The sequence below is a fragment of the Exophiala aquamarina genome (assembly GCF_000709125.1).
Source record: "Exophiala aquamarina CBS 119918 chromosome Unknown aczIA-supercont1.1, whole genome shotgun sequence".
NCBI classification, from domain to species: domain Eukaryota; kingdom Fungi; phylum Ascomycota; class Eurotiomycetes; order Chaetothyriales; family Herpotrichiellaceae; genus Exophiala; species Exophiala aquamarina.
Window position 1 is genome coordinate 2,443,043 of NW_013550587.1, and position 1,076,721 is coordinate 3,519,763.

Sequence of the window (1,076,721 nt, forward strand, 5' to 3'; positions counted from 1 at the left end):
AGCTTACGACTGTGGAAGGACCGAAGAGAGCAATCGTCGTGACGTAGGACAGAAGCCACATGGCCACGAGTGCCACCCATGTACGGACATGGAACTCTGGCTCCACCTCCTCATTTTCGTAGATCTGCGCGGCGTCAAGGACTGGCACAGCGATCTCTCGATGGTCAGGCGGAGTGTCTGAAGCCATCTCACTCTTGGTGTCGGTAGAGACTAGCTGGTTGCTCTTCTCCATCGTGTAGATAGGGTGACGATCAGGGTTTGACAACTGATGTGACAGGCGTTCCAGATGCAAGAGACACCAAGTCAAGCATGGCAGGGAAGAGATGAATGGCTGATTAAGTATATCAGAAGCCGGACGTGGCGGATGAGGTACTGTTGGGTGGGCAATCTAGAACCCAGACGCCGTGGGTGGGTGTCGAAAAGAATGGCTGGTCACTTTCATCCTGGCCCACTGGTGGAGAAGTTACAAGAACACACGACGCGTGGTTTGGACGCCCTGGAACAGACAGATGTGCGCTGGTGTTCGACACTGACTTGGGGCAGCTTTCACACATTTCAGCAGATGGGAAGTGAGCATGCGCGGCGCTCTTCAGGTAACTATGCTGGATACATGGCAGGAAACCCGTGTGAATGTCGCAGCATCGGCGCCCAAGTTGCTGGCGCCCTTGCCCCCAAGAATCTCAGAGTCTAAAGAGCTTGCTGTACATCCAAAGTCCGGTGCAGATCCATCCGGACATAGTGCGGGACGATTGCTGCATAGCCTCGACGTCGCTGCTCCATGGCCGCAAGACTCAGAGTCTCAGTCCCCGCGCGGAGGCTTGCAAGAACACAGGGATCGGGGTGGGGAGGTGCTCTGGGCCTGTCCGGGGTGCATTTGGTCAGCTGGGGTCCCCACCTACTCCCCACCCAGAGCTGGTAACTTGGTATGGCTGCAAAGCTTTGTCGGCGACACCCTGTGAGATACTTTGTCTAGGTTGGACCATCGAGATTAGAGAAGCGTACAGGGACAAGACCAGCTGCACAATGTGGCCTGTCCCGTCAACAATAGTCTTGCTGGGACCTTAAAGGGTGTCGACATAGTAGACTGGACTTAACATCTGGGGCACTTTGAGGTTGAGATAAAGGAAGTAATTAGCCTGGGCGTGGGGTGCGCTAACCAAATACGGCACTCCAGACCCCTCGATATCAAATGTTTCTATTGGAGGGTTGGTCATTATCTCTCAACGACTACAAAAACCCTGGCACAATTTGACAGAACCGTCATTTTTATCTGGTTGGCCCTAGTCCAATAATGGCTTGGCTATTTTCTGTACAATTACGGTGGTAAGCAAGGAGGACGCAACTCCTATACGAAAGGATGCCGCCGTCTAACACGTCTCGATTCTCGTCAACCGTGGGATACAAGAGGCTACCCCTCTGATTCGGCTGCCTTTAGTGGTGTAACATCTAGCAACAGCTTTCCACCTTTCGGGAACATAGCCCACCGGTCCAACATCCTCATGTCATCCTCTGTCATAGAGGCGTTGAGGCGAAGTTCCACGCGCCTGAAGATGGTACCAAGTGCGAGCCACAACTCAATTTTCCCCAGGGACTGCCCGAGGCAGTTACGCGCTCCGACACTGAAAGGTGTCAGTGCGGAATTCATATCTTTCAGGTCGGTGGTGAGATCGCAGCTGCCATCCTCGAGCCATCGCTCCGGTACAAATTTTGCGGGCTGCGGAAACAGCTCGGAATCTCGATGGTGCACGTAGTTTTGCATGCCGATCAAGGTTCCTGGAGGTATCGTAGTGCCGCTCTGGGTGACGACGAGCTTGTCGTGAAGGATGCGAGGAAGTGTCGACATGATGACCGGGTGGACACGAAAGGTTTCTTTGATGCAAGCCGAAAGGTATGGCAGATTGACATAGTCGGCATAGGTCGTGCCTACAATGGACACCTCTTTGCGAAGACGCATCTGCATACTCTTGTTCTCTGGCCTCGACAGCTGGTAGAGGAAGTAGACCATGGTGTGCTCGGTGACGCCAGTGCCCGCAATAGCGATGCCCATGGCTTCCTCCACGGCTTCCTCCAGGGTGTACTGCCGCTGGATATGCTTAGGTTTGTCATCCACAAGAGGTGCAGCTAGGAACGTGGCTCTCTTTTCGCTATCGATGCTCTGGTTCTGGAATTGGACTAGCATGTCTCGTGTTATGCCTTCCCAGACATCGAAGCAGCGGAAGGATTTCCCTAGGGCCCCTGGGATTTTGCCTCGATACTTGGTATTCTGTAGTAGCTGGGGAAGTTGTGGCGCTAGCAGCAGGGCAATGGTACTGCCCTCCAGAGCCTTTAACAATCGATGGGAGAGGTCGGAATCCTTGGAGAATGTGCAGTTGAAAGACAGTCTGCAGATGACCTCGAGACTGAATGTGCCACAAAGGTCGAATAAGTCGGCAGTGCCCGTCGGAGAAGTGGCAACCTGGTCCAAGGCCCGGTCGAGGAGGACATTCACTCTTTCCAGAATGAGGTCTTCGTTCTTGATGAGCTGCGAGTGGGAGAAGACCGAAGACATGACCTTCCTCCGGGAAGAGTGTACGGACGGATTTCTTGGTTCTCTCAGAATAGGCCCGGCTAGCACTGTTGGTTACTCACATTTCGGCAAAGACATTGCCCAGACCCAAGAATCTCAGCGCTTCATAGAAGCTGGGATCCTTCGTGACCGTGCGGTCCGAGTAGATGTCTCGATACGCTCGCCAATTCGAGATTGAGACCTCATTGGGTCCAACACGAACGATAGGGCCATACTGCTCGTGCAGCTCGAGAAGTTTCTAACACTAGGTCAGTCTGTGTAGTACGACATTCACCCTCTGACTTCTTACATAGGCTCGACGAGCTTTGAAGGTTGCCCAGCTCAGGTAATTGGAACTGAGCTTTGCAAAGAATGGCCCAGGTATGTGACGTAGACGATGGAAAAGGAGCCGCTGAATGGCCTGGTCTTGGTGAGCATTTTTCTCGCAGCCTCGTAGCGTCCGCAACACACCCATGAGAACAGGATCAATAATACAATTGAGCCTAGGTTGGTGGCCGTCACAAGCCCGCTGTGGCTGGCCCGAAGAACGGTCGTATCAGCCATCGTGACTGGACCTCACTAGAACGTGTTCGATCTCCTCGCACGGCAGTATCGGTCAGTTGCTCTTTATATGAGGTCAGTCTATGCTGACACTCTGCCAGGATGATCGGATAGCGAATGGGTGGGAACCATGACCAAGCGGCTTGGCAGCAGGTGGCGCTGCGCCGATGCGCACCGCGACCTCCCCACCCCCCATGGGGAGGGCTCGGAACCCCGCCAGGCGCTTCCACCCAACTTGGTCTAGACAGCTGCAGATCTTGCTTAAGCAAGCGACATGATTCCCTCGCCTTTGAAACGCGCGCCAAATGAGCACCGTGACATGATTGGTAAATTGTGGGAGTTCGTGACTCACGTGTTGGAGCCCCAAAAGAAGGCCTTGCTGAGTTCCTTCGGCCATGGTTGGAGCAAGGGCTGTGTGTTGTACGTACTGGGTATCTAGCTATTTACTCGGAGGATTAGAAGGGCCCGGGCTCCAGCTAAGTACGAGTACAGCATCAGAGCGCCAAGAGATTGTCAAGGCACTAATGACTAATGCCGCCAAGCTCAAATAGGGACTAGCCTTATTGAAATAAGCGCCGGATGACTGGACAGCACGGAAAGAGGCCAACGGCGGAATTTCAGGCACTTTGACCACCTTTGGAGCACCTAGAGAAGTTTACCCCGCCCCTGCGGACCCTGAAGCTTACATACCTTACGGGACTATCTAGCAGGGTTGCCTCAACTTCACTTCCTCCAGAGCCCAGAGATGTGTTACGATCCATCACCACTGCCTCGTGCTCTTCGTTGCTGAGCCAGTACGCCGCTTGAACAGAAGTCTAAGCACGATCGAACGCAAGTTAACCTCGTTGACGGAGTTGATGCTGGGTTGCGCAGCCACACACCACCGCCATACAACCAGAGCAAGACAACATCGATGCCGTGACGCGGGCGCAATGACCGTGCTGGAAGTCGCTGAAGCTGCCGGAAGCAACAGTCGAACGATGCCAATCAAGCCTCGGCCATACTCTTGCTCGCTGTGCGACACCGCGTTCACGCGTGCGGCGCATCTAAGACGCCACGAGAACTCCCGTAGGATCACCAGCGATACCCGTTTGCTATCTCACACTCATGATCTCGACAGATACGTCGGAGAAGAAGTTCTGTTGTCCCACATGCTCGGTGGTGTCCACACGAAAAGACGTGATCGTGCGGCATGTAAGAAAGTTTCACCCAAGTATGCCTCACATCCCCTGGCTACGATGCTGGTCGACTAACTACTCGCAGCGCCTGCGCAACAACCGGACTCGGGAGGCGGAATAGACGTGCCCCCGCCACTGCAGCGCGTGCCGGCTCTGTCCGAAAATGGTGGCAGTCCCGAGGAGGGGGCATCCCAACGAACACCATCCGTGCCACCCATGTACTTCCCAGCTTCAGAGACCCTGAGCCAGGTAGCCCCCGAGAACATGAACTTCCTGCACTCCAGCCTCACCCCATTCGAAGGTTGGAGCATCCCGGATGTTGTTATGGCAGACGGAACGGCTAACAGCAAGGAACTGCCCGACCACTCCGCTAGAAGTGCGTCGCAAGGCCAAGTACTCAGTGTTGGCGATCCCGTCTTGGAGCTACGGGATCAGGGGTCTGCGGTCGCTGCCATCCCGGGCTTTGATGAATACTTCCTGAACCACTTCAGTCAGAAGTCTCCGCCATATCGATTCAGCGACCAGGGCTACGAGCAGGCTCGGGCCAACCTCATCCTCTTCGCCAAGGGCAAAGACACTGCGCAACCATGGTTTCCATCAAAATACGTGGTCATCCGCTTCGTAAAGGCTTTTTTCCAGCATATGACACCACATCTCCCCATCATACACGAGCCGACCTTCGATATCACCGTCGCCCCACGTAAGTACCCATTTGAGCGCAAGTTGAGGGATACTGACACCCGAGATGGTAGCGCCGTTGCTCTATCAAGTCATGGCGTTTGGCGCTTTGTATCTGACCGAAAATGACATTGCTTTTAAGCTGCACACAATTGGCACAAAGCTGATTATCGAAGTACGTTTCATGTCCCATGCCTGTCTACTTCAGACATAGGTCTGCCTCATGACAAGCACGTTGTAGAGCTGGATCCACCACTGACGCCGGATTAGAACCAACAAGAGGCCCTCTTTAGCATCAATGAGAGCCCCTTCGCGCTCTGGACCTTCCAGTCATTCATACTCATCAACGTCTTCAAAGCCTACACCGCTGCTTCGCTTACGGATTCTCAAGCGCTAAGAATTTTCTCCTTTACGATTCAGGTGGGCAGCTCCAATATAATGTCAGTGCAACATGTCTAACTGCTGCTAGCTCGCGCGTCAATCCTTGCCAGAGGTACAGAAGCCCCGCTCTATGATATACAAGGAATGGGTATATGAAGAGTCAGTCAGCAGGTGAGTCATGTCTGGAATGCAGCCAGTACCCTTTTATGCTGACAATGGTCCCTAGGTGCCTGGCTTGGTGTGTTGTTCTTGCAGCCATGTTTGGTTCTCAGACTCGAGAGCAATTCTTCTCCTTTCCTCTATCGGAAAAAGGCTTCCCTCTACCATCCCACCACGGCGAATGGCAGCTAGATGAAGCCCAATGGCTCGGGCTTGCCACTCAGCCGCTGGACCATCTGGAAACATTCACAGGCATACTTTCCGGGCAGCGACGGGCCGATGATATTAGCACATTCGGACTCCTGGCACTCACAGCGTCTCTGGTTTGTCGGATCTGCTCGTTCGAAAGGAGTTTTACATTGGAGCACCCATTCCTTTACAGGGCCTTCGCAGCACAAATGGACCAACCACTGGAGATTTTGAACGACATGTGGAGTTGGCAGGCAAGGCCCCTAGAGGAATGGGGTTCGACGCGGGATCCGTTGGCGCAGTGCACGAATGCTCTACTGAGTCTGGCATTCCTTCATCTCTATGGAAGCCAGCCACTTGACCGCATGAAGAAGATTCTTATAGACCCGAGTTCTTACACCGACGTCGCCTCCTTGTTCGACTTTATGTCTGACCAACCGCATGCCCCAGTCGGTTTGCATAAAGCCCTTGTACGAGCAGCTGAGGACTTCAGACACGATTGTCGGATAGGCATAGGATACCTTCAGAAAGTTGCTCCTCACAGGTTTTCCCCCCTTTCGGCCAGCTCCATGTGTGAGACAGGTAAGTCTAGTACCACGCGTGTAATTTATGCACTGACGAGTCGGTGCGGCAGCACTACTATTGACCTGGTATCAAGCCTCCAAAACTTCCGGACAAGCTTATGTAGAATACTGGCATGACATTGAGGTCTGCCTCACCGAAGCTGCAGTAGAGCTTTGCGGGTCTGACGTCTCCGAAAAGCCGCTCGAGCTGTCCTCGTCTCTCGATACATATGCAAAGATGCTTGACAAAAATACCGTCTGGCAGTGTAAGGCTCTTTGCTTCCTGGTGAAAAGGTTATGCTAATACTATTGACAGGGCCCGTCACCCTAGCTCGTCTCATGAGCAGTGCTGCGGATCAAATAAGGAAGGTTGGTCAGTAGCACCACCACCACATCGTAGTTCCGCTTGGATGTTTATCATGCTGCCAACCTCCCACTTTGCACCTTCGGATACGCCACCTTCCTAAGACCAACGGAAAGGGCCTCGAGTGGCGTCTCTCTATGAAAGCCTCTGTGTTGCAACCTTTGACTCGGTTGTTGTGCGAGGCCATATTCCCTGTTTTCCAGGAGACAAGATTCCATTAGGATCGATGGTCGACTTCATGCAAGGTTAGCTCAACAACCAAAAGCTCAGAATGTGACCACACAAACCTTAAGCTCTTCAACAAACCTCTTGTAGGCGTGGTTGTTGAAATCGAAAAAGCTCTGGACCTCATCTGACATGGTTAATGCGGCCATACTTGGACATCGACATCAGCAACGTACCCATATATTGGAGATGGCAGCGATAGCTAACGTAGCCTTTGGTTTTGGCCTTGGCAAGAAGCGCACAGATCATCTTCTGGCCACGCTCGCGATGGTCATGCTGTCTTCGGTCAAAGACGTACTCTTGGACGAAGAGGACGTGCTTGTCCAGTACGTGGCACCCAATAAAAGGGTCAATGCCATATGACTCCATCAGAGCGTGCGCTCCTGTGAACCACTCACTCACAGCCTGCCCGTTCGAAGGCAGAATCAATGTCGTATCAATATGTGCGCCTGGAAGATCATCTCCTTTAGCAAGATCATAATCTGCAAGAGACATAGCCCGCATCGATGGAAATCCCGCGCCAAGGGTGCCGACAATCTTATTGTCCACGGGCTTTCCATTCTCGCCCTCGACGAGATGTTTCTCTATCCTCACACCGGGCACCGCCTTCCCTATCGCCGTTTCAATAATGGCCGCTCTGGCCAAAACCATGCTCCTCGGCCCGTACAGGTCGAAGATGCTTCGCCAGTAGCCTGTACCGAACTTTCCGATGAGCGTGGCGATTGTTTCTGGAGTCAAAGGGCCGGTTGCGCGTTGGTATTCGTGCTTCTGACTGGCATGAGATGCAAAGTGATTGATATTTACAATGAGAGCTTGATTCTGCATCACTTTGTCGCGAAGAAGGTCATGGTAGGTGTCGATCAGGGGTGCCAGATGTTCAACGTTCGGCACGTGCACTGCAAAACTCATATACGCTGGTGGTGCCGTGTCTATCTCGATAGCAATCTTTGTAACGACGCCCAGGTTACTTTGAAGAAAAAGCCCATCTATCTGCGGACCAAAGCTGTTGGCACAACAATGCGCATTGGGGGAGTCTATTATCGCCCATTGTCCGGTCCGGAGCAGCTCTCCATTGGGAAGAACGACCTCCATACTTTTGATGGAGTGCTGACGATCCCCGTTGATCGTATACCCGTGTCCCCGGTCCAAAGTCTAGTGCTCGAATCAAGATCAGTCGTCTACAACCAGCACAGTTTGGGGCCGGTGGCTGGAACATACATTTCCCATCAAGCTGCCCCATCCGAGGGCAGGGCATGAACACCAAAGACCAACCTTATTATCGTCGAAATACTTCTGTAAATCGAAGAATGTCACACCAGGTTCGACGACAACGTACGAAAACTTTTCATTCACTTCGAGGATGCGGTTCATGCGGTGTAGGGCAAGGACAACCGTACCAGCTACTCGAGGCGCAGCACCTCCATATCTAGGGTCAATTAGAACAGCACACCATTGAAGACGGGCACTTGCTGTACCCGAAGTTTTTGCCCCTCGATGTCGTCCACAGAGGGAGCTTGTGATGATTTGCGACATCCAAAATCGCACGAATTTCCTCCACGCTTCCGGGACTGGGTCTATTAGCGAGGCCGGAGACGGTGACCGTTGTTGACTCACCAGACAGCAGCTGAAGGATGATGTTCATCCTCGTTGAGAGGATACGGGTCGCGGAAGTGCGATAGATCCGCGCCTGTAATTACGTTGCTGTCCCCCGTAATGACCTTTAACTTTGTAATGATTGTTGCAAATTCCTCCTCGCCGATGTTGGGAGGCAACACCGGCGCGCCCGAGAACTTGGTGTAGTAAACCCTGTCATGCTGTTCTTGGAGGCTGGAGTCCGCATAAAAGGTAGGCATTTTATAGGGGAGAGTCGAGCGAATGTATTAAGTTCCAATTTAATGAGCGCCAGTGAGAAACTCGGGAATGGAATACGCCTTTACTGTTCGCCTTTAATGCTCCTCGACGGACTGTCATACCCCACGCGCGTTTTACAGGGGGCCGTTCCAGGCTTTGATTAGTGCCTCAACATCACTCGATGTCAAACGGCTGTGTGTATGGGAGAGACTCCCCACTGACCAGGTACCCGCCTCTCTGCGCCACCTGAGGGGCTCGAGAACCTGTCTCCATGGGCAGCGAGTGCGAGTGCGAGTGCTAAAAGCGAATGGGGCGAGGTCCAGCGCCACATACTCACAGTACTCGTACCCGGACGCAGACTTGGAAGATTGCTGATATACTACCCAGTCACCAGGTCTGTTTTCAAGAACAAAAATCTAGTGATACGCACATAAAGAAAGATTTGCATGCGATCTCAACAGTGTCCGAGGAATCTATAGCGTTCAGCTGTACTAGTTTCGACATGGCGCACGTTACCCCCAGTACCATCTTTCCGAAGATGTTTACTGTAAGTCCCTGGAACCAAGACCACACGCGTTTTGAGGGCGAAGTTTTCTCGCTCGAGATTGAGGGAAAATTACCTAGCGATTTGCACGGGGCGTTTTTCCGTGTGCAGCCAGATACTGTGTTTCCGCCGTTGTTCGAAGACGACATCCCTCTGAACGGAGACGGGAACGTGTCGAGTTTTTATTTCAAAGACGGCCACGTCGACTTCAAGCAGCGATATGTTCGCACGCCCAAGTTCCTGGCCGAGCGGTCTGCAAGGAAGGCTCTATTCGGCCGATATCGCAACAAGTACACGGATGACCCTCGCGTCCGTAACGTCTTGACCAGGACGACCGCGAACACACACGTCATCTACCACGCCGGCAAGTTGATGGCCATCAAGGAAGACGCCCTGCCATATGAGATCGACGCAACCACCCTCGAAACCATCGGTCCCGTCGACTACAATGGCACGCTGAAGAGTCCCACCCACACGGCCCATCCAAAGGCTGACCCGGAGACTGGAGAGCTGATTGCCTACGGTTACGAAGCCAAGGGTGATGCGACTGAAGATATTTGCTACTTCATTGTGGATAAGCACGGAAAAGTGTCAGAGGAATTTTGGTTTAAACAACCTTGGACGTGCATGATCCATGACTTCTGGGTGACCAAGAACTACGTGATCTTTCCCATCAACGGCATTCGAGCCAGCCTCGACAACATTAAAGCGGGGCTTGACCACTTCTACTACGATGACGACCTGGACCACCAGCTATTGGGTGTCATCCCACGTTATGGCGCCACACCCGAGGATGTCAAGTGGTTCCGCGCGCCCGAGGGCTGCTTCTCACACACCATCAACAGCTACGAAGAGGATGGCAAGATCATCCTCGACGCGTCCGTGTGGTCGCACAACCTATTCCCCTTCTTCCCCAACAAGGAAGGCGTGCGGTTCGCAAAGGATCCCAGCACATTGCGGGCGCCCGTGTACCGGTTCCGCTTTGATCCTAAGGCCGACCCAGAAAAGACAGTCTACCCGGAAGCCAAGCTGATCGAGGGTGTCAACGAATTCGGTAGGATCGATGACCGCCTGTTCGGCAAGCCGTACACCCGCTTCTGGATCCTCAGCGCTGACACCAGCCGGCAGCAGTACCAAAACAACGCTGCGACCCAGACCGGGCTGAACACGCTGGTCATGCACAACTTCGAGACCGGCGAGACGCAGCGCTACTACCATGGCGACGACACCACGTTCCAGGAGCCGGTCTTTGTGCCTCGCAACCCCGACTCCGAACCAGATGACGGCTACATCGTCATCCTGGTGGATTTGTACAAGACAAACCGATGCGATCTCTTGCTGTTCGAGGCCCGAAACATCCAGGCCGGGCCCATTGCGACGATGAAGTTGCCGCTCAAGCTGCTGGATGGGCTGCACGGCAGCTGGGTCGGTGGTGAGGAGTATGAGTTCGCGTCCGGAAAGCGCCCAGCGGAGACGAACGCTTCCAATGACGTAAATGGTGCTGCACATTGAGAGTAAGAATCTCAGACACTCTATGTACAATGTCATTTCCCATCGCCTCTCATCTATCCTGTTCAATTCCAGCTGCGTGACTACTACTACATATGTAGTACCCGTTGAGGGTCGTATCACTGGAGTTCTGGCGAGGGTCGAGGTGCTGACCCATTCACGTTGTTGGCCTCGTTCGCACTCATTTCACAGGGCAATTGGCTACTATGTAGGAAAGTAAGTAACCTTGCATGGCCATAGTTTCTCAGTCTGTCGCCGTTACGAAAGTGACTCACACCAGGATACTAGTACATTCTGAGACTCTCTCTCTCTCTCTCTCTCTCTCTGTGTGTGTGTGTGTGTGTCCCCGAGCGGTTGTAGCAAGGCGTGTTCCTAGGCGATAGGACTCTATATACAGCACTAACATCACGCATCCTTTTTATTCTCTGATTTTGTAAAAGCGGTTACATACAGGGACACTCATTGCCCTCCGGTACAGTATACATCTTAGGGTCTCTCCTATCTTATTTATATAGCCTTTTAAGCGTTTTTCTAAGCACTAATTTTCTTAATTTTATTATTGTCTACTCTGTGGAGCATGGGTATGGGTAACTTGATGAGAACACTAATATAATCGGTCAATTACTCCACAGTCCTTGGAATATCGACTCCAAGAGCTTGAGGAGAGTAAGAATCTCGCGTGCCCATCACATGCCTCTTGAGGTCTTAAGTACCTCGCACTCCTTGTCATCTTAGCAATGATAAGGAGTTGTGGGGACATAACCCCTTACTCTTTGTCACGGCCTCGGGGTTTAGCGTTCTAGAACGCCTTCTGTGATAAGTACCGATTAAGAATAAAACCATCAGAGGACGAGTGATTTAATAAACATAAGAATTGTATAACTCTGTTGCCGCCTTTACACCCAAGTAGCGTACTATCGTGTATCTTATTCCCTCCAAAAAGCAGCCCCGGAAGGCTAAGCGAGGCGTGTAGTAAACCGATGTATTTGCCGCCACACCACCCTACTTAGAAACTCAGTCGAAAGCAGCAGATGTGCACTCCCTGCGGATCAGAGCCTCATGCGCTGGACTGCGCACCCTAATCTTAATCTGGAAGGGCGCGTTCATGATCCTCGTCGAGAATGGTTTGCCCACGGGGATCGGGTGGCCCTCGACGGGCAGGAAGTCGAAGCAGTACACTAGGCGCGAGATGGACAGGAATAGGTTCCGATTGGCGACGACGTAGCCAGCGCATACTCTCCGCCCTGAAGTGTCTGGGTCAGTATGATGGATATACCTTGGGTGCCACGGAGGAGGTAGTACACATCCCCCTTGGTAAGGCGCAAACTCACCAACACCAAAGCCAAAGTGGCCCTTGGTGGGTTTATCCAAGTCTTCGTTCAGGAAGCGATCAGGGTAGAAGCGCTCAGGCTCCGGGTACTCGTTGGGGTCCATTGCGATGGCCCAGTGGTTCCAGGTGACGTTGGTGCCAGCGGGGAAGTGGTAGCCCTCGTAGCTGTCGTCCTGTGTCAAGGAGTGCGCGATCTCGCCGAGGGAGGGGCTAGGTTGTTATCGTTAGTGCTGCTGCCTCAAGTGCATGACGCACAGTAGTAGGGAGGAGGTGAGATGGGTGATGGGTAACTTACTTCCAGCGGAGGCTCTCCTTTGCGGCCGCGCGGATCAGTGGTAGAGAAGGGGCATCCTCCGGGACTGGGAGGCGTTCTGCGTTGCTGCCGCACACGGCATCGAGCTCCTTGCGGGCGCGCTCGATCCAGTCAGGGAAAAGAGCCGACCCAGCAGCAAGTTGGTTCAGGGAGATGCGGGTGGTGTCGGTTCCCGCCTCGATGAGAGTACCGGCCATGAATAGTAGTTGGTCTCTAGTAAACTCCTTGTCTTTGCCCGACCGGATGAGTTGCGACATCCAGCAGTCTGACGCAGTCCCGTTCTTCTCATGCTGGAGAAGTCTATCCATTTCTATCTCGAACACTCTGCTAATGTTAAAATATTCTCATATAAGGGCTAATAAACGGGTTGAGAAGGGGGGAGGGACACTCACTTTTTAGTCCGCCGATATTCTGTATCTCCCCACCACCGCCACGGCTGCCAGGACTGTGGAATCGGCGTCTTCATTAGGATTGGGAACGCGTCTATGAAACTGGCTCCTGGCTCCAATAGCTTTAAGAAGTGCTCTTGGAGGTCAACGACGTCGTTGACCGTCTTATCGCCCAGCTTAGTCCTTCGTCCAAAAACCACATTCATAATGACGGAGCTGCTGTACCGGCTATGGGAGTGATGCCACTGCTCCGGTCGCGTGAGATAGTCGTGGAGGAGCGTTCTTGTCTCGATATCCTGTGAGGGAGCAAAGCGGTCCTTTGATGCTGGCCCGAGAGTTTCGTGCATGATCTTCCGTTCGCGTTTCCAGAGCTCGTTGTGGGGAAGGAAGAGCAAGCGATTGCCCCCAGAGACAATATCGCCGGCCATCGGCAAGTTCTGCCTTGAGACATAGATAGAAGCACGCTTCTCCATAATGTCATTAACCACGCGACTGGAATTGAGAAAGACCCATCGATTGGTGCCGAGCTTCAGCGTGTACCTAGGCTCTAGGATCAGTCACGACGTATCGACTGGGACCGGGCTTGGCTCATGCTCACATTTCTCCATATTGTTTAGCAAGTTTCGCAAAGTACATCCGCGAGTCCTCCTTTGGAACCTGTAGCATGTTGCCGACGATGGGCAGCCCAGGGACAGGGTTGGGGAACTTGTATTTGGCTCGGAAGTGGATTTTCTGGATGATGTAGTGGCAGATGCAACCCAGCACGCCAATGGAAGCAACCAAATGAAGCAGCGTTGTCAGTGCCATGGTTGACGACTCTTAGAATGCTCTCGAGTACAATGTCTGCCGTTGGAGCCTCGGACTTTCGACTCGACTCGACTGGATTGAGAACCATGCAGGCGTGGATATACGAGTATTAAGGCCCGAAGGACCTGGCTTGCTCCCGGGTGGGCTGGATGTGGGGGTGGGTGGGGAGGCACCAGAACAAATGGGGGAACTGGTGTACCAGCAAACCCGGCTTTAGGAACGCAGACTGCCCACCTCAGCGCCATGGATGGCGTCGGCGACTTCTACGGGGCAGCGGTGCAATGGGGCTCGCATGTTGGGTGGCATTTCAACAGCCAAGGCTGTGCATCGCTCGCTCGTTGTCTGTGTCGAATTCGTGCTCAAATACTCCGACGCTGCTCAGCTACTGACACTACCCCTTCCAAGACACGAACGTTGCTTTCTTCCAGGAAGAGTGGGACTCTATGAATCGTAATTTGTCTACGGTCACTAAAGATACCATGTCGTCTCTAGGGGGCAAGGTGGCCGTGGTCAGTGGCTCATCGCTTGGAATCGGGGCGGCCGTCATCCGAGAGCTCTCAAAGCGTGGTGCCAAAGTCGTGATCAACTACCCAAACGCACGCGAAGAGAGAAACGCCATCAAACTTCAGCAAAGCCTTCCTAACGAGGCCATCCTTGTGGAAGCAGATCTATCGACGCTCGAAGGAGCCCGCAAGCTAGCCGACACCGCAGCCGCTGAATTTGGCAAGATCGATATCTTGGTCAACAATGCCGGTATCAATATCGCTTTACCTCTCGATGACCCCGATGACACGAAATTTGACGAGATCTGGGACCGAATTGTCAATCTCAACGGCAAGGGGACTGCCAGGCTCACCCGGGCGGTACTGAAACACCTCTCACCTTCCAACTCCCGCATCGTCAACATCGGCAGTGGGGTGTCTCACAGTGCCGACCCAGGGCAGGGGATCTACGCGGGGTCCAAGGGCATGATCGAATCTCTTACAAGAGTGTGGGCGAAGGAGCTTCCGCGTAAGTACGGCTGTACCGTCAACCTGGTGGCACCCGGCCCTGTCGCGACGGAAGGATTTCTAGCGGCGCCGGCAGAGATGACACTGGCGCTACAACCCATGTTGGATGCGACTCCAGTGGCTTCTCGCGCCGGCTCGCCGGCTGAGGTTGCTTATGCTGTAGCCATCTTATGCGAAGTTGAAGCTGGCTGGATTAATGGGGTCTACTTACCCGTCACCGGTGGATCTGTAGTACTGTAGCTACGGGAATAGAGGTTAGTGCCGACATTGCACACGTCAATAAGACACACTCTCTTCCAACTTTGCGGATCTGTTGCTCGAGCTGGGATAATTCATAAACATATCGGAAACTTGCTCACAACATCGACCACAGCGGAGGACATGGGGGGGGACGAGGTGCGGAATTGGTGCCAGGATCAGGAGTACTGGCTGATGGCTCATGCCCCGCTCCTTACGTTGGCTGACGATATTGGTGGCGCAGTTATCATTGCTGTTCTACGAACCGAGTATGAACCACATCTCTGCCCTCCCAAACCGGCTTGTCTAACTAGTGTGCGCAGACGCCACACGGCGGAGTCGCGCTATGGCTGTTGCCACCTCCGTAGATCGTGGTGGATTATACTCTCTGGGTTTGCAGGGCCTGTCCATCAGGGTGAAAACTCGCTCAAGCCAGGATTGGAGCACGTTTGCGACAAGCTCAGCTGCCCCGTGTCGGTATTGCAAGTTGGCTTAGGGAGCCAGCCCAGGGACTACGCCCGCCCCAAGCGACCCGCCCGAGGCTATCGCAAAGGCCTGTTGCTGGTACCCTAATGCTACTTAGACGCCTTTGGGCATCGGTACATCCTCACTCAGTTGCTTTTCGAAGGCCCTGTATCCCACGAACATATCCTCCGGGTCCCACTTGGAGCGTATTCCCAACCACTTCCTCAGTGCCGTGTCAGACATAATCTGTAGTTGTCAGTCCTTGCAGCCACTATGAAAAGGCCTCATACCTTGGCCTGCCTCTGCGTTGGATCGTAATCCGCCACATACTGTCCAATAGCGACCTTTTCCGCTTCACGGTACGCCGCCGCCGTCCACTGATCCACTGCGGCATCGCGACTGGCATCCTGGTAGCACGTGATGGTGGTGACAGTACACTTTTGCGGCAGGCTGAGGCAGTGGTCCGCTTCGTCAGGGTAGTAGTCGCCCAACGGGCAGATGTTGCCGGTTGCCCGCCGTGTCGGGAGCTCGTATACCGCGGGGGTGACGGCGCCGATGACCTAAGGATGCTATGATCAGCGTGGGTTGAGGGGCTGAAAGTCGTGGAACTTGCCTCATCGTAGGACTTCTCTGGGTCCGTGAGGATGCTGTCGACCCTGTAACGCGTGCCCTTGCCCGATGGCTGGAATGAATCCTGCACTTTCCATATAAACTCCCACGTCCGCTCAGCCAGGGGCACCCGCTCAGCCAGAACTCTCTGGAACTCCTCCGGCACGGCATCCCACAAACTGGCGAGAATTTCCGCCTCGCCCAGCGAATCCGCCCAGATGGTCTGATTGATGGCCGCCATGATGCGCTTCGCACGCGACTCATCGCCCAGATCCGGCGTGTCCTTGTCCGCATAGAACGTCACAAACATGAGATCACTCCCATACTTTGGTACTCGGTCGGCTGTCAAGAAGAACCACTTCAGCAGCGGTTTGAACACGTCCGTCACATCGAACACTAGCGTCGTGTCAAACAATTTCTTGGCTGGCAAGGTCCGCCCCCAAATCCGCGTCACGACCCCGAAGAACCCTACACCGCTGCCGGGCGCTGCCCAGTAGAGGTCAGCGTTCTGTGTCGCGCTCGCGATAACCACATCACCGGACGGAACGACCACCTCGATCTGCGTCACCCACTGGTCGCACGTGTAGCCCCAGCCGCGCAAAAAACAGCCCTGCCCGCCTGCCAGATAGAAGCCACCCGTGCCAACTTTGCGAGCGTGGCCGAAAGGGAAGAAGCGCGCCAGACTCGTCATATACGAGGCCAGGTCCTGTACCGTTCTTCCAGGGCTGAACGAGACGACCTTCGTGGCAGAGTCGTACGAGATTTCACTGTTGAGCTGGGAGGTGTCGATTAGTAGACCATCCTCCACCAGGGAGAGGCAGGAGAAGGAGTGTCCGCCGGAGCGGACACCCACTTTCAGGTTGCGTGCGCGGGCGGACTTAATGATGGCCGCGACCTCTGCGGTGGTGCGTGGGCAATGGATCTCCGCAGGCTTGACGTTCGGGACACGCGAGTTAAAGTAGCGTCGACGAAGGGGCTCGTAGGTTGGGGATGAGACAGCGACCGTGGGTTCGGATGCCATAGTGGTATGCAAGCTTGCCGTAAGGCGTCGGCGTCTTTGGAAGTATTTGGATTGAAGGGCAATGATGGAGACCTAGACAGTGCTTGGGCAGTCAAGATCCTTGGGCTTTGCGAGAGGCCTTCAAGTTCAAGACGGGAGATCGATAGGCCAACAATATGCTTGGCTGCCCTGGAGATCAGTCATTGTGCTGAGCATTCTAATAGCTGATTCCAAGTGGCGTTTGGTGCCACCCACCATGGTGGATAAAGCCAGAGCCCTTCAGCATATGCCGTAAGTGCGTTGATGCCCATTCAGTTGGGCCACCACAGTCAGTGGCTGCTATAGTCCCCATCTTCCATGATGTTTGTAAAGGAGGTGACCCGCTCGTTAGTGCGGGCTAAATCGAGTTGATTGAGAAAGACCTGACGCTGACCCCTGTTGGAATCCGTATATACTAGTAAATTATTAGATGAGGTCGTTCCGGCGTAGAAGCCGATGATAGCTTGTCTTCTGCAGACACCTCTACGGATTCTTCTTAGCTCTACTATCTCTCTTGCATTTCTATCCTGCGTACCTTGTCACTGGACTCGAGTTTGCCAGACCAAAATGTGTCATTTATTGACGTTTTGTCAGAAGTTTACCTGCCAAGATAATCAGGTATCACCGGCCCTCATTGCCCCGTGGCAGCGCAATGATCACATGTATCAAGCCAGAGAATGCCATGGAGTGCCTTACCATTAGACAATGAGTATCACTGGACTTTCCCAGGAAGAATGGTCTATGGTCTCGCTGCGCCTCACGGCCGTTGCTAGAGCTCCTGTCTATACCAATGGAGACAATTATTCTCCATGAGATCACTGAGCTGGCTGCTCTGTAATTCATTATGTCCGCGTACCTAGGGTCCTCCACCGAGGTCCAACTACCTATATCCGCCTACCATATTCGCTCATCTATATCCTATCATCAATTCAGTGCTATCGCTAGTGAATACTTTACTCACGTGTAGTCGGTGCCCCAGAACTCTGGGGGTTTTTATTTAATGCACAATCATTTTTAGATTAGTGATGAGGCGCTTCTTGTGTTGTGAATAACATCAGCTATTAGTCCACTTAGGAAGGATTTCGATATCTCCAGTGATTTTCGTTTCCTAGCATTTCTCAACGGTTGAACTATGAATATCGCTTAGACAGTATAGGTAGATATACTATACTCAGGAGCTTGGAAATAGAAAGTGCCATGTTCATCAATAGGTCTGCGCAGGAATGTCCAGGGGTGTGGGCCGGCGGGCTGGTCGTTGAATTATTGTATCTTGGCTCTCCAAGCTCGCAGCACCGCTGGTGAACAGTAGCTCCACGTCAGGAGTCGATCCAGGGTCTTCGAAAAAAGCATCATACCCAGGGACAGTAGCTATGCATATCTTGACACGGCCAATCTGACACATTTGTATTGGTGATCGGCTATGTCTATCTATAGCAGTGTGGATCCACCTGATACGGGAACGATTGCACCATTCACCCAAGAAGCGTCGTCCTCGCATAACATGGCAACTACCCACGCGATCTCCTCTGGCTTCCCCAGTCGCGCACCTACAGGTGTGGTGTCCAACACTGGCTTCAAGGCGTCTTGCGCTGGTTGTGACGTAGACAATAAGCCCTCCGTCGCAACAGGTCCAGGGGCCACCGCGTTGACTGTACAAGCATACTTCGGGGGGAGCTCTCTTGCCCAGGCGCGAGTAAAGCTTTCGATCATGCCTTTCGATCCCGCATAAAATGACATAAACGTAAGAGGATTACGGGCCATGCATGCTCCAATGTTAACAATCCGGGAGTTCTCTCTACTCAGGTGAGGTAAGACAGCCCTTGTAAGCAACATAGTCCCTCTTCCATTTAGATTCATCGTTTTTTCCCAGCAGTGTGCGACTTTCGTAAGATCGGGTTCGTCAACGGGCGAAGGAAGAACCACCCCGGCGTTGTTGACTAGAATATCTATCTTACCGAAGGCCTGAACAGCTTTATCCACCAGGATCTGTGGCCCGTCGAGTGTGGATAAGTCCGCTTCCACCGCGATCGCCCTCGCGTGTTGCGGAAGGCTTTTCACGATATTGTTGGCGCCGTCCTGGTCTGCAACGAAAGGGTAGTTGATGACTACGTCGGCACCGCGTTTGTGGAGCTCTTTTGCGATTGCGGCTCCAATACCCATAGAAGAGCCACTGACCACTGCAACCTTCCCAGAGAGGGATAATCTGTTCGGCCTTGTTTGTTCAGCCATTGGATGATATGTTGGGAAACCACGTTGGACAATGCTGGGAACACGATATCGAGATGCCTGCCGGAGCCTATGTACACGCAAAGAAGATGACTTGATGCTCGGGAATGCTAATATTGACGTTGATTCTGTTGTGATATGGGGCTCAACCGACTATCATGAGGTTGACGGAAAATCTCATGGAATCATTCCGCAGGTTTGGAAATGATAGGGAAGCTTCTGGTATGTCACTTCGGGGTGTATGCTCCTACATTCCAAGGATGTAGATGAACCAGAATAATTGACATATGCCTCCACTGCTGTAATTCATGACAGATACAGCGTGTAATTCGTGACCAGTTATGGCGGATATATGCCATCATACGGTAAAAGACACTCGGATCTCAAGAATCGATTAAATCCGTAAAAGCCTGCGGGGCACATTACCCACCCCCGCTAGTGTAGAAGAATTCCCCCAAGAGAGTGGCGCTTATTGTACTGAGCTAATTGGGCTTCTTCTCCTTTTTGAAGACGACTGGATACCGCATTTGTACCAATGTCCACTCACGCTAGGCCGGTCTTGCTATATTCTAAAGTGGACCGACTCTAGGCAGAACAAGCAAACCTACAGCCCCGGCCGGTGAAATCGTTGGTTTTGGACGGACTGAAGGCGAGAGGAAGTTCCGGTGGGCGCGGTCAACTAAGAGACACCGCGCTGAAGGAAGTGGCGCTTAGCCTGTGGAACCAGTGGGACTTTCTGCTCAAGCTCGGTCTTACAAGTGAGTCTTGGCCTAAGGGTGGGGATATGGAGGGGATCTCCGGGGATGTTATATCCATCGCTCTTCGGGAAAGCCTGAGCTCTTTCACGACTAACGACCGCGTTCCCTATAGCCGTAACGCACCCAGAACTGCACCATGGGACTTTTATCAGCTCTCGAGAGCTCACTTCCGCGAAGTTCGGGCACGCGAGCTTTGGGCCTTCAGACTCTCCTTGATAGGGACTTACGAGGTTTTGCCGCCCCAAGCTTGTTCCTGGTCTTCGTACTGTTCTCCTTATATTGGGTAATTCCATTACTTCATAATCTCTTTGTTTCACCGTCCAGAAATGTCCCTGGCCCTTTCTGGGCTAGAGTGACGCGCTGGTACGAGTATTTCGCGGTTCTTCAGGGTGATTCAAACCAGCTCTACCGCCGCCTACACGACAAATATGGTAAGTGGCTGAACCTCTTGCCAGTGAAACGACGCGGTGGTGACACGTCTCTCTAGGCCCCGTTGTCCGTATCGGTCCGTATCGGTACAGTTTTACTCGACCAGAAGACGTGAAGGTCATTTACGAGCTTGGTGGAAAATATCTCAAATCAGCCTACTATAACCCGCTCAATCCTCCCATCCGGGAACAGCAGAACATCTTCGCCATCAGAGACAATGACTGGCATAAAGAAAAGCGCAGAAAAGTCGCCGCTCTTTACAGTATGACTAGCGTGGTTTCTTACGAAGAACCCGTCGACAAGATGACAAGCGTCTGCTTACGCAAGATGCGCGAATTTGCAGATGCAGGTCAACTGGTCTCTATTCCCAACTTCATGCAGTACTACGCGTTCGACGTCATTGGCATGATCACCGTAAGTGCGATGCATTACGTGAATCATTCCCATTCCCATTCCCATGCTGACAGATGATGATCGCCTAGTTTGATCAGAGCTTTGGAATGATGGAACATGGAGGCGATACCACGGGAATGATTGAAGGTATTCGTGGCGTCAACGACTACCTTGGACACATGGGAGTGACTTACAATTTGCACCCATGGAATGCGTGGCTAAGGTCTCTACTCCGGCTGCCAATCAAGGGAGGTGTCCTGGCGCAGTACTGTTTCACTCAGATTGCAAAGCATCGTGCACAGCCATCGGCCACTACTTTGACCAAAAAAACAAATTATGAGACTTTCTTGGCGAAACTACTACGCATGGAAGCCGAAAAGAAGGTTGCAGCGACCAATATGATCGATACCTGTGGCAGCAATATTGGAGCCGGGTCTGATACTACGGCCATCTCCTTGAGTGCAGCGTTATTCTACCTCTACGCGAATCCTGAAAAAATATCCAAGCTACGACATGAGATCGAAACTGGGTCTGCAGAAGGTCGTATTTCTAACCCTGTCACTTTCCAAGAGGCTCAGAACATGCCATTCCTACAAGCAGTGATTAAAGAAACCCTGCGCCTCCACCCTGCGGTTGGCACAATATTGGCGCGGGATGTTCCCAGAGGAGGTGCACAATTGGGCGGATATTACTTTCCCGAAGGCGTAGGTCGGCCCTGTTCTAGTTCAATGCCATGCGTACTGACAAGTCAATTTTAAAGGCCGAGGTTGGTTGTAATGCCTGGGTGCTCCATTACAACAAGGACATCTATGGCCCGGATGCCGAAGTATACCGGCCAGAAAGATGGCTCGAAGCTGACAAATCAAGTCTCAAAGATTCCATGATGTTTGCGGTAGGTCCCTCTTGAACGTGGAGAGATCCAAAAGCTGATACATGTCTGTGAAATTAGTTCGGAGCGGGAAGTCGCACCTGTATCGGCAAGAACATCAGTCTGCTCGAAATGACCAAACTGCTTCCACAGATTGTCCGGGATTTTGACATCGAACTTGAAGGCCACTCCCCATACTTGAATACAACGTGTGCATGGTTCGTTTATCCTAGGTATAAGGCCCGAGTCACGCTGCGGAACTCTAAATAGTCTCCATCGAACAGAAAGGGGACGAGAATAGGATACTGCACTTGGACACCTTCTGCAGGGTCCGGAGTGAAGCGCTGAAAGAGAGAGCGTGGACCGAGATAACCTTTTCGTGCCTTAGCCTCTTTGGTAGAAATACCTTGGAATTTGGTTCATGGACACTTGCAGGGTTTGCATCGTGAGACCGCCTGACTCTGTGACTTTCTCTTTTATAATCTGCTTGGCAAACGATCTAAAGGGGTCTCGGTCGCCTTGCTGGGGGTGAGATGACTCGTAATGCCGCATAGGTCAAAACACTCTCACATGTTGAAGAGGATTATTCCTTATAACTATCATTACTGTTGCAAGTTTGGAACCTTACACAAGTACCCACTCATGCAGGTAAGGGCAGACAAAGAAGTAAGCGCCAGGAGGTGCCAAGTACGTAAGTATTAGTCAACCTCCATTCTCACAAGCAGTCCGGCAAGCAATTCATTACATGGCTCTCGACCAATGAAGGTAAACTAGCTTTCTCTGGTCATATCAGTGTGGACAAGCGGACAGATCTGCGAGGTCACATAGTTAATTACTCGTCTCTGATATCTTATCTTAACGAGTCTCAGTCAGCTGCCAGAATCTGTCTTTAACATAAGAAACGACTTGCTTCAAATCCACCACTTGTGCAACTGCCTGCGCAATTGCACTTGCTTCCTGTAATACATCCAACGAGTATCGCAACAGCGTCGCAACACTGAGAATTTGGGCGACCGATTGGCCATCCCTTTCCCAGAGACATCCGGGGCGCTGCCGTGGATCGGCTCGTAAATTCCCTTCGCACGCACGCTCTCCTAGTATGCAAGAGACTCGCACTTGAAAGAACCTCAAGTGTGCCATTGACGCCTCCCAAGATATCGGACAGGATATCGCCAAACGTATTGTCAATATGAATGACGCCGTTGAAGCGCTTTGGATCCCGAACCATGAGCATCGTGTTGAAAGTAAGGGCTATCAACCTCACGACAGCCTCGCGGCAGCCTAGCTCAGGGAGTCGGTCTAACATGAGTGCGCTGTACTTAAACACACTCCTCTACCCCTCAAATAACAAATGTACAACCGATGTTGATTGATCGATTCCAACTACGACTATCCAGTCAGAAAATAACATCCTTTGCTTGTTCATGGATTCGAACGACGGCACAACGGACTCCTCAAACTTCCCCTTGAAAAATGATGATGACTCCTTCCAACCTTCACCTCAAGACGGTATATATTAAATGCAGTTGCGTATCCCTCTTCCCCGGTTCGGCACGCTTTCTACAGGAAGTGAGCTATCATACTTCCCAATCAATACTTTCCACCCGGAGGATCCTGGCTAAAACTCAAATTTAGTATGGTCCCGGAGCAAGGCTGAGCATGTTTGCCTGTCAAGTATACACAATGAGATCATTGCCCCCCTTCACCGTCCGACATTAGCCGAAACCCTCATATTTGGGGGCCCGCCCCGACCGTGGGGCTGTGCTGCTTATATAATTCCAAAACCTTCCCTAATTTTCTGTGTAGAGACCAATGGTCCTTAGCGTAGGCACTTGTGCTCCATACGTACCATGTTCGACATCCTCTTCAACCACTTTCTATTGTTTATCCACTGAGACACAGGAGAAGTGTCCATAACAAGTGAAGAATACCTCTAAATCCCTTTCACCTGTTGAGTTGAATGGTTGAGAACATGGGCTCCGGTCGGCCTGGCTCTCAATGGGAAATATGATCAAGGCTCGTTTTCTCTTTTGTTCGCCAATGCGAGCAACCATTATCTATAGGTTGTGCTTTCTGTTACCACCCGTCTGCAGTTCTTTCAACTCTACACCCTTGATATTTGCTGCAATCGAATTCTTCAAACTTGTCCAGCCCGGGCGTCCCAGCTCCTGCAGGAGTTCTTCCGCTTTTTGTCGAGGCTCAATCTCATTTGGGTCTTCACCGCCCGAAAAGTTGTCGGGTAAATTGCGCTCGGGATCGAGCCTCCGCATGGCGTCCAGGATTGCGTCCCAACTAAAGCGGCCTCCAAAGGCAAAGATACGCTGATCCTGGATGCGTGTCAACAGCGCTGCCGCCACGTGAAGGACGGCGGTGTCCTCGACGTCGACATAGTATTCTGCCAGATATTCAGCGATCGTTGACAAGGGACGCCTGGGGGCGCTGTGACTTACGCCTTGGAACTGCGGGGTGGAAAGGTGTCACCTTTCCCTTCCACAGGGATGCGACCATACCGCAGCTACTCCGAAAGCCTTGGCCAACCGGATCAACCGTACGTCCAACGATAAAGTTGGGCAGAACTGGGAGCAGTCATTGTGAGTGAAGGTAATTCCCGTCTATGGGTCATTCATCGTAACATACCTGCATTTACTATGAGATCTGGGCGCTTACTGCGATTCTCCCTGTGGAACTTCCAGATGGCCTGCTCGGATTCTGTCTTGCTTGCTTCATAGACAATCAATGGCCGCTCCTGCTCAAAGGGCGGTCCTGACCAAGCCCTTTCGACAGCTTTCACGTTCCATGACTCTTCGGTCACAGTAACGCCACTGTCGAGGACACCGACTGCGGCGGCTGACGAAGACGTCAGGACGAATCGTTTCACAGTCGGCTCGGCGTACGCAGCCTTGAGGGCGTTGACCGCTCCTGCTACAGTGACGGGAATTACCTTGTCCGCCTCGCTAACGAATGACATGAAGGCAGCAGAGTGAGCGAAGACATCAACCCCTGATTTAGATATTATAGGATGAGCATTTGTTCGCAACCAGCATGCATGATGATCTGTTGAGATGGATGCTCACCCTTTGCAGCCTCGTCATAAGCCCCCTCAAGCTCCATTTCGGGCACACCTACGAGCTCGAATTTGTCTTTCCCATAGAGCCTGCTGAAGATATCGAGGGCCCAAGCTTCCTTGATCGGATCACGTACAGTACCACGGACTTTATAACCATTTCGAAGAAACTGGTCAGCGATGTGCGAACCAAGGAAACCGTTCACTCCAGTGACAAGCACTGTTGAGCCCGGAGGGACTGCCGGATTGTGGATGGTCGCCATCACAGGTAAAATTTGCGCGATCGAGATGAGCTTCTTTGAAAAATATTGAGACTAGTACTGGTGAGCTTGTAAGTGCGTCAGCAGCAGTATTTGAAGCAGTGGAGCGATCGACGACTTGTTTAAGCCCGCACCCAAGACCTCCGAGAGTCCCACTGGTTTAGATGACTAGCTGCCACCTCCCTTGCTTTCTAAGCAGTGCTTGGAACATCCTACTATGCCGCCTCGTGGCTAACCCATACCACATATAACCCCAACTTTGTTGGCCCGGGATTTTCTTGCAAAGAATTATGCTCCGCGGACTTCTAGCTCGAGTCGCCTAGCCAAAATCTGCCTAGTGTATACCCGAGAACTGTCAGCATGTTGTCTATAGGTCGTCCCGAAGGCCGTCTTTGGGAAGAGCGCTACGGGCGTACGGCTGGGCCATCTCAACTGAAGCACTCCCTGGTTGGGTGTGGTGAACATTCCTTTTTAAGCTAGTAGGTCAGCCTTGCGGCTCGACCTTTCTACATGGCCCTTCAGATCTTATGTGGGATGTCGAAAACGCCAAAATTCTATTCGAACTCGTGTATCCCATGTGGAACAATTTACCAATCAAGCTTCGACCATTGAAACGCTTTGGACCTCTGGGGCCCCGCTAGATCAACATATGTTCCTCATGTACAGGCCACATGAGTTTGTCCTGTACAGTCCAAAGTCTTTGCCTCACAAACTAGGCTCCCCCCTTCCTGACGACTTCAATTTCCTGTCCCTGAGACCCAGTTTTGAGGTCCTGGGCTAAAACAATATCGCTGCTAACATCGTCACCAAATAGTGCAGCAATCTCTTCTAGTGGCAATTTGTTGGTATCCGGACAGAAAATGAGTATTAGAACGATGGCGACGAGGGTACAGCAGATGAACACCAGATAGAACTTCCAACCGATATTGTCAAATGCAGTCGGGGCCACCTGCAGCTAGATAATATTCATTAAGCTCGGTCTGGAGATGCAGATGGTCATGCCTTGGCTTCTGATATGCGTGGGGAAAATTTCTCCAATGTACACGTACTCAACACCACCTGGTCCTGCTTCTACGCAGATGATGAAGATGTAAGTGACGGCAACGGCAGCTTGAAGCGCAGCATGGTTCGGACTCTGCAGCGATTCCGCACTAGTCGCATATTTAGCCACCGAACCTGCCTCAGCCAGCTAAGCAGGCGGCGCGACCAAATAGACCACCAGCGATCAGGTACGGGCGAGAGAGCTTTTGGATCAGGTACAGGCCTGCGCCAGCCCCAATGATAGTCGAAGTAACAAATCCTCCGAGAACTTCAAGCTGCTTCTTCACTGGGAATCCTAACACTACATGAATTCTAGTAGCGTACTGCAAACAAGAGTCGGGGGGGGGGGGGGGTCATTAAGCGGAGAATGGATGCTGCACTCACATTGTTAATGACCAGAGGTCCACACATTTGGACCGCACAAGCGATTCCGAACCCAGTAATGCAGCGTCGACGGTACGAAGGCTTAGTGAACATGGACAAGAACGATGTCTCAAGAGTTCGATCGAGCTCAATCTGCCGCTGGATCTGGATCAACTCAACCCGCGCTTCCTCAGCTGGGTGCAATCTGTGCAGAATGATCTCAGCTTCGGTGGCGGAGTCCTGAAGGATCAACCAGCGCGGCGATTCGGGAACCCAGTAGAGCCCTGAAACCATCAGAAGAGCCGGTAAGCAAAGAAGCGCAAACTGCGCCCGCCATGCATTGTTAGCACTGGTGGTGATGTGGGAGGACCCGTAACCAGCCCAAGTCGCGACAATATACTCCAGCATTAAGCCGACATTGTGGACTTCGACCAGGGTACCACGTATACTTGGTGGAGCCACTTCGCACATCCAGATCGGGACCGCTGCGATCAGCATGAACGCCCAAACACCAGAGAAGAAGCGGAAGGTGATAAAACATGCTGATGCCAACACTACCAGCCAGTAAAGCCTAGGTCGCGACAGTTAGCAGACCCGGGATGGCAAGACCCCATCGTCTCCCTCCCGTATCGGTCGGAGAGGTAAAAGGAAGTCAACGAGCCAATGAAGCCTCCAAGAAAGTACATTGAAATTACCAAGGCAACCACTTGATTAGCATCGGGGCGAGTAGCCAAGTTGAAGGTAGCCACGAATGAAGGTTGCGCCAGCACGGTCGAGATGACAGCGTTCGCATACCCGACTGTGATCGATCCGCTAGCCACGATGAAGAGCATGAGGACGTTGTAAGATCGAGACTGCTTGCCACCATAATGCTTCAAATGCGCCACCTCGTCCGGCGCCATGGTATCCATGTTCCCTCTGTGAATGAGGAATTTCGACTAGAAGACGCAAGGCGAACGCAGTGATTTACTCGTTGATTCAAGCTATGGGAAACAATAGTAGCAAAAGAGAAGTATTGAGCTTGACCAGTGCTGTTCGTCACGAGGATGTATCTCTTTTAAACATTACCTAGCAATCTTTCGATATATATGATGTTGAGATAGCCGCCTAGCCTCCAAGATCCCCGGTCTTGGATTTCCTGGAGACGATCCCGGGGGTAAAAACGAAGTACTATCCCAGGTTTGGCAATCCTTGAGCTGTCTGGGACAACTTTGCTAACACTGTTCTCCGCGATTACCGCGTGGATGCGGGCGGTCTAGACCAAACGTTCTAAGCACTGTCTCGCAGGTTTGGCAAACCTTGAAATATTATGTCCGGGGTAAGCTTGCTGCCACGAATCTTCGACAGGAGTCCAAACCCAGGCCACTCGTACCTCCTGTCACAAAGATTGCCTGGTTGGAAAAGCGCCCCATAATGTTCTCTGTGCAAAATAGAAGATCAAGAGTTCGTGGGAGAGGACTGGCAACCAGATCCAAGAGCTTAATGTCTGCGTCTATCCCTGCCCAATTCATGCCAGGAACTGACGCTACTGATCTTGGAAGCCACTGCTTTGAACATTTTTGCCCCGAATTTCGCCAAAAAACTAGAAATGGTGCAACAATAATTGTTGCGGAGCACGGATTCGGAAGTGGCTCTTCTAGGGAGAGGGTGCTGTTAGAGCCTTAAAGGGTGTAGGAGTACGGATGATCATTGCGAGAAGTTTCGCATTCATTTGTAAGTGGGTCCTATTTGTTCCTGTTTCAGTCTTTGTTTGACAAACTCATACCTGCTGCCCATAGATGAGCGGAACCAGCTCAATATGGGACTATTCAACGCCCGAATCTGTGAAGATGACTTCTACGAATATGCAGAAGTATGAGCACTCCGCTGTCGAAACCGAACTACTAGAAGCTGGCGGAGTTCTCTCTTTATACAACTTGTACGGTAACTCGGCATTCCGCAAGCTGAAACGTTCACGGCAAACTATCGAATCCCACTCCACGACTATCAAAGACTTTACGCCGACAGGGTTCTCTAAAAAGCCGAAATCAGCATTGGCATGGTAACAACACCGATGACAGCCGGCTATACTAGACTATGGGTGATGAGTCAGTGGATTTTGAGCGCTCAATGCTATTAGCTCAGCGTTCATAGTCATTCGTGGCTCATCTCAACACTGGCTACATGTTCATGGAATACTTGGTGGTGAAACTGAACATCTCGGTAATGAATTGCTGAATAATGGTAAAACTAAGGCTGATTCTACAATTTGACATTAATTAGGCATCATTTGACCCGCATGGCTCGTTCTAGCCTTTTCGGCAGAGTCAAGGCAAAAAGTTGTAGGCTTGCAGCTTATATGTGTGATGGGAACGATAATATCAACATGCATTCCCCACGTCTTGCGTGTTGTGCATTCCAGTCGCGTCCTCCTTTGGCCACAGGCCATCGAGAGCCAGCGTGTATTTCTTAAGTTCGCCAACTATGGCTGGGTTCAATCCATAACAGGAAGGCCTAGTGAAAGGTAAATAAGACTTTTGCAGCGGCAGATCGGGCGAGATGAAGTGGCAGATACTGTCGAGCCTCTCGCTCGGCTCTCCTCTCGTGGGAACGGCACTTGGATATGGGACAACCATCTCGATTGGCGTCAGCTACTGTCCAGCAACGTACACTACTTCTACAACGTCAACCAGCAGTATGAAAGCCTCATCCCCGACGTCGAGGTATGTCTTTCTCAATCCACTATGAATGGTTCTACTAAAACGAGACAGTCACGGCCCAGACGAGCCCTTCTATCTCTCATTTCTCGTCGACTCACTTCTGCCACGCCGAGCTGAGAAACGTGCTACTTCAAGCCGTCGCTACATCGCAGCTGATGGAATTGTTACAGAGGATCCTCAGGCAGCAGCAATTTTTGCCATTACCACATCAGGACAGCTCATGAATAGTGGAGACTACATTTCAACAACAGGCCTTGTCCAGTCACAACTTTTCGAGGCGACACCAGAATTGAAAGATATCTCAACTCGATTCGCTGTCCGTTCCAACGATACTTTAACTTGGGAAAACGATGCTTTCGTTGGGGGCGAGGCCATCTTCTGCCTTCTGGGGGACCTGTTTGTGACTTTCAATGGAACTTCGCCTTTTGGTTGCACCAGGACATATCTTGAGATCATCCCAGTGGATGAAGTTACAATGCCTCCGACTCCCACGTTCACAACATCTTTGGCAGACTCAACTATAACAACCAGTATCATCTCGGTGACCACTTATCCTCCAGGTACTGTTTACGGCAAGCTGGTTTACGGGATACCACTGGGCTGCCTGTCATCGCCGCTTGATGATCCCGCTCTGCTGGGACCAAACACATTTGTGTCTAATCTCGAGCAGTGTGCTGACTACTGTTTTGACTTTAACGTCTTTGGTGTCAAGTCTAGTGAGCTATGATGACCCTGCGCAAAGGAGTCTTGTTCCACTCTAATTCTATTCACAGGCAATTTCTGTGTTTGTGGCAACGGCCTACAAACTAGCGATCTGGGCCTTTGTGATGTCCCGTGCGAAGGAAATGCCACTGCTACCTGTGGTGGATCGAACGCATTTTCAGCCTACGAAATAGTCTTCCGCAAAAGTGGCTCCGTGAACATGGCTTCAACGATCTCCAGCTTCATTAGCTCTACACCTCACCTAACGTCAACGATAACAACCCCTCCAGTTACAGCCTCGATTCCTCCAAGCCACACGGCAAGCACTACCGTCTCGGGAGAAACTCCGCCTTCCTCGACCGCTTTAACCACCTCAGCGTCTGAGTTCCCGGCTCCAACTTCTACCGGAACGCCAAACTGTTTTGATGGCGCGGGATTCGATGGAACTGTCAATTCCGATTACCTCATCCTATGCGACACCGAGCTTCCAGGTTCGGATCTTGATACTGTTCCAGCCGCCGATCTCGCCAAGTGTATCGGAGCCTGCAGCTCGTACGTTGCGTCGTCAGAAGGGATCTGCGTGGCAGTCGAATTCGATATAGTAAGTCATTCGTAAGTAGTTTGCATAGCCAATTCTGATCTCTTCCAGCTAGCAGAGGCAAATCCTTGTCATCTCAAGTTTAATATCGGACTCGTTACTCGAGGTGGCAATCCCTTCGCTCAAGCGGCCATTGTTGTCAATCTGCCCTACGCCCCTGAAATCACATTTTCTGGAGATCCTGGGTTCTCAACGACTACTTCGCCTTCTCTCGAATCAACCACCGCTATTTCGCCGATTCCCACAACAACGCAGACACCCCCTTCGACATCATTGTCGATCGCATCTACGATGACAACCATGAGTTCGCCCCTAGTCTCATCAACAGTTTCACCTACGTTATCTCACCCACCTACTACAACAAATGTTGGCGTTTCCTCCACAGGGGCTCAAAGTAGTCCTAGTCTTTCGACCAGTAGTCCCCTGACTATCCAGTCGGTAGGCTCTTCTATCACTACTCAACAGACTCCATTACCGACTACGATACCCAGCTCCGTTTCAACAGGCGGTGTGCCGAGCACAACTACTAATGCTCCACAGCCAAGCTCGTCTGCTCGTCCCTCTTCCACTGTGGGGAAGCCCACATTTCATTCCACTGGGTCCTCTCTCAGCAGTATAACCACTTCGTCTGCTCTTTCGAGCACTCCAGGAGCAACCACTTCCTCCCCTCCGGAGACCAGCGCTTCTAGTCCAATGTCTAGGCCTCCATCCTCAACTTCTCCTGGTGCAAATTCGACCAACCCCCAAAGTACATTGTCCACGTCCACATCCTTGAGACCCAGTTCAACGTTCCTCCCTACTTCGAGCACCACAATCCCCCCAACGGCTGTACTTGCTACTTCTACTACTGCGGCTCCGTACTGCTCTGGTGCGACTCCCACGGCCGCATTATGTCCAGCCTACAATCACCAAGCGGTGAATGTCAATGGTGATGGGGCTTGTTACGAGATCGAGTGCCAGACAAATCTTGATGGAACGATTCTCACTGGGAATTCTACGAGGACAGTATCACACAACGTCTGCATTGGATTTTGTAGTCTATACAACGTCGCAATTCCTTTTGGCTGCGTGGGTGTCAACTATTTCGGTATTTCAGTTCCAGGTAACAATTGTGTGCTCTTGTCAAGCATCACTAGTACTAGATATCTTGCTGGTGTCGACAGTGGTCGCTTACTCTATGCCGGATATCCTTCCATCAGCGACCCCAACTATGGAACTATCAGCGTCTCCTCCGTTTCACAGACCGCAGCACCAACACAAACATCCTTGACTTCAACTGCTACGTATTCTGCGACAAGCTGTTCCGCCGGTCCTACCTCACCTTCGAGCCCCTTATGTCCAGGAAGCTCCCCATTCTGCAATTCATATAATAGCTGGGGCACTCCGGACAACTTTGAGATCGAGTGCGCCACATCTTTCACCGGTTCGAGCTTACAACCACTTCTGGCTTTTTCATTGGCTGATTGTATCAGTTGGTGTCAGTATGCAAATGCATACAGTACCAGTCTATGCACTGGCGTTACTTTCAGAGAAGGCAATGTTACTCAAGGTGGCCAGAACAACTGCTTCAGATATTCTTCCCTCATATGCGCAATACGCGGGAACTCCACATTCAACAGCGCCCGCGTCTTGAACTCTGCTTATCCACAAATGACAGATTATAACGATCCTAGCTTCATGTGTAGTGCTCAAGCAAGCTCGACAGTTGGGCCAGGCACCAGTACCGTACCTGATTCAGGCGGTTCCTCCTCAACGAGCAGATCTGCTACAACAGCAACAACAACAAGCCCGGCAGCCACCGTAAGTACGAGCAGACCGGCGACTTCGACTACTGTGGACCTCTCTCAGCAAACCTCGACTGCTTTCCCATCAGCTTTTCCTCAAGACCCAGTCTGTGAGAACAACCTGATCTCTAAATTTGAAGGTGAGAAAAGCCACAATCAAGTATGAAGCAGTATCCTAAAAGCCATTGCAGGTGGCCAAGCATTAGTCAATCCAAATCTAGGCCGGTATTATGATATCGAATGCGCGGTGAGTGAACCAATGACGATGGGTCGATCGCACTGACATGATCCAGGCCGATTACAACACAGGAATAAACCTTCCGTTCGGCGTGACTACTCAGCCAACATATAACAGTTGCTTGGATCAGTGTGACCAAGCCGTAGCGGCCAATGCTTCCGTAATTTGTGCAGCATTTTCCTGGGTTTCGAGCACCGGAGCCTGTACTCTTCTGGGGAAGACCTCCAATGGCAGACAAACGACCACAGGTATGACGAATACCTTAGGTACGCACTCGGGCCGTTGGCTCTTCAATCAGGGCGGCAGTACCCCTGACGGGCCGGGTCTGCAGGTGTACCTTCAACGTCCAATCCCCTTCCCAACAGGACAAAACCTAATTGGTGCAACTCTGCCCTCCTTTCCGGGGGGGACGAACACATACTTCAACGGCTGGGCGGCGAACTCCCACACTACCCCCCTTGACTTATCGGCCCTCGGCATTCAATGGAGGATTTTTGGGCAAACAAGTAACAAACTCTTTGTCTCTGCGAATTTCTGGCTTACTACGTCCCAACTGGAGCTTAACTCCTCAAGCCAGAACACCTGGTCTCAGGGCGGACGAAACAATGATGCCACACCGATTGCTTTTCCAGCCTCCAATCTTCCAGCCTACACCATTGCTCCATTTTGGACCCAAGGCTTTATCCTCATGGCCAGTCAGCAAGGTATCTACTACCAAGTGGACACTATCTCTCCCGGTCGATACGGCATCTCCATTGAATGGTACTTCTCTCACTTCCAGATTGACAGCGCCGTCCAACATGCCATAATGACATACGACACCGGAATCCCAGGTGTCTGGACCACCTATTTCTTCCGAGCTGGTAGTACAACTGATGATCAGGGCAAACGGCAGACAGTCGGTGCTCAAGGAGGCTCTGGCCAGAGCTTTAATTATTGTCGGGCCCAGACGAACTGCATCACGCCTGGTGGTAAGTTGGTCTTCGACACCGAAGTCATGGATGCGTCAGCTTCCCCAACGTACACCGCGAATTATTTTGTTGCAGCTAATGTGCAAGCTGGTTCTTGGACCTGGTCTAACCGGCCAGTGTAGATCGATAGAGACTAGAGTCTTATACTTCGTTGGGATTTTCTACTTGGAAGAAGGAAGCGCAGTTTCTAGACGAGGATGTCGCACTGATGATGGATGAGTAGGGTGTACGAGGCATGTGCGGCTTTGCTGTCTAGCAGAAGGAATATGTAGAAAATTCACATCTTGTCCCACATGAGAAAGGAGAGTCATCGACTGTGCAACTACAACTACAATCAGCCACAACGATATCGCTAGCTAGTTCGAGGAAGGGTCCTAGTAGACGTCAAGACTGAGTTTAACTAGGTACTCCGGAATGAGAGGTAAAACTACGCAAGTGTATGGTGAGCAGCCCTAGTGCTCAGAAGGCCCCAAGCTACAGGATTGCTGCTTGAGAAGAGATCGAGCCCAAGTTCACCATCCGCCAGCGTTATTACTTGACTTCCCAGATACTAGAACATACACATAGCCCATATACTATCTTTTGGCGCTACTTATATGACTCTACGATGAAATCTGGAAAGGCGCCGGGTCAAGGTTGGCCTTTAGGGGCGATTCCAGGACGGCCAAAGGCCAGGCCAGGCCCCACTGCCACTCCTCGGGCAATATACTTTGGATGCCGTAGATCTCTCGTTCAGCACGGCCCTGCAGCCACCAGAACTCATCAGCAACATGTTTTACCATCGCCATGTAATGAGCAAATATCAACATGGCACGCGGCCTCTTATCCACAAGCAGGTCGATGAAATGACTCGGACAGAGAGGGCCGAACGTCACGACTCGCTGGCATAGATAGTGAGGCGGCTCGCCCTCCTGTATCGCAGTATAGATACTCCCGATATACGCCAGGGCGAGACGGCAGGTCTCTTTGCTCAACGGGTCGGATTCTCGGAGATCCATATGGCCGGATGGGTTGATATTTGCTTGCTGGTAATCCAGGACTTGTTGGAAGGGCTTGGTGTGTGAAGGGCTGAACAAGGCCTCGCTGTTCACGAAGCTTGGCTTCCTGCCCTTTTGGAAGTAGGTCATCATGATGGAATCTTGCCGGACGTGCGGTGCGGCGACATGAAACACGATTGTCACAGATGCAGCCATGCGCAGCATCTGCACTGGAAGCCTGTACCCGGCTTCAATGGAGCCTTCGGACTCCGGCAGCAGGCATGTCGACATGATGCTGAGCATGATGGATGTGAGACCGACAGCATCGGAATTCGAGGGGCCGATGGTCGCGACGGCTTCTCGTTGTTGCTGGATCGCCTGATTCAAGTAGATGCGGTGGAGCTGCGCAAAGTCCAAACCGCGGAAGGACTCCGGCAGCTCGTCTCGCTCGGTATACCCTACTTTCTGCGGTTGGACGGTTTTGCAAATATACAGCGCGGTAATTGCAAAGATGGCGTCGAACAAAAATCGGTTATCACATGCTAGATTCGGGGCTTGCCAACTGTACATGCCCTTCAGGCTCTCATCCCGAGCGGAGGGAAACGTGGTGGCGACGGTAGACGTGAACCTATGCAGCAGGAACAGCTCCAGGGCATGGCGTCGTGGCTCTGATATGATGAAGTTGGAAACAATGTCCGAATATGGAGTCTCTGGCCCATTGAGCGGTGTCTGACGACCCACTGAGGCAGGGGATGGATCGGCTGGCTGACTTGCAGCGCCTTCAGAAGCAGTTGGACTCGTTACATGGGACGACGAATAATCCGTTGTAGGCTCCTGCAAGGCTCTGCTCGCAGGCGCTGGAGCCGGAGCATCCCCATAGTCACAAGGAACTCCATGGCGCAGACAGGCGCTACAGGAAGGGTGTTCTTCGCTGCATTTCACCTTTCGCTCCTTACACCGTCGGCATCCAGCGCGGGACTTTCGATGAGCTAGGCGAGGCGGCATGTGACGGTGCCGAAGAAGAGAGATTACAGTGTTTTCGCCAATACTGCCCTAGTGTGACACCACAAGGCAGCCTTGTGCACTGTTCGATCGACGTCTGACTCAGGTGTGGTAGGAGCGAGCTTCGTGCGCTGGCCATATCTGAGGATCCGAATCCGAAAGCGAAGGAGAGAAATACAGCAGATCTCGCCAGTTGCAGGGCACTCACATGATCTGGAATTTTCAGGCCCCCCACGGCCGGGCAGGGCCTCTCGGCCCGCTTGTTAATTAGGCCAACAGTCCGTCAGCCTTGCCTATCATTCCACCGCCAAGGCTTACCATCTGACGTCGAACTGCTGCCTACTTGAGGAGGATCATCAACAGTGTCTCTCTAGATTCGCCCATTGGAAGGTCCTTCTACGCACCTATAGAACAATATTCTTTCATACAAGGGCATGTCTCTGGCTAGAAGTCTATGAGGTTGCGTTTTACGACTAGGATATTTCTCGAAGAAAGGTTACTAGGTGGTGGGAATTCCACATCAGGAACCCCCCAGAGTCCGCTGGTTTATCGGATTGCCAGCTTGACCCAGGTGGTGACTTGATCAATGGGCGCAATTCGCTACCAAGTCCCGCTCTGCCTCGCGGCCGTTCTCGGGTGTCTTTCGAGATTACCTTTTGGTGGCGGGTACAGCGGTGCAAAACATCCCAATGCACAACACACCACGTCGACATATACCGACTGGAAACGACGAGAGTCGGCCTCCGCTCACTTGAAATACCAGAATTCAGGGTTCGACATCGACCTCGAGAAAGGCAGATAGCAGGGAAGATCAAATACCTTGGGAGAAAGCCACACCGAAATCGACATGCTACGGATGATTTCGTCCAGGTTGGGTATTTGAGATAATCTTCTGCTGGCTAAGGGACAGTCATTCTTCGAACACCTAGCATGAAGGCGACCAAAGTGCTCTATGCTACATTATGATATTGGCCCGCGAACGACTTGAATATCTCCAGTAACCTTTGCACGACACAGGCTATAGCCGTCAAAGATATCTCCCTCCACATGTCCAACTTCTTCTACCAACTGCGCCTGACCATCTTGCCCCTGGCGGCGCAGGCAGCAATGCACTCTTCCGGACCAAAATGTGCCTCAGTGCCGGGCTGTGGAATCTGGCCATCAACATTTTGTACATGGACACCGCCATCAAGAACCGTACTCGAGATATTCTGAGGAAGGCTGAAGGATGCGTTGGCCACATTCAATGTGCCAGTATCGTCAGTCACTATTGAGGGCAGAGATGAGCTGTGCATTCTCGCACCCTATATTCATCATCGTGCGGATTGGGCCGATGGGGAAGATTGTCATCTCGCCGGCATGAAGGGTGTTCTGGACCGTGCGTGCGCCGTTCTTGTTGCTCTTGTATGTCTGAATTGTCCCGAGGATGGCAACGACGTAATTGGCGCCTCGAAGATGGAGATGTGACGGTAGCATGGAGCAAGGCCCAGGGTTTAACATAGCCTATGAAAAAGTTGAGTTTCCAAGCCACACACACTTCACATCGGAAGACATTGTTACCTGGTTCCCTCTTGCTCAGATTCTGAAAATTCTCTTGAAACGGAGGCGTTCTGAGAAGTGACTAAGATTTATATTCTTGCTTCGCGCACTGCTATGGAGAAGGGTTAAATAGGACTCTAAGAAGGCCAATCATGAGTATCTAATACTTCAAGATCTCCCATCCAGAAGCCTCGCCTATCTTCGGAATGCTGTGCTTGTCCTGGTCATTCCAGTCAAACCCAAGCTTAGCCCAACCTTACGACGATTGCTCTGCTACGAACAACAAAAGCACCAAACAGCCCATGCGCATACCCGCCCCTGCTAGCTGGCATTACTAGGCTAGCACTCGAGTTGTTGATTTGTCTCTCGCCACTCGCGAGCTTGATCCATAGAGCCGGCACTCGTTCATATGCCAGATGCATGCCTAGGGTGTCCAATGGGAACATTCTAGAATTAGATACCAAGCAGAATCTGATCGATCGATAGGTGCTTATGCAACCAGGCGGTTGTGGTTCATTCCCGAAGTCTCCTGGCTGTGCAGAAGTTCCTTCAATCGTGGGTTCGCAATGCGTTTTCGGCGAAACTCATCCCTCCTGCGGTAATGAGGTGATGCGTTGTAGTTCAAGGATTTGGGGACTCAACGTCGAATAGCGGTCTTACGCTTGAGACACGCTGCCGGCAACCCGAGCCCATGTCTATGTATCAGCATAGCTCCATTTTGCGTGAACTCGCAAAGAGCACTCTATACAACTTATCTGGGGAGTCCGCGCCTACTCACGGTCAACGCTGAAGATTGACTACCCAAGTTATTGAGCACGGAATACCGGAAAAGGGATGGTATGCTACTATGATATCTCGTGACTTCTCTTCTGAGAACTTGGGATGGCTGGAGGAAGCAACCCGCATCGCATCGATTCCTTGAGATCTGTTTCATTTCTACAAGGATGCAGGGAGCTGGAGAACAGCACAGCAAGTATTGCCGGCATCCAAGTCCCCGAGATTAGGCGTACTGCGCAAACATCGAACATACCGAAGGTGCAATAAAACTTGTCCACCCTATTAGGTTGCCCGAAAGGGCCACGAGAAACGACGTGGGTCATCAGAAGTCATCAGAACAAATCTGTGACGGCTCCATGACTGGCATCACTGACCAGAGCGGCATATTTGGCCAACACACCTCTTGTCACGGCCATTCGTGGAGGAGTCCACTTCTGCCTTCTTTTTTCAAGTTCCTCATCGCTCACAGCCACGCTGATCGAGTTTGTTTCAGCATCGATGGTGATCTCGTCTCCGTCGTGCACCAGCGCAATCGGGCCTCCTACTGCAGCTTCCGGGGCAACGTGTCCTACAATGAATCCATGGCTAGCTCCGGAATAACGTCCATCTGTGACCAAGGCAATGTTGGTAAGCTTTGCGCCCATGATGGCAGCACTAGCCTTCAATTGCTCAGGCATACCGGGTCCGCCTTTAGGTCCTTCATAACGCACGATGAGGACCAAGTTCTCTCCCGGCGGGATCTCGCCCCGGTTCAATGCTTCATTAAGCTGAATTTCTTTGTTAAAAGTGCGTGCCTTACCCGTGAACTTAAGGCCTTCTTTGCCGGTAATCTTGGCGACTGCACCCGCAGGCGCAAAATTGCCCCTCAGGATCTGGATATGACCTGACTTCTTGATCGGATCCTCCAGACTCTTGATAATAACCTGGTTTGCAGGCAGACTTGGCCAACTTGCTACATTCTCGGCCAGGGTCTTTCCTGTAACTGTCGGAATGCCACCGTCCAACAACCCAGCCGCGATCAAGAACTTCTGCACACTAGGGATGCCCCCGATTTCGTATAGGTCGGCCATAGCATATCTTCCAGAGGGTGCAAGGTCGGCTATGAACGGGATCTTATTGCTCACTCTCTGGAAGTCATCTAATGTAAGTTCTACCCCGGCGGTCACAGCCATGGCAAGAAAATGAAGCACGGCGTTTGTGCTTCCGCCTAACGCCATGGTAATAACAAGAGCGTTCTCGAATGATCGTTTTGTCAGAAGCTTCTTTGGGGTTATGTCGAGCTCTAGACAAGCCTGGATCGCATCTGCAGCCTTTGCACACTCTCGCATTTTCGCAGGTGACGTGGCTGGTGTGGAGCTTGAGCCAGGTAAACTTAGGCCCATCGACTCAATCGCAGTGGCCATGGTGTTTGCAGTGTACATACCTCCGCAAGCCCCAGCACCAGGACAAGCATGCTCTTCTAGGTCCTCCATAATTTCTTCTTGAGTCTTGGAGGTGTCTCCGCCATCATCTGGTTGGCGCAGCGTATTATATGTATACGCACCGAAGGCCTCATAGCAGGTGGCAACGTTTATAGGTCTTCGAAGTGTCTTACTATATCCTTTGTCGATTGTCCCACCGTATATCATGAGACTAGGTCTGTTGTGCCTCGCCATTCCCATTATGCAGCCCGGCATGTTCTTATCACACCCTGGGATCGTAATATTTGCATCATGTGCTTGGGCACAAGTGACAGTTTCGACTGAGTCGGCTATGATCTCTCTCGTCTGGAGACTGAAGCGCATGCCTTGATTGCCCATTGTGATGGCATCGCTCACGCCGACTGTATTATACTGCCATGCCAGCATCCCGCGAGACTGAACGGCTTTCTTAACTTCTTTGGCCAGGTCGAGGAGATGCATATTGCACGGGTTTCCTTCCCACCAAACGCTCGCAATGCCGACGTGTGGTGAGGTCTGCATTGCGAGACGGTCTGGCACACCTGCCGCGAACAGCATGGCTTGTGCACCTGGGAAGTCATGTTCGCGAGTCAAATGGGTTGAGTATCGATTCAACTTAGGTTTATTGTCAATCCCGGTTGGAGATGATGAGCGCACAAATTCAAGGTACCGGGCCTCTTGAAAGCCACCCGACTTGTCCATGCTTGCTAGCCCCAATGAGTGCTCAGATCTGTTGACTTGAGCAAGAGCAAGCCGAGTATGGTGCCCAGATGATGAGACTGGGTTTGGCTCGGCTCTTGGACCCTATTATGGGTATTTGTGCTAGTGTCGACTGACTTGGAAATGGAGCCGTGCTTGCTTCGGTGGAACGTCAGGACACAGAGAACTTGACTCGAGCAGATTTCGGCTTGGAAAGACTGTAATGAGTGTTCTTATACTTTGGATTCGACACCATGAGCACAAATATCCGTGCTTTGGTGTGCAGTTGTTCGTGACCCCACGCCCTGGCTAGCACCGGCAACCTCGGGCTGGTGTCCGGTCTGAGGGGTAAGTTTAGATACGCCCAATGAGGTTGACAGTGATTGTAAACTCCAGCATGGGGACGCATGCCTGTACATCTCATCCCGGGGAGCCAAGAGCAACTCCGATTTCGAACTCTCAGCCTTGCGCCTCTTGACCCCTGAACAGGGACGCTCACACGCTTTATTGGCCAATACATTGCTTGCAATATCGCAGAATCTAGATATTTATTGGAGGCCAGCTGGATGACAGATCATACAAGGCCAAATGGGACGAGGAGCTACTCCTCATCTTCAGGAAACGCTCAACGCTCGTTTAAGAAGGGATGAATCTCATAATGACTTGCGAGCAAAGCTGGATCCATCCTTCGCCTGCAGAGCCCTACCATTCAAGGTGGAAGAACACAAATCAAATACCCCATAGAACTAAATGATAGTGGTTCTAGAATTGCCCCAGGCGGTCATAAGTGGACAAGTTCACAGCCATCACTTTCCAGCACACGGCAGATCATAGCTCCCCTTGTGTTTTCTTGTTTTGCATCACCTTCAACTGCCACAAGCCGGCCGCCGTCAATACAAGAGCTGCGCTACCAAGTTCCAGGAAGGCCAGGTCCGAGATATTACGCTCAATCAAGCAGACAGTAGCGCTAAGGATGTCGACAGCGTCACACGCTACACCGAGCCAGAGCGCTGTCGTAACGTTGTTGTGTCGAACGGTGGCTGTGGAAATATAATTCCCCTGATCCTGTGCGAACCCAGGAACCCCATCACTCTTCGCGGCTGTACCACTGCCGTGGCTGGAAGAATCAGTTCTCGAGAGTAGCCCCTCTCTCACTCCCTCTTCTCCTTGGAGCTGCTGGACCTGACTGGTGTCCCACTCTCGAGCCGTCTTCCAGAGGTACGCCCCGACAACAAAGTCTCTTGATCCAAACAGACGGGCTAGCAGGCTCGATTCTGGACTCATCGCCAGTCCGAATAGTGGACCGACCTGTCGCGGAACGATGAGCGTTGACAGCCCCGCCGCCATGCGCATCACCGAGAGCGTCTTGATGATGGTGCTCGACATTGTGGCTTTTTGTTCTCTGTCTCCGAAAATCGTAAGTTGTTGAGATCTCACTTCGCCGATAGTGGTATAAGTGCTAGTTATACTTGGCTAGTTTATTTGGCCGTTCTCCGCTGTTGTCAAGTCTTAGCATCGACTGCAGCGATCCGTGGTAGAGGGGTGGGACAATGTCCTATGGAGAGACAATTCGGCGGCCAAAAGGTACACTATCAGAGGCGACCTGGAACCGGGCCGAAAGGAGACAATAAGGCAGTGAGTTTTATTCAAATGAGAACGAGCTACCTGACAGAACAAACGCGGACTGAAGACCCAGGCGTTTATCTATGAAACCCTTCCTCCATTCTTCGAATGGCCCGTGTCCCTGGCGAGCTTAACGTTATGCATTTCCCGTGGCGCCCAGCCTCGTATCGTACCCAGCACCTCAATAAAGCACACCCCAATCGTTATGATCGATCTCCGTGTTCATTGCCACAAAGAGGATGCGCTTCTGGCTATGAGGCATTTTCAACTCATCAGGTCCGGCTCATTGGAGGTTGTCTGATGCGTTGATATCTCAGAATGTTATTCTGTAATATCAAGAGGCTGACATTAGGGCAGACGATCGAGGGAGAGAATTAGCTAGAAGCCGCACATGTCTTGAATACTGATTGCTAACTGACTGGGCACTGAACGACTCGGTTACTTAAGTGGACCATTGCGTTCTAACATACTTAATTGTGCTCCCGGTAGTCCTACACGATCTTTGTCATACTTGCCTTGCATCATTGATCAATGGGGGCAAAGCGAAATCAAATGCTCAGCACAACCATAGCCGTTACCATCTACCATCCATGCAAAGCCTCATTAACTATGCCACCTGTATGAAACTCCAATCATAGCGGCGGCGAGGTTGCAATGAGCAGCCTCCGCGCCTTTACACCACCTGAATCGTGTCGTGTCCGATACTCGTTACATACAAGCCGGCCAATCATCAACAACGTGCTTTTCTTGGTAAAACATATTAACCAACCCTTTCAAAACCGTAGTGCGCCGCGCCAGAGAAAAGAAAGTCATTCCTATCTGGTATGGACACTTTGCAGGTCTTCATTTCTTCTTTCCCTTTCCCCGACTTGGAGCAGTCGTGGATGACACACTCTGAGCACGCGAGGTGGCTGGGGAGGTGTTTTTACTGCCACGACCTGACTTGACTGCTTTTACAGCTTTGTTCTGCGAGGTCTGTCAGTACAAATTTCCTACATGAGCTTGATCCACAACTTACCACAATGCCATTCTTCGCCTTCTTTTTGGCCGGTGCGGCCTCACTGTCATTCTCTTCGTCCTCGTCTTCATCTCGATCTCGCCCTCTACCTTTACCAGGTGCATGGCCATTGGGAAGCTTTTCGTCCGGATCCTCAAATTCTCTTGAGACAGTATTAAGCAGTGTCGTGCATCGTCTGCCTAATTCAACCGGAGTTCGACTGAGGAAAAACCAATCAAAGCGGAACAAAGGAGAGTCTCGTACTTCGTCTCGGATCTTCTCATACAAGCCTTCCCCATCGACACCGTGCTTGTCAAGCATAACCAACAAAAATCGGTCTTCCTCCTCCGTGTAAACCTTTTTGTTCGTCGTCGAAACTGTGTAGTTGACTTTGAGTTGTTGCAGTGGTACCCGATATAGTTCCATTTTCTTCCGAAGCATTTTTCGCTGTAGATTGGTCTTGCGCAATTTCTCTTCCCCGGCCTCAATCGTCTTGATATGTTTGTCGAAGTCCGCAATTTCCGTGTTTCTCTTCCAGAAGACCTTTGCATATTCCTCAATCTCTTCAGGTTCCTTGCTGTCGACCTCGGTAGATATGCCTTCATAATTGGTTCGTCCGAACTTCGCTGATCCGTTGACAAACTGTTGAAAATCTCGCCGGTTCCAATTCCCGAATCCATGCTCCTGCATTTCAGCCTTGCGCTGCTTTTCTTCTTCGGTCAACGGCTCCGCATTGTCGATTTCGTCTTGGCCCAGTCGTTGGTCAGCCTCACGATCACTTAGGTCCTCATCTGTTCCTTCGGCTAGAGGGACTTTGTAGCCTATTTCTTTGTGATAATAAGCAGTCTCCTTTTCTTGCAGTTCTTGAAGTCCAGGGGGGAAGAACTGCCAGTCATGAACGTTGACCTGTTTCGGAGCTCTGGGGACTTTTGGTTTCGTATCTGCTGGCCGACCACCAGTTGACAGGGCTTGCTTGTAGTATTTGTCGATGGAGTAAAACTGCTCCTTTCGTTCACGTTTGGCAGGGTTGATCCAGGCAACCCCAATGTCTTTCTTATGCTTAGTGAAGTCTTCACCGTTCCACTCATACGCATTCTCCGAAGAGAATTTCTGAAGATCATCGATACCAAGCTTCTCGTATTTGGCATTCAGCTCCGCTGTGCGGGCCTCACCACGGCGCAAAATCTCGTCAATGTCGTCGAGGACATCTACAGCCCCTTTTTTCTCGAATACCTTTTCTGCTCCGTGCTGTATCATGCTCAAAAGCTCGTCCTTAGATGCAGCCTGCTTGACCTGTTGCTGAGCTCGACCCTGTTGAATGACCAGTTGATCTAATCTCAGCTTTTGCGCAGCTCTTTCCAATACCTTCTCCTCGATTGCTTCCTCAGTCACAAATCGGAAGACCTTGACCTGTTTGGTTTGACCTATACGATGTGCTCGATCCATGGCCTGAAGATCGGCCTGAGGATTCCAGTCGCTGTCGTAAAGAACCACGATGTTCGCACTTGTCAAATTGATGCCCAAGCCACCGGCGCGTGTGGTGAGCAAGAAGACAAATTTCTCCGAGTTTGGTTTGTTGTAGTCATCAATGGCTGCAATACGATCTTCATGTGCAGTACTGCCATCGATGCGGCAATAAGGGTGGCCTCTGAAGACACAGTAGTCTTCCAAGATGTCTAGAACTCTGCTCATCTGAGAGAAGATCAGAACACGGCTCCCTTCCTCCTTCATACGGGCTAGAATTTTGTCGAGGATGATCATTTTGCCTGAGTTGTAGATGAGATGTTCGTCGGTTGTGTAGGGTGGCCCAGGTTCAGCGCCTTCGAAAAGATAGGGATGGTTGCAACATTTTCGCAGTTGCATCACGATGTTCAACAACCGAGTTTTAGACTCGCGTTTCCCACCTGCACCATTGACAGCATCAATATCCCTCTCCAAGATCTTTTTGTACCACTTGATCTGCATATCCGCCATTCCAACGTACAAATTGAGTTCCTGTTTGGGTAAGAGACTCTTCTCGACATCAGCCTTCACTCGCCGTAGCAAAAATGGTCTTAGGACTCTGTGTAGTTGTTGAACCACAGTATCCTGGTCGTCGTTTTGACCGGAAAACCATGCATCAAATGCTTCAGAGTCACCAAAGACGTCCGGAAGGAGGAAGTTAAGTAGAGCCCAAAGCTCATGGAGGTTGTTTTGGAGAGGAGTGCCAGTGATCAGAAGTCTGTTCCTAGAATTAAACATGCGGATGATTTGAGCGAGCGAGGACTCCTCATTCTTGATTCGATGAGCTTCGTCAACTATTATGTACTCCCAGGCAAATTTCTTGAGATGGGATTTTTCCCTCAGGATCATTTCATAGCTGGTGATGCAGACGTCAAACTTCTCATCTATCAGTCTTTCGTTGATCAGGGCATGTCGATCTTCCTTGGCCCCTTGCAGAACAAGAACGTCAACCTCAGGAGTCCAGGTCAGGAATTCTCGGCGCCAGTTGTCTAATGTTGACTTGGGAACAGCAATGAGATGCGGTCCCTTGATATCGCAAATGTGTCGCAGGTATCCTAAGAAAGATATCGTCTGCAGAGTTTTGCCTAGACCCATCTCATCCGCTAGGATGCCAGAGATCCCGTTCTCGTGGAGGGAGATAAGCCAGTTGAGACCAGCAACCTGATAGTCACGCATCTGCCCGCCTTGGATGTAGGATGGAGACTCTCGGAAGATGGTCTGTGAGGCAGTTCCGCGCTTTTCATCTCGTAACAACTCGGCATCCTCTTCCTGTTCCGTCTTTCGCTTGTTCGCGCTCGCCGCGCCACCTTTGCGGGATATACCCTTCTTCGCATTTGCGTCGTCTTCAGCATTCTGGCGATCGATCTCGACCATGACTTCTCTAATCTTGGGGTTGGGGTTGGTTACGATGAAGTGGCGGAACAGGTCGGTCAAGCCAAGAAGGTATTTGAATCGACGTATGGTGTCATCTTCCTTGGACTCGTCCAGCTGGCCATGCTTCTTGCCCAAAATACTTTTTCTCAATTTGAAGGCTTCCGATCTCTTCTTCCGGCCATCTAGCTGTGGGGTATCGCCCGCAATACTACTGGCCGTAGTGTTTGGGTTGGTGTCGGAATCGGTATAATCGGGAGTGTCATCGACATAGCGATTGAGGTGTCCGAAAGAGGGTCTTCGAGGGTGAATTTGAATGCTTGAGTCATGCATCGGAGTATCAGCAACGGAGGAGGTTTCTGAATCGGGTTGTTGAGATTTGGGTAGAACCATGGTGGTGTTTGGGATGGCCGGTTCGGCCTCTCAATCAAAAAGTTCACTCAGTCGCGCAACGCGAGATTGTGAAAGTCGCGAAAGCTGAACGTGGTGAGAGAAGGTCTGACGACTGAGAAGCACGTAACTACTCCCGACGCGTAGCGTTGGTGTGACTTAAAGAACGAAGTACAAGAAACACTTGTCGGGGAAAAGGGCAAGGGCAAAGAGAATATGGAGGCTCAGTGGTAGATTTGGTAGAGGGAGTTTACACGCGCATGAAACCCGCCAATGACGCCATGTGATTGGCCAGCTGAAAGCGCACTCACTACGCGGGAATGGAGGCTCTCTTGGCATTATTCACGTGACTTAATTCACATGTATCGAAGCACGTGATAGAGGCCAAAATTGGGCAGCTCCACGTCACCACGTGATGACGGCAAATAATAACTGCAATTCGAGATCATCCAACGGCGGCTGTGGCTACCTTCTCTTTGTTTCTGGCCTTCCTTTTATGCCTCACTGGAATCATCGAGCGTCAGGTCAGATTGGATCCAGAAACTATACAGTTAAGTCCTCTTCGTCCTATAAAACTTCTTCGAGTGTGACGACTGCCTTTCGACGGTTGGGCGGGACACACAAGCCCCTCCACATCCAACCGATCACAAGACACCAACCACTTCCCCTGGAGACGAAGACGACTGAGCAACCGTCTTTATTGTTGGTTTTCTCGCGAGGCCCCAACCTCCCGTCATGGACTCGATGAGATCCTTGAACACCTCCTTACCTCCATCGACCTCACGTCCCCCACCTCCAGAACAGCTCCTCCAGGCCTTCCGCACAGCTGCCCTTTCCGTCACCAATCTCTACAAGTCAGCAGTCACAGACCAAAGCGCCAGCCGGCAAGCAGGCTATCAAGACGCCCTCGAGGATTTGCTGAGTTTCCTGGACCGAGAGAACCTCGGCTTGCAAGACGGCGAAGGATGGAGAGTCAGACAATGGGCCACTGAGCGATATGATGGATCGGCCCATCAACAGCAAGCTGAAAGTGATGATGAGAGAGGCGAAATCGAGACCAGACCAAGGAACAACTCAATATCACGGGCCCAATCTCCAGAACAAGTCCGAACCCAGTCCGAACCTCCGAGGATGGAATCTGCTGTTCGTCCAGCAGCGGTCGATGATACACAGCCTCCTCCAGCTCGAAACCTCGCCTCAGCCACACCCATATTTCGGTTTACGGGTCAGTCGTCATCCGAAGAGATGCAGACAGACGACAACTCGATCACCGTGGACGAACCTCAATCGGCTCCAACAAATTCTGAGGGACCGCTCCGTCTAGAGGTTATTAATAATCGCGCGGTGCGAACACCTACGAGGCACAGCGGCCAGCGACATAGCTCAAAAGCCAACGGAAGAGAATTCACGTTCACGGCTGGGACCAAGCGGAAACTACAGTTCCCCGACTTCTTTGACATTTCGAATATTGGTCCACGAGACGGGGCGGGGGGCAGCAAACGCGGCCGGTTATCGTGACGTTGGCGGTGAAAGTGAAGGATTTCATCGCGGAGCATCTTGAAGCGTTCAGCATTGTGCCCGGGGGACATGGGTAGATTTTAACACCAGGAGCACATCATTATGAGGACATGAGCCATGAGATAGAGCATAGCAAGCATCCTTGTTCATACACTAGATTAATGTATTTTCTCGTGAGAAGGAAATTCTAGAAACCACATTTTACATGACAATCAATTGCATTAAAAAGTGAGTAGCGATTCTTGTCGAAGGATATTGGGTATCATCTGAGAAACAATGCTTGGTTTGGAACATGATAGAACCAGTGAAACAGGTCCATCAAGCCTTCAAAATACAGGAGAAAGGCGTGACCACATCAGAGAGATGGCTTTTAGTTGATCATTCGATAGAAGCCTAGGCTGACCAGTGTAGCTGATAAAGTCAGAATCCCGAGCTGACGAGAACCGTACTTGTATTTTGACTTGCTGAGCTCGATTACCCTCCGCTGAGCTCTGAGTTGTTGCATGCCAGAAAAGTAGGTATAGCCCCCTAGTGATACGAGGGCCGTTGAGCCTAAGCAAAAGTGAGCGTCCCATCGTGTGAGTCTCAGAGTCTACGTCTGGTGGTACAAACCTAGGACCCGACAAGACAAACAGTCCTCCTTTTCAAACGCATCAGGACTCTCAAAGTCATCGATCTTGTCTTTCTTGGCGTTAAAGAACTCCATGAGAGCCATGGCCTTTTATCCTGTAATACCTGTAAATGTCAATCCGTAATAAGGCTATCTCAATGGATGAGCCTCCTGATGTGTTGGTTGGTGATCGTCAAGCGCCAAGTCCAGCCGTGTCACGTGCAAGGTCTAACCATAAAGACTCTAGACACTGTTTGGAAGGTTTTGGCTTCACTGTTACTGACGGTACGGCGTGTCTCTACATTACTGTTACAGCTTGTCGTATGGGATTGCATTCCCTCAGAAGGGTCAAGCATAGATGACAGGGTCAGTCCTTGGCTGACGTTACATGCGGGCCATTGATCCACGGAGATTCACATATGAACTGCAGCCCATGGGCGCTTGACTGCAGCAACTGTCTTCACCCGGACGGAGTATGGCTTACCAGCGCTCAAAGATCTGGTCTGCACGTTACAGCCAATGATTTATCCTCCATACCGTGCCATTATACTGATCCGATTCTTTCAAAAGAAGTCCGAAAGCCGACAGCCTGCGGGTGATCAGCGATCAGCGAGAGTCCCGGCTGAGATTAACATATATGAGGTACATGAACATTAGACGAAGTACACGTTATTTCGGACTTCCTGCCTGATTGCCCACATGCAATGACGCTTTCATGCCATCAACCCTCCATCGATGGGACAGACCACTCCGGTCATAAAGCTCGATTCATCGCTGAGAAGAAATGTACAAAGTTGCGCGATTTCCTCTGGCTTTCCCATCCTCTTAAGTGGCATATTTGCATATGTACTTGTGAACGGGGCGTCCTTCTTCTCCGAGACATCGAATATCCTCTGAAGCATCGGTGTCTCGACGGGTCCTCTGCAGGAATCCTTGTAAGCCAAAGGTCTTGCTTCTCAGAGCCATGTTCAAGTACTCACGGAGCAATTGCATTTACTCTAATGCCTTTAGGTCCAACCTCTTTGGCAACTGTCTTTGTCAAGCCAACGACCCCGTGTTTGCTCACGGAATAAGCGGAAATTCCTGGACGGCCCATCAAACCGGCAATACTGGCTGCGTTCACAATCGAGGCCCCTGCCTGCATAACTCTGATCTGAGCCCGAACACAATACATCAAGCCGGTGAGATTGATCGACAGAATGTGATCCCAGTCCTCATTCGCGAGTTCTGCGAGTGGCCCAGCCAGCTGCTTTGGACCCGATTCAACGCCGGCAAGGTTTGCAGCGCCATCAAGTGTGCCAAAGTGATTGACCGTTGCATTGATCCAATCATCCACCTCCTGATTTGAAGCAACATTCACTCGGCTACCTATTACCTCAATGCCACTCGCCTTGATTTCTGAAACCAAGGCATCCAGCGCCTCCTCTTGGACATCTGCAAGAGCCAATTTGGCACCCTTGTATGCACAAAGCTTGCTCAGCTGCAACCCAATTCCCGAAGCAGCTCCGGTAATTGCGATCACTTTGCCGCGTAAAGACATCGTGGAATCAATCATTAAAGCTCGTGATTGGAGTAATATTTTCTGGCTGAAAGTACCCTATGAGTACCCAGAGAGGAGTCTGCCAGAAATGAAATACAGTAACCAGACTTTTAAAGATCGGATTATAACTACTCCGGCGTATCAATGCTTACCTCATTTTATGTTGATGTTGTGGCACAGTGGTCTGCCCGCCCTTGCTAACCGAGGAGATGTCCCCGCACGCGGGTCAACCTCATGGACTACTCCGTTCCAGACTCGGTAAAGAGTAGCCTATGAAGGTTGCAGGAGAACCACCAGGATGGGGAAGGTTGGATGGCTCAAAAGTCAAGATGAGCAATCCCACAAGCAGCGAATTGTCAAGTCTGGACATAGACAAAGTTAATGAAAAGATTCGTCATCATGCGGAGGTGAGAATATGTGAGGCGTGCCAGGCACCATTGTTCAACTCTAATCGGTGCGGAAACAACACCTTTGCAGAAGGACCAGGCGATATTCGGGATAAGCCTGAAGAGAACTCATCACTTCTGCCGCTTGACTTCGATGTCCTGTCTTCGCATAATTCCAGCGGCAAGGGTGAGGCATATGCCGTCAAGGAACTTGCTGCTGAAGACAGATAGCGATACGCCTTCCGGGGCCTACCTTGATCACGCGTAAGTCCAGCTTTGTTCTTATGTTGATTGCTACAATTACGGGTGTTTTACAGCAATGGGAAACGCTGCAAAGTCATCTTCGATAGATGCTCACCTCGATGACTATGCTCCCCAGAAAGGCAGGCTCGCTACCACGATTCTGCGCTTGCAAATTACCCGCATTCCATTGTAACTCGAGCGCCCAAGAATGCACGTCATGCGTTAAGCCAGCGCTTTCGTGCTTGAAAATGTTTCAGAGTCGTCGCAATTCTCATTCCTTTCGAGCATAATATTCACGTTTCAAAATGCCTTGCTGTTTGCATGACGAGTTTCTCATCCGATATGCTTCGTGCCGGAGATTAGAGCTTCAATATCCGAAACACTGGCACCTACTTGACTATATGTAGGGCTCGAAGGACGACGAACCCCCACAATAAAACCAGAGGACTCTCAACGCCGACGAGCCTTGCGGAGATTGCTCCACCCATGCCATGTTCGTACCTGCATCTTAGGGGTGTTTGGACCCAGACAGAAGCTGCAACCATCCAATCACTCCCACGGTGCGAACATCCCCAAGCGTCCTTTGTCTGCAGAGGCAACGATAACCATGTGCTTTTGCAGCAACGCATACATGTGTTGAGGCTCCACACAATTTATCTCGGTTCTAGCTTCGTCTTCTCTCAGCGAGTAACGACCAGATCCAAGTAGGTGCCGCTCTCCTAGATCCTAATCAAGCACAAGTTCTATGCGATTGCGTGTTCGAGAAAAACTGCTACTTCATCACATCACGACATGAAGATCCGGTCTACATCAAGTCAACCATCAAGAAGAGCATATCCAGCTGTGCCTTCTCCGTACCTCGCACTCTCTTTAAGGGGTTGACTTTGAGCCACAATATGTCAACGGCCGGCCATCTGCCCCGTACTGAGTACCAGAACGGGATCTCGGCTGCCGCATGCTAACATTCCCGATGATCTACGCACATTTCCTGCAGCTCCTGCCTGACATATCGCCAGGCCCCAACTCACTGTACAGCAAGATCGCTTACGGAGTCTTCAACACGTTGAGCAAGCTCGAGGGTCTTTGAATTTACGACACAAGAGCTTAAAAGGTCGGCAAATGTGACAATCGCTCGCTGTGGAGATTCATACAGAGTACTGTTCGCAGAGTCGCAACACTACTATTTTGGTAGGCAATACCAGAAGCTAAATCCGTTAACGTGGTCAAGATTTGGAGTACAGTTGGGGGGCTGAGAATAGAGCTGCGGCTAAACTGGTCAGACAGTGCAATTTATGTATGTACCTGCGGGAGTATGTTCGTTCTGCTCTGTCAGACAGGACCGACAGCTACTCCGCCCCTCGCCAGCCTCGGAATCGTTTTACCTCCAAGCCCCTCCCGACGAGGCTTTGCTATTCCGGATTCGGTAACGAACCTTTCTAGCTGTCCGAGCAGGCCAATGATAACTCCTTCATGGCATTGTGTCGAGGATGCGCACGACCCTACGCCGCTTGCCACGACGATCTTAAGAATGAAGGGCTCACAGACGGGGCCTAATCTAGGAAGATGGATCCGAAGTCAAGGGAATCAGGCCGCATCTATAGCTAATCTTCTTTGAGGCAAAGCCTTCCTGGTATATAGAATTACCGGGTTGAAGCTGGTCGCTGCGAGTTATATAACTTCCTGGTGAGCCTTCTCAAAGCCAGCTACAGATCTCAATCATTTGCACACGCTTCTACTTGTACATTCACTTCAAACCACCGCTCTGCATAATAAACATCATGGGGCGACTACTAATCCTTTACTCATTGCTATCTTTATGTCTTGCTCAAATTCAGCCCGCCCAGAAGTCAAACAACTGCCCCTTGCTCGGACCAGTATTTCCAGCGCCTACGGATCCCATCGCTTCTAAAGCTATTCAAGCTGCTGCAGATTCATTCCCCGATCTCCTCAAAGAGGCGCTTGGTGCCGGGCTCCTCGACAATCAAACTACCTCATTTTCAATCAATGTTTTCTCAGCAAACCACACCCTCTTTGAATACCATTATGCGGCACCAGGACTCAATGGTTCTTTAGCGGCAGGTCTTCTCAACAACCAGACCATCTATCGAGTCGGCAGTCTCTCGAAGTTGTGATCTATGTATACGCTTCTTCTGACAGCGCCCGGGAATTCGCTCGATCAGCCGATCACCAAGTTCGTCCCTGAGCTAGTAAATGCCACCAGCGAGAACCTTGGTGATGGGCCAACGTGGGAGGACGTCACCATCAGGTCGTTGGCAGGACAACTTTCCGGCTTGGGAAGAGATTGTAAGTCGCATCCTGTCATGCACCGAGGTAAATTCTAATTGTTACCTAGATGGAAATTATGATTTCGCGAATGAAGCCGCCAACCTCACTGCATTTGGATTCCCTGCTCTTACTGCAGCCCAAGCGCCAACCTGTGGGCAAGGTTTCACGAACAAATCTGCAATCATAGAATGCACACGCGAGGGTCAGTTTGTCCAGAGCACCGTGACATCAAACATTTACTAACTGTGAATACACACACAGACTTCATTCAAGGCATTATTGGCAAACGTGCTGTGACTTCACCATTCAGCACGCCTATATATTCCAATTTTGCATACATCTTCATTGGTTACGCCATCGAGTCTATCACTGGAAAGAGCTTCTTCGACTCCTTCACAGATGCCGTTGGGAAGCCTCTGGGGCTCAAAAGAACATCTCTATCGATCCCAAATGACAAAAATACCATCATTCCGGGTAACCCTGCGACCAACTCGTGGACGGTAGATGCTGGAGACGAAAATCCGTAAGTCAATCCGTAACTAGTCAAACTCCGAATCCGTTTCAGGGGCTAACACGAGAACAGGACTGGAGGATTCTACAGTAGTCTCTCGGATGTCACTGCTATTGCTCAATCCATTCTGAACTTAGATCTATTGCGACCTGTGGTTACGAGATCATGGATGAAGCCCCTTGCGCACACTGCGAACCTCCGCAATGCTGTCGGAGCCCCCTGGGAGATCTACCGCCAGGAGATCCCTGTGTCAGGAATATCTGCTGCCAACAACACCCGTGTGGTCGACCTTTACGCCAAATCGGGTGACCTCGGGGGCGCTGAGCATTACTACGGCACGCTCACCACGTTCGACATGGATCATCACTTTGGCTTCAACATCCTAGCCACTGGTAAAAAGGCCTCAAGTGTGCGATGGACTCTCGGCTCTATGCTCTCCGAGGTTTTTGTCAACGCTTTTGAAGCAGCCGCAAGGGACGAGGCAGATGCAAAGTTCGCAGGGACTTATGAGTCCACTGGGAATGGCCCGGCCTCCAACCTCACATTAACACTCGACGACAGTCGGCCGGGTCTTGGTGTTTCTGAATGGTATAACAACGGCATTAACATTCTCAACAGTCTGCGCACGTATCGCAACATTCCGACCGCGGCGACTCTCTCCCTGCGTCTATACCCCATGATCAAGTTTGGAAATGAGCTTACTTTCCGATCGGTGATTGAGGTTTTCCCCCAAGGCTACATCACCGGTCCAATGGCGACAGACTGCATTACATGGCCAACGGTGGATGGATTGCAGTATGGAGGTGCGGGCGTTGATGAGTTCGCATTTAAGATAGAAAACGGAGCACCGGCGGCGGTGACCCCCAGAGCGATGAGGCAGACGTTGACGAAGCAAAGGTAAACGGCCTCGCCGTCTCGCCTGTAGGCCTGCAATTTTAGAGCAGGGAGTGCAATCCTCTAATGGCCACGTACATAACTAACATTTTATTTATTCACTCACCCATGTCGATTCTTTCTGTTGGACTTGACAAATGGTAACGGCGTGTGAAATACTGATCTAGCAAGGACGCGATGCAAGTTATGTAGTTGGCAACCTGGTCTTTAGCCTTGCCGAAGCGGCAGGTGGGGTTGCTCAACGCTTAAGGGAGGCGCAATCCACGGCCGTCGGTCCAGAGGGGCTTTATACATCCATCACTGCCTAAGTAGTCTTCAGGGAGCAAGACACTGCCTGCTTCTGGGGGCGATGGATCGACAACCAACGAAGCCGAGCTCATGATTTAAACAAAGAGATTTTAGAAGCAAACGTTATTGCTTTGCTTGTTTTGTACCTTTACTAAGTTCTCCCTAAAGGGAGAAGTCTTTCCATCCTCCGCGGGGTCCATGGTGAGTTCTGGATGCCTTTCCTCCACATGTGGGGAAGGATCCCGACGTAAATCACCTGCTAGAAGCTCCATCTGCCGAGTATTGATCCTACTGGTTGGGTGAGGAGATGAACCTGTCATGCAGGCTCTCTTGTCTCAAGGAGCAATCTCGACGATGTCCGATCATGCTAAGACCTGGAGTCAATGGGCCGTTATTACTTGCATCAACGTTATATTTCCAACGACCTTGAATCAGCAATATAACTAAATCAACAGTAAAGAATGGCATTCACAAGCACCCAGATCCCAAGCGAGATGCTTGCGGCCCAGGCTGTCGAGGTAGGTCTACAGGGTATATTGGCAGGAGCACGTATGAGCCCGAGAGTTGTCATAGGATCTGGAAATGGCCCCTCGGCCTTTGTTCTAGGACTCGAGACTAATTATTGTCGTATATCTGGGTAGTCCTCCAAACCCCCAAAGGTTCATCGAATCCCCGTTCCATTGCCAGAGTTGGCGGAACAAGATCTCCTCCTGAGAACCGCAGTCGCCTCTTTGTGTCACACTGATCTCATGGTACTCGATGGGGTCTTTCATACGAAACTACCAATCACGATGTCTCACGAGGGTACCGGCGTTGTCGTTGCAGTAGGGAGTCAAGTGTCAGGTTTCAAGGTTGGCGACCGCGTCATGACAGGCATCAAGCTACACGCCTGTGGGAGATGCATCAACTGCAACCCGCCCAACGGCGAAGACTGGAACCAGTACTGCTTTCAGTCAGAAGGTGCCGCCGGAATCATGTCTGATGGTGCATTTGCGGAGTTCCACGTGGCTGACTCGAAGGAGAGCAGTCACATTCCGGACTCGGTGCCGTTCACCACTGCAGCACCACTAGCATGCGCTGGAGTTACTGTTTACCGTGCGGTCCTCACCAGCGAAGTCAAGGAAGCAGGCGTACTTGCCATCGTTGGCGCTGGAGGCGGGCTGGGGCATATGGGCATTCAATTTGCAAAAGCACGAGGAATACGGGTGATTGCCATTGACGCACGAGATGAAGGCCTAGAAATCTGTCGAAAGTTTGGTGCCGAGCATGTGCTTGACGCGCGGGAGGGCAAAGCCGAGATTGTCCAAAAGGTACAAGCCCTCACGAACGGCCAGGGTGTCGAGGCAGTTGTCAACGTCTCGGATCATCCTACCTCAGCAGCGCTCTCAGCCGCAATAACCCGCACCCATGGTACTGTGATTCAAGCAGCTCAGCCTGTCGAAGTCTGCGTGCCTTTCCAAGATATTGTGCTGCGAGACGTCACCATCAAAGGGACCATGTTCGGTGGCAGGAAGCTTAGCCAGGAGATGCTGCAGGTCGTGGCCAAACATAATATCAGGGCAGAAACACAGATTTTCTACGGTTTGCAGGAAGTCCCGAAGATGGTTGAGTTGGCCAGAGCAGGCAACCTGAAGGGCAAGGCGGTTTGTGTGGTCGATATCAGTCTGACGTGAGCTGAAATATGGTGAAATGCATCGATAGAGGCATCCATGGACCCTCCGTAGTTTCTTGTCAGTGGTGAACATGGGGTACATGTTTGTAAGCTCTCAATATATCCACCAGAAGTGACGAAGGAGGATTCCTCCGCTTCCATCCGTGAAGCTTGTATACTTTCTAGCGAAAGGAAGCATAGCCAGGTCAGAGCTGTAATACTATTCGTAGCCTTTAATGTTCAAGCGGTTGAATTCCTGCTTACTAACTAGCCAATCAACGAGCACTTTTGTGCCGGCTGTCGGTTCTTGCTTGACGCTTCTGCCTGCATCGGCAAACTCCTTGATAGCAGAAACATAATGTTCCGGGGCGTCTCGGGCCGAAGTTGACATAGGGGCGTGGAAGTTGATAAGCTGAGAAGCTAGCGAGTAAAAGAAGTGAGTCACAACTCTTTCAAGCGACATTTGGCCTGCCTCTCTTTTCTGAATACCTGACAACGCGAAAGTCCTCCAAGATGTCCATCGCATCGTGCTGTCTAAAAGGATTTGAGTGGAACGGCACACCGACCGGGAAGACAGGGCGCGTCGCAGGTGTTGATAACGACACATACATCGCGGGCGATGAAACTACTGACGCTGCTGTCCTGCTTATTGCCGATCTCTTCGGCTGGACGTTCAATAACATCCGGCTCCTTGCAGACCACTACGCCCGTGAAGCCGGCGTGACCGTCTACGCACCGGACTTCTTTGGCGGCGAAGTCATTCCTGCCGATCTGCTCGTGAACGAGGAGTTCGACAAGTGCGATCTCCCCGGCTTTCTGCAAAGAAACGGTCGCGAGGCTCGGGAGAATGAGATCTTTGCATTCGCAAAGGCCCTGAGAGCCAAGTACAAGAAGGTCGGCGCCATAGGGTTCTGCTATGGTGGATGGGCCGTCTATCGGTTGGGCGCAAAGGAGCATCAGCCTCCGCTAGTTGACTGCATCTCTGCGGGTCATCCTTCCCTGTTGATCAAGAAGGATATTGACGAGGTCGCCGTGCCGGTGAGTCGCCTCCATTCTTGTTGTCTGGGCTCGTCCAAGCTTATTCGACTTGGCCAAACATACTACATGTCAGCAATATACTGACAAGCCTGGTTCTTCTACGTAGGTGCAAATGCTCGCTCCAGAGATCGACTTCATGTACACCGCCGAGCTAAAGAGCCACACCTTCGAGACGCTCTTGAAATCAAATTTGACTTTCGACTACCAGCACTACCCAGGCGTGGAGCATGCTTGCTTCGTTCGCGGTAACGACAAGAAGCCGGGAGAGCTTGAGGCCATGGTGAAAGGCAAGGAGGCCGCGGTGTATTGGATGAAGCGGTTCTTGCAGGTAGACTGAGTTCCTGGGTGATGAAACACGGTAGTTGCAGGGCGATGTTGACCAGTCTAACTGATCCGATGGGAGGAACTGCCGGAGTCATTCTCTCGTCTAGTCAGGTAATTCCGTATTGCTGTAATGGAATATCAATGATACCAATCGTAATGCTCTTTGAAAAGTGTCTTGATCCTAAACCTTCCGTACTCAGGTGTGTTAACTGTCCGGTAGGACTTCCACTCAGACAAGCCTGCTTCGATATCCGCGTACTTCCCGGCCGATGATTCTAGCTTCAATTAGGGACCTAACTCTACAAGTGGTCTACATAGAGTTCCGAATATATCAGCGGACCTTGTAGCTGGCCGATAGTGGGAGACAAAAAATGACGTCACTGTTCGGTCTCCCGGCGACTGTGCGATCAAGTCGATCTCAACTCTATACTTCCTCCTGAACTAAAGAGGCATCTAATCTGCGATGAAGGTATGAAAGGTCTCCTTAGATCCAACTTAGTCAAGGCAGTTCGCTCCTCCTTCCCTCCCCCTCCTCCTCCTCCTGCTGAAGGTGTATTTCCCAGTCACAACCGAGGTCAACTGCGGGGCATTGACACCAACTAACCAAACCAGCTAGTCGCTTACCTAAGTGCCAACGGTCAAACGGATCGCGACGTTGTGCTGGCTTTTGACTACCCGGCTTCGTTGGCTTCAGATTAGGCGCGCGGACGCCTCTGCATGTTTTCTATACCGAACTATTGATGGAATACAAGTTTACTCTATCCATTATGAAAAACATGACGCAGGAAGATTGAATGGGCTAACACGAAGATCAAGCCCACCAGACCCCTGCTGCCCCTCATTATCCTAAGGATTCCCAGGGTCCTAGGAGGCAGAAGCTAAATTGCGCAAGTCTGGGGTCGAGATCCTGAGATCTGGATTTGCTGCCGATAAAGTTTTGCCATCACTTCGAACGCCGAGTCAGAGCCCAAGGGTAGCTACCATGGCGCAAACGCGGGGTCGAGTCATTGTGGAGGGGTATATCTGCGACGGGATGCTGCGTTTCAATGATCGTTCTGTTCATGCAAGTTTGAAGGCGCCCACAGCACTGATTCAGCCACGCGTTAGCTTCCTCACCCGCCACACGATCAAATTTCAGTCATCATTCGGTCGGTGACAATCTAGCGAAGATGCTCGAGGTATATGCCGACCCATGCACGGTCAACTGCCGCAAGGTACTGGCTGGGCTCGACCTCATCGGCACGAAGTACAATTTCAACCACATCGACTACTTCACCAGCCAGCAAAAGAGCCCCGAGTACATGAAGATCAACCCAAACGCCACTGTTCCATCAGCCGTTGACGGTGACCTGCAGATCACCGAATCAAATGCTATCCTGCAATACATCGCGGACGATGCTGGTTCCGCATACCCCAAGGAACCCAAGGATCGATGTAATGTCAATCGCTGGCTATTTTGGGAGGCATCAAAGTGGTTTCCCAGCTGCTACATCTACCTTGTCGAATACGTGGTGAAACCACTGCTGAAGGCAGAGCCTGACCAAGCTGTCATTGACCACGAAGCACCGAACTTCCATCGGCTTGCTGGAATCCTCGATGATCAGTTGGCAAAGACAAAATGGCTTGCCGGCGATAACCTCACGATTGCCGACATTTCTATGGCGGCTCCTATGCACCTTCATGAAGCACAGAAACTCCCACTTGACAACCATCCAAACCTCAAAAAATGGTTGGGAGAAATTGAGAAGTTACCTTGCTGGCAGAAAACCCAGGGGGCAGTCGACAAGGCCTTGCTGCCAGGTAGGGTCGCCTCAAATGGCACCGCTGCTGCCCGTAAAGATGTCAAAGCTAACTTCAACTACACGAAGGACGTTGAAAAACGTACGGAACTGTACTTCTATGACTCCGAGGCGGCCAAGGACATTCACGAGCCTGGCGATGATGCGCACGAGATGGCGGTACATGATGGATGGTATCGGGCGGATTCATTCTCCATCGACAAAGAGGGGTTCTCGGTTAAATCGTTCAAAACTGATTACCAGGATTGGGAGGATGAAGAATCTGTCAAGGAAAACTTCTACCCAGAGATTGTCGACTTCATTAAAAAGACCACGGGCGCCAAGCGCGTCCTTGTTTTTGACCATACTATTCGCACCAAGGCTAATGAGAAGAAGAAGTTGACACAGGAGACCAACACTTCCCAAAGGGCTCCAGTGATGCTGGTCCACTGCGACTACACGGCAGAGTCTGGGCCAATTCGAGTGAAGCAGCTGTTGGCAGATGAGGCAGACGAACTATTGACTCGGCGCGTGGCCTTCCTTAATGTCTGGAAACCCATTTATCGTGTCGTCGAGGAGAGGCCACTTGCAATGTGTGATGTCAGCACATCGCCATCCGACGATTTCTTCAAGCTGTACTTGAATTATCGCGACCGCGTGGGCGAGAACTATGTGATGCGGCATTCTCCGAATCATAAATGGTGGTATTTCCCCCAAATGACTCCGGAGCAAGTCATCATCTTGAAGACCTTTGAATCAGAAACAGACGGCCGTGCTCGCTTTGTTGGTCATAGTGCTTTCGATGATCCTACCTCAGCACCCGACGCGCCTGCCCGAGAGAGTGTGGAGATTCGCACAATAGCATTCTTTTAGTCTGCCAAGGTCAAGGGGAATGAATTGATCTGATCAATGCTGGATCCGTTTTTGTTGCTGCAGCCTTGATTACTCCCGCCTGTTTTACCGTCTCGCCGTTGAAAGGAACAGTATATGTGTCTAGTAGCTTGAAGATCGACCTACAAGCTCCCACGTGTGATATAGGGTACCACTTTCCCTGGGCCGAATTTGGGATTGAACTCATGCAAGATCTTTTCACGCATTTCAACGAAATCAGGTTGTGCAAAGCCATTCTGTTGTCAATATACCTGTGCTGGATCTGACAGCAGACTGTCGTGCTATCATTTCACTCGATCGTACCAACACGAAATGCCAGTGGGGGGTCTACATACCCGACTTTGGGGATGGAGAGGGATCCAAATCTCCATCCCCATTTGTGAGCTCAATCTTAAACTCACATTTCGTATCCATCCCCACGTCCGATCTCAGAATCGGACTTGGCATGCAAGATGATCGATCATAATTAGATCGGCCGTCAATCATTGCTTTCCCCGTCTGATCCCGGTGGCTTGGCTTAACTGGGAAGCCTACTGTAAGAAAACTAATTACTCCTTCCGTCAGAAGTCAGAAGTGCTAAGAGATTAGACATGTTTTCATTCTTCGCGAATCTGGGGAGCCAGACGTGCCATCTGCGATCCTTTTAGATCTCACCTTGGCCTGATGCGATGCCGAGACCGTCAATGTGCCCATGACGCCAACGAGGCGCGCTTTGATGTCCGGGAAGTCGTCGGGCACGGGGATCGAGGGCTTGGATCTGAATCTTGCATACTTATCCTGCAAACGCCTCCCTATCGCCCAGCCTTACGACGGATGTCAAAAATGTCTCCGGGGAATGCTCGACTCTGAGCACAACAAAAATGAAGTCTTGTACTGCCTAATCTTTTCGACGCAATTGGCCGCATTGCAATCTTAAACCGCTCTACCGTGTCTCAGACAGCTCGGTATTCCCGGGCTGTGTACATTGGTAGGATATTAGATGTCGAATGTCATTGTTTCCTGCACTGTTGACAGGCCAGCAAGACGTGTCCTCAATACTTGGAATTAAGAGAGGTCCATCAGCGCCTGATCCCGTAGGTACTTCGTATATATAAGATGTTTGTTGACCTGCTCGGTATTGATGTCTTATCCGACCTCAGCCTTAGACCTCAATCAAACGCTCCTTCCAGCCTCAGTCATTCCTTACAATCCCGGGCTAAGTCACTCATTTTTAATATTTTCTTCCTTGGGCTTATCTTTTCTCCAACAACATGAAGACCATCGCTGTTGCTGCTACTGTTGCGGTGTCTCTCGCAGGACTCGCAGCCGCCAATCCGATTGCTGAACCACAAGGTTTTGGCGGATGGTTCCACCGACGCCCAGCAACCACCTTCACGACTGTTACTGTCACGGTTCCAGCACCAACCCCCGCGCCAGAGGCAGGCAACTCGAAGCCTGCTGACAACGCAACACCGGCCGGAAACACAACGCCCGATGAGTCCCCCAAGCCTGCTGGCAATGGGGGATCTGTTGGTGGAAAGGGCCCAGCCTTCCCCTTTTACTTCACTTCAACATACGCAGTGATTGCAACCCCTGATCAAGTCATCAATGGCACTGTCGCTGCCCCTGGGGAGCCTGGAGCCATCGGAATTTACAATTACGGTATCAACAGTGACTTGGAGGTCATCTGCTACGTGAGTACAAACACTCCAAATGCCGAGGACACACCCAAAGGCTGACATCGGTATCAGAACATCACCCTTGGAGGAGTGACCGGAGACTACCAATCTGCTGCCAAAACAGCGACTCACATCCACCAGGGCGTCAAAGGCGCCACCGGCCCCCCACGCATCGCGCTTCCCAACCCTCTTCCAATCAGCGACGATCCCACGGTGATTCGTCGCTCCGTCGGATGTTTGACTGGCCCATTCACCACCGGTATCCTGGCAAACGGAATTGACACCGGTGCCGGATTCAGCCTCAAGCAAATCGAAGCCAACCCGGCGGGTTTCTTCACCGACGCTCACACCGTCAAGTATGTCCCAGGTGTTGTCAGAGGACAACTAGCATAGCGGCCGGCCCGAGAAGAGGCTTTTGTGGTCATGTATGCCGTTGGCGTTTGATGGAAGACAGTCAGGGATGTTCAATTCTTGTGCTCATGATGAGTAATGTTTTTGTTTATCGCCGTTGTAATCGCTGGTGGTGTGGAAAAAGGCGTAGCGGCATAGAAGTTAGTTGGAATCGAGATTGTCTAGGAGATTTCAAAGATTATGTTTTGCCTTCATATGCCATATTCATCTGCAAGCTCGACCCAGGCTGCGACAATTCGGTCCACGTCACTCTTCTTGATGGGGATGCGATGCGGCCCATCCCACTCGACAAGCGTCGTTGTGCCGGCGGCGCAGTAGTCCTCGACGAGCCTCCGATGCAAATGCAGGCCCTCATCCTTAAGCCCGTGCACGTGAATCGTCGGGATCTTCAATTTCATATCCGGGCGCTCGAAAATACTATCCAAATCCGCCGCGTTGGGCAGCCCGCCGGCGGACTGCATCCAGGGAAACTTCTCGGACTCGTCGTTAAGACTAACCATGGGCGCGCGCCCGGCAAGGATGACAGCAAAACGCCACGGGCCGTCTTTACCCTGGAGCTGTTGCTCATATAGCAGACTCGCCGCTAGCTTTGCGCCCTGGCTGAACCCCAGCAGGCCGACCCAGTCGCCCGTGCCCTCGTCGCTCTCCATACACCGGTCGATCGTGTACCCGAGCTCGTATGCACACGCGCCGGGGTCAATCTCAGGGTGTGTCTCCAGCCAGCGGAACCATCGCCGGAACGGGCCCCAGTCCGAGTACACTGGGTGCACGCCGACGCCCTCATCGCAGAAGAAAGGTGCGTCCACGAACACGAATCGAAACCGATTCTTCAGCTGCTCGTGGTTCAGGAATGCCCGCAGCTGAGCTTTGAATATCGCCGAGTTGACGCCCCCGCCGTGGATGCAAAGTATTCGCGGTAGGCGTAAACTGGGATCTACCGACGACATTTTGTTTGGTGGGCGTTAGATACAATTGCGTTAGTGGGGAAAGGATACTCCAGGTCGGTGGGGTCGTCGTCGGTTCAGGAAAGGAGAGAAAGAGAGACAGACAGGCTTTGGTGTCTGCTCTCAATATAATCCCGAGGCTATTGCTATGGAGACGATGTGTTATGTTTCTGTCCGCACAACAATTGCGTCAATTGCTCAAGGACATATAATAATGAACCTCTGGGCTGAGCCTTTCAATCCTGCAGATCCGAGGCTGACCTTCGGGGTGGCCTCGTTTCATGCGGGCCGCGATACTCGGTGATTTGCCCTAAAAATAGGCCGCGTGGATGACGCCAAGTGTGCGATAAGCATCCAACTTCAAAGCAGGCTACAATGTAGCATCTGCCATGGTTGATGCGCTTTCCTTGATATCGCAATTCTGAAGCCTTACGAAGTAGAAGACCTCCTCTTCAGGATCATTTCTATTCTACATCTAGCTGTAAACGGTGAGCAAGACGTGATGGGATCACGGCACGGGGTCTGTATTATTGTTCGATGGGGGCGGTTATCCCAGGAGGGAAGGGCTCGGGTTTGTTTCGTGAACTGTATTGACTATTCTGTCCTCGAGTTTGATTCATGCTTTTCGCATGGATTGTCGATCCAGATCGACGAAAACTCGTTGAGAGTTGCAGTGCTACCTAGAAATCGCAACTTCGTGGCCTCGCCATCTGCATGCGAAAGAGCTTTCCAACTTGCTCATCCAGTCAGTCCCCCTTCGCTGGGCGCGGATCGACATGCGAAACGCCCAAGCTATTGGTGCACACTATTCTGAGAAGCATTTCTAGCCCGACACCACATAGCGTAGCACAGCATGAAGCTTTACTTAGGCTAGATGTCTTCGCTTCCATCCCTTCCGCCGCCCTGGGTCTTCTTCTCCCGTCGTGCCACAAGACGTCATGCCATTTGCCTCTTATGCAGTCTTGTTGATCTCGGTGACATCCCTGTGTAACTGGGCGAAAATGAATCCATTCCCCATCGTTTCAGACTCTGCAGGCACCAATGGCTGACGCTCCTCCTCCATGGTCAGAACCCTGCGACGCTCGCGATGTATTGCTTTCAATTTGCGCCGATATGATGTCAATGTGCGCCGACGCAATGCTCTCAGCTTGACGTCGAGAGCCCACTTCTTAATTCGGAAGTTCTTCCAGAAACACTTGCCCAGGTTGCATCCCAGAACGCCCATCAATGATCTGGATGCTCGACGACGTTTTTCGAGGAGGATCCACGGCGCGACGTCTCCGCCCTTGAGGTGCTTCGGTCGTTCTAAGTGGTGGCGAGTATCCTTTCGGATGGAGGCGATCTTGTGCTCTTTGGTGAAGCAGACTTTCGCAGCGAGCTCCTTGCAAGTCAATGCGAGACAGGCTTGATCACCGAGGCTGAGGTATTTCAGGACCGCAGACATAATTTCTGGCGATTGCCCTTGTAGCGTGACTGGGTGTCGATCAGTAGCCAGTGGATCCATAGTGGCACTGACACCACTAAGGATTGGCAGAGACACCTATGGCGGAGCGAATCTTGTAAGTCAACTTGTATAGCGTGTGCACAACGCCTCATCGAGCGGATCTTCGCTGTAAGGCTCGTTGCGGGAAGATCATGGATCCGCTCAACGAATACCAGTCCTCAGCGCATTGGGAACAAAGCGAATGAGCATTCTAGAAAGGATGGCAACTTCAGAGCTTACCGAACGAGGAATTTCAACACCCATCCTGTCGCTTCAAGCTATCAGCTGGTGATGTGTGCTCTGTGGGAGAGAGAATTCGAGTTCTGAGTATTCGTGGTGCACCAGAAAGTTGGTAGTAGAGATTGTACAAACAAGAAGAATTTTCAGGCCGTGGAGGAAAGAAGGGGATCTGAACGCCAAAAGAAGGATGAATAGATGAGAACTATGCATGTGACATCTCATTGTGGTGAATGCAGAAGAATAAGGAGAAATAAAATAATAGATAGGACAAGCATATAGCGCGAGAGCTGTCCTGAAACGCCGTCCCAAGCTTCAGGATTGAGTCGCGCGATGGATGCTCGCACTGCCATGTCAAGCTGCCAGGCTCTCAGACGCGTACAAGGAAGCGGATGCAGCCCAGCCCAAGCCTTGTTGAACATCTGTCTGCATGGGCAGGGGACCAACAATGGAAACATGCTTCATTGGAACAGCAGTTCAGGTCACCGTAGATGATGGTTTCCGGAGAAATCCGCCAAGGTTCAAAAGTATTGGAAGACCGCCATGGGGCCTCAAATGCACAACAGTGTCTGTTCAAAGTCCGTGCAAATTCTTTCGTGACAAAAATCTGTGGCGACCGAATAAGTGAACGGGGGTCGCGCGAGGCTGAACACGGAAGGGGGTCACAACATATGAGTGAAATATTGAAAGGGCCTAGCAGTAACTAAGAATCTGTGAAAAAGTGGGGGGCACGGTTGTATGATTGCATTTGTGAGTGTGTGGCACATAATCTGACCGAGTATACTGAATTGACTTCCTGACTTGACAGCCTTGAGAGTAAAGGCTAAAGACATTGAAAGTGGCTGTAGCAACGGCCGTGACCTCGCGTTGCATCGCACAGGCTGGTGTTAAGCTAGTTGCGTCCTAGACACTTCGGTTTCTATATCCTCACCAAGTCACGGGATTGTCAATCGTGAAGTAGACTGAGGCTTCTTGGGTCTGATCCCATCAATGTATTCGAATACATGAATCGTATAGCCGTCGGTGTTGTGAATAGAATATGCACTATGCACTTTCTGTTCTTGCATGAGCTTACCATTGTGCCCTTTCTTTGATTAAAGGCTACTAAGCACATAGATTGGAGTCTCAAAAGGAATTGTCTTCAAAAACATAAACGGCAACAAACCGCGCACAGTCTTTGACAGGGACAATAATGCAAGAAAATGAGGGCAAGTGACGCTCAGAAGATTGTGAAAGTGCCATATGCCTCAGATGAAATAGCTAGGCCCAGATGGTCAAGAATCTTCTTCCTCCTCAATGAGAAATTCAACAAAAGGATCTAGTTCGACCCATTTAAACATGGGTCCCCACTTAGATCGGAATTCCTTTCTCTTGTAGAGGCTGCTAGTATTGAGTTTGAAGCTGACGAGCTCCACCAGCCATCCCCTTTCCAACGCTCTTTCCACCATGCGTAAGAAACCGCCCGAGTATTCCGCCTCAGCGGCATCACCAGTCGCAAGGACAATAGTGCTGGGCTTCTGTGCGTCGACAATAGATTCCAGGATCTTGAGGTGCAGAATTTCGTCCACGCCCTGTTCGACCCATTTTTCAGGTGCAAAGACAGGATTGTTCGTTTCAGAACCACTAGTCTCCCCACCTGAACGGTATTTCTTTTGTCGCGGTGTTAGTTCCTTTGCCTTGGTGACTCGTTTGAGGATGTTGGTTTCATAGCCAAGTGATTTGGCTTGAGTTATAGTAGGATATGTATCAGAGCCTCCCAGTACACGCTTCGCGGCAGGCCTGCCTCGTTCCAGGACGAGTGCAAAGTTATGAAATGAAAACGGGACCCGCTTGAGACGTGTCTCGCGAAGCATGCCTCTGGCTAGCTTCAAACAATCGTGGAAGCCAATCGTGATGTTCGAAATGTCGACGAAGACATGGACGCCAATTTTGGAAACATTCAAGGGGAGGAATGCAGGCTCCAAGAGACCTGAATTCTTCATGTATTTCTTTTCATCCGGATATTGCTTCATAAGCTCGGAAATGAGAGCTTGCTTCCTCGCTCGAGGAGTCAAGCCATCTTGAGGACCAACGAAAACACGTTTCGGGGATAAGACGTCTGTGGGAGTCCATAAAAAGGGGTGAGAGACCGGCCAGTTGCGTTTGGGGGTTCGCGGTTCGGCCTTGGGTGGCGATGGTGATGTCGGTGGAGAGCTGTTGTAGCCAGGAGTCGGCCGAGGTCGTCCAATGATACTGTCAATGACAGCTTGTCGATCAGAGGGCCGACGAAGCGACTCGAGCTCTTCTCCGGACTCGAGGTCTGTGGTGTCAGAGACGGGGGGATCCTTTCCAATGCCGAGTTTTTCGGCTCGCTCTTTCGCCCGTGCTCTTCTCTCGGCGCGCTTTCTGTTTCGGAGAGAGGCTGCAGTAGGTTTGTTTGGCTCGACATTGTCCTCTAGATCAGCTCCATCCACCTCATCTCTCCAACGAACTGCTTTACTCAATTGATTGAGGTCCAGCTCGCCCACAAGAACGTCATTGACTTCGTAATTGACAAGTTTTGCGGGTTCGTTGTCATCTGGAGGTGTAGGGTGGCCAAGATAGTTCCAAATCTTGGAAAAATCGCCAAGATTTAAATCTCGGTCTGAGGAGTCCTCCGGCTCTTCAGAGAGAGGGAGTGGGAGGGAAATTGCGCTCGAGTCATATTTAGAGATAGACAGACTATTGAGAAGGCTGATCGCAGAGGTTAGGTCCCACGACAAAGGGTCGGGATCAAGGTCGTCCGACATATGCGAAGCAAAGAGCGTCGAGCTCTCAGAGGCGGGTGGGCGGCGATCAAAGAGGGGAAGGGTTGATGTGGTGAGTGTGTCGTTGCCGGCGGTGGTTCATATCTTGTATTTTGTGCTGATGGGTAAGGTGGAAGAGGTGTTGAGGGGAGGTCAGTCTGCTCGAGACTGCGAGTTGAGCAATGTAGCAGTGAATGATATCAGGGTGGCTGTGGTGATCTGTGGCTGTGGGATGGAGGGAGTCATGTCGTCTGCGTTTGTGAATCATCGGAACAAAGATCGGCGCTAATCGCTTTTGTAGAGAGATCTAGCCTTTCTTGGAGTTGGCGCTAAGATACCGCATTAGCCTTGTCCGAGCCTTCGTAACGCCATATTAATCAACCTCCTCAGACATAGGAATAGAGGAATAAAACATCCTCTTCCCTCTTATTATCGTGTATCTGGAAGGGCGCAGATGTCTTTGATATGAGCTGTTTCGAGACCTCATTGTGTTATCTCCTACGTCGACTCCGTCGATCAACGTTCTTGCTCTTGATCATCCAGCTCGGGAACACAATGGAACTTGGTAGAGAATCAAAGTCACATTATGTTTCTACGGATCCACGAGAGATGGCAGACATCCCTGACATGCGATCCCTCGCAATTTGCGTTACAAAGGCCTGTTTTCTCACCAAGCGACGTGAGCGTTGTAGTGGCTTGAGGGGATAGACTAAACTTCGTTATGCGGCTCTCATACACGTTAACAAAATTGCAGTTCCCAGAAGCACTGACGGGGCTAAGCAGATGATATAAACCAGCAGTCTCAACAGGGAAACCTTGTATTGGATGCGGGTGGATAATCACCCATACATATACTCGACCGTCCCCGTGTTGAGCAAGCTGCCTAGCTTGGTAAGCACTGGTGTCATGTTCAACCAAGGTAAGTCTATCCAGCTACAAGGAGGAGCATCGTTTAGAGAGTATTCAGGTGCGATCAGTTTCTGGGCGCAGACCAGCCGCTCCCCAACTCTCCCGTCAATATCTTACCAACATCGGGGGAGAGGTTCAAACAGAATCTTCTACCACGTAACTGTCAACAACCCTGGAACCTACAGTGACATGGTATACCTTCCCTTGGCCAGTAAAACCCCCGCTCACGCTCTTGACAAACGTTTGGAAGACTGGGCTGTAGCAGCTCTGAGCAGCTACGGTGCATGGATGGTCGCTGGAGAGCTCAGAGGTTTAACAAGCGTGGGGCAGTACCAATTGATGTTATGGCTACGAATATACCCCTATCAGCTCCCAGGCTTCTGATGCAAGCCTCTCACCACATAATATTAGCGTAAGAAAGATAAGGAAAAGGGATACAGCCTCCCAGCACGTGACCCATTCGATGTTGCCAATGTCCGCTTAATCACAGAGCAGTCAGAGTCTTCATCAGAATGACGACTGATGTTGTGCAATGACACAATCAATTTCAAGCAGAAATTACCAAGGCATCTGGCATCTCAGCGTTTACCCTTTCCATCGGCACTTGATGAACACTACCTACAAACTTTGTTCCTATTCACAAAGCCGCACTGTGCATAGTCTTAGGGTCAGCCCCTCGACTCATCGACTCAGCGCTGAAGACATTTGTCCTCCTTCATGACAAAGGAAAGCTCACATGTCCCTGCCATTATCATGACACAATCTCTGGTTGTGGCTTGTAGACGAGATGTCACATCGCCTGGTGACCCAATCGAACAGACGAGCGACCGGGCACCAGGTGAAGCAATGGGTGCTGCACACATTTAAGTCTTTTCACCAAGGGTCATGCGGTATCTATTTAGATGAGGGATCTCAAAAACGACAATTACTTCTCTTCCTCCATGATCAACTCTCTGGCACAATGGCGCCGCTACGATATTATTTGTTTCATATCTCACCAGGCGTATGTATGCCGTGCCATAAGTGCTCTGCAACGAGGGAACTTGCTGACAACATGCACAGATCCTCCAGCAAGACCCACAGACTCCGCACAACTACTCAGGCAATTTGGACAGCGTCAAGATCCCGCGAGAGGTCTACGATTTGATCCTGTCCCATCTCTGGAACCCTCTTTCTGAGGGAGCGCCTGAGGATACAGCCATCAGAGACGAAACATTGGCCGACTTTATTTGTCTTGCACTTACTTGCAAGGACGCAGCCAAGGCGGTATTGAGCAATCGCTGGTTCAACATTTGCGACTACGGAACAAAGACCATTTTGTGGCGCGAACCTGGAACAGACCGTGGATATGATGCCTATGGTCTATGCCACGCATGCCACCTCAAATACCCTCCACCGGAATCCCTGAGTTACAGCGATAGGCGGCGACGGGAGTGGCTACGTGACCTTGGCGGCAGAAGGTTGGGTAAATGGGTTGGGAATGGACGCCGCCGTGGGACCTTACCGAAGGGATTGGCTGTTTCCTTTACAACGGTTGGGGTTGTGCTTGGGATGATGATTGCTGTTCTCCTGGGCCAACTCTAGGCTTGAATACTTGCCTGCATCTGATATGTTACCCTCCATAGGGGCACTTAGTGCTGAAAGTGACAACTGCTTTGCAAGAACTTTGGACTTCTGTCGCGAGGGCAGAGCCATGCATGATGCGATTAGGCATTGAAGGATTTTAGCCTTCAGGCTCGGATAAAGTTTCAAACTCATTTTCATTATCAACGCTGGGACCTGACCTTATCATATTTGCTGGTTACGTCAAAGTTCTAGAGAGGACCTCTATCATCAATCAACAAATCCCATATGTTCTATGCTAAATCATTTCGCTCACTCCGAGAATGTACAGTATCTATATAAATAGCCAGCCCTCCGTGGAGAAGAGCATTTGAACGAGGCACAAATGAAGTGTTGCCATGCCTGCGTATCTCACTTTACACCTTGACACGCCTTTTCAATCCTCCAAGCTTAATAAAAAGCACCAGATAAACAATGAAGCCACCAGCCAACATAGCACCGCTGAAGCCTTGCATGGTCCTGAATTTACCGTGATCGTGGCTGATCAGCTCTCCTCCGATCGGGCTGCCGATCAAGACCGCCACAGCATTGACGCTAAACAAAACTCCGTTCCTGACGCCAATCTTCTGGATGTCGCTGATCTGTGCCAAACAGGCAGGTAGAAGACTGAAGACAGCACCAGAGCTGAAACCGAAGAGAACCGTAAATGTGACTATGCCGCCGGTGCCCGAGACCGGCAGCCAGATTCCAAGCAAAAAGATTGTCGTGATGAAGCAAAAGCCAACAAAGACGGTGAAGCGGCCTACTTTGTCTGCAAAGTAGTTCGGGATGGTACGTCCAAAGGTTGAGCTCGCATTGAGGATTGCGACGAGGTATTTTGCAAGGTCTTCTGGAACGCCGCGACCGCGGGCGGCGACGATGACGAACGTGAAAGGGATGAAGATACCTAGACAATGTATTAGTATTTTGTGAACGGACTGTTGAACAGAGTAGAGGAGACCCAAGAAAGCAAAGAAACTTCCGAGTGAGAGTAAAGCAAATGGCACCTCTTTCCAGGGTTCGACGAAGTCTTGTAACTTGACCGGCTTAGCCATGGGCGGAAAACGGCTCTTGACTGTGAAGACCGTGATGGCCATAAGTCCGAGGATCAAGAAAGCGCAGGTGCGCATAGTCCAGCCGAAGCCAATTTGGGGAATCAGCCTTTGAACCATGATGGGGAGGATGACACCACCGATGGAAGAGCCGCTAGCAACAAGCCCAAGTGCCAGAGCTCGGCGCTTGAAGAACCAGGTTGCGGTTGCAGACATGCATGGATAGAAGATCATTGAGCAGCCCAAGGGTGAGCAGACTCCTTGGGCCAGAATCAGTTGGTAGTATTTTGTGGAGAGCGATGCCATCATGAGTCCGAAGACGTGGAAGAATGCTCCACCCGCCAGGATGTAGGTAGGGCCATAATTGTCTTTGGTGAAGAAATTGTCAGCGAGAGCACCTGGGATGAAGGTGTGCGAGCGGACTAAGGCCGCTGAGTGGGCTTTGATATCTTACCATATAGTCGGCCGATCCAGAGGCCGCCGAAGAACATCATGAAGGCTTCTAAACTGGGAATCCAAGCAACCTCTTGTGAGGAATAGTCCTTGAGCTGGTTACTTTGGTAGTATTCTTGGAATACACCGACACCTGCAAAAATTTCCAATAATCAGTCCTTACTTCTCGTGTCGATCTCCCTGCTAAGCATGTTGCACCTCAGGTGGGCGACAGTAGTCACACCACTTACAATTAATCCATCCGAAACTAACAATGAGGCCAATGAAGCCTCCCAAAACGACGAGCCAGGCTTGAAGCCCTCCGTCGGGAAATTGTGAAGGATGCATCGGGCCGGCTTTCTCAGCGACAGGAACATGGTTGGCGATATTATTTAAGTCCGCCTGTTTCTCAGCGTCGACATGACTTTGGGAGGAATCGGACCCGAGATCTTCCTCGTTGACTTTCTCTGCTTCTCGATTCATAGTCGAGGTCCAGGCGTGTGAAGCAGCTGAGTTTGTTGCGGTCATATGGTGATCGAAGCTTTGGGGTGGAAAGAAAACCTCAGTTTGCCAGTGGAAGCTCGAGTGGATTTTGTACAGATAATATCCTCTGCAGTATGACAACTTCAGGTTCGTCCACGAGGCGTGAGCTCTAGTGAGTTCTTGATGCTAGGAAGGAGACGATCTGGGCGAGGCGTAGTTTATGTAGGGGTAAGCCCGCTTGTGGAAAGGTGATCCAACGAGGCTGGAGGTTTTGCCTAAAGGACGATCGAGTACAACGCTACAAGTAGTCTTACCAAGAGGTAGGAAACCTTTTTCTGATCACCACCTTTCGCGTCGCAGATTCACAATGTAAGCAAGACCTTGATTGTGAAACGGGATCGGATCTGACCCCAGCTCGCGCGTCCGACAATGATCGTACCACTGATTGTTAAGCATCGTGAGTAGTTGTAACTACAGCCAAAGGAGGCTTTTGGTAATGAGGATAGGCGCTGAATGGTTGATGGACAAAATCTCGGACGATATTGAAGGGCGAGCCTGTGCCTGAGGGGCCCCTTACCAGTTGGATAGAGCCTGTTAGTGGCCACTTTGGGCAAACCTACTCCACCGCTTGTACGATTTGTACGAGGTGGATTCTCCTTTTCTTCGCGATGTGAGCGAGTCCAACGCAACGTTTTCATCCTCCGAGGGAGCCCAGGGTGCGTATAGGCATGTGATTATGTCCCTCGCAAAGACTACTCGAACTGTCCTTTGGAGTTCAGCTCTTGCTGGGGCAGTACACAGATTCACTCCTTCGTCAGCTGATTGGAGAATACTCTTCCATGCCCAAGGTTGACGTAGCTCCCATCCAGTAAACGCTGATCATATGCCAGTCAGCGCGTAATCGAAAAGGTCTCCATGGTCAATGAAACATCCCTAACCCAGGACTTGTACGCTGGACTCCATTTGCTTGTTGGACAAAGTTCCACCAGAAACTAATGGAGAGAACGGCCAAGAATTCGGCCCGGAGTTACGCCCATCTCCCTCGCCTAAACACCGCCACAGACGGTGTGTATGTGGGAGACCAGAGTAAATGTTCTCGATACTAGTTCCTCTGCGTCAGCATGGCTTGCAGAGCTGTATGAAACACCAACAATATATGAACTGTCTATGAGGTATGCAGCTATTGGACGCCGACCGAGCACATTCGATTGATTGGCACCTGATGCGTTCGACTGCAAATGCCTCAGCTGATATTGCTCAACCACTGAAAACGCACACTGATTTGGAGCTGGCTTCATCTCGGATGCTAATATAGCGGCCCCAAGCTTAAGCGGCGAATCGCCCAGATCGGACGAGAATCCCAAATCTCGCCAACGAGCTGCCGGGGACGTATGAAAGCAACTTCACGAATATACTCATGGTTTCCCCGGATTTCCTTTCGCGAAAATATCAGCTTTGACCATGGGCTTTCACTCGGTGCTCGGTCGTATACGAGGACTGCCAATGAGAATAATCAGGAAAAGGAAACCCAGACCGAGCATAAGCGAAATTGGCAAGACGGAGATTTTCGAGAGTAATATCCTTCTTTCTAAAGCTTTATCTACCATTTTGCAGTGCTTTGCATTGGAACGAGATACATCGTGACGCCCAGTCCATACTTGCCCTGCTGCAGTTCTCTCCCATTGCTAGCGAGCACCCACACTACACCACCGATGGCGACAAGCTCTCGCACTTGAGATGAGGAAATTTGGCTCTTTGTCGATATTAATATCGGCCGGATACTAGCCACACGCAGGTGAGACCACCTCTTCATTGTACCCTCGAAATGGCTACGCCGAAAAGGAATCCGATTGAAACCTCGCTTGCACAGCCCTGTATGCCCGCAACTATGTCAGAGCCAGCTGGTCGCCTACCTGGGAAAGCTCTCAAGGCCAAACAACGGGAAATCGTACCCTCGTGGTGCTGAAGCTATATTCTTTAGCGATACTATGTACCTGTGAACCGTGGAATCCAAAATGCAGTTCCTAGAGTTCCATAACTCACCACAACGTCTTGTTTGATAGGCCTTTTTCCTCCATACACTGTTTCAAGTTGGTCTATTCCATACAATCTCGTTTAAGTTATGGTGTTTAATCCTCGTTCATTATCTATGAATTCCAGTCATTCGATCATCATTCGAATTACTTCGTGTCTGGGGCTTTTCACCCAGACTCTGGCCTCTCCCGAACCCGTCGTTATGACAGTGACAAAGGCTAATACACATTGCGTCTATTCTTGTGCGAGCAGCACGACACGGACCCCGAGTGCTTTTTTCTCAACCTCTGCCGCCCAATGGCGGGACTGGAGTGGAAACACAGGCATCAATCCGACACGGACTCGACCTTCACCATTGCCCACCAGCTCATCTCATCTACTGAGAGGCCGCCCGGCTATACATCGCAGTCTCATTAAAGCAGTCAGACTCATACAAAGAGTCATGGGTGTGCTGGCGAATGACCTGCAATGTGCTGTGAGAGAGCAGGATGGGCTACAGCTTTTTGTTGGCCCGGCTAGGCGTTGCGGAGGACGATCTAAGTGGCGGGGTCACTGCTTTTACGATGGTGCAGGTCCTTTGAAGTGTTTTCCCCATTTGAGTGGAACTTTCGTTGGTGCATTCTAATTCAACGTCTCCAGGAGGGGTTGCCTCCTTTCAGGCTTTGGTCCTCAATTCCGAGCCTGGGCTCGTCATCAGACAAAAGTTGAGTGCGTCGAGATTGGTGATGATGGACGAGAGACAGTCCTCGAATGTGCTACCTTGCGCCTCATGCTAAAACCGCGCCTAAGATAATAGTAACAATGATGGAGAACGGTGTTGGAGCGCACAGACCACAGTATTTCCAAAATCGCCAGATCAAAAATTGGGAAGATAATTGGTATCGCGACTCATATGTAGGGGCGAAGGATCGAACCTGATAGCTCGCGATGAGAAGCATTAGACTTGAGATTTACTAGCATTGTCAATGTTTCTCGAGTGTTCGTATTTAGTTACTTCTCAGGACCCATGAAATAGGGATGATAAACCAGCAATACTTTGGATCCAACGACATCAAAGTGTGTTACAAACTGCGTCCGGGCGAATGGACGAAGAAGGGAATCTTTTGCATCGGCCATTGCAAGCAGTTGCAAGGGCACAAGTGTGAAAATCCGTCACCAAGTTGTTGGGACCTTGGGATACTCCATCGACGTGATACCGAGATCTGCAAATACTGCGTCATCACCTGGGAATTTGTCAGTCTGCATATAAACTCGAAATGAGGATGCTTTGTTACCTTTCAAGTGTTTGACACGGATCTCGTCCTCGCCCTCTAGCTTCTCCAGCTCATCTGATGGCAAGCCGTTGCCTTCCCGCTCATCTTTTGGCCTCTGCTCCACGGCGTTCTCGTAGGATTCACCAATCACCAAGAACTGACTATTGGCGTAGTCTAGAAACTTTGGCTCGAGAGGTTTCCAACGCAGGCCGCGGAACTCGTCCAGCAGCTCCTTGGGATAGCCCGGGCCCTTTGGCAGGCTGGCATTGTTTGGAGCTGGGGCACTGGGATTCTTCACGCTGGTGATAAAACTGCCACGCTCTTTGAGCCCGAGGTCCTTCTGTACCTCGCCAAGCTCTCCTGGGATTGTGATGATGTAGGCAAGATGCGACTCCCTTCCGGTTGAGGTGATGGCATAGACGCCCTCAGCCAGAGGAGTCACGGGTGGTACGTGGCTAGTGCCAGCAGTCTTTGTCGCATAGTCAGAGCCAGACGTGAAGGAATCCTTGAGTTCGCTGAAGCTCGTCTTTGCCTTCTCGACAAAGGTCAGAAATCTGTCTTTCCCACTCAGAGGCAGGACTTTCTTGGGGAGAGCGAGGAGTCGACAGTTGCCGTCATCCCCAATAGGCCCATCCCCAAGTTTCGCATCTAGCGGCATGGGGCGCAGGATCATGTAGGTCCTGGCAATGTCCTTGACGTCTTGCGGATCATCCACATTGACACGGGCCCGGAAAAAGAAGTAGATGATACCCTTCTCCAGGATGCTTGATGAAACCTGGTCGTCGCCTCGCGCCTGGGGCACAACAGATTCGCCGTTGGTGGCTCCTTGTGCTGCTTCCATTAGTTGCTCAGGCTTGTGTTCTTCGCTTGGATGGAGCTTGTTGTCTGCTTGTGGTTTCTCATCTGGCTGCTCCTCCGGTTTTCCCTCTGGCTTGTTCTCTGTCTTCTCCTCGGCTTCCTCGGCTGGCTTCTCTTCTAGTAGGGCATCTTTCTTGGGCTGAGCCGTGCCAGCTGCCATAGGGTCATGTTCACCATTGGCCTCCTTCATCTCGACATCTTCTGATTTCTGAGCTTTCTCTTCACCGCCCACCTTGTTAGACTGATCACCGTCATTTTGAGCAGGTGCAGGCTCACTTTCAGGCTTGGCTTGAGGCTTTACACCGTTCTCAGCAGGCCCTGGTTTTGCCTCTTTTGGCCCATCACTGTAGATCCAGTGTCAGCAATTATGGAACCGATGACCCAGTCAATGAACTACGTACTTGGCAACCGTTTCCTCTAAAGTCTTTTGTTGAGGCTCAACAACCGTTTTCCCACGTTTGGCGGTAGGGGACGTGCCGTTGCTTTCGTTTTTACGCTTGCGCCCTGCCGGTGGTGACGATTTTGGCTGAGACTGAGGGTGTGGTGGGGAAGAATTATTATTCTGAGATGCAAGCCGAGCGGATTGGCGTCTTCCTGTCATTGTCGCAATAGGTTCACGAGAACGAACACAATAGGAAGGGGACTACGTGGTGATAATGGTGGAACAAACGTCGAAGAAAAGATGGGAAATGAGAGAGGCAGTCAACATTGAATGAAGTGGTTGACGACGCACAGGTATGCGACGTTCTTTGGCGGTCCATGTCTTACTCTGCAGCTACTGATGCTCCACACCGTTCTCGGGTTGGAGGCACAATGATGTAAGATCTGGCACCCTTCTGAGAGTGAGGGCGATGCACAACGATGCTGCTAGTCAGGAACTTGAGTTTGTGTTCCGCATCCCGAATGGCTGTCCCGCCGTCTCCACTGCTACCCCAGTCTGTTGGCGATGGGATCTGCGCTTCCCTTCCAATCGAAGCCAAGTTCTATCGAACCAAAACCACTCTATTCCACTGCGCCGAAGCGCTGGTGACACAGATGTCCCGCATCCAGAAGACCTATTTGAAACGCCAGATAATGATCAACCGAGGGCCCGAAAGCTGTAAAATAAAAGGTAAAATGGGATGGATGACAATCCACAACTCAGATAGTGATGATCTGTTGTCCTGGTGTCCTTCATCCAACATCCATCGCGTCATCATCATCGCGTCCAAAGCCTTCTGGCGCTGGAGTGACTTCGGGGGTGCCGGAGCAGGAAGACTCCAGCAACAATGGCATCTCCGTGTCATCTGTTCTCTCTGAACTATCAGACCATGTCCCGTTGACATGCTTGCGGCCCAGTCGATGCGCCATGCTCTGCTGACTGGGCCGCTTTCTTCTCTTCCTTGCTGGACGATGGTCTGGCTGCCCTTCCACGAGCTCCGATATCTCCAAGTCGCTGTGCACACCCTGTGATGGCATCTCACTTTCCATTTCCTTTGATCTTCGCTTCTTGCCATGTTCGGCGTCATCGTCCCATGGGGAATCACCGTGTTCTGGATCACAAACGAGCAGTCCTAGCTTCCGTGCGAGCTCCTCATCTGTGTCAGGCCATTGTTGGCGTACATTTCTATCATCTTCGAAGTCCGAGTCGATTTCTTCGTAGTGATCTGGTCGGAGCACTTCTCCATCTCCCTCATAGCCCATATCATCTGGCGATAGCTCTTCAACGCACAGCTCATTAGAGGACTCGCGCCGCTGGCGTTTACCCGGCTCCTTCTTTGTCAACGACATTGCCACATGTTACGGCTGGCCACATTGGCTGTAAATGAGGCGTGTAAAAGGCAGACAGTTGACTATTATGCTGTCAAGCCTGTTTGTACGACGTATCAGAGGCGAATGAAGTTGTGGCTAAAAGGAAGGTTGTTAAGCGTACTGCTCCCGTCCTATCCATTCTAGGTATTTCCGTGGGCTTCCAGCATTGTTTTCGGATGTGCCCGTAGATAATAATTGTACAATCATCAATGAAAACGGCTTACTCAAGCTACAGAGAAATGCGTAACAGCAATCATGGAAGCATGCGATAGAAGATTCATCAACGCTAGAGGTTCATGTAAGAGAGACAAATGGTGTGGATGCACGGGAAGAAAATGGAGTTATGCGTGTTGAAAAAATCTAGGCTGTGCTGTAGAGTTGGGGGTTTGGTGCCAGTTGGTGGGGCCGGAGTCGCAGATCCGAAAGTACCTTCGATCAATCCTCATCAAATTTCGAGATTTCTACGCGTGAAGACCAGATTAATCCAGTTGAAGATCTGAGTGTGACTTCGCGTTGTCTCAGCTCCATAGCAGCGGCAGTTCAAGTAAAGTCAATCATGCTTGATCTGGCCGCTCTTTACCATAGAAGCTAACCCAGATGCAAAACGATATTTTGGACCATCCCAGGTGAGCCCCTGCCTCATCATGGAATGAGCAAGGATAACAACAGAGACTGTTGTATCAAGTGTATGTAGACACAGTAATGATGGACCACTGCATCCACTGCCCACGTGGACAGGATGCCGAGGTGAGTAACGTGTCAGAAGATAGTTCAATCTTCTTTGCACCAAAATAGGCCTATATCCTGGAATGTTTCCAATCGCAACGAGAGGAGGGATAAAGGCCAGAGTGTTGGCAAAGTTTCAGGGGAGCAGGTAGGGATGAGAGAGCGCATTCGACTGCAGACATGATGCAAGGCAAGAAGCTTGAGTGTGAACATTAGATTGATTGAATGGTTCGTTCATGGCATGAGCATGATCATGGGTATCATCGTCACCTAATTTTTTGATCGTTCTCTACGGAAGTGCGTCGATCTATTCTTCAGGAACTGCAAGGTGTTAGCGGTGAAAGCGCTGCACACGGCTTTGGCACTCACTCTCAATGTTACCATCTTTAATGTCATCGCTGATGTCCTTTGGTGATCGACCATCGACCTGACAGCCAACACTGAAAGCTGTGCCCAGAATCTCAAGAACGGTACCCTTCAGCTCACGAGCAAACGACTTGTTGGCACCGCGCATCGTGCGAGCGATATCGATGATTTCATCGAGAGGGATCGACTTGGAGTGCTTGATGTTCTTCTCCTTCTTGCGGTCTCGAGGTGGCTCCTTGAGCGCTCTAATGACTAGGGAGGAGGCAGAAGGGACGACAGAGACAGCAGCTTGTCGGTTCTGGATGGTGAGCTTGATGGTGACGCGGAGACCTTTCTGTGTCACAATGAGAAGCTGGTACTTGATTGAGGGGAAGGTGCAGTCATACCCAGTCACCAGTGGCTTTGGCGATATCTTCACCGACCTTCTTGGGAGAGAGACCAAGAGGACCAATCTTGGGAGCAAGAGTTGCTGAGGATCCGACCTCACCTCCAGTGGCTCGGAGGTGGCTGTCAAATTGTCAGCCCTTGTAGCTTCGAAAGGGGAAACCAAGAGGAAACTTACATGATCTTCACCTCATTGGGATCGAGTTTTGGAGCTGGAAGAAAACATATTAGCCGCCAGGGTGATCATGCTCAAGAAGACGATACTTACCCATGGCGAGTGGGAAAGGTAGTCTGTCTTTCTTGAGGGGTTTGTTGAACTACTCTCAACACTGAGGAAGTTCAAGAAAATACCCTGCGTGAGTTGAAACTTCCTAATGAATTTTGGCTTGGCAATTATTTGTGGGCGCCGGAATAATGTTCTTCCAGCCATAGGGGACTTATACGGTGAATTGTAAGCCTCCGAGGCGCAAGACCTTTTGCTGAGACCTCGACCTGATTTGGACAGCGAACGGCACAGCTGGGTATGCCCCATTCTCAATGACAATTCATGTTTGGATCTGAAGCATATCTCACTTTGAAGTTCAAGCTATTCTATGCTAGGAATTTCCTTTCACTGCTTTCAACTCACAATCACGTGCATCATTAGACGCTGAAAGGAGTACAGAATCTATTACGTTATAGTCATCCCAGCGAGTCTTCTCATTGACGATCTGGTCGCATCACGTGCTTCTAGCTTGAACCAGAGACAGCGAGTCTGTAAAATGATTAGCAAAAGTGTAAAACTCATGTTGAAACTTAGCTTACTTCATCAAGTGATCCATGAATGTTTGCAGAGACACGTCATCCGTAAAGATTGTCTGTGCTGTTTGTGAAACTCCACCGTAGCCACCAGTTGCATGTGTTGTGGAAGGGTTCAATTTCGACAGTAGGAAACGGGCTTGTGATCCTCCGGCGTCACAGATGATGAATCTTGGTAATGGGAAGCGATCTTGAACCAATTCTCGGGCATCCTCCTTGGGAGCATCAAGGATAGTGCGGAAATTCTCGTAACCTTCTTGCTCTTGGTAGCCAGCCTTTCGCCATTCAGCCATTGTTTCGCCGTGGAAGATGAGGATTTGGAAGAATGTGTCAAGTAGCAATATTGTTTGTGGCTGAATTGAAGCAGAGTCAAGGAGAACAGGCTGACCGCCTTCGTGCTCAAGGCTATATGAGTCCAAGGTGGGCTGGATCATGATCAAGGAATCTCCTACATATTCATGGTTCAATACATGTCGGTAGAATGCAGTCTCATCTGGTGAATTATTGAACACTTGTAGGAACTGCGACCGCCGGAGATGGAACATGAATTGAGGATATAGTGTGAAGTTCTTGTCAAGTCTGAACGAGGTCGGGTCGTCCTTGCGGTAATCTGCGAAACGAGAGCAGAGCCGAATAAGCATTCTGTCAACCCATCGGAGAACGTCTGGCCCATCATCGACCTCTGCTTTGAAAACCGCGATTCTCGCCATGAGAACTGCTGCAGCCTCTTGGTCGAAAGATTGTGCCAAGGCCGGATCGCCTGCTGGGCCACTCAAGTTTCGTGCCACCGTCGTCACACGAAGGTGATACTGTCCGGATGAGTGCTGGTAATAGGTCAAATATTGCATCATACCTCGTTGTGGACCCTGCTGCATAGGTGTCGGGCCTCCTTGATTTGCAACCTCAAAGTAGATGCCATAACTTGAGGTCGGGTTAATGCCACACATTTTCCAAGCTGAAGTATTGCCAATACCACATTCTGTTTCGCCAACGGAGCTAGACTTCTTGTTTGCAGACACGGCGTGGCCAATGAGACCTGTCACCTTGAGCTCTTTCGTGGTGATAACCTCGATGTTGGCGTTGAATCCCATGAGAAGATTGTCGTTCTCATCCTTGTCAAACACTCGGACAAAAGACTGCTTGAATTGGGATGAGGTGAAGCTATCGGTTAGGACCATGTGTCCTCCAGTGGAGTTTGCGAGGCCTTTCATTTCAAGAAGACCGACTTGGTCGAGGCAGCCGACATAGAGATCGATAATATGTCCGTTGTGGGCTGTTCGTTTGGCAAGGCCCTCATAGAATTTGATGGCCTTTTTGAAGTATTTGACATTGTCGCGATCGATATCATGGTGTGATCGAATAGGCTCGCGAAGTTCAGGAGCAACCACCAAGCCAGGCCCCTCGGTAGCTGGACCACCTGCAAAAAGCATGATGCGAGCTCCAGCGTTCTGGAAGGAGGTTTCCAACAGACTGGCAGCGACACTAAGGGCTACGCCAGTGCATCTTAGCGGCCGTCGATCATTTGCAACTGGCCAGGGATCCTTCTGCAACTGCTCAATTGTGTTGGTGATCTGAAATTCTGCTTGCTGGACTGGAAGGAGGAATCGAGCAGCAGGGCCCATAGGCGGAGGTGGTCGTCCCTGCTGAGGTGGTACATTTGGCCTCAGGCCTGGAGCAGCCAGGCCAAGCATCTCCTGGACCTGTTTTGCGGCGTAGTCCTTGCTTCCCCTAAACACATAGGCCTTCTGGCATTCCGTGTAGCCGATTTCATGGACTGCAACATTGGTGCCAAAAGTGATCAACCCCACGAGGGCATTAGGCGGCAGAAGTGACAGACTCATGACAAGAGTGTCCTTCAGCGCCTGCAAACCGTCCTCCTCGATCGCGGTATCTATTACATAGACGAATATCGGCGCAGCAGGTGCCGGTCTAGCAAGCTGATATTCAACTGTGGTATTCAAACTGTGCATCTCAGGGGGAACATTCTCAGCGCTGATGTCTCCGTAGTGTCGCGGCAAGGCGTTTCGCTGCAGACAGAACGGGCAGATCCATATTTTTGCTCGTACGTCGACGTTCGCGAAGGGATTTAGGACCGCGCGACAAGGTGCCCGGCAGGTGACAGGTTCGTAGTTGAGAAGAGGTTTGTTGAGCTCCTGCAAAGTAATTAGGGGTGCTGAGCAGACTTGGATGTTCCTGTACTCACCTTCAGTGGCGTCAGTAAGCAACTCAAGGGAACTACCAGGCGGTTTGCTTCCTAGAAAAAGAATTAGTCCTGAGGCAATGTGGTAGTCGCGCGTTGTGGGAGACAGACCATCCGCGTGGAAGGAATAGTATTCCAACTGAGTCTGACCCCATCTCGATCCTCCACTTCTCCCCAATTATCTTTGATGGCATCATACTGTGCTTGATCCATTCTGTATGGTAGTGTTTATCTCCCTCCCTGTCGTCTCAAAAGCGCATGCTGGTGAGTTGGGATATGGTCCTTTGGTGATTCGTGAAATCCGGAACTTGAGCTATTAGGCTGACTGTCCCCAATATTGTCTCAGAGACGAACTTAGGACACCTATCACAAAGTATCGTTGTGCGGATCTGGCGATGTGAACCCGAGCCACCCTGTCAAATTCACCCACTATGATGAGGTTAGAGGCTTGCAGTGCAGCGTTCGTATGCTTCACCGTAGGATTTTTGGAGGCGTACGTAGTTGGCAAGTGCTGCCACCGCGTTGTGTGCATGGCAGGTGCGGGCCACAAATTCCCCTGCGCAGTAGAGACACCTTTACCTTTTATTTAATGCGCAGACTCAACCTCACGCCGACAAAACTACGGGTCTCCTCTTTTCCTCGACAGACCAAGCAGTGACAGGATATGCTTTGATCTCGATGCCCTGAATTGTTGACCGCCGTTCCAGACCAAAGTACCAGCCTGGCCACCATGGCGTCTCCTTCAATGCTCACCAAGGCAAGGGTTCCAGTTACTAAACAACGCTGCCGTAATGCTAACCCGACCGCAGTTCGAGAGCAAAAGCAGCCGAGCCAAAGGTCTAGCCTTCCATCCCAAAAGACCATGGATTCTTGTTAGCTTGCATAGCAGCACTATACAGTAGGCTTGCTCCAGTTCCTGACCAAGGCTCTCGGTTGACCTCGTTCACAGGCTATGGGACTACCGTATGGGTACGCTGATCGATCGATTTGAAGAGCATGATGGTCCAGTTCGCGGTATTGATTTCCACAAGACTCAGCCGCTCTTTGTTTCTGGTGGAGACGACTACAAAATCAAAGTCTGGTCTTACCAGACGAGAAGATGCCTGTTCACCCTTAACGGCCATCTTGATTATGTGCGAACGGTCTTCTTCCATCACGAACTGCCGTGGATCTTGTCTGCATCAGATGACCAGACAATCCGCATCTGGAATTGGCAGAACCGCTCATTAAGTATGTTGATCTCAGGAGTGCTTGGCCTGCGCTGACAAGTCTCTAGTATGTACCATGACAGGACATAACCACTACGCAATGTGTGCACAGTTCCATCCCAAAGAAGACCTTGTCGTTTCAGCTTCGCTCGATCAGTCTGTTCGAGTGTGGGACATTTCAGGCCTACGAAAGAAACAATCTGCGCCCACCTCAATGACATTTGAAGACCAAATGGCCCGAGCCAACCAGCAGCAGGCTGATATGTTTGGCAACACCGATGCAGTGGTCAAATTTGTTCTAGAGGGACATGACCGCGGTGTCAACTGGGTAGCTTTCCACCCAACACTGCCCCTGATCGTGTCCGCTGGCGATGATCGGCTCGTGAAGCTGTGGAGAATGAGTGAGACCAAAGCATGGGAGGTGGACACATGTCGTGGCCATTTCCAAAATGCATCTGCATGTCTGTTCCATCCCCACCAGGATCTCATTTTATCTGTCGGAGAGGACAAGACGGTCAGGGTGTGGGATCTTAACAAGCGAACATCTGTGCAGTCCTTTAAAAGAGAGAACGATCGTTTCTGGGTTATTGCGGCTCATCCAGAGATCAATCTTTTTGCTGCTGGCCACGACAACGGAGTCATGGTCTTCAAGCTCGAACGAGAGAGGCCCGCTTCCTCGGTATATCAAAACCAATTGTTCTATATCACCAAAGACAAGCATGTGCGCTCCTATGACTTCAGCAAAAGTATCGAATCCCCTTCTCTACTATCTCTTAGGAAGTTTGGCAGCTTGTGGGTACCACCACGCACTTTATCATACAACCCTGCTGAAAGATCTATTTTGGTCACTTCACCGACAGATAGTGGCACTTATGAGCTTATTGGTCTGCCACGCGACGCAACCGGAGCCTCCGATCCTACCGACCTCAAACGTGGAGCTGGAAACGCTGCGGTTTTTGTGGCAAGGAATCGATTCGCAGTATTCTCCACGGCCACCCAATTAGTCGAGATTAAGGACTTGAGCAATTCCACTACCAAGTCTTTCAAAGCACCGCCCGGTACTACTGACATCACCTATGGTGGGACCGGAGCTCTGCTTCTCATCACTCCTACTACAGTCGCGCTCTATGACATCCAGCAGAAGAAGCAACTAGCCGAGTTAAGCGTCAATGGGGTCAAATACGTGACTTGGTCGAATGACGGACTTTATGCGGCTCTACTTAGCAAACACAATGTCACTATCGTGAACAAATCTCTCGAACAAGTCAGTACTCTCCATGAGACGATAAGGATTAAAAGCGCCACGTGGGACGATTCTGGGGTTCTGTTATATTCGACTCTCAATCATATCAAGTACACTCTGCTGAACGGGGACAATGGTATTGTGAGAACATTGGACCAGACGGTATATCTTGTCAAAGTGAAGGGCCGCAATGTCTATTGTCTGGACCGAGCAGCGAAGCCGAAAGTGCTCAGCATTGATCCTACCGAGTACCGGTTCAAGCTAGCCTTGGTCAAGCGTAATTACGACGAAATGCTTCAAATAATCAAGACTTCAAGTCTTGTTGGACAGAGCATTATCTCATATTTGCAGAAAAAGGGCTATCCTGAGATTGCTCTTCAATTTGTTCAAGACCCGCAAACCCGATTTGAATTGGCGATTGAATGTGGCAATCTTGAGGTCGCAACAGAAATGGCCAAAGAGCTTGACCGCCCAAAGGTCTGGACACGTCTCGGCGCAGAGGCCTTGCTTCATGGCAACCATCAAACGGTTGAAATGACATATCAGAAACTTCGACATTTCGACAAGCTTTCTTTCCTGTATCTTTGCACAGGCGACGAGGAAAAACTTATCAGAATGTCCAAGATCGCGGAACATCGAGGGGACTTCACCTCTCGCTTCCAAAACGCTCTCTATCTTGGTGATGTGGAGAGTAGGATCCAAATGTTCAAAGAGATTGACTTATATCCACTTGCTTATCTTACAGCCAAATCCAACGGCTTGGTGGAGGAATGCGAGTCTATCCTCGAACTAAGCGGCTTGACGGAAGATCAAATTTCACTACCAACAATTGGTCAGAGTCTGAATACTCCAAAATCTGTTGTGCCCACTTTCAAGACTAACTGGCCCGTGAAAGAAGCATCACACTCTTCGTTCGAGAAAGCCCTTCTTGGCGAAGTAGGAGTTGCAGCTGATGAAGAACCCGGCTCTGATCTACTGAATGAAGACTTACCCGCTGCAGCCGAGAAAAATGGGCTCGCGGTTGAAGACGAGGCTGATGCTGGCGAAGGTTGGGACATGGGCGATGATATGGGGCTTGATACGGCCGGCAACGATTCAGACTTCGTCAACGTGGACAACCCTGATGCAAGTGTTGACGCAGCTGGGCCTGGCAGCTCGGAGGCCGATATTTGGTCTCGCAACTCACCGCTTGCCGCTGACCATGTCGCTGCCGGCTCCTTCGATAGTGCGATGCTGTTACTAAACCGCCAAATCGGTGCAGTCAACTTTGCACCTCTGAAACCACGATTCTTGGAAATCTATCAAGCATCCAAAACTTACCTACCCGCAACCACTGGGCTGCCTCCGATTTTGAACTACGTCCGGCGGGCACCGGATGAGACGGACAGTCGAAAATTGCTGCCTTTTATTCCACAAAGTCTTGAGACTCTTTCGACTGTCGACTTACAGGAGGGATACACTGCCATGAGGACGAATAAGCTCGAAAGTGGTGTGGTGGTATTCAGAAATATTCTTCAGTCCCTCTTGGTAAATGTGGTCAGCTCACAGGCCCAAGTGGATGAAGCCAAAGCCTTGATCACGAAATCCGCGGAATATGCCCTTGCCATGACTATTGAACTTGAGCGGCGTCGCCTAGCGGCAGCGGGTAGCGATTCGGAGGAGCACTTAAAGAGGCAGCTAGAACTGTCTGCGTACTTTACCGTGCCGAAACTGGATGTCTCTCATCGACAACTTGCTCTGATGGCAGCAATGAAGCTTGCCTTTTCGAGCAAACAATTTTCAAGCGCCTTGTCGTTCGCGAACCGTGTCCTTGCCAATGGAGGAGCGGCCAAATTGGTCGATCAGGTCAGTCTGGCGTAGGCAGCATTTCGTGGATGCTCATGCTAACGTTTCCTAGGCAAAGAAAGTCAAGCAACAGGCCGAACGATCCGGGTCCAGTGACAAGCTTGACATTGAATACGACCAGTTTGCTGATTTCGACGTGTGTGCTGCATCATACACCCCGATATATAGCGGTGTTCAGAGCGTGTCCTGCCCATTCGATGGGTCGAAGTACCACAGCCAATACAAGGGTAAGGTGTGCAGTATTTGTGAGGTCTGCGAAGTGGGTGCCGCGGCCAGTGGGTTGAGGCTATGGGTGAAAGGATTGTAAAGCCAAGCGAGCACTTGAACAGGGAGGTACAGCTGGAATATGCAAGGCACAACAAGACCCCACCAGTTCTTCCATAGCCTGGCGCAGGATTAATTCGACCAGGAGTGGCATTTGAGATGGAACGAAACAGAACTTGACTACGAAATCAATGAAATGGTTAGACACTGGGAACTACATCACATCACGATGCAAATCGGTGCCTCTACTGACAGTTTGTCATGTCTATGGCCTACGAGTTATCGACGGCGCCAAGCAGTACGTACGTATGTCTCTGTTTGACTGCACAGTTTCCACTTCTTGTTGTTCTCATGTTCTGCCACTTGTCCATCCTCCAGAAGGGAAGGGTCTCTGGCATACTGCGCGTCGTGACCTGTTCTTGCTGTGGACTGATCAGAAGCTTGAAGTCGGCTCTTTCCGCTCCTCCTAACTAACCACCCGATCCATCACTCCGCCGATCAAAACAGCGCACCGCCTACTCATACCATTTCTGACAGTTTCTTTTACTGTTCGTGCGACCGTCACTTTTGTATCAGCGATTGGCTGGCGGTGAAGCAGAAACCAAAGCTTGGCGGCATCGAGAAAGCATTGCCTTGGGAAGGAGCGACGAGGAATATTCCATCTCTTTCCTGCCACGAACCTTACTTGCTCTTCCTTCTCTTTTCTCTCTTCGTCTTCTCTCTGTCTCTCACACCCACTCCTCTTTCAAACGAACTCCGGTCTGGCTGCATAGACAGTGTTCTCCGTTAGATCTTGCCCCTTCCGTCGTTGTTCAACTATCTCTCTGCTCTCGAACAGCCTGCAGTCATCTTCAGGTAAGGCTTCGTTGACCGCCTTTTATTGCTTGCCTTTGTGGGAGACGTCGAACTTCAACCTCATTCAATCGCAGATCCATAAGAGCTTTGTCTTGCTGCTTTCCTCTCTTCTCCTTCATCCTTTCTCTCCTTCCCACCACGCGTTATTGCCACTACTCCCCTCTAAAAATCATTGGTGCTACACCTTACCCTCACTTCTGTTTCATTCTCAAGATCATACCTATACTGAACCTGCTCTTCTAGGTACTAATGCTCTTCCATCTCTCTGAAGCTGCTTCTTTCCATGCTACTAGTGGACCTATTGTTCATCAAACAATTGACATCTCATCCTTAGGCACGTATCCCACAATGTCTGACTGGAACACTCAGGGTAAGTCACTCATACATCCTCATCCGTCTTCGTATCGACCACTCCCCATCCTACGTTCTCCATTTTGGATAAAATCACGGCATGTTCAGGCGCAGGTTTTCTAGAGCAACGAAACCATGCTATCGGTTGCCGGATCTCTGGATGGTGGAAGAGAATCCAACTTCCGGTCTGCCACCTAGCCACCCTTCGTCATTGCAACCTAATGTCTATGTGAAACAACTGACCCAGGAATTCATAGATGTCTCTGCCCCTGGCAATTGGAACGATGGAGCTGCTGCAGGCTCTGCGTCCTTCAACGACGGATTCGGTGATGCTGCCAACAGCGACGTAGCCAATGAGTTCGGCAGTCACGGTGGCACCGAGAATGCAGGTGGCGGCGGCGATCAGGGCTGCCGTAATTGTGGTGAAGGTAAGGTCTGGAGTATCTTGGAAAGCACATCTAACTCTTCTCAGAGGGCCACTTCGCTCGCGAATGCCCACAACCACGCAAGGGTGGTGGTGCTTGCTTCAATTGTGTATGTGTCCCCAACGTAAACGGAATCTTACACTAACATAGTTCTAGGGCGAAGAAGGCCATGTATGCTCGTTGGCCATGCCTAGATATATATCCACTGACTCACTCGGCAGAATAAAGCGGAATGCACGGCTCCTCGCAAGCCCAATGGTCCTTGCCGCACCTGCGACCAGGAGGGTGAGTTGATTATACGACCCATAGACTCCATGTAGACTGAAGGTATCTAGGTCATTTCTCGGCCACTTGCCCCCAACGCAAATGCAAGAACTGCCTTCAGGAAGGTGAGTTAGCACTGTGACCTTTTCGTCTTCATTCACTAATTCCCTAACTTTAAGGTCATGATGCTCACGAATGCAAGAATGCGAAGCTCGTCAACGTTGATCACGTTGCCACCAAGTCCGAAGATGAAGCTTGGGCGATGCTTGAGCAGGCCAGTGAGGAGCGCGACATCACCGACTTCAAGGAAGCAGTTCAGATCCTGGCCAAGGCGGTTCCGGCCTACAACTATCCTGAATTGGAGAAAGAGTTTCGCAAGCGAGGCTTCAAAGTCTTCCTTATCGCTATGGTTGGTTCTTGGGGCTCTGAAAGATTAATACATCACACCGTGCATTGTGCTGACTTCCAATGCAGGAGAAAGACCACGGTGACACTTGGACCAATGTCAACCTTCAAGGTGAAGTCGAGAAGAAGTATGCGGTCAGTTATTTCCTTTCTGACAAGCCTCAACGCCCGACTCTTGTTCCCAAATGGCCTCAAGATGCCGAGGACAACCTCACCCGTCTTGCGGATGCCGGTACCCCACTTGACCGTGGTGTTGACAAGTGCAACAACTGCGGCAAAATTGGTCACAAGTCCCGAGCTTGCACTGAAGAGAAAGCTTCGACTGAGCAACCAAAGATCTTCTGTCATTTGTGCAGTGAAGAAGGCCACCGTGTTCGTGACTGCACCCAGGAACGCAAGAAGGGTGGTCGAGCCTGCAAGGTTTGCGAATCAGAGGAGCACTTGGCGAAAGTAATAACCCCTATCTCCGCGTCCAGTCCAGAAGACACTAATGAGGACAGGATTGCCCGGAGCGTGAGAAGATGACCTGCCGAAACTGTGGAGAAGAAGGGCATATGGCCAAGGTAAACCGACCTAAGCAGAAGCAGGGCCAAGATGACTGATTGCCATCCTAGGACTGCACTGCCGAGCGCAAGATCATTTGCAGAAACTGTGATCGGGAAGGTCACTTGTCGAAGGTGCGTATGCCGCCTCGCCGCCGATATCTTCACACTAACCATGTTGTCCAGGAGTGTCCTCAACCCAAAAATTGGGCCAAAGTCGTGTGCAGCAATTGGTAAGCACTATGATCTCATATTCGGAACGGCAATATTGACGCCTCAAAATAGCAAACAGTCTGGTCACGGTCGGAAGCGTTGTCCAGAGCCTTTAGTCGAAGCTGACGCAAATGGAGATAACTGCGCTAATGCCGGCAATGCCAATGGTGGAGGAAACGACGCTGGCGGTGGTTGGGAAGGCGACAATCATGGTCCCTCCTCTGTACCAGCCGATTGGGAACAGAACGGTGTTTCAGCTCCTTCCGCTCCCCCTCTTGGAGTTGGTGGCGGTTGGTAAACAACGCGTCTCAGCAGGAGAGCCCTTGTCATTCCAAGCGTTCGACCCGAAGGTGTCTTTTGCCAACGTTCCCAAATCCACAGCAATCTTGGTCTTGCAAGACTGTCTGTGGGTTACAAAATTATTCTCTAGGTGGTATCACGTCAGGGAAGCAGGGTGAATATGCTGTGGCACGATTGCGAGCAGGAAGGCAAACACGGAATAAGTGCGCTACTTATGTCCTGTATGATGAGAATCGAAAAGCGATAGTTCGAAAAACCACAGAGCTAGGTAGCCTTGCTCCGCAAGAAAACTACTGTCCTTCGGCATTGACTTCGTGTTTTCAGACCTGATCCTTATGTAGTGACTGCCACAACTGAACCCTTGACATGTCTCACAGTCTAACTGAGCTGTCTGTGCTCACATATCAGCTCCGGTGCTTGCGGTCTCCTGGGAATCTGGGACTGCCCGATTCACTCACTCGCCGAAAAGTCCTTGTAGCCTTCTCCCTTGACAAAGGTATGCAGCCAGGGGCCCTGATCTTTCCGTGCCGCTAGCTTCCAATATTCCTCTGCAGCTGCAGGTCCAGAAACAGCCTTTCCGGCAGGAGCACCGGAAGACTGGCGTTCGTCGGCGAAGTAGAATCTATGTGGGGCGGGATCATCGTCAATGGATATTCCCGTCTCCGAGCATATGGGGGCATCCGAAAAGGAAGAAAGAGACTTCAGGCTTACTTGACACCATCCTTCTCATACGGCTTCGCCTCAGCGAGGTTCCAGATGGCATAGGCGCCGGCGGCCTTGGTCAGGCCGAACGGCAACATGCCGGGCAGGACGTGCTTGTTGAGGAAGTTCCCCGTCAGAATAAACGTCTTGGAGTGGTCGGACCCCTCGAGTGACTTGAAGCCCTTGACGGCCTGCTGCAGCGAGAAGATGACAGATGTCACGTTCACATTCAGGCCCGCCTGGTAGCTGTCCAGGTCGAAGTTGGCGAGCGGGTCGTCCGCGTCGCTCCCCGGGAAGAGTGCTGCGTTGTATACCACCACGCTTGGGGGAGCGCCGAGTTTGGATTTGATGGTTTCGAAGGCGGGCGCCACCGTCTCAGGCTTGGTGAGGTCAACTGTCACATGGAGGCTCGAGCCGATGTCTGAATCGCTGCTGGGTGGCTTTCGAGATGCGAGCGCCACCCGGTAGCCTTGTGCGGTGAATGCCTTTGCGACGTGGGCGCCGATCTGGTGCCGTTGGGGTTAGTGATGCGTCTCTGAAAGGACGAAGGTGGAATCGATTGAGTGGAATTTCTTTCTTGTGAGTACCCGCCGGTATGGTCAGGCAGGCAAAGCTTGGATTGGCCCTGCCTGTGATGCACGTTTCATGAAGAGCCGGTAAGATCAACTCACATTGGGTCCTGCACCGAGGATGAGAAGAATTGGTGAAGACATATCTGCGGTCTTGTTCTGCTACTTGGGATCAAATGGTCCTTTTTGGATGTGGGAGTGGGATCTGACGCGAACAACTCAGGCGGAGGATGTGCAGGCGTCGAGTAAGTAGTTGCTAGATGATAGAGAGGGCTGTTCTCTCAAGGACGCCCACAGTTGTACGTCCAGGAACAACTCGTCAAAGAGCGGGTCAAGTTGAGTTCTTATTCTATAATCCTTACCTTGCTCACGGTCCATCCGCTCGGTCACAGCTGAACAGGCGACAGCATCCATAACTCCATAACTCCATAATTCCAGATCGGAATGTGTTCGGATCTTGCATTATTACATCCCACCCAGGAAGTCTTTATCCCCGGCCGTCTCGGACGACATGTTTTGAGGTTCGTGGTCCGCCAATCGTGCAAGCCTCCCCACCCCTTAGACGATGGCATATGTAGTCGATCGAGGAGCTTGGCTGACAAATCCGAGGGGCTTGGTGCCTCGCAACCCCCTTGCACCAGCAAACCAGGACAAACGAGGGGCTTGCCTATCTTTGCTAATCCAGCAGGGAGGTGAGTGCGAGTTGCCTCGCCAAGTTAGACTGTGACCAGAGCAAGGCTCCGCAGCATTTCAGGAACGTGGTTCCGGCCCAGGCTTTTCGATCCCGTCGGTTGTGGGGTGAAGATAGCGGTGACCACCTCAAGCCCGCACTGACATTCCTCCGTCCTGCTTCTGCGAAAGTCTCCGGCGGGCGTATGCTTATGTGAGGATCTGTTGGAACTACGACATATGTAGACTCGATGGTTAGTTGGTACCGCAGTTGCGCCATTGAAGCGCGTATAGCTAGGGCTTTTGTGATTTGCAAGATCTACTGTACTGATACATATGTATCGGTGTCGGGCATCCGCGGTGGACCTCGGCGCTGTGCAAGGCCGCGGGTGCGCCGGTAGTGGGACCTTAGGTAAATGGCTGGGAACATGCGGGCTCGTAGTGGTTAGATCTTGGGACAAGGAGGCTGCACTAGCTGACCAGCCTTATTCAGCCTGCCCCCTTGCATGATGTCTGGTAGCATGTCTGGATTTCTTACTATGTACGAAGGCACCCGTGGTCGTCGTATCAGGTACCTAGGTATATAAGTCTGTAATGTGAGGGAACGTCCATGACCGAGTACTCCGGATACTTGAAGCCAGAGCCGCCTGAAATATCTGGGCTACCACTAGCACCTCTGTCTAGTCTTGTGCACGAACGATTATCATCATATCCACATGCAGACCAAACCGTCAACTAATTACTCGCAAAATTCATTATTGGCACTAATAGTATTTGAAAATATCTGACTAAGAAGCTTAAGTAAAAGAATACATTTCCGAGTTGGATCAGAACATCACATCGTTATCACATCGTTTCATTTCATCCGACCCTTTGACAGAATGGGGGTATTCAAAGGCCTGCCTGCCTGTGTCTTAAACCTGAAGTTGACTCCAACCTGTGGTAGAACCGAGGCACGAGCGTATAGTGTGTCTACTTGGAATTTCGTTGCATGTCGTGAAAGAAGGAGATGAGCGCTGACCCAAAGAGGGTTCCATCAAAAGCACTAGCGAGAGTATGATAGTTGGGTATTGCACACCGGTATGCCCACACCTTGTAAGCAGTAGTGTTATAGGAAATAGCCCTCCGCCATAGTTCAGGTTTGCTCCAAACGCCTGATGAAACATTGATGATGGTATGAGAGACGAAAATGGCCCGGCTGAGATTCGGAGGGATAAATGTTGAAGCATGAAAGCCCTGCTCAGTTGGAACTTTCGCATCACAATCGATGGGGCACACTGTGAGCTTGCAGCGTATCAGCGAAGGTAGCCTCTGAGATGTAACTGCCAATGATATATATCCTAGGAATGGTAGCCTAGCGCAGAGGGGTATTGGGCTGAGAAAGTCATTGTGTTTGAAGTGTAGTCCTGCGGTGACAGATCCTGATGGAGATTGAAGCCTGGTGGTTGCGTCTGGATTGGGAGATGCTGCATGGGCTCCTGAGGTATCCTGAGACTTTGAGGCTCGTTTCGCTCTTGCTTCACGGTTGTTCGTCTTTTTTGAGAGCCATCTTCAAGTTCCAGGACTCTTGGATAAGAGTAACCTTGATCCTTCTGTATGTGGCGGCGTGCGAGCATCCTGGCTTTTTGGACAAGCATCCGGGACTGCTGAAGCTCTCCTTGATCATCAAAGGTTTCCCCAACCTGGAGGCCGTCCATAGAGTACACTGACCCTTGCAGAGAAACTTGTCCCTCGTGCTTCGGGCCAGCGGGTTTGGACATTTCATGACAATAGGCATTCTGCAATCCATTTCGCTTTCGTGAATTGGATTTATCGTCACACCCTTTTTTTACTAGCACTTTCACGCCAGTCTCTCTCTTTGCAATGGCTTCCATGTGGAACCCACGAAGGTGTTCGACGAGGTGGTCCTTGCGTGTGAAGCCGTCTTTACCTTTCCTTCCGCAATTTCGCTTGGGACAGTCCATATATTTGGGATTGTGTTGAGAACTATAATGTCGGCTGACATCTGCCTTACGACTGAAGCGTCTCTGTGGAACTCCTTCTTCATTGTGGCAATCGGAGTGCGGGCACCACATTTCTGAATTCGATCTCTTGGTCACAGTCCTGCGGATCCATTAGAACAACCTTCAGAATAGCTTGGCGTGATACTAGCAATAGACCTCGGATAGGAGATGAATCAGACCAGACAGGGTGAGATTAGATTGAAGAAAGAAGACCCAATACGAAACATAAGCAGAGCGGCCTTACTTGTCACTTGAAGGACTACTTCCATCGTTCGCAACCCTTGGTGTTTTGTCCCCATGGTCTCCACTTGGCGGCGATCTGGTTAAGTACCGTTGTGCTGAGGTCACTGTATTGGAGCAAATCTGTTGACTGCTCTGTACTGCATACTGACTGCTGAATCCATTGAGATACTCTGTTTCTGGTGGGGTTGTAGGTGTACTCATGTAGCTGGCGGTATCTCCACTGCTGCTGCGGCCTCTCGTGGTTGTAGGCGAAGTGCTGCAGGAATACGCTTCGAAATCGTGATATTGATGATGTTGGAACGTCTGAGCGAACGGGTTTGGCTGAAACCTTGGTGTGAACTCATTGCGGTAAATTGGCTCGTGCTGTTGCAGTCTCACACCAGGGGAAGCTGAGACTGAGGCTGAGACCGGGGAAAGCGACATGATATAAGTATGTGGTTCGTAGCTATCATTACGAACATTGAACTGATGCGTAGAGAATTCCGAATGTGCCCACGACATGATGCTCATTATAGGCCTTGATGGCAACGTTTCGGGCTGATGCTACTCGAATGACTTGAGATGCGACTCTTCGTGGCAACAAGAAACTTGCGTGCGCTCATAGAGGAGGTAGTTCAGCCTTGTAGGTGAGAGATTGGATGATCTGAGGCGAACGCTAGATCAAATATCCGCCCCAAACCTCGAGTCTCAGGATAAGGCAGCAAACTCAAGATGATGATAGAGGCTATGTTGCAGCAGCGTTGAGTGAATCGGAAGACTGGCAAGCGGGATATGCTTAGTGGAAATGTAGGCTCTTGAGTGTTTGATTAACCTATCAGGGATTGGCGGCTGAGAACGATTCAAAGGACGCGTGCAGCTCTATGGCGGAAACCCTGTCTCGAGCACAAAAGAGGATGAAGATCCAAAATCACGCTTCTCCGACGTATCGAGCCGCCGTGCGTGGCTCGGTCTATGCTTGGTGCGCCATGAGTTCGAGCATGAGCTTGCCAGAGTTGTGGCACTGCAACCACAGTAGCTCGTTGCAAAGCCAATCACACCGAACAGCCTTATTGGCGAGGCTTACTTTTATAATGTGAGGCATACACCCTCAAAGGCGTATATTGCCTTGAAACTGCGACCTCTACATGATTCGCTGCCCTTCGAGTTTTCGATTTTCCTGCTGTCCTAGGTGTCCTCCCCGGAGCTGGCATCCGCGTGAGGTATGTGGAAGAGAGCAAACAATTCTTGACGCAGATTGTGTCACTCTTCTTCCTGGGACACCGTAAGTCAAGCACTCTTTAAGCCAGCGGGAGGTTGCCGAGTGACTGGTGGGCTCTCATAGCTCCTTGCCAACGCGGACTCTGTTACTTCGCTCGAACCACCTCAGGTTCGGCTTCGGCACAAAGCCTGAGCACAAGCATTGGCCCCAAAAATGTGTCGAGTGCCGGCAAACCATCAGTGAACCTCCCCGAGGTTGGCTGGCTCCCGTGTGACGCAGCAGGAATTTGTTCGACTGCTACCGAGTGCTATCCCCACGCTTCTCCTCGCCAGGCTGTACGGATACTCGTAGGAACAAACTCGTGGGAGACCGGCTGTGTTTCTGCAAGGTTGCCTAGTAAGGTGGATCAGTTGGGCCGTCTTTGTATCTCATGCAGACGACGAGCGAAGCTGAGGCTGAGAAGGAACTGACAGCAGACTTGAGTCAGTGGTCTGGAGGGCTTCTGGCCTCGTGGCCCAAATTTTGCGGACGAAGGAGGCTCTGCTGCGGTTCAGGTAGGCCCGATCTGGACTAGTCACATGATGTTAGCGTGGTGGTTGCCTTTTTGACTCCCGACTTTCAAGGTTCACAGCCCCCGAAGTATCCAGCCTTCGCCAGCTATCCCTCCTACGAGGTGCTAGGGTGCGATTGAGCATTCCGCTGCATCAAAGTGAGGCGGAGCAGGGTTGCCTTTACCTTTACAGACGGCTTCAGCCAGCTCGAGGAAAGCGAATTTCCGATTTCACGTTGCACGAAGCATCTAGGCTTGTCCAATTACTTGCATAGGAAAAGATTCCCCATTGACATGTACACAGGCACGGTTCGAGACGAAGCTTTGAATTGAGAATTGAGCTCTGTTGCACTCTGGAAGGTGACCATATCACTGCATCATTCTGCAGCGGGCCGATAGGCAGTCAATAATGCTGCTCAGTACGAGGTACTTGGTATTCTACAAATCATCTTCGAGAAATTTGTATACAAACTTAAAGTCGGCTTTCCGACGATTCATCCTAGCAACAGGTTAGAAAATTAAGCGAGACTGGCAGGGGTCAGGCTGTCCTCACCATGTACTTTCATAGTCAAAGAACCGATAGGTTCCTTGCTCATACTCCTCCGTGATCTGCTTGGGCTCCTCATGCCGCTGGAACCACGTTTGGTACTGCTTGTGGAATCGCCAGCTCTGTTGCTTGAGTGCTCTTGCTGCTAGCCACTGTTGATACGTGTTTTGGCGGTAATAGAATATGTAGAACAAGGTGTCTGTCTCGAGCCTCTGAGTGTCGTACAAGGCTGGATCATCGAATATCGGCAGTACATCTTGGGGATAGTGAGCTGGCGTATTGTACTTGTACGAGGGTCGATAGTGTTGAGGTCGGTCTCCATCGGATGGTTCCGGGCACGTTTCTTGAGAAGCCTGAAGCAATCGTGCCAGCTGTGAAGGTGGCTGTGTAGCTCGGCTCTTGGTAGTTTCGAACGAGTCTAGAAGATCTTGCAGTCCTGGAGGAAGGTGGTATACTGATTCCACCGCTGAATGTTCGTCACGAGCTTCTCCATTCGTGGTTGGTAGCTCGTCTGCAATCACTGGTTCCTGGACTGCCTCCGAGTTCTCCATGGCTGGGGTCGCTGGAATACTGTTAGGCACACTTGCAGCGGGGGCACTGCCAGAACTTAGCGTGGGAGATTTAGAGTGGTTGGTTTGTTCTTGAGATCCTGGACCGTCCATACCAAGCGAAGGAGGTGGCCCGGGTGAGGCTGTCTGATCAGCGGGTTGCGCTGGATTAGAAGCGGGAGAAGCAGCGGCAGATGACTTGACTGGTGCTGGTAATCCATGAGAAGGCGCAGCAGCCGCCACTCCAACAGGAGGCGGTAGAGGTGCAATACCAACTCCGCTTTTGTCACTGGCAGCGGCAGCGGCAGCAGCAGAGGCATACTTCAGAGTCTCGCCCGGTAGTCGATTCGGTATTGGTGCCGGCTTCATCGTTGTATCCTTGGGTATTGACGGTGGTGGAGGCATGGGATTCAGAGTTGCCAACGCGGGCAAGGGGGATTTGAGTTGTGTTGAAGGTCTTCGTGCTGGCGGATGTTCAGACTTTGTCTTTTTCAGGACGATGGGACCGTCAGGCTCGTTGTCCTCTTGTATCGACTGCGTATCTTGAGATGAAATACGATCCATTTCATTGTTCAGGCCAAACTGCGCCTCCTCGCTGTCAAGATTGCAATCATCGTAAATGCCTTCATAGGCGTCTGCTTCAAAATCCGGCTCACGCCCATCCCTCACCACTTCTTCGATCTCGGATTTGATTGAAGACACCATTTCATTCTCCACATTGCCGTTCTGTAGAGACCGAAGGAGGAGTTGGAGTCTGGATTCGTGCCATTTGTAGGTCTCGGTAGAGTTCTCAATCTCCGCTAACCGATCCGCCTTGCTGTTGTCCTTTTGTTTCTTCCTCAATGCAGCCTGTAGCGAGCCTGCTTCTGGTTCCAGTTCTTCGATCAAAATTCTCGTGATCTCGTCCAGCTGATCTGTTAGGAAGTCACATAATTCGTCACGCTCTTTCTCTTTTGGGTCTTGTTTGATGTTCTGCGATAGGCCTTCCTTGGAGAATGCTTTGGTCTTCATCTCCTTTTCGACGGCTTTGAAGATTTCCATACACTAGGATCATTATGATTAGCCTCAATTTGCGCGGTTGGATCTGTGACAGCGGTCATACTTTCTCAATCCGCTTTCGCTGTTCCAAGAGTGCAGATTTGTCCTTGATCTCATTGCCTGCGGCCCAAGTCTTTATCTGATCGCGCGATCTCTGCAGCTTCTTGATCTCTTTCTTCAAGTTATCTTCCAGTTTTTCCTTCTGGGCGGCATTTTGCGATGAATAGATCTTCTCGTAGATGCCTTCGAACGCTTGGATGCCTTCGTCCACCTTTTTGAACGTCTTGTCGATTTCTTGCTGCGTCTTCCGCGAAGCCATGGTGATGTGTCATTAAGGGGGGTCGTGGGAGGTGGTGAAGAAGGCGAGAGTGAACCAATATGGAGATACAGGATGAGCAGTGCGCAATATACGTGTTTGCAACCGTATCGCAGGTAGAGTCGGTTCAGCCCATGGAAGACTGCCGCGCGCCTGTCTTTCACTCTAGCCCTTCCTAGACCCTTATGATCCCCGGCGGCTGGGTTACATTGATTCCCGATTTAGGCTAGTTCATTGCACTAGAGCCTTGGCATACTAATATCGATTTCTGTCCTAATTCGGAAACATCTCGATCTCGACACGCGACGTGTAGGAAATTATTTTAAGCGAGGTTTCAATCTCTAGAATCAATTCTTGCAACGCGTCACAGTGTCGGAAGGTCGCAGATCCGTATTTTGCTAGTGAGCATTGCTTCTGAATATTCCCGGACAACCACCTCTGTCTTGCCAGAGAGTGCCGACACCTACACCTACCCGCAACCACAGTTCTGATCTAGACTGGCTTCTGCTCTCTGCAGGATCCTCACCGCAATACAAACCATAGCTTTATCCTTGAGGTCGTTGCTTGTGCTCTGTTTGGAAGTTGAGGCTGTTGTGTAATTGAGAGTCGATCCCTGGAGATGAAGGCGGTTCTGCAAAGGGTGCTTTCTAGTTCCGTTACAGTCAACGATCAGGTGGTGTCCGCGATTGGCAAAGGCGTCCTCGTTCTCGCTGCTATTGGCCCAGATGACTCGAAGAAAGATGCGGAAAGGATGGCTTCCAAAATTCTCAAGATGAGACTATGGCCTGATGAGAACGGGTTGCAGTGGAAGAAAAGCGTACAGGACATCGATGGTGAAGTCTTGTGTGTCTCACAGTTCACCTTGTTTGCCTCCACAAAAAAAGGTAATAAGCCGGACTTCCATGGAGCGGCCAAGCCAGAAATTGCAAAGGAACTCTATGAACACTTCCTCAGCTCCATTCGCGCACAATATCTTCAGGAGAGGGTGAAAGATGGTATTTTCCAAGCCATGATGCAAGTTGCTCTTGTAAACGACGGACCAGTATGTGCACAAAAAGCAAACTCCCCTATTTACTGCGCTTGGTAAGTATGGTGATACTAAAACCGTCAGGTCACTCTCGAAATTGATACTAGTCCTGCAAAGAAGATCTCCGCCCCAACCACTCAGGAGAATTCTCGAGTTCCTTCACCAGGTCCAGAGCCCATCAGCTAGAAATTCGACGTCTCCGGATTTATCTGAATCTCGATCCTGTCTACAATGTAATAACACCAAATGTCTCTTTGATGTGTCTTTTCAGGGGCTGACGTCAGCAAGCCACCCATCCAAAGGAGGAGACAAGGAGAAGCCCGCCCCCGAGATAACTATCTATCTTGATATGGCTATTATCGAACTCTACCTGTGTACCTTGTACGTAACTTGCGGACACCCCAGGAATGGTGGAGAAAGCCATTTCCGCTCGTCCAGGAGACATAGCTGCCATTCCTGGACTAAGCAGAACCAAGATGCATGCTGCCATTGGGTGCAAAATGAGGAGCCTTATCAAATGCCAACATGGGCTGCAGTGGCTGCGCCGAATCGATGACAGATGCTTTCCAGCTTCCCAGTAGGTGATCAATTTACATGAGGGGTATTGATTACTTTTGCCCCGCAAACGAGTTTGCACGTCTAGCCCATGAGAGCATCCTTACGCGTAGGATAATTCAGATGCTTCCTTGCAACAAAGCATCTCCTCGACAATTGACAAGGTGATCAGCCCTGCTTGTACCTCCTGAACGACGAGACAAGTCAAAGCAAAGCTTCTAAAATATGCCTGGCCCAATTCGAACAGCTTTGAAGGTCGACCTTAACAAGCCAGCGAAGGACCAACCTTATTTACATGTAAGTGAGCCGGGCCAAGGATATGCATCTTACTGAGCACATCACAGAACAGATGGCACCCTGACGGTATTATGATGCCAATGCTTCCATAAACTAGACGTGACTGACACCAATTTAAGTACCATTCTGTGGAACGATCAAGAACGGGGAGACCGTGAAGATTGAATGCCTCGACTGGACAGGCGGCCAAATCAAAAACGACGACAGCGCCGATGATGTTAAGAACGTAGACTTGACCCAGGTCCACTACCTGTCTGGTCCATTTGAGGTCGAAACTGCTGAACCAGGCGACGTTCTTCTCGTTGAAATCCAGGATGTTCAGCCTTTTCAAGACCAACCATGGGGCTTCACGGGTGTCTTTCACAGAGACAACGGAGGTGGTTTCTTGGACGAGATCTATCCTGAAGCGTATGCTCTCTACTAATTTATCCATGTCTCCCTCTTTCACACGCAATCCTGTCTTTGAACTTGGCAGCGCTAATCACATGGTTTCTGGAAACAGTGCGAAAGCAATCTGGGACTTTGAGGGAATTTTTTGCTCATCACGACACATTCCCGGCGTTCGTTTCGCTGGTCTGATCCACCCCGGGATTCTTGGTTGTGCTCCATCACCCGAAATCCTCGCAGAGTGGAATAAGCGGGAAGCCGAGCTGATTTCCACCACCATGCTCGCGCGTGTCGTCGCCCAGCCTCCACAACCCCACAATGTCCATGCAGGTTCCGCCGACGAGGAAACCAAAGCTAAAGTCGGGGAGGAAGGTGCCAGGACAATCCCTGGTCGTCCTGAGCATGGCGGGAACTGCGATATCAAGAATCTATCCCGTGGCAGCAAGGTCTACCTGCCGGTCCACGTCAAGGGCGCGAAGTTCTCGGTGGGGGACTTGCATTTCTCTCGTAAGTCTTGTCCCCATTAGCAGTACACATACCCATTTCATCCTCTTCCCCCTCGCTTCCCCATCCTCATGCTCATCCCTAGTCTTATCTATATCTGAAAAAAACCCCTCCCCACCACGCACCAAACTAATACACCAGATCCAAAGAGGGCGACGGCGAGATCTCATTCTGCGGTGCGATCGAAATAGCCGGAGTAATCACGATCAAGTTCGAAGTGATCAAGAACGGCCAAGCGAAGCTAGGAATGGTGGGCGGCAAATCACCCATCTACATCCCGGGTCCCGTGCAGCCGCAATTCAGCCCCGGCCGGATGATCTACTTCGAAGGATTCAGCGTCGACGAGCACGGACAACAGCACTACATGGACGCCACCGTCGCGTACCGCCAGAGTTGCCTGCGTGTTATCGAGTATCTCCGACGATTCGGGTACAGCGACTACCAGATCTACCTGATGTTAAGCTGCATCCCCATCGAAGGCCATGTCGCGGGGATCGTCGATGTAAGTCGCCAGTCCCTCTGCTTATCACATAGAGATACCATCGATTGCCTTTACAGCATTTACGTCTCTTTGTTTTCTACCCCTCCGATGTCCTTATGGCTAACTGGCCGCCTTTTCTTTTCATCAAAATAACAGATTCCCAACGCATGCACCACCATCGGTCTCCCGATGGACATCTTCGACTTCGACATCTCTCCGTCTGCCGAGCCCAAGAAACTCGATCTGGGTTCGTGCGCCTACGCAAGCAAGTAATCCCAGAGCCCAACAAAGGAAGGCATGCAGCTTCCAAGAACCAAAAGGGAACATTTCATGCTCCCATCGAAGCTACCGCTTTGGTGTGTTGAGAGTGCTGACTTGACCTTTGCATATGAGGAAATGATGGTTTGAGGAATGCAAACCAGTTAGTTGTTCTGTCGTTTGCGATGTTACGTCATAATTATAGCTAATTTGATCTTGTATTTTCGAGGCATTGCTATGAGCCTATGATATTCCGTTACACTGTTAACGCTCAAAATGGGAACGGGATTCAAGTCCGAGCGTATTCCCATTGACTACTACTTAGCTACCTATTCGTCTGTGGTCGTCGTCCTTGCTCCTGTTCGTGCTCCTGTAACGGACGAGTTTCACACACAGTCGACATCGACTACCCCATCATGAGCAGTACAAAGACCTTGACGGAGAAGCTGCATAGATCCCAAGCTCCGTACCCTCGGCTGCTGCGAATGAACTGATTGAGATGAACGACTGAGGCTATCCAGAAACCCAGCCGAGCCAGTCGCACGTAGACTCTGAGGAGTGAGGTCAGCCCCACAGCGAATCTATCCGCCAGCAGGATCTTGAGACATGCTCGTTCATAGTCGACGAATTGTTGCGAATCCGCCGTGGATCTCGCGTGGTCGTCCAAGGCAACGATCTGAATTCCCGTAGAAATATTGCCGGTCGCTGGGATAGACTTGTTCCTGCCTCGGAGCCATGCAGCGAGCGTGCCATAGCTACTCGAGCGAAGGCTGACACTTGAAAGTGGGCCATCACACTCAACGCCCTCAAGGATCTGATAGAATCTTTCTGGATCGGTAAGATGTACCATGGCTTGACCTGGCATTGCTTTAAAGCAGAATTGATCAAATGCCCGTCGCAAATCCGGATTGCGAGCCAATTCCGTATACCAGGCTGGTGTGAGAACCCTGATCTCAAGAGCCTCTCGCTTCGCGGCATTCTGCTGGCGATCATTTATCTCTTCCGGGTGGATTGTTGCCGTCTGTTTCTGGCCTGCCGCAGGGGAATATTTGATCGACGCTCTTGAAGAGTTGGATACTTGCTGAAGCCAGGAATGAAAGAAAGGCTCGAGCGTGTTCTCCTCTGGAGTGGGATTTCGACCAATGCTCGTTGCCATGACTTCCGGGCGATAGAATACCTGTAGTCCCTTGACCCACAGGACTCGCGCCTCACGCAGTATTCGAGGATTGGTCATGAAACCAACCCACCACCATCGTGCAAGGAACATCATCATTCTGAGCCCTGATATGGTTGTTGGAAGTGTTCCAGGGCTCGTGGAGAAGACTCGAGCAATGACCTTGGGCTTGCCTTCGTCAGATCTGAGGACGATAGTATTGTCGATTTCGTGCTCTGCCCCACCGTCACCATGACTTTCGAAAGGATCAGTAGCAGAGAGGCTGTAGGAACCGGCACGGTCGTTGAATGGCGAGACGTGAAAATCCTTGGCCCATTGTTGTGCAAATTTAGTCGATGCTTGCGCATTCCCTGTACCCTCTCGAGGCAAGAAGTACATCCTCCTTTCATCAAAGGTGTTGTTGACTTCTAATATCATGGCAGCCAGGGTCTTTGCCCTGTCATAAAGATACCAAAAGGACACGGGATTGAATGAGAAGCCGAGAAATCTTGGAGCAGTGACCAAGTAGGCAAAAGGGTAATCGTCGATCGAGGCGCCTTGGTCCGCCAAATAGTCCTTCAGCTTTCCTGCCAATCCATCGACATGAGTACCGCGTTCAAGATAGTCTTCAGCGTGAACAGAAAACCAGGTTTTTGATGAAGGCGTAGGGCCATGGGACGCGGGGGCATCGGATGATATGATGGGTATGGCGGCGCCTTGCCAGCCTACCGGGACTCCAACTAGAAGATAAGAGTACTCAAATGAATGCTTTTTAGGAAACAGGCGGGTGTGGGTCGTGCGACACTCGAAGAATTTGGGTACCAGATATTGACCTTGTGGTAGGTATAGACATCTTCTTTCTCCCTGCTCTTGTCTCTGAGCATGGCTGTGAAGCAGGATCCATACTGCGGGCAACCCAATGGCCGAAACTACCAAGAATATATATGGTCGCTGAACCAGCGAAGGTGCCACTTGCAAGATTGATTTCAAGTTGAGGGCAAATATAGCCATAGCAGTGAGGTTTAAACACCACGCAATCCGCATTGCCATGGGGCCATGAAAATAGTTACTGCTGTTCACACCCACCGGTCTACCGCCAAGGATGCCTTGAAGAAAGGGAGAGACTTTGTTCCTCCAGAGAGGGATTGGTGGAAGAATAATTCCTTTAGAAATAGAGCCATTTTCCTTCGTCTGTTGTTTCAGCACTTGTCCATCAAGGTCGCGATGCGACAACAATCGTTCCAGGCACGCACAGCCTCCGCGATCACCGAGAAAGTTATTATAATCTCGGACTGGCCCTGAATGACTGGGCCACTAGGTTTCGATATGGCTGTACCGCTACTATTGACAGTATGCTGCACGATGACATCATGACTCTGTTGGTGGTTCCTCGGAAGCACGTCGACATTGAAAATGCAACCATCTGAGTCTATTGATCGGGAAAACTATTGATCAATTGCTGATAGTCGCAGCAATGTAGTCTCATTGTCATATGATGATTACCTGACTATTCTTGTTTTAATTGAGAGCGTTCAGAAGATGCCTTTTGAGTATTACGAGGTATCAGGGGTATTTTTCACAAGAGGGGCGTTTTAGGCCACTGCGACAATTGACCCAATTGAGATCACGATACGCGCAAAACCTGATTAGTAAATTTGCGTGAGAGGTTAATACAAGCCAGTCACAGCGTCACGGGCTAACCCGTACTAGGTCTTGGTCAGGACCAGCGACGCTTTACAAGGCTGAGCAAGGCTAAGAGTCATCTAGCCCCATCCGTAATAGTTGTTGTGGTTACCGTACTAGCTACGAGAGAAGGATAAGAGCTGCTACTACGTACGGTATCTAGGCTCTTCTTCTTCTTGTTCTTCTTCTTCTTGAGGAGAGCTTTGACGTCCTCATTACACAGTACATAGGGAGGAGCTCCTCACCAACTTTCCGCGTAATCTATACACGACGATAAGATCTAGCGTAACCTGAATTTTATCGCTCTATAGAACTGTACTCTATTATGCAATTACCTAGTCCGTATCCTCTAGTATAAATTGCAGTAGGCGAAGCGCCGCGTACCTACTAAGTATTGAATAAAGGAGGCTTAAGGATTCTACCTTTTTGTCTTGTCTTTTTGGACAACGCTTAGCCTCGGTGTACTATAAATACTAGTTAGTACCCTTAATAATACCTCAGCGTTATTCGTAACGCTCAGACTAGTCCCAACTCGTATATATAGATTATGATGGCTTTCGTAGTACTTATAATGACGACTTACTTTCTCTCGAGCTTGCGCGGCACGATGACAAATTTAGGATTACAATTCAATTTCCCAATGAGCAGCGACTGTAATCTCTTGGTTGGACGTCGATCCCCTGATAGGCACCATCCACCTTGTGGCTTCGCTCTTTAATGCGAGCTTCGTACCCGGGCGTATGCCGTCCAAGCCTGATTGCAAAAACGTCCGTGATTCCTGGTATCGCCCTGGAATCAGCCACTCAGACCCATCAGCAGTTAGAACAATGACAAATCTACGACTGCTGTCGGGTCTGACCTCAGCAACCATGATCTCGCGTTGCTGTTGCGAGACTTGCGACTGTTGGGCAGCAATGTTAAGCACCCATTGTCTCACTAATTCTGCGTTGCCATTGGCCAAATAGTCATGCTTCCCATTGCGTTTTGAGGGCGAAAAAACATCCGGAAGATCTGCCCCAGCATTGATCTGAGGGCCACTCGACATCTTGGAAAGAGACCGAAAGGCGCTTTTTGCCACAGAAGCTATCGGCCTGGGGCCTGGCATAGTGTCCTTAAATTTAGATGCAGTAGTCACTTCGCGTTGATCAGGAGACTTGATAGCCTCGACGAGACTACCTTCTGATGACCATTGGGCAACAGGAAGGTTTGGTGCCTGGTGAGGTGCTGGATGCTCGTCTTCATCTTGTTCTTCATATTCGGGCGACGACGAAATTGTTATCGGTTCACGTTTCTGGTCTGGTGGGTGGAATACCTTCCGTTTGTTGGTAGCCGGAGTCGAGGGATCGAGCTCTTGTTGAGACTCAGCAATGTCATACGTTGTCCTGGTCATAGAGTCTTCATGCCCTTTGCGTCCAATATGACGTGTTCTGTGCAACAGAGGCGACTGCTCCTGCAGATAGTCATCTATTGATTCAGCAAAATCGTGTTCCTTGGCGGTGGAGCGGCTTGGGAGGAAAGTTAGTGTGTCATCCTCGTCATCAAAGCTAGTGTCTATTTCATCTCGAGTGAACGTCCCGGGTCGTCGTTGAAAGCGCGGAGTGGACGTAGATGGAGGTCCAGAAGACAACAATTGCGTTGATCGAGAGGTTTGAAATGCATTCCTAGAAATGGAGGCCGGGCCAGACGATTTGGCAGCTAACGAAGTGGAAGCAGGAAGAAAGCGCCGAGTTGGCGCAGGCGTCTGTGTAGCATCAGCAATGCGGTCCTCCTACCTCGAATCATATAGATACATCATTATGGGCTGGCATATCAAAAGCGATAGCTGTAACGAGCTTCTCTGCAGCCTCCGAGAAGGTCTGACAGTGTTTGCTGCTATACGTTGAGCAGTAGAAAAGGAAAGTCAAGTCAGTACCGCGATTCATTCAATTCTTTGCTTGAAGACTGACTAGAAGCGGCATCAACCGGGTTCGGATTAACTTGGGTGGTACACCACCCGATATAAAATGAGCAGCGGCTGAGCATATTAAGTAAGAAGATCCCAGCCCTCCAAAATGGTCGAAGCTTGGGGAAGTGAAGTAAGTGAAGTGCCAAGATGAGCAAAAACTGCTCGCGCCTCACCCCGCTTTCGGCTTAGGATGATGCCGCCCTGTGCCCACTCCCGGGCTTGCGCGAGCCGGGTGAGAGATTACCCTTAGGTAACTCAAAATGCCTGGAAGGGCGGCCTTAGACTTGAATATATCCTAGCCCGTATGTCCTGGGGCGCTCGCTGGGCCAGGCCAGAGTATCTAGATGGGACAGCCATCCCGCAACAGTGGAGGTCCAATGATCCCCCTTAGCCTAGGCAGAACGTCCTGGAGATGAGATCTCTCTGTCCCGGGACAACTGGCCCAGAACAGATTCGAGCCTGGAAAAGCGCGCCCAGCGCTACGCCACTTCAGGGTTCCCCGCTTCCAGAAACCTCGCCGCTACGCGTCACGAACACCTCAGGCATCACCTATTAGATTCGGGTGGGAGAAGTCTCTTGTGAAGTCTCCTCTATCTATCACACGGAGTCGGCATGGGCCGGTGGGATCCGGCAGCCTCGTGTGCCTTCCTAGCCTTACGCTTGACGCTCTTCTTCCCAGTCATTCACCCGATTCGTGTGGGAGATCGGGTCTCTTGGAGGTACCGGTAAGTTCGTCGACGGTGAGTTCGTGATAGCTGCCCACGATTTGTGCTCCAATGCTTGATCGGGTGATAGGCCAAATCAATAATCTCTACAACGCGATATTCTGGGCTCTCCTTCAGCAAGGTGGCCTGACGCACACAGCTGTGGAAGAGCTTCTTAGAGGTACCGTGTCAAGCGACGAGAGTTTCTTTGGTCGCGATTTAACATCAATGATAATAACGAATTGGAGGTGTGCAAGAAAGTGGAGCGTGGTTTTCCGTAAGTACTCGACAGAGGACTTCGAAGCCACTGGGAATAAGTTGAAGGGGAAGAGGGTCGAGGCTGGTACGTGAGAAGATGAAGACAACGAAAGTGCTGTCCCAGAGCTTGTATCGAAGACCTACGCGGAGAAAATGAAGACGGCGAAACGGAAGACGAAAGTTGTCACTACGCATGTCGATATCATCCGAGATGACTTCTGGGCTCAGAGGCCATGGTCGAGAACCGGAAAGCCAGGTCAGCTTGTGAAAGACAGTACTGGAAGGTGAGAAGAAGGTGGTTAGACAACTTGGCTGTAAAGTTTAGAAGCGGCGTAGCGACTTCTTGTCAACTGACGGCACAAGTGATCATGTGAGAAGGATGGCATCCCTCCACCCTCCGTGCTTGCCCATTGATTTTCAATTTGTCTCATACATGTTCATCTCATCGCAACTTGGTATTCAATCGACGTGCCGCCCTTGATTTTTCCGCGGATCTGGGAGCCCCAACAAGTATCATTCATGCGAGTGGTAACATGGTCCAGTCGTTCCATCGTTTGTACAGGCTTCACATCCGCTGAGGTCGAGCCAAGATCTACAAACACCTCCTTGCACTCCATTTCACAATACGACACTGGCGGACTCTCCTTACCCGCATCTCCGGATAGATCGTATAACAAAGTATACTTGTACTTATCTAAATATCTTGACCGTTTCACAGTTCTGACACCGACTGCGCTGGCAGACCGGACATGTATTGACTTTGATCGAAATCGGGCTATGGCCGCACCGGCACTTTCAAGGGATGTTATCGCTGAAATTACTCAGTAGCAGAATGGAAAGACATACACAAGTCCAAACAAACATTGCTACTTTCTTCTTGCCTTTGGATGGTGGATGCCTGATGGGGACGTTAGACGAGCCCGGTAACAGATGTTTCTTGATGCGGGTGATTTGAAAACAGTCAAAAGAGTAAAAGTGAAGACAAAGTGTATTTTGACAGTCCTGCTTCCATTAAATTCACGATCCATCGCCATTCCGGAGTCAGGGGCTGGCGTCTTGTCGTCCTTGTGACAAGCCGGTCTTGAGTGACCATTCATCCTCTATCATCAAGGGAGGATTGGCCTTGTCTCGAAACACAGCTTGTTTGATGTTGTCAAGGAAAGAAATGGCCCGAAGTTGTTAGAGAGGTTCAGATTCCGGAGTCTCCTAGTAGTTGAGCACCACATGTATGGAGAGGCGGAAGGGAATTGTTGCCTGTGCCTGAGTTCCGGTGACAATGCATATCCCTCAGCAAAAGCGCAAGGCTCTGGCCGAAGCATTGCATGTCCAAAGCGGGCATACAATTATCCGGAGTCCGGTAGAGCTGTTGTATTCAGAGGATGATGCCAAGAGAGATAGATCCCTGTAGAGTAGACCATGCCTAAACCGGTCAAGCGCACAACCATCGAACTTGAAACCTTTATATGATCCCCCACGCAATCCGCCGCATTGTATGCGCTGGAATATTGCATTACGATTGAGGAAGGACCGGTGAGCAGGATGGCAAAACTTTCGGTCGTTACTGGAGAAGGGGTATAGAAACTGGGCACTTACGTCCTGGGTTCCCAAGCCTCATGTAGAGCATCTTTCCTTTGCAACCAATGGAATTCGCGGCTGTAGTAAGACAAAGTCCAATCACTCCAATGCCGACATCGTTGGTTATGGCGGTAGCAAGGAGGCTTTTGCGCATCGAAACATGAGATCTCTTGAAATTGTTGAATCTGATGTCGTTCGGATGAGCTTGCCGAAACCGGGAATTCCATGAATTCCCTCACGATAACTTCGTCTAGGTCTAGTTTTCTCCAGCTTTGGACTCAGTTGGGCCTCTAAATTGACTGGAATTGTGCTGTTCTCGTACCAGGACATGATTTTAGTAGTTGCCTTTGACCGCTCGTTCCGCTGATATCGCGACTTTTAGGGTCGATATATTATCAAAATAGACCAGAACACGCGATGGGGAGACACATGTGCAACGGAGTAGGTAATAATCAGAGCGATCGCAAACGCATTGTCCTACTTATTTTCTTCCGAGAAATGCGGCCAAGGCAGCAAGCAGGCGATTGGACCCCGCAGTTTCGGCTACAGCCAGAGTTTGATGGGGCTATCGGTAACCAGGTCGCAGGCACCGATTGAACCTTTAAAGCGTCCGGGCATCCAGACAAGTTCCAGGGAGCCACGCTTTATGCCGTCGTCTCCATAGCTGGGATGATGTACATACATGTAGGAACGAGATTGTAGGGTTTATCTGTCATTTGCTCTTGTCCGGAGTGGTGAGCAGAATGTGCATTTGTCGGGTCCCTTCGAATTTTCGTCGCATCTTCGCAGAGTTGGTTGATATCTTATGATGCTGCAGGACAAAGTACCGAACGGTACTTGTTGAAGCCCAGATTTCGAGGCGAACTGGCACAAGATCTGTATAAAGAGAGTCCTGGTAGTTATTGCAATCGCCCTTCTCATCACAACCCACCGTGAGGAACCAAGCGCCATAAACCCCCACTATTGTTTCTCCGACCTTCATTTTGCGAGTTCGTCACCATTGAAGGCAGATGGGGCTCTGGCCAGAATGAGCGGGCTCACAGTGGTTCCGCCGATGATAGGGTACTGCTGATCTTCAATTCTAGCATGGCGCTGGATAGGCCGAAATGTAGGCATTATGGAATTGCTGTAACCCAAATACTGGAGATACGTGAGAGTTACGAGCTTCAAAGGTCTCTTTTCTCGGAACAGAGAATACATAATCTTTGAGGGGACGTGGAGGGCGTTTTATGTTGTACAACATCTGACCACTCGAAGAGGGTCTCTGACTGGTCAGGCGTCACCCAACAGAAGGAATTGCGCACTCAAAATTAGCAGTTCGGGTAAAAGGCAATGCTGCTTGCAGGGGAGCTCATGCCCTCGAGGGGTCGAGAAGATGGACAGTAGCGGTTATATGACGCATGTGATGATCAGCCAAGTCGTCACGTGGATCACCATCGACGATCGTCAGTCTACTTTACCACGCACATAGATATTGAGAGACTGAGATGTCTTTGGGTGGATTTGTGAAGATGAGAACAGGAAGACGAGGCGCAATATTCACAGCGACAAATCAGCGGCCAATTTTTGCCTCTTGCTAACAACATGCACAGAGTTGATAGCTGAGGGATGACAGCGCATTGTAGCATCGAAGGACCTGCAAGGATGCCTCAAGACCCTAGCTGGGTCTTGGTTTGAGAAACTGGAGCCTGATGTAGGAGACGATGGTGCCCTTTCTGAACACAAGAAACAATCAAGTATCAGGGCCTCATGTTCGCGCACTGCCGAAACAAGGGGCAGCGGATTCGCCCGCAGTATCTACTATTCTGCCCCTCCATCCTCCTCCTGGGGTAGTATGTTATGTTCTCGGAATTGGCCGCGGCGATCGTACAAGTGTGATGGGAAGGGGACATGGTCATTCCTAAGACGGCGGTCCGGGGGACTCGCCAGACTACATAGTATCCTAAGTACGTACTAGACTAGCGCCTGGGCGCTCTCGGGTCCGCTTCGGATAGCGTTCGACTAGCTCTCGGAGCTAGTTTGGATGCGGCGAAGCGATATAGGTAGACCACGGTCTTTATGACACGGCAAGCCGTCCAGTAGAAATGTCACAATCTGCTGCCAAAACTTGTGTACAGCACGCTCTACGTTGTAGATAACGGAACAAATTGATCTGTCTCCTTCTAGTCGCAATTTGGCAAAGACTGCTGGAGGCGGCAGAGAAATATCGTCTATTGTCAGACTGACTCTGGGTCAAGCTGGTCTCGACTTTCCATCCCACACTAGCGATGTCTCCCAGCGTAGCGATGGCCGTCAAGATGGCCGAACGTAAAGCGGAGAAGACGAATGACCAAACTTGTTAAATAGTCACAAGCGTGTGCAATGTGTACCTCAACGTCCTCTGGCGGTCAGGCTCGTTTGGATCTAAACGACTAAGGTATATTCTCGTTGATTGTGAAGCCTCTGAGGATCGTGTCAGCATACCGCACCTCCAAGGTATTAGGGTATATTCATCCATCTATAACCAAATCGTGTCAGACCTTCTTATCTCCTACGGTAAGCAGAATGCTCGGTGTAATAGCATTGACTCGTACGCCATGGCTTCGAGCCTCAAGAGCCGCCTAATCGGGCGGAATTTGAATGAGCGGAATAATGACCAACAAGCCAGTGGGACAGCCTACTGCTCTGGCGATGCCTACAACAGCGTGCTTTGAAGCCGCGTATCCTATCGTGGCTGCTCCCGACTGAATCGCGTTGACGGAACTGCAGTTGACAATCCAGTCACGCTGAAGCCGTCGACCTTTCTCGCTGAGTAGGCTTTCAGTCATCCTCGGTAAGTGGAAGCACCTCCTGCCTTGCACTTCGGCCGAATCCTGCTTCATCATCTGCCGCAACTGGTACTTATTGCAGAGCTAGACACCTGTGGTGTTGACCTCGATAACGCGTTTACAGTCGTTCGCATCGGTGTCCCATGTTGCACCTCAAGGCCCAAAGATGTCCGCGAAGTTCCTATCATTATCAAAAGCCCTCGTCGAAAGAGATTTAAAGAACAAAGCCTGAGCCAACTCACGCTGCATAGTCAGTGCGTCCGAATTCCTTGACCGTTTTGTCGACAGCTCATTCGACACCCTCTTCTTTGGTCACATCTGCTCGAATACATAAAACCTGCCAAGACTAGTTTATCTTCACAGATTCAGTGCCTCGGTCTCGACCTCCTTTCGCAAATATAAGAGGTGCTACGAGCACAACCCGAGTTTGCCAGGTTGTGGTGCAGATAGTAGGCTGGCCGGTTTCAGCAAGCGGCTTCAGAGATGATATTGGTCGGACATTACGTCGTTGCTGGAGGGTTGCTTCTCTAACACAGCTTGCCTGTATTCACCGAGGGCACAGTCGGGCTTGCAACTCGAAAGTCTCTTGTCATTACCCCCTCTCCTTCTACACGTCCTTTCCCAACAAGGAAATTTGGAGCTAGCAGCTTGTCGGTGCCTTGGGAAACATGGTGAGTTCTACAGCATTTTCATCAAGGGTCAAGAGATGCAAGGGACTATTCGTAAAGTTAAAGAGGCCGAGCAATCATCGAAGAAGCGGAGGAGCGATGTACTGGACGGAAACCTAGACAACGACGCAGGTACACCTGTTGATTCGAGACCACAAAATGGCGCCGCTAACTTCGAACAAGCTGGGGCATGCTTCGCTTTGCGTGATGAGGATGAGAAGCGTCGCCAGCGGAATGAGGAACCGAACCCCCGCGAGTAGTTCTAGCTAGCGAGTAAAATCCTCGAGGCTCGAATAGAAAATAAGAGAAAGGAAAAAGGAAATTGGAAGCAGTTGAATCTGAGTCCAGCATGCCCCTCGAAACCGACACAGCGGGACACAACGAGCTTGAACGTATTGAAACAAAGGCGAAAAGGCGCGAAAGGCGACGGCGGCGCAAGGAGGACAGGGGATCAGAAGCAGAAGACATCGACAGACCGAGAGAACGAGCGGATCCTGCGTCAAAGATCGGGAGTGACAAAGAAGATCATATTGCGAAGGCTGCTTGAAAGGCCGAAAGGCTTGCACACTAACGCAAACAAGCTGACGTGCCAGTCGAACGGGTTGCTATGTGTGGCGTGGCCTCTGGGAGCAAGGTGTCTATGAATGAATCCTCGTTATTTATAAGTTTTCTCGTTGGAAGCCGGACATGGCGTTTCCATGGCGAATAGACCTTACTACATGTGATGATCTGATGCTGGGTCAAAAGTACATGCAGAGCCAGATGATCGAGTAGGATTCGAGTTTGTCCGTCACTTTAGTTGAATGACAGGCAATAAGTGACGGATATCCTGACACCAATCACTTTTAAAGGCTTGGCAAACAGCTAAATTTTGGTGCCAAGCCGCTAGTACCTAGACTATTTTATACCAATACTTCACTTTCATATAGATTTCTGGATGTATCACATGATTATATTTAAGTAGAGTCCATAAATTTTAGCTCCTAAGAATAAACGACAGACATCTTGGCGCCCAAATAAATGACAGACCTGTCACGTCCCGTCTGTCACACAACATCCTAATTGTGAGTTGCGGCAAGAGCCCGCATGGTAATTCGCATCGAACCTTGTGGATTTGTGGGACCCAAATAAAGATCCGCCACCTTTGATTGTGGTGGCTGACATGCATAGTCCAACTCCATTCTTGGAATTCTACTGTCCGCCGATTATATACCTCGTCTCTTCTCACCCTAGTAAAACGGTCTTTACTCTACTGCCTACCTTTTCGAACACTGCGAAATTCTTGCCTCCCACCCTACGTCCCTTTCTTCGTAACGAAACAGGCTGCGCCTCTCCCTGCGTTTAGCCTCGAATGTTCCTTTGCCAGACTCCTTTGACCTGCCTCTTCCGACCGCAGAAAAGTTCGGAACCATGTTAAGAGCAGGAGAATGAGACAAGAGAAATGATTGGAGCGCCCTCCATCTCACTCGCGCCAGTTTATACGCGTTGTACCTTTTCAGTTGTACGCCTTGTCGGGCACAAGAAGCTCAGCCTCCCTTGCCAACGGCGGTCACCAAAATGTTTCTTTGACATCTTCCCTGGCTCCTTCTTACACGTGGCTTGACAGAGGTGGTCAATTATCGATACGATGACTTGTGAAAGAACTGTACTCCTCTTTCACACTGGCTTTGCCTAGGGCTCTACTGTTCCGTGCCTCATCGAATTATGTCTTATGACTCGAAGTTGGGCAGCGAAGTTTCCTGCTTCGCACCAATAAAGCGCTCCGCTTGCCAAAAAGGCGTCGGCCACTACATCTTGCACCAACGAGACGATCCGAGCCGATGACGAGGCCGCCACGAGCTTGGTTGTATGACAGCTTCAGTAAGATGTACAGTTGGATTCCCAATCTCTGAACACGCTGTTGCCTTCCCCGTGTCACCTCTCGCTCCGAGAGAGAATTTGAATAAGTGTCATCAAGGAAAGAGTTCGCGTAACTTTGGTTTCCCATGCGTGGGAAGACTCGTGGCCTCGAACCCTTCAAGACCTCGAAGGCCGCGGGTTTTGGAATGCTCCGGCATTGTCCAGAACTAACTGTGACATGAATCGATTTCTTTGCTGATTATTTGGTAACACTGGGGCACGAAATGATGAGATCGACCTGGTACGGACGCGATTGCAAGGATCGCGAGATTTTCCTATCATGTCTTTGGCAGAACGTGCAGGATGAAACTGACGCATCCATAGTACCTGGCGAGAAGAATTTTCGACGTCGCGGGATGATATCAATTGGCAGGACTATAACAAAACCTATGTCGAATATCAGACCGAGCTACTGCGAGAACAGGAAGGCTCTACCGAGACTGACTATGTCGAAGTCTTTGCGAAGGGTTTTCATCCTGACGATTACTTGATACCCCAAGTTTACAGAATAAAAGACTTCTGCAACGGTACTACGCTGAGAACAGTGCTGCAAAGCGAAGTAGCAGAGTGTACTGCCTCTACCGCCTGGCTGGACGAACAAAGCTACAATGGAGGTGACTCACGCTCGAGAGTTCAGTACGGACCACTGACGCCACAGGGCCTCCATGCCCGATTGATTCGACGCGTGAGTCCTGCTAGTACCATCCCTCTTCCGGCGCAATCCTGACGTTGCGCTATCCATTAGCGATTTCGAAGTCGCAAGTTTTCTGAAAAGAGCTTAGTGGAAGTTTCGACGCCACAACCCGCGAATCACAAATCATTGAAAACGGTATTTTTCTATAAACTAGTCTAGGCTGATCTATATTAAAGGAAGAGGCTAATTTTTGTTGAAGCGACTGCGGCAGTGCCTTCGACAATATGTCCATAGGCACAAAGCGAGTGCTCCCGATGTCAAATTAGTGTCACAAGGTAAAGGCTGTGTTCCCGAGGAGCCAAACGATGGAGACGACGAGCCAGATGCCGAAAGGCGCCTCATCTTCATTACAAATATCGACCCGCCGATGGCGAAGGCGCTGATAAGAACCGTGTCTTACCACCAGGCTCCAAGCCTCCATGATGCCCTTGACAAGCACCTTGCCGCCGAGGCGTTTATTGGGGTGGAATTTTCTGTGCGTGAACTTGGAATGCAATGTCCAACGATGTTGTTCGAAAACTAACGTCCCGTCCTTAGCTGATAGGTCTCTCACGGTTTAGATTATCATTCCATCTACCGTTCTTTTCTTTGAGGTTCCGAGACGAGAGAGATAGTCGTACACATGGAAATGGAGAATCCCTGCGGCACACTGAGGATGTCTCATTTCTCAACTGGCCATCTGCGCGACCTGACTTACTGGAGTTTCTCCATGAAGGTCAGATATCGTCTGTCATTGCCGGGCCAAATAACTTGTGTTGGGAAGCATACTGCTTTGTCGACACCTATTTTGATGGCGAAGACGGGGAGTCTGTGCTTGACTATGAACAGGAAGCGAATATCGGAGAACGCATGGACCCTTTGACACGCGGCAAGCTCAAGGTGGAATCTCCTATCTAGGATCCTCGAAGATATTTCTTGAGTGTCTTCCATTGCCGCCTTCTGCAGATCGCAAGCGAATGGCAGTACATAGTTGAGAGAGTGGAAGAAAGTTTCCGATTCTACGATCAGGTGAGTCTCTTTCTGTATACGCAGGTTCAGACTACTGTGATTGCCGTCGTGATCTTGGTACACCGCTTGCTTCATGCTCTGCCTAGGCCCTTACGATAGCGATGACAATATGCACCATGACTTGCTGACGTCTCTGACAGAGCCATGAATGCCGTTCGTCAGTGGAATGTCAATCATCGGTGGAAGTCGAAACGCATAACGACCGCCTTCAGCAAGATATCGCCTGGACAAAGCACATCATACTTCTCTTAACCAAACTGAGAGCGAGCTTGTCGAAATCCATTGATGCATATGACACGTTCTGCATGAGCTCTAGGGATCTCTTCGAGGATCCCTCAGTGCAAGGCCATGAGCTACTTCAAGCTCTAGATGTCAGCTTTAATAGATTAAGGCTCGAGAAGAAAAGGCTCGAATCTCTGGTGGATCGTAGTAGCAATTTGGCTAGAATGGTAAGGTTGCCTTCACCATTGACCTATTCCAGCCTGGCTAACAATTTACCTCCATGCAGCACGAACTCGGATTGAACCAGGAGGCGCTCAACGTCAACAAGAGACAAAATAAGACAACACGGTCCTCCTGGATCATGATGGTGAGCCACATTTAAGCACGGCTCTTGCCGATTTACTAATACCCATAACTGCTTTAGCTTTGCGCTTCCCCATTCGCACTGACGACAAGCATTTTCTCTATGCAGAAGATGACGATCCCATTTGTGCGGTATAATTTTCTATCATTCATCGTGGTGTTCATCATCTTCATCCTCATGGGATGTGCCATATACGCCAAGTGCTTCAACTGGCAGGGTGGTAGCGTTACATGCGATATCCTACTGCGCTTCTTTCGACGAACGAAGAATGCACCGGATGACGTCGAGAACGCAATTGCCCAGACGCCTGTCACAACAACTGTTGGGGTGAGCTTCCATCCAGGTGCAAGTGATGGAGACGGTGGCTCGTATGCAACCACTGTTCCAGTATCGAGATCGATGTACACCTCTGCCATGAGCGGCGTTCCAATTACTTATTCAGCCAGCCAGCATTATACAACAGAGCTCGCAAGTCAACGTTACAGCGTTGCTCATCGATGAAACATGAGTGCACAAGAAAGAAATGTTGTCCCAACGTAGCGCTGTCGGGACTTCTTGATTATTTACAGCTAAACGTTGAAGTCCTGTTAAGAGCCTCGCTCTATGGCGTGGCCCGCAGGGACAATTATTTATGATCGTGCTCACTTCCTATCTTAGCCTTCCGTGTTCCACGATTGTGCCTTGATAATCTCCGAGCCTGTGGCTCCATCAATATGACAACATCCTTTCTTGGTCAGGGTAAAGGGACTCGGAAGACATAATAATTGCTTTCTGTCGCCAGCACTGAGGAAGATCGAGTATGTTCGCATCGGCCAAGAACAATACAAGTCATTGTTGGAGGTTGGACTTACTTTTGACATTTCTTTGGATAAAGAAATCGGGATCCTGATCCTCATATACTTGCTCCAGACCGAGACCTTCCGCTATGGTTCCATCGCACGAAACTCCTCTTTCAGCAAGGGGCCTTCGACTTGCAACTGCTGCCATTTTTCACACTTCTTCACGGCGACATCACGAGGGCCACGAATGTCAAGGGCCGTCATCATCGTGTTTCTCGAAGGATGCCGTTTGTGGAGCTTTCAACAATGCCGGTTGAAGATGTCTAGGCAGCACATTCGTAATGTTTATGGGAGATATATTAAAAGGAGACATCGCAATCTCCTAGGCCTTCGATCTTGTCGCTGCTGGTCGTTAGCATATATCTGTTCTCGCACGTCGTCGAGGAGCATCATTATGAGCCTCTAAAATACCACCTCGTTTAACGTGCCGGATGAGTGTGAAGGTGAGCGAGATGAGTGCCAAGGTGAGAGGGAGGTGACTGGTTATGAAGGCGGCACGGCTGGGGGTGAGCGGCACGTGAACTCCGAGCAGCTTTTACTTCTCTTCAAGTGCCAAACCAATGCCTAAGCCATCTTCCTAGCCATCTACGTGGCTACGTACGTTGCGTGAACTCGCAACGAACTCGTCGAGATTTTCAAGTAGAGGCTCCAGGAAAATAAATACTCGTTTTAATCAATATACAATTTGTGACCTTAATGTTACTATATACTATCAGACGTTTTCTCGCCCTCGTGCTCACCTGACAATGCACTAGCATCAACAGCTTCTTCTGCCTTCTTCCTAGTCCCCAGTCAAAACCAGTCGACACATCACTCCTCGCCCGCTATTCTTCCACATCGAACTCCTCTCCAACGCCAAGCAAGTCCAGCATCCTCTTCACACTCAGCTGTACCATGTCATTGATACTCTGTGGCCGAGTGTAGAAAGCCATGACAGGGGGCATCACCACGGCGCCAGCCTCGCTGAGCTTGAGCATGTTTTCGAGATGTATGGAGCTCAGAGGAGTCTCTCTGGCAACGAGGACCAGTCTTCTCCGCTCCTTCAGCGTCACGCTTGCTGCTCGCGTGATGAGATCGGCGTCGTACCTAATTCGAATGGAGGCAAGGGTTTTCATGCTGCATGGAACAATGATCATGCCATCGGGTCGGAACGAGCCTGAGGAGAGCGAAGCTGAGACGTCCCTTGGTGAGTAGCTGTAGTCGGCTAACGACGCCAAGTATGACGATCGGTCATCGGGAGCGTTGAGCTCGTATTTCAATGTCGCCACCGCCCAGGTGGAGAGGATGCGATGTGTTTCGATATTGACTCGGCGCAAGTGTTGCAAGAGAGCAACCGCGAGTGGTGAACCTGTAGCGCCAGTCACAGCGACTACAATGCGTTTTTTGCGCCTCGCTGGCGGGATGCTTTTGGTTGTAGATTGTTGCCAAAAAGATCGTGTAGTATTTAAAGTCCTCTTATGGCACACCGTCAATGGATTCTATGTTGTTCGACCCTCCCCCCAACATAGTATACCGAAACCATACTTTGACCTTGAAGAATATTTCAAGTTCTGTCTCAACACACGACTCATTTGTTGACACATAGGTACAGACCAGAGTTGAAGCATTTTTGTTGGCGTTGTTGGATTACTTGCCAGACAGGTCGAAGGGCCCTTTTCATTCCCACCCCGGGTTATCGACCAGCAACGCCATTGACGTACTGCGGATTGCTGAAGACCACTCGTGATAATAGTTTTGCCTGATTGAATCTTACCCATCTCGTCAATCCTGAGCCTTGATGAAACGCTAGTAGTGATGCATATTGAAAGGTTGACTACGAGGCTGCGGGATGACTCTCTCTTGGCATTCCCGATTGGGGACCACCCTAAATACTCAGCGACAAGGAGACACAAGACGAAAGGGCGTCCTGTTTATTGTGCGTGGCGCGGAGACAGACGCAGTTTCTGTCACTGCACTCATTACCATGGCCAGAACTTCTTTGCTACCCTCAATGCGATCGTTGAGACCCAGGCCGAGAACCTTCCACACATATTTGACGACAATGGAGCAAGACCGAGCACGAGGCTGGCTCATAGCGACAGGAAGCCGGCTCCCCATCTCGATTTCCGTTCCTTCGTCGATGAGCTCCGCTCTGACAATGACCTGGCAGATATCAACGCCGAAGTTGACCCTCACCTTGAAGTAGCAGCTATCATTAGACGTGCGTACGAAGTTCGTTCCAAGGCGCCACTGTTCAACAACGTCAGAGGCGCCAGAGATGGACTCTTTCGCATCCTCGGGGCACCAGGAGGACTTTCGCATGATTCAAAGTATCCTTACAAGTGTCTGGCCCGCCACCTCAGTCTTCCACCAACTGCTCGTCTGAACGATGTCATTGACAGAATGCTTTCGGCCAAGGGAGCAGCACCAATTCCTCCAGTTCATGTCTCCGATGGACCGTGTAAAGAAGTCAAGATATTCGGTGACGATATTGACCTCACACGTCTTCCAGTGCCCCTTCTCAACAAAGCCGATGGCGGGAATTACATCCAAACTTTGGGAATCAACATAGCGTTAGGAGCACCGCCTATCGCAGTGATGGCAGCGAGTATGCCATTACCCCAGGGAGTATCCGAAGCAGAGTACGTGGGATCGCTTTGCGGATCGCCTCTCGAATTAGTCAAATGTGAGACGAATGACATGTGCGTGCCTGTGAACAGTGAAATTGTACTGGAGGGCACCATTTCGGTCAAAGATCGATGCAAAGAAGGTCCGTTTGGTGAAATACAAGGGTATAGCTTCTTGGATGAGAATTCTTTGCAGCCATTGTACAAAGTTTCGGCGATCACTCATCGAAAGAACCCGATTCTTCCAGTTTGCGTGCCAGGACGAGCTACTGGGCCAGACAAGACGCACACAATGATAGGCACTCTTGCGGCCGCGGAGATCAAGCATCTGTTGCAGCAGGATGGGCTTCCTGTCATGAATGTCTTCACCCCGTTCGAGTCGCAGGTCATCTGGGCGGCCGTTCAGATTGATCGAGCTAAATTGGCAAAACTCAGCACCAATGCCAACGAACTCTGCAACAAGATTAGGAATATGGTGTTCCGCCATAAAATGTGGTATGCAGATCCACCGTTTACTCATCGTCGGCGATGACATCGACCCATTCAGATTCGAAGACGTCACATGGGCGTTTGCTTCGCGATGCAGACCTAGTCTCGATGAATTCCATTTCGAAGACGTGCCGGCTTATCCGTTGGTATCCTCCATGTCCCATGGCATTGGGACTAAAGTGACGGGCGGAAAAGTGGTAGGGAATTGCCTGTTGCCTAGCAAGTACAAGGGTGAGCAGGGCTGGGTTACCTGCGATTTCGAAAACGGGTATCTTGACGACCTCAAGAAAAGAGTGCTGTTGAGATGGGCAGAATTTGGATTATAGTTGGCACAGTGGACTTAGTGGGTCAATCAGCTCTCTTCTCTTACCCGGATCAGATTAGAGACTGATGAAACGATGGGAAAAAATGGAGCACACCGATTTTAATAGACAGATAGGTACTTTATCGTTGAGACGTGGCTTATAGAGATGTGGCTTATAATTTCTGGATCCTAGGCAATTGTCTGATCCAGTAAGCTGCAAGATTTTGTTGGGATATGTGTACAGTTCAAAGTCGAGCTGATGATCCGAAACCCAATATGATGGGGTACTAATCTAATCCTGCCGAATGTTCGTGGCTGGTACTGTCCTTTTACTTTTATGGTCTTTCATGTAGTAGGGTCCTGTAGACAGCTGGCATGCACTTAGCTCTTGTGCTGAAGGGTTGCCATAGATTGGGATCACTATTTGAGATGCTTTGACCTGGATCCTTCATGCAAACTCTGGCCATTCTGACAGTACGTTTGGAGTACATGGTATGGAGCTCAAGGAGATAGATATGCCGGCGTTGTAGCTGGACATTTATTGTGACAGTCGTAAGATTTATATGGCAGAAGTGGAAGCTTCCGTAAATGAAGTCTCACCGGTTCCCAGTGGACCTTTCATTGGAGCCGGCGGCTCTCCTCGCCGCATGTTGCTGTAAGACGTCAAGCCAATTGCTCTGCATCACCGGGTGCAGCCAGACCTCGTCTCTTGCCTCGTCTCCATCTCTGACAACAGATAAATCCGGGCTGGGCGTCCTCCTGGGACTGTTATAATATGAAGGTGGTCGTGTGCTTCGACTGGGATATCTGTCGAGGCTGGGTCTGCCCAGGGCAGAGATAGTCTCGCCTGTTGGAATGGACGTTAGGTCGGTCAGGCGCGTGCTCGGAATTGATATGACGGAGGAATTTGGCGAAATCGATGGCGGAAGGCTGTTGCTTTCATCCTCATCTTCTGTGACATAGTCGTCATATGCAAAGACGTCAAAGTCCGCTGCATTTTTCTCGTCAATCGTTATCAGAGGATGATGTGCTATATCTCCATATTCTGGCGGACTATCCTGGTATCGCCGGGACTGCGGGCGTGAACGAGGGCGGCTGACGGTGGCATTGTGCTGCTGAACTGCGGAGACTATGCGGGCATGGCGAATTTCTGCTTCAGCCTTTTCGGAGACAGATTGAGATGCACAGCAAGAAAACAAAGACGTGAAAAATGCCATTATTGCATTCAGTAACTATCCCATGATAGAGTTACATTGAACCTCAACCAGGATACGGAGCGCTATCAAGAGACCCGGGATCTGAGTGAGGGTGTCAGGTGGAATATGTACTCCAGACCCTTGGCTGGGTAAGAATCAGGCGTTCCCCTTGGCCGCCCAGCCCCGCAAGGCAGACATGATTCCTGCCATTCCACTGGCTGCTACCTGTCGCTGCACCAAACACTGTCAGCGTGATCACGTGCCAAATCACAACATATTCTATGCCAAGTTCCGTTCCCTGCCAGTGCTTTCGTCCATGTTTGTGTTCTGTTCTCAATAGCCATTATTCTTTCAGACATGCAGTGCGACGAATGTGACATTCAATCCACCCACAGGCGCACCGGCGAGCCTGGCGACGCTTCGTCTGAATTCCTGTGCCAATAGAAGGTCGCGTGCCTCGAGCACTTCCTTGTCCAAATCGATGCTAATTTCAAATGTGCCGACGAATGCCTTGCGGAACTTATTGACGTCGTAAACTTCAGCATCCTCGAATTCAGTTGGTCCTGAACTTTGATGGTCAGTAGACGAATATGCCTGCACCATCAATGTCGCAACTGGAAATTGTTGAGGCGCAATGAGGTCAAGGGTCAAGACACTTCTCCATTTGGCTGGTCGCATTGTCTGTTGCATGGACGCGTGTACACCTATGATGAGATCTGCAAATGGACGCGTGTGATGTCTCTGACAAGAGTGTTCGGAAATGACTTTCTTGCACGAAATCTTGTCGATCTTTCTCGTGAAGTCGGGGTGGATTGATGTCAAGAAGGATCGGAGACAAGGAGCTGAGCAAAAGCCAAAGTTCTTCGTCTTTTGGAGGAGATCGACGCATTCTTGGGAAATTTGCTTGTTGACAAGAGCGACTCCAGGGCATTGTTTCTTGTGAAAGGAGAGGCACTTGCTACCGGCGGTTAGATGGTTGGCGGCGGTGCCTGCGTCGGCTCTGCAGACAACGAAATTCTTTCGGCCAGCGGATGGCAGGGCGAAAAATAGGATCCGCTCTCTGACCTCTGGTGGCAGGCCAGGAAGCGTTGGCTCGGGGGCCACGCGCGCGTCTTGCTTCGTCATCATCGCTGCGGATCGTAGATGATTATCTGCAAGAAGATCGGTGCGTCGCGGTGTGGTGCGCAGAGAAGCAAACTGCACTTAAGATACTGTGGCCTGAATGACAATCTTGGCGAAAACCGTCAATTCACGAACAGGTAGGTGATGAGGGCGGGCACTTGAGTGTCAAAGGATGAGAGTAAACTGTATAGATAGTGGTGCGTAGTTGTTGGCCTGAAGTTATTCTCTTCACGTACCACGTTGACTCAAGCGGCTTCCTCGCTGTGGATATAGCTTTGGCGTTGTGTGCAATGAGTTCCTGTATATCACACGTGGTCACCCGCCTCAAATGTTGACGCTCATGGACTTGACTTAAGCCCCAACAATATCCGCCACTGATCTTAGTCTTGAGTATGCTTTATATCGACGCTATCGCACTTGGTGGTCGTGGTTCGTTTGCATCAAGTAGATGTAGCGCTCCATAATGTAGTCGTTGGAAGCGTGCGGCCTCATGGTCTTGGTGTAGGCACAGATAGAGCCAGATTATCAAAGGAGAACTCTTGGCAGATTTTCATCGTCTCAAGATGCAAGATCCTTCTGCAAGGCTTCCTTCAGTGGTTCCAGTCCATCGATCATAGCTTCCAGCTTCTCGTCCATTTTCTTCAGCTCATCCTTCTTCCGAGTGTTCTCCTTGACCAAAGCGTCCTTGATCTTGACCAGGGCCAGTCTCTCCTGCTCCATTTTCTCCCGCTCCTGTTTTTCATGTTCAATCCTCAGTGGCATGAGTTCCTGCTCTGAAAGGTCCGCTTGTTCTGGAAAGAGTGAGAGGTATTCGTCCAGTGGATGGAGAGGTAGATGTGTGTATGCATGGCTACAATATGTCAGTGATTGTCCAGAAATCCGGGTAAACTGCAGTCTTACTCATAGCCTTCACAAGCCCCTATCTCACCCATCAAGTGTCTTTGCTCGTAGTACAGATTCTGTAGTTGCAATAACAATCGATCCACCTCTTGTCTTGCTTCTGCAGTCTCTTGCTTGGTTGTTCGTGCACCAAAGGCGGCTTTACGACTCTGACCTCGCAATTTAGCCAGGTATGCGTTGAGCACTTTTTGTTGCTGAGAGAGTTCGAGCTTTGTCTCTAATGACGGGTCTTGTCCTACAGGGTGTTCTTGAAGCCATGCTAAGGCAGATGATGTTTGAGCCAAGGTTGCTTGTGAGGTTTGCAGTAACGGTCGAAGACTAGGGTCTGAGATGAGGTTCTCGATTGCCATGATGATCTGCTGCTCAAGCACAAACACGCAGAAGATTGCGGCAATAGGTTGTGCGGTTTTTTGGGGTGGAATTATTTGATGTTTGGATTCGCAACGTCGCAGTCGCAGGAACTCATGATGGACGTGGTGGCACATCAGCCAATCGGAAAATCAGTTTCTCCGCACTTTTCATAGGCGCCTGAGGCACTCGGAGTTTCCTTCTCCCCATTGAATATTTTATCCATCCTTTGCTAAGGCTTACGATCAAAATGTCGCCAGATAGAGGCCTCCAAGCAAATATGTCTGATTCAGAGAATCTAACATCGCCACTGGAGTCGTTGTCGCTTGCCGAAAAGACCGAGGGCAAGAAAGATATTACTGAAACAGCCGTCGAGGACTCTATTCCTGCTCATCTTTCCCATGACCCTGCAAAAAACGCAAAAACGTCAGATCCATTTCAATTTGGACAGCGATATCTGTCCGAATTCGATGATGTTTTCACATTTAATGCGTGGGATCATGTAGTGCCAGATGAAGGCCATTACGAATACTGTGAGACTCAATATGCTGCACAACGTGCAACTCCAGTCTCCGATTTTGATCGCAAGCGCTTCAATGAGCATCCAGAAAAGTGGTGGGATCTATTCTACAAGCAAAAGACTAGTACATTCTTCAAGGATCGGAAATGGTTGTCCCAAGAATTTCCCGTCCTAAAAGATCTGACAGACGCGGACGCCGGTCCAAAAGTAATTCTAGAAGTTGGGGCAGGAGCCGGCAATACTGCCTTTCCAATATTGCGAATGAACCAAAATCCTCACCTGAAGCTATATGCCGTAGACTACAGCAAGAAAGCTGTTGAGACTATGAGAGGAGTTGAAGAATATTCGCAATGCAACGGTATCATGTCGGCCGACGTCTGGGATGCAGCTGGTGGACCTTTACCGCCTGGTGTGGAAGAAGGATCGGTCGATGTGATCATCATGATCTTTATCTTCTCAGCTCTCAATCCTAAACAGTGGGAACAAACTGTCTGTAACATTCATCGGCTACTCAAACCAGGCGGAGAAGTGTTATTCAGAGATTACGGCCGAGGCGATCTTGCACAAGTCCGATTCAAAGCCGGTAGATGGATGGAAGAGAATTTCTATGTTCGTGGAGACGGCACTAGAGTATATTTCTTTGAGCAAGCAGAATTGGAGAGCATCTGGGGCGAGAGATTCACGATCAAGGATCTTGATGTGGACAGGCGACTGATCGTCAACCGGCAACGGCGAATCAAGATGTACCGATGTTGGATCCAAGGGCGGTTTTGCAAGAGAGAGATCTCGCTCTGAACGTGAACTTTTCTATTTCTCAGATCTAGGCCATTCGAGTCCCTTGAACAATAGCGCCGTCAATCCCACGATGGAAAACTCCCTGACCCTTGCGAGGCACCGGGAGGGGGTCGTCGTTCCCCCACCACCAATGGAAGGTCATCTTGAAGGCGTGTGCTCAAGACGCCTTCAGCCGGAACTCATGACAGGACCTGAATGGTTGCATCCTGAGAGGATGAGCGCTGCACATGTCAAAGACAAGCGATTGAAGATTGCGAAGTGTGGAGGAAGTCAACATTCATCTTCTCACTGATGGCCAATGAGGTCATGGTGACTTGGCATGTGAAGAGTACGCTGACGGAGGATTGGCGGTTCGAAGATTGTGGGAGACTGACGAGGCTCGCCAAGGCTTTCACCACTTCCGATACGTTCTTCCGGCTCCGCATTCCCAATTTCTTCCGCTTTTTGAGTCCTGAGTCCTGAGTCCTGAGTCTTGACGTTCTACCGAGAACTTGTCCAACTTCAACAACCTTCATACCCTTCAAAGCTGTCAGCCCGCCCACTTCGTCTTTCATACCTCTCTTCTACCCCACCTAAGTCGTTCCTCCAAAGTTCCTTGTTCCTGCCTCCCCTCTAAACTATTGTATATACCAATCACCGAACATTTTGCACCCTCTCATCCTCTCGCATCTCATTCACGTCGAGTCCTGCGCCACACCAATTTCCGGCTCTTGAGCAACGTTTAACCAGCACTTGTCTCTGTTGACAGCCAATTCTACCGCATCGTCTGCTGCGGCATATTATGTGAACCCAGAAATGACCTGCACCGCTCCCTCGGTTACAATCGAGGCTTCCGCTATAAGCGATGGATTAAGCTCCTCCTGTGATGATGAACGCACCGCACTCCTGAGACGCGGACGACGTCATTCCTACGATATCAGCCGTACGAGGCAGTCAAGCATATGCAGTGCCGATGCTGTTTTCATGAGGGTGGATATCTTCCTCACCGAGCTCAGGAGAAGATTGGATGGACTAGAGAAATACCGTCAGGACAGTGTTGTGCAATTTGATGCCTCGCTTGAGCGTGCTTACCATGCATTAAGAGATGTTTGCGACTCATGCTCACCTTATCACTCAGGCGAGCATCTTTGGGGGGCAGCACGCCAACGCGCTTCCATTCTGGTCGATACGCTCGAAAGCCGCTATAACGAGGCTTTACAAACGAGAGAATCTCTCGAACACAAAGCACAAGCAAGTCTGAAGTTGTTAGAAACATATCTGGCGGAACTCGAGGCACGCGCACATACGCGTAAAAGACAACTGATAGATTCAGGTTGGAAGACTGTGGATCATTCATTGGTTGCCACTCGGGAAATTATCGAAGAGGGCTACGACAAGGCTATTCAGGCAAGACACCTCCTAGCGAATTCAATCGCTCACGCCTTAAATCGAGCTGCCGAAACAAGGCTGATTCACTATAACGATCTACCGATACCTTGGAGAATTAATCCGCACATCCAACGGGGCTATCGTTTCAATAAAACCAAAGTCGAGTGCGTCGCCTCCATGTTTCGACCCTCTAACGAGACTGTCAATATCTGGTCTCATGCAATTGGCTTAGTTATGGTTCTCACTATCGCATTTTATTATTATCCTTCATCGGCGACATTCCCTCTATCGTCGAAATGGGACGTCTTGATAGCAGCGTGCTTCTTTGCTGCTGCATGCAAATGCTTAATATGCTCAACCATGTGGCATACGATGAATAGTATCGCTGACAAATGTCTTCTTGAGCGATTTGCATGCGTCGATTATACCGGTATCTCCTTTTTGGTTGCCGCGAGCATTTTAAGCACCGAGTGGACCGCATTTTATTGTGAACCGGTGTCCCGAGCAATATACATGACACTGACAGTTGTACTCGGCATAGCTGGTGTTATTTTACCATGGCGAGAGAGCTTCAACCGATCTGACATGGCATGGGCTCGCGTGGCTTTTTATGTCAGCCTTGCAACCACCGGATTTGCACCAGTTCTTCAATTGAACCTTACCCGCGGCGCGGCTTGGACATTTTACTTCTATGCTCCAGTGACCAAGAGTGTCATGGTTTATCTAACTGGAGCCATTATTTATGCAAGCCAGGTACCAGAGAAGTGGTGGCCCGGTCTGTTCGACTACGCAGGCGGCAGTCATAACATTTGGCATCTTGCAGTTTTAGGAGGCATTTTGTTTCATTATACAGCCATGATGGAATTTTTCCAAGGCGCTTTCCAAAGAGCCGAGAGTGGCGGTTGTTGCATCAGTTAGCAGGCGAGTTTAGACAGGCAAATTTTTCTGTTCGCATAAACATTGGAGTCGGGTCAGTGGTCGCCTCTAACAGTCGCCTGGACACTTGGGCATAGATGGCAGTCGGTGGGTTTGCATGCTTGGATAATGCATTGTCTGGTTTGGTCCAGCTACATATGATAGATGTAAAGCGTCCTGCAGGAACTTTGATACCTACCTAAGATGGAGTACGGGTTTGGAGTACTTATTAGTGTTTATCACATAACTCGTTTACCTACCTAGTAGTTCCACCCTGGCAAGGCTCCCTTCTCGTCTTGCAAATATGGAGAAACATGTGCTCGTACATCGCAATGTTTGACTGGCGCCGAGAGCCCCCACGCTCCGTGCCTCGCGTATATTTCTGGCTTTCCAATGGGGACTTCCGCCCGTAACGTCCTGCCATCAACTTTGCGACCGCACTCGCTACTCAGCTCGTGCCTCTCAACACCATGTGACCGTACACGTATACCGAGTACCGTGCTCCGCGGCCAGATTAAAAATGGGCCAATGGAAGGGCCAAATCTTGCAAGCCACAATGTCGGCAAATCAGTGGTAGCTTATTCAAGGATGGCCATGCATACACGATGAACTTCAAAAACAAAGGCAGGTTGTTATTCAGGCTCCCGCTTTTATCCCCTCCGTGAACTATCCTCACGCCATATTCGACACCGGAAGAAAGAGTTATATTGCTGAGGCTTTGGGAATGTCTAGCTATATTTCCAGCTTAGTACACAGAATTCCTACTGAGACTGAGTTTACATCTCAAGGCAAACTTCTACAATGGCAGCTCCAGCTTCAGTCCATCATGATCACTCTCAGCCACAAGTAATCCCACCGGGCCGCATAGCCGAATTCATGGCTTTTCTCAAGTCAATGCGCAACTTCAAAGGCGATCTCAGCACCGTCTCCGCCCCCATTTTCATTCTCGGTCCAACCTCGCTGACCGAGTATGTGTCGTACTGGTGTGAACAAGCCTCTCTGTTCGTCGCTCCAGCTAGTCAATCAACCCCAGAACTTCGCGCTTTGGCCGTTCTCAAATGGTACCTTTCGACTCTCCGCGGCCAGTATGGACGACGAGAGGGGATCGGCATCGCGACCGGCCCGATCGCCGCAGGGCGAAAGGGACCTGGAAGGAAGAAGCCTCTGAACCCCATCTTGGGGGAAATCTTCAAGGGCCACTGGGACGATGAATATGGGAGCGGAAGAACAGAATTGATTGCCGAGCAAGTCAGCCACCAACCACCTGTGACGGCCTATCATATCAGGAATCTGCAGCACCAGATCCGCCTTGAGGGTTACCATCTTCAGAAAACATACTTTTGCGGCATGCCACATATCGAGAAGATCGGGCATGTCATGCTCTCCCTCGATCAGTATGACGAGTCATATGTAATGACAATGCCGGATTTGCACCTCAAAGGCTTGCTGCCACCACCCCCGTATCCTGAGCTTGACCGTAAGACCTTCATCGCCGGTAACAACGGACTCACAGCAGAGATCGACTTCTTTGGTCGAGGCTGGATTAGAGGCAAAAGGAATTCCTTCCGCGCGAAATTATTTTATCGAGACAAACCTAAAGACATCCTCTACCGCATCGAGGGACAATGGCAGGATGTGTCTTTTACTGTCTTCAATGCTTCAGGGGGAAAGCTCGAGAACTTCAATACTGATGGCGTTCATGAAATCACCCCAATAACCGTTGCGCCGATCTCAGAGCAATCGCCTCTAGAGTCTCGGCGGGTATGGCAGCACGTCGCGAATGGTATTGTGAAAGGAGACTTGGCCACAGCGGCGATGGAGAAGAACAAATTGGAAGAGGAGCAGCGAGCACTCAGGCTGAAGGAGAGCACGACAGGAGATCCATGGGAACCGAGCTTCTTTCGAGCAGCAAAAGATTGGAAGGAGGCGGAAGGGCTGCTGAGGAGCGTCGGGGTGAAAATGGCGAGCGAGGAGACTAGAGGTGTCTGGCGATGGGTCGGAGGTGAGCATGGACAGCAGGACAGATTCCCTTAGTCTTGATACCTCGATCAACAAGCTTCAGAGTGGGTAGGGAAACGGATACTTTTGAGACGCCATCAAACTTATGTTTATGAAAGGAGAATTGACATCTGCCCCCAAGGCCCTATTCCCATCCCTCCGGACCTGATCAGAAAGGGCCCGATTGGCTAAGGAATTTGCAAAACACCGGCTGGCTCCACCTAGAACAGAGAGACGGTGGCATCAGAAGAGCTACAATTGATTTTAGAAAGATACCAGGGTAACTTTATGTCAAAGTTGAGAATAGTTACATATCCACCCTCTACGTAGGTTACTCGAGAACGAAAAACCCAATTGTGATATACAGCTTAGTTATAGAGCGTGAGCAAAGGCCGCTTGAACTCGGGCTGAACAGCTAAACCTGCCTCTCAGCTGGGCACCTATTTCAGCCCCTGCCTTTCCGCAGCTGCCTCCGCTCCTGGACCCAAAATGGTTGATTTAACAGGTCAACGAAGAGCCGCCTAGAGTACTTATTTGCTCGGAACTGTTCTAACAGCTGGTCATTTCTTGCGATACTTGGTAGTTCCGAGCGAGACCGCCTATTTTTTGTATACAGCCTATGTCGAAGAGCTATACGGAGTATGCTGAACTGTAAGATGAAGGTGAAACTCACTCCGACCTATCCATCGTGCCTAAATATATCTCAGGTCTTCAATTGTCTGAGAATTCTTTAACCACTGGCACGCCCTCATAGACCCAATAATGCGCCGAGGACCTCACATTTGCTGCTCGTCTCAGTCTCAATCGCATACACTCAAATGTTCTGGGGAGCTTTCTTTGGCTCACGTCGGGGAAAGCCCCTGACTCTGAGCAGGACAGATACGGGTTTCTCAGCGCTTAGTAGTGTATCGGCATTTGCTTCAATTTCCGGTATGCCGTTGTTATCCCGTGCTTTCTCTCCGCGACCATTACGTGGTGAGCTCTTATTCTTTTTGTAGGATTAGAACACATCATTATCACTCCCCGATTCTCTATCGCGGTTGGACTTCTCTCCGTGGCCCTGGCCGGTACCATCTAGCTTGTCTCTAGATTCCTCTTTAGCCTTAAAGGTCTCACCCGCTTGCGATAGTCACTCCTTTTACTGTGCGCAAGGGCCTCTCTTAAGAGTATATTAAGTGGAGATCACGTGAAGAGATGCCCTAGTTTCTGCGTTATTCCAACACGATCGCACATCAAGTTTGATCTATTATGCCATGCATTGTAGAGGATAGAAACTATTATAGCATATAACACTACGAGGCATCAATGAAAGACGCTGGCCTGATAAGACCAAAAAACGAAAAAAAGTCTGCACCTAGAGGTTTATCCTCATGGACCACAGCGGAGAACCACCGGAAGCACATAAGCCTCCCCGCAAAAAGATAATTTCTCCTCCGGGTGGGCTCGAACCACCAACCTCCTGATTAACAGTCAGACGCGCTAGCCAATCTGTGACTGTGTGTTAGTTGCAATTCACTGCCAACCGATTCTTGCATCGAAACTTACTGCGCCACAGAGGAATAGTTCCTGGTATGATTGTTGACACGAACTTCGATAATATTTTATATATAAGTATTGGTTCGAACGCTTCTGCTTCTGTATAGCTTCCGTCTTGGCATGACGTCTTATCTAATCTAGCGCCAATCTGGTAAACCACCGAGATTTACTGAAGACGTCAACTGCCAGAAGGCGAACAATAAATTTTGTATGTTAGATAAAGATTGCCCATCTTCCTGGCAAATCGGCTGCCGTTTGATCAGCGCAATTTTCACAGGGGCCGCTGCCGCGAAGCATCAGCTGCCTCCCATGGCCACGAGATGACGCAGCCATCACAGCTAACCACCTCGCGCTCTTATCCCCCTTAACAAGCACTTTGAACTATGCATTCGGGCAATGGATCGTTCTCCCGCCCGCTTTGAGGGGCCCATTCCCATATTACAACAGCTGTGGAAACTCCCATACCAACCTTTGCTTCGTCAGTCTGTCGGTCAAGGATTCCATGTCCACAAGGTGGAGCCACATGTGCTGCTCATAGGGCCTGATGTAAGCCGCGGTATCTGTGAACGCTCTGGAACGGTGATGGGCCACCGTGATCGTTTTAAGTGTTCAATATGAACCCTAGCAACTTTTACAGATAGTTGAAACCAATTCAAGCGAGCTCCCAGGTATTCTGCTCAACTATGAACTGGAGAGATACATCTGGGTTCGTAAGATAGCGGCCCCCCGATCAGAGACTAGGTCAATGGGAAGACGACCCGCCGGTGTCAGTTCGAACGCTAGGTCATCACCGTCTCGGACGCGGGTTTTACATTCTAAGGTCTTTGCATTTATCGGTAAGCCCTGGTAGATATAGATCCATTCCGGGCTAACCGTAGAGGGATCTATGTCACCATACATGGGAAGACTGATTGTCCACCCAAAGTCGCTGACCGTGAATACATGGCCATCTTTACTATCTCCCCGGCGGAGAAAAAGATCCGATCCGACAAGAAGACGACATTTAGGAGAGAGATAGTTATCTTTATGGCTAGGGAACAAGCGACCGCACTATCAATGGAATCGGCCCCGATGGCAGCTCTCAAGTGCTAGCAACTCTGCCTGCGGAAGTCGCCGGCATTGTGGCTTGAGACATTGATATCAACGGGCGATACTGGATTACGGCACAAGTGCGGAATTGCTACCGAATCGATCTTGCCCCTGGGTCCAGCAGCTACGCCCAGGTCATCGAGTCCGGCAACACCAATCTCGCCACCAGTTTCAGTATCATCGACTGGGTCGCACTGGCCAATGTGAATAATTACCTATACGCCGTAACTTCAGAAAACTCCCAGACTCAGACATACCTCATGCAATTTGACAAGACCACCAAGCTGTTTACCATTATTGCAAGCTACGCTCCATCGCAGGCAATACCTAGTGTGCTGGGTATTCGACCGCAGACTGGAACATATACGCTTCGGAAAACACCTCCGGTCAGATATGACAATTTCCCATAAACCGAGGAGCCCCGTCACTTCAAACCCAGGGCAACCCGACAAGCGTCAATGACGGGCCTAGATGTGCTTATAACGGAGCGCCTATTACATCGTGATCCCGGCGTGTCATTCATGCATCTGTCGACGCGCGGCCTGGACAAAGCTTCATCTAAGTCTGTCAGGCATACTTATCACTCACCACGGCAGGCCCTCATGGTCGAAGTCTCCCTGCCCCTAGAAAGGTTGCTCGTTGTTAAGCAGCAGACCAGGACATAGTTGAGCGCAACGTCTCTGTCTGTACTACAAGATCCCATTATCACGGAAAAGTGTGTTTGCTTTTGAGTTTTCGGAGAAAGCAACGCCTTCACCGGGGCTGCCGAAAAAAGATCGCGAATCCTCCGGTGGAAGAGGCAAGCAGGGAGCAGGAGAACCACTGATCCATTGACTACGGAGTATGGAGTACAAAGTCTAGGTACATAGGTAGTAGGTAATTTTGCTAGTTTCATAGTGCCCTCAACAATCATTTTTACGTTCCCCTACTCGCAGCTTCAGAAAGGGGCCACGAGAAGACCGTACAGATACTGATTGAACCAGGGGCGGAGGTGGACGACCTTAATCGTGCTCTCTCAAGAGATTCACGCCATGGCCTCGAAAACGCTAGCCAGTTGTTGGTTGGGCAAGGAGCGGACGTAGGTCATTGCCGCATACTTCCTTATACGCAGCATCACAGGCTGGTCACGAGAATATTGCACAAACGTTGATCCAACAGAATGTAGAAGAAGTGGACGAAAATACTTCGAGAAGACCTATATAGATGTGCCCTTGCGGTGGTATCATTTGCGGAGGTGTCGAAGGTACGCTGACCACTGCAACCTCTGACTTCACCCCAATTGATGAACCAGTTACCAGACTAAAATTGTGAATCCTGTAGATTCCGCATTTAATTTTGGGAGCAGGCCAGATACTGGTAATAAGAGCCTCTAGATATCTTTAACTAGACCGCATTGCATGATCCAAGAGGATGCTGGTTTCAGTATTCATCTGATCCATGAAACTATGCTCCAACTACGAGCGGGAGTGAGATCTCACAAGCGAACCCACAACCTGAGAATACGTATTAGACGAGCGGCGAACCGTCCAAAGTCTACCATTTGAACAGTTTTACATAAGTCCGCTGCTGGATCGAAAGGAAGTCCGACGGGAATTCCTCGCCACCCAGTCTATACATAATTCAAGCCTCTATATCCAACATGAACTTTACAGACAGCCGTCGAATACGAACGTGGTCTGGGACCTCGCTTGCAGCCGCCACCAGGGGGTTGATGTTGGAGGATTTGGACTGTGCAATTGTACAGGCCAATCGATACCAGGCAAGTCAGCGTAGATGAGATTTCTGTCTTCTTCTACTCTATGGTCACCGTTCTGATTTATATAGAAAATCACTAGGCAAACAACCTCCTGGAGCCAATTTTCCATGATTCCAAAGCATTCCAGAGGCTGTAGCACTTACGCGTTTATCGTCGTCATGAGGTTGCCTGTGCCACTGACTTTAGTGCTTTATCTTGTTAGCGCGTTACGTGTTTGAGGTTTAGTGTGCACTAGTCACCTTGGCGCCAACAGTTGAAAAGACGACCAGATCTCTGGAAATGCCTCAGGGTTGCTTGCTCCTCCAGATCAATGGCCATCTCCGCTACACGGGCAGTGAGTAGCGAGTCCCAGATGCCTTCCTTGCGACTGCAGATTTCCAAGAGATGGAGAACTTGGTGCTGTATTTGCGCATCTCGGCAGTGGGCGCAGACGATGAATAATGAGTAGATGATACCGAGGCCAACTGAGGATGTGGGTTTGATGATAGGGCTAGCGTCATGACTGAGTGTTTGGCTGATACTTCTCCTATCCGGTACCTCTGAGAGAGTGTCTAGCTTGCCGTCGACGTTGCAGCTGATCCTAGATTTGCTAGGCATGGATGACCGTAGACTCTAGAACAAAAGTGGTGCATATCAGTGACCCTGACCCTCTAGATAGTAATGAATCGGCATCAAATGAGGTATCCTTTCGACGCGGAGATGATGTATACTCTACCCTGCTTCTAGTTTGAGGGATGCAATGCAGACTTGAAACACTCAGGTTGATGAATCTAGCAGCTGCGCTTGTTACGCTCGGAATTCGGACTCAAACGTATCTACTGGATTCTCGTAGGACGCAAAACTAAAGCTCAGCGTGATAGTAAGAGTTGTCCTGTGTATCTGAAGCAATAGAAGCGCCGGATTGTCTCCAATAAACGCAGATCGCATGAGATCAGGGCTTGCCGTTAACAAGGATCCGAAATCCGCAGACCAACTTTCAACTGTTTCTGTCAATTCTCTCACCCTTTACGTCAACACAGCTTTCCTGTCGTTTGTGGTGTTGACAGCCCGAGTAGAATAATCAAAGCACTCAAGGTGGGCACTTCGAATGATCTCTAGCCTTGTCATGGCTTCTTCAAGAGAGGAGAATCCAGCCAAGATTCTGATAGGGGTTTCCAGAAATCTTTCAGAGTCAGCACACGCTTCTCCACGATCCCCGATCTCTAGAACCTGCGTTTCTATAGTACGAAACGACCAGTTCATGGCCTGAAAAGCACCAGGAGATGCTCTAGTGACCCGTCCTCCGACGACTAGTCCATGTAGTAGCTTCAGCCCAGAATTCAAATGCGTTAATGCTAATGAGTAATGTCCTTGTAGACTCTCGAAAGAAGCGAAGAGAAGGCAGGTTCGCAGTGCTACATTAGTAGCTTCAGGTGATTTAGCGACATCAAGCCGCACAACCTCCCGGATAGCCTTACCGTATTGCTGCATTGAAAACTCGAGCTTGTCTAGATGGCTGATCTCGCTTCTCATAGTGTTCGTGCAAAGAGCTTCATGCGACTACCGCGTGCAAGGTTGCTTTCTCATAGTGCGTCTCGCGTGTCATAGATGACCACGCTTCGCTGGAGAAAGGACCTCCCATCTCGGGCGCGGTACGCAGGCGGAAAATTGAAGAGAGCGAGCCTCTTGTGGAGCCACATATGGTTGAGAGCTTGGATATTCCGGAAACAATGCGACATATCTAATTATCCTCAGCTGATCAGTGGTCAGCCTCTGCTTCTTTTCATTGGTCCCATATACTCATTTCCGGCGACCTCTGACACAATGTTGGCAAACTTGGTGCTCCTCATCGCACTTCAGATGTCGAGTCCTAATCGACAATATCAGCGAGCGGCGGCTTGGGGGGTTCGATGTCATACTTGCAGGTCACACACCCCGACCTCACTCTGCTCGTCCCCTGACGAGACTTCGCACTCGTAATAACCATTCCAAATAGGGGTATCGTTACAACTGGAGCGGCTTGCGAAGCACCTTGAATATGGAATCTATCAGAGACTTGCTCAGCATACCCATGAGCAGAGTCTCTCCTACGAGAAATAGTGCCAAATTTTAAGGAAAGGCTGATTCGAGGCAGCTTGCTTTCAGGCCTACCATAGGGACCCAGGACCCATTGCTCTATCAGGGGTAATATTTCCGTCGCTTCTGCGCCTAAATCTTCTTGCTCAAACGTGTTAGTATTATACGACGGTGCATTAGCAGCCGCTTAAAGAATATCGCCCTCGAACCAGAAATTGTGGAGAACAGCCCCATCTAGAAAATGTGAAATTCAGAGACTGAGAACCGTCTAGGTTGCGGCCGCTCCGTGAATCGCCAGGCTAAGAAGAGCAAAAGTAATACTGTAATGACGAGGGAGTCGAGATGCAGAGTGTTTTGATGAGCAGAAAGACTTTTGCTGTCGCTATCCGTCTGTATGCCATCAATGCCGTCAATTCAGCACTCTTCTGACTGCATGATGGCTGTGAGGAAGGAATGCAACAGATTCGATGTCGCAGCACTTTCCTATCTCAAACCGATGAAATTGATAAGTAAATCCGCATTGTGGGCATCGGCATTGCTTCCGACAATGTTCAAGTACATGCCAGAAGAAGCGGTCACTTATAATGGCAATGAAGCGATCGTGAAACAGAAAAGTTGTCGCTCAACACTTTGTGTACATTGCAAGCTGTTTGTGCTATCGAGTCGCAGCGTCGGTGTCTCAATGGGCAAAAATGAAGAATTAGTCATTGGGAATCTCAAGTCTAGGCACTTACCCTGAAACTTCCAGGAGAGTGCGAATAAGATAGCGTACGCCATGTCTGCAAATACCCACGGATCGTGTGCAGCCTGATCGAAGGAAATTGCTTTCATGGTATATGCTTGTACTGGGTGAAACGAGTAGCAACACTCATTGTTCAGGAGTGCGCGTCAGAGAGCCCAGTTTGATGCTTTTGATATCGGAGTCAGGACGTCATGGAGCGCTGCAGATAGTCTTTCTGCATTCTCACTTATGTACACCAATTGATCGTGCACTAATGAACTCCGTGAATGGCATACACAGTATAGCCGTGGGTAGAAATGAGGTGGAATAGGATATGGTATATGCTCGGTCAAAGAATGGCGTCACCATTTTCAAAGTGCTTGGTAGGGTGTCTAACCGCTAGCTGCCCCCCAGCAAGGAGTGGTAGACACAACTCAGGGGATCTAGCGCTTTGAAGGAGACAAATCAGAGCATTGAGACCCTAGTTACCGGTTGAGCCTGGCGGCTTTGAAACGACTGACCTTTTTCTCCTTGCCCGTCTGCTCATCTTTTTCCCTCATGGGAGTGATTGCCTCACCGTAATTATCGTCTTCGCCGTCTCCGGTGAATCCACCCTGTTGGGCATGTATCCTTTTCATGCGCATACGTTGATACTCCATTGTTATCTCACGCTGGTGAGATGCATCTGAGAAGTCGTTTGGATCAGGTGCCGCTGTAGTCTTTGATGCTGGACGCTCGACTAAATCTCGAGAAATTATGGTGGATAGTGAGATTGGTCTAGTTGAGCTCAACTCGGCTTCCTTCTCAGGTTCGGTAGAAGAGTTTGCGGAGTCTTTAGAGATGGGTTTTCGTGACCTAGATTCTCGACTAGACTTGGAGAGAGACTTTTTGGGGGTTGCTGATGGTGGCGCGCCGGCCGTGATTGCATCGTCTTCACTTGAGGGAACTGTCCGTTCAATGACAGACTCAACAACAGGCCTCACGTATGGCTTCTGGATGCTGCTATTTGCCGTCTGACCGGATGAAGGATTCTCATTATTCGAATTTCCGGGAGCAATATGTAGCTCTGAAGAAAAGGCGACACTTTTCTTCTTTGGCTTCTCCTTTGACACATGTCCACCTTCACGGGCGTGAGGCTTCAAGCTACTCTTTGCAGCCCCAGTTTGTCTTGCTATAGCTGCCCTACGAGCAGCTTCAGCTGCTGAAGGCCGATTGCTAGTAGTATCTTGACCGCAATCGTGTTTAGGTTCCACTTCTGCTCCAATATTCTTCACTCCTAACTTGGCCTGCAAGTCCTCCATTTGCTGTTTGTACGTTCGTGATAAGCGAAGACGCTGCTTACTCTTGCCAGCCTCGTCCTCGGACTCGTCGTCGTCCTCATCGTCATCAAAGTCAGATTCGACATCAAAGTTGTCATCATCTTCGTCGTAGGAAAAATCAGAGGCACCTTCCTCCAGGTCAAGTTCTGCAACGATTGCACCAACTTCATCCAGACCATTCCGATAATCGAGCATTTCTTGTCGCAACAGAGCTTCCTCTTCAGTATCGTCAGATCTCATCTTTGCATCAGTTTGCGATACAGTCCCAAGATCGTTCTGGGGATCCTGTTGCTTGGTCAAATTTGACTCAACTCTGTGATTGCCGGCAGAGACGTTGGTTTTTGTGATGGTGCCGTTAGTTTCTTTCAGATCATTAATTCCCACCTTTTTCAAAACATCGATCAGTTGAGGCGCATCTGTTCCTGGATTCTGCACTTTGCTCGAAATGACATTTCCGGATTCGTCGAGCTCTTCCGTGATTTCTGCTAAAGGAAGTCCGGCATCGTCCCGATGCTCCGGCTCCTCTGCAAGGAGTAGCGCGTTTCTTTTCTTCTCTGCATCTGAAAGCTGCTTTCTCACTGTCTCGACATTTTTGGACACATAGTCGATACGATTAGATAGGAGATCCACTAATTGTGAGGGACGGCGAGTGGGTGGGGTGTTGACCCTCAGAAGAGATTTTAATTCCTTCTCATCGACAAGCTCAGCCTTAAAGTCGAGCCCGGCTTGGAGACACTCGCCCATGGAAGAATCTTCCGAAAGTCCCATAAATTCTTCCTTCAATCCCTCATAATCAATTTCCAGGGTTTGCCAGTGCCGGAGTGATTCACGTAATTTAGTGATACTAGACTCGAGCCCGAGTCTTTGCCTTTCCACTCTGGCTAGAGCAGTGGCATCCATTTTTGATCGGGCGGAATGTTGAAGCCCAGCCGCCGCACCCGTGATAGAAATTTGGGCTCAAAGCACAGGAGAGGCTGTTGGTAAAAATTTGGGAGTCGATGAATAGGGAGGAAAACAAGTGCGGCACGTGGAATGTGACAGAACCCTGCCGTCTGACAGCTTCAAATGACCACCGTCTCCATTACTTGTTGGGACTTCATCTCATCTCTCAATCCATAGAGGCGTTGCTCCTCCTTTAAATGAACGACAAGATTGCATTTGTCCCTCATGCAGCTGCTGTAACTATGCAGGGACAATTGCAGATTGTGGCAAGCAACTATCATGGATGAAGACGACACCCTTGGTACGCTCCCTCTCCTGTCCTTGGCTATCTTGCTCTCTTGAACTGCGAACTGATATTGAAGGCTAGCACCAAACAAATGTCCAGTCTGCGGCAGTGATCCTCGTACCCACCCTGGGTTACGCTTCAAAATCAATACGAAATGCTACCACAGGATATGTGAAGGATGTGTCGACCGAAATTTCTCCAGTGGCAAGGCAGAGTGTCCAGTTGGCGGATGTCACGTGAATCTGTGGAAACGGGAATGGCGGACACAGACCTTCGAAGATCTGAAGATTGAACGAGAGGTTGAAATTCGTAGGAAGGTGAACAGGTTGTAAGTTTGAGACTCACGTTGAGGTATCGTGTCTGCTTACTGAAACACTTAGGCTTGAACGTCAAGAAACGGAATTCGAGAGCAAGCGGGATTTTGACGATTTCTTAGAACTACGAGAGGAATTGATCATGAATCTTGTTTTTCGCACGGACGTAGCAGCAACGAACCGCAAGCTCAAGGAATATGCACAGGCAAATGGCATCAAACCGGATACGACCGATCCTGCTGAGACAGCATTGAAAGTTGTTAAGCGAAAAGACACAGATGCCGCGGATCCGAGTGGGCTGATTAAAGGCCTCAAAAAGATCATCAGACCCAAAGCGAGAGCACCGTATGATCCCTTCATGGGTATGCCACGAACGCAAGACTATTATGAAGTCAAGGACAGCTATATTACTCGCTTGAAACAGGGAAAGAAGAACGATGTCAAGGACGCTTCAGGTTACAGCGATTGGGACTATGCCAATGAATGTCTCAATCGAGCATTCGCAGGACTTGGAGTGTTCATCGACGATGAGGTGTCCACCAAAAACAACACGAATGTCCCACGAGCCAGCGTCCCTGCTTCCAAAGCTACAGGTGACGTATTCTCATGAGGGGACGATGGCAGCTTTGGAGTAGTTTTATCGAAAAAGCATTTGTTTAGATGGTGATGGAGGAAGTTTCAGTTCACTGAAAGATGCGACAGAAAGACTTCTCGCTAGCCATGAGTCACCCACTTCGCTTACCAGTACAACAACCCCTTCCCCAACTTGCTCAAAGGTTTTAAAAACAAAGTTAAAAGACCGAACGTGGTCCGAACACGTGACCTAGAAGTGTTTGATATGGACTGACACATCGATCCAGCCATTAACCATAAAGATAAATAGTTCATCAACTGTGTCGAGTATGTGAGCCAAAAAGTCGGCCCGCGTTGAATAACTGAGAATATGCTTTGCTTATATAAGTGTTTGGCGTGAAATTTCAACCCTGTCTCCATGACTGCCCCAGGAGATGGGGAATGTACCTAAGGCTATGGTCAAGGGAAATAGAGAGGGTTCCTGAGGACACCAAGACCTTTTTGTCTCGAATCAGCTTATCACCCTCGAGTTTGAAGCAAGACTTACCTCGTGATGTACGTGAGAAAGGATCTGACCGACCCCACGTGACCTTGAAATGCTCCCATCTAATCTAATCTCTGCCAAGATTTCATCCAAGACCAAAGTTTCGTTTCCCACATCGCCCGCTGCATGTATCGAGGAGCGACGACGAGGTATCCAACCGCATCAAGCGCATCTCTACCACATAACCGCCGTCATGCCAGGCCCCTCAAATACCCTACTGATTGAGGGTACCTTCTCCGAACTTGCTGAAGAACTCGCGCACTATATCGATGCTCTAGCCAAAGCAGAGGAAGGCGCTGGCGTTCAAGCCGAGATAGAACAACTTTTGGGTGCGATCAGAGAAGTAGAACAGTCACCGGACTCCGCAGATGAAGCGTCAATACAAAAACAGAAAGACGAGGTGTTGAAAAAGGTGGTCACAAAAGCGACTGTCCTCAATTCCGCGCCTGAAAGAGGTACAAAATTCCCTCGAGGTTTAGCGAGTACCATAACTAACATTCAACATAGAGTTCACCGCAGCTTATAACCTTTTGATAAGCCTTTCATCACAGTCCTCAATTCGGGATCAGATCTTTGCGCGTATATGCCAATATCTGTCCGAACATCCCATTACCTCATCCCCAACATATGGCAACTCCCTCGCCGTTCAGACTCTTACCACCATCTTCAACGTCCTCCCTCTGACCAGCGAGTCGCGGTACCATGTTTTCCTTGCAATACTTAAAGTTCTCAAATCCATCAGTTCGCCTCAATCCTTCGACGCCCTCATCCCGCAACTCGAGTCCAATATCCCCAACTGGCTATCCGCCTGGCAACTGGACGAGGAGGATGCACGGGCTCTCTACCTAGCGGTTGCAGAAGTCGCCAGCACAACAGGCAATGAGAATCTTGCATATGTCTACATGCTGAAGGCCCTCGAAGCGATCCCGCCTGACTCAGTCTCCGAGCATGATGCTCTCGAACTTGCCAAGCGCACTCTACGGGCCGCTCTGATAAACCCAAGCGTCACTGACTTTACACCTTTGACCGCCTCCGACGCCATCCAAGCAGTTCGCAAATCGGACAGCAATCTGTTCGACCTGCTTGAGATCTTCTCGTCCGACGACTACTCCTCATATATTGATTTCCTCGAAACCAACGAACTTTCTTCTCTAGGCATCGATGACTCCCATGCCGAGGTGCTCAGCAACAAGATCCGATTGCTCACACTCGCAACCATCGCTGCCTCGTCACAGACTCGCTCCGTCTCATACTCGACCATCGCTTCTGCCCTGCAGATTCCCTCAGAGGACGTGGAGATGTGGGTCATCGACACGATCCGCGCGGGTCTCGTTGAGGGAAAACTGTCGCAGCTGAAACAGGAGTTCCTGGTCCAGCGCGCCACGTATCGAGTGTTCGGCGAAAAGCAGTGGGCTGAGATCCAGGGCCGCCTGAACGTGTGGCGTCGCAGTCTCGAGTCAGTGTTGCAGGTTGTCAAGACTGAGCGTGAGCGTTTTGCGCGTGAAGGCCCTGGTGGCGGCCCAGAGAGCGGTGTGAATGGGTTCGCCAACGATGGTGAGGGAGGCGGTAGACAGCATGGAGGTGGTGACAGACAACAGCGACGCCAGGGTGGAGGTCGAGGCGGACGTGGAGGTCAACACCGCGAGCCCCGTGAGCCTCGTGAGCATCATCACCAGGGGCCTCGTGAGGTCGATGCAGTTGGTGGTGGAGATTAGCGGAATCCTCGGCAAGTAACTAGTTCTGCGAGCTTCTTCTGGCGCTTCAGATCGTGGTACCCCGGGGTTTCTTGTATTCGCCAAAGAGGCCGAGGACGCTAGGCGTCATTACTAAGAGTGCATTTCATGGAGCGAGGAGGAAACGAGCCGCGTAGCATGCAAGGACTCGATGAAAAGATCGACTTGCGGGTGATGCGCTGCGGGCGTATTGCATGTCTGGACGAGAAGCACGCAGGACCGAGGCCACGAGACTCCAATTTAGATATGACTGCTCAAAAATTCCCGGCACAGCCTCTCTCCCTGCAAATGTAACTACAAACACAAACCGATTCCAAACACACTTGCCCCATGATCTAGGCATTTTATCCAAATTCCCAACTAGTATTGACAGTTTGTTCTGCTTGGAGATAGCGAGGCCTTTGCGACGATTCATGTCCCCTCGACAATAGAAAATGCTCCAATAACTAAATGGTGCCTCCTACATCTGCATCATGCGAGCGAAGAAGATCGAGCGAAAAGATGGTTTATTTTGAAAGTATGCTTGAAAATTGCACGCTCTGCGCTTCAGGGCCTTGCTCCTGAAGCGAAAGTTGAACTATGAGGCATCGTCTGACTACATGATTACCTAGTACATAGTACCTATTCCTGCTGAAATATGATGCGAAAGTGCTCTATCCACTCCACACGCCAGTGCTTTGGCTTGACTAGAACACCGCCTGTAACCTTGCACGAATGCATCCGATACAACACAGTAGCAACACAGATACGGGGCTGATATATTCCGAATAACTTCATCCATCTCTGAGTGTGCATTAACGCAACACGATATGTGTGTCCAATGATCCTTGACCATGAAGCCTTTCTTCATGTCTGCATGGTTGGTTGTGCTTGCCTCGGGCTGCTTTGCGGACCTGCTCCATTGCCATTGACGTTGCTTTGGCTCCCAGATCTTTGATCTCTTGGAGTCGCACTTCGGCTCATTTGACCTTGGTTTGTATGCTGACTCACTGGCCTTGCGATATTCATCACTGGTGAATTCGACATGCCATTCGGCATTCCGCCCATCATTCCTGGTTGCATTTGTCCTTGCATGCTTCGTGCCGCATTCTGTTGAGCTTGTTGCATTCTCAGGCGTTGGTTGTACTGTTGTACTTGTTCGTTGGTCATCATACCTGGATGCCCATATTGAGCGGCGGCGGCAGCGGCGGCGGCGGCGTTAGAAGCATGATTCCCTGCATTAACGGCTCCAATAGCAGCATTCAGAGCAGCTTGATTGTGTGGCGGGCGCTTGAGAGTTTGACCAGCGGCTGCTGCGGTTGCTTGCTGTTGGTAGGAGGAGATCTGCTGGGATGCAAGCCGTTGAATATCCTCTTCTGGAAGATTTGGATGGTGCTCCCGGATCTTGTTGGCGACCTGAGTTAGGACAGGAATGTGACCACTCGACAATGCTTGACCAGAAGACGGCGGACGAGGTGAGGCAACATTACCACTTATTGGGCCAGAAGGAGAAGGGACGCCATTTGCACCGGCCATTGCTACCATGTAGGCGGGATTATTCATGCCTTTGCCGTTAGCAAGAGTAGCATGTGGACCACTTGGCGACGAATGGGCTCCATTTTGGGCTTGCTGGGCTTGTCTCATCAGTTGTTCCTGTTGGACCCTGGAGGCTTCTTGCAGCATACGCATTTGCTGAGGAGAAGTTGCCTGGCCCCGAGCAGCCATCTGCGCCTGCATTTGAGCTTGCATCTGTGGAGTCATACCCTTCGGACCCATCATGCCTGCTGGCATAGGCATGTTGTTTTGCATCGCCATCATACCCGGATGAGGACGAGGCTGCCCATTGGGAACTTGCAAATTCCCATTTGGCATTCCAGGCATTCCACCAGCAGACGGGGGCCCTCGAATACCCATTCCACCTTGAGGCATACCGTTTGGTATACCATTCGGCTGAGCATTTTGTCCACGTTGCTGCTGTGCCGTAGCTCGCTGATGTGCTATGAGTTGTTGTCGATATATTTCTTGTCGTTCAGCCATCTTTTGTTCACGTTCTTGTTTGAGTTGCGAAAATTCGGCAGGAGTTTTATAAGTAGGCTTTGGAACGTTTGCATCATTGACTTTGCGCATGGCGGCCAAATCAGCTTGATGCTGTTGCTTCTGGATAGTTGTTTCGCGCTTCTTCGCAAGCTTCCGCATGGCATCCAGCATGGCCAGGTGACGTTGGGTTCTCTTGCGCTCGACACGTACTGGCTGCGTGGTTCTTTTGCGGTTCGAGATTTGGACATTGGCCCCAGCCCTCCGCTGAGCTTCCTCAATCTGCGCAGCAACATGCCTCCCGGCCGCCTCGATTCTGCCAGAATAGGTCTTGAAGTACGCGGTCTTGGACATGTCGGCCGGTAGGCCTTCGAGTCCGATCCATCGTTCAAAACATTCCCATGGTGTTCTACGGTCAGCTCCTGAAGTATACGAGGTTCGAGGATGCAGGCAGCTTGATATGAGGGACCAGTTGTAGGAATACTCTTTGACCAGCTTTCGGAGCTCATCATCCTCAGAGTGTGTCCATTGAGACGATGATCTGGTCTCAAAAAAGGCCTGGCTTGGCATTGGGTGTTCTGATGGAGGTCGGAAGGAATGCCCAGGATGGATCCTGTCGCGAATACTCTTGTTCTCAGGCATGAAAAGTGCAACATTGCTCTCCTCTGGAGGCAGAAGTGGGGACTTCTTCTTTGTCGGAGGCTCAAGTTCGTATTCGTACCGGCTCCGCTTTCTCGGGGGCTTGTAGTCCTTGATGGGTAGCTTTTCTGTCGCCCATCGCGATACTGGTACAATGTCTGTCCTCCATTTGGAATCTAGCCGTTCGGCAAGATTCGATTTGGACAGACCAGGCTCAACAGCTGTAGGCTCGTACAGAGGTAGCTCATTTAAGAGTTGCTCAAACGCCGGGGTTTTGTCAACCGCAAAGGCAAATTCGGATGGGCCCAGAGAGAAGATAGCAGCAGGAGCACTTGCGAGCTGTATCTCGCGGGGATCGGCAATGTCATCACTCATAGAATCGTCCTCACTAGATGGCATCAATTCTGGCGTTGGTTGGGAGGAGATGGTCTGGCCTGCGCCATTCTCCATGACGAGATCTTCTTCAGATCGTTTTGGAAGGAACCTCGGAGATCGAGTTCTCACTTGTAAGCGCTTTCGCTCCTCTACAGTGCTCGAGACCCATTCTGCACAGCAATCAGCCAGATCCTTAGCTGCTACCATCTTCCATTTTCGCTCCTCTCGGAAGTCCGTCCTGAGCCACTTAACGTGATCGAGCAGGAAATCCCAATGTGATGTTGGCCTTGGGGCCTCATCCGCTCGCTTGTATTGCCTCAGCGCCCAGCGTTGCTTTTCTTGCAGTTGGTAGAGCCGCTTTAAGATTCTACATTCTGCAGAAAGCTCGTACTCAATCAGGTGATCCGAGGTAGACAAGGTCTTATGGGCGTTTTGAATCAGATAAGACATCGAGGTTTGGCGTGACATGGAATGCGCCTTGTTCTCGAATAGCGTGTAGAGGTAGTCTCTTTCTCCAGGATTTGCCTTTTGATCAACACGACCATCAAGCCTTGCTAGCTCCAGGCTCTGCTCGCCATTGAGAGGTTTCTGCGGTTTAGCGAAGACGACTGTGGACAGTCGACTTCTTTCCCTTTCTCGACGATCACGATCAGCTGTTTGGCCTTGCAGAGATGCCGCTGGAGATGAGGGGGATTCGCCTTGTGGCGTTGATGGCTTGGGAGTTTCTCCTAGTATCTCGGACACCGACTTCTTCTGTAGGACGCCAGACGATATTCTTGTCGCTCTCTTTGGCGGTTCCTGTGTGGAAGGTGTTGTCGCCGCATTTCGCCTAGGTGTGGCAGCCGTGGAAATTGGCGCCGGACTCTCGACAACAGCTGAACTAGAGGTAGGCTTAGAATATGAATCTATACCTATCTGTGTGTCGATGCGCATGGTTGGCTTCGGTGTTGTCGACGATTTCGTCATTTGGAACTGTTGGTTGGAGTGGATGGACGTTGGCGCTTCCATGTTAGATGATTGATTTCTAGTCATATCGACATCTGCAGGCTGTTTTGGTTCATTATTTATTTGCTTGGGTGACATGTTTGGAGCCTCTTGAGATGCTGAGTCCGCGTGATACTCATCCGGCGGTTTGTGTCCGGTGGCAGAGTTCTGCGATATCAGTGGTAAATCTACACTGGGACTCGTGCCTGGTGAGCCAGCAGTTGGGGCCGGAGTATTGGAAGAGTCGACTCCATTGGTAGAAGCTGGAGAAGATTGAGCATCTATAGCGGGCGCTCCGGGTGCCTGAATATGGACAGCCGGTAATTCAACCGAGCCACTATGATCGGAGGTGAGGGCGTCTTCTCCCAAGGAAACACTGTTCAGAGGGTCTGCAGCTCCTCCTGTACTGACTCCAGTGCTCTCTTTCGTCACGGCATTCTCGGTCGAAATGACTGGAGACTTTGGGGGATGGCTAACGTTTGAGTCCTTCGAAACAGCATCTGGTTCGACATCCAGCGCAACTGGGTCTATGTCAGTCGGTGTCTCGACATCCGTACCACGAGTTGGATCCACAGGCTTGACTGGTGCGTTCTTGTTGTTTTGTTCGTCGACGACGGCTCGCAGAGGCGTTTGACGGCTGGGTGATTCTGACTTGGTCGAATTAATCGGGACAGGCGACGGCGACGCGTCGGAATTGTGGACGACTGATGATTTCTGGGTGCCATCGCTAGGCCGTAGTGTAGAGGGAGACTGCGGTAAGGGCTTGTTCTTGCGTGTTTGAACAACTATGGGTGATCGAGATGGGAGTGTGAACTCGTCGAACAATCGACCTCTGAAGAAGAGTGAGTAGAGTGGTCAAACCACGACAGAGACGTGTGATATTGTAAGGGAACGACCATGGGATGATAGCGACATGGGAAACATACCGTTCCAGATTATTTGCATCGTGGAAAGCCTGGAGTTGCTGTTTATAGTTGGGCTCGTCGAGGGCTAGTTGGTACGCGGTGATGGAGAAGAGTTCGGACAATTTGCGCTTTCTCGACAGCAAACGACTTCTGAAATTCACCAAAATTGATCAGTGGACTGTGTGGAAGATGGCCATGGGTTTGGAAGGCCATAAGACAATATTGCAAGAAGACTACTGACTGTGCTTCAGCCTTCTTTTTCCGCAGCTGCTCGACGTGCATTTCATTTATCGAAATCGACGTGCTTCCATCGAAACAATTGCTGATGTTCGTATGACGGCCAGCTGGTAGCCGGCAGAGATGAACAACCCGATCAGAATGGATTGTTTGGGCGCGTTGTGGTTGGTTTGAGGCTGTTGAAGTTGGTTGACCTGGTGGGTGCTGGTGACAGATTTAGGTGTTCTGGCAAGAATTGCAGGTGGTGCAGAAAGGCAGGCGGGGGGAGACTTGGGATGATTTGGGGAGGAGGCACGGGGGGGCACTTCAGTTGCAGTCGTGCCCAAAGCCTCACTGAGCTCCCCTTCGCCCACCGCACTGGCATGTCATGGACTCATGGACTACTGGACCCTTTAGGGCAGGGGGGTGCTAACCAGAGGTATTTGGTCTTAGCCAACCTGGCGGGAGGCCGAGGGCTGCCTTTCTGTCGGTTCCCTCTCCTTTCTGCCCGTGCCTTTTGGTCCCAGTCCCATACGAAGTACGGAGTCCTGCCATTCTCTACCATTCTCCCTCCCGCGACCGCTCCCACTTGGGCTGCCGCTACTAATATTGTTATTGCTCGTCCCCAATCCCCAGTCATTTCAGATTCAGCCAGTTGATGGAGCCACTTCGTTGATTATTGAACCCACTGGTACGCTAAACCACCTCTGTTCCGCGGCATAATTAACTTTTTTCCTTCCCATGACAAAACCTTTGGGCTCCAAACTTTCCATTTTTGGTCTGAGCAATATTAGCCCGTTGGCCTACACAACATACATACATCAGGTACACAGTCACGCCTCTTCGGGCTGTTTTGGTATTCATTTAGGGCCAAGAAGATCTTTTGCAGTCGTTCGTATCTAATTACTCATTTGACTGGTGGCATTTTTGTTCCAGCAAATTTTAATCATGGCCAAAAGAAAGCGAGAGGCAAACACAAACACCACATCAAAGCCAGCCTCCCAAAAAGATGATACCACAGTCTCCAAAATAACAAAAACTAACGGTCACATCGACGTCAAGACTATAGAACCAGTCATTCAGATTATTACCGGGTCATACGAGCGAGTCTTGCATGGCATCACGGCAACAATATCAAACCTGTCACAGTCGGCTCCGTCTGTCAAATTTGCAGACTCCTTTCTTTTCAACGCACATGCCTCGGCCATCCGATGTCTAGCACTATCACCCCTTCCAGAGCCAGACTCGGATGAGACTCAAGGCGTATATCTGGCAACCGGGGGCTCCGATGAGAAGATCAACGTCTACAGCCTATCCGCCTCTCCAGTGGTTGAAGATGGCAAATTCCCAGCCATGCCTTCAGTGGGCAACAAGGCGATATCAGAGAACCCGCAGAACCGTGAACTGGGCACTCTGCTCCACCACTCATCCAACATCACTGCACTGCATTTCCCAACCCGGTCGAAACTACTCTCAGCCTCCGAAGACAACAACATCGCGGTCACGAGGCTGAGAGATCTCACTGTTGTGTCAGCCGTCAAAGCTCCGCATCCCAAAGTCCAGGGTCAACCTAGCGGCGACACCGCACCGCCAGGCGCGACACCAGCTGGTGTGAACGACTTCGCCGTCCATCCTAGCCTGAAGTTGATGGTTAGCGTGGGACGCGGTGAGCGATGCATGAGACTATGGAATCTCGTGACGGGAAAGAAAGCCGGCGTCCTCAATTTCAGCCGAGACATCCTGCAAAGCGTCAAAGAAGGAAAATACAGCAGCGGCGAAGGACGCCGGATCAGATGGAGCCCAGATGGCACGGAGTTTGCAGTGTCGTTCGAACGCGGCGCCGTCGTCTTCGGCGCGGATTCAAAACCAAAGTGCCGGATTCTACCGCAGCCACTCACCAAACTGCACCAGATCGTCTATCTGTCCATACCCAACGGCTCCAACGACGACCCCCCGACCATCATCCTCGCCGTGTCGACCGAAGACGGCAGGATCTTGTTCTACAACACCGACAGACTCGCCGCCGCCGCTGCGGCTTCACCATCATCTACAAATGGTAAAACTACAGGCCCAGAAGTCTCCCCGGCAACGTCGATGCCGGATGCAACTCTCCAGGGCCAGATTGGCGGGAAGACTGGCGGGATTACGGGCCGGGTCAAAGACTTTGAGGTTCTTGTAGTCCCCTCCTCCACGCTGCCTTCATACCCGCGGGATGACAAAGGCTTTATTGTCGCCACGGCAGGCAGTGACGGCTCCATTCGACTATTCTTGCTCAGTCCTCAAGACTTGGGAAGGAAGGTCAAGGAAGGTCAAGCACCGCCTCAGATAGGGATGTTGGTAGGGACGTGTGAGACAGGCAGTAGAGTCACGTGCTTGAAAGCATTTGTGATGTTGCCGGCACGGCGAGTTGGGGAGGACGATCTAGGGGACGGATTTGAGGGATTTGATGAGTCGAGTGCAGAGGAGGATGAGAGTGAGAGCGGGAGTGAGTAAGGCGGTAGTAATGGATGAATCGAGGTGTCATTGACCCCCCAATCTTCCCAATCTGGGACTGAATGAGCTGTTGTGCATAAAAACATTGCTCAGAGCAGTAAAGTAGGAGCGTGACTTCAGAGTACTATATTACATCAAATCAAAGCACCATCGTTCTAGGCGGGAGAAATGTTCTTGTCTGCCAAGCCCTTGACAATATTCTCGTATACGTCGCCGACTGAACCGGTGGCGGAGACGTTGATGACTCTGCCTTCCTTCTCGAACATATCCACCACGGGCATACTTGTCTCCAGAAATGTCCGAAACCGCTTGACGATACTCTCCTCATTATCGTCGATTCTGCCGCTTGTCTTTCCCCGGTTCAGTAAACGTTCCCTCATGACATCCTCGGGGCAGTCGAGAAAGATGGTGCATTTCGAAGGACAGACAGATTCTTCGAAAAAGATGGCCTGATCTAATTTTCGTGGAAACCCATCAATCAAGAATTTGCCCGTGTCACTACCACTCTTGTCTAGACTGGCACGGATGGCGTTTTCAAGTAGTTTGACGGTGATCTCCATCGGAACGATCAAGCCGTCTTTGATGTAGTTTTTGATCAGTTCTCCATATTGGCTACCTTCAGTGTTCTGCTCTTCTCGCAATAAATCGCCAGCAGAGAGGTGGACGAAGCCGTAGTCGCGGACTAGGTTGGCAGACTGTGTTCCTTTTCCAGAGCCGGGGCCACCCAGGATGTATACGACTGTGACTTTCTTAGGATCAAACTCCGGTGAGATATTGCCTGCCGAAGCTCTAGGCAGCTCTGGTTGGGCTAGAGGATCTGCAGTGGCCATGATAAAACAGATTCGAGTTGACGCAACGTCGTTATCGCTCTGTGTGGGCTTTTCTGCGGTTTTCAGGGCCTACTGTTCCTGAATTGCTGTTACGCTGTCTTACAATGAGCGTATAGGAGCCGCTGCTCAGGAGGAATAATAAGAGAAAAGGCCAGAAACGAAGGCGTTCTCCCTGGCCAGCAGGTGGGGGTCTAGTGGTGGTTTTATTGGATGTAGGCGGTGACGAATAGAATCGGGGAAGGCTTGAGGATATGCGAGATCCAGATGATGGACGACCTGGACTGCCCAATAGTACTCTAGAACTGGTTAAGCGTGGGATCATTACTTGTAGGAGGATATGTGAGGATGACTTGGTGGGCGACTGAGGTCAAATGCAAGCCTGTACATAAGATACATCGACGACTTGGACTGGAAAACGTACAGGGGACAATGACGAAACCGAAAGTTGCAGGGCTCTGGGGGGTTAGCAGGCTGCTAGGATGGCTAGTATGTTGATTCGATACATTTACGGCTAGTCTGGGTTAAAAATGGTCAGCACGTGAAATTGGAGCTGAGGGAAAGTGCAACCTGCGTGCTGGTGCAGTAGCCACTGCCAAAAAGTTGAGCCCGACGCGCAAGTTGCAGTGAGAGGAGCGCGGTCTTGGCGTGACCGTTCCGCAGGCATCCCAACTTCCATGGGCCATCCGTCGCCTTCCCCAATTCGACGTTGGCACTCGAGGGTTCCCAAAGTAATCTGTCCAAAGTGTCTCCTTACAAGCTCACAATCAACAATCCATTCTACACCTTTCAGTTCTCCTCCTCCATCAAACTCTCGTATCCTGTCTTTCTCCCTTCATACACTCCCTTCTTTGGTTCACACTCCTTTGGACCTTGATTTCTTCACACCTTCATCCCAGCTTCCTTCCAGTTGCATGAGGCCGCCGCGCCGGTCGCAATTATGGCGCTCCCCATCAAGTTCACTGAACTGACCCAGGTATGTTGATCAAATCATGGATATGGATTCATCATATATCTAACATCTTCCCTAGTTGACCTCACTTGATATTGCGGTAAGCTTGCCTCCAATGCGATTCCACCCACCACATTTTGGCAACATTTGATCTGCCTGCGCCCTCGAGCCACGATACCAATAACATCAAGCAAAACACCATACTAACTCACCATTTTCATCTAGCCACAATCGATATCATTCAACACATGTGTAAGTTATTCTGATCGTAGTCTTCCCGCCCTCGACTCACCTGTACAGACACTAGAGTCCGACCACTTTGTCTGCGTCCGCCAAAAACTTAATGAACAAGACAAACCTCAAGTCATAATCATAAACCTCAAGAAGAACAATGAAGTCATCAAGCGAGCTATCAGTGCCGATAGTGCTATCATGCACTGGTCCCGCGAAATTCTGGCCCTCAAAGCTCAGGGCAGAACCATTCAGGTCTTTGACCTGGGGGCCAAGGCCAAGCTCAAATCCACACAGATGAACGAGGATGTTGTCTTCTGGAAATGGTACAGCGAGCGCAGCTTGGGACTGGTAACGGATAGTTCCGTATATCACTGGGATGTCTTCGACCCAACACAATCTGCCCCTGTCAAAATCTTCGAGCGAAACGCCAATCTCAATGGCTGCCAGATCATCAACTACCGCGTCAGTGATGATGAACAGTGGTCTGTAGTAGTTGGTATCTCTCAAAAAGAAGGAAGGGTCGCTGGTACAATGCAACTCTATTCCCGGAACCGGGGTATTTCCCAGCACATCGAAGGTCATGCGGCAGCATTTGGAACATACCAAGGAGAGGGTATGGCCGCACCCTACAAGTTGTTCACCTTTGCGGTTCGAAACTCCGCGGGTCAGGGCAAGCTGCACGTGGTCGAAATCGATCACGACGAGAACAACCCACGTTTCAATAAGAAAGCTGTCGACCTCTATTTCCCAGAAGAAGCCGCCAGCGACTTCCCGGTTGCCATGCAGATCTCCAAGAAGTACAGTATTATTTACCTGATAACCAAGTATGGCTTCATACACCTCTATGACCTGGAGACTGCAACCTGCTTGTTCATGAATCGCATCTCCAGCGAAACCATCTTTGTCACAACTTCCGACTCCGAGTCGGCCGGTTTTGTTGGCATCAACCGAAAAGGACAGGTTTTGTCTGTGAGCATTGACGAGAACACTGTCATCCCATATCTCCTTCAGAATCCCGCCAATTCGGCCTTGGCTGTCAAGCTGGCTTCGAGGGCAGGCTTGCCAGGTGCCGATAACCTCTACCAACAGCAATTTGAGACTCTGTTTGCGCAAGGGCAATACGCGGAAGCGGCTCAGATTGCGGCAGACTCTCCAAGAGGCTTTTTGAGAACCCCCGAAACTATCAATCGCTTCAAAAGTGCACCTCAGCAAGCCGGCCAGCTGTCTGTCATCCTCCAATATTTCGGAAAGCTCCTAGATAAGGGAAAGCTGAACAAGTATGAAAGTGTCGAGCTGATCAAACCCGTCCTGGCCCAGAACCGAAAAAATCTACTCGACAAGTGGATGAGCGAAGGCAAATTAGAATCTTCCGAGGAGCTTGGTGATATTGTCCGGCTCCACGACTTGGAGATGGCCCTGAAAATCTACAGAGAATCGAATGCCGCACCAAAGGTTGTTGCAGCGCTGGCAGAGACTGGCCGTTTCGAAGAAATCCTTCCATATGCCCAACAGACAGGATACCAACCCGACTTCACCAACTTGCTACAACATATCGTCCGATCTAACCCTGAGAAGGGTTCAGAGTTTGCCACTCAGCTTGCCAACCATGAAGGTGGCCCGCTTGTCGACATTGACAGGGTGGTCGATGTCTTCATGTCCCAGAACATGGTCCAGCAGGCTACAGCCTTCCTGCTAGATGCCTTGAAGGAAAATCGCCCAGAGCAAGGGCAACTTCAGACTCGTCTATTGGAGATGAATCTTCTCAATGCTCCTCAAGTCGCCGATGCTATCCTTGGGAACGAAATGTTCTCTCACTACGACAAGCCAAGAGTTGCTCGATTGTGTGAACAAGCAGGTCTCCTTCAACGTGCTTTGGAGAATACGGATGACACAGCCTCCATCAAGCGCATCATCGTTCAAACTGACAAGCTGAACCCTGAATGGCTACAACAGTACTTTGGCAGAATGTCAGTAGAACAGAGCCTAGACTCTTTGGACGAAATGCTAAAGGTCAACATTCGCCAGAATCTTGCTGCTGTTGTACAGATCGCTACCAAATTCTCTGATCTCTTGGGTTCAAACCGACTGGTCGCTTTGTTCGAAAAGCATCGTACCGCTGAGGGTCTCTACTACTACCTCGGAAGCATCGTTAACCTCAGCGAAGACGCGGATGTGGTCTTCAAATATCTTGAGGCTGCTGTCACCATGCAGCAATTCCAAGAAGTTGAGCGAATCTGTCGCGAAAACAATCACTACAACCCCGAGAAAGTGAAGAATTTCTTGATTGAAGTCAAGTTGGCCGAGCAACTTCCACTCATAATTGTTTGTGATCGTTTCAACTTCGTCAAGGATTTGGTCAACTATCTATACCGCAACCAACAATACAAGTCCATCGAGGTTTATGTTCAGCGTGTGAATCCTGCTCGAACCCCAGCTGTTGTGGGCGCCCTCTTGTCTCTTGACTGCGAAGAATCTGTCATCAAGAATCTGCTAGCCTCTGTCGACCCATCTGCTGTGCCCATTGATGAACTTGTGTCTGAAGTTGAGACACAAAATCGACTCAAGATTCTGCTGCCATTCCTCGAGGCAACTCTTTCAAGCGGAAATCAACAACCCGCAGTCTACAATGCCCTTGCAAAGATTTATATTGACAGCAACTCGAATCCGGAGCAGTTTTTGAAGGAGAACGATCTCTATGATACTCTGACAGTCGGCAAATACTGCGAGAAGAGAGACCCTAATCTGGCTTATATCGCTTATCGCAAGGGCCAGAATGACCTTGAGCTTATCAACATTACAAACGACAATTCCATGTTTCGAGCGCAGGCTCGGTATTTGCTTGAGCGTGCGGATCCTGAGATCTGGTCGTTTGTTCTCGGCCAGAACAACGAGCACCGGAGGTCTCTTGTTGATCAGGTCATTGCTACTGCAGTTCCGGAATCGAGTGAACCAGACAAGGTTTCAGTCGCTGTTAAAGCGTTCCTGGATGCTGATCTTCCCGCAGAGCTGATCGAGCTGCTTGAGAAAATTATCCTTGAGCCATCTCCATTCAGCGACAACAGCAGTCTTCAAAGCTTGCTCATGCTTACTGCGGCCAAGGCCGACAAATCTCGCCTGATGGACTACATCCAGCGTCTCTCCGAGTACAATACTGAAGAAATTGCGAATATGTGTATTCAGCAAGGCTTGTACGAAGAAGCTCTCGAGATCTACAAGAAGGTTAATGATCACACATCCGCCACAAATGTCTTGGTGGATCATATTGTTAGTATCGACCGTGCTCAAGATTATGCGGAGAACGTTGATCTTCCAGAGGTCTGGAGCAAGGTTGCCAAAGCCCAGCTTGATGGGCTGCGAGTCACCGATGCGATTGAGTCTTATATCAAAGCACAAGATGCAAGCAACTATAACGAAGTGATTGAAACTGCCACTCATGCAGGCAAGGATGAAGACCTGATCAAGTTTTTGAAGATGGCGCGAAAGACCCAGCGTGAACCAGCTATCGATACCGCGCTTGCCTTCAGCTACGCGAGACTTGATCTGCTCCCGGAGCTGGAAGACTTCCTCCGGTCCTCGAATGTCGCTGACGTGGAAGCTTCTGGAGACAAAGCGTACGAGGAGGGCTATCACCAGGCTGCCAAGATCTTCTTCAACAGCATTTCCAACTGGGCCAAATTGGCGACAACTCTTGTGCATCTCGAGGAATACCAGAACGCTGTCGACTGTGCTCGCCGTGCTAACAGTGTCAAGGTTTGGAAGCAGGTCAACGAGGCCTGCGTTGCTAAGAAGGAATTCCGCCTTGCGCAAATTTGTGGGCTGAACCTAATTGTGCATGCCGAGGAGTTGCAAGACCTTGTCAAGCAGTACGAGCGAGAGGGATACTTCGAGGAGCTCATTTCGTTGCTCGAGGCTGGCCTGGGGCTGGAACGTGCGCACATGGGCATGTTCACCGAGCTTGGTATTGCCCTCTCCAAATATCACCCCGACCGAGTGATGGAACACCTCAAACTTTTCTGGTCAAGAATCAATATCCCCAAGATGATTCGCGCCACCGAGGAGGCTCATCTTTGGCCTGAGCTAATCTTCCTCTACTGTCACTACGACGAATGGGACAACGCGGCCTTGGCGATGATGGAGCGGGCTGCCGACGCTTGGGAGCATCACTCATTCAAAGACATCATTGTCAAGGTGGCCAACTTGGAAATCTACTACCGAGCTCTCAACCACTATTTGCAGGAACAGCCACTGCTGCTTACCGACTTGCTGCAGGCTCTCACCGCTCGAGTGGACGTCAACCGAGTAGTACGAATGTTTGAGAAGTCCGATAACATTCCAGTCATCAAGCCATTCCTCCTCAACGTCCAAGGTCAGAACAAACGTGTTGTCAACAACGCGATCCATGATCTCCTCATCGAGGAGGAAGATCACAAGACCCTGAAGGACTCTGTGGAGAATTATGACAATTACGACGCAGTGGAGCTTGCACAACGTCTGGAGAAGCATGAGCTAGTTTTCTTCCGACAGATTGCCGCGCAGATCTACCGCAAGAACAAGAGATGGGAGAAGTCAATCACGCTTTCAAAGCAAGACAAGTTGTTCCGCGATGCCATTGAAACGGCTGCGATTTCTGGCAAGTCGGAAGTTGTGGAGGACCTTCTAAGATATGTAAGTCTGCCGTGAGAGATTCAATGGAAGAACTAAGAGCTAACGATTGGTAGTTTGTTGATATTGGCAGCCGTGAGTGCTTCGTGGGCATCCTATATGCCTGCTATGACCTTATTCCTTTGCATACGGTGATGGAGGTGTCGTGGCGACATGGCCTGAATGACTTCACCATGCCGTTCATGATCAGCTATATGAGTCAACAGGCATCAACGATTGAACAATTACGCAAGGACAATGAAGAGCGCAAGGCCAGGGAAGCCAGCCAGCAACAGACGGATGACAATACTCCAATTATCGGGAGCCGCCTGATGCTAACGCAAGGCCCTGGAAGCAGTGCACCTCACACTAATGGTATCACGCCTCAGCCAACCGGATTCCCTCGGGCGTTCTGAATGGCAATGTCTGGATGGCAGAAAGATGACGATCGGAAATAGTCGGGAGCCATGGGAGCGCCCGGCTCAGGGCGGGACGAATCAGTCTGGGATTGTGTTGTGTAGCCGGAGAGAAAGAGACAAGTGTTGATACTTACCGAGGGGGAGAATTGAAGCCGAGCTTGTGGGCAAGATCCAGCCGGGAAGTGAAGTGAAGATTTGCCACCAGCCGGGCGGTTTTGTAAGATGTAGTTTTTAGTACAATTGAGGCTCAGTCATTTTCTGGGGAAGTGGCTGGCGTGTCGACTTCTAACTAGATACGGAGTACAGCAGCTGAGTTAATATCGCCTTTGCACACCGGGGAAACAAAAGCAAAGCTGGCCAATTGTTTGAGAGATAAGCGAAGCTCATTGTTATCAACTTATCAGCAGATCAGCAGAAGCAGATCAGCGCGACCAGTGTTAAAGTGGGTCTGCAAGGGATGCAGTATGTTATCCCATTACCAACGACTTGACCGCGAGGACCAGAGTTCCCTGTTGATCTATCTTGATCTCAACCTCAAAATCGATACGGTTGAGCGATGATGGTGTATACTCATCCTGCCTGCCTGTGAAGACCACGGGGAGCTTCGTACCTCTCCCAAACAACAAAGCCAGATCTACGGGCTATTTCCGGTGTATTTCGGAGGTTCCAATGGCTTGTAAAATTGGGGATTCCGAAGTCCGCACATCAACCCGAGCCTTGCACAACTAGAAAAATTCTATGTTTCCGAGACAATCAATGATGTCCAGCAGCGAGTTTAGAATACCAAAGGCTATGGAAGGACGGAGTAGCCAGGTGGAAGGGAACCATTTCAGCCTGTAGCGTTTGGTCCCACATTCCCAGCCTATGGCCCAGCAGGCTGAGCATGTACGAATGGGTTGAAGGAATGCAGGGCTTTTTTCTCTCATGAGGCACTGGTTTTCTTCTTTGTTTCCTGAGCCAAAACCAAATAGAGCCCCCCCCGGAGTTCTGTGACTCGGTGAGTTCCTGAATAGAATAGAATTCCGAGAGTCGACCGTAGTCTAGTGGTGGTTGTCCGGTGGGCACCAAGCACGGGTGATCAGATCGTAGTTGCTTTTTAATTCAGGGCTAGGGACACTAATCAGCGGCATAGTGACTGGCTCGGCGAAAACAGTGAGGATCAAGAGGGGACTGGGGGGAGATTCCTCAGATAGCCGGAGTAAGCTTCTACTTAGCTGCCCCCTTAGCCTTACGAGCACTCGTAGGTAGGTGGGCCTTCTCTTGGCCGGTAGGGGCACAGGGGGTGCTGGTGGGGGCCGAGAGGCCCCCATCAAGAGGGCCGAACAACGGTGAGTCAAGCCCGAGGCAAGCTGGTCCTGCGCCTGGAAACCCCGTCCTGAAGGTCGTTGCGGGCCATCATTCCCAATTGGCATCCGGTTCCCCTCGCTACATCATTTCCCAAACAATAATCCGTATCCAGCACTGGCAGCCCACCACCTCCTCCTCGTAGGTCTGCAGTAGAGCTTCCATCTCCCATCCTCCTACTTGTCCCACTATTGCTAGCTGCTTATCACAAGGTCCCCAGCGTCAACACCCAGCTTCCAGTCATATTTCACCAGATTCTCTGTGCCCGATAGCTTTTTTCACTTTCTTCCTGTCATCCGGCATCCACGCCACAAACTCAACATTTACTTGGACCGTGTCCTAGCTTTGCTCTCTCCAGTTCCTTATTTTCTTATTTCCTCCCTCGCCCTCCCCAGGTACACACCATTTCCCCCTCGCACTTCTCAACCTTCTTGTTGCTTATAAGAGCTTCCGTGCCGCAAGCTGCCTTTGCCAGCAGCCAGGCTCAACCCCGTCATTCACCATGGCTGATCCTACAAGCGGAACTGCCACTCCCGACCATGATGGTCCCCACCACCATGAGCACTCCGTCCATACTCGGCTGAGGGCAAACTCCACGATCATGCAATTGAAGAAGATCCTCGTAGCCAACCGAGGCGAGATCCCTATCCGCATATTCAGAACCGCCCACGAGCTCTCTCTCCAGACCGTAGCTGTCTTCAGCTACGAGGACAGACTCGGCATGCACAGACAAAAGGCGGATGAAGCATACATGATCGGCCAGCGAGGCCAGTACACTCCTGTAGCTGCCTATCTGGCTGGTGACGAGATCATCAGAATCGCTTTGGCACATGACGTTCAGATGATCCATCCTGGCTACGGCTTCTTGTCTGAGAACTCCGAGTTTGCACGAAAAGTCGAGGAAGCTGGAATCATCTTCGTCGGCCCCTCCTACCAAGTCATCGAATCTCTTGGAGACAAGGTTTCCGCAAGACGCCTCGCCATCAAGTGCGATGTTCCAGTCGTCCCGGGTACCGAGGGACCAGTCGCCAGATATGAGGAAGTCAAGGAGTTTACTGACAAGTATGGCTTTCCCATCATCATCAAAGCCGCCTTTGGCGGTGGTGGCCGTGGTATGAGAGTTGTTAGAGAGCAAGAGAGCCTCAAAGACTCCTTCGAGCGAGCTACCTCCGAAGCCAAGTCTGCCTTTGGGAACGGAACCGTCTTTGTTGAGCGTTTCCTCGACAAGCCCAAGCATATTGAAGTTCAGCTTTTGGGTGATAACCATGGCAACGTCGTCCATCTGTACGAGCGAGACTGCAGTGTTCAGCGACGACATCAGAAGGTCGTGGAACTCGCACCGGCCAAGGACCTTCCTTCCGACGTCAGAGATGCTATTCTGAACGACGCTGTCAGACTGGCCAAGTCAGTCAACTACCGCAACGCAGGGACGGCTGAGTTCTTAGTCGACCAGCAAAACAGATACTACTTCATCGAAATCAACCCTCGAATTCAAGTCGAGCACACCATTACTGAAGAGATCACTGGAATCGATATTGTTGCTGCTCAGATTCAGATTGCTGCTGGTGCCACCTTGGAGCAATTGGGTCTGACTCAGGACCGAATCTCTACACGTGGCTTCGCCATTCAGTGCCGTATCACGACCGAAGATCCTGCCAATGGATTTTCGCCAGACACCGGAAAAATTGAAGTCTATCGATCCGCTGGAGGCAACGGGGTTCGTCTTGACGGTGGCAATGGCTTCGCTGGTGCAATCATTACTCCCCATTATGATTCCATGTTGGTCAAGTGTACATGCCATGGCTCAACCTACGAAATCGTGCGCCGGAAGATGTTGCGAGCCTTGGTCGAGTTCCGCATCCGTGGCGTCAAAACCAATATCCCTTTCTTGGCATCTCTGCTGACCCATCCAACCTTTATTGAAGGCACGTGCTGGACCACTTTTATCGATGATACCCCAGAGCTGTTCCGACTCATCGGCAGTCAAAACCGAGCACAAAAATTGCTTCAGTATCTTGGTGATCTGGCAGTCAATGGCAGTAGCATCAAAGGCCAGATCGGCGAGTCCAAATTCAAGGGCGACATCATTTATCCGACACTGCATGACGACCAGGGCAAGGCCATTGATGTATCAGTCCCTCCCTCAACAGGATGGAAGTACATTCTGGACAAAGAAGGTCCAGAAGGCTTCGCCAAAGCAGTTCGTGCGAACAAGGGTGTACTCATTATGGACACAACCTGGCGTGATGCCCACCAGTCACTCCTTGCTACCCGCGTCCGAACAGTCGACTTGTGCAACATTGCTAAAGAGACAAGTCATGCATTGGCTAACGCATTCTCCTTGGAGTGCTGGGGAGGTGCCACGTTCGACGTCGCTATGCGCTTCTTGTACGAGGATCCATTTGTGAGGAAACCCGGTAGACCCAAACTCTAGGATTTGTTGTGCTAACGAACTGACTAGGATCGCCTCCGTAAAATGAGAAAACTGGTTCCGAATATCCCGTTCCAGATGCTTCTACGAGGTGCCAATGGCGTCGCCTACAAATCACTTCCAGATAATGCCATCTACCACTTTTGCAAACAAGCCAAGAAGAATGGTATGGATATCTTCAGAGTTTTCGACGCTCTCAATGACATTGACCAACTCGAGGTTGGCATGAGAGCTGTCCAAGAAGCCGGAGGTGTCGTTGAGGGTACCGTGTGCTATTCAGGAGACAGTAAGGTTCTTCTCTACCACCTTATCTGTCCATTGCTAACCAATTTATAGTGCTCGTAAGTCTTTCTTGCCCCTTGTAGCTGGGCCCTCCAGAGAGTTATCCTGCCCACTTTCTTTGTCATCCCGTTCCCACTGACGACCTCCAACAACTCAATCTCAACCCCCCCATGGGCTTTGTCCTAGTCCGGTCTCCGTCATTCACATACACTACAGCATCACTAACCCCCTACTAGAACCCCAAAAAGAAGTATAATCTGGAGTACTATCTCGACCTCGTCGACAAGATTGTGAAGATTGGTACGCATACCTTGGGTATCAAAGATATGGTAAGGCCCCCTCGACGTCAAGGCTCACTAGACAACGGCCCTTTCTAACTCTTCTCTACAAAGGCGGGCACGATGAAGCCAAAAGCAGCGAGGCTATTGATCGGCAGTATTCGCAAGAAGTATCCAGACTTGCCAATTCACGTCCACTGCCATGACAGCGCAGGAACTGGCGTCGCATCAATGGTCGCTTGTGCTGAGGCAGGAGCAGACGCTGTAGATGCTGCGACCGATAGCATGTCCGGCATGACTTCTCAACCCAGCATTGGTGCCATTCTTGCTTCTCTCGAAGGCTCTGACTACGACCCAGGCTTGAACAGGGCCAATGTTCGCGCACTCGATCAGTACTGGTCACAGCTTCGGTTGCTGTACTCTCCATTTGAGGCCGGATTAACAGGACCTGACCCTGGTACGTTGACTTCCAGTGCATGTGGATTTTTTTTTGACTGACCTGCTTCAAGATGTGTACAACCACGAGATACCCGGCGGACAGCTCACCAACTTGATCTTCCAGGCGTCTCAACTCGGCCTTGGGGCCCAGTGGCTCGAGACAAAGAAGGCATACGAACAAGCCAACCTCCTCTTGGGAGATGTCGTCAAAGTAACACCAACTTCCAAAGTTGTGGGCGATCTTGCACAATTCATGGTTTCCAACAAACTATCCTACGATGACGTGAATGCAAAAGCAGCAGAGCTTGATTTCCCTGAATCAGTCCTGGAATTCTTCGAAGGCTACATGGGGCAGCCTTACGGTGGGTTCCCGGAACCTCTCCGCACCAATGCATTGAGAGGGCGCAGGAAGATGGATAAGAGACCTGGGCTCTATCTCGACCCTATTGATTTCCCAGCAATCAGGAAGGAACTCAAAGAGAAATTCGATACAACCTCGGAGTCGGATGTGGCCAGCTATGTCATGTACAGTAAGGTATTCGCCGACTACTTCGAGTTCAAAAAGAAGTACGGTGACCTGTCTGTATTGCCAACAAAATACTTCTTGAACAAACCCGAAATTGGTGAGGAATTCCACGTTGAATTGGAAAAGGGCAAGGTTCTTATCTTGAAGATGTTGGCTATCGGGCCTCTCTCAGATGCTACCGGCCAACGAGAAGTCTTCTACGAGATGAACGGTGAAGTCCGACAGGTTACTATCGACGACAACAAAGCAGCAGTCGAGAATACTAGTCGACCAAAGGCTGATCCGAGTGACAGCAGTCAGGTCGGGGCTCCCATGGCAGGTGTGGTAGTCGAGGTTAGAGCCACGCAAGGCCATGAAATCAAGAAGGGAGACCCAATTGCTGTGCTTAGTGCCATGAAGATGGAGATGGTTATCAGCGCTCCACATTCGGGCAAGGTCGGTGAAATTCTAGTCAAGGAAGGAGACTCTGTTGCTGGCTCAGACTTGGTTTGCAAAATTGCCAAAGCATGAAGGGCAATGGGGCAGCTTTAAAGTGGGCGGTCGGCGTCAAGATTCGGTACAATCAAAGGCACTGAAAAAGGGCTCTGAAGATACAGATTATGGATGGCAGTTTTATGGTTTGGATATGAAACAGTCTGGGTGTTCATGAGATACCTAGATACCTTTACGTACCCCGTTATCAGCAGATTGTCAATGAAAGAGATCGTTAAAGGCACATAACGTGACATCGTTACAAGTCAAGATCAGCCATGGCTGACATGTCATCCAACTCGAAGACTAAGCCAGGGCAATGGGTTTGAGACCTTGAGTGTCCAACGGCATCGATTCCTTCACATCCATAGGCTTGGTCTCCACCAACTCTTCTCGAGCGAATCGCCTTTCTAGATAGTTATTTGCTCTATCTACGTTGTTGGTTAATAACCTTTGCCCACCATCTCCACCAAACATCGAATGCGCGGGGTAAGACCTGGGTGACCCCTGCTTGCCGTAGCGGACACTTCCATTGGTTCTGCAAAACATTCGTCTTCGGCGGCGGATTAGCATTTCAAGTTCAGACTGGTGTCCCGTTGGATAGTATGCCTCCGTATTGGCCGAGGGACCGGACGAGATACGAAGTTGTGCGCCAGTGCCTTGCTCGTCCATCGTCTTTCGCCTACGAAGCCATCAACCAGGGAGACAGTCTGAATTACAGCAAGAAAGGTAAACAGTCAAGTCACTTGCTCATTTGTCCTTCATGGAATCCCCAGACGGTGGTCATCCTTGTGGTCCCTGTTTTGGTGGAGCATTGTTCTCCTGATGATCACCGGGGACACCACTCTATGCGGGCAACATCCTCCAAGCCATTTAGGATGATCCCTTTTGGCAAAGCTTACTACTTGGTCACCTCTTATTAGTTTGGAATTGGACCAGAAGTCTACTTGACATGACGAGCACGGGAGCCCGGGGAAGCAAATATCACTAGCGAACCCTGGCCACTCGGGCACCACCTCACGCTTGATGCTGGACCTAGGCAACTTGGGATACGTACGAGGTGGATGAGGGGCAGGCCTCTCTGGTCAGTACGGCGAGCACTAACTGATGACCCAGTCGTCAAGCCGTCGTCAAACAAACCCAAAATCCAACAAGAACGCCCTGCCCTGTACCTCGTGCTTTGGGTTCGTTGGCCATGATACTTACATATGTACACAGAGCGCACGCCCCGTGCCCCACCCCTCCTACCATTCCCCTCGCAACCAATTTCCTTGCCCATCTCATCTCTATAGTGGACAGTCCTGAGACGTCGAACCCCTTTCTCTTTTGACGGGAGCAGGGGCAAAGAAACACCTACTCGTAGGCGTGAAATCTGATTCAGCCTTCCTACTCTGCTGGTTACGTCATTCATCTGCAGCCGTCATCGTTTCGAAGGGCACGGATCAGCGAGCAGCGGGAGCAAGCCTGGTGACCACTGACCAGTGAGTGACCTCCACTACATATACTTAGGGTAGGTCCATCGTCAGAGAGAGCCCTTTCTCTTTGTAAAGGTAATATATAACGAACAGCGAAGCATAGTACCAGACGTCTCCTCTGAGTCGGTCGCCGAATTCAATCTCCTAACCCTTGGGGAATCCACTGACAAATACACTCCCGTGATATTTTTTTTAGGACACTCAGTGCTGGATACTACAGTGACATACCTACTCTTGTGTCCCTCCAGATTAGGCCCCTCGGCATCTGCGAACGACCCAGATCCAAATCAAAATACCACAAAATCAACAAAGATGTTCTTCAAACAGTCTGGCTACAAGCCACGCACCAACAGCCAGTCGTCAGGCAAATCCGGGTCGTTCATGGCAGGCAGCCCACCCAAGGAAGAAGCCAAACCAGCGGGTTCTGCCACCGGGGACCAGGTGGTTTCGGCGGCGGTTGCCGGGCGGAGACGGGTAAGTGCATAACACGTTCAAAAAGACCTAGATATTTGTGTCTATTTGTGTCCTCCGAATGTCAAGACTCAAGAGCCAAAGGCTAACCCAAAAAACCCTCCTTTTCGATGGAATAAAGTCCTCAGCCTCATCAGCAGACAAATTCGCCGGCCTCCAGGGCCAGAAGCGGTCTAGTGTGGACACCAACGCCGCGAAATGGGCGGAGCAGAAGCCGGGCCAGACGGGCATTTTGGGCGGCATGTGGAATAGCTTTACTAAGGGTGGTTGAGGGAGATCGAGAGGTGGACATATCCTGAGACGGGTGGCGGGAAGGGTCGAGACGACGAAAGTGAGCGTGAGGATGGTTCAAATGGGATTTTACCCGGCATGAAGTGATCGGACGCTTACCGAATCGAATGTACTTGATTGCTTATCAGATTGTAACAAAACAATGTGTGGATTCTTATGACGGGAGTCGATTGACAACGGCGAACATGCCTACGCGGGTATGGGCGTTGTTGGAAATATCGGCACGTCAGTTACTTTCTCCCATCTCAGTAGCACGGCCATCAAATTGAAGTTTCGGACCTGGCACGCGTAATGCCATTTGTTTTGCTCCCGGTTCAGCAGAAAAGATATTCTGAAGAAAGTCAGTAGCGTTGACATGTAAGCTGTCAGGTTACGTGGAGTCCTATAGAGAACTTCAGACTGTGTCGGTATGTACATGAGGACACACAAACACTCTCTCTCCCTGTCGGCAAGATCAGCCTACAGTTGTATGCCCAGACTCCTTTACTCATGTCATAAATGTGTACTGTCTTCATATGTAGTCTTCCAAGTTCTGATCGGACATTTTCATATCTCGTCACTGGCAGACTGGCGCATTTCTTCTAGCCCGAGGAACCTCAATGCCACGATCCAGCACCTTCTGACTTCTCTCATATGCGACTATCCCGCCAAAGCAACCTCACGGAATGGGGGTCTTTTTGTTCGATGGTGGAATCCTTGACTTCGTCACTAGTGGACGTGCAAGTTTGTCCTTTGGCTTCTTGATGACTGCTGCTGCCTCAGACATGCTTCGGCTTCGAATGCTTAGAACTGTTTGGTGGCGACGTTTCGCGGTGCCAATGATTATGATACTGTCGTCACTGTCGGCATCAATAGACGTATCTTTTTGTTCTTGCGTAGTTGTGGTAGTTTTCAACTCCTCGTGATTTAACCCTAAAAGTGTCGTCGTTGTTTTGGTTGTCTGCTGGAATGTTGAGCGCCGTCTTCTGCGCCGAGGGCGATGACGCTCTCTTGTTACATCTACGACGGGAGGTTTCTCGAGCCTTGATGTAGGAGCTTCCTTGTTGGCCTTGCTTACTCCCAATTTCCTGCCACTGGTTGTAGGCGACACTTTGTTGATCGACTGGCTTCTGTGTAGTTTTTGTTTTGGCTTTGATATGCATGCACAATGTAGAACCTCTGAACCCATGGGTGATGCGGTGTGTGTCTCTGTTGGTGTCAAATCTCTGCTAGCCACTTCATTTAATTGTCGAAGAAAGACATCGCTGATCGTAGGACCCTCATCATCAATTCGGCTGGCTGGACTCGGTCCTCTTGAAGGGCCTACTAGAATCCCAAATCGAGATGCCTCGTTGGCAATTTGACGGTCTATTAGGTCTTGGGTATTGTCGGTAGCAGATACGGACGATGATGTAGGAGCTGCGTTCTCATACTCTCTAACCAGAGATTCTCGTAATGGAGGAATTTCAATGGTCAAGTTCTGTTGCCTTTGAATTGTGCTGAAGGTAAATTGAGAGATTCTAGAATCTTCAGGCGAATTCTGATGATCGGAGATCGAGCTTGTAGACTGGCTCCAATCGCTCCAGCCTGCTTCAGAAACGGTATCTGTCGGCGTTGATTGCGTGGATATAGAAGACTCGAAGGTACGATCTCTGTAGACTCCGGCCAGGAAGTCTTGGAAGCACCAGTTATTTCTGCCTAGGTGGTAACCATGGACTTCAAACGCTCTGATAAGTTTGTATGAAAAGACCGCTCTGTACCGATAATGAATATCGTTCAAGTACTGCAAAGGTTAGTAGGATGTCTTAAAAATCGTAGAGAAGTAACTTACGTCTGCCAGGTATGTGCCTTTGTCATAACTAAGCTCTGTTATGCGGTTCATAGCTCTTGTCAGCTTGATAATAGATCTTTTGTCTAATATCCCAACGGGTTCACAGGGTAGTGAGGCCCAGATCAAAAACTATGATAGAAGATAATTAGTTTGTACACACTTTGTAAAAGGTGTGGAATAATCGACACGTACCTCGTCGCGGCCGGTGTAGCCTCGACGTTTACTGGCTGACCTTGATGACTGCGGACAGTCGATTTTCTGTATATCATCAAGCTTGTATGCCTCACAGATAGTCGGGACAAGCCAGATCTTGTCATGCTCACCAAATCGCTCTGCTAGATACTTTTCGACTACGTTGTAGTCGACGATGGCAAGGTGAAGAACATGGGGAGCCTTTCTCATGATATGAAGAGCGCGCTTCAGATTGGCAGTCATACTGAGGAATGGCGACTGATAGCTCTTGTCTTCTGACAAGTGTTGGAAGACTTCATTCCTAAACTCCATTGATCCAAGAGCAGGAGGAGGAGCGATTATGCTTGAGCTAGTTTGATATCTTCTGGCCAGCATTCCATGCTCCGGCCTGAATGCCCGGAATAATAGTCGAGGTCTGACATGGACCTCCCTGCGATGATAGTCGTGACTTATTCTGAGTCGGGGGGAAAGACGACGAAGCTGAGTATCGTGACCCTCCCCAAGCTCGTCGAAATCGCACTCGTTTGCCGACAGTCCCGAGGTCCAAGAGCTTTCTGAGTTGGATGACTCAGAGCTGGAGCAGTGATCTTCAGTCGACATGCCTGAATTCTACCGCAGGATCGCTGATCTAGCCAGCTGAATGAAACTGGATAAGGAGGCGGGATGTTGTCGTAATGAAATCAGAGAATAGGCAATGTTTTCTCAAGGGAGTATGGTCCTTGAATGAGCACCAGGGGCCTATCCACCGAGAGCTGTAAGGGAAAGTGAGAAGAGTGAAGAGTTAAGTGAGAACAATAGGAGGGGCTTATATAAGTAGGTTTGGGCTGTCCCTACAGGAGCAAGTCCAAAAGAGAAGTGAGACAAGATGAAGAGCACCCAAGAATAGTCTACTCTGCGCCATGCCCTTTTCATGTAACAGGCCTGGCACAAGGCGAGGTGAAGATCAAGTGAGGAAACCTATTCAACATGAGATTTGATGAGCTTCAATAATTGACTAGACCTGAACCCCTACACGATTCCAAGAATACGACCGAGCTCGAATCACGAGAAAGATTACCTATGAATATACAGGTGGTCATTTGAATGAGGAAAACGGTTGATAATAGGAGTTGATATCATGTGGGTGGAAGGGCTGTGGAGGAGGATAAGGCTCCGAGACAGCCTCGTGCTAGATGTAATACACTAGTCCTTTTCTGAACGGCAATGTCTATGAGCTCGCTGGGAATCCTGTACTTCCTACATACAGACCACTATTTCAAGAACTACAACAACCAACATCGCGCACGCATCCTTTTAGCTGTGATCCCCTCATCTTCACCATGAAGGCGCCTTCTACTCTCCTCCTGCGTGCAATGCTGCGCCCGCAGCAGCCCTTATGCCAGCTACGATCAAAATCAGATTGGATGCCGCGAGAAAAATATGCCAAAATCACGTTACTGGACAAGCTGCATCGACGGCAGAAACTCGCAGTCCGACAAGAACGTGCGTTGCTTCAATTTTCTCCGTGCTACTCATTGCGTCTGATCCTCTTTCTAACATATGAGACCGCAGGCCTGGACAGTGAGCTACGCGCACAGCAGATGACTTCGCTTCCTTGGTCACAGCAACCAAAGCCTCAACCCTCGACCACTCCCACAGGACACCCACTCTCGTCCCACATACAAAGATCTGTTTCCCCGTTCCCATACCTCATCTCTCGCACGCCGTCGAAAAACCTCCCCGTCTACGAGACTGCCAAAAACGGTGGAAACAGGCACATCACATCAATCCGCAAGATCAGTGGAGACATAGAGGGATTGGCCGCCGCGGTACGTGATGCACTGAACCTGCCGGAGCACACCGTCGACGTCAAGGGCCGGAAAAAGGAGACCGTGGTCATTAACTGGACGACCAATCAGGTGATAATCAGAGGCTGGAGGGCCGCTGAGGTCAAGAAATGGGCAGAGCTAAGCGGATTTTGAGGCATGCGTATTGCAGCAAAATTCGATTTTCAAGGATGGGCCGTGACAAAAATCAACATTGCAGGGTACACTAGCCCTGTCGTCCCGTTGAGATGAGGTCTGGAGTTCCCCGTTTTCCTCTCGAGGAATGCAATGAGGCTGCCCGCTGCCAGAGAGTCAATTCCGGGCCCTCTGCGCCGGAAGTTCCCGACTCAGGAAATCTGTATACCTATCTTCGAGAGCCCCTGGCAGCAGGACCAAAGACTTTCCTTGGCCACTCTGCATGCCAAAGACCACAAGGGAAAACCCGAGCGAAGATCCCCGGCAGCACCGGAGTTTATTGTCGGAAGAGAAAGACAACGAGCCAATGGTCAGGGGGAGGCCTGTTCTCTCAGTCAATGTATAGCTTTGTTGAATCACATATTTACATATTTGGATGCACGGAAAAGAAAAACAAATACACATACAAAAAGAGCCGCCGTTCTGTGCATGTGTCTACACAATACAAGCCGTACGGTATGTTGGCCACAGTTTCTCACCACCATTCCTCCACTCACCTTGCTTTCACCAAATCCTTCCACTTTTGCCTTGCCAGTTGCGACATATTCTCCAAATTGGTCGCGACGAGGGAGCGGAAGTGCTGAGATACACGATCTTGGGGTAGCGGAGCAGAATTAGGACTTTCCATGCTACCGCATAGAGGAGGGACGAACAATACACCATCCCACTTGATGTGTATACACGCGCAAACCGTCTCACACAAAGGAAGTCGTGCTAAAAGGGTGCCTCCTGGAACTAGACAAACCAGCAAAACATGGCTATGAAGCGGTTCTCCCTACACGAGTGTGGGAAACACAACTTCTGGTGCTGCTATTCTTCCAGTATGGAGAATTGATTGGCTTTTGTAACTAGATAGGTAATAAGACACAGAAGAGGCTGGTATTTTCGCTTCGTCTTCACACAATCGAGCCGATTTCTTCTCGTACCTAAGTGGCTCTTTCTTTCGGTATTTGCTTCCACCGTTTGACAATCCCAGAAGGCTCTCTATACCAAATGATTGCAAGACAACATAATGCCAGTTCTGTACACGTCAAAGACGAAACGCTCAGACTACGCACCAGTTGTTTTGGTTTCTCCAGAATACAAACAGTTACAGGAATGTAGGACCCTTCACTCTTCTAGTCCAGCATATACACAAAGCTGACGCAGAATGCCAGGATCAATCTCTTTCTGAATCATGGCTCCCAGTAAGATCTCTTTCTTGGGCATGATGCCAATAGGAATAACAGTGGAACCATTTTCGTCAATCGTCCTCGACTTCTGCACAAGCGTTTTCAGAACCGCCATTGCTCGGTTGGTTATAGCACCATAACCATTGACGTCCTGTTCAGCATTGGCCCGATTATTTTGCTGCGTAGAATGCCTTTGGACCGTTTGAGTAGTTCGATCAGCGCTCAGTAAGGTTACTAAGCGTAGCAAATTGCCGGCGAAACCATCATCCGACTCCAACCATGATTGTGCCAGTGCGTGGTCAGAGCCCGGAGCGAGACCGGCCAGGATCTCCGCAGCTAACATGCCCTGCAGGAGGAAAGGCTTCCGGGCTTCAATGATGGTCCTCGTGTGATTCGAGCTTGCAGGAATTGGAGAGATGGCTAATGCAAATGTTCTCGTCAGCAGCTCATATGGTGGTGCAGACTGAGAATCGGCGGAAAAAATGGCTTTGTAGTACGTCCGGTTCGGTTCATCGCGAGCCAATAATTTAGCAAGACTGTCCACAGCAGAAGGCATGTATTTATGCAGTGATGGGGTGTACGTCGTGAAAGACACCTTTGAGCTCAGACTTGATGTTGGCGCAGGTGTTGGAGCAAAGACCAGAAGAAAGTGGAGAATACAAAGTGCCTCTTCCTTCCCTGGTAACTGAAGAGAGGTGGACAAATTGCTGAGGTAGATAACAACGTCCTTGACGAAGTCCAGAGTATTCCTATGATTGCGCAGAAATGCCTCTGTGGTGCCCATGTACCGGATAATAGCACTTAGTAGCTTCAGAACTTCCGACTGGCCAAGGACTCCAAAGTTCGCTTCATAGAAGGAGAAGTTTCGGATGAGAGTGGTGATGCATATCAACCGATCCGCTGCCCGTTCAAGATCATAGAGCACCGTTCCAAATTGCGGAGGATCCTGCAACCTCTCTGTATCCATGCGGCACTGCCGAACGAGTTCCTCATAAGACAAGAGGCACATCTCATCCGACACTTCAGTAGCATGTTCACCGAGATAGCTGACTTGATCTTGTGCGCAATCGAGCAAGGCATCCATCAGATCATCACAGTCGCCCAGCGATAATTGAAATGCAGACTCTGTAGAAAGCGAGACAAGAGTATCTAGAGCGACTCTTGTTTCAGCATGCAAACCAGATTTGATAGCCATGGTCAAAGCATGGATGTCGATGACGCCAAGCTCTCGTACAGTCGGAGCAACTGGCTTGATTTCAACGATATGTTGTCCAACGACAAAGGCCTCGTCCACAATGACCGGGCCATGAGATCTGCTTACCGGTAATATGGCGGGCTTGAATGGGTCTTGGATAGGCCTCGACAAGGGTTTGTTCGGGTCAGGCTCTGGTTCAAGGGTCTTTGTGCTGCTGGTCTGAGGGCGTTTTTGAGGTGTCTGACTTTGTGCGTGGGCCTGTATTGCATTCAACTGCTGCGGGTCAAACTGTCTAGACATACTTTGACGACGTTGAGGTGTAGCAGGGGGTTCCTGTTGTTGCTGGTGATTAGCTGGTGGGGCAAAGCTATGAGCATTTGCTTGATGCATGGGTGGTACTGGCTGGCCATTTAAGGATGGGGTTTTCTGATGGGTAGGATCTTGAGGTGGATGAATGTCTCGTGTGGGGGACATTTGAGACTGGTTTTGAGTCTGCATCGCTGCCTGTGCAGCAATCCTTTGTTTTTGTTGATTCATCTGCCAAGCTGCCTCGTAGGGAGCAAGGTTATTCATCCAGTATGTTGCCAGCTCCTGTCCTGCTTGCAGTTGCTGTGGGCCTTGGAACCCAAACTGTTGGGCAAGAACAGGCCATTGATTCATTTTAGTAAGTCTCTGAGATCCGCCGCTCTTAACAACGGCCGCATAGAGACGCAGCAATTGTAGCTGCCGACCACAGATCATGGGATTCAATTCTACAGATCGACCTCGAGCCGCCATAAAAGCTTGCAGGCCGCGGAGAAACTCTTCTGGGTTATTAACTCGGGGTTGATTCAAGGCTCCTGGGTGTCCTGGGGGCATCTGAGGGTTGGGGCCTGGAGGCGCGTTGCCTCCCATACCATTCATACGGGCTTGCGCCTGAGCCTGCATCTGTCGCGCCTGAGCTTGCAACTGCATCTGATAATTCCTTTGAGCATTGGTCATGCCAGGTTGTTGATGGGCCATGTTCGGCTGAGGGCTCATGCCCATTTGCGGCATACCATTATTCATATTCTGGCCAAATTGTGGTTGATTGAAACCAGGGGCAAACGCCCCGTTGGGCATGAAGTTCTGTGGGTTATCGTGTGGTATTCCCACGCGATTTCCATGGTCGGGAGCTGGTGAGGCGTGAGGAGGTCCGTGCTGTGGAGAGAATGGGCTCGGTGAGGCGGTCGCAACGCGTTGGCTACCGGGGTTCTGGCTAAATTGATTTAATTGAGATATGGTTGGCGATGGTGTCGCATTGGACGTTGCTTGGAGATGCTGAAAGGGAGTGGGAGCATTGGACATTGGAGGCGCGCCATTGGCTTGTGGATTGTAGCCTGGAAAGGGACCTTGTCCAGGAGTCTGGGATCTTGAACCAGGAATTCCTCCCGGGGCTTGCCGTGGAGACGTGGCTAGGCTGTCGTCTCTTGCTCTTTTGGAGGGTATGACGGGGTTTGTCTGATATACAGGATTGTGAAAGGCGGGTGACGCAGTGCGGCCGGCGCCATTGAGGAAGGCAGGATTCTGAAATTGGGCGGCATTTATAGCCTGGGGAGGTTGTAGGAAAGACATGCCAGCATCCACCGGAGCTCCAAAACCAACATGATTGTTTGGAGTCAAGGAGGAATCGGATAGCCAAGGGTTCATGGCTTTAGTGAGGTTCGGTCATCCATTGGCTAGAGCAATCACGATCATCAGCATCAGGCCAACAGCACGCGCATCCATCGTATGAACAGGGCAATGGTATCAAGCAGATACAGCCTCAGGCAACACAGATCATCTGCGATGGAGCGACGCCACGCGGTTGATGAAATGAGACCTGAACCGGGGATGTGGTGCGGTAGGTTGGGTCGTGGCGACGCGTCAGGACGAGGACTTTGGGCAATCGCCAGAGGCGCAAGGCTGGGTGATACGGGACAAAAGCACGAGGACAATAGGAATAAGTGAAGTCGGATAGAGTTACTTACCTGACTGATAGTGATTGAGCGGAATCGTCAGAGCGCAGAATGTATGCGAACCGAATCGGAATGTCGAGATTGGGACGATTTTGTGAGGCAGGGCTTGGTCGGCCGAAAGAGGCTTAGCTTCAGTGGCGTGTGATCAGAGTCGAGCAGCAGGAAGACTGTTGGCCAGCAAGGTCAGTAATGTCAAAGGGACTGGCAACAGAGGATTGCAATGGGTCCCACTCGGATATCATGGGCCGTGCAACGCGATCTGAACTGGATGTTTGATGGTAGGAAGGCGCTAGTGATGGATTTGTGGACAGAAAGTGATGGGGGAGCCCATGTGCTGTGCTCACTTCCAGGCTGCTGCAATCCGGCGGCTGAGTAGAGGCCAGCCGGATCAAGCAAGACGATCGTGTGGAAGGGGTGGCCAGCGGTAGGACTTGGACAGGACGCGGAGGGGCAAAGAAGCATCAGAATGGAAACTAGGATGAGGCTTACCTTTGACGAGGGTGATTAGACGCGCGATTGATTGCTCTTTGATACGTGGTGGTGCGGTGTGGTGCTTCGTACAGCACGGAACAAGGAGGGAAGAGAATTCCCAGGAGCGGGGGCGAGTTGAATAGGGTAGGCAAGTAGGTGAGCAACAGGCTCAGCCCAACAAGTCCAACAGGTCCAACAGGTACGGAGCACTGGGGAGTAGGAAAGACCCTAAGGCTAGGCAATGATCAACAGCAACAGGAAGTGAATCGTCACTTGCACGGGTCAACCAGATCCTAGGCACAGGGCAGCGGGCAGGCAGAGGGACAAGTAGAGGTGCAGGTTCAGCTAAGGTCACGGATGTAAAAACTGGCCCAGAAGTGTCCGTCCAGTGAGTCAGTGTCTGAGGAGGAGCCAAAGCGGAGGACGTTGGGGGGACGGGGAACTTGGAAAAGTGCAGGAGGCAGGAGGTAGGCAGGCAGAGAGAATTGAGTGTTGCTTTTTTGGCAGGAGCGGCCACTGGTAGGTAGGTGGTTAGTGGCAGGATGGCGAAAAAAGGAACAGTTAGTCGCGCCTGCAGTGAGAGACGAGGGGAGAGAAATCAGGTTGGGTCATCCGCCTGCCACGCTTGGATTGGTGAGGCGTGATTGGCCGCCAAGGCTGGATCTGCCCCACCAGGGTCCCGTTTCGTAGATAGCCCCTTCAGGTCACATGTAACCCCGGGACTGCACTTCAAATCACCGTGGTTTGTGTTGCTTTGCCCGTGGTCCGATGTTTCCCAGGCACTGGATTCCACGATAACATCAGTGGTTTCCGCAGGTGTCTGTTGCGTGCTGTTGCTGGGTTTTGGAGGGGGTAAGCTGCGAGGTGACCTGTTTTCGCTCGACTGGGGTCAGCCGTCAGGGTGGGTATGATACCGTTTCAGTGCAAAGCCAGATCAGGGTCACACCAGTGACGCTTTTAGTTTAGGCTTTTCCCTCGACTTCCTTGGTCTCAATATCCGAGACGCCCTCTTTGGCATCGGTGATGATTTGATCATGGACAGGATGAATATCTTTGAGGTTTCGGATACCTCGATGCCGCCAGAACCTGGGTCAAGGACGGGACTCTGCAGAGTTTGCCCGTCCTGCTTTTCATCCTGCTGCCCCGGAATTGTCCTCTATGCCAGTCATCCTGACGATTGCTTCGGATTGGGCCTTTGTAGCGTCGTCCTCCATGCTGGTAGTCTGGCTGCAAATTGGAGTTGTGCTCCGATCAGTCGACGGCCACCTAGACCACAACCAAGTCATTGTTGTCGAAAGATTGACTAGAAAGTCGATAGCAAAGTCGATCTGTGCTCTCCGTGTCCTTTCTGGGACTGATGTCTCCAGATCTCTGTCGTTGGCAACATCTTCTATGGCTTGCACAGAGTAAATCTCCGACAACGTATGAAGCATAGGCAGATAGGACGCGTAGTCGCAGACAACCAGAGAAAGAAGTACAAACAAGAAGAATATGAAAGGAGGAGACGAAGAAGAAGAGATCCGTTAGGCACAGTCAAATTGCCAAAGGCTTACATAGTTCGTCCCATTTCGTGCCTCAACAGCTCATGCTCATGCAAGAAACAGCCAGGCCGTTCGTGATTGGTAGATCCTGGATAGTGGTAGGCCCTCATCTTGCGGGCTGAGTCTTTTTAAGACACCCTTCACCGGATTGCTTGCGATTCTTCCTCATCGTGTCACACGCCAGACAATCACAAGCGAATCTGGCTCCATTGATAGGGCCAACACTGCTGATCTAGGTATCCCTACGAGTTCCTCCGTCTAGGTCCGCGCACCTCGAGATCTTCTTGCATTTAGTGGTATCTAGCCCTGCTTCCTTTACTATCGTTTCAACGGCCGGCCGCCGTAGTTGACACCCTCCTTTGTAGTGGGTCCCTGCAAAATGTGGATATACCAAATCATCCCCTCTCAGGCAGCAAAAAGCAATCTGAACTTGTCTACTCCCTGGCCTGCCACAACGTGTACATACATGCAGGCATCGAGTCTGCCTGGGTTCTCATTCGCAGTTTTGAGAAATGGTAACGAGAATTTCTTCTGTCCCGTCCCAGACCGAGTGTGTCCTGGCTCGTCAGATTTGAGTGAACGTGCTCTATGCATGCACTTCCTAGCTCGGATATCGAAGGACATCCCTACAGTTTCATTTGATTCGACGAAGTGCTACATACTTTCAACGGGCGCTAGAATCTATGGTTTGGGAATCTGAACGGAGTATCTTGCTGTCATTTTGTCTTTGGATGAAGCCTGCCTCTCTCCACTGCGCAGTACCAGTGCCCGTAAAAAGGCACTATCTATTTTGGGCCTAGCTCAGCGTCGATCGCTTGGCGCATACATAATTCACTGGGCGCCTTCAACTCCCCATCCGCAGTCGTTATGAACAGCTTGACCTGTTGGCTCCATTCATCGACTATATTTTCTACTCGTTGTCGTTGTTACGCGTCTGACAGACTCTCCGACCGCACATCAGAACCCTAGAACTTTCGTGCTTGATTCCCAACACGCCTCCATCATGGGTGACGTCCTTGTTGACAATCCGATCCACACGGTTCCGCCTCACAAGAAGCAACCTATCTCAGACTCGATACCAGACATCGATTCTTTAGAAGGGGCTGGCGCAGATGGCGGCGATGAATACTCGACGTTGAAGAGGTTGCAGAGACACCTTGAGTCGGTCCCCAAGACTTTGAAGTCCAGTTCAGACATTGACTGTGGTCAGGTACATCAAACTACAAGAAGAATACATCAAAGATGAACAGAGGTGCGTGTGCTATAACCCTTCTAACATTGCTGCGCTGACCTCGGATCAGATCGCTCAAGCGTGAGCTCGTACGAGCACAGGAGGAAATCAAGAGGATACAAAGCGTACCCCTAGTCATCGGCCAATTCATGGAAGCCATCGACCAGAAGTAAGAGGTATTTTCTCTAGATCATGGCAAACACTAACATCCCACAGCACCGGTATCGTTCAATCGTCTACAGGCTCCAATTACGTTGTGCGCATCCTTTCCACGCTCGACCGCGAAAAACTGAAGCCCTCATCCTCCGTTGCACTGCACCGCCACTCCAATTCTCTCGTCGATATCCTACCACCTGAGGCAGATTCTTCCATTGCTATGTTAGGAGCCGACGAAAAGCCCGATGTCACCTATGCTGACGTTGGTGGACTGGATATGCAAAAGCAGGAAATCAGAGAAGCCGTGGAATTGCCCCTGACACACTTTGACCTCTACAAACAGATAGGTATCGATCCTCCCCGCGGTGTGCTTCTTTATGGACCACCTGGTACAGGAAAGACGATGTTGGTGAAGGCAGTTGCGAACAGCACCACGGCCAGCTTTATCCGAGTAGTAGGCTCGGAATTCGTTCAAAAGTATCTTGGTGAGGGACCTCGAATGGTCCGAGACGTGTTCCGAATGGCACGGGAGAACTCACCCGCTATTATCTTCATTGATGAAATCGATGCCATCGCAACCAAGCGATTTGATGCACAAACTGGAGCGGACCGGGAAGTGCAGCGCATTCTGCTGGAGTTGCTCAATCAGATGGATGGCTTCGACCAGACCAGCAACGTCAAGGTGATCATGGCTACAAATCGAGCAGATACTCTGGATCCTGCTCTTCTCCGGCCTGGCCGTCTAGACCGCAAGATTGAGTTTCCTTCGTTGAGAGACCGACGAGAACGACGACTGATATTCTCAACCATCGCCAGTAAAATGTCATTGTCTCCTGAGGTGGATTTAGACTCGTTGATTGTGAGAAATGATCCGCTGTCAGGGGCAATCATTGCGGCCATCATGCAGGAAGCTGGATTGAGGGCAGTGCGCAAGAATCGTTACAATATCATTCAGGCGGATTTGGAGGATGCATATTCCAGCCAAGTCAAGGGAGCGCAGGAAGCCGACAAGTTTGATTTCTACAAGTAGAGCGGGCATGTATAGTATCTATGGCAGGCACCAATCGCAAGATTGGTAGGCGCTGAGCATTGCGTGGAGTCACGCGAACAGCGTTGGAGGTCGATTCTCAGCCCTTGGTCAGGTGACCAGAGAAGGCCGAACTGTAGCAACAGAGCTTTCGAAGAAACCCAGGCAGACCAGCTCAAATCTCTAGAACATGTTCAAGCTAATCGGACGGTGGCATTGGCAACCAATAATACATCGAGTCGCTGTTACCACGAGCGAGCATCACCGACGAACTGCTTGCAACAAGGTGGTATTGGGAGTTGTGTGGTCAGAAACAGCTTCGATTGGCCTCAGGGTTACACGCGATCAAAGGGTGTAATATCCGGAATATACGGAGTACCTCCTATGTACGGGAGTCGTGCGTGATAGATTTGTTGATTATTGCGTCAGGATACCAGACTAGTGGTATGTGGGGAAGCGGTGTGGCCACAGGCTACTTGACGATGTGTATATTTTGTATTAATAATGCACGGTCCATGGGCACGGAGTGTGCGATGTTAGAATATTCCTCAGATAAGGATGATGGCTGCTTCGAGTTAACAAGATCCGGTGTGTCAAGTCATTGGCTTCTCTGGCTGATTCCTGGCCACCGTCCGGGGCATAGAGGAAAGGGGCAGGAGGTGAAGTGTTTGATGGGTGAAAGGGTGAAGCTGCAGTGTATTCGGAACCTAGAACATACATAGAGTCCATTGAGCCCTCCGTGCTGAGTTGCATCGGCAGCAGACTGCATGCAGCAGGGGGTGTTATCGATCTGAGCATGGCCATTGGATGGGTATGTTGGTGGTCGGCAGGAGAGGAAGTCGAGATGAGAGGCTCCTCGAACGTGCAGCTTCGGCATTTTACTTGATACTAGGCACAAAAAGGTCTAGCGGATCCCGAGGCATCTTGGAAGTGCAAGAGCCACCAACGCTTGATCAAGTGATGGCGTCAGACCTTCCAGACAACGAACCCCCCTTGCCTGCCCTTCCCATCCGAGTACTTCTCCTTCTCCCATCATTCTTTTCTTTCTCTGCGCGCTGAGGTCATCGATCTTCTTTTCCCATTTTTTGGGTCTTCCAACAAACGACCAAAACCTTTTTGCTCGTCAACAATACGAATCGCCATTTCCAAAGTCACGGGATCGCTGCAGGTTGGCATTTCACCATCTTCAATCCCATCCCCTTTGGCCTCTGCCTGACACACATATCCATTTGGTGTTGTGACGGCGGTGATACCCACACACGTCATCACCTCTTGACAAACTCTTGACTCTCCTCCCACTGGTCTCAGTCTCGCAACGCGTGTTACGTGTACAGTCTCTTCACCTCTGCACCGCATTCTCTGTGGGATTAACAGCCACGCGACCGACGTCTCTTGTGATAAATTCCAAGAGGCTACAGATACAAGAGCCTTCTACGAGTAATATCCGTGAGTAACAATAACCACTTCTCGTCCCTTGAACATTCTTTGCCATTCCGGGCCCAATTTCCGCCTGCTTGATCGAGTTTGGGGTGGCGGGTGGAAGGGGTGGCAACCCATTTGGCTCTGACTGGCTCCTCAATGGCTGTTGATCGCCATTTCGTTGCCGGCTTCCCTGCTGACACGTCTTTGATTCGCAGATCACTGGTTTCCTACCCACCTCACCCACTCTCGCCCATTTTGCCCAACCCGCTCGGTCTTGATCGAACCTTGCTACCTCGCGTCCCCCCAAGGACAGGCCCTAATCCTCCAGCACCCCAAGTGCCTACCCTCGCCCGCCCTACCAGAGTATATGAGGCGCCAGCGCCTACCCAGCTCTATCGACGTCACTTTTGCAACGGCTGACGTTGTTCCTACACCTACGTCTTGCTTTATTCCCATCCCGACAGTATGGCGAGCGCCGCAGTTGCAACTCAACCATCACAACAACACATCGGGGCTGGCCCTACTTCTCGTACCTCGTCGCCTATGGATAGTAAAAAGGCAACTTTGAAGCCAAAAGGTCAGTCCACCTCGCTGCCCCCTTTTCACAAATTTTACGTCCTCACCATGCGACACCTCGTGGTCATGTAACCATCCAATCCATCACGAGCGCATCCGCGAAACACAATTCAATCAACGTCACCACGCTTCCAACACCTGTCGGCCCGATGCTGACTGATCAAACATAGATTCATCTGTAGATAACTCCCCGTTGCAGGCCAAATCGTCGTTACCAGGTACGCGTCGCCAGTTCTTCACTCTCATCGGCATGTTTCACTGACCCTGATCTAGAATCACAAACCCCATCACTTGTCGAAGATCTAAAACCCGTTATTCAAGCATCCGAGCCTCTTGCACCCCCTCCAAGGCCTGCGCCAGCTAATCCAACTGAGACCCCAGACTACTTCTCCGCTCTGCACAATAACGACAGCGGTATTGGTCAAGAGTTCAATCCCTTTGAACAATCTTTCGGAGCCCCTTCAACAGAGACCCCTGGCAAGAACCTTCTACCTCCAGTCGCCGCATTGACTTCTCCTGCTATCCCTGGTACAAGTTCCACAGGCGGTTACAATTGGCAAAGCTCCCTTCGGTCTGGGCCCTTAAGCCCTGCGATGTTGGCCGGTCCACAACAGGGCGACTATTTCGATAGTATTGGTCGTGGATTCCCTACACCAAACGAATCGTCTCTTCGCACTGGACTCACACCTGGCGGTGGTGGGTCTATGTTCCCGGCCCCTAGTCCTAACTCACAGGCTCTCTTTAACTCCCTTGCAAGTGGCGGCGCCACCCCAGGTACCCTGGATTTCCATCGCACTGCTATGAATGCAGCTGCAAGAAACAAGAACAATCAATTTGCCACTACCTCGAACCCACAGGAACCTCAACCCCAAACCAACACTAATATGGATGCTCAACATGACGCAACTGACGCTGCCAATGGTCTGTTCATGCTTGCCAAAGGTGGCCAGGGGAACAACCAGTTCGCAGTAGCTAATTCGGCCCAACCTGCTCGAAGTACTCAAGATCAAAAGGCCAGCAATGGAAACGTCTCCGGTGGCGATGCAGATAGTAACGGAAGTCCAGGGGACAACAGCCGATCTAATACACGTGGTGGCCGTGGTAAGAAGCCTACCAAAGCAGAGCCAGCTTCCAAGAATTCCAGGAAGTCCGATGCCACCCCGAAAGGTAGCAACAAACGTTCCAAGGGGAACTCTGGCGCTGCAAATGTAGACCCTGCTCTTGACCCACACGAGGAAGACGAGGATGACAATAGCGATATGGATGAAGATATGGAAACGACCCACCCAAATGGCAAGAAGATGACGGACGAAGAAAAGCGAAGAAATTTCCTGGAACGAAATCGGTGAGTACTTTTTGATCTTCGATCTATTCGTTTTCACGGTGGCTGACCTCCTTCAGCGTTGCTGCGTTAAAGTGTCGACAGCGGAAGAAGCAGTGGCTTGCTAATCTCCAAGCAAAAGTTGAGATGTACTCTGCTGAGAATGACAGCCTTAACACTCAAGTTGCCCAACTTCATGAGGAGATCCGCAATCTGCGCACTCTCCTCGTTAGCCACAAGGACTGCGCAGTTGGTCATGCCCAGGGAATTGGGAATTTCCTCAATGGCATGCAAGACCCTAATGGCTTTCCCAACCAACACGTGAATCCATATGGCATGCCCATGCCTAGTGGCCCCCAGATGCAAGCAGGTATGCAACGAACATGATTGTGAGCTTGCCGCCTCCTCTACTGAAAGTGTTTTGTCTTTATAATTTCAATTACGAACCCAGCATCTCGCCATTATGCAACAGGCGGGATCGTTGCTTGATAGGTTTCCAATTTTCACACCACATTTACTCCGCATGTTTTCAAGTGTACAGAAAAATTCGGGGGGTCTTGTACAGCACCAAGAACAAAAGAAACGGATTCTTTTGCAGAGGCTAGGGTGCAAAAGGCTGCTACCTCTGCCATCTTTTGCTTTCTCTCATTTATGCGTTATGCGAACACAAACATCACTGTTGTGGAGACATCTGGTCTGCAGCAAACGGAAATTGGAGTTTGGCACCCCTGATTGCAATACGATGATTATCACCAATTCACTGGAATGTGCTTCCACTAATGCTGGGAGGCTAAAGTCTATGAAACGAAAGAGACTTGAGATAATTCATGACATGGCAGTGTGACAATAGATTATAACAAAACTACCCTTCTTCCTGATCGATCACCTTCTTTCCAATCATCGCTCGTCGGGGTGCACATCTATTTATTGGTGTTCAGTCACAAACTCAGGTTACGGAGTTTTCTGGACCCTGATTAGATTTGCCTTGAGCAAAATGGTTAAATTTGTCTGGACATGGTGAACCATGTTCATATTCTAGGCGCCTGTCTCCCCAGTAGGCCGTAGCAATTGTGATAGGCGTTATTATTGACGGATCATTCCACCATTTCCTGTTCCCACGTCCTGGTCAGTCGACTATTCAGGGCGATAGTATATCGAATGGAGGAAGAGAGGCAAGGTATCGACTTTGCACATTTCCATTTTCGAGGAGGGAACATGCTTAGCAGGACGTATCAGACCATCGAAACTCGTGATCATGGTTATGCTCTTGCATTAGATCCACATAGATGATTGACGGCTTTTTTTTTTCAATGCTTGGTAGCCGAAAAAAATAGTGAAAAGCAAATAATACCTCCACACACGATCCCCCTTTGACATATTTGAGGGAACCCATTTAAATATTAATCCTCCTTGCACTCAAACAGGAAGAAACCTTCATCAAGTAGGCCGCTGAACAGTAATATGTTGGTTCCTGGGCTCGAAAAACGCTTGTTTGTTGACCGACAAAACAATCATGGACTGGTGGACATGTTAGCCTCGTTGATGCAAGGCTGTGTGGTTGTCTGACGTTCCACCTCCAATAACGTAGACGGGCGCTGTCTCCACGTCCAGCGTCAGTGCCTTGAGTTCACGAGGCGGCACTTTCCTCCCTCTGCAATGAACTGACATTCAGAAGAAATAACTGCAACAAGTACAGACACAGGCACGGAGAATGTGATTTCCAGATACTTTCCTTTCCTTCCTCTTCCTAAGATATCGAAACCACCCCGAAATGGCGACGATCACGTCTCCACGGAGCGAGTCTCCAGCCGCGAATGCCGTTGCACGCATAACGTCGCCACAGATCCCCCCCTCGCCGAGCATCAGCGGGACGCCGGCCTCGTCGGTTCGACCGTCAATTGAGATCCCCGTACGTGCCAATGCCTCCTCACCGTCCCTGCAACAGCAGCAGCAAAATGCCACCCTTACGCCGGGCTCCACCGGCACACAAACGCAACAGCGCCGCAACCGCGCCGCGCTGCGAGACTATTACAACCTCAAAGCCAAAGCGCAGGCGCCGTCCGGCGCCTCAGGAGGGGGAACACACAGCATGAGCCGCACGGCGAGCATAGCATCCAACGCCTCGGGCTCGACAGTGACGTCCTCTGTGCTAGCGCACCAGAACACAGCCGACGCTTCGAGCCTCGGACTCCCAGCGCAACTGGACGATCCAACATTCGACGCGGAGGCGCACGTCGCGGAACTCCTCAAGACCGCCGGGCTGCGCGACATCCTGCGCACGGAGAGCGTGCTTGTAAGCGAGATCCGCACGCTGGACGGCGAGAGAAAGGCCCTCGTCTACGACAACTACAGCAAACTGATCAAGGCGGTCGGCACGATCGCCGAGATGCAGAAGGGAATGCACAAGAGAGGCGGCGGAGCGGACTACGCACAGCACCAAGCCCGATTCGGCGCCGCTGCGCTGGGCAGAAGTGGAGGACCGAGTCCCGGCCTCGAGGGGGTGGAGCGGCTGGGCGAGAAGCTGGACGGCCTGGTCTCTGTCGTGAAAGAGCTGGCCCCTGCGGCCCCTGCGGAGGCGGACGGGGAACCAAAGGATGGCACACACGGCAGGCTGCCGCGGACTAACAGGGAGTTGGCCGCGCAAAAGGAGACGGTCAAGTGGGCGCTTGACGCGCCCTCGAGACTGCAGGACCTGGTCGCGCGACAGGAGCATGACGAAGCCAGACGCGAGTATGACGCCGTGCTGGAAGCCCTCGCGCACTGGAAGGGCGTCCGCGGCGTGGATGAGCTTCGCGAGAACTGCGCCAGTGTTATGGTGGACGTCCGGCGGCAGTGGCGTAGGTCCAGCGACTCAGATGATGACGATGAGGAGGGAGAGCACGACAGCGACGAGGAAGGGGATGCTGACGACTCGGATTGAATGCCACACACTCTCTCTACTATCCTAGCTCGCACACTCGCGAGGAATGGAGGGGCAAGAAAAGGCGTCACGGAGGAGAAAAACTTGATCTTCTTTTCTCATTGTGTATCATTCAAGGTCGGTCAGGCGGGCGCGCGCTTTAAAAAGAAGATCGAACTACCTAAAAACATCTACCTAATCGTGCTTGAGGGGGTATCGAAATCATGACAGAAGGCGAGAAAAGGAAAGGGTAGACAACGGAGTTTGGGTTGAACGGGCAGCGCATTCTGGCAAACAGTAAGCCGAGCCGTATGAAAAAAGTCCTCCGGGTTATGTTGACACATTCATTCATAGGCGTCCTCGAATCTTTCGAGATCGGTGCTGGCTTCCCAATTCTCGTGTGAACGACCATTCTCTTTCAATCAATAAGGACTGTTCACTATATCGTCCCTAAGGTGGCTTTGTCGTGTGCCTCGTCTTGGTGTTGCCAATGCGCCTCCACTAAGCCTAGCTGCGGGTCCTGCGATGCTGTCTCTTGTAGGTTTCTTGAAGGTCTTGCGACTGACCATGTCGACTTCGTTTGGCAATGCGAGGATGACATTCTTATCGGAACCAAACTCGAAGTTGTCGGCCATGACTTGGGCACTGTAACGCTTGATCTGGTAGGGGTCCTTGCTACCTGCTAGCACCTTCTTAAGGGACCAAGTTACAAGGAACGGGCCGGTTGAGGTGATGATACTGGTTTCTTGCATACTTTCCCCAGTGTTGAATTTGGCGGTGGTGAACGCGAGGGGTGAACCAGTCTCGTGTTGAAACTGAGCGACGTGACTTGGTGTCAAGCCAAGTCGACGTGGCTGTGGCTTGCTATCCTTTGCGAATGATCGTTCGAAGCCAAGCTTGCCCTCGTTCTTTCCACTTTTCTGGAGTGTGTCAATGAGTAGAAGATACGTACGACAAGTTGCAAGGAGCCAACGTCCATCTGCACTGACGTCAAGGCCAATGATTGATTCACCGAGAGCAGGAATATGAGTTTTGGCGTTGACTCCAAGACGGTCGAACAGACGCACATCGCCCTTGTTGGACGCAACTGCAATGTGACCCTTTTCTGTTGTGGCAGCTGCAGAGAAGTCATTCTTAGACATGTACTGCTTTAGCTGATTCTCCACAAGCTTATTGCCTGCAACACGGGGATCGATGCGGAAGAGAGCATTTCTGCTATGTCCAATGAAGGGTTGCGCCGAGGTTTGTTGGGCAAATTTTGTTTCGGGGGCGAAGTTGGTGACTGGGATATCATCGTGGATTTTCCACTCATCCACAATTTTACCATACTCAAGGTCCATGCGAAATAGCGAGTTTGGATTGCTCTCATCTTGCATCACCATGTTCTGGTCTTCGGCGTGTAGCATAACCTTGCTGGGTTTGAAAGCGCGTCCTTTTGGTGTCTGGACTTTGGAGATATTTGTGGTGAATTCAAGATGTCGGTTTGGGAGATGCTTGAATACGCCAATCTTAGACCCCCGGACGACAAAGGAACGGTCGTGCTTCGTTCCCACAGCGAGCTGCGAGTTCACATTGCCGTCTTTATCACCCAGCTCAACATCATCCTCTGATTCATCCGAGTCGTAATGTTCACTGCGCTGACCAGCCTGACTGTCATCCTCATCCTCATCCTCTTCCTCTTCCAGGAGCTCTTCTTCACCGTCAGGGGCATCGTCCATAGTCAAATCGTTGAATGCTTCCAGAACATATTCTCGATCCTGGTCCTGAACCTTTGACCATTTGGTCTCATTCAATTGTTCCCATAGAGCCTGCATGATGCCTTCTTGAAAGTTTTCCAGCGTTGGTTGGTCTGGGAAACGCAGAAGCCAGGAATATGCAGACTCATCATCAGTATAATGGTTGAAGATAGCCGAAAGATACTCGAAGTTGAAGACGGGATTGATATCGGCGACCACTTCTTGACCAAGCCATTCTCGACCATCAGAGCTGGTGATCTGCAACCAATAACGCCATTTGCCAAGATCACTGACCACAGCAGTCACTGAAGAGTCTTGTAAAATGAAAGTACCGGATGTGAAATCGAACAAGTGAAGTTCGGCGGTTTGGCTTGCGAGAACTTCACCAACGCTTGGGGCGCTTTTTGCCACTGGAGCTTCTGTTGGGCCAGCAGTGATGGACTCGGGTATGGACCTCTTCGCTTTCCTGGACGACTTGACGTCTTTCGCCATGCGCTCGGCAGATTCTTTGCTTGTAGGCATAGGGTCAGCAAGTTCAGGAACAGAGCTTGCCAAAGGAATGATGTCGTCGTCGTCAAAGTTAAATTCTTGGAGCTCAGCCTCGGTTGCTTTCTGAGCAGATCTCCGATACTTGCGTTCAAATTGTGAGTCGATGGCAGCAAGGACGAACGTTTGTACCCTATCACCCTGTGCTGAAGAGTCGCAGACAAATTCGTACAGGTCGCCTTGATCACCACTAAGATCACGCCAAGCGAGAACGTACTCGCCACTAGTTCTCTGTTCGCATCTAAAGTGGAGGCTTTGGTCAAGGAGGAAGGTCTTCTCGTCTTTATCTAGACTTTCAAGGCCTTGATCCTCGTCGTCTTCAGCTAGCTCTTCTTCGCCTTCTTCATAGGCACGTTGAATGACGAGTTGGTACTGAAATTCCTGGCCCGTTCGTCTGATGGATGCGACAGCGTCTTTATAGATGAGCTCAGAGTAACCTTTGGGCGACCTTGGGCGTACGATGTAGAGCTGGCCTTGGGGGATTTCGGTAATGACCTCCTTGGACGCATCTCCGAACAGGTACTTGCTCACTAAAAATATGGAGATTAGCTAGGCAGAGCAGATGCTAGGAAAGTATCTGGTTCTGGCACTTACCGTTTTTGATCATAAACATGGTGAGTGAGGGGCAATTGCCAGGTACCGTGGGAATTAAGCAAGGGAAGGGCGCGGGCCAAGGCAATATTGGGACGCGTAGATGAGCGCGGGGGAGACTGTGTTAGATTATCCTAAGACACAGTCTCATGAAACAACACATGGGCATAGAAAGTGAAAAGGAAGTTAGAGAAGAGCGTTCATGTTTATTGATGAAGGTTGGTTTCTAGGCAGGCGCAGGCACTGCAGGTAAGGGTAGTCACTGCCGCGGCTTGGCCACGGCTATGACGCAACAAATCCACAGCCTTGATCCATCACCAATTGCCTGCCAAGGCTTCCGGAATGCCCTCCATTGGTGATCTAAATATCTGATATCTACCACGGCACGTCTCGTAGACAAGTAATTACATTGCGAAATCTGGAATTGAATTTCTATCTTGCCAGGTTTCTTTAGATGCCCGTCGGTATCTGATGAAGTAGTTGATAATCGCCCTCAGTCACCTTAAAATGTTGACCACGTTGTCGTAACAGACTAGCAAGCTCCATACCTAGTTTTGGCAAATATTATTGGTCGATACCTCTGGCAAGCTTTCATCAATTTTTAGCGTTTACTAGATGATTCCGGGACCAGCCTCGTTAATCCAAAGAAGGCTGAGACAACACTCCTCCCCTCGTTCGCTACGTACGGATACTTTGGTTGACCTTCTCACCTTCCCCTGCCCCAATCTCCTGCGCTTCAAGGCTTTGGTTTTCTTGAGAGTCTCAAGATCGTTTCTAAACCAATTTTGTCGCATATGGCAGACTCCAAAGATCCTCTTCAACGCCAGAACCCGGCACCACAAACTCTTGCAGACAATCCTCACAATCCGAGTTCGGCTGCCTACTTAGCCTATCCCGTCAAACATGTCGTTTCTAGTCTATATCGACGCATGACCGAGCCTCCCGAGCACCCTGTCGGCAAGTTGCTTAACGCTCCCTCAATGGCTTCGTCTACTTCCGGTCTATACACCCCTCCGAAGAGAACCCAATCACCCTTTCAACCCCCGCCTCTCACTCCGCTCGAATTGAGACATACACTGTCTGCCCGGGCGGCAGACTCGCTGCTATTGACGAGGTCACTTGCTGAAGAGATACGACTGTTGATCCCACCGAGACTTCAACTGCTGGAACACTGGAGGCTAGCGTATTCACTCGAGGTTCATGGGTCCTCCTTAGCAACGCTTTACGAGCACTGTGCAAAGGTATCTATAAATTCACAACGGTCAGGGTACGTTCTGGTTGTCCGCGATGGCACCACCTCTGCTGGACACGGGTCGGTCTTTGGTGCATACCTCTCAGACGCTCCTAAGCCGGGTCTCCATTATTTTGGTACCGGTGAATGCTTCCTTTGGCGAGCTAGTATTCTGCCAGCCATGAGAGACTTGTCATCACAGCTTAGAAACGCCACAAACACCGCGTCGGAAGACCTCCTCGAGCTGGCTGGCCTTCCACCCCCTCCCAGCGCTGATACAACGAATCTCCAGCGAGTAACCACAGTCCGTGGTGAAAGACGGGCTTCATCAGTGACATCTCCAGGCTCTCCCCCAAACCTTAAGCCCCGAGAAGCCCCGGGGTATTTACAGACTCCCGCGGAACGATCGGGTACTTCCACTCCAGATCGTATTAGGTTCAAGGCCTTTCCGTACAGTGGAATTAATGACTTTCTGATCTATTGCCAAGCAGATTATCTGTCTGTTGGGGGAGGTGATGGGCATTATGGACTATGGCTAGATGACGACTTGGATAACGGCATCAGTGAGACTTGTCCAACTTTCGGCAATGAACCATTGAGCGACGAGGGCCGCAAGTTTGAAATACTTGGCGTTGAAATCTGGTATGTTGGTGCATGATCGGCTCGAAGCAATGTTCAATTTCCCCTTTTCATGAGCTGCGATCGAGCACTGGCCATGTCTCCCTAGCAGATCTCCTCCTACGAAACGATTTAGCATTGCACGGTTCCGCACATACATTCTTTTGCTAGAGGTGAAAGTGATTGTATGTGCATGGTCAACTACATCGTGCAACCGCCTCTAGCATGGCTGTCTCCACTGAGCATGAAAGCCAATGGCGAACGGCGAGATGTCTTGACGACAGCATTTAGGCATTGCTACAGTTCGACGTTGCGATTTGGATCGGCGTACTAATCAGGCCGTCACAAAATTTTGGGGATACCCCTTTGACCTTTTGCGAAAAGGCTGTTGCTGACTGAGCATCCTAATCTGCAACAAGGTAACCGAAGTCGCAACCAATATCTCCACATTGATCATCTACATAATCCGCCAGTTTTCCTTGGAGGGGTAGCTAGGTGCGCGCCGATACAACCATTACCAGGCTGGTCTTGCTTTCTAATTGAATCCTGCGGGTTCAAGCTCAGAAGACGCCTACAACGCTCATAGCCAAGCGAAGCTTGAGGTCTGGGACAATCCTCTGCAAGTCATGAGTTACACCTGTGAGATCAGGAAGCAGTTGGCAAACTTAGCAAACGGAACTGTTGTTGAGAGAGCTCCAAGCTCCGCTCAATGGTGTCTCTCGTACAGGTACTAGCTCGATGGTGATGGCTTTGCCGGTTATAACCCCACGATTCTGCCAATCTAAACAGAGTCCAGTGATGTCTGTGTTTTGGCAATATAAGGAGAGGAGGACCAATGAGAGTAGAGGACACAACTTCTCAAAGTGGTTTGCTCCAAACAACCGGCTAGAGTGGTGGCCTGCCGCTTGGTCACTAGCTTTAGTACAGCTAACTTAAACCATGTGCCATCGCATGCTTGAACGAGGACAAACGCATTCTATGACGTGGGTCGCAGCCCTAGAGGTATGCAAGTGAAGAAGCAAGGTCAACCAACAAAGGCAGAACCAACGGGCCAAAATAATTCCCCGAAATGAGGCAGATGGCTTGCCCAAGGCCTTACTCGTACATAGGTGCGGAAGACGGCAAAAGGATGTTCCTCGCGGTTCCTCTGTCCGAGTAGGAAGTGCCAAGATCGGACTTCCCACGTGCGGCACAAGGATATCACCTACTTACTCGTATCTCCAAACGCAGGCAGTTCCTTTGCGCGGTAGGGGGGCAATGAGTTTCAGCCATGTATGTAATGTAGCAAGGGCAGGCCCTTACCGTGGGCGGTATAGATGCAATGTCAATCAAGGGGAAAGGAGTTCTTTGAAGGTTAGTCATGATCATCAACCATTGTTAAGCGATTTGCAAGCCTCTGCTCGTCCTGAGGTCTTGGGAGGCCCGACAACGATTATCCAGCGTTCGGAGCGAAATATGTGCTGTACACTGTTCGTGCAAAGTTACGCCTGAAACGTTACCAGTTTTGCCGGTCAAATGACACGAGGCAGGCTGTAACACGATACTGGAACTTCCAGTTTAAGAACTTTCCAGGATTGGTAACGCCACTGCCGAGGCTGCATAACGATGCATAATCAATCCATCGCACCAGTTAGAGATGGAAGGCTCCCTTTTCCGCCGCCAGCATGGGATTCGGCGTCCCCATAGTCCCCTTGCAAACTCTGCATTATTGGCAACCAAAGAGCGGTCGTTGAGCGTAATCGACGTATCTATCAATGACTGGGCGCAGAAACTTCCTTGTTACGCGGACCAAGAACATGAACAGACCACCCTTCTGCTGAATCCAGAGGCCGAGGCCAACGCAGCGGCTTGGAGCAGTGATGACCCGCTCAGCAGAAGTTGCGACAACAACAGCAATAATGATCATCATCAGGCACGGTCGAAAATCGCAAGCGAGCCTTGGACGAGCAGTCGTTCCCGTTTGGGCGTTCTTCACCAGGTCAGCAGTTCCGCCTAAGTTGGGTAGACACTCTCCCCGGGTTACAGTAGATCTGGATGACGATATCGAGGTAATCTTAACACAGGCAAAGCTGGGCTCGCGATCTCGCGGCCAGCGATAGACGTTTAATGCTGCCGAGAGACCGAGGAGGAGTCCCTGAGGGATGAAGTTGTGCCCGAAAGCCCGATTTCAGCATAGGAAAGGGGTCTAACCGTCAACGGGTTTCCGTGGCCGTATTCCCGGTTTCTGTTGTTACGCACGATGCCAAAGTTACGAGGATGTGTTCCGGGTGGCAGTCTCCCAGTTTCCTTCGTACCTGGTATTGCAGGTGCGATGAACCCTTTTTCGCTCATAATACGGAGTGTGGACTGCTAAGACGTCCTTAGTGCACCTTCCTGAGGCCCGTCATGGCCATGTCATCAAGCCGACTCATGTCATCATTTCCCTTGGATGGTTCTTGCCTAAGTCTTGCTTCATTCCCTTTCGCACCCTGGTCCGCTTTTAGCTTCGTGATCGATCCACCTTCTCTCCCACACCCACACCTCGTCGGCCGCGCTAAACTCTCTCGTCTCAATATTCTGCTACTCATCAAATCCACCATCCACCCTCCACCCTGGTCATGCACTCCCTCCTTTGTGTCCGAGTACGTGCAGCTCTCCGGCTTGCATCAAACTTCTCCCGCCCTGGATCCATGGGATTATGGATGCTGCTCTGTCAGGTCTGCAGTGTGCACGACCACCTTACTATGCTTGATGCTCGTCCAGGCTCCACTCTTACTGCTGCTGGTATCTTAGTAACCCGGTGCTGCTAACGATATAAGGCCTCATGTCTCGATGCTTCCCCCCCAGTACATACACCCCTTCCTCTCGCACTATTCTCCTTCACGTTGTTCCATGATAAGCTGACTAGCCTGCTTCAATCTATTGTGACTGTTGATCTCTTTTGTTCGCCAACCATCATCACTGACTGTCCTCACCACCTCAGCCATAGCATTCTCTGCTCCTTCGTACCTGGCACCCTGGACCCCGGTGCTCCAGGCTACATATATACATAAAACTCGAAATGGGTGCAACAATCCTGACGCCGCCTCTAGAACCCTCGTCACCACTCGATGGTGGGATCAGAAAACGAGTATGCAAGGCATGTGATCGCTGTCGACTCAAGAAATCAAAGGTTGGTGGTGGTTCAGTTTCGTGGCCGTCTCGACCAGCACTAATGTAATAATACAGTGTGACGGCGCCAGTCCTTGTAGTCGATGCAAAGCAGACAACGCCATCTGTGTGTTCGGAGAGCGAAAGAAGTCCCATGACAAGGTCTATCCTAAAGGGTGAGTGGCCGGCACGTGGCATTCTAGTTTGAGCATTTCTAACCCAGCGCCACAGATATGTTGAGATGCTCGAAAGCCAACAAGCTCAACTTGTATCAGGCCTACAAGAACTCTACAAGCGCGTTCAGAACGGCCAAGGCTGGACAGGCAGCCCCTTGAAAGAAAACACCCATGGACAGCCCTTGACGCACGATATCCTGGAAAGATTGGGAGCGTTGAAACAAGAAGGCCACACGACCAATGATATCTTCGAGGAAGATCTGAGCGTCTTACAGCAAAAGCTTATTGCCGACGGTGCTGGCTTCATGCAGCGAGCTCCTTCACACGATTCCCATTCAGACAGCAGTGCGCCCTCTCCCATCTACGAGCCTGTCGCCCAACGGCCCGACTTCTCAAATCCATTCTCGCTCAACCAGTTCCCCCCCACGCCTCCCGATCAGAGCCCTTACCCGCAGACTGCAAGAACAGTGCCATCGATGAAGTCGCAGCCATACCCCCATGCTACCATCAACCAGTCGAATCTCAGCTGGCATACTCCTGTCTCCGACTTTGACGATAACAGCATGGACTTCGCGGCCCAATTCGACTCTCCCATGATAGATTCGACACTTGATCTATCATCGTTCCCGCCGAACATGTTTCAAGATCAGATGATTCCCACAGCGATCAACCCCTGTCTAACGATGAAAGATTGGGCAGGTCAGGAAGATTTCCAACGGTACTTCAACCCGGCAGCCATGATCTAATTAGGTGGTGTTTATGACGTTAACGACTTATTTGTAACTGCATCCAAAAGCGGGTCTCTCATTGCATTTACAGGATCTTCACGGGTAACGGATATCACACCCGGGGACAAGGCTTGGTATGTACTAGGGAAGGATGATCATATTTTCTGGTCGGGAAGCACTTGGGGATGGAATGATAACATCTCCATGGCCGCCATCCACTACGTTCATGATTCACAAGTTGGGAGGATGAAGACTGGCCAACAGCGACCCAGGAGTTAATTGACGGTATGTTCCGTACAGCCTTATGAGTGTTGTGTCGGCTTGCGTCATAGGTAATCACGGCGCGGGGGGGGGGGGGTTACTGCAAGCTGCGAGAAGCTGCATGGTGGACATGTCACTATTATGAATACCCACGTTCCACTGGGGCAACATCCCCATATTGGAAACAGATAATGCAATGGACAGCAAACCATGCTTCTTGCATGTTCAAAATCCACAGGCTGTCATTCCCAACCTCAAGTTTGCTCATCCCGGCTTGCCCGCGCGTCTAGTTTCTGGTTCTCGATGCGTCAATGGTGGTCTATACATACCCCCAAAACCTTGTCAGCACTGCATTGACTATCGCGATGACAGAAATTCTCATGGTGACGCTTTTTGAGTTTGAACACCTCCCTTCCGAAAATGCCGTTATCGTGATCCATCGGGTCTACTCATCCGAGAATGCTCGATGCATGTACTTCTTTGTCATCTGCGTAGACTTTGACGCTTGACATCACAAGCTACGAGTACACTGCAAGTGACGGTCCTAATTTTAATTCCACACTTTTCCAACATTCCATTCATTCTCCGCGCTTTGCAGGAAGAGGCTGTAACTTTACTTTAAACTCCGTTTCAGCCGCTCTGCAGACTCCTTTCGGACTCTTGAATTGGGGCTCATCCTGAATAAGGAAGGATCTCGGAACTATCGGGATTGGCGGTTTTTTACTTTCGAGGAGCGCAATCGGCAGAGTCACTTTCTCGGACGACTATGAGTAGTTGGTTGGTCGACGACAAGAGATATCGTCGATCGTCAAATATCACTCATCAACACCACGTTGTCAATCGAGATCGGTGATGCAGCCTTGCTGTTTTTTTTGTTTTTTTTTGTTGTTTTTTTTGGCAATTGACGGGCGGCGGTGACCTTGGTGGCGCAGTGTATTTTCTCTCCCCGTTCCATCACCTAATTCCTAGTATGACATAAATGGATGAACGGATGCCAAAGTTTGCGAACGAACGTGCTCATGAGGAGCTAGTTTTTTCTATGCATCTCCATCTTGCGATGGCAATGCCACGTCCACAGGGCAAAACATAGGGTATGCTGGTTACGCGTCTTGAGGCTAGCCCGCGCACCGTGACTGGTTTGCAAAGCCTGTACTCGGATGCTTAGTTACCTTTACGATGTCTCTGGCCCCGTGGACACAGGGCGTCATCACAGCCTTGTGGGCAGGTGCATCCTGAGTTGTGACTTGTGAGGGGCTGAGGAGGCCTGCAAGGAGCGCGACTTCAGCCTTGTGTGGCGGGGTACTGCGGTAGTGATTAGGATCAGCAGACCATGCCACCGTTTCATGAAGTCCTTTCTACTCCTGTGGAACGGATCTCATTACTCGCAATAGTCCACCAGGCAAGCTCTTCCGCAGTTTTAACGGGCAAGAAAGCACGAATGCTCACCCCATGCAGCAGGAGAGGCGTGCTGAAGTTCTCATGCGCCTGGCCCTAAACCAACCAACCAACCCCGCACTTGAACCATCCACAGAAAGCAATGGCAGCCTCGTGTGTGTAGCCTCCCGCGCATCGGAACCATCGTGATATGGTTTCCAGAAGCAGGTACAGTCCCAGAGATAGTTGACAGTCCGAATTATTTACAGACGTCTCGACCGTCTCCGCACCACGCCTTGGTGTCTCCCGTGTTTCGTTCCCTCAACAAGTGTCACTCGTACATAATTCAGGCTATTGATGCCCACTTTTTGCCAGTGTTGATCCGGGTAAATGCCCACCGAGCCCGGCTTGGGTTTAGGCCAAGTACTCCCCCCGGTGGTCACTTCTCAATCCTAGAAACAGGAATAATAATAAGAACAACGACGACTTCATGTGTTGGCGCACTGGAAGATTCATCTACTGCTACATACCTGCCACAGTTTTTCTTTCTTGACATCGTCATAAGCCGATAGAGCGCCGCCCCCGTCATCAGAAAATCATGGCTTCAGAATCCGGAGTGGCTTTCTTGCCCACAGGCGCGCTCATTCAGGAGCTCAAGGTCGCGGGGCATAACATCGTGTTGGGATATTCCAGCGTGGAGCCCTATGCCGAGGCGCCGTTCTTTGGTGAGACCATCGGACGGGTTGCAAATCGGATAAAGGAAGCGCAGATCGATCATCTCAATGGCAAGTCTTACAAGTTGGCTGCTAACAATGGACCCAATCATTTGCACGGTGGGTTGCAAGGCTGGGGGAAGAAGGTGTTCACTGGGCCCAAGCCCCTAAATCGCAATGGAAAGGAGAGCCTCCTGTTCACTTACGTGTCTCCTGATGGAGAAGAGGGGTATCCAGGCACTGTCGAACTTAGGGTGTGGTACACTGCGTATGAAGAGGCACAAGACACAGGAGGCCCCAGATTAGTTCTCGAGACTGAATATGAGGTAGAGCTGATTGGGTCCGAAGTTGACCAGACCGTCATCAACGTAACGAATCATAGGTAAGCGCATATGTATATGGGCGACGACCGATGGAAAACATACCATCTAACTTGTCCTCTAGTTACTTCAACATTAGTGGAGGTCCCACTATCGACGGAACAGAGGTCACACTGGCATCGACAAAGTATCTGGAAGTGGCCGACGCACAGCTCATCCCCACAGGGAGAATTGAGGATTTCCCAGGCGTCGAGGCCAACAAAGCGATTGTCCTAGGCGCGAAAGAACCTGTATTCGATCATGCGTTCATTGTCGACTCCGACGCTTCTAATGTTCCCCTCGACACACGAAATGGCCCTCTTCGAAAATTGGCCGGTTTCTCGCACCCCACGACGCAGCTTCACATTGACTTCTTCAGTACGGAGCCGGCGTTCCAATTCTACACTGGTGAGCACATCGACGCAGCGGCTCATGGAGACACTCCAGCAAGAGGGGCACGTGCGGGATTTTGCATTGAGCCTAGTCGCTATATCAATGCCATCAACGAGCCTGGGTGGAGAAATCAAGTTCTCCTAAAGCGTGGCGACGTTTGGGGCGCGAAGACCGTGTACAAGGCTTGGAAATCATAAGGGGCTCTGTTCGACGATCAATCTCACCTGTGGGCTCTGTGGAGTGCATCAACTGCACTCACCCCGCCTGCACAATGCATAAAACTTGCTGTCCCGTGCCTCGCCTGGGGACTCTCTCCATGCCCTCTCCACCGTCACGTGGTGCAGGCGTCGCGGTGCGTCATTTGGAGAAATGCTAACACCCTCAGGGGTAAGTCTTTTATGAAATGCATTGTCCAGAATACTGTAGAAAGTCCGCGGCGTCAAGGGTATTTACTCAGAACCGGAGAATTCCCGCGCGCTGATTACATATGCACAGACAGGTGGATTAGATGACAAGAAACAAACGTTCCACGTTCCACGTGCCACATTGCTAGAACAAAAGGAATCGAACAAGGGCACTCGTGAGGAAGAAGAAAATTGAAAATGCCTCATATCAAAGCAGATTGACCTTAATCGGATACTTCTTAAGCGAAAGAGGCACGCTCATTCATCTGCAGGGTCATGCCCAAACAATGGGCGGGGAATATGGGAGACGTAGAATCGGCCGTAAGTGGACACCGAGCCATGGAGGCAAAACTCGTCCGTCTCCGAGGCTCCTTGCATAAGCAAGGCTAAAACGATCACTGAACGGCGACTATTTGCAGACGGCGATCCAATTTTCTGGAGAGATTTTTTGATCCTTGTGATTACTTCTTCGGACGAATAAAGTTCTTCGGGTAACTGGATCTCCATTATTGTACTTCGCGGCTCACCGGCTTCTTGAACGACCCAATATTGCAGATATTCCTTGACGCGCGAATACTGCAGTCACTGACTGGACCCGACGTTGATCAAAACCCCTGCAAGGTTGAAGGTGAAGGTGACACTAAGTTAAACCCGAGTTGCATGTGAGTATCTCCGGGGACGAGCTCGGGATTCTGTTATTCCGTATCCGCAACCAAGTCGCTGCTGGCCATCCGAAGTGCCCCTGGTAATTTTTCTGCGCAAGATGGTAGGCTTCGGGAGAGGCTCACGTGCGCAACCGTGTCGCGTGGCTTAGAGTATGAACTGACGGCCGATGAACGCGCTTCGCAGCGTAATCATCAGCGGCGATGCTGAAGGGGAAAATGACGATCATTTGTGTGATACCTAGGAAATTGGTTGAACAAGCGAGCAAGCAAGTAATCTTGCCATTTCCAAATTTAGGTTGTGTCAGTTGGTCACAAGCAAGTCCACGTTGCGATACGTAGCACTCAATGCAAATGGAAGCGGTAGTTGCAAGCAATGAGACAGCAGATGTGCTGCTATACGAGAGCTTACCGCTCTTCCTGTCCGTGATTCCTTCTAGAAGGCCTCGCAGCTGAGGGGCCTGACGCTAAGTTGATTGGCAAAGTCGATCCCCTAAGTAAGTCCAATTTCAGCTCCAGGCATCACCGTTTCAGTTGGCCTTGCCTGAGTCCTCATGGAGAATATATTGCGAGGTGGAATTCCGCAACCGGGCTATTATTGTTCCCGCCATAGGAGGCGCAGCCACATGGCAGGGTTGACCTGTGGCAGCCGAGACGTATTCGGGACACATTCCTGATATGTCGCACAAGAGATGCCAAATCGAAGGAGATACCGCCAATGCTCACCTTCACCCCGCAAAGCCTCGTGCGCGTCGTAATCAGAACAGCAAGATACTTGTCGACAAGAGGACAAGCGTACGATGGATCGTATTGGACTCAAAGCGAGTGGTCGACCAAGACCCGAATGGATACCCTAATTAGGCCAACGGCTTCGAACTGCATCACTACCGAATTGAAAGCCAGTCAAGGAATACGCACAGACCGCGGCGCGGTTGCTCATCGATTGCTTTGTCTTCAGGATGGCTTGGGCTTGGGCTTGGGGCTTGGGCTTGGGCGACTGCCCTGCTAGGCTCGATGTCGTCGAAGTGGAAGGCGCAAGGGGGGTTGGTCAAGACGCCGAGATCGTATCCAGCCTCTCGCCTAAAAGCCGCTCCTTGCACAATTCCTTGCACAATTCCCGCCCTGATTAGTCTTTGTTGCCGATTTTTGAATTGACGGTAATGTATTCTGGATACAGCCTGGTTATGTAATGACGCTCCTGTATGACCCATACATGTCACATGACCCACATTGGCCAGTCGTATTCTGTCTCGTCTCCATATTCCTACCGAGGGCGTTTGTACTGTACAGTAGAATCGAGGTGTTGCGCCGCCTTCAAAAGTGGTCACCAATCAACAAATTGCCATTCTAGTCACACGCTTCTCTCATGATGCCATAGACTTATTTTCGTGCCTGTACAATGCTTGAACTCGCCGGCCAAGGCCAGTAAGTTTGATGGAACGCCTACAAGAATGTCGATCTCCATTATCGCCTTTCTTGACCTACACGGCGCAAGATTAACAGACGGCTGCCGACATGAATTCCCACGAAAATCATCGAACATGCTCGTGGATAGCACAAGGTCCCAGCTATCGGCCAATGTCAGCTTGAGCTAGCATATCGAGATCCTTGATTGGCTTATGGCAGCTGAGTCAGATCGCTGGCCCTATCTCTCGTTTCCTCGGCAAGTTGGCTTCGTTTGTCGGTAGGATTCTTTGTCATCCTGTCCTCTCTCTCAATAAGCTGGGACAGCTTCATGCAGGGGAAACCCCATCGTTCCTGGCCTGGTCTACTCCGTTCCCGGGAAATGATCGTGTCATCAATAATTTTCAATCTTCGGGCAGTTTCCCAGGCATTGAAACCATGTCACGTCCCAATGCAGGAAGTTGTTTTTGCCCTTTTCAGGAAGTGGTTCACCTAGCAGCAATACACCGCTTCCTCATAGAGCTTCCAAAGGTAAAGATCCTGAGTCATCAAGGCAAGTATCTCTCAGGCAGGCTCTGTCACTAATCTGTTGGGCCTAGAATCATTCGCGAGGACCACTTGTCCAGTAACTGGTCGTATCGCTCGTCCCGTGATGCGTTGGAGGCTTGTTCCTGCCCAACACGAACCTAGATCAGTAACTCCATTCAAAGGTGAGGCACACGAAGAGCTGCTGGCACCGAGCTTTCCCATGCCGTCCAAAGCAGCTAAACTACAGAGCGTAGTTGATTTAGACAGATTGTATTCGTCGATACCCCGGTCTCCCTCTTGACCTAAGGTACGCAATGCCTACAAAAGCTTGTTTCCAGACATGGGCTGCTGTCCTCTCCTTAGCTTACAAGCACCGCTGACATTCCTGGTTCAACGAAACGGTTCTTATCTCGGAGAGAAGCCGGCGAGGACGAGTGGACGCTTAAAGCAAAATTGGGCCTCAAACTCTTTGAATCTTTTCGCATGACTGTACCTTCCACAGGACGCTGCAAAATGATAAGCAACCCTGACGCGTACTTCCACTATGTCACTTGGGTTTGCTGGTAAGCGCACAAGAAGGGCTGAAGGTTTCAGGCAGACAGCCCGCTTTGACACCAAGAGCAATATACAGCGAAATGCCACGTATCTTGAGACGGTGAAGGATCAGAGTCCCAATCTCCTGCTGAGGAATGAAATGCTGGCGAGATCTTATTCACAATTGTAAGTGGATCCACAGGCTCCTATATTCACGTTCAGTCGACAGTACTCTGTACATTGCCCACCATCCCCAGCTTGCAACGTTGGTCAATCGTTCTGCCCTAAATCTCCCAATTCGCTAGACTCCGCACCCAGCTGAGAGGGCATACGAGGCAAGCAGAGACTAAAATATCCTGGCTTGCATGTCTGGCAGGCTCGTCTAACTCGATCTGCGCCAATCGAGGTCTCGAAATTCATTGCAAAGCCTGGAACATATTACAGATAGCATATCTTCCTTGTTGAGGAGCTCACCTTCCCCCATCCGATCAGATAGACGGCTCCCTTTCCATACAGGTACTACGTCGTGAGTAAGCGTCTAGAGGCTTAAGAGGACTTAGTAGCCAAACACTCTAAGGAATTCTCGATTTTCCTACCGGCCACGACTGAAAACGCGGTCCTGCTAGTCCTTGACTAATGCACAGGCCATATTGGGTTACTCGTACATACCCAGGGCACTGCCCTATCTAGTCAGCCTCACACGTTGTATCCGAAGCACCAGAAGTTTTCCACAGTGGAACCTGGAATTTTCCCTTGCTACCACCAGGCGGCCCTGTGACCCTCTCATCTGTGCTCGTGAGATGCTCTATGTGCTCTCCTATACATCGAGACCAACGACGCCCGAAACTGTCACGCCGTGTCAAGATCTGATAGGCTTCTTGGCTTGACGTTTCCTAATCATGATAGACACTCGGAATACATACCAACGCATGTGCCCGGCCTTGTTCGGACCATGCTCAAACTAACAAATGCCGTGGATTCCTGACAAATCTCAGTAGTGCTGGGTCGTGCGCGATCGACAATCAATAATAGAGCAATGGGCTCCCATGAGTTCTCTACCTGGGACATCTGTTCCACCTGGTCGGTCTACATGTACCCTCCGACCTCCAGAGTGGAAATGACAGATGAAGCACCCCACTCGCCTGGGCATGGCCAGTTCGAGTCTCTAGGGAACAACGAATGCACAACCACCACAGGGTCACTATTAAGTCGTTGCTCTGACCTGACGAAAAGCGTGCTCACGTGTCTCAAGCTTTCTCTATGATGGCATGCATTTACACTCTGCGTAGGGGAAGTACAGGCCGAGGTGTTGACTTTCCCTCCAGCAGCTCCAGATGTGCTCCCGACCGAGTACGGATATTGCGAATGAGTAATAATCTGGGCAGCTTGTGGCCGGTCATAACCTATACCGAGAGAATCTCAAGCAGAAGAATTTACCTGGGTGTAAGAAATAGATTTCTTGCACTGATCTCATAAAAAATATCATTTTTATGTATCATCGGCCTGTGCTGTTGAATCTAAAGAAGAGGCATACGCGTGACATGTTCGTCGTCCTTGTTGGGACTTGCTACATCATTGATCATATGTCTAGGGTGTCTTTACCATCCTCCCCTATCGTCATCTGCCATACCCGATACCTTAAGCGCTCGATGACTTCCCTTCTCAAGTAAGTGCCTCCTGAGCTTGTGAACCACTTGTCGTCATTATCGACTATGTTCGTGCTCTTCACAATATCATTCGAAGCTTCTAACCTGTCGTGCTTGTCGTCCACCTGCTGCTGGATTTCTTGATCTTCTTTCTCCCAGCGGTCGAACCACGCAAATAAGAGTCTCAACTGCCAAAGCTTATTCTTCTGCACCTCTAAATCCTTCCTTGCGGATGTCACGATCGCCAATTCTTGCGGCAGAATTCCTTTCTCAAACTCCAGCCTCGTGTCTACAACTGTTTGATTGAACGCATCGTTTCCAGTTTTCGTGTTTGCTTGAAGAACAAGGGCCCGCTCTGCATGGTCAAAGTTCTTGAGGGAATCAAGATCAAATAACCACTCAAACGGGTTGGCACGTTTTGCCCCCCCCCCTGATAGTCCAACGCTGAAGCCAGGAGCGACATCGGCATTTGGGTCCACACTAGGTATACCACTAGCCTCACTTCTAGCCTGGAACTCAGCAGCAAAGAGATCCTGTGGAGGCTTGTCATATGCAACACGTCGAGAAATGAAGACATTGACAGCATTGTCTTTCCTGATTTGGGCTTCCAACCTTGACGCATTTTCGGGAGAGCTGAAGTCAAGCACAGCATCCCAAAACCCTTCACCTTTGACCTCGATGGTAGTGATAGTATCCAGCTCCGGAACCAGACCCGGAACCCGTAGGGATCGAGTTTCGCCATTCTTTAGCTGAATAGTCCCAGTCATACCACCGATAACGGACCCATCCGCTCGGTCTTTTGCGACGAGGCACCTCCCTTCCACAGCAAGTACCCACAAATGGCGCAAAGCCTGCAAGTGGCCCCGGTTATCAAGAACATCATTAGGGAAAACAGGATAGAACGCCATGCAGAGACTCGCAACAGCAAGGTTTGAGGTTCCAAAGGTTCTTGTTCCTCCAGCAAGGAATAGTGCACCTAATGCCATGTGAGCGGCAAGATGGCTGCCAAATGGCGTATCCCCGTCTGTCCGGCCATGTAGGGCACGCAGGCGGCGCATGACAAGCAAATCGCCTGATCCAGCCATTACAGCCGCTGTAGCCAGTGCGACAGTATCGAGACAATTTCGCGTGCTATTTAGCGTAACACGAGCGTCATAATTGCGCGCCGGAAGTCGACTAAGCCGAAGAAACTGGTCTAGGTATTGAATAAGTAAATCGCGAACGTCGTGTCTTTGAGACCCAGCAAAGCGCAGTCCGATAGCAAGACATAGTCCAGCAACAATGTTGAAGAATGGCATATCCTCCGTACTGAGAAACTTGGTAGATTTCAGATCAACCCGTCCATGATATGGCTGTGGTAGGGACGCGCGAATAAAATCAACTGTGGGCTTGACAGAGTCCCACATGATAAGATGGCGAGCTAATGTGCGGAGTAGAAAGACGTCAGGCCTCACATAGTCAAATTGATGTAAAGTATCAGGGACGTCGACCTTTCGAGCGATGGACTCATCGTTCGTCTTGAGGAATACAAACGTCATAGCCATCACGGCACCTGCAGTGGCACGATCAAGAACATGAACCATATTCACATTCTTCGTCCCCACCGCAATAGCAAGCAGACGTTCAACGACACTCATGTCATGAAGACCATGCAGGTGTTTTCCATGCCCAAGATTGATGAGTCCCAACGAAAACCCAGCGGCAAGTCGATAGCCTTCGTCACGAAGCACCGTTTCAGCAGCGGCGCCCTCCTCTGGATCGTTGTTCTCAATTTCCGAGAGCATAACCTCCGACATTCGGCGATGTTGCGAATTGCAGTAGAGGAGACCAATGCCAATGATTCCGGTGGTTTGAGTCAGAGGTGATAAGTTTAGCTCGGCTGCACCAGGAGGAAGTAAACGAGTGACATGGACGGAGAGTAGTCGAGTTATGAGCGTGTCCATGGTTCCAAGAAATGATACTGAAAGCCCGAGAATGAGACCAACAGAGGTCATAGTATGTTTGGGTGTGAGGTATTTGAATGCGACCCATTTTGCCAACGATTTCAAGTGTCCGTTCAAACCTAGAGCGAGGAGAAAGCCAGCGTGTCGATTTGTTAACTCCGGGGGTCTGTTATAGAGGATCCAGGATGTATCAATCCCCTGAGCGTCGTTTGCAATCATCAAACCCATCGAGGCCCCATTATGGAAGAACGCCCAACAAACCTTCTCCTCCGTGAAAGCTCCTTTGTCTGCGCTGAACGTCATCGCCTGCGTACCTTCTGTTGAGCGTCGGGATTTCATGATGCACTGTAAACTGAAAGCTGGAATTGGTACTCTTTCCGTAAGTAAAGGAACTCGAGCGTTGAAGTGCATCATTCCACGCCCCGTAGCCACTGACAGTGTTCGTCGGGTAACATGCTGTGCAAGCTCCTTTTGAGCTTCCAACAGTTCTATCTCAGTCCAGTCTGGTTCGGGCGTACATTCAACAACAGGTGGCCTTGTTTGGTTTACAAGCCTCGAAGCTTCCGGGAATCGGCGGTCTTCACTGAACAGTAATTTCGTGACGGCATGACGATCAGCTTCAGAGGAGGCGTCCCATCGTTGAAGTGTTTCGGCCTCCAATGCCGATGAGCATATTGTATGATAGTCTCGTACTGCTCCATGGTTTGGCATGAGAATTGCTTTGTGGAGTGGTGAATGGAGAAATTCAGACGTAGTGCCAATCATAGGAATAAGCCGCTGGGATATCTTTCCGTCATGTGTAGGGCCAACATTGAGACTGGAGCGCTTTGAAAATATGGCTTGATAAATGGCAGCTGCGATTCCATCTGGAAACGTTTTGATCATGTCTTTGTCAATTCCAGCCTTCGAGAGTATATGAATGGTCTGCTGAGTACCGATTTGATCCTTACTGGACTGCATATACGACAGTAATGCTAATGTACGGGGTGTGAGAGCAGAAACTCGTTGCCACAAAGAATCCTCCATGCCCATTGCCTGAGACCCTACCCCAGCAACTCTGGCCAACGTAAGGAATGGACGTAACGGATTCCCATTGATCCAATCTTCGAGATGTGCATAAATTGATGGCGGCTCAAATGGCTGTGAAGGCATCTGGAGACCATCAATGAGAGTCAACTCGAAAAGGCACTCCTGTGATTCCGAGGCTTCAAATTCGTAGTAAGTATTTGGTTGACAGGTCCAGTCCTTCCATCCGAGCCAGTGGCCGAGTTGCGCCATGATGAACACAAGGCATGTCTCGGGTGAGCCTAGTCTTGAAGTCGCAGACACTGTGAGCTTGTTCTCTTCGTACAGAAGATGCAACCCAATTAGTATGCTTGCGACAGCGTTGCACCGTTGCTCTCGGTTCTTGCTGATGGAGGTTGGTAGGTATCCTTCTGGTCCAATAGCGTTTTCACCCATCGGTGTCTGTGTATATTCTTTGGCCAAAGCAATGCATTTGACAATGAAGGTGTTGTGCTTTCCCTCTACGACGGCGCTGTCCGGAGACATGGTTGGCGCAAGCCTTGTACCCTTCACTCTCGCTGTAGCGTTGACTGCATTTGGTTGCTTTTGTAACAGCCAGCTCCAGGCCGGATCCCGGGTTTCAGACCTCAGCTTTATTTCGTGTTCATCATTATGCATCGCATCATAGCTCGTAAGATCAACAGCAGTTCCACTGCTTGAGCGAAGTAATGCACTCTTCTTCCGCCTGTGGCTGTGTGTTTGTGGTGTAGTACTGATGAAGGGAGTGGCCAACGAAAAGAGGACGATTACAAGGGTCGTCCATTCTGATGCTACTGGTGATCCTTTACCTTTCAGCCAACGGGAAACTTCCCAGAAAGCAACCAGTAAGGCTTCGTGTTGGTCAGTGCCGCTGACGATGTCGCACATCTGAAGAATAGCGGCAATCAGAGGATCTTTTGGTCGCAGATGGAGCTGTATAGTATGTGCTCGCCGATCCTGATCCATAGCATAGAACCGACCCTGAACCCCTGACTGCCCTAAGGCTTGTACGCGAACATTGTTGCCCGGAATAATCCTCCTGATGCCGGTCTCTTCGCTTTTCTTCGGGCTGGCCATTTGTGTATTTACTAAAGGATCAAATATGCCAAAACTTTGCACGAGCTCAATTGGATATGATGGAGACCATGGAGCCTCTAGATGTAGAGTAGTTTGCTGAGTTCGAGATTGAGTAAGAACAACAAGACGCTGGATATGGCCCTCTTGCACCTTGCAGGCATCGCTGATGCCGCTGAGTCTTCGCAGATCGGTGGCTTTCACCTCGAATGTCGCTTTTTCAGGGTCCTTCTTGCCCATTTTTCGATCGTGATACTTTACCAAGAGTTTGACCAAAATCATCTCCTGGCGACTTTTGTCTATGATGCAGATATACAAGTCTGTCGCTCGAACGTTGCCTCGCTGAGATGTGCCATGCGGACTCAGTGCTAGTACTTTGATATCTGTATCGACCACAGGACTTTCAGAGCCTACGGATCTTGAGAAGTTCTTAACCTTGAAGAAGCCGATGTCTCTAGGAAGATTGGTATCTGAGCCGTCAGAAGCATCATCCTCGAGTCGAGCGGAATGATGTAAGGGGTCAAATTCATCTAGTAATCCACGAGCAGATAAGTCTAGAAATGAAGTACCAGCACTCAGCATGGATGCATTCGTGGGAAAGGAGCTTCTGCGGCGGAACCCAAAGCTTTGCCGATCGTTGAAACTTCCTATTGATTCTCCTCTTCTTCCTACTCTGTTGAGGCTCTGACGGCCTGGGTGGCCCATAGCTAGATCATTGAAAGTATTTCGATCATTTCCCGCACCCAGCTCTGTTCTTGCTAACATTGAACTAACTCTGCGAGCGGAACGAGTTTGCACACCGATATCACCGAATTCGGGACCTAAGTGTGAAGCAAGGTCACTGATTGGGAATGACTTCTCCTCGTTCACTGACGTAAAAAGACCCTCCCCGTGAGGCTGATTTTGAGCGGCAGCATTCAAACTCTCTCTGAGATGGCCAGAGCCTCGGGCGGCAGGCGTGACTGCTCCGGGCTCTCTAGAATAAATGTTTGAGCTTTTCCTCAAGGAAGGGCGGGATCTCGTAGAGCCGCGGTTCTGGCGCTGGGTTCCATGCGGGTGATCTGGAGTCTCCGGAGTAACATGCCATAAAGTGAAGGAAGAGCTAGTTTCATTCAACGTCAGAGCAATCGACAGTGGCGGACTGCTCGGGAAATGCAGGCCTAGCTCTGAGCAAGGAGAGATAAATATGATCTTTTCAGTGCGAGGGAGTGCTTTGCAGTTGTCCAAGGGTTCTCCTCGTCGGCTCGGACTCCAGACAACCAAACCCAATTCCGACATGACCTCGGTGTAGGAGAATGTACGGGGAATACCACGCGTGTTCGACTGAAGAGGCTTTGGGAAGTCATTTTGTTTTCCAGGTGACAGCAAAGAAGGCCTGGAGCTGGTACCACCGATAGTGGTGAGAGTTTCATTAATAGTACTCAGGTCATGGTGTAAAGCAGGAAGAGAGTTTCGTCCTAATAACTCATCCTCACCCAATGTTCGTTGCAAGACGAAGCCAAAGGGGAAAGGAAAGGCGCTTTCCACCTCGAACGACAGAGGCACGACATGAGTGTCTCCGGAAAGGAGGAATATATGGGCCTGAGTCTTGAGGACAATGACGAGGCCGCGCTCTAAGGATGTAGGACGAACACTGTCCTTTTCGGCCTCGCTGGGATGGTCGCCTGACTTGAAGTCTGTGACAAAAGCATGTAAAATGGGCTCGCCCTCAACGTCGAGATTGAGTGTTCGTTTGACCAGACCATTTCTCGACCAAACTACACACGACCCAGTAATCACGATCTCTTCCTCGATAGACTCTGTGCCTTGGTCACTGGGAGTGTGAAAGAGTGACCATTTATAGAGAGAAGGCGATGGGTCAGCGGGAAGAATCGACTCTCCGACGAGGTAGGGAAGGGCGGAGGGTTCATGGAGGCCCAGCGACTGGACTGAACTCATGGTTCCGGACCAACTTGGAGGGGCGGAGGGTGCTGAACATTAGGCTTGGGGAAACTCCTGGGGGCGATATAGCCATACTAACATTCGGACGGCGTCATGAGACCACGAAGAGCGCTGTGCTGAGGTGGCAGTGGTGTTGGGTGGTGAGTAGCATCCGTGCCCCGTCGAAGTCTTCCTAGTATTTTCCACGAAATGAATACTTGGTATGTGAGGAAGTCGCGTCGATGTCCATAAAACCGGCGGGGAAGGAGGCCTTATAAAGACGGTTGCAGAATGACAACAAATAGACGGAAATCGCGCAGCTTGAAGCAGTATATTCTTTGTCTGACAGTCTTAGACCGCCGCCAAGTGATGAATACTTCGGTATCATGCATGCATGACGCGCTGCCTGCGACGCGACTTGCACTTGAATTATTGCCCATTCGCCCATTACTTTACTGAATTCTTGGGAGGAGTGTGAAACACTGGCAGTTTTTAACAAGTGTCACTCTGTCACCACAACTGCGACCGCACCCACGATTTGACACGGTGAACTACAGCCATCCTGAATTCGCTGACCGTTCTCACCTCTTAAATGGACTGCTCAGTCCTCCAACAGCGAGAGCGTTACCAGCTCAGGTATGGTATTTCCAACACTTTCCTTTAGAGATTTGTTCCTGATCCGACTCCACAGCTATGATCTCCCGCAGGAGGCCTACACCTCTTGCGTGTATCCCCGCCAGTCAGCCAATGGCTCTACCGTTATCGTTTATGGCCATGAGCGAGGACTGCGCATCATCTGGTATGCTGGGAAGACCTTCAAGTCGGCCAAGAAAAACAATCCGGCTACAAACACAAATGGAACAGCAAAGAGTGACCCCATGGTCATTGACCTGGACGATGATGATGACCAAGAACAGCCTGCAGCGGGAGATGCCTCTGTTGTACCTGCAGAATTTGAAGATGAGGAAGAAGAGGTAGATCCAGCAAAACCCTACCGTGGAATCCTCCGACAGATAGACATTCCTCTCGGAAGCTCAGCCTTGCGTATTGCAACCCCTCACATTTCAAAGGACCTCGCTCAAGCCCCTCCCGACTCCTGGCCACCAATATATCATGATCGTATCTTGGTCACCGTCGCATGTGCAGATTCGTCCCTTCGGGTTCTTATTGCTCCACTCGTCCCTCCCAGCCCAGAACTTCATGATATATCAAAACTTGACATTCAGACTCTCAAAATCTTGGGTCCTAATTCCCACCAAGAGTTCATCACTGACATAGCAATCACCCATACTATCCGCGCTGAGGGAGAAGAGGTAGAGGCAGAGACTCAAGCTCAAATGAGGCTTCAGACTCGTTCACAGCCAGCTCCAATCTCAACAGATGCCGACTCCCAAAGATGGGCCCTGCTAATAGCATCTTTATCATGCACGGAATCTGGGCTGCTTTTGGTTCATCAAATTCCTTTACAAGGAAATGGTACTCTCTCCACAAAGCCTGAACATCTTCTTCCAATAAGGAGGCAATTCCTCCGCTCCTCGGCCCTCGGCGCTAGAATCGCTTTCAACCCCTCTTGTTATCCTGCCGACCGACATTCCAGCCTCCTTCTCACTCTCCCTGCCGCCTCCACCGTCAAGCTGTACAAAGTTTTTGTAAATTATCCTCGGGAACGTCGCGGGTCCACCGCTACTTCAGATTCCGCATCTACCAGGGCATCGTTAAGGACATCTGGCAGTGACAAGGGGAGAATCCTTCTGACATTCCTTCCACCCTTTGTCCACGATCCCACTGCCATCCTCCCTCGACGAAAGAAATGTCTAGATGCTCAATGGGTCGCCAGCGGCCGTGCCGTTGTGTCATTGCTCGAGGATGGTGAATGGGGTATCTGGGATCTTGAAGCAGTTGGGCCAAACTCTTCTGGAATTGGAAGCAACCTTGTTCGTGGGCAATCCAACATTTCAGGCATTCAAGGAGGATCAATCACAAGATTTGCCATTCGATCCAATATTTTCGCCTCTGAAATGAAAAAAGAAACTTCTTCCAGCACTCAGGTTCGGGCAGCTACAACCTCGTTGGCTCCCATGACGCCATCAACACGTAAAGTTCGGTCTGAGGGATTATTCCAGGGTACTTCAAAACAAGATGTCCGGTCAGCGTCCGCTCGGAATGTTCGCGGCTATATTTCTGTAGAGGAACATCCCCCGCACAATGGCAGGCCGCTTGACGAATCCGTCATTATCAGCTATGGTGGGGAGAACGTATATATCTCGTCCTTGTCAGCGTTCTGGAGAGCAGAAATTAAGCCTGCACGTCTGCCGATCATCAGACTCGGTGGCCAGGAGCTGCGAGGGATTGCTACTCTTCCCCAAGCCACAGACGACATGCCTACAACAAGCATTGCACGTTTCGGCCTGGCATCGTCATCTCTGCCCGATTTCGTGGTTCAGACCCCTCATCGCTTAATTCTGTCCGTCCATGCTCTCTCTGTTTCCGCGGATCAACCTTGGAGATCTCTCACAGGTACAGAGGCCATTTCTGGTGCTCATACACACCCCACATTTGACCAGGTACTACTCAACTCTGGTGATCTCGATGTCGACGGTATGGATAGAATTCTGAGTAATATGGGCACTGTTGGCAGAGGTTCAAAACCACTCGATCTCTCTGGCAACAAAATGACGTTCAATTACGGCAACCAAGATGGAGGAGAGGACGAAGAGGACGTCGACATGATGGTCACCTCACCCACACCATCGAAGTACTCGGCACGCGGGTTGCCTGCCGCGAGGATACAACGGGGAGAAAAGCGTCGTGGGTCTTATGAACACGCCCGACTACCTGCTACCAGCTTGCAACGTGAAGAGGAACACCGTGGTTCTTATGGACGGGCGCAGCCGTCCACGCAGCGACGAATATTTTCTTGATTTGTTTCGGTGTTACGGTCGCTAAACGGAAGCAGAAACTCCTCCAAGTCCTGTAACATAGCCTGGCCTTTTCACACTTTTATCACGGTCCTGCGGGCATGAAAAGGCCAGGTGCATTTTGCTCCTCGATTCACAATACCCACAAAGCTGGAAAGCTAAAGAGGCGAAGTTATCAATCTCAAATTCCAATACGCCGTGCGTGTTTTTCCGGAAAGGAACAAAATAAAGGAGATTGCCAGTTTGTTAGATCCCCTCCGATCCAGACCTTAACCTCTCAGGTTTCCTTTCCTTCTTCGCTTCATAATGTTCAGCATATCTAGTTTCGATCTTTCCGCTTTCCCTTACCAGAAAAAAATCTCTCAAATTCCCCATCTCAAGATCACGTCACCCTACTCACGCATTCTATTCAAGAAGCCAATGACAATCGCGATGCAAGGTGGAGCACAAGGTGAGCTCAATACCTTTTGTCAAACAAAAATTGCTCAGTATTCTTCGCGAGAGATCAAAAAAGAGAGAAAATGACGGACTTGCAATCTTCTTTCCTCCAATCTGTCTATCCCCAGGGGTAGATAGAGAATGAGTGTAATAGAAGGCGCGATGCGTCGTTTTTCGAGCCTCTTGGAGCCTTTGTTTATCTCCAACATCAAGAGCATCTTCGCACCCGTGAATGTTCAGTCATTTCACATATGGGGAAGAGAGATACTTTCTTGGTGTCCCTCGAGACCAACCGATCATGCTCTTGACTTGGTGTGGCATTGTTGTCTGGAGCGGGATACGCATCTCTTGCAGGTGACTCTCAAGATTCCCCTCGAGAGTGAGTAGCCGTCTTCAATAGCAATAATGCCAATGGCATACATTACTGCCCCCTCGAGATTCTCACTTTGTTTTTCGATTGCTTTTCCTTTCTTCCTTTCCTTTCTCGCATATTCTCTCTCCGTCAGTTGGAGGAGGGGGAAGAAGAAGCAAGACCAGAATTGCTATTCTCAGAGCTGTCCGTTGGATCGACTCTGTTCATTTCTTGCACGTACCCCTCGATGTCGGACAGCGTTGGTGTACTTAGGCACACGTGCACAGATACATACCTAAGATACCAAACAGCTAACATAGATACAGACCGCCTTCCTACCTGGTAGTACATAATACGTACATGCTAGTTATCGTGAGCAATGGGATCAACTTGGTCTTTGTTGAGTTAATTAGCAGTTACTGAGCTAAGTTGTGACTCTAAATCTCCCTATCCACCTTGTGAAGAAGCTGGTATGGCAATTTCATGAAGATTTTCGAAAGTCTATCAACGATGCGTTTCTGATCTATGTACTTACTTACTACCCAAGCCCCCCTGGGACAACCCTGTCACTCTCTAAGGCAATTAATCAGTGGGATCTTCTTTCTGACATACAAATTCCGGTGAAAGAGGCTGTATGCCACTCGAACACACAAGAGGGGAATTAAACCGAATTAAATCGATAAACCGAGCAACAATGCTAAGGGAAGGCCAGAGACAATTTTGGAATTTGGTTATCGCACGCCATCCAGCCATCCCGCCAGCCTAGTGTGAACCATACATGCATGATATGCTCGCTGTCCGCAGGGTATCCTCCCACTATTCTCTTTTGGCGAGTTCGAGTAAGAACAATGGTGTATGGTGCTTGGTGGCGCAGAAACATGGTATCCTAATCGACAACTGCGCGCAACCGCCAACACCGGCCGCCATGAATGCTAACTCCGACTGTCCTTCCACACGTTCAAGTTTTCCATTATCATGCCAGGACGCCACTTGCGCACCACCTAGATCAAGACCAGGAAGACGAAGTTACGCCGTGTCGGGCGCTCATGGTCTGCCTGAGGATCAATCATTCTTTGGAATTCCTGGGCCAAGAGCCCCTTCAAGAACGGTCCCTGATAGGGGAGGGAAGTATTGTGATCGTTATCCCAAGAAGTGTCTTCAACCTGAAAACCCTAGTCCGTTCAACTCCTTCCTGACCGAATCCTCGCTCTGAATTTTCCGCATTTGCGTGTCCTCCAGTTTCTCGCCACCAGCGAATCGCATCTTGAGATCCTCAATCGCACGAATCTTCTTCAGTAGTCCACGAATCTTCTTATCCCGTGGGTCTCCACCGGGTGTCAATGGGCTGGTGACTTCAAGCTCAGGTGGTTGGCCGGCAGGGATGGGTGGGGGAGGCGGAATGCTGATGGCTGTGTTGATGTCTGCTGGCACCTTGCGAGGTCTTTGATTCGAAGGGTTAGGGACGTTGTTACTGGGTCCCTTGGGCGCGCCGTTGACATGATTGTGATGATGTTGCGAACTAGATGTATCACCTCGCTGTCTGCGGGAATTGCTCCGACTGCGTTCCTTCTTAGGACCAGAAGGAGGTTCCAACCCGGGTGGGGGTACGAAGTTTCGACTTCTGCTTCGATTATGACCACGACCGTCAGGACTGCGGTTTGGGCTCTTTCCCCGGCCTCCCCTCTGTTCGGGAGCAAGATTGCTCGATGTACTTTGCTCGCGAGCAGCAGCTGCAGCAGCTTTCTTTGCCTCACGCTTCTTTGCATTTTTCTTGGCAGCTTTGGATAATGGCTCTCCATCTGCTCCTTCGCCTGTTCCTGTGAGACTCACTCCGCCTCCAGGAGCTGCTCCTGGTGGCAGAGGAGTTTTATCTTCTAGTGGTTCCGCACCGGGCACGGTACGGTGGCGAGACTTCCCGAATCCATTCATACTGCTGGCAAACGATGAGACACCATCACGGACATATGCAGCACCACCTTCATCCTCGCGCTTGAAAGACAGAGGAGTCACCTGGCCTCTTGCACCAGGAGGTCTATAAGCCCCAGCAGGTTTACTCGGTGTCTTCTTCGTTGCCATATAGTCAGCAGCACTACTATGCGCAACTGGGGTAGACGCAAGCGGGTTTGTAGCCAACGGATGCAGCGATGACGCTTGTGGCCGCCAGTAGACATTGTACAGCTCGTTCATGTCTGCATTATACACCAGTGGACCACCTGCATGCCAAATTCGAATGCCATTGTCGACTCTCAGACGGGGAGAAGTGGTGGCAGTGAGAATATGTGTGCCATCTGGAGACCATTCACAGACACTAGCGTTGCTGGCTTCGATGGTGCAGAACTTTGTGAAGTCCTTCTCGAGGTCATAGATATCCATCTGGCCGGCCAAGTTCCCAAACCCAGCAACAAGAACGAAGCGTCCATGGGGTGAGAAAAGAACGGTATTTCGTGGTCCCAGGGGGAAGGTATGGACCGTCTGGGCTTTGGCATTGAAAATGACAGTTTTCGCTGGCATATAACCGTAAACAACGGCGAAGCTGGTGGACTTTGGTGACCAAGACACATCATGTACTGGTCCCTCCTTGTCTATGTAGTGTCAGCAGGCGATCAATGTACACAAAGCAAGGAGGAAGACATACCAAGATCGATTCTTGAATCAAAACCACCATTAGCACTGAGTAGGTACAAGGTAGTCTCCCCATAGTAACTCTTGCCAGTCTTGTCAACCTCTGTCTGTGCCAGCACAAGCAAAGAGGTGCCATCGTCATTCCATTTCAGTTGCACCTTGTCACCCTTGAAAAAATTCTTCTGAGACACTGGAGTGGTGAAGTTCGGCACATTGTAGATGCGAACTGCGGCGGGTTGTCCCTGATAACGTGTTAGATGTGGTCTTCCTGTATCAATGAGGTGATGGTACCTTTTTCTCGGGCAAAAACGCCGCAATGGAGTAGTTCTTCCCTGGGGAAACAGCAAAATCCGTAATACCTTCAACTCGGATCTTATTCCAGACAGTCGAGAGGTCGTGGCTTTCGTAGATCTGAATCTCATTGGTGACAGTTCTCGCGCAGTATGCCTCGTCGTAAGTATACTGCAAGTTCCATCCCGTCTGCGACTTCTGAACGTATCTAGCCAGGGGCTCTTTTTCAACACCTTCTGAGGCGGCCTTTTCGTCGATGACCAACCAGACCTTGAGGTTCTTGACCGCATCACCATTTTCGTCTTTGGATGAACGTTGCCAGGTGATGACATAGGTACCTAAGGGAGAGAAGCCAAGTTCGAAGACGTTCTCTGCAGGCAACGTGGAAACGACACTGGCATTGTCCGCATTTATGATGGTCACCCTGTCTATGGTCAGCTCTATGCACTGTCGTGGGATATTGTTTTAGGCATACTGATCGACAGAAGTCCATGCGAAATAACGGCCGCAGGGGGAGTAGCCACATGCCCGAATGTTTCCTTCGGGTCTAGGAAGCTGGGCATTAGCAACACGCTCGGCTGCCGACGGAGGAAAACTCGAATACCTCTGGAACCCTGGCAAAGACTCATAACTTGGAGCGCCATTTACCACACCTACACCCTTGAGGGTGCGGACTATTACAGGAGGTCAGCATTGTCTGTGACAAGGCTCGGCATGGGACGTACAAGCAAATTGAGTAACAACAGCCATGGTGTTTCGGCAGCGACACAGAAGATCGATTTCAGAGTCGCGCGTACCGAGGATTGTAAGAGCAAGAATACAGTCAAGCGCGTAGAGGCAGCGAGTCGTAGAGTAATTCGAGCTGTTGTGAATTCTTTGGGCCGGGGCGAAAAATCCGGTGAAGAGAATCTGGGGCAGAAGACACGGTGGAATTGTCACAATTCGGCTGCTTCCGTACTTGACAAGTCAATGTCAGCTATTGCGGTGAACGGACAAATTGCGTGGTGACGAGGAGAGGAAAAGGGTGGAAGAGAACAAAGGGCAAGGGGGAAGCAAAGGGAAGAGAGAGAAAGTAAATAATAATGTGTACGAATAACTCTGGAAACTCGGGAGACTGAATGGGGTCGGGCGCCGTGCGTGCACAGACGGCGGCGCAGGGAGCAGGCGTAGTCGTGGTGGTGGGTGGGCAATGGGCATACACAGACGGAGGGAACAGCAGCCATGAACTGATCCAGGCCAGCAGGGTATAGCAAAAGTGCCAGAGCCCGCCACAAACCAGCCCGGGGCGTCAGTCCTTAGCACCGTTAGCTCTAACAAAGAGCTGGTCTTTAACTACGCGTTAGGCGTGTCTCAGTTGATCCATCGTCATCGTCGAGGGTCGGCTAGCCTAAAACAACGCCTATATCACGCTAACTACGAACCGTGCTGACTACGCACTCCCTCGTCTCGCTGGAACTGCAGCCTCGTCACCGGAACCCAGCCGTCTGGAAACTGGAACTCCATCCCGTCGCCTGTCTCTCCCACCAGCAGCCACTCAGTCAGCCAAGCCAGTGGCTTTGCGTCTTATTCGCCGTACACATCACCCATTCACAGCCTCGTCTGCGATTGTTGGTGCAATGGAGGACACTCATCCAAACACTTGAATTCCACTGACTGGCATAAATCTGCCAATTGCAAAATGATTCATTCTACCTGCATTTCAAACGTGCCAAAGCTGGATATCATACAGTCTTACAGAAAACCCCTTAATCCAGTAAACATCAATCATTCGTCAGCTGGAGGGATCGACCCGCAGAAAATCACTCATCAAACTCCATGCCCGACCCGCCGATGTCTCTATTCTCTCTCAAAAGGAAATTTCCCAAGTGTCTGCCCATCGGCAGTGTCCAGGGGCCGGCGCAATTGATCAGCATCACTAAGCCTCTCCCGTAAAATCCCTTCTGCCATTTCTGTCCCTACCCCAGAAAAACGGTTCCCTTGATAAGGCTGATCGATAGGTGTAGCAGGCTGCATGGTTGTATCGATGAAGTTCTGATCGTAACTCATCCCGTCCATCATCTTTGGATCAGTGCTCCCAGCTGGTCCACTGGGAGTGATGCCACTCATCGGTGTGCTTTGTCCAGATCCAAATGCAGGAATGGTGCCCGTGCGTGGGGTTGATGGTACGTTAACATTCGTGCTCTGCCGCGACATCGAGGTTCGAGGATTGTAGGGCGCTGACACTGGACCACTGACGGTGCTACCTGCTCCCTCCCCGAAGCCGACCAGACTGGCCTTGTCCTCATCGCTAAACCCTCCAGTGCTTGACACTCCGTCGTCTTGATCCTCACTCATCTTGTCCGCGTCATAATCAATGCTGCCACTCGCCCATGTCGTTCTCCCGCCAGCACTTCCTGTTGCACTGGCGCTACCAACTGTGCTTCTCTCTCTCACTTGCGGCACGTTGTCGAAGGGACTATGGCCGTAAAATAGACCCGGTCCAGAGCCAAGCTGCCCACCTGGTCCTTGTCGAGAGGTGGCAACACGTTCAAGACCAGCAAGGCGAGAGATCCGATCCGCCCTTTCGGCCTCCAGAGTATTGGCGGATGCATTCGCACCCCTTCCACTGTGGCCCATTGCACCGTCCTTGATAGCGACCACAGACAATGTTGAGAGGCAAGTAGTTGTCGAGTTGGGTGTACCGGGTCCCATCTCGCTGGGGGTGGTAGGATCTGAGGGTGGCGGAGGGACTGATAATATGGTCAGCATTGCAATATTATCTGTTCAAAGAGGGCAGAAACTTACGGTTGATCAGGGTTGGGCCTCTGTTCGGCATTTTGAATGCTCAAGCCTGCAGCCTTGGAAAGGCGATTGAAGGCGATGAGGTGTGGAGGCTTGGTGTCAGATGCACCGTTTAGAGGCAATTGGAATCGTGGGATTCAGAGATTTGAACTAAAGTCGTAGAGTTCTCGGGAATGGATAGTCAGGAGAGGTTGTTCTCTTGTCGGAGACGTAGGCCGTGGACCCCTGGAGGGGCAGGTGAAGATGGAAAGGTACTACTGCTGGATGTGGCTAGGATTGTGTATGGTGAAATGACAGTGAGATGGAGACTTGGTAGAAGAGGTGGAATGATGGCTCTAGTTCGAGAGTATGAGGATTAAGAAGCGAAAGGCCCAGTCAAGAAATATATGTATGGTTGTGACCTGAGCATTGGGCAGAAAGCATCGGGGTCAGTTCAGGTTGCTTAAAAGAAGGTTCATGCACTGCGCGTCGACCCCAGAGTCAAGGGTCATCTCGGGCAGGCACGCCTGGAAAATGGAGTTGCACTTGTTCCATCTAGGCTTAGGCGCCAACGACGTCATCGGACCATCGGTGTCACGTGTCTGCGGCTGCTAACACCTCTTTCTGATGCTAGTGCACACTAGTACCAGGCACATATCGGTTCTGGGTACAAGGGGCGCAGCATCTGCCACATCATACACATTGGAAGTAACACGATTAACATCCGTCGTTTCCATCCACTCGAACTAGAAAGTGGGCAGTTCAAGTACTGCCTTGGCTGCAAAATAGTGCACCATCAGGCTCACCACCATCGCAACAATTCTCTCATCTAAACTGCCTGAGCACTGCTTGTTTGTTACTCAACCTCGTCGACTTTCTCGATCTGCCAGGGCCATGTTCGGTTCTCGCACACCTCCTGTCCATGGTGGTCACTCCCTCAACTCCCCACCCTGAGGCATCATTGGCAAAAGGGTAACTGACATTTCAAACCAGATAGGCTTTCAAGATACATCCCTGAATGTTGTTCATAATCTTCATTGCCCCGGCACATAATACGGTGCGTTGAACCGTACTGGCGGAGGTTCCATGTCGCAAAACTCCAAGACCCGCCCCGACAGGAAGGTAATCTTGTCCCAAGCATTGCAATGACATCCCTTAGGAGCCATTGCTTGCTGTAACTCTCCTCAAGTTGCGCCTAATGTTTAGCCCCATACGCGGAGCTTCTCCATATGGGTCGATAGAGTAGATTCTCAATTGGAAATATCGGCACGACCGCTGCTGCTGCTGGTGTTGTTGAATGCCGTGCCGCTGTCTTAGCCTCAGCCTCTAAAAGCTTTGAGCAGAAACTTGAGCAGGCTAAGAATACTTGTCAGTCATGCCAACACAAAATACGCCGGCTATACATACCGGGCTGTTTAGCATGTTTTGACGAGCGTTTCGTCCCTTCTTGATATGATTCTTTAGCGCACTAGAATCTAGAGGCTTCAGCAGCTCAAAGCTGCATAGCAGGTTGCTTGAAACGGACATAACAGCGCCCCAATTGTCGAATTCGCCACAGTACTAGAGCTATTAGTAAGGTTCTCAATGCATGTCATGCAACTTACATTTGGGGCCGAGAACACGGTGACAAGTAGACGGTCATTGAAGAACTCGTACCCATCTTCCACCACCATGTGGGCTCGGCAGACCAAGTCGAAATCATGTCGAGCCAGGAAGTCCACAATGACCTTCTTCCCAAAGCAGTAGCTCACCCCACGTTCGTTGGACTCCCAGTCTTGATCCATATCGGCAGGATCACTCCATAACAGGTCGTTCAGCAGTCCATAGTCGGGGACGTCCGTTGGTCGCGCAATTTGTCTGATGTCGTCCATATGTGATAGACTAGGCGAGAGTCCACCGTGAACACAGAAGATTTTGTCAGCCACAATAGAGGCAATAGGCAGACAATTGAAGGTATCAATAAATGTCTTCCACACCTTGATATTGCATCTTCGCTTGCACTCATCGTAAAACCCATAAACACGGGTCACATTTGCACATTCGTGGTTCCCCCGAAGAATGAAGAAGTTCTCAGGATACTTCAATTTGTAGCAAAAGAGTAGTAATATGGTTTCGAGCGACTGCTTTCCGCGATCAACATAATCTCCCAAGAACAAGAAGTTTGAACTTGGGGGGAAACCACACATTTCGAATAGTCGAATAAGGTCGTTGTACTGGCCGTGAATGTCGCCCACAATCTTGACTGGTGCACTCAACTCTAGGAGGGCTGGCTGAGACAACAGCACCTCTCGAACAGCAGTACAGACCGCGGTAATCTCAGCATTCTTCAGACATACTGCTTTGGTGACCTTTGTAGTATAGCCAGCATCGAGCAATCGAGAAATCATATCGTCCAAATCCATATCGTTGACCTCGCCAATACCCATGCCCCCGCCCGGCGATGCTCCTGGGAGCTCGGCGAGTTTGGCTCGAAGCGAGGCTTTTGTCTCGGGGGCTCTTGGGTTGATTTGGTTCTCACGCTTGACCAAGATAGAGTCACCAGCCTTTTGGGTGGAAGAATGGTGGTGAGCTTGGTGGGGGGCTTCATCAGAGACAGCTCCAACCTCTCCGGTCCTCTGAGCTCGATCTACAGATTTGTGGCCCTTTCCTACAGACTTGGACTGTGTTGGGGAAGGAGGTCGCGCAGGAGTGGTGGTGCCTGGAGACGGCGCTTCGTCATCATCGGTGGGCGATGTCGGGGACTCTACTAAAGGACCGTTGCTGAATTTTTCTTTTGTGGCTCGTGAGGAACCCGAACGACCACTGGCAATAGAACTTGCGTCTGCCCTGTCACTGTTTGACCCATCGAGATTGGAGAGCACCGAGGCCGAGGCTCTAGGGCTGTCATTAGTCTTATCGTCTCCCGAGCTCTTGATCTTGCTTCGGATGGACGATCTGATAGACCTAGAGGAACTATCTTTCGTATCAGACTTTGAGATGGAGGGGTATTGTTGCAAGGTATCAGGAAGGTTTTGTGAGGATGAGCTTTTCACTGGAGTTCTACTCCCATCGCTACTCTTTGACTGTTGTTGGCCCATTGAAATCACCTAGGTAACGCGAATTGAACAAAGAGCGACGCAGATCGAGTATGGAAGAATGGTAGTCAGGGAGGTTTGAGGAGTGAGATAAGCAGCAGCTTTGAGGAATGCGTTTTGGCGGCTTTGCAGAGCGGGCCTCTAGCGAGCTCGCGCGTTGTCTGGTTCGCCCAGGTGGTAGACTTGATAAGTTCACTTTTGGTGTATTACTCTCATGAACCGTGAGATGAATGGAAATGGCGTCAAAAAGGGGGATTTCTGAGTGGATTTTGAGTTCGTTGGTGGTTGTTATTCTTTGTCTTGCCTGCGGAAAGGGGAGTCAGAAGTCAGCGAACATCGGATTGCGGCACAAAAGAAAACCGAGCAGCTGAAGAGTCGTATTGAGATTGGTAGTAGTAGTGGCCAACAATGAGGCATATACTCGTCGAGGAGAAGCTGGATATTGCATTCAAGCCTGAGGTTGTATCATCGGCCGAAGTGAAACAGGGTTGCGTCACTGGGCCCAAATGGGGGGTTTCGATCAGATACGAGGAAGCGGCCAGGCTGGACTAACCTGTAGGAGAAGAAGCAGTGGAGAGCAAACGCGTCTCTAATGCGCAGAGAGTGTGGATGAGGGTGTTGAGGGAATGTGGCTGACTATGAGAATTTGGGAAGAGATGGTCTTGGGCTGAGACTTGATACAAAAGGTAAAAAGCTGTAGTTGGAATATGGAGAGTATGGAGATGGAGAGATGCGCGGAACACTGAAGTCTAGAGCCGAGCGTCAATATGGTAAGGATCCTTGGGGGTTAGGATGTCAGGGTGGTATGGGTGGATAGGTGCCGGCGGTAGTACGTAGAGAACAGAGTACGGATAATCGGTTGTATCTGATTTCTGGGAAGAACGATGACCGAAAGGTATACGCCCGTCTACCCCATCCCTCCTTATCCGAGCGCTTCACCTACTGTATATAGCGGCCTTTGGCCTCCAATCTAGCAGTGCTTTGGGCCTAAAGGAGCCCCTCTACCCTTCAAGACTCGTGCGGCAAACCTGTCCCGGCTGCCAGGCCCAAATCTTCGGCCCTGCTTTTCTCAAAACCTCCAGTTAAACACCCAATTTCAAGCCTCCAAAGCTACCAGTCTCAGCATCTTCTTGGCCTGCTCCTTGGCACCAAGCTCTCCAACAACCTCGGATCTGAGTCCTGACTGGCTAAACCACGCGAGGACAAAGCCTGATGTATCGTGTATGTGATGGGTGCCTTCATCGTCGCACCTGTTGAGTTAGACAACATGACAATGAATCCTTTATTCGATCTTATGGAGCATGCTCTCCCCTCCTCTTCATGCAATCCCGGACCTTATGTTAAAACTGGATTCCGACAAGACGTGGTGAAGTGCCAGTGGATAGCAGTGACTGGCAGTCAGGACCACTAGCTCACACTGTGCAACTAGGTATTGGCGCAGGAATTGTGTTCCTCCATGCATCACTTCAACTTGAAGACCTAGTTTGAATGGTGAGTGGTCGAATGCTCGGATAGTCTCTTCGATCTTCCACTTCCATCTTTGCGATCTGCTTCCCCGGGATTACAATGAGCCCGACAAATCGAGATGTCATGTCTGCTTTGCTTGCTTTGCCAGTTGCTCTGGTGGCTTCTATCGCGTCTTGTTCGGCTGCCTTCGATGGCATTCGATACTCGAAAGCATTTGACATGATAACATTACTGTTCTGCAGTGTATCAGCTTACCAATCTCACATCTCCTGGGCACTTCTCTGGCATATTTACCCGATCAGTGCATCGAAATGTTCCTGTGAACAGGCGCCCTACAAACAGTCCTGTTAGCCCCTATATCCGACAACTCCGACGTCCTCCGTAGAGCCTTACCATCCGGAATGGTCACGTGTAATGTTTTACTCAACAATGACTCCAAGAAATGTGCTGCCTCTTCCTCTTCCATGTCAGCTCTTCTTTGTTGATGAGGACAAAGTAGAGAAGGTACTGTCGAAGATATTGGTACTTGGCCAGTTCCGTTTGCTGACTGCTCAGTCGTATGCTCCAAGAGTGACAATACTAATCATCTCAAAATCTAATAGACAACTGCCGCATGGATCAATGCCATCAATGGGCATACATGATCAAAAATTGAAGAGCTCCATGTCCAAGGGTGTTACGTTCTAGTGCTAGGTGTCTAAAGGATATCTCACATGATAAACTCGAAGGCCAAAGGGTCTGCCAAGCTCAACGGGAAATATTTGTTCCTCTCCGAAAGATATTCCACTGTCCTGGCTGGGTACAGACACACCTCAGCCTTGTGGACTTGCAAAATCATTCAACACTGCAGAATTCAAACATTAAACCTAAGTTTGATCTCATACCGCGGATTATCTCTCGTAGCTTTCGTTGCCACCTGTACTATGATGTGCCAAGGTTATACCCATCAGAAGATGGAACTGCATTTTAGATACCTCAACGCCGTCCCGGTAAGCTCAATCCACATCAAAAAGGAGTACAGCTAACAATACACGTAGACGTGAATACTAAATCAGACCCAAGTAAGTAGAGTTCTGGAACCCCTTCACTGTTCGAGGATCTGACATTGGACGATTACATCTTGAATTCGAGGAAGGCAAAGAACTGTTGGTATGCCTGAAACAATATGAGGAAAGAAGCCCGCCGCTGTTGCAACTACTACTGCTGCTGGTAATAGCAGGAAGCCTTTGCGAGTACTCATATATTAACATACCTGCAGGCTACGGAACAACATCCCACTGGAAATGGGCAGTTGACTCGGCACAAGCGAAAAGTGCCTTAGGTAATATTCCGCGTTGCCAAGCCCTCCACCCTAAAATTCCGCCTCACACACTCACCAGCAGCAGCGCCCGCGCATCCTCATCTTTTCCACCCGCCAACGCCTACAACACCTGCCAGACTAGCCCTCAGACTCACTACGAGCTCATCATGGGTTCGGTCGAGGATCCCACCGGCGAATATGCCTTCCTTGCCAAACTTGTCCCCCGCATGGACCGACATCTCATCTTTCCTCTTCTTGAACATCAACTCGGCGAAGAAGACATTTCGCAGCAACGTTACGATGACATTAAACTCGCCATTTTCAACCTTCTCAAGAATACGAACATGATAGACTTTGTTGGCAACCTTTACAACGAAATCAACAAGACCGAGTCCACACCCTCCGAGTACGCAAAGAAACGAGAAGAAGTCCTAGCCAAACTATCGACATTCGAAGAAGAATCCGCACACCTCATGAACCTCCTCAGCGATGAAAATGTCACCTCACAACTCCGTAGCGACAAGGTCGCCAATTTGAAATTCCTCGAAGAGCAACATGGTGTCACACAGCAGATGGTGGATAACCTCTATGACTTTGGTCGCTTTCGTTACGAGTGTGGTCTCTACCCCGAGGCTGCCGACCTTCTCTACCGTTTCCGAGTGCTTTCTACAGACAATGACAAAGTCGTCAAGGCCACATGGGGTAAGCTAGTCTGCGAGATCTTAGGCGAAGAATGGGAGAATGCGTTGGAAGAGGTGGAGAAGGTCAAGGAACATATTGAGACCCGACTATTCAACAACCCACGCGCACAATTAACCGCACGAGAGTCCCTGGTGCATTATGCACTCTTCCCTTTTTTCAACTACGAGCCTGCCCGTGAAAAGCTCACAGAACTCTTCTTCTCTCCCCCTTATATCTCTTCCATTCAGACCGTCTGTCCCTGGATTTTGCGGTATCTGTCGGCTGCCGTTATCACGAACCGTGCCCGCCTCAATAACTCCCACAACTACCAGAAACAGCTCAAAGACTTGGTTAGAATTGTGAAACAGGAAGTATATGAGTACCAAGACCCGGTCACCGAGTTCGTAAAGGCTCTTTACGTTGATTTTGATTTCGAAGGCGCACAGAAGAAACTCAGCGAAGCAGAGAGCATTCTCAGAGGAGATTTCTTCCTGGGCTCAAGTGCAGATGCGTTCATGGATTCTGCCCGACATCTTATCTCGGAACTCTACTGCAAAATTCACCAGAGGATCGATATTAAGTGCGTCTCTATTGTTTCCCGCCCTTCATCTCCTCTTATTATCTGCGAATACTAACAATCTTGTGCAGGGACCTCTCGACACGTTTGAGTCTATCTTCCTCGGAAGGGGAGAAATGGATCGTGAATCTCATCCGTGATACGAAAGTGGACGCAAAGATCGACTACCAAGCCGGCACCGTAGTCATGAACCACCCTCCTCAATCAGTGTACCAGCAGGTGATTGAGAAGACTAAAGGCGGCTTCTTCAGAACACAAGTTCTCAGTGCTGCTGTTGCGAAATAGGAATAAGACCCAGCGAGGCGCGAAGAAGCGTGAAGAACCATTGGGGGAAAGGCTTTGATTCTGATTCATTGATTGCAGATGACGAGCAACGAACACCCACAAAAGGCAAACTTCAATCCTTGGAAGTATGATTAAACAGGGTAACATCCCGCAGCAGAATTAGAGCAAACATCATGTTAGGTGAAGAGGGAACGCAGGGGCGGATCCCACATTTGTATGATACCCATGAGGACCTGATTAAGAGCTCAATGATTAATTCCCTGTGCTGTTCTTCTTTTCCTCCTCCTGCTCCCTCCTCTTCAACTCCTCCTCTGCCAGAAGGCCCTTAATCTCATTCTCACCCATCCACTCCCTAACGCTGTCCATGATTCCCTCCAGCGCAAGCCCACCACCCAGCACACCGTCAAGATCCAGGGTCTCCTTCCCACTGCGATGGTCGGTGACGCGGTTCTGGGAGAAATTGTAAGTGCGCACTTTATCCTCGCGGCCCATTTTCCCGACGCCCCCCATGACGGCACGGCGCACAGCGATGACCTTGGCCTCGCGCTCCTCACGGCGTTTCTGCGCCAGCTTCGAACGTAGCACCTGCCACGCCTTCTCACGGTTCTTGTGCTGCGACCGCGACTCCTGCATCGCGACCACGATGCCCGTCGGCATGTGCGTCAGCCGCACCGCCGAGTCCGTCTTGTTGACGTGCTGCCCGCCCGCGCCCCGCGCCCGCATCGTCTCCGAGCGCACTTCGGTCACAGAGACGTAGTAGTCGGAGTTCGGGTCTTCGTAGTTCAGATCGTTCTCAGCTCCTGACTCGGGCAGGCTGGGCAGCACAAGGACCGACACGGCAGAGGTGTGCGTGCGCCCTTTCTTCTCAGTGGCAGGAACGCGCTGCACGCGGTGCACGCCGGCCTCGGTGCGGAGAATATCGTAGCTTCCTGGGTGGTTGATCTCGAGGAGCGCTTCGGACAGCGCTGTCTCCCCCTCAGCGCCGTCTGACTGGTACTGTGCGAGACTTGCTGGCCAGCCCATGCGCGCGCAGAAGGACTTGTACATCTCGAGCAGCGACTGTGCAAACAGGGACGCTTCGCTCCCTCCCGCCCCAGGGTGGAGCTCGATCAAACACGGCATGCCGGCGAATGGATGGGTAGGGATGAGTGAGTTTTTGAGCTGTAGTGCCAGTGATGGGATCGAGGCGGTCGTCGCTTCGATGTCTGCCCGTGCGAGGCTGCGGATTTCCGCATCTGATGATGGGTCTTGCAGGAGCCCTTGGAGCTCATCCAGGGACTATTTAATAGCGCGTGAGATTAGTCCCCCCACGGCCCTAGGATGTTTGTTTGACTTTCTTCTTACATGATGCGCATGATCCCATTGCTTTAGGGTAGTGCATAAAGGCCCCAGCTCGCCTAGCTTCTTCGCCGCGGCAATAGAGTAGTTCTCAGCGTTGGCAGCTGAGAGGGTCCTGTGTTCGGCGGCGAGTGCACGGGCGCGCTGCAGGAGGGTGGAGGAAATATATTCATTCCCAGAGTCTGGAGATAGCGACAGAACAAAAAGGGTCAATACACGTCCCGTACACCCGCGGGATCATGGTAATGGTTGTAGGAAAACTCACCTGAACTTTGGAAACGGATTGGCGTGTAGCTAGGTCTAGCTGCCGTGGGTAGCGAATATCCAAGGCATCTTGAGCATAGCCGACGGCTTACACGGCTACCACTCAACATGCCTTGAAATAGAAACTTAAGAGCAATCAGTGAAGGAGGGGAATGCTTCCAACTCTATCACGAATCGAAGCGGATAGGCACAAGCCAAAAAATATAGATAACTGAGTTATCACAGACGGTCGGTCGGACCAATCGGAGCTTCAGCTCGGCAGCCTTGCTCAGCCTTGTCCCCGTGGTGTCTTGGGGCAACTTTACCTACTTAGAGAGATACCATCAACCTATGGGGCAAGACCGATTACATTGTACAGAGGATACAGATATATGAGGAATCTTGTATATTGATTGAACTAGTTGCTGCATTCATTCTCAAATAAGGGCTACGGGAATTGCCGTTGCCAACGTCTGCCCTGCTGATGGGGACATAAGTAGCAACGCTGCCTCATAATGTCGACAAGAGATGTCTTATGTGAACGAGTATGAATCTCGTAGCGATCTCAGTCTGGAGCTAACGCTTACCGATTGCTAGTGAACTCGCATACTTGTGCAAATGTGTTGCCCCCCAAAGGTGGATTCGATCATCCTCCGTTTATACGAGAACGCCTGTTGTCTTTAGGATGCAATTTTGTCTCTGACCGTCCGCTGAGCAATTATTCAAGCCGACGCTGGTGTCTGTAGACTGCCTGTACATTTTGAACGCCGTCATCTCTCATTATTTTCGCTGCTGGTGGTGTGGTGCAGATATGTATGTGCATTAGTGTCTTGCTTTCAGCCGATTTCATGATCGATACCCCCACATGGGTTTCACTCCACCGTCTTCACCGAGACTAGAGTCTTTGCGGCCTCGCGAGAAATCACCATTGGGTTTTTCACGCAGAGGTGTCAATCTCGGTGACTGACCTGACCAATTCGTCTCATCCATTGGAAAAAAAGCGCCTTCCTCCTCGTCGATCTTCTTCGAGCTTAGACCGGGGCTAGATATGCCACGTTCAAAACGGCCAATGGGGGCTGAGGAATGCCTAAGACCGCTACCAAGTTGCACTCTTGCTCCGTTGGATTCCCCCGAGTCAGCTCGATTCAACTGCATTCGAGCCATGGCTTGTGAAATGCCCGAGATCTGTGTACTCGGTGAAGGCTCGTTAGGCATCCATGATCCTCGCAGCGGAGAGCCAACGTGGCCAAAGCCGGTTGTTCCTGGGGTTTCTGCTGCCTTCCGTTCTCGCTGTTCTGCCCATAGCGCACTGAATCGGGAAGGGCTTCCCGCTGGTGGTGAGCCCACATTGCTTGATGTACCACTGGGTATGGCTAGGGCATGGGTGTGATCTCTGGGACCCAACTCTTGCTCCGGTCTTGAAAATCGTCTCATCTTTTCCTGGGGAGTAAGTACTTCGTCGTGGAGACTATTGGGCAAAAGATCACTTTCAAGGCCAAATCCTTCACCCCATTCATGACCAAGATTGGAGCGAGGGACACTTGCTGATAAACCTCTGGCCTTGACAGATTTTTGAGAATGCATGATTCTCTGTCCAATCGATTCTTCGACGTTCTGGGGTGAGAGCCCCAATGGAGATGATGCGTTCCGCAAATTGGAGCCAAGATTGGCATTTCGAACGTTGACTATGGACTCTGGCGGACTGCCAAGCTGTCTTGAAAGTGAAGATGATGCAGGGGATCGCATTCCGAATTTGTCGGGTACTGACTGACCAAGAGGACCGTACTTGGCGATGTGAGATATGCCATTTGCATCAAAAGATTGTGGGAGAGGGGCGTTGAGGGCAGTTCTGATATTATCAACGGGAGACTTGGGGAAGGGATTATCATTGGGAGGGGAGCCAAATTGAGACGTGGGTGGCGAATTTAATCCAGAGTCAAAAGCGGAGCGATTCTGATATTGGTTGTACCGGTCTGGGGAGCCGTCTCCCTCGTCGGCGTCAATGAGTGGAAAGGCCTGGCTAGGGAAATAGTCGGCACCGTAGTTTGGAGGGCCTAGCATAGGATCAACCAGGCTAGGATCTTGGTTGTGATATGGAGTCTGTTCTTGTCGACTGGTGTAATTGAAGCTTCTACTCGCTATGGCTAGACCGGCGTCGAGATCTGCTCGGTTGACCCGTCGTCCATCTGGCAAATAATGAGCCAGAGCACACTTGGCTCCAAATTTACAATTTCCCTGACGCAGATTTGTTCAGCAAGCGGGTTCCATCAACTCAAAGGCTGTAGGGATACAATATACCTTCATGAAATATTTGCAAGGTGCTTGCTGGTTCATGGGATCCATGGAATGGGAGAATGGGCAAGCACTCCCCGCCTGACAGGCGCCTTGACGAAAGAACTTGCACGGGACATGTTTGGTATCTGGAAGTATCGTTAGAAGGGCTAGTTGGTGGCGGTTATTCTGGGCCGCAACTCACTCTTGTTGGATTGATGATTGGGAGGGCTTCGTGCCAGGTCAAACAACGGTGTGCCATTGCCTCCTATGCTAGACTTCCTGTCTACACCGTTCCTATACATGATTGAAAGCCCCGGGGCTGGAACGGCTTTATCGCCAGCAGACCCGAATTCGTTTCGCGTTATGGTCTGGACCAGGAGAGCAGAGACTGGACTCTGAGAGGAGGAAATGGACTTCGTATGGCAAAGGATCAAGAGCTTGGTCTGTTCTTGGAATGGCCAGGCGGGAATCGGGTTCGAAGGTGTCTGCGCGGAGGAAGAAAATGGTCGGATAGAAGCAGTGACTTCAGTGAGAGGTCGGGCTATTGCTGCGATGTGAGCCACAAGTCATGCGGCAGTGCTCATACACTCAGGCTCCGTGCGGTGCGGTGCGGTGGTGAAGATAGAGGCAGACACAGATACAAGCACGAGCACAATCACGATCAAAGGGACAGGCTTCCCCACGGGCGGGTTGTGTGGTTGGCGTGATTGGCGGCGTGGGGTGGAAACTGAGATAGGCTGAAGGGGTGTGAAGGTGTACTTCGATGGATGGACGTAGAGACAGACGATTGAAGAAGTAAATCGCAAGACGAATCGTTGGGTTTGTGATAGGAGTGTAGGGTTTCGAGGAGGAATGGTGTTCCGGCGTTATGGTATTATGGTCTTTATCAATGAGGCCATGCAGTTATGAGTAAATCATCAGTGTCGGGCATGCGCTGCACCTGTACGGGTTTAAGTGAATGGTGGGGCAGTGGTTCGTGCAATTGCGGGTGACGGAACAAGCCTGTAGGGGCCCTGCTTTCCTACCAACGCCCGAGGCGCCCCAAAATCTCCAATGCCTTTAACTAGGCTGACCTCAGCCTGCAGGTCGTATACTCAAGTCGCAGGTGACACGGACGACTGGCAGTTCCACCAAGCAGAGGCACGCGTGACACAATAATCGTGGGCCGCCAAGTCAAGGGCGGCAGACCTGGTACGACGACCCATGTGCCCCAGACACGTGGGGGATTCTCATCACGTGATAACGTCCCTTCACCTGACACGTGATCATTGGTTTCTGACCTCATTTGACGAAGATCTTCGCTCTTTCTCTTGTTCTTTTGGCCTTTGTCCAGTCTTTGTCTCCCACTTCGCCAATTCATGGCTGCCAAAGTAGAGCTGCCTTTTCTCTACCAGACACGAACCCTTTTCTGCCGTCCAAGGCCTTCGCTCCACCTGCACATATTGCAGAGATGTTTCGGCCATGAGCCACAGTCCCATCAGAATCAGGCAGAGATTAAAACAACCCGCAGACCAAGGAAGGGATGGGTTCGGACCAAGCGACCAAAGGTCTATTATGGCCTTAGCCAACCGCTTGCAGCCCCCACTACCGGCAGCAACATCAACCTTCGGTCCACAATTACCACGACCGAGCGCAAAGCTTTTGAAGCAATTTTACTTGCCTCTGAATGGTCAGGAGGCTCCAAAACGCCATCCCCTCTAGTCGATGCCATCGATCTTGATGTTGACAACATCCTCCAATTGTTCAGAACTTCTATTGAGACGCGAAACAATGTCAGCCAACCCATCGCCTCACCTGCAGGACCGGATCCCAACCGAATTGGCCAACTGTCATCCACATCCAAGTCTTGGCGCCCTGAAGAAAATGAATCTGTTATTGGAGGCATTGTGCGTCAGCGCATACACGAGATAGTGAACGCCTTGCAAGCGGCTGCCACTTCCACCCAGCAACCTGGAGATATCGCATTATGGCATGCTTGCGAAGTTCAAATCTTTCCTCTTGGGCAAAAGCTTCATGGAAAGCCAGTCTACCAAGCACCAGAATTCTTAGGCCCTGAGAAATTCATCTTTACCCCAGAGCACTCCGATGTACCCTCTGAGATTCTTGAAGAAGAGAAAAAGCGCCACCGGGCGGAGTTCGAGGCGAAAGAGAGCGATCCACCTACTACAACCCAACCTGCAGCAAATTCCAAGTTGGAGCGAACCCAGAAACACATACTAGACTCTCGTGAAGCTCGTGCCGTCTTACATCATGTATACCCCGCCGCCCTATTGTACGCCCTCCGCCTCTTTGCCAGGGACTTTCCTTCTTCCCACTTCGCCTTCAACTTGCTCCCACGCATCCGTGAGCTAGGCCATACGAGTTATGTTCTCGGTGCCTCTACTCAATTCTACAATTCTCTCATATCGCTGAAATGGCACAGGAATTCATCTCTTCGTGAAGTTTGCCAGCTTCTTTCAGAGATGAAACAGAATGGGGTCGAGTTTGATGAAGCAACTTGCCACATAGTCCATCACATTGCGGACGAGCGTGAGGCTACTATGATGAGTGAAATAAGAGAAAGTGCTAACATTCACGAGAATGGGAGGACCGCCGCCTGGTGGGGACGACATGGACAGGCTATCTGGTTTCCAAAACTTGCAGAGTGGCTGGACACTATGACGGAACAATTGTCGCAATATGACCTTCCAACAATCCCGCCTGAATCGGCTTCACAACCTCAACCAGCCTTGGAAAAACAATAATACTGAACACCCCAGTCAGAGGTCAGGGGCAGACCCCATCCGGCGCTGATTCAGGTGCGCACTGCTAAATATATTGTATAAACATTTAGATCGCGAGGAAGCTAGCCATATCATGGATCGATACTCGCTAAACGCAGCTTTCAGGGTACCTAATATAATTCCAAAGACCAAACCCTGGTCACGAGCGGTATCAACTTACTATGCTTTCCAAAAATCGCTCGCACCTATATTTGCACACAAGAAACTAGGGAATAGCATGAATCGAATTTCAGCATTAGCTGTACTCTTATGATCGTTAAATTGGCCAAAATTCGGCAATTCGAGTCGCTTTCCTGATTTGCTGTCACAAAGGACCCTAGATAATGCTCTTTGTTCCAATTGTGTCTCCTTAGACTCTATTTGAGCGGAGATTGGTTATAACTTGCAAAGAAAAATGTGCTATGATACAATCCGAAGCCTACACCCGTGCTTAGCCTTCTTCATCTCGCTCACCGTGGCTCAGCCGCCGCCCAGCTATTCTGAGAATGCCGCCGCCTCATCTCGATCTGGCAGGACATGACTTATGCGAAAACGTGCCAATCCATCATCACAGAGCAGAATCCGACTTCAAGTTCAGCTCAGAGTAGTCTGGAAGCCCGCAGTAGGGGTCGTCCTGTGTTCGCCCTTTGTAAGCATACCGTTCGAGCCTGGACGCCACCCACAGGACCGAACGTAGACTCCAAAGCCCCAACTGTGAAGAAGGGAAGAATAAACTCATGGTTTTCATGGAAAATTGCTGAATCTCCTCAATCGGCTTGCGCATGACCTCGTTGTACGCCTTGAGTGCACCGGCCACGTCGTTCCCATGTCTCGTAAGTTCTCCAGCGAGTACGTACGCACCAATAAGGCAACCTGTGACACCCATGCCTGTGAAAGGGGTTGGGCAGTATCCTGCGTCTCCAATGAGCACGACCCGGCCCTTATACAGCTGCTGGATCTTGATCTGGCCCATCTCGTGCGAGTAGAAGTCCTTAGAAGTGGTCATGCCGCTCAAGAGTCGGCTCGTCTGCCAGCCAGCATCCCTAAAGTTCTCTGAAACCGCTTCCTTCTGTTTCTCCAGTGACTCATTATAAGCTGATCTCAACTTCTCGATATCCTTCATCGTGAACAGTAACACCTGGGTCATCGGTCGATCACTGTTTCTCGTCACGATCATCCTGCCTCCCACAGCCATGTACGCCTTCGCGAGTGACCCTTCACCTTCGACTTTCGGTATGCTGTAGTATGCAGCATAAACACCTATTGATTTGAAAGCCGCATCGCTTTCCTCCCTCCCAAAAGCAAGGCGTCTTGTCCGTGACGACTGCCCATCCGCGGCAACGACAAGATCATATCGTTCCTGATTTCCATTCGAGAAAGTGACATCCACCCCATCCTCATCCTGCCTAAGTCGCTCCACTGTACTAGCAAATTCATATGTCAAAGCTCCCTTATTGGCAACCTCCTCTTTCAGTTTTTCGTGCTGCTTGAGACTGCCTTCATATAGAATTCTGACCACATCGCCACGCATGAGCTCGTACTCACTCGTCAGAGTACGCCGCCTCTGACCAGATGGGCTAATGCCAAACTGAGCGATAACTCGGTCATTTGTGTTCACGACCTCGAGACCAGTCTCATTGACGCAGTACGCTTTGAGTATTTGAAAAAGACCCATCCTCTTCAAGATCGGGACCGCCTGGTTCTTCAGATCAATCTGTTGTCCTGCCGTCCGGAGCGAGGGGTTTCGCTCCACAACTGTGATGTTGCGACTTGGGTCCGAACCCTGCAAAAGCGATGCAAGTGCTGGGCCAGCAACGCCTGCGCCCACAATGAGCACTTTGAGCGGCATGGCTGATCTCAGTGTCGAGCTTTCGTACTGGTTATGGTGGAGAGCGTTGCCTGAGGCGTTTGTACCGAGGGTTCGGCTGATCCACGGAAGAAAATGTTGGTTGAGGGAAGTGAAGAGTGTCAGGATGTGTCGGTTTATGTGTATTTGAGACTTCTCAAGCAGCGAGGCTGGGTTCCGGGAAATACGCCTCATGCTGTGGAGGGAGCTGTAGAGGAAGCCAGTGTTTCCAACCGGTGTTATATGCTGGTGCCTAATGGAATAGTATATCAAGCAGCGTTCGATCAACACTAGCGACCCGTCCAAACGGCCTTGTCGTCCGAATACGCGAAGCAGCAGTTCTTAGGGAGGAGAAGTGCCACGCTCCACACCACTTCTAATTCGCAGGCAGCCAGTAAAAGTGAACAAGAAAAAAGAATTGAAAGATCAGAAAGATCGGGCTTTACAAAGGATGAACCAAAACTCCCCCGAAACAAGCGTTTGCGGACTTGGAAACACATTTCTCGGCCGAAGCCTGGCGGTATTCCCGGGTTATAGATGCTTCCGCCGCATCGGCGGAGAAAACCACGAGTTGCAAATCGCAGAACGGGAAAGGAGAGTCGAGATGGGTTAACATCACCCAGGAAACATAATGGATCAATAGATGATATGAGAGCAGTGATGGTATCGATTCTGGAGTTGGCAGTTGAATTTTCTGGCTGAATACTATATTCCTTGGTTGTGATTCATTATTGGTTGTGGGTCGCAGCTTCGGAGGGCAGCATTAAGTCCAGCTCGGAATAATTAATGTGAAAGGGAAAACGATAGACACACGCCCAACACTTGGTACATAATCACCTCGCACCCACCGAGGCGCTCCTCGTCCTTCATAACACGTTGCATGATTCTCTCGTAGTCGAGCTAGATCAGATGCTGAGAAGGCACTATACTACGAGGCAAACCATTGCACTCCTTGATCGATCAAAATGGGGCCCCGAAGGCAGGCTATCTTCTAGCCAGAACAAATTTGGAAAACCCTGCACGCGCTCAACTTGAGGGTGATAGTGCTGGTATCAGTATCTATCCGAGCCAGGAACAGCTGCGTTGCTGGTGAGGTCCTTTTGCGAAGGCGTTAATTCCGACATCGGATATTCGAGTCTACCATTCTTCCTTGCTCGACGCCGGCGGGTAAATAGGAAGGCCAGTAACGCTCCAAGAAGCACTAATCCTACAATTGCCGCGGCGACGCTAATACCTATTTTGGCGGCTTTTGAAAGGCCGGAGCTCGTTGACTTTGCCGAGTTTGCGCCCGAGGAGTTTGTGCCTGTGCCTGTACCTGAACTGCTCGGCAATTCCGAGTCTACCGCGCTAGGAAAGTCGAAATCCTGAGTGAAGGAAGCTCCTGTATAGGCGATTTCAGCATCTTGAATATTTCTGTCGACCGTTCGGTTGTCGGGGTTGAGTGCTCTGGGGTTCTTGTCAGTATAGAGCTTCTAGAATCATACTTGGGGGATATTCTACCTACCCGTCGATAATGTAGATGGCTCCTCCGGTGAAGAGCCAGTCCGGTGATCCAACAATCCTGGCACTATTAATGAATGCATGGCCGTTCGAAGGAAATATGGAAACCTCCGATCCTTCGAGAGTCATGTATGTCCCATTGGGCGGCTCTTCCAGGTTGATCACCAATCTCTGGTCAATTGTGTGGTAAGCGACAACCCGATCCAACTCTGCTCTGCTCATTTTCTCGATCAGATTACCAATTTCCCTGATAGAATGATTCATGGGCAAGAAAACCGTGACGTCTGAAAGCTCATCCAAAGTCTGCGGTGCCTCAGAGCTGGGCGCGGCTATCTCTGCTTTGGCGAAAGCTTCAGCAGCGAGGAACAGGCGATCCTCTGCTGTGTCGGTGAATGCTTGGGGCAATGTGAGAGTGGTATCAATCACGTGAATCATGCCAGATTTGAATTCGATGGGGTCGCCGATCGTTGACGATCTGTGAAGAAGACCGGAGATGAATCTTGATATGTTGGTGATTGATGAACCCTGGGCCACCACGATTTGGCCGCCAGTGACATTGGAATAGTCGGACGGCTGTAGGAGACTGGGTATGCTTCGATATTCGCTAGTTCCGAAGCTGGAATATGTGCCATTCAGTATGTGGTACTTCAAGAGAGCTTGGGTCCCATCCTCATCGACTTCGACACTCGTGATGTCTGTCGACCCAGTTAGATTTTCGATAGCATTGTTGTCAGGTGCTAGCAGTGTAATATTTTCGAGACTATCAAGCCACGAAACGAAGTCTTGGGATCGCGTAAGGAGGTATGTGAGATTCGATAGCTCAGCATGAGCTTTGAGTGCTTCGAAAAGAGTCAAGTCTTGTGCAGTAACCAAGGCGATGCAAAGTGTGACTCCAGCAAGCCTGAATAGCATTTTGAAGGCAGAGAGAGCCGCGCTCGAGGAAGTAAAAGACAAGAAGGAGATCAAGACAAAAGACCTAAATCTGCTCACGATACTATTTGGCTGACCTAGTATATATCAGTAGTACGGCACAGATTATTTCACTCCACCATTGGCTTGGAAGCATGGAGATTGGTTCAGATATATTTTGCTCAGAGGGACTAGAACGTTGGCTGTCTGGAGCAGACATGCTGGTGTGGACCAAGTTATAGTGCAAACATCCCTCTATCCAATGACTGCTCAATTGGCAGGTGTGAGGATGTGAACAGACAGCCACGCCATGCCAGAAAGAGCAGAAAGATTCAAGCCTTCTGGGAAAGCTCAATCGCTTAGCGCAGATTGTAGATGTTCTTGCAGGTCGTGTTTCCTGGGTGGTGAACCATAGAGGGGTGGTCGCCGAGAGCAAGTCTCTGCTTTACGTCCCTTGTCGAACGTTGGTCCAAACGCTGCGCGCACGTCGGATCTTCGCCTTGGCCAGCGCTATATCTAGTACTGCGTCAAGGCTAGAACACAGGACACCTGCGCTCATAATGCATCGAACACGCGACCAAAACTCATTATGGGCGGCACACTCTTGGGTTAACAGACTCGACACACATATTACGGAGTAGAGAACTACGGAAACCCCAAGGTATTAGCTTAGACGGAGAAAGATCCATGTTACTGCCTCCCAAAAGATAGTTGAACCCTTCCCATCGAATGGGGTTTAGCGGGGCAAGATGAGCAAGTTTCAATCTCCTTGGATCATTCGACGACTTGGAAATGAGCAGGATTCCGGCATCCTGTGTAAACACCTCCTGGCTCACACATACTAATGTGGAAGCTGTGATTGTCCACGGTTAATCTTATGGGGAGTCTTTGCACCAGTGAGAATTTTGATCCAGTTGTTATCTATACAAGTGACGATGCGTAGGTACAGGCTGGCCAACCTAAATTCGGGAGGCTTGGCAAGGCTGCAACCCCTTTCTAAGTTTTGTTACCGAGATTCTCGTGTTAACTTCGTCCTCGTCACTTCCGGACTTGGACGCGAACCTATCATGACACAAAAGAATCCCTTGTGAGTAGCTGTCCATTTTGACGCATGTGATCCCGCTTTTGTATCTGTATTGTTTCGCTAGGCCTTTCCCATCTCTCTTCGAGACGTTCCCTGGCGCTAAACCCACGCTTTCATTTACTTATCGGACGCGCTTTGGGACGGGTCGCTCACACAGTACCTCGATGTCTGGATCATTGTCGTCATTGTCGCCGTCGTCATAATCGTCAGATAAGACGTATCTCGCTCGCTTTTTGATCGTCTGCACCATTTTCCCTCTGTCTTCCAAGTCGATTTCCTCTTTAACGCCTGGGCTTGATCTGTTGGGGAGCATCGGCGCTGACCCATGAGGATGGACATTCTTAGGGGCAATCCAAGAGACAGAATTATTTGCCGGTCTAGTGGACACATCGGGGGCGGTGTTCGAGAGCCACGGGCGTTTATTTATGGTGCCAACCCATGCCTTGCCAACTGAACGACCTAAAGCCGCACCAAGGGCCCACGGGACACCATTTCCGAGCAATTTATATTGTTCTATAATGCTTCCCATCATTATAAAACAGTCGGGCACACCCATAGCACGCCGCGCTTCTAAAATAGAGTTGGCTCGATTCTGTTCGTAGTGGAGCATTTCTCCACCATGTCTGGCATCGAGTGGGCTGATCACGGTACACACAGTTCTGAAAGGCTTGTACCTGTTGATACGTCTTAAAGACTTGCTTGACTTTGATTGTTTTTCTTTCGAAAGTGTGCAGAACCATGCGCGTTGAGATGGCGATAAGCGGCCTAACCGGTACGCCTGTGCGACACCGAGGTTAACTGGCTTAGTTGGTATCCTCTCCACGACATCTCGAAGATTGACATTATTTTTAAAGTCAATTTTGAATCGATGTAGTGGTATATGGTCCGGGTTAGAGACATTTAGGACAGTATCGTTTGCGAGCGGTTCCAGGTCAGAGATTACCTCTTCACAGGTCCGCGTCTTCATTTGGCCATGTCCATCACCATGAGTCTGGTTCAAGCCTGCTGGAAGAATGGCGTTAGGTGCAGCGACCATGATAATGAGCCTTTTCCTTGAGGAAGCCCCTCCTAGTGTCGAATCGACTGGGAATATCTTTCGTACTTGGTAGCCGAGCGCAACAAGATAACAAATAGCCTGCTCACATGGATTTGGATCAAGACTATCCATGTTAGGTACATTTTCGATGAGACCATAAGCTGGTAGAAAAACTTCAAACCAAGTCAATGTATGTGCAAGAAGTGAGCAGTTCTTTTGAGATTTGCGTGTCAATTTATTCGAGTTCAGTAAGGAAAATCCTTGGCAGGGACACCCGGCAATGATGCATTCCGTAGGACGAATTGGCTCTTCCCCAGTCATAATTTTGAGAAGACAAGTATTGACGGAGGCAGTGATCACTTTGGTGACATCGAGTTCATCATTTGCCTTGTAGGTAAGGGCTGCTGTTTCACAGCACTCAATGGCTACCACTGGTTTGATGTAGCCGGTCGCAGCCATGGAATGTCCAAGAAATCCCGCTCCAGAGTATAACTCAGTGGTAGAGAGCTGAGGTACTCCCTGTCGCTGGGTGGGAGCAGGCTGGGGTATTTTCTTGGGTGATACATGAAATCTTTGCTGACAACGGCAGATGAGCTTATTCATGTCCGCAGTTAGATGAATCTGCTGATCCTCATCGAAGAGGCTGTGGACAAACAAGACGGCACCATTTGTTGCTCGATCGCTGAATGCAGAAGCACTGATAACATCCACCACATCACTAGCAAGCACAGGTTCGCAGTTGCATTCACTGCTAAAAAAGAGTTCGTTGCCAATTGGGTAGAAGCCTGTTCCACAGAGTGTTTCGGAAGACCGAAAGAGCCACACAACTGCCAGCTTTGTTTGTGTGACAACTTCTCGAACCCAAGCGTAGTAGAACAGGTATTCGGCCCTTTTGTCGCTATACATCCGAACTATGACAATCTTCTCCAATAATTCACTTGCACGTAACTGGACTGGGTCATTTTTCGCACTTGCCTGCTCGAGTAGATGGTCTACCAGTGATATCTTTGTGTTTGCCATGCTAGAGCCTGAACCGTTGCAAATCACAAAGTATGGTGTTTGATCAACGGAAAACTTGTCTGGTAAGCCCCAGTGCTGACGGCGTCCCCGTCTGAACTTTTCTACCTCGGGACAAATATAAACCATATCTAGCAGTTTATGTTCATCTTGCCAGTGAGGAAATTTCTCATGGAAACATGCCGCGACATTCGGGGTAACGACAGTATTCTCATCCTTAGCCTCAGCTCCCTGATCGTAACTTGAAGGAACAACTCCGATCTCATTCCAGACTGGCTGCTGGAATCTCTCGTGATTGGCGTCATCTTGACAGAGAGAGTCGACCTGATGATTAAGAAATTGACGGTACCAAAGAACATCCTTTCTGAAGTCAAGCGGCTTCCGGGGACTTTCCTCGCGTTGTTTTCTCCAGCTTTGAAGAGAGTCACCGTGCCATTCCTTTAACTGAGTCCAGAAATTCGACTTAAAATCCAACAGAGACACAACTAGTTTTTTCTTGGAGGACTCATGAAGGTAGTCGATAAAATACTTGGTGAAGTCCGCCAACCACAGGAAATCATGCCAGAGCATTCTGTAGCCTCCAGCAGGCTCCTTGAGTCGATACCAATAGCGCTGTTTTGAGCTGAGTTCAGTCTTGATCCATACAGCCCCTGAGGTGGTGTGCGTGCAAATATTTTCATAGTTTCCAATGCTCACACGGTCAATGAAGCCCCGAATACGCCGCTGTTGGTTCTGGCTTCTCAAAGCACCTTCAACAACCCAGTGGCCAATCTTAGGATTGGTCGTGACGATGTGTAGAGACTCATACTGGCCTTGGCTCCCATTTGGGTGTCTTGGTGATCGATATACGCAGAAATCGTAAAGATCTAATTCGAAGAAATAGTCATCAGACCCTCCGTCACACTCAGGATCCAAAGCAGTGAGTTCTTCTAAAGCAGCTGCTTCCTCCACGATTAATGGCGCTGGAATGGAGTTTCCAGATAACACTGGTGGATAATACACCCTGAGAGCCTCTGCTGACTCGAGCTTCAGAAGCTGTCTCCTGAGCTCGGCAAGCTCCCCCTCCAAGCTTTGATCGACGCAAGGAAAAGGTCCGTCTTCTTCGGAGAAATTGATACCATCTGATTCTTGCCAGACCGCCAGATCTTCTTCTGCGTCAGAATCGCCGTCGTGTCTACCAGCCGATTCATCTGCAAGATCGCTTTCGGTCGAATCTAGCTCCTCCTCACTTGATGAAGGGCATGAAAGGCTTCCACAGGAACCGTTCTCGTCATCTTCAGCAAAGCTTAGGTATTCATAGTCTTCGTCTTCGCTTTCACTAAGTACTTCAACAACAGGGGGACGACAGCGCCTCAAAGGCGGTCGTTGTGACACTCGGCCATCAGTATTATGATCTGACGAGGACGAAATCTCATAACGTAGTGGGAGGACCATTGCTGTGAGCTTGTGATTAAAAGCCCTCTTTTTGGTTTATCGGATGAATATTTGAAGGATGTGGATTTATCCTGTGGTCTTGGAGAATATCGTGCAAACTTCAGGTTCGTCGATCTGTAGGAGTGACTAAGGCATCGGAGAGCTGGCCGGAAAGCTTCAAGTTGGTGAACAGTTTGGAACCGGAGTGACAAACGAGTGAAGCTTTATTGCATCTTTTTGCAGCGAGCCGATCTGGAAAAGTCAAGGGGATTGACGCATTGGGATCAACAGCTATGGTCGCAGGTAGACACGCACACTGTACGAGACTGAAATTGTGGGTCGATGATAAGGTAGTCGCCGTTATCAATGCAAAGAGAGTAGCTTTGTAGCAGGGCCCTGATAGCCCGAGCACCTGGACCTTGTTCCGACAAGGTGTAGTGGTGGAGGAAGACAAGTCTAGGTTAAGGACAAAGCCGTGACTGCCAGAAGTATTAGCAGAAGACTCTGGGCCAGCTGATAGAGAGTGTTCACTGGTGAACCACTTTCTCAGCTAGACAGTGAAAAGACAGTGGAATAGAAGTGAAAATCTGGATGTTCTGTATCGGGATCTATTGTACGAAGGCAACTCAGAAGCAACATCGAGCGATACAGAGACACCTTTCGGTAATTTGTGCAAGCAATATACAAGAAGAGTTAGTTGACCGGGGACGTACATATACAAACTCGGGTACAGGAATGCCAAACCACTATTATTCTGGCCGGAACGATAAAGTATCCATCAAGGTTATTCGTAGACCAGTACTTGGGTAGACTACCTAGGTAGATAATAGATAGCACGAGGTTGTATAGTACTCATCTCGTAGTCGCATCACCAACTCCAGTTCATCCCTTGTTGATCTTAATCTTAAGATATTATTTTCATCCTCTTTGCGGTCAAGCCCGAGTCGGTTCCCTCAAAAAGGCTTCCTAAAAGTGTGTACGAAGGAAGCCCCCAGGCCATTTTCCCAAGTCGTTCTTGTGCTTCTTATACAAGCCCTGGTATAAACGGGTATAAGTCGTTACTTCTTCATAAAAGTTCATTCAAAGTTGTCATCTCCCCCCTTCCCTTTCCTACGAGAAGAAGAGCTCATCAGGTCAAATAAGCGGCTTTTGGAAGGTCCATCGCGGCTGCTTGGTAGTGGCCTCGGTCTGATCTCCTCAATGACTTCAAGGGAGACGGTAGAAGAATTGGTCGAGTTGGTTAAAGCACGGGCTTCAGTTCCGCGATGAGGGAAAGGTATTCGTCGATCCCAGGCTACCGAAGCGGAGCTCGAAGGCGTGGTGTCGCCCTCTCCAACAATGGGAGAGAGCTCGGCATTCTTGTACTCTACCTCGGCAAGAGAGTCTGCAGTCTGAGGAAGAGCGGTGATTTCGTTCTCCATCCTCACCCTCATCAGTTGGTCTTCAAGCTGATTGCTCCGTCCAATCTTCTGTTGATCATTTATGACTCCTTGCCAGGTAGGCTCTGATGTTTCGTCTGGTCTTTCTGCCTGTTCGGCTTCCTTGAGACAGTTTCTACTCCGTTGTGCTAGGTTGAAGCAAAGCGTATGAAATTTCCGAATCGACTCATCTTCAATCATCTCCACATTTTCTGGAGCGCGATCTACCCATAGGTTGATTAGTTGAGCCATCAGCTTGGCATGATCCAAGAGAAATGGTAGACATGGAAGGCCTTCTCGAGCCAGAGGAGGTAGTCGACTCCTTATCTGATTGGGCGCTGCGAATTGAGGTTCGAGATGTGCCGATGTCATTTGCGACGAACTCACAGCGCAAATATCATCCACGAATGCCTTGAACTCATTTGACGATGCTGCCAGAAACTTGTTCATAGGTTCCATCCATGGCTCTTTGGTGCCAAATTTGGCTGTGTTGGCAAGAACGTTGAGAGATTTCGCAATTAATGTGAACGTTCTTTTCGTACGGTCCGGGGGAAGGTCTATAAAAATTAGCAGTGAGATACTTAAGGCCATCAAGTTAATGCCTTACCATGTATGAGTCCAAAGAGTTTTGGATTGAGGATTGCTGGACAAAAGAAGCGCAGAAACAAAAATCCTGAAACGCTAGTATACTTAACCGTTCGGATGAAAGAACCATATCTATCTTCAGCACATGACCTGACATGTCGGAATATCAAGCGAAGCTCCACCGGGCAACGCGAAGCGGACACGTGGATACACTTCCAGATTGTGCTGGTGAGAAAAAGAAGGTTCGCCCAGTTCTTGTCCAACTGTTCTTGAGTACGAACTCTGTTGGGGTCTACCTCACAATCGGGATCACGTTCCACGATCTTCCGCAGTTTTTCCCCGAGGATCTCTTCGAGGTAGCATTTACCTAGCCGCCGCATGTGAGCATCAAGAGCTTTGGTAACGAGAGAGTTTCCACGAAAGAGAAGATTTGCTTCCATGGTCGCGGAGCGACTGAGATCCCTGACCAGCATCTCTCGCTGTTCGGCAGACTCATACGAGTCGTTGGAATGGATGCGGCCGCTGAATCTCATCCGCATTGGCGGTGTTTCTTTGTATATGCCATCAATTTCTTCTTCCACCAAGTTGCTAATCCAGTCACGTGCAGAGCCTGATGCTTGAAAAATATCCAGAAGGATGTCGGAGAGCTGTCGAAGATCGGGCCCAAGTAGAGCTGCAATCTGCGTTGTCAGGCCATTAGAGAAGATATGGAGCATCGACGTGAGTTCTTTGTATTCGTCCTCTAGCAGGATAACCGATTCATGAAGCACGACACGGACTAAGAGCTGGCCGACTCCCTGATCGTTGTTGTCCATCAAAGGCCACCATTTGTCGACTGGACCCTGGTTCTCTATTTCGTCTATTGGTAGATCAACGCGCCCAAATATGGGATCATGTGACGAGATTTCTAGACCACCAAGGCCCGATAAGTAACCAGCGTCAGCAGATATATCGTAAAGTCCGTCTGTAACCATGGTCCACTCTTTTTCGGCAGGGTTGGCGATCTTAACAGCCAACACCAATTTTGTCAAAGAGGGAGGAATATCCTCCAAGACAAACTCTTCTGCCCAGAAAGCAGTTGAAACACTTTGTTTCGTGGTCGTCCGCGCACGTAAGTCTTTTCCAAGTATGATTTCTGCATATACGCTTTCTTTACCGCGGTCTTCTTTCGAGGATGTACCTTTCGACTTGTTCTGCTCATAATTTTGGGCGGGAGCAAATCGATTGACAAACTTCGCTTCTGTAATTTTGACGGTGAGTGACCGTTCTATACGAAACATGTCACGGGTTGATAGTCTGGATCCCTTCTGACCCAGCTTATGTGGAGGAGATTGTGTACTGTCTGATCGAATTTGCTCCGGTCCGTATAATTCGGGCACAGTTAGTGCTCGCAAGAGGACGAACCATGCCTGGAATGCCGCGTTGGTCTCAAGACAGAGAACCATTGGACGCGATATCCTGGTTGCTGCCGGCTGCACCCGGTATTGGGGGTAAACAGCAATACAAAACCGCATGTTGAGCACACTCTCGTCTAATCTTTGGACTGCACAGCGTGACAACTGCGACAATTGTGTCGCACAGATGACCATTGCATCAATATCGTCCAGGAGACGAAACAGACCATTCTCGTGTAATGTGCTGCTAACCCTACGCCAAAGATTGGTTTCTTCCGGGATTGATTGGCTGTGCCCGTCTAGAGATGATCCGATCTGAGAGCCTGAAGGTAGTGGGCCATCCCAAAGTAGCATCTTGCCCACTTTAACAATGGCGGTGCTCTTTGGAGTCGCCATGTCCGATGAAACTCGTCTCTGGGCAACTTGCTTCTTATCTGCCAGACCAGTTGATTGAGGTTTAGACATTTTGTTGTGGATCCCCTTTGGTCTTAGTGGTTGCCAACAGAGGAGCGCTGCCAGCCAAGAGTCAAAGGTCTCTGGAACGGGTGGACGAAGCTGGTAGCCGGTTCCTGTTGATGCGATCAGGACACTTAGATAGGTGCTTTGTGTCTCGTAATCATAATGTGTCCTGACAGTGCAGCCTCTCAGATCTGATAATAACGTTTTGGATTGGGATACTTCGCCCTTTATTTGGCACACAAGGCTTCCTGGCGCCACATTGATTGCACAATAGCCCGACGCCCAGGCGGTGGTATGAAGAGGTCGGAAGAAAAGTATTCCGTGCATACGACCGCAAGTTGTCTTCATGAGATGGAGTATTTTTGCTGAGTCTATGTCGAGAAGTTTTGGTGAATGGAGGCTGTTTGAGGCCATCGGGAGCATGTCTTCTGGTGAGAAGGCCCGCCGTGGAGTCCGTGGCGGGTTTCGGGTGTCATTCTGCTCAAGGCTGTCTGGACTCTGGACTACTGATGGGAACCCAATAGAGCTATAGCTGTCGGTCTCACGCGAACCAAGGCCTCCGGTTGTAGTAATTGATCCTAAACGCTTGCGTGTCTTGGATATGAAAGAATTGGGGGAGGAGTCCAAAGGAGCTTCTTCCTTTGTCCCAGCCCGTGTCTGGGTTCTTCGTCGGCGCCTTTCTATTGTGTTCTCCTCATCCGTGTTAGAAACTGAAGTGGAGTGTTCTCGCCTGCGCTGAGAACCACGGGCCCTCGGAGGGGGCAGTACTGGCGAATTTACCAAATTTGTGTCAGTAGAGGAACTGCGAAGAGTAGTGTTGTTTCCCGTCCCAGACTCTGGTGTCACTGCACGAACAGTCACCTGTTCCATCTCTTCAAATATCCTCCCATGCCGATCTTGCGATGGAGCAACCTGACTAGTGCGTCGTTGAAAGTTCTGGGCTCTTGATCTCGAGGTTCCGACACTCTTCGTCTCGTCTCGCTCAATTGACCTCATTGTGGTGAGGTCTGGGGCGTCCTAGCGCTACGCCTCGTGCAGCAATGCACGGTCCTCGCTGGAAGTCTTCAGATATGAAGTTTGGCTCAGTCAGGAAAACCTTCTCGTATCCGAACGACTTTTGTGTGTCAAAAAGGAGTTCTTCGCTTTCCTTCGACGGGTTCGAGCCAGGATTGGGTTCGAGCATTCAGGCATTTGCGCGAACCAAGAGCAGGATCAATCCGAGAGCGAAGTGCCGTCGACAGGCAATCCCAGGAGCAAACTTTACTGTCAGCACAGCATTGAAAAGGAGATTGATCCGAGTGGATGTATGCAGGGCAAGAGGCAAATAACCCGAGGACGACGATTGGATTGATGGAGGGAGCCGAATGCGACGGCAGGACGACGTCTCAGTGGCAGAGCTGCAGCTGCAGGGAATGCTCCAGTGGAGGGAGGGAGGAAGTGCGAAGTCCGACAATTGGGACTGAAATGAGCTGAAGTGAAGCCTTATGCAGGAACGTGTGATGCGCCAGAACAGACAAAGGTAGGGTGGGAGGTTGAGGAGATCGATTGGGTGCTGAATGGGCCATACAAGAGGAATGCCGTGATGATGGGCGAAGGATGATGGGTTGGTCGATTGATGGCATGCGGCGGGACTTGGACTTAGACTTGGGAGGACTTGGGGCTCAAGATAGGTACTCGTACGGATCCAAAATCGGCGGTTAGTGGGAGGAGGCGTTGAAGGACTAAGGTGCCTAGCAAAAGACGGAGTACCTAAGGACTTAGGCAAGTTCGGGGCGACTAGCACCTGTTTGTGAGTGTGGGGTTGCTTGTACTAGCCCGATCCTTGCAGGCTCTCATTAACCTGACATAGGCACCCCCAAAGTACGGATACCTCGTACGGCGGTGTCGGCGGGAGGGCGGATTCCTGCCCTCGCTCTAGCCACCTAGCCCCCTAGCCCTCCTCGCCTCCAGCCAAGTTCTCAAGTTTCCTCTCTGCCCCTCCCAGACTGACTTGGTGCTAAGAGGGCATGCTCATCCCTTCCATATTAGCGAAGAAACGGCTTTTCTGTACATGCAGGACAATCGATTCCGGTCCATTTTCTATCCCCTCCAATGGTCCGGACTGTCTCTTGAGCCAATGGGGCATCACTGTCGAGAACGTTTCCTCTTCCAGTAGCTAGACACAATCTGTAACCTGGTAATCAAACAGCCCCCCTTTGTACTGAAGATTGATGGGGCTTTCGTCAATCCTTGTTGTCGGGGTCCTTGTTGATTGCCACAATTATTCCACTTGGGCCCACGTTTCTCATTTCGTGCAAGCGCCCTCGTCACATCACGTGGTATACACGTTCGGTATCTCATTGTTCCGGAGGCAAAAGTTTCTCTGGACATCACTCACCACTGATCGCAACCATTAGTCAGTACCTAGGTAGGATATTGGGCTCTTGTATCATGCTGCCCACATCATTTTGACGAATTCTCCTCGCCGTCGCCAAAGCATTAATCACCTCACTCCTAGCTTAAGCCGAAGCTGTTGCGACAGACATCATGTCGGACGGTAAGTCTGCCCTCGAATCAACTGCCGACCTCCCACTGACTCCCTCAGCCGACTTCGATACAGTTCGGCGCCTGCAGGCCGAGCGCAACTCTCAATCTGCTGGCAAGAAAGGTTCAAAGACCTTTGACCCCTCCAGCCAGCGCGCTGACTCTTCCACCAAGGCCTCCTTCACTGAGTCCTTCGACACACAGCTTTACGACCGAAATGGGTCGGACAAATTTGCCGGCTATCATACCTCCTTACCGACTGATGACGATGACGAAGAAATGCCCGACGCTGGTGATAGCAGGAGGCTCATTGGACAATACACTGCTACAAAGGACCAGATGAACGAGTTCTCGCGAGGGAATGGAGTGGAGGAAGAAGATATTCTACTTGGGCGTGAGAAATCTGCCAGAATAGCAGATCGTGAGACTGATTACCAGAAGCGAAGATTCGATCGAGGTCCACTCACTCCGACACGAGCCGATCCTTTTGCTGCGAATAAACATGCCGGAGTCAGTGAAGGTTCTACCTATCGTGAAGTCATGCAGCTCCAGGACCTTGAGCGCGAAGAGGAGCGAGTAAATAAACTTATTGCTGAGAAGCAGACGGACAGCGACGCGGTCGAAGAACATAAGCCATCTCTGAAGGAAGAAGCCAACAAAGAGAACGCAGACGCAGGGTCGACTGTGGAAGCGACGGGGCGAAAACGGAAAAAAAGGTGGGATGTTTCGAGTGAAGCCACTCCAGCTTCTGGTGGTGCTGAAGAAAAGAAGCGTTCGAGATGGGACCAGGCTCCAGGCCCGGAAGAAGGTTCGGCGTCGACAAAGCGATCAAGATGGGACCAGGCCCCTGCCCTAGGTTCAGCGACTCCAGCCGGCAGTGCGGGACTTGCCACACCCATGCATCCCACCCAGTCAGGATTCGGTACTGACATCACAGGCCGGAGCACAGTTTGGTCTGACGAAGATCTCGATCTGATGCTTCCTACCGAGGGCTACACAGTCTTAGAACCACCCCCTGGATACGCACGCGTCCGAATAGCCACCCGAAAAAACGTGGCGACCCCTGCAGCAGTCAGTAGCTCTACTGGGATCGGCGGTTTCATGATGCAGGAACCAGAAAATCCAAGAATGATGGGCAAGCAGCTTCCTACTGATATTCCTGGCGTGGGCGATCTGCAGTTCTTCAAAACCGAGGATATGGCTTATTTTGGAAAACTTGTGGATGGTGCCGACGAGAACGCAATGTCCGTTGAAGAATTAAAGGAGCGCAAGATCATGCGATTACTTCTCAAGGTTAAAAACGGCACTCCACCCATGCGTAAGACTGCGCTACGACAATTAACGGACAATGCTCGCCAATTTGGAGCCGGACCCTTGTTTAATCAAATCCTTCCATTGCTAATGGAGAAGACACTTGAGGATCAAGAGCGGCATCTTCTTGTAAAAGTCATCGATCGTGTTCTTTACAAGCTTGATGATCTGATTCGGCCATACGTCCATAAGATCCTGGTTGTTATCGAACCCCTACTTATTGATCAAGATTACTATGCTCGTGTCGAAGGCCGAGAAATCATTTCGAATCTCAGCAAGGCTGCTGGATTAGCGCACATGATCAGTACTATGAGGCCAGATATTGATCATGTCGACGAGTACGTGCGAAATACAACCGCCCGTGCTTTTGCCGTAGTAGCGTCAGCTCTGGGCATCCCTGCACTTCTTCCTTTTCTGCGAGCAGTCTGTCGAAGCAAGAAGTCCTGGCAAGCTCGGCACACCGGAGTGAAAATCGTGCAACAAATCCCGATTCTCATGGGTTGTGCAGTGTTACCACATCTCAAGGGTCTTGTGGATTGTATTGCCGATAACCTCAGCGACGAACAAGCCAAGGTAAGAACGGTCACGTCTCTTGCCATTGCTGCACTCGCAGAAGCTGCCAATCCCTATGGTATTGAGAGCTTCGATGATATCCTCAACCCTCTTTGGACTGGGGCTCGAAAGCAGCGTGGCAAAGGACTTGCAGGCTTTCTCAAGGCAGTTGGATATATCATTCCTCTTATGGACGAAGAATATGCCAATTACTACACCAGTCAAATTATGGAAATTCTCCTGCGAGAGTTTGCATCTCCTGACGAAGAGATGAAGAAAGTCGTCTTGAAGGTCATTTCCCAATGTGCGAGCACCGATGGCGTGACAGCCGGTTATCTCAAGGAGCATGTCCTACATGAATTTTTCAAAAGCTTTTGGGTCAGAAGGATGGCGCTTGACAAGAGGAATTATCGACAAGTTGTGGAAACAACTGTAGATTTGGGCCAAAAAGTCGGCGTCAGTGAGATTGTTGAGCGAATAGTCAATAACCTCAAAGACGAGAGTGAAGCATATCGCAAGATGACGGTGGAGACCATTGAAAAAGTCATTGCGTCCCTAGGCGCCGCAGACATTGGTGAACGACTGGAAGAGCGGCTTGTTGACGGTATTCTACATGCATTCCAAGAACAAAGCATTGAGGACATTGTCATGCTTAATGGCTTCGGTACAGTCGTTAATGCACTTGGAACTCGATGCAAGCCTTACCTACCTCAGATTGTCAGCACGATCCTTTGGCGGTTGAACAATAAATCCGCCACCGTCCGTCAACAAGCCGCCGACTTGATTTCTCGAATAGCAATGGTGATGAAACAGTGCGGCGAAGACGCGCTCATGGGAAAGCTGGGTGTGGTGTTGTATGAGTATTTGGGAGAAGAATACCCTGAAGTCCTCGGTTCCATACTCGGTGCCCTTCGTTCCATCGTTACTGTGGTCGGCATAAACCAAATGCAACCTCCGATCAAGGATCTCCTGCCGCGCCTTACACCCATTCTACGAAATCGGCACGAAAAGGTACAAGAGAACACTATCGATTTGGTCGGCCGCATTGCCGATCGCGGACCAGAATCAGTGAACGCACGCGAATGGATGCGTATTTGCTTTGAGCTTCTAGATATGCTCAAAGCTCATAAGAAGGGTATCCGGCGAGCGGCAAACAATACCTTCGGGTTTATCGCCAAGGCAATTGGTCCACAAGATGTTCTAGCCACACTGCTGAACAATCTTCGAGTGCAGGAACGACAGTCTCGTGTCTGCACGGCTGTTGCGATTGGCATAGTGGCTGAAACCTGTGCGCCATTTACCGTCTTACCCGCACTGATGAATGAATATCGTGTTCCTGAGCTGAATGTGCAAAATGGTGTGCTGAAATCGCTGTCATTCCTCTTCGAGTATATCGGCGAAATGGCGAAAGACTACGTCTACGCAGTAACGCCATTGCTTGAGGACGCACTCATAGACCGCGACCAGGTGCACCGCCAGACAGCAGCAAGTGTTGTGAAGCATGTGGCCCTGGGTGTCGTTGGCCTTGGTTGTGAAGATGCAATGGTTCATCTTCTCAACTTGCTTTATCCCAATCTCTTTGAGACCAGCCCCCACGTGATCGACCGAATCATTGAGGCGATCGAAGCCATCAGAATGGCAGTGGGAACTGGTATCGTTATGAACTACGTCTGGGCGGGGCTATTCCATCCGGCTAGAAAGGTCCGTACACCGTATTGGAGACTTTACAATGACGCATATGTGCATTCAGCCGATTCAATGGTGCCATATTATCCCAACATGAAGGACGAAGGTTTACCGAGGGATGAGCTATTTATTGTGCTGTGATGCTTTTCAATCAAGCACTCTCCTCGAGATTGTTCACTATGGCGATCGAGAGATAGAAATCAATTCTCGATACAATGAGCCATGCAATGCTTTGTTCCCTTCTGGACAAGGCTTGTTTCCTGTATTTCGAATGCCTGTTTTCATAGCTAATTTTACTTACCTCCCAAACCACAGTCTACTCTTTGCGAATCTCTAAAACAGCTAGAGATTAAGTCGCCAGAGAAACTTGACAATTGATTAGTCCTTGGTTGCGTCCGAATGTTGGCTATGGGTCTGTCTAGTAATGGGGGGGGCCGGCAGGCGGTGCTACCGGTCAGATTTGGTCCACTTCAGGAGAGCTTCTGGATGCCATCTGAACAGTGAGATCACGAAAAGGCAGATGATGGGGGTATTGCTATAATTTTGGAGTGTTGCCTTGTCATCTCGTCAACGATAGCCAGTTGATGCTACGCAATCAGAAAGAGATGTCTAGCAGAGATAACTTGGTTGTGCTGTTCTGGCTTCCTGGTCGTTTTGCTGCTCCTTACTCAGTCTGTATGATTGCGTACAGGAATGAATGGTTAGGACTGGCGTTCACATGAACATATTTAGCTACCAAGGAGCAGGTTTTTTTTTTTATGTGACTTTGTATTGTTTATCAAATAATATTGCAGTAGCTAATTTGGCAAGGAATAAAGCTCGTCATTGTCCTCGGCCCCTTACACAACCCCGGAAGGGCTTGCAAGCTTCGAGTCAAGTGTCTCCCTGTGTGTTTTGAAATCCCTGCGTTGTCTTTTGAAGTTATTTTCTCAAAGCCTTTAACGCCGAGAGCGCCAAGGCTTATTGCCTTCCAAATATAGAGTGCTCCTACTCTGAGTGTGCTAGACAAATTTGTTTGGTCTGACGTCGCTTGACAGTTACAGGGACTGCCTCCGTCACATGCAATACGACCAAGGTTGCTGACATCTTCTACACCCTCTTGGGGGATCCACTAAGTTACTCCTTGCACGCTAAACGCTGGGTTCAATCAAATAATATATATCGGATCCATACGGAGTACATTATACTTATTTTGCGCACAGTGTTACCATGTTATGAAGGAGACATTCCCAAGATTCGAATCATGGCAGGCATCTCTCCGCCGTATACAATCAGATAGGAAGGCTGTTGGGGGTTTGACATGAGCTCAAATCAGCGTTTGCAATTGTCTTCTACCGTTCCGTTCTCTTTTCTTTTCTCACATCATCGCCCGCCGGCCGTTGCCCGAGCATTGTCTTCTCTGGTAGATCCTAACAGGGTCCACCTTTACGTGGCGATAGGAGACCCACAATGGTTTAGATCGCGTACTTCCTTACCCATTCTCTTACTTTAGCATTGTAACGTGCCCTGTCATTTAGATACAGGAAAGCGGCCTCTTCGGAGCCCCCCATTGGGCTGTGTGGGTTCGGATCATCGAGAAGTGACTGGATTGATAGCAACACTTTATATCGAATCTGCTGTCAGTTTGTAGTGCTAAGCAGATGAGAAGTGGCCTACCTTTCACCGGTGACAACGCCGGGGCCCATTGACCTCTCAGTATGTCTACACCGATACTGCCGTTTGGGCTGATGTTTGGGTGATAGATGCGAGTCGTGAAAGCGACGGTTGGAGGCTTGAAGGGATAGTCGGTGGGGAAGGACATCATCAAGAAGAAAACTGCTCCTTGATATGGTGTGTCGGTCTACTCCTATTAGTATGTGCCTAAACAGTGTACAGAAAGAGTCTTACTGGGCCCATCATGGTAGCCTGCCAATGGAACTACAATACCGTTAGCCAAGCGGTAATATTGACGGAAACCGCAAATTACCATGTCATCACCCATAGGGCCTGCACTCACTCCGGATACTGGATCTCGGTTTTGGTCGTTGAGCTGCCGGACCAACCACTTTTCGGCAGCGCTCATTTTCCTTGGAGGATCAGGGAGCGCTGGGCTTTCCGTGGTGCAGAGACTGCGAAATCTGGTGTTCTCACTTTCAGTCAAAGGGAGGCAAATAACTCCAATTATCGTGACTTGACCGGAGCTGAAACCAGAAAGCAGGGACCAGCCGTGGGATCGTGTCGTTGAGATGTGACTGACAGCGTCTACCTCTAGGTCGTGAGTGCGCTGGTAAGGTTTACAGTACTCTAGGACTTGGCTAAAGGTGAGTTGCAATGATTCATTCGCGTCAGGGACAAGGTCTGGCTCGTCAATCACCTCTGACGTATCTGTCGCATTTTCGTGCGGTGTTCCGCCTATACCTGGTGATGGCGTCCTGCTAGACCGATCAGAAATGATGGTGCCGGGAGGCAGATCAACCTGTTGAACGCGCTCTGCTAGATCGAAGTTGTCTTCGAGTTCTCGGTCTGTGTGAGAACGCAGAGCTTCTGCGTTCGCCCTCGCCTGCATCTCTGAATCGCTGTGGAATTATTAGCACGGCTTTGCCCTCCGGAAACAGTCTGTTACCATCGAATAATGTCCAGAACGAGGGACAGAGAATGTTTGTGCCTCTGCACCTGTCTTAACAGGCGCTCTGCAACCAAGTCATCTTGATCAAAGATTTCTGTCGTTTGTGGAGTAAGCGAGCTGTTACTCGATCGAGTCTTGACGAATCCTTCAAGCTCCGTATGAACGAGAACGATTTGAGTGAAAATCACGATCACATCCTGGAGCGGGATCAGGCTTGCGCGAGTAGCGCTGACATCCTTGGTCCGTTCCACGAATTTTCCGAGGGCAGAGATAATAATTCGAAGGGTAGGGAGCTCTGATTCGATCTCTTTTAAGGCATGCGGCGGGTTGGTCAAGCGCTTGATGAGATTTGCAAGGTGTGTACCGGCCGTCAGCAACCCCGTGACTGAGGCGCTGAGGTTGATGGGGTTCTCAGCCGGCTGAAAACTGGCACCATGGGCCGTGATCACTTCTTGGACTTGTATGACGGACAGCAGCTCTTTCATGTAAGCCGCCGCCACCGCCGCTGCGTAGGGCTGCCATTTCTTGTTCTTGTGAGAATCGGCGTAGTCACATATGCCTCGGACGACCAGGCATGGAAATGTATCCATCAACCCAGCCGCCTCCATTTCCACGCAGAGAATTTTCGTTTCCATCTTTAAGTTGTCTCGCTCTCTACCATTTTTCATGACCTTGTTGGCGGATCCTATCGTCCCGTAATGAATATGTGGGTAGGGATTAGATCGAACAGGACGATTCACTATCTCTGTTTTGTCACAAAACCTGCACGTGGACCCTCCTTGATGGTCATAGTGTGAGCGAAATAACTGGTCTTGCCCTCCCCCTGGGTAGATATATTTCTCCCCCATCTTCGGGAACTTACTGATCATCTCTTCCATGTGCTGAAGGATTCGGCTCTCTTCCTTTTCGTGGCGCGCAATAAGTTTCTGAACCGCCGACCGCAAGATTATGGGTGGTTTGTTCAAGAACCCCGTCCGCTTGAAGCCGGCACTGGCTTCCTTGCCAAAATCGAACTGCACAACTCCACCGAAGGAGTCAGTGGGCTTGCTGACCACCACATCTCCTAAGCGAATATCATTGCCATCTGCCTCTTCGTCGGGTACGCCCCCGCCAATGCCCACCAGCAGACTAAATCGAACACAGGGGAAATCGTTGAGCAACTGAACTGCCACTGTCGCTGCCGCATTGTTCCCAATCTCTGGTAGAACAGCGATCACCGCGTTATGGCCACATATTTCTCCCAAGGTGTAGTTATTTTGCGCTCGCTGAGTGGGCAGACTCGGGTGGACATTGTCGAGCATTGCCTCAACGGGAGCCAGTTCCACCCCCATGGGGCAGATACAACCCACAGTATAGTCACGGCAAGTCAGCGGCATGATCGATCGCGGCGAGAGACGTCTTGGAGGTAGTGTACCGGCGGTACCAGCGATCAGGCTGAAATCCGCCCGTTGCAAGGCAAGATTCCATGCGCCGTGTGCTGAGAAGCCACCAGCGGCGCGACTCCTTTGGATGCGCGGAGTCGTCGGCGGCCAGCTGCCAACGCATCTAGGGGAGGAGGCATGCTGAGGAGTAGAGTTATCCTGCAGGATGACGCTGGTAGTCGTCGGTCTGGACCCGCGTGAGGCTGAATTTAGTCGCCTTGAACGTCACGTGCTGCGTGGCGTACTAGTGCTGTTTTATGTGTGTAGAAGGCGCATGTTCTTCATAACTCCGCTTTCTTGGCTGTTACCTATTCTCGATACTCACCACGGTAAGAAGGTCTAAATTTGAAACTGGCATGACATCCGCAGATTATTACACGAACTATTAGACTTAAAATTTATCCCTGCCCACTTCTAAAGAGCACTGTCGTCAAGAGAATATGGAAAACCTTGCCGATCGGGATTGTCCTATGGGTCCTTGCGCCGGGCCGCACCCTGCACGATTTGTTGGAGCCAGCCAACAGCCAATAGCCAATCAGGGAGCCCGCGGGCGAGCAATCAATCGACACTCTTTATTTCAGTCATTGCTTCCACATTTGATCGCATTCCTAGACCGACAACTATTTATCCAGTGGAACGAGAACCCCGACGCCAGCTAGTTCGACCTCATTTAGATTCGCTACTAGAATGTCGACCGACAGAAAAGATTCGAAACTAGAAAACCCACCCAAACCCTTCCACAGCGACAAGAAGAAACTAATCGCGTTCTTATAACACGCGGAAATATGTATAATACTGAACCTAAGATGATTCTCTCCGAAGCTTATATGGATACTCTTTACGACTTTATACCTAGAAGGAGACGTAAAAGCCTAGTTCTAACCCTTTTAGAAGGACTAGATAGGTAGTGCCGAGGAAAAGGTCGAGAAGTAATCATCCGAGAAATCTTTAAGAGCTATAAAGGATTCAGAAAACATCTAACCTTAGCTTTCCTTAGAGAAGTGTTACGGGTTAAACCCGCATGTAGACTTGGTGGACACCGGCGTTGGAAGCAGCCCAGCACGTCCAGACCAGATCTCGTCTGGAGGCCTGTGCGGAGCTGCAATCGCAAGTCGGACCTGCAATTGCAGGAAAGACCAGTTATAGCCATAACTGAACGGAACTAGCAAGCAATGGCAGGAACTGGACAGAGGTGCTTTCGTAGATCCAGCAAGCCGGATCTGCGCAAGGCAATCGCACGCGAGGTAGTTACGACCAGTCTTCCGTTGACAGGGAAACCATCATGCTACTAGATAACGAGCTAGAGTACATAAGAGAGCCGGATGCGCCTGGAGTCTTTATAACTCTCCAGATTTAACCTCCTCGCATTAGGTAGACCTGCTAGTTGTACAACTCTTGTCGAACTGTAACAACAAGACGAGAAAAGGAAGACGAAAAGAAAGGCTATAACTCTGAAATAAATGGGCACCGTCTAAGAATATAATACAGTACTAAGTTTAGAGGACTCATAATAACTCTAGGCTATAGTATACGAAATGTTGCGGACCTTAAAGGTGAAATCTGCTAGATTCATAAAGTACTCTTTCTTATGAAATGTGGGCATTATTACGTTTTCCTTAGGCTGCATCTTGAATGCACTGGCTCAAATAAAGTGAGCCTAAGAAAAAACCTCTGAAATTGCAAGAGGCTAGGATATACGGAGACTTGATCATCTTGTAGCTTACTGCGTGGAAAGTTCCCACGATCTGACGTGGAGGAAACGAACGAACACTGTAAAATAAAACTGCTGAGATCTCTAAACCGCTGTCAGACAGGGGGAATTTAAGTTGGCTGAATTGCTCCGAATTTTGAGTTTGGGTCTTAATCTAAATTAAGCTTCACGGCTCTTTTCGGTATCTACGAATTATTTTAAATGACCACACAGGGATCTAAAACAATACCGGGATGCACTTTACTCCTAGGTCTACCCTCCCTAAACAGTCATGAATTGTCTTCCCAAGAACACCATTTTCCAATACACGCGAACATACCAGTTTGAAAACGATACCGCGGCCATGAAAGAAAACTTGGTCCCATATGAAAAAACATAGTGAGTGTTAGAAAATTCACCTGCTCCGCTGGCCGCTTATCGCTTCTTGACAATGTCAAGAATGTTGACCTCAATCTTGGTAGAGCCCGTGTCGACCTTGACCTGCATACCTTGGACGCCAACGGTGCTAGCCTTGGCAGCCTCATCACGCACCATACGACTGAAAGTCTTCTCATCGCGACGAGTCAGGGCAGCGTTCTCTCCGCAGCATGTGCAGTCATCGCCAGCATATGAAGCGGGGATACGAGTCATGGCGCCTGCGTTATACGAGGAGCAAGCTCGGGAGTGGGCACAAGATCCTCCATTGAAGAGTGACCTGCCGCCAATTGTAGATCTGGAATCGTAAGGGACCAGATGGCCAGACTTCACCGATGAGTCAAACCGAGAGGCAGGAGCACGGTTAGCATCGTAGGGCACCAAGTGACCGGGCATAACAGTATCGTAGCGAGATCCAGGGGCACGGCTGGATACTGCTCCATCCTCGTAGATCGTAGGTATATTGGTCTTACCAAATCGAGTAGTGCGATCGCGACGAGTACCATGCTTGCTACTGGTAGTGTTCACTGCATCTGATCCAATCATGGAGCCAGGACTAGTAGTCACAGTAGTCGAGGTCTCGAGATCGCGACGCTCGCGCCCAGTGCGAGGAGCTCTGCTATCACGAACGGACATATTATCGAACTTGGGCTGCATGGAATTCATAGTGGGATCGCCACGACGAGTCTCGCGCTCTGAGGGACGATGAGTACGATCCCGCTCGGCACCGCGCTCAGTATCTCGATTAGTCTCCGTTGTTGATTGAGAAGGAACACACTTCGATGACTGGGTTACCGAGTCAACTCGACGACGAGTCTCGGTCTTACTCTCGCGCACAGTGGCAGCAGGTTTCGGAGTGATAGCTGCAGGCGGATGTGCGGAACGGGCTGCTCTAGACTCTGCAAGCAGAGTCGATATGCTAGGCGGGGCCATCCGTAAGTTAGCAGTATGGGGTTGAAAGTGTTGGGAGTGTGCTGGAAGAGCTAATTGATGTATGGAAGTATTGGTGTTGGGTTGAAGACTCTCCTGTAAAAGTGAGGAACCTCGAAAAATTCTAAGTCGAAAAGCTGTGTTCGGACGGTGTATTCTTCGATTCGATGATTGTTTTGCTTGGCTGGTTCCTTGCAAAAGAAGCTTGGAGAACAGAACTTGACGGTCCGAGTAGGAAGGGGACTCTTATACGATCTGCCTGCCTCTCGACGATACATGCTTTCGAGTTAACAGGTGGACTTCTGACAAAGACTCGAGAGTGGAGCTAAAGGGAAAGCTGCTTTTCATTCATTGCACGCCGTCAGAACTATTAACTTGAGAGGAGACACACAATGTCGAACAACGGAGCTCGATTGCGTGGTCGAGGTCGTCTCCTTGTACATAGCCCAAGGTTGAGGGTCCCTATTTGTTGAGGATGAAGCTGATCACAAAGAAAAGGATAATGCCTTGATGGTATTCACGAAGGGGACTTCTACTTTGGGGGGAACAATCAACCACTATCAGGAGAAGCTTTGTGCTGTATGGATTCGATCAATCCAGTCAGGAACAAAGACGTTTTGGTCAGCGATGGGAATTCGCTCCACAGAGACCACTCACTTGGCAGGGGAGGACTCTGCGCCGATAGATGGAATAGTTTCGATACAATCGATACACTAAGGGATAGAGAACGAGGAATCGTCTCGACAGAAGTTCGAAATCTGGATCGGGATTGGGGTTGTGCAGCCTCGTTGCCAAGATGCAGCCTCATCCGGATTCCGGATAGTCGGACGAGCTGGCCCCGAATGGATTCATGCTGATGCTACTAGCTGAAAGAAATCTCCTGTACACGACACATCGTCTCTGATATCCGCTTTAACGGTTCCGAGCCAGACCAAATCCATCAGACCCCGTTAAAATGCCCGTCACCTTACTCGAGCTTCCCACTGAAGTCAGGAATCAGATCTGGGGCCTCGTATTTCGGAGTCAGGTCGTGGTGCCCCATTCAACAAAACCTACTGTTAGACAAGGCGGTTGTTTGGCGTGTCTTAAGGAGGATCGCGTCAATCCAATACCGTGGTCAATAGCGTTTCGTCCGCTTCTGACCTGTCGACAAATATACGACGAGGCAGCGCACATCTTGTATGCCTCCTTTCATGTCCACTTGGGCAAGAACATCTTTCATATGAACAGCCTCAGAGCGCCATTCCCCACTATCAACAGTAAAGTTCCTTCAATTGTTGTATGGGTCCACATAGGCGAAGAAAATCGAGTGCACTGGACTGAGGGTCTGAAGTTGCTAGGGGATGCATTTTCTAACCTGCAACACTTGACCATAAACGCCCACATGCGCCCGCCGGACTCCTACGAAAAGCTGATCGATGCGATTTCCCTTGCGACTCCCATAGTCAGGTACTCTCGAGACAAGCGAGATATCGAGGTGAAACTTCGCTTCGACTACACTTACGAGGATGTCATGTTCGATAGCCCGTACCTGGGTGAAATTCGGACTACAGATGCCCTGGAGGAGCACGAACTGGTGTTGCGTGATCTGATTGAGGATGACGCGTTTATTGAAGCGGCTCTCGGCGAGGATGAGGACGAACAGGAGATGACTGCTGCCTTGTTGAGAACGGCTCGCGCACATGAACAACCGTGGCTTGAGAAATTGCAGCGGAACAGGGCCTCCAGGCAAAGAGCCCGGGAACAACCTCAGTCGGCGACTCAAAGTCAGCCAAATTCTACCGAGTCTACTGTGGGCTCTGCAGTAGATACCTGAGTCGCTTTTGTCTGTCCGACTGATGAAGAATAAGTCTGCATAAACTCTACGCGAGGCTTGTGGGGATACTCTGGCAAATTTGAATGGAACTGGGAAATAGCGCCTCTTCATCTTTTCTCATAATTTGATCCTTATGGATTGAATGTACTGGCCGGAGTAAGGGGGCCGGAACAGAGATATTCATGGGACTGTTCTCTGCCATCTACTGTGTAGCGAAATGATCACACGGGTTAATGGGGCTTACTCGATGTGACGTGCCCCGGTGTTCCAGGCTGTTTCTTCTCGTTATCTCTCCTTGACTAGCATGCAGAAATACTGTCTAAATCCAAGGTCTTTTAGATCCAACTTCAGTCCCACGGCTCAATCGTTCATGGCATCTCGCGGCAATATTCTCATCCAACTATAGTGCTACTTTGCACATATTCTTTACGCGCACACCACAAAATGGAATCAACAGGTGCCGCACGCATGAATTTTGCACCTCAAACCTTCACACGCTTCCTTTCCTCCGCTCTTGTAGTCCAACTGGTTCAATCGTTTGGTCCATCTTTTGGGGGAAACTGGTTCGATTTACTGAATGCCAAATACCACTAACGAGCGTGGATCATTTCTATGAGAATTTTGAACAAGACGGGTTCGAGTCTACCTTCAACTGGCTCGTTTTTTGATTGCGTACACATTTCAGATTTTGTGTAGTAGAAATTTTAGTCGTCCTGAGTCCAGGGAGAGCAGCGAAGAGGCGGTGCACCCGGGACCGGATATGCCAGTGCTGCTATGAGAACGGACGAGTAAGTTCAAGCTGCATAATGTTCTTCCGACTCCCTTCAAATAACCCACCCAACATTTCAAAAGAACAGGACGTTTTTACCCTAAAGGGTTTGGTTTAGATTTTAATACCATCAATGGGGGTTCAAACGTTGGACTTACTGCAGGAGACTACAGGGGACTATTCTCAGGTCGGCATTCGCTGCTCTTAAGCACCTCTGCCGCAGAGTTTCCAAGTCGGCCGAGCTACTAATTGCAATGGCATAACCAAGCTTTTGATTTGCAAACTAAATGCAAGACAATCCAAATCGCTCACCCAATTTGCCAGCCCATCTCCTCGGCAATGACATCTGCAAGACCGTGTTTGTATTTTTCTTCGCCTGACCTAAGAGGTGGCCACTGTCTCATCTTGCGCCGAAGGGCTTCCACTTCTGGTATTGATGAAGCGAGGTCGCTTGAGCATCATGTTAGCGAGACCATCCATGTGTTGCGCTGGTTGCAGGGAGAAAGTCTTTGGACGAGCCACCAAAAAGGAGAGGTCTTGGAGCCACATACTCGATGTTTCCATGTATAACGTATTCTTGCTCCGCAAGGACCTCCGCGAGTTCCGCTTGGTGGTTGTGCAGCAAATCTGAGTTGGGCACAACAACGAGAGGAATTCCCACTCTCAAAGCATCAAGGATTGAGCCCGAGCCTAGGACGGAAGGTTAAGATCGTGGATCAGGGTACAGCCCTGTCGCTTACTCACCTGCGTGGCTGATGACCATTCCTTGACTTTCCTCGGTGAATCCTTGCACGGCCGAGATTTCATCCCTGAGACCATACTTATTGAATCCGAAGCCAGTGATCTCGAGCCTACGATCATCGACAGACGTAGCCAACTCTTTCAATCTCGACTGAAATATTGTTTCACCCTCATGGCTACCATATTGGACCCGTAGCTCCACATACCCAGCAGCGTGTAGAGCGCCAATAAAGTCAGGATGCAAGACAGCTCGTATCAAGCTATCGAAAGGTGCAGTAGCGCCAATAGTAACGAAGCACCTCTTCCCAGCGGTTTTACTATGTTGCGTACTTGCCATGGTCAAGATGTCATGATGTTGACCTCATTCAGGCTCGGCCACGGTCAGACTAACTCCGCAGATGATCGATGAAGAACAGAGGCAGACTACATAGTTGTCAAGTGAATACGGCGAACCACAATGCCAAGTATTTGGGCGAAGTATATCTCTTCGATGTGCCGGGTGCGGAAAAATAATGTTTCCCAGTAGCTCGACTCCAAGTCAATTGCCAGCGTAAACGGCTTCACTCATTGCCGGTATGGCAACACCGACACGCTATCTATGCCGCACACTACTTCAAGTCAGTCGGCGGCAGCTGCCAGCAAAACGGAAAGCGCAGTCACAATGTCTCCGGACGGCCCCAAAAGCAGCTCCTTACTTCCGACAATACTCGTCCGCTTCGATTCTCCGAGCAGGCAATTCCAGGGATAGGGAAAATGAGCTACCAGAGGAAGCTAGGGCTGATGAGCTAGAAAGAGTTGAAGAAGGGAAAGGCCCGTACTGGGTGGAACTACCTGATCGAGACGGTGACGGAGCAAAGAGATATCTCAGGTTAGGCTCAGCCAAAAGGGATACGGTTGGGGGAGAGGACGGCTTCTGGCTGAACGATGCGGATGCATTGAGATTCGAATCGGCCTATCCTCAAGCACCAGACCCTAGTGAATACCTAACACCACTCCAACCTATTGTCGCGGAAGAAGTCACTCCAGAAGAGCTTGAGCAAATGAAAGAACTCCTCGGGGGAAAGCCAGGAGATCCCATCGGTCTCTACAATCATCTAATGGCGGTGGCTGAGTCCCTTGAAGGAGAGAAAGACTTAGACCCTGCGATAATGGACGAGATGGAAAGAGACATTGAAGGCGATGAGGATGTCGACTTTCCTGTGGATACTATGAGGCCCCGAGAGATGGGTTGGTTCGCAACCGACGAAGGGGAAGATGAATTCGCTATGGCTGAAGATGGCGACGACGATATTGATGATTCTCACATCACATCCGTTGCACACAGTCAGTTGGAGGTGCATCGAGAAGTCAGAGAATATACTAGGGTCGTTGCTTGGGACATGCCACTACTGACTAGTACGTGATGTCCAATATACCGTGATCCCTCCTACTAACATGTGATCAGGTTTCGCCAAAGAATTCAAACCTCCCACCGAAAGCCAGCCTTTGCGATTCCGATATACAACCTACATGGGGGAATCCCATCCCGCAGCAAAGAAAGTGGTCGTGCAGTTCTGTACCAAGGATCTGCCTGGCCTGACGGACGTGCAACGTCTGAAACTGATCAAGCTTGTCGGGACACGCTACAACCCCGACAGCGATATGATCAAGATGTCCAGCGAGAAATTCGAGGCACCAGCGCAAAACAAACGATATCTGGGAGATCTAGTCAATAAACTCATCGACGAAGCAAAGAACGGCGCCGATGATTTCAAAGATATTCCCCTGGACTTGAGGCACGTCAAGCCAAAGAAAAACATCAAGTTTCCAGAAGAATGGAGAATAAGCCCACGGCGTGTCCAAGAACTGCTACTGGCAAGAAGGGAACAGAGGCTGATTGCTGACGCAGCAGCGGCTGAGATTCCCGTCGATGGAAAGAACCTGGTGCATAACTATGTACAATCTCTGGCGGGAAGGAACATGCCCACTCCCAACCGGCTCATGTAAAACTAGGTTGCCAAAAATATACTTTGATTCATTTTTCTTTTCTATGAAGAATTCCTCATAAGGACAGGAATTATGGTCCACGGTTTTCTTTCTCTGCTTCAGCCTGTCGGCCCGAAGAAAAACATCGTTGCAACCAACCGCATTTCTCGAAAACCTGGCCATAAAAGGCATACAACTTTTGTTGTCTGAAATTAAAACGCGACAACACACGCCGTGTAAGTGCTTTCTCTCCGTAATGGGTCTCACAGCCTCGCTGGTCCCTTCGCCTTTAAATCTCCTTTCAGTTGCCATTGCTATTGCCATTGCCTCGGCCTTTGCGTCGACGATTGCCATTGCTACCACCATTGCCACCAGCACGACCGGGACGCGGCTCCGCACTTCCTTGTATAGTAGTGGACGAAGATGCGAAAGATGCAGGGGAGGAGGATGAAGATGCACGAGCAGCTTCAGCACGCGCGAGCTCCTGTTTCCGGAAGTCTGCATCAGACATCTTCTCGTACCGCTCGTCGTCACTCAGCAGATCGCTGCACTCGGCCTCGCTGTCATATCCATTTTTGGGCTCTGGATTGTGCTTGAAGACCGAGCCGTGACCTGGAGAAAGCCCTGGCCACCTGCCTTGATTGGCCTTGCGGCGTTTCTCATTCTCCTTGTCACGAGCCTTGGCGAGCTCCTGAGCTTCTCGCGCCTCTCGTTCTCTGTCTTGGAATGATGCTAGCTTGCCTTTGCTCTTGTCACTATAATGGAAGGGGCGATCTGTACCACGAGTAGATCGGTGAGTATAGCGCTGCCCACCCTGAGCAGCGACGTTCTTGCGGCCGACATTTTGATTGAGAGTTTGAACCTTACGCCAATTGTCACTCTTCTGCACTTTCGAGTCTTGGATCGTGTAGCTAGGAAATTTGACTCCAGGCGGAAGATTCAGGGGTGGGATACCATAAAGCTCGCGAAACCATTGGGGAATTTCATTGTGGCCGAGACGCTTCAATTCATCAAGGTCAAGAGGCATCTCATGCTTGTACTTGCAGCCTGTCTGAACAAAGGAGCACTCCCCAGTCTTCATCCAGTGAGTACAGTAGACTTTCTTTCCCATAGTACCAACTTGTGGTAGATCATTGGCTGAGCTGGAAGTGGGTTTGCCGTCGGTCCTGGCAGATGCAGCTTGGTCTTCAATTGTTGATCTCATGTCAATGGGATGATTGGTTGGTGGTGCGCCGCTGTAGACACCCTCAACGACATGTTGCTGTGGGCGCGCTTCGAACACACCGATAGAGTTCATTCCAGTGATTTTAAGCGCTGTGAGTTCTCTTGGGACTCCTTGGATCTTGACAAATGATGGAAGCTCGTCAATAGCGATCAGAGGGACCATCCGCTGACCGTCTGGTCGAACAACGAAAAAGAGAGCTCGGAGGGGCTCGGGAGTTGTTGCAGACATGGTGGCAGGTGGAATGATTGAGAGGTGCAGGCAAACGACAGATAAAGTGTATATTTAAAGCAGCTCAAAGCAGAGTAGAAGAACCTTGTTGTCTGTGCTTGAATGTGTTGAGAAGAAAATGCCTGAGCGGAGGAGAGAGCGAAGATGGGACCTTTACGGGCTTGAGATCTACTCTGCGTTGAATTTTTGAATCCAGGGGAAGGGTCGTGCGGTGTAGATGGTGAATGGGTGACAGGATCTGAATGCAGTGCTGCACTCACACAAGAATAGAGGGATGTTGTCGGTGAATAGCGTCGTAGATAGCGGGTCAAGGATCACCGCGTGGCTTGCTCAGGTGAAGGGTGTTCCAGTTTCTTTGAGAGTGTATTGTGTCTCAGAAGCAGTCTAGTCGAGGCTGTGAATGTAGATATTGAAGCGAGAGATTGTTCGGGAGAAAATTTGAGGGTGCAGTGGATATATGCTGTTTGGAGGCTTCATCGTTTGCACTTGGTCAAGCCAGGAACGGTCAGAAAGACACTAGCTAGCCTGCCAGTATCATCACGGCCTCAAACACTGATTGAAGGTGTTTGCAGTAAGCCTTGCGCCCCTATGCGCTTCTCTGCAGCGAAAACCCATGCTGTAGGAAACGGGAAGTGGGTTGTTTGTTCCCTCTTAACACTGCTTGCATTGTTTCGTTTGTGGAGAATACCCAAGCCCATGAACACCTGCTTTGTTCCTCCGACCTAGACATGTCCCAGAATAATTCAAGCTCGGCGGCGCGCATGAGAACCATTTCTGGTTTGACAATGTGGTACAAGAGCCTCTGTCTTCAATTCCATAAATGAAGAGGGCATGTCTGTGGGCATTGTCTGAGGAAGCACCAAATGAAAAACAGGAACTGATGATCCCATACTGCATTTCTGTCGATCTTGTAATTCTTGTGACAACCAAGTACAGCCACAGCCACCCTCAAGCACAGAAGCAACGCACATTGTCGGAAAGCTACACGGTCAATGTTCCGCCATCGATGAGATCGGTAGGCGATTGATCTGCTCACGGCCTTCTAGCGGGGTCGGACGAGGCTTCTGGTCGTTCTTTCAGGGAAGTGAGCATCGGGGTTCTTCAAGCTTGCCTAGTCGATCTAGGCCGAAGTTGGTCGCTTTTTATCTTTTTATATTTATATAAGAGGGACGCAATCTGGACTTTAGGGTTCTTGTGTCGGTGATTTCAGGTATCACCTGTGTGCAGAGATATTGGCCACGAGCAGCCTTGACCAGACAGGGGACTAACTAGTCAGGCATCCATGGCCAACATCTCAGTAGACCATGAGTTTCGGAGACAGATGTGCACTCAACGGAGGGCGCGAGAATGGGCATGAGTATAAACATCTCCATATGAGCGCTTGGCGCGAGAACGGACCGTTTGTAATTGCGCTAAACTCTATGTGCATAGGGTATTAGGTGTTGGAGTTTCCCAACGAAGAACAAATGGAATGCGAATCCAGATGCGTTAGGCTGCCTAGAGAGTTCATGGGTGTCTACCTAGGTAGGTATACAAGCCCAGCAGCGTGTCGTAAAAAGTTATAAGATGCGAGGTAGGAAAATACAGGCATTTGAGAGACTTGGTATGTTGTGCTCGCAAGCATACCCCTAATCTACCTACTTTGGATCCTCAACAAGTACGAGGTCGCGGCAATGCCTAATAAAGTAGTGGTAGTAGTAGCCAAAGCACGTTTTTGTCATTATTGTACATTGGATACGAGGTCCTACGTATTATGTAGATAAACATAATACCCCCAGATACCCAGGGAGGTCTTGATTTGGCGCTCTCTAATATAAGGCTGCGAGGCCGCAAGGGGCTCAGTCGCTGTTTCCCTGGCGACTGGCTGTTCTCGTAAGACGGAAGCTTGGTGTTTCAGATAAATTGGGCAAAATACAGTCATAGCCTTGTAGCAAGTAGGCAGGCACCAAGTTAGTCGAAAATCGTGACTTGGTGCTCACGCAACGTGTTTTTATGCCCAAGAATTGTGGGTAGTTATGCAAGAATCATGGCAGTCGGGAGCGACGGATCAATAATAATAATGGCACCGATCCTTCCGAACAAATCTGTCAGGCACCCGTTTTGACAAAACTCCGCTAGACCATTTCTAGCCTCCCCCGGTCCTCTAGATGGCAGCCACGTCTTGTGCTCAGGAAACTGACTCTAGACGCCTAGCACCATCCAATTGCTGGGCCCCTTGGTGCACTTCGGACGCTATCCAGGCTTAGGGTGCTGTTGCTCTTGTCGCTTAAGCTGTCCTTCCCGGCGGGTGGTCACTGTTTGGATCCTTGGAGCTGCCCTTACCGTGTTAGGGGCGACCCAGTGATTGCTTAAGCCGAGCCCTGCGTCAAATGACTCTGATCCAAGGTGGTCAAGTGGTCCAGGACAAAACTAAACCTGACGCACCACCGACAAATGCCCAATAATCCTTGTATGCGTACTATGTATGACTTCCGTACTCCGTACCGTTACCTGTTACCAACTTACCAGTACTGCGCCTCACCTTCAACCGCCTCTTCCTGTTTCCATTTCTTCCTTCAACGACAACTCACCTCTGCCTCCTTGGGTTGAGCTCCTCACTCCCTTATTTCTTTCGTTAAGCATCCCTCTCTGTCTTGATACTCGAGAACGCGTCTGATTGTCTTTTCCATCGCGGTACCATGGCCACCGAGGCCTCCATCGCCCTGACCAACCGCTCCCTCCGTACCATCCGCACAGTGTGTGGTCCCCGTCCCGTCCCATCCCAATCCATCTCATTTGGCATCCTCACTGACCTGTGTATAGGAACTTGAATTTCTAGCAGATAGTTCCATCATCTCTCCAGAGCAGCTCTCCTCTATCCTAGCACAACTGCCTGCTCAAACACCCCTTCATGCTCCTTTACACACGCCTGCAAATATCTCAACCAACACCCCCGTTGATCAATTTTCAACTATGAATATCAAGGAACAGTACGCTCCAGTACCGACGCCTGCTCCTCTTCCACCCCCAGCATATGTCCAGACTCCTCAGATTCTCGCCATAGCATCCGCGCTATACGCATATTCCCCAACAGATGCCGGAGACTTGGCATTACAACCAGGAGATCGAGTGCAGGTGTCAGAACACATGAACAACGACTGTACGTGTCCCTTTCCCATACATGAATTTTCGGCTCCTTACTAACATCCCATCAGGGTGGCGAGGTCGCAATGAACGTACCAATCTGGAAGGAATTTTCCCTCGAAGTTATGTCAATGTTGTTGAGGAGAAACGGCCACCCATGGTTCCTGGAACATCCGACTATGGCAACATGCCCCTGCAGCTCACTCAATCTGGGTCTGTTGTTGGTCCTGAGGGTCGCAAGTACAGCAAACTAGAAGAGCAAGGCAAGAAGTTCGGAAAGAAGATGGGCAATGCTGCTATCTTTGGCGCCGGTGCCACTATTGGCAGCAACATTGTCAACGGAATTTTCTAATGATGCCTTGCCGTTCTCTATAATGTTCAACATCAGCCATTTGCTGGCTACGACTACGACTTGGGGTTGAATTTTTCAACCACACGGAATCGGGGAAAGTACAAGCACCACCACGGCTTGATTGCTATAATGGGGATTCCGAAAAATGGGATTTCATGGATATGAAACGGCGTACGCATCGGTTATGGCGTCAAAAGGACTGATTCAAATATGTGACGAACTCGCAAGCTATGGATGAAAAAGCTGCCATTGTCTGAGGCAACCAAGCCAATCTCGATTCACATCCATATATCGGGATATGGGACTGGCATCACCTGAACTTGACCTCAGATAGGTGTGACTTTCTTGATTCTGCTCGAGCGACATCAGGCTTGGATTATGGCTCCCACAGGACATGGGCGATCGGCGTCCTCTGCAAACAACACTTTCCTATGTTCTTGTTGACTGGGGTCAGGATTCAATACCAGATTTTCTTCTGCCAAGATACTTGACTATATTTTTCCATGGGCGAAATTGATTGAAATGATCAATGATAAAATCCAAGAGAGTTGGCAGAGTGGACATGGAGGGAAGGAAGCAGTAATATGCTATCCCGAGTACGTGCAGGGAAGGTTTGCTGCACATATTGTATTTTGATGCAAATGGAGACATTTCGCTTCAATGGCGTGCAGTTGTTTGAACCCCTCTTTCGTGCCATTCAATATCTCCCTATTGACCATTGATATGGCCCCTCGTAAACTGCTCGTAAAAGCCATGTGATCGAAGCCTGTTGCGACTGGCGTGTGTAGAGTCAAGATCTGGAGAGGAAAATCGTTTTACCGGTCACCGCCTCTTGATGCTTGCAGCCCACGAGGGGATGTCGAGGGCGACACGGAATATAACAACAGCGTCCAGTGTGTTGCTCACTGCTGCAGGACGGTTGGCGGTGTTGTTCAATGAATAGATGGTGTCGACGATATATCTTCCGTTCAGTCCTCATCTCTTGCAGGTGGTGGGCCACTGGCCCTGACCATCTTTTCTATCATTTGACCTCGCAGAACCTCTTTACTCTCGCCGAGTCCGAGCGCCATGTAGGCAAGCAGAGGCGGGTGCCCGACATAGCTGGCATATGAGTCTCGAACGATATTGTTACTCCATTCGTAACGAGTGGTGTCCGCGTGGCCTGTACCAATGTATTTGGCCTGAAGCGATTCGAGCTGTTGTAAAGTTCGCAGTTTATCGGCCATGGTTACAGGATGCTGTCGAGAGTTGCTCAGTCGTGGTGATATACAACGAGGAGTAAGGCCGTGTATCACTGTTAGTGTTGCGTCGTGGCTAGATCTAATTGTCCCACTGGCCTTGGTCGCTTCCTGGCGCAGGATGCGATGTGAAGAGGAAAATGCGATGAGTCAGCACGGGTCGTGATTATCACGTGCTTCGTTGGGGAGTCACATCCACATTTCAATGTTCTTGCGACTCCAACTCGGTGCGAGAACGGCGTCTAAAGAGCGCCCGCCAACCATCAACCAGCAAGTACGAGCCAGTTGGAGCTGCACGCTCACTTTCGGTATACTTCCGAGCAACTACAAAGGCTATTTGAGAAATTGCAACACAGACGTCCTCCGTTCTCGCCCCAAAAAGCTCCGGTGGTTTTCTTCCGCACCTACAGAGAGCAGCGGCAGCAAGAATACGGCAAAGGGCTCACACGGACTCGAAACTCGAAACCCCACGTCCTGTTGCAACACCAGGCACGCAATTACCACACAGCCCACCTCCCCACCACATGACTGGCACCGGGTAAGTACCTCAGTACCTTTTTGTCCCTCGGCAAATTTCCTTCGTCATTTGCTGGTACTCACACCTTATTCGTCAGCCTACCTCCAGCCCACCATAACGCCGAAGTAACGACGCTGCCATGGCTCGAGACCCAAGGTAAAACCCTTCTCCCAACGGAAGCTGTGCTTTTGATGGCCACTGGTACTTCCCTCGGGTCCTATCGTGTCCACTGTCAAGTTAGAACGGCTTGATTACCGTTCTTCCAAATTCCGCCCTCCATGAACCCCATCAGATCTGCCCTGTTGGGCGCTGCTTCTAGAAAACATTTCACTGCTCCCTCGCCCTCCATCCGAATGGCTGCCAACCGGTTACAAGCTGAAGCAAGAAGAATGAGTGCAAGCGTGCAACAAACGCGGTCGGCCTCGTTCTCGGGACCGACCAAGATCAAGGTCAAGAACCCTGTCGTCGAGCTCGATGGCGACGAGATGACCAGAATAATATGGCAGGATATCAAGGACAAGTTCATCCATCCTTACCTTGATATTGACCTGAAGTACTATGATCTCGGTCTGCCATACCGTGATGAGACAGACGACCGGGTTACCGTCGATGCGGCAGAGGCGATCAAGAAGTACTCGGTCGGTGTCAAGTGCGCCACCATCACTCCAGACGAAGCCAGAGTCAAGGAATTCAATCTCAAGAAGAGTATGTCGTGACTGGCTCAGATCATCTGTTCACTGCTTACAACACTAGTGTGGCTGTCGCCTAACGGTACCATCCGTAACATCCTGGGCGGCACTGTCTTCCGTGAGCCCATTGTTATTCCACGAATCCCTCGTTTAGTTCCAGGATGGGAGAAATCCATCATCATTGGACGCCACGCCTTCGGCGATCAGTACCGGGCGAAGGACGATGTGATTAGAGAAGCAGGCACACTAGAAATGGTCTTCACACCCAAGAATGGAGGAAAACCGAGAGCCATCAAGGTATATGACTTCCCAGAGAGTGGTGGCGTTGCGCAGACTCAATACAACACCGATGAGAGTATTCGGGGCTTTGCGCATGCCTCATTCAAGTTTGCACTTGAGAAAGGTTGGCCACTGTACATGAGCACCAAGAACACGATCCTGAAGGCCTACGATGGACGCTTCAAAGACATTTTTGAGGAGATCTACGAAAAGGACTACCAGAAGGATTTCGAAGCCAAGAAGATCTGGTACGAACATCGTCTGATTGACGACATGGTCGCACAGATGATCAAATCAGCTGGCGGATTCGTCATTGCAATGAAAAACTACGATGGTGACGTCCAGTCTGATATCGTCGCTCAGGGCTTTGGCTCTCTGGGTCTTATGACTTCCCAGCTCATCACTCCAGATGGCCTCACATATGAGTCGGAAGCCGCACATGGGACGGTCACGAGGCATTACCGTGAGCATCAGAAAGGCCGCGAGACTTCCACGAATCCCATTGCAAGCATCTTCGCATGGACCCGGGGCCTTGTCAAACGTGGCTCGCTTGATGACACTCCCGAACTTGTCACCTGGGCAGAGTCTCTCGAGAAAGCTGTCGTCGACACAGTCAACGAAGATGGCATTATGACCAAAGACCTTGCGCTCGCATGTGGCAAGAAGGAACGTGAAGCCTGGGTCACAACCAGCCAGTTCATGGAAGCTATCGAGAAGAGATTCAAGAAAGACCTCGCCGCATAGGGATTAGAAACAGCCCCGATATGGCATAGGCGATGACAACGACAAGGTGGATCTTATGACAGAGGAGGATGACATAGAGAGCCTGCAGCTTTACCTTTTTACTGAGAGACACTTGAGGTGGTACACATCCTGCCCTCGGAGTAGACATCTCGTGGCGCCGCGCATTGGGCGTTGTCTTGGATGGTTCGAACGCTTAGATGGAAAGACATAAACACTTGCCTTACTAGACCAGCATGTCCAATCACTACGCCAGTTCAGCTTGTCAGTCAGGTTCTTTGGAAAGATGCTATCATCGGTGCTATCATCGTTTGTTGGCGAGTTGCTCGGAGATGGGTGTTTCTGTTGTTCTCCTTCGAAGAAAAGAGCGAAACCACGAGTTGAGAAGGAGATATTAAACCAAACCAAACCAAATCAAATCATGTGGGAATGTCTAAGACAGGAGATTCATAAAGAATTATTGAATTCTATCTCAAAGCCACCTTCGGCGTGTATTGCTACTGCTCGTTGTGGTTCTGAGCGCTCTACAAACAGGTCCCTGTGTTCTGATATTTCGCCCTACTTGAAACCCTCACCTGCGCTTGATCATCCCGCTACACGCCTCATCGCCCAGTGACCGTTACAGCTAGTACAAACTCAGAGACAAATCTGTGATAATTACGAGGAAGATTTGATGCTCTGAAGATGATTCTCATGTGCTAGACATTGTCTACATCGTTGAACTCGAGATGAGCAATTCAGTGTGCCCACCACTAATTTTCCTTTTCGGACAATGCTTCCACTGCGTCTATGTAATATGCTCTTGCGCCCGTTGTCGAAGAAAAGGAAGGAAAACCTCATACACCATAGGCCGTGGGTGCAGCACTTGCCAAACATAACCGCTCGCAAAGAAAGATCTCGCAAACCCATCCATGCATTCATGACTCTCATTGACCCAACAGAAAGGTTTTGAGACCGTGTTTGACTGAAACGCCGGACTACCCTGGGTGTTTTTGGCGTCACATGCTCGCGAACTTCCAAATGCATGATTCACACCTCTACTTTTTCTTCCCAAACGTTAATGGCGAGCCGATATCCGTGCCTCGGAGCTTGATGCCCAGGGCCTTCTCAAGTCTGCCGAGTTTGGTCTGATCGGGGGCGGCAGAGCCGTTTTCGTAGGCCTGGATCTCGGTGGCAAGCATGTTGGTCTTGGTTGCGAGGTCTTTCTGAGTCATCTTGGGGGTGATCTCGTTTCTTCGCTTGACGATGGCTGCGGCAACTTCGCGGCCGACGGTCTTTGGCTTCACAATCTCATCAGACCGATCGACTTTCGTCAGGTGCTGGCCTTCCACGGCCGATTTCTGTGTGAAAACGATGCAGATTAGGATTTTGAATTTAAAAAAGAGAGCCAAAGGCTGGGGGGCATGGCGGGCTTACTGTATTGGAGCTGGCATATTTCTTCTCGGTGCCGATGATGGCTCCAGAGCGGCCGGCGGCGTTGATTGCAGACTTGCCCTTAATGACACGCTCTCGATCAACCGCAGTGCCGCCTCCAGCTCTCACACTCTTTCCAATCCTTGTAACATTGTCCCAGTCGTTATCAGCCATTGTGGATGTTTGCTGTGGAGGGGTGAAGGATGAGGGTGCAAGTGGCGGTCTATTGCTTGTCGATTGGTATTCGACGGAATAAGTCCTACCGTCTGAAACGAGTACAGAGGAAGTTCGACCGTTGAGAAAGAGGGCCTTTCGAAAGAGAGATATGGTAGATGTGAGTATACGTTGGAAAATGGGAAAAGTTGTTGGCGAGCGGTTGAGTTTATTAGGCCTTGCTCTCTTCAACGATGAGCCTCACGGGACACAGCCCGCAGGGAAGTTAGTCTAGAAGTTGCCATCCGCATCCTCGCCAAGATCGATTGAGTCATCGAGCTCGAGCAATGCAGTCATTGGCAATCTGCCTTTGTGTAGCACGTGACTTTTCTAGAAGTCACGTGCAAAGTGCGTCGTGAGTAGGTACCGGCTAGGAGTTGTTTTTGCGAAATATTGACTGATACTCGTGTGAGTAACCTTCGATCTTTTGGATGACAACTTATTCCTCCACACGGTCACGAAAGGCCCAATGAAACAGCTGGTGGCCACCTACCTAAATGTTGGCGGGCATCCTAGTATCCAGCCTGGTGCCGCATGAGATAACTTGTGAGAGAATGCTGACTCTGATCACCAGGCTCTTCGATTGGTCCATGCAATAGGCTTCTTTCTAAGATCTGATCATTTCAGGGCTTCCGACTTTCCTCCATGCAAGTCCCTACCAAGAGGGACTATTCACTTGCCCTGCCTCGCTGACTAAGGTTTTATTTATCCTTGGGGCACCCTTATGGTCAGGGGCTGCTAAGCAGTGATGCCTTTGTGATTTGAAAGACCCAGTCGGTTCTTGCCCAGCCTTCGACTCTGCAGGAAGGCAAGGTATTCTGGCCGATGGAGCCATTATTCCAGAATTCTTATGTGAGATGTGGAGTGCCACGGGGTATAGCATCATTTTTCCCAAACAACCTGGACCCAAAATGTCTACGTTTGGGCCTGGTCGACACAGTCTGCCAGAAGTTGACAAGAATCATACCTCATCTTGACAGCCAATCGACACATTGGAAGATAGCCAAAAGCAACTGTCCAGATGGTGGAATTCGGGCTTCTGGCAAATTGTATAGCATTCTGAGGTCCTTGCCTGCGAACGCTCATACGTCCTAGCAATTGGCTCTTGCGGAAAGCGATTCGTTGCTAGGATTGGCTCTATCTATGACTAGCTTCCATTCGTATTTCAGCGTGGTATCTATTCTTCTCCAAATTCGCTTGGATCCATCTCCGCAACTAGGGCAGCCAAATTGGTGTGTGTGTACATGGGTGGTTGGTCGGCTAGACATTGGCCAGCTTTGCCTACAATATAGAAATATGCCAGAAGTTCTGGTGGCTGGATTTAAACCCATGTCCATCACCACAAGCTGCAAAAAGAACTTCGTACGGCGAGCCCAGTGAAGTTTCAAAATCGAATGTGACGAAAGTGCCATATATACTAGGGTTGCCTGTAAGAGGTAGCCTTGCGTACCTGGGTAGCCAGCAGAGATAGCAAGACCGAGTCTTGGCGGCGTTTAAGAGAGCTCGGCTCGTCGGCATCGGCATTGCTGTATCGTCATCATCGTTCTCTCCGACAAGTTGAATGAAAGGACTGTCCTGAATCTAAATGTTTCTGATGCGGTGGTCCCTATCGTAGCTTCTCAGCCTCATTTGATGCATGTCGAACCCAGACATAATGTTCCTCCTGGCTTCGTCCAACCTCCAACCTCTCGTGATATCCAGTCTCAAAGCTGCTGATAATCATGGGGGCGGAGGATGATTGATCACATTCACTACAAGGCGGGAGCATAGGCTAGAGCGGGAGAGAGCCTACAGAGCTAGGAAGTTACGTATTCCAGCATTCAATACCAACAGGCGAGCTTGGATCTGCAACTGCGGACTTCAGCGATCACTCTAGCCTCGCCCATGCCGATATCTGGTTGAGATGGACGTTCCGCCTTTCCTAGATGGGCAATTTTCGTCAGTGAGCGCCTAATTGAACATTAGCCTTTACTGTCTAGAAGAATCCCCATTGGTGCTGATGACTGTTGTTATCAGTAGAGCGATAGTCCGTAATGTCATACTCATGGTAGGTCAAACGTGGTTTAAGCCTTCTCAGGACCTCGAAGTCCAGCTTGGCTTCCCAAGAAGTGAGAGATCCAGCTTTGAGCAGTCAAAGAGTCGACTGGAGTCCAACGCCAGAGGCTCATGACCAACGATGTCAGACCTCCAAGCCGACAACATCCCAATTGTAGACTTCTCTCGCTTCGAAACTGATCTCGCTAGTCTTGCTCAAGAAATTAAGACGATCTGCTCAGCATGGGGATTCCTTTACCTCAAGAACCACGGACTGGAACAAAGCAAGATCGACAACATGTTCCGGATAAGCGAGACGTTCTTCCGAGGGACGTCTCGCGAGGAGAAAGCCACAACACCTTGGAACAGCATCTACAATGCCGGGTACGACGCGAAAACGGGGACTGAGGGCTACTTCTCCGAGAATGGCGCGAATGAGTCCATGTCTGCCGAAGACAACAAGGAAGTGTTCGTGATTCGCAAGCAGAAGTCCTATGACCAGCCTATGCCCCCGTCACTGCGAAAGTTCAATCCTGAGATCCAATCGTTCATGGCCGAGACACATGAAAAGATCGCCGTGCCGTTGCTTGCGTGCTTGGGGACGGGGCTCGGGCTGACGAAAGATAGACTACCTAACATGCACCAGCATGAAAGCCCCACGATGACCACGTTACGACTCATTCATTACCCAGCCCTTCGGGGGAGCGACAGCGCTCCCATTCGACTCCCTTCGCACACCGACCAGGGCGTGATCACGATCTTATTCCAGAACCAGATCGGCGGACTCCAAGTTCGTCCGCCAAAGTACACGGGGCCGATCCAGGACGATGAGGAATGGCTCGACGCGCCGGTCATCCCTGGCGCCGTGCTCATCAATATCGGTGAGACAATGACGTTCTTCTCAGGTGGCTTGATGAAGAGCACGCTACATCGTGTTGCGAAAAGCCCACGTCGGGAGGATCAGGGGAAAGACAGGTTCTCCATGGCGTACTTCTGCCACCCGAACCAGGACACCCTGCTTGAGGTCATAGAGGGTATTGAAGGCGGATTAAAGAGGGACCCTCCTATCTCCTGTGTCACTGGCAGACAAGTGAGGACCGTCAAAGATTGGATCGAGCACCGCCATTCTATGGGACGTCTGGAAGCTGCTAAATGATTGATCTTGTGCCTCAAGTGATACGAGTGCGAGCCTCATGTTGTTACAACTCTCCAGACCTATCATCTAGGTCAGACTAAAAGACAGGGGCTGAGTGCACAGCTGGCAGACAAGGAGGAATCTGGGAGGAGCAGCCTTCCCAACATTCCCACTCTTGAGATGATTCAAATTACTAGAAAGGTGCGATAGCTTCAAGAGATCCAGAATTTAATTTCTTTTCTCCCCACATCCAGAAAACATCAAAACTCAACACGACCGCCACAAAGTGCAGTTGCCGCACCAGTCCAGAGCATCAAGCAAGGCTAGACGTCTAACCGCTACTCCTCATCCAGGAAGACATTGACCAGGTTTGAGAAATGGTCATGATACTCATCCAAAAAGCCATGCCCGCTGTCAGGGTACAGGTGGAGATGCGCATCAGCATTGACCAGCCTCTTCCACAAGACATAGCTATTCTCCGTAGTGACGAGGAGATCGTTGCTCCCATTGGCGACCAAGACCGGGATTGTGATCCAATCGAGGCGATCATACGAGCCCTCGTCACGATGCTCCTCAGAGAAAAAACCGCTCCACGGCAGCAAGTTGGTTCTGGACGCCCTGTGGGCCAAGTAGCGGGGCGCGGTCTTTGCGCGCACTAGTCATATGCTGCCACCACTGCTCACCGACTTGCTGTTTCTTGTCCGAGCACGAGAAGAAGGTCCACTTGAAGGCCTGGCGCGACTCATCCTCGGTGGTCGCGCTGGCCACCTGCGAGAAGTATTCCGGATCTGACGCGAGCACTCCTTCGCCCGCGCTGGGGCCGGCGCCGGCGACGACGATCTTTCGCACGAGATGCGGCGCCTGCAGCGCAATCAGCTGCACGACGAAGCCACTCATCGAGAAGCCCAGAATGTCGAGCTTGCTGATCCCCAGGGCTTCTGCGACGTCGATGGCGACTTGCGCCCAGGTGGAGTATTTCGTAGGGACTTCTCCTTCGCTGCGGCCGACGCCCGTGATGTCGACGAGGAGGATTGGGCGTCTTGCCGCTTGTGGGTTGATGAATGCCGGATCCCAGAAGTCCATGTTTCCTCGAAAGTGAGGATGTAGGAATAGGGGCACCCCCTGGGATTGGCCAAAGAGGCGGTATGCGTGCTTGACGCCGTGGATGGTCACGAATTTGTTTTCGGCCTTTTCGTATGTCGCCATGACTTGGGCTGATTGCTTTAATGGCAAAAGAGAAACCTGGGTGAATAGGCAATACTAAGAAGTTACTTCGTATTGAGCTCCTGGTGAGGATGATGGAATCTGCAAATGTTGTACGCAGTATACAAGAATCATGCAGCTGCATCTTTATATATGTGTCTCTCAACTCCATGAGGGCTTTTTCTGTATTCTCGTCACGAACAAACCATTAGTAAAGATCAAGGGGATACGAGATGTTGGAAGAGCGCCAAACATTTATTGACGTTGCTTAATTATTGGTTGATATCAGGTTTCCCAAATAGGAGTGCGCTGCGAAGTGACCCTAATTAGCTCTAGATTGAACGTACACACAGCGCCACGATATAGTCAAGCACGATTATGTCTCCAACCCAGCCTTCAGCGATGGAAAACAAGAGAAGGCCTCGCTGCGATTATTAAGCAGAATAGCCTGAGTGACTTCACGAGTCCTAGGGACAGGCACCTGCTTCGGCTTACACAAGCAGAGTTGCATATCAAGTAAGGAAGAGAAATGTCGTGATAGGCGAAGACACCTTACACGGCACCTCCTTCATTTTTTAGGCTTGGAGTCTCAACAGCCAAGTACTATCCACAGGCGGGCGGTGTCAAGGTAAGTCTTGACCGGGGGGAAATAGCTCAAGCAAGTTGCCTCAGTATCTTCTAGATTGATAATGAGCAGCCTAAATGGAGGGGCCAGGCACTCCACTGCTTGTAAAATACCTGTGCAAATGCGTATAAGATAAACGCAGCAGTTAACTTTGTTGCCAACACCTAAGAAAGCTCTAGCTATAACTCACATATTACTTAATGTCGAACATTTACAAATGAAAGCAAGATCGGTACAATGTCAATAAGCGAACAAAGCGTCAGAACACTAGATGACCTTATGTATTAGCATTTCAAATTCACGCCTCAACAGCTGAGAAGTTCGTAGCAGAAAGAGAACATGAAATTCAGAAAGTGTATGGTGGTTTGGATGTCCGTTTCAGGGAAAGTCAGTAGAATCGATGAAGATCACCAATCCGAAAGTCCTCCACATCAAATGGCCGTTCCAATTTTCGCATCATGGCATAAGATAGATAGGCAGACATAGCAACAAATGGAGAAGCGAAGCTAAGCTGGCTGGCATGGGGGTGACTCACACGTAGTAGTAATGTCTGGTGGTTGCTTTCACATCGGTGGCCTAGCTGCGATATCCGTAGGAGAGGATATGGGTCCAGAACAGTGACCCTATGTTGTGCTCACGTCTATCATGATGCGTTTGGACAGATCGGTGCGCCATGAATAAGATAGCAAGGTCTACCAGACCAAGGGGTCATGACAATTGGAAGCGAACATCATCCAAATGGGCAACAGGCCCCCTAGCTCTCACAAGTTCCAGCCAGTTGCGGTAGCCGATATATATCGACGAGCAGCGCCCGTAACAAGATCATGAAGCAACAATCCGGGCGAGAATCAAGCGATCCATGCGCGCCATTGCAAGTAAATACCTCGCCGCTGAAGGGTCTCAAACGGGAGAGGAAGGATACTCCAAAAGATGAAAACGCAAGAAGAAAAGAGGTGTGAGAAAGTTGGCAGGAAAAGGCCAAACACTCCGGTTTCGGCTAGACTCGTTTTAGCGGTCATTCCGTCTTGGCAATATCAAAGATTCAACAAGTGCAGTCAGTGGTTCTCCCAAGCTTGAACCACATCGAATCGAGGGTAAGCGGGAGGTAAATTTCTTGCTCCTCTACAAGAGATGCATGTCCACAATGTGGGGTGGAAGGTCGTCCTGGAAAACAAATGGAGACCAAGGTGGGAAGGGAATGCTTTGGAAAGGAACCCATTGATCTATCTGCTTGTGCATGAGTAGCTCTTGCACAGCTATTGCTGGGTATGAAATTTTAAATCTAACACGGTGATCATGCTCAAGTCATCATCTCGTAGCATCGTCTGAGCGTATGACCGTATCCACTTGAGTGTTCAATGTCGGCCTTTGAAAGCAACTTCTTCGATCTGAAGTGTTGCGTTTTCGACACCGGCGAGGAATTCCTTCAACCCCATCTTCCACCGTTCAAAGCCAATGGTTTCCAGGTCAAGATCCGCTGGGCACTTCGGTATTGTCTGCCACTTGTCTCGGTCATCTATTTCGTAGTCAAGTTGGGTTGGGCCATCAACGGTGATATTGTCATTTTCGCCTCTTATCTTGGTTCCGTGATTCACTGGCTCGGCTTTGATGAGCACGGGAATTACTGCTCCGGTACCAAGAGCGAATGTGCGATGCCCGATAACGTGCAACAACATGGCTATGGCACCTGAATGTGCTGTAATACTGATCCTCTCATTGACGTCTTTGGCAACAATGCTGTCCAAGAGCTTAGCCTGTCGGATGGCCAAGGCTTCATTTGTTTCGCGGTAGATGGGGTCCCAGAACGTGTCCGTCTCGGTGAGGAGTGGATCTTCGTCGGTAATGAACTTTGGGAATCGAGAGTTGATGTAAGTCACTGAACTTCGTCGGTCACATGTATGAATACCAGCACCCTCACGAGCTCTTTCCATGACGACGGGCCTAAAGTCGGTTCCGTTTGGTTGGACATCGCCAAATGTAACGTTTGCTGTTTCGAGAGCTCTGTCCAGGGGACTGGCGTAGTAGGACTGTGGAAGGCTCATTCGTTCATTTTTGATTTGGTGTTTCCAGAATGTGTTCGCTTCCTGAGCCTGGCGAATACCCTCCTTGGTGAGATGTGCGTCAGCCCAAGTCATGACCTTGTCTTTGTCGGAATCGAGTGTCGAATAGTAACAATCCCACGCCACAGCTCCGTAATACCGCTCTGCAACATTGTGGAAACCATTTCCATGACGGCCAAGGAACAGTAGTTTGTACTTCGCTTTGGCAGCTGTTCCGGAGTTGTGTCGCACCTTTTTGGCATTCCCGTTCAACTCGGATATGTGGTGTTCGAATCTTTCCCAGCATGTTAGATCTCGCCCATTATTTGGGAGGCTTGTGTCCGAATCATAGGCTCGATCGATCAGGCCGAAATTTGTCTTCGTGAAATCAAACCCGTACGGATCAGTGGAGACATCATCCTGCAAGAAATACCCAGTGAGGGTCGTGTATTTGTATCGCGGATCTTTCCCTCCATTTTGCCCAGCAACCTCCTGTCCTGCACCGGGATCGGGATCGGTGTGAATGTCAAAGACCTTCTGGCTACTCATAGCAACGTTGGTCGCCTCGAGCAGGCCGCAGACCACAAAGGAGACGGTGAGAAGAAGTAGAAAGGGTCTGGGCAGGTCGGGTTTTATTAGCCCGAGTATTCGATGCGCGCAGGAGAATGGTTCCACACTTACACGGCAATGGTTGTGCGACAAGCCCGTGGGCAACTGTTCCACCGACGTTGTACTTTGCGGTGGCTTAAAGCAAACAGCATCATGCAGAAGAAATTCAACTCACATTGTAAGTTCGACTGTCTGTCACTGCCTGGTGGGCAGAGAACGTGACGAGTGAATCCACTCCACTAATTAAAGCCGCAGACACGAAACTTGGAGTGAAGCGAAGAAAGAATGGGGATGGCGTCATACTGATTCGGCGATCAGGTACGTACTCTGATACATCCACCATTAAATCTACCAAATAACACGGCGCTCTTTAAATTATCTTCGCATTAGAATATTGCTGGCTTGCGAGGGTATATCTGGCAGTATTCAGAGCAAGTAACGACCTGCGATTGACGCCAGAGCACCCCTGCCACTGCTGAGCTGGGCCTGGAGTCAATGTGCTTCAAGAAATCCGAAGATTTCCATTTCCAATTGCCCAGGACGTCTGCCAACACTTTGATATCTTGGGGTATTTGCAGGAAAACTCGCAGAGCCTTTTCGAGGATCAACCAAGTCTGAGGCGTTGATCGCTTTACGACACCAATGAGTCTGCATGATTTCCAAATCCGCTCGTAATGACCCTCGTCCCTTTGCTCAAAGGGTGTCAACAAAGTCCAAAGCAAATGCTTAGCTGTGAGACTGCTGTCGTCATCGCTGTCGTCAGTTATCTGGATCAAAGCTTTCAAGTAGTCCTCCGTCGTCTTCGAGAGATCACCACGTTCCATCATGACGAGATTTAGATAAATTAGACATGCCATCCGACAATTGTCCACTGCTCGTCGCTTATCTGGGCTCTCGTAGCCGGTGTCCATCTCACTTAATGATGTAAAAATAGGTGCTCCGTCTTCGAAAGCAGTGGTACGGTATCTATGCGCCCTCAAGCGGTTCTGCTGTTGTGGATTGGCTGGAAGACATTTCAAAACCTGCATCTTTCTTCGTTCGATGAACTCAGTAAGTTCATCACAACTGCGTTCGAGAGCAGACCTGGGATCCGAGGCTGAGATTCCAGGCCTAAGGCCAATCATATCTGAGAAACCACTGACATACGCTGGGTAGCCAGCATCCGTCGGCCAGGACAATGCTATGAAACTCCTTGTAGACATGCTCAGTATGCAGATCACTAGGAGGGAAAACGGCACAATTTATTTCAACTTACCATACGAGCTTTGTATGCATAGTCGGGTTGCCTTTTAAAGCAGGGAAGCTTCCTCTTTCTATTAGAAGCCGCTTAAGAGCTCCCCAGTGCATTTGTGCAGCTTCTTGATCACCCCAGAGACGCTATCATGGAGATTAATTCCCGCCTCTCATCCCCAGACGGTGCACATACCTCTGCATTTGCCAATAAGCCAATCCCTACCAAGGTAGAATCGCTACAGGGTGCATTCTTCCTTCGAAGACTGGCATTTATCGCAACGAGTGACCGATCCTTGAACTCGATTGACTGAAGCGTCGAGTCCAGGCCCCGCAGCCGTGCGAGATGGTGCGCTGCGTGGTGCAGCATCCCCAAGAATGGGATTTCATCTTGCCGGTACAGATTAAACAGTTCCCAGCAGGATCTCGGGCGCCGTACGGCGCGCGCCCAGTGCTTGTGTACCAGTGATGGTATCACGAATGAGTCTGATGGGGATGTTAGAGTTAGACGCAGTATAAGTAAAACTCTCTCCATGTCTAGTATGGAGTATTACCAGGGGTGTTGCAAGTGTAGTTACCAAGACTTACAGTGATCAACCAGCTCATGCACATCTCTCGTGGCAGGAATCGGGTAGGAGCTGAAGGGGTCTGCTCGCCCTCCACCGAGCCGCTCTAGCAGCGTAGCATCAGAATCCTGCTGGCGTAATTTCACCGCTTGGGCGTCCTCCCAAGCAAGGCCGTCTTTTCTACCACCTGCCACGGCAGAAGCGACGACGTGCTTTGTGGGAGCCTGTTGCTGCTTCCCTTCGTCGTCCCTTTTTTGAGCCTTGTCGAACCTTCTTTTCCTGTAGTGCTGCTTAGTCACGAACGACCGGGTTTTCGCCCTTTCTGCACCCTTGCGGCTGTTCAGACCATCGATGAACGCGAACTGTCCCTCGAACTCTTCGCTCTGAAGCCGCCTCGAGTTGGGCGTACCTGAGTCAACCTGGCTTGGCCCGTTCTGAGCGTTCATCGTGAAGGTGAAGCCATTCCTAGGAGCCCATCCCCTCATACGTATACCTCGAAAGATCTCAAGAATGGGGAAATGGGATGAAACTCACACAGACCATAAGAAGGATCCAGTAGCTCGCTGATGAGATCTTTCCCGTCAGGGTTGATCTTTCACCTTGCACGCGAAGAGGGAGGGCGCTGAGTCAGCGTTGTATGTCATATCACGTCGCACGCCACAGGCGTCATGCCATGCACCAAGATAGTCTAGCCACAGCCTTGTCTTTGAACCGGGAAAAAGGCGGGACTCTGGCCGACTCTACCTTTGATCGCACAGAAAAGTTGAAGAAATGCCTTCTGATAAACTTCGCGAGAGTTACTTGTTCACTACTTATCGAGGGTATACTCGTTTGGTTTTCTACTTCAACATGGGGCTAATGGAGTTGCTCTAGCCTCTATGATTATTTTGTCACGTTCCAGCGGTGCACTCCGTACACTCATTACTTTAGATCAGCTGTGATTTTGGGGTGTATTGTGAAACAGACATCGTATGGCAGCAACACCTATTGATTGTCTTCGAAATGGTAGGCTAGGCACCTTTTGAAGTCGCCAGCATTGATCAGTGAATCTGAAGCAAAGTGAGAATCGTGACAAGGACCACTGGCATCTTGGAGCGGGCGTGCTTCTTCCTACCGGGTCCTTCACCGTCATGCAGTGGTCTAGCGGTGTTGTTAGGTTGAGGCGAAGCTGTTGCTGTGACGTTGACCGGCGGAGCAGGCTGGATATTGGCAGTGAGGGCGTTGGCGGGGGAATCTGTCTGGTTGACCAGGAGTGCGTACATGACTTCCATGGCGCACAGCTGTTGACCCAAGCCGGTCGTTCCGTCCCATCCACGGATGTACCACTTTGAACCACAGCTGTTGCGGGATGGACCTCCTGTGCATGATTCCGCTGCACCTTTTGCTGACGTGCGCAGAAGTTCACCGACTCTTCCTGCAGTGAATGGCGCCATGAGGGACGTACCCGCAAGCCATCGAACGAGAAACGCTTTCATCGACAGTTGATCCGTGTTGCATATCTGTTTGAGCTCACATGCGTGCTCGAAAATCATGTTCGTGGAATTTTCGTCTGGAGTGACGAAGGTGTTGACGCTGTCAAGGAGGCCAAGCGTGCGGGTCATCCAGACCTGAGAGCTGTTGGTGTAATTTTGGAGGACTGCTGCTCCGTATAGGAAGACTCCCACATTGTACGACCACTGGTGGTGATCAACGGCTGTGCAGTTGAGAAGCTCGTCTGTCCCGTCATAGACATTGAATTTCTCGTCAATGAGGCTGACTCCCTCTGTCCAATCCCAGATGGCGTTTGCCCAGTGCAAATATGTGTCGTTCCCTGTGTAACGAGCTAGCCGAGCTGATAGCTGGAAGAAGCCCCCGTTTGAAATAGTGCTCTTGTAGTACCAGCCTGCGTTCTCGGCATGAAATTGCCATTTCAAACCGCCATGGCAGCCGGAGGTATTCCAGCGACCAGCGAAACTCTCCCAAGCATTTTGGACGATTTTTATCCAAGGAGGGAAAGGCGAGGGAGGTTGAGGGAAAGAATATTCGGCCGCTGACATGGCGGCAAATGCCCAGAATCTAGGTCAAGGTGAGTGGATGGACAGCATAATGTAAGGTGCAATGGCCAAACCCTTGATCATCATTTCCTTCGTCAAATGCCTCACTCGGCATATTGAAGTCAAATGCTGGGCCAAGCTGCGATATCAAGCCTTGGTATGTGACATTGAGATAGGTCGGATCCTTCGTGTAATGATAGTATTCAACCATGGCACCCCATGCTGCACCACTTTCCCACCAGAAATAGGGAGGATATGGCCATTTTCCCAGGACGCCATGGGTTTGGTTTCCATTATAGAGAGCTTGCACACCGTAGGCCGTCAGTTCAGCAGCACGGAGGATGGAATCTGGCAAGAAATCAGTGACTTTGACCCTAGGAGAAGCAAGTCCGGAAACTTGGGCATACCTGGCTCATCAACATTGAGAGAAATAGCGTAAAGAGATGAAGCAAAGAGTGCGAGGACGATGACGAGCAAGTGTGACAGTATGGCCATCATGACGAAGGCTGAAATAAGGATAGATCACTTCGGTAGACGCGCATCCAAGGGGGGTTGTAGGGCAGTCACGGAGACGATGAGGTTCTTGAAGGGGACTCGAATGTCTCAGGCACCATAAGAAGATACGCTTGGATCAAGCCATTCTGATGACCTCCGAGTATTGTTGGGTGCGTGGAAAAGTTAGCTACCATGTCTGTCTTGGCCATCAGAGGCAGCTCAACGTCAAGGGAACAGCAACAGGAACAGGAACGGCAGTGAAGATCCAACATTTCCTCTCCCCTCCCCTAAATGTCACAGTTGCCCAGGTCTTTTCAGCAGTTAATGTGGTAACGACCCTTTACATTCTGCAAGTCGCCACGAAATGTTCCTCCACGAAGCCCTCTCAGTGAACATCCATGAATTTGGCTTAGATGGACACCTGTGGTGCACAATCGGAACCTGGCAGATCAGCGTGTTGAAATTGTAATACCCGGGATTGGAATCGTAGCTGGTTTGTCTAATACCTCTCATCTCAAATAACCTCGCGCGAGGGCCTCGAATCAGCTGGTCTTGGTGTAACAATCAATACTTGCTTGTCTGTCCTCTTGTTGTTTGGAACCTTGACTGAAGTCCGAGGACCCCCATGCTTTTAGAAGCTGGCCATAACTCACTCGATGCATATTTCGATGCCTTTCATGCGATGAACATCACCATCAGTCGCTTGTATGAATCTATCCCTTGTGCTGACTAGCACGGCTGCAACCTAGAATGGATCGAATATGACCTGCCTGATAGGGGAATTGGAAACTCAGTCATCTAGAATGAGAGCCTGGTAAAATTAATCAGTGAGACCTGCCGTCAACAGCCTACATGAGTCGTGGTAGTGGAAGCAGACCGATATCAGTCCACTTTGCCATCCGTACACATGACCAAGAATTTCACACTCAGTAACCTCTTCAACTTCAACAATTGAGTTCGAGGCTGCCGTGTCGCCAATATTTCCCAAGGATGAGTGTTCTTCGTTCTGCATGTTAATCTGACGTGGGGGTTACGATGTTGCAACCTAGTATCCGTCAATGCGGATGCTGGCTTCCGCATGCGATATGGCGTAAGCATATAATTAGCTTCTCGGCAACTCTCCGCCTATCTGGGGCCTCGCTTCGACAAATATCGATCGGCGCTCAGCGGATGTAAGGCGTTCAATAGCTGAGAGCTGATGCATTTGTTTACGAATCTCTGCTGCCTGTAAAGAATTGGACAAGGTCTCAAGCTTTGTACTTTCGTAGTAAGTGTACAACAGAGCTTCAACAGTTGGAAGATTGTAGCATTCTCGATTGAGTAAGAAAATCAAACCATCAGGTTCTTCGTGCCAGAATGATCGACTTCGAATTATCGCTGGAACAGGCTGCTCTACGCAATGCTGTGCGAGGGTTTGCGTCTGCACATCTGAAAGATGCAAGGGTGCTATACGAACCTCAAGGCGCTCCACACCTCAAATGGGAAGATCGCTTTCGGTCAACCAAACCAATCTACGTGGAAGCAGTCAAGTCAGGTCTGATCCAGGCACAGATTCCCAAACAACTTGGAGGTGGTGGAGGTCCGCTCATTGAGGCGGCGCTCGTCGTGGAAGAATTCTATGCAGTCGAAACAAGTGCATCCCTTACAATACTGGGGACTGGCCTTGGCCTCACGCCCTTAATCATGGCTGGTTCAGCAGAACAACACGCCACCTTTTTGAAACCTTTTCTTGCTGGTACAGATGCTCCTTTGGCCAGCTTAGTCTTCTCGGAGCCAGACGGGAGTGCGAACTTCGCTGAGCCTGGAGCACCGGGGTTTCAAACGGTTGCAGAACTTAAGGGGGACGAGTATATCATCAATGGCGAAAAGGTAAGGCGTACAATTCCTTTCAGCCTTCATGACCTGCTGACTGGAACCAAGGCATGGGCAACCAATTGTTCAGGTTGGGATGATAGGGGTGCTGATCTGCAATGTGTCGTTTGCCGAATTGTCAATTGGGCCGCCGCTGAAGACGTGCGAGGGCAAACGGCCATTGTCATTGTGACTCGGGAGGACATCGAGAGAAACCATGCCGACGCGTTCTCGGTCGTTTCTCATCCAGACACACTTGGCCATACCGCTGTTAATGGTCCGCACATCCGATTCAAAGATTTGCGTGTCCCCAAGAGGAATCTGCTGGCACCACCAGGAAAAGGAGCTGACGTAGTAGAGATGACGTTCACAGCATCGGCAGCGCTTGTTGGTGCAATGGGGGTCGGGATTATGCGGCAAACATTTGATCGTGCTCTGGCGTGGGCCAAAACAAATTCACGTGGTTCCAGGGAGGCTATAATCCATAAGCAGAGCGTGGCGGACTTGTTGATCAAGATCAAAACGCGATGCGAGGCTACCAGAGCTCTGGTATGGAAAGCCGCACATTCATTTGGACGAACGCGATTTGGTGCAGAATTGTGTTACGAAGCCAAAATCTTGGGGTCCGAGAATGCTGTCGCTTCTGTCATGGATGCAATCAATCTCGTTGGCGTGTCTGCCTATTCTCGAGAGCACTCATTTGGGGATCTGCTGAAGGATGTAGTAGTATTGCCGATCTTCGACGGGGGCAATGTAGGGGTTCGAAGACGTCAAATTGAGGCAATCTTCACCGATCCGAGCTACGAGGCCTGGGAAAGCACATTTGGATCGGATCAAATGAATGAGGTCAAGAAGTCAACATAGGCGCCTGAGGTGGTAAACTTGAATTTCGATATTGGCGGTGGTCACGGGATCTATAAATACATGCCAAGGCTTTTCAGATCAGTTCAGGGTCACCCTGTGGAAACGTTCCCCGTCCGCGTCGAGTAAACCCAGCAAATAGACCACTTCCACACGAGTTCTTCTGACAGTGAGATTCGCGTCAAGGAGGGTATTGGCTGCAAATTTACGGAGCAAGACTCTGGATTCAAGCATATCACCTCACGTTTATTGCCTATGCCCAAGGCAGTGAAAGGAGCGCTGCTCCAATGCGACCCACCACAAATGGCCATGGTACGAAAGATTGACCGCGAATCCAACAACGCTTACATTATCGAAGAGATTGACGACCACACATGCTTGGTGAAGGACAACAAGGTGGAGGAGATCAAGGCCAAGGTCAAAGACTTGATGGACACGGCAATGGGCATGGATGACGATGAAAACGACGACAAGGACAGCGATCTCGACTGAGACATGATCTGGATGTTTGCATAGGGGACATTGTCGGCTCGTGTTCCTTCCTCCATGTCAGCTATCAGTCACGTGGAGATAGCGATTTCTACCACTACAAACAGATGACGGTGGCATCTGCAGACTTGAAGAAACGGGCCCGGCCATTAGTACTGAGGAATCGGGCTGAATCTATCGAGAATCTGTCGAGAATCTTTGGGACAGGCAATGCGAGTATCCCACAATGCCATGGTGTCGAATGCTAGTCTTAGATTACGGTGCTTCACCACTGTGATGCGGGCGATCTTGAAGGATATGTAAAGCTGCAACACTGAACCGAAACAAGGAGAACTCAGGACAATGGGGTTGTGATGGTGGGAGCGAAGCCAACGAGAGGGCGCCGACTAGGATCCTATAAAGCAAGTCGAGACGGTGGGGTCGCGTGATGGCCCATCAAACGGCAGAAGAATAGCTATGTCGATCTTTTGAAGGAGTACATGCTGCATAGGCTGTGGTTTGTGTATCGACGATCACTTGGGGAAAATACAGGCTTGCAGTTCTGCCGACCAGCATCGGAAGGGAACAGGTGGGCACAGGCTAAAAGGCACAGCTACCCAAACCACACAGCTAGGCTCACGATAAATTATCGCGGCCAACGCACAGCGGCCGTGCTGTCCTAAGATCGAGGCTGATCATTATGTTGGATCAACAAGGAGCGAGTAGCTATGGGATATAGCGTCTCGAGCCCCCATACTTATCGGTAGAGTCAGTCATGAGACGATAATAATGATGCATCTGGAACAGGTTGATGCGGTGAAGGTCGGGTTTGCTTGAAGACTCCAGCACAGAAGCAGCAGGTGGGCTTCCTCCGCAAAAGAGTCCTCTAGGCTGAGTACGAGGTGTTCCTGGTCGGTTTCTTTCATCAAGCCCTCACTAACGAACTAACGAGGCGGGAGCGTTAGGGCCGCGAATGCCCTCAATAGGCATAGGCTCAAGCTTTGGGCGCTTTGGGCGCCGCTATAGGCGGCTGGCGTAGCGGAACCCTTGTGAGTGGTTCGAGGCCACCCTGAGGCGGGAACAATCTGATTTCAATGCTGTCCTCCACAATCTACGGAGGGCATCCCAGGTCATATGCCTGTTGCGAAATACGAGGTACTGACTAGAAAGGGGAATAATCTCGCGCAATGCGATGTGGAGAAGGAGGTGGTGGGTGGATGGCACCTATCATGGACATTGGGCATTGGACTCTCGTGCAAGGAATCGCGGTAGCGCCTAAGGAGTGCTCCGTACCTGATGCATTGGTCGGGGAGTCGGTGCGTTTGTGGATATCCATGCCCGGGGACACCTGGGGGCCCTGCGGAGATGCGTTGTCACTTGTACTCGTAAGTAGGGTTCGAGTTTGTCCGTCACTTTAGTAAAATGACAGACAAAAGGCAATAAATGACAGACAAGGGGTAAGTGACGAACGTCATGACACTAGTTGCCTTTAGAGGCTTATCATAGCGCTAAATACTAGAGGCTTGACACTACTCAGGGTCCTTTCTACCAAAATTTACTACTAAAGGACTTAATGTAGATATCCTAGTACATCACATGATCATGCTTCTACAAGTGACAAAATACAGTCATTTTAGAATTAGCGGCAGACTTCTTGGCGCCCAAATAAATAACAGACTTGGCACGTCTTTTCTGTCACAAAAATCCCACTTGTAAGTTGTCACCTGTCCTCGACTCCCTGCACGAGATCCTCGGCTGAGGAAGTCGAGGACAAGCACCATTCCAGGGTGGATATTCGTATCTCAGCAACCACGGTCACACAAGGACTGGGTTGAGTACGGAGTGCTGTGAGATCCAATGTACGGAGTACGGAGTACTGTGCCTTACTGTAGGTATTCAGGACTGATCTACGGTACAAGGGCTCCGAACCTTGCGCTCGATACACGTGTTGATTGGATGCACCGTAGCACACTCCCTTTGGTCAGAGTCCATGTCTCCATCTCCCCGTTGTACGCCTGTGTCCTTGGGGCCTCGCTCCCTCCTTAACGTACTCGTACTGTAGCACTTACTGGGGCGATGATCATTACGCTGCCCACTTACTGGACAAGGCAAGCGGCCCTTTGAGCTGGCGGTCGCTGATTACGCGGCTGCGGCAACGACTCTGTTTCGTCTTGCTTCCCATCGATCCATGATGATGCTTGTAATGTGTCCTGGTTTGCGGCCGAGCTACGAGGTACAGGAGTCACAAGAGTCACAAGAGTCACTTGAGACTCGGCGTCGCAGAGTCACATCTCCTGTAATCAACCCTGCCTGTCCTTATAGCCCTGCGACCACTCGCTTTTTGCTTCTGCGCCTTCTGCGTCCTTGGTCCATGCAAGTGATGGCGTTGATCATCGACTCGTGGCCCTTGCGCTTCCGCTTCCGCTTCCTCCCACCCCTTGCAAGTCACTTGCTAATTTACAAGTTTTCTATTTCTCGACGGATCTTTTGCCACTAACTCTCGACTCTCGACTAGTAACTGTATCGACACCCGCATGCCCCATTTTTCACTCTTCCCTGCTCGCCATGCAGTGGCTTGCAGTTCCCCTCGACCCGCTGTGCCAGAACGACAACACTGGCTCCTTGCCACAGCCTACCGAGGAGGAGACAGCCTCCATCGCTTTCCAAGGTTTCTTATCCTCCCGCAGACTTCCCGACTCCGTAGTTGAGTGACCGCTCGGTATGGATTATCCATGCACCATGGATGCCTCTCTTCCCCATCCTTGCTCCTGAGTCCCTCGTTCTGTCAATGTGCAGAAAGTCGTAGAAGCCACTTCCCGGCCGATTCTACACCGTTGAACGAGCTCCACTTCCCTCACACTTTCTTTCTCTCGACTCCCTGATCTTGTCGGCGTCTGACTTTCCACGGTTGCAACTAGTCGCACCCTCGATCTACATAGAAATCTTCCCATGATTGCGGGTTGATTGTTCGATGCTTAGTGGTGTTCTGCCTTGTCTGCCACCGAAATCAATCCACGACTAGGCGCGAAGCATTGAGACCACTATTAGGAGGACGCCCGACAGCATAGCAAAGGGACCCTCCGACCGTCTCGTATACCAACCCCGGCCGCCGTCCGGTCACACCCGTCACTGAATGATCTCACACTTTGGTATTAATATAATTGTTGTTGTCGCTGTTCTTCCACCACAGAGCCACAACAACCACAACCAATATTACCACGATGGAAGCCACGCGGGGACTATCATGGATCATCTTGAAGACCCCTTGATTTGAACCTGCTCAACAATTCTCAATCACTTGCTTGTTGCGTCCTGCCTCGCCCGCCCCCACTGACACATCACATATCACGCATCACGCATCACGCATTGTCCTCCGGCCTCCGGCCTCTGGTGTGCCTCCACCACGGGAATTACAACCAAGAAATTTCACTACTCGTACTTCGCACGGCTTGTCAGTTGAGAGTCTCAGAGCCTGGCTTCTGTACCGAGTACTTCCTCCCACGCTTTCCCTCAGCCACACTCCACCTAAACCTATCTCGACACTCCTCCTGCTGCCATCAAACAAGCTATCTGAACCAGTCTCTCACCAAGCTGCAGCCCTAGCTGGGTTCTTATATGCCCTAGCAAACGCCCCACCGCTCTTGACACCCCTTCAACCACCCCCCAACCAAACGTCCTGCCTACTGTTTTTCCGACCACCGCCTGGCCCACTTGTTACCGCCATCCGCCAAGTCGCCATAACCGCCTCTGCTTCGCTCGAACAAGTCTCAACTTGGCCTGTTGGCTGCCTGTTGTTCACACCCCATCAACTTGCACACCAATTTGGCTCCAAAATCGTCACCGAACGCATCTCGGTCCGCTCCGTCACTTGGAACAGACCTCTATTGTCACGTCACAGTCTTTCGAGTCCCCAACTCCAAGAGCCTCGGATGAAGGACTGTCTTTATATCGTGGTCGCTCCTCCTGTCTTGTCGTGACACCTTCGACCCAGGATGAGACGCACCGCTTCGGGAAAACATGATGTTCCCCGTCGGATCATTCCCTGCCGGCCCGCCTATCGAAACTAGAAAGGCTTTACTGCTGCTCGATTTTCAGAACGACTTTGTCGACCCTGACGGAAGGTTACCCGTTCAAAACGTGCCTTCCTTTATCTCGGATCTCCCCTCTCTTGTAGCCGAGTTTCGCGCAAAAGGGGTCATCATATGGTGTGGGACAGAATTCAAGCACACGACATCGTCGATTTCCACAACCACTGGCTCACATGCAATCCTCCTGAGGCAATCTCTAAAAGATGAAGAGCTGAGTGAGGAGATTGGTGAGTACCTCAATAACCCCGATCACACTCGCTCACCCACCGAAGATCCGCTGTCCCCGTCGTCAAAGCCAGATGTTGTCCATGATCGCGAGGCCTTTCTCGCTCCCACCATGACCCCCACCAAATATAGGTGCTGCATTCCTGGCTCGTGGGGCATCAGATACCCCGAAACCCTCGCGACAGCCATTGATCAGAGCCAGGACCTGGTTCTGTTGAAATCAAATTATTCCGCATTTGTGGATACATCACTATTGATGCAGCTTCGCACAATGCTCATCACTGAATTGTATATCTGCGGCTCGCTATCCAATATATCGGTCTATGCTACCGTGCTAGATGCCGTGTGCCACGGTCTACAGGTAACCATAATTGAAGATCTTCTCGGTTTCAATGATGAGTTATGCCATGTTGAGGCAGTGAGACAGATGGCTGATGACATGGGTGCAAATGGCATGGACTGTCAAGAACTCCGAGATGACCTTGCCGGTTTACTAGGCGATGTTATACGAGAAGAGGACTTCCCTACAACTTTTCAAGTGAGCCTGCCCCCTCCGTCGAGGACGAACAAGTCCCATAACTCGGCACAACATATCAATGATTGGATTGCACGGCTAGAGAGTGAGAGCGATACTCACTTACCCACAGTTGAAGAAGGAACATCATCGAAGATCGTGGAAGACCTTCCTGTGCCTAGTTTGAATTCTTACGCAAAGAGTGAGTCATCTTACCAACGATCCGATTCCACAAAAGTAGAACACAATCCGCCTCGAAAGAGGTCGGCAAGTGATCTAAACCCTTCAGAACATGACCGTCTTCTTACATCCGCACAACCGCCCTCACCTCGTCCTCCTCCTCCGAACCCCGTGAACGTTGCTGAGCACAAGGAACAAAACCAGGGCACACAGACACGCAAGAGACGCCCTTCGCACGAATCTTCGGCCATGCCTGCCCATTCGAGCAGCGAAACCCTAGCCGAAACGAGAACCATCAGTCCTGGTAGCAAGAAAGATCCTGAATCTGAGATCGACTTGTTAAAATACGACGCTTCTGGCGTGGAGCTTACACAAGCTGGTGGCGGAATGCTACCAAAGAAAAAGACGAAGCTAGTGCAAGACACGCTAGGCCCAGAAGACAAGATCGGACAAGGCGATTCGAGACTTTACGTGGATCTGCTTGACGAAGCTGAAGCTGACGCCGCTTTTCACGCTTGCAAAAAGTCAATCAAGTGGCAAAAGATGTTCCATAGAACCGGTGAAGTACCTCGCCTGGTTGCTGTTCAGGGAGACATCTTAGAAGACGGTTCTCAAGTCCCGATCTACAGGCATCCTGCTGATGAGTCGCCCGTCCTCCTCCCATTTGACCCAGTTGTCGACAAGTTGCGAAAAGCAGCTGAAAGTGTTGTGAGGCATCCGCTGAACCATGCATTGATTCAGTGGTACCGCAATAGCGAAGATAATATCTCAGAACACTCTGACAAGTCTTTGGATATTGTCCAAGGCTCAACGATCGTCAACTTCAGTCTAGGTGCTAGGCGAACGATGATCTTAAGGACCAAAAAGTCGAAAGTATCAGACGAAGGAGAGCAGGCGGGTGGGGAGACCATCCGACCTTCGCAGCGCATCCACTTGACGCACAATTCCCTTTTCGTCCTTGGCCCCGAGACGAATCAGCATTGGCTGCACGCAATCAGAGCCGACAAGAGACTTGCCTCCGAAAAGGATCCCGCCGAGCTTGCCTTTGATGGCGCACGAATCAGCGTGACTTTGAGACATATCGGGACCTTTGTCAACCCTCATAACAACACAATCTGGGGTCAAGGAGCTACAGCCAAGGACAAAAGTCAGGCTGCTCAGCTCCTCGCCGGTGCAGATGCAGAAAAAAAGGGGGAACTCATGATACGAGCTTTCGGGCAAGAAAATCACCGAAGTACAGACTGGGATTGGAACCAATGGTACGGTGAAGGCTTTGATTTAGTCAATTTTGAGACCAAGAGCGCTTAAGCACAGTAAAGCACCATGGCTGTCCACCCACCTGGGACCACCCACGTTCATTATTGTGAGGGACGACCTATGCGATTGCTGCCTAAAAGCTACTCAACATGTAGCTTGGGGCAGAAGACAATACCACCTATGGGAGCACAATCTACTCCCATGTATACGCTTTCTCTTCTGGCAGAAGAAGAGCCGTCGCCATCACTTTTGAGGCTATCTTCGCAATGAGGAGAGGAAGGAATTGTTTTTTCGAGAATCTTTAAGCGTGCATTAACGGGACATCCTCCCCGCACAGGCGGAGGATGAAAGGGCGATCTATTTTAAGGTCATGACTTGACCCAGCAGATGGACAGGCCTCGGCAGTTTCTACTTGTGCACGAGGCAAATAGCGAGGAGTTGGACGGATAGCTGGACGGACGGATGGATGGATGCACAGGCAAATCCTGTGTTTACAAAAAAGAAGTCTTCTCTTTCTGGTTCTGAGGGCCCTAATTAATTGCAGGACAGGACAAGACAGGACAGGATATCACGACGCCGCCAATGAGATACGCAGCCTTTGACCTCTGGGATTTACGAAACTATATAGCAACATACATAACAGAATTATTTGGATTGACGAACTTGACTAATTATCTACAGCAGTATCATTACTATACTACCGAGCCTCACAAGCCAGACAGTCTATACACCACATGACTGACAGACCCTTGAAGACGGGGGACTGCTTCTGCCTCGGCAGGGAACACTACTAAGTACCTGTATAGGTTCAGCCAGGTCCCCAGCCTCGTTCCACACAGATCGAACCTGAGAAGGACCAGGCCCAACTACCTTGCTGTAGTTTGTAACTGTTTGGGCTACACAGTACTACCACGATGATGACTCTATCTCGTCATCGTCCAAGTAGCTACTCGTACTGTAGGCAGCCACCGGCCCGACGTCCGCGGGCACCGTTGATTTCCCCTCGTTCCAGCGTCCTCGGTCCTCCGTGCCTTGGATATCAAAAACTTCGGACGTGGCGCCGAGGCGGGCGGGCCTGCTCGCGTTTTCAAGGGCGACAAACCCTAAGGTCTATCTCCCATTGATGTATCCGACAGAAGAAAAGAACCCCCTCCGTTGAGATGCTCGCTCCGTACATCAGCCCCGTTGTGGACGTCCATGCCTCTCTCAGCTGGCAAGGGACTGGGCGGAACGCCATGCCACCACGCCACCACGCCCACGCCCCGCGGGACCCCCACACCCGCGCCCATACCCAGTTGCATGTGAGAGCGGGATGAGCGGGAGCGGCGGGAAGCTTGGGAAATCTACTGCGAGTATGTATCCTTCCTCGACGACGCGGACGCCATCGCCGGCCAGCCCTCTCTGGGAGCGGGGAGCATCGAGCCCAGAACTCGATTCTGCTGTTCCAGCTTCAAACACCCCAAACACCCCGCCCCTTGGCCGATGGACGCTACGTTATGGCCGTGTTAACGAAATCTACAAATACTTAAGCTCTAAGGTACGGGGTCACCCTGACTTCTTAAGCGGGCCATGACCGATGGTTCGGTGTGTTTGTTTCTTGTCCTTTCATGGAGTGTCTCACGCCATGGAGAGCTAAACCGAGCGAGGGGAGGACCGTAAGGCTACTTGGACACCAACACTGGCCTTTCCATTTAGGGATCATCTCGTTTCGGCTTTCTCGTCATGTGTGACAGTGCCTCAGACCATGGATCATCCTTCTTTATAATAGCTGGAGAAGCAGGCTTCCGCTAGCTGTCAAAGCAAAAGAAAAGCGGTCGGCTATCTTTACTATGAACAGGAGACGATGGACACAATAGTTCAATATTAATTGCTCGGCCCATTGTCTTTCATCGACGTAGTATGTCTTAAGGTGCCATGTCCTGGCAATTGTGAGCTCTTTCCCGGGGTTCAACTCCGCCACTAGAATCCTGGATGTACTGAGTAAGGAAACAGCACACAAAGCTCAGTTGATGGAACCAGCTATGAAAACCCGCGCCTCTCCATGAATGCATGACGTGTGACACCATGATGCAGCAATGGCCTTGTTGGCGCTACCGTATCCACCTTTCAAATCCATCCGTGTCCTTCATGCTGTCGTAATCATAATCTCATACCCAACCGACCTCCATCATATCCTTGGAGTACATCTCTCGCGGTTCAGTCAATGCAAATCCACTCAGACGAAATAGTCTTGAGGCAACGAAGCGAGACCGACAATTGTGCCAACAGTTCCAATTGCGACACCGGCAATGGTAGCTGCAGCCATTTTCATGAAACTGCCACCATCATTGACTCGCCTCCGATCCTTCTTGGCCTTCTTACGCGGTGGTGTTTCAATCGCTTCTGAGACCATCTCTCCAGCCGACTGTGCTTTGGTCTCCAAGTGAGGGATTGATGTGACGTTCGACTTGTGTTCTGCTGGAAGACACAGGGGTTGTGAGCTCTCCACCACTGGCTCTGGTTCTAAGTCCTTGTTATGAACGGTCAAATCATGAGTTCCGAAATATTGATTCTCTTCCGGATTATCAGAGATCTCATCAACTCTGCGCTTCAGAGACTTCTTGATAGATCTCTCTTGCTCATTGTTCGTCTTTGTTTCGTCAAGAAGCTGTGCGATCGAACACTTCGGTGTTGGATCAGCATCAGGAGCCTGGGCTGGTGGAGCATAAGGATATTGCGCTGCCAAGGTTGGTAGAGAAGTGAAAGGGGGCCCTTGAGATGTAGGATGCGTCATGCAGTGAGCGTCAACTGCATCTCTGAATTCTCTAAAGCATGAATCTCCAGAGACAACAAAACGGGGAGCAAGCAAATCCCAACTTGGGCCGTCCCACGTAGAATCGCGACCAGGCAGGTCCGGAAGATATGATGGCACATCACGATATGTGGGAGCCTGTTGAAGGAATGGTTGCTGAATGATAACCTCGGGTGTCGGTTTTACCATGGCCACCTCAGAGGGACTTGGAGCTCGTGCAGCATCTGACGGGTGAAGCTGAGCGAGTGGCTTGTTTATGGACGAAGAACCGGAATCATACGTAGACCCGAGGGAGGATGCTGGGATAAGTGAATCCGAATGCGATCTCATGCCGACTGCTTCGGCTTGAATCACATACTGCGCCGGATCAGGGCTGGGAAAGTCACCAGCCAGTTCTTCCTGACCATCATTTTCACGATCATGGAGTACTTTGGCGGAAGAGTCATGGCATGAGTTGTCGCCGCGGTCATCGTTAAGACCAAGAGGGCTTGAAGTGGGGCTCTCGTCGACCTCACCCTCAGAGAAGTAGCTGGAAGCACGATCGGAGTCTTCAGAGACGATGACGCTCTCATCTCGTCGCTGGATGACAACCTCAACACTGGGGAAACGGACGGATTCCTTCACGATCTCCACTTCGTCATCGTCACCATCGCCATCAGAACGCTCGTCTTCAGCATAGGCTGCCCAGTTATCAAGGGGGTAATAAGAGCTTGACCTAGGATGATCATCATTCGTTTCGTCGTTAATAGAGCCTTGCTCATCATTGTGGTCTTGCTCAGCCGCATCATCATACATGTCTTCCTCACTATAATCGGCAGAGAAGGTGTTGCGAAATGAGGGAGGCTGCAAGGGGGGCTGTGCACCGGGGCTTCTGCAATACAATGAGCGTTTGTTGGAAGCATTATGCAGTTGGGAAACATACTCTAGGTCCGACCATGAAGTGGTAACCATGACTTTGAGAGCACGAAACTGGGCTGAACCAAAGTTAGCATACAATAGGCATGGAATCCAGAGCGGAAGGGGATACGTACAACTTCCTCGGGTGACATCAGCACCAAAGACTAGAGTGTCCTGATTGACAAGCAGTTGAGGGGCCTCGGTTTTCAGTCTTTTACCGTTGCACTGAGTGCCGTGCATGGAATTAATGTCCTCGATGGTGAAGAGCTGGTCTCTATTAGCCTTATTGCCGGTCCTCGAGGTTGAAGTCAGAACCAGACTTACTCTTGTATGAGGTTCTGCCCGAACGATAGCGTGGCTCCTGGACATAACTCTTGAATCAAACCAGGCATTATCTTTTGCGGGACACAGGCCTCCATCTCCACTCATTGTACCACGACCAATCTTGACGGACCAATTGGGCTCGGAGAGGACGACGATTCGTTCGGAAATGGAATCAACACCGTCCAAGTCTTGAAGGACGAGGGTTGCTGATGAGTGAGCCATGTTAGCAAGATCTCCTGGCATCAATCATCGAGGAACAGTGCAGTCAAAAGTCTGTGGAGCATACCGGTGAGATTATCGTCCGCCATGGCTGCTGCTTGGGTCTGAATCAGCACACTCGAGGCGAAATTGAATTACTAGGGTCAGGACCTGGTGAATGAGTTGTTGTTGGTGTTTTCGCTTGGGGGGAGGTTAGGCTAGGGTAGTCAAGGTTGGCAGGAGGGGCAGATCAAGACGGGAGGGAGGGAGGAAGTCTTGGTCGGCTTCGCCAGGAAAGAGTAACAGCTGAAGGAGGGAGAGGTTGGGACGATGTCGAGAAGGAAGGGAGGAAGGAGGTCAGTAGAAGTGATCAGACAAGAGGAAAGAGGTGAAGCAAAGGTGAAGACACGAACAGGCAGTGCTTGAACCACCACTCAATCGACCTGAGCCTGAACCCGAGCCTGCGTCTGGAGAGGTGAAGTCGAAGATGTATGAGGAGGGCCCGCCTGTAGAGGGCAGTTGCGTTGTCCGACAGACGCTGTGATTGGTGGTACCAGACGTGTCACGTTAGGCTACAGTGAGGGGCTGTTTGGGCTCTTGCCTTGTGTTCTTGCCTATCGGCACCTACTAGCCTCCTTCAGTTAGTGTTCCTTCTTATCGCCCCCTCGGCCTCCCTCTGGGTGCCTCCACGCATTACGGAGCACTAGTAGGCCCCGCCAGGATGCCTTGAAGCCCGGGCCCGAGGCTGAAAAATCAATGTCCACTGGTATCTGGCATCTGGCATCAACCCTCTCAAGGCCTGGGCTCTGAGTACACGTTCCGCCTTGACTTCCTCCATATGCTGATTAATCTTCACCTTCGGTTTTCCAAGATGGCGATATGTCCAACCAAAACCCATTCAATCAGGAGAAATCGCTGCAGGCTAATGTGTGCCTGTCGCAGCGAGGTGGAATACTAATTCAGTACATCCTTTCCGACAGCCTCGTATTCGTAGCTTGGCTTGCACACCCTCCTGTCACCAGCTTCTCAAATGTGGACCCTCATCTGTCTTTGTCTCGTTGTATGTTCCTCTCAACATTACTGATTGACTCTAGCCATGCTCGCCGCTCTTCGAGGCATCTACAATCTTCAATGGAACCCCAACCCCAAATTTCGGCCACTCCCGCCTTATATATCGCGCGAATTTGTCGCAACTCCGAATGGAGGCTTGGAGCTATTGGTTTCGGCGCCGAGAAACCTTGATCAATCTTGCCCTCCCATCATTTTGGCCCATGGCGGCTTTGGCCATGCGTCTCTCTGGTTGGAATGGATGGCATATTTCCACCAGCATTATGGAGGGACGACATATGCCTATTCCGCTCGAAATCACGGTGCTAGCTACGGCGTCACCTATCTCAAGATGGTTTTCGGCACTTCGCTCGACGACATCGCTTCAGACTGGGCTTCGGTCGTCTATGAAGTCAAGCACAGGTTCGAGCCTGATTCTGAGCCAGTGCTTGTCGGACATTCAGCTGGAGGTGCACTCACACAATTTGTTCTTCTGAACCGTATGGCGACAGCGCAAGGACTCTGCTTGTTAGGCTCGGTGCCCCATTTCGGAGGATATGGGGCTTATTGGAACTGGATCAAGTTTGATCCATGGATATTCCTGAGAAATCTCTGCAGTGGTGGCCACCCCACAAGCCCTCTTAGCCAGCCTTCGTTGGTACACACGGCATTCTTCGGGCCACAATATCCCAAAGCGAAAGAAGATGGATGGGCCAAGGTCAAGGAGTTCATGAAATGGATGCCGGGGTACGAGAGCATAGCCTGGGCGATGGCCTTGAACGGAAGCTTCTGGAAATGGATCTGTGGGAAGAACGAATGGTTGCAAGTGAGCAAAGTTCTAGCCTCGATCAACGGCTGGGAAAGATCTGGCGACAGGATCTGTATCATGGTGGGCAGTCATGACCGACTCACAGACCCATCGATGGCGGAGAGATCGTTCAGAGAATACGCAGGTGCCGTGGCCACGCTGCGGCGTGACGAGACAGTTGATATCCTTGGGCGCGAAATGCCCGGTGATGAGAAACCAATTGAGGGTATAGAAATGACGGCTGCAAACAGGGTCCGACTAATAGTCGTGCAAGGAGCGGGACATCACACGCAAAACGATATCCAGTGCGATATAGCTGCAGAAGCATGCTTGAGATGGATCAAACAGCTCTGAGACTGAGCTTTCCGGTTCACTGCGCCCAGAAAGAAAATCCGAAAGCCAATAGAAGAGATTCATCGAGAAACATAGTCAACGAACTCGTCTGGGATCTTGTTGTACATCCTATACACCGTTTTTGTTCCTCACTCGTAAAACGCCCAAGAGCTGGGTCTATCGATCTGGCTCCCGACTCGTGGCGGTCGAATAGTCAACAATAATAGTATTACGTACACCGAAGATGAACAAGTCTCAACCCGGCATTAGATCGCTCATCAATGTACCTATCACAACCAAACCAAAGGAACAGGAGAAGGGAGCCCGCCACTAGATAATAAAATGTCAATGATCCAACCATGATGGTGTCGCTCCTTTTCTACCGCCGGCGCGGCTGCTGTGCGCTCCGGATAGCAGCTTCCATTTGAGCACGTTCGATCTGAGCAGGATCCATTTGAGGTACGGGTCCGCCCATGCCAGAATTTTCCATCTGAGATAAGCGAGCTGCGAGCTGAGGGTACTTCTCTGACACCTCGAGCTGTGTCCGTGTAGCTTCGGCATATGATAGAGCGTTGACGACTTCGGCTTCGGTTCTCGAAAGCTCCGCCGCTCGTTCGAAATATTTGAGAGCGTCAGTGACCTTGCCTTGTTGCAGGAGTAGCTGTGCCATGGTGGCAACAGCAATGTCGCATTCGGGATCAACTGTCATCTTGTTAGCTTGCATCATTCAGCCTTCGGCGGCGTGCAACTCACGAATCAAAGCCTTCTCGCACAGTTCTTCTGCTGCTTTGAAATCCTGCTTCCATTGGAAGAGACAAAGGGCCTTGTTGATCAGAGGTAGAACATTAATGGCTCCTGTGGGCTTTGTCTGTCTTTCCATGTCGATTGCCATCTCGAATCTTTCTATGGCCTCCGAGTATTTCTGTTGGTCGATAAGGAGTTCACCATAGTAATTGTAAACGTCAGGCACCTTATCAAAATTCTTGATGGTTCTTCGGAACGTTGCCATGGATGAGGCAATCGAGCCCAATTTGTATTGCGTGACGCCAAGTTGGATGTGTGCGTAGATAAAATCTCGGTCCAGGTCAATCGATTTCTGATAATCTTTCGCCGCATCCGCAAAGTCTCCTAGAATGAAGTGAAGTTGAGCACGGTGATAGTAGATATCAGGATCATCCTTGTTCTGTGCTATCGCCTGTTCGAACTCCTCTGCGGCAAGGTCTTTGTTACCTGCTTCCAAATGCATGCTGGCGCGTTTAATGTGTGCTTGTGTCAAGGATGGTTGCAATCCGATAGCTTTGTTAAGATCCTCCAGTGCCTGTGGAAGGTCACCTTCAAGGTATAAGAACGTTGCTTGCATGCTCAGTGCGTAAGCTTCATGTTCACCGAGATCTCCCAGTTCAATCGCCCGCTTGAATGCTTTTGAAGCAGCCTCGTATGCTTCTCCTGTCTTCTTAGTCAAAGCAAGGAGTCCACGTTGCAGTTGGCCCTTGCCAGTATTCTCATCAAGTTCCACAGATTCTTCTAGGTCGTCCGGGAGAGGCCGAGGCCGGAAGCTCTGGAGGTAGTTTGAGACGAATGTCGCGCTGGGAAGGCGGTTCTTTTTTCCAGCCAGGATGACCTTGCCCTTCTTTTCTGCCACTTTCTTCAGCAACCGCTCTACACTCTGAGCAGTGCTCTCGTTCTGAAACCCATCAATGATGCAACTGGCGGTATAGTCTAGCAGGGCTTCGGAAAGATATCCAAGGTGTTCGTAAGCATGTGCTCTTCGATTCAAAGCCTTGACGTATTCAGGATTCATGGCAATGGCTGCAGTCGTATCTTCAACAACTTTGTCATAGTCGCTGAGGATGTTGTAGGCAGCCGCTCGATTCGAGTAGAAGACAGGATCCGGTTTTAGGAGGATGGCTTGCCCGTACAGATCAATGGCCTTGTTGTAGTCTTTCGATCCGTACGCTTTGTTTCCAGCGGCTTTGAGCTTCTGCGCGTATGTTTCTCGTTCCTGCAGACTAGTCAATTATCATGGCCTTGTAGAAATGAGTACTGGCAAACCTCTTGTGAAAAGTTGGCAACCGTAGATTCATTGATTTCTGGTAGCTCGGATTCAGCTTCGACCGTCGCAGGTTTCGGTGCAGGCGCAGTGGCTAGAAATGTGTTAGTTACAGCCGACAGCAGTCTTTGCAAGATAGCTTGACTCACCTGCTTCCTCATCTTTGAGACTGATGCCGGACTTCTGCGCTTCCTCCGCAGCCCTTTTCTCTTTCCGGCGCTCTTTCTTGCTCTTTCTCTTCTCTGTAGACGCAGTCGACGAAGGTGATTTCTGACCAGAGAAGTAGTAGATGGCGCCAGCGCTGGTTATGACGACAACCGTGCCGGCTATGGTGTATGCGACTGCTTTGTTCTCTGAAACCCAGGTTGACACGCGATCCCATAGGCCCGGACTGGCACGCGAGGCATCGATGGCAATAGGATCTGCCATTGTGGGAATAGAGTGTATGGATGAAGGGAGATGCAAGAATAATACAATAGTAAACAGAAAAGAAAGGTGGAGATGCAGGACGAAATGGAAGCTTGGAATGAACCAAGGCAGGTCGACAATGACGGATTGACAAGCTTTCAAAAAGTTCATGCACCGACTCGAATGAAGCCGAACTCAACGCGAAGCGCAGATTCAGTCATGCCACAACCAATCAACAGCATCATTGCGGAGAAAAGCTCTGATGACATAATACAATACGTACGAGGAGAGTCACCCCAATAGTACTGTCGAGCATGTGCGGATTGCTGCAGTCACACGTGATAATCACGTGATCAGGAGCTACTGGGGCGCATTCTAAGCAAGAGGAAGGCAAAATAAGACCAGACCAGACCAGAGTGCAATTTGTAATCTGGCCTCTGGAGCTCTGCATAAAACTGAGCTATTAGTTATCTTCTGTCAGGCCTGGTTGTGTTCGATATTCGAAGCCAATTAATATCTCGTTACTAGGCTTAGAAGGAGTGTTCGGAAATGCATTCGACCGGGCCGGGAAAGACCTAAACCGGCAAAATGGAGCACATTCGACGAAGCACTTTTAATTGATCACTTTAAGCATTAACGCTTGTCTCGTGCTCTCAAATTACCTCCAGTGATGATTTCAGATATAGGAGCATCAGACTATTCAAGAACCGCTACATGAACTCGAGAGGTATCTGAAATGTAGGGGCATCAGCAAGCCTTGAGGTAAGGTATCACATCTCCAACAAGGGAAGACTGTCATTCAGGTTGTGCACTTTATTATCACTTCCCTCCCTAACCATGGGGTCGACGGGGCAAACAAGGAGCCTAGTATATTTCGCTGGTGGAGTTGGTTCCTCTTCAATCGCGGTCACTGCTCATGACTACATTTCGCAATGCCTCGGAAAGGATTGGAAGATGACTGTTTTGGCAACAGCCAGCTTGGACGAAGTTGTTCAGGCCTTCCGTGCGCCGCAGTTTGCCGGCGGAATCATTACCATGCCATTCAAGAAAACAATCATCCCATTCCTGGACGAAGTTGATGAACTAGTTACCACCGCTGGCGCCTGCAACGTGGTCTATCTTACACCGGAAGGCAAGCTACGTGGTACCAACACGGACTGGGTAGGCATCAAGAATGCTCTTCTTAGTGCAGATCCTCTCACAGCTGGGGATAATGCTATGATATATGGAGCTGGAGGTGCCAGTCGCGCCGCCGTTTATGCACTTTACCGCGGTCTGGGGTACGAGAACATATACGTGGTTAACAGGGATGATCAAGAAGTCACCGACTTGATCGAGGACGCGAGTAATTATACTGGGTTGCGTCCAAATGTTGTCCATATTCGAACATTGGAGCAAGCCCAATCTTTACCCTCACCTGACTATATCGTGAGCACCATACCAGATTACCCAGCACGGACTGCACAAGAGGTTAACGCAAGAGCTATCGTCGCCCAGTTCTTGTCGAGGTCAACTTCGAAACCAGGAGTACTCCTAGACATGTGTTACCACCCTCTGTTGACCGAGAATCTAAAGCTTGCAAGGCAGCATGGCTGGATTGCCGCGGAAGGGGTGCAGGTTGTAGGCCATCAATTAAAGGTCATGTGGAGGTTATGGACTGGCAAAGACATCACAGAGGAGAACGAAGCGGTGGTGTGGGGGTTACTCCAGCAGGCTGCTCGAGATGATCCAACTGTCGCCGGCGGGCTAGCCACTGCCACTGAAACGGTGATTGGCCTACACAGCCTGCCTCCTGGCTCCCGTCCTATTGGGGTAGTACGCAACAATGGACCTGATGTGCTAACGCTCGAGCGGTATAAGTTGCGTGAACTTGCTGAGGGATGGCCGCTGTATCGGTGAGTCTCGAATCAGTACCTTTTTCGTCAGTATTACACATCTCATCTAGATTTACTAATCAATATGGCTTCAGCGATTCTTGCGAATGGGACAACCTAAGGTCCATTTTCCACCCAGACGCGTATATCTATACAAGTTGGACGGGGAAAACCCACCATGAAGACTTCATTCAAGCCTCGCAGCGTGGAATGGACAAGGGGGCTTTCATCATGCATCGGTGCCATGGAATAACAACCGACATTACGCTAGATGCGACTCGAGCTGTGACGAAAATGAAGGCAACGATTACGCAGAGATTCAATTTGCAGGAGGCTGAAGTCGACGCCGAGAGCGATTGCAGGTTCATATTCTTCTGGACGAAGCTCCGAAATCCCTTCACCGGCGAAACCGATTGGAAAGCTCTATTCGTTCGCCACTGGTACGAAAAGGACAAACTGATTCCTGTCAACCCTGCTAAAGTCCCTGTCCTGGACGAGGCCAAGCTGGCCCAGTTCCCCTCGGGTTACAGATATCTGGCCTACTGCCAGGAGGAGACAATGGGAGTCAGTGTCCTAAGAGACCTTCCAGGTCACAACCGCGAAAAAGGGATCCCTGGTGGAAGCAGGATTGCTGGCCAGAGACACGATCTGCTGTACTGGCAGGCCAAAGACTGGCTGGACGGCAAGGATATTCAAATCTGAGTTCAGCAGAATATTAAATGGTCAACGCAATTAATAGTGATCCCCTAACGTTTTCAATAAATCCACTCTTGAACCGGTCGTACTAAATAACGACTCCACAAAGCTATTCTCTGCCTACAACACTGCCACTACTAAGTCTCAACGTAATCTTCAATTTATCATCTCCGATCTATGTTTCGGATCCGAGTAGGCTTGGAGTTCATCTACCTCCTGGGCTTTCATATCGATTTAAATCCCGTCCCTCAAAACATTGTAGGAAGCTTGTCTGGGCAGCGGCTGCCCCTCCAGCATCGACACCAGCCACCATGAAATCAATCCACATTTTCTCGCACATAACTACAATTAGAGTTTAGAAACCCTGTCCCTCCGTTGTCACTACTGCCAGTTTCAGGGACAAAGCATTGCTGTCTAGCATGGCGGACCAGTCCGGGGAAGATATAACCTTGATCACTTTCGACCCAGCATTTCGAATTTTCACCACTCTACGACACAGTCAGTTCAACCCACTCGACCTCCAACACCCAACACCTACCATTACAGCATGGAAGACTGCGGACATGAAGTTCTTGGATCTCCACAGCGGCCGCCTGCAAGCCTCGGCGCGAGCATTTGGTTGGACGAATGTTGCCGCTTTATTTGAGCGGGAGGGGAGAATACTGCTCGACAAATACTTGGAACACACTGCCTCTCACTCTACCAGCTCCAAGGTACCCGCCCACGGATATTACAGGGCTCTCCGGGTGCACATCGATGTTTCACAAGATGCCAGAATTGACGTTTCCCTTGTTGCGATGGGCGAGGACAGGCCACTGAGCGCACTAGACGGTGAATCTTTCCACACGCTCCCAGCTCCAATTCCCCCGCCTGGCTCGCCATCATTGTACGGAACAAGCTCAGACTCAACGCCAGAATACAGCAAAGTCACGATCGACACAGAGCCCACACCCACGACGCCCTTCACGTCGCACAAAACCAGCCATCGCGTTATGTACGACGCCGCGCGCGCACGCGCCTCCATCACGTCTTGCTCGCCCTTGGCGGCTGAAGTGCTCCTCTACAACCGGCGCGCTGAAGTCATGGAGGCAAGCATCTCAACCGTTTATTTCTACAGCGGTGGAAAGTGGATCACGCCCTCGGCAGAATGCGGAGGAAACCTGAGTGTGACGAGGCGGCTGGCACTGGAGGGTGGATTCTGCGTCGAGGGGAAGGTCTTCATCGATGATGTGCGTGATGGAGAGGTCGTCTGGCTGAGCAATGCCGCGAGGGGTTTCTTCCTAGGGAGGGTCTCAAAGTAAGACCGCTGGTAGGGTCGATTGAGAGGGAAAAGTATCCTGGCGTCGACAAAGCAGGAAGGCTGTTCGTTCGTAGGTTAGTATTTCAGAGAAGGACATGTGCATGTCGATACACTAGTAAATGGCGATTCAATAAACAATCTTTATCATTCAATCATTTCAGCCGGTCTCACAAATATTTCACTACCAAGGCAGGAGAAGAATCCGTTCATTGCAATGGTCTAAGCAGGGTTCGCTGGAGATAAGCACACAGGCACTCTGGGCAAGTGTTCATCCAGACATGGTCACCTCTTCATAGGCGAACTTCCACCAGACCCTGAGGGTGTCATGACCTCGACTTCTTCAAAGTCCATATCCCAAGCATCTATATCTGCCCATTTATTCCTGCCCGTGACGGCCTGCTTCGCTGGAGAATCTACATATCTTTGTATAGCACCATCCACACCGCCATCCTCGTCATAACCATCCTCGAAAGTTTCTTCTTGGGATGGGTCGAGACCACTTGGTGCGTTTTCTTTGTCCGCTAGATGTGCGGCAATGTGGAGGTTCGAAGAACCACCATATCGCTTCCCTGATGGCGCCGCCGACGTTGAGACTGACTCGGTAGTTGTTGTTTTCATGCTCGCCCTGGTCGAACGTGTAGTACTTGCGACGGTAGATGAAAGCTGTGAGGGAGACTTAGTTTCGCGATTCCTTCTGGACGTGGAGGGCGAGAGGATAGGCGCGGAAGTGGTAATGGTAGTAGTGATGAGATTTCTCGTACTTGGTTTTAGTTTGGCATTGAGGCTGATAGCGCCTTTCTGCTTGCCCGCCACTGTAGCCTGGCCGAGTTCGCCGTTCCCAGGCTTTACCCTCGAATTGCTCGCCGTTTCCGTCCTCTTGGTAGACTTCCTACCTTTCTTTGTCGGAAGGAAGCTCGAGTCATGGTCTAGCTCATGTGTAGGAGAGTCAGAGTCCGCAGGAATGTCAAACTCTGTAGCTTTTATCAGAGTCCGCTCCCTTGCAGTGCGTCGTCTTTTCGCTGGCATCATGACAGCCTGCAACTCTTCTGTAGTCATCAACCGAACCGGTTTTACTTGAGCTTTCTTGCGAGCCTTCTTTGGTGGGATGATTGGTTTGGATTCCGTGGTCGAAGGTGCTGGTGAAGAGCTGCTCTGCGGAGGCGCCATGACATCGTTCTCATCAGTGATGCGTTCTCGTTGCTTCCTACCTGATTCTCGAAGCGTTGAAACAGGAATTGCAGGCAGCGTCGACTCAGGGGTGGTGCTCCGACGATGCATGGTCGCAAGCGGAGACCTAGTCTGCTGTTGACCTTGGTCTTCGAGGGCATGCATGGGGTCTGATTGGCCCAGTTTTCGCTTTCGCGGGATAGATGATTGGGTTGAGGTGGTCGCAGGGGTCGAATGCAGACTTCTGGATTTGGATAGATTGAATGGAGTCGATTCGGCATCAGGTAAGAATTGTTCTTCGTCATCTAGGTCAAAGCTGGATGAGTCATGGTCGATATTCTGCAGAATGCTTGGTTGCCTTCGCCGAGGCTTCAGAGTGCCTAATATAGAGGTTTCCCGAGAAGGCGTCGGTTGGGTTGGTCGTAGGATACTTCCAGGCGCCTTGATCGCAGAGGCCACGGCTGCTGCCGTTTGGCCTTTGGGCTGTCCCTCACTTGTTGATGTATTCATAGTACCATTTACTAGAAGCGATGTACGGTGCTTCGCAGGCATGGAGACGTGATCTGCGGAGGCGACATCTTCACGTGTTTCGCCATGTCGTTGGGCAAGCACCTCTTTCGTGTCTCTGTTCAAGCTTCTTCTCCTTTGGGCTCTGGTGGGATATGCACCTGGCTGGTCACCTTCCGCCACAGCCCCCGTCGCATAGATTTCTTGCTTCACGACATTTCTGCCTCTTCTCCCATCTCCCTTGACAACGAGCCTATCGCTATCATCGCTGTCGGTTGGTCTCTGGCCGACTGGCTTTGATGCAAGCTTGCGTTCGAGTTCAGCTCTGGCCGCATTATTGACGACTGCTCGATTAGCGACGCGTGGGACTGGTCGATTGTGGTTGAGTTGCCGCCGCCTGAGAGGGCCTCGAGGCATTTGGGTGAGGTGCGCCCACAGCGCTGGGAGGCCCTAGGAGACTTGCGCAGTCTCAGAGGTTGAGGCGTCGACGTGGTTGTGATTTTCGTCTGGGAACGAATGTAATAGTGGGTGATGTTTGACTCGAACGCAGAACAAAGTTGACGCGTTCAAGGCCGAGTGGGGGACTAGGGATTTGGGGGACCTGCCCTACTGGGTGCCTACCGCGTGTTTGTTGATGATGAAATTGTCCCGCCAGCGGAAATCCGGAACTGAGCCTTGGCACGGCGAGTTCTTTCCCAACCTCAGCCTTGAAATCAAGCCCCTACCAGCTCAAATTTGCTTCACCGAGTATACATATTGCTGGTATCTTTCGTATCTCCAACAGTAACAGTTGCGGCGGAGCTCTCCTGGTCGACTCTACGTCGTATGGAAGGTAGGCCTGGTAAAGCAGACTCCAAAGGCCTTGCCATAGATTTAACTACATGAACGGGGCTTGAAAGAAAATCGAGGAAATTAACACGCGAGGCCTATGTTACTCTTCACGCTATCTAGATACCTACACAGCTCTAACTTCTGCCACACCAAGCACGCGCACGCACACACCCTCTCTGTCCAACTAGGGTGATTAGCAACACCCTGGCCCTAGGGGCCCGCGTCGTGAGCGGTTCAAGCGAGGCAGAATCCTGGCAGAGGATATTTTTCCTCCATAAAAGCAGGTGAGGTGGAAGAGTCACTGTTGAGTTGTTTTGAGAGAATCGAAGCGAAGATTTTCGAGTAGGACTATTAACGCGCCTCCTCACTTCACATGCACACACAAAACAAAGGGAATCCCACCACTTAGCAGAATCAAACACACCACAAAAACAATGATTGGTAGGCTTTAGAGGGCGCTCGAATCCCCCATCATACCGGACATTTTTTCGAATGCTCATCACATTCGGAATATATGCGAACAACCCTAACTGGGGCATATATTCAGGCGGGCCCACCAACCAACCACTGTAGTAACTATCCGCCATACGACGGGTTGTTCTGGACAGAGGAATCGCTTCCGACGGATGTTGGGGATATTTCCGGAATTTGAATATATGAATATGTCTTTTCGTTTTGGAGGAGTTGGGCGTTAGTCAGTGACTGCGGTAAGGCGATAGAGGGACAGAGTAGTGGAGGCGAGTATTGGTTTATATACCCTCGTGATGAGATTACTTTTATACCTGCAGTTCTTACTCCCTGGTGCGCGGGCCTTCGGCTTCCTCAACACCAATCTAAATAGACGCTATTCGTCTGCTCTGCATCAAAATCAACCCATGACTACCTCGAGTATCAATATTAGTCGCCCTTTTCCTACCGCGCCTACTACATCTGCTGGCTATTTAGCTCAGTGAGTCTTTGAAAGCAAGATTTCCACACTTTTGGTTTGCTTCATAGTTTATCACTCCGTGGATGTCAGAACGTGGAGAACGGGTTCAATTAAGAACTTATTGTGTGAAGTAACAAGTTATGGTTCAATACCACGAGAGATGTGTGTTTCCCTGCCATGACCCACTGAAAGTGATTTGTGCTCACTCAGTGCCAGAACATAGGCATAAAGAAGGAGAGCAATAAACTCGATTAATGCCAGTACCTTCCACTGCGACATCATCGCTGTTATGAAATGAGGTGGAGGAGGATCTCGATTTCGAAGCATCAACAGAAGAAGCGGCGCCATCGTACTGCTATTCATCATCGTACAGATCTTCCTCAAGATCGCCTTCGATCAAATTATTGTCGTCCTAGTGATCTTGGGCTGGGGTTTCGGCGTGTTGACGGATGAAATAGATACCTCACGCTTTCACCTCACCGTAAATGAGGGAATTTGGAATCTGGACAAGGCAAAGCATGCCAAAAGTTGTACTCGGTACCTGACTTAAGACCAAGCACCTGGCAGCAAAGTACCTTTCTTTAGGAATTGGAAAGACAGCACCTTTGCAACAAGTGGGAAAATCATTGTTGAACTACAATCGGTCTTTACATAGCCTATGTTAAGGACGATATTCTCGAATGATTAGATCAGCTACATTGGACATACATCCTCTCCAATTCAATCATTTCTTGGAGAAGCCTGGTAATTTTGACCTCCTGAGCCATCGGCTATCAGAAGGCTGGGGCTGAACAGGGGTATAAGACGTTGATTGACCCCGTTATGACCATCTTCCCCGCAGCTAGCCACAATAGGCAGGACACCGCCATTATTGATGTTGGAGTCGCCGGTATAGCCTCTGGTTCGCCTCCCACGCCAGCGGTGACATGGAAGACTGTGGCTATCAACTGATTCTATAGCGGATATGCGCTCATTAAATGGTCACCGACTAGGTTCTCCGCACCTTGACAATAAGCACACCACCGGTTCCGAGGATGAGGGTATTGAGCTGGATCTCATTGGCTTTCCCTCAATCATATGGAGTCTATGGGTAAAGCATTGTGAGCAGAACCATTTCGTGCTTCTTAGGATTTCAACGGGCATTTCGGATGCTCGACCGGCCGGTGTCTGTACCGTGATGGAAGATCATATAACTGCCGGCAGTTTTACTCGTCCCTGAATACTTCGCCTCACATTCTCGAACATTGTGTAGGCACTTAGCGCTTGGCTACGAGTACCAGTTATGGACAAAACCATCGGACAAGAGCACTTTGAAAATGGCAGAAACGAGAGCCCTGAAGTAAGGTCTTAGTTTTCTCTCTTCTGATATGCACTGATTGTTTTGGTAGAAGCCGGCAGCTGTGTCCTTAGCAGAAAGTGACAACAATCGCGAGCTCTACGAGAAGCGTAATCGCAAACTGAACCGTCGTTTGGACATCCGCATCCTGCCTCTCTGCTGCTGGGTCTATTTGCTTAATTTCCTAGACAGAGGGAACATCGGCAATTCCAAAGTGCTCAACGCTGAAACGGGAGATGACTTGCTGCAGCAGACCAACATGACGGCGGACGGGTACGCCATCACCGTCACACTATTTTCACTGGCATACGCTTTGTTTGAAGTCCCATCCAACTGGGTGATGTATGAAGCCAGCTATCACCATCCTGATTCCACATACTAACTAATCCCCCAAAGGAAACATTATATCCGACCATCTCTGTGGTTGGCGATACTTCTCTTCTCTTGGGGAGCTCTTACCATAGGATTTGCCGGAGTCCAGAACTACGCTACAGTGGTGGCTTTGAGATTCTTGATCGGTGTGTTTGAGGCTGGGTTCTTTCCTGGTGAGTCAGTTCTCTGGTGCCACCACTGCTCATCGTTAAACGCAAGTTTTAGGCATTGTCTACTTCATTACAATCTGGTACAGGCACGATGAACGAGCGGTTCGTATCGCTTGCGTAGTGGCATTTTGCAATCTGGCCGGTGCTTTCGGAGGTGCAATAGCATACGGAGTCGGCCACATCAATGGACATGGAGGTTTGCAAGGCTTCAGATGGCTCTTCATCATTGAAGGAATCATCACTCTACTCAGTGCAATTCCCCTGTTGCTTTGCCTTCCAGACTATCCCGCACGAGCAAAGTTCCTGAACGAGGACGACAAGCGGTTTGCAGAAGATCGCTTAAAAGATCGAGGCGGAGGTTATAACCAAGATCACGCTTCTCGTAAAGAGGTTTTGGCAACTTTGACCAGTCCTCGTATGCTGGCTCACTATATTGCATATGTAAGTACTGACTCAACACGCACACTCTTATAACATGGACTGACCCTGCTCCTTATAGATCGCCGATGTTGTACCCCAAGGATCCTTCACATTCTTCACACCTACCATTGTAAAAGGACTCGGCTATACCTCCATTCATGCACAGCTTCTCACCGTTCCACCCTGGTGCATAGGCTTCGTGGTGGCGATCACCCTCAGCTACTCAGCGGACCACTTTAATGCCCGAGGCATGCATATAACTATTGCATCTATAATCGGTGGAGTGGGCTGGCTGACAGCGGGGCTTCTGCCTCACGACGCATACGTCAAGCGCTATGGCTGCCTCTGTCTCGCCGCCTGTGGCGCATTCCCAGTTGCACCTTCAATGACCAACTGGGTCACATGCAACACGCCCAGTCTTCTTACCATCCCTCTCGCGATAGCACTGAACAACTCGTCTGCTGGTGTTGGACAGATCATCGCTCAATGGATCTGGAGAGCAGATGAAGTCGACACTGGATATCCCACTGGCAATTTTGTTTGTGCAGCTTGCAGTTTCTTCGTTGCTGCTGTTATCTTTAGTCTGAGGTTGACGTACGGTAGAATGAATGCAAAAGGAACCCTGGACGCCAGTGGGAGCATGAGAGTCTGGGCTTATTGAGCGGAAGTTCGCGGTTCCCCCCCCTCCCTGACGACTGCCCTAATATGGCGCAGGGTGTTGCAAAGTTGAAAGATATGAGAGTATTCCCGATGCAATCCGTGGAAGACGTGGCTGGCTGGCGAGCTTGACCGAGGCTGAGGTTAGATGATAAGACCCTCATGCGGAGCTGCGGAGCCTTGCCTTTGGAGTTAGAAGGTCTTACTTGTAATGAAAGCCGGTTCGATGTAGCGGTCAAATATAACAACCTCGGAAGTCGAGAGCATCAGTGGGGACAAGGCTTGGTGAAAGGGAGCTTGCAACCAACCTGGATGAGCAAGCTTGTACGACATCTTCAACGCTGGTCCGCCAGTCCACCGCCATTGCATGACATAGTTCCCCCCTTCGCCCACAAATGATATATCCTGGACATCAGGGAATCTGTCACATGCCCTAAATTGGAAAGACGGCGAATCTCATTGTATCTTGATCGATTCAGCTCATGAGTACATCAGAGCACCAACGTCCTCGGTCATTCACCATGGCTGGGCCATCAAGCAGGCTGGGCCAGTTTCATATTTGCGAAAGACATCGTTCGGAGAAGCTATTCCCCTACTCCCACTAAGCCAGCTTAGAGATAGTCCTGGGGCTGGAAATAGCCAAGGCCACCAACACCGTCCGGCAACCTTGAGATGGAGATGCATCGATTCGGATACTGAGTACTCTCCGACATGCGTATATCCAGCATATGTGTTCTTACAAACGCTAAGCGACAAATTAAAACCACCCAAATTGACCCTGCTGTAGCAAGATACTAAGCAAAAAGCTGCAGCCTCAAGGTAGGCAGCCAGATTGGACACCTTTCCTCAAAAATCATTTAATACAACTCCATCCCTAGGCAGACATGCTTAGAACGTTGACTGCTAGGCCTGACAAGTGAGGTAAAAGGACAACTCTTTCATTTGAGCTCATTTGACCTCTAAGCTACCACTTAACCCCAGAGTCACCACAAGCATTAGGGGCAAACCCGCACATCTCCTTTCACTGCACCTGACCCACCACCACCAATATGATCCGCAAGGCTTCAAAGTCCGGCATCCGACAGTTGCTAGTACTTTTGCTTTGCCTACCTACGGCCTTCTGTCGGTCATGGGAAGCAGGCGACGCATGCCCCTCGACGATCGATGTGGTCATTCCTGGGAACACATGGAAAGAATCAAAAGAACCGTCCTTCGACACAATGACATCGGTCCATACTGCCATGTCGAACTGCCCCAATATCACATCCCTCGACCTTCGCGTAACCCTGCTCGGCTGCAGTAGTTGGCCTGACCGCTGGTCCTTTCCGTTCTCACTCTCCGGAGGAGAGAAGTATCCCTCACTCCAGCGGCTACGCCTCGAGGGATATGAGTATGGCCAAAGTCCGTTCAACGAAGTGAGTTGGTCAGGAAATAGTCGCAGTTACCTCCCTTGGTACGAAAGGGCCGCTGATTATATACTCACTGGTAACATCTTGCGGGAATGGAGATACCGCAAACTTCCCAGGGAGCAACGAGAGAAGAGCAATATCCAGCTTTGGCTCGATGCGATGGATTGGAGTAAAGTGGAAGAGTTGGCCATCTTGGGATACTATGGGAAAGGCACAGAGCTTTTCTTGAATTCAACCCCAAGCGTCTTAACGGGGCTTCGACGATTGGAGCTCGAAAGCGAATACCAAGGCGCCGCGCTCCGGTTCCTTCAAAACGTTCAGAACGACTCGCTGACACATTTGGTCTGGAAGGATTACTTCAATTCGACTCTGCCTTCTATCGTCCAACAGTTCCAAGGCTCATCTCTCCAGCACCTCGAGCTCCACACTTTGGAGTCAGACCACGTAGAAAGCCCGGCATTCTCAGCCTCGGAGCTCGAGCCTCTCCAGCACATGCCCAACCTGACCCATCTGTCCCTCAACGTTGCACGTAACGGCAGCTGGCCTTTGGAAATGCTGTCGGCTATCTCTCAGATCCGCTCACTACGCAGTGCCGACCTGTGGCTAGACATCGCCTCCACGTGCCGTAAACAGAAGGTGGAAAACTGGTATTTTGACCCAGAAGACGTGGGATGTGCAGGGGAGGATCAGTATTTGTTGCCTTTCATCAACGAATCAACGACGCTGGAGGTTTTCAAGCACATGCGTGCGAACAAGGTCGGAAACGAGCTGAGCAACGTGACTTTCTGGGGTGGAGACTGGAGTCGAGCCTGGGACGGTCCTATCTACAGTCCTCCTTGGATCGAGCATAAACAGACCAAGGTTGTCTGTGTTGTCGTGGATGATCAAGGAGCGGGAGGGGAAGAGTGCGTTGTTCTGACTGGGGTAGATTATTGGAGACCGAGACCAAAGGGACGAAACTATTACTGGGATGACGAAGATGTATGATTCGAAGATTGTGTAGCAGTTCAGAACTTTTCGGCGATTGTCTGGCTCTGCGTCTCCGTTTCGGGGGTGGCCGTCGTCGATGCCAGCCAAAGACGTTGTCGTTGCTCTGAAAGCAGGGCATCCATTCTCTACTAGACAGGCTTCAATATGTTGAACAAGCCCGCTTACAATTGGACAGCGTCATCACCTCTTGGATGTTCGGTGAAAGCCTGGAGATTTCCGTGCTTGACTCCATATCAGCGAAACATCTGCAGGATTGCTTGGGTGTAGAGAATCAATAATGGAGAACCAGTACATCGGAAAGGAACTTCGTTTTGACTTTGATATATCATTGTGAATTCGTATGTGTGCCGTAACCATTCTATGGACTGGGATAGCCTTGAGCGAACAGCTCCTTGATATCATCATTTTCATAACCCGCCTGCACCGCCAACTGGAGCAAGATACGGGCTTTCTGAGGGTTGAGGAATCCACTCGCAATGATGAAATCGCCCTCATCCCCTGGTACAAATCCATCTGGAGAGCGGTGGCTCGCCACCATGGGAATCCCGGTCGCGTTGTAGACAGCCTCTGCCGACCTCGCTGCCACCGAGGACATTCCTCCGGCGCCGACACCTGCGACAACGATGCCTTCAGCTCCGTTCTCGACGGTCGAGTTGAACAGCTCGGGGTCCATGTCTTGGTGGGCGTATAGAATATTGATTGATGGTAAGGAGTCCGCACCGCTCAAATCAAATTGCACTTTGCCAATTGGTGCTGCGGGCTCGTAGTAGAAGTACGGAACTTGGTTGATGAAGAATCCAAGTTGGCCAGCTTCAGTGCTGTAGAATGTATCGAGGGAATTCGCATTGTTCTTGGTCGTGTAGAACGCACTCCCGATGCGACTGTAAAATCAGCGTTAGAAACATTTGACCTATCCTCACTGATAGTTCTCAGCCAACTCACTCGTTCAAGGCAATCATAGCGCCACGGCCGATGGCATTTGGAGAGGACGCCAGTGTGACGGCCTGGTACAGGTTCAGCGGACCATCTGCACTGAGGGCTGTGGCAGGTCTCATTGCGCCAACAACAACGACAGGCTTCGTAGAATTGACGGTCAAGTCCAGAAAGAAAGCCGTCTCTTCGAGAGTATCGGTCCCATGAGTGACGACCACACCAGAAATGTCGTCACGAGCAAGCTCTTCGTTGATCAGGTGGGCCAGTTTAAGCGAGATCGTCTCGTTGATGGAGCCGCTGCCGACGTTGGACACCTGGTAGCCACGGATGTTCGTGATGTTGAGGATCTCTGGTACTGCATCGACAAGTTGTTGAACACCTAGTCCCACACTGTATCCTGTAGTCTGTGTGTTCGAGGTGCCTTGACTCGCGATTGTACCACCCGTGGCAAAGATGGTCACATTTGGCAAGGACGCATTGATAGGTGTTTGAATATCTTGTCTCGGGAGCAACTGACTCAGGTGGAGTATCGGCGACGCCGCCGTGCCCACCGCAAAACCGAGGGCAAGTCTAAAGGAAACCATTCTTGCTACCACAGCACAGTCTTGGGTAGATGTAGACAGCTGCTTCTTAACTTGGAGGAGGAGGCTCGACGGTCACACGCGGCGTATAAATACGACCGAGGACCGCTCTCAATCCTATCTTTCGGAAGGGCGTATGACACCACGCAACATCAAAAGCCAACTCCACACATAAGGCTATTTGGCATGGCAGCAGCAAGCAAAACTCTTCGCGAAGTGATAGAGGGCGATATACTGTAGCGCAAACGTGGTCCAAGACACGCCTGTCCTGATTCAGACTTCATTGTTGGAAAAAGATCGAACACACGCCCAAAGAGGGCGAGTTGATTGGTACGGCCCCTTCTTAGTGTTGTGCGATAAGGAGCGGGTACTAGCACCAAGGTATGTAAGTTGCCTTCATGCGCCATGGAATAGAAACAGATGGTACTAGAAGAATACGGAAAGGTTGCTATGGATAAAAGCAAAATTCGAGATAGCAAGCGGGGAACTCCTTGTCCTTATCTGTTAAACATATCTGTTCTTGGCTGTAGTAGGCGAGTACTGTCATCGAAATACTGTAGCCTACTAGGTCGACATGTTGCTGGGGCTCCGTAAACATATTGAGATTATTAATAATAGTATCAGTCACGATCAAACAAGCGATTGTTGCGCAAAGGACTTCTACGAAGGCTATGTAAACAGGATAAGATGGGCCAAAAGCAGTTTCGGTCACAGCCTTGTTCAGCCTTGTCGGTGTTGGAGCGCGGCTAACGTATGCTCAACTCTGAGGTAGACTATTCAGAACCGACGATGCTCGAGCAAAACTTCTTTTGATCTTACAATCAAAGACAGATTCAAGGATCCTGATATCACATGGTCTGAGTTGTCTGAGTGTTTTGCTATTCAAGAGAACATAAGGTTTGCCAGGGAGATGGAGCTGATATTCCATACCCTGGTGGTCCTGCGCGATCGTCCAATGCTAAATTGAGTCTCGAGTTGCTCTGTGTCTAAAGCTATATTATATCTACCGATAGCCATTGATGATTGAATCCAAGAGCACTCGGCTAGAATGTTGGGTTCAACATCGTTAGATGGACACTCTTGGCTCAAACGAATGTTGGCTCGGAAACATTCTTCCCAACTTTCTCCTGATCAGAACTACTGGAGTCCATTGTGATTTGTAGGTTCTGGTCGCTTTCACCATCCATGCTTCCCTTAATGATATTGGGTATAGTTGGCTGGTCTCCATCTGCGCGACGGTGTAGAGGTATGAAGATGTCGTAGAACCTGGGGACAATGAAGCCCAGGGCGATAATAATCAATGCAAAGTGAGCTATAGTGAAACCGACGATGTGAAGAGGATCGTATCGGAGTTGATAAAAGGCCGGGTACGCAAAGCCATAGATGATGCCAAGTATCGGGGCGCTGATATACCGTAGTAGCACTGGCCAAAAAGTTGGAATCTTCCAATTTCGCCCCGTGCCAACGATAACATTCAGATCTCGCCTTAGTTGATTACCCTGTTTGAACATTAACAACCTGAGAGAATGAAACGGTGGCTAGCTTTCTTACCGAGTAGAACGCAACATACCAAAATCGAGCAATGTAAACATTTCTCGACCAAAACCTGGGTGCCGGAGAATCTGGCGTCCGCCCAATCAATGTTGAAATGATTGATCCAGCGATGTATAAGCCAAAGCCAAGGCCAGCACCGGCCGGTGGAGAGACAGCGTGTGCAACAGCAACACCGAAGATGAGGCCTCCAAAGTACCCTGCGTTGTAAACGATCCACGCAGGGGCTCCTACACTTGCCACGACGTCCTTCCAGCGGTAAACTGTAGTGGCACTGACACACTCAGCAAAGACGACGAATATGAGTGAAACGTCGTTGATCCATCTGTCGACCCCGTCAAGTAGATAGTATCCAAACTCAGTGCAATAGGGCAGTGAGCACAGGAAGGATACAACAACGAGTCCAGTGACAACCACTGGACGTGAGAACCTTGTGCCCGAGTCCATCACGAGTGTGGCGATCGCGTCAAGCATCGCGAAAGCCGAACTGTAGCCTAGTACCACCAGTGTGAAGAACAGAGCAACAGCCCAAAAGTTGGCACCTGGCATTTCCGTGATTGCAAGAGGTAAGGTGAGAAAGCCTACAACGAAACTTCCAAGCCTAGTACCTTCTTCTGGAAAAAGGCGCAGATAGCCAACAACGCCGAACACAGCGAATGCTGCAAAGCATTCAAAAAGAACGTTACTGCACACGATGAGTATGGAATCCATGACAGCATTCGAGTGTTTCTGGTTGTAGGATGCATAGGACGTGAAGTAGCCTGAAATTGTCAGCGAAAGTGAGAAGGTGGGAAGCGAGAACACTACCAAATCCGACGCCAGTAGAGAAGAAGACCTGCCCACAAGCCGTTTGCCAGACTTGCCCCTTTGCAAGCTCAGCACCCCTCCAAGTGGCAAAGTATAACTTCACGCCAGCACCAGCATTTTCGAGAGACACTCCACGGCCGACGAGAATAATTGTGATGACAATAGGCAGCCCCATCGTAAAGTAAACAACACGACCGGTGAGCCCCACGCCTCGAAATATGCTAATCCAGCACAGAAACCAGATGAAGGCAGTCCATCCAACCGTTTCGCCGATAAGTGCCGTACTGGGATATGAAGTATAGGAAAGAACCTGGCGACCATTCTCACTCAAGCTTCCAGCGATAGGAGTAGGATTTCCAACCACTTCCGCATAAAATTCATCACCTCGATTGGTCCAGGGAAGTGGACTCGTGAAGGAGTTCCGGAAGTAGTTCATAATCCATGACAGAATTACCACGAAGTAGTGATTGACGAACCAGCCGATGAAGAGGAGACCCAAGCCAGTCCCTTTCAACCGCTTGTTCATATTGTTATAAGCGATTACAGCCCCACCTCGATATGCCTGGCCGATGGAGATCTCCAGGATCAGTGCTGGAATGGCGACTATGAAGACTGCAATGAAATATGGTATGAACCATTGAAGACCGTAATTGTTGTAGACCACTGAAGGATAACGCAGGAGATTGCCCATACCGGCACAGCCACCCATGCTCGCGAGTAGGAAGGCCGTACGTGACGGCCATTGATCCCGCCCATCATCTGACTTGTCTGGAGCAGGAGCAAGGTAGTTTCCGACTTTCTTGAGCGTGTTCATCCTGACGTGAAGAACACCGATAGATTATGAGGTCTATTCATCAAGCGCAAACAGAACGACGAGGGAAGGTTCGAAAAAGAAGAGAAATGGACCTTATACGCTACATGACCAGGGGCCAGGGGTCTGACATGCGCAACCGACTCCCATTCTCAGCATCAAGCCAAGTCGTGATTCAATCGTCAAGCTCGCCATTTAGAATATAGTTGGCCTTGACTTTTACGGACCCACCTGTAGTTTCTCCCACAGGGTGGCAGTGGGAACACTCAACTAACCAGCCGATGATGCCATGGCTTGCGTGATCGACCTGTGATCGTGCATCTTCGGCCAGTGCGGTCGGGGGAAGAGTTTTTCAAGTTCAGCCTTGAAGCCCAGGCGGCGATTTCATCAGCCAAGGTCTTGAGCAGCATTGGACGGCAGGACGACAGGGTTGTAGGAATATATCATGGCCTTGAAAAGACGAGAGCGGAGTTGTTGGAACTTGGCTGTTCTTGGTCTTTCGTCAGAGTCCCGCCGGTATCCACCTTAATTCTTGTCTGCGCGAGAAGCACGTCTTGGCAAGACTGAGGCTGAAAGATCTGAAGCCTTATGTGATGGGAAGAAGAGGACGATATGCCTGGCATCGAGGCCAGTACCACCAAGGGCTCATGGAATCAAACATGCAATATAAGTTTGTGTATGAGACTCCACCTACGTCTGCATAATTGACGGAATTTATACCATCAGCAGAACAGCGTGATTCATGAGATCAAGGGTCACCTGTCTGAGATGAGCATTCCATATGCAGCAGCAGCGATCAGGCTCATTGCGTCGGATGCAACTAAGTAAGTATGGTGCACGAAAAGATTTGTTTGACACCAGGAGAACCTGGAACAAGGGGCGTGTATGGAAATTTTCGGATTTTTGTAATGGGTTAAAGCGATATCGTACGGTGGGGCAATGATACGAGAAGTGACGCTACTGTTGGTAGGCTTCATGAGCATTTGAGCCCTGAACAACAGTCTTTCTGGGTGATCATATCCTGTCTGAATTAACGCGAAGACGGCTTCTTACAGATCCTGGATGTCAACTTCTATCACTCTCCGACAAAGAGCTCGTACGCTGTTTCGTACTATATTATATCACGTGACTGACCGGTAAATCACGGAATCCGGCTGACAGAAGTGCTTCACAGACTGACTGGGCTTTCCTCCCTTTGGTGTCAAATACATTGTTCGTCTTGTCCTCATGCGACGCGAATAGCCTCCGATACTTCGTTTGCCCTGGGTTACCAAATATACGGCAACGACAGCCATCAGCCCGAACACCATGCGCATGAGGCTGAGTCAAGAAAGAAGTCAGAGCCCCAGCCTTCTGTTACTCAGCAGCTTTCTGTCGTTAGTGGTCGGTTTTTCTGTTCCGCAATATGTGGTAGACTATGGTATGTGTGCATGCTGTTGTCCTTGGAACAAGGATAATACTCACCAATACTCCATGCTAGCTCCAATTATCTGGCTCCACTCGGATGATCCTTTTATGCCCAGTGATATCTCGGGGCATCTTTTGCATACATCACCTAGGCTCGACTTCGAACCGATCCAGGATCGGTCAGGTCGAGATTTGAACAATCTTTCGTCGCTGAACGATTATGGTGCAGACATCTTCCTAACAGCAGACGATGATGCTAGCATCAGTCCAAATTGGATATTGGGAGAGGTCCCTGATGCGACTGGGGCGCTACAGAATTCTACGGCTTGCGCTGTAGTTATCGTTGAGCACAGTGATGCAGATGTGGATGCATTCTATTTCTACTTCTACTCCTTCGATGAGGGAGGGGATATTGAGCAGGTCGTGCACCCTCTGGAGAAGCTGTTTCCCGATACTAAACCTGGCGATCACTATGGCAATCATGTTGGCGACTGGTAAGCTGCGTCTCTTCCGCTAGTTCTAGCTTAAGGAGCTTTGCAAGCACTCCTGACTTGTATTCAGGGAGCATAACATGGTCCGGTTCAAAGCTGGGAAGCCGACTGGTATATGGTTCAGTCAACACGCGTTTGGCCAGGCTTGCTTGTGGACGGATGAAACGTGCTTCTCCAAAGATGGAGCCAGGGTATGTTTGCTTGCTTCAAAATCATGGAAATACTTGAAACATCAGACTGAATGATTGAATAGCCGGTCGTATACAGTGCCAGAGGTTCCCATGCCAACTACCCGTTCCCTGGAAGCCATGTCCATGACGACGCTCTCATCGATGTCGCGGATAAAGGCCAAATATGGGACCCTATTAAGCCAGCTTACTACTATAAATATGACCCTGATCGGAAAACATTCGCAGCAGCGGAGCCAGATATAACACCAACTGATTGGCTTTACTTCAATGGTCAGTGGGGCGACAAGCAGTATCCCGATTCCGACCCACGGCAGAAAACCATCCCTTACTTTGGCCTCAAGAAGTTCACCAACGGCCCTAACGGGCCCCAATTCAAACATCTGGTACGGAAAGGTCTGATGCCGGATGAACGGCCCAAAGATACTGTAATGAAGACTGCCGTGCGGTGGTATCTATCCATGTATGGGTGTTGCCTAAAGGACTATAATCCCTGGGGCGTCATAATTTCGATCGTGCTGGGGCTCGCGGTGTTGATTGGGTTGATTGTGTTCGCAGTGAGGAAACTAAAACCACACGTAAGAGGCTGGATTGAGAGGAGACGAGGCTGGTTCGTTGCCCGAAAGGAGCACATATCTCGACTCGAGCAGGAGGACGTACAGTTGGGACTTCTTGGTCGCGAAGGAATAGACGAGGACGGTAGATATCGATACCCCGAATAGATCACTGGCTTGCATAGGATTCCGTTGTTTGTGCGTTGTTTCAAGAGGACAGAGTCTTCGTGTGATTGTCTCCTGCAGATCTTCCTCGGCTTGGTTCCTTTAATTCAATCGGTTGGCAAACCTTGGTCAAAAATTATGTCGTGCTGCTGCCTCGTAAGGGGCAATCGTACGGCGCAACCTCACGCTTTCAGGATTTCGCAGTCTCAAAAGCATTACCATGTCGCAATCCTGCGAGGCAGCCATTGCACGCTTGCATCCTTGCTCTTCGGTCTCATCAGGATTGAGAACAACTGCGAGTCTATGCTGCTGAATACTGTCGTGACTACAGCCACGAATTTAACCTGTGAGAATTTTAAGCATGGTCTGTTTGCGGGCCATCAGACCATGGAAGGTAGGTGCCTTGTCGAGGCGTCAACAATTGTTTATCTTCCAAAGGTATCCAGGCAATGCGGGCGATTTGAGATCGGAAAAAGATGTCATGGTAATAATCCATAGCTGGAGCCGCCATTCTAGAGGCTTGTCCCAGTATTCTAGCAACGCTTGTACTGCTAGAGGGCCGGGAGTAAGCATTGTGTGGCGTGGCAAAGTGACCATTCTTTCACCAACATGGATGGACTGAGGGCTTGAATTTGTGCGTTATGGGATTGCCATGATGGGAGGAAATAGCCGATGTGTTTCAAGCATGAGGCCTCTGCAGCGTTTGAACTTGGGGGACACTTCGGCGTATGTCCATGGCTCGATCTTGCCGTGTAGTTTGTGATATATGCAGACTCCTCCGAAAGCAGGAGCGACCTGGTATGGCTATATCAGCGGTCAGGGGTCACTAGGGATCCGTACCCTGTTGGCTCGCTCCCAACTCACCTTGATTTTCCCTGGCCATTTAGTCGGACTATCGATCCACTTACGAGTACTCCCCAAACTCCGTACTCCGTACGGAGGTGTGCATCAAAAGTTGTGGAGAGGCTTTTGAAATACCAGGGCTATCGTGATATTCTATTGTGTAATCTAGTCTGACAGATTATTTATTCTAGGCTAGTTAGGCCTTGTTAGGGAACAGAATACCTAATCTCCCCTAAGATGTCCTCCTAACTTGAGCTAACTTTAAGTACAATTAGACATCTATTAGGGCTGAAGACAAACTCTAGGGATTGTTGCTGTCGAAACGCGATTAAAATTAAACATGTCTTTTCAAGATTATGACAGTGTCATTAGAAATCTACGTCATTCTCTACTAGCGCGTACACAACTTTTGATGCACACCTCCGTACTCGTACCTTCCAATCAATCCGAGGGGCCAGTCGGTTGTCCTCCGCTCCACAACGGGCCGAGCGGGCACGAGACCCGGGGCCTTAGGCGCGCTTTAGGCACCAAGGCTAGTTAGAGGCCTAGGAGCCCTGGGCGCTCGTCTGTTCCCCTTGCTCGTAGACTGCGTGAGGATGACATTGGTGGCGGCGGAGCTCCCAAAGGAACGCAGAATTGATAGTACGCGTAATCCATGAGCCTTCGTGTGGGTGGTAGTACCCCGTACGGAGTCCATGATATTGCTCATGCCTTGTTAGCAAGGAGAGGCGCCGAATTAAGTAGCTACATAGGTAGCTAGGTGCTTTGATGGATAGTGAACATAGATAGGTACCTACCGCACATAGCGGCTCCAATAACACCCCCTGTTGGACGCTCCGTATTCATGCACCGCATTGCGAGTAAGTAATAGTACGGACCTCTCTATGTGCGAAGTACTCCGTGCTCCGTACTCTTGGTCGCCCTGGAAGTTGCTTCCGACCCGAGTGCAAGGACTCCCTTCTTGTGCGTGCCGTGTCGGCTTTATTATCATTGAATTAATAGGACTTGGGCATCTTGTCTATACGAGTAGTATTTTCCTACCTAGTCGTTGAAACACACGCACTGACTTCTCCATCCCTGCGTCAACGTCTCGGTGCCGCGCACGAGTACGGAGTGTCGCTTACCTCGTACTTCAGTCTCCGGCCGCGTTGACTTGTTCTTCCCATTCCTGCGCCTCTTTTTCTGGTCCTGTGAGCCTTGCCAGACCGCGCCTCCCAAGTTCCACACCTTGACTCCCGCACCCCTCAAGCGAACATCAATCACCAGTGGCGACCGCGACCGAACCCATCGCCTTGACAGCGCAGTCCACATGTCATCTTTACCCTCGATGCGACACATGACTTACCGTTCAAGTATATCCTACCTTGTCACCGAGAGGAATGCAACCTGCCAGGAGTAAAGCTGTGCTCCAACACCACAAAACAAAAGTACCACCCACCCGACAGGAAAACATCTGATATCTTGCCTGCGGCCAGGGCTGACATTGCTGATTAGCTTGCCAATTCATACTCTGAACTCCTCGAGTAAGCACCCCTTCCTGTCGCACGCGACCCTTACTTATCCCTGCAAAGACAATTCGCCTCCAAAGATCTCAAGAGTGTGGGAAACTACACCTTGGGGAAACTTATTGGAAAAGGCTCATTTGGCAAGGTCTATCTTGCCAAACATAATTTGACAAATGGCGCAAAGGTGGGCATCATCTGTTTCCGAACCTCCTCAAGCCCGTTAAACTCAATTCGAACAGGTGGTCCTCAAGGCTTCGAGCAAGAACGATCCCAACCTCGCACGCGAAATCCACCATCATCGCCAATTCGTCCACCCCCATATTGCCCGACTATATGAAGTTATAATAACCGAGTCTCTTGTTTGGCTGGTCTTGGAATATTGCCCTGGTACCGTTCTCCCGCCATAAAAGCTACTTCCGATCACTACTAAGTTCTCTCAGGTGATGAGCTATACAATTATTTATGCAAGAATGGCGCTCTGCCCGTCGAGACCGCACAGAAGATTTTCACTCAACTTGTTGGTGCTGTTGCATATATCCACAGCAAATCCTGCGTCCATCGCGATCTGAAGCTGGAGAATGTCTTGCTTGACAAACATGAAAATGTCAAACTATGCGATTTTGGCTTCACCAGAGAGTATGAGGGAAAGGCAAACTATCTCCAGACATTTTGCGGAACAGTGTGCTACAGCGCCCCGGAAATGCTCAGAGGTGAAAAGTATGCGGGCGAAAAAGTCGATGTCTGGAGCCTGGGGATCATCCTGTATGCTTTGTTGAAGGGCGAACTGCCATTTGATGAGGATGACGATGCTGCAACCAAAGCTAAAATTTTGAAGGACGACCCCGTATACCCCAGCACCTTCCCGGAACCAGCGAAGACTCTAATATCGAAACTCCTCTCCAAACGACCTCTTTACAGGCCTACCCTCTCTGAAATTTTGGCCGACCCCTTCTTGGCCGACCACGCGCCACAGCAACAAGCCGTGTTGAAGCTTTCTCAGCCGGCAGCCTTCTCCACAGAGTTGGAGAAAGATACTCTGGAGCGAATGAAAGCTGCTGGTGTAGATATTGACAAGGTCATCGAGAACGTCCTCTCCCAGAGGTGCGACTCACTAGCAGGATGGTGGACATTACTACTTGAGAAGGAGGGCAGAAAACATGCTCGAAGGGAACGAAAGCGGAAAGAGAAGGAAGCCGAGATGAAGCTACTCCGACGTTTGAGTGGTGCTAGTAGCCGTCTCGAAAGGATAGCGCCTACACTAGAAGAAGTTGATGAGGAGGGATCACCTGGATTCGTACTACCACGCCGTAGTGGCAGTGGAAGTCGAGGTCGAACTCAGAGAAGGAGTACACCTCAGATCCTTGTCAGCGACCTTCCACAACTTCCAGAGGGTGACGTCGTACAATCCCCAGGTGCCAAAACGCCTCCCCCCCCTCTTGATAAGGACTCAATACGCTCACAAAGTGGATCTCGACCCTCCTTGCCTCCCAAAGAGCGAAATCGCCGGAGCAGCACTCTACAGATAGTCGCAACCAATCCGGACCTCGTCGGGCCTCTAAATGGGGTTGGCAAGAGACGTGGAGGGAAGCTACGCAATCGACAATTCCTAAGTCAGCTTACTGCAATCAAGCATTGGTTTGTTGAATCCACCAAACGCGCCAGATCGCCCGGAGGCTCAAAGTTGGACAAGTCATTGAATGGCAGCTCCCATCTCTTAAACGCCAACAATGCCTTTGGTCGATCCGACAACAATATCAGAGGAATAAACGACCGCGAGAACAGGTCCTCTGTGGGCTCCGCGCTGACACCAGTCACATCGAACCCAAATCAAATAGCTTCCATGACCGCACCCGGAGGCCCTCGCATCGACACTTCGCGTGCAAGGAATCGCAACTCGCTTTCCCCCTCACCTCTCACCCCTCGCTCATCATATCGCCGAAGCTCAACCGGTCTTCGTGGTCGCAAATCCACATCGTCTTCCGTTTCCTCCGTACGGAGTATGCCCCGACATAAATCACATAGCAAAGCCTCATCTCAGAGCTCAAACAGTATTGACACCATCAACAGTCCTCGAACCAGAAGTGCTGCACACTCTCCTCACTCTTCGATCAAAGTCCTCCCTGCGACACCGACCTCAAACATATTTTCTTTGAGCGCTCGGTCATCGAGAACGCAAGGTGCTGATGGAACAATTCAACCACGTCCACTCTCTGGAACCTATGATGATAGTTCGCGTCTGTCCTTGACACCCCAGGCTGGTCAATTTGGGTCCGGTGTCATGTTTGCTCGGAGGAAGAAGTCGCCATTTAAAGGCCCCACGCTGAATCCTGCATTCTTCACCGCCTCTACGATTCCCGCCGCATTTGGTAGCCCTGCAATAGTTAATAGCAGAAACCGTGATGAATCAGATGGACATCTGAACCTCGGCTTGAAGGGCTTGATGAATGGTCACAAACGACAGAACAGCAGTAAGCGGAAAAGCCAGATCATCGAGGAGGAAGAGGAGGACGAACAACACCGAATCGGAGAAGAGGAAGAGGACGAAGATATTGAAGAAGTCGATGCATTTGCGGCTGTCAAACTAGGCAGGGGTGAGCGAGTGCAGAGTATTACGATTTTGAACGACGCAATCGACGAAGACAACACGACGGTGAAAGGGAGTCCTGGAAATAACTGAAAGGACTCCTTATGAATGAACCTCCGAGGGCGTGTTTATGAAATCTCCTGTACATGGGGCTGGCGCGACAGACCTTCGGTGTTCTGTCTTCTCAGCGCACTTTATGTCTGTCGGGCATCGACAACACAATGAATTAACTGCACCATATACTGGCTGAACTTTGGTTGGCCTTGAGCATTCGAAGTTACACATTTGACGAGGGAGTGTGTTATTTCTTCTCCTCAATCTTCAGCGACAGTACTTAGGATGTCTGCTTCTGAGCGTTTCTCATTGCATTGCAAGGCGCACAAACTACCTGTCAATTGGGGCAGAGTGTTTCATGATTCACCCTTGGCCTTGGCCTTCACCCAATTTTTGTTTAAATATATTTATGTTTTTGTATGATATGAGCACCGACGGCGACATCGATACTGAATGTCTGACACCAATATACCATGAAGAGAGAATTAATTTCTTTTTTTTTATTTCAAGCTCTTACCTTCTCTACATATCTGGCTTCTACTTCAGGACTTGGCTAAGGGAAGAGTTGGTCTATCGCTAGCGTGTAGAGAACAGACAGTAAAAAGGATAGATATCATGAACGTTGATCGACTCAATACGTGAGGAAAGGTAGATGATGCCTTGTCTTCCAAGATTTCATCTTTCTCTTTATGTATTTGGGTTTGATATTTACTCCTTTTCTTCCCCGGTTTTCGTTTCAGACCTCAAGCCAGACCTCCATCGCTTTCGCTACCTGGTTCGTCCAGCCAAGCAAAATCGCTGATTAGCCGTCTCGACCCATCTGCCGCAGTCTCAAAACGACTCAATTCGAGAGCCTGGCGGTGCTTACCGCCCGCAGCTGGGCGAGCCACGACGGCGACAAAGGCGAAGCGGCGCTCTTCGGGTGGAAGCAGGCCAGCCTGTGCAGCGTTCGACGCCGAGGATGTTCTGGAGGAAGGTGAGGACTCATGGTCTTCCCCTTCCTCGAGTGAGATTATTCTCGAGAGTACACGGTCAGGCTCGACGAATGCCCATTCAATTCCTCCTTGGCAGGGAGGAGGAGCTTCGCGCATCAGACGTTGTGCGCGTCTTCTCAGCACCGGGTCTCGGCATTTCATCGCGCAGAAATACAGTGGTGGAATGACTCCCGGGTCTACGCTGGCAAGGAGGTGGATCCTTGAGGAGTCGGAGCTTTGCTTGAGGTAGACGCGGGCGTGGTCGATGATCTCTGTGAATTGCTCCATGTAATTGTCGAAGAGGGTCTGGCGGTTGCTGATGCATGTTGCAAGAGATATGTAGCAGACGGCCCAGTACATCAATAGAAATGATGCCATCCAGTCGACCTCTGCGTCGGGAGCTGGACTCATCGCGGCGGTGAAGGTCGCCTTCCAGTCCAAGAGCTTGTTGAGTAAAGAGTGGCGAGCAGATGTGAATGAGACATTGACGGTGCTGTTGTCTGGAATGTGAGGCATGAATTCTGCAAGTCTGATCAACTCGAAGCAGTCATTTACCAGGCTGTAGAATTGAGTCCGGGAAGCTCTGAGCATGGGGGAACGGGATAGTGTTGCATCGAGTATATCACTCGCCTCGTTGTTGGCGGGACATTGGAGTTGTAGAGCGTATCCTAGTGTAGCCGTCACTACGGCCTTCCTCAGTACGAATGGTGTGACCACCTGATGGACGACTTGACCTGCGACCGACTCGGGGCTGTAACGGCGATTCGGCCTCAAATTCTCAATCGAGACGTTGCAGCACCTTTTCAACAACTCTCTACCAGCTTTGACATTCCCTTGCTGGAATTCGACGCAAGAGAACAATATATAACTCAAGGCAACGACGGATTCATCGATTTGATCACGCTCAGCCAGGCGCCGAAGACTCGCAATCGCTCGACTGTAGAATCCCAGCGCTTGTCGATGCTGTCGATTCACGACTTGGGTGGTCGAAAGCAATGGTCCCGCGAAACTCGAAACCGAAGTATATGGAACGTGTTCGTATAGAATGCTCAAGCACACGACGGAATCCCAGACGAAACTGTCAGTCTGCGCAAGCTGAGGGACTAGTTCTTTCCAGAATCTGGCATCCACTGCCCCCGTGAGAACGGGTGCCGCGCTACACATGAAGTACTGGAACGCACGCCGTTCAGCCTGAGCGCGCGGCGGTACAAGTGCCCGCGAGGCTTCCACTTGCGGGATTGGATTGGCTGATCGACCGTCCTGTCGGCCGTGAATGAATTGTAATTGCCTCACGGCTGGTCCTTCACACTTGCGCCCAGTCTCGGTGCATCTTCGACAATGCGGTAGCGTTTCATCACACTTTATCCTTCGAACCCTGTTCGTAAGCGACATGTAAGTTCTATGCTTGCAAGATCCTCGTATCGTAGACGGAGGGGGGCCTTACTTGCAGGTCCAGCACCCATATCTGGACTTCGTGTGAGATCCACGTTTTCGGGGTCGCATATGTGGTTTATCGTGCGGCATTATAAGCATCGCTGGGCATGCAGTTTAATAAGGCCGACTTTCAACGGCACCAATATCTTCTGAGATAGAATCCATCAACTCTGACCGATGACGGGTGATGGCTGGTGGCTTGAGTTCGGGTTGGGCTCTGACTCTCTTGCAATTCTCTTCCAGTCATAAACATTGTCAGCTACATGCAGGCTAAGGCTGAGGCTACCTATCGCGGCTTTTGAATTCGATGGGAGGGGCAGTGTATGAAGGGTGGTACAGCCAGCAATTGCATCTCGTAAAGGGGATGTTGCTTGGTCACGACCATAGCCTTGCTACCTTTCAACCCGTGCCGTACTGCCAAGTCGGGCCAACCAATCCCGTTGTAACATTTTGCTTGGACGCAGTATCATGTGGATACGGTATGTCGTCGCTCTCCCCATCTTCTGTCGCTCTTTTGTTCCTCCCCTTCCCAGAACACCTAGGCACCTTTCATTTCAATTTGACCACAACACCGAGGAAAGATGGCTGGCCCGAGACAAGATGCTGATTGAAAACCCCCAGTTCAAGTTGTTATTCTCCAAATCTGACTTAGAAGTCACCCCTGTTAAGTGAAATCGATTTGCAACCCATCTTCCTCCGAGTTTACGATAGCCTCGCATAAATCGTCCTCATTGTATCGCCAGCAGATTGTCACTGGTCCGCCATGTCCAACTTCATCTTTGACGGTGCATGAGTCCCGGGTAGCACCACCGTCAACCGCACCGCGTCAGCCGTCGGGAAAGTGCTCATTGTCTTCTCCCTCAAGGATCTAGAATGGATGCAGGCTTGCTCGCCAGAGGCATGTAGGCTATCATTGATTACGTGACTATTGAATCGGGCCTTGAACATAGTATCTCATGTTGAGCTGCCAAATTTATCACTCCTCTCAGATAGACATTGAATACTAAGGTTTATCTTATTGAAAAATGTAATACCTGCGGACAAAACCTCTAGTTTCTTCAAAGCTCCTCAAGACGAACCGAAAGGCCTCAAAACCCAGGGCCAACCAATTCAAAATTCCACTTTTCGTATCATTGAAGCCAAGTGAATAGGGCCTCGTGATCGGCTCCTGTACTGATGTCCTCTAATGAGCTGTTCTTAGCTCACCACTGGCCTACTGCGGTGATGCCAAAGTACCATGAAGTATCAGCAGACGATAATCCTCGTCTAGTGTCCGCATAACTTTCGTAGATAAATACAGGTGTGATGTTTGTGGTTGGTTCGGGCCTTCAGGAAACGGTCTTCTTTGCTGCATCGACAGCTTGAGCGGCTTTGTCCTTGGCCTGCTCTGCTATCGAGCCTGCTGATTGCTCTAGCTTCTCCTTTTCAGCGCGGATTGCGGCCCATTTGTCGGCTCCACCTTGACTAGAGATTTGTAAGCTTTTGCTCTTGACTCATAATTTCTCGCTCAGAGATGTGCGTGAGGGATACTCGGGGCACACTTACTACCAGTAGTCGTACCACCGATATCCCTGCGTTAACTGTGCGTTGAAGTTGACGAAGTGGCAAGCGAATAGGAGGTAGTTCTTGGGTTGCACAGCCATGGCATATCGCATGAAAGTAGCAGAGTATACTGTCAGGGCAGCGGTAAATTTCCCGGATATACTAGAAAAAAGTTTGGTCAGCGACCAATGTCAGGGAAGAAGAACCCGCGGAAGTTGTATGCCCCAAGATAAGGACGGTGCAGAGGATGCGGTTAGAAGTATATTCATTTCCATATATCCATCTCTTCTGCGGGTTTTGTTTCCTATTGATTTGCACATACATTTCGGGATCTTTCTGCGTATCCAAAACAGCTGCGATGGGAATACCGAAGTTGGAGGCTGGGCCCCAGAAATCTGTAATGTTGAGTCACCTTGTTAGAATTTCGGACTCGACAAAGACAGCAATGCTGCAGTCGCAATTGCAGAGGCTTGGGCCGCCGGCAGAAGCAAGCAGAGCGAATAATCGCATTCCGCACAGTAAGCCACTAATAGGGAGAGTGCACACGTACGAGTCGAGCAGAAGTAGTCAGAGACTGGATTTGAGCGGATCTTCGCGTTGAGGGCTTTAATTGCTGCAGCCATGGTGATGGACCGTGTGTGCTGTGAAGAAAGACCGGATAGCAGTAGACACACTCGTGTGAGATAGCAGCAGTATCCTGAGCGGCGGGGAAAGAATGCAGCCGGAATGAAGCAGATGGAGAGATAGCTAATAATGACTCGGAGTGCTGCGTATGGAAAAATGGAGGATGGGGGATGGGGATGGCGGACGACGGATGGCTGCTGATGGTTGGCTGCTCCCGGCTGGATTCGGTTTTAGGAGCCCGCCAAATCTCCGCCGGGGTCACGTGCTATTCTTCTCTACGTGCAGACAGTCGAGTGAGACTTCTCAAAACGACCTATTTCCCCGCGCCTTCCCTCTTTTCTCCACATCCAGCCATGCTCCTGGTAAAATGTTCAGCCTGTATTCATTTATTGTTCCGGAGCAATCACGGATACCTAGGTAGTACACCTACGTCGTTTGCTACTATGCTATCAGTGGTATAGTAGGTAGGATGTGGACGAGAGAAAGTGGTCATTCTGGCCCTTCCAATCTCATGCGATCTAACAGCTGTTGTCACATTTACCATGTCCTCAGTACCCGTACGGCAAATAGGGTTCGTTAATTGTTATCCTGCTCCAGGTTCTTCATTCCAAGTTCCAAGGGCCTTCCCCCTTGTTTCATAGCTTTGCTACGTTGAGGCCTGTTAGTATGGTCCTTCTTTTAGTCCGACGCTATTCCTTCTGGCCCAGCAACTGAGCCTGGAATCGGATCTGAAAGCAAAGATCATCAACTGCCCGTAAGTCAATATCCGCTGTTGCGGTTGACTTAAGCTGATCCAGTGCCGCTTGCAATGTGGTGAGAAATCCTGGCCTCGCATGATTATCTGGCGCCTCCTCCATACTGCACGGTGCTGTCACCACTGATGCTTCTGCCACACTATGATGGTCTTGGATCTCATTGGAATGAGTAAACGCGTCTGCTCGAGAGAGAGTTGGTTCATCCAGAATTGGCACTTCTTCAACATCGACAACCATCATTTCACTGTTATCAGTGTGCTCATTAAGACATTTGTCTACTCCGACATCGTCAGAGATGTCAAACTCGGTCTTCATTATTAGTGGTGTCGGGACCATGGTCGCCTCGACCACCTGTGAAGTTCGTCGAGGTTCAAATTGGTTGGCTCGCAAATGCTTCCGTGGACGGCCTCGGCCTCGGCGTCGAGTCGGAATAGGGGCAGAGATACCAGATTGCCGCTCTGGAGTAGGGTGATCATATATGCTAACTTCGGCACTCGGGGACGAGACGACTTCAATGGTGTCCCGCAAGTCTTGCTGGCTAGCAGTGGATTCTTCACCAAGAGAATGCGAGGATAGCTGTGATGATGACTTAGTCCGTCTTTTCCTTGCCGGTTTAGCTTGGTTGCTGGCTCTGCGTTTTCGGAAATTATGCTTCACAAGGGAGCGATCCTGCTCATAATCATTCGTAGGCCTGGTCGTCAACTCGTCCTCGATTGCTGGTGGATTGGGAGAACTTCTCACAGTTTCATGGACATGACGATCAAGATCTTGAGACAGTTGCGATGCGCTAAGAATATCATTCTCGTCACTGTCACTCCTTGGATGTCCCACAGCACTTGTTGTCTCCTCGCCCACGAGGCTCTCCGTGCGAATCACTTCCTCTGGAACAGTCGCACTGTGGGCAATTTCACCATCTTGTACGTTTGTACTGGCTGAGGTTGCCTCAGACTCGTGTAGCTCAATTACTGTGTTGATTAAGTCGGCAGGGCCCTCTTCAGCTGAAGCGAGCCGTACCTCCTTGACTTCGCCGATCATCCCATCCATCTCCTCATCAAACTGCTCAAGGGCATCTGACGGAGGTATTCCAATCTCGATGACCATGTGACCATGGTCCACTGGTCCTTGTAGAGGTGAAGAGAGGGTTTCGAGCCCGGTTCGGCCCTTGCTGTCGTTGTCGTGCATTGAAGGTGGTGATGATGGAACCTCAATATCCATTGTGTGCTTGGTATAATGTCGAGCACGTGGAGTCGGCGAGGCCAAAATTTCCAACCCCGCCTGGTCTTGATTGTTGGGAAGGGTGGGAGTTGACGGACATTCATCTAGGGCTGCGGCTTTACGGGCAAACTCGCAGTCACCATGATGCTGTGACTTGCTTTGAGGTCGCGGACTGGATCTTAAATCGGGGAAAACAACTGCGGGCTCTGATCGCTGTCTGTCACGCACATCTTTCTGATGCACTGTAAGATACTGTGACTCAAATTCATGTATTGACGCAGGGGACGATTCGATGGGCACAAAGTGCAATTGGGAATCATCATGTCTCGACCGGGGCCTTGAGCTGGGTCTCTCTGTGCCCAGCCTCGAGGGAATAACACTCTGTTCTTCTTCAAGATAGATCAGTGCATCCGCACGAGGCTGACTCCCAAACTCTGGTGAATGAACAGCCAGTACATCGGCTGGAGACAAAGACTGCCGACCAGTATAGTGTGAGGGTGAAGAGAGTGTTTCCACACAGGCCGGGGGCGATGAAACCGCACAAAGGTCTAGGTCCTTTAGATGCAGCGGCATTCCAGGAATATCAATATCGGTAAATTTCTGGAGTTCTAAAAGGGCTTGCTTCAAGCTAGGGCCGAGTGTTGTTGTCTCTTGCGATCCGAATGTTGCATTCCACATTGTAATGGCATGATTTACCACGGTGACTGATCTACTCGTGAACAAGCTGGAGAAAATATCGTCCATGGCCTCAACATTAGTAGGCGGCAGCTTCCCCAAGACACTGATGATAGTCTCGCCAAAATTCTCATATCGCTGACTCTCACTCATGGTAGAGTGTCGTCGCAAGATACCCGCTTCATCCTTCAATATCAGAGCCAAGGGTTTGTGGAGTCTGGTTAATGTTGATAGTAAAAGGTCGTTTGGGGAACTCAGTAAGACGAGATCGACTTCACTCATCCCTTCAGTCAGGTTGTGCAAATCGCCTTGCACTACGTACTCCAGGATCATGTTCTCCATCAAGTTGAGACATTTTGCGTATTGAGGCAGCAATGACTGAACAGGGATTCTGTGGTTAGAGGGGTGTGAGCGAACTTCTAGATGGTCCTGTTGCTGCGAGAGCTCCGAGAAGATCGCAAGTGACAATTCCGAACAGATAAATGGCAGACGGATGGATTGATCGCTTGATTCCAGCGCCGTCAGCATCATATGGTGTCCCAGCTCCATGACTGAACTCCTCGTCATCTGCCTTATCTGAGCTGCAGTGTGGACAGCAATTTCCCCAGTATCAAGAACAGAATCTTGCCAGATGCGCGCGAGAAATGCAAGGATAGTGCCTGTTGCGTGTTTCGTTTCTGCAGATGGCTTGATCTCCTTGCTACTCGCATCTCGAATGGCTCTGAGGAAATGTATCCAAGCCACTGCGATGTATGCTTTGTCGGATTGGCCAGAAGCTCCCCATGAACTGTATCGCAACAAGATTTGGAACATGTCGACGATAGCTGAACACTTAGCTCTGACCCATTTGCAGTCAAGAGAAGGGATTTCGTCTGGCCCGGTCATCCTGGAGTCTTGTAGAGCTCGACCTTCATGCCACATCTTGGTCCCTTTGCTTGAATTCCACAGCAATGCAATGAAAACCCTACAAGCCATATCTGAATTGGCCGGATTTTTCTCAAAGAACGAGCTTCGCATGACTTTGACAATGTACTCGTTCCAAACCCGGGTATATTGTTTATGGGTCGAGGCAGGCCGGAAGGCATAGTACAGCAAGGTGCAGTAGCTTCCGACCGCTGTGGCTCGTGATCCCTTCATACTCTTATCTCCACTTTGCCTCTCTAATTGGATGGTGATGGGCTTTGCCAGCATACCTAAAAGTGTATCTGACGCTTCGTGGGGTCTCGCAACATACACCAGTCTATTCCAGGCCAGGTTAGATTGCTGTCTGAGAATGGAATCGCTGCCGTTGAAACATTTTTGGATAACCTTGAGCCAATTTTTGAGATCGACCCAGTTGTCGATGCGTGTGTCCGTACTGTTGCTGAGAAGAACTATTGTTGACCAAATTTGAGGGACTTGAACCATATCATCCTTCGAAGCAATCATTTTCTCCAGCCTTCGGCAAATGGCGGTGCCAAAAGAAACCTCTTTTTCCAGCTCACGCTCTAAAACAGTCCTGGTGGCATGGGAGATGGACGAAGACGCAGGGAACGTCGAGCATACTTGAACTCCAAAGTCGATTGCTTTGACCCTGACCTCTTTGCAGCTATTTATCAATCCGGTCAACAGCTCCTCGGTCCACAAGTTCGCTTTTCCTTGCATATTTGCTTTAGATTGCTCCAGCAGCTTTCTGTAAACCAAGAGTCTCTCTAAAGTTACTCCGATACCTTTGATATGCTCAGAAAGCGCTTTGAGGGAGTCAAGAAGGCGTAGAACTCTATTGTGGGAGGCAAGTAGAACAGGTCGGAAATCTTGAGTGGCCAGGAGGTGCAAGTAATGGATAATTACACTCTTTGGGGCTGTATGCTCTGAGATGACAAGTATGGAGCGGTCGAGAATGAAGAGACGATATTCGTCGGTCAAGAAGGAGGAGTATTCCGCATTCCAGACAAATATAACAAGTACCTTCAATGCTTGTGTGATTAGATTCGTGTCCGCGATCTCATCAATTGGCTTCAATAAGTCCCGTCTGATATACTTGAGAATTTTCGTGACCTTGCTCTTGAGAACTGCTTCATCAGGGATGTCGTCGTATTGTCTGATCACTTTGGCAAGAGTTTGGTAGGCATCTACCGAGATAGTACGCTCATCGCCTGCAAGTTGTTGCACAATACTCTCCATCATCGCACCCATAGAAATGCCCTCCTCTTTCTGTCCTTTGGCGGTCGGTAAGGGTTCTTCGTTGACCTGAGTCGTCTTGAGAATGGATTTCAGGGAGGCCTGACACTCAGAAGAAGGAGGCAGCGGCTTTACAGTAGATGTTGTGGAAGGACACTCGCTCGCGTGTATCAGATCGGAGGCATTGGTCCACGGAGAGAACTCTACGCGTTTGCGGGTGCCGTTGCTTGAGGAGCCTTGAATTGATGCCGGGGACTCTGGCGTACTCGTGAGGTTCATAGATGATTTTGTGAACAGCGGTTTCCTTCGTGAGGAAGTTGAGGGCGGGCTTGGTGGAAGACCTTCAAGGATCGACATCGTGACTTGGACAGAAGGACAGAGGCCTGAAATTGCGCTCCTCACGAGCAATAAGGGCAGGTCCGGAGACTAGCTAGCGAGTCTGCCTGCAGTCTCTTGTCTCTCAACGTATAAACAAAGCCCATGGAGACGCAATTAAAGAATGCATCAGAGAACAGAGTACTGACGACGTTACAGCGCCGAATTCAACGAGATGGAGAGATGTGGAGTGCCAGCCACTAATTAACGCGTCGTTTGGACGCGTCTGGATTGCGGGCCCCTCGGGTGGACTTTAAGGAGGGTCGTTTAAGGGCTAACCCCGAAAAGGGGATCTCTTTAAGAGATCTGATTTAGCGTGATTCTTTGACAGCTAACGTCCCGCCAAGCTCAACCCAGTCCCATGGAAAACTGTGCAAGGCTGCCCAAGGCGGCCTTTTCAATATTGTCTAGTTCGACCTTCTCTAGGTAGGCAAGAATGTCCATCTCATGAAACACTGCAATCGTCGAAACCAAGATGCCTAGCAAGGCCCAGCAGGCAGAGGCCAGTGCGCTTCTTAAGCAATTACGAGATGATATCGGCAACAACTTGCTCGATGACAAGGTCCACACGCAAGCTCTGGAGGGACTGAAGGTTCTCGGGAGGGATGCAGGAAATGTTGCAAACATATATGATAAATGCGGCATCGAGACACTGGGACACTACGCTTTCGATGTCTACCCTACCAGCACTCATCAAGAAGCATTGAGATGCATTGCGAACGCGCTCCTACTATTGCCCCAAACACGAAAATTCTACATCGAGCTTGACCTTGACAAGAAATCAACCCAGAAGCTCCAGGAAGCAGATGTTGATGACGAGTTTCTGCTGGCAAGGATCTTGTTCTTGCTAACCTACGACCCTAGCATGAACCTTGATGTCCTCATCCTCGAGAATGATTTGGCCACCAGCATCATTAACCTGCTTTCTCGGCACGCTGCAATTCTATCCATGACACCTAGGACGACTACCGCCACTCAAAGCAGTGACATGGCACTACAAGAGACATTGAAGCTGCTATTCAACGTGACCAGCGCGAAAGGAGACCAGGTATCCAGGTTCAGTTCAGCCGTGCCGCATCTAATTTTGATACTCGGCTCATTGCCAATACTAAGCCCACCACTCCAGGCCCCCTTGAGTTTAACCCTCAATGCACTTGCCAATCTTGAGATAGCCGAAGAAAACCTAGATGACGAGGGGCAACTGCGACCGGTGGTGGACAAGCTTACTACGATTCTGGATCAAGCGGTGCAACGGTACTCTTCGATAGAGTTAGAGACACTGGGTGTGCCATTGATAACGACATTGAGGAAAATCAACGATATAGCAAGTTTGGACTTGCGTGAATGGATGAAGTCGAAATTCCTGCCGGATGATAAGGAAAGAGATCAGCCACTTGGAAAATCATCTTCATTGCCCTCACGCCTTCTACGACTGACTACCTCGTCAGGGTCATTACATTTGACGGAAGCTATATCTGGCTTGCAATTTGAGCTTTCTAACAAGGATGCAAACGAATACGTCAAAAACGTTGGTTACGGATACGCAGCCGGATATCTCATGTCTCACAAGATTCCTATCCCCGAGAGCGACAGGGCAGAGGCAACCGAGGGAGCTTCCAGCAGTGTCCCTACCAACCCCATCACTGGACAGCGACTTGATAAGGAACCACTAATTGAGGTTCCGAACATGTCTCAGGAAGAAAGGGAACGAGAGGCTGAACGATTGTTTGTGCTATTCGAGAGGCTCAAGGCGACCGGGATGGTCAATGTCAAGAATCCGGTCGAGGTAGCCAAGGATGCGGGTAGATTTGAAGAGCTCAGGGACTCAGATACTGAGTAGCAGTGTAGCTGTCAGCTTGTCTGGCACTGTACCATTGATATACGAGTAACATCACGCAACACGGAACACCTCCATTTGTAATCCGCCAGCCCAGATTTGACCATGGTGCCACTCGGAAGACGGAAAAATAGAGCGGGGCCGGCGTCTAGGCGCTAGTTAGCGATACTTTGTTCCTGCATTCTCAACGATAAGCTTAACTTTTCACTGGTCGGGCGCCTATTACGTACGCCTACGGGCTTGATCGCCAGGGCGTTCTGCCGCGCCACCGCCCTTGACCCATGACTCGTGGCTCCTCCGGGCCCATTCTGCGATTGATTAGGTATCTCCCCATCCCAACTCACCCCCAGGAAACTTTTTTCCCGCCCTGGTCACGGCTCACCCGTCGCAGCTGCGTTCCCTTCGAAAGTTACCATATGCGTCTCTCCTTTCTTGCCCTTTCACAATTGCCCCCCTTCAGAGACGCACGACACGTCTCATCCTCGCCTTCATCCCGTCATGGTGCATCGCGTCGACATAGCTATGAACGGAACTACTAAGGTCAATGGCACGAATGCCCACTACAAAGACGGGTCCCTGCGGCCTCAAAACACTCCCCGGAAGGCCTCCTCGCCTATGGCCCCTCCATTCATGGTCTCTGCTCCAGGAAAGGTCATTGTGTTTGGCGAACATGCAGTTGTTCACGGAAAGGCGGCCATGGCTGCATCCATCTCCATGCGCTCATATCTCCTCGTCACTACACTCTCCAAGTCTCAACGGACCGTCCAGTTGGTCTTTCCAGATGTCGGTCTCGACCATACCTGGAATATCGACGATCTGCCATGGCACACCTGGGAGAAGATCAAAAAGCCTCGATATTACGATATGGTCACCTCTTTAGACCCTGAGCTGGTCAAAGCTATGCAACCGCACGTTGATCCTGTCTCTCCACATCTCACTGGCGAGAAGAAAAGGATTCATGTCCATGCAGCCTCCTGCTTCCTCTATCTCTTCCTCACTCTCAGTAGCCCAAAAGCCCCCGCCAGCATATACACGCTCAGGTCAACCTTGCCAATCGCGGCAGGATTGGGCTCAAGTGCAAGCGTCTCGGTCTGTATCAGTGCAGCCCTTCTCAAGCAAATTCATGTCCTCTCGGGACCTCACGAGGACCAGCCGGAGGAAGAAGTGGATCTCCAGCTTGAGAGAATTAACAGATGGGCTTTCGTTGGCGAGCTTTGCATTCACGGAAACCCCAGCGGCATAGACAACACCGTCTCAACTCGAGGGAGGGCAGTACTCTTCAAAAGGACGGACTACAAAAAGCCTCCCACTGCAACTCCTGTCAAAGATTTCCCAGAACTACCTTTACTTTTAATAAACACAAACCAAAGTCGGTCTACGGCTGCTGAAGTGGCCAAGGTTGGCCTCATGAAGAAAAAATATCCCGCGGTGACAGAGGCCACCCTGGACAGCATCGACGAGGTCACTATGTCAGCATACAACCTCATCAATTCGGATGACTTCGACTCCGAGTCAGAGAAAAATATTGAACATCTAGGAGACCTGTTCCGAGTCAATCACGGACTATTGGTGTCATTAGGAGTCTCCCATCCGAAACTGGAATACATTCGAGAATTGATTGACTACGCTGGGATTGGCTGGACCAAACTAACAGGCGCTGGCGGGGGTGGTTGTGCTATCACTCTATTAAAGAACGATACTGGACCCGAGTCTTTGCGAGATCTGCACCAAAAGTTCGAGGCGGCAGGGTTTACAGAATTCAGAACCACGCTCGGTGGTAGTGGAGTCGGCATGCTATATCCCGCAGTCCTCCGCAACGGGACCGAAGAAGAAGGTGGCGAAGAAATTGACCAGCAGAAATTCCTGAACGCAGAGGGACCCGAGGATATCGAGGACCTGGTCGGTGTTGGTCTCTTACAAAGAAGGCCTGAGTGGAAATTTTGGCAGTGATAATATTTGTGCTCTGCTTAACTATTTTGATGGATGTCTTACGAGCGGTGGCGCAAAGCGGCATCAACTAATGCAGCGCTTGGTAATTTGTACAACAAGAAATCCGGGAATTATGTATATCACCGCCGTAAAAAGCGCCTGGAAGGATGATAGGATGTGTTCCGATCAATCATGATGAGGCGAGGGGCGGGTGGTCATCACGTGATATTTTCATCTCCGTTTCGACGGCAAGTCATCTTAACATTGTTCTTCTCATTCCAGTCCTCAGATTGGACAACCAAACATTGTTGTTAAATGCTGTGATATTTTCTACTCGTCGTTGTTACACCACTATTGTTGTGAGGCAACGATTCCGAGAGAATTGCAACGCCTTTTCCCAAAAAGGACTGCTCTGGCTAGAGCACCAGAAATTCATGTGATATCCGGCTGGACGTATGGGCATCTTCGCTTTATAGTTTGCTTCTTCCAGGTGGTCCAAGCAGACTTCAGATTCAGAATCTGTCATTGCAACAAATCCGCTCGCTTAAAGGAATGCCAGAATCCTCCAAGTCAAAAGACGCAGCCCATCGGCCCAAGCCCAAGTCCATCAAATCCAAAGAACCATTCTACTCTGTGTCACCATTGTGGGAAGATGTCACGCCACTGCCGCTGATTGATGGTCCACCGGGCCAGAAGGATCCAGGCCCTGCTCTCGCTACCATTGCGTATTCACCCCGGTACGCTGAAGCCATGTCTTATCTCCGGGCGGTCATGGCAACAAACGAGTTCAGCAGGAGGACTTTGGACTTGACAGAGGATATCATTAGCATGAATCCATCACACTACACGGTCTGGCTCTACCGAGCTAAGATTCTCAAGATGCTCTGGGAAGCGGAGGATACCTCTACGGACGACGGGGTCAAGGCCGAGCTGGAATGGCTGGAAGGCATCAGTGAGCGGAATTTGAAAAACTACCAGATCTGGTGAGTCTGCTCAGAGGGGACAAGATGATTGCTGGACCTTTCCCAGCCACGATTCTTGCTTTGTGGAGCATAATACTGACTCAGGGCTTTCGATAACATACAGGCACCATCGGCAGCTAATGGTTTCGCTGATCACACAACTCCCTCCTGGCGAGACCGAGTTCCTCGCTCACATCCTATCCTTCGACAGCAAGAACTACCACGTCTGGACATACAGACAGTGGCTGTGTCGTCAGTTCCCAGATTCTTTACTTACGACAGACTTGGAGCTAGCCGCAATCGACGCCATGATCAACGAGGACATCAGAAACAACTCGGCCTGGAACCACCGCTACTTTGTCTGCTTTGGCGCGGAAGAGCTTCAAGCCATCGAGAAGGGAGGTGGGAACAGAAAAGAAGTGCTCGCGCAGGGGAGACTGGTGGTCGACGAGGAGGTCGTCGAGCGCGAGATCAACTACGCCAAAGACCGTATCGCTTGGGCCCCTCAGAACCCCAGCCCCTGGAATTATCTCAAGGGTGTGTTGAAACGGGCGGGGATTCCCATCACTGATATGCAGGTGTTTTGTGAAGGCTTCGTCGGCGGTAAAAACGCAGATCTTCTCGGTGAGGATGTCAGGAGCAGCCATGCTATCGACTGGCTTGCGGATATGTACCGGCTCGATGGTAACAAAGATAGAAGCAAGCTGTGTCTGGATGCGTTGGGCAAGAAATGGGATCCCATTAGGAGGAAGTATTGGGAGTATCGTGTCGAGCAATTGAACGCAGCAAATCTTGCCGAAGGGCATGCCGAGGCGTCATGAGTGAGTCAGCGTTTGAGCAAATGATGCATGCCAAAAGCTGAAATGCGGTCCAATCTACACCGATCTAATGCTCGCTGTCACTTCTTTTGATGGGTCAGGTAGCCACGTTAATATCACCCAATTGTCCGATGCAACCATGTCAGGGTCCAAGACCCATCTCCAGTCCAGTCGCTCATTTCTCGGGTGAACATGCCAGACGTTGTCGTTGCCGTTGTCGTTGCCGTTGCCGTTGTCGTTGCCGTTGCCGTTGTCGTTGTCGTTGTCGTTGTCGTTGTCGTTGTCGTTGTCGTGTCGATGGATGATCTACCGCCCCCTGTTCGTGTATCGAGCCTCGGTCTGTCTTCGTTGCGAAGACCAGACTTGGACCGAGTTCGCCAACGGTATCCGAACGAGATATTCTATCCCGAGAGAGCGATCGATTGATGAAGAGGTCTCTATGATGTTGTACTACGCCTTCACAGCGAGGACTCCCACCGGAGTGAGGATGACGTCATTTGAGCTTGACCACTGATTTAGTCATCAATTGCCCGATACGTAAGGAGCACTCCGTACTAATTAAGGGACCACAACGACCATCAAGAAATCCAATTGCGCTCACATGATATCATTCTCGTTTTCGCCCAGATCAGATAATGGACAACAACTGCCCTTGGGGCTGTAACATGGTATTACATATGTACCGACAAGCTTGAGTTGCAAGCCTGTCCTTTTCCGTCCCTTTGCAGGTATGTACCATGGATGACTTAAGCATTAAGGCATCCCCTCAGTCGCCGAGGACCTGACATGGTTGTCAACCAAGTGCACGATGCGGAAACTAGCTTTCGGATTAGCTGCAATTGGACGTAGTCTCTGAAATACTTACAGCCTCAGGAGAAGATCTAGGTTTGTCCTGATCAATGTCCGCGCCTTCACCAAAATAGCACTCTCTAATGCTTTGATAGGCCAAAGACTGTTTCTGCGGGCAGCATCATCACTCTGACTGGAGTGTTTGGAGGCAACGCCACGCCAAAGAACTGCGAACAGAGGGAATTTCGGGTCGCTAGCACCCACGTAGTATACCGGCGCGCCGGTCAGTACGCGCCAGTCAGTACAAGACTCGCTATGATGCGGTAGTGGACAAAGGTCCTAGGAGCAGTCAGAAAAAGGGACAATGATGGACTTAGTTCCAGGCGTCCTAGCTTATGACACTCCCGGCGCTCTATCTACGTGGTTCTCTCGGACGAAGCATTCGTGCTATTTATGTTCGGGTTCCTGTTAAAGAGATGGCCGAAAAAGGAGCCAGTTAACTCAGCATGGTTCTCAGGCCCTCCTCTTTCTCTGCCCCACTAGCCCTCTTGATGGATTTGATGTCGCTCACGGGTCAAAGCCGATCACGGGGAAGTTTCAACATCAAGACGTCGAGGCCTTCAAAATATATGTACGTTGTATTACTATACGGTCATTTTTATCCTCTTGGAAGTATTCGACAATCAGTACGAGATATTCAGCTAGAACAAAGGCTACGGGCTTGTGGACGCAGCTTCCAGCCTGTAGCAGCCTCACAGGGTCTGGCTCCTTTGATATAGTGGAGCAGCTTTGGCGTGGTATTTAAGGAATCTCAGTCGAAGTAATACCCTGCTAATTATAGGAGATTTGCGTATGATTACGGTGCGGAAGCTGGGATGCCTTACATCAAGCATGTACCCTATATCTTTACGGTTTCAACTGAGCAAACATGATGCCGCAAGTAACATCTTCTCAGAGTTCATCTGCTACAACACCCGGCAGCAGAACCAGGCTCGTTTTTGACTCTCCACGGACAACTCTGCCTATCTAACCACCTTATATGCTTGGGATTTCCCATCATGAATCTAAATCAACCTTCGCCCGCGCCCGTGACGCCGTTGGCTCTGGCGAACGACCTGACTCTGAGACTCTGCCGTCGACTACCACCCCAACTCGGCCGCAGACTACCCAGCCGACGAGATCACCCGCTGGGCCTTCTACCTCCCAGCGCCCCACCCGGCGTGCCTCGCAGCGTGCCTCCTTTTTAGGAGGGAGGGCACCCATACCGCTCAATTTGGCAGAGGAACATCCACTACCGCCACTCAAATGAAAGACAACAGCGATATTCGCAAGCAACGAGGCCGAATAGCATGGTACCACAGCCATTGAATCTCCCCATAGACCCTCGACCCGCTGAGCCAAGTCCAGCCCCGGGTGCACCAGATCCTTTCCAACAAAGCCCATACCGTGGCGCACTACTCGCCTCGGGCTGTGAGCTTCTCGCTCCAAACCGTACAAGATTTCCCGTCACCAATTATGTGAAGTGGGTACAACAAGAAATGGCGCAAGGAAGGTTACCCCCGCCGCCGCCAGAGGAAACACCGGCACAGGAAAAGCATCGGCATAATGTAGTGGGCGTCGTCGCATATGAAGAGCGTAACGAACGAAACTTGCTTGAAGCTCAGAGACGTCAGGACGAGAACAACGCGCTGGCAGACTATCGAGCGATATAGGTCAACGAGTACAACAGGCAAACAGCTATGATAGCGAGTCAAAAGACGGTCACTGGAAACAGAATAACTGCGCTCATAGTTGCGGCAATAACCTTTGCGGCCGCTCACACTTCGAGGTTAGCCAGCCCTGCTGCTACAGGTGGTGGTTCGACCAGCACAAACACGCCAGGGACGGCACTGGCGGCCAGCTCCGGGCGCAGTTCATATGTCGGCGGCGTTTCTCAGAATGCGAGACGACGCTTTAACGCTGGTGCTGTTGGAGGAACAGTCGAAGAGAATGGCGTTCCACACCTACCTGACTGGGTGCGGCCCGACGGTGCGACACAGGATCACAACGGAGAACTTGGGTTGGACGGTGAGCCTTATTACCATGATTCGACATATGGGATGGGGGAAATGCCCCAATTAGAGACTCCTGACCCGGGCTTCCAGGACGGGCTTCCAACCTCAACAGCTGGAACAACGGGGATGCCAAAGGCCAAACGATTCCAGGCGACGCCAGTGGCTACAGGGGCGTAACAGTTGGGGAATGTGGATGAATATGCAGTGAATCAAGGTCTGCAGCATCATGTCCCGCAAGATTTTCCACTCAAGAAGCGGAGATTATCGACAAGGGGGCATTGTTGTAATTATCGGCTTGTTTATCACCAAGGATTTTGTCGAGATAAAAGGAAATCTGGATGGCGCGCGCGCCATCTGTTGCTGCCACAATGCTGTATCTTTCAGGGTAGAGACATCGGAATTCGTGTTGTTCGATAAAGTATGACCATAGACTTCAACTATACTGCTTCAAGACGATGTGAGACACGGTTATCAACATACTTAACTAGGTAGACAGACATCATCTAACTGTACAATCGTGTCCTTCATGGCTGCTTTACTTTGTACGAAGGGGGTGGATAAATCTTCAAGATCTTTGAAGGGGGAATCTCAAATCTAGGCAGAAGCTCCTGTCATTCCAGTTTCAAATGACGTCGTCAATCTTCAACGAATTGACACCGACTGTCCCCTCCCGCAATAGACACATGCTCATAGATGTTGACTACTGTTCATCTTGACATGCTAGGAATATGTACGGATCGTCTACAGTAGAATGACAGCCCATGTGATGCTGTGGTAAAACGGGCCTGCCTCAAATCACAACCTCCAAGGCTCGCAGAGTTGGTATCCTGGGATGGGACCGAATGACATCCCATGCAAGTCTCAATTTACACGGCGAGATCTCCATCTCCTGAGCCAGTCATCCACAAAGTCGCCGTTGCGCGTCATTGCCTTGATTGACTTTGACTGTTTCTACGCACAGTGCGAGGGTGTGAGGCTAGGACTTCCCGCGGACCAGCCTCTGGGGGTCCAGCAGTTTCTCCACGTCATTGCCATCAACTACCCAGCTCGAGCCGCCGGCCTGAAGAAGGTGGTCACAGCAGTGGAAGCGCGAGAGAAGTGTCCGAATATTGTGCTCCAGCATGTACCTACATGGAGGGAAGGCGATACCAATTGGCGGTACCGGGATGATGTTCTTCAGCACATGGCCACCGACAAGTCCTCACTTGATTACTATCGTCTTCAGTCTCGGAAGGCAATTGAACTCGTGAAGGAGGCACTCCCCACGGCTTCGCGAAGGATAGAAAAGGCAGGGATTGATGAGGTCTTCATAGACTTGTCAGGCCCTGTCTACGACGTTCTTGTGCAGCGATTTCCCGACCTTTTGGCTTGCGAATCGGATCTGCCAAACCCTTCCAACATCGTCCTTGATTGGGAGGATGATCAACTTGTACCCTGCGAACCTGAGGTGGAAAGCAAACGAAATCATGAAGCTCTAGATTGGCACATCATTGCCCTCAATGTCGGGTCCGAGATTGTGCGAGATATCCGGAGGAAGATAATGAGTGGTCTAAATTACACCAGCTCCGCAGGTATCGCGCACAACAAGGTTCTTGCAAAACTCGCGGCTGGCCATAACAAGCCAAACAAGCAGACCATCGTCCGCAAGTGCAGTACCAGCTCATTCCTCTCTGGCTATAAAATCACAAAGCTTCGTGGATTAGGCGGGAAACTTGGACGTCAAGTCGTTACGATATATGGTTTGGAAACCATCTCAGATCTACTGCAATTCCCGCTCAAAGAGATGCAATCAAAGCTTGGGTCACAGTCTGGAAAATGGGTGTATCAAGCCATCCGAGGGCTCGAGGATAGTGAGGTCGTCCAGAGAACGGAGATCAAAAGTATGCTCTCGGCGAAGACGTTCAGCCCCAGTATCGCTGGTCCCCAGCAGGCCGAGCGATGGCTGCGCATCTTTGCAGCCGATATTGTAGGCCGCCTGGAAGACGAGGAAGGACGCCGTCCCACGACGGTGGCAGTGCACCATCACATCCGAGGCCGATTTGGACCCACGCGCTCCAAGCAGACACCAATCCCGGCGGGTACGAATATAGATGCGGAGTGTCTTTACAAGCTGTCCAAGGAACTACTGGGGAAGATCTCAGAAGAGGGACCGAGCTGGCCGTGTTTGACGCTCTCGGTGGGCGTTTCTCACTTCCGCGACACGGGAAAGTCAAGTCAGCTCATCTCCGGCTTCACCGTGCCACTCTCAGCGAAGCCGTCCTCTGATAGACCTCTCCAAACCATCTCCAGCTCGTTGAAGAGATCATCTGACGAGCCACTGCCAGATGAGAGATCAAAGAAGCCCACGATTCTCGACTTCCATGGTTTCTCACATTCACCCACCAAGTCCGCCAGGGCGTCGAGCAGTCGGGACGGCAGTGGAGTACAAACAAGTTCCGACAATATCACATCTTCCCAGCATCGGCTCAGGTCTGCTAAAGAACAAGTCGACAGGGAGCCATCAGAACTCAACTCGCTGGACAAGGAAGGGATATATCGCTGCCCTCACTGCTCTGAGGAAGTACCCGCTCAAACAGTGCTCGAGCACCTGGATTGGCATGTTGCACTCGATTTGCACGATCAGACATAAGTTTCAACCAATTCCCCTCCCCGACCCTGTCTTTCGAGATGGTCAAGGAGTGGGCAGACATTCGATGTTTCTGGCCTACCGATCAAGATTATAGGTGCTCCTAGGAGCCTTGGACAACGAGAAATCTAGTTCTTAAAGGATCAATAAATATGTCTATTAGACCTTTCCCCCCCTTCGCCGCTGGACTTCAAAAGGGGCAGATTCTGATTTATAAATGATTTAAGGCCTTCGAGGCCACCCAACTTTGGTTGTTGAGTCCACTCTACACGAGACTAATGCGGCAACCTTTACTCATACCGAGCCAGTTCACTGCTCTGGCATCCAGCCCAACTCCCCAGCCGGTGTGATTGGCAATGGCTGGGTCAACGAGCAATCCACGACAATGTCAGTGTGCCAGCAGATTCTGCAATGGCAGGTTGAAAATATTAGTGGTGGAAAAGCCGAGTACTCTGCTCGATGAAGGTGATATCAAGGTTCTCCGCTGTGTCAAACACCGCACCGTCATTCTGTGAGCCTGTGGGTGAAGCAATATACTTCACACCGCTCCTAGCGGCGCGGTAGACATTGTCCACGAAGGGGAACTAAATGACGGAACGTTAGTGGTGATGAATCTCTCTAGTGAGGTAGCATGCCCATGACAAATCGTGAAGAGATATTCGCATCTATTGATCATGCTGTAGTTGATGGAAAGGGGTTCAGGGACTTACGAAAGCATCACTTGAAACTGCGACGTCAGATAATTGATCCAACCATGCCCTTCTCTCTTCAGCAGTGAAGGGCTGCGGTACCTGGCCTTCTGCAAAATTGCGTTCATAATCCTTGGTTTCGAATTCTGACTGAGGTGGCACCTGACCAGAGCACAGCATGTCGATGGCATTACTCTTCTCTGGCCGCTTGACGCCCCTTGCCCACTGAATACTTAATGTCCGCTCATGGAATCGCATCCACCAATTGTCCGCCTTGTCACCTGCGAGACGTGTGCAGTGAATGCGTGACTGCTGGCCGGCACCGAGTCCGATGACCTGACCATTGACAGCATAGCAAACGCTGTTGGATTGAGTGTACTTGACCGCGATGGTGGCGACGGTGAGATCGCGAAGTGCGGATTCAGAGAGCTTAGGACTATCCTTGGGACGAATAACCGAATTGAAGGTTCCATTGGGTGTGATTTTTACGTCATTTCGACCCTGTGTCAATGTGACACCGTACACTGTCCGGGTCTCTTGTGGTGCTGGCTCATACGACTCGTCAATGGCGAGAACAAGGTATTTTCCACCCTTCTTTTTCTTGAGAATCTCAAGTGCTTCGGGTTCATAGTCAGGCGCAATGACTCCATCGGAGACCTCCCTGCTGATGATCTTTGCAGTAGGAACGTCGACCTTATCAGACAAAGCGACAACGTCCCCGAAGCTGGACATACGGTCGGCACCGCGTGCCCGAGCATAGGCTTGAGCAAGAGCAGAGTCCGAGATACCATCAATGTCGTCAACCATGTAAACCTTGCGCTCTTTCTCATTCAGGGGGACACCAATAGCGGCTCCAGCAGGTGAGACATGTTTGAAGCTCGCAGCTGCGGGGAGTCCGAGCGACTGCTTGAGTTCTTTGACCAAGGGCCAAGCATTGAGGCAGTCGAGAAGGTTAATGTAGCCTGGAGAACCACCAAGGACTTTAAACGGTAAAGCACCGCTGCGAACATATGCACTGGCGGGCTTTTGGTGAGGGTTTGCACCATAGCGAAGGGAGAGCTGTTGTGCACCGTTTCCAGCATATTGCTTGCGGAAGAAATCAGAGATTGCTGCATCATAGTCGGCAGTGTGCTCGAAAGCCTTTAGTGCATGACGTTGGCGGCTAGCCTCAGATACATCACCATTGTCGAGCTCTTGCAAGAAGCTGGCGTAATCATCAGGATCCGAGAGGATTGTAACGCGAGTGTGATTCTTTGCGGCTGCACGGATGAGTGTTACACCGCCGATATCAATTTCCTCGACTGCCTCTGGAATTGTCACGTTGATCTTAGCAACGGTGTCCTTGAAAGGATATAGATTGCACACAACGTAGTCGACCTTGTTGATATTCTGGTCTGCAAGATCCTTCTCGTCCGAAGCTAGATCACGGGCGAGTATTCCGGCGTGCACTGCGGGATGAAGTGTCTTGACTCGTCCAGAGAGCATTTCTGGAGCTTTTGTGATGGCCGATACATCTCTTGGGACTAAATCAGCATGAATACCTCCAAGTGGGATGAGGGCGGAGTTACTCGACATCGAAGCCAGCATCTCGAATCAACTTGGCGGTGCCTCCTGAAGCCAAGAGGCGAACATTATTCTTAATCAGACCTTTGGCTAGGTCGAGCAGACCTGTCTTGTCGAAAACCGACAGGATGGCTGAGAAGCATTAGCACAGCTTTAGCGTGATTGTGGCAGGAAGATCAAAAGCGCGGCAGCAATCAGGCGCAGAAGCTGTCGAAAAGCTCAAGTCACTGTCTGGTAAGAGAAAGGATTCAAATAAACTACTAGATTTGTACTAGAATGTGGCAAAGGGAACATACCGATTTTCTGAGACATCCTGATAGCGAAACTTGTAGTGGAGGGCGAAGGATATCAGAGAGCAGGGTGGATGAGTTGGAGAGCAAATGGGAAGATTATGCGAGATATAACATGAATAGTTGACTCCCAGGATCGTGTGGGTCAGGCAGGATCGTCGCAGTCACAACTCTCTACTCACGCAGGACCCAAGGTGTTATTATTGAACATGGAATTTCTCAGGATTCTGGTAGTAGATTTCTCATGGTGGGGTTGAAATTGAAATGCATTCACTGAAAAAAAGTGACGTCCGGAGGCGAGATTTTCCGATCTCGGGAGTGCTAGCCCCATATTAGTCTAGTGCAGTTCATGTCCCATTTGTTGTTTGGAAGGAGCGGGTGTTGTTCCCAGCCTTGCAGATCATGGCGCGGCATACGCTTGCCCTGCAGGGAATGGTCAACATTGCAATTGTTTGCCTGTTGCTTCGCTACCTACCTAGGTACTCGGTATCTAAGATATGGACGCCTTTTACAGCTGCCCGTTCACTGATATCCGCGGTTGCAATGACTGCAGTGTTGTTGAAGCTTGATCAGGTCCCGGCTGTACGAGGGTGCACTCGGCTGGCACATTCATGGCCAAATGTTGTGTAGGATTCTGAGCGCTAGTCAAGGTGCAATTGGAACACGGTGGCAATAGGTTCACAGTAAGCGAAACAAGCTGCTTTGTTACAACTTAGCATTGGGCAGAGACCTCGATATCTGATGCTCCTCGTATGACGACACATCGGTAGGCTGCTGATGATGGAGCCCTCAGCACTTGCGCGGTCCGCGCCGCCTAGCTCGGTCACACTGGGGTTGATATGCCACTGCAAACCCGAGGCATGACTCGGTACCACGTAGACCTCAACTTGAACCACATCTCCAGATACAACCCCTCCATCATCCATCCTCAAAACGTTATCCTTTGGTTCACTCATATCTGCCGGCAGAGAAAACTCTTCACTTCACTTCAGTCCGTCACTCTTCTCTTCTCTTCGCTTCACTCCACTCCACTCCACTCCACTCCACTAACCCTGACCCCTCTATCATATTAATGTGACTCTGTTGATGACATGAATCCAGAATCACGTTGGAGGTGCCTGTGACTGTCTTCAATGTGAATAACAACCATTCAGCCACCAAGCGCGCTGTCGATTCACATCCTGGGGTTCCCCATAACCTGCCATGACTGTCAATAAGAACCTTCGGCGTTCGTCAATTTAGCATTTTGCCCCCAACTCAGCCACCATTAAAACGATAGACCCTACCTAACCACCTGCGATACTCTCTAGCTCGGCTTGGATCAATCAATTCCTCTCTTCAGTTGGTCCTTCCAATAGCAACATCACCCGCACGTCAACATGGCTCCGCCAAAACGAAAACCAACCACACTCCATCGCAATCGCCAATTCCCGCTCCGAGATGTACCGTTCTCGAAGGGATCACCCCCTCGGTCTCGAACTGTCTCCTCGTCGTCTCTCAACCCATGTCCCGTCCAAAATCCTTCGAAAGTCCCTTTCAAACCATTTCCTTTCTTTGACCTCCCGGGAGAAATTCGAAACAGGGTCTATGATCTGGTCGTGGAAGACTCTCGTGTCCTCATACAAGGTAACCATCCAAACAAGGAATTGGCTCGCCTGCACCGTGAGGAATCCACTTCAAAACACAGACGACCTCGATGTCACTTCTCTGGGAAGTTCTCCAAGCACGGAGCTGGTGTGTCTCTGCTGTATACTTGCCAGCGGATGAACGCAGAGGTGGTCGAATTTGTCTATGCAAGAACCACTTTCTGCTTCGACAACATGAACACCATCCACAAGTTTCTCAATACTATTCCTCCCGCTGGTGCTAAAAGCATTGAGATCCTGGAAGTGGACCATAAAGGATATGGAGAGCCACGGTGGACTGATGACCGTGAGTGGAAACTGCGACACGACGAAAAGTGGAAGCAGACTTTGAAACTCATCAGAGCAAAGTTGCTAGTCCTTCACACATTGAAACTTAACATTACTGTTTTTGACTGGCCATGCCGACTTGAGATGGATGCGCAATGGGCCAAGCCACTGGTCGACTTCGCGGGTGATGGTTTGAATCGAGTCGATGTGGTATTCGAACACGATCGTTTCAGCTGGGAAAAGGTGTGTGAGACTGCTCGGCAGCTAGAGAGAAAGATGATGAACCCGGCGGGCCTCAAGAAGAAAGTTCAAGAAGCTAAGCGACAAGCCGACCTCGAAAAGGAACGAACAGCTTTCACTCAGGGAAAGGCAATGAAAGTGCTTAGCATCGTCATGCCCGTGGACACCGGCAAACGAACTCCGAACGTCAGCCTAGTCAAGAAGGTGGTCAAGAGGAAGGGTCTTGAACAATATGCAAAGGCCGAACCCCCCATCGCATACTGTCTAGATTGAACCTTGGGTGACAGACAGATTTGGCTCTGGGTAGAGTCTTGAATTGCTGTTGATCTTCCAGCAGGGCTCGGTCACTAGATGAAAACAAGAACCTCGCGGTTCATCAACTGCATGGTGTAAGTATGGAGAGATGGTCTACCAATACCTTCTCGAAGTTAGGTGGTCGCATCTTGGAGTTTGAATGAAGGACTAGGGTAGACGGCGGTGAATTAGGCGGCGGGCGGTAGCGGCAATATTGATTCCTAGCCTACATTAACATGGCGATAGACAGCAGAGCTTTACTAGTTACCTAGGAGCAGGCTCAATAAGACAAAATACGTAATTACCACACGATATCTGGCTAGATTCGAGGTGCACCAGCTAATATTAATGGATGGCACAACCTCCCTGATGTCATCAGATTGGCGAGCAGGGGCTGGACTAGATGCGATAGCAAAGCTGTTCCTGCATTCACCCGTGCTGATAAAGCCAGCTTCGGTCACAAGGATCGGAGTCAGAAAATGTTGCCCAGTGCGCATCTCCCCCCAACGACTGTCGTGGCCATGGTGCTGTCAATAGACGAGTTCAAATTTGTGGTTCAGATCGCACAGGAAGGGCCGTGCATCCGCTTTTGACAGGTCCAAGTTGACAGGTCGTCCCTCCACTTCCCATCACTTCCTATCATTTCCCATGGCTCCCCATTGAAGACGCTTCCCCAGATGACATGCCTAGGCCGACTCCTCCTCGGGGAACTCCTGCAACGGTTTTCATCCCTCGTTGAGGACCCTGCTAGCCACCTGTCAATATGATCTCGGGCAGTGGCAATTGGATGGTGTGTTGCGTGGTTTTTGTCTGTCGCCCCATGAGGTTCCATTCAAAAAGGCATGTATTTCCACGTTTAGGGTACAAGATCACCGTGCGACCTCTGCTCATCCGAAGTGGCGATCGATTGTTAGCCGAAGTTCGTTCGAGGAAACATATTCGCACATAGCGTGGACGCACAGACGATGAATCACTTATAATGAGGGTCGTCGAACCACCCTTCAAGCTCGGTCTACCCTTCCCCTCTGGTTACTCTTACACGAAGACCCGCAGGGCAGGTTATCAGAAGACTAACTGCTATTATGTTGGTGTCTAACGATGCGGTTCTGGTGGCCACCAGCATCGTGCTGGCTGTGTCGACCATCGTGTCAGTGACGGTACAATTGGAAAGACAGTACAAGACCGTCGGCGCACTGAATGCTAGCAAATGTGAGAATGATCTTGACTAAGAAGGCAGGTGACCGGATACTGACTGGATCCTCGGCAGGGTTTTTGGTGGCGAGTGCGGTATGCTGGGAGATTGTATCTTGAGATGATCCATCTAACGCACCCTTGCAGTTCTTCGCCCTGGTGATGACATCTCTTATCTGTGCAGGTCAGTCTACACTTCGCCCTTTGGTATATGAAAAGGGACCGTGGGCTAATCGATACGCAGCTGCAGCAAAAGGCTTAGGTGCCTCGATATCCAAAGAACAATTTGCACAACGAGTGACAATGCAAAAGGTTGCTAACCCCCTTTTCTGAAGCTTGATAATCATCCTAGCGAGCTGAGTGCTGACTAGTTGGAACAGCTCATCATGGCGGCATTTCCCCCTTATTTCCTGTGCAACATGCTTGTCAAGCATGCCTGGTTGACATTCTACTATGGCCTGGCGCGGACCCGATGCCAGAGATACTTTATTCATTTCATGCAATTCGTTGCCGCGTCATTTGGCATCAGTTCCATCATCGTGGTCCTGTTGCAGTGCATACCGCTGAGTCTGGCTTGGTCACAAAGCCCGGATGCATCGCAAGAACGGTCTGATCACTGCATTAACCTGATTGCATTCTTCTATTCGAACTCGATCATCATGATCGTCAACGATCTCATTCTGTACCTGCTGCCAATGTGGTTGCTACGCAATGTGGATATGTTACGTGGGCACCGCGTAGGTCTGTACGCCTTGTTCGGTTTTGGCGGACTGTGAGTGTCTTGACGACTCCCGGGGATTGATGTTGCTGGGCTTACAAAGTGGTAGGGTCGTCCTCGCCAGTGTCTTCCGCCTTGTGGCGGTGTACGGAGTTGCCACGTCGGACATCTCAGGTTAGTAACATATCACCCTAGCCCCCAAAGCAAACCCGTCTTCACAACAGCTGGTGGTGTCAATAATCTCTGACAGTTATTTTCAACAGCGAACTATGCACTCATATGGGTTTGGGCGGCCGTGGAGAACCACGTTGGGATCTGTGTAGCGTGCGCCGGTGCAATCAAACAAAAATCGCTTGCAGCATATGAGAGTGTACGTAGGTCATACTGCGACTTGAGATCGAAAGGCTCCGCACAGCAACAGTTTTCGTCTTCTTATGTGAATCGCACGCAGAGTACGGAAGAGCGGGCGTTGTATGAACACACCGGGAGTTGTAGCACGGCACCCCCATTAGATGTTGACGTGGACCACAAGGATCCGAGCACTGGTATTCGTATGGAGGAGGTGAAGGTTTGAGGACAGCACGTGAAATGAAATACTCACGTGCTAGTCCTTCATTGAATGCATCAATTCACTTTCGGGTTCTAAGCCGAGTATCAAGTGCCAGTGGTCCGACCAGGGAATGTCCAAGTGCGTCCGTCGGACATTCTACCTCCGGGGACAGGGAAAAGTCATGTTGAGCAAGTTAGTTAGTTACATTATAATTCATGATTTGGCATAGAGGCATGTCCATAGCGAAACAATGTTTCGTCGATCAATAATGCTGTGGGAAAGTAACTACCAGATTCACTGGATGCTATAAAAAGACTACGGAGTACAGTGGGAGAGACGGTAGTGGTTGCTTCCAAAAATAGTGCGGGGGTTGAACCAACGACTAGTATGTGCTCTGGACGAGTAGACTACTCCGGACACTGCATGCCACTGCCGCTAAGCAAGTTAACTACCTTTCAGTTAAAATGCCGGGGAAGAGAGGTGGTTTGCCAGGCCTTGGAGTCGCCTAAGCAGCCTAGAACTTTGTCACACTCCCCGTGCCCCATGCCTACAAGCACCAGCACTACGAGCACTACGAGCACCACTTGGTACTCCACCGACTCATTTTCATGGGCTTCCTGGAATGTCCATCTGCCGTCTGCTCGGGCCGTCATCCCAGCAGCCATCGTTGACATTATGGAGTACCGAGTATCTCCCTCAATCTCCCGATCAGCTCATAGCCTCGAAGGAAAGGCCGACCTGGCCTGCCTTGTATCGACATCCTGAGCAGATTGATGATATTATCATTATTTTCGAACGCCTGGAGCTTTGACTGATGACGTGACATGTCTGTTTTTCTACATACAGACGTAGACTCCATTGATCACCTGAGGTGGCTAGATGCACCTACTCGTACTTGATTAACACTGAAGCCTGACTACTGCTGCTGCCGGGAGTCAATATCCAGCAGGCGTCTAATGCAGGTCGACATTGGCAATACGCATCTTGAAGGCCAGAAAAAGACCAGCATGGGCCAATGATATAGAGGGGTGAGCATGAAGTAGCAATTGTGGTACGAGTAGCTTGTCAATTAGCTGCTGGTAGTGTGAGGTCGGCCGAGGTCTCGATGTGATGTCCATCGTCAACCCCACCTGCCTCCGTTGCGCCTGCGTTGATTGGGATATCGGGATCCCCTCGGCGCTTCCTCAAGGCCTCCCATCCACTCATCCATCTCTATCCCACTTTCATCACCCGCCATCACTCCATCTACTGCTTTCTTCCCTGCTTCAACTTCGTCCAACCGCCTTCCATCATGGCAATTCGAGTCTCGTCGAGTCCACTTTGCCTCTCAAGCGCCCATTATCGTGGAGATTTACTCGAAACCTTCAGAGGAGGATTCGTCCAGAATGCCTCAGTGTGGTTATTCTTAAGATAGTCAATCCAAGCTTCATCTGCATCAACGACCTCTTTTCCATCCTGTTCATCCTGTCCTCCTGTTGATTCTCTTCCCTTTACTTCTCAGCTCACGCAGGCTTCGTCGAGTATCTTTTGCTCTACTGATTGTCGCTCCGACTTACGAGAAATAGAATTAACACAGCCCTGCCGAGTCCAGGTCCGACATCAACCTACAGCCAGGCCACCCATCGAGTCCACAACCAAGCCAACCCGAACCAGCAGACCCTTCCGACCCTTCTGGTGACCGCAAAGCGCCAATTGCCACACATCCTGTTTCCAGGATATACTGGGTACAGTGGGAGCTACCACGTTGGCACGAGGTCCAAGGTACAAAGCCACATTCATCATTTGCCGTCCCCCAAGACTCACAATCTGACCGCCTGGCCGACTGTCTCAATTTCTCACCTGGTGCCTCTTTGCCCCCAAGCGCCCATCGGTCAGTGACCGGACTAGACCAGACCACGCCAGACCAGACCCAGGAGGTTACCTATTAGTCGACCTCCCCCCCCAATCGACAATTCCTCTGTCCCTTAACCCAACCTTCTCTCCTATCATTAATTTCTTTATTGATTTCGAGCTGGTTCTCGTCGTCGATACCAAACCCCTACAGCAAAAGACGTCAATCTATATACTTGCTGGTGTGGCCACTCGTATTATATTGACTCGGCCACCATTTCCGTCTCACGTCAGCAGTCCGGCATTATACACAATTGCCCTAGCATCGGCACAGCCGCTCTTCGTTGGGGAACCCCTGTCCTACCCACCAATTGGTGTCATAAGTTCAAGGACCGCCTCTTATCTGCAACCGAGCCATGTCACCATCCAACTTTGAACCAGTTTCGCCTATCGATATCACTGCCGCTAACTCTTCTAAACGCAAATCTCGCACCGTTGGCTTTTCCGACCTCGACCTCGACGAAAAATCAGATTTCAGAAGCACTGTAAGAGCATTCCCGTCAAGGACAAACTCAACGGCTTCCTCTACCGCCCCCTCCGTCAACCAGCCGGCGAGGAAGGCACGCTTCGCTGAAGCGACGTCTGTCTTCTCTCCAGCCGACGGCCCTGGAGAACATCTCTCTCCATTCGCAGATCCCAAAATGACCGATCGGGATACGACAAATGCAAATGATACTCCGAAGCCTTCAGATGTTGGCTTCGGCTATATTTCAGACAACCAACCCGTAGAGCAACATGCGACACTCAGAGGAGACCTCAATCCTGGTGGTGCTCCATTGAAATCAGCACTCAAAACACCTGGAACGGGTGCACGGTTGCTGAACCCGCTCAGTCCGACATTTAGAGAAGAGGTGCTGTTGGAGAAGCAGGAGGATAGCACGGACAAAGAACAGGCCAAGGATCTGGTAAGTTTCCCTCTGTCCATGATCTCAGGTTAGCGACAGGGATACTGACCAGGCTTTCTTTCCATAGAAAGTAAAAACCCGAGTGCGTATGGCGAAGATGGTTCTCCGGGGGGTCAACTTCAGCTGTTCACTGATCGTCCTCGCCATGTTATCCACCGTGTTGACCATTTTCCATGCCACCAAATCCATCCCTCCCCGCAACAACATGCCTGCGTGGGCACCCAACCAAAAGACTTGGCCACAGATAGTCGTCCTATCGATCGCTTGTGTATCTCTCTTGTTCTCTATCGTCGTCATTTTCGCCTACTGCCGTGGTGGACACAGGCGCGCGGAGAAGGTCGCAGTCTATTATACCATGTTCGCCGTGGGCTGGTTCATGTTCAGCATTGTCATGTGGATCGTTGGCGCCGGTATTCTGCACGGGTCCAAGTCCAATGGCAATGGAGTAGACATGTGGGGATGGAGCTGCAAGGACAACAAGCGACGACAGCTTTTCGAGGATGACGTGCATTATGCACTCGTCTGCCGTCTGCAGGACTGGTCTTTGATCTGCTGCATCATCGAGGTGGTGGTGGAAGTCATCGTCATTGCCATCTACGGCATCGTCTTTTATCGCTTCTGGAGCAAGAACCGCCTCCGGAAATCCATGGATGCTCGTGACAAGGCCCGCACCGACCTGTACCTTGCACAGCTCCGAACACAGTCCGCACCCAACACTCCGGGCTTTGCTCAAACACCTAGGACGCCCGCTTTTCCGGGATACAACAGCAACAAAGCCTACGACGCTTACAGCACCGCCGAGCAAGGCGAGTCACCCGTGAACTACACTTCGCCGCAATCCGCCAGCAGTAACACAACCAGCCCGCCTTTCAAGCTCCAGGCACCGCCTATCCGTGTTCAACATGCGACACCCAGGCCCCCTGCGATTGAAGCCTTCGACCGTGCAGTTTCTCCACCCCTGAACTCACCCCTACCCAAACCCGAGGACCGCGTCCACAGCCACGTAGACGCTGCTCCTGGCGAACAGACGTACGACGCAGTACCCATACCCGGTGCCTATCAGGCACCCAATCGAAGTGGAACGCCAGGACAAGCGTTCTAAAAAGCCCCCGACCACTCCTGGGAGGGGATTTAAATGTGCTTCTGACTCATCTTTGGGAGAAAATGTTTTCAAGGGGGTGTTTTGCAAACAGGGCATACATGCATGATACGTAATGGGGCAACTGGACAAAGCGGTTGAGTTTCCATCATTCTTTGGGGTTGAGGAGGAAACTCGCCCTTCATTTTCTTTTCGTTTTCATTTTTTAATTAATGTCATGGACATCCACGGAACCAGCCAGTCAATCGAGACAATTGAGATGCAGGGTGGGGGTTGCCACGAAGGCGGAGGCCTTGCCAGAGCCAGGGGATAAATATTGGGAAAGAGAGATGGAGAGGAGCATACAGAGGGCAATGAGCCCCGGATTAAAGTGAAAAGCCCAGATACGAAGATCAAATGATGGAGATGAATGCAGCGGAGCAGAACGGAAGTGGAAGTGCGAGTGGAAGTGAGATAGCGGAGGAGAAATGAAACCAACGAATCTCGTTGTCGACTGTCCTGTCGATCCTTTTTTTGTATCTACTATACCAACTAAACTCACCTAAATTTTCAACATACCTACCGACGACATTCTCATACTCATACGCATAACCTTAAAACATATCAAATTCAAGGTCAAGGTCATTATTGATGAAGTCGATCAGCCCCAGGACTCCTACTTGTGTGATTTAATTGTTTACAGGCAACAACATTATTAATTACCGCTTGTTGTATTCCCTGCCTAATCTCTTGGGGAGGCAGTTTGTACAAGGTCATATACCTAGATGCCCAGTGTTGCACCATACCACCTTCTTATCCGACTATTACTATACTGCTGGTAGGTACAACCGCAATGTCCAGCCTTCGAGCTGACAGGAGATCCGACTATCTAGCGAACCCGGCTAACGACCCTCTTCTTCCAAACCTCAATAAACGCTGTTGAAAACCCTTCCGCACCGGCGTCGATTGTATATTATGGACGTTTTTGCTCGTCGTGGGAGAGATTAGTTCCTAACCCGTTCCTCGCGATTCAAGGTTCTTTTTATTTGGTACCGTTTGTTTTACATCAGCCCGCTATAAGGATCGTCCTGCCGCTCAAAGCTGTGCCTTTGCTCGGCGGTGCATCGTCTGCTCCGCATACTGCTGGGTGATGGCGATATGCGGAAACCGAGCCATGTGTGTGATTTCTTCTGCTGCTGCTGCGGCGGCGGCGGCGGCGGCGGTTGTGGCTGATGACTGGCGTATGGTGAGATCTTGGGGCTTTGGGGCGGTGTGAGCATCGCTTTAACCTGTGTGATCCGCGCTATGTGCGCGCTGTAGTCGAGGGCGAGCACGGATGTTTCCTTTCTTGCTGCCTGTAAGTGCTGCTGCTTGCTGTCGGCGGCATTGTTCTCTTCTGAGCTTGCCTCGTACATGGCGTACTCCTTGGCCGCCGAGTTCACGTACTCGAAGAACTTGTCCACGTCGAAGCCCGGCTCGAGCAGGCCGTCGTGCATGGTGCTCAGTGCGGAGCGTAGCCAGTCGGTCTCCGGGCCGTACGTCGGGGTGTTGGACAGTCTTTGGGAGAGTTTGGGGACTAGGCATGGTGGCCCCTGGGGCAAGATGCTCGCACTGATTCTGAGGATCAGCTGGAGTGGGTGAGAGCTGTCCGCGTTCAGCGTCGTTGTTTTTACGACCTCTGGTGTGGGTTGTGGGCTGCTAGTGGGGACGTTACCGGTGGTTGAGGACAGGGCCGTACATGGTTGATTTGGTCTAGTTGTTGCTCCTGGAGTACAACCAATGTTGAGATCAGATTGAGGTGTGTTTGTACTGCTTCCCTCTTTCAGCGAGAGGGGAAATGGTTGCTGGCGGAGTTGATGCTTGTGCATGTCGAATAGAACGGATTCTGACTGTGGCTCTTTAGCCGAGCTCCATGCGTGAAAGAATCGGGATTTTGACTTCTGGGGCTTAGTTGATGGTGGATGTGGTGAGATGAGGATGGCCCAGTGCGTTCCACCGGATAGATCAGAGGAGGAGGAAGACGCGGATGATTGTCTGAATCCCAGGACCGAAATTTGAGACATGGTGATAAACGAGGTGGGTGCGTTTGTGCTGTGAAGTGATTGAACAAAGCCTTGTCCTCAGGCTAGGATGAGCACGACGTCGTCGCTCAAAGGCTGAAGTGCTGACCTGTCAAGTGGGTTGACTTACTTGTCAAAGGATGTCGTGTTTTTCCATGTGCTTCACCTGGAGCTGGGAATATATATACCTACTGTGATGGACGTATTTCGCTTCAAATCAATTTTCAGAACTCCTGCTCTCTGAACTGGCCCAACGCGTGGAATCATGTGGCGAGGTATCCCCTTCTCCCGGATGAAGCTTACCGTTGGGCGAATGAGATAGTATGAGCGCATTGCTGTGGTGGAGACTAGCTTAACATGACTGACGTCGTCCTAGCCATCAAGCAATCAAATCACTCAAGACATAGTATAAGAACGGACACCTACGACCGAGTGGAAAATATTCCGGCAGTTTGTCCGCGATGAGGCATCGGTCGGATGATCATTCTGGCAGAGGGAGGGCAAACTCCCAGGGGTGAAAGATATTTGAGGGCGGGGCATTGTCCAATTGCTGATGGCCAGTTGCTGACTCATTGTCTTTCCTGCTCACCGAGAGTTTGCCGAGAAGGCTGAAACGAGCAGAACCAGTGGCATCAATACCGTTGTCTTGATCGTCGTTATTCAAAGAATAGCGAGGAATGTCGCATAGCATGGAAGGTGATCTATATGATCAGGTGGGACGAGAATTCTTTGGCAGTTTCACTTTGCACTGTGAAAGTCACACTACATAGCCATGTCAGTACTAAGTAGCTTCAGTACTTGGATCTACATCTCAACAGTTACACAACCGGAGTATGTTCATCTTCTGCTCAAGTACAGGATATCATAATTTTGACCATTGGAGACTCTTGTCTGAGGAGGCAAGGTTTGATTCCCTTGAATAAGCTACAACTACGTGCTTTACTAGATTCGGACCTGTTCAGGGTATCGGCTGGCCAGTGGCCGGTCTTGTATGAATGCCAGATTGCCTCCAGCGGATTCACGTCAGAAACTCAAGCGCTCAAGCGCGACAACCATCAAGCCAGACTTCATCGTGATTCTTCACCAGTTCCAAGAATTAAAGGGCTCGGGTATTTGGAGGTCTCTAAATGTATTGGTTTGAAGATATCGTGATGCCGAGAACAGTTTCGAGAGTGAGCAAGTCGCAAGAGCAAAATCAGAAGTCAAGGCTTTTCGGACATTTAGTCTTTCTTGCACAGAGTCGCACTTTCTGCCAGATCGGAGAGAATTTTGGATGTTGTACAAAGAAATGTGGTATTACAGTAATTACTTTGGGCAGTAATCGCCTTGAACACCTGTGCCTCAAGCATCACAGTCGGGAGAAATCATGCAACGAATCTGGTTATCATGGTGCCTCCGTTTGGCCATTTTAGGTCACTCGTAGCTGCATGTGTTATTGGTCGAATAATGTCAATCCTGAGTGGGATAAGTTCCTCCTCGCTTCCGGTTGAAAGCTCTCTGGTCTTTCAACCATCGTCTATAGCCTGAAACGCTCCCAACTTTTTCACCGTAGAAATCGGGGACGGGATTGTTTGTACTGGCGCCACTTGGGTTGACTCTGTGCTTCTTGATCCTCTCAAAGAAAGCCTTCTCTTTCATGGTGAATTCTGGCAGTCGGCTGCGATGAAGAAGTCTCCATATTGTATTTCCGAAAGCGGGCCCAATAAGCCAGCCAAAGAATGTTGCACCGAATGTTGCAAGGCCCATACTTATAAAGGGGTCGGTCGGCACTATCGCTTGAACAGAATTGGCCAGATCCGGGATCTCGGAGAAGGCTATGATTGCGGCAGAAGTTGAACCAATGGAGGTGAGGATGGATGAAGCGAGAGCATATCGTCGGCGAGAGGTTCTTAGGGCGAAGAAACTGTTCCAGTCAAGAACATCCGACTTTGAGTCGGGACTGGAACTGGACGTGGTAGAAGCATGTCGGGTTTTGCAGAGGGAAGGAGTGAAAAACGAAGAAGGTGGACTCGACTGAAGGGGATTTGCTGCTAACGGCGCAAGGCCGGAGGGCTGGAGATAACGCGACTGAGCCCGAGGCCGTTTGGAGAGAATGACTGATGAGATATGGCGTCGTGATGTTGTAGTGTGTATCTTGGGGTAGCTTTGGAGAGCACCGGTTTGAGAGAGCTGCAAACCCAGCTTGGTAGAGGCTGCAGACATCGCGATGGTACCAAGGCCAAATTCAAGGCCGGGCGCAGGTGGTGAAATGCAAGATGTTCTTGAGGGCTCGATGACAGTTTAGAGCGAGCTAGTTGGTGTTGTGAATCTTTCCGGCACGCAACCTGCGGTCCGATGGATATTGAAGTGGTGGTGGTGTTGGATTCAGGACCAGGTATTGGGATTTGGGCAGAGACTAGGGTGGAGTATTGCTGTACGGTAATACCTGAAGCACGTGCTTGGACTGACCCGTAAGCCGAAGCGTGCACGTGAGAGTATCGGCTTAGCTTCCTCAGTATGTAGTATGTATACAGTGGTTGCAAGTTGTCGCTGTGGCTTTGGCTTTGGCTAGCCCCCCCAGAAGGCGCTCCGTCGTCGAAGTGGGTACCTAATACCGAGCAGTTAGTTACCTTAGTGTCCATGGTTGGTCCGTGCATTGCTCCCCATCTAATAACCATGGTGCAGGCTGAGCGGGCCATCTTGTGCTTGTTCAAAAGTTCAGCTCGGGCCTTCCGAGCTCCCAAAAGGCTGGGGTTGGGGTGCAGCTGATGGGCTGATGGGCTGGTTTGGGCCTTAGTCCTTCACCTCTTGGCCTCCAACTTTCAACTGACTGCCTGCCCCCTGCAGCCTAGACAGCCGGTGCTTGGTGTTTCCTCCTCCATTCACCACTCACCAGTCTCGCTGGTCTGAAGCCCGGAGCGCCCAGTAGCGACCGCTGGTCAGCCTGGTTAGTTACAAAGAGCCATGCCATGCAGCCTTCGAAGAACTAACTCCCTGCGAGATGGTTCCCAGTACTCCGTACGAGTAATCCTCATTTCCTTCGGGCATCAGAATTTAGATCTCAAGCGTTCTCAGGCTGCTGGTTACCTGGTAGTGTGGATGTAGTTGGCCAACTAGTGCAAAAGTCCATACTCCATTTCCGTCCTAACTCTTGCGCGACTGCTCAACTAACTCTCGCTCCCTCTATCTCGATTCTCGCCTTTCGACGCTCGTCCCTCGCACTGGCGACGCCTGAAGCCATCCATGTTCCTTCCCGTATCCTACCCGCCTTTGCTGCTCCCTCTTCCTTGCTGGCGAGTCTAGTCCTCGTGGTCCTCCAATTTTCACTTTCCATCTCTGTTTCCATCCCAGTCTCGTCCAGTCTTGCCCCTCCTGTACATGATCGTCTCCTCACCCTGCGGCACGGCATTACATCGCACTGCTCTCCACTGCATGCCGACATCGACATCGACATCGACATGCTGTTGTTTGGTCTCGTTACCATTCAGTCCTTTTCTCCGTGATAATCCCAATTCCACCCTGATGTTGTCGTCGTGCCCTTCTTCGTAACACTCGCCCACCGCAGCCATGCCGCGCCCCAAGAAACCCGACCAGGATGGCAAGGAGGTCAAGAAACGCTCGAGGAATGGATGCTGGTAGGTGTAACGACCAAGCCGATCTTTTACAACTTGGAATTGACACAATGCAGGCCATGTAAATCTCGCAAAGTCAAATGGTGACACTATATCTCAATCTCAGCCCCATCATGCATGCCTGCTGACCGACATGTAGCGGAGAGGAGAAACCCAGTTGTGCCAATTGCCAGCGACAGGGTGAATCCTGCGACTACAGTATACGCCTCAACTGGGACGGACGGACCAAAAGAAAGGAAGATGGCAAGCCCGGTTCTCAGATCATTTCCTTTGGAGCCTCTCCACCTCGACCTTCGCTGCAGTCCGATTTCAACGGCTATTCCAACGGCATCCATAACAGCCGTCCCAGCCCACAGCCGCCAGGTCCTTCACCATCTCACCTTCACCTTCAGCCATCTCCCGATTACCATCCCGAACACACAGCCTCCGAACCGACGGTCCCTTCACTTAATACCTTTGGATCTCATGGCCCGGTGCCTGCGCCTGAGTTCAATCCTCCCATACTGCCGCCACCACCACCTATATTGAGGACTCCGCAATGGGGTGAGAGCGCCAGTGCAAGTAATCTCTCAGAATCAACCTCGGTCCCATCCTTGAGACATACCTTATCTCTCCCTTCCTATCCATCTCCCTCAGAGTCAGGCTTCGGAAGTCCCAATCTCAACACTGGCATGTACGCTTTCAATGGCGCTATCCATATGCCTCCACCAATGCCCACCTCGAACCCGATGAGCTACCCAGAATCTGTCTCATCTCCCTACAATGGCGCGAAGAGAATGCGATTGAGTCCTCGTACGGATAGCTTTGGCAGAACACAACCCTATCCGAGAGCTGGATCATATGGACCCAACGACATGGACGAGCCCCCGAGGGTTCAATTTAATCCAAACACTCACAGTTTTTTCCCTTCGCATCTTAGTAACCCATTGACACCCGCCACATCATCCACCTCGCATGTCTCTCAAGACAACGAAGATCGTCGCATCTCGGTCAGTTCACTCTTATCCGAAGATCCCGAATCCGACGAAGTGCCACCCCTTCAGAATGATCCAGGTGTCTACACAGAAGAAGAGATTCCCCGGCGGGGTTCGCTCCATCAAAGGATGATCTCCTACACGGCGACTGAAACATATGGCCAAGACCGGGGTAATGTTGACCTTGACATTCCGCGAAATAATGACACTATGGCGATTTCTGGCATGTCTCCCTCGGAACATAGTGACTTTGAAGCCTGGTTAAATGACACCGACCTTGGAGTACCCGAGTTTGGTTTTGGTCTCAGTAGCCGTGAGACCGTCTTCCAGAAAGGAGGGTATTACGCCTCACCAGTGCAGATCAAAATTCCTCGGAAATTGGAACCTCTCCCACGAACTCTGTCAGAGAACCCGATGAATTTATTATATTTCCATCATTTCTTGAACCATACTGCAAGGATCCTCGTACCTCACGACTGCCCAGAGAATCCTTTTAAGACCATTTTGCCCAAGAGTGAGTCAATGCTGGCTGCGCTTTCCCCAAGATTTATATACTGATCTTTACTAGTGGCTGTTGAGAATCCCAATCTCCTAAACTTGCTTTTGGCATATTCCGCCTGTCATCGAGCAAGATTATTGAATCACCGCGAACCCGTCAACCGGATTGCAGTATGGGTTCGCGATGTGTTTCCATCCTTACGGCAGACACTGGACAATGTTTCGAATACACAGATCTCGAATGCCAATTTGGCTACTGCGATCATGCTCGCATCCATCGAAATAATATCTCCGTCTAGTTTTGGGGTTTCGATACCTTGGCAGAACCATTTGAGTATTGCGCGAAGCATTATTCGGAGCCGAGGAGGCCCTAACTCGATCTCAAGGAAAGACCCTGTCATGTACTTCTTGACAAGGTGGCTGGCATATCTCGATGTGCTCGGATCTTTGTCAGGTCGGCGCAACGAGGAACCGTTATTCGCCGGGAACTACTGGTCAAGCTCGTCAGACGAAAACACATCCGCGAAGGAACTGTCACTGACGGATGAAGATGTTGATGATGAAGATGATTTCACCATTGACTGCTTATTGGGCTTCACCACAAGATGTGTCTCCATTCTTGCCCAAGTCGCCGTTTTGGCGCGGGAATGCGAAGCCGGTCGCATAGACGCAGAAACAGGGCAGGTTCATGAGGATTGGCGACCGTCACCCATGATTGCGAAACGTGCTGAAAAGCTTCGCAAAGATTTGGAGCATGCACGAAACCACGAACAAATATCGTGTCTCCATCACAGCCCGCAATTGTCCAAGGCGTCATTAGCTGGGGCTCGTCGTGGTTCAGCATATGCAGACATGTCAGAAAAGGATGCCGAAGAGTCACTCGCCACCAATTCGGCTTTCCATTGGGCAGGAATGGTACACCTGTTGCGTCGAGTGGACAATCTACCACGCAGCGACAGCAGAGTGCAAACTGCAGTGCATGAAATTGTGAAAATATTGCAAATCATTCGTGAAGGTGGAAGTGCGGACGCTTGTCTATTGTTTCCGATGTTCACTGCTGGGGTAGAGGCAGAAGATCCTCTCGACCGGGCTGAAGTCCTGAGCAGGATCAAAGGCGCTGAAGGGCTCGGTATGTGCCAAGTCAGTCGAGCCAGGAGAATCATGGAAGAAGTTTGGAGAACGGGCGTCAGCTGGGAAAGCTTGGTGACGGGAGAATTCTTTGGTTGAGGAATTTGTTCCATTCTCTGTATACCATTTTGCTCCAGAGACAAGTTATGTTGTGCATGTGACTGGTGAGCATTGCCTTTGTACGCTTTCAGGACATCTTGGAAGGTACCAGTACCCGCATTTTGGACCTTGGAAACGAGATTGATATGTTTTTCCATGTATCTTCTCTATCTTAGCGTTGGCGCCTGGACCATGGTTATTTTTTTCTCTTTCTGGAATCGATGTTGTTTCGGGTGGCATGCCCTAGGGATTCAGGAGAATCCTCACTACTACTCCGCGCTTCTTACTTCTGACAATATTTCCATCCCAGGGTGCTGTATAACACCCCTTGAACTGAAATATTTACGTGTTGCAGGCAGAATGACAAGGGAAAGGATATTTTTGCAGGGATGCTTCTCAACTGCCGGGAAGGTATTCCTGCGAAGCGGTACGCGTCGGTCTCCGAGCTACGATTTGTCGACGTGAGTGGTCATATGTTTATTTAGACATCTTAGCGTAGGCCAATGTTACTACCGGGCGCTGTGATATCCGCTGGATAGTCACCTCATGTTCACTGTAGTGTGTGCCATTATTGACGTGGAGGTCGTTCAATCCAAAGTACCATGCGTGGTACGCCGTATGTACTCCAAGAGGGTCCCCTTTCCTCGGCTTCGTATTACACATTCCTGTACGACCTGCCAACTACCAGTATCACTCGCGAACGAACAACCGAACCACCAAACACGGTTTGATCCTAGAGGGTGAGCGAAGGCTGCTTTCACCCTGAAAACTAATGCAGCCTTGGCTGAACCCTTCCTGGGCGTCCCTGAGCAGCAACCTTGTATACATTTAGATAGTCAGCGGGGCTAAATCTGGCCCCCACCCCTCGGCGATCGCGTAAACCTGCCTCCCAACCGGATACGAATCTCAGATAATATATAATTAGTCCTCCTCCCAACCTAGGACCAACATCCCAGCGTAGAGAAGTTCCATACGTGATGAAAATATGCCCGTCGTACTTCGAGTGCCACCACAACTGGCAGACCATCCATTGCCGTGATCAGCTGTCTAAAGATCTCACTATACCCCTATTGCATTACTTTAATGCCGTTACCACCCTTGCTCATACAGACCAAGATTTGATGCTTTCATACCCAGGTTTCGTGAACTCTCGATAAATTAACCATTGGCGTGGCTGTGACCCGCTGCAAAAGGCCTGATGAAGCTGTCATGCTCTAAAAGCGATTTGTAGTAGCCTACGGAGTCTGCAGCGGAGGCGTTGCATTACAAGAACAGAAGACTGGGGTCATTTCTACAGACTTTCCGGATAAGTCAGCATGGATACAATAACAAAATCTTCATTGCCAGAAGTCTGCCGAATTGAACATTGTTAGGTCCAAGTCATTGAAACTGGGCGTCTCTTGAAGAAATTCCTCCGACAGACTGACGAGACGTAATGGTGACGCGTCAATAAAATCCGTGGGCGTGGCGCCTTGCTGTCCTGTCTCTAAATGCTCATACCAGCATTTGATACGTCGGATGGTCTGTTCAAACTGCCAAAAACAGTCGGGATATTCTGTCGTTCCCAGTGTAGCGGCTGTTAAGGTCGCAGCACGATTGGCGAGTGCGTCAAGAAAATACTTCACATCACACGTCTGCCTGAAGCGAAGGCCTTCATGACTGCCAGTGGCACAAAGCGAGAGTTTGATGAGAACCATTATGGCATGGCCAAGCTGGGCTTTCTCGCACATGCTATGTTTCCTGATCAATTGACCGGAAAGTCTGAGATACCTGCTTAAGAAATTTTTGGTCGCTTCTAGGCAGTTGAAAAGAAGGCTGGTTTCAAGGATTTGCGAGTTATGGGTGGTGCCCAGACTCTGGTGGTCCGGTGCGGCTGTCTCGCTTCCTTGAAAATTAGTATAAAGCGCCACCTCATACAAGAACACGTAAGCACTGTCATACATGAGCCCCAGCGATGCTGCAAAGTCAAAATCAGCTTCTTTCTCAGGTCTAGAGATTTCGATGATAGCCATGGAAAATGTGCAAAAGAGGGGAGGGGCGTGCTTGAAGCCTTACGGATGCTCGAGTCATCAAGACGCAAGGTGGATCGCAGATCTTGCAACTGTGACTTGAAAGAATCGATCAGAAGCTCGGTTGTTCCTTCGGAAAGTTCAAATGGCCTGTGTGATTTCCGACCAAATGCTGAAGTTATCAGCACCACAAGTCTGTGCAGCCGGACAGCATGCACGAGTGGCAGATCTGTTGGAACGTCTTCTTGAGTCGCTAGGCCTCTACAGTACCTATCGATAATATCATCATATTTCATTACAGGGGTTCTGCCTAGAGCGAACAGTATACTGGCGCGGAGGTTAGCGACCTTGGCTCACATCACTCAAGACGATCTGACCTTACCAAGACGACAGTAAGTAGGTCCCAAGGTATAGCCTTTTCCACTCGGCATTAAGTGTCACGGTCTCCGCAAGGTCCAGAGCGATGGTAACTGCTGTTTGAGTTATCGTGAATATCTGGTTAGCTTGACGGCGATGGAAATGCCACCTGCAAATCTGAGTGTTAGCTAAGCCTACGTTCAAAACCATCTCGCGCATGGAATCATCAACTCACGCACCAAGAAAGGTACACTACCAAGCCTTGCAATAGATCTACATTGAAAACACCATCAACAAAGACCTTTGTGCCCAGTATTGTTCGAAACTCGGACTCCAAGACTTTATGCAAATTGGCTCGTTGGTGAGTTGTTGTTGCCAGAATGGCAATTAGCAAGAAAGGGCGATCTCGTCGTAAAATTGCAAGGGTAAGTGAACCTATCACCACAAAAGGGAACTGTGAGTATTCATCCTTGAATCTCTCCAGCAGCGTCTCTGCCTCGGACATGGTGACGATTCCTCTGTCGATCATATCTGCCTCTGGTCGGAAGCTCACTGCTTCGAGATACTGGTGAGAAATGCTGAGTGGGATTTGCCCCTCCCCACTAAATATGGATGAGAGGGAGCCTGGGCCGGTCGTTGGCTGGCGGAGGTCCTCGTTTTGCAGAGAGATGTCTGATCGAGTTAAATCTCCAAAGGATTGAGCTTGAGAATGTGGTTCAGACTGGCCAGGCTGGCCAGGCTGATTAGCCCGGCCAGCCCCATTCTTTAGCATTGAAAACACATTTTCAAGATTTTTCTCGATCTTTTTCAGACGCCTAGAGATGATGGACAGTGAGAAAAGCACTGTAGGATGTAATAAAGGAGGACACCCACAATGTTGTGCCGGCCACTTTCTTGGAGCGTTCTCGGGCCTCTGAGAAGCGGCAGGCTCGACCTAGCCTGGAACACCTATAGAAGGGATCAGTGCGTCCAACGAAATCAAAAAAAATAAGGGTTTCAATGTACCTTCTACACGCAGCGCGTGCGTCAGTGGCATTGGTGGGAATACAGCGAGTTTTGGAGGAACGACAGCTGTCGCAAGATCGGAGGAGCGGCGCCCGAGCAGTACGAGACTCTCCCATTTCCATTGTACCGTCTCTCTCCTGTGTATGGATAGATGTCCCGCCATTGCTGTGAAGCATGTTTCTAAGGTCGTATCTGAGCGTTCTCTTTACTTCGGAAGGTCAGGGTTTTGCCTTCTTGAGCCAACTGGCGCATATGAGTACCGCCTTTATGGAGAGTGGCTGTTTCAGACTTGTTTCGGAGACAGTCGTAGACACACATTAGCTTTACTCAAAGGGCGGTATTTTGGTATTGAAGCGTAGCAGTACGAGCTACTGGAAGCAGCAGGCGGAGAATTGAAATGGTGCTCGGTATGGTCGATGTTTGGGAGTGAAAGATCGGTTCGGAGCATAAATCGCTTCCGACGTCCGAGCTTGGCCAACGCCTGACTGTGCCCCTAACGTATGTGCTCCACAGATTCTGTCCGCGGTGTCCATTCTCCTGCCAGATGCAATTTCGAATTTGGCAAGTTGGACCTAGTAGATTTGGTTCAGCGGTCCTCCCTTGGCCCGCGGTCGCAAGCCATGCATTCGCATGAGTTTGGGCTACGATGATCGCTATGACCTGCTCGGAAATTAGAGACGTTCTAGAAGGTACATTGGTTATGGAGTTGTGTGCTTCTAGAGGCTGAGCAACCTGAGCGTATAAGCGGTATCTGGGTAGTGGCAGAGCTCCTCGGATCGTAAGGAAATGCTCTTACTGCCGTGCAGATTTACAAACACCACAAGCTAAAGCCCGAATACTTCCTAGGTACAACAGAAATCCCGCGAGTAGACAGAGCCTCATTCTAGGCATGACTGGGAGTCAAAGCAAGCACCTATGAACGTAATGAAAGCTCTATGTATCTCACTATTAGCTTGCCAGTGATTTTTGTTAACAGTACGTGGGCATACAGAGTGTCTATGCAGTTGCCAGTAGCTCAGAGTGTCCCAGTACAAAATTACAAGTCGATGCTATATCGAGTTCGTAGATATTCGCCATATCGACAAAATAACCATGGAACCGGGACGAAGGCAAGGCAAACGAAACCTAACAGACTGTTTCCCCAGCCCAAACCCAAATCTGCGTACATCGACGGGGCGGCAAGGGGTAGAAACGCTCCAAACAGACTTCGAAGGACCAGATTCGCGGCTAGGGCCGAGGCAGCAGCTTCTGGCCCATGAGCGTCAACCAGATAGACCTGCATCGCAATCATGATGAACAGTGCCCCGAGTCCAATGACAAACGTTCCGATAATGGGAACAATCCAATGGATTTGATAGTGAGCAGTCCATCCATAAATAAAGCATCCGATAGGGGCTATACATGCTCCAAATTTCATCGGGACCAATCGCACCTCCGGGTTGTCTATTCCTTCCTTCTTCATCCGGGTTGAATACTTGTCGCTGAAAATAGAAAAACCGACCAGTCCGCATACCATGCCGAGACCGAGGCCTAGGTAACACAATCCAGCAATTTGTGTACTGAAGGCATACTGTCCCTCAAACGTTTGGAAAAGTAGTGAAGAGGAGGAAGATCAGGCCGAAGATCAAGCCTGCGTATAGCGAGAGGAGAAGCACGATGGGTGAGAAAATCAGCATCTTGGTTGGACGCACTATCGAGTGACTGAACGTCTGGCGAGACCTCGGAGTTGAGCCTTGCTTGGAGACCAGATGTGGATTTCCCGTCTCCTTGCGCAGACGCTGGGCTTTCCGCTCCAATATAATTGCACCATTGGTCTCGCGAAGGAAATAGAAAGAAGGGATGGCGAGTGTACCGGACTACACAGATGTCAACAGCGGACTTGCATAGTGGAGCAAGTATAACTCACCATGATCATGATAATGCGAAAAGTCCAGCGCCATCCAGTGTTCTCGGTGACAAAGCCTCCGATAACAGGCCCTATCGTCTGTAGTTTCTCTCAGTACATGCACTACTTTCAGACAAAGAGCAAACATCATGTCCTTACCGGTCCTAGAAGTGGCCCAACGGAGAAAAGAGCCATGGCGGCTCCTCGCTTCTCCTCTGAAGTTGTGTCGGCTACCGTACCCCCACCAACAGTCATCGGTCCAGAAGCCGCACAGCCACAAATGAAGCGGAAGACAAGGAACATGGCCGTATTAGTACTGAAAGCGCAACCCAGAGTAAATGCGAAGTAGAAAACAGTGCAGAGGTGGTAGATGATAAGTCGTCCGTATAATTCTGAAAATGGTGCAATGAACAGAGGTCCAACTGCAAATCCCAAGATATAGATGCTGACTGTCATGGCAGCAATTGTTGAATTGGTGATGCCAAACTCTGCAGCCAATTGGTTTGCGCCAGGGGCGAACATGGTTGCGGCCAGATTCCTGGGAACAGAGCGTCAGTTACACCACATTGGCTCAGCATACTGCATGGATAAAACAGACGCGTAGAGTGCGAAGATGCTAACATATACAACGTGAAGGGCTCTCTTAAACCTTGGCCAGTTGCGCGGGTTTTCAGGGTCAACAAGGCCATCCCAGGTCACTTGGTCGGATTCCGAAGCCCGGTGGGTTTCGGTAGATGGGCCATGTTCAGAATTTCGCTCTATCTCTTCCGGAACTTTCGTATATGTGCTCAGTGGAAAATCAGGACTTCCTTGAGGAGACATTCTTTGTTGTGGAATGCAGACAGGGTGAACGGGTAGGGGCGACGATCAGTATTGATTAAGAAGATAGATCAGAAAGCCAACAAAACTTTATCGTTGGACGTAACTGTTTTTCTTAACTATGTTTTTGAACTGTTCTTGCAGCATCGAGACAGCCCAGAAGGAAAATTGATGATATTTGGTTATTAAATAGTAAAACATGTTGGCCGTGCCTTTCATATTGGGCCATTGGCAGATCCATGAAAAGAAACGGTCCCACTGCCAGTGGTCCCTGAAAATCCCATTCCGTTCAACGTATGCCTAGCCAACTCATGGGAGGTGGAGTACGAGATTGGGGGGCAAGGCCACGGAGACGTTGGTACTTAGCACGCCGATGTCTCAGCAGGGTGGTGTTTTCTTCCTCAACATATTGCTCCTCAAAGGCAGAGACATCCCTCCCAATATGGGTGCAGAACAGAGCACCCAATCGGGTGGTCGGGCCACTTCGCTTGTTGACCCGTTGTAGCACGAAGCCTCTGTAAGTACCGCATGGATCGGACCACGCCTCATTGTCGCCGAACGTGCTTAAGATGTGTCGGAGATACCGATGGTCCGAGAACAGCAGAACGGCCACCACAAATCCTGGTGGTGTGCTTGTGAGGTGAAAACACGCATCCCAACTATGTCCTCAGAACTCAAGCGATCATCATGCGGTTGAATTAGACTGGGCTGACGGTCTTTCATGCTAGGATCCTCCGTTCCCTTCAAGTCCTGATTTGAGGGGCATATGAGGATAGAAATGTTTAACATTGTGATTTCGATAGAGAATATTATCACCGCACCAATCAGAACCACTTCTCTAAGCTTATAAACAGATTCTTGTAAACAACATAGCTCTAACTGCTGAAGTTTTGAAACAAAGATACTCGTAATTTCCTTGGACTAGGAGGACATGGTCAATAGTGGTGGGAATTAATCGGTGATCGAATAGTTTTATGTGCGTCAATAGTAGCCGGTGTAGTACTGTACAATTTCAAGATGCTAGCAACGGAATAATGAAATAATTAGATAAACATAGTTGCCGGATTCTGAACAACCTTTCCAATAAAGGTCAGGGATTTACGTGAAAACAAGGTTTGATAATGACGGCATAAATTACGGAGCCTGCGCTTGCCTTTACCCGTTGTTGGTGCCAATACTCTACTAGCGCGTACTAACTCTACACGCAGGTGAGGCGCTAATAAAGGTGAGATACTAAAACTCTATAGCGCTGGCCAGAATGCAACTTTTATCGATCGATAAAAGCGACACTGCATCAGCGTTTGGAATACTTTGAACTTATGGAAAAGGGGCTTATAGAGATTTATCGGCTTGTTAAATTGTGTATACACCCGAATAGAAACCACAGAATGGAAACGGACAGAGATCTCAATCAACATCCGACTCGCCTAAGTTGCCTAGTCGGGATATCCATCATCAACTAATGACGTTAAGTGGGGACCAATCAGACCATCCATCAATCCCACCTGACAACCTAGCTACCGCGTCAGCATATGTGTCCTGAATATTTGGTTTTACATCAGGCTATTTCTTCGCAGTGATTTTCACCTGTGAATGCCACTGGTCCTGCAGCTGTACGTTTATCCTTTTTATCTCATAGATTTCTGCTGAGAGATTCCCTCTAAAAGTGGCGCATTTCAACGTATTCGGAGTTGAATTGATTTCGAGGACGAGAACAACGGCATCACCCTGCTCGTTTGCAAAGCATATTAACCCATCGGCTTTCGGGAGCACGGGCTCGGTACATCAAACTCCATACGAGAACCGAGCAGCTTCTTCCTACCATACAAGACTCTGTCTATGAGGGGGGAAACGTACAACAAAGCTCTCACGATCCCAAAATGCCTAGCACCATGAAACCGCGCAGCAAATCGGAGCAGGCACTGAACTCCCTGATCCAACAACATCCGCTGCAACGACTTGCAAGCCCATCACGAACAATCTCAGCGTGCGTGCACATCCTGGGACTCGCGTCGTACGCATCCAGCTTTGACTATCTCGTCGGGCACCCGAACCACATCAACCAAGCCTACGGCTGGCACTTCCAGTACCTAACGATCATCGGGCTTTCCCTCGCAACACTGACATTCTCTCTCGGCCTCGTCGCAGACGTCACCCTCCACCGCGGAGCCTTCGCCGCGAAGAATGTGATCTCCATGTGCGCGGCCCCGATGGAAGTCCTCATCTCGACGCTGTACTGGGGCCTGCGCGCCATCGACCCGGCCCTCGTCGTGCCGCCGGACCTTGAGTTGCCGCTTTCCGCGGACCTGGGGTTCCACCTCGCGCCAACGGCTTTCCTGCTGCTGGATATTCTGCTATTGAGTCCGCCGTGGACGATCGCTGGGGTGCCGGCGTGTGTGCTGTCTAGTGTGATTGCTTTCCTGTATTGGTTCTGGATCGAGGCGTGCTTTCGGCAGAATGGGTTTTATCCGTACCCGTTGTTTGAGTTGTTGGACAATTCGCACAGGGTCGCGTTGTTTGGCGGTTGTGCGGCTGTCATGGCGGTGATTACGCTGTTGTTGAAGAGAGTTTATGCGGTGGTGAATGGGGCGGGCTCCGAGTGGCCGGGGAAGCTGAGATGAATTTGCTATAGATGGTTTTTGGGTGGCGGATGTTGGAGGAGAAAGGGAGTGTTAGTCGCCATGGTGTGGAGGCGTCGGTCGTGGTGTCAAGGGAGGAAAACATGACCGGGGATGCTATGGCTTCGCCCACCCTTTCCTGAAGGCATTTTTCAGAACCATGCTATGACGCCTTTTCGTGATCATTGTTATACTGTATTCTGCATCGCTTGTCGTGAAATAGCTTACCTTTGCGCTCCTCGTCGGTGTATCAATGATATGTTCTGCGCAAGGTTGGCATGGCGGGGGAATTGCTGAAGGGAATAAAGATTAGAGGAACTTTGTGGAGCAATAGAATTCTTCAAGATCAATCCTTTCTATGTCATCATTGCCTACATGGCATGTCAAACTGTCCCTCGGTGCTTTCCCTGCATGTACATGTACAGATTATTGAATATCCGAATAAGCATTCAGCGCGAGCTGGCCTCCCAAATGCGCATACAACACGGTACTTCCCGGCTTGATCTCTCCGCGTTTAATCAGATCAATCATGCCCGCAAGGCTCTTGCCCTCGTAAACAGGATCAGTGATAAACCCCTCGGTTCTGGCACCGAAGCGGATCGCTTCCAGGGTCGCTTCATCCGCAAGGCCATAGATCCCAGCGTGGTATCTGGTGTCGAGGATGACATCTTTCTCCTGGATGTCGGATTCCTGCAGTCCGATCTTACTGGCGGTCTGCCTGGCAATGCGCAAGACTTGATCGAAGGTCTGGTCTGGTTTCGCTGACGCGTCAATTCCGATCACTTTTCTGACAGGCGACCGGTCGAGTTTTTCAAGGAGCTTGAAGCCGGCGATCATGCCGGCGAAGGTGGAGCCTGTGACCGCACAGACAATGATGGTATCGTAGAAAATGCCCGCGGCCAGTTCTTGAGCTCGCACCTCAAATGCCCAACGTGCGAAGCCGAGGCCTCCGAGAGGATGGTCCGACGCACCGGCTGGGATGTAATATGGCTTGCCACCAGCGTCGATAACTTCTTGAGTGAGCTGTTTCAAGGTGTTTTTGTGCTCGATGCCGAATCCAGAACTGTCGAGACGGACATCGGCATTCATCAGTCTTGATAGTTGGATATTTCCGACCTTGTCGTATCCAACATCCTCATGAGGCACCCATTTCTCCTGGACTAGTTTGGCGTTCAACCCCAACTTTGCAGCAGCTCCGGCAACTTGTCGCGTGTGATTGGACTGGAAACCCCCAATGGACACCAAGGTATCACATTTTTGTGCCAAAGCCTCGGGGACCAGGTACTCTAGCTTACGGGTCTTATTGCCTCCAAAAGCGATTCCGGAGTTACAGTCCTCTCTCTTAGCATAGATGGCCACTTGATTTCCAAGGGCCTCAGATATGCGAGGGAGAGAGTGGATGGGCGATGGTCCCAGGGTGAGCTCATGGCGGGGAATACTCGCGAAAGAGTCTGGGAGATCTAGATCGAGTGAAGAGGTAGTCATGGTTTGATAGATCGAAAGTCCAAATATTGTCCAACGTTTCGAAATCTCTTCAGGGAATGATGCTTTGGTCTTTTATACTCGAGGAGGAAGTGGATGGAAGTTGGGGAGGACCAATAGTGTCTTCCGTTACCCGTCGGAGTTGGCCTTGGCATCGTGCCCCGGCATTGATGCCGTGCGAATTCGGAGGGTTTCATTACTCCGAACGAGGCCATTGATATCAAGCCCGGCGACTTCACCAGAAGGGAACGTTGTAAGTGGACGACAGCATGCTGATGCTGCAAACACTAGATTCGTGAAAAGGTCGTTTCGATCAGCTGGTCTTTCTTAGGCCCACGAACTTCGTGTGTTGTCGTGAACCAAGACAGTAGTTCTGGGCCGCTGGACGGGGGGTTCAAGTGAAAGGAGTAAGAACTGCTGTAGAAGTCTTCGACACAGAGATGGCCACCGCTTCCACTTAGGGTGATCTCTTGTGTAGAGAGCCCCGAGTCATGCTCGGATAGTAGAGGGATTTCAATTTTGTGGAACAGATAGTCAATGGCATCAGTGCCAGGTTTTGTGAACCAGACACTAATGGTATGGACATCCTGAGTAGTTTGCAGCCGCCAGATGTACTTCCTTGAGAAGACGAACTTGAGTACCTCGCCACGAATCTGGGTGGACGTGGTCATCTCAAATTCGCCCTGTTCATGATAGAGCAGCTCGGCGTCTGCGAGATGAAGTGAGCCATCGGAATCAATGACTGGAGATGGTTGAGTGATGGTGAAGGTTGCTTCTCCGTGACACTTGCCAGACGGCTCGGTTTCGTCGGCACTGTGCAACTTACGGTTGAGCAGCCATTTCCCCGCAAGATTGTGAAATAAGTTGGTTAGCAAGGTGGCACGGGTTGATGGGTCCTGCATTTTGGGGCACAGTATTCTTCCCTTATCAGGTTGAGAGCGAATAAGTAGTTCTCATAAACTGAAGTTACAAAAGCGGTCTTTAGGTAGACAGGTAATTATCTAGCCTGACCAATGTAGCCTGATTGTAGCCTGATAGGTGGATTGGAGGAATTAGGGGGCGGCACAAAGCAGTGTCATTAGGGAGGAGGCAGAACAAACTTCGCTGGAGTGGAAGTTATACCCGTGGCGCTAAACTCTAGGCAAGGGTTACCTGGGCATCAGGCAGTATTACCCGGTGTTAGCTGTGCGATCAAGGGTCATAGGCGCCCTCCTTAGTTAAGAGCACGGGCAATAGCTGGGAACTCCAGGCTTGAATAATCACATTCTGTACCCACGTAAAGTGATTGCCTATTGTTAAGACATTGTTAAGAGATTCACAGCTATATCACTGTACCGAGTACTCCTTACTGGCTGACTTAATATGTCATATAAACGATCTGCCATCCCATTTCCTTAGGCCATGAAGTATCATGACGTGTCTGTCCTGTCCCTTCGAAATAAGCTCATCTAATTCTTGCTGCGTCCACCCAATACCACTGGGCGACCACCCTGCCCACAGCCACAGCCTTAGGCTACCAGCCTGCCCCTCTCGCCTATCACCCCCTTCAACTGCGCATCCATCCCGTCGAGTTCGGAAGATGGATCCATTGTTGATGCAGCGCTGATCCTGATTCGGTAGCTGCCAACTTGTCTATCAATCTCCCTGTTTTCCTTTTCTGCTCAACCAGCTGTGCTTCGCTACACCCTCTTTGACTCGGGGTTAACCAAAAGGTAACCGGCAGCTGCTCGGTGCTGGCCGAGGGGCTGTTTACTTGCAACGGCTAGTTACTAACTTCAGTTAGCTCCTCCTCTCCAGTGTCAACCTCCCCCCCAGAACCTTCAATCCGCCCACTTCGTGGCATAATCCTTGCCATGGCTTTCACTCCTAGTACCGTGAACCCTCCTTTCACTGTTATCTTCTCGTCCCTTCCTCTCCTGCCGCCTCGAAGCTGCTCTCGGAGCGTCGACACTCGTTTCTGCACCGCGACTATGCGCCGCACGATGCTTTCCGCCTGCTCCGTATAGCATACCCTGCTCAATGGTACATCCCCTACAACCGGTCCGTCTGCTAGAATCCCTCGGTCGATAGCATTGCATCATCATATCTATTCCCTCGACAGAGCAGAGCCCAAATTGCCTCAAGATGCGTTGTTACAAGAGCATGTCCAGACCTCAAACTAGCCTCCTGTACTCCCTGTTCCTCTTCCTTTTCCTGAATATCGCACGGGCGCAGAACTTCCTTCCAACAACATCTTCGGCCGACTATCCCGGTTGCGCCGTCGGCTGTAGCACTTTATTGCAAGCCCAGAGCCTCTGTGTACCACCCGCAGTCGCTGTCACCTCTCAATTTACATACGAGAATTGTTTCTGTCAGAGCAGCTTTCTACAAGGTCTCTACTCTAGCCCTGATGCGGTTTGCGCGGCAGAATGCACAATAGAGACCGACAGAGTCTTGTTGCAGACATGGTTCAGAACTTTTTGCAACGCAGTGGGTCAAGGCGTCGACCCATTAGCCTCCACCACTCTGGCACCAACTGCAACACAAAGTGTGGTAGTTATTACCATCACTAGTACATCTACTCCGCCCGGCTCTACCAGCACTGGCACGGGGAGCGCGAATAGAGGTGGCGAACCGAGCCAATCCTGGTAGAATATATGTCATCTTCACGTTTTATACCATTTCTGACAAGCACACAGGATCGAGGGGCATTGGCGTTGGATACTGATGGTTGGCTTACTACTCATCGGGTTGGGCTTGTTTGCATGGCTCCTCGTCTGGCTTAAGCGACGCCATCGTAGGAAGCTTGATGAACGTCGAGCCACGATGTCTGGTTTCCCGACCGAAAGTGAAAAGCGAGCTGGAGCTCGCTCGGCGACTCCCGACTTATGGGGGCCACACCAGGTGCGTTGACAGGTTCCATGTACATCCTATGGCTAACATGTGACTGAAGCATATGAATCATACCCATGGCTACGAATACCAGGATGGGCAGCCAGTGCTAGGAAGCGGTGCCCTTAGTGCACCAAACGCGAACCGAGAGAGGAGAAAATCGAGGCGGCAGAAGTCGCGCGACCAAAATGAGATGGCTCAGATGAACGATACACCAGCAAACTCGACAAGGCATTCCTCCAAAGGCAAATCCAGACCTCTAGAGCGGATTCTCTCCAACGAACCCGAAGTTGGACCGGTGGAAAGGGACCGAAGCCGAAGTAAGAGACGAAGGGATCCTGGTAGTGATATTGAAACACGCTCGAATCCGGAACACGACCGGCGCTTACGAGAAGTCCGCGGCAGCCGACGAAAAAGGCCGATTGACCCGCCTTAGGACTGTGGCCCAAGTATATATTCGCAATCTATATGCAAGCGGCAAACTCGATGTTCGTGGGAGGACACACCTATTCTGGATATCAGGCAACCACTACAGTTTCAAGTAGTCAAGCGCTTTACCGCGGAACGTGCTTAGCCTCTGAGAATTGCAAGCATGGAAGGGGGCTCCGGGAGGTGCCAACAGCCCATTGCAGCAGCAATGATGGCGACGAAGTTGCTATTCACAAGCTTGAGGTGTGAAAGAGTGCGCCACGCCTGTGTTCCGTGGATCAGCGCGCAGCACAGTATTAGCGGGAGATGGCGATTTTAGAAGGCAGACTAGCATATACGCGGGTTGGCTATTAGAGAAGGCCATGGGAGAGCGGCGGCCGGGTTCCAAGGCGACAAGATTCGATTTCGCGGTTGTTGCGCTTGTGTCCCGTGATTGCCTATACAGAAGAGTAGTCGTACATTTGACTCATTTAAGTAGCTAGAGAAATATGGGGTAGTCTTAGTTGAAATATCAGCCGCAATGCAAGTACATGGTAGTTCTTCCGATGCATACAAACTTGAGATGGAGTTGAGTGCCCGCAAAAGAAAAGTTCTTGGCGGGTGATTGACCTGACGTTGGATCTCTGGGTCGATAGAACTGAGCACCTCAATACCATCTAAATAAACAGACAATATCTCTAAAGATCGCGGCAGTGCTGCCTGCGGCCGGCTCTCTTTGCGTCAACTTAACACTATCTGGAATATCAATATCTTCATCAGCTCATTACCCAGCTTCGAAAGTATCGCATTCATGGCGGCTGGCTTCTGTCAAGGTTGAACGACATGTCCCAACCTCTACCTAAACCAAACTATGCCTTTAACATTCCGAGCATCCACGATGATCTAGAGCTAGACTGTCGCCTGCATTATCCAAGGAGGACGGAACAGAGTTCTGATATCTTTGGCAAAGCATTTGCAATTTTCGCCCATCCCTACGCTACCTTGGGCGGGTGTTACGATGACCCTGTGGTTGCCCTTGCCGGCGGAATTCTCCTCCAATATGGTTGTATTTTGATAACCTTTAATTTCAGGTGAGCTCCGCCCGCAAGTCGCAATATTGTATACTTACGTCTGATGTGTCATGGAGAGGTGCTTCTGGTTCAGCAGGAAAGACTTCATGGACTGGCAAGCCCGAACTTGGCGACTATGTTTCCGTCTATGGCTTTGCACTGTGCTACATGAACGCGATATGCCATCGACAAGAGGGTGTCAGTGCTACGCCAAGGGATGATAGTCCCCTCCTTATCCTTGGTGGATATTCTTATGGGTCCATGATCGCGTCGCATGTGCCTCCTCGAGATCAAGTGCTTGAGATTTTCAAGTCACCAACTGCGAATTCGGCTGAAAGCGAAATAAAACTTCGGGCCGAAGACTTGTCTCGAGATGCAATAGCATATTTTGATATGCACACGCCCAGTATGTCACTATCGATTAGCCGTGCCCGAGGCCAGAAAGCGGAGGATGGTAGGCATTTACATCGAGCCGTAGCAATGGGTGGGTATGAATCAGAGGTCACTAGTCGAAGGGTGAGCCGAGAGTCTTCGAGAAGGAGCTTGGATGGAGAAAGGGTCAGACAAAGCATCGACAATGTAAGGCGGAAGATCAGTTATCACCGAGTCATCACCCCTCAAAAATCAGAATCCAAGATGCAGGCACCGTCGGGAGATGATCTGATACTGCCTCGAATCGCGTACATTCTCTTGTCGCCGTTGTTGCCCCCAATAGCTGGATTTACTACAATGTTCTCGAAGTTACATTTCGTGGCGAGAAATGGTCGCTCGAATAGGGCCTCCGCATCATCCAGCGTGGAGTTTGGGGAACTCACGACCAACCCGTGCATCTGTATCTACGGCAGTAAAGACGCCTTTACCAGTGACCGCAGGCTTCAGCATTGGACCGAGGGCCTTCGTTCGAGATCGGGCTCGCGCTTTGTGGCCATTCGAACCGACTCGGGCCATTTCTGGCAAGATCCTGATGGAATCATTCGGTTGCAACGCGGATTGATCGACTGGCTGAAAGCGGTCATACCGTCGAGCCACTCTGAGAGGACGGAAGATGCGCTTCCGACTACACATCGTCATCACGACTCAGGAGAGAGTGCAATAGAGAGACCGGCAATTGTGAACGGATGAAATAGAATTCGATTCAAGTTTGGTACGCCCAAACAAATGCCTTTGGGATAAAGTCAACTTATACTACGACTCATATGAGTGTGGCCTGATTACTTCCGAGATTCTGGGGCAGCAAGTAGCGACTAAAGTTTACCTGGCCGACTCCGACGAAGAGTACCTCATACAATCAGCATGGGCTGTGAGATGAGGAGGTGCATTCAGCGACATCCAAGCGCAGCCTCATGACGGCTCTGGGAAGTGTGTCGTCGGCGGAGAAGTGCCTTACAACCCTGACCATGTCGCACAGGATTCGGATCGTTCCAGAGCTAGGGTGGTGAATGGAGGACAACGCACTCGAGTTGCATGTGATCGTGCAGGGTGCTTTGTTTGGAAGTCTAGAAAGCTTGGGAATGCAAGATATACGGCATGCGGATGCCTAACTGGACCCTCGTCCTCGTCCCATTGGATCCAGACCATACATACTTAGGTGCTGTATCACGCGCCAGGTCAAAAGAACACCTGGAACCACACTTGTGGCATCTCTGGCATTGTGTAGGCCCGAATCGTGACGGTGGATTACACCCTTTTGCCAATCCCTTCTCTGCTACTGACTCCATTGTGCCTTCCCCAGAAGCCGAAATCTGTAGTGAGCCAACCTGGAGATGGTGCCTACCTAAACTATGTCATCGGGCCCCACAAGGAAGGCACTTCTTATCCCGTCCACTACTCGCTCTCTCACACTCGCACCTGCCCTCCCACACACCCATCCATACCGAGCAGACCAACTACACAGACCGACACATGCACAGACTGCGTTCGCTACCAGCTTCCACCGCTCTATTAGTGGGTTCTTTCATTTCTTCACACACGACATCCCGTCTTATTCACTGATTTCCCACGGACAATCCCCCGTTCACTTGCGCAGCACCATTACATTCCTTCTTATTGCTTACCTTATACTTCCTCCCGTCGTTGCTTCATCACCAATTTTCCAGTGACCCGTCTTGTGCGTGTGATCACTCTGGTTCGGATGACACACACAACCGCGGTCTCTTACGCTTTAAGACACTCCGGTCCAGCTCCTCCAGACTTCATTTAATCACCAATTTCGTTCCTCCCGTGCCATCTCTTGTGGCCCGATGGCCAACGTTACCTTGTCGACATGGCCATCATCCTCTCTGTCGCACCCCCTACTATCAAAATATTCTGGTCCTGCATCGGCCTCTACGCTGATGTTATCAAGATCTGCTCGCCTAGCAAGAAACTACAAAGCGTTGCCGAAGAGATAGCCAGATTCTGCCGGAAACCTCCTGAGACGGTGGAGCAGGAATGGACTAGAGGCATGAAAGACGCCACGTCCCTGGCCGACTATGAAAAATGTACAATGGCGCTGGATAAGGTACAAAGTCATGAGACTTGGAAACAAGAGAAATATTCCATAGAAGGAGAGTATGACCCGGACCTGATCCAAAACCATGCCGACATGCTCCAGAAGGCAATGGCTTCTTCTGATCTGAGTGCCCTCCAGTATCAACTGAGGACTGGCCTGAGTCGCGACCTAGGTGCTATGAACAGTTTAAGGCTCTACAAACATTCATGGTTTGGCACCAAGTTTCTCATCGACGATTACATCAACACCGTTTTAGAGGCCATCGAAGCATTTGCGGACCTTACTATCCGATACAACCTCCCTAATGCCGAAGTCCGCTTTTACCAGCAGTCCTTAGAAGATTCTCTCAAATTTTTCGGAAGATCGGCTTTGACCCTCTCTGGCGGAGCACTCTTGGGCATGAAGCATATTGGAGTGGTCAAAACTCTGTGGGAAGCAGAGCTATTACCAGAAGTCATTTCTGGAGCATCAGCCGGTAGCATTGTGGCAGCCATTGTAGGGACTTCAACCGATGAACACATGTATGAAGTCCTGGAGCGGTTTCCTTACTCCGATTTGGCGGTTTTTGATCCACCGGGCACCACTTCGATGGGCTGGCTTTCACAGCGAGTCCGAACATTTCTATGGTCAGGAGCATTCTTCGAGATGGAGAACATTAAACGAGTGATGAAGACATGGCTCGGGGCTATCACATTCCGGGAAGCACATTACAAAACAGGCCGGACCCTTAATATCTGTGTCTCGAGTGCTGGCAGTGCTGAACCTAGGTTGCTGAACTATGTTACTGCCCCCGATGTGTTTGTTTGGTCGGCGGTTTGTGCCTCCTGCGCCGTACCGAGCGTTTTCGCACCGGTCAACATCTATGAGAAAGATCCCATCACCAAAAAGGAGAAGCTGTGGATGCAAAATGCGCAACAAATGTTTGTGGACGGGTCTTTGGATCATGATATTCCAATGAGAAAGTTGGAGGAGTTGTTCAACGTGAATTTTTTTATTGTCTCACAGGTCAATCCCCATGTGCGAAGCTTTTTGGAACCCGAGGAGGAATTTCATGGAACGCAGCCGCGGTCAGCCGCTCCTTCGCGAACCTGGCTACAAGGGGCCAAAGCCTTGTTGAGGGAGGAGGTTATACACCGATCCCAACAAATGGCGGACATTGGTTTGGCTCGAAGGTCCATCCGCTGGGTGTCGGTCATCAATCAACAGTACACGGGCGATATCAATATCTATCCGGAGATCAGAACGCGCGAGTACTTCCACATGATGATGAACCCGACACCAGAGTTCATGATTGAGGCGACGAGGGCTGGTGAAGTAGCGACTTGGCCTCGGATGTGCCGGATCAAGAATTGCGTGGCTATCGAACTGGCTTTACAACAGGCAATCCACCGATTACGCGATCGAGTCAACTTTGGGCCGGAAGCTAGAGCAGCGCGAGAAGCAAGGCCGAGACGATCACTCAGCAGAGGCCGTGCAGGGCGTGGCAGGTCAGCTCGGCCATCATTTCTTCGGCGGAGGAGTCTCAGCATCGAATCGCCTACTCAGGAGGATGAGGCAATGTTACCCATGAGACCTCTGCGGGTTCGGCGGAATGCCAGCATGGGCAGTATTGTGTTGAAACCCATGACATCGGCTTTAACGGGCGGCCGGAGTCGACCCTTGCTATCGCCTCAGGCTGGTGTTGCCAGTGACCTTCTCGGAGATGCGCTGGTGATGACAGCGGTGACTCCAACCGACAGGAAGACCGTTACCATTAGCAATGGGCTAGAGTGAGCCCATGCTTTGTTTGGCGATGTTGCATTTTTCTTTGTGCAGGTGACGGTGATCCTGGACAGCGGCGTCACAACTCGTTAGGAGTACACCGCGCCCTACTTTTGATACCCCCGATTATTCTTTAAGAGCAATATGCATGTAGCATTAGTGAGAATGACATAGAATAGCATATGATAGCACTAGAACGAGGAGACATAAGACATGTCAACTACCTAGTCTCGACTTTAGTGGGATGTGGTCAAAGTTCAGCGAGGTACCGAGTCGTCATATCCAGTACTGTTCTCGTACCTTATTTGTGAGGCCAGTCAGGCGTCTCCAGGCCAGGAAGAGTGCGGAGGGAAAGGAGGGAGAGGAAAGGGGGAAGGAAAGGCCAGGTGCAGGTGCAGGCACAGGCAAGAGGCAGAGAGGCCCTGTCGCATCGCACGCGCCGCCGTAGAGTCGCAGGTGCTGGTGCAGTCCAGTCCAGTCCACAGAGCCACGGGCCACGGCGGTGGTTTTGGGGGACTCTGCAGTCTCAGTCTAACTCCGTCTAATCCAAGGCTAATTTTCTGCGCCTGCCTTTTGATCTCAGGTTCTTCCAGATCCAGCACCGTACGCGCAGAACCGTGTCTGTGTCTGTGCGATGGTGCAGCCGACAGCACTTCTCTATCAAGCCCGCCATGGGCTGCCGTTACTGTTACCATCACCTGTTTCCTTTTGAGCCTTCCTCATAGAACGTGTGTTACACCATACTTCAGTCCTGGTCCAACCGTGGCCACAATGGATCTGAAATCGATGCTCAATGACTCTTCCAACCAGAGACAACCACCACGACTGCATACGCCGCACTCTTCTTATGACCACGCCATCGCAATCGCAAATGCAAACGACGCCCAACCCGATCGTCCATCGCCATACCCCCCGCCTCATCCATCTTCTGACTATAGACAATCCGCGAATGGCTCCTATTTCAACCTGCAGTCTCCCCGTCAACACCATTCTGCCGCTGCCACCGCCGCTGCTTCCACCCCAACTGTAGCGACTCAGCCCATATTTGCGCAAAGCCCAGGGCCTCAAGGACCTATCCATACCTCAAGAGACAACATTCCTCAAGCCCATCATTATCACCCATCTTTTGTTCCTTCACCTTCGCCATCAGGCCCTTACCCGCCCACACCAGGCTCTGTTCATCATCAGCAAACACCGTCTACTGCCTCGACATATCACCATCCCGGCGGTCCCTCTGCCTTCAATGTGCAATCTCCTAGAGACGAAATAGCCGTCACGAATGGCCATGCGCATTCCCAATCGCGCAATATTTCTCCCCACGCTCAATTCCATCCAACACCCGCGACGCCGCTGGGCCCTCCTGTCACTTATCCAAGACCATCTCCCCACGCACACCGACCATTATCACAAGGCCAAGAGAGTTATAGGAGGTCATCTGTTGGCTCTGTTGGTTCAGCACATAGCCGGGACTACATCCAATCCAGCATTGCGGCCGCCGCCCCACCAACCCATTCTCGAAGCGGAAGCATACAAAGAACATTCTCAGGGGACATGCGGGAAAGAGAAAGAAGCATTGAGAGTGTCAGCCCAAAGACAATTCCCAAAGCCGCCCCAAAGAAACAAAGGCAGGCTAGCACAGGCCGATATTCAGACGCACTGATGGAAGTTTACAACTCGGCTCCACCACAGTCTGTATTTGCTCCGAGCGTGAGTGCTACAGCCCAAAGCACTCCTGATAGAGTTTTGGACGTCCTACAAAACGAAGCGACACCCAAGTCCTCATCAGCCTCGGTGGAAGCAAAAAGTGCGCCGCAATATCAACCTGCTCGGCCAAGTCCTGGTACAGTACCAGCCAACAATATGACGCCTCAATCCGCACATTCACCCCTCCCTCCACAATTGAACTCACCAGCAACAACCCAACCAAGTTTGAAACGAAATGCAAGCCACCTTTCAAGTGTGCCCAGTACCCCACAGCCACCAAGAAAGCGCCCTAGGGCGAACGACTTCCCACTGTGGGCGGAGAGTGCTCGCAATAGACCTGTAAAATTCATCCGAGCCCGGCCCCCGGTGGCACCCGTGACAAGATTGACGACAACCCCGTCTCAAGTTAAGAGTGAGCCAGTTGTGAAACAAGAGACGCAAACGCCTCAGGTGATGAACTGCCAAGGCCAGAGTCAAGGCCATTTGCCTGGTAACAATCCAGACGATGTCCGATGGGAGCCGTCGATCACTACGATAACGCCATACGAAGACCTGACAAAACGAGTCTGTGATTGGATTGTGCACTGGCTGGCCAATGCAGCAACACCCTCCAACGGAGCGGTATTTGAAATCGAGGCCAAGGTGGGAGCTATCTTTGACGAACAAACAGCACAACGCCTCATGCTACCGGTGGAGACGGAGACGGTCTTCAATCGCGAGAAATACCGGGGAAGGACGAGTTTCAAGAGCTCGATGAATGTTGTGAGTGTCGGAGCTCCCTATGGCGAAAAAATGGTGACTAACTCTGTGGGCAGGCTCAACATAAGCAGATCAATGCATTCCTCAATGCACTAGTAGAGGAATCTATGCGAGAAGCTCAACACTCAGACCGTGCGGTAATTGCATACAGCCATCCGCATGAATATGACGAGTTCTACGACCTTAATGAAGATGGTAAGAGAAATCTCCCCCCGTCGATTTTGCACTGGATGAATCCTCGACACAAACCACGGGTGCGGAGAACGATCGATGAAGAAACTCGACAAGTCAAGGCGCAAATCATCAAGTCGCGGATTGCCGATCTAGAAGTATACAACCCTCAATCCGATTTTGACTACCGAGTTTCGATCAGTATTGAAAGTCCATGGGAAGGAGATCCCAGTTGGTTGTCGGAGATGGGAGAAGAAAACCGTGACAGACAGAAGGATCGGATGAGCTACCGACATATGGCCTATCAAATTGATCTGACCCAGGTCAGCTACCAAAACACCCCTGAGAAGGAACACGAACTGGAGGTGGAAATCAGCACGGAGATGGTACGACGAGAGCTGGACAACCTGAAATTGCAGCGGCCCAGTAAATATGAACCGTTGATCCGAGGGCTCATTGACAACCTAAGAATACTGTGTCGGAGAGCAACGGTGAACAGACCAAGATGAAGGGATGAATGGGCATGACAAAATGACAAGGCACTGGCCAGCGGCACTTTCTACCACGGAAATTCTTGGAAGTCAGGTCTCGAATTAATGGGTGGGCTGGAGATGCTTTCCTTTGATATTGATACCCTTGTAATAATACCTATACCGACCTACCTAACTAAACATGTCTTGTTGCCGTCAATCTCCCCCTAGCCTACTAGTATCCAGTGCCAGTGGTATCTGAATTATACCTGGGAGGTCAATGAACATGATTGGTGACTTTGGAGACACCAGTCCCCTGGATCATCATGAGGCTGAGGAGTGTTCTGATGCCAAGATATGATAGCCACTAGTCTCTAAGTTAGATGACTAGTGAGTTACTAAGTACAGGCGGCAGCGCAGGCGGCCGCAGGTTGACGTAGAATTCAACATCTGGCTCAGTCTTGCTGAAAGATCACAGACACGTCAATGCTTCCGTAGCCTGCGCGACCTTTTCTCCTTCTCCTACCACCACCACCTTCATCAATCCTTCATCACCACCCCTTCTCTTTCTTCATTCCTCCTTTCTTGCTGTACACTAGACTTTATTCAATCTCTGCGCAGCCCATTCCTTGCCTGGGGCCCAAACAAATCCTTTGTTGTTGCAGCTTCCGCGGCTACCCCGATCAACAATTCCTAAACATTCCATCATTGTCGATTCTATCCATCCATCCGCGAAACTGCGCAACCACACCCATATCAATTAAGCGACCATGGTGGGCTTGGTCTCAGCTGCTGGCTTGGTGGGCTTCTTGTCCGAGGATGATCCAGAGTTGAGAAGTTTCGCCCTCAAGCAGCTCGATAGCCAGGTTGATTTGTTATGGACAGAGATTGCCAATTCAGTCGGTGATATGTATGGATCAATTAACCTCTTCCCTCCCATCTAGTACTGACCCATTGCTACAGTGAAGCCCTCTATGAAGACGATTCTTTTCCGGAGCGCGAGCTCGCTGCCATCCTCGCCTCCAAAGTGTATTATCATCTCGAAGAATATAATGAGAGCATGGCATTCGCCCTGGGTGCGGGAAAGTATCTCAAGTTGGACAATGCTGGCGAATTCGAGGACACAATCATCTCGAAATGTGTAGACACCTACATCGCCCTCTCTGCAAGCCATGATGCTACCCTTGCCGCTACCACCGCTACTAGTCAGCCTCAATTAGACACTGCCTTCGGTCAAGGCGGAGATGGCGCTGCGAGCATGTCTGCCAGCCTGACGTCTCCGGTTACTCCCTTTTCACAGTCTGTTCTTCCGTCAAAATCCCTACTATCGAGGCAGAATACCGTCACCTTCGATCCCACCCAAGCAGGTGGCGAAGCTGCCTTAGATGACTCGTCGCTCATCATTCAGCAGCGAGGTCTTCAAAAGCCTTTAAACCGTGTCGTCGAGACTCTCTTTGAGAAATGCTTCCAAGAAAAGCGTTATCGCCAAGTCGTCGGCATCGCCCTTGAAGCCCGCAATCTTGACATCCTTCGAAGAGTCATCAAGCGAGCTGCAGACGATGAGCGAAAAGAGAATGGTGAGGCCACAAAAGCTGGTGAAGAACTGATGGAATATGTCTTGGATATATGCATGAGCGTCGTTCAAGAACGCGCATTGCGAAACGAGATCCTCAAGCTCATTCTAGAACTTCTCAACGAGATCCCTTCGCCTGATTATTTCGCCATTGCCAAATGCGTGGTATACCTGGATCAGCATTCTCTAGCTTCGAATATCTTGCGCCAACTTGTCGAGAAAGGTGACGCTCGATCACTGGCCGTTGCATATCAGATATCCTTTGATCTCTACGACAACAGCACTCAAGAGTTCCTTCGCAAGGTCCGTGAAGAATTGGTAGAGCTTTTACCCAATGAAGAAGCATCTGGCTCAGAAACAACCAACCAGGACCCTGAAAGCATGGAAGAAGAAAGCGGAAACAAGGCCGAAGATCAACTGCAACAAGAGTTGCAAGATTCCGCCGGTGCCCCTGCGCCCTCACGTCCGAAGATAACGAAGCCCGAGCAGCAGGAAGCCGTACGCTCTATCAGGGATATTCTGGATGGCCTCAAATCAATACACCTGAACATCGAGTTCCTGCATAAATCCAACCGTGTCGATCTATCTATTCTCAATAAGATCAAGGACAGCTTGGAAGCCCGATACTCCATTTATCATACTGCTGTCAGCTTGTCAACAGGCTTCATGCATGCCAAAACTGCAAACGACAGCTTCTTCAGAGATAACCTAGAGTGGTTGGGCAAGGCTGTCAACTGGTCCAAATTTACCGCAACAGCTGCCCTTGGCGTCATTCATCAGGGCAATATCAACCAGGCTCAGAGATTGCTGAGCCCTTATTTGCCTCGATCTACCGCGGGCGTTGGTGCTTCAACGGGCTCTGTTTATAGCCAAGGTGGTTCACTCTATGCCTACGGGCTGATCTGTGCCAATCACAAAGGCAAGGCAGTCGATTTCTTGCGCACCAAGTTCCGGGAAGCTACCGAAGAGGTTGTTCAACATGGTGGTGCCCTGGGTCTCGGTGTAGCTGGTATGGCTTCGGGAGACGAGAACGTGTTTGAAGAGCTGAGAAACGTTCTGTGGGCCGACTCTGCCATCAACGGCGAAGCAGTTGGTCTCTCTATGGGACTTGTCATGCTTGGCTCCGGGAACACCAAAGTACTGTCTGATATGATCCAGCATGCCCATGACACCCAGCATGAAAAGATTGTTCGCGGTCTCGCCATCGGTATGGCTCTAATCATGTACGGACGGCAAGAAGGTGCCGATGAGCTCATTCAGGGGCTATTGAATGAGACCGATCCTACGCTGAGATATGGTGGCATTCTGACAATTGCTCTGGCCTATGTAGGCACAGGCAGCAACAAGGCTGTTCGAAAGCTCCTTCATGTGGCGGTCAGCGATGTCAGCGATGATGTTCGCCGCATTGCCGTTCTATCTCTGGGATTCATTCTCTTCCGGAAGCACACCAGCGTACCCAGAATGGTTGAGCTGTTGGCTGAGTCTTACAATCCCCACGTCAGATATGGTGCTGCCATGGCACTTGGTATCTCTTGTGCTGGGACCGGTCTTGCCGAAGCTATCGACTTGCTTGAACCAATGCTCAAGGATCCAACAGATTTCGTCCGTCAAGGTGCATTGATTGCCCTGGCCATGGTCCTTGTTCAACAGAATGAAGCTCTCAATCCCAAAGTTGTCACAATACGCAAACAAATGCTGAAGATTATTGGCGACCGACACGAGGACGCCATGTGCAAGTTTGGTTGCGCACTCGCCATGGGTATCATCGATGCTGGTGGCCGAAACTGCACCATAAGTTTGCAGACACAAACTGGCAACCTGAACATGCCTGGTATCGTTGGAATTGCCGTTTTCACGCAGTACTGGTATTGGTTCCCTCTTTCACATTTCTTCTCGTTGTCGCTGGCACCTACTTCCATCATTGCTGTGGATCAAAAACTTGAAGCCCCTGTCTTCAAATTCCATAGCAACACTCGGCCTAGTTTGTTCGATTATCCTCCCGAACAAACGTCTAAGGCAGACGAGGCGCCGGAGAAAATAAAGACGGCTGTTCTGAGTACTACTGCTCAGGCCAAGCGAAGAGCCGCTCGCAAGGAGAAGCAACAACGACGTGATAGCATGGATGTTGATACCGTCACTCCAGTCACTCCCAAGATTGAAAAGGCAGACAAAATGGACACAGACGATGCGACCATAAAAGATGACGAAGGCAAGGAAAATGGAAAAAAAGAAAGCGAAGGAGCCGAGGTGAAGAAGAGAGCAGAGAAGGAGAAGGTCGGTTACGAAGTCGACAACATGTCGAGGGTACTGCCTGCTCAGCTGAAGTACTTGTCTTTCCCTGATCAACGGTATCAACCTGTCAAGCGACCGATTACTGGTGGCATTATCCTCGTTCTCGACACTGAACCCGAGAAAGAACGGGAAACCATTCCTTTGACAGTCAGCAAAGTCGAGGTTGTTGGTGCTGCACCCGACCCGGCACAGGCTGGCGATGCAGCCCATCGTGGACCACAGACGCCGGCTGGTCAGACGATTGGCCAAGCCGATCTTGGTTTTACAGCAGGTGCTGGGGCAGCTGCCGCGGCAGGCGTTTTGACAGCCGTCGACGAGGATGAGGAGGGTGCAGAAGAGGCACCGGTGCCAGGAGAGTTCGAATACGAGACAGATGCCGAAGAGGACAAGACGGAGGAGGCCTAGGAGTTGTTGTGGCCACCTCGGCTGATGTTCCATCCAAGCTTTGCATAATCAATCCTCTGAAAAAGGAAATCTGGCGGGCAGGCGGGTAGGCGGGCAGGAATTGATTCTTGATTGTGAGCAATTGCGGGCACTGCACTGACTGGAAGGGCACTCAGAACCTGCGCAGCTTTTCGAAAACATGTCGTCATTGAGAGAGGATGCACCTCTCTTTCTGTAAAATGAGATTTCGTGGTGAATGGTCAATAGTCATACCAAGGTACCCTTTGTATCCCCCTGCGTCGGACTGCCAACACTTAGTTCGTATGGCAGGCTGGCTACTAATGGTAGGCCTATCTTGAATTGTATTATCTATCTATCTATCTACCTGCCTACCTAGGGAATAGCTACAGTGTTTACTGTATGGAGTACCTGCACTTGTCTGCTGTATTCGAGCAGTTGAACTGACCGTGTAGTGCGTGTGAGTGTATGCGTGTGTGCTTGCTTGCTTGCTTGACTGAATGACCAACTCCGACTAGCCCTGGCCTGTAGCCCTACCGGCTCAAGCCCCAAGGTCGGAGGAGGTGAGGCATGAACACATGCACACATGTGAGCGGGCCTGATCAATATTATTTAGATGGTGGACCGAGCGTGGCCAGCTGTACCAAGAGTACCACCAGGTACGGGGTACTCTATCCGGGCGCAGATTTCGTGCCACACGCTAACTACATATCAAGATTTGCAGATATAGATACGTACGTGTATCTTCTTAGATCCATATATACTATACGTATCTCTCTATTAATTCTGAAAAGATGAGGTAGAGGAGCATGAGCATAACAGAGTGTCCCCAGGCTCCCAATGTGAAAGGGTGGAGAAGCTCAGGGCATGCGCATGTCTGCCATATAATTTTATAATTTAATAATATATATACATATCTATCTATACATTCGGAGAATCGACTCCTGTTTGAAGGGTCTGAACTGGCTTTAGTCCAGGGAGGAGGTGGGTTGTTACCATATCCTTCAGGTGAGAAAAGACCTTTCCCCTCTTCTAGTCGAGCATTCTTTCATGGCGTTTGGTCTCCAGCATTTTTGCTCTATTTCCGTTCCGGCATGCTTGGATCTTCCTGCGCAATCAGGCTGCTAACCACTAGGGATGGTGACATGTTAGATTCACCACCGCAACGTCAGATGCTATGCGCGAAGATGACACTAATCCCGTGCTAGGAGAGCACATCATGCCTCCTGTTCGCAATATTGACATACGTGGGGTGATTCGAGGTTGCCGGAGCCCGTTCCCTTTGATGCATCCACTCGAAACCCGAGAGAGGCCCGGTCAGGAAGTGAAGCTCTTTCGACATGCCCCGGCAGCCTTAAGGGGTTGTCTCCTTTTTCTTCACTCGTTCTCAAAAAGTATGAGACATCATCTGACCCGACATATCAACATGCCCCCGATTTTCTTCTCCACACAGTCCCTGCTCTCGAAAATGCCACGGTCGGTGCTCACGTACAGACACTCACCGGGCCTGGTCAGGCCCTTGACGTAGCCGTGCCTCTTGCCCAGAACCAGCTCTTTTATGCCCTCGACATCCATCCAGATGCGGCGCGTGGGCTTGGAGATCAGCGACACCTCCTCCAGCACGCGTTCCGAATTCCAGTATTTCAGCCCAACCCACAGCCGCCGTGATGCGATGTTGTGTCTCGTCACGGCCTCGATCGGTGCGCTCGGGTCGGTCGATGAGGGGTGTGAGAGAAGGTTGTGCGCCGGAGGTGGTGTCGGTCCGCCACGCACCACCGTCGAAATGAAGCCCGAGTTTTGTAGTGCGAGCATCAGCTTTAGGTGGAATTTCGTGTCGGGGACTGATGTCAGTCCTAGCCGGGCCTTGCTGGCGTTCTGCAGGTGTGAGGCGACATTGGCAAGGTGGACCAGAGACATGTTGTATTGAAGGGCGAACGGAGATGGGTTTGAGCTGCTCGTATGTGTGCAACTTGTGGAGGTGGTGTTGGTAGAAGTGGTAGCGGCGATTTGCGCTTTCGATGCCGGGACGGATGACAGGCTTTGGCTCTTCAGACCCGTGTAGCTAGCTGAGAGAGATCTGGGTCAAGGTCGAGGCTGGTGTGGTAGATTTTCTCGCCGACAGAGTGGTTGAGGTTTGGCCGACGAAAGCTTTATCGAATTGGCTGTGCTAGTCCTAGAAGCCCAATACTAAGCTCCTTTGAAGAAATGTGAGAGATATGCTCCCCAGTGGGTTGGTTCTGGGTCGATAGAACGAAAACGATTCCTCTCGTATCAATCCCTTCCTGCAGTGCGGATTGCAAAATGTCTGAACAATCATGGTTCCAAGAGATCTGGAGCGATTCAATCGATGCCAAGATTTAGTGCACACTAAATACGCACTAGCGCACACACTAGTCTTAGGCCAGGGGCGACCTCTGCTATATAAGTTCACAAAGGGAGTATGGTCGTAGCAGCCAGCGTTTTGTCAACATGAATAGGGGACTTTGGTATAAATGAGACATTCAATTTCATACTATTGGGCCGTTTCTTGTGGGCCTTCAACAAGGTCAAATGATACTTGAGGGAAAGGTGATGACCATTCCATGCTCAAAGATCCTGTTCAATCCATTCAATTGAGGTCACTGGTTGGCTGGGTTACAACCACTTATCCTTCATTTGGGAAAGTCCCAGTCTCCTGAAACCTTGAGCAGACGAGTCGGTTTGTTCGCAGCATCCTCGCTGTGTCTTTGGAAAGTGCATATGGATGCCAGTCTTAAAAAGTCATGCCCCAACTAACCTGAGCTCTCAGCACACAACGTGGACCAGCAGTATTGGCTACAGTCAGTTAGCCCATTCTGTTCAGAGGGAAGATCTCATTTGCGTTATCAAAATTAAAACCATTCAGCTCGATTAGAAGCACTGGTGGTTATTCCTCATGGTGTGTTCGCATTAGCGACTGGAGGTAGGGTTATTGGCAAGAAAGAGTTCCCCAAGCATGACCCAATGATGCTGGGCAGGGTGAATATTTTCGTCACTTAATTGGGGGCTGGCGCTCCCTGATTTTTCCCTGCCTGACTTGCCGCAAATTGTAGTTGCCGCCAACTAGAACAGCAAACATTCGAATTAGGCATCAAGAATAAGATTTAGTCACATTGTCAATTGAGCCCTTCGAATGAATTGAACTCAAATCCAGGTTTTGACAGAGGCCAGAGGCCCCACGGGGAACAAATCTTAGTGTACGTATGTACAGGTGAACATTCGTGAATGTTCACTGCTTGTGGGCGCCTTCTGCACACCCTCACCCTGTGAAGTTGGATCAATGGGAACATATTCTGGGCTGACGTAAGATGGCACCTTGCATTCGACAATATACAAAATCCGGCTCTCGAGGAAGAGAGAGTTTACTGGTACTGGTTTCTCCACTAAATTGGCCACATGATATGCATCTCGCCGAAGGACTGTTGTGAAGGCTTAGATAGCTCGTAATGTGATAGCATTACTCGTAAGATTCCCGATCGGGGGATGAGGATCTTCTTCCGGACGTTGGCTGGGCGTGAACGTCCTGCGATGGATGGCTCGGTTGCTTACGTAGATAGCGTATAAGCATGCCTGGTGAGCCTACCGGCGGATGGCTTTCGAGGAATGGTCTAGGGTTGCCATCCAAGAAGTAGTCCACGGAACCGAAACTCCAGTAAGACTCTAGAACTACTCCATAGCCGGGAGTCTTGTCCTTGCAGCAAGTAACTACCACCGGATGCCGAGACCGGGGACTGTCACGCGACAACATGAAGATGGACCCATGAGCAGTAATGGTGCTGGAGGCTTGCGTTGCGCTCGCAAGGCAGACTTGGAGTCGTAGTCATAAAATGTCTATCGTCAGGAAGGTTCAGGATGATAACCAACAGGAATGGCCGGACTGGCTGTGATATTTCCTAGTACCCACCTGTTCGTCGAGGTCTGCACGTCATGGTGCCCTCCACACCTAGAACACGAGCGCTTCGCCTTATGCGAGTGTTCTTTATTTTAACCCTAGGGAAGCATTGCGATTGGCCAAAGATGTGGCGCCGATCTCCCGAAGCTAGGTCAAGGAGCTCGAACTCGTGGGATTCATGGTTGGATCGGTGGTGTCAAGGTATCGTCTTTGGTAGCTAGTCCTGCAACCCGTCGCTTTGGAAGCGGAACTGCATTCTCTCCGGGGACGATATGCAGATCAGGATGTGAAGCTCTAAAGGTCTTGGAATTGATCACTACCTGAAGCGGCTCGTTCACGAGCCGTTGAGAGCATTGCTATCAGACACAGCAATGATTGGGTCATGTGTATGATCTGCTTGGCCAAATTGTGATTGATTCACAAAGAAATGGATAAACTCAAGCCATTGGCATCAGATGATATGGCGCGCGCTCATCCGAGATGTGGCCATTTGAATTGAGGGGGATGAATGAGGATGGGTAGAAGGACTGCTTGTCCAGTCAATCCAAGGACAGAGGATAGCGCCGATACCAGCCAGCAGAAAGCTACAAAGATTGTACGTCGGCCTGCCGCGCGCTCGAGGCTGTACTATCGAGCTGGAGAAGTCAGCCAGTCAGCCTGGTTCCCCAGGTGGAAGCTGCGACGAATCAGAGAAGATGGACGCTGGAAAGCGCCCAGGGTTGTGTCATCAGGCCGGATAACATTGAGCACCTGAGATGGCCATGTGGTCAGCGGTTTGCGACAGAAGTAGATAAATGGAAGAAGAAGCACAAATGGAGAGGCAGATTGGCAGAGGCATTCTTCCCACCTTCACCTCTTGCAGCTCTCGTTCTATTCTTATTCTCTCGCTTGCCAAAGGTGGAAGCCAACAAAGCACAAGCTCACAGATCCAGCGAGGCATAGTACAGCTGTTCTTTGCTTTTAGTTTGAGTATCACTAGCGATATTTTGGAATCCATCAGCTCGCCAGCACTCACGTCGCTCGAAATAGGCATCTACTCGCCTATCACCGGCCTGACGGCAGAAGCGACCAGGTTGACAAACAAACAGGCTCGGGGCACACCAAGGACGCGGTAAGACTAGCCTTTGACAGCAGGTTCAACAAACCCAGCCTGTGGCCTGCAGCTGTGCTCTCGCAAGTCACAGTCCTAGGGTGAACGATCGAATCAGGATAGGGAGAATAGAGGCTGAAGGAGCTGGACGGGAAGCCAAGTTGGGTGTGGACAAAGTGCAACCAATCATCGACGATCCGTGCCCACTGTGATTTTTGCCGCGGGCGGCAACCACGACCAAAAAAGCAACAGCTCGGAAGGGGAGGCACGATCCCTGGCTGTATGAGTCGTCTGTGCCGCTGTTTTAACGCCCACCACTCAAAGACGCCCAGCTCCACGTCCACCTCTCATCCATCCACCATCCACCATCCAAACTTCCCTTCCACCACCACGACGATCCTCGCTGCCAACTACACACACCCGTCCTGTCTGCGTCTACATTTCTCTTCTTCCAACCACACACCCTTGGAATTGGCTCAATTCCGCCCTTCAAACACGGGCGCCTCGGTCGTCCACTCGACGTCAGTCATCGCTTCTCGTCCACTGGCTGGTCTATTACCACTCCCGCTATTTGTCCTTTGCCCACTTCTCTCATCCTCTTTCTTTTTTTACTACGCGCCACGGGCCTCCAGTCGTTGAATCCGCTGCACCTTGCTCTTACGACTTACGCCGGTGACTGAGCTGGTCTCATCCTGGTCAGGATTCTTGTGCCACTTCTACCCTCAGAGCTGCCGCCAATACGGAGCACTGTCTCTCTGTTACAGTTACTGCTACTGCTCCAGTGCCCAGCACTGGTCTTCCCAGAAATAGGTCTTGCTCACCTCCTCTGCTTGTCCTAAGTTCTTCTCCTCCCTCTTTACGGCACTGTCTCTTCCTCTCTTTGCTGGTGTCCGTCAGGCTCCTTCACCCAACCAGCATCCTCGACATCAATCAACTGCAAGGCCTTTGAGCACCGACTCTCTCGTTGTCGACGTCAAAATGCCTGCTGTTACGAGACCCGTTCTTCCGCCTCTCCAGACTCCCAAAACCGCCTCCTTCCCTTCTGAGATTGTCGACACTCCCAACTCTTGCGTCTCAGCCTTGATCAAGCAGGAAAATGTAGGAACGCCCATCACTCCGCCTGTCGCCTACACCGAGTTTCTCAAGGCCCTGACTCCGGTCCTGGCGAGTCCTCCAGAGACTGGCGCACTCTCAAGATCCATGTCGGATGAGTCTACAAGTACTCGGCATTCGATGATATCAAATGCCTCGACAACATCCAGCATGTCTTCGAGTCGAAGTGAGAGTCACAAATCTCCCACCAGTTCCGTCCCACCAACCCCATACAATCGCAGAACCCCAACGGCTCTGCGACGATTGAGGATACCCCATTCACCCGCCTTCTCACCATCAACCTGTGGCCCCTCACCCCGCACTGCTATGAGCGGGATGAGTACTGGGAGCCTGCTGTATTCTCCTTTCTCGTCAGCAGATTGGAGTATAGACAGTGCGACTCGACGATATTTTGAAGCCCCAAAGAGTGCCTGTATCAAGCCCGTGAGCGTTCGTTCTGTGGTCACGAGAACGGTAACATACAAGCGATCCCCACCATTAGAACCAGCTCCCAAGGGCAAAAAGCGGAAGATCTCAGCCACGGAGATGCCGCCACCAGCCATGGGAAAAGACAAAGATGGCAATGCCATTTCAGTTAGCAACTTCCCTTCTACACTGGTCGACTCGACCTCGACTTCAACTTCGACCCCGATGAACTCACCCCCGATCAGTCCTTTACCACCGGCAGTGTCTACCCCTTCTACTGTGGTTGCATGAGAATGCCCGAATGCTTGGCTGGCTAATCATTTTCTGGCAATCACGACTCTAGACTCAGCTACTGCTACAGCTGCGAGGCCAGGCTTGTCCTGACAGCGACGACATGTTTTTGTTATCTTTTTTGTACATGATACCACATGACAATGATCATTGGCGCGGCGCTTGGCGTACTGGTACGACCAACAAGATACGAACGAGGAGGGAGACGATGCCCTGATCTGCACTTGAGGCGTCGCATGCACCGGGATTGAACACGGGACGGATACTCTTTGGGAATTTCATATTTAACTACATGATTAGTATTCTTCAATTCTGGGGCAGAATACACTGGAGGGGTGGAAAATTTGAAAAGCACTTTGGGAATTTTCTCGACGTTGGATTCCGCAGCCGGGTTCCAAGCGTAAGAGGGAATGGCGAGGAGAAGGCGGATTGATTGAAGCTAGGCTTGCTTTGCCCCCAGAAAAGAGCAATGTTGCTCATTTCAGATAACGCGGGCCAGGTACCTTCACCATGGCCTATAATGAGAGCTTCTGCAGAAAACCATGGCAAACGAGACTAAGCTTGCAGCCGTTTTGTTTATTGCTCGTGACTGGCCGTGAAGGAATCGCTTGCCATCGAGTTGGCCAGCAGAGCTCGGGCGCATGTACATGGAGGGGCAGTTACGTATCGCAGTTTATTTCTATGTATAAGTAGCTACCCACTGATGAGGAAAGAGTGGATTGAACATGCGATTGGTGCGGTAACCGCGCAAGCAATGGATCGAGCTGACCAGTAGTAAGCTTAGGATGCTATGTTCTCAATTGAGCTCATTGTCCTCTTGAATAATCTCCCAAGCGAAGGAAGACCGGTAGTTGATGTTCAAGAAACACACGAAGCATTTGATCGAGATGATTCCGTGCGGCCATGGGAGACCGACTCCCAAAATCGAAAAGGGGTACGACGACAGAAAGGAATAGAGAAGAGAACAAACTAAACAGGCAGCAAACACCAGCCTTTCCTTCTCTGGCGCACCGGCAATTCTGCCACTGTACATACGTGGTAGCCGGAGTGCAACCGTGCATGTCACCCGCGGTGTGATATCTGCATGGCGAGTACATGTCGCTGGCGGGCCAGACCAGTTTGTTCTGGTTCATCCATGGTTTGGATGGGATGGATCAGGGTGGTGTGAAAAAAGGGGAGGGGTTAAAAGCAGCGAGGTGCATTGACATCGCCCCCTCCTTCCGCCACTGACCCAACCCTGGCACCTTCCCTCGTGGAATTGCCAACGCATCATGCATCCAGGATTGTCGGTTTCCTGGGGCTAAACTCTCTAAGACCACAGCTACGCTCTCACTATCGACCATCTTTCCAGGAATCCCAGCTGGGGTCCCAAACCGCCACACCCACCCCGTTCTAATGATTCTAGCGTGAACCAAATCTGGCCAAACCTCGAAACCATTGGAGAGACGAGCCTTCTACGGTATCCGCTGTACCGCATTCCTGGAACTTCGCTAGGTGGCACTAGGAGAATTTATGATTGGTGAATCCCAATGGCACAAATCGCGAAGTGGGACCAAGGCGCTTCCTCGGACACGCACAGCCAGTGATTTTGAGATGACAGGATGCCCGCAACCGGTCTGACATCATGTGCCTGTGATTGGGAGATTGGAAGAGACATGGCCCCATGGGTCGAAAAGATATTGAACTGGTTCTTCCGGCTATCCTTCCTCGCCCATCCGACTTATTTTTGTGATGGCTGCCTGGTTGATAGGCGAACTCTCATTGATCAATCAAAGAGAAGGGGACCGGGCGCTTACGCTCCTTGGCCTTCATCGGTAGTTTCATTGAGCAAAGGCCCAATACCTCTACGAGTACGAGTAAGCTATTCGATCGTCAGGCCTTCTGAACCAACCAACGGTCCACATACTGACACAAACTTTGCCGATGTTCCAACTGCTTTCCTTGCTGCACAGAGCTCCTGGTCGAAGCCTCGTGTCAGATCTGCCAACTCTTTTCGCTTCCAAACAGAAACAACTCCTCGCCCGGAAGCCTTGAAACCAATATCCTTACCTAATTACTCCGTGCCTCCATCGCCAACGCCGAGGGCAGTTTGCCGACAAGCTCGGATGTAAGCAAACTGGATATGGATGATCCCTATTGTTGATTCTGCCGTGTTCGACCATGTCAATCTATCTTTTTCAGACCCCTCAATTTGTGGATCGTGCCCTAGAAAGCGGCCTCTCCTTAGTTCCTATCTCCTCCGTACTGTAGGTACTATACTCCGTACTCCATCGTGAGACATTAGCAGTGTGATGGAACCTGCACAGAAGTGGGTTCGAGGAAGGGGGTTCTTTGTTTTCGTCTTGTTGATTGCACACTATCATGCTCCTAGTAGTACCGATATGGCTACCAGGGGCTCCTAACCAGCTCTCACTACGACTACTACTCATTAGCAAGACGTCCCTTGCGTTGGCCCCCTCCCTCAATATGACTATCTCCTTGACAAGGAGGCGAACGGGCAGAAAACTCAAATCGAGCATGTGATTCGCTACTGGTGAGGGAAAAGGGAAGAGACGTGCGGGTAGGCTGCAGGAGTGGGCGTTCGCGACCGTGTGAAGAACCTCAAGCGGCGATGGGCAGCGAAACTATTCTTTGCGCGCACGTCATATGCCATGCCGAGACCGAAGCGGAAGTATTCTTCGATTCCATTTACAGCATCCTCAGTAGGCGATTCCCTACTTGGTGTGCGTCGTGTGCATGCCGCATCTCCATATCAAGCACTCTAGGAGACCATTGACACATCATAAGCTGCAGCTCGCCGGATATATATTGGCTGGGCAGAATGGGGGGACCTGATCGGCACCGTCTATCCTCAACGAGGCGAGGCCTCTCATGTTTCCATCTCTTGTGAGATGCCTCGCGTAGAGCAGTCCTGCTTCTGCTTCGTTTCTTGATGCTCCCCAACAGCTCGCTCTCCCCTCGGATGTTTCCCTCTCGGACCGTCCTCGACACCCCCCGGCGGTCAAGTACACAACCACAATCTAAAGTGCGATTAATGGCCGATGCCAGCGCATGACGAGAAGGTGAAGTCTTGCATTAATTCTACAAAACCGACTTGTTGCAAGGATAGGGCTCGTAAATTGTATACTGTACATGTGCATATCATTGATGCTAGAGATGACCACACACGCACAGCCAGAATCGGGCAATATTATGCCTGCCTGTGTGAGCCGGAGCCTATGTTGGTGACCGCCTCACGCTTATTCTCGTAGTTCGACATTGTCAATAGGATACAGTCAACATGAACCCTCCTCGGGAAGTCGCTGCGAGCAACTTTCTATGTCCAAGGCACAATTCGTCATGGTAGAAACACTTTTGTAATGTGCTGGATGTGCCACCCTTTCCTTTACCCCAACTTCGAATTGTACACTTCGTTTTGAACAAGGTAACCCCAACGCTTTTGCCGGACCGCATACATGATAAATGCCTTCACCTCGATTTTTTGCCTTCGGAACCACTGCTCTGACGCTTGACACCGGAACCAGTGGCCTCGGGTTCCTTCTTCGCGGCACGCTCCTTTGCTTGGAACTCTTGGAGAGCGCGCTCGTCCGTCCGATCTGCGTACCACTGGCCGACCTGCAGGACTAGGACACCGACAAGAACAAGGGCCAGGATGGTGTTGCTGGCGGCCAAAACTTTAAGATTGTCCTCGCGACCAAGCACACTATCTCCGGTATCGACGTCGTAGCCGGATGTATCTACATTGTCCAATTGGTCCTGGTCCATGCTCTTGAGACCCAGTCCGTAGGTGCCATCACTGACGATCCGGAGGCCTTTGATGATATTGGCCAGGTAGACAATCACAGCGACCATGTAGAGGACGAGGCTGCCACCGTCGAAGAGCATGTTGCTCTCGCTAGGCTTGTATAGTTTCATGACCAGACCAACTAGTCCCATGGCGAGCATAATGTGGAGAATTCGTGTGATCAGGTTCGGGGCATTGTGCAGTAGCTTCAGATGTGTCTCAATGGCATCGAAGTGCGACGCTGGCGTGACTGCTGTGCTCCATAGGAGTGGATAGTCGTAAGGGAACAGCGAAAACAGGATGCCGAGGAAGAAAGCGACGGCTGTCAGAGAGAGGTTTGGTTAGTTTGATGCCTTTTCTACAACTGGGAGGGGCTTATGGTTCTTACGCGTGATGATAAGGAAGGTTGCGAAACTCGTGCCTGCCATCTTGTGGTCGTCCTGGTGGTGGGATGCCTTGTGTTAGGAGAGAGAGGACTCGTAGGTTTGTAGTCAAAAGCGATAAATTGACTTTTTCCAAAGCGAGCCGATCGCAGAAAGAATCCTTGTTCTCTAGGCCTCTTTGAAGTAAAGTCGCATGGAAGCAGAGGAACGTTCCAACTGGTTTTCTGATGGTATGGAGGTGGAAAGCTGAATACGCTTTTTATAAGATGAGCGGGACACGAAGATGCAGTAACTGAGATGTGAAATTGCAGCACCTCAGATGCAAAACACCAAAAGGAAATGCAACTACTAGCAGTCGTTGTAGTTTGTAGTCCTACCACGGAAAGTTGCGGCTGGGGAGACTGATGCCCAGGAGCTTGAGGATGATGATGTTGCATTCCAGGTACCTGTCGAAAGGCTACTGGAAGCTTTTGTGGGTGCCGCATCATGATAAGGCGATAACGACTGCCGGGTCAAGTTGTTCCGTTCCGGCGAGGGACATTAGTGCCATTTGGAGGGCGAGCTTCCACTCTCCTATGTTTCACGTGATTGAAGACGCCAAAGAAGGTGAGATTGATGGCGCAATCTGGATTTTGTTCTTTGGCGTGGATATGCTAGGTGTTTCGTCCTGTGGAAGGGTTATTTAATTGCTAAAGTTTACATCTGGATCCACACACCTTTGAGTGTCCCCAGAACAATTGCCAGTGCATGAATCCCACCACCCTCGTTCATGATGTCCTCCGCTTCCCCGCATGTTCATCACCAGACAAATATAGAGGATGCATACTATTACTCGTGTAATCCTGACACCTGCTAGGGTTTCCTGGGGTACGAATGACGACATGAGACGAAATATCATGAGATATATTCGAAAAGGGAGATCGAGGCGAGTCAATTCAGGAGAAAATCGGAATCTGATGCCAAGACCGGGGAAACACAATAGATGTCTTGCTCCGTGATTGGCACATGTGAGGAACCGTCCCTGTAAAATCGTCAGCCTGTTTTACCTTGCGCCGCCCGCCGCCCGCCGCCCGTAGCTGCGATTGTTCCCATCATCACCTTTTCTCGCCTCCTTTCATATACTTACTACTACGCACCATATTCTCTTAGATCTCAAGATGCCGACCATGGGTAATTCAAAGCCAGTAGCTGAACTGCCACGATTCCTGCTCCCTCGACTGAGCTGGTCCACTACATCCTTCGCTCAAATCCCTGCACAGCCAGTCCCCATTCGTTCTCTACAACGAAGAAAAGCAGTCCCAAGTTTCAAGCCTGTGTCGCAAGCTCGGCCAATGCATACCACGCCTTCAACAGCATTGGTTCTATCCAAACCTTCTCCACAACGTTCACCACGGCGACCCAGAGCCTACGTCCAACCACTTCCATCCGATGCAGCTCCTATTCGACACAATGGTGTTTATGTCGCCGCTTTCAAGCCCGCCCGTAAAGCCTTCTCTACTACAGCCGTCCAAAAGAAACATCACCACTTTGACACATTGAAGTTCGTGGCAAGATTGAAGGACGAGGGGTTCAGTGAAGCGCAAGCCGTGGCAATGATGCGCGTTCTGAATGACGTGATCGAAGAATCAATCCAGAACCTTACCAGAACAATGGTCCTGAAAGAGGATGCAGAGCGAAGTACATATACTCAAAAGGTCGACTTTGCCAAATTGAGGAGTGAGCTCGCCAACGCAGACAGCACCGAGGCTCAATTGACCAGAACAAGCCACGACAGACTGTCCAGCGATCTAGCCAAGCTTAGCTCCAGGCTGCGTGATGAGATTGGCAGGACACAAGCTAGTGTACGTCTTGACCTGAACCTCGAGAAGGGTAGGATAAGAGAAGAAGCAAATGGCCAGGAGATGCGCATCAAAGAGACCGAAGCTCGTATCGAACAAGAAGTCGCAAGCCTGAGAGAACGGGTCGAAGCAGTCAAGTTCTCGACTTTGCAATGGCTAATGTGAGTTGTAAGCTTGTTCTTTGTGGCACATGCGTTACTAACATGCTTCACAGGGGTGTATGCACGGGTACAGCCGCTTTGATCCTGGGTGCCTGGCGTTTACTGATGTGAAGTATTATTTCGTCTCCGTGTCTGTCTGGAATGGACAGAGTATCTCTGGGAGAGCCAACTGTTCTCTCTGTCGGAGGAGTAGTTTGGCCGGCGTCCGTGCATGCGACCTTCTATGCACTAATGTGGTGGTACAATGTAGCCGAGCGGCCACTCCCCGACTTTCGGTCATCGCCACTCTTGTTCTTCGGAGTGCAAGTCTATATGTACGACGCGAATACTCCTGATGGCTCGCAAATGACATAATTCGCGCTTTCTCACAATGGCGATTCTAACCTCGGTGTTGTGTCGGCTGTCCGGCTTAACGAGTGGAAGACACCACGCGAGTGGATACTTCTCCACATCTTAATCAACCTTGTGTACGCAATGTGCGAGTGACCTCATCCGCTTCTTCGAAACATTTAGGAAATTCAAATGAACTCTAACTTATAGCTCAAGAATTTCTTAAGAAAACGTCATTGCGATCGCCCCGCGCGAGACTGCCATCGCCTCTCCAGCAAACCTGGATATGCTGTGACCCGTTACAAGAAATTGTATTCAGCTTGAAGATTCTTACGCAATATCACAAAGCCCGGCCTCTTGCATCAATTTATAACCCGATTCCCAAAATGTCTGAAACAACATCGAAAGTAAAGTCATGGATCCACACCAAAGCCGGATATCCCCAGACTCTTACTCTTTCAACTACAGATGTACCAGTAGCACCTGCGCCGTCAGCCTTACTGATTCAAGTCCATGCAGCTGCATTGAACCCGGTCGACATCCAGCTGATGAACTTTCCATTGAATTCCCTACCATATCTGGATGGACCTAAGATCCCTGCAAGAGATTTCTCGGGGACGGTTTTAGCTGCTGGACCGGAGACTGAATTCGAAAAAGGAGACGAAATTTACGGTGTTTCTTTGTCAATGAATGGCACTGGCTCGCTCACGGAGGTAGCTCACATCGACACCAAAGGCGCATGCATCGTTAAGAAACCCAAACACTTCTCATGGCAACAAGCGGCAAGCTTACCACTGGTTTACCTGACAGCCCGGATGTCCATCGAGAAATGCAAGCCGTTCCTGAAGGCGTCGACCCCATCAGAAAACAGACTTGTAGTCCTAGGCGGCTCCTCTGCCACTGGAATCTACACTGTTCAGATCGCCAAATCACTTGGCTGGACAGTGCTCTCTAGTTGCAGTGGTCGGAATATGGACTTTGTCAAAAGTGTCGGCGCTACAGAGACGGTTGATTACACCGCTTCACCGAATGCTGTGGTGGAGGCCGTTAAGCAATTCTCCCCGGGCGCGATAATCGACTGTGTTGGTGGGACAGAGACGGTTGGGCTGGCGCCTCAATACGTCACTATAGTCGGAGATAAAACTTCTCGGTCTTCGTTGGGCGGTAGTGCACTTTACCTCACCCATCCGAGGATGGTCCTGCGATGGCTACTGGGTTATCTGGGTGTTGTCAACTCTTATGAGTGCATCACATTGGATCCAAGGAAGGAGTGGCTAGATGAGACAACCAAGCTGGATCCTGAAAAGAATATCTTCATTGACAGTATATTTGACTTTAGCCGAGCCAAGGAAGCTTTTGAACGATTGAATACCGGGCGAGCAAGGGGAAAGGTTGTGGTGAGTATTAAGAGTTGATCGTGCTGACAACGTATGGGGAAACCGATGCATGGATCTCAGTCATCAAATATGGTCATTTTTGTCACCTATCAATTATAGTATAACTTGATATTGATAGAGAAATAAGAGTATACTGTCAAACGCGCTCTGTAACGACGTTGGGCGATTTCGTGTAGAATTCAGGTGGTCAATGGTCGCTGGTTCACTGGTCACGCGTGTCAAACGGAATCCGGGGAAATTCACATGCAACGAGTTCCGCTGATCATCCGACGTGTGTGTGTGCCTGGTTCCCTTCTTGACTCTGCCACCACTTACGCTTTCTATCATTATTTTCGCTGCAGCAGCCTGCGGAGGCCTGGAGCTGGCAACGTGTCACAAGCTTTCTCTTCATGACTTGGGATTTCTCTAAAGTTTGGCCCACCCATAGATGAGGTCTGCGACTTCCGTTCCGCCAACATTCGACTCGATCCGTGACCTGTACCACGTTCCATCGCTGTTGATCCTCCTACTCGCCCCCTGTTCCCTCAGTGCCTAGCAATGCCGCTTTAGCAGCGCGTGCAAAGCCGCAAGCTCTGCATCACATTGTGCATCATCGCAGCAGTGATCTACTACTTCAACGGATCTGTTCCGCAGTTTCTGGAAAAACTTTGGGAAGGCGTGCGAGAAGAGCTCCTGGAACAGCTTCTGGCCCTTTCGTATTGGGGTCAAGTCCCTGCGAGCTACAGAGTAGTGGCTCAAGCTATTCTTCTCGCCATCCTTGGGCCAGCCGATGAATATCTAGAACTCGTCGAGCAGATCTACCATCAAGAAATTGGGCAGCTAGACTCGTGACACTTTCAAGATCCTCGCTCAAGGTGCAGGCTTTGGGACGAGCATTGGAAGAGGGGCCAGCAAGCTGCCAGAGGATCACAATGAACAAGTCTTTTATCGAGCGCATATTTCCCCAATCTCCAGGTAGCCGGTTGCCTCAATATGAGTATGACTACGCGCCTTCATCTTCAGGATCTCCAGCATCCCCTCCTCGTATCGCCCTGCAGGAATCAACACTCTCTTCTCTGCGCTCTCGAGGGGGTTCATCTTCCCCACAAAGGGCCAGATCCCAGCATCTGTCACCGTCTCTTGTCCGCCACGACGATCCTTTCCTTTCCGTCGAGCGTGCTTCCAAGTCTCTTGAGAGAATTCTGCAAACCCTACTAGATGCTCAATCAGAAGGACTCAGTGCAGGAATTGGCTCGGACGAAGGGGACGAAGTCTCCTCAGTAGGAAGTCCTACACCTACGCCTTCTGCGGTGACACCGACAAGTCGAAGAGATTCGGGTTTGAAAACAATACCAATAAGACAGCCGAAACCCAAGAAACTCACACTCCGCGGGGCCAGGAAAGGACTTGGAAAATCCATGAGAGAATTTGCGGATCTCAAGAGGCACGAGTTGAGGCTGATTGAAAAGGAAGTGGCGGCCCGTGACCAAGCGCTCAAGCAAGCCTCTGATCTGGGAAATCAAAGGAGCGTGTTGGACGATAAGATTTACAGAATCCAGCACGAAGAGAACTCAGCGGGTCTACAGTCAGAAGTGCAAAAGGTCGAGCAGGAGATTCGAGAGTTAGAGAACACTCTCTTTGAACTAAAAGCCAGGCATCGGCATCTGACTACACGGCTACGAGAAGAAGACAGCACAAAAGGGTCCAAATTGAGCTCCTACAACGAATCAGTCAGACTGAACGAAAGTCAAGCACGCACTTTCCTACGTCATCCCCCCATTGTACAAGGTTTGCGACCAAATTTTGCAGGTGGAATGTATGCGTTGAAGCCCGAGCGCAGGACGCTGCAAATGGCGCAAGAACAATGGACTGCGGAAGTGGAATTGCTGAATTTAAGGAAAAGCGATGTCGAAAACGAGAAGACTGCGCTCGTAGAGGGCTCAGCTCTGTGGCGAGATGCCGTCCACCGGATTCACGAGTTTGAGAAAGAACTGAAGGCTCAGACGCGTGACCTGAGCCAGTCTCAATTACAGTCGTACTCGGGCGATCCTGCGCTGGCCAAGATGGGGTTAAAGGCTAGTATGCAAGTCATCCTGTCGAAATTGTCGACTCTGACGTCCGAACTGGAGAGAGATCTTAAGTGGGCGGAGGATAGAAATTGGAATCTCCTCATTTGCTCCATTGGCGCCGAGCTCGCGGCTCTCGAACAGGCTAAAGGCATATTGACAGAGACATCGGCTTTTGCGAATTGGGAGATTCATCACACGCCTGGAGACGGTGCGGGCATCAACGGCGATACCGACTCTCTTATCGACGACGATCAAGATGCGCCGCATGAAGATCTCTTGAATGAACTATCTGCGGCCACCGCCGCCAACATGAAGCCACGAAGCAGAAGCCCCGGTGAGACCAGCAACCAGAGCCTCGAGGATACTTTACGTGAGTTCGGGACAGATGCGAATGAAGTGGGGATGAGCACGGAAACCGAAAAGGAGAAGTTATCTTTGAAGGCCACGGCCGTGCATGAACCCATGTCGGAGAGCGAAGACGACGATCCTGGTCCAGACTTCTTCTTGTCGCATTAGCTACCAAGTCTTTGATTGGATTTGCCTCTGCCCTTTGAGGTCCACTGTAGCAAGGGTGGAATTGTATTTGAAGTCTGTAAGACTAGCTAGTCAATACCGGTAGTAAGGAAGCCGTGGAGGTGTATAATGCAGCAGAGACCGTAGCATTCAGAGGCGTGGTTGTTAAGCAAACGTGGCGAGACTGCCCAGGTAGATTTTTCCAGCTACTAACTAGTGGCTTTCACGGTGCATTAAGTTGGAATCGTGATGGACAATAGTAGTCTTGCACTAATAAATTCATGGCATCACTTTATCTGGTCGAACCATATCCAAACATGCATGCGGTCTCATTTCCCTTGGGAAATGATTTATGATTGCGGCAGTCGCTCGGCGACCCTCCGACGAATCTCTGTGCTTGAGATCTTGGTGTCAAAGCCCTTGTTCACCTCCTTCTCCTCGATTTCGTCCTCGCCACCGACACCTGCATCCAGGACGTCGACCTCGAACACCTCCAACGCCTTCCATCCTTTCTCGCCACGCTTCTCGTTCACCGCATTCCCGCCCGCCCGCGTTTCTGCGGATATGACCAATGCTGAGATATTTTCATCGGCAATTGTTGGCCCGTAAGGGTCGGAAATCTTGGTATAGTTGATTGTGATCTCATCCGTTGGAGGAGCGTTTGTAGAGTAAGTAACGCGCACGACGCGACCATTTGGCCCGGGGTCATCAATCTGTTGGACAGTCCGAATGCTAGGAACGTCTCGATGGAAGCTAAGGATAGATTCGACGAACTCGGCTGTCCTTTGCTGCCGAGTGTCCCAGGACTCGACAACGTTGCCGTACTTTTTGTTCACGAGCAGTTCGTCGCCTGTGATGCCCACGGTGATGAGGCGGGGAGACTGAGAGCTGGGCTCGGCGGCGAGGATGGTGCCGGTCAAGAGAAGTTTGTGTCCGATATGCAGGTGGTCGAAGGTACCACCTACGGCAACAGAGGAGTGATTCTGCAAGGGGCGGTCATCGACCAACGTTTCCAAGGACTTGGATGCTGGTGACAAGGAGATGGCTGGACCAGATGGTAGACGCTCGGCAGATGGCGGAGAAGCATTGATGGAATTATATGCGGTGAGAAGTTGCTTGAGAGCTTGTTCGCCCGGTTCACCATCGACAGAGTAGAGGGTTGTATAGGGCCTGGAAGACTTGACGAATGTCGTGATGTCAACGATGGGACCAGCGAGGGACTGCTTTCCGGCTATGCCTGGAGGCAGAGAAGAGATACGAGGCTCAAGAATGAAGACACGCACGTCCAAGCCACCAGGGAAGTCTAGATCAATGTTCAATCTCGAGGCTGAGCTAACAACAAGGCTGTAGATTGAGGAGAGGAGAAGTTGATATGGAGCAAAGGCCGATGCACGGGGGCATTTCAAAGCCAGCGGGTAAGAATCCGAGAGGACGACAGCGATATCTAACCTGACCAGGGAATCGTTCTCTGGATTGTCTCCGGTGACGAGGCTGGGTAGGAGCGTGTCCAGAGTGATTTTATAGGCTGATTTGAGAGACGACAGCGGGGATGAGAGAGCCAGTGCTGGAAGGAGAAGCAGAGATATGTCTTTGCCGGGAAGAGGTGGCATATTGATAATTCTTCAGGGTGCAGATATTGGGTTTTATATTCTTTGGTGGCTTCTCGAGACGTGGAATATCAGAGGCAGATGGTACGGAGTGCTGATATATGTTTAGGTGTATAATATACCTCCGTACCGAGGTAGAATAACACTTAACAATAGTCAGACCAGATCAGTCGGGCGTCCTTAGTGGTAGGCTCAAGTCTCTATAGCTACAGGACATGAACTGATGGACCCGCGCCTTAATTCTACCTCGGTGGTATCAGGAGGTGAGTATATTGATACTTTTGCGAATATGAATATCAGTCCAGTTGAGGTCGTGGTTGTTGGTGGTAAGATGGAAGGTGGGGAGGAAGTACTGTTTTAGCCGTCAGATGTGGAAAGAGGTACCCGAGTTGCCCAGTATAGGTATGTGCAGTACTCTGTACCTGCACCCTCTCTACCAGCCACTGCAACTGCTCCCGCACCCACGTAGGTTGGGCCACCATGCATTCATCAGCCTGACTCTATCCAGATTGTTGTTGTTAGAATGCCCTTCCACATTCCTCATCATCACCGGCAAGCCTCCGAGCCTCAGACTCCCCACGACAACCACTTTTCGCTGTCCCATGCTCTCTACTCGGCAGGGCACGCTTTGACTTCGATCGGCCATCCTTCACACGACCAATACCAACACCCACAGCAGCAGCAGCAGCAGCAGCACAACCAACAACACCCAAATCAAAGTCAAAAGCAGCAGTGGCCCGCTCAAGCCCCTCCCCTTCCTTCCGCCCAGTCCACTGGCATCTTGCCCACCACGGCGTCCGACCAAAACAGATCCAACACCAATGGCAATACAACGGCCACCGTGATCCCCTACCGCTCTGGGCCCCCTCAATACGAGAATCAGTACTCGGGCCTTAGGCGCTCGCTGACCGTTGGCCGCCAGTCCGACGATCTTCTGCTCAACACCAACCCTCCTCCGCCCTCCGCCATGAGCGACCTCCACCACTATGGTGCTCCGCCAGCATATGGTGCTCCTCTACCTGCACCAGGAGATCAGGCTTTGTCAATAAATATTGACCCTTCCACCCCTCAACACCCCTCCAGCTCTGCCGCCAACCTCCAGGCCAATCCCATTCCTGGCACTCTCCAGCCCGGCCTAGTCAACAGACCTGCCCCTAATCCTGCTCAACTGGGTGCGAGCAGTGTCGCTCCCAGTCTTCCTCAGTTGCCTCAAATATCTACTCAGTTGCAACAGCCTGTGCTCACCGGGAGACCCTCCACAATGAATCATTCCCACAGCTATTCGCGCTCGAGTCCGGGTGTCATGGACCAGCCCAAGTACAAACCATTTACAAACCACACTCCCGAACAGGGGAAATATAGCTCGACCTCGAGTGCCTATGTTCCTAGCACGCCGCTTGGTCCTTCCTCATACTCTCCTCTCGCCCTCGCCGATGTACGTCTTCGCGGAGACACCAATTTCTCCGACATCCCCTTCAGTCCCAATTTGGCTCCAGAAAGCGACATCGGCCAGTATCCTCGAAATAGTAACTACGCAGCGCCTTGGCCGATATATGCTGTTGACTGGTGCAAGTGGCCTCCTCGGTCAAACAATGGCTCCGCTGGCAAAATCGCGATCGGTAGCTATTTGGAGGACAATCACAATTATGTATGCATCCCTATACTAAGCCCCTCTCCGCTCAACACTGGCTAACAGAAGAGCAGATTCAGATATTAGACGCTCAAAGGTCCCAGATTGACTCAGAAAACCCACATGCTGAAAGAGGGTTGGAGTTCATCAAGACTGCAGAAGCCACACACGCATATCCTGTTACTCGGATTTTGTGGGAACCTCCTTCGTCCAACAAGCAGGCTACTGACCTGCTAGCGACCTCCGGTGACCACTTGCGATTGTGGTCGTTGCCCAATGATCAACACGCCTATCAATCCAACACCCTATCCCGTTCAAATAGCACCAACACTCCGCCTCTGCAAAAGCTCTCCCCCTTGGCTCTTCTCTCCAATTCAAAGTCCCCTGAACATACAGCGCCGATAACGTCGTTGGACTGGAATGTTGTCCAGCCTTCTTTAATCATTACTTCTTCCATTGATACCACTTGCACCATATGGGACATTCCAACTCTCACCGCCAAAACACAGCTCATCGCACATGACAAGGAGGTCTATGACGTTCGATTTTGCGCAAACAGCGTTGACGTATTCGTATCCTGTGGAGCAGATGGGAGTGTCAGAATGTTCGACCTAAGAAGTCTTGAGCATAGCACCATCATTTACGAACCTTCAGAGAAACAGCAAAATAAGGACTGTAAGTAACTCACTTCAAGCCAATCACTAGACTTCATGAGAGAATTAACGAACTAAATTCCTTGCTAGCATCCGATCCCTTATCCTCTTCACCGACCCGAACACCCTCAAACCTTCCCTTCCCGCCTCCTTTACTACGTATTGCCGCCTCTCCCCACGATGCTCATCTCCTCGCCACTTTTAGTCAAGATTCATCGGTCATCCGCGTTCTTGACGTCCGTCAGCCGGGCCAAGCCTTACTTGAACTCAAGGGTCATGGCGCATCGGTAAATTGCATAGACTGGAGTAATTCTCAACGCGGTGTCCTCGCTTCTGGGGCTGACGATTGTTGTGTCTTGCTTTGGGATCTAATGGGCTCCAGTGCGAGTGGAATCGGCAACCAAACAGCAGGTATTACCGCACCGGCCAGCGCCACTGGTACCGCACAGCCCGGAGGCACAGGTCAGGAGAGAGGCCCGAGCGCTGTGTGGGAATGCGCCCATGAGGTTGCCAATTTGAGCTGGGCCCCCGGTATGGGAACGCTAGGTGTTTGTGGTGGAAAGGGACTCTGGGGTGTTCAATTATGAGCCAACGGCCACTTCTGATCTGAAAGTTCATCCTTCGCTTTCAGGGCGCAACGTGCTTCCGAAGCGCGTTTGTTTGCATTGTACATCCTACTTTGAAACAACAGATTTGGCAGCGGTTCACTTGATGATGCCTTCCCGTGAGACGAAGCTATGAGTTGATCCCAAATGTTCCCAGCAGCATTCTGAGCAGATGATATGGATTTTGAAATAGAGGAATGGAGAAAGGGGTTGAAGTGTTTTATTTTCTTAAAAGGAAGACATACGGTAAAGAATTCTTGCATAGATACAGCTTTTTCGTTCATATTGAGCGATGGCGTTGTTGTTATTACTATACCGTAGGTCAGACGAGTTGCGGATTTTGTGTGCATGCATGCATGGGATGGAGGACGTAAAAGGAGCATAGAATACTGCTTACTACATACTACGTGTCTCGGCGCGGTGAGGTTTGATCGATCGATTGCTCTGTCTAACCGTAAGAACTATCTATAGTTGTTACTAGGCTGTCTAAGTCTATTGATGGGATGGAAGTGGCATCTCGAGCATGGCTTCGCCCAAAAGGATTTCAGAGATGCCAGCCGCAACCCAGGCAGCAGGCCCACAAAAACAACAAGGACAACAGCAGGCAGGAGAAGAGCACAACGCCCTGCCTAGGTGTGAGCGTAGATGCTTGCATATCAAGTATCTATTCTAGCTCGTCCTAGCATTTCTGGTCTATATGTGTTGTTTGTAAACCGGCCGACTGGAGCCCCTCTCCGATGATTCATGCAAGTAAAGCATGGCAATGGGAAGCTCCGATGGAAATACATGTCGTCTTTTTCTCTTCGATCATGCCATAGGATATGAGCACATAAAACAACCAAAAGCAAATCAGGTGGACTCAAGAGGGGGAAGGCTCAATAGGTCTTGACTTTCCCATTCGCCACATGACCATTCACTTGATCTTTAAATGTAGGCACATCTTTGACTGTCGCTTTGTTCAAGAAGACCAGTCGCTCAACGAACTTCAGAGCCTCGTCGATCACGATAACTGGTGCTGAGATGTAGACCACAGCGGCCCACTCTCTCAGGTTCAAGGGCTCGATGCTGAACAAGGTCTGCAGGAACGGTACGTAGAGAATGGCGAAGTGCAGCGCCATGGAGAGCATGATCGCGTAGATTAGCTTCATGTTCTTCCACAATGGCATTGACAAGAGTGATTCCGATGAACTGAGGGCGTTCATGGCGTTGAACATTTCGATTACGACCAATATCGAAAGCGACATAGTCGATGCGGTTCTCGTCACGACAGAGCTAGAGCTGAAGATGCTGCAGTCAGTATTGAGGTAGAGCGGATTGACCAGAGAGCATTTATGGAAATTGCGTAGTTGTGCGAAACTGATTTGTGGGCCGCTCTCGTAGAACATGAACCACCACACGTATCCAAAAACTGTGGCGGCGCCAACATAGGTGCCAACTACCATATATCGGAAGAAGAGCCAGCCGGATACCAAAGGTTCGTCGCGTTTACGTGGACTTCGTCGCATCACATCATTATCTGCTGGATTAAATGACAAGGCCGTGGCGGGTAATCCATCGGTCACGAGGTTTACCCAAAGAAGCTGGACTGGGATGAGGGCTTCTGGCAAGCCTAACGCTGCAGTGAGGAAGATGGAGACGACCTCTCCAATGTTGGAGGAGATCAAATACCGGATGAATTGTTGGGTGTTGCTGTAGATGGTGCGGCCCTCTTCGATGGCAAGTTCGATGGTAGCAAAGTTGTCATCGGCAAGAACCATGTCAGCGGCAAGTTTGGCAACGTCGGTTCCACTACCCATGGCGATACCAATGTCAGACTTTTTCAGTGCCGGTGCATCATTCACGCCGTCGCCAGTCATGGCAACGACCTCACCACTCGCTTGCAGGAGATCGACCAACTTGGACTTGTGAGTCGGTTCGACTCGAGAAAACAGAGAAGCCATCTTCACAGCTTCCACTTTCTCGCTCTCACTTAGCGAGTCGAACTGGCGGCCTGTGAATGACTTGCCATTGAGGTTCTCGCCGGGTTGAAAAACACCAATCTGCTTGCAGATGGTTTCAGCGGTGTTTTGATTGTCTCCAGTGATGACGATAACTCTGATGCCAGCTTCCTTACATTTACGGATCGAAGCTGCAACCTCTGGACGCGGGGGATCAAGCATACCAACAAGGCCAATAAGTGTCATGTTTTGCTCGAGTTGAGCATATGCTTCGGTCGTCTTTGCTGTGTGTAGAAGTTTATTCCCGCTCACATTTTCAATGCTGGCAATGGCCAGGACTCGAAGACCGCGTCGACCATATTCGACCACTTCCTCGGCAATCTGAGAGGTGTGTTTTCTAGTGATAGGAACCTTTTTGCCGTTTGCTCCAAGGATAACATGCGAACACCGATCGAGGACTGATTCAGGAGCACCCTTGACTAACAACTTCTGATCCTCGCCCGTGCCAGCCAGGACCGACATGCTTTTCCGATCTCTTGAGAATTCATACATTCCTTGGAAGGGTAGCTTCTCCTCGTAATATTTGCTCGCATAATGAGTTCGTTCGCCTAGGGCAAGTCCAGATCGTTTATTGTTGGTCGCAATATCATCAGTCCCGATCTTCTCGACAAGGACGCGGAGGGCACCTTCAGTCGGCTCGCCAATGCTAGAGAAAGTGTGGTTCTTTGGATCGAAAGCCAAACGAGCCTCATTACAAAGAGCCAGGACCTCAGACATTTGCATTAACGTGCTAGAAACAACGGCGGGGTTCTCCAATGCCTTTCCATGGTGTAGAAGATCACCATTGGGCGAAAAAGTTGTGCCTTCAACTTGGATTTCCTCGAGACCATTGCCAGCTTCGTTCAGGTAGACAATTTTCTCCACACTCATTTGATTGGTTGTAAGAGTACCAGTCTTGTCGGAGCAGATGACACTGCAACTTCCCAAGGTTTCGACGGATGGCAGACTTCGGACAATTGCGTTTTTGGCAGCCATCCTCCTTGTCCCGAGTGCGAGACATGTTGTAATGACCACGGCCAGGCCTTCCGGAATGGCTGCAACGCCGAGAGAGACGGCGATTTTCAGATAGTAAATCGCACCTTTAGCCCAGCTGCCTCCATGGGAAGGATCGTTGAAGTGCTGAATGTTGATGAGCCAGACCAAGATACATATCACAGTGATGACCTTGGCCAAGGTATCTCCAAAGTTGTTTAGCTTCTCCTTGAGTGGTGTAGGCTCTGAGATCTGCGAGACGATGCTATCGTGGATATCGCCAATGGCAGTAGAAGATCCTGTAAGAACTACAACCGCAACCGCATGCCCAGTCACCACTGTAGTGCCCGAAAAAAGGATGTTGATCTGATCTTGTTTGACCGCCTTCTCGTCCGTGATTTGCCTGGTTTCTTTACTGACGCTCTCACTTTCACCAGTCAAAATCGCCTGGTCGATGGCGAAATTGTTGCTCTGAATAGAGACCAGGCGACAGTCGGCTGGAATTCGATCGCCAATAGCAAGTGTAATGATATCGCCAGGGACCAACTCTTCAGCCTTGATCTTCTGGACCGTTCCATTTCTAAGGACCTTTGCTTCATTCGCTGAGTATTCTTGAAGGGCAGCGATTGCCTTTTCAGCACTGCTCTCTTGAGTCACACCAACGATTGCGTTCAGGATAAGGATAGTGAGGATCTGTCATCTGGTGAGTCTGTGCCTAGTACAAGGGCGAAAGGGAATGTCTTTCACTGACCACCACGGGATCGACGAACGCAGTCCAATCATCGGTTTCTTCGAAAATTGCGAGCACAAAGGATATTGCGGCAGACGCAAGAAGAATCAGAACTAACTGATCTTTAAATTGCTCAAGCACGAGTTGCCATAACGGTGTAGGAGGGTCTTCTGGGAGTGCTGCGAGGGTTGTCAGTACGGCGCGTCTTGCAAGGGGTTATTTAGGATGTACAATTGCTTCCATAGCGCTTTCGAGATTCCGTGACTTGCTCAGAGGAAAGTCCACTGGATTCAGAAACATCAAAATGCTTGAGGACCTCGGGAACTGAGCGGACATAGGACTGCTCCATGTCGAAGAGGCGGAGGGATGGGAATTGGTCAGGGCAAAGTAGGGACTCGGAGTTTGCAAAAGGACCTTGTCGAAGCCATGCACGATACAAATCTGGACTTGGACTTCTAGCAGACTGCAGTCTATGAAAATCGAGGGCTTAGAAAAGAAAGACTACGTCAAAGGAGCGACTTATCGGGACCATGCCCCACGTGGAGATCTGAACACGGTGGACACTGTGAACATTTTTCTATTGTCACGTCACGGGCGTGGAAAATTCCAGACGCCGGGGACAGGGCCTGCGACGCAGCAGCCAAGGAAGGAGCGAAACGGGAAAGAGGCGAGTTTCAGTTTTGGGCTCTTGGCCTTTGGGGACCCCGAAAGGCCACAGCGATAGGGGAGCTAGAGGAGATAGAGGAGACGCCAGGGAGTGCTGGCAACGAGGTACTCTGTCCGTTGGGCTGAGACGAAACGCCCGCCGACTCTGGCTGGATCCTGGCTCTCGAACATCGGTTCTTCTCTGATACAGGTAGCATGACAGGGGGTTTGATCGCTAAGAAAGGAATTCCACGAGGCTCGTGCTGCAGCCTGCAGCTGTTTAACTTGCTATTCGGTGCTCCTTCCTTTGCTGCCCCGTCCCGTGGAGTTAAGAATGTGGGAATGTACAGCACGTGCTCACCAAGCCCTAAGAAGAAGGGAGCACTGCTGGGATGGATATAGAGGCAGGAAATCGCATTGATGAACAATCGGCCCGCAGCTGAGTTGCACATGTCAGGCTCAGGCTGTTGACAGCGCCGCTATATCAGTTGGAGAGTCGCATGACTGATTGTGATTGTTTGAGCGTCAGCACCAGACGGCGTAGGGATCACAAGCAACACATTCAAACCGAAAGCGGGATGACTGGTCAACATGCAAGTATAATAATAGAGGCTAAAGTGAAGCCGGACAAGCTAGAGGAGTGATCGGGTTATCGATTCACCAATTCGAGTCACAGCTTGTTTTGCAGATGTTGCCAGATTGACTGGAATCAGTTGGACCCCTGTTTGTTTCTTTGCTCGATGGGTTGGAACTTGACTTGCCAGGTGTGAGGCGCTTGTCAAACACAACAAAGCAGCCCAGCCCAGTCCCCCAACCCACCAGCCCCCAGCCCACAGCCCACCCAGCCTACCCGACTGCCCAACTCCATAGCCTAACGAGCGCTTCTCTGTTCATCGCCGATGCCCACAGCTCAGAGCCCACCGCCCACTACCCGCCACCCATACTGTCAGGCACCCCTTCCCCCGTCTTCAATTCCAGGTGCCAGGTGCCAGGTGCCAGGTGCTGAGACTCATGATCGCCTAGCCAGCATAGCAACGTAGCCTGAAGCTGAAGCTGAGCCTGAGCCCATACGTACAGCTACACCACTCCTCCCACTCCTAACTAACTCGTAATTAGTACTGCCTGTGTCCTGGTACCTGTAACTCGTCGCTCCTCATCCAGTTCACCATTCACTCATCCACCGTTCGCTCACCAACCAACTTTGCTTCTACTCACACTTGCTCAACTCTGCACTGCAACCCCGTCTCATCACCAGACGCCCATCTCTCCCTCAAATTTCCATCCACAGTCAACAATCTCCATCTTCCATCTCCCACAATTACCTCTCCTTCACGCATAATCTCCATCTCATTCCCAAACCTTTTCTTTCATCTTTGTCTAATCATTCCACACCTCCGACAACATGGCTACTGACGTGAGTATCACCTTGTCCCCTTTCACCCCGCCGCCCAAATTCTGCTTGTCCAGCTCACTCTGTCCGACCCGATCTCCTCCCCCTCCCCCAAGTCCATCTCATTTGATAAGGAACGATGCTGACATCTCTATCACTTGCAGCGCGAAAGGTAATCCTACCACTCTTACCTCATACCCAGCAATTGTTCCTAACAATCTCTTATAGCAAAACCTTCCTCGCAAGGCTCTGCGAGCAGGCCGAACGCTATGACGAAATGGTGAACTACATGAAAGAGGTTGCAAACGTATGTCCTGGCTTCACCCATCACCCTCGCATACCGTGGCAACTCGCTAACTAGTAAAAAGCTGGGTGGAGAGTTGTCTGTCGATGAGCGGAATCTCCTTTCTGTTGCCTACAAGAATGTAGTGGGCACTCGACGTGCTTCATGGCGCATCATCTCCTCTATCGAGCAAAAGGAAGAGTCAAAGGGCTCCGACAAGCATGTCACTACCATCCGTGACTACCGCCAAAAGATTGAGACCGAGCTTGAGAAAGTCTGTCAAGATGTCCTTGACGTCCTAGATGAGGCCCTCATCCCCAAGGCCGAGTCGGGCGAGTCGAAAGTCTTCTATCACAAGATGTATGTGTCTTCACAGCTCATCCGCCATCAGTAGATTGACTAACCCCATCAATAGGAAGGGTGATTATCACCGATACCTTGCCGAGTTCGCTTCTGGGGAAAAGCGCAAGGTTGCCGCCACCGCAGCACACGAAGCCTACAAGGTATGACCGTTATCCTAGAGAAGTACGAGTGTGTCCTGACCACCCACATCTAGAATGCTACCGATGTTGCACAGACTGAGCTCACCCCAACACACCCCATCCGTCTTGGTCTTGCCCTCAACTTCAGTGTCTTCTACTACGAAATCCTCAACTCTCCCGATCGCGCCTGCCACCTTGCCAAGCAGGCCTTCGATGACGCTATCGCTGAGCTTGATTCGCTCTCCGAGGAATCGTACCGCGACAGCACATTGATCATGCAGTTGCTGCGAGACAACCTAACATTGTGGACCTCGTCCGACGGTGGTGAGGGAGATGCTGGTCCAGCTGGTGACGCTCCCAAAGAAGAGAAGGCTGCCGAGCCCGCCGCCGCACCAGCCGAGCCCGCGGAGAAGACAGAGGCCGCTCCTGCTTCCTAGAAGTGTTGTCTCATGGCTGATGGTCACCTGAGCAATGATCGCCTCTTGGGGCGACTCTTGCTTACGACTCTTTCAATGTTTACTCCGGCAGGGTTATTGCTCGAATGGCAGCCTCCCCTTGTCTTGCGAGCACGGATTCTAGGTTTTGCACTGGAAGGCGCGTATCAAGTTGAATCATTCCAAAGGCGAGAGATAAAGGCAAACGACGATTCCCCAACCCAAACCCCGAGAACCAGGGCTCAATTCCCCAAAACCCCAATTATCCCCCTCTATGTCGAATGCAAATCCAAGCAAACACTGTTTTTCCATTTTAGTCTCCTACAATACCACTTAGCTTTAGCTTTGGTGGACCGAATAAGTGGAGTTAGCAAGCGTGTGAATGGTCCACAATCACAATCAGACGTCCGGATCACTCTTTCATTCTTTCTGCCATCCATTCTTTGTACTGGCTCGGCTGTCAGTTCTACAGGGTGAAAACAAAGATCTGTTCGAACCTGTCGCTCCTATCCCATGTCCCAAGTTTCAACACAGGCCTAGCCCACGTGACTCAACCCAACGTGCATCCTGCCGCAGCGCTTGGCGAAGCTAAGCTGCTTTGGGTGCCCGCTGGCCACATAATTATCAAAACTCTCTGGCTGAGTTCATAGGACTGGAAGTCATGATCTCATCTTCCGAGGACCTTGCCCTGGCCTTTCGACTCCATACCGCTACTACCAATGATCTGCTTTGAGTGATTTGTCTCCCCCTCCCGGAACAAGCCTGCCATCAAGGCTTATTGCACTCTGTTGAATGAGAAATGAGAAATGCCGATCGGAAACACGTCATGGGCGTCCATGGCCATTTAAGGTTGATGATTCGTTTGGCAAAGCTCAGGGACGGAATGGTAGGTCCCTGGTACATTGTTCCAATGGGTCGTGAGAACCTTGGGTTATTTGCAGTGATTTTCGAGCCATGACTTCGGAAATCTCAATGAGTTTGTGAATTCCTCCAGACTTCAACAACATCCGTGTGAACTCCCCCTCTTGTGTCTTGTTTGCACAAACCCTCTCGTCCAAACAAAACATCTTGAGTGTCTGAAGACCCTCTTCGAAGCCTTTCTTGAATTCCAGATTTCCTCAATACGTTTTCCTCCAAATGTCGGCCGGCCCTGCACCACCAAACCCAGGGGCACCCAAGAAACCACTCAGAGCACCATCCGCCAGCTCTGGGTTTGGCCGTCGGTTAGCCCTTGGGGGAGCAGCAGTCGCCCTGGTATATGCACTTCTTCCAGCACGATCACCCAAACCGGCCGGAGCGCCTGTCGATGCTTTCAAAACACCGGGCGTGAAGAACATAGAACGGGCATATACCAACGGAGGCGCAACCCCAACCCACACCAAAGCATATGGTGGAACGATCCAAGGAAAGGGGACAGACGGAACACCCAGAGAGAGTTCGGGAACGAATCAAGCTGCAGGATTCGATCGACCAGGTTTCGGCTCCGACCAAAGACCACAGCAGCCAACAAAGGCTGAAGCGCTGTTCAGCGAGATTCAGTACGGCAGTGCAAAAGGGAAATAAGAAATAATCAGAAGCGAGAACATAGCAAAGAGTCGTTCAAGCAGGTCCTTTCCTGCCATCTATCCCGACTGAAAAAAAAAAGGACATTGTTGGGCGTGGACGACTATTCCTAACGATCACAATCTGGCTTTACGTAGTCATGGCTTTGGTGTTAAGTTTGCTCAGTGGCATGGCTCCTGGCTGATAATATCCGGATAATACAATCTCACACAAGTGACCAGGGGCTTTGGTTCAAGTGTTTGCACTTTTGTTTCTATGTTTCTATGCTATGAACCGGTGGGTTTTTGGAATTGACATGCGATTGCCCTGACCAGCTTCCGGCCACCTAGAAGACCATTCATAGCGACACTGACTTAGCACTTGTACGATGAACAGCGATAGAACGCGGGTCATTGGAACGAAAGGCTCTTAGCTCCTTTTGGTGTTGCGAACGGTGCAGTGTTGAACATTCTTACTCGTAGCCGATGGAGGGGAACCCATGTCACTCTCCGATGGGATCCTCAACAACACTTGCCGCGTCTCCTCCGCATGGCGCAACTCAAACTCACAACTCTTGTTTCTACTCCTTCTCTACAGAATACACCCAGTGTTCTCTTGAATGGACCACCAACTTTCCCCCTCTGGAATTCAAATGTGACCGCCAACGCAATGCCCTTCAAACCAAGTGTGATTTGAGGCCCATCTACTCATTTTGCCAGTGTTCCTGAGCGAGATTCTTGGCGATGGCACTCGGGATTCTCGAACCAGCGGTCGAACATGTTCCTGGGACCGTTTATGTTTACAATGCGCAACAGCGACAGACAGCCTTGTTGGAGTCTGCCCAACATCTGAAGAGAGACAACACCGGGAAAATTATCCTAGTGCCACAACCATCAGCCGATCCTAACGATCCTCTGGTAAGACCGGTTCACTTCTGCAATTGAACACGTCCAACAATGCTAATCTCTTTGTAGAACTGGCCACTATGGCACCGTGATCTCATCCTCGCTATCCTCTGCTTCGTTTCCTGTGTTGCTACCACCGCATCACCCTTATTGGCGGCAGATTCGACGACTCTCGCAATCGTCTTCAAAAGAACATTCCAAGATGCGGCACTGCTGACGGCGTATCACTTGGTCGGTGTTGGAGTGGCAGGTTGGCTTTTTGTCGCATCTGCCCGAGTCTGGGGCAAGCGACATTTGTTCCTGTTTGGGGCTTTGCTCATGGTTGCGAGTTCCGCATGGGGTGGCTCCACCCACTCGAATCACAATTATGCCAGTCTTCTTTGGAGTCGTATTTTCCAAGGGGTTGCCCTGGCACCCTTTGAAGCCCTTGTCAACGCTTGTGTTGGTGATCTCTATTTTGTGCATGAACGTGGACTGCGCATGGCTATCACAAACACATGTCTTTTCGGCGGAGCATTTCTCACACCGGTATTTGTGGGTATGATTGCGGCGAACATGGGTTGGCAATGGAGTGTAAGAAAACCCCTACTTTCTTTGAGGCAAGATCGAGCTAATGCTGAGTTTCCACAGTTTTACCTTCTCGCGATTTTCATGGCCTTGGGATTCTTACTTGTCTTGTTCTTTGTGCCAGAGACGGCGTATCGGCGAGACCATGCCCTCGAACTGGATCTACTTGCCAACGATTCTAATGACGCCATTCAGACACCAACGGTCTATGCCGAAGAGGTGTCTGAGGAGAAGACAGCCCAAACGACGACGATCCCCCAGTCTGCAGTGCCAGCGAAAGCAACCTTTCTCCAGCAAATGATGCCTTTCAACGGGCGAAAAACCGATGAGAACTTCTTCAAACTGCTCTTTCGACCGTTCCCGTTGTTCTTCCATCCAGCAGTCATGTGGGCGTGCTTGATTCAGGGGGTCATCATCGGATGGACAGTCATGGTGGGTGTTATCCTATCACTGATATTCTTAGGACCACCTCTATTTTTCAATGAGGAAAAGGCAGGGAAGATGTACACGTCGGCATTCATTGGAAGTGTCCTGGGACTCATTCTCTCGGGAGTATACAGCGAGGTGGTGACGAACTTCATGATCCGCCGGAACAAAGGCAAATATGAGCCTGAGTTTCGAATCCTGCTGGTCCTCCCAACCATGGTGACGGCAGCAATCGGGCTTTACGGGTTTGGCATCACGGCTAACGACGTCAAGCGTTATGGCTGGATTGTGCCCGAAGTGTTCCTCGCATTCATCATCATCAGCATGGTCATGGGCGCGATAGCTTCCGCTCAATATCTACTTGATGCACACCGAGATATCGCAGTCGAGGCCTTCACCAACCTCCTGATCTTCAAGAACATGTTCTCCTTCATCCTGGCGTATAACGCGTACAACTGGGTGTTTAAGATCCGGATCCGGCACCTGTTCATCATCTTCGGCAGTTTGGAGGTCGCCATTTGCTTCCTCGCCGTGCCGATGTATATCTACGGAAAGAAAAACCGGGATTACTTCCATCGGCATGACATATTGAAGATGGCCGGCTTGAGATAGTTACGAGGCTGCTCTTGACATAATACCTAATAATTTACATCTCTTAGACACAAGTGAGCAACTCCATCTGCTCGACGGTGTGCCCCGTGCCAGGTAGGGAGTACTCGTACTTCACTCCCTATTTCATGCCCAGGCCACGGCTAAGGCCACGACCTGCGGGTTCGGTGTTCGTCTACTCCTACAGTAGGAGGTTAATATTCTCCGATACTGGGTGGGTGACGTGGATTGTTGTGGTTGTGGAACACTGGGACCACGTTTTGGTCGGGGCCTTTTTCGGCGGGCGCCACAAGTGGGGGCATCCGTGCTCGGCATACGGCATGGCGGCACGATGAAGAAGATGGCCAGTTTCGGGTCGTTGACATATCCACAAAGGACCATAAGAAAAGCAGAATGGGTGAAAGGTAGACGGGTTGGACGCGTCTTCGTGCGGCCTCCAGCAAGCAGCGCGTACGAGGAAGTCTCAATTAAGTGCGCCGGGATACTGGCTGGCGGGTATGTCCATCCCCCATTTTCTGAAACCCGCCTCGGGTGCTTAACACGGGCGTGCGGCGAGTGGTGTTCGCTTGGGTTGATGGATGCGGAAATTGGATCGTCGCTTCTGTGATTTTTGGGGAACGAATCTCTCCAGCGTCAAGAGTCAAGACTCAGGAGAACAACCACTCCCGCCCGTTTGCTTGTGCGCCAAACAAGACATCAATCACGTCGAGCACATCTGGATTGACGTGGGTCCTCCTCTAATCAAACATGGGGTCCAAGTTGAGCGGACCATGGAGGACTCGTCTCTGCTGAGACTCGAGTGTGGGAGTCGTTCCCTTTTTTGCCGGTCCTCCTCGGATCCCTGCTCGACTTGCTTGCTTGTGGTATCGCCCTGCCCCAGTAACTAACTCTGAGGGTGCCAGTGCTTGTCAGTGGTCAGTGATCGCGATAATCGTATCGTGCTTAGCCCTAGAATGTGGTGGCTAAACTGACCCGGTCCTTTTCTTCTGATTCTTTCCCTTCTTGTCCTTTGCGTGTTCGCTGTTGGCCTGGTCGTCGCCGCTCATTGTTCGATATCTTCACTGCCTTTACCCCCCAAGTCACTCCTTTTATACATATTCCCGGGGGGGTGTGATAAAACAGCAGTAGTTTTACTGGACATTCTTCCAGGAGTTAGTACCCATACGACATGCACAGAGGACTACCATTTTCGACACACAAACATCAGAACCACAGCATTATTACATAAACACTCCACCAAACCATAAATTTCACGATCATACAACCACGCTTTCACCCCCCGCCCAAAAATCTAACACAACATACGTAGAAATCATGACGGAACTAATCGAAAGCACATTATGCCAGACGTGCAAAGCGATCTTCCAGCCGGGCGCTGTCAAGAACGAGTCAGGCGAGACACAGCACCATGGTCTTGAAGCGCTGGCCGCTCGCGCCAGCAAATGTCATCTCTGTCTCACCATCTTCATGTCCATCGATCCCGAGGCCTACAAGACGTTCCGCCGTGGCTCCATGCTTGACACCATCGGATATGCCTGGATCTCGCCCATTGCGAGGGATCAGGCTAGACTTAAGTTCCGATATGTCAAGCCTGGCATTGCGGGACAACAGCAACCTTCTTCGACATCACCGACGGCGGCAGAGGCGAGTGCGAGTGCGAGTGCGAGTTCCAGTCGGATGACGATGACGATGTCTCCGAATTCGGATAGGTCCAAGAACAGCTCATCGTTCTCTGACACTGATACTACGCTCGTGGTCGAGTTGATTCTGATGAATCCTAAATGTAAGTCGACGTCTGCCTCATCGCGCTCCCATTTGAAGAAGTCAAGTTGTGACAGTCATGACTAACCGTAATTTCTTCAGATGCTGTCGAGCCAGGAGTCAGGACGATTGATGTTCGATCAGTCAACACGGCGTCGAAGGAGAGTTTTGACCTCGCCAGGCAATGGATCCAAGACTGTACCTTCAACCACATGAAATGCTCCGTCAATGAGACCAACACGTCGTGGAAGCCCACCCACCTTCTGGATGTAACAGTCCGAGGTCCCAAGAGCGCTCCCGGTGTCAAACTCGTGGACGGCATGTTCGTGGACCCGCTGAGCGAGTTCTGCACCCTGTCTCACTGCTGGGGGAAATCCAAGTCCATCCGGCTCCATAAAGGAACACTCGCGGCCTTGAGACAGGGCGTGAGTATTTCGAGTCTGCCCAAGACGTTTGCCGAAGCATGCACAACGGTCGAACGCCTGGGATTCCGCTACCTATGGATTGACGCGTTGTGCATCATGCACGATAAGGAGCAGGCGGTCTTGTCGGAGATCGCACAGATGCACAAAGTCTACTCGGAAGCGACGCTCAACATCGCCGCAACATCCTCGAGGGACGATGCCAGCGGCCTGATCTACTCGCGCAATGTGACGGCCCTGCAGCCTTGTATCGTCGACGTCAAGGCTTCTGGCATCGATGACGGCATGTATAAAATCCTGCGATCGACCATCTGGCACGACCTGGTGGACTCATCCCCCCTAAATCAGCGTGCATGGGCGTTCCAGGAACGATGTCTCGCGAAACGGACTCTCCACTTCACGCGTAATGAGCTGCTGTGGGAATGCCAACAGATGTGCTGCTCCGAGGTATTCCCCAAGGGCCTCCCCGCAACGATGGGGCCCCCGGCGAGTCAAGAGTCGGTGGAGTTCTTCAGCAAACGCATCCATCACCAGCGGCACGGCAACTGGCACCAGCTGGTCAAGATGTACAGCCCGAAGCGGATGACATACTCATCCGACAAGCTACTCGCGATCTCTGGTCTCGCGAAGCAATACATGGCGCGCAACCGGCTGCGTGAGCAGGACTACTTGGTCGGCATGTGGAAGCCGCAGCTGCCGCACGCTTTTTTGTGGCGCGTCGAACAGGGCCGGCGCCCGGCACACTACCGCGCACCAACGTGGTCGTGGGCATCCATCGACGGGGAGGTCAAGTACCCAGAACCCGCGCAGTCAATGCGCGAGACGTGCATCGAGATCATCGACATCAACATGAAATACAAAGCGGACAATTTCGGCCTCGTGGATTCCGGGTCCATGAAGGTACGTGGCTTCATGGCGCGCGGCCTGCTGCGGCGCACCCACGACTACTGGGGCCAGACGCCGTGCGTGATCCAGTGCACGCGCGCTCAGATCGAGCTCGAGAACGCGTCGTTCGACGATCGCCTGCCCAAGCTGTCCGAGGCCAGCGGCATGCTCACCGAACAGTTGGAGGTGTATTTACTACCGGTCATTGACGTCGTGGATCGCGTCGAGGGACTGTTGTTGTGTGCGACCATGAAGAAGGGCGAGTTTCGGCGCATTGGGTCCTTCGATGTCTCGAGGTACGACCAGGTCAACTGGGATCGCTTCAGGAGCGTCATGAAGGGGGATCCCGACATGGAAAATTTCGAGGAGCGCCTGGATCATACGAATGGCTACTGGTTTGCAAGTGATTACACTTACACCATTAACGTTATTTGAACTGGACTGGCATGGGGCGAATAGAACAATCAGAACAGAAGAGTGGTGAAGAAGGCGTATCTTTTTCCCTCCTGGATACATGTACAACTACGGATCAACTTGTTGCATTTATATCACATCAACACCGGGGTTGAGGAAGCATGAGGAGACAGGCATGAAAAAAGCACGAAACACAGGGTGCAAATGGAAGAGTTCAAATGTCTGAAATGATGATGGATGGGATGGGATCTACTCGGTACGGTACCCGTGTTAATGGTGAACGAAATAAAGAAAGCATGATTGTTTTTTACCTCCTATGTAACCCTTTGAGCTGTTCATACGGTGTTTTCGAAAGTGATTTTTCTCTCTTTGAGTCTAATCCCGTCGCCTTATTGACTTCGAGCTCTTTTCCCCCCTTATTCTTTTAGCCGTAAAATGTATGTATATACTGTAGTAGAATCCCTGAACTATTCTTTTCCGCGACCCTTTCGCTAACCTATCCACCACCACTTTACTCCCGCGCTGTTGAACCACTATTTGATCTCCTCGCTCCCCTCCTACTCTCTTCTACTCCTGTCCGCCTTTTCCTCCCTCTTCCCCCCCTACTCCTTGACACTTTTATCTACTTCCGTTTCGGCTCTAGCCTCCGGTGTAGCTATATGCACCTAGGCGACCTCGAAGTGACTTTATATAATAGTATTTTAAATAGGCTGTTTCGAGCCCTTGCTAGTAAGTTACCTGAGCTACGATCCTTAAGAAGCCCTTGGATATTGTTTATAGTAGGTAGATGACTTAACAGAGTTAAGTTGAAGCCACTATTCTAGGCTATAGTAGTCCTCTCTTATTTTACTTTTTTCTTCTCTCTTCAATACCGCCTCTCTCGACTCGGTACTTGCACCCTAAATCCTTGGAAGGATGACCACGACTGTATCTTCATTATTTCTTAGCTATAGCTCCTAGATCCCTTACCACTATAATAATGATGACGATGATCCATACTTGCTCATATTAAGCCCCCTTGCCGGAGATGTACACATCCCTACTATTTCACTTCTTGGTGGCGGCCGCCTTATGTTACTGTTAGCATATCCGGATACTAACCTTCGAGAAGTGCCTTTGTTCCGTCATGTAAGTATATGCATCCTTTACTGAAGCCATGTCGAATGTTCTCTGGTCCAGGATGGGTTTAATGTCATGCCTCTCAATAAACTTGTTCATGTCGCCGAACTGCTTCCTCGATCCTAGGAAGAATCCACGAACGACACATGAAGCGTATCTGCAGTCCAACAATGTCGGCACATCCGCAGACGCTCCAAGAATCCCCGTCACAGCGACCATGCCGTCGACACGAATTGCCTTTAATGATTCTGAAAGGGTGGAGGCTCCACCGACATCCACGACGATATGAGCACCTTTGCCATCTACTGTCAAGGATTTTGCATACGCGCCCCAGTCCGGTGTTTCTTGATAATTGATCACATGGTGGGCTCCTAGCGACTTCAGCTTATCCGCTTTTTCCTGCGTCCGAGTAGTGGCGATTACAGTAGCACCAGCAGCGAGGGAGAACTAAGGCGGGTCGTGAATGTCAGATTGACTGTGTGGTATTTGTCGGGTTTGGTGGACTCAAGCGGACTAAGGGACTCACGCTTGCGCCAACGTACCTGTAGAGCAGCGATTGATAGACCGCCAGTCCCTTGGACTAGGACTATGTCCCCAGGCTTTGGGGCTTTGCCCTCGAGACCGAACAAGGCATTCCAAGCCGTCAGGCCGGAGCACGTCAACGTGGCCGCCTCTTGAAAGTTGAGATTTCCAGGTATCTTCACCAGTGACGATTCACGAAAGATCGCGAACTGACACAACGTGCCGTCGACATTCTGACCCAGGCCATGGCAGATATCTTGAAATAGAGGAACATCTGTTTCTGACAGACCGCAGGCTAGATGTGTGCATACATGGTCTCCCACGGAGTATGTGACCACGCTCGATCCCACAGCCTCGACTACTCCCGACCCATCCGAGCCACCGACGAGATTCTTCTTGCCCACTACCAGTCTTGGGCCGCCCTGAGAATCGGCCGGGGCTGCGTCAGTCGAGTTGCAAGATTAAAGGTAGATTTTTAGAGAAGTAGAAGGAAAGGATTATTACCTTGGCGATCATCAAATCGCGATAGTTCAGAGAAGCAGCGTGAATCTTAACCAATATTTGGTCTTCTTCTAGTGCTGGAAGGTGCAAATGCTCAATATATTCCAGATGTTGAATTCCATCCCGACTGTTGAGCACCCAAGCCGCAGTGTGCTGTGGTATTCCCATTGTCAAGAGAAAGAGAAATGGCAGACGAAACCACATACAACGGTCTCTACGGGATGTGGTTCAGTACACAGGATGTATTGTGCTGAGCGCTGAAGTGAGCACCGTGTGCATACAAGCCGCACTTGTTCATGATGAGAATCTCATTTTTCCCGCCTCGTAGATCTCAATCCCATGTGCTCACTGCTTTTGAATCACGCATACAATAACCGGATCTCCCGTCGACCTTCCGAGGAATGCTACAGCAAACGTCAATTTCCAGTACGACCCGACCACTACCCGGGTGATCGAGCACAGGCGGCCGATCCGATTGCATCGAACACTAGCCTTCAATGGCGTTCCGGCTACTGTCCGATGCTTAGATGCACGTTTCGACGCTTTGCGCGACAATGGGGGATTGGGTTTCGTATAAGACGAGATTTACTTGTCGTGGCTTTAGGTTCACGAAAAAAGTGCAGACAATCTCAACATTCTAGGTAGCAAAAGAGATGGCTCCTACTATTATCAAAGGCCCGGATGACCTACTCTTGCAGAAGGGTATTTCTCCGGCCGAAGCCGGCGTGCCCCCGCCAAAATACAGTCTCACAGTGGATGGCGATTTGCAAGTAGAGCGCGACATTGCGGTGACCCTGCGGGATGGTGTTAAGATGTATATCGACCTGATTCGGCCCAAGGATACCATCAACGTGCCCGTGGTGCTATCATGGGGTCCCTATGGTAAGCACCTAGACGCTGGCAAAGAGTACAGCATGATTTCCGATGACAACGGCGAGTACGGATGTGGTGTCGATCTCGCCTGGCTCAACCCATACACGGGGTTCGAGTCCGCCGACGGCCTGAGGTGGTGCAAGGCTGGCTACGCATGCATCACAGTCAATCCGCGTGGCATGTGGTGGTCAGGAGGGGATTTTGCGAGCTGCTGGGGTGAACGTGAGGCTCGGGATGTGTGTGACGTGATCGACTGGGCGGGTACACAGCCCTGGAGTAGTGGCAAGGTAGGGATGACAGGTGTTTCCTACCTCGCCATCATCCAGTGGTGGGCCGCCTCGCTCCAGCCGAAGCACCTTGCGGCTATTCAGCCGTGCGAGGGCCTGACCGATCCATATCGAGAACTTATCTTCCATGGCGGCATCCCGGAATCAGAATTTGTGGAGGAGTGGCAGTACGAGCGGCTGAAGTATTCCATCTCTAATGTTGAGGCCATGAGAGAGATGGGCATGGAGCACCCCCTAGACGACGACTACTGGGCATCAAAACGTCCCGATTTATCCAAAATCGAGGTCCCCGCCTACGTGATTGCGAGTTGGGCAGACCAAGGGCTGCACACTCGGGGCACCATCAGCGCTTTCGAGGAGATTTCTTCAAAACACAAACATCTCGAAGTCCACGGGCGTAAGAAGTGGGCCTGGTACCACAATCCAGCTACGTTTGAGCGTCTGCGTGCCTTTTTTGATCAGCACGTCAAAGGAACAGGCAATGAGTCCGGGACTTGGCCTCTAGCCAACTGGGAACTCAGAACTGGCTTGAACGCCGGGCTCGACATGACTTCCACAGCCTGGCCACTTCCCAACCGCAAACTAGTGTCTTTTCACCTTGATGCCACCGACGGCACGTTGAAGACCGAGACACCTTGTAGCCCAGGAACCGCGCGCTATCTTTCCACCCCGGAGGGAGAATCGGTGGTTTTCGAGCATGTATTTAGTGCTCAGACTGATATCGTGGGCTCCATGGGGGTGAAACTGTATATCACTGCTGAGGAGGCCGAGGAGGCCGACATTTTCGTGGCGCTCAGGAAAACGGACGCTGAAGGCAAATTGATCACGTTCCATTTCCAGAACGCACTATCCAAGGGCCCCGTGGCCCTCGGCTGGCTTCGCGCCTCGCACCGAGCACTTGATCATGCTAGGTCGACTCCAGACCGGCCATGGCACCCACACACAAAGAAAGAACCTTTGATTCCAGGACTGGCGGTGGCAGTGGAGGTAGAAATCTGGCCATCGGCGACGAGGTTCGAGGCCGGCGAGCGCATGCAACTGGTCGTCCGCGGCAGCGACATTTATACAAACAACACGCGCCGGGTTCATCAGACTCTCAACAAGGGATGGTATTTTATTTCAACGGGGCCTGAGCATGATTCCCAATTGACGTTCAACGTGCTCGAGGGCACTTAGAGGGCATCATAAACATCCATACCGATAGTCCAAGCGTATAAGGAAAGGGCAAATACCCTCCGAATGGAAAACAATAGATATCTCTTCCTTTAGAAGCTCCAGACACAGTGAATATTGTCTCTTACCAATAAAAGCACCAGGAATTTTAACCAAAAAAAGGAAAACCAAAAGACTGTTCTATTATATTACTATTAATGTTGCCACCTTGTCTCTTCGGCCTTATGTGTCCTGTCGAGGACCCGCCTCCGCAATGAAATAGAGGGAATAAGCAAGTCCCAATAAGTATTGCAGCTTCCTCCCTGTGTTCTCTTTCGGAATTTCGGGGAGTTCCAGCTCCGCAGGCAAGGAACCTTAAGTTTTTGTCGTCTGAAGGTACATCGTAGCTTCAATTGCTGCGAGGTATTACTGTACCCAACCTCCCCTTAGCCAACCTCGTCCAATTTTGAGCCTAGAGGTAGAGGTCAACCTATCGGCGACTATCAGTTGAGGCATCCCGAGGGCATATATCAACAATCTGTTCGCCTCCGAGAGCCCTGGTACAGCAAAAATTAATAATATAGAACGAGCGTTTAGGGAACGGGCCCGCGACTTATGTGTGCAGAACGACTCGTACCCATACTCTATATTCAGACCAACTGTACCACTGCCAATGCTACAAGTGGAACCACTCCCTGTCCCCGTCAATTTTCCCAGTTCTCCATAGCTTGTCCAGTGGCTCCCACTCGTCAGACCCATCACTGGAACCGAACGACTCGCAATAGCCCCAACACGAGAGGACGACAAAAGCGAAAGCGGGATGGCTGACAGCAGCCTTCAACAGCTGTCTACCTAGTATACCATGCGGAAGCTCGGATGATCATCACCAAGATTATCACGCTCATCCTCGGCCAGCTGCAGGCGGTAATCCCTCTCACCCCTATCGCGCTTGCGATTCTCACGAATGAGCAAGAGTACGAAAGCCACGGCGATGCAAATGCCCATACAGACGATGCCAATCAGGACTGAAAAGGCCGTCTTGAAATAAGGGGCTTCACGCTTGAGGAAGATGTTACTGGCGAGTATTCCTCCAAGGTTTGCGAAGCCGACCTGGATTGCAACGCCAATAGATCTCTTGTAGTGGCCGCCCATATTGTTGTTAATCCAGCCCACAGCGAGCGATGTTCCCGTGGGACTGCACGTGCCCAGGAAGAAGATAGCCATATATCGCACGCCGATGGCAACCCTTGCTCCTGTGAACATGATGACTATGGAAAGAAGGGTACCGAGATACATTGCGATGATGAACCAGAAGCGGTGCTTCGCAAGGTCCGACAGCATTGCGATGATGATGGACAGGGTGCCCCCAACCACAAAAATTGGGATCGTCATGAGCTGGGTGCGTAGAGGCGACCATCCAAACCCGTTGAGAAGCGTTGGGGTGAACAGCGCGAGCGAGTACGCGGCCGCTGACCATGCCAGCGACATGAAGAATCTTGAAATCATCAATTTTTGTCAGCACTCAAGCTGTGTCCGGAGAGAGCGAGAAAACCAAGGAGAGAACAAACCCAAGGTAGATCTTCCAGTCCAAGAAAGCTCGCTTCATGGCTTTCTTGTCGAGGCGGTTCATGACCGCCGGTCCAGAGTCCTCGTGCAGAGTTGACAGAAGCAAGGTTCGCTCCTCTGGCTTGAGAAATTTCGCTGTCTCCGGCCAGTCCGGAATGATGAAGAATGCCATAACACCGATTAAGACGGTGACAGCGCCTTCAATCAGGAAAATCCATCTCCAGGCACGGTATCCGGCGACCCCGTCCATGTGACCGATGCCATAGGCTAGGAGCTGGGGTCGAGAAGCACAGATCAGCCTCCCGGACTGATTTTGGGATCGCATAACAACAAATTGGATTAACGTACCCCGCTGAATCCTCCGGCGTAAACACCGGCCGACCAGTAGAAAGTCAAGCGAGTTTGTACTTCGTATCGTCTGTAATACATGGAGATCAAGTATAAGGACCCTAAATCCCAAGCGTCAGAGTTCATGCGTCTTGGATTGTTCTGCTTGAACTTATCCATCGTGTGCTTACCAGGGAAGAAACCGGCCTCGAAGGCACCAATAAAGAACCGGCAAGCCACAAGCCCGCCGAAGCTTCGAGTGAGGCCTTGGCAGATTGTGAGGATACCTGAGGTATCATCGCGTGATCAGCAAAACCTCTGCTACCCAGACGACTGAGAGTGGATTGGAGGACGGTGTCTCTTACCAAATCCTACGATCATGGTGGTGAGCCAGATATGGGGCTTGAGGTTCTTCAAAACGATATTGGCCGGGAGTTCGCACAGGATGTAAGGGATGAAAAAGACGAAGAGGGCGATGTTGAACTGGTCTCCTTGCAAATTAAGGTCGCTTTCTAGGCCAAACAGTCGAGCGTTTCCGATGTTTATTCGGTCGAGGAAGGCGGCGATGAGCATGAGGAAAAGGATCGGGAGGAGCTGAAGGTCGATTTTGCGGAGCAGTTTCTTCTCTCTTACTCGATCCGTAATCATGGTCGCTGCGGCGTTGGCGTCGTCCTCCTCCACCTCATCGACGGGCTTAGCCAACTTGACGTCCATCATCTCTTCACCAGCTTTCTTGTCGTCCATGACAGCCATCGGAGCCGCGATGAGCGGGTTAGCTTTAGGATTTGAATGTGAAGATGTTGGTTCCTTTCGTACGGAATGGTTGACTTCTTGATTCCAGGCAGCCAGGACGAAGCGCGTTCAGCCGAAGATACAGAGGACTTCCTCGGACTTGTACTTAAAACTGGACCTAAGTGGTCGCCCTTTTTATATGCCTCTATCCCAGACTTGCCTCCGCAACTCGCCCCCCCCCCGCGCATCTGCTCACGGAGATTATCCGGGGTTCTTTCGAATCCAGACCTTTTCTTGTTCTAGAGACAGTATCATTCCCGAGCCTACCGACAGTTTTCGTGAATGGGAAGCTTTTTGACCATGGGACGCAAGGAGAAACGACGACAAAGCTCGGTACACTCTTCGGTTGCGCATTCTGCTTCTCACGACCCACCAAGTTTCGCGGGGTGATAGATGGCACGAGGTGTTTGGGGGCAGCTAAAGTCCCCTACACCGAGGTGTGGATAAGGCGGGACGGGGGCTGGGCGGATAGGACATGATGTACTCGCCAAGCATAAACAACCCCGACCAACGGAAAGACCCAACACTGAGTGGCAGCACAATGCCGAGAGTAGACATTGGCTCGGAAGTTCCATGTGGAGCCGAACTGCGTTCGGACTAACCCTGTTTTTCTGACGAGGCCGGATCTGGTTTGTGTGATGATGTAGTGCCGTAGTTGCCGGTCAGGCCCCGAGCAGTGCCGGTCAGGGCCCGAAGAGCTCTCATGCTGCTGCAAAAAAGTGGTTCCTAGATAGACTACGACCAGAACCACCAAATCCAAAGGCGTCCCAACCGTGCAGGCTGCAGGCGCGGCCATTGAGGTCAATTGGCAGGACGCGATTGTTTTCATGTGTATTTCAAGCCACACATGCCGGTGCTATTCTACTTTGATGGGTGATGTGCTCGACAATGCTGGACATAAGCATGCCAACCTGTGCCTCGCACTAAAATTGTGATGGAATATTTTCTTTGCTTCCCGACCTTAGAATACCGAAGAGACAGTGCTCTTCGAGCAATTCCTACTGGAATACACCTTTTGCCCCTACAGCTTATCAAGATGCTCGCGGTAGATGCGATATCCCTCATCTCAGGATGGACATGGCCGATTCTCGCATTAGTGTTGATATGTGGATGGGCCATCAGTGTACGGTACCAGAAAGGTTTCAACAAATACAACGGCCCTTTCCTCGCATCGTTAACGAATTTTTGGCGGATTTGGCAGCGTCTGCGATACCCTCATCGAACTTACTTCCACGATGTGGCCAAATACGGGCGCATTATCCGTGTTGGACCGAATACCTTGGTGTTCAATGATCCCGAGGCGATCAAGGACATTTACATGACGCACTTTTCGAAGGTAAGTTGAATGTCATGGCATTTCTTCTTGGCTTATTAGCCCGCCTTAGTTGCGTGCGTCGTTTTGCCTGTGTTGCGGAAGCTTACCTCCCAATCCAGTCCAGATTCTACTGGGTTGCTCAGGGTGTTAGTCAAGGCCATGTGGTTGCGAACATTTTCTCAACAACAGATCGAGTCTACCACGGCAAGCTTCGGCGGACGGTGGCCAACTCCTTCGCCATGAGTACTCTGGTGCAGTACGAGCCTTACGTGACGGACGCTCTGGCAACGTTTCTGTTCCAGTTGGACCAGAGATTCGCAGGCAAATACAGCAAGGAAGGCATCTTTGACCTAGCAGACTGGTGCCGATTTTTTGCCCTTGATGTCATCAGCGGCCTGACCCAGGGTAGACCTTATGGTCTTTTGGAAGCTGGTTGCGACCATATAGGCGTCGTCGACGCCCAGATCAAGTTTCTGCAGTACTTTACCGTCACCAACAATGCCCCATGGCTCGACTGCATGCTCAAGAAGAACCCGATTCTTCTCTGGCTGGGACGTAAAGGGTTGTGGAATAGTGTGACCGCCACCGTTCCCGTGGCGCAGCAACAGGTCGCGCAACTGTCGCGCAACCTCCATGAGAAGTACAACAGCGACGATGAGACACCGTCTCGTGGCCGCGTTCCGTTGGTCACCAAGTTTCTGCAGGCCAAGGTCACCCATCCCGACATCGTTGACGATCGCGCCATTCTGGGGCTGACACTTTCCATGGTCAACGCTGGGAGTGGCACAGTGTCGACCACTTTAGCCGCGACGCTGTACTTTCTTCTCAAGAATCCCACAGTCATGAAGCAGCTCCTTGCCGAGCTGGATGAGCACTTCCCTCCAGCCCATCCGCCAGCGTCGACCCCACGCACGCAGAAGTGGTTGGCAGAGGACGTCGTTATCCCGTTCGCCGCCGCGCAAAAGTTGCCTTTCCTTGACGCTGTGATCAAGGAGGTCTTCAGGCTCTGGCCAGCTCTGGGAATGCAGCTTATGGAGCGTGTCACCCCGCCGGAGGGCGCACACATACTCGGAGAATATATCCCCGGCAATACTATCGTCAGCTGCAACTCCTGGATCATGCACCGCCACAAACCCACATTCGGCGAAGACGCCGACAAATTTCGACCGTCCAGATGGCTCCTGGCAACTCCCGACCGCCTTCAATCAATGAACAAGGCGATGTTGATGTTTGGTGCGGGGTCACATACGTGTATAGGTAAGAACATTGGGATGCTGGAGCTTTACAAGGCGGTACCATCGTTGTTGACAAGTTTCAATGTGAGTAATTTACCCACCATGAGAGACTTCTTGTTCCGAAATCATGCTTTTTAATAACGTACAATAATATAGTTTCGATTGGCAGATCCCGACAAGGAATGGAAAGTTGCCAACCTGGGGGGCGCAGAAGTATCTGAGTTCTTTGTGCACTGTACAAGAAGGTACGAAACGCCTTGTGCGGGCTGAGTAGCTTGTGTCAAGAACACATCTTTGCCATGCTGGGATTCCGGTTGCTCGCCCAGTAACAGTAATCGTGGGTCGGTATAGACTGCAGGTAAAAACCGTCATGCCGGACCATGAATCCGACCCTCGGGTGCTGTAGCTCGGTTATAAGCAAATGAGTGATAATTCATGCCGTTGAGATCGTTGTCGAGCAAGAATTGACCCATTTCCATACCGAACGGAGAATGATGATTTTGTCCGACTCCATAAGTCACCCCCATTGTTGATGTCTGGAGCAAATGGTAGTCGTCGTAGTAGGGCAGGAGCTCTAGCGTTCCAGCATTGGGCGGATCTGGGACATGCCAGTCGGTAGGCTGTGGTAAGAGGCCCTGCCCAATCGCTGAGGAAGAACGAAAAAATTAGCAAACAAAAGTTCACCACGACTCTCGATAGCTCACCTAGGCTTCGAATGATCTGCACGAATTGTTCAAGGTAGTCTCGACAGCGTGCAACCATACGATTATCTTCATCCAAACCTCTAAGTGCCTCGATCGCCATCCCGAGATGGTCACTCATATCCTGAGTGGATTCAGAGAAATGGATAATCGGTTGCGCCGTGAGTCCTTTTTGTTCGACCTGGATCAGGATGCAAGCGCCCACTACTAAAGCTGCGTTAAATGCTAAAAAAATAATCAGCGCCATCTGAGGTTAGATCTCTGGCGGAGAACCAAAGCCTTACTATAATATAAAGAATACCACCACGCACCCAAGAGCCCCCATTTTGAATGGCCGTTGGCATATCTAAGCGCATTTTGCACAAGATATATGAGTTCCATGCTGGACTTTGCGGCGATCTGGACATTCGCGGTTCCGATCTGAAGCAAGATTGGCGAGTGGGAACCAGTGTTTGGATGTCGCAGCTCCTCCAGAAATTTGACCATGACTGGTCGGTGGAGGAGAATGCGAATGTTGATGTAGCGCAAAGTTAGAACAAGCCGTAGCCGTAGCCGCTGCCATTTGTCCTCTGCCGAAGCATCTGCTGGTGGAAAGTCTTGAGTGAAAACTTCTTTAGCATCGACCAGTTTCATCTCCGTTGGTAGTTGCTGTTGCCACTGTGAGAGCCGATTCTCAATCTGGTAGACCCTGGATACAGTGTCCACATCGTTTATTGGCAGGGAACAAGCCAAGTTTTGCCCATAGAGGGTGTCAATGATTTCTTGTAACACCTTATAAATAGTGCTAACGCAGTAGGGTGAGCTTTCTGGAAAGTCTGATGAGGTCAGGGAGGTGGAAACACTTACATGGTGCCGACAAAGAACCCGATGCTTAAGGACTCATCCGACTCCATTCCGCCCTGTCCTCCGTCCAGGGTTGAAAACTCTACAGGCAAATCAAGCTGCACGTAATTTTCTGGGATTGATGGTGGCCGCCCATACGTCATGCTCAACAATGTCTCGTTGATGATGCAACCAAACCAAGCCCTCTTGCGGATTTCCTGTTCGAGGGGAGAAAATAGCTTGCCTAGGTCCCGAGAGTGTAACCCAAGCTGGAAGGCGGCCCTGACGGCAAGACCGTGCATCTTCCACGTTTGGGTCGACTGCTGAGTGGACTGTAAGTACGATCCGATTAACAGGAGAAACTGAACTATTTATTGTTAGCATTTTGCAGGTTGATGCGTCCCGATGACTGGCTAACGTACCAACTTCTATGCTGGTTCCCGTATTGCCTATCATGTTCTCGTTAAACAGGGCAGACGCTCTTTGATAATAAACCTGTGATTCTGCGATTGGCCCCATCTCGACTGAAGGCATATTTTCGTGAGCCACGGTGAGCTGCCGCGCATGAACCCGAGCGAGTGCAAAGATTATGTTCAAGAGTGCAAGCCAGATTCTTCGAACTCCTTTAAATCTGCTCCTCTCCGCGTCTTCAAATGTACTCATGAAGCTTGATCCGTGGATGTAGGGATACATATAGTTTGGGTTCCCAAAGAACCAACGTAATAGCTTTCGACAATTGTCTCGCGTGGGAATAGCAAATACATCGATGTTTTCCTTTCTGAACTCGGACGGCATGTGGACAGGCGAGGACGGCCGGGTCGTGTTTAAGAAGCTTCCTGCAACGTCAGCAGCAGAGTTTCCTTCGGTAGGCGACGGCCGCCACGGCTGTGACTCATGGCTAAGGTGTGCTATAGCCGCAGAGACTTGTCTAAGAAGGGCAATGTTCGATGAAGGTCCGAAGAAGGCACAGTCTTCTTCCTGAGCAAAGGTGACCACGCCCATCGCATCAATTGAATCCTCCGCCACCCCGGTATCTTGCAACTCCTCTCGTTGCAAGCTTGCAGTCTCAGACTGTCTCTGAAGTTGGTTTCTGGGGCTCGGCGAGGTTCCCACAGCGGTGAGCCCTTGACTGACATTGTTTGTGCCATTTTCGAGATAGGACAGGCGACCTTCGACCAGCCTCAAGCGGTCTTCAATCGAGCTCAGATAGCTGTAAGCATTATCAGCAAAACGTCGCATTGGCTATTTTCCACCCCCGGCACCCTTACTCTTTGCCAATGATGACATTTTGAAACCCAGCTCCTTGCTGATACTGGCACTCGAAGCCCAACTCGATGCACAGCGAGCAACTGGGACGTTTGCCATCACACTTGGAATTAGTAGGTAAGACGTGGTCCAGTAACTTTTCATTTAGGTAGACGCAACTTACACGAGATTTTCGCCCGCGGCACACGTTACAGGCAAGGGCGACTCGTCGCCTTTTGCTTTCGGGCTCTTCAACTGTAGAGAGCTCGGGCCTGGCACGAGTCTGGTTCTGGCAATCGATCATTGATGAGTCTCCTTTTCGCCCTGTAGGTCTCTGGACCTGTCTTCGCATCATGGTATGGGCAGCATTGGATGTCCTAGCTGCAGAAACTAGCCTTATGCAAAGGTAACATACCTAGGTATGCAATGACGAAGAGGATACAATTCGACCATTCCTCGGCTTGGAGGTCCTTCGGAGCGGTTCGGAAAAGACTTGGCAAACGGGCCAAGGACACGAACCGTGCGGAGACGGGACTAATATCTGATCGGGCTGGCTCTACGTCTTAATAATTCGTCATATGCTGTTTGGCCAGTATCATAACGCATGCAAGGTATGTCCACATGTGCTGGGCCACGACTGGGGAACATGAAGGAGGTCTCTAGTGAGAGTCGGAGGAGGATGCTCAGAACCTCCGCTCGACAGCATAGCACGGAGAACACGGAGACGCGGGGAGAAGTGCAGCTCCGTTCGACACGCAGCCGTTTCCTCTCCGCGGGGCCTGCTATCACCCTTAAAGACCGGGGTAAAGCAGCATAATTGCACGGGAACAACGAAAGTATCAAGAAATGTGCCACATGGAAGCTTAAACCTCACAACATCTGCTATCAATACGCCGCTCTCCATAGCATGGTTAATCCATCGTGGAGAAGTCGATTGCAATGAAGCGAATCTGTTGCTCTAGAAATTGTGACCCCATCATTCTTAGCTATTGAATGGCACGGTCAAGAGCCAGGACAAGTCGTTTGGATCGAATACATTGTCAAAGTCCAGCAAAGATCCGGCCATGAGTGTCTTGTCAAGCTCTCCTCCCGCCTCACAGAGGAAGTCCACAGTGACTTCCTGTCCAAGCGAAGTTGCCGGAATGCTAGTGACATCACTAGGGCGCCAGAGCGCTGCTGACATCGACACGGGGGTCATCGACGATGACGTGATCTTCTCCGGCTGCCTGATGGGTTGTTGCTGTCGCAAACGCGAGTATCGCTGGGGAACGGCGTTGGAAAGCAGCCCCAGAGTCGTGACAAGCCGCTGTATCGAAGTACTGAAGGCGCAATATCCTTCAAGGATCCCTATCGCCTTGTGCCAACTTTCCAGGATCTTTCTCTCGGGGATTTCGGTGAGGATATCTGGGCTGAGGCGGGCGGCGATGAGGATCGTGGCGGAAGTGTACAGGAACAACACGTTATACCACCAGGCAGAGAGATAGTAAGACCCTTCGTTCAGTGTTGCTTCCTCCGCATAGACAACGTCAATGGCTGCCTGCGCGGCGTGGACGCACTCCACGGCACATTGGAGCAAGATCCGATCGGCCAACAAACCCCCAAATAGAGTTGACGGTTTTTCGTCGTATCGTTCGCTGCCGATGACAGTCGACAAGATCGGCCGCAACAGTAGAAGGCGGACATAAATGTGCCTAAAAATAATCCCATCAGCTACTCTTAGCTTGTAAAATCATCTGATAAAGCGCCATGAGAGTAGCTTACCTTTGGTGCAGAACCACAGCTTGGCGATAGAGGATGGCTTCGACGCCGACTGCTCCTGCTGGGCGCTTGTGAATCCGCAAATGCTCTGGAATACTAGCTTCCCACTTAGAAAGCCGGCGCTCAAGCTCAAACACGGCCGTAATTCTTTCAGTTGAGCATTGGCCAAGATGAGCATTTTGAAGGGCATCTCTCGGTTGCTGATCATTTGGCGTTTCGACTGTATGATAGTTGAAGAGGACATCATCCAAGAAATCGTATAGTTTTAAAGAGAGGATGTAGAAGTCCACAAACGACGGTCGGCCCTCTGTTCCTCGGCTTGCGTATCGCAGATCGACCCCCACGGGGACATATTCCTGATCCATCGGCCGCGGCAGGGGTACAGAGTTTGTTGCATTGGGGCCTATCGAGCACGGCCGACCGTAGGTCATGGAAAGTATACGATCCATGAGGATGCATCCATGCCAGACTCTGCGCAAGATTTCTCTGGTACGCACATCAGGGACACGTTGGCTTGTTTCCGCCTGGTGCAGCCCAAGACTCTGTGCCGTGCGGATGCCTAGTCCGACAAAGATCCAACAGGGATGGGGCTCGTTGGTGCTTTGGAAGTATTGTCCCAGAAGAAGAAAAGACTGCACGGCACGGATCGACCCTGTGTCCCTGATATCCATGAGTTCATACGCTCTATCGTAGTACATGGCTGCTACGGATCCCCGGTCTTCGAATGCTATCTGCGTGTCGATTTGGCTAGACAACGCAAAGATGATATTGAGTAGGCACAGCAATGATTGTTCGTCCGACACAGAGTTGTCGTCACAGCCATTCCAGATTTGTTCGTAATTTTTCTGGGTTTGTTCCTTGTCCAGATGTGGGTAGAGAATATGCACGTATTTCCAATACAAGTCCATCAACCTGTCTGCCTTTTTCCGCGTCGGCAGGACATATTCGATCTGCTTGTGTTTGGACTTGCGGTCAGGAATGAGGGGCGGCAGATGATTGTGAGCTCGTCCGATATCAGGCGACATTCCATGCGTACAGCTTTTATATTTCTGTTCGACTATTCGCTTCACGCTTTGCATGAAGGTACCAGCACTAGTGTTACCAAAAAAGCCTTCTTTGCTGTCCTCATACTGGATCACGCCTATGATAGCATGGACAGATCGACAGCGGGAGGGCACGGTCTCGGATTCACCTCCAGACGAGCCTTGCTGCTGAGCACTTCCTTGAGTCAAGGCCCCACCGCTGGGAACCCGATCCCTTGGCTGCGAGAGTGACTCAGGCCCACGGTAGATACGCGATGAGCCTTGATTGCCGGGAGGGGAAACAGTTGAATACTGGATGTGAGTTTTGGGCGAGTTTGAGTATGAGTCGTTATTTATGGCTGATTCAGACAGCAGCGCGGCCTCGATTCCAGCGGGCTGCATTGGTTGACCATGTGTTATGATCTGTTTGTGCTGCTGCTGTTCGACTAGTCTGAATCTGTCGTAAAGCCATTTGACCTGATCTGAGGTTATCTGCGGATTGCCCACTCGTGCCGTAGCGCTTGAATCCCAAGAACATGCTGAGCCGCTTCCAACTCGTTTAAAACACGGTCCGCAGACTGGAGAAGTTAGTATGTGCTTGCAAAGTACTCTATGAGCCGCACTGCGGAGTAACAAGAACAGTTCGAGGTTTACCTGGTTCAAGACCATCACATTTGACCTGTAGTCAAACTTCAGCATCATTACGAGGGATTGGATGAGCAATGGGTGAGCGACTACCTTTCGGCTTCGACAGGGATCGCATGCAATTGCAACTTTGTGCCTCTTTGACCTTGGAGCATCCATCGCCCCCATGGTCGATGATGGCATTTGATCAACACCGTATGTCCCTGACTTTGGATCGAGAAGCGGTGTTGTACGAGGTGAGGAAATATCATCAGCACGAAAACCACACTAGGCCTTCCAAAAATCTGGAACTGGAGGGACATATGATCAAAAGAAAGCGGGGGGCTTTGGTTTCAAAACTACAGCCTACGATCACCAGCTCATGAAAGCTGGGGAAGGTGAAAATACCCTTCTGCTAAGAAAAGCCGCTCTTTGCCATCTTTCACAGCTGCGCTTCCCCAGCAGACCACGTTAGCTTAGTCCGACAAGAGTCCCAATATCGCCGACCATTTTACTATGCAGCAGGAACGACGATCCCCCTCACATTTGTTTACATCTGATCACTATTGTTGTTGAAAATGGGGAGGGCGGAGCACGTCCTATACGCCCGGGGAGCGACCGGGCAGCTTTCGGATCACTTCCGGAGGTAAGATTTTCGTACAGTTCCTGGTTTACGACAAGTGGGAAAGTCAATTCAGCTCTAGGATGCGCAAGGTCCTATCATGGAGCAGGACTCGGATGGCCTCAGCGTGCTCTAGTGTCAGTATCGAAATCCGAGGGTATCTCTCTAAGCAGGACTTCTCAATCTTGCCTAAGAACCATTTGTTGCGAGGGCCAAAGCTGATGTTTTGGACTCTGGCCTGTATGATACACATTCAAAACTTCATTATCACGGAGGCAGCCTGGGAGGCAGGCCCCTGCTCGCAAGCATTGAAAATTCGATGCAGCTTTTTTCAGTCCACCTCTTCGGGTCAAGAGATAGATATGGCGCAATAGGCATAGCCATGAGGGGCATGTCTGCTTTAGTGCATGCCATGCTTAACAGCTGTTACATATAGTTTCGTAGTCGAATATGCTGGGGATGGGAAGATACAAGACAAACAAGGATAGGTCTTCGTACCAAACAGTACCAGCAGCGTTTCCTGGAACGCACAACCTGGTGCTGCCAGCTACTCTTTTATATCTTGGCTCTGCATTATGGCCGTTGTTTCCGGTCGAACTTGTCCAGGACTTTCCTGGCATCCATGACGACATCGTAACCGAATAACCACGGTTGAAAGCTGTGGTCGGACCACGGATTGACGGTTTCGCCCTGCTGCTGTGACGACTCACTTTTCGCTTCAGCGAAGTTGTCTCTCTCGAAACCCCTGTCGCGTTCTTCTTGCTCTGGTCCGTCACGGAGATGCCACATCTGGCCATTTTGCCTGGAGTACAGCTGCATCTTCTCGCAACGCGGCCGCCGGAGTTCTTCAAACACTCGGAGGTACTTTGGGATGTCTTCGATCTCCTTGACCCGACTGAGGCACTCGGCAAGAGCGGGTCCGTCTTCGATGGACATGCTGGCACCTTGAGCTAGGAAGGGGACCATCGCGTGGGCGGCATCGCCGATCAACACCACCTTCCCGGACTGACTGAGCCAAGTTGGCAAGGGTGGCAGCTCGGCGAGGGTCCAACGCAGACAGGCTGTGGCTTTGTCAATGACCTTGCGAATCAGTGGGTCAAATGTGGCGTACGTCTCTCGCATTTGTTGCACATCTCCGGGCTCGTTCCATACTCCAGGTTTTGCCTGACCCGGATGGCACATGACGAGGTTGTACAGGGCGCCCTGGCGGATGGGATAGGCCATGACGTGTCGATTGTGGCCGATCCAGGCGTTCGAGTTAGGATCTGTCATGAGCTTCGCAGTGTCGGGATCGGCGGACATGAGCTCTGCAGGAATGGTTGCGCGGTATGCACAGTTGGCTGTTGGATTCGGTTGGACGGCATTTTGATTGGTGAGGACGAACTCGCGAACCTTGGAGCGGATGCCATCCGCGCCAACGATGACGTCGCCGAGATACTCAGACCCATCCAAGGTGGTCACCGAGGGTTTATCCGGGTTGATCGAAGCCACGCAGGTGGCCAGAATGACTTGTGCTCCTAGGGCGACGGCCTCCTCGTATAGAATGCGCTGGTAGTCGGCACGATGGATCAGCCAGTAGGGGTAGCCATACTTCTTCGAGAGGTGAGGATGGAGAGGTGTCCTTCCTAGAATGGTTCCTGTCGCGTATCTCTTGATAGAGATGTTGCGCGGCCACGCCACTTTCTCCCGCAGCTTTTCGCCCAAGTCGTAGTAGGCGTGGAGGATTCGCGTGCTGTTTGGAGGAATCTGGATGCCTGCACCGATCTCGCTAAGAGCCACTGCGCTCTCCAGCACGATCACCTCATGGCCTTTGTGTCGCAGCGCAATGGCAGCACCGAGCCCTCCGAGCCCTCCACCGCAGATGATGACACGAAGTGGGCGTGCTGCGTCTTTGCTGAGACCACAGGGGGTGGCCGGGAGGTAACCTTCCATGGTGAAAGGCAGTGGTAGGCGAGAGTTTCGCCCTGTATAGAAACAAGAGCTTTATGAGTGAACCGACTGAAGAGTAGTGTATCCTTTCTTTCTGGAGTAGAGATGAGGATATACTCTGACAACAATCTCCACTGAAAATTTGAATCAAGTCCTGTCAGCCATCCTCTTGCTATATCTGGAAGTGCTGGTGTGAGACGAGGGACGCGACACCGGGCGAGCGAAGCTGCCCTGGACGCCCGGATCTTCCGCACGGCCGCGGATAAGGTATCACATCAAGTACGTCGTTCTATTTCAGCATGGATGATAGACTGACAGCCTGATGGTCTTCCAGACGGCGATGTTCGGGCCATCCGTTCCTGAGGGCTGCATTCCGAATGTGTATGGACCACTTACATCGGAAGCTTCCGGATTCTGAGATGTCTCAGAAGGGAGGAAATTGGAGAATAATGGGTGTATGAATCATGGAGATAATGAACCAACAGCTTGACGTGATGAACCATATTGATCATCTAGCTGTATTGTGAACTAGGCGGAAGAGGGGATCAAGTACTGTATGGGACGAAGAACTTGAAGTTGAGAGATGTATCCTGAACATTATCTTTGTCACCAGCTGCACGTCTTGGAGTTACTGGGATCGCCATAACAACCGAACATGCATCTTACTAGCCGGTTAGTACTTGAATACTTACCTAGATAGTCTATATGGCTATCGCTTTTTCCTTCGGGCCATAGATAGGAGCTGAAGGCCGCAACTGCCATTACCGAATATTGACACTGCCACTTCTCGTTTGGGTGGGAAAAGAAAGCAGAAAGTATCGGGCCGAATTCGAAAGACACCCTGTTCCGGACGAAGCACGAACGGCGCGAGATGCGAATAAATGAAACAGGGATCGCCTTGGCGAAAGGCGATTACTTGGCAGCTGTTCGCCAATAGATACCATTCAGTCTCTGACTACAACAACCCCCGTGAGTAAGATCGTCGCCTTCAACAGTATGAAGATGATCTTAGATCTTCAACTTCCCAGGTGCAGGTTCGGGTAAGATGACATGTCCTACTGTGACGACCTGTTGCAAGCGGATGCGGATTAACAATGGTTAGGTATCAACCTTGCTTTTGCTAAAGCGCTCCACCGGGAAGGTTGCAATGTCCTCATCATGGACGTGGCTCTTCACAAAGAGGCTATTGCGTAGATAGAATCGATTACGTACGAAGATTCGGACGCGAGGGTTATCTTCTACCAATCTGACGTCTCAAAGTAGACAGAATTGGACAAGGTTTTCGATGTGTTTGAGGTGACTTTCGGTGGCGTGCCGTACATCGTCTGTCCAGGAGCCGGAATATATGAACCTGTGAGCCGTCTCCGAGAGCTGCTGTGAATTTTTGGCTGACTCGACTGGTAGTCTCATAGAAGCTTTTGGAAAGACTATATGCTCCCTCCAGAGGAAGTGGCCAGAGCTATGCTTGCTGTGTGTTTGAATGAGAGATATCCCCCGGGTACCACTCTTGAAGTCGCAGACATGGACAACTGGAGGAAAGTTCAGTTACTGAACGGCACTGGCCCCCAAGGCAAAGCGATTCTTGCCAGTAGAAAGCAAGGTGCAGCTGCTGATGTGATGGCTTGGATCGAGAAAGATAGGCAGAGACGCAATTAGATGGCACTCTACCCCATTTCAGTTCCTCTTATGTCCTTGCATCAGTCACGACTCGCAATTGAGATTCGGCGAAGCGCTCAAAGATGCCTGACGCCCAGAATAGCCCCCCGAACGCCATGGGAAAGTTCGCTAACGCCTTCTTGCTTACACTTGGTCTGTCTTCAGAAAGCCTGTCAAGCAAAGTCAAGCAGTTTCCATCCCCTGACACCTCTTCACTAAGGTCCTGGAAAGTTAGATCCTGACGAGTTGTATTGCAACGGGCACTCAAATGGACGGCACGAAAGTCTCTGATTCTCTACCTGATGCTGCTTGTTCTTTTTCCATATATTTGGCTGTAGAGTGATCTTTTGTTGCTCTTTTTCCACGACTGGGAGCCCAGGGGCGACTGCGCCACCTTCGACGGCCTCACTGTCGCTGTTGCTGGGGCCGTTGATCAACTAGCGATTCTGTCACAGATATCACTGCTCAAGCGACCGGGGTTCAACATGGCATTTCTCGTTGAACGATGGCCGCCAATTCGTAAAGTTGAGGTTGTTGGGAGTGTTTTGGTCAGGAACTGTTATCTAAGATATCTGTACTCGGCTACTTGCGCGCGTGACTGAGGACGATGATTGAGGTCTTTTAGTCTCTGTCTCCTGCCACTCTGTGGTCTCTGCGCTAGTTTATATACCATTTATATAAACAATTGATCCTCAGGGGCCCGTCTGCAAGATGGAAAAACCAGATCCTTATGTTGCTGGAATTGCGACTTCGCGTGGTTGCCATCGATTGCATTAGATCTGGTCGAACAGTGAGTCTACGCTCAGAAGATCAGCCGCTTGGCATTGCTTGCTGAACTAGCTGACGTGTGCTTGAGGATTCTCCATTTTCAATCAACATGTACACTTTTCGACGGGCTTCCGATGACATTGCTGAGTTAGCTCGGCAATTGGGAGTAAGCAACATCATTTTGGGCGGGCATGACTGGTAAGATCTCAACTTCGATTTTTCGAAATGGAGGGAGATCACTGACAGGTTGTGTTTCTGGGGGCGGCCTGGTAGTGCAAAGATGTGCCCAATATCAGCCGAAGCTGGTTACGCAGGTGTTTTCCGCCTCGACGCCTTATTTTCCGATTGAATCAAGCTACACGCCTATTCGCCTTCTTGCAAAGACACTGCCAAACTTTGCGTACATGGAACATCTGGCGTCTGGAGAGCTAGAAGAGCATATCCAGTCCAAATCTGAGCTACGAGCTTTTCTCAACGGATGCTTTGGATTCCCTCGTGGCCCTAATGGCGAGGTTGGTTTCACGCCAGAGCACGGCATGCAGTTTGAGAACCTTCTCAAACTAGGTGCTACAGCACTTTTCACATCACGTGAATTGGACTACTACGCAGGCGAGTATGCTCGTAATGGCATACGCGGGCCTGATAATTGGTACAGAATAAGAGACTTGAATTTCTCGACCGAATATGAATAATTTTTGGAGCGACCGGACGGAACATTGAACCCGGATCTTGGCATCGACCAGGACATCCTTTATGTCGCAACTGAGAGGGACCGAATACTCACGCCAGCGATGTGTGAGGCATCGAAACAATTCTGCAAGAGGCACCGTATAATGGTTGTAGATGCCGATCATTGGGCTCTGTGGGAGAATCCCAAGGCTGTCAATGATGCCATCAGAGACTGGCTTAACCAAGTTGTTTTCACGGATGGCCGATAGGAGGTTGCTTCCATGTCAATGTGCTGGCTCGAAGCTGATCCAGAAAAGCTTGCGAGGAGGGAGCAGTCTCATGATATGGTCTTCGGTTATGGCCAATACCAGTGTATGGGCGAGAAGATTGCGAGGATCGAGCTGCCCGAGACGATGTTTGAACTGATGCGGAGGTTCGATTTCAGTTTCATGGATCCAACCAAGCCAATTGGCAGTATTTACAATCTCTCGGGTGCAGAAGGACATGTGGTTGAGAGTAGAGGAACATGGTGCTGCAAATGTCAAAGCATAATTACACGTATTGTTGGACAGTGCAAAGACAGGAAGGAGATTAGTTGGATACTGCAAAGGAAAAAAATAGAACTTTATATCTCTTTCCATAGTCTGAATTGATACAGCTGAGGATGTCTTGATTCTGGAATCTGCATAGCGTGGTGGAGCAGACAGAGGCATAAAGGAGCAAGGATGTTGATAGAAATCGTTTGGGACCTTCGCTGATTGTCATCACTCTACTGATGAGCTGTGAAGCTGGTCTTCGTTGGAGATCTGGTTCACGTTGTGGCTTGGGATGATACCTAGGATAGGCACCCAGGAATTAGCCAGGAAGTATCCAGTAACTAACTACCGGTAGATAGTGGGCACAAAGGTAGATAGTTCAAGGTAGTCTTCAGCGCTCCGCAATCTGTCGAGTCTGCTGGGGCCTGGAGTCCTTATTGTCGTCCCTCAAACCCCTCTCCCGCATTTACATCCTCCGAGATGGAAAAAGTCAGACCATCCAGCAATCCAACTGTATGAGAACCAACGAGTCCAATGGGCGGTTGAGCCTGGGCTCGTGTGGGTGCCTGTGTCTGTACGAGTATGTGATTTTAGCTCCGTGGCATGCTTGGCATACTACCTACATTCGTTTACGGCCGATTCCTTCCTAATAGCGGCCATGCCCAGATCTCAGTTAGTCAACAAGTTACGCCGTTATATCATAATTCACGGCTAATACTACTCGTATACTCGTAAGTCAGTCTCACCCAATAGGGTTGTCGATTTCCAGGGCGGATCAAGAGTCATCAGCCGGCAACCATCCATTCTACGAGTATCTTGGAGTCTAGACTGGTGCAGGCTTGGGCTCGATCTTAGAGAAGTCGATACTAGACTAAAAAGTGGCCCGTCCATCGCGCTGGTCCTCCACTACTCGTACAGTATCTTCGCAACTCGGGACACTTCCAGATCGTGGCTTGCATGGGCCATGCGTGGATGTGCATAGTGCAGGCTGGCCATGGGACCATGATACCTTAGGAAAGTTCACTCTATTTATCCTTTTCGTCCTTCTCATACCATTCCTTCCTCTCTTCCATCCCATCCCTCACCTCCGCTCTCAAGTCTCTACCTGCTACTCAACCGTAACAGATTCAATCGCCACTTGTTGATTATCTCATCTCATCCCATCCTTCACCTCACATTCCCCGCTATCTTCTCCCCTTAGAACGCGGGTTACCGAGCATCCACACCAAAAGTAAACACCCAACAAGATGCAGCTATCAGTCCTCCTCTCCACAACCCTCGTCGCCGTTCTGGTGTCGGCCCAGACGGCACCAACCTTGCCATCGTGTACGTATCCTCACTATCGCGACGTCCAGTATCTGACCATGACATTACCACACACTCGGTATTTGGCACATGTATGGAATGACCAACACTAAGAATCATCTATAAACAGGCGCGACCGACTGCATCACCAACTCTCTACCGGCAAACTGCAACGCCGATCCATCATGCATCTGCAACACCCCATCCTTCATCGAGGGCATTGCCTGCTGTGTCTTTACTGCCTGCGACACAGCCGATCAACAAGCTGCACTGGCCTACGCTCACGGCGTCTGTGACCCCGTCGGCGCAAGTTCTCTTCTGGTATGTTGTGTTGTCCCAGAGAGTCCATGTCCACAGTCACGTACAGCCCCAAACTAATGCTCTGACCCAACAGCCCGCATCAGCAGGCTGCTCATCCACCTCTACCAGCGGCAACGGCACCGCCGCCGCAACCGGCAGCACCACCTCTGGCTCCGGTACCGCCTCGACCACTGCATCTGGCTCTTCCTCCGCAGCCGCCACAAGCAGCGCCGCCTCCGCCGCATCGAGCGTTGCCTCAACTGCCTCCAGCGCCGCCAGCGCGAGTGCCGCATCCGCCACCTCTTCCCCCGCTGCTGGCGACAGACTTGCTGTCCAGGGCCTGGGTGCCGTGGGAGCTGCTGTGCTCGGTCTTGCTGCGTTCCTGTAGATGGATTTTTATTGCGCGCTGGACGATGTTGATCCAGATTTGCCCAGATCTTACGGTGAGCTGGGAGTACGGTGCTGTGCTGTGCTGTGTTGTGCAGCTGAAAGCCTGGTGCACAAAAGAGCGATGATATATCTGTTCCGGAACTGGGGGTGCAGTGAACATCCTGGGCCCTTTTCTCCTTCTACGGTTGTACTACGCAAACTCTGAAGCTGTGTTTGCTCGCTTTCGTGGTGCTATTAGGGCTCTAAGTATGTACAGTCAACTGCAGAGAATTGCTTTTCCGGTCGCCTCGCTATGCTATGCCAAACCCAGCCGGTTGGTTTCTATAATGAGTACCACGATTACATCGTACAGTCGAGTTCTATAAACACGGCTGCCCAATGTAACCACAGTGTCCGCCTCCCATTCGGAAATACGTGATTCATTCAGGTGGTTGGCTACCTACCTAGCCATCGTCATCCTCAGCTTCCCTCCTCATGGCAATATTCGCAGCGACTTGTTTCCCTTCATCTTTCAGCACGGTCCACAAGTAGCCCCAGAACAGCATATCAGACAAAGCGACCGTGAACGTGACTCGATTCGCCAGGAGCGAGATCCCCGTGGTGGTATCCGACGAGCTCGAGGTCAGACTGGAGCGGTGTGAATGAAACATATAGATCCATGCCACCACTGCAGCAGACCCTAGCATCCGTAGACCCGATAGTGTTAGCCAGCGCGATTGCGCGGTGAGCAGCGTGTGTAGCTCTTCTGCATAGCGAGATGATGGTTGCTGTTGCTGTTGCTGTTGCTGCTTGGAGATGTCGAGGGCGGAAGACGGCGGAGATCTTGTCGTCGTCGGCGCCGGAAGCAACGCCAGATCCCCGGCGAAGACGAACTGAAACACAGCGTAGACAGCCACCACCAGTGCCAGGAGAGCCAAAAGTTCAAGCTCGCTTTGCGTCTCCCCATTGGTCGTCACCGCAGGCAATGAGGCTGCTGCGCTGCCCGCCAGGCTCGGGGCACGAAATCCGCCTGCAGGTGCATTCCGCTGGCGTGAGCCGGGGAGGATGGGTAGTGAGGACTGCGGCGGAAAAGCGTCATCGTATGCGTATCCCGCGGGTCGGATGCCCATGCTCTCGCCGAGAAGCCATACGGGGGTTGCTGAGAGGAGTTTGGACGGCGAGAAGAGTAGGTAGAAGGAGATGGTGAGCAGTGTCAGGCTGTATGTGCGAAGGAGGAGGTGGGAGGAGAGGAGCGCCATGCTGGAGGGCGGTAGAGGCTAGAGGCTACAACAGGTTGAAATCAAATCTCTGCGTGCTCACGGTTGAAATTGAGGTGTTGGGCCAGAAATGTGATAGATTATGTCACAGTGTCTCCAATGGAAGGTCCGCGTGGGTTGGTCAGAGACACGCAGGTTGGAAGTTGGAACTCGGACAGTTCCTTCCCCCGTAAAAGGTCGAACGCGAGTTCCGAAACTCCACGACGCGAAATCCAAATCTGGGGTATTTGCACTCTCCACTAATTATCAGGCAGCATTGCCCTCCGAAGCTCTTGTTTTAATCCATTTTGCTTCTAATTATCGGACTGCGTCGACATCGCAAAGTAGCCATCAGAAGTCCTTCGCAGAGTGAGAGCAGGCTTGCAGGAGCATCTTTCAGAGCCCGCACCCCCGCATCTCAAGAACCGCGTTTTGCAATGAACAGGACCATTGAAGCGTCGAATCGTCGAGAGAAGGCCCGTGGTCTCGCTGCTCGTATTTGGCTACTCGAAATACGAAGTACGCAGGTCGACCCTCTACATTTGCGAGCAGGAGCACAGCTTCAACATCAGGAGGATCCTCTTAAGTGTGCGGATGACTCAGGTCTCTCCGCCCGTCATCCTGAGAGGGAGGGGCACCTTGCCCCCCCCTCGTTTTCGGGGTGAGATTCAATCCTCATGAGTCAATCGTGACTGATGGGCACCAACCGGTACGAATTTGTTCATTGCCACAACCTGTAGGACTGAATCCAGCTGTAGGCCGAGGTACTCCACCTACCTCCATCTAGTCTGACTACATACATATACCACATCGTGCTTGGGTGTTGGAGAGAGGTTGGCGGTTCTAATATATCAAGTTGTTGAATGCCTCGCTTCTCCACGGACGTGTTCTGAACACTCATCAAACCAACCGTGCCAGAAGCATATAACAGCTTTGTTCTCTGATACTCCCAGACACCAACAGTGTGTCCAATATCAGCTAGTAATCTGCCAAGTCTTTCATTCGAACGAGTTTGGTTATCAGAAAATGGGGTCGTACGTCAATTCTGGGGCTGTCAATACTGATGTCGATGTTGATACCAGCCGGGTAAAGGGGCAGACTGCTCTTGTCACGGGCGGTATTGTCAAAACAGCCATTCATGGATAATGCTTCCCATGCTGATTGATCTCAGGTGCCAATGGTATAGGTGAAGCATATACACGAGCCTTAGCCAAGGCTGGGTAAGCCAGGGGTTGACCGACGGTCACTTGCATCTATTGACCGGTTTCAAGTGCCTTTGTCGTGATTGCAGATCTCGATGACGAATTCGGCTCAAATTTGGAGAAGGAGCTTTCCGGGTATGCCGATGAATCAGTCTGAAGGCCTCTCACTGACGGTCCCTCACAGGTCGGTCAAGTTCGTCAAGACAAATGTCACTAGCTGGGCCGATCAGCTTGCTGCGTTTAAGACAGCCCTATCAAGCTCTCCTTGCGGGAGAATTGACATTGTTATCGCAAATGCTGGCATCAGCGGGGCTGATACCGTGTTTCAGAATGAACGTATGCTGTTGAGGAGATCCCATCCAGAATTCCATCTCGGCTGACTTGTTTCTTAACCTCCAGTCGAATTAGACGAGCCTGAAGAACCGCGACTTAACATACTCAATGTCAACTTGACTGGCGTCCTATATACCATCAAGCTGGCCCTATTCTACTTCCGCAAACAACATGCAGCAAACAAAGGGGAGGCCTTGGATCAAAATCTTATCTTGCAGGGCTCTCTCGCCGGCTACCTTGATCTACCAGGCGCACTTCAGTATACCGCTTCTAAGTTCGGCCTACGTGGGTTGATGCGAGATCTCCGAAGAACAGAACATGCACATAATATCCGAGTCAACTTCATCGGTCCATGGTTCGTCCCTTGATACCGCAGCAATATGGGGCCAAGTGACTGACATTGACGCCCCCAGGTTCATTCGGACCAAGATTATGAGTGACACAGTGCTTCAGTACCTCGATAACCTTGGAGTTGACTTTGCAACCGTGGAAGACGCGGCAGCGGCGGCGTTACGGATCATCGCTGATCCGAAAGTCGTTGGTAGGTCGTTTGCCATAGTACCACGTTCCCTTGCCCCTCGGGGTTATCAAGACATCGACTTTGATGATTACGAAGAGGGATCTTTCCTGGGCAAGTTGCAGGCTCTGGCGGCTGGAGGGACTCATCGAACTCAAGTGAGTATACGGACAGTACCTCGGACTTGTGACCAATGAGCCAATAATTGACATGATTCCAGGTGTCGGCAGAGGATCAGAAGACACGCACTCAATGGTGATGAACAGAACAGAAGGATGAAACGGACGTCTTGCGGCTTCCAATCGTTTAGTCAAAGTACCTAGTCTATATAATATTTCGCTGGCAGTGTCAAGGCCGCCCGCGCATGCAATTCAATCATATGTCTGGTGTTTTGATCAAGTGTTGGTGTGGTTCGATCTCGGGCCTTGTATGGTCAACGGGGACAAGATTTCCCACGCGGCCAACCTGAAGGAGTTACTCCATACGAGGCCGAGGAGACTGAATTGCACCTTACCCAGTGACCCCAACTCTGGATTCCAATGCAAGATAAGCAAGTTACAGGACTCGTGATGGTCTTGGGCCATGAATGGAGACACCCGTGAATAGTGACGATCTATTGGCTACAAGTAAAAATAGCCAGGTACCAGTGGAAGCGCCGAGTCTGCATCAGGCACCCAGCGATCCGCCATCGGTAAAGAAGAATTGGCGGAGTAGTGGACCTGGTTGTCCCTCCCTTACTTGATCCGTGAGGCCCGGCGCCTACAGAATTGGTGATGGACCTTCAATTCGTCTATCCTCGTCACATCCTCATGTGCCACACGCCCGCTAACCCAACGCCCTCTCCTCCTCCTGCAGCTCCATGCTCTCTATCCACGCCTGTCCCCAGGCCCTCCATGTCTATCCAAATCAACCTGGCCCAATCATTTGTTTCCATGAAACGCCCTCGCATCACAAGGTCCAATGGATAGCGGACAACACGAATGTTTCTCTCTGTCCCTTGCAGACACACCTCTGGGTCCTCCGTACAATCACCCATGGCTTCAAGCCTGCAGGCGTACTTAGTTAGGTGCTCTTTCTATTGTTGTGCCACCTGCGACAGCGAAACCGGTAAGGACGACGCTTCTCATGGAAATTTCACTCTTGAACTGCCTTGCCGCCGAATCTGCAGCCTGTTTCTCTTGTTGTTATTATTATCATCATTCTTGAATGCCAGGAAGACTTGCCCTCTCGTCTGTCTTGTTGCAAGATCAAATATATCTTCAATTGTTTCTCTCTCGTCTGTTTCTTTGATTGCAACGCCGCATAGCCGCCTTGTCCTTCAGTTTCTGGTGTAAGGCGCGGCTCCTCTTACGCCAGTCTTGAAGTCATAGCCAGTGCTTTTGATATACTTCTCCTTCTTCGACGCAGGCGCGTTGTCCCACCATCCTCTGACCTTTTTATCTGGATCCTGGCTTTTGGGCCTTTCATTCTTGCTCAGCTTCGTTGTCTGAGGGACCTTCTCTCACAGATCGAACCAGCCATGACTTCGGTACTGGAGGGACTTCTTCCTACCCGCCGTCGTCGGTCGAGATCTCGGTCAGAGTCTGGGAAGCAACTACACGCTCGATGGGGTGACAACGCTATTACTGCTCCCAATGGTAGTGGTTGGAGTCAGCAATATCTCGAGGAAGACCAAATCCATGCCGCCTATCAGGCTCATGGAAGTCCCGATAGTCAAAAGACTTTGGTCAACAACTCTCCAGAATTGGGGCATGATTCCATCAGGACAAAGATCGAGAATATCCTCCAAGCCGTCGAGGACCAGAAATTTGCTGGTGTCCCTGTCATCAAGGAGGTTGATGGCCAAATCACCATAACCTTCTCCCTCGGGCCCTCCGCTCAACAACCGCAACAATCACATCAACAAAGGAGGCCATCTGCAGAGAACATTTATCCTTCTTATACCTATCCCACACCTGCCCAGTCGGAACGCGCCCCCAACACCGAGACACGCCATTTGTTCCCACCAATTTCGACCAATATTGATGAAGTTATCACGGTCGAAGCCCGCGATCTCGTGGATCCATATCGGACGACGTCTCCAATCGTACACACTCAATCTCCTGTTTATGACGATGTCTCTACCTTCTTCACAAGGGCAGCCTTTCCTGAGAAATCTTTTGGTCCTGTTCGGTTACCTCACATCCAGACAAATGTCCCCCAAAACAAATCACAACCAGCCTCTGCCATTTCGGTCTCAGTGTTGAGCCCCGTGCAAGAGAAATATAATGAACTGAGCGAATCCACCGGCAATACACCGTTGGATAATACCCCAATTGCTGCTCGAATTGCCGCTTCTATTCCAAGAGCCCCCTCCATTGCCGATGAGCTTGCGGATCTGGAGACTTTAACCCAGCGCCTAGAGAAGTTCAGAGATCCCGCATCTTCTCCACCCTCTCGAATCACAAGTCCCATCGATACTTCAGATTCTGATTTCGACAACCCCTTTCCTCGAAGTAGGGGTCCATCACGCTCTGCGTCACGGGGCCCGGGCATCTCCCGTCCTTCCTCGCGAGGACCAGGTATTGGCGAAGTAGCATACATGCGAGCTTCATCTCGGGGTCCTGCTGATCAGCCACGGAGCGAGTCCAGGAGTGGAATGGAAGGCCGACGCTCTGCTTCTCGAGAGACCTCTCGACGAGCTCAATCGGTGGAGCCTGTCCTTCGAAGCCACTCGGTGGAACCTATCAAACGGGCAATGAGTCGTGAACCCGCCCATCGCAGGTCTGAATCAAGGGGAGGTGACGACGATGATCGCCGACCTTCTCGGTCTCGCTCCCGCAACCCAAAACCACGCAGATCTGAATCTGTTGGGGACCAAAATTACCGACGAGCCGATTCAGTGGAGAGGAGTTTCCGCCACGTGGAAATTCTTGACCCAGCTGCCGACCGCGGCCCACGCGATGCAACACCCATTGGATATGCGAGATCCATGACTTCTGCTACTGCATATCACAAACGAGCCATGTCTCGTGATCAATTTGACCTAGGGCGGCGAACGGCCTCGCCATCAGCCACGAGCCGGAGGGCCGCCTCGCGTGGTGCCGGCGACAAACGACGCTTGTCTGGGGACTTCTCACGTCGAGCCGTGTCGGTCGACCCGATCCGACGGCACGCCACTCCGCAAGAAGACTTCACCCCGATTTCCCGACGTGGGACACCACTGGCCTTCCAAAACGGCCGGTTCGTCCCACTGGAGAATCCGGCATCGGACTCCAGTGCAGACGAGCACGACCCAGATCGGTCCCCGACGTCAGGCGACGACACGGGCATAGACACCGACGCAACCGACATCGAAACCGAAACCGACGACGCATACTACGAGTCTCGCAAGGAGTGGAACGGCCGTGCCGCCAACGGCGCCGACGGCAAGGGCTACTACGGCGACGTGGCCAACGAATACAAGGCCATCGCGAAAGATGTGGAAGCGGACCAGGCCGCCGTCACGGCCGGTGGCAAGATCGAGAAGCAAGTCGGCGGGATCAATATCGGAGGGCTGAAGCTCAACATCACGAAAGTCACAATGGACAAGTCGGACAAGGAGAGGGACAAAGAGTGGAAGAAGAACAACACTGTCAAGAAGCATTATGCTGGCCCAGATCTTGTGCCCAGTGAGGAGGAGGTCTGGGGGTAAACATCACATCACATTATGTACAGTGTATAGGTCTACTTTGTCAAGCGTTGGAATCTATCAGCCGTTTTTGGGTCCATGATCTCGCTTCACTAGAATGTTCATAGAGCCTGCCGCGACCCTGGGCGAAGGAAAAGGTTGGACCGGCCTGGACTGGGTGGGATTGTTTTGATGAAGGATGTCTGGCTGGCCATATAGCTCTACGAGGTAGATTTGGGGCGGGGGGGGGGGAAACTTCCGGAAGAGCGAAGGAGGTCCACGATCTGGATGAGGATCTGGCTACACCCAAATACTATAATACATTCATGAGATGATTCACCAGTCTTGGACCTCTGGTCGGGACTTTGATGTCAATGTCGAATGTCGATATCAGGCGCAAATTGAAACCGGGACTTCGCATGACGCCGTCCTCCCTTTTAAGGGCCCCCCACCAAATAATACCCAACAGAAAAACATCATGGAATTTTCCTCCTCCTCCCAGCTTCGCTCTCCTTCACAGCGCCCCTCTCAGCGACACCCCACAGCTCCCTCGGCGTGAACTCCCTCGACCATTTGGGGTAGCCCAGCGCGCCGGCGAAGGCACTCCCCAGGCCGTAGACGGCGTGGACGAGCGCGTACTTGAGCGAGAACGGCAGCCACCACGACGAGCCCAGGAAGGGGAGCAGGTCGACGTAGTTGTCGACGTGTGCGACGGTGCGCATGAGCTGGAGGATCGTCGATGGCCTGGCGAGCGAGGACGTCTGGACGGTGCGGAGCACGTTGTAGAAGAAGACGTGTTTGAACCCGTCGTCTGCAGCCGGGGGGCGGGTTTCTCTGCATTAGAGCTGTATGGAGTACACGATACTTTTTTCCAAGGTGGAAAGAAACGAGGATTGGAGAATCGTGTTTTGGAAACCACCTACCAGGCTCAGTGCACTCCTCGATGACCACGTCTCCTGCATCGGCACCAGGTTCGCCTTTGCGTCCTCTGTCCGCCCTCCCGAAGGTATGCACATCCCTCAGCCCGAACCTGACGCTTCCCTCGCCCACCCCCACTTCCCGCACCACTCCATTCACACTGACCCAGGCGCGACCCTGCACGACGCGCACGTTCTCGACGTATGCTTCGTGCCAATGCGGCCCGGGCTCCCACGCGCTTCCCGGTGGGATCGTGATCAGCGTCGAGTGCGGTGATGGGAACGTGAATGTCACTTGGTTCCCGAAGAGCTTGACGGTGATACTGGACTCGGGTGGTGCTTGGGACATTCGGGGAGGGACGGTTGGATTTTAGATTGGTGGATTCGAAGTCTTGCCCGTCCAAGGTGACGTGAGGCTGCTGATGCTCGCGAGATTTAAATGCGACTCAACTGAGTAAATGCTTGCTTCGTCTCGTGGCTAGGAATGTTCAGAGACCCCATCGATCGCAAAAAAGAAATGCAGCATTCTTTCTCGCAAGTCTTATGTAAGATATGACTGGACGTCTGGTTGCATGTCCAGTCCCAGTCAGGCTCTTCAATTGGAAGTGGGGTCGAGCTGAGAGGTAATATCGTGCCGAGAAGACATACAGTACTCCGTAGGCCGTGATGGGTTGCCTAAAAGTTTGCATGAGAGTTCCCATGGAGCCCGGCGGTCTACAGGATCTCCGCGCCGGATATCGGTTCGTCAGGCTTTCCAGTGAGGGGGACCCCCTCTCATGTGAGGAAACCCCGGATCTTGCGCAGCCCCGTAGGCCGAGTCCGTACCACCCAATATCGTCGTTTGCATGGGGTCCTATCCAGCCACGAGTGCTCGCTTCACGAGGGTGAATCGAGTGCGGCCAAGGTAATGACTCGTTGTGCGGTGCGGGTGGTTGACGACGTCATCTGAACTAGAATCCGGATTCCAATTCAGAGAACCAACCCCCCCGACAGAGAGCCTCGAAATCCATGCCATCATTGAAGGTGGACCATAACTCGTCAAGATATGACATGTCTGGCATCTGGTTCGCAGCATCCTTGAAGCCTTCGGTGGAAGCAATCGCAGTAATGTCGTCTCTAGAACTCAATTCATTATCAACATTCGTCGGCAGGGTTATCGGGCTACCCGTGGCCAAGCTCACGTCTGAAGATGTGAGTATTTGTTGGCGATCCGTGGTGTCAGTGCCTGGACGGTCCAGAAATGGGATGGTCAATTGATGCTTCTTCAGCGTCTTCAGTAGTGAGTCCAACAACTTTGCCGCCATAGGAGACTCTCTTCGTGCATGGGCGATAATTCTGCAGGCATGCACAAGCTCGGCCTTCCGTTCCTCATCTACGTGTTCGGATTGGCTATGGCCGTCTTGTGTCCCGTTTGGTTTGTTTGTCTTTGCGGTTGATCTCCTATTCAGGCATAAATCGAGTCCAAGAACCATCGTGGCCATGAAGATGCAGTATAAAACTCCGCTGAACTTCAGCCGAACTTTAGCGAAAGCGACATACTCGTGCTCCAAAGCCCGCTCTAACCGGATGATCAATCGCGCTGTATTCAGGCAGATTTCACGAGATGCAACATACTCTGCTGAGTTCTTCTCCCCCGCCGACGACATTTGCCCGAGGTACTGTAGATGAAACTTACAACGCTGAGCATGAAGCAGAGAATTTAGGATGTATCTCTGAATCACGATTCCAGGAGAAAATCGGTCGACTGTGTCCTCATTTGTTCCTGCCCCGGGCGTTTTGTACTCGTCCGGTCTTAGAAAATCAGGTAGCGTGTTGATGAAACCTTCAATTTTCGCATCAATGTCCATGATTCGCTCATGTGTCAAGCTGCGGTTGTTGAAAGGGGTAGAATTGGTGATTTCCAGACAGATATGCGCTAAACGAATACGTTGGAGGTTGTATGACATTTCTGTTGGCTCGGAGAGGGGTTTATCAATCTGGGAAAACTCCATGCCATCGAAAAGATCTTCATCGTCTGCGTGAAGGGGTTGCCGCACACACATGTGCAGTGGATTGACCGTGTGAATGCCCTCACACGGCCCAGGGTAACGAGTGAACATCCTAGAGTAAGTCAGCTCTGCTCATCTGTTCGAGGAAGTGGAATGGGAGCGCGGACCAGTCCGATGCGACTAGATACCACCATACTCGTCGTCCGATCTCAGCCTTGATGGAATCTCGTGGCGGGAGTGAGTTCAAATACTTGCGGTTGTCGTCGTCTATCAAGTGCAGTCCTAGCGACCTTGCCATCATGATCGCTTCCGAGAACAACGACCAGAATCTTCTGGACAAGCCTTCCAGATGGCTCACCACAAAAGACAATATAATCATTGCTTGAATTTCTTCCAGAGAAGCTGGACCGGATGATTTGCAATGAGCAAGTACCGAAAGAGTTGATGTGGTGAAGATGATGGCTTGAGAGTTTGCCGTAGGCATGTCTTGTGAATGAATTGCGCTTGTGAGTATGGCAAGAACTAAGGCCACCTTATCGGGGCCAAGGCTGGTGACATTTTGATTCGCAGAGCCTGGCTGGTGGTAGAGGTCTTCGACAAGCTGTCGGCCACTGGGGGCATGAATAATATGATGCATATGCGTCAAGTCATTCAAGTACTTGTCCAACAGAAGCTTCGCTTCGGAGTATTGAGGAAGCCATATGCATTTGGTCGGTTCACTCCAAGTACAAGATCCTGGATCGTTTGGCGGCAGGAATATGTATGACTGCGATTTTGTGATTTGCGAAATCGGACAAGCTTTGAATATCATTTCCTCGGGTATGAACAGGACCTGAGCAAGGCATCAGCATTGGTGTTAATCTTCGATGGATGGGATCATGCGGCTTGATGTGAACGAGTCGTCGGAGCGAGAGGGCGAAACATGAAACCAAGAATCACATACCTCACAGCACTGATCAACGCATTCCCTTTCAAGTAGTTCGGCATCCGTCGCGGACTGAGGCTCATTCCTCAATAGGTCCGCATGTATGCCTGTTTCGACTGGCGTAGGGTTGAGAGGCTTTCTTCCTGCCAGAGGATTCACGGGCTGCATAGAAGGTGCGGTGATGGAAGTATGGTTCAGTAAGGCTTGTTCAAGCCTCTCCAAGCGGTTCAAAATAGTTCGAGACTGGCCATCGTGAGGTTCTGAGACATTGCTCAACTCAACAACTCCAAGCTTGTTGGAAGCGCACGGCTGAGAGTCCGACGCATACAGGTGACAGGTGATATCTCTGGCAGAGCAATTCGAGCAAGGGCTTTCACGATTGCAGCGAAGCTTTCGAGTCCTGCAAAAGTGGCATGAGACAGGCCGCTGGCGTTGGTATGGTTGGTAGTGATATCCTTTCGAATTGCGCGGCATAGTCGTCGATGTTGCTGACTGTGCAGTTCCCGGAAATTGCAGAAGTTGAATCTCAAACTTCCACCAGACGTGGCCTGCGCTTAGTCCAGTTCTGTGGAGCATGCATTTTCAGTCGGCTCCCATACCTAAGCTGAACCAAATGAAAACAGGCAGAAAAAATGGGGAGAAAACACGTTTCAGTGGGAGAGAGGTGATGTCTGAAAACGTGTCGGCTGGAAGAGACCCCTGTAGATCCAACAGGATCCCTTGCCAGGAAGCCCTCACTGGCCAATCATGATACGCAATTTCCGCGGCTTTTCCGTGGACTTTTCTTCTAAGACGCGGACAATACCAGATTGAGTTGCTTTGGATTGATCACACTCAGGCCGCGATAATTATATTTATATTTAAAGGCGAGAAGATATGTCTTCTAAATGTCATGGAATGTGTCCCAGTATCTCACAGTACATTAGATATGGAAGCAATTATCGACCAGGTGCAAGCATTGGCGGCAAAGGCTGACGAGGCTGGTCGTGCCCGTCTCCTCGATGATCTTCGAGACCTTCAGGGTCGTGTTGAGTCACCTCAGGATACTTTCTTTAGACTATTGAACTCGGTACGCAAGTGTTTGATTTACTTGATGGACCACAAGGGCCTTGAGCTAACAGGGCGTCCAATATTAGCAACTCGAGCTCGCCGTTATCTATCTCGGATCGGAATTGGGTCTTTTCGCGGAACTTGCCAAAGATGGCACAGATGCCATCACAGCGACAGAGTTGGCAGGGCGTTTAGGGGCTTCTCCCGAGCTTCTCGGTAAGCCAAGAACCATGTAACCGCGTCTGCATATGCTGAGACGATGGTTCCCTGGAAAAGAAAGGATACTCCGATATCTTGCGTCAGTCGGGTACATGGAAAACACCGGGCCAAATCAGTACAAAGCCAATAAAGCAACTCACATGTGCGCACTTCCAATGATACGGCCGGGGCTGATTCACGCGTATGTCCTGCCCGCATTTGCAATGTTCCTGCTTGCTTCAAGAAACATGGTAGCACTGACCGACCATCGTAGGTTCGATATCATGGGTCCCGCCATTCAAGCATCGCCGTCCTTCTTTGCCGAGACAAAGTACCAGGACATCAGCAACACTCGAAATACGCCATTCCAAAAGGCATTCAAGACTGATCTTGCCGCATTCGAATGGATCTCGCAGCAACCGAGGCTGTTCACCACTATGCAACAAGTCATGACCATGATGCAAGGAAGCGAGTGGCTTGTTGAGTTCAAGACTCTGGACAACGCCGCACGCGCCTTAGAAGAAGAGAAGGCTCTGCAGGAAGAGTCTGAAAGACCCTTCTTCGTGGATGTCGGGGGTGGTCATGGCCACCAATTGGTGCAGTTGAGAGATAAGTATCCTCACCTCAAAGGCAGACTCGTCCTACAAGACCTCCCTGAAGCGGTGGAGAAACTCCCATCAATCGAAGGAGTGAAAACCGTTGCACACAGTTTCTTCGACAGGCAGGGCATCGAAGGCAAGCTATTGAACTGACCCTTTTGTTCTTCGTCCCACTGATTTTTTTCCAGGTGCTCAGTTCTACTACCTCCGCCATGTTCTGCATGACTGGCCTGATGCAGAATGCGTGAAGATTCTGCAGAATCTGGCCTCCGCTCTTCGCAGCGACTCCCACATCTTGATCGATGAGATTGTTCTTCCGGATGTGAATGCGCATTGGCAAGCGACAATGAGAGACGTGACCATGAACCTCATGTTTGGCGGGAAAGAGAGAACGAGGAGTCAGTGGACGTCCCTGGCTGAGCAGGCTGGGCTGCGAGTGCTTCAATTCCACAACTATAGCATATCTCAAGCCGAGTCGGTGGTTGTGTTGACGCGTCCATGAAACAGAAGGGGGGCTAGATGTTGCAAAGGGATTGTATTTTGAGACTCGCAGCTCGCTTCTTTGGGGATAAACCCAGGAACACCGTATGAAGAGACTCTGACTTGGAAACGAATTTGTTGTGAGTGTGTGGTTGAGTTCCAGAGGAGAACACAAGTGACTCTCCTGTGTCGGCCCCTTTGATCGCTTTCCAATGGATCGCACTTAAAATGGAAAAGGACAAAATTCGCTCACCAACGACACTCGTAGTTTCACCCTGCCAGGGACATCTCAGGCACAATGTCAATTGCGCGCCAGAACGCACGGGAGTCCAACTTGCGACCCAGGAGTTCCATATCTCTGGGCAGTGCTTTGACGTTTTGCTCGTCCATCAGCTCTAAGACCCAGCGACGGTACCTGGACTTTTCTTCTTGTTGATTGCCTTCGCCAGGCTCTCCATCCCCACCTTCTTTGGTCTCTGCTGAATCAATGTGGCCCATCCAATTCCACACCAACGTCCACCAATCGTACGAAACACCATCGGCGACGATCCATCTCCGACCGAAAAGCTGTGCGTGGCCGTCATCGACGGTACTCTTCTTGATAACACCGACTAGTCCTCTCGCCACATCCCGGCCATGGATGAGATGTAGGGCACCTTTACCAGCAAGCTGCTCCTTCGTCTTTGCAACACGACTGACCCAGTTCTTAGGCTGACGACCGCTTCCGTAAAGACCCGCCAAGTTCATGACACAGCCGCCTAGCTCGATAAGCTCCATCTCAGCAATAGCCCGGTCATTGGTCTCGTCGATCGGCGAGCTCTCATCGCTCCAGCCAGGATGTGTGTAGATGCCGGTGGAACCCAGCTGGATCCATCTCGGATCCCTCTCCTTAGAGATCACGGAGCTTGCTGTGTGGTCGTGGGTTTTGTGATACATCGAAAGCAACTTGGTAGAAAGACCACGTCCTCTCAGTGGGAAGGTGATCAGCACGAACTCCGCGTTTGGTAGTGTCTTGAATGGCTCCAGGTCATCAGAGTCTGGGTCCAACCTGAACGCGATTGTTTTGTCATGGCCGCTGGTGGTGGTTGCCGTGTACGTGATCGCCTCGGCTTCTAGCACTGGCTGCAGGAATTGATATGTCCATCCTGCTCCGAGGATGAGAAGAGTAACTTTGGGTCTGGCGCTGCACTCCATCTCGATTAAGCCTTGGTGGTTGAATGAGTCGTTCCTGCAAGTAATCCCAGATCGATCATATTGCACGCCTCCAAGCTCCTAACACGGTGGATTTGGGTGTAGGATTGAATGCCCGCGGGGAATATACATTACGTGGGTACCTGAGGAAGATGTGTATGTAAGCGTCATATGAAAAGCCTTGTCCTTCATCTTCCCCTTATATGATTTGCCACTCGCCGCTTTCCTCCTCGGCTCACTTGCTGCTCCCATCGCGTTCTCTAACTACAAGTTCGTTCTGCCCCCCGTGGAAGGATCTACTATCATTCTGTACTCGAGATCGTGTCAATTGTTGCATGTTTTCGGTCCTCCCTAGATCCTTGGAATTCACGACGATCAGAAGAAACCTGACTGTGGGACTTTATGCTGGTTGTTGTGTCATCATCTACCCTCTACATAAGCAATTAACGGCGCTATTAGATTGTTTGCGATAGCCTGCGAATTCCAGCTGAGCGGGAATGCCTTCTTCAAATCTCACTAGAACTATTGCGTCTTTGATCTGGGCCAGGCCAATTAAAGCAAGCCTTTAATTTACTATTGCCCCTTCCTTCTGTGAGGTTTCTGTAATCGAACCCAATGTGCAGGGCCTTCTGTGTATGCCTTGCGCTTTGGCATCAGCTCGATGCATACGTCGCAATTGCTCTGTGGATGTAAATTTGCTGAACGTCTAGAGAGCCTCTCGATATGCATCCCACAGAATCAGCTTGTTCTCCGCAATGGCTCCTTCTAGATCCCTGGCAACTAGGTCACCCACTGACTGCAGGCCTCCTTGTTTATGCCATCTCCATGGCTTAGATCAACTTGGACCGGGGATTCTCCTTCGGCGGCCGGTCAAAACGAAGCTGATAGCATTTGGGAAACACGAAATTCGACTGGAACCTCAGCTCATTATTTGAGCCTCAAAAAGTACCAAGCCCGTGCTGAGGCGATCTGAATTGCTGAGCAACCCGTGAGCTTTCACGCAGCTGAGTGTGCCATTCGCCATGATCCTAGCATGGGAGGTAGGGATGTTCGAGGTATTTACTATACCCGTGTTGATGCATCATAAATCAGCGCGCAGCGCCAAAGTCAAGTTTTTTCGCAACGCCTTTGAATTTGCTTTCATCGACGACAGCACCGGGAGCGGCCGTCTCAGCAGCGGCCATCTTCGATGCGCCGCCGCCTTGCCTAGGAAGATTTTCTTTATCCGTCGGTCTTGGGTCCACACTCCACCACTCATGCTCCAAAGCACCCCTGGCAGTCACTCGCTTTCTCGGATCCAATTTAAGCATTGCCATGAGCAGGTCGACACCGACTGACCCCGCTGTTGGGAACATTTGCATGTAGAATGCCTTGTCTCTCACCGGGACTTTTCTCTCTAGATCAAAATAGTCTCTGAGCTTCGAGACACCAGGCCAATTGTCCTCATTCGGTGTGCCTACTGCTTCACAGATTTTGTCGAGTTGAGCAATTGTGCCACCACCACTTGCTAACACTTGTTGATCTGCAACGTCTGCAGCAGCATAGGGGCGGCGGATGAGCAGCTCCGCGAATACCATTCCCACGCTCCAGACATCGACAGCGCCACCATATTGCCGTGCTCCAAAAAGAAGTTCTGGTGGCCGGTACCATAATGTGATGACGGCAGAAGTCATCTGATATCGTGGTTCGCCAAATGACCGAGCAAGACCAAAATCAGCGAGCTTGACTTCACCGTCGGCGGCAATGAGTAGATTGTTAGGTTTGATATCCCGGTGCAGGATGAAGTTGGAATGACAATAGTAAATCGCTCGGCACAGCATTCCCATCCACGCTTTTACATCGGCAGCACCATAACTGACGGACTTATCTCTAATAAGCTCCTCAAGGTTACCGTTAGAAAAGTACTCAATGACCATGTTAATATTTTGGTCCTTAGACGAGAAGACATCTAGCAGGGCGACGATGCTAGGGTGTGAGATTTCCTGAAGATACTTGATTTCTCGTATGGTGTCGACGTTGAGGCCTTCCTTTTGTTGCGATGGGTCGACCTTAAATTTCTTGATGGCGACGAGGACATTGGGATCTGACCTCAGATGTCCCTTATAGACAATAGCATAGGTACCTTCACCCAATTTCTTGCCTGAATTTAGGTGGTTAATCTTAGCCGTGTAAGATACGGAACTGGGGCTAGCAGACCTTTGACATATTTGCTGCTAATGTCTTCATTCATTTGCTCGGCCATATCGAAATCAGCCGCTGCCTTTCTGGGAGAGAGAGCCGCCGCTGGCTGTGACTTGGATATTGACTTCCGCATTGCGAGTGATTTGGCTCTCGATGGTGACAGATTTGCATTTAGATTTGAGGGTGATCGCGGCATGAGTGGCGATACCGCATATGAAGAGGGCGCCATTCTGATCGATGTCCCCAGCAGTTGGATTCTGCCCCTCGTGGCAGAGTGAGCAGTATTGCTCCGCTTCAAAGGATGCTTGTAGTCGGTCTGAAGGAAGGGTTTGTCTGAATGGGTTTCTTCTTCTTACATTTGAGCAATTATCGACCACCTCGTCGATTTTAGATGTCGGAGACGTACATGCAGTGATTGTAAGATTTCATGTACGGAGTTTTAAAGCAGCACTTATGAGGCAAGCGAGGATCGAAGGGACCTTCTCGCCTCTAGTTTGAGGAACGACCAGGTTCAACGGCTTGGCACCTAAAGCAATATAAAAGCTGCTCTGGGCACACCCTAATTGTACACGGTTCTAATGATACAGCCTCTGGCTCAGGCAACTCTATGCCGCATTTGATACAGATCGAAGACCGATGTACTGTCTCAATCGTTTCTCTTTAGTTTCCCTTCGTCCATTTGTAGACAAGCCCAACTGCCGTAAGACAGAAACAAATCCCTCGTCGTCCATATCCGAAATATCTTTTGGTTTTCCTGGAAAGTCTTCAATCGGGGTATTGGTTGATGGATTCAGTAGTGGTACAAGTCGATCAGAGGCTCTTGTAGCATAGGAATTCTGAACTCGGGCTATACTATTATGTTCACTATACAATTAGTACTTATTATTGTAGATTCGAAGAAAAACTTACTTTACGATAACTCGAGTAGTAAGAGCATCAATCTTATTGTCCAACCGAGTAAATCCTTGATTCATTTGAGTAGCGAGCTGCTCTACTTGAGTGGTGAGCCGCTGCATATGAGCAGTAAGCTGTGCCACTTGAGTGGTGAGCTGTGTAAGGGAATGTAGGATGGCATTGCCTTCAGCTAGGGCAGTTATGTTTCCAAGCTTCGCTAATTCCTCAGTGGCACTGTGGAGGTGTTGTACTAGCAGATTGGGATCTGGCTGCGGACCCAGTCCATTCGGGCTCGCCATGGTGTGATGGTTATGGCGATGAAGGCTGAGGCGAGCGAGACGGTGTTTTGTTTACTCAATCTTGGGGGGGCAGGAGGGGTAAGTCGCGAGCAGTTGAACCATTCCTTGGCATCAAAGCTTGGCGACAAATTCCGAGATGTTGCAGCTCCTCCGCAGCCTCGACTGCAAAGATTATTTGGCTGATTGACAACAACCTCGTCAACCAAAAACAGAAGGGCGAGAGGTCCATGTTCGAAACACTCTCATCGTCCGTTACCGTCTTAAATAATTCATAATTGCGAAAATGATCACGCGACAACCCCGAGCAAGCGCCTTCCTCCTCACCTCCTTCCTCAGACCCTCAGTATCTCTACCACAGTCCTACATCTGCACACCATGTCGACGTGAGCTTCACCGTGGCCTTCCCAAAGATGGTGAGATTCCAAAGCCGATCCCGTTTGTACCGGATGTACCAACCTTCCTCTCTTTGATTGGACGGGAGATGTCCAAGCACGCGAGCAAACTCCAGTCCTGGGATGAACTGTTTACACTCACATCGAGTCAGTTGAAGGAACGAGGGTTTGAGCCTCCGCGCACAAGGCGGTATCTTTTGAGATGGAGAGAAAAATATCGACGGGGGGAGTACGGCATTGGTGGTGATTTCAAGTATGTGAAGGATGGCGTTGCCGAACTACGAGTGGTCGAAGTCCCGTCGCTGGAGACAAAAGATGCAAGTGAGGAGCAAGTCACTATCACACGGACACCGGGAATGGAAAAGTTGGTTCTCAATGTGCCGAACGGGTCTGATACATACAAACTCGAGCCTGGGCAAACTACTGCAGATCTTAGAAAGGCCAAAGGATACAAAGTGAAGAACGGCTATATCGTGGTCGGGCAAGCGGCCAAGCCCATGAAGGGAACACACTTCAGCGGCGCTACTGTGGCGGCTTCAGAAGGTCTTTGGGAGCATAAGCGAGGGCACAAGGTCCATGGTGGTGAGAGACGGAGAGCAGAAGTCTTGCATAAGTTGAGGGTGGAAGCAAACAAAGCTGCAAGATGATCTGGTTGTCTCTGGTCCTACAGAGCATTAGCAGAGCAGCATCTAGCATATGTTGCCTGGCATAGTTCCATAGCTGCGTGTACTATATTTGTGTGAACGGGAGCAGGCCAAACCACTTTTTTCAGAGTTTTTTCTGGGGTGCATTATTAGTTAACCTTGTGGAAGTTAGAGAGATCACAGACGTCATCGTCAAATTCCAAGTGAAGCGATCCAGTCAACTCAAGACGATAAAATCAAAGCTGAAGGTGGAGATACCTTTACCGTTGCTTTCTCCAAGATGAATGCAGGCTGATTTGATATTCCCAGGGTCATCAATTTCGGGGGACAACGGGCACGGATGTCTGGAGAGGCACCTTGATTCACTGAAGGTGTTCAGGAATTAGGGACCGGCGCCCGTCATGTTCGACCCTACTATTAGTCTCATGTTTGAGCATTCATCGACATGAGGCAGGGATTGCAGTGACTCTGAAGTTGTTGTCTAGGGTTCCCTGTCTCAGGTCGAGAATCTAGTCAGTATAGAAGAAGATCCGTATAGAAGAGATTATAGAAGGACAACGACGTTGGCCCCAGACACGGTTCAAAACATGGACACTGACAACATCCATAATCCATTGCTCTTGCCTCTCATAGTCCGTCTGTGGTATCCACACTGCGTACGGAGTACTCGTACCATTGCTCTGCCAGCCGGAACGTGGGAGGCGCGACGACCGACGTGGCTTGAAGCTCCTCCATGTGGGCGGCGTGGGCTGTGTGCTCGGGGGCCACTCGCACTGTGATAACGGTGGAATAATCTTTTTGATTCTCGCAAACTGGCCCGGTGTCAAAATTGTCGAGCGAGGTGTTCACCTCGCTTGCTATTATTAAGTGATTATTCTCTCATGCGGCCCAGTAATATGGGCTCGTCTCTGGTCAAAAGAGCCAAATTTCATGGTTGGTCAAGGTTGGAAGTCTGAGAGTTTCGTTTGTGTCTCACCAATGTCTGGATATCCCGAGGTGGTGGGACCGAACACGATCTGGGCGATGATGAATTTGAAAGCGCCATCCATCAACACGTTCATTTCAAGGATTCGCCCTCAGGCCGAGCTCGACTCATAGCTACTCGTCCAGTACAGTAATCGTAGGTTCCGCTGGGGCCCATCTTGACGCGTACCTCACGGATGGCAAAGATGGTTAACGCCTCAAGAGGTCAGCTCCCTCCCGGCACCGCGATAGAAACACTCAGGTGTGGGATCCTGGATGGGATTAGGGTGGGACACTAACGATACCTTAAAATCTTGTAGGAGTAAAATCTCCGAATGATCTCTCTTTCCGGCTTGGCTTAGCGGGAGTCTCTTTCCAATTGAGACAGCACCACCAAGAGGTGTCTGCACTTGGGAGAGGTAATAGAAGTGATCACTTCATTTGATCGACCAGAGGCCTGGGAGTTGCACCGGGACAAGGAGCACCCAAGGAGATTTGTGACCCCTATTGCAACACTATTATTGCGGGGGAAAGACATTAGACAGGCATAAGGATATCTCGCCCTGACACCTGGGCGACAGGTTGACCAGGTACCATGCCTGCAAACCTCGCTTGCACTCTAGTGGAAGCAGTGGCTTGTGTATCAAATCCAGAGAGTCGGAATGAATCGCACGAAGAGGAAAATGATGATCCTTTGAAGAAGGTCGTTTGCGCGGGCGCATTCCATACTCCCGGGAGGGGTAGTGGAACTTACGAGTACGGAGCAAGACCAGATAGACTTTGGAGACCTGAACACGCTACATAAGCTAAGGAAGTTGGTTTGCTCGCCATCGCGGTCGAAATCGATAAGGGAAGGGAAGGATGAAAAAGGTGCAGCGGCCCGGGTCAAGCAGATGCCATTGAAAAGAGACTGGAAGGAGGATCCAATCTTCTCGCCATCACGCACCGCTAATCTGCTTTCTTTCCAGCACGACTCGTAGATGTTGAACTGGAGTGTGAGGCTGTCGACCCACCTGCACACGAATCCAGGGCATGCAGAAGCCATGAATGCAAAGCCACCTCCAGACGGGGTTACACATAAGACATCGCTATGTGCTGCACATACCTCGTAGGCATGTCCTCTGTCGACAGCAAAGGAGGTTCGTGTATCCTTCTTTTGGGTGAGCCCTCTGTCCGTCCTCAGTACCTTGAGCAGTTGGTACTCCGTACCGAGATGAGGTTGTTCTCGCTTGATGGGGACAGGCACACAAAGCTCCGTGCTAGGAGAGACTAAACAGTTAAGCACAGACATCGAGGCACCAGCGGCCGGGGAGATGCCCAGGTCGCAAGCCACCTGCATGCTGACAGGGGCCCCGATGCCCCTCGGGAGCGAGAAGCCCCGGCCACGGTATTAAAGGTGGACACAGGCTAGTCTCTGTAGGCCTCTGGGTGGTTCCGAGTCCCAGGATGCAATGTGCTTTAGCTTTTTCCTTCTCGTGCTGCCCTCTGATGACGAAGAGGAGCTTTAAATTTTCCAGTCGGATTTGTGCTCAAGTGAATGTTGCATTGTCCACCACTACGAGCCACAAACACGGGCGTCGGGCACGAGTACCTAGTACGGGTACTGGCACATGGCTCTTGCCCCGGATCATAGTTGTAGGGTAATGTCGAGAAACATGATCTAGGTACGAGGGAGTCGTGGACTCGTGGGTGGTCGCGTCTAGTCGCTTACCTGGAACGGAATGGGAGAAAGAATAGGCGAGTTCGCAGAAGGCGTGAGGATTTTTCGAGTGCATGAGCAAGTCAGGCACATGTGAGAGTGCGTACGGAGTAGTGAGTGTGAACGAGGGAGGGTGGTGCGGGCGTCGGTTCCGGGCAAAGACACCGCTGTTAGGCTAGACTTAGCTGTGATGATCACTGGCACTGCACCTGACATTTGAGTGATGGAGCAGGGGAACAGACGCTGCAGGCCAATTGTTGGGTTCTTGACGGGGCTCTTGGAGCTGCGAGTGACCCTTAGATGGCATGCGTGGAAAGTGGCTGCAGAGAAGTCGAACCAGGACGGGCAAATGGCAATAAACAAGGATGAGATGAAGTGGTTACTACTGATTAGCGTGCAATCTTGACAGAATTCTTTGGCGGCCGAGAACCCTCCACAACGCGTGAGAGCGGCGAGGTACGGAGTACCTACGGAGTCCTCGTACTCGTAGATTCTGGGGGGAATGCGAGGGTGCCGGGGGGGGCATATGCCTGTAATTCTCTCCTCGTAGTGCTCCCTGCTCCCCCTGGACGCGTTTGGCCTTGATCTGCGAGTCCCCAGAACAAAGACGGTTAAACAGTCAGGGCCAAGGGCCGCTTAGGCGTTTATGGCTCAGGCACTGAAGCTAAAGAACCCCCCGTCTAGCGCCACTGCATAAATCCCAGAGCCTAAAGCTAACTAAGGCTGCCAGGGTCTGCTTAACTAGCACCCACTGGACCGCCCTTGACAAGCGGATCGGACCTTTGAAAGGTTCGACGTCCTGGATTTCCCTGGTACGATCTCGCTCCCACGTCCCCCCCAAAATCCAAAATCCAAGGACCAAACACTGGCCCTGCACTGGCCCTTCCACTTGCACACTAAACTAAGCTACAACTGGCACCCGTGGTCCTCCTCGCGCACTGCGCCTTGTCCCACTCTGCCCGTCCCATCATCCACACCAGTACCAGCACTACCAGCACTACCATCCACCGTCCACTGTCAACCGTCCCTCTGTCAACTTCCAGTCAATATTCGAATATCACATTCATGTTGCTCTCCGCTCCTTCATCCAATTGCAGTCTTTAACTGCCCCAAGACCACGCCTGGCCCGACCTGTTCGTGCCCCAGAGCCACCATACCACATGCCCATCTACGCATGCCTCGAGGAACATCTCACCACCATCGCAGCAGCGTCGTTGTGATCACGAAGCATACTTCACACCATCAATCTCCTGCTCCCTTGGAGTTGCGACCGATTCCAGTCAGTCGATGCGTACATACTTCAGCGCACAGAAGACACACCCTTGGCCCTGCGGACAACTGTCTGACCTACCGCCTGCCGCTCCTTTAACTCGGGCTGTGCTACAGCACCACGCGCGTTTGTTCTCTCGCAGAACGTCATTGTTTCAGTAGGAGAGCACGAGAATCCATCTGTTCATTGCGACTTGCCTCCCACTGCAGATCGCTCAAAACAGATGAACCCCGCCTAAACCAGCTGCTCGACCTTGGCTCAACTCTGTGGTAGAGTATTCTCCAGTGTAAACAATACTGCTTCTTGCAGGACAACATTCGGCATCATGTCTCTACCCGTCGCCTCACGGCCTCTAGCCGATCCGCCAACAGGCGCACTACCTCCTATCCCCACAAGCAAGGCTCCCAGGAAGAGTCTACCGCAAACTCCATCAAGATTGAAGACTCCCTCAAGGCCTTCAGTGTTACCTACTCAACCAACTTATTCCACTCCTGACCTTTCCAAAGCCAATGAAAAGCCGTCGGGCATACCGTCGAAGCAAGTGCGAAAGACGGTCAGTATTGGCTCATTTCCACATCCCCCCACCGCATCCTCCCGACCTTCCACCTCGGCTTCAATGAACTCGACCACATCCAACAAAAAGCGAACGTCAAATGGCGATTCATATACCGCAAAGACCAGGAAGTCACCCCGAGCCAGTGCTGTCAATTCGGCCAGTTTTCGAAGCTCCCAAACCCCGAGCCTCTTGAACTCTGCTGGAGATGGAATGTCGATATCTGTTCGGGCTGGTCATCGCATATCTGACGCCCAGTCCAGTGTACATTCTCCTCCTCAAAGCAGGAGCTCCTCTGCTAATGGCTCTTACTCCACCAGCGCGACCACCATCGAGGAGGGCGATGAAGAAGGTCGCGGTCGGACCAAAGATTTGGATGACTTCCAGGTCGATTCCAAGCGGAACTCCAAAGGAAAGGAAGTTAAGGGCAATGTCATTGTCAGTGTCAGAGTCCGCCCTGATTCCAATACCCAGAACAACACTCAATCTGAGGGGGAATGGATGGTCGATGGTCGTCGTGCTCTTGTGGCCTACCGTGGCAAGGAAGGTGGAGATTATCACTACGATAATGTCTTCTCTCAGCATGACGATAATGCCAAGGTATACGACTCAGCTGCAAAGCGACTAGTGCGTCGTGTGATGGAGGGATATCATGGTACAGTCTTTGCTTATGGTATGACTGGCACCGGCAAGACATTCTCCATGCAAGGCACCATGACCAGCCCCGGCGTGATACCACTCGCCATCACCGATATCTTTTCGTATATCCGAGAAACTCCCCATCGAGAATTCTTGCTGCGTGTCAGTTACCTCGAGATTTACAATGAAAAGATCCACGATTTACTCGCCGCGCCGACTGCCGGCCAGCAGGAAGAGATTAAATTGAGGGAAGACAGCAAACGTGGAGTCTATGCCTCACCCTTGAAGGAAGAGATTGTGCAAAGTCCCACTCAACTGTTGCGGGTCATTCATCGCGGAGACATGTCGCGTCGTACTGGCAGCACGCAATTCAACTCTCGAAGCTCTCGAAGCCACGCCGTGGTTCAGATTGTGGTTGAAAGTCGAGAGAGAGTACCAGGATCCGGCGCCATGAATGAGAATGGAAAGAGAGTGGCGATGCTTCCTGGTGGAGTACGAGTGTCCACATTGAGCCTGATTGATCTTGCTGGTTCAGAGAGAGCAGCCGAGGACAAAGAGCGCCGTGCAGAGGGTGCTCACATCAACAAATCTTTGCTCACCCTGGGCACCGTTATTGCCAAGCTGTCAGGAAACAAAGATAAGAATGGCAATCCTACCGACAAAGACGGCAAACATCTGCCCTACCGTGACAGCAAGCTTACTAGATTGTTGCAGCCTGCTCTTTCAGGAAATTCTCTGGTCTCAATCTTGTGTACCATTCAAATTGGTGCTGGCCTGACGATGGCGGGAAACAACCACACGGGGGAGACGTTGAATACGCTGAAGTTCGCGGCTCGAGCGAAGAACAACATTGTCAGCCATGCGAAGAAAGCAGCAGAGGAAGTTGGAAATGGTGTCAGTGCTGGCCTGTTGGAACGATACCGAGGCGAAATCGCGACTCTTCGAGCACAACTAGAAGGTCAACAAAAGTCGGCGGTCGAGAAAGAAGAGAGGCAGCTGGAGAAGGAGGCCGAACAACGCCACGAAGAACAAATGTTGGAAATGCAACTGGCGAGAACAGCGCTCAAAGAACGTATCGAGCACTTGAACCGTTTAATCTTGTGCTCCAAATCGACTGGTGTCAACAGTGGCTCAGTATCCGCACTAGGCATGCATTCGCGACTTTCTGGAGGTACAGAATATGCAGGATCCCGTTCTGTACGCTCTTCCGCAAGCCAATCGACTCTTGGGGTCGGTTCGGGCTTGAAGCGACATCCGTCTGTGGTATCTCTGAGCGCTGTGCCTACGAATTCCGCGCATATGTCTACCTTCTCTGGAATCCCCGACGAAGACGAAGATGGGGAAGGTGGCTTCAGCGAAGGCAGAGCAACCTTGCAAGCCCAGGTTCGAGCACTGCAATCTGATCTTCAGGACAAAACGCGTTACATTGCAACACTGGAAAAGAGACTGCTCCAAGCACGCCGGTCCAGTCACTCTCGGGTGTCCATGGCCTTTAACAAGGGTGGCGGAGATGACAATGAGGTGCAGAGGAAACTGGATGAGAAAGACGCGATGATCTCCGACCTCCAGAAGACAGTGGCTGCGCTCCGATCTGCCGTTCGAAAGCGAGAAATTGCTGAGCTGACGCCGGAGATGTCATCCTCGGAATTCAAATCGAGTCGCAATCAAGCGAGTAGTCATCAGAGCACCAGTAGCAATGGGAGTGCTCAGGTAGTGACAGTGACGACCCAGCTGTCGTCAGCAGGTCCACGTTCGCCACTCACAGCCAGTCCAATAACACTCCTCTCGCCACAGAAGCCGATGGACAAGAAGAAAAAGACGATGGACGAAATGTCCAAGATGCTGGACGAAATGATCCAGGATAAAGTCGAGAACGGGCAATTAGCCAAAACTCGAAGTTCGTCTGTGCGAGTGCCATCTCGGTCATCATCCAACCCCAAACGGGAATCTCGACGAACGTCAAGTGCCGGCACTGGTGGGTTAGGAATAACGCGACCATCGCTGGGTACTATGGTCGCATCGCTACGGGATCGCGATTCGACCATCGAACCACGAAGTCCAAATTGAAACCAATAGCATTCATTTCAGAGGATTTTTAATTGTTATGAACGACGACACGACAGCTTTTCATTTTACCCGCGTTGATTTTCGAATACTCGCTCTGGACGCGTACTCCTCTGGAGGACACGCTGGAATTACAGGACAGGAAGTTATGGAGCACGATGGGATTGAGAACTACCAACTGATTCATTTCTTGAAGCTTGGACAGCATTGTGTTTGGCGCGGGTGACTGTCAACAGGGCCTGTTTTTTTCTCTTTCTCTTTTTGAGGTTTCGGTGGTGAAAGGCCTTGTTAATGTGATTTGAACATTCAGATTCCAGATACCCAGATAGAAGTGTAACCACTACCGCTGATGGCAAAGCAAAAATGAAGACAAAGACTGGCGACAGATCTTGGGGGTCTTTCGATCATGGTGTTTGCGGTGGACGGGGGCAACATGAAGGATTGATGATATGAGTATTTAGTCTGAAGCGGGTGATATAGTAACATACATGGTGCTGGCTCTCCGACAGCAAGTTGCCCATGAGGTGCCTTGTACTAGTCCAGCATAAGTGGGCACTGGGCACTGTGCACAGGGCACTTGGGGAGCAAGCCGCCCCTTGATATCCAAATAACACTTTTTGTTGAAGTCTAGCCATCATCGCGTATCCTGAACCTCACGGAGGCGCGAGGTACCCAGGATCTCGTACTGTATGTGCATAGAACTGGTATGTACGGAGTATGCTATCCGAGTTGTGATTCGGAACAACAAAGGAACCAGGGGCAGCTCCTTCCTCACTCCAGCCTTCGGGCTGCGGAGGCCTAGATATTCCGGAACCGACGCCCTAGCCTGATTCAGATTTCAGATTTCTCCTGCTGCTGTCGGTGTTTCAGAATTTGGCACCAACGGCACGCAAACAGCGCCGAACTGGACGGCATTGGAACGGATCGTCTTCCATCGCGGCCCCTGGACCTCTTGTGGTTCTTATCTAAACTGTTTTAAGATGTTCGCTTCGTGGCCTGCTTTTCGGACTGGTTGCCTTTGTGATGTTGTTGCATCTCTCTTACTTTGGGGGGACACGTCAAAGCTGCACTGCCTTTGCCTTTCGATGGAGCTGCTGTCCTTTTCAGCGCTCTTTGGAATTTTATGTGCATCGTATCCAGGCCGGGAGCTCTGTGATTTCAATCGGTTATTTCCTTATTACTGCTATTCTTACTCTTTTTCCCCCTGGTCCCTGAGCTCAAGAGACTTCTTTCATCATCGGTGGATCTTGCTGTGCATCATTTCCTCCACCCGAGTCTTGGGCTTGATGGCTCGGACCACCATCATCGACGGAGCCATGCTGTACACCACAAATCTGAATTTTTAAATGTTGAGTCCAAACCCTGACTCTTCCAGTTCTTCAATCCGAGCAACAAGCTGCCCTGCATTTGGCCATTGCTCTCAAGGGAGCCAGTCATCCAAAGCAACCCCCCCGGTCGACTTGACCATCTCCAGGGCACTTCTTTGTCGACTCTAAGAGCAGTGCTCACAGAAGGCCAACAAAAAGGAACAGACGCCCTAAAAGCTGTCTTTCTTTTCTATCTATTCCCCACCGTTCCTTGAAACGCTTATGCTGGACTCAGGCTATTTTGGTTTCATTGTTCCTCCATCCCTCACAGCGAAGCTTTGGTTGATACAATTTACGACACTGGATCTGTCGAATCTCCAATCTCGATTTCTGTGCCGCGTACGGTCCACCTTGGCTTCGATAGCCAAGTGCGTTCAATTGACTTCCCCATCTACCTCCATTCAGCCTACTGGATGAGGCTTTCACAATCGCAACATGAAAACAAGTCGTCGCACAACAAGATGCTGTTATCAAGTCGTTCAAGTCCCCCCAAGCCTTTGAAAATCACTGGCTCTGAGCGTTCTCAGTATCTCTCGGTCAAATACCTCCTTCCTCGAACGCCGATCCCATCACCATCATTGCCATCTATTCTTCCACGGCATGGCAAAAAACCACCAAAACTCAATTCACGGAGGATCGTCAGAAGCCTCTTCTGGCTCTCTGTAGTTATTGCACTCTGGTATCTCATTTCCATTGGCAATAAGACCACCAGCAGACTTTCCGACCTGACATTTTTGACGTCTATGGGCAAGACGTATGAGATCGTCGAGGCATTTGAGCTTCCAAATCATGCAACGCCGTTGTCCGTAACCGACAATGACGGCAGGCACTATTGGACAATCTCAATTCCCCCCAATTTGGGTTTCCCTCTGTCTCATGGTGATTATGTCGATATCTGCTCTCAGGTAGAAGATGTGGCACGCCACGTAGCTGGCTCTGGGTGGCAAGAGGAACAACACCTGGACTACTACCATCTCGAACGCAACTATATTGATGTCAAGGAGGCACAATCACGTCATTTCTTACCCCCTAGCATTGATACCTCTACCGCCCGTAATGCTCTCCCCATTTGCGAGAAGTCTTTGACCTATGTCCTCGATGACGCCGACCCAGGGCTTGGCTCCGCACTGATGGGAATGTGGCTCTCCTACTCTCTTGCACAACTGGAGAAACGGTCCTTTTTCATCGATGACACCCACTTTCCGTATGGAAGCTACTCCACCCTCTTCACAACCATGCCAGCCCCCAAATGTCGCCCACCACCGCCCGTCCAACGAGTGCCCTGTCCACATCAGGCAAATCATCTCGTCGTCTCCGCGGCCACAACCAGCTGGGTGTTTGGAGAAGCATTCCAAGAGACTTTCTCGCAGCGAGAGATCTTCGATATGGCCAGAAATGGCTACGAGGCACTGTTCCAATTGACCAAGGAGGACGACGACTACGTGCGCTCCCGAGCTCAGAAACTCAGAGTGAACGATGATGACACCGTGAATGGCCTTGTCGGCATTCACCTCCGCCGTGGGGATCGACACCCCTTCTCCTTTGCCTATCAGCTGGGCTACCTGCCTCCCGAGAGCTACCTCACCGCTGCTCGCAAACTCATTGGATATTCTTCACAGTGGAAGCTGCTCCTCGCCTCAGATGACGCAGACATGTACGACCACAACGAACTTCCAGGCACGATCAGGGCGCAAACCCGGATCTCGCTCGCAAGCAAGAAAAAACTCGCGACTGGGCTGGGCTGGGAAGGCGGCTTCTTCAAAGACGTCTTCTGGGGTCTGGGACTCCCTGAGCATGTGACGGCGCGGAAAGGCGCCAACGGGCCCAAACCTGCAATGGCCAAGCCACCTGACGACTCGCAGGACAACACCAAAGAAGTTGCAGCACAGAAGCCGACGACGGGGCTGGAGATAGGCCGGAATTACCGCACACACCCGACAAAAGAGGCACTGCAGCTCCGCGAGTTCCTAGGCCGAGCATACCTGCTGGACCTGGCGATGGTCGCGCAGAGCGACAAGGTCATCTGTGGCGTGAGCAGCTACGCGTGCCGGATTTTGGCCGTCATGTTGGGCTGGGAGCGCGCCTTTGAGCACGGCGACTGGACTAATGTCGATGGCAGCTTTGAGTGGAGGGCTATGGACCCTTGATTGGTGCCTAGCAATTGCTTCCTAGTTGCGATCTTTGCTCAATAATGATCAAAGTGAATAAGGTCGGAAACAAGCATAGGAGTGCCGAAGTGAGGACAGCTCCTCATATCAAGTTACAAGGGATGCCTGCCAGGCTTTGGCTTGGCTTTGGCTTGGCTGCAATATTTTGACAATCTAATATCCTGAGTAAACTAGCTAGTTGGTTGGAAATAGCCTAAGCAAGAGGTCCTACAACCCTGGCTCATGTCCATTAGTGGTTTTTCTCATGAACAAAAGAACAAGAAGGTCCCAATTCCAGTCCTGTATTCTTGACATCCTAACAGGGACCACAAGAAGGCCCTCTATGCTCTGCTATTCGAATCTCCGCTCGCCCGCCGGCAATGACGAATGCTGCTGCTCCGTGCAGAATTCTTCTCAATAATCGCCTCAAGCAAGCTGAGTTGGGTTTTTTCAATTGAAATTGTAGTGGAAATCTTTTTGACAATGCCGACCGTGTGCGCGCGTACGAGGGGCTTTTGTTGAATTCGGATTCGATTCTGGCCTGGCAAACCCTCCCAACCATCCATCGACAGACTAACAAACCACATACCACATACCGCATACCACCCCGGCATCAGATCCAGCCCACGCCGGGCTGGTAACGATGCCGATGCAGACGAGGAATATAAATCCTTTGTGTTGAGAACGGGTACGCGGCCCGGCTGTGTTGGCGTAGGCAGATGGTGGTGGGATTGGTGCAATCGTAGTTGCCGCGGAACCGCATCCAGATCACCTCACATGGCAGATGTTGTCTGTGGCGCATACAACGCACTTTTCTGACGGGAATCCACGTCTTGTGCGACCCGCAATTCGGGCAGAGCGTGCGGCGGCTGAAGCGGATGCACATCGCAGCGGTGTGCGTGGAAAGGATGGGTGGGCGACCGAGTCCGCGAGTATATCAATTGAATGGAAACCAATGTGTGATGGCGCACAGCTTGGTGAGTGAGTGAGTCCTAGTTGGGCACGTGTGAGTGGAGGTGGATTTCTCAAGGTATAGCTATAGCAAGACTAGGAGACCTTTTTGCCTCAGCCGGGCTGTTAAAAGAATGTGTCGCGCACGGATGATGCTGAGGTTTATCAGTGCTTTGTTATTCCATCGGAGAAGTTGAAAGGAGGGAGTCATAGTGAGACGGCAGGATATAAAGAAAGGAGTGAATGCTGCCTCTGTCGATAGCGACAACGGCGCCTGCTTCACTCTGCCCTGCCATTTGGTTTTGGCAGGTGCGTAGGCAGGTCCTTTGTAGTGCGCTCCACGAGGCTGGAGGCTGGAGGCTGTCGACTGTCGACTGCCCTGATCATGATGCTTTGGCCGGCTGCTGCCATGTCGTGGTTACGGGGTTCTTGGAGTATGCGAGATCCTCTCTTCGATAGTCCAATGCTATTTTCCTCAAATGCATGTCATCTTTGTCCTGCGCCACCCACATCGTGCCAAAGCCGTATGAGAAGAGGACGGGAGGACCTTCTCGAAGGCAGAGGAGTTGGTGATGACAAGATTGGAGAGGCACAGCGGTGTCACCGTCTCTCTTGTCCCACCTCATCCTTGCCTCTAAAAGACGCTCAAACCACAGCAGCCATATGCTTATCTTGCCTATGCATCCTGTCGTAAAGCTGTGTGCGCTCCTCGATCGCTAAGTCGTGGGTCGGCTAGAGTGCGCTTTTACTGCGGATATGTTTGCCTGCAAGGCTGGCATTCTGACTAAGCTATCGGCTACACGCCGTGACAAGGCCACCAATCACAGCAGACTGTACAGCCGGCGACTGACCTCGGTTCCAATGTTGTCTTCCAATGGCGTTGAACACGCAGGATCCCCCACCAGCGCATCGTAGCCGACAACTTCCCAGGTAGTAACGGCGGACAGGGGGGATATCCCCAGTAGAGACGCCTCGGGCAAACTAATGACTCCGTGGTCTTTTCTCTTGGAACCCACGTCGTGGCAGGCCGAAGCCAACCTCCGTTCTTCCTTTTCCTTCTCATCAATCAACTGTTTGGCCATCGGTTAGAGCGAAACTTGTTCTGGCTATCAGGGCTTGTTAAGGGGGAGATGGCAGGTAAGCTGCCCAGCAATTTCATACAATCAATCATAAGCTGGCTCTGATAGTTTTCTAGCTATATCACAAACGGCAGCTCTCGCAGCCCCAGCAGCTGTAGCTGGGCTGGCATATCTCAATGCCCGATGGAGAGTCTCTGTAGATGCCCAACTGATCGGTCACCTGGCCAAGACTCAAAAGGCCATGGAAAAGCGAGAGAAGGCAGATCGACTCAACTCCTTCTACCTCATCGAAGAGCATGCCCAGAACCCCAAGGTTAGGGACTGTATCTTCATCATCTATCAAGGCAAATCATGGACGTTCAAACAGACCTACGACATGGTGCTTCGGTATGCCGGATACTTACATTCCCAGCACGGGGTCCAGCAAGGTGAAATCATAGCTCTGGATTTCATGAACAGTCCTCAATTCATGTTTCTGGTCATGGCTCTATGGTCGCTCGGCGCGCTGCCAGCTTTCATCAACTACAATCTCACTTCGACCGCTTTCGTCCACAGTGTCCGAGTGTCGACTGCTCGTTTGCTGATCATTGACCCCGAAGTTGAGCCCAAGGCTTTGACTCCAGAGACGAGAGCAATCCTCGAGGCCCCCAATTTCAGGAACGATGCCTTCCCCCTCGAAATTGCCGTTTTGACACCGGGCCTCGAATCTTCCTTGTGTTATTACCCTCCATACCGCGCGCCAGACACAGCTCGGTCAGGAAATATCCAAAGGACGCCATGTGTCTTGATATATACCTCCGGGACCACAGGCTTACCCAAGGCTGCCAAGGTCCCTTGGGATCGCACAGTACGCGGGGCCGGGCTGGTAGGAGGATGGCTGCCGATTAACCCGGTCACGTCCAAGAACCCTGATCGTTATTACACTGCCATGCCTCTATACCATGGCTCAGCCTTCCAGCTATGCTTTCACACCTGCCTCTCTCGCCCAGCCACACTCGTCATCGGGCGCAAGTTCTCCGTCTCGAACTTTTGGAATGAAGTCGCCGCCTCTGAGGCCACGGCCATTCAATATGTTGGTGAAACTCTTCGCTACCTGATGGCCGCGCCTCCCCACCCCGACGACCGAACAAGACACAAAGTTAGGATCGCCTTCGGCAACGGTCTCCGCCCAGATGTCTGGGACCGCTTCCGGGACCGTTTCGGGGTCGAAACGATAGGCGAGTTCTACGGCGCGACCGAGTCCTCCGGCGCGACCTTCAACCTCAGCCGCAACACGTACTCCTCCGGCGCGATTGGCTCCATGGGTCTCATCGGGCAACTCCTCCTCGGCGCGACCCAGAGCATCGTTGAAATCGACTGGGAAACGGAAGAGCCGCGCCGCGACCCCGTCACAGGGTTCTGCATCAAAGTGCCCCGCGGGGAAGTCGGCGAGCTGCTCAATGTCATCGACCCGGCCGACATCGGCGCAAAATACCAAGGGTACCTGGGCAACGAGAAAGCTACGTCGTCGAAAATCATGCGCGACGTGCACAAAAAGGGCGACGCGTACTTCCGCACCGGAGACGCCATCCGCCTGGACAGCGAGGGCCGGTACTGGTTCTCCGACCGCATCGGCGACACGTTCCGCTGGCGCAGTGAGAACGTGTCGACGGCCGAAGTGGCGCAGGTACTGGGCGCGCACCCGTCCATCCTCGAGGCGAACGTCTACGGCATCGCGATCCCCAACCACGACGGCCGCGCCGGCTGTGCAGCCGTCATGCTGCGCGACGTCGACTCGCCCGACTCGCCCGTGCCGGCGTCCGTCCTCGAGAGCATCGCGACGTTTGCGCGCAACGGCCTGCCGAAGTTTGCCGTCCCCGTCTTCCTCCGCGTCGTCACGCAGGTCATGGCCACGGGGAACAACAAGCAGCAGAAACACGTACTGCGCAAAGAAGGCGCCGATCCCGCGCTCATCACGAATGGTGACAGGCTTTTCTACCTGCCACCGAAAGCGGACCAATTTGTCCCATTTGGGGCCGCCGAGTGGGCGGACCTCAGTGCTGGGAAGGTCAAGTTGTGATGGATGAATTCTTGGATCAGGCTTTTTGGGGAGTGGAAGAGGGGGGGGGGGAGAGAAGATGGGGAGGTTCAAAAGTAAGTAAAGGATGCTCTCTAGACCTAGATAGAGCAGATCGGTATCTCAGCCGTGCCGTGGCGCCGGAATGTGAATACACTGGAATACACTGGTTATGCAGCTCGTTTTATCACCCCAGGGCTTGTGCGTCTCGGTTCATATCGATCTGAAGAATAGCATAGCATCGGGTGAACTTCCAAGAGCGAGCATCCCAACATAACGACGCGTGGACATTAAACATATAGCTATATAAACTTAAAACCTGACATGACGGAGCTACATCGGCCCCTTAAAGGGCCCTTTGTGGACCAGATTCCAGATATGAGAAATTTTCGTTGCTCGCTGTGGTTGTGATCCCTCATACACTCACTATTCATTCCCTGTGTGTCGATTCCGTGTTCCGTTTGCTGCGTACCCATCTGTGAAGCCCACCCCTCGAGAAACTTCAATGCTTCAGTTCCGTCTTGAAAAGACCGTCGATTACAATTCCTCGGTAAACCGGCTCCCACCCCCGGCGCTGTGTCTACTTCCCACAGGACTGGCACTGCCCTTCTTCGCACCACTGGTCGGGCTCGTCACATCGACTAGTTCTGGCTTCAACTGTTGTGCCTTGGAGACATCGATGATTTTCGGCCGAGCGGCCAGTGCGCCTTCGTCGAAGGTGTCCCTTGCTTCTTCGAAGTCGTCTTCACCGTCATTCGTCGCTGTGTGTGCTAATGTCGGCGTCGTGGCCCCCGTGGCGGGTGTGTCCCCTGGTTCAGTTGACATCGTGGATGGTTCTTGCATCTTCTCGCGCAGAGGTTCCGTGTCATGAAGCATGGCCAAGTCAGGGTTCGCAGGTGGCGTGGACGACGCCTCATTCGCCCCCGGGGCGGCTGTGTGCTGTTCAAGATCAGATGACTTCGCTGGCTCGATGTCTGCACGCTCACCGATAGGCGCCACCGCTGCTGATGTAGGTGCTGCCTCGGTTGAGGCATGCTTCTGCTTGTCTTTGTCTCTTCCTGGAATGACCTTCTTCAAGAACCTTTCACGGAACCCCTTCCTTCCCCGAGGCTCGTCGTCCCAGTCCTCGACAGGGGCTGCTTGGTCTGCACCGGAGTTCCTTTTCGAATTGGTGTGTTCGGCCGAATACCTCGACGAAGCAACATCGGCTGCAATTACGTACGGGTCTTCGCTCAGACTGGATGAAACAGGACTAATGGATCGACTGCGCTGTTCGCTTGTTTGTGGTTCCTGCCCGACTGCATACGGGGCGGGCGACACTCCGTCCTTGGATTTATCCCCCGCACCGTACAAGTCATCTGTCTCATTGTCACTTTTGCCGGCAAGGGCAACATCACGGGCCGAATCAGATGAGGCCCGATCGACGTTTTCTTTTTCCTCTTTCTTTTCCTCTTCGTTTTCTTCTTCCTTCAACGTCTCGACAGCTTTTTCGGGTTCAGTCTCTGTTGATAATGTAGGTTTTTCCCCCATGTCGTTTTCAGCTTTGCTACCCGTCCTCAATTTCTTGAACCATGATTTCACTCTGGAGTCTTTCTTGGAAGGGGAGGTTGGTGAGGTAGGCGATGTGGGCTCTTGGGCTTGACCGATACCTGTTACAGGGGCAGTAGCAACCGCCTCCTTAGGGCCAATGTCATCGTCTGATAGACGCCTTGCATCATTTGGTCTCTGAGGGGACTTTTCATCGTCATTGTCGCTGTCATCATCGCTGTCAGCTGCAATGGCGTATGCAGCCTCGGCGGGATCCATTGTCGCTTGGTCGTGGAAAGTTCCCCCTCGGGCATCAACGCCTTCCGGGTCTTGGCTAGCCTGTGCACCTGTTCCAGGGGCGGCTGCGGCCACTGTCTTTGTGGCCGCTCCTCCTCCTTCACCTGTGGTCTCCGCAACGGCTGCACCGGCAGTGCCTCCAGCTACACCGGCAGTTGCTCCTCGTGACAAGAATGTTGAAAGTCGGCTGGGCTTGCTTGGTGTTGTCTGTATATTCTCCTCCTTTTCGGCTCGCTTGCGCTCCTTTTCGGCAGCAGCAGCCTCATCACGAGCCTTCTTCTCCGTGGCCTTTTGTTCGTTTCGGACCCGCCGCTCTTCGTGTTCTTGCTCTTGCCTGTGACGTTTCTCTTCCGCAAGCTTCGCTTTCGCTTCTGCTTTTTCACGATCTATCTGATGTTAGACAATAATACTAGCCATGGAGCAGAAATTAGTTACCTGCGATAGCTTTCTGCTCTGCTTTGATTTCAGCTTGTCGTTTCTTCTCCGCCGCAGCCTCTGCCTTGATTCGCTCTTGGTCCAGTCTGATTTCTTCGTCTCGGGCTCGTTGCTGCTCTGCCTTTTCGTTGATTTCATCTAGCGTTGGTTGGATGCGTGCCCTGGCAATCGCATCGATTTCTGATTGATCAAGATACTTTCCACCTCCGATGTTCACCTTACCCACATTCATGAGTCTGTCATCGCTCTCCCTTTGAGCTCGCTCTCGGGCTTGACGCTCCCACAGCTCTCGTTGATGGGGACTGGTCTTGCCTGTCTCTGAGAAGACTTTCTCATCCATTGCGTTGAGTCGAGCTGTTACATTCTTGTGCGCAGCTGCGAGCAGGGCATCTCGATCTGTTTGCCTCTTCTTGTCATCCACTTCGGCTAATTTACTCTGGAATATGGACATCTGTGCTCGAATTTGGCGGGATTGCTCTTCATCAGAGTCACTGCTGCTATTCCGACGAGGGCTGGGGCCACGGCGGGCGGGCCGTCTGAGGGACAGCCTTGATTGTTTTGGTGGCGGCTGGGCGCCGTAGTACTGTCTGTATTCAGCATTTTCGTCATGCATTCTTGAAAGTCGTTGATGAGCCAACTTCCGAGCAGCTTCTTCGAGGTTTTCGTATCTGGGAAGGTCTTGCGATTTGGAGGGCTGAGCAGCAGCATCGGAGAGGGCTCGCTGTCGAGCAGTATGTGCAGCGAAATGGCTGTCTGATCGGTGAATGCCCTTGGCAGAATCTATCTGTTCTTGCTGAATGGCGTACATTTTTCGGGCCATCGCGATTGCAGATGCGCGCAACGTGTCCTGTTTCTTCCTTTCCTCGACTTCGATTGCGACGGGTGGGTTGGAGGTATACATTTGTCGAGAAACATTGTTCTTGGCCATATTTTGGATGCGTGCGGCATCAAAGCCAGCAGTGCCCGGTGTCGAAGGTGAACCAGGACCAACACCCTTTTGTGAAGACAGGGCAGCCTTCTGTGCCCATCCTGCGTGGGGATTGGGGGATTGAGGTTGTGGCCGTATAGGAGCCGACTCAGCGCGCCTTCGACCGCCGGACAAGGACTTTCTGGCTGCGAGCAAAGCTTTTTCGCGGCCATCGGAAGAGACTGTTCTCTCGGTGATGGCAGGAGGCGACTTCTGATTTTGTAGAGCGGACGAAGCAGCGGAATGGCCATGCTCTGATTCAGAAGCCTTCCAAATATCCACGGGTGCAGCATCCTTGTGGGCGGCAGCAGCAGCCTGAGAACCGGCGCGGCTTGATTCGGGTTTCCAAATAGGATTCATCTCGTAGTCCTTTGCAACATTGGCAGCCCTATTTGCAGCGGGAATGGAACCAGGCTTCCAATGCTCGAAGGATCGTTTGTTCGAGTCTGCCAGGCTTGCAGCAGCGCCGGCTGAAGCCAACTGGACTCCACCGGTGGAAGGATAGGAAGGTAGGTCTTGGGCGCGAGCGTATTTCAGAGAGAGGGCGGCACCTATACTTGATTGTTAGTAGTCTGAGAGTCACAGAGGGAGGTGGACGTCATAGTGGTGAGGTGCAGTGGTGGTGCAACCAGCCAGGTGGGGGTTGCATACTGGCAGAAGATAGCCGACCGTCTTCGTCAAGAACCGAAGAGGTACTATGCTTTGAGGAAGTGTCTCTGAATGATTGTAGAGCTGCAGAAGCGGCTGTAGAATGGATGTCAGCGATTCTGTCTGGTAGCAGTGCCAGTTTGGGAGGAAACAGACCTTGTTGTTCAGGCCGATCGGTGTGGTGATGGTAGCTGGAGGACTGGGTTGGGGTGGCGGTGGCAGTGGTGGCCGACATGATGCGATCTTGGCCGCCGAGGGCCAGACTGAGGGGAGGGGGGGATGGGGCGAGGGCAGCGACGAAGCTATACAAAGTGCGCACACAACAGCCACAACATGGAAAATCAAGGTGTTGAAGGGACCAAAAGTGTCAAAAGTATCCAAAGTATCTAGAACGATAACATTGCTACAGACGAGAGCTACATCAATCAGTGGTAGTAAAAGGGAGCTAGGTAGAGTGCCACGGCAAAGCGACATGAGCAGCATGAGAATGGCGGATAGCTGGTCCTGGGGAGGCGTGGACTCGTGGGTGCGGGTGGTGAATCTGATCATGCAAGCTGTCTATGTCATCCGCTCCACATACGTCATGCAGAACTGAGGGATGGAACCACACAAGCAAGGCGTCGTCGGCTGATGGGGGCGTGGAGGGTGGACATCTGCCGCCCAGAGCAACAGATGGCACTGCGATGGTGGTAGTCTAGGCGCCGAGCTCCAGTTAAGAAACTCAATCGTCGCCCTAGACATGACAGTAATGTGTAGGGGCTCCTCGTACTATAAGGCCCCGCGGGCAGTGCGAGGGTGCCCGAAGTGCCTCCAGCCTCTGGACCTGCGCCGGGCCACCTTCCCACCAACAAAGCAGCATAGTATTCGGTGCTGTTCGATGGCCATGGTCCCTCGACTGACTCGCTGCTCTGCTTCTGGAGCGGCCCTCGCCTGTCCGTTATCTGGAAAGATCAAGGACCAGGGTTGACTGACATACAAATAGGGTACTCCGTGGCTCGCTCTGTCAGGAATAGCATGCTGGGCAGCATGTCATTACCTATGGATGATGTAATTAGGTCGTTCCTCATGGGGACTAGATGGGGACCAGGGAAGCATGGATCGGGGGGGTGGCATACCAGGGGCGCCGGTGCCCACTGGCCACTGGCCACTGCCCATACCCACCATAGCTCTCTATTGTACCTTGCCGCCTGGCAGCAACGCATCATGTACCAAATCTTAACTCGGTCGAGCCCCAACAACACCACCATCATCATCAGCATCATCATCATCACCACCAGCCCTCTGGTCGGCTGTTGTGATGATCGGAAACACGGCCATGAGCAACCAGATCGAATTCGAGAATCTGCTCAATTTCCGAGATGTGGGAGCTTTCATCAATGCAACAGTTGGGTCGCCGGTCTTGAAACCCGCCCTGCTGTTCAGAAGCGCCCGTCCCGATGAAGCCACACCCGCCGATCGACATCAACTGGTGGACCAACACCACATCAAAACAATCATTGACCTCCGCTCCAGCACAGAGCACATCAATGCTGCCAAAAAGCGCGGTGTAGACCAGTTCGCCGGCGCTGCAGCAGAAGCTGTCCAAATCCCGGGCATCCACTATGCAAACATCAATCTCAACGGGAAGGGGTTCGAACGCTATCTCGTCTGGCAATTGAAGTACCTGAGCTTGGCCAAGCTTGTTCTGCTCATGGCATTGGGATACCGCACACAGGGTATCTCGGTGCTTGGAAAAGAGTTGATGCTGCCTCGTGGTCTCGCCGGCCTGGGCATCGACACTCTCGACCACAGCGGTCCAGAAATCAAGGACTTCTTCCATGTTCTTGCCGACGAAAGCTCCTGGCCGATTCTGGTGCACTGTACCCAGGGCAAGGACCGCACTGGTATCACCGTCTTACTGACTCTCCTCTTGTGTGGCATTCCCATCCAGGCAATCACTAAGGATTATCTTTTATCCGAGGAGGAGTTGGAGCCCGAGAAAGAAGCCCGCATGGAGGAGATTGCGAGCATAGGGCTGGACGAGTCCTTTGCAGGGTGTCCTCCCGATTTTTGTGAAGTCGTAGTCCAGCACATCGACACCAAATATGGAGGTATCAGCAGTTACCTCCGAAGTGTTGGGGTTGAAGATAGCCAGCAAGACAGAATCAAGAAATTCCTCGGTTATGAATCAACGTCGCCTTGATGGCGCAGACACTACACCACGCCGTGCTTGCGGTCGTCCAAGACCTGAGCTGGCCCCTGACAGCGTCCTTCTGGGCTCGGAGATGCCATGACTTGACCAGGCTACCACTATCTCGAACAGATCGCCGATAGGAGTGGGCCAGGAGTGGGCCAAGGAAGACATTTACAACCGACGCCTACTGGGATGTGCAACTGAAGGAGATATCTGGTAGAGTCTCACCACTTGGCTCTTTCATCTTCGGGCCACTCATGGGCAGTACCCCAGATGTTGCCAAGGACACGGCCCTCATTCGGGAAATGGGGCTTGTGTTCAACACTTCGTCAGCATCAATCCTTGGTAGTCAGCAAGGAGCTGACAGGGGGGCCTTCTGCACTAGTAGTCTGTAATCCGGATCTGGTCAACTTCGTGCACGAGACTTTTGCGAGACTCAAGTCCCACCTCAGATGTACTCTATACTATCATGTACTAGTCGACTATAGTACATTCATAGTATCTTGCTGCCTATAACTGCCCTTTTTGCCAAGCTCTCGCATTGACGTCGCGAGATCTAGGAGTACTCGGTGTTATTACGGAGTACTTGAGTAGGGCATATATGTACCGCCCAGCCGCCCTGAGCTCTCTGATCTTCGCAGCATGTATAGAGTTGGAACGTGATGGTGTTGGAACGTGCTGTTCTGTGCAACATGGCCCTTGCTACATTACATGGTGGTAGAATTAGACATCGATTCTTGAAGAACCACCCAGTTTGGAATACTCCGTGGTTGTAGCCTGGGTGTCGTCGTACGTCTTCCCTGCCAGGATTCAAATCGTGGCGCTCGGGATCGACCCCGGTGGAGCCGGGTTGGAAGGATGGAATTCGCGAGGCATTTGAAGGATGCTTTACTCGTATGTACAGTACACCCTTGCAACATCCGCATTGCGTCAAGAGCCAAGAGTCAAGGCTCGGCTGCTCGGGATCCAAGCCATGACGTCAATCCAACATTCACACTCTTTTCTTGCATTGTTGCATTGATGCCTTTTTTGATGCCGTTCCCAAACGCGGAAATGCTTGTTCCTCCATTTGTGAATGCCGCACAAATGCATCCCGTACCTACATTCCAACAGCCCGCACCGAAACCATCCGCATCCCCCTGGTGGGTTGTCAGATCCTTCGCCCTCTGAGGCTTCTCGGGAGTGAGCTAGCGTCTGCACCATGGTTTGTCAGAAGTCAAACCAACTTCGCCCACGGACGGGATTCCGATCGGATCTCCACTACCGGACTTTATGCCTCATGTCTACCGAGTCCTGAGTCAGGTACTTGGTAGGCAGTAGGAAGACACTACCAGTATGTCCAATGTGCTCATTGAGCTGGCGACTACGTACTCCCACTGCCTTGCGCCTGAGTGTATCACAAACACCGCCCAACACGGCTCCGCGGATGAACTCTGATTTGAGGTTCTATCTCCGCAAGGATTCCCAGCAAAGCGGGTACCATTGTGCAGCACCGCATGTTGCATTGCCTCACAAGGGATGGTGTATGATGTAGTCGTCTCGGTGTTTGCTTTTCACTGTGTGTGCCACCGCAAGTCCTTTGCTTGTCACGACTCACGACGTTCATCTACGAACTTGATATACAACCCCTTCAGTCCGCCCATCCTGCTGTTTTTTCCTTTGGCTTACACACCATAAATTCCTGTACACTAGACACCTTGGACTATTCTTCATAAACCCTTCCACCACTTCACGCTTGAGGTTCCCTCTCTCCCTCTCTTCCTCTCTCGTGGTTCCCTCCCCACTTCCATACCTTGAGAGTCCTCCATCGCCTTAGCAATCACCCTTCACCTGGTCGTCCTGGGCGGACCATTCCTCCACACCCCGACATCAACATGTGGTATCTAGGAAGTTGGATCTTTCCCGTACTCTCAGCCTGCATGTAAGTCAGCCCTGTAGTAGGTCCTATCCACCACAGCGGCCAACCACTAACGAATCCTCCTCCAGGTGGCTAGCCATGCTCCTCGCAATGTTCATCCGGTGGGAAGTGATCGGACACCCGATCTACCCCTCGATGGAATCTGGGCAGACGATAGCCTACATCTCGGACGTGGGCGCCTACGGGCTCAAACCACTCTTCATTACCGGCAGCGTCATCACGACCGTCTCGCTGGACCTGGGCTTCATGGCCGAGCGCTGGCTGCGACACACCGGCCGCCTCGTGCCCAACACGTCCACCGCGCAGAAGGTCCTGTCCATGCTCGCCATCATCTCCGCCGTCGGGGGCTCCGCAGGCCTGATCCTCCTATCCATCTTCGACACGTACCGCCACCCGCATCTGCACGACGGCTTCCTCCTGCTGTTTCTCGGCGGCTACATCCTCTCCGCCATCTTCATCTGCGCGTCCTACCAGCGCCTGGGCATCCACTACCGCGAGCACCGCGTCCTGCGGATCAGCTTCTGGGTGAAGCTGGCCTTTATCCTGATCGAGCTGGCCCTGGCGGGTGTCTTCATCGGGACCTCGTTCACACACCACCGTAACATCGCCGCCGTCTTTGAGTGGATCGTTGCACTGGTCTTCACCGGCTATATCCTGAGCTTCTTGCTCGATCTGCTCCCCTCCGTCCGCAGCAGGTCGCACCAGCCTCAGGGCTGGAGGCACCAGACTGATGTCGAGAAGGCGAACCTGACCAATGGAAGCAATGCTTCAACCCCAGTCACCACCGACAGCCAGGGCCCCAACGCAGACGGCAGAGATCTCATCGGCCACGGCGCCTATCGTGGCACTGCCATGACCAACGGCCCTAACGCCCCCGCTGATCAGCAGGATCTAGGACGCCAGAAGAAATGGGGTGTCGGGAAATTCCGCTTTTGAGAAAAGCAAAGAACCAAACCTCATGTCTTTCAATTACTATTTTCTTTCCTTTTGCATTTCAAAATGTTGTTTTGGGACGTAAGAAAACACATGCCGTCATTGTAAGCATTGTTTGGCGCACTGAGCGATCTTTTACCGAATACATAATCGACAGGCCGTTAGGAATTTACATCATGAAGGGGGTGCCATACATGTACATAAACTCATGGAGGACGATGTGGAGAACTGATCAGATGTACAGTACTCATAAAGCTTAAATAGCATGACGAATGGAATGCCATGCCGAGTTGCATCGCCTTCAAAATATGGAATGTCGCCGAGCTCGCTCGATCAAATTTAAATGTGTGTCTTCCCTGCCCAGGGGCGGACTTGGACAAGTATTCCGGATGTGCTAATTCTGTTTTACATTCCTATGTATTTCTATGCAGGGGTGGGGTGGAAAGGCCGATGGGCGATGCCCATGCCCTCAATAGTTGTGTACTTCTTTCGCAAAAATACCTGGCACACCTTTGAGACAGAAGTCAATTGATTCGAGACGAATCCAATGCATATCTCGTGTGGAGAAGCACATCAAATAGAAACCCACCATGCAAACTCCACGAGACACCTCGCGCTTGGGCGTGTTTCCCTTTTGAAAAAGACGTAATGACGATGTTGGGTGATATGCTCACATGATCCTTCAACTGATGGCTCCACTCAAGATCTTGGAAGCAAGTTCACTCAGAACACGGGCTCTTTGACTCTGGTCAAGAGACTGAAAGACGGCATACACAGATTTGCCTTTGGCGTCTCTGATAGAGCCCATCTTACTACCGACAGCTGCGCCGGGGATGGCGCCAACAATGTCTCCCGCGATGAAGCCCAAGGCGAAACCAGAGATACCGCCGATGATGCTCCAGAATCTCCTGTTGGGCACCGTCGTGCCGCCTTCTCGGTCAGCCATGTCAGCTTCGCCCATCATCTCCTCAAAAGCGCCGCGGAACTGGTCATTGGCGAATGCGTCCTCTTGTGAGCCCTCGGCCTTGTTCCCGAACCCGAACATGTTGGCCCACGATGTCCCTCCTGCTGCAGGACGGCGGGGCACCTCTTCGTCGGCGAAGTCGTCGCCGTCGAATGCAGTAGATCCCGTGCCGCTGGAGTAGGCGCGGGCGTCGTCGTAGTCTCGCCGTCTGGTCGGCTCGGACAGGGTGTAGTATGCATCATTGATTTTTTGGAACATCTTGGTGCGTTTAGCTCTTTCTGGCGAATCGGATGGAACGCGGTCTGGGTGCCATTTCAGAGCCGCTCGCTTGTATGCCTTCTTGATGTCCTCGTTGGTCGCTGTAGAGGACACCTCTAGGACGGAATCTAGGATGTGGTGAGCAGCGAACCTGGCGATTTTGAATGGGGATGAGACTTACAGTAATCTGGGAGGTCCGCCATCTTAGTCAAGTTGCGTTCAACTTGGGTTGTTAGGGTGGTCAGGCAGAAGGAAGAATGAACGGCCTGCGTGTGGGGTTGCTCACAACCGTCCGTTTAGGAGGCCTTTTGATCAGGCACAGGGGGACTGAATTGTTGGATATATCTAGGAGGACAGATACCGATGGGAAGGAGACTGAGCAATTGGGATAGGTGTTCTGCCAGGAACCTCTGGACTTTTGCCTGCGTGCCTGATGATACGTTTAGACCCCAGAGATATATCAACTTTGATGACATCATAAGTACCGTGCCCTGTATCATCACGTGATGAATATATGATTCAGCAACAGCCACAGGGTGGCTCATCTGCTGTAGTCTATATAATTCTGAGACTAGCGCGTCTCGCAGCCAAGCCAGGTGTTTCCAGCCAACCACCCAGACTCTCCAAGCGGGACAGGGGTGTCGCAGCCTGATGCTGAGGGACCCCATTCTCCAGCCCAGCCACTCCAATTGCTTGCGGAGTTGTGTTTTTCTTGAAGGACAGTACGGAGTAACTATTTCCATGTGTCCCCCCCTGAAGATGTAGCATCTCTAAATCAGAATAGACGAGTGCATTCCAGTTGTCCGACGGTGTTGGAAGGCACACAAGAGAGACAGTGCGACTTACAGAAACCTCGGTGTACCCAAAAGACTCCAGACATCGCCCAAACTGAAAAAGGGCCCAATCGCTCTCCTCTCACTATCTGCTATCCACAGGCGCCGTGAGAAAACCTGTCACTGTACCACGAGTGTCAAGCTTAGGACACCGGCTGGTCTATGAGCTTGCCTTGAGCCAGAGAAGCTATCCAATACCACCTCCTCCTCTCCCTGCCCTCGAACCCTCTCCGCCTCGCGGGATCGCTCGACCAGTCAAGCATGGGATTCTGGAACGACGGGATCCGCTCCCGCAGCCGGAGCCGATCACCATCACGACGCTCACACGCAGGAGGCTACTATGCCTCCCGACCCTCCTACTCACGAAGCGCGTCGTCCTTCTTTTCCCTCGGCGGCGGCAGCCGCTCGTCGCGCAACGGTGGGCACTCATCACGCGCCCGCCCGCGGTCTGGCTTCATCAACCGCATCCGCCATTTCCTGCGCCAGATATACGAGTACATGCGCCGGCACCCCGTCAAGGTGTTTTTCCTGGTCATCATGCCGCTGATCACGGGCGGCGCTCTCACGAAGATCCTCGCCCAGTTTGGCGTTCGTTTGCCCAGGGGTCTGGAAAATCTGGCTGGTGGACAGAGAAACCAGGCGGAGCGGTTCTATGCCAGAGGTGGCGCAAGGGATTTCCCCGGCGGATCTGCCCTACCAGGCATGGGTGGTGGCATGGGTGAGAGCATCGGTTCGTTGATGAGCATTGCGAAAATGTTCATGTAATGTGCTATATATCTACTCCGTGGGTGCATGACAGTGGGAGAACATCAAATTTGAGACGAACGTAAACGAATGCTTATGAACTCGCTTCTTTCCATTTTCAAGGCCTTTCTATTTTGATCGCCAATGTAATCGTACAGTCTCATAACTCCCGTGCAATGCGTCTGTCGCTCGAAGTAGCTTATTTCTTCCCCTTCTTGCCCCTTTTCTTCGCGTTGGGAACATTGGCAATCTCATTCTCGATGCCAGTCGAGTCAACAATCTCAAATCCTGAGTCGGAGATCTGGCTTGCACTCAGATCCGAGCCGCCAGGTGGCGTGGCTTTACCGGACACAACAACTTCTGGGGTCGCCCTTGGTTGGTGCACTTCTTCCGAATGTAGAGATTCTCTGCTGGGGATTGGCTCGGTGTTTTTCAGGAAAGGGTCAAATGCCTTGCGAAAAAGCCAGACAGGGAAGCGAACTACCGCTGTATCTCGGAAGGTAGGTCTCGGAATTTCATCGAGGTCAAGGAGATATTCTTGGGTCTCTCCGTCTTCATCCTCTTCCTCAAGAAACACATTTCCCTCTGAATCCACGACCAGAATCTTGCCGTTCTCCGCAGTGACACGTCGTCGGTCTCCCGTATTGGATGAGGCTGGGACAGGCGCAGGCCTGGCAGGCTTGGTCTTGGTAGATTTGTCTTTTTTGTTTTGTCTCTCCATTTCTCTCTTCTGCCGCCGGTTTAGATTGGCCATCGGATCAGCCTCGGGCTCGGTGTGAGTTTGAGGAACATCCACGGGTTGGCCAATTGCAGCAAGACCACTGATTCCGGATTCGTCACCCCAGGCGGTCTTTCGTGCATGTTTGATATACCTCTCCATGAATTCTCGCTGTCGCTTATAACTGGTGATCAAGACAAAGTAGTGGGCGGCGCCACCCACAACCAGGAATAATCCTGTCAAGACAGTACCAAGACCAGGTCTGTATCTTGAGTAGTAGTAACCAGTACCACGCCAAGTAGGAAAGCCATGTTGGAGGAAGAAATCATATCTCTCTCTTTCTGGGCCTTTGAGAATATTGGCAACTACTCCTAGTCTTTGGTATCTTTCGGTGGCTTGTTTGAGGAACTTTTGGAGCTCTCGGTCGGAAGGACCCTTGGAGACATGGACGGCGGGTTTCTTCTTCTCACCGGGCTTCTGAGTCGGCTTCGAGGTAGAGCGAGAGGCAACAAAGGAGTGTTTGGCTTTATCAGGGTGGAGGGCGCGTGATTTCTTGCGAAAGGCTTTACTGATTTCATCTACGGTCGAGGAGGATTTGACACCAAGAAAGTCGTAGAAAGTCACGCCTTGACCTTCAGAAGCATCCACCTCATCCTTGAGTTTGAATATTTCGTAATCCTCCTTAGACCAGGCAGCAACCAGACACAGGAGGGTGCAGAGGGTGAGGAAGTGCAGGATTCGCGGCCTCATCTTCAACCTCGACCCCCACCCAAGCAGGAGAAAAGGACCAAAAACGGAATGTCCGAGATAAGTAAGATAGAATCCCGAGGTGGAAGGGAGGGTAAAGAAGAATGAGGCAGTGGGCAGATGCGGGATGTAGAAAACGGTGGTGCGATGGTGCCCGAGAAAAAACGTGGAGCCAATGAACAAGGTACAGGACAGAGACGCAGGCCCAAATGGGGGATGGGGCAATGGGTGTTGGTGGTGATGGAGATGGACCAGGCGTGGCGAGCGGCCACCTGTGCATTTGGCACTGGCAGAGTTGCAAACTCGCTGTACTCGCACGAGTAGGACACGGAGTAATTAGTACGGAGTAGTACTGGGCTGAAAGCGCACCCGCAGTCACTTCACGTTCGGGAGAGAAAGTGTATTAGTTACCTGATCAAATGGTGGCTCCTTCCCCGCGGGCGGCTTGCTGGCAGGCTGGTAGGCAGGCAGGCCCTCTTTTTCCGCTTTTCTATTATCTTCTCTGCGTTTTCCTTCCCTTTCTCTTCTCCTCCCTTCCTACAGACCAAACACACAAAACGTCAGGTCAATGATACTCACCAACCCTTGAGCCTGCAGCGGGCAGGGCGAGGGAGCAGAAGGTGAGAAAGTGTCTGTGCTGTACCTTGTACACTGTGCCTGTGCCTGTCTCAGGTACCCACACATTCGAAATCACCTTCAAATATCCAAAATTGGGTGTGGCTGAGGACGAGTTCCTAGGCGGTGCGAAGCGAGAAACGAAGCCTGGCACCAGAACCAGAAACCACTGAACCAGATCCCCAGGGCTGGTCTGATCGCTTTGAGTGGTGCCTGTCAGATCGTCCAATTCCAAGTTCTCAGTTCCCACAGGGGCCAGGGCCCTCCCGGCACCCCCGCCGCCGCTTAAAGTCGCCCCTCCAGAGCACCAGAGAGGCAAAGAGACTCTCCCTCTAAGTCCTAAACCGTCACTAAAGTCAGCTCAGCCAAATCCGGGACAACGACAGCCCCCCTTACGGCACAATCAGTCTCCCAGAGATTTCACAAGCCATAGGGGTAAACGTAACCACCACCCCCGTCCCAACCAAAAAATTCCACCTTCTCAGCTTTCGAGGAACCATCGTTGCCTGTCCCCATCTCATCCATCCTTTGTCTTCATAACTATACATTGGTGTCTCTTTGACGCATCCACTCACTCGTTCCAGAATTCACTTCTGCCACCTTCATTGCAACATCGCAACCTCTTTCCGAATTCAACCAAAACCTGTTACTACTAGTAGTATGCAACTCCAACCGCCCTGCCTGCGCATCTTCGACTACCTGTCATGGTCATAATCGCTGACTTGTATCTAGAAACATAACCTTCTTTAATCTTCCCACTCACCTTCATATCTCACCTTCCAGATCACCAAAAATGGCAAGAATCAGCATTCCTCTCGACGCCATCACGTCGCGTCTCAATCTCTCCGATCGCTTCAGCAGTGTCCGATCTCAGTCGATCGCCTCCAGGTTTGCTAACATCAAACCCATCTCCGAGTTCCTAGACCTCAAGAGATTGTCAAAGCCCAACAACTTTGGCGAGGTTCAGAGTCGTGTCAACTACAACCTCTCTCATTTCTCTTCCAACTATGCCGTCGTTTTTGTCATGCTCAGTGTCTACAGCCTCCTTACCAATCTTTGGCTCCTTTTCGATATCATCCTTGTTGTGGGTGGCATGTGGGCTATTGGCAAACTCGGTGGCAACGATCTTGAGATAGGCACTCTCCGAGTCACTTCGTCCCAGCTCTACACTGGCCTCGCCTGTATCGCTGTCCCCGTGGCTTTCATTTCTTCTCCCATCACCACCTTTTTGTGGTTGATTGGCGCTACAGGCGTCACCATTCTCGGGCATGCTTCCCTCATGGATAGACCTATCGAGAATGCTTTTTCCGAGGAGGCGGTCTAGGTGGTCGGCCGCGAACTCCTTACGATTTGCCCCCTTGGGGAAGACCACCAGGGGGACGACCGGGGAGGAGGAACGACAGACAACGCGATCTCCGGCGGTCGTGGGCGTATGATGATCGTGTGGAAGAACTCGATACTGATGATGACATTTCACAAGGTGTAGAGCTCGACCAAGATTACGGTGATAAACGATTTGTTTCAGATGAGCTTCGATTTACTGGGATAGACTTGGGAAGTGGCGGACTTCGCCGACGGCGTTCAGGTGACAAGTACAATGATTTTACTCCTTCAGAAGATGAAGATGACTACAACCCAAACTCAAGTCTGGTCCCTCGACAAGAACTACAAATGGTGTACAAGGACAAAGAGGATATGCTTGTGGAGAGAGCTCTGGAGAGAATTGCACGTGCCAGGGCGCTGGGTAAGGCCAACGTCAAGTTGAGTCGAGCTGAAATTGATGCTTTGGATCGATCAGAGCGGAACCAGAACCCACCTCGGTCCTCAGCAGCCCCACAGATGGTTGCCCCCAAGAGCAAGAAAGAGGCCCCTATAAAGCGCAAGCCTGTCGAGGTACGTAAAATGACGGGCAGGAATGACAACAAATCGGCCAGCAATTCTCCAAGGCGCAAACCCTTTGAAACTCGGGACCGTGGGCCAAGTATTGCATCTAATACCTCTAGCCGCGGAGAGCGGGAGGACCCTGTGGCGGCATACCAGGGGTATCCTGTCGACCAGGAATATAGCCATGTTGGCCGCCGTCTTCCTTATCCTCAAGGCCATTACTTTGCTGTCCCACGGCACGCTGAATCCTCACGTCAAGGCCACCGAACCAACTCCACACAATCGCTTCGGCAACAGCAACAATTGCAGCAGCAGATACAACAAGCTCCCCCTTATCAGCATCCTTATTTCGCCACCCGTTATGCTTCAAACCCAGATGCGATTTACTCGCAGAGGCCCGGGTCCAACTCTTCTCGTGCTTCGCGACCTGATCCTTCGGAACCAGATTGGGAACCTCGAGCTCGATCCACCTCTAGTCTAGTAAATGTGCCCCTGGACCAATTGCCTTATCAGACAAGTACGTCGAGGGCACCTCGCTTTGACCCTTCTGACCCTCGCTATGCATCTCCGCAGCGACGTGTTGCCTCGGGACCTCCTTTGGCACATCAACATTCACCTGTCACCTACCGTCGCCCACAAGATGAACTCTTTCTACCCAATGATTCTGACGACGTCATGCGATATCTCGCTCCAAGTGGATCGGAGCAGGAAGATGACGACGACGATAGCGATTATGACGAAGGTGTTCAAGTTGATGTCTCCGAGCGACCAGGAGGAGATTACGCGATACAGACTCGAAGTGCAACAGCATCTAATACAGGCAATAAAGGAAAGAATGGGACCAGCAAAAAGGCAGCTGGCAAAGCTCGAAGGCGATAGATGTTCTCAAGATACTCAAGCAGAAAAGGGATGTCGTGTCCAGCTCTGATCGGCTGTGCTTAGATTTTGCGTAATGTTTAACGGTATTGAATCAATTGCATCTGCTCAAGCGTCCTCATCCGCCATGTAGTCTCATTGGCGCATGTCTCCGCCTGTAAGCTCTTTCACCACTGCATTATTTTAAATAGCAACTGGCCCGGGCACTTGTTAGGATCCTTGTATGGATGAAGGTGCGGGAATCACAAGTCTAGGCTCAGGGCACGTGTGTTCTTCTGATGGCTCTGGCTCTATTACAAACTAGACGCATTGCATTTCCGGTACGACGTCTACAGAAAGGAGCATTACGCAGATCGTCGTCGATCTCGCTCATCAAGGGCAGTCAGGTGGACACTCAGCCTTGTTGAGGCACATGACCATTGGTATCAGGTGTTTGATCACATGACAGCGGCTGAGGCGCAATGCCTGCAACAATTGACAGGCCTTTCACGTGATAACGCGGGCTCTAGTCAAGGTCATCAGGCATACTTACTCGTATGAACTGCGAGGCTTTGATCGCCTTTATTATTTTACCCCTTACGCGAACACCACAAGTATTCAAGGTATTCACGTCCCCACATCTACCACATGATTGACAGGCACTCATAATTCTTCTTTTGAGCCGAAAACTGCCGTCTTTGCAAAACATACTATTGTTCCTTAAGTCAAAGCCGCGGTTTGAGCTTCGAGATCTCGGTCTAGATACCACACAGTGCTTATTACTGCGCATGAGTCAACCTCGATATAGTGGTAGATATGTAATCTTGCGCCTCAGGCCTTGTGGCGCGGAATGAAATACATCATTCCCTCGTACTTAAGTTGCAGAACATGTCGATCTGAGCGATATGAGTGAACTCTGTTGCACTTTTGAAATCAAGGTTAAGTCGGCTCGTCGATCTTTTTGGTCGGTGGGTGGCGAGGTCAGCAGACCGAACGGGTGACGGGATTGGTCGGGATTCCTTATTAGATGATGCATTCGCTTTGACTAGCCAAGCCTCGCGAGTCGCTATTCGCTCTTTGCTAACAACCGGGCGTGTGCCCGAAACTTCGACTTGCGGACGACCAGGTACGAGTATTCCGTACACTGTGGCCCCTTAACTGCTTAGGGCTGAGGAGGACGCCGGTACCGAATCATCCAGGAGATACCAACCGCTGGGATTCGCAGATTCTACACGACTTTGGACATTGAGTCTGCTCAATTTGCACTCCCTTTTCCACTACTAATGCCTCATGATGGTCATCTCCCGCGCGAAAGTCGCTCAATCCTTGAATCTACTGGTCTCAATGCCATGGCTCCTCCAGAGTCTCTACCCTTCTGGTATCCCGGCATTACCGCTACCACAAGAACCCGACTCTTCTGATTCGTACGTCAGGCCAAGGCACGTGGGTGCTCGATCACAGCGGAACACACCGTACCTGGCTCCATCAAAGGCCTGGGCCAGACTCTGACAAAGATGTATGGCACCCTGTCCCAACACGACGGAGCGAATGTTCCATGCGGACCAGGATCATTCTCTGGACTTCTAGAATGGCTATATTAATGGCACGGCATGGCCGGCGATCTGGCGGCGAAGCACCCTGCCCTTATATTCCCAGTCTCAGCCCTGCTTCCTGATCTTCGCTTATAACCCTCCGCTTGGACGTGTGGAAGCCTCGCTACTTGTGCCTGGCATAAGTGGCATAAGTCCCTCTCTAAGCCTTACTTCTCCAATGAAGGACTTCAACCAGATAAACGCGAGACATCTCATGACTGAAGTGGTGGACCATTAAACAGTGGCGTCAGTCCATTGAAGGAGGACTATTCTGCATCCAAAGACCTTCCACTGTCTTACAGTCTGCCCTTCTAGGTCACAACTATATCTTCACTTCACCATACATGTCAGCCAGTGGTGAACCTCCCCTCGAGGACGATTCATCGAGGGACGAACAAGCTCTGAGGAACGATCCAGGGGACACACGCCCCCCTAACATCATTGAATTTGTCGACAGTCAAGACCCAAATGTCAGAAGTGCCATACAGAGGCATACCGCATATCACTCTGCAGCTCAAAGACGAGACGCACGATCAAGGCTGTTGCGACGGTCCAGCCAAAGCCGGTATCTAGAATGGGGAAGACGTCCTCCGCGAGGGGATGGCGACACCACGACAACCTCATCCGCCAGTAGCGCAAGTATATCACCTGCACCGTCAACAGAGAGGCCCCGGCAGGATCGAACATCAAGCAACCAGACAGACCAAGAGTCCGAGACGTCTCAAAGCCGAGCAGCTTCGATTACGGAGATCGAAGCGCCTCTCCCTTCCTCGAAGTCGATCCCAGAAGGTGATGCAATCATGGAATTCTGTAAGTACTATGCAGGGATCAAGAAATCACCATACTGTATGAAACCTGAGCCCATTAGTGATACAAGTAAACAGCATGCTAACAGCTGCCAATTCTAGTTTCCAGTACAATTTGCCACCATAGCACCTCCAGAGGCGCCCTTGACGCGGCGGTAGCATTTATGCTTGACCATGAAGCACCTCGACATCTCCTTCTGGCATACGCGTATGCCATGCGGTGGAAATTACACGCCAGTCCAGAGACCGTACAAGACCAGGTAGATGCACAATCACATCTCAGCCAAGGGACGAACGCACTGCGGAATCGACTACGGCTGTCTGGACACACGAGTAGCGATGCAGTTATCCAGGCAGTTCTTCTCTTGCTGGTTTACACTGCAGATTTCGGGCAGACGAATGAGGTCCGACTGCATGAAGATGCTCTCCGGGCCATGTTGACTCAACGTGGTGGAATTAATGCATTTGCCCACAATCCGACATTGCAGCAGCAGCTATGGGCGATTGAGACGTCTCGGGCTTTTCATCTCACCTTTGGATGCGAGATTACCTGTACAAGCTCACTGAGATTTCCGGACGGACTACGGTTACGGCCTGCGGCGCAGGATGACTAAGTTTATGGCTAGGTTTTCCTCTTTGTTCCTAAGGCTCTTCTTCTTTCGGTTTCAGGGTTTACGAGTAAAAATTAGCTATCAGGCAGACTCGTCACATGTACAACAATCAATGGAGCATACATAGCGATCTGGGTGTTGGATTCTTTGAGCATTGAATTGCTCCTGTTATTTTGGAGTTGGATTGATGTAGTCATGGGACGGGCATCCATGAAATCTTCAAGGTCACTGGACGCTGGACGCTGGACACAAGCGTCCGCAATTTTTATGACGATTCAGACCATTGAATCTGGAGGATTACTCACTCAAAGGAGCACAGCCTCACAGGAGGCTCATCTGTTCCTGGATGCATTGTCCGCTGAGATAGAACTTCTGAGGGCAGGGGCTGTCCCAACCAAGCGATTAGTTCTATCATAATCTAATCATGGATTCAGCTATGGGTTTCAGTCTATCAACACAATTTCTGCGTGATACTGTCACAAGGGTGAAAGAATGGACGACAAGGGTCGTCGACTTATCGCGTGGCAGCGAATAACATACACGAACCGACTAACCAACAACAGCCAACTATTTCCGATGCGAATGTTCGCTCCCACACCAAGAATCTCTATATTCCAATGGATATCCCTCTTGTGTAAGCGAGATGCAGCCTTCTCAATCCAATGCCCAGCTTGAACATTAGCAGACACAGGTCTCCATGCATACGTATTTGATATGTTTTCTTACAGTACAATGTTATTTGGCATATTGACGATTGAAGCCAAGGTCTGTCAGCCTTCAGCTACACCATCGCTTCCAGCATGATGCAAGCCCTTGTAGGGGAAAGGGGGAATTGCAACCTCATTTTAGATGAAAGAGGCAGCTGCATGGAAGCTGAACTTGAATGTTTTACCTCTGGAATAGAGGGCCTTGGAGGCGTTCATGGTATAAATATGTGTGCTCAGACACACTTTCATCCAGCGCCCCAGCAACATCGGTACTTCAGAATTAATTCCCTGGGCTCATTTGGCTTTACGGGTTATTGTCTTATCACTCTCATCGAACTCTTCGGATTTCCTGCTCGTTTACAAGTGTAAAGATGGCTCAACACGGCGAAGAGCAAGTGCTCCCGCCGCCAACTCCCCTACATCTCTTGGTCAGCGACGAGGCAATGGCAGCCCAGTTTCAAAACGTCTTAAACCAAATTTCCGACCCTAATAGTGCGGCTGACGCAAAGCATGCTCAGAATCTTCCAGACTACAGGGTATGGGAGGACAAAGGTCTCCAGATGAAAGGCAAAGCACCAGAGAAAGCGGTTGAGAAAGTACCTGGCGCGCTCATTGCGCCTCAGGTTAGATTGCTCATGGCAGGCCTCCCGCAGGAGGATATCGAGAAGATAGTCCAGAAAGTCATGAACTACAAGAATCTGGGCCAAATCTTCCCGTCTGAGAAAGGTCGTGTGGACAACAACACACCAGAACAAAACTACCAGGCCAGTTTGACGACTGGCAGGAAGGTCCTCGCAGCTATTGATGCCGCCACTGTCGCGACTCCGACTGAGCAAGAACTCAAAGCGTTCAAAGACCAGATGACCCGTATATTCCTGAGCCTTTACAACGTTGATTTTGTGGCCCCAAACAAGGATGGCTCGGTTCCGATCAGAGTAACAGGAAATAGCAGCAAGGACGGGAGCTCATTAGCGAATACTTACAACACCGCTACCGGATCTGTTACGGCTCAGAGCAATTATCAAAAACAATACGGACTCCGTGACCCGATGAAATGGTCAGATGTTGTCTTCGAGACCTACAACCAACTCAAAGCGATGGCGGATCGGCAAGGCATTCCTACCCAACAAATCAGCGAGGTTCGGAGATTGTTAATTGTGAACATACAAACCATTGATACGTTGGCAAGGGTATACAAAGATCATGCAGGCCGCTTGAGGAGGAACGCTCATGACAGCACGCTTGTTGATTGGACACCTGAGGATGGGGATGCCTTTGCCGCCATCCTTGGTACTCCGAACGGGGCTGGAGCGGGTTGGCTGCTTGCCGACCATTATGAAGAGCTGGGAGGAAAGAAATTGGCCTCAATCACAACATACGTAGACGAGGACTTGCCACGCTCCGGGTTTGCATCGATCATTGTCAAATATGCTTGATTAGAAGCTGCCGAAGGTGCCTGCACTCGGCACTATATGTTGGAGGTTGCATATTAAACGGGTATGGTGTTCTGGGAGTGGAAAGCGCTGATACAACCTTGTCGCCCTTTTCGCTCTGTTTCTCGTTTAATGATAGCTGTACTATTGGGTGACCATGGGGTGACCATGGGGTGCCATGATCTGAAGAGGTGCTTACATATACAAAAGCCACGTGACCTTTCAAAGAGGGGAGAAGACATGTGATGTGACGTTGCGCAGATTGTGCCTGCGGGTGCCTGGGTCTGCATAATTGGCAAGTGCAGTGCCTCCACCAGCCACCGGCTGAACTTGCGCCTGCCAACAATTTCACTCCCCCACGATGCCAATTCATCACCACCACCGCTGCACCACCACGACTCCTCTACCATTCCGACCACTGCAGTTCGTGCCTATCCATTCACACCTGCAACCTGCCACCTTACCCTGATTAGGTAGACGAGGACAGCTTGTTTTTATCTTGCCAACAGCTACTACTTTCTGTTTCTCCTTTGGCCAGCAGCGTTGAACACCCTCTCCTCAACTCTTCACCGTTGAGCTTGTGGTTCCCTCCCACCCTGCAACCTTGTCCCTCATACATCCCTCCGCACAATCAACCCCAGCCTTCCACCACCACCGCCGCCAGCAGCAGCAGCAGCAGCAGCTCCTACACATTTGGGTGGCCTCACTGCTTTCTTGTCGCTGTGATCGGACAAAACATACCTTCAAGATGTCGGGTGAAGCGTGGTTATATCTGCTCTCCGTCTTGATAAATGCCGTCAATCTCTTCCTGCAGGTCTTCTTCACTATCATGTACAGCGATCTAGAATGGTGAGTGGTACATTCCATTATCACAACAGACGGGTGCTTACTTATCCTCAACAGTGACTATATCAACCCAATCGACCTCTGCAACCGCCTCAACACCTACATTGTCCCAGAAGCCGCTGTTCACGCATTCTTGACCTTCCTCTTCCTCATCAACGGATACTGGCTGGCTATTTTACTGAATTTACCTCTGCTAGCCTTCAATGCAAAGAAGTGAGTTGACATACCTCCAGTTCCAAGATTTACAAGGACTGTGACTGACAAGCTTCGTAAATGCAGGATCTTTGAGAATCAACATCTGCTCGATGCTACCGAAATCTTCCGAAAATTAAATGTGCACAAGAAGGTGGGAGGCTCCAAATAAACGATACATGACTCTCAAATTCACATACTGACTTTGAATCTTCCAGGAATCCTTTATCAAGCTCGGCTTCCATCTTATCATGTTCTTCTTCTATCTCTACAGCATGATCGTCGCACTCATTCGAGACGAATCGAACTGACTGCGCGGTCGAGTCGCCCATGCAATGGAGCACGGAAGCTATGCCTAGGATGAGCGTCGGCCCTTGATGCGCCTCAGATCGCTTTCCGCGCAAGACACTCCATTCTTCTGGGATACCAGAAGTCGCGGAATTATGGCGTCAAAGGAACTCCAGAAGCGAATTTATTGGTGGAATATGAACGATCGACTTGGCCTCTACGATTTTCCCCCGCGGAAGCAGGCAGTCAAACCGAGCAGGAGGACATGATAGCACAGCAGAAAGGTCGGCGGACGGGGTGGTATTGGTCGCGACCTAGCACAATGTTCTCGTTATTACCCAAGAGAATGAGAACCGGATCCCATCGCTCTTGTATGGCAGTGGATGTTTTGATATCGCTTTCCTGTTTTCTTCTCATCCACAGCCTGAAAGCGGAAGAACATTGGAAGAGGTCTGTTCAAGGTCTTGCGCAGATATTAAAAGAGCGGACTGATATGATTGATGTATTGATGTTTGGATAGCGCATTTTCGAAAGAGGGGAACCATGAACGGCAATTTGCGATCAAGGCCCCGTTCGTGCAAAGGATGACCCTTAGAGTTACAATACCTACGTATGCCTAGCCTATCTTCTGTGGTAAATCTTAATGAGTATGACAAGAATAGAACTTGACCCCAACCTGCAGACACTGAATGATTGACTTCTCCCATACAACTGTGGCTGTCCGCTTCGAAAGTGACCCTCTCCCTGATTCATTCTCGCTTGCACCCAACAAGCGGCGCCTCTCCCCTGCAAGACGGACGGCATCCATCTCATCCACGACCTGTTAGGATTCCCTATCCAAGACACCACCACCATCGCCGTTCAACGAATCGATGATCACCTGCATGGCCTCGCCGCCTGGACCTAGCACGAACGTCACCGCCGACGGCGCCTCCGGAGCTTCCACCACCGCGCGCATCACGTATACGTTGCTATCCCAGTATGTCAGTGGTAAGGACCTGCTGCCGATGTCTAGCGTCAGGTTGCGGTTCGAGGTGGAGTCCGTGGCGGTGATGTTGACGCGCCCGACGTAGTCGTTGCTGTACACGCCGGCGTAGACGGCTGGGCCAGGGAGGGGACCCCCGCTGCTATTGCCAGAGGACGAGGGCGAGACATCAAAACCCGGATCCGTCCCAGAGATCTGCATGTTCAGCTCGTTGTACAGCGGGTCCCAGAAGCCTAGCCAGTCCCTTGTCTCGTTGCCGTGATACACCCAGTCCATGAACGCAAACGCAACCGCGTCTGGCGTGCCTGTTGGGAAACAGTTTGAGAGGACCACGATGCCCAACCCGTCCGCTATGTTCAGGCGCGCGATGCTTCGTGTTCCCGACGAGAAGGCACCGGCGTGCCCGATGAAGATCCGTCCTGAGTTTGGGGCTTCGTAGTCCACCGTCCAGCCTAGCCCGTAGTACCCCGGCATCCCCGTGGCGGGATCAAGCCCGCGCACGATCTGTGGCTGGTGCGCGTAGAGTATGTTGGTGGAGTTGATGACCGCTTCACCATTGTATGTCCCGTTTCCTAGCACTAGACGCAGCCATTGTGCAAGATCGAGAACGTTGGATGTCACGCCTCCTGCGGGAGCCTGGGCGTCTGGGTCTCGGAGTGGAGCTTTGATGTATGGCTCGGTCAAATTCGCATCCGTTATGTTGGGAGGCAGGACGTGCAAAGATGCGCGGTTGCTTTCTTGCATGAAATCTGCGTTGAGTGAGCTCGTCGAGCTCATGTTACACCGCTCGTATAATCGTGATTTGGCTAAGTCCTCCCAGGAGCCCCCAGCAGCGGACGCCGCAGCCTCGGCGCCGCAGGTCACGCCATAGTTGCTGTACTGGTATGCGACTCGGAATGATCCAGTCGGGGCCAGGTATTTCAGCTTGGGCAAGATCTCCGAGCGGTTGTAGCCGAAGGTCTCAATGTCATCGCCCGCGCCGCCGTAGAGGCCACTGCGATGGCAGAAGAAGTCCTCGACCGTCACCTCTCGCGTGATCCAGGGGTCAGACAGTTCAATCAGCGGGTCGAGGTCATTTGCGTGTGACGTCCACTTCAGGTAGCCGTCACTGACCAGCCCAGCAACTATGGTCGATGAGATGGATTTGGAGAGGGAGGCCAACTGATAGACTGTCTCTGGCGTAACTGACTCGTTGCTTCCAACTGTGCGGATGCCAAACGCGTTGGAGTAGACGACAGAGTCATTGTAGACCACTGCCGCGGCTATGCTAGGTACACCTGTTTGAGTAAGAACTGTTTGAATGTAATCATCTAATCTGTCCACAGCATTGCGCACGTCTGTCTCGTTGATGGCTTCCACCGAGTGGATAATGAATGTGAAGAAATACACGAATAGCAGAAGCGGATGGACTGCTGCTAATGGGCTCATCATTTTTTAGGCTTAGTGGACCATGATTTGCGTAGACAAAGAGTGTATGATGCGGCTCACAAGAAGGGAAGAGGAAAGCTGTGGAAGACCATTGCGGTATCCCATGATATACTATTGGCAACCCTGGAGCAGTACTCACTGGCGGACAGACGAGTCCGCTAGACCTCGAGAGCATTCTCAGTGGGGAAGTTCCTACCTCGGTGGTGTTTTACACTTCGGGTTTCTGAACATGGTCCTAGCTTCCTCGTATTTGGCCAGATTCGGTACCGGGAAGCTGAACAAGAGTTTGCAGAAATGAGGGTTATCTGATAGTGTGCGCACCAACATTATTTCACCAAATGAGGGAGCTCAAAAGAGAACCTGAGTTTTGGCCGTGGTGAGCTTTGAGCGTGGCTGAGGAAGCCGCCACAGAGAGTGGCTGATGGGAAGTTCTTGCTGACCATGTTTCCTTACATTGTCTCTGCTGATTCTGAGAATGAGAAGTTGCCTAGACTTAGACAAGCCTTGGGATGGTGTGAAGCTACTCGTTGGTACTTTCAACATAGGGCATAGTTAGACAGAAGAAGGCATCAGACGTTGAAGTTGAGTGCTCGAGAGGATATCAAGGAAGTAGCGAACTCTGGACACGAGGAAGGTGCAACACAGAAAGAATGACCGTTTACGTAATCGACTAATCAATCACGTGGTTTGACCTTTTCCCTGGCTGCACAATTTCTAGTCTCGAACCTGACTTGCATCATAGCCTGGGGGTAGGTCCTATTAGTTTTATGTTTGGTCCAACTCGTCAAAATCGACCGGTCATTCAACCAGTCGCCAACATATCGAGATGTCCGGTCTACTAGGCCTTGCCTACGACTCTAGCGACGATGAAATTGCGCCCGCAAACCCCATATCAGCACTTCCCAAGCCTGTGAAGGCTGCCCCAGATGTATCAATAGAGGTTTGGTCTCTACTTTTAGTACGAAGCCTTGGTCGGTCTGACGTTGACCAGGACTCGTCGCAATTGCAAATAGCACTTGCGAATCCTTCGAGTACCACCTTGGCATATAATGTCACCTACGACAACCTCGCTCGACCTACAGAGGGTCCAATAAATCCATTCAAATCCACCTCTGGAAATGCATTGAAACGCAAGAATGTCCTGACGGGCAACGCTGAAGAGACCACCATGTCGGAGGCCACGTTCAAGACGCAGCATAGGACTTTCCAAAGTCTGGGTTACACGAAAGATCCCAGCGTCAATGGCGCATTCGTGGGGGATCAAGCTGCGATTGCGAAGTATGGTGGACGGGATGTTGTCCAACTACGACACTCCAAAGGGGATAGTGCAGCCATTCGAGCGAAGCGGCAAAAGAAGGGTGATAGCAGCGTCGTCGATGGCGAAGGAGCATATCTAGGACCCTGGGCGAAGTATACAAGTGACGACGTCGCATACGAGCAGGCAGAAGCTGCTGCGGATCAGGAACTCGCCTCGGATGAAGAGTGGGTGGAGGAAGGTATAGTGCCTACTCCATTGCCCGCACCGCCAAAGGAAGCAACCGGATATGGAGAAGACTCTACCGTTACAGAAACCACGCAGTTCCATGGCGCCTCAGAGTTCGATTACCAAGGGCGAACCTATATGCATGTTCCTCAAGATCTCGACATCGACCTTCACAAGGAACCAGGGTCACAACAAAACTATGTGCCCAAGAAACTTATACATGTCTACAAATATCACACCAAGCCCATTACTTCCCTCCGCTTCATTCCACGATCATCACATCTTCTGTTATCATCTGCCGCTGATGGCAAAATTGCTTTGTGGGATGCCCACCATGACAGGGCGCTGCTAAGGACGTTCTCCGGCCACAGCAAATCCGTCACTGACACTGATTTCCATCCTACTGGACGCACATTCCTTTCCGCATCTTATGACCGCCAAATGAAATTGTGGGATACGGAAACAGGAAAATGTCTATCACGCTTTACCACTGGGAAAACACCCCACACGCTTCGTTTCCATCCAGAAGGCAATGAGTTTATTGCAGGCATGTCGGACAAAAAGATTGTTCAGTTTGATACCCGGAATGGAGAGTTGACCCAGGAATATGACCATCATCTGGGCCCAATCAACACATTGACCTTTGTGGACGAGGGAAGAAGGTTCATTTCCACCTCGGACGACAAGTCTCTAAGAGCGTGGGAATTTGGAATCCCCGTGCCTATCAAATTCATCGCCGATCCATCCATGTACGCCCTCGTCCGCTCAGCACCACACCCTAGTGGGAAATATGTTGCCTTCCAGAGCGCCGATAACCAGATTGTTGTTTACGCTGCAGGTGACAAGTTCCGACAGAATCGTAAGAAGGGATTCCGTGGCATGAATACTTCAGGGTATGCTATCGATGTGGCCATTAGTCCAGATGGAGGTATCATTGCATCCGGCGATACCGGGGGATTTGTGTGCTTCTGGGACTGGAAGACCGGTAAAATGTGGCACAAGGTTCAAGCTGGAGGAGAAGGATCTGGTGCCGTTACATGCGTTGCCTGGCACGGCCAAGAGACAAGTAAAGTTGCTACTGGTGGCCTTGACGGCATCATCAGATACTGGGATTGAAGAAAACAAAGCATATTTCAAGTGCCTTACATCCTTTCACGGGCACTTACTCTCAGGGAAACCATTGACGATATGTCACACAGCTCGAGAGCGTCAGAGAATCAAGAAACTCAAGGTGGCCATCTGTCCTCAGGCCTAGTGTTCACTGATTAAAGCAACAATTGGATGCCTGTGGCCGAAGCCTCTTCTAGTCGCCTCCCCATATTCGGAGCAGCATAGTCATCCAACTGTGGCTGCTTTCCAGACTGCTCTGGGGGGAGCGGGGAGAGAAGCTCAGAACAGTTGCCCTCGAGGAGGCGAGGCTGTACAATAAATCTTTCATCCTTCGGTGTTTACGATGCTTGCTAGTCTGAGCCAGTACCGGTGGAAGCCACGTGTAGAAAGACACGTTACGAAACTTCAAGGTGCAGACATTAGCATCAAAGAGGTTGAAGAGAAGGTCCGCCCGGCATCGAAGGCTTTTATTGCCTTTTTCGTGGGCAGGAAACCCACCCAGATGGGAAAAAGAGGACACCGGGATCAACGAGAGTCGAACCAATAACCTACGAACACCTCCAGGAACATTGATCTGATGGCGTCTATACTACCGCATCGATTTATTCGATTACTTCCCCGGCTCATCGCTCAATGAAATCCCTGACGGTATATGTGGAGTAAGTAGTTCGAGATAGGGAAACCCGCCGATGACTTTCATTGCAAACCAGCACCTATCCTGGGTAGAGGCCCGCCAACCAGACCACACCGATTAGGGCCAAATGCAGCGGATCTTAAAAGTAGCACACATGTGGCTTCTAATGGTGGCAGAAATTGCGGAATCGATAAATATATTGTTGTGAAGTGCGGCTGCTGCTGGTGGTGGTAGTGGTGGTGGTTACTGGATGGAGGAGTTACTACAGTGAAGCCCCCTTGTGCCATCGGGTTAGGACGAGGATGTGACGCTGAAGCGGTAGTTAATTGATGGGGGCCAAGTCCATGAATTGAATGAATTGGGGTTTGTTCGGTTTAAGAGGAGGCTTATGTAACTTTATACTTTATTGCGTCGATCAATTGTATTATCGATTGTTCTTGCTAATAATATACGTTATATTACATTTTTCTTGCCTGGTGCCCGTCTCTCCTGACTGCACAAAGACACAAAGGCAGTGCCGTGCATCCACGCATGCGCATGATGTATGCTTGTGGACCACGATAGCAGTACTCAGGGTATATACATCCTCGAAACTCTAACAAAGGTGTACAGGACGTTCCTCTCGGCCACTAGAGGGCTCTCCACATTGGTGGATAGGATGCTAGAAGATGTGCTGCTCAGAGCTGGTGGGGGAGAAGTGTAATCGTAGACAGACTGTCCCTACGCGCTGGACTGGTCTTGTTGGACTCTGTTCATCAAGGGCTCGTACAGGGACGGTCGCAGTCTCGAGTTATTGACGGGAGCACCGAGCGAGTACCGCTGTTCAACCATACCCCAATCTATCGTGTCCCACCACGCCGTGAGGTATTCTTTCCGGCCGAAATGACCGTAGTCTGGTAGCCACTGGTGTTGCCATAGATTTACACATAGAAGTGGTTCCGCATCCAAGTGACCCTCGTAGAAACGGGCTCGATTGGCACTGAACTCGCCAAAGGACCCGGAAAACTGTGGCGACATGCCGCCGCTGTAGTTACCCGCGTTTTTGCGTGTGTCCTGGAGCTCTTCAGCTAGCTGTCGAGCGTCGATGTTGGCCATGTCACGGTTGTCACGGCGAGGAGCGGCGCCCGGCCAGGGCGAACCTGCATTGTAGGTGGCGAGAATGCCGAGACTGCCGACGTCCCGGAGCAGCATCAGCCAGACAAAGCCATTGCCAAAAACTGAATCGGCGGTCTCGAGGAATTCAGTCCGCAGTTGGTCCACTGAGTCGAAGTAGGTTTGGATACTCTTCTTGGTGTTGATTCCCGGTTTGCGAGGTACAGCGGAGGAAGGAGCATGTGCGAGGCCTTCAAAGAAGAATTGGGTATGGCAGGCCATGGCGGCGTGGTTGTAGAGGGCGGCTTTCTGAGAAACGTGGGCGTAGCGTTTGTGTAGATCCATTGCGGAGGCCCCTTCATCGGCCGTGCCTAAGGATGTCAATGAGACATACCTCTTGAATGTCGGTGTACCCCTCTATCATACCTGCGACAAACTCATTTAACCGATCACAAAGATGCTCTGTGTACTTTTGGTAGGACTGGTTGAAAGAGTCTTTGGACAAAAAGCCGGGCACGCCATAGTTTTCAAAAACTTCTTTCTTCTTCTGGTTTTGCCATGAAGGGCTCTTCATGAGCTTCCACTCCTGGGGAGCGACGTGTAGGCGACGACACTGGGACTGCTCAACTCAGAAGGTCAATACTATTCGCTTTTGTAGATATGACAGGGCTGGGTTGCTTGGGTGCGGGTGCCTACACTTTGCTTGACGAAGGCTCGCAGGAGAGACTGCGGCGTCGTCGGAGGTCGGGTAATCATCAATGGAGGATATTCAATGCAGTACCGAGGCCGGTGGCTGCAGTATGGACATGTGTAGAGAGCGATCAACCGGGGACAAATTTGTGGTGAATGGAGGTGCAGCTGCGGAAATTCAACTTGGAACCTGGGATACGTTCCTTTTTAGGTCTAGCGCATTATTGATCAGGCTGGCCAATCAGAAATCCAGAACTTACTACTGAGCCTCGCGTCTGAAACAATACAAGCCACCTCCATCCTCCGTCCTACTTGTCCCATCTTCCATCTCACTTCTCATGCTTCTTCCACTCTATCACTCCTCCGCAAGTTTCAGCCCTCCTCAACCACTCGTTTCATATTTTGCCACTCTTTCGATGCATATCCGCGCCTGCTTCAGATCACAAGGTCGCAGCACATGCTTGGAACCCACAATTCACTGGCTATGCTCGGACCATTTCTCACCTGCCTCGTTCTGAACGTTCTATATTCAATGCGTGCCCAACCGTTCGATGCCTCTTCAGCTCGCGGTCCAACGTCTTTCAGACTATTCCCAGGCACCCGTCTTACAAGAGTGTCTGCTCTGTACCGGCTCTTTTCTTTGTGAGATCTTGAAGGTGAAGACTCACTTTTCCTTTCCATTGTCAACCTCTAATACCCTTCTTTTGTCCGTTTTCTGCATGCTCTTAATTTGGCACCTATCCAAGTGACTTGTCCCGGCGACATGGTCATTGTCTAAACAAACGAATGAATATAACTGCGTTTACCAACCACTTCCGCACTGTACGACCCTCCATCGATATTATTGCATCTAATATTTCACCCGACCATCTGCCCATATGCCTGATATGCCCACCAAAATGCGAAGACAGCGAGTGGTGCTCTTATTCCTGGTCTATATGTCATCTACCAGCGCCTTTCAAGTAACCCCTCTCTCTACCATAGACTTGTCGTCCCTGCTCTCGCGGCGGGACGATCTCTCATGCAAAGCCGTCGATTCTCGGCTACCCGACAGTTTCAAGTGTTCAGAAGGCTTCAATTGTCTTTCACTTGATAACGGCTCCTCGGCTCTATGCTGTCCAGAAGGAAATACCTGCAACAATATCTCGCCGATCCCTTGCGATGTCCAAGCGCAGAACGTAACACGCAACGGAAACACCAGCATATTTACAACCAGACTGGGGGATAAATTGCCGACCTGCGGAGATAGCTGCTGTCCTTTTGGCTATGCTTGTATTGACGCTCCTAGAAACCAGCCAAATTCAAGTCCAGTCTGCAGTTTACTTACAGGCTCCAGTAAGTCTGGAACTTCAGATACATCTCCTTCTTCCCCCAGTTCTCCAAGTGGTACAAGCACGTCATCCACGCAAAGTTCGGGCCCTTCTTCTCAAACCTCCACGTCGAAGACCCCAACTTCAAGTTCAAGTTCAGCTTCCACCGCCACCTCTGGGGCAATCACTAACTCAGCACAACTGGAAAACACCTGCAACAAATTTCCTCCCACCGTCTTCCTGGCAGGTTTATTCCCCGGTATGTTTATTGGAGCATTCATGATGCTTGCCTGGGTGATTTGCTCTGGCCGTCATCGAAAACCGGCTGGGAGGAGTTCTGCCGGTTCATCATTTTACAAACCTCCAATTTCCGATCCTATACCTCTACATCCAGGAGGTCTTAGGACCGATTTCCTACGCCGAACCACAGGGCGTGCCAGGTCGATGTTCTCCGCTAAGAGCGGACAAAGTCCCATCGTCGGCACACGAGACAACTGGAAGATGCCCACTCCTCCGGTGGTCAACAACATCCCCCTAGTCCCTAGTGGCATTCCTGTAACACCGGACCGCCGCGTTCCCCGCGAATCCGGCACTGAGACCATCAATGTGTACACACCACCTAGCGGTCCAAACGTCCAACCTGGAATGCCGACGTACCCACCCAACATCGCGCCCCTTCGCGGGATGAACGCTCAACGGTACATGGATCAAGGCAGCAATAGCAATACGCACAATAGCAATGCAATGGGTAGCCCATTCGAGACACCCCCGAACACCAAAACAGCCGCTAACCACAAGCACAGCAGCTTCCGAGTTAGCAACCCCCACCACCCTACGGACGAGAGGACGGTGAGCAGCTGCTCTGTCGTGTCGTCTCTACACGATCACGAAGTGCTAACACCCGCACGATACGACGGCGGTGGCGGTGGTGGTGGCGGCGCCGACTACACTGTCACGAAACGCATGCGGTCTACAAGCGCTGGGGAGAGGGGCCGGCCCACCACCGGCTTCACGGAGATGCTGCATGACGTCGGTTTCCCCGACACGTATCAAACGACGCCTGAAGTACCTAAGATCCCTAACGGATATAGATCCAGGCGATGATATTATGATATAATGAAAAATATGATTTGGGAAAAACAGGAGCTTCGTACTAGCCCTTTTGCGTATACTTTAGTAATAATGAATGACTGAGAAACCAATCAATCAGCTCGATCTCACATGGAGAAGGCCTGCGTGTCTACGGCGGTGAAGGAAAGAAGATGGAAATTTTAGATAACTCATAATCACCAGAGAATGGGAGAGTGGAGAAGAAAGGGTGGTCAGGAACCTTTGTTTACTTTAATCGTCCATGGTTATTCCACCATGATCTATCTCCCTTTGCTGGTTCCAAAGGCGGGCTTATTGACATTGTGCCAGACAAACCATATAGATTCCATGGACATTCTGTGTATGCCAGCGAGTTGCTTTCGCGCAGGTTCCACGCAGGCTCGCTGTTGTCTTCCATGGCCCGTTCCTGCGCGCCGTAATCGCCTTCTCGGCTCATCCTAGCAATTGCTGCTCACCAGGAACAATGTCACAGGATTGTTTTGCTGCACCATGTGCTCTCGCGACGACGCCATAGGCAGGGAAGTACTGTTTGGTGCAGTTAGCATTTCCTGAGGCTTCTCTTGGAGTCTTCTCGAGAACCCCCGTACCTTGTCTAAATAAGGCAGCACTTCTGCCGTACCGGGTGTATTCCGCCAGTCCTTCATCAAGAACATTGCAATGCCGAACATGCCGGTCTGGGTAAGGGTTGGGTTGGGTTAGCTCATCAGCATCATAGAACATACCAGCAGCAGCAAGCGAGCGTGAAGGTCGGAACTCACCAAATGTACCCCTGCGCCCTCCATCCTCCTGTTCGCGTCTTCAGCAAGCTTGGGCGTTGCAGTGCCGCTGGCCTCCGTATTGGCCCACACGGTATACCCTGCCTCCCGGAGACTCAGGGCCAGAAACATTGTGCACACTTCCGTCACGATCCCGCCCAGGATGATCTGCGTGCGACCTGTGGCTTCGACGGCGGCGCGGAAGTCTGGGTTGTCCCACGCGTTGACCTCGCCGTTTCTCCTGATCAACGGTGCCTCCGGGTACATCTGGGTGATTTCCTTGGGGAGAGGCCCGTTGGGCCCGGTCTCCGCTGACGTCGTCATGACCACCGGCAGGTCAAAGAGCTTGCCTAGCTCGGCGTGCGCTAGTACATTGTTGCGGAATTCAGCTGTTGTGTAGTCCTTGACGAGCTGGAGGAGGCCGAGTTGGTGATCGACGATTAGGAGGACTGTTTAGCTAGTTGGTGTTGGTTCCAGACGGGGTAATTCATGGAGTGAGAATGTCTCACCGGCTTTGTCTTTGTCCAGTCTCTCGAATTGATACTTCGCTGGGCACCATTAGTCTCAATGCCACACCAACTGTTTATGATCTGCACCTACGTTGAATACTCATTTTGGTGAATGTGTTCTTGACGGATTGTGCGTTGAGAGAGTGTCAATTTCCAGAGAGTCGAGACAAGAAACTTACTGACAAGATGTGGTCAGCGGCCCAAAAGGAACACAGGCAAGTTACCCATATATACTAGACCCAGCCTTTGCACTTCATCGTAATTGGGAGAATGGATTCCGGCTGTTTGTGTAAGCTCGCGAGGCGTTATGGAAACTCGCACTCGCCACGAAAGCCTGCGCTCTCTGTTTAACCATCACGACCTCGGGTTTCCTGTCGATTGCCAAATTGTTGGAAGCTCTCCATAATGTTACCGGGAGTTAGTCACCACGACTACTCCTAACACGTCAGAGGACATCTAAGCCAGGCTGGTGTGAGTGGTCAAGCATCATCAAGCCTTGTGGAGGCTGAACGTGTGGAGAGTTAGGTAAGGAGATATCGCTGACTAACGCCAGGTGGGGCCGCCACTTCGTGAGTAATTCGGGGTTCCCCTGTTTAGATTTGATAGAGATGCTGTCGACTAGAGGTGTTCGACCCTGGGTGACGTGGATCGCTAGGAATCAGATTCACGAGGCCATTTCCGGAGGCGAAACTTCAAGGCTCTCCTATTGGTTTGTCGAGGCGAACGAGAAGTGCTTTAACGTCATTATACCGAAAACCCTGGAGCTCCAGCCTTGCTGAACTGACCAATCAATCGTGACTGTCAGGCTGTGCAGCACTCAGAGCAGCAGTGAGATTGTAGATATCTAATGCCGTTTTGTGAGAGACGTGGAAGACTTGCAAACTCCGCACCTCCAACCTATTACAGAACGATGGACACTCGATGTACTGTGAGAGTTGGTACTTGCTCACTAAACACGGAAGGCAATAACGTGTAGAGTGCAGTCGTGTACAGACGCTAATTCAGAGAGATAGTTTGTTGAATTTACCATCCTTCCTTATCTCTCGTGTGATGGAAGGGTCGGCAAATGTCAACTAAGGGTGGACGGCGCTGCCCAGACCACGCGAGGGAAAATAAAATGGGTTGATGGTGGAAAAGGCTTCTTGGGGTTCGACTCAAATCGAACCCGTGTCTCGACTACACATCAAAAATTGGAGGCGTATGAAGGGAACAACATCTCGACGCTTAGCTAGTCGTCCGTACTTATCTCCACGAGGCTGAGTGCTAAAGCAGAACTCTGTCACAAAAGCTAACTTCAAATTCTCACTCCATGGGGTGTGGAAAGAAAAAGAAAGCTGGGGGGCTTCAGCGAAGTTTTCAAATCTAAATTTCGAGAGTTGGAAATGTAAGTGGGCAGCTGTGGTGAATGAATGTGAAGTCGTCAAGATATGCTGCTTGTAATTTAATCATGTTGGCAAGGCTGAGCGCCAAGACTGGTGACATTCAGCCTTGCATGACGTTGTCGAAGCCTCTTTCCAAATTGTGCCTCCAAAGATAATTAACGAAAGCCACAACGATTGCAATTACCGCACCTAGCACAGGATTCCCCCCATTTTGCTTGCCAAACATACTCTAGTACTGCTCCTCAGATATTCTCACGACGTACCCACCGCAGCCACTCATTCCCCTTCTTGAGGCCCACTCAGGTCCTGCCTGCCCCACCCGACAAAACATGTCCCGCCCTTCGTCACCCTCGCCGTCCGAGCAGCGCCGCAAAGACGCCGAACAGAAAGCACGAGAAGAGGAGGAACAAGCCAAACTACCCTATAAATGGACACAAACACTAGAAGAAGCGGACGTTATTGTTCCCATACCCGGCAACCTGAAGGCACGCGATCTGATTGTCGAGCTCAAGAAGACTCACATCAAAGTCGCGATTAAAGGCCAGGAACCCATCCTCGACGTAAGCTCATGTTCTCTCGCGGGACGCCCTGTCCCACTGGACACGTTGAAACAATCCAATAAGGGGGTTTCTTCTCTCCTTGTCCCTCTTCCTCAACACCTCCAAAACAGATTCCGCTGCCACGTCGACGAGGGAGGAAAAAAGAAAAGAGAGAAAGACTAACCACCCGAGAAACAGGGCGACTTCCCGCACCCCATCCTCGTGGACGACTCCACCTGGATATTATCCACAAACGCCGACGGGACCAAAACCATCAACATCAACCTGGCGAAGCCCCGCGGCACAAACTGGTGGGCGCACATCGTAACGAGCGCACCGGCCATCGACGTGACCAAGATCCAACCGGAGAACTCCAAACTGTCCGACCTAGACGGCGAGACCCGCGGCATGGTCGAGAAGATGATGTACGACCAGGAGATGAAGCGCCAGGGCCGGCCGAGCAGCGACGAGCAGAAGAAGGAGGATCTGTTGAAGAAGTTCATGAGCGAGCATCCCGAGATGGATTTCAGTAATGCTAAGATGGGTTGAGTTGAGGCTGGGGACATTGCATACGTGCTGGAGTGAGTTTAAGGATGGGGAGAGGGCTACGTGTCTGACTTGAGTGTTGTCGTGTATGCTTACGCTCCAGGGGAGCCTCCCCTTGAGCCCCCCCCCCCCAATAATTTGTGATCATGAACAATAGGGATGAGCATTCGATGGTGCGTGTTGACAGGGACCCAGACGTCGATGAGGTATAGACCAGCCAGAAGGGACACCACCAGTCATTGACGTTACACGAATATATGTGGTTGGTCACCATCAAAATCAACCAGTCTCCACCATGACACGGGCAATAGTGGAAGCTGGGCCTGACATTGCGAAACCAAACGTATGTCTCATGCCACGAACAGAAATATGAAAAGTTGAGTTTGTGTTATTCAAGTTCTATGCCAGAAGAATGCCTTCCCACTACTAGAACATTCCCGCTCAGTCTCATTCACAATTCATAATTCATCCCTCTTCTGCAAGCCACCTCCGGTCTCCCTGACCCTCCTCATTTGAATACCATGCCTTGGCACTCGCGTTGTAATACCCAGTGGCCAACGGCAAGAGTTCCATTGAGAACCTGACTGGCGATATTGTTGCTCATGACGATCTCGTTTCCCCAAACATCGAACAAATCCCAGCTCTGCTGTGCGTCCTCGTTGGTCTTGCTACCGCCGAAGACGGCCACCGGTGAGAAGGTCATCGTCCTGGAGGTATCTGTGATATTCAGAAATGCCACGACTTGATCACCGTTGTTTAGTCCACCGGACCAGACCTGAACTTCGCCGAACCCGTGTTCGTCCTTGTCATCCACTTGCTTCACGAGTTTCCGCGAGATCGCACTTCCACTTGGATCCTGGCTGATTGCAAGGACAGCGGGATTGATCAGGATGGCATAATCTTCGGGGCTCAACTGGTCGAGCTTGTTGCCCAAGATCAACGGACTCTTGATTGCTGCCCACATGCTAAAATGCAGTTTATACTCTTCGTAATCCAAGTCTCCATTTCCAACCTCCAGCATGTCCAGGTCATTCCAATACCCTGGCTGATTTTTACTTATGACGTGGCTAGCCTTGCCCAAGATGTTGAAAGTACTGCAGCCATATCCTGGAAGCTGGCAATAATACTCAGCGGGACCACATGGGCAACTGGTGGTAGGCATGTCGAAGGAATCGGTAATATCTCCGCTCATCCTTGCTGAGTTCGAGATCGTTGATGCCCACTCCCACGGCTTGTCGTCGTCCCAGTTGCACAGACTGTATGTGATCTGGCGGCCCGTCGAGTTCAATGCATTCGACATGGCAGCGTAGCGATCCTGGCTCAGCTTCGGTGTTCCAGATAATCCCTCATTATAGCAATTATCATATTTGAGATAGTCAGCCCCCAGGCTACTCCACCATTGGGCATCGATTGTATCGTATCCCAAACTGCCCGGATATCCGCCGCAAGTAAAGCGACCGGCAGAGCTGTACACACCAAAGAAAAGTCCATCGCGATGGAGTGTCTTGACAATTGTAGAGAGGCCTTAGGGAAATTTACCAGCGTTCTCTATGAGTGAGCCATTCTCACTCCAGGTGCGTTCGGCCATGGCATCGTCAAAGATAACCGCGTTGTAGCCCAAGTCTCGAAAGCCCAAGTTCACCATTTTGTCGGCATTAATAGCGATTATGGTTTCGTTGTAGTCCAGCGCGTAAGCATTCTATGTATCCTGTCCAATTGAGGGATTGCATGAGACTGAGTTCTCTCGAAAGACAGCCCAAATTGACACCCAGTGACTTTTCTGATCGGGACGTGTGTTGATTCAAAGCGACGAGGAATGCTTTACCACTTACCCAGCCCATCTGGGGTGTTTGCGCAAGACCATTATAACTGAGACCTGGCGCTGCGCAGGTGAACTTCAGCGAACCTAGCAAGCTGATCCATTTAAACGAGGTTGAAAGTGCTATCGCCATTGTAGTACAGAACCTGCTTGCAGATGTATCTGAAATGCTTGCTGAGAATGACGGATTGCAATAGCATCATCTGATGCCCATTCAAAGCTTGATCGAAAACCAGCTGTGGAAAGAACATTTCAAAGAAAAGTGGAATGATTTATATGCATGCTTAGCCTGTGTATATGTTACATTTGCGCATCGTCATATGTGTTGTAGGGATAATAACCGGCGATAGAGTTTCCTACAATTGTGAAGACTTGAGGACATAGAAACATTCCCCGCATTGGTTGCTAGAGGAAGCACACCCATCAGGCAATCCTTGAGATGAATGACGCCACAAGTGCACCAATTGCTGCTGTGCCTTGCTGATCATTTCGCGGAAAACTATTTAGTTTCCCGCACGATGCTTGTCTGCAACCACACTGCGTGGGTTGTGCAGTCATCGGACAGTAGTATCCAATACCGAGGGGGTCTCGGAAGAAGGTCCATTTCTCCAGCCATAGTGCTGGATCTGTGTCTCGGTTAAAACGCCGGACAATATTTCGAACTGCAGTTCTCCTTCTCAAAATCCGGATATTGAAACGCAACAATGTTCAAGTTTGATCCTGGCAGAACGTTGTGGTTCACAGGGACGCAGAGGATTCTAGCAGCCTGTCGTGATAGCCAGCTGACTCCGAGATCAATATCCTTTGATGTGCATCCAAACTCGCTTCGTGTTGTTCAAGTAGGTCTTTTAAAACCGATCATTGCCAAATTAATGTCGCCTGGAGGACTCTGTTTCGTATGCAAGGTGGTTGTTCCCATACCCAAATCATCTCCATCGTTTTCGGATTGATTTTGGTCATACACGCTGAGAGGTTCCTTTGAGCCCAAGAAACCATCCCAGATGCCCTTCTTACACACCAAGGCACCAACCAAAACAAGTGGGAGCTGCCAAACACTGGCCCAGAACAGGCCCCTTGCACTACCACCGGCACCTTGTTTCCTCCAGAAGCGAATGGCCTCCCTAGTCATCCACAGATTACAAGCGGTACTAATGACAAGGAAACCGGGATTGACATAGCCTGACCAGTATATAAAGCCACAAATGGGGAACATGGCAACGGAATAGCGAAGACCGACACGAGCATTCCGTGCAGGATTGGTCCATGCCAACATTTTATGGCCAGCATTGCGATAGTCCTCGCGAATTGTGTGTGATAGAGACGTGAAATGTGGGAATTGCCAGGCAAACAGCAAGGCGGCCAACGCCCAACCACCAAGGGCATTTTCTGAAAAGAGTAAATCTTGCCAGGAATGATGCTCCGAGGTGGCAGCTTGGCCAGCTGCAGCACACCATCCCATTAGAGGAGGTATTCCACCCACCATAGCGCCGACCCAGGTATTGGCTGCTGAGAGTCGCTTCATGGGTGTATATACACCGGCGTAAAGGAATATATTGAGGGCGGATAGGCCAGCCACAGTAGGATTGGTTCCAATATCCAGTAAAAGTAAGCCGGAAGCTCCACAGAGGATGGCAAATGCGGCGGCAGCTCGAGGCGAAATCAACTTTCGAACAAGAGGTCGGTTCCGTGTGCGCGTCATCAAGGCATCGTATTTGGGCTCGAAAAGCATGTTAAAAGTGTTTGCACAGGCACACGACAGGAAGGTGCCAGTGGTGAGGAAGAGAAGAGTCATGGTGGACGTTGAAAATGAGGTGTCTACGGACGAAGCGGTGGTTGAGAGAATGTCTGGTATGGGATATAATGAATATGCAGAAGTGGTGGTGAGTAGGATCAAGAAGGACAAGCGCGGCTTTGTGAGGGACAAATATGTGGCAGCTTTTCTTCGAAACGTGGCCGATGGGGGGAGAGAAGTGGCGGCAGTGGTCAGTTGAGAGGAGGCATCGAGTGGCAGAGATTCCTCGGGCGAGGTTGCTGGCGCTGGCGCTTGTCCTTCTACTACCGCCTTCCGGCGTTGTCTTCTTCGATGGGGCAAGTCTTGTGGTGGTGGATCAGGTGCTTGCGACTGTACGGTCTTGGACTCTCTGCTTAGTTTTTTCGACTGTGCAATGGCTATCCTTTCTTCCTCTTGGAGCTGAAGCCGGTGCTGAGCCGCGACAGAGCTGGCAGGTCGCTCGGCAACGGTCCGGAGGGCGGCCATGAGACTATTGTTGACCCAGCCTCTCTCGAGCGAGGTATTAGCGGAAAAGTAATTTTTGATAAAGGCGGTGGAGTGGAAAGAAGCTCTTCGGGCGCGCTGACGGTCAGAGCGAGGGAAGACATGGTACAGCTTCCTCTCTGGTTGGAAAGAGGGAATTGGTAGTGGTGATATCCTGACAGGGCGTGCCAAACAAGCTGCACAGCCGGCGGAACTTGCAATGCGGGCGACTGCCGGAGCAGCCATTGATGGATTGCCTAGGCAGGCAGATGGTTGTGGAGGAGCATTCAAGCAAAATTGTCGAAGGATGCCCGGTCCGCAGTACGAGTAATTCCGGTGAAGAAGAAATCTGGTGATGGTGTTTTGGAGCTTCGAGGTCAAAGTCACAATTCACGAATCACGATTGGGCAGGTGCGGCCAAGCGCGGAGCTCAGGAAAGGAGCGATCACGGGCGCAGAGTGGGGGTCGGAGAAGGCACGACAACCAGGAACACCATGAAGGTGCGACTGCCGGACATATAAATACATACATGTGTTTATTCACCACCACGATGTCCGTCTTCTCGATACACCCTCCGCTGCCTCTATACAATCTCGGCCACCTCTCCACCGCCCTCCCCCTCGTTGTCAATGGCTGCTCTAGACAACGACCAGGTCCGGTCTCTTGACCAAACCCGCCAGCTGCTTCTCTCCCTCCACACTTCCCTCGTCGCCCTTCGATCCGACATCTCCCAAAACCCGCAACTCCCTTCCTGGTACTTCTTAGATTACTCAGACTCCTTTGTATTTCTGCTTACTCGTAATCCAGGCCTGCGCTGCAAACCCATGCCAACCTAATATCCAGCAACCTGCAGACCATTACCGAGAGTCTGTCCAGACATCGAGACGCTTTCTCTTCTGCCGTCGTCCACCCTCTCCCTCAATTCCCGGCTAAGGAACGTGCTTTCATTCTGGAGACTCTGCTTCGTACAAAATTCGAACCAAATATTGAAGAATGGGTCGAGGAAGGCGAGGCTGTAGCCAGTCGACAGCACCGACCCGCCCAGCGTGGTCTCACCGACGCCGACCGTGACGCTCTTTGGCAATGGGCTCCCGGTGCTGCAAATGCTGAAGCAAGGAAACAGAAATGGGGTGCTGATTACACTCTAGAGGAAAAGCAGAATGGAATCGAAAATGTCACGACCGGTCTGCGCAGAGAACTTATCGAGCCCCCCGATGATGAGGGCGCCGAGGACGATGACGATGATGAAGAATATGATGAAGTCACCGACGATGAAAACGACGCAGAAGACAAGATGGATGTCGAACAATCCAAATCCGAAGCCACACCATCCTCTACAGAAATCAAACCTCCGTCATTGCACACCGCCCAAATGCCTCTTGCAACCTTACATAGATTCATGACCACGGGCCGATAAAGTCCATCTCTTTCCACTATGCCTTCACATCAACCGACATGCAAGAATCCAACCACAGGAAGTCTGTTCATCCGTGCGGTTCCAACTCCACCCCAATACCATCGTGTTCAAGCCACATGACCTGGACACCACATATTCTCGGAGCTAGCTTCTTGACTCTTTGCTCGAGAGATCTTTTATGAGATGACAATATCTTGCTCGCCACCTCGATACTCATGTTCATTTCGATATCGATGTGTTCAAGACCTTTCAGTTGAATGAGGCCATCATCCATCCATGACTGGTGCAAAGCACACACAAACTGCGGTCGAGACCCACTTGCTAAGAAATGCATCAACCTAGATATTTACTCAGCACTTGGAAGCAACAAATCTTTTGTTTGGACACGCAGCTTCAAAGATCGCGGTCCCTGCTTGTAGAAAACGGGTGTGCTGCACGCCACGCTCAGAATTGTCAAGTCTTCCCCCTCCCTCCTCGTCGACGGCGCCGAAAGACTTCAGTATACTCCGTAGCCACCAAACTTTGGTCGGGCTTACAACCAAGTGAATTTCCGATTCTCGTACTGAGTCCCGTCGAGCTTGGGACAGTTGCCCCAGGAAGTCCATCGTCGCCGAAACGCTGGAGCCATAGAGCGCCATCATTCTCACCGCAATGAGTTCAAAGGCCAAGATGCGAACTTCTTCATATATTCGGCGGCAAATAAGCGGCATGTCGACATATACGTTTCTTGCTCGGGGAAACTTTTTCTCTCCAGCTATTCCGCAAGTTTCAAAACGGCGGCTTCGTTTGCTCAGAAAGCCATGACCTGATGGCGTCCACTGTTGCAGTTCCCGCTTGTGGGGGGGATGGCGTGTCGACACGCGCCTGCAAGACCAATCTAAAGATGCGACGTCGGATTTCCGATGGTAGTCAGGAGATGCACTGTTGAACTGGAATCCCTCTTTGCTGTATGGCCTCTACTAGTGAGCATATCCTTTTGTCCAGATTGGTCAAACAGCCCCCTCTTGTTGAAGCTGTACATCGCATTGGAAAGTCTCAATACTCATATTCCAAATGCGACGACAACAGCCCGAAGTAGAGGAATGAGAAATACGGCCCCAGCCGTCCCTTCAATCGGCTTTCTGCTCTGATCAACTTAGCGACTCAACGTCAGTTTTGGAACCCGCTGCCAGACATATATAGCTGAGAGCTTAGGCCAAGAGTCCCTTCATATCAAATAAACTACATCCAGGACCAGATAGAACAGAGGTCCTGTCGCGAAATAAACCCAATTAGAGCTGAATATTGCTTCAGCCATACCATTCTCGCCAAAACGGTCTTTAGATACGACGTGTTCAAAGCGTATGTCATAAACTGCTGCCTCTATCCGCAGCTATAAAGGGACGAGCCATTAGCTTGATTCTATTTGGGTCCTTGTGGAAGTTGGGTGAATAGCAGTGATCGGAATAGCATGGGGCATGAAATAAGTTAATAACATGGAAAATTTCGACGAAACCAGGAAAGTTGGTGTCGCTTGATCGCTTCCCCATCTCCTCAGTCAGGCCGAAGTGGTGAGATCTCGGTGTCAATGGAGGAATGGCGACAACTACTACGCGCACTGCTGCTCGTTTCTAACAGCCTAGGAAAGAAAGGCTTAACATATGCCGTGCTTGGCCCCTTACAGAAACCATCCACGGTCTTGATATCAGTTCTTGATGTTGACGGCACGATCTTCATGCGATCTGCCACATTTGCTCTGGCTCAGCCTTCCTCTCGAGTCCAACTGTTCCTATTTCATCAACAATTTGTCACGAAAGCTCAGATCAGCCGACAAGGAAGTCTACTGGATTCCAAAACTCTACCTGAGGCTTACAGACGATTTCACTGTCTCCAAACACCGTTTGCCCAGTTGAGCAAATAGGCAGACGTCGATTTAATGGAACTACGGAATACGGAAACACAGTATCCCCTTGTAGCTGCGCTGTCGAGGGCGCGCGAGCCGATGGGGAAGTGGTTGGAATAAGTCAAAGGGGCCAAGTTGCATCTCTATGCTGTGACGCGATTGGCATGTCGCCTGCATTTCCTTCCTCCCTCTACCTCTGCCGCCCTGTCGAAAGGAATCTGATTCTTCGCCGATAACGCCACCAAGCGGTTCCCGCTTCGCTCGTCTCGCTCGCCACATGGTACCGGATTCGACGATCTGGCCATTTCGAAACGCATCGTTCCTGTTCCACCTCGGCGTGCGGGCTCAGACACGTAAGCTGATGATTCGATCATGGTTGCAATTGACAAAGACCCATTGGAAAGGGCCAAATTAAAGCATGGCCTTGGGCATAAACTTCATGGCTTGCCTGACGCCCAAATCAGCCAGGACCTCCTCCGCGCCGCCAAGGATCGCATCGAATTTGTATGTACGATGGAATTGCTCTACAATTCTGCCCATGCCAGACTGAGTGAGCCCTCTTCCACCAAATATGTTGACTGCGTCATCCGCGACCTCGTGAGCGCATCTCGTGGCATATGACTTTAGCAGGCCGATTGGGCCGCCAAGCAGCTTCGACTGTGTTGGGTAATCCATGTTATTCATCTGGTAGGTAATTGTCTCAAGCCACGACTGACATGCCTCGGTCAGAGAGATCATCTTGGCCAATTTCTGGCGGATGACGGGCTGAGAGATGAGCGGCTTTCCAAACACAATGCGCTGGTGACTCCATTTCATGCATTCTTCGGTAACGGTGCGCATCCAGCGGATCACCGCACACGCCATGGCCCATCTCTCGTGGTTGAAATTGCTCATGATGACAATGAATCCATTGTGCTCCTTTCCAAGCAAATGGTTCACTGGTACTTTGACGTTGTCAAATTGAATGAAAGTGGTGGCTGCCGCAGTCGAATAGGACGTCTTGATGCGCTTACATTCGACATTGTCATCTCGCGGAATAAGGATCACTGAAAAGCCCTTTTCCGTCTTACAGCCGGTCACGAAGTAATCGGCAAACATACCGTTGGTGATCCATTTCTTGGTACCTGGTCGCCCATGTCAATATGTGCAAGCCAATATCTCGATACAATCTGGCCGGGAACTTACCATTGATAATATAATGCTTTCCGTCTGGTGTCTTTGTCGCCGTCGTCCTGATACCAGCAACATCTGATCCAGCAAAGGCCTCGGTGACGGCCAGACACATAAACTTCTTTCCTGAAAGACACTCTTCGGTGACCTTGTCCCTCAATTCGGCGTCGCCCAACCACTGCCGAACAGCGGTCAAGGAGATCATCAAGCCGGACATGTTCCCATCCTGGAAGCCTCTTGCCACGGCCCTCGAAAGCTCCTGTGCACTGATCATATCATGGAAATAATCGAACTCTTCTCCCTTGACACCGCCCAGTAACTCCCTCCCATGCAGATGCTTCCCAGGCCCAAGACGCATGGCCAGCGTGTTATTGGCCGCCATCTTGTCCGTCAACTCCTGAGAGACATATGTACCATCCTCCTCCTTCTGCTGCGCCTCCGGGTAGACATCCCTATCGACGAACTCCCTCAACGCCTTCTGCAGTCTCCGGTGGCTGTCATTGTAGTAAGGACTCGAATACGCCGGCGTCAACCAGAGCGGCTCTCCGTAGGGGACCTGGCTCAAATCACCGGGTTGGGGATCAATGACCTCGGGCTTCTCGGCCTCGAGCGTGCCGATCCGCAACGACGAGTACTTCTGCAACACCTCATGTCGGTGTAAGTTGTAGAACGCTCCTGTCGCGTCCGTCCCCGCGATCTGCTGCAGCACCACGTTGCCACCCGGATGCGCATCCAGGAAATCCGTCAGGTCGTAGACTTTGTGGTCGATGATGCACCATAGGCTGTCCTCCGTGTTGTTCTTGGCCACCTCCTCCCGTGTGTATGTTTTCAGTTGCTCTGTCATGGTGTCTTCTATCGTTTGGTTTTTCTCACTTCGCTTGTGATGCTGGGGGGAGGAAGGTGTGGTATCAATAAAGCTGCACGCAGTGAAGACTGCAGAGGAGTAATCCCTCAAAGACGGTTCGGCATGTATATGAATTATTGATTAATGATCTCAGGCTCGACAACAGTCAGCTCAGGATTGGCCAGACTTAGAACGGTAACGATGCAGTAGACGTGTATAGTAATATCTTTTCTCCTTGACAAGACTTGAGTGAACAAGAGCTTTGGGCAGAATTATTACTCTTCCCACCCCCCTCCAACCGCTGGCACAAGAAGGCCAAATCGAAAATGCCGAGGCACAACCAACAAAACGGATTACAAGGCCTCGAATCCCTCCAGGGGGAAGCTGGGCCGCGGGGCGGGCACATACACGGCTTTGAATTCACGGAGACCCTATTGGTGGACCATCGCCCAAGCAATGGACATCTCGGCGGGCGGTTGCAGCGGGCTATGGTTCGGTTAAAATGATACATTTCTGGCTTGCGGAGTCTGGACTACTGGCTGGCTGGTACGATGCCTGCTCGGAGTTTTCACGGGTGGGATGGTTTTGTAATTAGTAGATACACACCACCTTGACACGGGCATAGCAAGAAATTTGCTGTGGATGATGCGCAGTACTGGGTGCTCGGTCCCGACTTTTGATCTTGATTTATGCATGATCGGACGACACCCTCGGGAGGGAGTAAATACGTTGAAGGGGGGTGCTCGGTACAGCAGCCCTCGAGATATATGTACGCCCTGCACGTGCCATCGTTAGCCATCATCGCCGACAGATATCCTGATGAAACGCTGAGATCTGAGCGACTGGATGAGAGGACGATTGAGCGGAGAGACGCCTCACGGCCTTCCCTTCCATGCATCGACTAGGAATTCCTCAACACGCAGCGGCGGAATCTCATCTTTGAATCGCTCCGTCAATCGATGCGCCGCGGGCATATGCAGCACACCATAGTGGTAGAGCCTCCCAAACAGCGCGCACAGGTCCTTGGTTGCGTCTCCTCGATCCGGCTCCCGTGTAGGCACAACCTCCGTCTCTCCAGGCATCGGCAAGACCGTGGCATTCCCCTTCTCCAGCTCCTCGATACTGTCGTACGTGACCTGGAACTTCCCTCCATCAGCTCCCCCCAGCCGCACCCTTTCCGCAAGCCTCAAAATCTCATTGAAACTGATATCCTCCCCGACGACAATGCTCCATTCATCCCACTGCCCCCCACCCTCCGCCACATCCAGCAGCTTGACCACGTACCGCGCCAGGTCGACCGAGTGCGTCAGGCTGATCAGCTGGTTGCCGTCGCCCGGGATGGCCGCCTTGCGTCCGTAGATGTCAATTGCCCATGTGAACAGGGCCATGTTGGTCTCCACGTACGGCATCCCCAGGTAGTCGACGAAGAACCCGTTCGCGATCCGCGTGTACGCCAGCGGACTCGAAGCCAGGAGCTCGGCGGCGTCGATCCAGTGCTGCACCGATGCATCGTACTTGAGGATTCTGTTGGATGGTACGTCGCAGGTTAGTCAGTGTCTTGTCTTGTCTTGTCTTGCCTTCCCTCTTCCGTGACTCGAGCCGCTGCCTCCTCTTCCCCCCGTGGCCACACAGATAGAGGGAAGAAACAAAGGAAGTGGGAAAAGACACTCACCCCTCAACGTTGACATACCCAAACTCACTGGGGATGAACCTCTTCGTGACCTCGCTCGCGCCAATCGCCGCACGAATCAGATTCATCTGCGCATCACGCGTCCGCTCGCTGATCGTGATCGTCGAGATCACCGTCTTGACCTGCCGCTCGCGAAGCAATCTCGTCAGCCCCGAGATGTGACCCGCCGAGTAGTCCACTCGCACGTATTCCGTGCCGTGCTCGTCGACAAGGACCTTGGGTTCCTAGAGAGAGATGAGGAGAGAAAACGTCAGCTGAGAATTGGGAATATGATATGTTGGGCCCGGTGTGGGAGTCTGGATTGGGGAGGTGGTTGGATTATGGAGGATGGAGTGTGCGGTATGCTGGGTTTCCCCCTATCCTTATATAAAAAGAGTATTGATAAGGTCCTGAAACGCGGAGAGGAATATATAAGCTAGATACATCTCAGCTTCGACACACTACCGCTGCTCCTCTGCGGGAACGGGCATGTTTCAACACTGCTTTTATCCAAAAGTTTCATAGAAATTGCAGCAATCCCATCTCTCTCTATTCCGGGGCCTCTTGTTTACTTTTACTTACTCTCCTCGTGAAGACAACGACTTTGAATCGCTCCCGGTGCAGCTGCAATTGTTGCACGATCGTCTTGCCCACCCCGCCTGTGCCACCCGCCACGGCCACGACGGTTGGTGGTGGAGGTGGTCGTTGTTCTTGTTGTGGCATTTCTCACCACTGATCAGTAGGAATTAATTGGAATGGACGCATGAACTGCAGGGTACTTGTGTCTGTTGGTGGAGTGTGATGTAGGCTCTCATGGCCGAGTGTACAGTATTTTACATGAGGCGCAGTGGCTGGTTGGTGGTTCGTAGAACGGGGCTATTCGCGCCTTTTATACCCCGTATTCGGATTGGAGATAGTTTAATTAATAACTTAGTACCGGGCTAGAATTTGAGACGAGGCTTCACACGTTCGGCATTATGGCTAGGCCTATTGGGTCATGTGCCATTTCGTCATATGGTTTTTGAAACCCTCGTCTACACTCATAAATCATGCGTTGGGCTCTTGATCATATACTTGCACGGATAGTCGAATTCTCCTGGTACGAGACATCTACCTTCTGCGTCTTTGTCGCGAGCATCTCTCTGAGCTCCCATCAGTTCCAGCGTTTAGTCGAACATGCACTCTTTAAGCGCTCGCCCTTTTCCTCCTTGCGTTGATGACATCAGCTAGCTCCGTGGTAGGTTGGATATAAGGTATTATCGTATCTCTGACCAGCGTCCTTTGCTCGAATGCGTAGGCAAGACCTATCAACAGTTCCTCGCTGAAGTGTGCACCCATGAAACTAATGCCGAATGGGATATTCGGCGCGGTCGCGTTGAGATTTCCAAACCCATTGGGGACAACTTTCGTATCGGCAGGATATGCTCCTAATGGAACGCTGACCACCGGTGATCCTATTAGAGCTGGGAAATGGGAAGCAAAGCCTGTGGGCAGCACAACAGCATCCAGTGAATAGTTCTTCAAAGCCCCTGTCACACCAAGGGGACCAGCGAGATACCTGTTGAGGGTATAATTTGACCAGAATTCGGGAGACGTGTTACCGAGTCCTTGCTGCTCGACTGCTTCGTCCCAGATCATAGTATCCCGTTCTGGGAAGTCCTCACGAGGATCTGATTGGGTGAAGTTCCGCAGGTCTGCCACAGAATACACCTTGTTGGGATTTGTCGAAAGCTGCGAAAGGTATTCCTTAGGAAGATCACTAACGAAGTCCGCTTCGAGTACGACGCTGCCGTATGGATTCTCGAGAGCAGCCTGAAAACCTGTAAAATTGGTGCTCTCAACTATTGTGGCACCAGCAGATCGCAGAATATCCAGAGCAGTGTCGAACGCGGCAATGACTGGTGCGTATGAAGCATCGCTCTGCAGATCAATCACGTTGCGGGGCACTCCGATACGTTTTCCATGAAGAGCAGAGAAAGTGCAGGCGGCCACATAGTTCGGAATATTGTCAAATGGAATGGCATCAGTGTAATTGTCGTAGGGGGATTTTCCAGCGATTGCTGACAGTAGGTAAGCAGCATCTAGCACAGTACGGGCCATTGGACCAACTGTGTCCTGGTGTTCCGATATTGGTACGACGAGATCCCTTGATGTTAATCCGACTGTTGGTTTGATACCTACAATGTTGTTCACATCAGACGGTGAAATGATGGACCCGTCTGTCTCTGTTCCCAGACATGCCAGAGCAAGGCCTAGTGAACTGGACACAGCACTCCCCGAAGAAGAACCCGACGGATCCTGGCCGGGATAATATGCTCCCCGAGTCTGTCCTCCTATAGCAGACCAGCCGTTGCTTGTATTGAAGCTTCTGTAGTTAGCCCACTGGGATAAATTTGTCTTGCCCAAAAGGATTGCTCCAGCTTTTCGGAGTTTCGCAGCCATTGTACTGTCTCTCGGAACCTTTGTTCCAGCCAAAGCATAAGAGCCGGCAGTGTTTGACATCTGGTCCGCTGTGGCAATATTGTTCTTCAGCAGGATTGGAATTCCATGTAGTGGACCAAGGATGTTCCCTTGCGCTCGTTGAGCATCAAGTTCTGCAGCAATCGAAAGTGCATCGGGGTTGAGTTGTGTCACTACGTGCAAAGTGTCATTGACCTCCATGATTCTCGAAATATAAGCCTGGATTCATCAGCCAGAGCAATTATCTGCAGTGACAATATCAATACTTGAACCACATCTACACTGGTAAACCAGGCCATCTCATAGCCATGAATAAGATGCTCTGTTGTAACTTCGATGAGTGATGGGAATGAATTGCCGTCAATTGCAGTGCTCGAATTCCAAACAAGACATGGTCTAGCTGCAGCAACCAGACCGAGCAATTGGCAAGCAACAATGCTGGCTGTTAATATATTTCCACCTGAAAGTGCCATTGTGCTCGGTGATCGCAAGAAGGAGCAAGATTGATTGACGGCATTGTCTTTGAAAAAGTTGAGAAAAAGCATATTTATCTATGCTGATATGCCACAAGATCATCACGTCGTCTGCGAAGGCTCTTTTGATTGTAGATCATACTTGTCCATGACAGGAAGGTGAGCAGAATCTAGATCAGGTTGATGCTTGCATTATCGTTCCGAACATGCTTTGATTTGCAGGTCCCTGTGGAGCTTTTTGCTGCCTGGCGACACACTTGGAAGGTCGTCAAGAAAAAGGTGGGGCCTCTATGGGTGGGCTTGGCCTTCCACCATCATTCCGTTTTCCTGCATATTCAGTGGCTTATTCATTGTGTTCAACCCAGATGCCTTCTAGGACGTTTCCCATCAACATCAGCTGGCATGCCTGTTGATGGAAATAAGACCTTACGTAGAGCCAGAGACCACCATGTGCCAATGTCAAATTGGGGGGACTGCATGATCTAAGCCGTATCACTAAAATCTGAACCATTCAATGATGCTATTTGTCAACAAGTGTTGTCTTTGTTGCAAGTCGTTTGAGTTCTCTTAAAAGCCCAACAAGCAGCGGTAGACCAATGGGGCCCAAGAGTGGCAGGTACACTGCAACTTTGTGTTCGTCCGGAAAGTACACCTGGCCAACCATGGACTTATCGAAAAAGGCTTTCTCGCTGTCCATGTATGCTGACTTGGCGTGGCTAAGGGCTGCGTGCCACTGGCTCCCTAGGAAAGCCTGGCTACATGCTGTAAGGTTGCCAATGGTGTCGTCGACTAGCTGTGCAACATTTTTAGGGATGGGGATATTGTTGAGATGCTGAGCAAGACGAGACAAAGAGCCCAGACTTGACGCCGCTCTTAGATACAGGGTCAGAGCGGAGAGTCTGTTGTATGCACCTAACCGAAGATGTAGAGGTAATGAGCTACCGAGCTCATCGATATTTGAGATCCCCAGCAAAGACAAAAGTTGCGCTGCAACGATTTCAAATGGTTTATCAAGAACACCCGCGCTCAAATGATGCGGCAGAGTCAAATCATCGTTCATCGGATTGGGGGTCAGAACGGGATTCAAGATCTGAATGCCTCCCCATTGTGGAATTAACCACGACGTCGTACCAAGACCTGCAATGCCTAAAGGCACTTGGTCTCTTGAAGGAACGTATAGGATGAAGTTGATGGTCGGGCCATCTCCGATCGAGGGAGCCAAAGGCCACTCCGCAGCATTCACAAATGCTGTAAGATCCTTTTGTTGGAGCAATGTGCCATTTCGAGAGTCATCAGTAACCGGGTGGATTGCGGGAGAGTAAGCAGAATACAATTGGATCTGCGTAGTGATCTCAAAATTTGCCGTCTTTGATAATGCTCGAGTAAGAGGTTGGATATGGTTTTGCAAAGCTGCTTGTATGTCCCAGCTGGATGGAGCACCACTTGCAGCAAATAAGGAGAAGGTCAGATGGAAATCTGGGGAAGATTTATAGGCCCGATTGATTTGCTTTTCGACACTCGTCACAATTTCGTAAGGTTGGGATTTTAAGAACGCCTGAGCATTCTGGTTTTGAGTAGTGGAAGCTACGGTATAAAGCGCAGCCGCTATCTGCTCGAATCTGAATGTTTGATACAACGCTTGTGCAAGATCTTTCATTTCACCAGCAACAGCATTGGAAGGGATGTGAGCAAGTGCGGTTGTGGTCGATGTTTCCAAGTCGAATTTGAATGCAGAAGCTGGCTCAATAAGGAGCTTCAAGGCAGGCTCGCCGAGATCCTGGTCTCTGCGATCTCCACCACACCTTTGACTTATCGGCACGGTACCATCTTCTTTCCTACGAGGAACAGGAAATGGATCGACGAGATGTAAACGCTGGTGGAGTATGGGGTATTCATTCATATCGTCAAGAATCTTCTGAATCTCGTGCACGATAAACTGCGCTTCGTCGCAAGGAAATTCGGGAGCGCTGATCCATATATGCAATGGGTAGGCGGAAGGGGCGTTCTGCAAGCTGTGGTCAGCACCAATGCAAATAGGAACCATTGATGGCGACATACTGATCCCTCCGCCCAATTGAGCATTTCCTGAAGTGGAAGCTCTGCCCTGTAGATGGAGGTGGTCTTCCACCATGTTGGCAGCCCTAGTAACAAAATCACAGCCCAGAATGAGAAGACAACTCTGGTCCGCACCCGGATTGCTTCTGGTTTCTCCGGTGGTGGTTGTTTAGGGGCGGCGGTAGCAGCAATGGCATCTGCAGGCAATTCCATTGTCCAAGACGCCTACAAAAGGCATGCGGAGTGATTGGGCGTATATCTCAATCCATAGCGATAGCAATCAAGGGGTCTGGGGGACAGTCGCCTCGTGGCATGCTGTAGGTGAGGACACGGGGCCCAAGATGGAAATTCATCAATGCGAGTCATGTCCCGGCACGGATAAATGCTTCATGACTCAGTCCACCAGGCTGAGATAATTTCCGCCATCGTCACCATTCGAAAACCTATCGACGAGCGTTTCTTCATCAAATATGCAAATATGATAGTTCAATAACACCTTATTGTGTTTCTTTTTCTCAATTTAAGCCGGGAACTGATCGTGCTGGGCGATATGATCGGCAGGCGAGTGCCGTCACTCGTGATACACCAGTCGTCTTCTATAGCTTGGTCAAGAGCAGCATTCAACTCAGCTTGGACCAATACCTGCCATGGGCAGAGATATTTCTTCGACTCTTTACTCAGCTCAGCCCTAGGGCCATGCCCATTGAGGTCGTTGACCCATACGAAAACTCTAGCCTACCCATCAACGACAATTTTCAAGGCTGTGTCCGATGTTTCTGGCTATCCAGCATTTCTGCCCTTCACAATCTCCTCAAATGTCACGATTAGAGATCAAGAAGGCTATCCGACTCGCGCAATATTGAAAGTTGGCTACGCAAAGCTCGGTCTTGAGGAAAATTGGGACAGTGTCGTCCGCTGTGACCCCAGAAATGGAGTTATCGAGGCAAGGAGCAGCGACGAGACTAGCAATGGCCTCTTCGAGGTTCTCAACACCAAATGGCATATCAATGCATTACCAGAGGCAGGCGAGGAGCAAACTTCTGTTCATTTGACTGTTGATGTGAAGTTTCGGAACCCGGTTTATGACCAAATGTTCTCCCAGGTGGAGGGCAAAGTTGCCAGCTCGATGATAGTTGCATTCGAGAAAAGGGTGGCGGAGCTCCAGCAAAAGAAACAATAGACCCAACTCTCAATGTGTGAGAGTGTGTTCACCTTGTTTGGGAAAGCGTTGATATTCCTTGAGTCTGGTAGCCTCTTGTGAGACACGGCGATTCCTCTAACTTGCTAAGAAAAAAGAAGATGCAGAGTAAGGAGACTCGCGGCTACTTGATATCACAACATTGATTGAGCATAGTATGAACCATTAACAGGCCTGGGCGCCTGTGAGTGGGATGTGCATTGCATCGCAATCACGTCTGTTTGACCCAGAGATGGAATGGAGCTTCCGTATTCAGTACACTGTAATTTTATTCCTCACACTTTAGACTAAGCAAAGCTCAGATATTTCAGATTGTGCAGCGAGCATCGTGCGTAGCGCTCGCTTTGTCGTTAGAGGGGTGGACATCACCTTGATATCACTACGTACCGATGGAATGGTTCCAATTTTTTCAGTTTCTGGCGCATAACAAGACGTTGCTAATTGACGGACCCATCGTGCCATTCCAAAGATGGTCCGATACTAGAACAATTACTTGGCTTGGTTCAGGAGATGAATCCGAGTCGTGGGACTGTGTTGGCAACGGCAGCATGTGGAACAGGACGATGGGATGTGCATCAGGCGGTGATATAGCCATGTCACACGAATTCTCGCTGGTGAGAGGAGGACGTGTGATGCTCGCTGCTCCGGGGCTCTAAGCGGGTCCCTCGGGTACATACCTAAAGGCTGCGGGGGATTCCCAGAGCTCTCCAGGGGCTTCTTTGAGCCTATTGGCACCGCGAAGACACCCTCGGACGCCTCGGTTTTAGCGCAAGATTGTTTTATTAGGGCTCTATGCGGGCCATGCCACTAACCTCTCCTCTGTTTAGGATCAAAGGCCATCCCACCACTCACAGCCTCAAATCGACTTGATCACACCTTTGGCCCAATCAACCCACACATACCTAACCTCATGCATGTTTGCTGACTGGCAGAGATGTGCGCTGTAGCCGCCCACAGAACTTGCAGGTCTCTAAGGCCAGGAAACATGTGGTGCGCCATCAAATCCACCTGACCTCCCGGGCAGAGTCCCCTCCGAGCCAACTCAGAGTCACATTCTCTTGCTTGCCTTAAATTGCCTGCAATACAAGAGCAATCTGGCTACCCGACCTCTGTGTCTGTGTTTCGCCGGTTTCATATGTCGCTGCTTCGACGTCTCTGTCATGGCCAACTGGCATGACCGTCCTGCGACCGCCGCCCTCTATCTTGCCATTTGTCTGCTGGCCATCGCTGTCCGTCTCACCTCCGCCCTGCCGACGGTCGCCGGCTCGCCATGCGAACCCGTCTGTGCCGATGCTGGTGACCTGGTAGAAGATGTCGTCTGCCTTGATGCAGACTATCAGAACCTCGAGAACGGCCGCGCTTTTCGGGAATGTGTGTCCTGCCAACTAAATTCAACGGCAGTGGATACTGCAAAGAATGAGACGGACGTGGACTATGGATTGTGTATGTAACGGGCAACTGCATGATACTGGTGTACTGTTGCTAAGAACCGTCCAGTGGCCCTCCGGTACACGCTGGCTGGATGCATGTTTGCAGTCCCTCAATCACGTATATCCATCAGCAGCCCGTGTCAAGTGAGCTGCGCATCGCTGGATTCCTCAATCAGCTATCAGATTACAAACGACAGCTCCACCACCAGACCCGGTAACGAATTCTGTCACGCCGGGGATTTTTCCGACCATGTGATCAATACTTGTGCCTTCTGCTACAGCTTCATTCCTCAGCAGTTGTTCTTGGCCAACTGTATGTAGAAGGATAACACATATCGTGACAAGAGGAGTGGTACTAATGATTATGTAGTCCTACAAGCCCTTCACATTGTCTGCGTACAGCCGCACGTGGCGGGGAAGCCCTTCTTCCCGGACGCAGATGCCATATTCAACGAGACGTTGATTTCTGGACCCGCGCCGCCTTCGAGCGGTTCATCTTCAGGCGGCGGTTTGCATGGCTCCCAACTGGCACTGGCGATTGCACTGCCCATTGTTGGAGGTATTCTGATCATTGGCAGTACATGTTGGTGCTGTTTTCTGTTCACCCGCAAGAGACGTCAGAAGATGGCTGCAACAGGAAGAATGAGCAAAGTGCACGACGCAAATGCCGACTCAATGTATACGCCTGTGTCGCCGAGCATAAAGAATGCCGAGGCGTGGGGAGTAAACGAGCCACCACGTGAAATGCACGCCATCAGTCCAACCCTGCTGCATGCCAAACATCCTAGCCCAGGACTGGCCCAGGGCAGATGGAGTCATAATGCTGGAGGTTCCGAGCAAAGTACTCCACTGAGAAACAGTTTCCAAAAGGATGACGTCGGCCCTGGGAGCCATCAAGTCCGCGATCCAAATCTCCATGACCTATATTTTGGGGTAGATGAAAGTCCAGGAGTGGCCTCTGGTCCCAGCACTACAAATGGCCAGTATTACGATCAACAAGCAAGGTTGCAAGACAGGAAAGATGAAACTAAAGGCAATTTCCTCTGAAATGGGAGCGTTGTCGGCATCGATGGCCGACCATGCGTCAAACATGTGAAGAAATAGCTCTTTTATGAGGGAATTGCTTCCAATCTCTTGAGCCTAACGTTCATTTCCTTGATATAGAAGAAGCCAGCGCTTCGTCTCCGGTCATGAATTGTACTATACGATATGTGCTTGATGTGTCATCATGATCTGTTATATAATTCCGGGATTTCGAAGTTTCAATAGACCTTATTCCAACAGAAAGGATAGGTCAAATGTACACCAGAAGGCTGGCATATGTAAGTTGTTCTAGTTAGCTCTACCCACCTGAATGTGCCAGACAGACATGAGTGGTCATATTGGTGTTTGTATCTCAGAAGTTTTCCATGTGCTTGGGTGTGATCTATGGTGGTAAGATGTGGTACTTGAAAATATAATATAGTTTATGCTTTTCCACGATTTTAGACCATTGTATATCCTATGCCGCCAATCTCTTGGTGGCTGTTCTTTCTGGATGTACCAAAGGGTTTCTTGAAGTTGTCTGGTGGACTTCTTCCCCGCAGCCAGACTCGGGGACAAGTTTTTCCATCCGACGCATCATCAAAACTCCGCGCCTTGGCGAAGCTCGGATGGTGTTCACGTTCACGTCCATCGAAACAAAAGTTGCGCTGCTTGACGCCTGTAAACATTCCTCATCCTCACATCGGCCCCCCTTTACATGTCATTTCTCTGCCCTTCTTTTCTACTATCTGTCTTCCTCTCGATGCCTTGAACTGATTGCTTCCCCTTCCATTTTCGACCTTTGAGCTCGGAGAATCTGCACGGCTAGCATGGCTTCCGCTTCGTGGCTTAACCAGGATTTCGGGGATGACGACGAGGAGTCTGATAATGAATTCAACCCCGCCACTGGTGGTGTATCCGATGATGAGCGCAATGAAGACTCCAAACCTTCCCCGCCGAACCGACGCTCTTCCTCACCTCGTCGCTCATCTGCCTCCCCAAAGAATTCCAAACGTGAAATCGAGGACGAGGATGAAGATGACAACACTGCGGAAAACGGAGCCCACGACCGGGGCAACGAGGATGATGCCAAAGGGGATGTCGATGACGAGGAAGGCGATGAGGACGAGGATGAGGAAGAAGATGAGGACGAAGAAATCACAAATCGACCTCGCAAGCGCAGGAGGAGAGGCCTGAACCAATTCTTCGAAGAGGAAGCCGAAGTTGACGAGGACGACGATGAGCTGGAGGCCGATGAAGAGGACCTCGGGCCCGAATTCATCCAAGACACACACCCTGATGACGATTTACCCCCCGAAGCCGATCATGATGACCGACGACATCGAGAACTGGATCGTCAACGACAATTGGAAGCTTCCATGGACGCTGAGAAGCAAGCCGCAGCTTACAGAGAAAGATATGGCCGAAGGACAAATGCAGCGCTCAGCAACAGCTCCTTCGTGCCACAGAATCTGCTCATGCCAGATGTCAATGATCCAAGCATATGGGGTGTCAAGTGCAAGCCTGGAAAAGAAAAGGAGATCATCGTGCGTCTCAACAAGAAATATAGCGAGTCTCTGAGGAGTCGAAACCCCATGCGGGTGTGCTCGTTTTTTGAACGAGGCGACGGGCCTATGGCTGGCTACATTTTCGTCGAAGCCCGGAGAAAGATCGATGTTGATGATGCGCTGAACGGTGTATCTGACGTATATCCTCGAGGAAAAATGAACCTTGTTCCGGTCAAAGAAATGCCTGATCTGCTGAGGGTTACCAAGACCAAGGAGTTGGAGGTTGGGGGATATGTCCGCATCAAGCGAGGAATCTATACGGGAGATCTAGCAATGATTGAAGAGGTTGAGTCAAATGGGCTCGATGTCAACGTTCGGCTGGTGCCACGGCTGACCTACGGTATGGAAGAAGATCAAGGACGGCCGGGTGCTGATGTGAAGCGCAAACGGCCCAATGCTTTCAACGTACCCACCATCAATCTCGCCAACAGACCTCCTCAGCGTCTCTTCAACGAAAATGAAGCCAAGAAACGACACGACAGATTCTTACAACAAAATCGCGGCCTAAGCAAGAGGAACTGGATATACAAGGGGGACACCTATATAGACGGTTTCCTGGTGAAAGATTTCAAATTGCAGCACCTGATTACGGAAAACGTCAACCCTAGACTCGACGAGATCACCAAACTTACCAGGACGGCTGACGACGGCTCTGAACATCTTGACCTGGAAACCCTCGCGCATAGTCTCCGAAACACCACTGGAGACGGCAGCTATCTTCCTGGAGATGAAATCGAAGTCTATGAGGGTGAACAGAGGGGCACTATTGGCAGAGTTGAAGCCGTGACGGGCAACATCATTTCAATCATGGTCTCCGAAGGCGAACTCACTGGACAATTAGTTGAAGTCCCAGTCAAAGGCTTGCGGAAACGTTTCAGGGAGGGCGACAACGTCAAGATCGTTGGTGGTAGCAAGTATCGAGATGAAGTCGGCATGGTTTTGCGGATCAAAGATGACAAGGTTACGGTTCTAACCAACACGAGCAATGAAGAGATCACTGTTTTTAGCAAGGACTTACGGGAAGCCACAGATGCTGGCGGAGGTGGAGCCGGCAGCAGCAAATTCGATGTTCAGGAATTGGTCCAAATTGAGTATGTCTCATCATCCCTTGTGGTTGTACAGAAGACGCTAACAAGCTGATAGTGCGACGACTGTCGGGATTGTGGTCAGAGCAGACCGCGAATCCGTGCGCATTCTCGATCAGAATGGTTCAGTCGCCACACGCATACCTTCACAAATTTCAAAGATTGATACCCGCAAAAACACTGTTGCCACTGACAAAAACGGCGCGGAAATTCGCGTTGGCGATGTGGTTAAAGAGTCAGGTGGGGAGGCCAAAAGTGGTACCATCCTGCACCTTCACCGAGGTTATGTATTTGCCCACAACAAGTTGGGTATCGAGAACTCTGGCCTATGGGTCAATCGGTGCAGTAATGTCATCACAACGGCTGCCAAAGGTGGACGTATCACAGCTCCGACAACGGATCTTACCAAGATGAACCCGGCCCTTCAGATGCGAAACCGACCTGATGCATCGATGGCACCGCCTCAACGTCCTGGGCGTGACCCGCTTCAAGGCAGATTAGTCCACATCAACAAAGGAAACTATAAAGGACACCGGGCCATCGTCAAGGACACTACTGTTACAGAGGCTAGACTTGAATTGCAGACAAAGAACAAGGTTATCAATGTCCCCAAGAGCCAGCTTTCCATCATCGAGTAAGTTGCACTTCTATGCATATGGCTACGAGCTAACAAGATTACAGTACCAATACCCAGAACAAAACTAGATATGATGATTGGATCAGAAACAGAGGTGGCCCCCCGGCAATGCGTACAGGCCAAGGTATTCCAGGATCTCGTGTGCCTGACAGTGGTTTTGGGGGACGAACACCAATGGTCCCGGCAGATGGAGGGCGTACTCCAGCCTGGGGAACAGCTTCTCGAACACCAGCATGGAGTGGACCAGGAGGTTCAGGCCTCGACTCTGGCCGCACACCAGCTTGGAAGGGAGCATCAGGTTCACAGACCTCATATGGAGGTGGTGGAATGACTTCTTACGGAGGTGCTGGAAACTTCGGTACCAATACAGGTAGTCGTACTCCAGCATGGGCCTCTGGAGCGAAGACGCCCTATGGCTCAAGTGGTGGTGACGGCTTCGGAAACAGCAACTCTGGATTTGACGCCTTTGGGGCAGGCTCAAGAACACCAGCCTACAACCCTTCCTCTTCGCGTACTCCAGCATGGAGCGGGCCAGGAAATGCTGCTTCGGCACCCACGCCCGGTGCACGCCCTTATGATGCTCCCACTCCGGCAGTATCTGCACCAACACCGGCTCCGTTTGGCGACGATGCATATACCCCTTATCTTGCTGCGCCAACTCCAGGAGCCGGTCAAGATGCACCTACGCCAGCCCCGAATTTTTCGAAGAACGCGAATAAGGAGCCTCTCAAGCACAATCGGCTTGCAGCGTTCGATGCGCCAACGCCAGCGGCTAGCGCTCCGACACCCTACGCTTCTGGCGCTTTTGACGCACCAACCCCGGCGGCTGGTGGTCCAAGGTACGTCGACGACGATGAAGACGATGATTAGAGCAGAGATCTTCGCCCGGGCGAGAAGTCAGCGTGAAGACTTCTGCAATGTGGACCTTCCTTCGATGGTATGCTTATGCTTATCATTGCGATGCATTGCCCGTGCTTTGGAACTTGCAACAGGGTAGGCACACATGGATACAATCTGTACTTCTAATTCATCAAAGCCAGCGCATCTGCTGATTTCTGAGCCAATCCTTGCGCAATTTTGCATAACTGCAACTTGATTTTTTATTCACGTCCTCCTGCCCTAGTGTGCCATGCGATGTCTCTTAACACCCATCTTCACAACCTAGTTCTTTGGACTAACTATTCCATCACTCGTGACCCTGGACGTGATACATAGTAAGGGTCTTAACTACTAGGCGCTACTCTTTCGCTCCTTACCCCTGAGCGGCCGCGGCCCCCTATCTTCCCAGCGAGCCTTGCAACGATACTTGGATGGCGAGATACGGCCAAGGAGCAATTATCTCCTTCCGCTACTGGACTAGAACGCACGTCGGAACGAACTAGGAATTCATCCATTATTCCGCTGCAGACTACAGCCTGAATACAACCAGGGCTTCTCAATCCTGGAACCATGTCCTGTCCATCGCGCCCTGGGTTTTCTCCGTTGAGGGAAAGCACACTATTGAAAATGATTTTGCACGACGAGAATGGTTCGCGTTGATAGTTGGTTTTAGACTATCGCGTGAGTCAGTGTGTCAGTGCCGAGTAGTTACAGTAGTATCGAGGAGAGCCTCCTCGGTCCCTGCCAGTCCCTGGACTCGGTAACTTGGCGAGGCACTTCGGACATGGACCAATTCCTTTAGTATGCTGTTCTTCGCTTCCGGTGGCTCTCGGCCCCTCTTCCTTCCTCTGACGACGAAACCAGGTAGGGCAGGCAGGGTAATCTGTATCAGGAGAAACCCTCATCAAGCCCTTCAACAAAGGCAGGGAATAAGTAATGCCACAAGGACTCAAGGACTTAGTCGTAAGACAAACCCAGGGTCCTGGCTCTCAGGGTCCCCAAAACCGGGAACCAAGCTCGTTTCGCTGCCAAGCGAGAAACCGGGAGAATAACAACAACTTAGGCGTGCGAGGCGAGCGAGCAAACGATGCCGGCGGGCATACCAAGTCCGGAGCTGTGCTCGAACTGAACTTCGGAATCAGGGGACTGCGTCCATCTCAGAGAGTGGATAAATTTCTGCACAATTTACAGTAGGGTGTGAACCGAGTTAGCAGTCCGTATTCTCGCTTGGTTGGAAATGGGGATGGAGGGAATGATGAATTCAAAAGAGAGGCTCAGAGCTACGAGTACAGGGCAGGCATTATTGAGACTGGGCTTCGGTTTATTTTGCCATATGATTGAATACTCGGTAACCGCGTACCTAGATACTCCATACATAGGGTCGATTAGTTCATTACGAGATGCTCAGGGCCCTTGAGACCCAGCATTCTAGCTAGTTCGGACAGAGGAGGGTCTGTTCTGCCAATCTTTCTTCTTTCTTTCATTCTCGTTGTTTGGTTGTTATTGACATGGACAATTGGACTTTGTAAAGTGCGCCAGGATTGTTGTCGTGTTTTGGGGGCTATTCCATGATATGTGCCTCGTACCCAATTGCCGATCTCGATTGGGGAATATCTCCGAAACCCGCGAAAATGCATTTGCAATTTTGGGGTTCTGTCATTCCTGTAGGCGTCATGGATTGACTGGTCAATACGTTCATCCCAGTTCAACAACACCGACGAAACATTTTCATCTCTTGAGGCGGGACAAGCGATCCCAGGGCGCACGGCTAACAGACTCTCCTTCTGTGTCAGCAAGACGGGCTAACTGACTCCACATGTGTAAGGCTTTCCGCAGGGGCATTTAATCAGGCGTCATGCCAGGCTCGGTGGCTTCGTGAGTCGATAGCCTTTTAGTCCGTAACCTACGAAGCTAGAGCCTAGACGGTCTCCTACTCGACACGCCTTCGAAGAAAAATAACCGTTACCAATATCGATAGATAGATTGACACGACAGACAAGCCGATCACGTGTTGCGGACGAGTATCTTCATGGCTACATCTAGCACAGAGAGCGGTGCCACCACATCCCTGGGACACAAGTCAGCTACTGCTGCTGCGACTGTTACTACACCATTTAGAGTTCTCGTGACAGGCGGACTCGGATTCGTGGGCTCCGCGATCATACGGGCTCTGACAGAACAACATCCGGAATGGGATCTATATATTCTCGACAAGGAGGCGCCGCGATCGCACCGCAAGCCTGGTCCAGTGCTGGGCGATAATGTTGACGACGAGGACGACAAGCTTGATCTCCTACGCGGTTGCAAATTCGTGTCCCTGCAAGCGGACATCACGGACGAGGACCAGGTGAGAAAGGCGTTTGAGCAATCTAGGCCTCAGGTTGTTGTGCATACTGCGGGCATGATTCCCGGATTGAGCGAACGGTAGGTTTTGCTTCTTTCTTCATCTTCTGCTCGTGAAACGCTTGTTGGAACTTGGACCGTTGTTTGATACTCTTGTGTTTTGTATACTATAGGTCAATACCCTATTCCAGGGAACCGAGGCAAGCTCACACTTTCGTGTCCTTGACATGAAAGCCGTGGCATAGGCTGTGATTTTGCTGGGTTGATTAGGTAGAAAGTTCAGGCCATCCAATCCTCCCCTTCGGTCTGTGGGGCCTTGCACCGCAGATCTTTGCCATTGTGGAAACGTTCGCTACGGGGTGGAATATCTCTAGCCGATGAACTGCTGGTTGCTAACGTCAATCATTTGCCAGATATCTGCGACGGCTCGAGGCGGTCGTTAAAATGGTCAACGTCAGTGGAACTCAACATGTGGTGAATGCAGCAAGAGAGTATGGATGTAGGGCACTGGTCTACACAAGCAGCTGCACTGTCGTAACCGATGATCTCAACGGAAAATTTCCGAACATCGATGAACGATGGCCAGTGTCGAAAAGCTCATCCATCTACGGCGAGAGCAAAGCGGAAGCCGAGCAGATTGTTCTCAGTGCGAACAACACGCCGATGACTGATAAACTGGATCAGGACGAGAAATTTGGTAATCATGACCATGACCATGACCACGACCCTGATTTCCTTCTGGAACATTCGATGTCCACCTGTGTTCTCAGACCCTCGGTGATTTTTGGAGAGGGGGACAGTCAGCTCATACCCTCAATTCACGCCTGTATCGAGAAGGGGGAAACTCGTTACAGACTCGGTGACGGGCACAACATGTGGGACACTGTGTACGTTGGCAATGTGGCTGACGCACACGTACTTGCCGTTGAAAACCTGTTGTGGTATTATCAGCCAAGATTGGACATGAGCAATCCTGGAGTCGACAATTTGGGGGATGGTAGTATTGAAAGCGGGAGAGCGGCTGGCGAGACGTTTTTCATACAAAACAACGAACCCATTCCGTTCCGAGACTTCAGCCTCGCGGTTTGGAAGGAGTTTGGGCACATTCCAACAGGGATGGAGATTCCCATCCCAGAAGGATTAGGGTGGGTACTGGGCTTCCTCGCGGAAGCCTTCACGCGAGCCTCCGGCCAAGCGACGACCCTGTGCCGCGGAAGCGTAAGAGACGCTTGTGCGATGCGGTATGCCTCTGGTGACAAGGCTCGAAAGATACTCGGCTATCGCCCTCGAATAGGGCTGGAAGCGGGCCTCAGAAAAAGTTGTCGGGTGAGTCGTCCCCTTGTTGTAATCTTAGCGGAGCAGCGCAACGGGTGAGGTTGCTGCGCGAGGCTGCATTGGCAACTAAATTTGGACCTACGGCGTGCACTAATTAATGCAACGCTGATCAGGATTATGAACAACGGTATCAGAGGCGCAAGTCTAGTCAAGCATAAAATGTGTCGCAGGAAACCCAAGATGTCGGAGATTGTCATAAACGGGGAATCGGCTCGTGTTTCCAACGTGCTGGTTGTGTATGGAGCACACTACGGAGTACTTATGATTAGCAAGTGGTCACGGGCCGTGTGGACACGGACAATCTATCTTGACTGCTCTAGTACTACTCTCCCTCGGTGGACTCGCGTCGTGGATGGAATGGCTCGTGCGGGCGGCGGGAGGTCAGTAATCGTCGCTGTCAGCACAGAGAAGCAATTGCATGCAAACACGGCTGCCTAGACGCGTCGACGACTGTTGTGAGACCCTGGGAGCGCGAACAAGAACCGGCTCGAGTGGGAACAAACTTGTCTTTGGCCATTGACGGGCCCATTGGAAATCCTCACGATTCGGAGGAGTTGCGCAGAATTCAGGTCAACAGGCGTGATGCTTGCTTGTTGAGCCGAGGACTAGAGGACATTAGCACTGGGGGCCATATTCAAGAGAAGCATCGTAGCGTTCGCCAGTACGAGGTACCTCGTACTCCAGAGGCATACACGGGCAAGCAGCAGCTCCTGCCACGTAAGTCTTGTTCGGAGTGCAGAGACTAAGGGAGATGTAGCAGCTGCCTGGAGCTGGAGTTGATATGGGAAGATTAGGATTGCCGGATTGAAGCAATGAGACGGTGGCAGTGGACAGGCCTCTGCATGCTCCGTATTCATGTCAATCCACCCACATACGGGTAGTCGTGTGGTACTTCGGTGGCTGATGACGGCATTGGATAGCAAGGTGATGGTAAGGAGGGAGGTTTGAAATGGTCGTCTCAAGTTTTGAGCCGTTGTTCGCAGAATGACGTAGAGGAGGCTTGGCAGGCCAATGGGGATGCAGAACACGGCATCGCAAGTGGGACTATACTCTCCGATACTCTCCTTGTATCACCCCTTTTTCCTCATTTCCCACCTCCGCTGTTATGGTGCTCTGCTCCTCCATCCCCTCCACTTTCATTCTCCCTTGTTTCCTTGCCGTCCTGGACTCCCTGGGTGCAAAGTGTCCGTGCTCCCGAACGCTGGGCCACTTGCAATGTTCTTCCGCCTTCTTTCGAGCTTCCTTCGCTCTCGCTAGCCCCATTCTGCTCTCTCGCTTCGCTTCAATCGATCTCTCTCAGTCAATCATCCATCGTCAATTGTGACCCCGTCGTCGGACCACCGCTTGTCCGTACCTCTGGTACCCATGAGGCGCAACCCTGCCCTTCAATCTACAGATTGTCTAATTTGGGCGACGTACCCCAACTGGCCCATCTCAGTCTGGACTCGAGATTCCTCTCGTGTTGGCTGCTCCAACGCCTCCAGTCTGACCTTTCCAGATCGACCTCTTCCCCGAAACTCATTTCGCAGCTTCCTGCTTGTTGCATCTCATCTGACCTCGCGAAATTTGTTACCGTTGCTGCTTACACCACTTACACCAGCTCATCCGTATTCCCCGTGCGTAAGCGATTCAAGGTCTACCTTGCTATCGTTCTTTGCCAGCATCATCGCTGTTCCGTCCGTTATACCCTTCGACGGCGCCCTGTCTGGGATCATACTCTCGAGAATCACCGCCTTGACGCCTCACTCAAGCCTCAAAGCCTGTGTAGATCGTGCAATGATCGGCGAACTGCCACCCTTTCGGTTTGGGCATCATCTTTCGGCCCAATCGGTCCTGGTGTCCTCGTACCTTGCCTCAAACTCTGTCATCGACCATCTCCACAACCCTGGGCCCGGCGACTTTAGTCGCGGGAGCAAGTGCCTAGTTAACGGCCAAACTCTGTTCTGACTCGATGCTTTGCTACCGCTCACCCTCTAGTTTGTCATCGCCGTAAAGCAAAAACGAGACAACCATGGTGGCTTGGGGAGGGAAAAATCGGCACTTGGAGACTTGGAATACCCCTCGAGGTTTGAAGGGAAATTGACCTGCTAATGAGGTGCCTCACACAAATCTCGAGACACTGTTCCGTCAGACACCTATCTGGGCAAGCATCGCCACGGTTGGCCCAAGATGCAATGCCTGCAACCCGAACTCGCTAGGAACGCCTCCTACGCTCATCACCCGTCCGACCCACCACATCCAATGAATTGGTGTTGCGTTTTCGAAACGGTACCCTGCGCAAAAGCCTACTCAGCAATGGAGCCTAGACCTCTGCAGAACTTCACATTCTTTGCATTTTAATGCTTCCAGTAGGTTCGTGAGCGTGATGGAGAGCATAAATCAATTGGCGCTTATTGCCGCTGCGCATGTCTTGCAGTCAAACTCGTGACTGACAGCATCTGCGCCCTCTCTACAGGCTAGAGAGAAGTCGTCCATTCAAACACCTTCGGGCATCAGTCTTGCTGCCAGCGATTCTTAACGCGGATGGCATCGGCTCAGTGACGTGCCGCCGGCCGTGACGTGCGCAAACATCCTAGAAGAAATTAAAGAGCTTCTAGAAAAACTTGGTTTCAACGCCATCAGAACTCCATCTTGCTTGTGGCGCTCATTGTCAGGGTTTAAATCAACACATGACAATCTGCCAAAAAAGTGCAAGGTGAAAGCGGGAGAAGCCTGAACATCTCATCCTAGTTGTCGGCAACAGTCCCGGGGCCAAACGTCAGGAACTTCTGTTTCAGCCCCTGTACTAAAGGTGGAGCTCTGTAAGAAACTAGTAGCCTACCCCCCGGGATACGGAAGGGTGGGCATCAAACAGCTTTCCAGAATAGCACTTTTTATGGGCTTGGAGGGCCAAAGTCGCTTCCTGTTAACTCCACGTGCCCACATGACGAATACATTATCACTATTGGATTCACCTGGTTTGTTCATCTCTGGTCTGTCCGGTATCAAATATCAATGCCCAATACTTAATGTAGTGCCTGACTCAAAGCCCCCTGCAACCCAACCAACTCCTCTCCTATCAGATCTCAAGACAAGCGACACCCTATTCTATTTGTGACGCTCTGTCCTCCGCCTTCTCTCCAACCTATACAGCACTTCGGTCAATCCTGAGAATGTTGGCATTGACCTCTCCGATCAGCAATCTACACACATCGTACTCTGCAGGACTTGCTCCCGGGGTACAGTTTGCTCTTGACTTAACAGACAATACCATGGGCATGTCCGACCACCAGGAATTTCTACTGTCCCGGCCACCAGACACCGCCACATTGAGACCTGCCGTCGATAGTCCATCTCCCTTTTCTCTCCAAAGGTAAGTGCACACGGGCGACAAGACGCCATTCAACGATCGTCGCTAATACTTCAACCACAGCAGATTTACGCCGTGGTCCACCGCAGCGTACGATCCTTTCGCGGGTGAGCCCATGAATGGGCGCATTTCCCCTGAAGTAACAGAAAGACTACGAGGACGACTGCCTCCAGAGATTCATAGTTCAAATCGTGGGCCAACGTCGGCTGTGGGCGAACCCTTCCGTCCGCTATCATTTGGATCCCAATCTTCAGCCTTCACTTCTGATGCTGGGTCGTATCACTACGGCCCACCACCTAGGTCAAACCCTGACGATCAGACCATGGCACTTCGCAGACAGAGCCAGGACAGTTTTGTGCTTCAAACTGGCTCGCCCACAAGTCAAGGTTATGCAGACTACGAATTGGAAACGCAGAATCGGAGAGGAGCCGAAATGGGTAGAGCAGCTCGCTACCACACTCGACGGAGGCCGTTCAATCAGGACGAATTCGATGGCCCGTCACAATTACTCCCTCTCCCAGTACCCCAACAAGAGCACGCTCGATCTCAAACCCTTCCGACGCTTCCTGTTCACCTAGAACTAGAGGAACAGGATGAGATCGTTCTCCATGTTAACGACATTCTATCCCGTTGCGCCTTTCACTTTGTAGCAAAATACCAATTTCCTATCCCGCTGGAGCGAGACAAACCACGAGTCCGGACCGCAGCGGATCGTGAATGGACCGAATGGGCCTATCTTCTAAAGAGGCTCGCAACAAAGCGGAGGATTCCCGCGCGGGTCCTCTACGACAACCAGATTAAGCAGTTTGTTACGACATTAGAGAACTCAATTGCCGTCAGGCAGAGCAGTAGAGGAGATCAACAAACCAGAACCCCCAAGGACGACCGATACATGTTGCAACTTGTCAGTGCAGGGACACAAGTTGCAAGAATTTTGATGGACTCGTTGTCTATGGAACAACTCGATGCTCTTTATAGACAGACTGAGAGCGTTATCCTCGAAAGGAGAGCCAGACTCAGAGGGCTTGGATTCCAGTGAGAGATTTTACGCTGCAAACTTTCAGGTCTTTTGGTCATTTTGCAAGCTATGGATGTGGGAAGACTTTGTGCTTGATTTCTTACCCATATACTCTACTCGTGGAATTTTGAATCCATTGCTGATAATTGCGGGTCAATGGATGCTCATATGCCACTCTCACATTGCGAAGGAAAACGAAGCGGTGCGAGTACTATGTACTCATCAATTGCGTGTATTCTTCACTCTCCCAGGACCATTCGAGGATGGTGAACGCACTAATGGTTGGGTCTTTGAGCCTGACAACACAGAACAGGCCTATAGCAGGCCAACACTTGATTTAGTCGAGTCTAGCCTCACTTGCAGACCGCCCCTCTACCTTTCCGACAACCAATTCAACTGCCACAAATTCTACCTAGGTAGACTTGGGATTCGGACTCACTTGTACAAGAGACTACATCCCGGAGAAATGAAGCCGTTGGCGCTTGGGATATCCCCACTGCGACGAGCACGGTCGTTCGCAACCAACTGCGCGAACCAACTTCACGGGCGTCCACTGATACAGCAGCGATTGTCGTCGAAATGAGCAGTCCTGTTGGAAATAAGCAATGCTGCATGAAGATGGTTAAGTCCTCTGGCTGCCTAGCTACCCTCTCTCCAGTGGATATACTCCCACTTCTTTGCTTGCATTCCGGCTTGAAGAGGGAGGAGGGGGCCGAAGGGACGAGGAGTGGCCAGCAGGGGAGGAGAATCAAGTGCACTGCCCTGTCTCGCAAGCAAGCCAGTGTTGGCAAGCAGACTGACCAACAGGCCACTCCACTAGGTGACGAGCTTTGCCGACTACTGTGTCAAACTTCGACGAGACATTCCACACCGGTCTGAGCAGAAGGAACAGACTCCTCCCGATCTTCCACAGTGGGAATCTGTACGAGTACTGAAGCCTTCCTTGATTCAGCCGCCAGGCTCAGCCCAAAGAAATGCCCAAACTAAAGGAAGCCTTATTGTCCGCGCCAACGACCTACCATACCCGCTCACCATACCGATCGGTCGAGTTTCAGATCCGCATTGTCAAGAGCATGGTTCAAGAAGAAGAATATGAGAGAAAAACAAATCGGATACAGCGGAGTGCAGGACAATGATCTCGCTTACACGGCCCACTGGGAATCTGTGCAAGCTTTCTTGCTTCCTACCAACTGACGACAGTCTTCAAGCGACAGTTGACTTGAGTGGTGCCTCATGTTGTATTTCCCCCACAGGGACTAAACCTTACGAAAATGCCTTATTAGAGGCAAGATATACGTTCTAGACGAGCTTTTTCCTGCTTGGGCTGCGACGTGGGCGTGCTGGTTCTGCCCGATTTAATGATGCTTATGACACCCAATACTAGATAGATAGACGGTGGGCTTTCCCGAGAGAGGAAGAGCCAGGGAGACGCAGGTGGAAAAGCGAAGAGAGTTTGGAGCCCAAAGGCGCGACGGCAAGATCGCCAGGACGATCTTGAAAGGACGGGGCTTCTCTTCTCTCGCCTTTGTCAGTTGTCAACAATGCGTTTCAAGGGATGACCTTGTTGATCAAGTCAGGATCTACAAACATGCTTGGTAGCCGTTTTTCTTTATATCCAACAGGTGATATGCCGGGACCTTTTTGCGATGCAGATCACTGCGAAAAAGAAACTAATGTATGTGCCCTATGCTTTGTACTTTCAATATATGAGAATTCCTCTCTACCTAACTCAGGCTCTCCAGCCCTGGGAATATTCAACTGCAAGGCATGGCAGGGAGTAGAACTGGTGGAGCGGTGGACACGTACAAAGCAGGAAAGTTGTCTGGGCAAAAAGAAGCCGTGTTGCCCGATTTGCCTGCGTTCAGTTCTTGAATCGAGCGCTTGCATGCATTGCTACCTAACAAGCTGCCCGCCCAAAGTAGCATATGGATTGGTGGGAGGGTGGGCTTGCCAGTGCCTTTGATTCCTTTTCCTTGTCGAAAGGGCACACATCCGAAGTCTTTGCGCGATTGACTGGCCTTCGCTCCGGACTAAAGATACCATGACAGGTTTGGGGCGTACGCTTGTTAGCTTCCTTTTGTTCGCCTGGGCCCCTTGCTACTTGTTACTCGTAGTCGCCATCGAAAAACCACATCCGAGAGATCGGACCATCTAGGAGGCATTCCTCAACAACGTCAAAATTCGTTCCGCGTGAAGCTTCCCCTTGTTTTTGGTGGCCTGTCAGCACGAGTCCTTTCCCATCACCCGACCTTTTGGATTTGATCCCAAACGACTTGGCTCTTGCGCCCAAAACAAAACCGGCAAGAAGCGACAATGTGGTAGGATTAAGGGGAGAAAATATTGCAAATAACTAGCGAACAGATTTCTTCGATCCGTGCTTTTCCGAGTTAGATCTCTCGTAGTCTAACCCATTGCAATGCATCGGCCTGGAACTACTGGTTCTCCAGGAGCGGTCAGCAAGGGCGAGAGTTTCAGTTCTCGGTTGTTTGATCACAAAGTCTGCCAATACCCATCCTCAGCGGCGAATCTTGACCTCCAAAAAGTCCATTTCCGTTTCCAGACCTGCATCTCGCCATTTGACCGGAGCCATGACTAAGCAATTCTGAGCTGTGGCTGTGCAGTGCTGACGTCAACCTCTCTTTCAAGCTGATAAATGCTGTCCGCGATTCTTCAAGGCTTTGCTCGTCCGCTAGACGCTGGAGAATCACACAACGCATTGGCAATGGATTCAATCAGAGAGTCTGTCTCGCTCTTATCCTATGAAGACAGAAGAACGGATGCCTCTTGATATACGACACCGTTGCTTTCAGGCAGCTGCTATATCCGGAAAACTTTCGACAGGAGCCTGTCGGCTTCAAGCTTTCAGTTTAATTTGAGAAATTCGAGGTAGTTAGGTCTGCAAGGATGAATGGTTCTCTCTATGCTTCAGCGAGTATCATCATCATTTTCGAGGCAAGACCTTCGTCTTCCTCTTTTCTCAAATTCGCTTTTGGAAATACCACCCTCCGGAGCCTGTATAACCATGGTCCTAGTGGCTCATAATAGTACTGTGAGGCACCTTAAGGAGTATGATGATATCGTTAAAAAGAGCGCGCCAAAGATGATAGATATAAATCTATTCAATTAGTAATTACCAGATGCTCTCCTTATCTATCCCTCCGCTAGTAGGTATTAAATACTCTTTCTTCATATATAACTTCCGTTGAAACCGAAAAGGTCTTCTCCTTCGCTAGCAGAGTTCTTAGAGCAGAGCATAATAGCTTATCAAGACCTTAGAGATATTACCTTACTACAAGTATTGATTAATACAGGGACTTACTTCTTAAAGCGGAGCCCCACAAGGGTTAAGCTAGAGGACAATTTACTAGCCTAGCGTACTATAAAGAGCTAGGACTCGGAATGGGAGTGGGGTTCGAGTCCTGCTACCACACTGCGGCGGGCTCGGACTCGGGACTCGATGAATCGCAAGTTGGCAGCGCTGCGCGGCGACAAGTCTTCTCTTCTATGTATCCGTCGTATGAGATAGAGTTCAACGAGACAACGGGACAACGGGACTGACAAGTAGGCCCGCGATTGGGTCGAGAACTGCAGCAACCAAGTTGAAATATGTGGATTGAAATAACACGGGTTCTCCAGGGGAAGTCGACTCCATGAGGATCACCCCTGTCAAGATGGGTGAGGTCGAATTTCACCACGACCTCTTCCCAACTGCAGTCAATCTTTCGCCGCGAACATACCAGCTTGCCCTTTCCTGTATGGTTCTGACTTGCTATGACCTTTACATGTCGAAAGCGAGATCTCTCAGGGAGACAAGGTACCTGAGCGAGGTCCTGTTGGTGCTTCTCGACAGGAGGATCGAACGGGCGGCAATCAAATTCCAAATTAAGATGATCAAAGAATCCATTCTCTTCCAGCGTTATGACTTTTTGAGTATTGTGTGCGATCACCACACCGTCCCAGATGCCTTCCCTGTGGGGTGCGGCCAGGAGCAATGCAATGGCCTGTCTTCTAAGCCACGGCACCCTGCATTTCAACGCCACGTAAGACAGTGGCGGGATCGTACCTATGTCTATAGTGAAGCTGAAACCCGTGATCCGACCATCGTTGGAGAACGAACGGTGGTGGATTTCGCTAGCCTTGCGATAGATCTCGACCGCTTGTGCGAGGATCGACGTGAACGCAGAGGTAAACTCATCGAAGCATGTCTCTGACGTTGAAAGCATGGTTGCGACTTGGATAGACACCATGGTATGGAAAATGCGGAGCAGTGGTATGCCGAGCGACAAGGGGGAGCGAGTTGTTCTCTGTAAGGTCTCAAGGCTGGCCGTATATGTCTCGAGCCAGGTCGACATCGCAGCCTGAAGAAACCGATGTTGTCTCACAATATCTTCTGAAAGCGGATACCCGCCCAATTCAAGGCGCCGGCGTCATTCGGTCAGGGTAATGTTCAATTGCATAACTTAGTCGAATGTCCTTCGAGCCTCGAACATATTGACAAAAGTTAAGAGGAAGTTTCCAGCTTGGGACAAGGCTCCGCTCTTGGGGGACATCCGCTAGAGCGCCCACGGTCCCCATATGCGCTGATTGGAGATTCTGTCGGGTGAAAGCCTCGATCAAATGGTCATCCACCGATTCAGGCAATCTCCGGGCCTCAAAGGTCTGCCGTCTTGATCCTTTCTAAGTCTACAAAGCAGATTCAATCCATAATGGATATAAGTCACCGCAGTCGCGTGGTCGCCCCGCAGCAGTTCGAGCGACACATAGAGTATGCATGCAACTAACGGTGTCCGTGTCTCTGCGAGATCCTCTCCGTGGAATTGACAATTCCGCAACTGTGCGATGCTCTTATTATACTGTTTCAAAGCTAAAGTTTCGTACACATCCAGCTTGGGGGTTTTCCCGTAACAGACGTATGATGAAGGAACTGTACTCCCGTAGAGATTGAGATCAGCGCTCTTGTGAGCAGAAGCAAGCGCTATAGCGGCGTGTAGTATTGGCAATTTGGTGGCGCTTGCTTGTACGACCAAGTCCGCCCAGAAATGTGAGTAAAAAGACTCCCGGCAAGTCGAAGCAGCTTCGTTCGGCGTACGTGATGTTTTGGAACGGAGTTTTCGTATGGTGCACGGATAAAGCTCGCACTGTAGTGAGTATGGCTGGGGTGATGGAGTTTCTCATTCGTTTGATAAGTCTGATCGTTGTTGCACTCCCCATTTGCTTTTGTTCCGCCCCCCAAACCCCGTAGCCTTCACAGACAAGTCTTGCCGCCAGACAGTTGGCACATTCTGGCCATTGCTCTCCACATTTTAAATGCCTCTTCTTGCAAGTACGACAGCCTGTTTTGGTTTTCGACGCAAACTGACGTTTCCTTGTGCCAATGGCGTCAACCATGATTTGTCCATTCCAAGAGACCCCTTCGAGTTGTCTGCTAGATATACATGTGAGATAGCCGGATGTCGTAAAGGAAGCTTGATCATTGGCGGTCCGCAAGTGCCAAAACGCTTCGAAGCCGATCGTAAGTCCGTTGTATCAGTGGCTGAGACAACCCCTCTCTGCGGCGAGTGCCCGGCTGACGGCTAGACACCCATTGGCTGTTTCCTACGTCTCGAAGTTCCATTGGCTGCTGGCCAATGGATCAACGTTTCTTAGCGAGCAGTGCCGGGATGGGTTCGTGGACTCATCTAGGAAATTGCGTTTGCTGCCAGACTAAAGATATTACTCGTCTATAGATAGTCGGTCTAAGGTCGCTTCAGGTCCAATCATGGGCAGGAGGATCAACCCTCTTCGAGGACTTGTGTGGAGCTAGGCGTGCTATTCCTTAACCACACCGGAAAGACAGCATGTGGAACGGGAGGTTACACAAGGACCCAGAGAGATGGGCCATCGAGTCATAGCCAGCGTCATAGGGGAAGTCTCGTGGGCAGGTGCACTGTCAATTGTGCGAGGCTGGGCAAAGCTACCAGAGCCATTGACTCTTGGGGTTGACTTAGCTTTGGGGAGCAAGGGAAGCAGAGGCAGAGCACTGCTAATAATATTGTTGAACCGGGGGTAACTCCAATCAATCATGGTACCTGAAGACCATTTGAAATACCTACGAGATCTCGCGCTCAGGTCCATATCAATATTCAGCTTTGCCGCTCAGCCTTGGCGGGCTACTGGGATTGCACCACTGTTACTGCAACGTTCCAACGAGCATCTTGACGACGTAGGCGTTTCACCAGCAGTGTCAGCTGGAGCCTTCCAGGTGTAAAGACTGTCACCGTACCGTAGTGAGTCTATAGCTCTGCACGGACAACTGGATTCAATGGATCGTTTAAGAAAGGGATACCATTAGTGTTTATTTTTCGCAGTCCAAGCAGAGATCTAAAGTGGATATCGGATTCTTTCGTAGATTCCAGCACAGGCAAGCAATATTATAAATCCAAGCGAAAAAGCATCGGAATCCGCAAACGGTTCCAAAATGGATTCGATATTGGGAACGTGGAGTACTGTGACAAGCATGCAAATAGCAATATCAATCCTCATCCTTCATACATCCCAAGGATATTTCCATTATTCCAAGTGTATCAACCCCACAATTTGGAAGCGCTGAGCCGACGTTTGAATTTGAGGGAGGAAAGACGAAGGAAAGTTTCGACGGACTACGCTGCATTGAGTGGGGACCGAGTTCTTACACGAGCGAATGAAACAGCATCCTGTACGACGCTTGTCAGTTACTGACGCCCTGTGACTAGGGTCTACATGCCCCAGTGTTGAACTCCAAACCTTCAGCGAACTACTTCTACAGAGTGTATTCGAGCTTCTGCATTATCAAAATGACTTCTCCAGGCTCTCCTAGTGAGCGCCCGCAGAAAATTTCTGGCGGCTGCCTCTGCGGCTCCATCAAGTTTGAGGTATCTTTCTCAGAGTACCAATGGCCACCCGAGGTGTGTAAGATCGACAGAGTGAATATCCAGTGTACTGACACCAATGCAGTCAGCAACGTGCCAATGCACGATGTGTCGGAAATGGACTGCAGGGTTAGTGGCACAATTCATTGTTGTTTCTCCATTGCAAATTACGCCGCCATTGGCACAATCTGTATACTACAAAGAATATCAGTCGTCGCCCCGAAGATTTCGGGGGTTTTGCGGAGAGTGTGGGAGTTCTTTGATATGGCGATCCGATGACAAGGTTGATACGCTGGATCTCTTCCTTGGTACCATAGACGAAACGTGGCTCCTGGGTGCGAAGGTGGAGGGTTCTGAAAGAGAGACTGCGCAAGGAATAGTTGTGGAAAGAGTTGGGGGCTTGGGTAAAGAGCTTTGTACGCCCAACCAATATCAATTTTACTATGCGAACGCCATCAGCGGTGTTACCGACCTGCTTGAGGGAGGTCAAAAATTTCTTCAGGAGAACACACATGGACTCTGGATGGAATGTGGTAAGGATGCTTAATCATGTATATTCCACTTCGATTTTCCATTTCTCTGGTAAGGCCCCGGGAACACTGAGGCTATGTTCTTATATCAATACAAACCGATGTAGACTCTTTGCACTTTCTACCGTGCCGTGCTATCTTTACGGCGTGCCGAGTAAAGTTCCCAGTCCTTCTCTTGGGCGACGTATGGCAACCATTCTATTGTTGCGCAACGGCCACAGTGGACTTTCGAGCATCAATCTGAAGAGACTCCCTAAAGACGCTGAGATGCAGCTTCGTTCACGTTGTTCTCGGCAGTGACTAGACACGCTTACTACTTTGAGGACCCTGGTCGCCAGATCAGGTGGAGCTCGAACGAAGAGAGAGGCACGGCAGCTGTATGTAGATATCAGCTGCCGAAACGAACGTAGCTAATCGTATCAAGGGCCGGTAGCAGAAAACCACAGTTATGATCTCAAGAAGCAGCTGTTTGGAACGTTCTTGCCCAACGGAAACAATGCTCTTCATGCCGATTGGCTCCGTCGTACACGGCATCACGTGATTGGACAACAGGGGCTACGAAACTGTGCTCGAGCCACGATATATCGCGTGCCATGGAGGGTTGAGCCATGTAAGTTCAATTTCTTACCAGCCCTGCTTGAATATGCAAATCAGCAATGCATGTCAGATTTTAAATGCCTCCGAACCGGGGAATTCCCCGTGTTACCGTCGCCATGTTCAATTTGCGCCAACGCAAAGACGACATCAGAAGGTCTTTCGGACACCCTCCAGCAACGTCTTCGATGCCAACACATCTACAATATGCCCCTTGAGTGACGGCTAGAGAGCCAGCGCTAGACCTGTTCTTGTTCGCCAATGTTGTAGAAAGAGACCCTTGCTTGTCACTCCTCTTTCAAGCCAAGTATATGTGGTCGAGGTCGTTGATTTGGCATGTATTCAGCATTTCTGTGTAATATAAAGTCTGATTTCGCCACCAAAGGTGTTCTCGGTCCTTCCCATGAGCCCAGAACGGTCCTTCTCTTCTGAATTTGTTTTCAGCCTATAAAATGGCGCATGATTATCCTCTTCCAACCCAACCCTTCATCGACGGAGAATACCTCGATAGTATCAGCAAGGACCGTTTGACGATTCAGTCTGCAGTGGACGACACAGTTGTAACAGAAAATAAGTGCCAGAAGCTCTGACTGTACTGTTCATAGACTGGCTTCACTAGATCTCCAATGTGCCAATGCTGCCGACGTCGAAGTTGCTGTCCAATCGGCGGAGAAAGCGCTGCCACTCTGGCAAGCAATGTCCCCGGTCCGTGTTGGAGAGATTTCAGTAATTGCTTGACTGACCTTTCTCTTCAACAGGAAGCGAAGAGGCATGTAATGATGCACCTAGCAGAGCTGATTGCAGAAGACGCAAAAAGGCTAGGGTATGCGGATACGGTGGTATCTGGGAAAGGGCCTGCCATAAGCCACCTCGAGGCCGCTGGAGCAGCTGAGATCTTTCGTTGTAAGTGCGTCACCATTTTGAACTGCATCAGCATCAGTGTGTCCTAAACAATACCCCCTAGATTATGCTGGCTTTACGGATAAGTTGTTACCGGGCGAATGTTATCCTTCAGATAATACGGGATTTATGAGGGTACGTCGAAGCAAATCCTGCGGGCTAGTACCCTTTGAATCGATCCAATGTTGACCTATCAGTAGTATGTCCGATACGAGTCATTCGGAGTATGCGCCGCAATAAATGCATATAATGCTCCACTTGCGACATTCGCTATGAAATGTCCTCCGGCGCTTGCGAGCGGCAATGTTATGATCACAAAGGCTAGTGAAATGAACCGTTTCGCCAGTTTGATGGTTGCCGAGCTTGCCATCAGAGCTGGCTTTCCACCTGGAGTTCTCAATGTTATTGTCGGCTCAGTTGAGGCGGGTGAAGCACTGAGCCACCATATGCGGATTCGGAAAATCAGCTTTACTGGCAGCATTGCCGTTGGCAAAATGATTCAGATGGGAGCGGCACGTTCGAATCTGAAGAAGGTTACCTTGGAGCTTGGAGGGAAGTCTCCAACGATTGTTTTCGAAGATGCCGACATCGAGCATGCAATCCAGGAGATCAGTCAGGGTTGCGTTTTCGGCATGCGAATATACGTTCATTCCTCTGTGGCTGACAAATTCATCAACGGTATGAGATCGCGTTATGAAATCCATGGCAAAAATCTGGGAGTGCTTGACAGCCCATTCGCCTCTCCCGCTTTCCACCATCGACAATTTCGCACAGTACTTTCCTTCATTGAGAACGACAAGAAGGAAGCTCAGCTGATCACCGGGGGGTTCGCCACGGAATTCAAGGCTGCTTTATCAGCCCCACCATTTTCTATAAGCCTATGGATGGCGCTGCGATCATGAACAAGGAGATTTTCGGCCCCGTCATATGCGTTGACACTTTCGACACGGAAGAAGAAGTCATCTACAAAGCAAATGATACCGAATATGGTCTTGGTTCCTACATTTACACCTCGAACATTGATCGTGCAATGAGGGTACTACCTCAGATTCAAGCCGGCGTTGTTGGTGTCAACACAATCAACATCCATTCGAAGGTGACGCCCTTCGGTGGTTATAAGCGTAGGTGGTCCATACCCAGTGTTTTGATTGTTTTCATAATGGCTCATACTGGCGCTTCACAGAGAGTGGCATCGGCAGGGAAAATGGTATCTACGCGCTCAAGGAATATTTGCAGACGAAGTCAGTGCACGTCAAGTAAGGACCGGACCTTCACTATTGTTGGGATATATCTAACGCCCGCCTCAGATATGACACGAGGATAATGGACGGCGAGGGAAGTGTTTTCACTCTGTAATAGTGACGAAGATGCCGCATGCCGATCTACCAGCGGGTCTGCCTCAGGGTATAAGACATGTGGTGGGAAATCGCGGTGCTGAGACCACCAAAGCTTGAAATGATGATGATTTCTCAAGCAAAGCACTTCCTGGTGGCTGTGAGAAGATCCTCCAACGTACGTGCATTCGGTATACTGAAGGGACATGGTTTGATGAACATACTCAGAATAAGAGGTATTCACCAGGCTGCATTGAGTGTGCCTGCTTGTAGGCTTCACTACTTGCGAGGTGGTATTCGGAGGCGTTCGAACATGTGACAAATAAATAATCAATTTTCATAGCATGATCAGCAATAGAGCAGTAAGTTATGCAATCACTGACGTCTTTCGACCTTGCATGCGCAGTAGATAGTCGCCATACTATCACGTCACCGGCCTTGAACTTCTTCTAACAAAAAGAATCCAGTAATACCCAAGTTGACAACACAAGCGGCTTGCTTTCTAATTCCAAGCGTGCCGTAATTCACTCGCCTAGATTTAGGAGAGCACGATTCTTCTTTTCTTTGCTGTATAATGATAGACTTGATGTGGTCTGCTTGAGTCATGTGCTGTCGAAAGAACACTCAAAGCCATGCAGCCACCACAACCAACGCAGCGCCAGCGAGTCCAACGAGTTGGGCTGTTGATTGGGTAGTCACAAGTGCCGCTGCACCCGTAAACTTAGCCGTTGCAGCCATTGAGCTCGTACTAGTAGGGCCTTCGTTCGCGGTTTCCACCATTTGTGGAAGTAGATGTTGAGATGGCCTCACTGGTTCCGGCGGCAGTCAAGGTACCCGTCACTCTAGCAGTGGATTCCAGCGCACCGGTGACCTTACTGACAATCGATGATGCAAAGGAACTGGCATCGGATGCGAGTGAAGAAGCGAAGGTCCCGGTCGCGCCGATTGCTCCGGTCACTTCGCTGGCGACCGAGGAAGCGAATGAAGATGCATCAGCGGATATAGATTCTGTCTCCAGCCCATTTGAAATGGTAGTACTTGCTCAGGAGAAGGCTGAACCAACTATGCTATCCAAATCCTGGGCTTGTATAATGGGAACCAAGGTAGTCCCAGAGAAGAGAATGATACCCATAGGATTGATGAGGAATACCCGCATGTTGAATGAAAGAAGCTTGCCAAAGGAATTTCGCAAGGAAGTATAGAGTAGAAGATCAAATTTCAATACTCGTGCAGAACGCAGCGTGGGCTTGTTGTTGTACCTTTAGAGGAGCACCGCAATAGTTTTAGGACAGAGTTGCGGCTTTTGTGCTTTTCCGAACACGGAATTGGCATAGAGCTATTCGATACAGGACGAGCAGGACACTCTGCGTCACCTTACGCGTCACTAAACCACCACCGGCTTTTATGTGCCGGATAGAGCAGTTCCGCTTGTAAATGAAATCGAATCTTCGGAATAAGCTGGAACTTCATGTCTATCGATGAATCCCGAGGTGTACAGTGGACATGGGGAAAGTTCTCTTCGCCAACATGTCGACTTAACCGCATCGATACAGGCACCTTTTCATAGCGTACATAGTAGTCGACCTGAACGGTATTGTCACAATGATAGATTCGGCGATCCGTTTATCTTGAAGCCGTAAGCATTTCTCGGTAAGATGTGCTCACCGGATGTCCTCAGAAATTCGTACACTGAGTCGGTGAATAGCTCATGCTATTAGCTCCTCGAAGTTTTTCTTCCTGGTCAGTAGCATTGCCCTCACAATCCAGCCTCTTCAGAATGCGATGTTGGCACCCTGGAATTCCAAGCATAAAGAAAGGAACGTTGAGAGACTGGATAATCCGCCAAGGTTCATGCTATTATCATCATTTGTTTCGTTCACGGCCTCCAATCAACAAGTATTCGTTGCTAGTACCCACTCAGCGAGTCAGCCATTCTGTTTGCAACGATGACACCCGCATCTGTGCCGAACACTATTGGACTGCATGTGCGGAACTGCGAGCGTGAGAATCGTAACCCTCGAAGCAATCAAGATGACTTGCACTCGGCGGGGTGATCCATAGAGAGATGACGATGGAGAAACACGCAAGTACTATCGCAATCGGTTATAGATCATAGCTTTAGAACGGTAGACTCACCATGTATGCTTCCATATCTTCAAAGAGAGATACCTACAGAGTATACTTTAAGTGTCTAGCAATAGTAGGTCTTTGGAACCGGACTAAGTACAGCTAATGAGAACTATCAGGAGAGTAAGCAGGGGCCTCAGCAGGCCTGATGGTGGCTGAGTAGCTGATGCTGAGGCTGAGCCGAAGTTGAGCCAGGTCTCCTAATCCCAGAGTAAAGCGGCAAGGCACGATGCGGATTCGCCGTAGAATGACAAGGGTCCCAGGTCCCAGGTCCCAGGTCCCAGGTCTCAGTGTCTCAGTGTCTCAGGGTCTCAAGCCATTATTTGCATTGATTTCATGTTTCATATTTTCTACAAAGTAGTTTTGTGTGTGTTGGTTGGCTAGCCAATGCCAGACTCAGCAAGTTTCCAACATGAAACACTCAATGATGGGGCAAGGCCCATCGATCTCACAATCTGAAATCTTGAATCATCGAGCTCTTAGATCGAATTCGAGACGTAGTACGGATACTAGGATAGAGTTTCTGATCTCACGGTGCCTGGTCAAGCTCGGCCTCCAACATTTCGCAGAGACCGATTGCCGTCCGGATAGCTCAACCCCCTCCAAAGATTTGACCTCCAATTACCGATGTTGAAGGTATTTCCCATTTGCAGCCGAGATGTAAACTCGCAGCGGACGTTAAGCGAGCTGTCAACTGTTGTGTGCAACCCAGCCTGTTGAATCACAACTAGTCCCGGTGACTCTCGACTCAGCCCAGAGCGAGGACATACTATCATTTGGCCGCTTGACATTGGTCAAGATTGGAATGACGGTGTGAAAATTGCCTCGCTTCAATGCTGGCTTGCTGAGATCTGGGCATGCGCTTCGCTGAAGGCAGCCAGTAGAAGGCTCCGCATCCCCGTGCTCTACACTGGGGACTGCTGGCTATGTGCTTCCTCGCTCAACTGCTGTTGATGTGCCAATCCTCATCCCATGTCCACCTAAACTCTTCGGGTTACGAGGCAGATAAATCGATGTGTCAGTGCCTGTGTGATTCAGATTGAGGTGGCGATACTACCAAATAATGCCTTGCTGTGGTGCCCAACACCCGTCGTTGCTTCCTGAGTAATCGAGCTGTCGCAAAGAGAAGGCGCCTGTTCCTTATGACAGGAAGTGCAGATGAACCTATAGATCCCGCCTGTCATTCCCCCACACACAGATCCATCCGTGCGAACACTTGGTCTTGCTAGGCAAATCAAGCACTTTCTAATTAGGTCTTACATGGATCACGGCTCTATATGGCATTCCTTACAACAGCACGAGTCCTCAAAAAGCCTGATCATACCTCTCTCACGTCAAGCAGAAAACCTCCTCGGTGGTCCTGACCTGCCATGTCAAAGTTTTGAGACTGAATGCAGGGGCAGCTCGTCAAACGACCGCCCAATGTTGGCTGGCAAGTAAGTTCCAGATGGTATGTTTCCTGGTCGATGTCTTTTATTCTTTAACCCATGACCCATCTTTGTTCTACAATAATGGACAGGAAGATGAAAACCTCCCATAGACCAATGAACGATCCACCTCAATGTCCTCTTCTATTCCCCCGAAAGCTGCCGCCATCACCACCACCCTGCCTCTGGTGCCCCCGTCACGAGTGTGGTTAGTGCAACAAGAGACAATGTCCAAGGGCAGAGAAAACTTGGTTAGAAAGAGGGCGAGCCGCGTACCAAGCGGTTAAAAGAGACGGTAGACAGTACATCTTCTGTTTGAGTGCTTAATACGACCGATCGACGTTCTATAAGCAAATCTCAATACAGCGTCCCCATCCTATTCACATTGAAACAAGCTTGACGAGTGGCAGAAATGGAGCACTAAATCCTCGACACCACCTTATCTGCTTTTCTTCCGGAATTTGTTCGACTAATAGTGCACAGGTGTAGACTTCAACGCCTTCCTGTGGCAAAACAGTGCTACCTGCATGTCTAGCACTTTGCCAAATATTCACATTATAGAATCAAGAATCATTGACGCGAAGCCACACAAAACAGTCATATTTGGCGCAGGGATAGCAATATCGTCATCGGATGAGCGGATCGGGGGGTCAGAAAGTACAATGTCTTGGGTCAGCATCGGCTCGCAATGACGACACACTTCACGAATTACACTGATACCAACGGCGTATCTGTCGCGGCAAGTCAAAACTACCCCAGTTGAGTCAGATGGATGCAGAGGCGGCGAAATTGAAAATGACTGGGACCACGGAAGGTTACTACCAACTCTAGTGCTCTATCAAGATTTAACAGCTCTTGCAACCGATCACCGGTGGTGCCTCACTACTTCTAAAGCTGCAAGCCATACATACGAGAGAGAGAGAGAGACCCCAGCGAATAAGTCAAGCATTTCAAGGCCTTTTCGGCCGAGGCAAGGCGGCAGATCGCGGACTGGTACTCGGAGGTGGGATATCAAGCAGGCTAGTGAGACTTGAGTCTCCGACAACTGCCGGGCGTCACTCCGAACATGTGAAAAGAAGCCGCGCAGATATAGCGGGGCTTCGAAGACGAAGTGTACCTCGTTGCTTGGAGTCGAAAAGCATTTTACATCCATGTGGCTGCGAGAAAACAAGCAAAGTCGGAAAATCCCGGACCAGAGCCAATTCACATTTCAGAGGTGGAGCCCGTCACATAAAGATAGGGAGAAGCCCGTCAGCGGCCAAGGCTGTGAAAATAAGGGGCAAGGCAAGCCCCAAAACGAAGCGGGCTGGTAAAGGGTTCGCCAGACCCCTGCGTGGTTTCTCCACCATATGCACGGAGGACGGTAGGTAACTAACTACAGCCAAATGCCTTGGCCTGCCGGGTGCCTGGCAAGAAGCGCAAGGGCTGCGTCATTCAGCCTCGCAGCCCGCTTATGACTGCCCGACGTCCGTCGCTTTCTAAGTTAGCCTCGCGTAGGCGCTCGCATAAGCTCTTCAGCTGCAGCTCCCACACGCCGCAGTATTAAATGGGAATACTCATACCCTGACGGATCAAGAGTGCCACGCCATGAGGGACTTTTGGAGCAAAGAATTGCAGCCAGCAAGCGTGTACGATCTCAAAACTACTAGTAACTAGCTTAGCTGGCACCGGCTCGACCGTCGAAGTTGCAATGCAGACTCTGGAAGCGAAGTCGCTCGGCACTACGGCGAGAGCCCCGCAAATATGAATTCCAGCGATGCCTGAGAGTTTGATGATCACAAACTGAGGAGCACTTTGAAAGGCTGAGCCGAGCAAGGAGCCTGTACGTTGCAAATCGCACGTGATCAGACAGGTTGATCGAGTTGCATTGCTTTTGCTTCCCTCATGGAGTCGGCGGGAGGGTATGCCTATGGCCCCAATTTCACGAGGTAGCAAGCTGAACCAGAGGTTGCGGCGTGTACCAGGGTATCTCGAAGGAATGGTTACTCGTACCGTTCAATCGCAGCTTCGCTCCATGCGTGCTCGTCATGGTTTCGCCCGTGCCTGGTCAATGAGGCGCATTACGGTGAATGTTGTGGAGGTGAGTTGAAACCTCCGTATATCTGGCGAGGGGAATCAGGGAAGAGGTGGTCAGATCAAAGCGGGCTGTGCCAGAAGGGAAAGGAAGTGGCATGTCGGATACGTGAGATGCACTTGTTGTTGGGGCGGCTGGATGCTGGAATTACCTGCCCACGAGCCACGCGACTTGTGTCGCTGAAAGTTGAAAGGACCATGACCAAAGTGTTCAGAAAGTACCAAGACTTCCTTTTGGTTGAGCTATATACAATCTATCCCGCTATTTAAATGACTACCGTATTGTAGTAGATGGTGATTTTGTCTACTGTCCAAATTGCCAACTTTTCTATCATACTACATCAACGTGAGATAAAGCCGAACTCGTTCCTCGTCTGTGTCGCGGACTCGGCCACTGAGCTTCTCCCATGCTGGTGGGTCTAGTTTCCACATGCTTCTCGAGCCATAAGACTATACGTTGTGGTGTCAACGTCAGGGAATGGAGGTCTACGAGCCAGGTTTTGAGCCGAGAGCAGCCTGGCTGTTCACACAATGGGCTGGCTGTCTGTCTTTGCGATGAGCCATGAGAGAGCGACTACAATCACAGCTCTGGTGTGCCTTGAATGGTGATGCTTCTAAGGTTTCTGCTTCATCCCGAAGCCGTTGAGCTCGGGAGCCGGAGGCTTGCAGAAGATTTGTGCGCCGACGGTTGAGTGCCGTTAAGCCTGAATAAGTTTAGCCTGCCTAGAAGCCTTTCTCAGTGTTTCCGTCGCCCATGCTCTTACTGCCACTGCTGCCACTCTGAATAGCACCGATGATGCCATCGATATATGCAGCACCGCTCCATTTCTGGTGAGTTAGCACATCGACACCGAGCTTCTTCTCGCGACTCTGCACAAGATTGACATATGCGAGCATGCCGTCTTCCTTGAAGCCTCGTGACAATTCTGCACTGATGGCTGCAGTCGAATGAAGGCCGGCGAGGGAAATAAGTTGAAGAACGAAGCCTTCCTTGGCGAGGTCCCAGACAAAAGATTTCAGGGAGGCATCATCGAAACCTTGACCCATCCAATTGAAAGATGGGCTAAGATTGTAGACCAACTTCTTGCCCGGGTACTGTTCGCGGATTTCTCTGGCGAAACCGGCAGCCTTGGGGACACTAGGGTCTGCTGTCTCAAGCCAGAGTAGATCGGCATAGGGGGCAAATTCGATGGCTCGCTTGGTGGCGGCGGGAAGACCAGCACGATAATGGTAGAAGCCTTCTCGAGTTCGAGGAATATCGCAAGACCATACAACAGGAGATTTGGTATACTGTTGGGAGAGAGTGCGACGTTTAGTGAGAGAGAGATTGGGATTGGCCTTTGTCTTGGCAAGATATTGGGAAGCATCGCCACCGTCCGCCTTGATGTGTGCCTCGACTGCTTCATCAAAGGTGACCAACTTATGCTTCTTAACCCAAGCAGACTCGAATTGATCCACTTCCGGTCCGGGCGCACCGGCCATTTCCATTTCTTGCAGGACCTCGGCCAGAGGCTCGGTTTCTTCTGTTACACCAAGAATGAATTCATGGTCTCTGACGTCGATGGCACTGGAGAGTAGTTTCCCGCTCTCTGAATCAGTTCGAGCAATAACGAGGTTTTCCGAACCCATCATGTCCCATTGAAATCTAGCAGCGACAAGACGATTGATGTGATCGCCCACAGGAACCAGAACCTTTCCAGCAAGATGGCCACATTTCTTGCCACCGTGCAGTTGATCCTCGAAATGAACAGCAGCAGCACCATTTTCGGCGAAAAGCTTGGCCAGCTTGATGACAGCCGAAAGACCACCATGACCAGTGTCACCGTCGGCGACGATGGGTCGTAGATAATCAATATAAGGAGTCTTCTGTCTCTCTTCGGGGCTCAGCTTCTGCCTGGTATCGAAATGTTTGCGGTCATGTAATTGTTGAGCCTTGAAGAGTCTCTGAACCTGATTAGGGACAGTGTTATATGGATAGTCGCCAAAGTCGGCGGAGACTTCATTTGTGGTAGTCAAGACGGAAGAGCATGCCCAGCCAGAGACATAGAGAATCTCTTGGTTTGGAGCCTGCTGGGTCATCTGGACGGGATCGATGGCGCCCATGGTGTGGACCGGCTTGCCCTCTGCAGCCCTCTCATTCAGTAGATTGAAGAGTTTCCGAGCCATAAGGGAACTCGGATAGGTCTGTTGTAATGTTCCTCTTTTACTGACGACATCTTGGGGTGTATAGGGTCTCTTGATCCCCTCGTACCGAGGAGAGTTCCACCACTTCTTCACATCCTCTACCTGCTGGTTGAACAACAGGTCCTCTGCATCACCGGTCTTTGATTCGGTGGATAGCAGCTGGAAGGAGTCTGTAGGCAGTGAGGTCGACACTGGAGTCTCGACAGATGGTAAAGAAGAGAGAGGCCGAGACATGAGGGCGACGAAAGGCTTCGCGGGCAGTGATCGTACAACGTGTCCGGCTGATAGCCTCGGTAACGTTCTCCGTAGCTGTCGGATCATGTTTGGAGAGGGTCAATGAGTTCAAATCTGATAGAGAGAAGTGACCAGGCTGCTGGCTAGGAGGAAGGTTTTGTAGCAAAAGCAAAGGGCAAATTGGTAATGATCGGACAAGAAGAAGTCAGTAGAAAAACACTCAGAATGACATTACCGTTCGATGACCAAGACCAAGATTACATCCACATCTACACCGATGCACTGCTGCCGGTGTATTAGTAGACGGTTGGTGGTGGGAAGTACGAGGTACAATGGCAGTGAAGCCGTTTGGAAGAGTATTGCAGTTACAGTAGACTTGCGGGTGTGAAAAGTCGCGCAAAGGGAGGGAGCGCACTCGTACCACACCGAGGACGGACCGAAGGACAGAGGGAGCGATTCTATTGGCCCTGTGACGATGCCTCGGATATCGGTTAGCTCGGGGACTAAGCTTCCCACTTGTCCAGGTACCACCCCCCTCGGCCTTTGTTCTATAGGCGGGACGAGGGGCTCTTAGGCTTCGTTCAGGGGTGACTCGGGGCACTCCTAGGCACCCTAGGTACCCACTGGCATCCCACTGCGCTCCCTTCCTCCCTTGCCCGAGGAATCCCCAATCCTGCATCTGCGGCCAATGCTTGGGATAGATAATTCTCATGGGAAAAGCTCTCGGACTTATTTACTGATTGTTACTGCTCTCTCTTCTCTCCTCTTCTCTCCACTCTCTCTTGTTCACCTTGCTGTCGAGCACTGGCTACCTGTCGTCGTTAAAGCTGCCGATCTCAGTCAGCGACCACTTTACCCCGCAACCTCACCACCAACACCGCAGGTAGCTGTCTCTGCTCAACCCCGGCAATAAACAACCACACCCGCTCACCATGGCTACCACTACTAGAACCACACAGCACGCTCTGAGAGCCCTCCGTGCTTCGTCAACCCGTCCCTACGCCTCGTTTGCTTACCGCACCTATGCGTCTGCTGCTGAGCCAGACCTCAAGGCCACTCTGCAGTCGATCATTCCTGAAAAGCGGGAGCTGCTGAAGCAGGTCAAAGCTCATGCAGACAAGAAGATTGGCGATGTCACAGTTGGCCAGGTCATCGGTGGAATGAGAACCCTCAAGTCGATGGTTTGGGAAGGCTCTGTTCTTGATGCCAACGAGGGCATTCGATTCCATGGCCGAACAATTGCCGATTGCCAGAAGGAGCTTCCCAAGGGCACCTCTGGCACCGAGATGCTCCCCGAAGCCATGTTTTGGCTCCTGTTGACCGGTCAAGTGCCTTCCACAACCCAGGTCAGAACCTTCTCTCGTGAGCTCGCCGAGAAATCCGACCTGCCTGCTCATGTCGTCACCCTGCTTCGTGGCTTTGACAAGAATGTCCATCCCATGACCCAGCTGGCCATTGCCGTTGCCGCCTTGAACACCGAGTCCAAGTTTGCTACCAAATATGCCGAGGGCCTCAACAAGGCCGACTACTGGGAGCCTACATTCGAGGACTCCGTGAACCTATTGGCCAAGCTGCCTCGTGTTGCTGCTGCCATCTTCGACAAGGCTGCCCTTGACATCAAAATCGACAAGGACCAGGACTGGGCCTACAACTTTGCCCACCTGTTAGGAAAGCCAGGGAAGGACAACGAGGGCTTCCAAGACCTGCTCCGTCTCTACCTTGCTCTCCACGGTGATCACGAAGGTGGCAATGTCTCTGCCCACGCAACCCACCTGGTTGGCTCAGCCCTCTCCGACCCCTATCTGTCTTACTCCGCAGGTCTCTTGGGTCTGGCAGGTCCTCTCCACGGCCTCGCTGCCCAAGAGGTCCTCCGCTGGATTCTAAAGATGCAGTCCCAGATCGGAGAGAACTTCTCCGACAAGGACGTCAGCGACTACCTGTGGGCGACCCTGAAATCCGGCCAAGTCGTTCCTGGCTACGGTCATGGGGTGTTGCGCAAGCCTGATCCACGCTTCAAGGCTCTCCTCGACTTCGGTGATGCCCGTCAAGATATCTCAAACAACCCGGTCTACCGCCTGGTCAAGAAAAACAGCGAGATCGCCCCCGGTGTGTTGACCGAGCACGGAAAGACCAAGAACCCCCATCCCAATGTCGACAGCGCCTCAGGTGTTCTGTTCCACCACTACGGCTTCCGTGATCCTCTATACTACACCGTTACCTTCGGCGTCAGCAGAGGCCTCGGTCCCCTTGCCCAACTGATCTGGGACCGTGCCCTGGGCATGCCAATCGAAAGACCCAAGAGCATCAACCTCGAAGGTCTATTGAAGCTCGTGTAAACTTTGGGTTAACTCAGCTAACTGGTAAGTCGCGGTGTGTAAATAGATCTGAAGGAGCATTCCGCAATGGTGGAAAAGCATTCATAGTCCTGTATGGCGTTCTGTCCGAAGCGTCAGTATCACGTATACAATTGCCTTTGTTACATTCATCAACTGCTCACCATGTTGCGTCCTCGTGTTCGTGGCATACAAATTCACATTCCCCCGAGGATGTCAAGTTACGTCACTCTCCAGCAATTTGGATATCGGCCCGAGATCGGTTCGGATTAACTCAATTCGCGACTCGCGAAATTCTCCAATGGCATCAAGCTATAAAGCCTATGACAGCCTCATGTACTCTCTTGCATTGTCCAAGGCTTGGTAGAACTTCGTTCTTTGACAGCACTAACCACATTGTCACTGGCTCCTCCTCGCCGAGCTAGTTATATCAATTCAAATTACCAGTATGCTGCTGGCTCATCGAAGAAAATTCTAGTGGCCAAGATTCTCTGCTGATTCACCCCTGGGCCCAATCCAACGTGCCGCGCTGAAGACCAACAACACCAAGCAAACACCCGCTATCCGTGTGAAGAAGAACGCCAGGGACCTGCGTACCCTCCTCCCTGACACATTCCGAGTACTCGACCTTGACTTTCACTCGCATCCGTTGTGACCTGCTTGTTGCCACATCTTGACGCTCTTAACCACCATCTCACCACGATTTCTCCAGGTTGGATACCATGCGTCCTTGGCTTTCCAGAAGTCCTGCTTTGCAGTCAAGCTTGCATCGACCCACGGCTTGCTGTTCTTACCATCTATGAACCAGCCATTGGTCCCTCCAACAGCGACATTCAAAATGAGATAGAAATCTTGGTCAAATGGTGTAGCTGCATTTCCGGTTTGTGACCATGGGTCCACCAGTCGAGTTCCATTACTATCGGACAATGGAAAGTTCCCACGCTGCCACAGCGGCTCCTTGAAGTTGGTGTACAGCACTTGGAGTAAGCGGGTGTCAATGTAGGTGAAGACGTATTTTTCAGACCATTCTAGACCAAAAGTATGGAATTTTTTGGCATAGGTTGTGTGCAGTGCTTTTCTCTTGACATTGGTCCGCCACCATGCATCATTAGCTGCGTCGGGGCCCCAGTGTAGTGCACTTGAGACAATGTTGTCGCCGCCTGAAGGATATGTATGATTGTTTCCTCGAGATTCAACAATGTCAATTTCGCCCGACTGTGGCCATTCGCCATACTTGGCATCAACGGGTAGGAGCCAGATTGCTGGCCACAACCAATCCCCTTCAGGCAACTTCGCCTCGACTTCTATACGACCATACTTGATCTTCGCTCCCTTCTTGGTGTTGATGCGACCAGACTTGACAGGATTGACAATTGTCCCATTTGTGACGTTGGTGCTCGCGATACAATTACTCCATAAAGAGGACGAACAAATCCCATCAGCTGTCAAGTCGATCACGCTATTTGATTCCACCAATGCGGCATCTTGAAGGGTTGGCTTGATGTGGAGCATTCCATCTTTGACAAATACATTCTCATCTGTAACCGTGGTCTGCTCGAATTGACCATTGCCGAACCCTCCAACCTCCGCCTCTTTGGTCCAGATGTTCAAGTCGATGCCATTCGAAAAATCATCGAGGTATACAGGGCAAAATTTGTGGTTGACAACAGTACGAAGACCATCCCAGATGAGAAAGCCAGCAATCCCAAGCCCGACCAGGAGTCCAATCATAGGTATGATGGTAACCCATTTCTCCCTCGGATCCTTGACTTTGGTCCATGGCCGCTCGATTTCGCCATTTTTCACCCGTCTAGAGTGAAAGTAGCGTTGTGTGACCTTGGTTTGGTGCAGGTTTGCAGATGACGCTCTTCTTGACACTTCTTGTGATGCATAAGGAGTCAAGAAGGGGTTGACTGGCTTCCTATGGCTCAGCTCAACACGTGCTGTCAATGAATCTGGACTCCCAACTCGAGGCGTGGCTTCCATCTTCAAAGATGCATTCCATGGAGAAGATGGAGGATTGTTTTCTTGCTGTTCACTCATGGTGGATCTCGGCCTGAAAGATGGGACTGCAGCCTCTGAACCTGACGAAAGATGTTCCCTGAATCCAGAAGAAAACGGAACCAGGAGGCTATGAGAAACTTCAATGTCATCACAACTTGCAAACATGAACTTGGACCACTCGGTTCAAAATCAGATGCAAGCAAGATTGCCCGTTGGGAAGGTACCACTACTGCAATCCAGACCGAGACTTGGTCTTGGTCCAAGCACTCAGCTATATCTTATACGATCTAATGGTGGTGTTTCGATGAATCCAACTATCTATGTCTTTGGACCGCTTGCTTAATGCCAGTTTCGACGCTGTCCTTGTAGCTCACTCCCACTCTGGATTACAGGATTTTGCGAGAAACCCACCAGCGCCACTACCTCTGTGGAGATCACCAGTATTCGCCTCCAGAAATTTCGAGCATCTACAAAGCCTCTTTTCAAGGACAGTCGTCAATTGCATCCCGAAACCAGTTTTCTATATCTGGAAGTTGCCTGCTTGGAGCTTGCCAGACACCCGTGAGCCAAATCTCCCTCTGCCGTGCAAGACTGGTCGCTAATTTTCGATCGGTATCATTAGAACCTGATTTCCTGTGACATAATTGCCGCATCGTCTTCACAACAACTCAAGCCTGTACTCCTATAATGATAGTATCACTTAGGATCAGCCACACCTAGCTGAAACTCACCAAACCGCGTGTTTGGTCTTCGGATGGGTTTGCAATTGACCCATCGTTCCGATAATATGGACTGACCTGGAATAATCCTCGGCTGCACTTTTGTAACTGTTGTGCAACGCCAACGTCTGTTTTTGGATTACGTTAATTCTACTCCCATCTCTTACGATTTGCGGCGAGACACAACGTTCCGATCTTCAGGGTGATAGCTATCATGCAAACTGCATTGCACATAGCTCAAGTTTTATCACCCCCCGGAAGGTAGGATTGGTAACACAAGGTTGGCCTGTCTTTCGCATCTAGCCCTAGATTGCCTCAAATGTTTCATCACTGTCATGCAGAGCTCTTGCCCTTCAATTCCTCCTGAACACGTAGTACAGGCCAGTTCTTTCTGCCCATACCCATGCGTCTAGGTGACGTAAGTCTTCTCTGCCCTTTTTCTTGAATATCTTCCATTTTGTGGTCGGCTGCATCCTCATTATGGAAGCCCAGACAGTGCCTTCTGGGTTCGAGCAATTCAGTGCCCAAGAGACGTGTTCTTCGCTTATCAAGACTGATAGGGCGATGACACCGCAATTCACTTGTTCTTTCGAATCTCCCCGACAGGGCTCAATTGCTTGGGATCGCTCATCATCAGCAAGCAGGCCAGGCTCTATCGGTGGACAATCTACACGTAGTAGCCGGAGTGTATTCCTAGATGACATCAAGCACGAGATTATGATCAACCACATTTATCAGCAACAATGTTCGCATCTTTGGGTTAGTGACGGCAGTGGAGAATGCGAAGGCGTCCTACTACGAAAGTCAAGGGCTAACTATTTGGCTTGTCCACAATCACTCCTGAATTCCAATTTGGCTCGGATGTGTGCACAGCTGAATGTCCAGGTTAGTAAAGCCTTTATGTTTTAGCTGCTGGAACCTAAGGAGTCGTAGGTGGCTGTCACAGTGAACTCGAGGGTCATCAAAACTTTCCTTGCTTGGGCTCCAGAAGCAACCGATGTTCCTTTGGCAAATGGACTTCGGATTCAAATTCTGCCCAGTGTGGAAGACCTTTCCAAGGCACGAAAGTATCAATTCGCCGCCTTCATTACCTCAGAGTCTCTCCTGATCGTATGGGACGATAGCCCTAGCAACGTGATCACGAGAGCGACAAAGATTGAGTCGCAGCTCATGCAGCTGGTTTGGCAGGCAGGAGACCCCAACGGAGATGACGAAGTCACCATTGAGAAATCTAGAGGATGTGATGGGACAGTCGACTTCGAAGCAGGAAGGCTTGAGCATCGATCTACAAATTTGATGAATACGGTTCTCGTGGCTTGCACTTTAGTGATTGTGGTTGTGCTCCTTGGTCTAGCCTGCCGCAGTTTGGCCACGGAAACCGCAGTGGACTGCTCATACATTCGCCTCGCGTTCTTGTCGTTGATACCCGTACAAGTATTTTTCACCCTGGTAGGCCCACTTACAATGCTTTAGAACGGGATTCGGATTGACTGTTTCAGTTCTTTGCTCAAGTTATTGTTGGCTGTATTGCCCAATGCGTCGGCCCAGTTCGTCAGATGCAGCTCAACTCGAAGTACTACTCAGCCAAATGTTCGCCGCGCCTACAGTCAACATTGCCGCATGTTACGATCCAGTGCCCAGTCTACAAGGAAGGCTTGTCGTCTGTCATAGCGCCTACTGTAGCCTCAATCAAGCAAGCAATTTCGACATATGAGCTTCAAGGTGGCGCAGCAAACATGCTCATAAATGATGATGGACTTCAGATCATAGGAGAGGAGGAACGCGAGGCTCGTATCGATTTCTACCAAGATCACAACATCGGCTGGACTTCGCGACCGAAGCACGGCTCCGAGGGCTTTGTGCGTCGAGGGAAGTTCAAGAAGGCCTCTAATATGAACTATGGACTTATGCTGTCGTGTAAAATCGAAGAGAAACTCCAGAATTACACTCGAGGGCCTTCCTGGACGGAGATCGACGAGTCACGAGCGTATGATACCTCACTGAAGGAAGTCTTGTCAGAAAATCCACGAGCTTGGGCAGATGGAAACATTCGTGTTGGAGATTACATCTTGCTGATTGACAGCGATACCCGAGTTCCTAATGATTGTCTACTTGATGCTGTCAGTGAGATGGAGCTGTCGCCTGACGTGGGTATCATGCAATTTGCATCAGGGGTGATGCAAGTCGTCCACACATTCTTCGAGAACGGCATCACGTTTTTTACCAACCTCATCTACACCGCAATCGAGTATACAGTGGCAAATGGAGACGTTGCTCCATTTGTTGGTCACAACGCCGTTCTTCGATGGAGCGCGATCCAGCAGGTTTCCTACATGGACCAGGATGGCTACGAGAAATTCTGGTCCGAGTCTCATGTCAGCGAAGACTTTGATATGTCGCTAAGACTCCAGTGCCATGGCTACATCATCAGGCTAGCATCCTGGGCCCACGGAGGCTTCAAAGAAGGCGTCAGCCTCACAGTTTATGATGAACTTGCACGTTGGGAGAAATATGCTTACGGTTGTAACGAACTTCTTTTCCACCCTATACGCAAGTGGGTCTACAAGGGACCTTTCACTAAACTCTTCCGTCGCTTTCTCTTCTCGAACATCCGCTTCACGTCGAAAATCACAATTATCAGCTACATTGGTACATACTATGCTATTGGTGCCGCGTGGATTATGACACTAGCAAACTACTTTGCCATCGGTTGGTTCAACGGCTATCTGGACAAATATTACATTGACAGCTGGAAAGTGTGGTTCAGCATCGTCATCGTATTCAACGGTCTAGGAAACATCGCCCTGGCTCTCATGCGCTACCGTATTGGGCAAAAGTCCTTCTTCTCTGCACTCCTAGAAAATTTGAAGTGGATATTTCTTCTTTCCATATTTCTGGGTGGTCTCTCTCTTCACGTCTCACAAGCTCTCCTTGCCCACATGTTTGAAGTTGACATGACCTGGGGAGCCACCAGCAAAGAGGCCGAGTTCAGCAATTTCTTCAGCGAAGTGCCGAAGGTCATTCGCAAATTCAAATTCAGCATCGCGTTTGCGCTGCTGGGCAGCCTTGCCATGATTATCCTGGCAACAAATCCGAGCGGTTTCATCCCCGATGACTGGTTAATCAAGGATTTCATTGCGATCTTGCCGATGAGTACTGTGGCTACGAGTCATTTACTCTTGCCAATCGCGCTCAACCCGGCGTTGATGACTTTCTCGTGGTGACCGTTATCGTTTTGTTCGCCAATAAATAAACGTTGCTATACAGATACGACTAGCACATGAGTGGCGTGGCTGCTCGTCTTTGATCTATCGCAAGGGGCTTTTCAAGGGCATCAAGGATATTAGAGAGGTGCGCTGCTTGTTATCATGTTCTAAATCAGAGCTTAATTATAATAAATATTCATTCACATTTTCAAGCTCAGGCTAAAGTATGTCGTCGGCAGAAGCTGCTGCTGAACACGAGCCCTAATTAACAGCATCATCTCAGCTATGCTATGCAGTCTCCCCCAAATTCTGCAACACAGATCGGTTGGCAACCACCTCTATCTAAACACCTGGTCGTCTTGATGCGCACAAGCTCACACTTGAAAGTGTCCAAGCCACGCTAAGGCAAACCCCTTGGACCACCACCAGTTCAAAGATATCTCGCCCACTCCCGCTCGCCGGGCTCATACCGCACCTCACAGATGATCTGCAGCGGCTCATGCAATCCACGAAATCGACGAGCGTTCTCGAGCTCCGGCGTCCCAGGGCGAATGACTGTTCTCCTACTGCTCTTGAGGGGGAGGCGTGCGTGGCGGCGTAGGAGGAGGGTTGGTCGGAGGCGTTCCTGGTGGCGGCGTACGAGGGGGGTTGGCCGGCGGACGACTGGGAGGCGGAGAGTAGTCGTCTTGCCCCTTTGGATCGGCCCACTGGTGCAGACCGGGCACTGTGCCGGGATACAGATGGGTAACTGGAACTGGGTCCATCGCTGCTGCTGCCGGCGAGAAACTCCTGCACTGACGAGGTATGCTTCCTTAAGTCATAAAGTCTTGATTGTTCATGCAAGTAGTCTGTCTCTCTGTTGCTGCTGCTGCTTCCTTGAGATGGTGGATATAACAGATATAGGTATACTTGAGCTCCCGTTTGATTATGGCTTTTTCGATCCAGTCCTTGATTTGGACGAATGATATGTATAAGGTGAGCTATTGGCTTGGAAGTTCGTGGGGGTGTGCCCGATGCTGGCGGGAAACAAAAAGATGGAAAAGGAAGATAGATGCTATATTTATACGAATTTGTATACTTGGATCTGTTCCTCGTTTTGTCGCTGTTGTTTGTCGGCTGCTATCACTGGTGACGGTGATGAGGACTGGAATCATGAATACTTTGCCCCGTTTGGGTGAACATTTCTTTGTTTGAGAGGAATATCGGTGAGTTTGATGTAGTGACGATATAACCAGATGGAGAACCCCTCCAGACAGACCGGGTTCTTGAATGAATGTGAGAGGTGGGATGAGTTGGTAGTAGAGTCTGCTCGCACCTCATTCTTTGGTCTTGCTGTGAGTCTGACCTGCTGACCTCACCACAGGTGTGTCATGTTAAATACCTTGTTCTTGAGGCGGGAAATTGGCTCTTTCATTTATCTCAAACGAAACAGAGATACATGCTTTTTCCTACAAGCAATTGGGAGTGGTTGTCAATTGCCATGCTTGCGACGTCTGTTGGATTCTGTCAGCCGAGTGCGTCGACTATAGTCTTGTAGAAGAGAGGCTTGCTGCAGAGGAAGAATGTAAAGGACTAAGATATAACATTCATAGCCAAAGTATTCTCCCTTTCGCTATGTATAGCAGCGCAGCCTCTCGGGCAAGTTTGATTGACCAGAGGTAGGAGGCCCTCTGGATAACAGTGTTTATGTCGAAAGCTGTTCTCACTCGAGCACTGTAGCTGACGTATCCTGCCAATGTCAAGATGTGAGTCAGTAATTGATTTCCGTCATCATTCATCCGCGCCAGCAGTCGATGTCCAGCGTTCAGGGTCAACATTCGCACCAGCATCGATCCTATCTGAAGAGCGACCTGCCTCTTCGTTCCTCTTGGTCATGATACGCCAAGGCGTCAGTGGTAAGCAGGGGGTCATTGCCACCGACAACAGCTGGTCGCCTGGATTGTATAGTATAATCATAAAACCACCAGCGGTCATCGCGATGCCAATCTCGTTCACGACTCACGCTTCGGCCCACGCGAACGCTGCGAGCAGCATTTCGCGCTTCCCTGTTATTTAGAGACCAAGCTCGTGGCCTGTTCTCCCTCCTGTCTGGCCTGTTGTCCGCCTCCCTGTTTAACATCCAGTTCGACTGGTCGTCAATATCGCTGCTGACTCTGTGGTTCCGGGCGCCGGTCCATCTCATTGTCCGTCTTCTGGCCTCCGGCGATAACCAGCGACGATGGATCATATGATCTCTCTCGAAGTCGCTTTCATTGTCGCTAGGCTCTAAGTCGAACCGATCGTGAGATGTTGGTGGGGCATTGCGTCGTCCCCTGAGGTACAGGTGTCTGGTGCTCGCGTTGCTGCTGCCATAGAGAGTGCCTGCACGGTACCTGTCTTCCGTGTCCAGGAGCATTTCTTGTCTCCAATGATGATCGGAAGGCTCGCCATCCATGTGGGGGTAGCTCCTGGAACCTGGGATATCACGCCGCCCGCGCCTGCTCGAGCCCGAGCGTCCGCCCTCGCTGCTGCTCGACGAGGTCCAGTTATAATTGGCGCGGCCGGGTCTCCTGAAGAGATTGTTGGACGATAAGCCGAACTCTCGACCGTTCGTCTAGTGGAATCCTGTAGATCAACTTATCCTTGTCCTTGGCCAAGTGAAATGCGGGAAATAGGGTATCAATGGTTTTCTTGGGCCAGGATCAAGAGTGCTGGAAAGAAAAATCAACCATAACACATTTATACATGTTGCCGTTTGTCTTCTACTGCAAGAGCAGCCTCGTTGTCACATCCATGTCACCATAAAGGAGACATTCGCGAGCCAAATCGGTTGTCACATTTCAACGTCACGGAACAATAGCAATCTTGGATGAGCTGGAGCCTTTTCTTCCAGCATTCTGATATAACATTGACATTGAGAGGTCACGATACTTTAAGTACAGCTCTGCCTGGGAGCTTACCGGCAATCATCAGATCCATATATTTGTCCACGTCCTCGAGGGTTCCCTTGGTCAGGATGGGCTGGATTGTGTTAATATTGGAAATTTGATCACGAAAGCTGACTGGTGAACTCACATGCACTAGGCCCCTTGATGTGAAATCTAGGGCTTCCTCAACATCCTTCAGTGTACCGACTACACTGCCCACAACATTTAATTTCTTCAGGCACAATAATAGCGGAGGTGCTCCCGCCAGAACGGTAGGATCCTTAGGAAGACCAACAGCAACGACGGTGCCACCTGGTCTGAGGAAGGACGGGGCACTCGCGTAAGCCTCTTTCGTGGCAGCAGTGACAATGACTCCATGGGCGCCGTATGTGGTGATACGTGCAATCTCAGCTGCAATGTCTTTGGTTTGAGTGAAATCGATGAATTCCTCTGCACCTAGACTTTTGCAGAGATCTCGCTTCTCGTCACCTCCATCGATGGCGATGATTCGCATGCCCTAGAAAGTTGTCAGCGGCGGTCTATGTTTGGTCGTTTAACCTACCATGGCCTTGGCATATTGAACGGCGAAATGGCCAAGCCCGCCTCCTGCTCCGGGAAGAACCTACGATAATCAAGTTAGTGATGTGTGACCTTGGTTAAATAGTAGCACGACGTACAATCCATTGGCCAGGGCGAACAGAGCTCCTCTTGCAAGCAACATACGCTGTCACACCACCGCACATGATAGGGCCGGCCTCCTCATCGGAAACGCCTTCGGGAATACGGGTGGTGTATCTTCCATCACTGATAGCATATTGTTGAAAAGTGCCTGCCGCAGTGAAGCCTGAATTCTTCTGGTTGGGGCAGTGGAGCTCGTCGCTACCGTTGGTGCAGAATTCGCATTCGCCACAAGTACCCCAGACCCATTTGATTCCGGCGCGGTCGCCGACTTTCCACTTGTGGTGCATATCGCCGCCTACGGCGACAACGACACCGGCGCCCTCATGGCCAGCGATCCCTTTAGTAGCGGGTTGCATTGCAACGCCAAAAGCCGCCCATTCATCGTGTATCAGAGATTTATCGGAAGCACAGAGGCCAGTCCTTAGTGCTTGTTAGATCTGGGAATAAGTAGGATCGTGGCCTGGCCACCTACCAATTGATTTTGACGAGAATTTCACCAGGTCCGGGAGATTGAACATCAACCTGTTGAACGGGCGCCTTAGCATCCACGCCTTCACCAACCTTCACGGCGGCTTTTTGTTGTCTAGGTATATCAACGGTAGCCATGTTGTTTTTTTGTTGCAAGGAGGTGCGAAGTGCTGGAGGCTGGTCTTGCTGGTCAAACTTGGATGAATCAAGCCGAAAGATGAAGAGATATGGTCACCAGGGGAGGTGATTTGATTTAGTATTCCCATCTAGCCGATGCTGAGCGGAGCCGACGTCCAACAGCTTGCCTGACTGTTACCTGGTTAGAGGTTTGCAGCTCGCTTCCCCGCAGCCTAGCATATCAAATAGTAGCGGGTGAAGCGAGAGGAGGCGGGGTCGAGTCAGTGAGATAGAATAGGGACACGCCAATCGCCTTGCTCCAACCCAACCAGCAGTAAATTGAAGGAGGGATGGGCCTTCGATGAACCTCCTTCGCCCGATCGTGAGAGCATTGGCCCATGGCGGTGTCGCAGACCCGACACGGTTGTGGTCGTGTCAACCAACAGGGCGAAAGGACATCCCAAGACGCACTCTAAGAGAAACTGTCTCATGCAGTCGATGGTGGACTGGCCTGCTAAGCAGCAGACACTCCCCAGCGGACGAGGCGAGGAGCTGGTAGTGGTGTTACGTGTGTCCGTGACCAGTTCGTGTCGATGCCTCTTCGCCCTACACCGAGGTACGTATTTACCGAGTATCCTGCCATATCCCCAAAATACGATATACGAACCCCGTTTCCAGAAGGTCAGCCGAGAGCCCCGGCCTCCTTCCCCACGTCCCCTCACCACGTTCGCACCTGCCCCCGATACAAGTCCGATATTTGTTTTTGGCCTCATTCGGGTGACCGGGACGAGATCAACTCGTATAACAGCCACTGCGCTGGTGCCTCACCCGCCTGTTGTTGCTCCATCCACCCTGTAGCATCAGATCAACCTCGATGCAATGGTGCTCGCTGTATGCCACCACCACGCCAGCTCATTGACTTCCTTCCGTTACTAAACTTCTCGGGTAGGCTGTGGGCCAGATATGCTCAACGGTCTCAATGAGCCACAACCTTGCGCAATGCCAGACTCTTGTGCGAAAGGCCGTGACAGCTGGTGCAAAAGTAGGTCTAAATCCAGTTTACTGCAGATGTCGAGATCCCTCGTGCTCGGCATTAACCAAGTCCTCACGCAGAAGAACCCTGTTTAGGCCCTGTTCCTCCCTGAAGCCTCCGACTATATCGCGTCGTCCCCGACCGAGTCTGTAAGCTTGTGTCAACATCCTTCGAAGAGCCTCTTTGTCCGCGGTCTGCAGCAGGCAGCTAAGGAGAATGCACTGGCCATAAACGTTGGAGTTCACGAACCCACTGATCCCCCGTCTGGGAGAATAAAGAATACCCTGATATGGATCAACCAAGGAGGCGATATCGTGCATCGCTATCAGAAGCTCCACGTGTTCGACATAGACCTCCGGCCAAATGGCCCCAAAATTAGAGAGAGCGACTCCACCGAGCCTGGACCCGAAGTCGTCCGTCCCTACCAGACACCCCTGGGCAATGTTGGCAGTTTGATTTGCTTTGACCTGCGTTTCCCTGAGCCTGCCCTGCGGCTTCGTCGATGGGGAGCAGAGCTTATCACTTATCCCTCGGCCTTCACTGTCCCAACGGGAAAATCACACTGGGAGATCTTGTTACGGGCTCGGGCAATCGAGACACAGAGCTGGGTTATTGCCGCTGCACAATGCGGCCGTCACAACGAGAAACGAGTCAGCTATGGCGATACCATTGCAATATCCCCCAACGGCGAGATTACTGGTCGGTTAGATCATGTGGATGACATTGACGGAGAGAAAGAAGGTGGCCGTGATCCCGAAATCCTGGTTGTAGATATCGACCTGGATATTTTAAGAAACATTCGGCGAATGATTCCACTCCCCAGACGGACAGATGTATACCCAGAACTATAGTGATAGGAATCTTATGTATAGATGATACGCGATCACGTATATCACCCTGTGTAACAGTGTTTGTAATTATCCAGTGCTTGCCTCTAGGCACGTTATCAGGGGTGAATCAGGGGGCGTTGTTAATCTGCCCTTCTTATTGTCGGAGTTATGGCGATGGACGAAGGAGATAACCGTTACTGGACCTAGCTAGACGGCCGGTACAGAGTAAGGTGGTACGAAATTATTCTTCGGGCGCCCCAATCCCACCGAATTTTGTCCTCGGACTTTTCAGAAACATTGCGGTCGAACCCTCAACTATCATACAAAATCTAGCAGTGAAGGATGGAGAACAGACCAGACTCTCGTACCAGGGCCGGTGGACTCAATAGTACCAGCTGTTGTTTGGCTTTCGACCATCTCATTTCGGGTAACTATATTACCCTTAGGGATGCTTAGGTGCCTTTCGGGTGGCTATACGGAATACCAAGAGATCCTAGAGATCCTACCTACACCCACCGATACGAAGATCGTCCCAAATGTGCCGTATATCCGATATCCGGCCGCACCAACAACAAGGGACTGCTGTGACCCCGAATATTTCGCTTTCAACATGGCTTTCAACAGCAACATGCAATATACCCATAATTTGCGCGTTCCACCCTCTCTGAATACTGTACTATCATCATGATCAGGAGTTTATTGCATACAATGTACCATTTACAACGATAATTGGCTAGAAAGAGGATGTGTGCGAAGCCCAGCTCCAGTTCTGAGGGAAGCCTACCCGCTTCTACGTCAACACCACAGTCCGCGCCGTTCGGGATGACTAGCAGCACACCCGATGAAGCGAGTGATACACTCGATCTACAGGAAGAGGATCCCGAAAAGCAGCCCGAGACTTCTGTCCCCGTGCACGATGTGCCCCAACAAGCAAGGAACGATCTGGTTGAATTTGAAGGCGCAGATGATCCAGAGAATCCCAGAAACTGGCCGGCCAGGAAGAAGTGGGCCATCACAGCGTCGATGGGAGGAATGACATTTGTCGTCACCTTTTCCAGCTCAGTCTATGTAAGTCCATGGCAGCTGGACTTATTCCTGACTATTTCCTAATACCTTTCCCTCAGGCTGTTGCCATATCTCCAGTGGCCAAGGAGTATGGCATTTCTGAGGTCGTGTCGACCCTTGGGGTTTCCCTTTTCCTGCTTGTAGGTGGCATCTCACTCCAATGAATCACTGCTGACCGTCAGGTAGGGCTTTGTGTTTGGCCCGATTCTTTTTGGACCAGCCTCCGAGGTGTTCGGACGAAGAGTGCCTCTCTTTGTCGGATATCTGACTTTTGCTATCTTTCAAATACCGGTGGCCGTCGCTCAGAATGTGGAGACTATCATGCTGGCCCGGTTCCTTGGTGGCTTTGCTGCATCCTCTCCCCTTGCCGTGGTGGGAGGTGCATTGGCAGATATCTGGGGCCCCATTGAGAGAGCATACGCTGTGTGCGTTTTTGCTGCCTCGGCCTTCTGTGGGCCTGTCGCAGGTCCAATTGTGAGTTTCATCACATTCAATAAATAGCCTTGAATTGTTCAAGTCCCGGCCCTTCTTCAGTCATGCAATAGTTGCTAATTTCATGCTCTGCCCTAGATTGGTGGTTTCATCACACAGTCATATCTTGGATGGAGGTGGACTGCCTGGATCACCCTTATCATGGCCGCAGCATTCGGCTCCCTTGGACTCCTGCTCATACCAGAAACATCTGCAGCAAGGATTCTCCAGCTGAAGGCCAAGCGATTGCGGCACGAAACGAAGAACTGGGCACTCCATGCGAAAGCGGATGAAAGCCGTATAACTGTAAATACACTCATCACAGTCTATCTTGTCCGACCGTTCGTTATGATAACGCAGGAACCGATTCTTGCCTTGATGACAGCTTATATGAGTTTCATTTATGGGTACGAAGGAAACTATCCACATCCTATGGAAGCTAGCTAATGTTCGTAGTGTTCTTTACTTGTTGTTCGTTGCAGTAGGCGATCATGAGCCATTTGGCATGCGGTCTCTAACATAAAACTAGTTCCCTATCTCCTTCCAGGAAGAGCGAGGGTGGAACCCGGGTGTGGGCTCGCTCCCATTTACAGCTTTCATCGTTGGAATAATCATGGGGACAGGCCTGATCGCCTATTCTACGCGCACAACCTTCACAAGGTCATTCGAGAAACATGGAAAAGTCATTCCCGAGGCACGCCTACCACCTATGATTGTGGGTGCCGTTGTCTTACCTATAGGTCTCTTTTGGTTTGCCTGGTATGTATCCGTGCGAAGAGAGTATTCACCAATCACAGTGCTTACCCAAGTGACTAAGGACTTCTGACCCCCGAATCATCTGGATCCCACAGGTCTTCGCAACAGCATTCCTTGGCATGGGTAGCCTTGTGACTTTTTGGCAAGGAACGAATTATATCATCGACTGTTATGCATTCTACTCCAATAGTGCAATTGCGATCAACACGTTCATACGATCTATCGCTGCGGCGGGATTCCCCTTGTTCGCCAAATCAATGTACCACAAGCTAGGTGTGGCTTGGGCGACTTCAATCTTAGCGTTTTTGTGCGTGGCTTTTCTCCCCGTGCCGATCCTCTTCTACAAGTACGGAGCACAGATTCGAGAGAAATCCAGATTCAACCCCGAGTCATAAAATAACGCATGCGATAGAAACAGCTAGAGAGTTGGCGTCCAATCACCGAAACCGGCAGCCATTGGCGCTTCCTGAAAAACTCCTGTTTGACAAGCAACTGCTCTGAAACTCCAAAACATGGTCCCCTCAACGTTGATATGGAACCCCTAAATGGGAATTCTAAATGGCGTTCGTAAACGCTCTTCTCTACGTGATGGTCTTGACTTGTGGCGAAGATTATCCCGCACAGCGCCACATCAACATGCAGGTTTCCGCGCCGCTGAAACGTCGGTTGGTCGCAAAATCATGGTTCTCGATTGCCTTCGGAACCGCCAAATCAATGCTACTGTTTGAGCAGGGTGCGATCACATATACCGCTGGTCATTCAACTTTGTGTTCTCTAGCTGGTCACACCAAGGAAGGGTCAGTTCATCGCGACAGGTGGAGCAGTATCGCCGGTGGTGCGCAGGGAGTTCAGGTCATAGGCCGTCCGGTTTAGATATTCATAGGCTTGAGGACACCGACTTGATTCAAGAAAGGTGAAGCTTAACATGAAATACAATTGCTCACAGTCCAAACCAATGCTTAGTGCCAAATTTTCGCCACCACCACTGGTCGACGGGAAGACGCCGGAGAGTGATCGAGTTGACAAGCCAATGCTTTGGAATACGTTATCCTCATGTGACTCGAGATTCGTTCTTGCTCTAGCCCAAGCTCAAGGATCAGTCTATAGGAAGCTCTTGCCACGGCTTTTCCTCGCCCTCCTGGGGCTCAAAGAACCTATGCCTTGTCGGCCCTCGGCAAACGTTCCTGGGGGTTTCGTTTCGCTTCCATTGCTCAGCTGCGGAAATAGTCATTTTCCCCACATGGATCCTTCCTCTGTTAAACCTCGGACAATAAATGACATTCATACATTCATGCGCGTAACCTTGTACAGGAAATCCTCAAGTCAAACTTTGCTAGTTCATCTCGAGAGACATTGAGGTGGGTGTAATGAGTTTATCAGGTTCCAGTTCGGGCGCGGAGGGACAGCCTTCCGCGCTGAAACAGTATTAGCGCTCTATCAAGGTCAGGTTTGTGTTTAACTACGTTAAACGAATTACACGCTCGTCACTCTTTCCAACAAGGATGTTCGACATGCAGAGGATCGGATCCACAGGATGGAATGATCACGAACGCTCCCGCATCAGAACAGACAGCCTGTAGACCATGTTGTGTCTTGATTTTCGAGGATAATCCCCTGCAGAGTCGGCCCTGCCGCGCCCAAGAATGTCATGACATGGTCCTTCAAGCATTCAGGTATGGCCTCCGAAGGCCTACAATTTTCGAGCTCCTAGTATGCACTAGGCAGAGACCATTTGCAGTACTCCGTATTGCCGTCCATGGGAGTCCAAAACACCGCTTTTACGCCACTGTCAGCCGTCTAGTATCAAGCGTTACCCTGGACTCGATTCAGTCACACGTGTCTGCCCCATTTCAAAGCAGTTGCTTCACACAGTCAGACAATGGACCACGCCTTCCATGCTGTCGATCAATGCACACTTGACCTTTTTCGGTGCGGAGGTTGGAATCTCTCTAATTCCGTTCACGTGTTTGCGTCTTGAGCGGTATAAGAATCTCCAGAGGTCGCTACTATGATATACGTGGACAAGAATAGTTGAAACCAGAACATTGAGTGCCTCACGATGTCGTCTGAGAAGCCGATTACGGAGACTGTCGAGCCTATGTCGGCTGTCGACAGTCGTAAGGTGCGTGTGATAGCTCTAAACCGCGAGGTTGTGCTCTGACAGCTCGCAGCTCGATGTGGCAGAGGTCAGAGTCGTCAAAGGCAGTGAGGCCTACAACGAGGCGCTCATTGCCGAAAAACCTCCTGTCTTCCATCCAACTTCTCTTAAGCTCCTTTTATGCGTCTTGCTCGGTTTCTTCTGTCAAACCATGAATGGATTCGACGGGTCGTTGTTTGGAGGCTTGACTGCCAACAAAACGTTCCTGGAATTCTTCGATGGCGCGAACAAGGGTATGTGGGCAGGTCTTATCTCCGCGATGTATCAGATTGGAGGTGTCTGCGCACTCCCCTTTGTAGGGCCAGCGATAGACACGTGGGGTCGAAGGCCCGGTATGTTCATCGGCAGTGTCCTGATTATTCTTGGTGCTGTCATCACTGGTACCACTATCCATAACGCTAGTGTCCATCAATTCATGGGCGGCCGTTTCCTGCTTGGATTTGGCGTTTCCATTGCTTCTGCTGCTGGGCCGATCTACGTTGTAGAGACAACCCACCCGGCTTTTCGAGGTATTGCAACTGCATACTGCAACACGTTCTGGTTCACCGGCTCCATTCTGTCGAGCGGCGCCATCCGAGGCGGCCTCAATATCAGCGGCAACACCTCATGGCAATTACCGGTTTGGCTTCAAATCCTTTTCCCAGGTCTCATTTGCTTGTTCTGCTTCCTCATTCCCGAGTCTCCAAGATGGCTATACGTCAACAACAAAAGAGAAAGCGCGGTCAACATGCTCACTAAATGGCATGGTTATGGTAATCGTGAGAATGCTTGGGTGAAATTGCAGTTGGAGGAGTATGAGGAATTCTTGAATCTGGATGGCGCGGTGAGTATTTTCTTAGCTCACAATCTATGGATCTAACAGCGGTAGGATAAACGCTGGTGGGATTATCGTACACTGTTCAACACACGATCAAGTGTTTATCGCTTAGCGGCCAACTGCTGCTTCTCCATATTTGCGCAATGGGCGGGCAACGTATGTATCCTTCCATCTTTCATATTGTCGTACCGTCATGAGCTAACTAGAGTCTAGGGACCCTTGTCATATTTCCTCCCGGCTGTCCTAGATACCGCTGGTTACACAGAGAGCATCACACAGGCTAATATCCTATTGGGTTACGCCTGCTTTCAATTTTTCTTTGCGTTGCTGGGTGCTCGCTTTGTGGACCGCATCGGTCGTCGACCTCTGATGCTCTTTTCCATGGCTGGCTGCTGCCTTGTCTGGATTGGAGTGACTGCTTCAACTGGCATCTTTGCAGGGTCTGGACAAACGAATGACAATGCCGCCAGATCAACCGTGGCTTTCATTTTCTTGTTCGGCGCAGTGTACTCTTTCGGCATTACGCCTTTGCAAGCACTGTATCCAGTTGAGGTCTTGTCTTTCGAAATGAGAGCAAAGGGAATGGCGTTTTCTAGCCTGGCAGTCAACGCTGGTGGTATGCTAAACCAATTTGCGTGGCCCGTGGCCCTTGATGATATTGGTTGGAAGACTTATATTGTGTTCATTGTTTGGTGCGGTATCCAGACTGCTATCTGGTACTTCTTCCTCCCAGAAACTCGGAAGAGAACGGTAAGTACACTTCACTGCCGCTTTATGCTAGGTTATCTGATTGTTTCCCAGCTGGAAGAGCTCGACAAAATATTCGAGGCGCCGAACCCCGTCAAATTTTCTCTCAAAGCTCATAAACTTGCCATCAATCATGATAATCAAGTAGTTGCCACCGAGGATATTTGAATTGCGATTTCAGCTCCGTTGTTGCGATTATCAAAAAGATCAGTTGTCAAGCCACGTTCTACTGGATGACATACCGAGGGAGTCACCTTGCAGCCCTGGAATAAGTTCGAGAAGTAGGTCGGTCTCCATTTCGCTCACTCGGTCATCGAAGGCGCAGCAACCCCAAGCAGTTTTCTGGGATGGACCAGATAGATTGTCAATTTAAAACTTTCAAGTCGTTTTGACCAAGATATTTTGAGTCTTGGAAATGGAGGATTAAGCTCAACAAGCATGAGGATCGTCACATGATTGACATGGGGGCACTATGTTAGTAGCCTTTGATGGCTAACGTTGGCTACCCTGACCTCTAGACCTATTTCGTGCCTTCTTGTCCCCTTTGCAAGATGATACATCTTCCCTGAATCTAGCCCCTCCCCCCCTTGGCGATTGATGCACCTCCTCCTTCCCCCAACATCTTTCCCCAGGTTATTGTTTGCCTGACAAGTACAACTGGCGAGAGAAGCCGGGCCACGGACTCGCGGGGACCGCCCTACCTCAAACAAGGCTACACAGCCTTGGCGTTGAACTTTGACATCTTCCCGCTATAGAACTCGAACTCCAAACATGAAGAGATATCTTCGCATTCTACACTTTCGTGTCCAGAACCCAAAGTACCGGACAGCTGACTGGACGATACGCCACTCGAGTACATAAGTATGGGGCATTTCACAACATTCCCACGCATTGCCCCAACGCTTAGCGTGAGGATCCCCGATTCCACAGGGCCTTGTTCGAGGCTGTGGGGAAGGCTGCATTAGGAAGCCGTAAAGTGTCTAAATTAGCGAAATCCTACCACTTCGCCAACATCTATCTCAAGCCAGTCTCTTTTGGTACAGTTCTCCAACTCTCTAGCGGTGAAGGCAGAGCTGGCATCGCATATGCTACAATCCTACTCGGGGTAATCAATACCAAAGCTCTCACCACTCGGAGAAGGCCAGGGGGGCCGTTTTCCACGTGTGGTCCCTCAAGCATAAAGACGGGCCTTCGCCGTACCTCTATCTCATTTGGGGGCCGCAGTGTTGAGACGTGTACAGATCATCCAGCATGGCTCTCGTCAACAATTACAACTTTCTCGTCGTGTTTTTCGTCACCTTCGGATCTCTGACCTATGGATACAACTCCGCTATCATCGGCGCCGTCATTGGACTGCCTTCGTTCTTCGAGTACTTCAGCATAGACATAAAGTCCAACGAAGGCTCTCGGATCACAGGTGGTGAGTACGCGGGCTTCTTGCTCTCGTAGCTCGACTTGGCTGATTGAACCCATCTTGAAGCTACCAATGGATTGTTTGCTGGTGGCGGCCTTCTCGGCTGCTTCTTGATCACGTATCTGGCTGACAAGATTGGGCGAAAGAGGTCTATCCAAGCCACAGCCGTTCTGTGCATTATTGCAGGTGCACTGCAAGCAGGATCAGTCCACATTGCTATGTTCCTGGTCGCCCGTTTCATGATGGGAGTCGGTGTTGGTATGGTCAATGTGATCACCCCTTTGTACCAGTCGGAGGTGTCTCCAGCAAAATCAAGGGGCCGCCTGGTTGGATCCCATGGCTTTATCCTCTGCGTTGGTTATGTAAGACAGGGCTGCAAGATGTGAGTGGAATGTCTGCTGACACACACTCAGGGGCTTGCCGGCTGGACAGGCTATGGATGCTATTTCTTGAAAAGCCAGGTCGCCCAATGGCGCCTCTGTTTGGCTCTTCAGATTGTGCCTCCTCTTTGTCTCTTGCTCGGTTCACCCTGGCTACCTGAGTCTCCCCGCCATCTCGTCGCAAGAGACCGACAAGAAGAGGGATTCGCAATCTTGAAACGGCTCCATCACGCCCCTGGAGACATCGACTTCACCATTGCGAGAGAAGAACTCTACCAAATTCGACAGCAGTTAGAGCTTGAGAAAAGAGAGGGCTGGCAACGGGGCTACATCCAAGGGTGGATATTGTTGTTTTCCAAAAAATCTTACCGAAAGAGACTGCTGTTTGGTTTCGTCCTGCTGTGAGTCCAGTCTACTACACGTTTCTGTGATTCCTCTAACGGCTCCATCTAGCGGGTTGGTCCAGAGTACAGGTATGGCAGAAATCTCCGTCCGTCTTGAATGCCACTGATTCCCTCCTGCAATCTAGGTTGCCTTGTGATCAACAATTACCAGGTGTTGCTCTACAACGGTCTTAATCTGTACGGAGCAATGCCACTGATGTTGTATGCAATTTGGGACACGTGGGCCGCATTCATGAATTTTGTCAATGCCATGTTGCTTGATAAAGTCGGACGCATACCCATCATGGTCGTTGGACAGGTAGGGTACAAGACTCCTCCGCCCTTTTGCGCTGGCTAATGGCCTAGCTTGGTTGCTCGGTCTCCGTCGCTGGCTTCGCTGCCTGCCTTGCTCGCTACGGCGGAACTGACAATAAGATTGGAAATGGTTTTGGAGTCTTCTTCCTGTATCTCTGTAAGTGATGTACCATCCGTTGCAAGCTTCCATCCTTCTTGCTGACCAGTCCGAAGTCGTGACCTTCTTCGGCGGCTCCATGGACGCCTCCTCCTATGTCTACAGTTCCGAGATCTTCCCCACAAGCATTCGAGCTCAGGGGAGTGGCTTCAGCGTATCTGGTCTCTTCGCCTTCAGCCTCATCTACACCATGTGTGCCCCGGTCGCATTCAATACCATTGGATGGAAGTACTATCTGATATTCATCATCATTCCCCTGTTCGGTGCCCTCGGGATGTATCTCTTCTATCCAGAAACAAAGGGGCTCGCGCTGGAGGAAATCGCAGCTAAGTTTGGCGACGAGGTCGCTGTCGACCTGACGAATCTCTCGGCTGAAGAGCGGCTCCGCCTCGACAAGACCCTCGTCAACAGCGAAATCATGGAGCTCGAGCATAAGGTGTAAAAGGAGCAGTGTGAAAGTAGCAGGACGACAGGTTAGGTGTGGATCTGTACTATGTACCAGAGGGAACAGCCGGAGAAGCCTCCCGAGTCGTATGCTCTTCTCTCTCGCAATTAACCCGCAGTGGAAGACTGAAGTTCAGGCAAGGTCACTGATGCTAGAAAAATATGAAGGTGTTATCTGGCCTCATAGTCAAGTAATCCAAATGCTTCATATACAACTAGGCCCCTTCATTTTGCCTTTGGTTATTAATAGCTAGCCAATTATGTAAGATTTGTGTATCAGCCGAGGACCTGCTGAACTCTTCCCGTCTTTATCCCACTGTAGGGAGAACCATACGTCAAATATTTTACATTAGTATATCTCATGATCCTCACCATGGAAAAACCTCAAGATCGCAGAGGCAACAACAATGCCATCGTGTTCCAACACCGCAGTCTTCTTCCTTTCCTCCGCAAAATCCGAGTCCTTAATCCCCCCATTCGCCTTCCGCATATCGACTTGCCTGTGGACCATCTTCTCATCAAAGCCAAGGTGACCCTGCGTGGTGAACAGCTTATCCCGCAAGTACACACCCTGAACAAAAGTATGATCGGTGCGGCCCCAGATATGCACATCGTCCCTGAGGCCAAGCAGGTCCGTGTACTTCGCCGACGGCGCGTCACTCACATGGTCCTGGTGCATTTGATGCAAATGAATACTGGGCTCTTCCACACAGAAGAGGCGTCGCCCGATCTCCGTCAGCTCGATCTTTGTATGTGCCAGCTCCCAGTCGTTTTCCGGGTGTGGCCCGACTTTGCCACCCAGCATGCGGCACAGCAGCTGATGCCCAAAACACACCCCACTGAACCGCATCTGGGGCCGCTGCTGCCACAGGTCCTGGAGCAGCTTGACCAGCTTCAGGATCCATTCGTCGTTGCCGTGTGCGTCGTACATGCTTCCGGTGACTAATACGGCCGTCGTATCCCCGGGTATCTCTTCTATCGTGGGAACGTGCCCGGCATTCTCAGTGCCGTCTTCCACCACGTAGTGCATATCTGTCTCGATTCCCAGGGGTGGGTCGTGCTTTATCCCTGCTTCTGTGAATAGATTATCCAGTATCTCCCCAAAGCTCCCCTTCGTCGCCATCGTATTTGGATGCGGCTCATCCGTCTCGAGGATGAGCATTCGGACGACATCGTTCTTCATATCGTCTGCTTGTGCTTTGTTATGATGTCTGCCAGCCTTTAATTCTAGCCGGTTCTGAAATCTCTACAAGACGGGACTAAGGAAAGTACTAATGTGCATGATATTGAATGGTCGTGAGCAGCGCTCAAGGCGGTACCTACTCTTTGAGATAGGTCTTGTTATATCTTCCCTTGGTAGAGTGGGCCACGTCTCTGCGTCATAGCACATCATTCCGAATATCTTGAAAGCACAGAGTTTTGCGTAGATTTTCTTGAGATCCGCTTTGAGAGAGGTGAGGTCCTGCAAACTAATTATGACAAGCACAAACCTGAGCGACACGTTGTGCCAAGATCTCGACCACGACGACATGAGGTCATGCCAAGGGGACGCTCTGGTTGCTGTTCTGGACTCCTGGCAGGCTGGCACCTACAGTAACCTCCTCCGCATCTGTATGCCTAAGCTGTACTCCGTACATACTGTAAAGCACCACTGGCAGACCTCCAGCTAAGTTGGGGTCCCAATAAGGGCATGGAGATCGAGATCTGGGGCTTCTGGCTTGGGTTTATAAAGGGGCAAGATACATTCAGATTGCCGAACGATAAACGGAAGGTCGTGCGATTGAACCTCACTCCGATACTCAGATGCCTGGTGCGCCTAATCGCTATAATGTGATGGCCTGTTGTTCCTTAGATGGGACGATTTCCATCGAGGAAGACAAGTCTTTCTTGTTCGTAATTATATCAGGCCACAAATCACCGATTTAGTGTCCTTACAGGATGGTGAGCTAAAAAGAATTTACTGACCAACCACCATCCATCAGCATCCCGATGGACTTGGCGCCGAACTGCTCTGTCCAGGACAGCTCTTTGTAAAGAACCAAGTACCAAGGGCCTTTGAATTTGCGCTTTACTGCCCTTCATAACAATGGCCAAACACCCTGTTCTGTCTGGGGATGATGACTACTACAACCTTGGCACATACGCCCGCACCGTAAGCACCAATAGCCAGCATGCTCAAAAGTGGTTCAACCGTGGCTTAGTATGGAGTTATGGTTTCAATCATGAAGAATCAGTCGAATGCTTCAAGCAGGCTATCGCACACGACTCGGACTTTGCATTAGCCTACTGGGGTCTGGCGTACGCTCTGGGACCCAATTATAACAAGCCATGGGGTTTCTTCGACGCAGAGGAACTCCAAGGGATGCTTGCTACCACACATAAGGCCGTGCAGGATGCGCGAGAGAAGTCGTCAAAAGCCTCCAAACTGGAACGGGCGCTCATTGCTGCCCTCGAGTACCGGTATCCCCAGTCACAACCACTAGAAGATTGCTCGATATGGAATAGTGCATATGCTGATGCAATGGCCACCGTCTACAGGGACTTTCCCGATGACCTGGACGTGGCAGCATTATACGCCGATGCACTGATGAATCTCACACCATGGCAACTATGGGACTTGACTACCGGCCTACCGGCCAAGGCCGCACGCACCTTGGAGGCCAAAGAAATACTAGACCGGGCTCTCGCACAGGAGGGCGGGCTGCGACATCCAGGTCTACTTCACCTCTACATCCACTTTTGGGAGATGTCGGCTACCCCGGAGAAAGCGGTCCAGGTTGCTGATCACTTGAGGGGGCTTGTTCCAGATGCGGGCCATCTCGAGCATATGCCATCCCACCTGGACATTCTCTGCGGTGACTATCGACGCGCGATAGCCTCGAACATGGATGCAATCCGCGCGGATGAAAAATTTGTCAAACGCAGGGGTCCGTCGAACTTCTACACACTCTATCGAGCTCACGACTATCATTTTCGCATCTACGCATCTATGTTTGCTGGGCAGTCGGCTGTGGCACTTGAAACAATCGCCTGGCTGGAGCAGTCCGTTCCTGAGGACCTGTTGAGGGTTAAATCTCCGCCAATGGCCGATTGGCTTGAAGGAATCATAGCTATGCGCGTCCACGTACTCGTTCGGTTTGGGCGTTGGCAAGAAATTATTGAAATGGAGTTCCCAGCCGATCAAGGACTTTACTGTGTGACAACTGCCCTATTGCTCTATGGTAAAGGCATTGCATTTGCTGTTCTTGGAAACGTGGACGCGGCTGAGGAACAGCTTTGTTCCTTCCGAGACAAGGTCAAGCAGGTTCCATCAACCCGAATGCTTTTCAACAACTCGTGTCTTGACATTCTGGCTGTGGCGGATAAGATGCTCGCAGGCGAATTAGAATACCGTCGTGGCGCGTACGACTCTGCGTTTGAGAAGCTGCGAGAGTCAATCGCTCTCGTGGATGCGCTGCCTTATGACGAGCCTTGGGGATGGATGCAGCCACCGAGACATGCGTATGGAGCACTCCTCCTTGAGCAAGGCCACGTAGATGAAGCGGCAGCCGTTTACGGTGCAGACCTTGGAATAGATGAGACTCTTCCCAGGCCTCATCGTCACCCGAATAACGTGTGGGCTCTGCATGGTCTTCACGAGTGCTTGCTGAGGCTTGGACGCACTTCTGAGGCTACCATCCTGAAGCCACAACTGACGCTGGCTCTCGCTGCAGCAGACGTGCCAATCAAGGCTTCTTGCTACTGCCGCAAAGTCTTCGCTTCGAATTAACCCTAGAAAATGAACAACGGGTCGTTCTAAGTACAACAATAGTTAGACACAATCCAAAACTTAAAACCGGTGGACATCTTCCCCCTCTCAACCAATTCTAAATGGTCGAAGAGTGGGAGCAGAGGGGAGTTACCCGAGATCGGCCGTCCCAAGGAGGGTGTATTTCCGGTGAACTTTCTTCGGCCCTCCAACAAAAGAGCATGTCAGAGCCTCGGAGGTCCCTGTGGTTCAAATGCTCGCTTGAGCCTCTGGCTGCACTCCCCCGAGATTGGTGGTGCCTTGCTTCAACACGCACGAGGTTGCCATCGCCTCACACATGGGCTGCCTGTATCAGCACAATCACAAAACGATTATCATCTTATGCCGCACCTTTGCAGTCTTGGGCTCGATAGGCTTGTCATCGTCTCATCTTATATAGTAGATGAACATAGCTACGTCCATCAAGGAGGTCGATATAGAGATTGAGAGAGAGAGAAAAGTTAACTGACTTGATGGAATGAATGACCCGAGGCTTTGACCTTCTGCCCCTGACTTCCCGTGGGACAGGTTGGCCTACGAAACGCTCAGCACTGCGAGATTCTCTGCTCTCCGGATGACAACCCCGCAGTCAATCACAGTTTGGAGGGGCAGAGGGGGCAACTTTCAATTCAACTCTGCAGCAGGGCCGGTCGGTGACTTGGAACACTTTAAATTGCTTTACTTGCATCATTTTGTGTAGTTATTTATCGGTGTCAAAGAGGAAGCGAAGAAGTCCTCAGGCCTTAAGTGGTGGACGGAATGGGGAGTTGTTGAAGTTCTTGGACGAGTAACTGGAATTTTCACTGACCATCTAGGTGCGGGTTTGTTAACAAGTTAGCCAACTCACTAGCTACCTTGGTGGCTAATAGTTAAGCTGTTAGTGGGGTGTTAGTTGGGCGGTTAGTTGGGCGGTTCCTTAGGCGGTTAATCAGGTTGTTAGTTCTGCGGTTCCATAGGCGGTCAGCTAGGCAGTTAGTTCGTGGCTCTGGTTAAATGCCATCTAAGCAGAAACTCGGGCCTGGGCACCCAGCCGCGCGCGCCTAAAGATCGTTTCTCCAGCTGAGTTGCCCCAGGGTCCAGACCTTCCCCGGGCTCTCCCACGAAGCCAACCCGGATCCTGGTAAGGTCCTAGGCCAGCAAGACGTCGCGACGCCCAATGAAGACCCCAAGGTTCCGATGAAACCGAAAATCCTTGCCGCCTGAAGGCAGGCAAAATAACCTTCGTCTTGGCTCTCGCTCACAAGACACCCTTCAAAGTTTGTTGGCTGTTCGAACCCTACCTTCTTAATCATCCCATCTTGAATATGCCGACATCCATACAATCATACCATTCTTAGGACTCCATCTATAACTTCCGTGATGGAGGAATTCCATGATCTAGTACGAAGCCAGGCACTACTTTCCTCTGCTTGGTCCAATTCAGCGGCGGACACGGCGGCGACGACGACAACGACGACGACGATGGCTTCCGAAAAGCGCTATCGTTGCTCGACCTGTGGGCAAAACTTTTCTCGAGCAGAACATCTTAAGCGCCATCAGACTCGACGTAAGTAGCAAGTCAACTGCAGCCGCTTGAGCCGTGCATCTGACAATCTGCATGAAGACACGGGCGCCAAACCATTTTCTTGCATCTTTTGCGGTAGAGAGTTTTCGCGAAAGTAAACAATCATCCTCGTCATGGAACTCGCAAGGTCATGTTCTAACAGAACTAAGGGATCGACTTCAGACACACTATGGCCATTGTCAACGGCGCGGGGACAGAACGCCACCATCTGCAATCCCGAAAGGCCGAAAGCCTCATGCGTGTCTTACGGTTGGTGATGAGAGACATATTTGTCGGCTATGTACTGACTGAAACCATCTTAGTGCATCGCTTCCAAAATTCGTTGCGATGGTGGAAACCCCTGTGCACCCTGCCTGAAAAAGAGAGCCCAATGTGTTCAGAAATCTTCCAATGAATCTTCGGCCGGTGAGCACTGGAATCTGTGGCAGGCGTGGGCGTCACGGTTGACGTGCTGTTAGGACCCAATGCGCTTCTTGACGATCGCGTTTCTATCAGAGCGCTCTTGAATGGAGGTGTCGACACTTTTACCGAGACTTTCAATCTACCTCCATCCGACGACCGAGTCCGAAGCTTAGAATTTCATCAACGAAAGGACGAGCAAGAAGAACAGAGCTCATCAACCATCAACTCGCCTCCCACCAAACCTACCGAGCAGGTGGACTATTTAAGCGTATTCGAGTCTCCCCTTGGATTGGATGATCAATATCTCGATTTCTGGGCCGGCCCATTCGGCCTTATCCCATCTCCGTCGTACTCCTCCAGTGATACACAGATAGACCTATACAACACGTCAATGCTGACAGCAGACGGCCAGAGCGACAGAACCCCACTCGAGCCGAGCCCAAGCCTTTCGGATCAGGCAAACTTTGCCTCATCCTTCAACCTTGCTATTTACAACAAACTGTGGTGCCTCGCTCTAGAGCCTCGCAGTCGACAGGAGCTTACAACATATGCCAACTATCTCCTGACAACCGAGAAGATCACGAAATTCATCTCTCTTTATTTTCGTAACTGGCACTTAAATTGTCCTATACTTCATAAACCAACATTTGACCCTGCCGAAGTTCCGCTCAGTTTATTGGTCTCGGTCGTTTTCATCGGAGCGATCTATTCCAAAAACCAGTCAGAACGGCATGCAGCACAAAAATTGGTCGATGTGGCTGAGCTAGTCGTCTTCGATTCGGAAGTCTTCTCACTTGAAATCGAAGCGAGCCACGTTATACAACGGCAGTCGGCTAGCTATGTGGGTCCCGGCGACTACGATTGGGGCCCATTTCAAGAACTGCAAGCAGGATTTCTGATGGTCATTGCTCAATATTGGGCTGGAGCGCGTATCGCCAAGGGACGCGCAATGGAATCGAGATTCAGTGATGTGATCAAAGTCAGTCTATGATACTCCGTAGAAGCAGACGGTTCCTGACACCTTGAGTATTACAGGTCCTCAGGAAAATGCGTCTACATCAAGCCCGCCATACTCCGTCCGACCGAATTTCCGAGACTGTTTGGTTGCAGAAAGAATCGCGAATTCGGTGAGTGAGGAAGCCCTTTATTCAGGATTAGTCAGTGCTGACTGGTTCCAGAACAATGGCCGTAATAGCTCTCCTGGACTGCGCAATGCGCATTTACACCAATCATCCATGCCGTTTAATTCTCGTGGAGCTTGACAGTGACCTCCCATGCAAAGAATCAATATTCGCCTCCGATCACCCTTTTATGGAGGATGGCAACATTTTTTCGCCTCGTCTCACGATTTCCAAGGCATTTGCTCTGCTCTTCCAGGGCAACGCGAAAAGATCGCTCTCCGTTGTCAAGAAATCAAGCGAAGAGCCAGATGGTGAAGAGAACCCTCCCACTAATAGTTTGGGTGACCTCACCAAGTTTGATTTGTTTATTTTGATACATTGTGAGTGTTCGCGATATCTCCCTAACAACCCCTTCTCTCGAAACTCCCCTTCTTTCCCGGGTCAACTTGCTAATGCCGTATCAGTCCTGTATACATACATCCTTGGGTATGTTATGACACTTTCTTTCAATCTACCAACGAACTCGTTCGCCTCCGACGGAGGAAGGTTAGCACGAGGTGCTATGACTGGCGATACCAGAGAAGCCTTGGCACAATGGCGGATTTCCTGGGACCGTGCGTGCAAACAGTCCACAGGGCAGTCTCCCCGATTGGCCGGAATGTTTCGAAATGCATTTTCCTTTTGGCTTGTTGCCAGATCTATCATCAACAAAGAGGAATCTATCGATGTTATCACCAATATGGAAGTCAACTGTGATGATGCCTTGACGAAACTGAAAGTTCTGTTCCAGAATGACAACGATTAAGCGTATGTCCGGAGGAAATATCATCTGATCCGTCTATGAACCTTCGACGCTCAAAATTGCGGGGTGCTGTCATTCCAAAACACATATCCAGAGTTGGGTGCCTGAGCGCAAGCTTCTTGTGGCTAGTACATACGCCTTGGGGAGATGTCGAAACACTTCTTAAGGTGGAGAAAAGAATCTCTAGAACATTGCTCTGCCTCTACAAAATGGTCCCTGCTTGACGCTGGGTACTAACTTATTCGTGCCGCTTTCGTCCAAACCATACATCATCCCAACCACACGCCGACTCAAGAAAGGTTTCTTCCAGAAATCAAGATCAAAATAAGCCCCAATTAGAAGATTCCATAATACACCTTCAAAACTACACCCTCTGCATGCGGTGGCTTATGCGGTAGGAAGCTTCTTGCCTCCAGGGTTGGTGGCGGTGAAGCCAATGTCGATACCCCAGGCGATGTTGTTGAATTCGACGTACATATCCGCAATCTTCCCGTCATCATCAATCTCGAAGAGGTTCATTCCCTTGACAGGGATTTGCTTCGAGCCAATGATCATCTGCCAGTACCACAACACGTTGTTGCAGCCGGCAGGCATGACCTTGATGGTCTCAATATCAGTGATTGATGGAGCGTAGAGAACACCATTGATGTAGTTCTGCTTGCCGGAGAATGTGACGCTGCCGACCTATGTCAAAGTCAGGTATAAAGTCAAAGAGGAATGGGGAAGAGGGTGAGGTGTGCTTACAGGGTGGCCTGCGAGCATGTTGATGGAGTCTGACTCCTCAAAGAAGTCATCGCCGATCAGGGCCTGTGCAGTGGCATTTGATGCCTTGACGTCGGGGTGGTTGAGGACTGAGATGAACTTGTTGACGATATCCTCAGCATCGCTCTGTTGGAGACATGTATCCACTGGGCATTCGACATCAGGGCACTGAGCTTCAGGGCATGATTTTGGCGCCCAGTCCGCCCAACGAGGCGCAGCGGAGACGACTGAAGCAAGAGCCAAAGAGGCGGCGGCGGTGATGAACTTCATTTTTGATGATGGATAGATTGTTTCGGAAATGACAGAAGAGTCGGTGAAAGAGAAATGGTCAAAGGAATGACTTGAGTTGGCCTGGAAAGGAGTGACTTGAGTTGGACTCAGACAACGATGTGAATTGGAATTAAGTGATGAGCAGTATGAAAAGGATCCGCAAGTTTCAAGGCGGGTACCAAGGACCAAGTCTTATACTCGCGAAGGGGTACCGTACTGCACAGCAAAGCAAAGCAAAGCGAGCAACCCAAAAACGCCCATGATCAGTGCTGAAATCACTGTCCCAAGTCGCATCTTCAGGGAAATTATTTCATCAGATTCTAGAGACTTCACTCCCATCACCTAGAATCCAAGACATCGAATGGCAGCCAGCCACATGCTGCTTCCAAAGCAACGGGGCCGTAAGGCTTGAGTCGCTTATTACCCAGAAGCCAAGAAGCTCAGGAGAAGACTTGCACCAAACCCGGATCGAATTTGCTTTGAAAGTACTTCTGAACTATTGTGACAGCTCGCTTTGACGCCGGCAAATGCCGCGCTGAGACAGATCCAACTGAGCACCTGGGGGTCTCAAATGTCGTCCCTCGTACTCTGTACAGGATACGGGGAATGTCAGCTGTCAGATAGTTATTGGAGCTTCCCACCAATGAAAACCATCTGGGAATCCAGTACTGGCAGGCTACAGCAGGAGCTCTTCGGTCTGAACAGGATCTGGAGTGTAGATATCGAACACTAAAGCTAGTAAGCTCTGATTTGGCACCTGTCGCTCAACGCTTGCATAAAATTGCGCGTGGAATCTAGAGCTACGGCCCGCAAAGGTTGAAGTGAGCTGAGCTGTAGTCTTTCTAGCTTTGCTATAGGGCACGCGGCTAACAATCTCAATGTGATGGACGTTCAGCCGACAAACGAGATATCCGTGGCGCTTTTCCTGATTGATTCTACACGTATCCCGCAATGAGCGCGGGTACATACACAGGCCGGATGATTAGATCGCTTTCCTGATAATGGCCGCCGTGAATATCTGGATTCCTGCTGGTGCGCGCCTTCAAAGGCATTGACACAGAGATCTAAGTCGTTCAGGAACCCAGTTGTGAATAACCATAGTTTATTGAGCAAGATCATGCAAGTTCTGTAGCAAGTCAAGTCTCAAGACAAGCGAGGCAGAAGGAAAGCAACCGACGTCTCTTCTATGTGGAGCCCGCCGCCGCGTGTTGTACTTGGATGACCGGTACCCTCCCTCCACATGTTCCCCAAACAAGGGACATTCTAACCCCACACTCTCCAAGAATGTGGGTGGTCCTTCAGCATCGACTATCTAAACTACCGAGTCGGTACACTTTTTATTGCTTTAACGAAAGGAAGGGATGTTGCTGACCCAGGTATTGTATCTAAGCGTTCCTTTAAAATCGAGTTGGCCCTCCTTTCTCATAGTCTGGAAAGCGCAGAAGATCATTTGACATACAACCATGGATCCAGCGAAGTTTGGCATTTCAACAATTCCCCTTAACCATACGTATTATGGCCCAGTGACCCCGGAAAGCCTTGCAGGCAAAAACAGTGGCAAACTCGCTGTTGTTACGGGCGCTAGTCGAGGTACTTCCGCGTTCCCTCCTCGACGGTTTGGTTGGGGGCCGCGCTGTATTACTGACATTTCGTCTTTGATACCAGGCATAGGAAGGGCTATCGCGACATCTCTTGCAAATTCTGGTGCCCATCTTGCAATCATAGACTTGGGCTCCCAAGATCAATCGGAAACGAAAGCTGCCTGTGAGCGTTACAATGTCAAAGTCCAGTTATATTCATGCGATGTTACCGATGAAGAACAGGTGCAGCAGACCTTCTCGAAAATTCAACAGGATCTGGGTCCGATTGAGTAAAGCATACCCACAGAGTCTGAATCTTCGTCCCGTCATTAACTTTTGACAGCATTCTTGTGAACAATGCTGGTAAGTTTATGGGCAGACCCATGTCCATGGCGAACTTCGGCGACTTCTGGAAGACGGTGGAAACGAACTTCAAAAGCGTAACAAGCATAAATGGACTCCGAGAGAAGATATGCTGAGACTCCTCTAGACAATGCTGTGTACGTTCCAAGTGTTGCCCATGATGCGTGAACGAAAATCCGGTTGCATCATCAACATCGCGTCGAGGGCGGCCACCGTCGACACGCCACTGGGGATGGGCTACAACTGTGCGAAAGCTGCTGTAGTACGCGCAACATCGAATATCCAGTTGGAGCTTGACGACGACGGGCTCGGCGAACAGATCCATACCTACGCCCTTCATCCAGGAGGCGTCATGACCGCAATGGGAGCAGGCAAGTCCAGCGTGTTCCGGACAAGTGACTCGAAAATCCCTCACTGACTTATGACAGCCGCCCATGACCCCGATATTGTGGCCAAATATCCCGCTCTTGAAACGCAGAAGAGTGAGATATTGAAGCTGTTCAAGGATGGCCCGGAACTCTGCGGTGCAACCTGTGCCTACCTAGCCTCTGGGAAAGCCAAGGCCATCCGGGGACTGTACTTTGATTGTCGGCAGGATATTGAAAGGGTGTGCGGTGCAGGACGTAGCACCCTCGAAGCGAACGGCCTTTATAATCTGAAGGTGGACTTCCTTCAAGGCTATCGTAACGAACCGTGATGCCCCTGGTAGAGATGCTCCACGGACAGAAGATGGATATCAGTCGGCGTGCAGGTACACCAACACATGGGGAGGGTTGGGACTTGACGTCATAACAGCGCTGACCCCGAATCAATATGAAAGCGAGGGATCTCTAGACAGGACACAGCCTATCGGTAGTGGGAGGTAATATACATTCTTGCTGGATGAGCGCTTGGAATCGGGCTGAAAACCCGGTGACGCGGTTGAGTCGCGCCTCTTGGCCAGTCTCTCTTTGCTCATCCCCGTACGGCCTGGTGACTTTGCGGGCTGCATTTGCGAGGACAAGTATTGGGTACAGTAGCCGTCCGCTCACACGTCTAACCTGTCTTATCTTGTGGAAATGTAGATCCCAGCTTGGCTGTATCTCCAAGAATTCAAGCATTCCCACCGACTCCAATTAATTAGTATGGTTTGGGCCTTTATAAACCCAAGACTGTGGCTCTCGAAAGTAAGCAAGGTCTTACTCGGTCTATAAATGAATCCGAGTCTCCCAGAAACACCAATTCCAGAACAATGGCAGACAATAACAAATCGGAAGCGATTCGCGAGCCAAGCGAGGCCGAAAATATCGCCAACGTCATGCACCAGGTGCGAAACGAAAAGGACGCCGCCGCCATGCATGATGAGTTAGTTCAATCGAGAGCAGGGGGATACATCCCGGTTACATCAGAGGAGAAACACCAATCACGCGCATTGAACCTGAAGTTGGACTTATTTGTTCTTCCGTTTTGCGTCTTCATCTACTTACTGAATGGCCTCGACCGTTCAAACCTGGGTAATGCGCAGACTGGTGGGTTCACCAAGGACTTGGGGATCCCCGCTGATACAATCAACACCGCTACGTCGCTGTTCTTCTGTACAGTGTGTGCATGACCTCCATGGGGTTTGCAAGAGCAATGCTGACTTGCTTGTTCGAAATAGTTCGTTCCATTACAACCGGTTTCCACTGCGATCGGAAAACGTGTCGGCCAAGCTAGATGGCTCGCGATCATCAGTCTGGGCTGGGGTATTATGACACTTGCACATGCTTTTGTCAAAACCAAAGGACAGGTCGTCGCTGTTCGATTACTGATCGGAGTATTCGAAGCAGGCTTCTATCCGACATGTGAGTCCAAGATCAATTCCAACTTTCCAAATACCATCAAAGAGAATTGCACCAGGGTGGTAGGATATTAACAGGCCCCAGGTGTCTCTTATCTCTCGACATTCTACCCTCGATTTGATCTGGCTTATCGAATTGCACTTTTCTATGGATCGTACGCAATTGCAGGGGCATTCGGAGGTCTCATCGCTTGGGGCGTATTTCACATCCATGGCTCGCTCTACAGCTGGCAGTATCTCTTCATCATCGAAGGTTCCATCACTCTTTTGATAGCCATCATCACGCCATTTTGGCTAGTTGCCGAGCCGAAGAACGCATGGTTCTTGAAGGAACATGAACGGGTGTATGCTGAAAGACGTATGGTCATGGACGCAGCTGCTAACCTCGACTCCACTTACAAGATCACCACGCGAGATATGGTTGAGGGTGCTCTTGATTGGAAATTGTGGTGTGTCTTACCCTGGAATATTTTAGCAAGCATTGCTCCGCAAGGATTCACCATCTTCTTTCCGATCGTTGTGAAGGTATGTCAGAGATTCTCGTCGATCTGCAAACACTAATTGAGCCAGGGTCTGGGATATTCCGGTGCAACAGCGAAGTAGGTCAATTGTCGCTCGGCATCCGGTGTGTTGCTAACCAAGGTAAAAGCCTGATGACCGTTCCCCCTTACGTCATTGGAACAGTGGTTTTGCTCTGCGTCGCCGCATCGTCTGACCACTTCCAGGAGAGATCAAGACATATTCTCAGCGGCATCACAGTAGTGATGATTGGTCTGATTCTCGTTATCGTCCTTCCTTTGCAGAACATACATGCTCGATACGGCGGGCTAGTAATCTTATTGGCCGGTACGTTCGTTGCTGCTCCCATCACGGTTGCATGGCTGGCAGGCAATACTCCAGAACCAGGTAAACGGACCTTTGTTCTGGGCATCAATGGGTGGGGGAATCTCGGCGGCATCATTGGAAGTGAGCTTTACAAACCTCGCTACGGCCCTGACTATCACTTTCCTCTGAAGGTTACTGCCGGCTTGATCGGTGTTGCATGGGTGGGATATGCCGCCTATCACTTCGAACTCCGTTTTGCCAACAGGTACAAAGCCCGGAAGATAGCGCAGATGTCCCACGAGGAAATCGAAGAAGAGAACAGGAACGACAAACGGTATGCCGATAGCAAGTATACATTTGTATACTCGCTGTAGATTCTAGAATCTGCAGAGTCCACCCTGAGCTTTGAAAATACGATAAGTGGGAATGGCACCTCAGTGATATTTTACACCATCACCCCGAAGGCCAATTTGACTGCTCCTAATCCACGGCACATGTATCAGTCCACGAGGATCATGAATAGTGTCAGTCTGGATAATGATGTGGCCCGCTGGCCCGTCTAGGAAGGTGGTGGATCAACAATAATCTACTCGGGCAAGGCCGAAAGAGGTGGGGAACGTTGGTGTGCTTCTTATCTCGGCTCATCCAAGCACTAGTGCGAGAGCCGTGGTCAGTCACTGTAGTAAGAGGGTACTGCCTACGCATCGATGCAATATAGCAAGAGGTCGACTAGTACGGAGCAGATATGCCTAAATCAGTCGGCGCCAAGACAAGGGAAGACATGGGGACCAAGGGCTATGAAGGAGTAGCATCTCTACTGCATGAGGAGTTCCAGTATCGAGCTATTGGGCGTGCTAGACTTTAGCCCGGGTGCATCTTATTATTCTGATGGTCTCAGCGACCATCCGCAAAAGAACTCAAATCCTTCAACAACCACGACGGCCAGTAGCCCACGGACTCATAGCCTTGTTGTATCGTCCCTTAGAGAGAGCAATATTGCCAGATGTAGATGGCTGAACGGTTCGCGAGCTAAGCCTCGAGCTCAAGGTAACTTCTGAACGAGGATTTCTCCATGAACCATGGCCAAGCTTGCATCCTCCGTGATTGCCCACTCCTCCCAGGCCTTGGCCATTACTTCAAAATCGTCCTCAGCACCAAGGCCGAATTTCAGGGCTCGCTCACGCAAAGAACCCCCTCTGAGCGGACCACACAATCCCTGGGCTGGAGAAAAGACAGTCATTAGAGCAATAATAGCAGCCACAAGAAGAAAAGTAGAATAGTGAAACTTACCGCAGATATTCCTTTCGCTCGGCGTATTGTACGACCATGAACTGTAGCTGAGCGTGATCTGGCTCCGCTCGGCCCCAGCTTTGAGTGCCCAAGAAACCAGCTGTCGGCCAGCAGTCGGACTACCGCCGCCAGCACTCATAATGTCTGCGACAAGCTTATGGAACCTGCGCAGCTCGGGGACTTCGGGCCAGACACACTCCGTCTCGTAATCGCCCTCGCGCGCGGCGACGACGCCGCCTCGCTTGGTTACTCGGAGCATTTCACGCAGCGCGTCCCAGGGGTTGCCAATGTGGACCAGCACCTGATGACAAAAGGTGACGTCGAATGTCTCATCGGCAAACGGGAGCTCATAGACACTGCCCTGCTGAAACTCGATGTTTTTGACCCCTGCCATTTCGGCCACAGCCTGCGCCCGTGGCAGGATCTTGGGGTTCACGTCGATGCCAATAACGTGGCCGTCGGGGATAAGCTTGGCGAAACTCACAGAGATGGTGCCTGAACCCGAGCCAACGTCTAAGAGCTTCAAATTCGGGTTCGATTCCTTCATGGACTGCAGCTTGGGCAGTAAATGGGCCGCGCTGTTTTCGGCGGTCCGCACCTCGTGGAGGACCGACTGAACGGGCGGATCGGCTGGCTTGTCACCGGGAGTCTGCTGGTCTTTCTCCATTATTGCTGCTGGTGGACGCAATGAACGGAGCGTTGACGTCTAAGTGTTACCTGGAGTCAGCAACATGAAGCCTCATAGCCTTGTTTTGATGTTTTCCGACGTTTGTCTGGATCCGGCAGAATAAGCATCCCGGTGGGTGGCCTGAGACGAACTTGTGCCAGTTCATAACTCGAAAGATGCATCATCAGCCTTGAGCTAAGCGAGCCAAATCCCAACTTCAAATCTGTAGAATGGACAGTTACAGTAGGGTACTTGGCCGTCACGAAATTGAGTGGCTCGAGAAAAGATTTGCTTGATTATATGATCCTTTCTCTCTGATGATGAATATTTAGGTCTTCGGTTAGCATGCAAGGCTTCCTTACTACTTTGGCTCTTGCTCGTATGCTGTCACATGCCAAGTCTTGAAATGAATGAACTGCTGCTTGCCTCACAAAGTTCCTTCCTGGTGGGAATTGGTGGCACATATCTCAGTGGAAAGTCTACCAAGCATCTCCCTGTGGACGCTATGCCTCCACTAGCGACGATTTCAGTTACTTGATCATTTGCTGGCAGATCCCAAACACCGTCCTGAGAGCAGTGTTCGAGTGTATCCGTCAAGTCGCAGCGCACGAAATTGCACATGTCAGGATCCCGCCCAGCACGAGAGGTCTCGTCATGACCATTTCCTCTTCATGAACGCCCGCTCGAGCGCGCTTAGAGCAGTTCTCATTCCAGTAACAGGAGATCCTCATCTTATCTGGATCTGTGCGGGCCAGGGCACTGTTAGTCATCTTCTAGTTAAAGTTTCGCAAATACAACCACGATGAGTATATGCTCTTCGAAGTGGCTTCTGAGTACCGTGAAGTGGCTGGATTAAAGCAAGGCACCGAAATTTCGACTGAGAATGGAATGAAATAGAGAACCTTAGACAACTGGAGGAGCTCGCTGGCCTTCAGTACCTAGACTAGTAGCCAGCCTGAAGGCTGAGGTTGACTATTCGACCAGGATATCAAAGCTGGAGTAAGCTTGCCAAAGCGAAGTGATTTGAGACGATTGAATAGATTGAACTTCATGGCATGTCAGGTCCCGGATATTAAGACGTCTTCAATGCGGTTATCTGGCGTAGGCATGGTGTAGGCATGGAAATATTCACCAGTCCTAATGTTCGTCCTTCCAGATGTATAATTGATGGAAGTGCTTTCCTGCCTTCACCAAGCTTCCTGCCCTCCATGATGGTACCAAAACTTGCCTCCATGAGTCTCCTTTGTAGCGATATCAAACAATTTGATCATACCGTCAACAGACTCGTCAACGCTGTCAGGTGCCTGTTCAAGACCAAAAGATTTAGCGCCATTGTTCCCCATATCGGTCGCTACCCAGCTACAGACCCAAATAAGCATCATGCGCGTATCATACAGGTGGGAGAAGATTACCCAGGAGTGACAACAAACGCGGTCAGTTTCTCTTCTTCTCCATCCATTCTCTTCGTGAACCAGTGGACTGCCGCCTTGGACGGCCCATATGCGGCATTGCCAATGGGCGGTTGGTTTCTATCGGTCAAGGTTTAGCATCATCAATCCGAGTATGTAGTATCGCCAGTCTACATCAGTGGCGCTCGGCCTTCTCTTGGATAAAAAGACAAAGGGATTCTTCTGCTTACTAGACTGCCGTTAGCTACCATGACTTGTTTCACACGATAGCATGGATCGAGATCACACAAGTCACTCACCTCGATACTTCCAGCAACTGAACCCACAGTAACCCATTTCGGATTTCTCGACTTCAGCAATAGAGACAGGGTTGCTTGGTACAACCTCACAACGCCATACGCATTTGGCTCCATGTGGTCCTTGATATCATCAATATTTATCTCAGAGACTTTCCCGAAGCGATATGAAACACCCGCGTTGGCGATGACGATATCGATATGATCGATACCGTCTTTCTGTTGGAGTTGTTTCGCGGTGTTAGCGGCGTCCGTCTCACTCTTCGCGTCGACCTTAACTACGACAAGTTGGCTTTCAGGATGTTTTGGCAGGCTGGCGAGACTTTTCGATGAGGCATGATCAGGGTCCCGGTTTGCGGCAATAACGACGTGGCTTGGTCGCAGAAGATAGCGCTCAAGTAAAGCTCTGCCGATGCCGCGATTGGCGCCGCTGATCAGAATAACGGTTGGTGTCATGTTCTGGAATGCTGCACTTCCTATGAGGACCTTGTACCTGATGGAGGAAATCAATAACTATTATTTATTTCTGACGCTGACTTGGTCTTGTATATTTTGAATCAGAGTACTGGACTGTAACTCTATGCTAATTTGTAAGCCCTACCAGACACCCTCAAGTTAGAAGTACGGCTGGACCCACAACGGTGCTTCATCGGATAATGCTAATATTCTGACCGTGCATGAAGTCAATGATGACGGTAATAGCCCGATCGGCCAGGGCGGGACCATACTCGAACATCTATTGACACTGTGACGAAAACCAAAATAGAGCGACCAGGACCGTTTCAGCAAGGCTCATATTGCTACCCACGATATGTGTATGCTCCTTGGTACATACGGATGATATTGGCCTTTTTGTATAGCATTGACAGTCCAAAAATAGCTATCTGCTTCTTTTCCTATTCCGCAAATCTACCTCAGTTCGTTGTGGCTTTCTCCCCTAGTCCAACAATCCAATCGATGGTCTCCTTTTCTGATGTGATATTCGCGCAGTGGTCGGCAGGGATACTGGTGACATCCACCTTTCTTCCACTCTCCTTTTCGATCATGTCAATCCCTGCTTGCTGCACGCTCGCTGGAATGCACAAATCTTGTTCACATAGTAGATATGAGCATGGCACGTGCTTGTATCCCGCATACGTCAGGGGATTCACGAAGCTGACAGCCGAGTGTTTGGGGAACGTTTTCACCCACGCTGTGCCTTCCTCTAGTGAAATCGACGAGAAACAAATTTCAGCTGTCGATTCCGGTCTGTGGTGCAACATCCATCCGTCATCCTATCAGTTGGTCAAGATGTGAGGCTTCATTCAGGGAAAGCGAAGGGATATGCCTAATGCAAAGGCTGACTGACAAGAACTTTCATATCGACTTTGTGCTCATCGGGCACCTCAGCCAGGATATCTCTAGCGTTCTGGCCCAGACCTGGCACCAGGCATGTCAAGTAAGCGAGGTTTACGAGTCCGCCGGACTTTCCTTGCTTTTTCCTTTCCTCTTTGTTCAGGCTCTGTCCACATTGCGATACTGGGACCCCTCCATACGAATGGCCGATGAGAACGATATCTTTACCTTCATCTGCGAGTTTTTCAAGTTCCTTATCGATATGTGCGGCGTCATCGTACATAGTTGGGGGTTTCCCTGGTCGGCCCTCAAGAGCTCGGAGGCCCACACTCGGAAGATGTAAGCCTTTAATATCGTAGCCTTTCTCACGTACAGCATCGAAGACTGGGTTGTAGAACTCCGGCACGGCAAAAGAGCCTGGAACTAGAACTATCGTTGGCTTGGCCATTTTTGGTTGACTGTCTCAGAATCTCGTTGTTTTAGCAGGTGTTGTTATATTCCATGTGTGGATAAGCGGTACTTTGAGAAGTGGACTGTCAAGATACACCTAGTATTGTGAGTCCTGAATGAATTCCTCTCAACTTGACTCATTTTATACTTCTTCATTTAATGGTTCGATTTGGACTACCTCTATGTCGAGAGTAGGTGGTGGTGGTCATGAGATGCGGTCAGAAACAAGTACAACCAGCCTACCCCACGGGGCCCTTTGAGCCGAGTCAGGGACAGCCCGGAATGGCCAGAAATGCGGGGAGTGCGCCACCCATGGCCGGCAATACCACGCCTATGCAACTTCTATGTTTCTGACGGTCAGAAATAAATGCTTGTTGAACCCTGTCTTGCACGCCTCATCGGCCACGAGTCTTTGTAACGTAGAGCCTCTTCTGCTGCTGTGTCAGAAACCAAGTTGAGATCACTCTTGGTAAATTGGTGGGTGGGAGGGAAGAAATCTTAGTTTTTGAAGTGCCGGCCGCACATTTAAGCCGCAATAGTCATGTAAACAAATACCCCCATTTACTTTGAAAGCTTTTTGCCATCTTCCAGCCTGCTGGGTCCCAACTTAGAGATCCTGGCGCAACTGTGAAACTCTCTCCAGTGAAGATGTCGGAAAACAATTCGTCCTCGTCAAAGCCTTCACAACTTAACCGAATGACATTGTCTCTCATCTTTGGGAATGGAAAACGATCAATCCACGGTATATGAAGAATCGTCATCTGTAGTGTTGTAGGGTGAAGAGAAAGCGGAACCTTTACTGTGCACGGCGGCGAGAGTATGGGAATCTGTATTCCACAACGTAGGCCCAGGATGAGACCGTTGGTGAAGAGTGCTGCGAACACCGACGAGTCTCGCCACGAAGATAAGCAGCTATCTGCACCAACAGATTCCCCCGAGGACGCGGTAGATTGCAAAGATGGGGTTGAGTGGCTAGCATTCGTTGGGCTGGAGTTCTCAGGCGTGTCCGCACAGTTTGCTTCTTTCTCTTGCAGAGCCTCGTCTTCGAGACCTTTGCTCAGAGGGCTTTCAGTTCTCTCCCGTTGTTGGATTTGCCTGTTAGCAACGCTCTTGGATTCTGCGAGTCGCTTTCCTGCGATCAAATCAATTTTTGGCTCCTCGCTGCGAGATTTACTTGAGTGATCCACCTACGTCTTGCTCGCTGAGCCAGCCTGTCTTGGATTTGCTTCCTCTTCTTACGATCTTGAACATAGCACCACGAATCTGAATCAACTTGCAAGGGATTAGTTATTGCCCCAATAAGAGCATAACTATCTTCTGACATTGCTTTGCGGAAGCGCCTGAAAAATTGAGCAGTGGATGAAGAGAAGTTGACTGGAGGTTCGCGCGTCAAGCTTGGGCTGCGGCTTTAAAACGCCAGGCAATATGTTCGGATGTTGGCATGTGCAGAGAGGTGGGTCGCGCCACTTTCTGACAGTGCTTTAGCCTCAAACCAAAGCCTAGAGAGCTCGTAGGTACTGCGTCCTTTCTTACAAAGCACGTTTGAAAGAAACCCACTACTGCTCTTCGCATTCTACGATGCACAAAATCTAAGTACCTCGGTCATCAAACGCAAATTCGAAGTCGGTCAGGTGTGTACCAAGTATGCATTGACAGGTTGAACTAGCGGAGTCTACCTAGTAGCATGTCACGCAACTTCATTCGCATGACTACCAGTCTTCAATGTTCCGTCACATTGATTACAGTTGCCACATAGGATAGTGCATCGGTCCATTTGTCGAGCAAGTAATGATCAAGGTCCTGCTTCAAAGTCGCATGCTAAGGCTTTTTCGAGAATGAGATCTGCCTCTGATTTGATAGTCGCGATCTTCTTTCGCATCGTGTCGACCACTTCTTTTCCCAACTGTAGTCTCAATACATTCCGTGATTCCCCAGTGTCAGCGTTCTTGACAATAGTTGGCTCCAGGACTTCCTGGACAATCGCCTGTGCTGACCTCTCTGGGTCGAGTTCTTGAGCTCCGTGCATCCCTTGCAGCGCATTCCACACATACTCAGCAAAGGTGCCCTTGTAATTTTCGGGAAGAGGCTTTGTCGTCTTGGATAACTTCGAAGGATCGGCAAATGAAGTCCTCATACCACCAGGTTCAGCTATAAGCACTCTGATGCCAAATTCGGCTACCTCAAGAGCAAGAGCTTCAGAAAATCCTTCCAAGGCCCATTTACTCGACGAATATGCTGACGTAGTGGGAAAGGCCTGCCAAAAGACGGCGGAAGATATGTTCACAATAACTCCACCTCTCTTGCCACTCCGCATTGCTGGCACGACTGCTTGCATCAACCTGACTGCACCGAAAAAGTTTGTTTCGAATTGCTGTCGTAGAGTCTCGAGGGGGGTAGCCTCGAACACACCTCCGCCAGCATAGCCAGCGTTATTGATCAGAACGTCAATAGCACCGTGCTTCGCGATGATGTGGGAAAGTTGATTCTCAACCTCAGGTGAGGATACATCGAGTGTCTCCCACTTGGCGTTCTCGTTGAGAGTAATTTCGCTGACGGCTTCTGGGGAGGATGCCGGGTGTCTGGAGGTAGCAATCACCTTCTCACCAGAACGAGCAAGAACTGCACGAGCTAGCGATAGACCTAATCCGGTCGAGCATCCTGTGATAAGCCACTGCATTTAAAAGCCTCGGTGTGGAATCTGAGGACTATTTGGTATATCTGTCGCCGATTGTTTGAATGAGTGAGTTGTGATTTAGATTCTGTTGCGCTTAGAACCATTTATTGCCGCACACGAGCCGGCAGCCATTATTTATACCGCTGCGAAGCCGATGAAGCTTCGCTACATCATCGTCACCGAACTTACACGGATAGAAAGAGGACGCCGCATTCCGCAAGGCGCTTCTTGACAAGGAAATGAAGGGCGAGATCGGTCCCGGATTAACTATTTCCCCCCTCCGGCGAGGCTGACAGAGTACGGAGTCGGAGGAAACGAATGCAGAGGAGGAGGCCGAGGGCTCCTGCTCCACACCCTTGAGGGTCGAATGCTCCAAATTTACTCCTTGGGGAACCGTCTCGGAGTGTTTTGTTTCCGAACACATACATCACGTGTTCACTGAAGGGGCTGAAGGAAAACACCACCCACGACTAAACGCCAACCTCGTCTAAATATACATTTAACTACTTCGTAAGTATTCGAGTCGGGTATCGCCTCACCCTTACGTGCAACAAAAGAGTATGGACGGCGGACACTCGAGAATAGTAGATTGACGCGTGCTTTTGATGATTCGACTCAATCCTCTCAGGCAATGTCTTCGTGCATTGTCACCTTTGAATCAGGTTTGGGAGCTCCCAAAGAAGTGGATTGACCCTTAGGTGAAAGTTCCACACGTGTGAGAGATATCCTACAGACATTTGCCGAAGAAAAGGACGGCAACGGCAGTATGTTGGCTTGTCCAGTAACTCAGGCTTAACTCCGAGCAGGGCCACACTCCCAATTGGCTAGATCGCTAACTAGCCACTAGCTGCAGATGGAGGCAAAACTACATTCATCGCTGATTGGGCGTCGTGCAGATTCTCCGGGCAAGGCTGCAGGGCGAGGTCTTCCACTGAATAGCATTATAAGAACGATAACATTGCCCGTGAGTACCATTCCAGCAGAGTTTGACATCCCCCTAGATTCTACAACTGTGATAAGAGCTCGACACTTAAGAACTCTTTTCGAATAAGTCCTTTCCACCGATAGAATTGTTTAAAGATATGACTGCCACCACGAAATCCACGTTCAACGGGGACACCGAGGCCTTGGAGGTTGCCCTTGAGTTTGCCGGTACGATTCGTGGCAAGACCATTCTCGTGACTGGCGTCAACCAAGGTGGCATCGGATTCACCACTGCAGAGGCTTTTGTGAGTCGCGACAAGCATATCCGGCCTCCGAGAGTCTCGCCCTAGCTGACTACATAAATAGGCTTCTCAATCACCAGCTATTATCATCATCGCCGGACGCAACCTCACCAAAGTCCAGGAAAGCATTGACGCTCTCAAAGCGAAATTTTCTGGCCCGACGTACCGTGCTCTCAAACTCGATCTTGGCAGCCAAAAGGGTGTTCGTGCTGCGGCAGCTGAGGTTCTCTCCTGGGCTGATGTCTCTGCCATTGATATTGTTGTTAACAATGCAGGCATCATGAATATCCCCGAGCGAACCATCAATGAGGATGGAATCGAAATACACTTCGCCACCAACCATATCGGACATTTCTTGTTCACTAGTCTCATCATGCCCAAGCTTATCCAGGCCGCCGCAGGAAAACCAAAGGGGTCGACGCGAGTTGTCAATGTGACTTCTCTATCCCCGACATTTGCAGGCATGCGTTGGAGCGACATCAATTTCCAAAAGGTCAACACTGAGTTGCCTGAGGATGAACAACCAACCTATGCGATCCACAAGCAGTGGGGAATTAAAGACCCAGAGAGTAAATCCTACCTTCCCCTTGAGGGCTACAATCAGAGTAAGGTCGCGAACGTATTGTTCAGCATTGGATTGAACGAGCGCCTGTACGACAAGCATGGTATATTGAGCTTGGCAGTCCATCCAGGGATCATCTATACGGAGCTCTCCAGATACGCCGCGCCAGAGACAGTCGCAGCTATTCGAGAGATGTTGAAGGCCGGCAGTTTCCCGCTCAAATCCATGGGAGCAGGAGCCGCAACAAGTTTGGTCGCTGCGATAGACCCCGGACTATCAAAACCCGAGACGAAAGACGGAAGAGAAAATCACGGAGTATACTTGATCGATTGCCAGTTCAGTGACAAGATCCTTCCGAAATCATGTTCAAACGAAGGGGCCGAAAGGCTGTGGAACTTGTCCGAGCAATTGGTCAATGAAGAGTTTGCCTGGTAGTGGCAATCAGCATACACGCGTGTTTAGGCGATAGTAATATATCTGGGTTCTATTGATGCATATGAAAATCTACTGTATGGATATCTTCTCTGTATTCGGAACTTCAGACCTCAAAGTCTGCCCTTTTCTATGTCCCCTTCGTGCGTTGTTACTGTGACTTTCTCCTTACCGATTTCGGTAATGGTGATCTCTGGCGCGGGGCTCTGTGTGCCCTCCGTTGATCTCTTCTTTAAACTCCGATTGATGAAAGAGCCGACTCTTGACGAAACTCGACATAGAGTTCTGTAAACAATGGCGAATGGGCGACACACGTAAGTGGCCACCTTCTCGAACCATGCATCGGAGATGAGACGTACGACCACTGCCCAGGGCAACGACAGGAACGCCAACACGATGCAAATAGCCCATTGGACACCGTCAATTCGAGTAATGGAGAATGCCTTTCCACCGACAAAAACAATGGCGATTTGTGCGCCAACCATAATGCAGTTAATGAAAATGAAAAACTTGTTGCGGTGCACACCTTCGAAGATGTTGAACTTGTTGTCCAGCCGTCGATTGTTGAACTCGTTGAAAATCTGCATCCACACAAATGTATTAAATATAATAGTGTTGAGTTCCAACTGTCGCGATTCATCGTATTTCAGAATCTTGCTGCCCGCAAAATAGAGAACAAGTGTAATTGTAAGCTGGAAAATCGCCTGCCCTATGATCATCTTCCACATATTGATTGTAATTAGTCGCGCTCCTTTCCGTTGAGGTTGACGATCTAGGATTTTGGGTGTTGGAGGGTCGGTGGCCAATGCTAGAGCAGCGAATGTGTCCATGATTAAGTTGACCCACAATAGTTGCACAGCTGTGAGGACAGATTGCATTTTCGAGCTAGAAACGGCCGAGATAAACGCGAGTAGCACTGCTGTAATGTTGACCGTGATTTGGAACTAGGTATGTTAGGATCAAAAATTGAATGGTGTAAATTGGATGGCTTTACCTGAAGGAACTTTTGGACCGCATCATTCACAGCACGGCCCCATCTGAGGGCTGTGACAATTGAGGCAAAGTTATCATCCATTAGAACAATGGAAGATGCCTCTTTAGCCACCTCGGTACCAGAGATGCCCATAGAGAAGCCCACATCGGCGGTTTTAAGAGCTGGCGCATCATTAGTTCCGTCACCAGTAACTGCCACAGTTTCTCCCATAGCCTTAAGTTTAGCAACAAGTACTCGCTTATCCTCGGGCGAGGACCTTGCGAGAACTTGAAGTCTAGGCAATTGAGCTTCCATCTGTGCGTCAGATAGCATGCGGAAAGCAGGTCCTTCCATAATAACGCCATCAGAGAAAATGCCACATTCAGTTGCAATGGCCTGCGCGGTTGTGGCGTTGTCACCAGTTACCATTCTGACGACGACACCAGCATGCTGTGCCAGAGCCACAGCTTCTGGAACCCCAGGTCTGACAGGGTCTTGAATACCAACAACGCCAATGAAGGTGAGATCTTTCAGGATGGCGCCAAAGTCAATAGTATTTCCAGGGGCGGGACTGCTAGGAGGCCACTGAGAGAAGTCCCGGTATACAAGACCAATAGTTCGTAGACTCTGTGTCGCATAGGCTTCAATAGTTGACTCTAGAGATTCGCGAGCCGTCTCTGAAATTTCGGTTGCGTCATGGCTCTGAAAATCAGTGATAGTGGTGGAGTCTCTCAAGAGAATTTCAGAAGCTCCCTTAACAAGAAAGCGGTAGCCACTAGTCGGAAGCTTGATCACAGCTCCCATACACTTCTTGCTAGAGTCGAATGGCATGAGCTGGACAACAGTGGCGTTAGCTCTCTCCTGCGACAAGTTCCCCATTCCTAAATAGTCCCTGGCAAATTGTAGTAAGGCAGTCTCAGTCTTAGACCCGATGAAGGTGGTATCAGTGGTGGCGTCTCCTTCAAATGCCGTGGAATTAACAGCAACGGACTGGATAATCATTTTTCTAGTCGTGTCGGGGAGTTCGTGTGCAAATTCGATAGTGCTTCTTATCTTACCATCGTTAACCTTGCCGAAGCTGGCGTCGCCAAAAGTACCGGCGACAACAGTCATCTTGTTTGTTGTTAGGGTCCCTGTCTTGTCAGAACAGATCGTAGTGGCATTTCCCATAGTCTCACAAGCCCGCAGGACTCGCACCAAATTATTTTCTTTGAGTAGTCGAGTGGTTGCAAATGCCAATGCCAATGTCACCGCCAAAGGCAGACCTTCAGGGACTGCCACCACAATAATCGTGATCGCAACGATTAGGATGTCCATAAAGGACGACGCCTTCTCAGCACCCGTCCTAGTGTCCCCTGACAATTGTGCGACAAAGCGGAAAAGAAGTACAAAGAAGAGTAGGCCAGCTGCACTTGAACCGAGCTTAGCGATTGCGGTAGCTAGGCCCTCGAGCTTCTTTTGCAGGGGTGTCGGTTCTGTCTCCGTACGGACAGACATCATGATTTTTCCAAAGCTAGAATTGACCCCGACTGAGGTGCAGACGAAGGTCCCAACACCTTCGAGGACCTTCGCACCAGAAATGATGAAGGGATCGAGCTCTGAGACATCATGATAGCCTTCGCGAAGTAGCCTCATCACTTCCAGTCCGCCGGTCTTCGATAGAGCATCCGACTCCCCAGTTGCAGATGACTCGTCGCACTTCAACCCATGGCCCTGAATGAAAATTCCATCAACAGGAACTAGATCGCCGGGTTCTAGGTGAAGAACGTCTCCAACAAGGATGTCATGTACATTCATCATAGAGGACTTGCCGGACCGAATTACCTTGATCTCTCTGTCCTCTTTCCGAGTATTGAGCTTGACGAATGCCTTTTCCTTTTGATAGTCATTCAGTGATCCCACAGCAACGACGATTATTATTGCCACACAGATAGCAAGGCCTTCAACCCAGTCCACAGGTGCTGGGGCCCCAGGTTCATGTTTTGCACCAAATGTTTCGTAGAGCCCAAGGGCCAGAGAGATTGCGGCAGCGGCCGTGAGTAGCAGAAGCACTTTGTCATTGTAGGCATTCCACATCAATTTCCATAAGGGAGTTGGCTTCTTGGGGGGGAGAATGTTCTTAGAATAAACACGCACACGATCTGTGAAAGCATTCGCATCAGAGCTTGGCGAAGGATGAGTCTGGGCATCCTGTGAGCTTGGTGCCTTCCCTGGTTCCTGAGGATACCTAGTTGCGTCATCGAAAACAATCTGGCCAGCCAGAGTTGTCTCGTCGAGGCTCAATCCGCTTTCGATATTGGTTCTGAGGCCTCGCTCGATGCCGCGAAGTCCACCGAGAGCCACGTAAGCTTGGAGAGACTTTGGGCTTAGCAGCTTGTTCAGCTGGCCGGGGCTGAAGGCGAAAGGGTTATTATTGACTTCAAAATCGGCCTCTGTCCCTGGGTCTGGCCGCAAGGCAACCTCAAGATCGACATCAGTGATGCTCGATGCTGAGCTTGCAAGTGCAGGCGTGGCCGATGGACTGAGGAATGGATCGTTCATAGAAGAACTTCGTGAATGTGGAGTTCGGGTTATTGTGTCTGCTGTATGAGGGTTGAGAAAGGTTGTAGGCTGCGATGCGGAAGTCCGAGTTGGAGCTTCCATGTTGACAAGCTAAGGCAGTTGCTGACTCATGAATTGTTGCAGCGGATAAATCAGAGCGAAATTAGTGCACGAAAAGCTATGTCAACTGGTCAATATAGCTCAGATTTGGTGGTTATGGGAAGCCATGCAAGCCCTGAAGCCAGCCTGGGAGTATATATCGAGGGGCCCATGTGGCAGTGCAAGCGTATTCGGCATCTTGACATGATGGGACATGGTGCAGGCATAATCTGCGATTTCGCAGATGAGGCCGCATGAGAAGACCTCGGAGCACTATCCACGGCCATATCCACGGCCAGCTCCACAGCAAAGTTGCAGCTCCGCTAGCAGAGATCGATCTCTGTGGCGCCGGAGGGTGCAGCGGAGAGAACGTCCGCCATATCGCTTGGCAAAGTCTTCCATGTTTGGTGGGGGAAATTCCTGTATTCATCGTCACTCGGCGCATCATTGCTCCCAGTCCGCGAGATTCCCAAAAGCCGTCCGGCTTCTGGTCCATGTGCTTACTCTGGAAGACAGTGAGATGTGTGGACGTGGCACTGAGCAAAGAGTCACAAGCACCAGCCAAGACCAGAGGGCGGACACGGCCAAGAGCGACTCAATACCCGATGGTCACTCCTGCCTCCGGTAAGCACTGCCAAGCTAATGCCAAGACGCTATCCCATGCAAGTGCGGACGTTGGCTCTGATTCCTGGGGAGAATCCTCCTGTGGGCAACGGCATCCCACTCCTTCGACTCGAACATCTGGGACCATGTCACCCACAACCCAGCACTCTGTCGCCGGACATGGAAAATGCTTGACGGTGGCCAAACATTCCAGAATGTCGATGTCGACTGATACCAATGCTCGCCGTTCCAGCAACGGCTTGGCTTACGGCCATGGTTCCATTCCCCCGCACACTTACACACCCACTGTCCAGGTCGTTTGAACTTTCTTATATCATGGCCTGGATCCGCCCGATGAGCTGGCATAGTCATTGAAATATCGGACTCCTGTGAGTAGCAAGGACCTACTCTATCCACCTTCTCACTGTTAAGCGCCCCGTTGCTGCTGCCAAGATGGGTTTCAATCTTCACGCCAGCGGGACATCTGATCCCAAGGAGGTGCGCAATTGGAAGATTCATTTTATTGCCATCGTCGCATCTATGTCTGCTATCGCCAGTAAGTGGGCGCGCGAAACCCATCTATCAATTGTGTGCTGATTTAGGCAGTGGGCTACGACACTTCAGTCATTGGAGGTACTTTAGCTCTGGACTCCTTCCGCCGCGATTTCAAAACCGATCAGATATCCAGCACAGCACGCGATACTTTGCAAGGAAATATTGTCTCTACATTTCAAGCTGGCTGCTTTTTTGGATCTCTACTAACCTTTCCTCTTGCGGAGAAGATTGGCCGCAGGAAGGCCATCATGATTGCTTCCTGCGTGTTTCTTGTTGGCGGCTCCCTCATGACCGCCGCAAGTGGGCATCTTGCAATGATCATCGCTGGGCGCGCGATTGCAGGTCTTGGAATCGGCTCTGTCTCCCTTGTGGTCCCAGTCTATATTGCGGAAACCTCACCCCCATCTATTCGTGGCAGATTAGTCGGCATCTTCGAAATTGCCAGTCAGGGTGGCGGCATGTGCGGGTTCTGGATCAACTATGCGGTGGATCGTACCATCTCAGACAACATGAGAACTCAGTGGATTGTACCCCTTGGACTGCAACTTCTGCCTGGGATCTTACTGTTTATTGGCATAATTTTCTGTCCCGAATCACCTCGATGGCTCGCGAAGCAAGATAACTGGGAGGCGGCCGAAAAAACCATCTCCAACCTCCGCACTCTCCCCATCGACCATCCTTACGTTCGCAGCGAAATTGCTGATATCAGACTTCAAATGGAGGAACGAAGCACCCACCGTCTCGGCAAGAAAGAGTCCTTCCAGAAACTCTTTGCAAAGGGTACACGTAATCGTATTGGTATTGGTCTACTCTTGATGGCTTGCCAGAATCTGACAGGTGTCAATATCATTACCTACTACAGCCCGAGAATCTTCGAGACTTTGGGGATCAAAGGCACATCGACCAAACTCTTTGCCACGGGCTTCTATGGGATCGCAAAGACTCTCGGCATGATAGTCTTCTCATTCTTCTTGGTAGAGAAGATTGGCCGGCGCAAAGGTCTGATCTATGGAGCCTTCATTGGCTCTCTTCCGATGTGGTACATTGGAGGCTATGTCTTCAAGGCTGACCCGGCAACTGCTGCCTCTGATGGTGTTGTCCAGCAGACCGGATGGGGCTATCTCGCCATGGTTTGTGTATACCTCTATGGCTTCATCTACTGCGCTACATGGCAAGGCATCACGTGGGTATATTGCAGTGAGATTTTCCCTCTGGATATCCGAATGCTTTGCGTCGCCATCACGACTGCCGATCAATGGCTGTGGTCCTTTGTCATCTCAAGGACGACTCCTTACATGATCACATCATTGGGCTACGGAACTTATATGTTCTTCGGAGCTTTGATGATTATTATGGGCTTCTGGGCATTCTTTTTCGTCCCCGAGACCAAAGGTCAGCTTCTCCCAAAGTTCCTGGTCCTTGCCGTGCTAACTGGTGTTGGTAGGCCTCACACTCGAAGACATGGACGATCTCTTCATGAAACCACTACATCGTGCCACGTGGAATCAACTCCGCGGAGAGGGAGGCCGCAGGAACAGAGACTCGGGTTCCTCTCTAGATTCAGCTGTCAACGAGAAGGATCTTGGTCTAGTCCATATTGAGCTAGGTGAGAAACAGGAGGAAAGAAAGGTGTCTCCGTAGTCAGGTCTTGGATGGACACTAGTGACTGAAGTTACTTTGTGAAGTATGCTGGGGACATCTCCTGCTCCATGAAAGTCTGATCGATGGGTCCGGGGATTTCCCGAAACGAATTGGCGATTGGTTTGGTTGGCGGAAGTAGATGATAGAAATAATTTTAACGCCATAGTTTTAGAATTCAATGCTTGAGCCAGACAGATTGGAGTCATACTGTTTTATGCTTCGACTGCCAATAGATTGAACTGCCATTGAGTCCAGGTCAGGGAGCATTCGAGACGAGGTCAATGCATGTTGTCCCAAAGAGTGTGGTCCAGACAGCGTCTCCCCCACGAGTCTCCTACGGCCAAGGATCGGTGTTACCTCCGCATGGGTGAGGGCCTTGCGGTGAGTTTCGCTAGGAAAAACATATGCTACAGTAGAGAATAACGCCACCTTTATGTCACTCGATAGGCGCTTTTCGGGAGTTGTCCGTATCTAGGGCCTGCAAGAGCGGAGCTGGGGTGAATACTCCCAACTCGGGCTTCTCGAAGGGGGCTGTGCAATGCTGCTGCACCCTTCATTGGCCATGACCCTTGCCAACGGCATTCGCTTTTAAGCGACTGTCATTCACGCATTTTCGCAGTTCGATAATAAGACAAAATTCCGATTTCGCATGATTGGTCTCTCTCTCCTTGGCCACCTTCCTGGCCTTCCATGCTTCACCTAAGGTTGTTCGAAACATCTGGGGCTCCGCGGCATGGAGGTGCGCCAACATTGTCTTTCCGCTTCTCAACTCGAAGAATTATCGTTGGTGTCGTCAATGTGTCGGTCTTCCAAGAACCAGTGTGGCCTTGATCCATGCCCAGAGTTTTAGATAATATGCTTTAAGACATCAGATTCGCTGGCACTCAGATCTTCCGACAGTTCAGGTGAACGCATTAATATCATAGACACAAATACAATCGAAACATGGCAGCCAAAAATGAGCAGGAGAACATCCAGTCACCGCGTTCGTCGGCAACGAACGCCTCAGGAACAAGCCCTACACCTGCTATGACTAAAGGAAGCGGCTCACCTTCACCACAACCTTCCTCACAGAATGCGGCTATCAACAGACGGTCGCGCAAAAATTCAGTGCAGATGGCTTGCGAACGTTGTCGAAGGCGCAAAATCAAATGCTCGGGGCTCCCAGGCCCCTGCTCCACTTGCAGGAGCCTTGGGACGGTATGCCACGATCCTGTCAAAAGAAGGGATCGAGCACAGAGGTACGCCTGCTGATGTATCAGCCCCAGACATGAGACTAACGGCATATTTAGTCTGTTAGAAAACCGCATCCAGAGATTAGAATCTTTTGCCGCTCATGGCCGGACATCGTCACATTCAGAGGGCATGGCGTCATTGACATATCGACCCTCCCCGAATGCACAGCCGTCGCCCAGTGGCCAGCATGAGACACGCTATGGACTGCATATAGAGACGGAGAATTTGACGAGCTATATGGATTCTGACGCAACGGCAACGAACCACAACTCACCTGTCATTAACCCTAGCTGGGACTATTTTGCAGGATCACTTAGTCCACTCAGCCCAGCATGCTACTCAGACATTGGCCCAGACCTCGCCCCATGGTTGACAATCGACTATCAGCAACACGGTTCGGATGGTGGATCGACTCCGAATCCGGCTATGCACAAACGATCTCATACATTTCCAACCGTTACGCATGATGAATATGACTGGAATCAGGACAGTAGAGCTCCTGAATCTGCTGGTGCTTTCTCGGACATCCCCTCTATTGAGGTCACATCTCCCGATTGCTCCCGTCCCCAAAGCCCTTTCAACTTCTCCGAGCAGGACCTTTCTCCTCAAGGGATTTCAATTCCGTACGCCGCCCAGGCCTCAGATCACAACGAAGATGATTACCTGGAAGGGAATTTCGAGCTACCGCGAACGCCACCGCTCTTTGCGACGAACACGAGGTTCAATGACGGTCAGATTGACTACTATGGCGATTACTTGTCTCCAGTAGACAAACCTCCCACGATATCGCGCCGTTCGTCCATGGCTTCTTCATGCTCGAGCAACTTACAAGTGGAATCATTCCCGAGCCTTGGAGCTCGTTTGCACCGAAGCCAAACGCTCCCTAGCAATTCCAACCCACGGGTTCAAGCAGATCAAGAAAGGTTGAACACGACCGTCAGCTCACCTCGAACACGTAACTATCTGCAGGTCTATTTTCAGAAAGTTCATCCTCATTCTCCAATTCTGAACCCTGCAATGATATCATCCAGCAAAGCCTCACAGAACTCCTTAACAACATATCAAATCCTCCTGGCGGCTGCGGTTGGGGCCTTGATTCACCACCAATCAAGAGCATTATCATCCCCATACGTCCGGCTCGCCATGTCTCTCAATTCAGAGATCGACTTCTGGAGCTCAATCTCAGGAGTTCACTGTGCTATCTTACTCGCAATCTATTGCATGTATGAGGAGACTCTATCATTCAAAGATGAAATGGACCACGAGGACCCACAACATTTCCCCCTGGCTCAACCGCTCCATCCGCGCGTGAATCTATGGTTGCATACCTGTCAAATTTGCGTGACATGCATTGACCTGGGTTTCAATCTGGGGTACCTCTCGGGCTCTGATATCATAGCGCCGCCTAGAGGGAAAGAGCACGAACTGGTATTCTTCCCAGAGACAGCCTCGGAGATCGAGATGGAAGCAATCTTCAGAAACACCTTCAGAGTCGCATATGTACTTGATAAACGAGTATCCACACTGAAGCAGAGACCGAGATCGATGCGGGATGAAAGTCTACACCCCGACCTGATCCGTCTGTACATGCTCGAATCCGTTAATCTGTAAATACCCTTAAACCCGTACATAAAACGCGAGATTCTCTTTCAATGAGCGAGTATATAGAAAAGGGAATTGCGGATATCATATGTGCTTCTTCCTATGCAAGTAAAAGGCGACCTGCAACTCAAATGAAGGGTGAACATGTCTCCTGGCGAGCTTTTCCCCGGCTCTAGGCTAGCCTTAGTCACACATAAGGCAGGATATGTAGACCAGTCTGATTGCAACAAGATAATCGGCAACTTTCAACATGCTGTCTCCACTTCAAAGTCTTTGCGACTTATCGAGCATAAACTTATCAATTGACAGCCACAGTTCATGCGGGCTCGATTGCGTTTTGTGGTCGTTAGAATACTTTGCTTGCTCTTAAGAGGACACTGGGAGGGGGAAGACCGCTTGATGGAAAAAGAAGTTTCATTTTTTGGGTAATATCCTCATCATTGAGTTGTGAGCCACTCTGATAACATCCCCAAAAATGGTGCCACGAAAGAACTTCATGAAGACCTTGTCATTACATAGGGAGGCATGAATCGGCCTCGTGGCCGGAATAACATGAACCGCAACTTCTCGGCTTTTGCTCCTCGTGCGGATAGGCGATTTTGACGTAGCCCCTGGCAGATGAGAGAACAGAGCGCTTGTATTTCGATCTCTTCTTTCCGGCCCCGAATTGATATGGAATATTCAATTAAAGGACGAAGCCAGCAATGAGGCCAAAAAGAGCAAGTGTCCATGATGCCTGAGAGACGAGGTTGGGTGACCCCGCAGTTGGTGATGCTGATGATGTCGCTGCTGAAGCCGCGCTCTGGCTTGTTTCTGTCGTTGCGGAGGGACTGCTGGTGGGAGTGGCTGTGGAAGCAGATGTTGTTGACGTTGGGCTGCTGTCTTTGTCAAGAGGAGACATGATCTGGAGAATGGTTAGCAGTTTCGTCGCATTCCAACTCGTGACTATCAAGCCAAAGGGTGTACCAAGTGAATTTACCTTGTCGATCACGTGCATCAAACCGTTGTTGGTCCTATTAAGATCAGCATCCTTCTGGCAGCGATCAGTATCGTTGTTGTGACTTACATGACATTGGTGTGGATGAGCTTTGCGTCGTTCACAAATATCTCTCCATCCCTGATGGTGACCCGGATCGTTTTATTGTTGACTGATGTGTACTCCTGTCCATCTTCCATGAAGTTGGTATAGAGCGGCTCATTGATAACGTGAAACTGGGTCAACTCTGTCAGATCGAATATACTGGCTGTGACATTGGGGCTGCCTGCTGCCTGGAATGCCTCATCGTTAGGGGTCAGACAGGTGACATTTGGAGTGACATCCAAGGGAGCACCGAGACCGGTACGATCCAGTGAGCCTCTGAAAGCAAACATTTTCCACCGGCGGATGGTGTCAGTGCAGTTCAGCGGAAGATCAAGGAAGCTATCGCCACGGGTAAGCTCAGTACAACATAAAGAACGAGGGTTGTGGTCTTACTTGTCTACAATCTGGAAAACCCCTCCGTCCCAGCGGCCATCAACAGCTGTCATGTTGATAATATGGCCAAGACCACCTTTAACCTCAACTTCGGGGCTTGGAAGTTGGCGCACAGTGAATCTTCGGGCATCAATCGGATCATCTTTGGCCTCAATGAACACGACTTGGCCATTATTCGGATCGCCCTCCGCTCCACTGGAGCCTAGTGCAGCTCCAGCAGATCGATTGTTGTACAATTCACCAGTCAAGAAAGTAGGTTGGGTGGTTCCATTTTCCACAGTGAAGTTGTCCGAGGTCAATTCGTTGACAAGGACATGATATGAGAGAATGGGCTCGAGTTGCGCGACGGACAGTGAGCCCACAGGAACCCCCAACAGAGTCTGTAACTTATCAAATGCGGAATTGTCCGGTACGAGCACGGTGGTCTGTGTTAAGGAACTGGCGTTGGATGTCAAAAGGGCTCCGGCTAGCCCAGGGTTATTGGTCATAAGAGTCGTGAAATTATCCAGTTGAGAGTATTGAGATATCGCCTCGAGAAATGTCTGTGCCGAGGCCACCGAGAGGTAAGAGAAGACAGCGACGGCATGGTGCCGGGCACGACGAGTGAGCTGCATCTTCGACTGGTACTATCCGTTGGGGCACTGTCAGTTGGAAATCGAGCGAGGCTGAGACAGGACGTGTACCTACTCGTAGGTCGGGGAATCGACAACCTTAAGAGGCTTTAATTAGCACAACACCACTGACCCGTTCATCGTAAGGGCCCCCACTCAGGTTCAACTTCCAAGAACAATCGGCCAAGACTAGGGAATACACACGGGAACAGCTCGAGCCAAGTGTGCTGTTCTGTAGGTGCTCGAATCCGACGGGAGGAGTGGCGCCACCGAGTATATATGCCAAGGTCGTTCGCGGGGCGCTCGACTCTCGGCAGCTGAAGATCTACGTCCCAGAATCAGGAATCCCCAGCCCTTCTTGTTCGTGTTCTGGGAAGGCTAAACGTGCCATCTCCACAATTGGCTGAACTGGAGCAGGAGACACAAGGTTTGAGTTTTCGTTCCGACTCGCTCGCTACTGTAGGTCGAGGCAGGGGACGGTGTGGCATCTATTCAGATCAGTGCGCAAGTTTTCTTGAGGGATTCTGCTTATTTGAAATATCAAGCATACGGCCTTCCCTACTATCCACAACGTTGAATTGAACTGCATCGCTTAGCCTCACTGCCTCGCGGAAAGGGGCCGGTGAGCCCATGTTCCATGAATGGCAAAGACAGCTTGCTTAGCGCAATCGACAAAGATGGCTTGGTTCTCTAAATATGCGGCTGCATCCAGCAGATCCGGTCAGCTAGTCCCCTGCATGTGGAGCGGGAACCCGAGTCAAAAAGTGACTATAATAACTCACTAGATGAACCCCACCATCGATTGAGCAACCGTCTTGGAATTAAGTGCCCGCGTCAGCAAAGATACGGGGTATTCTTGATTCTCAGTAAGTAGGCCAGCGAAATCATTTGTCCATGTCATCCGGTCCAAGGTGGCGGATACTTGGTACTTTATTCAGTCGCGTGGGGTTTTCAATAGAAATAGATCTCATCCTCCCGCAGGATTACACGTCTATGCACGTGAGCATCCATTCAAAATCCTTCCTCGACCGACAGTAGTAATGTGTCAAAACCAGCCGTCTCGACTCGCCTACAGAGCTCTGCTTCCAGTGGTCGAGAAAGCGTAACATCGTAACCGTCACGAGCATCACGTATTGTGGAAGTCAAAGCTGATACCACCGCCGTATGGGCATTCAAATGATACTCACCAAGAAGTCCAAACGTAGTGGACTGGGATGAATGCATCTCAGTTCGGTCATCTTGCAGGGGGCTAAGTTTCTAAATCGACGATTTTCTGCGCACGTACCGAAGTACGAGGCACGCCCGTCCTTGGGAGGGCGACGCCATCCCGCCCCAGAGGCCTGGGCCGATGTTCAGATACGAATACCAAGGCTGCCAAGGGGGCTGGTTTTACGATCTTGGCCAGTTACTTCAACCTTATAGACGTGGAATACGGAGTACAAGATGGCAATGGGTTGCCACCCCCTACCCCGCCTGTTGAGCTGAGCTGGATTCACCCAACACCCCTCGCTTTCGGTGCGTACCCGGAAAGCCTCAAAAGTACCGCTTGTTTCCATACAGACAACATCTATCACCCTTATTACACTATTTCTTGCATCAAGCCAAGTACCAAGTGCTTTTTGAAACGTCGCCGCCCATTCGTAGTTCCCCTGCGTTCTCAATCTTGGGCCGGTGGCTTGAAAAGCCATGATGATGGACCTCGGACCTTCTGCAACTGTATTTGCCCCGGTTAGAATAGGGCTTGAGGTTGTTTTGGCTCCAACCGCCACGCCAACATGCCAACCACGCAGCCGTGCCATTGACATCCGGCAAGCAGCATCGGTTGAAACCTGTGGCTTCATTGGCGGCGATCCTGGTATGTCTCTGTTATATCTATCCTGGAACGGAAGATGAGTGGCTAACTATGATCAAGATAACCCCGTCACCTGCGGCAGTTCTTTGTATTGCGCGACAACCAGCACGTATGTCGGCTGTTGCGAGTCTACAAACTGTGTGGGCCTTTTTACTACGTGCTACGATCTCCTCGGAAATTCCTGCGATGCCAGTTGTCAGAACAACCCAGAGAACTTGGTCTGGTGAGCTTCTCCCCAAAGCATAGCACTGAGCTCCTCTGACAGACTGCTAGTCCGACAGCGCTGCCGTACTGCGCCCTGTATAATTATGAAGGAGGCTCTGTCGGCTACGGTTGCGCCCAAGATCGTGGGTTCACCACAACTGTGTTGCTCACGACCAAACAAACCCTCGGTCAGATCACAACGTCGTCATCAACGCCGACAACGAGTCCAATATCAACGTCGACGCCAAGCCCGACCCCAGAACCGGCGTCGTCGGGCTCTTCTCTGGGAGGTGGAGCAATAGCTGGTATTGTTATTGGCGCTGTGGCTGTTCTTGCTTTTATCGTATTTGGCATATGGTTCATGCGCAGAAGAAAGTCAAAGAAAACGGCAGCGACGACTCCATCGTATACTCATGTTGCACGGGAAGAAACAAGCCCAGAAATGCAAGATCGTCATACCGTCGCTTCAACCGCTTTCTCCGATTCGACAACCGCCTACGCTTTACCGAGTCCAAGAACCGATGCATGGAAACAATCATGGCAGAGCCAGAGTGACCAAGATTCTTCTTACGCTGCAGCGAAAGGATATTCGACCCCAAGAATTCCTCCAGGTAGTCCTGGTTTTCCAGCTGAAATGGTAATAGTTCACCCCCTCCCCCCCCCCCCCCCCCCTTGGGGTCCCCCGGACAGGTTGCTGGGATTTTCACTGACAAGATGTGCCACAGCCCGCTCCAGAGTCACAGACGGCTCCCAGCGAATTAGACGGCTCAACACAGACCAAATACTAAGTAAACCATTTCGACTTTTCCTTGTTGATGAGGACTTCCACTCGAGACTTCAGAATCTACCTTTGTCATGACCATGTACTTTCTACTGAATGAGACGTGATGGTGCAAGTATCTTGTAACTTTGCTTGTATGCAAACATCTGTGATTTACGTCAATCAAATGAGCGTTGTCTTGACGGGATTTTCTCTGTCTCGAACTTCGAGCGAGATCTTGTCTTTGGTACGAGCACATGACGATTCTACTGGCTAGAAACTACCCTACCATCCGAACCTGGGCTTTTGCGAATACATAATGTGTTGGATATCTGTATTTGGCAAGTTAGGCGAGTCAATTGAAGATGATCGAGAGATATCTGTCTCTTTCCACTCTATTCTCTATTCTAATTTATATAGGCCTTTACTAGGCAATTAATCTCCAGGAGCCCCTTTCTCATTAAGTTCTTGGAGAGAAGAAGCGTTTCAAACTTTTCAGGGCGGTGTATGCGGTTCGGTTTTTCTTGAAGAAGAAGTAATAGCGCATACCGACCGAGCTACAGATCTTCGTAAAGAGGTCTTTGAGTGCCTGTTTCGTCCGCCAAAGTGCCTCTCCTCCTTGAGGAACCTTCGGTAGTCCCGATCGTAGCGCTTAAATGCGCCTTCACCCTCCTCTTCGTCAGGTATATCTGGTTCAAGAGGCCTCTTTAGACAGAGTTCCTCAGGGTCGTCTGAATTGGCATACTGCCACATCTCATCCTGCCGGGCTGCTAGTTGTACATAGAAGTACCACTTATGCCAGTTCTTTTGTCTTTTTAGGTGGACAGGGAGTGGCAGGAAAGAGCTCGTGGTTAGCCAACATCTTCAATGCCACTTGACCTTATTTCGATATTTGAATGCTAAATGCTTCCAGGGTGACGGGGTCGTTTCCACCAATCACAGGCCAGAATTTACGGCGTTCGGTACGGAATGAATTTGTTCCGGGAATTCCGGGCTCATAACTGTTTGATGTCTGTATTTTGCAACTTACATAGGCGAGGTAATTAAGGATGATCTCGACCTCTGTGCCTTTCTACTCTACGGTCTCTGTTCTAGTTTTTATAAACAGGTACTAGGCTATCGATCTCCAGGAGCCCCTTTTCCATAGCTTCAAAGCATTTCAAATGCTGATATAGTTGCGTTTTCATCGACCATTCAAGGAGGCATTCTAGCCAGCGCTACAGAGTTCAGTACCCATAGTCTTGATTAGCGCGTTAGGTATTTGTAGAGTTAGCAAGCGCTAATCAAGTATTGACATGAACAGAATGGAAATAAGGAGTACGGATATCTCTCATTCTCGTTCTCGTGCGCACTGCCATAAGCTCGTACTCTTTGGCAAGAGCCTCAGTAAAAAAGGCGTGGGGCACACGGTCGGCATGCTTAGGCGGGAGAGAGGAGGAGTATCTAGTAGTGCCAGCTTCAAAAAGGCCCTTTCCCACCTGGAGTTACTTGTAGCTGTCGCTCTGAGGCACACCCCTACCTGGTCGACTGTAGGCGACACCGGCGGGGCTTCTAACCAGCTAATTGGTCGATAATCGATTCGAACTCAGAGCGCAATTAACCTCGAGGCTAAGCACTCTCCCGATGCCCCTAAACCTGGACTGGTGACACCTGCCAAAAATATATATGTTGGAGAAAAAGAAAAATAGGGGCTCCCCCGCGGCTTCATTTTTGCTCCTCAAAATCCCATCCCCGAAGGTAGGTTTCCGCACACGCAAACCCCCGTAGAACACACAGCATTGTCACTGGATGATTCCGAAAGAAATCTTGCAAACTGGTTCACCAAAGAGCTGAGAGCCCTAGTCGACCTTCGATCGGCTTGACTCCGAAGCCGAGGTCCTGAGGATAAGGCGATAAGGCGAGATATCTTGTCTTTCGCTCGGAGGGAACCCTTCCTCTGCTGACTTTATCCTTCCCATCCACCTTACCCCTGATCTCCTTTCAGACCCGACATTCCACTTTTCACACTCGTATTATGACAGCACCCTAGCGCAACTTCTCTCTTTGCTTGGACGACTGCATCCGTGGCAGCCATGACGCCATGGACGTAGTCGAGAAGGGAATTACTCGTGTGCTAACGGCAGCTATGCGACCGCTACAGACTTACTCCGTCTTCTACCGTAGAATATCCTTGAGACACCGGCGTAGCATAAGGACTTTGATATTGGCTGGCGTCTTTCTGGCCGGCTTCCGAGCACTGATCCTAGTCCTGCTCCAGGTGCGTCATACGTCCAACCAACCTGAACTGCCACTGACATCTTCACAGGGACGTCATCCTGACAAACAGCCACCCTATGCGCAGTATGATCTTACACAATTCGAGCCTCTGAACATTACCGGATTCATGAATGATGGGCATTCAGGAAAGCGCCCCTGCGACGACCTCAGACGAGAGAGCGGCTTGAAAGTTCAAAAAAGTTGGTTCCTACAAGATGACATGGTACACATTGCTCGACTGCTGAACGACCATCCCATGGTCGATTACTCTCGACAGGATGGAACCCTGACATTTGAAGAGGTGGTTTCTCAGACGTGGACAAGGTTTTGTGGATCAAGCGTCTGGCTACAGAAACATCAAGTTTTCCTGACTGTCACACGAGTCATCTTCTACACCGAAGATAGAAAGCAATGGCCAATTGTTAGTTTCCTTCGAGGTCAAGTCTACGACAGGAACTGGAATGAGTTGAGAGATCATACCTTGCGTTGGCAGGGTCGGAATATCGTTTTTCCTATCCTGTTCCCCATTTCATTCCCATATCTGGAGGGCCACCGTTTCTTTGGTCCCGAAGACCCAAGGGTACTCATCGACGAAGGAATTGAAGATCCTGAACCTCTAATTGTTTTCAACATGATCTACAAAACAGATCCATGGACAAGGGGCATGCATGTTTTTAGACCTTTCACAAATATCTCTACTGTTTTGACCATTAATGGGGACGCAGAAAGGGCCGAGGCGGAGAAGAATTGGGCTCCGTTCTTCTTGGATGAAGCGAAAGATCCTGTGAAAGGGGGCAAGGGGCAGCCAAACGAGTATCTGCATTTCATTTACAGATTCAATCCCTTGACCGTACTCAAGTGCAAGATAGCCAACGGACTTTGCGATCTCGTTTATGAGCAGGAAATTGCTACATACTTACCTGGAAGCCACGACGATGATCATGGGCGGATGACTGGCGGCACAAATTTAGTGCCTTTGCCGATCAAGTCAAAACTTGGAGCGAGCTTATATCTTGGGTTTCCTAGATCTCATGTGGATGTAGGATGCAATGGGGAAAGCCTCTACAGACCCGCCCTCATGATTCTAAGTGAGTATAAAGGGCATTTTCATGTTGAATACATGTCAGATTCGATTGATTTTGGATCGGCAGCGTTTTCGGAAGAAGCTTTCCTCGACCCTTGCGGAGAAGGCCGGATTTTGATCGCTAACAGCATTGCGAAATGGGATCGCTCGCATGGGCAGGATACACTCACACTATCGCTTTCCGTCGCGGACGCAACTGTCCAGGTGCTACAGCTCCAAGGTCTATTTGGTGTTATTGAGCGGCTGTATGCCGAAGATGACTCGCCCATCGATATGGCTCACCGGTTGCAGCTCAGTGTGCTCGGCAGATGGTCTGATGCAGCGAACCATGTGCTCGGGTGCTCAATAGAGGCCGCTACGAACTATTCAACAGCGTTCTACGTATCTGGCTTCTACAAACTGCAAGAAGCCATCGCGAATGGGTACTGATATGTACGAAAGGCGTCCACTGACGCATCACTGGGTACTATTGGTCAAAAAGATTGTCCAATCTCCGTCACGCAGGTTCTACGGTATAGAATTGGATTCTCAACAGATATTGCAGTCCAGTCCAGTGTCCCCGAGTCGAGATCATAACCATGCGGCGACGACGTGTTGTCTCCGCCAACACACGCTGCAGCTGCAGAATAGTCCGCTATGACCAAATCGTAAGATCGATCTTGTTTTGCTCCTCTCAAGAAATCCTCCTCAGAAATGACCCTGGCGCTCGTATAAGCAGCCAGATCGGTACCAGAAGTCCCTCCAGGGGCAGTGTCCACGATGAATGACTGGCATAGCGTGTTACGATCCATCTGCTTCGACTTGAGATCGAATTGACAGAGGCTCGGCTGTTTAACTGTGCAATTATGATTGCCAACCACCCTTGCATTGAAACAACGCTGCATCCTCCCAGCAGCGGATCACTGAGGTGCACTTCCTTACGAGGCCGGGTTGGTGATCTTGGACCAAAACTAGCCGTAGATTGACACTCGCGAAGGAGTGTTGTGCAAGTAAACTTGGACAGCCGTTGAGATAGGTGGTCACTACGGTGCTACTCTCCCTCTAATGGCGACTTGAACGCCTTAGCTTTTGGTTGTCACTGTAGAAGTCAAGGAGACGTCTCTTGCGGTTGTTCTCTTCCTTGACCTAAATAGGCAGGCAGAATGCAGAGTCTCTATGTAAGATTTCTCTAGTGAGCAGGCCAGGGAAGTGAGCCTCGGGTAGTTAGTCCGCTTAGCCTCAGTTTGCTTCGGCCATACCTGACCCGGGCCTATCTAGTACATCTTCACCAAGAAACATTCTCTTTGCGACTTCGCCCAACAACGAATATAGCTTAGCGAAGGAACGCACATTCTGGGAGTACGCCAAGTACCAGTGGAGGTCGATTTCTAAACATGTCTCCTCCCACCACCACCGGCAAACCTGTAGCTCAGCGTTTCCAGCAAATCGTCAAGCTCAGGCCGGAACACTACGAAGCGTACAAGGCCTGTCACGCAAAAGTCTGGCCAGAGGTCTTGGAGCAGATTCGACACTGCCATATTGAAGATTGTGGGTGTTGCCACTTCCAAAAAGAAAACTATCACAGCGGGTTCACCTACTGATGTCGAACTCACTCCAGACTCCATCTCGTACGACGAGATAAGCCACATATTGTTTGCCAGCTTCAAGTGGACGGGGCATGACTTCGAGGCGGACATGAAAGCGATGAGGGAGAATGAGAAGGTCAGACAGTGGTGGAGGATGACGGATGGCTATCAACAGAGCGTGGCTGAGGGCGCCGTCAGCTCAGAGAAGGGCGGAGTGGATGGCGTCCCAGGCTGGTGGAAGCCGTTGGAGGAGGTGTTCTACTTCGCTGGTTGAGGAGTCCGGGATGTGGCGGGGAATTGGTTTCCTTCATTTCTGGGTGACTTGCCTCAGGCTCTGGGAGGAGAGTCTTGGAATGCATAGGTTGTGGTTGCGAAAGGGCAAGAGCTTCTTTTGGGGGGGGGGAAGAGATCCCTGGTTTAAGGTCTGAAGTCGACTGAAGCATGCTTGGACGGTTGAACACCAATATTTCTAGGCCTGAGAGGGCGTCTTTGTATATTCAGGTCAGATAAAAGAATTGAAAGTCCTGGAATCTATGTACCTATCAATTACAGTTCCATCAGCCCAGCACAAATACGTCCTTGAGAAGAAAGTTCATGAATGGTTTTAAGTTACTCGTGGAAGAATTCCATCACAACAAAGAGAAAGGGTTCAACCGAACTTATCAACCAACTATACTATTCCATACTCCGGAATGCAAGACAGTCCTCTGCCTTCATGCCACTGAGCATTAGACCCCCGATCAAGGTTTCGATCGCGCTTAGAACGGCAAACTTGGCGCAATCATACCGCCGTATCCGCGACGCTTGAGAATGCCATTGGCGGCACATGAAGGATCGCTGAGGGTCAAGAATTGACCACTGGGTTGGCAATTCTGTACTCCACCAATTGCGGCTTGAATCTGGGCGACGGTCTGCGTGCCGACCAAGCCGGTGGCACCTAGGACGTTGAGACCTGTGCCGATACGTCCGGCCGAAGCGCAGCCACCGGGAAGTGCAACGCAAGCATTTGTAACATCCGTGGCAAGTTGTACCAGTGTGCACAAGAGTGGAATTCCGAGAGAGCACGTAACCTGGGTAAGGCCGAGACTCTGGAGCGTCTGGCCTGCACAGAGTTGGACAACAACGCCACACTGTGGAGTTCCACCGCCTCCAGCCGCTGTGGTTGTGGCTGCTGGGGCAGCACTGGTGGTTGTGGTCGTAACAGCGGCGGTGGTCGTAACAGCAGATGTAGTAGTGATAACTGAAGCAGAAGAGGTCGAAGTTGCTGCGATAGATGAACTAGTGGTTGATGGGTTGGCAGGACAAGTCGGATCAGACACCACAATGTTTATCTGCTGGACGAGAGTACATGTTGATGTCAGTGTGCCGGCCAGCGCCAGGGCTTGGACTTGCTGTGGACTAATATTCAAGCCCAAGATTTGATTGTCTCCGATCGCAACTGACAGCACATTCGGGTTGCTCTGGAGAAGTTGAGGCACAAGGCTGAGGAGCTGGTTAAGTGTGCAGAGCAAGCCGCCAAGGAGTGGGCATTGGACAGTTGTGATAGTGACGCCAGCAAGAGCTGCGGAATTGGGGCAAACTGATATTGCCAAGTTACAGAGTGGTGCAGTTGCTGCTGTTGTAGTGGTGGCTAACGCCGAGCTAGTGCTTGATGTTGTAAATGTAGCTGACGATGTAGTTGTGACAGGATTAATCGGGCACGTAGGGTCGTTGATCACGACGCTTGTGGTTCCAAGAACGTTGCAGACCGAGGTGAGACTGCCGTCGAGAATGCCAGCCTGCACCTGCTGCGGAGTGATGCTAAGACCCAGGACTTGGTTATTACCAATGATAACAGATAGAACGTTGGGATTGCCGGTCAAAAGAGTCGGAACCAAGTTGAGCAGTTGATTCAACGTGCAAAGCAGTCCAATGCCTAGAGGGCAGCCTTGAGTGACAATTGTGTTCGCAGTGATCAATTGGGCGTTCAAGCAAATGTTCGCATTCAACTGGCAGATTGGACCGGCTGAGGTAGTGGTAGTAGCTGGCGCGGAAGTTGTGCTTGACACTGTTGTTGTCACGAAAGAAGTGGTTGAAATAGACGACGACGATGTTGAACCCTGGTTAGGGTCCACAGAAATGCTGGATGTAGACGACGTCGTTGTCGAGCTGTCAGAGGTCGAAGATGTAGAGCTAGAGGACGAGGTTGAGCCCTGGGTAGCACCGACGCTAACACTGGATGAAGCCGAAGATGAGGTTGTCGAGCTGTCAGAGGTCGAAGATGTAGAGCTGGACGATGCTGTTGATCCCTGGGTTGGACCGACGCTAACACTGGATGAAGCCGATGTTGACGAGCTTGATGACGTGCTCAGAGTAGAAGTGCTAGATGTTGAGGCCATGATCGGGCTATCAATGGCGCTGGACGAGGTGGCTGTGGTCAACACCGAGGATGTGGATGTGGATGTGCTTTGGTTAATTGGACCAAGGGACACTGACGAACTGGCCGAAGATGTTGAAGTGCTCAAACTGGACGAGCTGGAGCTGCTTGTGCTTTGGCCGATTGGTCCTTGAGAGAGTGAGAAGCTTGAGGTTGAAGTGCTCATGCTAGACGTCGAGCTGCTAGTGCTTTGACCGATTGGTCCTTGTGACAGCGAGAAGCTTGAAGTGGAAGACGTACTTGTGCTCACAGACGACGTTGTCCTAGTCGACGTCGACGAACCTGGATAGATTGGTCCGAGGGCCGAGCTGGAACTAGTTGTAGAGCTGGCCCCTGCATTTGATTTGGTGTAGGAATCTGTCTTGGTGACAGTGGCAGTCTTCGTAACTGGGTTCCAGTCTGCCCAGCCTTTACCACCTTCGCCACCAAAGCCTGAGTCACCACCATCATTGTTTGAGAATGGCCACCATCCATCTCCATGATTGCCTCTCGATCCGGTAGGGACAGGTACACGACGAGTGCTAGATATCTGATCAGTCGCAATTCAACAAGGGAATACATATAATGGTTGACTTACCTTCCTGCAGGTTGAGTGTGGTTCGGAATGTTGAAAATGATGACCTTGGTCACATGAACGTTGAAGTTGAATGTTGTCGGTCCAGAGAATGACTTGGTCACATAAGCGTTCCAGTTGCGACCAGGGATCGTGTAGACGAACTTGGGATCCACAGAGACTGTTGTGCGGCCGCCGACGGTAATGGTCACCGTTCTGGGAGGCGCGGTGATGGTCACTGGGGGTGCTGTCTGAGGGAAGGTCCAAGTATAGGTGCCGGCACTGTGAATTTTCCCTTGGCTGGAGCAACGAGCGCTGGCAGTGACCGTTGAAGTCGGAGCTGGACGTGAGATCCAAGTCTCGTACCACTCAGCGCAATTTTCGAAATTCTTTCCGGCGGCGTCAGAACCAAATCGACATTCGATAACATCCAAGAGCTGAGCACGACTACCGTCCTCAAGTTTATCACATTTGTCACAAAGTCCACTGCCCTCCCAGCCAGGAATAGCCAAAGATCCGCATTCGTTGAAAGGTGCTACTGCACGCCTTGTGACAGTCTCGTATAGAGTGATCGCTGATGTCGCAGGCTTTCCTCGCCCAAGCCAATCAACCCAGATTCTCGGCTTTGCAGTGGGGGCTGCTGTGATTGTTGTGAGGGTCTCAACATGCTCAGACACTCGGAATGGTTGGGTGACGTCCGTTACTGTCGACTTCTGAGTGGTTGTCCCATCCCATGCGCACGGGACAACGGTCGACACAAATGGGTAGGTCGTGAAAGGAAAGATGGTCGAGCACTTTCCCTTGATACACGCAGTAGTGGCGTGGCAGGTTGACACTGGCTGATATTGGGAGGTAACAGTGATTGGGGGAATCGCAACATTAGTAGACTCTTTGCATGGAGTGATTGTCGTCAGAGGTTCACCAAAGGCGGCATCGGCCAACAATAAGGTGAGAGCAGCCTTCTTGGCTGCGGAGCCCTGTAACTGCATAATAAGGGAAGGAGTGACTTCGGGTCAGAAACAGATAAAACAAAACAAAAGCAATCTCAAAAGAATGACTGTGGTGAGCGATTAATGCTTATGCTGAGAGTAAGAGAAGGACTTACCCCGACAATAGGTCTCTTCCATTACTTTATACATTACACAGGCCCCTTTGCAGCAACAGAGATCTTGCAAAACAATCACAAATGATGTTTGGCAGATATGAGCGCCGGGAGATGAACAGCGAGCATCCGCGTCCATGGTTGGTTGTTCTGACAAGTCGATCATGCTCGAGCTTTGATTGTAGATTGTCCAAGATACCGAGATCCATCTCGGACAGTGATTCAGCTGACGAGTGTGCATTGAACAAACCCATCGTCAGGGGCCGGGCGTTTAGAGAGATAGATCGAGCAATGACCAAGTATCGTATGTTGAATTGTAACGGAAAACAGGGTGAGCTGCAAGCCTTCAGCATAGATTGCGTTCACCAGAGGCACTTATGCGCTCGAGTGACAAGGTGATTTTCCTCCATAGCTAGCTGAAGCCGTGCATTGACACCCACGATGGGTCAGTATCCCAGAAGTCCTCTTTCGTCGATGGCTGCCCGCTGTCATCAGATTGATGGTCCGAAAGATCAAGCCCACCTACCCGCAACGTGCAGCCACCCTATCCTGTTTGCCGGTTTCTATCTCTGTCAGTATCAGGAGTGTCACAAATTCAAACAATACACAATGAAAACAGTAGGGAGATGAAGTAGGAAACCAGCAGAGTCAACGGCAAGACAGAATGGTGGGGCATCTGGAGTGCTGAGCATATCACTTCTTCGAAAGAAGCCCTCGTCATTGTGCATAAACTGAATCTCGCCTTCGGTTAATAGGTCCTCACCATTCTAAACCTTCCTTACAATCAATGTGGAAATTGCCGCACGGATGAGAAATCGAGTGACACCTGCAAGTTAGCCGTTCAAGCATTGGACACGAGCACGGCTTTCAACTGGCTTAGTAGAACCGAGTACCGTTGAATCCAATTCGATTAAGATTAATCCGCCGTTTCAACGTTCTGGATAAGCTTGATGCACGTCAGGAGGGTTGCGGTTGGGCTGGCAGACGTTGAAAAAAAGGAGACGCACCGCCAAGAATCCCCCCGTTTGTGGTTGAGCATGTTGTTAACCAAATCAAGCTTAGGCCGATCTCCTTCTTCTGCCACCGTGCCAGCACTCATATCGAGTACGGAGTGTCAACATCTAGGTGTTTGTTTTCACTTAATTTCAACGCCACCGAGGCACCAGGCATGTGTTTCTAATTTCAAATACGGAAGGGCACACCTAGAGCTTTATGAAGGCCTCTCAAAATGTCGATACAGCTGTCACACCTCACTGGCAACTAAAACCTCGTGCAAGCAATGCCCACTGGTCTTCCTGATCTGGAGCACAACGGGTCTACGACTACGACCTGCGCCTTGAAGATGTCTGGGACTAGACAGGCATCTACCACCCAAGAAAGAAGTAGGCTGAATCGGTTGTACTGCCACAGCATTCTTGTGTCAGCACAATACTCTCCGGTAGGCACACCTGTCCTCTACCTTCCTTCGTGCCTAAACGATAAGTAGCCTGGATGTTTCCAATATTCCGATCAGTTTTTCAACCAAAGACCTTTCTAACTTGATGCCTTGTTACACATGGGAGGCAACCTTCGTACTTCCTCATCGCAAGTTGTGATCCAGCTATCTCAGAAATCTCTTCAAGTACTCTGAGAAGCCGCCTTTCACTTCTTTTTCCATTTTCTCTCTGTCATAGGCAGTGCTATGGTAGCGTAAAACCCTGATCATCGTCTTCGAATGGCACAATACATTCACAGACGATGCCTTTGACGACACTGGCCACGATCAAAGGTCATGCCGGCCACCCACTCGAGGTGACCAAACGATCTATGACTCGGCACTCACAAACGAGTCGAGGCGACCAGGCTTAGAGTCTGCTCGGGTTTTTCATGCGCAGTATACAAACCGCGTCCAGCTATCATGGTGGACTCGCCCTTTTTTAAGGGCCAGCACCTCATCAGGTTCAAGTGCGAAGGCCTCACGCGGTATCAAATGGTGAGTCTTCCACTTTAGGTCGGATTAGCCGATCTGCCGTCCCCAGGTAGGTTCCACTCAGATGCAGAAACCTCGTTTGCCTCCCTATGCAACTAGAGATGATCAATCATCTCACGCAGGCTTGGAGCATCCCTCAAATATTACGTCTACTCCATTTGGACAGAAACAAGCAAGCAGAATGCCTACTCTAGCTTACCATACCATGGGCAAGGGGTTGAGCCTTGAGGTAAATAGTGATGATCAAATAAACTCCAACGGTCAATCCTTCTTCGCCTGTATGGAACACATAACTTTGAACGTTCCGTGCCAATACACCTAAAAATCACAGACCAGAAAGCTCCACCTAGAGGGCTGCATTGGAGCCATGGCATTTACAAGTGGTGGAGTCAGGATGTCAGATTCTTTGACAGCCGCACCGGGACACCGTGTGCCTGCCGATGAGAGCGTGCCAGCCGACGAGGGCCCGCAACAAACATCCAGTGATTGACTGTCATCGACCTGACATTGGTGGCAAGTCTGAAGCACGGATGTCCAAAAGCGGTCGTTGCTGGAGTCCTCTGGTCGGATCAGATATTCACTTCGTACTGGTAGCGTAATGGTACTAGCAACTGGGCTCCACTTGCGTCGGGAGTTTTGCCTGCATCTTACTCGCAATCCTCGCTTCGCACGCTCCTCTGCGCTGCTCGTGTGCTTGTGTTGATCCTCATTTTAAATTCGCTCTCATGGTCGATGATCATCTGCACATGGCAAATCTGCAAGAAGTACCATCCGGCTCTATGGGATTTCCTAGTTGCCCTCGCTGTCCCAGACTTTCTCGACAGAAGACAACATCGTAGGGGGTTTAGACTCTGCCGCTTGACTCACCCTCCGAGACTTAGTATCCAATGTCCGTAGTCAGGCTGCGAGAAATGGCACGATGTCATCGAATGATGATGTTGTCGAATGTCATACTCTCACGAGGGCAACATGGAGTCGAGTCGAGAATGAGCGATTAGTAACGTTGTTCTCCTTCGAAGCAAGCATCATACCCGCATTCTTCCTTCGTACATTGCCGTTCTCCTACCGTGAAAAATGCCCCTCTTTCCTTGTCTCGAAACTGGAGTTCTACGAATTGCCCATGAGCACGTACTAGTAGTCATGATCTCTCGGGTTGCAGCCGCCTTTCGATACACTTGACTCACAGCATTAAAGGGAAGCCAACGTGGACGTCCTTCAGCCTTCCCCAGCATGTCCAGCTAACTACAAAGATGGAGGTGGTGGTAGTATCGCCCAATCGGGGATTATCAATACCCCAAATAACCAAGATCCTGGGGGGACTAGCCGAGTGTATCAGGCTGCGTTAATCCCAATCCGATCATTTGGAGAAGGAAGGGGATGGACGGTCGCGACGTGCCCCAATGTGAAACTCTACTCAGCTAATTACCCCACGCCAAATGGCCGTTCCCAGAGCGATCTCGAATGAAATATGGTAGCCAAGGAGCAAGGAGACATGCTATGTGGAGTGTCTTGTATTGATGGCTGAGATCAAATGATAATCATTCCCTTGTGCTCGGGTGATCATTTGAATGCAGTGAGTGGCCGAGTAAATCTATCTCACTTTCCTCTATACATACCTGCCGGTGAAAACGGAAAATGGAAGGCCGCAGTCTTTCCAGGTATGCCTTAACGCACCCCTTCGTTACACTTGCCGCCCTGTGCATCATCTTCGTGCTGGGGTGGAAAATCAACGAGAACATAAAAGCTCGGAAGTACAAGTTACCACCACGTGTGCCTGGTATCCCGATCTTTGGAAACACTTTTCAACTTCCGCCCCTGAAGCAAGGAGTATGGGGGATCGAAACTGCAAAGAAGTATGGAGAAATGTAAGTGCACGTATGACGTCCAAGATGCGCCGATTTTGACAGGCCGTCAGGTTTACCTGCAGTATCGGGGGAAAGACGTGGGTGTTTCTCAATTCGTCGAGAGTCGTGAACGACTTGATGGAGAAGCGGTCAGGGATATACTCGTCCCGACAGTATATGCCCATGGCGTCGGGCGTGTTGTCCGGAGACAACCGAGTCTTGCTCATGCCGTACGGTGAGCGGTGGCGGACGCTTCGGAAAATCATGCACGCCATCTTGAATAAGACGAATGCGCCCGTCTTTGCACCTTTTCAAGACGTGGAGTCGAAACACCTTCTTTACGACTTTCTTCACACTCCCGAGTTGTGGTTCTCGGCAACGCAGCGGTTTGCGAACTCGGTTATCATGAGCGTCGTATTCGGGAAACGCATGCAGCTGGAAGACCCAAAGATCCGAGAGCTTTTTGAGACTTCCAATGCTGTCGTTGAGGCCATTCAGCCGTCGGCAAACCTGGTGGATTCACTGACATTCTTGGAACACCTTCCTAAACCTCTGCAGTGGTGGCGACCAAGGGGCGAGGCGATGTTCGCGAAGACGGTGAAGGTCTATCAACGCGAGGTGGAAGATGTCGAGCGAAAGATGAAGGATGGGACAGCCAAAGACTGCTTTGCGACCCGATTCTTGAAGTCTCCCGACACGAAAGACTATGGACGCACGCAAACACTATTCGCTCTGGGGTCTCTCATGGAGGCGGGAAGCGACACATCCCGTATGACTGCGAGCCAGGTCATCGCAGCCGCAGTGCTGGACAAGCGGTGGGTTGTGACGGCACAGCAGGCTCTAGACAAGGTCTGTGGCAGCAATGCGGAGCGGTTACCAACGTTCGATGATCGAAAAGATCTTCCGTACATCACTGCGGCGGTCAAAGAAGCCTTTAGGTGGCGACCATTTGCGGAGATTGGTGTGCCGCATGTTCTGATCCAAGACGACGAGTACGAAGGGTACAAGTTCCCGGCTGGGACCTTGTTCACATGGAACGCAACCGCCATAGCTCTTGATCCGAGAGAGTATGAACAGCCTGAGAGATTTTGGCCCGAACGGTTTCTGAACGATGATCTGGATCACGTCCTAAAGGGGCATTGGAGCTTTGGGCCTGGTAAGTCCCCATTCAAATATCTACCCCGGCTTCACTGGAGGGTTGGCGTCTTGCTGACTTGCACAGGACGAAGGGTGTGCTCAGGGTATAATGTTGGAGAGTCGAATGTGTGGATCATGCTTGCTCGACTACTCTACTGTTTCAACTTCGAAGAGGTTCCAGTACTAAATCAGACCTTTCCCCACCGATATCTGCGTGATGGCTAATATTCTCAGGGCAAATCGTTTAATGAATTCGAAGTAAATTGGGGTGAGCATCGTTGGGCTCCGTTTGATGTGAATATTAAAGTGAGAAGTCCTCAACATGCGGCTTTGATTGATCGCGAAGGGAGAATTGCCGTAGACACAAAATACTGAATATAATTGTATTTTCTCCGCACAATCCAACTCAGGCCAGATTTGAGACTACAAATCTGCATCGGTACTAGGTCCCCTACCAATGCAACTGCGGTGTTGAATAAGGGTCCGAATCGAAAATCAACGAATTAAAAAAGATAAGTTTAGTACGACACATTTATTTGACAATCGTCGGAATCAACACCAGCAACACTCCTCGAGGTGTTGGGCACCACCTTCTTCGGGCGGGTTGGAAACCCCACATCCACACACGAAGTACTGTATGCTCGAGCATCCAGAATGCGGAGGCTCCCCACCTCTGCCCAAATTGTGATATTCATTAGAATCTTCTTCGTGGGGTCAGGCCGAGCCAGAGCCACAGGAACTGGTTCGGGGCGTCAGACCTCGGGCCTTCAGATACCACCGTGAATTGCCCCAGTGCGTGGCAGCCGACGCTGGGGGTGATCGACGGCGTACATGTATGTGAACCAGGCCTAGAATAGTTTGCCTCAAGGGTATGAACCAGCAATTGGAGAAGGCCCGAGCGGTCTCTTAACGCTTCGACACGGTGACCTGAATCCGACGCAAGTCGCGAACCCATAGCCAGACCCTCCTTTCTGTAACCCACCCAGTAAATCACCGAGCCACGGTCAGTCCACCCGCCCACGACGTCTCGTCCGCCGACGGTGGGTGTGTCCTGGTGTGGGGCAATATAAATCTCAAGAAGTAGGGGTTCTACGAATGCTTATAACCCTAGTCTGGTTCAGTTGCTAAGGAGAGTAGGCATCTGTCTGATCGACGACCACTACTTCGATCTATCCTTTCGCCAAAAGCCTGCAGACCTCATCCTCCATTAGAACCGCTTACTACATTATCTGCAGACCTAACGTTGTATCGAAGATGGGGAAGCAAACGCCGGTGTCAAATGTGCGTACATGGATCTCCCTGCCCACTGCCCATGGTGAATCTGCCGCTAATGGGGCTTAGGTCATCATTGTCGGTGCTGGACCGTCAGGGTTGCTGCTAGGGATCCTCCTAGGGAAAGCAGGCGTGAAGGTGACGCTCGTGGAAGCAGCCGCGGAGTTGGATAAAAACCCCAGGGCGGCACATTACGCTCCTTCAGCAGTCTACGAACTCAATCGAGCCGGAGTTCTCGGAGACGTCAAGGCGAAAGGCATCCATCCTGATGCGGTATGCTGGAGAAATCCCGATGGATCGTTTATCGCCGGCATCCGAAGCCGAATGGACATTGAGTTCCCAATGGTGTGTCTGCCATTAGACCAACTGGATGAATTGCTCCTGGAGCATTTCTTGAGAATCCCAAATGCGGAGGTGCTATGGCGCCATAAAGTTGTTTCGATCGACCAAGATGACAATGAAGCTCGAGTGCACATCGAGACACCCGACGGAAAGTTGACACTTTCTGCAGACTATATCGTCGGATGCGATGGAGCGAACAGCCAAATCAGAAGATCGCTCTTTGGAGATCTCAACTACCCCGGGGAGACGTTAACGAAACAAATTATCGCGACCAACGTGAGTGAATGAGTAACTTCCAGGCCGACGGCACTGACCAATCTGCAAGGTTTATTATGATTTCCACAAATTCGGCTACTGGGACTCGAACTTCATCATCGACGAAAATGATTGGTACATGGCGGCGAGGATCACCGACAATGGCTTATGGCGGGTGACTTACGGGGATGTCTGGGGCTTGTCCAATGAAGAGTATCTTGCTCGCCAACCAGAACGGTTCGAGAAGATCCTACCCGGAAATCCGAAGCCTGGTGACTATAAGCTGGCAAGTGCCAGCCCATACAAACTACACCAGAGATGTGCGGAGTCTTTCCGAGTTGGACGATTCCTCCTGGCGGCCGACGCGGCACATTTGTGCAATCCATTGTAAGCTTCTGTACTACATCGACTTGGGAAGAGAGAGACTGATTCGATTTAGCGGTGGACTTGGATTGACTGGTGGGATCGCTGACGTGGGAAGTCTGTTCGACGCACTCCTCGCAATGAAAGAGGGCAAGACCGACGACAGCATTCTAGATAAGTATAGCGAGGTCAGAATAAAGAAGTGGCAAGAGATCATCGATCCCATGTCGCGAGCCAACTTCAGACGTGTATGTCTTGACGAGGCCGAGTCAGACAGAAATGAGTTCTGGAAGCTGTGCGAAAAAATGGAACAAGACGATGAGTTGTCTCGCCAGATGGCACAGGTTAGTGATTTCTTTCCCTTTGCTCACGCTAGCCCTCTTGCTAACAGAACCGGAAAGGGGACCAATATACTTCGTGAGGATTTCAGAGAGTATTTGACTGCACAATAATGCGAAGAAGGTCAAAATTAGCAAAGCTGTTACATTCAATGATCATTGTGCTTGGTATTTCTCGGCCCGCCCCTGCGTGGCCGGAATGGCAATATTAGTCCTTTGATAGCATGTAATATAGTAGGGGAAATAAACCATTGAGCACCCCGAAAGGCAATGTCGAGGGTGTCATCGACACAATGGTAGCCGGGCTCCCTGGCTAACTCAGAGCATACCGGCGCGTTCCAGGACTGATGATGGGACGGGATCCTTAGAAGGGAAACTCATGCTTGATCGAGGCTGCGGCTGATACGATTATCATCTCTCGAACCCAGGCCTACCTCGCGCCGTATGTCGTCTTACAAGGTGGGCATTGGGAGCACACCAGCCGTACGAGCACCTGTACCACGAGCAAGTCAACAGGGGCCTGGCCGATTGGTCGGAAATGGTTGCCGCCATCACCAACAACGGTGGAAATACAGTACTAGGAACCATTAACGTGGGAGAGGTCCTCTTAGAGAGGCTCCCTCGCAGCGTGGATGATTTCTCCGCGCACAAGATAAGCCTTGCATGGGAAAAGGCGGAGGTGGCCAGGCATGTAACCCACACCACGATAGAAAGGAGAAGGACGGAGCACTGACAGGATAATATTGTTGGAAGGCCTGGTTCATGTTGCTGATAAGCCTAAGTCTCTCTTGCATCTTCTGAGGCCGACGATTAAACGCTATCGTCATAGGCCCACTTGGCAGCTGTCGGCCGCCCTCCTCCCCTCAATCAAGCTTAGCGATTCCAGGTTGCCTGCACTGGCGCGGGAATTGCAGAATCTCCATTGCAACAACACGCCAGATGTCTTGATCTTCCTCATTGCACGAGCTCGATCAGCTACCTAGGTGGCTCTATAGTGTTCGAACTGTGAGCTATACATCCCTCCGTGTTGATGTAACACTCAAAGCACCCGGACAGCGCGAGAACCTCGAGCACGACCTCGTCACATCTTTATCTGTCCCTGGGTTGACCTCGACTCCGAATCCAATGTCACCGCTGCTTTCTGACCATTGAGTACACCAGCCAGACTCTCGCAGCACCCTGCCCTTATACCTTGATACATACCTTCCGCCACAGCGAGCAGCGAATACACGCTCGATTACTGCGTCGCTGCAACTCCGTGACCTCCCTTTGCCGTGTCCGAGAGATTCCAGTTACCTATACATCACAAGCTTCCCCTCTTGGTGGCACAAGCGCCATCGTGGCGTGTAGGGGAAGATGGCGGACTTCACGTTGATTCCCAGTGGGAGTGGGAATGGTTATACGGGGATGCTGACGAGAAGCATTGTATTCTCCGGCACCCTTCTTGTTTTCCTTGCAGGTTCGACATTGCGCTCTCCTTGGCGGCAAAGGTCGATGCTGATGAACGTTTTCTAGCCTCGGGGATGACGATTGCTTCTATAATCGTGCCCAACTGGGTTGCCTACGACGGGAATACAGTGAGTCTATTGGAAGCACGGGATTGATGCCATATGACTAACAGGGCGCCAGGGCCACGGTTCGATACATTACACCTATGGCCTTCACCAAAGATGTTCCAACACGAACATGCCTCCGACTTCTGATCCATATCTATCCTCCTCCCTCAAATGTGTTCAATTTCCGCGCTATTCGGACTGTCATGCCGAGAATCGATATTTCTGCAGCATGTGGAGGTCCGTTGGCTTTTTGATGTCGTTCGCTGTTGTATTGGAGGGAATGACAATCGCAGCCTTCGCGGTATTGCTGGTGGGAGGCAAACAGAAGCGTGAACAAGGCTGGGGCGCCCTCACCATCTTGGTGACACTGGCAGCAGCAGTCCAAGCCATTGGAATGGCTTTGATGGCATGTGTTTCGGTTGCACTGACAAAGTATGAAAGCTAACTGTGCTTTTAGGCTTACTTATTCGAGAACGACGAACGCTTCTTCTCCGGGTGGTATCTTGATAAGAGTTGGACAATGTGCACAGTGTCCTGGAGCTTTCAGGTACTGTGTGCAATCTGTATCACACTGGCTGCTGTGGTGTTACCTAGTGAGGGCGGATACGAGCTGATACCCGACCATGCTTGATTTGTGTTCCAAGAGTTATGATTATCCATACGATAGAACCAAGCGCTTGACATGTCAGGGTTTGATTATTTCTGACTTCGGCTGGATCTGGGGACCCATTTTCGGGAGGCATTGGAATTTCACATAGCAAGCCTTTGAGCGGAAAGCGCGGATGATATACGAGTCCTGTGAGAGAGATACATTTATGGCGGTCGATCCAATAATAATAACGAAATGTTCAACCATATATAAAAGATACAGGAACACCGGTATGGGGGACACAAAGGACTTTCTCGAGATCACATGTCTGTCAGTGCACGTGACGTCGGATGGGAATATCGTTGCACCGTTCCGATAGTAACACGTATCGTTCTCATTATCGTAAGTCTTGCGAGATGGGCAGAGGAGCATCTCTCCAGAGTCCGACCGGGGGACCGGCTGATTTCATCTTTAAGCGAGAAATAATCAAGCATTTCTTGGGCTACTTACCCGCATTCTGTACTCGGAGCTCGGCCAAGTAGGTTCACGCTCGCTTTTAACTACATGCTCGTGCGTTGTTGGCATGGCGAACTCGGAATCCCTGCGCAGTGCGGCACTTGTCGTATCTCGTATCTCTAAACAACGACCGACGCGCAAACTCGCTCTTGTGCGCGTCCGCCAACAGACCGCGCATGATTACGTAGCTGAGGTATAGGCTGCTGTACGGGTGCCGTGCTGTGCCACTCATGAGTCGGTGACTCGGTGCAATCCTCTTGCCATGTGCGACCTCGAAATCCCTCGCAATCTGTGACGACCTACGAGTCACGCAATGACCGAGCCAGCAGAGCCTCGGTGCATTCTGATGCTAACTTCACTAGTGTAGATCCACTGGCCTCTCCATGGAAATAACCCGCTGCAAAATGACTTGTGAGACTTGTGCATGTTCATTGTCTGGCTCGGCGTTGATGTTCAGGCCACTTTACAGCGCGGCTTTGGGTTTCCACGTGTACAGGGTCCTTGGTAAGTACTAAGGAGCAGGGACTGACTACCCTTGCCGACTCCGTAAGCACAGGGCAGGGTGAATGCAGTGTTGGCTTCCGAGCGGACGTTCTCCATATCCTCGCAAGTTGGTAACACGAACACCCAAAGCTGGGGGAAATGGTATTTAGGGCCACGCACTGGCCATCATCGGCTCAGTTCGCCTTTCGATATCAATCACACTGGCAACTAGTGGCCTCTGCTTCGTGCTATATTCACGTCTACTTACCACCAAGGTCTTTAGTACTGTATAAGCACCGGGCTAACCTGACTCTATTGGACTTGTCAACGAGGTCGCTTCGTCCTCTCCTTGTGACCAGCACTATTTAATGACCACTGTCTGTCCATCATTCCCACTTTTTGTTTACCCTTGATACTTCCAACGCAGAGAGTCTTCGCTGTGTATTGTCTCCACCATGACTACACCCATTCCACAACCACCGCCACTACCTATAATCGGCAATATCAGGGCTTTGGATCCTGCAAACCCCACCGAGAGTTTCGTACGCTTAGCAAAAGAATATGGTAGGTCTTATCTGGTCACTCCTAGCCAAATGGCATTTCTAAACCATCCGCAAAACCAGGCCCTATCTTTCAATTGTCATTTTTTGGCAGGACAAGATACTTCATCAACTCAGTTGAGCTGTTGAATGAGGTTTGTGACGAAAAACGATTTTGCAAGTCCGTTTCAGGCGCTCTGGAGCAGATCCGCAATGGAGTCGGCGATGGCCTGTTCTCTGCACGCCTTGGAGAACATAACTGGGAAGTGGCACATCGCACGCTGGTGCCGGCCTTTGGACCCCTTGGCATTCATGACATGTGTACGTTCTCCCTGATCACCGATGAAGGTTCGGTAGCTCACGCTGCCTAGACGATGAGATGTACGACCTTGCCACTCAACTGGTCGCGAAATGGGCTCGTGGAGGCCCCGAACACAGAATCAACGTCACAGACGACTTCACACGACTGACACTAGACTCCATTGCTCTTTGTGCAATGGGAAAGAGATTCAACTCGTTCTATTCGGAGGAAATGCATCCTTTCGTCGGCGCCATGGTTCGGTTCCTGGTCGAGTCTGGGGCGAGAGCCAGGAAGACGAAAGTCGAAGCCTTCATCAGGAGAGAACCCGAACGGCAGTATTGGAAGGATATCGAGTACATGAAAAGCGTGTGTAAAGAGCTTATTGAGCACCGAAGGGCCAACCCCGTCGACAAGAAAGACTTGCTCAATGCCATGCTGTTTGGCCGTGACCCGAAAACGAAAGAGAGATTGACGGATGAGAGTCTCGTGAACAACATGATCACTTTCCTGATTGCAGGCCATGAAACAACGTCTGGTCTCCTGTCCTTTGTCACTTATTACTTGATCAAGCACCCGGAGGTGTTTCAAAAGGCACGGAAAGAGGTTGACAGTGTGGTAGGAAGGGGCCCTGTGACAGCTGACCACATCACAAAGATGCCCTACCTGGAAGCCATCTTGAGGGAGACTCTTCGTTTGAATCCTACAGCGCCAGGCATCTCTATCACCTCCCATCCCGATCAAGGAGATCAGGTGATTGGCGGAGGAAAATACTTCATTCCCAAGGGTATCACTATCTTTTGCAATTTATCCTCAGTCGGTCGTGATCAAAGTGTCTTCGGCGACGATGCCGAAGACTTCCGGCCAGAACGGATGTACGGGGAGAACTTCACCAAATTGCCGCCAAATGCTTGGAAGGTCAGTCATTTCTTAAATATAAATTGAGGCTTGAACAACGGGCAATCCGCTAACTAAAGTATTAGCCCTTTGGAAATGGCGCGAGAGGGTGCATTGGCCGCCCATTCGCCTGGCAAGAAGCGCTTCTAGCTCTAGCACTGATTCTGCAGAACTTCGATCTGAAACTAGATGATCCATCCTACCAACTGCACATCAAGAGTACGCTGACCATCAAACCTGGTGACCTCTATATCCACGCCACTCCACGCGATGGTGTGGAGGTCCTCAACATCGAGAGGAAACTGTACGAAGGCGTACGCGCCCCGCCACCCCGCCAAGGGTCGCGTGCCGTGAAGGCAGAGCAGGCGGCGTCGGGAAAGCCTCTCCTGGTCCTCTACGGCTCAAATGCGGGCACGTGCGAGGGGCTGGCTCAGAAACTGGGTCAAAGCGCTGGAGGTCGTGGGTATGCGGCCAAGATCCTACCTCTTGACGATGGCATCGGCGCAATCAGCAAGGACGTCCCCGTCGTGATCGTCACAGCGAGTTACGAAGGAAACCCCCCCGACAATGCGGACGCGTTCGTGAACTGGTTGAAGGGTGCCGATTCATCCAAGAAGCTGCAAGACGTACACTTTACCGTCTTTGGCTGTGGTCACCATGATTGGGTGACAACCTATCAGAGAGTCCCCAAACTCGTCGAGGCCGAAATGCTCGCCAGAGGCGCGACTAAGATCGCCGCGCGCGGAGAATCTGACGTTGCCAAAGGCAGAGTGTTTGACGACTTTGATTCCTGGCAGGATGAGCAGCTCTGGCCGGTTCTCGCAGCAGGCACCACGGATTCCCAACCGAACGACGCACTCGACATGGAGATCGACAAGAATGCCCGTGCCTCGCACCTCCGGCACAACGTGCAGAATGCTCAGGTGCTGAGAAACGACCTTTTGACGCCGGCTGGGGCGCCGGAGAAGAGAATCACGGAGTTTCACCTACCAGACGGCATGCCCTACGAAGCTGGAGATTACCTCGCCCTGCTGCCCGTCGGCAATATCCAGACCATCTCGAGAGTGCTGAGAAGGTTCGTTCTGCCGTGGGACGCGACCATGACGCTTCGCAAGGGCGCGCACACCACCATCCCAACGGAGGTCCCGGTCTCCATCATGACCGTGCTCGGCAGCTACGTCGAACTCAACAGCGCCGCGAGCCGCAAGGACGTCGCCACGATCAACAAGTACGCCAAGGACGAGGATGTCGTGGATGAGAAACTCCTCGACGTCCCGCATCCGCCATCCGTCCTCCAAGTTCTCGAGCAACACCCAGGGATCGAGCTCCCCTTCTCCGTCTTCCTGTCCATGCTCACACCGATGCGCATCCGACAATACTCGATCTCGTCCTCGGCGCTCCTCGACCCGAGAAAAGTGCGCATCGTCTACTCGGTCGTCAATTCCGACCCGCAGCACCTGGGCGTCGCGACCAACTACCTCAAAACGCTGCCCGCAGGCTCGACCGTGCAGGTGATGATCAAGAAGTCCCACGCGTCGTTCCACCTCCCGGACGACCTCAAGACACCGATCCTGATGCTCTGCGCCGGCACCGGGCTCGCGCCGTTCCTGGGCTTCATTGAAGAGCGGGCCGCGCGCATCGCCAAAGCCGGGGTCTCGTCCAGCGACATCGGCGAAGCCGTGCTGTTTGTCGGCTGTCGCGACCCGGACCAGGACCGCCTGTACGCGGACGAACTCGACAGGTGGCAGCGTGACGGCGTCGTCAAAGTCTACTACGCCTTCAGCCGGAGGCCCGAGAAGTCCGCCGGCTGCAAGTACGCGCAGGATCGCCTGTGGGCGGAGCGCGACGAGGCCAGCCGCCTGTTCGCTGCTGGCGCCAGGGCTTACATCTGTGGCAGCAGTGCGCTGGGCAAGGGCATCGCCGACGTCGTTGCTAAGCTTGTCGTCGCTAAGGCGAAGACCCAGTCCAAGGAGTTGACGCTCGATCAGGGCCTGAAGTGGTGGGAGGGCCTCAGGGGCGAGAGGTATGCTGTTGATGTGTTTGATTAGTTAGACCTTGGTGGTGGGTGGGGGGAGGGGCTATGTATCTCTTAATGATTACTTCAATCGTCATGCTTTAGAGCGACTCTAATGCAATGGCGGCAACTTTCTATTTCAAAGACTGTTACGCGGAAAAAGGCTTCAAGAGAGAGCGGTATCGGGTTGTACAAAGGTCTATATGATAGTCATACAACTGCTGGTAGATATCTACCACAGAAGGTGCTGTCGCTGTGTCACTACTGGACGATCCGGCAACTGTACCCATATTTTCTTCTGCAGACGCTTCTTAAGGGCTTTGGCCTCCTTTTCTGCAGCTATCCTCGTTTTCGTCTGTTGCTCCTTCAATACCACGGTCATGCCTGTATATGGTGGCCGCATCACGTTCGCCCGGCCTCTGGCTCGGTAGTCTGGCTCCCGACCGTATGGACCACGGTTCGTCCATGCCTCAGACAAGTAGATTTCGGTGGGATCAGGTGTAATGCCTTGCCTTTTGGTTTTCATAGGAGTCTCGTGGGGAAGCGGTCTGGACTGGCTAGGATCTCGTATAAGAGCTTTGGACTCGGCCAGCGTCCGACCCTCCTTTAAGCCCATGCCTTTGGCGGTGATGGCCTCGTTCCTGGCCTGGAGAAGGTGCTCACGGACTTCCTTGGCGACTTTCTTTCGGGAAAAACGCATCTGGAGTATTGCCTCGTCAAGGGATTTTCCTGCGATCTGTCTCGTGAGAGGGGCGAGTTTCTTCATAGAAGTCTTGAAGAAGTGCGAGCGAGACATGTGACTCCGTTCAGTCCTCGCGATTTGCATCTCCTTGGTTAAGCGGCCACGTCGTTGGATATGCCTGATAACCATTTTTCGCTGCCACCGCGATCGGGCAACAGGGCGCGGGTTCAGGACAAGTGCCATGTTAGATGTATTGCGGGAAGATAGAGGCCTCGAAGCTAAAAGATCGTCCTTCATCTTCTTGTTCTTCTTCTTCTCCTCTGTAGGTTTTCCGGTAAGAGCATCGGGCCTGTGTTTGAAAAAGATGGAGCTTTGAGCTAGTTGACCCTGCGCGAAGTTCGCTTGTTCTCTCTCTCGCTCCTGTTGTAGCTGTTCCTGCACCTTGGCCTGCGTCGCTCTCACGTTGTTCGCGGGCGATGGAGCCACAGCTTCCAAAGTCGCCGGTGTCGACTTTGACTTGGAGTCTGACTGCGTATCGGCATACCGGAATGGGGTGGAGTGAAAGGCTCTGAGGGCGGAGGCGGGCAGGGAGGATGTTGACGTCGCCGGGTGAACTGGAAGAAGGCGTTGGCTAAGAAAGGCACACTTCGGAGACCTGAGGGTTGGGACCATACCTCTGCAAATGTGCCGGAGCACAGTTTGCTGCGACTTCATGTTGTGTCAAGCCAGCGCGCAGTAGTGGCAGCTGATTCCTGTGCTCAATAGTAGAGGTGGTTCCTCTGTTGAGTTGAAGTCGCTGGTCCAAAATATTCTTGGGATCAGCTAGGAATATGATCTGTCGTAGAATGAATTGTACGGTGAATCAAGGAGATGGGTGCTGTCCATATCACGTGCCACTGGGGATCGGGGATGTTGCCTAGATGGGCCGGCAGCTCCAAAGCAGCAAGCCGAAGAGTCCCTATTGGTGCTAGCTCATGACTAAATTGTGCAGCACTAGCAGGCTGTAGTCCCTGCGCAGCACGTTGTTGTCGCATATCCGTACGACTATCCCGACAATCCTGCTGCGTAGAACTAAGACTCTAAACGAGAATTTAGGCAGAGGACAAGGTGACGCCTTTTCTTCATTCCAATCAACAAGGCCACTTAACGGCACATACAGAGTCCCTAATACCCAAGCTTACGGCCTACCGCCTGGCTTTCCTCTCGAACACGTCGTGGTCGCGCCAGTAGTGCCCTGGGGGTTACCACAAACACGATTCTTTGAAAGGCAGGACAACATCGCGATCCTGCTTCCTCTCCCTTTACATTCAGCATCTGTCCAGTGCGTTTACGACCGGGAAGCGCGCTAGCCTGTCTCTTGCGGAAAGAGAGCATGGCCTCAAGCCCAGCTCATACTCAAGTCGGACCAGAGGAGGCCGCCTGCGCCAACGTATCAGCTTGAGTACTCCGTACAACAACCTTTGATGGTTCAACGGACAATATGGACATCAACTCTTTACTATCCCCTTCCGACACTCCACACGCCGCATCTCCGACTCCTCAATCGGTCACCCAATCTCAATCCCCCTTCAAACATGTCCAGAGAACCCGCTCAGGCACCCCCTCTACGCAACCCGCTCTCAACTCTCCTCTCTCTCGAGCCATACAGCCTCCTTCCAGTATTCCTGCCCATGTCAGGAGTCCCTCACAACAGCCTGCTCACTCTTCCCCGCTCATCAGTCCTGTTCCCACAGGCACTGCCACCCACATCACCCGATCTTCTTCTACTCAGAGCATGGACACTCTGGCGGACCTCGCTTCTCTGCAAAATCCCAGATCCACTCCTCCAGTTTTGAAGAGTCGCGATTCTTCTGATAGTCAGGTATCCTCTTCGGCTGCCCCTGTCGCCCATCTACTCTCGGGCGCCACCTCCAATCCTACCCATCCCCGCACCTCCTTCGACATCGCCATGGTCGAAACACCAAAACAAGCTCTGAGGCTTGACTATTCAGATACCTCCCTCTCATTCGAGTCAAAGTCGCGCCTTGCCAGCCTGGTTGCATATATTCAGGAGACTCCTTCTTCTTACGATGGCCATAAAGAAATCATCAATATCCTGCACCAAGGTTTCGTTAATCATATCTACCCGTCTTCAAGCCCTGGTGCGCGACGAGACCCTAGAGGCTACGATCTTTTACCGGAGCTACGGCATGCCCGTGAGACCTTTGACAAATTGTTTGCTGTGGGCGAGGATCAGTGGCTCGATTGGCTGCAAGATGAAAGCATTCTCGCTCAGACCGCAGAAGAGCGAGTTGCAGTTGTCGACAAATGTCGTCGGGCTGTCAGCGAAGAATACGGAAGTACTAGCCTCTGGATCACTTATGGCGAGTGGGTGCTGCATTGTTACAAATGGGCCCAGGACAGTTCCGGAGACATCCAAGGAGAAAATGTGGATCAGGACCGCCTGATTGGACGTGAGATTTTTGATTGGAACTTGGTCTTGGAAACCTGGGCCGAAGGGATCCTCCGGACTCAACTCGATTTGAGCCGCAGCCATGAAGTTTGGGACAAGTACATGAACGTTCGATTTGGCGAGACTGCTAAGAAGCTTTCTTCAAGCGAGGCCGAGGTCGCTTTGGAGTTATTTCAATCACGACTACGTGTACCACACTGCGCCTGGGATCAGACGTTTTCCTCGTTTTCCACTTTTGTCTCCACAAACTTCCCGGACCACCAATATGAAGACACCATGGCCTCAACACTTCGGGAGTCCGCCATAGCCAAAAAAATATGGTCTGACCGAGAGGCCCTTGAGTCTGCACTCGAAAGCGCTCGCGAGACTGGCGACCAGACTGCTGAGTATCAGGCCTTTTCGAGATACCTTGAATGGGAGCGCTCCGAGGAGGAAAGGGCCAAGAAGAACAGAAAATCCAAAGGCAAACGGGATAACACAAACCGCCTTGCCAACACCCTCGACATGATCACTCCACTTTATCACCGAGCAGAGCTTCGATTTCCCTCCGTGCTCACAATCTGGGAAGAGCATATAGAGTACCTTCTCTCAAAATCTAACAATGACGTGTTGCTCGAGGTGCTTGCCAGAGCGGCCAAACATTGTCCCTGGTCGGGCTCATTGTGGAAACAGTATTTGCTCACATCCGAACTGGCCGAAGCTTCTTTTGATCAGACAGAAAGCATAAAACATAAAGCCACGAGTACTGGACTACTAGATGCTGCGGGTATAGAGGAAGCTTTAGTGGTCTATGACGCATGGTGTGGCTATCTGCTTCGGCGCACTAGGAGACCCGAATCAACCGAGGAAGACTCTGACGTGGCGGAAATGGGCATCAGATCGTCGATAGAGGCTGTGCATAGTCTTGCATCCACATTGGGCTTATCATCTGATTTCGATCCGTCATTCAGGCTGCAGCGGAAGCATGTCGAGTACCTTAAATCGCAGCAACGCTTCGATAATGCACGCGCCCAATTCGACGATTCTATTGAGGACTATGGTAAGCACTATAAATTTTGGTTGCGCTTCTATGAGTTTGAGCTTCAAAAGAATGTCCAAATGGCCATATCTCATAGTAGCAGTGCAGAGCGTTTGGCAGCTGTCTCTTCAGCACCATTTGCAGCTGGCGTCCTGAAACAAGGCCTGCAATACCCTGGACTAGACTATCCAGAACCGCTTATTGAAGCGCTTCTCAACCATTGCGAAGACTATGAGGACGCGGACGAATTGCAGAGTGCGCTCAGCTTGGTACACAAAGTGCAAAAGACACTAATGGTCAAAAGACATCAAGAGGCTCTCCAGGCCAAGGAAATCTCAAGTGAAATGCACCATGCGGCGTCAGAGGTCGTACATAATGCTCAGGAAGCTCCCAACGGAGCGCACAATGCTAAGCGGAAACGTGAGGACGATGCTGACAACGTTGAGGATCCTGCAAAGCGGTATAAGAGTGATGAGACTACCGATACCGTCAATGAGGCACCAGCTGCTCCAGAAGAAGAATCCCTCAAGCGTGACCGAGAGCACTCCAGTGTTCTGGTGCAGAACCTACCCGTTAACAGCACAGAAACCAAGATTCGACAATATTTTAGTAGCTGCGGGACCGTCAAACATTTGAAGATGTTGCAGGACGAAGATAATTCTGTTATCGTAGAATTTGAAGACTCGAACGCAGCCAACTTTGCCCTGACGAGAGACGGTCGTGAGTTCGAAGGCTCAGAGTTATCAATTACGCTCAACACCGGCTCAACCCTCTACGTGACGAATTACATTGCTGCAGCCGACGAGACCTACATTCGCAATCTCATGCGACCTTATGGAGAGATTGTCAGTATTCGCTTTCCCTCTCTAAAAAAGAATAAGAGGCGAAGATTTTGCTACGTTGAGTTCAAGCAACGGAGCGAGGCCCAGGCCGCCACTGAACTAGACAACAGAGACATTGACGGGCTTGAGATCGTTGTTAAGATATCAGATCCGACTCGGCGACATGCAAGAACAGAGAACGGCGAGGCAAGAACGTTATTCGTCGGCCACATACCTTTCAAGGCTACCTCCAAGGACATTGAGACGGCCTTTGCAGTATATGGGAAGTTGGAGCAGATCAAGCTCCCTCAGGATGCAAAAGCCAAGTCCAGAAATCGTGGCATTGCATTTGTAACATACGTCAACCCTGAAGATGCTAAAGCTGCTCTCGCCTTGGATAAAACGAGCTTTCAGGGCCGCAACATCACCGTCAACGTCGCTGCCGAGGGCGGGTCACGAGCGAACAGAAGCGTTAATAGTCGATCGATGTCTCCGTCGACTCAGCCAGATCCACATTCTACACCGATGTCAAAAGACCTCAATGCTGATGTCGTGCAACTAGAGGACCGCCGCTTACGTACGGTTGCCATCTCAGATGTTCCTGACACTGTCAATGAGAGCCGAATTAGAGCAATCGCCGAGAAGACTGGTCCAGTACGCAAAGTCATTCTTAAAACTAACCATCAAGGAGCAGTCATCGAGTTTGAAGGCGTTGCTGACGCCGGAAAAGCTTCGATCGAGCTTGATGGATATGAGATCGCCCCTGGACGACACATTCGCGTCACCACCCAGAGAGAAATGCGACAGCAAAAGCCGGAGTTGAAGGAAGAACAGTTTGTCAAACGTCCTACGGCTAAGATGCCGGCAACCAATGGCCCAGTCAAACGTCCTGCTCAACCAGGTGCTCGAAAAGGTGGGCATCTTGGTCAGCGGTCCGCAACGATTTTCCAAGTCACTAAAGCAGATGCTTCCCCCACTACAGGCGAGCAGAATGAAGTGAAGAAGACCAATGAAGACTTCAGATCGCTCGTTAATAAATCTTAAAGCCAGATCATCTCTCAAGATGGTGATAAACTGGAACTATACTATGTAGTACGGGTTACCGAAGGAGGCCATGTAGGACCCAATTGCTTGAATGAACATTACAACCAGTGACTGATATGAGGGAACAGATTTCTCTTCACTTCGGTGCCTCTTTTGTTTGCGCTATGATCGACAACTAAAGTAGTAGCAGTACACTTCGGCCACCGGTACTTAAAGTACTATGTACTCACTCACTCGACTTACTAGTGATTACATGCTAGAATGAATGAACTATTTTGGGCTTTGCTACTGCTCAGTACTATGCATTTATTGGCTCAGATGTAATTGATAATATGTATGTATTATAGAACGATGGATCATAAGGCCAGATTAGCACTTACTTAGCACTATACTAGTATCTATAGCAGTCTATTCTAAGACACATTGTGGGCGATAAGCGTCAGGATGTCTTGTAGTAGAGAACTATAAGTAATATGTACATACTACTAGGTATGTGTGCACTATACTTACTAAGTCCCCACCCTATATAGGCTATCACTAGATACTATAGTACCTACGTATTCCTATATTTAATTACTTGTCAGAGCGGATGCCATAGCCCCTAGCGATTAAGCTAAAAAGACGTGGAGTATCGACACGAAGTGTCGATATCTCTCTGGCAATCCACTATATATATGTATTCCGTGGCATCCCGCGACATTACTACTATCATAAACTCGAGTACTATTGCTCCTTCCTTCTCTTGCTCCTCCCTAATATATATAGTACTTAGGTAGGTATAAGATACTATAAACATAATAGTTTACTAGTTCTAGACTTTAATATATACTATTAAGAGGCACATAGTATTTACAGGTATTATACCTAGTACTATATAAAGTATAGAATGAGATTAGCGAGAGAAGCGAGAGAAGCGAGTAATACTAAAAGATACTATCGTGAGAGATATATATATATAGGCTTTCTATAATATTATTATACTATATTCTATTCTACGCTCTAGTATATATAGTTTTCTATGCCAATCCGGACTGTATTTAGCTACAATAGTAGGACTATACACCAGCGACTTTTAGTAAGGGCTAAGTGAGCTACTAAGTAGGGCTAAGTTATACAGCCCTCTAGCAAAGGTTACTGGGTTACCCTGTATATTCCCTGCTCCTTTGAGCGTTCCTTTAAGTGTGACTCCTTGACTTCTTACTTTATCTTTATACTAGGCGAGATGCTGTAGTACTTTATATCTCCTTATGCTGGACGGTGCCGTATAGAGATTTTAAAACTTGAAGACTTCTTAAACCCTATTATAATAATCCTTATATACAACTCTTCAAACTTTATAGGAGCTTTTTATTAGCGACCCTAGGTTACTGCTATTGCTCTATGTTTATATAGAGCCTAGGAGTCTCCTCGTAGTATAGTATCATATTAGACGCCATTGAAGTTTTCCACTCAAATCCCGTTTATTTGTCCTCAGACCGGCCGCCCACTGCGTACAGCAAGCTATGGGCTCAAATACAACATTTTCATGCATCCATTCCCGCATCTATAATGTACAACGGACATTTCGAGATGTTGGAGTTTCTTTTTGAAAGATGTATGTCATCCATCCTGTGGCGAGACGCCTGTTGTTGTTTAATTGACAAAGACATGCCAAACAACAACGACTGGAGTTCTTCTGTGTTATCCCACTGACGTTAGACTTGCTTTTGATGGATTCCTTGCAAAGGTCTAACTTCCTGCTGCGTGCAGTGCTGGCCAAGTCATGTCACCATACCGAGAATTTGTCGCCTACTATGTAGTTGCCGGATCTCAGAGAAGTCCTCTCGACCGCTCTGCTATTCAACCTCTTAACAGCATTAACGTCGCTCGGGTAGGTGCTTCCTCGCGCGACACAATCATAGCTCTGTTCTCACTGGTTGTGAGTCACCGCACTATGTATATAGTACTAAGTACTATGTAGTTGCACGGTTGTGAATCACTGAAGACCAGCTAGACTGACAAAAACCATACTAAGTATAAGCTTAAGGAGGCCGAGTCCCTGTTCGCAGACTGGACAAATATGTACTATGTACACCTGACTGGGGCATGCAATAGACCAAAAACCCTAGGACTGTATTTACATGTTTCACGTGGCACTTCTCATATGCTACGTAAATATATTCAACTTCTAACATTCACCATACTTAGTGCTTAGTACATACTATGTAGTTAATAAAATTCAACCCAACCCTTTAGGTCGGATGCCGTGACAAGCTTGCTTAATCGAATACCATGTGTATTTCCTACGAATATTTCGAATCTGTTCTAGCCTCTGGAAACGATCGATTGGACATTCTTTGGTCTGTGCAGATGTCTATAGAGTCTCGCTAGTATCTTCGTAGTGGATCCAAATTGGCACACTTAGCAGCAGAAAAGCAGAAAACAGTATCGATGGGCAGGGTCGCTTTCGACAACGGTCTCGTCTCGTCTCGGGGATGGAGCAGTCACTTGAAGCTTGGACCTACAAGACATGTGCACCATTCTAAATGGGCTCCTGCTAGAATCTATATCTACCGCGTCTTCTGGTGGAAGCCGACTCGCTCTCAGGGCAGAGGGTGGCCCACGCAAGGACAATTCTAGATCACGCTTACTCTTGCCGTGACGGTTAGTTTCTTGCAAGGCAGGCCCTACTGCTTCTATTCTTCGCTGGTTGCGAAATGGCGGATGCCTCCGCCCAGAGAAGGATCATAGCACTTTGCTCGCTATGGAACAAACGGACTCGATACACCACATGTTCGACGCCATTATCCCAAAGCTGGAGCAGGTCTGGACTGTTCGACAGACTCATGGACTTGAGCGTGTGTGGGAGGGTTAGATCGCGGACGAAACGGTCTCAGCCTAGTCGCCCACCCACTCGCCGCGGATGAGGATCTGTTTTTGGTTGACATCCAACAAACATGGCTGCCAACTTAGTATCATATACTACTATAGTTGTGTACTCCGTATACATTAACGAATACATACCAAGTCCTACTTGGCCTACATCGTGGAAAAGTTTACACTTGCCGCCGCAGATTTTGGAGTGTTGTCTACCATGTACATAGAGTACTTATTGAAAGCTGGTCGGTACCAACACTTTGGAAGAATACATATAATTCGTACTAATTACAAGGTGCTTGAAACATGAAAAGCGACGATATAGTAGTAGCAACAGCGTAAGAGCGGGCCTCTACTCAAGCTCATCATGCATAAACTTCCATCTCTGTCATTTGGAATCGGAATCCACTCTCGTTTCCAACACCACCGAGCCTGCTGGCCGTTACCCTTACATATCGTGCTTGGGCCGAGGGAAACGTGAATACCTCACCGTACCCCGCCGGGCTCGCAGAATAATCAACTGCGGTCAGTAATGTCGTGAAGGTGGCGCCGTCTGTGGAACCCTGAATGATGAAATTACTGGGGAATCCGGAGCCCTCAAAGTCGATCAGATCGCTGCGTGGAAAGAGCACGACTTTGCCAACCGCCTGGGTCGCACCGATGTCAACCTGCGCCCATTCAGTTTCGGTGGCGCTGCTGTGGGAGACACTGGACCATCCATTGCGGCCGTTGGTGCCCCCGTCGACGTTGCCATCGGCAAGATAGGTTGGGTTCCAGCCTGAGTTCATCCCGTCCTGCGAACTGACCGTCACAGTCTTACCGAGGGCGAGGTTGTTATTGGTGGAGCTGCTTTGGTATATCGCGGGCGAACCCCACATTGTCCATCCGTAGGTGTCGCTGCCGGTGGTCGTGAGCGTCAAGGTGACCTGCTGGCCGGCCCACGGAGTCACGTCCACCATCATAGGCACCCAGCGCTTCCAGCTCCAGTAATTCTTGTTGAGGTGTAGGCCCCTGCCGAAAAGGTTGGCCCCGTTGATTGTGGCCTGGAAGACAGCCTCGCCACCATTGGCCCCGGCGCCGTCCTGGACACCCAGTGACGTCCAGAAGTTGAGACGTTGACTAGAAGACACAGACGGCAGACTGACGGTATATGTGAGTGTCCCACTGACGTGAGAAAATATGCTCTTTCGCACAGCATTTCCCACAGAACCAGTTGCAACGAGGCGATTGTCGGGACCGCTCTTGGTCGCTGACGAAAACTGATCGTACAAGTCGTATACCTTGGTCCCAGGATTTGTAGCTGGGGGCTGGGTATTCCTTTGGCGGCTGCCGTAGTCGGAGAGGAACCTGGCAACCGCGTTGCCAAAGGTGTCCCCGTAATTCGGCGAGCCAAAAAGTGCATATTGATCCTTGGTTGTCTCGTTCTCCCAGGAATTAGGACACACGATCTTGATGCCGTCGTTGTACATCGTCACCATCGTGTTGTAAGACGTTGTGGCATCATTGGTCAGCGGATTCAGTTCGAAGTTCCCCCAGTTGTTCTTCGACACACCTCTCATCGCGTTGTTGATCTCCCCGAAGTCGCTTGGGTTCCAACCGTAATTCGTGACACCTCCACCACCGTTAGCGGCCGTAAATGTGTCAATGGAGTCGGCATGTTGGTAGTCGTCTAACCGGGGTGTTTGGTGTCCGTAAATAGCAGTTCGATCAATTCCTGCTTGAGCAATCCACAGAGTCTCGTCCGACACGTGATGGGCAACCAACAGCACCCTCCACCGTGCCCATTCTTCGTAAAAAGGATTTCCTGGAGTAACGGCTGTCGGTGGTTGAATGGCGGAAAATGATGCGAAATTGGTTCCCATCTGAGCATTGAAAGTTGAAATACTGGTGAAAGCGGGAAGCCTTCCAGTTCCAAAAAACGCACCGTTGGGGCCGTAAATACCGGTGTTCTGCAACCATTGTCTCCATTCCTCGATAGCGAGAGGATTGAAATCCGTCGAGGCATTCGGAATGAAAGTTTCCGAGTCTAGACTGACCCCAGCAAATAAGCTAGGATTGGCAGCAGCCCACGTCGCAATGACTGATGCAGAGGCTTGAACGTTCCTCTTCTTGTAGCTTCGATAAACCGTGTTGAGCCTGGAGAGGGTGAAGTAATTGTTGCCACCGTTATGCGCGTACTGGCCCTGCCCAGCCGTGTCCAGGACCTGTGTGTCTGGTTGAGCAGCGATATAGTCCAACAAGAGGTTGCCCCATCCTCCGCTTGAGTTGGGCGTACAGCAATCGGCCCACCTCCCGTTGTTCATATGAACGAGTGCCGGTAGGCCTGCGGTTTTTGCCAGGCCAAGCATATAGTTGAGGTTAGTCGGATCGAATTGATAGTCGGAGCTAGCGCCCTGGCTATCGCGACTCAGTGCCCATGAAGAGAACGACCATCCGAGCTTGGTATACTGGCCCCCAGTACCTAGGCGGGATTTCATATCATTCAGCACCGCAAGATCATCGTTTTGAGAATGGCTTGCCAGGGCGCCTTCCCAGATGGGTAACACATAGGTGATCTGTTCAGAAGACGTCCCACTTCGGCGTTCGAGGTCCGTCTCCTGGACAGGCAGTGCGAGCGTAGATGGAAAAACGCTCGTGGCAACAAGAGCCGATGCAAGCAGGCCTTTAAGATTTGTCATTTTCGATTAAAGCGAATGTGAAATGAGAGTCTTGAGTTTGTCGTTGGGAGGAGCCAAAAATGTCTTTTCGGCATCTCTACAGCCCATCTTTTTATAACGCCCGCTGCGGAAGAGGTCGTCCTTTGCGGAAATTGCTTGCTCGTTCACCAGTACTATTAAGCATTGGAGATGTTTCTAGAGACGCAAGGCAAGAGTCAGGCACTCTCTAGAGTCAGTGCAATTTGTGCTATGTGGAGGCCAAGAGGGCTATTCTACTGGGTTCGTATGGATGCCTCGATACATTGTCGACATTCTTCAGCCACATCTCATCAGAAAAGGGGGCTACCCCTGCTCCCCACGGGGAAAATTCACTCGGCTGTAATTCTGCCGAGCTATGATACTAGCAGGGAATACGCCAAATAGGCTAGTTGAGGAGGCCTCCTCGGTCCTGGCGGCAGGGTATGATGCTTATGTATGATGCGACATGGAATCGTATCACCGAATGTCTCGGGCTCAGATCCGCCGAGGCGATGGGAAGTGGGAATGGAACGATCCTGGAGCGACTGGCCATTCGAGTGAGAACTAGCAACGTGGTGGTAAACAGCACTGAGTAGGTAAGGACAGCCCTAGCTCTTCCGTCAACCAGGAACAATGTTCAGCTGCTAGGGACTGCGACCACAGGCCATCGCATCGACATTGGAGCTCAACCACTGCGACTACCGCCTAGGATCTGCAATTACTTCAGCAGCGCCTCGCTCACCAGCACGAACAGCGCCCTCCATGTACCCCTTCCACTTGAAGGCGGTTTCCGTCCCTATAAAATGCAAGCGTCCAAAGGGCCTTCTTAGTACGTTCCCCAGTCGAGGCCAGACACCGCCAGGAGCGGGTATTGGATAGGGCATACCCTCGATGAAAGGCAGCAGCTCTTTGGCCTATGCCATCTCGATGGTTTGGATCGTATCATAGATCTTTTCTCCTTGCTCGGGACCTATCGTGGAAGCTAACTGATCCTTGACGGCCTTGACTCTTCGAGACACAGGTAGGCACGACCACTTCCGAGCATACTTGCCACCAATGAGACATGAAATGGCGTACATCTTGTCCTTGTCAGACGATCCGTCTCGCGAGAACACGACTGGGCCTGATAGATCGATAAACGAGCCGTTGAATCCCACTTGACGCCACCAGGGACTTGAGTAGAGCAAGATGCATTTGCAGAAAGGCCCCAGATGAACAGACTCTACGTACTCTTTCTTATCTGTTGGGAGAGGCGGCGAGAACTTGATGTGCCGGTACAAAGGCGTGGGCGCTGAGATTAGGACTTTGCGAGCACGAAAGACCTCGCCAGAGAGAGTCTGGACAATTGTTCCCGTTGCTCGTCTGAGTGATCCAGTTCACTGGACAATTCCAAAACATACTGCCCGGTCTGAGTTGCTCTGCGAGGCGTTGAGAGATGGTTTGGTTCCCTGTCGAAAGTAATATGTCAGCGCCTAAAACTCGATGCAAAGGATACTAATGATCGAGTGAACGGATGCTAACCGTGCCTATCCGTCATATACTGTGCACCCTCTGGGCCGTCACTCACAAGGCTTTCAATCCCGCCCGCACTTTTGACGAAGTCAAGCCAGTAGACCAGCCCAATATCATCGGGGTCAGTCCCCGTCAAATCATGAATCCAAGCCTTCCAGAACCCAAGAGCGAATCCTTCTGGTGCCTTTTGCCGGAAGTACTCCCCAAGTGAGATATCCTCGGCATGGCTGTTCGCCGTCAAGTCGCGAATATTGATAGACTGGTAGTCCACATCCATCTCATTTGCAATATTGGTAAACATCGCTCGCTGCGCCTCCTCCACGGCCGGCGGGCCGGGCCAATGAGTCTTGATGGGAGGATCCTTGGGGCTCATGCGAAACACTTCACACCCCTTCCATCTTCTGGATGATGGGTTCGCATCCAGACTTCTTGAACAGCGCGAACATCTTGTGGGTTGTGCGGTCGTTGATCCAAGCCACCACATCTGTGTCCCTGATAATGCGGCTACGCGGAGTATCAGCCATGGGAGATACAGGAATGTGGGAAAGACCATGGGTCGCCATTGAAGGAGGGATCTGGACTTTCCTGGTAGGAACCAAACTAGGACTAATTTTTTGGAGTTTGTCGAGAGCCTGGTGGTTTCTAGAAACCAGATGGGCCTGTTCATCAACTTTATACTCTATACACTTGACTTCAATTGTTGGAAGCCAGCAGCCCGCATATGAGATCTGATCTGAAGCGGTAAGTCGACTTTCCGGCCATGTTGTCCAGCTACGGCGGATCGGGTCTTTTGGCTTTCATCTTTGATCGATTCAAGCCGATACTATATAAGGCGACGCACTCCGTGAGTGAGCCTCACACGCACAATATCCGATTGGGTTGATGAGCTTTGAAGTTATGGAAGTGGACTGCCGAGTTGGCAATGATTGCATCAGTCGAGGACTGTCGGAGTAGGAAGGTCGCTAGAATTACTGCAGTGAGTATGCATGGTCAAGGGTCTCAATGAATTAAACTGAAGCCATTGATGTAGGTGCGCCAAGCAGGCTTCTGGGAACTGGCTGTGATGACCATACATTGAGAGATTTGTCTGACAACTATCCCATGGAAGTCGCATAACTCTGTAAAAAAACCACTAAATTCTATCCGTGAAAACGCCGGGGGTATTTAATCTAACCTAAAAGTACCTATCCTGCTCGGGCTTTCCGTTATGTTCTAATAAATGCGCGCTGGACTGGCGCTGCAGCTGCCAGCGGCCGTTTCCCTCCGACTCTACCATCCACCTCTGTATGCCATCAACACCCGTGGCTCTTCGGAACCAAAACCTGCTACTCCCGCTGTCGAACTCCTCCTTCACCTCACTTAATTGCCTGCCCTTGAGCTCACCCACAAACCCACTCGCGCACATCAACAGCCAGGTGTTGATCAACGTGTCAGGCCTCCTCGGCATGTTGGGGTTTCCCATCTGCCAAAACACCAGAGAGAGTCGGTACACCTGACACCGTTGAGCGCTCCAGAGGGACGCCACAACCATTGCAGCCAGGTCAGTCTACATTGAGTATGTTCGATCTTAATGCTAACGACCAGGCAGGCCGCTTGAACGAAACACCCTCAGGTGGCACAATGACCAAGTCTCGGGCCCGAACCGGGTATCAGCGTGAGCTAGAGGAGCACAGAATGCGGAGAGTAGAATGGGCGTTAAGACGTCGCCGACGAGATGCTCACAAACTCTTTGAGCAAGCCCGCGAAGGGGAGCGATGGCTTCTCAAAGCCGCTCGCCGAATCTCCGAACTGCCCCCAACTTATGACAGCGAGGAGGAAGAAGAAAATGGCGGGGTCGGCTTCGCTGGCATTCTCGCTCGCCGATGGAATGGTGAACTGGTTGAGGGTGAACCAGGGGGAATCCCTTCTGGCTATGAACCCGAAGACTATGGGGAGGAGGCAGAAATCTGGACGAAGGTCATGCGGAGAACAGCCCGTCGACTTGAACTGTGGGGTGGTGATCGGGACATCAACACCTATACAGCGAGAGTCCAAAAGAATCCCCAAACCGTTGTGGAAGAAAGCCTCCGTGTGCCAGCAGGTCGAGCTGCAACAAACGGTAGTATGCGCAAAACGGTTGCCAGAAGAAGTGAGCGCTCGGTCGACTTGGATCCACCCACTGCTACTCCTGTTAGAAGCACCGCCAAAGGGACGATAACTGTCAAGTCACCCGAACTTCGCAGCGGTCGTGATCTGAACGATGAGATTACACAGGACCTCCTTGCTGAACGAAGTGATGAGGACATGGACAGAGAAGGTGATGACACTGCGGACGAAGTCGACGGTGAAGATGGAGGCGACCGCGAGAATGGCAACGAAGAGAGTGATGTTGAAATGGATTAGAAAGCATCTACAATACCGCAATTTGATTGTCGATGCGATGCCCAAATTTGGCCTTGGAGCGCCAGGAGCAGAATGGGGCCACGTTGCGAAGCCCAATATTTATTTTGGACCTGTACCAACATTAATTACGAAGAGCCATGCAATTGACGAGATGATAGTCTTCGAAGTAGACGAGCTAATTAAGAGGCTCACAAAGTTCTACAAAGACGTACTTAAACACCGCCCACAGAACTGCGCGAACGGAGAGAATGCCATTAACTACGTATTGCGCATGGGGAAAATCATTGTGGGACGAATGCCATGAATTCCGCCGCGACTTATCTGTTTCCTGAAAACGGAGTGCTAGCTAGAGTCATGACTTATCGATCTGCATCATCCTAGTACTATGATCGAACAAGCTGATCGATATTTTCCGTCCGGCAGAAGCAACGATGGTTGGGTTTGCACTTGCTTATCTTTGCGCGTAGAGGACAGCTCAGGCTGAATTTGTCCACCTCGACGCCCGTCTGCATCCCAGGTCTACGTGTTTGGTCGATGAGATCGAATACATTTGACGGTTGGCTTGGTTTCAAGCCATTCACGGGTGGGATCAATCTACTCGAACATTTGAAATGAGCCCCACTCTGAATGCGTGAAGGAGTGATGCGCTATCAGTCGACAAGATAAACGGGGCCATCGTCCTACGATGGTCCACTCATACCGGCGGTGACCGGTTCTTGCTCTTTAACACGGCCGAAGAGGCAAGGCCACAGATCGGCGTTTTCGACCATCTCGCCGCCAGACTTTCCCGTGGTGAACAGGCGGCTGAGGTCGGCGGCCTGGAGTTCGAGCGAGTTGGCCATGTCGATTGCATTCTCCTGGTGCGCTGACGTGGAAGCTAATATACCAGGGAAGAGATCCTCATTGATGCTCGGAGGAGGATCAAAGCGGATATGAGACATGCGCTTTGCGACGGAGATATCGTAGATGGACTCCTCGACGCTGTCGGCAATCAAATACATCCAAACGGTCGTCGGGCGATATTGGCCGATACGGTGGACACGTGCAATCGCTTGGAGCTCGATGGCGGTGTTGATCAGTGGCTCGCAGAGGAAGACATGATTCGCGACTACGAGGTTCAAACCTGTGGAATGTGCTTTTGCGTGCAGCAGAAAGCAGCCCGTGGCTGGGTCAGATTTGAACTTTTCGATCCCGTTCTTATCGTGGATGCTGCTGAAGGCAATTTTGTAGTCGTGAAAGGCGCGGCCGAGAAAGTCTAGGAATTCTCGGTATTGGCTGAAGATGATGGCCTTGGAGCCTGGATCGTGCCGACGAAGCCACAGAAGATGTCGGCACAAGAAATCCACTTTGCTGCCGAAGCTTGGACCTTGTAAGTCAATGGACTTGATCTCGTTCAGCATTGAAGTGCTGATGTCTGAATAAATGGATTGACTTAGCGAGCGCTCTGCGTTGCCATCGAGGACTGAACTACTAGTGGCGGCGGGCTCATCTTGGACAGCTACTTTTGCCGGTTTGTAAGTAATGTCGAAGAAACTGTTGGAGTTCAAGCTCCTCTTGCATACTGGGCAGTTCCGATGTGTATTCGACCACAATAAGATGCAATCCTTGCAGAATTGATGTCCGCAGACCGTAAGGGTACCGATTTCGAAAACATCTCGACAAATGATGCAGGTTCTCGGCGCTGACGATTGAGAATCTGCCTTGAGATGGAGCAGGTATCGCATCCTAGTCGAGAGTGACTCAACTTTGTTTTTGGATGCTGTAGCTTCACGTTCGAAATCATAATACTGCTTCCAATTGAAAGGCTTTCCGATGCCCTTCTCGTCGAATGGTGCGACCATGTCGGAGATCTTCTGCAATGCTCGATAGAACTCGAGGCGTCCATTCATGGTGTCACGAAACTGATTTACCAATTGCTCAAGGCTACTCAGAGACTTGATTTGAGCAGAGTTGAGATCCATGGCGGCTTTCAGCACTGGAGATATGATAGTAAGCTCATGCGAAGCTCGGGTTGATCCAAGGCCGGCTTGCCATTCGAGAGAGGTGATGAGGGCTCTGATTTCTCCAATAATGGCCCGTAAACTGCCTATGTTCTCCCAGTCCACGCGTTTCTCTTTTCTTTCGGCAAGGAGTCTAATCATTAGATCGGGGGCAGGTCCTTCTCCCTCCTTCGCTGAGCGTAGGAACTGCCTCATCTCAACTCTGATCAAGTTGTTTTCTAACCCGGTGATGGCCTCGCCGCGATCGGCAAAAAGTGCGCGCAGTGCCTCCATGTACGCATACATCTCATCTTGCTGCTTTGTAGAGTTCTCATATTCGTCACCCTGTAGCTCAACCCCTTCATCTTGATCGAGCAAGGCTTGACGTAAAAAGCCAAGCATAACATTCTGGAGATCTCGGAATTGCGCAGCCTGAATATTCATGGCTTCACAGAACGTCTCAAGCCGTTCAAAAATCTTTCGGCTCTCGATTCCTGCATAATCATCAGGCGCCTTCATGTCAGGAATTTGCGTACGTTCATCTGTGACTCGGATTCCGACATCTGAGATGACTTTGTTGGCATTTTTAAGCACTTCTGACAAAAGTCCAGAACGAATGGACTTTGCCTCCTCGTATGCTTCTGTTTCTAGCTTCTCCAACTCGATATACTGCTCGGTGCCTGGCGGCTCAAGCGATTTCAACTGGAAGTAAGCGTTTGCTATGAAGAAGATGCAGATGTGCTTGGTTTCCATTGCAGAACGCAGGCGGACCTTGACAGCAGAGGATTGCTGGCTGTCGTCGTCGTTGTCGACATCGACATCTTCTGTTCCAGGCGGTTTGACGTGACGAAGGCTTTCTTTGAGAGCAATTTCCTCTTCGTACTGCTTTTGACATTCCTGAACAATCGCAGACGCCTCCGTATATGCGTACCGCCAAACCTTCAAGGCTTCTTCGGTCTCTTTTGCATTCTCTTTCATCTGACCCTGCCGTATCAATGCTGAAAGCCAGGTACGTTGGCTACCACGTAAGGAGCCCTCGACCTGATCGATCATGACATCTAAGACTTGCTCCACCGTGCGAAGAACTCCATCTGTGCGACGGAATGCTCTCCGATTAAGGTGGCCAATTTCTGGGTGAAGGCACGTCTGGCGAAGACGAGCCAACCACGTACGCATCTTTTCAATAATCGCTGGAGAATGTGGATCCCACTCTTCCGTGAGAGGCCCACCGAGGTGGTCTACCCCACAATCCTCACACAGTTCCGCAAAAAGTTGGGCGTAGTGTTGTTCTTCAATGGCAGTGAAAGGTATTGTGATGGTGTGCCGACTTTGAGGTGGCAGACGCAAATCCTCACGGACAAAATCCTTCGTATGTCTCATGGCGATCTGGCTCAATGCACTTCGGAGTAAAGGCCGGTGAAAGTCAACAAGATGTTCCCACATTCTGACTGACTGGCACCAGGGCTCGTATCGAAGAAAAAGAAATAACCCAAAAAGGTCTTTATGATTCTTTCTAAGTGGGGTGCCTGTAACTGCCCATGCATTCTCACGAGGAATGCGCATAGCAACCTGGGCTGCTGATGAGACACCACTCTCCACCATCTGCGCTTCATCCAGGCAGACACGCCACCAGGAGATCTGCGTCAAAGGACTTTTGGGAGGCTCTGCACGGGGCCGGCCGCGTAGATTTCGATCTGGCTTCTCACTGACGTAGTGAATTTCCTTCGCAATGACATTGTAGGTTGTGAGAATCACATCACTATCCAGAAGTTGCGCCATGACTTTATCCGCCTGCTTCTTGTAGGTGGCAACTCCTTGATAGTGGAACACCTTCAAACTGGGAGCATGTTCATTAATTTCCTGCTTCCACTGGTCAAGAATTGTTAGTGGTGTGATGATCAATGTGGCGGATGAGTGTTTGAGTTTCGAAGACCTAAGAGACGTAGGGGGTCTTGGATGCAAGCAGATAAGAGAGATGATTTCAAGAGTCTTCCCGAGACCCATCTCCTCTGCTAGGATTCCGCCTTTTACATTTCCATAAAAATTCGACACTGCCTTCACATCCGTAGTGACCATTCCTACCGCCTTATTCACAACGCAGCAGGTTTGGTCTTCAGTATAGGTAGTTCGAAAACCATCGGGCAGAGCCCCTCTGGATGCCTTGACCGGGATTATGATCCCATCTTCATCGATGGAAACGCCCTCTCTTGACAATAACCAGCGTACAGCGCGTCTCTGAAAAGGGAACAGCTTGGACTCGAGAGCAATGATAGGTATTTCTGCGGATGTTTTATCTGACTTCTCTGGTACATGGACATTGTCATAGAATTGTCGAGGATTCCAGGGTTCGGCAACAGCGGAGCGTTCGATGTCACCTGGCAGATAGTGGTTTAAGATGTCCACCAAGATCGGGTCCACCCGATCTCTGATTGACGGACTGTTGTGCCATAGAATACAGACTTCAAGTAAATCACCTTCAGGAGACTGATGTAGCTTTGACATGACGCAGGCTAGAGGCAGTACGGCATTTGAACTATTGACTTTGACCTTCGTTACGTGCTCAAGGTGTTGAATGTCCTCCAAAGCTTGTAGATCGGTACTGGATTCGAGTCGGACTTCAAGAGTGTGTGAAATCTTTGACTTGGACACAGGCTGGACAACCAATTTGCATGGCAGCTCTGCGGATACATCTTGAACAATGATATCGCGCGGGCCAAGGCCAGAGGCCGTATCTGAATGCGTGAATCGCAGAGCCTGAGTGTCAGTGAGAACAGCGAACTTGCGTCGCGCGAGAACTAGGTATTGGGACGCGAAAGGCTCTGGTAGGACTGGTTTAGGGATCAGATTAGAAGTTAAAGGCGAGTTTAAAAGCCAGACATCTGTTCGATCTTCGTCCAGCCTACGGCGCTTCGCGAGGGGCTCTTCGCCAAGGTCCATGGTTAAGAAGTGATGAAGAATTTGTCACATCTGGTGAACCATGGTACGTTGTCCCGACTTCCTAGCAATGCGCGATGGAGAGTGATGGAGAGTTGGACGGACAGAAGAAATAGATGAAGGCGGAGATGCGTGAGTGAGCCAGGAAACAGGCAGCCTCTGCCTGATCTTGGACTCGAGAATCGAAAACATCAAGCGAGAAGGCGAGGATGCGGCAAAAAGACAAGAGTGGAATAATGCCGTTTGATGTTAACACACCGCCTGCCCCCCACACGCCGATAACCGATAAGAGGAACGCCAAATCACGTGCATGTCGCCTAACCTGCCTCATCTAAAAGGATCCGTTGGTGACAATGACGCAATTGTTGGTATTTATCACCGCTTGAACGCCTCGTGGCGATGCTGGCGCCCGATGCTGCCTGGTGACGTTGTTAACGCCCTGGTGAAATATTGGATATCAGTCTACTTATTCTAGGAATCATACGCATACGTCTGTTGCGTTGAAGCATCAAAACCCCCCAATCCAGTTCCATCAACACCAATTCCTCAGGATACACATATTATAATGATAGAGGGGTCAACTGCCCTACCCTTTCCGTCGGCAATCTTCCAGATCTTTTTCAAGGAGACAGTTGACCTCCTTCAGCGCCGCTATTTCTTGGGTCTGTGATTGCACCATGGTCCGCAATTGGTCAAGTTTGGTTTCACTGCGGAGACGGTGATTACGCTGTGCCTTCCGGTTTTGCTCCTTTCTTTTCTCGACATTGGAGGAGAACCAGTCAATGCTACAAGGGCAATGGCCAAGGCTGGACAGCCGATAGATCAAGAACATAACTGTGGGAAACCCACCTTCTTTTTACCACGCTCGCACGCATCACAAGGGCCATGGTGAGGATGGTGTCGCAAACCATGGTTGGAACACGGTGAGCCACTTCCCGACACGGTCTCGAATTGGTCGGCTAGTTTAGTCTGCAAGCTGATAATACTGGGCGGCCTCAGCGAGATTGGTGAATCTGTCCTCATCGACTCTATCGGTCCAGCCAGGTTGACTGCATTTAACGGATATATTCTTGACATCTGTCCTATCTAAAATCGTCCTTGTTAGGAATAGTTGACATGACGCATTTCTAGTACTTGCCCCTGACGCCTCAGTCCTGATGTTCATGGTCATATCACAATATCTCATTGTGTGCCAAAAATATCCCGGAAGATATGAATGCTCACTGCTAGTAGTCATGGTGCTCAATGGCATAGATGTTGCTGATTCTGATTGAATTTGAAGGCTGGGCTGTGGAGGGCTTGGTACCGGTATAACAGTGGAAGCCGAAAAGATTGAGATAAAATCATCCATGTTATTCACTATAGCCAGATTGCTGTTTCGGCGACCAGAGCCTCCCGTCTTCCTCACACGTTCAAAAACAATCTTCAAATTAAGGAACACTTTCCAGAAACAAGAACAAAGAATCTGTGGTAGGCCCTATTGTGCTGTCGTGGGCAATGAACGCGCAGTCGGTGTATGGTTATGATCGAGTGAAGCCCTGAAACGCGAGTTCGAGTCTCTGAGAAGACCAAGTATCTCTGCAAGTCGGTAGTGTTCGAGCGAAGCTTATAAGCTGCACGGGCTGAAGGAATGGCTCATGTATCGACTGACTTGATGGATACTAGTATAGTTGTACTGTACCCTCCATGCAGCTTTACTGGAAGGATCTAGAACAGAGGCGTTAACTTCTGGTTTTATCGCCCTACAACCTCGTGTACTCAGTTCTACATAACTGGGTGATGGGCCATTTGGTGAGTTCTATGTCGTCACCCTTCGAAGGGCCATGCTTCTGAGCGCTGCTCAATACCATAAGCAATGAACCTTTTTGCAAGGGTATTGCAAGGTCTCAACAAAGCGAGCCTGTCGGGTTCGGCGGCCCTTCCGGGCAGTTGTCTATTAGTCCAGTGAGGTTTTGGGACGCAAAAGGATGTGAGAAGCAGGTCAGTAGAGGTCTGAAATATTGATTTGCAATTTGGCCACTGGCTTATTTACACATGGTTTAGCCTGCAGATTGGGCATTATTTCCTTTGGCTTGCAGTAGATGGAACCTTGGAAATTCACCACATGTTGCTGATGTCGGCTAACCAGAGATCTGTCCCACAGCCTAATTTATTACTACATTGCAACTCTGTGTGAAATGAGTCCTCTACATCTTCCCAAGTTCTGGAGAACATCCCCACCTGGCCCGAGAGACAGTGTCTGTGAACAGCCACTCTACACTTTTAAACGTTCCGCTCTGATAAAGTACCACCAATAAAGTTCATGGTCAGTGCGACGAGCCGCCTAGAGTCCGAGACTGCTACGTCGTCCTATGCGTCCAAGTGGCTCTGCCTCAACGATCAAAGGCACTTCAATCCCACCATTCATCTCATTACCTCGTCCATACTTTCACCAGCGAACATGTGGACCCTACGGCCTCAAGATCATTCGAACAAGTAGTGGTAGAGTGCGGTACCAATGCATCAGAGGCATGGGTGCTGGGCTTGCAAATTAGCATATGGATCCACACGACAAGCAGCCAAGTCTTGAGATTCTCAGCTTTCAGCCTTTGCCAGTCCTCGATCCTCGAGCATGAGGTTTGTCAATTGCCTAACCCCGATCTCCCGGGCGATATATGCTTCGCCTTGGGATCTTGGGATCCTAGACGATGGTGACGCAAATATGCAGCGGAGCAGGGAAGTACGGGGCGACTGAACGGCCACTGTCTTTAGTAACCAAGTTAAATCATGAGTAATCTCGACTACGCATGAGGACACACCCATGATTGACAAAGTGGAGGGTGTCGAGGCGAGACTCGACCTCGCTCGGTCGGATATACTCACTGAATACTAGGTATCTTTCATGAAGCACTTGGACAGGTCTTAATCAGTTTGTTCTCGTCTCCTAGTCGGTGTTGACCTGACCGAGGAGGATTGTTATGGAAGCTACGAAGTCGATCTGATTGATTCTGGCATGAATCATAAAACGTAAGTTCTAGGCGACTTTACTCTCTCTTGCTAGCACACCTGGGCATGCTCGGCAAAACGAAAGATTTGACCACGAAGCTATCTGTTGAGTTGCCTATCGACGACGCAAGAGCAACAAGAAAAGCGGGAATACTGGGTAGTAACTGACTAATTAGTCCAAGTACCATCAGACAATTCGGAGCGATCAGCTGCGGCGAGGCTAGCAACTCCATTTTGAAAGTTAACACATACGAGTAGTCATTTCTCTACGGAGTACCAAGGCTCTCGCAAGGACTCAGGAGTCCTCCATGATATGTAACAAAGCCTAGCCTCACAGTTTAGCAAACCAACTTGCACTTTAATGGGCCAGCGACAGCTTCTGGGAAGGGAGTAGAAAGCTAACTGTGGGAAGTCTTCGGCATCGAAGTACCACATCGAGATCATTGCAAAGGTGCCTTCCTGACAATCCCAGTTCAAAGCTTCAAGCTTGGATCGCCAAAAGTCCGGGTACTATTCATTGTAGTCCCCCCCAGCAGCCCAGTCTATCGAGTTTCGAGACAACCCCCCCCCTGAAGGAATAGCTCAATATGGGAATACTTTCTATGAGCCTCATAGGGCAAAATACTAGCGACAAAGCTTCACCAACTGGGATCATTCGTTTTAACCACATTCGACAGCCGCACTCTCAGATTGCTTCTCGAATGCATACGCGAGGCCGAACCTGATGGCATGCATCAGAGGGCGTATGGTTGGCGTCCGAAACTTGGAAAGAACAAAAACAAATCTCAACTCATTTCGTCAGCAGACTATGTTTAATGCATAGTAACGACGCTTTCTCTGTTCCTGGAAAGCGTAGACGACCATCCAGAGAGAGCCCTCGGCTCTCACCATGACCCATCTGGTCTCTTGCTAAGCGAACGAGCTCACGAAACTCAATCGAGCAGCGAGCCTAGGATCATGCAGCTGCGGATTCCCCGCGCTCGAGTTTGCTATGAAACAGTTTTGCATCTGGCCCTAGTGAGAACAAGTTCCAAGACATGTGGGAGGTCGGGATCGTGAGCCTCGAGGCCCCTGCCCACAATCCCTGAGTGCACCACGCGCCGTACCATTCATTGCATTCATTATACTCAACTCGGAGGGAGAGCACGTGTTACACCATAACGCAACGGCTACGGATTTCTGGAGCAACCATGTAACCCGCATGTTTCAGGCTCGACAATGGCTTACACACCGTCCGAATTCAGCAGCCTTGCAAGCTTGACAAGGCCCTTCCCAGCATGAGATGACATCTGAAGGACCAGGAATGCAGACGCGACTTCATGGCCGAGGATGTTTCGACAGGATGCGATACGCGGTCTCCGCGCAATTCCTACACGGCCTCCGAATTGGCCAATTCAACATTTCGTCTTCCTCTGGTTGAATCGCCGTCTCACCCACCACGTCGACTTCAGTTAGCGGATGCAACCACAATTCTCACCACGTCTCACAGGAGACACCGCCCACAGCCCCCCACACGCTCCTCTGGACGTGGACAGCCATTCCACGGAGGCAAGGTGGCATCTACTGAGCACTGACAGACGCAGAACGGCGATGACGAAGCGCATGAGTCTACACCGGACATCTCGATCGATAGGAACATAAAGAGAGGACAGAGACCCTTCTCGAATATTCGATGACCAACGGCAGTCACTATCCTCCCGGGGATAGTCATCGTGAGAAGAGAGGCCTGCCCTACCTGCCAGCTGCGGGTTCTCGCAAGCGTACGAGTGCGTCTTCTGATTTGATGGGATGATATGCAGCTGTTCTCTTGGGCTGACGAAGAAGAAAAGGAGGAGTTACTGTTCTGGGACTCGATAGCCTTGCCGATCTCCAGCCTACATATGAGTAGTTACATACTCGATCCGCTAGACATCGCTCAACCATAGCCTTGACTTGAACCCTTCGGGAGAGGAGTGAGTGTGACCCGTCAGAACCATCAATGACGTCAGTATTTGTGCGAGCCACTTTCTTCCGCACTCTATAGACCCTTCATCCTCGCTTTTTCCTTTCTAAAAGTCGAGAATCGAGGAAAGACCCCTCCATCCCGATATTTTCCGTGATGCATGCAAACCACCAAAGATCCCAGAAGAGGGGGGATTTGATGATCGATAACCAACCATTCATCATTTCTGTTCATAAACTATGCTCTTGCTATCATAAGCCATTCCAAAAAAAAAGGCGATAGGTCATACTTCTCGTATGCCAGTGTACAATTGGCTTTACCAAAACCTCAGCCTAGCCGGCCGACACAGCGCTGTAGCCCGCGTCCCCCTCGTAGATAGCCCACAGTAGACACCAGTTGACAGCGGCTACACAAGCCATGGCCCACCAGACAGCAGCGACGAAGTTTCCTCCCAGGCCCAGGCCCAGACCCCAGCCGCCGACCGTTGGGCCGATCGTCCTCGCGCCGGAAGAAACACTCTGCGCGAGGCCGTGAATCATGCCGAGGACGCTTGGATGGGGCGTGCTATTGTTGACCAGCAGCGTCGTCCCGGGGAGCGAGAACGTACGCGAAATGACTTGCAGGCTCAGCACGACGGTTAGCGTCGGCCACATCAGGAGTGGCTCGTTAGGGAGCAAGGCCAGGTACGGAACGCTCAGGTACGCGAGGATGGAGAAAGGGAGGAACATTCGGTAACTGGGAAGCGTGCCGAGCTTGGTGTTCATCCAAGGATAGACTAGCAGTTGCAGCGGGAATCCGATGACGCCGATGATGGCGGTCGCAAGGCCGACGTTCTTACTAGACAGGCCTAGGCCACCGGTGAAGAACAACGGGAGGTGCGAATTCTTGTTGTCCGAGCGCGGGGCGGGCAGGAACAGGAAGATCAGCGCGTTGAAGGCGCTGATGTGCATCGCGAGGAGGTGGTGAGATATGAGTGTCAGCACCACGTTCTTGTTGAAGATCTTGCGGAATGGGATGCTTGTTTTGGAAGGACTTGGGGCAGAGGACGAGACTGGCGCTGGGCCTGTGGGTGAGCGGGGATTGTGGTGTAGTTGCTCACTTTGGTCAGTTAGAGGAGATGCGTCTTGAAGATCATCCTGATCGCGAAGCTGATGATAGTCGTATCTATCGCTATCCCGACGGCGGCGAAAGATGTTTCGCATGATCCACCTGCCAAGTTTACGACCGTAGTCTGGTCTACCTCTCAATGCCGTGTGGGTTTCATCTAGGCCGAAAATGACGCATAATGCAGATGATAGGATGAAGACAGAGCTCACGATGTTGGGAAGGGCGTATGGGAAGGATGTCATCCAGCCAACCCCATCCTTGCCACCGAGGTAGGTTCCAGGTCCGAATACATTTGGGAACGAAGATCTTGGATCGGCCAGGAACCCACCAAGGATAGGGCCAATTACCACGCCTAGGAGCAGTTAGATCAGCATTGAGTAGAATCGGTGCATCACTGAATTTGCTCACCAACGTTGAAACACATGGGTAGAAGCAGGAAAGCGCGAGATTGATATCTGAGAGAAGTTAGACACGACCCATCTTCATCGTCAAGGAACACTCACTTCTTCTCCTGGATGATCTCGCTGATCATGGTCCTCATCACTCCGACATTGCCATTGAGACATCCAGCACATACTCGGAAGAAGAGCGCCTGAGCAAAGGAGGTCGAAAATCCCACGCCGATACAACTGATGGTAGTGCCAACTAGTCCAATGAGTATCACCCGCTTCCTCCCAATGCGAGGCGAATCGGCAGCCCGTCCCCACCAAACAGCAGTCACGAACTGAGCGGCGGCGAAGGAGGCAGTGAGCATTCCGCCTTGTCCAGAGATAGTCTTATCAGAGAGACTTGGGTCGAACGAGCGGAGTTGATAGAATAGGTATGCGGAAAATGAGCGTTCTGCTAGCGGCTCGGAGAGCCGTGCGATTGTGAGGACTGCTAGTTGACCTTTCTTAGGTAGAGACATCCAGGTGACGGGGGCTTCTCGTTTGGATTCGATTGTGGTAGGCTCGACATCCTCGCTACCTGACCATTCAGCCTCCTCTTCTGGATCTGAAGGACGGCGGGACGGTGAGTGCCGACGCAGATTTTCATCGCTTTTCATGAATGACCCGCTTACACTGTCTGATGGAGACGAACGTTTCAAGCTGGATGGATTGTTATTTGTTCTATCGATAAGAGGCTCCGCGACTTCGGACTGAGAGTCGACGCTACATCTTGGTCCATGGTTATTTTCATGCCTGACGGCAGCCAGCGAGGACATCTGCGGGCAGGTGTGAAATGAATGAGTGATTCGGACTCAGAGATGGAGCCGAAGACAAGGGAATGCTATCAACGATACTTGGTTGTTCTATTACACTACTAACACTGTACTCATGCAAAAAGGATGTGATCATATTTGAACAGTAGAAGAAAAAACATGGCGATTCTTATTGGGTGATTGCGAAAATCGGGCAAAATCCGTTGTGGAGGCAGGTGCTCGGCTAAAGCGTGCCGAACAAGGCTGACATCATTTCTGGTAAGGCTGAGTCAAAATGGTAGTTTCTTGTAGATGGTTCAGTTGCGCAAACATACATTCTCTTCATTTCCTATCCTCCCTATATTGTACAGGTTTCACGAGGTGACATCTTCGCCATCGTCGTGTGATGGTCTGTCATTTGCGTGTAGATCATAACGTTCCTGCCAATATGAAGCCTCCTCCTTATTTAACCCCAAAAAGCTGACGCAAAACCGATACATGTTGTCATACGGCCATGAACGCCCAATCGCCTCTCCAGAAGGGTACTTGTCCCTTTGCTGCGCCGAGTATGCCTTGGAAATGTCCAACCGTGTTTTGCTGTTGTAGATTATTGTTTTCGTGGCGTGTTGCTCCGCAGCCTTGATAAGCGCCTCAAGGAAAATGATCCAGTGTTTGACGATATCAGCACCTGTCGTACAATCGTGTTGCCGGAATTCGACGGTAGGTTTGATTGGCTTCCAATTCGTCTCATTGTTTGCGAATGCCCAGAGATTGGCGAAGTTGTAGATGTACCCACGGAAACGCGGGCCATTCTCGTTTTGGTGGTTGTCTGGCCGTTGTATTTTCGCAATGAGGCTGATAATATCATCATGCTCGGTGAAGACGCTGTTTTCAATGTTCAGAGCTTCTTCCGAGCCACCGTTTGCTTCCGGTCCTGCTTGATCGCGAAAATATTGTAAGTTGGACTCGACATTACCGAGTCCAGTATACTTCGCTTCCGTGGTCAAGACGTGATCATAGGCTATTTCTGCGTCTTCTTCTTCACTTAGTTGGGGAGGGCCGAATTCTTCGTCAGGGTCGAATGGTTCATCGTCATCATCAAGAGGTGAAAATAGCGGCTCTTCTGGTCTTTGTTCTTCGATCTTGATCCCCGAACGACTCCTGGGAAAGCACTTCGATATCAAATCTTCGTGCAGGAGGAGAATGTAAATTAGATGTTGAAAGATAGGAGTAGAGATATCGCTGGAGTCTTTGAAGTCGAACCCAATATGGACATGAGTGCTCGCCCATACCGAGGGAAGAACCATTGATCGATCGCTGCTCAAAGCTTCGAGGTACTTTTCGATTTGCAGCAATGCTTCGTCCTTCTTTGCAAGTGTGAATATGGGCGATATCAGCTCGATTCCGTGACTATCCCAAAGAGGCCATGTTTTCTCGCTTATCCCTAGTTCCGATAAACGAGACTGCAGTTGACTTTCCAAAAGACCAATGAGCGTATCATCGTTAGTGACCGTCCAGTGGCTGTAGTCAAGATCACTGTTTCGAATTAAAATACTCTCATGCTGATCTGGATAGGCTAATCTAGATAATTCATGGTTGCCAGGACTGAACCCATCAGGCTGGGCCCATCCGACCACGTTACAGGGCAGTTCCACGTGCTGAAAACGTTCTTTGGCCATGAGAAGGGGCTCCATAACATATCGTCGAACAGCATTTCGATTTGCTGAAAGGGTTGTTGGAAACTTCTGTCGAAAATGAAGGGTGTTGAAGATCACATCTGTGGAAGGCACTTGCAGACCCCATGAGGGATATCGACTTCGAAAATTGTGGGACCGGTTCGTATCGAAGAGGATTCCAGATTGTCCTAGAAGGTCGTAGTGCTGGGAATTTGTAAGAGCTTTTACAATTTCGGCATTAATCTTGTAATCACACAAGATCTGTTCCAAAAACTCCTCGTGGAAGGCGAGTGTAAGCTCAAATTCAATGCCGAAAGTTGTTGCGCGACCAGATTTTGTTTTGTTCTCATTGGACTCGGTAGGAGTTGTAGATTTCGACCTCTTAATCTTCGAGGGGCTCGCAGAACTGGAAGGAAGCCGGTCCCGTTTTCCAATATACCCAGGAGATAATGGAATTTTGGAAGTAATCCCTTGATCACCGAGAGATGTCGACATTTTGCTGAAATTGCAGGGTGCTGGAGGCTAAAAGAGCGTCGGTTTTGGCAGATGCTGAGGCTATGGATGAGAACAGCCTTTTCACGAATTTCCCTCACAGAATGCGCGAACCACTCGAAATTTAAAGCATAATGGAGGACCTCAAAGCATTTCTTCGTACGCGACCCACCTGATCATTGTTTGGACCTGAATATCGAGTCCGTGATGCTTGCGGCCTTGTTGACAAAGCAATGATTCACCGTTTTGGGTCCGTAAACCAGATAAATTACTGGTACCAAGAGTAAGCTTTTACATTAGTGCCCGAGATCTGTGGTGCATTGTCATGAACTGAGGAACGTGGAGAGAGGCATTGACACCAGCCTAAGAATGTGAGGCTCAATCAGGGTCAGGCCAGCAATAGCCCGGACCACTTTGACAGCCTGCCATAATAACATCCCAAGCGCAATATTGAAATCTCTGGGACGTATCCCTCGAGGCAAATTGAAAAAGAAAGAAACATCCACGGACTTGAGTGACTCCAAGGGCCCGGGAGAAATTCTGAAGCAGAGGTGTGTGCATGTTGTTTTGACAGAGAGAGAGAGAGAGAGGACGAAACAAGCAATCATTAGGCAATCTTGGCAGCCGATGCAAGGCTCAAGCACTGGCGCAAGGGCTCAGGACGGGGAGGTGTGCCCTGCTGCACCACGACTGTACCCAAACATAACATTGATACCCAACGTTAACGCCACTTGTGCTGTCGAAGTCCGTACCTGGTATATTTAATGGTTGGGCTACCTAATGAGCTGCTGCCTTTTCTTGACAGGTAATAGCAATGGCGACCGCCTCCACCTCCACCTCCACCTCCGACGCCGTCTTGGACAGAGCTCCAGAGATCGCAGAGACCGAGCCGTTGCTCTCAACACACAACCCTGTGAGGGATGGTGAGCGTCGGACTCGTGTCCAATTCAGAATTGCTGCTGCTATGTACTCGTTTCTCGTCCTGGGGATCCTTACTTCGACCATTGGCGTTATGATACCAAGGCTTGAAGCGGAGTATCAACTCAGTGACATTAAAGTCTCTCTGATTTTTCTCGTCAATCCTATTGGATACCTAACTGCAGCGTCTCTCAATAGCAAGATTCATTTGAACTTTGGGCAAAGGGGTATCGCTCTGATTGGCCCTATTGCCCATCTGATGTTCACGCTCACGGCCTCTTTTCATCCAAACTTTCACGTCTTGTTAGCGGCCTTCGCGGTGGCTGGATTTGGACTTGGACTCCTCGATGGTTCTTGGTGTGCATGGGCCGGAGCCATGGAAAATGCGAATACGGTGTCAGGTTTCCTGCATGGTTCGTATTCGCTTGGTGCGAGCCTTGGCCCTTTCCTTGCAGGCACTCTTCTCTCACAGGGTCATGCCTGGTACTATTGGTATTCTGTGCTTGTAGGTCATGGCCCCGGTGTGATCTAGAAACAGTCCTTTAACAGCGGAGATGACATAGACATGCATGTGCTTCGTCGAGGCTATCGCCTTACCGTCTTCCTTTCAACATGAAGATGCAAGACGCTATCAACACGAAAAGCACGGCACATCGAAAGAGCCCGGGACACAATGGGTGGAAACAATCAAGTATAGAGTGACCTGGATCTGTGCTGCGTACTTTCTAGCATATGTTGGTACCGAAGGTCAGTATATGAAATGTCCCGATCTCGCTTCAATGACCCGACTTCCCACTGATATAGTTCCAGCCTCAATGTCTGGATGGATTGTCGTGTTCATGACCCGGGGTCGCGGGGCATCTTTATATTTTTCCAGCTTGTGTTCTTCCGGATTCTGGATTGGTATGGCGATTGGACGACTGTCGCTTGGTATTGTCACGGACACAATTGGAATCCGCATTGGGACAATGATCTACCTAGGCGTTGCCATTTGCCTACAGTTGTTGTTCAGTCTTATATCGATAAGATGGATTTCACTACTGACGGTTACCTTCCTCGGCTTCAGCCTGGGGCCGCTCTTTCCGAATGGAATAGTCTTGCTTATGCGGCTGCTCCCATGCCATCTTCATGTTGCAGCTGTTTCGTCTGTAGCATCTGTTGGTCAAATCGGAGCTGCTCTCATACCATTCGCTTCTGGTGCTCTCACGCAGGCACTGGGAATCCAAGTGTTTCAGGTGATAATATTTGCACTATTGGCGATCACCTTCCTGCTATGGACCTGCTTTCCAAAGGAGTCTTCAGTAGAGGTGGCTCCCAACGACGATGACTTAGACGTGGGCAATTCCAACCCCTGAAATGGCTCCTTCGGTGTGCAAATGGCAATCCACAGTGCAAAATTGTGGAAGCGCGTGTAAGAAATATGGACAGAAGCATTGTACAGCTACCTATATGACATATATTTGCGACCTCCAATCAGGCCAACGGCGCTGAAGTCTCATGGGAACTACCCACAGTCTCTCCCCGATTTCGAGCGTCTCCTTCTGTGGAAGGTTCAGGGTGCCAAATCATGGCTGTAAAAAGAAAATACGAGCCTGATCCCAGATCGCATAGTTCAACGAAACCGGCATGACTATACAGATGCTTTCCCATGGCGGTTGCGAGCAGAGTCAGAGGGACACTTTCTTCAGCCGCCAAAGCCTGGACGCGTCCAAGAAGAGCTTTGCCGATACCTCGTCGGTGATAGGCTGGGTCGACCGCCAGAAAGTCAATATCCCAGTACTTTTCAAGACGAGCAAAGGGGCCGGTGCTGTAAGCGGCCTGTAACTCGTGCAAGAAGGCATTTTGATTTTTGAGGGACTTGGAGCGGTCAGCACCGACAGTGTCGACGAAGAAAGTCTCTAGCGACAGAGCGGCAAGTTCCAGGTCTTGAAACATGAGTAAGAAGACAGAAGCCTGGCAAAAACTGCTTACTATTCCAGGAGAAGTACGACTGACTTGCTTGCTCCGCCTTCCATCTGGGTGAAGTGGCCGCGAGATAGCCAACGACTCTCTCAGTGCCATCCCAATCAGGGTCTTGCTGGTCTGTGATAGCAATGAGCAGATATTTACCACTATACAAACGCTTTTTCGCTCTTCTGAAAAATGCTAGACGCATGCACTCCGGATGCGGTTTTCGGTAGGGCGCAACAAATGCGGTGATGGGATCATCAGACATGGCCTTGCTGGCCAATGTCGCCATACCACTGAGATCAGTAGCTTGAGGTCGTCTGATATGCATGGCTGTGGTTTAAATTACGAGAATCAAAGTGTAGGATCTGGAAGCTGCTTCGCGATTCAGCATCACTCACATTAATGATGGTAAGTCACAGTTGCAGCATTGCATAGTGAGGGGTTGATCCAATAGGTTCATATGTAACGACACCATCTTAGTGAGTACGGTGTACTCCGTCCATAGCTAGGCACATACGGAGGGTAGAGGACTAGGTCTTGCCTACAGGGATAGAAAACAGATGTGTATTGTATGTCGTCAATGGACCAGCTAGTCAATTCGCATGGCAATACAGTCCGTCGGTATCGGTTTCGTTGAGATAACCAGATAGTTAGTAGCTGGATGCTACATATGTAATTAATTACCGAGATTCGGCCTGGCAGCAGCGACAACACGGGTGTCCCTCGGTTGCTCCCGTGTTGAAGCGGGAGCTGGACAATTATCGCTAATCAAGGAGGCATGATTGTTGGATTAGGGGACCGAGGGGCCCGCTCGCTGTCAGGGGAAGATGGTTCCTGCAGGGCTGAAGGCTGCCTCCAAGCTCCGAGAATAGGCGGGCGATCACCCCCAAGACGATCCAACAAAGGGGACCGAGGGACCTCACGGGCCCCAGAGCCCGGGTGGTCTTCTTAACCATGCCTGGCGTGTCCTCACCCGACTGGCGGCCTTCCCAATCAAATGGTCCACCCATTCAGCCCAATGGTCAATACCCCACCAAACATTTCTCATTACCCACCCATTTGCTCGTAGGCATTCACCCAACATTCATTCACCCACACTTCCCAATCTCTATCTTCGACCTGGACTCTGGTGTATCTCACGCACATCTTGCAGGTTTCAATTTAGCATGGACCTGGCCAACATGAGTCGGTCTATCGCTCTTAGAGCTTCAAAACAAGTCCGCTCTGCTCGCTACTACAGCATTGTACATGACGTCCCCCGGAGCGCAGCCAGCTTAACCCAGAACTCTCCCCCACCACAACCTCAATCCCAGTCTATCTTCGATCAGGCAGTCAACGCCACTGGTCCTCGCAATGACTGGACGAAGGAGGAGATCTCACAGATTCACCAGCGGCCGTTGATGGAGCTGGCGTTCGCTGCCGTAAGTTGTAACATACCGATGTGGACATGAGCGTGACCTAAACACTGGCTTCAGGGAACTGTTCACCGACGTTTTCATAAACCTTCGGCTGTCCAGCTATGTACCCTTATGAACATCAAGACTGGCGGCTGCACCGAGGACTGCTCTTACTGCGCCCAATCCTCTCGCTACAAGACCAATCTCGAAGCTACCAAACTGTCCACTGTTGAGTCTGTGCTGGAAGCTGCAAAGATTGCCAAAGCCAACGGATCCAATCGGTTCTGTATGGGTGCTGCATGGCGTGACATGCGCGGTCGGAAACGAGGTCTCAAGAACATTGTTGAAATGGTCAAAGGGGTACGGTCCCTGGGTATGGAAGCATGTGTGACTCTTGGAATGGTGGATAAGGCACAGGCTCTGGAACTGAAAGAAGCCGGCCTGACCGCCTACAACCACAACCTGGACACGTCTCGCGAACACTACCCTAACATTATCACTACTCGAAGCTATGACGAGCGGTTACAGACCCTCGAAAATGTGCGGGAAGCAGGCATTCATGTCTGCAGTGGTGGAATCCTTGGCCTGGGCGAGACACCCCAGACCGACCATGTTGGCCTGATCTACACCCTGGCCACTCTTCCAGGCCACCCCGAGTCTTTCCCCGTTAACAAACTAGTGCCCATCAAGGGCACTCCGATGTTTGGGCAAGAGCCGGTCAAACTGGAAGATATGGTCCGGGTGATTGCGACCGCTCGACTGGTGATGCCCAAGACCATCATCCGAATCGCAGCAGGGAGAGTCAGTATGCCCGAGAGCGAGCAGATGCTTTGCTTTATGGCAGGTGCCAATGCCATTTTCACGGGCGAGAAGATGTTGACGACGGAGTGCAATGGTTGGGACGAGGATAAGGCCATGTTTGAACGTTGGGGATTGACGCCCATGCAGACCGAGGCCAGTAAGATTGTCGAGGAACCCAAGTTTGAGGCACGGAGTTTCGATGAAATGAAACACCAGAGTCACGCACCGGAACAAAGCTGTGCCGTAAACCAACATCACGCATAAATTCAGTGGGTATATCTTTGGACAAGTACATACGGTATCCCAGTAGACCCAGCATGAATAGGGTATTGTCCTATACAGCCTTTTCTGTTGTGACGTATAGCGCTCAATAACTAATTGGATCCGCCTTGTCTATGCCAGTGCATGAGAGCTCTCAGTATCATCTCTTCTTGATCTCATACTCTGCTTTTTCAAGCCAATGATCAATCACCAGCTCAGATATTTCCTCCCCTTAAGTGCCCTCCGCTTCAGGATAGCCTGTCCACTTTTCGTCCTAATCCTAGCTAGATAGCCATGCCTTCGCTTCTGGATCCGTCTCGAAGGGCTGAAAGTGTCCATCCGCCGTCGGCTGCCCATGAGAGCCGATGTGGTAGAGAAATGCCGAGGGGTGGACATCGTTCTCATCGAGAGAGAGACTGGTGATGTCGTCTTCATCGCCTGCTGCAGAGATGGGCGGACGGTGCAACTGTGAAAGAGCGGTGATGCAGAAGAAGGACAGGTTCTTGCGACGTTGCTTTGGCTGCTGCTTCGGAGCGAGAGCCCGCTGAATGCGCGGACGAGTGTTGCCGGAGATGATACAGGCGGGGACTGGGATATGGAGTTCTTCTGAAATGTCGTTTTGGCCGCAGACAAGCTGGTCACTCGTCGAACGGTGCTGAAGGCTCTGATTGTTCGCACCTAGTGAGTTTCGGGCGAGAATGAGCTGGTGGAAACTTACCTTCGACTAGGAACTGTGTACACTCGGGATGGCATGGTGTCGAAGACGCATTTGACCACGCGGCCACAGATGCGACACATTACGGCGTGGACAGGTTATAGAGGCTGTAGTATGAAGTGAGAACTCTTTACTATCCTCCGTACAGTGAAGTTGGTGTTGGCCCTGGGGTGCACCTTCCACAGTCCCAAGATCTCGCCGAACCTTCCTCGCCGGGGCCCCTTGCACGTGAGTGGGCCCACGAGTACACGTGAGTGACGTCTTGCCATGGCCGCGTCTTGGGGTACGTTCCTGAGTCCTGCTCCTCTTCGCACTGGCATATGTATGTCTATTTCTGCATCAAATCCCATTCATTTCCATCCATACACCCACCCCACCGGCTTGTCTGAATTGAAGCGTTTCCATCTTAAGGAATGGCTTCACTTCTTCGAGCCCTAGGCGACTTCCCTCGTGTACGTCTACGATTCATCCCCTCAAGACGGTGAAACTGACTGACCCATCCAACCACAGCGCCTCGCTGCGTTTCTCGACCGTCCTGGCTTCCCATGGAAGAGGCTTATACTAGGCTTTTCAGTTGGCCAATTTGTCCTTGAGGGGCTTCTATCACTTCGACAGTATCAAGTCCTGCAAAAGACGAAGCCCCCCAAGACACTCGAGGATGAAATCTCGCAGGAGGTCTTCGACAAGAGCCAATCTTACGGCCGCGCAAAGGCCAAGTTCGGCTTCATCTCTGGTCTCTACTCCCAAATTCAAAACGTTCTCTTCATTCAATACGATGTGCTGCCCAAGCTGTGGTCTTTGACAGGTATATGGCTGGCACGATACCTGCCTGCACGCTTCTCCGGCGAAATCTCACATTCGGTCTTGTTCTTCCTCACCTTCAACCTGATCTCTCAGGTTCTGTCGCTGCCTCCCTCTTATTATGGCACTTTCGTCCTCGAAGAGAAGTTCGGATTTAACAAACAGACGGTCAAACTCTGGTTGACAGATATGTTGAAGGGCCAGGCTCTGACGGTTGCTCTGGGCGTCCCTCTGTTGAGCGCTTTCTTGAAAATCATTCAGGTGACTGGTACACGTTTCTTCTACTATTTGTGGTTGTTCGGTATTGTCGTCCAGCTTTTCGCCATCACCGTTTACCCCGTCTTCATCCTCCCTCTATTCAACAAGCTCTCTCCACTTGAGCCCGGCGAACTTAAGTCCGGCGTTGAAGCATTGGCCTCGAGACTCCAGTTCCCTCTCAGTTCTCTATACGTCATTGATGGAAGCAAGAGAAGCGCACATAGCAATGCCTACTTTTTCGGTCTACCATGGAAGAAGCACATTGTCATCTACGATACCCTGATTGAAAAGAGTGAACCTCAAGAGGTCGTGGCCGTTCTGGGACACGAACTTGGTCATTGGAGTTTGTCTCACACTACCAAGCTCTTCGCCATTGCTCAGGTTCGTCTTTGCTGCAAGTTATTCCCCATTCCGAGTGTCACTAACCAAAGTCTTTAGTTCCATATGTTCCATATCTTCGCTCTCTTCAGCGTCTTCATCGACAACAACTCCCTCTATTCTTCCTTTGGGTTCCACAAGTCGCACCCCATCATCATTGGCTTTATTCTCTTTTCCGACGCTCTCGCACCAGCCGATGCTGTTGTGAAACTCCTCATGAACATTCTCTCCCGCAAATTCGAGTTCGAAGCTGATGAGTTTGCGACGAACCTCGGATTCCAAAAGGAGTTGGCAAGAAGTTTGATCAAGCTGCAAGTGCAGAATCTCAGCACCATGGACGCTGACTGGATGTATGCAAGCTATCATTACAGCCACCCCATTTTGGCGGAGAGGCTCGCGGCCCTTGGATGGAAGAGCTCCAAGCCCGACCCAAATGGAAAAGTCCTGGAGCTCGATGAGAGGGTTGTTGATGCCGAAGTTGTCAAAGCCTCAAACAGAGAGTTGTAGTAGTACTCAATTCTTAGATTCCCTAGTTGTGAATGCTCGGACGAAGTATGATTGCCTAAATTAGCTCACCTCTTCGATTTTGGTGGCAGAAGTCGAAGATATTAGCTCGTTGGGTTGTGGACCAGTTGGATGTCTCACTTTCTCGTGATTGGGAATGGCGCGAGCTGCTGAACTGGGGTTGATATGGTCGCGAAGTGGGCCGTCTATACCAGCGGGTGGCCCCAAGGCCCTTCATTCATAGAAGAATGATGAAAATAGAGCGATTGGATCAGATCGGCCTCCTCTGCAGATGTCGTGTATGTCGCAGACCCGAATTCCATCTAGCATAGTAGATGATGATCTCACACCTATGCTGTGAAGGTGAAGCGTGTTATCTCAGTCCTGTGGATTCGATACTAACGTCCGCTCATTAAAATTTCGTCGCTTTCTCTTTTCCCTTCCCCTTGTCCTTCCGCTGCTCCTCTCGCTTAGACTTCTCCGCCTGAGCCTTCAGCTTCTTCAGGCGCTTCCTCTCCTCCTTGTTCACCGCGGGCTGTTGCCCACTAGATCTAGGATCCACCCGGTCCCTAGTCCGCTCGTCCTCAACAGCGACCAAGTCTTCCTCCTCCGCCGAGTCGCCTGGTTGCTCGAGGTCAGCGCCGGGATGCCGGTCCTGGTATGTGAGTTCTAGTCCTTCAGACGACTGTGCGAGATCATAGGTCTCTTTCTCCTGCCAGTCGTCCTGGTCCCCGTCGTCTGCGCGCTGCAGTTGTGGTGAGGACGAATTCAAATGTTGGTGCGCAACCATCGCAGGCCCGTCTTCGTACCTTGTATCGACCTCGATATCGAACCCGCCCTCACCGTTGGTGTACGGCTGTGACCGTCGTGAATGACCGCCCTCACCATCATCTCCAGCATACCCACGCGCCCGCTTGGTGCCCCTCCGCGGCCCGAAGTCGCCTTCCTCAAACGTACCCTCGCCCTCCTGCTCCTGCTCGAGGACCTGCTTCCCGACCCGCTTGCCCTCTATGCCCAGCAATATCCGCTTGAGATGGTGCAGCGTCAGGTTTGGACTGCTTCCTGCGCTTAGCGCCTGGGGGCCGCGCCCCGTAAGCGTGCTGTCTGGTCGGTAAGCGGCGTCGATCTCGGCGCGCGAGAGGAACGAGGAGAGGAAGGTGTGCGCTTCGCGGTGTGTGAGCCGGGTTGTACTGTGTGTTACAGTTGGTGGGAGGGGTGTTAGGCCTGCCATTTTGGTGGTGATTGGGAGGGATTGGGAGAGGTGGAATGGTGGGTTGGTCAGGGTTGGAAGAAAAAACGGCGCGAGGGTAGTTCTGTGAGAAACTTGAGAGAATAAATCGCAGGGGCGAGGCAAGTTGGGTAATGCAGTCCCCAGCAGAGTCCTGGTTCTATTATAACTTGACTGCAGTTGCAATGCAATGCGCGGGCGTGGTCAGTTGGGGGAAAAAAGTTGTAGGAAGATCATTTGCTTGAGTTGCGATAAGATAAGATTCGGTAGCTGGAGGGGATTAACCTTTTTCCATCTCAGCCTCGCCTTTGTATCCGGATAGCACCTGGATGCTTTCCCCGCAGCTTAATCTAACCTCCGCACCAAGGACTGGGACGAGCTGATGACGGAACTAAGCCCGAGAAGCGTGGGCCGAGGTTTGTGCCTTGCTCTGCCCAAAACAGGTCAATGTCACATTTGCGGAGGGGGCGGCATTATCTTTTGTGAAGACTGCGTGTGTGAATGATTGGATTATTAATCGCTGCTGTTTGGGATGAAGGTGCATGCTTTAATCTCTGAAGTCATTCAAGTCAGAGCGTCAGATCTCCTCCTCCTCTTCCTCCTCATCCGCCTGATAATAGTAGGGTGAGCAAGTCGACCGATAGCCCAGGACCTCAACCAAACCGTTAGTCCTCAGACGAAGTATCACCGCGATGCCTCTCGCAACGGTCCACCTCATCTCGCTCACGCCCAGCACAAGCATCCCGTCGTTCGTCCAGGCGGTGAGGTCGACATCCACAATCAAACCGCTCGTCATCTCCAAGGTTGTCCGTTGGATAATAACACCGACTACCATCTCGGCTAAAGAATTGCTCAACCCGAAGAAACCTTGGGACCTGCTGCTTATCGTCCTGGGTAACGATGCTCTCCCAAAGAGCCTGAAGGACAAGATCGAAGTGCACTGGTCTGTCACATCAGGAGTCCCGTCCCGACTGACCAGCAGCTTCGACAAAACCAACGCTCAACTTCTCCACCCAGATCCTAAATCCGTGCCCGCGCTGACAGGGTCTCTGGACAAGCCACGCATGGGTAGCTCATCACAAACACTCGAGCTCTCGGCGGGATTGAGCGAGTGGATCGCTGCGTTCTCCCGCTCCCACACCGGCCAGAACGCGATGTCGATGCTGAACCTGCTTGCCTTCAAACCGGGCAAGAAGCCGGACTATCTACAATACGGGAAGGCGTTTGCAGAGACCATCGGCGCGAAGCGTGGCGGGAACGCGAAGCTCGTTGGAAATGTCACGGCCCAGCAGGACCAGAGTGTCTCCGGCGGCAAGTGGGATGAGTTCGCCCTCGCTCACTACCCGAGTATCTTGCATTTCGCAGACATGCTCGCAAGCGAGGATTATCAGTCTGTGAATCTCAAGTATCGCGTGCCAAGTTTGCAGGATACTTTTATTCTGGCCACGAGTGAGATTGAGCTCGAGGAGCTGGTACAGGCTGGTGGGAACGGTGGCAGATCAGTGAAACTATAGTTCGAGATTTGAGATAGGGCGACGGAGCGAAAAATCAGGTGCACATACTCCCTCAAAATTTGCATGGGACAAGGGCTCAAAGAGTGGAAGATGGGGCATCACAGCAACACAATCATTGTTCTCACCTTCCTTACCTTTTCTTGGACGGACAAACTTCCCCGAACGCAAACTACGGGTTATGAGTAGTATATGATAGGAGAATTAGTGAGCAAGGGACGCTCACGAGACGACATAGAAGACTGTAAAACAATAAAATTATTATGGAAGTATTTCAGTATTTCAGTATTTTATATTCTAACAAGGAGACTTAGACTCACTCTCTGCTAGTAGAGCAGTAGTTCAATAAAGGAGTTGGAATAACTCTCTCATACTGAGCAATATTCAATCAGCAAGTGGGGATAACTCTGTGCTAGTAGGCAATATCAGTGGGGCAAAGTCAAAATGCTCATAAGTTAGTGTTAATACTGTACGAGTTGACTCACCTTCGTCGTATCATGCATCTAAGATATCAATCTGAAAGGTCCATTGAGACATTGGAAACAGGGGAAAGAAGGTCTGCTGCCTGAACCTCGTTTTCAACGTGGCTCGTGGGCTCGCTCCAAGGCTGTGCAATCACCTCACCTTCTGCCCAGCCTTCAGCATCTCGGGTGACATGACCGACGCAAACTGGATGACACGTACCATACTTCCAGTACTCCTCGTACTTGGGTGATTGATATTCCTGCGCTCTGCTCCACCAGTAGCGACGTCTCTCGACAGGGAGTTCCATGAGGTCAAAGAGCTCCTTGAGTGTCCGCTTCTCCTTCGAATTCAAGATATCGCAGTATTTCAATTTCTGGGGCGAGGTCAATCCGCTTGGAGAGACATCGTTAGCGGGCAAAGTGGGGGTTGGTTCGTTCGCTTTTCGCTCTGCAGTACGCATCAGGCTGGTTACGAAGTAAACCCACTCCTTGACTTCTGTCGGATCGGTCGTGCCGCAATGTTGGCGGAACTCGACTGTCCTAATAGGTTCTGGGTGCCCTCTAGTGGTCGAAATGTTGTAGAAATTGACAAAGGTGTTGCGATAGGCCGGGTTATCTGCATCGGGCTCATTTGACATGATGTCTCGCAATTCCCGGTGGCTTCTGCTGCCAAAGATCTGATTGAATGCGTCATATCGATCGTATACCAGACCAGAGTCGCAGGTGTGCAGGTGAGTTTTGACACGGCGAAGATTAATGTCAAGAAAGGCTCGCCGATTCGAACACGCGTGGTCATATATCTTAGTCATCCAGAAACCGCGACGCTCCGGATGATGCAGAAGGGAGACCACATCCTCAAAAACGACCACGATCCAGGCCAGGTGCCGCAGGACTTCGAGTGGAATGTCCACAGGACCCCAGTCCTCGTCAGGTTGCAGACCGACATGGACATGAAAGCCCGACGTCTGTGGTTTACTGAGGAACATCCAAGGTAAGTCCGTATGACATTGAGCAAAGTCGATCACTTTCAAAACCTTTTCGAGCTCTTGGAAGCTTCCACCCTCGAGAACTTGCTTTGCCTTCATGTCTGGAGCCTGCATGATAGGAGAAATTAACTCCAACCCGGAAAATTGGAGATCCCAGAGGCGTCTCACCCGATGATCTGTATATGATTCGATCTCCCAATCTGCCGCTGGACAAATATTTGCTTTTTCGTGCGTTAGACTCCAACGTTGGAAAAGGTCGTCATCGTCCTTGGGATTGATCTTGATTGCGAGGTCCACACCTTCACGGCGAAGTACGGTGGCAGCTTGACACAACCCGCGGTTTTCATGGTCGGTAGGGTCGAATTTCTCGTGGTCGTCCACCTGATCCATGGGATCTAGCTGGTAGTTTTGAGGGAACAGATATTCAAGATGTGGCCGCCTTATGACCTTTAATCTGCTAATGCCAAAAGCCAATTCCAACTCCACACCGAATGTAAGCGCAAGGAGACCAGCTCCGGACTCACCTGAAGTTGCCATACTGTCTCTCACCGACTCGCCGAGTGCGCCAAGAACTTTCTTAACGAGAGTTCTTGGTCGATTGATCGTTGCCAAATATCACAGGAAGATTCTGTAGTGTACTGAGGGAGAACAGAGTGCTGAGACTCGAGTACGATTTGAGGGCATACGGCTGGTCGTAAATAGGTAGCAACAAGTGTCGGGATCGGTGGCATTGTGGATCAAGGGTTTGTGGACAAAGGGACACAATAAGAAGATCAGTGTGAAAGGACGAGACAAAAAGCCTTTCACCAGACAAAGCATGACTGAATGGAACCAGTACTCCAAGTGCTCTGTGAGAGGATATTATTTGTGATGGAGGCAAGTAATCCAATGAAGGGACATGCCTGATAACGCCTGTCGACATGTCTGACGAGACGACTGCAGGGTTCCCGACAGGGGTTTCAATCGTCCATTTGGCGTAGTGTTCTTGTTCATTGTGACGAAGATGATATCGGCTAGGCTTCGTGCTTGGAGAGATTGGGGTTTTGAGGACTGGGATTGGGTTGATCTAGCAAAAGCACTTTTTGATCTTTGCAGGAGACTAGAGTCTCACCACTGGTGAAGCAGCTGCGTCGAACAAACAGTTGGCAGTATTTTTCAGACACAACGCCCTTTGTTTGCTAACAAATTTGAAGACGACAATGTCTTGTGACACTATTTTCAAAGCAACAGCCGCTGAAGCTGCTTGCACGCATGCCACAGAAAGAAAGCAAATTTTAGCAAACAAGGCATCCGCAGCTGGGAAAGCCGAATCAGTATGGTAGCTTAAGCAATTCTCTCCCTCTTGTCCATTCTTACCTCTGACCATTCTCAATACAGACACTAAAATTTCACAAATCTCCCTAAAGAGTGATTAACATGAACCGGAATTCTGACAAGGTTGCGGAAGCGGCTGGCTCCAAGCTGTTGATATCGGTGGATTGTAAATATGCGCCAACCCTGGATGGGTGCGAAGATCTTGAATTGTATGAACCTGATGGATACCATCCGGTGTCGATAGGAGACGAATTCTCAAATGGGCGTGACGAGGTTGTGCACAAGTTGGGCTATGGTGGAAGTGCAACCGTATAGCTTGCTCGCGATGCAGAAACCACCCGTCTCGTACCACTCAAAGAATTAACTTCAGGTAGTTCTGATCGAAGTCAGGAAGATTTCGGGGCCGCAAGAGTCGTTGCTATATTGGATCATTTCACGTCCAGGACCAAACTGAGACCATCTCTGCCTGATATTTGAGTTGATAGGCCCTGGTATTGCTACGCGGGGCGAACACTCAAATCAATATAAGCTTAGACCGGAGAAGCTTCGTATGTTGGCTACATAGTTGAGTGAGGGATTGCTTCACTTGCACAAAGGTGGGGTCAGCTTGTCACATATTAGCGCCAACAATATACTGTTCACTGTCGCCAAAGTCGACTCATGGACAAATGAAGAGATTTATGCAACGTTTGGCACTCCTGAGGAATTTGAGGTGGACAGACCTATTACGCACAACCCCCCGTAATCCACCGGATCCTGATGAATATCGCCAAATGTGCGCTGTTGATGAGCATGAACCAAAATTGGTCTAACGTCCGATCGAGCTTCTCCAAGAACATGGTGTCGCATAACTAGTACAACCGATATTGAGATTTATCGATCTCGGAGAGACCATTTTGATCAAGGAGCCATCGAGTTGCGACGAGATCGGTGTTAACCACCCGTATACGGGTCCCGGAAATTGGGTTTGACAAATATCCTTCATCCGGGGTCGATACAGGCTCTTGCCGGCGTACTTTTTGGAACTCAGGACCGGAGAGCCACTTTTTGGCGACGGGGGGGGCTGGAGCCAGGCGTGCTTTGGGTAATGGTTGATGTGCTTGGCCCGCTCCCAATTGAATGGAAGAAAGCAATAAGAACGCGAACCGAGGTGGAATACGAGGCTGATGGTATGTCTCTCAGTGAAGAAGAGGTGGAAGAACGAATACTACAACAGTTCAAAAGCCTGACTTGAAAGAGCGAGTCGCAGCGGTTGGAAAGCTGCAGCAATGGCATTTCCTCACTGAACAGCGACAGAAAAGATGTTTGGGAATATTTGGCCGCACCAATGAGAAGGTAATTGGCTGCTTCAATCATCCTCCCGCGCGATTTTCTCGGCCCGAGTCAAAGTAATTCCATCATCTCCTGCCGCGGATGATGAGGATCGAGCCTACGGATCGCATCAGCATGAGGAAGGGCTCTGCCACCCCTGGGTCAGAGAGGAAATCAAAGCAAGGAAAATTAGAGACTGGCTCGTGAGATACGACCTGGGAAGAGACTATCCTGACGAGTGAGTGAACGGGGGAAGGTAGCATGTACAGTAACACTTTGAAATAGTATGATACAGGCATAAGAAAACATCTTCAATTTTCCCTCAGAGTTTTGTAAGGGAAACCCCTCAAAATTTTGTTTGGCGTGCACAGATACATGTAGGATTTCGGTGGCAGAAGTAGCTTTGGCCTGCAGTTCCACATCCTTCAAATTGTTGGTCAATAAATATGTACTTACATGATAATACAGTGGTGGTGCCACAAATTGAGTTTGATGCCTGGTAAGCCCGGCGAGTAGAGAGTTCATTTCTCTGAGGGAGACCAGGTGTTGACAGCTGACACCATAGCCTGCCTTCCATGTCAGATGGATATAGGGATACTCTAAAGACTGGTCCTGATTCGCGTGAAGAAGAGCTGTGTCGAATCCTCTGAGACCTCACCCATTACGGGCAAGAGAGCAATCAGCCGAGGGTGATGTTTCGTTCGATCTGCCTTTGTGACGGAGAAATCGGCCTGTCACTGGGAGGTCTTCGTTTCCAAAGCTCGTTGAGGTTGTCGCATTAGACCTTAAAGAGCATCAAGCATTGGCGGCGACGCCTTTCGGGGCCAATTGGTCGAGGATGCCTGTTTTAAGTCTCAATTCCTTCTCAATTTGTTGTGGCGCTCTCGCTACGTCATCTCTCAATGTAAAGACTTCCTTTATTTCTTTCGCACTTAGCAGTGTCCTGCCGGGAAATCCAGCTCGGCCTCTGCCATCTATTTCAGCCTCGAACTGATTTCCAAACTTCTCCCGTGCCTGTACAAGGAGCATTGCGGGGTTGTTCATGCTGGAAGGGAAGATGTTCTGGCCGGAGCTCATAGGTTGGCTTGAGGTTGGAAATGCATCTTCATGTGGTTTTGTTTCCGAGACAGGTTTCGCGACGCCAATCTTTCGAAGTGCAGAACCGAAATGAGGATCACGCCCATCGAGATCTATGTGTTCTGATTTTTGATCTAAAGGAGGGTTGGTGGCAGGATCTGGATGGACCTGAGACGAAGCGGAAATTTTGGCGAAAGGTGACTGTGCATTGTGGGAGGGCGGTGAACGCGAGGTTGATGTGGTGGAATTGAGCAGTGAGGATGTGGATGGATATTGCCGGCGGCTGGCGGCCCCAGCAGCTTTGCTTGCTATTTTGGATGATGAGGAACCCATGTCTGTTCGAGTCTTGAACAAAGAAGTGGCTGTCAAACAAGGTGCAGATGTGAGCACATTGGCATCAACGACAGGGCAAGGCTGCACTACGTAATCCCATGTGTAAAATGCGCTAGTTCTTGCCGCTTTAAAGGATAAGCTCGCAGCGACTCGTCTAACCTGCCTCCCAGGTTCGAGACAAAATCAAAGAGTCCATCCATTCCTCCACAAGGCTCTCCTTAGAACCCTATGACAACGTCTAACAAGGACTCCTCTGAGGGATTTGGAGAGTTTCGCACCTGGCGTAGCACAGGGGCATCTGGTACTATACTGACAACAAATTTCTCAAGATGAATAAGCAACGTCTGCGACCCCTCTTGGGTGCCTCTCTGCTGGACGATATCGACCTCGTTCGTCCGATGCACCAGACCTTGATCTCAGTTTGGTATGAACTTCCCGGTGGTCATGCGCCTTTATGACATGAATATGCGGCTCTTTATTGAATAGAATCAATTGAGCCAATGCGTCTCTACCCCGCTCTCGTACTGGACCAGGCTTCGCTGCCGGCCTCGCTCATCTGCAGGATTGATAACAGTTTCCCACTCCCTTGGCTTGGCTGTCGTACCCTAGACTATGCCAACATTCCAGTACAGGACACATATACCCGGTTCTAGATAGGGATTTATGAGCTGTGATATACCGGAACACTTGCGAGCACACGCTCAAATGAGCTGCTCGGCAGCCCCTAGGGCATAACCAGGCATGCAGGTTCAGTATTTTGATGGAGCCTTTTCCCCAGTTCTGCCCCCCTCACAGAGTCATATGTAAGCTAACAGGGACCGCAGTTGAGTCCTCTTATCGTTGCAAGCGCCCATCCAAAAGTCCGTCCGGAGTATTTTGACCGGTGAGTTACTGCCTAAAATGGGTTAGCTCTTCAGATGTCTCTTTGTCTGGACTTGGGCTTCCCTTAGGATGCCATGAGTGACACTACACCTATCTCTTGAGCTGTCCGGCAATATGTGCAGCAGCACTGGTATTCGCAATAGTGTTGGTTGCTCAACGTTGAAAGAGGATGTCCCTCGGTTTCTACAATCACCAGATTCAGCATAAACTTGCAGTGCGGTCTCAAGGCCTTGTACCCCCCGTTTCCCTTGACATAGGGACAGGTAATTGGTGCTATGTTGACCGTATTTATATGTCCTGTTGCCCCTTTCGCGCTGTTATATTTTACCACGAGTTGGATCAAGTCCCGCTCCCCAGACTCTATCTAGGACAAGTTCTATTCAAGCACTATCACGCCAGCCATCATGTCGGGCAAAACCACGCCAGATGTGGAGCAAATCTCCGTAATTGCGACGCCTCAAGCGATCGAAGTCTCGGGAATTAACATCCAAGAGGCAACGGAACTCTATGGTGATGCTGAGGCTGCAAGATCTTATGGTTATGTTGCCAGACGGTGAGTCAACCTCAATTGTTTCCAACGAATACCAATTCTTCTTTGGAAGATGGCTTCTTATCCATATAAAGGCTCAAAGCACGACATGTTCAATTCATGGGGCTGGGGGGTTCTATTGGCACAGCTCTCTTCCTAGGTATCGGCAGAGCGTTGGCTGCTACTGGGCCTCTCAGCATGTTCCTTGGGTTCGCCATCACGGGAGTGGCTATATGGGGAATGGTCAGTTGCTGTTCTCACAGTCCCATGGATCGCATCTCATGTTTCCACAGATGCAGTGCCTTGGAGAGATGGCAACGTGGCTGCCTGTCCCAGGAGCTCTCCCTAATTTCGCTTGCCGCTACGTGGATAAAGCCTTGGGATTTGCTGTGGGATGGAACGTGAGTTCTTAGCATCCGTTGCTCTTCCTTACACTCTCACTTCTGCTGACTATGAACGATGTCATCTAAGGGCTGGTACGGCTATGTCATAGGCATATGCATTGAAATTGCGGCAGCCGCACTTATAATAGGCTATTGGAATACCGATATTAATGTGAGTTAATCCTAGGACCCCATCAATTTGACTTTAGGAGCTAATATAAGCCTCTTACAAGGTCGCCGTGTGGATCTCGATAATCATCGCTGGTCTTGTCTTCCTCAATATCCTCGCCGTCTCAATTTACGGTGAAGCAGAATTCTGGTTTGCAAGTTTGAAGCTGGCTACAATCATTGGTCTCCTTATACTAGCCCTTGTCATTGATTTAGGAGGTGCTCCCAACCATGACCGTATCGGGTTCCGGTATTGGAAGGACCCAGGAGCCATGAACACCTTCATTGTAGAAGGACACACTGGACGCTTTCTAGGACTTCTCTTTGCCATGATCATGGCCGCTTATACCTATGCGGGTGTTGAGTCAGTTGTTGTTGCTGCAGGCGAGGCTGAAGACCCTCGAAGGAATCTACCGAAAGCCGTTCGGCGAGTGTTCTGGCGCCTGTTGTTCTTCTACGTCCTTGGATCCCTTGCCGTTGGCGTTCTTGTACCCTTTAATGATACTGATCTACTGACAGCGCTGGCAACCAATGCCCCTGGAGCTGCTAGTTCTCCCTGGGTTATTGCTATCAAACGTGCCGGCATTCCTGTGCTTCCTTCAATTATCAACGCAGTCATTCTAAGCTCTGCTTGCTCTGCAGGGAATGCATTCCTATACAACGGCAGTCGGTACCTTATGTCTCTCGCTCAAATAGGTTTAGCTCCCAAAATGTTCATGCGGTGCTCAAGGAGGTTCGTTTGATGCCCTGCTTGGTTGAAGAGCTGGAGCTGATCACCTTGTGATAGAGGTATCCCTTATTACAGCGTGGGTCTGACAGCTCTGGTCACTCCCCTAACGTACTTGAGTTGTGCAGCGGGCCCGGCGAAAGTCTTCATTTGGCTTGCAAATCTTGGGACTCTGGTTGCGCTGTCGTCTTGGATAACCATCTGCGTTACCTACTTACGATTCTACGAGGCTCTTAAAAGTCAAGTTGTGGACAGGGATCAGCTACCATTCAAATCGCCCTTCCAACCTTATCTCGCGTGGTCTACGCTCATATATTTCAGCATTCTCACACTTCTCAATGGATTCTACTCCTTTACTCCTTGGAATGTCGAGACATTTTTAAGTACTTATATCGGTATCCCGATATTCTTTGGTTTATTCCTGTTCTGGAAACTCCTTAAGAAAACCAAATTGGTTAACCCGGCCGAAGCCGATCTTTGGACAGGAAAGGCTGCAATTGATGCTGAAGTATGGCCAATATCAGCACCTCAGAATCTAGTAGAGAAGGTAAGAACCTCCGTCTACCACTCCTCTCTATATCCGTACTCTGATGTCTTAGGTGTGGGCCTGGATTGCGTAGTGCCGGCAGACGGCTCGAGAAATCTACTATATTGATTTACCTCCTGAGAATTCCAATGTGGTATTTAGAGGTGACGACATGACTGAGCACAATATGCGTGATTGAAACGAGCACAGAACACCAGAGCATGATATGTGGAAAAGGTACTCAGTAGCCTCGCGCTGAAAATACTGCCTTTGAGAATGTTTTGAGGAGCGGGCGCTTGGAACACAGCCTTGACGACGTTGGCATGGAGTGAAAATTCAGAGCGTGTGAATGCTCTTGGTTTCTCTGCTCGTAAACAAAGGACGAAGCCATTGATAAGTCAGTTCGAGCCTAGCGGTAAGAATAGAACAGAAATTGATCCAATATGATAGAAAAGCTTCTTAGGCTTTCTAGAAACTATCTACGGAGTATACGAGGGCGTCCCTATCAGCTGGAGCCTGTTGGCGAGGCTTAAATGATAAGCGAATTCGACCGCTGCTATAGGTCGATTCTAAGTGGATGGACCGCTTACCAAGGACTTCCCTAGCCAAGCAGGCGGACCCTCAGGGCCCCAGGAAAAGAGACTAGATAGACAGGGGGCAGCCGAGGCAATCGGTCCTTCGACGAAACCCCTAATTTCGCTCTCTTGATTCCTTTCCTTCCTACCAACAGGAGTGGTGCATGCTAACCCAGCACTCGAGAGATATGTAAGACAAGACCATGCGGAATGGCACCCGCAGATCGTGTGATCGATGCTACAAATTCAAAGAGAAATGCAGCTTTGAAAATGACGACCAGAGATGCAGTCGATGCGAACAGACAAAAACGACATGCACAACCTTACGCTCACGCCCTCGTCAGGGGAGACGCCCAAGGTGCAAACAGCTGGGATTGACCGGCTCAGTACAGGTATGGGAAATAGAACCCTGCTTGAATACCTCAAATGGTACTGTTGAGGAAGTTGGCCTGTCTACGACGTTGAGGGAGGGTCGTCCTTGCTTTGCATCATCTGGGATCGAACTGTTGAAGCTCTCTCTCGAGCGCGGGCTTCTCACATTCAGCTCATATTTGATCCAACTCAACGATGTCCAGGAGATCCGCGAGTCCTCGCCATTTCTCGTCGCCAAATTTTACTCGAAGTACCATTTATTTATGCTTGGTCCCTCCTTTGCGCCGTCGTTTCGGAGGGCAGTCCAGCAGACTTACATGAGCTCGCCTGGTTTACTGGAAGGCGTCTACATGGCTATTTTTACCGCAGTAGAGCAACCTAGACTCACGTTGAATGAAGCAGATGAACCAGACTTTACTCAAGGCGCAGTATCATTACAACAACTTCGAACAGCAAACATCGCTGGTGTCACGGATGCAGTGGCCGTCTTAGTCCTGGGGCAAACCCTAGCAGCATTCGATCTTCTCACAAAGTGTGTCAATTCCTCATTGATACTAAGGTACTCTTTATCTTCTATCCAGCCCTGGTACCAGAAACTATCAGAGCACTCGTCCTTCGAGGTCTTCACTATTACTTCCATTTTTTGGGACACAATATGGAGCCTTCTACGACGCGAGTGTCCTATCATAAGATTCCGATCTCCGCGCCGTCTCATTGTCGATCGTCTGGCGGGATTATGCACTACTTTGTTGCCCCTCCTTGGTGACTTAAGCATTGCAGGCCACAGACTGAAGCATGGCGAATTCTCTGAATCTGACGCCAGCCTCACGACTATCAAAATGATTGAACAACGAATCCTCTCATGGGCGGTAACTGAGCCCGAGGACCTCACCGAAAGCTTCTCAGAGGAGGAGGTGTTGGGAATGAAAACGCAGGCCTCGATGTACAAGAGTGCGGGACTGTTGATAGCACATCGCCTTCTAAACCCTATAGGGACGCAGGACGACGTAGCACAGTGGCACGCCAACAACATTATGCTTGATTTTCTGAGATATCCAGAACTAGTTGGGCCAGACGCACAGTTACGGCAAGTGGGTTTTCCCATACTCATCGCTGCACTGGAGCTCCCAGACCCAATGAGCGAAATATGGCAGTCGATACCACTTCTTAAAGTGGCTCCGATATGTCTTGCGAAACTCAAGTCATTGGTTGAATATGTGTGGACGGAAAGGCGACAAGGCTACAGTGGTTACTTGCTTGACTTGGTCGACCAAGGTCCAGATTTTGTTGTCATAACATAACAACAAGCACTTCTTGGACGAAGACATCCTCCCTGAGGCCTATTCGACCAAATCTCGGCAATAAAACACTAGCTTTGACCTGATGTATACATGTCAAGGCCACGGCATCTTGTTCTCAACCCTCACCGGTGCAAGTATTATCCTCGTACTGGTTTGTCGCCATCGAAATCTAGTCTAAGAGAAAGGCGATGCCGACAAAGTGTCTTAACATATCTCACAATTTCACCTCCGTTGACATCGTCCTTTCAAAGATAGCTGCGAATAAACTTTCGACTCTACGGATAGCTTCATCGGAAATTTCTGCGAAGTTGTCAGCGGAAAGTCATCGACTTTGGATTTGAGTGACACACGGTAGTGCACGACAAGTCTCTCATTCTTTATCACCAATCCGTGTTGTGCGGATAGTTCCTCCAGACGGCTTCGCGAGATGCCAGCATCTTTGATATCCAAGAACACCATGCAGGTCTCTGTCGGGCCAAGCAATTTTCCACCAGATCTGACCCAAAGTTCTGCAATGTGCAGAGCATTTTGATGGGACCTCGCCAGCAGGGAGCCTTTCCCGTCAGCCCCAGTCCCAAAAGTGGCTCGTACAGAGACACGCGCCATAGCAGTGAGTACACCTGCCTGATGCATGCCTCCTCCAATACTTTGTCGGATTTTCCTGGCTGCCGCAATTGTTTTCTTGCTTCCCACCAACACACTTCCTAGGGGGGCTCCAAGACCCTTCGAGAAACAAAGGTTCACAGTGTCGAATTCTTGAGCATATTCAAAGAGGCTTCCGGCCCCAGCAACAACGGCATCCCAAAGGCGAGCTCCGTCCAGATGCATCTTGATCCCGTTCTGATGAGCCCAGGACGAAATTCTGCGCACTTCTTCAAGAGGCATGACAAGTCCATTGAGCGTGTTCTCGAGCGATATTACCCTTGTAGGAGAGTACTGGACATATTCATCTAATATCGCCTTGGCTTGGATGTCCTCCAAGGTCAGATACTTTCCATTACTGGCGAGAACGGGCTGTAGACTCGCCCCAGTCAAGCTGGCCAGGCCACCTGCCTCATAGTGGACGATATGCCCACGGGAATCAGTGAGAACAGAGTACGGCGGTTGCATGAGCAGTGCTCGGAGCCCAAGCTGATTGCTCATTGTTCCAGAGAGCATGAAAATGCCGTCCTCATGTCCTGTCAAGCTTGCCATCTCTGCCTGAAAATTTTCGGTCATCTTGTCTTCTCGGTACACGTCGTCCTTGAAAGTTGTGGTCAAAACGGCGTCCAACATTTCTTGAGTTGGGACAGTCACTATATCGCCTATGAGATGTCGTTGATTTAGCATAATATCAGTGTCAGTGTTGGCCCAGGGACTTACTACGGAAATCGAATTCGGCGGGTGCAAGATTCCCACCGTTTGATGTGATTTGGTACATTTGGAGGTGTGGGCTGATCCCTTTTAGGGCACGCACGGAATGTCAAGATGTGAATCTCGTCGAAACTATTCACGGGACGTCAATTGAATCTCTAGCCCTTCCAACACGAGAGATTGCTGGAGATTCTTAGAAGGGATTGGATCTTTTTGACCGATATTGGGATGGGTGAGCACTGGGCTTCTACGGCTTTTACAACTTTCTGCGGACCTATCGTGTCTCTTCAGAGTCGAAAACGAGGTAGGTATGAATTGACCATTTCATGGCACACGCAGCATGCCCAGAATCGTCGGCACTATCATGGCCTGCAGCTCTAGTATGCTCCCCAAAAGCGGTGTCAATGTTTTACTGTCAGCCGTGACGGCAACTTCGTAGACAAATCGATATAGACAAAGGTCCACATCGCAGCTGCGCATTGCATGGGAAGCGTAGGTATGCGGGTCATCGCACCCCTAATACTCCGTTCCGAGTACATGTTAGCTAGCAGCAACCCCTGGATGCTCCATATCTTGCTAAGCTTTGAATAATTATTAATGATACGAGCTTTCCCATAATAGGCATAAAATCGCCGGTTTGCAACCCGGCCTCCGCTGCGGCTTCGTCTTAGAAGGCTGATGGATAAACCCGACAATGCAATTTATCTTTTGCCAATTTGTGCATCAGGTGTCGCTCAGTCGGCCAAGGAATTAAATAATGGCGTGTGATTGATCTAATCTTTCAAGACGCAGTCAATCTTGGGGTGGTCTAGTGTTCTTTCCAATCTCGAAATAAACCGCAAAGGTTGGTGAACAACTCGGGACTCGCTTCCAGCCTTGCCCAAACATATCTACTCACACCGGAGGGATCTTTCCGTTTACACGATATGTATTCTGTATGAAGTGTTGTTCTCCCGGATAGCCACAAGAGCTGCAATTTTTAGAATTCGATTGATATGATAGGAGACATCAGGTACTCGCCCTCCGCCCTGAAGTCCAAAATCCTTTCCGAGAATCCCATCTTCCTCAAACCAGCGGATTCAGACCGACATTCCTAAGGATTCTCAAGACTGCCTCAACACTCGAGATCGATCACCATCGTGGGCGCATCGAAATGTGGTCAAAAAGGTCTACGTCGCCCAAGAGCGACAATTACCTACGCGATGCAAGTATGGCTCATATTTCATGGTCCAGATCACGTTTTAGTACCATGCCAATGCTTTTCTCTCCTAGGTCCAAACGAACGTCGATGCATTGCACGCGACACTCTTGATTTCTATCGTGGTTTGGTTGTGGGTGCAGCCTACGAATTTAGCGACTTCGTTGATATCGCATCTGCTTCTACATATACTCGTGCCCTCCGACAGTGTGTACAAAGGTACCCTCAAATGAGTATCGTAGTTGCGAATGCAGAAAGCAACTCTCCCTACTTTGAGCACTATCCCGGCCTCGACCTCAATGAGCATGTCCAGATTTTAGATAGCTGCGAATCGGGTGCGGATGAAAGCAAAGCCATCAAAAGAGCTATACCCATTATCTTGAATACAAAGCTGCCGGCTACTATCCCTGCATGGAAGGTTTTCGTTCTGCCTTTGTCTCGGAAGAAGTGCTTCATAGCATTCTTCTACTCGCATACACTGGGGGATGGCATGTCTGGATTGGCTTTCCACCAGAGCCTACTGACCGCTCTCGAGAAATGCATCATGGACATGGAGCTCGATGGTTCGCCGACAACAAAAAGGATAGCGCCAGCATTTGACACTCCCGAGAACCTGCCGATTTCCTGGTCTTTCTTCCTGGCAACGCTGCTTGGAATTTTTCTTCCGAAACGCTTTGTATCGATACTGGGGCTCAGAGCCCCATCCACTTTTGTCTCAAGTGGCACCTGGACTGCATCTCCAGTGTTCTATAATGCTGAAAAGCACGCTACAGGCGTTCAGACACTGACTATTGACGGGGTTATTGTTGCTCAGGTCCTAAAAATATGTCGAAGTCATGGTACGAAGCTTACAGGACTTATTCACCAATTGATAGTCCATGCCCTGTCACAAGCTTTGTGTTCAACACCCGACGCTGAATATTTTGCCGCACAAACAGCATTGAGTCTTCGTGGAGCTCTCAACGTATCAAAGGACGAGATAGGGAACTTTCTTTCTGGCCACATGGAGACATTCCGCAGGAAGAAGTTGATGAGCGGCGAGACGAAGCCTACAGTCGATTGGGCGGCAGCCAAATCGACTACGGAGCATCTAGCCGCTGCATCTACAACTCCCAAAGACCAACCAATAGGTTTACTTCGATACGTGAGTGACATACGATCCTGGACCTTGTCCAAGATTGGCGAACAGCGGGATTGTTCTTACGAAGTAAGCAATCTGACTCGCTTCCAGCCTGAAAGTACTGCGCAGAAATGCGCAGTGGTCGAGATGCTATTTTGCCAGGCGGCGAATGTCACAGGCCCCCCATTGAATGTCAATGTGGTCAGTGTCGCGAACGGCCCGCTCACTATTGCTGTTAGCTGGCAGATTGGTGCTCTGGGTCTAGCTGTCGAAGAAGATGAGGAGAGCTTCGTCAACAGCATTTGCCACAACATTGAGCTCGGGTTCGAACAGTTGGCGTCGGGTTCCAAAAGCTGAAGAATGCGAGATGTCCCCGATGCCTAATCTCGTTCATAGTGTTATTATGGACCGTACTCAATGCTCCGTATATCGGATATCGTCCATTAGTACCGAGTACTAGCGCTGTCGCTATGAATGGAGCTAGCGCCTTGGCAGGGATCGTCATAGTGGGTTATGCTGTTTACCCAATCAATATGCTTGTTTCCGCTGGTATGAAACATTTGTTGCGCGGTGAGAGCTTCACATTCTCCCTCCAGTGGAATTAGAACAAAGTCGACTCCGGCTCTTCCACTGTATTTTACTCCCTTGAGAGGTCATTCTGTATCGCTGGTGGACAGAAGTAGTCTTCATTTCACTCCAAAACCCTCCCTCACCAAAATCTTGAATTCTCCCCCCTCCACCGGCCCCCCCCCCCCCACCATGTCTATGGAACGCAAGAACAAGCCGGCCTCGATCCCCCTCTCCCCGTCCCTGGCCCAGCCTGTCGTCGACCTCAGCGACAATGTCCTCACCGCACGTCTCCCCTCAGGCGATTCAGTGACTGTCTACCTCTACGGCGCAACCGTCACCTCGTGGAAAACCTACAACGGCCAAGAACAACTCTTCCTCTCCAGCGCCGCCGTCCTGGACGGCTCCAAGCCAATCCGCGGCGGCATTCCACTCGTATTCCCCGTCTTCGGCCCTCCTCCCAAGTCTCACGCCACCGGAAACCTCCCGCAGCACGGCTTCGCCCGAAACAGTTACTGGGAGTTCTTGGGAAAGAGCAGCAGCGAGAGTCTGGGCCGCAAGGCTGACGACAGTGTCAAGTTGGACTTTGGTCTGAGCAGTGAATTCCTCGATGAGGCGACGAAGAAGAAGTGGCCTTATGATTTCGGTCTCGTCTACAGCGTCACACTGAGCAGGGGCAAGTTGGAGACGCAGCTGCACGTCCAGAACAAAGGGGACCAGGCTTTTGAGTTCCAGGCGCTTTTCCATACCTACCTGGCCGTCAAGGTGAGTTTTGTCTATACTGCTTAGGCCGGCAAGGGAGTCCCAGAGAAGCACTTCTCGACCCCTCCACGCAACAACTGAAACTGACGGTTCCCCCTTTTCTCCAAATACAGGACATCAGCAAAACCGCAGTGCAAGGGCTCGCCAACTCACCGTACGTCGACAAAGTCCGCAGTGCCCAAACCTTTACCGAATCCTCGTCCTCCCTCTCCTTCACCTCCGAGACCGACCGGGTCTACACCCCGCCGAGCAGCAAGGACGACAAGAACGCGCTGGTCCCGCTGGTGGTGATCGAGGATGGAGCGGAGAGTTTCGTCATCACCCGCGAGGCCCTGCCCGACGTGACGGTGTGGAACGGCTGGGAGGACAAGATCAAGGGCATGGGCGACTTCGAACCCAAGGACGGCTGGCAGCGCTACTTGTGCATCGAGCCCGGCACTGTTAGCTCTTGGACGAAGCTCGAGGCTGGTGACGCTTGGCAGGGAGGTGCTTCCTGGGAGAGCAAGTTGTGAGTTGTGACGAGAGGGGAATGGCCCTGAGATGAATGGGCACGGCCGTGATGGGATGATATGAGATGTGATGGGGAAATCTGCAAAGAGAAACGATATGCATATCGGGGCTGGGTGCGGAAAATGACATGATATGATGCACGAGTAGGCGTGAACAAGGCCTGGGCTAAAGCAATGTTGAGACACTTCGAGATATGAGACGAGACGGGATGAGACTAGAGACGATCCTGAGAATAAATGCCCCCTTATCTTGCCCGCACGAGATACCATGCCGTAGCAGGATGATGCTGCGTGCGACAGGGCATCCCCACTTACGACTTCTGCAGCTACACGAGCAAGAATACGGATCGATAGACAGACTATAGGGAAAGGTGAAAGATTCCCTTCTCCTCAAGCACTGCATTGAATGGCTCATATCTACACACTGAACAAATGATCAGATAGAACACTGGTCATTTGCGGAGTTGAGAATTGTGTTTCCTTGTTTTCTATACTAAAAAGATATTCAATCGCTTGGGACGGTAAGTAAGTGGTAGTAAGTAGTGGTAGTGGACGTGCGTAAACCTCATTCTCATTATGTGCTTTGCATTACATGGGATGGTATGTCCCGGTCATATGAAGATCGGTTCTTAAGGGTGGAACGCCCTCCCCGGAGTGGTTTTTGGGGGCAGTCCTTGGTTTGCATCAACGGCCGTGTGGAGATACGTGGTCGAGGGATGATGCATTAGGCTCATGCTTTCAAAACAGAGCCACGATCCATGATGTAGGGAGGGTCGACTGTAAATGCCCGCGGTGATTGGCTGAGTGATTGACTGACTGAGTGGTATGCAAGTTTTCCATGGGCATGCATGACATTGGCGTAAAATTGTTCACTGTTTGGGCAAAAGGCAAATCTGTCCAGATAGGTCGAGATGGTGCAACTTTTATGTCCATCATTGACTCATTGAGCGGCGGATGTATGTGGATGGCCCCTGCCATCGCAATGCCATGCAGAAAGGGATACTCCCAAGCACCAAGTACCCTTTGGATCGACGTAAGAGAGTTCGAGGAAGGGGACACATGGTTGATTGATAGACCATCTCATTACCGCTCATTCTGAGTACCACTATCCCCAGTAATATCCCCATCCGCTGCTGCATTCGACGCAACACGTGACGCCTGACCGGCACCAGCACCACTTAGTCCCCCAGGCAGCTGTTGCGTTAAGCTCTGCTCATATAGAAGCTGCTCATCACGGCGCTGGTAGAGGTAATAACTCGTGACGATAGCAATAGGCAAGGCGACAATAATGCGGGTCCAGCGCGAACTCAGCTTGCGGAACTGCGGGTCGCGCTTGAGCTCGGCGTACTGCATTTCAGTTGGTTTCTTCGGCTCGGGCTCAGATGAAGGTCGTATGGAGCTCCGGGGTGAGGGCCTTCCTGGTCTCGGTCTTACGGGTCGTTGCCATGCCTGAAGCTGCGACTGTTCCTGTTGCTGCTGTTGGCGTGAGGCGAGTGCGGCGGTTGTGCTGTATGGGAGCGTGTATTTGGGTCGTGGCGTGCTGGAAAGCAGGTTGCTTGTGAGGATGTGACTTGGGAGGGATGACGGTGATGAGGCCCTTTGGGGCATATCTGGCGTTTGTGCGGTTTCAGTGGTGGTGGGATCCGGGTATTGAGCTTTTGATTGCTCCAGCGCTATGTCGATATCTGACGTGGTGCAGTTATTGAGTTCCGATGAAGGGTCAGTAACTTTTACGGAAGGCAGCGGTTTGGTCGATGACACAGTCTCAATGTCCTCTGAACCACTTTGCTGCGCAAGCGGAGCTTCTTGCGCGTCCTCTCGATCCTGTGCGGACCGTTCAGCTCTCTCATTCAGCTCGTGGGCACTCTTCGCGAATGCACGAGCCTGCTGCAAGATCTCCGACTTCTGGGCTCCCTCTGATTCCCGAGCTGGGATGGGAGACTTGGATTCCTGCGTAATCTGCTGCTTCTTGAGTTGAGCCGGCGTTTTTGCAGTGGCTGCCTTCATCGGAGAAGCCGTCTTCTCGGAAGCTCCTTTCGCTTTCGCTGTGACGACTTCTGGCTCCTTCACAGGGTCGGCTTTGGCTGTCCTCGTCCTCGCCATTGCCGGTGATACTTTATCTTCTGAAACAGCAGCAGCAGCAGCAGCAGCGGTAGAAGAACTCTTCAGAGCTCTCTTCCTTGTCGTCGATGGTACTGGTGGTTTACTCGCACTTACTGCAGTCTCAATATCGCCCTTCGCTGCGATGGTGGTCGACCTTGACGATTTCTTGGCTCCATTATTACCGCCGCCAATGGATTTGCTCCGAGTCTTTTGCTGCTGCAAGGGGGACGCCACGGCGTTCATCTCAACAACCATATTGTTGTCGTCCACCGGAGACACCGCCTTCTTGGGCGGCCGCCCTCGTTTCTTGATCGCCGTTACCTCTGCAGACATTTGAGGTTTTAACGTGCTGTCCGTTTCCCAGCTGTAAATCTCGAATTCAATCAATTTTGGAGTGCGATGGTCGCCGGGAACGCGTCCGTCGTAAACGAGGTTGTGATGAAGTACTAATTTGACGCGTCGGAGAATGTTGGGGCCACAACTTGTTGGAGAAAAAGTAGGCAACTTCAAAAGAAAAAAGAGAATGGCCAATTTCGCGGCTGTGGGGCGTCTGGGTCACGACTCACCAGTCACTTTTCAGGGGTTGATGCTGGCTGTGGGCTATGGGCATGGATGCTTGATTTCTTGAACCTTCGAAACTTGCGACGTAATATCCCGGAGTACAGGGTATGAGATGCCACTACCGTGGCATTGTGAGGTTCATCGACTATCGAGAGCCAATCGTGGCAGCATCCTCCACTTACTGTGATACGGCTTTTTGTCTGCTCACAGTGCACCTTTAGATATGATACAAGTGTAAAAGCGTAGGAACTCTCGCCACCCAAGGCTTCCTCATGGTCTTTTAAAACTTTTCTAATGGTATTTGAACGTCCCTAACTATGGAAATGCCCGAACTCAAGGTCGTAAAAGAGACCATCTATGCTAACCAAGCCGTACCGGTTCCTCCTAAATCAATGATGGGGATATTAGTGTACATGTGTAGCCCTTTGAGGCTTTCCTAGTTCCGCTTGTTCGCTTGTTCGCATGCTCGCTTGCCGTATCGCTATGCTTTATCACTCTAGAATACAAGAAAGAACATTCCCCTAGGTATATCAATGGATCCGAGATTGCCTGGCTGCTCTACTTCCAGCCCTTCTCTTGCTCTCAATGTTAATAATGGTTCCCGGTCCGGGAGACTCGCCCAGCAGACCTCTTGGATCGACTCGGGGTCTTGGTCTCGCTGTTGTGCTAGATGCACGTCGTCCCCAGGAGATTTCGTTGGTCAAAGCACCATTCATTGATGTTTGAGGAGGAAACAACATGCCAAAGCTAGAGCGAGAGCGAGAGGGAGATGCTGCTTCATCGCTGTATGAAGAAGCCGCCATGCTACGATCCACGCCCCTTGCCTGCTTCTGCACGTTTGCATCGTCTTCCAGCGCTTCGACCTCCATTAGTAGTGCTTGAATCTCTTCGAAGCTCATGTTGAAAGTCCACTTAATCCCTTTCAATGTAGCTCTCTTGCGTATGTCACTCAGTGCTAAGTGATCTCTTTGCAAACGGTTTTCATAGCTAGATTTCGCAGGTGAAGACATAGAACCCGGAGACTGAGTGGTCGTAGCTGGCACACTTCCATTCAGACGGGCTCTTTTTGATGATGGGCGAGCAAAAGGCTCAGAAGTTCTCTTGCGAGTACGGACTGGCGCATCGTTGCCCAGGACGGAGAATGGATTGGACGCAGACATCAAGGCATTGTTTGAGAAGAGCTCCTTCACTCGTTGGGCTTCTTCTGCCTTCAAAATCGTGTTGACCGGGGTTGCAAGGAAGTCTGCCGCAGGCGTAGGTGATGCAAACAGCTGATATGGTGCAAATTGCGTGTCAGTAGACAGTGCATTTGGTTCGAGAGCACGTTGGAGATCAACAGAGTTGGTTCGACTGGTCTTTGCATCCTGAATGTTGTGACACTGGCACATTCTAGCGGTATATGTGGTCCAATCCTGAGCGCTGCCTGGAATGATCTCGCCATCTTCATCATCAGAATCTGGCATCATGGCAGCAATTTGAGCCATTGCAAACAGGCGGGAGGAGGGCGGCAGACAAGTTAATAAGCAAGCTGGCGGCTCGACCGTCATGGTAATTGTGGTAGATGGCTTCTTTGAAATCTTGGTACTGCCTCCCTCCAAATTGGTAGATTTTCGAACTCGTCGTGGTGGGTTCCTTTTGACTTCTCGGTCTGTGGCCGCATTGGCGGCTTTCACGCTGGCGGCAGCCTTCCAACTAGCAATCTTCAACACAACAACCTTAGATTTCTTTGGTGAGGTTGGTTCAGCAACCTGGATAGTTTCAGGACTTGGTGCTCCAGTGCTAGCCGAAGACACGGAATAGCGGAGCCTGGAAGGCACTTTCGCTCCAGAATAAGAGATTCTTGCTGACTTGCGTGGAGGTTGATCTTGTTCATCGGGAGCAGGGCGTTTGAGATTGGTTGGTGATGTCTCGAGAATTTTGGCAGTTGGTTTTCTCTCACGTCGAGATTGTCGTCGCGTGGGTGATTCTCGTAAAGTGGTGGAGGTAATTGACGGAACGTCATTGGCCTCCTCGCCATTGATTAATGTGGCACTATCATTCACAGTCTGTGCTGGGGTTTCTGGGATCTCCATCTCCGTTGATGGGACTGGCAGAGTGATACCATCTGGAGGAGGGGTGCTTGGCTGATGATCATCACCTTCCTCCGACTTCCCAGGCGGTGAACCTCCAATAACGATGGTGTCGAGAAGTTGAGATGGAGAGGTCTTTTCTCCAGTTAGAGCTTGAGCTTTGACGGTTGGCTTTCTCCTACGACCAGATGCTCGTCGCTGGCCGGGCTCAGGGCTCTGTTTGCTAGAAGTGGTGGATCTAGACTTCATTGGTGCGGGTGTAACGGTTTGCGGCGTGACCGTGTCCACGTAATCATCCGGGTCACTGATAGACGTGTTAAACCCAGCGGAGAGACGGCTTTCCTGAACCGAAAGAGTCGGAGATGGAGTTGCAGAGTCTGGAGCAGAGTTGTCAGTCGAGGGAACCTTCAAACGGTCGCGGGCAGTGGTGAGCCGCATGGAAGGCGTTCCCGGAAGCTGGGGGAAGGATGTCAAGGACATGGCCGTTTGGCCAATACCCGAATCCACAAGAATGAGGACGCGTACAATGAAACAAGTAGATCTGAACAAAAGACAATGCCAACCGCCTGAAGCGATGGGTTACACTGCTGGTGTTCTGTCTGATGAGATGGAGAATTGTGTGAACTGGCAGCTTCTGAATTACGGACAGGCTTAGTGGCCGAAATAGGCTTAGTGCCCCCACAATTGCTTATGCCACGAAATGAGTCGCCACTGTTCCATTCACTTTGAAGGATATCAGACTAGGATGGCAATCCACTGGGCCAGATGCAGGACGAGGATTCACGGTTCCTTGTCCTTGATATACATACCGTCTTGAATGCTAGGCTGTCTTTGACGATTGTCACTGCGGGTGCTTGCTACCGCTGGCTCAGAGTTTGCTCTGTCATGAGCGAGTTTGAAGTTTCAAGTATGCAGAGAAGAGAAGATATCAAAGAAGGCAGAAGTTGCTCTTGCTGCGTGGGCATCTCTCTGAACCACGAGCCGTGTCTCTGATCTTGTTGTGAAGCGGTTTGCGATGAATCTCATTCGCGACCTCCTCGAATAGGCGCCGAGTTGAAAGACTGCCAGGCCTTACTGCCACCACCCAAACAATAGAGAAACGGCAGAATGCAGCATGAATTGGGAACGCTGAATCTTTGTACCTTCTGCCGTACTTGTTATCTTGGTGGTATTGTTCTCTTATATTTCTCGTCAATCGTGTTGCAGGTCTATTACTCTCTATTGCCTATGTAGGTAGTATGTACCTGGCCTTGGCTCGACGACTCTGAGATGACCACTGAATCAGCATTACTCTTCAAATCCACAATCGCTCATTCTGTCTTTAGGATGACTGGCCCTCTTTGGTTCTGCAGCGCGTCTCTCAGATCTTCCAGTTTACATTTTTGTCGCCCTTGTTCATCGAAATTCGTGTCGTGTAACCAAGCCTCAAAGGCGCGCTGCACCACAGGCCACTCTGTATCAATGACAGAAAACCATGCAGTATCACGATTGCGACCTTTGTATATCATGTGCTGTCTGAATATCCCTTCAAATGTGAATCCAAACCGTAATGCGGCACGCTTAGAAGGGCCGTTTAGATTGTCGCACTTCCATTCATATCTGCGATAGCCTAGGTCGACGAAGGCATAATATGCCAATAGATACATAGCTTCGGTGGCTGATTTGGTGCGCTGCAGCAGCGGTGAGAACATAATATTTCCCACCTCGACAGAGCGAGACTTTGCATCTATACGCATCAGAGTGGAGTAGCCAATGGGCTTTTGTGTCTCGGTGCTGATGATGGCAAAGAACAACGGGTCCTCCGACTTCGATTTGGTGACGATAGCGTCTTCGAATTCTGACCTAGACAGATATGGACCATCTCCCATATACGTCCAGAGTGCACGCTTTTCTTCGCCACCGACGGCCTCGAAAAGGTCTGCCGCATGATCTGGGCTTAAGGGAACAAGCGTCACACTGGTCCCCCGCAGAACTACACGAGAAGGCTGAGCAGCTGGCTTTGGATTAACGGGTGGCCCAATTTTCTGCGGCAGTGTCGCTGGAATTGTGTTAGAAAGAGTTCAGGATGAGTGCTCTAGCTAGCACTTGCGTACCCTTCTGTGCCTTTTTGCTCCCACGGAACTCAGACATCAATCGTGCTCGATTGCTCAACTTGACTCTCAATAGTTGGAGTGAGTGTATGGATACACAAAATCTAGAAACGCTGGAGCTGTTTAATCAAGAGGATCGTGTGTTGCCTAGCTCTGGTGGAGGGAAGGGCAACGGCGGCCAGGGTGAACGGGATACGCGGAGTCGTATAACGAGGAGGACTCAACAGGACAGGAATCGCGACATGAAAAGCATCTAGAGTCTCTCCGTTGTTAAGACCCATTCGGTGGTCGTTTAGGCTTGCCCGAATTAATGGATCTGGTGGTGGAGCGACTTGGGCCGCTCCCAAGGTCCCATTACATCGCCTAAGTTTAGGGTGCTCTCCCAGATGTTTTCGGGGATGGTCTCGTGTATCTCGGGAGTTATTCCCTTCACCTGCATAGCCTACGAAGCCTGGACCTCCAACAGGATACTTGGTAGTCCACTATCCTCTAGCAAGCCTGAGAGACTGTCGGTCTGTGAACCTGACGATCTCATTCCATGGTCTTTCTCTGTCTACGCAGGCGCATCTTGAAGTTCTCGTCAGTGAGAGTGAGTACACTTTCTGATATCAAACCTTTCTACATCATTGAAAATTTAATCCCTGCCAATAACTATGTATATTCAACCTTTGCAGAAATTAACTAATTACCCATAGGTTAGGGAAGCGCCGCTCGGCCACCAGCTTCGAATGTGTATTCGCTCATGCTGACAGTCCATTGTTGACTTGTCGTTGGATCATTACTCAGCTCTGTTATCTGGCAGCATCCAGAGCTTCAGCCAAACTCGCATGTTGTATACCCTTGCCCTCACGCTGCTTCTCTATCGACGGTCAGAGTTACTGGGTTTGAGAAGATCACGAGATAGTAAAAGTCAACTCCAGCTCTTTTTATACAGATCTCGATGATAATCGGGATTATTTGAGAAATGCAATATTTTACCTTCAGCAATCAAATAACATCGGCTGCATAATGAGTCATTGGGAACGCGTCAGCCCAGAGAAAGCGATAGTAAAAGTCTAAAAGACCGAGCCAACAATCGAAGTACTGCATTTATGTGTTCTTGCGAGAGTCCGTCATCCCTGCTGTCCAGTCAAGGTCTCAAAGTGTTCATTTGGCGCAAAACAGAGTGAGAACAGAAGAGCCCTCATCAACGAAACGCGAACGCTCACCGAGATAAAATTTGTCCAAAGTCAAATATTTCATTTATATCGCCATATAGGAGATAAAATGCTGTTGATGACGGTGCGGAGCTCACCGGGATACGATAATTTCTTTGAGAAATTTGCACTTGTAGGGACTATGTGACAAGACTTGCTGGTTTTTTGACGGTGGAGAAGCTCACCGTGTTAATGTACGGGGTGTACATGAACCAGATACAGAATCAAAGATGGCGTGCTGTTGATGACGATGTTAGAGCATCACCGATCTACAGATTCCTGGTGGTAGTCTCAAATGATGGGGTGCTGTTGTTAATGGTGCTGGAGCATCACCGAATAATATGTATACTTGTGTGCGCGTGTGTAGGTCTGGTGAATATGAGTGCGGATGTACTTTATATCTCGAGCTGTACCGTTTCGACGAACCGAAGTTGAACACATCGAAGTACAGGTGCTTCCTGTCAAAAGATGGCGGGCCTGGTGACGGTATCTGTTGAGCTTAACGTTGTAGGGCCACCTTTGATCAATGCTGTATTCAGGCATCAGAATTGGCAATGTCCCTTTTGAGACCCGTCACAGTTTCAATGTGAGTTTTAGATAGCTTGTGGGTTTTGATGAAAAGACTCGCAACGACCCCAAGAGCACTGAAGGCTGTGAACATGATGAACATGTTTCTTATACTCCAGGAGAACGCTTGCTTCACAGCAAGCTCTTGGGCCGGCGGTAGAGTATGGCCAATCATAACATTTGCTCCAGCATTCTTTCCGGAGAGGTGTTCGAGCACCGACTCGGAAAGACCAGCGTCTCGCAAAACAGGTTGACGTAAATCCATGCTTTGTTGGAAAACTATACCACCGATAATGACACCAAATGAGAGGGCCATGCTGCGAACAAAACTCTGTGTGGAAGTGGCAGTGCCGACGTCGTCTTGTGCCACACCTTGCTGAATTGCAAGCAGGGGCGGCTCAAACAGCAGACCGGACCCTATGCCCTCGATGACCTCGAAGGCTACAATAGCGCCAATTGAAGTGTCGGGGTTGAACATAATGTAGAGCCCATTTCCAATTGTCAGTAGAATGGTACCCAACCACATGGGGGGACGGTATTGTCCAGTCCGATGAATGAAAACTCCATTTAAGACGCCTGTGACGGCGGTGGCAACAATCAAAGGTACGAGAAGTACACCTGAGCGGAGCGGGGAGGCTTCTTTTACGCTCTGGAAATATAGAGGCAGATAATACTCTGCTGCTATGAAGACCTTTGGTGATTTAGCAAATGATTTGTAGAAGGAGCAGAAAGTGCTTACCAAGCCGTGGAAAAAGGTGACAATGAGAGTCGCGCCGTTTCTCGCTCCGAACAATGCCAGCGGAATCACCGGATATTTGGCAAGTTTTCTCTCGCTATAAATGAAAATCAAAATCATAAGAGCACCGAAAACAAGGAGGCAGACGACTTTGGCTGAGCCCCAAGGGTAAACAGCACCACCCAGGTCGAGACCTAGGAGTAGCATCACCACTACCCCTACTATCGAGATGCAACCAAACCAGTCAATAGCCTTGACGCCCTCGAGTACCGGTGTTCTAGGGTTGTGGACGTTGAGGAAGAAGAAGATAAGAATGAATGCTGTACCAGCAATGGGCAGGTTGCAGTAGAAGCACCATCTCCAGCTAACCTTTTCGGCAAAGGCACCACCAAGAAGTGGCCCGACGGCGCCACTGAGAGCCCAAACCCCTTCGCAAAATCCAAGCCAGAGGCTTCGCTCGCGGACACTAAAGAGGTCTGATATTGCGACACTGACCATACAGATCAAGCCACCTCCAGCAGCTCCTTGAATGGCACGGCCAACGATAAGCATCCGCATGTCCACTGCAGCAGCACAAATAACTGAACTGGCAAAGAACACAGCTATTCCGGCAAGGAAGATCGGCTTGCGCCCCCAGATGTCTGACAATTTGACCCAAATCGGCGCGGCCGCGGCATTGGCAATGAGGTATGCGCCACCAATCCAGATATAACCACCAGCAGATTTTAGGTCGGCGGTGATAATGGGAACAGCTGTGGCAACGATAGTGGCGTCCAAGGCAGCAACAAACAGGGAAAGGTAGAGGGCAGTCAAGATCATAGCCTTCCGGAACTTGCTCCGGGGTTGGCTCTGTTGCTCCTGAACGGGTTCTTCTGCTAACACATTGTCTTTCGTGCCTTCGAGGTCAACATTTTGGGTTTTGGAGGAGTTAGGAGTGACCACATCAAGCTCCAACGGAGCTTTCAACCCATTGACTGTCATCAGATCCAAATAGGGTATGCTACCAAAAATTGGCTTAGAGTATAGAATGCAGGGAGGATGTTTCTATGAGAGTTGGTGAGGCTGGGGATGGAAAGAGGAGGTTGAGGGGACGGCGTTAGCACCTAGGCATATGAAGTTTTTGTCCGCCCTATAGCAAGCCCACTCTATGCTTGTATCCGTATTAGACTTCTTGCTGCTTTAAGGGGCGCCTGTGCGTCATATTGCTGGATTAGTAGAGATAGACACTAGCTGGTAGCTGGGATAATAATTTGAAGAAAAGAATGCGTGCAAAGCATTCTAAGCAAAATCTAGGAGCTTGATCTAATCCGTTTCAGTACTTATCCCAGACTTTTTTCGATGTCATTGTCGTAGATCCAAGGCAGTAATTTCTCTCCACCAAAGCCAGCAACCATGATCTTCAACTTCGTCTCGAAGCTTCGGTCGACACTGCATTGCTGCCGCTCTTGAATCTGAACAACATAGGTTAGAAAGTAAAGCATGTACAGTACTTGGAGGCTTCGAAAGCAGCGCAAGGCCAAACCCAAGGCTTGGCACGTGACATTCCGGCAGAACATATTGCCTTCCGCTAAAGGACACAGTGCTGCGGAATGATCCATTCGGGATTAAAACATAGCATCTCGAAAGACACTTTGATAGCATTTTAGATACTGTGGTGCCGGTAGACAGTGCGTGTACCATAAATAATACGATATAGAAGACAGTGTGATGACAGTGTGATTCTACTCTGTAGACGCAAAAGGGAACGGGCACCTCTCCTGCTCGGCCGTAGTTTTTCCGGAGCCTCGGTTCATGTCTGCGAACATCCATAAATGTCCAAACATTTTGCCATGCCTAGATTGACATAACATCCATCTTTCCTCGTTCTGTGAACAGCCAGCGCTGGATATTGTTTCGTCTGTTTCCCAAACCACCCTTACTTTGTAAACTACCAGAACAGCTCCCGCCCCGCCGACCCTGTCCGCTTTGTTCTTCCCATCCCACCTCATATGCACCTAGTCTTTCCCGTTCGTTGATCTGTCATCACACACTTCGCAATGGCGGACGCCCTATGTGGCCCGTCGAACCCTCTACAAAACCTGCAGAAGCATACACAAGTCGATCGCACCCTTCAGCAGGACCGTTTAGTTGGTGCGCGACAACCGCTTGATCAGGTATGGCCATGTGATTAAGAAGACGACATCATCGCTAATCGCCCCGACACAGAGTTTCCGCACTGCCGACCCTCGCGCAGGCTCACTCGATGCCGACTTTCACGCTTTCGAAAATGCCCTTCCAAATCAATTCCAGTTTCAGCAGCCTCATGATTTCGCCAACGCATTTCCCATGTATCGACCTTCCAGCCAGCCGGCCATGAACGGTTGGGCGTCTGATTTCCAGAAACTGAGCATTAACGAGCAGCCAGTTCCAGCACAGCAATTCCGACAAGAAGCGCCTTTGGTTAGGTCTACCGTTGGAGGATGGCACACTGAGTTCATGCGGCAGCGGTCAAGCGCGAGTACACCGGTCTCTCAGGGAAAGCAAGCAGTGAGGGAGCCGCAGATGAATAATATGCCACCTTCGATGATGATGAGCAATTACTCACAACCAATTTATGGGCAGTACAATGGGATGTATCAAGACAGCGGCTTTCGGCAGCAGCAACAACATACCCCAGCAACAATGGAGCAACAAGCCCCTCAAATGTCCGATGCTGATTTTGAGGCCGCATTTGCAGACGCCTTTGCCCACGCACAGGAAATGGACCAGGCAAACCTGCAAGCCACCACCCAAGAAACACCTCTTCAACAAGAACAAACCGCAGTCGAACCGATGGAAAACGTCAAGATTGGATCTGACGCAATCCAATACCGAGAGTGGAAAGACCGCACGGCTGAGCAAGACACACGAGACGCCGATGAGCTCGCCCGGACCGCCGGCCAGCTCTTGACCTCTGTGCAGCACGACACGAGCACCAAGTTCCAGAACTCGAGCTTCCTAGATCTGATGCGCCGCATCCGCGACCGAGAAGTCGAAGTGCAAAACAATGACCTGACCAACGTCGCCACCGGCGAGGCTGCAACGACAATCAGCAGCGATCATCTCAGAGAACCAAATGGGCTCTTCGAACCAATCTCCGACCCGAAAGCCACCAATTCAACCTCCTCACACTTCGACTTCCCTGACATGGACGGCGTCTACGCACCCTCTGCGGCCGACATCGAAGAAACCGCCGGGCAACCACAACAACCAGCACTATGGGCCACCGGCGCGCAGCACACGCACCCACCGTACACGACCTACGGCTTCGACGACGACCAGTACCCGGCGCAACAGGAAACACTCCAACCCTTGCACCCGGGTGGGAAATACTACCCAGACCAGAGCCCGCGCCTTCAGCGTGCTGCTCCAGAGATGAGCGGCGCCGTCCCGGTTACCATGGGTGGTTCCCCCAGCGCCATCAGCGCCAGCGACTTCGAGTACGTTGACGAGAGTGGCAACTTGGCTCGGCGCTTCAGCTGAAATATCGAGGGCGAGCACTACTTGGTCTATTAGGAGAGGCACTCCAGCGTGTGGTCGAGGAATCCACGATGAATGTTCACGATCATCTTTCTGGCTGTTGGAAAGGCGGAGCGCACCGTTGAGACACACCCCTAGAGCTTTGATTTCTGTAGCTAGCTAGCTATGTAGCAAAGCAATTCCATTTTTTGAGCTGTTTTGTCTCGTGTTTCTGCGTGCAAACACCAAAAGAAAAATCTTCTCGCACCATGCTTTGGTTCGACTGCTCTTTGCCAGCCATCAGCCAGAACGGCACCTGCTTAGGAATGTTCAGCACCAGAAGACGAAAGGGCCACGTTCCAAGCCGTTGCTCACGTCCGGCACCCTTGCAGCATTCGCAGTCTGAGTCTGAGTCTGGGGACCAGGACCAGGACCAGGACCCGCACCTCCATCGGCATCCACTGCATCGCCATCCCCACCACCCTCACCCTCGTCATCAGTAGGCTCAACTGGTCCACCGTCCGGATTCAACTCCTTGCCCGGTCCCTCCCCAAGCAAGCCACAGCGCCACCAGCGACCCAGCATGATCTTGCCGCCGGGGATGATCACGCCCTCGTATGCATACGCGTACTCCATGTCGAGCCAGTCGAGCGCGTAGGCGGCGCGGAAGCGGTTCTCCATGTCTTCGATTTTCGCGCGGGTCATGGCCGATGCCGAGCGCCATTCCGGTTTGGACAGCAGTTTCTTAGTGAGGTATGCTTCGAGTTGCGCCTCGGCTTCCTCGCTGTCGTATGCTGGTTGGGCTGGCTGGCTGGTGCCGCTCCCACTGGCATTGGAATGGGCGTTGGCATCAGGGGCTTGGCCGGTTTGAGTGGTGGCGTTCTGAGTCAAAAGGGTCGAGATGGCCGGGCCGAAAGCGTCGCCGAAGTTCTCCTCTGCATATTCCAGCACCTGGATCATGTAGCGCTTGGTCGGCTTGTACATGATCATGACGATTCTTCGCCAGCCGGGGATGGACTTGTCTTCGTCTTCGACGTATTTTTCTTCTGCTTTGCCCTTGCCTTTCTCGCCGCTGTTGTCTGGTTCCTTGCTCGGTGGCGGGGGAGGAGGTGGTGGTTGATCGGGAATAGGGTGGATGACGCCGCGGAGCCGGAGGGAGAGAAAGGGATGGTATTTCGGTAGCTTTGGGAGAGTCAAGGCGGGCTGTTTACCTGTCGATTTTCTCTTGTTGGTGCTGGTGGTATCGGATGATAGGTCGATAAAGGTCGCGAGGCCTTGGATCATGGTGCAGGTGCTACTGTCAGTGTCGAGGGCCGGGATGGTGGTGTCGAATGCCGGGATCGAAGAGAAAATCGGTGGCCAAAGGCCGTCTTTGATGTTGTTTTGGCTCGTTGAGAACTCGAGTTTCTGAAAGAGATGTTAGCATTTGGAATGTCGAGGCTCGACGGCAGGGATTTGGAGGATGCAATCTATGTCTTCGGTTTCACTTACCAACGGGTCAACAAAACTCCAATCTTCAGCACATGTTTGGCGTTCCTCCAGATCTCGAACGTTCTTTGGCCAGGGGTGGATACAGCTGTAATGACCATGCCACTCCGTGGCCACCGGAGACGGCTCGCTTCTCAATGGCTTGTCCCATTTCTTTGGAGTGATTCCCACCTGCAACAGCTTATTTGCCATTTTGGAATAAGTATCTTCACCGGTCCAGCGGCAATTCGACTTGGCGAGGGCCTTGGTGCTGTCAATCAAGTGTCGGTGCCAGAAGTTGCGAATATGGAGCAGAGTGTGCATGTCAACCTCCAATTTGAACTCAGGTGGCTCTGGAGCTGCGGAACGTCGATCTTTGAGCTGGGGGGGCTTCTGACACTTGTGAGCCTTCTTAGACTTCTTAGACTTCCTCTTGGTCCGTGGATCCGGTTCCTTCTTGGGCTCTTCCTCCTTCAGGACTTGAACACGTCGATACAGTGTGGAAAATGCTTCATTCCAATGGTAGACACGAACGAGATTGTAATCTGCTCTCGATGAGTCCACTTGATTGGCCATCTCCGAGGCAGGAGAGAGCAGTAAATGCGAGAGACAGACCTGGAGAGCATCGAAGAGGGGTTGTGGCTGGCCAAATTTGGCTCGACGAGTGGTGCCTGGAAACAAAGCCGTCGACAGGAACTTGAGCATCCATGGCGAGGTCTGTGGTGACTCAAATGCTGCCAGGTTTCGAGATGTTGTCGGGACCGGGAGATGCGGCTTTTCTGGAAGGTATGTTTCTGAAGGTGAAGAATTAGCGATCTGATCCTGGTACATGGCAGAGGAGAGTGGATAGAAGGCCGATGTTTGCTCACCAATGACCATGTTCCTCAAATTATCCATCTGGATCTTGAGTCTCGCATCATCAGGATTGCGGAAGGTAACCCAGCGAGACAAGACGAAGCGGCGCAACTGATAGGCGACGGCATACTGAGCGTGCTCATCCACCAGTGGGACGTCGTACAATGACAGAAAACGCTTCTTCCAGATAGCCGATTCTGCTGGGATGAGAGACTGTGCCAAGAAGGGACTCGAGGAAGCAAGATTCATAAAGTCCCGGTCGTTATCGACATAGAAGGCGATCTGATCGAGAATCTGTGCGGCAAGGTCAGATCGGACTTGACAACGATGATGGGCAACCATTGGATGCGACAACATAGGAAGTCACTCGCCTCGTTGGGGACACTTTCTAGCCGACTGTATTGAGCAGTCATGAGCCTGAACCGCTTGTACTCTCGGGATCCATCTTTCCCGCCAGGACTAGACATTGAAATATCGCCGTCACCATCTTGGTGAGGTGAGCGTGGTCGCTTCAAGGTAGATTGGTTATTGCCCATTCCGGAAGACTTGGTGGAGCCTGGGCTATTGATTCTCACTTGTGAACGCCGACATCCAAGTCGAGTTCGTAGTTGTCAAGATCCGAAGATGGATCGCTGAGTTCAGAATCACAATCACCTGAATTCACAATAACACTAGTGTCTGACGACGACATCATCGACGACATCATCAATGATATCGTCGAGAATGTCATACCTCAAAGAACCCTCTGAAGTTGGTCACTGGCGCTGGAGTTAGCCAACAGATACTGCGTTCACTCTGAAGACTTTGGTTTCTGTACTTGACTCAACAGGATAGTAGTCGTGTCATGGTGAGCTTTTAGTCTGTTGATAAGTGTAGAGAAGAATAGCTCGCGACAGAAGTGCTGCTGACTGCAATGTCTGCTCAGTGAAGTGCGTTCAGGGGTCAGTGAAACAGGAACTTCACGATGGATTGTGGCTGTATAGGACAATAGGACAAGTGCCGTAGTTGGCAGTGAAGCTTTGATTCGGAATAAAAGGTGACACGCTCTCGCTTTGTCTATGTATATGTCATTACACTCGTGTATCATGGCTGACTCCATCAAATGAGATACGCCCTGAAGGGCAAAATGCAAATCAGGTCGACGTCGCCGGGACTGCTCACCCATAAAACCACTCTCAATTGGGGTTCCGTTCCTAGCATCATAGCCAGTACAGCAACAATCCCAACAGAGACGAAAAGAGACCTAGAGAATCTCCTGAGATCGGAGAACGACTCCTGTGTGCAGTATTTCCAGTGGCTGATGCTGAAGCTGATGATGTTGGAGATCCAGCGGGAGTACCTGATCGGTCTGTCCTTGTGACGAGGTAGATCTCCCCTGAGGCATCCGAAGCAACAAAGATGCGACCCTGAGGATCAATGGCCATTCCGACAAGTCGCATACAATTGCCGGGGCATCTCGATAGATCCTCATTAGCAAAGATATCAACGGCGGCTGTCATGCTGTCATGCTCGTCAACGGGCTCACCAGCCTCGGTGAATGCTACTACCGCCATCTTGTAACCAACGGGATCAGTCCGATCCCAACTACCGCGAAAAGTCACCCAGGCTTCTTGGCCACTGTTGTTGAATTTGATATCCATAGGTGCCATGTGTGCCTGGAAGCTCAAGCGAGGGGGAATTTGTTCCGCACAGAATTCATCCGTCTTATTTTCATTGTTGGAAGCAGTGGTGGCATCGATGGCGAATTGACTGCCGACCGACAACTTACCATTGTCTGGTATATCGTTCACTTCCCAGGCAGCAAAACACCACGGATAACCAAAATTTCCTCCTTGATTCGGGGATGCTGTTCCATTCAAGTAGCCTAGGAAATTGAGCTTTTCGGCGGGGTTGTCCTCGTGAATATCAACTCCCATCCGCGTCATTTGGTCGGCAGAATTTTCGACACCCCAGATTCCACCACTTTGCGGGTGTTCTGCAACTCCCACCTCGTTTCTCAAGCCCCAGCCCAAGAGCAGGCCGTCGGAGTTGTAATCATAAGGGGATGTCGAATTTGTCAGGTTAAATGCTTTGACTTGCGAACTTCCGGTGCTTCTATCGGTAGCCAGCATATCTATGTTACTCAAGCTTCCTTTGGACACAACCATCATACCAGGCACCTGCCGAGAGAGCAGAAGTGTTCGAGTCGAATGATCACTTCCACTCATGTTACTGATGTGGGTTTTCTGCTCGGAAACGGTTCTCACAGCAGCATCGTAGGTCCAGGAATATACATCGGTTTCTGAGGAGCCATAAAGGGTTCTCCCGTCGTCAGAGAGCTCGATGCCATGGTTGAGCTAGATTGCATGTCAGTAGGGTTCGCAGAATGACAACGTCCCATGCACTGACCTCTAGGGCTTCTGTGACGTCCGAAGATCTGCTTATTGATACACAGCCATTCTCTTCCTGAAGGCTATGGGCAGATATCACGCCTCTGTCTGCTTCTACCACCAAGAGATTCCCCTCCCCATCAAGGACGAGGCCACGCGGTTTTGCAAGCCCGGTGGCAACGACTTGGTATGTATAGCCAGACGCAATTGAAGGACGGATCCCATTAGAAGGCGCAGGGCCACAGCTTGAGGACTGGGCAATGACCAGGGATGGCAGGAGTGTGGCCAAGCCAGCGATCGAAGCTGCAATCGACCTCATTGCGAAGAGGTCAAATTGTCAGCGCAACCGTGGCTGTCAAGTGTGGCTCAAGGTGGTCGCGTGTTGAATATTTGAGGTGGTGAGGCTCTGTTGCGAGGAAAGAGTGAAGTGAGAGCCATGTTTTGGAGATATTAGGATACAGGACAGCTCCAAGCATGTAAGCGAGTGTTCCTGGCGTAGGGTGCCGGTGGATGTCATAGAAAAAGTGGGCAGAGGGCGTCTTGGTGGTGATCATGATGATCTCATCCCCAGGGAATGAAGGCTTGACTTGCTCTACCCGCCAAGTGCCCGGCAGCCTTGGGTTTCGTGACCAAATTATCGTTGCATTAGCCGACAGACAGATCCGTACAATTCCCCAGGCTTGGAGATGACGCTTTCTGTCCACTAGAAGACGGAAGTCATGCACGGTCGCCAGACGTACTTGTCAAGTTGGTCACCCAGTATACCGATACGAGTTTCTATATATTATGTTAGGGAGATATGTCCTTTGCCGAGAGAGAGCGTAAACGGTTGTCGTTCCAGGTTCATATCATACCTTCTCGTACACAGTACACAGTATAGTACGAGGTACTAGCTAACTAGTAGCGACATCTTCGAGCATGTACTATAGCTTAGGTAAGAGCACCTCAAACATTCGCTCGTTTCACACGGGTGCTGGTCTCTATTGATTTGTCACTGACCTGCTTCCTCGCAGGCTGCCACTTACATACACCTCATACTCCTTACACCACCTTATCATAGTTATCTCAGTGAGCCTGGACCACGCCTGCCTCATTTGCTTGGGCCAGAATCTTCTTCTTGTACGCATTCACGTCGCCAGGGAATTTCTCTACGGTACCCTTATCACACACCCACAGGCTCGTGCAAACGTTCTGCAGCATCGTAACATCGTGACTGACCATTAGTACACCCCCCTGAAATTGCTGCAATGCAGTTGACAACGCGTCCATAGCCTCGATATCAAGGTGATTTGACGGTTCGTCAAGAACCAGAATGTGTGGATTCGTCAATGACAGGCAGGCAAATGCAACCCTGGACTTCTGGCCTCCGGATAGAAGCTCAAGCTTTTGCAAGCCAGTCATACCAGTAATGCCAAAGGCACCAAGATGTCTTCGATATTCCTCGTCGGTTCTACCAGGGTAGTTCTTCTGCATAAACCCCACGGCCGATGTGTTCATATCAAGCGCGTCCACATGATGCTGAGCAAAGAAGCCGATACGTAGACGAGGATTCTGCGAGATCAGCCCGGTTGTAGGCTGCAGCTGTCCGATCAAGAGCTTGAGAACCGTAGTCTTACCCGCACCGTTGGGTCCCACAATACCGATTCTAGAGTCCAGTTGGACATCGAGATCAACACTTCGGACCAGGATCTTATCTGGGGAATATCCGAACGATACATTGGACATTTGGATGATTGGTGGAGATAGTTTCTCCACATCTGGAAACTTGAAGTGGACTAGATATTCAGCCTCGGGAGCTTCAAGCACTGGCATCTTCTCCAGCTTTTTGATACGAGACTGCGCCTCCGAGGACTTTGCGGCATTGTATCTGAATTTGTCGATGAATGCCTGCAGGTGAGCTCTTTGTGCCATCTGGTTTTCGTATTCGCGTTTAGCCGTCTTTCTTCGTTCTTCTTTAGTGGCGTAGAAGGAGTCGAAATTGGCACCCTTGTAGTAGTCCAAGCGTTCAGAATGTTGGTGGATGATGTCCGTCGCCACTTCGTTGAGGAATGCTCGATCGTGCGAGACGACTAGTACTGTGCTGGGATACGTCTGGAGATAGTTGGACAAGAAGGTGATTGATGGCACATCCAACATGTTGGAAGGTTCGTCCAGCAACAGCAGATCTGGCTCGCAGAACAATGCTCTGGCTAGGGCCAATCTCATACGCCAACCACCCGAGAACGTTTTGGTGGCATATTGTTGACGTTCCGTCGAGAATCCCAAACCTGCCAGGATACTGGCCGCGCGAGATTCTGCCTTATCAGATTCCATTTCACCGAGCTTGGCTTGTATGTCTCCTAAGGTGATGTCAAGCCCGTCCTTTTCCTTGTCAAGACGTCCGGCATCCTTCGATGTGTCCGCTAGTGTAGAACGTTCGGCCTCGAGCTCGGCTAGTTGTTGGGTGATCTTTTCTTGCTCTGCAAGTAGATGCTTACGCCAGACATCTGCGTCAAGAACAGCCTGAAGAGCTGGAGTATCATCTCCTGTGATCTCCTGCTCTACGTGAAGAATTGAGATATGGGTTGGAATGGCCACCTCACGACGACTCAAAGCCCGTAGCAAGGTTGATTTGCCGATACCGTTCTGACCAACCAAACCGTATCTGCGACTGTACGCTAAAGTGAGAGATGTATCGGTAAGAATTCGTTTGCCGGAGATTGACACGTCAATGCTATCTACTTTGATATCTTTGCTCTTGGATTGAGCATCAGAACCGAGTTGTAGAGGATTGACAGCCATGAAGAACTCTTCGTATGACTGTGCGGCATCAGGCTGGTCTATCAACCTGGAGGCCTCATATTCGACATTCTTCATTACTTTCTTGTCCTGCTTGGCTCGAATCTTCCGCTCGGCCTTTTCAAGCTTCTTCTTGTCAACTTTCGATTCGACCTTGCGGGCATTAGCAGCTTCGAGATCAACGGCAGCACCTGTCAGTCCCAGAGTGGATGACACATTGCGTTGAGAGCTGACTTGGATAGTCTGCTCCAATCTTTTGGCAGCAAAAGGCATCTGCCGCCTCTCAGAATCTATGCCATTGGCCTCACTGAATTTCGAAACGAATTGTTCCACCAAGTTCCGTATTGCGGCTTCATTTTGCTCAGAGAAATTGCCTGAGGCAGATACAAGCAGTGAAGTTACGGTCTCGAGAGCTTCACTTAATGGTGACTCTGCAGAAGGATCATCTTCGGATACATAGAGTTTGGATGCATGATTTAGATACCCCTGAAGATAGTCAGCTTCGGATTCCAAGGACAAAGGGCTTCAATCCGAGGGCCGGGCTGAGCATAGTGACCTGAAGCCATGCCCGCTACCAACAAAACCTCCAACATGAGGACAGGTGCTTACCACGGAGTACTCCGATAACACATGATCGATGTTAGGAATTCGAGCTTGAATTTCCGCTTCCATGTTGACTTGTGACCCACGGAAGATATCAATAGACCGAGGCTTGTTATCGAGTGCCAAAGTCCTGGATAGCGTGTCCGGGTGAACCGTGTAGGTTACACGATTTCTTCCAGAGCCGGGCAGAAGTGAGTTCACTCTGGGAATGGGCGTTTGTGGCGGATTGGGTAATCGTCCTGAAACCTGTACAGCTGAAGCGGAGTTGATGCAAGGTTTGAAATTGGCAGGGCGGTAGGATGTGGCGAGTCTAGTCAAAGCCCAGTCTCTTCCGCTCTGAGTACCGGCTGCTTTCCGGTTCCAAAGTTTTACACGAGCGGTTGGGCTAGTGAAATTGACTCTAGTACGGAGTACACTCCAGCCTTGATCAACAGCGAACACTTTTCAGAAATGGAAGGTTGTGATCCATTTGGCCTAGCATCTGTTTCTTGACGAATTTGTTGAAAGACGGTTGTGAGGCCTTCTTGGCAATGTCCGAAAAGGGACTAGGCCATAACAGGTATCGAGCTTGTCAGAAATTCAGAATGCAAGTTGGGGTTGCAGTTCGGTGTCCTGTTTGCGAATGCAACGTACTGTATTTACCACTAACATGAACATTGAATTTATGTGTGTATAGCAATATCTCGGAGCTACCTGGTGGTCCCTAGATTGGGGGGGAGGGGAAACAAAGTAAAAGACATGTTTTGATGTGCTCGGTGAATCTGTCTGTGCATACCTGGTAATTAGTATTCCAACTGACGCCGGTAGAAACAATGTTCACTCCATGCCCGGTACTTACCTACTTGTAAGTTACCTAGGTAGAGTGCTCTCAGAGATACGTACATTCGTGCTAAGCCTGTACTCTGTAGATATGTGCCAGTTTTCTTATCACCGAGGCGTAGGCGCGGTATTTGAGCCCGAGGCCCTAGCCACAATCATGATTCAAGACGATGCCGATCTAGCACGCGTCGAGAAGGATCCTGGAGCCGTGGCAGCCAAACGCGTCATATCCCTGTAAGCGAAATATGCGGGTCCCGCTCTACGTAGGCGACTCCGGGAATGGCTGATCAGTGATCACTGACAAGGTGATGTGCTCCTAGGTCAGAATACAGGGAATCAGTCGCTAATCAATGACCAACATCTGCAGTAGTTCGATGGGTGGATGACCGGCAGCAACAATGCATATGCAGAGTTTGAAATATCGTCTTCTTTGAGAGCACGGCACAAGCACTTCGTCGTGCTTGAGGAGGAGGATGAGGGGACTGATGCTAGCAAATCAGGCCGCCCTTCTCGTGCTCATCGAAATATCCGTCCAGTCGACTCCGAATTCTAGAAACCGTTGTGTCAGATGTCAGTGCTCAGCCCGTATGGAAGTATGTCATGGTGGAAAGTGTAAACCCTTGAGGCCCGGATCTCAAAGCCTCTTGGGATTACGAAGGGAGAGGCTGGTGCATGATCTTCCGTGTCAGCTCCAGCTAGCTCAGAACAGTAAACTCTGAAGAGTTAAGATATGCATGGAGAAGAGCCTTATTGCTGGCCGGTCGCTTCAACCGCACAGAGGAGAGTTGTGCCGTCCTCCAGTACGGATTTGTTTCCTTTTGAGATTTGAAGTGCTTAGCTAGAGGGCCGGCTCTCAGGGTAAGGTTTCATTCCCCGCACTGGCAGTTGAGGTGTCGCCTGTATGTATGGACCAGACCATTACCGGGTCGTTTGAATTCAGACACTACCTAGGTCCACCGTACTATACCCGTAATGACACAGCAGGTATTTCTTTGAAACGTGACTACAGGATGGCCAAATCTACACACACCAGTCCGTGCAGACCATGTTCATATATCAACCACCTCGTAAGGAGTACTAACAACTTTATAGGCTAGTCACTCACTTCACCAGAAACCCCTTGGGCAAGGGGCCGGGGCATTCGGTACAAGGGAAAGGTAGTCGGCGTCCTCGGTATTATTGGTGACTGGACAGCATCAGTACCGCTGGAGTGGCTACTGGCAGGTTGTCTGCCCCTCCATTGCGCGTTGCAGCCAATGCGGACGCGATGTGTCTAGACCAACAACCCTGCACAACATTCACACATCTAAAACAAGTCAATCAGCAACCGGTACTTCCAGAAGACCAAGAGTCCTGTCTGACAAGTGTCACTCCAGACCTGCATTGATCTGTTGGATCTGTGTGTCTGTGTGGTGTACTTGAACAACACAGTGACACCTGCTCAACCTACAGATTACAAGTCCAGTCACCAAGTCACCGAGTCATCAAGGCATGAGCCAGCCCTCTCAGACAACAAGTTCGTGGGGAAAAACAAACTGTCGGGGCGGCCAGGCGCCACAGCCTGCAGCTTGAGGGCTTAGCCTTTTCTAACCTGAGATAGTACGAGTACGGAGTACACACACGCGACGCGAGAGATCTGACTTTAAGCGTATCATGTCGAATCTCGTCATCCGAGTTGCCAGCGAATTGTGGCGCGCCGTGACCTTGTTTACGAAAAGAACAGCCTCCACCTCATCCAAGCTGGACGACTAGCTGGGACTAATTGATCCACTGCATCGTGGTGTCGTTATTGTTTTGCAGGGTTGACAAGCAAACAGACAACTCCGACGCACCTTTCTCCACTGCTCAACCGAGACCCGGCAGCGACCTTATGCTGCTATTGCATCATTGGCGCTGCACAAGGACTTTCCAAGTCACGATAGTAGGAAGACGAATCCTCCTCTCATCAAGTCCCCAGAACGTCGTGGCTGGCATCCTTCGGGTTTTATTTCGAGTCGCGGTCTTACCATCCGATTGAACAGCCATTTACGTACATCCAGCCGCTCTTTTCAAGATTATGTTCGCGTTTCATGCTCTAGCGTGCTCGCTACTGTACACTGCGCGTGTTCATCGCTCGGGCCGTGCGCCTCGTGCTCACTGCTCAGCTCCCAATCTGTACTGTTTTGTCAACAACCTTTCCGCTTCTCGGCATCAGAGGCATGGCTTGACACAAACTGCAGTGGGGCACAGCGCACAAGGGTCACACCGAAACAGTAGATCGTCCTTCTCTCCAGGAATACGAATCATGGCAAGATGGTCAACCAGGGTAATGCCAGCAACTTCATTAAAAGCTCGCCTGTGCTGAGAAACGCAGACGAGGAGTCAGAACACTGCTCCAGCGCCTTGTTCGTCCTTCCCTATTCTGCCATTCTCCTCGTAAGATCGGCCCTGGCTATCGAGGAAGAACCCAGTTGCTGTCCCTTGTAAGCGGCGTAATAGACGCAATCCATCAGAGGAACCATAGATGTCGCTGGCTTTGTGCGTTTCTACTCCACTAGCTGAACCGTCCATTTTCGTAGCAGCTGATATGATCCCTTGATCGCGAACCTAGAATAGCAGCTGTGGAAGCTACAGTCGATGCTAAACCAGCCACTTTGAGGAGAAGCTCATTCGAACGGTCTTATCCTTGCAGATGCCAATGTAAGTTGCCTTTCATCAAACAATTGCCTCGCTTAGAGGATTGTATTGTAGTGAGACATACCAGCGGCATCGAGAACGTTGAATGGATCAATGTAGCACTACAGGAGGTTGAATAAAATGCTGATGGACATTGTAGATAAACAACTGTAGCATTGCATCTCCCCTGTGCCTCGTACACCGTGCACAACCGCACGACTACTGATTTGAGAAGCGGCACGCGGCAGCAGGAGTGTTGGTCCCACTCAAGCGCTGCTGGACAAGACCTCAGAGGCAACGATATCCACGCCACAGTCGAGTGCTGTGCTGGCCTGTGCTCGATGTGGTTTGAACCCTGGGTCCTTGACGGGTTGGAGGGGCGCCCCAGAGGCAGATCCCGGTTCTATCATTTTGACAGGACGACCGAAGAGTGTTTTGACATGGCAGAACTTGCTAGCTCGGTACGAGTCCAAACTTATTTCAATGACAGCAGCCCGCTGGGCTGGATGAACGGGACGGCGTGCCTCGTACAGCTGTAGGAGCAACAGGAATTGACAGTTGGGACACCGGGACAACAACTCGAAGTACGAGGAACTCTGTATTACATACTTGTGCAGTATTCAGACCATCTACCGATTGTACGCGTGTCCGTAGGTTATGTACTTTGGTTGAGGTCTTCATACTGACTACGGAGGACACCAAACTGTTAAATCAACGGCTTCTTGGGGCCAAGCGGTTTGGGTGCAATCTGCTGCTGGCAGCGGGTTTGGGAAGCGGGAGTGACAATCCGATGCTGGGTATTCCATACCTAGAGTTTAGGTAGTTCCTTAACCGTAGGCTGTGCCGCGGGCGTCATCATGGTGATGGTTTAGCTAGCCTATCGCCTACTGGATCCGCAACTTGGTTTAACAGAGCCACAGCCGGTAACTTGGGAACAGGTGCAGTTGCTAATAGGCGCTGGCGGTGCCTCGGTGGGTTGTTCTTTGTGCAGCACTCCCGCCCGAATCCCACTCCCATTGACCATTACCACCACCATACCAACTTTCCAAGCGAAGATCCCATTTTATCCACCTGCACTCCATCTGCATTGACAAACACTGCAGAAACCTACTCACCACGCACCACTCAGAGTCACCACCAACTACTTCCACCACAACCATCCATCTCGACTCGTTCTTCCACCTCTACCTCCCACCTTCCACCTCACACTCTCCCTCACTTAGACACGCTATCCAGTTCCAAGTGCCTCTTTCCCGCCCCGTCATTGTTTGCATTGCCTTGTGCGTGTTATTTTCTCTCAGCATCTCTAATTTCTCCTCCTTCGCTACAGCTGCGTCGCGTGTTTCGCCCTGTTTTCCCTTTCCGCGTCCTGCCCCGGAAACCATATCCTTCCTACCAACACCCTTACCACAAACCCAGACAACGACAACGACCGCGCCAATCACTCAGTCCTCTCTGTCCTTCACAAATCTTGCAGCTGATGGTGAACCCGCCATGAGGACGTTCCATGTGAACGTACACCAGCAACTCTGGGCTGAGCTGCCTCGAGGGCAATCTCCCTGTTGAGCCACGATGGACCACGGTCAAGAACATATTGCTACGGTAATTACTTTCCATACTGCGCCCAATCACCATGTCGTCCTCGTACATCTCTAACAAGACCTTCCAGCTATGTGCCATAGGCACGATTGGAATTGCAGCCACCGGTTTAGCATTGGGTTCCTCCAACGGCGATTCATTTCTTATCAAGCCTGGCAAGAGAAAGTCTCCTGGCTCCAATGTCACTACACAGTCTCCTGTCTCTCCATCCATCTCTTTCTCACCGCGTCCTGCCACCTCGCAGCCTGTGCCCTCGACTCCTGTCGTCCCAGAACGGACGGAACGTCGCCTCTCCACTTCCATTTTGAGAAGAAAGACTATTCGAGCCGCCACGCCTTCCACCACTACCAGCAGTAATGGCACCCAGTCCCGCGAGAGCTCTGTGAGCAGGCACGGAATCCTAAATCCCTGGACCTTGGATAGAGACCCATCAACGGAAAGAGAAAAGAATAGCAGACCTGGTTCATTTTGGCTGAGACGGATATCAAGCATTTCACGTGGTGCCCACAGCAGCCCGGCTTCGTCCTCGTCAAAACTAGATGAACCTCTCAACACCTCCAGGTCATCATTAGGAGACGCAGGTCATCCAAACAAACTTGTTAAACGCTCGACTTCAAAGAGATTTCTGACCAACGACCGAGAAACACCGGCTCTGCTGAGACGCCCAGCAACCAGCCACCAACGGTCAGCAACATTTTCTGGTTTGCCGTATACACGGCCTTTGACAACTGAATCAGCCCTTGTGGTTGAGCAACCCACTCATTTATCACGAATCTCTACTTGGAGACCATTCTTCGAGCCGAGCTATTCTAGGAAGAGGCACTCCTCGGGTCCCGGTCGAGATTCTTCCGCTCGCTTGATATCTTCTATCCAGGGACAGCCACCAACTTTGCTGTTGGCCAGTGCTGTTGAGCCCCGGGAAACGACGGATTTCCAAGAGAACCACACTGTTATTCAATCGGATCCACCACTACCTGCCACCAGTCGACGCCATAAGATCCGTCGAACCTTGGGCTCTGTAAGGAGAGGTATTCCCCAACGTCACTTCACTGACCCAATCGTGCGAGTGAACAAGGACGAAGCATATGGGAGCATTGTCCCACCAGACGGCCTGTCCCATTTGTCACCTGTGTCTGATGTGTCTGCTTTTGAAGTTCAGCTTCCTCATGGCACACCGGTCTTCACATCAAGTCCGCCTCTATATGCCTCATCACAGCACCGCTTCATATTGCCGAAGCGTACTTCTACCGCCCCATCAGATCCCACCACAGCCAGCTCAGACAACGACACGAGAGTATTCACAGATGACGACTCAATGGACTTCCAGAGTGACACAGCTTATGATTCAATGGCCACCCGAGCCACTGCTAGCAGCCATTCTGGCTTTCGTCAGCCCAAAATAGAGACAATCTTTGACGAGCTCTCTATGGATCCTGAGCCCCCTCAGACCTCGGGTTTGGAGGAATTAATGCAGCGAACCACATTGAATGAACCAGGTTCAAGCTTCAGCGGTAGAAGCGATCAGGCTACAACTGTGGGCATTGGGATCCATGGTATTGACAGGGACAGGCCAGCACGAGACGTCAGCCCTGATCAGGCCTCCACCCCTGTCAAGGGCCCCCAAGTGGATCCAGAGGATTCTGTTTCAACTCCAGTGCCTAAGAGACGGCCCAATACCGATCCTATTTTCAACTCTTCCCCTCCCTCCATGCGTGCATTCAGCAGAAAACTGCAGGATGAGCCTGAATTACCCACGATGATGGATCTCGACTCGGACCACGGTGAAGAGGATATTGAATGGTCTCCTAAAGTCGACCAGGAAGAACAGGAAGGGCGTGTGCAGATGGATGTGTCAGCACAAAATGCAATCCGCTTTGATCAACTCTCTGATGATGATTTCGATGAACAACGATCGACCAAACGATCATCCATTTTTGACTGGTCAGAACACCAAAAGCTCGGCAGTGATCAATCAAACGGTGTAAGTCCCCGGCCAAAGACAGTCCACGGCAAACAGGGTACAAAGAATGGACGCAGCCGACCTTCAGGCCGTAAAAGTAATGCTGCAATGCATTTACGTAGCCAAAGCGTGCCAAACAATCGTGACAGCCTGGCTGAAGCTGACTTGCCATCATCGGCCACTAAGTTTGGTACTTGGGCACTTGGTAGCAAACCTGTTAGCGAGGAATGGAGCGACGATTTTGAGTTCGACGACGTCGACGAAATCCTCGAGCCGTCGGAGCCTGTCAGTGATGACAAGGCTTGGAAGCGAGAATCTATTCGCAGCGTCAAAGTCCCACAGTCCATCATCGATCGCCAGCAGAGTGTGCACCTCCAATTCGGTCAAGTCCGTGAGTTTATGTTGTTGGTTGAAGAGCTGAAACGACTTCGCCTGAGGGGAACTCACCTTGGACTACTTGAAAGTCACTCGAGACAGCTATGGGAAGATGCGGAGAGCATCATTGACCTGGCCACAGTCAATGAAGATGAGGACAATTTTGCCCGTCCTCCCTCGCCCGTATCATCCGACATCTTTGGGGACGAAACACCGCCTTCCAAACGGACAGCAGATGAGGAAGCCAAGACCAATGACATGGGAAGAGCAATTAATCGACGTTCAATTTCCAGTCCAGGGACACCCCCGTATGGGCGGCCACGCGGTGAAAGCATTCAAACCAAAACTTTCCTTCAAACCATCCACCAGCATCGTACTTGCCCGGAATCCTCACCACCCCCTGCAGAGGTTCATGTCCAACACCGAGATAAACTCCCATTTGACACGCAAGATTTAAGAGACCTGGTGGTTCGAGCTGGTGTTATCACCCGTGCGTTGAAGGAAATTGTGAGGAAGGCAGAAGGTGTTTCTTTGAGTCCGGAAAGATCTTCTGTACTTAAATTTCCACATGATCCAGTATTCCGGCAAATATTCGACCCACCATCGGATCCGTCCTCTAGTCCGACACTGAAGAAACCTGCAGGTCTGCCAAAGAGTCGAAGTGCTAACAGCTACCTCGATGGGGCAAACACCAGCAAAGAACTTGACATGGCACAGTCATTGAAATTCACCGCCGCAGTGGAAGCGAATTGATTGTGGGAATATGGCGTTAAGTTTTTCTTATGTGAGATTGTACAGTACGATGGAACGGCGTTATGAAAAAACTCGGCTCAGGTTATTGTGAGCATCGGTCGTTGCATTGGGTGGCGTCCTCGTTCGCATTTTTCTGGATTCGCGGGCGGCATGAGCTGGGATAACCAAAAGAACGAGCGACAAAAGCTTGTAATATTGTCAACATGCTAGCAGAGCGTTCTGGAACGCTTACGATTCTTACGGAGGAACTTTTCGAAGCCCTTGGGTGGATTTTGACCCACCAGGCTGATACTGGGAGCGATGGCGTACCATACACGTCCATGATAGGCAAGACACTAAAAAAGCAACGAGGAAGGACTTGAGCATTGGACCATGCTTTGGGTCATGCATGTTTTGATGAGCAAACTGGCTGGATCCCTTGGGCTTTCTTGGTCCACGAATAAGTCAGGATTGAGGTGTTGAGAACGGGTATCGTTTGTTCTATTGCATTCGATTGTAATATCCCTGTTTAGTATGGTTATGATAGAAGATCAAGGAATGACAATAAACACCTCAAAGGTGTGTTTTCCAGCACCACTCTGAGATCCATTGGTGGGTACACTTTTACCCAGGTTCGGAGTACTCGTATGTAGATGTGATGTGAGGTTGACCCGAGCCAGCAGCCCGGATCGGGAGCGAATAGTGGCTGCTCTAACCACGAGTTGCAATTCAATTGCCGCTTCTCCGAACGAGCTTGAGGAGGTCTTGGCAGACTCTACCTCTTCACAGACATCCCTTTGGCCGTAAACTCTGTATCAACCTCTGCCACAACCACAACAACACGCCTCACTCGTTGTATTGTCGCCTTTACAGCTACAGGCATTGCACTGTCAGCTTCCGAGCCCCCAAACCAGACGGCCAAAACGCTTGCAGTGCTGTCATCGACAACGACACGTCGAAGCACCTCACCCCTCCCACTCCTCTCTCTCTCCCTCTCGCAATCCCCTGACTTCATCTCGCAAGTAGCCATGCTCACACGCCTCCCTCGCCTCGCAGGGCGCACAACCCAGCCTCTGGTCTCACGCCTCCAACAGACACCATCGCTACAGGCTCGAAACGCCGCCACGCCCTTCCGACTGGCAAGCTCACATTCCGCAGCGGGTGCACTGAAGGGCTCTGAAGGCGGCCACGACGCAGACCATCACCACGGAGGTGACCACGACGACCACTTCGACCCGCCCGGCGGCTGGCTTTGGGGTGTCCGTCCTGGGGAGAAGGCGGAGAAGGAGGGTTGGGAGCCCCTCGCTTGGGTTTTTGTCGGTGCTTGGGTCGTTGCGGTTGCTGCTTATACCATGAAGGAAGATACCTCGTGAGTGCTCTACTGCCCCATTTTCGCCTTTCTATGCGTACTTCTGGGCTTTGTTTAGCTGTCGAATCTCCTGGCTGTTGTGGGTTGCTAGATACAGATGTGGCGCCATTTGATACGGAAGTGTAAGGAACTCGATTTGCTAACCGGCGTTGCTTTTACCTACAGGATACAAACTTGGGCATTAGAAGAGGCTCGGAGACGACTCGAGGCAGAAGGGTTTTACGACGAATCGAAATAGATCCTAGAAATATTTTGTTTTTTTCCTGTCGATGAACTGCTCCAGAGATGCCGAGATATTCGACAGGCATGGTTTGCTTGTTAGTCCGTGGAACTGAATCGGAGCAGATCGGACGTGCACGATCCCGCATACAAGCTCTTGTTTTCGAAACCACATTTCCCTTCTTTTGGATTTGCTCAAGGGTCCCGGCCAGTAGAGAGAGAACGACATGTGCTCAGCCAGTCCAGGGAGAAGGATGAATGGGGGCGGAGATGCACAGATGCATCTCCCTCGGATCAATTTCACGTTTAGCCCGAGCTCAACACAACTTGTACATACAACACGAGATATATAAACACATCACCGATCTTAGGAGTAAGAGAGAAAGAGAGAGAGAGCCGGCCTTGAGTGGGCTATCCATCCTCGCTTCTGGCCCAAACGGCATCTCGATTGGTGAGAAGACGAAGAGAAACGAAAGAAAAAACATTGAATCAGATACAGAACTCGGCCGTTGAATAGGGCGTTTTCTTTCTTCTCCATTCGTTTCGTTTGATTTGGTTTCCCACCACATGCCATCCCATGCCATCCTTCACTGCACTGCATGTTGCAGTCTATTCCGCAGACCTTGACTATAGAATACGAGTATGCAGCTACGCGGAAGCCCCAGTCAGTCGTCTCGAGCTATCAGATTCACAGCCCACGCACGTACTGTTCCAAGATAAACTAGTCGCTTAGGCCGCATGAGGGCCGCATCACAAGCCCGCTTGGCGTTATGCCGCCCAAAAAAAAAGAGATTCACAACGTGTGTATATATCCATGTATACACGATTATTCCGGAAGTTCAGTTGAATGAGTCTTTCTTTCAAACGGCTAAAAAAAACAAAAACAATCAACAGCCAGGATTCCCAAATGGTCACCCACTTTAGTACTAACTGACCGGCATGTGGCTTAAGTACGGCTGAGCGAACGGGAAGCCCTGTTCTCCACATCCTATGGTCGATTGCGATAGCGACTTGCGGTATATAACATGTTATACCATTCTATAAAATGATATGTGATACAATGTGGTATGCTATGCTATGCTATGCGATGTGAGAGCACGCGTACATGCATCAGGGAAAGGATTGGGAAGAGTCAAGACGCTGCCGTCATGCGGCAGACCTAGGGCGGCAGGTTGGGACGATGATACTTGAGAGGTAGATATATTCGTATTAGGAGGTAGCTGGGATGGGCAAATATGTAGGCGTGTAGTCAGGCAGGCATGGTAAGACGGGTGTCTACCGTAGCTGAGGTGAGGTGAGGTGAGGTAGGGTGCCCTTTGATGCTTCCCCGTGCTCCTTTTATATCTCTCGATGGATACATGCATGCACGCATGGCATGTCTCCCATTACTCAGCCTTCCATCGCACCGCTTGCTGTCTCTCTACTCCTTGATCTCCTACTAGACTACTCTCTCTGTCGAGGACGCCGAGAGACAAAAGTGATGGGGCTCCGTAACGCCGTCTCGGTCTCGTTCGTTGGGAGGAATGAGTAGCCCCGCTGGTGGACTGAGTGAACTGAACAAAACTGTTCAAGATTGTAGCTGACATTCTCCTTCTGTTGGTCTTTTGCACGCTACATGTCTGTCTGTGTCCTTCATCTTTCAGATAGCCGTGGCCCATCCTCGTGTTTCCCATGCTGATGCTATCAGTGAAGAACGAAGCCCCTGCAGCTGCCCTATGCAAAAGGTTGGGGATGCCTTCGATTCTACAGGCCAGGCAGGCCTCCGTTGTGGAAGGAAATAAAGCGAGAACACTCCTTTTCTGGCTAGTCTGACTCGGATTTCAACGCAGGAAAATCTCAATACCGACTTCATTACTCCAGCCCGGGTCAAGGTCCTCTTCATCCCAGGCTTTAGCGACGTCGATTTCGAGGACACCTGCTGCAGAATCCCTCGCAGCACCGTTTGAGTTTATTTTGACGACATGCTGGGGTACGGGGCGACCCTGGATCATCACCATCATGTCATCGATGTTGCGAGATTGGGCGTCGGAAAGCCAGATGCCGAGGACACCGAGTGCTTTCAGCTGAACGTGGACTTTCAGACGACGACCGTCTGATGGGCCACCGGATTCTGTTGCTATTTCGTCATCGGATTCGTTGAGGTTGAAATATGTCTCGATAATGGCAGCAGAGCCGGTGAATTTTCCAAGGAGACCCAACACGGCGAGGTCAAGGTTTGGCTGAGTTGACCATGGCAGATGGAAGCTGTGAACAGGTACAGCGGACCACACATCGTAGCCTCGAATGGGTAGGGTGCACTGAAGTAGATTGTCTGGCCGAATGGGATCTGTTGGCTGAACAGGCTGCGTGATGCGTTTCGAAGCGTGAGATCGAATTATCCACCTCTTGGCCGGCTCTGATTTGTTTGCAGGGGCATTCACACCCGGGAATTTGGTGATGGGAAGAATGAATGTCGTCTCCGAGTCAGAAATGTTGAAAACGCCAAGCATCCCGGTTCCAAAATCCGACTTGCCATCATAGACACCGATTTTGAGGATCCCTTTCTCTTCGTACTTGTCATAAACGCCCATTGTCTTTCCAATGCAGCTTGGGCGGAGAATCACAGTTTGTCCCCTGGGGTTCAAAGCAGTCATTTGATGAATCAGTTCGACGTCATGCTCGCCTGGAGTGTCGGTGATATATATCGGGCCTCCAGATAGACTTCGAGCAGCTGCGTGGAACCCACTATACGGATGACTGGATTGGAACATATCCCAGTCCGGTAAGACGTTGAGGTGCTGGACAAATAGAGCATTGTGTGCATTTGCAAAGACGTGCCATGCATGAGAAGTAGGAACTTCTGGGAAAAAATCATCGCTGTTCCGTAATAGTATTCTTGGATAGTTGGTCGGGAGAAAGCTGTGGCAAAGAATTTGAGGGATCATCGACATGCAGGATATCGCCTTGCCTGACAAGTGTCGGAGATGCGCCTGAGTCCAAGCAGACTGATAGGTGTTTGTGAAGGTTTGTCGATCCGGAGTATCAGCAAGGAGATCTAATGCAAATTGTACATCGGTTTTTACGCCGGTAACGCCAGCGCCTGACAGAAAGCGGTAAAAGTCGTCGTACAGTCTATGGATGTCATCCGGATGGATGACAAGCTTTCGACCTGCCATTGGAGTGCCCTCACTGAAGTTGACCTCTAAGGTCTTGTAGTCTTTTGCAAGTTGTCCATCGGGAGAAATACAACCCCAATAGCCCATCAAAGCATGCCAAACGGCAATGTCATGGATTTTAGGATGAGCCGCTCGAATCTTGGCTACTGCTGATTTCAATCCTTCAGGGAAACCAAGAGGATTGGCCTCGAACTCCTTCCAGCCACGTTTGAACTGAGAAGTTTCACCTTGCTTGCCATCAAGAGACTGCCAGTTGTCATCGATAATAAGGGTCGCGATATTGATGTTATGGTTCGCTAAGGAATCCAATCCAGACATGATTTTCTCGGCGTTGAGATCTTGACCTAGTGAATTCCACGTACAATAAGCAAGGCTGTCGTACCATGATTCAAGCCATTGAGGTTGCACTCCATTGGGCGAGCGTGTGCCCTGGGCCTGGGAGACAAGGACTGTATCCGATCCAACAGATTCTGTTTTGATGTGTTGAGGTAATTTGGCAGCCGCTTCTTGGTATGCGGATGATTGACGCACCAATTTGCGAGCCTCATACATAACGGCACAGTTTGCAATCTCGAAGTTCCATGAGGTAGCAGCCAGAATTCGAAACTTGCGATCCTTCCCCGAATCATTCCTGGCCTCGACAACAATATCACCGTTATCACTGGATCGAAACTGAGTGAGGGCTTCATCGATACCATTGACGGCAAGAAGGACCACATGAAGACCATCGGAACGTAAAAATGATAGGAGAATAGCCGGCTCCTCCAAACGAAAGTGAGTTCCTCCGTGCCGAGGTGCAAGCCAAGGTTCCCATATTCTGACCAATGCCATATACCGGCAGATTTGTGTTACGCGGCCGAGCACGTATCGTTCAAGGCTGGCATTACCATGCTCTGGCACAGGAATGGGATGCACAGACTCAATGCTATATAACCGCGCCTCAGGTGCTTCGCTGGCAGATTTCCGAGCAACCCAGCCCTCATCGATATCGAAAGGGGCCGCGCCCAGAAAGTTGGGATCGACGGGAGGTTGTAAGATGAGTTCGCCGTCGTGAGTGCCAAAGTTATGATAAACCCAGGACCACTCCGAGTCTGGATTTATTCGGTAACGAACAGTGAAAGGTATTCGTCGACCCTTGTATAACTTGTCAGGAAGAGGATATGGACTATCGAGATTTCCAGAAAACGTATAGCGATAGGTCGACTTTTGAGAATCGTCATAGAGAACGGCAGGAGTATGATCGACTATGCCAAGGTCAAGGGCTTGCCACGAGGATCTTGTTCCGGAATAGGCGCCATGATCGTACCAAATTGAAACTTCCCAAGAGGTCTCCGGCAAAGATTTAGATGATTCAAGAACGACTGTGAAGTTGAACTAATTTAGGTCAACACAACGGCATGTAAGAGCTGGGGCAGTCGCGCTACTTCCGCCACGGATGGTGGGGTAATGGCCACGATAGGGCAGAGGGCAGGGTCTAGGTTATGTACACTTTATGTACAGGCCGGGGGGGATAAAGACTTACTGGATCACGGCTAGGCGAAGCGACTGTGACCTGGCCCAGAGGAGGGAAGACGGCGATATGGGCGAAGAGGGCCATCTGAGCAGCACGGTAGAATTTCACCTGGGTTGGCCTGGGCAGCGGAGCGGACGAAGGGGAGGGAGAGAGGAAGGAAGAGACCACAAGATTTGAAGACGACATGCGGAAAGCAGACGCATTAACACAGTCTGTACAATAATGACAGTGATAGGTTCAGTTGGATATCGAGCAGCGTAGGGGTGTCAGTCTCGGACTCCTGGAGTGGCGTGTGGTGGCGTCTGGGTGGTTCGAACTCTATCCGCAAGGGGAGGGCCTGTGCCTGGAAATGAAGTGGTAGGGGGGTAGGGGATGCTTGTAGACGGGAGGGTGGTGACAAAGTGATGGAGGGCGGTGCGGGTTGACGGGAGAGGAATCTGGGTTCAATGGCAAGCCAATAAAATGGAGGGGCACAGATGTTGAATCTTGATAGACAGGATGAAGATTGTTGGTGGAGCACATTGGAGGTGCTTGGAGCCTTGGACCCGCTTTCCACCGTTGTGGAGGGTTGGCCTGGAAAGAATTTCCGGCCGATGGTTCCATGATAGCTCTCTCCGGCCGGTGGCTGACTTTTTTTGGATCGGTCCGTTCGCCAAACTATGATGAGATGGACGGTTGTGGCTGTGATCTCGGCTTTATAATGATAATGAAGGTGGTGGTGGTGGTGGTAACCCTGGTGGCGAGGGAAACAGCGCCGAGGAGTCCTATAGTGATCGCCTAGCAAACTACTACTATAGTGCTCGGTACGCAGTAGTGGGGCAAGCTGAGATCACGAATGAACTGGAATGGATCACACGGATGTCATGTGGAATTTACCGTGGATGACCAAAATAGCATCTCTCGGTGGTCCATGGTATTCACTAGACCGCACACAAGCATTGACTGGATTCCTCCTCCCGGCATGTCATATCCGATACGATCACGAATCACGTGGAACTGCACAGGGGCCGGAAGAGTGCTATGTCACGTGTGCCTGCCCCAGATGCACTCCCAGTGCCAGTGCCCGTTGCGCGTCGTCAGTGTTCCTTGCAGGAGGTACGAAGGCCGTTCGTTCCTGAACAGTCAGACACATGGACGGCTCCTTCCTGTTCCTCTCCCGGAGAGTGCCATGTGGTTGGTTCCTGTCACCTGCCACTTTATTGGCTTGTACACGGCTGGCTGGAGGGTATCAGTACATGAACGTGTCTTGCGCTACTCCATACCTGACTGAGGCCATCGCGGGTAGTGTTCTCGCAACCTGAGTGGGTGCTCAGAGACCTCGGCTCCTCTCATATTCCATACACATCCTTCAGTTCATCTTCCTCTCCATCGGATCCACTCCCAAGCTCCACACCGCTGTCCACAAAGCCTCCCTCAACTACCTCACCACCCACAGATGCCTTCTCACGGGGCAGGTGGTGCACTAAATACTCCACTGGTGCACGTTGCTTCTCCTCCATCACATCCTTCATGTGCGCCTGAACCACTGATAAAGGCTTCGCTGCCTGAGCTATTGTCGCTATCGTTTTGTGCTGCGTCACTTTGATTGTCATTGTGACCGGCTGATAGTACTCCTTGTCGGCCGAAAACTTCTCTTGATTGCCATTTCTAATTCCATTCTCATCATCTGTTGCTGTATCTCCTCCACCCATGCTCTTTAGAATATCTGTCCCTTTCCGTTCGACTAGGAACGAACACAGCATCTCCAATCCAGATGTGCGTATCTCTAGCACACTGTGCTCTGGGAACAGCCAGCGATCCTGACAAGCAGACTGCGTGGCTGAAGGGGTGCTGGTGATTTCTAGGACGATGTGCTTGATGACAGGTTCTGGGCGAGGCGGCGGTGCTGGCAGAGGAGGATATCCCATATACCCACTCATTGGCCTTGCTGGTCCGGGTGGCGGCGTGGGAGGGAATCTATGCATCACCCCTGGTAAAGCTGCTGCCCCGTTTGGAGGCATCTGCTGTCGAGGCGGTGGAGCCGGCGGAGGGGTTTGGTATGTAGGAGTATGCCCTACATCGGCAAGTGGTGCGGGGGACGCTACTGTGGGATTCGGTACTGGAGTGGAAGGCTTAGATGCTGCTAACTGAACCTCTCTCTTTGTATCAGAACTCCCATCTACTTGTGGGGGTCCCATAGGAGGTGTGGCGGGCTTGGGGACAGGTCGAACTTCTGCTTTTGCGGACCTCTCGGACTCTTGCTTCCTGATGACCTCATTAAACTCATCGATATGTGCCTGGAATTCCTTCAATTGCTCGGGTGACGCCTTAGATGTAGCAACCACCTTCATGAGCTCCTTCAATCTAGAATCCGAGGCTGCGCGTGCGGCAAGCATCTGGATAACAGGGTCTGTCGTCGTGCTTCCCCTTGCATTACTCGGTGTTCCTGGCTTCTCATTCGTAGGAACTGGCTGCGGCGTTGGAGGAGCTGGAGGAGATCTTTGTGGAGCGGGTACTTGTGGACCGGAGGTCAGTGTCAAGACCGGCTCGTGATTGACAGGCATTCTAGCGTTTGAAGGTGCGGCCGGCGCTTGTGGTGGCACGGATGATGAACCGGCAGGAACAGGAGGAGCAGCCGACCCGGGAGAAGGTGTGTTCATGCCTGAAGGTGGCCTTGAAATAGGAGCTGGTGTGGAGGGAGCCCGCTGATATGGCGCTGGAGGAGGATACATGCCGTACGGTCGGGGAGAAGGGTTCAGTTGTGGAAGCATAGCCTTCGGGGTATGCTGATTGGGATGGCGTGGGTAGTTCGGCTGCGGTGTCGCAGGATCACGGACGATATAAAACACGGCATCAAACGTATGGGGCTCAATCGTGATGGTGGCAGCTCCTAATTTCTGCATGGATTTCCCATCCGGATTGTTTGGAGGCTGTTGAATGACACCCTTCCTCTTGATTGGTTTCACCCAGTATTTCTCCAAGATGCCGTCACAGAGCCATTGCATTCGAGACCGGTGTAGAGACGCTGCAAGGATTGCACTTTCGGATATGGATTGGTATTCCTTCAGAGACAACTCTGACGGCTGTTTCTGCTTGGTCGTGGGCAGTGGTTTGTTTGCCGCCATCTTGGTCGGCAAAACATCCTCGCCAACCGAAACCGAAGGTGAGGAGCGAGACGCTGGAGTTTGGACCCGGACATGGCTTGCACGTTTCGTATATGATCGTTTCTGACGAGGCTCAGAAGCGGCGACTGGGGTTGAGGCTTTCTTCGAGGCAGATGGAGTCGACGGAGCCACGGACTGAGCAGGAGACGACGCTCTTCTTTTCGCAGTCGATTCACGTCGATCTCGCCCTGACAGCCTCCTCTTCTGCGCTGTCCCTTCTGACATGGTTGCTGACGAACTGCCGATGAATCTGAATTCCACTTTCGCGATTATTTCACATGCGAAGGAACGGCCGGGAAGACAAAGACGCGATTTGATCAGGGAAAGTTAGCCGAGTACGTGTGAGAGTCACGTGGAAGGCTGAGCACTGCTTCCGTCTTTACCGAACTTTTGAATGTCTGTTCCTTCTTGACCCGTGCTGCCCCGTTATCGTGGCTTTCAGAATGCTCCTTTGTCACTGCTCATGTGCTACTTTCAAAGTAATATAACATCTCTTCCCCCAAAATATCTTGGCTCTGACCTGAAAGGGCGACCCGCCAAGAATGCCAAGGCTGTTCGTTCTAGGTGCTGCCTCCGGCAGGATACGGGAGATGACACTGCAATAGGATTGCTGGCCCCAAACCGTTCAACTCGAACAGTTTATCGGGTATTGAGCTTCCGTTGCTTGAAAACTTTGAGAATGACGATTCGTACGGCATTCTGCCAGCTCTAGATTGTATTCAAAACAGCGTCTCAATGAGTGATTTGAATATATCGTGCTAATAAACCTCCACTCGGTTGAGCAAATGGCATTCAACGGATTCCTCCGCAAAGCATACTGGACGCTCGCGGGCGCGGGCCTGATATATGCCCTAGCTGTTGGGTCACTAACACACCCAGTGGTACAACGTAATGCCACCTACGCACACAATGTGAATCCAGGATATTGGCAAAACTTGAGCAACGTGGAACAATTCGGATTTTTGCACCATCAGGTTCAGCCGTTCACTGTCACAACGGCGGACAATGTCACGATTTTTGCGTGGCATATTTTACCTACGCACCTTTATTTGAAGAACGAGGAGGCGCTCAAGGCCCAGCATGACTTTGGCCAGAAACCATATGACGACGCCGCGAAGACTGTTGGCTTGCGTCTGCTCCTAGATGACCCTGGAGCTACGGCAGTGGTTAGTTTCCACGGAAACGCCGCTCATCTGGCTTCTAGTCATCGACCGGCGACATATCAACAGTTCCTAGGGACATCGGCTCCCGAAAGAGCTGTTCATGTTATCGCATTCGATTATCGTGGCTTCGGCTGGAGCACAGGCAGTCCCACCGAGGAAGGCGTGATCCAAGACTCTGTCTCTCTTCTATCAGCCCTGACTGGCCACAGCTCTACGTCTTCAGAGCTATCTCGATCCCAACCATCCTTGGATCCGTCTCAAATCGTCCTCGTCGGGCAATCCCTAGGCACATTCGTCTCCTCCGCATTATACCACGAATGGACAATCACGCTGGGCCGCGCTCCATTTAGAGCTCTCGTTCTTTTTGCCAGCTTTACTTCCCTCACGAAGCTGCTGGATTCCTATTCTATCAAAGGCTTTACCCCACCCCTTCTGTCCCCACTACTCGGTTACCCGAGGATCCAGCAGTACGTGCTTTCTAAGATTGCAGACAAATGGGACACCAACCAACGGCTCGTGGAGCTGGTTAGCGACCCTGCAATCCAGCTTGACCTGTCGATCGTGCACGCACGCGATGATTGGGAGATCCCGTGGAGCGAAGGCCGCAGAAACTGGGATGGTGTACTCGATGCAGCCACGTCAGCGGCTGGTGCAAAGATTGACTTCCCACGTGATAGAGACTCTGAGTCATGGGTGAGTGCCGATGACAGGAAAAGGCTGCGCTGGCAGAGGGTCCGCCATGGAGGTCACAATCGAATCCCCACAAGCGAGCAGGCCAAGTTGACTCTGCTACGGTTGTTTGAAGAATAGGTATGGGGTGTTGACGCAAGAAAGTGTGCAGGCGCTTACATCTCAGGATAGGCTTCGGAAATAAACGGAAGATGAGAAACCATTCTCTTGTGTCAGGCACTCGTCCCCAAAAAAAGATATGGTTGCGAGCCTTGTATAATAGGTATTTTATGAAATGCATATTCACCTGTCTTTCTCCCTTGAGCATCTTGAAAACAGGTGCCTCAAGTCGAGACGATATAGGTGTCACTGGCTGTCTACTCACATACTCCCGAGGAGGCATGCGTTTGTGCTGCGTCGTCGCGTCACATCCAAGTAGTTTGTAGCAATCGCCACGTCACTTTTAGTGCCAGCGGCAGGCATATGTCGGGATTATCCTTTACCCGCTCCGCCATCAGAGGTGGCACCCAGATGGTACCTAACTCCCCTTTGACTCTTACACTCTAAGCGAGACCTCATCCAGTCCATTCGTCTATCTTGACCACCGGCACGCTTCCTCGGCCCATTATCGCTCACTAATTCGTTCGTACTACATTTGGATACAAGGCAAACATAGGGTGTCATCTACAAACCCTGCGTTTGCTGATTAGCAGGCCACTCCACTATTTTTCAACTATCACTCCAACTCAAATCCACCCTCCGCTTTGGAATTCTTCTGTCACAGTTGAAATGAGCGCAGTCTCATCCTTGCGCAGGTCGCTGCGATAGCCTTCCTAAGCACCTGCGCCAATGGGCAGGTGGCTGAATGTCGACTACTACTCCTCCGAACGGCACTGTCGCCAGCGATCCCGCACTCGCACCTGCGCCTAACCATGCCCCCCGTTCTCTACCCGCTTTTCAATCAATTGGGTCGCTGCCGAGAGCGAATTCGAATTCGAATGGTAGCCGGAAGAGTGAAAGTCCAGAACACCCTAGCCTACTAGATCGCCTTTCTGTCGGCGCTTCAAGCGTCATTAGTGATCGTGATTCAAAAGGCAAGGACAAGGAAAAGGAGAATGATTCCCGCCGCTCCCTCAATCGCTCTTCAGGTGGCTTTCTTCTCGATTTAGTTTCCAACTCACATCGCCTTTCCAGACCTTCAATAACACCTTCACGCAAGAACACTAGAGCAAAACGTCATAGTGAGGACTCGGAACTCTCAGTTCCCAAGAGAAGGCACAATGAGAACCACACTGCTGCCTTTAAGAGCTCCCCTCTTGCCACCGAGGTGAAACAGAATGCCATCATACACAATGCTCCCAGCCTCGACTATCTTCTTCCAGGCACTGACGTTCGTCGCTCGCTTTCATCTTCCAAATATGATTCTCTTCAAGCTGAAAGCCCGGCGTCTAGCTCCCAAGTTATTGAGGTCCGCCGGCCTTCGCTAGCCAATGTTGGGTATGATCATGACCCTGCCCAGATTGTGAACATGGCGTTGACCTTGAGCGAAGGCCGCCGTCGACTCGCTTCTGGTCGAAGGTACGTTTCAATGGAACAAGGGGAGCGTCGGGTCGTCTCTACTGGTACTACAGACTCCACAAGGGATACTATGAGAAAGAAAAGCATTGCGCCATTCCTGGCATCTAATCGTCAATCATCTCGAAACAGATCCCCGAAACCGAGTTTCACCGCGTCTTATGTAGAACCCAGTGCTTTGGCAAATGAGCAGCCTCACGAAGCTGATTCTGCCTTGTTGGATACTGTTTCGGATGTTGATATGGAGTTTACCAACCAAATCTCTCCCGCCACTGCAGCCCGTGTGGAAAAGGCGAAGGTATTCTTTGAGCTTGCCCACGAGCATCGCCGATTGCTATCACATTTGCCGCCCGTGCGGCATCCTGACAGGCGACCCTCTTCCCAGGCTCCTGAAGCAATGCAGAAAGCCTACAATCCGCTACAGTATGTACGCAACAGGAAGCTACGGGTATGGGAGAAAACACCCATTGACGGGGAAATGCAAGGCTGGCATGATATTCAAAAAGTCCGGGCATGGGTTGATGCAGTTGTTTCGAGCAATGCACAAACGCACCATGATGCTGACGAGTGCATTCGCTTACCTCCGCTCGATCAACAAGCAGACGAAAAAGATCAAGACGATCAAGACGATGTTCCTGACGATATGAAAAAGGCTACATCTCCCCGGCTGCCTGATCAATTCCACCCGAACCAAATCCGTCCGCGATCTGATTGGGTAACACATCCCGCTGACATGATAGCTGATGCGTACTGGCTGGAGCAGGGAATGAACAAATCCAAGATCCAGGATCGGGATAACAATTTGATATATCCTCCAAACACTCACTTCAAATTTTCTGGCTGGCGCAACAAGACACCTGTTGATATACCAACTATCTTGCAACAACCGTCTCCTCCTGTTTCTGAGTACGAAGAACCTGAATCGCAGCCTCCGTCTGCACTTCCAGAGCTGCCCACCTTCAAATCAGCGAAACACAAACACAATGGTCGACACTATAGTCGTCGGAGGGATAGATTGAAAGACACCCTGCAAATAAAGGACGGAAGCAGCTCTCGGGAACGTTCGAAAATGAGGCGGAAGTTATTTCCAGATAGCAGTGACACCGACTTCTCCGACACTAGCTCGTCCCCAGATGATGCTGCCCTCGAACGTGGCCGAAAACGTTTGCGCCGGCGGAAAAACAAGTCACACAATTCAGATGATGTTTCACCCTCGAATGTCAATTCAACCAACATCAAGCATAAAGGCTCTGCTCACCCGCATCCCGCAGCTGAGTCTAGCCCAGGATCATCGGCACCTAACTCGAAAAGGTCATCAGTAGATCATTCTGCCTTGAACAAGTTGTTTGTTCGTGATAGCGTTAAAAAGATTTCATCACACCCACAATCTCGCATCCGCAATGGGAAATCACCATCAGCAAGCTCCAGAAAAGGACCAGTCCGATCGAGTCTTGATAACGAGCATCCTCCTCGTATGTCCGCAGACTATGACACCACTACAGCTCCTAGTTCCCCAGCAGGAGTCGAATGGCCAAGTATAGCAATCAATCTCTCTCCACCCCCCAGTCGAAGTACTTCACCAATGCGAAAACAAAGATCATCATTATTGCATCCGTTCCATCGAAAACACAAGGACACCGATAATGTCAGTACCACTGATTTTGCTCACGTCATCCCAAGCCAACCTGGTAGCGACGTTGAGAAGCAATCGGACAAGCATTCCGAGCCTTCGCAAGATTCTCGAGGTACAAGCCCCATGACAAGAGGATTGAGTCCTTTATCCAAGAATCGAATGCACACAACGCAACCCGAGGACTTGGCACCACAATCTTCGAACGAGCACAGACCTAGTATTGCTAGTAAAGCTAGCACAAGATCTACAGTTCCCACTGGAGCGGACCACTCTAGGATTCGAGGTATCTTCAAAGGTGGCCGCATAGCTGAGCTTGTTGGCCACGAAGTTTCTAGGGTTGGGGATTTCATCTGGAAACGCGATCCCCCTGGTCCGTACAGACATAGGGTATCGACGTCAGACACCAGTCTACGATCCTATCCTGACTTTGATCATGAGCAAGAACCCCACGTCAACGGTGCTCTGCTCAAGACTCCACCGCCGCCAGTAACCAGATCAAGGTCTTCAACCATTTCAAGCACGAAAAGCGATCGACTTTCGCCAGTGCAAACTCGGACCAGTCCACCGTCAAATGAAAAGCCCAAGTATAACAACCCGAACCTGCCTAGCTTTACATCGCCATTCCAAAAAGACAGAGAAGAGCAGGGGAGAAAACAAGCTCTGCTGACTCCAGGTGCAGCAGTGGGGCTCATGTCACCCGATCAGTCTGGCCATTCCACAGATGAGCATCAGACAGCATCTCGGTCTCCTCGAATGCGTATGGCCCTACCTAAGCTTGATACTGCGAAAGCAAACACTCCTATTGAAGCTAGCCGTCGGCAGAGCTACGGATTTTCGCAGGCGCTTGATTTAAGCAGGTCTCGTGATGCGTCTAACCTGTTGAACACTGCCATTGGCCCTGTGGCTATGCTAACAGACCTTCACCCAACGCGATCCGCTGGTGAACTTATGCTAGAGGATCAGGGTGGACAAGGACAAGAGCAATCCGAGCCCGCACATATCACATGGAGAGATATTAGACGTGCAGAAGCTCTGTTATACAGTTCGACTGTAAAAGCACGGGAAATTGGACGTCGTGCAGAGGATCCACAAACCCATATGCCCAAGTTCTTAATCGATTCGTTCGCTCCTGAGAATCTGAATTTGCATTCCATCAAGGCCCTCCGAGTCAAGAGGCGTGAGCAGCATGTTGTGGCGGCCAAGAACATCACAGAGACACTGGAGAAATATTCAACAAGCTTCAACTACAAATTGCACTCATTCACAGCAGCCCTGGCACCGACTTTGCACAGGCAACTTCAAATGCTCGAAGACTCTGTTGAGAACACACTGACTCCTCAAGTCCGTATCACTGCAGATGCAGCGGGTGAATTGAGCATCAAACTGACCACGGCAAGCACTCTGGCCGTGAAGGGTCTCAATGACTCGATTGATGCCGCTTTTCGCAGACGAAAACGGGGTCCCTTTAGGGCAGTGAGGAAGATATGGTTTGCTCTGATCGAGTGGGGCGTTGTCGGACTGTTGTGGTTCATCTGGGCGATTGTCAGCTTTTTCCAAGCGATATTTTGCACTTTCAGATTTATCAACAAGACAACCAGATGGCTACTCTGGATTGATTAACTCCGACCAGGAGTTGCCAATCATTTTTTCGTCCAAATGCAATCGGGAGATCGCTCTGTGTCAGTTATACTCGATTTCATTCAGCGTGGCGTTTCGTTGATGGAATAAGAAGCACAACAGCGACAAAGTCGCTGAAGGGAGGGCTACGAGCGATGCCCTGAGTTTGCCGGCACTTGCCGAAATGCTCGATGTTGTATGCCCTGCCCTGAGTGCTTTCAGCATTGGACTACATGCATAGGCCCCTTGAGCGCTGTATTATATGTTTATTCTCGGCAGCACTGGGCTCAAGAGAAAGCACCGGCGCTCCATGAGCAAGCAGACTTTTCCTTGGTTTCTTTCCTTCTTCTTCTTCTTCTTCTTCTTCTTCTTCTTCTTCTTCTTCTCGTCGTCATATAGTCTCATTCTTTATAAACATATCGTATATACCTTCTAGTAGTTAATATTGGAGTGTTTTATTCTTTCTCGATATATAGTGTATGCATTCTAGCTAGTATCCTAGTTATTATGCCATACCCTATCGTACGATGCTATGCATAGAGACACACATGTAAGGGACTCACTACCCCATCTTATAACAATTTAGCCACCGCAATTCAAGAAACAATGAAAACTAGAGTGACTTCAATCGATTTCGTAGGTGAATCTGTCTCTCCTGCTCTCTATGCAAACTACATACCATATAAAAAGCCACAATAACCATTTTTGCATCCACATGTGAGCTCAGTTAACCTGTCACAGATACAGATATGTAGACAATCCCACCTCCACGCGTACAGTCCCATCTTTTAAAGTTCTTGCTCTTCGCACGCAGCTTCTGGGATATTTTGGGTCACCTCTAGTGCAAAGAGGGCAGCCGTCGATCTTTCAGATTCTACCACCCTCAGTTCCACTCCGCTTTGGCAGCATGATATGGTCTACGTGCTGGTGGCTGAACACATCAACGACAAGCACGCCTCATAGAACATGGCGAATGTATCGATTTTTACTTCTTGCCCGCAGAATCCTCAATACGCAAGCACTGTAGACGAGCCTCAGTCTCGACAACCTCGAGGGCTTGATTGACCTCGAGGACTTTCCTGACATCACCGAGCCAGTCACGGCTGAGGACCTTGGCCCAACCGGTCAGCGAGTTCATCTCTCGGGCGGCGGCGTCGAGGTTACCCTCCTCGAGCAGCGTTTCTGTGCGGGTCAGGATGCTCTCGACGTCAGTCCCGGTAGGCTGGCCGTGTTTCTTGAAGAGAACTCTTGAGAGCACGAATGATGCCGCGTGAGATGCGACCCCGGCGTCCTCAGGTAGAAGGGATGCTTTGCGCACTTCGCTTGCTACGCGCCTGAATCGATCGATGAGTTGCGGTTGCGATGGGATGCCACGTTGGTAGGCGGCTGGGTTAATAGATGCAATGGCTGCGTCGACAACTGCATCCCCATCCGCAACGAGTTTCAGAGCGGCCATTTCGCGAACAAACGCACGGGGTTTGGCGTCTGACGCTGCTGAGCGTGCCAATGCAGATCGCACAGCATCAACAGCGACTTGTAGCTTTTGTGTAGCCAAGTTCGTGTCGATCACGCCATTCCAGTTTGAGGTCAATTCAGTAAGGCTGTCGACATTGGTGCTGAGATCGGAGAGCTTTGAAAGACGTCCACCACGCTCCGATTCCACGAGATCTTGGATCTGTTGAACAAATTCGCGCTTCAATTCGATAGCTTGCTCGCTAAGTTGATTCTTGAGACGTTGCTCAGCAACTTGTGTACTACGCTCGAGCTCAGTCTTGAGCTTCTCATCGTAGCTCTGCGAAAGCCTGGTTCGTTCGGCCTCAAACTCGTCACGATAACGTGCTTCATCTTCGGCTTGGGCGGTCTCGATGCGTCTCAAAAGTTGTTTGGCGCCTTCGTCGAATTCGCGGTGGGCCTCTTGAATTCGTTCTTCAGCGGCTTTGCGTTCGGCATCTCGAAGGAGAGAGATCTTGCTAGCAACGGATTCAAGTGATTGTTTGGCCTTGTTCATGGGTGCAGAGTATTTATTGGAGGCATCCGCACTATCAGCGTTGACGACGGTTATGAGATCATTGACAATCTTGACAAGCTCTTGGACCACAGGCTCATCTGCATTAGGGACTGCTAGCGTAGAAATTTGAGTGACTGGAGGAATAGCTGGAGGTCGGGGATCCGACTTAGGGCTGGGGATGGCAGAACCGGGAGGAGTAGATGGAGTTTCTCCGGCTGCTGGTTTGGTCTCGGGAGCTGGGGCATCCTTCTTGACAGCCTGAACAGCAGCGGATTTTTTGTTTGAGGATGCCCCACTGGGATTCTGGCGAGCATCCTTGACGTCTTTCTTGGTGGAGGGTTTGTTCGCGTCCAAGGCACTGTTGTGTTTACCCGTTTGGGTCAAATCGCTGCCCTTGCCTTCCTGATCCGACACCTTCCATGACAAGCCTGACTTGGAAGGAATGGTAATTCTCTTGTCATCTGGCTTCTCAGCGCGGGGGATTCGGGCGACATTGTGTCGCGCATTGGGAAATCTTTTCTTGAACGATTGCTCTTCAAAGTATAAAACGGCATCTTCACCAAAAGGAATGTACTCGGTGAAAAAATCGTGGAAGTTGTCATTTCTCAAAGCGTAGAAAACAGCTCCACCATAACTTAGGGCACTTAACAGTATGAGATAGAGCAGAAACCTGAGTCGCCTGGGTTTGGGAGGTGCTGGTTTGGCAGCCGGTGGTGGGGGTGGAGGTTCTGCAGGGCTCACAGATGCCGGAGTCGTAGGAGGAGCTGACTGGACCTGAGCTGGAGTAGGCGGCGCCTTGGGAACGTTCTCTGGAGGAATGATGGAGCTGGATGAAGGAGTCGCTGGTGTGGGAGCAGGACTTCCAGGACCTCCAGGGCCCAACGGGATCTCGACCTTGGGAGGAGCTGTGGAGGCTTTAGAGAATCCAGGGTCAGAACTCAACATAGAATCCTTTCTTTCGGCAAACGATCTCCGCTGCGGACAATATTCAGTTAGCCGTGTGAGGTCTTGCTGGTACGGGAGAATGGGAAGAATTCTGGGCGTACCTGGGATGACTGAGCTTGCGCAACAAGTTGTCTGCGCATAGACACGGCCACAGGCCTGGCAAGACGCAGCATGATGGGCTGCGCTGCCATTTTCCGGCCTTTTATGAGTGTATCAGAGATGCTTGTGGGAGAAAGGGAACGTGGTGTTGAGATTCGACAATTTCTGAGCTTTCCTTTCAGCAAGCTTCAATGGGGGACTTTCCGATATCATTGCCGCTTTTGATGAAAGGCACGTGACAGTGCATTTAGAAAAAGATAACCAATATAAAGCGGCGGGAAGTTGTTGACTACACTGCCCTGGCATGGGACATCTATCAGGGGAGCCTTGCCCTTTGAATCACTCGGTAATTGTTACCAGAGTCCCTTGAGTAGTGAAACGAACGAACCGATGCAGTAAAAACAGCTTGTAGTATCGTCAAACATCAAGTACTCATAATCTATCGAGTCGCAGGAAATGCAATGGCTTTCCTTCTTTCTACTCTTGGTAGCCTTTTCATGTTGCATCTCAGCAATGCTCCACCGGCCCATCAGCCCGATGGCTCGTAACGCCAGACGCTGGAATCTACCGTCCACCCTTGCCTGTCTTTTCTAACTTTCTTCGTTTTGACCGGAGCTTCTCGGCCTCGACATCTCTCTTGTTGTTGCCAAATTGCATTTTCTCGTACAGCTTCCTCTTTTTATTGCTCATCATCATCTTTTGGCGTTCGACCTCTTCTTCCTTTTTGGTTTGCTTGGTCTCTCGCTCCTTTTTGGCCTTTGCTTTTCGTGCAGCGATCGGATTCTCTTGGTTAGCTGAGCTTATTGGGCGTCCAAGCGCCTCAGCTTCTAATTCCTTTTGGTGCTGTGACTCTTCATCAAGGTCGTCAAATGCATCGGCATCCAGACCATCTTCAAATCCCCCAAAGGCGTCTTCTTGCTCCTCGTCTTCTTCTTCGGATGATCCATCATCTCCGGAGGCAACATCCATATCACCGGCATCCACGTCGTCCGCCTCAGATTGATCCTCGCCTTCTTCTTCAGCTTTGTCCACCGCAGCATCCTCTTCATCTTCCTCATCCACATCTTCGTCGGCTTCACCTTGGGGCTGTTGCTCTTCAAGGGTGGCTCTAGGATCGTATTGACCCCCAATAGGTCTCACCCATGGACTCAAATGTGGAGGCAATGTCGCACCTGGAGCATAAAGATCTGTCCGAAGTAGTTTTCCTTCATTGATACAATCCCAAACCCATTGGGGCTGAACATATGTTCTCCCGGGCATGATGTGTCCAGGCTTGACTACCTGAAGGCTCTCGTCGCCCTGCACGGTGGGCAAGGGCTGTGCTGGAATCGGTCTGTCAACAATCTGATGAGTGATCCTTGGATCAGTCTCGTCATTAGTAAAAGCTCCATCACCAAGCACTGCATCCCAGGCGAGCCTTTTGCAGCCAAATGCACGCAACAGAAACTCGATGGGATGTCTGGGCGCTTCTCTGGATATGAAGAAAGTCAAGTTGGAGAATAATAATGCAGCCTGGTCGCTGGTAAGGTCTGGTTGTGGCAGAATATCTCCTTCTGGAGCTGCGACCTTGAACTCGTCAATGGCACCGTCGTCTTTGGACTCCTCAACGTCTGCACTTTGCTTGTCGTCGTCCTCTGTTACGTCATCCTCGGCAATTTTATCAATCTGCGCCTGTAGAGCTTCCGAGTTACCATTCTGTGCATGTCCGTTGGTCAAAGTTTTCTGATCCTGCTCAGGCTCTTGTAGGGCAGTGACACCACGACCTTCAAGAGTGAATGCAGCCAGTTCGGCGCCCCTTTCATCGCTAGCAGCATCATATCTCGGAGGATACACAAGACCAATTGAGGTGTAGAGCCTGAAGTTAACGAAACCGAGTAGAGTGCAATAAAACTCGACGAAAGTGCCCATGATTCGATAGTCCACGTCTTGAGTCACTCTCTGCACGAACTTATAAGGCACCAACCACATGATATCCTGACCCTGAATAGTCGCCTGATAGTAAATGCCCTTTATCGACAAAAAGGATTTTCTTAGAGAATTGGTGGCGATCAAATAATGCTCAAACTCATGGCACAGGCGCTGACACCGCGAAATGACTTTCGGCGGTACGGTCGTGGTGGAGGGCAAGTTGGCGAACAAGAATAGTAGCGAGAGCGCATCATCTAGATCTCTTATGGCATCAACAAAGGTAGGATACCTTTCTTTCACGATATGGTCCAGTTTGATCTTGGGCGTGGCCTGCTTTTCCAAGCGCACCGCATCCTGCACCTCGTTGCGACCGAGCGACCGGGCGATCTTCTTGTCGAGTGTCTTTTGCTCTCGAAACTTGCCTAGCAGCGGCTCATGCAGCAGGTATTGAATATCCTTAGTGTAGTAGAAGGTGGTCGAGTGTGTGGCAGATTTGTTCGCCTTTTTGATGTTTCGTGGTTCTCGTGGGTAGATGCCTTTGAAAATGCAAAGCCGGCGAAAATCTGGCAGAGAGATCTGCAATTTTCGTACCGCCTGTGTTCGTGTAATGTAGTTCTTCGCCTGGCCGGCTTGGCCTTTCTTCTTCTGTTTGCCCATCTTTTGAATTTCTTCACGCGATGGGGTTGCGTGCAAAGGTATTGAACAACTGCGGCGCCTGAACTGCGGGCTTCAACAAGCGAATTGAGACAGAAAAAAATGATTTGGAGAATCCGCCGCGGTTTTACCGAGATCTTGGCAGGTTTACCGAAAACCTCCTTCCCCATGAATGGTATCAACAGTACGGGCTGCAAAACGAGGCTCAAAGCTTCATGCTCAATCATGGGAATTCAGCCGTAACAGAGCAAAGCTTCAAATGACCCAATTCCTGCGTTGGAATTCATCTGATCCGTCTCATGAGCGATACCTGACGAATAACCAAATATGAAGTCCGATCATTCATTCCTGTTGCCACTCATTTGGATCCTCCTCTCCATCTTCATCATGGTGTTCTCCTCCATCGCCCTCCGGTCCCTCCCAAGTTCCATTCTCCATCCCTCCCGCTATCATTGCAGCATAATGAGGGACTGCATCATGTCCCAGATAGGGAGGCCAGTCAGAGTCTTCTTCCTGTTGGTCGTGCTCTTCTTCCTCATGCTGGTCGTGTTGCTCTTCTTCCTCATGCTGGTCGTGTTGCTCTTCTTCCTGATGCTCTTCCACGTGTGGGAACCAATCTACCTCCACTGGAACATGGGCAGATCGCTGCTCCGGCAGCGCTTTGAGTATGTGTCCTCGCTCCTCCGCACGATGGTTCATATCATACTCTTGTCTTCCACTTTCCATTGCCCAGATCGGTAGGTCTCCGTGTTCCGGCTGATGGTGATCTCCTTGTTCTGGCCCATGTCCCTGCTTGGAAAATAATGTCGAAGCCTTGATACCGATTGATTTGGATATTTGTTCTATCTCATTCGGGTCATGTTCGGGCTCCTGCTCTGTTGCTGCGACGTCGTGTGGCTTGTACTTCGGAAGAAACTTTTTCTTCATCGCTTCAAATGCTTCGAAATTGTTACCAAGTCCACCCGGGTTGTCTTTCGAAAGGGTCGGTAGCTGCTCCGTGAATAGTAAAGCGGGTTCCAGATCCAACACAATGGCCAATTGATCGGGATCAATACCTCCGTTGAATACAAGGGACGCTTCCGGTTCAAGTGCATGCCAATCCCAATGATCATCCTCCTGGAGGTAATGAACCTCGAGGAAATTCTTCTTGAATTGGGAATGATGAATAAACCGATTACAGAAAGTACTTTGCACTTCTTCTATATGACAGTCTCAGTTGAGAATCAATATGACTTCAAGAAATGACTATACTCACCTATTGTTTCGACGATGGAGATAAACACCGCGAGCGAGAATAGAGCTTTACGCTCTTCAGGTTTGGCCTGTCTTCTGTCCTTCTCCCAGGGTTTTTCGGGGGCGACTCTAGCAATGGCTATCGGTGCAGGTTGCCATTTGGGTGTCAAAAAGTAGCAGTGAGAGAAGGAGGGCGGGTCTTCTCGCTCCAGGTGCTCATTTACTAGGTCACGAATGATCTGTTGGAGTCCTGTTTGGTCATAAAGGGCGTGCCATTGGTTGGAAACTTCATGGTAGGTCTGCTGCAGTTGCTCTTGAGCTAGATCAATGAACTGATTTGTGAACCTCGCGAACTGGAGACCGGATGCACCAGATTTGACCTTCATCCCATTTGATAGCTCATGATCGCCGTTCCCCCCGACATCGAGCCCCTCGAACATACCTTTAACATCTTTGTCGGGTAACTTTTGATCTGGAGGTAACTGGACCATTTTGATTTTTGATTGAGATACGCCCAGTGATAAATTTAATTCTGCGGCTGATTGCAACGAAGACTTTCAGAGGGTGACTTTGATTTCCTCCCATCGCTGTCGTTATATTGCTTGGATGGCCGACTCGCAAGGTAGATAATTCTGAGCCGTTTCGGCTGCGCAAAGGGTGTCGGGCCTTGTCCAACTAACCTATGATACGAGGTGCATTCAAATGGCCCGGCAGCACAGTGATTACTGCTCGGAAAGAGCGTAAAAATACCAGTTTAGACTTGGTAATTCGTGGACGCCCCAAGAGTGTACAAGGTACTAAAAGGCCAATATATAGAATGGGAGGCCGCGGCAGCCATTGAGGCGTTCCATAACCGCTATTCCTCACACTCAGGGTACGATCATTGCTATTGGCGGATGACATCGGCTTCCATGATTGCAAGCGTTGGCACCAATGCGAACACGTGGGATCTCCATGGACTCAGGAAAATTGATGGCAAAGCGGTCTTTTAATGGGTGATACTGGGTTGATGAGATGTGGGCTTGAAAAGGCGTGTGGCGCGCCAAGCCTCGACCATCAAGTTCAAGCCACCTTCACCTTTAGCGGATTTGGGGTCAAGGGGAATACCATCACCGCCATCATCGATACCCAGCACAAACGTTCGGGATATGCCCAATCCCAACAACTTATAGTAATAGGAAACCCCCAAATGGCAGTGTCAATGGACCGAGACACTGTCGCAATATACGCGGGGGCCGTTGTGATTCGATTGATTGTTTTCCTCATCTGGCCCAACCTCTCCGACTTCCTCACAGCCCAAGTTGAGATTTCCACACCAATCTCCAGTTTTAAGCGGCTACAGGAAGGTCTTTTCCTCTACCGACATGGCCTGTCACCTTACGATGGGGGCGTGTTTCATCAAGCGCCATTGCTGCTGGTCGTCTTCGATATCTTGCCGGCCCCGCTAGTTTTCATCGCTCTCGACACTGTCAACGGATTGGCCCTACACACAATCGCGGACAAACTCAGAATTCCGAGCCCACGCTTCAGAAATTTGAGTGGCTCCTTGATCGCCGCCGCTTACCTCTTCAACCCATTAACGATCCTGTCATGCTTGGGTAAGAGCACTACCATCTTCACGAATACGGCCATTATTCAAGCCGTGCTGAACGCCCAAGCCGGCAACAGAGTCAGAGCCATGTTTGGACTTGCTGTTGGTAGCTACCTATCAATGTATCCGGCTTTACTTCTACCGCCGGTACTACTCATGGCCCACAAGAGCTCTCCTCAGTCTTGGTCAGCCCTGGTGGCCTCCATCGCCTCCTATTTTGGTGTCCTAGGAGCACTGCTGGGGTCGACACCGGTTATAACCTCTGGATTTTGGGACTTCCTTTCTTCTTGCTACGGAGCACAAATCACGGTGACGGACCTCACTCCCAATGTGGGACTTTGGTGGTATTTCTTCATCGAGATCTTTGACTCCTTCCGAGACTTTTTCATCGGAGTTTTCTGGTTACAACTGGTAGGATATGTCGGCGCCATGACTTTTCGACTCCAGGCTCAGCCACTTTTCGTCATTACCAGCCTCGTGGGATTGTTCGCTGTTTTCAAGCCATATCCCAGTATTGCAGATGTATCGCTTTACCTTGGCCTTCTTCCATTGTACCAACATATTCTCCCTTGTAAGTTGCACGCCGTCTTTCATGCCTGGCATTACACTGACTTCCGTAGTGACTCGATATGTATTTATTGCCGCTTCTGTGCTGCTGTATTCCACACTTCTGGGTCCGGCGTTTTACCATCTCTGGATTTATGCAGGCTCAGGCAACGCCAATTTCTTCTATGCCATTACTCTTGTGTGGAGCCTGGGTTTGACGATTCTGGTCGGAGATACCCTTTTCGCCGTGATGCGCGATGAATGGGAGATCGAACGGCCAGAGATGAAGGGCAAGAGTGCACGTCAGATATGATTCCTTGGAAAAGCCGACAGTATTAGCAGCGAGATCTCATCCGACCTTTCTCAATCGTTTGGAGAAGATCACGTATGTGGGTTCTTTGACGGTGCCATTCCTCAGCTTGCGAGGTTCCGGGGAGAACTCGTCCTCGACATAGCCCAGTTTGCAATACCAGTCGACGGCCCGTCGGTTAGCTTTGAAGACGGTCAGCATGATCTTCTCCGCACCGACGTTCTTGCCGATAGTCTCAACAGCTATGATGAGAGATTTGCCGAGTCCTTGTGCCTGCCATTCCGGGGCCAAGTGGATTTCATAGACGTAGACGACCTCGAACCCATCTTCGTAGGTGATCATGAAGGAGACAAAGCCGGCGATCATATGGTTGGGGCGTTCGTCGTTGAGAGTGATATACTTCATGTCTGGCAGCTTCATTTCTTTCTTCTTCTTGGCACGAGACCATCCTGCTTCTGAATTCTTGTAGTCATGGGCACTGGTCTGCTCGATGAGATCCAGACATGCTTCGAGAGCTTGCTTGGAGATGGTAGAAGCATCCTCGTACCCAGTCTGAAGAACGGATGCATTGCTAGCATTCTTGACCTGTATGGGCAAATGCAAATCATCTAATGCGTATCTCTGGAAGAAGTCGAGGCAGTTCAAGGAGTTGGTGGTCTCGACCAATTTCCCTTTGGCCACAGCTTTCGTCTGTCCCTTGCTCCTCAGCTGACGGGGTGGTGGTTTGTCATTATTATCATCATTGTGCGTGTCAGGCTGTTCTGCCATGAATCCGTCTACAGGCCTAGACTTGGGCCGGTGGCTTGATACTCTGAAAGGTCACTGAGAAGATACAGTGTGTGGTTGTGTGGGATGATCCGCCAACTCAGGCACATACCCGGTTGCCGGCCCACCACCGGGATGTTGGAACAAACACGAGCTTTCGAAGCTCAGTTTGGTTGAAGCTGTCTGGTCAAGTTGCCGGCTTGGTCGCCTCGCTCGCTTCCGTCAACTTAAGCCGCCTTTCTACCCGACGATGCATCAACAATTGCACCGGGTCATGGTCTGCATATTTGGGGACCTGTCTGCGCTTGTCTAATCGGAGATGGGTGGAATTGAATAGTTGTTCTGTGAGTGACTCAGCTGCATCTCGTGGCCCGGAGGACAAGCAACGCTGGTACTTGGTGGGTGGAGTAATAATGTAATGTCATTTTGATTATCATTGATGTGTGCCATGTACTCCTCCTATGCCGCTTCAAGCTTTCGCCTACCCGGGGGTGCCCCGCCCCCGCTGGTGAAAGTGTCTTCTTCTTTTGTTCGGTCTGACACTGATTAGTTGATCCGAGAGTTATTTGACGCAAGTAAATTACACCTTCTCGATCTCTGTTCCCGACTTCCCAGCTTCCCCATCTCCCCATTCTTCTGACGTCAAGTCCGTTCGTTTCTCCTCCTCCAGTTCCTCCAATACTATGTATGTATCTCAGACGATGCTCCCGAGCTGCTTCTATTTCAAACCAAACACAACGGCCACAACACCCCCCAGAAGCAGACCAAGCTTTTCATTCATGCACATGTCATAGTTCCGACATTTCACGAAATTCCATCCTGGTCTCCCTTGTCCCTCTCCACCCCGCCCCCGGGATCTGCCTTTGATCCTATTGCGAGGCGCACATTTCTTCACCAAAAATGGCAAGGCCCTCTTCGTACATAAGAACTCTTCTTTCTTCATCTCGTCCACGTCTTTCATATTCCATCCCCAGAAACCATTTCCAAACTACATACAGAATACAATCCGTCGCCATGGTCCACACAGTCCCCAAACTAAAAGACCCATCTCTCTTGATTGAGAAGGCCTTCGTCAACGGCGAGTTCGTCTCCGCAGCATCAGGCCAGACATTCGACGTCCACGACCCTTCCACAGGCAAGAAGATCGCCTCCGCCCCGGAATTCAACAGAGATGACACTGACAAGGCCATCTCCGCCGCCACCGAGGCCTTCAAGACCTTCCGGAAAACCACCCCACGCGAGAGAGCCACCCTCCTCCGGAAATGGTACAACCTGATGCTCGAGAACTCCGAAGATCTAGCCACTCTCATCACGTGGGAGAACGGGAAGCCTCTCAACGACGCGCGTGGTGAAGTCGCCTACGCCGCCAACTTCTTCCAGTGGTTCTCCGAGGAAGCTCCACGCGTCTACGGCGACACCATCGGTGCCTCCATCCCAGGTAATCGGATCATGACTTTCAAACAACCCGTCGGCGTCGCCGGGCTCATCACCCCCTGGAACTTCCCCGCAGCCATGATCACCCGTAAAATCGGCCCCGCCCTCGCCGCAGGATGCACCGTGGTAGCCAAATCGCCCGGCGAGACCCCCTTCACGGCGGCCGCACTGGCAGAACTAGGCCGACGCGCAGGAATCCCCAAAGGCGTCGTCAACATCGTGACCGCCCTCAAGAACACCGTCGAAGTTGGCGAGATCTTGACCACCGACCCACGCGTGAAGAAGGTCTCCTTCACAGGCTCCACGAATGTCGGCAGACTCCTAATGAAACAATCCGCCAGCACGATCAAGAAACTCTCATTCGAGCTCGGCGGCAACGCGCCCTTCATCGTCTTTGACGATGCGCCCGACCTCGACGCCGCCGTCGCAGGTGCGATCGCTTGTAAATTCCGCTCGTCAGGCCAGACCTGCGTGTGTGCGAACCGCATCTACGTCCAGCGCGGCATCTACGACACCTTCGCCGAGAAATTCACCGCAAAGGTCAAAGACTTCAAGGTCGGCTATGGCTTTGATGATGGTGTCACCCACGGCCCTGTGATTCACGACCGCGCCGTGTCGAAAGTCGAGCAGCACGTGCGAGACGCGACGAACAAGGGCGCGAGGCTGCTCGTCGGAGGCCAGCGCCTACCTGACCTGGGTGAGAACTTCTACTCGCCCACTGTCCTTCGCGACGTCACCAACGACATGGCGATCGCGACCGAGGAGACTTTCGGCCCTGTGGCCGGGTTGTTCCCTTTCGACTCCGAGAAGGAAGTCGTCGCGGCCGCCAATGCGGCGGAGGTCGGCCTCGCAGGTTATTTCTTCTCAAGCGATATTGGTCGCATCTATCGCGTCGCTGAGGCCCTTGAGGTCGGCATGGTCGGCGTCAATACCGGCTTGATATCGGATCCAGCCTCGCCCTTTGGTGGCGTCAAGCAGTCTGGGTTTGGCCGCGAAGGTAGCAAATACGGCATTGATGAGTATACTACCATTAAATCAGTAACGATTGGAGGTATCTCGAATGATCTGCAGGGCTGAGTTGAGTAGCTTGAGATTTGGTTCGGAGCACAGCGCTTGCACTGGATACTTGTTTGATTTACTTGCTGCATGGGGCATGCACTCCGCGCTGGAAACCGAACCCAAAGGCGAAAAGCAGACCGATTCGCGTCAATCCATATCCATATATCCTCGAGAGCCTGGCGGAACTCTTCCCAAGGCCAGATCTCGTCGTGTAATGTAAGATATATAATGCCAAATTTCCAATGTTTCCACTTAGCTTTTCTCCCAACCTTCGCCGTCTTGGACTGATATTTCAAACACCCACGTGAATCCGGGTCCAAGAGAGAATCAAGGTAGTGAGTGAGTGAATCGGTGATTTCTCCCTTCCGTGCGCTACTGTGCTACTCTTGTCGGGACCGGAAACTCGGGATTGATGCATGCTTTTGCAGCTAATACTCCCTCGACGGCTCATAGTGGTTGAAACACATCTGGGATGTTCTATTGCCATTGAACCATTGCTTGGTACTTTCTGCTGAAAGCCCATGTGGACTGCAGGGCTTTCTGATCCGTGACCCATGTCTTCAAGCGAGCCTGGTACCCCAGATCCATGTCGATTGCTTCATGCTCTTTCTCCTATTTCTGGCTCTGACGGCCCCGATACTAGATATCTCGACTGCCGCCTTCCTCAAGGTTCTTCTCTTAGTTGTCGTCCCAAACTCTGATGTCACTCAAGTGTAAGCACCAAATCACTGCATGATTGGCGAGGCTAGCCCAACCGTCCAAACTTCAAAGACCCTACTGTGGATAGGAATTCGAATTTCTCATGATCGACGTCCTTGCATACCTGCTAACCATGGTTCGGTGTGACTTTGTCAGATCCCCATAGCTCTTGCCCCAACGCCTTTGCACTTTCGATATTCAAATCCATCTCCTCCTTCTTGAGAGTGATGTCCCACATGAACGCATCCAACTCGCCCTGGAGGAGTGGGTCTTTTTGGAAGAAGCAATCCGCCGCCTGGGCAGCTATCACCGGCTCTAGATCTGCTTTGATGTCATCGGCGACGTCTTTGATGACTGCGTGAAATCTGAGTCTAGTCGCATCAATCAGCTCTTCGCATGCTTTGTCGACCTTGTTTGCATACGCCACGAGGAAAGCGCCATCCTCGATTGCTGACCGGAGTCGCTCCACGTTCCGCAGCTTGACCCCGGGGCCTGAATTGGTCAGTGTGTGAGGAGATTTGGTACAGGCATACAACTTACCAAAGTCTACCTTGCCTTGCTGGAAAGTGGGCTGCATGATATTGAAAATGTAGGATTCGGTGTCACTGCTTACGGCCTTTCGTTTGATCTGGAGCAGCTGCTGAGTGAAATTTTCTTGTTCGTGGTCTAGTTGAACTTTTAGATTGTTCTTCCGACTCCTTAGTAGGCGAAGAACCGTGTCAAGACCATCTCCGTCCTCGTATTGGCCCTCGTGATTCTCAAATCGTTCTATCATCTTCGCCTTGATCGTCGTCCAGGCTGATTTGGCGCATTTGTCTAGCTTCCGGAATGTAGATCTTATCTCGCTCAGTATGCATCCCAGAAGTTGGGCACACCATGAGACCTGCACGAGCGATCCTTTGGGCTTATGGATTCCATCCCGTCGGAAGAATGCCCCAATAGTTGGATAAGGGAGACTTTCCCACTTTTTGAGATGCATGCGTGCAGACTGTGTTATGGAGGCGCTATTTTCCCTGGCAGTTGATGTTACCAGAGCGCAGCCACCAGATACAGATGCCTCCCACTCGGCCCACTGGATCGTGGAGGTCTGAATTTCTTTCTCGCCAAAGGCGGCCTCCTTTTCCTGGGAGGAAGAGGGATTTTTCATCATGTCGATGTACGTCTGAAAAGATGTGATCAAGGCAGGAGTCTGTACGCAGAGGGATTCCATAGCATTCTTGTATACCACCTGCGCCATTATGTTCGAACTGTACTGTCTCAACTCGGGAATGCCACTGATCTCCTTGGCTCGCCCGCCTTGTCGATGCATTTTGTTGTCAACACAAAAAACTTTCAACTGATTCGGGCCGAAGGTACTCGACCATTCCTCTATGATATCTGCGGTGACCTTGTCGTTACGTGCCTTCATTTTGAGGCTTTGAAGGTGGTGCTCGGCCAGGGCGATCTCCTGGGATATTCCACTTTCCTCGGCATCCGCATATTCGTCTTCGGCCTGTTGTAGAGTGTCGGCATCAATGAGATTTTCGGCTACCCAATCTATATCATCTGGTATCTCTCCGGCAAAGGTGCAGATGATATTGACGATTGGCTGATGCAGATCGCCAACGTCTTCGAGCCCTCGAAAGTAGCGGTCTGCGATGCTCTCAATGACAGGGTTGTCAACAGCGCGAGTGATGTTTGCCACGATCCATATCTCCTGGGCTCTAGGGAGATACGCGTCCGCCGTTTTGGCGCGGATATGGTTCGAATCGAAGCACCCTGGAAGATCAGCAATCACCAAGCCATCCTTAAGTACCTCCGAGTCAAACAAAATACTCATATTCCCAACAAACGGCCATAACCCAGTTTGCTGAAATTCGTGAATAGCTTTTTGGAGAGATTTAGTGTCATCAAAATTCTGGCTATAGTTACCGTCTTGTAAGGCTCCTTCTGGCATTCGCATTAGTCCGATCCAACGATAGAGCACGGCAAGTGCGGCCTGTCGAGTGACCCCGTTTTTTCCATACTCAATATGCTGTAGATTGAAACCATTCACCCCGCCTAAAACAGTTCTGATAACACTCAAGGCAGCTTTTGAGTTTTCTTCGATGATTTTGAATTCTCCGTCCGCAGGGGTTATTCCTCCCAGGTCAAGGCGTCGCCAATCATCTAGAAGAGTTTCCATCTGCTCTCTTCGCTGGTCCTCTGTTTTGAATTTGCAAACGAGGCGATAGGGAGATGAGGAGTTGTCAGGTCGCTGAGAGTATTCTTGAGCAATATGCGTTACCGCTCGTCCGATTCCGCTGGTTTTCGCAACGCCGCGATCGTCCACAGTCTCCCCAAGGACGCTGCTCTTGCCGGAGCCTGTGATGCCGATCAGAGCAACGATTCTCTTCGCTGGGCTATTGTGAAATTGAATCTTTTCTAGCTTCTTCTTCAGGCGAATCCTCTTCTTGCCTCGCGGGAGTTTGTCAAGGGCCGTTTGCAGCTGCTTCAGAATGACTGCCTCCGCCCTGCAAGCATTCTGAAAACTTGGATGGTCCAAGATACTGCCGGAGTAATTTGTTGTGAGCATCGGCAAATCCTTCCAATCCGCTCGTTCGTCGCTTGGCTCAGGCTCGATCTTGACATGGGGCGCCATTTGTAGAGGTGAAGCTAAGTGATGGCGACTCAAATGCGAAAGTTGACAATTTTGACTTCAAATCCACTCTTAGTTAGAAGAGATGGTAAGAAGACCACGAACTTTGGTTAGCTGGTGTTGAGATCGGCTCAGAAGAAGTTTCAGATCCTAGACCTAATTGTCAAGAAAAGAGCATTGCGTTTTATAACTCTCGGGCACCTCTCTTGCGAGCTCGGAAGGTGAGCTATGACGCGAGAATAAGCACCAGAAAGGCCCAGCAGCAGCAGAAGCAAGGATAGAGATGGAATAAAATGTAGTGGAAGTGTAGGAAGGAAGATCCACCTAGATGGTGATGAGTAAGATAGATACTTGGGATAGAGACCTGGTGACGCTAGCAGAACGAATAGTGTGAAGTACCTGAGGCAGTCAAAAGACCAATTGAAGGCTAAGGATTGATGTGACTTCGAAAGAAAGCTCGGTTCCTCAGAAAACTAGCAGGAGACAGATGTTCTTGGGACCAGGATAAGGAAGCTCCGGAGAATCCAGAAACTACAGTGACAGTGAAAGTGAAGTGGTTAGAATTCTGCAAGAATGGTCACTTTGTAGATCACTGGTAGTGTGGGTGCTGGCTCAAGATCTACTCAGGAACACGAGAAAGGATATTGAGGGAGGGTACTCAGAGACTTCAACAGGGCATGTAGGTGACATGCGAACCACTGGCAGCCAGGCTACCATTACAAGAGAGGAGGATGTACCCTGGCATCAGTGCCGGCTTCGACGCTCATTTGGAAGTCCAAACCTCTGCCAGCGATCAAATGGACCTCTCAGGAGATTGAGGACTTCAATGCTGCCAGAGCACATATAAGACTGCAAGCTCAAATGCACAGCACTTTCATTGGCCTAGAGCATGGCATATCACCTCGTCTCCACCATTGCCTCTGCGCCATTCTTTTCGTACCTGAAGCGTATGCAACTTGCGTTGTCAGCGCCTTAGAGGCTCGAAAGCGGATAGCATTGCCAGCCCCGACGTGAATCTAGACTCTAGCGCAGTTTCGGAGATCTTTGGAAAAGCGAGTGTATTGCCTTTGACGATGTGACGATGAGGCGGTAGGAGTCTACAGCACTTTTGGCTCGATACCACCATTGGGAATCTCGAAGGTATTTATGTTGAATTGGCCAGGAGTCAGACTGGTCACGTGGCAGTCAACGGTCCTTCTACCAATCATCAATGCGACCTCCTTTTCGGGTAGCCTCGTCACAGTAAGTTACGGCAGCCGCTTCATTTATTCTCTCTTGATTTCTCTTGACCTCGACGCCAGTTTCTGGCTCGCAATATAGTCTACGCAAAACGGTTCTTGAACTAGCGGAGATGGGTGCTCCCTTGGGCTCCACCAGCGCTATTGTGCTCGTCCTCAATGTCGAACCCCGTACTCCGGTTGTCGTTGCATTCATTTCAAGCAGTTTCGGTTTCGGGTTCGGATTCATTGTGAGCAGCGTGGTGCTGTGTAAGGTAGGAACGGCATAGAGACGTATACCATTCACGAATAGTATCAGTTCACGGTGGCGGCTGTGTATTTCGATTATTGCCAAGGATCTGGGAACTTGAAGAGTGCCCCCCTGGAAATTCAAAGCCTTGCTCAACACTGTACGATATACATATGATATTATACAGGCAAACAATCTTGGAATCTTGTGCCTTTCTCGGACTCTGTCTCCCTAATGAGACAATAATTATACACAGAGAGCCCAAATCCCAACGTCCCAGTTGCCGAGGGGTAGACGTGAAATCGTAAAAGCACCCATGGTTTCTTTCGTTCTTTTCGCGCCGGAGTCCCAATACGACCCGATCCAAACCGAACAGAGGGTTCTTATTTCTTTTTAGATTTTATGATCGCAGCCCGTCGATAGCCCGACTCGGCTGACTGCGGATCACCGACTGACTCCTGAGACCCCACCTACCCAGCGCCAGCTCCTCGAGACTCTTCGCCTTGCCGGCCCATATCTCTCCACGCTTGGCTTTCTCCTGGACTTCTGGGATCCAGAAATGTGTAATGATCGCACCAAAAATCATACACACACTGAACACCACCAGAATCGTGCCGTAGCGCTTGGTCTGGTCATCGCCGGGACTCGACGAGCCGAATTTGTAGTACGCGGAGAACACCTGGACGAGGATAGAGCCCAATTTTCCGGCCGCAGCGCTGATGCCATGGCAGCTTGCGCGGTAGCGGGTGGGAAAGAGCTCGGCGGGGATTATATAGGTGGTCGAGTTGGGCCCGAAGTTGAATGCCACTTGGCCGATCACGTACAGGCAGATTGCGAGTGTGCCTTCGCGCTGGATCGTGATGAAGACCGTGCCTAGGGCAATGAACAGCGCGGCGAGCGCCAGGAAGCCGTATTTCTGGAGGCTGACTCTGTTCAGGCGGTTCGCGCATGTGATCCACAGGAGGCCGCCCACAAAACTGCCTGTGTTCAGGATCACGAGGGCTTGGATGGACGTCTCGAGGAACATGGCATAGGGGTCTTTGTTGGGATCGGTCATCCAGGGAGGGCTGGGCCCGGTGATGGCGAGATTTCCCCATGTCTTTGCGAGGAACTGGGGACTTGAGAGTCCAATTCCGTAGAACCCGAAGTCGAGTAGGAGCCAACACATCGATGTCGCGAATAAAGTGCGCCAGTTCCCTTCGGTCCAGAAATATTGGATGATGTCCGCCTTGGATAGCTTCCAAGACGAGTTCAGTGTCGTGGGTGGGGCGGATGTGATCACCCACGATGGATTGACGTCCACGGGTATGTCCACGGACTGGCTCGAGGCGTGCGATGCGGGGGGGGAATCACACCACATGCCGTTTTCCAGCTCGCTGCCCATCGACGACTCGCCGAAGAGCTGAGTGGCGTCAAATTCGGCTTTGATAGGGTCGTCTTCGATATCGAGTAAGAAGCGGGGGGTCTCGGGAATGGCGAAGCGGAAAAGCAGAGCGATGACACCAGGGACGACTCCAAGACCGATAATCCAACGCCACATGATATCGACCGACCTTATCATATCTTCATGATTCGACTTTCGAGAGATGCTAACCACGATGAGTGAGACTACGTTTCCAAAAATCTGCCCCAGCGGCTGCATGAAGAATACCGTAGCCATCATTCTGGCCCGGTGCTTCGTTGGCGCAAATCTAATATTGCAAAATGTTAGTGACAATGTCCTATAACGCAAGAAATCCATCGAATCTCCACTGACTCTGCGGTAATGACGGCTGACAGAGGATAATCTGCGCCTACACCTATTCCAACGATGATTCTCCACCAGATCAACCAAGCATAGACACTCATGCTTCCATTAGAGCCACGGGAGCTCATGACCACACCGAGGGTTGCGCCAATGAGTAATACCAACTCGATACCATACATTCTCTTGCGACCCTTCTGGTCGGCTAGGAAGCCAAATAGGACTTGTCCAACGAGTGTGCCGGTAAGAGTTACAATGTTGATACAGGTGAGGCGAAACGAGGAAACTTCTTCATTCCAGTAGACATAAGCGATCATGGGCAGGGCGATATTGCCAGCGAAGAGCTACCGATAGGACGTTAGCTATGCCATCCCAGATCTTGAGGAGCATTTGGTTCCTCGGCCTACAGAGAAACCATCCAGCAAGAAGCCAACTCCGGCGACCAGTACCACAACCCATTGAAACGGTTGCCGATCGATGGTTTCGTAGATCTGTCGGACTCGAACATGACGGTCCTAGATTCACAGACATAATCAGTACCAGCTACGAATGGCAATAGATCAGATACAACAAAGAGCATTTTCTCACTCTCTCATGATCAAAATCTCTGGCCCGATCCGTCGCATAAAGCCGGCCGTGCCAGCGCCCCATGGTTGAGGGTTTACTCTAGTCAGGTAGAGGTCGCAATTTGGGAAAGTAGGGGCCAAAATGGTGGGGTCAGTTGTATTAGATCAATTATCGATCCATGGCGTTGGAAACAAGCTGCAACGTGTGGTACAGTGGGCAGCTCGCAGGGCGATTGCATAGCAAGCTATCATACAACAATCGGACAAATAAAGAGAGAGGATGTTCGAAAGGCAGGCTGACGTTATTAGAGATATGGAGGACAAGTTTCTCAGGCAAAGTAATTCCTGAGAAGGGACCTTGCCAACCTTTAGGAGTTTCTTTTTGCTGGAGAATCGCGAACTAGCCAGGGCCAGAATGACTCCATCGCTCGGTAGAGGCAACACCAGCATGTGAGATATTTTAGCACAGCTTGACCCCAGTAATGTTGTCTGCCTCACAAGGACTTGGAATTGAGCACGGGGGGGTTCCACCTTATTACTGGTAGTGACCGATCAAATCGATAGTCATCGCGACGGTCGATCTCGATCCCTGTTAGGTGGGTGGAAGGGAAAAGGTCATAATTATGCTTTCGGCGCCGGGCCTACCCAGCATTGCATGCCTAGAATTCGACTCTCGTGGCGTGAAGAGTGGTTTTTGTCACGACGCAACGGGGCGCCGTATGTGCCGTGGTGGACAGTGTGAGCGAAACCTGTGCCCTGGGTGAATTCAAATACCGAAGTTATTTCGCAATCGGAGGAAATCCATCCATTAGAGTGTCGAATATTCACCACGTGGACATGCTAGTCTGCTAGTAAACTAGTTCCGAGATAGGCCGTTGAGGGAGCTCCTCTGGCCTAGCTTAGAAGAAAGCCCCCATGCATGTTGGTCCCCTGTCTCCCTTGCCACTGCCCAGCCATCTATGAAGAGCTTGATGGCCGGTCGCCCAGTGTGGTGCCCGTCCGAAGCCACAATCACCCATCTGAAACCCCTTCGAGGTTTTCATTATACGTCGGTACTTACGGCGGCGTGGGTATTTCTACCACAGATTCATCACATCAAACTACAAGTGTTCGGATGTGAAAAGAGGAAGATCAGAGACGCTGAGAAGGAGGATACTAATGTTCTCGAAGCCTGTTAAAAGAAGTTAATCAACTGATTGCCGAATACTCCGTCCTGCGAGGGGAGAAGCCAGCCTTCAGGGGCCTTTTCACTTTCGCACCCGAGCCTTTCCCGCATAGAAACAGGCTCCATGTCCAGTGCCTTGGTTATTTCTTGCCCTCAACCTAGGTTTAACTCGGGGGTATGCAACACGCCACGCTCAACGCTCACATAATCAATGCTGAGGGAAAATCCGTTGTCGTGGTCATCATAATGCGGTGGGATTCTGTTGTCGATCAACCCTGAAAGCCAACGCCCTGGCACAGGAGGCTGAAAAATCTCTTTTGGTCTGAGAGGTCAGTCTGGGTCGTCCACGTGGAATTCTATAGAGCGTGCGTACCGTGGTCATCGAGGAAGACAATCGAGATGCTCTTCAACTGCGCCAACAGGTCAAAGTTGGGTCGAAGAGTCAATGTCACATTGAATTTCCGTTTGCTGTGCTCAATATGGTCGATGCAATCAACTGTCCGGTCTAGTCAGCTCGCTTTGCCATTTCCGCGGACCGATGGATGAGGAAGCATATCACGTACGAGGAATGGAAATGTACCGCTTCCTCTCGGACCGCTGAGAGTTGCAGAACATTACAATAATTTGGCGACCGTTTCGCGCTCGAAGGATACGTAAATTCTGGCTTATGGCTTCTTCGCCGCGGCCTTTGGACTTGGCCTCAGCAACACCAGCGGTGAAAACGACCTCTTGCGCCAGAAGATTCTCTTGGAAGGCGATGCAATCTGAGAGACTTGGTATCACTCAACCGCTAGTTTATGAGAAAGACTCACCCTGGAATGTCTCAAACGTGTATTGAGGCTGTGCTTGAAAAATTGTTGTAGCAGACTGTACAGTTTGCTCCTCAAGAAATGATATTCGCGAGATCTGAGGCTTGCTGGAGGTAATGGGTTGTTCAAGATGTGGTATAGGAGCCTTGGTGCCAGGAACTGAGCATTATCATGAGTTTGACTTGCTATATGTAGATGGGTAGCACCAGAATGGACTGACATGAGTGAATCAGTGTCGAAGAGACCCCCGATTGCTCACTCAACTCAATACGTTTGATGTTTCCAGCGACATCCTTCCGGATGTCAATGCTGGAGTACTTGAGCCTGAACAGCGAATTTCCTTTACTGAATGCGCTAGTTGCGACGACAAGATAGATTAGACAACAGGAGAAGAAGCGAGCCACATGTTCAGATAGATAGGAGTCCACATACATATGGACTGGCCGCTGTAGAGGAACACGAACGATGAGGTCTGTGCCGACAGAGGCCTTGCCCTTCTCGCTTGTTGGCCTGGAAGAGACTGGAGTAGGCGGTAATGGATAATGTGAAAAATGAATGCTGCCAGTCTCTGAACCAGGGGATAGAGTGGTACAGTCCAAACTAGGTGTTCGAATGGGTGATTTGGGAAGAGGCCAGTCACTAGTATCCAGGAAACTGGGCTGTGAAGTCATTGCCAGTTAATCAGTCAAGATAAGAATCACTCATTCGTCTCCTGAAAAGCCAGCTGTAGGCTAGGTGTCTTTCCGGTTATCAGAGTGACGAGCAGTGGCTTCAGATGCAATCCAACGAAGAAAACAATCCAATCTGCAGCCATCGATGGACTACCAGTTCGACAAAGTCATCCACATGGTAAAGCTGGAGTAATAAAAGCTCTTTGCCCAACAATATTATCATGGAAGGAAGCATCTTGTCTTGTAGTGCTGAGCAGTAGAATCGCCTGAGAGCATCCGGAGCACAGTAGGTAGGCACTGGCCATCGAGAACGTGACGGAATGGATGAATAAGACTGGTGGGCAAACAGGTACCATGCAAATCTCGGTATCTGGCCGTCGTTTCAAGTACAAAATATCATTCGACCCCCACGAGAGCCAGCCTCCACTCGGAGGAAGTTCGCCTTGCCTCTACTCAGTAGTACGGTGCAAAGGTAGGGTACCGGGTACCTCGCACCTGAGTGGTAGGTACAGGACAATGGGTAGCAATGTCAACAGCCATCTTATCAACCGACCATCCGCCCCAGCAACAACAACCGCCAAGCATTGGCGTTTAGGTGCTTACCCTCGGTGCCATCAAGCATACCTGACTACCTGACTCCGTGTCCAGCTAAGGTACGGAGTACCTCAGAGTATTCTACGCTTCTAGTTGACCCGCTGCCGTATCTCAGCAGAGGATACGTAACACAACACACTCGATTGGAGAGCACTCTCATTTTCCTGGGCTATGGCATACTACTTAGCCGCCATCAGTAGACGTTGTCTCGCTCCCCAGTCCATCCCATTGACGCTGAAGTGGAGAACAATCTGACCTCCCAAGCAAAAGTTCGATCCGGCCGCATAAAGTCTGTGATCTTTGGATGTGCCTATGCCCCGAGGCATTCCCTCTTCGGTCTCAATGTTCCCATTTCGTTAGTTCCCTACAGTAAGCAACCTGTGCTGATATTGATGTGGCTAGACAAGTATAGGCATCATACTTGAACCACCCGTGCATCAATTATGAATGTGACTTTCTGTGCCAGTATTCCTCACAATCCACAATTTGAGGTCCGTCGTCATGTCCCCCTTGAATGATGAAACAGCATTTGTGGTTCATGACGTCTGCATTTGGCAGCATACTCTCCTTGTGATCAAGACACAGTGACGTCGTTAGCTCGAGTGTGTTGTTCAACCGGTTGTTTTGAGTTGCGCCAGATGTAGGTGGCTAACTCGTCACACGCCACAACTTGATATTTTCCAGTCTTGGCCACTTTGAGATAAGGATTGGATGTCTTGCTGCAGATGATACTGATATCTTGAAGGCTTTCGATAGCTTGTCTGTCGGCGTCGTCGATGTCTACAGACATTTCAAGAGCACAGTCCTAGAAAATTCGGTCAGTGGAAATGTGGCTCCAAAGGATCGAGAACATACACATTTCCAGGTAAGTCTTCGGTGAGCTTTTGGTGGTTTGGGTCTGATCAATTGGTTAATCAGATCTTCGAGTCTATCACCACTGCCACTATCGGGTGCGGGTGCGGGTGCGGGTGCGGCGGTTGCTGATGTTGGTGAACCTGGTGTCTTTGCGGATCCAAGTGGGGGAGGGGCAAGGTTGTAGCCTCGACGCTCGGGTGGTGTAGCTGGAGGCTGACCCGATCTTGGTGAGGGTGCTGGTGCGAGGATAGGAGCAGTAACAGGACCAGATAGCGCAGCAGCCAAACTTGGGCCTGAGGTCAAGTTGGGAGACGGCTGAAGCACTGGAGCAGATGGAGGACGTGGAGTGCCATTGGGACTCAAGGCATTACTCAGACGACGAGCACTTCGCGGGCTCTCCGCTTTGGGGTAAAAATCGCCACGTTCCGAGTCCTTGGCTCGTGAAGAAGCGCTCAATGAAGGAGACTGCTCGGGGTCGCGGGAAGTGGCGTCAGAGCTAGGCGCGTCTGTCATGTTGACATCTCGGTCTCTGGACATGTAAGGTCTCTCGCTGGAGATAGGAGGTTGGTCAATGAGCACATGACGGCCGTTGCCGCCATCTCTGATGATACCTTCTTGAACGGCCCAGTTGGTGAGATCCTCGTCCTCGCGTTCTTCCTTGGCTTCGACAATGTCACGTGAAAAATGGCCTCCGACATGTTCCATGCGTTCGTTCCAACTGCCGTCGCCTTCGAAGACTCGACCGCAGAAACCGCAGGTGCTTCGTTGTGGGGGCTTTCGCTTTTCAACCCAGCAACGGCTTCGGACACCTTCGAGGCTGTCCTCGAAGGCCCTCCATTCCTTGGCATCAGCATTACTGGCGGGAAACGGGACAGAGCCAGGACCAGATTCGGGTTTGTGCATTCGACGGTGATGCTGGGTGAAAAGATCCTTTCGATTGAAGTCGTTGTAGACGCGTTTGTGGCCCGGAACATTGGGATTCAGGTCGGGATTACATGAGCCGACATCGCAACGGTAGAAGCCCAATTGAAGGTGCTGGATGGAGACATGTCGCTTCCACTCGTTTTTGGAACTGAGGGCAACATCACAGCCATAGTGAGAAAAAGAACAAATAAATTTGCGCTTGGCAGGTTCCGATCGTTTGGCTCCAGAGCCCGGGGATTTTCGAGCACGAGGCTTCACAACGCGACCGGGGTGGGTGTCGGAACCGGAGATGGACTGGAGCGAATCCTTCCGAGGTCGAGGCTTGATGATGCGATCGGAAGGACTGCCCCGCAGAGAGGCTGAGGTGATGTTGATATTTGCATCTGTCGCCATGGTGGACATGGAGAGCGGGCGAGATGAACGGACGTTGGTGTTGGAGTTGGAGTGGTAGAGTGAGGGTGGCTGTGTGTGGTGATGATAGTGTGAAAAGTGGGTGTTTGGCGTGGTCTGGTCTGGTCAGGTCAGGTCAGGTCAGAAGCGGAGTTGAGCGAAAAGAGCCAGCGAAGGGGACACACGCACGCACGCAAGGCAAGGCAAGGCCAGGCAAGGCGTGGCGAGGCAAGGCGACGAGGCACGACGAGGCTTGCGATGTGCGTTTGGCAATGGAATAATAATCAGTGTCAAAGCTGATCGCTCATTGTTATTCTGGGTCGAGGGTGTGGGAGGTGTGAAGGTGGAGGGGGGCTGGTCGATAGAGAAGAGATGATTGCTGGAGAAGAAGAGATAGCTTTTGCTGGAAGAGAACTTTGGACTTTGGAGTTGATGGCGAGTTTGCCAAGACGGTAATGGCTGGTTGAGGGAAAGAGGAAGGAGAAGGAAAGAGGAGGGAGAGGCGGACGAGGTGGAGGAGGAGCAGGTGGGAGGGTCAAGGCTCAGGTCGGCTTCAGATCAGGCTCGGGCTCGCGAGGTTTGCCAGGCCAGGCCAGGCCAGAGCCAGAGCCAGAACCACACGCGGGCCCGAAAGCTTGCGAGTCTGGTCCCCCGTCCTCCGTCCTCCGTCCTGTATCTCACTAGTACGGCTTTGTGTGTGTGACGGCTGATAAGATTTCGAGCGAGCAGAGTGAGAGGACCAAAGCACAGTACAGGCGGACTCGATTGACTATTGCGAGGAAGAGCAGGCAGAGGAGGGGTGTTGACTCGAGGCTTTTAGCCGCGGGGGGGGGCGTACAGCAGTAAGTACGGAGTAGTAAGGCTGCGATTTCTAGTCTGGACGAAGCTGATCCATCAGGCCCATCCATCGACAGCCCTGCACGAATCACCAGCAGGCAGTGGTAGGCTGTAGTGACCGCCAAGTGGTACCCATTGCGCCCACAACCAAGGGCGAAGGGGTCAATGGTGAATATTCATTGAAGGGTTTTGCTGGCCTTGTGGAGCAGGGAACCTTGCGAGAGACTTACTCCGTACCTTGGCTTTCCATCATCATGCACCGAACTGAATTGAATTCGCCTGCGCTCTGACCAGGCTTCCGACGGGGATGATGAGATCTACAGTACCTACCGAGTACGTGCATGACTCTTTCACATGGAACACACTTGTCTGCTGGCACAGCTACCTACGGAGAAGGAAGAACGGAGCACGCAGCCCGCAGTGCCAGATACCAAACAGCTGTCTGGCTCGCTGCTTTGGACGGGTAAATTCAATTTGGCTTATCTGTGGTCACTCAGTCCTGATGGGAGAATGTGGGAGGCGCGGTGGTCGATAGGTGGCAGTCGTAGTGGCGATGGGCATGGGGACAGCACGAAGCCCGAAGCACGAAGCCCGAAGCCTGAAGCCTGAAGCCTGAAGCCTGAGCCTGGGTGTGCTTGAGCCTAACCAGCTAGCCCCGCAGCCTGACCCAATCGAGGCTGGGAAAAGAGGAGGAAGAAGGAGCAGCCTGGGATCTGCCGAGGCTGCACAGCTGGACGGTCACTGGTCAGTGGCCAGTACGGAGTAGTACTACTACTCCTCGTAGTTACTGAGTGCCAGCCCCAGTTCGCCCACCGAGTCACCGACCGGCCTCCATCAGGGAAGGTCCCTTCACCCCCGGGCTTGGTTGGTTGCACATACATACAGTCTAGGAGTAGTACCGACTAGGTGCCGACTACCTCGTGGCGACCCTCGCACTACTACGAGGTACTAGTGAATTGCCTCCCCTCCATCGCGTCTCTGACTCCCTGCCGTCTCCCACGAGCCTCTCGAGCCTCTCGAGCCTACAGCAGCCTTCCACTCGTCTTCCAGACACTACGAGTACTTGTCCTGAGGATGTTATCCTTGCCTGAACCCACTTTTCGGTGCAATCTCGTGTCTATGAGTACGGAGTCATTAGTGACGAGTACTCCGTAACCCCCCCACGGGTGAACTTGCCAAGTCGCGAATCGTGATACACTTCGCACCAAGTACTGACCCAAGTAGAGGTGGTTGTGTACCGGAAGTCATGGGCAATTCAATGGCATCAATGCGCACACCGTGCCTCTCAACAGGTGCAGCTTGCCTGACCGACTCGTGCTTGTACCAGAGCGGTCAGTGATCAGTCACAAGGCTCAGGAAGCCTCGCATTGCGGCCCAAGCAGGGCCCCAGCGGCCCTAGCGCCCAGCGAGATTGAGCCTGTGAGCCTGGCGTTCGAGGCTGACTATTCCATCTGTGGTCGACCGCCAACCATCACCGTCCAATTCTGGCGTGACATGTGTAGCAGCTTGCAAGTACGAGCACGGAGTAAATGTCAGTCTGCCGTGTAATCAGGACACAGGAGCTGCCTTTCAACCTCCATCTTTGAAACTCAGCGGTGCGGCAGGTCTCATCAATAGCCTCACCTCCTTCACACACATCCACGTCAGAAGACTCGAGAGCGGCCTGATCCACAGCGAGATTGACGTCTTTCCATCTTCACTTTCATTCAATAAAATAATACCGTGACTCGTATGGGACGGCATGTGATGGAAAAAACAATCAATCTTAGCGGCGGTCTTGGATCCAAGCCACATGGTCGACCAAGGGTATCATCCGATTCCAGTGCCACCTTCCCTTTTCCAACCCTACCGAGATATCAGTGATCACTCCCCTCCCTTGCCACTCCTTCCCTCTGACCAGCACACCGTTACGAAGTCCTCGGTGATAATAATATCATTGGGGCGACCCACTCGTTGATCTTTGCGCATTGCTCAGAACAGCTCGATACACCCCCTCAACACCACCGTAAGTAACACTACTCGGACACAGTCAATCTGACTCTGACTTGACGCCGCCTCGGCCGTCGATGCCCACCCCAAACTCCCGGGTTGCCCTGTGGATCTCGCCCTGCACTCACTTCCGGGCCTTCCTGTACTAGCCTAGCCTTACCCCGCACTCTCTCTCTCTCTTCAGTCTCACTCTCACTCCTTCCTTCTCCTGTGCTCGTACCTTGTAAGTTCTCACTGGCCTGGCATGTTTGACGAGGTTCACGTTTTTTTTCCAACTTCCAACCACCACCCACCGGAATCCAAAACTGCAATTGCAGCATTGGAAAGGCCCCTCCCCCACCTGCCCCCAAACCACGTTTTGCCACCGCGTTACTTGATTTCTATCTTGGCATGCACGCGTTCAACTCACCCTCGTTGACCTGCTCGGTCTACAGTAGACAGTGGCTTTTCCCTCGTATCATCGAGCTTCAGCATTCCACTTCCCAAACGCGTGCGTCCGAGGCTGAACGGCAGCCTTTCACCCCTTTCACCCCATTCGAGGGCCAGACCTGCTCCCACCACTTTTCCATTTTGCCTGCCCTCCTCCCCAACATGATGTTTCCCCACCATTCCCCTCCATCACCACCTTGGTTTCGCTTTGTTCGCTGGGTCTGCCGACATACACCGACGGATGTCCATCCGGCTACCTAGGAACTACCGAGTTCAGTATTGCCCACCCCTCAATGCACGTTCCACACGGTTGAAATATCCCTCCACACTCCAAGCCTAAAACACCCCAATCAGTTCACCATCCATGTAAAATCTACAGCGAAGCGATATGAAATATACAATACTCCGTACAATAATCAACAATACATCGCAACGCAACACCCCCAAAGCCACATTCACATTCTAGAAGATCCATATGTACTCCTCGATCTAGCTGCACCAACGCTTTCATAGTCAAAAGCATTGTATTGTTACATTGGATGGCGCACGGGACTGCTGCTCTTCTAATAAACATGCGCAGTTGTCACTGACTCTCATTCCGCCTCCTCGCCTGACTCTCGAGACTCGGCTCCTTGCGACCTCGTTACATCAGGATCTTCTGGCTCCTCGTCTTCAACATCCTTCATCTCGGCATCTGCAGGGACTGTGCCTTGTAGCCCGCTCCCTTCGCCAGAGCTACCCATCTCTTCCTCCTTGGGCTCGGTTGAATTCGGTGCTTCTCCTGTTGCCTCATTCGTGTCTTCGCCTTCACATTCGACTTGCCCTCCGTCTTCTTTGGCCTCTCCATCCACATTTGCACCTGCGTCAACGTCCGGGTCGGCATTCTCGTCGTTCTGTGTCTGCTCCTGTGTATTGGTTTCGTCTATCTTCTCTCCATCCTCCCCTCCGCTCTCAATCAAAGCTTTGAGGTTCGCACCACTCTGGATATTCTCACAAAGCACGAATCTACGGCCACTGGTCCTCAGCGCTCGCCATAACTTTCCCGCCTTGCGCTCTTCAATTTCCTTCTTCTCTTCCTCGGTCGCAAAATCTAGGTCCAGGTCATCTGTCTGGATTCCATTGTAGTAGTCCTCCAACGTCGGCATCTTGCGTCTTTTGCTTGGATGCTTAAGAGCCTCGAGCGGCTCCACACGCGATAGGAACGCAAGGTCACCAGCTCCAGGTGGCGCAGGGAGCGGCGCTTTCTGCGAGTTGGCAATCCTTGTTAACGTGTCTCTCGAACGAACATAGTCTTCGGGTGCGATGCTGTCGTGCGAGATGGAAGGACAGTTCTCTGCCTTCCACCGCACCCAGTTCTTGTCTCGAGACAGCACCGTATCAACCATGCGATAGTAGAATTTTCCTTCGTTTCCATTACCCTGCTGGAGATAGGATGCAATTGCAGCACGGGTGGCATTCGCCCATTTCGTGTCCTCGTCAGATAGCGTGTACGCGTATAGCACTGACTTGTTCGATAGCCCTTCGAATTTGGCCTTGGAACTGGCTGTCAGACTAAGGAGGAAGTCAAGCATGATCAATGCCTGCACCAATATATGGCGGCGGAAGTCAACATCATGAACCTCGAGGTCGAATAGATCGCGATTCGTCAAATATTTCGGGTTAAATGTTGAGGCCGAGACTGTGGAGCTGGTTACATCGGACTCACTGGTCCTTTTGCGCTTCAGACCACGCTTGATATCAGAAGAGTTGGTGGTGGAAGTGGATGATTGTGAGACACTCTTGAAGCATGACAGAGTTTGCTCGATACCGTCTTTGAACGTGGACATGTTGGTGGCTTCGAAGAGTCGGGTGGGAGAGGAAAAGAAGGATTGCAAGGTCCAAAATTTGGGATACAACGCATCAAGATCGGGCGGTGGAAGAGGAGCGGGATCCTTGGACTCGGAGATTTTTGAGGGCCTAGGAACCGGAGTACCTCTTGCCGTGGAACTCTTCTGATCCGAGTCTTGTAAATGGGAGTGGGAAGCGGGTGTCTGAGCTTCTGAGGTTGCTTGCGGGGTGTGAGACTGCGCATCGGTTGGATCGAGTTCCATAGGTTTTATTGCGTCTTCCGACTTCTTGAGCGCAGGGTCAAAGGTGGTTGCATTTTCGACATGGAACTCTCCTCGTAGATTAACGGAACTCTTGTCACCCAAGGGGAAACTCTGGAATAAGAATATAAAGACTCGACCGCAGAAGACGGTATCTTCGGCTCTGGATAGACGTCGCAAGAGATCGTTACAGCATCTCAGCAGGACGAGATTCTTATTGGGTCTGAAGTGCTTCGCAATGAGCCTCTCCCTACGAGACTCGAGATAATCAAAGACCTTCCTGCAACCTTCAATAGTTTGTGTATCGAGAAGGTCTTCCACAAGCCATGCAGCCAGGCCAGGTTCGCACATGTCATTGTCGGACAGTACAGTTATGATGTCAAACAGCACCCACACCATACTAAATGCAGGTTCAGTAATATCAACCGTGGCAGTGGTGTCGAGAAAAATCTCGCGACAAGCGGCCTCAATGGCAGCATTGTGAGGATGAGAGCCTGAGGAGAGATCATTCTGGGTCCTGAGAGCGCGGACTTGTTTGAGCAGCTCGGCACAGTCGATCTCAAGGATAGGAGTGTCGTTGAGAATGTCATCGTGGGTGTCGCTTAGTTGAATCACAGCGGACTCGATCAAAGGTTTGTAGACAGTGAAGAGGTGGACGTCGGAGAGGGACATGGCGGCACCGTTGGGATTTGAACGAAGAGGAGGAAGAGGAGACGAAGGACGGTCAAGGGTCGGCGAGATTGAAGGAGCGACGTCTCAGTTGCGGCCGTCGCATGTGGATAGAACGACTATTATTTCTGTAGAAGGCTCCGTACAGTGTACTGGTTTTGGAAAAGAAAATAGAAGGCGCGATGGTGCTGATGCATCTTTCTCCGCAGCCGCAAGTTACGTGACTTGCCAGTACTCGTACCCATAGTGTGCCTTTAACTGGTGCTGTGCCTGGCGGGATCCCGGATAGCACTAGTTTGGTGCAGCTCACGCAGCCCTTGCCGCTCTTTCAAAAATGACGTGTCCACCCGATGAGGCTGCCAGCCTGCCGCTTACAGTAGTGTTTCTGCCTGGCGAAATTCAACCATCGCAGGGCGGCGTCATCCATGGCCTTAAGTAGGGTTAGCTCGGTGCTAAGCCAACTTGGTGCAGATTTTACTCCCCTCAGGCTTGGCGCGATGGAGAATCCAAAAGTTACAACAATAACTGGCATGGTACGGAGTACTTCGTATGTATGTTCGGCAAGCAGTGCAACAACACCACCACCATGATCAACTCTCTACACCCAATCTCTACCATGTGAAGTGCCCAAAGTCACCGCCATGGGCCTTCAACTCCGACCTGCATTGGCTCCCGCCTTGGATGTTTCGGGATCCAATGCTCCTTCCAGCTATTGGGAAGAGCTTGCCGCAAAACACTGGCTGCGGTCAATTCCTTCCAAGGTCAAGCCAGACCAGATCAAGACTGCCATTTGGGATCATCTGGAGCAGGATTCCTTCTCATTCCATACTCTCGCTCTACTAGAGAATGTGCAGATATTCGAGCGCTTCCTCTGGCCTACATTCTCTCCCGACTCGTCCAACCACCATGTTCTTCTCGTCGCCATCTTCTTCAATGTTAAACAGCGAGCCCACCTTCAAGACTGGTCTATCTTTACAGGCCGCCCCGACCATTTCTCCGTCCTCTTTCGCCGCGTACTCTCACTCAATCTGGACAGTTCGCTCCCTATATTCTCCCGCCTTGCTCTCCTCAACTTCGTCATCGGCGCGTTTCAGTCTCTCGAGAATGACCACGTGCGCAAAGAGGCAGCTCCTCTTGTCTCGATAGCCACCTGGCATAATCTCCAGGGCGATGCAGTAAGAGAAAGACTATTTGAGGCCCAGCCAGCCCGGAGGAAAGCATGGCGAGCTGCACAACGGAGATACGATGCCGCAGATCAAGAAACCCAGGCTCGCCTCAGGTTCGATCGTGCATGGCTGTATACTATGTTGCTCGACTTCCTCTCAAGAGTCAATGCACCAAAGCTGTCAACATCTCAGGACATGATTTATTGCGAGCGCTTCACTGAGTTCATCATCGACCTCATCAGCCAGCTTCCCACAAGACGTTACACGAATCCTTTGTTGCAAGATCTCAATATCCTTTCCGTCCTTCGTACGTCGACCTTTCACGCAAAACAAGAAGGTGCTCTTTTACGCGACCTTACCAATCTATTGGAACACTTCCAGAACTTCGCCATCGATGATCTTGGAAACACCGAGTCTGGGCCCGAAGGAACACGCAAGGCTCATTATAATGCACTAGCTCGCCTACAAAAAGTTGCCCTCCAACATTTTGAGTCTAAGTTGAAGGTCCTTGCATTCTCCAACTACGGTTCCATCAACAAACGGAGTGAATTACTGTCCCACTTTGCCACCCTGACAGACGCCGAGTTGCAGCACCTATGCTCTCTTCTCGGAATCCGCACTTCTTACCCAGCCTCGACCGGCTTGGGCGCCAATCGGGCTGTCTTGCTCGAAACTCTTATGTCTTCTTTCTCGCAGCCACGAAGCTTTCAGGACGCTGTCTCACAGCTGTCTGTTGTCCCGACTGATTCCTCAATCTATGACCCTGCGCTCCTGCGTAACGAGAAGTACGACGGTTCTCGGCCCTTAGGTATCCCAAAACTCAACCTTCATTATCTAACTTTAAGTGACTTTATGTGGAGATCATTTCAACTCTACCAAGCCGAAGCCTTTTATAGCATCAGAAAAGATATTGAAAATGTGGTCAGACGATTGAAACCCAAGCCTAGTCGTGATCGTGGCACACAATTTGAAGGGTTTTCCAGAATGGCTCTCCCTATTGAAAAGCCAGCTATAATCGAGGTCGGCACTCCAAAGGTTGGATCTTTGAAGCCGAGCTTCGTTCGAGCGGAAGTTGTTTTAGATGTCAACCGCCTGAGCGATAATATCCGAAAGGATTGGGATAGCCTTAGACCACGAGATACTGTTTTCTTACTCTCAGTCAAAGCACCTGAGACCGATCGACAGCTTAGCAACGGCCACCATGAGGGAGGCACAGAACACTCGGAAGCCTTCACTGTGTTGAGAACTGCGGAAGTGGTTCAGGTATTAGATGAAAACAGCAGACCATTGAGAGATGTTCAGACAAATGGTTACACCTCGAGACCACGAAAACGACGATTGTTACTTGACTTGGACCCTTGGCCTTATCCTTCAGACAAGGAGTCGATATCCAAGGGAAAGGCTGACGTTTATTCTTCTATCAATGTCATTGTACGGAGACAAGGTCGGGAGAACAACTTCAGACCAGTCTTGGAGACCATCCAGAGACTAGTTTCCTCGAACACTTCTCTGCCATCTTGGCTCCAAGAAGTATACCTAGGATACGGCGATCCGTCAAGTGCCTCATTCACTTCGTTGGCCAACCGGCTCGAGACTGTTGACTACCTTGACACTTTCCTCGATTGGCAGCATCTTACTGCGAGCTTTCCTGACAAGACTATTGAGCCCATGTCAGAACAAAGCTTGCCACTTGAGCCGCCCTTTGTTCTCAAAATGGCTCCTCAAGTCACCGATGAGCCCCTTAGAAATCCTAAGAAACGTCGTCGCGATGAGATGGAGCAGGACTCATCCTCGATTAATGTTTCAACCTATAAGCCTAAGAACACCGGCCCATATCCGGTGGACACGCCTAAAAGGAACACTATTCGATTTACACCAAAACAGGTTGAAGCAGTCGTCTCTGGAACTCAGCCAGGTCTCAGTGTGATTGTGGGACCACCAGGAACTGGAAAGACGGATGTGGCTACCCAGATCATCAATCTACTCTATCATAACTTTCCGTCCGAACGCATTCTCTTGATTGCTCACAGTAATCAGGCCCTGAATCAACTCTTTCAGAAAATCATTGCCCTCGATATCGATCCCCGTCACTTACTTCGCTTAGGTCATGGTGAAGAAGATCTCGATACTGAAGTGTCGTACAGCAAATATGGCCGAGTTGAATCATTCTTAGATAATCGCCAAGCTTATTTGGGAGAAGTCAGTAGGCTTGCAGCTTCGATCGGCGCTGAAGGGGCCCATGGAAGCTCGTGTGAGACCGCGGACTATTTCAATCAAGTTCTTATTAAGCCTGCTTGGACCAGATTCTGGGACGCTGCTAACGCAGAGGGGGCTAATGTCAAGTCCATGCTTGCTGCTTTTCCATTTTACAAGTTCTTCAGCAACGCCCCCGTGGCGACACTGTTTCCCTCGGATAGTTCATTGGACGAATTGCGGGATACTGCTTCCGGTTGCCAGCATCATATCGACAAGATTTTCTCTGAGCTCGAAGCCATCAGGCCTTTTGAGATTCTCCGAAACAATCGAGACCAAGCAAATCACCTTTTGGTAAAAGAAGCTAGAATCATCGCCATGACATCTACACACGCAGCGATGAGACGATCAGAAATAGTTGATTCCGGCTTTCACTATGACACATTGATCATGGAAGAAGCAGCGCAGGTCACTGAAATCGAGTCTTTCATACCCTGTGCGATGCAAAACCCGAACCCAAGGACAGGAGAACTTCCCCTGAAACGGATTGTGCTGGTTGGTGACCATATGCAAAATTCTCCCATCATTCAAAACCTGGCATTACGTCAGTACGCCAATTTCGAACAATCTCTGTTCTTGCGCCTTGTCCGATTAGGTGTCCCTGCCATCCACCTTGACAAGCAAGGTCGTTGTCGTCCATCGATCGCTGAGCTTTTCAAATGGCGCTACGAAGACTTGGGTAATCTACCACACCTGTCGCACATCCCTGAATTCACGCGGGCAAATACTGGCTTTGGCTACGATTACCAATTCATCGACGTCCCTGACTACCAAGGCCAAGGCGAGCGCGAACCAACGCCGCACTTCATTCAAAATCTCGGCGAGGCAGAGTACGCTGTCGCCCTGTATCAGTATATGCGCCTGCTAGGATACCCTGCGCGTAGCATTTCCATTCTTGCTACGTATGAAGGCCAGCGTGCTCTTATACAGGATGTTCTCGCCCACAGATGCAAGGATAAGCGCCTCTTTGGATTCCCAAAAATTGTTACGACCGTCGATAAATACCAAGGTGAACAAAATGACTATGTCATCGTCTCAATGACGCGTACAAAGAACGTTGGATATCTACGGGACGTGCGCCGGCTGACGGTCGCATTATCTCGCGCAAGGCTAGGACTGTATATCCTAGGCAGGAGGGATCTATTCGAGAGCTGCTTCGAGATGAAGCCCGCGATGGATCTCTTACTGCAACGACCGGACAAGCTGGTGCTTACAACAGGTGAAATGTTTCCAACTCAGCGGGCCCTCGAAGACAACACGGAGAACACCACGGAGATGGAGGGTGTCGAGCATCTGGGCCAATATGTCTATGAAATGAGCCAGGCAAAGCTCAAGAGTCTTGGTGGAGGGGTTGCAAGTGGAGATGAGAGTGAGGCTGAGAATACTCTGGATGCGGCGGGGGTTGGAGATGATGGCATTGAAGGCGAAGACGAGGAAGGCCAAGAGGAAGATCCGTTACATGAGACGGCTGTTTGATTACTAGCAAGGCACGTAGACATGTAAATACACTTCAAGAGGAAACGCAACTCTTCTGGCGACTAATTTTCTGTCGCCTGTAATTTCCCAGATATTTTTCTTTTGCTGTCCTTCATTCTCACCCTATTGTACGGCTTCTTGCACTAGAATATTCTATGCATGTACCATGTCGGACTGCTATAGGCTAAAGCCACCGGCCGTGCTCCCTTTCAAGCCCCCTTGGCCCTGCTCGCGACTGTGCAGCCCTCGCCTACAACAGGAGCTGGCTGGGGCCGCTGCCTCCCACGTCACATTCAGAGCATGGCATATCAATCGGACCACATCGCGCTGCTGATTGACCTTTTCTCGCGCTGTTTTGGTCCACTAACATGCAAGCTTTATTCTGTTCTGTTTGACAGGATGATGAGATTGATGACTCAACATGGACAGGAATTTGATTTTTCACTCCCTCAGCCCTCCTCTACAGGCATGGCATCTCGTTGAATCTTCTTCAACAGATTCTGACGACTCTTGGCCTTGTCGAGTCTTTCCTGCCTCTTGCCCATATCTTCCCAGTTCGCGACGCCCCACTCTCGAACCTCGTCGAAGTGTCCCTTCGCATACGCACTTCTGACTCCACAGATCTGGTCCTGTAGATCGAGATCACCTTCGAAATCGAAGTCACCGCCGTCAGGAGATGCAATTGCAGCTTTCAGACCTTTCATCGCATAGGTGACTATTGCTCCTTCCGCCGTGATTGATTTCCTGATGGTAGCCCACAGTTCGTTGACTCCGGTTTGGCGAACGAGGATTTCTTTTCTCTCATTGAAGCTTGATGAGAGCTCCTCGCCAAAAAACCGTTTGGCGTCCTCGACGACTTCGTCACGCGTCAGGTGTGCAGCGGCCCCGGGTGCATCGTTGGCGTGTTCAGGGAGGAAGGTGTCGGTCCAGTATGCAAAAGCAGGACGTTTGTTTGCGCGTTGTCTGTCATTTGCTTTCAAGGCTTCTCGTTTCTTCTCTTCCCAGCGATTAGGGTTGTGGAAGCGGCACGTTGCTGCGTAGGACATCATCTGATCCAATGTAGTGAACGGTTGCCAGTAGCGCTCAAGGTCGAGACCTAGGTATTGCAACACTTGATTCGGGTCAGTGGTCAGCTTGACGCGACTTTGTTCCTTGCTGTATCTTTCTGCCTCCTCAATACGTAGAAAAAACCCCTTAGGAGTGCTGGTGAGCCCGAAGCGGCGGATGATGCCACCCAACATGTTCCACAGATCGCCATGTGCGTGGAGGAAGAGTGTCCAGTTCATCACGTCCACTGTGGAACAGATCTGCACATCCACTTGGATCCAGGCAGCGTTGAGGTTGGTTGAAAGGCCGGAGGTGCTCTCAGTGGTTTCCAGAGGGATTTCGCCAGCAAACTCCCTTGGCCAATTAATTGCAATACTGGTAGTCGAGCTCCCCGAAGTTTTGGTGGCTCGTTTACCCCCGACGATCTCAGCAAGGAACACAGTAGTCATTGAATCAACCGTGCGAGTCGGATCGACAGGTTCGGCAATGAGAACGTCGATGTCACCATAGGTGGATTTTCCTGGGGCCTCGATTGGATGTGCAACATGTCTGAAGTACTTTTTGTATCTAGACTCAACTTGCTCAAGCATACTCCGGTAGACAGCTTCGGGCATCCGCGGTGTGTAGAGCCCGTCCTGGGCAAAAGCACTGCCGCCCATGATGAGGATCAATGCTTCTGAGATCAGGGAGGCAGGAGGGAGGGGGGAACGAAGGAACGAAAGAGCAAGCAAAGCGGGTATGAAATAAAAGGAACTCAGACCAGAAGCAAGGCAGGCTCTATCATATCAAATTCTTTGTGAGATGTAGTTGTTTGATTTCCCCTCGCGGAAGGTTTCGCTGAGAAGGACTTCACTTGAAGGCAAGGCAAGCAAACAACAGCTGACTCATACCTTCTTAGCATTAGCCATTGGTCGTTGTGTTTTCAAAACAGCTACGCCTTTGTACTGATCGGGAAAGATGACTTTATTTGGGCGTCCCAAATTTTGAGCCGTGAAAATGAGAATCTGTGATATTGTAATGGCCAAGTCGTAATCAATATTAATTGCATGAATGCGCTGCTGGAACGAGGATCGTGGTAGCTATAAAAGCAGCGATATTATTGGGACGTTTTCGGCCTTATCGGCAGAGTGCCTTTTAACCCTAGCCGGGAAGGAGCCCGTCTCCCCCGTCATGGGCTATCGCACCTGATAAAATCTACCACCTCAGGCTACATAAGGCACTCCCTCCTACGCTCGCCACTTTCACCTCCAGCCAGAGATCAAATCATGTCCTTCCGCCTACTATCTTCTTTTGTTCTTTTGGGTCCGCTCGTTGTTGACTCGACTTGGACTTCCCATCGCCACCACAATTGCCAATGCAGACTACGAGTTGCTCTGATGTCAAATCTCATGGGAGGCCAAGGTAGATAACCCTGTTTACTTACTTTACCTAGGACTGAGTACTGAGTACTGGATACACTGAGCACGCTGAGTAGGCTACGTACGAACGGCCCCCGTCCGGTCGGCTGTTAACGTAGCCTCGTACTCTATTGGCTAACCTTCTAGGACTCACTGTCAGGCTTAGCGACCCTTGAAGTGAGGTTACTCATAATACTAGTGATGTGGAGTCTATCCTAGGCCAAAGCGTCATTATCGGATTTCGAAGTGAAAGTCGAGGCGAGGAGACGAGAGTGTGACTAGATGTAGTCTCAATACCAGGTAAATAGTTCCTCAATTATTTATTCATGCTTAATATCCGTCTATTAATATGGTCGGCTATGTACAGCTAGGTATTGTGGATTCTGAGGGCGCTTCATGCAAATAAATCCTCCCCGTCTTCCCGTTATCTTCTGGGAAGGACATCACGGGTTCAGGTCTATGTTCATATAGAAACGGCTTTGTGATGAGGCCATCTTCATAATGAGGATGGAATCAGTCAGTAATGTGCAAGACGGCGACTCAGCCCCAGTTCTGTCTCGTATGATACGTAGACATGAGGAGCTTCATCCAGCGACACATAAGGTTCGCTTTGCGTCTGCATTGCGTTTTGGCGTTTGTTTCTTTTCCCGGTCCGAAGATGGAAAAAAGTTTAAGTAACTAGTTGGAAGAGATTGTCGTGTCAACTTGCGAGGCTGGGTTCGGTTTCGACAGCTGGAAGGAGACCTGGAAGATGGCAGTTTAGGGACACTTGTGCGTAAGGGAAGACGAATGTAAGGGTTGTAATAGCTGATGTAGAGGTGATTAGTAAAGCGGGATGAGACTAGGTTTCGTAATGTCTCCTGCTTGGAGAGTCGGGAACGAAAGACTAAGGGATGTGAGAATGAGCTCGCAGCTCCTTGGTCAACGCGTTTCAGACAGCAATACAGGCGTCGCGGGCACATCAGATCGGGATTTATGCGAATGCGCCGACAATAGACATCCCAGCAGCTACGAAATATTGTCAGGGTTCGTTCCAATCTTTAAGAAGTGAATGTTTGGCACGCTTACCTCCAAGAAGAACATAAGTGAAAGCGACAATCTTGTTCTTCTTTGTCATGATGTGCTGCGCTTCTTCAGATAGGAAATCTTCGGCCAAAAGATCTACCAAGGCTGCATAGACGAGGAGACCGGAAGAACTAGAAAATTTCATCAGCGTCACTGGATTGGTATCATATCGGACGACACTCACAATGCATTGAATGCTCCAACTAGAATCAACGCAAAAGCGCTGGACGGGTCGTACGAGTTGCGTGTCAACAAACCAATGGCTTGACCTATTGGGCATGTTGTTCCAAATGCCACTACCAAGACCCAAGGACGAATAGCCTTCTTTGGATATGGAACCTCGGCGATACGAGAACCAAGACCAAGACCTTCGAAGAATTGATGGAACAGAATAGCAATGAGCAAGATCAAAAAGCCATCCGTGGTAATTGAAATCGTCATGCCAACGAAAATGGAGTGGAAGAGAATACCGCCTTCCAATAGGGTGATGTTAAGGTTCATCCGCTTCAATGTCATGGCATCCACTGACGCTTCGGTATCGGAAAGATGGACCGAAGAGCTGTCATCGAAAGAGGAAGTCTCACTTTGGATGGGAGGAGTGAGCGACACGATTGCTGACTTCATTTCTTCCCGTTGGCGGACATATTGAGCATAAAACACTTGAAACCACGCCGGCATGTCAGAGAGGTTATTGTATTGTTCCATCTCTTCACGTGGACCTGAGTTGACCTCGTATGTACTGTTTCTTGTCAGTAATTGCAACTCACTACTCCAATGATGTCATCCTACTGGGTATAGGCATGAGGCTTCTCAAAGTCGTAGCTGGAGGTGCCTCTCGGATGCCCATAGGGAGGGAGACTTTGCGGTGTCACCACCCCGGGTCTTGCTCCCTGAGTGGCCAGAGAAACAGTTCCTCCTCCGCTTCCCATAGGACCTCCATGAGAATGACCTCCAGTCTTGGCCTTGAGCCACATCTCGATGGTGAAGAGCGAAAAGAGAGCAAACATCATGATCACGCCTGGCATAGCTGGATATTGTTCCGTAAGGAGGGGTGGAAGACAGGGGTCGCTGAGGGAGGCAAATGCTGTTGGAATAAGCTGTAACGAGTGACTTAGCATAATATTGCGCTGATTCCTTCAGTCCAGGACATACATGAACAAATGCTGTCGCGACCAGAACTCCAGTCCCAAAATGTTTGCAGAAGAAAATGACTGGCTGAGGGATATTCATCCATCGTATTCTTTTCCCAACCACTGGGAGACCAGCTCCTATAGAATGATCAGCACAGTTGGAAGACCACAGTAAATTGGCAGCGTACCTCCAATACTGAAAAGAAAAACAAGGACTAGATTATTCGATTAGATGATGTTCTTCTCCCATGTCGAGATCTAAGTTCCAACTTACAGACCGCGGCAACATGAAGTGGAAGGTCATAGTCATCAAGGTCAGCACCGCCGCCGCCACATTGAGGTCGTTCCGACATTTTGAATAGGGATCCGGCCCAAGGAGTGAAGAAGAAAGCTAAAGGAAGCAAAAAGCAAGGCACAGCCTCGTAAGTGGATGTGAACTGTAAAAGAGCTGCCAGAGCCTGAGGAGAGGAATTCTTCCAAATCCCAAGGAATTCAAGCTTCTATAGCCATCCCACATCGTCGTCAATGATTTTACCCGATCCCAGCCATCTCCATCGTTGAAACTCCTCCGACCATGTCCTCCTCCTGGGCGTTTCGTAGGCAGCTCAAGAGGTTGATCTTCATGTGCTTGTTCTGGAAGTTCATATCATCCGCCCATAGCTTGGTCCCTAGCCGTCTATGCTTGTCAGAGTCACTATGATACAAGCTCTGTCTGATCCCGTTTGTAAAAGTACTTGCCGTGAGTGGGTCAACATGGCCAGATTCGGACCAGGATGTAGATCTGAGCGGCTTTTGGGAATTCGAGACCATTGATGACGGCTTTCCGTGAAAAGGATCTTCTGGTAGCGAATCGTAGCCTATCTGAATACCCTTCCACCCTATCTGAATTATAACTTTACAAACTTGAATCTCACGAAGTTACTTTCTCGCAAACTCACCACTGAATGACTGCATTATGCCAGTAGAGCAGCTTCGGACTCGGTCGAAATCACGAAGGTTCACTCAACAAACCTGTTACGCCCCTGCGCTGTCGGCAACTTCTCGAGCCCGTGCCAAGAGCGGAAACCTGATAACAGGGTCGCCTTATTTGACATTCAGGCATTGACGAGGGACCCACAATGAGTTCCGTCAGTGTGAAGTCTCGATTCGAGAGATGTAAGGAGTAGCGAACGTGCAGGATGTGATGAAGACGTTGAGAAACGACGCGGCTAATCCTTGGCATCCTTTAAGGGGCTGAACTTTGATGCTGACGTTTTCCATATGGTGATTGGCCTCCCGGGCGAGGATAGTACAATCGGTCACACAGGAGCCTCATCCACAGCAAATGTGGGAATCTGCATGGGGTGCATATCGCATTGTGCATCATGATACGCACGGGGGCACTGTAGGGTGTCTCAAGCTGGTCCTGGTACCTACGAGTAGGTAGCACTTGGATCAAGCAAAACAGGCCTGCTCAGGCAAACTCCTGTTCCAAGGCCTCAATGTATCCACCTCCGCATCCCAAGGCGGGTGATGTGCGGATCTGCATAGGCTTATCTTTCTTCTTTGATCTTGATGGTTTGAGCGGATGCTTGTGCCGCAGACAAGCTCTCCCCAAGATTTGCAACAAGCTGTGAGTCTGCGACAATGCCAAGAGAAACCGCCTTGGCATGTATCGGCCAAGAGATTTTCCGAGTCCAGAACATATCAAGGCAGCTGCGAGCAAGGCTATCCAACCCACGACTCCACATATCTGCTACTCGGTAAGCAGCACATCAGTAACGGCCAAGACATAAACACACATCTTATTGCTTCATAATTACATTTTCCAGCAGCTGCTCTCCACCGTTAAACAGGGAAACTCTTAGCTACCACAGTCACGGTCCTTTCAAGCGGAGGTGCAAACCAGCCTCCGCCACAGTAAGTAGGTGGGTGTGAGGTAAATGATGGTGAGGAGGTATCTGTATTCTGTAGAGCCAAATGTGCCGTCTTCCATGTATAAGTGCTACATGAAAGACTGGTCCCTGCTTTTCTTGTGATTTCCATCAGATCCAACCCCCATTCCATTTCCTCCAACTTTCGTCTTCAACTTCCATATTATTATTCCCTGTCACAGTTATTTGTATATTCTCAGGTTCCCACTCGGGATTTTTCGTCTAAGGCGTTTCATCACAACTCATCCCGAGGAACTCTTGACCATTCGCTTGTCCTTGTTTACCAAAGCAAACCTCTGATCCAGGATGGCCTCGTCATCTGCCGACAAGACCAGCCAGAAGGGGGCAGCAACCACGGTAACAGGGCCATCCGGGTTGAACTCTGATCCTATATCTCCCCTTGAATCTACTCAATCATCAGCTTTTCATGTTGATATCCGACCCTCCAGCAATTTACAGAGGACCATTCAACCTTCAATATCGAACAAAGCAGATGAAGTCGATCCTACTGATCCATATGCCCTTCGAGGGCAAATACGCGAGAAGGCGACCTTTAAAACCTCAGAGTCCGGCCTCTCCCAACGGAATCACAAAAAGATAAAGAAGTACTATAACCGCCAGAATGCTCTCATCGACGCGTACCTCTCCAGTGCGGACGAGGAAGCTCTTGAACTTGAAGACAACCTCAAGAATGGAGGCAAAGTCCGCTTCGCCGTTAATGCAAGCTTTGTGTGCAACTTCTGCCTGTTCGTGATTCAGTTATATGCCGCCATCTCTACTGGGTCATTGGCACTCTTCGCCACTGCCGCCGATGCATTTGTGGGTCTTGGTTTCCCTACAATGTCTTAAACTATCCGCTAATCTTTCTCTCCTTAACAGATGGATCTGGTCAGCTCCATTGTCATGCTTGTCACTTCCCGCATGGCGGCAAAGCCGAAAGTCCACAAATACCCTGTGGGCCGCAAACGTGTCGAGACAGTTGGAATCATCTTGTTCTGTGCTCTCATGACCACTGTGGCCGTGCAGCTGATGATCGAATCAGGACGAGCATTAGGCCACGGACCGCCTGACTCGAAGGAGCTCGAGGTTATCCCTATAGCCTTTGTCTCAACAGCAATATTCTCCAAGGCATGCCTGTTCGTGTACTGCTTCATATTGCGACGGTATCCAGCAGCACGGATCTTCATGATCGACCATCGCAACGACATCGCCGTCAACCTCTTCGGTCTAATCATGTCGATTGTCGGCTCACGATACAGCAAAGTGTGGTTCCTCGATCCAACCGGTGCCATCCTCATCGCACTGCTGATCCTTTACTCATGGGCCTCCACGGCGTTCGAGCATGTATGGTACCTAGTCGGCAAGTCCGCCCCACAAGACTTCCTCAATAAAGTCGTCTACGTGAGCATCACGCATGACCAACGCATCCAGAAGATCGACACCGTCCGTGCCTACCACGCCGGAGACAAGTTCTATGCCGAGGTCGACATCATCATGGACGAGGCCGAGCCTCTGAAAGTCACTCACGACGTCAGCCAGACTTTACAGCGCAAGCTCGAGGGTCTCGCAGACGTCGAGCGTGCCTTCGTCCACGTCGATTATGACTTTGAGCACGACGTCTTCGAGGAGCATAAAGCTCTCTACGAGAAAACGAAGCCTAAGGCCGCCAGGAAACCTCTCGCTGAGAGAGTCAAAGGTCGTCTGAGCATCATCGGCTTCACCTCCGATGGCCCGTCTGAGGAGCAACCAGAGCAGAAAACAGGCTTCCTCGCCAGACTCTTCGGACGGCGATGACAATTGCCTCATTTGGGGTCGGAGGCGACGAGCAAACTCCCATAAGCTCCGGGAGTTTTGAAAAAGGGAACTAAGAGAAAAGTACACACGAATTTTATTGATTAGTCTTTATTATTGATCTTTTGCGCGTATCCGATCAATCGTTACATAAGAACACGCAAACAGGCCGCTACATACCCGGCCGTGGTAGAGAAGAACTCTGGTACCATCAGGTGTATCATCGAGATCTCAAAATTAAAAGGGAATTTTCTCGCAAGACTTTCATTTGTCGGTTTCATTCCCAGTCAATTTCTGCTCTTCTTCTAACTATCTCGAGCTTAGTCGAGGTTAACGGTCGGGGATTTTCTCAAGGAAGGTTTAGTCCTAAACTCGGGTTCCAACCGTTGGTTCATGTAGCAAGGAAGGAGTCATAGTTGAGATACGAGAATACCCTCGGCCCCATCGTTGACTTCCAGCCCTCGAAAGGAGCACGCATACGACAACAGGCAAATTTGAAGAGGGAAGAGATGTGTTCAAAAATGTTGAAATCCCCCCCTTCCAACTCTGTTGAAAGGATTTCTAAGCTAGCAATACAGTTTTGGAAGTCTTCTGGGTGCAACTGAAAGGATGTCACTCTGTCTTTTGGGGGGTTTCAGCACCACAACGACGACGAGGAAACTTTCAATCGTCCGGATACCAAACGTCAGACAAATTGTCCCTCAATGGAGATAGGCATTCATAACGCCAGCGATGCCCCTTAGGCATTTGATCGTGCAGGTCGTGAATGGGCAGATATCGTTTCCCGGCTCCCAGTTCCCCCATTCCCCTGAAGGAAAGATGCAAAATCATCCTCTCCCCAGAAAGGTGTCTCTGTTCAAGGAGTCAAGGGTGGGTGAAACTCGAAACGAATCATATTTAAGCCTTGGTGGTAAAGTCGACCTCGCCCGGGAGGAGGCCTCCATCAGCGGCTTTCTCGCAGGTACACGATCCCGCACTTCGCTGGCCGCAGGCGCAAGTGGATCCCGAAGGCTTCGCGTTCTCGGTGTCCGCACGGTCGCACGTACACTCTCCGGCGGGGCGGGCGCCTGTTGGTCAACTATCGTTAGTGGAAAGATCAAAGCGAAACTTCAGACGGAAAGCGTGCACGAAAAGCAGACGTACGGCATGAGCAACGAGCGCCCTGGATGGTGTTCTCGGTGGACTTCTTCTCACAGGTGCAGTTCATGGCAGAGTGCTTGCCGCACGAGCAGGTAGCTTTCTGGGCGCAGACGCACTCGGATGAGCGGCCACAGCAGGTTGTTGGTTTGACCATTTTGGAGTAATGTGGTTTGATTTAGGCGTTGGGTTTTGGGCAGTGATCTCTGTTGCGATTTCCAGGTCTTGGAATGGTTGGGCTTCTGATAGTGTGTCTGGTTTGGTTCAGGTGCGGAATGGCAGTCGAGGAGTGGTGGTTGCTGCCCGCAGTTTATGTACATGCTCCAAGTGACGTACCCTGACAATCTGCTTTACGCTTATTGGCTGACACTTCTGTGCCTGACTCGTGTCGTCCAATGCCATCTCTTGGATTTCCAATTGCGTCAAGTCACGTGATCCACATCTACGCTTGCAGTGTGGCATGACTGGTTCCAGGTTCAGGTTGATGCTTAATTCACATGAGACAGAGCAGCGTTCTCACTCGTATGATACCCTGCACGGTTTCTGGGCTCCAAGACGCAAAGGATTACGATAACAGGAAGCAAAAGACCCGGATGCGGCACTCTGCATCCTCTAAAGTTGGTCATTTTCACATGTAGGTCGGTAGCTCAGTATTCATCATCATCTTTCGTAACGTCAATGCTGCACCTCGCCTGATCTACGCTTCTTTTCTAGGGAGAAATCCACAATCCACGCCAAGCTACCGATCTGCCCCTTTAGATCTCCAAATCCGGGATTTTCAAGTGGCTCAAGCCGTTGCCAGGTCTTTTCTAGTCAGTTGCTTGGAAAGTCTCTTGATCATGGGTTCGCCAGAAAGCAGCTTGCCACAGTCCTCACAACAATCCGAAGTCTTTGGCCGACCACTGAGAATGTCGACCGTACTCTTCATCGACATCCAGAATTCATTTTTGGGACGCCTATCTTCCCAGTCCGTGCCTGTTGCTTCCAGGCCAGTCGGTCCACCCAGCGGTGTGAAGACTACTTCTGACCCCTGGATCCCAATGACCGCAGCGGACAGCGGATCATTCTCAACTTCGCTGGGAGACTTACCAATGAAGCGGTCTTCAATATGTTGCATACACTTGATCGCCATCCGGAGGGCTCTTATCCGGTCCATAGGCGATGGTTTTCCACCTTGTTGATAGTGGCCAGGTACAGCAGATCGAGATTCAAAACGTCCACGAGCCTCCTCTTTGATCATATCGGCAATTACCTGTGTTGTATATGTTGTACTAGCTCGTTCGTTTCGAAGGATAATCTTGCCAGCTCGCGAAGCACCTTGATCGTTAGCGAAATTCTCGCGTAAGAATTCAATGTCTCGTGCGAGCATGTGAATATTGATGCCCTCTTCGGGAATATAGACGGCGAGCGCACCAACTGAAAGCCCTGCCATTGTCGCGAGGTAGCCAGACCGTCCACCCTGTGTTTCGATAACAAAGACTCGCCTTCTTGAGGACGAAGCTGATTGTCGAATTGCATCACAGAATGAGATCAGAGTGTTCAGACAGGTATCGCTGCCAAGAGAATACTCCGTGCCAGGGACATTATTGGAGACGGTGGCCGGCAAGACGACCAATGGGATCTTGAACGCAGGGTACTGAGCTCTCCCTTTTCTGAGTTCACTGGCAGCAGTAAATGCTTCGAATCCGCCGATCAGGAGGAGGGCGTCAAATTTGTATAGCTCAAAGCATTCAGCTGTCTTCTTTAGGTCTGTACTGGGGAGTCCCCGGTTTGTACCAATTTCCGAACCACCTTCATTGACCCAAGGATCAACGTCAAGCCACTTGCAGACGCGGACCGACCCAATTGGCTTGTCGTCGTGATGTCGTTGGAGGCCAGGGAAGCCATTGTGGATGGCGAGAGGGGTATGACCTCTGGTCAAGCAATAAGCGACTGCTGCTCTGGTCGCCGGGTTCATGCCACCGGCTGGAGCGCCGACGTGTATAATGGCAATCCTAAGCCTTTGCCCCTCTGGGAGTCGCAGTTTAGGGTGGTCGGTCGAAGTGGTGATCATATAGCTGTTGTAATACTCCTTGAATTCTACATCGCGTAGTTGCATTGCCTTGTCGAAATCCTTGGCTTTGATGGCTGAGGTGACTGATTTGGTCAATGCCACCGCTTCCATGAGGTTGGATCTCTCGATTTTGTTCTCGCGAATGGTAATGACTGGCGTGGGAGTCTCAGGCGTAGCTTCCAAGACGGCATTTACAGCTTCAACACCTTGTAATGTGGACAACCAACGGTCATAAGCACATGCTTGACCTCCACGTTGTGTATGGCCTAGAACCGTAACTCTGGTATCGAGCTTAAGTCTCTCGGAAAGAAGATCTTTAACCTGGTTGGCGGTGATTTTCTTCAACTCTATGTCGTGGGCGCCCTCTGCAATGATGACGATAGACCTTCTCTTCCCTCGCGACCTGTGCTTGGTAATGATATCACACATTTGACCTTCCCAGCCGACTCTGGGTGGCTTTTCCGGAATGAAAACAAAATCGGCCCCGGTCGCTATGGAGGCCATCAGGGCCAGCCAACCGCAATGCCGTCCCATGACTTCAATAACAAATCCCCGCTGATGCGAAGCGGCAGTATCAAAGACATCATCAACCGCAGAGCAAATGCGTTCGAGAGAGGAATAGCAGCCGATGGTGGCATCCGTGCCTGACATATCGTTATCGATGGAGCCGACAAGACCGACGATGTTCAGATGTTTGTATGGCTCAATCTCGGCCTGTGTCAACTCTCCAGTCTCAACCAATTCCTTTAGCAGGCTAGGCCACTCAGACCTGAACTTGTCTGCACCAGTCAAACTTCCATCACCACCACAGATGACCAGGGCATCAATGCCGGTGTTAACCATGTTCTTGGCGGCCTTGAGACGACCCCAACGCTCCATAAAGGCCATACATCTTGCAGTGCCAATTAATGTTCCTCCGCGAGAGAGATAACCGCGGACATCTTCCCACTTCATCTCTTTAATCAGATCTCCTCCTTGTACCAGGCCTTCATAGCCTTCGTAGATTGCATATGATTCACAGCCCATGTGAATTGACATGCGGACTACGGCTCTGACAGCACCGTTCATGCCAGGAGAGTCACCTCCGCTGGTCATGACGCCAATACGGCGCTTTTTCTGAGGAGGGAAATTAGTTGCCATGTTGTCTTAGAGATTGTGGTCAACAAGGCAGCTCGATGAGGAAGTAACAAAAGTGGTGAGACGGTGGGAATCAGGATCGTGGTCGAACGGATGGGCGGCTTGGGAGATCCGGCAGGGAATAGATGGGAGCAGGAGAGAGGATTTATAGGTGATAGAGAAGAAGGAATGGACGGACAGAAGAATAAAGCTGTAGGATCAAAAGCAAGTTGTACCACAAAGAAGAACTGGAGGTTTGGATGATAACCAGTAGGTCTGCAAAGATAAAAAGCGATAGGCTGAGGAGCATGGTGAAGCGAGCAGGTGGTGAGGGAGGGGCATCGTCATTGGAGGAAGGGGCAAGTCGGTGCCCGCATCAGGCTTGGGATTTTCAAGGAGTAGAGGGGCAAAGCTCCAGAGGTCTGGGGGGGCTACCTTTAACCAGTTAGCCCAATTTAGGCTTGGCTCATCCGGAGCCCAGGCACTCCTGTTGGCCTTGGCCTCTAACTGCATGAAGCTGAAGCTCGGTCACCCTTACCCACTATCACCTGACTCGACGGTGTAGGTAGGCTTAGGTAATTGAGGGACGAATGGGCGCCGAGGGAACTCCTCACGTGACTCGACTACATTGCCGCTTTGAAACTCTGCTGCCGCCCACCGCCTTGCTAAACAACGAAAGGGCCACTAATATCAACATCAACCTAACCAAACAGTGAACATTGCACCTGCACTCCTGGGGGAACGAATTCTCAAAGCCAACCGTCACCCTTTCCTCTATATATGCCAAATCCTCCAATGCTGACGTTTAAAGTTATTGGCCCTGGATCAATTGTTAAAGGTCTAGCTCATCGCCTGGATGAACCGTGAAAAGCAAGCAAACTAGAACTCTGGTCGTCATGCCCGAGTCTAAATCCATCAGCCTTCTTGTTCCTTCCGAGTTATCTTCTCAGCAACAGAATTTACAGGCTCAGATACAACAAATTGTCTCTCAGAAGGGCCACTTCCGCCATGTGACGGAGCAATCTCTTCGCATCGACATTCAGGGCAAAAAGTCTGCAAATGATCCATTGACAGCAGACGCGCCCGCTTCTGCACAAGACGACAAAGACGACGACGAGACGCCACAGAAACACCAGGAGCGCCTTTGGAAGCGCAGAGATGAGATGCTCGAAAGGCTAAGGTATGTCTTAGCAATCTTACTACAGTATCAGGCTACGGCTAATCCCTCTAGTTACGCGCAAAATGAGGTCTTATGTGCACTCGACTTTGTCTCACTACTCATATCAAAGCAATCAGTTCCAGCCCAGAGCTCCATGTCACCAGCGCTGAAAGAGGCTGTGCCCATAGGAACGCTTGCGACCCATGTTCTACAGAACAAAGCACCATCAGCAGCTCTTCGAAAACAGTTGAACCTGGCCTCTCAAGGTTGGAGATCAGAAAGTTTCAAGTTCGCCTCGGAAAAGCTTTCGAAAGCCTCCACGAAACTAAAAGCGGAGGCTGAAAAGGAGTCCAAATACTGGGCTCAGATAGCTGATCTCACCGCTCGTGGTTGGCCCGTGAGCAGACTGCCACGTGATGCTAAAGCTATCGGTGTCCACTTTGGCTTTCCGGAAGCCACACAGCAGTTTAGAGACCGAGGCTTCGCTCTCCTGCGTCAATTGGACGATGGCACTGTTAGCCTGGATATTCCACGAAGACGAAGGCGTCTGGGAGTATCTATCACTCGAGGGAACAAAACGACAGGCATGTTCCATTTCCGCGAGATCATGAAAGACCAAGACACAAACATCGATCAGCAGATCACTGAAGCGCGGGACTCCCTATTCGAAGAGGAACTGTTCTACGAGATCAGCCGAGAGGCACGTTCGACAGCGAACCAAGGAATCACGACGCGTGGGCAGCATATTGAGATTGCTCTTGATGCGCACTCTAAGCTGTCTCTCCTCTTCGGGGAAGACAATGGAAGTAACGAGTCCATGAGTCCACAGGACAACGAGACCGCCGAATTTGTGGGGACTTCATTGCGTCTCCTGCTCAATGCAATGCATGAACAAAATCTCGCCAGACGATCACAACGGCCACCAGTTATGACCCTCAAGCCTCGACCGATTCCTGAATATGCCCTGATCCGTCCAGTCATAGGACATCTCCGCCACCGAACGCAGCTGTCTGCTTTATTGTCTTACTGCAATGCACTGATCCAGCCATTCGCAAAGGCAGGTTTGCCAATCACCCTTGAAACCAAAGAGTTCAGCGCCGAAGTGTTCAAATCATTGAAGATTGAATCCTCAGCGGCCATCTTAGCAGACCTGGTGCTTCCAGCCAAAACAGCACTTGAACTAACTCTCACCGGCGGCCGACGTATGCAAATCGGACTAGCCACCTTCCTAGGTTCTCCACTCTACGGCTCCCGATTTGAGACATCAGAGGTAGATTTTGAGTTCGCCATTGCACCATTTTCCCAGCATGAGACATTTGAGGCCTTCACAATGTTCGTCCGTCACGCCCTCCTCCTTAATCTCGTGGCGCACATTGCATCATTAGCAACCAAGTCTGCAACCAAAACCCGGAATACTGACCATCGCGACTCCAGGAATTGGAAAGTCTCCAGCCCGCACATCGGCGAGCTCACGCTGTGGGAGGCAGGTGAAGCCATCAAAAAGATCCAAGTTGCCGTTCATGCTCACTCCATCAGCGTCAAACTCACCCCAAAGCCCACGCATGATGCGCCCAAGCATATCATGTGGTCGTGGACCACGCAGGGCTCCTCGAAAGCCGACAGCTCGGGAGTTGCGCGAGCTGCGGGCATGAAATTCGACGATGTGGTCATCAATGAGATTTTGGGGCAGACGTAGAGTTCTTGCTTGGTGGGTTCTGTTGGCCTCTACGGCATGATCAGAGGGTCGTGGGAGGCCACAGCACCTTGTGGACAAGGAGCAATCGGGGGCAAAGTTGGGATCGAAAAATCCGGCATCTGATTTCTGAATGCTGAGACCTCCTGGAGTGCAAGGATGGCTTGACATGCTGACTAGAGTAGGTCTAATATCTCTGGCGGCAGAGAATGGCGTCATATCTGCACCGGGGTTGAAGAGGGAAGATTTATCATCATCGTAGCCGACCCTGGCTTCGCAGACTAAAGCTTCGAAGCAATTGACACTAGTAGGATAGAAGTCTGGACAGTCTGACCACATAATGGTCTCTTCCTTCTTTGGTATTGCAGCCGTCTGCTTGCTCATGTGCAGGAAACATACCACACCAGTGAATTGGGCAAGGCCCCTGAACGATGTCATCAGAATCAATTTTTCCAGGTCGGTCCTAGTATGAGAATGCAATGGGCGTGAAGAATTTCTGGTTTGCAGTGTGCAATACTTCGAATTTATATCACCTTTGAAAAGGCATGGCTGTACTACAAACCCATGTAGGCTTTCCCTTCTACACTAATCCAGGTCACTTAAGTTGTTTGCCTTGCCAGTGCATGAAGATCTTCATAACATTAGGCTGTGTTATGAGAGAAAATTAGGACCGTCGGGATTTCCCCGGTAAGACGACTCGACTCCTTCACTCCTATCGTGGCACACACGACCGCATTGTGCGAGGCATTGCGAGCCAGGTGACCCTCTTCTTTCACCTAGCGCTGCGCTGACCCTGGATCTAGACCTCCCAAACGTCCCCTCCCCCTAGCTTCCGGTTGTTCAGCTTCAGCCTCTTGGGCTTCCGAAATGGCCTTTGCTGACGGGCTCCGGAAGTGCGTCGCGTGCGAGGGGCAAAACTGGGTCAAGCGGTGTTGCGGCAGGCATCGCTGCTGCACAGGCCAGTGTGGCAATAAGGAGGGAGATGGGACGCATTGCTGATAAGAAGGTTGTAAACTGTTGGTAGAAGCTGGCCTGATGCAATAGTGAGATCCTGCGAAGCGCAGAACGTGTATTTAGATGGGTTCTTCCAGGTAGCCGTGTAGGTGGTATATGTAGCCTTGAGTAGTCCTCGACTCAGGAGTCCGGTCAAATAGTATCAGCTGGCTCTCGCGCAGAAAATCCCCAATCAGAGAATGCCTTTGGAACGATCGTTGCTGTAGTATTTTCACAAACGGACCATGAAATTGTCAAAAGTCTTGTTCTGATGGCTGAACATAACATCGATCAGCTAGTGCTTCTTAGACGCCTCAGTACGTTATCCGGAGACAGAAAGCCAATTAAAGATGAAGCTGAAATGAAAATAGAATATGCTCTCGTACTCTCGCTTATGCTAGTTGGAAACTCTGATTGGTGTCTCTTTGCAAGGCGGACACCTTTGAAGAGCGTTCTTTCCTGTGGCACAGGGTGTACGCCATGATTCTAGCGAAGTAGACTAGCCTTGTATCGCTAATAGATACTGAAGATACACTTAAAAAAGCGTTGGACGTTATAATCGATTCACTAAATCCACTCGTTAACATCCTAGTACAGGTCCTAGGGCATATAGTGAGTATTTACAGAGGGTGTACGCTGAAGATTCCGCGTAGATTGTCACGGGTTGAACCCGTACTAGGTCTTGGTTGGAACCTACGACCCTCTACAAGACTACATCACCTGACTACCCTCTATCGATAGTTACTCTAGCTACCGTACGATCTACTAAAGGGGAGGTTATCTCTTTATTGTACGGTAGCTAGTAGTTGAATAAGCTCCTATCTAAACCCTTACATAAATAGCCCCTCTCTCTCTATATATTAGTATACTGCTATATCCATACAGAGTACCGGACAGTAGCGCATAAAATAGTACGTTTGTTTGTTGTAGTGGTCACCGAGAAGAAGGACAGTAAGTTAGGACCATGGATCATTAGTTACGTCTCGTACGATAGTAAACAAAACAACGGCATATCACCCGGTATTTGAGATATATAGCGTCTTTCTGTAAGTATGCCCATCGGCTAGGCCAAGATAGTTAAACCTAGTGCTCGATATTAGACATCATGAGCGCGGCGTACCCACCTCGCCTAAGCTTTCAACCACTCGTACAGCAGGATATTTCCGTACTCCTTACAGGATGCTCCAGCAGTTCAGCATTCCATATTTGACCACAGAGTAAAGCCAAACAGTTCGTTCGCTTTAGCAGAAAAGGTAAGCCTTACATCTACCTTCCTACTGTCGATATGCTTTACACCCACCTAAGGCATAGAGTAGGTACATGTGTGCATGTGAAAGGCCGGTTAAGGTGATTGCCAAGGAGAGATAATTAAGGAGAGGAGAAGAAATGAACATCCGGATACAACTTAACCCCCGGGCGGAGAAACTATTCGCCATCCTTCTCGTTCCGCAGGTCCAAGCACGCTGGTCCTTGCTCGCCCTTTTTGATCTTCGTAGATTGACATAGCTGGCAGTGCGCCTGAATAATGAGCTCCATCTTCCGTGCTCATCGAATGTGGAAAGCCAGGAGCCGGTACTCGCCCGTCTGTGTTGTTGCATCGGCTTCTATGAACCATCATTTCGCCCGAAGAAGAAAACGCTGCTACAAATCAGCCATGGAGATCCCAACTTCCAGCTAAATGACATCACTGCTAACATGATTAGCCTGAACCTTGCGTCCTGCCTCATCTCAATCATATAGTATAAATACTATATGAAGACTGGGATGCTGCTGGGCGGCGCTCAGAGGTCGCCCTTCTTCTTTGTACTTCGCTATAGACAACCACATAGAACATCCTGAAAAATGCCTTACATCACCACACACGATGGCACTGAGATTTACTACAAGGATTGGGGATCCAAAACAGCTCAGCCCGTGGTTTTCAGCCATGGATGGCCATTGAGCTCGGACGACTGGGAACATCAAATGTTCTTTCTTGCTAGCAAAGGCTACCGTGTGATTGCACACGATCGACGTGGCCATGGTAATTCGTCGAAATCGTGGGAAGGACATGATATGGATACCTATGCCGACGACCTTCACGACCTTTTCGAAAAGCTTGATCTCAAGAATGCCATGATGGTTGGCCACTCTACTGGTGGCGGAGAAGTTGCCAGATTCCTGGGCAGACATGGCACCAGCCGTGTCTCGAAAGCGGTACTGGTATCGGCCGTCGCACCGGGAATGCTTAAAACAGAGGCAAATCCCGACGGCGTCCCCTTGGAAGTTTTCGATTCCTTCCGAGACGCAATGGTCAAAGATCGAGCCCAATTCTTCATCGACGTGCCCACGGGCCCCTTCTTTGGCTTCAACAGACCCGGCGCAAATGTAAGTCAGGGCAAGATCTGGAGCTGGTGGCTGCAGGGTATGCGATGCGATTTTAAAGCAGCCTATGATTGCATCAAAGCATTCTCTGAGACAGATACCTCCGAAGACCTGCGGAAGGCGGATGTTCCCATACTGGTAAGCCTATCGTCCCTGCCTCGACTTTTTCTATTCTCCTCTTTGTCCCAACGAATTTCTTTGCTGACTAAAAGTGTTAGATTTTACATGGAACCGACGATCAAGTCGTACCGATTGAGACCAGTGGACGAAGGGCAGTACAATTCTGCAAACGGGGCACCTTGAAAGAATTCCCTGGAGCACCGCACGCATTACCAACCATTTGCGTCGACGAAGTCAACCAGGAATTGCTCAAGTTCTTGCAATCTTGAATCCATTCAAGAGAGTGCATCGGCGAGACCAAATGAGTAGACCATGTGCCGTATTGACGAAATGATATCCCTAGCCGCCATGATCAATATCAGTGAATATATACCTCCATAAAGTACAAGCCTTGTTCCTAGCGTTCGAAAAATGTAACTTGAAGATGTGTCCCTTCATGCTTAGAGTGCATTATCACTTATCTTCTATCCCCTCTCACATGTCGATTCTCGATCTTGAATGGATTATTTAGCCTTGAAGCATGGCTCGAGCGACTTGAGCACAGCCGTAAACCCCATTTAGGAGCCCCATTTTAGTCCGTGGAGACCTCGATTCATTGATACTCGCACTACCTGGAGTAGCCAACTTCCGCCCTCAGCCTTCCATCCTCGCCCAAAGGGGCTTCTAAGTAGCGTCTAGCCATCTGGGACCAACCATCTACATAAGTACAACCCAGATTTCGAGAAGAGACGTTGCGCGAGGTTAGACCAGGAGCTCAGACTGAAGCAGCCTCTGCTCGCCCTCTAGGCTTGAACCGTATTTGGCAAGCAAGTCATCATGTGTTGCTGAGAAATCCAGATACGATGAAGAAACCGAGTATGCCGCACATGGCAGTTGGCAATTTGAAGCCAGAAACACCGTAGATATCACAGGATTTCAATGACCGCCTTACCAATGCCGCCTTTGCCGCTATACACTATGTTACAAGCTTCCCGTACCTTTGCAAGATCTCGAAAGTTCACCCTAGAACCGACCACTGATGACAAGCTCCCTTCTTCGACATACTTGCTCAAACTGTCCAAGTCTTTACCGTTTGATTCGAGAAACATGTACTCGTAGTGAACCCCCCATCGCCGGGCACGAAACTGTTTGATCGAATCCGCTGCGTTTAAGGCGAGGCGGATGAACCATGGCAGCCTCGGCTTATCCGGACGATTCATTACGGGGGCTTCTTGTAGCTGAGTTCCGGATGGTAGTGTTGATATGGAGATGATGGTGCTAGTCGATGGCGTCATCAAAGATAAAAACTGCATCGCTTGTGCAGTAGTGTCCATGATGAAGTCGACTGAGCCGCGGGAAATGATCTTCATGACATCGTCTTTGGTATAGTCGATGACTGTCGCTGGATCAGCAATATTATCAGAGTTGTAGGATTGGAAATGGGCCAACTTTGATCAACCACCCCCTCCCCAAGTAGTTGTGGCACTTTATCGACTTTTGAAGTGGAAACTGTCGTGATAACCTTGCCAGCGTGAAAGACATTCTTCGCCAACTGACACGCATATGCGCCAGTACCGCTCACTGTTCCAAATTAAGTAAATTGACTTGATGGCTGAGAGGCAGGAAAAACACTCACGACCACCGGGGATGAACACCGTCTTCCCAACCAAGGAGCCTCGATATTTCCTTAGCGCCTGCAATGCAGTGAGCGCCGCCAAGGGCAATGATGCTGCATCACCAAACGACAGAGACTTGGGTTTCAGTGCGACAAAGGACTCTTCGCATTTGACGTATTCGCTCCACGATCCTGGAAGGGATCAGCATATCGACGGTAAGTCAAACGCGTCGGTGATTATTGATACCTCGAGACCTCTCCGGCAACCGCACATATACCTCATCTCCAACCTTGAACCGTGAAACTTTGCTCCCAGTCTCAGCTACCACGCCTGCACAGTCATATCCAATCATATATGGAAACCTGTCGATCTTCATGAGCCTTGCACTATGAAAGGGGAGGTTACACACTCTTCAGGAAGGCCAGCCTTAAAAATCCCAGATGCCTTTTTAACATCTATGGGGTTGATGCTTGCGGCGTGGACTTGAATCACAATGTCGGTCGCCTCAGAGAGAGATGGCCGAGGGAGCTTAGAGAGTTGGTACTTGGAAGGGTCTGCAAACGAAGAAATATTGATGCTCAACATTTCTGACGACATCTTTTAAATGAAACTCTTTTGGCCCCTCCACCCGCAGTCGGACTGTAATAGGCTTTACACTTGACCTTCCAGGACCGCTACCTGATATATAGGGGAGTCTGTCAACCTTAACTGTGAATTTGCGGAGGAACTATTGCTCCGATCATACCTCGGCGTTGCCGTGGCGGGATCAAGGTTTGTTTGCAGCTCGGAATATGTCAGGGTATATTGGACGATTTCATGTGGGCATGATTTTGTAATTAGTCAACATTGAGTTTTCATTGTTGGTGATGCAGTGGATGCTCGTCGACGAAAGGTAGCTGTGGGGTCAGGGAGTCAGGACATTACTTATTCCTCCGTATCCGTGGCCCAAGTTAGCGGATCAATTAACTCGGTTACCACATGCCAGTGCTGGTGGTGTTGAACGAAGAAGCTAAATTAGAGTGGCATGTGCCGTACCGAGCGGGCAAGTCACTATTATCGAGAACGGAGTACTCCGTACTACGCCCCGTGTAAAGTCCTCCTCGCGTCAAACTACCTAGATATTTGATACCAGTGGAGACTTTGGCCCTTCAAAGCATTAAACAAGAGAGAACGTGAATTGTGTTCAAGCGACTTCTTGGGTGATTAAGCTCTTTCTGATTCAGGAAACTGCTGTTGACCGCTATATCGAGCTCCCTGGCACAGACACGTCACGCGTACCACCACGGCTTTTGTTCAACCGCTGGCATCTCCTGTTTGCTCCTTCATTTGAGCAACCTTGACTAGACCTCCCCTTTGTTGCTATACCCTTCACAACCCCCCCAAAATCATCATCGCAGAAATGACGACTAGGTATAGGGTGGAATGTATTGCAACCCAGCCACAAGCCGTACTTTGTTCACGACTAACAACCCTCAGATGCGTTGAAGGCAAGCTACCAGGCTTATTTCCCCCGATTATATTCGGAAGCTGATTATGATGATGCGAAAGACACACCGGCGTGATCAATTGGTAAGCTGGCCTGCTGTTCTGGTTGTCACAGAGGACTAATTACCAGTCTAGATCGAATGGATCAAGGTCAGTCATTAGTGACAGATGAAGTGCCACTAGACACCAACGTCCACCGCATTCTAATTCGCAACAGGGCCTCCTTGCAGTCCCTTTTGTGCTCAACTCACAACCAGCCGTCGAATATGACGAAACCCATGCTCATAGCCTCAATACCATGGCTCGGTCTGCTCGGCAAAGATACGCAGAGATCTTCAGAGATGTGGAAGACTTGATACTTGACCACAGTGAGTAATTTCTCACCAATGAAGCCACTCGTTTAACAGGCACTCTAGTTAATCACCAGGAAACATCAACGCGGTCGAAGCTCAGTATGCTGGTCCCCACTATCTCAACCTTCTTCACCCCTCTAGCTCTTGAGGACTCTTTCAAACATCAAGATGCAATACGTGCCATTTCCTCCCGTCGATTTGTCGCCCCATCATTCAACGATATTCGTTTGATCTTGAATACCGCCCAAATCTTAGCCATGATTCAGCCTAAGCCATACCGGTCTCTAAAGACAAAGGTAAAGCCAGGCCTCGAGCTTCTCACCTTCGATGGTGACGTGACCCTCTACGAAGACGGGGCATCTCTGCACTCGCCGGAATCAGATCCTGTCATTGCCAGACTCCTCCATTTCCTATCTCGAGGTGTAAGGATAGGCATTGTGACAGCTGCTGGGTACACACAGCCCCAGAACTACTTCAATCGATTATCTGGCCTCCTCCTTGCAGTACAGTCATCGCAAGAACTCACGCGCCAACAGAAGGAAAACCTCATCATCATGGGTGGCGAGTCGAACTTCCTGCTCGTGTTTGACGAGACTGCAGAGCACTGTCTACGGTACATCCCTCGCCGAGAGTGGATCTTGGACGCTATGAATGACTGGAATGAGCGAGCCATCCAGTCATTACTCGATGTAGCTGAGACTGCCTTTCACTCCTGCATTCGGACTCTGCATCTGCAGGCAAAAGTCTTACGGAAGGAACGAGCAGTAGGCATTTACGCAGCAGATCAGTCACAGAAGCTGACCCGTGAGCAACTGGAGGAGACCGTTCTTGTTGTGCAGCAAGTGGTGGAGGCATCACTGAATGCTCCTGGGACAGGAGGTAAAGCCATTCATGCTGACATTCCGTTCACGGTGTTCAATGGAGGGGCCGATGTTTTCCTGGACATTGGGGACAAATCATTGGGGGTTCAGTCATGTCAGAAATGGTTCGGAGGGATTTCCCCGTCGAGCACACTCCATGTCGGCGATCAGTTCTTGAGTGGCGGAGGCAATGATTTCAAGGCTCGCAGCGCTTGTTGCTGCGCATGGATTGCAAGTCCGGTGGAAACTGTGGCCTTGCTTGATGAGATGATAGCGCTCGCAGGCCATTCGTGAACGGTATCCTCTCGTGCCTCTGCCGTCTCACTCTGTACGAGCCTTTCTCCGATGAAGCCGAACTGATTAGATTTGTCCAGGTGAATAGCCGTGGTACCAGTCGATAGCTCTTTTTGGCGCTTCTTGACAGACACCGCTAAACTCACATCGTGTGTCGATTGAAACCGCTTAATGTTACTAGATTGTAACATAAATAGCGTCAGTCGTCCTGTTTGACGTCTAATGCACGGCATTGGTGCTTCAACATTGCCAGTGAGTCATTATTCTTGTGGTCATCTCCCTATACATCCAAGCGATGTCTCCTCCAAAGTTGGTTCCGCCTCTTAGACCTCGATCAGAATTGCTACTCTGAGAATATCCGTGTGGGCTATCTAGAACGATAATCCCGCAATTGTTGGGCGGATGCCATCAGCATTGTGAGAGGCGGCATGCTTCTTCCAGACAAAAAGAATTACCAGATGGCAATGGGAATTGAGAAAACTAGTGGTTGCCATTGGACAGATGATTCACCTCCAAGCATCACAGAAGTCTTGATGCATCTTATGATGTTACCTCTTATTACCTACATCAAATAGAACAGGAGTCTGAGTGACGTGCATCACTATAAATTGGTGTTCAGGGCATCCTTCGAAAGATATCTATTGAGGCCGCGCTTTCCCATTTTGAGGCTGCGCTAGAGCCATTAGTGATATTGTGCGCAATTCCGGCCGCTCGCTTGGGTGGCTCGATGGTGCGGCTACTTCCAGTGCTCACCCTATCCTCCATTTACCAACCACATCTCAAGACCTGGTGGCCCTAGAATACGAACATTGGTTCGTGTTTCTTGTCAGACTATGACTGCTTCTCCGTCTACTCACGTTGCGCGATGACAGTGAGCAGTGAATTGGTCCAAAGAATGCACTATTGACCCGCGCCTTCTCCGTCCGCCTCTCTGATTCCCGTCCCACCGCCTCCGGAACCACCGCATAGCAGCACGACGCAGATGCTGCTTCGTCTCGCTGTTCCAACATGTCGTCCATGCGTGGCCTTGTCCAATTCATTGCTGACCTCCGCAACGCCCGAGCCAGGGAGCTAGAGGAGAAACGGATAAACAAGGAGTTGGCCAATATCAGACAAAAGTTCAAGAGCGAGAAACTCGATGGATACCAGAAGAAGAAATACGTCTGCAAGTTACTGTATATCTATATCCAAGGATACAACGTCGACTTTGGGCATCTGGAAGCCGTCAACCTCATTTCTGCCACAAAGTATTCGGAGAAACAGATTGGCTACCTTGCAGTCACCCTGTTCCTCCACGAGCAACATGAACTCCTTCACCTAGTCGTCAACAGTATTCGTAAAGATTTACTTGATCACAATGAGCTCAACAATTGTCTGGCACTCCATGCGGTGGCTAACGTCGGCGGAAGAGAGATGGGTGAAGCCCTTGCTGTTGATGTCCATCGCCTTCTTATATCCCCAACCTCCAAATCCTTTGTCAAGAAAAAAGCCGCCTTGACTCTATTGAGACTCTACAGAAAGTATCCAGGCATCATACAACCCGAATGGTCGGAAAGAGTTATTTCCTTGATGGATGATCCAGACATGGGAGTCGTTCTGTCTGTGACTTCCTTGGTCATGGCCCTGGTCCAAGATAATCCCGAGGCCTTTAAGGGCAGTTATGTCAAGGCTGCCCAAAGGCTCCGAAGAATTGTCATCGAAAACGACGTGTCTCCAGATTACTTCTATTATAAGGTTCCCTGTCCCTGGATCCAGGTCAAATTCCTGAAATTATTACAGTACTACCCTCCCTCGGAAGACACACACGTCCGCGAAATCATACGTGATTCACTCCAAGCAATATTGCAGTTCGCAACCGAGGCACCCAAGAATGTTCAACAAAACAATGCGCAGAATGCAGTGTTATTTGAGGCAATTAACCTACTCATTCACCTAGACACAGAACACGGCTTGATGATGCAGATATCTTCGAAGTTGGGGAAGTTCATTCAATCGAGAGAGACGAATGTTCGCTACTTGGGACTTGATGCCATGACACATTTAGCAGCGAGATCAGAGACTTTGGATCCCATTCAACGTCACCAGAGTCTGATTATTGGATCACTTCGTGACCGAGATATTAGTGTACGAAGAAAAGGATTGGATCTGCTATACAGCATGTGTGATACTTCCAACGCTCAGCCGATCGTAAATGAACTTCTGAAGTACCTGCAATCTGCCGACTATTCGATTCGAGAAGAGATGACTTTGAAGATTGCCATTCTGACCGAGAAATACGCAACCGATGCTCAATGGTACATCGAGATCACCCTCCGACTTTTGGCTATGGCGGGAGATCATGTCAGCGACGAAGTGTGGCAGAGAGTTGTGCAAATTGTGACCAACAACGAGGAATTGCAAGCACACGCGGCACAGCACATTTTTGAGTACTTAAAAGGTGAAAATTGCCACGACACGCTTGTCAAGATCGGTGGTTATCTTTTAGGAGAATTTGGACATTTGATTGCGGACAACAAAGGATGCAGTCCTATCGAGCAGTTGATGGCTTTACAAAACAAGATGATCTCGGCACCAGATGCAACGAGGGCCCTTCTCTTGTCTACATTCGTCAAGTTTGTCAATCTCTTCCCGGAGATCAAGACGCAATTATTGCAGATGTTCCAATTCTATAGCCACTCTCCAGACTCGGAGCTGCAGCAAAGGGCTTGCGAGTACTTGGCCATTGCTACACTACCCGCAGATGATCTGCTGAGGACCATATGTGACGAGATGCCACCATTCTCTGAAAGAGCATCTATCCTGCTTCAAAGACTCCACAAGAAGAGTGCAGGCACCAGCGAGCGACGGACATGGCTTGTGGGAGGGAAAGATGCAAACGCTGATAAGCAAGAAATCATACTTGCTCAGCAAACTGGGCTGAAACGATCGTTCACCACAATCGTCAATGGAACCCAAGCCGGCTCGAGTGTTAATGGCACAGCCTCCAGAGCCTCCACCCAGAATGGTTCCGCAGCAAACGACCTTGCTGGACTGGACATGAATGGACACGGCAATGGGACGGCAATGCCAAATCTTGCTAGTACGACGCATCTTTCACCAGACTGGGAGATTGGATACGAGCAGATGTACTTTGCAGATGAGGGCGTCCTTTTTGAGGATCCTCAAATCCAAGTCGGTGTTCGGGCTGAGTATCGAGGGCATCTAGGAGTCGTCAAGCTTTACTTCACAAATAAGGCATCGTTCCCTATCGGGTCATTTACCACAACTCTCGACAACAAGTCCGGCCCCAATCTCAAGGTGGACACGAAAAGTCTTCCAGATCCGTCAGTGGCATCTGAATCTCAAGTTCAACAAACCATTGTTTGTACATCCATTGGACCATTTTCTGAAGCGCCAACCATCCGTATTTCATACCTCGCAGGAGCTCTTCAAGCCTACACGCTCAAGCTTCCTATTCTCCCACACCGCTTTATGGACCCTTCGGAACTCTCCGCCGAAGATTTCTTCAAGCGCTGGCGCCAAATTGGTGCAGGTCCTATGGAAGCACAGAGCACATTTGGGCTCCGATCACCGTCGGCGACGATGAATGATAAGCACACGCGAGATGTTGTACTTGGGTTCCGGTGGAAAATCTTGGACACAGTAGATCCCAATCCCAAGAACATTGTTGGCTGTGCCGTCCTTCAGCTGGAGAAGGGCAAGACGGGATGTTTGTTGAGGTTGGAGCCTAATCCCCAGCAAAAGGTATGTTTTCTTTCCCATGCTACCGACTATGATCGTGTCACTGACGATTCTTGCAGCTGTATCGATTGACGATTCGAGCCACCCAGGACACGATTCCTGGGATCCTGCTGAATATGATGCAGGATCGTCTTACCAGGAGTCCATAGGGAGGGCACCTTGTGCATGTAAAACTGACCAAGTGACGTTAGTCTCTTGTGAGAACAGACTCCGGAAGATGTACCTGATGGAGGGCAATATGTATCCAGAGCATGATCGTCAAGAACAGACAGACCATCCATTCAAAGCCACAACCTGTGGAATATTTGTCGGTCTCCCTCATCCACTTGTGTAGGACGTATCCTTTGCGTCAGTGGACGATAGTGTAACGTAATAGTACCTGACCAGGAATGAGGGTGTTGCTTTCTTCGGCAAGGCTAGAGCTTGTCGTTATTGTGTCAGATCTCGGTTGGCCCAAGGAGCTGGGGATAAGTCTCTGAGACGATGGATCTCCTTTTTTGGAGGTCAGGTAAAAGGACAAGCTACTTCTGCTAGCCCTCTGTATCCTCCAGTACCCTCGCATCCTTCTTCGGCGGCCTCTCACCGAAGATGGTGCTCCCGACCCTCACCTCATTACTCCCCTGGCGTATCGCACCTTCGAAATCCTCACTCATGCCCATACTCAACTCCAACTCCTCGACTTGCAAGCCAACTTCCTTAGCTACCCAGTCTCGGGTGTCTCTCAAGGTATCGAAATCCTCGTTCTCTGTCTCCGCAGTTGTCGCGCGCGACCGCGCGATCGCCCCGATGGTCATCAGCCCCTGGAGGCGCAAATGCGGGCATTCGTTCTGTATATACCGTGCGAGCTCGCGTAGTTCAGCCGACTGCGGCTCGAGCCCGGATTTGGAGTCCTCGCCCGACGTGTTGACTTGGATAAAGACGCGGAGCGGCTCTCCCACAGCAGCGCTGTCTTGTTGTTCTGAGCCTTTTTCCTTGTCCAGTCGCTCGTCTCGATCCTTCCGGCCTTTCTCCAGTAGCCCGGCCTTCTTGACGCTGTCAACGCTCTCCACCGCCCACAAGTTGTCAACTTCCCGCGCCAGCTGCGCCGCCTTGTTGCTCTGTAGCCCGCCGATGAAGTGCCAGCGCACGCTGCGCGGTAAGACGCGGGCTTTTTCGAGGAGTTCTTGGACGTAGTTCTCGCCGAAGTGTTGCTGCGAGGTGGGTGGCTGGTGCAGGGCCAGTATGTCGCTGGCTGGTTTGAGTTTGGAGACGGCCACGAGGCGTGGAGGTTTTGATGAGGTTGGAGATACCGCGGAGGCGATGCGTGTTTGGATGGACAACAGGTTTGCGGCGAGCGTCGAGGCGCGGGAGGGCGAGATGGGGATTTTCATGTCGTTGGAGGAGGGGTCGTGCGTATCGGTCGTGTTGCTCATTATCTTTACGGTGGGCCTCGTTTTATTGAGGGGGTGAGTAGTTGTAATGGACTATAGTACTATAGTACTGAAGGTGCGCGACTGGTTGACAGCTGATTGTTGTGGGAAGATGGTCAACGTCGATGTTCGGGACCGGAATATTTTGAAGAGTTCCGTGGCCTCGTTACAACGTCATTTTCAATTCAATAGGGCGTGCCAGTGGGGAACGCCTCTTCAAGAGCGCAACCTTTCTGACAAGGGCTGTCTTAAGGTAATCATCGACGAGGCTCACGGAGTACTTAGGTCGTATCTCCCGAGATTAGACTTTACACAATAAAGAATAAGTCTCTCCCCTAGGACCAGTTCTTCTTGCAACAAACTTATTTACCATCTGGCGCTTCTGCTTGGCGGCGTCTTCTTTCTTTTCCAGTTGAAATCTGTCACATTTACGCCCAATAAGATTCCCAGGGACGATTCTTCTAGGGTCATTTAGCCTTGCATGGCATGGAATACGTAATATACCTGCACATCTACTCGTCAGATGCAGGTGAATAAACGGGAGAAGAGGGCAGCCGGGTGACCAGAAACCTGGAGAGAATTAGTCAGCGAGGCTGCCCAATTGAGAATTGTCCCGGGGCGTCGCGGGTAACGGCGTTAGGCTGTGGCTAACGCGTCTGGGGCCGCCGAGAGCCACACGTCAGTGGCTGTGAAAAACTCGAATTTGACGCTTATCGCTTATCGGGAGAGCCCGTGCCTCCGTGCCTCCGACCCAAATTTTCAGAGCCTGAAACTTGGGAGGCCACTGGGAGACCCAAGGACCCCCCCGATGAGCCTTTGGGCCCCTCAGATCCCTCAGGCCAAAAAACGTGGTTGAGGACCTGAAGTGAATGGGCCGCAGCACCGCCGCAAAAGCGCAGGCTGAATCAGAATTCTGAAATTTCCCAAACGAAAAATAATCAGCACCCCCTCCTAGGCCCTCAGCCCTTTTTTGCCTTTCCTACACCTCTGTTCAGATTCTTTCTTTCTTTTTTTTTTTCCTGCTTTGACAACAATCTCCACTCTTCCTCTTTTAAGTAGGGCGAGTTTGAGGGTGCTTTTCTTGTTTTTGCTCCCTCCGAGTGCCCTATTTCTGGGAATCTCGCTTCCTCACGGCCTGGCGCCAGCTTTTGTCAGAGCATGCCACATCGTGAATCCCCTCGTCTGGCATCAGTCATGGCCACTCCGGTTGTCGCTTCCAAGTCGACCTTCTCCGGCGTTGCTCCTACTTCCGAAGAAATTAGCAGCCTTCTCAACACCATTCTCGAATCTGAGGCTGCCCAGGCTTCTCTCGATGCGTCCTACGCCCTGACAAACCTTTTGATCCAGTCCATAGGTATTCGCGGCCTGCTCTCATACAACCTCATACAGGAGATCAAGAAGGCCTCATCCGATAAGAAAAATGGCGCAAAGCGAGAGAGCACCATGTTCATCCTCGGTGCCATGTTTGAACGGTTCCCTCGGGAACAGCCGCTCAGTGAGGTCGTCTTCCTGGTTCAGGACGGCGGTCTGCTTAACCTGGCCCTCGACGGCCTAGCGGATAAAGGCCCTTCCGTTCGGGAATCGGCCCAATACGCCGTTGATGAGTTGTTCAAGAACCTCGACCCCGAGGCCATGGTTGTGGGCCTCCTCCCGGCTCTCTCTCAATATCTCTCCAAGCCAACGGGCAAATGGCAGGGCACTGTCGGCGCTTTTACGCTCTTGGGCAAAATAGCGGACAAGGCGCAAATGGGTAGTGGTACAAAAGAGGAAGAGCAAGCTAAAGACGTCCTGCGAGAGTCCATGGGAAAAACACTGAAGGAGCTCATTCCCATCGTCGAGGGCGGAATGCACGATCTCAAGGCCGAGGTCGCTAAGGCTGCTACCAAGACCATGAACTCTCTCGTCACACTACTACAGAACGACGACGTGGCTCCTCGGATACCACTTTTGATTGATACTATGAAAAATCCTTCGACCCAAACTTTACAGAAGGCCATCCACGCCCTGTCGCAGACTACCTTTGTTGCCATAGTCACCTCACCTGTCCTCGCCCTTCTCACTCCCCTTCTAGAAAGGGCTCTGAATAACCCTTCAACATCGCAGGAGGTTCTGAGACAGACTGTGGTGGTCGTTGAGAATCTGACCAAACTCGTCCACGATCCCGTTGAAGCTAGAACTTTCTTACCAAAATTGCAACCCGGCGTGCAGAAAGTCAAAGATAACGCTTCCCTCCCTGAGGTCAGAGAATTGGCAGACCGAGCAGTCGCGGTCATGAAGAAAGCTATGGGCGACGATAGAGATGGTGTTACGTACAGCCAAATTGCTCACACATCAACAGATGATGTCCTGAAAGTGCTCGATAGTCAGCTTCGAGCACAGGGAGGTCTGCAAAAGGAAGACGCGGCTCTCTGGAAACTAGGCCAGTCCTATGTCTCTGAGATGGTTCGTGAAGATGTCAACAGCAGGGTCTTTAGCCGGATCCCCGGTCGAGTTGCACCCTATCTCAAGTTCCTACTCCCTGATGAGAACCGGATTGCCATCGCAGAAGGTGTACAGAAACACTTTGTTGAAGAGGATCATAAAAAGTACGGCGCCCCAGTGGTTGTCAATCCTGATGAGGTCGAAATTGTCAACGCCGAATTCTCCCTTGCCTACGGCGGTATGTTGCTGCTATCTCATACAAACTTGCGACTTGTTAAGGGTCATCGATATGGTCTCTGCGGTCGCAATGGTGCCGGCAAATCCACCCTTATGCGCAGTATCGCAGATGGGAAGCTAGAAGGATTTCCTTCCAAAGATGTGCTCAGGACGTGTTTTGTGGAACACAACCAAGGCGAGGACGCTGATATCAGCATTCTAGAATTCGTTGCCAAAGACCCTGAGATTGCCAAGGAAGGGCGAGACCGAATTTCAGAGGTTCTTGGCGAGGTCGGCTTTACAGCTGGTCCTGAAGGACGTCAATCCCACAAAGTTGGCTCTCTGTCGGGAGGTTGGAAGATGAAGCTCGCTTTGGCTCGAGCGATGTTGATGCGCGCGGATGTGCTCCTATTGGACGAACCGACAAATCACCTCGATGTTGCCAATGTCAAATGGTTGGAGGAATATCTTCAAACGCACACGGAGATTACTTCATTGATTGTGTCTCATGACTCCGGATTCCTTGATGCTGTCTGCACTGATATCTACCATTACGAACAGAAGAAACTTGTTCACTATGTTGGAAACTTGGCCGCATTCGTCAAGGTCAAGCCGGAGGGCAAGAGCTATTATACTCTTTCTGCATCTCAGGTTCAGTTCAAATTCCCTCCACCCGGAATTCTCAGTGGTGTGAAGTCGAACACCCGATCGATAATCCGCATGACCAATTGCACTTATACCTACCCTGGATCCTCGAAACCAAGTTTGCAAGATGTTTCATGCCAATTGAGCTTATCTTCTCGAGTGGCCATCATCGGCGCAAACGGTGCCGGCAAGTCTACGTTGATCAAGCTGTTGACGGGAGAAACCATTCCTCAGACTGGTAAAGTTGAGAAGCATCCCAATCTCCGAATTGGCTACATCAAACAACACGCTCTCGAGCACGTGGAAATGCACATGGAGAAGACTCCCAACCAATATCTGCAGTGGAGATATGCCAACGGGGATGACCGAGAAGTCCTAATGAAGGCCACGCGCATCCTCACTGATGAAGACAAGGCTCAAATGGAGAAGTGGATCGATCTTGGAGATGGCAAGGGAGCAAGACAATTGGAAAACGTGATGGGTCGACAGAAGTACAAGAAGACTTTCCAGTACGAGGTCAAATGGCGCAACATGATTCCTAAATTCAACAGCCAAGTATCCAGAGAGACACTTTTGGAGTGGGGCTTCCAAAAGCTCGTACAAGAGTTTGATGATCATGAGGCATCTCGCGAAGGTCTGGGTTATCGAATTTTAGAACCGAAAGTTATTTCCAAGCATTTCGAAGATGTCGGCTTGGATCCAGAAATTGCCAACCATAACGAAATTTCCGGACTCAGCGGAGGACAGAAAGTGAAGGTTGTCTTGGCCGGTGCTATGTGGAACAATCCTCACTTGCTTGTGCTGGACGAACCGACCAACTTTTTGGACCGAGATTCCTTGGGAGGTTTGGCTGTTGCCATTCGTGACTACAGGGGAGGTGTCGTCATGATCAGCCATAACGAAGAATTCGTCGGGGCTTTGTGTCCCGAACAATGGCACGTTGCTGATGGCCGTGTCACCCACAAAGGTCTTCTTGCGATCGATCTTAACAGGTTCGAAGACTCGAGGCCAGGCTCTAGCAACGTCAGTTCAGTGGTTTCAAGCGCCACTGCGTCGGCAGTCAATTCCGGCGCGGAAGACAACAGTGATATGAAGTTCAGGGCGAAGAAGAAGAAGAAGTTGACCCGAGCTCAAATCAAGGAGAGGGATGTTCGACGAAGATTACGACAGTAAGTGTTGTTGAAACCATTGACCATTTGATCCGACTTGCTAACTTTTTACTCCTCCAGCATTGAATGGCTCAACAGCCCCAAGGGAACACCTCACCCTCCGGATACGGACGATGAGGCATAGACATGGGCAAGTTGGGTTAGATGAAGAGGATCTAATAATGTCATAGCGTTGGCGTCTCAAACGGCCTCTTGTGATTGCAGCATTTGTCAATGATTGATGGGATGAATAGACTTGGTCGACGATTGTAGAAGAAGGCGACCTTTTATCGGGTTGGTTGGGTTGGTTTACAGCAAACGCTCGGTCGGTGTCGATGGGCGACCTGGACATAGTTTCGCTCTACTGGTAGGATCACCATGAGATAAGGAGCTGCACTTCACAAGTATGATGGAAGCTATGAGAGCCAGTAGTGTCGCCAGCTCATGTTTAAGAGGATAGAAGTACGGCTTTGCAGGACCAGTGGGGGTGGATGTGTGCCTATCGACAGTGACTCCATCTCAGCAACACGAGTGAATGCGGGCGGCGGGTACATCTCCAAACGATGACATAATTCCACCTCTGCCGTACCTTCACCCCCCTTCTGGCTGCCCTTCCTTTATCGCTGCCTGCTCTCTCCTTCTTCAGCCCCTTCGTAGCCCTTCTTCTGGATCAAGACTCTCTTTTACGGTCCATATTAGACGAACCCAGAGTGAGCAATCTCAGGTACCTGAAGCCCACGTCTCCAGGTGATTCCCGAAGATCAGGCAAGCTAGACAAGGCGGCTGCCTGGAGGTCAAGGACTCACATATAGCTGAGGACAAAGTGTCATGGCGAGCGACTAGATCAATGTGCATTTCTCTCATTGCTCGCTTCACGTCCTCCCTTCGAGCTCTCGGCGTTGTTTGTTTGCTGCGGATGGCTCTCCCTCTCTGAGCAACTTGAAAACATTGTGTGACGTTCAACCCATTCCCTTCACGCGAGCTCCTCAAGTCGCTCGTGGCCAATCTTGTTGCTGCCCCACGGATGATTTACTTGTGTGATATCGGCAGGCACCTCACAAGGCGTTTTGGACTGCACGCTCGCCCTGCGATATACCACGCGGTCGTCACCTTTCTTCTGTCTAAGGCTCCTGTTGTGAACCATCTCAAGGCTGAGTGTCACATGCAGCTTCCATTGTGATATTTCTTCGTCACACCCGTTCCCGCAGTTGGCATATCCTCAACCAGAAAGCCGACCTTCCTCTTCGTTTTATTTGGCCTTCAACCCAACAATTGCCGTTCTTGCCGCTGTCTGACTCCCTCCCAGCTTTGTGTATGACATAGGTCTCGATCACGAATCACTTCTTACAATGGCAGGCGCAGAAATCGCACCGAACGATGCTGCTAAGCAACCTGATATCGATGCCCTCAAGCTCGCCGAAATGGGCTACAAGCAAGATATGAAGCGTAACTTCTCGCTCTGGTCCGTCCTCGGCGTGGCATTCTCGCTCACAAACTCCTGGTTTGGCGTCTCTGCTTCCATGGTCACCGGCATCAACTCCGGCGGGCCTGTTCTTCTTGTTTACGGTATCCTCCTGATCGCCCTCATCACCTCTTGCGCCGCCGTATCGCTCAGTGAGCTGGCTTCGTCAATGCCCAGTGCCGGCGGGCAGTACTTTTGGGCAAACGAATTGGCCCCTTCTCGCTACGCCAATTTAGCAGGCTATCTTACAGGCTGCTTTGCCTGGGTCGGCAGCATCTTCACTACTTCCAGTGTCGCCTTGGCCATGGCTACGGCTGTTACTGGTCTGTACCAGCTCACGCATGAATCGTTCGAGGTTCAGGCCTGGCATGTTATTGTTGCCTACCAGGGTGAGCATTGATATGCGACCCACCGGCTTGGAACTCATGATATATCGTTTGATACTTCGCTAACAGATGCTCAACTGCTCTAGCTCTTAACGCAGTCTCTTTCCTCTTCAACATATACGGCAAAGTCCTCCCCACAATAGCCACTGCAACCCTGTACATTTCGCTTCTCTCGTTCGCCATAATCCTCATCACCGTCCCCAGCTTTGCTCCAAACCACAACTCATCCAAGTTTGTCTTCGCAACTTTCATCAACAACACCGGATGGCATAACGATGGCATCGCATTTCTCATCGGCCTGATGAATCCAGAGTGGGCGTTCGCGTGCCTCGATTGTGCCACGCACATGGCCGAGGAGGTTCCGGAACCAGAAAAGACCATCCCCCTGGCCATTTGTAGTACAGTTGCCATCGGATTTTGTACAGCCTGGCCATTCGCTATTGGCATGATGTTCAGTATCCAAGATCTCACGAGCGTCACTTTCACTCCCACCGGTGTACCGATAATTGAGATATTTCACCAGTCAACCAACGTGATTGGAGCGTGTGCCTTGGAAACCCTTGTCATCCTCACTGGAACCGGCTGCCTCATTGCGTGCCATACGTGGCAGAGCCGTCTGTGCTGGAGCTTTGCAAGAGACGCTGGCCTACCGGGCCATAGGTGGCTCAAACAGGTCCACCCGAGACTGGAAGTGCCCCTGATGGCGCATCTTTTCAGTTGCACCCTCGTGGCTCTAGTCGGATTTCTATACTGGGCCAGCACAGCAGCCTTCAGCTCGTAAGTGGTGTCCCATCAATCAGTCAATCAGTCACACACACCTGGCTGGCAGCCTGACCATCACTAATATCGTAAGCTAGTACCGTGACGGCATGCATCGTCCTCCTTTACGTCTCATACTCAGTCCCAGTGATCAGTCTCCTCGTTCGAGGCCGCAGCAACATCCGCCATGGACCTTTCTGGCTCGGAGACAAACTAGGCCTCGTGGCCAACTGCCTTCTACTCGCCTGGACCCTCTTTATCATTGTCATCTACAGCTTCCCTACCACCATGCCGACCTCTGGCCGCTCGATGAACTATGTCTCTGTGCTTTACATTGCGCTGGCTGCCGTCATGCTCTTCGATTGGAGCGTACGTGCCAGGTGGGAGTTCCGTGGGCATTTGGAGCGGAAACTCGATGCCGCGGCAGGAGGAAGAGGACATGGTGGTGAGAGAGAGGTTGTTGCGGTCACTGGGAACTCAGATGCAGCAGGTAGGACCTCGTCAGTTGGTGGCATGCTAGGAGAGCGTGGAGGAGGACATGGCGGGGATGGATCAGTTGGGGTGGGCAATGACAATAGGACAGAGGAGCGAGCATGATCACACCCAAGCTGATGAAGGCGCCGGAAAAGACAATGCGGATGACCATCAGCCAAACCACGGCCCGCATACATATAAGCCGGGAAACGACGAACGACTGAAAGATGTGATGAATAATAGCAAAAGTCATATGCACGTGCATACAAAAGGAGCAAACAAGAAATCTGTCTGGATTCTCCCCTGTGGGCAGACTGTAAACCAGATATGCCAATGTTGTTTCCTCATGCATTTGATATCCATACCTACAATGCATCTAGGCCGTGTCGATGACTTCAACCCTGCCTCTAGGTGCACCCTGTGCCTTCCTGCCGGAGTTTCTCTCGGATGGAGAGAGTAAGAAGGCATGTCTGGGTCCACAAGGCTGCATGGAGTACTGTCATTCACCAAAGTGATTAACTCGTGCGTGGATTGATTCGAGTACAACGCCCTGTTTGGTTCTGCTAACTAGAAAGGTACCTAGCTAGATAGTGCTGCCAGGTCTCCGTGGATTTCTGTTGACTTACCTCGCACTCGGTGCCTATCTACGCATGTGCTACTATCGGACTCGGGACTCAGGACTCAGGAGTGAGTTGACCCACTCGTTAGTTGCATACTCCTGCAAGCTTACATATTGCCTTATGTAACAAGGTTAGGCTCGAGGTATCTAAGGATTTCATTCAGGTAGGAATCCCCAACTTCCTATCCAGCGAAGCGAATCATGGATTATCATCGCCTCTCTGTACCCTACACTACAAGGTATCGCTCATCTGTGAGGAATCTTGTCCGCAACTCGGCCTTCGAATGGAGTCCTTAGGGCGGCTCTCATGCGTACCGATGGACACCATAGAGGCCGAGGGCGCTACTCATAGGGATGGACCACCTTACCCCAGACGCTTGAACCAGCCGAAGGGGCGGCCCCAAGATATCTAGGCTTTCTGTGCCGTTGATGCCACTCCATCAAATTGCCCGTCTTTCCGGCCCCTTGAACTTGACCCAAACTGGAACTCCCAAGCCCATTTGTGTAACACAGGCTGTTTGGGGTCTGTGTAGGGTATGTTGTTGCCCTGACGGCACGCCTTGAGGGCCTGCATGGCAGACTAACTCTGGACCTGAATATCCCTGCGACGCATAGCAAGAAGTCGTCTGTTAACCATAACAACCTTGTCGCCGCCCAAGGCGATTTCAGGACAATGCGCCGTCCCATTACGCGTTTCAGGTATTCGCGATTATTCTACACTTATGCAGCCCTCTGACTGAGGCTGTTCCCTCTGCTGGAGAACTATATCTCTTCCCGTTGGACCTCTTTCGCCATGTCTCCCGTCTACACTAGATTCGGAGACGAGTTTCTAGCGTACTAATTACTGAATACCATTTCACTGTGCTGCGCGACTCCAATGCTCTTCCCTCATGAAGCAAGGTATGGTGTTTGTGTTCTTCCTGCTCCTGTACTCCGTGCCTGATGGAATGATCATCGCTTTTGTCCAGTAATGGCTAACCTGCTTGGAACAGCACCAGACCATCAAAGGGCTACTCTTCCGTTCTAGGCGCCGGCCTACTCTCATCGACACCTGAACGTGACCATGAGCCTCTGGAGTACCCATCAGCCCACCAGCAAACCCCCATGTCGAGCTTTGTATCTGAGGATTCTGAAAAAGTGGACCATGCGAAGCGCCATCTCCTCCAACCGGAGCAGCAACATAAGGACCCACAAGCGCCATGGAGTCCCTCAGGCTGGCGCGTTGGTGCAACGACAGCAGCCGGGACTGCGTTGCTGTCCTTGTTGATCAATGTCGGGGTCACGATATGGTGTGGGAAACACGCGGACTTCAAGGCCGGCATGGCCATCCTCTTCTTGGGTGATTGCGACAGAGTAGCGACCATGAACTCGTGGCTTCATTTTGGCATCAATGGCTTGAGCACGGTGCTTTTATCAGGCTCAAACTACTGTATGCAATGCTTGTCGGCGCCCACTAGAGGAGAGGTTCAGAAAGCACATGCCAAAATGAAGTGGCTTGACATTGGCGTTCCCTCCGTCCGGAATCTGCAGCATATACAGTCGAGGAAGGTGGCATTATGGTGGTGTCTCGCCTTGTCCTCCGTGCCGCTACATCTGATGTAAGGTTCCTTGCCATGGCCCTCGGGATAGCCCTGAGCTTACATTGCAGGTATAATTCTGTCTTCTTTTCTTCGCTTTCGACGAACAGCTACAACGTCCTCTACGCTACCCAAGACTTCGTCGAGGGCGGTCTTTACGACACTCAGAAATTCCCAGGCGATGACATGTGTGACATCCCACAGATTCGCCGTCAAGCTTCCAGCTGGGAGAGACTCGACAACGCAGCTTGTATCAGAACATACGCCAATGATCTGTTGAGCCAGTATCGGAATGTGATACTGGTTGTTTCAAACTCATCAAGCTCAACCGCGGCCAACAACTCTTTACTTGACATTCTCGGGTACGATAATACAATGACAGCATTACTGCTTAGGGGCCAAAGTCGTGATCCGTACCAATGGATTTGCGATGATGACAAGATTGAAGACAAGATTGACATTGGCGACCCGAGAGGTTTGAGCTTCAGTATTTATGCGCAGCCCTGCTATGCGTTGGTCTCAAAATTGGAGGCGGTGGCAGATCAATGGGTGTCCAAAGGATATGATATCGATCACTGCTTAGCTGAGAAGGTAGAGGGGACCTGCACCTTGAATTTCAGTCTGGATATCGCCATCGTTGTCATGGTGTTCAACTTGGTCAAGATATTATGCATGTGTTACGTGGCCTTCTGGATTCGAGACCGCCCACTGATCACCGTTGGTGATGCAGTCGAGTCTTTTCTCAGAGTCGTCGACGATACCAGCAAGGGCATGTGTCTCTTGAGCAAGAAGCAGGTCGTGTTCACCTGGGATCGTTATGCTCGTTATGTAAGTGGGGGCCGCGCAAAGGAGCTTCCCCAAGATCCAGTCACTTTCCGCAGCAAGAGGCACAAATGGTCCAGTGCGGCAAGCGGAGGGAGGTGGACCATTACTGTATTACTGTAAGTCTGGTTCTGTCAGTAGAGCTAGTTCATACTGATCCTCTCACCAGCATCATCTTGGCTCTTGCCGCCATCGCCTCACTAATGGCCTATGGCATCACTCAGCTCGATGGAGCGAATGATGCTCAATCCCTGTGGGAACTCGGTGTTGGCAAGCTCCATGCTCAGTCTCTCATCAAGGGTTGGAGTCTGCCGTCATTTGGAGGTTCGACCTTCATTTTCGCGGTCCTGATCGCCAATTCTCCTCAACCAACCCTATCCTTCATCTACCTCTTCGTCAACGGTCTCTTCACCAGTATGCTTCTCGCAAATGAGTGGAGCGATTTTGCTTACAAATTCAAACCCCTTCGCGTCTCCAGTCCTTCTGAAGGCCAAAGGTCGACTTACTTCCTTCAGCTGCCCTACCGCTATGCGCTACCTCTAATGGGTGTCTCTGGTGTACTCCATTGGCTCGTGTCCCAAAGCATCTTCGTCGCCAGTATTCGCGTCAATGATCGCGCTGGAAACCTCGACCCTGCAAGGTCTGTTGTAACGTGCGGGTACAGCATCTTCGGTATGGCCTTTACCATAATCGCAGCTGGATTGCTGCTTGTCGTTGCCATTGGGCTAGGCTTCTGCCGGTATAAGCCTGGGATGCCGCTGGTGGGAACATGCAGCGTCGCTATTGCCGCGGCTTGCCACCCACCAGAAAGAGAAAAGGTCGAGAAGGAAGATATCGCATCACTACCGGTGCAATGGGGCGCCGTTCCTGACGGCACAAATTCAGAGGGAGCCGTGGGACACTGTTGCTTTTCCAGTGAGCGCGTAGAGATGCCGAAAGAGGGCCGGTCTTATGCTGGCATGGGTTCACAGGACCTGATATTGTTGTAGTCCTTCTTGGAGAGGACAGGTTATTGCTTAGGGTAGCAGAACAGCGTAGTAATTGGTCACACTCGTTCACGATTTCACGATCTGCCGGAAGTCTCCTTTGCACTGTTTACAATGGCGGCATAGGTGCCCATCTTACCACGGCTCTCTTCATCCCATTAAGATGATTGTTCTTCGTTGAACACTTGACAGGTGTCGCAGCTCCACAGTTGATCGGGTTAGGTCACTCAAAAAGGTACCTGTGGGTCAGCAAAAGCAGCAAGAACACTTTTTGCCCAGGACCCCTAGCAAGGTTGTTCCTAGCTTCTTAGCTCTATTCTAAATCTCTTTGAGCGAGGTACGAGTAATCTTTAGTAGGCTCACAATAAGTACCAGTAGGTCGAGTGATCACTCTACTAAGAACTTATTGGTACTCGTTGAATCGCTAAATCTGGCCTGGTATTATCACGTAGCCGAAGGAACGGTTATCATCACGTGATATTTTCTATCTTCTTGACCATATATAATTCTTCTCAAATGATCAGCGCTTTTTTTCGGAACACGCTAGTAATCCTGTTCTCTTGGCAAGATATCTTACAGCGATGTCGGTGACGCAGGCCACGGCGCCATAGGCTATCCTATGAGCCACTAAATGCCACTAGCACCAGTCCTTAATCCGATGCGAAACTTGTCAATTGAACACAGGGCGGCATCAGCCTTGAGCAAAGAAGGCTAGACTTGTTTTCCCAGGCCTTGGCATTTGACCAGGGTACGACATTGGATTTGGAGTTGAGCGATGATCCATGGATGGAGCTTCGAAAAAAAGTTGTCCGCTCCCATTCTGCCGGTCTGCTACATTGCAATTCAATGTTCCAAACTCGACCTGTGCACGTTTGCGAATCTCCATCAAATTTCTAAGCAGCCTGGCAGTATGAGTGCTTCGCGTGCTTTGAGGGCCTCATCTGGGCTCTTCAGAAACAGCACACTTTCAACGCGCTCTCCAGCTGCCCAACAATGGCTCTGCCGGCGATGCGCGTCCACGACTGTGCTCAGTGGCTACTCTGGTGGCCCGAGGCCTCAGACTGCACAATGGCCTCCTGACCATCGGTGGCAGCGGCGAAGAGGTGCTGCTGGCGCTGCGGCGGCGATGTGAGCAACATTCTGATTTGATGCAGTCTTCCGCTAAACGATAACAGGCTTGAAGAAGCATCTGATCCCGACTCGCTCGCCCAGGAGACAATTATTGAGAACATGTCCTCGGAAGAGGCTCATCGACTGTCCAAGGTTAGAAACATTGGTATTGCGGTCAGTCAGACGAGTGTGCTTGCTCTGTGGAGCCTTTTTATTGACTCCATCAGGCGCATATTGATTCCGGCAAGACGACGGCGACAGAACGAGTCCTATTCTATACCGGCCGTATTAGTGCAATCCATGAAGTTCGTGGCAAGGATGCTGTTGGCGCGAAGATGGACTCGATGGAACTGGAGAGAGAGAAGGGCATCACCATCCAATCCGCTGCCACGTTCTGCGACTGGATCAAGAAAGAGAATGGCAAAGAAGAGAAATACCACATCAATTTGATTGACACGCCTGGCCACATTGACTTCACCATTGAGGTCGAGAGAGCGCTACGAGTGCTCGATGGAGCCGTCATGATTCTATGCGCCGTGTCTGGTGTGCAGAGTCAAACCATTACCGTGGACCGCCAAATGCGAAGGTACAATGTCCCCAGAATCACATTCATCAACAAAATGGACCGGATGGGAGCCAATCCTTTCAAAGCCATCGACCAAATCAATTACAAGTTGAAGATTGCCGCAGCCGCTGTACAGGTTCCGGTGGGCACCGAAGATGATATCCGAGGACTGGTCGATTTGGTTACAATGAAGACTTACTACGCCGAGGGTGCTCGTGGCGAGATCATCATTACAAAGGACGAGATACCAGCCGAAGTGCAAGACCTGGTCAACGAACGCCGTGCAAAGCTCATTGAGACCGTCGCCGATGTTGATGAGGAAATGGCTAACATGTTCTTGGATGAAGTCGAGCCCACTGTGGAGCAACTCAGAGCCGCAATTCGACGTGCAACCATTTCGCGTAAATTCACACCGGTTTTCATGGGATCCGCTTTGGCAGATAAATTCATCCAGCCTATGCTTGACGGCGTTTGCGACTATCTCCCCAACCCGGGCGAGGTCGCAAACATGGCACTGGATACACGGAACAAGGAGAAACCGGTCAAACTCATCCCTTACAACTCGCTTCCGTTTGTAGGACTCGCTTTCAAGCTCGAAGAATCCAACTTTGGTCAATTGACTTATATTCGAGTGTATCAAGGTGCTCTTCGAAAGGGTACCAATGTGTTCAACGCTCGAACAGACAAGAGGGTCAAGATCCCTCGTATCGTTCGTATGCATTCCAACGAGATGGAGGATGTGACGGAAGTCGGTGCCGGTGAAATCTGCGCGGTGTTCGGCGTCGATTGTGCATCTGGAGATACTTTCACCGACGGTCAGCTTGGTTATACCATGACCAGTATGTATGTTCCGGAACCGGTCATCTCTCTCAGCATCAAGCCCAAGAACAACAAGGATCTGCAGAACTTTTCCAAGGCCATCGCACGCTTCCAACGCGAGGACCCCACGTTCCGCGTTCACTTCGATACCGAGAGTGAACAGACGATTATTTCCGGTATGGGTGAATTGCATCTCGAGGTCTATGTCGAGCGTATGCGACGAGAGTACAAGGTCGATTGCGAAACTGGTCCGCCACAAGTTGCTTACCGCGAGACCATCACCAAGAGGACCGAATTCAACCATCTCCTCAAGAAACAAACTGGTGGTGCTGGTGATTATGCTCGTGTTGCCGGATGGATGGAGGCCAAGGGCAACCTGGAGGGCAATCACTTCGAAGAGCAAGTCATCGGTGGCTCAATTTCCGAGAAGTTCTTATTCGCCTGTGAAAAGGGCTTTCACCTATCTTGTGAGAAAGGCCCTCTCATTGGCCACAAAGTCCTGGGCGCCTCTATGGTCATCAACGACGGCGCAACCCACATGACTGATTCCAGTGAGATGTCCTTCAAAAATGCCACGCAACAGGCTTTCCGAAACGCTTTTATGCAGGCAGATCCGATCGTTCTCGAACCTTTGATGAAGGTTGTCGTGACCGCCCCCACCGAGTTCCAAGGTAACGTTGTCGCCATGATGCAGAAACGAAGCGCTGTCATCAACGATACTGAGGTCGGTGTCGATGACTTCACCGCCTACGCAGACGTCAGTTTGAACGGCATGTTTGGATTCAGCAGCAATCTCCGTGCCATGACTCAAGGAAAGGGTGAATTCAGCATGGAGTTCAGTCACTACGAGCGTGCTCCGCAGCAGTTACAGAAAGAGTTGGTTTCTAAATACCTCAAAGCTCAGGCAGAGAGGCATAAAAAGTAACAGCTTATTTAAACCTACGGGCAATGTCAGGCACGGGTGGGAAAGCTCAGCTGATACCACTTGACGTTGATGGATGGAGTGTTGAGTGCCATGATGCAGAGAGCAGCCTATTCTCTTTGCATTCCAAATGAAGGCTGGTCGCACTCAGGAAACCGAGTCTCTGCTATAGGTCTTGTACCGAGACCATGAAGCTCGAGAAAAAGACGACGAGACAAGCAAATGTCATTTGGAACGCACGCTAGACCGCACTACACAGCTCACCTGAGCTGCGTTCAACCTGAGCTGGATTCTACAATCGGGATACGACGATACAGATATCCAACCACAACCACGCCTGGGCCATCATCATCAACATCCAGTTCAACCTCTGTACACATACAAGGAACCAAGCCAGTTCTTGCGAAGTTAAAAAACAAACTTTAAAAACATTTCCCTTCGGTTAAACCTGTGTTACACATCCTGAGAACTCCTCTCTTCGATTACTTCTGGGGCAGCAGGAAATTAGAGATGCCGGCCCTTTCTGCTTCTCAGAGCTTCCATACGAACCATGGACGGGGAGAGTGTATAAACAAAATGAGCGGCTTCAAGTTCGCGTTATTGATGAAAAGGGGTATTGAGAGGAGGAAAGAAGACGTCGCTGATAGATGGTGTACGAAAGAAGTAGAACGGGAAGATGGCTTGAAAGCGCAGGGAGGCATGGCATTGTACACGACGCTACATCCTTCTTCACTTGTCCACATACCTAGCACCTGGGTGGCACCCATAGCTTGTGACAACTTGCTAATATTGATTCAAGCTTACCTACCTGAGGAAAAACTCCTGGATGATGGTACGTACCCCTGGTAGGTAGGTAGGTAGGTAGGTAGGTTCAGTTTGCTGCACCAGGCCGTCGGACCGGATAAACGTTCCTGAGTGCTCCGCGCTGGGTTCCACACCGCCAGAGAGTCCCAAGCTTCTACGTCATTTTTCTAGAGCCACGACGTTTATGCCGCAATGATGCTGCACTATTACGCGGGTTAGCCATGTCCTCATCTCATGGGAACGGGTAGAGAAGGAAAGCAGATAGGAGAGGCGTATTGGACGTTAGGCAGTGCCGTTATCTAATGTCCAACTGACCTTGACCCGTCTTGCCCTGTGAATATTTAATTTTGCAAAATAGTTTGATTGCACTGTACTGCGCTGCGTTGCGTCGCGTCACGTCATATCATATTACGACACATCGTCGACATCGTTTCTTTCCTGGTTATACTAAACCACGCGATCAAAGAGGTCTACCTGTTATTTAGCTTCAGGGCAGAATAGGGAGAAATGAATTCTACCGACGACGCCCCAGCACCGCAACCACCACCACCACCTGCGACGGCAAACACGACAGATACACTCCCGCCCGAGGCGATTGCGCTGGCATCGAGGTTCTTCGACGCGGCGCGCCACGGCCAGCTGGATCTCTTCGAGCAGGCGCTGCCGCGGGGCTTGCCGGCCAATCTGACGAATGACAAGGGTGATTCTCTGGTATGTCTAACGTCGACGTCCTTCCTGTGCTGTCTGCTTTTCCGTTTTGTGTTTCTGTGTTTTGGAGTTGAGTTTGGCTGTTGTCGAGTGTTGAGCAATCGTAAATGGAGGGCACGAACGGGGGTGTTGTTTATCAGACGGACCCAGGGGACTGAGGGGCACTCCATGTCTAGCTCATGCTCGCCGCATACCACGGCCACGCACCGTTAGTCTCGCTGCTGCTCCAACAGGGGGCGGACCCGAACCGTTTGAACGACCGCGGCCAGTCGCCGCTCGCGGGCGTCGTGTTCAAGAACGAGCGCGACGTTATCCGTGTCTTGCTTGAGGCTGGCGCCGATCCGGAATTGGGCCAGCCGAGCGCGCTGGAAGCTACGAGGGTATGCCTGTTGTCTCTTTTTTTTGGATGGGTGTGTTTCTGTGGTTCTGATGAGGTGCCTGCAGGTGTTTCGACAGGAGGAATATGAGGCTCTGTTTAAGGAGCAGGTAGAGAAATTGAAGGCAACGGTAGATGGTGCAGGAGATACGGGAAAATAGGGATTGAGAACCAGGTGAGGAGAGGAAAGAGGGAGCAGATTACGATCAATTACGACGCGATGGGCTTTCGGAGGTTTGATCATTCTTGTCATTGACTTGTGTCTCTCACATTGGAGTGGCTTGGAAGTTCAAAGGCCCCCTTTCTTCTACCATTTCTGTAGAACATATATCATAACTACCCCGTCATGCTTCGAACAACAAGATCTTTACTATGGAAGATTAGATTCGTGCTTAGAGACTCTCAAGAGCCGGAAATGAACGCCACCAACACCATGCTCGCTTTATATATGTACACATCATGCAATACGTCTGTGCCACATGTTCAGGTCGATCGCCGCTTCATTGATAGGCATGGCTCGGCTCTTGATTGTATCGCTGAGCTTGCATGGCTTTCTGCGAGGGCACCTTCAACGTCGACACTTGGACTTTGGGGTGGCAGCCATCACACCAATCGTACTTCCGTTGTTGGATCATGTGCATTTGGTGGCACCATTCTGCCACAGGTGATGTAGGCTGTAGAGAGGTGGACGAAGACGTCCGTGAGGATGAGTTGGATGTTGGAGGACTGGATTTGGATCGATCCGAGCTGGGTTTGTTGATGGGTTGGCGGAATGTTCGTTCGTAGTCGGCATAGTACCGTTGCTGTTGCTGCTCAGATTTGTTGGACATTTTCCTCTCACTTGTGGAGAAATGATGAGTGAAGGTGGTGCGAATTGCTGCTGTCGAGAGACTGTTCTTGTGCTGTCGAGAAATATAATCCTGATATAACAATACAGATACTAGTACTAGTTTGCTGACAAGACCGGGTGGCTGTATGCAGAACAGGCAGTGATTTATTTTATGACGACTTTGGCGGATAAGTTGGATGCGGGATAAAAGTGAAGACGCCCGGGTATTCCGAAGGAAACAGTAAGGGATTGGTGACAAAGAATATGGAAGATGATCCAAGAACTTTGTTTCTCGAAAACAGGTGGCGAATTGGTCGTTGTACAGATCTATCGGTCAACAAGACAGTGTTGGTGTTACTTGTTAGTTCGCGGGGAACATTGGTGAAGTTCAGTTGTTGGCACAGGTACTCTCAGGATCGAGAAGTGATCGGCGGAGGACCGGGGACCTACCTGAATAGATATGCATTTTTTAGTGGCTCAGTATCACGATCTCGACACGCGTTATCTTGCTCTTGTGGATACAAGATACAAATGCAGGGTGAAATGTATCATCAGCAAAGACAAAATGCTGTTGGTGCGGCTAGAATGGATGGACGTTGCCAGCAACCAACCAGCCAGCCGATATATGCAACGTTCCCTTCTTCAAGCACCGGGAGAAAGCAAAAGACGCACAAAATTGGAGCATGCGAGTTCCACAGGATGGAGCAGTGGGAAAGACATGGTGCGGGCCACCTGGTGGCCGGTTCAGTTAATTCGGTGGTGCTCATGGGCCCGGCATGTGTTATTGTTTGTTGGTTCGTCGCTCTCGAGTCGAGAAGCTGAAGCTGAAACCGAGAGGAGTCAGCTTGCCATCAAAAGAGGGCTTAGTAACAGCCACAGCCGTTGGCCATGTGGTATTGACCCGCGAGGCACGGGCAAAAGGACCAGTTGAAATTTTCACCGAAAAACAACGACAAGCGTTGTCTAGATTGTCATTGGGCTGATAAGGATACGGAAAGGGGAGGGTGGCATTTACAGAAAATGGTTTGTGTTTTGTTGGTGTCACCGATCAAAAGGGATGGTAGAAGCGGTGCTTGGCGGCACAGCCCCCAAGCCCCGCCCGAGGGTGCCGCTTAAGCTTAAAGGCACTTACCTAACTCGCCAGTGAGCCAGCTAAGCTTTCTTCGTCTTTAACTGTGGCATGGTGCCTGTGGCGGTCGTGCTGCCCCCATCGAGACTGTCTTGCCTCCCCTACAACAACCCTCCACCTGGAGTCTGGCAATACCTTGGCTTCAACAATATCGGTAGGTTTTCTGTGGTCTCAGACATGTCGGTGCTTAAACCCTATCCCGCCTATTTTTGGCCACGGTGTCTTGGTCCGCGTGGCACCATTCACCCCCTTTCCTGCCCTCTAAAGCTGATGAGCGTTCCTCTATCTCTTGAATCAACCGTCAGCATGGCCGAATTCCCCAGCCTTGAAAATGTTTGCAATGCGTTGTGTCCCTCAGCTCAGAATCGGCCGTCTGGGACCACCTGACTTGAAGTGACTTTATGACTTTGATTCTCTACGAACTGACGAAAACTTCCCTCTCCCCGAAATGGGGTTACATGTACAGGGCGGGGTTCCTAAGAATGAACACTCCTGGCATACAACATATGTGTATGGCGAGAACGCCCTGAAATCACCCATACATGTGGGCAACAACTGACCCGATTGGAAGCACCCCGCAGATATTGGCCCTCGGGCTCTTGATGTTGCTGATGCGGGGAGAGCATATGTAGATGCCCACGGAAATCCTAAACACAAGGTATACAAGGTAGGTCCTGCAATATGGAGGTCATCTCCCTTGATAAAACTTCTCCGTTGACAAGTATCCATTCTGTCTGAGCAAATTTTCTTTCGGTTCAACATGGCGGCTACCAATGGCGCCAACCGCACTTCCAATGCCCTGGTTTCTGTTGATGAATTGACCTCACAGGATTACGATTTCATTGTCGTTGGCGGTGGAACCGCTGGTCTTGTGGTCGCCGCTCGGCTCACCGAGGATCCAAACATTGCTGTTGCCGTCTTAGAAGCAGGCCAGAATCGGATGGACGACAAGAATGTGTCCACTCCTTCTCTCTATCCAACAATGGTAGGTACATGAGGACTGGTGCTCCTTTAAATCCGCTAATGAACAGATTGGCCGGCCTGATTACGATTGGTGTATGGCAAGTATTCCTCAACCAAATGCCGGCAACAAAGTCTACTCCATGCCACGAGGTAAACTCCTTGGAGGATCCTCCGGCATTAACTACCTCATGTATGTGAGAGGCAGCAAAGCAGACTATGACGCCAATTGGGAGTCGATGGATGGCTGCGCTGGTTGGGGGTGGTCCGGGATGGCGCCATACTTTCGCAAACATCACACCATCGATCGCACTGATTCCAGCGCAAAGAAGCCTATGTTCATGCCAGCCACCGAATCGGAGGAGTATCATAGCAAGGACGGACCGATCCATACCAGCTTCAATGACTGGTATATGCCGCTGGAAGAAGACTTTGCAAATGCCGCCTACGAATTGACTGGGGGGGACCGAATTACAACAGCCTATCAAGGCGATCACCATGGCTTTTACTCCAGTCTTGGCGCTGTGAACCGTTCTGATGACTATGGTAAGAGGTCATACGCTGCCACTGGGTATCTTCGTCCCAACCTAGGCCGACCCAATCTCAAGGTCTTGACCGAAGCACAGGCCACGAAAATTCTCCTGGATGGCACAGTTGCTAAAGGGGTTGAGTTCGTTCACAAGGGCAAGAAATACAGCTTAAATGCTACCCGTGAGGTCATCTTATCTACCGGAGTTATTCAGAGTCCCCAACTACTCGAGCTTTCTGGCATTGGAGATCCCGACGTCTTACAGGCCGCTGGCGTCGATGTCATTGTTGAAAATAAAGGGGTAGGTGCTAATTTCCAAGACCATGTTCTCGGAGGAGTCCTCTACGACTTGAAACCGGGAGTTGAATCTATGGACGCTCTACATGAGGAGGAGTTCCTGAAAGCGCAACAAGCTATCTATGACAAGACCGGGAATGGCATGTTTGGCAATCCTGGTATGGCCATGGGCTTTATATCCTATGCGCAAATAGCCACCCCTGAAGAGCTCGAAGCTACCATCAAGGAAATAAAAACGAATTCTTTGGCTAAGTCTGCCTTCGAGAAGGCGCAAGAGAGAGTCAGTCACCCTTATCCCATGGACAGCATATTCGGAGCCCGTTGCCTAATCCACCTCTAGGTTATCGTCGATCAGCTCAGCAATCCAGGCTTCAGCAACCTGCAAACCTTCTGTATACCATGTCGCCTCGATGTGGCAAAAGGCTCTGACCAGACACAATTTTTCGGAGCGCCGCCTAAAGGGAAACAACAGGTGTCCCTGTTGATTTGTCTCGAACACCCTCTCTCCAGGGGAACCGTGCACATCAAGAATGCCGACCCACTGGCTCCCCCGGAGATCGACCCGGGGTATTTCCGAAACGAAGTCGATGCGAAGATCCTCGCGGCCGGCGTGAAATGGATAGATCAGGTAGCGAGGCATCCTCTCGTCGCGAAATCCCTCGATACTCGTGAATTGCCACCCAAGAATGCGAGTCTCGATTCCGAAGCAGAGCGGATCGAGTATGTAAAGAACCATATTAGCACGCAATATCACCTGATAGGCACCTGTGCGTTAGGACAAGTGGTCGACAATGAGCTGAAGGTCAAGGGTGTGCAGAATTTGAGAGTGGTGGATGCATCTATTTTCCCTGGTCATGTTTCAGGGTCAGTGCTGACCGTGCCCCCACAACTAATTGTGTATGCCTAACCAACGTTCTAGGAATATAATGGCCACGACGTACGCCGTTGGCGAAAAGGGAGCTGACTTGATCAAAAAGGATATCAAAGCTTGAGCAGTCCAGTGTTTCCTGATGACGCTGGGCGCTGTACAGTGTTTTTCACGTGACTCGCTTGACAAGCCTGAAGTTGGGGGGCTGGTCTACCCTTTCATCCCCTCATACTGCTACGTAATAATAACATTGCGAGTGGCAGATTGAATGAATCAGCTCACATCATCTTGGAGTCGTAGAGAGGGCCGTGTTCAACAGCCATGTTTTCGTGTTCATTACTAAGGAGGCAACCGTTGAAAATGACTTGTTCCAAGTAATCCGAAAAGTGAAGTTTGATTGCTTTGACTTTCAGCCACCTCGTATGGGTGCAAGCTAACTAAATCCTAATTATAGGGGGCTACATAGGGACAGATATATTTCGCTCGACAGCGTTTTATCCCGCTGAACGCAATGAAGTGAAGTCAGTCGGTACCTTTCCGTGTGCAGAGTACCTACTAGACTTGGATTGGTGTGATTCTCGAGGCCCCGGGTGTTACAACTACTAAGGATAGTTTCAGGAGAGTCTAAAGCTAGTAAGAAAGTCCTCAGTTTATCTATCATCTTTTAGAGACCATGAGATTCGGCATGGGAGCTTCAGTCGCGTGCCCAGGAATACTACTGTTGAGCAAGATAATTTCCTGTCGAGCGAAATAGCGCTACTATACTGGGGCCCCGCCCCCCATGGCCGCTTTAGAGATAACCGTTCAAACAGGCTAGGGCGTCTTGGCTAAAATCCAACGTTGATAGTCGATGGCGTGCTCATCCAAGACTCATTCTGCCCTCCAACAATTGGTAAATGCTGGTTTCTGCTGATGCAATATGGAGACAGCCCACTTGTCCATGCGCCGGGCAAAGCATGATGCCTCAATTGAGGGCGCTCTGCCCGCAGGGATCTCCCGAGGAGCCCTTGAAAAAGATTTGTCGTCTTCGCCGCCCTCCCTTGGTTCCATCCGCGTAAATAAAGCCCTCCCCCACACCACGAGCTTTTCCACCTGCGATCAGTTGATCATCTCACCTCTGTACTCTCACCAGAACCCTCCCTTTAGGACCGACAACTCTACACAATCAAGGCAAAATGACTGACCGTCCAGAACCGTAAGTTGCTCTCCCCATGTGATGGCAATCTCCTCTCATGAACAACGCTGGCTCGTCAAGCCTACGCTCTATCCTCAATTAGTCTTCAATTCTGATGACGAACTGTGCTGACTATACTCTAATACAGCCTCCGCCTCGGCTCCGTCGCGCCAAACTTCAAGGCCGACACCACCAAAGGCCCCATTGACTTCCACGAGTTCATCGGCAACAACTGGGTCGTCCTTTTCTCCCACCCCGAAGACTATACCCCAGTCTGCACCACCGAACTGGGTGCGTTTGCCAAGTTGGAGCCAGAATTCGCAAAACGAGGTGTCAAGTTGATTGGTCTGTCTGCAAACACCATTGAGAGCCACGGCGGCTGGATCAAGGACATCAATGAGATCAGTGGCAGTGACTTGCAATTCCCGATCATTGGAGACAAACAGAGACAGGTTGCCCTTCTCTACGACATGCTTGACCACCAAGATGCCACCAACGTTGACTCCAAGGGAATCGCCTTTACAATTCGGTCTGTCTTCGTGATCGACCCAGCCAAGAAGATCCGAACCATCCTCTCCTATCCAGCTTCCACTGGCAGAAACTCCGCCGAAGTGCTCAGAATTGTAGACTCTCTACAGACGGGTGACAAGTGGAAGGTCACTACCCCCATCAACTGGGTCCCCGGTGACGATGTCATTGTCGCACCTCCCGTCAAGACTGAGGACGCACAAAAGTTGTGGCCCGAGATGAAAATCATCAGGCCCTACCTACGAACAACTCCTCTTCCCAAGGAGAAGACGTCAGCCGCCTAAGGGGATTTTGAAGGACGGTTCCGATTGTGGCGTCATGATTATAGCAGAAGCTGTCCGCTCTCAGAGAAGTGGTCTAGTGGAATTAATACCCCGCCAAACACGAAATAGTAACATGCAAATCAAATCCAAATTAGCCAAGTACCACGCACGCCAACGGGCGGCGCGTATTGTCGCACACATGGCGCTTAATGGTCATGTATTCGTCCTCGCTATGACCAGGCTGACAGTGCCTAAGCCATAAATGATGATCAAGGCCACCTCGGCCACCTGGACGTGAATGACCTCAAGTCCTCTCGACCGCAAGCTGGAAAGGAACTCCGCACCGCGTGCAGTAATAAGATCCTTGAACCCTGCCACTTCTGCGGAATGAGTGGCTCCCATTGCATCGTCTGTCAAGGAGCCGGCTTGGCGTTGATCTGGCCACAGAACTTCATCTGACTTTGTCTGGATCATGCACGATCAACTTGCTACACAAAACCGCCAGGACTCCTGTTCGATCCTCTCTTCTGCCGCAAGCGTGGTACAAATTGCACTTCGCTCTCTTTGCAGTTCTCTTGAATCGTATTTGTGAGGCTCACACACCCGGGAGTTGACTGCTAGTTTGACGTCTTTCTTCCTGACTCCCCTTTTTTTGACGTCCGCCAAAGTCGCACGGGGCAGCACCCACCCCTCCACAAAAGGCGGCGTAGTTCCGAGACAAGTTCTTTGTTCATCGGTAAGTTTTGATACCTTTTTCTTTGCAACAGTCTGCAGTGCTCCTCGATGGTATTGCCAACCAGGCTGCCTGCAGCGTGCTGTGATCGGAGGAAGCCAACTGTAGTGTTCCCCTGATGTCGGAACCTATCTGGAGATAAGAGCATGTCAATATGTCTTGCCTTGAAGATTGTCAATTCCTGCGTCTCTGGCATGGTCCGCATTCTGGCGATCAAATCATCCTCCTCCTCGAGTCTCCGAACAAACCACAAGGGACGCCAGCGGCAACTTTGCTAACATGAAGGCTAGATTTCGACGCAAAAGCTCCGCCAAGGAGGAGTCAAAGCCTGGACAAGCCGGTGTCAGCTTTCTGAGTTCGCACCTGGAACCGCCTTCACCAGAGGAATTGAATTGGCCACCAACTCCGCCTTCAGTCACCGAAGGGCAGCGCAAGTCCAGTTTGACCAGTCTTTTTTCTATCTGGTCCAATCCGTCTTCGTCTGCTGTAATTGAGGCCAAATCCCCCGGTATCAAGCCACGGCACATCCCGATTGACATATCCAAATATCAGACACCAACCTTATCCACGTACGAATCTTCTGTAGGGCATGCTACGAAGACAACGAATTCGACACGACAGCCACGCCATGTGCCTATAATAATCCCAGAATTTGCTCAACCTTTCTCCCGCGAAATTACCAAACCACCTGACTCCGACAAAGACAGACTCAGCAATATCTCGCCTGTCTCACCTCTGACATCACAGCGTGACGGTGACGACAGGAACCTAGAAAACTCGGATGTGAAGGAGGCCACTTCCAGCCCGGCCTCGTCTGAGATCGATGTAAATGCATTTCCCATCCCGAATAATTTGAAGGCAACAATGAACAACAGCCAAGTGAGCTTGGTTGCCTCGGAAGCAAGTAACGAAGGCGTCAATAATTCGGCCCACCCGGCTCACCAGCTTAATGGCAGTGGTGGCAACATTGGTATATCACCAGGAGTTCCACCGTCAGGCACAGCTCCTACCAATTTGTCGGGCCTAGTTTGCAATGTGCACAGAACCACAGGTGAGGAGCCTCATGCGTTGGTGGGAGCCACCACGACGATTTTGGGAGATAGATTGTATGTTTTTGGTGGTCGATTACACTCACGAACAAGACCGCAACTAACCTCAGATCTCTTTGAACTGGATCTGATCAAGAGACACTGGGTCAAAGTTGATGCCATTGGCGATGTCCCTCCCCCACGCTATTTTCACAGTGTGTGTGCTCTTGGAGACATGAAGTTAGTATGTTATGGCGGCATGTCCCCTGCAGTGCACAGTCGAACCGGCGGTGGTGCACATGCAGAGTCTCAGCCCGAGGTGGTTGTAATGTCTGACATACACGTTTTTGATGTCCCGACCCGAACATGGACTTTGATTGCCACTGCGGACAACCCCCAAGGACGATATGCCCATTGTGCCGCGATCCTACCTTCTTCCGCTGCCTTTACCTCGGCCAATGCACCGTTGTCCGCTATTCAACACAATCCGCCCTCATCAGATCCCCACTCTGGCACGTTGGGAGTACAGCTCGACGGTAGTGGAGGCGCAGAGATGATTGTGGTTGGGGGTCAGGACAGCAGTAATAACTACATTGAACAGATAAGTGTTTTTAACTTGCGAAGCCTGAAGTGGACGAACACTACCTCATGGGATCGCAAGTGTGGAGCGTATAAGAGCATGGTGGCACCGATGCCTGGGATCTCGGCAGAATTGATCGGGAGGGGCATCCCACTTAACGATGCTCAATCTCAAAGAATGAGCTCACGACCTGGTACTTCGATGTTGATCTATTCGAACTACAATTTCCTCGACGTCAAGTTGGAGCTGCAGATCCGAATGCCAGATGGCTCGTTGGTAGAAAAGCACATGACAGGCTCAGTATCTCCCCCCGGGCTCAGGTTTCCGAACGGAGGGATTATTGATGGCCATTTTGTTGTGAGTGGGACTTATCTCACATCATCAAAACATGAGTATGCTTTGTGGGCGCTTGATCTCAAGACTCTCACTTGGGCACGCATCGACACGAACGGCTCCATATTTTCGCAGGGTAGCTGGAACCGAGGGATTCTCTGGAATCGCAGAAACACCTTCGTGATCTTGGGCCACCGGAAACGAAGCCTTGTGGATGATTACAACCACCGACGCATCAACTTCAGTCATGTTTCTATGGTGGAACTCGAGGCATTCGGACTTTACGATAACCCACGGAAACTCTCCCCGACTTCTGGATACGTCTCAGTTTCTTCCCCAGCTGTGCCAGCGTCACTACAGGCATCGCTGCCCACTCAATCAGCCGGTGGCCGCCCTTTCTCCAGTATGGCGGAACAACTCGGCCAAGCAGCATTGAGCTTAGGCGAACTTGCCGATATGGAAATCGTGGCATTGGGAGGCGAGAAGATCCCGTGCAATTCGTACCTTCTTTCACGACGTTGGGGCCCTTTTTTCAATCAGCTGCTACTTGAATCAGCAACTACACATGAAAGTGCAAGCATGTCGGATGCTGCTACCTTGCGACCCAACGCCCGGGTCCAAGCAAGCCGGAATTCATCGGTAACTATTACCCCCAGTGCAGCAAATGGACTTGCACTGTCTGCTGCTGGAGCCAGTGCAGATGGAATCCTGGACCCGCAAAGATCTTTAAGCAGGTCGACCACGAGGACTCTAGTTGAGCTTCCAAATCCAACTTCGGTGCCAGCATCCATCCGACCGAGGTCGCTATATTTGCCGCATATGGCACCGACGATCCAACTGTTACTTCACTTTCTTTACACTTCGTCTCTCCCACCAGCAGGGTCGTCTTTGTGTACACCCCACACATTGTGCTCCCTTCTACAAATGGCTCGGCCCTACCAGATTGATGGATTACTCGAAGCAACGGTGGAGCGATTACACGAGGTCCTGGATGGCCGCAACTCGGCGGCGGTGTTTAATGCGGCAGCAATGGCAGCCGGCGGCGGGCGAGGCCTTGTAGGTGCGGCTGGCGGGACTCTTGCAGCGCTAGGCCGACGCGAGAGCGAAGCTACGACGATTGGAGACCAGACGTTAGCTTCCAAGACATCAGGTTTAGCATTGGGATCGAACCAAGAGGAAAGTAAAAGAAGAGGGCACCAAAAGTCGAACTCTGTGGATTCCGCATCGACGGCCACGTCTGCATCGACATCGACCGATATTTCTCAGACGGACAACGAGACGTCACCCAACGACGAGAATGCAGACCCAAGCGGGCGGGCAGATCGAGAGGCACGCGAGAAGTGGACAGGTGGCCTCAGCTCTGTGATTGGGCTTCAGAAACGGGGATTGAGGGGCCTCATGGAAGGGCGAAGGCTCAGGGAACGAGCAAACACTGGAGGAGGTGAATGAAATGACGAACGAGTGTGATGGTTTGATGCTTGACCAGCGGCTTCTGGACTGCTGGAGGGTCTAGTTTATGATTCACGTAGTACTGCATGTGCTAAACGAAGTATGGGACAACAAAGTCCCTCTTACCCAGGCACCTAGGATTCCTGAGTATAGAGTATAGAGTGGTTTGCAGCGATATTCGCTCCAGAGACCACGCGAACCGCGATCGCGCTGCCGCTTGTCACATGTTTGGGTAAATCGGATTCGGATTTGTTCGAGATGAAAAACATGACTGACCTTGTCTGTCACTTCGCCGTACGCCAAGAAAACCGTCATTTGATGGCCCCGTGACAAGATATCGGTATTGCCGAGTACGCTAGAGTTGGTGAATTAATTGGGTCCTTCCGTGGCAATAACTAAACACAAGGTCCACAGTGTGTCTTTGTTCTAAGTACAGACGCAGTCGATTGACATAACATTAGGTGCCGCCTCAATTATCTGGAGCAGAGCGAGAGAATCGTTTGTCCTGACGGGGCAGTTTACTTAGGAATCAGGAGTGCTTTTCAAAAAAAGATGCTTTATGAGAAGTCCGCTGCTCCAATCCATAATAATGTCAAAGTAAACCCACTTTTTATTGGGTCTAACTCCGAACACTCTCACCCACGGCACAATGTAGTCAGAGTCGTCCCATGGTCAGACATTCGCATCTGCAGTGAACACGACGCAAATGTAACAGACCAATGATGTGCTTTGATCGCGGATCCGTACTCCGCGAGCAGAAGCCGACTTGGCCGGCCCATGCCAAAGGCGAAGATTTTGATAACTCCGTAGATAATGCCGCGGACTTTTGTTCCTCGCCAATATCGCAAGGCTGAAACTCCGAGCCCAACCTTCTGAGGTGAAGTATATAACCGTGAGCACGATTGTCTACTCGCTATGACAAGATGGCCAGGCAGAAAACATCTGCGGTTTTTCTGTCCTTCCTGTCCTTCCCTTCTCATCATGGGGCCCCTTCCCGAACGCACCGTCTCCGACCACGTCCCTCAGCGAGTCAAGGGCTCCTCCGGACGCATGTCCTGGATGCGATCTCTTCTGCCCCGCACGCGCCTCGACGATGATGTCTGCCACCAGAGCTACACCGGCAAGGGCACACCCGACGACCCCTACATTGTCGACTACCTGCACAACGACCCGCAAGACGCGATGAACTTTTCCAAGGGGAGGAAATGGGCCATTGCCGTTCTCCAGTCCCTGTCCACGTTTGCAGTGACCTTTGCCAGCTCAGTGTATGCCAGCGGCATCCAAGGCATCCAGCAGCGCTTTGACGTGTCCAGGGAGGTGGCCACGCTGGGCCTGTCGCTCTTCGTGCTGGGCTTCGCCGTGGGACCGCTGATCTGGGCGCCTCTGTCGGAGGTGTACGGGCGCAGGTCCATCTTTGTGGTTTCGTTCACGGCGTACACAGCCTTCAGCGTGGCGGCGGCGTGCGCGCCCAACATCGGTGCCTTGCTGGTTCTTCGCTTCTTTGCGAGCGCATTTGGGTCGTCGTCGATGACGAACGTCGGCGGTGTCATTGCCGACATGTTCAGCAAGGCGGAGCGCGGAATGGCGACGGGATTGTTTGTCACGGCTCCCTTTCTGGGCCCTGCTCTTGGTAGGTGCCGGATCTTCTTCCACCTGCCCCTGTTGGCTTGCCCTTGTGCACTTGCTGAATCTGATCACTTTTTCTGCTTCCAGGGCCCATTGCCGGTGGGTTTCTTGGTGAGACCGGGGGCTGGCGCTGGATTCTCGGTCTGATCGCCATACTGGCGGGCGTGGTCTGGATTCCCGCGACGCTGACCACCCGCGAAACATACGCCCCGTTTAGTCTGCGACGTCGAGCCACGGCCCTCTCGCGCATCACAGGAAGCGTGTATGTGTCCCGCCTCGATGCGGGAAAGCCGCCCAAGACACTCTCGCAGGAGCTCTCGGTCTCTTTCACGCGGCCCTGGCTCCTTCTGTTCCGCGAACCCATTGTCTTGCTGACATCACTGTACATCTCTATCGTCTACGGCACACTGTACATGTTCTTTGCCGGGTTCCCCATCGTCTTCCAATATACTCGAGGCTGGAGCCAGGCCACTGCCGGACTTCCGTTTATCGGCGTCGCCGTTGGCGTGTGTCTTGCCACGCTGGCGGCCGGCGTGGACAATAAGCGCTACGTGCGCCTGTGCGTGGCGGCCGAAGCAGATGGCTGCGCAGTCGAGCCAGAAGCCAGACTGCGCACGGCAATGGCAGGCTCCATCGTCCTCCCGATTGGACTATTCCTGTTTGCGTGGACGACGTATCCGTCGTTGCACTGGATTCTGCCCATTACCGGCGCTATGTTCTTCTCATGTGGACTGGTCATGGTTTTCATCTCGCTGATGAGCTATCTGGTCGACTCCTGTACGTTCTTGATCCTTGCTTCGTGGTCCTCTGCGAGACGGCAGTAAATGCATCATGCTCACCTGTGTACAGATGTCGTCTATGCTGCTTCTGTGCTGGCGGCCAACTCGGTGCTTCGGTCCTTGTTCGGTACCGCGTTTCCGCTGTTCACCACCCAGATGTACGAGAAGCTCGGAAATCAATGGGCGAGCTCCATCCCCGCGTTCCTGGCTCTTGGGTGCCTGCCTTTCCCGTTTCTGTTCCAGAAGTACGGCCGGCAGATGCGCTCCAAGTGCAAGTATGCTTCCGAAGCAGCAAAGGTGCTGGAGATGATGCGTCGTCCGCATGTCGTCGTGGTTGGAGGTGAGCCAAATAGTTATAGGCCAGATATCGAGGCTGAATAGGTCTTTTGGTGGGCGCTGGTCCCAACGGTATTCTTGGCCCTCCGTAATACCGTATACGTACTGAGGCGCCGGCGTGGGAGTTTGAGAGATAGATGGAAAGTATGCAAGGTGTGGATTCGTCTTGATAGTATAGATAGGCTTGCTTCTTTTGGGTACTGTTTCTTTTGAACGTTTTCTTCCCAAATAATAGAGGCGACGGACTTAGGTCGATTGGACGTGCGCTACCCGCCGAAATATTTCTCATCTTGTCCTATGAGGAACAAGATGGCCACTGTAGTGGCCTAGGCCGTATTCTTGCAGCTGAACGACGGGAAACCGAGAGGATAAATCGACAAGCTCAGTGTGCGAATAGTGCCCCATACGGCTAACATGGCCCAAGATAATGCATGTGCCTCGACGCCACCGGTTCTTCGTGTCAATATCGACCAGCAAAATCCAGTTGTCCAATCTGCCACTCGTCCAGGAAATCAAATCCTAGGCAATCCACATCGAGCGACGGATTATTCTCCCACTGTGTGTGCGGCGAAGCGTCCGCATCCGCCATGCTGCTGTCTTGTGACTGCGACTGCGTAGGTACTTGACTGAGAATATTGGACGGAACCAAGTACAGATTTTTCTTGGAAAGAATCTCCTCGAATACCGGCAGCGCTCTTTTCAGGGCGGGTATTTCTTTCCCCTGGGTGAGAAGAAGCATTGTCTGGCTGATGGATATCCGAGCCATGGAACGGACGAGGTCTGTCTCCAGTGGATCGAGGGCCGATTCGATGTGTAGAGCGAGCAGCGCAGTTATCGTGGTTACGCTGACAAGGCCAATGTTAGTCCGACTCCCATTGCTGGGTTCTGTAGAGTATGGTTGAAAAAACAGGAGGAAACGAACGGTACCTACAAAGACATAGGAAAGTCCTGAAGCTTTCCACTCGCCAACACCCTCATGGTAATCGTGTCCAGCTCCAGAATGGCGGACCGAAGCCGCTGTTTGGCCCACTCGCTCCAATTCGCATGTCCGGACTGCTGCAAATGGCCCCGTATCAGACGACACAAGACGACCTCAAACCTGTAGCTCACAGCTTGTATATTCAGATAGTACACGTCAGATCCAGTATTTCCACCCACGTGCATCTTGGCCGCGAGAGACTTCCGCCACGCATCGAGTGGGTGCATCATTTGGCGAGGATCCTGCTGTGGCTTGGTTGCCACAATTGACAAAAACTGTCCGACTAAACAGAGTTAGTCACGCTTGGAGCATCAGCTACAGATTGAAAATCAGGGGAAGAGGAATAAGAACAAAGAATCGAATAGAACCAACACGCACATATTCGAGACAACTCGCAGTAGACAACAGGCAAGACATTTTGCTGAATCGTGACTGCCGATAGCAGGCCGGATGATGCTCCCGAGACATCCTCTGCCTCCCAGTCATCTTCCGTCCTAGGCTTTATCGCGGAGGTGTTTTCGAGTAATCGCGAGCGTCTGGGATTAGCCAAGACGTGGAAAATGTCTAAAAACTACGCAGCTATAGTAAGCGTAAAGCAGGAAGAACAGAACACGGTGAGGGAGAAGAGGGACGTACGTAGAGAGCCCACCAGATCCTCCGGTACAACTTTAAGACTGTGCGGGGTTTGTTCTCTCGGACACATCTGTCGGAGAGTTCATAGGCAGTTAGTGCCCGCAATCCATGTCTCCGGTGTCACAATCCAGGGGTAGGGAAACATACGTGTTGCGTAGGTCAAGCTTGGTGGCTAGACAGATCGCGTTGTGGAACCAGTAGCCAAAGTCCCGGTCGGTGGGGTGGTCGAGAATCACCATGCACAGAATGAGAGATCCCTGCAGCATCAACAACGGGTCACCCTCGACGGCAAAGTCGTGGAGCAGCTTGGCCTTGGAGAAGAACGACTCTTGTGCGGCCGAGCGGCTGGCAAAGCCGCAGGCGGATAGCACGTCTGCTGGAGCATGGAGGCAGGCTGGTGTCAAGATAACGCGGAGCAGGAACAACGAGCAGTCGCCGGATTGATAGCCGCGAATGAAATCAGCTCTGTTGATCACAGGAGCAAAGGGGTAGACGTGGTCAAAGTAGGTCTTAACGAGGGCGTCTCTGTTGTTTCTGTCAGTAGAGTGAACCCTGAAGACGGAGACCCGAAGAAAATGGGCGATGGAGGATTCGAGTTTGTCTCACAAGTGGCGCGGAGGAGGTAGATCAAAAACACCCTTCTTGGCCAGGTATTCATTGTCACTGTCGTCCAATTGGGGCAGCTTGGTCCTTAAACAGTTCCTGCGAGTAAAATTGTCTCCCTGACTTGGACCGTAAGGGGTACTGGAAGTGGTTTGGGGTCGACTGGATTCTATAGTTTCTTCCACGGCGTCGGCTAGGATGTGGAGGTAGAGTAGATCTGGCTCAGCTTGACGTGAGCTTTGGCAGTCCAAGACGTCGGATGTGGAAGGTTGCTTTGATTGATTGAGACTATCTAACTGGCTACTGTTGGAAGTAGCCGCGATGCCTCTAGTCTCTGTGGTCTGGCAACGGTCAGAGACGAAAAGACGGAGAAGAGAAGCAGCTGGGCCAATGCCAATCAACTAAAGCATACTCGTACATGGCCACGGTTAGGGATCGATGAATCTTGTGCTACTTTCCTATGAGCCGCATCGACGTTAGCACGCAACTAAAGGCAGCAGGAACCATGAAGCATCCTATCAGTACCTATTATCAACTCACCTGGCCCGACCCTTACGGACCGGTAGAATACAGCCCTTGGTACACTGCCTGCTAGTACAGCTGCTGCAGGGGAGGCCAATCCCGGCGGCATCGCACTTGACCTTGCGTATGCGGCAGGGCACACATGCCTTGTTGGCTTTGCGAGGACGTTTTCCGGTTTCCCTCGCCGTCTGTGGCTCGCTATCAGAAGCAGAAGTGTTCATTGAATGAGGGGTGTTTTTTTGTAGCCTGCAATGGCGGGGACAGCCAGGGCGTAAAAGAGCATACTTGGTGGAGTGAAGGTGTTTTCCCTTATGCTGAGAGGATTCGGGCGTTTGACCTTCAGGTCCGCCCGGAAGTTTGGATATTTCCCGGAGCACTTCGGGGCGGCGGGTGATAGGTGAGAATACTTATCTACGCTAAAACGCTTAACTAAGGAAGTTCAGAGTAAACCGTGTTGTGCTAAGTACACTAGTATTTAGTGCTATGCTAAGCCGATAAAGCGTGGACTTGTTTATGTAATTACTGTCATGATACCGTCACTTGTTCCGGTGTGACAGTCAATTATGGCCGAAACGGCGGTATTTTGCAAACGAAACGGACAATTCTGTCACATGTGATGGACTTTGTGCCTACTTCGTTGGTGGCCCAGTAGCGCGTCATTTGAGATTGAACCATTCTTTTGAAAACATGTGATGTGGTGAATTCTGAAATGTGCCTCGGCATTTCTGCTTCAGCCCCAGGGATCGTGTGCAATCATCTGACCATGTAAGCATCGAATGAGAGCGTCGACATCGATGCTTCACAACGTCTGGCAGCGGTCATGGCCCCCCGGGGACTCCATCTTAAGCATTGGCTGGGTGCAGGAGCGTGACCTATTCCCATGCCTTTCCCGTGAGACCCATTGGCTAAGCAGGCCAGATGACTATTTTGATGCTTTATTATTTGCCCAAGTCCGTGTCACAATGTGTGTGCATTTCTGGCATGTGAAAGTGGTTGACCCGTGCTTCTTCTTCTGCCACCGCCATCGTCCTTACTCTCCTTCAATCCATTCCCCAGATTCTGCTACCCTTTCTCTATTCTTATCATTCTGCATTTAGATCAAACTAGACTCTCGTGTTCTTTGAGCAATCACAGTGCCGACCAGCACCATGTCCAAAACCTTTTCGACGGCCCATGTGGCCTCTCACAACAAAGCCAAAGACCTGTACATCATCGTAGATGAGGATGTATATGACTTGACGACATTCCAGGACGAGCATCCAGGTGAGTTCCAATGTTGCCACTCCTTCCGAGTCTTCGCACTGACCCAAGCCACAGGAGGGAAGAAGAGTAAGCGTTCCGCCCCCTCCGACAATAACCTCCCCCCTCGACAGTGACAGTTATCTAACCACGTCCTCAGTCCTCCAGCGAGTCGCAGGCAAAGATGCCTCGAAACAATTCTGGAAATACCACAATGAGTCCATTCTTAAGAAATTCAAGACGAAGTTGCAGGTTGGATCGTTAGACACCAAGAAAGTGGAGGCGCCACCTACCCCTCCGGCTACTCCTCCGCCACAAGTAAAGCAACAAAAGGTCGTCCCTCAGGCCGTGCCTGGCACCGTTGCTCCTGCTCCAGGCCCAGCTGCCCACGAAGAAGCCGAAGCACTGGACCCGTATGGTTCTCTCATTCCCTTTGGTGATCCAAACTGGTATCAAGGTGTAAGTCCTTCTTCTATCTCTCCGATTTGGCCATCATCTCATTCAATCTGTAGTATCACTCGCCCTACTTCAACGAGACGCACGCCGCTCTCCGGGCCGAGGTTCGGGAATGGGTTGACACGGAGATCGAGCCTTACGTTACCGAGTGGGACGAGGGAAAGAACGTGCCCGAAAAGATCTACAAGCAAATGGGTGAGCGGGGCTATCTCGCCGGCTTGCTTGGTGTCGCATATCCCAAGGACTTGGTCAAGAATGCGGTTCAGAGTGTGCCTCCAGAGAAGTGGGATTTGTTCCACGAGCTGCTGATCACCGACGAGATCTCCAGGTGCGGCTCCGGAGGTCTCGTCTGGAACTTGATCGGTGGTTTTGGAATCGGCTGTCCTCCTCTGGTGAAATACGGAAACAAGAAACTTGTAGAGCGAATCCTCCCAGACATCTTGTCTGGCGACAAGCGGATATGTTTGGCGATCACTGAGCCTGATGCTGGTTCTGATGTTGCCAATCTCACCTGTGAAGCGAAGCTCAGCGAGGATGGAAAACACTACATCGGTAAGGAATAAGGTCTCCTAACTGTTGATCCCCCCGCTTACCTTGTGGCGATAGTGAATGGTGAAAAGAAGTGGATCACCAACGGTATCTGGAGCGATTACTTCACCACGGCCGTGAGGACAGGCGGCCCTGGTATGGGCGGCATCAGCTTACTCTTGATTGAGCGAAGTGATGGCGTCAGCACCAGGCGCATGGATTGCCAGGGTGTGTGGAGCAGTGGTACTACATACATCACCTTTGAAGATGTCAAGGTTCCCGTGGAGAATGTTCTGGGAAAGCCTAACAAGGGTTTCCAAGGTATGAAATTCCATTACTGAGTCCCACATATTACTGATTTTCTCCTAGTTATCATGACCAACTTCAACCACGAGCGTATTGGAATTATCATCCAATGTACCCGATTCTCCCGAGTCGTCTACGAGGAGTCGGTGAAATATGCCTCCAAGAGAAAGACATTCGGCAAGAAGCTGATTGATCACCCTGTCATTCGAATGAAGCTGGCACACATGGCACGGCAGATCGAGGCAACCTCGGCCTGGCTAGAGAATGTCGTGTATCAATGCCAGAAGATGAACGAGACCGAGGCCATGCTGCGACTTGGAGGTGCCATTGCCGGCCTCAAGGCGCAAGCCACCACTACGTTTGAATTCTGCACCAAGGAAGCTGCTCAGATCTTCGGCGGTCTGGCTTATTCGCGAGGTGGACAGGGCGGCAAGGTCGAACGATTGTACCGTGACACTCTGGCGTACAAGATTCCTGGTGGAAGCGAGGAGATCATGCTGGATCTCAGTATTCGCCAGAGTTTGAAGGTGCACAAGGCGTTGGGCATGAAGCTGTAACATCGATGTGATGTCTTTCTATCTAGCATGAGGACTGGAAATACACTGGTCACGTGAGATACCAAAGATTGGTGTGTGTGGGCAGCCACCGCCTACGAGTACATACAAGCGTCGGCAGTATCATTGTACGAGGGCACGTCTCCATCCTCGAATGTTTCTGAGACAGCACTCCGTAGGTGCCACTGAGTAGTGTTCGGAAGCCTCCGGTCATTCTTGGGATTGGTATAGAATGTGGAGAAATGCAACGAGGCGAGTGAGATCTGAATGGCCGGGTTTCAGAGGCCGATCATAGCCCCGAAGCCATGAAGAGTTTTTCGGGCAAAAAGCTTGTGGGTGCTTGGACTGAGTAAATAGGCATGGGGGACCGTTGGGGGTGCGCCTAGCAGCTGCGAGGGGCCAGGGGGTGCCCAGTGCGGCAGTGCCCACACGCCCGTAGCCCACCGCTCGCTTGGACTTTCGCATGCAAGTTGCAACCTTGAGTCCTCGCCGCATCATGCAGGTACGTCACACTCTCAACCATCTGATCAGACTTTTTCCCATCCCGTCCCCATCGCTCTCGCCGCTGCATCGCCTGGCCATACGAAAAGCTGGAAGGCCGGAAGCAGAATGGACGCATGCTTGTCTATCGATAGCCAGGACGCTTGTACTCGTCATGGGCCGAATCGCTCCCCATCATTCAATGGTATGTCTCTCCACCCCTGGCACATGGCCGATGCCTTCAGTAATGTATGCAACCACATCCGCCACTCCCATGGGAAGTCGATTCATGCGACCATGGCTAGTTAAAAGATCTCTCTCAGCGTCCTCTACTTGATTTGTGCCCTGATCTTTCTATATTTAAGAAATATATAGTATCTCCTGTACCACCTCTGTTCCATTTCCGTGGCCTGCGATCTTCTCCTCAGTCGTTGCTCTACACATTAACAACCCAACACACCATGCGTACCTCGCAAATCCTGGCCCTCGTGGCTGTCCTTCCTTCCACTCTTGCCGCCTACAAGGGCTTCAACTATGGCTCAACCGGCCGAGGCCAGGCTGCTTTCGAGGGCGAATTCAACTCCGCAAAGAACCTCGCCGGCTCCAGCTATACCTCTGCCCGCCTGTACACCATGATTCAAGACGGAACTACAAACACTCCCATCTCTGCTATTCCCGCTGCTATCAGCACCGGCACTTCTCTCCTTCTCGGTCTCTGGGCATCTGGAGGCGATGCTCAATTCGCGAATGAAATTGCTGCTTTAAAAGCCGCCATTTCGCAATATGGCAGCGCATTCACCGACCTCATTGCGGGTATCAGTGTTGGTTCTGAAGATATTTACCGCGTCACTCCAATCGGTATTGCGAACAATGCTGGTGTCGGCGTCGGTCCAGATACCATCATCAACTATATCGATCAGGTGCGCTCGGCAATCGCCGGCACTGGCGCTGCTGGCAAGCCTGTCGGCCACGTCGATACCTACAATGTTTGGACCAACTCGAGCCAAAACGCTTTGATCGGAGCTGTAGACTTCGTCGCCTGTGACGCCTATCCTTATTACGAAACCACAAAACCCAACGGGATCGAAAACGCCAACGCAACCTTCTGGGATGATTATCAGCAGACAGTTGCGTCGAGCCAGGGAAAACCTGTCTGGATCACCGAGACCGGTTGGCCCGTGTCTGGTCCCACTAGTAATCAAGCTGTGGCCTCGGTCGAGAACGCGAAGATCTATTACGACGATGTCGCTTGCCATGCCTTCGCCAACGGCATCAACATCTGGTATTACATTCTTCAAGATACCGGTGCGAGCCCGAGCTTCGGTCTCGTTGGCGCTGGTACTCCTCCACCTACCACTCCTCTCTTCAGCCTCGCTTGCTAGACCTTACCGCATTTTAGCAGGACATACAGTATGATTTAATGAAATATAAAAGGCATCATTGGGGATATTGGGAATTGGTTGGGAAAATAGATCGTGATTAATATTAAAAACAGGTTGGATTAGATGTACAGCTTGAAAGTCTCCATTGATATGACAAGTACATCTAATAATTTTATTAGTGGTAACACACTGTTTTCATAAGGAATGCAGAACAATATCAATCACGGTTCTCGTAGAGTGGAGAGCGTGAAGGAGCAGAAGGTTGCAAGCAGCTGCCAGCTTAGCCAATTGTTTCGGGGAGTGTCACGTGTGGCACCCATCACCAACAAAATCGACTGAGGACGCGGCTCCGTGCACGTGACATTACCATATTGGGCGTAAACAAACAATAATTACCGCGATCAGCTCAGATCAGGTTGTTGGCTTGCGGCCACTTATATCCGCCCTTCCTCCGCCTTTCGTAATCGCTTCGCCCTCGACTGTATACTCGTACTAACCCACAACTATCATAGGGTTGTCTTTGGACAACTGTTACCTGGGGTTTCTCTCTTGGTTGCAAGCTTCCTGATACTTTGAGTTTCTACGTCGCACCAATACCACGACAAAGGCACATCCGCACGAGATACCACTTCTTTCCCGCCCGGTTCAAATGTCAACGCCTCTTCAGTACCACGACATAGATATCGCACATATTTAAAAAAGAGTCTGATCTAGACTTTCGAACGCGACTTCTGTCGATTACGCATTCTAGCAACTATGGCGCCGAGGAAGGTAGCCAGCCCAACAAGGCCGCGACGCGTCACTCGAGCCCGCGCTGCCGACAGCAATAATCCAACCCCCACCGAAGATCCTCTCAAACGAAAGTCAGCAACCAAAGCTGCCGTCCCCACAACAAGCGCTGCAAAGGCCAGCGAAGCAAAGTCACGCGTTACGAAGAAAACAGCCACACCTACTGCTGCTAAAGCGACCACACGAGCGGCGAGATCAAAAAAAACAGCGCCACCTACTACTGTTTTAGAGAGCGATAATGAAGAGGAAGACGTCGTCACAATTTCCATGCCACAATCCCGAGCAAAGCCGTCACGACCAGCTTCACGCAACATGGCTGCAAAGTCAACTGCAACAACTGAATCTTCGCTGGCAGCAGCTCCTCGGAGACGCATTAAAGTGACACCCTTGGATGCCGTTGCTAGCGAGCCTGAACCTGATCCAGAGTCAAAGTCTGAGAAGAAGGCTAGTTCGAGAGCTAAAAAGGAGAAATCTGCTGCCACGGGCTCAACAGCAACGTCGAGAAGTAAGCGTACTATTGACGCTGTCAACCGTGATGAGCCCAAGGATGAACTTGCAGACACAGATATGGCCGAGGCTAAGCCCAAAAAGCGAGGCAGAGCTCGTGTCAATGCCGTGGAGGTAGAGGAACTGCCCGCCATTAACGAGAAAAAAGATGAAGAAGCGCCCAAAACTCGGGGAAGGCCAAGGAAAGAGAAATCTCAGGCTCTGCAGACCCAGAACGAGTCGGCAGTGTCGGTTAGACAGACTCGTGCACGCGCTGGATCTACTGCTTCCGCCCCGAGTGTCGAGCCAACGATTTCCGTGGTGGTTCGCAAGAAGAAGGTTACTTTCCAGGACATACCAGATGAAGAGGACGAGAAAGAAAACTTCAGACCTGCTACGAAGGCAGGAAAGAAATCAACAACTACTTCAACTAAAAAAGCCGAGCCCTTGGGTCGAGGCATACGAGCCAAACCAATTCGCAAGCCAGCGCCTGCTACAACTACAAAGACCACGAGAGGCAGGGCAGCTGGGAAGAATGCGAAGGAGACTGATACCGAGGTATCTGAAAAGATTCAACAGAGAGCTCTCACGCCAAAGAAGATTACTCAGGTTGCCAAGGCTGAGGTTGGTGATAGCGATGCGTCGGAGGACGAGCTTGCAGGTGCAAAAACTCCTGTTCGAGACCTGAGCATGTCCCCAAAGCGAGCAATTGTTGCCTCAATACAACAATCCTCTCCTGTAAAGAAGCTGGACTTCACGCCTGCCCTCAGTGCTCGACCTCAATCGCCGAAGAAGCTTGATGGCATGGACAGCATTGGCATCTTAAGTCCACCTCGTCGAAACCCTGCATCTCCAGCGAAAGACATTTATGATCAATCTCCCCGACGGGCACCAGAGGGAGTGACTGTCTTCCGGGCCCACCTTCTTGACTCAAGCCACGGTAGAGTCCTTCCCTTCAATGCGACCAACAGCCAAACGCAGCTTCTCCAATTACCCAGGCGAGGGGTCCTTGAAGCTTCAATCTTCCCTGCCTCGGCAGCCAAACTATCAAAGTCACCATTCAAGGCTTCATTGCTGTCCTCGCCAGCTCGGCGATTGTTCTCACCATCGAAACAGAAGACCCCAGCTCGGATCTCACCGATACCCTTGAAAAAAACGAGTGTCACGCCCCTATCAGCGGTCGGCTCTGTCAAGAGTCCGGGGAATGTTGATCTTGCAATGACTTCACATTTCCGCTCGTCAATGTCTCCTCAACGCTCAGCAAGAGTGTACAGAATGAGTGATGATGAGTTGGCCGAGGAAATGGGCGCAGACCCTGACTTTGATCAATCAGTATTGAATGTGCGAAGCCCTCTCAAAGTTGATAAAGTCATGCTGGCCTCCAATGAACCTGCAGAGGAGATGCAAGACGAGGATCCATTCGCTCAAAGTAATATTGTGCAAGAGGTTGATCAGGCTGAAGGAGATAAATATTTTCCACTTCTTCCTCTTCCTTCCTCTTCCCCAGCCTCCTCCGCAGTCACTGCTCTTTCCCCAACAATGTGTCTGGCTGCGGAAGCAGATCTAGTTGGCGATGAGACAATCGCAGATCCCGAGCAAGAAGAGGGTGAATCATCTGAAATAAAAGGACAGGGCCATTCATCTCCTTCAGCTTCAACCCCAATGTCTGAGCGTGAGGATTCGGTCGTCCACCACCCTGAAGCAGCTGCCAATAGACCTAGAATGTCGAATATTCTTTTCAGCCGCCTCCGGGATGGTGGAGATGAGTCTGATGACGAGCTTGCGGGAGAGCAAACGCCTGAAATCAGACCATTCAGGCCTTCATTCCGACCCATTCCGAACCAATCTGACCTTCGGTCTCGACTATCTACTGGCATTGCTCCTCCAAGCGCCTCGCGAAATCTGGGATTCACTCCTCTCGCGGCACGGGTTCGAGGTTGGGCTGCTTCCAGTCCAGAAAAGAAAGTCAAAGCAAGCGACATTGCAGCTCAATCGAGAGGCCTGTTCTCTCCTCTTGCTCAGGTGCACGTGGAAGGATCGGTTGAGTTGAATAGACAGCCTACCCCCGGGCGGTCTGCTTCCAAGAGAATGTCGTTGGCGTCTCACCGACAGTCCTTTGGTCCGTCTGTGACTGGAAGCCCGGCAAATCCCGAATTTTTCGCAGATGGCATGGCAGCTCAGGATTTTGAGGACCAAAATGAGGTTCAGGAAGACCAAAAGGGATCCCTGGTTGGAATTGACGATCTGCACAAGCTCGTCCAAGAAGATAAAGAAGAGCAAAATCTCGTCCCGTCCAAGCCTGTTGACTCTCTCGAACCATCTTCGGAGAGTGAAGAGGAGAACTCATCCGAGGATCTAGACAACGAGCCGGGTGATCTCACGACTGATCTGATCAAGTTTACTAATGCCTCTGAAACTGCGATGGTGGATTTCAAAGCCTTGGCCAGTGAAGCCGCAGATCTGGCAGATGAAGGGAACCAGGAAGATGGTGAAGCTGATGCTATTGACGTCGAAGATACGTGCCTTCCACACATTGCCTCTAAGTTGGATATGGTGTCCGAAAAACTCTCTTCTTTGAGCACGTCCTCGGAGAATTATGCGGATGAGAATGTTGCACCAGCTGAAGAACATGTTGTGGTTCCACAGCCTGAATTTCAGAAAGATGAGCACCTTTTAGAAGAGCATGTATTGGCAAACCAAACCGTACCAGAAATCGAACCGGAGGAAGAGCACCATGTCTCGGACGAGGAGGTATTGGAAGATACCGTACTCATTCATCGTGATGATTCAAACAAGCTGGCAATCACCATTGCACCAGGCGAAGAATCGGAATTCCAACACAAAGTCAATGTTTCGACCAGTCTCGCGATCACGCCGTCAGCTGTCGTCTCGAGCACTGCGGGCCTGAGCAAAGACATTGAGCCCATTGACTTCAATGTCACACCCATTCGTCCTGATCCTAGTCTACCGCGGTATATCAATACTGTGGTCTCGAAGGTTCCATTACGTCCTGAGGGAGATGTGCCTCCTGATGCTTCGCCTTTGAAGGTTGTGAGGAAAAGAGCTCGATCTCTTTCCTCTGCCTCGTCACTGGCAGTCAAGAGACGAAGCCTTGGTCTCAGCGCCGATCCTCTTAGTTCCGGAAATGAGCACCTGGCTACACCAAATGCCAACAACCAGATTGGCTCTTCTCCACGGAGACGCATTCGTAGCGCAGCACCCAGCCCAGCACATTCATTGTTCTCGACCAACACAACGCCGGGACAGATCAGCTTTGCTGTTGACGACTTCGGAGACAGCACTCTTGATGGGATAGAATTGCCTGAAGATGAACTGATGTCTGACGATATTGAGGACGACGCGACTCCTGCTCGACATCACAAGGCAGGGGCAGGGGGCCATGACGATACCTTCATGACCATTGGTTCCACCCTCTTCAAGACCCCTATTGCATTGGCAAAGAAAGGTAGCAATGTCCTATCGTCAGTCCAGTCCAACCAAACAAGCACACCACATTATGCCATGAGCACCAAGTCAAGCAAGATCCGCAACGAGATCGCTCCAATGCCTACACCCTCTAAAGCCGCTGTGATGAACGCTAGAACTCCTGCTACTACTTCCAAGACAAAGACACCCATGGCACTCTCCAAGGGCAAGACACCTGCTAAACCCCCTGGGACAAGCCGAACGCCACTACGAACAGTTGGCAATGGGGTTTTGACAGGTGCAGTGGTTCACGTTGATGTTCATACCAGTGAAGGTGCCGATGCGTCAGACATCTATGTGGCGCTGCTAACCATGATGGGTGCTCGCTGCATCAAGGAATGGAGGTGGAATCCTCGTGCAAGTGTTGCTCCGGCAGTGGCCGCACGAGAGGAGCCGGTTCTGGCAGAAACACCGTCGTCAAGCATCGGCATCACGCACGTCGTTTATAAAGACGGCGGGAAACGTACGCTTGAGAAAGTCCGTGCGGCCAAAGGTCAAGTCCTCTGTGTTGGTGTTGGCTGGGTTCTCGACTGTGAGCGTGAAGGAAAATGGCTTGATGAGACGGGGTACGAAGTGGACTCGGCCATCATTCCTAGAGGAGGCTCCAGAAGACGCAAGTCGATGGAGCCAAGAATGCTCATCAATGCCAACGGACTACTGTCTGCAAAACGTGATGGAAGACGCTCCATTAGTGCTGAATATGCAGGCCTCACGAACGAGATGAGATTGGACCTAATCAATACCCCAGTTCGAGGCAGAAAAACGCTAGTCGGAGCAGAAGATGAGAATTCCGAAGCCGATTTGGAAGATTCTATTGTCGTCAATGCTCAGGCTGGTGACGAGTCTGAGATCTCATCAACTTACAATTCTCCTACGGCAGCCACGATTGGGGGTGGAGGTGAAACTGCTGACATGGGACGCTTGCTGGCAAATTCTGAGGCTGGAGAGGAAGGGGACACGGAAATCGGGGGCACGCCAAACTTCAGATCATTGACTCGCAATGCTAACGTGTCCACTCCTCAGACGACATCTCTTGCCGTCGACTACGACCCACGCACGGCGGCAACGCCATTGACGCCCTACCTCATCGCCAAAGGCAAAGGCCTCGTCCAAATGAGCGCCCCTCCGAAACAGATCCAAAAGGGCCTCTTTGAGCGTGATGAAGATGGGGAAAATTCTCTTCTCGCCGATGCGGGCGAGGGCGAGTCGAACGGGAAGAATGCTGAGGCTGGTGGTGAGATGAAGGGCGAAATGAAGAAATTTCAGGTCAAGATGAACGGCGTTGCCCGTGGCAACAAGGCGAAGGATTTCAGGAGGAAAACCCTTGCGGCGGCGAATATCGCGTTTCAACCGGTCGTGGGCAGCCCTTTACGGAAGCAGGAGTAAATGGAGTAAATGGAGTAAATGGAGAGCTAGCTAGTTATCTCTGTGGACGAGTGGTTCGTCTTGAGAGGAAGTGAGCGAGAGGCACGGAAAGAGTGGCAGAGGGACAGCATTGATCCATGTTGTTTGATATACTCTTGTTTGCAGGCTTGTTTGCTGGGTCACATACATACAGCACGAGCTGAATCACGAGCGGCGCCCCTTAGGCTTTTAGTCCCCATTCTCACGGGACTGCTTGATTGCTAGGGTGGATAGCCTTTTCTTCTAAAATTGATTTGCTTTACCCTGGAAGTTGAAAATGGGAAGGCCCCTCCTCCTTTGAGGGGGGATATCCCTGAGACAGACCCCCGATCCACGATTTGTAATTGTTCGCCTTGCTAGGTACCTATCTCACAGGTGCACCATCTACTGTGTACCAGGACTCCTGCTCGTACGGAGGACCTCGTTGGTAATACCACGCATGGAACTAGACGGCCAAGGGGATGCGAGGGTGGGAAAGGCTGCCGGAAATCAAAAGGCGTTTGGACGGGGTGGGGTCCTGGCCCTCTTTTCAGTCGAGTTCTTCTTCGACCGGCGCCGAAAAGCTCCCCGGGAGCCCAGCTGCCCACCAAGATATTTCCCGAAGCGATTGTGTGGTCAAGTACAGAGTATATCGAGTTTGAAAGACTGCGTAAGTGGGCTTTTTCGTTTGGCTTATGAACGTTGCGGGCGGCCGGTCCTGGAAAGGAACCAGTCTGGACCATTTAAACATAGTAGTAGTACCCAGAGTACAAACATGCTTGTCAATTAGTGAAGCTATAGTCAGTACCTAATCACCTAGGCAAGGAGCTACAGAGTACATAGCTGAAGAATCCCCGAGAGCCGTCTTCGTTCCTTTTGTTGTGCCGTGGTTGTTCATGCTGCTTTTTATGTTGGGAGTTCCATTCGGTAAACGTCGTTCGATACATTAGCGAGATACTTGGTATTCGGGGAGTGCTTGGAGTGCTTAGTGCTCCATGACTCGCCGTCCCGTGAGGAACACTCGTTAAGGTATTCAGCAATCTTTGTGCCATTTCCCTTTCTTGCATCGTTGGCACGCTTTATATCCTCCTGCCAGAGTTGTCACTCCACACTTTTCACCTCTCATCAATGTCGAAGCCTGGCTACTCTCGTTGAAATACATCTCAGCAGTCAGCCACCCAGCCAGGCAACCCAGCCACCGAACTATAGCTTCATGCCCATGTTGACATGGACAGCCTTGGTTTGGCTGTAGCCGGCGAGACCAGCTTCACCTAGCTCACGACCAATACCGCTCTGCTTGACACCACCGAAGGGGACACGGAAGTCGGAATCGTTGCTGCTGTTGATCCAGACCATGCCAGCCTCGATCTTGGCTGCCACACGGTGAGCGCGCTCGATGTTGGTGGTGAAGACGGCCGAGCCAAGGCCGTATGTTGTGTCATTGGCCATGCGTATAGCATCGGCTTCGTCTTTAAAGCTAGCAACCACCACGAACGGGCCAAATACTTCTTCACGGTAGATCTTCATGCTGTCCTGTACACCCGTGAAGATGGTTGGCTCGATAAAGAATCCTTTGCCGTCTCCAACATTCTTGTGTGGTACACCACCAGACGCAAGTTTTGCGCCTTCTGATTTGCCAGATTCAATAAATCCTAAAACTCGCTCATATTGGGCCTTTGTCACTTGAGGTCCTTGGAAGGTGTCATCGGCAAATGGGTCGCCAACTTTGGAGGTCTCTTTGACAACCTCCTGGAAGCGAGCAACGAATTTATCGTAGATACCCTCCTGAACGATGACGCGAGAAGTTGCAGTGCAAACTTGCCCTTGGTTGGACATAATGCCGATATGCGCCCACTTGGCGGCCTGTTCGATATCTGCATCGTCGAAGACCAGTAGGGGAGACTTGCCACCGGTTTCTAGGGTGATGTTCTTCATGTTCACTGCAGCAGTCTTCATGATCTGCTTTCCCGTAAGTGTTGAGCCGGTAAACGCAATTTTGTCCACATCTAGATGCGAGGCTAGGGCGCTTCCAGCCTCTTTTCCATATCCATTGATGATGTTAATGACGCCTGGCGGGAAGCCGGCTTCTGGAATTAGACTCGCAAGGAAGAGAATGGAAAGGGGTGTTTGCTCGGCGGGCTTGAGGACGATGGTATTGCCGCAGGCGAGTGCTGGGCCCAGTTTCCACGCTGCCATTGCCAGAGGATAGTTCCAAGGGATGATTTGTGCGCATACGCCGATCGGCTGTTTAAGTGTATATGCAAATTTCAATGGATTGGTTTCGATGGTTTGGCCGTGTAGCTTGTCAGCCCACCCGGCATAATATCGAATAACTCCAACGACCTCGCCCAAGTCCTCGTTGAGCGCGACGCTGTAGGGTTTGCCGTTGTCCCAAGTTTCAAGGGTCGCCAGCGTCTCCTTGTTCGCCTCGATAATGTCTGCGAACTTGTACATGATCGCTCCTCGGTCAGTTGCAGGTAGTTCGCTCCAGGAGGGGTCATTGAGTGCAGCACGTGCTGCCTTTACGGCTTTGTCGACATCATCGGCGGAAGCAGCTTCAACGGAAGTAATTTCAGATTCGTCACTGAAAATATAGGCCAGATATCAGTGATGGCTTTGATAGGAAGGGGCTGGACGTACGTGGGACTAATGGAGGTGATCTTGTCGCCGGAGCTTGACTTGACGAACTCGTTATTGATAAACAAGCCAGTTGGAAGAATGATCTTCTTGCCATTTGGCGCCGTCAATTCGACTTTGAGGTTTGCCATTGTAGAACAGAAATGTTGTGAAATCCGCGCAGAAGCCTGGGAAGGAAGGTTGAGTGGCAGGAAGGGGGCGGAAGGGGAAACAATATGATTGAATGCAGGCCGCCGTGAATATGAGGCAAAGGCGCTGGTTAAAGACTTGAACATGAAAAGGGAAGTGATAAGAGTGTGAGGCCTGCGAAAAGTGCTACGTGTGATGTCTAATCACTCGAGAAACAAGCCGCGGTAGTCGAAAGTGCTAGGCCGGTCCAAATTAGGGAGCTTGCCAATCCCTCTGGGCGTTTGTACAAATCAAAGACTTGAGAAGGAGAGGCTCATGCGGAAAGACTTGCCTGTTTAGAGCTCTTGAGGTCTGAGAGCAAAGAGAGGAGCTGGTAAAAGCGCAGACACGGTGATGTGCGCGTCCACACCAGGACCAAGGCCTGTCGCGAAGCTCCGAGAAGAAGACGAGGAAGCTGCGATGGACCAACGATAAGAAGCTAGAAATGAGAAAATGAGGGGCTGGACAAAAGTGACCCCTCAATGGTCGCTGAGTCCTTCTTGATTTGGTTAGGTGCCCGCCAGGAGGGGGCCTCGGATTGGTAAGAGGTGAGGCATGGAAAGCACGCGTTGTCCATCAGTCGGTTGCGACCACTGGACGGATGCTCGCGAGCCGTGACTGCCCAAAATGCACATGCATCCTGGGATCCACGTGCAATGGCAATTTTGGCCAGGAACCTCAGCCTGATGTAAATGCGAAGGTACCCTAAGGTACTACATAGTACGAGTCGTACCACGCCAACCATGTGCTCGGCCAGGGATCAAGGAAGGAAGCAGCCTGCAGGACCTCTCCCCACAACCTGACCTGCAAGCAACGACCGTTGCATAAAGCACAGACTAACCTGCATTCAATGAAGTACGATCTTGAGGTTTCAAGGTACACCTTAATGCCTTGTGCCTGGCTGGAGAAGGTGCTAGAGATCGTCCCAGAAATCCTATGGGTCCTCTTGGGCCACCGAGGAAGCATGTGCGACCGGGAGACTTAGTTGCTGCAAAGATTGAACCGCATGCAACCCAATGAAACCCAATAACCAACCGTCTACTAGTGACAGAACTAATGCGCATCATCAGAAAAAGCCGTTGAAGAGCGTGCCGCTCGGCCACTCTGGTCGTGCTGGTACTGCCGGGGAACGGGAAGGGAAGCTGCAGGCACCAACACGAAAAAGTGGCGTTGCCCGTCTACATCAGAGCACATGTATTGACACAGCCAGCACCAGCGGCCGAGGAAGCGTTTTCAATATTGCAGTCCACGTCAAGGTTGGCCTTGCAGATCTTCCCCACCGCTGCATTTCTAGCGGAATGGATTCAAGTTGGTGGGTTTAAGTGAATATGGCTTGCGCTAGCCTTCGTCAGGTAATTTTGATAACCTTGTGAAAGAGATGATTCCACACTAGGTTTCATCAAAGATCTGCGCTTCTGTTCCATTCGGGCTTACGTGTTGCGGCTGGGGCGATGGCACAAGAACCGCCGACAGGATGGTCTAAACGATTTTCCCTCCCACAGGGAAATGGTGGAGGCGTGGTGGTGTGTGCCTCTCGTATGCCTTTCCAACGTACCTAGGTAGTTATTCACAATCCAATTTGCAGGGATTTGTTACGTGAGACTACGATGGAAAGGGCGAGAGGGGAAATTTTGAGATTGATCATTTAGAATCAAGTTGCCTGGAACGATATGATCTCGACTCGTTCGGTTTGGGGCAGGCAATTGTAACATCTAGGTTGTGCTAGATTTCTGTCTAGCCTTACAGTATCGAAGGCAAGGTTGAGCAAAAGACTGCCACGAAGCTTTCATTTCCGCCAGTAACACGCCCGTCCTCGGCTCCTGCTAGCTCGCTGTCTAGGCTTGGACAAAGACTGTGAGAAGGTGGTACATGTTAAGAATGTGCTTGATTAATCCTTGAAAACGACCACCGGTCTTAAGCAGCGTCGGTGTCCATCAATGGCTCTGATGTCAACTCGAGTGCAATGGCATTAGTCACTGCACCATGGGTTGCTGGGTGTTCATCGACGTCTTCGCCAGCACCGTTTGAGTTGGGGTAATCTTTAAGCTGTCGCCATCTCTAGTGCCATTAGCCTCATCACCATTGGCATTCATGTCATCGTGGCCTTCGCTGTCAATGTCGGTTTCATAACCATCTTGCGGAGTGGCCTGGCCCAGAGAAATTTTCTCACCAGCCAGGTCAAGGATGAACTGCCATTCGGAAGAAGTGACAGGTGAGACACTAAGTCGGCTTTGCTTGAGCATGACCATGTTTTCCAAGGCACTACCAGGGAGACTTAGTGACTTCAAGTGCCGCAGAGTAATTAAGTCGTCGAATTTCTTGACAAATTCAACTTTGACTAATTCCCATTTTGGCTTCTCGCGGTGGGACTTGGCATCATAGTATGGATGATCGGGATCGAAGGCCGACTCATCGACAGTGTGTTCTTCAACAATACGCATGACTCCGGCGATGCCTGGGACGGCACAGTTGGAATGGTAGAAGAAAGCCAAGTCGCCTTTGCGCATAGCGCACATGTTGTTGCGTGCAACTGGATTGCGAACACCTGTGAGAATAAAGTTAGCTGTAAAGTGGCGGTGATAATGCTGCGATTTGGACGCCGAACTTACCATCCCAACCTTCAGGCTCAGTCTTTGAAGCCAGATCGTCGATGGAGAACTTGACATCATGGCCCTTCGTGATACGTGACTCGGGCTCAGCTTTCATGAGCCAATATTGAACATCCTGGTGAACTATTCCATTGTCCTCAACTAATTTGATCTCTTCCTGGACCGCTTCGGGCACAGAATCGGGGCCTTCTTTAGAAGCTTTGGGTGTTGCACCAGTGTTAGGCGATTTTGGTGTACGGCCTCGTTCAGCTGGTGGTGCCCTGGTCACAACAGGGACAGGCTTGGGCTTGGTAGACGCAGGACGACCTCGTTTAGCTGATGGTGCTTTGATCACAACAGACGCAGTCTTGGGCTTGATAGACGCAGGACGGCCCACGGGGCGAGCAGGAGCAGTGCTCGCTATTTCAGTCAGCTGAATTCGATTATGGCTTGTCTCATGATAACGAACTAGGAGTTTGCTTTGAAGTAGTTTTCGTAACTGGTACTTTGCTTGTGCTTGTTGAGTTAGTTGCCTTGGTTGGAGAGCCTGTCTTAGCTGGTCTGCCCCGTTTCTCGGCCAGTGAACCTGTTGAGCTCAGTGTACCTGAATTCTGATCGACAGAGGGGGGTGCTCGCTTTCTGGTGAAGTTGTACTGCGGTTTACTGGCTGAAGTGCGCTTGGGACGACCACTAGGAGACACATCAGCAATCTCAGAGGCACCACTAATGCGGACTTTCTTTGCCGGCGTTGACGAGCTGCTGGCAGCGCCAACCTTTCGCTTCTTCGTGGGAGGCATGGTGGATGAGGGGAAAGAGCGGGAGCAGTTCGACTAAGCTCCACTACGTAAGTAAGTTATGGTGTTCTGATGGAGATTAGCAGCGTTAAGAACGAATCGGAAGTTCGTGAGAAGTTGTTGATACCAAACAAAAGTTCAGCAAACACTTCATTGTGAAAGGTCGCGTCGCGTCCCCGAGACGTGCTTTACCGAGATTAGCGCAGTTGAGCCTGGAAGAGGGTCTTGGCATGCTACGCGCAGACACGTGGTCGGATAATCTGATTGTCCGGCGGATTCGCGGGAGCACGACTCCTACTAGATGTTCATACCAAGTAATGACTTCATCCTAGAGCTACAATAGCACACAGAGGGTCGCCCAATAGCACTCCTCTTCTGCCCAGGCGGGAACATGAGCGACGAGATTTTGCTTGTGTGAAAAATAAAACCGTCAGGCTGGATGTAGCACAGCTCACCGCATCAAACCCTGCAGGCTGGCGTTGATTATACACGTGCGTGTCTCAGCCTACGCGTAATGCCATCATGACCATTGCGGATAGCCCGGGATAGTCACTGATGTTGAACGACTACGTACGAGGTCCTTGGTCGGCCATCACTAGGGAGGACAAATCTGTCAAAGAAACGTCGGATCGCAGGGATCGCCTGTTCCGACTTTTTCAGGCAAGACTCCACCACATCGCTTGCTGGCCACTCGTAGGTCGCTTCTGATGTGCGACATTGAATGCATGTCAGAAAGCATGCAAAACCAACTTTGTCGAAAACCGGCTTTGTCGCCTGTCGAGTCGTACAATCACCCAACGGTTCAAGCCATCAACGACTGATCCTGCAGGTGACAGGAGTTTGGTTGCAGCATGACAGCGTGATGGCGACTTCCCGCGTGCGACGAGTCATGGCCATGGGCTGGTTTCTGTCACGCCAGGAAGGTGGGGTTGGGCGGGCTTTCGCTTTTGACAGACGCTCCTTCTCAAACCTCTCAAGCTCTCCGCTGCACTCGCACTCGCACGTGGCACCTGTTCGACCTCTCTTTGTCACGCCGCATCGATTCAGATTTGACAGCAGAAGGAAAGGCGGCTTGCCTGACATGACCAGACTTACGGATCGACAGGGCAGACCTTGATATTGAGTTACTGTAGGTATCTGTCACGGACTTGGCCGTTGTGAGAATTCGATCCTCCATGAGTCCATGAGCCGGTGCCGTGTCCAGGCGCGAGCTACCATGCGCTGGAGAGCTTGTGCATTGAGGAGTCGGACATAGGCATGCACGCACGCAGCACAAACAACTCTGTCCTGCAGCCACGTGTCGACCCGCGAATCGAGGACCTGGCGGCGGCCCTTGCAGATGATCTCACCCGTGGCTTGGCTCCCTTTTGTGACCTATGGAGTTACGGAGGTGTGCATCAAAAGTTGTGTACGCGCTAGTAGAGAGTGACGTAGCTTTCTAATGACACTGTCATAATTTTGAAAAGGCATGTTTAATTTTCATCGCGTTTCTACAGCAACACTCCCTAGAGATTCTCTTCAGCCCAGATAGATGTCTAATAGTACTCAAAGTTAGCTTAATTTAGGGGGAAGTCTTAGGGGTGATTAGGTATTGTGTTCCCTAACAAGGCCTAACTGGCCTAGAATAAATAATCTGTCAGGCTAGATTACATAATAAAATATCACGATAGCCCGGTATTTTAAAAAGCCTCATCCACAACTTTTGATGTACACCTCCGTACGAAGTAATTGTTTGGGACCGCCCGACCCATACCCATCCCCTCCATCCAACACGTCCCCCCTCGCGGGCCCCCTTCCCCCCCCCCCCCTCCAGGCCTCCAAAAGTGCCGTGATCGAGGTTGCTTCTTCTGCCCGCAAGATTCCCTTCTCTTCCCCATCTCCACCCTTCAGATCCGCCCGGCGCGCTCCCTTGGTACCCTCACCCACCATCTCTGCTTGCTGTATGCAAGACGCACGACTTGCAGCAGTGGGCATACGCTAAAGGTGAAGAAACCCCTGTCGTATTCCAGCCAGACGGTCTGGAGGACATGCGAACAACTGTCCGGTCACCTGCATCACACCTATCTGCGAGGACGGATACTCCGTAAGGACTGACTGCACACCTCCTGGCCCATCGTCAGCAAACAATCGTGCAGCCTAGCACCCCCTAGTAGCTAATCTTTCCACCACCTGGGGCTACTTCGCACCCAGGGTTTCCAGAAAGCAATTGACAGGTTTGCAAGCCCGGAGGGTGCATCCAAGCGACGGGCTGATTTGCGGGGAGAACTGCAAAAGCCTCCCCTTCCGCTCCTGAAACTACCAATGCGCTACTGAAAGTGGTGATACAAGCCTTCGCAAGACAATAAATTACCCATGGAACTTGCATTCTTTGAGTTCGGCGCGAGGAGGGAGGATTCTGGTGATTGGGAAAGGAGCATTTCCCCTCTGCCGGGCCCTTCCAGCCTCCATGGGCCTTCGCAGACAACACTCCGCCACTCCGTACAGAGTCCTCCGTACGCGTGACTGATTTTCTGCTGGGAATCAGCCAAACACAAACTCCCATGAACCTGGTGGCGCAATGCAATGCAGACGCAACCCTCGTGCTTTTGTGCATTGGGCCGCCATGCAGCAAGGCGAGGCAAGCCAAGCCAAGCAAGCAAGCAAGCAAGCCATCGACCAAGTTTGTGCGTCTTATCTACTGCAGCCACTCTGCCAGCCCGTATCCGGTATCTGCTTAGTTTCTTATTTGTCACAAGGAACGGATCCCATTCATCAAATCCTCCCCTAGGCTTCTGTTTGGTTTACAACGTTGACCTCAGTTCGAATCAAATCGCCGTCAAATGCCATGGGCAATCCAACGGGCAACTGGTGGATTGAGCAAGGAGGCATTCTCTTGTTGCCCAAATTATGAAGCGCCCAATTGCACCTGGAGCATCTGCGTCAACGCTCCCGCTCGTCTCAAACACTCCCACTTCCTTGGCTGCAGTGGGCAAGCGTGCAACGTCTGCGCGCGTCCTTTGCAGGCCTGTTGAGCCATCTCGTGGTCACACCCAGCGGCAAAACTGGCTGTCTGTCACTAACTTACCATCCTACGGACCTTGTACGTACAAGGGAGAGTCACTGCCGAAGTTGTGGCGTCCCGGATAGCAATTTGCTTAGTTTCTCCAACCAAACATGCTAACCGAGCTCTGGAACGGATGACCCAGTCAGTGTATTCCGTACTTTGAAGCTCGTACGCAGCAGGTACTGGTAAGTTCGTAACTGACTTGTTGACTAGTTCGTCAATTAGCATTGCGCGCGAAGTAGTTGGAATTGTGTGTTCCCGTGGGATGAGAAACAGAGAGTGGCAGCTCCTTTTTGGCGGCGCACCTCGCCTCGATCTACCTTGCATTGATCTCCGAGGTGGCTGAGTTTGGTGCCTCGTGGTCTCTGGCCCCATGATCCTAGATGGCCAACGAAACGCTAACGGCCTACGGAGTAGTTCGAAGGTCAAAGGAAGCCGGAAAGAACAACTGCGGCTAATCTTAGTCCTGGCTTCTTTTGGAGGAGGCCACTTTCACGGTGTTTTTGTGTTGTTTTTTTGGGGGGGGGGGGGGGTAGCGGTCGCCCTCTGCTGCTTAGACATAATTTCCATTATTGCCCTTGCCCCACGGTGAATGGCGTTGAGGACCATCTTCTCGCCCAAAGGGACCAAATAAAACCTTTGATTTCCGAGATTCGGCAGTGGTGGACGAATAGTATCATCATGCACTACTGGGAGGACACTAGCGTCCACTGGTATGCAAAGAAATTACTCCGTATGCTGGACAGAGACAGGTGTTTGTGGATCGCGTTACCAAGCGAGGTTGGTGTACGTCAAGTCAAGGAACCAACCGATTTATCGATCTATTAAAGTTGTTGACACGTTGATCTATGTACGTAGGAGCGGTCAGTGGGGGCGGAAAAGGGGGGGGGGAGATGGATTCACTTGTCCGTACTCCGTACCGGTTGGGTGTTGAACGTCCAACAAACAAGGCACGTCGACGTCGACATACCAGCTAGCCTCATGCAAGTGACTTACTCCCTGAGATCGAGATCGAGATCAAGCTCAAGTCGAAGAGACAACAGCAAACCCATAGTACGTCCGTGGGGAAGGTGTTTGGAGGGGATGCTGGCAGTAGTGACCGCAGAGAGACAGAGAGACGTCCACGCTGGCATGTACCGAATACATCCACGCCCCGAGTCGGGCAGGTAGATCTATAAAAGATCGAAAACTATGGCGGCACACACTGTCATCGTGGTAGAACTCACCGCCTCCTTACTGCGCTGTGTAAAGCGTATTTCTGCGCCAGATGAAGCGGTGAGAGACTACTAACTCCACGGCAGGACGCCTCCCAGGCTGACCGCAAGGCGCGGTGGAAAGCGCTGGGGACAAACAGAAACACCGGTAGAATTTCCAAATATTGCAAAGATAAAGCGTGAATGTGTACGTATTGTGGCCATTGTGAATGCATGTGATATGGGGTCGTCTCTCGTGGATACATATACAAAAAGTACAGTTCACCAACGATCATGGTGGTTTCCATTTCCGCCAGAAGCGCTGTGTAGATCCTCAGCTCGGCCAGCTCCTCCTTCGGGGTATCTCTCTTCGCAGTAGTGGTGCCTCTGGGGGCCGCGTTGACCTCCTCCATCCCATCCATTTCCTTCCCTCAGAATTATCCCCAACGCCCCCTGTGTGGTGTATATAGCAAATTAATCTCGCGCAAGTGTTCGGCCGATGGGGGTATCTAGCATATGCAATGTAGTCAATTCAACTCCAAAAAAAGAAATGAGCCAAGATCTGATTAAGTGCGAAGAGAAGGAAAATCGGCCAAAAAGCAATGTATCATCTCTTTCCCCAAGTTGTGCAAATGGGCTTCGATATGTGCCCGTTTGACGATGTTGGAGCATCCCGTTCTGATCTCGGAAATTCGTAATCATGTCCCGCCACAATGGGCTAGGGATGCTGCGTCTGAGGTTGCCCTCAATCGTCGTCTCTCTAGGAAAAAATTCATCTCGTAAGTAAATTAATGCCTTTTCGTTCTTATTGTGCGCCTCGCTCATCGACCCGAACTCCAATTCCTATCGTATGCTTCCCTTCCAAGAGGGTCATATGACTGTGATCGTGTGATCGAAGGACCTGGTGGCGGCCCCGGTGGGAGCAACCTCGGTGTTCCGTATGCTGTACTCGATGGTGGGGGTGGAAGGGAAATGGGTGCAGCGGACGGAAAACCAGTTCGATATCCAGACAGAGGTGGCGACTGCGTTTGTCGACCTATGAATGATGGCTGGTAATCTCCTGTCCGCCGTCGCTGAGCCGTCGATCCGGACTCTGAGCGTTCATGGTACATCTCATCCGTCAAGGGAGGATTCTCTGAGGTTGTAGAGGTCGCTGTAGTATTGACTCGTCTGTGTTGGGGAGATTGTGGACGGGGTTGTAATTGGGAAGCCGGAATATGTCTGCTGGCCAGGTCGCGGAAGTAGTTTCTTTCAGCCATATAGAAGTCACGTGCTTCCATCAACTCCCGAAGCTCTGCTTGCAAGCCAGATATCGTTGTGGAAGCTTCCTTCTCCTTCTCCTTCCTTCTCGCTCGGAATCTGGCAGATGCACCCGCGTTCCTTTTTCTCTTCTCATCAGCCACCTTTGACGCTTGCTGCAAGTCCAATTCAACAGGTACTACCATGGGCCCTTGGTCGGTGTCCAAAGTCATTTGGTACGAAGCTTGACCCATTTGATAGCCTTCATGGGGTCCATGAACATGAGTTTCGTGACCGTAGCCACCAGAACCTCCCGCTGGTAATACTCTCATGGAGCCGGGAGGTTGGGTTGCTTGTCCTCCATGGCCATAGCGATACATCGGCGGTGACTGCTCAATCCTAGCATATGGCGTCTGGCTGCCAATGGAATGTTCTGTCTGAGGGGTGGCTATTGTCTCGGTCCGAGGCGTGCTCTCCACGGCAGAGCGTGGTTGTCTGGAGTCCTGAAACCCATACGCAGAATGGTGGGGCCCGGTTGCGATGGCTAGGGGGGGAAGAGGAGGAATATCAGAAGATCGATAAGGACCAGGCTCCGCAGTATACGTCCTTCCACTGGCTCCTGAGATGTGTTGAAGTGGCTGGATGGTAGAATGAAATGATGGGTTCCTTCTTGCTCCAAGGCTTGCAGCACGGACTGCGGGAGACTTCGGGGTCAAGACCCGTCTCCCTGAACGAGCAGAGGCTGGATAGTCATGGTCCCGGACCGGTGACTTCAAATCGGTTCGCTTACGGCTTCGGGGAGATTCGGCGGGAGCAGGAACTAAAGTCTGTGTGGCGGTACTCATGGCAGGCGGTGGAGGGAAACTGGGAGTCGCTCCTTCCCTGTCCTCAGAGTCTGCTTGAGGATTGAGGATACTCTGGAAGCCAAACGCCCGGGATGGCTTCTGTACTGTTAACTCAGCTGAGTATCGTCGACCGGCCCCTGTTGTACTAGTCTCCATGTACGGTCTTGCAGAAGGGGGTCCACTATGTCCTCCATGAGGGTCGGTCCGAGGAGCACTTGCAGTACTCGGCCTCGAAGAACTTGCGCTCGCCCCAGAAGCATAGGAGTATGTTTGGTGTGTTCCAGCGGTAGCAGGAGACGTCGTCGTCGGTAGGCGCGTTGGAGAGGTTTGTGACATGAACCTGTGAGCCTCCGCTTGCGGCTGGAACCCCAATCGCGACCATGGACGTCCCTCCGGCGGCTCCTCTCCGCTTCCTCTCCTCCACCGATCCTGAATATCTGTGGGTGTTATAGGGCTGTCGTTGACAGGCTTGTAGTCCCAAGAAGGATCGTAATAGCCAGGATTTCGAGTTGGCCTGGGATACTGCAGTAGAGGAGAGGGTTTGACGCCGAGGGTAGCCAGATTGAATGGATTAATATGCTGCGCAAGTCAGAGAACGGTTTGATCGATGATGATGATGATGATGATGATGGTGGTGGTGGCTCCGCCCCAAACTCAGACTTACGAAAGGACGTCAGGTGTATTTGGGTGCAGTCAGACGAGGGGTACAAGTAGGGATAAGGACCCGGCGTGAAGATTGCGCATTCCAAGACCAGGAGCATTTGTGCAAGCGTTCCAAGGCTTGCGAGGATCGTCCAGATAATTCGCTGTTGGTGCGAAAAAGGCGGCAAATGAGAGTCATTAAATCTAAACCCCAGCTCTGAGAGGTCCGTTCGAAACCGTCAAATTGAAGCCAGGCAGACCAGGACCGGCGATGGCGAAAGAGAGGGAGAACAATCACTTTTGGCTAACCAGCCTGAGGTCAGTCAGCTCGTAATATTTCATTGTACGGAGTTGACGGTAAGCAGAGGTACCATTGATTTAAATTCCTGGGACGGGGAAGCGGGAAGCATACTTTTTGCTGAAGTGATGGAGAGGTGCTTCCTAGGCTTCTAGCGCTTGCAGGCTTGCCGTCGTCACGATCTGAGCGTCGCTCGACAGCTGGGATGTTTGGGCCCAACTCCCAGAAGGCAAGCCATCCCATGTGTGGGTATTGAGCAGGGGAAGATAAGAAAGGGAAGTGGGTCGCGCCGTCCAGAGTGGACGTAACGACCAGGTTGAGCTGCAGGATGGACGGGCGAAAAACAACTGACCCTCATCTGCGAAGTTTGAGGAAGCCAGGGCTGCGAGGGAGCAGCCCATCGCTGGAGCATGCATTGAACAAGCGCGTGATGGCACCACCAGGCGGGATAATGTCAGTCCTGGGCACCAACGTGATAGTGCGAGCTGGGCCGGCATGGTGGTGATGTGGCGCTCCGGAGGCCTGGGGTGACGGTAACCGTCAACCAGCATGGGTCCCATTCGGCTTAGATTCAGGGACCTTGACTGAGAAAGGCATCGAGGATATCTACACCTGATCCACTTGGCCTATGGGAAAAAAGATCAGCTGGGCCCACTGACCCATGCAAGAGGTGCTGCATTGCCTTGAATGGAGTCGGCGACTTTGCTTGGAATTGGCAGAGCAGCCTATGAAGCTCTCATCTCCCGAACGCGGTCGAAGCGGAGCGGGCAGAACAATGGCATTGACAGACAAGGGGCCGAAAGTTTATCACGCAGCATGTCAGGCATGAAGGCTAGCAGTCTTTCGCCTTAGCCAGGGAACCTACCTTCGCTAGCCTGACCCAAGGCCGGGTCCCTACCCCCGTCAGAAACGACCCCGGCAGTAAATCGTAAATCGCAAAGCGTAGAGGTAGCGTCGTCCCAGAAATGCTGGAAGTGCGAAGTAAGGCATAGGGCGTTGTTTCCGCCGGGGTTGATTGGCTCGCGGCTCTGATACCATTTCGCCTGGATTTAGGCGTCAAGGTTCTATCCCCTGTCCATTGCGGACGACTTGGTCGACATTGGGGGCATGGAATTCCCAATTTGTCTTCACCCTGAACCCATCAGCCAGGGCACGCCAGGGTGCAACGCTGTTTACGCATCGAATGGTCCTGGTAATTCCCTATTTTCGTGCGAAATTCTCCCATTATTTGCGAGCTTGCTAGGAGGGAGAGGGACCCCTGTAATACCGAACTTCGACACCGAATTTGGTGGCTTTGACCAGATTCCCACCCAGCCGGACCATAGTTTTCTAAATTTGGCCAAGCTGGCCTAAATATCTGTTGATCTTCAGGTGTATGTATGGCACGCAGGATGGGTGGGTGTCCCGGCTTCCGCTCATGATTGGCAATGTTTCCATCGACCAGACACTGTTGATCCTCCCTGGTGCTAGACGTTTGCCGGAACCGTTTTCTGCTGTCTTGGTGACGCGTGAAAGACAAAGACGGGCCGCGGAAGGGAGCCGGTGACGTGATCGATTTGACTTCAGACAAGGTCGGAGGAAAAGGACCTTCGTCAGTGGCGGAGCCCCCAGCAGCAGACCAGTCCGCCGGCTCTCATCCTCCTTGGCGTGGGCCTGTAGGTGCCAGGGCCCACCTGGGAATCATACTGTAGATGATATGTACTCCGTTTACTGCGTAGATGATAGGTTTTGGAGGATGTGAGAACCGCCCTTCGGTTTAGCTGCCTCCAACATGACTTTGTTGTGCCTGCAGAACTCCCCAGGAGTTGAGAAGCGAGTACGGAGCCTGGCGCCTGGAGCATGGAGGAGGCTTGGATCATGACAGCTGGTGAAAGATTTCTTGCATCCGACACTCAGCGGAACTGATCGGTTCACAGGACAGTGTGGCCCACGCCTGGTCTGCAAGCTGCTACGAGTACTCCACACCATGCTGTATTCGATGTGCCCTATCCCTAGAGGGTCTGCGAGGTCCTCCGTAATGGAAATGGTAAAAGGAGTGGGAGGCTGTGGGACCGCGCAGACGACGCACTGAAGCCCTGACGCTTCCAATCTCCCTCAGCACTCTCGTTCTTGTATCCGTACAGCTTCGCAACGAAAGAAAGAATGTGATGTGGAAGTCGGGAGATGTTCTCTCTGGGCCCTATTGCAGGACCGAACCCCTTCTAAATCTCGCATTGACCTCTTCCGGATAGGCGACAACGCTACCATGAGGACTTACCACACGGTACGCAGGTACGCCTCGTTTGTAACTTATTGATCGGCGATTTTGTGGCTGTCCCCTCCACAATTCCAAACCGTAAAGGATTCAACTTCAGGATTAGGTCCTAAACCCCGAAAGAAGCAGTCGCAACCACACCACGTTGATCTCTCAGAGGCGTTTAGTCCATCGCTCTTTCGCCGTCACTAGGATATCCTCTTATACAAGGTCCAACGTTCACGGCCTGTCCTCCATCCTTGTCACCAGCCGGATCTACAAATCCCCAGGGCAAGAGTGACGGTGACAGTCACACCGCAAGAGAAGCACAAGCACAGCAAATCAGAGACGGTCCGTGTACACATGTGCCGTGCTACAAAAAGTAGGGCACCTGCACGCTGTCCGCGAGTTCGTCGTAAAGCAGCCCTGCGATTCCATGCTGCAGGTTCCCTGCATTCCTAGTGTGGGTTGGTCTTTGCAGTAGTCTGGGTGGAAGTCCGTGCTTATGGGCAAACCCAGGAACCCAGGAGGAACAAACAACCAGGAGAACTTGCATGAACTCCGGTCCAGGCACGACCGCTAATGCACAATAGTTGAAGTTTATATCTAGCACACCGTTTGTTGTAGCTGGCCCGTGGATATTATCATATATGACTCTGTAGGATTGGTATGCACACTGGGCATGTCGAGGCCCTGGAGCCACGCAGATCCTCCATGCGTAGTGTTGTCATTCGGCGTGGGCCATAAGACCGTCATCTGCAATTTTAACTGATTGGAAGCAGATAATTCGCCATGTTAGATGAGGCGGTCAGATCTGGGATTCAGACCGCCATAGATTCGACCAAGATGCACCTAATCCACTTCATCTAAGCTCCCCACATATCCAGAATATCCAGAGATGCAGGGCATACTGTCTAGGCCAGGCCGTTGCATTCCGTGACGCCCACAACCCCCACGGTGCAAATTTTGATATACAATACATGTGTTGCGCGTAGAACAGACGGTACACGGCGGGTGTCCGTTCTGCCCATGCGAGGGCCTCATATCTCGTGCAGATATGGTGAGTCGTTTCACTTACCCTGCCATGGAACAACCGCCACGCCGACCACGACCACGACCACGTTGGACGCCGTTTCAAGTCGTCAATTTCCGTCGCTATGGCACGCACCATTCAGTAAAGGACCAACTGCTGCGACACCGATTTGAGTCCCTGTTGCATTTAGCACACTCTTGTGTTTCCCCGCCCTGGTAGACTTACGAGTATGGAGGACTCTCGTCTGACTCTGGCCCCAAGCCCTATTCAACCTGGTCATTGATCCTGGGAAATTTGTGTTCTAGAAACTACATTTCTTCCTTGATAATTTCGGCTCTCGCTGTTTTGGTACCTCATACCGCATACTCCATACACCGGGGGTACCTGGAGGGTGCCCTTCTCAGGGGAGGTATGACATGGTGAGGGATGCCACGTGCGTTTGATCCACTGCATTCAATCATGCAATTCTCTTCTCCCAAGTCTCCGGGCGACCTGGCCCCAGGGACAATCGCCCCACTGATGTAGTAATTTGGACGGCAAAACGTCACTTTCCCTGGCTTCCCTACTAGGCTGCGAACGCGTCCCCAGAGGGAAGCGAAGTGAGGCGAAGCCAGGTCAAATAGCAGGGAGAGGGATGGCAATTTCTTTCCCGAATGGTTACGAGTGCTCCGTACTGTACCCAAACAGCCAGGTGCACAAAAATCACCGCCCCTGCGGTGCGCTACGGAGCTATCGAGTACGAACGGACCGTGGTACTCGTAGGAATAATCCCAGATCAAAGCAAGCCTCGGCCAATCGCAATCAACTATCGTGAGGTCGGCTGCGGCTTGATTTTGAGAAAATACGAGGCAGAGGCTTACCGCAAACAGGCCCCCATCGCACTCCCTCTCACCTGTACGAGCAGCTTTAGCATCATTCCAACCTTGTTAGAGCTTTTTCTGGCCGTTCCTCTGTTGAATGTCATTCGACTGTAAATCAGGATTTGGTCTGCGGCTCCGCGGGCTGTTTCAGCTTCAAGCGGACTTTTTGTTGACTTGGACTGGTGTTCCGTCTTCCGCGCTGGCCTACCGGCTGTTACGGAAAGGTGGATGCTGCTGCCCCTTCGCCCTCCTCAGCCAGCGCCTGCTCCAAGATAACAATGGCGAAGTTTAGCGAGGCCAGCCGTTTTCTTGGTTGCCATTCAACAGTTGCGTGCGGCAGAGGGACATCAATAAAAAGGGTAGCAGCTGTGCCCATACCGAGGACTTGGTGTGAGCTAGAGCTCCTCGACATGGACACGGCCTCGTGAACATAATTTTGCACCATGATCGGGCCGCCCAGGATACGGGAATGCTTACCGTCGACCAACATTCAGTGCAGCCTTTGATATCAAAGCCCCCAGCAATCCTGCGGGCGTGCCTCACCAGCTCTTTCGGTGATGCCTGATGGTGTCGGCGTGCCGGACGTCCTTCATTAGCGTATTGCCAGGGATTCCTAGGCTCCCAAAGCCCTGGAGCGCGGCGTGATCGATTTCGTCGAACAGTTCGAGAAACCAAAGATGTTCCATGCCTTTACCTAGAATAGCGACCGCAACCCCATAGTGCGACAAGGGAACCCAGGGTGATAGTCAGGAGCTGAGGCCACCAACCCAGGCGGTTTCGACGGATGAAGGACGAATCCATGCCGAGTAGAACCTCTTTGGGCGGTGGTTTCTCGCTTGTTTTGATTGGGACTTGAGAGGACAGGATCATGGTAGTTACAAACTCAGCCCTCGTTTAACTTAGGCAGGACTATCGACGACCAGGTCCAGCAGCCTTGTCCAACCCGCAGCCAACCCTGCCTGGATCCATCAGCGATTCTGAGACCGGCCATTGCGCTATTCTCGGCTCACTTAATCATCAATTCCTCCAGTCAGATGCTGAGGTCCTACTCGATAATGGTATTTAATTTTACGTTGCCATTCCATCACCGTCCTTCTAGAAGGAGATTGAAAGTGTTCTATCCCAAGCGAACTCGATACTTTGGCATACCCTTGATCCCAACATCAACCCTGAACAAATTTCCTGCGAATTTGTCAGATTCAGGGTACTTTTGGGGCTCGGATTCTTTGGCGCTAGTAATGAACAATTCTGTGCCAACAAATGTAGGGCAAGTGATGTTGCGTGTTGGCAGGTGGATGATGCCGGTGACGACGCCATCGGGCGATATCCGAATAACCTTGGAACCACCATAGCAGGCATGCCAAATGTTACCCTCCACGTCCATGGCGTGGCCGTCGGGGTGTATACCCTCTTCGTCCAAGTGAAAGAACAGTCTTTTGTTGGAGATTGCTCCTGTCCTGACGTCGTAGTCGAACGCGTACACATTCTGCACGGGCGAGTCGGTCACGAACATCGTATCATCCTTGGAATTCCATGTTATGCCGTTCGGGATGGTCATCTTTCCGTGCATCGTTTGCAATGTCCCATCATGGTCAAGTCGAAAGAGCACACCTTCGTCCGTGAGCTCGCTGATCTCAGGGTCAACAAATGCCTCCACCCAAAATCTCCCTTGCGTATCAACTGCTCCGTCGTTCGATCTCAACCTGTTTTTCGGTGAGAGGGATGACGCACTGATCGCTACAAGCTCTTACCTTCTCGTCTTGTCCTCTGCATCAGGACCGCTCCAGTACTTCGCGACGTACTCATGCTCTCCAGTCTTAAGATTAAACTTGGTAACACCGTCTTTTGCACCAGCCAAGATCACTTCTGATGAATCAACACCCTCGATGTTGGCAGTGACGCCGATCGGCATCTTGGTGTCGATGGTTCTGATCGACTCAGGGCCCGTCGCTAAATCAATTATGAACAATTTCTTGTTGTTGATGTCCTTGGATGGCGATTAACGTGAGGTTGTGGAGCTGGCTTCTCAAGACTCACCATGTAACGAAGTTCATGGCGTTCCTCCGAATAATACGGTCCTTCACCAAGGCTACATCTCGAGGGAATATAGGCCTGTGAAAATCAGGACTGGCTTAAGACTACTGAATTGTGCCAGGCTCACCTCTTCTACCGTCCATTCCTGAATCCCCATAATTCTCCCGAATCGCAGTAGCTATATTGCCAAAGAGATGGTGAAATACAAGGTCGGCCGGCCAGGACAATCGCCCAAGTGGTAGGGAAAGCTTAAAGGCGGAGATTGATCTCATTGATGTAAACGTCTCGTCATTTAGGGTTGATGCAAGAGCTTTATAGTTCTTGTCCGCTGGATGTGCCAAGATATGCCTGGTCATGCTTGCACAACGCTGCCTCGCCACGACGTCTGCATCGTTCTTCCGTCTCAAAACCGGCCATGTGGATATGACCATCACGTTTGGACAAATTGTACACTGCGACAATTATTGCGATCTAGATTTGACGAATTAAATAGCCGAAGTTGAGCCGGTTTTAATGCCAATTGATTCCTGCAAACTGCTTCCTGATTGCTTTTAACTTATAGCGCTTAGCCTGATTTCCTTCCATTGTAGGTGGATAGCTTGCGATTGTTGACTCGAGACGGCTGTTTCATGTGCAAGAGAACTGAGGAATTATACAATATACGGTGAGCGGGATAGAGTCATGGTTTACACGCATCGCGACGCGTTCAACTGACGACCTTTCCTTAAGTTCCTTTTTTCCAAACAGCAATGCCTCCACAACGACGACCTCTACAGTTATTAACACTAATCAGAGCCTATCGAGAAAGAGTTTTACTCTATAACTTTTCGTACATGAGATAGTTCTAAAGAGGGTTTCTCTGCTCGCTCCTGGCATAAGGCAGTACTTTAATAACCAAATATCTAAATATAAGAAACTAGATATGGGATTTATATAAAATGATAAAGCTAACAGCTTTTACTGTACTAGCACGGCCAGGAACACCCGCCCATGCCTCAGCGCTGCAAGAGCTAAATTCGATCGAGAATATCCTGGCTTTGGTGAGGATATAGAGCGTCGAAAAAGAGCCAGGAGACCATCAGTAACTTTCTGGATCAGATTTCCTGATCTCTGACTGTCCGGAGAGGCCTTTTTGAGCATGCTGATCCCTACCTTTAACGATGCCACGTTCAGTGTCATGTCGAGCAAGCTGAGGGTAACAAGCAAAAGATATCGTGGATAGTTGAGCTGGATACACGGGGCAACTCTTTGAAAATAGCCAAAAAATCTCGCTCAGGAAAGCTGACGAGGCTGAAACCGGAAATCCAATTCATCAGGCTCTCCCCTGGCCACGTTATGGTCCAGTATGAGGAGCAAGCACTCCGCAGATAAGTCAATACGCTGTCTATGCTCGAATAGCTGGAGTAATGTAGGCTTTGATGGCCTGTATAGCATTTCCGTCGTGCGCGCGCAGAAGCTCCGTGGCTTTGGCTTTGGACAATTCAAGTTCGTCGACCTAGAGTTTATCAACGGCTTCCCAAATATTTCGTGTGGATGCAGTACGCACCAAGAACGTTACGTCTTCAGCTGCAACCTTGACCTTTTTCTTAACCTCCACCTCCTTCTTTGCTTCTGCTTTCTTAGGATCGTCTTTCTTTTTACTAACACCGCTCGCAATCTCCAATCTTGACATAGCTTTGCCTAACGCCTCTTGATCCGCTGCCGAAGGTTGTTTGTTTGCCGTCTCTCCATTCTCTTGGGACATTTCATTTGCGTTTAGCGAGTTCAACGCCGCGGCTGCCTTGCGATCCTCGGCGTTTGCAGGGAGGTTTTGCGTCGTCTCATCGTCACCTGCATCGACTGCATTTGATGCCGAGGGTATAGGCTCCGCCATTATCGCAGGTAGAGTTGATTGGCTTTGATATGGAGCATGAGGCTCGACTCTGGAAACTGTGTCTGTGTGACAGTTGTGAGGGGCTTGACCTGACAGTCTGGGGCAGGAAATACTCAAAATCCCAAAATGGAATAGCTCCACGTGACTGGGGTGTTGAGGGTAACATTTCATTCTATTTCGATTTTCGTTCGATTTTTACCGCCTGCATCTTCCAGTGATGCTTACTATAGAAGCCCCGTGACATCCACCTATGGGAGTTGATGACGCAAGTATAGAAGGTGGTTCTACGTGAAATCGTAAATCCGCCCAAACGACATTTCAAGTCACCAACTGGTGTGACTCATCTCAGCTTTCAGGCGAGTCATTTTACTTGAAACCAGTTACTTGAATTAGGTCTCTTCAAGCCAATTGAGAAAGCGTGTTTGAAGCAGTCGACATGGCTACAAATGGCGAGCCAAATGCTGCCTGGACACCTTCGGGTTGGAAGAGCAAGCCTATTGTGCAAGGGGTCACATATGACGACCAAGCATCGTTCACGAAAGCACTTGGAAAGCTGGCCACTCTCCCACCCCTCGTCACACCTCGAGAAATCGTCAAGTTGAAGAATGAATTGCGAGAAGTAGCCTTGGGAAACGCGTTTTTATTACAAGGCGGCGACTGCGCCGAGCTCTTCGACTACTGCAACCAAGACATGATTGAAGCCAAAGTCAAGCTGCTTCTGCAGATGTCACTGGTTTTGATCTATGGTGGGAAGAAGAAGGTTGTCCGCATCGCCCGAATGGCGGGTCAGTATGCGAAGCCGCGGTCCTCTCCCATGGAAACAGTCAATGGAGTCACCATGGCTAGTTTCCGAGGCGACATACTGAACAGCTATGAGGCTGACCCAGCAGCTCGGATACCGGACCCTAACAGGCTGGTCGATGCCTACTTCCACTCTGCTGCCACCCAAAACTACCTACGTGCAGCTCTATCTTCCGGACTCGCCGATTTGCATGCTCCATTAGATTGGAGCCTAGGCCATGTCCGTGATCCAATGGTCCGAGACGATTATCAACGTATCGTTGAGCGAATCAGAGATACCTTGGATATGATGCGTACGATAGGACTCGACACTGCCGGTGGCCTTGAGACAGTAGACCTTTTCACCTCTCACGAGGGTTTATTGCTCGAGTACGAAGAAACACTCACCCGTCGGTTCAAGCATCCTCCAAATGCTCTGTCGACAAACATCCCCATCTCCAGGCCCTGGAGCTCTTCAAAATCTCGCAAGGCTTCGCTCCCCACTCAGCTGCCGCCACCTCTGCCTCCAACAGAGGCATATTACGACACATCTGCGCACTTCATCTGGATTGGTGACCGTACACGACAATTGACACACGCGCACGTTGATTTCTTCCGCGGCATTGCCAACCCAATCGGTATCAAAGTTGGTCCCAGCATGCCTCCCGCAGATCTTGTCCCTCTACTCAACATATTGAATCCTTCTTACGAGGTTGGCAAAATTGTTCTCATTACCAGATATGGCCATGACAAGGTTGGGACACACTTGCCAGGGCATATCCGTGTCGTGCAGCAATCGCCTCACCGAGACACAGTCGTGTGGCAATGTGACCCCATGCACGGCAACGGAAGAAACGCCACCGTCTCAGTTCCAAATTCATCAGGCACAAGCACAACAACAATTAAGACCCGTCGATTCTCTGATATCCTGTCAGAGCTTCGCCAGGCCCTGCAGATTCATCGATCAATGTCCAGCTACCTGGGCGGAGTACACTTAGAGCTCACAGGTGAAGCAGTCACAGAATGCGTTGGTGGAGCAGAACAACTCACTGAGGAGGACCTGAGTCTCAACTATACAACGTTCTGCGATCCAAGATTAAATGAGAAGCAGGCACTCGAATTGGCATTCCTAGTAGCGGGATTTTATAGGGAGTCTGAGGCGACAGGCGACAAAAGCAAACAATAGCATCCCATATGAGCGGAGTCTTCGGCATTGCAGATCCAATGATGAGTTTCAATCCTGCTGCTATCAATTGCGGCCAGTCATGATGATTAGTAATTCAATCGCTTTGATCGTCAGATTTTTCTTTTTTGCCCCGGCACAACGCTTTTTTGATTGACTCTCAACAACTATGCAAGGTAGCTTGCGCCAGTGCGGTACGATTCACACGGACTAGTTGATTTCCCTTGTCACGGTCAGGGACGTCCGTTTACCCCTACAATGCCATGACTCAAGCACGTCACTTTACAACGATAGCTGAATATCCAGGTCGGATTGCACTTGTGGCTGATGCGTGTATCCCTGTATCTCCTTTCGTTTTTCCTATATGTGAGCGGAAGTCTTCAGTCCCAGGTCTCCCTACCGACCAGACGGTTACAAACTGTACGAGAACACCCGCAGCACCACCAAATCCCACAATAGAGTGGATGCCATCTGGCGGCGGCGCAGTATGTGGGAACCAGAGGGAGAGTGCTCCTCAAAAGATCGCGCTGTTCAAGGCAGTGGGCTCTCAACATTATCGCCAAATCGCGAGATGAGGCCTGAGGCTGCTTGTGGCCCCTTCACCGCCTCCAAAGTGCATGGAAATGGCTTTAGCACCATTCCAGAAGAAAAAATCCGACGCCCTTTCACCCAGACGTCTCGTTTCGAGGCTCAATTGTCTGTTGACCGCGTCCTTCCTCCTGGTGAGAAGAAAGTTTAGGGTCTTGATTTCAACGGTGATGCTCCACATGCGCTGACCCTGGAATCCTTGTATTTCGTCAGCTTCCAAACAGGAGTTCCACTGGCAGATGTTCCTCGGAGAGCCACCCTTGCTTTCCGGTTTTGGTCGGTTTGGGGCAAGTACCACTGCATATGATTCTAGCTTGGACCATGACGGAAGTTGGAACTTCTGCGACGTTGGCCTAACGGTCACGTCTCGCAATCAGCTCATGACGAGCTTGTATTGAAACCAAATATCGGAGATGATGCCTGGTGGATTCTTTTTACATCAATTAAGATATCGTTTCAAATGACCTTCCGCTAGTAATTGGGCATCCAACAAATCAAGAGCGGTCCCAGTTCTAAACACATCTTCCACCACAACATTAGCAGCAATAAAATTTTGTGGTTCCTTACATGGTATCGGCATCTAGGGAATGCTTGCGACTCACGGACAGTCATAGCGCGACCTGGAGGCCCACATGTCCTCTGGGATTACGACTTCTTGCCTTCACAGGAGTGAAAATGAACCTGAAAAGGAAGTCGACATCCTCTTCTGTCCGAGGCCATCTCCCTCCGATCCTGGTGTCAGCCTGCAACTAGCTTTCCCTCGGCCTAGCTCCTACTCGTACAGACTGCATACTTGTGCAGACTGCAAAGGTTTCTGAAGTGCCCGCCCTAGTTGGACTCTCCCCACTCAAGGGGTTTCGCAACATGTTGGGTTTGAAGATCTGCAAACCTACAGCGAGATTGGATTGATGCTGCATTCTCGAGTCGATGTTGGACAGTTACACCAAGGTAATAAGATAGAATCGTCACCCTTCTGTCTCCTGGACGCTGACCGTATTATAAAAATGGCAGAAAGTAGCTCTTGCAACCGTAAACTCCTGATTAGGGCATCCTTCGGCTTTGCAAAAGGTCGGGTTCGCACTTCCCGCTCCTTCACACACCACCCTCTACTACTCTGTTACAGAGGTCCGCCTCCAGGTATACCCAAATCTAGCCAAGCCTGCCATTGTCCGTCCAAATTTGACCACCTAACCTCTCCACTATTACCGATAACGAACACGTCAAGAGAACCGTCCTCTTTTGCAACTGCCTTTGGCGAGTTACCAGAGTCACCTCGCAAGCTCTTCCACTCCGTCCATGAACTTCTATCAAGAGCTATGTGCCACGTTGCGTTTCCATTATTGCTACATGCAAACAAGTCAACGCGATCTGGTCCCCACGACACTGCATGGGGCTCTCCTGAAGTCGTTAGGTTTCCGATAGGTGCGAATTTTGACCAGGTGTGGTCCGAGTCGTCGTACAAGGTGTACCAAATGCGTTGGTCACCACCTCGAACGAACAAATAGATCTGCCATTCCTTGGGACAAACTGCGGTCGGGCGACTGGTACAATAGCCCCCAAGCTTCTTGAAGTCACGTTCCCCATTGCATGGCTCCTGTGGAAACGCGGTGGTAGAGAGCATTGTCAACCTTTCGAACTCCAACAAAGTCATACCGGTTTCGACCCCAGGATGCAATTTTGAGCGAGTCTTCCTTGCAGTCGTGGGTCATGCCATCATTTGCACCGAGCCACTCCTGCGTAGACCACCCTTCCATTGTCGATGCCTCTGTAGATGAGTTCCGCCAGATTTGATTGTACACGATACCATCGAATCCGACCAAAAAAGCATCTACTCTGTCACCTGCCCATGAAATCGCCTCAATGGCTCCAGGGGTGCTGCCGTTAGTTTGCCGCCACTGCCAATCGGATTCCATGAATTGAATGTGGTAGATGGTATAGTCAACAGCTCGAACGAATAAATCGATTCTGCCCTCAGTACGCGAGACTGCTGCAATGTTGGCGGTAGTAGAGAGTTCATCAATATACTCATATTCTGAAATTGAAGGCGTCCACCCCCCTTCCCTGAGGCTTTTCCTATACACAGCCTGATCGAGAATGCCCTGTATAAAGATGTCAACTGGTTCTTAACCATAGGCAGACAATACTGTTGGCGCTCAAGTGGATGCTGACTGCAAATTGGCGGTTCCAGACATTCCTCCACTAGATGGAGATGCAAGGCTGTGCAGTCCTAAATCATTAGTGTCTTTATTTGATGCCTGTCCCTCAATGGTATGCATTTTCGCTGGGGGATCGGTATCAAACCACTAGGGTTAGACCGACGGCAGCAGAGTGTTAGACGTACCTAACACTAGAGGTGGTAGGAGAGGAAGTATTGCCGTCCGGCGAGTTGGCTGTTGACTCGTGATGAATCTTTCTAACAGTCCCACCCACAGCACCGCCCACCACTCCTCCAATAGCACATATGAGTGTCACTATCAATAACGAAGTCCGATATTTCTTCCAGACTGTAGGACTCGCCTCAGCTTCAGGGGTTGGTTGTGATTCCACAGCCTCAATACCCCTTCCGTCAACCTCCAGGCCCATTGAATGCCGCAATTCATCACGCACGACTTCTTACCCATCATCTTGACTTCTATCAGCGGAATCATTCAGCCGGCGACATCATCTATATCCCTGAGTTCCCAGACGATTCAGATGGTTCGTAGAGGAACGAACAGTGTGTGGAGTATGCTTCAGTGCTCTATCCAGATTTCTCTTTACTTGTGGATGACCTTGCGAGAAAATATTACAGATGGGATGGGCAAGGTCATCTGTCCATCAGCCGTCTACACCTCCGACGGCGGTCTCGAACGTCGGCAAACGAGAAATATCGTGTTGAGGTCTTGGCTCAGTTTATAACTCGTTCTTGTACCGAGTACCGAGCACGGAATCAATTTCTTTCCAAACGCTTCGATTGGACTGGCTAGTATAGAATACTGACCCAACTCAAGGAATTTCAGTGGCTTTTGAGGACCGTTCAGGGGATAAGGCCTACCTTGATAGAGGCGAGATTTCTTCTATGGCATTGGATGCGCAGATGATATGACTTCGCCCGATCAATTTGAATTTTGTGCTCCCTAAGATGATCGAAGGACAGTATGAGATACGCAATCATGATCTTACGGTGAGCTGCGTGAGCGCCGGTTTGCAGACCAGAATAGACATTCCCCCCACTCTAGAAATACTCTGTTGGTCTCTAAGCGCTTCACAACTGTTACATCCAGCCTGGCAGCCTCCGCAAAAGCTGTGAGCGTTCAGGAACAATGTTATTGGGGCCTTCTCTTGGGGATCTCAAACTCGTCCAATTTCTTCGCTTGCTCTTCCACCAAAATCGCAAGGTAGCTCAAAAATGGGGACAACACTCGTAAGGAGCGAGGTTGATAAGGTACCAATCATTATACAACTGTGGATGAGCCCGACCCCTGCTTGACAACCATTTAAAGCATCATGGGATTGGAGAGAAAGCTTGAAAGGTGAACATATTTTACCCAGTTAAATCGAGCTGTACGAGTACTTAGCTCCATCTATATCGTCTGTTGCACAAAATATCAGCGCCTCGACCTCTGATTTGCTTAACGTCGGCCAGTTACCTCGGCACCCCGCGGCTATGGCTATACAAAAGTCTTGGTTGATCTTGAAGCGCCAATGATCAGACCACGGCTACGTGCACAGCCCCCCCACACTTCCGAAAGCCTCATCTCCGCAACCCCAGACTTTGGACTTCACTTCAATTCTGTCCTTGTTCTGTTCCAATTTGCTATCGCGAAGTATCTTGTCATGACTCGTTCGGGACTCATGTTGAAGGAAACTGACTAGGATATTCACACGACTACCATGGCTAGTCCGCAATCCAGGGATGAATGCCATCGTCCTGGTGGCCGGACGCAGCCAAGCCAACGCAGGGCGGGTCGAGCATGCCTGAGCTGTCGTGCTAGGAAGATCAAATGTGACGTGTTACAGCATGGTACACCTTGCCAAAACTGCCGCTCAAATGAGACACAGTGCCTTATAGCTAGATGCCGTCGCGGAAAGTAAGCAAGATAAGCACGTGTCGTACCCCCCCGGGGCATATCAAACTAACATCCCAGGAAACCAAATGCGAAAGCGAGAAAGAACGACCAAGCTTCCTGGAACGATGTGTTCGTGGAAAAATTTCTTCATGTCGAAAGCGGAGAGACGACTTCGCCAATGGACTCCCATAACAAGACTTTAGAACACTCTTGCCATGGGAGTGCATGGCCTTTCGACCTGCACAACAACGCAGCAGCCATTTTGAACCCGATGGTATCGCTTGGAGATGTTCCAAAAAGTTTGGAGAGACTTCAATTCTCAGCAGCAGCCCCAAGTCCAGTTTCGGAGACCGCAGCTCAAGACGACTTATCTACCTTTTTCAAGCCATTTCCGAAACATTGTACGCGTTTAGATGTGGAATATTTGCACTGCAAGGGAGCTCTCTTAATACCGCATCCTTCATTGCGACTTGAGATCATTCGATGCTATGTAGAGTATTTGCATCCATATATGCCGGTGCTAGACGTTGAGGATCTGCTGCAAGCATTCGACCCTGCTCTGGACCCTCCAAGAGAACGCAAATACAGCTTGCTGCTCTTCCAAAGCATAATGTTTGCCGCAGTTGCCTTTGTTGACGAAAAGCTAGTCGAGGAAACGGAGAATAAAAGCCTGAAAGCGGTGAGGAAGTCCTTCTACCAGAAAGCCAGGGTATGCTGCTCGTAACTGTCTTACAGGCCTTTGCTCACGATAGCAGACACTCTATGATGCAGATATTGAATCTGATAATCTGGTTCTCATTCAATGCCTTCTGCTGATGAGTCAATGGGCCGAAAATACCGACACTACGAAACAAAACTGGCACTGGACTGGAGTCGCGACTTCTCTAGCACATGCAACGCGATTGACGCATAATCCAGATGGATTCAAGCTTCCCCAAAGAGTGAAAAGTTTGCGTAAGCGCCTTTGGTGGTGTTGCTTCATGCGAGATCGACTGCTGTCACTAGGAATGAGTCGGCCTATGCGTATCCGTGATGGAGATTTTGACGTGCCTCTACTAACTATAGATGATTTCGAGTGTGACATCCCAACGGTTACATGTTCACGAACAAGTGAGTACCCTATTAATACTTACATCCGACCTAGTCTTTTCGACAAATCAGTATCGACAAAACTGGCTCAGATCTTCATTTCAAACGTCAAACTTTGCGTGAATATTGGCGCCATTTTCTCGGTCCAATATACGACCTTTATGAGAGGTTCCCAGCCGTTTGATGGGGGACCCAACAATCCTTCAGCGAATATTATGCTATATCCAATATCCAATCAATCATCAGATCGTGCTTTTGTACAAATGAGAGATTCTACCTTTTCGGTCCTAGACAACGACTTGACAGAATGGTTCCACACGCTTCCTCAATTTACTCATCTTTCCGAATTGCGTCCTCAATCAGGCTTGCGATCGGCGACCTCCCATCAAAGCGAGCGCGAACGTCATGAACCATGCGGGACAAGGACTTCATCTGGGGTAAACAACCTCCTCCAGCCCAGCAGCGTAGCAGTTCAAGCAGCTGTTCTGCATATGAGCTATTACGCAACTTCCTCAGCTCTACACCGACCAAAGAATCGCTCTCCAGCTTCGTCGAAAAAGGTTATGGAAGCTTCAGAGGGTATGGCAAGCTGTTGTGCGTTCCTCAACAAAAATTGTCTTATCAAGTACCTTCCTGTCAATACAATTACCATGTTGATGGCCAGCATCATTTGGCACGTGCTCCTTCTCAAAACGATGGTTTCAACTGATGGTGATGGGAAAGGCAACACCGCCGAAGGAAAAGATAGCCGCAGAGCACGAGACAACTTGAGCGAGCTTTTAGCATCTCTCCGAGTGCTGCGAAACGCCCACGTTGGAGCGGATTTTGTCTCATCGCTCGTCGAAGCCTTTTTGACCCGGGTACGAACAAAGGTCGTTTCATCTCCTTCCACTTGTCCCACGTCCCGGAGGGAATTCGAAATTGAGCTGAATTGCGATCAGCTGGAGGCGAACATCCAGTTGAATACTGGACAAAAAACTACAAATCAAGGGCCACCTACTCCACAGAGTCAAATCATGGACGCGGCACCGACACTGTTGTTAAGCACACCAAAGACGGCTCCAAGCCCGATCTCACAGGATATCTACCCAAGGTTGGAGGATGAGGACTGCTTCAGCCTCCCATATGGAGCAGATCTTGACGGTTACGAAACCGCTGAGAACACCTTGAATAGCATTCTTGGGTTTCCCGATTTTGATAGCAATACTGCGGCAGAAGGATGGAACATGAACAGCCCTGATATGGGCCTATGGGACGCAGGTATGACCAGTTTGAATGACCTGGGTTTTACGTTGGACTGGCCTGTCTAGGAAATCGGCTGCCAGTAGAACAATACCTGATCTCGCTAGATTGGGCCTTGCCCGCTACTAATATGAATTCTTGAATCAAGAAGTGTGACTGGACACTTGTTCGTCTAAACCCTACGTTGTGCACCTACCAGATTACTATTTTTGTTGACGCCCTAATTCTGCTAAAATCGACTTGGTGGTGTTCCTCGACATGGATAGGACTACCCAGAACTATAGGCGTGGCCCCGAGCGTGTCCCCTTCACTTCCTTCTGAGCTTGTTCCCGTAAGATGCGCTTCAGTATCTTCCCACCAGCATTCTTCGGTATAGCATCGACGAAAACCACTCCGCCAGCCAGAGCTTTATACTTGGCCAAACGCCGGGCACACCAATCCTTAACCTCGGCCTCCGAGACTGCAGTCTGACGCACGACATAAGCCCTCGGATTTTCCCCGTCCTTTGGATCTTCCGCTTTGATACCGATTACCGCAGCGTCGATTATAGCGGGATGTTGCAGGATCACAGCTTCGATCTCGGAGGGAGACACCTGAAAGCCACGGCATTTGATCAACTCCTTCTTGCGATCGATGATGTACCACTTTGCAGTGGCTGGAGTGAGCCCTGGACCATCCTCACAAGTCACAATGTCTCCGGTTCGAAAGAATCCTTCAGAGTCGAAAGAGGCAGCATTTGCCACAGGATTCTCGTAGTACTGGCAGATAATTGTTGGACCGCGGATTAAGAGCTCTCCTGTAGCTCCGAGTGCAGTGATATCGTTGTCCTTATCGTCGACAAGTCTATCCGTTGGCTCAGTTAGACTTCCCTTCAAGCCCATGGGCTATGGCCTAGGAGTCGACTTACTTGACATCTAAATTTGGGATGAATCGCCCAATGCTTCCCGTCTGATCGTTCTCAGGGTGCCAGAATCTGGAGGCTACACAACTGGTTTCTGTCATCCCCCACACCTGATTGAACGCAGCGTCATGAGCAAGCAACCTTTCAAACGCGAATTGGTCTTCTTTGCTAAGTGATGCAGACCCACTCTTGGTCGACTTGACTGAAGTCAAGTCATAATTCTTTGTCAATGGCGATGCAAGGACCATCAGCACGATGGGAGGCATCACAGCAATCTCCGTGATCTTGAACTTTTGAATCGACGAGAAGAAGAGCTCTAGGTCAAACCGTCGTAGAATGTACGATGTAGTACCGGCTTTCAATGCTGAAGTGTGACCCTGCGGAACTACTGCGGCATGAAACATTGGCATGTACAGCAAGCGTGATACCTATGAGGGGAGTTTGGATTCAGTTCTTTGTCATTTGAGGATCAATATCCAAATGAACTTACCTCATAAAGCTCTGGCTGGGGCTCCACTGCCAAAGTATGCTGAGCCACTAAGTTGTAGTGGGATATCACTGCCGCCTTGGGAAGGCCTGTAGTCCCCGAGCTGAAAAGGAACGCCGCTGGAGTGGTGCTAGATATCTCCTTGTCGTCAAACCTCACCCAGTCCTCTTCTCCGTGCTCCAACAATTTAGACCAGGACTGATAGCCTTGTGGGATGAATTGTCCGTGCACGTTGAAGATGCGGATATTTAAATCTGGTATCTTGCACTCCTTCGCAGCTGCCTTGATGCTATCGAGCAACTCAGGCTCAGCGATGATGAACTTTGCTTTTGATGTCCGCAAGTGGTGGGCCAGTTCGAATGGCGTGTAAGAAGGGTTCACCCCAGTGAAAACACCACCGACCGCTACGATTCCGAGAAAAAGCATAGGATAGTAAAGCTCGTTCTAGTCAGCTCTTGTATTGTGGTAGCGAAGGAGGTGGACGGAACGTACATCATTGAAAGATTGCACACAGACACAATCGCCCTTCTTTATTCCGGCTGCCCGAAAACCAGCAACCAATTTGCGAATGATAGCGCGCGATTGATTTAGAGATAGGGTTCGCGAGGAGTTGACAGCATCGACATATACCTGCTTCGGTTAATTGCTTTTCTTATCCACTCTTATTGCGTTCCCACATATCGACGCAAGATATTCTTTCATGCGACTTACTGGCTTGTCCAGGTCATATTTCGGCTCATCAAATATCCACGATAAGATGTCTTTATTGGAGATTGGTAAATGTTCCTGTGCGAGAAAAGGCATCTTGTCGCTGACGATCTGCACGAAACGGACGCCTAGATCTCCGTTTCGCCGAAGTCTTCGAAGTTTTATTTGGTATGTAGAGGAATGCCTCGAATATGCAGAACATGCACCCCTTGAGGACTTGAAGTCGCGGGAAACAAGCCTCGGTCGTCGCGGTAATAGAATGCATACCTCGAGCAGCTTGGGAACAACCTTGCTGGTCGTAATATTTCGTAACAATGCCACTCGTTTCGCTTGTATAGCCGGAGCGGAGACACAGAGCGGCTGCCTTTTGTGTCCGGCTAGCGACCCATCTCCAAGACTACAGAAAGAGGACATATCTTTCAGGTTGCTCCACGGCTCTTTGGCGAGGGCAAAATACACGGCCACGGGGAATTCACTAAGTAGTGTTTGTCAATAGTACAATTAGAGCCAATGCACCTTTCAAGTCTACCTACTTATTTCAAACTTGCAAACCAAGCGCGCCAATGCGATCAAGACTTTGATTCGTTCTGAGTAGGCATTCCTGTCTGCCCATTCACAGGTACGGCTATTTACAGCTTAGATGTCACGTTTGTATCCACGAGTTCCACTGCCGCAGCAGCAAGCGCTAGTTTTCCAGTTTCTTTGATACTAGTCTGAAAAATGACCTTGCTGTTCTCTTTCCACATCTCTGTTCTAAGCGTTTGACCCGGCAAGACTGTGCCCGTAAATCGCACTTTAATGGACTTGAACTGACCAAACCTAGGAGAGGAGAATACATCAGCAAAGCTTCCGTATTCACCCATGACAGACCTCGAGTAAAAGAGAATATTCAAGGTTGTGAGCCCTTACCGTTCAAATACAGCCCTGCCTGCCATTCCAAACGTACAAAGCCCATGGAGGATCGGCACCGGGAATCCACCTTTTGCGGCAAAGTCTGGATCGACATGTAGGGGACTGCTTTATTGTTAGCATTGAAGTCTCACCTTCGTTCTCATATTTGAAAACACCAGCTCAAAGGCCCAGACTTTAAACATACTTGTAATCACCGCTTAGACGGTAGATGACGGCCTGATCTACTCTCACCGTCTCCTCTGTAACATGATCTGGGTTTCTCGGAGGCACGTTGTTGGAAGCCGTCGAGGCTCCTCTGTCAGTGCCGTTCCTGCTTCCTCCAAAGCCTCCACTACCGCGAAGGAAAGTGGTACCTTCGTTGTAGAAGACTTTACGGTTGGTTGCTTGATCGACGCTCGTAGTTCCTGTCTTTACAAGCGCAGCGTGTCCTTTATCAACCACCTCCAGCACCCGAGTCTCCGATACAAGCGTAGCGGCCGTTGGGGTGGGAATCTGCAGGATCTCGAGATATTGTTCACCATGCAGCATCTTAGCTGGGTCGAAGTTCGGCACCAGAGACTTGAAAAGATCAATCGAGTCCGTAAAGTAAGAGATGATTGATCCAAAAGTCGGAAGCGCTTGAAACGTGGGATCGTTTTCACTATCCAGCACACACAGTATCAGCGTCAAGTTTGCAACCTTGATGATTGTTGATGGGATCCAATACGTACTAGACAAACGGCAGTTGAGTGTGCTTCGCCCCGATGCCAATATTGTAGAGCACTATGTCTCTGGCCGTATAGCTGAATTGCGACTTTTTGGAAGGGCCAGCTAGCGCAGCGTTGATAGCGTCAACGTAGTTCTGGCTTGGACTTTTGACACTCGATGAGGATGTATTCTGCCCGACTGTGAGCAAAGTGAACATATTTCCATATTCCAGAGTAGTACTGACCTTGATTGCTACACTCGCTATGTTTGCCTTTATTTTCTTGAACCCGTCTTCAGGTGTTGAAGGATGGTCGGCTCGGTGGTCAAATGCTGTCACAAGGCCCCATTTCTGCAGGACCTGTTCAGGAGTAAACGTTTCACCTGGCGGGAATCCGCAGCCGCCGCTTCTGATCCACCGCGTCTGTGATACCTGGCCACCCCCAACCTCGTACACATTGCCGGTAGGGTTAGGTAGCTTGTCGCTACAAAGTAGGAGAACTAGTGGAACCACGTACTCGGGGTAGAGGAGCTTCGAAAATTCAGGCGGCATGACTGATTTGCTCAGGTTGGTGTATGCGGCCGGTGCAATAGTGTTAACATGGATATTGTACCTTTCCCCTTCCTGTGCTAATGCGAAAGCCAAACCGATGACTCCAGCTTTCTAAGACCGGTCAGGATCAATTCACACTCGAGTGAAAGGAACTCACTGCCGCAGCATAATTCGCCTGTCCAAACCTTCCATATATCCCAGTCGATGAGGTAGTATTCACGACCCTGCCATACTTCTGCTTCTGAAATAGAGGCCACGCTGCACGCGTGATCTTGTATGTGGCCCGCAAGTGGATAGCCATAATGTCGTGCCACGATTTATCATCCATGTTGAGAAATGCCTTGTCTCTCAATATTCCCGCATTGTTGATGATGATGTCAACGCGCCCGAAAGCCTTGACTGTCCTTTCTACAATGGTCTCACCGTCCTCGACTGAAATTGGTATGGCAATAGCTTTGCCGCCGTTTGCTATGATCTCTTTCACGACATTTTCAGCGTTCGAGAGATCATTGACTGCTACACACGCTCCAGCTCTTGCGAATGCTAGACAATAGCTTCGACCGAGACTAGTTTCGAGTTAGCTCTGAGAAGCCTAGCAAAGACGGGACTTTACCCTGCGCCACCCCCTGTGACCAACGCGACCCTACCAGTGAAATCAATTTCCGGGGTCTGAGGATTCGGAGAGGCAAGTTTCAGTCTATCCATGAGGTCCACTAGGGAAAATCCATCATCGGGGTACTCAGGATTCTGAAAATCAACAACTTCATTCCATCTTTGTAGCAGTGAACGCGCTGTGAAGTTGCTGTCACCGGCAAATACAGCACCTTTCGAGCGCTCCCATTTGATTTTGGACATATGGCCACCGCCCACTTCGAAGATGGATCCGCTTTCGCTGCAGTTCTTGCCAGCCAAGACAACAACCAGTGGCATAACAGAAGACGGGTCAAGCAATTGAAGAGTTTCGTCGTTCCACACTCCGGCTGTCAATCTGCTCCTGGCTGAGAACCATGAGTAAGTAAATTCGAACCATTGGAAGAAAGATCCAAATTCCACTCACCAATAGGGGCAATGACATTTGCGTGGATATTGTATTTCTTTCCCTCGAGCGCTAGGGTTCTGGTGAAAGCGACAAGAGCCATTTTTGCAGCTATAACAAAAGGGTCAACTGGGAAGTCAGAAGAGGGGATTTTGGCGAACCAGAATAGCTACTTGATGCAGTAGTGCCGAAAAGTCCTGCGCCTGACGAAGTATTGACAATCCTGCCATATCTTTGTTTCCTGAAATGCGGCCAGGCAGCTCGTGTACACTTGTAAGCGCCGGTGACATGGACCGCCATCATCAAGTCCCAGTCACGGTCAGTCATGTTCTTGAAGCTGCTGCCGCCAATTATGCCTGCATTGTTTATGAGTATGTCGATGCGTCCATATGATTGGAGAGCAGTCTGAATGATCTTATCGCCTTCGACGACGTTGTTGTAATCTGCAACTGCATGGCCCCCTGACGAGACAATTTGAGCAACAACCTGATCAGCAAGCTAAAAGGATTCCAATCAGTTCAGTGAGCTTCATCATGTTTATCGCACATACACTATTCCCGCTGCCCTCTCCACGACCAGAGCCTCCAAGATCATTGACAACAATCTTCGCTCCACGGGATGCAAGGTACGTGGCATATGATTTTCCCAGGCCACCTCCTGCTCCAGTGACCACGGCAACCTGGCCATCGAAGCGTAGCTGGGACATGTCTTCGATTTCTGTACTCTTTTCGAACGCTCTGGAGCATCAATAAGCCTGAGACTCTAGTAGAGGTACTGGACTTCGGGGAAGTCTGCAAGTTGAAATAGATCGAGGAGGCGGACAAGAAAGAACATCACAACGTGACCCGGCATGCCGTCCATTTCGACGAGGGCGAGCTTTCCCAAGGTCCGATCAATGTTGTTTGATTCTTACCCGGCGACGGCTATGGTATCGGCCACCTCGGTTTTGCCCGAGTCTCTATGCCGAGATCAGATTTGTTGGCACACCCCCCCCTTTTGATCCTAACCATCTCATTTGGAGAATTTAGACAGAGCAATGAAAGGAATATGCGAGCCATAGCAGGGGAGACAGTCAGTAGTCAGGAGATAACCTTGAGGTATAAAAGATAAATCGGCGGCTGAAACTGCGATATACGGGCTAGCGTGGTACTGAATAGTATTCTTAATTTCACATTCTGGCTCTTAAAGTTTTCTCGGTATCTCCAAGCGCGTGGTTACTGGTAAAAGATCTCACTCGATCGGCCTCTTCTCTCGTGAAGACCTTTGCAACCACCGCAGGATTGTATCCCAGAGAATTCTTTCGACCGATCACCTCATCGCTTACAGCCTCGTTCGGTTTGCCATCTGCTCGCTTGTAGATTGTGACCACAGCGGCGCCACCGAGTCCAAGATTATGCTGTAGGGCGAACTCCGACTTCACAAATCTATTGTTTGCCCAGCCCCGCAGTTGCCACGTCAATTCGGCGCATTGTGCTAAGCCTGTAGCGCCAAGTGGATGGCCTTTCGAAATCAAGCCTCCAGAAGGGTTGATGACCATCTTTCCTCCATAGGTGATGTCGCCACTCCTCACCATCTCATGGGCTTTTCCAGGTTTGCATAGACCCAGGCTATCAATGGTAATCATTTCGTTGGCTGAAAAGCAGTCATGCAGTTCGCAGACCTTACAATCAGCTGGCCTGATACCAGCTTCCTTAAAGGCATTTTCTGCGGCAAGTTTTGACATCTGGTATCCAACCCGATCCATCGCACTGCCGGAGAATAAACTGGTCGTATCGGTTGTCATTCCTTGGCCTGCAATCAAGATAGCTTGATCTCTCAAGTGAGGACGCGCATCAAGAAAGGACTGAGAAACAATGATAGCCGCTGCTGCTCCATCGGATGTTGGGCAACATTGAAGCTTGGTCAGAAGATCATGGATGACAGGAGACGATTGAATTTGTTCAAGGGTGTACACATCGTTGAACTGAGAGTAAGGATTACGTGACGAGTGCTCGTGATTAATCCTAGCAATCTCTGCAAAGTCCGAGGGAAGTGCCCCATATCTAAAAACCGTGTCAGCTACAGGCACCGTCGTATGCCAGGGATGCTCAACGAACTTGTCAGCGTATTCCCTCCCAGCATCACCGAACTTGAGCGCGGCTGGTGGGCCCGTGCGCTTCCCCTTTTCTTTTTCCATCATCGCAGAAGACAATGCTGACGGGCTAGTTCGGTCATCCCAGAAGGTCTTGAGTGAGCCAGGAAACATCTTCTCAAATCCAATGACCATGACACAATCCATCTTACCGCCAGCAAACCAGTCGGCTCCGACCATCCCTCTCGCCAACACAATGCCAGAAGACCCAGTAGAGCAGTTATTGTTCACATTCCATATAGGAATACCCGTCATGCCAAGTTGGTAAAACACTCGTTGGCCGCTGGTAGAGTCGCCGTACACGTAGCAGGCGACACCTGCATTAACGTCGGCGTAAGTAATCTGAGCATCTAGGAGAGCTTTGATGCCTGCTTCGTAGCCCAGCTCTGGATAGTCCACTTTTCCTCTGGGTTTGATAAATTTCGTCATGCCTACCCCAAGCACGTAGGCTGGTCGTGGCTTAGGGTTTTCTGGTAGCATCCTGCCGGTCAAATACTTCGTGCCTCAATAGTAACTATTGCAGAAATGCGTACCAAATTGGAAGAACGACACAATAGCTGTTCTCGCCGTGCCTCATCGTAAAATTGCTAGATATGCCTCAGGACAAGACCGACCCCCTGGCAATCACTCTGGGCCTCGGCGCTGCGGATTGGGGGTTGCTGCTCAACCCCGCAGAAGGACTAGACTATCTAACCTTGGGCCGGCAACCTTCGACAATACCGCGGCAAACGCTGAGCAGAGTCTTAAGACCCTCATTCACGCATGCTCGACTTGAGATCCCAGTATCGGTGCCGAGATAAGAACACGCTCGCAGTTATTGACCGATCTGGCTTCGTGCTATTCTAGGTTGACCTTTCCCTATTGACCATCTTGCCACCTTCTGACTGTAGAGGTGAGTGGCAAGGCTGAGGCCTCCTTGGGTCCTCGGGTTTACCTGAGACCAGCAATTCTCACTACTATATAAAGCGGGGTGATGACTTCAACTTTTCTTCACTGGAGTAATCACATTCATCAGAACAGCAATGTCTATGGCCACAAGCCTCCGAACAGACGCCATATGCCTAGACTGCATTTTGTACTATGTACCCTCAACCTAGGAGCTTCTTGACTCGGCTGGAGCATTGTCTGAGGATATACTTGCACATCCTTGATCCCGAACTACTATGAGAATGTGTCAAATGATCTCGAGTGTTCACCCTCGCGGTCTGGCCCATTGCGGGTCAGGTGCTGGGGGCTTCTTTGATGCCCATCCCAAATTAGCAGCGAACTACTATGGGCGATATCCACGAGGCCAGATTCCACGCACTGCGCACATAGCAAACTGGATCCGCTCTCCATAATCCCAAGCAGCACTCAGTAGACGTACCGGAATTGGGGATTCTAGATGGCTAAGGGTCAGCATTGGACGTAGATATCCTTTAGCCCGGCTTGGACCCGAGAAGCGTACCTTCCGGTCAGTTACATCGTCCTCGTAAGCATGCTCGAATGCCTCCATAACGCCTGCTTTGTCGCGGCGTTTATTCTCCCACATGCAAAGGTAACGGTAGAATACAGCTATGACAGCTGTGGTTGCCGCTGTAGCGAGCACTGCCTCGAAGCCTGGGCCATACACCGGCGCGTCCTCAGGCTTGAACAGGAGGGGTCCTACAAATTGGCCTGAGTGACAAGGAGAAGATTTTGTTAGTAGTCTATTCTCAATCAAAGATGAGAGGCGTAAGCAGATGAGATAAAAGCATCTTACCCAGACAATACCCCACATATATCGCAGAAGAGGTAACCATACGCTTCGTATATCCTGCAGTATTTGCGATTGATAATCCCATGAGTACACCCCATCCCGCAGTGAAGCCGGCTAGAGTGTAAACCGCATATAAAAGCCCACCAGTCGCACTGCGTGGTAGTTTCCACAGTAAAACCGCTGAAAGAATAGTGACTAGTTCACTACCAAAGATGATCCATGTCCTTGATCGAGGAATTTTGTAGGCGGTATAGGTTGCTGAAACTATCATGAGCCCAGCGATCGCTCCTGCGGGCATCAAGAGGAGGAGCGTGTTAAGGGTATTGAAGCCTAGCCCTGCTATGATTATCGGAATGAAGGCATTGACTGGTCCGGCGGCAATCATACTGAGGAACGCCATCGAAAAGGCCAGCCAGAAATGGGGATCGATGAACAGTTCTGTGACCTGCTGCATTTTGAAGTGCGTATTGCGAACTCCTGCGTTGTTAACTCGAAGGCGAGCTACTGAGATATACCTTTCACGCTCATTGAACCCCTTAGCGCGAATAGGGTCCGGAGGCATGTAAAAATAGATGACCAGAGCCCAGAGGATAGTTATAATGCCACCCACGATGAACATATAGCGCCAGGGAGCTAAAGATCCTCGTATGTGCCCAAGGCCATAGTTAATAAGGGGTGAGAAGATCGTGATGAACCCTGAGCACGAATACCAGACTCTGAGAAACATTAGGCATAAGTACATGCTAATAAGGCAACACCTTAACGGAACTCACCCCATCATAAGCGCTTGTTCATCTTTCTTGTAGAACTGGCCGACGATAAGCATAAAGATCGGACTGATGCCTGCTTCTAGAAAACCTAGGAAAAACCGCTGTACGTAGAGAGACTGCCAGGTGAAGCAAGCGGAAGTCAGGGTAAAGCAGATACCCCAGAGAAGGACGAGTCCTGAGGCAACTCGCTCTATCGGATATCTTTGAGCAAGTTGAGAAGCTGGGTATGCGCCGCCAATAAAACCAAGGAAGAAAATTGACGAAGCCATCGAATAGCGGTTTCCTGTAAGCTTCAGATCTGTACGAAGTCCAAAGATCGACTGAGATTGCCGTTAGCGGCAGAAGGTTAAGAATAAAATTCACCGACTTACCGCTTGCGATATCATCCCCTTATCATAGTATTGTATAGCTAGAGCCACTAGTCAGTCTTTACTTTTGAACCTACGATCAGGACTGAGTTCATTCTCACCATAAGTGAAGCACAGAATAGGTAGGAGGCGCCTGTCGATTTTTCGTCTCAGTCGTTTTTCTTCCTCTTTGTCCCACGCTTCATCTCCAGCATAATTTGCAAGGACTTTCATGGCCTCATCTTTGTGCACGGTGTCCACAACCACAGGTTTGTCAACGTCAACTCCCTCTGGCCTGCCGGTCTCGTGCTCCTCATGCTGAATCTCTTGTGGTTTCTCGGCGCTCGCCATTGTGCGAATGATCGAGATCTCGTTGTCCTCTCGTGAGCCGTATGACTGAACATATTTTGAATGTCCAGTTGCCTGATTCTTAAGAAATTTTCCAAATCTCATCCGGCTATACAGGATGGATTGTACTCCGGGGCCTAGGCCCCAGGTACTTGGCTTAAACGAGATGCTACGCCTCCCTCCCATACTAAATCGTCTCGGAGCTGCGATGCCTAGAACTGTGGGGCCCCTAGCAACGGGGTATTCCCCCGGACTCGTTGGGCCCCATCTACACTTGATTACCCCAGCTTCTTCCCCAAGTCACACAAGGACCTCTCGGCCTCGGTTATGTTCTTGGATAACCGTGAGCGGAGGCTATATGGAGTTCAAAAGGAAACGAACTCCGTACTACTACAGAAACAAGTCAACGCAGTATTTCGGGCCGATCTCGCTATCCCGGGGCCTGATAGGTGAATTGAAGACAGCTAGCGTATCTTCCACATTAGTAGCTAGCTTAGCCAATGTCCTGATGGCCCTGTGAGGATATCAAATATTCAAGCGTCATCTCAGTCGAAGTGCACAACACCATGTCAGTTAGATTCCGTAAAATGTGATCTGAGAAATTTCTGCAAGTCATTCCTACTGATGATTGCTACTCCTCATGACTGACAGCTGAGAGTTCTCATTGACTGTTGTAGTATAGTCGAAGCTTTAAGTATGGGCTCTGCTTAGTCTCATAGATCGAATAATAGCCCGAACATGTGGTGTAAGCGGAACCGTTCGTTGTCGCATAACTGTAAAAAGGATCAGCTTAGCCTTAGCGAAACGCAGAGATACATCTAGATGAGTGTGCTCCATTGTCGATACCTTTAGTGCTTGCTCATGCACTCATTGTATTAGCAGTATTGCTATCATTCCCAATGATGCCGAAATCATTCTCGATGTCCATGTTGCCAAACATGCCAAACCAAGAATCGAACCAGAGATTCGTCTCATGAGACTGATTCTCCATCAAACCAGTAGACGCATCGTTGGACATGGTACTGTAATCGACAAGTGACCACATTGTCTCTGACGTAGCTTGTGACAGGGGTTGAATCTGAGGCTGATCACATGAAAGCTGCCTGAAGAGGAGGGCATTCTCGGCAAGATGTCGAAGTAATTGCGCCTAGGTTCAACCACTTAGTGAGCGAGATACACTCAAGCATATAGACGAGTATCTTTCACTTGGAATTGTTGTCGTGCTTACCATAGTGGCAACATTAGCCCAGTATTGCCCCACATCTTCCAGATAAGCAATTGCCTCATAGAGCAGGGCCTCTGCTGTTGCACGTGTACTAGCCACATTGTGGTGAACATTCAAGGCTGCAATTGACCCAGCAACGATCATACAATACCCACTGAAAGAGGACTGAAACACGCACCCCAAACGGCGGGAATTTCGAATAAGTTCGATCATACGCTGGGCATGCTGCCAGGCCGTTTCAAAAGCACGTGCTAGGAAACTTGCAGGCGCTGACAATTGACTTGTTTCGAGCCGTTCTCTCAACAAAAATGGATGATTGAGCATACAATAGCATAAGTGAAACAATGCTCGAGAAAATATAATCGGCCCCACGCTTTGGTGGTCGACAGCCCCCTCGGCGCTAATGTGTGGTGTAATCATTTCTTGAATAGATTTATTAGTTTCTAGGTGGGTCTCAAGATGCATGAGTTCGAGTTCGAGCGCTGCGAAATCGGAACTTGAATCCCAGGGCGGATATCTGCTCCGGATATTGTATTCTTGCAACATATATTGTGCTCCTCGTCCAAGGGCGTAGGACATGACGATGACATGTGCGAAATGGCCTTGTCGTTCAACATGCAGCAAGGCACGATTGGATAAATCGTCGAGCGAGGGTGTCTTCTGCCATAATCCATTCTTCCAGATCGTGTCGTCACAGGGCAGCTGTAGGTGGCAAGATGCGTCCACAATTGCAGGAGGCCGGCCCCTACCACATGATACGAGACGATCAAGAAGATAGACTGACCAAAAGACTCTCCGGCGCTCCTCTTGCTCGGGATATGGGAGATAGGGAGCAGCATCCAGCATCAGGCCAAGGTCTTGAGCAATTCTGACGGCCATCCCGATCTTCACCCAAGCAGATCCGTGGCGAGATTGACCAGCTGCAATAAAGAAGGTTAGAAAACACAACAGGATAAGAACATGTATCATACCGGTGAAATCGAAAAGTGCCAGTAGAGCGATCGTTTGTACGATTGACACATCCGCGGTCCGACTCACAGTAATGCAGCTGGAGACCACCGATTTCCACGAACGATTCGCGTAACCCACTGCGGCTTGGTACCATCTGCCGTTGAAATAGGCATGTCTAGAAAATCTGACCGCACTTGCGAGGACGGCTAGGAGCAGATGTTCCGGTAGAGAGCCCTGTGAGAGCCCTCGCCGAAAGTTTCCTTCGTGGAAGAAAGAATATGGCTGGTTGTGGCAGTAAATGAAAAAGGCGTCTACCACGGCGAGAAGAACTTCTTTGGAAGCCAGAGTCTCTCCCGGCAATTCCCCTTGTGTTTCAACCTCGTAACTGAGGTCGAATGTTGTGGAAGTTGCCGTTGTTCGCGGCTTCTCTCGAGTTGTTTCAGTTGGTCTCTCACTAACGTCATCTCCACGTTCTTTGTCGAGAACGGAATTGCTTAGCAGGCGCGAGATGCTTCGTGATTTCATCAGCATCAGACATTCATCCTGCGGGCTTGGTCTCAATACTGCACGCACCTCTCTAGCTGGGTGCCAAAGGTTTGGAGCGTATTCTCAATCGCGGACAACCTACTTGAAAGTTGATTCTGCTTAATCAGTACAGGGTCAGATAGGTACGCATACCGACGAGAGTCCCACATATGCAGTCTGATCAACATCGGAAGATTCCTCGGTGTTTCTGACAAGGGTTCTTTGCTGGGAGGAGGATTTTCCAGGATAAACACATTCTGCCAGGGTTAGATCTCGAGTTTACGTTATTCGGTGTGATATCTTGGCTAGACCTAGTTTCAGCCGACGACAATGTCCACAAGTCGGTCGGTCTCCCGTACAACGAGCCTTCTTCCGCCTGTGTGAACTCAGTCAATGTCCTGAACGCCCAGCACTTGAAGCCTACCTGCAGGAGATGCAAGCCTGGGCAATGCGACGGACTGGGAAATAGTTGATAGAAACATCATCTCCCGAGGCACTCATGCTGAAGGACACATTCAAAGATCTATAGACTGTGCATTCAAGTCAGGAATATTTGAACCTGCTATCAGTCGACCTTGAAAAGAAGGTCCAAAACACATGTTCTAGCCGCTTGGCAAAGGCTGCAGAGCCTCGGCGAGTGGTCTGACATCGAACTCCTCCTCTCCACACAGGTACCTGCTCCCTTTTCGACTGTTGGTCGGCGAGGCTCACTTGAAGCTCGGATAAAAGCGGCTTTGGACACATCAGGCGGCCATTCACAGGACTTTCGAATGTCCCTGTCATTTTTTAAAACTAGGTAGCCGGCTAGCTGGATAGCTATGTAACGTATCAAATGACGACGTTGACTGTCGCTGCCATGTACTGCAACTGCGCCTGATTTTGTCAGACAGTCTTCGCTGCACTATATGCTGCCCACATTGCCCCCAATAATGGTCCTTACTGCTAAACTGCGGACTGTCTGGCAGTAATATGCTTACCATTACATACCTATTACTTTCACGTACTCGAGGGTGACCACCTGATACCAAGGAATACCCCCGTCGTAGCAAACATCAACACCTCAATTCTTCCCACAACTCAGAACCTCCAGCCCTAATCTCCACGGGCTTGCTGAAAAATCCCAATGTCCTTACATAGCTGCTCTGCATATGAGCTGACCAATTTTTATGAATGCATCGCCGGCCTTTTAGAACTTCTGGTATTTGTTTACCGATGCTAAGTAGCGCCGTCAGTGCATATAGCGGAAAACCCGGCGGATGGCTGCTGGTGACTCGTAGATTCCTGAAACACTACTCGGTCTGGGCAGCCAGGTACTGAGTATGGTCTCATAAGAGATGAACAGCAATTTGACCAAACATCGCATCTAGCTGCGTCAGAGTCAGCGGTCCGGAATGGATATAGCATCGGTACAAAGTCACCCCAAATCTTCAAGTTCTTTCAACTGGAAACTGGAGGAATTCCTGGAGCAGATATCTAGAAACTTCGACAATGGACATAGCGAAACCAACAATAGTCCTGATCCCCGGCTCATTTTGCTCCGCGGCCCTTCTCTGGGACGCTGTCATTGATGAGCTGCATAGTGCTGGGTACGAAACACTGGCCGTTGAGCTTCAGACCGTCGGTCCTCCGTCTACTAATCCGGCAAAAACCATGGCTGATGATGCTGCCCACATTCATGGGATCATCGAGGCTCTCGCCGATGATGGCAAGGAAGTTCTGGTGGCCATGAGTTCTTTCGGTGGTATCCCAGGTACGCAAGCTGTGAAGAACGTGACACGGAAGGAGAGACAAGAGGCCGGCAAAGCAGGAGGAGTCACAGGGCTAGTGTACGCCTCCGCGCTACTCGTCAATGAAGGAGAAAGCTCTGAAGATAGCTTCGCGCCGTTCACAGTTCCACACGCATCTCGGAACTTTTTCAAGGTTTCAGTAAGAGGTTTCCGTAAATGACTTAGAAAGTCTACGAATGGAACATCTGACAACGGCAGGGCGAATATCTTCAACTGGAGCCCGTCGGAAGTGCCGCATTTATCTTTTCCAACCTACCAAAGTCAGTAGGTGAATCAATGACCCGCAAAATGTCTGGTCATGCGTCGGGCTCGTTTCGCGAGAAGATGACAAGCACAAGCCATTATGATGTTCCTGTGACCTACATCAAGTGCACAGGTGATCAGACAATCTATCCAGCTCACCAACAGAAGATGATTGATGATCTCAAGTCGCTTAGCCGCAGTACTGTCAGCGTGATTGAGATCGATAGTGGACATTGTCCAATGGTGGAGCATGTAAAGGAAACAAGTAAAGCTATCATTCAAGCTGCAGGCTACAGCTCCTGAGTGCATACTAGGCTTTAATGTTTCAATTAGGAGAGGTAAAAACTATCATTTCATGGCACCTATTACAAGTTTGAACGACTAGAATCATGATAGCTTGCCCTAGTGTGGAGGACTTGAGTTACCATGAATCGAATCCTGCTAGCCCTGGATCGGCTTGTGTAAGTCGGGGCTTCCTAAAGATGCTATAGAATCTCGAGGTATCTCTCTCCAGGCCCTAAACAGCCTGGGAGTCATTTACTTGGTAATTTTTGGCATGCAGGAGCTCCACAGGGGCATCAACTCCGTAATGCATCATCTTGTTGATGCTAGCCAGGAAGTAGCAGGCTATGATTGCAGCAACGCCGAAAGGAACCGCCATGATGAATACCATCCTGAGCGAGTCTGCATATGCTTGCTTCATAGCGACCACGCTGGCTGCAAGCATCTTCGGGGTGACTCCTGTGGTGTTGGTGAGTAGTGCAGTGTCGTTCGTCAGAAATGCCCCGACAAACGCGGGAACGGAGTCTGGCGAGAGCCCACTAGACAGCGCAGCTTCTCCAACGTAGGCAGGAAGCCTTTGCTCAATTCTTGTCCGGAATACAGCCGAGTACATTGCGATCGCGATCGCGCCGGCCATTCCGCGGGTGGTGGTGACAACTGCCGTGGAAGTGGCAATGAGATGATGTGGTGTGCATAGCTGGACTCCAGCAACCACGAGGACAAGGACGACTCCAAATCCGAAGCCAGAGATGGTACAGAACGCGATAGCGTTTACCGACTGTCCTGGTTGAATAGTGGAGAAGCCGACCTGACCACCGGTGAAAATGAGGAATCCTCCTGCCATGGGTTCTCGGATGGTCTTGTACTTGGTGCTCCAGAAGCCGAAGATGACGCTGCCAATAATGCATCCAATCCAGAAGGCTTCCTGGCGAGCCACTATCTTCATGGGCTCTGTGTCAAATAGCGCGGCCGTCCTACCGATGGATGGTAAGTCAGTAAAAGGGGGCAGAGAGTGTTAGGACAGGAGATACTAACTGCACTGGATAAAAGAGGTAATATGGTGTTGCCATAATAGCTTCAACTGCAATTAGAAACATCGAAATTGCAGCTGTTCTCCCGGTACCATCTGCGCCATTAAAAATTTCATGGTGGAGGATACCGGTCTTCGTGCCACGCCATTCGTAGAGGAAGAATGCGACCAATATCATGCCTCCTATAATCACGGTGGCCAGCACTCGAGCATTTATCCAAGAGTAAAGGCCACCTCCGAGGTTGAGACCAGCAAGGAAGACACAGAGTCCCAAAATAAGCAGGCCGCAACCATAGAGGTCCATCTTTTGGATCTTTTGCAAACCCGAAAGATGATCTAGCCTTGTATGCCTCTTTGGAGGACGATACCCGGCGAAGATTCCAAGAGCGGTAATTGCCCACATACCCATCTGTACCCACTGGAAGAGCATGAGCAAAAGAACCATGATAAGCCTAGGGGGTAAATCTCACATAAAAGTTCCTCCAGCCACGAGTACGATCGACCTGGAGGAAGCTGCCTAGAATCACTGGGGCTACCATTGCACCCAGGCAAGCGGCAATATTCATCACTGCTTGGGTCACTAAACGCCGCCGTTAGCCCCGTCCTCTACAACCTAGTCCACTTGCCACTTACTCGGTCGCCACTTATTGGGCACTATCTCACTGGGTACACAGTACGCAAGTGGAACAGTAGCAAATCCAAATCCAATCAAAGTCTGCGCTGCAATGACTTGATAGACCGAGGTCGCACGGGGCGCAATGGCTGAGCCAATAAACGATATGGTGCAACAGCAAACCAAGAGTGCTTTGCGGGCTTGAAATAAATCAGAAGCGGACGATACAATAGGCCCTAGAGCGGCTTGGACGATTGGAAGAACGGTGACAATCCACACTTGAGTCTGCGGTGCTTTGAGATCGGCCCCAATTGAGTTAAGCTACAACATTACAATTAGCTACAACATGCTCCTCGATAGACAGGCACGCCCTGAACTTACAAATGTAGGAGGCCCTTGTAAGGCGACCATTTGGGCCAAGTTCAGCATGAACATAGCTGCAAGTGCAATATAGGTTCGGACATGGAGTGAAGGCTCCTCGTCAATATCATCGTACGTGAGGTTCAACTCGGAAGGCTTGAGGACTTCGACTTGTCCTTCCGCTGACGGAACCTTTTCCTCCATCTGTGCAGTCATCACACAAGATTGAGGGGTCTCTGTCAGAGAGTGATCGCTTCTGGGACTAGAGTACATCGAATCCCAGAAAATTTCAGATGTAAAAGGTGTCCTGAAGGGCTACAGCAGGTAGCAAAGAGAAATGCCGAGGAAAATTTGTACAGAGTGATGCGTAGAGGACATGAGAATGCTCCTTGTTAGGGTATGGGAGCATTGATCTATATTTGATCCCACAACTCTCCGTATTGACTTGAGATCCCCATGGGGTCTCCATTTTAAAAGAGTCTGGGGCTAGACTCCAGAGCCAAGTTCCTAGTATTAGCACTACCATCCTGCAAGACAGGTCCGGGGGTGGAATGGGCCACGAGGGCAGCCAAAACAGCCAATTGTCGGCAAAGCCGCCCAAAGAAAGTAGACTAAGGGGCCAGTCGAATTGCTCGAGAAGGTGGGATGTGGGAAGCCGGGGGGATATCCGCCATAGCGGATTTGATATGTCAAGGATAGTCGGCACCCGGTGGACATACCGCCGGATGGAAGTAGTGTCCGAGAGCGACGCGATGATAGCCTTGTCTGGGTTATCCGTGCAACAACCAAATTAGCCACCCAAAGATTCAAACTAAACGGTCCGAACGCGACTATTCAGGCAGTATTAAAGGCTAGAGTTTTACGAAGTAAAGCCTGCTAGACCTGTCCATCACCACAGTCGAAGAGCAAGACTAGGACGAACTAGAGCCAACTTGGAGCCATGGCTTCCTTTGGGAACATCAAAGTGGAGTACAAGCAAGCGAACCATGATTTCAGTACGCGTTGGCAAGAATTCAATCCATCCACTCAAGTACTGCAGGCAGGATGGGCAAAGGCCCCGGGCCGTCGACCCTTACCGGAAGACATAGTCTTCGAAAAGGATTGTGCCGTCCCACTCAGGGATGGGCTGAAGATGTGGGCAGACATTTTCAGACCGCCATCCTCAGATAATTCGCCTGTCCCTGCAATCATCGCCTGGAGCCCGTACGGGAAGGAGGGGAACGGTCGGGATGCTCTCCCATCCTACAGTAGATTTGCTAAAGTCCGTCCAGGTTTCCAGGGTCTCGATGCTGTACCTTTCCGTGCTGGCGTCCCTCGAAATGCGACTAGTGACCTAGAGAAGTTCGAGGCGCCCGATCCTGCTGAATGGTGTCCTCGGGGATACGCAATTGTGAACATCGACTCTCGTGGTGTGTACGACTCTGAGGGAGATATTGCGGTATTGGGAACACAAGTCAGTCTCTTGCGTTAAAATTCGATGCAACTCACGGAGCAAAACTTACATTTGCGGCATAGGAGGGCCGTGATGGGTACGATGCTGTCGAGTACATTGCTTCGTGCAGCTGGTGTACTGGCGCAGTTGCATTTGCAGGAAATTCGTGGCTCGCTGCGTCCCAATGGTATGTTTGAATCCGACCTAGCACATGTTTGCAGTCCAAGTTCAGTGAAAATGTCTTGATTCTGAGCTTGCAACGTTTGGCAGGTTTATTGCTGCAGAACGGCCCCCTCACTTAAAAGCTATAGCTCCGTGGGAAGGCCTTGCAGACTATTACCGGCATCAAATGGGATGGGGTGGGATACCAAATCCTGCCTTTTGGGATTATAGGTCGCACGGATATCATGGTAAGGCTCGAGCGAATGCTGCTCTGAGAAATAATACCGATCTGAAATTTCTGTGACCAGGGAAGAATAGACTCGAGGACACAGGTCAAATGATCCGCACATACCCTCTTATGAACAACTATTGGAACGACAAACGCGCGAAGATAGAGCAGATAGAGGTGCCGATGTATGTCCTGGCAAGTTTCTCCTCGAGCCTGCATACTGAAGGTTCAATCCGAGGCTTTCTATTTTCAGCCTCAAAGGACAAATGGTATTCTACTTCCTTTGCTGACCAACAGGCGAAGCTAACATACTGCTGAAGGCTCCGAATCCACCACACCCAAGAATGGTACGACCTATACCAGGAGTCTGCGGTCAATGACCTCCAGAGGTTCTTCGACAAGTACCTCCGTGGGATAGATAACGGGTGGGAAGCCACTCCCAGAATTCGACATTCTTTGCTGGGATTTAACATTCCCTCTGTTGTGGACCGAGTAGAAACTACCTACCCACCCAATTACGTCAAACACAACACTTTCTTCCTTGACTGTGCGAACGGAGTTCTACAAGATTGTGAGCCCGCAGCTTCGTCATCGACAAGGTATCTCTCAGACTCCTGGGATGATGATGGCGCTCACTTCACCCTTAAATTTCAAGACTACACTGAGCTGATCGGTTTCTCTCGTGTCAAGCTCTACATGTCTTGTGCTGGTACCGATGACATGGACGTGTATGTCATCATGAGGAAGCTTGACCGAAAGGGAAAACCTTTACTCCATTTAAACATCCCCTTGGAAGCTTTCCCTACAGGCACAACGGAAGCCGAAATCCCCCATGTCAACATATTCAAGTATGTCGGCCCTGGAGGTCGCCTCCGGGCATCGCACCGCAGGATCGAACCCGATCCAAACCTATCCCCTGAGCAGAGTCGAATGATCGCACCAGGGGATATATGGCACCCACACGACCGTGAAGAGAAGATTCAACCAGGCGAGGTGGTATGCTTGGAAATCGTAATCTGGCCCGGAGGTATGATTTTCGAAGCAGGAGAGTCAATTCGACTGGAAATCAAGGGCCATGAAGCCACTCTACCCGAGTTCCCGGCCTTGGAGCGCGTGCCGACAAATCTCAACCGCGGACATCATATGGTTCACTCGGGGCCCGAGTACCCTTCTTCGGTTGTTTTGCCTCTGGCGTTTGGCAAGAGATCCATTTAAGAACTTGGGGATGGATTCATGGAACCAGATGTAGAAATGTCATTGCTTCCTATAAGTTTGAGGGAGAATTGATTACTTTTCCTCACGCATCCTATGGCAGAGCGGGGTAAATAGCTATATAGCATGTGCCTGTCTCGGAGTGACTAGACGACGTTGTTGCGGTTGGCAAGGTTTGCAAAATTGATGCAACTGTCTTTCTCGCCACCCTAATTAAATAGTGCATGTATTCGATGATAAGTGATTTCCAGTCCTAATCTTTGGTATATGGCCAGAAGCAAAGTATGTCCACCAATAATCATGTTCCAAGCATGTCAACCTCCTGACCCCAAGTTGTCCAGAACAAAGCCTGCTGATAATCATCAAACGGGTTTGGACTAGGGTCGAGCCAGCTGAGACTGTCCCCAAAATCAGCATACGAACTATCTCTTATCTCCGCCTCTGGAATCATATCATTATAAGTTGCAGGTTGGGCCAGTGTTGTTTCATCCGAAGCTGGTTGCCCAAGTGCCGTCTCTTCTTGAAGATTCAGAGCGACGCTGGTTTGTTGCGGGCTTAATGCGGTTTGTTGCACATTCTTCGCACGGGAAAGGGCCCGCTTGATGATGCAGATGGCGTTCCTCGCAACCATACATTCTTCCATAGCATGGAGCACATTGACAGCTCGGTCGATGTGGTTGAAAATGTCGTCAAGTGCTTGGCTCGACGTTGCGAAACTGTTGAAGACGGCCGCTAGGAGTATGCTAGCTGCGAAGAGGGTATAGGTTGAATTATACCACCTGTTTTGATCAATCGGACCTTAGCATTGCAACAAAAACGGGTTATGCGGGAGCAGAGTCTCGAAGAACGGGGTATTACCAAGTTTGAAAGAAACTGTAATTTGCGAAAGTCTCGTAGATGAGGTCAATCGCGCAACATGCAGAGTCAATGCAGGTTTGTCTAGATTTTCCGACGTAATCTTCATGTTCTGGATCGATTTCTTCAGGAAGACTCATGAAAACGCCGTGAGTAATCATCCGGAGATTAAGGTAGCCTAGAGTTGAAGTTAGTATCTGAATGACCCATGGATATGATTCCTCAATCCGTACGCAGATGTAGAACGACTATTTGTTTGTCGATATAGTTGGCAGAATGCCTAGACTTCAATGAACGCTCTATTGGTAGGCGGATTGGTTGAAACTGGACCGGAAGACCTTGTCGCCACGACTTGAGATCAACATCCAACGCTTGGACTCGCGCGATTCGCTCTTTCACAGAACATGTGTTCGTATAAAGACGTAGGCCGACGTGTCGCATTATTCGAGAGAGTTCAACCATGAAGGGAACGACTTGAAGTACATAGTTCTCAAGAGCAACGTCCACCACATCTAGATCAAACATTACCGGTAGACTTTGATTGTGGTATTCGTCTGGACCGAGGCTGTCCGGTCTCCCTAGAGCAAAACTTGTCTGTCTGTAAAGCTGTGAGCATTGGGCAGTTTAGTCGGAATTTACATACATGTCTTGACAGTAGATGGCCCTATCTCAAATTAGCTTAACCTCTTGCGATGCTAAGATTCGTAGTGTCATGACAACATACCACCATGTTCTGGATGCCATGCTTGGGTTGCGTGGATCTGGAGCTGTTTGGCCGACCGGCTTCCTGTTTATCCCGATGGCTAAAGCAGTTCTCGCTGCCTGGCCAGAATACAGGTATGCAACTTCACAATGTGTGTCAGTCGCAAGATATAAGCCACTGAAATGGAGTGATCTAACCATGGGGATTGAGCTCATGCTGATACACTTTACTCTATTGCTCCCGGAATGGTCAGTTTCCAGGTGCCACCAGGCGTTCAGAATGCTTACCATCATGTAGTAACACTGAGCAATTTCCAAATCTGTCGTGGAGCCAAGTTGATTGATAATGTTGAGCGCTTCGCCCATTAGTTTCCGGCTCCAAGCGGTACGATGACAGCCGAGCTTGCCCCAATCCTCAGATGTGGTGACGAGACATCCTAAACTCAAGACTGCGTAGTAAAGAGCGACGAAAGATAGAGGAGGCTGCTCGGGATTAGCGAACCATAGACTCTCGCAACGACCCCAAAAAGACTCCTCCTCGAACAGTGGCTGAATGTGATGGATATTGGAAAAGTATGCGTCAAGAAATCTCTGAGCGACGCGGAAGTAGAACCGATCAGCGGGCAGCCTGCTACCTGATCCCAGTGTAGACGTACTGTGCGCGGAAGCCGGTTTGAATCCGGGATTGTGCAGTAAGGACGTCAGTGATCGTTCTGGTGGGCCGGGTTCAAGTGAGCCTGGAATTTGACTGTTGGACATGGATTCGACATGTCGAAGGAAAGACACCGAGGACGATGCTCCGTAGAATTCCAAGTTTCTAGTATTGGGATTGGTGTCCGTTAGCTCAGATACAGGTCCTAGGGAGCTCATGGGTGATCGGGAGGCCACCAAAATGGGTTCCCCGCCTGTTGGTGGCTTTCGTTGTTGGATCTGATCAAGGTCAATGGAGGCTGACTGTGACTGAGCGTTCTGAGTTTGGATCGTCCTGGCTGCTTCTCCAGGTCTAAGAACTTGTTAGAAGCCCGATGTTGGTGCGAAAGCTCAAGTACTTGCCTTGCAGTTCGGGCTCTCGTGTCGGGATTCACTCGAGAATATGTGCATTCAAGGTCATGCTCTGCATTTTGAGATCAACTTGATAGTCTTTGTAGCGACGGTATACCCACCAACGCAGTAAGTACACGGCTGTTCCTCATCACAGCGATTCTTCCTTACGCGGCATACTTGGCAGGCCTGAAGTGCTCTGGGTCTTTTGCGCCTCCCAGCTTTCTGCATCATGTCTGACCCCTAAGGAAGTGTTTCGAAGTTCAGTGCAATCTACTGCCTGCTTGTTTCAAGAGGACCATATCGTTAAGGTAGAAGGAACTCGAAGCTGAGCTTGAGACCGTTGGGCGGGGTATGGAGGAGAAAGAAGGAGTGAGTGGTTACTGCTGGTGCCAGGCGCTGTGATATCTGTAAATCAATAGATACATCCAGTGGGCAGAGTACAGCATGCTGGTCGCCTTGCGGGTGGTCCAGGCGGATATTTACATGTTTTCTTATCGAGGCCAGGTCCTCGGTTATCAAGCCATCCCTTGAAGGAGAGCTTGGGGCACCTATCCCGCCAGGAATAACATCAATGGCTAGTTAAACAGCCCCTCGGCCTTAAGCGCATGGTCGGGGCTCAGGGGGTATTACGGCCCATCCAGTTAATCCTATAACTAATTTAATTACCTTGGTTAATCTGTTCATATTTCCCAATATTGCCCCGGCCTCCCTTGCATCTGCCCTCCTACTCGGCATTGACAAACTTTCATCAATCCCAGAGCTTACTCAATAGACTCCTATTGGAGATGTACGTCGAAAATGTCCCCCGTAAGTGGCGATTGAGGTCTGACCATGTTCAATCTTTTCTGCTACGACCTTGCCAGGACGGGAAGTCGAAAGTCACGAGCATCACCAGCGACTCATTGTTCGTTGTAATCTGAAAATACACCCTCGAAAGGTCAAGGAAGCGAGATGGTATCTGACACCCTGCTAGAACGCATAAATCTCAGATGAATCTTGTCACAGGGAACTCTTCAGCGTCACGATGGGACTGTCCCTTATTTGACCTTCACGAATATTTTCCCCACGGCTCTTCCGGTAGCCTGCCTCTCAAGAGCCTAGATAGGTTGTTAGCACCAAAAGCTCCTTACAATGCGGTCGACAGGGCTATGAGACGATACCTGGACAACGTCATCCATGCTGAACACCGAATCAACGGGAATCTCCTTAATCCACCCTTTCTCAAACCATTCTACAACGATTTCCCCCAATCTCCCCGACGGATCATTCATTACACCTTTAAATGTTCTTGCTGTTCCTCCAAGAATAACTGGCCAGCAGCTAACTTTAAGCGATTTCAGGAAAGGCCTTTCAATACAAAGGAATTGCCCATCTGTCTTCAGATACCCGGGAGATTTATAGTAGAGGGACATATTGCCCACACAATCGATAATGGCGTCGAAAGGCCTATTCCCAGGTGAAGTACATGCGGAAGACAAATGATCATAGAGATCCTCATGGACAGTGTAATCGATTACCTGTTGAGGGAGGATTGAGTCAAAATTGTGAGTTCTTGCAGCGACATAGATCAATGACCAGAGAAAGATTGGGAAGATATACCTCCTCAGCTCCCAGCCTGCGCACAAGAGCCTCGTTTCTTGAGGAACAGACACCGGTAACTCGAATACCCATTCCGCACAGCACTTGGACTAAGATGCAGCCCACACCTCCACTAGCACCATTCAGCAGGACTCGGTCGCCTTCGCGCAACATGGCTTTCTCCAGAACCATCGCGCTCGTCTGTCCTGCAACACCGAGAAGTCCGGCCGCGACGGTTTCTTGAAGATCACGGGGGTTTTCAACGACTGCATGCGCAGGGAGCACAATGTAGTCAGCCAGCACACCGGCACCGCGGATTATCAACCTCGTGGGCACTGAGCCAGCGACTGTCATACCAACACGGACATTCGTGGGAGAAGTGGGGGCAAGCTTGCCTGCCCGTACGACCTCGCCAACAAAGTCGATTGAAGGGGTAGCAGGGTATCTAAACGGTATCCGGAGATCCATCAGTTTGTAGTCTGCAGGGTTGATTGCGACATATGACACCCGAATCATGACCTCTCCAGCCTTTGGAGCGGGTGGAGTAGGGGCGTCGATCTTCAGCTCGAGTACTTCTTTGGGCTTCCCGCTTCGAGCAAAGCGCCATGCTCTCATGGTCTTCGGTAGCTCTGCCATGTCGTATTGGGCACTTGAAGCAATATTGAGTGAAGGGCAGTATGGAGAATGAATGGACCTATTCCCAAGCAAGAAACTCCCGAGCTTCTTGTTCTTATGCACTCTTCGCTTTCTGTATATGTGACCGAATGGGGAAAGATCAACCGCACTGGCTTATCAAGCTTGGCTTGATTTCCAACGGCGCTAGCGGATCGGAATTCTCCTTGTGTCGGTTGATGCCAAATCCATCTTCTTCCTAGACGACATCCCGTGTTCCAAGCAGCGTTCATTAATCGTGACATGCAAAGAACTGGCCCAACCGCGACTCCGAACGTCACTACGAGTGCCAGTGAAGTGCAGGCTTCCCAAAGTCGTCGGCAAGAACGACCGCGAATTCGCCAGAGCAGGACGCGAACTGGGTGCACGCGTTGCCGCGGGCAGCGCCGCAAGTGTAAGTGTAGCTTTCACCATAGATCGTCTAGTCTATGGAGCTTTAATTGGGGCTGATTTAACTGGAAAATAATACAGGCGATGAGGGAAAACCGGCGTGCAAGCGCTGTAGTGACGCTGGGGTCGCATGCCAATATGTCAGACATATATCATTTCTTCCCCAGAACTCAACGACCTTCCCCCAGGAACCCGCTGTGACTGTGGGCTCGGGCTCGGCAGGTACAGCATACCAAGCTGTGAAAGTCTGTCTCCAGTATGCTCTCGCAGGCTGAAGGACTAATGTTATGTCGTAAATGCAGTTTATTGTCAATAGTGGCTTTCCTTCCCAACCATCCACTGACGAACGCGAGCCTGGCGCAAACAGGGGCGATGAACAAGATCAGGTGGAGGGATGTCGTCCCAATCCAGAGATTTCAACTCAGCAGACCCATTCTCAGAATGAAGTTCAACATCATGTTTCAGCCTACAGGAGTGAACTTGCAGACCACGGTAATCCATCTGGCCAATCTAGTGAGTGGTTTCCTTCCGCAACAGTGATCGATGTTCTGAGCGCTGGAAGGACCTGGGCAAATGGGTCGTTTAGGACTGGACCGAGTGTTCTCCCTAAATGAACGTTGTTCACTTTCGCAAGACGATACGCGCCTTATGAGACACTACAGCCATCATATCACACCATGGGTGGGTTGGATGACACTCCTGAGGCTGGCAAGTATAGTGGGACTGACTCTCTATCACTTTTCCACGGGATATAGCTTGACGTGTACGACGTGAACAGGACCTTTGGTGTCCTTGTTCCACAATTCGCCATGTACTCTCCAGGGGTGATGTATGGACTTCTCGAACTCTCGGCAGAATCATCAGGCATGACAGTACGTCAATCAGGCCTTCATGGAGCCAGTGCATCATACATAATTACAATGTTACGCCGTACAGTTGATGGGTCTCCAGTGCTTGAGCTTGGGATTGTAATGCACTTTGTGCTTCTGAGAGCAAAGCAATTCGTCCAGTCAGTGCCTGAGACATGGATCGCAAGCTTCCATGGAGCTGGCAAGCCCAGGGACCTCACCAGAGATGACTTTGCGGATGGAGGACACAGACAAATATGGATGAGCTCGTTCGCTCTTATGGCAAGGCTCGGTATGCTGTCTCTTTATGAATTCGTTCCCTGCACGAATTTACCTACTATAGTCGTCGTTGCCCTTGTCCTGGTCAGATGCTAACATCGGGTAACAACGAGAAGAGATCGCGTACGCTCTTATGTACGGAACCGCTCCCTCCATAAGTTCAGATCTCCTCCGAGAACTTTTAGTCCCGTCGGACGATTTGATTGCCGATGTTAACGACTCCAATGGGATTATGAGAACCAGCCTGCACTGTCTCGCTCTCCTCGGCGATGTCATGACTCTTTGCCTCCCGTTGTCAGAAGAAGAGGACAGCCTGGTTCCACCATCACAATCAACCAGAGAAAAGGAGAAATCACGACTCACCGACTGGACACACCTTTTAGACCAGTTGTGGAAGTGGCACTCGAGCCGTCCGACGGAAGTCCAAGCTCTGATTGAAATCGACGACCACGAAGCCACATTCCCGACTATACTCTTCACTAGCTCTGCGGGAATTTTCGTCAACATGACTTATCACGCCGCCATGCTCCTCCTGCTCGACCATTGGCCGTCCAACAACTTGCTGGTTCCTTTTTCCTCCAAGGCAGGAGTCGTTGAGACTCAAGTGTCCCCGCTTTGGCACGCTCGTCGTGTATGCGGCATTGCCCTGAACAGTGACCCGGAGCACTCAAAGTGCTGGGATCCGTGTATGATCGCTGAATTTGCACTGGCAGCCCGGCTAACGCCCAACCCAAACCAAAGAAATGAATTGCTTGTCTGCCTGGATAAGGTCCGTATGGCAGGCTGGCGTGTGGATGGACTGGTCAGGAGGCTGCGTGAGGAGTGGTCCTAGTCGGTCCTAGATACATTGAATGATCACTATCGTCTGGATGACCAATTGCCCAAGGAGGACACCATAAGTGAAGTGAGCTCGATATTGGATAAGGCCATGCAAGCCAATGCAAAAGCGCGTTCTCTCCTCACTCGCATGCGAGCAATGGCTACTTCTTCAGTAGCACTCACTGTCTGAGGACTCTTTTTCTCCCCATTAGTCCAACGAAGAAGCACTTTTCTTGTCTATGCCACAGTGTTCCTCAGGGTGACATAAGATATCCGAAATGCGGTAGATTGATATCATTGATTGAGGGCAAATTACGGCAGTTAGCCACCGCATCAAATCTCAGCCCTTCGTGACCCGTCGTCATCTCGAGCCTACGTTCCAGTTATCTCAGGTGTTTACAGTCGCTACGAAGAAACCATTTGATGAAAGGGTCCTTTTCTAATATACATATTGGTTCGTCCTTTTGATCATTTCAAGTGTTAACGCCAAGCCCAACCACCCAGCGTCCTGTTTTGAGCGATAAAAAGGCCAGACCTGTGCCGATAACCGGGCAGTCAGCAAGGCTAGCCAATGGCGAGTCCACATATATTTATCCAAGTTGCCTTCAGGGTCCCATTTCGCTGCCAGCTTTCGCCCAGTTACATAGCTAAGTAAACTAGGCTGGCGATCTTGGTCGCAAAGCCACTCACCGCCCCTGGAACTCCGTTGGGGACGTCGGGGCCGACGCCGCCATCTCCAGTTCCATCCCCGTCTCCATCTATGCAAGTCGTCATTTGCAAAATGACCAGAAAATCACCTACCTGGCGACTAGACTCACAAATACGACATTTCCACTATGAACCATGCTTAGAGTTACTCTCAAGAAACACTTCCTCTTCAGCTGGAAAATTCGCCCGCTTTGGATCCAATCAGATGGTTCCTGGTAAAGTCGACACAGCGACCAAGCAATGTCCAGCACAGCTCTCTCGCGACCATTCAACTGGTTCTATCATGAGTTTGGCATTGACTCGATCCATTCCACAGGCCGGAATGCCTACCTGATCATCCTGGCGCGGACTTTTCGGATGTTTGCGTATGGCACTAATTCTTTGATACTCGGTGAGTCTTCAGTATTGCTGTCCGTCCATGTTTCCCAAACAACATTTCGCAGGAACAGCTGAGACCGGGAAGGAGAGAGAGGGGAGAGATTGAGCGGAGCCAAAGTAGCACTCACCCAAGTATTCTCTTCGGCCTTGAAATGGAGCCACTGCCCCCTTTTCCTAACTATACCGCTGTTATTGATACTTCTATCGACCTTGTCCTAATCAATCAACTAACCATGGCCACCAAAACTCCCGCAGCTATTTTCTTCTCAGCGCTACACTACTCAGACCACCAGATCGGGATCTTCATGACACTGACGCTGCTGGGCGATGTTTTCCTCGGGACGTTCTTAACGCTGATCGCAGACCGTGTTGGCCGACGGCGGGTGTTGATGGGCGGATCGTTCTTGATGGTCCTGAGCGGGTTCATCTTCGCCATCTTTGAGAACTTCTGGATCCTGCTGGCCGCAGCTATCTTGGGTGTTATCAGTGTGACTGGTGGAGATTTTGGCCCGTTCAGGAGTATTGAAGAGTAAGCCTAGGTTTCCCTCTCCTGGCCCTCGAGAAACAGCTGTCACACCTACACAAATCAATTGACTGACGGACTCTCATTCAACCTCCTAGATCGATGCTATCACAACTAACATCGCCGTCGACACGAGCAGACGTGCTCGCATGGTACGTGACGACCTCGACACTGGGATCAAGCGCGGGCAGCGAAGCCTCTGGACGAATCATCCACTACCTGAAAGACCGACGAGACTGGACGGAAGTCGATACATATCACGCGCTGTTCTGGGTATACACGGTCATGGGCCTGGTTAATGCGCTTCTGGTCCTCCCGCTGACTTCCGCGTGTGAATTGGACACGACGAAGGCCGACTCGAATGACGACGCTTACACACAAGTCCCGCAAGATGAAGATATCGCACCAACGGAGCGGAGTCCGACTGCTGCGATCGCGGAGAACACAGCTGCATTCACACCACCAACTCCGCCACTCCAGCCCATGCCCTCACCCTCTCACAGCTGGCTATCACGAACCAGGAACTGGGCGACCAACAACTTGGCCCGAATCTCATCCACCACGCGAAATATCATGTACAAGCTCTGGTTCCTACTAGCGATCGACTCACTTGCCGACGGGATGGTGCCATACAGCCTGACGAACTACTACATGGACGTGAAATTCCACCCAGCAAAGTCAACGCTCGGCGACATCACGTCCATAAGCTACTTCCTGGGCGCGATCGGCGCAGCCTTTGCAGGCCCTCTCGCGCGCAAGATTGGGCTGATCAACACGATGGTGTTCACACACGTGCCGTCCTCAGCTGCGGTTCTGTTTTTCCCGTTTCCGCCATCGCTGTGGCTGACTGCCGCGTTGCTGCTGCTGCGCACGGGGCTGAACAACATGGACCAGGCGCCGCGCTCGGCGTTCATCGCCGCGGTCGTCAGGCCCGAGGAGCGGACTGCCGCGATGGGCATCACCAGCATGGTGCGCACGCTGGCGGCGATGGCTGGCCCTTCCGTCACGGGTGTGCTGGCGTCGAATAAGAAGTTCTGGATCGCGTTCGTGTTTGCGGGCGTTTGCCGCTTGGCCTATGATTTTGGTCTGTATGCCATGTTCGTCAACATGAAGCTGCATCAGCATGAAGGCGGCCCCGGCAGCGGGAAAGACGAAGAAGGGCCCCGCCCTAACCGCTACCACCATCGGCACCGTCGTCAACAATCCAATATCGACGATGCCGAGGACCTAGAAATGGGCAGTTTGGCCGGATCTTCGTCATCGGGTTCTTTGGATGACGCCCGTGACGGAGCACAGGTGACCGCTACGCCGAAGAGTAAAGACATGACGACAGAGAAGTTTTCGCACAACAGTAGTACGAGCGGTGCGCTCCAGGTCCCGTCCAGGGGGTCTGCGGCGTACGGTGCTGAGAGAGCCCGTAGCAGGAGTCCGCACGGGCCGACGGCGCTGATGGATTAAAGAAGCTTTTCACCAATGCTTTGTAGATAGATAAGTTATTTTGCGCAAGTAGGAGATGACAAAGGAAATAATGACATCTAACGACTGGTGCAAACATCACGTGATATTTCAAACCTGACAAACGCAAGGTTTTCTGGAGAGGGGTTTGCCTTGGAAAATTGAATGGAGCCCATTCCGAGGAAAGATCAGGGCAGTGGCGGAAAGGAAGTTCCACGAGTCATTTTATGGTTACTTGTATTCGAGTCCCCAATTATAAACGTATAGCAATCGATCCACATATACGCAAGCACGGTCGGCTGGGTTGCTCAGCGGCTCTGAATCCTGCAATACGTCAAGTCGGCTGAAAATAGATACATGCACAAATATACAGGATATATCATGGACAAGTGGGAAGAGCAGGACCAACCGCGACAACACCGAGAGCAGACAAAATCAGCTTGGATTAAGCCGGATCTGATCAGTGGGCTGAGATCACTGAACTCCTTCGTCTTGCCACTTCTTCCTCTTTGGCCGGGGGCCCTTGATAATTGGCGCGACCCCAGATGAAATACCAAGCTGCGGAGACGGAGACACCACCGACGAAGACCACAGACGCATAGTTCATCGTGTCCGCCGTGGTCGGCAAGAATGATGGCATACTGAACAGTGGAGTAATGAACAAACACCAGCCTGAAGTAGGAAAAATTGTCCATGTTAGTCTCGGGGCCAGCGGAAAGCTTATAATTCGGGCGGAGTCGGAGACAGCGGATGTCCAATGGGAAATGAGGGCAAGCAGATTTCACTTACAGATAGCCACAATATTGCAGAAGACTCCAGCGGCTCCGAAGTCGTAGTGACCTTGTTTCAAAGCTTTCCGGCCCCCAAGCAGTGAAACAAGGATGGGCATGGTGTAGCTGATGGTCTGCGCACAAATTAGAGACTCGTCGGCTTTGATGGTATTCCAAAGATTGTAGCTTACCAGGAAGATGACTCCAACGCCGCTGAAAGCGTTGAAGGCAGCAACGGAACCGAAGTAGATGACTCCGAGGATGATTTGAACGACCATGCTGAGCATCATCGCATTGAGAGGCACATCCAATTTGGGGTGGACTTGCTTCCAATACCGGGAACCGGGGATGGCTCCGTCTCGAGCAAAAGCCCATGTACAACGTGAGGCGGCAGTTGTACAACCAACACCACAGAAGAAAGCCAAGACCAAGAGAGGTACTGTCAGCGCAAAGGCTCCGCCGTCATTTCCGATTGCGATCTTCAGGATATATGGGACGGGAGAAGATGCAGCGACGACATCTTCGATTGGTGGCAAGACGAAACATAGGGGAACGAGGAAGATGAAGCCACAGATAGCATTCAATACGATCGTCCCGACCATTGCCTTGGGCACTTGCGTTGCTGGCTCTCGCACTTCTTCGCACATTCTGTTGGCGGTTAGAAGCTGTTGCGTTCGAGAATCACGAGAGGTTCCACTTACGAAAGAATCATGCCAGTAGCCGATGTAGCATAAGCTCCATGCAGCAAGCCGATGCACCAAGACCAGCCGGGCGTCCAGCCGGAGCTTGCTTCAAACCCTCCAAATGCAAAACTGGCCTTGTTGCGACCGCCCTTTGCAAGAGAGAGAGCACACACAACGATGCAAATGACACCGGCGAATGTCCAAAAGATTGCAAATGTCTATACGCACAGGTCGACATCTCAGCATGAATCCAGGAAATCTGGGGAGGTGCTTGTGGGAGAATACGTACGTCTAGATAAGGCAGCCACCGGTTTCCAAGAGAAGAAGTCGCGTTACAGAGCAATGTGATACCCACGAACGTCAACCAGATTTGCCAGTTCGTGGCGGCCCATACGCCATTGCCTTCACTGTCCTGGAAGATGTTTACGCATCCAACGAGGAAGAGGGTGGTGCCGAAATTGACAGCAAGAGTGATGGTTATGTTTCCCAGGACATAAGCCCAGCCACAGATCCAAGCGGTGATGTTTCGGCACCACGGAGGAGAGAGCATGTAAGTCTGGTAGTAGACACCACCAGCGGTAGGATACACTGAGGTAATCTCACCCAGAGAGATAGCTACGCAGATGATGATGCAGCACACAAGAACCCAGCCCCAAATGATGGCAGAGGGGCCGCCGCCGATGAGAGGATAGTAGAGGGTCGTCGCAAGACCGTAGGGAACCGAGGCGAGCACAAAGGACATGAACGCGACCTGCCATGTAGATCTGTTTCGTGATAACTCGGATTGATATCCTAGCACGGCCAAAAGGTCATCTGCCTCGGCGGTCTCTGCGCTACGGTCAACACTGGACCGGCCGCCCTCTTTGGTCTTAATGTTGTTGGAAGATACAGGTTGGTTCTCGTAGTCGAACCCCGTTGAATGGGCCACAGGCTGTGCTGCCATGGCTGCAGTCGAGGCGCGCGTGGGCAGTGGTGAGTCTGCGGTTCAATGTGCGGGTAATGGCGTTGGGAGGGGGGTGGGATGTGGTAATGGTTACACCGGTAAGGTAAATCCAACATGCAGGTTCAGATGCAGAGCGATATATACTCGATACACCTATTCTAGAAAACAATACTGGTTGCCTCTGGGTTGTTTGTTTGTTGCAATCGGCCAGGCGCTTTTGGGGTGAACGGAAAGATGCAAGCAAGGAGGATGTCACCGGGAAAGAGTGTCCTTGCAGGGAAAGAGAACGCTGACGAGATGAGAAGAAGTAGCTTTCGTACTGTAAACTTTTGCCAATTATTGGGGGAGGCGAGTGTGATTTATCGAAGAACAAACATCCTAACTACCACTGGTAGCTAGGCCATGTGGCTGTAAGGTAACCTTGCAATCCATCGCAGGGGGGCGATTCCCTGGGATAGGATAGGTCAGCCAGTAGAGCATGGGCTGGTTCACGGAGTTGTAGCTTGACAGATTGACAGTCCACTCAAGAGCAGAGTTTTCTCTCATCAGCAGCATGACGGGTGCCAAGTGTAGCGGGGACGTGGTTATCTCTCGAGGGTGGTATCGTGTAAAGATGGCGCATGCTCGCCAATAAAGTCATGTTCTGACTGATAAATAAATGGAGCTTGGACCGGGATTGATCTGACCTGGGACCCAATGTGGGTAGGACGCCGTCGAGGAGCTCAAGCCTGCAGAGAGTGCCCCATACGAAGCACTCCATGCTCCGTCCACAGTGTAGAGTATGTATGTACGGAGTACCGCACAATAATAGGCAGCACTCGCCTGTATCGCTAGGACAACTGCTTCGTGTTGCTGTGCCTCTATCAGTAGACAAACATACGAACGGTGGGCGAAAGATGGTTGACCCCAGCTGTCACTAAGCTGCTTCAGGTAAACGCTACCTATCTCGGTGCAAACTAGGACAGAAGAAGCGACAAACTTGAAGGCTGAAGGGCTTTGATTATCTTCAGATAATCTCAGTGCAATACGGATACTCCGTGGTCACGCGAGGCGCAGCGTTTGCCTATGTAGGGTGTCCCTCCCGTTGTAGCTCGTGGAGTCTCTGCACGAATAAGTGCACGCCCGACGGTGCCGAGGTCATCACTACTTCGTTCAATCGACGCCCAGATTCAATTGCTTCCTGGCGTGATGCTTGGTTGCTTCATTGGAGAACGCGACTCGACACGAGGAGGGTGTACCCGTCCCCTGTAGATTCCGGATAGAGCTGCCTTACTAGTTAGTTAGGTCGTTCTCGCTCCCTCTGCAGGGATTGACACCAGTCTGTGGGGTAAGTTGACAATCACCTGGCGAGGAATTGTGGAAACCAATTCCACACTCGTGGTACGTAGGATCGAGTACCCATGATTTATGACATAGTACTCCGTACTGGCCACGAGGTATTCGCTATTCAGGTGTAGGCAGGTGTCGAGAGGTGGAGGAACGAAGGAGACCCAAGGAGCCCTTTTCCCTTGGCGGACCCTTCAAGGGTCATGGATCGCAACAAAGTTCGGTGGAACAGTGGAAAATTACAGAAATGATTGTGAGTGGCATCCGACGTCGCTGCATCTTTTCCACCACGTGAGGCAGCCTGCATAATGGCCCGAATTGCTTAGCAAGTCAAATGTTGACCATTCAAGATGACTCTCGTGCGTCTGCTCAAGCCTCACACTATCCGAGGTGCTAGTAGTGATACTGGGAACACACCGCGACAAGGGGACACAGACACCCGAATGCCTGATAGTCTCATAGTGGAATTCTCGGTTCTTAGTAACCAAGAACCTGGTCACGCAACACTACACCGCTTCAAGAAGTGTTATACCTCCTTGACAAAACCCACTTCAACAAGCTTGTCCACGGCAATATTCAGTGCTTGCACTTTCGTACGGCTGTTTTCCCTGATCCAAAGGAACAATTCCAGCAGTGCTCGCCGGGCGATGTTAGTGCCAGCTTTGATCCTCATCTGCTCCTTGCCCACGATGTAGACTACCTGGCTGTCATATGCCTGACGGAGTTCGGCCAATTTGCTCACCAACTCCAAATTGGTGGACTCAAAGGATGGGCGGCTTGCGTCGATAGACCGCTGATTGAAAGTGACATCCTTGATGGTGGCATTATGACGTTTGTCGCCGTTTGTGGATGGTGAGAACGGTGCGACTACACGTGCTTTGCAGATGAAGTCACGCACCTGCTCGTACAGGAGCAAACCCAGATTATGAGTGACGACTTCGTCGGTGTATCCATGTCTGATGATAATTCGATAGCAGTTTGGCATCGGTCGTCTGCTCTGGCCTTCAGATCCGACATAACATTGGGTAACGGTATAACGCTCTCCAGGTGCCACCGTCGGGATGTGGAGTGGCCGGAGATGGAAGAAAATGATGACGTCGCATGCTGCATGAAACTTCTGCAGGAAATGTATAAAGACAGTTGGGGTTGTCGAAGGAGCACCAGTCTTGTCGAAGAAGACTCCAATGCCGTTGATGCGAGTAAGTTGATGGCTCCCAAAGGCGCCAGTGAGTTGAAGAGCTGCGTTTGGCAAACCATCCGTCGTTCGAAGCATATGAGATGGTGGGAAACGATCTGATGCTTCAGCATGCCACTGTTGCTCCTTGCCAAACCGCCAGAGGATGAAAACTGAGGAGAGAACGACGGCAAGAACCAGTGTAAACCAAGCCCCTTCCGGCACTTTGGTCAGAGATGATGACAGGAATGCGCCATCAAAAAGGGCGAATATAAGCCAGACGATGAGAATGGTGATTGCCGGTACTTTCCAGACAATCAACGCAACAAGCGCCACCATACAGGTGCTGAAAAAAGTCACCAGTATGACACAAACACCGTAGGCATGGCCGAGATTTGTAGTGTTATTGTAGACAGCTGTGACGACGACCGTGCCAATCATGAGGAGCCAGTTGGCCATGGGAATATAAATCTGGCCGAAGAAGACTTTCGATGTGTGCACTGCCTTGATCTGAGGAAAGTAAGAAAGCTTCATGATCTGCGACAAGAGTTGAAAGACTGCAGTAATCATAGCCTGACTGGCAACGACTGCTGCCAAAATCGCAATGACAAGTGATGGATAAAGGCAGCCAGGGGGGACAGTGTTGTAAAATGGGTTTGTCCACGCGGTAGGATCTTCTGCGATGTAAGAAGCCTGGCCTACATATCCTAACAAGAGGCAGGGAAACGCAAACAACAGCCAAGATAACTGGACAGCTCGTAACGTAAATGCCCCCAAGTCAGCAAAGAGTGCCTCGCAACCTGTAAAGGCAAGGAGGATACCACCCAGACTCTTCCATCCCTCAATCTTATTCCTGACCAGGAAGGCACCAGCAAAATACGGAGAGAATGCTTTCAACACTGTGTGATCGTGTTGAACCAAGTTATAGATCCCAAAGACTGCATTGAGTAAGAGCCAGATGATGACAATCGGGGCAAAGCTGCTGGCGAGCTTGGTCACGCCGAAAGGCTGAAGGAGAAACAGGAACACCAGAATGGTACATGACACACCAACAACGGCGCCGTTAGAAATACCTGGAGAGGCAACTGAGATGCCCTGGATAGCACCAAGAACAGATTGGGCAGGGGTGAGAATGCCATCAGACATGACCAGAGCAACCCCGAAGACGCCCATAATCTTCAATATCCACTGTAGAAACCGGGAGCGCTCCATAAGATTTCGAGTTTTTTGGGCAGGCTTGCCAAGTTCACGAGTAATATGCCGTTCCATTCTGACCATCTGTTCTTCACGAGGGTCGCGACGCACAATATTTGCGTGGCGCGACAAGAGTGAAAAGAGGGCAAATGTACCCCCTTCTCCCTCATCGTCTGCCCGAAGGATAATCAAACAGTATTTGACGGTGACCATGATCGTAACGCTCCAGATAATCAAAGAGAGCGCTCCGAGGAGATCTTCGTAGCTTGGATTGGCGGTGAACGTAGAGGAGTACACGTATAAGGGGCTGGTACCAATGTCTCCATAGATGACACCGATTGACTGATATGCAAGCCATGCCAATGGCCAGCCAGTAAAGGACTAAGAGCATTAGCAGTTTGTCATTAGATACAAAGGAAGATCTTCGTACTTGCTTGGGCTTGTAGTCACGATCTTCTACATTGGTCTCTGACTCCATGCCATATGCTTCGTTCTTGGTGCTTCGAGACTGACTGGGTGTGTGAATGCTTCCGACTCCGGCCACCTCCCTGCTCCTGAGTCTATACACTCCAGCGCTTTGCGATCGAACAGGATGGAGGCCATCATCGAATTGTATACGGGGATCAGACATCGAGAATTGAGAGCTATGGCGGCCCTATCAACAGATATTCTTGGCCACGGGCAGGAAGCAGGCAGCTGTATGTCCTTCACTTATCACAGCCACCGGGCCGAGCATGGAGAGGAGAGAAAAATACAAGTCCCATGGCGCTGAAAGGAGACATATGAATTACCTGTTATACTCACTGCTCTAGAAGCATGTGGGCTCTTCACATCCGTTTCTACTGTCCCCTGCAAACTGCGTGCTTGGAGGATTGCAGCTTGCTCGATGCTGGGTGTTTGCACCGCCTCCTAACTTAGTTAAAACATGATCGAGTCACCTACCTGGCCAATGGAGAGAAGGGAATGAGGAAACATGAAAAGATAAGATGCTCAACACAGTGTCATAGAATAACATCAAATAGGATAATAGAATCAATCATTCAAGACGTGCTTCATGGACGTGTAGGGCATAGATCTGGGATGACAGATCGTTTGGAGGCCAATAATTGGTCGTTTCGCCCAACCGGCAAGACGGAGAAGAACTGTTCAATGGACGGCCGGCATATCTCCTGGATTGGACTAGACAACGTGCATCCCATTCAAAACTGGAGACCGATTGCTAGCAGGCAGTGCTCCGTATTTCCATCATGTATGTGAACCAAAGCAAAAAATACCTCGTTGACATGGGGGGCGGTGGATGCAAAAGCTGAGGTTGAATGAAAGCCGTCCTCGACGGGGTTAGCGGGAAGCCAAGTCGCGATCAACGCAGCATGATTGGCGGCATCCCACATCTCTAAAGTTGGCGTACTCCAGCCCTGACTCTGAGCATTCCATCCCACATCCTCAGTTGGCTTACAACACAGCAGATGCCATTGTTCTTCCATAGTTTATATCACCCTGTGTGACTAGTGCCAGCACTCCACGCGTTCTTCTCAGGATGCTCTTGGGGCTGAGACTTTGCAGAACACAAGTTCCTGGCAGGAATGCACCAAAGGCGGTGAAACCACTCACGTCAATGGCCGAGGGCTGGGTTGAGGAAAAATTCATTGTCGACTGTCAAATCCATAGGCTACTGCAAGGGATACAAGGCGAAGCGAGAACACAACCCTTAGGCTGGAATAGCTGGCTGCCACGTCTGAATCTTGTGAACGAGGCAACATTAATGTAATGTATTTCCTATAAGATCGCAGCCATGCGCTCACGGGTACTCTGCGAGGTTCGGCTTATTCTATTCGCTTCTTGCCTTCCTCCATATATCCCATGTTTGCAGTGCTGATATTCCGAGCCCGCCTATCCTTGCCACTGGTTGTCGCGATCAACGGGCCGACCACTGGATCCCTATTAGCACGTGCGAGGGCATCTGTGTACCCTTCTAAAGTGAAAGATGGTGGGTTGAGCTTTGGCCAATTGACATAGAGAAGGCCATGTCCGTAGATGAATTGGAAGGACCATCCTGCGATGATAAGACACAACAGGGTAAAAAGTCGAAGTGGCCAAACTGCCGAGTCCGGCGGGCGACGAGTCAGAATGGAAATCATGACAATAAAGATGGAGGCAGCCAAAACATAAGGAACGGCTTGAACGATGAGTGGTCTCCGATCTATGAATTGCAGTGATGAGCCAGCACCGTACGTGGACGGCAAATATGTTCCCAAGAATAAGTCGAACCCATCTTGCCTTGGGCCGTCAAGGAAGTTGTTGCGAACATATCGAGTACAGGAGTTGTTGAAGTCTTGGAGCATGCCAGCTTTGGTACGTTTCCCAGTGCGAGTAAAATCGGTCTTTAGAGCGCCAGTACCAGAGTAAGAGTTGGAGACAACGTCAGCGTTGTCAGCCCAGATGTTGCGGAATAAGGTTTCAAATGCCTGATCGTCGCTAGCTCTCTCACCAGGCTGTAGAATGCCGATATCCTGGAATTGTTGGGTCAGCGCCCACCTGCCCAGCATGCTTTGCACGACGTTGGTACGGTCGAGACAGTCCATACAATTCGTGCGGACAACGGCCGACTGCTGTGTTCTGACCTCCAAGGCTCCAGATGGGTCACCCGGGTTTTCTACACCACGGAAATACTGACCATTCCTGAGACCATCAATAAGCTCGTCGAGAAGAAGCTCAGCACGGTGCCACTTCAGACCCTTGGTCTCATTGTGGAAGTCGAAGTAAACGTAGTGTAGCCTATCCATTTTCTGGCGGGGATGGTCGGTGCTGATCTCGCGGAGCTTCTCGTCCGTACGTCGATCGGCCTCAACTACTTCGTCAGGCGAGCTGACGAGAATCCGGACCACTTGCTCATAGGCCTTTTTGACACGTTCTTCTCGTCCCCGTTGGTTTACTAGATTGACTAGATAGTTCTCGCCGTATACTCTGATTTGCTCGTCGAAATGTCGTCGGGCGGCCTCTACAGCTGTCTCGACCCCTCGAATTTGTAGCTTGGGAGTGTAATGCAGGTCGTTGATTTCGGCCCAATACACGGGAACACTGCCCCGAGTCTGCAGATAAGATAAGACCTGGGTCTCGGAAGGGTTGGCACCCGCTTTGCCATTTTGCAGGCCTTGGGACCCAGCAAAACCAACAGGCTGACCGGAGACGTCATTGAGGAGGGCAATCTGCTCAGTTTCATTGAAGTTTGACACATTGCCCTTTTCATCTATCCCACGCGACAGATACCTTGTGCCCGCCCGAAACCTGGATCTCCGTGAGATGAGAGCGAAGGTAAAAGACGTAGATTTGACCTTGGCAGGAGTGATACGGAGCATGCCAAACATGACAGGAAGAATATAGGGATCTGCACCAGGTTGCTGGTGGCCCTTGACAGTACCCGGTGCCCCCCACCCAGAACGAAAGTCAATCAAATCGGTTTGGATGAAACGGTTCCAGAAGAAGCGGTCGTCGGCTCTTTTCCACAAGGGATCGGATGGGTTTGCACGGGACTGACGCTGGAAGCTGGAAGTGATATCAATAGAATAGGAAAAGTACATGGGTCCCTTGGCTAGGAGAGCTTTGACATAGGACAGATACGTGTCTTCGTCCGGGTCGTGGACAGGTCGTTCTCGCAGAGGAAGGAATTCTGTAGCGACGACCTTGTAAAGCATATGTCCACGCAGTCTGCCCATGGGTTGAGCTTTTGTGATGACGATGACATATTTATCGAGTTTCAATTTGAGTATGCCTAAGATACCAGCAATACTGGAGACACGCTTGGCTCCCAGCAAGGAGCCATCGTTGAGTCTGATGTCTCCGGAGGGACGCTCAACCACAAGTGTAGGGGCGGAAGGGGTTGAGGGAGAGGTGAAGGCATAATGGGAAGTGGAAGCGTGGACATTGATATCGCGGAAAGGCAACAAATTAGCCATCTTGGACGGACCTGGTGGGTTTGGAGATAAGCGAAGGAGGTGTCGATGCGCGTGTGATTGATCCTAGGCCATTACCGGGGGGAGCTTGAAGCAGATGACGGCAGGTCGCTGCACAGAAGTATAGCTCTTGTCGGGAGGGAGGAATGATCAGTGGTGGTGGTGGTAATTGTTAATTTGTTGCACAATAAGAGGGCGCAGCGCAGGTACGTACTCGCTACAGCCAGGATGATGACAGAGTTGAGTGGTGGCTGGTGGGCGTAGTCCGCCGCAGAAGATCTAGTAGCTTAGCGCGTCTGGGCATCGTCATCCGCTCTTGAGATTGCACTGCTAGTGCTCCTATCTCGCATTAGTGGTCGGCTAGAGGCATTGGCTCCTAGGCTAGCTACTAATGCGTGGTACACAGGAGTCGTCATCAGTCCAACTCTCAATACTTCTTGGTCCCCCCCAATGCAGCATACCTCGCCCCCCATAAAGCTGACCCTGCCCACGTCTGAGTCCTCATCAGGCCTGCGCCCGCGCCTGTGCCCGAGTCTGTGCCCGTGACTGGCGCCTCCGCCGCAACAACATCACCTGCCATTATCTCAGGCTCTATACAACTTTCATCATACAAGGGTTGCCCTCCTCCCATCCCCAACCAACTCCTTATCCCACGTACCGATTCATCATCTGCACTTCCCGCAAAATAGTACAGCCCTCTCCTTCCTCTACTATCCTACCCAACCATTGATCCCCTTCCAACTCTTCCCTCCATGGCCACAAGAGCTCCCGCAAGCCGCCCTGGCGCAGGCGGCAGGTTTGCCCAGTTCAAACTCGTTCTACTCGGTTTGTTGCTCTAGTCCAACTCCCGTCCAATTACTAACCTGATTCTAGGCGAATCTGCTGTAGGAAAGGTACTACTTCTCTTCATTCCGGCTCTTCCTTCAACTCTAACTCGACCCTGCAGAGCTCGTTAGTTCTCCGGTTTGTCAAGGATCAATTCGATGACTACCGCGAATCTACGATTGGAGCCGCCTTCCTGACTCAAACGATATCGCTCGACGAAAACACAACAGTTAAGTTTGAAATATGGGATACTGCTGGCCAGGAGAGATACAAATCATTGGCCCCCATGTATTACCGTAACGCCAACTGCGCGGTCGTTGTCTACGATATCACTCAGGCCGTAAGTTCTTTGCTCAACCTATGATACCTCACCCGCTGACATCTGCTCCAGTCATCATTAGATAAGGCCAAGTCATGGGTGAAGGAACTACAAAGACAAGCCAACGAAAACATCATCATCGCTTTGGCGGGGAACAAGGTTGACGTTGTGAATGAGTTCCCTGATAAACGCGCCATTGAAACCGCAGACGCTGAGGCATATGCCAAAGAAGCCGGTCTTCTATTTTTCGAAACTTCCGCAAAGACGTCCACCAATGTCCGGGAACTCTTTACCGCAATTGCCAAAAAGCTGCCGCTGGATCAAGCTGGCCCACGAAACCTCCGATCCAATCCTCGGCCTGGCGTCGATCTAAGACCAGAGTCTACCAACACTCAAGGCGCAGGCAATTGCCAATGCTGAATAATTGAGCCTCAACGCATCTGCCACATGATTTTTGGCGTGTCCACAATCCCAGGTTTCGGCGACCAGGCGTACGGGGATGGGGTGGATTGGACGTGGTTGTGGTACAGGTATCATGCTGGATAAGGGACGACTTCTGCTATTTTTGTTCAATGAAAACCTGCATAGATACGTGCAATCGAGGTCTACAACCGGTCCGGGTCCCAGGGGAAGCAAGCGGAAGCACACGGTTTATTCACCGTCGAGGTCAAGTCCCATACCCAACAGGCCGGCTTTCTTACCAGCCGTTGCGATCACACCAACCGTCCATGTGTCTCTTCATGAAAGGCCGTGATACGCAATCCACGCACAACAATGGCGTTTGTTTCTTTTTGAAAGAGAGCACTTCTCGCCCTGACTAAACGGGGCGGTCTGCCAGCTCGGTTTCTATCATCAAACCACTTCTAATGCTCTTAGAGAGATTCACCAATGTCTGAACCCCAGCGTTTCTCACTCAGAACATCACTTTCTGAACATGGCAGATGGCCATTGATTCCTTTTTCTTCGTCCACCATTAAACCTTATGACCCGCGCCTCATACAAATCCTCAAACGTGTGTTCCTCCCCGCCCTGCTACCCCAATCACTTAAGGATAGAGTATTATAATCTGCTCTTTCCCGTGATCATTCCCTCCTATTCACGCTTGCCCGTGTATTGGCGAAAATCCGTCACTCACAGCTCGGCATCTCATCCCTCGCCCTCAGGGGGAAGCCAGCCAGAAGAAACTGGCCATACACAAAACATAGAAGCCCGCGTTACTCTATCGTCCAACTTACATAACTACTGGGTCCTGTAGCTATGGTGGATGGATCCACATCCAGACTACACGCTCCCACCACTGCGATTACCCTGATCGCCCACAATGCCCGCCATCTCAAGCAGGGCCCTTGCGCCGTCCTTGTCACCGCCGAAATTGATTCCTCGCCGCCTCGCCGCCTCCGCTTCCTCCCACGCCAGCAGCTTCCGCCGCTTCGTCACCTCATCCTCCGCCGACGCCGGATCTGGGATCGAGACGCCCCACACTTCCAGCGCGTCAATGTCAAATTTTACTTTCCGCGGAATGGAAGGCGGGATTTTAGTGGAGGGGGACGATGTTGACCGAGCTTGAAGTTGCTGTGAGCGCTCGAGACCCGGATCCGTGACGAACGCGCCGCTGCCTTGCGAGCCGTCGTGCTGGAACGTACAGGTCTCGAGGTCGCTGTCGATGAGGACGGCCACTGGGCCGAGTACCGGTGGCGTCGCATGCTGGGCCGTCCGCGACTGTGCCGTGGGTATCACGCAGCCCAGAGCGATGCCGATTTTCGTGCTGAAGTAGCTGACCGGCATGTTGTGGCTGTACGGGTTCGCCGGAAAGAGGGCTTGGCGCGGGTGGAGCATCAAGAGGCTGGCTTTGGGGGTTGATGGGTCGGCGCTGATGGTTGCCGTGGAGTGCGAGTATGACTGGGAGGAGTCTGTCCAGCGGGCGGGGATGTAGGCTGCTAATGTGATGGTGTGGCTGGGGCTCTCGCTCGTGGTCCCGGTGATGAGGACCATAGTGCTTGCTCGCCAGGACAGGACCTGCCGGGAGAAGGAGCTGAGAGAGGTGCCGTGGCTGGACGTCGAGTAGAGCTGGTCGAAGCAGGCGCCTGATGTGAATATATTGGACTGGACTCCATTCGGTGTCGTGAGGTTGAGGCTCGTGGAGATCTGGGAGAGGAGTGTGTCGTTTAGAATCGAATCGGTTGAGTCGGTGCTCGAGTTTTTGTTGTCGTCATCGTCGGTTGAGCCTCTGTGAATAGGTGAGGGTCTTATAGGGATAGGGGCATCTTGGTCAAGAGACGCATCCCGGTGTTTGGATAAATTGATGTTCTTGCTGAAGAGGAAATGCTCGAAGAGCGCATTAAACGGGTCAAACAGGTCTGGGAGTGTGGAGGTGATGGTTTGCACAAATTTGGAGTATCGGATACCTTTCGTCTGTGGGTCGGGATCAAATGCTGCAACAATCGCGTCGGCAGATGTGTCAAGGGCTTGAAGCTTCGCTGGTGTGAGGCTCTCTCCATAGATGCCAAGTGGAGTCAACGGTTCCATCCCTGCGAGAAGGAGGAGAAGCTTGACCAGCTTCTTGAAATTATCTATGGGAATCATCGAGTGGTGAATCTTGCGGTCAACTTTTTGATCCTGCTTGAACACTTCGATGGCATCTAACGCGTCAAGTGCGGCGAGAGCAAGGTCATCTTCGTCCTCTTCCTCGTCATCATTGGCCGGTTCGTCAATTGCAAAGCCAGAGACATGTGAGCCGATGGATTTCTCCGCCTTCATATCATCAGGTAGTTGCTCGTTGACGATATCATCCATCTTCGGCTTCTCCAAAGGAGAAGAAAGGCTGGCGGTGCGATCAAAGACTGCAAGACTTCGGAAAAGTAATTTGGCTTTGTCCTGGTCACCTCGTTTGAGAATCTTCTTGTACCTACCAGTCATAATCGTGATGACCTTCAACATCGCCTCCCGTGTCAATATACATGGTGCAAGGCTGGGAAATGGGAATGCCCCAAGATAGATACACATCTGATACAGGACTGGACCCGCCTGTAGGGATTCTGGCAAGGCGAGAAATCGACACAATGTGTCTTCCTTCCAGTACTCGACGTCTTCCTGGTGGTCGGCCAAAGCCTTGAAGTTGTCCTTGTAATGAGTCACTTCCAAATGCGTGAAGCTTTTGGCTGCAAAGCGAAGTGCCAGTTCATGGCTCAGTTGTTCTGAAATAGTTCAGGCATCAGGACAAGTTTACCTGGTTTGGTTAACAGTTCGAACTCACCGATCGGGACCTCTTTAGGCGGCTCTGAAGACTGAGATTGGCCCATTTCTGACGGATGAATTGCTCATCAGCACCTCTGCAGATCGTGCTGAGTTTTGCCAGCGTTAAACAAAGGTTGTCTCAATATCAGATGAGCGATTCCGTAATATGTAGTACGGAGTACGAAATACCTACATGAGTCTGACAACCCCCATGACGTACTATCCCAATTAGGCAACATATTGTCAACCCCCAAATATGCGCCATACCACCAAATGCTCCACCGTAGCTATGCACCCAAATTTCTAGACGAGCATTTTCGTTCGTATATGTTCTCATGAGTCTTCACCAGATAGTTGGCTTCTTGGCCATGCCTCACATATGACACAGGGATGGACTCGGCGTCCTCTAGTACACCTCTCCCACTTTGCCCGTAGATTTGCGACCAAGTCAACCGCCATGGCCAGGACATATGCTGTGAGCTACGCCAACCTCCCTCACTTGATATCAAGTTAACGATAGTCCAGGACGCTGTCGCGTCGCTCAACACGCTGCAATCAAACTTTGCAATTGTTGATGCGATTCGTAAGTCGGGTCGGAAGATGAATGATCAAGCCATTCCCGAGATGGTCGAGTGGTGCAACAAGATTGGGTACAAAGTATGCAACCATTGAGAATACACACAGAGCCACGTCGTTCCCTCGATCGCGCTGACTCGAACGCCGGTAGCCATCAGACTTTGATGCGCTCAAAGCTATCCATATCGCCGGGACAAAGGGTAAAGGTTCGACCGCTGCATTTGTCTCCTCGATTTTAGCCCAATTTGTCAAGAATAATGGGAATAAGTCGCTGTCAAAAGTCGGGTTGTACACGTCGCCACATTTGCGGTTTGTTAGGGAGAGGATACAAATCAATGGAGAACCACTTTCGGAAGAGCAGTTTGCCAAGTACTTCTTCGAGGTCTGGGATCGCCTCGAGCAAGCTGCAAAGGCCGACGGTCAAGATCCAGCGGCGCCGGGAACCAAGCCGGTCTATTTTCGATATTTGACGCTCATGGCATTTCACACATACATCAGTGAGAATGTCGATGCTGCAGTCATCGAGTGTGGCATTGGCGGCGCTTATGATAGCACAAATGTGATTGAGAAGCCTTTGGTTACAGGTATCACGAGTCTCGGCATCGATCACGTAGCAATGTTGGGATCCACAATCGGCGAGATTGCCTGGCACAAAGCTGGCATTATGAAGACGGGTGCAAAATGCTTGACGGTTAGCTCTCAACCAGAAGATGCAAAAGCAGTCCTAGAGCAGGTGGCCAAAGAGAAGGGTACAACCGTCGAATTTGTCGATGTTGACCCCGAAATTGCCAATAATCAAATCAAGCTTGGCTTGCAAGCGGAATTTCAGAAGACTAACGCCAGCCTTGCACAGGCCGTCGCCAAGCAGTGGCTCACTCAGCAAGGCTATAGCACTGATGCGGACGCCGGTTTCGAGGCAAAGGTCCGTCGCGGTTTAGAAACAGTGAGGTGGGCAGGACGCTGTGAAACACGTCATGAGACTGGAATCCAATGGTGCATAGACGGAGGCCACACTCTCGAGAGCATTGAACTGGCAGGGAAATGGTTTGCATCTCAACTTACCACCACCAAATCTTCCTCTACTCAACACGTCTCTCCTTCACAACCACGTTTTCTCATCTTCAATCAACAAACCCGCGACGCCAATGCTCTCGCAACAGCCTTATTCAATACACTTTCTACAGCCCTCGGAAATTCCCAGCCTTTTACACACGCCATCTTCTGCACCAACACCACATTCAAGGAGACGGGCTTTAGGCCCGATCTGGTGTCCGTGAACACCAATGCCTCTGATGTCGAGGCACTGAAGGTCCAGAGCAATCTAGCTGAAACATGGCAGGGCATTGATCCACAGGCACAAGTTCAAATAGTCCGGACAATAGAGGAGGCGGTGGCCTCCGTCCGACAATTTGCCCAGAGCCACGCCAATGAAGAGAGACATGGGCATGAAGATGTCACCGCTCTTGTGACTGGAAGTCTCCATCTAGTCGGCGGTTTCCTCGAGGTCCTGGAGAGCGACCCGTCGTCTTCAGCAACAGCATAAGGTGCCAATTAAGATTTTATTTATCAGCATTGAGGCTTCCTCGATTTCAAGCCCACTTAAAACAACCCATCAACTGGGGTAAGTATATGCCATTAACGTCATTACTAGTAGTAGATTTATATATTCTAGAGAAACAAGGCCTCATCGCCAGCAGAAAAGAAGACATACGACTGAACCGCATGTACACGTGATATCGATGACCGCTTAACTCCTGCAACCAAGCAAGTATCACGGGGTCATCACTCCCCACATCATCGCTCAATTATCACCAAAGAACATATGACAAGGTTACTACATGTATGAGTATGAACGGTTTCATCACAGTCATTAACAGTCATTTCTCAAGGACGAACCCGCCTGTCCGGCGTAGAATTCACGGGACTAATGGTGTCAAAGAGGCTCCGCTGATGGGGGTTACCGTCGTGACCGGAGTCCGCAAACCCAACTGGGCTGGGCAGGGTGCCGACGCCGCTCGCCGCGGAGTCGTTGGCGTGGTGCGTGGTGTAGCCGTGGCCGTAGCCATCGCCGCCGAGGCCCCTGGCATCGCGGGACTGTTGCTGTTGTTGTTCGGGGCGCGATTCTTCCATGATGATGGGCTGCAGCGAGGAGCTCTCGCTGCCGCCCTCCCGCTCGACGCGGGCACGGTGCGTGCGCCATCGGTTCGTCGCAGCTGGGAACGGCCATGCGATTGTCTCGTTCGTGCCGGATGACGATGACCCGTACTGACTGCTGGGGTCGGAGACATCTTCGTGTGGTCCTGCAGTGTACTGACCTGGTGCTGACGTGGGGCCAGCCGGGTAGCGTACGGTGCGCAGCGGTGAGGCGCCGTTCAGGCTGTCACTATTGAGCGTCGACGGACGGTATTCGCCTGACGAGGTTGATTGGGAGTTGTCTGAATGAGTATGGCCATAGGCCGCGTTGTATGCGTAGTCTGGGATCGTCGAGTGCCGCGGATGCTGCTGGTTGTTGTAGTCGGTGGCAAGCTCGTACGGCGGCTTTGGTCTTTCTGTGCCTGCCATCTCGTGGCGCTGGGGTTGGAGGGGTGGTGTCGACTCCTCAGAGATGTGCGCATAGTTGTGGGCTTGTTGCATCGGTGGTGGGGATATCGAGTCGTGCTTGGATTTGGCTGCTGCGAAGGTTGCCCCATTGAGCCAACGGCTCACTCGGCTGTTACCCGATGCAACTGATTTCTCGGACGATGTGCTGCGGATGATTCGGCGCCGTCGGATCAACAGCGCACAGAGAATGAGGACAAAGCAGAATATGGTTCCTGCTGCGACACTGATGCCAATGATGGCTCCGTGGCTTATGCCTGAACTGCCACTGGGTGGGTCACTGCTTGTACCATTCAAGGCACTACTGTTGTTGGACTCATACGGGTAATAGTGGGTCATCTGTCGAGGGTACTTTTGGCTAAAGATACCACCTAGTGCGTTGTCGGACCAAATGGCTGTGTTGGTTGCACCGCCTGAGGCGTCGCCTCCTATGGCCTTAGACACGATGGTTGGGACTTTATAGTCAGACCAGATGACCGGGTCATAGGTGTTTTGGAATTCCAGCGTATTGAGATTGAACACCTGAATGATACCGCCCTCAACACAGTTGGCTTGGTTTTGATAAACGCCTCCAATGACGAGCATTTGATCTGGATAGGGCGCCACACAATAGTGTCCAGATCGTCCATGTGTTCCGGTACCTGTGTATGCCTTGATCCAGGTAAATGATGGAATTGAAAGGACCCATACGTCGTCTGATGGAACATCGCCAGCATTGAGGCCATCATAGCCTCCGTATATGTAAATGTTGAAGGAGGACGAGTCCTTCGCAGGAGCAACGACAGAACAAAACTCTGTCAATTGTCCTGGAGCCTCGCCTGTGGTATTCTGCAGATACCAGTCGCCCGATGCAACATCATATACAGGTAAGGATGTCATGAAGTTGGGACTTTGTTCCCGACTCTGTGAGGTCTGCGAGTCATTGAGCCCAGTTGCCCAGATCTCTTCTGGGGCGGTGACACCACCAATGGCAACCAACACACCTTTCTCAGATACTGGAACCCAGGCCAGTTCAGCATTTGCCCGTGGTGGTATATTGTCAGGTAATGTTGTGTTGGTCCATTTTTCGCTTCTCATTGTTGACATGTCTACGGTGATAAGTGTTTTGGCCGTAACATTTGCCGACGAATCTTCGTAGAATATTGGATCCCATTCTGGTGCTCTCATGCCGCTGAAGTAGAATCCAAGATTCTCACTTGGGGCAGATGTTCCTGCGCCATTACTGATATACCGAGTCACACTATCTGGCAGATTTCCTTGGTAGAATCCCGGTGACCAACTTGGACGATCCGTCCCGTATTGAAAAGCTTCATAGCCGAGGACGGAGCTCTCGCTTTGGGGAGCGACAGAGTCGGTGAGGCGAGGCAGACCACTAGAAAGACGATTAGTTTCAAGTGGTATATCCTTTCGCTAGGCAACTTACCCATAGAGGTACAGCTCACCATCATTGGTGAACATGGTTCCATCGACATAGTTTGGAGCAATATTGTTGCCTGCTCCTCCAGCTTTTGACATTTTTTCAAATAAAGCAGACAAGTTGGTCTTTGTCGTATCGAACAGAGTCGAAAAGTTCAGACGAAACATATCGCCAGCAACATTGCCATCACTACTCACTACTGGAGTAGTACCATCGGCGAAGGCAGTCTGCCACCATAAAAGACCGCCGTCGAGATACACCGAATCTCGAATAGCACCGGCTCGCAGTCGTGCCCAGTTACATATTGTGTAGTTCTGCTGTACATCAACAGCACAGGCCAGTCTTACGACAAGCCCGGCCACGATGGTGAGGGTTTGAGTGGATGACCTCATAGCGGTTGGGCCGGTTGGGTCATTCTCGTGCGCTCGATCTCAGACACCGACGGAGATATGATGTTCGAGTAAATAGCAATATGTTGAGGTTTGCACTTTGTACCTCATTGATGTTGCGAGATTGAAACGAAGAGAGTTCGACCACTACCCACGTGTGTGTAAATCATATCTCATTCACAACCGGCATCCAACAGCAGAGCAGAATTTGCCACCCATGATGCCAATTCTGTGATACGTTCGCTGCCATCTGAACAGAATAGGATCTCTTCCGCGTCCAGGGTCCTCAGCAGAGCAATATGGTTCGATATCGTTTCTCTCGGGGAAGAACTTACTGGCTAGACCTACCAGGAATCTGCGTCATTGGGGAAGGGAAGAGGCTAGAAGCGGGCAGGACTAAGGATCCAGGCTTGATAGCAGCTATGATAACAGGTGATCGACGTAGAAACCCCTGGCACGATGATGGAGGGACTTTGGAAAGTCCAGGAACAATCCCATTTATTGTGGATCCCAACGCATGCCATTGTGGGTGATGTTTTGCCTTGATGGGCCGGAGGGTGTGGACGATTTTGCGGTCAAGCGAAAGGTGTACTTGAACATCTGTTGTTAGAACCTGCCTAGTGAGGACGGGAAGGCGATGGCCTCAATAACTGATGCACGACGCCAGCCGCAAAACCGGTTTGGGGGGCAGTGCTTGACAAGGGTTCAGAATGGAAATGATTGTCGAAGTTGGAACAAGGTTAGCAAAGGCTCCACCGGCCAAAACCTCCAGATTTCAACCACCACTCAGTGGCCACGATGCTTCGTATTCTCCGTTACACTAAACAACATTCGGCAAAGCTCCCGCGCACGCCACACGGTCGTCGAGCTCGATCCTGTCATCGATTGGCATGCCACGGTGTACATTTGGCAAGGCACGGTCAATCCCAAAGCCAGGAACGTGCAAGACAACGGCAGGGAACCCCAGTGACGGCTGCCAACCACTTCCCAGGAAATCCGGCGCCGCCATGTGGCATGTCCTGAGAGCGGGCGGGTTGGATGATGTATTCCCGGGTCTCCAAGCCTGTGTTGCTCGTCAATGACGGTGAGTCTTTATGAGGGCGTTGGGAACTCTTCTGTCCTTCTTCTATCTCGAGGATTGAGCGCAACAAGCTCTCGGAGAACTCACTACCAGAAAGCCTGTTATACATTCGTTTTGAACTCACCCTCGCTACAATGCGTTCGCTTTAAGTTTGCGCCTATCATAGGTTGAAACATCCTATGTGTGGAACCAGCAGAAAGTCCCACACTTGAGGTATAGCTTTCACGATGTACTCCCAAACTCTTTGTCTCTTGACGGGGCTGTCACTCGCTTCCGTGACACTGAGTCAAGTACCGAGCTGTTATCCTCATCACTATCCCCCAGGATCAATTATCATTAGCACTACCACTCTCAATGAGACCATCGTACTCACATGTCCCCCAGCGCCAACGATATGGGTCAACGTCACCCAATATGTGCCAGTCACTGCCACTACCACCGACACTGACTACGAGACTGACAGCACAACTACCTCTATCTGGAACACAACTACCCTACCAATTACTATTTACCAGACAATCATATCTACAACTATTCTAACATCAGTAAGCCAGCTTCTTACTTCCCTGATTTCAGCCAAGCGACGACTTACTGAGCACGTCCAAATTCAAACCTTGTACCGTGGCTTGAGCACCAGTCTGTTATGGACGGAAGACTCTTCCTCTCTTGTGTTTTGAGGCATCACCTTGTGAGACACAATTTGCTAACTACCTTAGACGGAGATCGTGACCGAAACCTCAACAACTGTTAGTCCTACCACGGCGACCGCAACGGAAAAGTCGGTTGTGCTCGTCCCCACAACCGCAACTGAGACTTCCATTACTGTAAGTCCAACGACTGCAACAGAAACTTCGGTAGTTATTGTGCCTACTACGGCGACCGAGACGTCGATTACCGTCAGCCTCAGCACCGAAACAGACACTTCAGTAGTCATTGTACCTACCACTGCAACTGAGACTTCGATAACTGTCAGCCCGACTACTGCAACTGAGACGGAAACTACTGTTAGCCCTCTAACGCTGACAGCCACCGAGGAACTTCTTCTCTCAACGATCACGCAGAGGGTTACAAGTGTTACATTATGTCCTGCTCGTATCGCCAATCCAACTTACACTGCCCTGGGGCCTTATCCAACAGACTGGACGTAAGTAGGATTGAATCCGAACTTATTGAGCTCACCAGAACTAATTTTGATGCATACAGATGGGGCTGTCCTCCAGGCTGGCTTTGCAAGCCGACGCGGGAGAATTGCAATTTCGAACCCGGGATCCCCGATAGAAATTTCCTATGTCCTCCAGATCAATGTATCCCAGCAGAAGCACTTCCCGTACCATTGGCAACCTGGGATGCTACAATCTATGGCAATTCCACCCCCGCATTGAACCCTGGTTTAAGCGTGCAAGCATTAGACGATTATTTCAACATCAATCCCGCGGAATTCGGTCTCAGCTATGAGATCTTCGTAGTCGACGAAACAATTACGCTCACTTCGACCACGGTTCGCCCGCCCTCTCCAACAGTCGGAGCTAGGCAGGCGCAGACCAGCATTCCAGGGACATGTTTCCCTTGGTGTAACAATTGTCTGCTCGAAGCTCAAGCCAACGGAAAGACTCCGGCGCTTTGCGTCCCTGGGTCCGCGTTCGGAACATCCTTGGAACAATGTGAGCAGTGTATTCAAGTGCATGGGACCGACGACAGCGGGACTTTCGTCCAGATCGCACCACAATTTCAGCAGTTCTTGGATTATTGTGACCAGTTCTCAACCGTTATCGTTACGACATCAATAACTGCAACGACGACGAACAGTGCCGGGTCGACTTCGAGCTCCATATCATCACTTCTATCAACCACTGTAACGCCGCGGACTTCATCTTCTACGGCTCCAAACCCGACAGGACCTCAAACTTCCACTTCGGCTGTCGTTGCTCCAACAGTCACCTCGGTGATATCGACAAGCTACTCGGAGAGCACCGTCATGGGAAATGCCTGGTCATCGGCAACCATAATCCTGCCGCTGGAAAACAACAGCACAACAACAATCTACGGCTCTGAGCTGACGAGTGGGGCGACACTTGTGCTCCCAATCGCACAAACTACCAACTCGTACACCACAACCTTGAGTGGGAGCACAGCTGCAGCAGGCGCTTCATCTAGCTCAACCGCAGCTGGCAGTGGAAGCCCATCGCAATTCTCGGGCGGCGCCTCGAGGGACAAGTCCTTCATCAGCGAAGACTTGCGCTGGTGGACGCTGGTGCTCGGGATGGTGATCCCTCTGTGGCTCGGTGTCGGCCTTTGAAGCACACCAAACGATACCAATGAATGAACAAATCGTGAGGGGATAATATATACACGGAAATCGGGATACCCAGTGGACATGCACATGCACATGAAAAAGACGTCCACTTATGACTTTTTGAGCCTCTGACCACCATTGGCCGTAAAAGACTATTGGCCACTTGGTGTTAGTCAGGGGCGGGGGAAGATTAATATTGACTCGAGCAGGATCCCGCATAGCCCTGCTACAGCTGCAGAGGACATGTACGTAGTCATGCCAAATGCTAGAACAAATGATTGTATCCACTCACTAGTGGGATCTTTCCTTTCTCGCTCGAGCTCATGGCAATTAGGGGATCTACGAGTACAGGAGTAAATCCAGCGAAACGAGAAACGAGTCTGAGGCTTTTTACTCCAACGATAGCAGGTTTTCTCGGCTCATCGGCGAACTCATCGCCCTTATCTACTACTCGTGAATACCTAGCAATCGCCAGCGCTGACTGGTGATAACCTCCAAGGATGCGACACACCCGGTGGCATCAGGCGACAAAAAGTGGTCCTTATCAACTTGAAACATTCAACGCGGGTCTGTGGATCGCGTGAGGATCCTAATCGAAGGTGAAAAGCAGCGCTTCGTACCTAAATAGGAAGTTAGTATTGCTCGATGTCACTAATTACCAGACTACTCGTATACGACGGTAGGTAGGTAGGTAGCCAAGGTTGCCTAGGCACTCGGTAGTTATAGAAGTTGGGGACACTAGGGGATCGTCATGCCCGGAGAATATTCAGAGTGCCAATCTTTTATGTCGATCTCGGCATTTGAGTGCATCATGTAGGTGTCTTTGTTCAGTGTGCTTCTAACTACGACCCACGATTTCTTGCATAAACAGTGGGTATTTCATCGACGAGTACGCCTTGGCATTGGTAAATATGTACGAGTACTTGGCCAACTGTAGGGACCCCCCAGCAGCTAATGTCAAACCGTTACATCGGTGAAGTCCTCGACTCCTCTGCTCTCCTCGACCTGCCAAATAGAGCTTCTTACACGGATGACGTCAAGTGTTGAACCTTGGCTACCACCGCTCCACCTCCATCACGCACCAAAAGGGCCAGACCACCAGGCCAAAGAAGCTAGCAGGACAGGCTGTGCAATTGCCCTCATGGAGAAAAGTGTGACAAACGGTACGGGAGAGCTTGGTGTTATTTCCATCATAAACCTGCAGTCTCCCGCGGCATTCTGTGAAGTTATCTCCCACGTGGGCTACCTAATCCCGAGTTATCCATCAGCGACCTCAATAGAGACAATGTCGAGAAGACCATCCCTGCAAGCTCCGCAACGGCGGCGCAGCTCGACGGGCCAGCATGCCGAGAGCGACGCAGCGCTGGCAAAGCTTGGTTACCAGAGCGAGCTGCCCCGGAACTTGTCCATGCTAAGTGTCTTGGGCCTATCGTTTGCCATCATGGCCGTGCCGTTCGGCCTTAGCACGACTCTCTACATCACCTTGACCGATGGCCAGGCCGTGACCATCCTGTATGGTTGGATCTTCGTCTCGATCGTTTCACTGAGCATCGCTGCTTCGCTGGCTGAGATATGTGCTGTGAGTGGAACCCCATTTTGCTGTCTCTAGGTGTCCTTTCTGGCTGTATGGATGGATACATGGTGTATCGGAATTGCTATCTGGTTGGCTGACATCTGCAAACCATGACAGGTATATCCGACCGCCGGAGGCGTGTATTACTGGTCGGCGATGCTGGCGACCAAGGAATGGGCGCCGATGATATCCTACGTTGACGGCTGGCTGACCTTGATTGGGAACTGGACGGTGACCCTGAGCATCAACTTCTCAGGAGGCCAATTGATCCTGTCTGCCATCTCTCTGTGGAACGAAGACTTTGTCCCCAACGCCTGGCAGACGGTGCTGATGTTCTGGGCGGTCATGCTGATCTGCGCCAGTGTCAATGCTTTTGGATCGAAATATCTGAACCTCATCAACACGATTTGCATCTACTGGACCGGAGCCAGCGTGATCATCATCCTCGTTACCGTTTTGACCATGGCCGATGACAAGCGCAGCGCCAAGTTCGTCTTCTCGCACTTTGACGCATCCGCTTCAGGGTGGCCCAGTGGGTGGGCGTTCTTCGTGGGGCTCTTGCAAGCTGCGTACACTCTGACCGGGTACGGGATGGTGGCGAGCATGTGCGAGGAGGTGCAGAACCCTCACCGAGAAGTCCCCAAGGCCATCGTCCTGTCCGTCGCAGCCGCCGGGCTTACGGGGATCATTTACCTCATTCCCATTCTCTTCGTTCTCCCAGACGTTGCGACCTTGCTCGCCGTCGCGAACGGCCAGCCGATCGGACTCCTATTCAAGACCGTGACAGGTTCTGCAGCCGGCGGCTTCGGGTTACTGTTCCTCATCCTGGGAATCCTCTTCTTCGCGGGCATTGGCGCCCTGACGGCCGCTTCACGCTGCACCTACGCCTTTGCGCGGGACGGCGCGATCCCGGGCTCGAAGCTGTGGTCGCGCATCGACACGAAACTCGACGTCCCACTGTGGGGCCTCGTCCTCTCTACCGTAGTTGACTGCCTCCTCGGCCTCATCTACTTCGGCTCGACGGCCGCCTTCAATGCCTTCACCGGCGTCGCCACCATCTGCCTCAGCACCAGCTACGGCATCCCGATCCTCGTCAGCGTGCTCCGCGGCCGCAAGGCTGTCCGGCACTCGACTTTCAGCCTGGGCAAATTCGGATTCTTTATTAATATCGCCACGTTGTGCTGGATCTGTCTTGCGGTGGTGCTTTTCTGCATGCCTGTTGCGATTCCGGTCACCCCGACGAGTATGAACTATGCCAGTGTGGTGTTTGCTGCGTTTTCAAGTGTGGCAATTACGTGGTATTTTGTCAGTGCGAGGAAGAGCTTCAAAGGGCCTCCCGTCTTGAATGATGTCCAGCCCGAAGAGGGTGTTGCGGTCGCGACACACAGTCCGAGACGTGGTGAGGCTGAGAATGGTTTGAAGGATGGAATGTCGGACGAAACTGAACCCGAGAAGCCGTAGAAGCGGCCGGGTGCTGGAATTTCTTGCCACGCGCGGTAAAGTAAATACTGTGCCGGAGATTAGCTCATCACGGTCATATAATATGGTGTCGGTGACGCCCAGCCTACTCTTTGACACGCGCCCACCTGCCCTAGTGATCTCTACAATTCTAGGTTCTAAATTGCCAAGTTGAAAGTTGGATTGAGTACCATTTCTTCCCACTCGGTTCACAAGGTGATTGTAGCACTATAGTACTTGTGTCTTCCGATATCACCTATCACTCCAATCGGTAGGTACGGTCTGTTCCTTGTCTGAAAAGTTCTTGCAGCGTTTCATGTGAGAACGTGTTTCCAAGATTCTCCTACCCAACCCCAGTTGCTTTGAACCAAGACTCGGCCCCGATGGTGCTGGATTTAGTTCATGGAATTACCTATGGAGCCATCTCCACTGAGAACCCATAATTCAACACTCCGCATTACATCAAGTTAAGAATGCCTCCAAACATCACAGCCCCCAAAAAGAGAGGAATCGAAGCAAACTTTTGCACAAAAGTCTTTGCACTGTTCTTAAGCTCTACTCCTTTTGGATCAGGGTCAGCCTTAGCAACAGACGATTGGTTGTTTTTCCCATCCGAGGGTGGTTGAAGTGTGCCATTGTAAGTGAAGACCAGTTGCATACCCCCAGATACCGAGCTGGGATGATTAGTGCTACCTGCGACACAAGCAGCCCATTTTTCCGTGTTGTTCAATCCAAATGCTGTCCCAGCCACAAGGGACCAGAGAGTTGTGGTGTCAAAGAAATGCTCGGGCTTCCACCAAACTCGACAGTCCGCAGCTTCGTATACGAATTGCAAAGGTGTCATGGTCACATCGTCCTTTGCAATGCCGTTCCCGAAATTCACGGCGAACGTGCCATCACTTCGGCGTGAGAGGTACTCGCCGTTGTCCGCGACTTCTTTGAGCTTTGTTTGATTTGCATTCGCTTGAATGTCCGGTGGCGCATGCTGGTAGAACAGGTTAACCATGTACATTAGATAACCAATACTGAGTTTTCGTCTTCCTTTGACTCCACCAACAAACTGCATCGGGCCTGGTTTGGGTCGGCCTCCGCCAACAATGGTTTTGACTCCTCCTTGCCACTTCATGAGATTCATGAACGTATCGCATGTCGATCCACAGTTTCCATTGCTGAGAACGATTATGTTCTCAGTCTGGAACGCTTGCCTTGGAGGTTTGCTGAAAACAAACCCGCTTAGATAGTCCTCATAATCGGTGTTTTCGATATCAAGGAGAGCAAGATTCGTGAAAGTGTCACCATGGCTCAGAGTTGGACCAGTGAATTCGCTCCACGAATCGAACCTCTGACCACTGAGATTGTTCAGCCCTCTACCATCAAATGCGGAGAAGCCACCTGCCGCGATATAGTTCGTAATGTTGCCAGTGTCCTCAAGCACGCCGTGCGCGAATTGTGTAAAGAATTCACCCATTACATTCAACTGTTCGTGTGAACGTAAATTTCCTGCTGAATAAGGCTCGGTATCCGGGAAGAGCTGCTCGAAGACGTCGTATCCAAGCCCAATATTTCCGCCTCCGTTACTTTGAATGTCAACAATGAGATGTTGCTTACCATTCAAGACGCATGTATGCAAAAACTCAGTCAAGTTAGAATGAAACTCTTCCGTGCTCCGTGGATTGAAGCTTCCAAGTCTGAGAACAGCAACGGTTTCAAATCCGAGGACATTCATGAAATATCCCTCGATCGCACCGTCATCCGTGAAGTAAAGGGGAGCAGGGTATAGGTCGTTGCTATGATGAGACGCAGCAGTCTTCCTCATTTCGTGGATTGTGTTATGGCCCAAGGCTGAAACTGTACCTCTGGAGGACAGTGCCCGCTTCCGTGTAACTTCTGTAACGAATCTGCGGTAGAATGACCTACCATCGACGACGCCCGTGAAATCATCAAGCAGCACTGCTGTGGTAGGGTGATTCAAGACTGTCCCATTTTTAAAGAGGATAGTCGTGCTCGGCCCTGGATAGCTCCCACAGAACAGAAATCTGCTTCCAGCAGCAGGCGACTTCACGAATGTGTTGTACCTTAAAACATTAGCAAAAATTGTGGAGTTGAGTCTTGAGATAGGGCTGTACATTGCATCAGGATCATGTTGGCCACTAGTGGTATTGAGAGCTTGATAAAGAACCCAGCTCTTAGCGTCTTGTCCATTGATCTTAACTATTGGAGAAGGGTTGAAATTATTATCGGCATTTCGCTGTTCAATATCTCCTATCAGTCCAATTAGTAGGTATAGTGGACAAATCAAAACACCTAGTGACCTCACCGTAAGCAAATATATCTGGTGTTGATCTACCATCCAGCGAGACAGAAACAATGCCGTCGATAGTCCTTATATACCCAAACACTCTCATTGCAGGCAAGCTGGTGTACAGATGGCCATCATGAGAAGATTCTAGTATGTCGGTCAGGGCCTTTTCGAAGGCAAGCTCAGAGGTAAAAGCGTCATTCTCGACTGCCACGCGTAGCGTTTGGGCATCAGACATGAGATCGGTTGCTGATAGTAAATACCCTGGCGGTGGGTCCTTGAGGTATGCCAGTGTCGATTGCCATTCTAGCAATGCCATGACCACGTTGATGAGGCGGAGAGCGTCGGGTTTAAGCAAGGGAGCAGACATCGCACAAGAGTAGGCTAGCTCAGCAGGAATCGGAAAGTTGACCTTTTCTGGCGCTGTAAGCCATTAGGATCTTGCAACTTCTGGAACTACACCCATGACGCACATAGTTTGCTACCAGGAACTACCGTCGTCAGGTAGTTATGCAATTTTGCACATGGCTCTGTGCCGTTGATTGGACTGTCTGGCTCCGACAACTCCTGAGGCGTCGGTGAATCAATTCTGTCGATCGCAATGGCTCGCGCGAGGAAAAAGCTCAAAAACAAAAGCGAGAGAGCGAAAGGGGCCATCATCGCGTCGTGCTTCTCGCGCGACTGATGGCCAGATATGCTGTGTTCGTGGACGTGTCCAGTTGCAAAGACCATCAGACAGCAGGAGTTCAGCTTGACGACTTCGAAAAAAGAAATTCGATCCTTGAGCTAGTGAGAGTCAGACGTGAGGCGGGAATGAAAAGTGCAGGCCACATTCTAGTAGATGTGATTGTATTTCACTTCACTCTTACCGTTTACGTGCAGAAATCGACAAGGGACACCTTCTCTTCCAACCGATGAGGACTCACCGTGCGTTCTCTTCGGAGAGAGCTTCGCTTGCTGCTGGTTCCTCTTGATTGCCGATCATGACAGCACAATACTTTGCTCCCTTTGCTCGAAGGTGGAACTCAGGGCTTTGCTATGAGTTGTACAATGGGGCGTAATGATTGATCCATCGGTAAATCTCCTCCCAGCCTGCCCCAGCACATCTATATCATCAATGAAGCTAGGTGGGTCGTGAAATGTATGACAGAGGCATAAACAATACCAAGTATTGAGCCCTTCTTTTCCCCAAGGCAGGGCCGCCCATCACTTTTGCTATTCTTCAATGCCTTGCATGATTAACACTAGAGCCTGTCGAACTTGGCTAGTGAAAGGACATGATCCATAGGTTTGCCCGATCCTAGAAGAAACAGGTCTGACATTGTAGCAAACTTGTTGCCAGATTTGAGGGGTGGCCGCTCCATCCATTTTCGTCGTATCAACGTGGCGCCACAACGTGCGTTCGTGTGACGCTCAGGGCTGGCCATCACGTGGGAATTTCAATGCAATGGGAACGACCTGGAGTATGGGGATTTCTAAACTCTCAAGCAGTGTGTCACTAAAAGTAGATCCAGACATTGCTATGAGTGTCATGCTCATTGCTCAGGTTCCTCGGTGAGAAGAGACGATGAGAATTCTTTGTGAAGGCGGGATGGCATCCACAAAGCCACGGCAAGTACGGAGGGGGTTGTTTGAATTCCATCCCAGCCTCCTGGCGCTTGGACACAACCTATGGACAACTGAAAGGCTAGCATCATTTATAAATTCTGCATCTAAAAGACTGTTCTATGGAAACCGACTCTATCGTGCCATGGGCTTTGAACCGTCTCTTTGCTCTGGGGTCTATTTTGATGAACAACACTGATTGCCGTTCGACGAAAGCTGACCTGGGATTTGTCGAAGGCCCAGTTTCAGTCATCGAACGGCAAAGGTATCCAAGCAGCCTGCAAGTTGAGAGTAGACCTCTTGCTTGGACCTGTAACGAGATGGCGCAGCCCCATCTAAATAGTGTATCTAAAGGACGGATTCCCCTCCAATACCTTGCCCTCCTTATCTGCCTTGCGGTTCTCCCGTCTAAAGTAGAGTGAATTGACTACAACGATGGTGATGATCAGCCCATTGCATGCCATTCCAGCGTAAATTCCTGGGCGATAATGAGGCGAATCTTGCGAGCGGAAGATTAGAGAACCGGCGACGCCGCCAATGCCACCTGGAGGCATAGACATTAGCTCAAGGAGACTGATGAGCCCGACATGAAGACTTACCAAACCCAACAAGAGTTGCGGAGCAGAATGCTCTCTTCCAGTGCCCTCGGATGTTATTAGCCTAGCATGTGTCAGTAAAGTTTAGCCTTGGGATCAATAATCAACTCTTACTTGATAGGCCATCGCTGTAGGTATGCTCGAATTGCAGCTTGCGCAAATGAGGAAAACTCCAAAGTATCGGACCCCCGCTTGCGACGCGAAACCCTGTATTTATCAGTAAAGATTTGAGGTAACAGAAGAATTTCTCGTGGTGACGTACCATGATTGGCAATCCAATCAAGCCCAGCACAGCATTCCCTGCCAGAAGTGGTCCACGAATGTGGTATTTATCTCCCACCCAGGCAATGCAGATCATCACAATACCAGCAAATGCATAAGGAGGGGCGGCAAGGCATTGTGACTCGGCAATTGAGAAGCCCATGTTCTCGCGCAAGATAATGGGAAGAAAGTAGGAAATGGCATAGGCCATAGTTGTAAGACAGCTGTGGATATGTCAGTAAACCGAATTCATCGAGCTATTCTTTCGAAAGTGCATACAAGAAGACCAAGGCGAACGCCCAGACTTTGGGGTCCTTGCCTGAAGACGCCCATTTCTTGAAGTTCCACTCTTCAGCGTCGGCATCACTCCTGTCCTTGTTGATTCGTCGTATGACGAATGCGATCTCCTCCGAATTTAGGAACGGCGGCCATGACTTCTTCTTCGCAAGCTGATCCGGGAAACCAACAAGAAAAATGAAGCCAATGAATGCGATAACACAGGTGACCTGTTGGCCGTCAATATGTATCTGTGGTGTTGTCTAAAATTCAAGAAACTTACGACGCCTTCGATAATGAAAATCTGTTCCATTCCTTGTTAGCGTTCGTACATTGTAGATGTAGGGAATATAAACCTACCCATCGCCATCCCCAGTATCCTGCCAGACCGTGCTACGCAAGTTAACTGGTGTCGATACCGTCGAAATGATAGCGCTTACCATTTGTTGAATACCATAAGCAAGGATTCCAGAGCACGCAGAGGCCAAAGACCCGATCATGTAAAAAACTGCATATCTCTTCTGCATATCATAGCGAGAATAGTACGTTGAGATGAGATATACGCAGCCCGGGAAGAAGCCTGCTTCGAACACGCCCAGCAGCAGGCGGAGTGGCAACATAACCACCCAGTCTTGAGGGAATCCAAATCCGATCTATTCTCGTCAGCGTTTGACTCTCACGTTATGGTGTGGAGAAGGAATCGTTCAATGATGATCTAGTGTAATAGGAGATCGCGAATAAATTCTGCGTTCAACCATTGGGCTGGAGCATCGTGACTCACCATGACGAGCCCCCAAGCCAAACAAATACCGGCGAGAAAAGGTCTAGGACCAATCTTTCGGCAAAGAAGCGTGGCTGGTGGCTGAAACAAGGTGTACGTTATGAAGAACACCAGAGCGATGGTCGACTAACGAGCATTGGTTAACAACAATTCGATCGACGAGGCAGAGAGCGCTCACGTAGCGGAAGCCCACGTTCAAGTCCAACTCAACGTTCATTCCCGCAATAGCTGCATTGGGCAGATTGGTGCGGTCCATCAGACTAACACAGTACATTGCCCCTGTTGTCGTGATCAGACGGCGGTCGATACGATGAATGATTTTCCGCTGTTCTGGTCTGCTGAACACAGGGTCATCGTCGAGGGCCTGTATCTCACGTTGTTTGGCATCCTCGATGAATGAATCATCTGGACTTTTGTCATCGACAATCTGTAGGTCATCCGATCTTTGTACTGGAGCCGATGCCATGGTGCTGAATTTTGGTCGCGAGAAAGCTGCGGAGATACAGACATGTCACATAGGGGTTCGTGATATCATTTTATATATCAATGTGAACGATAGGATTTGATTTCACGTGGGCCTTTTGGTAGCATCCCGGCTGCCACATGAAAGTATCATGGACGTACGCAAGATCTGGAGCAGCACGTACATGGAGACCATTTTCTTGGATATGCCGATGTCAAGGATGTGAGTGGTCGGGGTGGAGTTGCCCAGCCTTGTCTTGCTTCCGCTTTTTGCCAAGGCCAAGCGCTGGCACTGCCCCGGATCTCTGGGGCGGACATTGGGCAGCCCGGGGTATCAGAGGATTTTGGCCGCCATAACGGAGATCTTCCTTCTTCTGGAAGGCAGCGGGACCCACCGGAGTTTTCATCTAAATAGTACTTCGCAAAATACAATCAATCGCTGGTCACTCGTTGAATTATGAACCGAGGCTTCTACTCCCACTTCGACGAAAAGAGTATGGTGACGAAGACCAGGGTGACGAAGACAATCTGGGCACTCCACGAAGAATATTGAATTTGCCATGGCAGGATATTTACCTAGGTAATTTGAAGTTATTACCACAATGGGATATGTTGGTGCGCTGCGCGTGGTTGATCGGGAGGCACTCGTCGTGATGACGACAAGCTGATCGACCTCCTCACTCCTCACTCCTTTCAACCCCGGAATGTATCTGAAAAGGTCGAATGATCTTATTATTGAAGAGCCAGCACATGTAAGTATCGTGTTGTCAGCTTGCCCCTATTGTTAGACTCTATCTCTCTGCATTCTCAGGACAACACTCCCTTTAGTAGGCGCACACCTGAAATCCCAAATTAAACGTCGTGGTGATTCTTGCATCTCGCCGCCGTGAGCAGTGAGTAACCGTGTGAGTACGAAGAGAAGGAATGATCATTTGCATTTTCACCGCATCATTGAGCTCAAGGTACCAGGCTCGATAGTAGGATGGGCTGCATCAGCAACTTACGGACTGGGGAATGTCGGCGAACAGTCACCAATCACCAGTCCGTGCACCGAACGTGTCGGGGAGCTGCACATTTGTTGAGGAAGGAGTCTCAAGGATCCATAGTCTGAGATCCAGCCCAGGGATTATAGGGTTATGGGCCCCTATCAATGAAGTTGCCAACGTTCAAAGCGAAAGAGCAAACAGGCTCGTGGCCTCGAACCGCTATGCTCAATTCGACCATGGAAGTTTTGTTTTGCAGAAAAGTTGGGACAAAAGACGGCTACCATAGGCTGAGTATTTTCCATCGATGAGAGGCCCCTGTAAACCATGGATTTTGGGGCAAAACAAGTGCTTGATGTAAATCCCTAAGCATACTCGTACCTCGGTCTCGAATTTTACAAAGTTTGAAGGGGTTGGTGCTCATGACAGTCTTGGCAACAGGTTGCCGCTGATGTCATTCGCCTTCCTTCCGGGGCTCAGGTCACGTGATATTGCCCTTGTACCTCAAAGATTGGCTCCAGCAGAGAGGCAGACATGCAGGCAATCAGTTTGGACCCGGCATGAGCAATGGTAGGTCATTGAGCAGGAGGGCTGAAACAGTCTGGTGGAATAGGTCCCTAGGCAGGATGGTATTTACCTCTGCTAGGATCTGGATGCTCCCATGGCCCAATGGCTTCCCCGCATTCAAGAATACGGTCCGAGATAGAAAGCCCATGCTCAGTTCTCCAACACCGGCTCCTCACTTACTCATAAAGGGATCAAATTGTGAATTTCCCCAATTATATCCAACGTAGAGGTGTGTAGCAGCGCGGCTGAAATCCGCCTGGCATTCGAGACTACCTCGGTATAGCAGAAGCTTATGTGAATACTACCATGAGGTCTACAGGGTGATAGGTCGTGCAATCTCGAAACCGTCACCGCCCCTCGGACTTGGTATCTGAGGCTCCGAGTTTGGATCGTTGTCCTGCTCTTCTCTGTACAGCGTTTGTGATTGTACATTGTATTGAAGGTGGCGATCAGTCTCCCTGATCGATCGGGAAATCGTCCTCACACGCGCTTCGAACGCCGGCGATAGCTCATCGTCTACGTCTTTAATCAATGAGCATAGGTTTACTAAGCCTGTTTCTTGATATTGATAACTTTTAGCTAGATGGAGTATGACACATCTACGATCCAGGCCGATCCGGTTCGGTCTGCTGCTGGGGTCGATGAGAGCGACAATAGAGGCCGTACTCGCATCGCATCTCATCCCGTCGACGTCTCTGTCCTCAAGGCGCCAATGACCTTTGCCTTCTCCGGCCGGACGGTGAAGAATCGACTGCTGAAGGCGCCGATGACTGAAAGGCTTTGCCGATGGAATAAAGAAGGCGAGGATATAGTAAGATTTAACCTTGGCCTCAGAAATTTTGGTTGAGCCTAACGTTGTTAGTCTGTACGAGGTTTCCCAACACCAGAGTATTTAAATCTCTATAGACGATGGGGTGAAGGTAGGTATCATGGTTTGATTTGATGGTTGCACGGTCTGGCAATCCAGACTACGGTTTGCTTGCATCTTGATGAGACTGATCCGTGGTGCTTTGCAGGCAACATTGGCATCATTGTCAGTGGTAACACCATGGTCCGATATGATGCTGTTGAAGCTTTCGGAAACCCAATTATTGTGGACGATCACGACGGCCGTATTGCCAAGTACCGCGAGGTTACAGATGCTGCAAAGGCTTACGGTTCACTTATCGTTGCACAACTTTCCCATCCTGGCAGGCAAGGAGGAAAGTATCTGAATCCAAATCCCGTCAGTGCGAGTGATGTGCACTTAGCAATTAAATGGGCCGGGAACGAGTTCAACCGACCCAAACCACTTTCGATTCTGGAGATCAAGGAGATGGTGAAGAGTTGGGGCGAGACTGCATATCTCTGCTGGAAGGCAGGCTTTGACGGAGTACAAGGTAAGGCTCTGGCTATAAATGTCCTCCAGCGCACTGTTTGACGCGAAAATATCGTAGTGCACTGTGCACATGGGTACCTTCTAGCACAGTTCCTGAGCCTCACGACGAATAAGCGCACCGACGAGTACGGAGGTGACTTGAACAACAGATCGAGAATCGTCTTCGAGATTATCGAGGAAATTCGGCGTCGCGTGACTGATCCAAATTTCATCATCTGCGTGAAACTCAACTCCGTTGAATTTCAGGACAAAGGGACTACCCCCGAAGACGCGAGAGACTTGTGTCTCAAGCTGGAAGAGGCGAGAGTCGACTTCGTGGATCTGTCTGGGGGCACGTTCGAGGGAAGGGCTTTCGAGCACAAGAAGCAGAGCACAATTGCCAGAGAAGCTTACTTCATCGAATTTGCGGAGATGATCCGGCCACTCCTTAAGAAAACCAAGGTCTACGTCACTGGAGGTTTGAGAACAGCCAGCGGCATGGTCAAGGCCATCAGTGCCGGTGCAACTGATGGTATTGGCATCGGGAGACCCCTAGCAGCGGAACCATTCCTCGTCAAAGAGCTTTTAGCAGGGAGAGTTACGGGTGCAATCGAGAATTTCGTGCCATTGCCAATGAACACGCAAGCGAGTGGGACGCAGCTGCACCAGATCGGGCAGGGCCACGACTTGATCAGCGACTGGAGCGTAGAGAGCGAGGTCAAGAGATGGGTGGAGGCGAACGAGAAAGAAACCGAGAGGAAATTGAGCATCCTTCCTAAGGTCGACAGCAGTGGTTACCCTCCTTTGAAGGCAGAAGCAGGCTTTGCGTACCTACAGGCTTGAAAAATGATCTTCAGGTTAGAAATGGAGCCGCAGGAGACAGCCAGTCTGGTCATAGATGCACATAGATGACAACATGTCCCAGTGTAACATGATGTACAGTGGGGAAACAGGAGACACAACTTCCAGGAGAATAGTAACTGCTGAAGAACACGAGTAGAGTTTCGGAAGGATGGTGGTTGAACTGAATATGTTTGATCAATGCTGTTTTCATTTCGCATTTGTCACTGGCCTCGAACCCAGTGGCACACTCTCTATTCGTGCCTTGGTGACGCTCATCGGCCCATATTCCCATGCCGGTTCACACGATAAAATGCGGATCTTTGGGGATGGTCAACTCCATTGTCGAAGTTGCACTCGTCTTACTGCCACAGAAATCAATTGAGTGAACCTCCATCCACGCCATCATCTTTGCTCTAGAACTTCTGGAAGGACTTGACAGCTTTGCCAGTTCGGGGAAGCACACGCAGAACGTTGAATCGGACCTAAAGTCGATACCTGTCAGTTCCAGTTCACTCCATTCGATGGCTGAATCTTACAGTCTTGCTGAGAGGTCTGCATTGTCCAACGGTAACGGTGTCACCATCTTCAACACGGAATGCCGGCGAAACGTGTGCGGCGAGGTTCTTGTGTCTCTTCTCATATCGGGCGTACTTGGGGACGAAGTGTAGGTATTCTCGGCGGATGATCAAGGTTCGGTGCATCTTGGTTGAAACGACTTTGCCGGTGAGGATACGGCCACGGATGGAGACCTGTCCGGTGAATGGGCATTTCTTATCTGTCGGGATGTCAGAACCAGTCCAGTCTTCCAATGCCCGCTCCGTAAAATCTCATGGCATGTGTAGAGTTTTCGGACAGTGCTAAAGCCTGCCTTCCAATAGAGAATCTACTGACCGATGTATGATCCCTCAATGGCGGTCTTTGGCGTCCTGAAGCCCAATCCAACATCCTTATACCATCTTCGTCCACCCTTACCAACCCTCCTGCTCTTCGCAGCCTTGGACTTGTGGTTGAGGAAGATATGTGGTTGCTTCTGGTAAGCGCGCTCGGACTGGACTGTCAACTCGGTCGCCATGGTTGCGGTTGTGGTTGATGGAGGGTGCGCAGGAAGAAGGAGTCGTCGTCGGCGGGAGTCAAAGTGATCTGGAAATTCCTTGAGGTTTTAGTGCAAAGCCCTCCAAAATCCGCTGTGTGTGAAAGCTTGGCGGTGAGTGCCAAGATCACGTGATAGCGCGAGATGCTTATTATGTAAGTCGTGTGTTGACCGTCTGTATCCGGTTAGACCGATGTCGACGCGATTGACCGGCTTCAAAGTGGGACGTGGGCATATCCTTCTCCCAACAACATTGTTACAATCATGTTTCACTAGACTAATCACCCAATATCGTGATCTGAGGGCTCAACTCTGCAGACATGGACGACCTGACAACCGAATGTCGGCCTGCGAAACCCAGAATCAGACAATCAATTGCTCATATACCATCCTCCAAGTCGCCGGCATTCAAGGACAATGCGACCACAGACATAGCTGCCCTACAGGCTGAGCATGGCAAAAACCTGGCGGCGAAGAAGAAGTCGCGAGGGAAAAGTATTGGCCCAGGGGGGCTGGAGGCATTGACAGAGACATCCGCAAATTCTGTAAAGGTGAGAAAATTCTACCGATATATTGCGATGGGTTGTTGACAACAGATATCTACCCCGTTTCAGATCAAGTCTATCCTCAAACCCGCGATCCCACTCACTCCCCCGAAAGTGATCCCAACTTTTGATGAATTGAGAAAGCGAAGCACTGGCAAGGCCAAGTCACCCAACAAGCAGAATGCTGAAGAGCTTCTGATAGACTTCTCCACCCCTGGGCCCAACACACAGAACGGAGCGGATCTTTCGATTTCCGGTACAGAGGATGTCTCGGATCCTTTCAGCCCGATTGCGCGAAAGTCGCCTGCGAAGGATGGAGCGAGCAGTAGCGACCTCGAGCGAGAGAAGGACGCAGAACGAAAACATCAGGAGGAAAAAAAGGCAATACTTGAGCGAAGAGCAGCAAGACGGAAGTCGCTCGCTAATCGTAGGGTGTCCTTTGCGCCAGAAGCAACCCTCCACACGTGGAGTGTCATGGAGGTCGCAGAGGATTCCACAACCAGTTCTGCTTCGAATTCAACCCGGAGACAATCATCTATAACTGTGTCACAGTCGCCTACGAAACCAGAGGCATCGTCTGGAACTCCACAAACAGCCTCGGCACAAGATGGACTGGTTGAAGACCCGCTAGTCAAAGAATCTCCCGCGCATCAAAAAGCACGGCGGAGAAGGAGCTCCGGTCTTCCGGGTCCTATGTTGGATGCTTCACAAGACGATGTCTTCTCTTCCAGCCCATCCGGGGATATCACAACAAACAGTAGCCCTATACGAGTTGAGGAGGGCATAGAGTCTTCCGATGAATCGGATACCGATGGTGACACTGCAATGAGCATGGACGAAACCACGTCTCATACAGTGACTTCCCAGGAATCTGGATCTAGTACTCATTCTAGCCTTGAAGAACGACTACGCCAAGCCGCAAGTCAAGCCGGCACCCGTGGGATTGACTATGATGAGAACGGAGAAGAACTGTCTATGGAATTGGTGACTGGGACCGTAACGCATGCCTTTCAACCTCGGGCACGCAATCGTGAGATTGGCTTCGAAAATAGCGCACTTCATGATCAGGAAACTGGGGAACCATTGTCGTCGTCTCGTCAATCACCGCCTCTCCAGCCTGTGGAGGATGAGGACGTGGAAGAACAAGATTTGGATCAGACTGAAGAAATGAGTATGGAAGTGACTAAAGCGGTCGGCGGGATTGTCTCCAAACAGTCTCCACAAACTAAAAGCCGGAAGTCGCCAGCACCACGCCGCAGAAGCAGTATTCGACGCCGTCGTTCATCAGGGGCTGAGTCCGCGTTAGACAACACCATGGAGTTCACGGTAATGCAAGGAGGTATTATCGACCATGAGACTGAGGAAGTCACTAGCAACCTGACAATGGCTCAAGCGGCTGATGACGGGATGACTATGGAATTCACCAGCGCAGTAGGTGGGATTCTGGGAAGCTCAAATCGCAGAACATCTACTGCATCAGACCAGATGGAAGAAAATGATAGCATGGATATGACAGCTGCGGTTGGCGGAATTCTGCCGCCAATTGAGGAGCAGACTGAACCACAAACTGACGTGGATGAGGACCAAACTTCTGCTATGGAGCTAACCAGAGCTGTGGGATCTATTATTCAGCAATCTTCAAGAAGGCACAGCACAACTCGAGGATCCTCAGGTGTCCGCCCCGACATAGGTACTGATGCACCTTCTCCTTATCATGCGCAACCAGTTGCTGATCAAAGTACGACCCCAAAATCGACTCCCAAGCCTTTACAAGTTGCGTCTGTTGCTTCCGAAACAGGCAGCCCCAGCTTAGCACTGAAACCGAGACTATCAAGCAGGGCGCAAAAAAAGTCTGCTTCCATGATATCAACGACGCCACCTTCGAAAGCTAAGAGTCTTTCTTCGGTCAAGTCAGTAAGGGGAACGCCAGGTGGCACACCCTTAAAGCAGATGACTCCACTTCCATATCGTGCGGAGACTCCCAACAAGACACCTCTACGTACCAATATGATTGAAAAGAGTGCGTCGCCAAAGAAGCTTTTCAAAGCAGAACTCCAAGCCAGAGCCTCACCACGGTCGATCAAGCGCGAATCAGCTGTCAAAGCGGCTTCTCTTTTCTCCCGAGATGCGGAGACTGGTCAGCAAACTCCTAGTGTTATCCTTCGTGCCACTAGACAAGGTCTTGCTCGTCGCAAGTCAAGCGGTATAGGGATAGATAAAGAAGGGGTTGGGTCTCCTCGCATCTCTGAGCTACTGGACCGTAGGTCTTCAATTGGTGATGCAGTCCCTCAATTCAAATTGGGCGTCACTGATGCACCAGGCACTCGCTCTGAAGATCCCCAGCAACTAGCGCAAGAGGTGGAAGCAGACCGTGTCGAGGAATATCGCCGTGAAAGTGGCCGTTTCATCATGGAACAAGAAGCCGACGAGCGAGTGGGAGATAACAGCACCTTGCAGCTCAAGGATATGATTGAAGCAATGTCCCCTAAAAAGCCAAAGGCTGGAAAGATGAGAGGTCGTAAGAGTCTCGCTGTTGGTGGCGCGAAAGGTCTTCTAGGGAAGAGGCCTGCAGAGCTTGATCTAGATGAGGAAGATGAAGACGAAGCAGAACCAACACCAAAACGCTTGAAAGCAGTGTCTAGGGAGGTCAGCCCCGTGAAACAAGTCCACTTGCCCAAGCCCCCCAGCAAAGACGAAACTACAGGTAGGCTCAGTGCGAAGCTGCAAAATTCGCTACCAGGTTTTGCCAGCAATAGCAAGGCAACACCGAAAATTGGATCTTCATCGCCCGTCGAAACGGCCGCCCCCAGCAGTCCGTCCACAACAGGACGATACAGAGATATACGCATTGACGCAGATGCGAGACCAACATCATTCGAAGACAAGCTTGATAATGTTGTTGGTGCAATTGATATGTCAACTGCCCAGATGCTTGAGCAAGCCAATATTCCTGATGAGCCAAAGATTTCGTTGCAAGAATTCCTCAATATGACCAATATTCATTTCATTGAATTATCAACAACCAAGAGGAGACATACAATGGCCCAAACTCTACCAAACAGAAAATCTCAGGAAAGCGTTCATGATAACACGCTGGAAGAGACGTTCGTCGCAGCCGCCACGACTCTTCCCCTTCTTGAGCTGTATCAACACTCTACTCGAGAACTCAAGTCATACATCTCAACAGGGCGGAAAATCGTTCGATCAATTGAAGCTGAGACGTTAGCTGAGCAACCACCTCTATTCCGCGAATACATCGACGCTCGACCGGATGTGAAGCTAGTTATGGACAACCAATTCCGGAATGGCAAGGCCAATGCGCGTCTCCAGAGCAAGGAAGGCTGGTATCGGTGGCGGAGCCAACTAGTCGACGGCCTGAAAACTGGGTTGCAAAGCATCAACGGCAATTTATCCCATGACCTTGAAATCCTCGATAATCAACAGCATATGCTTGACAGTGTTATCCCCGGGTTGCTACAGCAGCAGACAGCGCTGCAAAAGCTGCAGCCATCACTGCAGCAAAGCATTGAAGAATTGGACAGCATTGATCACGAAACGCTGAAAAAATACCGACAAGAATTACAAGCTGCTGACGAATATTTTCTCCAGCGAACAGCGCTGCTAAGTTCTCTCCAGGAGCAGATGGCTGAGAAGGAAGAGACACTGGCCGCCGCCGCCGAGCTCCAGGTAGAGATAAGAGATCAAATCGAAGAAGCTGACCGAGTTAGAGAAGAGCACAAAGGCTGGTCAAGCGCCGATGTTCTGGCCCTCAAGATGAAAGTAGAGCAGATCCAGAATGAAACTGGTTGGCGACTGATCTCAGCCGAGGAGGAGGCTGACGAGCCGAACGAGTTCGGTACAGCACTCACAATGATGTACAAGAACGAACTGCGCCTCTTCATGTACCCTCAAGTCTACCAAGCGACACATCCTACTCGGCGAAGATCAGGAAGGAGATCAGCATCAACGTCGGGACCTTCCGCCCCGATAAGTCTAACATTTGCGCCGGCAATTGATAATGATGCGGAATTTCCAGTGCCCGAGCTCTCCACTGAAAGACGCTTTTTCCTACAATTGATCAGAAGTCAGCTTCATGCGTTCTCCATGATGCCAAATGGTTCCATTCCTCCCAAATCCTTGCTCTCTACAGTTTCGCAAGGGTGGAATCTAGCTGCCAGAATCAGTCAGGAGCTACGGCTTCTAAATATGGTCGGAATCACAACAGCATCAATACTGGGTGATGAGAAGCTGGGAGTGAAAGTTATGCTAATTCTTCCGAAACAGGGAAGGGTAGACATTGAGTTTGCTGTATCTGTGACGATCCTTACCGATGGCAATATTGGCGCCAATACTATTGTGACTGCAACTGCACTATATGGGGATGCCACGGATTGTCTAACAGGTTCCAAGTCCAGAAAAGTGCAGCAAGCGCTGAGCAAGGAGATCGAAAGCAGACATCTCGGTAATGGAGCTTGGGTAAATGCTGTGCATGGGTTTGAAGCATGGCTAGCTGCACAGCAGAGGCCAAAACAGGAAGCGAAGCAGCAGGAAGAAGCAGCACCAGTGCCAGCTGCTCAAGCTCCTCCTCCACCGGCTGCTACATCAACAGTCACGGTCCCAGTACCTTCCAGTAAGCGCTCTCCGCTCGCCCCAAAGAAGGCGAACGTGCTACAGAAGAAAGCTCTTCCTGTACCAAAGCAGCGCCTTGAAAAGAACAATTTTCATCTTAGCACCAGTTCGCTACCAGGTACTACTGTGCATGAGAAGGAGAATTTCAATCCCTCGCTATCTATGAGCAAGGCAGTGTTCGACACCAGCCATCAGGAGCCAGCAATCCCGCCTGAGATGCAGGAGGTTATGATGCACACGCCTATTAAGCGTGTAGGAGCATTGAGGAGGAGCCCGATTTAGGGAAACCCCATGCGAGCGACAAAAGCACGGCACGATGCACATTCATCAAATAGAGGGTAATAACCCGGTATCAGAAAGCACGAGAAGAGAGAAGTTGGAAACCAATGAACGACTTACCGCAACGAAAATGAAACGAAACGACTCTGGGGACTTTGCAATCTGGAGTTCACACTGGATGGAGGAGTTGGCTGCCTGCATCTGCGTGCAGGGGATATTGTCGGTTCTTCAGCACCCATGGACGCCATGCGCCTTGCAACTTTTCCTTGAAGGCTGGAAAGAGTGTATTTTGTGTATTTTGTTTGGATTCTGTTCTTGTCGGACCGGGTGCTTGCTCCAGCCGTTATACATGTCGGTGTGCATGATGCTTTGCCCGCAGGCTGCAACCCATTGCTGCCGCCCAACCGAGGCTACACCAGCTGCAGCTCTCGCAAGCAAATCTAGATTAGGATCAAAGAGCCAGCTATCAGCCTTGGGTAGGTAGCTCGCTAGCTAGCTAAATGTGACTGACTCTTCTTCGGAGAGCACTTGACCTTTAAGGAACACAAATCGACAAGCAAGGATCTGGACATGATAAAACTACCCGTATTGTCACGTGCCTTGCGCTCATATGCAACAGAACCTCGGTTTCTTCTGCGTGCCCAACTAACTGGTACAATACTCTAACAGGTGACGAAGTCGTAGCGGTGTAGGCACATATATTGGTGGTTGTTTGCTCTACCAGCCGCCGCCACCACCATGACCAGGGCCGCTTTTCCCCATACCAAAGCCGCCAGATTCGTCACCAGCACCGACGGCACCCCTATTGAACCCTCCCTTCGAGGCACCACCTCCTCCACGCTGGGTCTTCTGCTGGGCAGCTTCATGCTTCCGAAGCTCCTCGGGGACGCGGGAGATGCTGCTCTTCATGAGCATCTGCTTGAGGTCGTACATGACATCTGCGTCCTCGTTGCCGAGGAACGTGATCGAAATACCGCTCTTGCCCGCACGACCTGTACGACCAATGCGATGGGTGTAAGACTCGATGTTATGTGCCATGTTGAAGTTGACGACGAGGCTGACGTCTGGGACGTCGATACCTCGGCCAGCCAGATCGGTGGCGACCAGCACGTCGGTCTTGCCTTCGCGGACGGAGAGGAGCGCCGCTTCTCGCTGCTCCTGCGTCTTCGAGCCGTGGAGCGTGACGGACGAGAAGCCCATGTGTTTGATGTCGCGAGCAACGGCGTCGCAGTTGCGTTTGATGTTGACAAAGACGATGATCGGCGGGCGGAATTCGCCTGACGAGAGGATCTCGCCGAGTCGCTTCTTGCGCTTGTCCTCGCCGGCGACGAACTCAACGCGCTGCTCAACTGTGTCGACGGCTTCTCCGATGTTTCCGATTGTGACGATCGCGGGGCGGCGAAGGTATTTGCGTGCTATACGCTCGACTGCGACAGGCATGGTGGCCGTGTACATCATTGTCTGTCGGTATCGGTCCTTGCCGCCAAGGTGACGTGACATGGCGCGATAGTCTTCTGCAGCTTCTGAATCAGGCTTTTCATTTCCTACAGGGAGAGCGTCGAGGATTTTGTTGACGGGTTCTTCAAAACCGAGGTCGATCATGCGATCTGCCTCGTCCATGATAACGTAGCAACATTGCTCGAGAACGATAATACGGCGATCAATACAATCGACAAGACGACCAGGCGTGGCGATGATAATTTCAGCACCATTGCGAAGATTATAGGCCTGCTCCTCAATCGAATGGCCACCAACGATGGACACCACGGTGAAACCCAACGGAGAAGCAAATTTTCGTGCTTCCAATTCGATCTGTTGCGCCAATTCTCGAGTGGGCGCCAGAATAATCGCATAAGGGCCATTGTTTTTCCGCATGTCGTCTTCGTCTAACCTTGGTAGTTCTGAGATGTAGACTAGGAGAGGCAGTAAGAATGCTGCTGTTTTACCGGAACCAGTGACAGCCACGCCAATGAGATCTCTATTCTGAAGAGCGATGGGAATGGCAGCTCTCTGGATAGGAGAAGGGTCAACGTAGCCGACCTGGTCGATGATTTCGAGTAATCTTGGAGGTAGAGATGATTCTTTCCAATTCCGCATGGGATTTGGTATACCTCCACCCTTGGTGGCAATGTTGAAATCCTCTTTGAAAATTCTCCAGTCTCGTTCACGCATATGCTCAAGTTTCTTTTCGCTCCAGTGCTTGTCTATGGACATACGGCCCGCATCTTCTTTCCTCCTTCGCTCCATTTCGAGGATTTCTTGAGCACGGGCAGAGCCAGCCACGATATCCCTGGATTGCAAGGCTGCAGCGTATTTCTGTGCTGCGGCATCCGCGACCTGCTCATCAAACCCACCGAGACGACCTCGCCCAAAGAAGTTGGTTTCTGCGCGGTTGTTGTAGATTGGATTATAGTCCGGGGTCGTATCTTCTTCAGCATTCCATTCGAAATTGAACTTTTTCTCCGTTGTCCTCCGCCTTTTTTTCAAGGCAGAGAAGGTCGAGACATTCATCTCAGCACCCATGTATCTCTGACGAATCAGGTCGGATTCTTTGTGTGCGTTTCGCTCATCCTCAGCTGGCCGTTTCTGGCCCTTGGAATCACCACTAAATGCAATGGACTTCGGAGCGGCCGGAGGTTTCAGGTCGAAATCCTTATTTTGGTCTCGAGAGCGCATAGCTGCCGGGCCTGTTGGGACCTCTCCGTTACGGAATGCCTTGGGTCCTTTAGGTGCAGCATTCGACTTGGGCGGTTCAGTCTTGGTGGATAGCTTCGAAGATTGGCGCCGCGGAAAGCCATTCTGTGTTTTGGAGGGAGTCGCGGCTTCAGCTTCTTGTGCGCGCTTCTCCAAAGCGATGCGCTCCCGCTCAGCTTTGGAAAGAAACTTGGGTTTGCTAGCGGCCAGGTCGGCCTCTCTCTTCCTCCTTAATAAATCTTCCACGCTCAGTGGTGTAGCCTTTTGAGATTTGGTGGTGCCCCATCCTTTCTTCTTCGGCGGCTGTGGTTTCAACCCGTCTGCCGACAGGTCTAATTCACTGGCGGGTGGAGGTGGCACAACATCTGGGGGTGGCGGAGGAACATTCGAGGCAATCGGCGGAGGCGGTGGGGCCAAAACAGTGTCTGGTGGAGGAGGCGGCGGCAAGAGCTCAGTAGAAGGCGGAGGGGGAGGAGACTGTGGTCTTGGTATAGGGTCAACAGGCGGAGCCGGAATGGTTATGTCATGGTGGTCGTTCACCATGTTGTTAGCCATGATGGCATCTTTGTCTCGACCAGCGGCAAGGGCTGGGAGACTAGGTTTGCAATTGAATTCGGGCAGAGTAAAGCAAATATCATGGGATCCTGGGGGCTTGCGAGCAGAAGATGGGAACGCTTGTAGGACGCAGAGCAAGACTTGCACATTCTGCCTACCAAGGTATCTAGGTAGATGTCAAGCCTGATGCCAAGACATCCTCCGCGCCACCGTGGCTGTGACGCTTGTGGCGTATTGTGACGTCCGCCAACGAGGAAAGAGTGGGGCTGTATTAGAGAGAATTCTAGAAGTGGAGGACTCCAAACAAGTACGAGGGGCAAATAACTAATTACAGCAAGTATTTGGCTGGAAACGCCCGGAGTATGCTGGGCAATCTAATATATGACCATCTCATCTCATGATCCATGACCCATCAATAGAATCAAAAGTTCTTCAGGTGCACCTTCCTGTCGATTTCGCTTTTTAGACAAGACATGTACTGGCCATATGAAAGGCTGCGCCCAGAGGCAGTAGCCGTCATGCCCTTCCATCTGTTGTTCACCACCTCACGCCACCATAGCTTGTAGCCCACGAATTCCTTGGTGCTGTCATCGAATATCAGTTGATAGTCGCGCCAGCGTGCCTCCTGCGAGCTCGTCAGACATCAGTTCGAACCAAGGGCCTCCCCTTTAAGTGTAGAAGGACGTTTGGATGAAAGAGAGTCCAGGCGAGGTACTAGAAAAACAAAGCAGTGGGAAGGAAATTGAGGAAAGTGTCAGTCTCACCTCAAACGAAAGCTCATCCTTATTCCAGTCTCGAATGTATGCTGTGAGACATTGGAAATATGTCAGTTGTGTGCTTCCTCCGAAGTTAGGGACTTCAATGTGGTTTCGTGCTTCCACAATGTGCCTCATCAGAGCAAGGACTGGGGGCGGTACGATGAGGGTGGCACCGGGTTCGAATGTTTTGGGGAAATTTACGATGGTCTGAGAATCGCTGAAAAGTCCGTCTGAATGATATGAGTTAATCGTGGTCTACAACACAATCTGATTAATCTGCTTTCCTACCCTCTTGTCGTCCGTAGCTGCTATTTTGAGCTCCTTCCGAAAACACTGATCCGCCCTTAGAGGGCGTTTGAGAATCGAGTGGTGCTGCAGAGGAAGACCTGACAGTTGGATCTGTCTTTGACCCCCCCGGAGGGTCAACTAGTGCCGCAAAAGGAGAGTTGGGCTTTGGCTGCTGTGCTTCATTTGAGAGTCCCTGAGCAACAGTTGGCGTTCCAAAGCTAAAATCGATTGCTGTTGGTTCTCCCCTAGAGGAACCACGAGCACTAGCTGGATTCCTCCAGGGCCACTTGGCTGCTTCGAGTGGTGAGTTGGATCTTTTAATGTCCCGGTAGATAGGAAGACCAGCAGGTGGTGTTGCAGAAGATTTGCCTGACGGCTGCGAGACCACATCTCCAAACAATTTCACTGGCACATGTCCTGACAAGCCAGGTGGTGATGTGGAAGGAATCGGGCAAGCAGGCGAAGGGATGTCTCCATTGGACATTTGGTTCGGCAGGTCGTCCGGAAAGGTCTGGGGCGTTTCTTTGACTTTGCTCTGATCAATTCTGCCGGTATGCCTCCGACACCTCTTGAGAGACAACTCAAGAGTTTTCAATTGAGCGTTCAGGGTTTCTCGCTCGTTTTGCATGTCTACTGACTCGCCTCCTACAAGATCCACTTTATCTTCTTTCATATGTATGACCATTTCCGATGTGAAGATAGCTTCAAGTTTCGAAAGTAGGCATGCCTCAACGCCAAGAAGAACAACATTGTCGATGAATGTTTCAATTGCAACATCATAATATGCTCCAGAATATTGGAGCAATTTGACCCGAGTATCCTGGTCCGAACCCGTGATTTAAGGCCCAGTAGCTGCTGCGGTTGTGCGGTTGTACCAGCTTTATCTTTTTGAAGGTATTGGTGCTCAATTTTCTGAAGACTCGTCTGAAGGCGCTTCTTGGTGGAGAAGAGGAACGACGTCGTATAGGGGCTCAAAAGTTCCCTAGTTTTTGAATCAAGATTGCCCTGACAAGCTTCCAAAGTATCCTGAATAAAGTGTTGAAAGACGAGCTTAGCCGTGTCTCCTGTGGATGGACAAATGAAGTCGATAACCATGTTCAGAAAACGACGCACCGCGTCGTTTATGTCCCTGATATATTTTGAGGTAAGCGATTCCCATCCCGCCGATTGCTCTTTAAAAAGCTCAGCAACGAGACGTGGGTTGAAAAGAAATGACAGCTCCGGGCCCCTGTAAGTTTCTAGCAGCTCCCCGACTTTGCGCAGAGCATCTGATTGAGTGATTTGTTCCGGCCGATTGGAGCGACCATCCCAGATTTGGTGCTTCGCTTCGAGCGCATCAAACCAATGACCTTTTGTGCGCATCGACTGGTCATATTCATCAGTCAATGCCATTGTCTTTGCCCTCAGTCTCGTGGGCGAGTCGCCGTCTCTGAAGAAGGCATCACTGTAATTGCCTTCCAGAGCATCTCTGACAAGCTCGCCATAACGTTTGCTGATCCGACTGAGGTAGCCCTTGCGCTCCTCTAAACTCGATCGAGGATCACCTAGTCTCTCCAAAGAAGACTTGGCGTCTTCTATGCCCTTTTCCAAAGATGTCTGAAGACTTGGGAGAACTTGAAGTATGTGCTCATGGAGATATTTGCATAGAATCGTTCGCAATGATTTAATGCCAAGTTTGTTAGGGTGAAAGATGTTTTTCCATTGCTCCCGACGGAATAGGGTACTCTCGATGAGATCCCGATCCACCCCGTCTGCCCGTTCTTTATCATTCAAGCACCTGACAACGTGCCAGCCACGTGTGAATCTGTATGTTGGATGTTGATTTCTTGCCAGCTGCATCATCTCCGGTTTCAAGCTGGATTTATCAGGACGTTCCAAAGCATCAGGTTTGGTGAGAACCCCAATACTACGGGTGCCCTTAGGGTCGAATTTTCGTGAATAATCGAGGATGCCTTGATTCTGGGTGGGGTTTTCCGCCGAAACAACTATCAATATGATGCTTTGCTCTTGTTTAAAATAATCCTGGATAAGATCTCTAACCATGTCAATATCATCGGTGTTCGCAGATGAATGGATGAGGCCTGGCAAATCTACAAGTGTGAGGTTTGGGAGTTGTTTTCCGTCAAGTCTTAGGTGCAAGACGTCTCGACTTATCCCTGACGCTTCTGCGAGACCCATCTTCTTCCTCGCGTCATTCATCAGAGCGGGAATAGCATCGAGACTGGTGATGTCTCGCTTGAATGGTTCAACTGCAGTCCCGTGGCTTTTGGACGGGTTTTTGGCATAGGGAGTGATAAAGGCATGGCCGGTAATGGTTTCTGCAGCAGAATATCTCAAAGAGATTTCCGTGGCAAACCTCGTACAGATGGTACCAGACACCGGAAACTCAATTCCGGACAATGCTCCCAGTACGGACGATTTGCCGCTGCTTGTATCTCCACATACCACGATCTGAGGGAGGTTCTGAAGGCCACTTGTGCGAAAATTATCGATGTCGTTGAGTAGCTCGAGTCGTTCCGGTGATTGGAACGAGTCGATGGCGCTCTTGCTGATGTCCATTGTTGACGGGAAGAAAGTGACATGACCAAGCGACAAAAAGGACGCAAGGCTTGCACATCCTTTTAAACCCACTCCATGCCTACAGAGTACTTTCAACAGTCAATCCTTGAATTGACTTGCTCCGCTAGTCAGTCTCCTCCTTCATCTCTGGAACCGGTGTCGACGTGGGGGCCACAGTGTCCAGTTGCCTAGGCGCACACAAGGCAGACATCAACTGTGTATCGGAGCGATCCCCTGCAGCGACGTCCAGGTTGCAAGGCCATCACCCTTGGACGCCACAAGGGGGTGTTCGCGACAGCCTGGATGTAGATGAGCAGAGGAAGATAGCTTCGAGTCTAGATTGGTAACGGGCTGGGACAATCATTGGCGTCCTGTTCAGTTAGTTTGATTCACGTCACAAACTAGTGAATACTAGCTGCAGGTAAGTCGGTTACATGGCGCGGGGGTTATGCAACAGGCTGGAACGGTCCGACTAGTACTCGCCTAGGTCCATGTGAGGAATTTCTCGACATGGGTTTGCTTCTAGGCTTCGAGCGCATAACGTTTGGGGGATGGATCACCCAGCAATGCGTCGACTGGCCGGGTAGGGATGAAGAATATCCACAGAGACAGACTTTCCCAGTGCTCTCCTCTCGTTCAAGCTTCACATGACCAAACGCATTCGAGTGCGTAGAGCTAGACAAGGACAAAAGGACCAAAGCCTCAGCAGTCTGTGACAGCTGGAGACGAGATATCAGAGGGATGGCCTGACATTAGTGGTAATAGCTATTCGGTAATTATGTATCGACAAGATTTGACTTAAGTGGAAATTATTATGACTCGTGTGCTGACGAATCATTCATGGAAAGGGTTGCTGCTCAAGAGTCACCGATTCACCGGTCGTTGCATGTACTAGCTACTTCGCATGTAATTACCCGGAATAGCAATAGACGAGTCGACCTGTTTATGAAGGTCCCGACAAACTTCTTCAGCTCTCAAAGATGAGTTGGCAATTGTCAAGTCCTATCATGATTGATGTTTAAGGCAAGGTAAGTCCGAGATACCAGATCCAGCTATGAGTGGGCGGATCGGCCGCTGTTCAATATGCTGTCCTACTAGGTCTATAAGCAGATTCCAGAAACAGAGCTTAGATCAAAGCAAGAGTATTTCAGCTCCTCCAGAGTATCGCGATTGGATTTGTCCCGTGAACCATCCTCCCGTAAGCCACAAGAGAAATCTTATGCGAGAAACGGGGAATTGTCAAGTTCTACCGATAGGCCAGTGTTCATCAGGATTCTGTTTCCTTCACCTACATGCCTGAATCTTGGGTTCTACGAACATTATCTCCCCTCAAGCCGTGCGCGATGCCCACCACTGCTCGACCAGCCTCTTGAAGAACTCCTCAAAGGGCGGATTGACCTTCTCCATCTCATGCGCCGGACCCTGGACGATCGTGTATGAAGCATTCAAGCCTGCAGCCTGCCAGTTCTGGAATAAGGCCGTGAGCCGCTGGACTCTAGTCTGTTTCGCCTCCTCTGGTGTCCCAAAATTCGAGCCGGGAACATTCAGTCTGAACCTGATGCCGTCCGCGTCTGTGTCGTTGCTGCCCACTGCTCCAGCGACAGGGACGTGTTTCAATTTCTCAATGTCAACATGCTGGCCAAAGATCTCGTGGAAGTTCTGCAGTCCGGTCGGCCACGTCTGCGTGTAGTTCAGCAACGTGGTCGAGCCGGGAGAACCGACGCAAAGACCCTCGAGCCGCTCTGGGTGCAGGTAGAAGAAGCGATGCACAAATTGCCCGCCACCGGAGAAACCCATGAGGAAAATCTTCTCCGTGTCGATCCCCGGCCACCGGGTCGAGACTTCCGTCAACAAGTCGAGCAGAAGCAGATCATACCTCATGTATCTTTCTGGATCTACGGGCTGAATATCAACGTCCGGCCCGCCGGGGACATCAACGACATGGCTCAGCCATGACTCGGCCGTCTCGCCACTCCAAGGCGGCGGACGCCCGAGAAAATGGTAAGCGTCGACATCAAGCGGGTCCTGAAGAAAGGAAGGGAATAGAGGCGCAATGACAGCCACTTTATGCTTGTCTGCGAAGTCTTGCCAGACGTCGACGTATCGGTAATTATCACGACCCGTGCCGTGGACGGCAACAAGAAGAGGCAGCTTTGTCACAGTGTCGTTGGCCACGGGATAGTGTGCGTCCGGGATGTATCCCGAATAGGAAATCCGATGGTCTGCTTGGAGGGCTGCCGCAGCTGGCAGCCGGCCCGTGAGCGAGAGGGATTCGAGCGAAGCTCGAAGAAACGTCGTTACCGGGATCACTTTCATTGTCTGATCACACACTGGCCCATCCAACAAGTGGAACGAGCAGAAAACGATGAGGCATTTGAGTTCCCGAAGGGTTGAAAATCTTTCACATGGCACGAAATGTTCCAGAGGGCTGGGCTTTGCCATATACATATATAGAGAATAAGTTTGCCTCCAAGGACAACAAGGCTGAGCCGCCCCAGAGGTTCTCCAGCAAACCCTTCATCTTAACCCACAGATGCTCCGCTCCTGCAGCAACTTTGGGGTACAATGTATGAACTAATTCAGTAATGAAGTCTAGAAAATATAGTTCTATTGGTGCCTGGTGACTGACGACGAGTAGGACAGGTATTGTAGTCCGTTGATTGGCCATCCTCTAGAGCCTATATTCGCTCGTTGTTGCGGGATCGCAACGACTTGCGAATCTAATTTTGAGGTGAACTTTTCTGTAAGGGTTGCTCCAGCTGGGATCTGACGTGAAGCGAACAAACGCCAGCCAAAGCCGAGATCACGATTGCAAAAGGAGGGCACCTGGGAGCATCATTATCCTTCTTACCGCAATGATGGTGCTGCGGTATTGGTGATTTAGACCAGCTAGTACCTCTCGTCAACCCATGGTCGGTGTGTATTTCCCAAGATATACCACCCAAGTAGATTTACATGGTGGCAACTTGCCGAAGACGCTTTCGCCTTACGAGTGTGATTTGAAGTAGGAAATTTCCCACCCGGCTCTGAACATCAGCAATCGCTGCCGTGCAAATAGATTTCTGAATTTAATATCAACAGCGAAGCTGTGTACAGCAATCATACTTCTCTCGAATGCAGCTTCATCTGCAAGACCGAGTTTCGTACGCTTCTGACCTTGAAAACCTGCTATACCGACCCATCCTAGAATCTCCGACAGAATGGTATCCTTGCATTTCAGGATATCAAAGCAAAGTGCACTTCTAAAAAAAAAAGAGCGAATACTAGTGAACGCTTATGAGTAGCGAATTGGGGGTGGCTATATGTCAAGTTAGCTGCGAAGCATTGTTCAAATCAATTTGCAACTCACTTGTCCATTGATAGCTTCCGGGATTTTGCCAAGATCAAGATTGGCCTTCAACGATTTTTGTACCGAGGTAGGTCCGTTGATCTCCCGATCGAGGCTCATGTACTCCTTTGTAGCTTCCTTTGTGCCTCTTTCCAGCAGGTACCTCATGTACATCGACACAAGCTCCTGAAGGGTAGCTTCAGGCAATCTGCTCTTGGTCAGGATTTCATCTACAACCTTTTTGATCTCTTCATAGTGAGTTTGTTCCGTCGCGCTACTTGTTGGCTGATCAATTTCGAATCGAAGGTAATTGCTCCAGAAAGCCGGACTTTCTAAATACCAATGTTGATGATTCTGGAAGACCTGCCGTGCTTCTTCTGGTGAGCCTTTAACTTTCCAAAGAAGCTTGGCCCATTCCGCTACCAGTGATGCTTTCGAAGATATATCGATACTAGGTTGATCGAGCTGAAACTGATAGACAGCGACGGCAGCTTCGAGTCCGTAGTGTCGACGAGTGAGGTTTGCCAGTGAGACAATGGTGCCCACGTGGCCAGGCAAGTTGAAAAGAATGGCTTCATGAATGTCCTTTGCGATGTCAACACGGCCCGCTGACTCTTCGAAGTATGCATACTGCAGCCTCGCTACAGGTAGGGCGATTGGGACGAATAGACAAGATGCTCTCTGGTAGATATTCCGAACCTCTTCCTCCTTCCCTGGTTGGGCCAACATCCATCTCGCATATCTCAACCAGAACTCTTCATGAAGTGCACAGGTTATCAAGCATCGCTCATAGAGGAAATGAATACGAGTGTAGTCGCCTTCTGTTTCCTCCAGATCTAGGTACTTGCGCCAGTTGGTGACTTGTGCCTCGTCTAGGTCTGTGACGTGGAAATAGGGTCGCTTGATCTCGGACTCGTAAGTCCACCGCTTCGTCGTCTCTGTCTGGGTTCGCCTGAAGATTTCGAGATGATAAATGTCGATTCGAGCACGTAGTTCTCGTTCAACTTCAGGTTGACTTCGGCCAGCCTTATAGCCAGCTCCTTCATTCTCGAGGTCTAGTTGGAGTTGTGTGAGATGACTTGGAGGAGCGGTGGCAGCGATAGGCCGTGACTGAGCCATTTGCCTATACTTTTCAAAATATCGAGCATATTGATGCATGGGAATATAGATAATTCTGCTCAAGATAGTGAAGATCCGATCGAGAGACTCGAGCCGTTCCTCGAACTCGAGATATTTATCCCAGAAAGGATGGGAGAGAAAATCCAGGCCAACAGATGATGCGCCTCGTTCGAAAAGCCTGCACATCACGGTGTTAGCAACTAAGATTTTATGGTAGGGGTCAGAAGAATAGGGCGGAAAGCAAAGGTGGGAATAGGTGGATGTACGTGTTCGTGGATGTGCAGGTCCCTCAAGCAAGTGGCTTTTGCTGCAACACAATAACGGCCCTGAGGAATAGGATGACGGACACGAGGTCCTGTTTCCGGGTAAAAGCAAAAGATCAAAGCGCCTGAGTAGTGAGTTGTGAGAAGCAAGCTCGAAGGGGATATTGGCTGAATGTCCATCTCACCAATCTTAGGTGTTATCGCTGATGACCAAACGAGACCCAGCCAGAACGAATTTCCCGCACTAGGATATGTGTGGATGTATGTCTCGCGCTGTGTTTAGGCCTCGAGAGGGGAAATATGGCTTGGTACTTGTATACTTACTCTCGGATGATGTCGGCATCGTGGCTTGTCTCGGTTTTGAAGGAACAGTAGTTTGTCCACAGGTCAACCGAGTTTGTGACACTGGCAACTCCACGTTCATAGACCTATCACATCCTCAGCAAAGTGTTCGTCTTTTGCATTGCGCATGGTGTATATCTTACCATTTCCGCAGCCTCAGTGCCGGCTATGGAAAACTCGAGGTCGGCATACTTCTTCCAGTAGCCAAAGAACAGAGGAAATCTGCCCAGAAAGCGATCGTAGACACTCCTGAGAGTAGTGATGGCCTGAGAACTCGAGTTCCTGTTGATGCCCCCCTCCAGCGACTCACTGGCGCGGACTAGCTTCTCCCAAGTCTCGAAGCTATCCGGATCCTCGGTCTGGAGCAGAGAGAATGAGCATCGAGTCACAGAGATAGGTTGTTGGATGATTGTTGGGCACGTACCACCTCAGCGAGGAGCTTTCTCAGCTCCCCGCTGTCTTCATCACTGCCACCAAAGGCGTCCATCTGGACGCAGTCTGTCGAAGGGTGGGACAGTCGGAGAGTGTCACTCGAGAGATGATGGTCAAGGGCGGTGAGGAAGACTTGATGAGTGATCCGGGGACCAAGCTGATCAGGAAGGATTCGACGAGAAGATGAGAGAGAGTAGGTATGCACGCGGGTTGAAGCTGAAATGCACGCGGGTTGCGAGAACGAGGAGGATTTGGAGATGTTCAAGTCCGGCTGGATGCCGCCAAGCCTGAGCCTTTTTTGGGAAGGCATGGCCCGTCCATTAATTAATTCATTATTGGCAACTTCCAGCGGCCCATGCAGAGGCGCAGGGCTCCTCACAGCACAAGAGCACCACAGCACAGAACCACTTCACCATTGACCAACAGGCCCTCCGGCATTGCCCTCGACCTACTCACTCATCGCTGACCTGACTTGCCCTGCTTCTGAATTGGTCAATCTCTGATTCTCCATTTGCAGCCTCGTCACCTACTGCCACAACCACAACCACTGGCCTGACCTCTTCAACGCCTTCACCACCACCATGGCCACCATGGCCACCGCAGTAAAGCCACCCAGACTCCACTCGCGTCTCGTTCAGTTCTTCGCCCGCTACCCTCCTGAGCTCTACTCGGCCAAAAACACGGGAATCACCATTCCCTTAACCAAAAAGGCGGCAAAGCTGGCTGCCGAGCGCCGCCAGCCCTCTACAGTTCTCGGTGAAGATGGAGAAGTCTTATACCAATACCAACAACCCATCAATGTCCCCGAGTCAGAGCCAACGAGTCCTGCGCCGACAGGCGGAGTGCTCGCGCTCGAAGGCGGAGTAAACCCATCTACACCACCCCCCAGCAACCACTTCCCTCCAAATCCCTTCCTAGCCCGGAAAAACTTCAAGACGGGGCGATGGGCCGGCGCGACCATTAGCCTGAGGCGGCAGGCCGAGCTTGTGAAGCTGGCCAAGAAGGACGGTGTAGAGGACCTGTTACCTCCGGGTCCTAAGTCAACTGCGTGGAAGGAGCAGCGATTACTAGAGCAAGGTTTGCGCGTTCGAGGCACTGGTGAGGGTCAAAACGTCAAGGGTCACAAATGGGAGCGCACGATGGGCACCAGGCTCGACAAAAGAAGGCAAGCCATGGAGAATATGCCTGCTTTGATTCGGGAATGGGAATCGGTAAGAAGACCAACCCTGATCACAATGTTACGGATTGGTGCTAACGATTCATACAGAAAGGTCACGGTAGAGGATGGAGCAAGTACCCGAAGTCCCGTTCTTGATCGCATTCTAGAACCTCTATTTACATTGTACGCCATGACTTTGTCTAGAGCACTAAAGCGATTACCAGTCATTTCTCCCATCAACATAACACTTCTCTACCACTGTACTTCTCTATCCTTGGAGCCATTGTCCTCACCAAGAGCGAAACCCATCACGACAGCTCTATCATACAGAGCACTTCTCATGTACATATATATATCTACAAAATTGCAGCCACTCGACTGGTCTGCTTGTACCATCTCCAAGACCTCATTAACTTCAGGTATGTTAGGGGGATAGAGACAAGGACAGAGGGAGTTTCCCTCTGCGACAAACAAAATCGTAATCACGTGATCTTCATCACTCTTGAGGAACCTGCTGCTCGACTACCTCCTAATGTACTCTGCTCTTCCTTTTACCACTAACATTTCACATGCCCCCAACCTCCTCGACAGTGTAAAGCCTTACCTTGAAGCTACACTAGACAACTTTTGGGACATGGTGAGGATCCTGGCGCTTCCAGCTCAGATTTTGCGGCAGAGCATATGCATCTTGTATCAGGAAATCAATAGGCACATCTACCCACTTGTGAGACGGGACACTTTCTTTCTCTTCTCCCTCCTCTTCGTCCTACTCCGACACATGCACCGCCGCAGCCAACGACTTGCTTGCCCTTGTCGCTGCCGCTGCCACAGCTGCTACTGCCTTCGCCATTCTGTCCCGCCGATTCTTCAGCGGGCTTGCATGGCTGGAAGGCGAGCTATTTATCACTCTCCCAATCGTCATCCTCCGCTTCTGCCACAGCCACAGCAGGTAAGGCAATCTGAACCTCGGGTGCCTCCCCCCTCCCCCCCCCGGTAGCATGCAGGACGACTCCGCTCTTGACCAACGGCGGTTGCTTGCCTCTACGTTTCGGAAGCGGCGCGACAAACTGCTACCAATGCTGGAGGAGCCTCGCCTCTAGTGAGTGGGCTGCTCCCCGGCCGCGGAGTTGGAGACGAGCATGCCGCCATTCTGTCCCATGTTGCTGGTACCGAGGGCAGTGATCTGATCTGCTTGCGACTAAAGTCTAGGGCATCTACACGCTTTCACGGAAAGCATGATATGAAGGACCCCCTGCAGGTCATGCGTTCTGTGTATTCTTCAATTTCCCAAGCGTCAGGCTGGCATTCGGCGAAAGGTCCGCGTGGGAAAATTCAACTCCCTGGTGTAGCGAAGGTTTTTACCAAATCCCACCCATTCCAAAAGACGAAATGCGGAAGGCTTGGCCGCACATGAAGCAGCACTCAATTGTCCGTAGCAGGAAAATCAGTGGTACTCTGCAGATTTGTTGGTTTTAGTGTTTCGTAAGGGATAACAGCGACTCAGATGAGAATATTAGTCTTCCGCTTCTTGACCAAGTAGAACCACAGCGCAGCCAGCAGCAACGATCCAAAGAGCATCATGCAACCACAGAAGAGCTGTAGACCAAGGTAATCATGGCCAGTGCTTCCATCGCCTCTGACGAGCGAGCCCGCGATGGGACTGCCAATTAAAGAGGCGAAGGCACCGATCGCCTGCGCCATGCCCAACCGAGCCCCGAGCACCTTCGTGTCGGGACATACTGTTGGGAAAATCGTTGGAGGCAGAGGGATGAGCGCACCGCTGAATCCACCTGCATTATTTTTCCCTTTGTTAGTTTCTTCCGTATAGTAAATATCTTCAAGCAGGAGGGAAGGAAACTAGGGCAAGTGCCTGGAAATTTGCGGCCCCAAAGGACAGGGCACACCAGAAGGAGAAACTTACCGTAGAGAGCAGCAAAGACTAAAAATGCAGCAACGCTGTGAATTCCTATCCAGCTCAAACACATGATCGCAGACACGACTACGCAGGTGATCCAAGGTATCATGGCCCCGGTTCGCTGCGCCACCATTGCTGCGACCAGTCGCCCGAACACAGACGCGCCTGAGGCGATCACTATGGAGTAGAGAGCGAGAGATCGAGACATTCCAAGCCCAAGCTGGCCATAGCTAGGTATGTAGAAGAAGGGAACTAGATAACCGCAGAAGATCTACAAAAACACGAGAGTGTCAGTGATCTCGTCTTGGATCTTAAATCTAAAACAATCTCGTATAGCTCCGAACTTACAAAGAAGTTAGACCAGGTATACAGCCAGAAGCCAAGGTCTTTGAATGCGTTCTTGTCAAAAATCTTTCTGGTGGTACCTCTGGCGATGTCACCAGTATTTGCGGCACCCCAGAGTAGCAGTGGGAAGGCGGTAGAGAAAGTGGCGAACATGATGAATCCCATGACGCGAACGGTCCAGCCGAAGCCAATCTTATCGATGAGCTCGTTGAATACGATTGTGTAAATGATCCCACCTGCAGGTCAAAGTCAGGTTTTTGGCCATATGGAATGGGGGCATGAGATCACCAACCAATAGGTGCACCACAAGTTACAATACCCAAGGCCAATGCTCGTCGAGTAGTAAACGAGCGGCTCACCAAGGCAAGGCCAGGGACGTATAGGACGCCACATCCGAGTCCCATACAAAAGCCTTGAGATAGGAGGATCTGATAGTATTTCGTGGACAGACTTAACATCATGGCACCGAAGGTCGAGGTTGCAGCGCCGCCGAACAGCATCACACGATAGAATCCCAGGTCGAACAGGGGCCCCGATATGACGCCGGTGACAATGAGCAGGTATGAGCCCACCGTCCCGACCCAGGAAATTGCCGAAGGATTCATGTCAGATAAGAGAACAGTCTCATAGTAATTCTGGAAAAGTCCGAAAGCAAATGTGAACCCCCTAGATCGACATTAGAGATATGTTTCAATGACGACGATGATGGAACAACTGTACCAAACATTGAAGAAAACTAAATAGCAGCCGAGGACCTGAAGCCAAGCTCGTAAACCACCATCAGGTGGGGGAGCAGGCGGTGGGAGCACATTTGCTCTCTCCTCTATAGGGATATCAGCTAGAGGAGGTATCTGTGGTGCTTCTGATTCTATATCAACTTTCTCATCGCCATATGTTCGATGCGCCATGACGGTTCAGGATTGGTTAAAACCGAAGACAACAAGTTTGAAAGATATGATATTTGGTTTTTAGATTCCAACTGGGATAATTAACAATGATTTCGTTACATCAGCAAAAGGGCAATGCAGTAAAATAGTGAAGTCAGATGAGTATGGGAGCACGTCAACAACAGAAGAAAAACACCTCGAGGTTTGGATAAAGTACTCCAAAAAAGGGCGCGCAGAAAAGGCAAAGTGAGGGCATATGGGCAATTCTTAAAACCATGGGGTCACCGACAATTGGGTGTACTACTAGCTCACCTGCTGGATGTCTAAGTCCGTACGTTACTTTGTGGTAGCTGGCGCTGATGGGTCCATCTTGGTAGACATGCCGAGGCATTGGACTGATGTGGTGCATGATGTGATCCGTTGATGTCGTAGGAGCATCCAAGCCAGGGATCAGAATTATAAATCCCGCCGAGTCCATCAAGGGGCTTCTTTAAGGGCAACTTTGTTCAAATTCAATGGGGATTGTCCAATACCATGCCGAAGATCGAGCTCTCATCACAAGATGATCTGTCCTCAGAGTAATGAAGGTCGCGGAAGGCGGCCGCGACTTCTTGATGTCGACAAAGAACGCTGTTTGATTGCAGAAGGAAGCGATGAGATCTGACCAAGAGAAAGGTTTGTGCGGGGATCCAAGCAGGGGTCCAACGTTCCAAGGAGCGTCGAACTCCGCTCGAAGCCGTCTTTGCCGGCAAGGCTTTGGGCATTGACCGCGAGGCTCTGTAGCTTCAGGTACTTCTGACTTCAAATTGATCTAGCGGCTACCTTACCACTCTGAGAGATATCAAGCCAGCCATTCTCGCATCCACTGGCAGCCATATGTATCATGCACTGATACGTACGCATCACATCACCTCGAGAAAGAAAATCGCTCGTCTCAAAGCTGCCGCTAAGACCTACCGATGCTGCGCCTTGTTGAGGACAGGTGGGATTCCAGGGGTGATGTACGTCTGTGGAGGCACGAAGCCTGACGTCCAGAGCTGGGTAGATATTGTCCATGAGTTGCGTTACAAAGATTACCAGCTTGTAGCACCCGTCAGAACTGTTGCTACCACAGACCAAGCTTGCCTGGAATCCAGTTATGAGTCACTGGGGGTCCTGGAAGAAGTGGCCACGGTCAAAGAAATGGCTGCACACATGGAGTCCAAGGGTGTGATGCATTGGTGGCGCGTGGCGATGGGTTTTGCTCGAGAATGAATATCCTGTGGAAAAACGAAAACGAAATGTGCTTTGCCAAAGAGGCAATCTTGAAATGTGGAAGCATCTCCCCAACAATTCGCGTCACTTTCGCAGGCATGCATCAGGACCAAGGAGCCCAGAAACGAGAGACAGAAGACTGGAATCCCTGGTGGAATGCATCAAGATGTCTGAGTCTATGCACAAGAGTTGTGGAACCTCTGTCACGTGGCATAAGTGCACAATGGCACAATGGCACAACAATCCCTGAGACTATGAAGCTGTTGCGGCTGCTAGTATCCAGCCCCACGTCTGCAAATCGAGATCACTTCTTGGATCTTGAGAATAGACGGTACTCATGGGAACCTGAACGCTATGCATCTTCCCAAACCACTTTGAAATATATATCTTACAGCTTTTGATATTCCAGTTTGCCTTCCAGCTTCTTGGATTCTGCCACCTTCCTCACAGCCTTGTTGAAATCATCTTGATTTACAGCGTCACGATAATCTTTGATGGCGAATAGTCCAGCTTCAGTGACGACGTTTCGCAAATCAGCACCGTTGAGACCATCACTCATCTTGACGACACTCTCGAAGTCAATTTCTCCTTCGGTAACCACTCCTGCTGCATGGATTTTGAGAATCTCTAATCTTCCAACCTCGTTGGGAAGAGGTATCTCAATCTTTCGGTCGAGTCGACCTGCACGAAGCAATGCAGGATCCAGCGTATCCGGTCGATTGGTTGCCATTATGATCTTGGTCTTGCCCAGGTAGTCAAAGCCGTCCAACTGATTGAGGAGCTCCATCAAAGTTCTTTGAATCTCGCGATCCGCGGATGTTCCTTCGCTAAATCTTCGGCCTCCGATAGCATCGATCTCGTCCATGAAGATGATACAAGGCTCGTGCTCCTTGGCATAACCGAACATCTCTCGGATCAAACGAGCAGATTCACCAATGTACTTGTCAACGATAGCGGACGAGACAACTAAAATGTCAATTAGCCTTCTGGGAGAGAGATCGTTTCGAGGTCTCAACAATACCTTTCAGGAAGTTCGTGTCTAGACTGCTTGCCACTGCTCTTGCCAGTAATGTTTTGCCAGTGCCCGGGGGTCCGTAAAGTAAGACACCCTTGGGAGGTTTGATGCCAACCCGCAGGAAGAGTTCCGGGTTCTTTAGAGGCAGCTCTATGACCTCCCGCAATTCTCTGATCTGATCATTCAATCCACCAATTCCCGCAAATGAAACCTGGCCAGGGTCTTCCAGAGACATATTGTAGACAAGGGGATCGACTTCGCGTGGGAGCATGCGCATGATCGTGAGAGTGGTCATGTCCAGTGCGACTCGAGTACCTTGCTTGAGTTTGGCCTTGTCAACTTTGGACCTGCAGCCGACAACATATCTAGGACCTGAAGAAGCTTTGACAATGACTGCAAGCGTGTTAGTTTCCTGTAAACCCTGACAAGCAGGATCGAAACATACATCTTTCCTCATCAAGCTGCTTCAGGACTTCACCGATAATTTGACCGACACTTTGTAACGCTTTGATGTTCTCTTCTGTGGTTTCGAACTCTCTTTGCAGTCCCTTGATGTCCATCCTTAGTGCTTTCAGTTTCGACTCCCATTCTCTTGATTCTAGTAGTTTGTTCTTGTACTGTTCAAGGGCTTGTTGCCGCTCCGGATCTCCACCGCCATCCATTATGCTAGGTGGGTTGGAATGTAACGGTTGGCTTCTCAAGGAGACTCTAGGTTGTGAGCTGAACTTTTCAGACCAGTGTTCGCCTTCGGTATCGTTCGAATGAACAAAATGGGAAAGAGGGAGTGGTGGATTTGCGAATTGTAAATTGGTGATGGAGATGGAAATGCAACGGCAATATGAATCGGACGCAGGTACCCAAGGCACGACGCGGCAAGGCTTCGAGGATCACGGTCACGTGTAATAGCCTCCTGTTCTGAGATTAGCGTGCCTTGTTTGGCTTGGCGGAATGACGCGAGTTCTAGGACAACTATTCGAAGGCGGTGAGATGGGACCAGGGCAAAATCAGATCGGCTGAGTTGGAGGGGCACCAGAGACAGGAGGGGCCAGGTCACTGCTTGTCCTTCCTGTCCCCTTCAATCCTACCCATTGGAGAGGACCCTCCCCGATTCCTGAGAGTGAACCGTCCGTCACCTTGGCTTGTCCCCCGCTGGCAGCTAAGCCTTAGCTACTCGTTGTCCCAGTAGTAATCCCACTAGATCTCCTTGCTGGTTTGGGTGAGTGACTTTTGTAGCGACAGATCAACAGCCAATTGAAGATACCCCACCAAGAAACATCGAAAAGTCCAGCTATTGCTTTCTTCTTCAGTTCCTTTCCCTTTCCTGACTTTTCTTCTTCCTCATCGATATCCTTTTTAAGCAGAAGCGACCTCTACTCCTTGCCTAGTCCGCCGTTTCTTTTCAACGGCCAACTTCAACACTAAGCAACTCGTCGCTGACATAAGGACTCATCACACCACCACTCCTTCCCAGTAAGTAAACCAGCCCTCTCCAAAAGCCCAACAAAGCTTCACCTGAGGATCTCTTCCCACGTCTCCGCCTCCTTTTTCACGACTCTTGTTCGAATCATCCGTTTCTTTGTTTCTCCCTCTCATAACTACGTCTATTTGCACCTGTCCTTCGTCATCCCGACTTTTTCCACTGACCGACCCACCGCAGCCATGCCAATCGTCAAGATCCACGCCCGTTCGGTCTATGACTCCCGGGGCAACCCGACAGTCGAGGTTGACGTCGTCACTGAGACTGGACTGCATCGTGCCATCGTTCCTTCGGGTGCTTCCACTGGCCAGCACGAAGCCTGCGAGCTCCGAGATGGTGACAAGTCCAAGTGGGGTGGAAAGGGGGTGCTCAAGGCTGTTGAGAACGTAAACTCAGTCATCGGTCCCAAGCTGATCGAGAAGAATCTCGACGTCACAGACCAGCCTACCGTTGACAAGTTCTTGATTGACCTTGACGGAACCGAGAACAAGACCAATTTGGGTGCCAACGCCATTCTTGGTGTCAGTCTCGCAGTTGCAAAGGCCGGTGCAGCTCAAAAGGGCGTGCCTCTGTATGCCCATGTTTCAGATCTTGCAGGTACCAAGAAGCCATATGTTCTTCCCGTGCCATTCCAGAATGTCCTCAATGGAGGTTCTCATGCTGGTGGTCGTCTTGCCTTCCAAGAATTCATGATTGTCCCAGAGTAAGCTTAACTTGTGATGACACAATTTGCTTTGCTAATCTTGCACGCAGTCAAGCACCCACCTTCACCGAGGCTCTTCGATGGGGCGCTGAGGTTTACCAGAAGCTGAAGACATTGGCAAAGAAGAGATATGGACAATCTGCAGGCAACGTGGGTGACGAAGGTGGTGTCGCCCCTGATATCCAGACCGCAGAGGAAGCCTTGGAGCTCATCACAGATGCCATCGAGGAAGCTGGATATAAAGGAAAGATGAACATCGCTTTGGATGTCGCATCGAGCGAATTCTACAAGGAGAAGGAGCAGAAGTACGACCTCGACTTCAAGAACCCCGACAGTGATCCAAGCAAATGGATCACCTACGAACAGCTAGCGGACATCTACAAGTCTTTGGCCAGCAAATACCCCATTGTTTCGATCGAAGATCCCTTTGCCGAGGATGACTGGGAGGCATGGAGCTACTTCTACAAGACCTCTGACTTCCAGATTGTTGGGTATGTTCTCGTACAGAATTTACGCTGATGAAGCATTGCTGATGAGCCTCTTAGTGACGACTTGACTGTGACAAACCCAATCCGCATCAAGAAAGCCATCGATACCAAGGCGGCCAATGCCCTTCTACTCAAGGTTAACCAGATCGGTACGCTGACCGAGTCTATTCAAGCCGCCAAGGATTCGTATGCTGCAGGTTGGGGTGTGATGGTCTCTCATCGTTCCGGCGAGACTGAAGACGTCACTATTGCTGATATCGTTGTTGGCCTTCGTGCTGGTGAGATCAAGACTGGCGCTCCCGCTCGGTCCGAGCGTTTGGCCAAGCTCAACCAGATTCTGCGCATTGAGGAGGAACTGGGTTCCAACGCCATCTACGCCGGTTCCAACTTCCGCAAGGCGGTCAACTTGTAAAATGACCTGGATGATCGACCATGACTTGACGACGGGGCAGCACATGGGAGGGAGAGATACCACAGCAGCTTGTCGTTTTCAGACATTGAATGGATTAGGGTCGGCAGTATTGAGGTTAGGTCTTGCAGACCAAAAAAGAGGAAGAAACCCTGCAGCCAGTCGAAGATGAAAATTATGAACAACACAAGGTCGTGAAGCCTCACAGTAGCTATTTGAGCACTTGGTGCAGATACAATAACACGTGCTTGCCCTCGTACAAAATGCACATGTTTGAACCCATCATATACGAGTACCTATGTAGTACTGCGCTAGCAATGCTAGTTCACTAAAGTGACTGTTGGGGCACCAGTTAGGCTAGTGCTGCCGGTGGTGCGACGGGCAATTGGGCAGCAAGTCTTGGCTCCAGGAAAGGGACCACGTGAAAATGAAACTTCGGATGGCCTAAAAACAGTCATAACTTTCCCGCTGCGGGTAGTTGCCTGCGCTTCGGAAAGCCAGTGGCACCAGACCTGACCTGCCAGTGACACACAAATTCCTGTAACCACCCACGACCCAACCTTTTGTTTCATTTTCCAGAACCACTGCAAGACTTGCCCAGACTCTTTGTTCCTCTCTCCCTGACTTCCACGCACATTCAACGATTCTGATACGTATCCTGAAACCCTCAGATAACTGCATCCATAATGCCTCCGAAGAAGTGGGGTAAGTCGCTCTTTTTCGCCTCCCACACAATCCTTTCATAGAATAGAAGGGCACGTAGAGCAAATGCTGACCTTTCTAATTGGCAAAAGACGAGTCTGAGGACACATCCTCTGAAGACGAATCTGTTGATGTTCCAGTCGTTCGGCGCAAATTCGATGATGAAGAAGACTCCGATGACGTATGGCCCTCCGAAAACAACCCCTGACCCATATCATTGACGCCCAATAGGTCGCCGACAATTGGGATGAAGAGGAAGATTCCGATGCCGAGAGAGAAAAAGCTACCAAAGCAGCAGCAGCCAAAGCCAAAGCCGATGCAGAAGCCGCCGCCAACAAAAAATCCAAGTCTCAGAGAATAGAGGAACACCGCGAGGCCAACCGACGAAGACGCGCTGCTGAGGAGGACGCTGAGAGCTCTGAGGAGGATGAAGCCGACAAAAAAGCGCGCTTGCGGCAGACCGAGCAGGATTCCGACTTGACACATGCACAAGATCTCTTCGCAAACGCGGGGTTAGGGCCGACATCTCGCTCGACCAAAAACAAGGCTGTTATTATCGAGGATAAAGCAAATCCTGGCCAAACCATCGATCTCTCCACACTTCCTCTATTCCGACCAGCCACCAAGACACAGTTTGATACTCTCTCACAGACATTAGTACCCTTGCTCACAGCATCCTCCTCCAAACCTCATTACTCAATCTGGCTCTCTACTTTCGTCAAGCAAATCGCCGCCGACTTGCCAAGCGCAGAGATCAAGAAGGCCGCCAGCGCCTTGACAGCTCTCAGTAACGAGAAAATGAAGGAGGAGAAGTCCAGTGAAAAAGGCGGCAAGAAGTCCAAAGCAGCCAAAACCAAGATAACTCTGGCAGCCACGCGAGATGTGGGCAGAGGTTTGGCGGATACCACGAGTTACGACGATGGCCTCGAGGAGGATGACTTTATGTGATTGAATTTTCTTTGTTTATCGGGATTCCGGGCGTTGTCTGGAAAACTTGCATCAGCGTTCAAAATTGGGCAAGCCTCAATTACTATTCTTGCTTTGAAATAGGTGTCACCGAGATAGACGGTGGCTAGATCATTACCTTCACGTGGCTGTCTGAATTCCAAATAAATTATTAGACAATACAATGAAAGTCTTGACATGTGACAGTGAAAATACATAATACGAATGGGTGTGGTAGAACCGTGGGAAGGAGGGAGCAATGGCATTTCTGGTGGAATGTTGCACACCCCAGCCCAGCCTTGTGCCTCGTGGGAACATTTAGTCTCCATCCGGAGCATTCCTCTTTTCTTCTCGTCTGTAGTACATCTACCTACAGAACAATTATTACATTTATCGTCCATAACAAAGGACGATGCCTTGAAGATCCACCAATGGTTGGTGAATAGAATCAATGCGAACGCCCACTTGAATATCTGATAAAAACCACCACACAGATTGTCAAAGCTGTTAAATACTCAAGGGACTGCTCAAACCAACAGCCTCATTTCTGGATTGTCGGTGGCAATCAACATGGAATCCCTTTATTTGGACAAAGACCGGCACATCAAATACTGGAAAAGATGTGCTCAACTTCTGCCCGAGCCGTACACGGCTGGGGAGTCGAGCCGCATGAGTTTCGGCTTCTTCATCGTCGCCGCTCTAGATCTACTCGGGTGTCTCGAGACTGTCATCACCCTAGCAGAGAGGCACAGCTGGATCGAATGGATCTATGCTTGCCAAGTACCTCATACTGGCGGCTTTAGAGGTTTCACAGGTACGGCACTGGCAGGGCTGCGAAGTCCTCACAACTGGCACTGGGATCCAGCGAATTTACCGAACACCTACTTTGCTCTGGCTACATTATTAATATTAGGGGATGACTTGGCAAGGGTAAGGCGACAAGAGTGCCTGGCATGGGTGAAACAATTGCAACAGCCGGATGGGAGTTTTGGTGAGCTTCTAGGCGAAGGTAATCAGATTCAGGGTGGAAGTGATCCCAGACTTTGCATGTGTGCTGTAGGCACGATCAGGATATTGATGGGAAAGGAAGGGCAGGGATGCTCAAGCGGAATTGACCAGCTCAAGCTACAGCAGTTCCTCGCAAACTGCCAGGTAAGCCATCCATGTTCTTTTAAGACCTCACAGTTGTTGATCGTAAGAACAGAGTCAGGAGGGAGGGATTGCTCAAGCACCACTACTTGAAGCACACTGTCGGTTGAGAGATTCCTCAAAGCTCCAAACCCCTTTCTAACTATCAAATAGCCGGCCTCAACTACTGTGCAATAGCGACGCTCTCCTTCCTCAGCCAGATCCACAACGAGAAACCGTCGATCCGAGAACTCACGGCCCACACGGGATTAGACATTGCTAGCTGTGCTCGTTGGATGTTGGAAAGGCAGACAACATGGATCGAGGACGAGGACGAGGACGAGGAAGAGGACGACGAGGGACAGAACGCGACAGATGCGCCAATCGCCAAAGACCAGCCGCTAGACGAACATTCTTCGAGGGACACCGACTTGCAAGAGCTTGATGCAATTGCTGGGTTCTGTGGGAGGAGCGGGAAGATCGCCGACACATGTTATTGCTTCTGGAATGTGGGAGCTCTAACGGTAGTGGATCTCCAAAATGCCGGATCACGTCGACTGACAACCAGCAGATTCTCGAGAAAGAGCACCTAGTTGAACTCGATGCATTAAGGAGGTATTTGTTACAAAAGGTGGCACATATCATCGGTGGATTCGGTAAAGGGCCGGGGGCTCTTCCAGGTAGGCGGACATGCCCCGTGTTTACTTCGTATGGTGACTGCCAAGCTGAAAATCGTGTAACAGACTTACTACATTCGTATCTTGGACTCGCCGTGCTGGCGGTATACAAGGAGCCTGGCTTAAAGGAGCTTGATGCAACATTTTGCTTCAGCTTGGACGCGGTCCAGAATTTGAAGCGAGTGGCGTGGGCACGTTAAGCTGATGAGACGAGCCCGACGCGAGAGGATTCTCACTCATTCGCTTTCACCCTTCCACGCCAATAAGTCACGCTTAGTACTCCGTACTCCATACCGGTATGGGGCAGGATGGTCACCAACCACTTGGGCCTCGCCGCGCCGGGACGCTGCATCGGACATTCCTGTCACAATTCAAGATGGCCGATGTCCTATGGCTCAACCACAAAATCACAGCGATATGCAACCTATCGCCGTAAACGCTCAACCCCTCCCAGCTCAAGTATGGTGGTCGGGATGTGAAGACGCCTGTGCCGGGAAAAGAACGGGTGTGTTCGCTTTCACACATTCATTCCAGTTACCGAAACAACCAGAGCCGCAGGCTGTCACAAATCGCTCGCCAAACTCACGGGTGATGCGTTAACCAAGAAAAAGGAAGAGCAAGCGGTGGCGATGGCGATGACGCAGAAAGGCCTTCAGCCACGGTTGCGTGGAATCTGGCGAGGTGTATTTCACATTTATGATTTCGCTCACTTCCAAAGCCGAATCCTTTGGCTGGAATGCAAGAGGTCTAGCCTCATATTGATAAGCACTACAGTAACTATTCTTAGCGGATCGATGCCTTGACCCGTACGATGCCACTTACGAGTAGGTGCCAGTCCATGCTCAATCGGCCACTCTATCGGATCAGCATGGCTGTCACAGACTCAGGTGGTGGCTGGTTAGTGCAGGCTGCGTTCCAGGCACCATGCCAGGGCCCAGGAGTCGCTCGGAGCCTGGGGTTGAAGCTGAGCCGGAGCCCAAGCCTGAGCTAAAGAGCCTGGCTGAGTCTTTTCATGTTTGGTCTGCGGCGTGACCTCCCCTCACAGAGTCACAGCCCTACTGGATACGCAGTACACAGGACTGAGTACACGACTCCGTACTAACTCCCTCCTGTAGGCCCTTGACATATCGGTGTCGCCAGTCGCCATTCGCCATTTTCGTTGCCTTCCACGACACCTCGATTGTTCTTTTCCCCGGAGGCCGTTTGAGTAGTCGGCGCATGCTTTGAAGATCATCAAGTCGATCGCCAATACGAAGACGTCGCCAGCTTAGATCCTCATTCTCATCGTCATCCTAATCTTCTGCATATCACCGCAGCCATGCCGAAACGGACCCTCTTTACCAACATTACCCCTCTACCACCCCAGGTGTCCCGCGAGGTTGCGATCGCCATGCTTCACAACCATGACGAAATGATTGAGCTGAATCCTTTGGTGATTGAGCATCATCCTATTAAGACACCCCGAGATGCTCCAGCCGACGAGTTTCTAGATTGTGTTTGGCAAGAACTGACCGACAAGATCAACTACGGCGTTGCAAAGGGAAAAGTCAGCTATAAGGCGTGTTTTCACGATACGCCAAATGGGTTGCAAACACACATCTACGCTCCACTGGGACTGGACATCCGAGAAAAATGGTCCATCGGTGGTTCGTTGCCTGGCGAGGCACCTGAGGCAAGAGAGCTAGGGGTCGAAACTCCTCGCCAGGGGCTCTACATTCGCGAAGATGGCGACATGAGGTGCAATCGCATGTTGACCTCCTTTGTGAGAAAGAATCTCGACAATGCCCACAAGGTACTGGTCGAGCGAATCCTCAAGAAAGCCGAAATGGTAGAAGAGCATGTACAAGCGATATCGGCATACCCTACCTCTCCTGGCCCTCAAGCCACTCGATTTCAACCCGGCTCGCACATGGCCAAATCGGCACTGCTCAACAACGAATACCAACGCCCACTCTCCCCCCAAATGCTATCACCCCAACAGGATTACGGCTGGCAGAACATGGCCAACCATCCTGCCTTCCGAAGCCAGACCGACGAAAAGTCTGGCTACCACCAAGGGCAACGGCCAATGAGCACCGCAACTCTTCCACAATACCAAGGCCAGGACCAACGGATGAATTACTACGCACACCTGCAAGCACAGCAGCAGCAGCCGCAGCCGCAGCAGCACATGGCCGCACCGAAGCAATTTGTTGCCGAACTTCCCGGCTCAACATACCACACAGGACATCATTTCGCGGCGACGCCGGGACAGCCCACGCCTCCGCCGTCCGATTACCGCATGAGCATGGTCTCTGAGCTGTCAGGAGGTTCAGGAGACCCCACGCCTCGCGGATCACCCAACACCCAGGCCATGGGTACCAACTACTCCGACCGGTCGAGCATGATCTCCGAGCTTCCCATGCCTCACCAACAGCAGCAACAACAACAACAACAGCAACAACAACACCATGCCTATAGATACAACAACCCGAATGATCTAGGGCACGACACGGTCGCCCAGTCCGCAGTATCCCCGAATCCTTTAGACCGCTACAGCATGGTTTCCGAATTGCCCTCAGATCAGTTGCAGCAGCTGAGGAATTCATGAGTCGCCGAGTGACGAAACGACAGGAGACATGAATCCCACAAAGGCGGGTGCTGCGCGCCGTCTGATACTTTTTTATTATTTTATAAACTTTGTTCTAATACCATTGGTATTTGTGAAATGTGTCATGATTTACCAAACACCACATCAGCGCACCTGAGTACGGTTCTTATGTATAACGTACCGACCTATTGTCGTAGAAAAGGCGGGAGACGAAGCAGGGTGTTGAAGGATGAGCAAACTCCTGGGATGGAAAGGGGAGGAGGGCAGGCCTGGGCTTCATATACTAGATACAATAGTAGTCTAATTTCTACCCTACCCTTCTTTTTTCTTCCTCTGGATCGAGTGGACGCCCTGCTACTGGTTGGTTGGTTAGTTAGAGTCAGTCGGCTTAGCTGACGGGATTTGTCCTTATGAGATTTGTGGCATCCTACGCGTACATAAGTTAGTTGCTCCGGATGACGGAAGGCTGAGGAGGTCAGGACATATCCTATGTATTGAGTACTGTATCTGTACATGCTTTTATAGGATAGATTGAGTTGATTACATTTCATTTCGACATTTCGTTCTCCAAGTCTATCCCATATTTACAGCCGCACCAAACGAGGTCTGGAATCGCATGGACAGCCAGACAGGCAGGTAGGGGGTGAGTACATCGCTGGCGGGAAAAGGACTGAGCCAGCGCGGATGGATAGCCATTGCGTATTTATCGTGCTTGGGATACCCCGGGTCACCCTTCTGTTGCTGCGCATTGTTCCCAAAGGACTTTGTACACATCCGTCTTGATGGACGGAAGGGTAGTGCTGGACGCGGCATTCTTTTCAAGCCCGAAAGCTCGTTTTAGGCTCTCGGCATCATTGTGGTCGTAGACTTCTCGGGGAAGGGTCTGTGAGGCTATACGCCATTGGTTACTCCATTTGTGATGCCATTTGTGTGCGCTGTGTGAGCATGAGCTCTATCTGAAACGCCGTTGGCCGTAGGCCTCTCCTTTAGGAAAACATCCTTGACCAGACTCTTCTTGTTGATTTTCCCCATGGCATTTTTGGGGATGGATTCAACTACTTTTAATTCCTGGGGAATCTTGTAATTTGCGAGTTTATCTTTCAGAGCGCGTCGCATGTCCATGACGGCCCATTGCTTGCCGCCTTTGCCTGCAGTCATACCCTTGGGTGTAAGTACAATCACGGCGGCCACTTTTTGTCCCCATTGTTCATTGGCGAGACCAACAACCGCTGCTTCTGCGACTTCAGGTAAAGATAGGAGCTCTCGCTCAATCTCCAAGGCCGAGACTTTCTCACCTCCAGTTTTGATGATATCAACAGATTTGCGTCCACGGATGAAATACATTGGCCCTTGAGCCCATGACTGACCGCTGTGGCCTGCCCCCGAAACTAGTTGGCGGGTTGCTACATCTCCAGTTTTGAACCATTTGCCCGTCCCGTCATCTCCGGAGACAAACTCTTCAGCCGTCGCTTTGGGATTGCGAAAGTACTCGGTGAAAATGGTGGGCCCACGCAATTGGATTTCTCCTTCGCGTGGTCTACCGCTTTGATCTGTCTCTTGACCAGGATGAATAACCTCTCCAGTCTCCGTGTCTACCAGACGGGCCTCAACCGATGGTAGAGGCCAGCCAACACTACCATCCACACGATCTTCGTAAGCCAAGCCACATGAAAGGGCCATGCCAACCTCGGTCATACCATATCGTTCTAGGAGGACGTTTCCGCTACTCAGTTGAGTCCAGGCCGACTTAGTGGGAGTAGGCAATGCTGCTGAACCAGATATATTCAAACGCATGTAACGAGGGGTTATAGCCGTGCGTGTAGCTTCTTGCATGTCTTGATCCAGACCAGGATGTGAGGTGAGGAGTCGATTGTAGATCGTAGGAACCACAGTCAGAAAAGTGATGGGCCGTTTCGAAGGAGAGGAGCCGGGCAGGAAAGGCGCAGCTAAGCGCTTCCACACTGTATCTGCATTGAAAGGGTAGGCAAACTCGATAGCGGAGCCAGCAATCAGCGGGGTAAAGAGCGCGTTGACGGTGCCGTGGATATGATGCAAGGGAAGCACATGAAGGAGCAAGTCCGATGAGCTATAATTCCATGCTTGTATCAAAGATCTTGCTTGAGCCGTAATTGTGGGGATTGATAACACAACACCTTTGGGCCTGTTTGTTGTACCGGAGGTATAGAGCATGAATCCTCCCCTGTCGACTGATTTCGGGCTAAATTTTACATTCTCTGCCGAGACAGCACCCGTTTCAATCTTGGAGAGTATTTCCAGGTTCGGGACATGATCGAGGCCCTCTTTGACCACGTCTTGAGCCTTTTCACGGAACTTTTCCGTGGCCAGGAAGAACAAGGCCTCACTATTCTCGAGAATATACCGTAGTTCGGAGTTGGGATGCATAGGTGCTAGGGGAAGGGCGATTGCATCATGAGACAGAATAGAGAGGAAGGTCACTGTTTCCGATGGTTAGGATCTGCTGAATCGAACGGGTAGAACGAGTAGTGCGCACCTACATAGTCATAACCATTTTCGGCCAAAAAAGCTATCCTCTCACCAACTAAGGACTTCCCGTTGGCTAACGCAGCCAGGTTATCTTTGGCGGCAGCAACATCGTGTAAGAGACTCCCATAGCAAAAAGTGCGGTCTGAGGCGCTGTGGATGATGGCCGGTGACCTAGGATCATGCTTGGCAATTGCTTCAAAAATGGGGGAAGAAGGTAGAGTAGAAGCCATTCGGAAGGGTCGAAGAGGAGATATATTTCGCGTCTTGGAGGTGAAAGAAAGACTATGACCTGCTGCTGGTGGAAGGAAAAAAGAAGGTGTTTTGTTGAGACGGTTAGAAAGGAACAAAATGGGGCGCATCCCAAAACATTGTTGAGCTCCTGCAAGGAACTCCCTAGGCGCACATTTAGACGAGACAAGAAACGCAAGATGGGGATCCAGTCAGATGAGTGTGTTTGATGCCTGTGGTGCGGTCGCAGTGGTGCCAGGTTCCGCGAGGACAAGTGCTAAAAACGAGTGACACTGCACCACATTGAGATACTACTCGGCAAAGAGAGCGGGAGGAGTGGGAGTGGATGAGATGGGGCTCCGGTGGCTCCCCACATCAAGGGGTACAGTCACGTGCTACCAGATCACGTTTCTCTCACGTGCGACGCGCCACGATGGTTGTCTTTCCCCAGGGGCTGCATCCCTAACTTCAGAAATCCCCTAGGCGCTGGGTCCTGGCCCTTGAGTCCCTGAGCTGTTACTAGATGGATACTTATGTGGTCCCTGAATGGTCCCTAAAGTGGGTGGCCAGGGTGTATCCTTAGGTGCCACCGTGCCAGTAGCGTTCGGTCCTCGCTTCTCCCCTTCCCGAACATTGCCCGCACCATCCACTGTCCTCGGGACGCGGCACATCCTCCGGCACTGCTTGCTACTACGAGTGCTTGTCTAGATTTCCCCAGATACATGTGTAGATACGGACACATGTACATACGAGTAGGCACTCAAAGCGCTGCATCTCTACTTACTCGGTACAGCTGGTGTACTACAGATGCCTCGCCAGTTGGATCTCACCGTTCGCCACTCGTCAGGCGATCTCGGATCAGAGCTGCCAGAGTGCTGCACTCTGACTCGACAGACGGTACAGGGTACTCGGTAGGGAACACTGACTAAGGTGCTCGTAAACATATCCCTCGTCACCAGCCCAGCCATTCCTGCAAGCCACCTAAATCTGGACCATGGCATTTTGAAGAATTCGATGATGACTTCTTCGCCAGCGTGGCCCACAATCGCAACCTGTTTCGGACCCTGCATTATTATAATCCCTCGTAGAATTCAATCAAGTTCCCTGTGGAGCACAGGTATTGCATAGTTTAGGGACTCCTATGAGTCCGCCAATATCGGTATCTACCATCTGCAGCTCGCTGCCCCGCGTAGCTTCCTGCCGCCACAAGTGAGAGGCCTCGGGCCTAGATGGTACCTTCCCACGGCGGAAGAGGACGATCGCAAACTCGAGGGCTAATTCCAAGTCTAATTTCTCGACCATCGAGTTTGGCCTTTATTTTACCTCAGCCTAATCAAGTGCGATGTTTATCCATCATCATTCCTCATCCAGCAAATCCTCTATCTATCTCACTCGCTAATATCCTTCCCATGTCACCCACGGTGTCGCCCAGAGGCCTGAGTTAGGTCGCACCTTAGTAGGGCTTGCAATCATACCCATGCAGACCCTGCGCCATGTCACAGACCCCTCCGCACTCCAAAGCACTGGAATTGTTTCGGGAGCGTGTTGTCTCTAGGTTGGTCAACATTGCTACATTGCATTTTGCGATTCGTTGTTGACCTGTTCGCTGTCAACAGATATACTGTTGCCACCAAAGATCTTCCCCGACCTGAGTCCGGTGTTGATGTCACCGTCCCCGACCCAAGCGCCTCTCAAGTCTTCGTCCCCAAGTCTTCTGGTGACCCTGCCCTTACGGCCTTTGCCCAGCTAGGTGCCTTGCGGCTCGACGCATCCCGTGCTTTGATCTCTCTCATCGACACCACTCACCAGTATGTCCTGGCCGAGGCCACTAAGTCGCTCTCCTCGCAGTCGGACGAGCGCCATGATCTCAACGATGGCCTATGGATCGGCAGCGTTGTTCTTCCGAGAGAAAGTGGCATATGCGAAGTTGTCTTGACCAGCGATAAAATCCACTCTACCAGAAATTCCGAGGAGGGGCTTGCAGACATCACAGACAAAGATGAAATCGTTATCATCCAAGATTTGCGGCAAGATTCACGCTACTGCATGCGCCGCTATGTGAAAGATGGTCCGCAGCTACGTTTCTACGCTGGTGCTCCCATTCGAAACGTTGGTGGCACAATAGTCGGCGCTTTCGCTGTTCTTGATGACGTGAGCACTTTTGGAATACATTCCTGGCCCATACTGTTGCTAATGCCCTTCCACAGAAACCTAGGCAAGGCCTACCTGCTTCCGAGAAGATGTTCATGGTCGATATGTCCAAGACAATCATGAAGCATATCGAGAGTATAAGGATTCAGGCAGAATTCCAGCGTAGGGACAAGCTCGTTGTCGGGTTGGAGTCGTTCGTTCAGGGGCTGTCCGAAATTCCTCGTTCTCAGCCCACCAACCCAAATCAGAACGCCCAAGGCACAGTCGTCCAGGGAGTTCCCATCACCGAAGAGGCCCTTCGGCAGATCAGCCACGGTAGCGATATCAGTTCAATGCGTTCGCTGTCCATGTGGGAGATCGCTCTTCCTAGTGGCTGCAAATCTCTGTTTTCACGAGCATCTAATATCATTCGAGAATCTGCTGGCTATGATGGGGTCGCTTTCTTCTACGTTTCTTCGAGTTCAAGCACTGGAAGCTCATCTCGCCGCCAGTTTCAAGCCTCCGAGACTGGAGGCGAGAAATCTCGATATTCTTCCACGTCCAGCACCAGCTCGGAGTTGAGCCAGTCAGCCCTACCTGCAAGCACTCCAGATCCACACCAATCAGAGAGTTCGTTCGAAGACCTTTCGGGCAACGAAGAAACTAACCTTGATGGACTAAGCCCGATCCTAGGATTTGCCCTTAGTAAAACAGATGAGCAGACACGACCAAGCGATCAGACACGCTTCCCACGCTTTCGTCTTCGCGATCTGCAGAAACTCATGGGCACCCGGCCTCGTGGGCGGGTGTATTTCCTCGACCGATCAGGATATACCATGCCAGGCGATAGCTCAAGTTCAGGCTCCGGGGCAGACATACCTGCAGGCAACCCTGGTGAATCTCTTCCGCCGTTAACCACGGGACAGCCGGGCTCTGGGCATTCAAAGAAGCGATCTGCGCAAGTTAATTCTCTTCTAAAGATCCATCCCCAAGCCCGGACTTTTATCTGCCTACCACTGTGGGATCATAATCGTCAACGCTGGTTCGCCTTTTGCATATGCTGGATTGTAACACCGACCCGTGATCCAACTGTGGATGGCGACCTAAATTTTATGAGGATATTTTGTAACAACATCACCAATGCATTATACCATTTGGATACGCTTGATTCAGAGGAGGCCAAATCATCATTCGTTGCCTCGATATCCCATGAGCTTCGCTCGCCGCTGCATGGTGTGCTGGGTGCCACTAACTTTCTCTATGACAGCGAGCTTAATCGATATCAGCTAGAAATGGTAGATTCTATCACAAATTCAGGACGTACCCTCCTTGACACTCTGGAACACGTTGTAAGTCGATCACTTCAATTTATCCTGCTTACCTCCCAAGTCTTGAGGCACTGCCAATGTGGACAGTAGACCCACCAATACTAATACAATCAATATTTCTGGCAGATGGACTTTACGAAAATCAACAACTTCACGAAATCAAAATCGACTTCCTCTGACAACACGAAACTTGAGGACAAAAAGTCATCTGCCACTTCAAGGAAGAACGATATTCGGCGATCAAGTCTCACCACCAGTGTCGACTTGTGTGAATTGGTCGAAGAGGTCGTGGAGGCAGTCTTCATGGGTTTCACTTTTCAACACGATTTCCTGTATTCAGATGATACATCTGAGACAGACCGTCCAAACCTTGTCACGCGACCGAGCGACTTGGCCAATAGTCGTCGGTCACTTCACCAAAGAGGACGAGTCCGGCTAGCATTGGAAATTCCGCCTATCGACAATACCGTGGCTGCAATACAGCCAGGGGCTTGGAGAAGAATTGTCATGAACATTGTTGGCAACGCCTTGAAGTACACTAATCAAGGGCTCATTACCATATCCTTAACACTGTCAGCGTTTGAGGATGATCCGCAACAGTCAGGCGAACAAGGCCAAGATGTGATTACCCTGACTGTAAAGGATTCTGGAATAGGCATGTCAAACGAATTCTTGCAAAATCGACTATTCAAACCCTTTTCTCAGGAAGACTCCTTCTCCTCCGGCACTGGTCTAGGCCTCAGTATAGTTGATCAAATCGTCAAATCATTGGGTGGTTATGTAGATGTTTCGAGTGCAAGAGGTTTAGGCACGACCATCACTGTCTGTGCCAATGCATGTCGTGGTACGTCGCGGTCGAGGCGGTCAGATCACGCGAGCCCCCAGGCTATCGCAAAATCATTATCGAAGCTCCACGTTACTGTTCTTGAGGATACAAGCTCGAAGGCTTCCACAGCTAACCCTGAGGGCCAACGGGGGGCCGAGGCCGAATTTTGCCGAATTCTACTTTCCAACTTGAATCGATGGTTCGGGGTTGAGACCGCTATCCAATCCACCTGGATTCATGGATCGGCCGATTTGATTATCTGTCTGGAGCCATCCTTTCGCCTGATCGAATCAATTCGATCACAAGCACGAGATCAAGGGTCACCTGCCCCACCGATTCTGGTCATTTCTCACGATGCTTTAGAAATGGCTGTTCTTCGACGGGATGTACGAATTCAAAGTGAAGAGTCTGTCATAGAAATTACCCATCAACCGTAAGTTTACTCACTGTATGCATAGTATCCTATGTTCGGAACCTTATACATGTTTAGGCTTGGCCCACGAAAGCTTTCCAAGGCCATCTATCAATGCCTTGAACGATCTAGACTCTTGAGCCCCACACGCTCGCAGGATTCAGTACCTACAGATGAAAGCGCTGCACGGACAATACCGACATTGCAATCATTTCCCTTCCCGGCCGTTTCAAGTGGCACATCACGAACGGCCGCTCCAGCTTCGATCGCCAGCACCACCGAGGCAGCGCAGCAAGTGACCATGCCTGCCGTGAAAAGTGATTCCGTTCTTTGTGTGGACGACAATTCTCTCAATCGAAAGGTAAGTTGGCCCACAACTTCTCTATTCGTTGCAACTCGTACTTAGGCGGCATAGCTTCTTACGAACTTTATCAAGAGCAAAGGCTTGACGCCTGTAGCGGCTTCTAATGGTAAGGAAGCAGTCGATCGTTTCAAAGCCGCCAATGGGGCTTTCAAGTGCGTTTTGATGGGTTAGTCTCCAGATATACTTGACACTGTCTCTCCCTCCCGAGATTACTAAGCGAGGTCAGATATATCAATGCCAGTCATGGATGGAATGACTGCGACTTTCCTTATTCGAGGGTTTGAAGCTAGTAACTCGTTGCGTAGAGTACCTATTATCGCTCTGACCGGCCTGGCGTCCGCAACTGCACGCAATGAAGCCCTTGAATCCGGCATGGATCAGTTCTTGACAAAGCCGTTTTCGTTCCTGCAGCTAACTGAGATCATCAGCGGTCTACCACCTACCCCAGCTGCGGACTGACAGGCCTGTATCTCAGTTCGACAACATGCACAAAATTAATTGCAGCCGAAAGAATATGACATTCAAGCCTGCATTGACATGCCGCAAAGGCCCTGTACCAAGATCCAGTTCGAGATGCACTGAGACATGTTCAAGTTCCCTTTTGGGAGACACTTGGAATCGTTGCTCTACCATTCATGTCACCAGACACTGGACAGTCGTATATCAAACCCACAGAATTCATCTGAGCCGACAAGGATAGTCGAAGGATGATAGGCACGTGCCGGCTGTGATGAGAAGGATAAACGAACTCACGAATTAGACGGCGCGGTGGAAAGGTTAGAAAAGGCCGGATCTAATCTGAATAGAGAGCCAGATTCTCCCTACGCTCATATAGATTATCTCAGAATCATCGTCCAGCAAACAAGGCCGATGCATACCGACCGTGACAGCATAGCCTTCAGGATAAACACGTTTACGAGTATCCGTAAAACCTAAACATCAACTTGCAACAGCGAGAACTCCACTAACGTTCCTCTTATGGACCAGTGCCGAAGTCAGATCAGCTGTTGTTCTGACTACATGTCTAAGTATCTATAGCTAGAGGTCATAGCCAAAAGAAATGGACAGATACACCACCTTGATGGTGTACCTAGTACATGGGTCAGGGTCAAGCTATCCTTTCCCTTCATGAAGATAATCATTGGAATGACTGCTGACGCACTCGACCGCGTTCGCGATCGCGATCGAGGAAGGGAAATGGGGGCTGGGAAAGAAGCTGCACTCTCCATTCCCTCTCTTTGCCGGTCTACAGATCGGTCTACAGATGATGGCCATCGCGCCTGCGTATACGCAAACCAACGGCTCGATGCGAAGCGCAAGGAAGGATGCCTGGTAAGATCAGGCCCAGGCAGCAACGATGAAAAGAAAAGCTGGGCAGGTGGTTTGACTTCGTATCGATCAGTTGGTGGTGAGAGAGATAGATATTATTATCTTTAACAATATTTACAATGCATTGTATTTTGGCACGCGACGGGTGGAAAGTGCTTTGCTTTGAGTTGACCTGTTAGACTTACTTGGTGGCGTTTCTTCGTATCGAATTTGGGAGACTTGTAGCATCTCAGATTGGTTAGTTCCTGTCTGCGAGCGCGGAGGGGGAAAAGGACTTTGCAGCGGATATTGCGCATGTGGCTTGGTACTTTCTTTCGTCCCAGTTCGATCTCAGCTGCACGTTGGGGGGTTGATTTTGGCATTTTGGACCACTTACCCGGTTGCTGTCTACGGGAGGGTCTTTTTAGGCTGTACTCGATGTTGAAGAGCGTTAAAGAAGTGTTTGGGCTAAGTAAAAGGGAAGTGGAAGAGGAAGATGTTGGTCGGGTCAGTGACGTCGCAGAGGATCGTGACTATCGACCAATATTTGTAGACGGTTGTGTAGAACTCTGAAAAAGATCATTTTTCCTTTGCCGCTTTCGCTCGTAGGCAAAACAGGGCAAAGCACGTAGTTTTCCATGAGGAATTCGTCGCATGTTAGCGCCGCCGCCGCCCCACCGTTCCCTTACCTTTCGGTCCAGACCAGAGTCCTATCATCCAAGATGAATGATTCCTACGATCTCGACCCAGCTCCTAGCCAGGCCTAGCTTCCTCTCGCAGTCACTTCGGATTCATGAGAGCAGCGTAATTGCGGAAGCACCGGCCTTCCTTGAGAGGGAAGGGTGCCCCGTTTCCAAGCTCGTACTCCGCGAAAATCCCAAAGTGAGAAAAGTTGCATGACTTCCGAGAATTCATGCGTGGTGATCGTCGAACCTATTGGGTTTTTGTGTGTTTCACTTCTTCTGCGAAACCACAAGCAGAGGAGTTCTGCCGTTCTCACCCCTGGAGTGAGATGTCGAATAAAAGCGCAACACCACAGGCATTCAGGCGGCGTCAAGACCGGCCGATATACCTCGCCTAATTGGATGAGACCTCAAAGGTGTCACGGGATAATCCGATGCATCTTGAAGAGGCCTTCTTCCAGGCCTGGATTCTCGCTCGAATTGGACGAATCCAGCCAGTTGGAGTTGCGAACAGGGACTCACGATGTAAGTTGGCTGAGAAAGCTGCGGCTAACAACACAGGTCAGCAGACTGTTAGTGGTTTACGAGTCAAAGCAGCTGATAAAAGCAGGCACGATCCATGCAATCCTGTCTCTTTCGTGACAAACTTCAAGTATTCTGGGAACAACAGCACCGCACCGCGCCACACTGCTATCAGCGTCAAGTAAACTCTTCTTCGTTATCTCAGTAGTTGAGAGTTTTGATTCATCAGCTGTGCACCGTGACAACGTCGAGAGATTGATTTGGCCATACCTAATTCACTCAAGCAGCAGTCAACAATGACCCAGTTCAATACAACTCAAGGTGCGTGGGCCATTTTCGTGAGGTGCAGACTTTGAGAAGACATCTAGCTGATACCAGGAGCCAGCTAGCAGGAGCCGGCCCGCAGAAAACCTAGACCTGTACACAAAATCAAAGATCAAAAATGATCCGTGGACTCAATGGTCCGTTCAAATCATAGATGTTGACCATCGAAGGCAGCTTGCAGAGGTCTCTGAGAAGAATCTGAGAGCAGTTGGCTTGATATCAGCGGCGCAATCGCGTTCGCTGCCCTCGGCATTGTGGTGAGTCTACCGTGCTTGCTACCTACTTCAAGTTCACGTCTTCTGTCTCCAGATTGCTTTCTCTCATTGGCGACCCCATAAATCTCCCAAACAGAGCAGGGCGAGGATGAGAAGCATTCGTGGCAAGGTTTTGATGGATCTAGTAGGCCGAGATGGACTTCGGGCCGCGGCGGCTGATTTCGTATTTAGTTCGGGACGAGCAGGCAGCCAAAAAAAGTGATGGCATGATTGATTGGACGGCTGAAGAAGTCCTCCGATTTTCATCTAATGGAATACAGTACCAGCCTTCCGAGGTAGTAGCTTGAGGTATGATTTGGGCTCGACCCCTGCATCGGCTTGTGGTTCTTAAAAGGAAAAAGGTGAAAAGGAAAAGGTGAAAAGGTCAGGCGTTGGGTTGATAAAACAGAGTTTGTACCCAAGATTTTTGATTGGTCCTCACCGCGTTCCCCCTCGCTCAACTTTCTACTTCTGGCAAGGGCGATTGCGGGCGACATCAATCAACCCTTCCTACCTCTTATGCAAGGCTTCCTTCTTTCCTCCCATTATATGGCCATAAAGGTGTTGCTTCATGGCAGTCCTCCCAAAGAATAGCAGCGCCTTGGTAGATATCACGGTTTTGACCTAAAGATACAGGTCAAAATCTCGTGCAGGTAGCGACGTGACTCTTAGGCGATCTTGATATCTATAGACATCTACTAAACAGATTGTTCTGAAACAATGAAAGGCTCTCGTGGGGGGATTATTGTCACGGTACTTTGCCACACGTGTCCCAGACTGTAGCCGTACTTTCGCTGTGGTGGCGTAGCTTTGATTCCTGCCTCGGTATTGAAGTGTGGCGGTGAGCGGGAAGTGGGTGTTGATGAGAATATGCTTTAGTACATGTAACGATAAGAGGGACTCATGTCGCCCAATTCGATCTTCTCGTATTCCGTGACACCCACATCCCGAGTCTTAGCGCGAGACCTGTTCTGTGAGACGACTGCAATGAAGTACAGCACGCAACTCACTGCGCTGAGGCAGATGAATCCCAAGCAAATACTATAGCCTCGGTGGAAGAATGACGATGCATCGCTCGCCTTGAAACTGTAACTCGCGATGATTCCTGTTCTTTGGATGAGCATGGTCCAAGAGCTGTTAAAATGAAAGAATCTCGACTTACCGCCAATATTGCCAAATCCTATGATCCATCCACTACCAACAGCCCGTCTGTGATGGCCTCCAAGATTCATGGTGAACCAACAGACAATAATGGGCATGGCACTGTAAGTTCCACAAGTGATCAAAAACAAAGCGGCGTATTGAGCGTTTCTGTGGTGGTGAATGACCATCAACATTGCAAAGCCTGTTATGGAGATGCAAATAGGTCCGATCGTGAAGAGGAATCGATGACGAGTCCAATCGGAGAATGCAGCAACAAACATACTAAAACCGAAAGCAGCGGCCCAAGGGGGAACTGAGTGCAACTGTGTCTGAATTGGACTGTAGCCATAGCTTTTGATGATGGTGGGTGCAAAGTAGGCATAACCGTAAGCTTAAGGTAACCATTGTTAGATCAATTTTCAAAGCTGTTGCTTCACGGAAATGTCTTTGCTTACCTGGTACAATAAGGCCAAAGTACATCAATCCTCCAAGGAACAATTTATAATCCTTGAAGCAGTTCACCACATCTTTAAAGGTGATAGATCTTTCCAGAGCAGATTTACCTTGATCTTCTTGAAGACGCGCCTTGACGTACTCTCTCTCCGGTTCGGTCAACCACTTTGCGTCCTCTGGAAAGTCCGGGATGGCAAAGAAGATAGCAAAGGACACCACACAAGTAAGTAGGCCCTCGAGAATGAAGACCCATCTCCATCCAAGGTAGCCGCGGATACCATCCATCTTGCCAATGGCAGAGGCCAACAAGCCACCAAAGGCGCCTGCCAGAGTCGTGCTCGCAAAAAAGAATGTGTACCGCTTCTGTGCTTCGTTCCTCGTATACCACATTCCGATCAGATAGAACGAACCAGGAAACATGCCCGCCTCAAATAAACCTAGAAAGAAGCGGGTCGCGATAATGCCCCCATAGCCTTGTACCAATCCCTGACAGACTGTCACAAGACCGAAGCCAAACATGCACAGAGAGAGCCAAACATGAGGCTTGAGCTTTTTCAGAATGATGTTGGAAGGAATCTCAAATATAATCTGTAGTACAATAATGAAATTAGTCATGTATACTGGGAGCGTGAAGGGTCGCTTGCAACTCCTCCAAGAGACTTACGTATGGGACGAAGAAGATTGTTAATGCGGTCGAATATTGTGTGGCAGACAAGCCCAGATCCTTCTGGAGACCAAAAATCGCGGCGTTCGCGACATTCGTGCGGTCAAGGAATGCAAGTAAATAGAGAATACTCAGAGCAGGGATGACCCGAAAGTCGATCTTGGTGATGAGTTTCCGTTCGGAGACTCCTGGTGGTAAGGTGACGGGGTGTTGGTCTCGGTACTCTGCTGCTGGATGCGCCATGTCTGGATCGTAATCGAATTGATGGCCCATCCCATCTCTGGGCTTCTCGCCTGAATATGTTAGTTCGCGGTCTCCCGAAGTGTGGAAGAGCATACTTGAAGCATCGGAAAGCCCCATGTTGATTTCGTCGCACAAGAAAGCACACACCACACCTCGCTTAATAAGCTGGCCAAAAGCTGTACCGAGGAGTTGGGTTGTTTGACTGCTACAAATGTGGACAATGGAGATACTTGTAGTTGTGGACCATCACGGTCAAGGCGGGTATCCATGCCGGCTGAGGACCTCTCAGCGAACCTCGAAGAGGACTTTTGACCGAGGAGGCGAGGCGGTGGCGCACAGGTTGAAAGCCTGCTGGGTTGAATAACTGGAGTTGAGGGGTTATGGACGCTCCACATGGAGAAAAGATCTCTAAGCTGGGACCTCGATGCAACATTAGATGGACCATGACTGGCCCGATAGGCAATTGAGGACGGAGAGAGACCGTGACTCTGGCTGGAGTAACATGCTTGGCGTAGCGGCAAGATTAAGCTCGGTTACTTAGCTCCACCGGGTGGCCACTCTTAACTTATTAAGTTCTTGATATCTTGGTATTACTCGTACAAGTAGTATTACCTACAGGCTACGGATTACGGAGTACGGATATACGTTACGAACTTGCCTTGGAGAGGTAGGCGTAGGTCCATGGGTACTCCGCATTTACTGGCCAACTACTATCACTGAATTAGTTCACTGCTCAAGTACCCAGAGTACCCAAGTACCTATTAGGTATGAACGAGGAGTCGCCCAGCACCAACCATCGGCTCGGCGTAAAACGAGCGGTGCGGTTGAAAGTAAAAGTCACATGTTTCGAGTTGAATTCTTTGGGTACCGCGCTCAGCGGCCGCCTCGAACAAACCTGTCCTTCGCTAACTGGTAAGGTGGTTCTGTAAGTTGTAAGTTGTTACTATCTGTTGACTGCATCCTTCCTTGGTGTACTGTGACTGATTGATCACCTGACTCCTGCAAAAACCGGGTGGAATATCCAAACTCCGAGCCCTTCCCCTTTTCGGTGCCTTGATTCCTCCTTCCCAAGCCCGGATCGGATTATCATCAAGGCCGGCTTAGCCACCACATTCCAATTCTGGATTAGCGAATATTGGCCGATCCATTCTAGCCCAAAGTCTGGGCTTGCCATCCGCCTGATCGACCGACGACCACTGGGCACGGATCGCTGGACATTTGTGCTCCTAGAGAAACAGACCTCACGCTGATATCCTTACAGTTCTTCGATACTGGAGGTCCGCGGCCTGTCGTCCCTTGTGAAAGTCTCTTCCAACGCTCCTAAGGCATCTAGTTGGACGCCCTTGAGGTGCGCAGAGCATGGAAACCGCGACTGCCCTCTGTTTGACGTGTGCCGACTCATCATTGCCCCTCTTTCAACAACCCAGTATCGAATCCACAACTCACCATCTTCTCTCAACAAACTTCTGCTTCACTCCGCGACAACTTATCTATTCATTATAAAGACTACAGCCATTTATCCCTTGTCTTTCGTTAATTTCCAGGTTTGACCTCTGAAGCTACAGGTGCCACAAGACATTTCTTCTGCCCCATCAAGTTGACGGAATCTGCCATTAATTCATGCAGCCGCCCATGGCCGGTTCCTCTCATGGACCCAAGCGCGCTGCCGAATCAACATGGAAGTACAGCAATGGGCCCCTGATGAAGGTAGAAAAGCAGATTCGAAATCTAGATGGCTCTTCTTACCAAGTCATTCCGACGGAGTCTCTGGCACACCGGAATTTCGTCTTCCAAACCGATAAGTCGTCATTTCAAGTGACTTCGTCCCCGTTGTTGGGCTCTGTCGATGCTTCTCGAAGCAAAGAACACAAACCTGCACCTCCACCACCAATTACTGACCACTCTTTCGTTGTCAACACCGTTGGTAGCATGCAAAGTGGCGAACGAACAACCGTTCTGCTCGACTCGCCTAGCTTCAATAACCCGGTTCTTGAAGATGACTCTCTGGATGGAAGACGGCTACACTCGGTGGGCGATCCTCAAATTCTGCGGAAACGGGCCTTGAGGAGCACTCGTCCCCTCAAGATCTCCGACAAGGTCAACAGTGACATCTGGCAGATCATCCTCGGTTACTGTGAGCCCAAGCTCCTGCTCGAAGCGAAAACAATCAATAAGGAGTTCCGCCAGCTCCTTTCAGATCGCACCGCGATATGGAGAGCGAGTCGGCAGAACTTCTTTGGCTACGATATGCCCGAATGTCCAACTGGTCTGACGGAGCAAGCCTATGCCGATCTCTTGGTGGGTCGGGGTTGTCAGAACCGAAGCTGTCCAAAAGAGCACACGGCTGGGGTCTACTGGACCTTTCAAGTCCGCCTCTGTGCCGAATGTTTTAGGCAGAAGACTATGCGGGTCAGTAGTCAAGTCTGCTCGGTCCGAGCTGTTGCTAACCCACTTGTATCCACAGGCTGATGAGTTACCAATACATCGAAGACATATTCTGAACCGCACAGTGGAAAGTGAAGGAAGACCTCTGTGGGAATTGCTGCCGCTTGCACGAAGCGATGGGTAAGAGTCGCCAGGCTCATTTTCAGTCTTGTGGATATTAACTTGCTGTAGTCGACGGTACATGCGGCCGAGATCGGTAGATACAAGCACGAATGGATGGGCCAATGCCCATAGCCTCCGCCAATATGTTTTCCTCAAGTCGGCGTATACGCAGCTTGAGAATCAGCACCACGACCTTCTCCTATCGGAACCCTCTCCAGTTCAAATGACCACATGGATCGATGGGATTCATAGTAGGACGATGGAGTTCATGGTCGAGGTGGACAATCTCGAAACCTGGTACAAACGTCAAAAGATATCGGACAGCGTCGTGCACAGTATCCGGGAGCGATTCTTTATTGCCCGTGCGGCTCAGTTATCACCGCCAATGAAACGGAGCGTGCTTTGGAGGATGGCAGCTTTCCGACGAATATTGAAGGTACAAACCCCGCCTACAGAACGGTCATGGAAGACGTTGAAGGCCAAGATTCTGCCTTACCGACTACATGCAGAAATTGTTGAGCAATATGAGCTTGACATGTTCCAGGGCTCTGATCGATTCTCTCAGGCCAGCTCCTCTTCAACTCCTACTGCTATAAAACTGCACCGGCAGTTGCACGAACACCGTTCGGGATTGACGATGAAGCCAGAGCAACGATTTGTGCTTGAGCTTGGAGAAAGGGAGCTCACGCGATGTCTGGAGAAACAGGTGGCAGATGCCGATCTGGTCCTCTTGTGCCTAAAAAACGTCTTCGAAACCTATGCAGCATTGAGCGAAGTACCTAACGGATTGAATTACGATGGTACCTTTGGCCCTTATCGGTTAAGCCTGGACGATGCTCGGATGATCGTGGAGGAAGTCATGGAAAAGCGGATACCTAAAATGTCTTTGAGAGGTGGTACAGTATTTCAGAACCTCCGATGCAGAGGCTGCCGTCGGACAGACTTCATTAGAAGCTGGTCATTCGTTGAGGCGTTCGAACACATTCTCCAAGTGCATGCAACTGTGGTAGGTCAAGGGTTGGAATTCTGGCAGTTTGCAGTTCCGTATGTCCGCGATCTAGACGAATTCTCTCGACGAGATCATGGAACAGCCTTTCCTTGGTATACTGTGGCGTGGCCTCGATGTTTGCCGCTTGTCCCGGGCCACCAGGAGCCTTGGGCTCTCGACAGTTGGCATCCAGCCATCAGCATACCCTTCGTGGAGTATCCTCGAAACACAATTGTCTCTGCCTTTGAAGGCCGAATTCCTCGCCCCACAGAGATTCCACATGACGATTTTACTGGCAATCTGTTACACGCAGCAAAGATACTGAACGGGGTCTGGCTTGAGGGACCGTGTCAAATGAAGATTGCCCTTAAATACGCAGTCGACCTATTCTCTCCTGGTCAGGTATCGGAACCATCGCTGTCGAAGTTTGCAGCAAGCCTGGAACTATTCCACGATGCCAATCCGGCAATTGAACTCAGATTTCGGTGCGGCGTTTGTGTAGGAGAAGCAAGTGTGTATCGAACAGCGAGACATGTTAAATATAAGATCTCTCTAGAAGGTCTCTTGAGCCACTGGGAAGAAAAACATTCGGGTGGCGGGTACAAGTGGAGCCAGAGCCTACTGCAATTACCCTCAGAAACAGAAGTAATGCAGCAAATTTGTGAAGCAGATCAAAAGCTGCAGCAAGACAGAGAAGCAACGCGCGAAAGGACAGAACAACTACATCTTTCTGAGAACGTCCGAAAGCGACCGAAGCTCAAAGCAAGCTTGGTGATGACTGCACGATCGGCGGGTGGAATATTCGATCAATTGTTTGATCGGGTCAATGACTCTGGGTCACAAAACTGAGGTCCCATGGGGAAGAATGAATTGACGAGTGGAAGTGGTGTGATTTTCATGGCTAAAGTTACGAAGAACTTGGGCATAGCAAGTAAGCAACTCTTTGGGCGTTTTGGTACCAATCCATCCGCGCACGGCGTTCTAGTTAGCAAGGAGAATCCTTGTGGGTATTGCAAAGGAGAGGAGGCGCAACGGTCTGGGATGGAGTTTGCACAACATGGAGTGGTATAAATTGCTGCCTTGAGATGTGCGACTGACACATTGCGATGGCAAGGCAATCTCCCCTTTTATGAGAAATGATGGAGATTAAAGGGAAAATGTCTTAAAATGGCAGTTTGAGCGCGAGTCTCTCTTTCTCGGTGCGAGATACCATACATGGTTAGCGCCAACGGAAAAATGCTCATGGTCCCTGACATCTCCGATCGAGGGCAAGAAAAAGTGGCCTGTCGAAAATGCGACATGTGAATCAGCGTGGATATCGCTCCTGGTCACGTTTTCTTCCCTAGTATTCGGTGCGAACGACTCCGTGCGCAAGGTACGAGGGAATTGAGACCTTCGCCGAGGTTTTGTGCTTGTACAAAGCTCGCCAAAGACCCCGAAACCCCTGCCAATATGATCACCGGCGCCTTGATATCTTAATTTTCATTGGCGTTATGCCCGATTCCAGTCGCCGGGTAGCCGGATCCGGCGTTGCCGCTAAATCTCACGCGACTGGTAGCGTTGGTGGCTTCGAATAAAAACCACAACACCAAAGTCAGCAAGTGGCGTGGAACCACTTTACGGAGAACAGACCAAGGCTTGCAATTTTTCTGGTGCTTCCTACGCTGTCATTCACTCTGCCTCTGGCTCGGAAGCATTCGCTATCACTATTACTACGAGGCACTATCGCGCCTTGTGCCGCTCAAGCTCTTAGTTCCTTCAATGCTTCTCGCTGGCTTCTTCCGTATCCAGGAACCTTCTGTGGGTCACTATGTACTTCCGCGGTGGCCATTCAACGGCCGTTGGATGCACCATTATTCAGCTAATTTCAAGACCACGCTCTTCTTTATATAGTCGGTGTTTACCTTGTCAATTGTCATCAATCTCATCCACAGCATAACACAAACCCGGCAACGGCTTTTTGCTTTGAATCTTTCCTCGCCATGGCGGCTGCTACTACCACTCGCACACTCAGCAAAGCCCTCCAACGAAGTACGGCTTCAGCGGCCTCTTTAACTCGTGTCGCGGCTCGCCCTGCAAGAGCCAATGCCACAAAACAGTTCTTTCAACAATCTTCCCGTCGTCATTACTCCTCCGGACCAGCCCCATCGAGGTCAAATCTCCCCTGGATCGTTGGTGCCACCGCAGCTGCAGGGCTTCTAAGTGGGGGGCTTTACGCCTACAGCTCGCAAGAATCAGTCCCAGAAACTCACTTGAAGCAAGGAAGCGGAGGACAGTCAGCTGGCGTATTCAAGCCTACAGTTGAGGACTATCAGAAAGTTTACGATGCCGTTGCAAAACTTCTGTGGGAACATGACGAGTACGAAGATGGATCATATGGCCCGATAGTGCTCCGCCTTGCATGGCACTCATCTGGAACATACGACAAAGAAACGAAGACCGGTGGCAGCAATGGGGCAACGATGCGATTTTCCGCAGAAGGCGGACACAGCGCCAACAATGGGCTCAAAATCGCCCGCGATTTCCTGGAACCAATCAAAGCACAATTTCCATGGATTTCTTATGGCGATCTATGGACTCTGGCTGGCTGTGTGGCTATTCAGGAAATGCAAGGACCAACTATGCCCTGGAGACCGGGCCGGCAAGACCAAGATGCCTCGTTCTGTACTCCGGATGGTCGCTTGCCCGATGGTTCCAAAGGACAGGACCACGTCCGCGCGATCTTCGGTAGGATGGGATTTAATGACCAGGAAATGGTTGCATTGTCAGGCGCTCACGCTCTTGGTAAGTCTACATCTCAAGCCTGCAACCACTTCACTTGTCTGTATATATTCACTAACAGCCATAATTTAGGTCGCTGCCATCACGACCGCTCGGGCTTCGAAGGACCGTGGACGTTCTCTCCAACAGTCATGACAAACGACTACTACCGTCTTTTACTCGAGGAGAAATGGGGATGGAAAAGCTGGAGTGGACCGAAGCAATATGAAGACAAGACCACCAAGTCTCTAGTTATGTTGCCCACCGATATGGCACTCATCAAGGACCCCATCTTCCTGGAGCACGTCGAGCGGTACGCCAAGGACAACGATGTGTTCTTCAAGGAGTTCGCCGATGCTGCTGTCAAGTTGTTCGAGCTGGGTGTGCCATTCGAAAGCAAGCCCGAGGATCGATTTGTATTCAAGCCACAAGTCGATTCTGCATAGTTTGGTTGTGTCGTTGAGCAGGTTTTGAGGGTTCTGACTTCCCCTCCATTCGTCATCATGTTCCTTTCTGAATTGTCGTTGTCATGTCTCTTTTGCCACGTCAGAATTATCTGGCGTAGGCTTTCTGGGAGGTCAGACAGATTGTGAAATTTCAGAGTGAGAGGTGTGATATCTGTCTATCATAGCATGGGTTACTTTTGGAAATCGGCAGTTCGCGTCGAAATGCGATGCCCCATTGTTGCATTAACGTATCCGCGGCAGGAGTTTTGTTCGACTTGATAATGGTCAAGATGGGTGGAGGCATACCCCTGATAGAACATATTGCTTTGCTTCGTCGAAGATTGAAGATACATAATCCAGAATCCGGCGCTTTTTGACGGTAGTTCCGTTGCTCATACTGCCTCCCCTGCTTCATGTGTAAAACCTCGATGGATGGGTGAGAACCGCCTTCAATTAGAGACTGAAATAGTTTGTTATATGAGTACGCTCAAACGCTCCGAGATCTGGAGGAGACGGGCTTGGATGAAAAGTGGTCAAGCGTTAATGGCCACAGGGATAGCTAAACGTTCTCGACAAGGATGCTGTTATCGGCCAGTAGGAGCGTGTTCGAGTGGAAAACGCACAAGCATCAGACTTGCGGCACTTGCCAAAGCGAAATCCTGATTCGTGACTCTGTGCTATCTGAGCCAGATATGCCTTGAGCCTGCGACAACGACATCGCCGCGTGCTCAAACATGTTTGGGCCCTCCTCAATGTCGATATGCCGGCAATTCGCTGACAGGCTGACCACGGAGTTCCTTGATGCCGGGGCGCGGAGGATCAGGTGTTGTTAACCAGACAGGTTTCCCGTGTAACTCATTGACTCCATGGCCCTGATCCTGAAGCTCACGTGTTGCAACCCAGGCAGGATCTCCTGGTCCTGTTGACTTCTCGGCTTGCGGGATGGCGGTTGCATGCTGATGTCCGGGCCGGCGGGAATTACAGCGTCTGAACAGCCACCAAAGTAAGACTACCAGAGAGATAGCTCCTAGACCTGCTCCAACGCCGATCCCAGCGGCTGCTCCTGTGCTCAAGCTTGATTTCGATGCGTCACCCGTTGGCACTGGCGAGGTTGAGCTACTCCCTTCGTGAGAAGTTGTTGTAGATGTCTCAAGGAGAGTATTGGTCGGCGCGGAGGTGCGGAACGACGTCCCTGCAGACGATTGGGAGGATGTAATTGACTGCGTTGAGGATGTTGCGGAGGAGGATGTAGCGGAGGATGTTGCGGACGCTGTTGTCGCCGGTGCCACCTTTATCGTGCGTCAGCCTCCCAATATCAAAGGATTCAGTCCAAACCATAACTAACATCCCTAAAAACCTCAATGCCAAACGCATGCAGCGCGCCACCAGATGGGTTCGTCATAAAGGTCGTGTACGATGTGTGCACCGTCAGATCGGTAACCGTCACCGTCCACGAAACAGGTCCGGTATGCGTTGTCACGCAGTGGAGCGTCGACAGCGTCGGGGCATTTGCGCTTCCACACACGAACGGGAATACACTGTTGTGCCTTGGTATTAGCTAGTCTAGTCCTGGGCTAGATATCGAAAGGTCTCTCCTCACTCAGGACAGCAAGTTGTATATAGCTGAGTCCCCTGTTCTCTGTCGCACGCGGGAATATAACCTGTCGGGCAGCCAGTGGCTGATAGTAGAGACAAGGCGCCAGTGGGATCGTATGAAGGCGGGAAGCAGCTATCGGTCTGTTCTGGCGACCCCAATACACCGTATTGAGAGTTGCCGGCAATGACCCAGCGCCATATATTAGTACTTGTCATGCATTCTGCCGGAGCTTGAAATCCTGGTGTTAAGGTGGCTAGGGTAGACATCGCTGGTGGAATCTCAGAGGCGAAGTGCTCTTCAAAAGTACTATCCTCTGCCTAATTTGAACTGTTGAAAAGGTTTGAGAGAGGTGCCAATACCATTGAGAAGAACGATAATGCTTTTGTTCTTCACCGAAGAGGTGCGCCCGACAGTCTCAACCCACGAGATTTAGGCCAGATCGGACCTGCTGGTTAGCTGATTCTATGAATGGTAAGAGGGGGACTTTTTAGCGACCTTTTGTGCCGGAAAGACCGGCACCCTCGCTAGTTCTGCACTACTGAGCTCTGCCAGCCAGGCCCAGACGGCTTGACCAATAATGATAGCACCACATCCAGCGCATCTTCTTAAGCGAGCCAACAGTATGAGTTGCGGCTGAAAAGGGTTAATGATGTATCCATAGATGAATCTAGACAACGAGGCCTACTGGAAACCAGTCCCCAGAGCCCCACTTATCAAAAGCCTAGGGATTGTTGATAATCAGTTCCAGGATGGAGGCTCAGCCTCATCGCAGCATCATTTGAAATGCGACAGGTGGTACGAGAGGAGACTTTTGTGTTCGAGGATCAACTCATACACCATTTGTTAGGCGCTAGAAGGGTGATTGTCCTGGAAGAGATCCATATCGTGACTTGGTTCAGTCTCAGGCACCCAAACCCGTTTTTGCTTGTTCCGAGTATGTGCAATTCATGCCCCGCGAAGGCGTTTTGAGGATATCTTGGAATGATCGCACCATGACCTCAAGCCACACAGAAAATGCAGCACCTGCCGTCTTTCGTGGTGTGAATGATGCGCCACGAGGAAGTGCCCAGCACCCAGCAGCAGTGTGGGAAGCGCACAAGGCTGAAATACGGCGGCTTTACATGAATGAACGAAAACCACTCAGAGAAATCATCAGTATCATGGCTGGAAAGGGGTTTTGCGCAACGTCAGTATATGGCATACCTAGCCAGCACCGGGCCTTTATCTTTCCCGACGATTGCTGATCTATTGATCATTAGACCACATATGTATAAGAGGAAAATAAAGCAATGGGAGCTTGTCAAAAACAACAATACACGCACTCGCCTACCACAGCGACCGAAACACAGCAGAGCCTCAACAGACGACGAGGATGCGTGTGATGACAAAGAAGGTTCGAGATCACGAGAAACGGGATCCACTCCAGCTGGAGAGACTTCCGGAGCACCTCACGGGTTGATCCTTGCCAGCCCGCAGTATGCGTATGACCATCATCCAATGACCATTATATCCTTACCAGATCCTATCAAATTCAGGCAAGGTCTAATTGGCGGTTTTCGGCAGCTTCTCCTGCGCCATTACAGTCTGGAACCTATCCTGAACAGTGGAATCGCACCGTATCTTGGCCACATTGTGAGCGAGTCGCGCCAATCCATCAATGGAATCATCCAATCATCTTGGTTTTTTGCAGGCAAGCAAAACGAAGATGGGCGCAAATTTGCAGAAAGGGGCTTCAACACGCTCTTGGATCTTTTTCGAGACCAAGACTTCTATTCCTTGATTTACCTGTTCATCAGTCTTCCCCGACTCAAAGACTCTGGGTTGATGCAGCTCCTTTGGAACTGCCTGGCTTACAACGCAAGCGACAGTAGGATTTTGGGGAGGTCACACTCGTTGTCCATTCTTCTTCAATTGATACGTGATTTCTATCATATCCGTGGTGCTGCCGAACTCACATTTGCCGTCCATGATGCGATGAAGGCAATTTTCCAGATTGTCGAGAGCATGGACAACGTCGACGATTTCGCCATGACTTGGCTCAAGTGCGACTATGCTTGGAGTATGGCAGGCTTCGACTCTTTATGGGTGCAGAAGGTAGAAAAGGAGATAATGTTTCTTCGTGACTCCTTGTGTGGAGAAGTAGGGCAGAGGGAGGTTCAGATTTGGTCTGCCGCTATGAGCCTCCATCTCAAGTACGTTCAGCGCGTGGAGGACAACAGCAGTCCCTTGGACGAACTACGACCCGAAGATTTTGTGAACAGCTTACATTCGCTAGACGGTAAACCTTATGATAAGGATACCCTCCAGCTGATGTGTTTCCAGACTATGAGCCAGTATCAGCGAGCACTTTGGGCGAGTCGACAACTCGGCGGCTCTTCCACAAGTGCCCGAATGGAGAGCTTCTCTCTCATCGATACAGCAATTGACAAAATGAACTCGCTTGTGGGACGATCGATCAAGATCGACGATATTCGACGGCTGGAAAGCCATCGTGGGCAAGCAGATCGATGGGAAGAGGTAGAGTCAGCGAAAATTAAGTGGGTTATGGGGTTGTGGATGCTGCAAGAGTGAGTAATGATGATCTACCAGAAAGTCTCATCATTCGAGAGGTACTATTCAGAGATTATGCATCATCCATGATGCTGGATTCGAAATCGAAATCCTGCCGCCATCAAAAGGAGGTCGTAGAACTGGCCGAGCTGCGAACGCGGATGGTAATGGCAGGAAGGAGAGTTTCTTGACGAGTCACCAGCGGATATCAATGTTAATTATCGATAGCCTGATTCACTGGGGATCTGCGACCCCTACTGCTTGCTGGGCATATGAACGAGTCCATGATTGTACTGTACAGAGTACAGTACAATCACAAAGAAGAGTCTTGACTACTAAGATTGAACTGGGAGCAGGGTACAGAAATGTGTCCTGCTGTTCCTTCTTCTCGAAAGCATGACTCTCATATAGGGCCCACATTGACTCTATGCTTCCCCATTTTCATTCACAAAAGACACCATTACTTTTGTTGTCGAGCACTCTCCTACATGCCACAAACCTACAAGTTTATATAAATGCCAATCGACGAAGGGTGTCCCAGGAAGACAAGCCGAAGAGAAAAGTCTTTCAAAACATAATAAAAATTGAACATTGTGAAGGGCCGTCAAACATTCCTTCCGAAGCGGGTAACTTCAAGATGTGTCTACCTTCACATGTCCAACGAAGGTGGTCTTATCTCCGATAACTGTCCACCGCAACTGCTTTGCTATGAAACTTGGCCACTGGGGTGAAGTCATACGACGAGTTCAGGCATCTAGAAAGCTAAAACGGCACCGGCCATGATTCCAGCAGCACCCAGGGCGAAGCTGCTCAGCTGAGTACGTCCTGCAGCGCCAGTGTATGTGGCAACCGCTGGTTTCACACCTGTTCCGGTGTAAGATTGCACGGGAGCAACAGCTGTCACACTAGACTGCACTGGCGCGACCGTGTAAGTTGTCGCAACTGTTGCTGTTGGTGCAGCCCCGCCCCAGCCACCTTGATTGCCTGCTGGAGTTGTTGTTGCGGGCGCGACAGGCTTCGTGGTACTGCTTGACGAAACCCAGTCGCTCCATACATAGTCGGCGCTCGTGCTGGTCGTCTTCGCGGGGTCAACCTGTTTGGTGGTTGAGCTTGAAGCCACCCAGTCGCTCCATACATAGTCGGCGCTGGTTGTCTTTGCGGGATCTACAGGCTTGTTGGAGGTGCTGGATGAGATCCAGTCGCTCCAAACGTAATCAGCGCTCGTGCTGGTCGTCTTGGCAGGGTCGACATGTTTAGACGAGGTAGTGGAGACCCAGTCACTCCAGATGTAATCGGATGAGCTCGTAGACTTGGTTGTTACGGGGTCAACTGGCTTGCTCGAGGTCGAGGAAGTCCAGTCCTCCCAAGGCTGTCCATCGGAGGTGGTACCGGTTGGAGAGCTAGGCTTGGTGGTCGTCGAGCTGCTTGGGTGTCCACCAAAAGAGTAGCTTGAAGAAGAGGTCCCAGGGAAACCAGGGTGGGACCAGCTTGAGGTTGTCGACGAGGGTTGTGCTCCAGGGCCAGAGCTGGTTGTGGGTTGAGAAGCACTAGTTGTCGAGAAAGTGGGCATTGTGTAGCTTGTAGGAGCGGAAGTCGTCGTGGTGATATCGCTAGTGGTGGTGGTGGTGGTGGTGGTGGTGGTTGATGTCGTGGTAGTTTGAGGAGGCCTCTCTGTCAGTTGATATACTCTCAAATAACTGATGTCCCAGTAAGTCTCAGAGAACTCCTGTGGGTTCTCACCAACAAAGACGGAGCACTTTGCCTGTCCAGTAATGGCGGAGCACCCATTGTTCCATGTAGCGTCACCGAAGTCACCTAGTCTCATTAGAAAGGGGAAATCGCGGTTGAAAAAGATCACTTACCGCAGAAAGTGTTGTCGAAAATAACTTGGTTGTTCTTGAAGTTCGCATCAATGTCGGCATCAGGTCCGTTAAAGATTGATGAGGGAAGTCCCCACGTATCTGGCTCGGGGGAGCCTGACGAGATGTCGGATGGGATCTCGCTTCTTGGGAAGAACCAAATCTTGATAGCGTCGGACTTCCACTCCATGGCGTAGACTCCACCACCGGCTGCATTCATACCAGGTCCGTAACTGCTAGAGCGCTTGTCGAATGATGCGCAACCAGCACCGTTCGCGTTGGCTTGTCCTGCATAGTACTGGCAGTCATTGCCGTTCGGGGTGCCAGTCTGCTCGTTGGGGCTTTGCTTGACGGTGAACTGCTTGCCAGTGTGTAGGGCTGACAGACCGGTCCCTTGATTGTTGGCTCCTTCAAAGATATCGATCTCGCCATTGTTCGGCCATTCGCCGTCGCCCAAGGTCCAGAACGCGGGCCAGGTGCCGCACCCTTGGGTAGTCGAGGTGGTGGGGACATGCTTGAGATCGACAATGAAGAGACCGTGAGTCCACCTGTCGGTAGACTCGATCCTGAGTGATGGACGGCCAACACCGTTCTTCAACCAGTAATCAGCATTACCATCGTATGTGTGTGACGAATCAGCCCTCAATTGCACTGAACCACCCTCGAACCCGACCAAGCCGGTCTTGATCGCGGTGTCCTTGTCGATGTATCTAAGAATGGTTAGCCTAGCAGCATGGCTTAGGGTTGGTCAGCATACGAGACAAAGCCATGGGTCAGGTCGGCATCGGAGTTGAACGTAAAACCATCGAGGAACTTGTCTCCGGAGTAATCGGACTCGAGTGCATAATAGGTGTCGCCGGCGCCAAAGGTATTGACACTGGGAATAACGGAAGAGACAGAAACGGAAGCCAGAGACAAAACAGAAATGAATGTGGTGCTCGACCTCAGAAAGAGTGATGAGGACGGCATGGTGAAAGAGTGACTGTGCTTAGTTTAAGCAATGAATGACTGCGACAAAGTGTGGAAGGAAGGAAAGGGAGAGAGAAGAGGATAGCCATCACCGCTATATCGAATTCAACATCCACACATCTATCATGTGATGCAAGCGACGCCCCATTCATGACTGGGTTTACGCTCAGCACCGCCTCACCGGTCATCAATACTATGCAAGCTGGGCAAATTTGAGGGTGGTTCGGTAGACCCCCATAGCCGGCACGAGGGAAATGAGCAAGAAGCGAAGAAAGGAGGCCAGATGAGGTCCCAGGCGCCGAATGGATCCGCAGGGTATGAGTGGGTTGAGGACAGCTCAAGAGAATAATGCTCAGGTACCAAGGAGGCCAGCCTGGTACTCTGTACCTGCATTAGTCCGGTCCCATCTGGAGGAGAACGAATCATGATTCAAGGAAAGATTCCCAAATTTAGTGCCTCGTGGTCACAATGATGGATCTTTGTCCGCTCTGACTCCATGTGGTTGTGTCCCTGTTCGGAGGGTTCCGTCCGTGGACTCAAAAGAGGATAGTATGCATTGCAGTGAAACTTCGAAGGTGTTAAGCGAAACTACCGAGTGGCCCGTGAAGTGGCAACAATAGAAGAGTCGGCAGACGTTACAAGATTGGAAAATTGGCTGAACCAAAGCCGTCTGTTTGTGGAGCTTATTGGGTCTTCAGCCAATGGAACCTGGATATTGAAGCCGCGTTTGGCCCATATGGGAAAAGGGTCGAATTTCCCCTGAGCCATGGCTGAGATGGTTTGTTGCTTGGTTGCTTCTGCCCCAGTCAGCCGTGGAACAGGCAGACACCTGCTCAAGGCTAGACAAATGTGTTGCAAGTTGCAGCAGAGTCTTCCGAATTGGTCTCGATTGCTCGACACGTCGAATCCATCGTGCCGTTCTATAGAAATGTGGCTGAAGGCAAAGTCTCCTTTGTCAAATAATCGCGCAATACCCGCCATTGGCATGTGAAAAGGAGATGGGATATCGAATCCACAGGAGGCTATGGAAGGTATGTACCATAGAGTACTCCGTACACCGTACCTATTCTCGGTAGACTGGCGCCGAGCGAAACTTGTGGATTGCATAAGAGTCAGATACACGCAAACGGAATAGCGGATTCGAGATGTTCCCTGGTCAGCGGTTTGAAGTAATGGTATACGGAGTACTTATACTAGAAGCAATTCGGCGAGATGACGGGGGCGTGCCGAGGACAGAGCAGTGCACCAAGGATGGCACTGAATAGTCACGTTCAAGGAGGATATCAGGCTCCACCCCTTGCAGTCGGTACGAGTCCGGAGTATGGAGGAGTACTCGTACGCGTTCGGGTTTGTTGACAAAGAACTGAACGGCGCGAATGACACTAGCGGGAGATATCTCGAGCTAAAAACAAACGGATCACGAATCGTGGATCATCCTAAGGGATCTAACGGCAGACATCACGGATCCACGGCACTCAAGTTCTTGATCAAGATCATAAAGCGGGAGGATCACCGCAATGGCAACGGACGAATCCTGATAGCGTGCATTGCGTTTCTCAAATGCTTCCCAGTAACCATGCTTCAGCGGACCACAAAGCCTCTAGTGCAGCTATTCATCTGTCCACGTGATGAACCTTGCGCGGACATGCACGAGCCATTCAAACCCCCGCTGCAAATGGAAGGGGGGCGCCAGTCGTACACCATATCACTTGCACCTGCCGCCCATCGACAAGTGAGGGGCCCGCTCGATACTTTGAACGCCCCGCAGAGGCAGCAATAAATGCACCTCACACTCAAAGCAACGTCGTGCATAGATGCACCGGCATCCGCATCCACATGTCCAAGTCCATGGCCATCTGCTCCAGACCTCCTCAGAAAATTAGGAAGAAAGAGAGAGAAAAGAAAAAGAAAAGTGCCCGCTATCTGGATGTTTGCCCAGCAAGCACCAACTAAGGTACAGGCAGGTACAAAGACTTATCTAACACTACTATGACTATTCCTATCGTTACCCATTATTATTAGGCTGCAACTCTTCACTCCTTTGTTTATTGACCTTCCTCTCCATTACCCGAACCAGGCATCCTGTTCTGGGCTTCGACTTTGACAAATTGCCCGCCGCACTCTGTCCCCCTACCATTTCCTGTTATATTTCTCGAGTGCCAGAACCGACTGAGTACAGCCTTGAGGTTGCCCATGGTTAGGCACCAACCAGCATGAACCTTGCTCAGTCAGCCCTGCCTCGCTGTTCGTTCCATTTCTTGCCATGCTGGTCTGCTGTGCACCACGGTGCACAGCATTCTGATCTACCTGGCGAGTGTTTGATTGATTGATTGATTCAATCCATCCCTCCCCTCTTTGGTCTGTCCAACCCAGCCTTATCGTTCACCTTTTTTCGAAGCGCATTCTTCGCCCCTCTTCTAGTTAGAAGTCCACTTTTACAGTCATCAACTATATATGTGTCGTGACCCTCCCAGATGCGATGCGAGACCGTAAAAGGGTCCAGATCCAGGCGTTACGATGCAGCCAGTGGTCGTCGGCTGGCTGGTGCCGTGATGAACACGACCGCCTGATCTTGATGCGTGTGCCAACGCAGGTAAGAGTTCCACAAGCAAGAGGAACAATAATTGAAACTTGACGGCTCATGACTACCCTCGACATAACCAGATCGACTTGAAATCCACCACCGAGCCCAACCAGCCCAAGTCCGAGCTCGAGCCGGTCAAAGCGCAACCACCAGCGACAAAAGACACAGAGAGCGCCTCACCACCACCACCACCCGCACCTGCACCGACCCATCCACCTGCCTTTATCACTCTCCTCCCACCAGAACTCATCCACGAGATCGCATGGCACCTGCACCCTGTCGACCGGGTATGCCTAGCATTAACATGCAAAACACTAACCTCACATATCCTCTCGGCCCCGCTCCTCTCGCCAACAACATGGACGCGGTTCTCGGATCACCGCTACGCAGGCTTCCTGCCGGAATCATACTCCTTGATCCTCCGGCTGGCGCACGGCTGGATCCCGAAGGACAAGCTACGGTATTGTTCGCGGTGCCACAAGATCCTGCCGCGCGATGAGTCCTACTTCCGGAGCCGCATGTCGTTGAAGAAGACGCCGCGGTGGAACATCAAGGTGCGCATCGAGAAGGAGGTCTGGGACGGGATGAGCAAACGGGCACGTTACGCGCAGCTGCTGAACGACTGGTGCCACACCAGCGTCGAGGACAGCAGCATCCTGTGCTGTGACATCTGCCGCACCAAAGCCATCAAGGAGACCGCAGACGGCAGAGCTGATGGTAACGCCTCGCGCCTCCTGCACTACCCACCCGTACAGTGTCCCGAATGTCTAGAGAAGGAACTGACCTATGTGTGGCGCCCGCCACGGCAGCCGTGGTTGAGACAGAAGCTGGGCCGCATCCTCCTGGCCGTCTATCAGCCTTGCGAGTGGGTGGTGTGCTTCATCTGCTGGTGCTGCTTCTACGGCGTCCGCTTCGCCTACAGGGAGTGCAAGCAGTGCTGGCGGAGGTGGGTCGCGCCTGGTCCTGATACTACGAGTGTTTACCCCTGAGCTGCACTTTGCGGAGGCAGCCTGTGGATCGAGAACTCGGCCGCCGGATAAGAATCACCCCTGGGCCAATACGACAACAACGAGGTTTGGATTGCTTCTAGGTAGAACGAGTTTTATACATAATAACACGCCAAATTAATTAATAACCAATTGTCCTTTCCCCCCCGCCCCCCTCTCTGCCGGAAGGTGTGGATTGTTGTGCTTTTCCGTCTATCGACTTCGAGAAGATATGTCAAAGAGCAGAAAATGATGTGCAGGTTCATTGACAACAGAACGGGATGGGCAAACAGTACGAGATGCAGTGAGTGTGATATACCAGAATTAGAACGATCAACAACTAGGCGGCTAAGCAGGAGAGCTGTCAAGAAAAGAGGCCACTGTAGGCTAAGCGCACATGTCCAACCTCTCACTCCCTTCCTATTACGATTGACATAGTCATATATCCTTCTTTCCCCACATCATGATTATTTGAAAGCAGGGGATGGATATCATCGTAGACTGACTGCACCACCACCACCATATAATAGGATTTGTTTTACTACTCCCTTTGAACATTCAGCAGACTGTGAGTTCAATCTGCTCCTACTTGGGTCCGTGCCCTCCTCTCTCTTTGGGACGCGGGAGTGAGCTTTCTCAGCGTCGCTCGTCGGGAGCCACAGCGTCGGGATCTTCGTAGTTGAGTGGAATGGTGGTGTTCGTGTAGGGCTTGTGGTTGCTGTCACTTGCACCATTCGACGCGGGTGGAACCTCAGCTCTGCTCTCGATCGGCTCGAGATTTTGTCCGTGATATCGGTTGTGAGAGGCGGCAGCTGCAGCGGCGTCGGGGGCTACAGCAGAACTGCGACGGCGGGTTGCCTCCGCGGAGGCGCCGCTTGCCAAGCCAGACACGGATTGTCGATGGCGGCCAGCAATGACATCGAAAGGATCGGACGAGAGCTGGAAGAGGGATTGCTTGCGCTCGCGAACTTCGAAGGCCTCGGCCGGCGTCATCATGGTCTCACCGATGCCAGCGGTTTCCTTGGCTGCATACGGAAATTACGGGTGTCAGCCATGCAGATGGACTCATTAGAGGAAGGAGAGGGAGAGAGAGATGAGTAGTTTGGCCCTTACAAGAGACTTGTTTCCGGCCATAGTATGGGTCGTTCTGAGGTTCCATGCCGCCTGTTTTGCTAGTACTGAATTTTCGAACGTCCACACCATTGACGCTGTACTTGCGCTCTCGGTTCCAGTATTCCTGCTCGGGTGTCAAGCCGGTCTGTCCAACGTCCTGGATCTGGGCCTCTGCAGGGAGGTGTCAGAGTTCAGTCTCGCACCAAGGGTTGAGTATACCAACTGGAAACTGGTTTTCGACCGTAGTAGGGGTCGTCTTGTGGTTCCATGCCACCTTTCTTGCTGTTGCTAAACTTCCGAACATCTACGCCGTTGACGCTGTACTTTCGCTCACGGTTCCAGTACTCTTCTTCGGCGGTGAGGTTGGTGAGGCCTACATCTTTGATGAGCTCGTCTGGAAAGCGCGAGGATCAGCAACCAGCCAAAAGTGGCGCGGTCAGGGCTGGGTAGAGATGGAGAGTGGTGCATATTTACCTGGGACGGGTTTCCGGTTGTAATACGGATCACTAGTACCGACCATATTGATCGATGTTGTGAGAGGGTTCGGGGATGGTGTTTCACTGAAGAGTACGGGAGAGCCGGAAGGGAGGAGACTTATAATGACGAAGCTAGGGCTAGCCTTAGCCTTACCATTGCTCAGACCGAGGACTCTTGAGTCGGACTCGAGCGATTCCAGCGAGGAGGGCAGAGGTCAGCTAGGGAGTGGTGGCACTGGTGGGGGATCGGAAACAGACACGCTGAGGAATCAGAGCTGCCGACATGATGGCACAAGGCTTGAGCTTGGGCTTGGGCTGGATCTTGAGGCAGCGTAATTCGGCGAGAGAGTTGGCAATGGAAAGATCGCTGATTAGCGGGTTGGGTATCGTGCAGGTTTGATGACAGGAAGAAGGGACTCGCTGTGCAATCAGTGGCCTGACCCCGCCCGACATGGCAAAAAATATCAAGTGCGAGGAGGTGAAGCTGGGGAAGGAGCGCGCAGCTCGAGCCTAGAGGTGAACATGGGGAAGTGCAGGCGAGGGAGCGGGGAGATGATAAGCTGGGAGATGTCATCCGACTGCCTTGTGGGTTCGCGGCCTTCCTGTTAGGGGAATAGACTGGCTCCTTGTGCCCCTAGTGCCTCTAGTGCCCCCCAATATCCAAGTTGCTAGGGGTCCGAGAAGGTGCAATTCGGTCCCCCGTCCTCCCTTAAAGAACCGAGCGAGCCTGCAGGCTTAACCGCATCAAGTTGTGAGGCTATTAGCCTTGTTCAGCATTGATCTGCTGATCTCTGCATCCAAAGAAGCCATGATTCGTCGCTCGTAGATGGCCTGCATGGCTTTGTTCTCGCTCGATGTGGCTGAACGGAGACACAGCGGTGAAATTCATGTCGCAAAATTGCTCGGTCAAGCGTTGGTAGATGGAGTGACTACGAGGAACAGCGATCAGTCGAGGGTCGAGGGTCGAGGGTCGAGGCTGCTCAAACCGTTGTCTGAGCGAGCAAAGGGCCGATTGGCAAGTAGAAGCCGAGGCTGAGGCTGAGGCTGAGGCTTCGGGGCTCTTGGTTGACTTAGCCCCGGGAAGAGGTCGGGGGGCAGGGGCCCCGGGCATAGAGATCGAAAGCTTTAGAAAGACCATGTCAGCACCATGTGATGCTATGATTGGAGCCCCACCAACGTCAGCCACTGCCTCGATTCATCATAGAACACTCGCTCTCACATCTGCACGTGTCCGTACCGAGTACTCGTGAGTCGTACCATGGTGATTACAATCCAGCCTCGCTCCTCTAACATTTGTGACTAGTTACGAATAATCTCACGCTCATCTGCTCGATGAAAACCCATACAGCCTTACGCTAGTCACGTGACGCTTCTCTGGGCTCTTCTCCCGATCTTGCTGCAGCGATAAGACTCCATGGATGATTTCGCCCGCGAGTTGAACTTCCTGTGCCTTTCTCATCAAGGAAACATGGGACGCACTTCCACTTCAATTGCGCCCTGAAACACCAGCTGTGTCTGTTGCACATCTCTGGCATATCTCTGCAAATGAACATTTTCCTGCTTCCCCGGGCAGACTGAGGCGACGCAGATCCATGCCGTTGACAGTGTCGTAATCGTCATCTCAGAGCGCGCCGGCCTAGTCGTTGGAAATTCCTGTACCGATCAGCAGGTGCTCAACGTCCGTCCTGATCTTGGCGATGGCTGATGCATCGGGCCCAATAACTCATATGGTGACCGGCTGAACCCCCCAAGACCTGGTCTTGAAATCCAGGCACCATCCTCGTGGTTATTTCGCAATGCGTCGAGATCTGAAGTGATGATGGTTCATGTTTTGTGGAGGGCCCGAGTTCGGATGGTAATTCTGGGTTCCGGGTAGATGTTCGATTTGATGTCTGCCCACCCGGTCTTGGATGGGTTCTGCCACATACATGGCAAAGTCGAAAAACGGTCTTTTTCATGTCATCTATTCTATTTCGGACCCTCCACAGTAACCGGCGGTTCGAATTGGACGATAAAGCATGGAAAGGCTGAAGTGGGCATAAAGGCTGGGCTGCCGCCAACAGGGCCAAAGATCTTTGTGCCCTGTGTTTTTGAGGATTTTCACTTTAGTTTTTAATACCTTCATCGCCACCAAAGACAAGTCCGCAAGTTGCTAACAAGCGTGAGATCCGACTCATATATGCAACAAGATACCCAAGTAGTGTATACACTCGTGGTGGCCGGTGTAAGGGCGGTGTCAACACGGCATAAAACCCTTCAAGATTTCATGTGCAGTCAAGACGTAACATGCCACCAGCTCACGAAATGGGAAGATAGCATCAGCATCATCATTACGATGCCCGTATTCATTGCTGACTTTGGATGCCTCGTACATACTCTGCTCAATCTCTCAGTACCCGGACTGATTGGCAGGGTGCTCAAGGATCCAAACTACCTAAACTAGGTTAAGAGTACATTTTGGTTTACAGAAAAATAATTTCCCCCGCAAGGCCAGGCAAGGGATGTTGGAATCCGTTTCGCGAATTCCAACCTCCCCATTCCGCCCTCGTTTCCCTTTCGTTTCCCGGTTCGATGAGTTGCGGTATGGAACAATGCCGAAGCAGTATTTTTTTTGGTGGTGTGGAAGAACAATTTGCGTTTGGCAATAGCTCTCTGCTTTTAAACGTGGTCTTTAAGTAACAGTGGGGTATCCTCTTCTGCAAAGAAATGGGAATGGGAATGAAAATCAAGCCGTTAAACCGCTGATACCTCAAATGTCCCAATGGTGGGGATCGGGTATCAGCAAAGGCGCCGACTCTTTCTTGAAAACCAGGCCCATTCTACCGCTTGAAAATCCCATCAATAACAATTTTAATCGCCAATGATCCAGCTTGAAAGACCAGACCATCTTCCCCTGCAAATGCTTCATGACTTAGATGAGCACAAGCACCGGCCACATCTAGAGAGTGTGAAGACAAGTCCAGGTTTTCTACCGCTCCACACCTGCATTAATGGAAATTCACCAATAGTTGTCTGTGAACTTTCTGATGGTTGAATGCTTAAATCGAGACGCTTGCAATGCAAAATAAGCCCTTAGAAGGACGATGAGGAAACAGAACGATGTGTGCTGACATACTAGAACGATCTGAACAGACATGTCGCTGGACATTTCATTTCTTGATCAAGATCCTTGCTGAAGAACCCTTCAATAGGCAAATTGGTGTGGGAATTGCTGATCCACTGCATTAGGCGTCGGGGTTGGAGGAACATATTGGTTGGGGGCGTTGAAAGTCTTCTGGTTGGCACCAAACATCTCACCTTCCGGGGTGATAGGGGGAGTGTAGAGGCCATGTTGGACCATGGACGGAAACTGAGTCTTCTGAGGTGTCGCGAATGTCTGGAAGTACTCTTCACCTGATGGCTTGATAACAGATACAGGTGGCGTTAGCTCATAGGTGGGTGTGATGGGTGCTCGGGCTGCAGCAGCTATGGCAGCCTTCTGAGCAACAAAGTTGGTCAGAAGTCTCGTCACGTTAGAGTACCGAGCCGATGCGTACTTCCGCGACAAAATGCTCGAGGGTTGGTGGACCTTCTGCAACAACTCCATGACTGTGGTGTTACAGAATTGAGAGCCGAATTCTGAGGCACGTGCTTGAGGGCGGCCAAGGATATGTCGAGCCAGGACCAGAGCTGAAAGAGCAAGAGTAGATGACCGTTTCGATACAAACTCTCGGTGATAAAGGGCGATTTCTAGAATGTAAAGGGTTAGATTTTCGGTCTCGGGATCATAAACGTTGTCCTTGACGACGAGTCGCATGAAGGAGTCCACAGTGGGATGACCAATAGCCCAGCCGAGAGTCGACAGGACATGCCACTCCATCTGCAAAAACATATCGTCGTCGTAGAGCGAGCAGCACATCGACTTGAGCTCCTTGATGGTAGGAACCTTCTCTTTCTTGTCTCCATACTTGGCAGCAATGAGTAGAGCTGCACAGCCTACCAGTTGGTAGTGTCGTTTGTAGACGACTCGTTTGGAGCAGTATCGGTCGAGGAGGTTGATCGTTAGGAACAAGGTCTCAGGCAAGAGTTGGAATGCCGAGTGAGCCTCGACCAGGAAATCCAACAAGTATGGTCTCATGAACCATTGAATCTCAGTTTGGATATCGATAGAGTCGACGTCGGGCATGGTATCGAGCTTCACCAATTTGTCAGTGGATGCAACATGAATCAATGGCTTCTTGTCTCCCACTCACATCCATCTTCAGCATATGCTCTAGCATGTCTTGCTGGTAGTCTTCTGCGTCGAGACGAGAGAGTTCAGAAGCCATGAGGTGTTGTCGATGCCGGGCAATGTCCTTTGCATGATCAGGGTTCTTGGTAATGGGTCGATGAGGTTCATCGAAGACCTCCACGATGCCTCCACTTTCGTAGCCGCTGTCGTTGGACCCGAATGATGAGATTCTGTTGAAAGCCATGTTGGACGTGGATTGTAGCCGAGACTCGAAGTAGTCTCAGTAAGGAACAAAGTGGTGGAGAGGGCTGGATCTGGGTGTTGAAAATAGGAGATAATTAACGACGAAGATTAGTGAATGACAGTCGTTGGAATTGATTCTTCAAAAAGAGTGGAATGGTTGCACAATCAAATGAGCAAGACTGGAGGTGGCCAGGAACCAAGGACTAGGTGAGGTCTTCTAGACTGAAAATCTGGGACGTGCGCAGACACGTTAGCTGCAATTAGGATGGTGATAGGACAATGAGACTAACCAAAGAGGAGGGAAATGGCACGATCCTCGTTACTAGGAACTCAGCACGAATGCTTCATTTAGTCAAGGATCGGAATGGGCACGTAGATTAAAGTGCTCGTGCGCCGATAGAACGAAGGTCGAATGAACGCCTCCGCTAGGTTGAGCTTGGGGCTCCTGCGAGGAATGTGGTCTGAATTGGACACCTGCTGTATTGCTCCTGCGACAGGGTTAGGTTGACTTCGTGTTGGCAGCAGGGCTTTAAGTAACGAAAGCACTGACCTGGGAGATTCAGAGGCAATTGAGTATTCTAGACTTCGTTGACCTCGGATAGACAAGAGAGGTGGAATCTAAATACAAAATTCATCAGTCAGTCAATGGTTCAGAGACGAGAAATAGTCAGGGCATCAGTGCGAAGGCCGAGAGTTGGATATGCGTGACAACTCAAGGGGCAGTTGACGCATGCTTGTCACTGTCCGCTTCCGTGTCAAGAAGCTCGAGTTTTCTTCGAGAGATCGCCTTGTCCTATTTTTCTCCCCTCGAAGCTTGATTAGGGGCATGACGATGACGATATATGGGGTTTGATATCCCTTCAAAAGGACATGGCCGTGACATTTTGTTCCCACCCGCAACACTGTGATGTGCCCAATTGATCCAGGGTAGGCCCTCCTCTTCATGCTCCTTGTTCTGACGTACAATTATCGACACAGGTTCGACTGGACCGGGTAGGGCTCAAGGTCAGCAAACCGGGTGCAGTGGAGAGGTAGCGAGCAGAGGCAGTGGCCAGCCTACCAACACACGCCGGAAGCAGAGAGATAATATCTCAGTTTTAAATCGACGATGGCTTCGTGTTTCGGATCCAGTTTCCCAAGGTACTTTGATACGGGATGCGGAGCCCCATTTGGGGGGGGGGATGGGTGATGGTCCCAGCTGAGGGAAGAAATTCCAAAATTGTAGCACCTCACCTTTTATTAACACGAGTCTCTTGAACTGCTTCCAGTTGACCAAAGCAGGACGTTATCCAGAACGATCTCTGCGAAAACGAGTGCAGGGTGGTGATTGGAGGAGCAGGAATCAGGGTCCCTGGGTGTTGGACAAGGCTCAGGAGACGTTGGTGGTAGCTGGGAGTCGTGGGAGGGTTGTCGAGGACATTCGAGATAGGGAGGTATCTGATGATCCAACGACAGAGAAGGGAAAGGGCCGAGGATAAAAGGACGAGGTCAAGGCCCTCGAAGGTGAAGGGAAAAGGGAGAAAGGAAGGAACAGGAGATGGCAGATAAGATGAAAGAAAGTGAATGTCTGAGTGTGAGTGAGTGTAAGTTGCAGTTGGCTTGAGTCGAGTTGAGTGGAGTGGAGTTGGTTAAGGTGAGAGGTTGACGGGAGGAGCTGGCACTGATTGGACGCAGGCCCAGCCCAGACGCTTGCAGGGATGACAGGCACGGTCGGCGACGACGACGTGCAGCCTCAGTTGCAGCAGCGATGGGGGATGGGATGGGGGACTGGGGACACCTGCACCGAGCGAGGCACGAGTATGAGGCGCTCCGTACGGATACTTGGTACTGACACTGACACTGATACGAACATTGTACCAGAGCTAGACCACCTGGACGTGAGCACTGAGAACGAGGCCCTGGCGGGTCACTCCTAGCTACCAAGGCAGGTACCAAGTGGCGGCCTACTGCCCGCCTCCTAGCTGGCAGATTAACTGGCAGCCAGCTATTTGCCCACTGTCCACCGCCCGGCTGCTCCTGGGAAACCCGCCTGTTTTCTCCCGCACAGGTCAACGCCCAAACGCCTATCGCTGCCTATTGTCTTGGTTTCTCCAGGTACAATCTTAAGCATCCCCTCCTCCTTAACGTTACAGGAAACTCTGGTCTCCAGGGCACTTACAGAGGGCCATCAATATTCAATCTGTCCTCCACCATTGAAGCTCCCCTATCTCTGCCCACCTGTCACAACCCAGACACCATAATTTCCTCTGCTCCCGCTACGGTACGAATGACGGCATTTGTGGAGGAATCTCCAGAGCTTTCCATGCCTTGCAGTTGATGCCTCTCTTCCTCAGGTCCTCTTCCTCAGTATCTTACCACTGGCACTACATGCTTGCTTTTGTTTTCAGCTTCCATGTACGGGGTAACATTACCCACCACCGACATCCGCACTTGTCAGAACTTGTAAATGTTTCGCTTAGCTGCTGAACAACGCACCCGGCTGGCTCTGTGGTCGCGCGGCTGGTGAGTTTGGTCAAAAAGCGCGTCAGGTCGCGTTATTGGACTGTGAAGGTGGACAGGTTCCTGTTTTTTAGCTTGCCTAATGCAAGCCCTGACAGTGCCAAACATTCGGGGCCAAACCTCACCGGAAATGTTCCAGGTCCCAGACTCTCCTTGGACGAATCTCCTTGCTCAAGAGGCCCAGGAGGAGAAAGTGCTTTGCCAATCCCCAGTGAATTGACGTGAGCTTGCCACTCAGACTTCCCGTCTCTACGCCTTGACCGAGTCGACTCCTCTTGAATATGTGGACCACTGGACCTGCATACTTGGACTTGACTTCCCCGTCACGTCAAGCAGTCCTAGCAGCTCCTCTGACTCTCTGAGACCTGGTCCGTTCAAGTCTTATTCAATCAAACAAGCGAAGAAGACCCAGTGTTGCATCACCGTGCTTGGAATAATCAACCATTGTGCGACTGGTATCGACAGGGGTCTGGGCAGGCTTGTCCCTGGCTCGGCTGTCTGTAAGATCCAGAGATCTGCCCTATCGTCATCACCGTCTCCTTCTCCGTACTAACCATTCCTACTTTTCCACGCGACTTTCAGGTGCAGAGCTCAGGATGTGGCCCCTCTTCTGTCTGACGCCTGGTAAATAGGGTCGGTCAATCTTCAAGCCAGCCTTGCTGAAATCAGAGTTGCTCATGTCAATCACGCGAATCCGCCGAACGCCGCCATCCTAGGGTGCCTACTATGGCTTGCCAAATCCCTGGACAAGGACAGAAATACATTCAATGATCGATCGTCCAATCTTGAGCCTTTTGAACTCTAACGAGCACGTTAGTCCTCCGTACATGTTTGCCATTGTTCCTTCTCCTGCATCGAACACTTCGCTTGCAGCTCACAAACAAAATTTAGAGCCAGTGATCTTGCCTCTCGACTTGGGGTTCGAAATTTCCCAATGCCCAGAGCGGCTTCAGCTCCGTGCAACGACGGGATGCATGAGATATCTTGACCGTTACTCTCCGCCCTACGTGAGATCTCCACTGTGTGACCTTGAACGGGGAAGGCGAGAATATGTTGGCGTGCTAGGTTACGTGAAAATTCTTGTGCCATCGCGTACCAATTACTATTGACAGCTCTTCGCATATATTACGGTACCCGGTGCTGCTTCTTGTTGAAGAAAAAGAGCCAAGTGGACCTTGATGACATGATACTTGACATGCGAAGCACGGAGGGAGCGGGTTCGGCGTTGCCCAGGTGTGCTACTAGTGCGAGCTACTCCATAGTGAGGAACATACGAGTACTCGTACTCCGTTCAAACCTAGGTAGGTAGATGTGACGGATGAGAGTGAAACAATACTACTACTGTTGATTCGGCTTTGATGGCCAGGATTTGATATTTGGTATTCTCCACCATCGGCTGACCAGGTGGTATGGTAATTCATGTCTTTCAAACCCAAGGCAGTTTCATACTTGCTACTTTAGCGGTAGATTCGACCATCAGCATGAGAAACCAGAGTGGGAAGGCCATCGCTCGATCTGGGAAATTGACTGCATGCTACAAACGCAATTCCAAACCAGGGAGTCGCGACACGCGACACGCGAGACGACTTGGCACCCATTGCCGACCAAGGTAGGTACCGAATAATTGTAACCATCTTAGCAGCTACCATACGGAGCATTCGTATTGTTACTACTACCACTTAGGAACTCCGTAACTACAAGTGGTGACGCACCGAACGAGAGTCGTACTTTTCCATTTGCCTCAAAACACATCCCCCCCCCCGCCATTCCCCTCTCCTCTGCATCGAAGGAAGGAAGGAGGTTCACGGCATTCGCCGGTGGGAAGGGGGTATGGGGCCTATTTTTGTCACTACTACCGGTTACTAGTACGAAGCAAAACTCCTCCAGATATCCATTTTCCTCAAGCATGTCATCATTTTCAATCCTCATGGTCGGGTCCCTGGATCACCTGCAAATCCTGGTAGGTACTTAACCGAACAAAATCAACCTTTGCTGTCCTCATGCCATACGTAGACTGCAGCAGCACCAGGACCACCAGGGTCACCAGTCCACCAGTCCACCAGTCCACCAGTCATTCCACATTTACTGCACCAATTCTCTGGCTCCCGATGACATCAACCTCCTAAATCTGAGACCGACAAATTTGGTGGGTGACACCTGCCAACTGTGAACCATTTCCATCTTTTCAACGCTGAGACTCATCCTTCATTTCACCTGAGGCACGGCTCGATCCCCGCTCTCATTTACAGTTCCTCAAATGCTAGAACATCATTCCCCATCCCCATCCCCCATTGCGTCCTGTGTTGACCTTTGTGATCAAGTGCCTTCCGAGACCAAAGAACAAAGATTGAGAAGAAAGTTCTGTCGCGACTGCAATGGCGTTTCCCGTCCCTGAAATTTGGAGGCCGGATCAAACGATGCCCTGTTCATCCTTGCTAAGGTACTCCGTACAGAATTACCTCTGTCTTAGTTGTACAATCTTCATAGGGTATTGTCGGAGCCCTCCAATGCCTTGCTCTGTGTAGCAGGAACACGTTCAATGCTACTGCTGGAGACTTACTTTGAGGATAGCGATTGAGCGTGCGCCATTGCGACCTCTTATGGTCAGATGAATGTCTCTATCGTAGAGAATCGTATCGCTGGAGCATTTGAAAACAATGGCTGGGACTATTATGCTAAACCCCGAGCTGCCATCCGACATCGCATTCACAGTCATGTATGGACAAACGAAAATGTCCAGCCACAATGGGCTCCAGGCCTGGTCTGTATCCTCGTTAGCGTCGTGATGTCACCCTGTCAGGCGGTTTGAGACCTTGAGCTAGGCAGCCTTCAGAATCCATGCTCAAATCAGCCCCACAAGGCAAGGTCTTCGAAGAAAATATATGCCCAGATTGCCCCGGGAAAAGGTGTCCCAGGACAGCTGCCGGACCTGCCTCCGGACAATACTGCCTTCTGGCCAACAAGGCACCTAGCTTCATTGTTTGGCACCAGTCCACAAACTATCCTCCTCGCCGAACCCGTACCATGGACGGAGTACCTCGTAGCGTGAGTTGTAAGAAGTACTCCATACACAAAGCCACATGGAGCTCGACCTACGAGAAACGAGCTATTGCAGTTCGGTATCGGACTCCAAGACAACCTGAAGCAAGTACCAACATTGATGGACTGGCAAGGTGCTTACCACCGAGCCGTAGCAGCAAAAGATAACATTTATCCCTGCCAAACTAACTCACAGAACGTGCTCACCTACCAGTTCAGGAGCTTGGCGAAGATACTTTGTGACTTCAAGCTTGTATCGAGAACGCTCTCTTCGGTCTAATACAGGTACGCTGGTGTTGGTTTGCCGATGTTTTCTCTAGCTGCGTATATTCGTACATCGCGGATGATCATACTTGCATCTTGGTGGGATCAATACGTTCATCCCATTCCTCCATTTTCGATGCTGGTATATAGCAGCGTGTAGACATACAAATATGTATACATAGCAACCCCACTGTAACCCATCGTGTTTGTACTGGGTTCTTGCCTGTTATCTTACATCTGTCCTGATTCCCACCCAGATTTCGGAATTTTTCAGTAAATCCACAATAGTGTGTATCTTTCAATGGCCCGAGGGGCTTCCCAGAGCCATGTTGACAGACTGATCACAGAAGCAATGGCCCAGTGGGCTCCGTCTCCTCTATATGTGGCTGGTATCCACGCTACTTTTGTCTTAACATGGATTGCTCTCTCGAAAGCGTCAAGCGGCTTCTCTTTCAGACGCACACACACAACAAGTGTAGGGGGAAGACGAAAAGGATCTATACCACCCAATGCGTGAGGAGCCTGGCACAACCTCGCTCGCCTGAATGTGTGTGTGTGTGTGTGTGCTGGTGATTCTTGCCCTTGGAGCAGTCCAGAACTGTTTCCAGATGAGGACGACTCCAATCCATGGTATAAACTCGCGCCCGTGGCTGCCTCATGGAGAACACCATCGTGGCATTGCTGCAAGAGCATGGGCCAGCAAGCATGCTCCAGAGGCTTTTGATGCCTAATAAGCTGTCTGGAGAAGGACCACCTTGCAGTCTTCGAAAGAGCGAAGCCATCATGGTTGCGCGAAACAGGCCAAAGAAATCCCCTTAACAGACATGAAATGTTGCTAAACGCCTCGTCTACTGAGTTGCCGGAGAGGCTGCGTCTGAGACTTTATATCTCGCCACCTGTTGCAGTCTGGATTCTGAATTGCGCAGCGAGGGCAAGTGAGGACAGTATTGTCTTCACGAATCAAAGCTCGGGTCGTCTTATCATCGCACTGGTATCCGCTGAGACACCATCGTTCAATCCAATATCGGAGCCAGCCGTCCTCTCGGCGCTGCCGCCAGAGTTTTGGTACTCTCCCTGACAGCTCCCTGCTATGCTTCTCACTGACCATCCTCCAGTACCCTTGGCTTGTCGAGCGAAACTTGCCACAGTCCGGGCAATACTGCAAGTCCCTTGGTATCCAGCCACGCCCAAGCTGGAATTGGAAGAAGTGCTGAAGTGCTTCCAGGTTAGGAGGTTGGGTGAGCAGGTAATCGAGGTGTTCCTGGGTCAGGGCCACTTGAGAAAGTCGTCTCGAGCATAATGCCAACGCACAGCGGTCTAGAACGTCCAGCTCGTCGAAGATGCTGTTCAGAATCTCAATTGGCAATAGTAGTATAACGGCATGTGGACTGTTGTTTGGTGGTGGGTTCTTCAAAAGAGCGCCAAGCATCTGTTCGCCTCATTTTAGCACTCATTTTGAGGAGCGATGAGGGTCGGAAGGTATTCCATACCCATGGCGGAAATCTCATGAAGGCACGGAACATGTTTGTGTGAACGAACACGCAATCCTATCTCTCGCTTGACCCAGACAAACCACTCTATATCAGCAACAAAGGCAGGAAGGATAGCTGCATGAATTTCAACGAACGTAGGCCGAATCTCGAGCGGCGAATCTTCGAAAGTCACTTCCAAAGTCCTCCTCAACAACTCTTGGTCTTAGCCGATTCGTGTGTGCTGAGGAGAACGAAGAAATAACAACATGATAGCACAACAGAGAAGTTTAGCATAGCACGGGAAACTGCCACACGCACACAGTTGTGCTGACCACTGTTGGCGCCGTCGACGAGGGACCCCCACATGGTCCAACGCACTGCAAAGAAATAGAAGGACCCGGATGTTTCACTCGAATCCAGTCGGCAGAAAGTACCCAGTACCGTAAGCTCGATAGCAAGGACGATGCCTGGGCTTACTCTATAGCTGGGAGAGGCTGCGGGCGGCGACTAGCGCAGAGCGAGGACGACCGGGTTGGTTTCACAGCTCCCCCAATGCACCAGGATTTGCGGATTTGGGGCGATCCAAGTACCTAGACCTACCCTGTAAGTCCGCGCTGTAAGTCCATGGGACGAACACTCACTAAGGTGTACCTAGATGGATTGCTACAAGCACACAGTTTTGTGGAAGAAGTTGGAGCTTCGACTTGAACGAGAAAGATCAAGTCAATTATCGTGGTTCATGTTCAACCGAGCTGTGCTAGCTTGAGATTGGCGAGACGCTAATTAGTAACTACAGTACTTGCGAACAGCCTTGAAGTGGGGAGACGAAGGCTCTCCGAGAGAGAGAGAGAGAGAGCGCCGATTACATACCTGTGCTTCAGACAGTCGGGACTCATGGCTGATGTGGTGAGATCTGAATCACCCGCAATCATGGTGAAGGCCCTCTTCAGGTCAATGGGCCTGCTGGGCTAGTCTAGAAGTCCAAGATATACGAAGTCAGTTCAACGTCTGCATTTCCATCGGTCATTGGGAAATTCCGGTTCGTCCATTGTAAGCCTGATTCCAGCCTCCAGGGTTCCCAGGCGCCCACCAGGTACCCCCTGGGCCAGCGAAAGGGCTTTCTCAAAAAGAACCCTGCGGATGAGTGCCGATTGTCACCACCAGGCCAAACCATGGATGGAGTCTGTCGGCCGTGCCTACCGAGACCAGGTGTTGAACAAACCCGTGATTGGAAAATGATCGGCACGCCAACCCAAGCAAAGCTTCCGGTCAAGCAGCGGCTTGCCCATGGACATACTATTTCCCTTTTCCTCAACTTGGAGTCAAAGCAGATCTAGAGGAACACCTCTTTGAGCTGACGTGGCGCCAAAGGCCTAGTTGTCTCTCCTTTCAGAACTCACCAGCCCGATCCACTGAATGACAAGCGCTACTTCGTAATTCAGGAGCCGTTGCACTATCCGGAATCTGAGGGGTCAGTTAAGCACTTGCCCTCGCTGCCGGATGTGCGGTTGCGGGCCGACCAAATTTCATCAAGCCAATCACTAGCTAGGGAGGTAGAGGGACCTAGCTATGCGGATCGCCTATATGGATCTTTGATTGGTTCTAGGATGCTGTAGCCTCTGGACTCAGTGGCTAGCAGGAGGCACCGATGTCTTTCACGCATCCCAGGCTCCGCGCAGTATCTTTCCCATTATGTTGGACTCCGTGGCATAATTATGTACCCATGGTAGCGTTGGGGAGCAGCCGGGCTAGGATATCATGATTAACCATCACGCTGTGGCCAAAGGAATACTGTGAAAAAAGAAACGTTACAAGGTAAATCCCAGGCAGTGGATCACGAACATGTCACTGCCGATGAGCTACTCTGCAGGTCTGATATTGCGGCCCCTGGTGAGATCAGCTGGCGAAAAGCATATCTGACTGTTAGAACGCCGAAACCATGCCTGAAATTCGCAACCATTTGATCCAACAGCTTGGAAACCCAAGGCAGCAGGGTCTGAGGTTAGACTCTAGAGTTCTGAAACCATATATCTCGTATGGACCAGTAGGATCTCCACTGGTCCTTGATTCCTAAAGCATTCCTTCAGAGAGGCCCTTCTGCGAAGATCGCTCCTTGCAGATTCTCTCTTCTCTTCTTCAGAAGGCGTAGAAGGCGTTCATTTGCTGGGAAAAGTCAAACCGGTGTCCAAGACAACCCAGCGTTTGCCAAGACAATCGATCGAATTTGATATACTGTGAAGGACAAGACAATGATATGTAAGCAAAAGACTAAAAATTAAAACACAGACATGGCTCAAGCCCTTCTCCTGCCACTGCTGCTGTTCGGCCTTGCGGTAGTTGTCGCTGGGGTGCCGGGAGCTTTCTTGATGGTCTCCTCTGTAGCCAACGCAGCTGAACCTTTCTGCGCAACGCCCTGAGGGCCCTTTTTCTTCCCACCCGCCCCACCAACCTCCTTTCCATGTCCGGCCGTAGTAGGACTGTTCCAATAGTAGAGCATCTGGACCGCCAGTACAGCATTCAAGAAGAGCCCCGCGACGAACCCATACAGAATAAGCTTGTCATCCACCTCCTGCAGCGTCGTGTAGATCCTTGTCAGACTTCCAAACAAGTAATTAAACACCGCAAAAGCCGACAATTGGCCCGTCCCGCCCTGGCTATACACAGTCAAGATCTGCGGCAGCTTGCTGGCGATACTCAGGGCGCCCGCACCGGCCTGCAGAGTGGTCATTTGCGACTCGCTGACCAGCGTTTCCGAAACCATAAGCGCATACACCGCGCTGCCGACGGCCACGAGGAACGTACCGGCCTGCGCACTCCTCCCTGAATACGCGAGGATCAGTACGCTGATCACTACGTCCTGCACGGCGATCAGGCTCGTCTCGCCGTACGTGCTGAACGGGAATTTATTGCGAATGTTGTACGCCAGCGAAATCACGAAGCTCGCGGTTTCCAGCAGGTAGCTGCTGAAGGATAGGCCCTCGGAGGAGTGGGAGCGGACGAGCTTGAGAATTTGGGGCACTTTCACCACCGAGGAGGCCGTGATGATCCCGATGCCGAGGGCTTTGGAGATCGCGAGGGAGACGCATTCTGGGTGTGGCGCGAAGTCTAGGTCTAGGAGTAAAGCACTGTGGCACGGCTCGCCGAGCAGGTTGAGAGCGAGCGAGTTTAGGGGCCCCGGTAGGTTGGTGGTGATGGGGAGGAGGTAGGGCTTGAGCGGGTCGAGGACGTGCTCTTGGAGTTGGTCCATTGCTGCTGTCTGCTTGCTGAGCGTCAGGAAGGGAGGGAGACTGCCCTCTGAGTTATCTGATCCCTTTGGGTATGATGTGTAGAGACAAGCAAGCGGAATGAGAGTGTTTGGGAGGCACAAATCGAAGAAACAGCCTACTGTTCGCGGAGTACCGAGTCAAATGCGGGCCGCCCTTGGTCGGCCCCGCAGTTCATCCGCAAGGCCAGCCTGGCAACTTGCGAGGTTGCTTCGTCTTGGCACTAGAAATCACGTGACTACTCGTTCTGGCGGTTTAGGAGGCTCAGCCTTGGGAGAAACATCTTTGTTGGTCAATATCGCCTGGCAGCCATGGATCTTCAAAGAGAACTGGGACTCGAGTCTCATTCCTCAAGACCCTTAGAAATGCCTACGTACCTTTGATCCATCGTTATATGAGTTAGTATACGGTAACCTGAGTACATATTGCGAAAATCGACCAATATGCCGGCCAATCGATCCTCACGCTGAGTTATGGGGTCGTCAAATTCGACTTGGCTGATCGGGGTGAATGATGCATTAGAACGCATATCAACGTCTTTGAGCTGGTCATTCAACGTGTGAGATGCATGTAATTTACAGGGGTATTTCTAAGATAACTTTTGTACAGGAATAGACAAAGTTCAAACTTTGGTGGGCGTCCTTTTTTCGACATTAACTTTCCAGCCCAATTCAAGCTGGCTTAAGGTGATATGTTGCCAATTGATCAGCCGTCAATGGCGAAGGGGTTCCAGCAAATTTGTCTTGTCCGTCCGCCGTCTTGGGGAATGCAATGACATCTCTGACACTTTGGGTCCCAGTCATCAAGGCGATCAGGCGATCGAAGCCAAGAGCAAAGCCCGCATGGGGTGGACAGCCACTGCCTAGGGCGTTGAGCAAGTGTCTGAAATCCTCAATTCGCTCTGGCTTCATCTTCAGTACATCTCGCAAGACAAGTTCTTGCATATCAGCAGTATGGATACGGCGAGAACCACCACCAACCTCCACACCATTTATGACTAGATCGTAGTGGTCTCCAATGATGCTCAGGGGGTCCGTTATGAGCCTTGGCAGATCCTGTCTAGGTTTCGGGGCGGTAAATGGATGGTGAGTGGAACAGAATTCTGCCTTACCTCCTTGACCTGGGTCGCTTCCCTCCAGGGGTGAGAAGAGGGGAAAGTCCACAACCCAAAGAAGTGCGAAGCCATCCGGTGCTTTGACGAGGCCCTGCTTAACAGCAGCTGCATGAATATCACGACGGATATTGCCAAGTGGAGTTGACCCCCCTCTGAGTCTGCCCTGAGGCCTCGTCTGAACAATGATAATATCACCTGGTTTAGGCTTTAGTACATCTTCAATCTGCGCAGCTCCTTCATGCTCAAAGCTTGCGAGACCTCGCAACGGTTTGCTAGGATCGTAAACTGCGACCCCTGGCATACCGGCCGGGTTGCTTATGAAAGCGGAGGAGGTCGGGCTGTCTAGAAATGATCGAACGAAGGCACCGGCTTCATCTGGACTGGTGCCTTCCATTTCTACCTTCATTGCATCAACATAGGGATCCTCAAGCGAGGATAATCTCCTAATGACGGAAGAAGAGAACCAACCATTGGCTCGGTAGATTATTGAGTTGAACCGAACATCAGGCTTATCAGAACCGTAGGAAGCCATTGCTGTTTTATACTTGATTGGATGCGGCATTATTTGTAAAGGCAGCGAAAAGACTTTGAAGATAGCCTTCAGCAATTTGGTAACCCTATCCATCACTCCTACCGAAGTGGTAAATGACATCTCGAGATCAAGCTGAAAGATAGTCAGAATACATCGAAGCGGAAGCAGAACTATAATCCGCCTACCTGCGTGAATTCAGGCTGCCTGTCAGCCCTCAGGTCCTCGTCACGAAAACATTTGGCAAATTGAAAATAGCGCGACACTCCCGACGCCATAAGGACCTGTTTGTACTGTTGAGGACTTTGCGGCAGCGCATATGCCAAACCTTTTTGCCGTGTAGGAATTATAAATTCTCTTGCCCCTTCTGGGGTGGATTTGAATAGAAGAGGAGTTTCAACTTCCTGGAACTGGAGTGCGGCAAGATGTGAGCGGCAGAACGAGGCAACACGTGCGCGGTATTGAAGACGTTGCCGGAGCTCTCGATCGGTTCTGAATTGTAGATACCGTTGTTCCGGGGGGAATGCAGTATCTGCCGTGGCAATGAGGTCCCGCGGAACTTCATTGAGTTGCCTGACAGAGGTGGCCTGGACCTCAAGATGAGAGATGAGCTCGACAGTTCCTACGAACGGGTCGAAAACAGGTATAGTGTTTGGAGGAGCTTTTCCTTTTAGCGCCTTTTGGACGGATGGCACTTCATGATCGCGCCTATTGTTCGTCGAGGAATCCGACTCGCTCTTGTCCGCGTTGGCTTTAGGAGGGGCATATCGCTTGATCGCCTTGCCAGTGATGATCACGGGAGTATGTGACTTGATATTTTTGATGTCATCCAGAAGTCCCATCTTTTGACCAGATGTAGATACTTTCGGTTCGTTCGATAGAGAACCGGTTGTGGCATCGTTGGTCTCAGAGCCTGGTGTGGTGGCTACAACCTGGATGGCAAGCTTGAGGTCAGGGTCAACAAGCTGCAAGAAGTTGACCTGCCGCCCCGGACGCTGGGATGTGAGATACCCGCACAATTGGACTTCTCTTGCATAGAACCCGTTTTGATCGTAGGAGGCTTTGACAAGCTCGAACCATTTAGTACAGTGTTGGGAAAGTGCTATGGTCGTTAACGGTGTTACTAGCTGCGGAGGCTTCACAATCGCTTACAGGCGTTCTCAAATGTTTTCAACGTTTTATGCTGCTCAACAGACAGAGCACGGGGTTTGCGAGGGGGAACTGGATCTCTGTATTCCAAAGAATCCTGACGTTGAGCCTTTGCTCTGGCTTCATCCTCGGTCTTCGCAGGGCTGGTAGTCGTGAATCTGTGTCCTGTTGAACGGGGATTGAGCAGAAGGCTGCCGTGTCGGGTATACGTGGGAATCGCAATATAGCTATCTCTTTTGGGAAAAATACGGGAGAGGCGTGCTGGGCCAAGCATACCGGGAACCTACAAGGTAAAATTTATTCTGCTGGTTTCGCAGTGCTTTGTAGATGCTGTTCCGGACAATGTGATATTCGATGTCTGCGGCGCGCGACTCGCGAATATCGGAGCCATGGACCGAAGTTTTTCCGGCTACGCCTTGCGCTCGCCGCACAAAGTGCAACTTCTTCTCTCCGACTCCTCTTCTCTTCTTCTCTTCTTCTCCATCCTTCCAAGTTTTGAATAAGTGAGTCATCACCTATGAAGGAAAACAGTCGATATGATGCTAATTGCCATTAGATGATGAAAGCCTAGTGTGTTTAGTTTGACTCGGCTCTGCCCCGAAGCCAACATTGCTCTCTCTTCGGAGCTCAAGTGGCCTGTTGGTGGATGGGGATCAGAGTCGATGAAATCTGCGTTCGGCACAACCCTTCTTGTTACAACTACGGACGCGATTAAGGCATCTCTGACTCGTCAAGATCTTGGAAGGATAGCGGGAATGTATTGTCTAAAATGGGATTTAGTGATCCTTACCACTTGATTTGCTAGCCACCGTTGGCACTGTTTCATAGCTCTCCTCCATGAAGATTTTCCATGCTTCCAACGCAGAATGGAATTCAGATGTCGATGCGGCGAAGGCAACCCTTACGTGGCCACGCAAATCCGAGCTGTCACCTACAGCTCTGTTCGCTGGGACTACTAGAATACCTTGTTGAGAATGTAGCGCTGAGCAGAATGCCTTCTCGTCAACTGGCTTTCCCATTTTGTGAAATTTGAGCAGGACCGTGGTTCCTGCCAATGGTTTGACCCAGGAGCATGCCCAGTTATGTTCGTCGATAAACGCTTGAAGGGCTTCAAGGTTTGTTTGGCAAATTTTGATATTTCTGGCCAGCAAGCCGTGAATGCAGCGCTCACTCACGGCCTCCGCAGCGATGGTTTCATCAAGTTTAGAGACAGGTCCCGAGGTGAGCCTTGTCTTGTGCTGGCAAGCACGAATGATGTCCGAGTGTCGAGATGCAATCCACGCAGCCTTGATGCCAGGCAGACTGTACGCTTTGCTCACAGAGCCTATGACAACTACTCTTCTGTAGCCCATGTTTATGGTCGATGGCGGAAAATCTTCGCTCGAGGGCAGTATGGAGTGAAACAGGGGTCGAAGGACTTCGTCAGCTAGTATGACGAGCTTTCGCTCCAGGGCAAAGTCAACGAGCTTTTCGAGGACCGGTCTGGGCACGATGGCACCAGTGGGATCACACGGACTGTGAATGACGATCAATTTCGTTGACTCCCGAGTCAGGCCGGTGAGCTCTTCGACATCGAGCTTCCACTTGTTTGAAGGCTTAGCCTTCCAGAGACTGACTTCCGCACCGAGAGCCATTGGGATTTGGTATAGTAGCTCATTCGCCGGGTGTTGACAAATGACATGGTCACCCTTTGTAAGTAATGAGGACAAGACTGTGTAGATTGCTGTTGACTCTCCGCTGGTTATCACAATGTCATCGCGAGTGACCCCGATAGATCTAGCAGAGTACAAAGCTGCTAGATTGCCTCGTAATTCAGCTCCGCCTGCCAGGGGATCGTTGTCCTCGAGCCTGAGTTCTGGCAACGCCAAGACCTGCTGAGATATCTCTCGATGTTCTGAAATGTCGAGTAGATCCCTTACAGAAAGAGGGGAAGGACTTGAAGTGGCAAGGTCGTATTTGGCGGCAGCGCGATGCTGTTCAATCCACTAAGGTCGACGTGTCAATTCATCGCCTGAAGCTACAAAGTACGACGAGTACAGAGACAGGGGCTGGGAGCACTCCTCACCTCAGCCGATTCAACCGGAGGGTCGCTTGCCATGTTCGTGTCCCAATATCTATATGGGTCTGCCTCTATCTTTACCATGGACGGCTACGGGGTAGAGATGCCTTGTTATAGCACGGAGCTATGTTTTCCTTTGGATTTTTTGAACAAATTATGAACGCTGCTATTTTGCGGTGTTGTCCCGAGCTGCGGCCATGTGGAAGCGAAGTTTTCCCCGCTGCCCCGTGTAACTTGGCATTCTAGGATGACTGCGAGTGACCGCCCAGGGCGCTGACGGTGGTGGTTGGCAGTGTGGCTGGTGTCGGTGGCTGCCAACTGCCCTGGGGCTCTTCAATACTCGTAAGCTCGTAATCTCGTACGCTAAACCTGAAGCCGCAGGAGCTTAAAGCTGGGTCCTTGGGGGCTTTGATTGGTGTCGGGCTGAAGCCTAACTTACCTGGGTATCTTGGCGAGCTTACGAGTAATTAGCTTTGTCCTGTTCAGTTTCGGGGTAGAGATAGCTTAACCGCGCTGGTGGTTGGGCGGTACGGTACTGTAGTTAGGCGGCCGGGCTCCCCTCCAAGTATTTTGTTTTGCCGTGCCTGCGCCTGCAACCCGTACCACCACCATCGCCTGCGTATCTCGTTTCTACCCGCCATTTGCTGCTGCTACTCTATCTCAGTAACTAATTAGTCGGTTTCGACAATCACTTCCATCCATATCCGCAGATGGTGTGACACTTGGACAGATCTGTTCTCATCCTCACTAGTCTTTCTTCCCATTATCCTCTTGTTCCTCTCACCTTACCTCTCCTTCTTACCCACTTCCACCGAGGCTTTCCTTCAGACCTTCTACTGCAGCTTGCTGGACAAGCTCCGTCTGAGCAGCAGGCTCCAGCCACATCAATCTGACCATTGCCACGTGCGAAACTGCCGCCCAATTCCTCAATGCACCTCCATGGCTCTACGACCATCCTTCTGCTCACTGCCGCTGCCGCATCGGTAGCTGGCTTTCTCAATGACACTTCGCCGGCCTTGATCCAATCACCATTTTACGAGCTCACCGACGGATGCCCACCATGCCCTCGATGCTTTGACTGTCACTACGACGAATTCCGATGCCAACAATTTGCGAATTGCAGCAGTGCAAACGGTAAATGCGTCTGTCCCCCAGGCTTCGGTGGAGACGACTGCTCTGAGCCACTTTGCGGCTCCCTGGCGGATGGCAAGAACAGATCACCCCGCAAGGGCGATTCATGCGATTGCAAAGATGGATGGGAAGGCATCAATTGTAACGTCTGCACCTCAGATGATGCCTGCGACGCCATGACGATTTTGGGAAAGGGGGGCGTGTGCTATCAGAAGGGCCTGGCCGTCCATGAGAACTATCAAATGTGCAATGTTACTAACAAAGCGATACTCGACCAGATTAAACCAAGAATTCCCCAAGTCACCTTCTCTTGCAACACTGGGGATGCCACCTGCAATTTTCAGTTCTGGGTGGACCAGAAGGAGTCCTTTTATTGTGCGTTGGATACCTGTTCATGGTCGGCTACCGACACCACCATGCGCAACACCACAAAATATACTTGCGAAAATATCAAGTGCTCCTGCATCGAGGATCGCTTTCTGTGTGGCGAGGATGGCTCTGTCAATATCGATGACTTCCTCGCAGAAGAGATCAAAGGTCCTGCTTCCTTCTTCACTCAGCATACTTACGGTGGAAGTTCAAAGGACGGGAGCAGATTTGAAGAGCCTGCGATGAACAACTTGATTTCCATGATCTTTGGCGATGAATATATCTCACTCGCATGTCGCTCAGGGGAGTGTCTTTACAAGGAGGACGTTCCCGGTTACGTTGCACCGATAAAGGAGATCAATACTCCGGTACTTGCAGGTGTGATATCCGGCGTTGCCTTACTCATTCTCGCCATCATCCTCATCTCGTGGTATCTCTCTCGAAGAGCGGCTTACAAAAAATGGGGTGCGATTCGACTTGGAGAGGGAACCGAGGATGATGCTGCCAAGTCGATGGTAAACCATACTCCCATGGCTTTGCAATTTGAGAATGTCTCGTATGACCTAAAGGGTAAAGAAATCCTTACGGGAATTTCAGGCGTGGCACAACCAGGCCAGATCATGGCTATCATGGGAGCTTCGGGGGCGGGAAAATCAACCTTTCTGGACATTCTCGCTCGCAAAAATAAGCGAGGCCATGTCACTGGCACGATGTATGTGAATGGCGAGAAGATCCTAGACAACGAGTACCGTAACGTCATTGGTTATGTTGACCAAGAGGACACTCTCCTGCCAACTCTTACTGTGCATGAGACCATTCTCACTAGCGCTTTGCTGAGGCTTCCTGCGGACATGGGAGTTCCTGTCAAAGAGCAAAGAGTCACTGAAGTCATGCAGCAACTTGGAATTTTCCATATCAAGGATCAGCTCATCGGTTCTGAAGAAGGGAACGGGAGAGGCATCTCTGGTGGTGAAAAGAGACGAGTCGGCATCGCCTGTGAACTCGTGACCAGTCCTAGCATTCTCTTCTTGGACGAGCCCACCAGTGGATTGGACGCTTTTAACGCTTTCAATGTTGTCGAGTGCCTGGTAACCCTGGCCAAGACATATAATCGAACCGTCATCTTCACCATTCACCAACCGCGGTCTAACATCGTTGCGCTATTTGATCAACTCGTGCTTCTTGCCAAAGGTAAAACGGTCTACTCTGGACCCTTTTCCACCTGCCAAGCATATTTCGACCACATAGGGTATTCATGTCCTCCCGGCTTCAACATTGCCGACTACTTAGTCGATCTAACTATGCATGCAAGCCTGCCACGGTCACCCATATTCGATGAAGTGCAACGAGACTTTTCAGAAAGAGACGGCCTTGGAACGGAGTCGAGCAGTACACGAGCAGTCAAATCGATTGCAAGTGCATCAAATGTCAGCGTGGAAAGTCGTAGGGAGCCTTCGATAAGGCCAAAGCAGAAGCGTCGGATTTCAATCAAGCAAAAGCAGGATCGCCAACTTTTCACCCGCAAGAGGACCGGAGATGATACACCACCGACGCCCAAGACCGACGATGAAGACAGTGTTCTCGGCCGAGCAACTGGGAGTATGCGCAGCTGGCTCCAAATGTCAAGGAGGGATGGTCCCAACCCGCCACAAATATTAGAAGATCCTGATGACCTGCCGCCGGATGTCAACACAGATCTCGATGCCCTTGTGGCTAGCTTCCGTCACTCTGACGTTGCACAGACCATACATGATGAGATCGCCCTTTCTGTCCAGGCTGCTTCCTCGGCGAATGGACATGGTCCCGAGGAAGGTTCAACGGAGGCAGTGACTGGTACTATCAAGGGATTCCGTCGGGTCAGTTGGCCACGACAATTTCTCATCTTGTCGCAGCGCACTTGGCGGAATCTATACCGGAATCCCATATTGATGCTGACGCACTACGCTGTCGCCATCCTACTAGCAGTATTGTCAGGCTATCTCTTTTACGCCGTATCTGATGACATTGGTGGCTTTCAGAATCGACTCGGTCTTTTCTTCTTTCTCTTGGCTCTCTTCGGGTTCAGCACTCTTACCAGCCTGAATGTCTTCTCGTCGGAGAGGGTCATCTTTGTGCGAGAGAGAGCCAACGGATACTACAGCCCAATCACGTACTTTGCGGCCAAGGTAGTTTTTGACGTGATCCCATTGCGCCTCATCCCTCCGATCATCATGGGAATTATCATTTATCCAATGTCAGGGCTTGTTCCGGCCTGGAGTAATTTCTTGACATTCATCCTAATCCTGGTTCTGTTCAATCTGGCTGCAGCGGCAATCTGCCTTACGATTGGCATTGTCTTCAAAGATGGAGCGGTGGCCAATCTGATAGGGAGCTTGGTGATGCTCTTCAGCCTTCTTTTTGCCGGCCTCTTGCTCAATCTCAACCACGATACTGTGACAGGGCCAACACACTGGTTACAATTCGTAAGTGCACACCCGCTACCTGCCTAAGTTTTGCACTAACAGTAGACACAGTTGTCGATCTTCCATTACGGCTACGAAGGGTTGATTGTTAACGAGGTCGCCAAGCTACGATTGAAAGACCGGCGATACGGTCTCGACATCGAAGTACCAGGGGCCAGCATTCTGAGTGCCTTTGGGTTTGATAATCTAGCACTTTGGCGAGATGTGATCGGACTGGCGATCTTTGGAGGATCATTCATTATCATCGCATACGGAGCCATGCATTTGCTCCTCGTTGAAAAGAGGTGATGACAAGTCATGGCTGGATTTAGCACGGCTGGGCCTGTAGGCGTGCATGCACGATTCCAGTCAGGTCACACTCGGGATTGGGATCTGCATTGGTTTGGATACTGGGTACATATGGAAAAGGATCCAAGGATTGGTGTGTTTAGATGTCCATGCACCTAATAATATGATCACTGTAAGAGTTTAAGTAGTCAAACCCGGTCGTGGCCCCAGCATATCTAGATGTTTACGAAAGCTCTGTCCACCGGATCTAATGGGCAATGCTTTTTTGTGGCACTGGGACAGAGTTTGCGAGGGAGGGTGCATCTCGGAAGAAGAGGAGTCTCGAACTGATGGGTATGAGCAAACCATTTCCGATCTCGGAGATTGTCTCAGTGCGGGGAAGTTATCCGAGGTGGCAGGAGCGGTATTTACGCGGTGAGGAGTGAGGACGAGGTCAGGTTAGGTTAGGTACTTTTGGGAAGGTACGGAGTAGATTGAACCACCTTATTCACTTAAGAAGGGGCTCAAGCCTGGCTTCTTCCAGTTCCTTGGTGTCGATGCTGTCACCAGATTTGACAGGTGCTGTCCCCTCGACGTTCTGACGATACCACAGTGCCAACACGCCAATGCTCGTTGCTGTTCAACCATCAAACCGGTCAATCTAGTCTTCATTCCTCCAAGATTCAATGAAGCACTGCCTCCCAAGTGATTCGGCATCATGAAAACTTTGATCCGCACATACCCGGTCCATATGAGGCCGTCGTCTTCTGCGAGTTCACGGCTCCTCGTGCAGCATCGGAAGCTTTCCTCATCGAGACACAGGAGCTCGGCAGGGGATTCTCGAGCTGTTGCGGACGCATTCCTCAACAAGTTTTCCAACGGTCAGACATTTATTCGCAGGCAGTTACTCGACGCTAATCAGCTACGGCTATTTTCGCTAACCTTGGATCGTGCCCATCTATGGCCCAGCTCGACTCGCTCCTCCAAGACTTTGGAGGAAGTTGAGCCGCCTTCCGGCACGCCCATACCGCCGGGGTACCATCTTATCTATTTTACTCCAGCACAGTTGCCTGGTATTCTGGGCCGGGACGGGACAGATGCCTCCTTCAACCCAGAGTCCCCCTTTACGAGACGGATGTGGGCAGGGGGTTCATGCCACTGGCCTGGAGCCGTTCCAAATTCGACCCCAACGCTCTTGAGAGTCGGCGATATTGCCACCGAGGTGACCAAGGTCCTGAGCTGTGAGCCCAAGGTGATCAAAAAGACTGGCGAGAGCATGCTGGTCGTGGGGGTCGAGAAGGAATTCAGAAACGGCAAAGACGAGCTTTGCGTGCTCGACCGGCGCAATTGGGTGTTCAGACCGGAGCTTGACCCAGACAAGCCCGCTTCATTAGTGCCAAAGCCTCCTGAGTTGTCGAGCGCCGACCTTGACGAGGCGGCCAAGGGAAAGATCGTTCGAGAGTACACCCGTAGCGAGGCGACGCTATTCCGATTCTCCGCCCTGACGTTCAACGCACATCGGATCCACTACGATAAGCCTTGGGCAACGGAGGTGGAGGGCCATCGGAACGTGGTGGTCCATGGGCCAATGAATCTAATTGCCATCCTAGATCTATGGCGTGATGAAAGCGTCAGTCAGGACCAAGGGGTGGAGTCGATGGCGCGAGATAATGTGCTGTTCCCTCATAGTATCGAGTACCGAGCGACCAACCCCGTGTATGCAGGGGAGGCATATCGAGTGGTAATGGACGAGGCAGCCGTTGGGAAGAGGAAGGCGGAAGTGCAAATTGTCAGCAATGACGGGACAGTGTGCATGAAAGGGACAGTGAATGGTTGGTGAAAGGTAGCAATGGGGAGTGAGGTGTGTCAAGCTACAGCAGAATGGGAGCGGAACATGCTCAGCTAGACCGTAGGAGTGCCCTTGTGGAGATATGCTGAAGATACTGTACCGATGGAAGACTCCGTGCAGACACACACAATTACGAGTTACTATAGATTTGGTCCATGTTGGGGGCTGATGTCGTTGAAAGGAGCAGACTGCTTCTACTTAGGCGAACAAGGACAGGCGAAATGAAGTATCACAGTGATACTAGCACTTTGACTTGCATCCTCGGTAGAAGGCCCACAGTACCTCGTACGGGACTAAATCAGGTGTGGTTTTCGCTTGAGCTATTGCCATTCTCAGTCTGTTCCCCGGTCAATAAACGGACTAGGCAAGTTGAAGGAAGCCAAAGCAGAGTTGCGTCAAAATGTCAAATGTCAGGATGAGGATCAAGACGAGGATGATGAGAATGGATGGGGAAGGGAACTGTTTTCCGCCGCCCGGAGGCTGTCCCCGGCTAATCTTCGTGCCTAATTTAACCGAGCGAGCACCTGGGAGGGCACCCTTGCCTCGTGTTCGTCCCTCTTACTCATACAGCCATACCTGCTCCGTGTCCAGGCGTGTGCTCCACCTGGAACCCGGGTAGCAGGTAGGGTTGCGAACTTGCGACTGTGTGCCCGAAGTGGCCACGGCCAAGCAGCCTTAGGCTTAGTTTGGTTAAGGTTAGCCACCCGGGACGCCCCCTTCGCCCTGTAGTTAGTTAAGGGCCCTCGCGACCACATCCAGGTGCCACTCCCACAGTCCCAATTAACCACCCACGAACTGCTCAGTTGGCTGCTCGTTACCTGGAGCCAACTAAATGACCAGTCCTCGTAGTTGGCTATTTCTCTATTTCTCCCACTGCCGCATCTCACCATCCATCAGGACAAGGGTCTCGGGACTCGATTCGGCTGAAACCCCAGACTCGCAGTGCCTCATAGAGTGGCATTGCTTTGCCATTCCTTGCTACTCACGCCGCATGCAAATTGTTTCCTCATCTCCACCAACATCACCACTACTACCACCACCACCACCAAAAACCTACAATACTACCCACTTCCCTCTGCTCGCCATGACACCGACCTCGCCGCAGTGCTTGCAATGATTCCGCCGACCCCGTCTGTGACAGTCCCTCCCGACAGCTCGGCCAAACAGCTCCTTCAACTCGGGAAGCCCTTTGTCGACTTTCCGAGATTCAGCATTCTCGCACTTCAAGACCAGAAGGACCACGACGGCAACCCCCTCCCTTTCTCCGAATGGTTGACCAAACGTCTTCAGCTCGGTCAGCCTTTTGTCATTGCCGATTTTGACAAGCTCGACATCTGGCGCAAGGCGGGCTCGGGTTCAGGCTCAGGTTCACAAGATGGTGCTGCCTCTGGCTTTGGGATCGAGAGCCTGATCGAGTTGAGCACCAAGAAGAACATACCCATTCGCAATTGCAGCACCGGGCGAGACTTGTCCTTCACACTGCGCAAGTTCGCGGACAGTGCAAGACAGTCGTTCCCCGAGTTCCAGAACCTGTACGCCAGAGATCTACAATGTCCCCCGCAGTGGTTGGAACTCTGTCGCCAACTCCTCCCAGCCGAGGTGCAATGGGGAGGTCGGCTCGATCTGTTCCAGTGGCTGCCCCAGTGTGCCAGGAGCGAAGTGATGATGGCCTATGTGGGTAGCGAAGGATCTTCTTCTGGTTTCCATCGATGCTTTTCCAGCACAGTCGCTCTGAACCTTCTTGTCGAAGCAGATGATCGTCCAGTGGTCTGCATCGGCACCGACTTCGACTCGCAGCAGAAATACAATGCTTTTATGACTGCTCGCGGTGTCTCACCTCATCTGGACTGGTTGAATATTGGAACGGAGGACCTGCTTCAGGCGGATTTCCCGCTGTACGCCTACGACCAACGAGTGGGCGATCTTGTTGTCTTCCCTCCTGCCACTGCCCATCAGGTTTGGAACCCCTCGACCCTTTCGGCCAAGCTGGTTTGGAATATCCTCCATCCCCTGTCGCTTGAGGTCGGCTTCAAGTATGTCCAAGCACCCTTCAACCGATTGTGCCATCCCGACGTCGCTCGCACAAACTTGTCCTTGGCATGTGCTATGCTATCGTTACTTCAAGATGACCAACATTCCGGGACGTCGCTCCCACTTCCCCCGGACCTTCCCCTCCTTTCGCACCTATTTCGACAGATGGTCCACGATGAATCCATCGAATCCGAACCATTTACGCCTATTACTCTTGTGCCCATGCAACCAGGGACCATTGCCACGTGCAACTTTTGCACCACCGCTATCTGGAACCGGCATGTACGATGTACCCAGTGCGCCGACTTCGACCTCTGCCTGCTGTGTTATCTCAATGGGAGATCTTGTGAGCATTCCCAATCTTACGCATGGGCCGAGCTTGTTCCCGCCGACCAATGTACCAGAGTATTAAATCGGGCACGAGAAATCCTGGGCTTCCAGCCAGAAGAGCCGCGGTCGCTCGATCGTTCCAAGACATTAGGCACGGCCGTCAACGATCTCATGCGCGCCAAACTCTCTACCACTGCTCGGTTGTGTCACCTGTGTCGGATTGATCACCAGGAGTGGAAGGGACGTCGCTGCGACAAGTGTACGGCATTTTTCTGCTACCGAGGTTTGTTCCGACATTTCGACACATTCCCAAGTGACGTGATCCGGCACAAGGGGTTATGGACGTGCCCGAAATGTGAGGAGAGTTGCAACTGTCGGTGCTGTCATTTCGTGACTGCATACGTCAAGAGCGAGAAGCCTGCGAGTAAAAGGAGAGTCAAGGCGTGCGATACACGAGGGAAAGTAATGGGGTTTGCGGACAACGTCTTCGACCAACGGCGTGGCCGCAAGGAAAGCACGAACAGCGCAGGACAAGGTGCGATACTACCCGGATTGGCCCAAATCACTGGCAAAAAGCGGGCTATCTCAACGTCGGCTGAGCCAGGACCTGCGACCCCGTTGAGGAAAGTGGAGCTGCCGACTCCAGAGCCCGATCTCTCTGCGCATAGTCGACTCATCAGGTCGCGCGAGGGATCCGAGTACACCATCGACACTGCGTTTACTAGTCTTAACACCAGTCTACCTACATTGTTACCGAGCCTTAAATCATTGGCAGACGGAGCGGAATTTATGATCAGTCCAACAGATGAGAGACGATCACGAGTGAGCAGCTCGCCGTCACTTGCGACCTTGTCATCGGCAGGATTGGGTAAAGGACGGATGGCACCGACCGCCCATCACGTGCCAGACAATGTACTTCCACCGATGTTGGGCCATACGACAGCCAATGGGATCTTTGTGCCGCAGGCGGCCGCTAATGGGATGTCGGCGGCCATGTCATCGCCAGGCCAGTTGGGAATTCTTCATGAATGCAAAGCCTCGACGACAGAACTCGATGCGTCGCTTGCCGAACTCGAAACACGGCTACGAAGTTTGAAGAAATACGATGACGACTTCATCTCCCTGGATTTGGAGGACAGCCGCAAACTGCTGGCTGAGCAGTTGGCGGAGGTGGAGAATGAGATCCGGCTGAAAAAGAAAGAGAAGGGCCGGATACTTATTCAAAGGCTGAAAAGAGAAGGATTTGGAGGGCTTGCGGCCAGCGTGGGCAAAGAAGTCGGATTAGGGCTGGATGGCGGTGGCGAGGGCTAAGTCGACCTGGGTAGGGATGCAATGACTGGTGTACCCCAATAGGAACACGAAACATGGCACGCGGCACAAATGCCTATGAATATGCTTTGGAGTTGGAATGACTGATGCACAGGACAGATTGGACTATAATGAAGGGACAAAAGTTAACAATAATGCACCGACGATGGTTCGGCGCGTGGGAGCGGACATGATTTGTTTACGGGGCTGCAAAGACTTGCTTTCGCTCATGGACTTGGGATGGGACGGGCCAGGATCGGCTTTACTGAAGCGTTTTGAGCTGGCATTTTGGGAAGCTGATTCATACCAGTCTGGGTCTGGGGCTGATTGATGATAGGGGCGATGGCCGATGGCCGAGGACGTCAATAGATAATATCCTCTTGCGATTCTGACCTACAAGGCCGCTTGGGCGAGAGGACTGAATATAGGACCTTCAACTCCAGGTTGTCATCTATTACCATCAGGGCCTTTAGCCCTCCGTAGATGGGATATGGGCTGTGGGATATGGGCTGTGGGATGGCGTACGAGTATGGAACTACCATCAGCGCCAGGGACAAGGATAAGGGCAAGATGAGCTGATTGGCGGTGCAGCCGCGAGTATATCTTTAGGGGGTGACGCCGAGATATGCGCATCACCTTGAGGTTGCTTTATGCTCAGGCAATTTGCAGGGCCGGAATATCTCTGCACGATTGATATGAAGAGACCTGGGTGGTGAGTGAGTGACACCCATAGGTCGATGGTCCCTGGTCCTGCAAATCTTGTATTTTGTTTCCGTTGTATCAATGGATCGAGGAGGATACTTGGTTGAGCCGGCCAGTTGGTCGACTTGGTCAACATGGGCAGTTTGCGCGCTCCACTCGCCACACTTGGTCGTCCATCTCATCTTAAACTCGACTTACCGACAGGGACTCAACTCGTCCACACACAGCATCTTTCTCTCTCGCCTCCTCTCTGCGTCTCCTCTCCCTCGCCCTCTTTCTCGCACTCTTTCTCGCACTCTTTCTCGCACTCTTTCTCGCACTCTTTCTCGCACTCCCCTTCTTGGTCGTTTCCTGCACTGCGTGCTGCTTACTACGGCTGTTATTACGGCTGTTACCACCACTACTCTTGAATCAGTATTTGTCGTGTCTTTGTCTTGCTCTACCCAGCCGGCCTGTTCGTTCTTTCCTCTTTCGCGCACCTTCGCACCTTCGCCTTCGCCTCGCTCCTGCCTCCGAGCACTGAGCCTGGTCTACCTTTCCATCCCACCTTCCTCTTTTACATAAGCATATATAAACATACATACACCCACTCCTACTCGTCCTCTCCATCCCTCATAACCTTCAATTCTCAACTGCGTCATGTCCGAATCCTCAACTCCCGTCACTCCCAAATCTCCCCTCGTCCCAGACACTCTACACTCAGTCACCGCCCTTGCTCGGTTCGAATTCGAGCCTGGGAAAGGGAACGAGGGCACCAAGGTCATGATGGTCGAATGGCAGGATGACGACCCCGCGCGTTCCAAGGCTGGAAAGTGGCATGTCTCCTGGACCGGGAAGCGCACTGTCTTCCCTGCCGACGACACTCCGGCCGATAACATTCGCCGTTTCTACTTTCTGCTTCCTCCCGCCGCCATTGTTCCCCCCCATCTCACTCTCGCCTACCATTTCCCTAGAACAGGAGACTCCTCCCAACCGGAATCCCCGCCTCTGACAATGACCGTCAACCCCCTTCCCGCCATCTTCACCCCAGAGCTAGGTGCCACCGCAAAGACAAGCGGTAAGAAGGGGGTCCTCCATACTATCTGGGCAAAGAAACGGCTGTCCGTCCTCGAAAAAGAGATCAAGCGCGAAGAGGAGTTGAATCTAGAAGGTGTTGCCCTCGAGATGGCCATCTCCGAGAAATTGTGGATAGAGGCCAACTTCGGTCTGGCCATGAAACCTCTTGCTCTTGACCTGTCCAAGGTCTCCAATTCTCCCGCCGCACCCATCAGTCCGGGCATCCAGAGTCCCAGGTCGCCTGGCGGTCGGCGCTTGAGTGAGAAGCTCAAGGGTCTTAGTCTTGAGACAAGTGAAAAGGAGCTCGCTGTTCGCGGCCTGAACACAACCATCCGCGAAGCTCATCCATTGTCGCCTGAGCCTTCCGACGTTGCAAGTTCCGCATTCGGTGCTTTTCGAAATGGGCCTGCCCCTACGCTGTCTGCCCCAGGCAAGAAAATCATTGCCCAGGCTCCACCAGATCATATCAGGAAACAACAAGACTCGCGAGCAAGTTCACTCGATGTCTTCTCCGACAACCTTCCTACCCAACCTGCAGATGATGATCTTTTCGCTGTTGCTCTTAGCCCGAGATCACCAGATGGGCCAAAAAGTCCGTTTTCTTTATCAAGTGCAGAAATAGGCGCCTTCTCCAAGATCAAAGGCGAACGATGAAATCGAGCTCATTTTCACCTGTCTTGCTCCTGCACAATCACCTGCCTATTCGAATGTTTCCATTTAGAAAAGATTTCCTCCAATACCCCGATTTGAAAAATGATCCATGACCGATCCCAGAAGCCTACCCTAGCTGAGAAATGCATACAATTTCCGTCCATCTTCAAACTCTCTCGCCCGGATGATACACATGTGGCTTCAATTCCTCCCCTTTGGATCACCCTCCAGCGACCCTCCCCCCTCCCTCCCCACACACGCCCTCACGAGCTCATTATTACTGGCCTGGCCAGATCCTTCAACCCCTAAGGAACAAACAAAAACCCGTCTTCGTGGAATTTATGCAAGGACCGCCGCTGCAATAAGAGCTACAACTGCAAAGCTTGAGCTTATCAGCTTGCTCGCATCACCAGTCGATCCCGAAGGAGCCGGAGTGGCAGGCGCAGGAGCCCATGTGGATGCGGCCGGTGGTGGTGCCGGTGGTACGTTGGCAGTCGGTGCCGGTGTGGTCCAATTCGAACCTGGAGCAGCTGTTGGAACTGGTACCACTGCACTCTTGGTGCATCCGCAGTGTTCATCCCACCAGCTGTATTGAGTACCAGGAAGATTGGTTGCAGGGGCCGTGGGTGATGCCATGGCTGAGGTCTTGGAGCACCCACAAGCATGATCCCAGTAAGTAACCGTCACGGTTGGGTCAAGGGACGCAGAGATCAGAGTTGCATTGGCTGATGGGCTGATTGTGGGCCAGCTAGTCCAGCTTGTGGTGGAAGATTCTACTGGAGGCAGTGTAATGGCAAATAAGGGAGATGCTGTCAATTGATTGCGTTGAACCAAACCAATATGGTACTCCCCAGGCACGGCACCTGGAGGAAGACTGACAGTCCATTCATATGTGAGAAGAGCTGCGGGCTCATTTGCTTTGCGAGAATCAGCCACTGACAATCGAGAACATGCCTTGACGACATACCGAAGATATTCCATTGCCACGTATCATTCCCCAAGAACAAAGAAACAGGTGTGCCATCACCCACTGTCCAGTGAATTGGCCAAACCGTTCCGACTACGGCACTACCCCAGGTAGTATTCGCGAACGAGGCAGTCTGTGCCGCGACACCGTAAGCCAAGGCGCTAATGGCGACGTATGACAACGGAAGCATGGTCGATCTGGGCGAATTGGGATCTTATTGTAGAAACGAGTGTGATAAGGCTGAGCAACCTCGAAGAAAGTTGGTGGCACGGCACGTACTGTACGTGACCTTTAAGATGATGCAAGGTTCGAGGAATGAATGAACGACACGAATAGCTTACAGGAGTGACTTGAGGCGAGCAGAGAAAGAACTAAGAGTGCAACAATCCAACACCAGCGTCCAGCGCCGTAAATGAAGGAGGCCGATCACCGTTGAATTGTTTGTTGTGGCGCCTGTCGCTTTATGCCTGCATTCCAGAAGTCCGCATTCTTTGACATTCCTGCGGCGCCCGGGGGGCGCACATACCCATGCAAGACTGGCTACATGAAGTCTTAGATTCGCCCGAGCTCGGAATGGTAGCTCCAGAACGTAGAGTAGAGCAGAGATCTGATTAACCTGAGCATGAAAGAGACGCTAGAGCACTGACGAAGTTGAGGTCTTCCGAGCCTCTTAATCTCCCCACGGAATCCTGTGCAACCATACTCGCGAAGCGAACAATTGATCCGACTAATCGATCGAATAATCCATACCTTCTTGTGAAGAGCAAAGAGCAGTTCCTAGAATCGACACTGAGCATAGCATGATTCGACTACTGTATACCCTCTGGCATAGGCTCGATATTCCGTGCATTACCCACCTCGATATACACAGCTAGGGGCACACACTTGCGTAACAACCGTCAATCTTTATCAAGCCGTGCCCGTGAGGGTAGGTACCAAGTAGATAGGAGTAGATAGGTTAAAATTTCCAGTGAGAGCTGGAGGATAAGACGAGAGGCTAGGACGTCGGACAGAGGCATATAGTACACATATGTATGGCCCGACGAGAGTCTATTTTTATGTTGAGGTATATCTTGATGGAAGTGTCAAACGATCACTAGCTTCGTAGCTTAGATCGCTTCTTCTTTTTCTTCTTCTGAGTGAGTTTAAAGGATGGTGTTTGTTTTCAGGGTATCAGCTATATTGTATCTAAGCACAGTAGCGGTAATGGCTAGTGACCACCAGAAACGGTGGTACAGGTCAACAGCTGTCTGGGAAGGCGGGAATCTGGGTTTGTTTCATGCGTCCTGTCGAGCAAGATCTCCGCTTAATTGGGATAATACCTGATGGCTAGGCCAGGACGGATTTTGATCGTAGATAACTTTCCAAGGTATCAATGCCAGTTTTCCGCCGAACCAAGCAAAGCACGCCGCCACGTATCTTTGCACCAGTACGGACTGGGATTCCCCATTGATGTGTTCCGCATATAGAATCAAACCCTTCTGGTATAAACTCAGACGAGATTTGGGTCAAGATATGATCCTTCCCTCCCGTTTTAAGAGATATCCACCGTATGTGTAAATCAACTCCACAAAGCCAGTCTAGAGCATTGCAGCCAGGCCCAAGATTGCAGCACCGAAGGCGCCGGCAGCAGGGAGAGCGACTCTATCGACACCATTGCCGCTGCTTCCACCCGTGGTGGCGGTTGCAGAAGATGGACTGGTGCCCGTGAGACCGGTGGCAGCGGTGCTGATGCCACTTGCAATGCTTCCAGCAGCCGAGGTGGCAGCATCCACGCCGGATGAGATTTCTGAAAGAACAGACGAGTATGCAGAGGCGTCGGTCAATCCGGAAGCGGCGCTGTCGACAAATTCGCTGACGCTGGAGAGCACGGATGCCAGGTCGGTGTTGGTGCCCACAAACTCGGATGCCTCAGAAAGAAGCGAGTCGAGGTCCTGGGCATAGACTGCGGTGCTGGTCAGGGACAGCGCAGTGAGGATGTATGAGAAACGCATGTTGGATTCTGTTTTTAGGGAGGAGTTGTTGTGATGTTGGGTGCTTGATGTTCTGGAAGGAGCTGTGATGCTGACTGAAGGCGATTGACAAGGAGCAATCAGGGCTGATGCTCAAAGGAAGGTGGTGGTGGTGACTCTGAATGAACAGTTGGAAAGAGTGAAGGTGACAAAATACGAGTAAAAGTGGAAAGAGGCAGTGGAATTCACGTTTACTTAACGTCTCCTCAACATCCTGTCACCTCAAGTGAATTCTGCCTTGGCCCACCTGATGAACGAGTTTGATGACTACTCGTACTTCCACATTTCAGGAGAATGGTTCGGTGCTCATCAATTGGTCAAGGTGAGAAGGCCCATCTCCCATCTAGTCCAATATACGATTACGGACTGCCTTTTGCAGGACGGATCGACTGTGAGCGGCATAAGGCTGGGGACAAGAGTTCTCTGTGGATCATTTGCCCTTGTTTCAAGGCCAAGTGACAGATGCAAGGACTCAGGAGTGTCAAAAGCGGGTCGTCTCAAGGGGTCGAAACTTGAACTTCTGGATGTCCATTGCCCCTAAGGCCCTACGAATAAGCTTCTGACCAGGTCCAGTTCCTCGGCTGACCCTTTGGATCTTACGACCAATCTCGCAAAAGGGCTGGATACGAGGAGCTCGTGAGCGTTAATGCGAATCGGGCAAGACCAACGCCCACTCAAGCCTTGCCGTTCTTCTGGCTCAAACGAGTCGGAGTCTGGCTGTGGATATCTTTCGACAAATGACGTGCATGTTCATGCGGCTCAGAGTGGAAAATAGGGGGATTTTGGTCTTGGCATCAGTGCTTGGCTGACAAGGCTGAAATCGAGAGCCTCGTCCCTTGAACTTGCTCATAGCCTAGTATCAAATAAGTCCAATATCTCATATCACGCAAAGCTAGGGCAAAGTCCATCAATACATGCCGATGATTATCCTGTTCCAACCGCCATGCCTTTGCCTTGGATTCGCGTAATTGCCAGATGATAACAATATTGTTCATCACCACTTCGACTTCTGCGCATCGCAGCCCTCGAAACATGCAGCTCTGCCTTGAATGCTTGTTTACTCATAAAGTAATACCCTTTGAAGATATAGATCGTATACTGAGTACAGTGTATATCACTGATTCTCACATTCGCGAGTCATTTCGTAGTGGGGATGCTTCCCTCAGTAAGAGTAGCCTGTTAACTACCTAGGTAGGGACGTGACTGGAACACACGGTCCTACCTAAATGTTTGTGGAGAGCCGCCACACACCAAATTCGTAGAATTTCTGTTACGTGAACACTGGCACCGTCCTCGGCTACAACTATAGTCTGTGCCTACAAGCAAGGGACTCGTACATTGGGTACACTACTGTAGGTGCAGAATGTCTTGGCATTGTACCTCTAATTACTCGTACTGCACCTCACCAGTTTAACCGGGGCATCTGTACGAGATGGGCGGCCTAATCAGATGATTACCCTAAACCTTACTCTATCATACCAAATTATATGTGTAAGACACCTACTGGCAACGCCATTCCTCGAGCACATTGTCGATCAACTCCAAACTCGAGTTGCCCTACCTCTCTCACTCACAACAACACCCGCACCAATCAACACAAAGCAAACAAACACCATGTCTTCATCTCTATCCACCTCTCACTTCCGCCCACTACACATCCCGCCCCTCCTCGCCGCTACATCCATGGGCATCGGAGCCGTAGTCCCGCTCTGGAACCCTGTGGCGGCGATCCGAGCATTCGGGCTTCCGGACCGCATCGCGACATCGCCTCCTGCGCAGGCGGTCTTCAAGGTCTACGGCGCCCGCAGTACGTGTTTCGGGGCGGCTATCTGGATCTTCTACCTGCAGGGCAAATTGGAGGCTGTCGACACCATCCTCGCCCTGCAGTCCTACGCTACTGTCGTCGATGCCTGGGTCTGCTGGCGTGAGGGGGTGCCACGCACGGCACTCATGAGAGCCCTCGCTGGCGTGCTTGTTGGGGGTTGGGGCCTCTTGGGACTGACGCAGAGGTTCAGGTAGCCAGTCTTGATTGATTGGTGGTTTTTCATGACGTTCCTGGGCCTAAAGCCCGCCGTCGTAATCGTGTGGACAGACGGCCGAGCCAACACTAGGTTTAAATTATCTGCAGTGTCTGCTTAGGCATTCCGCTGGTTGGCCAAGTCTTGAAGAGAAGTTGGGAGTATGCGTCTTCATTCGTACTTGTTCACGAAAAATACCACTCAACTCACACAACATCGCCTAGAATCGGCCTTCTGTGAATTCAAAACACATGTATATTCAATGACTAGATAACAAACTTAACGAACATATGTCTCCCCCTACGTCATAATTCCAAAACATAAAAGCAAACACATAGTCTTCGTTGTATGGACTCCATTTACGATCAAGAGCAAGAACGATCAATGAGATCGTGGCCTTCGTAAAGCAGTCTCCGCGGCTATGGGAATATCCGAGACCCACAGGTAGGCGTGTGATGGGAAGGGGACATGATCATTCCTAAGACGGTACGAGGGACTCGTCAGACTATATAGTATCCTAAGTACGTACTAGATTAGCGCCTAGGCGCTCCGGGTTCGCTTCGGATAGCGTTCGAACAGCTCTCGGAGCTAGTTCGGATGCGGCGAAGCGATATTGTAGACTACGATCTTTATAATCGCTTAGTATTAATAATTATATCCTCCCCTACCTAACCGGACAACGGCCTCGTTATAATATCGAGGATAATACCGTTAACTTACTAGCGTAGTCTCCCGAATGGATTATATCTCCCGTAATAAGTCTACGGTACTATCTATATCGTAGTAATAACTCTAGTATTACTTCGAAGAAGTTTAGCGGGGTAAAGAGGCTTATATCTAATTCCGAGTTAGCGTAGGGCGTCGGGGAGTATACATCGCGATAGAGTTAGGCTTAAGTTCGCGCGTATCTATAAGGTCTTTTCGAGGCGATATAACTAAATATAAATAGTCTCGGGCGTACTAATAAAGTATATAATAGCCTTATATATACCCGAGGGGCTAAGGTAAGGTATAGATACCTTATAAATTATCTTCTTTACCTTATCGGCGCTAGACCCTTATTTTTAACGTTAATACCTAAGATACTCTTTCCGTTATTATTTTATAACTAGCTTCGTAATAGACTAGCGTTACCGAGACGTCCTCGAGACCTTACTTACGATAATAGCTTAGTATATATAATTAGGGTTAATTCGGCGTTATCCTAAGCCTATATATTAAGGCCTCGTAACTACTCTTCTCTTTCTATTTCGTACTATATCTCTAAAGTCTCCTCTTTCTTCTTCTTTTACCTCGCTCTCTTCCTTATTTCCTACTTTTACGTATTCGAAATACCTACTCGCGCTAAAAAGAACTATTAGGAAGTTAACGTTAAGCCGGATCGTTCTCGATTCGACGACTAGCTCGAACCTAGCGATAGTCGTCGTTCTAAGCTAGCTTCGACTATAATTACGAAGCGTTAGGGTAATACTTTAATACTACGTAATATTTCTATTATATTCGTAAGTCGGTTAAGTATTTCGAGATCGCGCTAGAGCTAACTTATTTTATAGTATTATTAGTAATTAATTCTAAGTTTAACGTCCGTAACTAATACGCCTTCTTTAATATCGATTTAGAAGTTTATCGATAGCTTAAAGAATCGGTATTATAGTAGTTTCTATATTCGCCTTATAGTTAATTATTTTCTACTTCGATTTATCGAGTACGCTAGTAAATTAAATCTTAGTACGCTTAATTATACTATATTAGCGATTAGGTATTCTATTAGTCTCGTATATAATTTAAGCGATACGTATAACTCGTACTAGAAAGGCTTCGACTCGATAAGCTATTCTTAGTAGGTATTTCTAAAGTACGTTATAGTATCGGTAGATCTATCTATTACTAGCTCTAATATCTCTACTTTAATATTACTAGAAGGTAATTATATATTCTACTTTAAGAGGGGTTAGATTTATTCCCTTCGATCTCGTAATAGCTTTAAAGTAGTTACTTAAAATTAAGAAAAGGATTATCTTTCTAAGGCTAAGTCTCGCGAAGTCTTCGTAGTCGAGCCTATACCTACGATAATAGGTCGTAAGTTAGCTTAAATTACTCGTCGACCGGTCGCTACTTTTATTCGTAAAGCGAAGGGTATATTTCTTATCGACGTAGGTAGTTATATCGTAGTCTATATTCTAGGTTCCGGTAGAAAGTTAGTTAAAACTAGTAACGAGATTATTATCGCTACGAATTCGGGCGAGATTATATTTAAATATCCTAATCTTTAAGGTCTAGATTAGAATAATTCCTAGACGATTCGGGAGAATTAGAAAGCTATTCGTAGTACCTTAGTACGTTTCCTAGATAAAATTAACGATAACGAGGACTAGAAGCTTAAGGCTAGCGAGAAGAGTAAGTTCTATATTACTAAAAGTATTACTCCTTCTTTAATAATCCGAGAGTTAATCGAAAGCTAATCGCTACTATAAAGTAATATTCTATACGACTCTATTCCTCCTTTAATTATAAGTCGTTAACCTTTTCTCTCTTCGGTCCGTTCTCCTAGCGATAGTTCGGCCTTAAGTAGTATTCCTCGAGGTCTTCGGCTACCGCCTCCTTCTTTATTTCCTTCTTAATTCTACTTCTAGTAGCCTTTAAGTTCTACTAATCTTTAAGGCGATACTAGTTTCGAAGCGCCTAGTTATTTCTTCGATACTCGCTCTAGTATATTTATCTATCCTCCGAGTAATCCTTCCTCTCTCGACTTCTAAGCTCTCCTATAATAGTAGGCTTAAGCTTATCGAATCTAAATAGAAGAGATACGAGCGGAATTACGAAGAAGTTAATAGGATTAACTTATAATACTCGATAAGGTACGATAATTATAATAATTAATAAGTATTATAGACTATTAGTTCGAATAGCCGCGTCGGTTCTCGTAATATAGTCCGCCTTCGCCTTCTCTTCGACTACCGAGATCTAGTTAGGGTCGGTATACGTCTAAGGTCTTACCTCGGAACCGTCGAGCTAGTAAGGTATAGATAAGGACGCGTCGCGGTACGAATATACGAAATATCGAGGGAAATAATAATAAAGCTATAAATCTAGATCGTTCTAGTCTAAATACGAGGTTAACTACGGTCGCGTCTTCTTCGTTCGATTTAGAGTTCCTTAATTATCCTACTTCGTAGTCTTAAATATAACTCTAAGGACGAAGCGTAGATCCGTCTTCTTAATTTAGTTTATAACCTTCCTCGGCCGGTTCTCGACCTTTATCTATAGTACTATAGCGATAATTACGTTACCTATTAGTAGCGTCTTAGTAATATTCTACGTCTCGATAATCTTCGGTCGCTAGTTCGTATTCGCTATAGTAGAGTAGTTTAATAGCTAGGTTTTTCTAGGGTTTAAGCGTTTTTAGCGTCTTTATATTAGATTCCGTAATTAGTTAGATACGATAGCGATAATTCTAAGGAGGGATTTCGTAGCTCTAAGGAAGTTAGTTCGCCTTTTTATAGATAGAAAATACTAAAAATATATTCGAGTAATCTCTATTCCTTATTTAAAGATCTCGAATAACCTTCGCCTTTAGGTATAGTCGTAAAGAACGGCCTTCGACGTATCTATCTCGTATCGATATAGCGTTTACCGTTACTTATCGTCCCTAAAACTATATCGAATAAGTTTCGTTACGCTAAAGTCTTCGCCTCTATAGCCGTTACTAATTTTCCTTTATACGGCGAGATAATTTAGCTCGGTTTATTCTCTACGAGTCTTACGTCGCTCTAGTCGATATCGGGCTCGATTATAAGACTTTAATAGTATCGATATCTATACTTATTAGGCTATCGGAATCTAACTTAGGAGGAGAGGGGAAAGGTATTAAATTCTATAGTACCTTCGAAGCTATATTACGATCTATAGCTTATTCTTCTCTTCTAACGTCTATCGAATTCGATTCCCTTAGGAAGCTCGTCGTTATCGAGTCGGCCTATAGTATATCTATATATTTAAGGGCTTAGGGGCTACTCGCGAGTTACTCTTATAAGGGTCTAATAGCGCTTATAGTTAGTTCCGAGCTACGAAGGAAGTCTTTAAACCCTATAATTTAGTCTAATTTAGGTAGATCTATCTTTAGCTTTCTACTTTCTACTAGTATCTAATTAAGTTTAGGGTTCTCTCTAAGTCCTAATACTCTACTCCCTAGTATTCTATAGTCTTTCTACGATTTAGGTCCTAGAGTTATCGGCGTTCGCGTAAAGGTATACTAACCTTCCTTCGTCGGTACGATATCGAGACTATATAGTATCGACGGAGAAGAAGTCTTTTCTCCTCTTATACCCTTCGGTACTACGCCTCGATCTCGAGTATCTAGAAGAACTAATTACGAAGAGGCTACTCTATTATCGGGCGCTCTTTATATTCCTAATCCTACTAGGACTATATCGTAAGTTATTTCTTTCTTCTTCTTCCTTTAATAACGGCGTTTTTCTCTCGTTAGAATTTTAGCTATATCGTCGAATTCCTCTCCTACCTAGCCTTAACGATTATCGAATCGTTTTAACTATTTCTACTTTAGTATTAGAGCGAGTTTATAGTATATTAGGAGTATTTTCCTCGTATTAAGGACTTCGAGTATCTTATTCGAAGAGTTAATAATTACTTTCTTCCTTCGAAGTCTACCTTATATAGTAGGTATAAGTATTTACTCGTCCTCTACGGGACCGCTAGAATAGTATCTTAATAGTCGGCTCTCGTAGGTTAGGTTTCGAAAGATTCGACTATTATTAGTTTCTAGAATATAAGTTCTAAACTAAAGCTTTTTAAGAATCTTAAAAGGTTCGAAGTATATAGCTTCGAGCTTCTATCTTATATTATTTCGTAGTATAATCTATTCGTTTTCCTAGAAACCTATATCGACTTCTCGAAGTCATATAGAGCGAAGTCGTTAAGTATAAATACTTCGCTCTAATAGTAATCTATTAGTATCGTACCTCGCGGTATAGAGGTTTTCTATCCTCGCCGCGAAGTCTATATCTAGGTTCTTTATATCGAAGTCTTCTTAGTCTCCTATTAATCGAGGTTCGATACCGTATACGAGTTTAAAGGGACTTATTTCCGTTACGAAGTAAGCTCTAACTCGGTATATAAAGAGTACTAAGGATAGGTAGTTCGTCTATCCTACTAGGGAAATACTAATAAGTATTTTTATAAATATTTATCTAAGTATTCCGTTAAATCTTTCGACTTTACCGTTTATTTAGGGATAGTATAGAGTAGTCGTACGATACTTAACTCGAACTCTATTTAGGTAATATTCTACGATAGTAGAGTTAAGGTTTATACTATTATTAAAAAGTAATTCTCGGAAGGCTTCGTATTAGTAATATATTTCGAAGAAAAAGTTAGCTACGACCTCGTTCGTAGCTTCCTTAACTACCTTCGCTATAGGCTATTTCGTTACGAAGTTAATAGCTATAAGAATATACGTCTTATAATTATCTATAGACGCCGGTAAAGGTTCGACGAAGTCGATTATCTATTTCTCGAACGGCCTCGCCGCGAGTCTAACTTATATATAGAGCTATTCGTTTCGGATCTTTAGTCTTTGTTAAGACTAAGCGATACCCTATTAACGCCTAGT

The 1,076,721-nt window shown here is 50.7% G+C and overlaps 385 protein-coding genes across 385 annotated transcripts in view; 192 read left to right on the top strand and 193 right to left on the bottom strand.

Annotated features, from left to right (window-relative positions):
• The window catches only part of A1O9_00870 (uncharacterized protein), a gene marked incomplete at both ends in the record, with an annotated part of 2,052 nt that extends 1,820 nt beyond the window's left edge, over positions 1-232 (bottom strand). Inside the window, one exon of the mRNA XM_013410032.1 lies at positions 8-232. Within this exon, the coding sequence (XP_013265486.1) occupies positions 8-232 (225 nt within the window). The remainder of the gene's footprint in view (positions 1-7) is intronic.
• Positions 233-1,408: 1,176 nt separating this feature from the next.
• Positions 1,409-3,020, bottom strand: A1O9_00871 (uncharacterized protein; the record flags this gene model as incomplete). The annotated part of the gene is made up of 3 exons (XM_013410033.1): positions 1,409-2,582; positions 2,629-2,804; positions 2,856-3,020. 3 exons carry the CDS (start codon positions 3,018-3,020, stop codon positions 1,409-1,411), a joined length of 1,515 nt encoding a protein of 504 aa, XP_013265487.1.
• Positions 3,021-4,038: 1,018 nt separating this feature from the next.
• Positions 4,039-6,635, top strand: A1O9_00872 (uncharacterized protein; the record flags this gene model as incomplete). Its single annotated transcript, XM_013410034.1, has 8 exons — positions 4,039-4,300; positions 4,370-4,984; positions 5,037-5,137; positions 5,233-5,382; positions 5,432-5,514; positions 5,570-6,273; positions 6,326-6,520; positions 6,571-6,635. 8 exons carry the CDS (start codon positions 4,039-4,041, stop codon positions 6,633-6,635), a joined length of 2,175 nt encoding a protein of 724 aa, XP_013265488.1.
• Positions 6,636-6,966: 331 nt separating this feature from the next.
• On the bottom strand, positions 6,967-8,696 carry A1O9_00873 (uncharacterized protein; the record flags this gene model as incomplete). The annotated part of the gene is made up of 4 exons (XM_013410035.1): positions 6,967-7,995; positions 8,062-8,269; positions 8,319-8,411; positions 8,458-8,696. 4 exons carry the CDS (start codon positions 8,694-8,696, stop codon positions 6,967-6,969), a joined length of 1,569 nt encoding a protein of 522 aa, XP_013265489.1.
• A 500-nt stretch (positions 8,697-9,196) lies between these two features.
• On the top strand, positions 9,197-10,750 carry A1O9_00874 (uncharacterized protein; the record flags this gene model as incomplete). Its single annotated transcript, XM_013410036.1, has 1 exon — positions 9,197-10,750. One exon carries the CDS (start codon positions 9,197-9,199, stop codon positions 10,748-10,750), a length of 1,554 nt encoding a protein of 517 aa, XP_013265490.1.
• A 1,011-nt stretch (positions 10,751-11,761) lies between these two features.
• On the bottom strand, positions 11,762-13,586 carry A1O9_00875 (uncharacterized protein; the record flags this gene model as incomplete). The annotated part of the gene is made up of 5 exons (XM_013410037.1): positions 11,762-12,000; positions 12,052-12,287; positions 12,373-12,714; positions 12,783-13,319; positions 13,378-13,586. The coding sequence occupies 5 exons, from the start codon at positions 13,584-13,586 to the stop codon at positions 11,762-11,764; spliced, it is 1,563 nt and encodes a 520-aa protein (XP_013265491.1).
• A 479-nt stretch (positions 13,587-14,065) lies between these two features.
• Positions 14,066-14,836, top strand: A1O9_00876 (3-oxoacyl-[acyl-carrier protein] reductase; the record flags this gene model as incomplete). Its single annotated transcript, XM_013410038.1, has 1 exon — positions 14,066-14,836. One exon carries the CDS (start codon positions 14,066-14,068, stop codon positions 14,834-14,836), a length of 771 nt encoding a protein of 256 aa, XP_013265492.1.
• Positions 14,837-15,412: 576 nt separating this feature from the next.
• Positions 15,413-16,928, bottom strand: A1O9_00877 (uncharacterized protein; the record flags this gene model as incomplete). The annotated part of the gene is made up of 3 exons (XM_013410039.1): positions 15,413-15,544; positions 15,589-15,858; positions 15,954-16,928. 3 exons carry the CDS (start codon positions 16,926-16,928, stop codon positions 15,413-15,415), a joined length of 1,377 nt encoding a protein of 458 aa, XP_013265493.1.
• A 1,446-nt stretch (positions 16,929-18,374) lies between these two features.
• A1O9_00878 (3-oxoacyl-[acyl-carrier protein] reductase) lies at positions 18,375-19,175 on the bottom strand (the record flags this gene model as incomplete). The annotated part of the gene is made up of 1 exon (XM_013410040.1): positions 18,375-19,175. One exon carries the CDS (start codon positions 19,173-19,175, stop codon positions 18,375-18,377), a length of 801 nt encoding a protein of 266 aa, XP_013265494.1.
• An 891-nt stretch (positions 19,176-20,066) lies between these two features.
• Positions 20,067-21,890, top strand: A1O9_00879 (uncharacterized protein; the record flags this gene model as incomplete). The annotated part of the gene is made up of 5 exons (XM_013410041.1): positions 20,067-20,361; positions 20,418-20,773; positions 20,842-21,456; positions 21,513-21,644; positions 21,702-21,890. The coding sequence occupies 5 exons, from the start codon at positions 20,067-20,069 to the stop codon at positions 21,888-21,890; spliced, it is 1,587 nt and encodes a 528-aa protein (XP_013265495.1).
• Positions 21,891-22,535: 645 nt separating this feature from the next.
• On the bottom strand, positions 22,536-22,854 carry A1O9_00880 (uncharacterized protein; the record flags this gene model as incomplete). Its single annotated transcript, XM_013410042.1, has 1 exon — positions 22,536-22,854. A coding segment is annotated over one exon (318 nt), but the record flags the coding sequence as incomplete, so codon positions are not given.
• An 823-nt stretch (positions 22,855-23,677) lies between these two features.
• A1O9_00881 (uncharacterized protein) lies at positions 23,678-24,947 on the bottom strand (the record flags this gene model as incomplete). The annotated part of the gene is made up of 4 exons (XM_013410043.1): positions 23,678-24,015; positions 24,071-24,196; positions 24,258-24,620; positions 24,695-24,947. The coding sequence occupies 4 exons, from the start codon at positions 24,945-24,947 to the stop codon at positions 23,678-23,680; spliced, it is 1,080 nt and encodes a 359-aa protein (XP_013265497.1).
• Positions 24,948-26,125: 1,178 nt separating this feature from the next.
• On the bottom strand, positions 26,126-27,250 carry A1O9_00882 (uncharacterized protein; the record flags this gene model as incomplete). The annotated part of the gene is made up of 3 exons (XM_013410044.1): positions 26,126-26,308; positions 26,370-26,919; positions 26,958-27,250. The coding sequence occupies 3 exons, from the start codon at positions 27,248-27,250 to the stop codon at positions 26,126-26,128; spliced, it is 1,026 nt and encodes a 341-aa protein (XP_013265498.1).
• Positions 27,251-28,886: 1,636 nt separating this feature from the next.
• A1O9_00883 (uncharacterized protein) lies at positions 28,887-33,462 on the top strand (the record flags this gene model as incomplete). The annotated part of the gene is made up of 7 exons (XM_013410045.1): positions 28,887-29,054; positions 29,115-29,607; positions 29,944-30,350; positions 30,399-30,946; positions 31,097-32,271; positions 32,323-32,378; positions 32,425-33,462. 7 exons carry the CDS (start codon positions 28,887-28,889, stop codon positions 33,460-33,462), a joined length of 3,885 nt encoding a protein of 1,294 aa, XP_013265499.1.
• A 480-nt stretch (positions 33,463-33,942) lies between these two features.
• On the bottom strand, positions 33,943-35,322 carry A1O9_00884 (uncharacterized protein; the record flags this gene model as incomplete). The annotated part of the gene is made up of 1 exon (XM_013410046.1): positions 33,943-35,322. The coding sequence occupies one exon, from the start codon at positions 35,320-35,322 to the stop codon at positions 33,943-33,945; it is 1,380 nt and encodes a 459-aa protein (XP_013265500.1).
• Positions 35,323-36,389: 1,067 nt separating this feature from the next.
• On the bottom strand, positions 36,390-36,822 carry A1O9_00885 (uncharacterized protein). The gene has a single exon (XM_013410047.1). It carries the CDS (start codon positions 36,817-36,819, stop codon positions 36,580-36,582), a length of 240 nt encoding a protein of 79 aa, XP_013265501.1. The 5' UTR covers positions 36,820-36,822; the 3' UTR covers positions 36,390-36,579.
• A 1,145-nt stretch (positions 36,823-37,967) lies between these two features.
• Positions 37,968-39,776, bottom strand: A1O9_00886 (dihydroxy-acid dehydratase; the record flags this gene model as incomplete). The annotated part of the gene is made up of 1 exon (XM_013410048.1): positions 37,968-39,776. One exon carries the CDS (start codon positions 39,774-39,776, stop codon positions 37,968-37,970), a length of 1,809 nt encoding a protein of 602 aa, XP_013265502.1.
• An 825-nt stretch (positions 39,777-40,601) lies between these two features.
• Positions 40,602-41,159, bottom strand: A1O9_00887 (uncharacterized protein; the record flags this gene model as incomplete). The annotated part of the gene is made up of 1 exon (XM_013410049.1): positions 40,602-41,159. One exon carries the CDS (start codon positions 41,157-41,159, stop codon positions 40,602-40,604), a length of 558 nt encoding a protein of 185 aa, XP_013265503.1.
• A 1,080-nt stretch (positions 41,160-42,239) lies between these two features.
• Positions 42,240-45,660, bottom strand: A1O9_00888 (adenosinetriphosphatase; the record flags this gene model as incomplete). Its single annotated transcript, XM_013410050.1, has 2 exons — positions 42,240-42,362; positions 42,415-45,660. 2 exons carry the CDS (start codon positions 45,658-45,660, stop codon positions 42,240-42,242), a joined length of 3,369 nt encoding a protein of 1,122 aa, XP_013265504.1.
• Positions 45,661-46,392: 732 nt separating this feature from the next.
• On the top strand, positions 46,393-47,175 carry A1O9_00889 (uncharacterized protein; the record flags this gene model as incomplete). The annotated part of the gene is made up of 1 exon (XM_013410051.1): positions 46,393-47,175. The coding sequence occupies one exon, from the start codon at positions 46,393-46,395 to the stop codon at positions 47,173-47,175; it is 783 nt and encodes a 260-aa protein (XP_013265505.1).
• Positions 47,176-47,545: 370 nt separating this feature from the next.
• Positions 47,546-47,890, bottom strand: A1O9_00890 (uncharacterized protein; the record flags this gene model as incomplete). The annotated part of the gene is made up of 2 exons (XM_013410052.1): positions 47,546-47,727; positions 47,788-47,890. The coding sequence occupies 2 exons, from the start codon at positions 47,888-47,890 to the stop codon at positions 47,546-47,548; spliced, it is 285 nt and encodes a 94-aa protein (XP_013265506.1).
• Positions 47,891-48,498: 608 nt separating this feature from the next.
• Positions 48,499-49,325, bottom strand: A1O9_00891 (uncharacterized protein; the record flags this gene model as incomplete). The annotated part of the gene is made up of 2 exons (XM_013410053.1): positions 48,499-48,706; positions 48,766-49,325. The coding sequence occupies 2 exons, from the start codon at positions 49,323-49,325 to the stop codon at positions 48,499-48,501; spliced, it is 768 nt and encodes a 255-aa protein (XP_013265507.1).
• Positions 49,326-51,732: 2,407 nt separating this feature from the next.
• Positions 51,733-52,086, top strand: A1O9_00892 (uncharacterized protein; the record flags this gene model as incomplete). Its single annotated transcript, XM_013410054.1, has 1 exon — positions 51,733-52,086. One exon carries the CDS (start codon positions 51,733-51,735, stop codon positions 52,084-52,086), a length of 354 nt encoding a protein of 117 aa, XP_013265508.1.
• Positions 52,087-52,089: 3 nt separating this feature from the next.
• A1O9_00893 (uncharacterized protein) lies at positions 52,090-53,652 on the top strand (the record flags this gene model as incomplete). Its single annotated transcript, XM_013410055.1, has 4 exons — positions 52,090-52,258; positions 52,308-52,442; positions 52,502-52,763; positions 52,824-53,652. The coding sequence occupies 4 exons, from the start codon at positions 52,090-52,092 to the stop codon at positions 53,650-53,652; spliced, it is 1,395 nt and encodes a 464-aa protein (XP_013265509.1).
• A 1,072-nt stretch (positions 53,653-54,724) lies between these two features.
• Positions 54,725-55,606, top strand: A1O9_00894 (uncharacterized protein; the record flags this gene model as incomplete). The annotated part of the gene is made up of 1 exon (XM_013410056.1): positions 54,725-55,606. The coding sequence occupies one exon, from the start codon at positions 54,725-54,727 to the stop codon at positions 55,604-55,606; it is 882 nt and encodes a 293-aa protein (XP_013265510.1).
• A 491-nt stretch (positions 55,607-56,097) lies between these two features.
• On the top strand, positions 56,098-56,959 carry A1O9_00895 (esterase/lipase; the record flags this gene model as incomplete). Its single annotated transcript, XM_013410057.1, has 2 exons — positions 56,098-56,622; positions 56,729-56,959. 2 exons carry the CDS (start codon positions 56,098-56,100, stop codon positions 56,957-56,959), a joined length of 756 nt encoding a protein of 251 aa, XP_013265511.1.
• A 1,156-nt stretch (positions 56,960-58,115) lies between these two features.
• On the top strand, positions 58,116-59,597 carry A1O9_00896 (uncharacterized protein; the record flags this gene model as incomplete). Its single annotated transcript, XM_013410058.1, has 1 exon — positions 58,116-59,597. One exon carries the CDS (start codon positions 58,116-58,118, stop codon positions 59,595-59,597), a length of 1,482 nt encoding a protein of 493 aa, XP_013265512.1.
• Positions 59,598-60,865: 1,268 nt separating this feature from the next.
• On the top strand, positions 60,866-61,666 carry A1O9_00897 (uncharacterized protein; the record flags this gene model as incomplete). The annotated part of the gene is made up of 2 exons (XM_013410059.1): positions 60,866-61,288; positions 61,346-61,666. The coding sequence occupies 2 exons, from the start codon at positions 60,866-60,868 to the stop codon at positions 61,664-61,666; spliced, it is 744 nt and encodes a 247-aa protein (XP_013265513.1).
• Positions 61,667-61,875: 209 nt separating this feature from the next.
• Positions 61,876-62,631, bottom strand: A1O9_00898 (uncharacterized protein; the record flags this gene model as incomplete). Its single annotated transcript, XM_013410060.1, has 1 exon — positions 61,876-62,631. One exon carries the CDS (start codon positions 62,629-62,631, stop codon positions 61,876-61,878), a length of 756 nt encoding a protein of 251 aa, XP_013265514.1.
• A 2,991-nt stretch (positions 62,632-65,622) lies between these two features.
• On the bottom strand, positions 65,623-67,116 carry A1O9_00899 (uncharacterized protein; the record flags this gene model as incomplete). Its single annotated transcript, XM_013410061.1, has 1 exon — positions 65,623-67,116. One exon carries the CDS (start codon positions 67,114-67,116, stop codon positions 65,623-65,625), a length of 1,494 nt encoding a protein of 497 aa, XP_013265515.1.
• Positions 67,117-70,001: 2,885 nt separating this feature from the next.
• A1O9_00900 (uncharacterized protein) lies at positions 70,002-71,456 on the bottom strand (the record flags this gene model as incomplete). The annotated part of the gene is made up of 4 exons (XM_013410062.1): positions 70,002-70,531; positions 70,586-71,044; positions 71,131-71,262; positions 71,360-71,456. The coding sequence occupies 4 exons, from the start codon at positions 71,454-71,456 to the stop codon at positions 70,002-70,004; spliced, it is 1,218 nt and encodes a 405-aa protein (XP_013265516.1).
• A 3,321-nt stretch (positions 71,457-74,777) lies between these two features.
• A1O9_00901 (uncharacterized protein) lies at positions 74,778-76,337 on the bottom strand (the record flags this gene model as incomplete). Its single annotated transcript, XM_013410063.1, has 4 exons — positions 74,778-74,848; positions 74,900-75,889; positions 75,986-76,080; positions 76,138-76,337. The coding sequence occupies 4 exons, from the start codon at positions 76,335-76,337 to the stop codon at positions 74,778-74,780; spliced, it is 1,356 nt and encodes a 451-aa protein (XP_013265517.1).
• A 572-nt stretch (positions 76,338-76,909) lies between these two features.
• On the bottom strand, positions 76,910-77,497 carry A1O9_00902 (uncharacterized protein; the record flags this gene model as incomplete). The annotated part of the gene is made up of 1 exon (XM_013410064.1): positions 76,910-77,497. Exon 1 carries the CDS (start codon positions 77,417-77,419, stop codon positions 76,910-76,912), a length of 510 nt encoding a protein of 169 aa, XP_013265518.1. The 5' UTR covers positions 77,420-77,497.
• A 1,087-nt stretch (positions 77,498-78,584) lies between these two features.
• A1O9_00903 (60S ribosomal protein L12) lies at positions 78,585-79,275 on the bottom strand (the record flags this gene model as incomplete). The annotated part of the gene is made up of 4 exons (XM_013410065.1): positions 78,585-78,953; positions 79,006-79,126; positions 79,182-79,215; positions 79,272-79,275. The coding sequence occupies 4 exons, from the start codon at positions 79,273-79,275 to the stop codon at positions 78,585-78,587; spliced, it is 528 nt and encodes a 175-aa protein (XP_013265519.1).
• Positions 79,276-79,803: 528 nt separating this feature from the next.
• Positions 79,804-82,214, bottom strand: A1O9_00904 (protein transporter SEC23; the record flags this gene model as incomplete). Its single annotated transcript, XM_013410066.1, has 3 exons — positions 79,804-81,954; positions 82,005-82,055; positions 82,113-82,214. 3 exons carry the CDS (start codon positions 82,212-82,214, stop codon positions 79,804-79,806), a joined length of 2,304 nt encoding a protein of 767 aa, XP_013265520.1.
• A 752-nt stretch (positions 82,215-82,966) lies between these two features.
• A1O9_00905 (coatomer protein complex, subunit alpha (xenin)) lies at positions 82,967-86,604 on the top strand (the record flags this gene model as incomplete). Its single annotated transcript, XM_013410067.1, has 3 exons — positions 82,967-83,231; positions 83,278-86,297; positions 86,350-86,604. The coding sequence occupies 3 exons, from the start codon at positions 82,967-82,969 to the stop codon at positions 86,602-86,604; spliced, it is 3,540 nt and encodes a 1,179-aa protein (XP_013265521.1).
• Positions 86,605-87,764: 1,160 nt separating this feature from the next.
• Positions 87,765-89,914, top strand: A1O9_00906 (uncharacterized protein; the record flags this gene model as incomplete). The annotated part of the gene is made up of 11 exons (XM_013410068.1): positions 87,765-87,786; positions 88,025-88,195; positions 88,240-88,301; positions 88,349-88,363; positions 88,414-88,477; positions 88,528-88,581; positions 88,636-88,865; positions 88,931-89,311; positions 89,362-89,424; positions 89,476-89,636; positions 89,689-89,914. 11 exons carry the CDS (start codon positions 87,765-87,767, stop codon positions 89,912-89,914), a joined length of 1,449 nt encoding a protein of 482 aa, XP_013265522.1.
• Positions 89,915-90,366: 452 nt separating this feature from the next.
• A1O9_00907 (uncharacterized protein) lies at positions 90,367-91,331 on the bottom strand (the record flags this gene model as incomplete). The annotated part of the gene is made up of 3 exons (XM_013410069.1): positions 90,367-90,538; positions 90,628-91,124; positions 91,290-91,331. 3 exons carry the CDS (start codon positions 91,329-91,331, stop codon positions 90,367-90,369), a joined length of 711 nt encoding a protein of 236 aa, XP_013265523.1.
• A 1,865-nt stretch (positions 91,332-93,196) lies between these two features.
• On the bottom strand, positions 93,197-94,603 carry A1O9_00908 (uncharacterized protein; the record flags this gene model as incomplete). The annotated part of the gene is made up of 2 exons (XM_013410070.1): positions 93,197-93,959; positions 94,104-94,603. 2 exons carry the CDS (start codon positions 94,601-94,603, stop codon positions 93,197-93,199), a joined length of 1,263 nt encoding a protein of 420 aa, XP_013265524.1.
• Positions 94,604-96,288: 1,685 nt separating this feature from the next.
• Positions 96,289-98,302, bottom strand: A1O9_00909 (uncharacterized protein; the record flags this gene model as incomplete). Its single annotated transcript, XM_013410071.1, has 3 exons — positions 96,289-96,349; positions 96,404-97,989; positions 98,048-98,302. The coding sequence occupies 3 exons, from the start codon at positions 98,300-98,302 to the stop codon at positions 96,289-96,291; spliced, it is 1,902 nt and encodes a 633-aa protein (XP_013265525.1).
• Positions 98,303-98,918: 616 nt separating this feature from the next.
• On the top strand, positions 98,919-99,512 carry A1O9_00910 (D-tyrosyl-tRNA(Tyr) deacylase; the record flags this gene model as incomplete). The annotated part of the gene is made up of 2 exons (XM_013410072.1): positions 98,919-99,382; positions 99,434-99,512. The coding sequence occupies 2 exons, from the start codon at positions 98,919-98,921 to the stop codon at positions 99,510-99,512; spliced, it is 543 nt and encodes a 180-aa protein (XP_013265526.1).
• Positions 99,513-100,106: 594 nt separating this feature from the next.
• On the top strand, positions 100,107-101,823 carry A1O9_00911 (formamidase; the record flags this gene model as incomplete). Its single annotated transcript, XM_013410073.1, has 6 exons — positions 100,107-100,178; positions 100,226-100,244; positions 100,298-100,586; positions 100,681-101,072; positions 101,219-101,571; positions 101,707-101,823. The coding sequence occupies 6 exons, from the start codon at positions 100,107-100,109 to the stop codon at positions 101,821-101,823; spliced, it is 1,242 nt and encodes a 413-aa protein (XP_013265527.1).
• A 391-nt stretch (positions 101,824-102,214) lies between these two features.
• On the bottom strand, positions 102,215-103,972 carry A1O9_00912 (uncharacterized protein; the record flags this gene model as incomplete). The annotated part of the gene is made up of 1 exon (XM_013410074.1): positions 102,215-103,972. The coding sequence occupies one exon, from the start codon at positions 103,970-103,972 to the stop codon at positions 102,215-102,217; it is 1,758 nt and encodes a 585-aa protein (XP_013265528.1).
• A 1,303-nt stretch (positions 103,973-105,275) lies between these two features.
• Positions 105,276-106,382, bottom strand: A1O9_00913 (uncharacterized protein; the record flags this gene model as incomplete). Its single annotated transcript, XM_013410075.1, has 2 exons — positions 105,276-105,994; positions 106,067-106,382. Coding segments are annotated over 2 exons (1,035 nt in total), but the record flags the coding sequence as incomplete, so codon positions are not given.
• Positions 106,383-107,365: 983 nt separating this feature from the next.
• A1O9_00914 (uncharacterized protein) lies at positions 107,366-107,644 on the top strand (the record flags this gene model as incomplete). Its single annotated transcript, XM_013410076.1, has 1 exon — positions 107,366-107,644. The coding sequence occupies one exon, from the start codon at positions 107,366-107,368 to the stop codon at positions 107,642-107,644; it is 279 nt and encodes a 92-aa protein (XP_013265530.1).
• A 4,995-nt stretch (positions 107,645-112,639) lies between these two features.
• On the top strand, positions 112,640-112,861 carry A1O9_00915 (uncharacterized protein; the record flags this gene model as incomplete). The annotated part of the gene is made up of 1 exon (XM_013410077.1): positions 112,640-112,861. The coding sequence occupies one exon, from the start codon at positions 112,640-112,642 to the stop codon at positions 112,859-112,861; it is 222 nt and encodes a 73-aa protein (XP_013265531.1).
• A 1,863-nt stretch (positions 112,862-114,724) lies between these two features.
• On the top strand, positions 114,725-116,091 carry A1O9_00916 (uncharacterized protein; the record flags this gene model as incomplete). Its single annotated transcript, XM_013410078.1, has 5 exons — positions 114,725-114,741; positions 114,825-115,185; positions 115,246-115,329; positions 115,394-115,669; positions 115,732-116,091. The coding sequence occupies 5 exons, from the start codon at positions 114,725-114,727 to the stop codon at positions 116,089-116,091; spliced, it is 1,098 nt and encodes a 365-aa protein (XP_013265532.1).
• Positions 116,092-118,451: 2,360 nt separating this feature from the next.
• A1O9_00917 (3-octaprenyl-4-hydroxybenzoate carboxy-lyase UbiX) lies at positions 118,452-118,742 on the bottom strand (the record flags this gene model as incomplete). The annotated part of the gene is made up of 1 exon (XM_013410079.1): positions 118,452-118,742. The coding sequence occupies one exon, from the start codon at positions 118,740-118,742 to the stop codon at positions 118,452-118,454; it is 291 nt and encodes a 96-aa protein (XP_013265533.1).
• Positions 118,743-119,421: 679 nt separating this feature from the next.
• On the top strand, positions 119,422-121,048 carry A1O9_00918 (uncharacterized protein; the record flags this gene model as incomplete). The annotated part of the gene is made up of 2 exons (XM_013410080.1): positions 119,422-120,708; positions 120,737-121,048. 2 exons carry the CDS (start codon positions 119,422-119,424, stop codon positions 121,046-121,048), a joined length of 1,599 nt encoding a protein of 532 aa, XP_013265534.1.
• A 574-nt stretch (positions 121,049-121,622) lies between these two features.
• Positions 121,623-122,243, bottom strand: A1O9_00919 (uncharacterized protein; the record flags this gene model as incomplete). The annotated part of the gene is made up of 1 exon (XM_013410081.1): positions 121,623-122,243. The coding sequence occupies one exon, from the start codon at positions 122,241-122,243 to the stop codon at positions 121,623-121,625; it is 621 nt and encodes a 206-aa protein (XP_013265535.1).
• Positions 122,244-122,573: 330 nt separating this feature from the next.
• Positions 122,574-123,347, bottom strand: A1O9_00920 (uncharacterized protein; the record flags this gene model as incomplete). The annotated part of the gene is made up of 1 exon (XM_013410082.1): positions 122,574-123,347. One exon carries the CDS (start codon positions 123,345-123,347, stop codon positions 122,574-122,576), a length of 774 nt encoding a protein of 257 aa, XP_013265536.1.
• Positions 123,348-123,902: 555 nt separating this feature from the next.
• A1O9_00921 (uncharacterized protein) lies at positions 123,903-124,594 on the bottom strand (the record flags this gene model as incomplete). Its single annotated transcript, XM_013410083.1, has 2 exons — positions 123,903-124,194; positions 124,245-124,594. The coding sequence occupies 2 exons, from the start codon at positions 124,592-124,594 to the stop codon at positions 123,903-123,905; spliced, it is 642 nt and encodes a 213-aa protein (XP_013265537.1).
• A 278-nt stretch (positions 124,595-124,872) lies between these two features.
• A1O9_00922 (uncharacterized protein) lies at positions 124,873-125,907 on the top strand (the record flags this gene model as incomplete). The annotated part of the gene is made up of 1 exon (XM_013410084.1): positions 124,873-125,907. The coding sequence occupies one exon, from the start codon at positions 124,873-124,875 to the stop codon at positions 125,905-125,907; it is 1,035 nt and encodes a 344-aa protein (XP_013265538.1).
• Positions 125,908-126,702: 795 nt separating this feature from the next.
• On the top strand, positions 126,703-128,193 carry A1O9_00923 (uncharacterized protein; the record flags this gene model as incomplete). Its single annotated transcript, XM_013410085.1, has 1 exon — positions 126,703-128,193. One exon carries the CDS (start codon positions 126,703-126,705, stop codon positions 128,191-128,193), a length of 1,491 nt encoding a protein of 496 aa, XP_013265539.1.
• A 798-nt stretch (positions 128,194-128,991) lies between these two features.
• Positions 128,992-130,224, top strand: A1O9_00924 (uncharacterized protein; the record flags this gene model as incomplete). The annotated part of the gene is made up of 1 exon (XM_013410086.1): positions 128,992-130,224. One exon carries the CDS (start codon positions 128,992-128,994, stop codon positions 130,222-130,224), a length of 1,233 nt encoding a protein of 410 aa, XP_013265540.1.
• A 7,606-nt stretch (positions 130,225-137,830) lies between these two features.
• Positions 137,831-139,564, bottom strand: A1O9_00926 (uncharacterized protein; the record flags this gene model as incomplete). Its single annotated transcript, XM_013410087.1, has 1 exon — positions 137,831-139,564. The coding sequence occupies one exon, from the start codon at positions 139,562-139,564 to the stop codon at positions 137,831-137,833; it is 1,734 nt and encodes a 577-aa protein (XP_013265541.1).
• Positions 139,565-139,885: 321 nt separating this feature from the next.
• A1O9_00927 (uncharacterized protein) lies at positions 139,886-140,816 on the top strand (the record flags this gene model as incomplete). Its single annotated transcript, XM_013410088.1, has 3 exons — positions 139,886-139,907; positions 139,974-140,220; positions 140,273-140,816. The coding sequence occupies 3 exons, from the start codon at positions 139,886-139,888 to the stop codon at positions 140,814-140,816; spliced, it is 813 nt and encodes a 270-aa protein (XP_013265542.1).
• A 700-nt stretch (positions 140,817-141,516) lies between these two features.
• On the top strand, positions 141,517-143,038 carry A1O9_00928 (uncharacterized protein; the record flags this gene model as incomplete). The annotated part of the gene is made up of 2 exons (XM_013410089.1): positions 141,517-141,778; positions 141,831-143,038. 2 exons carry the CDS (start codon positions 141,517-141,519, stop codon positions 143,036-143,038), a joined length of 1,470 nt encoding a protein of 489 aa, XP_013265543.1.
• An 864-nt stretch (positions 143,039-143,902) lies between these two features.
• Positions 143,903-148,254, bottom strand: A1O9_00929 (uncharacterized protein; the record flags this gene model as incomplete). The annotated part of the gene is made up of 3 exons (XM_013410090.1): positions 143,903-147,899; positions 147,994-148,122; positions 148,214-148,254. 3 exons carry the CDS (start codon positions 148,252-148,254, stop codon positions 143,903-143,905), a joined length of 4,167 nt encoding a protein of 1,388 aa, XP_013265544.1.
• Positions 148,255-149,136: 882 nt separating this feature from the next.
• A1O9_00930 (uncharacterized protein) lies at positions 149,137-150,681 on the top strand (the record flags this gene model as incomplete). The annotated part of the gene is made up of 1 exon (XM_013410091.1): positions 149,137-150,681. The coding sequence occupies one exon, from the start codon at positions 149,137-149,139 to the stop codon at positions 150,679-150,681; it is 1,545 nt and encodes a 514-aa protein (XP_013265545.1).
• A 155-nt stretch (positions 150,682-150,836) lies between these two features.
• On the bottom strand, positions 150,837-151,511 carry A1O9_00931 (cytidylate kinase; the record flags this gene model as incomplete). Its single annotated transcript, XM_013410092.1, has 1 exon — positions 150,837-151,511. The coding sequence occupies one exon, from the start codon at positions 151,509-151,511 to the stop codon at positions 150,837-150,839; it is 675 nt and encodes a 224-aa protein (XP_013265546.1).
• Positions 151,512-152,448: 937 nt separating this feature from the next.
• Positions 152,449-157,751, top strand: A1O9_00932 (clathrin heavy chain; the record flags this gene model as incomplete). The annotated part of the gene is made up of 3 exons (XM_013410093.1): positions 152,449-152,484; positions 152,761-157,359; positions 157,413-157,751. 3 exons carry the CDS (start codon positions 152,449-152,451, stop codon positions 157,749-157,751), a joined length of 4,974 nt encoding a protein of 1,657 aa, XP_013265547.1.
• A 1,849-nt stretch (positions 157,752-159,600) lies between these two features.
• On the top strand, positions 159,601-163,563 carry A1O9_00933 (pyruvate carboxylase; the record flags this gene model as incomplete). The annotated part of the gene is made up of 5 exons (XM_013410094.1): positions 159,601-161,502; positions 161,560-161,820; positions 162,048-162,140; positions 162,204-162,546; positions 162,599-163,563. The coding sequence occupies 5 exons, from the start codon at positions 159,601-159,603 to the stop codon at positions 163,561-163,563; spliced, it is 3,564 nt and encodes a 1,187-aa protein (XP_013265548.1).
• A 1,748-nt stretch (positions 163,564-165,311) lies between these two features.
• Positions 165,312-165,741, top strand: A1O9_00934 (uncharacterized protein; the record flags this gene model as incomplete). The annotated part of the gene is made up of 2 exons (XM_013410095.1): positions 165,312-165,473; positions 165,592-165,741. The coding sequence occupies 2 exons, from the start codon at positions 165,312-165,314 to the stop codon at positions 165,739-165,741; spliced, it is 312 nt and encodes a 103-aa protein (XP_013265549.1).
• Positions 165,742-166,419: 678 nt separating this feature from the next.
• Positions 166,420-168,006, bottom strand: A1O9_00935 (uncharacterized protein; the record flags this gene model as incomplete). The annotated part of the gene is made up of 3 exons (XM_013410096.1): positions 166,420-167,523; positions 167,572-167,700; positions 167,764-168,006. The coding sequence occupies 3 exons, from the start codon at positions 168,004-168,006 to the stop codon at positions 166,420-166,422; spliced, it is 1,476 nt and encodes a 491-aa protein (XP_013265550.1).
• A 1,076-nt stretch (positions 168,007-169,082) lies between these two features.
• On the top strand, positions 169,083-169,724 carry A1O9_00936 (uncharacterized protein; the record flags this gene model as incomplete). The annotated part of the gene is made up of 2 exons (XM_013410097.1): positions 169,083-169,245; positions 169,315-169,724. The coding sequence occupies 2 exons, from the start codon at positions 169,083-169,085 to the stop codon at positions 169,722-169,724; spliced, it is 573 nt and encodes a 190-aa protein (XP_013265551.1).
• Positions 169,725-170,873: 1,149 nt separating this feature from the next.
• Positions 170,874-173,798, bottom strand: A1O9_00937 (uncharacterized protein; the record flags this gene model as incomplete). Its single annotated transcript, XM_013410098.1, has 1 exon — positions 170,874-173,798. One exon carries the CDS (start codon positions 173,796-173,798, stop codon positions 170,874-170,876), a length of 2,925 nt encoding a protein of 974 aa, XP_013265552.1.
• Positions 173,799-177,121: 3,323 nt separating this feature from the next.
• On the top strand, positions 177,122-178,535 carry A1O9_00938 (26S protease regulatory subunit 6B; the record flags this gene model as incomplete). The annotated part of the gene is made up of 4 exons (XM_013410099.1): positions 177,122-177,279; positions 177,329-177,370; positions 177,420-177,518; positions 177,566-178,535. 4 exons carry the CDS (start codon positions 177,122-177,124, stop codon positions 178,533-178,535), a joined length of 1,269 nt encoding a protein of 422 aa, XP_013265553.1.
• A 1,884-nt stretch (positions 178,536-180,419) lies between these two features.
• On the top strand, positions 180,420-182,238 carry A1O9_00939 (activating transcription factor, other eukaryote; the record flags this gene model as incomplete). The annotated part of the gene is made up of 3 exons (XM_013410100.1): positions 180,420-180,531; positions 180,804-181,875; positions 181,932-182,238. 3 exons carry the CDS (start codon positions 180,420-180,422, stop codon positions 182,236-182,238), a joined length of 1,491 nt encoding a protein of 496 aa, XP_013265554.1.
• Positions 182,239-183,622: 1,384 nt separating this feature from the next.
• A1O9_00940 (uncharacterized protein) lies at positions 183,623-184,771 on the top strand (the record flags this gene model as incomplete). The annotated part of the gene is made up of 1 exon (XM_013410101.1): positions 183,623-184,771. One exon carries the CDS (start codon positions 183,623-183,625, stop codon positions 184,769-184,771), a length of 1,149 nt encoding a protein of 382 aa, XP_013265555.1.
• Positions 184,772-185,172: 401 nt separating this feature from the next.
• Positions 185,173-187,645, bottom strand: A1O9_00941 (uncharacterized protein; the record flags this gene model as incomplete). The annotated part of the gene is made up of 2 exons (XM_013410102.1): positions 185,173-187,562; positions 187,627-187,645. 2 exons carry the CDS (start codon positions 187,643-187,645, stop codon positions 185,173-185,175), a joined length of 2,409 nt encoding a protein of 802 aa, XP_013265556.1.
• A 772-nt stretch (positions 187,646-188,417) lies between these two features.
• On the top strand, positions 188,418-189,512 carry A1O9_00942 (uncharacterized protein; the record flags this gene model as incomplete). Its single annotated transcript, XM_013410103.1, has 1 exon — positions 188,418-189,512. The coding sequence occupies one exon, from the start codon at positions 188,418-188,420 to the stop codon at positions 189,510-189,512; it is 1,095 nt and encodes a 364-aa protein (XP_013265557.1).
• A 3,330-nt stretch (positions 189,513-192,842) lies between these two features.
• Positions 192,843-193,523, top strand: A1O9_00943 (uncharacterized protein; the record flags this gene model as incomplete). Its single annotated transcript, XM_013410104.1, has 1 exon — positions 192,843-193,523. The coding sequence occupies one exon, from the start codon at positions 192,843-192,845 to the stop codon at positions 193,521-193,523; it is 681 nt and encodes a 226-aa protein (XP_013265558.1).
• Positions 193,524-195,738: 2,215 nt separating this feature from the next.
• A1O9_00944 (aldose 1-epimerase) lies at positions 195,739-196,802 on the top strand (the record flags this gene model as incomplete). The annotated part of the gene is made up of 2 exons (XM_013410105.1): positions 195,739-196,235; positions 196,298-196,802. The coding sequence occupies 2 exons, from the start codon at positions 195,739-195,741 to the stop codon at positions 196,800-196,802; spliced, it is 1,002 nt and encodes a 333-aa protein (XP_013265559.1).
• A 4,914-nt stretch (positions 196,803-201,716) lies between these two features.
• Positions 201,717-207,782, bottom strand: A1O9_00945 (uncharacterized protein; the record flags this gene model as incomplete). Its single annotated transcript, XM_013410106.1, has 1 exon — positions 201,717-207,782. One exon carries the CDS (start codon positions 207,780-207,782, stop codon positions 201,717-201,719), a length of 6,066 nt encoding a protein of 2,021 aa, XP_013265560.1.
• A 620-nt stretch (positions 207,783-208,402) lies between these two features.
• On the top strand, positions 208,403-210,685 carry A1O9_00946 (uncharacterized protein; the record flags this gene model as incomplete). The annotated part of the gene is made up of 1 exon (XM_013410107.1): positions 208,403-210,685. One exon carries the CDS (start codon positions 208,403-208,405, stop codon positions 210,683-210,685), a length of 2,283 nt encoding a protein of 760 aa, XP_013265561.1.
• A 1,945-nt stretch (positions 210,686-212,630) lies between these two features.
• On the bottom strand, positions 212,631-215,135 carry A1O9_00947 (uncharacterized protein; the record flags this gene model as incomplete). Its single annotated transcript, XM_013410108.1, has 6 exons — positions 212,631-214,054; positions 214,108-214,336; positions 214,386-214,809; positions 214,861-214,932; positions 214,990-215,059; positions 215,111-215,135. 6 exons carry the CDS (start codon positions 215,133-215,135, stop codon positions 212,631-212,633), a joined length of 2,244 nt encoding a protein of 747 aa, XP_013265562.1.
• Positions 215,136-216,221: 1,086 nt separating this feature from the next.
• A1O9_00948 (uncharacterized protein) lies at positions 216,222-217,200 on the bottom strand (the record flags this gene model as incomplete). Its single annotated transcript, XM_013410109.1, has 2 exons — positions 216,222-217,114; positions 217,170-217,200. 2 exons carry the CDS (start codon positions 217,198-217,200, stop codon positions 216,222-216,224), a joined length of 924 nt encoding a protein of 307 aa, XP_013265563.1.
• Positions 217,201-218,471: 1,271 nt separating this feature from the next.
• On the bottom strand, positions 218,472-220,222 carry A1O9_00949 (protein phosphatase; the record flags this gene model as incomplete). The annotated part of the gene is made up of 3 exons (XM_013410110.1): positions 218,472-218,501; positions 218,553-218,705; positions 218,750-220,222. The coding sequence occupies 3 exons, from the start codon at positions 220,220-220,222 to the stop codon at positions 218,472-218,474; spliced, it is 1,656 nt and encodes a 551-aa protein (XP_013265564.1).
• A 1,463-nt stretch (positions 220,223-221,685) lies between these two features.
• Positions 221,686-222,152, bottom strand: A1O9_00950 (uncharacterized protein; the record flags this gene model as incomplete). The annotated part of the gene is made up of 3 exons (XM_013410111.1): positions 221,686-221,922; positions 221,981-222,018; positions 222,080-222,152. 3 exons carry the CDS (start codon positions 222,150-222,152, stop codon positions 221,686-221,688), a joined length of 348 nt encoding a protein of 115 aa, XP_013265565.1.
• Positions 222,153-223,153: 1,001 nt separating this feature from the next.
• On the top strand, positions 223,154-224,529 carry A1O9_00951 (eukaryotic translation initiation factor 3 subunit E; the record flags this gene model as incomplete). Its single annotated transcript, XM_013410112.1, has 2 exons — positions 223,154-224,247; positions 224,316-224,529. 2 exons carry the CDS (start codon positions 223,154-223,156, stop codon positions 224,527-224,529), a joined length of 1,308 nt encoding a protein of 435 aa, XP_013265566.1.
• Positions 224,530-224,781: 252 nt separating this feature from the next.
• A1O9_00952 (peptide chain release factor 1) lies at positions 224,782-225,892 on the bottom strand (the record flags this gene model as incomplete). Its single annotated transcript, XM_013410113.1, has 2 exons — positions 224,782-225,807; positions 225,863-225,892. 2 exons carry the CDS (start codon positions 225,890-225,892, stop codon positions 224,782-224,784), a joined length of 1,056 nt encoding a protein of 351 aa, XP_013265567.1.
• Positions 225,893-226,956: 1,064 nt separating this feature from the next.
• On the bottom strand, positions 226,957-228,453 carry A1O9_00953 (uncharacterized protein; the record flags this gene model as incomplete). Its single annotated transcript, XM_013410114.1, has 2 exons — positions 226,957-228,345; positions 228,409-228,453. 2 exons carry the CDS (start codon positions 228,451-228,453, stop codon positions 226,957-226,959), a joined length of 1,434 nt encoding a protein of 477 aa, XP_013265568.1.
• A 1,289-nt stretch (positions 228,454-229,742) lies between these two features.
• On the top strand, positions 229,743-231,128 carry A1O9_00954 (uncharacterized protein; the record flags this gene model as incomplete). Its single annotated transcript, XM_013410115.1, has 1 exon — positions 229,743-231,128. One exon carries the CDS (start codon positions 229,743-229,745, stop codon positions 231,126-231,128), a length of 1,386 nt encoding a protein of 461 aa, XP_013265569.1.
• A 586-nt stretch (positions 231,129-231,714) lies between these two features.
• A1O9_00955 (uncharacterized protein) lies at positions 231,715-232,995 on the bottom strand (the record flags this gene model as incomplete). The annotated part of the gene is made up of 1 exon (XM_013410116.1): positions 231,715-232,995. The coding sequence occupies one exon, from the start codon at positions 232,993-232,995 to the stop codon at positions 231,715-231,717; it is 1,281 nt and encodes a 426-aa protein (XP_013265570.1).
• A 1,049-nt stretch (positions 232,996-234,044) lies between these two features.
• Positions 234,045-235,404, bottom strand: A1O9_00956 (uncharacterized protein; the record flags this gene model as incomplete). The annotated part of the gene is made up of 2 exons (XM_013410117.1): positions 234,045-234,438; positions 234,497-235,404. The coding sequence occupies 2 exons, from the start codon at positions 235,402-235,404 to the stop codon at positions 234,045-234,047; spliced, it is 1,302 nt and encodes a 433-aa protein (XP_013265571.1).
• Positions 235,405-236,606: 1,202 nt separating this feature from the next.
• A1O9_00957 (uncharacterized protein) lies at positions 236,607-239,972 on the bottom strand (the record flags this gene model as incomplete). Its single annotated transcript, XM_013410118.1, has 1 exon — positions 236,607-239,972. One exon carries the CDS (start codon positions 239,970-239,972, stop codon positions 236,607-236,609), a length of 3,366 nt encoding a protein of 1,121 aa, XP_013265572.1.
• A 1,055-nt stretch (positions 239,973-241,027) lies between these two features.
• On the bottom strand, positions 241,028-243,813 carry A1O9_00958 (uncharacterized protein; the record flags this gene model as incomplete). Its single annotated transcript, XM_013410119.1, has 2 exons — positions 241,028-241,926; positions 241,977-243,813. 2 exons carry the CDS (start codon positions 243,811-243,813, stop codon positions 241,028-241,030), a joined length of 2,736 nt encoding a protein of 911 aa, XP_013265573.1.
• A 2,520-nt stretch (positions 243,814-246,333) lies between these two features.
• On the top strand, positions 246,334-250,020 carry A1O9_00959 (uncharacterized protein; the record flags this gene model as incomplete). Its single annotated transcript, XM_013410120.1, has 1 exon — positions 246,334-250,020. The coding sequence occupies one exon, from the start codon at positions 246,334-246,336 to the stop codon at positions 250,018-250,020; it is 3,687 nt and encodes a 1,228-aa protein (XP_013265574.1).
• A 1,313-nt stretch (positions 250,021-251,333) lies between these two features.
• On the bottom strand, positions 251,334-251,941 carry A1O9_00960 (ubiquitin-conjugating enzyme E2 D2; the record flags this gene model as incomplete). The annotated part of the gene is made up of 4 exons (XM_013410121.1): positions 251,334-251,492; positions 251,543-251,719; positions 251,767-251,796; positions 251,846-251,941. 4 exons carry the CDS (start codon positions 251,939-251,941, stop codon positions 251,334-251,336), a joined length of 462 nt encoding a protein of 153 aa, XP_013265575.1.
• Positions 251,942-252,477: 536 nt separating this feature from the next.
• Positions 252,478-252,897, bottom strand: A1O9_00961 (uncharacterized protein; the record flags this gene model as incomplete). Its single annotated transcript, XM_013410122.1, has 1 exon — positions 252,478-252,897. A coding segment is annotated over one exon (420 nt), but the record flags the coding sequence as incomplete, so codon positions are not given.
• Positions 252,898-252,945: 48 nt separating this feature from the next.
• A1O9_00962 (uncharacterized protein) lies at positions 252,946-253,857 on the bottom strand (the record flags this gene model as incomplete). The annotated part of the gene is made up of 1 exon (XM_013410123.1): positions 252,946-253,857. A coding segment is annotated over one exon (912 nt), but the record flags the coding sequence as incomplete, so codon positions are not given.
• Positions 253,858-257,927: 4,070 nt separating this feature from the next.
• Positions 257,928-258,605, top strand: A1O9_00963 (uncharacterized protein; the record flags this gene model as incomplete). The annotated part of the gene is made up of 1 exon (XM_013410124.1): positions 257,928-258,605. A coding segment is annotated over one exon (678 nt), but the record flags the coding sequence as incomplete, so codon positions are not given.
• A 1,248-nt stretch (positions 258,606-259,853) lies between these two features.
• Positions 259,854-260,623, bottom strand: A1O9_00964 (uncharacterized protein; the record flags this gene model as incomplete). The annotated part of the gene is made up of 3 exons (XM_013410125.1): positions 259,854-259,995; positions 260,097-260,235; positions 260,290-260,623. 3 exons carry the CDS (start codon positions 260,621-260,623, stop codon positions 259,854-259,856), a joined length of 615 nt encoding a protein of 204 aa, XP_013265579.1.
• A 238-nt stretch (positions 260,624-260,861) lies between these two features.
• On the top strand, positions 260,862-262,272 carry A1O9_00965 (uncharacterized protein; the record flags this gene model as incomplete). The annotated part of the gene is made up of 3 exons (XM_013410126.1): positions 260,862-261,100; positions 261,263-261,681; positions 261,731-262,272. The coding sequence occupies 3 exons, from the start codon at positions 260,862-260,864 to the stop codon at positions 262,270-262,272; spliced, it is 1,200 nt and encodes a 399-aa protein (XP_013265580.1).
• Positions 262,273-262,552: 280 nt separating this feature from the next.
• A1O9_00966 (uncharacterized protein) lies at positions 262,553-263,704 on the bottom strand (the record flags this gene model as incomplete). Its single annotated transcript, XM_013410127.1, has 1 exon — positions 262,553-263,704. One exon carries the CDS (start codon positions 263,702-263,704, stop codon positions 262,553-262,555), a length of 1,152 nt encoding a protein of 383 aa, XP_013265581.1.
• A 2,678-nt stretch (positions 263,705-266,382) lies between these two features.
• On the top strand, positions 266,383-267,179 carry A1O9_00967 (uncharacterized protein; the record flags this gene model as incomplete). The annotated part of the gene is made up of 3 exons (XM_013410128.1): positions 266,383-266,439; positions 266,507-266,843; positions 266,899-267,179. The coding sequence occupies 3 exons, from the start codon at positions 266,383-266,385 to the stop codon at positions 267,177-267,179; spliced, it is 675 nt and encodes a 224-aa protein (XP_013265582.1).
• Positions 267,180-268,147: 968 nt separating this feature from the next.
• A1O9_00968 (uncharacterized protein) lies at positions 268,148-268,405 on the bottom strand (the record flags this gene model as incomplete). The annotated part of the gene is made up of 1 exon (XM_013410129.1): positions 268,148-268,405. One exon carries the CDS (start codon positions 268,403-268,405, stop codon positions 268,148-268,150), a length of 258 nt encoding a protein of 85 aa, XP_013265583.1.
• An 882-nt stretch (positions 268,406-269,287) lies between these two features.
• On the top strand, positions 269,288-270,646 carry A1O9_00969 (isocitrate dehydrogenase [NADP], mitochondrial; the record flags this gene model as incomplete). The annotated part of the gene is made up of 2 exons (XM_013410130.1): positions 269,288-269,639; positions 269,688-270,646. 2 exons carry the CDS (start codon positions 269,288-269,290, stop codon positions 270,644-270,646), a joined length of 1,311 nt encoding a protein of 436 aa, XP_013265584.1.
• Positions 270,647-271,680: 1,034 nt separating this feature from the next.
• Positions 271,681-272,230, bottom strand: A1O9_00970 (multiprotein-bridging factor 1; the record flags this gene model as incomplete). Its single annotated transcript, XM_013410131.1, has 2 exons — positions 271,681-271,983; positions 272,060-272,230. The coding sequence occupies 2 exons, from the start codon at positions 272,228-272,230 to the stop codon at positions 271,681-271,683; spliced, it is 474 nt and encodes a 157-aa protein (XP_013265585.1).
• A 2,215-nt stretch (positions 272,231-274,445) lies between these two features.
• A1O9_00971 (uncharacterized protein) lies at positions 274,446-275,459 on the top strand (the record flags this gene model as incomplete). Its single annotated transcript, XM_013410132.1, has 1 exon — positions 274,446-275,459. One exon carries the CDS (start codon positions 274,446-274,448, stop codon positions 275,457-275,459), a length of 1,014 nt encoding a protein of 337 aa, XP_013265586.1.
• A 317-nt stretch (positions 275,460-275,776) lies between these two features.
• Positions 275,777-276,644, bottom strand: A1O9_00972 (uncharacterized protein; the record flags this gene model as incomplete). Its single annotated transcript, XM_013410133.1, has 2 exons — positions 275,777-276,007; positions 276,033-276,644. The coding sequence occupies 2 exons, from the start codon at positions 276,642-276,644 to the stop codon at positions 275,777-275,779; spliced, it is 843 nt and encodes a 280-aa protein (XP_013265587.1).
• A 1,977-nt stretch (positions 276,645-278,621) lies between these two features.
• Positions 278,622-279,854, bottom strand: A1O9_00973 (uncharacterized protein; the record flags this gene model as incomplete). Its single annotated transcript, XM_013410134.1, has 1 exon — positions 278,622-279,854. One exon carries the CDS (start codon positions 279,852-279,854, stop codon positions 278,622-278,624), a length of 1,233 nt encoding a protein of 410 aa, XP_013265588.1.
• Positions 279,855-280,300: 446 nt separating this feature from the next.
• Positions 280,301-282,156, bottom strand: A1O9_00974 (uncharacterized protein; the record flags this gene model as incomplete). Its single annotated transcript, XM_013410135.1, has 4 exons — positions 280,301-281,105; positions 281,170-281,291; positions 281,341-281,630; positions 281,733-282,156. The coding sequence occupies 4 exons, from the start codon at positions 282,154-282,156 to the stop codon at positions 280,301-280,303; spliced, it is 1,641 nt and encodes a 546-aa protein (XP_013265589.1).
• A 594-nt stretch (positions 282,157-282,750) lies between these two features.
• A1O9_00975 (uncharacterized protein) lies at positions 282,751-284,238 on the bottom strand (the record flags this gene model as incomplete). The annotated part of the gene is made up of 3 exons (XM_013410136.1): positions 282,751-283,765; positions 283,818-284,091; positions 284,151-284,238. The coding sequence occupies 3 exons, from the start codon at positions 284,236-284,238 to the stop codon at positions 282,751-282,753; spliced, it is 1,377 nt and encodes a 458-aa protein (XP_013265590.1).
• A 1,356-nt stretch (positions 284,239-285,594) lies between these two features.
• Positions 285,595-286,953, top strand: A1O9_00976 (uncharacterized protein; the record flags this gene model as incomplete). Its single annotated transcript, XM_013410137.1, has 1 exon — positions 285,595-286,953. The coding sequence occupies one exon, from the start codon at positions 285,595-285,597 to the stop codon at positions 286,951-286,953; it is 1,359 nt and encodes a 452-aa protein (XP_013265591.1).
• A 252-nt stretch (positions 286,954-287,205) lies between these two features.
• Positions 287,206-287,442, top strand: A1O9_00977 (uncharacterized protein; the record flags this gene model as incomplete). The annotated part of the gene is made up of 1 exon (XM_013410138.1): positions 287,206-287,442. One exon carries the CDS (start codon positions 287,206-287,208, stop codon positions 287,440-287,442), a length of 237 nt encoding a protein of 78 aa, XP_013265592.1.
• A 3,993-nt stretch (positions 287,443-291,435) lies between these two features.
• A1O9_00978 (uncharacterized protein) lies at positions 291,436-293,733 on the top strand (the record flags this gene model as incomplete). Its single annotated transcript, XM_013410139.1, has 1 exon — positions 291,436-293,733. The coding sequence occupies one exon, from the start codon at positions 291,436-291,438 to the stop codon at positions 293,731-293,733; it is 2,298 nt and encodes a 765-aa protein (XP_013265593.1).
• A 2,164-nt stretch (positions 293,734-295,897) lies between these two features.
• A1O9_00979 (uncharacterized protein) lies at positions 295,898-297,910 on the bottom strand (the record flags this gene model as incomplete). Its single annotated transcript, XM_013410140.1, has 4 exons — positions 297,695-297,910; positions 297,422-297,637; positions 297,267-297,328; positions 295,898-297,188 (listed from the first exon to the last, which is right to left on the bottom strand). Exons 1-4 carry the CDS (start codon positions 297,797-297,799, stop codon positions 295,898-295,900), a joined length of 1,674 nt encoding a protein of 557 aa, XP_013265594.1. The 5' UTR covers positions 297,800-297,910.
• A 1,078-nt stretch (positions 297,911-298,988) lies between these two features.
• Positions 298,989-300,101, top strand: A1O9_00980 (uncharacterized protein; the record flags this gene model as incomplete). The annotated part of the gene is made up of 1 exon (XM_013410141.1): positions 298,989-300,101. One exon carries the CDS (start codon positions 298,989-298,991, stop codon positions 300,099-300,101), a length of 1,113 nt encoding a protein of 370 aa, XP_013265595.1.
• Positions 300,102-300,459: 358 nt separating this feature from the next.
• On the bottom strand, positions 300,460-302,559 carry A1O9_00981 (uncharacterized protein; the record flags this gene model as incomplete). Its single annotated transcript, XM_013410142.1, has 4 exons — positions 300,460-300,782; positions 300,834-302,082; positions 302,133-302,224; positions 302,280-302,559. 4 exons carry the CDS (start codon positions 302,557-302,559, stop codon positions 300,460-300,462), a joined length of 1,944 nt encoding a protein of 647 aa, XP_013265596.1.
• An 816-nt stretch (positions 302,560-303,375) lies between these two features.
• On the top strand, positions 303,376-305,114 carry A1O9_00982 (uncharacterized protein; the record flags this gene model as incomplete). Its single annotated transcript, XM_013410143.1, has 2 exons — positions 303,376-304,433; positions 304,508-305,114. The coding sequence occupies 2 exons, from the start codon at positions 303,376-303,378 to the stop codon at positions 305,112-305,114; spliced, it is 1,665 nt and encodes a 554-aa protein (XP_013265597.1).
• Positions 305,115-305,527: 413 nt separating this feature from the next.
• On the top strand, positions 305,528-306,409 carry A1O9_00983 (uncharacterized protein; the record flags this gene model as incomplete). The annotated part of the gene is made up of 1 exon (XM_013410144.1): positions 305,528-306,409. One exon carries the CDS (start codon positions 305,528-305,530, stop codon positions 306,407-306,409), a length of 882 nt encoding a protein of 293 aa, XP_013265598.1.
• A 281-nt stretch (positions 306,410-306,690) lies between these two features.
• Positions 306,691-308,499, bottom strand: A1O9_00984 (uncharacterized protein; the record flags this gene model as incomplete). Its single annotated transcript, XM_013410145.1, has 1 exon — positions 306,691-308,499. One exon carries the CDS (start codon positions 308,497-308,499, stop codon positions 306,691-306,693), a length of 1,809 nt encoding a protein of 602 aa, XP_013265599.1.
• A 2,624-nt stretch (positions 308,500-311,123) lies between these two features.
• A1O9_00985 (uncharacterized protein) lies at positions 311,124-312,800 on the top strand (the record flags this gene model as incomplete). The annotated part of the gene is made up of 5 exons (XM_013410146.1): positions 311,124-311,180; positions 311,230-311,519; positions 311,574-311,722; positions 311,775-312,160; positions 312,219-312,800. The coding sequence occupies 5 exons, from the start codon at positions 311,124-311,126 to the stop codon at positions 312,798-312,800; spliced, it is 1,464 nt and encodes a 487-aa protein (XP_013265600.1).
• A 1,045-nt stretch (positions 312,801-313,845) lies between these two features.
• On the top strand, positions 313,846-315,192 carry A1O9_00986 (uncharacterized protein; the record flags this gene model as incomplete). Its single annotated transcript, XM_013410147.1, has 1 exon — positions 313,846-315,192. One exon carries the CDS (start codon positions 313,846-313,848, stop codon positions 315,190-315,192), a length of 1,347 nt encoding a protein of 448 aa, XP_013265601.1.
• Positions 315,193-315,553: 361 nt separating this feature from the next.
• A1O9_00987 (L-asparaginase) lies at positions 315,554-316,712 on the bottom strand (the record flags this gene model as incomplete). Its single annotated transcript, XM_013410148.1, has 2 exons — positions 315,554-316,076; positions 316,138-316,712. 2 exons carry the CDS (start codon positions 316,710-316,712, stop codon positions 315,554-315,556), a joined length of 1,098 nt encoding a protein of 365 aa, XP_013265602.1.
• Positions 316,713-318,203: 1,491 nt separating this feature from the next.
• A1O9_00988 (uncharacterized protein) lies at positions 318,204-319,881 on the bottom strand (the record flags this gene model as incomplete). The annotated part of the gene is made up of 2 exons (XM_013410149.1): positions 318,204-319,021; positions 319,068-319,881. 2 exons carry the CDS (start codon positions 319,879-319,881, stop codon positions 318,204-318,206), a joined length of 1,632 nt encoding a protein of 543 aa, XP_013265603.1.
• A 1,470-nt stretch (positions 319,882-321,351) lies between these two features.
• On the top strand, positions 321,352-322,686 carry A1O9_00989 (uncharacterized protein; the record flags this gene model as incomplete). Its single annotated transcript, XM_013410150.1, has 3 exons — positions 321,352-321,779; positions 321,847-321,967; positions 322,030-322,686. The coding sequence occupies 3 exons, from the start codon at positions 321,352-321,354 to the stop codon at positions 322,684-322,686; spliced, it is 1,206 nt and encodes a 401-aa protein (XP_013265604.1).
• A 3,045-nt stretch (positions 322,687-325,731) lies between these two features.
• Positions 325,732-327,708, top strand: A1O9_00990 (serine/threonine protein kinase; the record flags this gene model as incomplete). Its single annotated transcript, XM_013410151.1, has 1 exon — positions 325,732-327,708. One exon carries the CDS (start codon positions 325,732-325,734, stop codon positions 327,706-327,708), a length of 1,977 nt encoding a protein of 658 aa, XP_013265605.1.
• A 704-nt stretch (positions 327,709-328,412) lies between these two features.
• On the bottom strand, positions 328,413-330,035 carry A1O9_00991 (uncharacterized protein; the record flags this gene model as incomplete). The annotated part of the gene is made up of 1 exon (XM_013410152.1): positions 328,413-330,035. One exon carries the CDS (start codon positions 330,033-330,035, stop codon positions 328,413-328,415), a length of 1,623 nt encoding a protein of 540 aa, XP_013265606.1.
• A 1,370-nt stretch (positions 330,036-331,405) lies between these two features.
• A1O9_00992 (small nuclear ribonucleoprotein B and B') lies at positions 331,406-332,242 on the bottom strand (the record flags this gene model as incomplete). Its single annotated transcript, XM_013410153.1, has 4 exons — positions 331,406-331,541; positions 331,623-331,781; positions 331,942-332,014; positions 332,170-332,242. The coding sequence occupies 4 exons, from the start codon at positions 332,240-332,242 to the stop codon at positions 331,406-331,408; spliced, it is 441 nt and encodes a 146-aa protein (XP_013265607.1).
• Positions 332,243-332,932: 690 nt separating this feature from the next.
• Positions 332,933-337,405, bottom strand: A1O9_00993 (uncharacterized protein; the record flags this gene model as incomplete). Its single annotated transcript, XM_013410154.1, has 1 exon — positions 332,933-337,405. One exon carries the CDS (start codon positions 337,403-337,405, stop codon positions 332,933-332,935), a length of 4,473 nt encoding a protein of 1,490 aa, XP_013265608.1.
• Positions 337,406-337,898: 493 nt separating this feature from the next.
• On the top strand, positions 337,899-339,263 carry A1O9_00994 (uncharacterized protein; the record flags this gene model as incomplete). The annotated part of the gene is made up of 1 exon (XM_013410155.1): positions 337,899-339,263. One exon carries the CDS (start codon positions 337,899-337,901, stop codon positions 339,261-339,263), a length of 1,365 nt encoding a protein of 454 aa, XP_013265609.1.
• A 519-nt stretch (positions 339,264-339,782) lies between these two features.
• A1O9_00995 (mevalonate kinase) lies at positions 339,783-341,210 on the top strand (the record flags this gene model as incomplete). Its single annotated transcript, XM_013410156.1, has 1 exon — positions 339,783-341,210. The coding sequence occupies one exon, from the start codon at positions 339,783-339,785 to the stop codon at positions 341,208-341,210; it is 1,428 nt and encodes a 475-aa protein (XP_013265610.1).
• Positions 341,211-341,741: 531 nt separating this feature from the next.
• Positions 341,742-342,972, top strand: A1O9_00996 (uncharacterized protein; the record flags this gene model as incomplete). The annotated part of the gene is made up of 2 exons (XM_013410157.1): positions 341,742-342,172; positions 342,276-342,972. 2 exons carry the CDS (start codon positions 341,742-341,744, stop codon positions 342,970-342,972), a joined length of 1,128 nt encoding a protein of 375 aa, XP_013265611.1.
• A 3,672-nt stretch (positions 342,973-346,644) lies between these two features.
• A1O9_00997 (uncharacterized protein) lies at positions 346,645-348,441 on the top strand (the record flags this gene model as incomplete). The annotated part of the gene is made up of 1 exon (XM_013410158.1): positions 346,645-348,441. One exon carries the CDS (start codon positions 346,645-346,647, stop codon positions 348,439-348,441), a length of 1,797 nt encoding a protein of 598 aa, XP_013265612.1.
• Positions 348,442-348,866: 425 nt separating this feature from the next.
• On the bottom strand, positions 348,867-350,714 carry A1O9_00998 (bifunctional purine biosynthesis protein ADE17; the record flags this gene model as incomplete). The annotated part of the gene is made up of 2 exons (XM_013410159.1): positions 348,867-349,022; positions 349,149-350,714. The coding sequence occupies 2 exons, from the start codon at positions 350,712-350,714 to the stop codon at positions 348,867-348,869; spliced, it is 1,722 nt and encodes a 573-aa protein (XP_013265613.1).
• Positions 350,715-352,359: 1,645 nt separating this feature from the next.
• On the top strand, positions 352,360-353,406 carry A1O9_00999 (uncharacterized protein; the record flags this gene model as incomplete). The annotated part of the gene is made up of 1 exon (XM_013410160.1): positions 352,360-353,406. The coding sequence occupies one exon, from the start codon at positions 352,360-352,362 to the stop codon at positions 353,404-353,406; it is 1,047 nt and encodes a 348-aa protein (XP_013265614.1).
• A 1,103-nt stretch (positions 353,407-354,509) lies between these two features.
• Positions 354,510-354,656, top strand: A1O9_01000 (uncharacterized protein; the record flags this gene model as incomplete). The annotated part of the gene is made up of 1 exon (XM_013410161.1): positions 354,510-354,656. One exon carries the CDS (start codon positions 354,510-354,512, stop codon positions 354,654-354,656), a length of 147 nt encoding a protein of 48 aa, XP_013265615.1.
• A 381-nt stretch (positions 354,657-355,037) lies between these two features.
• A1O9_01002 (uncharacterized protein) lies at positions 355,038-355,515 on the top strand (the record flags this gene model as incomplete). The annotated part of the gene is made up of 2 exons (XM_013410162.1): positions 355,038-355,390; positions 355,446-355,515. The coding sequence occupies 2 exons, from the start codon at positions 355,038-355,040 to the stop codon at positions 355,513-355,515; spliced, it is 423 nt and encodes a 140-aa protein (XP_013265616.1).
• A 2,617-nt stretch (positions 355,516-358,132) lies between these two features.
• A1O9_01003 (uncharacterized protein) lies at positions 358,133-359,783 on the top strand (the record flags this gene model as incomplete). Its single annotated transcript, XM_013410163.1, has 2 exons — positions 358,133-358,681; positions 358,749-359,783. The coding sequence occupies 2 exons, from the start codon at positions 358,133-358,135 to the stop codon at positions 359,781-359,783; spliced, it is 1,584 nt and encodes a 527-aa protein (XP_013265617.1).
• A 1,250-nt stretch (positions 359,784-361,033) lies between these two features.
• A1O9_01004 (uncharacterized protein) lies at positions 361,034-361,822 on the bottom strand. The gene has a single exon (XM_013410164.1). The coding sequence runs from the start codon at positions 361,341-361,343 to the stop codon at positions 361,044-361,046; it is 300 nt and encodes a 99-aa protein (XP_013265618.1). The 5' UTR covers positions 361,344-361,822; the 3' UTR covers positions 361,034-361,043.
• A 1,446-nt stretch (positions 361,823-363,268) lies between these two features.
• A1O9_01005 (uncharacterized protein) lies at positions 363,269-364,021 on the bottom strand (the record flags this gene model as incomplete). Its single annotated transcript, XM_013410165.1, has 1 exon — positions 363,269-364,021. The coding sequence occupies one exon, from the start codon at positions 364,019-364,021 to the stop codon at positions 363,269-363,271; it is 753 nt and encodes a 250-aa protein (XP_013265619.1).
• Positions 364,022-365,365: 1,344 nt separating this feature from the next.
• Positions 365,366-368,129, top strand: A1O9_01006 (uncharacterized protein; the record flags this gene model as incomplete). The annotated part of the gene is made up of 4 exons (XM_013410166.1): positions 365,366-365,433; positions 365,570-365,731; positions 365,780-366,918; positions 366,973-368,129. The coding sequence occupies 4 exons, from the start codon at positions 365,366-365,368 to the stop codon at positions 368,127-368,129; spliced, it is 2,526 nt and encodes an 841-aa protein (XP_013265620.1).
• A 1,337-nt stretch (positions 368,130-369,466) lies between these two features.
• A1O9_01007 (uncharacterized protein) lies at positions 369,467-371,000 on the bottom strand (the record flags this gene model as incomplete). The annotated part of the gene is made up of 4 exons (XM_013410167.1): positions 369,467-370,086; positions 370,185-370,465; positions 370,521-370,664; positions 370,735-371,000. The coding sequence occupies 4 exons, from the start codon at positions 370,998-371,000 to the stop codon at positions 369,467-369,469; spliced, it is 1,311 nt and encodes a 436-aa protein (XP_013265621.1).
• A 1,536-nt stretch (positions 371,001-372,536) lies between these two features.
• A1O9_01008 (uncharacterized protein) lies at positions 372,537-372,962 on the bottom strand (the record flags this gene model as incomplete). Its single annotated transcript, XM_013410168.1, has 1 exon — positions 372,537-372,962. One exon carries the CDS (start codon positions 372,960-372,962, stop codon positions 372,537-372,539), a length of 426 nt encoding a protein of 141 aa, XP_013265622.1.
• A 115-nt stretch (positions 372,963-373,077) lies between these two features.
• On the bottom strand, positions 373,078-373,907 carry A1O9_01009 (uncharacterized protein; the record flags this gene model as incomplete). Its single annotated transcript, XM_013410169.1, has 3 exons — positions 373,078-373,356; positions 373,407-373,484; positions 373,545-373,907. The coding sequence occupies 3 exons, from the start codon at positions 373,905-373,907 to the stop codon at positions 373,078-373,080; spliced, it is 720 nt and encodes a 239-aa protein (XP_013265623.1).
• A 2,177-nt stretch (positions 373,908-376,084) lies between these two features.
• A1O9_01010 (uncharacterized protein) lies at positions 376,085-376,825 on the top strand (the record flags this gene model as incomplete). The annotated part of the gene is made up of 1 exon (XM_013410170.1): positions 376,085-376,825. One exon carries the CDS (start codon positions 376,085-376,087, stop codon positions 376,823-376,825), a length of 741 nt encoding a protein of 246 aa, XP_013265624.1.
• A 423-nt stretch (positions 376,826-377,248) lies between these two features.
• A1O9_01011 (1-aminocyclopropane-1-carboxylate deaminase) lies at positions 377,249-378,307 on the bottom strand (the record flags this gene model as incomplete). The annotated part of the gene is made up of 1 exon (XM_013410171.1): positions 377,249-378,307. The coding sequence occupies one exon, from the start codon at positions 378,305-378,307 to the stop codon at positions 377,249-377,251; it is 1,059 nt and encodes a 352-aa protein (XP_013265625.1).
• Positions 378,308-378,591: 284 nt separating this feature from the next.
• On the bottom strand, positions 378,592-379,206 carry A1O9_01012 (uncharacterized protein; the record flags this gene model as incomplete). The annotated part of the gene is made up of 1 exon (XM_013410172.1): positions 378,592-379,206. One exon carries the CDS (start codon positions 379,204-379,206, stop codon positions 378,592-378,594), a length of 615 nt encoding a protein of 204 aa, XP_013265626.1.
• A 1,237-nt stretch (positions 379,207-380,443) lies between these two features.
• Positions 380,444-381,599, top strand: A1O9_01013 (uncharacterized protein; the record flags this gene model as incomplete). The annotated part of the gene is made up of 3 exons (XM_013410173.1): positions 380,444-380,931; positions 380,983-381,187; positions 381,237-381,599. Coding segments are annotated over 3 exons (1,056 nt in total), but the record flags the coding sequence as incomplete, so codon positions are not given.
• Positions 381,600-382,426: 827 nt separating this feature from the next.
• On the top strand, positions 382,427-383,775 carry A1O9_01014 (uncharacterized protein; the record flags this gene model as incomplete). The annotated part of the gene is made up of 2 exons (XM_013410174.1): positions 382,427-382,674; positions 382,731-383,775. 2 exons carry the CDS (start codon positions 382,427-382,429, stop codon positions 383,773-383,775), a joined length of 1,293 nt encoding a protein of 430 aa, XP_013265628.1.
• Positions 383,776-384,916: 1,141 nt separating this feature from the next.
• Positions 384,917-386,917, top strand: A1O9_01015 (uncharacterized protein; the record flags this gene model as incomplete). Its single annotated transcript, XM_013410175.1, has 1 exon — positions 384,917-386,917. The coding sequence occupies one exon, from the start codon at positions 384,917-384,919 to the stop codon at positions 386,915-386,917; it is 2,001 nt and encodes a 666-aa protein (XP_013265629.1).
• A 759-nt stretch (positions 386,918-387,676) lies between these two features.
• On the top strand, positions 387,677-390,048 carry A1O9_01016 (uncharacterized protein; the record flags this gene model as incomplete). Its single annotated transcript, XM_013410176.1, has 2 exons — positions 387,677-389,371; positions 389,425-390,048. The coding sequence occupies 2 exons, from the start codon at positions 387,677-387,679 to the stop codon at positions 390,046-390,048; spliced, it is 2,319 nt and encodes a 772-aa protein (XP_013265630.1).
• Positions 390,049-390,779: 731 nt separating this feature from the next.
• On the top strand, positions 390,780-394,279 carry A1O9_01017 (26S proteasome regulatory subunit N2; the record flags this gene model as incomplete). Its single annotated transcript, XM_013410177.1, has 2 exons — positions 390,780-390,919; positions 390,973-394,279. 2 exons carry the CDS (start codon positions 390,780-390,782, stop codon positions 394,277-394,279), a joined length of 3,447 nt encoding a protein of 1,148 aa, XP_013265631.1.
• A 1,401-nt stretch (positions 394,280-395,680) lies between these two features.
• A1O9_01018 (30S ribosomal protein S8) lies at positions 395,681-396,193 on the bottom strand (the record flags this gene model as incomplete). Its single annotated transcript, XM_013410178.1, has 1 exon — positions 395,681-396,193. One exon carries the CDS (start codon positions 396,191-396,193, stop codon positions 395,681-395,683), a length of 513 nt encoding a protein of 170 aa, XP_013265632.1.
• Positions 396,194-400,254: 4,061 nt separating this feature from the next.
• On the top strand, positions 400,255-401,085 carry A1O9_01019 (uncharacterized protein; the record flags this gene model as incomplete). The annotated part of the gene is made up of 1 exon (XM_013410179.1): positions 400,255-401,085. The coding sequence occupies one exon, from the start codon at positions 400,255-400,257 to the stop codon at positions 401,083-401,085; it is 831 nt and encodes a 276-aa protein (XP_013265633.1).
• Positions 401,086-404,553: 3,468 nt separating this feature from the next.
• A1O9_01020 (ER membrane protein SH3) lies at positions 404,554-405,297 on the bottom strand (the record flags this gene model as incomplete). The annotated part of the gene is made up of 2 exons (XM_013410180.1): positions 404,554-405,191; positions 405,258-405,297. 2 exons carry the CDS (start codon positions 405,295-405,297, stop codon positions 404,554-404,556), a joined length of 678 nt encoding a protein of 225 aa, XP_013265634.1.
• Positions 405,298-406,418: 1,121 nt separating this feature from the next.
• Positions 406,419-407,362, top strand: A1O9_01021 (uncharacterized protein; the record flags this gene model as incomplete). The annotated part of the gene is made up of 2 exons (XM_013410181.1): positions 406,419-407,251; positions 407,305-407,362. 2 exons carry the CDS (start codon positions 406,419-406,421, stop codon positions 407,360-407,362), a joined length of 891 nt encoding a protein of 296 aa, XP_013265635.1.
• A 605-nt stretch (positions 407,363-407,967) lies between these two features.
• On the top strand, positions 407,968-408,996 carry A1O9_01022 (uncharacterized protein; the record flags this gene model as incomplete). The annotated part of the gene is made up of 1 exon (XM_013410182.1): positions 407,968-408,996. One exon carries the CDS (start codon positions 407,968-407,970, stop codon positions 408,994-408,996), a length of 1,029 nt encoding a protein of 342 aa, XP_013265636.1.
• Positions 408,997-409,889: 893 nt separating this feature from the next.
• A1O9_01023 (uncharacterized protein) lies at positions 409,890-411,542 on the top strand (the record flags this gene model as incomplete). Its single annotated transcript, XM_013410183.1, has 1 exon — positions 409,890-411,542. The coding sequence occupies one exon, from the start codon at positions 409,890-409,892 to the stop codon at positions 411,540-411,542; it is 1,653 nt and encodes a 550-aa protein (XP_013265637.1).
• Positions 411,543-411,889: 347 nt separating this feature from the next.
• Positions 411,890-413,149, bottom strand: A1O9_01024 (uncharacterized protein; the record flags this gene model as incomplete). The annotated part of the gene is made up of 1 exon (XM_013410184.1): positions 411,890-413,149. The coding sequence occupies one exon, from the start codon at positions 413,147-413,149 to the stop codon at positions 411,890-411,892; it is 1,260 nt and encodes a 419-aa protein (XP_013265638.1).
• A 520-nt stretch (positions 413,150-413,669) lies between these two features.
• A1O9_01025 (uncharacterized protein) lies at positions 413,670-416,016 on the top strand (the record flags this gene model as incomplete). The annotated part of the gene is made up of 3 exons (XM_013410185.1): positions 413,670-414,794; positions 414,851-415,451; positions 415,520-416,016. The coding sequence occupies 3 exons, from the start codon at positions 413,670-413,672 to the stop codon at positions 416,014-416,016; spliced, it is 2,223 nt and encodes a 740-aa protein (XP_013265639.1).
• Positions 416,017-416,909: 893 nt separating this feature from the next.
• On the bottom strand, positions 416,910-420,082 carry A1O9_01026 (Ca2+ transporting ATPase, sarcoplasmic/endoplasmic reticulum; the record flags this gene model as incomplete). Its single annotated transcript, XM_013410186.1, has 3 exons — positions 416,910-419,696; positions 419,755-419,912; positions 419,965-420,082. 3 exons carry the CDS (start codon positions 420,080-420,082, stop codon positions 416,910-416,912), a joined length of 3,063 nt encoding a protein of 1,020 aa, XP_013265640.1.
• A 1,698-nt stretch (positions 420,083-421,780) lies between these two features.
• A1O9_01027 (14-3-3 family protein) lies at positions 421,781-422,970 on the top strand (the record flags this gene model as incomplete). The annotated part of the gene is made up of 5 exons (XM_013410187.1): positions 421,781-421,792; positions 421,971-422,075; positions 422,137-422,411; positions 422,467-422,554; positions 422,608-422,970. The coding sequence occupies 5 exons, from the start codon at positions 421,781-421,783 to the stop codon at positions 422,968-422,970; spliced, it is 843 nt and encodes a 280-aa protein (XP_013265641.1).
• A 1,134-nt stretch (positions 422,971-424,104) lies between these two features.
• On the top strand, positions 424,105-424,530 carry A1O9_01028 (uncharacterized protein; the record flags this gene model as incomplete). The annotated part of the gene is made up of 1 exon (XM_013410188.1): positions 424,105-424,530. The coding sequence occupies one exon, from the start codon at positions 424,105-424,107 to the stop codon at positions 424,528-424,530; it is 426 nt and encodes a 141-aa protein (XP_013265642.1).
• Positions 424,531-425,252: 722 nt separating this feature from the next.
• Positions 425,253-427,019, top strand: A1O9_01029 (uncharacterized protein; the record flags this gene model as incomplete). Its single annotated transcript, XM_013410189.1, has 3 exons — positions 425,253-425,426; positions 425,484-425,987; positions 426,045-427,019. The coding sequence occupies 3 exons, from the start codon at positions 425,253-425,255 to the stop codon at positions 427,017-427,019; spliced, it is 1,653 nt and encodes a 550-aa protein (XP_013265643.1).
• Positions 427,020-428,330: 1,311 nt separating this feature from the next.
• A1O9_01030 (uncharacterized protein) lies at positions 428,331-430,519 on the top strand (the record flags this gene model as incomplete). Its single annotated transcript, XM_013410190.1, has 2 exons — positions 428,331-428,799; positions 428,880-430,519. 2 exons carry the CDS (start codon positions 428,331-428,333, stop codon positions 430,517-430,519), a joined length of 2,109 nt encoding a protein of 702 aa, XP_013265644.1.
• A 1,059-nt stretch (positions 430,520-431,578) lies between these two features.
• A1O9_01031 (uncharacterized protein) lies at positions 431,579-432,808 on the bottom strand (the record flags this gene model as incomplete). Its single annotated transcript, XM_013410191.1, has 3 exons — positions 431,579-432,064; positions 432,160-432,561; positions 432,644-432,808. The coding sequence occupies 3 exons, from the start codon at positions 432,806-432,808 to the stop codon at positions 431,579-431,581; spliced, it is 1,053 nt and encodes a 350-aa protein (XP_013265645.1).
• Positions 432,809-433,293: 485 nt separating this feature from the next.
• Positions 433,294-434,976, top strand: A1O9_01032 (uncharacterized protein; the record flags this gene model as incomplete). Its single annotated transcript, XM_013410192.1, has 1 exon — positions 433,294-434,976. The coding sequence occupies one exon, from the start codon at positions 433,294-433,296 to the stop codon at positions 434,974-434,976; it is 1,683 nt and encodes a 560-aa protein (XP_013265646.1).
• Positions 434,977-435,804: 828 nt separating this feature from the next.
• A1O9_01033 (uncharacterized protein) lies at positions 435,805-437,589 on the bottom strand (the record flags this gene model as incomplete). Its single annotated transcript, XM_013410193.1, has 5 exons — positions 435,805-436,447; positions 436,521-436,792; positions 436,867-436,967; positions 437,037-437,132; positions 437,211-437,589. The coding sequence occupies 5 exons, from the start codon at positions 437,587-437,589 to the stop codon at positions 435,805-435,807; spliced, it is 1,491 nt and encodes a 496-aa protein (XP_013265647.1).
• Positions 437,590-438,673: 1,084 nt separating this feature from the next.
• Positions 438,674-440,325, top strand: A1O9_01034 (uncharacterized protein; the record flags this gene model as incomplete). Its single annotated transcript, XM_013410194.1, has 2 exons — positions 438,674-438,973; positions 439,072-440,325. 2 exons carry the CDS (start codon positions 438,674-438,676, stop codon positions 440,323-440,325), a joined length of 1,554 nt encoding a protein of 517 aa, XP_013265648.1.
• A 230-nt stretch (positions 440,326-440,555) lies between these two features.
• A1O9_01035 (uncharacterized protein) lies at positions 440,556-443,310 on the bottom strand (the record flags this gene model as incomplete). The annotated part of the gene is made up of 6 exons (XM_013410195.1): positions 440,556-440,833; positions 440,892-441,113; positions 441,173-441,672; positions 441,735-442,077; positions 442,133-442,920; positions 442,979-443,310. 6 exons carry the CDS (start codon positions 443,308-443,310, stop codon positions 440,556-440,558), a joined length of 2,463 nt encoding a protein of 820 aa, XP_013265649.1.
• Positions 443,311-443,937: 627 nt separating this feature from the next.
• A1O9_01036 (uncharacterized protein) lies at positions 443,938-446,137 on the bottom strand (the record flags this gene model as incomplete). The annotated part of the gene is made up of 2 exons (XM_013410196.1): positions 443,938-444,646; positions 444,717-446,137. The coding sequence occupies 2 exons, from the start codon at positions 446,135-446,137 to the stop codon at positions 443,938-443,940; spliced, it is 2,130 nt and encodes a 709-aa protein (XP_013265650.1).
• A 1,417-nt stretch (positions 446,138-447,554) lies between these two features.
• A1O9_01037 (salicylate hydroxylase) lies at positions 447,555-448,913 on the bottom strand (the record flags this gene model as incomplete). The annotated part of the gene is made up of 1 exon (XM_013410197.1): positions 447,555-448,913. One exon carries the CDS (start codon positions 448,911-448,913, stop codon positions 447,555-447,557), a length of 1,359 nt encoding a protein of 452 aa, XP_013265651.1.
• Positions 448,914-451,443: 2,530 nt separating this feature from the next.
• Positions 451,444-452,026, top strand: A1O9_01038 (uncharacterized protein; the record flags this gene model as incomplete). Its single annotated transcript, XM_013410198.1, has 2 exons — positions 451,444-451,532; positions 451,690-452,026. 2 exons carry the CDS (start codon positions 451,444-451,446, stop codon positions 452,024-452,026), a joined length of 426 nt encoding a protein of 141 aa, XP_013265652.1.
• Positions 452,027-453,786: 1,760 nt separating this feature from the next.
• On the top strand, positions 453,787-454,532 carry A1O9_01039 (uncharacterized protein; the record flags this gene model as incomplete). Its single annotated transcript, XM_013410199.1, has 3 exons — positions 453,787-453,865; positions 453,975-454,165; positions 454,239-454,532. 3 exons carry the CDS (start codon positions 453,787-453,789, stop codon positions 454,530-454,532), a joined length of 564 nt encoding a protein of 187 aa, XP_013265653.1.
• A 457-nt stretch (positions 454,533-454,989) lies between these two features.
• A1O9_01040 (uncharacterized protein) lies at positions 454,990-455,772 on the bottom strand. Its single transcript, XM_013410200.1, has 2 exons — positions 455,594-455,772; positions 454,990-455,524 (listed from the first exon to the last, which is right to left on the bottom strand). The coding sequence occupies exon 2, from the start codon at positions 455,478-455,480 to the stop codon at positions 455,238-455,240; it is 243 nt and encodes an 80-aa protein (XP_013265654.1). The 5' UTR covers positions 455,481-455,524; positions 455,594-455,772; the 3' UTR covers positions 454,990-455,237.
• A 1,023-nt stretch (positions 455,773-456,795) lies between these two features.
• On the top strand, positions 456,796-458,018 carry A1O9_01041 (uncharacterized protein; the record flags this gene model as incomplete). The annotated part of the gene is made up of 6 exons (XM_013410201.1): positions 456,796-456,886; positions 456,941-456,989; positions 457,041-457,106; positions 457,156-457,307; positions 457,371-457,659; positions 457,718-458,018. The coding sequence occupies 6 exons, from the start codon at positions 456,796-456,798 to the stop codon at positions 458,016-458,018; spliced, it is 948 nt and encodes a 315-aa protein (XP_013265655.1).
• Positions 458,019-459,340: 1,322 nt separating this feature from the next.
• A1O9_01042 (uncharacterized protein) lies at positions 459,341-461,494 on the top strand (the record flags this gene model as incomplete). The annotated part of the gene is made up of 1 exon (XM_013410202.1): positions 459,341-461,494. The coding sequence occupies one exon, from the start codon at positions 459,341-459,343 to the stop codon at positions 461,492-461,494; it is 2,154 nt and encodes a 717-aa protein (XP_013265656.1).
• Positions 461,495-461,946: 452 nt separating this feature from the next.
• Positions 461,947-462,736, bottom strand: A1O9_01043 (uncharacterized protein; the record flags this gene model as incomplete). Its single annotated transcript, XM_013410203.1, has 2 exons — positions 461,947-462,281; positions 462,394-462,736. 2 exons carry the CDS (start codon positions 462,734-462,736, stop codon positions 461,947-461,949), a joined length of 678 nt encoding a protein of 225 aa, XP_013265657.1.
• Positions 462,737-463,337: 601 nt separating this feature from the next.
• A1O9_01044 (uncharacterized protein) lies at positions 463,338-464,859 on the bottom strand (the record flags this gene model as incomplete). Its single annotated transcript, XM_013410204.1, has 2 exons — positions 463,338-464,487; positions 464,543-464,859. 2 exons carry the CDS (start codon positions 464,857-464,859, stop codon positions 463,338-463,340), a joined length of 1,467 nt encoding a protein of 488 aa, XP_013265658.1.
• Positions 464,860-466,228: 1,369 nt separating this feature from the next.
• Positions 466,229-467,649, top strand: A1O9_01045 (uncharacterized protein; the record flags this gene model as incomplete). The annotated part of the gene is made up of 5 exons (XM_013410205.1): positions 466,229-466,369; positions 466,437-466,566; positions 466,627-466,750; positions 466,823-467,256; positions 467,336-467,649. The coding sequence occupies 5 exons, from the start codon at positions 466,229-466,231 to the stop codon at positions 467,647-467,649; spliced, it is 1,143 nt and encodes a 380-aa protein (XP_013265659.1).
• Positions 467,650-467,897: 248 nt separating this feature from the next.
• A1O9_01046 (uncharacterized protein) lies at positions 467,898-468,821 on the bottom strand (the record flags this gene model as incomplete). The annotated part of the gene is made up of 1 exon (XM_013410206.1): positions 467,898-468,821. The coding sequence occupies one exon, from the start codon at positions 468,819-468,821 to the stop codon at positions 467,898-467,900; it is 924 nt and encodes a 307-aa protein (XP_013265660.1).
• Positions 468,822-469,906: 1,085 nt separating this feature from the next.
• On the bottom strand, positions 469,907-471,228 carry A1O9_01047 (CMGC/CDK/CDK7 protein kinase; the record flags this gene model as incomplete). Its single annotated transcript, XM_013410207.1, has 2 exons — positions 469,907-470,958; positions 471,015-471,228. 2 exons carry the CDS (start codon positions 471,226-471,228, stop codon positions 469,907-469,909), a joined length of 1,266 nt encoding a protein of 421 aa, XP_013265661.1.
• Positions 471,229-471,604: 376 nt separating this feature from the next.
• Positions 471,605-472,192, bottom strand: A1O9_01048 (uncharacterized protein; the record flags this gene model as incomplete). The annotated part of the gene is made up of 2 exons (XM_013410208.1): positions 471,605-471,863; positions 471,909-472,192. The coding sequence occupies 2 exons, from the start codon at positions 472,190-472,192 to the stop codon at positions 471,605-471,607; spliced, it is 543 nt and encodes a 180-aa protein (XP_013265662.1).
• A 283-nt stretch (positions 472,193-472,475) lies between these two features.
• A1O9_01049 (uncharacterized protein) lies at positions 472,476-473,231 on the top strand (the record flags this gene model as incomplete). Its single annotated transcript, XM_013410209.1, has 1 exon — positions 472,476-473,231. One exon carries the CDS (start codon positions 472,476-472,478, stop codon positions 473,229-473,231), a length of 756 nt encoding a protein of 251 aa, XP_013265663.1.
• Positions 473,232-477,485: 4,254 nt separating this feature from the next.
• A1O9_01050 (centromeric protein E) lies at positions 477,486-480,419 on the top strand (the record flags this gene model as incomplete). Its single annotated transcript, XM_013410210.1, has 1 exon — positions 477,486-480,419. The coding sequence occupies one exon, from the start codon at positions 477,486-477,488 to the stop codon at positions 480,417-480,419; it is 2,934 nt and encodes a 977-aa protein (XP_013265664.1).
• Positions 480,420-482,244: 1,825 nt separating this feature from the next.
• On the top strand, positions 482,245-483,930 carry A1O9_01051 (uncharacterized protein; the record flags this gene model as incomplete). The annotated part of the gene is made up of 1 exon (XM_013410211.1): positions 482,245-483,930. The coding sequence occupies one exon, from the start codon at positions 482,245-482,247 to the stop codon at positions 483,928-483,930; it is 1,686 nt and encodes a 561-aa protein (XP_013265665.1).
• Positions 483,931-486,011: 2,081 nt separating this feature from the next.
• A1O9_01052 (uncharacterized protein) lies at positions 486,012-488,019 on the top strand (the record flags this gene model as incomplete). Its single annotated transcript, XM_013410212.1, has 2 exons — positions 486,012-486,018; positions 486,077-488,019. 2 exons carry the CDS (start codon positions 486,012-486,014, stop codon positions 488,017-488,019), a joined length of 1,950 nt encoding a protein of 649 aa, XP_013265666.1.
• A 534-nt stretch (positions 488,020-488,553) lies between these two features.
• A1O9_01053 (uncharacterized protein) lies at positions 488,554-492,125 on the bottom strand (the record flags this gene model as incomplete). The annotated part of the gene is made up of 3 exons (XM_013410213.1): positions 488,554-490,226; positions 490,276-491,793; positions 491,894-492,125. 3 exons carry the CDS (start codon positions 492,123-492,125, stop codon positions 488,554-488,556), a joined length of 3,423 nt encoding a protein of 1,140 aa, XP_013265667.1.
• A 1,080-nt stretch (positions 492,126-493,205) lies between these two features.
• A1O9_01054 (uncharacterized protein) lies at positions 493,206-494,072 on the top strand (the record flags this gene model as incomplete). The annotated part of the gene is made up of 1 exon (XM_013410214.1): positions 493,206-494,072. One exon carries the CDS (start codon positions 493,206-493,208, stop codon positions 494,070-494,072), a length of 867 nt encoding a protein of 288 aa, XP_013265668.1.
• Positions 494,073-496,059: 1,987 nt separating this feature from the next.
• Positions 496,060-496,917, top strand: A1O9_01055 (uncharacterized protein; the record flags this gene model as incomplete). The annotated part of the gene is made up of 1 exon (XM_013410215.1): positions 496,060-496,917. The coding sequence occupies one exon, from the start codon at positions 496,060-496,062 to the stop codon at positions 496,915-496,917; it is 858 nt and encodes a 285-aa protein (XP_013265669.1).
• Positions 496,918-497,596: 679 nt separating this feature from the next.
• On the bottom strand, positions 497,597-498,339 carry A1O9_01056 (uncharacterized protein; the record flags this gene model as incomplete). Its single annotated transcript, XM_013410216.1, has 2 exons — positions 497,597-498,264; positions 498,318-498,339. 2 exons carry the CDS (start codon positions 498,337-498,339, stop codon positions 497,597-497,599), a joined length of 690 nt encoding a protein of 229 aa, XP_013265670.1.
• Positions 498,340-499,230: 891 nt separating this feature from the next.
• On the top strand, positions 499,231-499,734 carry A1O9_01057 (uncharacterized protein; the record flags this gene model as incomplete). Its single annotated transcript, XM_013410217.1, has 1 exon — positions 499,231-499,734. The coding sequence occupies one exon, from the start codon at positions 499,231-499,233 to the stop codon at positions 499,732-499,734; it is 504 nt and encodes a 167-aa protein (XP_013265671.1).
• Positions 499,735-499,912: 178 nt separating this feature from the next.
• On the bottom strand, positions 499,913-501,181 carry A1O9_01058 (uncharacterized protein; the record flags this gene model as incomplete). The annotated part of the gene is made up of 1 exon (XM_013410218.1): positions 499,913-501,181. The coding sequence occupies one exon, from the start codon at positions 501,179-501,181 to the stop codon at positions 499,913-499,915; it is 1,269 nt and encodes a 422-aa protein (XP_013265672.1).
• A 1,405-nt stretch (positions 501,182-502,586) lies between these two features.
• Positions 502,587-504,556, top strand: A1O9_01059 (uncharacterized protein; the record flags this gene model as incomplete). Its single annotated transcript, XM_013410219.1, has 2 exons — positions 502,587-503,045; positions 503,081-504,556. The coding sequence occupies 2 exons, from the start codon at positions 502,587-502,589 to the stop codon at positions 504,554-504,556; spliced, it is 1,935 nt and encodes a 644-aa protein (XP_013265673.1).
• Positions 504,557-506,468: 1,912 nt separating this feature from the next.
• On the top strand, positions 506,469-507,544 carry A1O9_01060 (uncharacterized protein; the record flags this gene model as incomplete). Its single annotated transcript, XM_013410220.1, has 2 exons — positions 506,469-506,934; positions 507,033-507,544. The coding sequence occupies 2 exons, from the start codon at positions 506,469-506,471 to the stop codon at positions 507,542-507,544; spliced, it is 978 nt and encodes a 325-aa protein (XP_013265674.1).
• A 2,885-nt stretch (positions 507,545-510,429) lies between these two features.
• Positions 510,430-511,030, top strand: A1O9_01061 (uncharacterized protein; the record flags this gene model as incomplete). Its single annotated transcript, XM_013410221.1, has 4 exons — positions 510,430-510,530; positions 510,585-510,740; positions 510,807-510,873; positions 510,938-511,030. The coding sequence occupies 4 exons, from the start codon at positions 510,430-510,432 to the stop codon at positions 511,028-511,030; spliced, it is 417 nt and encodes a 138-aa protein (XP_013265675.1).
• Positions 511,031-511,830: 800 nt separating this feature from the next.
• A1O9_01062 (uncharacterized protein) lies at positions 511,831-513,423 on the bottom strand (the record flags this gene model as incomplete). The annotated part of the gene is made up of 1 exon (XM_013410222.1): positions 511,831-513,423. One exon carries the CDS (start codon positions 513,421-513,423, stop codon positions 511,831-511,833), a length of 1,593 nt encoding a protein of 530 aa, XP_013265676.1.
• Positions 513,424-514,246: 823 nt separating this feature from the next.
• On the top strand, positions 514,247-516,019 carry A1O9_01063 (uncharacterized protein; the record flags this gene model as incomplete). Its single annotated transcript, XM_013410223.1, has 1 exon — positions 514,247-516,019. The coding sequence occupies one exon, from the start codon at positions 514,247-514,249 to the stop codon at positions 516,017-516,019; it is 1,773 nt and encodes a 590-aa protein (XP_013265677.1).
• Positions 516,020-517,367: 1,348 nt separating this feature from the next.
• On the bottom strand, positions 517,368-518,313 carry A1O9_01064 (uncharacterized protein; the record flags this gene model as incomplete). Its single annotated transcript, XM_013410224.1, has 2 exons — positions 517,368-518,110; positions 518,166-518,313. The coding sequence occupies 2 exons, from the start codon at positions 518,311-518,313 to the stop codon at positions 517,368-517,370; spliced, it is 891 nt and encodes a 296-aa protein (XP_013265678.1).
• A 994-nt stretch (positions 518,314-519,307) lies between these two features.
• A1O9_01065 (uncharacterized protein) lies at positions 519,308-520,843 on the top strand (the record flags this gene model as incomplete). Its single annotated transcript, XM_013410225.1, has 1 exon — positions 519,308-520,843. One exon carries the CDS (start codon positions 519,308-519,310, stop codon positions 520,841-520,843), a length of 1,536 nt encoding a protein of 511 aa, XP_013265679.1.
• A 438-nt stretch (positions 520,844-521,281) lies between these two features.
• Positions 521,282-522,217, bottom strand: A1O9_01066 (uncharacterized protein; the record flags this gene model as incomplete). Its single annotated transcript, XM_013410226.1, has 4 exons — positions 521,282-521,374; positions 521,437-521,523; positions 521,608-522,053; positions 522,205-522,217. The coding sequence occupies 4 exons, from the start codon at positions 522,215-522,217 to the stop codon at positions 521,282-521,284; spliced, it is 639 nt and encodes a 212-aa protein (XP_013265680.1).
• Positions 522,218-523,824: 1,607 nt separating this feature from the next.
• A1O9_01067 (uncharacterized protein) lies at positions 523,825-524,583 on the top strand (the record flags this gene model as incomplete). Its single annotated transcript, XM_013410227.1, has 2 exons — positions 523,825-524,055; positions 524,233-524,583. 2 exons carry the CDS (start codon positions 523,825-523,827, stop codon positions 524,581-524,583), a joined length of 582 nt encoding a protein of 193 aa, XP_013265681.1.
• Positions 524,584-525,130: 547 nt separating this feature from the next.
• On the bottom strand, positions 525,131-526,279 carry A1O9_01068 (uncharacterized protein; the record flags this gene model as incomplete). Its single annotated transcript, XM_013410228.1, has 1 exon — positions 525,131-526,279. A coding segment is annotated over exon 1 (750 nt), but the record flags the coding sequence as incomplete, so codon positions are not given.
• A 955-nt stretch (positions 526,280-527,234) lies between these two features.
• A1O9_01069 (protoheme IX farnesyltransferase) lies at positions 527,235-528,656 on the bottom strand (the record flags this gene model as incomplete). The annotated part of the gene is made up of 1 exon (XM_013410229.1): positions 527,235-528,656. The coding sequence occupies one exon, from the start codon at positions 528,654-528,656 to the stop codon at positions 527,235-527,237; it is 1,422 nt and encodes a 473-aa protein (XP_013265683.1).
• Positions 528,657-529,282: 626 nt separating this feature from the next.
• A1O9_01070 (uncharacterized protein) lies at positions 529,283-530,070 on the top strand (the record flags this gene model as incomplete). Its single annotated transcript, XM_013410230.1, has 2 exons — positions 529,283-529,407; positions 529,461-530,070. 2 exons carry the CDS (start codon positions 529,283-529,285, stop codon positions 530,068-530,070), a joined length of 735 nt encoding a protein of 244 aa, XP_013265684.1.
• Positions 530,071-532,363: 2,293 nt separating this feature from the next.
• A1O9_01071 (acyl-CoA dehydrogenase) lies at positions 532,364-533,966 on the bottom strand (the record flags this gene model as incomplete). The annotated part of the gene is made up of 2 exons (XM_013410231.1): positions 532,364-533,076; positions 533,138-533,966. The coding sequence occupies 2 exons, from the start codon at positions 533,964-533,966 to the stop codon at positions 532,364-532,366; spliced, it is 1,542 nt and encodes a 513-aa protein (XP_013265685.1).
• Positions 533,967-534,841: 875 nt separating this feature from the next.
• A1O9_01072 (uncharacterized protein) lies at positions 534,842-535,354 on the bottom strand (the record flags this gene model as incomplete). The annotated part of the gene is made up of 1 exon (XM_013410232.1): positions 534,842-535,354. One exon carries the CDS (start codon positions 535,352-535,354, stop codon positions 534,842-534,844), a length of 513 nt encoding a protein of 170 aa, XP_013265686.1.
• A 1,466-nt stretch (positions 535,355-536,820) lies between these two features.
• Positions 536,821-538,296, bottom strand: A1O9_01073 (uncharacterized protein; the record flags this gene model as incomplete). Its single annotated transcript, XM_013410233.1, has 1 exon — positions 536,821-538,296. One exon carries the CDS (start codon positions 538,294-538,296, stop codon positions 536,821-536,823), a length of 1,476 nt encoding a protein of 491 aa, XP_013265687.1.
• A 792-nt stretch (positions 538,297-539,088) lies between these two features.
• Positions 539,089-540,836, bottom strand: A1O9_01074 (uncharacterized protein; the record flags this gene model as incomplete). Its single annotated transcript, XM_013410234.1, has 2 exons — positions 539,089-540,573; positions 540,627-540,836. The coding sequence occupies 2 exons, from the start codon at positions 540,834-540,836 to the stop codon at positions 539,089-539,091; spliced, it is 1,695 nt and encodes a 564-aa protein (XP_013265688.1).
• Positions 540,837-541,319: 483 nt separating this feature from the next.
• On the top strand, positions 541,320-541,803 carry A1O9_01075 (uncharacterized protein; the record flags this gene model as incomplete). Its single annotated transcript, XM_013410235.1, has 2 exons — positions 541,320-541,331; positions 541,384-541,803. The coding sequence occupies 2 exons, from the start codon at positions 541,320-541,322 to the stop codon at positions 541,801-541,803; spliced, it is 432 nt and encodes a 143-aa protein (XP_013265689.1).
• A 1,178-nt stretch (positions 541,804-542,981) lies between these two features.
• Positions 542,982-543,272, top strand: A1O9_01076 (uncharacterized protein; the record flags this gene model as incomplete). Its single annotated transcript, XM_013410236.1, has 1 exon — positions 542,982-543,272. The coding sequence occupies one exon, from the start codon at positions 542,982-542,984 to the stop codon at positions 543,270-543,272; it is 291 nt and encodes a 96-aa protein (XP_013265690.1).
• A 1,832-nt stretch (positions 543,273-545,104) lies between these two features.
• On the top strand, positions 545,105-548,434 carry A1O9_01077 (uncharacterized protein; the record flags this gene model as incomplete). Its single annotated transcript, XM_013410237.1, has 3 exons — positions 545,105-546,933; positions 546,986-547,561; positions 547,609-548,434. The coding sequence occupies 3 exons, from the start codon at positions 545,105-545,107 to the stop codon at positions 548,432-548,434; spliced, it is 3,231 nt and encodes a 1,076-aa protein (XP_013265691.1).
• A 2,038-nt stretch (positions 548,435-550,472) lies between these two features.
• Positions 550,473-550,871, top strand: A1O9_01078 (uncharacterized protein; the record flags this gene model as incomplete). The annotated part of the gene is made up of 1 exon (XM_013410238.1): positions 550,473-550,871. The coding sequence occupies one exon, from the start codon at positions 550,473-550,475 to the stop codon at positions 550,869-550,871; it is 399 nt and encodes a 132-aa protein (XP_013265692.1).
• Positions 550,872-551,230: 359 nt separating this feature from the next.
• On the top strand, positions 551,231-552,160 carry A1O9_01079 (uncharacterized protein; the record flags this gene model as incomplete). The annotated part of the gene is made up of 1 exon (XM_013410239.1): positions 551,231-552,160. The coding sequence occupies one exon, from the start codon at positions 551,231-551,233 to the stop codon at positions 552,158-552,160; it is 930 nt and encodes a 309-aa protein (XP_013265693.1).
• A 3,632-nt stretch (positions 552,161-555,792) lies between these two features.
• A1O9_01080 (uncharacterized protein) lies at positions 555,793-556,509 on the top strand (the record flags this gene model as incomplete). Its single annotated transcript, XM_013410240.1, has 1 exon — positions 555,793-556,509. The coding sequence occupies one exon, from the start codon at positions 555,793-555,795 to the stop codon at positions 556,507-556,509; it is 717 nt and encodes a 238-aa protein (XP_013265694.1).
• Positions 556,510-560,258: 3,749 nt separating this feature from the next.
• A1O9_01081 (uncharacterized protein) lies at positions 560,259-560,888 on the bottom strand (the record flags this gene model as incomplete). Its single annotated transcript, XM_013410241.1, has 1 exon — positions 560,259-560,888. A coding segment is annotated over one exon (630 nt), but the record flags the coding sequence as incomplete, so codon positions are not given.
• Positions 560,889-563,481: 2,593 nt separating this feature from the next.
• On the top strand, positions 563,482-563,922 carry A1O9_01082 (uncharacterized protein; the record flags this gene model as incomplete). Its single annotated transcript, XM_013410242.1, has 1 exon — positions 563,482-563,922. The coding sequence occupies one exon, from the start codon at positions 563,482-563,484 to the stop codon at positions 563,920-563,922; it is 441 nt and encodes a 146-aa protein (XP_013265696.1).
• Positions 563,923-565,671: 1,749 nt separating this feature from the next.
• A1O9_01083 (uncharacterized protein) lies at positions 565,672-566,659 on the top strand (the record flags this gene model as incomplete). Its single annotated transcript, XM_013410243.1, has 3 exons — positions 565,672-566,077; positions 566,191-566,520; positions 566,583-566,659. The coding sequence occupies 3 exons, from the start codon at positions 565,672-565,674 to the stop codon at positions 566,657-566,659; spliced, it is 813 nt and encodes a 270-aa protein (XP_013265697.1).
• Positions 566,660-573,083: 6,424 nt separating this feature from the next.
• A1O9_01084 (isocitrate lyase) lies at positions 573,084-574,778 on the bottom strand (the record flags this gene model as incomplete). The annotated part of the gene is made up of 1 exon (XM_013410244.1): positions 573,084-574,778. One exon carries the CDS (start codon positions 574,776-574,778, stop codon positions 573,084-573,086), a length of 1,695 nt encoding a protein of 564 aa, XP_013265698.1.
• Positions 574,779-575,710: 932 nt separating this feature from the next.
• Positions 575,711-577,114, top strand: A1O9_01085 (2-methylcitrate synthase, mitochondrial; the record flags this gene model as incomplete). The annotated part of the gene is made up of 1 exon (XM_013410245.1): positions 575,711-577,114. One exon carries the CDS (start codon positions 575,711-575,713, stop codon positions 577,112-577,114), a length of 1,404 nt encoding a protein of 467 aa, XP_013265699.1.
• A 633-nt stretch (positions 577,115-577,747) lies between these two features.
• A1O9_01086 (uncharacterized protein) lies at positions 577,748-579,154 on the bottom strand (the record flags this gene model as incomplete). Its single annotated transcript, XM_013410246.1, has 1 exon — positions 577,748-579,154. One exon carries the CDS (start codon positions 579,152-579,154, stop codon positions 577,748-577,750), a length of 1,407 nt encoding a protein of 468 aa, XP_013265700.1.
• Positions 579,155-581,570: 2,416 nt separating this feature from the next.
• Positions 581,571-583,058, top strand: A1O9_01087 (uncharacterized protein; the record flags this gene model as incomplete). Its single annotated transcript, XM_013410247.1, has 1 exon — positions 581,571-583,058. One exon carries the CDS (start codon positions 581,571-581,573, stop codon positions 583,056-583,058), a length of 1,488 nt encoding a protein of 495 aa, XP_013265701.1.
• Positions 583,059-585,941: 2,883 nt separating this feature from the next.
• Positions 585,942-587,233, bottom strand: A1O9_01088 (uncharacterized protein; the record flags this gene model as incomplete). Its single annotated transcript, XM_013410248.1, has 5 exons — positions 585,942-586,040; positions 586,095-586,463; positions 586,509-586,568; positions 586,624-587,047; positions 587,100-587,233. 5 exons carry the CDS (start codon positions 587,231-587,233, stop codon positions 585,942-585,944), a joined length of 1,086 nt encoding a protein of 361 aa, XP_013265702.1.
• Positions 587,234-588,191: 958 nt separating this feature from the next.
• On the top strand, positions 588,192-589,096 carry A1O9_01089 (uncharacterized protein; the record flags this gene model as incomplete). Its single annotated transcript, XM_013410249.1, has 2 exons — positions 588,192-588,254; positions 588,341-589,096. The coding sequence occupies 2 exons, from the start codon at positions 588,192-588,194 to the stop codon at positions 589,094-589,096; spliced, it is 819 nt and encodes a 272-aa protein (XP_013265703.1).
• Positions 589,097-589,897: 801 nt separating this feature from the next.
• On the top strand, positions 589,898-591,762 carry A1O9_01090 (uncharacterized protein; the record flags this gene model as incomplete). Its single annotated transcript, XM_013410250.1, has 7 exons — positions 589,898-590,143; positions 590,200-590,280; positions 590,327-590,614; positions 590,711-591,018; positions 591,068-591,092; positions 591,141-591,370; positions 591,429-591,762. 7 exons carry the CDS (start codon positions 589,898-589,900, stop codon positions 591,760-591,762), a joined length of 1,512 nt encoding a protein of 503 aa, XP_013265704.1.
• A 1,664-nt stretch (positions 591,763-593,426) lies between these two features.
• On the top strand, positions 593,427-595,257 carry A1O9_01091 (uncharacterized protein; the record flags this gene model as incomplete). The annotated part of the gene is made up of 5 exons (XM_013410251.1): positions 593,427-593,489; positions 593,539-594,348; positions 594,394-594,498; positions 594,556-595,092; positions 595,144-595,257. The coding sequence occupies 5 exons, from the start codon at positions 593,427-593,429 to the stop codon at positions 595,255-595,257; spliced, it is 1,629 nt and encodes a 542-aa protein (XP_013265705.1).
• Positions 595,258-596,340: 1,083 nt separating this feature from the next.
• On the top strand, positions 596,341-598,180 carry A1O9_01092 (uncharacterized protein; the record flags this gene model as incomplete). The annotated part of the gene is made up of 6 exons (XM_013410252.1): positions 596,341-596,509; positions 596,570-596,865; positions 596,917-597,284; positions 597,357-597,373; positions 597,413-597,585; positions 597,788-598,180. The coding sequence occupies 6 exons, from the start codon at positions 596,341-596,343 to the stop codon at positions 598,178-598,180; spliced, it is 1,416 nt and encodes a 471-aa protein (XP_013265706.1).
• A 351-nt stretch (positions 598,181-598,531) lies between these two features.
• On the bottom strand, positions 598,532-599,365 carry A1O9_01093 (uncharacterized protein; the record flags this gene model as incomplete). Its single annotated transcript, XM_013410253.1, has 1 exon — positions 598,532-599,365. The coding sequence occupies one exon, from the start codon at positions 599,363-599,365 to the stop codon at positions 598,532-598,534; it is 834 nt and encodes a 277-aa protein (XP_013265707.1).
• Positions 599,366-600,268: 903 nt separating this feature from the next.
• A1O9_01094 (uncharacterized protein) lies at positions 600,269-601,951 on the top strand (the record flags this gene model as incomplete). The annotated part of the gene is made up of 1 exon (XM_013410254.1): positions 600,269-601,951. One exon carries the CDS (start codon positions 600,269-600,271, stop codon positions 601,949-601,951), a length of 1,683 nt encoding a protein of 560 aa, XP_013265708.1.
• Positions 601,952-603,702: 1,751 nt separating this feature from the next.
• Positions 603,703-605,861, top strand: A1O9_01095 (uncharacterized protein; the record flags this gene model as incomplete). The annotated part of the gene is made up of 6 exons (XM_013410255.1): positions 603,703-603,813; positions 603,836-603,938; positions 603,962-604,914; positions 604,971-605,062; positions 605,114-605,436; positions 605,521-605,861. The coding sequence occupies 6 exons, from the start codon at positions 603,703-603,705 to the stop codon at positions 605,859-605,861; spliced, it is 1,923 nt and encodes a 640-aa protein (XP_013265709.1).
• A 384-nt stretch (positions 605,862-606,245) lies between these two features.
• A1O9_01096 (uncharacterized protein) lies at positions 606,246-606,890 on the bottom strand (the record flags this gene model as incomplete). Its single annotated transcript, XM_013410256.1, has 2 exons — positions 606,246-606,542; positions 606,603-606,890. 2 exons carry the CDS (start codon positions 606,888-606,890, stop codon positions 606,246-606,248), a joined length of 585 nt encoding a protein of 194 aa, XP_013265710.1.
• A 1,463-nt stretch (positions 606,891-608,353) lies between these two features.
• Positions 608,354-609,530, top strand: A1O9_01097 (uncharacterized protein; the record flags this gene model as incomplete). Its single annotated transcript, XM_013410257.1, has 5 exons — positions 608,354-608,480; positions 608,556-608,760; positions 608,814-608,910; positions 608,961-609,228; positions 609,262-609,530. The coding sequence occupies 5 exons, from the start codon at positions 608,354-608,356 to the stop codon at positions 609,528-609,530; spliced, it is 966 nt and encodes a 321-aa protein (XP_013265711.1).
• A 534-nt stretch (positions 609,531-610,064) lies between these two features.
• On the top strand, positions 610,065-611,851 carry A1O9_01098 (uncharacterized protein; the record flags this gene model as incomplete). The annotated part of the gene is made up of 5 exons (XM_013410258.1): positions 610,065-610,412; positions 610,473-610,656; positions 610,738-611,177; positions 611,223-611,251; positions 611,302-611,851. 5 exons carry the CDS (start codon positions 610,065-610,067, stop codon positions 611,849-611,851), a joined length of 1,551 nt encoding a protein of 516 aa, XP_013265712.1.
• Positions 611,852-612,519: 668 nt separating this feature from the next.
• On the bottom strand, positions 612,520-613,434 carry A1O9_01099 (uncharacterized protein; the record flags this gene model as incomplete). The annotated part of the gene is made up of 2 exons (XM_013410259.1): positions 612,520-612,698; positions 612,768-613,434. 2 exons carry the CDS (start codon positions 613,432-613,434, stop codon positions 612,520-612,522), a joined length of 846 nt encoding a protein of 281 aa, XP_013265713.1.
• A 1,529-nt stretch (positions 613,435-614,963) lies between these two features.
• Positions 614,964-615,595, bottom strand: A1O9_01100 (uncharacterized protein; the record flags this gene model as incomplete). The annotated part of the gene is made up of 2 exons (XM_013410260.1): positions 614,964-615,038; positions 615,143-615,595. 2 exons carry the CDS (start codon positions 615,593-615,595, stop codon positions 614,964-614,966), a joined length of 528 nt encoding a protein of 175 aa, XP_013265714.1.
• Positions 615,596-616,053: 458 nt separating this feature from the next.
• Positions 616,054-616,922, bottom strand: A1O9_01101 (uncharacterized protein; the record flags this gene model as incomplete). The annotated part of the gene is made up of 2 exons (XM_013410261.1): positions 616,054-616,413; positions 616,488-616,922. The coding sequence occupies 2 exons, from the start codon at positions 616,920-616,922 to the stop codon at positions 616,054-616,056; spliced, it is 795 nt and encodes a 264-aa protein (XP_013265715.1).
• A 541-nt stretch (positions 616,923-617,463) lies between these two features.
• A1O9_01102 (uncharacterized protein) lies at positions 617,464-618,143 on the bottom strand (the record flags this gene model as incomplete). Its single annotated transcript, XM_013410262.1, has 2 exons — positions 618,099-618,143; positions 617,464-618,000 (listed from the first exon to the last, which is right to left on the bottom strand). The coding sequence occupies exon 2, from the start codon at positions 617,683-617,685 to the stop codon at positions 617,464-617,466; it is 222 nt and encodes a 73-aa protein (XP_013265716.1). The 5' UTR covers positions 617,686-618,000; positions 618,099-618,143.
• Positions 618,144-618,716: 573 nt separating this feature from the next.
• On the bottom strand, positions 618,717-619,601 carry A1O9_01103 (uncharacterized protein; the record flags this gene model as incomplete). Its single annotated transcript, XM_013410263.1, has 1 exon — positions 618,717-619,601. One exon carries the CDS (start codon positions 619,599-619,601, stop codon positions 618,717-618,719), a length of 885 nt encoding a protein of 294 aa, XP_013265717.1.
• A 1,079-nt stretch (positions 619,602-620,680) lies between these two features.
• On the top strand, positions 620,681-621,821 carry A1O9_01104 (uncharacterized protein; the record flags this gene model as incomplete). Its single annotated transcript, XM_013410264.1, has 2 exons — positions 620,681-620,827; positions 620,889-621,821. 2 exons carry the CDS (start codon positions 620,681-620,683, stop codon positions 621,819-621,821), a joined length of 1,080 nt encoding a protein of 359 aa, XP_013265718.1.
• Positions 621,822-621,931: 110 nt separating this feature from the next.
• Positions 621,932-625,434, bottom strand: A1O9_01105 (calcium-translocating P-type ATPase, PMCA-type; the record flags this gene model as incomplete). The annotated part of the gene is made up of 2 exons (XM_013410265.1): positions 621,932-622,762; positions 622,813-625,434. 2 exons carry the CDS (start codon positions 625,432-625,434, stop codon positions 621,932-621,934), a joined length of 3,453 nt encoding a protein of 1,150 aa, XP_013265719.1.
• Positions 625,435-626,487: 1,053 nt separating this feature from the next.
• Positions 626,488-628,230, top strand: A1O9_01106 (uncharacterized protein; the record flags this gene model as incomplete). Its single annotated transcript, XM_013410266.1, has 3 exons — positions 626,488-626,590; positions 626,641-627,981; positions 628,034-628,230. 3 exons carry the CDS (start codon positions 626,488-626,490, stop codon positions 628,228-628,230), a joined length of 1,641 nt encoding a protein of 546 aa, XP_013265720.1.
• A 945-nt stretch (positions 628,231-629,175) lies between these two features.
• A1O9_01107 (uncharacterized protein) lies at positions 629,176-631,077 on the top strand (the record flags this gene model as incomplete). The annotated part of the gene is made up of 2 exons (XM_013410267.1): positions 629,176-629,471; positions 629,523-631,077. 2 exons carry the CDS (start codon positions 629,176-629,178, stop codon positions 631,075-631,077), a joined length of 1,851 nt encoding a protein of 616 aa, XP_013265721.1.
• Positions 631,078-632,538: 1,461 nt separating this feature from the next.
• On the bottom strand, positions 632,539-633,156 carry A1O9_01108 (uncharacterized protein; the record flags this gene model as incomplete). Its single annotated transcript, XM_013410268.1, has 1 exon — positions 632,539-633,156. The coding sequence occupies one exon, from the start codon at positions 633,154-633,156 to the stop codon at positions 632,539-632,541; it is 618 nt and encodes a 205-aa protein (XP_013265722.1).
• Positions 633,157-634,839: 1,683 nt separating this feature from the next.
• On the top strand, positions 634,840-635,997 carry A1O9_01109 (uncharacterized protein; the record flags this gene model as incomplete). The annotated part of the gene is made up of 4 exons (XM_013410269.1): positions 634,840-635,008; positions 635,066-635,228; positions 635,279-635,846; positions 635,935-635,997. The coding sequence occupies 4 exons, from the start codon at positions 634,840-634,842 to the stop codon at positions 635,995-635,997; spliced, it is 963 nt and encodes a 320-aa protein (XP_013265723.1).
• Positions 635,998-638,049: 2,052 nt separating this feature from the next.
• Positions 638,050-639,738, top strand: A1O9_01110 (uncharacterized protein; the record flags this gene model as incomplete). Its single annotated transcript, XM_013410270.1, has 1 exon — positions 638,050-639,738. The coding sequence occupies one exon, from the start codon at positions 638,050-638,052 to the stop codon at positions 639,736-639,738; it is 1,689 nt and encodes a 562-aa protein (XP_013265724.1).
• A 944-nt stretch (positions 639,739-640,682) lies between these two features.
• On the top strand, positions 640,683-641,148 carry A1O9_01111 (uncharacterized protein; the record flags this gene model as incomplete). Its single annotated transcript, XM_013410271.1, has 2 exons — positions 640,683-640,836; positions 640,874-641,148. The coding sequence occupies 2 exons, from the start codon at positions 640,683-640,685 to the stop codon at positions 641,146-641,148; spliced, it is 429 nt and encodes a 142-aa protein (XP_013265725.1).
• Positions 641,149-642,289: 1,141 nt separating this feature from the next.
• On the bottom strand, positions 642,290-644,826 carry A1O9_01112 (uncharacterized protein; the record flags this gene model as incomplete). The annotated part of the gene is made up of 2 exons (XM_013410272.1): positions 642,290-643,811; positions 643,868-644,826. Coding segments are annotated over 2 exons (2,481 nt in total), but the record flags the coding sequence as incomplete, so codon positions are not given.
• Positions 644,827-648,549: 3,723 nt separating this feature from the next.
• On the top strand, positions 648,550-650,270 carry A1O9_01113 (uncharacterized protein; the record flags this gene model as incomplete). The annotated part of the gene is made up of 4 exons (XM_013410273.1): positions 648,550-648,779; positions 648,830-649,914; positions 649,981-650,075; positions 650,130-650,270. The coding sequence occupies 4 exons, from the start codon at positions 648,550-648,552 to the stop codon at positions 650,268-650,270; spliced, it is 1,551 nt and encodes a 516-aa protein (XP_013265727.1).
• Positions 650,271-651,149: 879 nt separating this feature from the next.
• On the top strand, positions 651,150-652,548 carry A1O9_01114 (uncharacterized protein; the record flags this gene model as incomplete). Its single annotated transcript, XM_013410274.1, has 5 exons — positions 651,150-651,176; positions 651,237-651,785; positions 651,835-652,151; positions 652,204-652,471; positions 652,519-652,548. 5 exons carry the CDS (start codon positions 651,150-651,152, stop codon positions 652,546-652,548), a joined length of 1,191 nt encoding a protein of 396 aa, XP_013265728.1.
• A 1,273-nt stretch (positions 652,549-653,821) lies between these two features.
• A1O9_01115 (uncharacterized protein) lies at positions 653,822-654,652 on the top strand (the record flags this gene model as incomplete). The annotated part of the gene is made up of 4 exons (XM_013410275.1): positions 653,822-653,924; positions 653,981-654,042; positions 654,095-654,433; positions 654,479-654,652. 4 exons carry the CDS (start codon positions 653,822-653,824, stop codon positions 654,650-654,652), a joined length of 678 nt encoding a protein of 225 aa, XP_013265729.1.
• A 1,412-nt stretch (positions 654,653-656,064) lies between these two features.
• Positions 656,065-659,391, top strand: A1O9_01116 (uncharacterized protein; the record flags this gene model as incomplete). The annotated part of the gene is made up of 4 exons (XM_013410276.1): positions 656,065-656,173; positions 656,233-656,469; positions 656,520-657,364; positions 657,430-659,391. 4 exons carry the CDS (start codon positions 656,065-656,067, stop codon positions 659,389-659,391), a joined length of 3,153 nt encoding a protein of 1,050 aa, XP_013265730.1.
• Positions 659,392-659,589: 198 nt separating this feature from the next.
• On the bottom strand, positions 659,590-660,753 carry A1O9_01117 (uncharacterized protein; the record flags this gene model as incomplete). The annotated part of the gene is made up of 1 exon (XM_013410277.1): positions 659,590-660,753. One exon carries the CDS (start codon positions 660,751-660,753, stop codon positions 659,590-659,592), a length of 1,164 nt encoding a protein of 387 aa, XP_013265731.1.
• A 766-nt stretch (positions 660,754-661,519) lies between these two features.
• A1O9_01118 (uncharacterized protein) lies at positions 661,520-665,374 on the top strand (the record flags this gene model as incomplete). The annotated part of the gene is made up of 1 exon (XM_013410278.1): positions 661,520-665,374. One exon carries the CDS (start codon positions 661,520-661,522, stop codon positions 665,372-665,374), a length of 3,855 nt encoding a protein of 1,284 aa, XP_013265732.1.
• Positions 665,375-668,595: 3,221 nt separating this feature from the next.
• Positions 668,596-670,908, bottom strand: A1O9_01119 (uncharacterized protein; the record flags this gene model as incomplete). The annotated part of the gene is made up of 1 exon (XM_013410279.1): positions 668,596-670,908. The coding sequence occupies one exon, from the start codon at positions 670,906-670,908 to the stop codon at positions 668,596-668,598; it is 2,313 nt and encodes a 770-aa protein (XP_013265733.1).
• A 911-nt stretch (positions 670,909-671,819) lies between these two features.
• On the bottom strand, positions 671,820-672,718 carry A1O9_01120 (uncharacterized protein; the record flags this gene model as incomplete). Its single annotated transcript, XM_013410280.1, has 3 exons — positions 671,820-672,242; positions 672,306-672,353; positions 672,473-672,718. The coding sequence occupies 3 exons, from the start codon at positions 672,716-672,718 to the stop codon at positions 671,820-671,822; spliced, it is 717 nt and encodes a 238-aa protein (XP_013265734.1).
• A 1,184-nt stretch (positions 672,719-673,902) lies between these two features.
• A1O9_01121 (uncharacterized protein) lies at positions 673,903-674,799 on the top strand (the record flags this gene model as incomplete). The annotated part of the gene is made up of 1 exon (XM_013410281.1): positions 673,903-674,799. The coding sequence occupies exon 1, from the start codon at positions 673,975-673,977 to the stop codon at positions 674,797-674,799; it is 825 nt and encodes a 274-aa protein (XP_013265735.1). The 5' UTR covers positions 673,903-673,974.
• A 680-nt stretch (positions 674,800-675,479) lies between these two features.
• On the bottom strand, positions 675,480-679,715 carry A1O9_01122 (uncharacterized protein; the record flags this gene model as incomplete). Its single annotated transcript, XM_013410282.1, has 1 exon — positions 675,480-679,715. One exon carries the CDS (start codon positions 679,713-679,715, stop codon positions 675,480-675,482), a length of 4,236 nt encoding a protein of 1,411 aa, XP_013265736.1.
• Positions 679,716-680,322: 607 nt separating this feature from the next.
• On the bottom strand, positions 680,323-680,630 carry A1O9_01123 (uncharacterized protein; the record flags this gene model as incomplete). The annotated part of the gene is made up of 2 exons (XM_013410283.1): positions 680,323-680,469; positions 680,562-680,630. Coding segments are annotated over 2 exons (216 nt in total), but the record flags the coding sequence as incomplete, so codon positions are not given.
• Positions 680,631-684,971: 4,341 nt separating this feature from the next.
• On the bottom strand, positions 684,972-686,950 carry A1O9_01124 (uncharacterized protein; the record flags this gene model as incomplete). The annotated part of the gene is made up of 3 exons (XM_013410284.1): positions 684,972-686,098; positions 686,155-686,201; positions 686,250-686,950. 3 exons carry the CDS (start codon positions 686,948-686,950, stop codon positions 684,972-684,974), a joined length of 1,875 nt encoding a protein of 624 aa, XP_013265738.1.
• A 374-nt stretch (positions 686,951-687,324) lies between these two features.
• Positions 687,325-689,106, bottom strand: A1O9_01125 (uncharacterized protein; the record flags this gene model as incomplete). Its single annotated transcript, XM_013410285.1, has 1 exon — positions 687,325-689,106. A coding segment is annotated over one exon (1,782 nt), but the record flags the coding sequence as incomplete, so codon positions are not given.
• Positions 689,107-689,908: 802 nt separating this feature from the next.
• On the top strand, positions 689,909-690,544 carry A1O9_01126 (uncharacterized protein; the record flags this gene model as incomplete). The annotated part of the gene is made up of 1 exon (XM_013410286.1): positions 689,909-690,544. One exon carries the CDS (start codon positions 689,909-689,911, stop codon positions 690,542-690,544), a length of 636 nt encoding a protein of 211 aa, XP_013265740.1.
• A 1,007-nt stretch (positions 690,545-691,551) lies between these two features.
• Positions 691,552-692,290, bottom strand: A1O9_01127 (uncharacterized protein; the record flags this gene model as incomplete). Its single annotated transcript, XM_013410287.1, has 2 exons — positions 691,552-691,937; positions 691,984-692,290. Coding segments are annotated over 2 exons (693 nt in total), but the record flags the coding sequence as incomplete, so codon positions are not given.
• An 853-nt stretch (positions 692,291-693,143) lies between these two features.
• On the top strand, positions 693,144-694,424 carry A1O9_01128 (biotin synthetase; the record flags this gene model as incomplete). Its single annotated transcript, XM_013410288.1, has 2 exons — positions 693,144-693,383; positions 693,438-694,424. 2 exons carry the CDS (start codon positions 693,144-693,146, stop codon positions 694,422-694,424), a joined length of 1,227 nt encoding a protein of 408 aa, XP_013265742.1.
• Positions 694,425-694,701: 277 nt separating this feature from the next.
• A1O9_01129 (uncharacterized protein) lies at positions 694,702-695,405 on the bottom strand (the record flags this gene model as incomplete). The annotated part of the gene is made up of 2 exons (XM_013410289.1): positions 694,702-695,145; positions 695,283-695,405. 2 exons carry the CDS (start codon positions 695,403-695,405, stop codon positions 694,702-694,704), a joined length of 567 nt encoding a protein of 188 aa, XP_013265743.1.
• Positions 695,406-695,549: 144 nt separating this feature from the next.
• A1O9_01130 (STE24 endopeptidase) lies at positions 695,550-697,080 on the top strand (the record flags this gene model as incomplete). The annotated part of the gene is made up of 3 exons (XM_013410290.1): positions 695,550-695,588; positions 695,647-696,576; positions 696,634-697,080. The coding sequence occupies 3 exons, from the start codon at positions 695,550-695,552 to the stop codon at positions 697,078-697,080; spliced, it is 1,416 nt and encodes a 471-aa protein (XP_013265744.1).
• Positions 697,081-697,489: 409 nt separating this feature from the next.
• Positions 697,490-698,308, bottom strand: A1O9_01131 (uncharacterized protein; the record flags this gene model as incomplete). The annotated part of the gene is made up of 1 exon (XM_013410291.1): positions 697,490-698,308. The coding sequence occupies one exon, from the start codon at positions 698,306-698,308 to the stop codon at positions 697,490-697,492; it is 819 nt and encodes a 272-aa protein (XP_013265745.1).
• A 689-nt stretch (positions 698,309-698,997) lies between these two features.
• A1O9_01132 (uncharacterized protein) lies at positions 698,998-699,819 on the top strand (the record flags this gene model as incomplete). The annotated part of the gene is made up of 1 exon (XM_013410292.1): positions 698,998-699,819. One exon carries the CDS (start codon positions 698,998-699,000, stop codon positions 699,817-699,819), a length of 822 nt encoding a protein of 273 aa, XP_013265746.1.
• Positions 699,820-700,417: 598 nt separating this feature from the next.
• A1O9_01133 (uncharacterized protein) lies at positions 700,418-701,803 on the bottom strand (the record flags this gene model as incomplete). The annotated part of the gene is made up of 1 exon (XM_013410293.1): positions 700,418-701,803. A coding segment is annotated over one exon (1,386 nt), but the record flags the coding sequence as incomplete, so codon positions are not given.
• A 2,883-nt stretch (positions 701,804-704,686) lies between these two features.
• Positions 704,687-705,301, bottom strand: A1O9_01134 (uncharacterized protein; the record flags this gene model as incomplete). The annotated part of the gene is made up of 1 exon (XM_013410294.1): positions 704,687-705,301. The coding sequence occupies one exon, from the start codon at positions 705,299-705,301 to the stop codon at positions 704,687-704,689; it is 615 nt and encodes a 204-aa protein (XP_013265748.1).
• Positions 705,302-706,587: 1,286 nt separating this feature from the next.
• A1O9_01135 (uncharacterized protein) lies at positions 706,588-708,610 on the top strand (the record flags this gene model as incomplete). The annotated part of the gene is made up of 7 exons (XM_013410295.1): positions 706,588-706,736; positions 706,808-706,955; positions 707,006-707,113; positions 707,184-707,267; positions 707,329-707,933; positions 708,069-708,537; positions 708,590-708,610. 7 exons carry the CDS (start codon positions 706,588-706,590, stop codon positions 708,608-708,610), a joined length of 1,584 nt encoding a protein of 527 aa, XP_013265749.1.
• A 764-nt stretch (positions 708,611-709,374) lies between these two features.
• Positions 709,375-710,764, top strand: A1O9_01136 (uncharacterized protein; the record flags this gene model as incomplete). The annotated part of the gene is made up of 2 exons (XM_013410296.1): positions 709,375-709,483; positions 709,536-710,764. 2 exons carry the CDS (start codon positions 709,375-709,377, stop codon positions 710,762-710,764), a joined length of 1,338 nt encoding a protein of 445 aa, XP_013265750.1.
• Positions 710,765-710,986: 222 nt separating this feature from the next.
• On the bottom strand, positions 710,987-712,184 carry A1O9_01137 (threonine aldolase; the record flags this gene model as incomplete). The annotated part of the gene is made up of 2 exons (XM_013410297.1): positions 710,987-712,068; positions 712,127-712,184. The coding sequence occupies 2 exons, from the start codon at positions 712,182-712,184 to the stop codon at positions 710,987-710,989; spliced, it is 1,140 nt and encodes a 379-aa protein (XP_013265751.1).
• Positions 712,185-713,544: 1,360 nt separating this feature from the next.
• A1O9_01138 (uncharacterized protein) lies at positions 713,545-714,792 on the top strand (the record flags this gene model as incomplete). Its single annotated transcript, XM_013410298.1, has 1 exon — positions 713,545-714,792. The coding sequence occupies one exon, from the start codon at positions 713,545-713,547 to the stop codon at positions 714,790-714,792; it is 1,248 nt and encodes a 415-aa protein (XP_013265752.1).
• Positions 714,793-715,200: 408 nt separating this feature from the next.
• A1O9_01139 (uncharacterized protein) lies at positions 715,201-716,276 on the top strand (the record flags this gene model as incomplete). Its single annotated transcript, XM_013410299.1, has 2 exons — positions 715,201-715,767; positions 715,878-716,276. The coding sequence occupies 2 exons, from the start codon at positions 715,201-715,203 to the stop codon at positions 716,274-716,276; spliced, it is 966 nt and encodes a 321-aa protein (XP_013265753.1).
• A 1,080-nt stretch (positions 716,277-717,356) lies between these two features.
• A1O9_01140 (uncharacterized protein) lies at positions 717,357-718,709 on the bottom strand (the record flags this gene model as incomplete). The annotated part of the gene is made up of 1 exon (XM_013410300.1): positions 717,357-718,709. One exon carries the CDS (start codon positions 718,707-718,709, stop codon positions 717,357-717,359), a length of 1,353 nt encoding a protein of 450 aa, XP_013265754.1.
• Positions 718,710-719,467: 758 nt separating this feature from the next.
• On the bottom strand, positions 719,468-721,486 carry A1O9_01141 (uncharacterized protein; the record flags this gene model as incomplete). The annotated part of the gene is made up of 1 exon (XM_013410301.1): positions 719,468-721,486. The coding sequence occupies one exon, from the start codon at positions 721,484-721,486 to the stop codon at positions 719,468-719,470; it is 2,019 nt and encodes a 672-aa protein (XP_013265755.1).
• Positions 721,487-722,316: 830 nt separating this feature from the next.
• On the bottom strand, positions 722,317-723,136 carry A1O9_01142 (acetyltransferase; the record flags this gene model as incomplete). The annotated part of the gene is made up of 2 exons (XM_013410302.1): positions 722,317-723,044; positions 723,100-723,136. The coding sequence occupies 2 exons, from the start codon at positions 723,134-723,136 to the stop codon at positions 722,317-722,319; spliced, it is 765 nt and encodes a 254-aa protein (XP_013265756.1).
• Positions 723,137-724,827: 1,691 nt separating this feature from the next.
• On the bottom strand, positions 724,828-726,576 carry A1O9_01143 (uncharacterized protein; the record flags this gene model as incomplete). The annotated part of the gene is made up of 2 exons (XM_013410303.1): positions 724,828-725,550; positions 725,599-726,576. The coding sequence occupies 2 exons, from the start codon at positions 726,574-726,576 to the stop codon at positions 724,828-724,830; spliced, it is 1,701 nt and encodes a 566-aa protein (XP_013265757.1).
• A 1,055-nt stretch (positions 726,577-727,631) lies between these two features.
• On the top strand, positions 727,632-729,096 carry A1O9_01144 (uncharacterized protein; the record flags this gene model as incomplete). The annotated part of the gene is made up of 2 exons (XM_013410304.1): positions 727,632-727,748; positions 727,801-729,096. 2 exons carry the CDS (start codon positions 727,632-727,634, stop codon positions 729,094-729,096), a joined length of 1,413 nt encoding a protein of 470 aa, XP_013265758.1.
• A 462-nt stretch (positions 729,097-729,558) lies between these two features.
• On the bottom strand, positions 729,559-731,703 carry A1O9_01145 (uncharacterized protein; the record flags this gene model as incomplete). The annotated part of the gene is made up of 4 exons (XM_013410305.1): positions 729,559-730,479; positions 730,564-730,971; positions 731,020-731,333; positions 731,409-731,703. Coding segments are annotated over 4 exons (1,938 nt in total), but the record flags the coding sequence as incomplete, so codon positions are not given.
• An 890-nt stretch (positions 731,704-732,593) lies between these two features.
• A1O9_01146 (uncharacterized protein) lies at positions 732,594-734,082 on the bottom strand (the record flags this gene model as incomplete). Its single annotated transcript, XM_013410306.1, has 2 exons — positions 732,594-733,730; positions 733,783-734,082. 2 exons carry the CDS (start codon positions 734,080-734,082, stop codon positions 732,594-732,596), a joined length of 1,437 nt encoding a protein of 478 aa, XP_013265760.1.
• A 746-nt stretch (positions 734,083-734,828) lies between these two features.
• Positions 734,829-737,213, bottom strand: A1O9_01147 (ATP-binding cassette, subfamily F, member 3; the record flags this gene model as incomplete). The annotated part of the gene is made up of 2 exons (XM_013410307.1): positions 734,829-737,027; positions 737,151-737,213. The coding sequence occupies 2 exons, from the start codon at positions 737,211-737,213 to the stop codon at positions 734,829-734,831; spliced, it is 2,262 nt and encodes a 753-aa protein (XP_013265761.1).
• Positions 737,214-742,251: 5,038 nt separating this feature from the next.
• A1O9_01148 (uncharacterized protein) lies at positions 742,252-745,305 on the top strand (the record flags this gene model as incomplete). The annotated part of the gene is made up of 1 exon (XM_013410308.1): positions 742,252-745,305. The coding sequence occupies one exon, from the start codon at positions 742,252-742,254 to the stop codon at positions 745,303-745,305; it is 3,054 nt and encodes a 1,017-aa protein (XP_013265762.1).
• Positions 745,306-746,372: 1,067 nt separating this feature from the next.
• A1O9_01149 (uncharacterized protein) lies at positions 746,373-746,891 on the top strand (the record flags this gene model as incomplete). Its single annotated transcript, XM_013410309.1, has 2 exons — positions 746,373-746,653; positions 746,819-746,891. Coding segments are annotated over 2 exons (354 nt in total), but the record flags the coding sequence as incomplete, so codon positions are not given.
• A 1,801-nt stretch (positions 746,892-748,692) lies between these two features.
• A1O9_01151 (uncharacterized protein) lies at positions 748,693-751,624 on the bottom strand (the record flags this gene model as incomplete). The annotated part of the gene is made up of 2 exons (XM_013410310.1): positions 748,693-751,401; positions 751,550-751,624. 2 exons carry the CDS (start codon positions 751,622-751,624, stop codon positions 748,693-748,695), a joined length of 2,784 nt encoding a protein of 927 aa, XP_013265764.1.
• A 1,244-nt stretch (positions 751,625-752,868) lies between these two features.
• On the bottom strand, positions 752,869-754,908 carry A1O9_01152 (uncharacterized protein; the record flags this gene model as incomplete). Its single annotated transcript, XM_013410311.1, has 1 exon — positions 752,869-754,908. One exon carries the CDS (start codon positions 754,906-754,908, stop codon positions 752,869-752,871), a length of 2,040 nt encoding a protein of 679 aa, XP_013265765.1.
• A 560-nt stretch (positions 754,909-755,468) lies between these two features.
• Positions 755,469-756,656, top strand: A1O9_01153 (uncharacterized protein; the record flags this gene model as incomplete). Its single annotated transcript, XM_013410312.1, has 1 exon — positions 755,469-756,656. One exon carries the CDS (start codon positions 755,469-755,471, stop codon positions 756,654-756,656), a length of 1,188 nt encoding a protein of 395 aa, XP_013265766.1.
• A 1,387-nt stretch (positions 756,657-758,043) lies between these two features.
• A1O9_01154 (uncharacterized protein) lies at positions 758,044-761,343 on the top strand (the record flags this gene model as incomplete). Its single annotated transcript, XM_013410313.1, has 1 exon — positions 758,044-761,343. The coding sequence occupies one exon, from the start codon at positions 758,044-758,046 to the stop codon at positions 761,341-761,343; it is 3,300 nt and encodes a 1,099-aa protein (XP_013265767.1).
• Positions 761,344-762,325: 982 nt separating this feature from the next.
• On the bottom strand, positions 762,326-764,466 carry A1O9_01155 (uncharacterized protein; the record flags this gene model as incomplete). Its single annotated transcript, XM_013410314.1, has 2 exons — positions 762,326-764,323; positions 764,395-764,466. The coding sequence occupies 2 exons, from the start codon at positions 764,464-764,466 to the stop codon at positions 762,326-762,328; spliced, it is 2,070 nt and encodes a 689-aa protein (XP_013265768.1).
• A 490-nt stretch (positions 764,467-764,956) lies between these two features.
• A1O9_01156 (uncharacterized protein) lies at positions 764,957-766,957 on the bottom strand (the record flags this gene model as incomplete). The annotated part of the gene is made up of 1 exon (XM_013410315.1): positions 764,957-766,957. One exon carries the CDS (start codon positions 766,955-766,957, stop codon positions 764,957-764,959), a length of 2,001 nt encoding a protein of 666 aa, XP_013265769.1.
• Positions 766,958-769,376: 2,419 nt separating this feature from the next.
• On the top strand, positions 769,377-770,637 carry A1O9_01157 (phosphatidylinositol glycan, class U; the record flags this gene model as incomplete). The annotated part of the gene is made up of 2 exons (XM_013410316.1): positions 769,377-770,349; positions 770,399-770,637. The coding sequence occupies 2 exons, from the start codon at positions 769,377-769,379 to the stop codon at positions 770,635-770,637; spliced, it is 1,212 nt and encodes a 403-aa protein (XP_013265770.1).
• Positions 770,638-770,673: 36 nt separating this feature from the next.
• A1O9_01158 (uncharacterized protein) lies at positions 770,674-771,402 on the bottom strand (the record flags this gene model as incomplete). The annotated part of the gene is made up of 1 exon (XM_013410317.1): positions 770,674-771,402. The coding sequence occupies one exon, from the start codon at positions 771,400-771,402 to the stop codon at positions 770,674-770,676; it is 729 nt and encodes a 242-aa protein (XP_013265771.1).
• A 1,011-nt stretch (positions 771,403-772,413) lies between these two features.
• A1O9_01159 (succinate-semialdehyde dehydrogenase (NADP+)) lies at positions 772,414-773,910 on the top strand (the record flags this gene model as incomplete). The annotated part of the gene is made up of 1 exon (XM_013410318.1): positions 772,414-773,910. The coding sequence occupies one exon, from the start codon at positions 772,414-772,416 to the stop codon at positions 773,908-773,910; it is 1,497 nt and encodes a 498-aa protein (XP_013265772.1).
• An 808-nt stretch (positions 773,911-774,718) lies between these two features.
• A1O9_01160 (uncharacterized protein) lies at positions 774,719-777,211 on the bottom strand (the record flags this gene model as incomplete). The annotated part of the gene is made up of 1 exon (XM_013410319.1): positions 774,719-777,211. The coding sequence occupies one exon, from the start codon at positions 777,209-777,211 to the stop codon at positions 774,719-774,721; it is 2,493 nt and encodes an 830-aa protein (XP_013265773.1).
• Positions 777,212-779,075: 1,864 nt separating this feature from the next.
• On the bottom strand, positions 779,076-781,070 carry A1O9_01161 (uncharacterized protein; the record flags this gene model as incomplete). Its single annotated transcript, XM_013410320.1, has 4 exons — positions 779,076-780,366; positions 780,432-780,763; positions 780,827-780,934; positions 781,008-781,070. 4 exons carry the CDS (start codon positions 781,068-781,070, stop codon positions 779,076-779,078), a joined length of 1,794 nt encoding a protein of 597 aa, XP_013265774.1.
• A 1,436-nt stretch (positions 781,071-782,506) lies between these two features.
• A1O9_01162 (uncharacterized protein) lies at positions 782,507-783,630 on the bottom strand (the record flags this gene model as incomplete). The annotated part of the gene is made up of 4 exons (XM_013410321.1): positions 782,507-782,655; positions 782,714-782,914; positions 782,963-783,118; positions 783,219-783,630. 4 exons carry the CDS (start codon positions 783,628-783,630, stop codon positions 782,507-782,509), a joined length of 918 nt encoding a protein of 305 aa, XP_013265775.1.
• A 1,374-nt stretch (positions 783,631-785,004) lies between these two features.
• Positions 785,005-786,396, bottom strand: A1O9_01163 (uncharacterized protein; the record flags this gene model as incomplete). Its single annotated transcript, XM_013410322.1, has 1 exon — positions 785,005-786,396. The coding sequence occupies one exon, from the start codon at positions 786,394-786,396 to the stop codon at positions 785,005-785,007; it is 1,392 nt and encodes a 463-aa protein (XP_013265776.1).
• A 3,845-nt stretch (positions 786,397-790,241) lies between these two features.
• Positions 790,242-792,407, bottom strand: A1O9_01164 (uncharacterized protein; the record flags this gene model as incomplete). Its single annotated transcript, XM_013410323.1, has 1 exon — positions 790,242-792,407. The coding sequence occupies one exon, from the start codon at positions 792,405-792,407 to the stop codon at positions 790,242-790,244; it is 2,166 nt and encodes a 721-aa protein (XP_013265777.1).
• Positions 792,408-793,045: 638 nt separating this feature from the next.
• Positions 793,046-797,299, top strand: A1O9_01165 (uncharacterized protein; the record flags this gene model as incomplete). The annotated part of the gene is made up of 1 exon (XM_013410324.1): positions 793,046-797,299. One exon carries the CDS (start codon positions 793,046-793,048, stop codon positions 797,297-797,299), a length of 4,254 nt encoding a protein of 1,417 aa, XP_013265778.1.
• Positions 797,300-797,748: 449 nt separating this feature from the next.
• On the bottom strand, positions 797,749-799,005 carry A1O9_01166 (uncharacterized protein; the record flags this gene model as incomplete). The annotated part of the gene is made up of 1 exon (XM_013410325.1): positions 797,749-799,005. The coding sequence occupies one exon, from the start codon at positions 799,003-799,005 to the stop codon at positions 797,749-797,751; it is 1,257 nt and encodes a 418-aa protein (XP_013265779.1).
• A 1,711-nt stretch (positions 799,006-800,716) lies between these two features.
• A1O9_01167 (uncharacterized protein) lies at positions 800,717-801,833 on the bottom strand (the record flags this gene model as incomplete). The annotated part of the gene is made up of 4 exons (XM_013410326.1): positions 800,717-800,751; positions 800,812-800,939; positions 800,993-801,574; positions 801,598-801,833. 4 exons carry the CDS (start codon positions 801,831-801,833, stop codon positions 800,717-800,719), a joined length of 981 nt encoding a protein of 326 aa, XP_013265780.1.
• A 2,324-nt stretch (positions 801,834-804,157) lies between these two features.
• A1O9_01168 (uncharacterized protein) lies at positions 804,158-805,645 on the top strand (the record flags this gene model as incomplete). The annotated part of the gene is made up of 2 exons (XM_013410327.1): positions 804,158-804,670; positions 804,731-805,645. The coding sequence occupies 2 exons, from the start codon at positions 804,158-804,160 to the stop codon at positions 805,643-805,645; spliced, it is 1,428 nt and encodes a 475-aa protein (XP_013265781.1).
• An 894-nt stretch (positions 805,646-806,539) lies between these two features.
• On the bottom strand, positions 806,540-806,936 carry A1O9_01169 (uncharacterized protein; the record flags this gene model as incomplete). The annotated part of the gene is made up of 2 exons (XM_013410328.1): positions 806,540-806,709; positions 806,786-806,936. 2 exons carry the CDS (start codon positions 806,934-806,936, stop codon positions 806,540-806,542), a joined length of 321 nt encoding a protein of 106 aa, XP_013265782.1.
• Positions 806,937-807,566: 630 nt separating this feature from the next.
• Positions 807,567-809,972, bottom strand: A1O9_01170 (6-phosphofructokinase subunit alpha; the record flags this gene model as incomplete). Its single annotated transcript, XM_013410329.1, has 1 exon — positions 807,567-809,972. The coding sequence occupies one exon, from the start codon at positions 809,970-809,972 to the stop codon at positions 807,567-807,569; it is 2,406 nt and encodes an 801-aa protein (XP_013265783.1).
• An 872-nt stretch (positions 809,973-810,844) lies between these two features.
• Positions 810,845-812,803, top strand: A1O9_01171 (uncharacterized protein; the record flags this gene model as incomplete). The annotated part of the gene is made up of 2 exons (XM_013410330.1): positions 810,845-811,128; positions 811,180-812,803. 2 exons carry the CDS (start codon positions 810,845-810,847, stop codon positions 812,801-812,803), a joined length of 1,908 nt encoding a protein of 635 aa, XP_013265784.1.
• A 2,832-nt stretch (positions 812,804-815,635) lies between these two features.
• Positions 815,636-816,546, top strand: A1O9_01172 (non-heme chloroperoxidase; the record flags this gene model as incomplete). Its single annotated transcript, XM_013410331.1, has 2 exons — positions 815,636-816,295; positions 816,376-816,546. 2 exons carry the CDS (start codon positions 815,636-815,638, stop codon positions 816,544-816,546), a joined length of 831 nt encoding a protein of 276 aa, XP_013265785.1.
• A 636-nt stretch (positions 816,547-817,182) lies between these two features.
• On the bottom strand, positions 817,183-818,457 carry A1O9_01173 (uncharacterized protein; the record flags this gene model as incomplete). The annotated part of the gene is made up of 5 exons (XM_013410332.1): positions 817,183-817,652; positions 817,706-817,837; positions 817,893-818,063; positions 818,119-818,234; positions 818,282-818,457. 5 exons carry the CDS (start codon positions 818,455-818,457, stop codon positions 817,183-817,185), a joined length of 1,065 nt encoding a protein of 354 aa, XP_013265786.1.
• A 1,198-nt stretch (positions 818,458-819,655) lies between these two features.
• A1O9_01174 (uncharacterized protein) lies at positions 819,656-820,864 on the top strand (the record flags this gene model as incomplete). Its single annotated transcript, XM_013410333.1, has 2 exons — positions 819,656-819,725; positions 819,774-820,864. 2 exons carry the CDS (start codon positions 819,656-819,658, stop codon positions 820,862-820,864), a joined length of 1,161 nt encoding a protein of 386 aa, XP_013265787.1.
• A 1,008-nt stretch (positions 820,865-821,872) lies between these two features.
• On the top strand, positions 821,873-824,754 carry A1O9_01175 (uncharacterized protein; the record flags this gene model as incomplete). The annotated part of the gene is made up of 2 exons (XM_013410334.1): positions 821,873-824,608; positions 824,665-824,754. 2 exons carry the CDS (start codon positions 821,873-821,875, stop codon positions 824,752-824,754), a joined length of 2,826 nt encoding a protein of 941 aa, XP_013265788.1.
• Positions 824,755-825,135: 381 nt separating this feature from the next.
• A1O9_01176 (YggS family pyridoxal phosphate enzyme) lies at positions 825,136-825,975 on the bottom strand (the record flags this gene model as incomplete). The annotated part of the gene is made up of 1 exon (XM_013410335.1): positions 825,136-825,975. The coding sequence occupies one exon, from the start codon at positions 825,973-825,975 to the stop codon at positions 825,136-825,138; it is 840 nt and encodes a 279-aa protein (XP_013265789.1).
• Positions 825,976-827,172: 1,197 nt separating this feature from the next.
• A1O9_01177 (ATPase) lies at positions 827,173-830,589 on the top strand (the record flags this gene model as incomplete). The annotated part of the gene is made up of 2 exons (XM_013410336.1): positions 827,173-830,465; positions 830,526-830,589. The coding sequence occupies 2 exons, from the start codon at positions 827,173-827,175 to the stop codon at positions 830,587-830,589; spliced, it is 3,357 nt and encodes a 1,118-aa protein (XP_013265790.1).
• Positions 830,590-831,793: 1,204 nt separating this feature from the next.
• A1O9_01178 (uncharacterized protein) lies at positions 831,794-833,648 on the top strand (the record flags this gene model as incomplete). The annotated part of the gene is made up of 3 exons (XM_013410337.1): positions 831,794-832,295; positions 832,379-833,069; positions 833,150-833,648. 3 exons carry the CDS (start codon positions 831,794-831,796, stop codon positions 833,646-833,648), a joined length of 1,692 nt encoding a protein of 563 aa, XP_013265791.1.
• Positions 833,649-835,248: 1,600 nt separating this feature from the next.
• A1O9_01179 (uncharacterized protein) lies at positions 835,249-837,532 on the top strand (the record flags this gene model as incomplete). The annotated part of the gene is made up of 3 exons (XM_013410338.1): positions 835,249-835,742; positions 835,793-836,662; positions 836,713-837,532. The coding sequence occupies 3 exons, from the start codon at positions 835,249-835,251 to the stop codon at positions 837,530-837,532; spliced, it is 2,184 nt and encodes a 727-aa protein (XP_013265792.1).
• A 907-nt stretch (positions 837,533-838,439) lies between these two features.
• A1O9_01180 (elongation factor G, mitochondrial) lies at positions 838,440-840,948 on the top strand (the record flags this gene model as incomplete). The annotated part of the gene is made up of 3 exons (XM_013410339.1): positions 838,440-838,657; positions 838,705-838,813; positions 838,867-840,948. The coding sequence occupies 3 exons, from the start codon at positions 838,440-838,442 to the stop codon at positions 840,946-840,948; spliced, it is 2,409 nt and encodes an 802-aa protein (XP_013265793.1).
• Positions 840,949-842,256: 1,308 nt separating this feature from the next.
• Positions 842,257-842,924, top strand: A1O9_01181 (uncharacterized protein; the record flags this gene model as incomplete). The annotated part of the gene is made up of 2 exons (XM_013410340.1): positions 842,257-842,460; positions 842,634-842,924. 2 exons carry the CDS (start codon positions 842,257-842,259, stop codon positions 842,922-842,924), a joined length of 495 nt encoding a protein of 164 aa, XP_013265794.1.
• Positions 842,925-843,333: 409 nt separating this feature from the next.
• A1O9_01182 (uncharacterized protein) lies at positions 843,334-843,663 on the bottom strand (the record flags this gene model as incomplete). The annotated part of the gene is made up of 1 exon (XM_013410341.1): positions 843,334-843,663. The coding sequence occupies one exon, from the start codon at positions 843,661-843,663 to the stop codon at positions 843,334-843,336; it is 330 nt and encodes a 109-aa protein (XP_013265795.1).
• A 1,888-nt stretch (positions 843,664-845,551) lies between these two features.
• A1O9_01183 (uncharacterized protein) lies at positions 845,552-847,569 on the top strand (the record flags this gene model as incomplete). The annotated part of the gene is made up of 4 exons (XM_013410342.1): positions 845,552-845,776; positions 845,823-846,857; positions 846,918-847,441; positions 847,497-847,569. The coding sequence occupies 4 exons, from the start codon at positions 845,552-845,554 to the stop codon at positions 847,567-847,569; spliced, it is 1,857 nt and encodes a 618-aa protein (XP_013265796.1).
• Positions 847,570-848,620: 1,051 nt separating this feature from the next.
• On the top strand, positions 848,621-849,431 carry A1O9_01184 (peroxidase; the record flags this gene model as incomplete). Its single annotated transcript, XM_013410343.1, has 2 exons — positions 848,621-848,640; positions 848,768-849,431. The coding sequence occupies 2 exons, from the start codon at positions 848,621-848,623 to the stop codon at positions 849,429-849,431; spliced, it is 684 nt and encodes a 227-aa protein (XP_013265797.1).
• Positions 849,432-850,422: 991 nt separating this feature from the next.
• A1O9_01185 (uncharacterized protein) lies at positions 850,423-853,533 on the top strand (the record flags this gene model as incomplete). The annotated part of the gene is made up of 1 exon (XM_013410344.1): positions 850,423-853,533. One exon carries the CDS (start codon positions 850,423-850,425, stop codon positions 853,531-853,533), a length of 3,111 nt encoding a protein of 1,036 aa, XP_013265798.1.
• A 981-nt stretch (positions 853,534-854,514) lies between these two features.
• Positions 854,515-856,319, top strand: A1O9_01186 (uncharacterized protein; the record flags this gene model as incomplete). Its single annotated transcript, XM_013410345.1, has 3 exons — positions 854,515-855,163; positions 855,247-855,936; positions 856,009-856,319. 3 exons carry the CDS (start codon positions 854,515-854,517, stop codon positions 856,317-856,319), a joined length of 1,650 nt encoding a protein of 549 aa, XP_013265799.1.
• Positions 856,320-856,734: 415 nt separating this feature from the next.
• Positions 856,735-859,232, bottom strand: A1O9_01187 (uncharacterized protein; the record flags this gene model as incomplete). The annotated part of the gene is made up of 7 exons (XM_013410346.1): positions 856,735-857,152; positions 857,206-857,536; positions 857,632-857,824; positions 857,890-857,956; positions 858,034-858,411; positions 858,493-858,871; positions 859,040-859,232. The coding sequence occupies 7 exons, from the start codon at positions 859,230-859,232 to the stop codon at positions 856,735-856,737; spliced, it is 1,959 nt and encodes a 652-aa protein (XP_013265800.1).
• A 927-nt stretch (positions 859,233-860,159) lies between these two features.
• Positions 860,160-862,097, top strand: A1O9_01188 (acyl-CoA dehydrogenase; the record flags this gene model as incomplete). The annotated part of the gene is made up of 5 exons (XM_013410347.1): positions 860,160-860,286; positions 860,411-860,709; positions 860,763-861,258; positions 861,313-861,555; positions 861,604-862,097. The coding sequence occupies 5 exons, from the start codon at positions 860,160-860,162 to the stop codon at positions 862,095-862,097; spliced, it is 1,659 nt and encodes a 552-aa protein (XP_013265801.1).
• Positions 862,098-863,035: 938 nt separating this feature from the next.
• A1O9_01189 (murein transglycosylase) lies at positions 863,036-863,956 on the top strand (the record flags this gene model as incomplete). The annotated part of the gene is made up of 1 exon (XM_013410348.1): positions 863,036-863,956. The coding sequence occupies one exon, from the start codon at positions 863,036-863,038 to the stop codon at positions 863,954-863,956; it is 921 nt and encodes a 306-aa protein (XP_013265802.1).
• A 756-nt stretch (positions 863,957-864,712) lies between these two features.
• A1O9_01190 (uncharacterized protein) lies at positions 864,713-870,103 on the top strand (the record flags this gene model as incomplete). The annotated part of the gene is made up of 1 exon (XM_013410349.1): positions 864,713-870,103. The coding sequence occupies one exon, from the start codon at positions 864,713-864,715 to the stop codon at positions 870,101-870,103; it is 5,391 nt and encodes a 1,796-aa protein (XP_013265803.1).
• A 1,200-nt stretch (positions 870,104-871,303) lies between these two features.
• On the bottom strand, positions 871,304-872,868 carry A1O9_01191 (aldehyde dehydrogenase (NAD+); the record flags this gene model as incomplete). The annotated part of the gene is made up of 2 exons (XM_013410350.1): positions 871,304-872,684; positions 872,741-872,868. 2 exons carry the CDS (start codon positions 872,866-872,868, stop codon positions 871,304-871,306), a joined length of 1,509 nt encoding a protein of 502 aa, XP_013265804.1.
• A 2,010-nt stretch (positions 872,869-874,878) lies between these two features.
• On the bottom strand, positions 874,879-876,290 carry A1O9_01192 (uncharacterized protein; the record flags this gene model as incomplete). Its single annotated transcript, XM_013410351.1, has 3 exons — positions 874,879-875,450; positions 875,515-875,913; positions 875,963-876,290. The coding sequence occupies 3 exons, from the start codon at positions 876,288-876,290 to the stop codon at positions 874,879-874,881; spliced, it is 1,299 nt and encodes a 432-aa protein (XP_013265805.1).
• A 5,054-nt stretch (positions 876,291-881,344) lies between these two features.
• A1O9_01193 (uncharacterized protein) lies at positions 881,345-882,607 on the bottom strand (the record flags this gene model as incomplete). The annotated part of the gene is made up of 1 exon (XM_013410352.1): positions 881,345-882,607. The coding sequence occupies one exon, from the start codon at positions 882,605-882,607 to the stop codon at positions 881,345-881,347; it is 1,263 nt and encodes a 420-aa protein (XP_013265806.1).
• Positions 882,608-888,790: 6,183 nt separating this feature from the next.
• A1O9_01194 (uncharacterized protein) lies at positions 888,791-889,585 on the bottom strand (the record flags this gene model as incomplete). The annotated part of the gene is made up of 2 exons (XM_013410353.1): positions 888,791-889,376; positions 889,425-889,585. 2 exons carry the CDS (start codon positions 889,583-889,585, stop codon positions 888,791-888,793), a joined length of 747 nt encoding a protein of 248 aa, XP_013265807.1.
• A 1,506-nt stretch (positions 889,586-891,091) lies between these two features.
• A1O9_01195 (uncharacterized protein) lies at positions 891,092-891,580 on the bottom strand (the record flags this gene model as incomplete). The annotated part of the gene is made up of 2 exons (XM_013410354.1): positions 891,092-891,202; positions 891,254-891,580. The coding sequence occupies 2 exons, from the start codon at positions 891,578-891,580 to the stop codon at positions 891,092-891,094; spliced, it is 438 nt and encodes a 145-aa protein (XP_013265808.1).
• A 436-nt stretch (positions 891,581-892,016) lies between these two features.
• A1O9_01196 (3-deoxy-7-phosphoheptulonate synthase) lies at positions 892,017-893,546 on the top strand (the record flags this gene model as incomplete). Its single annotated transcript, XM_013410355.1, has 1 exon — positions 892,017-893,546. The coding sequence occupies one exon, from the start codon at positions 892,017-892,019 to the stop codon at positions 893,544-893,546; it is 1,530 nt and encodes a 509-aa protein (XP_013265809.1).
• Positions 893,547-895,702: 2,156 nt separating this feature from the next.
• On the bottom strand, positions 895,703-896,714 carry A1O9_01197 (uncharacterized protein; the record flags this gene model as incomplete). The annotated part of the gene is made up of 2 exons (XM_013410356.1): positions 895,703-896,230; positions 896,478-896,714. The coding sequence occupies 2 exons, from the start codon at positions 896,712-896,714 to the stop codon at positions 895,703-895,705; spliced, it is 765 nt and encodes a 254-aa protein (XP_013265810.1).
• A 1,977-nt stretch (positions 896,715-898,691) lies between these two features.
• Positions 898,692-900,579, top strand: A1O9_01198 (uncharacterized protein; the record flags this gene model as incomplete). Its single annotated transcript, XM_013410357.1, has 2 exons — positions 898,692-898,889; positions 898,936-900,579. 2 exons carry the CDS (start codon positions 898,692-898,694, stop codon positions 900,577-900,579), a joined length of 1,842 nt encoding a protein of 613 aa, XP_013265811.1.
• Positions 900,580-900,789: 210 nt separating this feature from the next.
• A1O9_01199 (uncharacterized protein) lies at positions 900,790-902,703 on the bottom strand (the record flags this gene model as incomplete). The annotated part of the gene is made up of 5 exons (XM_013410358.1): positions 900,790-901,354; positions 901,419-901,840; positions 901,903-902,337; positions 902,392-902,529; positions 902,611-902,703. The coding sequence occupies 5 exons, from the start codon at positions 902,701-902,703 to the stop codon at positions 900,790-900,792; spliced, it is 1,653 nt and encodes a 550-aa protein (XP_013265812.1).
• Positions 902,704-903,236: 533 nt separating this feature from the next.
• On the bottom strand, positions 903,237-906,498 carry A1O9_01200 (peroxisomal hydratase-dehydrogenase-epimerase; the record flags this gene model as incomplete). Its single annotated transcript, XM_013410359.1, has 10 exons — positions 903,237-903,426; positions 903,517-903,621; positions 903,704-904,159; positions 904,230-904,396; positions 904,463-904,867; positions 904,914-905,322; positions 905,370-905,750; positions 905,810-905,903; positions 905,954-906,290; positions 906,343-906,498. The coding sequence occupies 10 exons, from the start codon at positions 906,496-906,498 to the stop codon at positions 903,237-903,239; spliced, it is 2,700 nt and encodes an 899-aa protein (XP_013265813.1).
• Positions 906,499-906,960: 462 nt separating this feature from the next.
• On the bottom strand, positions 906,961-908,403 carry A1O9_01201 (sterol carrier protein 2; the record flags this gene model as incomplete). Its single annotated transcript, XM_013410360.1, has 1 exon — positions 906,961-908,403. The coding sequence occupies one exon, from the start codon at positions 908,401-908,403 to the stop codon at positions 906,961-906,963; it is 1,443 nt and encodes a 480-aa protein (XP_013265814.1).
• Positions 908,404-909,276: 873 nt separating this feature from the next.
• A1O9_01202 (uncharacterized protein) lies at positions 909,277-911,129 on the bottom strand (the record flags this gene model as incomplete). Its single annotated transcript, XM_013410361.1, has 6 exons — positions 909,277-909,303; positions 909,371-909,579; positions 909,665-910,377; positions 910,435-910,751; positions 910,803-910,840; positions 910,901-911,129. The coding sequence occupies 6 exons, from the start codon at positions 911,127-911,129 to the stop codon at positions 909,277-909,279; spliced, it is 1,533 nt and encodes a 510-aa protein (XP_013265815.1).
• Positions 911,130-911,985: 856 nt separating this feature from the next.
• A1O9_01203 (uncharacterized protein) lies at positions 911,986-913,827 on the bottom strand (the record flags this gene model as incomplete). Its single annotated transcript, XM_013410362.1, has 3 exons — positions 911,986-912,273; positions 912,355-913,271; positions 913,323-913,827. The coding sequence occupies 3 exons, from the start codon at positions 913,825-913,827 to the stop codon at positions 911,986-911,988; spliced, it is 1,710 nt and encodes a 569-aa protein (XP_013265816.1).
• A 1,488-nt stretch (positions 913,828-915,315) lies between these two features.
• Positions 915,316-916,160, top strand: A1O9_01204 (uncharacterized protein; the record flags this gene model as incomplete). Its single annotated transcript, XM_013410363.1, has 2 exons — positions 915,316-915,753; positions 915,813-916,160. The coding sequence occupies 2 exons, from the start codon at positions 915,316-915,318 to the stop codon at positions 916,158-916,160; spliced, it is 786 nt and encodes a 261-aa protein (XP_013265817.1).
• A 214-nt stretch (positions 916,161-916,374) lies between these two features.
• A1O9_01205 (uncharacterized protein) lies at positions 916,375-918,346 on the bottom strand (the record flags this gene model as incomplete). Its single annotated transcript, XM_013410364.1, has 5 exons — positions 916,375-917,113; positions 917,175-917,587; positions 917,640-917,749; positions 917,803-918,103; positions 918,164-918,346. 5 exons carry the CDS (start codon positions 918,344-918,346, stop codon positions 916,375-916,377), a joined length of 1,746 nt encoding a protein of 581 aa, XP_013265818.1.
• Positions 918,347-919,082: 736 nt separating this feature from the next.
• Positions 919,083-921,180, top strand: A1O9_01206 (uncharacterized protein; the record flags this gene model as incomplete). The annotated part of the gene is made up of 5 exons (XM_013410365.1): positions 919,083-919,595; positions 919,658-919,761; positions 919,845-919,984; positions 920,045-920,234; positions 920,286-921,180. The coding sequence occupies 5 exons, from the start codon at positions 919,083-919,085 to the stop codon at positions 921,178-921,180; spliced, it is 1,842 nt and encodes a 613-aa protein (XP_013265819.1).
• Positions 921,181-921,475: 295 nt separating this feature from the next.
• A1O9_01207 (uncharacterized protein) lies at positions 921,476-923,604 on the bottom strand (the record flags this gene model as incomplete). The annotated part of the gene is made up of 6 exons (XM_013410366.1): positions 921,476-921,956; positions 922,036-922,210; positions 922,266-922,638; positions 922,753-922,877; positions 922,933-922,966; positions 923,023-923,604. The coding sequence occupies 6 exons, from the start codon at positions 923,602-923,604 to the stop codon at positions 921,476-921,478; spliced, it is 1,770 nt and encodes a 589-aa protein (XP_013265820.1).
• A 1,211-nt stretch (positions 923,605-924,815) lies between these two features.
• A1O9_01208 (uncharacterized protein) lies at positions 924,816-925,992 on the bottom strand (the record flags this gene model as incomplete). Its single annotated transcript, XM_013410367.1, has 3 exons — positions 924,816-924,875; positions 924,939-925,295; positions 925,378-925,992. The coding sequence occupies 3 exons, from the start codon at positions 925,990-925,992 to the stop codon at positions 924,816-924,818; spliced, it is 1,032 nt and encodes a 343-aa protein (XP_013265821.1).
• Positions 925,993-927,523: 1,531 nt separating this feature from the next.
• On the top strand, positions 927,524-928,377 carry A1O9_01209 (uncharacterized protein; the record flags this gene model as incomplete). The annotated part of the gene is made up of 2 exons (XM_013410368.1): positions 927,524-927,558; positions 927,705-928,377. 2 exons carry the CDS (start codon positions 927,524-927,526, stop codon positions 928,375-928,377), a joined length of 708 nt encoding a protein of 235 aa, XP_013265822.1.
• Positions 928,378-929,683: 1,306 nt separating this feature from the next.
• Positions 929,684-931,431, top strand: A1O9_01210 (uncharacterized protein; the record flags this gene model as incomplete). The annotated part of the gene is made up of 2 exons (XM_013410369.1): positions 929,684-929,979; positions 930,072-931,431. The coding sequence occupies 2 exons, from the start codon at positions 929,684-929,686 to the stop codon at positions 931,429-931,431; spliced, it is 1,656 nt and encodes a 551-aa protein (XP_013265823.1).
• Positions 931,432-931,888: 457 nt separating this feature from the next.
• On the bottom strand, positions 931,889-933,824 carry A1O9_01211 (uncharacterized protein; the record flags this gene model as incomplete). The annotated part of the gene is made up of 5 exons (XM_013410370.1): positions 931,889-932,100; positions 932,218-932,332; positions 932,390-932,846; positions 932,900-933,099; positions 933,171-933,824. The coding sequence occupies 5 exons, from the start codon at positions 933,822-933,824 to the stop codon at positions 931,889-931,891; spliced, it is 1,638 nt and encodes a 545-aa protein (XP_013265824.1).
• A 1,852-nt stretch (positions 933,825-935,676) lies between these two features.
• A1O9_01212 (potassium uptake protein) lies at positions 935,677-938,149 on the bottom strand (the record flags this gene model as incomplete). Its single annotated transcript, XM_013410371.1, has 2 exons — positions 935,677-937,899; positions 937,949-938,149. 2 exons carry the CDS (start codon positions 938,147-938,149, stop codon positions 935,677-935,679), a joined length of 2,424 nt encoding a protein of 807 aa, XP_013265825.1.
• Positions 938,150-939,341: 1,192 nt separating this feature from the next.
• A1O9_01213 (uncharacterized protein) lies at positions 939,342-941,471 on the bottom strand (the record flags this gene model as incomplete). The annotated part of the gene is made up of 1 exon (XM_013410372.1): positions 939,342-941,471. The coding sequence occupies one exon, from the start codon at positions 941,469-941,471 to the stop codon at positions 939,342-939,344; it is 2,130 nt and encodes a 709-aa protein (XP_013265826.1).
• A 749-nt stretch (positions 941,472-942,220) lies between these two features.
• Positions 942,221-943,032, top strand: A1O9_01214 (GTP-binding protein ypt5; the record flags this gene model as incomplete). The annotated part of the gene is made up of 4 exons (XM_013410373.1): positions 942,221-942,293; positions 942,342-942,361; positions 942,415-942,633; positions 942,685-943,032. The coding sequence occupies 4 exons, from the start codon at positions 942,221-942,223 to the stop codon at positions 943,030-943,032; spliced, it is 660 nt and encodes a 219-aa protein (XP_013265827.1).
• An 861-nt stretch (positions 943,033-943,893) lies between these two features.
• On the bottom strand, positions 943,894-945,911 carry A1O9_01215 (uncharacterized protein; the record flags this gene model as incomplete). The annotated part of the gene is made up of 2 exons (XM_013410374.1): positions 943,894-945,806; positions 945,866-945,911. The coding sequence occupies 2 exons, from the start codon at positions 945,909-945,911 to the stop codon at positions 943,894-943,896; spliced, it is 1,959 nt and encodes a 652-aa protein (XP_013265828.1).
• Positions 945,912-946,303: 392 nt separating this feature from the next.
• Positions 946,304-947,965, top strand: A1O9_01216 (folylpolyglutamate synthase; the record flags this gene model as incomplete). Its single annotated transcript, XM_013410375.1, has 3 exons — positions 946,304-946,321; positions 946,372-946,503; positions 946,574-947,965. 3 exons carry the CDS (start codon positions 946,304-946,306, stop codon positions 947,963-947,965), a joined length of 1,542 nt encoding a protein of 513 aa, XP_013265829.1.
• A 341-nt stretch (positions 947,966-948,306) lies between these two features.
• On the bottom strand, positions 948,307-950,829 carry A1O9_01217 (uncharacterized protein; the record flags this gene model as incomplete). Its single annotated transcript, XM_013410376.1, has 2 exons — positions 948,307-950,392; positions 950,444-950,829. 2 exons carry the CDS (start codon positions 950,827-950,829, stop codon positions 948,307-948,309), a joined length of 2,472 nt encoding a protein of 823 aa, XP_013265830.1.
• Positions 950,830-952,988: 2,159 nt separating this feature from the next.
• A1O9_01218 (uncharacterized protein) lies at positions 952,989-954,203 on the top strand (the record flags this gene model as incomplete). The annotated part of the gene is made up of 1 exon (XM_013410377.1): positions 952,989-954,203. One exon carries the CDS (start codon positions 952,989-952,991, stop codon positions 954,201-954,203), a length of 1,215 nt encoding a protein of 404 aa, XP_013265831.1.
• A 1,282-nt stretch (positions 954,204-955,485) lies between these two features.
• Positions 955,486-957,234, top strand: A1O9_01219 (uncharacterized protein; the record flags this gene model as incomplete). Its single annotated transcript, XM_013410378.1, has 2 exons — positions 955,486-955,779; positions 955,891-957,234. The coding sequence occupies 2 exons, from the start codon at positions 955,486-955,488 to the stop codon at positions 957,232-957,234; spliced, it is 1,638 nt and encodes a 545-aa protein (XP_013265832.1).
• Positions 957,235-957,688: 454 nt separating this feature from the next.
• On the bottom strand, positions 957,689-959,900 carry A1O9_01220 (uncharacterized protein; the record flags this gene model as incomplete). The annotated part of the gene is made up of 2 exons (XM_013410379.1): positions 957,689-959,493; positions 959,549-959,900. 2 exons carry the CDS (start codon positions 959,898-959,900, stop codon positions 957,689-957,691), a joined length of 2,157 nt encoding a protein of 718 aa, XP_013265833.1.
• A 1,570-nt stretch (positions 959,901-961,470) lies between these two features.
• On the bottom strand, positions 961,471-963,515 carry A1O9_01221 (uncharacterized protein; the record flags this gene model as incomplete). Its single annotated transcript, XM_013410380.1, has 10 exons — positions 961,471-961,679; positions 961,735-961,795; positions 961,846-961,938; positions 961,994-962,216; positions 962,272-962,498; positions 962,552-962,572; positions 962,629-962,661; positions 962,709-962,921; positions 963,050-963,175; positions 963,228-963,515. 10 exons carry the CDS (start codon positions 963,513-963,515, stop codon positions 961,471-961,473), a joined length of 1,494 nt encoding a protein of 497 aa, XP_013265834.1.
• A 2,129-nt stretch (positions 963,516-965,644) lies between these two features.
• On the top strand, positions 965,645-967,261 carry A1O9_01222 (uncharacterized protein; the record flags this gene model as incomplete). Its single annotated transcript, XM_013410381.1, has 4 exons — positions 965,645-965,872; positions 965,924-965,981; positions 966,078-966,440; positions 966,498-967,261. The coding sequence occupies 4 exons, from the start codon at positions 965,645-965,647 to the stop codon at positions 967,259-967,261; spliced, it is 1,413 nt and encodes a 470-aa protein (XP_013265835.1).
• Positions 967,262-967,674: 413 nt separating this feature from the next.
• A1O9_01223 (40S ribosomal protein S11) lies at positions 967,675-968,333 on the bottom strand (the record flags this gene model as incomplete). The annotated part of the gene is made up of 3 exons (XM_013410382.1): positions 967,675-967,743; positions 967,798-968,036; positions 968,153-968,333. The coding sequence occupies 3 exons, from the start codon at positions 968,331-968,333 to the stop codon at positions 967,675-967,677; spliced, it is 489 nt and encodes a 162-aa protein (XP_013265836.1).
• Positions 968,334-968,671: 338 nt separating this feature from the next.
• A1O9_01224 (uncharacterized protein) lies at positions 968,672-973,807 on the top strand (the record flags this gene model as incomplete). The annotated part of the gene is made up of 2 exons (XM_013410383.1): positions 968,672-968,902; positions 968,948-973,807. The coding sequence occupies 2 exons, from the start codon at positions 968,672-968,674 to the stop codon at positions 973,805-973,807; spliced, it is 5,091 nt and encodes a 1,696-aa protein (XP_013265837.1).
• A 714-nt stretch (positions 973,808-974,521) lies between these two features.
• On the bottom strand, positions 974,522-977,053 carry A1O9_01225 (pre-mRNA-splicing ATP-dependent RNA helicase prp28; the record flags this gene model as incomplete). Its single annotated transcript, XM_013410384.1, has 1 exon — positions 974,522-977,053. One exon carries the CDS (start codon positions 977,051-977,053, stop codon positions 974,522-974,524), a length of 2,532 nt encoding a protein of 843 aa, XP_013265838.1.
• Positions 977,054-978,625: 1,572 nt separating this feature from the next.
• A1O9_01226 (uncharacterized protein) lies at positions 978,626-980,670 on the bottom strand. The gene has a single exon (XM_013410385.1). The coding sequence runs from the start codon at positions 980,656-980,658 to the stop codon at positions 978,769-978,771; it is 1,890 nt and encodes a 629-aa protein (XP_013265839.1). The 5' UTR covers positions 980,659-980,670; the 3' UTR covers positions 978,626-978,768.
• Positions 980,671-981,987: 1,317 nt separating this feature from the next.
• Positions 981,988-982,974, bottom strand: A1O9_01227 (uncharacterized protein; the record flags this gene model as incomplete). The annotated part of the gene is made up of 1 exon (XM_013410386.1): positions 981,988-982,974. One exon carries the CDS (start codon positions 982,972-982,974, stop codon positions 981,988-981,990), a length of 987 nt encoding a protein of 328 aa, XP_013265840.1.
• Positions 982,975-983,986: 1,012 nt separating this feature from the next.
• A1O9_01228 (uncharacterized protein) lies at positions 983,987-986,197 on the bottom strand (the record flags this gene model as incomplete). Its single annotated transcript, XM_013410387.1, has 4 exons — positions 983,987-985,283; positions 985,693-985,796; positions 985,854-986,069; positions 986,135-986,197. The coding sequence occupies 4 exons, from the start codon at positions 986,195-986,197 to the stop codon at positions 983,987-983,989; spliced, it is 1,680 nt and encodes a 559-aa protein (XP_013265841.1).
• Positions 986,198-986,723: 526 nt separating this feature from the next.
• A1O9_01229 (uncharacterized protein) lies at positions 986,724-987,457 on the top strand (the record flags this gene model as incomplete). The annotated part of the gene is made up of 2 exons (XM_013410388.1): positions 986,724-987,353; positions 987,410-987,457. 2 exons carry the CDS (start codon positions 986,724-986,726, stop codon positions 987,455-987,457), a joined length of 678 nt encoding a protein of 225 aa, XP_013265842.1.
• A 1,344-nt stretch (positions 987,458-988,801) lies between these two features.
• A1O9_01230 (uncharacterized protein) lies at positions 988,802-990,469 on the bottom strand (the record flags this gene model as incomplete). The annotated part of the gene is made up of 5 exons (XM_013410389.1): positions 988,802-989,091; positions 989,223-989,487; positions 989,565-989,797; positions 989,854-990,227; positions 990,282-990,469. The coding sequence occupies 5 exons, from the start codon at positions 990,467-990,469 to the stop codon at positions 988,802-988,804; spliced, it is 1,350 nt and encodes a 449-aa protein (XP_013265843.1).
• An 855-nt stretch (positions 990,470-991,324) lies between these two features.
• On the top strand, positions 991,325-991,702 carry A1O9_01231 (uncharacterized protein; the record flags this gene model as incomplete). The annotated part of the gene is made up of 1 exon (XM_013410390.1): positions 991,325-991,702. One exon carries the CDS (start codon positions 991,325-991,327, stop codon positions 991,700-991,702), a length of 378 nt encoding a protein of 125 aa, XP_013265844.1.
• A 388-nt stretch (positions 991,703-992,090) lies between these two features.
• A1O9_01232 (26S protease subunit rpt4) lies at positions 992,091-993,379 on the bottom strand (the record flags this gene model as incomplete). The annotated part of the gene is made up of 3 exons (XM_013410391.1): positions 992,091-992,668; positions 992,724-993,110; positions 993,163-993,379. 3 exons carry the CDS (start codon positions 993,377-993,379, stop codon positions 992,091-992,093), a joined length of 1,182 nt encoding a protein of 393 aa, XP_013265845.1.
• A 997-nt stretch (positions 993,380-994,376) lies between these two features.
• A1O9_01233 (enolase) lies at positions 994,377-995,797 on the top strand (the record flags this gene model as incomplete). The annotated part of the gene is made up of 3 exons (XM_013410392.1): positions 994,377-994,897; positions 994,948-995,388; positions 995,443-995,797. 3 exons carry the CDS (start codon positions 994,377-994,379, stop codon positions 995,795-995,797), a joined length of 1,317 nt encoding a protein of 438 aa, XP_013265846.1.
• Positions 995,798-996,480: 683 nt separating this feature from the next.
• A1O9_01234 (uncharacterized protein) lies at positions 996,481-997,444 on the top strand (the record flags this gene model as incomplete). Its single annotated transcript, XM_013410393.1, has 3 exons — positions 996,481-996,499; positions 996,589-996,677; positions 996,728-997,444. 3 exons carry the CDS (start codon positions 996,481-996,483, stop codon positions 997,442-997,444), a joined length of 825 nt encoding a protein of 274 aa, XP_013265847.1.
• Positions 997,445-998,011: 567 nt separating this feature from the next.
• On the top strand, positions 998,012-999,446 carry A1O9_01235 (uncharacterized protein; the record flags this gene model as incomplete). The annotated part of the gene is made up of 5 exons (XM_013410394.1): positions 998,012-998,593; positions 998,646-998,691; positions 998,744-999,093; positions 999,141-999,249; positions 999,313-999,446. 5 exons carry the CDS (start codon positions 998,012-998,014, stop codon positions 999,444-999,446), a joined length of 1,221 nt encoding a protein of 406 aa, XP_013265848.1.
• A 1,118-nt stretch (positions 999,447-1,000,564) lies between these two features.
• A1O9_01236 (uncharacterized protein) lies at positions 1,000,565-1,001,836 on the top strand (the record flags this gene model as incomplete). The annotated part of the gene is made up of 1 exon (XM_013410395.1): positions 1,000,565-1,001,836. The coding sequence occupies one exon, from the start codon at positions 1,000,565-1,000,567 to the stop codon at positions 1,001,834-1,001,836; it is 1,272 nt and encodes a 423-aa protein (XP_013265849.1).
• An 891-nt stretch (positions 1,001,837-1,002,727) lies between these two features.
• On the bottom strand, positions 1,002,728-1,004,571 carry A1O9_01237 (uncharacterized protein; the record flags this gene model as incomplete). Its single annotated transcript, XM_013410396.1, has 2 exons — positions 1,002,728-1,004,292; positions 1,004,349-1,004,571. The coding sequence occupies 2 exons, from the start codon at positions 1,004,569-1,004,571 to the stop codon at positions 1,002,728-1,002,730; spliced, it is 1,788 nt and encodes a 595-aa protein (XP_013265850.1).
• Positions 1,004,572-1,006,062: 1,491 nt separating this feature from the next.
• On the top strand, positions 1,006,063-1,009,800 carry A1O9_01238 (uncharacterized protein; the record flags this gene model as incomplete). Its single annotated transcript, XM_013410397.1, has 6 exons — positions 1,006,063-1,006,124; positions 1,006,186-1,006,720; positions 1,006,777-1,008,048; positions 1,008,154-1,009,286; positions 1,009,344-1,009,626; positions 1,009,681-1,009,800. The coding sequence occupies 6 exons, from the start codon at positions 1,006,063-1,006,065 to the stop codon at positions 1,009,798-1,009,800; spliced, it is 3,405 nt and encodes a 1,134-aa protein (XP_013265851.1).
• A 72-nt stretch (positions 1,009,801-1,009,872) lies between these two features.
• On the top strand, positions 1,009,873-1,010,088 carry A1O9_01239 (uncharacterized protein; the record flags this gene model as incomplete). The annotated part of the gene is made up of 1 exon (XM_013410398.1): positions 1,009,873-1,010,088. One exon carries the CDS (start codon positions 1,009,873-1,009,875, stop codon positions 1,010,086-1,010,088), a length of 216 nt encoding a protein of 71 aa, XP_013265852.1.
• Positions 1,010,089-1,013,595: 3,507 nt separating this feature from the next.
• On the bottom strand, positions 1,013,596-1,015,316 carry A1O9_01240 (uncharacterized protein; the record flags this gene model as incomplete). The annotated part of the gene is made up of 4 exons (XM_013410399.1): positions 1,013,596-1,013,825; positions 1,013,883-1,014,254; positions 1,014,319-1,014,904; positions 1,014,981-1,015,316. The coding sequence occupies 4 exons, from the start codon at positions 1,015,314-1,015,316 to the stop codon at positions 1,013,596-1,013,598; spliced, it is 1,524 nt and encodes a 507-aa protein (XP_013265853.1).
• Positions 1,015,317-1,016,855: 1,539 nt separating this feature from the next.
• On the top strand, positions 1,016,856-1,019,580 carry A1O9_01241 (uncharacterized protein; the record flags this gene model as incomplete). Its single annotated transcript, XM_013410400.1, has 3 exons — positions 1,016,856-1,017,632; positions 1,017,688-1,017,788; positions 1,017,840-1,019,580. Coding segments are annotated over 3 exons (2,619 nt in total), but the record flags the coding sequence as incomplete, so codon positions are not given.
• A 1,160-nt stretch (positions 1,019,581-1,020,740) lies between these two features.
• On the top strand, positions 1,020,741-1,021,964 carry A1O9_01242 (cytochrome c peroxidase; the record flags this gene model as incomplete). The annotated part of the gene is made up of 2 exons (XM_013410401.1): positions 1,020,741-1,021,542; positions 1,021,612-1,021,964. The coding sequence occupies 2 exons, from the start codon at positions 1,020,741-1,020,743 to the stop codon at positions 1,021,962-1,021,964; spliced, it is 1,155 nt and encodes a 384-aa protein (XP_013265855.1).
• A 2,589-nt stretch (positions 1,021,965-1,024,553) lies between these two features.
• A1O9_01243 (uncharacterized protein) lies at positions 1,024,554-1,026,132 on the top strand (the record flags this gene model as incomplete). Its single annotated transcript, XM_013410402.1, has 2 exons — positions 1,024,554-1,024,747; positions 1,024,821-1,026,132. The coding sequence occupies 2 exons, from the start codon at positions 1,024,554-1,024,556 to the stop codon at positions 1,026,130-1,026,132; spliced, it is 1,506 nt and encodes a 501-aa protein (XP_013265856.1).
• A 1,833-nt stretch (positions 1,026,133-1,027,965) lies between these two features.
• On the bottom strand, positions 1,027,966-1,028,939 carry A1O9_01244 (uncharacterized protein; the record flags this gene model as incomplete). The annotated part of the gene is made up of 2 exons (XM_013410403.1): positions 1,027,966-1,028,680; positions 1,028,728-1,028,939. 2 exons carry the CDS (start codon positions 1,028,937-1,028,939, stop codon positions 1,027,966-1,027,968), a joined length of 927 nt encoding a protein of 308 aa, XP_013265857.1.
• Positions 1,028,940-1,031,747: 2,808 nt separating this feature from the next.
• A1O9_01245 (uncharacterized protein) lies at positions 1,031,748-1,032,488 on the top strand (the record flags this gene model as incomplete). Its single annotated transcript, XM_013410404.1, has 1 exon — positions 1,031,748-1,032,488. A coding segment is annotated over one exon (741 nt), but the record flags the coding sequence as incomplete, so codon positions are not given.
• Positions 1,032,489-1,033,244: 756 nt separating this feature from the next.
• A1O9_01246 (uncharacterized protein) lies at positions 1,033,245-1,033,903 on the bottom strand (the record flags this gene model as incomplete). The annotated part of the gene is made up of 3 exons (XM_013410405.1): positions 1,033,245-1,033,534; positions 1,033,623-1,033,793; positions 1,033,846-1,033,903. Coding segments are annotated over 3 exons (519 nt in total), but the record flags the coding sequence as incomplete, so codon positions are not given.
• Positions 1,033,904-1,037,282: 3,379 nt separating this feature from the next.
• On the bottom strand, positions 1,037,283-1,038,552 carry A1O9_01247 (uncharacterized protein; the record flags this gene model as incomplete). The annotated part of the gene is made up of 2 exons (XM_013410406.1): positions 1,037,283-1,038,272; positions 1,038,331-1,038,552. 2 exons carry the CDS (start codon positions 1,038,550-1,038,552, stop codon positions 1,037,283-1,037,285), a joined length of 1,212 nt encoding a protein of 403 aa, XP_013265860.1.
• A 9,566-nt stretch (positions 1,038,553-1,048,118) lies between these two features.
• On the bottom strand, positions 1,048,119-1,049,072 carry A1O9_01248 (mannose-P-dolichol utilization defect 1; the record flags this gene model as incomplete). Its single annotated transcript, XM_013410407.1, has 1 exon — positions 1,048,119-1,049,072. One exon carries the CDS (start codon positions 1,049,070-1,049,072, stop codon positions 1,048,119-1,048,121), a length of 954 nt encoding a protein of 317 aa, XP_013265861.1.
• Positions 1,049,073-1,049,759: 687 nt separating this feature from the next.
• On the bottom strand, positions 1,049,760-1,052,392 carry A1O9_01249 (uncharacterized protein; the record flags this gene model as incomplete). Its single annotated transcript, XM_013410408.1, has 3 exons — positions 1,049,760-1,050,866; positions 1,050,920-1,051,801; positions 1,052,168-1,052,392. 3 exons carry the CDS (start codon positions 1,052,390-1,052,392, stop codon positions 1,049,760-1,049,762), a joined length of 2,214 nt encoding a protein of 737 aa, XP_013265862.1.
• A 264-nt stretch (positions 1,052,393-1,052,656) lies between these two features.
• Positions 1,052,657-1,053,978, bottom strand: A1O9_01250 (uncharacterized protein; the record flags this gene model as incomplete). The annotated part of the gene is made up of 2 exons (XM_013410409.1): positions 1,052,657-1,053,865; positions 1,053,946-1,053,978. The coding sequence occupies 2 exons, from the start codon at positions 1,053,976-1,053,978 to the stop codon at positions 1,052,657-1,052,659; spliced, it is 1,242 nt and encodes a 413-aa protein (XP_013265863.1).
• An 890-nt stretch (positions 1,053,979-1,054,868) lies between these two features.
• Positions 1,054,869-1,058,189, top strand: A1O9_01251 (ATP-binding cassette, subfamily G (WHITE), member 2; the record flags this gene model as incomplete). Its single annotated transcript, XM_013410410.1, has 2 exons — positions 1,054,869-1,057,901; positions 1,057,953-1,058,189. 2 exons carry the CDS (start codon positions 1,054,869-1,054,871, stop codon positions 1,058,187-1,058,189), a joined length of 3,270 nt encoding a protein of 1,089 aa, XP_013265864.1.
• Positions 1,058,190-1,058,886: 697 nt separating this feature from the next.
• Positions 1,058,887-1,060,008, top strand: A1O9_01252 (mesaconyl-C4 CoA hydratase; the record flags this gene model as incomplete). Its single annotated transcript, XM_013410411.1, has 1 exon — positions 1,058,887-1,060,008. The coding sequence occupies one exon, from the start codon at positions 1,058,887-1,058,889 to the stop codon at positions 1,060,006-1,060,008; it is 1,122 nt and encodes a 373-aa protein (XP_013265865.1).
• A 1,122-nt stretch (positions 1,060,009-1,061,130) lies between these two features.
• On the top strand, positions 1,061,131-1,063,689 carry A1O9_01253 (uncharacterized protein; the record flags this gene model as incomplete). The annotated part of the gene is made up of 1 exon (XM_013410412.1): positions 1,061,131-1,063,689. The coding sequence occupies one exon, from the start codon at positions 1,061,131-1,061,133 to the stop codon at positions 1,063,687-1,063,689; it is 2,559 nt and encodes an 852-aa protein (XP_013265866.1).
• A 1,338-nt stretch (positions 1,063,690-1,065,027) lies between these two features.
• On the top strand, positions 1,065,028-1,066,098 carry A1O9_01254 (uncharacterized protein; the record flags this gene model as incomplete). Its single annotated transcript, XM_013410413.1, has 1 exon — positions 1,065,028-1,066,098. The coding sequence occupies one exon, from the start codon at positions 1,065,028-1,065,030 to the stop codon at positions 1,066,096-1,066,098; it is 1,071 nt and encodes a 356-aa protein (XP_013265867.1).
• A 462-nt stretch (positions 1,066,099-1,066,560) lies between these two features.
• On the bottom strand, positions 1,066,561-1,067,246 carry A1O9_01255 (uncharacterized protein; the record flags this gene model as incomplete). Its single annotated transcript, XM_013410414.1, has 2 exons — positions 1,066,561-1,067,012; positions 1,067,063-1,067,246. Coding segments are annotated over 2 exons (636 nt in total), but the record flags the coding sequence as incomplete, so codon positions are not given.
• A 1,396-nt stretch (positions 1,067,247-1,068,642) lies between these two features.
• Positions 1,068,643-1,069,056, bottom strand: A1O9_01256 (uncharacterized protein; the record flags this gene model as incomplete). The annotated part of the gene is made up of 1 exon (XM_013410415.1): positions 1,068,643-1,069,056. The coding sequence occupies one exon, from the start codon at positions 1,069,054-1,069,056 to the stop codon at positions 1,068,643-1,068,645; it is 414 nt and encodes a 137-aa protein (XP_013265869.1).
• Positions 1,069,057-1,070,688: 1,632 nt separating this feature from the next.
• On the top strand, positions 1,070,689-1,071,093 carry A1O9_01257 (uncharacterized protein; the record flags this gene model as incomplete). The annotated part of the gene is made up of 1 exon (XM_013410416.1): positions 1,070,689-1,071,093. The coding sequence occupies one exon, from the start codon at positions 1,070,689-1,070,691 to the stop codon at positions 1,071,091-1,071,093; it is 405 nt and encodes a 134-aa protein (XP_013265870.1).
• Positions 1,071,094-1,076,721: the final 5,628 nt, after the last annotated feature.

What these genes read in the sequence shown, in the direction of transcription:
- A1O9_01226 (XM_013410385.1), bottom strand. Translation starts at nt 980,658, where the DNA reads ATGGACATCAGCAAGAGCGCCATCGACTCGTTCCAATCACCGGAACGA.
- A1O9_00885 (XM_013410047.1), bottom strand. Translation starts at nt 36,819, where the DNA reads ATGTTAAACCCTGGGCCTTGCTCCATGCTACCGTCACATCTCCATCTT.
- A1O9_01040 (XM_013410200.1), bottom strand. Translation starts at nt 455,480, where the DNA reads ATGGGGAGACGCAAAGCGAGCTTGAACTTTTGGCTCTCCTGGCACTGG.
- A1O9_01004 (XM_013410164.1), bottom strand. Translation starts at nt 361,343, where the DNA reads ATGCCTAGTCCCCAAACTCTCCCAAAGACTGTCCAACACCCCGACGTA.